The sequence below is a fragment of the Podarcis melisellensis genome, assembly GCF_964234715.1.
Source record: "Podarcis melisellensis genome assembly, chromosome: 2".
Taxonomy (NCBI): domain Eukaryota; kingdom Metazoa; phylum Chordata; class Lepidosauria; order Squamata; family Lacertidae; genus Podarcis; species Podarcis melisellensis.
Window position 1 is genome coordinate 47,975,890 of NC_138529.1, and position 1,148,255 is coordinate 49,124,144.

At 41.8% G+C, this 1,148,255-nt stretch overlaps 13 protein-coding genes and 5 long non-coding RNA genes across 47 annotated transcripts; 6 read left to right on the forward strand and 12 right to left on the reverse strand.

The window, feature by feature from the left end:
• Positions 1-3,552: 3,552 nt before the first annotated feature.
• LOC309363134 lies at positions 3,553-12,904 on the reverse strand. Of its 2 annotated transcripts, none has more exons than XR_014165258.1 (3): positions 12,800-12,904; positions 4,204-4,361; positions 3,553-3,656 (listed from the first exon to the last, which is right to left on the reverse strand). It is a non-coding gene; the product is annotated as an uncharacterized lncRNA (long non-coding RNA). The 2 variants fall into 2 exon arrangements; XR_014165259.1 differs by having other exon boundaries at positions 12,559-12,871.
• Positions 9,547-562,010, forward strand: LOC309363121 (A-type potassium channel modulatory protein KCNIP1). Of its 14 annotated transcripts, XM_081899205.1 has the most exons (10): positions 253,013-253,418; positions 533,469-533,501; positions 535,977-536,006; positions 545,307-545,431; positions 553,985-554,054; positions 554,798-554,868; positions 555,699-555,806; positions 557,577-557,681; positions 557,895-557,957; positions 561,700-562,010. In XM_081899205.1, the coding sequence occupies exons 1-10, from the start codon at positions 253,358-253,360 to the stop codon at positions 561,745-561,747; spliced, it is 714 nt and encodes a 237-aa protein (XP_081755331.1). In that variant the 5' UTR covers positions 253,013-253,357; the 3' UTR covers positions 561,748-562,010. The 14 variants fall into 14 exon arrangements, with proteins under 14 accessions (XP_081755333.1, XP_081755334.1, XP_081755343.1 ...); XM_081899217.1 differs by lacking the exons at positions 253,013-253,418; positions 533,469-533,501; positions 535,977-536,006 and adding exons at positions 14,886-14,982; positions 16,401-16,466; XM_081899216.1 differs by lacking the exons at positions 253,013-253,418; positions 533,469-533,501; positions 535,977-536,006 and adding exons at positions 14,892-14,982; positions 16,358-16,466.
• Positions 17,790-51,854, reverse strand: LCP2 (lymphocyte cytosolic protein 2). Its single transcript, XM_081892723.1, is given in 22 exon segments — positions 17,790-18,429; positions 18,726-18,881; positions 19,049-19,135; positions 21,690-21,811; positions 22,457-22,500; positions 23,226-23,346; positions 24,225-24,347; positions 24,502-24,514; positions 24,977-25,007; positions 27,020-27,105; positions 27,107-27,115; positions 27,220-27,239; positions 28,567-28,641; positions 29,143-29,212; positions 29,729-29,832; positions 30,200-30,392; positions 32,252-32,289; positions 35,918-35,952; positions 37,714-37,779; positions 46,964-47,010; positions 47,336-47,398; positions 51,557-51,854. Coding segments are annotated over 22 exon segments (1,704 nt in total). The 5' UTR covers positions 51,635-51,854; the 3' UTR covers positions 17,790-18,306.
• On the reverse strand, positions 126,326-146,012 carry KCNMB1 (potassium calcium-activated channel subfamily M regulatory beta subunit 1). 4 transcript variants are annotated; one of them, XM_081899229.1, is made up of 6 exons: positions 145,742-145,985; positions 144,061-144,158; positions 139,789-139,958; positions 136,769-136,964; positions 132,975-133,034; positions 126,326-126,557 (listed from the first exon to the last, which is right to left on the reverse strand). In XM_081899229.1, the coding sequence occupies exons 3-6, from the start codon at positions 139,923-139,925 to the stop codon at positions 126,405-126,407; spliced, it is 546 nt and encodes a 181-aa protein (XP_081755355.1). In that variant the 5' UTR covers positions 139,926-139,958; positions 144,061-144,158; positions 145,742-145,985; the 3' UTR covers positions 126,326-126,404. The 4 variants fall into 4 exon arrangements, with proteins under 4 accessions (XP_081755355.1, XP_081755356.1, XP_081755353.1 ...); XM_081899230.1 differs by lacking the exon at positions 126,326-126,557 and adding an exon at positions 129,405-131,508 and having other exon boundaries at positions 145,742-145,949; XM_081899227.1 differs by lacking the exon at positions 126,326-126,557 and having other exon boundaries at positions 132,554-133,034; positions 145,742-145,931.
• Positions 223,547-241,203, reverse strand: LOC309363146. The gene is made up of 3 exons (XR_014165274.1): positions 240,559-241,203; positions 225,011-225,126; positions 223,547-223,691 (listed from the first exon to the last, which is right to left on the reverse strand). It is a non-coding gene; the product is annotated as an uncharacterized lncRNA (long non-coding RNA).
• Positions 562,011-588,264: 26,254 nt separating the features above from the next.
• Positions 588,265-617,196, forward strand: LOC309363116 (interleukin-12 subunit beta-like). The gene is made up of 8 exons (XM_081899197.1): positions 588,265-588,352; positions 605,530-605,611; positions 608,034-608,306; positions 609,159-609,267; positions 611,384-611,571; positions 614,215-614,351; positions 615,570-615,718; positions 617,092-617,196. The coding sequence occupies exons 2-8, from the start codon at positions 605,530-605,532 to the stop codon at positions 617,162-617,164; spliced, it is 1,011 nt and encodes a 336-aa protein (XP_081755323.1). The 5' UTR covers positions 588,265-588,352; the 3' UTR covers positions 617,165-617,196.
• Positions 617,197-619,535: 2,339 nt separating this feature from the next.
• On the reverse strand, positions 619,536-626,900 carry LOC309363128 (serine protease inhibitor Kazal-type 6-like). Its single transcript, XM_081899235.1, has 4 exons — positions 626,781-626,900; positions 625,113-625,135; positions 620,655-620,773; positions 619,536-619,677 (listed from the first exon to the last, which is right to left on the reverse strand). Exons 1-4 carry the CDS (start codon positions 626,857-626,859, stop codon positions 619,611-619,613), a joined length of 288 nt encoding a protein of 95 aa, XP_081755361.1. The 5' UTR covers positions 626,860-626,900; the 3' UTR covers positions 619,536-619,610.
• Positions 626,901-633,400: 6,500 nt separating this feature from the next.
• LOC309361712 (ovomucoid-like) lies at positions 633,401-641,991 on the forward strand (the record flags this gene model as incomplete). Its single annotated transcript, XM_081896815.1, has 9 exons — positions 633,401-633,599; positions 635,003-635,028; positions 636,154-636,278; positions 636,384-636,435; positions 640,159-640,289; positions 640,650-640,695; positions 640,880-641,007; positions 641,271-641,322; positions 641,860-641,991. The coding sequence occupies 9 exons, from the start codon at positions 633,401-633,403 to the stop codon at positions 641,989-641,991; spliced, it is 891 nt and encodes a 296-aa protein (XP_081752941.1).
• An 11,767-nt stretch (positions 641,992-653,758) lies between these two features.
• On the forward strand, positions 653,759-659,698 carry LOC309362614. The gene is made up of 3 exons (XR_014165040.1): positions 653,759-653,860; positions 655,088-655,139; positions 659,636-659,698. It is a non-coding gene; the product is annotated as an uncharacterized lncRNA (long non-coding RNA).
• Positions 659,699-660,813: 1,115 nt separating this feature from the next.
• Positions 660,814-666,194, forward strand: LOC309362691. The gene is made up of 4 exons (XR_014165087.1): positions 660,814-660,910; positions 661,311-661,426; positions 662,648-662,696; positions 665,621-666,194. It is a non-coding gene; the product is annotated as an uncharacterized lncRNA (long non-coding RNA).
• Positions 666,195-673,626: 7,432 nt separating this feature from the next.
• On the reverse strand, positions 673,627-675,282 carry ECHS1 (enoyl-CoA hydratase, short chain 1; the record flags this gene model as incomplete). Its single annotated transcript, XM_081899200.1, has 1 exon — positions 673,627-675,282. The coding sequence occupies one exon, from the start codon at positions 675,280-675,282 to the stop codon at positions 674,395-674,397; it is 888 nt and encodes a 295-aa protein (XP_081755326.1). The 3' UTR covers positions 673,627-674,394.
• A 499-nt stretch (positions 675,283-675,781) lies between these two features.
• On the forward strand, positions 675,782-711,508 carry FBXO38 (F-box protein 38). 3 transcript variants are annotated; one of them, XM_081899116.1, is made up of 22 exons: positions 675,782-675,914; positions 677,308-677,490; positions 679,695-679,828; positions 681,984-682,147; positions 683,273-683,438; positions 683,685-683,822; positions 684,295-684,432; positions 685,473-685,566; positions 686,343-686,473; positions 687,789-687,959; positions 689,575-689,717; positions 691,631-691,850; positions 692,757-692,876; positions 695,343-695,522; positions 696,953-697,651; positions 702,804-702,904; positions 703,410-703,512; positions 705,026-705,192; positions 705,714-705,859; positions 708,135-708,238; positions 709,650-709,763; positions 710,852-711,508. In XM_081899116.1, the coding sequence occupies exons 2-22, from the start codon at positions 677,363-677,365 to the stop codon at positions 711,028-711,030; spliced, it is 3,540 nt and encodes a 1,179-aa protein (XP_081755242.1). In that variant the 5' UTR covers positions 675,782-675,914; positions 677,308-677,362; the 3' UTR covers positions 711,031-711,508. The 3 variants fall into 3 exon arrangements, with proteins under 3 accessions (XP_081755242.1, XP_081755243.1, XP_081755244.1); XM_081899117.1 differs by lacking the exon at positions 675,782-675,914 and adding an exon at positions 675,937-676,304; XM_081899118.1 differs by lacking the exons at positions 675,782-675,914; positions 677,308-677,490 and adding an exon at positions 680,160-680,276 and having other exon boundaries at positions 679,693-679,828.
• Positions 707,328-708,204, reverse strand: LOC309363145. The gene is made up of 2 exons (XR_014165273.1): positions 708,106-708,204; positions 707,328-707,669 (listed from the first exon to the last, which is right to left on the reverse strand). It is a non-coding gene; the product is annotated as an uncharacterized lncRNA (long non-coding RNA).
• A 9,281-nt stretch (positions 711,509-720,789) lies between the features above and the next one.
• On the reverse strand, positions 720,790-887,367 carry HTR4 (5-hydroxytryptamine receptor 4). Of its 7 annotated transcripts, none has more exons than XM_081899189.1 (8): positions 887,028-887,367; positions 816,350-816,409; positions 790,353-790,478; positions 788,442-788,642; positions 775,230-775,383; positions 771,824-772,392; positions 749,448-749,523; positions 720,790-724,211 (listed from the first exon to the last, which is right to left on the reverse strand). In XM_081899189.1, exons 2-7 carry the CDS (start codon positions 816,358-816,360, stop codon positions 749,463-749,465), a joined length of 1,122 nt encoding a protein of 373 aa, XP_081755315.1. In that variant the 5' UTR covers positions 816,361-816,409; positions 887,028-887,367; the 3' UTR covers positions 720,790-724,211; positions 749,448-749,462. The 7 variants fall into 7 exon arrangements, with proteins under 7 accessions (XP_081755315.1, XP_081755312.1, XP_081755313.1 ...); XM_081899190.1 differs by lacking the exon at positions 720,790-724,211 and adding an exon at positions 746,932-747,329; XM_081899186.1 differs by lacking the exon at positions 749,448-749,523.
• Positions 887,368-921,872: 34,505 nt separating this feature from the next.
• LOC309363095 (sulfate transporter-like) lies at positions 921,873-946,628 on the reverse strand (the record flags this gene model as incomplete). Of its 3 annotated transcripts, none has more annotated exons than XM_081899139.1 (3): positions 921,873-925,905; positions 926,559-927,171; positions 946,595-946,628. In XM_081899139.1, the coding sequence occupies 2 exons, from the start codon at positions 927,156-927,158 to the stop codon at positions 924,289-924,291; spliced, it is 2,217 nt and encodes a 738-aa protein (XP_081755265.1). In that variant the 3' UTR covers positions 921,873-924,288. The 3 variants fall into 3 exon arrangements, with proteins under 3 accessions (XP_081755265.1, XP_081755263.1, XP_081755264.1); XM_081899138.1 differs by lacking the exon at positions 946,595-946,628 and adding an exon at positions 944,061-944,189 and having other exon boundaries at positions 922,221-925,905; XM_081899137.1 differs by lacking the exon at positions 946,595-946,628 and having other exon boundaries at positions 926,559-927,188.
• SLC26A2 (solute carrier family 26 member 2) lies at positions 943,991-948,996 on the reverse strand. 2 transcript variants are annotated; one of them, XM_081899144.1, is made up of 3 exons: positions 948,820-948,996; positions 947,694-948,350; positions 943,991-946,670 (listed from the first exon to the last, which is right to left on the reverse strand). In XM_081899144.1, the coding sequence occupies exons 2-3, from the start codon at positions 948,336-948,338 to the stop codon at positions 945,165-945,167; spliced, it is 2,151 nt and encodes a 716-aa protein (XP_081755270.1). In that variant the 5' UTR covers positions 948,339-948,350; positions 948,820-948,996; the 3' UTR covers positions 943,991-945,164. The 2 variants fall into 2 exon arrangements, with proteins under 2 accessions (XP_081755270.1, XP_081755271.1); XM_081899145.1 differs by lacking the exon at positions 948,820-948,996 and adding an exon at positions 948,468-948,777.
• A 16,600-nt stretch (positions 948,997-965,596) lies between these two features.
• On the reverse strand, positions 965,597-982,121 carry LOC309363109 (tripartite motif-containing protein 29-like). Of its 2 annotated transcripts, XM_081899176.1 has the most exons (9): positions 981,458-982,043; positions 974,187-974,282; positions 971,780-972,013; positions 971,647-971,669; positions 970,583-970,719; positions 969,086-969,116; positions 968,013-968,044; positions 967,392-967,460; positions 965,597-966,804 (listed from the first exon to the last, which is right to left on the reverse strand). In XM_081899176.1, exons 1-9 carry the CDS (start codon positions 982,016-982,018, stop codon positions 966,785-966,787), a joined length of 1,203 nt encoding a protein of 400 aa, XP_081755302.1. In that variant the 5' UTR covers positions 982,019-982,043; the 3' UTR covers positions 965,597-966,784. The 2 variants fall into 2 exon arrangements, 1 of the variants encoding a protein (XP_081755302.1); XR_014165234.1 differs by lacking the exon at positions 969,086-969,116 and having other exon boundaries at positions 981,458-982,121.
• Positions 982,122-988,856: 6,735 nt separating this feature from the next.
• On the reverse strand, positions 988,857-1,090,574 carry PPARGC1B (PPARG coactivator 1 beta). The gene is made up of 12 exons (XM_081899126.1): positions 1,090,384-1,090,574; positions 1,016,860-1,017,033; positions 1,008,407-1,008,619; positions 1,004,573-1,004,689; positions 1,000,245-1,001,403; positions 999,110-999,146; positions 998,354-998,418; positions 997,036-997,801; positions 996,062-996,131; positions 995,334-995,455; positions 994,417-994,571; positions 988,857-992,905 (listed from the first exon to the last, which is right to left on the reverse strand). Exons 1-12 carry the CDS (start codon positions 1,090,465-1,090,467, stop codon positions 992,802-992,804), a joined length of 3,066 nt encoding a protein of 1,021 aa, XP_081755252.1. The 5' UTR covers positions 1,090,468-1,090,574; the 3' UTR covers positions 988,857-992,801.
• Between the last annotated feature and the right edge of the window lie 57,681 nt (positions 1,090,575-1,148,255).

Consider the following 1,148,255-nt stretch of genomic DNA (forward strand, 5'->3'; position numbering starts at 1 on the left):
ATTGCACTATAAGCAGGTATCTCAATGTAAGCCTATATCTCTCCCCCCATCTATATACAGTAAAACAGAAAATTAAAACAATCAATGGGGCATGATCCAGCCAAAATGTACCCTTTTTACTCTTTCTGAAGTCTAGTTGCAGTTGAGCATGTCTAAATTCATTGAGTTCATTGTCCCAGGGAGGCTTGCCTGGCATAATCACGAGTTACTTTTAAGTGTCAGGAAAAAATCTTCTTTTCAGCTAGGCTTTTGGTCTTCAACTTGAAGAGTTTTACATATTGTGGCATCTTTCTGTGTTGGGCAGCTTTTTATGCATCTGATTGTTTTCAATTCTTATGTTGTTTTAGATTTTTAATGGTTTTAATTTTTGTTTAATATTATAAGGCACTTTGAGTTTACTGTGATAAAAATGCACCAAATAAGTACTACTATTACCACTACCCATATCAATCAACCAATCAATCAATCAATCAGTTTATTATGATCATAGACCACTACCAACAGCCACTGGGTACAATATTGTGTAAAAGAGGCAGACAAACAGATGGATGATAATGAAATAATTGGGACTTAAACACCATCTATTTGGCTGGATTGTGCCTTTGACTTTTTTCCTTTCATTTAGGTTCCACAGAAGTGTTCATATTTTAACCATTTTATTTTAATTGTGCAGTTTTCATAGCCGACTACATGGTTTTTACGATGAGAAGCACATTTATTTTATTTATTTTTGGTTCATAAAATTTATATACTGCTTCACTGTAAGGAGACCTCTAAGGGGGTTTCCAAAATATAAAATGTATTTCTACTGCACAATCCAGCAAAAACATTTGGTTGCTAAAAATATGTCAAAGAAAACATTTGATTACACATTTCCAAGATAGCATAGGATGAGGTGATTCCAATGTGTTTTCATGGTGTTTAAACCATTTCGCTGTTCCATTTCTGGCCAATGCCCCTGAAAGCTCTAATATAATGTATCTTCTTTTTCATTCAAGACAAAATAGGACATAAGATACAATCTAATGGTCAAAAGTGTGTGAACTTTTCCTTTATTAATACCAAGTGATGATTCACACCACTGAATCCTGAAGATAATATTTTAAAAGGTCCTGTAAATATAGACATGGGAAAGGAAGACTCACCTGTAAGCAGATAGCCTCATGAACAGCTAAGCTTTCACTGTACTGATCAGGACAAAAACAACAGTGGATGCATGCCCAAATTACGAGTCAGTGCTTGAATTAGATGAGGCCCAGAAGGGACTTTTGATTTCCAGAGCTGACTGTTCTCACACTTTTATTATTTTTATTATTAACCTATACAGCTTCATCAGTGCAAACCAGTGGCGTAGCGTTGGGGGGTGCAGGGGGGGGCCGGCCGCACCAGGCGCAACATCTGGGGGTTAGGGGGCGCAAATCCACGGGTTAGGGGGCGCAAACTACTTGCCTTGCCCCGGGTGCTGACAACCCACGCCACTGGTGCAAACAACATTTTAACAAGAATCTCACAAGACAGCTTAGAGCCTTTTTCTTTATTTTTGATTGAGCAGTCTATAAACCTTGTTAAATAATCAAGCAAATAAATTAATAAAAGTAGTCAGGACCTTGCTCAATGATCTTGCAGTACTAAATTGTGAACAGTTTGAATTCCAAGGTCTGGAGTTACTATAACTACAAAATCAAGGTGTGGAATAACCAACACCCCATAAGTCAGACTTCAATTGATAATTGAAAACAAAATCCAGTTGGCAAACAATGTCCTTTTCTTCTCCAAAAAGAATTCTGTACCAGTTAAACAATTCAAGCATTTATTGTCGTTAAAAAATTACCTTCATATTTTAATTTATAATTTTAATTTAATTTAGAATACATGACTACTTTAAAAACCTTTTTAAAAAGTGATTATAAATGGAGCAATACATAGGGAAACATAAGACTAACTGCTGAAAAATTAGCCTGGCTAACCACAACTTCTTCCCTACCTGAAAACTATATATTTACTCTATAATGTCTACATATATATATATATATAGCCACAACACATAGGTTACTCTGGTCCATTGTAATAATCAGTTCTTTTATGCAGTTTGCTTGCTTCAAAAAAATCAAAGTACTAATAAGGCAATAAACATCTTAAGATTTATGTAGTGCTTTAGATTCAAGTAAGAGCTTCTTCTCAAAGGTCGGGAAATCAAAAGAGCAGATGGCCACAAATCCTTTGAGAAATACTCATCCCAAAATATATAGGAGGATTAACTAAAGCAAATTTGTCTTCCTGCTCTTTCAACAGTCCCTTCCATCCAAAGCTCCTTACAAATATCAATAGTAAGTGACACAACAATTCCATCAAGCCTTTACTCTGATATGATAACATGGACAAAACAGTGGCGAAGTAAAAAGAAAAAGAAAAAAACAGAATTTGGCAAAGGGGTAGCAAAAATGGAATAGGAATAGAAGGCTAACTGGAAACAGAGAGTGCGCAGAACAGGGGATAAAATCTACTGAGATTTGGAAAATAATGGTAAAAAAATGAGCTTTGAAAGGGGATTTAAAGGAGATAACAGGGCTTGGTTGATTGATAGAAATGGTAACACTGCTCTAGTCATGGTAAGAATATGGTGGAAGTCATGAAAATAGGTGTGGGAGAAAGGAACACGGAAGGCTGATAGTATATTATTTTTATATAGTGATGTGCAAAAGGGAATAAGAAGTGAAGAGGAAAGAGGTTGACTGTCAGATGACTGTCAAAGAATTCTACTACTAATACCTCATACAAATATTTATAGGAGCAATGTGAGTACAGCCATAGCAGGTTAATCACTTTCTACAAGACCTTGTGCATGTCCCAATAGGCTCCTAAACAGTCTTCCCAGCACATGCAGCTCTGGAACACCACGTAGTTATTTCTAAATATATCTAAAATTGAGACAACAGACAATAGAGAAGCATGTTTTCCTTATTACAACCCATAATTAGGAGCACATACATTAATCTATCTTAATAGAAGAAACACTGGGATGTGGTAATTTAGCCATAGCTGTTAATATATTAAGGTTTGGTTTTTTTAAATGCAAGACAATATGAAGATGTTTGGATATAAAGCTGCCACATTATCTTCAAAAACACATATTAGACAATTTGATCCTACCCTAATATAAGTGCTGGATTGATGCCATATGAAAACTAGACTTACTTAAACTACACACACACACACACACACACACACGAACCCTGTTGTCATTTTGCTGTAGTAGATTCAGCTGCAGTCACACACAGTGAGTTTTGTCTTTGGATGGGTGTTCTGATTTGAATGAAAAGGTGCATCCAACCAGTTTGACAGGGCTCTGATAGTTTCAGAATCTGGATCTGAAATTTATTTCTAAAATTAAGAACACGTATCTGTGCTTCAGATAATATCTGATTGCTATGCTGACCAATGCAAACTATGAAGACATTTCCTTTCCCAACACAAAAAATTCTTTGATAGCAAAATAAACATTCACAAGCATTCACAAGTTGGCTCTCAAAATGAAGCTTTTGCATTATATCATAATATTAAATTGAATGTTTTTATTTGCAGTTTATTGTTTTTAAAGGATACCTCCTGGAGAAAATTCTTTTCAAGCAAGGTAGAAGACTGCATGGTTATATTAGCTGAAAGAAATAAAATTAACACTGCTGTTTGAACCATTAAGTGGAAAGAGATATTTACAAGAACAATATCAACCTCATGAAACATTTACTAGAAAGGCTTTACTTATCTGAATTCTCTTAAATGCAGTAATTAATAATGTTCATTCATGTTCAGGCAGGCTAATTCTAGACACCCATCCTCCAGAGACCAATTGTGTAAATATGTAGTCTCAGTAACACTCAAGAAGAAATGATTCCTTACAACCTGCTCTGTAATTTCTCTCAGAAATATTACTTTTTTCACATACCCTTTGCTCCTTATTTTATTCAGAATTGTGGTTTTTCTTTAATAAAAAAAGAAGTGGTCACAAAAGTATAGTTTCTAGCTATAAAACAGTGTGTTCCCCACACTGACAATTTCTTTATTGTCATGCCATAGTATCTTGTGAAAGCTAAAACAGTTTTTTTTTTAAGTACAAGCAGTAAAAGCATTGTATAATATTCATTTAGGAAGACACCTTCTACAAAGCAATTCAAGAAGTAACTTTTAAAAATTGTTGGGACCTACTTCACTTATGTATGCATGAGGCTCGCAGAAGATCATTTTCTTTTCCTATTCCTTCCTTAAGCAATCTAATATCCTGACCCTGTCCAGTGCAGTCCTGAGAAATTGTCTTCTTTCTCAAAATGAGTCCCTGCTGGGCAATTTATATAAAGCAATAAAATCTGCAAAATATAAAGACAAAATATATTTTTGCATATAATATTAGCATTGTCAACATGAAAGACTTTATCTACTGGTCAGAAAGGAAATATTCTAAATAGTGTCATTTGTTTGTGGGAATGCACAAAATAGTTTCAACAACTAACACTTGGTGTTTCTTTGCAAAATAAGCCTTTGCTGGGTGCTGAAGCTCAATGTGTTTGTGCCCACTTGTGTCTGTGTACTCTTGCAAACAAGTCTGTACAGAGGAGAAAGGTCATTGACTAGAAGAGTGCCTGCTGGCTTTACATTGGGCGATGTTAATTTTGCACCCCAACCAAAGAGGAATAACAGGTGAATCATTATGAGATGTGAAGGTGAAACTTTCATTGGTCCATTATTTTACTGCATTTTCCAAGATGCAGCCATGTTAGTCTGTTGCAGTAAGGACTACAAAGAGTGCCATAAATATTAACAGATGTATTAGCTTTTGTGAACTATGGTCCATTTCATCAGATGCACAAAGTGTTATCCTGAGTTGCAAGTTAATTTACCCAACCTATAACTCTGGATAACATTTCATCCCTCCAATGAAGTATACTGTGGGATACAAAAGCTTTTGCTATAATAGAGTTGTTAGTCTCTAAGGTGCCACAGGACTTCGTGTTGTTTTTAATGTGGTTTGTCCTAATTTTTGTCACATTTGCTCCATAATTAACAATGGTCAGTGTTTTTATTAAAATACAACACCCTGAATCCACAACACTACCGTTCTAGCACAAGAGGGCTTCCTCATTCACTTCTATGAAGATGTCAGATTCAGCTTATGCCAAGTGATCTTTGCATTTAAATGTTTACTGAGAAGCTCCAGGGTATTAAAACTCTCCATGTGCATGCCAGAGCTGATTTATCTGAAATATTTATTACATGTTCTTCATTGCGATAGGAATCACACAGCTGATTACATAAAAAGTTAAAATACAGCATATATAATTAAACAGCAAGAATAAATACATGGCATAACTTTCTACAACCAGAAAAAAAGAAAATAATTACGTGCTGTTGTAATGATCAAAGGTTGCTGAGATACATCATATTCTATAAGCCCAATCTCAACTTTTTAGCATATTATATATTGATACTGAACTCATTTCTCTGAGTGCCAACCTTTATGAAACCAAGGTAGTCAGGAAAATGCCTTATACTGAGTCATACCATCGGTCTGTGTAGCTCAGTATCCATACTTAACATGGAGAAGTTAGCAGGCCTGGGGGAACTCCAAGCTTTGCAGAACTACAAAAAACACAGTGTGGGGGAATAGAGGCTACGTTCAAATGCAGCTATGGAAGCTAGCATTCTGCAGCACTTACATCTCTCTGGTTTGGGGTCATAGCTGATAAATCATTACACTTATTCATGGCAAATTCAAAACCACAGAAAATACGGCACTCTCTGATCTACTTATTGAAGTTGCAGTAATGCCCAAGAAAGTTTCTTTATATTTCCTATACTTTCCCCTAACTAACCCACCACCCCCATATCACGTAGCACATAAAGGTTAATGTTCAAACACTCCTGCAATGTGTGATAAAAGCAATGCAGGAATAGTATTTGAAGCATTTCAGATGGCCCCCAGAAACTCTCTTTTTACAAGGACAATACAGCAAAAACAACTTAATACCGCAACATTACAAAGCAATAGCTTGTGTACTATGGTTGGAGACTTTATCACAGTCACTGGGGAGTTGCACAATTGCCTTTGGTGTGCTGAATAACAAGCATATGATGTGTTGGAAAACAAGTTTTGTTGTATTGCTCTCCTTAAGAACCCGATTGTTGTCAATGGCACTTCGAAGGAGGAAGTGTGGTGATTTGTCTTATCTTATGATAAATGCATTTATCTGATTCCTGATCCCAAGCTTCCTCCTTCAAATGCATTAAATAGAAAGTATCTCTTGTTTAAAACAACAGCTGGGGTTAGCAAACCTATCAGAAGCACCACTGATAGATCCATGTTCTTGCGAGTAACTTGATAATCTCTCTGTTGTCAGGGACAACTCTTTTGAAACATATTTTTATTGAATTGAGAAGTTTTCAATTGTATTATTCAGTGTCACTTCAGAAAAAAAAACTTGGAAGAATATTATCTCTCAATCATTTAAAAATGATTTTACTCTGAATCAATGTGCAGCAAAATTGTGATGAGTCCCAAGAATAAGGCCTGTGCTTACAAAAAAAACTTTCATCCATCATTTTACTTCTAAATGTCAGCGTATTTACTTGAGAAGGAGCCAAGGCTCATGATGAATATAAAGCAGAAAAAGGAAAATTTCACTGGAAGCCTTGACAATTCTATAGCTACTTAATTCACTGCAAGTTGAGTTCGGCAGTCAAATGCTATGGTCATAAACAATGTCCATAAGCCTGCTTCTAGCATAGTAAAAAAATGTGTGGAAATGTGGACTGAAATTATATTAATCTTTATTTATTTATTTATTTATTTTATCCCGCTTTTCAACAGTAAAATTATTCCCAGGTTGGTTCATGTAATGTATCAAAGTACAACAATAAATATAATTCAAAACACTAGTTTGTATCCAACTAGGTCTTACTCAGAGTTAGGGATGAATATTATGTTGGACAGTTCCAATAAAACAGGAGTGGAAATCACGGTTCACTTATTTGTCCCATGTCCAGAATGGAAATCAAGGCAGCGAGTCTGAATGGTATTCACCATGGTTGATGTTTTCAGTCAGCAAATGTTATATAATCCATAAAATTGCCATCCTTTTGCCTTGAAATGGAGTGGAATAATATAATAACATAATTTATGTAATTAATTACATAATTTCACTATTGCAGACAGTGAGTTGAATAATGTTGGTTTTGGCAGAAGATGAACTGCAGCAGAATGGAGATAGTTCTGAATGCAAAAAATACAAAGTAGAATAAAAAATGATGCCTTTTAACATCCCTGCTCAGGGTTGTTTATACACTAATTCTAGAAGCCTCTGAGCCAAGATGGGTGAACTGGAGTGCTTGTCATAGAGGGCAGCATGGATACAGTGGACATAATGACAACCTGGTAGAGTGGTGAGAACTAATGGGACACAGTTATCTTTGGATATAAACTCTACAGAAAGGACAGAGAATGGCATACTGGAGGCGGCCCACGTCAAAAGGGCACTGAGTCCAGCAACCTAGGCTGTTACCAATAATAAAAGAGTAATAAAAATTGTATTGTTAGGATCAAGGGCAGATACCGAAAAAACAAAACTGAGAATGTCATTAGATATGTTAAAAATATGTTTAATCTTCTTCATAAGCTAATGCAAAAAGGAAAAAAGAAGGCATTGACTAAACACAAGTAATATTGATCCCTTAAGCAGTTTATCTTTATATACATTCTTACAGTACAAAGGAATAAATCCAGAGAGAAAGAAACTCAATATCTTCATGCAAAACTAACTGAAACGAAGAGCAGTAATCCACCTCTGAAGCAGAGCCACAAGCAGAGAAATCTGAATAAAATACTTAAGATAAACATTGCACATGTAAAGTGCATTTGAATTTCAGAGGTCACTTTGTTTATATAGATTTAGCTCTTACAGTTATCAGCATGAAAAAGCTGCTATATTACCACAAATTGGCAATTAACTTTAAAATGTTCTTACTACTGCTGTTTGCTTTAGTTTAAAAATGCATCTCATTTAAGTTTAGGAGGAAGAAAAGATTGATTTGCATGTTCCAGCAGTGTCAAGAGATAATAAACAATATGAGACATAAAAAATAATCCTGCTTTGTATTTGTTTCTGTCATGCTCTGACTAAGTAATAAGTGAATATGAAGAGGGCTTAATGCTTCTGAAGTCATGCCATGTTTAAATATTTTGCTCACATATACTATCAAGTTGAATTAGGTGCTACCAGAAGGTAAACTCATTCATCTTAAAATGAGAAACATTTATTAACCCAAGATGAATACGTGTTTGTGTTTTTTTGTAAAATATGCTAGGATCAGGAATCTCCTTGTTTATGAAACAAAAAACAAAAGAGTGTGCCTCTATGTAAAAGAGTTATACCCCAGAATAAATCATGAAAATTTAGCAACTTTGATTTCATTTGGTTTAACTTGCCCTATTGTTCTTCTATCTGAATTGGAGATTTATTATCAAGGACATAGTAATGTTGGCTCAGGTCAGTGTTAATTGATAGAAAGATGCACGGGGTTCACAATCATAACCGTCTTTACACTATCATACCTTTCAATTAGATTACTGTAATATGATTTACATGGGGTGCCTTTGAAAACTGTTAAGAAACTTCTGCTGAATTAGACCATAGCTGCCTGGTTGTTACTTGGCACCTTGAAGGGTCCTGCTTATGTAAATAAATGTTTGCTTCCTTATGTATGAGGTTTTTTTGCACGCTGAGCTCTTCAGAGTGTTCCCTGCTCGGAATATTTTATGTCTCTGTGGTTAGACCAATAGTTACAACAATGGAGTGGAGCCTTTTGACAGTGGTATTCTTTCGGAACATCCTTCCTAGCCTGGTTTGACAGCTGAACTCCCTTTGGCCTTTCAATGGCAGGTCAAGATATTCTGGATAAATAAAAGCTTTTGCCCATGCTGTTTAGCTAGACTTTATTTTAGTATATACTATCTGATTGGTTTTACAGTTACTTCTTTTTTAAATGACAAAGTTTTAATTTAATATTATAATGTAAATATGAGTCACCTTGATGGCCCGATGGCATTTGTTGGGTAGAAAGGCAATACATAGCAGAAGTTTTATCAGATGAATGAAATACACTTTTTTTCAGATGTCCACTACATTATGAGGGGTGAGACGAATACTTCTGAGAATTGCCTATAGGCAGATGATCAGGAAGAACTTGGTGATTATCAGCTCTAAGGTAAAGGTAAAGGACCCCTGACTAGGGTGTGGCACTCATCTCGCTTCAGGCTGAGGGAGCATTTGTCTGCAGACAGCTTTCTAAGTCATATGAGCAGCATGACTAAACTGCTTCTGGCACAATGGGACACCATGACGAGTGCCAGAGTACATGGAAACACCGTTTACCTTTCTGCCACAGTGCTATCTATTTATCTATGCTGGTATGCTTTCAAGCTGCTGGGTTGGCAGGAGCTGGGACAGAGCAACAGGAGCTCACCCCATTGCGAGGACTCAAACTGCCGACCTTATGATCTGCAAGCCCAAGAGGCTCAGTGGTTTAGACCACAGTGCCACCTGCATCCCTCTGTCAGCTCTAATGACTGATTGGGAGGATGGCTGCAGTCAGAGCAGCTGCTGAAACCTTTGATAGGCTGAGCGTTGCTCATCTCCGTTCCTTTACTCCATTGAAATCACAGTGGCATTTTAAACCTGTTTCAGTTTGAAAGCTGAATTCAGTAAATTTTAAAGCAACTCTAACACAATAAATACCATCCATACATCCGCCTCTTATGCCATTGTGTAGATAAAAGCTTTTAATTTTGAATGCATTTCTAGGAGTTCACAACACACATTTATTTCACCATGGCAGTGAGTAATCACATCAAGTTTTAAAATTCTGTTCATACCTCATTTAATACATCCAGCATATGAAATATCCAAGCCTAAAACGTAATTACAGGAAAGTGCCATAAGGTCATTGCAAAGGTAGAATTCCTCCAACAATATCTCACTATGCCTCCTACAGGATAATTTATCACTTGGTATAAGTGATGTTTTTTGCCATATTGTCAGAACAAACAAAATTAGTTTTAATTTTAAAATAGTGCCAGTGTATTTGTGCTTGAAATATTAAGTATATGGAGTCATTTCCTTAGAGATTTGTGGCTGTGATAAATATTCTGGTCTGTGTATGTATCAGCATTTGAATATGAGTTAACAGCTGGAAGTGTTGATTTTTTTGGGGGGGGGTACTGAGATATAATAAATTGATTCTATCCATTCAACTACATGACATAAATTGAATTTAAGCAAAATGGCATTTATGCTGTACAAACTGAACAACTCAACACACTTAAGAATGGAGGTTGTTAATCGTGTTTAATGATGTATCTCCTGACTATTTTTAATATATTTTTTGTTCATTTAAAAGTGGAGTACAAATAAAATGTAGATAAAACACAGTTAAGATCCACAAAACTATTAAATGAATATACATAAAATAATTCTCAGTAAAACACAGATAAAGCCAGTTATGCTTTAAAAACAAATATAGGTAATTAAATTATACGTCTGGTTAGGTCTGATAAAATATTTTCAGCAGGTGTCTAAAACAATACATTAAGGGCACCTGCCTAATGTCAATAATCAGAGTTCTAAAGCAAATGTATATATATCACTTAAAACTGGGTAGGTACATCAGTCACAGAAAGCCAGCAGCAATAACAAAGTACACATGTATGTGTACGCGCACACACACAACCCACACCCATACTCATTGTACATTTAAAGCAGTATCATGACACTTTAAACAGTCATGGCCCCCTCTTCCCAAAGAATCCTGGGAACTATAGTTTGTTAAAGGGTAGTCAGAGTTGCTAGGAGACCCATATTCCCTTCAGTGAGCTACAGTCCTCCTACGAAGGGGAATTGACTTTCACAACACTCTGAAAACAACCGCTCTTTTAAGGGGAATAGAGATCTCAGTTATGTACTGAAGTTCTCACCCTGGGCCAGCAGGGGGATACTGTAGATAGTTATGCAAATGAAGGATCGAAAGTGACGTTCAGTGATTGGATAGTTTGTATGCAAATGAAGGATCGAAAGTGACATTCAGTGATTGGCTAGTTACAGAAAATGGTTACTGTTGCATCCTAGTGGAGCTCTATATAAGCAGGCTGACTGAGCTCCTCAGTTCTGTTCCAGCTTACAAATAAAGAGCTGCTTTGGAAGAATCGCTGTGTCGTCTGATATGTTTGCCCACAACATAACAATCTCCTAACACAGTTTGGACATAACACTAAGCCTGGGTTGTGGTTTGTTTCTCCCACTTGTTTGTGTATTTAATTGGGACAGGATAAAGTGGTTTTCTCTCTGACTCCATATCCAGGAGTCTTTAAGCTGTGAAGGAGGCAGAGTTCTTAAATTTTTTTTTTTAACCCTGAACTGGAAGGAGTGTAAAATCTGTGCATGGTAGGACATCAGACTCTTGGGCTAAGGTGGTGTTTTGGGGGGTGGGGGTTGTTGCTGTTGGTTTTTTGCATCTTTATTTTAGATCTTGAGATTTATGTGGAAATTGTTCTGTTGGGCTGTGTATTATGTTTTATTTATTGTTTATGAATACTGTTGTTATGTTGTAGCTATGTTCCCCCGCCCCATGTTGTGCTGCAGAAAGGTGGTATAGAAATAAAATTATGTATGTATGTATGTATGTATCTCCCTTTACCTCAGCTCCAGCTAAGCAGCCACCTGAAGCTAAGCCTGAAGGTTTGCACCTCAGTGATCTGCTTTCAGGTTGCCAGGATTTCAGGACAACATGGATGTCCTGCCCTTGATCTTGTCGGTTCCCCTCCAGCAGGTGTGCAGAAATCACCCCATTCTCTCTGGTTGGCACCATTTCACTATTACAATGAAGCATGTGGAAATTAGTATTTCAAAATTCTTCAGCAAGACGTCAGATCGCAAGGTAATGGCTTTGTCTTCCTCTGACCGAATGGTGTATAATAATTATTTTCTTTTCCCTGCCTTTCAGAGAGTGTTCAAACCCGCAGATTGTACTGAAAAGCAATACACTTCTAGTTTTAAGAATTAGATGACTACCTTCCCGCTGGAGCGGTACCTATTTATCTACTTGCACTTTGACGTGCTTTTGAACTGCTAGGTGGGCAGGAGCAGGGACCAAGCAACGGGAGCTCACCCTGTTGCGGGGATTCGAACCCCCGACCTTCCAACTGGCAAGCCCAGAGGCTCAGTGGTTTACACCACAGCCCCACCCGCATCCCCGCTCACCCATATACTTGCAATTAACTCAGAGCAACATATGCAGAAATAATATTCATACAGCTGCAGATAGTGAAGTTAGCAAGTCCTCTTTATTTAAAAGCTGCTAAACAACTCCGCTTTCCTTCGCAAATTCTACCCTGCCCTCCCTTATGGGTCCACATGCCAAGCTTTGGCTTTCTTTTTCCTTAGAATTAACATTTAAAGCACAAGCTACTATGCCACGGTTAGCCATGGAGAGTCCTGGGAACTATGCTAGCAACTATACCTGTCACGCAGGCATGGTCAAACCTGACCCTCCAGCTGTTTTGGGACTACAATTCCCATCATCCCTGACCACTGGTCCTGTTAGCTAGGGATAATGAGAGTTGTAGTTCCAAAACAGTTGGAGGGCCAAGTTAGCAGCACTCTTTAATAAACTACAGTTCCCAGGATTCTCCATGTATGTAAAAAAAGGAAAAAAAGAAAAGGCATAATCACGCTTTTCAAATGTATGGTGTGAATGCGACCCTCAGGTTTTTACGTTGCTATTTAAACTTCTCCTTTCTCCCCGCTGTTAATCACTTCCTGCTCCAGCTCCTTGCGTGGACCTCTCGCTCGAGCTTCCTCAGAGCCCAAAATCCAGGCAGCCTGTTCAGTTCACCTTCCCGCTGGCCTCTCCCATTGCCATAAGAATGGCGGGAACTCACGGGAACTCAGTCCCGGCACCTCAGGTGGGTGCCATTGCCCTTCTAACGAGGGAGGTGTTTGTGGTGAGTCCCGGCAACTCTTTATGGGGGGGGGGGGAGCACTGAAAAGCTATACAATTATTTCTTTTAACTGATAACGGCTGAGGAATGTGTGCTCTTCTGGGGCTTGAAATTTGGATGTGATGGTTCTTTCACTCCACTTTACTCAGCACTCAAAAAAAGCCTAGTCAGGTTTTGAGTTGAAAAGATGTGGGCGCGCCTGTAGTTCTCCTCAGAAGCACTGGGAGAGAGAGAGAAACTATTTTTACCCCATTCCCCGCCCGCAGGAGGGATATTTTATGGATGTCTAATATCTTGACCCAGGTCACGTCCCCGCAATTCAGAGGCTCCCTTGTCCTGCCTCGTGCTGCCGTGAGTAGCACTGGCGTTGAGCGCGCGGGCGCGCGGATTTCCAGTTTAAAATGGTTCCTTTTGTGAGGCTTGTCGGTCAGCGGCCTCTTGCGGCGTCGCGTCAGATCTGTGGTGAAGAGAAACGCTCTCTCTGAGGAGGCGCCGACACAGGAGTCGAAACTTCTCTCTGCCCAGCCTTCGTTTGGTGGTGGGGATTCGAAGTGCGCCAGTTAGACCCCGCCATTTAGAGTATTTCCCAATAATAAATTATCTGATAATTATAAACCGTGTTCGCTTATCCCTCCAGCACTCTCATTTCTGGTTTCCCTCAGCCACTCAGGAATTTTAATCCGCTCAACTCTTTGTTTCCATTACGTTCATTTACCTCAACATTCATCCCCTTTATTGAATTTCTGTCTTATATCTATATCTATATGCACACACTAAAAAAAACCCCGACCCAGCCATTTCTTTAAAATAACAAAAAACAAAAAACAACCCCTGGGGCTCAACTAGCAATTTTACCTTTGGACAAAATGTTCTAAATTCTGTGAGCTTTCCTGGAAGTAATATTTTATACAAGTCTGGAAAGAAAAGTCACTATATTTATAATCCACAAAAAATGTTTTACATTTCCCCGATGATTTAAGGGGGAAATGACTTTACATTTGATTCCATAGAGCATACCTGATTAGTCCTAAAGTGTTCAGTGAGAAATGTAATAAAATGTCAACAATGAACCTATGATTAACTTCCAAAGATGACAATATTATTACTGCAATATGATGGCACCCTCTTGTGGTTAAGGATTTTTATAAAAATGGCTGTAGCTAGTTTGAACACAAACTTCTCAGTGTTTGTTTCCCTTTACAAACAGTAAGGAAGAATTTTTGTCTTCGGCAGGTGAACTTCTTTTTATTTTCATAGCATATGCTTTCTAGGGAAACCATACAATGCCTTTTAGATAAGTAGCTACAGTCACAGACTTGGAGATGTCATAAAACCTCTAATTTCTCCTTGGGATTATTCACATTCCCTAGTTCAGAAGGATTTCATCCACACACAATGAAAATCTGATTCTTCTTTAGTCAGAGGAGCTTTTTAAAATGATGCCTCCACCAGTAAGTACCTAACATACTTGTGGCTTGCCAGATGCAAAATTCCTTATTCCAGTGAGGTCTAAATCTCTAGCTGGTGCCAACTATACTTGTTCATTACAAAATAGTTACAGCTGTATGCTTGTATTGTGTGAACATATACTTAGACTAAAATTATCTTGCCACTGGCTTTTTTTTTTTAGTCGTGTCAGAAGAGTCTGCTCTCTGTTTGGGGAAGGAGCTGGTTTTCTCATCACAGCTATTTTCCAATTTAGATTATACAGTTTTTAAGCCCTTTGAACAAGTGATCCTTGTAAGGATGTTTTAACACATGAAAATAAAATGTAAGCATATAAAGCCATTTCTTATATAATTAACCCTAAGAAAGTTACTGATTCTCATCCTGATTTCTTGGTCTTTTTTAGATGTCAAAGAATGATGATGATCAGCAGTTTACTATTGACAATGCAATTAAAAATATGGATAAAATGTCATCTGAACTGAATAAACTTATGGGTAATTATTAATGCTACTATTGTCAGAATGAAGATAATGATTTATTTTCCTATTATGTGATGATTACTGCCTGAAGAGTTCTAGGAAATGATGTATTGTATATGAATCAATATATACAAACCTAACTGCATAATAAAATAAAGTATTATTCCACTTCCTCTTAATGCATGATGGTTATAACCTGTGCATCTCCTGTTGAAGTCACAATTATTCAGGAACACATTATTTCTGTTAATGTTAAATGTTATTGCTATGTGTCTGCAAATTTTATTTACTACTTTCAAAAGGGGGGAAAGCTACAGGTTTCCCCTGCTCCTATTTAGTGAATGCAGGAGGGGATGAGTATGGGCTGTGGACCAAATTTGGCATTCTAGGCCTCCCCATTTGGCCCACCAGGCTGTTTTCACCAAGCCATGAACAACTGCCCTATACATGACACCAGATATCAGGTAATGGCAAGACTTGGTTGAAAGGGGGTTTGTGGGCCCTACCAATTGGCAATGCCTGCAAAGTCTGCACAGTGCTTCCCAAGGGATCAAAAACCAGCTAATTGTTGGACACTGGAAGTACTGAGCAAAGATTGCAAGCCCTGTGCTCAGCAGTTCCCAAGCATGGGGCTTGCAAAGCCCTCTTGGAATATTTTCCAAGTGCCTGAAAACCAGCTAACTGTTGGGAAGCTCTGTGCAAAGCCCAAACCTTGACAGTTGTCAATCACCAGGCATCATTATGACAACAGATGATTGACTAGTAGATGGTCCCAAACTCCAGTGAAACCCTGCTGAGATGGAGAGAGAAAAAGATGTGGCCAATGGGCCAAAAATGTTCCCTACTTTTGCTGTAATGGCTGTCCTTGTGGGACAACTGTTGCAGCTATCCTTCTGACAATTGATAGGTTTCATGCCCTCGGAAGCGTTACATTTGCCTGCAAATGTCTTCCAATTCTCCCCCAAATGAAAACGTCGTAGCCATTTTTTAATTTCCCAATAGTGAATACAATGGTACCTCGGATTAAGTACTTAATTTGTTCCGGAGGTCTGTTCTTAACCTGAAACTGTTCTTAACCTGAAGCACCACTTTAGCTAATGGGGCCTCCTGCTGCCACCGTGCCACCAGAGCACAATTTTTGTTCTCATCTTGAAGCAAAGTTCTTAACCCGAGGTACTATTTCTGGGTTAGCGGAGTCTGTAACCTGAAGTGTATGTAACCTGAAGCGTGTGTAACCCGAGGTACCACTGTAGAGGGTTTGGAGGGGAGGAAGGAAGTAGATTTACCAATAGTGAAAGGGGCGTGTGTGTTGAAATTAGGTGCTCCCTTTCACATGGTTATAAATTTAACAGACTAAATGAATAAATACAGAAATATTGTTGTTCTACAGTAAAAACCCAACTGCTGCTTTGTGATCTTATTCTGAACTTCAGCCATCCAGCTCTAACAGATGTTTCAACAGAAGCTGATGAAAAGAAACGTGAGGAGTCCACAAATCTGTGAGTTCCATTTATTGTCCCTCTTCATTAACACTTTGTCAGTAGTTGGTGCTACATTTAAAAGGGCAAGCTGAAAGATAAATTTTATCTTTCCTAACTTTTTATGCCCCTGGACAATATTGTTCCTTTGAGACACTTTACAAAGTATGTCAAGTGTTGAGTTTTTGAATTGCATGCTATATTTGATTACTAATTAAATTACTGTTTTTGTGTAGTTGGCGTTGGTGTGTTAAGTTAGCTGGTGCTATTCTTTTATTTACTGCACATAGTAGGTGTGTAGAGCAAGCTAAGGAATAAATGGATACAAAAATATATCACCCAAATCCTCAATTTTCAAAAAAAAAAAAAAGGAGCAGCGAGCTTTTACTAGAATAGCTTCTTCTCATCCCTTGCATCTCCACTGTGCTCTACTTTTACTGGACACAAAACTGTGCACATTTAATGTTCTTAAATAACAGAAAGAAAATATGTGTATAGTATCTTACCTTATCAGAACATAAGGATGGATTTCTTAATAAAGTGCTGCAGAATTAAGGCCAATAATCCAATCCAATTTAACGATTCAGTAAGATTTACAAAGTACTGTGATTGGTTTTGATTTTGATTTTTGAACTCAAACTGACTTTTAGACTGGGCTTCACCCTGCCATGTGATGGTAACATAATTGCAAATTTGTCCTTGATAAGTCAGATGGACAGTGGCTTAAAGTTAGTGCTAAGCCATTTTTTATGTTTGTGAAGTCTAGGCAGGAATTTGAAATAATAGGAATTATTGGTACTGGATAGAATCTATGAGTATATGATTTCCTATATACGGTACATAAAAATGTACAGCTGTCATGCTGCAGTTTATGTAGCTGCCAACAGGTGGCCATGCCCGTTCCAGATGAGCAAGCGGGAACTGCAAACCACTGTGTGCAATGTCTGCCCCCTCCATTAAATGTGGCTGCAACGAGATTTACAGAGGGGGAGGCACTTCAGAAGCCACTCTTTGAAGCACCTTCTCTTCCTTTAAAAAGTGGTGGGACTTGGGGTGAGCTGTGCTGTTAGGCAAGGTAAGGTATAAAGGGAGGAGGGGTTGGCCAGGTGCGGCTGAATAGTTGGCAAAGAGGTTGGTGTGTAGGTGGAGTTGATGAGTGGAAAGAACGGGGGCAGCAGCTCCTAGTAATTATATGAGGACTAAAGCAATACTTAAAGGGTTGTCATTTGTATTATGGGAGTCCATCTTGTACAGTGGCTAACTTGAAAAGATACATAAAGAGAATGGAAGTTTATTTGTGTGAGAGAAATGGGTAGTAATAAAGGTTAGCAGTGGAAAAAGGAATATAAAAACAGATAGATACTTTATTGATTCTAGCTGCATCTGAAAATGCAGCATCTTAAACTAATTGCTGTTATCATATGTGAAATATAGTACACAGATATAGTTCCCACAAACATTAAACATTAGCATGGATACTGTGTTTGAGAGCATCAAACAACTTGAATACACCAAGCTATTCTCAGGTGAATATGTCTATTGTATTTTATACAACACTACTCCACAAAAAGCATTCACAAGTAAAGAAATATGTACACAAATTGTAAGACCACACAGTTATTTTCAGTCTGTGTATTGTTGCATTTCAGACAGTGGCTATCACACACATGATACTCTCATGAAGCGTATGCTTAGTGAGAAGTAATACACTGATGTTTTCAGTTTGAGAACTTAAGGCAAGAAATGAACTTGCATTTTAACATGAAAATAAGAGAAGTTCACCAAATATAAATCAGTTACTCTTCTGGCTTTCTCTTTCAAAGATAAATAGGTGATCCTCCAGGAAATTTTCTGTTATCTTTTAAAGAGATCCAGCCGTGTATGTCAGCAAGCACTGCTTTCTTGAACACCGATCCTTTCCGTCTATCAGTCGAAGAGGCATTCTTCTGAAGTAATCAATTATATCAGCCACTGAAGCAAAATCCTGTGTGGTTTACAGAATGTCAATCAGTCAATGATTCTGACTATAGAGAAAGTTAAAGCAACGTAATTTTGGCTCTTTGTTTTATACAAATTGTTCTTTAGGGACAGTAAATAAACTATCTTTGGTTCTAGTTTTTGCTATTAGCCTAGATTTGATTCTGCTCAGTTACTGCACTCTCATTTGAGAAACCTTGAAGGAGAAGTAGTAAGAAGAGTTGTCATTATGTAGAAAGTATTATATTTAATAAGTAATAAATATTTAAATAAATAAATAAATAAACAAACAAACAAACATACCTCATTCCCTTTTGAGCTAGTTCCTAATATATACACTTTATCTTCCAGTTGGAAACGTATTGGAATATTGTATACTTTAGCACTGTAAAGCACCATCAAGACATAGGGTTGATCAGCGGCCTTCGTTGAGCTGTCTCTTACTAAGAAAGTGCCATCCTAGAAAAGTAACACATTAAAATATTTTTAAGACAAATGTAATCACAACTGTGAACAGAATTGATTGCATTTCGAAGCAAATGTGTTCAGGATTAGTCTTGGAGTGTGTGTTCAATTTCAATATTTTTCTCAAATTACTATATTGATGTTATAATTTAACTCTTCACCTGGTTTATGGTCCTAAGAGCAGCTTCTGCATCTGTCCGGGTTATATCAGCCGCATACCATTCCTGATTTAGCGGGAGCTGGTTATACTTGAGCCACATGAAAAGAGAGACAAAGAGCTGTTTATTAGTGAGAATATGGTATTAACAGTGTAGGGCAAAGGAGTACAGAGCTTTGAAAGGCAGGTATGGTATTTATTAACTGAATATGTTACTTGTAAGGTACCCAATCATTCTTTTCTCCTCTTTATGTTTATAACTGAAGCCATTGTTTCTTTTGGGGGGGGGGTTGCTTATGGAAGTTTGATGTGAAATTGCTGCAGCTCTTGCCCACCAGTCCAGCCCCTGTGTTAATATGACATCAATAGCAATAGCAAAATGCCAGCCCATTTTTAATTATTATTTTCTGACATTTAGTTTAGCTTTCTCCTTATCATGAAAAACAGATAAGTAAAAATAACCTGTTGTATATCTGTAGTATATATGAGTGGAAACTCCTACGTGTGTTGTTGTTAATGGGCATTTTGTCATGAATGTAGTGATGGATTTGGTGGGAAGTCTCTATAACCACACTTATTATCCACACTTCCTCTTATTCTGCTGTTTTCTCCTGGGAAAAACTGCTTTTTAGCACTTAATTGTAGTAAATGGCAATTTTCTCTGGATTGATACTTGCTCTGGATTGATACTTGCTCTAAAATGATAGTTTTTCATGGGAAAGGAGCAGGCCAAGTGGGAAACTACTCAGACCCATGATTTTTAGGCACAGGACAAGCAGAAGTGTGGATGAGTCCTTATGCTTGCATTTGTTCCTCACCGGAGCACAACCTAGCCATTTTATTTCTAATGGCTCCAAATACCAAAAGAAACACATCTATGTGCACTGATTGCTGCATGTTGATTGCAACAGCGCACTCAGTTTAGAGAATCTATTTTCACAAGATGTTTATACAGTATAAGACTTTAATTTCAGTACCTACAAGGGATAAATAAATAAATCCTTGCAGAATTGTTCTACAAGCTGTCGCTCCTTGCTACATATGGACTGTTTTTCTTCAGCTTGTCTTACCCAGCTTTCCTATGCTTTGCTCATATGTATTCTGTTATTGGTCCTTATTGGCATAAGTTTAAAAAATAAAATCATAAAATCATACAAAGCCATCCAAATACATTAGTAATCCAAACACATACAATATATAAAATACTAGATAGTCACCGTTGAGCAAATCAGGCAACTTTTGATTTAGCTTTAAAAATCTCAGCTAAATACCCTGAAACAATCTTGGTAGTTTTGGGAGTATCATCCCTCAACAAATATTGGATTATAGACTCTTTGTAAATCTATATTTTAAGCTATAAGGGAGTTACCACACCTATCAGCCAATCACCCATTCCTACCACCCTTCTGAGTAATACCCCTCCCCACCCTCTCACTATATATATAAGGGTTTGGTGACTTCTGTTTCAGTGATCTGAAGAATTGTGCATGCACATGAAACTCATACCAATAACAAACTTAGTTGGTCTCTAAGGTGCTACTGGAAGGAATTTTTTTATTTTGTTTCAATTACGGAAGACCAACACAGCTACCTACCTGTCTCAATAAAGAAGTTAGGAAACTTTCTGGGTATGTATTAATGTAAATTTTTAACCAGAATTTGAAAGTCATAATCCAGCCCCTAGATTCTAAGAGATGCCGGCCTAACTGCACACATAGCTAAATACAGTGGTACCTCTGGTTATGAACGCTCCTGGTTATGCACACTGCGGGCTACGAGCTCCACTAACCCAGAAGTAGGCGCTTGTGGTTGCGAACTTTGCCCCAGGATGCGGGCGGAAATTGCACGCAGGAGGCGCCATTAGCGAAAGCGCGCTTCAGGTTAAGAACGGTTTCCGGTTATGAATGGACCTCTGGTACGGATTCAGTTCATAACCAGAGGTACCACTGTAGGAGACGCATTTTGGAGCTCCTAGAATTTATTGGAAGGATGCTTGTACATCCTCGACTTTGTTGTTAAAGTCAGTTATCCATAAGGGAATCCCATAAAAGAGTTGAAAAACACTTTTGCACTATAGACCCTAACTGCTGTAGGCACATTCTGGTTACCATCAAAAAAATTAGAATCCTTTAATTCATGCTGCAGTGCATTTAGCTAAGTTGGTTGTCCTGTTACAATGGGTCACCCATTTTAGATTGTAATAAAAGGTGATCCCTAAGTATTTAAAGCTTTTTACCTGTTCGATTTAACTTGTTCCATTTCTTGATCACCAATACGCTATTTATATGGGAGCCATTTGAAAATACTAAGATCTTGGATTTTGAATAATTAGTCGCTAGGTGATTTCCTTGGCAGTAATAAAAGAATGCTTTTAGATACCTTTGGAGCGCAATTCTGGTGCAGGAAAGGAGAGTGTCATCCGCATATAAAAGTATGGGAACTGCCTTAGGTCCTAATCTAGGAGGGTGGCCATTCACAATGAGTAGATGTTGTTTCATATCATTCAAAAATAGATTAAATAGATGTGGGGCAAGAATACAGCCTCATATGTATGCCTTGGAAGGAACTGGGTCTGGCATTCTATCACATAAATTGTTCGCTTGGAATTCACAATATATTAAACATTTTTGATGCTATTATTGTACCTTGTGGTACTGATCCATCGCTTCATTTTCAGCATTGAGAGAATGTGTGAATGGTCTGTTAGGAATTGGTAATGGTGGTCTTCCATCAGCAGGGCCTTTTGAAGCAGTTCTGCCAATATTACCTTCAGAAAAAATGAACATATTTAAAAATTAAATCCAGATGACTTAATGGACATTGGAACATGATTCTAACGAACCACACAAGCTTGACAGGGTCTTGACAAAGTAAAAATAAAATTGACTTCTGATGAGAAGATGTTTCATTACAACTTAAATGCTTTAAGCAGTAAGTGGCAAACTGAAGGGAAAGAGTACACAAGTCTGATAGAAAAACAGGCCGCATAACTCACAAAATCTCACAGAAATGCAAAGGGTCAAACATGAGAAGCATTATGACAGACATTCCTAAATGCATTTATTTGATTTATATCAAGGTTAAAGAACCTGGTTCCATCTATTTGCTGCTGGACTATAATGTCCATTATCCCTGGCCATTGTTCATGCTGGATGGGGATTATGGGAATTTGAATCTAAAAATAACTGGTGCGCGAGATCCCCCATTTCTGATTTAGGTTATTTCATTACTATACTGCTCTAAAACCTTGTAATTCAAGAAACAAAACAACTTGTGTTCAGACAACCCATTCCTCATAAATTTGCATTGTCGCAAAATATTTAATGGAAAAGCTGTTAGTTTGTACTGGCAGCAATCATATGTTTTGAAAATCTAAGCCTGAATATTTATGAGGTATTTATACAGTACATACTTGGCTGAAAATGTGGTGGTAGTGATCCACTTGATGAAAGAGTGCTGTAAAAATAAACAATGATTAGCATGTACAAATGAGATCTGATACTTTGTAAGTGACTAGTTTTATATCTTAGAAATGAGGCCAGAAAATACTTGCTGGTATAGCAGAATTGGTTGCAGGTTGCAACTCTTCTCTTGTTTCAAATTGTTTGTGGGAATCCACAGGATGAATAAAGGAACTATCCGGGACAATGTGTGTGTATGTATATGTGTGTGTGTACGTACTCTTATCTATATTATGGGAACATAGTCATTCCAGAACTATGCCCACAGAAGCCAGTTTTAAACTGGTATAGCTGGGTGGGGAGGGAGTGGAAAATAGTTACAGTGGTACCTCGGGTTAAGTACTTAATTCGTTCCGGAGGTCCATACTTAACCTGAAACTGTTCTTAACCTGAAGCACCATTTTAGCTAATGAGACCTCCTGCTGCCGCCGCGCCGCCAGAGCACAATTTCTGTTCTCATCCTGAAGCAAAGTTCTTAACCTGAAGCAATATTTCTGGGTTAGCGGAGTCTGTAACATGAAGCGTATGTAACCTGAAGCGTACGTAACCCAAGGTACCAGTGTACTGGAGTTAGTCTCAATCATGTGAGCAGGATGAATTGCCCTTACTGCATTTGATTCTCATAGAATTTAATTCTGTTATAGAATTAAGAATAGCAATGAACAAGTTCCACATAATGTATAATAGCACACAACTAATGGTCAGTTCAATTCAACAAACCTTTCTGCACCAGGTATCGTCTTGGGTGGTAAAAGGCTCTGTTTAGAATGCGGCTTAGGAGATCTGATTGGAAATGTGTTACATTGCAAAAATGGCTGGGGAACTGACCTGTGGTGAATATCTGCAAAACACACACACCAAAAACAAAAACACAGTTAACTGACTCAGATTAGGACAGTGAATAAGAGATTTGTGGAACTACTCAGTTTGTTTTGGAAAAGCGTAGGCATTTCTGACTCATATTCTGGAATTCATTGCAGATTCAAAATGCTGTAGTTCCAGCATAAAAACTATGAGTGTTGAGGTTCCAGCAGATCTTCAAGTTTCACTGACACAGTAGGCTTCACCTTGCATGAACAAAATAACACATTGCATTTACTATTACTACTACTATTATTGTTACTTTTAGTTTTTAATAGCCCACCTTTTTCCCTGACAGGGACTCAAGGCAGCTTACAGATAAAAATAAGAACTGCTAAAAAATTAATCATTCAAAACTATTAAATCCTGATAGAATTAATGCCACATTAAAGCGCTTGCACAAATTTAGTATAGTAAGTTTCTGCACAAGAAACCTCTGTCAGTGGCAGAGGAACCCTCTCCGGCACCCAAGGTGGCGCAGCCTGTATGGACTGTGCATGTGTGGCATCCTGCATGTGCATCTGTATGGAATGCCGCATATGTGCAGTCTATATGGGCTGCTGCTCGCAAGCGGCATCCCGTATGGACGGGATGTGCCGCCCATGTGCGGCGACCGTACGGGATGCTGCACATGCGCAGTCTGTATGGGATGCCACTTGCGCACGGCGGCCATATGGTCTGCCACTTGTCCGTATAGGCTGCCGTGCGAGGGGATTCGAACCGCTGACCATACGATTGGCAAGTCCTAGGCATTGAGGTTTTACCCACAGTGCCACACGCGTCCCAAATTAAGGATTAGTTTGACATAATTTTTCTGGAGTACAGTTGCTGAAAGAAAATAATCTTGGCTACCATTACATTTTAGGATTCCACGCATGGAGATGGGTCCAGTAGTATTCCAATGTGGCAATCCTGAAAGCAGTTTGAGTTCCAGTGAAATAAAGTGGAATTTAGTATCACCTTTTTCTTCCGTCAGATTTCCTTAGAAATTTGCCAACTTTTGGGGAAGCCTTTTACTTAGCTCCTTAGTGGTCATCCATAACTGGAAGAAGGCCTAAGCAAGCTGAACTGCATGTTGAAATAAATATCAACAATAATGATAGGAATAGGAATAATTAAGAAATACATTACATACTGCCATCTTCCATCTGAAAGAAGAAGAAGAAAAGTTAGCATTAGGGTTGTCACTTAATTAAAGATATTTGCTGATTATCATGGGCTGTATTCAAAGCAGTACTAAGCAATGCTTGCCTGATGGAAAAATCTTCCCTCTCGTGCAAGCGCTTTAATGAACTAAATAGCTTTAAAGGCAAATAAGCATTATTTCTTCTTTTAGATAATGCACATGTGGCACAGCAGGTATCATCTTAGAATAGTTATTTTCTCTAGTTTCATTTTCTCTAGCCTTAATTCAGGAAAACAGCTTGTTTTATTAGAAGGTATGTGATATAGTTCTTAAAGTTAGGCAGATGTCAGCCTACTCTTTCCTGAAGCAGGAAATGTTTTCAGATCAAGTACAGTGAGATTTAAACACTTGGCTCTCCCCAAAATAAGATTCAATTGTAGCAAATTAAATATAGTTTCTACACTTTCTCAAAATGCATACTTACTTCTGTCTTCCTTTCAGCTATCTGATTGTTCCTATAGGAAAGAAAGATAAAAATAATTGTATGTATCATGAGACTAGCTGGTACACTCAATATTTAAGAAAAAATATTGCTTGCAATTTACTGCCTAGTTATTTTGCTAGTCAACCTCCATCAAAGAGGCTAGAATTTAAAATTTTAGTTTCTAGGTGAAAATGTGTTTGTTATAAGCAAGGATCACCCATCTTGGGCACTGAGCATAAAAGAGCCTTGAGGGATCAGAAGTCCCATCTAGGCTATCATCCTGTTCTCACAGTGGCCAGGTGCCTATGGGAAACTTGCAAACAGGACTCAAGTGCAACTCTCCGCTTGTACTTCCAGCAGCTGGTATTCAGAGGCATACTGCCCCCAGCAGTAATAGCTTAAAGGTAAAGGTACCCTTGCCCGTACGGGCCAGTCGTGTCCGACTCTAGGGCTGTGCGCTCATCTCACTTAAGAGGCCGGGGGCCAGCGCTGGCCGGAGACACTTCCGGGTCACGTGGCCAGTGTGACGAAGCTGCTCTGATGAGCCAGCACCAGCGCAGCACACGGAAACGCCGTTTACCTTCCCGCTATAAAGTGGTACCTATTTATCTACTTGCACTTAGGGGTGCTTTCGAACTGCTAGGTGGGCAGGAGCTGGGACCAAAAGACGGGAGCTCACCCTGCCGCAGGGATTTGAACCGCCGACCATACGATCGGCAAGGCCTAGGCACTGAGGTTTTACCCACAGCGCCACCCGCATCCCCAATAATAGCTTAAAGGTAAAGGTAAAGGTACCCCTGCCCATTCGGGCCAGTCTTGCCAGACTCTAGGGTTGTGCGCTCATCTCACTCTATAGGCCGGGAGCCAGCGCTGTCCGTAGACACTTCCGGGTCACGTGGCCAGCGTGACAAGCTGCATCTGGCGAGACAGTGCAGCACACGGAACACCGTTTACCTTCCCGCTGGTAAGCGGTCCCTATTTATCTACTTGCACCCGGAGGTGCTTTCGAACTGCTAGGTTGGCAGGTGCTGGGACCGAACGACGGGAGAGCACCCCGCCGCGGGGATTTGAACCGCCGACCATGTGATCGACAAGTCCTAGGCGCTGAGGTTTTACCCACAGCGCCACCCGCGTCCCTTAATAATAGCTTAGCCCTCCATTAATTTATCTGATCCTTTTAAAGTCATCCAATTTGGTGGCCATCACTATATCTTGTGGGAGAGAATTTCAGAGTGTAGCTGTGTGCTGAGTGAGGAAGTATCAGCCCTGAATTTTCCAACATTTAGCCTCATTGGATGGCCTTAAATTCTAGTATTACGAGAAAGGGGAAAAAACCCTCTATCCACTTTGTCTGTACCATGTATAATGTACACCTTTATCATGTCTCCTGTTACTTGCCTTCTCCCCCTAAACTGAAAACTCCCACATATTGCAACCTTCTCATTTTAATGCCCATACACTTGGTCTGGAAAGTTCCTTTTGGAGCTCCTCATAATCCCTTTTTATTTTAACCATTCTGACCAATTTGATCAGCTAATCTGACTACCTTACTGCTTACCCTCTAACTCTAAACTACTAATGAACAAGTTAAAAAGCACAGAACCCAATACTGAACTTTGGAGGACACCCACTTCCTACATCTTTCCATTGGGAGAACTACCTATTAATTCCTACTCTTTTCTTGTTTCTTAACCAATTCCTGGTCCATAAGAGGGCTGTCATCTTATCCTATATAACACTTTAATCTTGCACATTTTCCTCCAGTTTAACTTTCTTAAAGATGTCTCTCTGCTAAATCATTACTCTTTGCCTGAACATTCAGTTACAAAATGAACCCACCCACCTACCACTGCAAAATATGTTATTATATGGCAGAAAAAAGCCTGAGTATTCATCTTCTGACAAGTGGACCAAAGGCATGCTGGATATTAGAGCTATGCAACCAATATATTAGTAGGAAGGTCAGGAAATAACAAATCACTATATTACATATTTTGTATGCTTCCACTAAGTTTTATTTTAAAATTGTAAATGTAGGTTTACTTTATAGGTGGTGGCATCCTTCTAGAGGCAGCATTGTTTCTGTCATAGCTATCAGCTGATGGTACTGGAGGCTTCTGTATCTTTTCTAACTCTTTTCTAAAATAAAAGAAAAACAGCAAAGAATAGGGTTGATTACTTTTGGTCTGTCATGCTAAGCAGTTAATTGTGATAATCTGTGTCACAGAAAATAAAATATTTACCTCAGCTGAGGGGTCAAAGGCTATAAGGAAGGAATAAAGGAAGGTCAAATTAAATGAAAGGGTAAAATATATATTTAAAACGGATTAAAATGTAAATACAGTAGAAGTGAAGACTTTTCTTACCATTTTGCCTGAAAAGATGAAATAAAAAGAAAAAAAATTAGTTAAAGGAGCTAATTGTGATCGGTGACTACTGTCATGATCAAGTTTAATTGTGTGACTTTAGGACTGTCACAATTTGACTCTGAGAGTATGTTTGTTAACCTACTGCATAGAATACAAAATAGGTGGTATTTTCTCTTCTCTCTCTCATAAATCTAAGACATCCTATATGGTATCTCTGAAAATGAATGTGTTCAGGTGATTATTTCCTTTTCACAAAGCAAGTATGTCACTGACAACTGAGTTGTAAATCTCTCTTTACTTTGGCATCTCTGAGGATAGGAATATACAGTGCGTCAACCCTATCTATTTCCTTTTACCAGCTTTTAAATGTTGTGATAACCTCTAGAGAGGCAATAAGGTAAAACATTTCATACTTGTATTACTGAAGCTAAACTGAATTAATTTATAAGCATGCAACTTACTAAGGAAAGTTTGCAGTATTTGAAATGCTAAAAGACTGAGTCTTGAGAGCCTGTCTTATTGTTCAAGTCTATTCACCACTACACCTTATTAATAGTTGCTACTTCTGTTACTTTAACTGATATTTTAGATTGCCTTTTTCTGATTATCTCTCAGAATCAGGTAGTAATGTATAATGATGAAGTTTAGCTTAAAATGCTACTACAGTGAGTTACTTTTCCTTTCTAATCACCACATACAGCACATATTTGTTCATACCCTCCCCATTTATGTTACAGGTAGGTAGCTGTGTTGGTCTGCTGTAGTCGAAACAAAATAAAAAAATTCCTTCCAGTAGCACCTTAGAGACCAACTAAGTTTGTTATTGGTATGAGCTTTCGTGTGCATGCACACTTCTTCAGATACACTGAAACAGAAGCCACCAGACCCTTATATATAGTGAGAGGGTGGGGAGGGGTTTTACTCAGGTGGTGGGAATGGGTGATTGGCTGATAGGTGTGGTAACAACCACACCCAATCGCACCACCCTTCTGAGTAAAACCCCTCCCCACCCTCTCACTATATATAAGGGTTTGGTGGCTTCTGTTTCAGTGTATCTGAAGAAGTGTGCATGCACACTAAAGCTCATACCAATCACAAACCTAGTTGGTGTCAAAGGTGCTACTGGAAGGAATTTTTTTATTTTGTTTCCCCATTTATGGTCAGCTTATTTTAGTGCTTTGTACAATGTCTGGCAGTTTATAGCTATGAACCAATGCCTACCTGATCGTAGGATGTCTCTGTCAAATGGAGGCCCAGATTTTTCCAGTGAGGGCTTTTTGCTTCGATCTATGGGAGCTGGTGACAGTGAGAAACAAAAAATATTTTGTTAAACTTGGTGCTAATACTTTATTTTAGACTTTTAAAACTCCTCTACATTCAGAGAATACTCAAGCAGTTTATAGTTATCTGGTACAAAACATAATACAGATCATAAAATAGTATTAAAAACTTAAAAAAGAAGAATTAAGAATGGCAGAAATAAAGTTGACTAATTTGGGACAATTTGGAAAAAAATTAAAGCTTTCAACACTGAAAACATAAAAATCTTGGGGCTTGCTTCACTTCTAAGTGAAGTGAATTCCTGACAGCTGTCTGGATATGAATTTCAGCACAGTATTTCAGTAATTCTTATAAAGTAATATTCCTTTTTAGAGTTAAAATAAAAAATTGTTCAACAATTAGTTGCAGGTTGTGGGAAATGCTGGAAGGACAGATGTAAAAATAATGCTTTATGTTTAAAGCAATGTAAATATACTAAAGGATGTAGTTTTTAAAAGGTTAAATAAAAGCACTTACGTGTAAAGGGTTTGATGCTTTTTTCTCTGATACTCTCATTATTGCTTGAAGGAGAAAGGAAATGTGGCTGCTAAAGTAATAGATTTAGTAAATACTGTGTCTAGCAGAATGGTAATTACAGATTTGATTTTAATCTATTGAGATTTCATAGCTGCCAACCAGTGTTCAAAATAACCAAGTATCACAGATCTGTATCACAGAACTGTTGCTTTCCTGTTTTACTTCCTCCACCCACCCCCCATGTCTGGATCTATTTCCAGTTAAACGAGGGTTGTGAATCTACACAATTTTGAAACATGAATTTTTTGTTTTTGTTTTGCTAGTCCAGCCCTGATTGACGTGTGCAGTGTAATCTGCACTAGATACTGGCCAACTACAATAAAATAATGCAAACAACTAGTGACATTTTCAGAAATAGGGCTGGTGAATTATTCTGGTAAGGTATTAAAAAGGCTTTTCCAAAGCTGATACACAGTTGTGTAGCAGTTCCTCACTGATTGACTGTGGTTTGCTATGCACTTAATCCCCAGGAAAAAAATAAATACAAAATGAAACAGTACATTCTTTTTGCACCAATGGAACCTACCCCAGGGCTTCTGCCTCCACTTGGTGGTACAGGGGAAGATTCAGGCCTTTTTGGTGGAATGGGAGGCTGAGTAGATATTTTAGACCTTTCTGCTGGCTGTCGATCTGAAGAAAGGAATAACATTAACAAAATAACAGAATATATAGGGTGGGTGGGAATCCTTCTTGCTTGATCTCATTAAAAAGACACATCTTTATATACTTTGAGACGTCATTTGAGAGAATTAAATTAATCCATTCAGGAAATAAAGCACATTTTCAAGCTTGTAGTTGGTTTACCCAGAAGGGGGCACAAAAATGTTATGAAAGCTCAAGTAAGATGAAGTTTCAAAATGAATTATTTTAAAATTGCCAATAAGAGTTGGTATTTAGAAAACAAAAAATGTTTTCTGTGTCTCCTTCCCAGAACTAGACAATACTCTCTAATGCATTTCATAAATGAAAAGTGTGAAAGAACATTTAACATGGTTACCTATGTATTCTGAGGCAGCTGGTATTAAAGTGGGAGGAAATAAGGTGTTTCGGTGTGTGTCATCATCATTTGATGGAGGAGGTTCATAATCTGCTTCATCTTCAGCACCATCTTGATCATTGGGTGTTTCATAGTCCACACCATCTTCATGCTCCGGGTCATCTGGGCTTTCATAATCATCATCACTTTCATCCTGTCAAAACAGAAGTATCAGACTGTCAAAAATATCTTAATGTAGCAAGGTTGTATTGTTACATCCCTGTGCTTTCCACTGCTGAATGAAAGTGAATTCTAGAGTTCATGAGAAATTGTAACAAAGCCTTATTCATTTAAATTGGGGAAGAATGATACATAAAAAACTCACAGGTTTGAATAAATGGGAATTGTTTACAAGTGATTGTGTTTTGATGGTGTTACAGCAGAGAAGACTAGTGTCTTCTTGGAGGCATCCTACTTTTGTGTACAGCAGGGATAGCCAACCTAGGGCCCTTCAGATGTGGACTACAACTCCCATCATCCCTGAGCACTGGCCACACTGGCTGGTGCTGATGGGAATTTCACTCCAATACATCTAGATGGCACCATGTTGGCTACACCTGCTGTATAACATTACATTAGAACAGTGTTAGTGTTGCAGAGGAGGGAAAAATACATTTTGTTCAATTTAGTATACTAGCAATCTACTGAATCAAGAAACGTGATATGAGGCTGGCAAGAAGGCTTAAGCTGGAGGGTGGGCACATCACTTGGATACACAGCAGACAGGCTGAAGGCCAGCTGTTTTTGCAGAAGGAAAACGTAATCACTTCCATCAGCAACAATACTGCATCTGATACTGCAGGACTGTAGCTATCTGGGAGCTCTATACACCAGCCACCAGCAGATTGTTTATTGGGTACCACTTTAGCCTGTATATTAGAAGAAGTTTGAGTTGTAGTACAAGTGTCTGCAGAGAGTTAGGGAACGGGTCTCAACCCAGAGCTCCCAGCAGCCACATTGATGCTCTTGTTCCTATGTGAATCTGGTATACTCAGCTTGGGGATTTATAGTGCTATTTAGGCTACAATGCTAGCCTGCCTGAGCATCCAGTCAGCCTGCACATCCAGTCAGTCTGAGTATCCAGTCTCAGAAGATCAGGCCATATAAAGTTAAGGCCCAAAAGTTTGATCAACCTGAGCAACTTGTTTCTGGTATGAAAACTTTGGGCTGTATTCAACTACATCTTACTGTGAAGAGACCTATTATAATTAATATATTATGTTCATTAATCTCAATGGGTCTACTCTGTGCAACACCTTGTTGAATAATACCCTTTGCCTAGCCCCTACTTTTTTAATGGATGCTGCCTTGAAACACGTACTCTTCTTGACTTTGACCCCTCTGATTACATTTTTAGACCCTCCATTCACATTCAAGGAAATATGAGTAAATGCCCCTGCAGACCTTCCCTGTCATGGACTGAGCACACAGAGCAATACACACAGGGACACTGGGGTAGTGGGTGGGGCTTGCGTATGAACACAGAGTGTTCACATGAACATGCCCTCTTGTGCCTTCATATACTCAGATGCAACATCAGGGTATCAGAGAAGAAGAAAAGAGAACAAAACCCTCATAGGTGAACTCCTATGGCACTTGTCTTTTGAGCTCTAGGATTCAGTTATATCTGCCTCAAGCATTTAATTGTGCAAATCAGATAAGATTTCTCAGACTGGACCTCCAGTGAAACATTGGTAACCAGTTAATTGGAAATATATTATTTTCATATGTGCCTCCTTCAAGCATGCCTCTATTTCCTTGAAACTGTAGAACAGGCAAGCAGCTGGCCTTTCTGAACAGTCCCAGAGAATGAGATAATCAAGGATGTTTACTCCATCTATCTTAAAAAGTTGAAGAAATCTTATTTTTTATTTTGTCAAGTTTCAATAGCAGCTTCAGCCCCCAAACAACCTACATTGGATGCCTCTAAAGAGGAACATATGAGTGCAGTGATATTTGCCATGTCATTCTTTTAAGCTGAATACATTTGTAGTGTTGATAAAAAATACTTACAAAGGAAGACCAACCATCACCTTCATCCTGTCTATATTCTATGGAAAGGCAACAAAAATCACACAGCAGCTATAAATCTCCAAGTTCATGATGGTTTTACAATTAACAATTAAATAACTACAAGAATAGTTGTGGCAGACATTAATGAAACAGCCAAGGCTGATTCACACATGCATGCATATTACCTGGTCAGTCACCTCAGTTGAGAAACATTGTATAAAGTGATACAAAAGCTCTCTGGGTATTGTTTGATGATGTTCATTTCACACATATTGCCATATGAATAGGAAAATAAGGACAGTTCCAGATGCATAGCTCAGCAAATTTTAGATAACCAACACATGTGTGATTAATATATAATGATCTCTATCAAATAAAACATGAAATATTAGGTCAAGAATTACTTTCATGTGCACATGATCCAATTTACACTAGGGAATTTAATAGAGTATTCAATTCTACCACCAGAGGACCCAGGAAACTATCGTAATATTAGTTTATTATCAATCATCGGAAAAATCTATACTCGCTTCCTGCTAACCAGACTAACCCAATGGGCTGAAGATTCCAATCTGATAGGCCATGAACAGGCCGGGTTTAGACCAAATCGTGCTTCTATTGACCATGCAATAATTCTATATCATTTGGCGCGGAAGTATTCTTCCCCCACTCATGGTCTTCTATGTGCCGCTTTTATAGACCTGAAGGCGGCTTTTGACAGTATCTCTAGAGAGCTGTTATGGGAAAAACTGGCAAAGTGGGGCATAGATAAAAGGCTCTTGTGGCTTATGATCAAATTACATGAAGGGACGGCCGCTAGGGTGAGGTTAACACCTGAGGGCGATCTCACAAACTCTGTACCAATAAATAAGGGGGTACGACAAGGGTGCATCCTTGCCCCCTATCTCTTTAACCTCTATATTAGTGACATGAGATCTCCCCTAGCTGAGGCCCAAACCACCATTCGTGCACCCAGGCTTGTAGACTATTGCTGCCCCTTATTATTGTACGCTGACGATGCGGTGATCCTCTCATATTCAAGAATCGGTTTGAGGAGGGCCTTTAAGATTTTCGCGTTATATTGCCAAACAAATTTACTTACTATTAACCATTCCAAATCTAAAGTCCTAATTTTTTCCACGAGTCGTAAATTGTATAGGTGGGAACTCGAGGGGAAGCCAATCGAACAAGTCTACAAATTTCAATATCTAGAAATTTACTTCCAGCATAATATAGGATGGAAAGCGTATATCACATACTTACAAAATAAGGGTAAAGCCCTTATCTACGCTCTATTACGCTTCTTCTTTACAGAGGGAGGGGGCTATGCATGTTCCATCCGCCTTAAAAGTTTATAGTACAAAAGTGGTAGCAACTATAGCCTATGCGGTCCCTTTATAGGGCGCTTTTGTAAACCTCATGCCTCTGGTGACATTGCAAAATCTTTTTCTCAGACGCCTTTTGAAACTACCCTCCTGTGTAAGCAACTCTGCTATTCGCTTAGAACTTAAGACCCCCTCCTTAGAGATCCTGATGTGGAGACATGCCTTTAATTATTGGCTGTCCCTTTGGCATAAATTGCCTAATTACCATCTTATTCAGTGCCTTTGGAGAGATGAATTTACCAGCCCATGGGCAACAAAAATCCATTCCAAACTGTTGTCTTATGGAATCTCTCCTTCCGATATACTAAATTTAGATCTAATTACAGCTAAAAAGGTCATCAAACAAAGATTGGAGGAGGTTGATTTGCAACAAAATCTTACTACAGGTGGAGGTACATGTTCCCCGATAAATTAGGGCATTACATCTATGTCCCAGATACCTTGATATCTGTCTACCTTATCGGTTGCGTCGCATAGATTCACATTTGTTAGAGCCAGATTTAATGTGTTCCCCTCAAATGTGCTGAGCAATAGATTTTCTAACGGTAAAACCTCTGTTTTATGCGCATGTGACAACAAATCAATAGAATCCCTTTATCATATCTTGTTTAATTGTCCTTTATATATTGTTCCCCGATCAAGGATTCTGAGTTCAATTATTTTGGAAACCGTTGCTAAACCACCTGAATTACATCTAGCCTATTTACTCCAGGACATTGACTCTTATAGAACATTACAGGTTGCCAGATTCCTGAATTCAGTTCTTTCATATAAAAGACTTCATGGAATGCTACATGACTATTAAAAATCTAGTAAACTCTATGCATCATCTTTATATTCAAGGCCACAATACGGTACATCTAGAGATTGTATGTAATGTGAAGGAGATTATGCGTTGAAATAATTTAGTTGATATTTTAGAATGTAAAATGCTATTTTATTTATTGATTGGTTTTACCTTGTGGGCTTATAGCCAAATAAAGTATTATCTATCTATCTATCAAAGTATTCAATTCTGCAGCTCTGGCACCAATCATCAATTGGCATATATGTTAAGATAAAACCTTAACAGTAAATTCTAGCGTCGTAAAAATCACGTTAAAATCTGACCATATGCTCTGGAAAAGGATTGTTTTGGCTATATGAGATTTCAAAAGAAGCACTTTCACTGTATGGCCCAGGCCCAGAGCTGAGGTACATACCTTGGCTTAATAAGCTGTGGTATGCATAATCCTTGTTCCTTTGTGCTCTATCCCCATGCTGCCCTTTCCTTTCTCTATAGTCACCAGGGTAAAAACAAGTTAGGATCTTAAACTAGTGTCAAGTTTCTGGCTTCTTGGTCCTGGTAACCATACCACATAACAGGAAACAACAAAGACTTCCTATTTTGAGAGAAGGGGGGAAAGCCAGCATGAGGATGGAGTACAGAGGCAAAGCGGGCCCATGCAGATATTGCCTTATTAAGTGAAAAATGTAACTCCACACTAGGCTTCTTGAGCAGCTTTACAACTGCATGAGTGTACAATTGCTTCTTTGAAAATATATAAGAATTAGCATAAGGAGAATTAGAAATTCTGTGTACATTATTAGGGATCAGTTTTTCTTGTGCTACATTTTGTTTATAAACACTAGCATGTTATATATTTCCCCACTGAATAAGAAAAGGTTTGATCCATTTAAAACTTGCATTTAGGCTCCCCTGAAATAAATGTGAAAAATTAGACATGACTTAAGTCCCATTGATTTTAATGGGAACTAAATGCAATTAACAGGGAGCAATCAAAACCAATGATTTGTTGGGATGAGAGGGGTTTGGAAAAGGTGGATTTCTGGCTGAGCCTGGGCTCAGCTGGCGCTATGTTGGTTAAAGTCTGCTGTCCTGGCTCAACTGTACATAACAGTGTGTGAGTCTTCTATTCTGGCTCAGCTGCTTCTGCTGAATGGAAAACCAACACAGTGTATATCCAAACTCTTATTCCAAACTCCATTCAGGTCATGTAACCTAGCAACCCAGTGGAAATTAAGTGGCAAAAAGGGTGGTGCAAGTCAAACTCAATTTTAAACATTTAGTTTCTCCTCCGCTAGTCTTGGACTGCTTCTAAAAAGCACCAGCACAGTCTACCATGGTGTAAATTACAATGTCTTCCTGTAGTTTGGATTGCTCTGCTAGTCTGGATCCAATCCATAGACAGAGAACACTACAGAACAAAACTGAATTTAAAGAGGGTGGCTTCTAAATATCTGGAAAGTGGACACAGATATAAATTGGCAGTGTATTTACCTGGATTTTCAGGTACCTTCTGTGTTTGTGACCTGCTGCAATTTTGGGAGGAAAATGAGAAAGTTAATAGTTCATATTTCAATTATAAATTGAATATATTTGAGATGAGCATTATAATACCTAGCCATCATGTATCCAAATAAATGTGCCTTTTAACCGACATCATTTAGGCAAAACGTGCCGAAATACAGTGCCTAAAATGATAACATGTAAAATCCTGGCAAAGTGCAAAAGATCCGTAACATAACACCTGAAAGAATAAGGTTGTGTGGTTAAACAGATGCCATTTGCCACTGTCCTGTGAGATTCCCCAACTCTGCCCCTCTTTGCTGCCTGTAGTTTTGTGAGGCAAAAAACTTTGCAGCACACTGACATGATGTGTTTGGTATTACTTTGTTGCCAGGGAGGAAAGCAAGGAATAAATAGAGGACTGATGTTTTTAGCAACAATCAGAGGTATCCTACAGCTTCATGTTGCTGCCTCAGATACTTCCTTTGAGCAAATACAGTAAAATCACAAATGAGTATCTTGTTTTGCAGTTTTGAACAACAAGCTGTTTGAGGCCAGTGCTCCTCCCATGAACATTGAGGGGGAAATAAGTTTCTCTTTTTTAAAAGCTAAAACCTCAGAAGTAGCATTTTAAAGGAGGAGCAACTGACTGCCCCAGCAAACCGTTCTCAGTTTAAGTAGCCCAATGTGCTCCTCTGGGATATATACAAACCACAATAACCTCTGAAGTGGTTTACAAGGATACAATACAGAAAATATATATATACCGTATTTAAAACAACAAAATCAGCTAAAAAGCCTGCTTCAGTTTAAAAGCTTGCAAGAGGAGGAGGAGGAGGAGGAGGAGGAGGAGGAGGAGGAGGAGGAGGAGGAGGAGGAGGAGAAGAAGAAGAAGAAGAAGAAGAAGAAGAAGAAGAAGAAGAAGAAGAAGAAGAAGAAGAAGTCTTCCATAGACAATGGAAATTCAGTACGAAGGGTCTGACCTCAACTAGAAGGAAGTTCCAGAAAATTCAGTCTACAATGCTAAACACACTGCTCCTGGTGCGTAGGAACAGTGACTCCCCTAAAGTTGTCAGTGATTAAGCAGGGATATAAAGGATTAGGCAGTTTTTGACCCAAATTGTTAAGGCCCTTGTAATTTAATACAAGGACCTTGAACCTGGCTTGGTGGTGTATGGGCAGCTAATGCAAATTTCTGAGCATCTGATTTATATGCTGGCAACAGTCTGGCAGCAGTCTAGATGCAGCTTTTTGCATCAGCTGGAGCCTCTGGATCAGGCCCAAGGGTAGCCCCATGCAGAGTTCATTCCAGTAATCAAGTCCTGCGGTTTCCGGTGCATGGCCCATCATGGCCAGACTATCCCTGTCCAAGAATGGCAGATGATGTACTAGCCACAGCAGGTAAAAGGCATTCCATGCACTAATGATCTACAAACCATTTAAACAGAAAGCATCTCAATCACACTCATTTGGGATTCTAGAATAAATATCTGGGTTCATGTTCAGGTTAGATCGGGTCTTCTGAAATTTTGGACTTGTTTTTTCTATTCATTCATGGAGTATGGAAACCATATTTAATGTATTCAAATTAAGTTATACAATCGAAGGTGTACATGGTCACCTGTTTGCTGCTCCTCCACATCTCATTTAAATATAGTGGCCTTTTTTCCTCCACCCCATGGTTAAATTTGATTATGTTCTCATTCACCAATTTCTACTCCAAGAAATTCAAAAAATAACTCATTTACTGTTGTAACAAGAAAAAAAATACTGAACAATTTCCCTACCTTTTTGGAAAAAAACTTTTTCTTTCTTCATGTCGGTTTATTTCCTGACTTAACTTGCTTAGAATTCTAAGGTAAAAAAACATGTTATTAGAGCAAGTCAATATGTTGGAAGGAGAATCTCAGTTGTATTGTACAATTCAGCCAAAGTTAAGCATTTTTATTAATGTCAATGGGAAAAAGTTAAGCACACGCTCAGGTCTATGGTTAAAAATAATGAGAATAAAAGGTGCATTTTGTCCTAGTTTTTCTTATTTGTTTTAATGTGGTAAATTCAAACTGTTGAATATAAGAATGATTTCTTTTTTAGCAGAGGAATGAAAGACAGAGACAACCAAATATATGTTTTTCTCAATTTCATGCGAACAGATAAACCTGCTGTTAAGTGGAGCTATGACATTAGAATAATTTTAACACCCAAACGAAGCAATTAGTAAACTTAGTGCAGAGCATGGCAGCTTTGGCACATTGCTACTAAAAGAGAAAAGAAAACAAATAATAAGGTAGAAACCCCATGCATTAAATACATGTTGTTTTCATAGACCAGGCATGGCCAAACTTGGCCCTCCAGCTATTTTGGGACTACAATTCCCATCATCCCTGATCACTGGTCCTGTTAGCTAGGGATGATGGGAGTTGTAGTCCCAAAACAGCTGGAGGGCCAAGTTTGGCCATGCCTGTCATGGACGAACAACACATTGTCTTCTTTCTCAAGTTATGCTAAACCATGGATTGGTGTAACATGCATGAGCAGGAATGAGCCACAGAGAGTCTCAGTCATGCTTTCCTCCCATCTCTTCCTCTTGCACAGCTGGGATCATTTGCTTTCCTTTAACCATGGTTTGTTGTGTAATTTGGCATAAAAAACTAAGATTAGATCTCTAGTTTATTTCAAACACCCAGCTTCAAACTGGTTTCTTAAGGTATTAAGAAGCTAGGTATTAATCACAATTGTGTATAAGGGTGAACTGTGGTTAACTAAATGTAGTAGTTTCTGAAGTTCTCTCTTCAGCCATGTGGAAGGACAGGGGAGGGTGTAATGTGCAAGTTGCAGGCTTGTTGGAGCTCATTCCTGCCTTTGCAAAACACACTAAACCATGCATTTGTGTGATTTGCAAATGGGTTAGGGTTAGGGTCTAAACCACTGAGCCTCTTGGGATTGCTGATCTTAAGGTTGGCAGTTCGAATCCATGTGACAGGGTGAGCTCCCGTTGCTTTGTCCCAGCTCCTGCCAACCTAGCAGTTTGAAAGCATACCAGCGCTAGTAGATAAATAGGTACTCCTGTGGCAGGAAGGTAAATGGTGTTTCCATGTGCTCTGGCACTCGTCACAGTGTTCCATTCACCACAAGTGGGTTTAGTCATGCTGGACAAACACACACACAGTTGTACTCAGTACTGTGCGAGGGGTTTTTCACATCCTTCCTCCCCACTGCAGATCAATGTGGCTTCCTTCAAAGTCTCCTGTGAGGGTTTGAGGACCCCCATAAAGGCCTGGGGTGTGGGATCTGCAGTGGGAATTGCCAGTAATCCTGTGCAGGCAGCTTGTGCAAATGGAAAGTTGTTGCCTTCATTTAATATTTGGTTATTTCTCCCCCACCCCGTTAATTCCTCATCATAGGCTCTGCTATGCTGTCCACAGTTTATCCTGCACTTCCCCCCTTCTTAGAACTAAGTATCTCATACATCAGATGCTACTAGCCTTATAGTGATGTCCCTCATGTTCACTTGTAGGAACATTTCATAGCATTCCTCATCCTAACCTTTTTAATTTGCCTCCTTGTCCTGTCAACCCCCACAGTAGGATTTGTGCACATGTTCTCATTCACCAATTCCTACTCCAAGAAACAGCTAGAAATCATAGAAAGACAACTGAGAGCTGTTTGCGTAAAACCCCATTAATTCCTGATCTTTGTGTTCCTTCATAACTGGGAATGAGGCTTTTAACAGAGCTTCTATGAAGTGAGTCATGAGAGGTGATGTAGACATACACTTGCTGCTGTAAACAGCCGGTCTGAGGAAAATCCCTTGAATGCTTGAAGCGTTTAATGATGCTGATATTGAAGTAGTGTCAAAACATGCTACCTCCTTTTACTGAAACCGTTGATGGCTTTGTTTCCATGTAAGAATAACTTCTGCAAGCTCATGAATGCAATAACATCATTTTAATAGTGTTGTGCAATTATGATATTACCTGAAACCCAACATTACCCTGAAATCCTCTTATCCAGGCAAAATGTACCCAACTCCCTCAACCATTCATCATAAGGCTTGGTTTCCAGACGCTTGATCATCTTGGTCACCCTCCTCTACAAGAATATCATGGGGGACTATGTCAAAAGCCTTACTGAAATCAAGATACACTGTCCACAGCATTCTCCTGATCTACCAAGCTTGTAACTATCAGAAAAAGAAATGAGATTTGTCTGGCATGATTTGTTTTTGAGAAACCTATGCTGGGTCTTAGTAAACACAGCATACTTTTCTAGTTGCTCATAGACCAACTGTTTAATTATCTGTTGGAGGACCTTTCCTGGTATTGACATCAAGCTGACAAGTCAGTAGTTATCTAGGTCTTCTTCCCTCCCCCCCCCTTTGAAGATGACGACAACGTTTTCCTGCCTCAAGTCTGCAGGTACCCCACCTGTTCTCTAAGAATTCTCAAAGATTATAGATAAGAGGCTCTGAGACTACATCTGCAAGCTCCTTTAGTACCCTTGGGTGCAGCTTATCAGGTCTTGCAGATTTGAAATCATTTGAAGCAGCCAGGTGTTCCCTTAACACCTCTTTTCCTATCTTGGGCTATAGCTCCCTCCTTACGTCATTTATTCTGTTATCACCAGGATGCGCACCAGAAAGTGAAGCCCACCAAAGATTGATATTGGAATCTGCGCCTTTAGCTCGTACATTAATAATCTAGAGTTAGAGGTGAGCAGTAATGAAGCTGAGTTTGCTGATACCAAATTGTTCAAAGTAGTTAAAACACAACCAGATTTAATAATAATTTATTATTTGTACCCTGGCCATCTGGCTTGGTTTCTCCAGCCACTCTGGGCGGCTTCCAACAAAGATTAAAAATACACTAAAATGTCACACATTAAAAACTTCCCTGAATGGCTACTAATCATTATATATTTGTTCTACTTCCAGTGTTGGAGGCAGTATGTCTTAGATTCCCAGCTGCTGTGAATCACAAGTGGAGAAAGCATTATTTTGCTTGGGTCCTGTTTGTGGGTGTCCCGCAAGGCACCTGGTTGGCCACTACGAGAACAGGTTGCTGGACCAGATGGCCCTTGTGCCTGATCCAGCAGGACCCTTCTTATGTTATTAAAACAATACTTTTAACCATCTGCAGCCTGTACTACAGATAGCTTCTATTTATCATTATTTTTCATGGCTGAACAAAAGTTGTTTTCTGAATGTAATTTTAACATAGGCAGCTGCCTTCTACAGAGTCTGTGTAGCTCAATATTGTCTACAGTGCCTGGTTACATAGCTCTGGGTTTTCAGACAGCACCCCCACTCAGTTCTATCTAGAAAGGCCTGTGACTGAAACTAGGGCCTTTTGCATGCAAAGAACATGTCCTTGCTACATGTAAAGGGCTGCTGTGAACACACCACACACCAAGCTTTTACAGGTCCTGTGTTGAATTGTGTCCCTCTGCCCCTTCCTCCCCTATCCCTAAACAGCTGGTAATGCTGCAGCAATTATTTGATCAGTGCTACATGTGCACAATCTATCCAATGTGCATCTGTAGCTCAAAGTAAAGAGTTTTAATGCATTCTTTTATGAAATTTTACAAGGAATGGCAGTGCCTCTACACCATTTCTTTCTTGACTATTTCAAGCACGAGGCCTGTGAATCTGCAGCTAAGGAAGGAAGTATAAAAACCACACTGCTTAGTTATAAGGGAGTGGGGGTTGCATTTGATTAAGGATAAGAGCAGGCAGCAGACTTGCAGAAAATATTATTCATACTCCTGTCTCTTGTCTCCTGTCTCCCTCCCACATGGACAGGTCAAAGTTTTTGGAACATTTTAATTTTCCTCTCACTCATAATTCCAAATAGTAGGAGGTGGCTAGCTTAATTTCGCTAAAGGTTGAAGACAAAACAAAGCTTGTATCTCGAGCAGCAGTGGGAAACCTCTGTTCTGCCAACTTAATTAGACCTGCCAGGCCTCCCCACTAGGCCTATCAGGGTGTTTTGCCTAAGCCAAGGCCTTGTGCCAGTGCTTTTGTAAGAACCAACATAGCTTTGAAACAAGCTTTCCAAGCACCAACACTCACCCAATTAGCAGTGCTTACAGAGACACAGTTGCAGTTTTGTAAGTGTTGCCAATCAATGGTGCTTGCAAAGCTCTGTACCTTTACCCGTGTGGCTTTATTTTTAACCATGTAGGCAAAGGGAAATGGGTTGCTTTATATCATTGTGACACCATCGTAACTTTGGGTGACTGACACCTGTCAAAGTTGGCTCATGAAATGTGGGGGAGGTAGTGATCTGGCTGGCCAGCAAGATCCAATTCCCTTTTCCTGCATTTGTTGCCCAATTTGAAATTTCATGTAATGACCCTCTAAGTCATTCTCTGTTACTTGATTTCCAAAGAGGAAACTTCTCAAGAATGAGTAGATAAAAGGAAGTTGAAAGGGGAAATCAATAGGGTCAAATCTGTCTGGCACAGGGATGAAAAAAAAATTTGTTGGCTTCCATTCCAAGCTACTTTTGTTTCAGGCAGTGCTGTTCACATTAAACTGTAGTTTGGCTTCTAACAAATTGTGTTATTCATCACACTGCCCACTGTGGTGGAATGTTATTTAATTAATTATGTAACTAACTGCATTATGACTGTGTTGTTCCACACCATTCACCTCAGCAAAAAGACCGTTCATTTTAATGCAAAGGAAACACAATGCAAATGGAACAAAACATCAGCTGTGTATTGTTTAAGGACTGAAAACAGCAGCAGCAGCAAATACCAATCATGTTCACTGGATTGATTTCTATTCCAGACATGGGATGCATTAGTGAACATATCAGCCAGCATGGGTAATGATTAGGCATTAGTATTAGTGTATGATGTGGGATACTGAAGCCTTGCTGGTACTGGATTACAGTGGTACCTTGGGTTACAGACGCTTCAGGTTACATACGCTTCAGGTTACAGACTCCGCAAACCCAGATGTAGTACCTCAGGTTAAGAACTTTGCTTCAGGATGAGAACAGAAATCATGCTCCGGCGGCGCAGCAGCAGTGGGAGGCCCCATTAGCTAAAGTGGTGCTTCAGGTTAAGAACAGTTTCAGGTTAAGAAGGGACCTTCAGAACGAATTAAGTTCTTAACCTGAGGTACCACTGTATTATTATTATTATATATATAAAAACCTTTATTTGGGATGTGGAAAGTGAAATCAGGGCAGGGCATCATAAGGCTTTGCTGGCGGTTCTGTCTTGAAGTTATGGATATTAAGAACAATAAGAACACTTTTATGTGGAACATGCCAAATTATTCACTATGTGAGATATTATTGAATAGATTTCTGTAGAGACTTCTGGTCTTGGGGCATCAGAGTCCCTCCCAGTCTCTTCTTGTGGTGCACAGTTCTGGCTCGCTGCTTGTCTGCCTGTCTACCAATTATTTAGGACAGTTGGCAAATAATACAGATTTAATTGCTTTCTAAAACTAACAACTAAAATGAAAAAAGAGAACAACCTCAAATATAAATGGCAACATCAACAGCAACGGTGCCCGAGATAAGTGGGCTTTGCAATGCTTTCTGAGAGCTAGTGGAGATGGATGTTTGTTACATTGAAGGTGACAATGGAAAAAGTCCTAGACATCACGTGCTATTTTTTCCCCTCTATGGCACAATAGATCCATTGCAAACAAAACAGACATCTACTAGCATGAGAAAGAAGAAGCACAGGATGGATGAACTTTAAAGGCTAAGTTGCTAACACCACTACCAACAAAACCCCAGAAACCACAAGTAGGATAGGGGGAAAATCAAAGCACCCACTCCATCCTGCTTCCACAAGGGTGGAAATCTGGCCAGTCTCAGGTCCTGCTTGACAGAAAGCCAGCTATCAACCATATACCAAACAAGCACTGGCCAGTATGAATAAAAAAATTGACCAATGTAATTTGGCATTTACACCAAAAATGCTACCAACATCCCTTGACAAATGAAAACTCAAGCTCCTTTGCCCATTAGCTCCCAGCCAGAAGTCACTCTCTGGGCTTCAGTGATATTAAAAGGGCAGAGCTCACTGGGAAGCAAGAGTCTTAGAGAGTCTGGGTAACAGAATTACAGATTTGGAAGGGATCTTGAAAATCAATTCCTGCTCAGTGCAGAATCTACAGGATGCAACCACAGCAACCCTGACAAAAGGGCCACCCAGCCTCTGCTCAGATACCTCCAAGTGAACCAAGAAGCCTACTGTCTCTTGAGCTGCTTCTGTGATGGCTGTCTTAAAGCTGTGGGGAATGCTGGTTGGACTGGATTGTGTTTGGCAATGCCAACAAGCCAGTCCCCTTATCAAATTTATACAATCATATAAAATTAAGCAGCTGCTATTAACTTTATTTAAAAACCTGATATGCTTTATAATGACAAATGTTGTGTGATTTCCATTTGGCAGTAGCCAGAGTCAAGCATAGGTCAGCAATAAAAAAACATGGTGTTGATGCAGTTAAGTCTTTATTCAAAGAAACCAAAGCAGCACGGGCCTAGTGGTCCCAGCAACTGCTGCCCAATAGGTCTTGCTCAAATGAAACAGTCTCAAGGACTGAAGGTCCTTCCCACCACTTTCTAATTCTCCTCCTCTCTGGTTGGTCACTGTGAAAACGGGATGCTGGGCTAGATGGGTCATTAGCCTGATCCAGCAGGCTCTCCTTATGTTCTTAAGTATTTGTTTCCCAGTTCCTACTGGCAACATTTGCCAGACATCAGGCCACATTTGTAGAACAAACTGAGTATTCTCAGTTTCACTGAAAACTGAAGTACAGCTTCCACTGAAGAAGGTACTAGCTACAACACAACTTTCAGGCTGGAAACACTTTAGGATTTGGGATGCCTTTCTTACAATTGGATCTTCTCATGAAAAATCTTCCAAGCTAATGCAACTGAAGCAGATCAGCTAGCTTTCCTGAGAATAAGGGCTTGTCCCCATTTTAGCATCATTTAACTGTTAATCTACTCTCCGCTCTCCACATTTGAAAAAGACCAGGGTAGTCCATAAGCAAAAGCATAAAGTAAGTAAGGCAACCAGAAAATAAATGAAAATATCAAGGAAGTAGTGAGCACATAAAGCAGCAAGTGACAATTCACCCACCCACTCAAAAACAATTGGTCTGTGACCATGAGTGGAGGGGTTTATAGCCTGATTTCCCCCAATTTATCAGATTATCCCTGCACCAGGAAAATCTAAATTTACAGGGGGGGGGGGCTTGGGGATAATGTTATGTAGACTATGCAAACTAATGAAACACAAATAGATGCAAACCCTAAATCTACGCATGAGGAAGCAACACAGAATCACATTGGATGAAAGGCTGGGTTGGGTGGGGAGGATATGTCTTCACTTTACATAGTAGTTCTAATACATTTATTTCATTTATTATGTATTTAAAACTTCTATATTTTGCTTTTACCTTCCACAAAGGAGTTGCTCATGGCTTACAAATATAAAAAACACTCATCAAATGATTACAATACAAATGATCAACCTAAAAACAGCAGCAAAATACAAGAACACAACGAGCATCTCTTACAACCAATACGTTAACCAACTGAATCAAATGCATGTTTAAAAATTAACATTTTCAGTTTCTGTCGAAACTGAAATAAAGGAAGATAACCTAGCTTCTTGGGTGAGGGAATTCCACCAGGAAAGTTATCTTGGTGTTACCACCAGTCATGCCTCAGAATAGCTTACTCAAGGGGTCCATAACAGCTGATCTTAAAGGATGGATAGATTCAGCACATATGTAATAAAGGACTCATAAGGCCAGTGTGTGGGAGAGATAGACGTAAGATTTAGGACTTCTGTGTTTGAGGAAGTCTGATGTACTGAAGTTTCAAGATACTTCTAAATGATTAAAGGGATTTGATGACACATTCTTTGTCCTGAAAGCAAATTCCTTGAAATACAGCAAATATGTATTCTGTAGACTACTTACATAAAGTATGTAAGGGTGCTTCCAGATGGTTGTTTATTGTAGGATGTGTGCTCCTTATGCATACAATTCTTTAAATTTTACAATTACCAAACCATATAAAAGATACGAAAAATGGGATCTCACCCCTAGAGACTCAAATCTCACAGCCTTATGCTTCCAGTTGTGTGGCAACATTGGTTACAGTATACAGTCATATCAGCCCAAAAATTCTATAGTGTGAGCGTGTGTGTGTGTGTGTGTGTCCTGCCCTCTTTCCTGCAGCTGTGTATGTATGAAATGGGTACCTGAAAAGGTATCTCTTGTTTTTATTCCCTTTGGTATTTTTATTTTATTGGTTAGCTTCTCTGTTAACACTAGTTGCTAGATTTTCTTGTACTGTACCATGAAGTCAGCATGGCACCCTCCAAAAGTTTTCAATAATTGGCTATCGTTAGTCTTGCTGTTAGCAATAACTGTCCAATGTGTTTATAATGCAGGTCCATATTATCTCCTGAATAAAGGTTGAATAATGCCAACTTGGGTTGTTTAATAGCATTCTGCCCTTTTATTGCTTTGATTTCTCTGAACACCCAAACATGTTCACCTTTGTACAGGTCTACCACACGTACGGATGTAATTCCCCTACCCCAAAATGTACATCCCCTCTGACAGGCTTGAATGCAATTTGTTTGTGGCATCCACGTGGCACTTCTGGCATCGTTTGCACAGACCTCACAAACATTGGTCTCAGTGGGAGCTAACTGCAACTAAGTCTGGATCCAGACCAATGTCTTTAATATTTCTTTTAGAAAAGGCAGCACTAGTTCAATACATTTTGCTGCCTGAAGCAGTCAAAATGATGCATTCACACTAAGGAGGACACTTTTAAAAATCTTACTGCCCCGCTTCAGTTCATCTATCCCCACTACCCTTTAGTTGTTTCACCCTGTTGCATGAACAGGATTGGCCCCAAGAAAATGCATTTGATGAAAGCTGAGGTGAACAGATTTTATCTGTCTTCTCCATACCATACAGTAACTTTGTACCCATTTTCCACATCCACCTTAGAATCTGATTATATCATCTGATTTACTTACGGCATTCTTAGCTTTGGAAACTTCTGAATATCATTTTCAGACATATTCTGAAACAGAAACACATGCAGTATGTTATAATGGTGCCAGTACAACATGTTTTGGTCACTGTAGTTTTGATTATTATAAAATAAAACTAAAAGTGCTGTAGTTACATAGAAGTGGTATTTAAAACTTGACAATCTGCTTAAATGTGACAGATACAATGCACCACAGAGTAATCAAACCTTCCACACCTTTTCACCACTTTTCTTAATAATTCATCCATATCTCTCTTCCTATGCAACCACACCATTTCCACTTAGCTAGTAATCCTCTCCTTTTAATCCAAAGGAATGACCATTTTTGAAAATGTAATTTTATAGAAAAACTTACCAGAAATCTTTGTCCAGTTATGTTGTATTTCCTTGCAACTTTCTCACAGTCCTTGAAGTTTAGCTGCTGATGAAAAGACACATATTCAGGAAAACTTGATCATTTTAATAAAGAATACATTTATATCAAATAGGTCTCTGAATAACCATAGCTGACTATTATGCATGCTTACTCAGAATTAAGTCTCATTAACATAGGCACTTCTGGAATTCCTCTGTGTACATAGGATTACATCCTTAGACAAATTCATCACTAAACTCATTTATTTCATCTGGACTTACTTTAGCAGAGCTAGTATATGGTTTTTAAGGGCACAATTTGCCAGAGCTTTTCAGCCTGCTGAAATTAGAATGGAAAAAAAACTTCAACTTAAATTTCAACAGGAATAATGTTACTAAAGGCATTGAGATGATAAAAGGCACAAAGATAAAAGTATATTAACAAAAATATTTTCCCAAGTTCTGTCCCTTGTGTAACAATAAAATGCAGATTGACATGTACACTGATGTAAAAATCCTCACAAATTACAAAGCAACAAAAATCCCTCCCATCTAATCCTATCTTCCTGAAAATTTAGATGGCAGTGTTTAGTTATCTTCTATTAACATATTGAGCAGCTATGAGTAATTTAAATTAAAGAGAGCTTTTCCTATCATTTTAAGGGTTTAAGTACAGTGGTACCTCGGGTTAAGTACTTAATTCGTTCCGGAGGTCCGTATTTAACCTGAAACTGTTCTTAACCTGAGGTACCACTTTAGCTAATGGGGCTGCCTTCTGCTGCCGCACCACCGGAGCCCGATTTCTGTTCTTATCCTGAAGCAAAGTTATTAACCTGAAGCACTATTTCTGGGTTAGCGGAGTCTGTAACTTGAAGCATATATAACCTGAAGTGTATGTAACCCGAGGTACCACTGTAAAACAATTCAAAATAACTGTGGTATATGAAATGGCTGACTCCAAACTGGAGTACTCTTGTAGTTTTAAGAGGAAACCTTTTCTCTACTTTGAGGATAAAATGCACTGTTGCCATGCGGTAGTAATTCACAAACGAAATCTAGTGAATTGCATTTCCTTCCTAAGACAATAGGTTTGTCCGAAAGATACAGCAGAGCAAAGAATCTACTCAGTTCCTTCTCAAAATGAATGTAGTTTTAGAATTTGTCACAGGTCACTTACGGTTATAGCTAAGGCAGCAGCCACAATTTTCTAGACTTTTTTCATTTTCTATAATTCCAACAGTTAGAGAGGCAGGCAGCCATTTTGTGTAGAAAGTCTGCAGTGTTGCATTTGAGAGACTGGTGTAAGCCGATCAGTTTACAGGATCACTTGTGAGAATGGTTTGGGAAGGTTATCTGGTCTTTCCCTTTTATTATTAGCTGAAGAACTAGTGACTTTCGAAGCTTAAACTTTGATTTCAGAATCTGTTTTAACTCAGAAAAATAAATTAGTCTACGCTGTTCATAGTCTGTCCATAATTTACTGGACACTTCATGTAGACTGTAATCCTGTGTAAATTAGCAATTTGGGCCTAAGAACATACTAGAGAATCTTAAGCACAACTTAAATTTTGCACCCAAAGTAATGATAGCCTGACATCATATTTGAGAAAATGGCTCCCAGCAGTGGCAATTAAGAGCAGAAAGGTTGGAGAAAGGGGAGAAAGTATAACAATATCTCCACTGGTGCCAATTGAAATGTTATTCCTCCCCATAAAATTCAGAGATTGCCGCTGGTAAGGAGAAGGCTTAATACTGCCCCTCCCTGTGTGCTTTGATACTGATACCCCGCCACCTGCCCCATGCCTGGTATTTGTTCTTTTAAACATTATTTGGTTGCTAATCATATCATTACTTTCACATAGAATTTGGTCTTAAATCATTCCCCACTTCAGTAACTGCAAAGTAAAAATCCCTGGCAGTTATAAGCAACTGTCTTCTCATTTGTGCTTGTGAGATTTAGTCTCAAAAAGGAAATTCTGGCTTCATCCAATAGAAACTCCCCAACCCAAAGCATATGCATGGAATACAGATGGATGGCACAGGACAGCAATGATTAACAGTGGATTACTTTCTTCACTAATCAACCCAATTCCCTTTCGAATAGCAAAAACACTGCTATAGCCTGTCTCTACACACTGTGGTTAAGATAATTTACAAGAGTACCCCAAGGCTGTATTTCTGTATTTCTGACCCTTTGTTAATTCCAGAAAGGGATTTTCAAGACTTTGTTCACCATTCTGGGTAGTCAAATTGCAAAGGGGTCAGCAAACACTATGCATTTCTTTCATGGCAGATGTTCTGCCCTTCGCCAGCAGAATCTGCGGCAGCCCAAAGAGACAGAATTCATACACCCACACAGGCATGATACTAAGAGATTCCTGATGGCTCTTTTTAGGGAAACAGTATTGGGAGAGGAATCCTTGCTCTAACTCTGCATCAATGTTAATGGAGTGTGAGCCAAATATCTGATACATGGAGTGGATTCTGCAAGATTCCTTATGGAAAACTCCCGGGTCATGTAAGCCTCAGTCTTGGGAATGGGTATTGCTGGGTCCTAATGTGATTATAGCACAGTGTTAAGTGCCATATAGAATCATTGTTTTAATTTCATTCTCAGTTGATTGCAGAATAGCAGTGCTCGTTGTAGAAAGGACCTAGGTTTAAGGGAAATTAAAAAGGCTGTGCTGGAAACTTATTCCAGGCAGTATACATAGACTTCAAGGCAGATGGGGGCCTGGAAGGTAGCAGTAGGGTGGATTGACTGGAGGGAGTGTCTGATCAAAACAAATGTATTGGGGGTGGGGGGACTGTGCCAAGCAGGTAGGTAGATAGACCCTGCTGGATATTTGGCAGCCTGAGTAAGCAAAGCAAGGAAGAACTCTGGATCAGAAAACCTCTCTACCGCTTTCTAAAGCAATAACTAAGCCATAGACCTCTTCCCTTGCAATTTGAACACTGCCAAAATGTGAACTACTGTGAAAGTATTCAAAGGAAAACAAACCTTATACTTTGCAAAGAAAGTTACAAGTTCCTAGATTGCTTATGTAAATTTAATATTTTATCCCATTCCCCCATGGCATGCATTTGAGTTTATTGATTGTTGCAGCAGCAGCCTGTGATGTAAGCTAGGCTAAGAGATATGCAATTTGCCTATGGAAACACACAGAACTTCATAGCCAACTGGAGTGAAAGTAACAGAGATTGTAGCCATTTACAAATACATTCAGAGTTTTGAAATTCTCTGAACCTTGGAGCTAAGTTGTATGAAAATAAATATGAGGATTTATGAGATAAATAAATATGTGGAAATAAAAATGTATTTTCTAGGTTCTTTGGAAATACACCTTCACAGCAAAGGTTCCCCAGCATTTTAGCCTCATCCCCAGGCTGCAAACATCATGGAGGCAGCTCACTCGTCCTCTGGGCTCCTCATGCCCTGATGTGAAGCTTCTCTCTCACTTAAAGTAAAATCAAGGTGAAACCTTCTTTGACAAATGATGGAGGACAGGCCTTTGTATTGTTTCGTTGCTAGTATCTTGCCACTGGAATGGGTGGACAACCTGCGACTGATGTGCTCATATATTGGACCAGAGTGCCCAATGAATCACTAGTGTTCCTAATTGTTTAAACAACATTCATTTCTCTCCAACTACATGCTAGGTTCTATATAGAGTTCTGAAGGGCCACAGTCCTTTGTCAGGGAGCTTACAAATCCATATTTGATACACAACGCAGAGAAGACGTGACAAGTTAGGGACTGACAATAGCCTGGCTCAAAAGGTATGGTTACATGTGCAGATGACACTTCTGCTCACACAAGGGGGGATCTCCTGGCTTTCTGTGATTCCTCCCCTCCTGTTCTTGTGCCACATATCATGCTGTTTTGAAGGGTCCTCCAACCATCAGAAGTGGACTTTTGGGTTGCAAGGGGTGTGAGGAGGAAGACCCATTCTATAAATGGAACTCAGTTTTTATTCACAGAACAGAAGTTAGAATACCAGTTCAGTGAAGAGAAAGGATAGGGATGGGTTGAGACAGGATCCTTTCCTTTCAGAAAAGTGAATTAGGAAGTTTCTAACAAGTTCCATCACATTCAGAAGGAGGCATAAAGTCTATCAAAAAGGATTTCTCAAGGATTCATATAAAGTGATCATCTCATACATGTAACAAAAATAATTTTTGTAGCATAAAGTTAGAGCAGCAAAACTGAAATGAAACTTACCCTCTTGAAGTAGTTTGCTAACTCATCTGGGGACCAGCGGGCCACTTCTGAGCGATAGGGAGTGTTTCGTGAATCCATTTCTCCTCTTCTTGCCTAGCCAGTTACAAGCCTGTTAATGCCTATCTTGGGAGTGATCCAAGAACAGGACTCATCCCACACAGTGACCCTGGTAAATTCCCAAGTTTTTTTCTTTCTTCAAAACTGTGCTGCAAATAAACTGCTCAGAGCAACAGCTTCCGGTGTGAACCAAACGGTTTCTTTTCTTTCTCAGAAAACCCGTCAGCTAGTTAGTCAACTCCACCACTTCCTTTTTCTGAATCTAAATACGTAAACAAGGAACCACGGGGCTCAATCCTACCATTGCAAAAGAAGGGTTTACAGTGACAAGGAAGAAATGATATGACCCAGGAAACTTTCCCCCCTGTCCAATGTGAAGCAAAGCTAGGGGTCACTGATGTCTGGGTCTACACACATTAAAAAGAATGCGATGGCAAAGTTCTGAGCTGGTAGAGGTGTTAATACCCCCCACATTACAAGCAGGGATTATATTTTCGAATGCTCTACTTAGAAACATAGTTGCAGCAAAGAGAAATTAGCACAGTAGAGAGAACACTAAGCCAAATCTCCCTCCCACCCCCCGTCATATTTTTTGTTTTCATTTTCTGTAGAGAGCTTTAATGTGGGGGAACATTAATATAGGGGAACATTAGAAATGTGAGGTGCATCCATACAGACTGAAATGGTACAGCCCACTCTACCAAATCAAGATTCTATCATCTTGTTCTGCTTTGTCTTTAGACCAGGCCTCAGCCTATGTCATTATCCCCAAAATGGTGAAGGTAAGGCTTATTCAGTTCTATAAAGAAAGGATTGACAGCAAATTCTCCGTATTACCACAAGAAGGCAGCAAAGTTCAATTAAATGCATTCACATACTGAATTTGTTCCTAACTTGAACTAGGAGTAGGATAGATATGTTTGATGTTAAAAGGCCTTATTCCAGGTGTTAGAACCAAAGTGCAGAGTGAGCGGAACTTAGAGTATGAGGATAGTATCCCTAACCTATGCATCCCTTTGGCTTTTCAAACATTGCAGTCTGAAAAACGCGTGCTAGGGAGACACACTGGGGCTTAGTTCTATGTAAGAATGCATACAAGTACAGTCACCTTACTCCTTGTGATCACTGGTGGAGGAAGGCAGGTGCGGGGAGTGCGGTGTGCACCGGGTGTCAGCAGTGAGGGCGGGTAACATCGTTGCACCACCCCCCATTCTTGCTGCATGGGCGGCGGGCCACTAGGGCTGCTCAGGTGGCTAGCAGACCCCCCCATGCTCGCCATGCGGGCAGAAGGGGACTGGGGATGCTTGCCATGTGGGTGGCTAGCCCCGTCCCCGCGGGCAGCTAGCCCCACCCCCCGTGCTGCTCTGGGTGCCGGGGCAGGTAGCTCCGTCCCTGCTTGTGATTGAACCCACATTTGAAGACATCTACTGTTACATATCTCCTGCCAACCTAGCAGTTCGAAAGCACATCAAAGTGCAAGTAGATAAATAGGTACCGCTCCGGCGGGAAGGTAAACGGCATTTTCGTGCACTGCTCTGGTTTGCCAGAAGTGGCTTAGACATGCTGGCCACATGACCTGGAAGCTGTACACCGGCTCCCTTGGCCAATAAAGCGAGATGAGCGCTGCAACCCCAGAGTCGGCCACGACTGGACCTAATGGTCAGGGGTCCCTTTACCTTTACCTTTATTGTTACATATAGCTTGTGCCTCAGACCATAATTTCAGTAGGAAATCCTTTGCTGGTCAAGTCAGTGAACAATGCTATTAGCCATAGCATTTAGCACACTAGGCTGGCAATCCCAACCACACTTTCTGGAAAGTTGGGATGGTGGAGAAACTCAATTCAGTTTACATTTAAAGGCAAACTTGCTAAATTTATGCTTTCTGAAACAATACATGAACCAAAACACAGCATGCCTTTGAAATTTGCACTTCTCCCAAGTTCTAGCCAAGTTGTTGCCATCCACTTCTCTTGAGAGAAAATGGAATATGCCTCCAGGGATGAAGTCAAAATGAAGTGACCTCCTTGGGTCTCAAGCCTGGGCAGTGTGTATGGAGGTTCTGGGCTGTTCCTACGACAAGACCCCCCACTTGCCCTTACTGATGTGGTCCAAAGTAAAGCAGAGCAATGCATTTGGCAGGAGCAGCGACAATGTAAGCTAACACTGTCTTAGGGACTACAGTCTGGATGTGTGTAGGATTTACTCCTTAGTTGTTTCTTTTCCCAAAGATGTCCCAAAGATGACCAAAGCATAATGGCATTCAGCACTCAGTTCTCACATGTAGCTCCTAGAAGTTATCAGCATCTGACAGCAGCCACATCCTGGGAGACAGCTTTGACTGTCTGGCTAAGCCAGATGAGGGTAGTCAGTAGGTCTTAACACCTCAGTGAGTTAGGGACTTGTTTACCCCCTGCATGTGAAGACAGGCTCTGGCAGATTGAGCAGTGAGTTGAACAGTCAATAAAGTGGTTTCTGTATGTGCTGTACTGGGAAATGAGGGGCAGCTGGGGCTTGTTAAGCTAGGGAGGTAGCCCACCTAGGAGAAGGAAAACTTACCTTAGACCTCTGCTGCCTTGCAGCTATACTAATTTGTGAGAAAGACTCTGGAAGTAAACTCTGAATTCAGATAGACCCAGCACAGTGGTGGGTTGAGCCAAGGTCAAAATTAAGAAGTCACAGGTCTGTTGGGCAATCTATAGTGGATTGGTGGGGTAAGCTTCGGCTTCACCACCCTTGAGCTATACAAATAAACTTAAGATCAGTCCACTCCAGACAAAGTGGATGTAATAGTAATGAGGGACTTAGTGGACTGCTTGGAAGGGGAAATGCCTTTCTAGAGTACTTCTGTATACAGACCTTTTCCTGAATAATTAAATAACCTCAGGGTGCTTTTAACCATTATTTGACAGTACTATAACAGCACCCTCTGCTGGAATACAGAGGCATGACCATTGTCATCCATGCTTTAATAATCTTGAGATTCGACTACTGCAATGTGCTCTATCAGGGGCTGCCCATGAAGAAAGGTTGGAAAATGCAATAGGTACAGAACTCCAGTCATATTGCTTTGGCCCTTAAATGGACCTCAGAATATTCTAGTAACCCGTGTAGCTGTTTAAGGACTAAAGCAATATGACTACAGTTCTGTACCCATTGCATTTTCCAACCTTTCTTCAGATACTGACTTTGATCTATTGTTCCCTAAAACTATACAGGAATTGTAATGAGCGCCCCAAATGAACCTCCCTAGAGTGTGTGATTAGATTTGACTTCATAAGAAGCAAACCCTTCTCAGTTGCTGCCACAGAACTTGTGTTTCCATAGGCTGTGAATTTAGCACCTGCTGTTCTAGTGTGCTGTGGGCATGTTCCGCTCAGCATGCAATATGAAGCAGCAGTTGTGGCTCCACACCCCCCCCCCCCATTGCCAGCAGCTATCTCAACAGCTGGCAGGGAACGTCATGTCTTCTCCCACCGGCAACTGGGATTTGAATTTCTCACCCACTGATCAATCACAAGCAGGCCCAGAGGCGGCGCTGACTGGGACTCTGTTGCTCCCTGGGGATATATTCAGGCCCACCTCCACGTTCGGTTGCCAGTTAGTCTCTCTCCCACCTCGTTAGCATGGTTTACTGTATGTCCTTGCTATGAAAGTTTAGGTCACAGGATTTGGGATCAGGAAGGATCAGGAAATAATTTCTCCTCCAGGCAAATAGGGCCAGTCTGAGGTTTGTTTGTTTTTTGTTTTGTTTTTTTGCCTATCTCAGCAATTGTCACAACTTTGGGCAGATAAGGCATTGGGTTGGATCCTTCATCAGTGGTGGAGGGAGTGTGATTTAATTGTCTGCCTTCCCCCTCCAAGGAAATGGGGGTATCTTGTTAAAAGTATCCTCGAGGAGGCTTCTGTCCCTACACCCAGATGGGGGTTGAGGGCCATAGCACTCCCCAAGGTGGCGGTCCTGATGGGTTGCTTCTATTTGATGTATGTCATAGGGCAACCTTATCTCACAATCAACCTCCAATGGTCATCATCCATCATCCTGGATCATTCAGGATACACAATGCCTAAGCCAAAGCCTACTTACATTTGTAATAAATAAAAGTTGTGGCCTGTATGATCCAAGAACATTGTACTATGATCAGTGGCGTAGCATGGGTTGTCAGCACCTGGGGCAAGGCAAGTAATTTGCACCCCCTAACCCGTGGATTTGTGCCCCCTAACCGGTGGATTTGCGCCCCCTAACCCTAACCCCCAGATGTTGCGCCCGGCCCCCCCTGCACCCCCCACGCTACGCCACTGACTATGATTATTCTACTTCTGCATCCCTCTGCCACCAGCTTCTTGGCAAGGGACTTACTGTGCCTGTGCGTGCAAGTAGCACTTTTCTTTCAACCCATTTTCAGCTGCTAGCTTACATTGTCGCTGTTGGTTTGTGGTGTTAATTTTTCTGCTTTTTGTTCTTGACTTAATTTGAATCATTTTTTTGTTTTGTTTTATGATTGCTTTATTTTTCTGTATTGGTGAAATGTGGGCTACAAAACTATTTAGTAGTGTATTATTACCAGCTGCCTGACAGAGAGAGGTAAGCTGTTACATTAGCAATGAACTTGACTCACAGCATAGCTGGAGGTCTTGCCATGCTTGCCTCACTCAGCATATGCTGCTGCTGCATCTGTGCCAATGCAAGCCATTTTCTGGCAAGGCAGTAACCTAAAGACTTACGAAACATGTAGTATGTGCACAGTGTGCACTGGATTAGATTCTGTGCTGTATAGCTGCATCAATGGCATTCTCTGGTGTTAAATTCTATAAAAGAGTGAGTTCTGCTCAGCATTTCTACAGTACTGCCCATGAAAGATGAAAAGTCACTTTGGAATCTCTTATTTCAGCTTGACTCTGAGAATGCAACTTCGAACACAAGGTTAATATCCTTACTGAAGCTTATCTCTCTCAATATTTAAAAGTTTTGCAGAGTGATACAAAGGCATAATGAGATTGAAAAAAATATCTATAACTTTGGAAAAGTGTCATGCATGGCAGACACCTTTTCTCCATAAATATTATGGGGCGATGATGTTGCATGCTGAGAGGTTCTACAACTGAACTAACATCGGCAAGTATTTTATTTGCTCAGTGAAGCAGAAAACACATACATGCAAGAGCACTTTGGGAAGATGGATGCTCTTTCAGCAAGATAGTCAAAATGAAGGAAGAAACTGGCCTTTAGCACATCAAGGCACAGCTTCATAGTTACACATGAATTTCTTTTGGGTTGCAAACTTTTCATTTTAATAGGTACGGTATGTTAATCAAATTGACATTTTAATTGATTAATTGGTGTGGGTAAAGTTTAATTAGGGGGCTGGAACTATGGACCCACTTGCTTATTTTTAAAACTATTTTAGTTATGTTGTTCTACTTCAATTAACATTGAATAAAAGGTATAAAATATGGTCATTTCTTCTGATCAAAAGTGATTAAAAAACCTGTGCAAGCCATTTCACATGTCTTTCAACATCTCAGAAAAGTATTTATACTGGAGTTTTGATAGCATTCAATTGTATTTGCATTTAATTGGTTAACATGACAAATTATGAATCAACTGCAAATTGACCATCTTAGGACTTTTACCTGCCAGACTCAGAAGAGTGAAATGGGAACTGCAGATATCTTCTATCTGGATCTACAGAGGAGAGGCTGACCTAGGTTACACATTATTGTGCTGAATTTAGGACCCAGTATATTGTCTTTTGCCAAAGACTAAGTAAATGACTGCTTTTCTGCTGAGGCAGATCCTCTAGAATATGAAAATAGCAGTTCAAGATATTAGAAGCAAACAGCAAGAGGGTCCAATAATCTTCCAGTAAAGTTTAAATGGGTGTAATTCAGTTCGGAAGTTAATAGAAGTGTCAGAGCTGCCCAAGGTCCCAGCTCACAGAGGACCAACGCCAGTTCTTGTTATATACAAAAGTCTTTATTAAGGTTCAGTTTCGATTCCAAAGCCGCGGCGCGCAGCTCTACGTCTCTACCCTAGACCGCTGAATCTCCTCCCCCCAGACACCAGTTCAAGACCCTACCCTTGTTCCACCTCTTCCTTTGCTCCTTTCTCCTCTGGGTCCTTCTGCCCGCCGGGGTGTTGCCCTTTCTGGACTCTTCTGATGCTGAAGAGTCTCCGGATTCTTCCCCCTCCCTCCGGCGTGCTTTAGGACCTGGCTCCCAATCCTCGCTCCCAGCTGTCCCGCGCGCCTGTGTATTTGAACTTGGCGTGCGCGCCCAGCCTGCAACTTTCCTCCTGACCGTTACGCTGCTTCTGTCACTGCTTCCCCCTTCGGGGGGGCTCGCTGGATCTGACTTCCCCTCTATTTCCTCACTCAGCGACAGGGGCGTGGTCAGCCCTGCCTCATCTTCTCTTTCCCCTGGAGTGGAAACCAGTCCTGACATCTGGGACTCTTCCCCCCCGCTACGCTCTGGTGGGGAAACTGGTCCCGATCTCCAGCTGCTGCTTTGGGAGTCACCGCTGGCTCCTTGCTCCTGGTGCCTCCCTCCCGGGAACCCCCTTGCCCTGGCTATGGGTGCCCCCTTCTGTGAATCTTCCGACTCACTGGACAGACTCATGGAATCTCTTGCCCCACTGTCTTCCTCACCTACACTGCCCTCGGATTGTTCCCTTTCGCTCTCCGCTTCCTCCTTCTCCTGTGCCTCCACTCCTGAACCCCTGACAAGAAGCAACAAGAACCAAGTGACCAGAAGGATTTCCTTCCTTCATACTGCACTTTCAAAGCATCTGCTGTGAGGGATTTCCCCCCCTTTTTTGGTACCACTGTCTTTAAAAATTGTGTGTGTGTGTGTGTAAAACATGTTATATTTTTTTTAAAGGCTTAGTGTCATTCTGTGAATATTTTTTGCGACATTACAATATATGATGCCAGACTTTACTGTCGTGAACAATGATTTGGTTCAGCTTTATAATTCGGTTTACAATGGGGTAACTTGAACTGAGAACCAGCAACCCTCTTTAAACATTCTCTAACCAAGCTTTGTGAACACATGAGGCAGGGGGCCCATGGGGACAAGTGTGTTTTCAATCCCTGTCATATTGGAAGTCATGTAAGACTGTCTGAAGTTGGGGCTCCTGTTCATGTGGAAGCTCCCACGCATTTTAAAACCTAGACTTTCCATGGTTCTAAAACACATGAAGAACCTCTGCAAGCCTGTTTGCTGAACTCGTTTGGAGTATTCCTGAAGAGGGCCAGTGACTTCCCCAATTTAATACAATAAGTCAATGTCTGAGAGAGAATTTTAACTCAGCTCTGCATCCCACATCTTTCCCACCAAGCCACATAAACCACATCTCCTTATGTGTTCGCATGAAGATTAGAAATGGCAGAAGCAGCTCCCATTAAAGCTCAGCTGAAGTTGAGTAGAGAAAAGAAGCTATGGTTGATGGAGAAGTTGGATAGAGGTCTTATAAAAGTATAACAATCTGGGTACACTTGGCAAGAAAGTATGATTTCCCAATTGATAAAAGTGTGTGTGTGTGTGTGTGTGTGTGTGTGTGTGTGTGTGTGTGTGTAGAGCTAACAAGCCTCAAACTTAAAGAACATGTCTGGTATGTACAGTATATAATTGATTTGTTTTGACTGTCCTTTAATTTAACAAATGTAGGTATGATTGGAATATTAAAACAGCTGTACAGAAAATGGGTTGGGTTCATTTAAAAAAAGAATGTGTTAGTGCAGAACTACATGCTCAGAAAAAGCATGTTGTACAATCCAATGAGACTGTGGTACTTCAGAATCGAGCAGGGGGAGGGGGTGCTGCATGTTTCAGTATTCTCAGTTGTAAACACATTTCCTGCCCTTAGAAATCTAGCATGTGTCTGGTTCTTCCTGACATGAAAGTTATTTTTAAAGCCAAATAAAAATCATTTGGAAGCATTCTAACATACCACCCCCATATTGAATTCTTCAGTGATAAAATGCCAGGAGGGTTGTGTTTCTCACATTTTTCATACCTGGTTACCAAAGGATTTCCCCTTTAAGAACAAGAATTTCTATTACCTATTAGCATTATCTGTTAGCTGGTGCCGATAACAAACGAACATCTAAACTCCAAGAGAAGGTGTCTGGGCACTCTCCATTCATTACCAACTATACATTTTTAATAGCATTAACATAAATGCACCTTTTAGTTGTCTGCAGATAGTTTAATGAATAATTAATTACCTTGAATTTTTTTTAAGTTTGATTTTGTTTGCCACTCTCTTAGTTATATAGAGCAGAAAAGTCAAACTTAAACAGCCCCTACTCTCCACTATAACGTCCAATTGTATGGAATTATTCATGGAAGACCATGTCGCTTGAAAAGATGCTTGTGTTAACATGGCTCAGATGGTCGGTACACGAAATGCAATGCCTGAAAGCATCTGGATGGTGCTTTAAAGAAGGTGGCCCACATCCCTCTTACATTGGCAAAGTGCTTAACATGAGAGGGGGAAGGATGTGATTGCGCTGTAGATTTAGAGCTGCCACTTTATTAAAGACATCTGCAGTACAATCATTTGGGGAGTGGTTGTTGTTTGATTGCATTGTATTATAGTTTTACGTAATATTGCATTGCATTACACTGTAGTTTCTCAGTTTCATTGTTTGTTTTATTTACACACACACACACACACACACACAAGTTATTTTGTAAGCCACTAAGAGGCTCATAGCTGTCAACGTATCCCTTTTTTTTAAGGGAAATTCCCTTATTCCTAATAGGATTCCTTGCAAGAAAAGAGAAAAGTTGACAACTATGAAGAGGCTATCTTAAATACTGAGCAATGTATAAATGTATTAAATAAAACATCATCAACATTCAGCCTTCCCTATATTTTTAAGATGCGGAAAGGATCACTTCATTTCAATGTTAAAAAATATTAAAGGGGCAGCCTGCATTTTGGTGGGAGTGTCACCTACCTGCAGTTGCAAGCAGCTTTCATGCCAACAACTAAACCATTAAAATTCTAGCTTTTTATTTTCATATGTGACACACACCCACCGGTGGAATCTATACACATGATAAAAACATTGTGAAAATGCTTTTTTAAAAAAATGGTTTTGAAAAAGGCACAGAATTTGCTGCTGCTCATAGTTACCATCTAGTGCCACAATTGTATATTGCACTTTACAACACATTCAAAAAAAATTATTTGCAGCTGTATAGCTGAGTCACACACACACACACACACACACACACACACACACACACAGAGGGGGGAGGGAGGGAGGGAGGGAGGGAGAGAGACCAACAGACCAGTGACTGCTTGTTTTTATTTGCATCCAGTTTGTATCATAATTGCAGTGGCCTCACTCAAGGCTTAAACGCATCATTAGGCAGTAATGGCTTTGCTTTCTGACTGAAACTGCTGTGTCTTCTGCCAGTGGCCTTTATATTTTAGTAACTGAAGCAGTAGTATATCAGGTCTTCTTTTAAACATGAGAATGTCTGTTATTCAGGGGAGGATCTGTCATGAGCCACTTGCCTCTGTTCTAGTTTTCTACCTGTATAGAATTTTGTGGTGCAGTCTACTCTACCTGTAGAAGCTGGGGTCTGAGATTTTTGCAGAAGTATGTAAAAACAACAACTTGTATTTTGAATTAGGAGCTCAGAGGGTTTTTGGGTTGGATTTAGCTGAAACTGGAGAGGGGCTGGGAGGGGGCTTCTTTGGGAATGTGGTGCAGAGTTAGCAGAACTACCTGTTAAGTAAAATGTATATTATAAAGACTCCCTAAGCCTCAGTCATCAAAGCAAATAAAAGGCAGTAGTGTTGCCCTTGGATTTCTCATTGTGTCAGGGAAAGGAGGAATGTTTAACAATATATTGGAAGCATGCCTAGGCTGCAGTTCTGTGCATGCTTACCTGGGAATAAGCTCCATTGAAAACAGTGAGACGTACTTTGGAGTAGACATGACTAGGCCTATGCTGTTAGCCAAGTTACTGCTACAAGACTTTGAATTGTGGAATCTTCAGGGCATTGAGGGGTTTGTTTTCCAAAGAAAAATGCATTAACTGTGTTGTGTAGTTTCCATTTCCAGTTGACATCCCTCGTTGGATAAAAAAAAAACAAAAATCTGATTGCATTTACAAGCTGCTTTTGAAGTACTATGTTCAAGGGTGTTTAAATGACATCATTTGTCTACATGACTTTCACCTTCATGGAAAAGCATTTCCACAAAGCAAACTGTTAGCAAATTGACTTCTGTTTCCTATTGCCAAGTGTTTATGAGCAGCAGTCTAATGTACTTTAAGTCCTGATAATGAGGAGGGTAGTGTGATGTTAGCAAGACCTTGACATTAAAGAGGAAAAAAGCCCAAATGATTTTGTGCGGCGATGTTATGTGATGTGAGCAGATGATAGGTACTTCAAAGAAAGCATAGTGCAAATATTAAACCTTAATGGCAAACTCTCAAGGGAAGAAGTTTCTTCTCTGCAGTTGGCATACTATTCTTATTAGTATAAAACATGGCCACATTGGAAACATCAATAATAATGTGCTTTCTTTTACGAAAAGGTTAAGCCTATTTAGATTTGCTAACTAGGTAAGAGAGGGACATTAGTCTGGTTCACACATCATTGTCTTAATGAATAAGATTTATAACCAAGCCTCCCATTGTCTCTATTGATTTCCAAAAGAAGGCAGCAATGTTGCTTCTTCCAGAAACTGGTACAGGCAGCAACAGAGGCTTCAGTCACATACCCAGCCTTGCTTTGCCCTGTAGTTTGGTATGGATAGGTTCATGCATGCACTGGTTGTTTTGCATATATGTTGCCATTGGTTATATGCTATATTAAGGCTGCAGTCCCACTTGAGCTTACTAGGGAGAAAGTTACATTGGCCACAATGGGACTTACTTCCAAGTAAACATGCATGGGACTGTGATATAAGTTTCTGTTTATATAAACTTATAAAGATATGCTGCTGGTAGCAGTAAAGCATATTAAAGAAAGCTATAAAGAACTGTAGATCAATAATTGAGGTGTCTTGATGCCCCTTGAATATAGTAAGCAGCAAAACAGTATTTTCTCAGACAGGGTGATTCATTTCAGTTCTCTCCTTGAAGATAAAGTTATGCCCCAAAGCAATACTATTTCAGAAAAACCCAATATTTCAAAGATTTGTTGTTGACATTTGCTTACCATTTGATCAAGTGTCAGTGGCTTGATTGTTTAATGCAAACAAAGATCATCTACTGTTCAAAAAATAAAACCACCAAACTAGAGATCCATGTGCAGTGTAGGAAGCACACTGGTTTTTTTCTTCACCCACAGGCTGCCTGCACTTTTTTAGTTTAAGAAAACAGATTTCTTGTTTATATATATCTGAGTAGACATGCAAAGACTGTTCTGTTAGCCAGGTTATTGCTGCAGGGCAATTCTCACAAGCCATTGCATTCTGAAGTATCTGGAAGTTACTGCTGCTCAGGACTTCTAAAATCAGTACATTTTGGAAAATTCCTGGATGTAATTGGCAACATTTAGGAGACTGTTTTTCAGCTGGTGGTCCAGTCATAGAAAGAAAGGAAAAACTATTTGAAGCAAAAGCTGTGACTGGGTTCTTAAGCACAGCACATACTTAGGGCTATTGTATGCATTGCATTTTTCTGGTATAATGAGAATTCTATTTGAAGTACTGTGCAGATATTCTTTCTGATGTATAGATATGGACTAGGCATTGTTGGCCTGGGTGTAGTCTGAAATTCAAGAGAGCTGCTAGCAGTCAATGTATTGATGACAATACTGAGCCACATTGACTAATTACCTGCCTCCATATAAGGCAGCGTCCTATGTTCCTAATGAACTTACTTTCCTTGCATGACATAAAAGTCAAGCTACCAAATCAGAATGACAACTGAGGTTTACTGATGCCCCCTTGAATATTTTTTTCTTAGCCAGTTTCTTAGCCAGTTAATTACAATCCCAGCAAGAGAGTAACAAGTTAGGCACAGCAGGTAGTATCCACTCATCACAGTTCTTCACTTATAGTAGAAGTTTTGGCCAGAGGAAAAAGTATTTTAAAAAACCCAAAATTTTAAAAAAGTAATTGTTTAAATACTTTCTTGTTCCTTCCTGAAGCATCTCTCTGTTCAGTTTTTTATTATTAGAAAACCATTATATGACGTCAGACAGGGCAGCCCTTAATTCATATTACCATCACTGCTACTCATGGCACTTATCAGCAATCTTCTCTTGTTCACTCTGATCACTGAAAGCAATGAGAACCCAATTGTACAGTTTTCATGCTGAATCAGTGCGTTCTTCTTTCTGTCTCAGAATCACAGCTGCCTTCCTATAAATCAACTATTGTGACCTGAACATGCAGTTCTGATACCACTCATGCTTTTCCTCTGCCCTTGTCTTTCTCCCCGGGACACATTATTAAACAAATTACTTGAAAGTGCTGCTTCAGTTTTCATTGCTGATTCTCTACTGCTCTTCATTTGCCTCATTCCTGCTTGCAACACAGTTTGACTCTGTGACGTAACCTCAGAAGGCATAAATAATACATTCTCAGCTCAGCTCCTAAGGTGCTTTCCAGTGAGAAGCATAACTCTATTCTGAGTTCTTGGAAGATGGCTCTGCTAAGTAGGAGAATTTTGGTAAATGACAGCAGGCAATATTCACATTGGGAGGGACAAAAGCCACTCTTAATTAACTAAAGTGATTACAGAATTTAAAAATGTGGTGTTTTAATTAGGCTGCCATTAATTAATTATTAATGGGTGTTTGTAAACAATATTTATGCTGAGCAATCAATGTAGAACTCCTTAATCATTTGCCCCACTCCAGTGATCTGTTTCAGATGCCAATTATTCCAGTGTGTACATAGGAGGCTCCCTCAGCAGCAATAGTTTTCCAGCTAAATTAAACAAACAGAGCAGATTAGTGTGAACAACAAATCTGCTGGAATGCACATGGATCTCTGGTTCAGAGCATTGTTATTGTTGTGAACAGTAGAGATCCATACACAATCTGCATCTAAAAGCAATCCGTTAATATGTTGCAAGAGTTGTCATATTTCTACATACTAATAATTTTGTCCAAAAATTCATAAGCGTTGGACATTGCATAAGCATATGTTTCAAATAAGCATTTTCTTTATATCCCCAGCAACATGTTGTCTGTACAAATTGATCAGAGTCCAATAAATTCTAAATATTATTTTTTGTTGTATAAAATGTAGTTTATAATCTAATGACACACTTGCTTCAGAAACATTACTTACATAAACTTTCAAGCTTTGCCATACTAGCTGTAGGATACGACATGTCTTTGCAGCTGAATACTTGCCACATGCCAAACATGAACTATTGTTATCAAAGAATAACATGGATTGCTAAATCTCACAAGTTGTTCTGGCGAGATGTTCTACCCTTATATTATTTTAAAGCTGCTCTTGTATAATCCTATTTTTTCTTTTCTTCTGGTCAATTCTTAGGTCTATTGCTGTACTTGTGCCCTAGTTGTCATTTTTGTTACCTTATTATCCCTCCTGTGTGCTTCTCATCTCATCATTCAAATTTACACTCTCTGAGAACATGGATGATATTTTGTCATTTTGCATAATCTTCAGGTTGTCATTTGTAATTAAAAAATTAATCTAACAAACTAAAAGCAAGTGATAGGCGGACCAGACCTATTAATGTTTACTTGGATTATATCCCACCACATTCAATGTATAGGTTTTGGGTTTTCCTTAAATGAAATGGGACTAAGTATCTATATTTAAAAACTAACAGCACAGTTCTTTGCATGTCTACTCAGAAGTACACCCCATTGAGCACAAGCTGCAATCCTGTACTCACATACCTGGGAGTAAGTCCCATTCAGCTTGATGGATCCTACTTCTGAGTAGGCTTGCCTAGGCACTGTAAGGGCATTATCACATCTCTTAAAGTAACATCTTCCTCTTTGGCATACACTACATACTGTTGTATTACCTTACTCTATAATATGATACCTCTCTTTTCCCCATTGGACCCTTCTCCCATACACATACATGCACAAAAAGGCGGCATTGCTTCATGCAGGGGATGGACTGAATTACCTTATAATTATTTCTTTAAATTCTAAGATTATTTAAGTCTAGAAAATTGAGCAGGGAGAGCTGCTTGCACTTCAACAAAGTAAGTTATAGTGCCACTCTATTCTGCTTTTGCCAGATCCCATCTAGAGTGCTGTGTCCTGTGCACCATAATTTAAGAAGCATATTGAAAAGCTGGAATGTGTGCAAATGAGGGTGACCAAGATGATAAAGGGTCTGGAAACCAAGCCTTATAATTAATGGTTGAGGGTGCTATGTATGTTTAATCTGGAGAAGAGAAGACAGAGAGGTGATTTGATAGCCACCTTCAGATACTGTATCCAAAGGGTTGTCACATGGAAGATGGAGCAAGGTTGCTCTTGCTACTCCATAGGGTAGGACCATAACCAATGGATTAAAATTACAAGAAAGAAGATTCAGACCAAACATTGGGAAGAAATTTCTTACAGACTACCTTATTTGAAGGTTTTAGCCTCTCCTTCAGTGAATGTTTTTCAATAGAGGTTGGACGGTCATCTGTCAATGATTCTTTAGCTGTTATTCCTGCATTGCAGGGGATTGAACTAGATGATCCTTGGGGTCTCCTTCCAACTCTACAATTCTATGATCCCATGAATTGTTCCAACCAGTGGTGCATGGTCAGTAGACATGGGCAACTAGGCTAATTCCCTAAATGTTCCCAGTAAGCTTTAAAACCTGGTGCCTCCTTCCCAAAGCCCAGGAAGCTTCTGACCGGCTTAGGGAGAGAGGCATTATGCTAATGCGTGCGACGTCAAGGACATCAAGCACACTACGTCTCGTCCCCCCATCACCCTCGCAAGCACTAACCTCTGGCGCTAATTGTTCCCCTACGAAAAATTCCATTGAATACCACTGGTTCCAACTGACAGTTTCTACTTTTGATGTGATGTGTTAGTACTGGGAGGAAGTTCCTAGTCCTCATGTGCATGTACAAGGATATGCATATGCAAAATCACAGCTTAGCATTAATCACATGATACCCAGGCCTATACTTGAGTCTTGTGGGAGGAGATTGGAAACTCACAGAATCTCTCAACCGCAGCAATTGTAAAAGCTAACCTGTCCCTTGTCATTCAAATAGGCTTCCATCCATGCCACAAAGGCATCCCTTCAATTATCCCTCTGCTGCGCCCATCTCCATAATGTAAAATGTAAAATTTTCCACTCCAGAGAACCTAGCTTCAAACAGGTTCTATTCAGATATTGTAACTAACTGCTAACTCACCTGAGGCTCCAAGTTAATGATTCCTCATAAATCTAGACTTGCAAAAAGGCCATACAGTATCCAGACAGCCGTGTTTGGTGCCCAAAAGCCCACTTAGTGGTACAGGGATCTTGCTCTAAACATGGTTGCCAAACATTGAGCAATCCCCTCTATAACACCAGGACAAGAAACACTCATCATTTCAGCACTGGATATCCTTCACCTGAAATTCAAAGCAGAAATGAGTTAGGACACTAAAATTACTTTTTAAAAATGTTCTTCCTGAGCAATTTTATTTTTAAGACTACAGTCACAATTCTTCTGGGTAAGAACTGATGGAACACAATTAAATCTCAAACCACCACCAAAAAATCTCTTGCAGCTTCCACTATAATGCTTTTCCTCCTTGACATTATAGTGGCATATGTGTCTCAAGGGGATGGCATTTATGGGTGGGAAACACCCATCAGTCTTAATTATTTGACAGGTGGCCATACCTCTGATTCTTCCACACAGCAAGCATTGAGAATGGTGGTTTGTGCTCCAGAGAAATAGGAACATAGGAAAATGATTTGCACCACCAGACCATCAGTCAATAGCTCACAATTTTCTACACTAACAGGGGTTCTCCAGGGTTTCAGAAAGGACATTCCCAGCCCCACCTGTAGATGCCAGGGATTTAACCTGGGACCTTCTGCATTAATAACCCAAAAAAGATACTACCATAGAAAGTGCAACAACCATGTCACATTACATTCCTCTTTGAGGGATTGCTTCTCAGACGTCACTGTATATTAGCTTTTAAAGCCATTATATTGTTCATGCTCCCCGATCATATTTTGCATTGCCTTTATTTAGTTACTATTTTATCTATTATTATTGCAATTATATTGGATTGAACACTGTGTTTATTTATGTGTGCATGGTCACTGATTGCTTCTAGCTATTTAAAGCTTCTGCTTTTATAGATTGGATGTGTAGCAGAGGATTCAGTCCAATATTTTGTACAAATTGATAGGGTTTGGGCACTGATGCCAAGGATTCTTCACAACAGGAGGTTGAAGGAAAAAGTGATCATCTGTGCGGCAGTAGCATCTGCTCCAGCCCCTCTGGCATCCTTTTTGGGAAGGAAAATAGAGAAGAATAAGCAATTGCAGGCCGCAAAATGAAGTTAGCTAAACACGCACACAATTCAAGTGTGCTAATACTAAAGAGTTTTATGGTCAAATTTCCTAAACTCTAATTACAATCCCAGCAAGAGAGTAACAAGTTAGGCACAGCAGGTAGTATCCACAAAGCTGCTGATGACTTTGCTAATCCCACATTCCTCTCAAAATAAAATAATAAAATTATAATATGATAAACGTTAAATGTAGCTGGCTTATCTTTCAGAAGTCATTATAATGAAATTGTCCAGTGGTGAGAAACACCTGTATTAAATGCTTGGAAAATTCAAATTTCCATATTTCAACATTCAGATTTTGACACACACACACACACAATGTTGAACTGCTAAAATGCTTACACGGTTTATACAATCAACCATCTCTTGCAAAATAATTGTTTGTTGGGGGTGTGTGCAAGGACTTGGGCAGAAAATTATTTTTGGTGGGCACAGAATGGGCACAGTTCATTTTTGAGTTGGTGAAATATTCATGCACAAGAATGATTGCAAAACCCACAATGCAAAGTGAAATCCATCCATTAGGATTTGTGCACCTTTTGTTCCTTAACATCACTGAACATGCATTTAGCACCCAGAACATACACATAGGCTTCCTGGTGCCACAAGTTTCATGAACCCAAGACATATTATTGGGGCCATGTTTTCCATTCATTATGTACCACCATTATTTACGTAATATTTCTACTCCACATTTCCAAAAAAAATCACAAGATGCAACGGTTGGACAAACATGATTCTGCTTTCATGTCCACGTGAGCAATATGATATACCCCTGTAGGTTTTTTTTTATTACATATGTAATGGCTGCTTTTGAGCCCATACATTTTTCAGACGAAAGCTTGACATGTACATAATGCACTGTGATTTTAAGTGAATCTTCATCCTTCCTGCAGCCCCCACATCTAGAACTCTGCTTCAGACAGTTGGAATAGCTGAAAATTGCTTCCCTCCCCATTATACCGAAGGAAGCCTTACCACCAGCTGAGTGACACCATTGGATTGAACCCCATTTTTACACAATGTAGCTTAAGCTCAGAAGATGAGTGAAACTCCCTACTGATAATGCCATGGTGCTGATCAAAAGGAACTGCATGGGAGCTTTGGCCTCTTCGGTGTGCGTACTAAAGAGGGGGAGCGTGCTGCCTGCCAAAGCACTTGTGTATCTCTAGAAAGTTCCAAAATGAGGCCCAGTGCAGGGGCAGAAGCCATATATGTCTGCAAAGATGACTACTTGAAGAACCAGTGGTAAACAACCATGATTTAAGAGCCTCTTTTACTTTACTCTTACAATGCATGTATGTCAGCTAGTGCTCATTCTCTTCTGAGGCCTCAGCACTGCCAAAATCTCCCCCTAGGAGTATGTGTTGGGAATCGTTCACTAGGCTGAGTGTTTGTATTGGGGTGTTTTATGGATAGTAGGTTTGTTGGCAAAATTTAATATTTTGAAATTTATGTGAGCACCTCTAAAGCTCTGGCCTCAAACTGATCCCAGTATTGTTCAGTTAAGCAACATGATTAGTAATGGCTATAAAATTTGCTTTAAGTCCTTAGGTCATATAATCAGGAAAGGTATTAAAAATTTAATACACTGCCTTTCTAACAAGTATACATGTTGACTTAGGTGGCTGCCGTTTATACTAAAATATTCTCTCTGTTGCTTCCTGGCATTTCTCAGAAGCATATAAACAGTTCTGAAGCATCATAGTAATATTTATTGATATATATTTTATATAGTAAGCTTGCTGTATATTATTAAAGAATCATTAGCTGAGACTCAGCTGGTCAGAACTGGGCCTAAATCCAATTCAAATCAAGCATATTTTTCTCATGGATGTTTTCAATATTTGCAATGAAATTACTTTTAAAACTCCAGTGTGCTTTATCAGTTTCATACTCTGTGCAGAATAAATCAAGTAGCTGCCTGATATTCTGTAACATTTTATTAGCCGGCAGTATGGTATTGTCCCTTCTTGGTATGCAATCCAGCTACAAACAGTGGTTTATGGAATATTGGGACAAACAATTTCAACTCCCCATTGAATGTAGCAATCATGGTTGTAAAAGAAAGCCCAAATGTTGCCATACATTGGGGGCCACTAGGGGGCGCATTGGAAGATGGCCAACAATACCATCTCTCCGACCCACACGAGGTAATTAAGAGGCTGTTATGGGAGTAGGCAGCCTCCCTTGTTGCCCCAAGGAAATGGGGAACACTGCCCTTGCCTGCTGTGCCTATAAATCACCCCCTGATTTGAAAGAAGGGGGTGAGGGCCCTAGGCAGAATGCACCTGTGTGGACCTCGGCTCTCCTGGACGCTGTCTCTGATCGCGCACTAGCTGCAGCAATTTGGAATAATTAATTACTAAAGAAGCAATTGCACATATTTCAAGTGAAGAAGGGGAGTGAAGTCTGCTAATTTAAGTGACTTCTGCAAAAGAAGACGACGGGTTGGAGAAACAGGAATATTTTACGATGAAGATACACCAAAGGCTGGGTATGTTGACAATGGGGGGGGGGAACCTTTTTTACTTTCAATGGGGGGGGGGAACCTTTTTTACTTTCCTTCTATGTGATTTACAAGAACCCCTCCTCATTAGAATCGTCGGTTGAACTGACCCAAGGAGGATGATTAAGGTCTGTGTGGAGATAAACTTTAACCAAAAGTATGCTTTATGGAGATCGGGAAGCAATAAGAGCTTTTGGAATGGCGCAGCAATTAATTTGGAGTCGCCATCTTGCCAAAGGATTTATAGCCGGGAGGAAGAACGGACTTGTTTTCAGACTGCATTCCTGGTGAATCTCCTCAGAGGTTTTGAGAAAGGAGGCAGATTGGTGAAGATTAATGACGCTAAGACTGTTTTGATGTATGGAAGTGATGTTATATGGAAAACGTCTGGATATGGCTACTGGATAAAAAATAATAATATCCACGCAGGATTACAAAATGTTCTAACCAGCTTGTGGAGACTATCAGAGGTCACAAAGAGAAAGGAAAAATATATGAAAATAACAACAAGAGATGTGGAAAAATAATAAGAAAGGACTGGATAGTACTGTGAACATCATAAGGTTAGATTTGTGGACATTAAAACATCAGTAAGAAGCAAGAAGTTGATTGGATCCCCTTCGGAACTTGAAATATGAGTACCCCCAACAAAAATGTAAAATTCGGCTGTGTAATTTGGAATTTATGTAATTTGGTTTGATTTGATGTGATTGGTCGGTTAATAAAAAATTATTCTTAAAAACCCCCACAAATGTTGCCATACATTTGCCCCGCAGAAAACATGTGTAAGTGTTTCCTTAAATAAACCAAAGGCTAGGTGTTACAGTTACCAATTGGACCACCTTGTAAAAATAATAGGCCCAATCCTTGTTACTCATAAAACAGATGACACGAAAAGAGTATTGGGCAGCAGGACTAAATTTCAGATGGGTTGATCTGAATTGGGTGTGCCACTCCAGTAAAGTTAGAATGTTAAAACTCAGGGAATGAAGAGCAAGTATTTTTTGCAACTTTGATAGTTCATATTGGTTCATATTATGGAAGGACATCCTTTTGAGATTCTCCCTATGATACCAAAACCACCCAAATACCTTATTATCCTTTCAACACTGGGGAATTAATCTGGTGTCATTTTTTTTTTTTTTTTGCATTCAGAATTCTATAAGAGAAAAAAATATTTCTGACACTTAGGCAGAAAAATAATTATTTCCCTGATAGAGAGAGAGTTTTGATTTACAGAGTAATAATTTTTACTGATACAATTTTAAAGTCTTTATTGATCACAGCACACGTTAAGCAGATTAGCCAGAGCAGGATGAAAAAGATCTCATGAAACATGTCTTTGGTGGAACCAACCTTTTATCTACCAGATGCCTTCTATAAATGAATCAAAATCTGACAAAATGTTCAGAAAGCAAATATAATAGTAAATTAAGGGAGCAGAAAGGTCAAATTATATTACAGAAGAAAACTTAATTATTTTAAAGCTCTCCCAAAGACTGTGCAGGCCACTATATTGCATATCTCCTTAAATAATAGAATCTGGGCATCACAATTAGACACAAGAACAGAGTAAGGCCACAGAATGTCATCACCCACTTACATTCAGAAGGAAGGATATTGGGAGACAGTGGCCAGTATACCTTGCAATGTGAAGTGTGTGAAGCTGCTTTAAATTACACACACACACACACACACACACACACACAAAACTTGAACATTCAAATCCTGCTGCACTTCCACCAGCCACACCATAACACAGCTAATCCCCAGCCATCTGTTGCAAAGCAAATGCCTAGTCCCAGGCAGCAATTGTATACTCAAGGGGTTGGAGATGGTTGATGAAGGACCCTGAGTATGATGCAGGGAAATGTTGGTCTCCCACCAAGGGTGAAAGGGTTGGAGGGGAAAGGAAAGATCCCAAGGGAGAACTAATAGGGGCTACTACCTTCTGTGGGTGGTAAGGGTTAAGAACTACCTTTAAGAGAGGACTCTGTATTTTTCTTATTTTTTGGTACTTTTTGTAGCTGTTTTGGTTTTATTAAACTTTAATAAAAATGCAGGGACCTCAACTAAAGCATACTTGACAGATGGCCATCCTGTTAAAGGATGGACCCTAGCCAGGAATAAAAGCAGAAACCCTGTTTAAAAACAGACTTTCTAAGGTACCAAAGATGTTCAAATCCCTTCTCATGAATGATTATTCTCTACACATCAAGAGTAATTTGCTATATTCTTTGCTCAGAAATAATTGGGGGTTCTTGTTTCACCTCCTGCTGTGAGTATGAGTATGACTCCCATTAGGGAGTCTGGTAATCAGATTAGGCAATGAGATTTTTTTAATAAATCCAAAATATTCTAAATTTGATTTTACCACCAAACAACTGATACTCAGTTATGCTCTCCAGACTGTTTGATTGGATAACAAGTAAAGACATTTGGAGATACTGATAAACATATCCTCTATGGGCACATTTAAATATGTGTTTCTTCATCGGCCAGCAGGAACTATAAATCTTTCAAGGCAAATCATTGCTCTTTTTCTAGAGACTCCTTTCTGTGTTTTTTGCTTGGCACTGATGCACTTTTATTTCTGAGGAAAGAGGAAATTTGCATGAACCTACAGGAAGGAGACCTTGTAGAATCACCTTTCCAGAAAGAATGAAAAGGTAGTTTTTATTCTTGCTGCTAAAGCAGCACAACACTGGGAACAGATTATCCTGTTTCTGTTGAATGCATGAAGGAAGAAGGGAGATATTCTTTCATTTCTCCCATTTTTTATTATTTTTATTATTAAATAGATGTATGTCCTACTGCTACTAACATGAGTTTGACCAAACTGCAGGAGGCAGTGGAAGACAGAAGTGCCTGGCATGCTCTGGTCGGACACAACTAAACGACTAAACAACAACAACAATAACATGTTCTACCACAAAGATGCAGAGACAAAGAGACACATGGTTAAAAATGACAGAGAATCAAAAGGGTAGTTTGGACTAAGGTAAAAGGTAAAGGACCCCTGGACGGTTAAGTCCAGTCAAAGGCGACTATGGGGTGTGACAGTAGGCTCACTTTTCAGGCCAAGGGAGCTGGCATTTGTGCACAGACAGGTTTCTGGGTCATGTGGCCAGCATGACTAAACTGCTACTGGGACACGGAGGACCATGATGAGTGCCACAGCACATGGAAACTCTGTTTACCTTCCCACCACAGTGGTACCTATTTATCTATTTGCACTGGTATGCTTTCAAACTGCTAAGTTGGAAGCTGAGACAGAACAATAGCAGCTTACTCGGTTGCACGGATTCGAACTGCTGACTTTCTGATCAGCAAGCCCAAGAGGCTCAGTGGTTTAGACCAGACATTAGCTAGCTTTGTTCATGTTCGTTAAATATGCTAATCTCATGTTGCTTTTATTCTTATTCCACCTGTCTGACAAGTACTCCAAGCAGCTTTTGAAAAATTATTTTAAGAGTTAGTAGAAGTCCTCTCATCAGACTGGTATGTTGGGGAGTACACAGCCCTTAAAACAGGCAGGTAGGGAAATAATTTACAATGATTTTTCATTATAGTAAAATGGCAAGCTAGTTAGAGAAAAGACATTTGGATCTCTTGCAATAGAGTAACAACAACTTCAATTCCATTGCACAATTAAATTATTGTATTGAAAGGCTGTCTGAATACACACAAAGGCGTTTTTGTTTTTACGTTTGTAAATGTATGTTTTCAAGTGACCATTATAATCCTTGGCCTCTGATATGTGAAGCTTTGCCTTAAACCAGATGAACCAGAAGGCTCTGGCACACAGACAACAAGAGCAAAGGATGTCCAACTGGCTACCACTGTTCTTTTCTGATTCTATGAAAAAGGAAGCAGCTGGAAGAGAGATTTTTGGTTAATTTTAGTTCTCGGTGCTGAGACTGCAAACTAGATAATATCCCAAGAGTAACTTGCAGTAGCAGGGAGGAAAAAGGTCCTTGGGGCCAGCTGTGGATACATCTTTAGAAACGATTTTAAATACAATGCAAAAGCTGGAACCGAAAATAGACTCATTTGGTACTTGTTTGGTATCATTAGAATGCCAAATGGAGGAAATAAATTATGCTTTCACAGCTGTTATAAAATGAAGGGTTTCAACAGGAGTTTCTAATCTAAGAAAAAACCAAAACAAAAATGGACATCTATCCAAGCAGTATTTGGTGTTTTTTGTCCTTCTGGGGCATCAGTGATGATCACAATGAGATGCTGAAAAACCCATTTCACCTCTTCATAGAAGATTCAGTGGGTTGGCTATATTATCTGATTGACTGTCATATGGGGAAAACATTTCCTGAAAAGTAAAATCATTATACTGGGTTAAAGTGGGAATATCTTCCACTGTAGTGCATAATCTTGCTTGCTTGAGTTCTATACAGCTTCATTCTGTGCATGCTTACTCAGAAGTGCATTCCAGTGTGAGTTCAGTAGAGCTTAGTCGAAGTACATGTGCAGGGGCTTCTTAGAGCTATTTCTCTGCAAGGCATTTTCCAGTTTTATATCTTTTCTGTTATCACTATTTTTTATTTTCAGAGACATGTGAGGAAAATAAAGATTTTAGGTGAGAACAGAAGGGGCATTGCACTAAGCAGCCATGGAATTCTCGGATTATGATCCTGCAAACATTAAGCACCGTTAAATTCCATTGATTAAATAGGAATGTGCTTAATCTTTTTTGTTGAAAACAATGGGATTAAAAAGAATGCAACTTTGGCTGGATTCTGCCCCTAGTCTTTACATTGGTGAAATCTCCAAATGGTGTCCAGGGTCCATTTTTCTTCTCAGGACCCAGTAAAGCAGTAATAGTGTTTCTCTCAATCTTTGGATGAGTGTGTGTATGCATTCATGAGTTGCCTCAATATACTTTCCCTTGATCATTACTTTTGGCTTGTACAAGTACAGAAAGACTAGCACATTTTGCACTTGATAGAGACCTGTGGGCTAAGGAATAGAAGTGTTGGGTAGTCAACAACTGTGGCTGCCAAGTATGTTTAGCCGAAAGGATCAATCAAAAGAAAAAGGCATTGATTATCTCTCTCTATATAATTGAATGGATAGACCAAAGAGCCCATTAACAGAATTTTGAGATACAAGAAGGTGCATTTTATCTCCTAACTAACGGCTGCTTTGGGTGCAGGGGGGGGGGTGTAACTTTGGTCTATAGTTTTCTTCCCATTGCTGTTAAGTAGAATTATCATTATTATCTGCATCTATTTAATCACTGTATCTGTAAAGCCATTAAAGTAATCCACTATGTAGATTTGAGAGTAACTGTTTAATAGTGGCACTATGCAGTATTTTTGCAGTGCTGAGACAAGCACAATTGTTTATAATTCTTTAAGTCTCTCTCACTCTCATTGTGTTTGGCTTTCTCTGATAGATAACACATTGCCAATCTTCTTTTAAAAAAGCAAAGAGTATAACCTTGAATGTGATTAGTTTGATCAGCTGGATCAAGTAGAAATAAAACATCAACCAGGATATAAAGTTAGCATGGATTCACTCATATCAGACAAATCTGATATCCTTTTTTTTTGGGGGGGGGGGGATAATTGAATTTCTGAACAAGGAAGACTGAAGTAGACCTAGCTTATCTGAACTTCAGTGAAGTGCTTGTTGCTGGACTCAATAAGATAGGAGACGTGAAACAGGGTTATCTGTGTCCTTAACAGGATCTGCAATGTGCAATATTTGAAGTCTATAACTTTCCAACTCAATGTAGAAATTCTGCTTAGGTAAAAAATGTTTCAAAAAGACAGGTGATAAACCCTCATGTAACATAGGAAGCCAAATCTCTGAATGTCCACAAGGTTAATTTTTCACTGGACGTGGTACAATAAGAAGGAACAAAAATAGTAGAAGCTCCATATTATATGTATTATTAAAATATTTGAAATGGCTCTTATTAATTTAAGAAGATAACAATGCTGAAAGGTCACGTGCACCAATCCTGGCCTGAAGCCCAGAGAGGGTTCCCTCTCACCAGTAATGCCCCATGGAGGTGGTAGATTGGAATATAGAAACTTTTAGCACCTCCAGCTTTTATTATGCAGATTAAGGAGAGTAAGTAACTTCACTGTCTCAGTATTGTGATTTGCAATAATTTCTGCTTATTGCTTCCTTAAGATTTCAGATCCCATTTCAGGAACTTTTCAACCCTGTAGGCATTCATTCCTATTATTTTCTTCCCCTCTTCCTGACCATAATCTTCTGCACAAATATGCACACAAATCCAATGGAAATCATTGGGTTTTAAGAGAACCTAAGTCTGTGATGGACTCTGATGCCTCTCTCTAGCTTCAGAATAGTTATAGTGAAATAGAATCATAGGATATACGTACTTGACAGAAGTGGCTATCTTGATTTGGTGGGAGGTGGGATTGGACACTATTACTTTATGAGGATACATAGAAACCAGGATTCAGGACCAAGAACAGCTCACTCTCCGTTTCACATCTTCTGCTTGCTTGTTGCTAAGATGCTAACCCAAAGGACACTTTATCTTGCTTGGGTATTGTTGAGACTTCTGATATATTTGCTAATCCAAAAAAGTTCCCTTCTCTGTGTGAGGTGCAGAGGTTCAGCAATGGCCTTTACACGCTCTGTTTATCTAATTGCCTCTTTTCAGCCTAATGAAGTCAGGACAGCAAGGAAGGCGAGGAATTCCACTCCCACCCAGAGGCACCAAAGTCCTCTTCAGGCATTCAGAATAATGCCTGTAGGAGAGCACCACCCCCAGTGTCCCCATGTGCAGTGTTCCTGCCCTCTCCTGACACTTTGAGCATTGAGCACAAAGGTCTGCAGGGAGATTCTGTGTCCAGCTGAATGCAATTAGAATCCTTTGCTTGATCAGGAACCCTGATTACTGAAGTGAGCTTTGAAGAGGCTGTTAATAACCCATGATATAGCTAAGAGATGAGAGTCAATGACATACACAAAAATCACTCTAGAGAGATTTCTGAAGGAGATGAATTCCACTTTTTGGTACTCATATCAGCTATTTGCCTTCATCAAAATTTAGTTTCACAGAGCTAGAATTGCTTGTTATAGGGCTCCATTAAAATGACTATGCAGTTAATCTTACATGCTGTTTTTCTCTGTAGCAGAGTGACACCCTACAAACCGGTAAAAAAAAAGCAATATTAAAATTAGTGAGTAGGAATTGGTGATGGGAGCATTGAAGATCATAGCAAAATGTGAAGTCATCCCATTAGCACAAGGACATCCACCTGCACAACATGATTTCTTCTCCCTTTCTTTTCTCTGCACTCTGTGTCCCACCCCCACCAGCTTTGGAGAGTTGGAGGAAATCCCAGGACTTGGTTGGGTGTGCGAAGTGCAAGAAGGGAAGAGGGAGAGGAAAAGGTGGATGTCCCTGTGCTAACAGGACAACTTTGTTGGATGCAGTCCTGTGTATTTTATGAAAACATACACACAATAAGTAACATTTTAATGTAGACATTTGCATATTCTTTGAACCAATCAGCACAGATTGGATGAAACAGACCTATGATTGAGCACAAGTGAGACTGAAACATGACAGAATTAGTTGTGCTGTTTGCAATCCAATTTTGTCTCTCTTCAGCCCTGCACTTGTGGATGAGGTATTAATACAATATATCTTTGGCTGAAGTGTATGAGTAGAGGGTGTGTGGAAATTAAAAGGGATAGTCTCCATTCTATCAGAAGCATGCACAGCCTGAGGATACAGAGTTTATCAGGGAGCTAAGGAGAAAAGCTACTCTGAGATGTTGTTAAAATATTGGCAGTGATTCATCACCGCAAGCATTTTAGTTAGGGCTGAATTTAACGGGCAGATTGCAGAGTTCTGCTACCTTCTGAATATATTTTGTTTCCCTCCTGACTCTTTCTTGAGAGCTTACATGCTGCTCAGCTTCTCCTGCTGCTTTTAATCTCCCACTGACAAATGTGTGTGTGATTAGGATCGACATAATGGGAGTCAAGGCACACCACTCGGGCATTACTCAGGCTCCTACAGACAAGAGCTGTAAAACTCAGGCTGGTGTCTGTTTGTGGGTAGGTTTTCATTCTCTGAGACATGAATTTTCCCATTTTGGGGCTAGATGAAGGGCAGCAGACTAGTCTATCTCCTTCAGAACTACATTATATATAATTATGTTCTGAGGTCAGAGATATGCATGAATGTGACAATATCCTCCTGAACTGAATTACAAAATAGTTGCCTACAGTTTGGGTTAGCTGGGAGTGGGGCTTCCCCCCTTCTGGGTGTTTTATGGATAAACAGCAGCCAGGGCATGCAAGTGAGAAGCCTGCAAAGAAAACAGGCTGTATTTAGTTAGCTGAATTTGGCGCAAATATCCAGTAATTGCTCTGTGCCTGGATTATGATTGGGGGCCTTTTCTACTTGATTACTTCAGTGAAGGAAGATATGGATCAACATGGGATACCTCTGAAAATTGAAGTGACATGCACTTATAGTAGAAAGCATGGTATCTTAGGAATGGGCCATGGTCTGTTGGCATTAAGACAGGTTCTGATTCCTCATCTGCTTAAGAAATATTAATGTGCTATGAATGTCCTTATTGATTTCCCTGACTCATCTTGACCTAAAATATAGAATTAATACATATTTATGCAGTTTCTTATTGGTAGCTAGCCACTTTGAGAGTTTTCTTTTTAGCGAATTAAAAACAAAGGTTTTTTTATAACACAAATACGGAGCAAAATTCAACACAGAGCTAAGTATATTGCTCCCCTCTCCTTCCCCTGTGAGCTGTTTTGCAAGTTCTCCCAAACCCCCACCCAGCCAATTTGTCAGGGTCCAGGGCATGTGTAGAGAGAGAAGAGTGGGGAAGCCACATTGCATTAGCTGAAGTCCTGGTGCTGGCTTTTGCTAGCAAGAGCAGTTAATTGAATCTGGCCCCAATCCCCACCACCACCAGAGCTGGGGTAGCTAGCCTGGTGCCTTCAGAGGTCTTTGAGTACAACTCCCATTAGCGCCAGACAGGATGGCTAATTAGTATTGAAATATGGTGGAATTTGTAGTTCACAACTTCTGGAGGACACCAGTTTGGCTACTCCTACCCTAGAAGAATACTCAGATTTGATTACATTCATCGGCCAAGTGGCATGTGTACTTTATTTTCCCATTGTACCATCAGTTACAAACTATGTTGGTCTCTCAGAATAAAAATTCATGCTGTTAATGTTGAACAGAATAACATCACAGTGCTGCTTGCAGACAATGTCAAAAATCAGCCATTTACACATTCCACTGAGCCAACAACAACTCTCAGAGAGTAAAGCAAATGTAATTTCATTGTCATCGCCGGATATTCTTTCAGCAATAGGTTTCTTCCCAGTATGTAGACAGTTCTGACTGATAATCTTGAGTGTTGGGAACTGGAGAATAATATAAAGTACAACACCATGTACCATCTATAAGAGATACTGGTAAAAGTAATCTATTTGACACACAAGAGATACACATTGATACATATCAATGAAGAATTGCAGGATTAAAAAAGGGTGGTGGTGAATGCATCTCTTATCAGCTGTTACTAGAGTCCTTTCTGATATTTTTACAGGGAGAAGGCAGGATCCACAGGGTTCTGTTAATTATGGAATATTGAGGAATAATGAAAAGAAGATTCTTAAATAGCTTTTGGGGGGTGGGTGTTTCATGCCTTGTTTATTGACAGAACATACAGGGGACCTGGCTCCTGGATTTTATTTCCAGAAAAGTACACTGTAGCAATGATGGTGTGCTAAACCCAGACAAACTGTGAAGCATGTCTATTCTCCTGCATTAGTACTAACCTCATTTTTTAAAAAAAAAAATCAATGCAAAAGTGGTTAAGGATTTATTTTCTCTGTTGCAATGCAGGCTATTGCATCAATGCTATTGAAAAAAATAAAACGCTTGCTGTATTATTTATTTGCTATTTTTACAGAAGAGAATCTTATAGCAACTTACAGGGATAAAAATTCAAAGAAATACAGACGAAGTTATGGTTCTAAATAAATAAATAAATGCAGCATAATCAAATAACTCTTTGTCTGTGAAAGTTTCTCTATTTCAAATTTGAATTATTTAGCTATTGATACCAGTAAGGATATATTCCATGACTATTGAGTTAAGCATATAAAATATTGTGTAAAGTCCAACTTCATTAAGAGATCCTTATGGATATTCTCGCGTAAATGGAGAGTTGTTGGCTGTCTGTCTGTCTGTCTGTTTGTTTGTCTGTCTGTCTGTCTGTCTGTCTCTCTTTTGCTGGCCATGCCCCCTACAGGTCACACAATTGGCCACAACAAGAATAAATCCTCTGCATAAAGAGCAGCTCTAACAACTATGTGAAGCAGGATCCTGGGCCACTCAAGATTCCTCCTTTGCATGGAAGCACTCTATGCATGGGGGGGGGGGGATCCTGCCCTGAAAACGTCTGCTTCTTATATCTGAGTTATTACAGAAGAGTATACAGTACTGTCTTCCTAACCAAAAGGTAGAAATTGTACCCCAGATCCGAACCCCCTTAAATAATTGACCTGAGTTATTTAACAAATGTTTACAATCCCAGGATATGCAGTTAATGGAGAAGCACTTCCATAAAGAGATTCAAAGGGCTATCTTAATGCTGGCTCATAGATGTATTTATATCACTTGATTATCACCAGTGGTTTGCTCACCTCTTGATGCTTTTTACCATAATGTGTGAACTGGCTTCATGGTGAAAAGCATTGCATTTCATTTGGTTTGAATCGATTCTTTCCTATTTGATTTGTTATGATTCATTCATACACACAAGCAACCCCTTGATGAAGATGCAGGGAACATGCATATGTGAAGTAGCTCTTTGACAATGAGCTGTAGTTTGTTAAGGGTTGCATGGAATTGTTATTCTGTAAGGGGTAAACTATAATTCCTCGAATTCCTCGAGAAATGTGCTTTAAATGTATAGTGTATGTGCAGCCTCAACATCTGTCTGTTTTGAGAAACAATGGTGTGCGCCTTTGGGGGTGCACTGTGTTAGCAGCACTGAAGTGACCTCCCTGGTGCGCAAGCCTGGGCAGTGTGTATGGAGGTCCTGGACTATCCAGTCAACAAGACCCTCCTCTCAGACTCACTGATGTGGTCCAAAGGAAAGCTTATATTCATTTAGCACCAGCTTGGCTGCAGGAATTGCTGGCAGGAGGCATGCAAGACACCACCCAACCTCTTTAGGGACTTCACTCTGGATTTCTGTAGGATTTACTCCTTGGCCTTTTCTTCTCCTAAAGATACCCCACAAGGCGGTGGAGGTTTAGGATCAGAGTTTTCCTTCTCCTAGATGGTAGCCCAAGATTAATAAACCCCATCTGCTTCTCATTACCCTCTACAGCATGTGCAGAAACCACCTTCATGACCATTGGACCCATCATTGGTCATGTCTGCTCAGTCCACTGGAGCCTGTCTTCACATGCATCCATAACTCACTGAGGCTTTGAGATCCATTGGCTACTTTCACCAGGTTTAACTGGCCAGTCTAAGCCATTCTTGGGGTGTAGCCACTGTCACATGCTGACAGCTTCTAGAAACCACAAGTGAGAGATGAGTGCAGGGTGGGAACCAGGGGGACAAACCACCCCTGAAGGAGCATGACATATCCCCCCACGAGAGGTACTACCCATCCCCTAACACCTAATACACCCCAGCCTCAGACTAGAGATGATGACATCATGCATCTGTTTATAATCACTTTTACGCAGTTTTATTCATAGTTCCACTCCATTTCTGCATTAAACTGCTTAAAAAAAACTCTCTCTCTTTCAATACACACACACATACACTTAAACATGCATTTATTTATTTTTAAAATACAAATATAGCTGCAACATTCAGAGAAGTATGAAGTCTAGTTGACAGCTGAATCCCAACCCCCACTTTGGTCTGAGAAGTACAAATTGAGGCATTTTGTAGAGCAATCCTCAATGATGAACTTATTCAAGCATGCTTGTTTTAACAGTATGATGTAGCTGTAGAATACTTTCAAGCTATTAAAGCCAGCTGAATTATTTGTATGCCCAGACTGTAGGCTATATGCTCAGAGGATCCTAATAGCCATTGATCATTTGGGTATTTTTATTAATTTAAAACTAATAAATAATTCTAATAATTAATATCATGCTGATTCCTTCATTTTCCTTTTGCTGTTTAATTTCATGTACTTTGGATGGCAGTGGTTGTGCAATTATTATTTTTAAGTATTTTTCTTTCTCTGTTGTTGTGCACAAAATACAGTTGCCTTCTGAAACTGTTTTGAAATTTGAGGAAGACAATATCTGGGAAAGACAGGTGGATCATTTTCAAATTATACCTCTTGAATAATTCAAGTCCCCAATTGCTAAGTGTGTGTTGGTGTGGGGGCTTGTGTTTTGAAAGTAAAACACCAGGAGTTAATTTATTTGTTTGCTTGATGTGTTTGCCACTGGATTTCATTGAAATTGAAATTCAGAGTGAGCCTGGGGCTCTCCGAGTGAAATGTCTGACGAATTTTGAAAGAACCCGGAACAAATTTTCACAGAAGCAGCACACTTTCCATGCACTCTACTTCTTGAGAAGGGATAGAAAGGAGGAAACTTATTTCTCACTTCAGGGAGTAGATAGGAGTATTACATAGAAGATCACCAGTACTGTGACTTTAATCATAATTAGTAATGGGTCAGATATTATCTGTGGTTTCTGAAGGTCTGGGCTGCATTGTCCTTTACTTATTGCTATAGGCCAAAATCCACTACAAAACTTTGAGCAAAAAAGGTTTCTGGCAGTAATAATGAAAAAGTTAAAATACTCCTGTGTTCTGTCAACCCTATCCCACTTTAGAACTAATGATTTACTAAAGAATTGCAGTTAAATGAGAAGATGACTAAGGAAAACAACACAAATGAAAGTGATTTGTGCAATGATTCTGGACATTGATAAGACTTATGGGGTGAAATTCAAAGTAGTGCTAAAGAGACTGCTCTGTCAGTACGAGCATTTCTGCTCCCCTGATGGAAGAACCTTCTCTATCCCAACCCTGTAAAGCTGATTTTGGGTGTGAAGTTGTGGCAAGGAAAGGAGAGGGGTAAAGCCCCATTGTGCTAGTAGGACTTGTTGCACTGGCTCTCACTAGCGCAATTAGTTAGCTGAGTTTGGCCCTCAGCATATTGAAGGAGAGCATGGCTGGCTAAAGCCTTGAACAGGAATGCTCTTGTTAGGGAGTAAGAATTCAAATAAATGCAGTGTTTTGTTGCAGATCCCTAATGATCATTGAAAGCGTAGAAACAATTGAGAACTATTGATCTATTGATTTATTGATGAATGTGCCATAGATCTGAAGGAAGCAAGACAGAGTCTAGCTAGATACCCAGAACTTTTGAATAATAGAATCATAGAGTTGGAAGGGACCCTGTGGATCATCTAGTCCAACCCCCAGAAATGCAGTCCCCTTACGGGGACTGAACCTGCAACCCTGGTTTTATGAGCACAATGCTCTAACCAACTGAACTATCCATGTACAATATATATTTCCAGATCCGCAATATGACTCAGATTTTGCTTCTGATAAATTTCTGTAGCACTTTTATTCATTTTTCCTCCAAGAATAGAATTTTTGCCTGTCTATGATTACCTTTTGCTAATGGTAAAGATACTGTGCGCATATCCTCTTTCTCATGCACACAGACAGAACAGAACAACCGCAGCCATCCCGGGAGGGAAATTGGAGGGGGGCGGGAGAGAAAAATCTCTAACTGAACCTTCAGTAAAACTTGAAAATGATGAAACTAATGATTGAGACTGGAATACAGCCAATATACCCCCAAGCAAACAAGCCTACACATGCCAAAGGATAAAATAATCCTAACCAGCATGCTTCAGGGTAAGAGCTTTCAAAGTATGCAAAGCCCTTTGGGATTACTCATCTCTGTTTAAGTGTCAACATTGTTATTACCTTCAGGGAGTTAATAGTCTATCTCTCAACCACAATTAGTTTATGTTAAGCCTTCCTTTTCAAGGTACTTATTCTGGAAAGAAATGTTATATAAGAAAGAAATGATTTTGCAGGTGTCAATTCTGTTGATTAAGTGTAATGGCAGGAATGTTAGGCTACTTGGCAGTGCAGTACATGGAGTCCTCAATTGCCAACAAGACATTTATTCACCTGCATGCTACTTAATACCCAAACAGCTCAATACTTAAGCACTCCCCTGGCAGAAATCCCAAGCATGAAGTAAATCAGGGTTGCTTTAGCAGAGAATTCTGAAGCAAGCTAGACGACGAGTTTCACAAAGGCTATCCAGGTGCCTAAAAAATAACGAAGACTCTAAAATGTCAGAAGGTTCATCAATACCTATGGTTAAGCCCAACTTGAAATTGCAACTGTTACAAGATTTATTTCACAAATACTTTCTGTTGTATACATTGTGCCACTCAATCCTTCTCATGATTACTTGGAAGCAAGTTCCACTGAGCTAAGTAGGGCTTTCTTGCAGGCAGGTGTCTACTGGACTGCAATGTTGGGCCAGGCGTTATTATTACTCACTTCATTTCTATACTGTACTGATTTTTATTTTTAAGAAAAAAATCTCAAATGATTTACAGCTTACCTTGAAACATCAAATAAAACAATCCAGAATAAAACATTACTGAAGAAAGTCATATATAAAGTATATATTCAAAGCAACATAATTAACAGGAAACTAAAATAGTGCCTTAAAGATTTCAGAATAAAACATTACAAAGGAGGTCAACTACAGAATGCACATTTAATGAAGCAAAGTTAACAAAACAAACATTATCTTAAACATTTCAGAAGAAAATGCTACTAAAGGAAGTCAACTAAAAATGCACATTTAAAGCAGCATAATTAGTTAAAGGGTTCTATGTGCATGGGCCAGAGTATTTGAGTCCTCCACTTTTAAAAGCAGATCAAGTCCCACCTCTTTCCACTGACTAGTATACTGGTCCCAAACTTTTGGAAATTTGGAAGCATATTCTGATTATGGATGCTTCCAGGTGGCCTGTCCATTGAGCATTCATCTGAATTTGTTTTGCAGGCAGGTTAGATGATGTTGTGTCATAGAATTATAGAATTGTAGAGTTGGACGGGACCATGAGGTTAATTAATCCAACCTCCTGCTATGCAGGCATATTTTGCCTAACATGGGGCTCAAACCCATGACCCTGAGATTAAGAGGCTCATGCCAACCAGCTGAACTATTTAACAGTTGGTTAAATAGTCAAGCAAGTAGTGGTTATGGTGTTGGGCTATGACTACAAACTGGGAGATCTGGGTTCAAAGTCCATTCAGCCATGAAGCTCACTGGGTGATCTTGGTTTAGTCACTGCCTCTCAGCCCAACCTACCACACAGGGTTGTTTCTGAGGATAAAATGGGGTAGAGGAGAACCTTGAGCTCCTTGAATGAAAAGTGGGATAGAAATTCAGTATATAAACAAGTAAATAATAAATGTTATCCAGTTCGTTTTCCCTGTCACTTTCCTTATAGCAAAAAAATTGAACTTTGGTGTGCAGGACCTCCTGACCAATTGTAATTGCACAGCCAACATCTGCTGGTATGTCATCAAATGCCGCTTGAAAACAGCAACAGTCTGGAAACTCTAAAAGAAGAGAAAATATGTCAAGCCTTTAAATATGTGCAGAAGCATTTAAATCCTTTATAAATAAAAAACTTTATTTTTTAAAAAATAAAATCCTATTTTGGGGTATGCTCATTTATTTATTCAATGAGCACTGAAGGTTCCTTTGGGTGGCTAACAAATCAAAATATTAAAAATCACCAAGGAAGGCCACATTGCAATACATAATTATAAAACCAGACAATAAAAACAAATATGCAAGTCATTGATAACAGGGCTCAGCAAGAATATAACCATGATTATTACAGCAACTTAAAAGCCTCATCTGAATTCTTACAGAAGGTGAGTGACACATAGACTGTTCTCTTAAATTGTTTCTTTCACTGCAGAAATTCAAACAAACAGTTTTTTGTTAGTGTCACTTTTGTATAATCATAATGAGCTCATGAGCTCACACCATCAACTTATACTATCAAAAATTTTAAAAAGTGTTGAGCTATGCATTTTCTTAAATTGAAAGAAGTATAGCCCATGGCCACCCTATACTCCTTTCTATTGAAACTACCTTCAAGAGAAAGAATGGCCTCAATTGCCCTGAAACCTTTTGACTTTCAGCTGTAAAACTCTTGAAGAATCCAGTAATCTACAAATCCATACGGGGGGAATGTGTAGGAATCCTGTGGCCATGTGGAATCCATTAACCTTTCTGTAGGGAAGTTTTGGAATGTTGTAGCTTAAATGAGCAATCAAAGTCTGCCAAGCAATGAGCACATATACAGCTTCATGGGTATCCCATGGTCAAGACTACTGTATTTGCTTTTTGCAAGTTCTTCTAGCAGAGATTTGCGGTTTCCTTCAAACAACCTGTCTATTCAGCATTCTTCTTGATTTGCTTACACAAAGCTTAAACAGTTCAATCCACTTCAGTTGCACAAATGTACATTTCCAGCTTGCACTTTAATTACCCTTTGCAAAATAGTGACAATCTGGAGGCACCCTCAAAGGAAAAGACAAAAGTAACTACCATTTTACAGATACAGCTCAAAGTTTCCTCCTAGTGCAACTCTATATAAAGTTATCCAGAAGTAAGCCCCACTGAGTTGCATATGATTGCAACCTTATTCACTCTATAATTCTCAAAGTGTACTTCCTTCCCCATCAAATATGACAGGTGGGTGTAGCAATCCACCTGTCAATTAACCTGACATAATGACATCTGGTGATGATCATTGGGACTTCAAGGCACCATGCAGGGATTGCAAAATAATAATAATAATTTATTATTTATACCCCGCCCATCTGCCTGAGTTTCCCCAACCACTCTGGGCGGCTCCCAATCAAGTGTTAAAAACAGTACAGCATTACATATTAAAAACTTCTCTGAAAAGGGCTGCCTTAAGATGTCTTCTGAATGTCAGGTAATTGTTTATCTCTTTGACATCTGATGTGAGGGCGTTCCACAGGGCGGGCGCCACTACCGAGAAGGCCCTCTGTCTGGTTCCCTGTAGCCTCACTTCACGCAATGAGGGAACCGCCAGAAGGCCCTCGGCGCTGGATCTCAGTGTCTGGGCTGAACGATGGGGGTGAAGATGCTCCTTCAGGTATACAGGACCGAGGCTGTTTAGGGCTTTAAAGGTCAGCACCAACACTTTGAATCATGCTTGGAAATGTACTGGGAGCCAATGCAGATCTCTCAGAACCGGTGTTATGTGGTCCTGGCGGCCACTCCCAGTCACCAGTCTAGCTGCCGCATTCTGGATTAATTCCAGTTTCTGGGTCACCTTCAAAGGTAGCCCCACGTAGAGCGCGTTGCAGTAGTCCAAGCGTGAGATAACTAGACCATGCACCACTCTGGCAAGACAGTTCAAGGGCAGGTAGGGTCTTAGCCTGCGTACCAGGTGGAGCTGGTAGACAGCTGCCCTGGACACAGAGTGAACCTTCGCCTCCATGGACAGCTGTGAGTCCAAAATGACTCCCAGGCTGCACACCTGGTCCTTCAGGGGCACACTTACCCCATTCAACACCAGGGAATCTCCCACATCCACCCGCTCCCTGTCCCCCAAAAACAGTACTTCTGTCTTGTCAGGATTCAACCTCAATCTGTTAGCCGCCATCCATCCTCCAACCACCTCCAGGCACTCACACAGGACCTTCACCATCTTCACTGGTTCTGATTTAAAGGAGAGGTAGAGCTGGGTGTCATCTGCATACTGATGAACACCCAGTTCAAACCCCCTGATGATCCCAGCGGCTTCATATAGATATTAAAAAGCATGGGGGAGAGGACGGAACCCTGAGGCACCCCACAAGTAAGAGCCCAGGGGTCTGAACACTCATCCCCCTCACCACTTTCTGGACATGACCCAGGAGGAAGGAGCGGAACCACTGTATGACAGTGCCCCCAGCTCCCAGCCCCTCTAGATGGTCCAGAAGGATGTTATGGTCGATGGTGTCAAAGGCCGCTGAGAGATCCAGCTGAACTAGGAAACAGCTCTCACCTTTGTCCCTAGCCCGCCGGAGATCATCAACCAGCGCGACCAAGGCAGTTTCAGTCCCATGGTGAGGCCTGAAGCCCAATTGGAAGGGATCCAAATGGTCCGCTTCCTCCAGGCGTGCTTGGAGTTGTTCAGCAACCACCCACTCAATCACCTTGCCCAAGAATGGTAGATTTGAGACTGGGGGATAGTTGGCCAAATTGGCCGGGTCTAAAGATGTTTTTTTAAGAAGCGGTTTAATGACCGCCTCTCTCAGCGGGTCTGGGAAGGCTCCCTCACAGAGGGAAGCATTCACCACCCCGCAGAGCCCATCGCCCAGCCCTTCCCGGCTCGCTTTTATCAGCCAGGATGGGCAAGAAGCAAGGAGACAGGTGGTCGGTTTCACTTGTCCAAGCAGCCTGTCCACATCCTCGGAGGTAACAGATTGGAATTGATCCCATATAATAGGACCAGACAGCACTCTCCCACCCTGGCCCTGCTCCCACGGTGGAGTCTACCTCCTTCTGAATCTGAGCGACTTTATCTGCAAAAAACTTTGCAAAAGCATTGCAGGAGATCTTGGGTCCCTACCAGGCCCCGGTGGTACAGGTGGTTCCGATAGATTGCGAACCACCTGAAAAAGTCTCCTGCTGCTGTTTTCTGCAGATGCAATGGAGGCGGCGAAGAAAGCCCTCTTCGCTGTCGCCATTGCCACTTGGTAGGCTTGACGTTGAGCTCTAGCCCGTGTCCGGTCTGATTCAGAATGAGTTTTCCGCCACCGGCGCTCTAGCCATCTCAACGATTGTTTCATCGCCCTCAGCTACGGGGAAAACCACGGGGCTGTCCGGGCTCCATGCAATCAGAGAGGGCGCTTCGGAGCCAGACAGTCAATAGCCCTGGTTAACTCCGCATTCCAGCGTGCCACCAGGGAATCAGCTGAAAGGCCTTCAACTTTGGGATAAAAATCCCCTACCACTCTCTGGAAGCCAATTGGATCCATTAAGGGGCGGGGGCGGACCATCCGAATCGGTCCCACCTCCCTGCAGACGGGAAGGGTTGCGGAGAAGTCCAGTTGCACCAGGAAGTGATCTGACCATGGCACTTCTTTTGTTTCGCTTTTAGTTAATGTCAGATCACCAACATCCTTAGAGGTAAACACCAAGTCTAAGGCATGTCCGCGGCTATGAGTTGGGCCAAACTTATTCAGGGACAGCCCCATGGAAGCCATGCTTTCCACGAAGTCCCAAGAGATCCCTTGTAAGGTCGTGCCAGCATGGATGTTAAAATCCCCCAGGACAACCAAGCTAGGTGTCTCCAGGAGCATATCCGCCACAACCTGAAGCAGCTCGGGCAGGAAATCCTTGGTGCAGCGGGGAGGTCGGTACACCAGTAGGAATCCTGTACTGCCCCTATTGCCCAACTTCCAGAACATGCACTCAGAAAACTGGGTCTTCCCAATAGGACGCCTGGTGCAGACTAATGACTTCCTAAAAATCACTGCAACCCCCCTCCCCGCCCACATGACCTGGCTTGCTGTGCATAAGAGAAACCTGGTGGGCAAGCAGCGGCAAGGACAGGCCCACCCGCTTCATCCAACCAGGTCTTTGTCACACATGCCAGGTCAAATCTTCCATCCACAATCAGGTTGTGGATGGCAGTGGTTTTATTCATCATTGACCTGGCATTGCACAGCAACACTTTCAGGTCATGTGGGTTTCCCTTGCTGATTCCTGTATCCTTCTGGTCAGGACCAGATCAGGAGGCAGGGATAGTCCTCAAACAACGACTAAACCTGTCTCCTCTGTAATGTCATGGTCTGGTCTTAGCATAACTCCTCCTCCTGCCCGTGATCACTGAGATCGGGTGTCCCAATACATCCTCCCCAGTGTAACCTGCCCCAACCATTCTATTGGCTGAGGCCCACTCCCAGGCAGCCCTGACCCTTCCCCTTAAAAAGCAAAATACAAACTATATAATAACGTAACAGAATAATAATAATAATAATAATAATAATAATAATAATAATAATACAAAACAAAGCAAGAAACAATAGCGCTCAAATTAAAGTACTCCCCTCCCTTACTAAATGCTTATCCCACCCCAAGCAAAAATAAAATAATGAAATAATATAATATTATAAAAAACAACAACCACCATTTAAGGTGCTGCAAATTAAAAGCGCTTAAAACATTTAAAATCATTTTGTCCCTTGCTGCAGGTAGCTGCTCAGGCCTCTTATGCTGTGGCGGTGAGTGCAGGCCCCGCCGCCTAGGCCGGATGGAGTTGGCAGGAAAGGGAGCGGTCTTCCCAGCACTCACTAGAGCAGCAACAGCAGCAGTGTCCTGTGAAACTCTGTGAAGTGCTCTGAAAGGGCACTGATCAGTCGAAGCTTGAAAACACCTATCAGCTGATATGCAGTGACCTCAAGCCTGTTTTCAAGTCAGCTGAGCAACCAAGTACCCCTCTGGTGAACTTAGTTGTGCAGCTGGTCTAGCGGGATTGTAGTCACCATCTATTAGCTAATAGGTAGTGCCTTCAAGCCTGCTGGAGTTCCCCAGGCCTTGTTTTGGGTAGGGATCAGCTGTGTGGCACCTCTTATTGTCAGTCAACTGATTATCAGTGACAGCAAGCCACTGACAGCAAGCCACTCATGCCACAATTGACAGCACACTTTAAGAGTCCCGGTTGTGTGTTGTGCCTATCTCTACTTGTCCTACATCTCATGTCAGGTGTGAGGCAGCTATAGATAGGGGTAAATGGCCTCACAAGATAACTTGTATTTAATTAGGCATGCAAGACAGAGGTTCACCCACTCACTGTCTCACACATACACCCCATCCCCCAGATATAGCACCACCAAATCACAGCTCTTATGCTTTCAACTGGGAATATCCTCTGCTTCCAACTACTAACAACCTCTAGCCAACTGAGCCACTCCCCTTTCCCTAGCCCCAAAGGGGTGATTGGCATTGCAACCACTGTGTGGGGGGAAAGGGTTAATGTGCCCATCTGTGTTATGAAAGCCATCCCTACTGTCCACATTCATGTCCTGTTTCTATGACTTTTTCTCTCTGCTCACCAGCAATTTTATCAAACTAGTAAACATTGTATGAAGCATCAGTAAAGTTTGTCAGCTTTTGAACTAGCCCCCGTAGCTGCCTCTTTAAAAATAGTTTGCCTTCAATTAGAAGGTGGCAATATTCAGTTTCATACCAATGAACGTTTCACCTGCTTATTTCTGTATATCAGACCTATGTTCCAGGCACAGGGGGCAGGCCAGACCATTTTACCAGGTCAGTTGATAATCCAAGTGGTAAGTACCGGTAAATCTGTAAATTCACATTAGAGTATCTTCGTGTCATATGAAACTTTCATTTAAATAACTGGATTATTAACTATTATTAAGTCAAAGCAGATAGGCTCCTTAGGACAAATGCTGGATATAGAAGAGAAGCTACCTAGCAAAAGTGAGAGATGGTGAGGCTGCATCTTTATTTGGAGCCCAGTCCTGTGACTTCTGAGTAAACATCCTTAGTATCAGGCTACACAACACACACACATTACCCACACAAGTGATCTTTTAAGAACACACTGGTGACCAAATTAAACACAATAACATTTTATATTTCCTTTCAAAAGCTGGAAAGCATTTGCAACCTTACAAGGCAATTAAAACAAAAATCTCTCTAGCACTATCCAGAGTCACTTTATGCCCTCAGATTCTATGACAGCAAACTAAAAACCAAAAGCAAGCAGCTTTTGTGCATGTACATAATAAAGCAGATAGTCTTTGCTTTCTGTAGGGGGTAATCTAATGCAACAGCTTAGAGTGTGCTGCAGGGAGCTGCTAGATGAGAGCAGCTAAGTTTTAAAGATTTGTTCTACACAAGAGGACTTAAGATTTGAAATAGGGGGAAGTGTTAGCCTCTCTTGCCCCTCATCCCAATTTTTGGCAAGGGGTGGCACAACGCTGTACAATGAATGCAACACAAGGGAGTCTTTGCCCTAATTTGTTTCAAATTTCTACTTTAGTTCAGGGAGCCAAGTTTAGTTTAGACCATCCATGTTTGCCCACCTGGGGCATAAAATAAAATAAAATAAAATACCACAAGCAGATATTTGTGCAACTCCTCTCTGACAGTGATAAACATAGCAAAATAACAACACATGAAACCATCCGCTGCAGTTTTGTGACATCCCAGATTACTTGCCTAAGGGCAGGCTTCCTCAACCTTGGCCCTCCAGATGTTTTTGGCCTACAACTCCCATGATCCCTAGCTAGCAGGACCAGTGGTCAGGGATGATGGGAATTGTAGTCTCAAAACATATGGAGGGCCGAGGTTGAGGAAGCCTGCCTAAGGGTATGACCAGCCCTCTACATACAGTCATCATTCTAGCCCTACGTTTTGGATGTTCTTGGACCTTCTGTTGGAACCTGAAAGTAAAGCTGTTACTGGACTAATAACCTTATATATGTACCTGCCAAATGGTTTGTGTTATGCAGACTTTAAAGCAGAGAGAGGGTGGCCTACATTCTATTTCCATGCCCTCTCAGCCCAAATTAATGTGGGTTGCAAGGAGAGAGGGGGTGAGGAGGAAGGTGCCCTGCTCACTTTGCTCTGACCTCCTTTCACTGGCTTCAGTCCTGCCCATTGGTGGTATGCACTCCCTGACAGACTCTTCCTGCAGGAATGTGGCCTCAACAGGAGAAAGTTCCCCACCCCCAATTTAGAAGCAACAATTTATTTATAAAAAATATTCAGAGTAAGAAAGAGAAGAAAAGCTTTGTAAGAAAGTCATCTGCTCCATTCTACTTTACTGAATATAAACTTTATGCCTACCTACCCATGTTCGCCATGTTCCATATTTTTTACACAATGTAAAAAGGTCATAATGTGAGGGAGCACACAGCACTGAACATCTAGAACATATTTGCTTTCTTTTTTTTTAAAGGAAAAAAAAGTTTGAGTAAGATTTTTCATGGCCAAGGGACAGAGCCCAAATTATGCAGAATATATAAATATGCAATGTTCCAACATTCATGTTTATATTGCTTCCAGAATTCATATTTTCTTAGCACAGCATTTGAGTTACTCTCATGCCAGAGATTTTTTTTTTAAACAAAGAAACTATCATGGGCACCACAAAATGCTAATTTCACAGAAGGGAAACCTTGGCAATGCTCAGAACCTCACCCCTACTCTGCCAAAGAGGCAAAATACTCCCCCCCCCCCGCAAACACAGACAAGAAAAGGCAGCATCTTCCTAAAAGCAGCCAATTTCTCCTCACCAAACATCCATCTCAAAGTAAAAAAAAAAAAGACAAAACAAAACTTGGTAGGAGTAGGGACCTTTGGTAGATTATGGTCTTATTGTATTCAGTATCTCATAAAGCTACTTTTTCTAATACATAAAGAGAGTTATTACCTTGTTTAATAACTAAATGGCAAGTAGAAATCCAACAGTTGTGGATTCTACAGCAGATGCATGAGAATCTTCACTTCTGAAATATATGGCATGCATTTGTTAAAAGCACCAAACTTCTAAATAGCCATTCAAGTTGCAACCTTTCATTGAATCCAAAAAGTTAGACCTATTATTGAGCTGGAGATGTTATGCTGCCCCATACAGTTTTTCCATAAAACTTGTATGATTTTCGGGGTGTGGGGGAATTTATGTATCTAACAAAACAACTGGGGAAATATTATAGTTGTTGGGATGTGAGAAGCCTTCTTCTGTACACGCCAAGCCAAAACTATTTTGTAATTTCATGTTGCCAAAACCCGACAAGATTATAAAGTTTCTTTTTCCTGCCCCTGTGTCTTTGACAGTAATCAGAAAAAGCAGGTGAAGCTTTTCTTGAAATGATAAGAGCAACTTAACCTGCTTAATTTATGAGGTTCTTCCAGAGGAAGCGTGGGATAGAAATGGCCCCTTACCTCTCTCCATGGTGGCGGTGGCGGCCTCAGTGCCTCGTCTCCCCGTGGAACCTCACCGTTTTTCAGTGGCCATTGCTTCTGCTCCCCGGCTGCCGCAGACCCACATGGCAATCCACCAAGCCCACTATTCAAATTGGCCTATCCATGGCGGCTTGAGGGGTTTGGGGAGTGGACTGGAGGGACACAGTCTTCCCTCAGGTACGTTTCCCAGGCGTAAAAGCAAGCCAAGGCTGCAGTGCAGTCATCCAGGAACGTCACCTGTGCAACCCTCCCTTTAGACATTTATGTTGTTTCTTTTAAGCCCCTTTTCTTTCCAGCATAGCGGGCTTTGCTATGGTCTTTGGACGGTTGCCGTATTTGGAGCTGGGAAGGAATTTCCCCTGCACTTCAGGTTTTGCCTTCCCCACAGCACTACGCACAACTTTGGTGGTTTGGGCCTTGGGCAGAATCCTTAGGCTATCTCCTAACCTTGGGGGGGGGTGAAGTGGTGACTCAGCCCCCCTTCCAGCGGCAGCGTTTACAGGGCACCCCATTAGAGGGGTCTTGAAGAAAGACCATAGAGCCTGAAGCGGGTGGGGACTGGGCCATGGAGCTTCCTCAGCACTTAGGGTCAGGCCATCCATGTAAACCTGCATTTTGTGATGGCCCCTTCTCTTCCCCAAGCAGATCCTGTTGTGCCTCAGACCCTGCACTATGGGGCTGAGAGGGATACATGCCCAATGTCTATGCCAAAGATTTGCCTACCTCTGAAATCTATAAAGTTGCGGCCTTTTTAATCCCAGACAGTTGTGATGTCCATTTATTCATATACCCTAGTTAGTCAGACTCCCCAGTGGACAGAGACTCTATCGCTGGGCACACAATGGAATACATGTGCCACAATTTAGTTGGGCTACTGAGAAGGACAGTAAGTGGCAACTTGTATGTTTGGTGTGGAAATGGAACTCAAAAGCATAGCTGTCAACTTTCCCCCTTTTTTAAGGGAAATTCCCTTATTCCGAATAGGATTCCTCGCAAGAAAAGGGAAAAGTTGACAGCTATGCTCAAAAGTAGGCAAGATTTTTCTGAGAAGCAGTCTCTGTCTTCTTAGTCTTTGGGTAGTTAGTTAACTCCTGCTGGCAGAGGCAGCCAACCCTGCAGTGGGCTTTCGAAGTCAAGCTATTGTTTGTATACACGGTAATCTCAGTGAGAGAAATGTCACTTGCTTTTACTGCATGCCACTCTGTGCTGGGCACAAAGTCTTCTGCATGTTGTTTTTTAAAAAATAAAATATACCCCTTTTCATTCATGATAAATCACTTCCCCTGTCTCTGAGAACTAAGTCAGAAATCATGAACGAGAGTTACAGGGAAGAAATGTGATGTAAAGCAGAAAGATGCACTTTATACAGCAGCATTTCAGTGCAGTAGCCATCCCCCTTCTGACTTTGGCATTAATTGCTGCATTACCACTGTCCTGTAAGTCAGCAAAGCTTGGTATATGAGCAAACTCCTCCTCCCTGCTGCTTTCTACAGAGGCTCTCTGTGCACCAAGTACCATCCGGATTGGTAAAGCCACAGGGCATCTTACGGCATAAATGTAGGCTGCATGGTTAAAATCTTGCTGGGGTGAGCTGTACCTTTAACACAGACTATACAAACAAGCCTCTACTGCAACCTTTCGCTGAAAGCTTTAGAGAAATCCATTTCAGCACAGAGGTGCTGCTGCTACTGCTGCTGCTGCTACTGGAACCTCAGATCAGACTTCTGTACCATCTAAGTTGGAAGGGGACTTTCCTGTCTCTGGACTGAAGGAGAGAGAGAGAGGGAGAGAGAGAGAGAGAAGAGCTTCCCTCCTCTTCGGTCAACCATGAGTGACTGTTCGAAGAGATGTAAACATGGAATTGTTAAATTTGCCCAAACCATCTTTAAACTCATCACAGGGACACTCAACAAAGGTAATGAAAGGAATTCTGTCTTCTGTAAACTGTGGGGAATGGGGAACCGCTGTTGCCAGTTGGGGTTTTTATTACGGCTGAAATTAGCCAGGTCCCTTTGGGGACGTTGTTTCCTAGAGTGAAGTCATGTGCAGTGAAGGATGGAAGTGATGCTGGTTAGCCTTACATAACTGTTTGTAACTTTGGAGAGGCAGTTGTGGGCTCTGAGACATTCAGGCTGCAGTGTTTTCATTCATGTTTTTTTGGGGGGAGGTGTTGGTTCTACAAGCAGGTTTTTGTGCAGTTGTAGGAAGTCACTGCTTGCTAGTGTACACAAAATAAAAAGGTTTGGCAAACTGTTCTGCTCTAGTGTCAGATTAGTACAGTATCTTAATAGTGTACTTGATTGAGAATTCGTCTTGTTGCAAGTGGTAGTGTGTGTCTCTAAAAACCTTTAGTTCTAAATCTGGGACATTAGTTATTGCAGGCATTGCTTCAAAAGCTATTATTCTTGCACGCTTGCAGTATCTAGAGTGAAGTGTGAATCAGTTCACTGAATCTGTTTATTTTTAGATGGGTCAAAGCCTTCTCTTTCCTGTTTACCTCCACTTTCTTCTTTCGCTCCCCAGCTACAGAAATGTTCCCTGAATGTATTGAAATCAATGCCTTTTTTCAAAAATCATTTTAAAGAGTGAAATTTTCATTGGCCTTTGTTTGTCTGAACTTTAGGAACAGGGAAAGTGCTTTAATTTTCTTAAGTGTCCTGTGCATTCAGACCTTAACTGCTTCAAATATCTAGTTGAGACTTCTCTAAAGTTTATTGGCTTGAGCCCATTTTAAAAACAGGATCACATGTGTGTTTAATGCAGCTGTTGAGTCTCATTATGGTTACCTGATGAGTTTATTTCAATAAAAGAACATAAAGCTTTAAAAACACATTAGGTGCATTATCAGAAAAATGAAGGAATGTTTCTTGAGAAGTTTGAAACCTCATATGTACTATTTTGGTGTTAGTGGTTGTGGGGGAAATGTGTGTTTGTTTTGGATATTATTTTCCCACAGAAATAACTTATTGTGTACCTGGGGGTGTATGTTAACAGCTGGTGACAAATACCAAGCTATAATGTATTAGCACATCCTCTTCTAGTACAGATTGGGGAATTAATTCATTTGATTCCTTTGTAGTTGTAATGAACAGATTCAAAAATCCAATAATGGCTGGTTCCTCTCGTGATTTCCAAGTCAGTTTATACAAAACATTACGATTTCCATGTTTCTCTACTTATTCTCTTGCTGTTTCATTCCTTCCTTTGTATGAAGACTGTTGAGCATAAGGCCAGCTGAGAGAAATGAAAATCAAACAATTTAAAACTTGTTATAACTATCAGGCGGTGGCAGTTCTTTATCATCACCAAGGTGCCTTTTTATACAGAAACACTGAAAAAAAGTTTGCAGGACAAATACCATGCTGGACAATTGCATGTCAGTGCTGAGAAAAGAAGTGGTGGCATTCTTCCCCCATGGATTCAGGCTTCCAGCACACCAGTGTACTAATTCCTACTTCTATGGTGGAAAGAAGTTGTGTGTATTCTTAAAACTTTAAACTTGGTGATTTCTCCCCGCCCCCTTTTTTGTCCTTCAGTGAAGCTGGTCTCTTTCTGAATGTCAGGTGTGCCAGCCACCTAGGGGAAAGGTTTCGGGAGACACTTGGACAAGACACTCTCATTGGGCCCCCTTTTCCTTACCACTGCAAACTGCATGATAGCCCTCCCCTCTAAGCACAACTGCCCTGAGAGAGAACAGAAGGCACAGGCAGGATGCTGCTTCATCTTCTCACAGATATCACTGTTGGGGTGCTTAGAGAGGGTAGGTATAACCACAAGGTTCAGGAATTCTCAGCGGACTCCTTGAAGAGATATGGGTCTTTCAAAGTGCCAGATGATGCCTTGGGCAAGAAGACCCAAGAATCATCGCTGCATTATGGTTCCAAACAATTGATTTAATGCAATTTTTGCAGATTGATCATTAGACCAGCAACCTCCGTGCTCACCTTTGATCTCTTCAAAAAAATGAGGAAATGTGTCATTCAACACTAACAAAATTAGGATAAATTTAGTATCCCTGAGGAAAAAAGGTGAAGGAGAAGCATAGTTGGCAATAGAGTGCAAAGGTCAATTTATTATACAGTATGTGATTATGTATATGGATTATGCAATAAATTCAAGCAGACAGTGTGTGTGTGTGTGTGTGTGTGTGTGTGTGTGGCCTGAGCCTAAGATATTTACTGTGAAGTTCCCATGAGTTAAATGATGTGTGCTGCCTAGTAAATGTACTGATAACTACAATTCTAATATCTTAGAAGTATATAAAGGGATGTGGAGGATGCAGAACTACTTCAGATTGATTTTGGGATATTGGTGTATTGAGACTACAATGGAGTTTGTGCTACAATGGAGTTTGTGCTAATGATTATGGTTCCCCTGAAAACAATATTGGTAATAGTTGTGTGTGTGTGTGCATCAATCGCCTCAGGTGTCAGTTGTGTGTGAGAGAGAGATGATTAAGTGTGTATACAGAGAGAGGGAGAGACAGAGGGAGAGAGATGGATGCCTGTACACACACTGAGACAGAGAACCACAGTTCCCACAGATATCTGATCTGGTAAGAGGAAATGACTATTACACCAAGACAAATAAAGGGTATAACAATGGTCTTGCTTCTGAATTAAACACCCCTGTTGAAGCTCCAACCTGCTGGGCTTCTGCACATGAGTTCTTGTAATGAATTTATAGATTATGCTTCACATTGGTCATGCATGAGTGTGAGACCCTCTAACCAGTACAAATGACTAGAAAATGTATGTTGCTTTATAACACTGGAATCATGGTCCCTTTGCTCATCTCTGAAATGATGATGTGTGCTCTGACTTAGTCATTTCTGTTTTCTGGCAACATCCAACTTCAAAGCTGCAAACATTAGATGTTTGTGGTCTCCAAGGAATCAAACTTTTGAAACTTTAATCATGTCTTTTCTTTTGCAGCATGACTTTCAGACTGGAAGATGCAGACTTAGGAAGGCATAAACAGTAGGAACAAGTTGATTTTAAAATGTCTCTCAAGTATCTGATGTAATTAAAATCGAACATTCTCATATAATAAGTTAGGAAACTAAAAAGTCAAATAAACACTTATTTAATGGATTAAACATCTTGAAGAGAAAAGCAGCCCTGGGTATAAGATGGCATTACAATTAACTAACTGTGATTACCTGGTGTGATGAGAACTGTATGTTCCAGAAAATGTTTCTTCTTCAGATACTTAGGATATTCTGTTTATTTACACTAAACTGATTGCTCCTGGATATAATGAAGATCCAAAGAGATCTGTACCATCCCCACCCACCTACCCTCTTCACCCCAGTGGTACAGACATGTTTTTCCACATTGTCTCTTTCAAGCACAAATTGTACAAAAATAGTAAAAATCGCTCAAACCACAGTATGATATGCCATACTTTCAGTCAACATTCTATGAGATCCATTGCTGGTTTTAATGCTATGGCTTGTAAAAGTTGAGGTTAAGAGCTGCAAATCCTAGAGCCCAAGTAAATGGACTGCTGTTCTTATACAGATTACTTGCAGTCCATGACTGCATGTGTTGGTGTGCATGCTGTACACCAATGCTCGTTGGAGCCCCAATTCCTACTGCAGACCCTCTGGGAAGTGGCATTTGATGTGGTGTAAAGCGCTGCAGCTGGAAGGGAAATGTCATCTGCTGTCAGGGATCAGTATTTTCAGGTATGTGCTGAAGGGAACTCCAAAAGCTACTTGGCTGCTCTGCCTCTCCTCCCAGCTGTCTGTTCACTGCCATAATCAAGTGAGGAGAACGAGGGCAAACTTGCTTCAGGAAAAGTGAACAAGCAGCAGCATTAACAGCAGTGATAAGGAGGGGGTGCTCAGGGCTTTGGTTGCAAGTGGAGGACACCCATCAGTCTAGAAGTGAATAATCCTTCCAAGGATCTCTTCCTTGAACCAATACTACTATGGAAAATAGGTAGTCCTGTTTCTGACTCCTGCATTGTGGCTCATAAAAGTGGGGGAGAAATATGCATTCTTTGCATTAGGAAGGGTTTTTGGAATTTGTAACTCATCAGTGCCCTATATGCAGATGCAACAGGCCTGTGCATGAGCCACCACCTCTTGGAAGTCCGCAGCAGATGTGTGTAGAGCCCACTCCCCATAAATGCATAACCAGTAATTGAAATATGTACCAGTACCTGGGCCAAGGTCTAGGATATTCTGGCCATTATTTATTTAGTATTGTTTAAAAAGAAAAAGGTCCATAAAAGTACCCAAGGTTGATAATTCAAAAGAGATTGTTTGTATAATGTAATAAGAGCAGAGAGCTATTTAGTTGATGACTCATCTGGGATCTTCTTTCTCAAAGTTGGAGAAGTTGCTGTAGCTTAAGTAACCTGCACTCTTTCTTTGCTCCTGAAAGTCCTTGTTAAAGCTACCACTTCAAGATCAATGCATGGGATTTTTTGTGTGTATGTTTAGTTTCTATTATGCATTCTAAGTTTCTGGCAGCTGGTAATTTTTGCCTACTTTTCATTTTAATTGCCTAATTATCTGCTCCGGTGAAATAAAGCCCTCCCAGTCTTTTCATCTACTCTTCCCCTCCCCCTCCCACCCGGCGAACAGATGAGCTGTGTAATATTTACAAACGTAATAATATAATTAACAGCATATAATGTCTGAATTAATTTTATAATGTTTGCTGCCTTCATGCTTGTGGTGATAAGGGATGTTCTTTGTACTTGTGTAACAAATACGATTGATCTCTACTAAGTATAACAGAGGAACTGTGATATGTAATCTGTATGGCCAATGTACAGTATTCCTATAAAATATCCTATAAAATATCCAGTCTATACAAGTATGTAACTGCTGCTGTGTTTTCCTAGTAAGCCAAAGGAAGTAACTGCAGATGTGATGAGAACATCAGCAGGAATCAGTGATAGTGGAAGCATATTTTTGCTTTATCTCAGTCAGGACAGTGATCCAATGTAGAATTTGGCACTTTATTGGCATAATCTGAAACTCCTCCTTCTATGAAAGGCAATACTGTTTGACAAACAGGTAGGACAAACAACTGCGGAAGTGAGAGCTGGACCATAAAGAAGGCTGATCGCCGAAGAATTGATGCTTTTGAATTATGGTGCTTTAGGACAGTGTTTCCCAACCTTGTGCCTCCAGCTGTTTTTGGACTACAATTCCCATCATCCCTTGCCACTGGTCTTGCTAGTCAGGGATGATGGGAGTTGTAGTTCAAAAACAGCTGGAGGCACAAGGTTGGGAAACACTGCTTTAGGAGACTCTTGAGAGTCCCATGGACTGCAAGAAGATCAAACCGAGTCTCCATTCTGAAGGAAATCAGCCCTGAATGCTCACTGGAAGGACAAATCGTGAAGCTGAGGCTCCAGTACTTTGGCCACCTCATGAGAAGAGAAGACTCCCTGGAAAAGACCCTGATGTTGGGAAAGATGGAGGGCACAAGGAGAAGGGGGCGACAGAGGACGAGATGGTTGGATAGTGTTTTCGAGGTTACCAGCATGAGTTTGACCAAACTGCAGGAGGCAGTGGAGGACAGAGGTGCCTGGCGTTCTCTGGTCCATGGGGTCACGAAGAGTCGGACACGACTAAACGACTAAACAACAACAACAACATGATCAACTGCATTCAGGGAGCTTTTAGCATTTCTATATTGCAATTGTAATAAAGTGTATTTATATATTTATTGGATTAATATTCCCCCCCATAGCCAAAAAGACTCTCAGAGCAGCTTCCAAAAATCAGCAAGAAGATGGTCAAAATTTAATCATGACACATGAGGAGAAAGCAAGTTCAAGCATATGGTATTCAAGTTACAGTTGATATAAACAGCAGTTCATCTCTGGAAGCACTCTTTTCTCTCTCTCACTTCAATCCCCTAGTCAACATCCAACATCCAAGTGCAATGCCCATGTCATGAGGACAAAAAAGATCCTGCCACGCAGTTCTTCCCTCAGACTAAATGGCTTTCAGCATGTTTTATGAGCTGCCTTATGCAGTGTTAATTCTGATGATAGTCGGTCTCTTGGGCAAAATTCTTTTAGAAGCTTGCCACCTGATTTCCTTGAAGTGGAGGTGCTGTGAATATAACCTTTTAAATAAAGAAGATATTTGTCCACGGAAAGAGAATAACCCTCTGGGTGCACTCACAACTACCAGCAGCCCCAGCTGGCAGGACCAATGTACAGGAATGGTGGAAATTGTAGGCCTAGAACAGCGATGTCCAACAGGTCGACTGGTTGATCCCCGAGTGATCGTGGTCAGTCGTGGTCGATTGCGGCTCACTTCCAATCTCCGGTAGCAGAAAGCATTGTTTTGAAAGTCTCCTCCCCCTGCCGTCCTCGCTCTGCCCGTTTGTTACATGCATTGGGCGGTCGTTAGCGCTACTAAGCTTTCGTATATTTTGCTGAGTACGTTTGTTAATAGTGCTATTAATAGTTAATAGTGCTGTTGCTATTGAGCGTTTATTGTCCCCCCTCCCCCCCAAAAGAAGCTCTGGAACTTTTGCCTCCTGTAAAAAAAAGCTCCACAACTGAAGCCTCCCCTCCAAAAAAAGCTAAACAACTTGCCCCACCCCCAAGCTCAACAGCTTTGAATCCTCCCCTAAAAAAAGCTCAGCAACTTTAACCTCCCCTACAAAGAGCTCAACAACCTTGGCCTTCGGCCCTCATTACAATGGGTAGATCACTGTCTCTAGGGAGTTGGACGTGCCTGGCCTAGAGCATCTGAAGGCCTGTTGGTTTCTTATCCCTGTTGTAAAGAATGTGATACTGCTCCATCCTTGGCTGCAGGCTTCTTCTCTTACCCTATCAATATTCATCTTGTGTTGGGGGGCCACCAGGTGGCGCGTTGGAAGATGGCCGACAATAACATCTCTCTGACCCATACGAGGTAATTAAGGGGCTGCTATGGTAGGTATGCAGTCTTCCTACCCGCCAGGAGACGGGGGGCGCTGCCTTGCCAGTGGTGTTCACAATGCACCCCCTGATCCGAGAGATGGGGGTGCCGAACACTTGGCACGAGCCCTCGGTGAAGTCAGATCTTCCTGACGCCAATTCCAATTAGCGCGTGCTGGTTAGCTTCAGCTCGGAATTATAACTGGAAACATATGATTGGAATGAAGCTGAAGCACATACATCAAGTAATGTTCGAGAGATAAGACTGCTGATTAATGGATCTCTGTGACCGGGAGTGACGGATGGATAAGTAAATCTTCTGATGAATCACCACTAGGAGACTGTATGTTTGGAATGAAGGGGGGGTGGAGGAAAAAACTTTTTTTTTCTTTGCACGATGTGATATTAATAACCCTTCACCCCAGATAGAAATAAGATCGTTGCATTTTTATTAATCACAAGCAGGAATTCAAGAACTGTGTGGGATGGATTATAACAGGAGAGAGGATTGGTGAACGGTGAGAAAGAGGAAAATTTTTATGACGCAGTTAAAAAATGGCGTCTCACCAAGACAGGCTTGCCGGAGAAAGAAGGACAGGGGGAGGAGAATCAGGATCGTTCGAAAGAGAAGGAATGTTGGAACGCAAGCTTGACCTGACCGAGCCTCCTGATTCATTTGATTTATTTGGCAAGCCTGAGAAAAGTAAAGGACAGACCGAAGATTTTTATTTTTTTTTATGGAAGCGTTGAACAGAGGCTGTCCCTAAGCGATATGATCTTTGAAGTGTACAAAACCCACACAGAGGATGCCTGTTTTCAGTCTGCTTGTGAAAATTATCAGAGATTGCAAAATAAGGAATATACGATAACAACAAGAAGAGAAAGAAAGTAATAAAGGACTATCTGGATTGAACTGGATAGAACTGTCTAATTAAAGCAGTAATATAAGTGATGTTTGGACTCGTTCGGAGTTTTGGACTCGTGCGGAGCTTCATGTATGGGTACCCCCCAACAAAATTTAAAATTTGGCTGTATAATTTGGAAGTAATGTGATTTGGATAATGTGATGTGATTGGCCTGTTAATAATTTTTTTTTTTAAAAAAAATCATCTTGTGTTTATCTCTTTTCACCTGTCTCTTATGTCATGGAGAATGGCAGTGGTAGTATGGTATGGGCTGTTTCCTGAATGGACTGGTTTATATTAGATATTTTACTGTGTAAGAGCCAGGTGTGGTTGATACAGCCACATTAAATGTCGGTCTACAGCTGTTAGCACAGTTCCAGATTTTTTAAATGGATACAGGCAGAAAACACATCAGGATTATAAGTCCGTGTTCTCCTTGAAATGAATATTCATGGAGTGTTTCCACTTGGGAAGTTTAAATTCACATAGAATTACAAATCTACCCTTACTCTCATTTTTCAGTAAGCTTCTAATTTTGTTGTGTTGCCAGTTTTCTAATATTTTCCTTTCCAAGGAAAGAGGATGGACTACATCAACTGCTGATAACTTAAGTAGTTACGAGATTTAAAGTAAGAATGATTAATGGTAACTCTCTAAATGGGAGGCACGGTACAGTAGCTTTTCAGAAGAGTGGTGAAAAGACCAATGCAGCTAAGCATTGCCGAGGTGCTAATACATATTGCCCAAAATAGCTGAAATCCTGCAAAGAGTGATGTGTTATAAAATTGCATTTCAAAAGTTGATACTTTATAGTCAGCGTTTATCATTAACGTAGCTTTGCACTTGGATTATTCTGAATAAGATGTTGCCTCTGAATAATTATTATTCTGTGTAAGATGTTTCCTCTGGGCTAAGTTGCACAACATTACATTCACACTGTGAGAAGCTCAGGGTTATATCTCCTCTTTATAATCACAACAACTCTGACAGTCTCTGACAGAAACTCAAGTCTCCTGAAACCTGAGCCACTACATTGTGCTGGTTTTTGATGTGATCACCTCCCATCATTCTCAGATGTTTGCTGCATGCTGGAAAATAAAACTAGGTAATTGTGGTTGCAGTTTAGGAGGGCAGTTCTTTATCTTGTCCTGGTTAAGGAGTTATATTCTGCTGTTCTTGATTGCTCAGATCACAAATTATAGTTTCTGCTTGAACTGGGGGTAGCTAAATTGCAAGGCGCTGAAATTTATGGTGTGCACTCTTATACTGTCTGGTGTCCTTATTATGAAAAGGGATAAACTCATATGACTGTTGGAATTCTAGCCCGTCTCAGAGGTATGTGCCTATCTGTTCAGGCACCGGCTGAATTCCTTAGACCTCCCTCCGGCGACTCCCGGCAGGAAACAACATACTCAAGGTCCGTTCCGGCGATTTTCCTCAGGCTGTGAGGAAAACACACCAACTGCTCCTCTCTCCCCTTTGGTGTCCCCAGGGAGGGGAAAGAAGCAGACAGAAATCTATTTACATCTTTTATTCCTGTCTTTTACTTCAGTACAGAGAAAACATGTCTGCACTCATCAGCAGTTAGAATAAACTCCACCTCCACCCATGTACATCCTGTACAGGTCATATGACAAACCCACTGAGCTAACATCCGGTGCTCAGTACAGATTGGACTGCCCCTTTGTTCCCATGGCAACAGTCACAAACTTCCTGTTTGGCTTTCCAGCCACAAGCAGCAGACTTGGCTGCTATAGCCTTTGCTTGCTGTCGCATTGGTGCTTTAGAATAACATACTCCCCCTAAAGTATCAATGCGTGCTGCGAGCAAAGCGTCATCCAGAGAAGAAAACAAACAGTTGTTATACTTATAACATTTCCCTGTTGTTTCAGTTCCACCCTTGGAACTACCCGCCACTGGTTTTACCAATGTACCTCTCTGGTTGTGTGACTTCCAAGGAATGAGTGCTTCTGCATTACCTTGGTTATTTACAACAGCAACACATAAGTTAGCAAACTCTTGTGAATACCTCTTGGGTGGTACACTCTTTGTTGCTCTCTCAGACCTACGTAAGAGGTGCTGCTCTCCCTTGCTTTCTGGTTCAGCCTGTGAACTCTCTGGAGAACCAGTACTAAGCTTAATCAGTGGTTCATCCTCCTCTTCTGAGGATCTAGTCATTATCTGAGATTTCCTCTCAATGACTGTGACAACTGAGCTGTCTGAGCTATCGCTGTCATCATCAGTACTACTGAACTCAATAAGATCAAACTCATCATCATCATCTGTGGGAAATGTGTGAACAATCACTCTCTCCTGTTCAGGAGCACTTTCTAGAAATTTTGTGAGAATCACCTTTCCAGATTCAGACAAAATTACTCTGTAGAGACCCTTTTCATAACCCACAAAAATGCCTCTGGCATTCTTTACTCCACCTGGAGCTTCTGTTCTCACATGAGACCCAAAAACCTTGAAATGGGCAACAGAAGGTTTTCTGTGGAACAGTTTCTCAAAAGGAGAACTTCCCAACTCTTTTGAAAACTTTCTCAACCACGTGTAACAATATGACATTAGTGACTCAGCCCAGTACTCATGTGGCAGATGTGAACTAAGCAATTGCACATGCATTCCCTTTTGCAATTCTTTGTTCACCCTACTACAGACACATTTGTTCCAAGCTTCTTCGGAACTAGCCATTTTGTGTCTTATCCCTTTCTTCTTCAGGAACCTCTGGAAAACCTGTAAAAGAAAAATTGGCTTCTCATCTGTGCAAAGACAATCTATGTCAGCATCATGCATATTTTTAACCTTGTCACAAAACTCTTTAAACCTTTCTAAGGCTTCTTTCGGTCTCTCCAAAAGATAAATCCAGACAAAACCTGTAAAAGAATCAACACATATTAGGTAATACTTTGCATTGCCTCTAGATGGTGCAAAAGGACCAATCACATCAGCATACACCCGCTGAAATGCCTTGTTGACCCTCGAGGTCACCTTCTTGGTGTTCTCCTTGGCTACACCTGCAAAAGAAATCATGTTAGAATCACAAGAATTACATTTCATTTCATCCTCCTTTGATCAAAAGTCAACAAATACAGTCCATCTTTCTCTTTGGCAGAAAGATACAGCTCTCCATCTTTGTAGATCTCGCAGTTCTCAGCATCATAGGACAGTTTTAGTCCCTTCTTGGCAATCTGCGAAACACTGAGCAGATTAAACTTCAAATCTGGAACCAAGTAAACATTGCTTATAGTCAAGTTCAGACTTTTAAGATACACAGTTCCAATTCCGGTCGCTTCCAGCTTTTGACCGTTGGCTAGTTGCACAGCGAAGCTTTGTTTCTCAAACGTAGAAAATAGTCCTCTGTGTCGACACATATGCTGCGTGCATCCGGTGTCTAGGATAAAGAAGTTTCCCACCTCTGGTGTGGCTTTTAGCGACATCAAAGCCTTTGCAGTCTTTGCCTTTGGCTTGGTGTGACCTTTGTCTGACGCCTCAGACTTTGTGGAGCTCGCCTTAGCTCCTCTGTTCTTACGTGGCTTCTTGCAGTTCCGCTGAAGATGCCCAGTTTGGTCACAATTGTAGCATTGGACAACGTTCAAAGCTACAGCGTTTTCTCCAGTAGCAACAGCAGTAGGGGCGTTAGAACTCCGTTCTTGGCTCCCCCTGTCCTTGACTTCCAGGGCGGCAAGTCTGTCCTGTTCATTCAGAACCACGGCAAAGACCCTCTCCGAAGTCAAATCCGCTGCTGGGAGAGACCCCAGCTGACTGGCAACTGTTTTGTAAGTCCGATTCAGGCTGTTGATCACCATGAAGCAAAACACTTCCTCCTGCAGACGGAAATTACGTTCCACCATCTGCTGACGCAGAAATTTCATTTCCGTCAGGTGCGCTTGAACATCTCCATCAGGCGCAAGCCTCAGGTTGGTCAGCTTCTCAAAATACAGCAACGCTGAAGAACCTGCATCTCTCTGATGTGTCCTTCTCAGCGTGTCCCAAACATGTTTCGCGTGGTCTAAATCTTGTATGTGGATCAACTGCGAATCTGACACGCACAGAAGTATAGCAGTTCTGGCCTTTACATCCTGTGACTCCCAAGCACGCGTTGGTGCTGCTGGAATGGGATTTTCAATCACCCCAAACAGTCTCTGATTCTGCAGCAGGGCCTTCATCTTAATAGACCAAGATGCATAATTGTCACTGGTCAAAAGGGGCGGAGAAGGCAAAGCTCCCTTCTTTGTATCCATCTTGAGTCCTTGCATTGACTCTCAAACACAAGCCTCTAAAATCCAATAGCTGGCTTGTTTACACTCTGTGCACCTGGCAGCTCTCAACGCTGGCTGCGTTGGAAATTTCCAAGAGCTCTTCAGACTGTGAAGACAAAACATTCCATTTTAACTTTCACTTCTCCTCTCTGAGGCATGGCCTTCGCTGAAGGGCGTCGCTTAGCAACAGCATTCCTTCCCTTGAACAGGATTAACCACAGGAATGTTTGGAATGCGGTTTCTCTTTTGACTGGAGCTGTTTTACCCAAACGCTGCTCCCCGTGAAGCAGAGAATAACACAATCTGCATTCACTCTTCTAAGCCCGAAAATCTCATACCTGGGCTCCGTTGCTTGGCTTTCAGATTCCTCTGGTCAGCTTCTGGCTGCAGAGAATCAGCCTTCTCACCTCAGGCTTCCATGGAGGCCACTTCTTGATGCAGAGGTCGATGAAAACAGCAACCGGCCTCTGCTACCACTGTTGGAATTCTAGCCCGTCTCAGAGGTATGTGCCTATCTGTTCAGGCACCGGCTGAATTCCTTAGACCTCCCTCCGGCGACTCCCGGCAGGAAACAACATACTCAAGGTCCGTTCCGGCGATTTTCCTCAGGCTGTGAGGAAAACACACCAACTGCTCCTCTCTCCCCTTTGGTGTCCCCAGGGAGGGGAAAGAAGCAGACAGAAATCTATTTACATCTTTTATTCCTGTCTTTTACTTCAGTACAGAGAAAACATGTCTGCACTCATCAGCAGTTAGAATAAACTCCACCTCCACCCATGTACATCCTGTACAGGTCATATGACAAACCCACTGAGCTAACATCCGGTGCTCAGTACAGATTGGACTGCCCCTTTGTTCCCATGGCAACAGTCACAAACTTCCTGTTTGGCTTTCCAGCCACAAGCAGCAGACTTGGCTGCTATAGCCTTTGCTTGCTGCCGCATTGGTGCTTTAGAATAACAATGACAAACACTAGGATCCTTAGAGGAAGGCTGCCATGTTGTTAGCAGAAAAATTGGAAGAAGATTGGGCTTTTCCCACTGTTGGTCTTTGCTGTTGTTGTTACATTTGTATTACAGTGATGAACAGTGTCTATGTATCACTGTTAAAACATAGCTTTTTAGGCTGCTTTTCCCCTTGTTTTTGACTGGATGACTGAAGAAATGGCAACTGCAGAAGACAATTTGATACAGGCAATTTGAACTATATTGGCATATACTCAGCTTTAATTTCTCCTGTCCCCCCACAGGCCTTATTTCAGATGACTGACCACTTTGAAACGGAGCTACAAATAGGCTTCATGGAGCTGTGAGGTCCAACACTTCTTTTCATGCTGTTCTTGATTTTTTTTCTCCTCTTGAAAAGAGCCTTGCTTCCTTTCAATGATGCAAACACTTTTCTGGCTTCCTTAATTGGCCTCGCATTTGTGCCAGCCTGAATTTGTTTGAACTATTGGCAGCACTGAGTTCCATTGATCATCATGCACTCTACTCCATCCTTGTGTGCTTGCCTGCTTCCAGTCCTGGATTTAGTTCTGCTGCTTCATCTTAGCATTTTTGCTGCTGAGAGGTGTTCTGTTTATTTTGCATCTAAGCCCCAACTAAGACAATGGGAATCCGAAATGATTCAGTTTTGTTTTTAAAACACACATTAAATGAACTGCTTATGCAGTATTATGCTGATATGTTGTGACTGTATTCTGCTGGAGTTTGCACAAATGAGATTTGTCTTTCCATTAAAAAAGATAAAAATAATACCTTTCTTTACTTGGGAACAAATGTTGTGAGCAGCATAAAGAGCAAGTTACATAAAGGTACTAAATTATTATTATTTATTTAAAGAATTAATATACCACCCTTAATTAAGGACAGATAGTACTGTGGAACCTCTATTACAACCATAATCCATTCCGGAGGTCCGGTCATAACTAGAAACATACATAAGTAGAGGCGCACTTTTCCATAGAAAGTAATGGAAAAGTGAATTGATCCGTTCTAGACGATGAAAAACACCCCCTAAAACAGCAATTTAACACAGATTTTACGGTCTAATGAGACCATAGATCCATAAAATGAAGGCAACAATCAATGTACTGTACTCTAAAATAAATAAGACAGTATTGTGGATGAAAAGAATTAACATTTACAGTACAGTGGTACCTCGGGTTACATACGCTTCAGGTTACATACGCTTCAGGTTACAGACTCCTCTAACCCAGAAATAGTACCTCAGGTTAAGAACTTTGCTTCAGGATGAGAACAGAAATTGTGCTGTGGCGGCAGCAGGAGGCCCCAAGAGCTAAAGTGGTGTTTCAGGTTAAGAACAGACCTCCGGAACGAATTAAGTACTTAACCCGAGGTACCACTGTATTTTCTCTCTCTTACGTGCACTGATGATACAGTAGTCATTGTTTGGATGGGGGGGGTGCTTTTATCCATTTATGCAGTCACACAATCAACCAGTAGTTGAATTGGGTGCCACACAGTCACAAAAACAAGTGCTCTGCAGCCGGCGGGGTGAGCTCTGGGCTGCTGCCAAGGCCTCTGTTTGTATTGAGAGGAAAGTTCATAAGTCAAAGCACGTACTGAAGATCATAACTGGAATCATACGTAAGTAGAGCCGTACGTAAGTCAAGGTTCCGCTGTAGTACAGTGGTACCTCGATTTATGAACTCAATCCTTTCCGAAAGTCTGTTCTTAAACCCAAACCGTTCTTAAACCGAGGCGCATTTTCCCTAATTAGGCCTCCCACCGCTGGTGTCCTTCCACTGTTCGGATTCTGTTCTTAGAAGGAGGTAAAGTTCTCAAACCGGGACACTACTTCTGGTTTTGTGGAGTTTGTAAATCAAATTGTTCGTAAACAGGACTGTTCTTAAACCGAGGTACCCCTGTACAAGCACCAAACAACGCAAGTTTGTTTTAGATCCTGGTGTGATGCAGCTAATGTAATATTTATTACACGGACTAACAAAACATAAATGTTAGATTCCTGTAGCAAAACATTTCAACTTCTTCATTCATCAGTTGTTCTGATCAAAATGATGCTTTGAGGATGGAACTCTTAGAAGACCTTCATTTGCTGAAGCTAAGTGATTCTGGCACTGTCCTCTAGGTTGCAGCCATGTAGTGTTAATGTGACCAGCATGTACATCCCTAAGTTTTCTCTTTTTGCTAACAGTGCTGACTCTCTTGGCATTTCTTTAGCAATTATTGGTAAGTCAGACAGGCTGTGGTTTAGTGTTTAGTGGCAGGTTGCTTCACACATTTTTTGGTCAAAATTTGCGGTTTCTAAAATGTACACATAGGTTGGTTGTTGTTTTACGTATGTGCTGGATATTGCATCCCCCCTTTTGCATTTGATTATATAAATCATATAGCAGGACCTACAGGTGATGATGACCAGTTTGATGTAGCATGTTCTTCCCATCCTGCTGCTTTTGAAGGTAGCTGTCCACATGAGATACACACAAGTAATAGAACAGGGCTGATGTAATTTATAAGTATGTGTGTGTTGCTTCTAAAATTAAAATCAGAGCAATGTAAGGCAAGAGTATCCAAACAAAAATACATTTAAAAAATCTGAAGTTCAATATATTAAACACCCACTTACAACTGTACAACATCAGCAGGAGCAAGAAGCAAGTCAATAAAAATAAACACTAAAAGCTTGGTAGCAAGTGCTCAGGAGATCAGGAGATAATGCTAGAGTTAATGTACCGAAACAACTAGCCAAGTAGTCTTTTGTTTTTAAGCTCATGATTTTGTTTGCATGTTGCAGGAAGATGTCATGATAAAAAATAGGCTGTCTCATCATGGAACTGAAGTACCCTAGTGTCTAGTATAGCATCATGTATAGCCTTGAAAGTGTTCACCCTTAACTACAAAATAAAAGAAGCCCAGGTGCTCTAGGCTTAGGGATCAAAAGAACTTTGTGAGCTTATGGTGGTTTGATGTCAACTTGTGTAGGTCTGAGATCTTTTAATATTTCTCATTCAGATGTGTTAAGCCAGAGGACTATCTCTCTGGCAGGGACTGTGGGGTAGAAATGAAATCTGTTGCCAAAAGGGCATGTGCTGTGATTTTGTCTGACTTCAGAACATGACATTTCAACCAGTAAAACTAAATAATTCATGTGGATTATTTTAGATGCTTGTAAAGCCTGCCTTCCATGGTCAGATTAACTCTTAGTGTGAAAGTTACCAGTTCCTGGTCTTGAATGGTGCTACATTGACTCTAAAAATTGCTCCTCCTCCTGTTGCCATGGAAGGCTGCTGAGCACCTTTGTTCATGTTTAACTTTCCCAATTCTTTTTAAGCATGAAGCAATTTTCCAGCACTGTAGATGTTGAAGCATGCATTTATTTCAGCCTGGATGCCCAGAAACCCTGAATTTATTTCCATTTCAACTTGGATGCCCAGAAACCATGAATTTATTTCCATTTCAGTTTTTGAAAAACAAACAAAAAACTGGAATTTAAATTGGCATTTTTTAATAGAAGTAACTAAAAGACATTCTGAAACATGAAACCCCAAAGGGAATGCCTCCCCACTGCCACCACTTTTTGTATTAGCTCTGGGAGGTACATATAAAGGTAAAGGTACCCCTGCCCGTACGGGCCAGTCGTGTCCGACTCAAGGGTTGTGCGCCCATCTCACTTAAGAGGCAGGGGGCCAGTGCTGTCCAGAGACACTTCCGGGTCACGTGGTCAGCGTGACGAAGCTGCTCTGGTGAGCCAGCACTAGCGCAGCACACGGAAACGCCGTTTACCTTCCACTATAAAGCGATACCTATTTATCTACTTGCACTTAGGGGTGCTTTCGAACTGCTAGGTGGGCAGGAGCTGGGACTGAAAGATGGGAGCTCACCCCGCTGCGGGGATTTGAACCGCCGACCATGCAATCGGCAAGCCCTAGGCGCTGAGGTTTTACCCACAGCGCCACAGACATTAGCCCAAGAAAGCTAATGCTATAGATTTGTTCAAGTTGCTACCAAAGTCTTTGTTGATTTCCCTCTCATCATGATTTTTCCAAAAGCTCGTGGTCTGCACAATAGATGAATATAAAGGTCTGGGTATACTCTGCCCACAGTTCATGCACTCATCAGACCTTCGGAACAGAATATACCGGTACATAAAAACTATGCACTATCTCCAACACTGTTAAATGGGAGAACTCACTGCATAAATTGGGAATGGTACATTGGAACTTCCCAATGAACACCAGTGGGGGAATTCATCACCTGATGGGCCTGGATCACACTATGTAATGATTTGGGCTAGAGCTAAGACATTTGCCACATTGTCAGCAGTGAAAATAACAGCAAAATTATCTCTTAATTTAACCTTAATATATATATTCACAGATCTATGCACAGGCACGTTACTGATCAGTAAAGTGGAATTAAGGCTTAAAAAAATTTCTAACCAATCTGTATCCTGCCAGAAAATGTCAAAGAAATTACTGGTTCTTGCCTTTTGACAAACATGCTTGCCAACTTGTCTGCCTTTGTGGAGGGGGAAGATCTTTAGAAAATTCTCAGCAATTCCACTCTCCAACCCCATCATCCTGCCCTACATTTTCCTTGATTTTCTAGTCTATTGTATTGCATAGTACAGCTGTATAAATAAAAATAAATGGTTTCGAAAATTGCCTAAGGAACCAAGTCTGTACAACATAATCAGAAGTGTGTCAGAGCCAATTTCAGACTGAAAATCGAGCAGTTGCATGCCCCAGTACTCTTAAGCTCTGGTCATGGATATAATGACTTTGACTCCATCTGGGAGGGCATGTGAAGGGTAAATAAGGCTGCTTCTTATTTTAAGACTAAGGTATTTTTTTATGACCTCTTAGTGGTATATGTTAAAAACACAATGATTATATTTAGCTTTTTTCTAGTTCTGTGTGAAAAGTGACACCACATTTTTGGTCTAAAACCAGGATAGGGAACCTGTGGCAATCAATATGTTTCTGGATTACAGTACTCATCATCCCTGACTATTGGGAATGCTGGCTGGGGCTGATGGAATTTGGACTCCAACAACCTCTGAAAGGCAACAGGTTCCTGATCAATGATCTAGAAAGTGATTGTCTTTTAAGATGCCTGATGATGGCTTAAATTCTCTTATGCCTGTTTCTGGGCAATATTGCTTCAGATACAGGTACAACTTGCATCACTGACTGTTCCTCCACATAAAAATAAACCCTGCATGTAGAAAAGTAGTTATCACACACTTGGTTGGCCAACTTCCCATTTCTCCCATTAAAGAAATATCTTGATACACTTCTATTTTCCATGATCTTCTCCAGTTATCTTAGAGGTTTTAGTTTTGTATTTCTCTTCCTCCCTACTCTTTTCCATACCCCATTATTTACTTTTTCTCTCCTCATTCACCTGTTGATTGAGCTTGTCAGTCTGCAGAGAACATTTTGTTTATTTTGCACCCAGTTTGGATTCTTTTTAGGAGCTCAGGATACAATGATTATGTAATATGGAGGGACATTCACTTATTTGATCCCTACTCTGGAGTGATAAGGTCTTGGGACAGCAGCAGAATGTTTGCTTTGCATGTAGAAGGTCCGTGGTTCATCCCTGTCATCTGCAGATAAGGCTAGGAAAGATGCCTGTCTGATATCCAGGAAAGTCACTGTTGGTTGGTGAGGACAATACTGAGCTAGTTGGAGTTAGAGCCTGGCTTGGTTCCTATATATGTGTGTGTGGGTTCCTATGGTATAGATGCAGGATATCACCTCAGTGGGGACTTCATTGCAATGTGTGTGTGGGTGTGATATTTATTTCAATTGCTTCTTTGTTTGTATGTATTAATGTCAATTTAGACCTGGTCATGTGAAGATTCAAGATAGGTACAGTGGTACCTTGGGTTACAGACGCTTCAGGTTACAGACTCTGCTAACCCAGAAATAGTACCTCGGGTTAAGAACTTTGCTTCAGGATGAGAACAGAAATTGTGCTCCGACAGCGCAGCAGCAGTGGGAGGCCCCATTAGCTAAAGTGGTACCTCAGGATAAGAACAGTTTCAGGTTAGGAATAGACCTCCAGAACAAATTAAGTTCTTAACCCGAGGTACCACTGTATTTGACAGAAAAGAAGCAATGTTTCAAGTTTTGTAGTCAATCTTCTTTTTTAAATAGCTATGTCAGAGCATTTAAGTTGAGCACTTCTTACCTTCTTCTTATCTTTACCTTTTCTGACTGATGAAATAAAAATAAAGGATTTGTTGCCCCCCCATATAATGAAATATGTTGCAAGTTCTTATCTCACAATAATAGAATTGCTTTGTTTGTCACCTTCTATTGAATCCATAACTCAATTTAGGGCTTACAAAGACCATTGGGATGTCATAAACACATATGCTATGAGTGCTAGACTTTTTGTTATTGATTTCAAAGATGATCCAAAATGATACAGCTTAACTACTCAAGGATGTCAGAGCTTTGTGTATCTGTTCATTTTGGGAAGGGTGCAGAATCAAGTAGCTTTCCCCAGTATGGATTGTTGGAAGACAGCTTAAAATAGTATGTTAGACAACTCTCTGCAATAGATTGTTCTGGGCACCAACAAAGTGTAAAGCTTTCCTCTCCACCCTATATAAGTTTATGCAGAAAGGGTCTCATGCATTAATCTGACCGCATGGGTGACTTCCGTGTTCTAACCATGCACATATTGTATTCATGTCAAAAACAAAGAGAATGAAATGTGGTTGTTTTAGATTGATTAACTAAGTGGGTGTTTTGCTTCATCCAGTTGGACCAGGGTTGTGGCCTGATGAGGGACAGAGAATTCTACTTGGATTTAAAAGGATTGGTTGGAGAGAGATCACAGTAGGAGAATTCATGTGTGCCTGAAGGTTGGGGGAGGGAGAGGGAAAATTTGCTGGAAGGAAGAGCTAGAAGCTAGAGCCAGGCAATGTGGCTTAAAGCGGCTTGGAGAGTGAAGAAAAATCAAAGAGCTAGAATCACTGGCTAGAGCAGAAAAAGAGCTGTGGGGAAGAGTAGAATTCCCAGAAGACAGTCGTCAAGGGAACTTGGAAGCTAAAAGGCAGCAGAGGCTTGTTGGAGTGTGGAGGAAGAGCTTCAGTAGGAGTCCTGACAAAGCAAGAACCTCTACAGAGGCAAGTGGTCAACTAGAAGACTATAAGTATATAATAGCCCTCAACCTTTGCCAACCTGGTGCCGTGTGTGTGTGTGTGTGTGCGTGTGTGTGTGTGTGAGAGAGAGAGAGAGGGAGAGAGAGAGGGAGAGAGAGAGAGAACAACTCCCATCAGCCCCAACCAGATTGACAAAAGCTGCACCAAAGGCATTGATAATCTTTTAAATGGAATCCTGTTTTCTCACCATTGGTACTTTTTTTTGTTTAACACTACTTCTGCAGATGATGAACACACATAAAAAAAATCATTAAAATATGGCAGATTATTTTTATCTTCCCCTTTGGGAAATTGTTGATAATTGTTTTGATTCCATGCACTCCACATCTAGCTTTGAACTTGTGCATGTGTTCTCTAATGCTGGAAGAGTTCTATGGGAACACCGTCACTTTCAGGGGGTCTGCTTTCTCAGGAGTGATGACTTGCTGATGTTAGCGCAGAAGTATTTACCTGCTCCCATCCTTGGCTGCCTAAGCAACACTGCTAATACTAGCCTATAACATTCTGATTAAAAATCATGCTCACAGGGCACTGTAGGAGAAGCAGGGTGGGTATTTCACATAGCAGACAAGCCAGCAACACCTCAGCACATTCCCAAGATTTGACCAGCTTTATTTCAGGGAATCACTAGTGTCTCCCACAGCAAAGATAAAATATGGGTGTAATATATAAATGTATGACCACATTCATGTGTTTGCTGCTGAAGCATCAGTGAACACAGATATTCCCTACAGAAATCAAAATATGTAGAACAGCCATTGCTGAAAATGGTGTGAGTGTGTGCGTTTCTTTTTTTTATATTGAGGGTATGAGTGCTTCTAAAAAAATACCCAGTGGAGGAAAGCCAGAAGAAAGGGTGTTATACATTAATACCAGTTGCAGGATGTATCTGCAGCATTGCTGTGAATTCAGTTTTTAAACACTGAATACTTCTTCTCACCAGTTGCTATTTTAATGAGCAGCTTAGTTTGACCTAGATGAGGCATCTAATAAAATGTAGTAGGTGCTTCTGATGTGGAGAACCTTATGGGATACAACTGGGGATAGCTGGCTGTGATTTTATCTCTTCTCCCATATCCTCCCCAAGAAATGACCTTAAAGACTGTGACAAATACTAGCATGGGAGAAATGGAGCCTGACTTGCAACTGTTTTGCATAATCTGGTTATGCAAACCAGAGATGGTTCTTGTTTGAAAGCTTCTCCTATTTCATCCTTATCTTGCATGGCGGGGTGGGGGGGAGGAATTGTGGAATTGTTTTATATTGTTGGGGGGGGGTTGTTGTTAGAGATCCCATTTTTCAGCTTTGAACCAGCTACCAAGATGATCTAAGTTAAATCTCTGAGTGATATGTAATTTTCTGCATGTGCATGCATGCCTATGCATGTGCATGAACAACGTTTTGTACACACCATACATTTAAGGCAAAGAATCCCAGGAATCCTTACAGAGCTATAATTCTCAGCACCCTTAACAAACTACAGTTCCCAGGTTTCTTTGGGAAAATAATATGCTTTAAATGTATGGTGTGTATGCAGCCTCCAGTGCCCAACCAGCAATTTTGCACCTTACACTTAATGGGTTTCATTTTGAACATTGGTATCACATTATAGGACAATTTTTCAAGAATGCTTTCAATTGGAAGAAAAAAATGCTACCTTTGCTTTTAAAATCCATGTACTATAGTAGGGTAGGCTGCTGCAAAATAAATACCTGCCACATAAAGCAGTCAGCTAAAAGTTTTGAGCAATCTGGAATGTTCACTTAGAGCAGGTCATCTCAGGAAGTGATCCTTTGTGTGAGAATAGAGATACTACAATTATAAATGTTTGGCTTTCAAGCAGATTAGATCAGGGGTAGGCAACCTAAGGCCCATGGGCCACAAGCCGCCCACGGTGGTTGTTTAACCAGCCCACGAGCCGCCCCTGAACCGAGCCACCTGTTCAGAGAGTCCCTGCACACTGCGCTAAACTGGTGCAGCATGGCCCAGGGACTTGCTTCTGCAGTGCCAGACACATGCACAGGCGCATGCACAGACACCGAAAAACGTGTTTGTGCAGGCACAGATGCCAGAAATCACGTCTGCGCAGACATAGACGCTGGAAATCATGGGCGCATGCACTCATGTGCATGCACAATGCGGGCCACTGAGGGATCTCCGCTGGAGTGAACCGGCCCAGGCGAGGTAAACCTTGCCGACCCCTGGATTAAGATGTTTGATGGATAGCATTCTGTTTGGGAGCATGCTTCAGTGAAGAAGACTGAATAGTGCCTAACTGTTTAAGAACTGCCAGGTATCCTTATGCTGGCATTTGCTGGATAAATACTTTTATTTCCTGCCAATTTAAACTAATGATATTTTTGGCAGTGCTCTTGTGTGGGCAAGGAAGATCTGGAGGACTTGAGCATCCCTCATTACCTTGGTACAAAGCTAAGAATTGACATTCTGTGCTGGAGAAAGAAACTTGGCTAGAGGCTATTTATACCCCTTTCGTATTTTCCTCAAAGCAAAGTTCAGTCCATCCTGCTTATCAGTTAGTGTACAGATCCCACCCCTAGGTTTGATAGCATGGAATTCCAGAGGAAAAAACTGTTTGTATGAGAGTAAGCAAGTGTAATGTTTCTTATATTTTGCTAAAAATGTGTTGCATTTGAAATGTACATAAAATGTCATTGAAATGTATGTAATAATAGGCTGCATGTGTGTAAGAGAACTGGTTTGACTGCTGGTTGTGATCACATTTTGTTGGCTGGCAGTGGAAGAAAGGTTAACTATTTAAATGAGATCCTTATTTCATAAGTAAACTCTTTACACAGTAAATATTAAATTGGAGGACAGGTGGCCAAAATAAAAAATTGGAGCTGCGCACCCTAAAAGCCCTTAACATATAGTGCAAGGTATCTTCTCAATGTGTTTGTAAAAGTTTGCATAGTGCATGGGCTAAAAGTCTAAACATCTACAAATCCAGAAGTTTCCAATGTATGTTGTCTGGGGAATCTACTTTACTTTCATAAGTATAGTGGTGCAAAATGAACTTGTAATTAAATGAAGTTGAGGTTAGTATCCATTTTAAGAGTTTGAGTTCAATCTGCTTTCTTAACTTTCCCCCATCTTGATCTTGCTGCGACGGGATGGAGATGCAGAATGGAGAGCTGAAATGTCACCTGGAAGGATTATTTGCTGCATTCTGATCTTTGTATTTAATCAGGTTGGTGGCGCTGTGGGTTAAACCACAGAGCCTAGGACTTGCCGATCAGAAAGTTGGTGGTTCAAATCCCCGCAATGGGGTGAGCTCCTGTTGCTCGGTCCCTGCTAGCAGTTTGAAAGCACGTCAAAGTGCAAGTAGATAAATAGGTACCGCTCTGGCGGGAAGGTAAACGGTGTTTCAGTGTGCGGCTCTGGTTCACCAGAAGTGGCTTAGTCTTGCTGGCCACATGACCCGGAAGCTGTACGCCAGCTCCCACGGCCAATAAAGTGAGATGAGCGCCACAACCCCAGAGTCGGCCAGGACTGGACCTAATGGTCAGGGGTCCCTTTACCTTATGTTGGTGAATGACATAGTAACAGAAAAATTGTAGTGATAATCTGTTTATGGACCTGCTATTCTCATTTGGGGTGAAAAGCACAGGAGAGAGAATGGCTTATGCCACCTGAGAAGACAGGAAGCAGTAAATACAATTTTATGTCTTTAACTCCTCCTCTACCTCTTCTAGGTAGATCCCAGTTTCATTTCCTCTTTTAGCCTGAGAACACAGCCTTTTTCTTAGGTTCTACTAAATGCTCAACTTTTCTTCTAAGATCTTCTACTCTTCCATCTTCTTATCTATTATTGCTCCCATGTTTTTCTTCCCTCTCCCCTCTGCACCCTCAGCCCCATCTTCCCCCTACAGGCCTTAGGTGTTTTCAGAATATTACCTCAGGGTGGAGCCAAAGCCCAGTGTAATTCTGTAATTTGAAACCCAGACTTTACAAAGGAGCTCAGAAGCTCCTGAAAAATGTTACATGGAGATGTTTCTCAACAAATGGAATGGAAAAGAGCCCTTGAATGTAGGGTTCTCTTCATTCAACTAAGAAGCCTGAAAAAGGGTGTTTCTGGTTTCAGGCAAAGAGCCCTACACATCTACAATTCTATGTATGTAGATGTTTCTTAGACCTTCAATTGGGAGTCAATGGAATGTGCTTTCGGGGGTGAAGTCAAACCACTGCATTAGCAGCACTGAAGTGACTTCCCCAGGGTTTAAACCTGGGCAGTGTGTATGGAGGTCCTGGGCCATCCAGATGACAAGACTCCCCTCTCAGCCTCGCTGATATAGGCCAAAGGATAGCAGAGCAATACTTTTGGCACTGGCTTGGCTGCAGGAATAGCCAGAAAGAGGCATGCAAGCACTCCGGATTTGTGTAGGGTTTACTCCTTAGCCTTTTCCTCTCCCAAATATATCCCACAAGCAAAGGCTTAGGATCAGAGTTTTCATTTTCCTAGATGTGCTACTTCCCAGGTTGATGAGCTCCATCTATCCCTTGATTTCCTCTACAGTGCACGCAGAAACTGCCTTCTTGACCATTGGACCCACTCGTCTGCTCAGTCCACCAGAACCTGTCTTCATATATAATTGAAGTCCCTAACTCACTGAGGGTTCGAGACACATTGGCTACCCCCACCTGGTTTAGCCAGCCAGTCGAAACCTTTCCTGGGGTGTGGTTGCTGTCACATGCTGACAGCTTCTAGAAGCCACAGGTGAGAGCTGAGTGCAGTGGGGACCAAAAGAGGACAATCTACCCCAGAAGGAGCCTGAAATGTCCTCCACCAGAGGTACTTCCCCTCCTCTAACACCCCATACACTCATAACCATGAAATTGCTATGCATAGGTAGTACCAATCACAATGGTAGCAGGTTTTATTTTCCAATAATTGTGTGCAGTGAACTACACTTTTTGGACATATTCCAAAGCTTGAGTATACAATTGTCAGTTGCCCACCATTTTTCTTTTTGATCAAGCTTTGACCTGAATAGACAAGTCAATTTATTTTGAAGTATTCTACATCTTTTATTCTTATCCAACTTACCGTACTTTTTTTAGTTTAACTTTGTAGGTTGGATTTATCGTACATTTTCTTGTGTTGTGTCCTAGTGACTGATTTAAACATCAAAATTCAGTGTTTGATGAGGAAATGACAGACTTCTCATTATCGTGACACCATTTGTCTAATGCAGGCAGGGAGAACCTGTGGCCTTTCCATGGTCAGGAGAATGGAAGCTGTAGTCCAACAACATGTGTAGGGCCACAGGTTACTAATTCTTGCTCTGAAAAGCCTAGTTATTCTATATTTACTTTTCTTCTCACATAAGAGAAGCAGAAAGCTCTTCATTCTGTTATATATAATGTGGAGCCAATTAGCTCCATAGCTTCCTTTCATTATTGGCAAACGGGATATGCATTAGTTTTATTAACTGATTTTCTCTGCTTATTTTCTTCCCATATTTTGCGAGAAAACTAATTTGATTCCCTTTTGGGGTTCTAGGTGTGGTATGAGATGATAAAGTGCATCTTTTTTGCTATGGTTTCCAGCTGTTCTTTGATCAACCAGAATTTGTTTTCATGCATGAAGCGGCCTAGAAATTTATCCTAATCAATTTTAAGCAGAGAGAAGGCTGAGTTGGAAGTTCCAGATGAAGCAGTTTAAACAGATGGCAATTCACTATAAAAGGAAAGTTAAGGTAGAATCACCAGGAAGGAATTGCAAGACACGGGAAACAATTTTGCAGAGGAGGTTGCTAGCAGTCTGTTATATTGCTGTAGCACTGCAGTCATGTCTGGATCAGGATGAATTCAGCATCAGGCAGCTTTTCTTTTTTTTATGTGCGCCAGTCATGTGTGATTTCGAAATGTCTCAGACTTTTTTGATCTTCACTATTATCCTGCAGTTTGCTAACAAAGAACACCATCTGCCACCCCCCCTTTTAAAAAGGAAGCTTTTAACAGACCTAAATGATCACATGATTTTTCATATGTTGGCTGTCAAAATATAATGGAAACCTATAAGTGAAACTAAATTAATTGCAACCCTAGTATAAAGTATTGAAAATACAAACTGATATTGTACTGAATGAGACCATTAGGACACTGAGCTCAGTCTCACCTACTCTGATGGGCAGCGGCTTTTTCTTATAAAATTTAATGTAAATCCCACCCTTCCTCCCAATGGAGCCTAGGGTGGCAAACTTTAAGTAATAAAATAAAATAAAAATGTTTAAGACATCTTAAAAAACAATTTCCATACTGACGCAGACTGGGAAAGATCACAAAGATTTGTTGACAGAGGATGGTGGTCTTCAGTAGGTGCCTGCAATACTAAATGTGTCCCAACAATACCCAGCCCCCCCAATGAGGACACACAATTGGAAGTTTGGTTACTTATTGGCAAAACCTTCAATTACAGCAGCTCCTAAGGTGCAAGAATCAAATATACCACTGCTGTTAAATACCCAGCTAGGCATCTTCTTCTTCAGACCTGTGCTTCGACATGGATAGTTGGAGCAACAGCATGAACATGTCTCCAACAGTAGGTTTAAACTCCCTCTTCTGATGTGGTGTGTGCAAGCAACAGTGACTTCTCCTGCATAGGAGCTCCAGCTTCTCCAGTAACTTTAACTCCCTCCTCATCCTTGGAAATAGGGGACAGAGGAGATTCTAACAACCCAACTCTCTCTTCCACTTCTGTGTCTTCCTGCAACACTTCCTTTACCTCTGCCACTTCTGTCTATGACTGCCCAGCTTCTTCGTCTTCCCTCTGGCTCACAGGTGGCACAGAACCCCACAAATCACTGGCCCCTTTCCCTGGATCAAGCTTCTGCCCCCCTGCCCACTCTGCCCACCCTTCAGACTCTTGACTGTCCCTGACAGAATGGGAGGAAATTCCATAAGGTAGTTGCTACAGCAATACTTGGTGGTGATAAAAAAAATCACCAGGTGGTTTCTGTTGAACGGGAAGCATAGCACATCAGATTAATGGAATGCTTGCCTGTTTGCATAAATAGACCATTGGAACAAGTCCTCATCTGTCACCTCATCACAAATGTGAGTGAAACAGAGAAGTGTACGTTTTGACTTTGCTTAAAACAGAAGGTCCATTTTGAACATTTGTTCTATTGGTAGGAATGTGGATGGTTGTTGTTTTTTAACTTAAGCACTCATTATTGCAACGGTATCTGAAAACATCACTCAGATGCCTTGTGCAGACTTCTGAGCTCTGCATATATATCATGACTATTTAAAGACTGCTTGTGCTTAAATATTGTGGTGTGTCCCCCTCCCCCCTTCATTGTGCACCCTTCATAAAAGCAGACATGATTTTAATGTAGGATTCATATAGATAAGCCTGGGAATTTTATTAAGAAAAATTATTTAAGATGAGTTTAACTCGGCTTAGAATGTATGTACATGTGCTCACACACAATTTTGCTCCTATGTATGTTTGTACTGTTGTAGTGAGTTCATTTAAGGACAAAAACATGACATTCATAGAACTGGTATTGCATAAATGTTTTAAAATTATTATTTTTTTTAAAAAATAAACTATTGCAGGACCTCTCAGTCAGGATTGTATGGGTGATGGGCTCTTAATTATTTGTCGCCTGCATTCCAGATCTGGAGTGGAACCTTCTGCCGTGCTTCTGCAGGTCCTTCTACAGAAGGGAAGCCCACAGTGACTACAATGGCCCCTTGTTGAATTGCAATTGTGCCACATAGTTGTTGGATGAAAAAACACTAGTAATTTGTCCTTGAGATAAAGTATGTTTAAGCTGTGTATTAATAGGGAAACAACATTCAAAAATCTATATTTCCTACTTGAATTAAAAAATAAACTGTGTGTATTCTGGAAATGTGATGGAGAAGACTTGCAAAAGCGGCATGCAAGCATGGCACAAACCTCATATATTGGCTTCTCCATCCATCTCTACATGTAACCAAATTAAAGCATAACCCAGTACAGCTCCCCTGCCCCCAGCAATGCAGTGTAGAATAGCTGAAAAGAAACACTCATTCTCCTGGCCACTTTGAGGGGTTTTTGTGTGTGTGTGGAGGACGCTATTCTGGTTTTGGTAAGTCACCAGCAACTCCACAACTGGGTAGGTTGGGCAGATGCCAACAAGCTGAAAACAGCCAAAGAAAGTGCACCAGCAACCTTTAACTACTGTAGTTATCCAATTCTTGTTTCCTACAGGGTACCCTGCAAAAGCTACACAACATTGCAAAGCCACAATTTTTCTCCTCAGCTTTCCCATACTTGCCAATGGTGTACAAGCCATCTTGGGGATGGGTCTGTGGTGAGGAGAAAAAAGATCGTAGAATTGTCTCTGAACAATGTGATATGCTCCTCTGTATGTTCCACTTCTAAGCTGTGTCCATGGACTTACATCAGCTGTTAAATGGCATATAAAGCACAAAATTGTTGTTTCGTGATTGATCCTTTTCTATGCAAACAAACTTTGTAAGGTTTCTGTCATTTTCACCTCTCTAGCCAGTAAGTTTCTTAAATGTTCCTGTTCAGAGATTATAGCTGCAAATTGGGATGTTAGTAAGATGATGTTTAGCATTTCAAAAGCTCATTGAGAGGGGAAGGTAGCCCATTTCAGCTAATCTAAAACTAATTGCCTACTAGAATGTAAAGGAAGGCATCTCTCCCATATGTGTCTGGAAAGCATATTTCAAAGCCTTTCAGTTCTATTCATTAAGGAGCAGCAGATTCAATCTTTTCTCCTTTTTGCTGCATTGTGCTTTTGAGACTGAAATGGCAAGTTCCAAATGTGAGTAGAAATCTGTATTTTAGAAATGATATGATAAAATAGGTACTAGGCATGGAAACTTGCTAATATATTTTGGAATGTGCAGTAATACAGACAACACTGGCTAATTTAAAATGGCTGCTGAAAAGAAAAAATAAATAAATTCCTTATAGTTTAGGGTACAAAGATATTGCTGAAGTCTTTTGAAGACAGCTGACTTCAGCAATATCTTTGTACCCTAAACTATAAGGAATTTATTTATTTTTTCTTTTCAGCAGCCATTCTAAATAAATAATGAGCCATTCTCATTATATTGAGTCTCCTTTGCACCACTTAATCATGACTGTAATCAAGTAGTATATGAATTATTGAAAATAATAACAACAACAACAACAACAACAACAACAACAACAACAACAACAACAAATTTGAAGCCTCCGCCTCTTTCTTCTTATAGTTCTTTAAACTAGATTTGGGCTAAACAGCCCTTCACCTGAGGATTTGCACAAGACCATTTGACACCTGAGGTGAACCACAAAATGGTGCCCCCCCACTAGGAACAAGGTGGGGAGAATAAAGATCTACATTGGGATCAAAGCTGGGAGGAGACCAGCAGCACCTCCTATTCACCAAGAGGCCACTGCAGAGGTGGCATTGGGGGAGGGGCTGCCAAGGAGGAGGCAAATCCGGCTTTCAAAGAACAGGCTGCAACTGTGGCAGTGGCAGCAGCGTTGGGAGATGCATTCCTTTCAGGCTGGATCTGCTGCCTTTGTGAATTCTGCCACCCAAGGCAGTCACTTCACCTTGCCTCATGGGTGGGTTGTTCCTCAAGGACTGTCCTCTCTCCTGTAGGAGACATAGTCACACTAACTTTGTTCTAGGTTTGACTGATGGCACAGTACTAACATATCAAAGGTAAAGTTACACAGGAAACATGTAGAGGCCTTGTTTAAAGCTTCTATAACTTCATTGGGTTAGCTTCTCTTGACAAATTATGTAGAAATAGCTGTATGTTTGACTGGCCTTAAAGGTCTGTAGTCACCTCTGGAATATCCTTAGAAGCACTTTTATTAACTAAATAGTCTGTGTTGCAAACAGCTCTTCTGTTTAACTTACTGGAGTTGCTTTGAACAATGACTGCAAAATATGGCCGCCTTCCATAGTCTGTTGCTTCTGAGGATTTAGAAGTAATGCATTTAAAGTGATAATCAGTAGCACATAAATTCAAAGTGGGCATGCATCCACTTGAATCATTTCGTTTATGGCCTTAATTACTTAATGAAGACCTTCATTTCCCTCTGAAATTCCCTTCAGCTTTTATCCATTGATTTAAGACAAGCAGTAAAAAAGATGGAAGAGGCATTTCCAATTGCATACTTTCATGCAATGTGGCTGTGAAGAGCCACAAAAGAACACCTGAGACAGCAGCACTGTCCTGCTTCTTGCCAGCTGTCAATTTATCATGGGATCTTCAGGGGCCTCAAGAGGATCTGACAGTGTTTGGCAGTAAAACATTCTGACTTACGCAGTTGTGTCATGCTGAACTGGTAGGATGGGGGCACTTTGGGGCAAGCAGCAGAATTGAAAGCCAAGCTAAACATGTGCATCTTCTCAATTCCCACTTAATTTGGAGTAGGTAGTTTATCTCCACAGGTTTTGTTGCAAATCAGAAATAGAGGTCCAGCAACTGGACGACTTTGCACTGGGATACAGTAAGTGTTAAGGCTGGCCTCAAATGACAAAGAACTACATTTCAGCCTAATTCTGTTTCAAGAAGGAGAATTCATTGACCTCCAGATGTTGTCAGACTCCAGTTCCCATCATATTGATGACTGTCAATATTGGCTGGAGCTGATGGCAGCTGAAGTCCACAGATTCCCTATCCCCACCCTAATTGAAAGAATAAAATAATTAAATGGGTGTAAAAATAAAACAGGCAGCCAAGGAAGAGAGATGAACCATGTACATTATTCTGAGCTCCTTGAAGAGAGGGTAGCATAGAAAGCAGTAAATAAATGACACCTTGCACACTGAACAACACAACTCAGAAGTGTGTGTGTGTGTGTGTGTGTGTGTGTGTGTGTGTGTAAATAGTCCTCCCACCTTTTGTAGGATTGAGGGAGTGGGAAGGAGAGGAAAGCGGCATTATAGAAAGTCATTTTCTTCTCATCTGCTTCCTGGAGGTTCTATCTAATATTTTTAATTGACTATTTCTTTCATGCCTTTGAACATTTTTGGTTTGGGGCCTCTATTACTTTATTACTTTTTGTACTTTGAATACAGCCAAAGACATGCATTTTGTTTGCAATTTAATTAATTTGAAAATAATCTGCTTCGTAGCAATAGGAGTAAGGATATTTTTTTCATTTGTTTATGGTTTCTTCTCTTTTCAGACTATGGGTAAACATTTCCAAGCTCTAGGCCTACCTGATGGATGTTAAACTTTAGATACTGTCTGTGGTACTAAAGACCTTGCTTCTTATGGCTATTTTATACATGATTATTGGGCTGAAAGTGAGTGACTTGCCTAAGATCATCATGGTGAAGGGTGCATTTTGAAGCTAGTTTTATTATATTAGCTGCATTTTATATGCTGCCTTTTCTTTATGAGGAGGCTAGAGCAACATACAGTACATGCTTACCTGCATCTCCACAGGAAGGGCGCCACTATTGAGAAAGCCCTCTGTCTTGTTCCTTGTAAAATCCCTGTATTTCTTCAACGCTGAATCTCCAAGTGTCACCTGAAACCTGCATAGGATCTAGGAGATCTGAGTCTATTACCTTGCCTACCTCTTGCCAGTGCCATCTTCTTCACTCCAGCCTCTGGCAAGGATGAAGGGAGGGGCAGAAAAAACTTGGTACATGGTCTCAGGTCCCATCAATCATTCCCACTCCCTTTCTTTATGGCTTTCATGCCAAGCTTGTTTACTGTTTTGTGACATTTTGGTTGCCCTAGTAAAGGTGTGCCTTTGTGGAGTTTGTAATGATTAACATTTTGTATTAATATGAGTTGCTTGTCTCCAGTAATGAGGATGCATCTTTTATTCAGTGTTGTTGTAGGGAGATTAACACAACAACAATTAATAATTTTATTATTTATACCCTACCCATCTGGCTGGGTTTCACCAGCCACTCTGGGGGGCTCACAGCATATATCAGAACATACTAAAGCATCAAACATTAAAAACTTCCCAAAACAGGGCTGCCTTCAGATGTCTTCTAAAAGTCAGATAGTTGTTTATTTCTTTGACATCTGAGGAGAAGGTGTTCCACAGGGAGGGTGCCACTACCAAGAAGGCCCTCTACCTGAATCCCTGTAACCTTGCTTCTTTCAATGAGAGAACCAGCAGAAGTCCCTCTGAGGAGGACCTCAGTGTCTGGACTGAATGATGGGAGTGAATACGCTTTGGCCAGGTCCAAATACATTTTTTTAAGAAGCAGTTTAATAACCACTTCTTTAAGCCAGTCTAAGAAGACTCCCTCACAGAGGGAGTCATTCACCACCCTGCGGAGCTCATCGCCCAACCCTTCCCAGCTCGGTTTTAGGAGCCAGGATGGGCAAGGAATAAGGAGACAGATGGTCGGTTTCACTGGTCCAAACAGCCTGCCCATATACCTGGTTCACTTCTTGCCACTTCGCATGCTGATGAAGCTCATTTCCAACTGTTTAAAGCAGATTATAGGACAGCTATATTTTTAAAATGGTTATCTTTAATAAAAAGAGAAAAACACACTGGTTTTAAAAGGAGTACAGAGCAAGTTCTTGCGGGGTTGATGGATACAGCAGACAGAGCTTAGTCTTAACCAATATGTAATTGTAGAATGGCAGCTTGGGCTGTGAACCTTGGTATGACACTGTGAGCATGTCCCAATTTCCATCTAATAAATGGTGGGAGGTATGCTAGTTCTATATTAGGCAGATATGTTTAGTGATTTGCAATGAATCTATTGATATTAATCTGTTTTCATGGTTCATCTGTTTTTAAGGTATCAATTTCATTCATAATTTAAAAAAAATCATATGCCACCTTGGCACTTCATCCCTTGGTTACATTGACTGCCCAGAGGAGAGTGGAGTGAAGAGCAATTTTAGACTTCTGTCTTAATACCTGACTGAATTTCCATCCAGATCTATTTAGATGAGTTGTGACATTAAACAAAAATAAATACATACAAATGTAGGAATTAGTGTGGAACCTGTGTGTATTGCTGTATGTAATGATCACATGGTTTTATTTGGTTGATTGCATACATTACTAAAATAATATATGGTGGTCGCATACAATAAATCTATGCATGTATTTTCTCTACATGAGAAATGGTGTGAAATTTGTCACTTTTTGAAGCAGACCCCTTATTTGGCTTTAACCATTAAATGTACAGATTTTTCCCCAAACACATGGGAGCTGTGAAATAATGTTCTTCAATTTCTTGACACCTTTTGCACTCAACTGTGAAACACCAAAATAAAACTACAGAAGTGTAAGTTGCTTAGAGGAACAGGGAGGTGGTGGTGTTGCTCTGATCATATTTGGGGAAAGCAGCAACTCCTTTGAGGCTATAGCTTTCTTTCCAAATGCTAATTGCATAAGCATTATGAGTACTAACCTGTGCAACTAAACATGAATGGTGTGCTGTTTTGATTTGCATTGCTCAATAGGCAGTAATAAACACAGAGAGAATTCCATCTGCAGAGGCCGGTACTATGACAGGCAATTTTCTTGGCACTGCGTGGGGCCAAGCAAAAAGAAGATCAAATACCTGAGCTATAGTTGAGCCCAGGGTTATTAAGAGCCCCCACAACTGCTTAAAAAACAGCCAGTTAATTCAGCAACTGTGAATCTAGAAGTATTTGACACCTTGTGGATTGTAATTTTGTTCTTTAATTTTATTCACTTAATCATAATAGGTTGAAGCTAGAAAACCTGAAAGTCTTTTGTAATAGGGGGAATCCGTGTGTGGATTTTGTGTTGTGCTGTATTTGCTGCTTTAAAAAAAACCCCTTCTTATAGAATTAAAAATGAGATCTGAATTACTCTAACCACCAACCACCTCATGTGCTCTATCACTGAGGTATGGTGAAGGATGGGTAAATATGTCAATTTTTGTTTCTCTTGATTTTTCATTCTTCCTATATTAAGTCCAGCTCTCCACATTTTCACATTATTTCGCCATTTAAAAAAATTCTTCACTCCACTCCTGCACAGTATGGTTGCAGGTCCTGTCCCCAGTCTATGTACATTGAATTAAATGGCTCTCTGGCTGTGTTGAATGTTTGTGTATATGAATCAGCCTCTCCAAAAGCTTACGGAAGAATGCAATGCTAACAACCAATACCAAGATAAAGGGCTACAAGACCTGTGTGTTGAGCACAATGCTTTATGGAACTGAGACGTAGATAACTTACACCCACCAGGAGTAACACCTCAATGTCTCCCATAATCACTGTGTGAGGAAGATTTGGGGCTTTACATGGCAGGAAAGAATCTCAAACAAAGATGTGCTCTCCCAAGCCAACATTCCCAGCATGTTTGCACTCCTGTATCCGCAAAATCTGTGCTAGCTTGGTAATGTCCACAGAATGGAAGATCTTCAAGGGCATGCATTATGGGGAGCTGGTTTCAGGCACCTGGACCTTTGGTAGACCAGCTCTGTGTTACAAAGTTGTCTGCAAATGTGACAGGAAGGCTGGCAACATTAACCCTCCTGTGTGGGAATCCCTTGCATACGGCTGCAGTGCCAGGAGACAGTCAGTCAGGTCATGTATCCACAGCAGTGACAAGAGGAGGAATGACTGCTGGGAGGAACACAGAAAGAAGAAACACCATGGTGCATCTGCAGCAGCAAACCAGAGGCCTTCATCTTCCCCAACTGCACAAAATGGGTATCTTCCATTTCAGTCAGTACAGTCATAGCAGGTGCTGTAAGTCTCCAAAAGTTTGACTTCACCTCCAAAGGTGTACTCTTCCACTGTCTTCTGAGACAGATGGATGCCTATCAACCAACCATGACTGTATGATCTGAAACCCTGGAAAAATAAGGATTTCCCAGTAATGCTGGAAGAGTCCCCCACTAATAGCCTTGCTCTCCATTATGTCTTTGCCAAGGTTGCCTTTGGCCTGGTACTCAGACTCTGCTATTAAGAGGGCTCCATGTATATGCTTGTTATGGATTTAGGTAGCACATGAACACTTCAGTGAGCAATGAAGCTTTAAACATTAGCTTAATGTACAGGTAATGACAACAGCTGCAACAGTGCATTGTGGTAATTTACCAGTACATTGAGTTGCTTGTAGCGCTTGCTTTCAAAGCTGGTGAAGTTGCAATTTCAGCTGAATTTGGGGAAATCACTCGAAGCATCCATTGTGCTGCGCTATTTCAATGACTTGTTTGATTTGATCATTGCAAAAATCTTCATTGCTGAATTTTTTGGGGGGTGAAAATCTGTAAATTTTGATAATAAACCTGATTTGCAATGGGTGTTGAATAATTTCGGTTGCAAATGTCGCATCCTGACAATATAACATTCATTTGGGTTTCTTTGGGGAGGAGGAGCAGATGGCAGGACATGAATGTTCTTCCATTTTCCACATTATGTTAAATAGCTTCTTTCTTTCTTTTTGTCATATTAATTAATTTTAAAATCTAGCCCTCATAGTGTACAATGAAGGACTCGTGCCTATGCTTACATGGAAGTCTGTGCTAAATTGGCCCAGAATAACTGGTGTTTTCAATCTGTAAAATGTTCTGTTTCAACAGTAGTGTATGTGAGAATATAGCCAATTTCCTTGCCCAGCTTTCTGATCATGGAACAATTCAGAACTTGAAATATGAACAAAAGCTGACTCTGCAAGTTTTATCTGATCAAAAGCAGTACAGTAATGTGTCTCATTTGGATGGCCTCCAGCTCTGAATCTTATCCGTGTCTCCTTTAAGCTTCCTGCCTTGTTACTTCACAGTGAATAAACTTCAGAAATTGTTCACAGCTTGTCTTGGATATAGATGTGAAAGTATGATACAGGCAAACATTGGGACATTCTATATACCTGTTCTGTACTGTGGAGCTAAGAGTATAGAAAAATACTGACTTATTTTCACCAGGACAATAATCAGGACTCCACCAATCAACATTAGACTTGGCCAGACAAAAGTGAACAAAAGGAACTCTGGAAGATATTGTCTTTCTAAAAGGACCGTGGCTTCTTGTCCTGATGGATCATAATAACAATAAAACACCTTGGCTTCTGTGAAATTTTGTCTTACTTTTTCTACATTCTCTTGCACTGCAGTATAATTCTTCAGAGTCGGGGGGATGTAGGAGCACTGCAGAAACAAAACAAACCCCAGGAAACCAGTTAATCATAATTACTCAGTAACAGGAAATCAGTATGCTTACCAATATTGCTTTCTGGCAATAAGTGCCAGCTGTGAACTAGATCATTAATATATGTATTATCGTTACTTTTGTATAGAGAGAGGCGAACTTCCAAAAGCTTCCCTCAGAATTTTACCTAAGCTCTTTTGAAACGAAGTGGAAGAACTCAAGCAATCTGAGGACTAATTTCAGGAGTCACTCCCAAATGGATTATTGGTTCCTATGGCAATTGGGTGGGCAGGAATAGCTGTGGGGATGGAATTTGCCAATAAGTATCTTTATGTTTCCCCAGGGACGCGGGTGGCGCTGTGGGTAAAACCTCAGTGCCTAGGATTTGCCGATCACATGGTCGGCAGTTCGATTCCCCGCGGCGGGGTGCGCTCTCGTCGTTCGGTCCCAGCGCCTGCCAACCTAGCAGTTCGAAAGCACCCCGGGTGCAAATAGATAAATAGGGACCGCTTACCAGCGGGAAGGTAAATGGCATTCCGTGTGCTGCGCTGGCTCGCCAGATGCAGCTTGTCACGCTGGCCACGTGACCCGGAAGTGTCTGCGGACAGCGCTGGCTCCCGGCCTATAGAGTGAGATGAGCGCACAACCCTAGAGTCTGTCAAGACTGGCCCGTACGGGCAGGGGTACCTTTACCTTTACTATGTTTTACCCAGCCAGCACAGCACCTACTATAGGAAGGTGCTAGTGTGGAGAAGACCTTCCCCTAAGTCACCACCAGACAAATCACTACCAGGCACACTACAGTAGGGTTGGTGTCCCCTGATCTCAGGCAATGGGCTGGATTCTATGGAAGGAGCTGCTCTCTTGGACAACCTGGTCCTAAACTGTTCAGTGCTTTATATGGTAGCAACAAAAACTTAACTCTGCTTGACATCAAAGGCAGCCAGTGATGCCTTTAGGATAGGTGTGTGAAAGAAGGTGTCACTGAGAATCATAACCACCACATTTTGTAGTGCAAAAGTGTATCAAGGACTCTCTGGGTTGCACTTTCAGTATTTCACCATAGTTAAATACACAGAATTTACCCCTTTATTGATGTCTAATACAGAGTATCTGAGAACAGAATGATCTGCTGGGAGTTATAACAATGGCCTATATTTCAGTGTTATTGTAAGGATTATTAAATCCTTGTGAAATGTTTTGAGGACTTGGGGGGAAATACAAAATAAATGACTATTAGACAAGAGTAACCAGTATGGGTGGGTGTTGGCATAGGCCACCCTACTGAGAGTGGCATCACTGCTGCTTACCTGCATAGTTCTCCCATAGACCTAACCTCACCATTGCCCTGCTGTTGGGACAGTAGCTCTGTGGCACTGCCCTTCCAAGTTACCCACCCCTACTAACAGAGCTCAGTCACATAGAAGGGGAGGAAGGATGTCCAGAATTATGAAACTTTTGACAGTTGGAGCAAACCTGTTTCCTTGTGTAAGACAATCAGAAATTTTATTATAATAAGAAATTTACAATTTATCTAATTTTTCTTGATTATATATTAGAAATGGAGAAATATATAGCACTTCTAGTTTAGCCGCACAATTTAAGATCAATTAACTGCTCACTGTAGCATTTTATTTTATGTATATATTAAAAAAAGCTCTCTCCTGTATGTTAAACTGAAAAGTAGAACCAACAGCAGCAACAATGTAATAGAGAACTATAAATCACTTACTTCAAATATGTAATTCTAATATGAGCAAGTATTTCTGTGCAATCATATTTCTTTCTAAATGTCCTTGTGTGCCTGAGACAAAATACGTGAGCAACTATTGATGGCCTTGAAGCACAAATTGAGCTTTCCATTAGGGAAATTTCCCATATTGTTAATTTGTCTAGGGAATTTTAGATATGCAATGCAAATAGGATTATTTCCTGCTAGACTATGAATTACTGTAAGACACTGAAACTAATAACAAATGCAGCTAAAAACAAACAAGTGAATGTACAAAATAATTCTGTTTAAAATAGTAATTCCCTATTTGGAAAAGGTTTTATGGCTTCTCTTATATGACTCAAACTGAAGTTGTTTGGATATATTGTAGGAATGAGCAATTTTCTTCAGTTTTGCTTTGCTATTCTGACACTGTGAGAACCTTTCAGATGGGCTCCATTTGATTCCAACAGGAATTGTGAGTTTTAGAATGTCAGTAATGCTTTGTTTTTAAGAGCAAAAAATACCCCCCCACACTCTGCTTCTTAGGTCCAATGATTTAGGAGTTATATCAGGTTTTTTTCTGATATGGGTCAGATATGTGTTTTTAATTATCCATAATTCATGTGTGAATGAATTATTTAAACATTCACTGCACAATTACAAAAAGCCGAAATGTTCTTAAATGGTGGTTGTTGTTGTTTATATTCAACTACTTCATTTATTTTACCTCTGCAAGAACTGCAGATTGATTTTGATATTTGATTTCTATTCCAAGTGAAAGTATTCAGGAATATGAAACTTCCAAAGCTGGACACAAATCTGAATCAGGGGTCCGAATGGGCAAATCTATCAATTTCCATTTATCTGTTTCTCATCTTAAGATCATATCTCTGTTTTTCAGCATCAGTTTGCAATTTAAGTCCTCATGACAATTTAGCAGTCCTCTAATGAGGATTTTTGTTAAGATATACATGTTTGCACTGCTATTTTATGAATTGTGTGCTATGAGATATCTCAAAGTAATTTACAGTACAATTTAAAAAAATGTATGCAATTTGCCCTAAAATAATGCATTTTTGTAAGTTGCTTTCAGTAATATATGCATTTAATGGTCACTATACCCTAGTATTTTGTGTACATTACTTGGCTGGAGAAATGCACTGCGAATTTTGGAAAAGTACACATTTTTAAAGATGGCTGTTTTTTGGATTATCTTTTATTTCTGAAAGTGCAAATTAGGTAGGTTCACCTTTAAAGGTGAACTGCAGAGAATTTCTCTCTCATCCCTATAATAGTGGCTATGGCCAGAAGCATGCAGGCAATCCATACAGCCAATGTAATATTTAAAAGCCTCTGGGCCCATGTATTGGCCACATACAGTGCTTTTTTTCTGGGGGAGACGCAGAGGTATGCATACCCCTAAACATTTTGTGAATCTTTGTACTTTTGTCCATTTACTGTATTTATTTTTCCTGATTTGAACTATAAAATGGTGATTTTCTTGAGTCAAAATGAGAGTACCTCTAAACATTTTTATTTTTTTTAAGAAAAAACGTACTGGCCACATATCTTCAGAATCAGCACAGTTGTCATTTAGGCTACACACACACACACACACACACACAGAGTGAGCAAGTAATGCATGTGGATTGTCCAGCGTAGCCTTTGGATATGGCAGATTTTGCCATCCCTGACCATAGTTTATAAATTCTGCATAATTAAAGGATTGTATAATGTGGTAGAAGAGAGGCTCTTGGCCAAAATGCTACTTTTTGCCTGCGGAAGCAGGGATAGATAATTTTTTGTTTGAATCTGTTTACATCTCACATCTAGCGTCACCTGGCTCAGGGTTAGGAAACTGTATCAGAGTCAGATTTCCTTGGTGAAATCTTTTACTTCTGTGTGACCAGGAGCAATGGTATTATGCTTATGTTATCTATATGTGCATTGGAGAATATTTGGATTTTGACATTGGTATGTAGATTTAGTATCAAGATTTCTTATGAATATAACTCAAACCTTGGGGTTTCTGAACACGGTCTCCTCCTGGTGATAAAGCTTTACCACCTGCCCGACAGGTGTCAAATTGACCATGATGTCCAGACAAGGATATTGAAATTTATTTTCATCACTGGAGCCATCATTGAATGAACAGTGCTGCTGTTCCTTGATGCTGGCATTTTTCAGTTCGCATATACCTTTATTGGTCCAGACACTGTAAAAACAAATAAGACCCCCCTCCTATTTTTAAATGCAGTACCACATATCACAGCTTTCCAGAGTTATAGCCATGTACTTCAGCCCAGTACTACTTAAATATTCAACTACTTCATTTATTTCCATAGCATTTCAGGCATTTCAGGCTGAATATTTCAGGCAAATATTTTAAAATGTCACTTTTTCAAATTATGCAGCAAGCGGTATTGTTAAGAAACTGAAGTTTAATGAATTATGTTGATGAATTCTATGGCAAAGTATGTAATTTAGACATTTTTCTCAGTGATTCTCAAGCTTTTCTTCTCTGGGCCACAGTTTCAGAATAAAAATTTGCTCATGCCACACTGAATTTTTAATTGATAAAAAATACATTGGGGGAAAAATAAACAACTTCTAGCAGTGCTTGATTTATAACATAGAACACAGCAACTTTATAATATGATCATCCAGAAAATATAAAACAATGCAGCTGCATGAGAACATGGATCATTACCAAAATATAATTATAAACAGCTATTTTAAATATGTATCTTAAGTATGTATACAAACTCAATGAGACATGTGAGCTTGCTTTTGCCGGGCAGTCTGGCATGGCATGGCAGTCTAGCATTGTCTGGCAGCCGGGCATGGCTGTATATAAAAAAATATTATTTTGCTACTATAATATTTCATTTTTTTTATATTGTCCTTGAATCTTCCCGCCTCACTTGCCATCCTCTCCTGCCACACCAGCATAGCGCACCACACTCTTTGTGAACCACTGATTTATCTAATAAATTATATTTTGAAATATAGAAATTATCTTGATTCAATACAACTACTTTTAAGACGAGGTTCAATTTACAACTGTGTTACAGCAGTGTGTAAATTGTGGTGTATGATATTCAGGTGCCTGTTAATGAACCTTTGCATCCTCAATTCTATATATGACTGTTGTCAACTGATAACAAACTGGGAGTAGTCTATATCTTACATTTATTTATTTATTTAAATAAGGTTTCTTGTCTGGCCTTCACTATATGGCTCCAGGGCAGGTTGCAGCAATAGAATATACGATTAGAAAACAAATAAAACCATTACAATGAGAATATACATAAAACTGTTCCAGGTGGAACAGAATATAAATTCAGTCAAAAAGATGGGTCCCAGAAAATGAAACACCTTAACTGTCAAGAGCCCAAGGTAAAGAGGTGTGTCTCTAGCATATGGGAGAAGCTGAACAATGAAAATGCTACTAGCTACACCTCACATACATACGCCTCACATACAAAGGTTTGTCAAGGTGCAAATGCAAGGGGTTATCTTGGGGCTTGTGGGTAGGCATTGAGAAAAGAGTATGGGGAGGAAATATCCCTTAACAAATGTGGTTGCTGCACATTTCTTTGCTGCCTTTTGCTAAAACAAAGGTAAAGGTAAAGGACCCCCAGACAGTTAAGTCCAATGAACGGCAACTATGGGGTGCAGCGCTCATCTCACTTTGCAAGCTGAGGGAGCCTGAGTTTGTCCACAGACAGCTTTCCAGGTCATGTGGCCAGCATAACTAAACTGCTTCTGGACACCGTGATGATTGCCAGAGCGCACAGAAACACCATATACCTTCCTGTTGCAGCGGTACCTATTTATCTACTTGCACTGGTGTGCTTTTGGATTGCTAGGTTGGCAGAAGCTAGGGCAGAACAACGGGAGCTCACTCCATCCTGTGGATTCGAACTGCCAACCTTCTGATCGGCAAGCCCAAGAGGCTCGGTGGTGTATACCACAACATCACTTGCATCCAAACTTGCCTTTTTATAACCATATGTTACTGGCAGAGTTGGAAAAATCTAATATACATCCCTGATTGTTTGGTTTCTGGTATTAGTCTCCTCTGCCCTCCCCTCCTAAAATCTGGCTGTTGTTAAATAAAGTTTTTATTATAGCAGTATTCCCTTACCTCCCCGAAACAGATGCTACTCTAAGTTCTGGTGGAATTTGCACAAATAGCTTTACTGTTTGAAAAAGAGGGTGGTTGTGCATGGTATATGAAATGACAGTGCCAGGGTAAATTTAAGATAAGCTAATTCCTTTCTCAAAATATGCACAGTTCACCTCACTGGCTGTGCCCACTATTTGTTAGTTAACTGTGGCCAGCTTGAAACGTTATCACTGTCACAATGGGGAACACCATGACGGTTCTGATCTGAGCCATGACAGCAAGGATAAGCATATTTCCTTGCTCCAGAAGCTAAAGCGCCTTAAATTGCCATTTAAGCAATTCCAAGTTAACTTCTCTGTAGACAGAAATTTGATTAGGCATATTTAGCAATGAAGGTCTGTTATGAATGGATAGTTAATGAACATCCTGCCTTAAGTGCTTCCTAAGTGAAATAGAATTTCAGTTCTTAGAACACATTAATGTCCAGAATTATCTATGGTTAGCCTGATGTACTTAATTCAGCCAGCCATGCAGTTGTGGGGAACACATTGTTCGCTTCCGCAATAAGAAGTGTGTGATATGGACATTTGGAAACATGTTTGTGTGGTTTCTCTTCCTCAATTTCAGAGGAAAGAATAATGGAAATTGCAGAGTGCTCGTCTTTGTGTGGCATGTTCCACACACAACATACATTGTTTCACGTGGAGAGAAGCACTGGCTCAATCTTCAAGATTGCAAATTTTATTACTGTCAATGTTTAAATCAGGCCTAGATCACAAAATTTAATATTCCAAATGGACTGGACCAGGCTGTGACACTGAGACCCAGAATGCATTCCACATGTTGGGATAGTCCCGAATGCTGAAGGAGGAAACCACATACATGCCTGCTCAAGAAGTCCAGTTACCTTTTATTGTATAAGGGTACAATGGTGATTCCGATAAAGAAATACATTATCACTGAGCATGCTACCATTCCCAAGCCCAGGCAGAGTGCTCTGGTCTCCCCTCGTTTCTGTGCTGTCACCGGCTTTTTCCCCAACATGATTTATGGTGATGGATTCTGTGGCCTTTATCTCTGTGTAAAAATAAAATAAATAACAGAAGCAATCAGTTTTACCATTGTGGTGGTTCAACATACTCAAGAACTCATCCTCATCTTGCAAAGCTTGGATAATTTGTGGTTTTTTGAAAAAAATCTACGCATACTTATTTTCTGAGAAGCAAAACTCCAAAATAAACCCAGTAGCATGTGGAAAGCAATTCACTGAATGAATTTTGCATATTCAGGGATAATATTAAAATCCAAATTTCAGATACTCAGACTAATATATATCTATGTTTGTGTCACATACTGTTTGGTTAATTTTGGAGTTTTACTGCACATACAAAGCTGGTCTGGTATGCTTCGTTTGTGTATGCAGCAGGCATATCAGGGACAGATGCATGTTGTCTTTTTATTTGTTGTAGTCAGTGGTTCACATCTCATTCATTGGCTGCTTCATGGGGCTTGTATACTGTTACTTTAGCGTGCTTGATTCAACACTGCTAGAATTAGAAAGTGCAGGTGAATATGACTCATTTTCAGTGTTCACCTGCACCTGTGGGCCAAAATGGATGTGATATTAATTGCTTGTCATGTTTTTAAAGCATTTCAAGTTCCCATCAGTTCCAATAAATATATCTAAGCAACTCTCCCTTGAAAGGCAAGTTGCAGCTTCTGTGATTTTTGTTGGGACTTTGGCATGGAGTGAAAGAGTCAACTTCTTTGCTTTCCACTCCCATTGTCCTGCAGCTCCTCAAGCTTCTCCTAACATGACACCCCCCAAAAAAAACCCTCCAGGTATGTTAATTGCATTCACACATTTGTTTTCTAGGCTGTCCCTATGAACAAAGGCATATCTATTCTTAATGGGCATTTACTTGATGCATGTGGTGTTGATTGGGGTAACATGGTTCATTGTGATTCACCTAAGGCTTGATTTTTTTCACTTGAACTAAGCCTTTTCAGTGTCTCAGTGTCATCTAAGCACTAAAGCTATTTATAGCTATGATGGGTATACTTGTGCAGAGAATCTGCCAGCAGCCTCTAATGCATTAACTACCATGTCATTTAAACCTGCTGTGAACAGAGTTAGACAAAATACAGCCAGCCAACAGAAGCAGTTGTATAATTTCCATTACAGCCATAGGAATAATACATACTGGCACCTCTCTTGGGTTATATCTTGCTTGTGCCAGCTCCAGGCACAGTAACTGAGTTCTCTACTTTTGGATTTGGATGTGGAGTACGTAAGTTCTGTATTAATACTTCTGCCATAATGATTCCCGGTGTCTCTGTCATTGCCTCCTCCACTTTGGCAAAGGAAGGTGGTGGCATAAAAGGAAAGTTATGGTATTTCCTCTAAAGCAGTAAAGGGATAAGGAGAGAGAGATGTGACCTCTCTCCCCTATTGTTTTATGAGGGAGGACAACCACTTGTGTCTTGGTGCAGCTGCTCTCTCTGTCAAATGAGTTGCTTTGATGAAATGGGGAAAGCTTTCAACTCCAGCCTGCTGCTGCATGGAGCAGCCTTTAGTGCTTTTCTGCAAATTGGGCTGCCTTTGAACATTCTTTTGAAAACTTCAGCTAGTTCAAAATGCAGCTTCAATGGTTTTTTTGACAGGGATTAAGGCAGGCATAGGCAAACTCCGGCCCTCCAGCTGTTTGGGACTACAGTTCCCATCATCCCTAACTAACAGGACCAGTGGTCAGGGATGATGGGAATTGTAGTCCCAAACATCTGGAGGGCTGGAGTTTGCCTATGCCTGGATTAAGGGATTAAGCAGGTGGCACTGTGAGTTAAACCACAGAGCCTAGAGCTTGCTGATCAGAAGGTCAGCAGTTCGAATCCCCACAACGGGGTGAGCTCCCGTTGCTCGGTCCCTGCTCCTGCCAACCTAGCAGTTTGAAAGCACATCAAAGTGCAAGTAGATAAATAGGTACCGCTCCGGCGGGAAGGTAAACGGCGTTTCCGTGTGCTGCTCTGGTTCGCCAGAAGCGGCTTAGTCATGGTGGCCACATGACCTGGAAGCTGTATGCCGGCTCCCTCAGCCAATAAAGTGAGATGAGCGCCACAACCCCAGAGTCGGCCCCGACTGGACCTAATGGCCAGGGGCCCCTTTACCTAATTATACATTATCAACCACCACCACCACATTGGTGACCAGACTATTTCTGAACTTATCTCAAAGTGCTGGTGGTGCTACCTTCTTAAAGCTCTAGTTTACAGTGGTACCTCGGATTACAGACGCTTCAGGTTACAGACGCTGCAGGTTACAGACTCCGCTAACCCAGAAATAGTACCTCGGGTTAAGAACTTTGCTTCAGGATGAGAACAGAAATCGCACAGCTGCAACAGGAGGCCCCATTAGCTAAAGTGGTACCTCAGGTTAAGAACAATTTCAGGTTAAGAACGGACATCCAGAACGAATTAAGTTCTTAACCCAAGGTACCACTGTACATAAAGGTAAAGGTAAAGGTACCCCTGCCCATACGGGCCAGTCTTGACAGACTCTGGGGTTGTGCGCCCATCTCACTCAAGAGGCCAGGGGCCAGCGCTGTCCGGAGACACTTCCGGGTCACGTGGCCAGCGTGACATCGCTGCTCTGGCGAGCCAGAGCTGCACACGGAAACGCCGTTTACCTTCCCGCTGGTAAGCGGTCCCTATTTATCTACTTGCACCCGGAGGTGCTTTCGAACTGCTAGGTTGGCAGGCGCTGGGACCGAGCAGCGGGAGCGCACCCCGCAGCAGGGATTCGAACCGCTGACCTTTCGATCGGCAAGTCCTAGGCGCTGAGGCTTTAACCCACAGCGCCACCTGTGTCCCACCACTGTACATAGTTAGGAACAAAAGTTCTGCAAGGGAAACCTGCTCATGTACAGAGATTGTCGTCATCAGAAGGCTTACTCAGTGCTGGTGACTTATTTATGGATTTCTTTTCCCTGTGAGGCTCACCTAATATGAACACTGATATCTTTTTGGTGCCAGGCAGGGGTGTAGCATAGGTGTGTGTGGGACTGTGGCCCTGGGTGCATTGTTTTTAGGGGGCATGAACCAGGTGCCCCCACACAGGGATCCCCATTTCACCCTGCCTGCTGCCAAGGATCTCTGGGCTCCAGAGCCCAGCCTGGTCTCGTTGCCAAATCCCCAACCCACTCACAGATTTGCCTGCCAAGAGCTGCATGAGCAGGCCAGGCTCCTCCCTGCATGAGCAGGCAGGAGGTACAATATGGTCCCGCATGGCTCGAGTAGTGAGGGCTGGGCTGGTGCACAGGCTCCGTGAATTCCCTGTACCCTGTGGGCGCCCACCTGGCGGCATTAGCCGTGAGGACTGCGCAGGCTCAGTGGATTCTGTTCACACCTCCAACCCCCACCCCCGTTCGGCACGCATGTGCGGGCAAATGACGCAACACTGCTGGTGCCAGGCCAAGGCCTTTAAAATGCTTTACTAGGCTTTTAGTTGTTATAATTGGGTATTTCTTTATTGCTACCAATGCTGTATCTGCCACAATATGCTTTTTTATTGTTCTCAAGTTTTAGGTGTGTGTGTGTGTGTGGGGAGAGAGAGAGAGAGAGAGAGAGAGAGAGAGAGAGAGAGAGAGAGAGAGAGAGAGAGAGAGAGAGAATTATGAAAGCAGTCCTAGGAAGATCCCATGCATTTTGGTTTAAATATCATAGATCTTTGAAATGGTTCAGTGATATATTGTTGTCTCATGTGGTATTATTCCATCATTTCAAGATTACTTAGAAATTAGTATACAATGCCTTAACAAGATCGTGTCTCTCTAAAGCTCACATGAGTTTTGTTACTTGAAAAGATAAGTACTAACACTTTCTTTTTCTGGTGCATTTTACTTCTAGGTTAGCAGAAAGAGCTAGAAATGTTGAGATAATGTTGACTGTTCTCAGGGTAACAAAACTTTCCATCTTTCTAGGGACTGGGTTAGTTTTATCTAGAAGCAAAATATTTTTAATCGCAGCATTTAGCAGCTTCATTAACAGTGAAGTGTTAAGTTTTGCAAAGTTGACCTAGCAGAAGAGAAAGTTTGAAGGGAAGGAATTCGTTGCGATTCAGACACAGTCCCTCGGTATTTTCAAGAACCAGTCATCATCTTGTAAAAAACATGAGCCACCATACCTGATTATTAAGGTTTTGAGCAGTGATGGACATTCCTATAACCATGTAGATGCAAGTCCTTTAGAATGACATTGTAAGGCAGATGTTCTCTGTTGGGCCTGTGAGGAGGGGAATAAAGAGGATATGAAATAAGAAGAGAAAAATAATAGATTTTGTATTCATTTCTTCTTCCTGTGCCCCCTGGTGCCCCCTCAATCTACTCAGGTGCGCACCGACCCCTCTCGCTCTCCACGCTTCAGGAAGCTATCAGCAAGCCTGGGGAGCCTGTGGCAGTTCCCGCAGGGCTCCCTAGGCTGCGGATAGCAGCCTGCTGCACGGAGCGCGGGGCACACTGAATCAGAGCGCCCCACGCTTCGGGCCGATATCCGTGGCTGGGGGAGGAAATAATTTTTTCTCCTTTATTTCCCCCCCCCCCAAAAAAAAACTAGGTGCGCCCTATGGGCTGGTGTGTCCTATAGGGCAAAAAATATGGTACTTGAATTTCTGCAAGTCAGCCTCATAGGGCTGCAGATTGTTGGGGATGTGGGGACTTCACAAGCCTTGTCAATCTTCAAGTCAGCAAAGTTATGCATGACCTACAGTCATAACATGAGGGATAAAGGAGAATTTATTTCTGTAACCTATTTGAATCAAAGCTCAGTACACACTCCCTTGAGTTCTCCTCCATAAATTTGTGATGTGAATTGTTACCTTGTAGGTGCTGTCTGGTGATGCTGTCCTAGAAATAAATCTTAAGTGACATGAGATGGGAAGAATAACACAGGGCCCCTGTAAACAGACACAACAATTACTTTTGTAGACAAAATAACATGGAGCCATGAAGGTGTGTTTGTAACTTTCAGACACTTTGAAGAAGGACAGCAAACTTCATTTCTGCTTTTTTAAACTTCGTTTCTTTTATTCTTTGCCTCTTGGTTTGGCTTTTCTTTGTGTTTGTCTTGTTTTGGGTTGGTATTGCATAGTTTTCCCACTGAGTGCTTTATTTTGTTTTGTTTTATAATTTGATATGATTTCCTGCAATAAATGCTATCAGGATTATTCACATGTGACTTTTGGGGTTTCTTTATTTAATCTCTTAAACCATTCTATCACAAAAGCTCTAAGATACATGTAATAAAAATGTGTCTTTTAATGAAAAGCAAAACAACGCAAACAAACTTCTAAAGTGGCTCTTGGTTCATTCCCAGCCATGAAAGGGCTTTTTCCATTTAGTATTCTTAACCAAAAACTAATGACTACAAATCCACAGAAAAAATAAACTAGGAATGGGCATATCAAATTCACTGAATTCCTTGAGAAAAATTCATTGCTGAAGCAAATGATATTCATTTAGATGAAGCTAGAGCACTGACCCTCACAATGATGCCTTCACACTGTGCAGTTCACAAGATCTTAGCATATATTATTCGCTTTATTTTTTTTCCGATCCCTATATAATTTTTATAAGCAAAGGATTCAGTGAAACATTTCCTCCTGTGACTTTTTTTGTCCATTATTCAAAAATTGATTTATTTATTTTTTTGTCCTTTGCTGTCTGCAATATTTCTGAAATGTGTTTGCTATCTAGATGGGGTGGGGATGCTTCAGGAAATTTAGAATTGTTCTGTTAAAACACTCACACACCAAAACTACAGCAAAGGATTGCAAACAGGTAAACAAACTTCTCTGAAATATTACTTACAATTGCAGGGAATTGGTAAAGTCTTTGCCCAGAAGGTCTTGTGTTCATAATGTTTTTGACATATCCCGAGTCTGTTCCATATTAGCAATCAAGCAGCAGCAAATCCACAGCTGAAAAAACGACATTACACGAAACTTCCTTGCCCTGATTGCTGGGACTGGACTTTTAGCTTAGCTCACTTATTATGAGATTTCTGTTACCATAAATGGTAAGGTATGGAAGTGTGCAGTCTTTTAAAGATTAATTGCTGCAGACTCTAAGCTGACCCACAGTGTTATGAACAACTCCAACCTAGGCCCTATTTTCATTTGTACTAAATACAATAGATCTCTAAAAGATGCCTATTTGGGGGTACCTGTGTCAAATTATTGTATATTGGTTTCCTCCATTAAATGAAAATATATTTTCAAACATGAATTTTAAGTTAGATCTTATGTGGTGTGTGTATAAAATAAATATTCCTGCAGAATCATAACCAGGTTATAATTTTGCATCATTGTAATGAGAATTGGGTTTAATTATGCATTGCTATAAATCCGAGTAATAAAGATTGAATAAAGATCAGAATATGAAATTGTTAGATCCAGAGAAAGTTTTTCTTTCATTGCTGTCTCCGGAATTACTTTCTGCTCCTGAGAGCACACCCTGAACAGTGGGAGACTCTAAAAATTAAGCAAATGGCAAAAAGAGGGACTTAGATTTAGATTCAGATGTTCCTTCAAGGCTGGGTCAAAGGTTTGCCCAAATTCAGTATTAGCTCTTATATCCTTGTTGCTATACTCTTTTCCAGTTAGGGGAAATGTCTAGTTATTGCAAAATCTTTCTAATGAGAAAACAGATCCAGCTGTCCGGCAAGAGGTGCATAAAAACCTCTTCAACTATGGGGAGACACTCACACCTTAAAAGTAATTGGCTTCATACCTTTAAAACGTTAGCTTTCCAAAGATTTCCTTCTCTATCTAAGGAAGAAAGGAACAGGGCTAAAACTATTGTGGGGATTTAGGTTACTAAGTCCCTATGCTTTGCTAGTTCAAGGTTGGGTATTTAAAGGGAGTCTCAAAGAGCCGTTTGTGTGTGTCAATGGGTGCAAATGTTGATGCAAAGGGACTTGATTGGTCATAGTTAATGCTATACCTTGGAGTTTAAGTTAGTGGTGGAAATAAGATTTTGGATACTAAAAAAAATCAGTGGGAATCTTTCAAACAAGAATCCCATTTTTTAAAAAAGAAACATCCCTCCTAGAGCCATGTGTGCTACTGTAAAGTGTGTGCTGCTTTCATGGTGGGGCCACTGGAGGGGCCACTGGTGAATATCATTGTTGGTTTTTAAAACCACTGTTGTTTATTGTTTAAAGCTATGCTGAGTACTCCATATGTTCCTAGCTGTTTGCTATAACACATGTGTTGCTTGTTGAAATCCCAATAGTAGTGCAAATGTGGTTGCATAGATGAGCATTGGTGCCATCCTGCCGCAATTTTGTTGGCCACAGAGACTTCTAAGAGGTGCTGCTTTGCTCCGCAGAGGGGTTCAGGTCACAGAATGTTCACAATTCTGTTGTGAAGTGTCAAGTGAGGACATGGCTACCTCCTTGCCTGGCTTCCGAATCGGTATTAGCTGCAAAAATAATTTCAGCAGCCTCTGCTGGGGGAAATATGTTTGTCTTGAATTGTTAGTATTTATGTTGCACTAGCTGTATGCATGAGGGCACAAGGAGAACGGGACGGCAGAGGACGAGATGGTTGGATAGTGTTCTCGAAGCTACCAGCATGAGTTTGACCAAACTGCGGGAGGCATGGAAGACAGGAGTGCCTGGCATGCTCTGGTCCATGGGGTCACGAAGAGTCGGACATGACTAAACGACTAAACAACAACAACAAGCTGTATGCATGACACTTAAATATTGAAATATAAAATATTGCATGGGGGGAAAGAGCAGAGAAGCAGTGGCAGGGGTAAGTGGAGCAAAAGAGGGAAACAGAAGCCTTGAACTTGCCCATCAACAGTTAGCAGCAGTTGGTCACAAGTCACCTGGTATCTTCCCCACTATGGTGAGATGTATTCTACTTCCATCTAAATTGTAGCAGTCATTTCTAAATTTGCACCTATACATCCAAATTACCATATGCAAATTTCATGCAAATTATTTTGACTTCTTTTTGACAATGCATAACTGGTCACCCTATGAATAGCAACAGTAGGTGGAAGTCACTGGCTTCTCTATATTAAAGGAGAATTGGGGAAACTGCAACTTAATTCATCCTGCACAGCCAGTACTAAGCTGAACTTACCTTTCTAGATAAACTGCTACATTTTGGAACCAGGGTGCTAAGGAATAATAATAATAATAATAAAGAAATTAACTGGTGGAATGTTGCTCCCTGACAACAGCCCTCCCTCAAAAAAATCTAAATCTCCAATGGCTGACCTGGGGAAGGAAAGGTTGGCATAACTGAGCTGTTTTTAGTTCTATGTGGGAAAATGAATAGCTGTTCATCCATGTTTTCTTGCAAGTTGCTAAAAACAGCTGCAAGGAGGGGCAGGACTGGAAAGGGAAAAGAGGAAGGAGGAAATACTCTCCTGCTCTCTTCCATGACAGTCTCCAGTTACAGATAACAGCCTAGGTAGCTGTTTCACTATTTATTTATAATATTTCTTACCCTGTCTTCACCATAAGGTCCCAGGATGTCAAAAAGCTATTCCAAACAGAATAAAATGATATAAATTAAGTAAGAGGTGGGTCCCACAAAACAAAATACCTTAATTGTCAATGGCCCAAGGTATATTAATACATATTTTTTTAGAAAGCTGTCAGGAGGAAAACACCACTTGATTAATGTCATGTGCAGTTTGAGCCTCTGTGTATTGGCTGATCCATAAATTAGGTGTAAGCAGCATAGCTGTTGTATTCAAGTGCAGGAGAATGTGTGTCTAGTATGCAAAGCTAGCTCAATAAGTGTTTTAGCTTCACTTGTGGGGAATCCTCAGTTGCCTCTAAAGAACCAGTGGGCTGTGAAATGAGAATATTTCTGATCTTGGTAAAACCCAACGAGGTTATTAGCCTCTCTGCTTCTAATTGAAGTATATTAATAGCAAACTAAATTGTCATTTTAATGCTGGTAAAGGGAAATATCTATGGAAGCTGACCAAAGAGAATTCAGACTTTCTGCACATAATTGCCTGGCAAGGATAAAAATGCCTTTAGCATACTCCCTAGCGGATAGAATGCAGGGCAGAACATTAAAACGTGTATGACACTCTTTTCACAGAGGAGCAGATATAGATTCAAGGTGTTGGATCATGATTGTTTCAGTTATTAAATTTTACTGTGCATTAGTGAGCAATCACCCCGTAATGAATGTTAGTTCTTTGGGAATTCAGCATAACATTGACTGCAGTCTAATATAATATGTACTTCTCTATAATAACAGCAGTGGTGAGTTCCTGAAAGGGTCAGTTAACAAAATTGTGTTTGTATTAACAATGCCTACTTTAGTAGCCTCTTGAAGAGTATAACCTTTTGTATAGGGAGCAGGACTTTCCCCAACATGCTATAAAATGCTCACTATCCCTTCCTTGGATGTAACAAACTAAGCCTCTAAATTTTTGAGACTTGAATCCACACTAGAGGAAAGAGTGAGCCAGTGGAGGAGGAAAGCTGTTCCTTCATGTCATTTGTATTCAAACTTTAGCTGTATGCAGAAGGTATTCTCCATGTGTTCCAAGAATGTGTGGCATGGCATGGAGAACAGGGTCATACATGCTATCCTCAACCTTTCTCTTGAGACCCACCACCCAACACATGGAGATCTGTAAGCGTTAGGATTTTGAAGGTGGGGCCAGCAGACATTGCCGTCTCTCTCCTCCACTCATTCTTGGACCACCTGGAGAATAACTACCTTTTGGGGCTCATTTATGGGGTGATAGCTACCTAGGTTGCTTTGACATTTTTGCCAATATAAGGGATAGGCTGGATGATCTTTCTTTACGATGGTCAATGCAGTCATCGGATGAGATTTCATAAGGTGAGGGCATTCTGCTGGTTCCAAAACTGCTTCTCTTTGCACAACCAACCTGATTTTACAAGGTTCTAAAATGTGTGGGGAGCCTCCATGAATATAGTTAGCTGTCTGCTTCAGACAGTTGCCCTCCAGCTTGTGAAGGGCAAGTGGAATGGTGGCAGATGGCAGGGCTTGTGCACTCATTGCAGCTGGGTCCTCCCTTGCATTTTTACTTTATTTGGGATATGAACAGTTGAAGAAGACTATTCTTCATGCTGTTCCCTACAAAAAGTGGTTAGTGCAGACAAGCACCAGAAAGAATGTCAACAAGAGAAAAAAGTGATGTCTGAGAAAAGGGATTGTTTTAACTTGGTCCCAAGGGGACTCCGATTAAAACCTTCTGTGTTTCTCCAACTGAAATCTTGATTATGTACCAACATGTTTCATTTGTTTTCAGAGTTAATAGTTGTGTCCTTATCTCTTTCACAAAAGAGAAAACAACCAGTTCCCCACAAGTAATGTGTGATCAATGGCTTTCTCGTTTATTTCAATGCCAGCATTTTATGAAATCTGGTCCAATAACCTTGCAGAAACAAATGAAGGATGCCTTCTTCTCCCACTTGAAAATCAGAACATTTTGATCCTTTATCTATTAGTGTGTCTCTCCCTGGAGTAAGAAATTAAAAGGAAATCCTTCCCCCACCACTAACATTTCTTTTGTCACCCAAGCTAATGAACATTTATGATTGCCATCCTTATATAATAAGATTGATATTGCTTTCACTGGAGCTATAAATTTGCCTTCGATACAAGACCCCATTATATAGACTTTTTATTTGCTTCATTGCACACGCCTCACATAGTTAACAGAATTATTGCAAGCCCTGCCTTTACCGCAGGGAATTTTAATCCACTACAATGATAACATTGCCAGGAATGTTAACCATGCTCTTGTTATGTTGCTAGGGATGGGTGAATCTGTCTTAATTTCTGTTTCCCTCAGTTTCTCATTTTTTTCACTTTTAAGTGCAGTTCTCCACATTTACATATCAGTGTGAGTGTGTGTAATCCTCTTGAAAATTCATCACCTTTTTAGTATGGATTTATCCTAATTTACAAATTTAAATGCTATTTTGCCTATTTTTGCAAAGCATTTTCCTGATTAAGATGCATTTCTGTATGTTGTTTTCAGTTGTTGTTGTTGACAGATCCCCCAACCGTGTTTTAGGCTGCAACCTAAAGTAAAGAGCCCCTTGATGGAACATAGGTTGTTGTTGGCATCAATCTGTCTTGAGACTCAATGGAGTGAACTTCTGGGGGTGAAGTAAAACAACTGTGTTAGCAGCACCACAGTGACCTCCCTGCGGTGCAAGCCTGTGTAGTGTTAATGCAGGTCCTGGGCTGCCTAGATGACAAGCCCGCACTCTTGGCCTTGCTGATGTGGTCCAAAGAAAAGCAGAGCAATACACTGGGCACCAGCTTCGCTGCAGGAGTTGCCAGAAGAAGGTGTAAAAGTTGTTATCCAACTGTCTTAGGGACTGCACTCCAGATTTGTTTAGGGCTACCTCCTTTGCCTTTTCTTCTCTCGGAGATATCCCACAAGGCAGCAGAGGTTTAGCACCAGAGTTTTCCTTCCCCTAGATGAGCTACCTGCCATCTGCCCCTCACTTCCCTCTATAGCATGTGCAGAAACTGCTTTCTTGACCGTTGGACCCACTATTGGTCTCATTTGCTCAATCTACTAGAACCTGTCTTTGCATGCAGGGTTTAAGTTCCATCGGCTACCCCATTGAGGGTTTGAGTCCCATTGGCTACCTTCACCTAGTTTAGCTAGCCAGTCACATGTTGACATCTTCTAGGAGCCACAGGTGAGAGCTGAGTTTTGTGGAGGGACCAAAGATGGACAAACCACCCCAGTAATGCATGTATACTTTCCAAAGTCTTAACCACTTGTCCAGCCCTTCTGATGGCCAATCATGTATGAGCAAAATAACATTCTGGCCCTGTCAACTAGTGATCAGCAATGCTCCCAGTGAGAGACTGAAGGAAGTGTGGTGAGTGGAAAAGCCTTGAACAAGCCTCGTCTCATGTTTGGGGCTCCCTTTTATATCCAAGAAGCCCTGCCTCCCCTGGAAGTCTTGTGTTACCACAGAGGCTCCCAGGAATCCTGCCACACCAGGCCAGAACAGGGAGATGGCCACCATCTCCTTTGGGCTTGCTGTCCCACAGAGAATCAGGAATTAGATGACACATCACAAAGGTGTCTTCCTGCATGCCTACCTCATTAAATCAGATGTGAGAAAAATGTATACAAATTGTGGCTGGGCAATTCCCCAAGCATCATTTTGCTCCAGGTTTCTAAAGTAAGCACTTGAAATTAACTATGTGAATATTGGTCATAAAATAGAGATTAGCTTATCAAAATCCTTTCAATATTTTATGTCACTCTCTTCACTACAGAAATTGATGATGAAAATGGTTTTGTCTTGCAGTTGTTTTCCAAATGCCAGAATGATAGTCCTTATGGACATTGATGTACGGTGATAGATGTTTATTAAGCGTGTAGTGGTTCAGGGCATCCTTCCAACTGGACAGATGATAATATTACTGGAATTATTATTGGAAAGAGAGAGTTAGTTTGGATGTGAATAAATAATCAAAAGTGTGTGTGTATAATTGTTATTTTCTGTCATGTTATAAGGTTTGCAGTGTCATCTCTGCACTTTAGTCAGCAATGTGCAGAGCTGGGATAATGTGGAATGGCATCAGGATTTGGTTATGCCACAGTATTGAAAACAAGGGCTCCAGCTGCTTGAACAGATTGTCAGATATAGCTGGCATTATGCTGATGCATCCCCTTATGTGTCGCTTGTAGCAGTATTGCTGGAAACACTGTGTTTGTGTGTCAGAAATAAATGTGATGACTGTTCATTTGCAAATGCAATGATAGCCAAATGAACAGTATTTGGGGTCTGATAAATATAGCCAAATCACAGGAATCCTGTAAAGCGAGGTAGTATATTCATTGTTAACTTTCTACCAATTCAGACTGCTTTTCATGGCAATCACCCAAGTCAGGATAGAATAATGAATTTTCCATTTATAAACTTCTTGACAATAACTGCATCAATCATTATGTACATTGGGGGCATTTGCATAGTGCATGTACCCATGACCCTCATTCCGTATCATTCATGGCAATCAGAATGGACTGGGGAATTCACTGTGTTTTGGTGCCAACAACACCTGGGGCTGGGAGTGAAAATTATCCATGGGAATTGATGGCTGTAATGTATAGCCTCTACTCTTAAGTGTGTTAATGATTCATAGTGTGGACTATAGAATCATATAACTGTAGAGTTGGAAGGGACCCTGAGGATCATCTACTCCAACTCCCTTGCAATGCAGGAATATGCAGCTGCCTCATACAGAAATCAAACCTGCAACCTTGGCATTATCAGCACCATGCTCCAACCAACTGAGCTATCTTCTGAAATTAGAAATTATAGAAATTATACCCATTTGGATGAATTAATCTGTATGGTCACAAACCAATACAATTATGATACAAACATAATTGTGTTTATTGTGTTTATTTATTATCTGCTCTTCATCAGTTGATTCCAGGGTGGGTTACAACAATCCACACAAAAGAATACCAGGTCATAATGCAAACTAAATAAAGAATAAAAAATCCAGCATATCAATTGCAGCAGCAGACTTGCATCCCATGATTGCCTGGGCAAACAGGCAGGTGTTAGTGCCAGTTGCTCTTCCAGAACACTCCATAATTGGGGGCACCACCACAGAGAAAATCCTATCCCTTATTACCACCTAGTTAACTAGGTGGTGGTGAAATGGCAAGAGGCTGGATGTTCGTTCTTATCTAAGGACCTGGGCAGGCTGATACAGGTAGTAAATACAAATAACTTTACAGAATTGGGGTGGGGTCTTGTGTGTGGTACGGCAAAGAGGACAAGGTGCATTTTATCGTGCATTTCAGAAATAAGACTAAGGGGTATGTGTAATAGTCTGAATAATGTTTTATATTGTTCTCTTGGGAATGTAGCTGAAATATGTAATGTAAGCTATTGTCTGTGTTTGAAAGCAGGGAACTGGCTGCCTGCACTCCATGCACTTTCTAAGCAGGATGTCTCAGCAGTCCTGCAAAAGACATCATTATGATCCTTATAAAATTTGTTTTGGACACAGGATAATGCTGCACCTGAACTAACTGAAAACCAGACTGTGGTTTTCAAAGGTCAGGACTGTGATCTATGTTCGTTGGATCTGGCACCATTGCTACCCACATTGGTTTTGTCTCATTAATAAAGATGTCATGTGTTTCCTTTCAAAAGTGCTCTTCAGAATACTTGATTTCAACACAAAGTTTATTCTGCAAAGTTACATCTGCCAGGAATTGTGTCAAATATCATCTTCTTCTTTGGTGATCACTCATAGCCGAGTAAGATTGTCTTCCATGAATGTGGTCCTAACAGTGTGTCTATAAGTGACTATGGAGGCCAATTCTGGATCCGCACATCCTTCCACAGTGGAGACATAAGTTTTCGGGTGGGAGTTGATCATGGTGAACATTTGCTAAATGTGCCTTCCTCTTAGCTTGTTTCTCCCTTTGATCCTGAGTTTGTGCATCTTCAAAGTCCATGACGCCTTTGGTGAAGGCTGTTCTCCAATTGCAGCACTCGTAGCTCAGTGTTTCCCAGTTGTCAGTGTTTATACTACATTTTTAAAGATTTGCCTTGAGAGAGACTTTAAACCTCTTTTGTTGTCCACTGGCATTATACTTACCATTCTTAAGTTGAGAATAGAGTAGTTGCTTTGGAAGATGATAATCAGGCATCTGGACAACATGACTAGTCCAACGAAGTTGATGATGAGGAATCATTGCTTTGACACTAGTGATCTTTGCTTTTTTCCAGTACACTGACATTAGTTTGCATATTTTTCCAAATGATATGTAAAAATTTTCAGAGACACCATTGATGGAATCTGTAGAGGAGTTGGAGATGGTGTTTATAAGTTTATAAGTGGTCCATGTTTCACAGTAAAGTTGGTAGTACAATAGCTTTGCAAATAAGCATTTTGGTTTCTCTGTGAATGTTCTGATTCTCAAACACTCTATGCTTCAATTGGGAGAAAGCTGCACTAGCACAGCTCAGGTGATGCTGGATTTCAGCATCAGTGTCGGCCCTTGTGAAAAGATACTGTAACTGCCTAAGTAGGAAAAATGATCAACATTTTCCAATATTAAGTTGGATTTGTGGCATTACGGAGGGGCTGTTTTGTGCTCGTTGGTGCAGCACTTTGTGTGTTTTTTTTGATATTTAGCAATAGGCCAAGCTTTCCGTAAGCTACTACAAAGATATTTAGGATAGTTGGAGGTCATCCTCTGAGTGTGCACACACTACGTTATCAGCATATTGAAGCTCTATGACGGAAGTTATGGTAACCTTATTCTTTGCTTTCAGCCTACTCAAATTGAAGAGCTTTCCATCTGTTCAATATATGAGTTCTACCCTGGTGGGAAGTTTCCCTCTGACAGTGTGTAGGATCATGGTGATGAAAATAATAAATAGAGTTGGGACGATAAAACATCCCTGTTTAATGCCTGATCCCACTGTGGATGGTTCACTTTGAGAGCCATTGTTATCTGCAGTTGTTGCTGTCATATTATTGTGGAGGACCTGGATGTTCATAAATTTTTCCGGGTAGCCAATTTTCAGAAGGACAGTTCACAGGACAGTATGGTTTACAATGTTGAAGGCCTTAGGTCAATAAATGCCATATACAGGGGTTGATCTAACTATATCCGGATACCCTTCCTGAATCCCAAAATGATTTTTTACCTTCTAGGGGGACAGTGGATATTATTTTCTCACAGCTTCAAAAAAAATGCAGAGAGCAAAAACAACCCTTGTGGCAAATGTACATGCAGGGTGTCTTCCTGCTTCTGGTAGTCACTGTTTCTAAATTCCTGAGTTCTATCTTGAGCCTGTGTAGACTCTTTATTTGATCAGTTATACATATTTGGGGGGACTGAATTTAGAGGCTGTGAGTTGCAGCCAATTGTGAGTCGTAGGCCAACTCAGAGTAAATCCATTGAAGTTAATGCGCAAAACTAATTTAGGATGATTAATTGCAATCGTCTATTCTGATTAGAATTTAGATCTAATGTTTCATGTAGGTCCTATTTGAGAGGGTCGTGTAAAATGATCCAAACCATTAAAAAGAACATGCAGACAAAGTTACATGAACACTGTGTACAGCAAGAATAGTACCGTAAATGCAATGTGGGGCAAAGATTGTATATATAAAAAGAGTGCTATAAAATGGATAATATTACAGTCCTTACTAAGGAAAATAATCAGGATTCTGCCCAGTCAAGGATTTTCTACAATTGGAAATCCAATTGTACATTTGTATCCAACTGACCACTTTCTTGAGTATTGATTTATTTCCTCATCTTCAAAAGGACATTCTGTTGGTCTCAGATTTTGAATGCATTGCAAAACTTACATAAGTTATCATAATAAAATATTAAAATATATGATGATGATGATTTATGTAATGGTAAAAAAGAGAAATGAAGCAAAAGAGGTGCTGCCCTTCCATTCTTTAAGGGCAGCACCAATTTTGCCTCATCATCAGGTATTTTAATTATATACTTAGCATATTTTGGGGTATATGTGCATGCACAGTAACTGTACCTAAAAAGAAAAAGCTGGAATTATGGTTCAGAAAATGGCATTGACCTTGAGTGGGATAGGAGCTTGATTAGATGAGATTAGAACTTTGGGACCAGTTCCATGTCTAGGAATCATACGTATTGCAAATGATCAAGTGGAAGCACTTGGACTAACATGTGCAATCTCTTGCAGACATTTAGGGATGGTACATTTCCTATTCATCCTTAGACTCATTCATCCATGTTGATCACTTATTACGTCATTACGTTTTGTTTTCATCTGCAGTCTTGTGGATTGTATCCATAGCTTCCCGAAAATGTACTGATTTGTAACTTAGAAATAAAAATTGGACAAGTCATCATAATTATTCTAGATGAGTGTTTTTACTGTCCTTAGCATATTAGCAATAATTTAAAGTAGGTCTGGCCAAAGGGTAGAGAAATCTTCAGACAATAGTAAGCCTTTTCTGAAGAGAATAGTTGTGTGTTTTTTTTAAAATAATTTTTATTCATTTTATAAACACATAATAAAAAACAAACAAGACACAAGACAAAAACATACAAAACATTTGAATCATAATCTTATTTTCATAACCCTTCTTTCCTCCGACTTCCCCATACCTCCCTTTCGCTGCATCCTTATTTTACAATTCTTTAGCAACCCTTTAGTCCATTTATCTATTAATTCCCTTTCATTAAATTTCCTTAGACTTATTAGTTACAGCTGTAATTCTCTAATTCTTACCCCTTGACATCTTAACATTCCTCAATTTTGCAACAATTTTTAAGATATATTTTAAATATCTTCCAGTCCTCTTCCTCTGTCTCTTTCCCCTGGTCGCGTGAAGAGAATAGTTGTTAACTGCTACACAAGCCCTGATGTGACAAAAACCCAAAGCTCCAACCTTCTGTCTTTTAAACAAGGACATAGGCACTTTCCTTTGCTTCAATACAGCCAAGGATGTTTTTACTCTGTGTTTAACCAGTCTGACAAGAATCAAAGGAATAGACTTCCCAATTTACACCTTCTAAAGCATAAACTAAGGAAGATGCTATATATTGTCATCCAGCTACATGTTGGAACTTGTAAGACCCAGGTCCTGTTTGATTTGGTACTGGTTTTCTCTTCACCAAATCATAGTTCTTCTGCACTAAGCACTCTGAAGCACAGAGTAGATAGCTTGAGCAAGTGCTTGTGGCCACGGCTCAATGGACTTCTGCTTGCTCATGCCGTCTCTATGGATCCTAGGAATCTCCTTGCATGAGGATGGTGGTGCTTCATGCTAGTCACTGAATGGAGGGAAAATAAAACATTTATTTTCTTTTTATGAAGTTTCTGGTATCTCTAGCTCCTTTATCTTGATTCCTTTAATGCATTCTCTTGAAGTAGAAACCTGGAGGTGATTGAAAAAATCTGGAGTTGGTTATTTGATCACTGTCTTATCCGCCTGTCCTGCCCAAACAGAACTTACTGTAGGAGAGTAGACCTAGCATCGTTTTTTCCCTTTAAGATACTGTAAATCTGGACACCCACATGTTCAGGTTTAGGAGAGCAAATCTGATGGTGGTAGTTCAAATGAAATGTGTTAACCAAAAGTTGTCTTAGGCAACCCCATAAGGAAAGTTGCGGCAAGTGGATTTTTGTTAACTAAAAGTATTTATATAATTTAAGATGCCCTGGTCAGCCCCCCAAAGGGTCCCTGAATTCAGTTAATAAAAAACAGGCCATTATAAGTATTGTCATGGCAAACTATATAATACAGGCTGAGGGGGTGAATGCATTTGTCCATGCATATGTTTCCTTAAAAAAACATACTGAATATCAAAGCTTTGCAAATATATAAAGTGGGAGATCAATAAAAGTTAAAAGAAATGTGAATTTCAGAATGAACTTGAGAAAGTGTCCACACACCTCCTTTTTTAGAAGTTGTCCCATTTTTTATAAGCACATATATCATGTCTGTGCTTTCCTTTTTGATACTGAACTGAACTGATCTTGAGCTGGGTTGCTAAAGTATTCCAAATGAAACAGACACAATTACAAATACGGTTTGAGTAGCCTTTCTCCCCCACCCCCTCCAAAAAAAGAAAGAAAAGAAAAACAACAACAGCAGTAAGATGATTAATGTAGTTGGTCTGGTTCAGAAACTTGAAAGATATGGCATTAAACATTATATCAGAGAGAAAGGGAATTGACTCTGGAGTGTTAAATTACATTTCCAGGAAACTTTGCTGCAGTTCATTTTGTACAGCATAAACTCTATGTGCACACCTGCATTGCAGCAAAGAGGGGCTTTCTTTTCCTTTTTTTATTGCACTGCTTACACTTCTGTAATAAATAAAGTACAAGGGACAGGAAACTAGAATCTGCTATAAATTTAGTATCTTTAAACTATTTGTAAATCTCATACATCAGAGCTATAATTAAGCTAGATCCTGCTTGGCTAGACCAAGAGGACATTCAAGTGGATATTTGGTACATAACACAAAATTAAGCAAAACAAAGTATTTTCAGTATGCTGTTAAAGCAAAGAGCTTATTTTGTTGTAACATTTGCTCATCAGATGAAGAGCTGCTGTTTCATTTTCTTTAAAAAATGATCCTGAAATGTGTGTACCCCTAGGACAGTTCATATCTGAATTATTTATTGAGATATCTCAAGCTAACACAAGCATTAGGCTTCTTTCAAAGCCAACCTTTCTGTCTATTTTTCTCAACATGGTCTCAGTTATGCTAGTTTGATACAGCATTGAAATGAACATGCACAAAAACCCAACATCCCTTCACAATTTTGTTTTGTGAAACTTAAAACCTAGAAATATTTGATATTCAGTACCAGCATGTAACATCCCAACTTTTTCCCCAGTTATCAATATTTAGCAGGATCTGATACGACTTTTTTCAGTAGAACTCAGTCAACTTTATTGAAAAGGAAGAAAATTCATACAATCAAAATGCCTGGATTTTAAACGTTGATGTCAAGTTTCAGCCCCTTAAATTAAGGTGTTAGGATCTTAGATAAAAATTCTAATATCAGAATCCAAACTGAGACAATTGAAAATTCATTAAAAAAAATTTTTTTGTAGGACATATGTGCCAGAAGGGGAAGCAGGTGATGATAATTAGAACATGTGTGTTGGTGGGTAGCCCTGAAACCAATGGATCAGGAAGAACAATTGCTGTTTGGGTAGCATCAGCTAATGAGGATTCAAAGAGTTACTAGTATGGTCTTCAAGCCATTTATGTTTAGCTGCGGAAGAGTAGTTGCTAAAACCCACAACCTATTCCCTCCTCCCTAAACACACTTCTAAATTAATGTTCCCCTTTCAGGAAACTACTGTGTTAGGACTATTTTTAAGAACTCATCAACTATTTACCAAACAGTTACAAAGAAATTAGTGATATTGGTGGGAAACCAATAGTACTGCTATGCTGTGTCTTTGCCATAGGGTTAAATGACTGCACTAAGCAGTCTGAGTGGCATCTGCAATAACCATGTAAGAATTGCATTAGAACAATTTAAGCAGATGGCAGAGGGATGTGCCAGGTGTTTGATGCCTTTGTTGTCCTTTGCTATTGCTGTGTGTGAAGCTAGAGTTAGATCAGATGTGGATGTATGTTGCTTTTTCACAATAGAGATCAAGGTTTAATAGATAGCACGTTAGGCATATATTTCTGGATGAATCTCTTTTCCATTGCTGAATTTCCAGGCACTTGAGGTTTTGTACTGATGCCTGATTGCATCTAGAACTCCAGACAAAGTCTCAAGTGTCATTAACAGCTCATACCTCCTTGTAATAATCATTTTCTCTCTTTGCTCAGCTTATAGATGACTGATTACCTTTATATTTTTGGTAATAGAAACAGCTAAGGGGCCAGAGCCCTATTAACGAAGACTTAACAAGATGGTGGAGCCCATGAACAAGATGTTGATTACATGCATAATATTTTTGCTACCCTTAAGAAATTGGACAGTTTAAATAACTGCCGTGGGTATGGTCAGCTGCATTTTTATTTTATTTTTGCCACAGAAAGAGTCATGAGATCACACTGTGCTCTGCTATTACTGAAACCCAGTGCTTTTTTTCTAGGGGGACGCAGGGGGACAAATACCCCTAAACAGTTTGTGAATCTAAGTTTGGCCTCATTGAGGGACAGTATTTCAATTTGAGTAGGAAAATGAGAGTACCCCTAAACATTTTTTAACAAAAAGAAGCATTGCTGAAATCTCATTCTGAAATGTTGGCAGTGGCTCGGCTTGACTGCAATGTAGTGAAGGCATTTCTGTTTTGGAAAGGGCACAGTAAATGGAGTGTCATGGAGGAGGAAAAATACCTCAGTTAAATCTGGGATAGCCAATATGGTGCCCTCTAGATGTTGTGTAGGTTACAACTCTCTTCAGCCCTGACCAGCATGGCCAATGGTCAGGCATGATGGATGTTATAGTCCACTCCAAAACATCTGGAAAGCATCACACTGGCTTCCAACAAGTTAAGCTCTAGCTGCTTGAGAACCAACCTGCACAGCTGTTTCTTGTTTCTCTTTGGTTCAGCTACTTTTACCTATATCCATGGCAAATTATACTCCCCTTCCCTCCTCCTGTTCACCAAACTCTCAAGTAATTTCAAACTTAGTATTTCTACCACTGGCACACTGTAACAACATAGTTTAGAGAAGCGTTGCCAGTGGTGAATGGGGAACAGTCTAGCTTGTTTTATTAAAAATCTTCAAGCTAATTGACAGGGTGGCTTTTGTTTTTGTTTTTTTTAAAAGCTAGCATTCTTTCTAAAAATCAACAGCTTAATTTTCATCTAGCTTTCATTAGGTTTAGCTTAATGTACATATTTAAACAATGTAGCTAATGCATGCCTATTAAGGTCTAAGATTGCTTAGTTGAGATCCAGTACTATAGCTTGTGATATGCATTTGTGCACTCGTGTGGTTCCTCCATAGCCACTCTGTGCATAAAAGAGTATGCTGTGGGTGGAGGCAGAACAATGTGCCAGTTGTGGGAATTACTCTTGCACCTTCTTTATGTGGTGCTGTGCTATAGTTGCTCCTGGCCTCACCCAGGTATTAGAATTTTTGAAATCTGAAATTTATTTAGTGTTGTACTGTATTGACAAAAGGATGACCAAGATAAAATGTCTGGATGGTCCCTCTTGGGTTCTGTAAGGCCTGGTATTCACCTCAGTCAGAAGCCTCAGGCTGATTTTTTCTTTGGATCTAGGGGTCTTGGATTCCTGAGATTTCTAGCTTGTGTGTATCTCAAGTGTATTCCAAAGTGGACCTAAATTTCCTGCTCTGGAGGATTGGAGAAACCAAAGGTGTCACCTTGGGCCAAAGATTTGGGAGGGGCAGCAACGCATTACATAGCTAATGAGCAACTGTAACATCACATGCTGACATGTAATGCGTGACACGTGATGCACATGCATCATTGGGAGAAGGTGCATCATTGGAAGGAGGCCTTGCCCAGCACCATGCAGTTTCAATGACACACTCAGGAGGAGCCTGCCTTTGATGCTGCTGTTAGGATATTTCCGTTCCACCTTAAAAGGGAGCAGGCTGTATGAGTCAGAGTCTGCGTGTTTCCTGTTTCTCAGGATGTTTAAGTTTGCTATTGCTTTCGTTTTCTCTCTCTGCGCCAGAACACGATAGCAGTCGGTCATGTTTTTCTTTGTTCTGACCAACGCTGAATAAACATTCTAAATGATACTCTCCTGAGTGCAACTTTTGCTGTGTGAATTCTGCTGAAAGAGTGTGCACCAGCCCAGGAATGTGGCATTCTATTTCTGAGGCTTGGTGCCGCTAATTTGCTGATACTGCGTGACTACGGGACATCAACAGATCGTCCGGAGACGACGTGGAGGCAGTGATGGCCTTTGTCTCCCTGGCAGTATCCCAACAGCTGCACCACGCTCAGCTCAGAAGTTTGGCCTCTTCTGACCCCTCAGTATTCAGGGTGGTTGAGCCATTTGCCAAGAAATATTGAGGTGGCTGACGACACCTCTGCCCCCTAGAGTTGGCGTGTCTGGGGGAAACACTTAGAAAAGATTTGTTCGGCAGGGCATGGGTGCGAGAAGAGGCAAAGGAAATTCCATTGCACAAGCAGATATCCTTGCAATGATGAAACTATGCCCTCATTATGAGATCTGGTCTTGGTATGCCCATAGTGAATCATTGTGCAAAACATATTGTGCTGACTAGATATAATAAAGGAAATCTGTGTTCCTTTTTGTTTTTCTGTTAAGCAATTTGGATAATATTTTAGGGCAAGATTATACACTGATTTTGTTTATTTTGTTCAGCACTCGTATCAGTCCTGACATGCTGGATGCAATACAAATGAATCTAGATAATTGTATTTGTGCAGGCTATCTGAGCCCCAAATTTCAGATAGGACTTATAGTGGAATGGTTTCCTTGATTTGCATCAGGTATGATCTAGGACAAAATTCCTCAGACTTTCCAAGGCTTATCCCCATAGTTTGAAGCCCCTTCCTTTATGAATGTGGGAACTGGAGCTTGGGAAGATTCCATAGTGTGGGTTTCTCCTATATTCTTCAAACAAGGAGCTATGTGGTAGTGTCCTCCGTGTCACTAAGCTTTGTATTCCAGAACCCACATGGAGCATAGGTAAATTGACTGCTATGGCAGGCCTTAAGTAACTTAATATGACTCTTTCCATTGGGCTAATCTCCTTTTCATCTGTTGGTTGTTCAAGCAAAGCTGAGGTGCTTCTTCCACATCTACCTGCTTATTACTCCCCCTTTTTTATAGAAGCCTGATGATGATGATGCATGAGGATGGCACAGAATGAAACTGAAGCGCTTAAAGCTGGCAGTTCATTAAAGGTTTATATGTGCAGCTAGAGATACAGCTGTGTTCTCTGTTCCCCACAGGCACTACTGCATCCACTGCTCTTTTTCATTGCTTGGTGACCTTTGTCTCTATTAACTGCTGCTGCCCTCCAGATTCCCTGGGGAGTGAAAAATTGCATGCCCTGTGCCGCTACCCTGGAGAGCCTGTAAGAATTTCTCTTTTCCTCAGTTCAGCTGTACAAATTGTGCTGGTCCACACACTTCAGTGGAATAGACTGGGAGGGCAGCCATGCTGTGTGCCTCATATGGAGACATGCCAACTGTTGAGAATAGCATCTAGCGATGCTTCTAGAATTCAGTTTCTGCAAATTTTAGGGAACACTTACCTGATTGGCACCTTCCAACATGCAGATTGGAACTCGGTTATCTACTAGTTTTCTCATTTTCTGAATGTTCTAGTGCAGTCCTCAGCTCAAACCTATCAAAATACATTTTTAAGCATGGATGTTTTTTAAAAAGAGAAAATGTTTAGAAATACATATTTGCTAATTCCTTGCAGTGAGAAAATGAAGCTTAAAGTTTTCAATGGGACAGAACATACCTATGAGGGGAAATACATCTGAAAGTGGCATGGATATGAAATACACTGATTTTGTCCATCCCTAGCTGCACCTAACATGACTGCTTCAGTCTGTAATTTTTATGCACTCTTTTGACCTGAGGAGTAAGCAGTGAAACAATTAATCTAATTGAAAAGCATTTCCTAATTAATTCTTTAGCCACAGGGGTGCTTGAGAGGGAGACAGATTTCCCTTGTAGCTGAATTAGAACCATCTCTTTATTACTGGAACTGTTTGTACTTAACCAGGCAGTTTCAAAGGAAATGATGAATAAACTCCTGTACTTCGAAACTCTCTTTTTTAAAATAGAAAGCTCAAACCTTCCTCTTCAGTGTTTGTTTTTGTTAGCTGACTAAGGGGAGAGAAAGAGATTTAAATAAACCTGGGAAGTATGAAGGAAACAGCTCCAAGATGTATAAGCTTTACCATGGCTTTTATATGCAGTTTCTCAGCAGTGCAGGCTTGCAGTAAGCAAACAAGAAGCAAAGCTCAAGATCCTGCCAGGAACTTAAGTGCAATCCCACTTCTCCTCTGCACATCCCAATTTCTGCCAAAGGGTGAATGGAGGCTGAACTGTCATTCTTCTCAGAATCCTCTGGATCTCTTTTTTTCCTAGCTCCTGTTTCCACCTTACCCCAAAGTTCATAGCCCTCGTTGTACTGTAGGTGAGGTTTGTTATCTTCACCACAGCCCTGTAAGGTATGTTAGGCTGTGAGATTGCTATTGCCCCAGTGCTGCATAGTGAACTTCATGGCAGAGTGTGAATTTGAACTGAGGCTCATTAGCCCTTTGACTGCCACAGCATGCTGGATTTTGCTAACTAACAAAATCTACTGTATAATGGGGAAATTAGAATTCACACTACATATATCTTGTCTAGTTCTGCAAGAGTATATGCCCCCCCTTTAAAAAAAGAAATCATCTTCCTAGCTCAACATTTTGCCAGTTGTGCAAAAACTGCAGGCACACAATTCTTGAACAGCATGACAGTATCAAGTGCACAGTGAACAAATGAGAGACTGCCTCCTTCCTACTGTTAACCATATGGAAAGACATGATAGTCCCTTTTGCACTCCATTTGAAATGAGAAGTTCATGGCATTAATGTAAAATTTCTGCCAGTTTCAATGCACTAGAAATTGTAGCTCCAAACTGTTACTTTTTATCCATTATCTTTCTTGGTTTTGAATACAAATGTCAATATGCAACTATCAGTTTGAAACAGGCATAGGCAAACTCGGCCCTCCAGATGTTTTGATGGGAGTTGTAGTCCCAAAACATTTGGAGGGCGAGTTTGCCTATGCCTGGTTTGAAACATATGGTCCAATGTTATATATGTGTATTAGGCATAAGTCCCACTGAGCTACTGGAAAGTAATATTGCAATCTGAAGTCTGCTTACTAGGGAGTAAACTGAACCCAGTGGAATTTACTTCTTACTAAATGTAATAGCATTTGATGTCTCAGTGAAGTATGCTTAGGATTTCAGTCTTTCTGTCCCTTTCCTCTGAGAATATGAAATTAAATGGGTCATGTTCTTTGTGCAACCCTTCTATGCCATGGTGCTAAGGTCAGAATCCCTGTGCGTGAGGGATTGGACAGTGGACTCTTAAGGAAATGATGAAATAGAGGAGGTAAGCAAGAAGGTAGCAGCAACCCCATGTGGCCCTGTTTCCTTAAAAGCCCTAGGTGACATCCTAGCTGGTGTTGTGCTATCATATTGTATTCTAAGGATTCCAGCTTGGAAACCTTGGTGGAGCCATAGTCCCCACAGCCCCAAACACTTGTTAAGAGCTGATGGTTGCTCAAAGGCAAGGCTCATTAGTTACAAGAGACTTCTGCCATCAGACGTTGAACAAACCACATAGAGTGAGCTATAGCCCTATGTAAGAGCCAATCTATGGTTGTCTACTGCCAAAGCTATATTTGATTCTGTTCATGTGACTCTCCAGGGTACAAAGCACAACCTGAACTAGATTCCATGCTAGAACCCCTGTTGGGCTGGACTTCCAGCTGGCTATGAACTTCACCAGGAACAAAACAGACTGCACAATATTAATTCTGTGGAGTAGTGAAATTCATAGGCTGACTAAGACTCAGCCTTTGTTTACAATGGCACACCTGAAAGTTGAGACTGCTTTCCTCTTTGCATTTATAATTCACATGCATATCTTCCTACACACACCCTTTTCACATTTGAAAGTACATTAGATTGCCTCTATTGAAAAACTATGGAATACCGTCAGATGTGGGTCATTATTTACATCTACATAGCTGTGACATAAGCCCATTTCAGTTTGGGGTTAATGAGCATGTGTGTCTCAGAGAGAGATGGCATTGCTGCAACAGTATCAACCCACAGCTTGCATGCGCCCTGGATTTATGATGGTCACTTGATCCATTTTTTATAGCAGTTTACATTTTGTCTTGTCCTATGTTGTCTTTGATCTTTATTGGTGTACAGAGATGCCAAATGCCGAGTTAATAAACTGCTTTCACAGATGTGAATGCTGACATGTTAATTTATGAAACCACAGTAGGAGACAGTTCAGTCATCTTTAAACACACACCTTACGGTGAAATGTTGATTTGCAAAATTCAAGAAAAAAGAGTGCACTTTTTCCTCTTGTTGTAAGGCGCCTTTACTGTTTTCAATGGAAAAGATGGTTTCATTCTTCTGGTGTAACCAATTGATGACCAATGCCCCCTGTATATTTACTCAGTTATGCCTTAATTTAATTATATTGAGCAGGCTGCTCAATTTTTCCATTTCTTCTATGGATGTCCAGGCCAGGGAAACTTCAACAGGAGTTGGGAGGAAGCCAGTCACACAGTGCCCTGGACCAGCTAACCAGAGCAGGGTGATGATAAGTTAATATCATCTTGAAAATTATGTAGTAGAAGGTGAAATCAAGAATGGTCAGAGACAGGCTGCCTCAGAAGCCTAAAAAGGCCCGAAGGAAGGAATGACATATTTCAATGAGTGCTGCATGCTAACTGAATATTTATATATCCTGGACCCTGGCTACCCCTTCCAGGCCCCCACCCTCTTGCTTGATTATGAAGATCCTTAAATGGGCAGCCCTGTGCCTTGGTGTCTGGTATCCTGCTGCTTCTCTGCTATCTTTTGCTACTTGTGCTAGCTCCTCTGGTACACCAGCTTGATGGTGTGTAAGGCTGGTCGAGGTAAGGATGCTATACTTTTGGTCCGGTCTAACTCAGGAGCTGGAGTCCTAGCTTCTCATACTGGAGGGCAATCAACATGTATTTGTGAGAAACCAGATACTTTTCAAATCTGGGCTGCTTGATTGGCCTCCCAGTAAAACTGTTTTCTTTAGGATCACTTCCATTTACAGCTGGTCCCCTCTTTTCAAGACCTTTTATACCAGCAATGTTCCTTCTTCCTTCTGAATAGGTTGATAATAATTGTGTCCCAGCACTATAATGATTTGCATCTGGTTTTGCGAGTTCATAAACATGTTGGAAAATGTACAACATCACAGGTACTATATATACACATGCTTTTTATTGCTGAATTACAGCTCTTCTATATCAATAATACTTAAATGTATTCTGAGACCAAACAGCAAGATTTTGCTGGAGAAACAGAGGTTGAAGTGCCTTACAAATGAACTTTATTTGTGATGCAATGAAGGGGAAATTCAGTGGAGAGTAATTGCAAAAACCAAACAGCAATAAATAATTAATATCTCTTTAATTCTTTCCTGCAAGGCTTTAATTGCAAAATGCATCATTGACTGATGTGCTTGAGCTGAGGACATGCTGTGTTAGCCATTACACATTTTATCTCCATTTATTTTATTGTGTGTTAATTTTTCTAACCATGTTGGCTGGTACCTAATGATCTGGAGGGTAGGCTCAGTGCCAGTCTTCAAGTCAGGCAAGTGAATGCTGAAGTGGCCAATGGATAAAGGAGCCGTTTTCAAGTGTTCAGCCTGAATATACAAGGGCATAAGGGCTGTAGGGGGCTGGGAGCATACATGCCCTTCCCACAGTCAGTCTCTCTGGCATCCCTCTCTGAAGGGAGCTAGGAACTAACATAGTGCAGTATTAAGAATATATGATTTTTTTGTTACTTTAATGAGGGTTAGTTTAATGAGCAGCACCTGGACACTTGTGACCAATTTGCTATCTCTGTCCCATAGAGCTACAAAACAATGCTGCCCTGAAGAATCACTTATTTGTTTGGGTCATGATGTGTTAAATGCTATGTGATAAATTAAAAGCCAACTGTAATAATAAAACACTCTTTCATGATTTAATCATGAATCAGGGAGCTGACTTGTCACACATTACTCAGAGACTTGGATGGGCAAACTGGGTGTTCTGGACCTGATTCACCTCTCTCCCCCCCCCCCCGTGTACTAGAATTGGCACTGAGCCAGAAGGTCAAGAGAAGATTGCCATTGGGTGTCGGGGGATCAACAAGACAATTGCTCAGGGTGATCTCAGTTCAGCTGAAACTGCAGTCAGTTCAGCTCAGGATTTCCTAGCCTCCATGGCTATGATATGGCTGTTACCAGAGGTAGCTGGCCTAACACAAAGAGCAAAGCACACCCATTAGTTTTGCTCCAAGTGATGAGAGGGGATGTCTGAAAGCAGGAGCAGTCCACAGTAATCCTTTCTCATGGTCAGACCACCTCTTTTTAAATACAAGGGATTCCTCAATGTTCTGGGGAATTTCCTAGCAGAACGTTTCCAAGTGGCCCAGAGATAACCACACCTGCTGTGGTAGATGGACCTCTAGTGCCCATTGAGCTCCTCTATGTCCATTTTGCCTTGTTCTATGACCAAACTTTACTTTGAGAGCAAAGTTACTCACATATGGGAGAACCTTGCTGCCAGTCATTGGCCTCTGTTTAGGGGTCCAATGCCACATTTAACCTTGTGTTATGAGCTCAGTTTTAGCTGATGCAGCCTAATGAATTGGACAGGGTCCTTTTAGAGATGCATCAAGCCATGTGCTCTCTTGATCCCCATTAGGCATGACAGCTATGTGGAATGCTCCTGATACCACTGAGAAGCAACAGTGGAAAGGACATTGTCTTCAAGCCCTACTTATAGATTTCCTGGAAGCTTCTGGTTGGCCACTGTAGGAAACAGGGTACAGTGGTACCTCTGGTTATGAACTTAATTCATTCCAGAGGTCCGTTCTTAACCTGAAACTGTTCTTAACCTGAGGTACCATTTTAGCTAATGGCGCCTCCTGCTGCCACTGCGCTGCCGCCGCTCGATTTCTGTTCTCATCCTGAGGTAAAGTTCTTAAGCCGAGGTACTACTTCTGGGTTAGCAGAGTCTGTAACCTGAAGCGTTTGTAACCCGAAGCATTTGTAACCCGAGGTACCACTGTATTGGACTTCATGGGGATGAATTAAATGTAGTGCTAAGTTGAAGTCCCTTAGCTACTTGTGCTAGCAGAATGACTTGTACAGGAAGCTAGCATGGTTCTCTTGGTTGGTTGTGCAACAGATTGCTGTAACCCTGATACTTCCTGTTGCAAAGCCAGCTTCTGAGGCGCGACAGTTGTGCTAGATTTCATATTACTCAACCATTATTATTGCCCTAGTGCAACAGTCTTTGTGCTGCTGGCTAGAGGATGGTGAATCAAGGCAATGGACTCCAAACTGCTGCCCTCTGATGTTTTGGACTACAGCTCCTATCATCCTTTTCCATTGGCCAAGCTGGCTGGGGCTGATGGGAGTTGTAGTCCAAAGATCTGGAGAGCCCCATGTTGGGGAAAGCTGGCAAACAGTATCAAAATCAGGTGCCATTTTGAGAGCACAACGCAGAGCAGACAGAGTCTTTATAATTGTAGCACATATTTACTTGAGACATCATGATTTTAGTGTCCTGTCTCTAGATCAATATTCTTGCAAAGATTTTACTAAGGCATAAGTTCTCTGCGAATACATTGAACTAGGTTTTGGAGACAAAAATCTTAAGAACAATCAATAGACAATTAAAGAGTATTTTATATCCAACATTGGATTTGTATTTCTGTAGGGCCAAGAGCAACATTGTGTTCTTTTAACCAAAGAGAGCAAACCACAGCCCAATGCAAAAAGGATTTCTCTATTGATTTTGGAATGTGATGTGCTGAATCAAATGCTGTCATTCTAAGGAGATATACTGTATTAGCTCATCTGTTGGAATATCCTAATATGCTATTGGTCTCTGTGTTGACTACAGAAACCAGTTAGTAGTCTAATAGTGTAAAGTCGCTCCATTAATTTGCCTAGTGGTTTATATTTGAGGTATGCACTGAATTCAAGATTTGGCTTGGATCTCAGTTTGGGACTTTAAAAAAAGGGTTTGCTTTGATCTAAAGTGCTTCAGAATCTTCCAATTTGGCTAAGGGTCTGAGGCCAAATCAACTTCAGAGAAACAAAGTGCCTTGCTTCCCTGCTTCACTATTACGTTGTTGTTTTTTAAAACTCCTATAACTTTCTCTTTCTCTTTTTAAACTGAATTGGATGAAATTTACAGGTGGACTTGACCCTCCATAGTGGATACAACCTGCTAAATTACACACAGATAGGTCTAGGACAGGGGTAGGCAACCTAAGGCCCGTGAGCTGGATGCTGCCCAATCACCTTCTCAATCCAGCCCGCGGATGGTTCGGGAATCAGCATGTTTTTACATGAATAGAATGTGTCCTTTTATTTAAAATGCATCTCTGGATTATTTGTGGGGCATAGGAATTCATTCATTTTTTTCCCTTTCAAAATACAGTCCGGCCCACCACATGGTCTGAAGGATGGTGGACTGGCCCATGGCTGAAAAAGATTGCTGACCCCTGGTCTAGGAGTTTTAAGAATAGAAACCTTTAATATTTATTTATTTATTTTAAAAGGAAACAGTTATTTATTTATTTTACAGAATTAGATGGAATTATCAGACATGCCAAAGATGCCAAAGAATTCTGATAGAAACAAGAGTGTAAATTGCCAATGTTTATTTGTCCCATATCTGGAAAGGAAATCAATCTAGCAAATGTGTTCAATATTGACTATTGTATTCAGTCCACAGGTGATGCATAATTGATGAGCCCTCTCCTCAATTTGCACTGCATTTTCTTTGCATTGAAATTAATGGTGTAGAATGATGTAATGATGTAATTAATTACATAAGTAATTGCATAAAATTCCACCACAGCAGAAAGCGAGACAATGTAGTTTTTGTTACAATCTGAACTGCAACTCAGTGAAAACTGCAGTACGTGCAATGAATGTGGGTCAAAATGGAAGTCAATGCCTACTTACATCCCTAGTTGCAAGTCCAAATAATTTGTTCTTAATGGTAAACATAAAATGTCCAAGGGACAATATCTCTCTTATGCACATTTCTCCAATATTACGGTATTTCCCAATTCTTCCATAGTGCATGTTAGTCTTCCTCCAGCCCGCTCCTAAACCTATTTACTTAGAAGTAAACCCCATTCATTTATGTGCCAAAGTCTGTTTACCTATTATTATTATTAAACTACTATTGGAAAATCCCTGTTCTGTGTCAAGACTATTGTGGTATATATACATTTAAAATGCTTTTTTGGTGGCTTTCCCAGCCTGTTTTCTGGGATTCAACCTGCTGTGTAATGCTTTTCATCTCTCTTCTCTTCATCAATTTTACATGCATGCTTTGGCTTCAGGGCTATGATCCAAGTTAGTAAAGGGTTTAAAGGAATGTAAATCTGTCAGAATTTACAGTTTGGTATAATTCTTGTTCAGCAGCTCTTAGAAATGTAGAGCAGTATACAAGCAAGCTAATGTTCTTTTTGTTTATATGACAGTGTTTGCTTCTCTTTAATTAGATATGCTTGTACTGTCGAAGTACTTGAGAAGAACAAACTATCATTTTTCAGGTTGTGGCTGGTAATTCTTCATCCAGCTTCTCTTTTTCTTTTAAAATTTGTAGACATTAATTTAGTGCAGGTCCCAACAGACTTCATCTTATTTTCATTTGCATGCTCCTATTTCTCCACCCATTACTGGTTATAATATCTCTTCACTTTCTATAGGTAAAATAAGAGGACTATCTTTTGGCCCGTCTATAGTTCTCCCTTTAGCAATGAGTAAATGGGGGTGGGGGTACATCTGTGGAGAAACTGTACTTCCTTGTCCATGTAAACTAGAAATAGGAACCTATGGCCCTCCAGATGTTGTTGGACTATAGCTTCCATCACCCCTTGACCATGCTCAGCCTGAATAGCTCAGTTGGTTAGAGTGTGGTGCTAATAATGGCAAGGTTTCAGGTTTGATCCCTGTATGGGACAACTGCATAATCCGGTTGGACTGGATTAGTATTTACCAAACTTGAGCCATCATTCCTGACCACTGGTCCTGCTATCTAGCTTGTAGTCTAAAAACAGCTGGAGACCCAAGTTTGGGAAACACTGTACTAGATTATCCTCAGGATACCTTCCTACTCTGTGATTCTACGAATTTATGTTGGCTGGGGCTGATGGGAGTTGGGAGTCCAACAGCATCTGGAGCATCACACATTCCCAACCCCCTGGTGTATATAACTACTGCAACAATTACTTCAACTTGTTTCCTGGGATGTCTGTTGAGAGCAGCTGGTTCCATTTAACATCAGATCTTTGGTTGCATTGGTTGTTATCAGATCAGTTCATCAGTTGTGGCTGTTTTTTGTTTTCTGTGAAAGAAAGAAAGAAAGAAAGAAAGACACCAGATTCCCTATCCTCCCCCCCACAAAAAACCCCAACAACCTTTCCCTGTAATGTTCTGTGTAATGTTTGAATATTTGGCTCTCACAAAGAATCTGAAAATCTTCTGGCAGAGAGCTCCGTTTCAATAAAGTCGCCTCCCCTCTGCCACTTAAAATAGAATATGCCCTGAGAAAGACCTTGGCGCTCATTCAGGTAGCAGGTCTATGCATCACTTTGAGGATTCTGCTACTGCTTTTTGCAGATACAAACCCTGAATCCGCAAAGATTGGCAACAGAAACTCCCTTCATGTGTTACTCATGTGAAAAAGCATGTTGATGTCTAAGTGCCTCAAGCCTTCTCCACTTCAGACATCCATGCTAACATGTGAAAAGCAGGGGTAGAGAGCTGAGTGTTGTCATGAGTGGGGTCAAAGGTGCAGCCCCTTTGCTCCTTAATGTGAGTAATGTGTGAAAGTGACCGGTATTTTATGGGAAAGAAGGGTAACAAGGAAGGCTAGCTTGCATATCTTCATCCTGGAAAAAGCAGCCCAGAGTGGCTGGGGCAATCTAGCCAGATGGATGGCTGTATAAATAACAAAATGTTATTATTATAGTGTTATTAATTGGGGGGGTAGGCTTTATGCCAGAGCCCCCTTCTAATTCCTGGATCTAGCATGAATTCAATTCCTGGAATAGCCAGGAGGGGTCATTCAGGTAACAAAGGAAGTGGCTCTGTGCCAGAAAACAAATGTGTGGGTCCTGTCAACTGTCTGCTAGTTAGAAAGACAAAGAATTGGAAGTTGTGTGTGCAAACTAGAAGCTGGCAGACAGAACCATGCTTGATTTCTGATGGAATCTGATGGATTTCTGGCTACGGGAGAAGCAAGACCCTCTTGGTGTGCTAGTGCTGTGAACCCCTCCATCATAGGCTCATGTTGTATGTATGTGTAAATAAGACATATGTCATAAAGACATACAGTTTATTTGTTTACAGTGTCTGCTGTGCCTCATTCCAAAGGAAACATGAACCTTGGGTAAGTGCCTGGAACCCCTGGAGTCTCACACCACTCAGAGATTGGGGTGGCATGCAACAATATAGTACAGAATGCAAATAATTTTCATAGTGCTTGGAGCCTTGTGTCCCCACCACACATACACAGAAAAGATATTTGTCCTGTAGAAATTGAATTTGTCTCCCCAAACAGAGAGATGACATGTTCCATTCTGAGGAGTTGACATCTTCACTTTCCACTTCAGATTACTTGAAGAGCCATTTGCTATGTTTTTATCTTCCCAGCGAGCCAAGGCAAGGTGATTTTGCACTCAAATAAGCTTGAGCCACAGGAGGCAGATTAGGAGGAAATAAATGTGCACTTCAATTTTTGTGAATTATGAGAGTTAGTCTGCCCCTCCTATTGTGAAATATGTTGAAGCAGAAGTAGTAATTAAAAGAGGCAAGCTGTATGCATCATTTGATTTTGTGGGCTGAAAAGTGCTAAATCCAGGAAATAAATATCCAGTTATAGCTGAAATATCCATGTTGCAACAATTTTAATACTATTAAATAGAATGAATAAATGGTCCATGTGGAAGATTATATATAGGGGGGAGCAACAGTATTTTTCTTTTTCTACAGTGTGCTTTCTGGGGAACATACACTCATTATTTTTAGATTATGAACAAGAGCTCACTTCACAAAAATATATGCTATTACCAAGTCTACATGTATGCCTGATCACATGGTACACATGTTGCCATGGAAGCATATTATTTCAAGTCCATAGGTTGTGTATGTGTTTTTGTGCACTTTTATCTACACATGAGCACTTTCAATCTAAATCTCTTTTAATGTAACCCATACACAGTAGTAAGGGACACAGGTGGCGCTGTGGGTTAAAGCCTCAGTGCCTAGGACTTGCCGATCGAATCCCTTCTGCGGGGTGCGCTCCCGCTGCTCGGTCCCAGCGCCTGCCAACCTAGCAGTTCGAAAGCACCTCCGGGTGCAAGTAGATAAATAGGGACCGCTTACCAGCGGGAAGGTAAACGGCATTTCCGTGTGCGGCTCTGGCTCGCCAGAGCAGCGATGTCACGCTGGCCACGTGACCCGGAAGTGTCTCCGGACAGCGCTGGCCCCTGGCCTCTTGAGTGAGATGGGCGCACAACCCCAGAGTCTGTCAAGACTGGCCCGTACGGGCAGGGGTACCTTTACCTTTACCTTTTATACACAGTAGTACCCAGTGCTTGATGGGATGTATTTACACTGTGTAGTGTTGTCTAGTGGAGACTGGGCCACCAACCTCACCCAGCCCTCATATGCCTGATTTCCTGTGTCCAGGGGGTGACACTGCCTGTCAGCTTCCTCCTCCTCAGTTTTAGTGATCCCTTGTGGAACCCAGCAGGGAAGAGGAGGACAAAACTAGAATTAGTTGGCTCTGCCTGCCATTAGCTTTGGTGCCACCTACTGTTGACCTCCCTGCCTTGCACCCTTCCAGTCCCAGTGAGCACCAATCACCACTGTCGTTGTTCATGTCCATCAGTTAGTACTTGCCCATATTCTGGAAGTTCTGGAGACCTGAGGTCCATTGTGTGAGCAGGTATTCATTTACCTGTACAATTTTTAGAAAACATTTGTCTGTGGCATAACACAGTAACAAACTTTCCCCAAAACCAACATTTCAAGCATGCTACAGAGTGGACAAAAGGCTGATAACATTAATTGACTGGAGGTAGTTTACTGATAACGTTTCCACCACAGAGCAACCAGGGGTGGTTTCCTTATGGAGCAAACACAAGTGTTGTGTGCAAAATTCAATAAGATTCTTACATCTAGAGGGTTCATGGGCCTTGGGAGCTGAGTGAAATAGCCGAGGATGTAAAGAGAGTTCTGTAGGGGAGATCCTTACCTTAAGAAATGTAAACAGCTTTCAATATACTGTAGTTTACCTGCAGGGATGGTGCTTACTGGAAAAGGTGCTTTTCTTCTTGCGAAGGCTAATTAACGACCAAACAAAAGCACACATTTGTACTTCCAGTGTGGAAATAATGTTCAGAGATAGGCATTAGCCTACATCTGAAGCTCTTGATTCTCTCAATACCAGAAGAGTGGCATTGCAAAAGACAAAGAAAGAAAAACACATGAAACAGGGGAAGTTGTAATTTTAGCTTTATTTCACTGGTAATGGCTGCACAGCTGATTTTGTGGATTTTTTTGTTCTTAAACTGGGGGATCTGTTACTCTTGGAGAAGGTACAACACTGCAATTTGCAGACATTTTCAGTGCAGGCAACATACATCAGGTGCTAAGTGATCTGCATACTGACATTGTAAACAATGATGTAAACCTTTTCTGTCTGTGAATGTTTTATTTAAAGGCATTGCTTTTTTTGTTAAAGCATTCTACACCTTAATGCAAAGAAGTTACATCTCCCCCTTGTGGTATAAACTACTTTCACTTGATTAGCTGAAGAAGTGTGCATGCACACAATAGCTCATACCAATAACAAATTAAGTTGGTCTCTAAGGTGCTACTGGAAGGAATTTTTTTATTTTGTTTTGATTAGCAAAGATAGATTCCGGCTGACTTGTACAATCTGATCCCATAATTTCCATCACAGTACATAGGTAGGCTTTTAACTTATATTGCTATTGCCATATCTCAGCACATCAGAATTAAGAGCTATTCATGGATACAAGAATTTGATGAGGTTTTGTGTAAATTGACACAAGAAACTGATAAAATATTTTGAGGCTGTTTGTCCATGACCAATATCTTTGTAACCTTAGGGCATTCAAATTTGTTACACTGATAGGAAAAGAAATAGTTCATATGCAAAATACTTCAAGTGGAACCAACTCTAAATGTAGTTTTCTCACTTAATTTCATGCACTAATGCTCTTCCTTAGAAGTTGTCATGGGTTTTCCATACCTTTCTCCATAGCATCTCCTACTTATGCTACCCACTGCTTACTTTGTCAGGCTATGCAAGAAAAAGGGGCATTGTTATGTCCTTTAGGAATTATATAAAACAGATTTCTCTTTAGTATGGATTCATTAGTATGTATGCGCTAAACCCAAATTCAATTAAGTGTTGCACACTTCTTAAGCATGCAAAGCATGACTTCCTTACAAATAAGTTCCTCAGTAATTATTTTTAAAATTGGAATCATGCCATATGATTGCTAACTTCCCCTTTAACCAATGTTTGTTGATCTGTGTATGCATATATCAGACTTTCCCAAATCATTAACAACAGTGGATTTTACTACCAAAGATTTATTGAGCTTAGTAAATTGATTGAAATAAGCAGGATTAGATCTATGATCAAAGTTATATATCTACCAAGTCAAATGCTTGGAGCAGGTCAGGGGCCGGGCAGGTAGGTAATGTGAATTGACACCACAGGTTATTAAACAAGTGTAGACTCTGTCAAACCAGGATCAATATGTGGAAGGACTGAGTATCATTTAACAAAGTTGCATGTTTGTTGCAACCCTCCTCGGTAATAGTCATGTTCTTGCTTCCCCTCAGCTTTTATCGAGTTACAGTAAGCTTCAGGACACCAGAGAAATTGATTTCCCATGGGTCCCACCTCCTAATAGTGCCTCCATCCAGAAAAACCTTACTTAACTTCTTGAAATTAAGGCATTGAGAAATGCAACTCTCAAGTCTTTGAAATTGTGCCATGCTTATTCTTGTGATGCTCTTTTATAGGAGTATGAACTCTGCTCTTTTCCATAGTTCACTGTTATAATCCTTAGTAAACTGCATGTGTGTATATAAACAAAATTATTTTGGATATTGTTTGCTTATTTTGAAACACTATAAGGATATACTGAAGGGGGAAACAGTTCATGGGAAACAATTCCACAGCTGCAGAGCAACCCATTGTCTGCCTGCTTGGCACCCCTCTCCAAGTAGCTGGCTAAGTAGACTTGGACTGAAAGACCAGAAATGAACAATTTTCCCTTTTAAATGTTCCCAATATTACATTCTGTGTTGGTTGGTATTTGGATTTCAAGTAGCATTTAAACCTGATCATGTGTCAGGCAACATGCCCTTTGGAGGATGTGACTTACTTTGCCGTAGATGACACTAGCTGCTAGAATTCCCTTCTGTGTACTGAATAGCTAATTCATTTATTCAAACATAATGTAATTGATTCCACTTGTTCACAATAAGAGGTTTTTTTGTTTTCATCCCAGAAGGCTTCATATTAGGCATGGAGGAAGAAAACTGTGTTTCTATCTGCTAGTTCCCAGTGAATGATTGCCTATGTGGGACTTGGGGCTTTGGGAATTATTATTATATTACACAGGTATATGCTGTGATTGAGCCACTCAAGGCAACAAGAGGGAGAGCAGCAGCAACAACCACCACCCTCACCAGCTTATCACACCTTTGTGGAGTGTGGATGTACAAATATTTCCTAAATTGGAGGGTGGAAATTGTGAAGAAAAAGGGGGCAGAGGAGAAAACTGATGCTGAGAAGCATATGGGCTCAAAACAATATGAATATTTGGTGTGATGGGCACTGGGGGGTGTTTTTTGTCTAGCTGCACAGGTTGAATGTACTAATTTAGAAGTAAATTGTAGAAGCCCGAATCACAGAATCACTAGTGTTAATAGCATAGCCATTCCATAACAGTAGATATGGGCCTTTGGGCTTTGGCGTTGATTGCCTATGAAGCTGAGAGAGGACTTCCCTGTGCACTTTTGCTGAATAATGGAGGAAAGTCCTTCAGCCATTTAAAGAATACATGTGGAGCAAGCTTGTGGAAATCATTCCTTTCAGTGCTTACAGTAGCTGCTCTACAAACCCCAGGAGTCTTCCCCATCAGCTAGTAACTAAGTGGTATGTTTTCATTAAGAGCTAACTTGGTAAAGGATGAAAATGGCCTCCATAGGGATTTGAGAAGGCTTGAAAGAATGTCTCAGGATGGACTTTAACGAAACTCAAAGCAGTCATGGAAAAGGAGAAGGGGGAGCATTTTGTGTTCTAAAGAATACCATATCATCATGCTCCCTTAAGCCAATAATAGCCAACTGTTAGGATAAATGGATTTTAAACTCTGGAGCAGCTTTGATGCTTCTTTTTTTCTTGTTGGCATTTCCAAATACTACAGTAATGTGAACAATACATCAGGGGGGGAAGGAAATAATTTTTATGAACTGCACTTGCTCTTATACTCACTGGAGATTTCATAAGGGAGTTTAAATATTGGCTCTGGAAAACAAGTGCTGAGGCAGCACAAATTTTGTCTGCATTGCATCCTCTACACACACAATGCAGTTGTGGATTTGTTGTCTGGGACTGCTGCTATTTGTCTCAAATAGTTGAAAAATTCAGTCTCTAGATAGCCTAGAGTTTGAAGTTCTTTAGGGTGGCTTTCTCAGCAAAGAAAATTGGGTTGAGTGTAGGGATAGACATTTTGAGTTTCTCTCAGTTTATCATTTTTCCATTCTTATGTTTGATTCTCCATACTTCCACATCAGTTTGCAATTTTTAATATAAAATATATTCATGAAAGTTCATCAGCATTTTAATGTGAATTTTTTGTAATATGCAGATTTTTGAATGCAATTCTGCCATTGTAAACATTGTTTGCAAAGCAAATCTCCTAATATAATGCATTCAGTAATATAACACATTTACTCTAACCTGTGTGTTTTTGTACACACTGCCTGGAGAACTACATTGCAAAATTCAGAGAAGTGCAGATTTCAAAGGACGCCTATGTTTTGGTTCATGCGGGTGGCAGTGGAAGACAGAAGTGCCTGGCTTGCTCTGGTCCATAGGGTCACGAAGAGTCGGACACGACTAAACAACAACAACAAATTGTTTTGGAAAGTGCAGATTAGCTAACTTTGCCATTAAACGTGAACTGAATTGAATCTCATTCCCTCATCCTTAGCTGAGAGTGGCTGAAAGGGTGAGAACAAAAATCCCATAATTTTCAAGAGGAAGATGTGTATTCATTTGAGGATGGGACATAGCTGGAAAAGTGATGGCTGCTTTCCCCCTTTCTTACACATAGTTTTCCCAAAAGGTACAAGTGTGCAATTGGCAGCTCAGTACTGGCCCCTTTCCCTCCTATAATTCCCACCCCTTGGAATAATATCACATAGTAACTTGTAAGTGGTACTTTTCACACACACACACACACACACACACACACACACACACACACAGCCCTTGAATGATGCTAGATCTTAAGGAACACATTTGGAAAAAAAACACTCTTTCTTGTTCTGTTTCCCCATTTTTGTTTATAATATTATAAGAGTCATACTGTTCACTGATTTGGCTTTGGTATAATTATATGCAGTTTTACTATGATCCTTTTTCATTCTTGTGTAAAACACCCTCTAGGTATAAATAATCAAGCAGGTGAATTAAATTGGCTGCTCTGCCTGGAGCAGGGCCCTCACTCTCACTTTGTGGGAAGCTCACACCACTTGAAGGCTTCTTGAAGGATCTCTGTATTCATGAGGATGTCTTCAGTCTGTGACTGCTAGCATTGTCAGGCCTCATTTCTATTTTCCCAGGTCAGGTTATACTATGGTCCAAGAAGCTCTTCCAGTAGCGAAGGTGAAGGTACCCCTGACCATTAGGTCCAGTCGCAGATGACTCTGGGGTTGTGTGCTCATCTCACTCTATAGGCCGAGGGAGCCAGCGTTTGTCCGCAGACAGCTTCTGGGTCATGTGGCCAGCATGACTAAGCTGCTTCTGGCGAACCAGAGCAGCGCACGGAAACACCGTTTACCTTCCTGCCGGAGCGGTACCTATTTATCTACTTGCACTTTGATGTTCTTTCAAACTGCTAGGTGGGCAGGATGTAAGTAGTAAGATGATTAAAAACAGCATTTGGATGCATGGAAGTATGTTTCATCCAGAATACTATGAAGATAATGGAAGAGTTTTTATCACAAAACAAATATTTCCATTCCCTCCCTTTCCTGAAATGTACTGCAAGATAGCATTTGAGCTGCAGTGTTTTATTGCACAGCATCTAGACTGCTGTTGCAAACGAGGACATAAAGATAAGACGGCACTCTCATTAAGTCAGCGACAGCATCATTGACAGCTAATAGCTTGCTAACTTTTATCTTGGAAACAAATTGCATGCTCCCAGGGGCCAAGGCTGGAGTTCTTTCAGCTGTGCTTGCATTTTGTACAGCCTATATTCACAAAGCACAAAAAAAGCGGATGGGAGGGGGAATAAAATGACGATGGCTTAATTTTGTGCACACTTTAAGGCTCTGGGGAAAACAAATAACAGTGACAGCAGAGGAGCCATCAAAGGTTGGCTTGCTTATGAAAATGTATGGTCACCTCTGGGCTTCTTACTCCTGGATGTTACCCATTTCATCATTATCAAATCCCATAATCTCATATCCCGACACACTCAGGGATTCACTGACTGGTGATTCTGTTATCACAGCTTCAGTGTTCTCAGCCTTAAAATGTAGCAATAATGAACTGTGAAGCAGTTCACAAAAGGCTGCTTTGAGGATGAATTGTGATTGTAATCTATCCCGCTTGTTATGACTGTAATACGCTTTTTCATTCTTTACACTTGTTTCTCTTCTCTTGTATTCTCTTTAAATGTTTACTGACTTCATAATGCACACATCTTTCTGTTTTCTCTCCCCATTTCCTCTTCAATCTCGTGCTTTGGTGTTCTGCTTAAACCCAACATTGCAGCTTAACACTTCAGCTTTCATTTACTGAGTGGGAACCCATTTGCCCTTAGGTTTCTCTTCGCTGTACATTGAAGTATTGGTTAATTCTCTGGTTCACTCTGCCATAATTCAAACTGTGCTCCATCCCCTTCCTTGTGTCCATTCTTTTATGATTGAAGCTTATGGAGGAAACTGTGTCTCTGATCCCCGGCCTTTGTAGAGAACTTAGGAATTGGTAAGTGCATAAAACGGCAACCTTATGCACACTTACCTGGGAGTAGGGATGTCAGAGAACTCCACTGGAAATGGAAATTGCCACTGTTTGCATTTCCATCCCAGGCCTGGAAAAGAAATCAATCCAGCCAATATGATTGGTTGAATACGATCACTAGTTTTTAAAGCCCACATCTAACAAACTTTTTGCACTGTTCTGACATTTCCTTTACTTTGAAATGTATGGTGTGTAAATAATTGTGTCATTAATTATGTTAAATTCATAATAATGTAAATTACATAAGTAATTACGTTAAATAGCAGAGAGCAAGATAGCATAGCATTTGGTAGAAAATGACCTGCAGCAGATTGGAAACAGCACTGATTGTGACAGAGACAGGTTGGAATTGAGATTATGGCCTTCTTACATCCCTACTTTAGAGTAAACTTCATTGGATAGAATTGGACTCACTGCTTAGTAATCACACTTGCAGTCCTTTCTTCTGAGTAAACTCACAGAGTATAAGCTCTGTTGAACATCATAAGGCTTACTTCTGATAATGTGGAGGATGGAGCTGCTAAAATCCTAAGCATTATAATGATCTAATTTAAAATTAATCATATGTTAATGTTAGGATTCTTTATTTTGACCAGGCTGTTGGTTAGTAACTCAGGCAAGTGTGAGGTGTTTAAAGTATAGTTTTTAAGAACAAGTCAAGATCAAATCTTGGTTCAAATTCTGACTGGTTCTCAAACCAAAGTTTAACCAAACCATAGTTCTCCAAGTTCAGGTGCCTTAAAGATAGCCTCTTCTGGTATGCAAGAGGAGAAGGGAGAAGGCACAAGCCCGAGGCTTACTGCATCTTATTCTCATAGTGGGAACCATGGTTTCCTTTTATTTTTATTTTTTGTTAACTGCATATGGACAAAACTAAACAGTCAGTACTAAAATGTATTGTAAAATTAAGAAATAAAAAGAACCAGAATACAATTAAAATACAATTTTATTCTCTTTTATATGTAAATCTGACTGCTCGCTGAGTCACTTTATCAGTGAACGTTTTATCCATGGTTTTAAATACCTGATCTTACGCAAAATCATTCAATACTTTTGGCAAAACCATACCAATAGACCAAGTGATCAAGACACTCAAGTTAATAATTGTGTTTAGACACCTTATTATCCAGAGGGTATTGGTTATTCAGCATTTCCTATAAAATCAAATTCCCAATGTATGCTTAGTTACCTGCCAGATGAGGTCTTGAGACTGTGTCCACATATTTTCCTAAATTAAAACTAAAGGTTATAAGAGCTGAGAGGGGATAAATTTAGGCAATTAGAGTTTTCAAAACTTGTCCTGTATAGCTGCCTTTTGCTGACCTCCAAATAATGTTCTGCATTGTCAGCCTCCTAAAAGTTTGACTGTCTCAATATGATCATCATCTGATCTAGATTAGCATAACCCTAGTGATTTCAACTGAGCTGAGTCAATTTTTAGCAGTATCGAGCCTTGCCCGTGACTGTGAGTTTTGGAATGGTAGTTTAAAAAAGTGCTTAAGTCAGCATGAGCTTACTCCATCTATTCTCTTGGATTAAAAAATGGGGAAAACACCAGAGACTTGTAAAGAGGAGGACTACAATAAAAGTAAATAGGCTCTTCCTGCACTGTCTCTGCTTTCTGTTTTAATTAACTAAGATATTGCCAAATGAGCAAGAAGAAGCCAAATTTATCTTCTTTTGTTCCTGGATTAGCTGCAATGTTGTCACAACTATTGCTTCCATGGCTGAAAGGTGTTGTATTGAGCATGTCCTGCTGGGAGCAATGGGTCTTGATAACTCTAATAAAGTTTTGCACATTTTTATTAGTTTAGGAATTTTAGCTATATTTTACACGTTATGTTCGATTCCCCCTGAACATACAATGTGCACAAAATACATAGAATGTTCCCTGAGAGTGGCAGCATGTCCATAAGATCCATCACTACAACCAGAACCTGCTACTTTGATTTCATCATGAGCGGTGGCAGGAGTCTCATGCTTAGTGAAAGTACTTTTGAAAGACGTTAGGCAGCCCTTAGACTGTTTCACATGCAAACTTGTAAGAAAGTGGCAATTCATGACTGGATGGCATACGACCTCCATTAATAGCAATATGAAAGGGAGGGGACTTTTTATACACCCACCTAAATGGAGGGGGGCAATCAAATTCCTGAAGGAGGGAGTTCAACAGTTGTGCGGTTAACACTGAAAAGTTCCCATATATTGTGCCCACCAGTCTAACCTCCCTTCATGGTGGCAACAATGCTCTGGCTGTTTCATATGAGCACAGATGATGCTTTAAGTAACTTGGCTGATTCTGAAGTAAATTCCAGTGAATTCAATGGGACTTACTCCCTAGTAAATGTGGATAGGATTGCCTACTAATTTGCCTTGTGTTCAAGAGTTAGGGGTGCCATGGTAACATAGTTTGCTCACTCCATTTTAGCCATGTGAAATATGGCCTATTTTCTTTATATCTAGCAGTTTATCTGCAAAACAACTTAACTAAACAATTTAATTATTTCAGTCTCTTCACATACTGGACCTCTTCCGAAGGCGGGCGGGGGGCAAAAGTCTTTGCCCCCCCTGCCTGCCTAACCGGGGGCTTTTAAATCGCCCCGGGACAGCTGAGAATTCCTCCGCTGTTCCGGGGCGATTTTAAAATGCTGGCGGGCGGCAGCGCTGCCGCCCGCCAGCATTTTAAGATCGCCCAGGGACAGCGAAGGACTTTTCTGCTGTCCCTGGGCGATCTTAAAATGCTGGCAGGCGGCAGCGAAGGCTTCGCTGCCGCCCGCCAGCATTTTAAGATCGCCCCGGACAGCGGAAAAGTCTTTTAAAAGCATTTTAAAAGCCCCTGGGACTGTCCCGGGAAGGCAGGCGGGGGGGAAGCAAAGACTTTCGCCCCCACCAGCCTTCAGAAGAGGTTGGGGGACAGACTGTCCCCAGACCTGGTCTGAAGGCGGTTCGGTTTCCATAGGAACGCATTAATTGATTTTTAATGCATTCCTATGGGAAACCGTGCTTCGCAAGACGAAAAACTCGCAAGACGAAAAGACTTGCGGAACGAATTAATTTCGTCTTGCGAGGCACCACTGTAATGGATTTTCAAGAGGTGCATGCAGGGCAACATTTTATAAGGGTACACTGTTGGTGTTACAATCTGCCTGCTCAACAAGAAAGAAAGCTGTCCAAAAGTGATGGTTAATTATTTACAAAATATTAACAACAGCTAAACAGAAGTGCTTTATTGCACCATTTGCCTCTGTAATTGCTGCTTTTCCCATCTGTCTAATACCATCTAGTGCACATGCAAACATGCACATTAATCCTACATTGATTGGCAGCTGGAGAGTAATAGTTGCATTCTTGCAAAGAGTACATCACTCTTCCTTTAGCCATTTCATTGACTGGATGGAATTGTAATCTGTTGTGAGGCTACCTGCTTTTACTCTGTTTGAAACCTTTCTTTGCCTGTGCACAAGCCAATAAATACCACATGTTGGCCCATGCTGTACACATTCAGCACAGGGAAAATACTTTTGGCTTTTATAATCCTCCCAATGTGCTTTAATGGTTAGAAAGGATCTGCCTTCTCATCTGCTAGTCTTGATTCAAATGAGGCTGATTAACACAGAGTCTGTGTGGTATGCAGCCATTTAGCTAAATGTTTTATGTTGCCCGCTTGATGCTTTGAAAATGGAACAGCTGCTTATGTAAACGTGGCACAGATAATAAAGAATTTATGGCATTTGAGGCCACCAAGACAAAACATTTCTTCCTGCATTTCCCTGCTGTATTTTAAAGAGAGACGACTGCTGTTCCACCAAAACCAATGTATTTAAAAAGCTCCAGATGTGTGGGATGCGGAAACTCATAGGCATTCCAGGGTTCAGCTGATTTGGTTGATTCTGGGTTGTTGTTTTTCTAAATGAAGAAATTTGAACAGACTGTTGCACATTGTGTTTAGTATAGTTGTTGTTTTTAATTTAAAGATGTGGGAGTTGCCTGGGGAGAGCAGGGGGGAGGAGCAATTACAGTGGTTCAGGGTAGAGGGAGATATGGTATGGGAGCTGGGGCAGGTAGAGTAGGGGCACACAGCACAGACAGCTGCCCTTTCTCCAATCTTCAGGATTGCAGTGGTCCTATCAGCCAGCCCTCAGGTCTGTGGCTGCTGTTGCTGAATGCCAGGTTGATTCTGAGTAAAATTTGATTATGGATGAGGAGGCCAATCTGGTCTGCAACACTGAGACATGGTGGGTTTGGTCTAACCCAGCTGTGCCCACCTGGGTACTCAGTGCAGCATCAGGACAGACTTGAGGGTTGGGGAGGGGGGCGTTGCTGTAGTCTATAGGGATTCTACCTCTTCTCTAGGCTCTCTGTCCAGTTGAGCAGGGGATCTCAAGTGTGTCTTCCTGGCACTGTACAATTGAGACAGCTTAAGGATGTTGTTGGTTTATCACCAGCCTCGCTACCCAGCAGTCTCCCTGCCTGAGCTGATGGAATGGGTCTCAGAGATGGTTGTTTTCTGTGGTGGTTGCCTGTTTGTGGAATGTTCGCTCCAGACACGCTCACCTGGGCCTTCATTATATATCTTTAGGCAGCAGGTGAAAACGTTTCTCTTCAAAAAGTCATTTGGTTGATTAACATTCTATGCCTTTTTAAATGTGTTTGTTGGGGGGCATTATTGGTTTGTTTTTGTTTTGTTTTATTATGTATTTTGTATTATCATTTTGTATTTTACTGTTGTATTTTTCTGGGATCTTCAGATAAAGGACAGTATATAAATTTTAACAACAACAACCAGAAACCCCACTCTAAAATACTCCAATCAATGAGGGTACACCACTTTCTGAGAGAATGTTTCCTGTGTAAATTATTGCATGCCTAAATGTACATGTACATGTGCACACACACTCACACTCCATGCCAAGAGAGGGTTCTGGCCCAGCTTTTCCTCTGATAACATCATTTTTTATGTAGGGATTATTTTTAGGCAATGGGTACCTTAATCCCCCACCCGAAAAGAGCTTGGTAGTGAACACATCACAAAGTACTTTACTGGTAGGCTGATGTGCACTGCAGTGTAGGATATGTGAAGGATATTGTCATTTAGAAGGCTCCATTTTCTTTTGAGACCATTCTAAGCACTCCTTAATTTTGAACATAGTGGGAAATGCTGTCTAAATACTATAAATAATTGCTATTGTTATTCTCATTTGGAAAAAAGACTACTGTTGTCGGTTTATTCCATCCCAGGAGACATGGTGTCAATAACTATCCACGAACTAGATACACCTCACCTTTCAAACTGCAATCAGTTCAGCATTGTCATAAAGTAGAGTAATAATTTGGTATGCTGATTGTAGCACCAGCCTGTTAATTGTTAGCAGGCTGTCTAATAGTATTTTTGAAACTTGCCTTTTATTCAAGAAATGTTGCACCATCCTATGATTCTGTCCCCCAAGTATTTATATAAAGCTGCTTACAGAAGATAACAGAACTATCATAATTGGACAGGAGCATTTTTCTTTGTGTTGGGATTGTTAGTCACTAAGCAGTTTCCAAGAGTGAGTTGCATTAAATTTTTTCCTTTCCCATTCTTATTTTACCTTGCTTGTCAGTCAATAAGCACTTGTTTCTACGGAAAATGAGAGGAAGTGCAGTTAAGACTGGGCAAATGGGCACTTGGTTAGTTTCCCAACAAAATGTTGATGTCTAATTCCATCCAGAGAGAGATGGCATTAGGAGAGAGCTGGTAAATGTAATGCCATATTGGGGAAGTTAAGGGTGCTATGGGACTGGGTAAATTTCTATTGCACAATTTTGCATTATCAGTAACTCTGCTGGATCAGACCAAGGGCACATGTAGTTCCACATCCTGCTCTGACAGTGGCCAACCAGATGCTTGTGGGAAACTGGCAAGCAGGAAAATGACAGCAGCCGCCCCTCCTGCGGTTTCAGAATTACTCCTCTGACCATGGAGGAAGAACATTGCCATTGTGTTTAGTTGTATTGCTGTTGCTTCTTGGCCCTGTAGCAAAGAAGACAGGATATGAGCATGAAGATTAATAATAACTAATGGTGGCATGTTTGTGCTTGAAGACACTTGCAATGTAAAAAATGAAGCAACCTCTCTCCCAATTATGATTGCAATAAAGGGCTAATTACACCTAAGAGGCAAATGAACTTATTAATGTCCTGGTGCTTATTTTCCAATATAGAGAAGATTCAAGAGAGGGTGATTGAAAAGGGAGAGAAAAGCTGCTGGGGGAGAATTAAAGTGGGGAAATGATGGGTGGGAAAGAGCTTAAGCACCTTCTTCCTACTGCTTCTCTGCTCAGTTGTTCCCCCCTAACGCAGTATTTTCCTTGTTAAAGAGTTTTAGGCTTCTAATAAGCCTGTAGATAGCCTCTAAATGGCAATAATACCCCCCCTAGTGTACTTCTACTTAGTGTACCCCTACTTAGAATTTCTAAGCTTTTGATCTTTCATCTCTGTGCACTTATGCACTTAATCATGCACTCAAGAGTAGGCTTTGCTTGCTTCGTTGCCATCTAATCCCTGTATTTAATCTCTGTGTATATTTTTCAGTATTCACTAAAGCCAAGCTTTGGTAGCTGATTCCCGTTGCTATCCTTACCAATATATCTTCCCTCCAATGCATTTTCCAGCAATCACTGTTTTATTTCTTCTGGGACACCCAGAAAATTGTGATCTTTTTTGTTTCTTTTATTTTACCTTAGGAAGCTGAGCAGTTAGTATAGCTGCATATTCATCTTCATTGGTCTTGCTTTATCATTTTCCCTAAAAAGCTCCCAAATAACAGATTAATGAATATTAAGAGGAAATAAGGAATAACAATATTTGAAGGATGTTATTAGCCTTCATAAAAACCAGAGCACCAAGCACTGTCATCCATGCTGCTGCTTCTGGGAAGCCCATCATAGAGCTCATTTGCAGACTCCTTCATATCAAATCTGGATTTTCTTTTCAGTAAAATGTGGTGGGAGAAAGTATTGTGCTGATTTTCTAAAAGCTGCAGAAAACTTTGCCAACCCCTTTTTTTGTGGGGGGAGATAGGTCATGCTGTACATGTGGAACTGAATTGTTGGTGCTATACTATTTTGTGCAAGTTCAGATGCCTATGCTTTTTTCTTTTTTTTTACCTTAAATGGGCAAGTACTGCATGGTTCTGAGAGCTTCCTTCTCTTTGTCAACTAACCTAATTTACAGTGTGCCTGGTTTAAGAATTGAGAGAAAATCACAGGTGATTTAAGACAGCCACAAGCCAAAAGGTCTAGACAGAACTAGACAGCTCCTGCCCACAGAATTGCAATTTAATAAAGGCATCGCCAACCTGGTGCCCTCTAGATGTTGCTGGACTATAAATTCCATCAGCCCTGATTATTGGACACACCGACACCACTTTGGCTTCTCTTAAACTAACAGATGCAAGAAAAAAAGGGGGGTTCATAATTGTCACTTGCCAATAAGCTAACCTATGGGATGCAGTGAACTTGATGCCTGGTTATTAATAGCTCAGTCCTAAACAAATTCATGCAGCATTCTTCTGAATTACGACCCCACTATAAACATTCTTCTGCAAACATAGCTGCTTCCTAGAGATAATCAACAGAAACCCATCAACTTCCTGATGTTGCCAATATAGCATGTACCTTTCCTTCTAACAAAGGCTGGTATATAATAATAATAATAATAATAATAATAATAATAATAATAATAATAATAATAATAAACAGTACGTATGCTGATGTGTGTCATATGTTTTGCATACAGAAGGAGCCTGATTCAATTCCTGGCATTTCCAATTAAAAGAGTCACATAGCAGGAAAGAGATCTTGAAGAGCTGCAGCTTGTCATAACAAATTAACTTTCTCCAACCTGGATTACAAACAAATTAACTTTCTCCAACCTTTCTCCAACCTTCCAGATGTTGCTATTAGTTTTAGCCAGCTGAAGGGCTGAAGTAATAATAATCATTGAATTATTATTATTACAGTATTATTATTATTATTATTACCCCACCCATCAGCTACTCTGGGTGGCTTCCAACACATATAAAAACATAATAAAACATCAAACATTAAAAACTCAATGATACAGGCCTGCCTTCACATGTGTATTCTAAAAAAAAATAATAATGGAGTAGAGTAGATAAGAATGGAGTGGACTAATCTTACCTGATATAAGGCTGTTTCCCCCCAATTATTCTACTAAAATGTGAAAAGGTAGCTTCTCAACTTTTTTAACCACCAGAAGACCTCATATGCAACCAATATTTTACTGTCTCCTCCTCTCTAAACTAAGCAACACCAAACTTTATTATCAGAATCAGATAATAAATAAATTTGCATGCACTCCACTCAGAGAAAATATTTATTTTCTATTAAATTCACAGATTAATTCCATTATCTCTCCTCTACTACACTAAGCACCAAAACATGCATTTTATTAACAGATGATAAAGATCTGAGTGGAGTGCAACAGCACTAACTTTGCAATTTGTGTATTTAATAGCCATTCTAAATTGGACAGGATTTGAAACACAGGTAGGAACTAGTTAGGACTTAAGAGCAGAGAATGGAAGTACTTTGTTTGAAATCCCATTCTGTGATAAATGGGAATCTGAGACACCGTTTCTTCCTTCTTTTGGACAGCTCAAACAGCAGTTTTGAAAGTCCATGTTGAAATAAGCCAGATAACACTGCTCTCTGCTGTCCACATATTGCACTGAAGTAAGCAACCAATATTCCAAGGGCAGAATTAAAAGGAAATCATTGAACATGAATAGCAATAAACTTTAATTTGCTCAGTTATGAAAATAGTGTTCATTTGGGGGGGGACTTAGATGCATGTGCTCTTAAAATGTATGTACAGGGTATCGTAGGGACTGAGGACTAAATTTCACTGCAGCAAAAGTTATTAAATTGGGAAACAATTTTTTCTGCATTCCTAGAAACGCTTTATGACTGTTTATTCCTATAAATGTCTGGTTTGAATTAGAAGCTGAGTGCAGTGCAAAAAATAAGTTCCACAGTAAACTACAAAAACACAAATATAAATCCTATCAGAAATATATGCTTAATACCCATAATATATCAGGGTGAGGACCCTTTTAGGGCTATAGGTCCAAACCCTTTATAAGCCCTTCCTTATAGTCTGCCATTATAGCCACAGGAATGTGGCTTTTCTCTGCCCAGCCTTCCAAAGGCACAGACTATATACAGACCTGCACTGGCTCCCATGTCTTGGATGACAAAGGCAGTGTTTTGCATGGATTTCCCCATGTTTAAATAAGAAACAAATAAACCCAATCATGTGACTATCTAGCTTTACCATTTTTGGGATTGCTTGCTTACTTGTTGTGGCACCTACATGCGTGTGATTTTTTTACAAACCAATTTCTGTCAAGTAATGAGAAAAAAGCTGCATTTCCTCCCAAAAGAGAATAGAAAACAACAACTGTTCAATCTTCACAGTTCATGGTTTTGAAAGTGCATATCTTGCTTTTAAGGTGACCAAGGGAGTGACTTTTCTAACAGTATGCAGATCATCTCACCTCTAATCTACACACTGCAGCCTTCCCAGGTGCCTATGTTTCAATTGAAGCCCAGGTGGACACATGTGGAGGTGACTCTTTCATTTGAGCTTTCTTGGATCAGGAAGTGTAGGCAGCCTAGAAAGCTGTGGCATATCAGAGGAAATGATTACTCAGATGAAAACCGTATACAGCACCCTTAGCCACCTCACAATAATAAGGTAAGCTCCAAACACTGTACCAACCAATTCTGAATAAATTCTCAAGTGCCCAAGAATGAGGCAGTAAAATAAAAGCCTCTTTTGCTGAGGAGAAAACTAATAAGAGGATAGATTTCGAGTTATAGTGTACTACACTTTCAGTCTCTCTTGCCGAGACACCAATATTACAATAATATTGATTATTTGAAGAAGGTGTAGTGTTCAAATGACAAGAAGCAGAAAGGTCTGGCCTCGTTACCTTTTTTGACCACTTGTTTTGAAAAGATGTGGGGAGTTGGCTGAAACAGGGAAAAGTCTGGATAGGGTTTGAGGCTTTCATTAGGCGCTCATCCATTTGTGCAGGGCCCCTGCACACAAACACTTTTTTCACTAACCCCTAGCAATTCACTGGCTGCTATCCCTTTCCTCACTTTGAGCTGTGCATTGCAGTATCCCCACCCCCACCCTTAGGGGATTTTCAGTGTTGAATGCCTGATTGCTTTTGGAAGGTCCAAGAGTCACACACAACAGATCAAGAAACATACCAGAAGGAGGAGCAGCTCTGCTTGGTTAGTGAAGTGTACTTACTTATTTTACTTATTTCAGTGTATCTGAAGAAGTGTGCGTGCACACGAAAGCTCATACCAAGAACTAACTTAGTTGGTCTTTAAGGTGCTACTGGAAGGAATTTTTTTTTTTGTTTTTACTTATTTTTGTGTGTTTATTTTGGGCCTTGGTGCAAAAAAAGCATATTGTTTCCCTTTAACATTTGTCTAGAGATAATTTTTGTTCATACAAAGGAAATTCTTATGCTGTCTGCAGAGAGGCTTGGTGAAGAAGGGGCAGGAAGCCCAATTGTTGTTGTTTTGCCGGGGGGGGGGCAGTTCTGAACACAGTCAAATTGTTCTAGCTTTGGAACTGCAGTTCAACCATGTTCCTTAGCTCTGTTTTGGGACTACATGGCTCCTTTAGCCAAGTTGAGAGCCTCTGCGTGACATTCCTTTTGGATTTATGCACAGCTGCTGGACCGGTGGAGCTTGTTTGCATTAGGACTCATTTGGCCACCTTAATTTCTGTATTTTGTTTTCGAAAGAAATAACTGTTGTTCAAAATCCAGCATAAAATAGAATTTATGACCATCATTTGCAAAGCCAAAGCTGATACAGTAGTACCTTGGTTCTCGAATGCCTTGGTACTCAAACAACTTGGAACCCAAACACTGCAAACCCGGAAGTAAGTGTTCCAGTTTGCAAACTTTTTTCGGAAGCCAAACATGCTCTGTTTTGAGTGCCACGCTTCCGTTTTGAGTGTTACGCTGAGGTCTGTCTGGTTTTGTTATTCATTTTGTGTTTTTGTTTTTGTGGCTCTTTTGTTTTTGTGACTTCGTGGAACCCAGTTAACCTACTGATTGATTGTGTGACTGCAGGACATTGTTTATTGCTTTCATTTTATGGATCAATGGTCTCGTTAGATAGTAAAATTCATGTTAAATTGCTGTTTTAGGGGTTGTTCTTAAACGTCTGGAATGGATTAATCCATTTTATATTACTTTCTATAGGAAAGTGCGCCTTGTTTTTGGAACGTCTTGGTTTTGGAACGGACTTCTGGAATGGATTAAGTTTGAAAACCAAGGTACCACTGTATAGTGGGAGATGGTTTCAGGTCCACTCCATTGACTGATGTTTCATTTTCTAGCTGCACTGCGGAAAGTTCTGCATAGATCAGTCAATTGCAGGGAAGCATCTTCTAATGTCAAGGCTCCCTAGAATATTTGGCCTTTGTGTATCTTTTTCTTCAAAGGCCTTTTACTCATAGTTTTTTTTAGAACCCTAAAAAAAAGACGAGTCTATAAAAGGAGCATGCTTACTCAAAATGCCACTGGGAGTATGTAGTACTGTTCACAATTTCTGGTAAATTGCTTTGTATATCTGAGCTGACCGATACCACCAGCATACAGCAGAGTGCAGTACAGTCCATATGTAGAACATGATGCTTTCATGGTCCTTTCCTAGAATTTGCAGCACAGTAGTTAAATCACCTGCAGAATTTCTGGAAAGAATGTACTAAAAGCGAAATGCTGCAATTGCTTTTAGATAAATGATACTTGGGTCAGAAATATTAATGTTCTCGGTCTGCATTTTTCTTGCATGCAGCATTACAGCCCAAACTATTAAAAATTCAAAACTAGCATTTGTTTGTTTGTCTGTTTCACAGTGTTGAAAGACCACTGCAGTAAAATGCCAAATTAACTGCTTCAGGGGAGGAAAGATGCTGCTTCACCAGTCATCTGTACTTAATTTCTTAAATGGAAAGGCTGAAAATTACTAGAATTTATAACCTGTGGCTTAGAAATCTGTCACCCTATTTGCAAATTTGCAGGGGGGTGACTAGTGGGAGGCGGGCTGTAGCTCAGTTGTTTTATGCATGCTTTGCTAAAGGAACCAGGGAATTTTTATTTATTTAAAACATTTATCTCCACTTTTGAAACCTAGGAGAAGGTCCACCAGTTGGTACAGACAATGCTGAACTGGCTGGAGCTACCATACAGAGTTATTCTCCATTACATTTGAGGCTGCTGTGGATCCAGGAGAAGTCTTTTCTAAGTACTGGAGGTTGTTATTTGTCCCAGATATAGGAAAGCATTCACATTAATTTGCTTTCTTTTTACTGTTTTGGAAATAAAATGTAATGGCATTCCTATAAAAACTGTGTATGCCCATGTGATAGCGAAGTGTTAGAAATTGTTTTACCCATGAAATTACTAGAGTTATTTGTTCCTTGACTTTTTCCTTCCCAGGAAGGTCTTTAAATTAGTATACAGCTCTCCTGGTCATGGATACACAATCTCACATATACACAATCCCATGGAACTAAATCAGTTGCAAAATTAGTATTCAAAGCTGTAAAGATCTGTAAGCAACTTCTACTGAACATTTAAGAAGTTCAGGTAGATTTCAATATGTGATTGTGCAAAAGAGGTGTGAGAAGCAGGAATAAACTCTAGAATGGCTGTCTGAGATCTTGCAGGTGCCCTTGTGTGTGACCTTAGGATGCGGAAAGCAAGGTGGGGGCTTAAAAAGCTCTTTCTGCAGTGGGAAAGTATCATCAGAAAGAGATTTTAAGTCCCTGCCTTGCTTTCCATGCTCTGGGAAGGTCACGAGAGTCTTGCAAAGGCCTTGCATGACCTTCCCAAAGCCCGGTAAATAAGGCAGGTGGCTTAAAAAGCTCTCTGCCTTGATGGGGAGAGCATGGCCTACTCAGTGTCAGCTTCAGACAGGTAGGGATGGTTGTGTGGTGCCATTCCAGGGCCTGTTCTGCCTTTGCACAATTTTGCTTATACACACAACAGCCAGGAACGTAACCTCACATAAGGTGAAATTTACCTGTAAGGTTTTTATTTGGAAACATGCATAAGACTAAAGGTTCAATCCCTGGTTTCTCCAGGTAGGAGTGAAAAATAATTCTGAATGTTACCAATCAGTTTAGCCATTACTGAGCTAGATAGACCAATGTTTCCAGTGGATATTCTTTTCCCTTCATTGGACCGTTTTCTTTGGGGGGTGTGTGAGAATTTGAAGGTTTATGGAATACAGTGGTACCTTGGGTTACATATGCTTCAGGTTACATACGCTTAAGGTTACAGACTCCGCTAACCCAGAAATATTACCTTGGGTTAAGAACTTTGCTTCAGGATGAGAACAGAAACCGTGCAGCGGCAGTGCAGTGGCAGCAGGAGGCCCCATTAGCTAACGTGGTGCTTCAGGTTAAGAACAGTTTCAAGTTAAGAACAGACTCTCCAGAACAAATTAAGTTCTTAATTCGAGGTACCACTGTATTAATTATTTTGAACTAAATGAAATGGCATGCTAGCAATTTGAATTTTCATATCCTTGGAGTTTTAAGTTTTGTCTCAAAATGGTACAGAATGAAAATTTGAAGGAAAGGCAACCCATCACAATGGGAGGTGGTGCAAAATATATTTCTTTTACTTGAGTTTGCTAGTGAGTTTAACTGTCTAGCCCTTTGGCTGGGATAGCTGTAAAATAAAATGATACAATTAACATAAAATGTGACTGTGCCTACTCCTTAACTGCTTAGTGCTTTCCATGAATATACTTAGTGGAATACTAGGCCTTTGAATTTTTCCTGATATTAATGACTTCATTTCTCAGAGATATCTCTAGTCAGATGGTTTTTAATTTTCTTTTGAAGTGAAGACATTGGGAAGTATGTGGAAACACGTGAAAGTGCCTGCATTATGTTAATCTAAGGTGTTCCTAAGATTTTTCATTTTAAAAAGGCCCTTTGGTTTCCTTTCAGTACCAGACCTTGCAACTAGCTGGTTTGTGAAAAATGATTTGTCCAAAGCAATTATTGAGTTGTTCTCAGTGCTTCTCAAGTTGAGTTATAGGTTCTTCTACTGACCTTAATGCAGTACGATGGGAACATTGTCACAGACTGTGTCCTACTTTGCAGAAGACAGCTATAAAAAGCTGCCTTCTGTTTGAAGTTATCCTCTATTTACTTGGCTATCTGATCCAAGTCCAGTTTAAATGTAGGGATCCTTAAGAAGAGAGTGTGGAGTCATTAGTTTTGTCCATCCACACTGAGCACCTGAAGCAGATGGAGAAAGCTAAAGGTTGTTTCGCACAGTCTTCCCTACTATGGTGAAATGTATTGGCTATGGTGAAATGTATGGATATACTAATATAATATAATATAATATAATATAATATAATATAATATAATAATGCTATGGTGAAATGTAATGGAAGTCATATAGTAATTATTTCAGAACTGAAATATATGTGCACATATTTGTGTGCTCTGTTGAAATAGAGATAGTCAGAAGGGGACATGATGTAAATTGTTTATGTTGGGTGCAACTATAAATATTTTAGGATTTCACCGGGTGCATGAAAGTGTGAACATGAAGGGAGGGAAACAGGATACTTCCAACAACAGCAGCAACATCGATAAAATCATTTGCCAATATGGAATTTCCAGTTAATGAAAAGCAGGTCTTAATGTGAGTGTTGAAAGAGAGTATTAATTTATACTTAGGGTGAGCTAGTGGGAAGAAATCAGTCTTGTGTATCTGTTAAACAGATAGTAAAAAACATCAGCCTAACACCACTTAAGATAAAGTTGTGTGCAGGGATCTGGAGTTACTCTTCAGTAAATATTAATAAATGGATAATGACATTTTGAATACAAAAGCCTGGCAGATACACCTGAACAGGCTAAGCAATACAACATTTATATTAGATATGCACCAAAGCAACCTCCTGTTCAGATTGTAAAACAAACAGGAAAGTGAAATGATTTATAGCTTTATCTGTCAAGTCTTAAGAAAGATGAATCAGCACTTTTTCTGTTTTAGTCACAGCAGAGATTGTTGGGTAGTTCCTTTCCTTTGATTGATTGAAATATTTTGTTGGCATTTAGTATTTTAATGTAGCCTCTTGGTCAGGCATAGGCAAACTCAGCCCTCCAGATGTTTTGGGACTACAACTCCCATCATCCCTGACCACTGGTCCGGTTAGCTAGGGATGATGCAAGTTGTAATCCCAAAGCATCTGGAGGGCTGAGTTTGCCTATGCCTGCTCTTGATTTTAATGGTTGCTCTTTAATTTTTATATATTGTTGTCTTGCCAAAGTCAAGGGTTGTTTTGGATTCATAGACAGATAACCACACTGGTAGAGAGAAGTTCAGTGATTTTATTAAGTAGCAAGCCACATATAACAGGAAAATCACTGAAGGGTCTTCATGCAAGATAACATAAGAGAGCCTACTTCCCCAATCAGTCATCAGATGCTCCAGAAAATGACAGTAGATATACCCCAGCAGGCCAACATGTAGCACCAGATTGCTCCTGGCCTGTGCAAGGGCTCAAAGCTTAACTCTGAATCTGGGAGATTTATATTATATTTATATACTCTAACCTCTTTGTGGCTATGTAGGGTGCCACCCATCCCTCAAAATACACGACAGTCCCATTTTGGGGGCACAGAGTCGCCTGTCCCATTTGGCGCCCCCAATTTGTCCAATTTTTTTAGTCATAAAAATAAAAATTTGCGCTCACCCAAACTTTCTTGTCTCGCAATTGTATTAATGTTATTAATGTTATATGTTATTGTATTTGATAGTGTTTTGTATGTATATATATATATATATATATATATATATATATATATATAGGACGCGGGTGGCGCTGTGGGTTAAAGCCTCAGTGCCTAGGACTTGCCGATCGAACGGTCGGCAGTTTGAATCCCCGCGGCGGGGTGCGCTCCCGTCGCTCGGTCCCAGCGCCTGCCAACCTAGCAGTTCGAAAGCACCTCCGGGTGCAAGTAGATAAATAGGGACCGCTTACTAGCGGGAAGGTAAACGGCGTTCCGTGTGCTGCGCTGGCTCGCCAGATGCAGCTTGTCATGCTGGCCACGTGACCCGGAAGTGTCTGCGGACAGCGCTGGCTCCCGGCCTCTAGAGTGAGATGAGCGCACAACCCTAGAGTCTGTCAAGACTGGCCCGTACGGGCAGGGGTACCTTTACCTTTACCTATATATATATATATATATACCCCTGATCATACCTTTATGCATCTCCCATATATGGCTTTCTCAGAGAAAAATCTTAATGATTAGTGTTGGTTTCATGAAATGTAGATTTCCTGAAGGATAAAGCCAAGATTCCTTCAAAGGCTCATCAGTATTTTGTGCAACCACTTGCTGGCTGTTTCTGATCCCATGCCTGAGGGAACAGAGTATTGCTCAGGGGGAGAGAAGATTTCTTGAAACGGAAAGTCTGTGCTAGAGATAACAACTCAGAGGAAGAAGACAGAATATCAGCTTGATTTCCCAGAAGACAAAAACACTGGAAATCTGAAAGGCCTTTGATATGATTGGTGAAATGGCACTGAATCTATCAAGTGAAGGCTGGAACAAATATTCCACCCTACCCCCATATTGTAAACAGATCAGATAGTGAACAGGGAGAGTGAAATCCTATAGATTTACTTCAAAGTAAAATAGCACTATTAGAGCCATTGAAAAGAATTGCCAAAAGTGTAGTTGAAATTGCACAAGTTATAGAGCTTGTTATGTCTTGGACTTCCAAGGGATGCAATCCAGCTCCTTGAAAGACATTGTGTGCACAGTGGAAATATATCCCAAAGCCTACTTTGTGTCATCACGCTAGGGTTTCCCTTGTGTGGGGCAGTTGGCTGAGTTGGAAACAGTTTGCAGGTGTCTGGTGTGCTTCTCCCCACAGAAAGTTAATGTGTACACTCCGATCTACTATAATGACACAGATGACTCTGAGGAAGCACTTTATTTTCACATAGTGCTTCTTACATTGCCACGCATAGCAGCTCTTCACCACTTCTCTTTTCCAACACTGTCTCCTCCCACTACAGACCAACATAAGGAGAGGGATCCTTGGACCAGAGAAAGTGGAGAAGTGACCAAGTGGTTAGGAGAAAGTAATGAACCTCCAAGAATGGTTGCTTACCATATAAAAAAGAAAAGCCATTAAAAATAATAATAAGGCAAAGTTCTATTCACACTTCTCTTTCTTGTAGAATTAAGTTGCATAAATTATAGCAATAGATTAACATTTTGACCTTCATGTTATATCTTTGTAATTAGCAAGGCACACAGGTTTTTAGCAGTGCTATTCTTTCCTTTAATGTGTGTGCTTTGATTTTCACGGTCAGGATAAAAATGGTGCTGGGGAATGTTAATGATTTTGGGACCAGGTAGGGCGTGCTGTTAATATTGGATGCCTATAATTTTTTAACATTTATTTTAATGTTCCCTTAAGATAGGGCAGGTTAATCATTCCAAATATATAATAAATTAATTTATAGCATATATGTGTGTAAAAAAAAGAGTAAAGCTTCATTACAGTTTACAAGGGTCTAACACAGAAAAAGACAGCTTCCAGCATCAGCCAAACTTACCTTGCCCTCTGCTTGATCTATTTTTCCCTATCCTAAGATGATGTGGCATCCATTTGTCCCTATGGCAACAGAGCTCACTCTTTAAGATGCAGATGATGGGAACTTAGTTTATGCAATTGTCTCGACAAAGGGGCTGATTTGACATGTTTAGCAAGTTTCTTCATAGATTCTAACCTCACGTATGCAGGACCACAGGTTTAGAAAGGATCCACAGGTATCAACCAGAATGATCTCCCCTGCCAACCCTATAACAATATTCAATGAATAATTGAAATAGCCTAGCTCTTAAACCATGTATGCAGTGTCAGCTGAAATAGTATGTATTGGAACAGTCTAGTTGAAGCCAGGAACATGGTGATTATTTGAAAACATATTTTCAAGGACATTCTTTCACTTACTTTTTCCACCTGAATTCCTCCTACGTATGATTTGGTTCCCCACTAATTTAATTTCTATTTAAACCAAAAGGAATATGAGTTTATATGGCCTGAAGCAAATATCAATAGCTTTTATGAGAGGAGATCTGGAAACCCAGTATCTTTTATAGGAAATAAGACTTGTTGGACAGGCAAGATCTGGGGAAATAGCTAATAGAAGTTTTGCGCTTGAATGATTCCTTGTGGTTTTACTGTTTAATGCCTATTTTAAAGTCTATTGTGTGACTAAGGTTCCATTTGGCTTTGAAACTGTGGATGTTCCTCAGTCTCTGGCAGTTGTAATGTTTGCCTTTTATTTATTTCTGTGAGGAAGCCTCACATGCCTCTGAATACACAATCTGGATTTAGATTTCCTTTCCCTGCAGTACAAATGAAACTCTTCAAAGAACATGCCCAAATATTGCTGTAAGCAAAAGATGTTTTTTAACTTGCCTTAACATTGACAGAGTTAAACCAGAGCCAGGAATCATTTTAAACCCCGGTTTTATATTGGTTTTTTTTATATATTGATTGCTGTTAAAGCATAATAATGACCAGTAAACATGCTGAATTGCTTTCTTGAACTGGACTGATTTTTGCATAATTAAATATATTTCCCTTTTTCTTTTTGAAGAAGTACAGTGAATGAGGCTAGTTGATCTGCAAACACATACCAAAGAAATGCATCCTTTCCACTAGATAAAAATTGTTGGCAGCTCTTATGAATCCAAGAATAAGCACACCAAGATGACCAAAGGAATGAGGAAAAGGAGAATTGGCTACTCAAAAAAGTATAAGCAATGCAGGATCAGAATCTGTCTATTATTAGGTGATCACATTTGAATGGGTGAGATTGCTATTTCAGAGGTTGGTCAGGGCAACCTAGGGCTACAAGACCCTAATAAAGGGTAGGAGCCCTGGATACATGTCCAAAATATTGGGAGGGGGGAGAGCTGATCCTCAAAATACCCAACTTCTGGCATTTGTGTGTGTGTGTGTGTGCTAGATATGGGACACATCTGGGAGGCAGGAGTTGGAAACATTGGACAGGGTGAAAGTGAGTGGGGGGCCATTAGAAAGAGAGAAAGAAGCTCAAAATAATCTTTAAAGGGGAATAGTGTTTCCCCGTGCCAAACTGCTAATCAGTGAAGCTGTCATCTGCATGTGCAACAGCTGTATCAAATGTCCACATCTCAGCTCAACTACAACTTATGTTTTCAAATAATATGGAAGCTTGTTTGAGGGAAAACATAGTATTTTTCAGGCAACTGTATACATGTGATATGTGGCTAGTGGTGGAGCTACATTTTGGGGGGCCTCAAGCTTTAACTGTCATGGGGATCCCTTTGCAATCAGCAACAAGCTTTGGGTAACCACTGTTATCTTCTTCAGTTAGGTTGTTCTGCAACAGATCATAACACCTTTACAACATCTGTGCTACTGACTCTCAAACTTTGGGATTGTTAAAATATATACAACAAAAACGTAATTCATTTGAGTGTGTACTAAAGTAGCTTCAGGGATCCCTCCGGGATTAGGGGTCCTGACGCTTTAGCTCCATTAGTTTCATATAAGATCTGACCCTGATTGTGACATACGTCATGTACACTCTGCTTCAAACAGCAGTGATGGGATGCACTGGAGCAGGAGCAAATGGTCATGTGTATACAATCTGAATGTATTATTTTGAAAGTTTTGTGCCACCCCCAATCTCTGCTGAGTGATACCAAGATTCCAGGTGGATTCCAGGTGTTCACCCAGGGTTGTGTTTTTGTTGGGAAAACCAAGGCACAGTGGAGGCTATTGTCTTTTAAGAAATATGGTTTATTGTACGCATGTCTACACCTGGAGTCTTCAGTGGAGGGACTACAGAACAATATACAGTGGTACCTCGGGTTAAGAACTTAATTCGTTCTGGAGGTCCGTTCTTAACCTGAAACTGTTCTTAACCTGAGGTACCATTTTAGCTAATGGGGCCTCCCGCTGCCACCACGCCACCACTGCATGATTTCTGTTCTCACTGTGAAGAACTGTGAAGGAGAGTTGGTTGATGTGCACACCCACCTCCACACATTTAGCACACCCAGTTGCTCGTGTAAACAGGGACAATAGTTTCCATAGGTTTACTATGGATGGTGTCTTTGGGTAGGAAGAGATGGTCTGATTTTGAATGCTGTGTGTGGCCACCTCATATGTTGGCATTTTTCATCACACATATTTCTTCTTCTGTTGATGTTAATGAAGGGGTTGCAAGGAAGATACTATGCATGTACATGAATCATATCTTCAATTCCACTTCTAAATTAATATTTTTCTTTTTCAGCTTCTCAGTTTGCTTACTTATTTAATAGCCACAGTAAGAAGAAAAAAGTCTTTTCAGACACACTTCAATTAATGCCTTTAACTTGAGGCTTCACAGAGGAAAGCTTTACTGAAAACCAGCAGATATGGTTGACTTGTGAGCATTCTCAGAAGCCTAATTAACAGCTGCACAGCAAAATGCATAGGTATCCAATCAAGTAGAATAAACATCTCATAATATGAGGCTTGTTTTGTAATCAGCACATGTGCTATTTTGCCCCTGTCGTCCTTCCTCACAAGTCTTCATTATTTTTCTTTACCCTTTCCACCTACATAATACATTTTATCCAGTAATTGTTGCCCATTTTAAGGATAAAATGTATTAAATTGTCAGTTATATGATTCTTATTCCCCCAAAGGAGTGATTTGTTGACCTTAAGTAGGATGTGGCTCCAGTCTTAATTCTTAGATGGTGTACGTATGAATACTTCATATTCCCCCCCCTTTTTGATATGCTAACTTACACAAAGCTCATTTAACAGCTTCACTTCAGGTTTCTTAGAACATGTAACAATCTCTATAACTATGTCCTTGGGGACTTCAAATCACTGGATGGATATGAGCTTTAAAGATAAAAAGAAAAGCAAGAAGAGCCTGCAGGTAGAGGTAGTGTGGAAACCCACAGAAATGAATGACCTTGCTGCACCAGCTTTGAGCACATTTTAATAGGCAGTCTGCTCTCAATAGATGTTTGCATAAAACTGCCTTGCTTTTCTTTGAGAGAGATTTTTAATTTGCTGTGTTGGGAAATACAGCCAGTTAACAACGCCTGGTACTTTAGAATACAGCAGTACCATATTTATATTCTGTTTACATGATGCCTGGAGGCAGTTGGAGGATGGATGGTGGCTAACAGATTGAGGTTGAATCCCAACAAGACAGAAGTACTGTTTCGGGGGGACAGGGGGCAGGTGCGTGTGCGGGACTCCCTGGTCCAGAATGGGGCAACTGTGCCCCTGAAGGAGCAGGTGCGCAGCCTGGGAGTCATTTTGGACTCACAGATGTCCATGGAGGCGCAGGTCGATTCTGTGTCCAGGGCAGATGTCTAACAGCTCTATCTGGTATGCAGGCTGAGACCCTACCTGCCCATGGACTGTCTCGCCAGAGTGGTGCATGCTCTGGTTATCTCCCACTTGGACTACTGCAACGCGCTCTATCTGGGGCTACCTTTGAAGGTGACCTGGAAACTACAACTAATTCAGAATGCGGCAACTGGACTGCTGACTGAAAGTGGCCACCGAAACCATATAACACTGGTCCTGAAAGACCTACATTTGCTCCCAGTACGTTTCCAAGCATATTTCAAAGTGTTGGTGCTGACCTTTAAAGCCCTAAATGGCCTCGGCCCAGTATACCTGAAGGAACGTCTCCACCCCCATCGTTCAGCCCGGACACTGAGGTCCAGCACTGAGGGCCTTCTGGCAGTTCCCTCACTGCAAGAAGTGAGGTTACAGGGAACCAGGCAGAGGCCTTTTCGGTAGTGGCGCCCGCCCTGTGGAACGCCATCCCATCTGATGTCAAGGAAATAAACAACTATCCAACTTTTAGAAGACATCTGAATGCAGCCCTGTTTAGGGAAGTTTTTAATGTTTGAAGTTTTATTCTGTTTTTAATGTTCTGTTGAAAGCCGCCCAGATGGGTGGGGTAGAAATTCTTCTTCTTCTTCTTATTATTATTAATTGATTTTTTGCTAAGTTGGTTTGTTCTTTATAATTTATACTTCAGGGCTTTTCCTTCACATATTTGCCTGTGTTAGAAGAATTTGTTGTCTATTTGGCATGTGAAGTCTGCATGGTCATGCTATCAAATGTTAAATACATGCACAGTTAGAGGAAATTGTGCTTGCTGGCTGAATGATCGTGAAATGGATATACTTCATTATTTGTGGAAATACAGTTTTACTTATAGCTGGATTAACATATGAAATATGTATTCTTTTAAAACAAGTGTTTGAACTTGTATTAGTCAGGGCTCCAGAGAAAATGGTTTGTGATTGCAGACTAGAAATAATTTAAGCAGCTATAACACAATGCTTTCACAGAAGAGGAATGATCAGGTTGTTGGAGTGACTCCACTATAAGAAAGCATTGAAACTTTTAGGAATGTTTAGTTTGGGGGGGGAGTCAAGGGGGAATGATAGAGATGTATAACATTATGCATTGTGTACCCATTCTACAGATAGGAAACAGCCACGCCTTTGAGATGACGAGAAATCTCTCTCTCATGCACACAAGTGAGACTTGTTCAACCACACAGAGCACACACAACCCTTTTCTTTTTGCATAAACAGAGATATGGATTGTACTAACCTGATGCTCCCAGAGGTGAATTTGTTCCTGTCCAGTTCCCTTTCAACTTTCAGTTCCTGTCCAGTTCCCTTTCAACTGCTCCCTGTGCTGCCTAACAGATTTCACTCTGCCCACACTTCTAGCTGTCAGCCCAGGCTCTACCTGGCTGTTGCTTCTGAAGCCCAGGCATGAGAGAGTGGGATAGGGCTGCAGTCCAAGGAGGAGAATATGCTGATTGCACCTGGGGTGGGTGGAAATGCTGTTTTGTGCATGCTGCTTCCTCCTCTTCTTTGTGAGGCACTGCCAGGCATGTCTGCTTCTTCAAGCCATTTCATCCAATGTTGCAACTCCTAAGCAAAAAGTTGGGATGATGGTTGTGATTACTGTACTGCTATTATTTAAAAATATTTAGTTATGACTCACATATTTGTGGCTACTGTAGATAGCATTCTGAAAACATGGAGAAAGGAGTCAATTTATTCAGGTAAATGAGCCTGGAAGAATTTTAAAGAAAGTTGCAGATTCCAAGTGAAAATGTAGCTACCATTACTGATTTCAAAATAAACATTGTTAAAAATAAAAAATTCCTTCCAGTAGCACCTTAAAGACCAACTAAGTTAGTTCTTGGTATGAGCTTTCGTGTGCATGCACACTTCTTCAGATATCTGAAGAAGTGTGCATGCACACGAAAACTCATACCAAGAACTAACTTAGTTGGTCTTTAAGGTGCTACTGGAAGGAATTTTGTTTTGTTTTGACTATGGCAGACCAACACGGCTACCTTTCTGTAATTGTTAAAAATGGTATCGTTATTATTGAAGATGATTTCCATAGTAAGCGCTACTTTTTAAAACTGTGTTATTCCTATTCTTTCCTTCTTACAGTTATCTATATTGTCTGAGAGCAATTGTTAAAAGGGAGTTCCAGATAAATTCACAGAATTTTGAAAAATGGAAAGCATTTCTATTTTGGGCAAAATAAAACCAGACAGGCATGCTGTAACTTTGAAATGCTAAGTAGTTTGAAAAAGTGTTTGAATAGCACATTTCTGTCCAGTGCCTGTTCAGCACATCAATTGGCTTATAATAAAGCTAGTGCCTATAATCATATCTCCTGAGCCCCCATCCTGTTTCAGGGCTATAATAATAGCTACATTACAATTTAAAGCCATGGACTCTTGTTTCCAAATGATCCCAATTCACCACTCTGCCTTACAGTTCATAATACTATTAAGTATTCTGGTTACTGTTCCTGCATCTTCAAATTGTATCAGATATAAAATGTATTGGGTACTTTCAAGACGGGGCAGGTGGGACAGTGTTGATTTCCTGCCTTGCATACCTTAATCTTCGAAAACCAAGTTGCAATCTTCCCTCTGATGCGTAAGCATTGTGGACATAAAATGGTTAAATGGTAAGAGCTCTAGTCCTTGCAGCCTAAACACTGTCGCTGATGTGAAGGTTTGGAAATAAATCAGGAAAAATAGGTCCCCACTCTGTGCCCCCATTTTTTCCCAGGCCTTCACATTTCTACCAACACTTTACTCCTGAAACGTCAACTTTCTGACTGAGAACAGCATCTCATGAAGAATTAATATAAAAACAACTGTGATAGATCAGATAAGGGCCTGTCTAATCCATGGGTAGGCAAACTAAGGCTCGGGGGCCGGATCTGGCCTAATCGCCTTCTAAATCCAGCACGCAGATGGTTCAGGAATCAGCATATTTTTGCATGAGTAGAATGTGTCCTTTTATTTAAAATGCATCTCTGGGTTAATTGTGGGGCATAGGAATTCATTCATTTTTTTCTTCAAAATATAGACCGGCCCTCCACAAGGTCTGAGGAACAGTGGACCAGCCCGTTGCTAAAAAAGTTTGCTGACCCCTGGTCTAATCAGTATCATGTTTCTTTCTTTTTTGTTTTAAATAATAATATTTTATTATTTTTCCATATTGAAAGTTACATTTGTTACTCAACAATTATATTCCAGTTCAACAAAACTAGTAAGTTCCCACTTAGCCCTCAACATTGATATTTATAACCCAAATTATATATAATTGCATTTTAAGGTTTCTTCTTATCTAATTTCATCCTCTTTAACATGTTTCTTAAGGTATTCTGCTATTTTCTCACTTCAAACCATAATCAGTATCATGTGTCCCGTAGCAGTAGGCCAGATGCTTTTGACCAACCCACAGCAGGGCCACAGGCCTCTACTTTTTGCTTTCCTAAATGGAGGTTCCATTTAGCTCTCATGCTGATATTATAACTATTATTATTATTATTATTATTATTATTATTATTATTATTATTATTATTATTATTTTAAACAAATTCATGGAGAATTAAGTCTATCTATCCATCATCTATCTGTCTGTCTGTCTGTCTGTCTGTCTGTCATCTATCTATCTATCTATCTATCTATCATCTACCTACCTACCTACCTACCTACCTACCTATCATCTATCTATCATCTTTTATTATTATCCACATTTTGCAATGTATGGCAGATTTCATTTACCGTACACAGTCGTAAAGACCAGCCTTTGTCATCCTGGTGCCCTTCAGATGTTTTGGACTTCAGCTCCATCATCCCTGACCATTGACCATGCTGCCTGGGACTGATGGAAGTTGTAGTCCAAAATGTCAGGAAGGTAGCGGCAGAAGACTGAGATAGAAAGAAAACACCAAATATCAGCAGACACCTGAATATCAGCTACACACCTGAGAATGTTGGGGGCCCTTCCCCCTGCCCATAGTTTTAAGATCTTACTTGTTCAGACATCTCAGATATATGACATATTGCGCCCAAATGCCAAGTTCAGTTAAATCATTCCATCATAGTTGATACATTTGGCAGGGGGGGAGAACGCAATTTAGTTGCAATTATTATTATTTGCCAGTTTCGTTTTTGTTTTTTTTAAAAAAAATCCATATCTTTTCCAAATTTTCCACCCCAATTCTATTTATAAAATATTCTGGTTATATATGATTTAATTGTTGAAGATTTTGAAAAAGCCAACTAGTGGATGTCACCAGACCCTGCAGTAATAATTTACTGCACTTTTATATTTTATTTTATATTTTCTCCAGAAACCTTGACACAATAATTACTTTGAGTTATGGTATAGCCCAAAAAATTCTGCTGTCCTCAGCCAGGGTGCTGGTTGGCCTAGGCCCTAGGGCATCCAGATGAATGTACAGTTTTTTCAAGATATGTGTATGTCATCTTCATTTTATGTGCTTGGTGTAAATATTGCTGTGTACACATAGCAGTCATCTATGCCACATAAAGTGTGAAGCTACTCTGAATTGCAATGTAAATGATGTCTGCCAAATAAGTGTGTTTAAATTGTTTTTCAGACCCAGAGACATAAATGACAACACTAGAAGGAGAAACGTATTGTTGCCACATGGCAGGTGCTCTCTCTGTCTCTCTCTGTGTGAAATATACATATATTTTCGCTCTGTGCTAGGGTGCTTTATTCCTGGGAAGAGCTTCATCTGATGTGATCTATCACTGGCATATTCCTGTTGTTCTCTTTGATTCCCCATCACTCTCTGATAAACTGTAATGTGAGCTTTCCTGCTGGCAAACAAATTAGTTTGTCTCTTTCAGATGAGTGACTGCAAATATATTAAGTACCTCAAAATGCAAACTTCCAGAAGCATTCAGATCTAGCCACCCTTTGCTAAGAGAATGGTGTGTTGGTCTAAGCTGGCAGCATAGCTGGTTTTTATTATTTGAAAATCTCCCTTACAATATTAACCAATGCAGTTTGAACTACAGAACCCTCTTGCAATCATTTCAGCTGTTGAAGGGCTTTTTTGCACAACTTTTTAATGAGCCCAACCAAATATCACACATTTCTGGGTCACAGGGATTCTTCTGTGATTAGTTTTTTTTCATAATTTTACCTTGACCCTTTAGTTAAATGTCATGTGCCACACAATAAATGATTTATTGAAGTAATAACAGGAGAACACTGATGTATACACTGATATATTCAGAAAACTATGCTTGCCAAATAAGTACTGAATGAAGAATGTAGTGTCAGATAACTATGCTTTCCTTATTGTGAGAACTGGCAGTAAACATTAATATTAGGGCAAGAGCTGAGAACTGTGGTCCTCCAGATGTTGCTGCCGCCATTGCTGGCCATTGGCCCTGGTGACTTGGGCTGATGAGGACTGGAGTCCCATCTGGAGGGCCATAGGCTCCCTATCTCTATATTAGGTGATAGCCAAAGTTAGTCTAACTCAGATTAGTTCTATTCAAATAATTTAAGTAGCTTGATTTCATTGAATCAATTCTAAGCATGTCTTAGTTGAATATCACCCAATCATCCTAAGTGGAGACATTGACCATTGGCTACCTGCCATGAAATCATGTTGTCTTTCTGTGAGTATACTGACACTGAGGGCACGATATCCACAGAGATAGGGAATAGTACTGTTGACTCTGACAGATATTAAGATGAACAGTAACTGGAATGGATCCATTCAGCACTTTCCATACTCATGTGAATTGGAGAACATGTTGCAGAATCTACTCCTGACATGCATAGAGAGGCCACTGGCAAGGATTACCAGGAGCAGCCAAGGGAGCTTTACTATTTTTATGTTATTTTCCCCACCATAAAATATCACTGTGGTTTGCAAAGGAAATCTGACAGCAAAGTTAAATAATGCACAACATAAAACACAAACACATAAAACATCAAAATCCATAAAGTAGGGATTCCACTCACTCAATACATTTCCATTCACTCAAAAATAGCTCAAATATATTTATTCTGGGGTATTTCCAGATTCATTTTTTGAAGAGATCCCCATAGTTGTGATTTCTGCATTGCAGGGGGTTGGACTAGATGATCCTTGGTGTTCCTTCCAACTGTACAGTTTATTCTTATCTAGCCTTACCCTTTCTATTATTTCTTTTGCCTATGTCATCTGTGCCAGTTCGGTTTTCCAAGAGCTGCTTGTTGCTTAGGCCAGGAGTTACTGATCATGTCACTATACTATAAGCTATGGTTTTTTTGAGCATGGCTGCAGAAGATTCTGAAAGGCTGAAGTCCATAAGCCAGTGGATGATCCAGGCATCTATTTAAAGCATTCACATGGTATCTCCAAATACCTTTAGCCTTCATCTGAGAGCAAAGGCTGCCCTTTCTAGCTACCAGAAAAGTTTAAAGCTTCTCTGATGGGAGGTGTTGTCATAGAGACACTTCAGTTTTGAGCGATAGGGGTTTGATGTGGAGCGGTGACTATATGATAGAATTGTGCTATAATGTTTGTGTAAAGATTACTGCAATAATGTGTGTGACGTTCCTTGAGCACTTGAAGTTACTATATGGAGTGGAATGATTTTTAAGAAGTAAATAAATTTGATAGAAGACACTGGAAATGGAAGTACCCCCAACTTCAGGAATCTCCCCCAAAAAAATCTGATGCAAAGAAAGGTATCTCCAGGCAGCCATTAGCTTGCCAGGTGTGAGTGCCTCTTGCCTCCTGAAGAGAAACTGTAGAGACCTATGACTGTCTACTCCTCGCACAACAGGAGATTAGAAAGAGACAGCAGGATTCGTCTGCTTTTATCCAGGCCTCGGTGCAAGTGAGGCAAGATCTTGTCTTTTCAAGCTCTCCACACTTGTTAGATGGCTGGCAAGAGACTTTGGGTCTTTTCTAACTGTCAGGAAGGCTTGCCAAAGGAACAAAACCACTGAAGCATCTCAGTTTATGCCATTTATAAAAATGCAAGATCAATTTTTATCCAGGATGGAATCTTTGCCTACTCCATTTTTAAATTAAGTAATAGGAATATGAGTATAATGGATTTCATCTACAAAAGCTGAATGGTTGCAGAATGCCATTTTTTCTGTTTATATTAATTACTGTTTCCACTACCATCTGTTTCTCCACTCCGCCCCCGAAAGCAAACTTACTTTCACAAGATCAGCTTTCTTATCTAGATTTTTACATTTTCTACATTATCATTCTACCTCTATTTTTGGCCCCCTCTCTACTAAAAATATTAAAATTGCATTGCAAAGGCAAATCAATGCACTTGGCCATACCAAAAATTGTTTTCACCATAGTTTGTTAAACATGCCAGGAACTGGCCCACAGATGTTCAAACAAACCACAGTTATTTTTATCTAGTGGTGGTTGTTTGTTCTCTCAAACTCCTGGATGAATAACTTACTGCAATACCAAAGTCCTTTGCAGTGCCCAAGCACTGGCAAAACACCACCACACCACCAATTCTCTTACTATTGTCCAAGTGCAAAAATGGGATGGGGAACAAGAACATTCCTTCTCAAATCTTCAACCACTCTCAGTGTGCAGCAACAACAACAAGTCTGAAGGAGGGGGTGGGGAACCTGTGGTCCTCCATACATTGCTGGTCTACAACATCATCTGTCATCCTTGACCACTGGCCATGCTAGCTGGGGCTGAAGAGACCTTGAGTACCACAACATTGAGATGGCTACTGGGTAGCCTACCCCTCCCTAAATCTTCCCTTCTTACCCCTGTTCCCAAACATATGAAGGGTTAACCCTTTCCTCTCAAAGCTCTTCAACATAAATCCTTTCACATTCTGGCCACTCTTTGAGTAAAGATACACTTTTTCTCCAGTACTACAGCTTCGCAGTTGAGCATGAGCGATTGGGAAAACAAAACAAAAACATGCTACTAATAGCTTTCTAACTTAGGGTAGAAAGAGGGTAGGTGCCAAAAGGCAAAAAGGAAGAGGTGGCTAAATCAACCCATATATCAGTTTACAGTGGTACCTTGGTTTAAGAACAGCTTAGTTTATGAACAACTTGGATTAAGAACGCTGCAAACCCGGAAGTAGGTGTTTTGGTTTGTGAACTTTGCCTTGGAAGCAGAACATGTTCCGCTTCCTGTTGAGTGTGTTCCATTTGTAAATTGAGTCTCCCGCTGCTATGAGAAAGCACACCTTGGTTTAAGAATGCTTTGGTTTAAGAACGGACTTCCGGAACAGATTAAGTTTGTAAACCAAGGTACTACTGTATATAAAAACTTGTATGAGTGGGTCTGAGTGTCAGCAAGGACTAAGGAACGCGGCAAAGAAACAAGTTTGTCTTTTGATTGTATTCTTGTTACACTGTTGCAGTTCACATTTAGCTATGTATGTATGATCTCTGCCTGGTATGGCGATTTGCTAAAATAGCGCTATAGTGTTTTTGATTCTCTCGGCAGTGGGCGATATAGCTTCTTAGATAATGGATCTTGCTATCTTCCTGTGAAGAGGGGGCAGGGGACAGATGGAAGTGTGTTTCTGATTGCTGCAGCTGGAGTCTTCATCCTGAGGGAGAGAAACTTGGGGGAGGGGTGCTGCTTGCTCCATCTGAGTCCTAATTGCAGAAGCACAGCTGAGGGGCAGGTCTAGGAGGCCCCACAGGAGATGATGGAGGGTGCTGCTCGTGGTGTCCGAAGGACATATTATAATATTGGTGGTGAGTGCTATTAGCACAAACTGAAAGCCAGAGTGAGAGGAGAAGTGAGTGTGCATAGGAAGGCCCCGAAGGATGAAGGTGAGGTAAGGGGGAATAAAACACTGCCTAGAGGGGTTGAGTTTCAGTTAGGTGAGCCTAAAGATGGAAGGCCAAGTGTTAATTTCCAAGTCATTGTAGTGTAAACTGATTCTGAGCAAGCATCTCAGTGGACTCAGGAAGGTGTTTTTGGCTTTTGACTGCCACACCTCCTCCTGAGATGATGGAAACCTGTACTATTTCTGAGGCCTCTAAGGCCAGGTCATTTGAGGCAAGTCACGTCTGTGCCAGAGCTTAAAGAGTTTCCCCAAAAGACATCTTTTAACAGAAACAATGTTTTTAAAAGGTTTCTGAAACTCAGCGGTATTGCCTGCCACACCTAGTGCTAGTACTAGTACATAACAATGGTTGTTAATGGCTGCCAACATCACTTCAATAAAGCAAAGTTCAATGGAATACACATTTCAGCACATCTGACTGGACAGCAACTCAAGAACATTTTTTCTATAAACTTGCCCTAGCAAGAATGTCAAATGTTGAAAGGTGGATAGCATGCCGAGTAAAATAGAATTAATTAGGAAATTATGGTAACAGCTGAAGGTTATCAAGCTAACTATAATGTTAAGAAAGCAAGGAGTATATAAATGAGCTCTACATAAACAAGGACCAGTGGTACAATTCAGTAAAAAGAGTTAGGAATAACTGGTGGGGGGATTGATTATATGGTACTATAGCATAAGATATTTAAGACATGAATGTTAATAAGACGTGTGTGTGTGTGTGTGTGTGTGTGTGTATCTCACATTATATCACTATTCTTGTAAATAGGTAGGTTTACCCCCTTTTTCTTTTTGTATAGATTGTTTGAAGAGCTAATACATAATTTTATATTTTTGTGCAAGTTTCTCTTGTATGAAATTATGATTAACTTTACTAAACTGTAATAAAGGAAAAAATGGGAGAGTGGATGATTGCAGAAATATTTTAGTAGAAGGTGAGTGGTTTTTCAGAGGGAGACAATTAGGTTAAATTGTACAAATGTTTGTGTTGAACATACATCCCTTATTAGATATGGGTAGAAGCACCAAGGTTCCTTTAAAAATATTTTCCCCAGACAGCTGATCTGGAAAGGGATAACTTCTCAGTGGACTATGAAAGGAGCCTGTTGCCAGGCAGAGTAAGTGGGGCAAGAGATGACCAGGAGAGCCCTAGCATTGTGAGTCGTTTTCTTTTGGGGGGGGGGGGATAGGCTTTCCATACATTTTTGTAGCCAGGTGGGGGAGCAGGGATAGAGTGATGCAACAATTTAGAATTAAGCCAAGACATAATAACAAACTACAGTTTGTAGAAGCTGAGATCCACAACTTGCAGCCATGTGTGAAAAATTCCTTTTCCTACTCAGCATCTTTTCAATCCCTTTCAGTATGTCCATTTATCAGCTCAAGAAGAAGAGTTTGCATTTGATATCCCGCTTTATCACTACCCTACGGTGTCTCAAAGCGGCTAACATTCTCCTTTCCCTTTCTCCCCCACAACAAACACTCTGTGAGGTGAGTGGGGCTGAGAGACTTCAGAGAAGTGTGACCAGCCCAAGGTCACCCAGCAGCTGCATGTGGAGGAGTGTGGAAAAGAACCCGGTTCACCAGATTACAAGTCCACCGCTCTTAACCACTACACCACACTGGATGATTCAATCCAATTCCTAGTTCTGTAATGTTCCCCCTGCCCAGTCCTCAGAAAGCAAAGCTTGCCTTGCTCCTTTGTCAATTCCCACAGCACAGACTTCTACCTTCTGCTCACCATGTCCCATCTCCCTGCCAGTCTCTCCCATGTCACTGAGACTTGGATGCACTGCTTGGATGCAGCCCATTTTTGGAATGGCTATTTTATGTTCAGGAACATAATACCCATGGTTTCAGATGTTGGTTTGTTGGCCCCAGAGATAGTTTGTAAGCCTGGTTTGGCTAGGATGTAAAAACAAGGTAGAGTTAAACTAAAGTGAAAAATCCATAGTTTGGTCCATGCATACTTTTCCTGTGGAGACAACATTGGGAAGCCTTAGGGCAAAATACACTGTGGAGAAAATTTCCTTTCTTAATTTTAGTATGCTTTGTCTATTGGGATAGAAGGGCCATTATACTGTCAGTTATTTAACTGCATGACTTTGTGATGAACTCACAAATATAATTATTTAAATAAATAAAAAATAACCATGAATTCAAATGAGGTTTCAAATAAAGGGAAGAAGTGACTAAAGAATGATGATTCATTCTTTGTACATCATTATGGGACTAGCTTCCTCGCTGGATACCTTCTAGACTGAGTCAGTGAGCTATATATTTCAGAAAATGGAGGGGGAAATAGGAAAGGCAAGAAAACAAATTAGACTACATAAATAAAAGGAATATTGCTACGGTAGTTAAATTCTGTTTGCACCATTAAATTAACATCTGGAGTTTTTAAACATGTGCTGGAAGTCAGTTTCTTGATGACTACGTAGCTATTATGTAGATTTTTAAAAATATATAAGCTAATTCTGCCTAAGCTATCAGTAAAAGCTTACTAACAAGGTTTGTGAAGGAATTGCTTAAGGTAATCTGAATGTTAGTTATCATGCAATATGCACTGAGGTATTTGTTTTGATTCATTTGGAATGCCAAATTTCCTCAATTTCTAAAGGATTTATTGTTGTTGTTTAGTCATTTAGTCGTGTCTGACTCTTCATGACCCCATGGACCAGAGCACGCCAGGCACTCCTGTCTTCCACTGCCTCCCGCAGTTTGGTCAAACTTATATTGGTAGCTTCAAGAACCCTGTCCAACCATCTCGTCCTCTGTCGTCCCCTTCTCCTTGTGCCCTCCATCTTTCCCAACATCAGGGTCTTTTCCAGGGAGTCTTCTCTTCTCATGAGGTGGCCAAAGTATTGGCGCCTCAGCTTCAGTATCTGTCCTTCCAGTGAGCACTCAGGGCTAATTTCCTTCAGAATGGATAGGTTTGATCTTCTTGCAGTCCATGGGTCTCTCAAGAGTCTCCTCCAGCACCATAATTCAAAAGCATCAATTCTTCGGCGATCAGCCTTCTTTATGGTCCAGCTCTCACTTCCATACATTACTGCTGGGAAAACCATGGCTTTAACTATACGGACCTTTGTTGGCAAGGTGATGTCTCTGCTTTTTAAGATGCTGCCTAGGTTTGTCATTGCTTTCCTCCCAAGAAGCAGGCGTCTTTTAATTTCGTGACTGCTGTCACCATCTGCAGTGATCATGGAGCCCCAAATCTCTTACTGCCTCCATTTCTTCCCCTTCTATTTGCCAGGAGGTGATGGGACCAGTGGCCATGGTCTTCCTTTTTTGATGTTGAGCTGCAGACCATATTTTGCGCTCTCCTTTTTCACCCTCATTAAAAGGTTCTTTAATTCCTCCTCACTTTCTGCCATCAAGGTTGTGTCATCTGCATATCTGAGGATATGCTTCTTTTAAAGAGGTTTGTTATCCAATGTGGACTGCTATTTGAGAAGAGGGCATTTCACAGCTTGCAATAGACATCTTTGATGAGGTAAAGTGTGAATAGGCAAAATACAAATGTAACAGCTTTTCTTCAGGATTCACAATTCTCCAGCTCCTATGAAATGCTGAGTCTGGAAATAATGATATAAAATCCTGTCACTGTGTTGGCACTAAAAATCTTAACTATAAATCTGTGGGCAATTAAAGCATTTTAGATGATTTTGACTATCTGGTAGTCAAATGACTGTGGAGCCACTGTAGTAAAGAAACTTTATGGGGACTTCTTGGTACATTAGGGATGTAAGAAAGTAGTCTTCCGGTTCTGCTCTGCCTTAATGGAGGCAGCCCCCATTATATAATTGAATTATATAATTCAGCATTTGAATGATTGGCATTCATAATTGTATTATAAATTGATATTGTTATAATGAGGCTATTGGACTGTAATTGAAAATGAATAAAAAAATCAAATTTAAAAAAGGAAGGTAGGAAAGTAAGAAGACAAGGGAAACCAATGTAGCCCCCTTCAGATGTTGTTGGACTGAAACTCCCATCATCTCTGACAGTTGGCCATGCTGGCTGGGGCTGATGGGAGTGGCAGTCCAATAGAGTCTGGAGGGTACCATATGGGCTACCCCTACACTAGATCTTTCCTCTACCATTGATCTAATTGCTAAATAGTTGATATAATGAGTTTGATATAATGAGTTTGATTCAGATCACCACATGCATACACATTCATGCAGATAGTGCATAAGATCACTAAAGGGACTGAGGGATCTGTCCACCTCTTCCAGTTGGTAAAGGAATATGAGTCCTTGATTAAGCTGTGGAGTGGCACTAGAGGAGGATGTGAGAGGTTTTTACAGACACCCCCCCCCATTCCTTTTAATGACCATGTGCACTACCTGCAAATATGCTCATATGTGTGTGGTTGAGGAAGGAAATGTGATTCTATTATACACTATAGTATAATATAACGTGGTGATGCATCTGCAGTGAATTTGCTCTAGGGTTGCCTTATTCCCAAAATTGAAAAGTTTTTGAGGTTTTTTTTTTTGGGAACATCTTGCAGAAAAACCATTCGTTTTGGGGCTTTTCTTATATGTCCATTCCTATCAAACCCTATCAAACCTGATGTTTTTATATGGTTCTTGCTTCAGCTTATGCCAGCAGTAGAGGCTATTGGTTTTCTGAATTGGCCTCTATAGAATGAAATCGCCTTCTTGACCTTTAAATGTGTGTAGATTATAAACCCTGTGGGAGGCACCATGGAATATTCTTGTTTGGTACATCACCTGCCACATCCTTGATGTAATGAATGTGTAGTAATAGGTTAAATATAGGGGACTAAAATGCACAGATCTCTGCTCAACTGCTGACTTAGATAGAAATAGAGAAACCCTGGGGGCATTTTAATCCCCAAATGTGATTGCCTGATGTTCGAAAGGCTGAATCCTTCACATAAAGATTTGTCTCAGCTAGGGCCTTACTTAGCTCCACTGAATAATGTCAAACTTGAAAGGGAATAGAGGTTTGCTGATATCTTTTAACAAAGCTGATATCCTTTTGCCTTGTAGCTTGGGTTTGCTGATATCCTCTTGCCTTGCAGTATCCAGGAAAGGGGTTTTTTTCTTTTTCAAATTGGAAGTTATCCACAGAAGGTTGTTAGGAAGTGTATCTGTGAAAATGACTTTTAACTCCCTCCATGACATGTTACGAAGTGAGCCTAGGAGTGGAGCTCAAACATTAGGAGAACCTGAAAAGCAGTCCTTGCAGTAGACGGCATTAAGTAGTATGTGTTCTTTAACAGCCCTGAATACAGACAATGTAATTGCTATTTTGATTAAGACCCTTGAGGTTGCTATCACTATTTTACTGCAGTGACAGGCTGTTTCTTTCCATGTTTGCTCCAGAGAACTGAAGAAACTCCCACTAATTTCACAGAGACTTTCTGCCATATCAGTATGCTTATGACTGCAGACTAGCGAACGAGGGTGGTATTCAGCTGTGTGAGCAGAACATCTGCTTACACAACAGAACTCCCCCTGTGTGTGCTCCATGCCATGAACAAAATGGACAGTGTCTGTATGGTAGGAAGCTGCTGCATGTTCAGCCTCATGTTGTATAAAACTGGACGACATATATTGTGCTGCCTCTTTAATGAGACTAAATGGAAAAGTTCACTGAAAACATAAGCTAGAAAAAGGTATTAATTTTCTCATTTCAGAGCACTGACACATTTTTTGTTATATTGGCTGGCCAGCAACAGCCAATTCCCAAGTGCCTGAAAGATTTCTTGAAATTGTCATGTAATTTATCCTCACCAGCGAACTTCTATGAACTTCTATACATGCACTGTCATTCTGAACTTACAGGATTCCCCAGCTCTTAAATAAAATCTACATTTTAAATAACAGGCTAGAGCATGAAGAAAGGAGGATTTGCTAATAGATAACTCGCATGTCAAAGCAAAAACACAATTTAGGTAAACTAGCGACTGTGCTGCTCATTGGTAACAGCCCCCACGAACATGGTTTATTTACCAAGCTTAGCTTATGATTGTTCCATGTTTCAGCATTCCTGGAGCTTTTACATGCCTACATCTCTTTTTAAATTCATTTATAAATTATACTTGCATAAAAAATATTTCTAAGGAGAAAAGGTGAAAGCATGACTCTTTTCTATCTCTAAGACGAGCTTTTTTTGAGTAGTCACACACCTGACTCATTTTAAAAGCCGTAGCATATTCTGCAGTATGATGCAAATCAAACAAATTAAAATCATACAAATTAAGCACTGAACCTCTAGCTGTTTGGGGGCTGGATTTATGTCAGCTGATGTTGGGATATCGCCCAATAGAAAGACCCACAGTTTCAATATCCATTTCTTATCATCATGACTCCCCCAATTTTTGCTCAAATCACCCCTGAACACCTTTAAAAAATAAAAGTGTGAGGGTGGGGAGGGAAACATCACAAAAGGGAAGAGGGTTGAGCATGATCCTGTGTGAGAGGGAGGGAAAGTTCATTTTCAGTGCCCCTAATAACTAACTGAACATAAAAACACTCCCATTTAACTGTTGAGGGGAAATGTCAATCTATCAGGATGGTCATGCATTGTATTTGTACATGATTTAGTAAGTCTTGTTTGAGTACTTGGTACATTGTAAGGTTCTGTACAGTACTTTTTAGGATGCAGAGTGAAAATAATAATACAATAAAGTTTCCCCCTCTTTTGTGTATTCTGCTGCCTAGTCAATTTTCTTGGTGTGTAGCGATTGTCTTTTTTTATAAGAAAAAATCTTTAAGAACATTACTTGGGCTACTTGCTTGCCTAGACGCTGAACTTACTACCTATCATTATCCCTCATTACCTGACCTACTCAGCTTTTTCTTGTGCAGCTGCCTATAATGGGTGATTTCTCTGAGCTGTGCTGTCGAGACATTGTTATATTTCATAGAGGGGAGAAAAATCGCACTTCTTCAATCGATAGCATTGCCATGGGGACTCCTGCAAAAAAAGTCTCTTCTCAGTTTCTCTGCGTTGGTGTCCTTTGGATAACTAGTTTAAAGTGGGGCCAGGGTGTGGAGGAGGCCTGAAAGATCTTGCCGAAGACTCTTGTAAATTGCCATGCTGGTAAGCATAAAGGTAATAGGGTGTCAGCTAACAGCATGAGGAAGAATCTGAGAGCAAACCACAAAATTAAGATGTGATGGTACTGGCCGCTGACAGTGCACTTTATTGGATAAAGGATAGACTGTGTCTCAACGGAAATAGTGCAGGCAGATGTTCCAATGAGCTAGGCTGTCCTTTTGGATGGATGAAAATACCAGCCGCCTTTTCTTTTTTTCTCTTCTTTTTTAATGGCACAAAATGCTTTCTTCCAGCTCTTCATTACATTTGGGCAGCTAGCAATTTATTTATGAGAGCAGGAAGTGTACTTGAAATAAAGCCCTTGTTGCAAAAGAAACCAAGTAAATCAAGGAATACTGGATGCCAGAAAAGAGCATAATGCTTAGCAACAAGAACACCATGCCTGCTGCTTACTCCAGTTGCTGCAGAATGAGTTCGGTTGCTGTCTGGCCTTAATTTTATATATTGGTGTGCATTCCTCTTTCAAATTCAGCACGAGGGAGTATTCTATCAGGACAAGTGTATCTACACCATGGCATTTGTGAGGGATAATCTCTTGCCCTTGTGAATGCTCTGGAGGGGAAGAGAAGGTTCAGCCTTCCTTCACCCTGCAGACAGCCATTGCAGGGGATGTAAATCAAGGACTGGACTGTCACTAGGACTCATTTTTTGCCTTCCCTCCTGCAATTGCTTCAGAGGGAAAGGGGTAGCTTATTATCCTTGCCCCACAAATGGTTGTTGGAAAATGTTTTGAACTCAGTAGCAGCCCTGCCAAAGGAAATCATGTGTCTGAGTAAATTTCTCCTCCCACTGAGGTTGCTTCAGAGAAGGAGAAAGCACCACAATTCCTCTTTTCCAAAGCTGCAATTCAACTCATTTCCTCCTAACAACACAATTCTCCCCTTGTATTGTAGCTCAAGGATTGCAACCAAGATGTTCCCTGCCAACAGAAAGAAGCATGCATGTGACAACTCTTGCCTGCCATGTTTTTTAGAGAGGTGTTGAGTTGAATGGAGATGGGTTCATTTCTATATCTCTGTGCTTTCCTGCAAGGGTAGGACATTTTGCTAATGTATAACTAGTGAAGAGGATGGTTGATTTGATTAGTCCACAAGTAGCCAACATGGTGTCATCCAGATGTTGTATTATCATTGACAATTGCTAGGGATAACGAGATTTGCAGTTTATAACATTTGGGTGACACCATGATGGCTATCCCTGGATTAGTCACATTGATTCTGGATGGCCAGTTGCTAGGGCCCATGGTGACTAGAGGAACTACTTGAGTTGACATCATTTTCTCTAACCAAGAAAGAAATCCTGGGGTTGTAGTGAATATGTCACTGAAGATTTAGAACCATCATACAACATTTTGGGATACTTGAGGATTCCAGTCTTTTCAAATTCCAATATGAAATGACATGATCTCATGTGCAGACCAGAATTTTACAATCCACTGGGTAACTCCATCTTTAAACATGCAATACAGTTTTCAGCATGATCAAAACACTCATTTAAGTACATGTTTTAAGAGAAAATACAAATTTAAGTATATAGTGAAATATATATCTTTAGCTTTCTTTTCTTTAAAAAAAAATATATATCACAGTTTACTGTGAAAAAAGAAAGAAATTATGGATAAAAACATAAGAATGTGACACAGAGCAGAAATTGACAGATTCACATATCCCTAACAGCAGCTATGGAAAAGGTGAATTCTATGCTAGGGGGTTATTAAAAAGAAATTAAAAAATACAACTCCAAATGTTATAATGTCTCTATAAAAATCTGTGTTGCGCTCATACTTGGGATATATTTTTACGAGATTTAGACTTTAATTTTTAGGCTATTTTCATTGAAGTTTGTTTTTCTTGTTGCTTTACTATACTTTGTGTATTTTTACTCTTGTTATAGATTTTTATAAGGTTTTATAGAAAGACTGGATATAACTATATCATAGTTATATAACAATACATAACAGTAGGAAAGGGCTACTGCCTTCATGCCCTGTGTGTGGGTTTCCCAGAGGCACCTGACTTGATACTGTGCGATGCTCAGCTAGATGGACCTGTGAACTGATCCAGTCAGAGGGAGGGTTCTTAGGTACTGGCAGTCTTTTTTTCAGAGGGTACTTAAGGGCATGCAGGACTGGCTGCTCTTTTTGTTGTTGTTAAAAAGTGTGACACTTACTGTAACAACTTCATGGTGAGTACTGGCACCTATTCTAGATAAAAAGCACTGGATACTGGTAAGACACTTCCTACAATCTTCTTGGTTCCTCTTTTTGATGTTGAAGTGCACATTCAAATTGAAATAATGTTATATAGGTCATGCTGCTGAGAATGATGTATGTAATCAATATAAAGGATTCAATTGTGGGTTTCTCCAGAAACTGACATCCCGATGAGTTTGAACATTTAGTTGATCAGAATAGGGCTTTATATTCAGAGTCAGGATCAGACTGATTTGGCAGTGAAAGGACGTTTCACTGCCAGCTCCAGGGCTGAGTTTCCCATTTTTTCCCTGGGTAATTCAAGTCTTCTGCCATACTGAAGCTATCTGAAAGCTTTTAAGTATGGTGACTATCCACTTCCTGTTTCATGAACTGGATTGATAATTGAAACAAAGAATAAAAAAAATTCCTTCGAGTAGCACCTTAGAGACCAACTAAGTTTGTTATTGGTATGAGTTTTCGTATGCATGCCCACTTCTTCAGATACACAATTGATAATTGGATTGATAATTGTCATGGTCTAAGCCTTAAGCTCAAAGTAGGAGGAGGATGACTTTTCCAAGTCCAGGGCTTCTGTGTACCACTAGTTGAGGAATTGGACCAAGATCCTGACATTGAACCTGAGGTTAATGTTCAAGAGTTTGCACAATCTAAGCCAGCACCCTCATGAATGTCTCCCCCCCAGTCCAGTCCACCTGCACAACCAAGTACCTCCACTGCACTTAATCAACAGTGCAAGAGAGCACATTGAGCGGACTGCCACAGAAAGAAGTATTTACTTCCAGGCTAGTTGGTTGGCCCTTTCAGGAGAAGCTTAGGATGAGAGACTAAATAGAGGGACTCCAAACTTTGTCAGAACAAGATGGTTGTTTAGGGCTTTCAGTGGTGTTGATCTTTCTCATAATCAAGATTATAAAGTTACATGCAATTCAAAGACAGCAATAACTACGTTGTTATATGAAGATCAGTTCAAAATCTTGGATAGTATGTAAAAACTGCATATGCTGGGAAGGACATTGTTCATAATGTGAAAATGACTGAGAATATGTCAGAGGACTCTGCATATTTGATACACACAAGTAATTTGTATGCGGCATTTCCAGGTAAATCTTGGAAACAGGTAAATCTTGTAACTGGTATTTATGCCAAATAAATTAGTGGATTCAAATCTTCAGAGTATCTTCATTTGTACATTCAGAGTTGGGAAAAGATTTTCCCGACTTTGAAAAGTCACTTTAGATACTTTCTGGATTATATAAATCCTAGCCATTATTATTAGCCTTTTGTGCATGGCTTCATCTGAAGTGTAGAATAGTCTGTTTCAAAAATAACTTGTGAAGGGAACATAGTAATTGAGGTCAGATGCAGCCACAGTCTTGATGAATTGTACACTGAGAACTGCATTAAATGGGCAGCATCCATCTGGAGATGAGTTCAGCACTTAGGGGTTTCTTTTATCCTCTCTGCGCTTTGTAGCTTGGTGATTAACTGCATATTTGTGTCTTAGAGCCCCTGTTTCTGGATACTCATCTTTATGAAGTAGAGATGTGTGTATTTCTTTATCCTCCAGAGAAGATGATTTTGTGTTTCTTTATGACTTTTCCCATTCTCTTAGGCTACTGTGTAGCTTTGGGAAGAGATGCAGTCTTAGAGAAAATCTCTTGCCATTCATGCCTCAGGAGCTTTCCATTGGTTATTGCCTGCAGTCACTGAATTATCCAACTTGAGGATACATTCATCGTCTTTTATGGGAGAAACAAGTTCATAGCCTATAGGTGAGCCTTCTTTACTGTTTCAAATAAGGTGTAGTCAAGAGCCAAACAGGAAGTTGTCACCAATATAGGTTTGTCTTTGAAGGATCTGGCAAGGGGTGTGTGTGTGTGTCTTTAAATAATGAGATAGATTTTTATCTTCTAAATATATTCATTCAGAAGTTTGTCACATCTTAAAATATGTATGTATCATAATGTATCATGTTTGCAGCTTTTTGTTTTCTTTTTAAGAAAGTGTGTTTTTGTGTGTGTATCCCCCTCTTTTGTATAAGCATTTCTGTGGAACTGGAGAAACAAATATTTGGTAGCTGGGAATGGAAATAAAAATTCTATCTGATGTTGCAGAAAATAGGACTGGTGTACAGAGTGTATAAGCAGGTGAATATTTGGAGCCAGTATCTAAATGTATGTTAGTAAACATTTGAAGAAATTTGAAACTTTTTTTAGCTACAGGGTTTAAGATGGCATGACTGCAACAGGAAAAAGAGATTTCAGGATTGGTTTGAAGTTACATGTAGGGGTGGGTGGTGGCGATTATGAAATAGGCAAAAGGAAAAAAATGAAGAGAGTTGGAAAACATAAGGAACAAACATACCAAGGTTTGATTCTTATTGGATGTAACATTTCCTTGAATTCAGGGTGAAGCTTACTTTCAAATAGACAACTTTCCTCTACCACTCTGCTTTTCATGTCTAGACCTGCCTTCAGCATGGTTGGAATAGGCTCTTCTTTAAAAGAAATAACAAAAAGAAGAAATTGTCTACTGTACTTGATGTAACCGTATTTAATGTTTTCAGTACTCTCAGACTTAACAAGTTTTGTTTTTCCTTTCCTTTCTTTTCGATCTCACTTATATACTGTGCACTGATATTTTTGGAGACCTGCCAACTATTATTTCAAAGTCTAGCTACACTCCTTGTAAGAATGGGGGATCTATTAAGATGATCCATCTCCAAATGGTTTCCTAAAGACTTGCGGTGGGGATTGATTCTGCCTGATATTGTTCTGGCTCCTGGAAAAAAATAGAGAAAGTGCCTGGTTCAAGCTTTCAAGAAATGAAAATGAACATGGGGACTTCTACTATTAACAAGTCTAATTCTTCTCTTCCCCTGACCATTAGGTCCAGTCGTGACTGACTCTGGGGTTGTGGCACTCATCTCGCTTTATTGGCTGAGGGAGCCAGCGTACAGCTTCCGGGTCATGTGGTCAGCATGACTAAGCCGCTTCTGGTGAACCAGAGCAGCACATGGAAACGCCATTTACCTTCCCGCCGGAGCTGTATCTATTTATCTACTTGCACTTTGCTGTGCTTTCAAACTGCTAGGTTGGCAGGAGCAGGGACCTAGCAATGGGAGCTCACCCTGTCGCAGGGATTCGAACCGCCGACCTTCTGATCAGCAAGTCCTAGGCTCTGTGGTTTAACCCACAGTGCCACCCATGTCCCTATCCCATGCCTGTACTTTAGTCCAATTAAGCTCTAATTAACAGGAGAACCTCTTCTTCCTAATGGTGTAGGAAGGTTTTCAGCTCAGTGCCTCCTCTCCTTCCCCCTCACATTTTATGCTGGAGCGAGAGCCAGGTACTGGGATGAACTGCAAGTGAACTTGTAAGAATAATTATCCTCAATCATTCTTGTTTTTCCTTCTCCAATGATCTCTCACTTAACCACTATGAGGGAGTAGTAGTCAAGGATTTCTTTTAAATGTTTGAAGACTGAACTGTATGTTCCCTGAACATGGAATGACCTTTAAGTTTTTCATTTCTGTTGCTCTGCTCTCAGATTTATCTGCAGTAATGAGGACAGCCTGTCAGTTAATAATACACTGCTCAGATTGACTTGTGGCTCTTGATACAAAATTGTCACGGGAACAATAGTACTAGTTGGCTAGATGAGTTGAACAGGACTCTCCCCATGCTCTACATCCCAATTTACCAATTTGCTATCCAATTAACTCTTACATTGGACAGGGGGAGAAATGGAGGCCTCAGTTCAGGCAACAGTAGATGCTTTCAGAGGGGACCAGAGTGCAATAGCGTTGATAAATACCTTCTTGCCTTCTACAGGTGCTGTACTCTCTCTTTGCTTAAGCCTTAAGTGGCCCAGTTATCCTGGGAGGTGGTTGCTGCAGCATATCACCATCTGTGTCAAATTAGTCAGCAAAGCTGCAAACCAAGGAATAAAAAGGTCACTAGGTCAGTCCTTAGACACTCTGACAGAGAGATAAAAATTGCTCACCTTTGCAGCAGTTTGAGCACTTAATCCCCAAAGGGAGACGCTTTCAAGCGATACCATTGCTTGCCCTTCACAGTGGATACTACCCGAGGTTAACTTTAAATTCCACCTAAGGCTGCACAAAACTCTGTCAGTTTGAATTATAATGAATCATTAGTTCATCAATGATTTTCGGATTCCCTCAAGTGCTAACTCTATTTCTAGGTTAGTATATCCAACAATTTCTTCAGCTAATGCAAACCTGCAAGAGACTTTCTAAATGCTTTTAAAAATATTTGTTATATGTAACTGAAATGTAATTTCATTTCGAAGCTTTAGAAAGTAACAACTTACCTGTTTCAATCTATCAAATTTTTGAAATTATTATTAAAACAATAAGTTTTGCATAAATATTTAAAAAACCCTGCAATGAATCAAGATATTGTTGCTTACAGAGTGGTGTGTGCACTTTCATTCCCTGTCTTAACTCACTGATGAAAGCTAGCAAAGAGTAACTGAGGTCACGACTAATTGAAATTATAATGCATCATTCTAGGAAGGTGATGTGTTCTCTTAACAATAAGTGGAGCCTATCCAGCTCTCTCTCTCCCCCTCTCTCTGTGTATTTCTATTTCCTCTCTCTCTCTTTCCCTCTCTGTTACTTATTTAGAGAACATGATCCTTCCATTCATGCAGGTCAGCATTCCATCTGCCATTCTGGGCAAGATGAAAGAGAAGGTGACACATCCCAATATTAGACGTTCCTGGGTGATACTTTTTTGACCCTATCCAGTCTGGTTTATGTTCTAGGGCTAAGAAACACTTGGTAGCTTGGTCAGATGATTGAAATCCAACAGTATTTTCTTAGATTATTCTCCCCAGTATGCCCCTTGTCTATGGCAGCAGTGATAGAAATGGGAAGTGGGGGAAAATCTTACATATTTTCAGGCAGATCTTTGCCCCTGGCCTGAATTGTTGCATGCCCTTTTGCAGTGGAATGGTCATATCCCTGAGCTTTTCTTTTCATGCTTATATGCTTCTGTATTTCATACACTAGGTAATGTCAGCAGCAAACTTAAGATAATAGAAATTACAAACAATTAGTGTATCCATCCTGAACTCTAGGAAGACTTTCTGGCCACTATGCTTTTTAGTATTCATGTCCACTAATTGAAATTTTGTTACCCTTAGAGAAAAATCTATTTTGCCTTTTCTTTTTACCTCCACTTTTCCAATAAACTACATTTCTTCTTTCTCATTTTTCTTCATCGGTAATTGGAGAAGAAAAGTTGAATATGTCAGAAGCCTATGCTTCAATTTTCTGTTTCACTGTCTAGAATAGATAGAAGCAATTATTATTAGAATGACTGCTGTGTTTACTGACAGGCAGTTGCCCTCCTTAGATACTTGGGAATGCTACCCACAAAATAAAAAACATTACTCATTTGAGACATCTCATGGTTCTGGAAAAGATTTTGGAGGCTTGTTCTCCCAACTGTCTTTTAAGTTAAATACAATCTCTCTGTGTAAAGTCCATAAGGGCTAACTCAGTGACAAGAATGAATGTGAGCCAACAATATGTAATTCCTGATCTATACCTGTAAGCACTAGACCACATAGTTGCTAGCTCAAAAGCATTTACTTATCAAGACAACTTTCAATCTCTTATTTGACTGTGCTCCAAGAGAGCTTGTAATGACAATGCATCAAACTCTTCACTTAGAGGCTGATAGTACTCCTAATAAAACAAGCAGCAGAATTCCTAGTGGGTGTAATAGAGCAGAAGCATTAGGTTCTTAGCTTTGTGGTCAACAATACAATTGAGCTATTGGTGGTTAGTCTTTCAGGTATCAAGCATGAGAAGTGTGGACAACCAGAAGTCCTTTTCTGTATCTCTTGGTGGGTCAGCTGTTAGAAAATACTGGAATGTTGCTTCTTTGATACCCCCCAGACAGGAAGTCATCACATATTTTTCAGTAGATTTTGACAAATTCAAAAGTCATCTTATTCTGTAATAAAGCTTCTACAACAGAATATAAAATGCCAGTGCATCACTAACAAATACAGGCATGATGTTAAAGAGGAACAAGCCTTCAGAACATGTGCTGTGCTGCAATGCAGAATAAGAATTGTGTCTGTTCAGAAGTTGTAGTTTCTTTTGAAAGTCTTTGTTGCTCCTGTAAACAGGATACACAGAGAATTGACCAATCTAAACAGAGTACAGCAGGATCCCAACTTCCATTCTTGACCACCTGTTGAGTTGTTCACAAGGAGAGCTTTTAAAAATCATCAGTTAGTTCCTCTTCTGTTGATGTAAAAAAAAAATGAAAGCCAAGAATAAAGACAACAAGTTGATAGGAGCTTCACCAACAGATTAGCATTGTTTAGCTAAGGTAGATAGAAGCAAGAACCAAGAACGGGAAGGGGGGAGGTAGAATTCTACGTAAAGTTAGAAATGACTAAAGGTGAACTTCAGCATCACATTATGTTGAATACTCTGTCTGCATAAGCATATTATCTTCCACACCACTCTCCACTGTTCTGCAGACTCTCCCACCCCACCTGAGCCAATTTTGGGGGGCACATGTGGGAGGAGAGTGGGATAGCCCAGTTGCACAAGCAGAAGCTGTTGCATATGTCTTCTGCAAACAGGGTTCTTTACCTAATCCCTAAGAGTGTATGAGCTTTGTGAGAGATTTGAAAGATTGGTGATGAATCTATATTAGCACTTACTGGTTGGGTAGAAATAATCTGCAGTTCTTCTTGTTGTTGTTTAGTCATTTAGTCGTGTTTGACTCTTTGTGACCCCATGGCACTCCTGTCTTCCACTGCCTCCCGCAGTTTGGTCAGACTCATGTTTGTAGCTTCGAGAACACTGTCCAACCATCTCGTCCTCTATCGTCCCCTTCACCTTGTGCCCTCAATCTTTCCCAACATCAGGGTCTTTTCCAGGGAGACTTGTCTTCTCATGAGGTGGCCAAAGTATTGGAGCCTCAGCTTCACGATCTGTCCTTCCAGTGAGCACTCAGGGCTGATTTCCTGAAGAATGGATACGTTTGATCTTCTTGCAGTCCATGGGACTCTCAAGAGTCTCCTCCAGCACCATAATTCAAAAGCATCAATTCTTTGGTGATCAGCCTTCTTTATGGTCCAGCTCTCACTTCCATACATCACTACTGGGAAAACCATGGCTTTAACTATATGGACCTTTGTTGGCAAGGTGATGTCTCTGCTTTTTAAGATACTGTCTAAGTTTGCCATCGCCTTTCTCCCAAGGAGTAGGCGTCTTTTAATTTCATGACTGCTGTCACCATCTGCAGTAATCATGGAGCCCAAGAAAGTAAAATCTCTCACTACCTCAATTTCTTCCCCTTCTATTTGCCAGGAGGTGATGGGACCAGTGGCCATGAGCTTCGTTTTTTTTATGCTGAGCTTCAGACCATATTTTGCGCTCTCCTCTTTCACCCTCATTAAAAGGTTCTTTAATTCCTCATCACTTTCTGCCATCAAGGTTGTGTCATCTGCATATCTGATATTTCTTCCGGCGATCGTAATTCCAGCTTGGAATTAAGCCCAGCCTTTCGCATGATGAATTCTGCATATAAGTTAAATAAGCAGGGAGACAATATACAGCATTGTCATACTCCTTTCCCAGTTTTGAACCAATCAGTTGTTCCATATCCAGTTCTAATTGTAGCTTCTTGTCCCACATAGAGATTTCTCAGGAGACAGATGAGGTGATCAGGAACTTGCCATAGTTTGCTGTGGTCGACACAGTCAAAGGCTTTTGCATAGTCAATGAAGCAGAAGTAGATGTCTTTCTGGAACTCCTGCAGTTCTTACTTTCTCTATTTACCCCACCTACATACACAACTTGATGCCAACAATAATATTTTTCCTAAAGCTGAGTACAATTTTTATTGCTTGTTTCCGCCTTAAGGATTTACTTGCATGCATTAATAGAATGGCTGTAGCAACCACAGACTGCTCCAGCATGTTGGGGACACCATACCGTAGTATCACTGTTTTGCTTATTAGCAGTTGAAATAGTTTTGGGTCCAAACTAGATGTGACAGAGTAGTGGCATGTATCTTATTCATAACCAGAGGTGAATGAAACAATTTTGGTTTCTCTACTTATCATTTCCCCCCTTTCTTATTCCCCTCCCAATTATAAGTTCAGTCCTCCATCTTTCTGTGATTTTATTTTTTTTAAAGTCATCATATTCATCAGCATTTTAGTGCAGTTTTCATAATATATATTTTTGTGAACACCATTTTGCCTAATATACACATTTTACCACATATAATCATTTTTGTAAGCCATTTTTCATAATATAATGTATTTTTGTATGTTATTTTTATTAACGTGTATTTTGGCACTTTCCCCTAATATATGTATTTTTAATATGTTATTTAGCTGGAGAACTGTGCTACAAAATTTGGAGAGGTGCAAGTTTTGAAGTATAGAGGCATTTTGGTTCACACATTGTTCCAGAAAGTGTGAATTAGATAGGGCAGAATCAAATGTCTCCCTAATCCCTATTCACACCTGTCCCATTCACATAAAAGCTGGGATGAGTGGAGTGTACCTAATATTTAAATAAAATGGAAGAAGTGTTTGGCAGAGAGCTCCTTCTCCCATTCCTTCAAGCAACTTTCTCTCCTGACCAGTTCATTTCCTGCAATTTTGGACACTCCTGCATCTTCCTAGTAGTGATTTCTACAAACATGATGCACTACATGGAGACTGTTAGGAGTGCATGCAATGGTGGACTGCTAATTGTGCCAAGATACACTTCTGTAGTCACCTTCATTGGTCATTCTAGTGAACCTTTGAACTTTCATAGCCCAAGCTGATGGTTGACATTCATCTGACTTACACAGCATGACAACTCAGCTAATAGCATCATTTTTACACCAGAGCAGCAACACTTTAAAGCCAAGATTTCTTTTTACATACTAATTTTCCATTTTCTATTAAGAACCCCAAGGCAGGATGTGTCAGGGAAACTTCCGAGTGTTAATTGAAATGGAGTTTGTAATTATTAGGTCAGCTTGGTCCAGTCAAAAGTGATTTAATATTTCATTTTAAATAGTCTTGTTTTCTTGAGCCACGAGAAAGCATTAGTCAGATGTTAAGTAAACATATGGCAGTAATATATTAAAAAGTAGGCTACACTGCTTGACAGTTCACATCTTAAATTGTCTGGTGCAAGAAGGAATGTGCAAATCTTTCTTTGATGATAGCTTTATCTTTCATCCACAGATATTGCTCTCCAATGAAATAAATGCATTTGCAAAAATCCAAATCAGCACTTAAAAGTAACAATATTTTTAAAAATGAAAAGGTTGACCTAGACATAATAGGTAGGTGTAACATTGTGATTCCTGGAGCTTTGTAATTCACAGAGGCTGCTTTTCTACACCTGCATGCAATGAGAGTTACGTCAGTTTTCCCATTATGTGAAAGATTTGTTCTAAGCAGCATGTAGAATAACAGGTGTTGAGCCACAGGTTAACACTAATGTGTTTATGATTGTACAGTTCAGTTATATTAACATATTTAATCTTTGTGAGAGAGTTAAGAGAGAGGGGAGTGTATGTTGCTAATAATACTGGGAATTAACAAGCTCCCTTTCTACCTTGGGCCCAGAAAGATTCATGCTGCAATCTAGAGGCTAGGGCTTGCCGATCAGAAGGTCGGCAGTTCGAATCCCAGTGATGGGGTGAGCTCACATTGCTCAGTCCCTGCTCCTGCCAACCTAGCAATTCGAAAGCACATCAAAGTGCAAGTAGATAAATAGGTACCACTCCAGCGGGAGAGTAAATGGCGTTTCAGTGTACGGCTCTGGTTTCCCAGAAGCGGCTTAGTAATGCTGGCCACCTGACCTGGAGACTGTATGCCGGCTCCCTCAGCCAGTAAAGTGAGATGAGCGCCACAACCCCAGAGTTGTCCGTGACTGGACCTAATGGTCAGGGGTCCCTTTACCTTAAGCCCCATTGAATTCAAAGAAACTTGCTTCTGAGTAGACATGGTTTCAGTTGTACTGGAAGAGTTGTACCCAGGAAACTCATTCAATTAACAAAAGGATTTGCATTTTGGCAATGGAACTTCCCCCTATCCTTTCTCTGAATACCCCCTAAATTAGACAGCTATACATTTGGCAAATCCCAGACATGTCCTCTTTTGGGGGCTCAACATGCGCATCCAGGGGAGATTTTTACATTTTAAAGGAAATGTTGGGGTTTGGGAGGTACTTACTTACTTACTTACTTACTTACTTACTTACTTACGTACACACGCTTTTTGGCGTGCCCGCTCACCTATTTCCCCAGCTCAGGCTGGCAGTGGCTCAGGCTGACCTCTTATTTGCTCTTCAATATATGGCAACACTACCTAAATCTGTTCTGGGGTTTTCCCCAACCCTCAAGAGCAGATCTGGGGAGGGCATGGAGCATGAGTGAGGGAAGGATATGATAAAAAGTTATGCTATATAAACATAAATCCTTATGCTCATGGAATGAGGATACTGCATTAATCATGTCTGCTAAGTGAATGGTGAGAAAAGAGATACGTCCATGAGGGACTAGGTTAAAAGTCCTTAGTCTGCTTAATGGTGTTGGAAGCGTGAGATCAGATGCAGAAGTCGCTATAAAAACAACTCTTTTTATAGTATAGCTGTCGTCCCCCCCCCCCCCCCGCTGTGGAAATATGTATAGACTAAACTGCTAGCTTGCTTTTCCTTAGCTTGACTGAGTGCATTCCTGTTCAACTATCACATGTGATAAGTGGTAGCATTTCTTCAATCACTGGAATGGACAGAATGCTGGGGCTGTAATTAACTGTGTTATGGATGAAAAGCTATGATGGGTATTAGATTGTTTCTCTAAATATATAAAGTGGTTGATGAAGGGGAAAATGCTTAATGGCTCCCTAGTCTTCCAGTTCCAGATTTTGTTTGTGAAACTGATTTGGCCAGTGTGTAATTTTTGTTTGTTTCCTTTGCTTCCATTTTTTATCAAACAATGTAAAATGCATTAAATGTTAATGTGTAGTTAGTAGTGTCTCTGAAACCAGATCCACCTCTATTTTAGCTGAAATATTAATCCTTGTTGAATTGTTAGGAAAGCTGTCGTAAGTGCTGAAAGGAAGACATACTGTATGCCTATAAAGCATACAGGTTTGTCTAATGCATCTTGGAGAACACCAATGAAATTCTTCAGAAATGTGAGATACTGCCTCATTTCTTTTTTCTTTTTTCTTTTTTTGTAGACAAGAGCTCTCCAATAAAATATATTAATTGGGTTTCAAAAATATTTCAATCTGCAAGCATTACTTAAGACAGAATACATATTTTAAGAGGTCTGCAATTATATAAGAAGCTTCAATATGTCTTGGCCTTGACAGGTGTTAGGTCTGGGATGTGCACAAATATGACATTTCATAAGCCTTTCTCCTTCATTGATTTCCTGTGGTTGCAATAGAAATGATATATTTTGGCACTACAGCTGCAGATAGCCTATAAAATGAACTGTATTTATTTGTATTTATGTAGCTCTACTTTCCAAGCTGGTGAACATTTGCTTTAATGGTTATTTCTAATATATTATAATATAAAGAGTCCCTGTAAGGTATGCTTTCTCCATACCTCCATTCCTCCAGGCATGTTACATTTTGCAGCATAAGCTTTTTATGCCATGATGGCTATGTAATACCTTCCAGAATGCCAGAATGCCCATTACTGTGAATCACAAATGGAGTGAGGGTTGTTGCTCTCAGGCCTGCGTGAAGCATCCTGAAGGTATCTGGTTGGCCACTGTGAGAACAGGATGCTGAACTAGATGGTCTTTTGGCCTGTTCCAGCAGGCCTTTTCAAATGTTTATCTATGTCTATTCAGAAGTCATAGGATCATAGAGGGACCATGAGGATCATCTGGTCCAACCTCCTGCAATGGAAGAATCTTTCTCCCAACGTGGGGCACAAACCCACAACCCTGAGATTACGAGTCTCGCTCTGAGCTATGAAGTTTGTCCTATTAGACTTTTCTCAGACAGAAATGAGAATTTTGTTCAGTCCAAATTTTAAAGTGAACTGGTCTAATTTAGACCCCTAGCCTGTATCAGAACAAAATGACCCTTCTCATTTCACACTTCTCTGAATTTTATTGTACACTTCTTGCCTCAAAATTGTAATAAACTGCATTAAAATACCTCATTTTAAAATATTTTAACCCAAAACTTCTCTGTAGAGAGTCCTTTACATCCCTCTCCTATCCCACTGTAATATCTAGTAGCTCTTGCCTCATGAAGGACAGCAATCATATTGCAAGCAGCTTCATTCTACCACACTCATCCCAGCAATGTAGGGATATGGGTGTATTGTGTGATGTCATGCTGGGAAGTGGATAGCATCCATCTTATCATCGTATTTATTCTTTGCTTCATATATGAACTCATCTATTATGGACTCTCTTTTTTGTATTTTGAAGTATGAAATCATTACCCCACATATAAATGTAAATTGAGTTGTGTCATTTTGTTTTGCTAATGTATGTGATGAACATTTGCTTTGATTATGAGGGTCCTAATTACAATGCATAGTGTGATTTCTGTTCTGATATTTGGGTGATTTATTGCAAGTTGGGTGGCCATTTTTCATTGGTGCCTTAATTAAATTGTGTATTTTTGTTTTCAGGTTCTTTGATTTTCTAATAAGTCCTCTAGGAATAAATATAGAGTTTAAAGTCAAGGATGGCTCCTTAACAAGGTACCTAATACCTCCTCACAGCAGTTGCATTCTGCATATGTGTCAGCAGTTGCTGCAGCAGGGCATCATGATAAACCACATGCTCATGGTCGCAGCCTAATTCTTCCACTTAATGGGGCAAACTATAATGAATGATGATGGATACAAGTGGTGTGCACAACAGAAAGGCTGGCAGGATGAAATGTTTTTAGTGTGTAATGTAATAGTGCTTATGGGGATCTGTGTTGTTCCTCCTTGTAAGGTACCCAGTGAGTGAGAGTAAAGTTAAATTCTCCCACCAGGAACTTGAATAACCGATAAGTGAGTTATCATCACCGGATAACTGTCAAAAAGCTGGAACAGAGCAAGCAGCCCAATGTAGACAATAGCCTAAAAATACTGTAGTCGAGTGTCCTCTCTCAGTGACAAAGTGCCCAGACTCAGGTAGTGCAGTACAACTTTATTGCTAGCACTGGCACAGTATTAGGTACCAGTGACCCCCACCCCCGATTCCTGACACCAGGGGGATTCTGGTTTGTGGTGTTGGACTCCCAACTTTTTCTGTCCTTACGTCAGAAATCCCAGTGGCATAGGAAATAGGGAATCAATGCTTGACCCACAGGATGACATCAATTACTGCTTCTTCTACTCTCCTGGACTGAATCCTATTGGAAGGAATTTAGTTGGTCCTGGTTGTTGCATGCCATAGCAGGTGGGAGGAGGCGACACTGGGATGGGAAGTATTTAATTGCACCCCTCTATGGGCTGTAGTCTGGATCAGGGCCTAATGCAGCAGGCTACATATTAAATGTAAGACAGTTTATAGTGAGAAGTAATTGTATCTGATGAGCTATTTCAAAAAAAGTCTTTCTTATTGGTGTGAATGTAATGGCCAAATCAATTTGAGACCTTACTTAAAATCTGGGCAAGCTGCTGAGAGAAATTTGACATCCCTTTGTCTGGAACATTTTCAAATGAGGCTTGGTAAACATCCATCAGCGAAATTTTGCCCATGGAACCCTGCCAGTTTTCAGTTCTTTGTTTTTGGCCCAGTCTTCAGAAGGATATTTATCAGTGTTTCTAGATATTTAATAGCATCTTCTTGTATCCTTCATGAACCCAGGTCCTTGCAAATTTTAGTCCATTACCACTAGATATTTCATTGTTTCTTCTCTATTAACAGTAAGTTTTCTTCACCATTCTAAACCATGGATTTTTATGGATCTTTCCCCCAACCCTTGATAGCCAAGGATTTTATGCTGAATTAATTTCATTATTTGAATTTATTTCTAATTCCTCCAGCAAACATGCATTTGTTCACTCCTTGTTCAACACCTTGTCCTCTGTAGTACTGTTATGCTTGAGCTTCCTTTACTTTCTTGATGTAATTTCAGTTAGATTTTCCCTTCCTGTTCCCACTGCATCTTCGCATACCTACTCTTGTCATCCTTCTCCCTGACTCTCAGCATTTTGTCCACAAGTTTTAAGCAGTTTCATTTACACATTGCTATTTGCCTTCTCTTCTTCTGTTGCCTTAATCAGGAAATGTCTGACATCTACTTGCTAACATGCATCTCATGTCTTGTTGCTTTGACAGCTGCTTTAGCTCAGGAATATGATAACACCAACAAACCTCATTGCATTCTCAATGAGAAGAGGGGTGGCAATTAACCTATCACTAGTACATTGTCCAATGACAAACCTAGACAGCATCTTAAAAAGCAGAGACATCACCTTGCCAACAAAGGTCCGTATAGTTAAAGCTATGGTTTTCCCCCAGTAGTGATGTGTGGAAGTGAGAGCTGGACCATAAAGAAGGCTGATCGCCGAAGAAGGGATGCTTTTGAATTATGGTGCTGGAGGAGACTCTTGAGAGTACCATGGACTGCAAGAAGACCAAACCTATCTATTCTTAAGGAAATCAGCCCTGAGTGCTCACTGGAAGGACAGATCCTAAAGCTGAGGCTCCAATACTTTGGCCACCTCATGAGAAGAGAAGACTCCCCGGAAAAAACCCTGATGTTGGGAAAGATGGAGGGCACAAGGAGAAGGGGACGACAGAGGACGAGATGGTTGGACAGTGTTCTCGAAGCTACCAGCATGACTTTGACCAAACTGTGGGAGGCTGTGGAAGACAGGAGTGCCTGGGGTGCTCTGGTCCATGGAGTCACGAAGAGTCGAACACGACTAAACGACTAAACAACAGCAGCAGCAGCAGCAGCAGCAGCAACAACAACAACAGTACATTGTCTCTTCCAGTACCTGCCCTGTTTTTGTTTTGTAGGAATTCCACATATGCCGTCTGTAGTAAGAATTTGTTACCTCCAAACAGATGAAGAGTGTTGTGAGAACACAAAAATTCTTTACCATTGCAATTCCCTAAGCAAAGTGTTGCTCCACAAGAGCAAGATCATAACAGCCATCCTAGATCAGAGCAAAGGCCTATCCAGACCAGAAGTCTGTTTTCATCATCACAGATTCATGGGAAGCCAACAATCAGGAAATGATGAGGGCAATAGTCTTCTACTGTTGTTTCACAGTTACTGGTATTCAGAGGCATGTTGGTGGTAGCATTTAGCCATGCTAATTGGCCATTATGAGTTTGTTTTCAGTTTTTCATTAGGAGAGACTTTGGATTATCACCATTTGGCGTACAGTTGAATTTGGTTACTGCATGCATTGACTCTTGGAGACTTTGGGGAATTAACTAAAGTTAATTATTCTTAAGAAAGGCTTAATTTGGATAGGACAGGGTGTTGGAGGGTATTATAGTACCTATCAATATACCACCTGCTGTGCAGTCAAAATAATAACTACTTCCCAGAGATCCATAGTGTTCTTTTATATCATACCTCAATAAGGAACCACAGATCTGCAAACGATGGGATGAAGCCAGGCACATATGACCAGTTCACTTTTCAATGGTTTCCATTCAGTTATTTTGCAAGCTTGCAAACACTAACCCCCCTTTGCAAAAATTCAGTCACTAAAACAGGTGCAAATTTAGCCCCATGCCTACAGTGTGCCTGTTAATCTTATCTTCCATTCCCATTTCCTGTTGTATTTGCCATAGTTTTCCATTGTGATTTTTAAAAATTATCATTTCCATTTACGTTTCTTCCATACTTTTTCCAAAAATGGGGGAAAAAATAAGGATGAAATGTTTCTGGATAATATGTTTGGTTTTAATTTTGAATTTTTGAAGTTTTTTAAAAAAGAAAGTACATGGATTTCGCACGCCTTAACCGTCTGTACTCATTCCTCATCATATATTTCACATTTTATTGTCTAGTGCTAACATAATATGGAAGTTTTTAAGCAGTGCTTAGATGGCCTTCTGTCATGTATGGTCTAGTTGATATTCCTGCATTGCAAGGGTTTGGACTAGATGATCCACAGGGCTTCTTCCAATTCTACAATGTTATGATTCAATAACACAGAACAGCCTTCTTATTCTAACCAAGCTATATTCATGAATAATGCTTTAGTCAGAAACTTGGATAATCCCAAACATATGCTGCATGTTGCTGTCGCTGCAGCCAAGGTCTGCATATAAAGCATGACTCAGTGATTTGTGTCACACTGATTCTTATTAATCGTTTCAAGGGATGTTTATCTGAAAAAGCAGAATTCCCAGTCACCCGAAAAACCCTGTAATTCATCCTGTCTTGCATAGCAGTAGGAGTGTTCAAATAAACCTTCTTGTCACAGATTTCTAACATTAATTGCTTAGAGGGAGCAGCAACCCCAGGCTTAGCTGCCCTCACTGCCCGTGCAGCTCCTAGACCCCTCCTATGACATCTGCATGTTCAGTGACATCTGAATGGGTAGACTATTGTGTGTGCAACTGTACATCCAGCTTCATGCTACCCAATTGATGTCCTGCATGGAGAGTCTGTGCACATGTATCTGTATCTGTGCAGGTGCCCCTATTTGGATACCACACTAAATGCCCAGTTACTCTTGGTTGGGGCTGCACCATATTTGGCTAAACTTGTGGAAGAAGTTTGTTTGAAACACATCGTGGCTTCTGTGGACTTCTTCTTTGCCACCATAGGAAAGCAAATTTGGAAATATGGGAGTAGTTAAATATGGAGCTAATGTTATACAAGCTGCGCAGTTTAAAACTATTTCTAGCTCTCCAATAATCTAACAAAGCTCTCTCTATAAAGTGGATCTACAAATGTGTTTATTATTGTGTAATGCCAGAGATGCTTCCAAGAGTGAAAAGAAGCTATTCACATTTATCTTTGTATGCCAGCTTTGTTGTTGCTAAAGGAATCTGTATCTTCTTGCCACACATTTAAGATGCAATATGAATTATTGCATAAACATCTAGTAACAAGATGAAATGGTTGTTTTCCCACACAGCGCTACAGTCTTCTGTCAGCTGTGTTGAATTTGTGGGCTTCACCACTTCCTGCTTCTCAAATCAATTTCCTAATCATCATCACTTATGTTGGACAGACTGAACTGTGAGGATGATTACAGATGCATGTGTTGGATGATGCTGATCTGTTTATGCATGTATGACTACTTATGCAAACAGAAGCCTTATTAATTCTCATGAAAGTAAACATGGATCATATGCCAGATTCTTGAATTGCTGTAATGCTTATTGAGAGAGCTCCTCATCCTCCCTCCCTCTTCCTCTCCCCCCCCCCCGCCCAGGAAATGAATCTGACAAATGTTCGTGATCAATGCTCAAGATGGAAAAAAATTGCTTTTGAATAGCATCATAACAAACAGAACATGAGCACTAACTGAATTTTACTCTTGCAATATGTCACTTCTCAAGACAGCGTGTATTTCACATTTCCAGCAGGGAGGCTTTTCAGATTTACTAGCAATTTTTTTGAAAAAGGAAGCATTGGGAATGTTGCTCAGTATGCTATCTCCACCCAACCTATGCTGCTAAATCACCGTAGAATAGTGAAAAATGATCACTTTAAGGCCAAAGCCACAATATATATGCCATTTCAAAGGGAGAAGGCAACAGTGTCCGGCAATATTCATGTTAAAATGGCTTGATATTCCAGGATTGTTTAAAAGTATCCTGAATAAAATAATTCCAGAAACATAATCGTGTTAATCTGTTCTGACAGAGACATTACTTCTTTGTGATCTTGGAGATGATATCTGATGAAATGGACTTTGGCCCAATGAAAATTTATGTCATAGAACGTTTTGTAGTCTTTCCGATATTCCTGGCTCCTTTGTCATTTGTTTTTTAAATCTGTGCAGCCAAATCTGATTTAAACTCGCTGATTTATTTTTTTAACCTTATGGTGACAAAATGAAGCCAGGACATATCCGGCTTACATTAATGAGTTTTGCTTCAAAAAATGTGTGTGTGTGTGTGTGTGTGTGTACTTGCTTGATGTCCCCCAAAACAGAAGGCACTGTTTTACAGCAACACTAAGATTTAAAAAAGAAAGAAAGAAGCAGTTGTACCACCAATGTTTCATATCAGTACTGTACAGTGTGCTTAAGAATGAAGGGCAGGAGATCTCACTCATGTATGTTGATATGGTATTAGGGTGTTGTGGCTAACTGAATAGGACCCCCCAAAAGGATGTCCTAGTAAGGCAGGCAAAATACATTATGGATTAATATTTCACTGAAAAACTCTCTTAAAATAATATATGAATAATCAGAAACACTTAACAGGGCATCATCAGGACCAAAGCATAGGAAAAGCAATTTAAAATAGCCTGGCCTAGCTGAATATTAATTTAAGAAGAATGCTGGACTGAAGTTGGTTTGATCTGTGCAGAACTTCACACTGCATTGAAAATTGTATGTGGCACACTAGAGTCTATCCTAGTTATGAAGTTCCTATTTGGGCTGGTATTGCAGGATAGCAGATAAATGGCTCTAGGAGAGCTGCATAACTAATTCAGCAAAATGCTGCCGTATGTATTGCTTTGTCTGTATGCATGGGTTGTCAACCTTTTCTAGACCTATGTGGGCATTTGTATTTTTAGTCAAGTGCTATGGGCACTACCCCTCTGATCACTGCTCAATCCTGGATTGGCCCCTTGCTGAGAGACAGGAAAATGAGAGAGCATGTGCCCACATGGGTTCTGAGTAAAGTCGTATCAAGCAAACTTAATCTGGTGCAGAAAGAAGTGATCAATAGTGAGAGTATCACTTTTCCAACTTCCTTCTTCAGCTGTATGTATTATGCAGCCACCCTCACTACCTCATGACTAAGGGGGCAGTGTGTGTAGCCTTTGACTTGTTCTCTCAGTGTTCATCTTATTTTCCCTAATGCATACCACAGTTTATGATAATTAAACTGGGTGTGTCAGAAATGTACTGGATGGAGAGAACTCCACCATACTAGGGCAGCCTACAGGCAAGGAGGAAAATGGTTTGTTTCATTTATTGAAGCAGACTTATACCTTACTCCCACACACCCCACAACCATATTCACAGAGTGGCAAAAAACCCCACATGGTTTTGTAAAACAGCAAATTACTGCACACCCCTGCAGAGATCCCAAATCACTTGAAGGCTGAAGTGTGCGTGTGCACACTGCTTTAAAGGTTTTGTTTTTTAATCAGAATATTTGATTACAGCTTTCTCACATTACATGGATTTAGGCCTGACTTGCTTATTTGTTACTTGCTTGCTTGCTGCAAAATCAAAGTCTCATTGCAGTATTTCTGGTCCTTTGGTTAGCTTTTGGTGCAAGTGATGACACACTTCTCTTTTTGTCTTTTGCTTCTCTTGGCTTCTGTTTTAATGTTAGCCCCCTGAAATATTTGCTACCCAATAATGCTTAGAGGAGAATCAAGGCTGCATGTACCAGCTCTGCCTCCATCATTGCTGACCCTCTTGTGTCTGCCCTACTGACCTCAGCACATTAGAGATAAGGCCTGAATGGGTAACCGACACTCTCAGCTCCACAGTGTAGGCTCCTCCATATGATCAGGAGCCTTGAGCACACGAGCTTGGAGGAGCCTTTGTTTGTTAGCTGAATATGCACAGAACTTCAGAACTCCTCTCCAGTATGTAGAGGTTCGGAAGGCAGAGGCAGTGAGGACTGACAGCAATGCTGGGGGTGAGATCAGCATGTGCGGCTGTACTCCATGCATTTCTTGACTATGAAGAACAAATGCCTGAAGGGGGTTATGGTTTCAGTTATATCTTTCTCTGTGTCCAAAAGAAACCATCTGGATAACCTCTTAGAATTACCAGAATCCCACATAGAGAAAGTTATGTTTATAGTACTAGGGCTCAGAAATGAGGGATGCATTAAAGAGTTCCTCCTTCTCACTGGGAGAAGCAGCAGCAGTGTGTTTGCATAAATATGAATAAGCAGTTAGCACTCATAACAATGGTGTAGAATTTTCCTTTTATTCTCTCTTTTGAGTTCTTAGGTCTCCACGGAAATGGGTGGCAGCAAGGGATGTACCCCAGCAGTTGTGTATCTTCACCAATAAGGGAGATCTGCAATGCAGGGCTTTCAGCATCTCTCTAATTTGGATTCATCTATTTATGCAAATTGGGCTCATTGCTTTTGTTACTCAGCTGGCGCTGGCAACTATGTCTCTTTCCTGTTCTCAGAGAGCTGTTAAGATTACTTAAGAGTATAAAACAAACCAGTGTTCACTCCAATTAAATTAAAAATAATCCATTTGAATTATTGCTAAAAATAATTCCTATAGCCAGCAGACAAATCCGAGTAGCTGATCAGAAGCAGGGTATGGGGAGTGTGGGTGGAGAGCATGCTTGCTTGATGCAATCTTCAGAATAAATGCAAATTACAAGTGAAGGCTTGGCAAATTTAAGATGATCAAGGACAGGGTGCGGGTGGAGGGGAAGAAAGCAAAACAATGGGTGCAAAAATATAATATTGAATAACATAATTGAAGATCAATTAGGGTCAGGTGGAATGTGCCCTTGAGAGCAAGCAGCGCTGATGCACTAGCAATTAGCCTTGATAATTGGTGGATAATCATGTATTCAGAGGCCCACAACTTCAGAGGAGCATTTCCTATCCCTGTGAGGACTGATTCACGTGATGAGTTCATTGTGTAGGATGCCAAGATTTAAATGAAGGCAAAGCTCCTGTTCCTTGAATAGTCATGTAGAAGCAGTTATGGCTTGTTATGTTGGGGTAAGAAAAACACACCTGAAACTGCCCTCTTCCACACAGCTCTTGAAAGGTAAAGGAACCCTGTCTTTCTTTGCAGTCCACTCATCCTCTTGAAAGGAAGGATTGCAGCCTCATCAGACCAGCCCAGCTGCTTAATGACCCTTTCTAACCCACTGGCATTTTCCACATCTTTGGAAATGAAGCCTGATTAAAGCATGACACATCTCTATTCAGAGTGTGAGGCACGTGCTCAGCTAGACAGACAGGCATGGACAGAAGAAACTTCCTGGTTCTTTTGCTTTATGTAATCAGTGAAGTGCATCCCCAATATATACTCTGCACCCAGGGGAGGGATAGACAGTGACACATACTGAGCCGATATTGCCATCAGAGCTTAAAGCTGTTCGGGTGGATGCCCTTGTTAGAGATTTAGACTGCAATCTTGCACAGAGTAAAATTGTATTGAAATCTATGAGATTTTTAAGCAGCCTGCCTGTGTGTGGGATTTCTGCCAGAGTTTAGAACGCTGGTAGTACAAAATCTTGAATGTTTGCTTCAAGCTGCTGTTTTTGTAGTGCCATCAACATGTGCTGCTTTTCTTTCTTTGTTTTTTTAAAATCTAAGAATCTAACACAAGTGCCTAATATGTTGGCCAGATTTGTAACAGTGGCAAAACATTAAGCTGCAATTCAGCCCTGAAGAAAGCATCCTCTTGAACCATCTCTCCTTTGTGCGTTCTGTACCAGACTGAGCTTTCAAAGGAGACAGATCCTTGTCACTCTTGTTTGTGTGTGTATCTGTATCTGTGCACACCCCTCCTAGTTTCAGCTCTCTTATAGTATGGTACTGCTACTTAATGCATTTGCTATAATTTAAAGCCAAGTTAAATAAGCATTACACACAATGGGGCATATCTGCTTTATAAACCACTACTGGTAACCAGTGCAGGTATTATTTTTTCAGATCCATCTTGATATAAAAAAAGAAAACAAGTTAAGCTTTGCATAAACAAAATCATTTTTTTGTTCTGCTTTCTCTCTTCGCCTGATGTAATCTAACCTGACAGGAGGAGAAGGTACATACTTTAGGCTTTGTAACAGCCATTATGTTCCTGACCACAATTCTGTGGCAAAAGGTAGAATACTGCTGGGAAACAAAAATAGTCTGCCGGATGACCACTGTGTCAACAAATCGGTGCAGATCTGCTCAGTGACCTGAATTACCAGTTGGTGATTTGGCACTTCTCATCTGAGTGCTTTTAAAGCACAAATAGATGCTAGGAGATGCAGCCAAACCATCTTTTTAAAAGATTGTTCTTTTTTTATTTCTTCTTTTATCCCTGTCTTGTCATCCCTGATAGCAGAATTTTTTTCCTTACCATTGCAGTTTGGCCTTTTGGCCTTGAACTGAAGCAGGAAGTAATATTTGACTGACATTTGTGGGTAGTTTCCCCCCCCCTCAAATATTCTATATGCAGTTTTGATGTAGCACTTTCCTCTTAAGAACTTCTCAGTACTTAGTCTCTTTGGCTGACTGGTGAGAACAAAAACCCGAAGGATTTTCACCTGTCAGTCATTTACAGATTTATATGAAAGTTCAAACAGTGTTGAGCTGAAGACTATTTTGCGGGAGTCAGGGTGCATGTGTGCAAACAGAGGATTCTGAATTAATTTAACATATCCCATACTTTATTGTGTTACAAATGTCATTCCACCTTGAACAAGTAATGTAATATCTGCTCTTTCGGTATTTCGTTTGCAAAATGGAAATACTCCACTACGGACCAAGAAATGAGAATATATTCAGAAATGAACAAGTGACTATGCTGCTGCTCTTGTGGCTTGTTGCATGCTTATGAATGAGCAAACACTGGGCCTTTAGACTCAGTCTGATGTCTTATTTTAGTGCCTGCTAGCCATTATAACTCAAAAGAAAGTTTTAAAATGCATGACTATCTTCTTCACCTGTTGATTTTTGTTTGTTTGCTTGCTTTCATTTACAATGTGAAGAGGGTTATATGAAACTGGATCATGGGAAAGATCTGTCTGTTCAACTCTATATAGATCCCATTAGGTAGAATAAAGCACCATTTCAGATGGCAGATGCTGAAGTGTGGGGCAAAGTGTGAGGACCAGATATTGGATGATAGAGCTGTGGGGTGCAGTGTGGCCTGCCTTGAGACCTTATCCATGCACTCACTCGTGCTAACTTACTGCCCTTGAGTGTGGGGGAATTGTTGGGCCATCACCGGTGCCAGAATACAAGTCTGGGTCAGCTTCTGTGTATGGAATGAGAGTGGTGCCATCTTGTATTTCACTTCAGGCTGCAGAATGTATTTGGACATCCCTGCATTGTTTCATCACTGAAGAGGACTCTCCTGCTTGTAAGCTTATTGCAGTTATCATATGTGAACTGATGATGTAAACCTATCCCACAGCACTGCATCACTACACTCATTACTGGGTACACATGCCAGACTTGAGAGCTGGCTAGTGATACTGAAATGCCTGGACTTAAGAGTTGTTTGTCATTTTTTATGCCAAGGGAAAAAAACCTCATCAATTCTTATTTGCATATGATGCATTATTCTTCCTTTTGCTGAACACTCAAAATGCTCAGTCCTGTTCAGCTATTAAATGTAAATGGTGTGGTTTTATGTTAGTTCCCAGAATATTTATTATGTATAGACAAAGCAAAGGAGCTTCCACATTCCTGGTCATATTACCCATCTTTTATTTTTAGCTTCAGATGATCCCATTGCTACTGGACTCATTTTTTCATGCACACTTCAGCATTTTTATTTCCACTTTCAAAATCATGAACGAAATGTGACATTTTTATTTTAGTTGAAGATTATTTGGGGCAGCTTTCAAGATCCAGAGAGAGTTGTTGCTTTGGGCCTGTACAGCTATACTAATAAATTGTTTTGTTACCTTTTCAATAGATTTCCAAAACTGTCTTGCCTATTATTTTCTATGATACTGCTGCTCCACGTGAGAAAGTGTGGCAGGATCTGACCTCTAAATAATCAATTTTTATTTTTTTACTTTTTAAAAAATTGTTTCAATTTTATTGTCATAATTGTTTTTGTGGAGAAAAAAACCATTCTGGATGATATCATCTCTGCAGTTTGTTTGAAGTTTATATGAACAGATTGGGTGAAATTCAGTGTCACACTCTTCCACTCATTCTGTCTGTGCAAACCAGAGGGAACAATCCCCCTCTATTCTCTCCTTCCTGTGCTGTTCTGAAGGTTCTTTCAACCTCTTTCAACCTCTTCAGAGCCAATTTCAGGGAGTGGAGAGGGGGAAAGCCCCTTTGCACAAGTGCAAGTCTTTTCGTAGGGCTTTTGTTGACATGACTGGATAAATTAATCCCGCCCTTAGATTATCCCTTTAAAGCACTGGTTATTCGTTGCACCTTTTTGCCTAACATCCATCTACCAGCTCATATGTGCAATATAAGGAGCTACTTTCACACCAGTGCAAGTAGATAAATAGGTACTGCTGCAGCAGGAAGGTAAACTGGCTTTCATCATGGTGTCCCGTTATGCCAGAAGCAGTTTAGTCATGCTGGCCACATGACCTGGAAAGCTGTCTGTGGACAAATGCTGGGTCCCTCGGCCTGAAAGCGGAGATGAGTACTGCACCCCAAAGTCACCTTTGACTGGACTTAACCGGCGTCTACGGGTCCTTTACATTTACCTACCTTACCATATTAGTGCAAATCAAACACATGTACAAAAGAGGTAAAGGGGTTGTGCTGGAAAGGTGAGGAGAGAGGTTAGTTTAAGCATACATGATGATCTTATGTCAGTATATTGACTAATCAGGAAAGAGACCTTCATAGCTCAGTGAAACTGTTGACTGAGTGTATGGCACTGAAGCAAGATGAGCACTGCACACCATAGTCGCCTTTGACTGGACTTAACCATCCAAGGGTCCTTTACCCCCCCCTTTTAACTTATAAGGAGCTAAGCAGAAAAAAATAAGCCTGTTGAGTTCAGTAAACTTAGGTACATAATTACTTGAAGCTATTAGTAGTACCCTAAGAATGGCTGCCAACCCTCCTTTGACTCATAGTTTTGGCACTTGTGACAGGACAACTATATGAATGAGTAACTCCATGCCTGAATCTGAATGACAACTATTCGGTAACATAACATCAGGACAAAGAAATTAGATAACATTGCTATAAATTGTTGTGATTTGAAGGTTTAATCTGAAATCAATCTAGAATTAAGCTTGTTGGTGTCTCTGGTATTTTCTTTCCCTTACATCACAGATGTTGGCTTATATTATGGATGCACGTTCTGCGCTATTTTATTGGTACTATTGCTGCAGGTTTGTCATGGCCTTTGGCTGCAGCAATAAAATGGTGAACTAGAATTGTGGAAAAAATTACAGCTTCAGAACCCTTTTTAAAATGTTTCTTCAGACTTGCCTGAGAGATACAGCAAGAACCCCAGAAGAGGAGAGCCCCTCCAGGATCATCAGGAAAATTACTGTTGTAGTTAGGGTTAGTTGATAAAGAAGAGCAAGAGGTGCATGCCATTTTTAAGGACTCCACTGATAATTGCATGGTGGTTCTATGTCTTGGTAGTGGAGGAAGCAGCTGAGACCTAATGAATGGAGAGATGAGAGAGAGAGAGAGAGAGAGAGAGAGAGAGAGAGAGAGAGAGAGAGAGAGAGAGAGAGAAATTGTGCACAGAAGCCATGCCCTGGATAGATAACTTATAATGCTTTTAGTCCATTGTATAATATCTATGAAGTATATATTTTTGGTCCCTTTTTAATATAGTATTTAATTTAACACTCCAGGCCCACCCCTCACACACACACATATATGTTGTGCAATAGCTAATTGAGATTGAGAGGGGAAGACAAAGCAAAGCACCCATTCTTTGATGCTTAGAATAAGTTTGTAACTGGGGCACAAATAAAACAACAACAGCTACAACTTTATTTAAAGGGTAAGTTTTATATATATATATATATATATATATATATATATATATATATATATATATACACACATACATATACATATACAAAATCAGAGGTCAGGGCAAAGAAGTGCATTGAACAGTCTACAACTACATGATGAAGCTTCATATTCTTCACTCCACTTGTTTTGTTTAAACATAGTTTCATAGGTGATTACCTGGGGGAGGACAGCTACACCATGAGATGCATACATGGCTTTCATGTTTGTGGGGATCATTATGGGCCAACCATGCAATGTAATACCTCTGTAAAATACTGCTTAATAATCCATATAATGTGATCCATGGGATTAAGAATCTTTATGTGATGATATAAAAAAAAACCACAGATCTGTTGCTACAGCAGGCATTGTTTTGCTGCTTCCCTAAGTGAGAGAAGGTTGCCTGAAGATTCTGAAATGACAGATTGAAGAATTATGTGGGTATATCACCAAGTGTTTTTAGTGGATAGCACAATGCACATTGCTTAGTGGACATTATTTGTCAGCCAGGAGTTGGGGCAAATGAAAGCTGTCATTTGTAAAAATAAATAAATAGTGAGAACAGGAAACCACCTAGTTATACCTAGTAAACTAATCTAATTATCTAACTGTTGACGTGTGTCCAGCAATAACTTGCATCCTTGCAGTGCACAGATTTGCCAGCTGGATCCTGTCAGTACATTTTGTGCTGCCAGATAAACTTGTTCTATGCCCTGATGTTCCAGTGATGGACGGGCTCTGCTCCAGGCAGAAGTTTACTGTTACTGTTATTTGTCTCTGGCTTAAGATGATCATTTTTGCTATGCAGCTAGCTAGGAGATGTAAGTAAGGTGGGGAGGTTTCAACAGCCATTTAAAATACTTGTAGAAAGGAAGTAGGAAATTTTGCTCTGAGAAATTCCGAAAAAAGAATTTATTATACCACTCAATGAAGGGTACTTAGAGGAAAAGAATGACAAAATGGTTGCCTATGCTGTTTCCAATGAAAAATTTGTATCAGTTTCCAAAACTGCTGTTTATATATTACTTTCCCCAAGACTCTGTTTAAATCCTGTATTTATTCAAATGCTTAGAACTGTCTACATTTTTTTGAAGTCTAAACTTCAAAAGTCTTCCAAATACCCATATCCTAGGAATCTCATTATATATGATTAGCTACTAAATCCTATGTGCTTTCTTCACATGCTCAGTACTCCTATCCTACACCTGTATTATTTCCTCATCCCCTGGTAGCTCCTATACATCTCAGAACCATTTTTGCACCCATATGAACATAAGAAGAGCCCTATCTGTCCATCATTCTATTCTCACAGTGGCAAACTGCATGCCTGTGGGAAACCCACGGACAGGACCTGAGCACAGCACACATCCCTTGTGCAATTCAAGAATTATTTTTTCTGTTACTGATCCCAGTAGGGTTGGGACTTGAAATTAAATGTAGTTGTAGAGAGACAAGAGGGACCAGCAAAAAACACATAGCAGCATATCCCCACTGCAGGGGTGGGCTGGTGTTACCCCATTCTTTGGGTGCAGAATGAGGTTGGTGACAATGATCACTGAGGGTGTGTTTTTTCTGCTCATTATTGTGCTCATCTTATTATGGTGGTGGAGGGCAGAGTGAGTGTTGTGTTGGGAGGTAAATCTGGACATATTAAAGGAGTCATTCAAGTTAAACACTACATGAAATTGTTAAGCGAAAGTTCAGAGAGGAAATTCACAGAATTTCACTTCAGAACACATTTATATGGGAGGAAGAAACATTCTTAACACTTTAGTGTTGAGATCTACATTTAGCCCCAACCTGAAGAAACCACCAGGTCATTCCCTTGCTGATAAAGTATCTGCTCACATGCTTACCAGGAGGCTAGACTGCCAACACACTCTTTTGAAAAAACTCTCTGGTGGACACCTGTCAATTGCGCTCACTGTGCCTGCCACTGCTGACACCCTCCCCCTTTGCTTTGAGCCATAAATTCACTGTCCCACTACTGTTTTGTGTGTGTATTTTTGCCCTGCATCTCCACTTTGTGTGTGTATGTTGCATGATATCTTCTCACTCATCAGCTTCCATTCTACCTCCCTCATTCCTATGTCATGCTCTGGCTCTGTAAGGCTTTGGGCAGGGCCAGCCCAAGTCCTTTTGGAGCCTCAGGTGAACCACAATATGTTCCCCCTGAGAGGGAAGAAGGGGTGAGTGAAGAGCTATATCAGGGACATGGATTGGAGCCTCATATTCACCAAGAGTCCACTGTACAGGTGGGGGGGCTGTTGAGGAGGCGATAGATCTGGCCTCCAAGAAACACACTGCAGCTGTTGCAGCAGCAGCAGCAATGGGTGATGCATTCCTTGGACACTGGATCTACTGCCCCTGTGGATCATTCCACCTGAGGCGATTGCCTCACCTAGCCACATGGGTGGGTTGGCTTTGGGGCTTCATTCCTTTGCTTTTTAAAAGCTGTTGCCGCCACAACCATATATATGGCTATGCAGTGACAAGCCTGCCATGCTGTGGGTATATGTGAGGTCACTCCTTCGTCCTTCATTTTTTACTCTACATGATCTCAAGCATGTGTACCATCAGAATGGGTGATGATGATCTTAGTTTTCATCCCTAATGGGTCATTCCCTATCCCCCCCCCCCCGCATTTCACATTGAGAAACTTTTTTTAAAAAATTAACTCTCTTCTTTGACCCAAGCAGAGAACTGAGTTTGAGCAACTAATTTCATCATGTTTCTGTTGTTCCAACACTCCATCACCGGTCCGTTCCATCCCATTTTCTGTGGATTTCTTGAAATGACACACAATAAGTCTACATTTGAATTGTAGGCTTTTTGTTTATACTTTCAATGTAGGATAACCATTTTTTAAACAAAGCAACCACATTTTCGAATGTTTTTCAGTGCGTTCATCCATAAAATACACATTTTGTACACATCTATTAATATAAAATGGACTGCAGCCCATAATCCAATGTGCAATCCAACCAAATGTTGTGTTCTCATCCACAAGCAAGCTCAAGAGCAATAGATTGGGTCAGAGCAGATTGCACCAAGCCTGAGAGCAGGCCCTGTTCAGAGGGGGAGGTAGCTGGGTATACCTGGCCTGGGCAGTGGTGGACCTTGAAGTCCCCAGATTCAACACCCCCTTGCCTCTCACCTTCCTGTCTACAACATAGTTGCTGCTTCCCCGAGGCTCTGCACCCAGTGCAACTGAACCAATTGCACTCTCCTAAATCTGCCTCGGTCCCTGGCCTTGGAGGGATAAGCCTGCTGTGTGGCCCCACTAGGGACCGGCTGCTTTTTTGTTTGAGTTCAGTAACTTTGTTCTAACAAGACTCCTGCCCTGGGCTCAGACAAGCTTTGCATGGGTCTGCTTGAGAGGCAGAGGAGGGGGAGGTTTAGATGGAACATGGAGATAAGAGTTGGTAGGTTGTGAATGAGGTTGCCATGTACATTGGTGAGCAGGCACTGGGGATGCAAGTGGGGTCAGGCTGTCAGTGGCAGATGTACTCCCAGTTTATGTTTCTTTTTTGTTTGGACAATACAAAACTACCTTTCTATGGTAAAATTATGCTAACGCCAGATTGTAATGAAGAATATAAATTACAAGAAAAATTAAAAACAACTGTTAAGGCTCTCATCCACCCAGAAAAACATGGTGCTCTGTGAGAACAGCAGCTGCCATAGTCAGACAATAGCACTGAAGCTACAAGAATTACAGACATCTTGGTAACAGGTTCAACTCTGCTGTGCTAGTATCCTTCATGATTTCCTCACAAAAGCTGGCAGTGTATTTCCCACCATTCTCCATGTAGATGGTCGGCTGAATTGGCCTATGCCAATCAAATGCTTTTATTTTTGGGTGCAGTCCAGTAAATGCCAAAAAGCATTATGAAAGGAGTTAATTTCCACTTGTTTTTCCCTGTGGCATCTCTTCTGTGTAATTAACTACGTAGGGCAATTCATTTTACATGTTCATGTTTTAGCGTTGTGGTGCTGTCACCCAAAATGCATGAGTCATGATGTGGAAAGTTGTGTGGGATCGTGTGTGGGATTTCTCTGTACTTCTGAATGTTTCTGTGTGTATGCAAAAAGTGCGCACAAAAATACAAGTTTCGCTTGAAAGATGCATGCAAAATGTAACAGGATGCAATGTCACACAAAGGATCTGTCATTGAATGGCAGTGAGACTGAAAGGAGGCCGAATTAGGTGCTCTGTGCAACACAGAGGTTGTGAATTTCATCCTTTGTGTCATGATTAGCATTGTCAGTACCCACTGAGTTTTGAATAAATAGATAGTTGAAGGGAATTTGGAAGGTTTTGCTTAGGCAAACCACTTTAGGATTTTTGAGAGATGGTAAAGCAATGTTGTTTCAATACTGGGTTCAGATGTTTAAGAATGTTGGCCACATCTTTAATTGTCATAGCAGTTCAGGTGAAACACCAGGAGAAACATGTGCAGGAATTTCAAGGGAAGACGATAGATATTATTTCTTAGGGAGATTTCAACCATCTCTAGCTATAATCAAGCTGGTAGGGTAGCTTCTGTCATTCATGCCCTGCTCAGACTAAACATTGCATTGTTTGTGATTTTTGTGTTGGGTCTATTAAAGGTATTACTGTGACTTTGCTATTTTGATATGTAAGAGGGTATATTCAGTAAGGCTATGTGAGGTGTACATTGCATGGATTGGCATTATTTTAAGTTCCGGGCCGTAATTTCTATATGAAAAGCAAGGGTGGGTGTGATAGTCCATAAGAAGAAGAAAAAACCTCTACAGTACAAAGCATCAGGTTCAACCATACAAAACCCAAATATATTTGGGGGCACAACTTAGCCTTACATCCTTTGGCAGGGAGGTGTTGAGGCAGTAAAATGATATATATATTTCTAACAATATGCACAAAGTGTTCCTTATTCCAGAAAAAAAACACCACTCTAAACTTTATTTGGGAATCATTTTCACCCTATTAATGATCTGAAATCTATAGTTTTTAATGTACATCAAAGTTGTTTGGTGTATCAAATTTGGTTAATGTTTGTTTTAATAATAATAATAATATAGAAATGACTTATAGACCCACTAAGATAGAATACATTTTTCTGCTGTAGAACAGGGTATTTCCACAATACCATGAAATATTATCACAAATGCTGCTCTCTTGAAGGGATGTGTGATCAGCAAGCTGACTCCTGTGCTCTGACTTGGTTGCTTAATTAGGCTTGACTTCCCTCTACCCTTTGTCCATTTTTCATTCTTTGTGTGAAATAGACAATCTACATCATATTCTGACCAAAATGGTCAATACCAACACATAGTGTAACCTGGATTTTCCTGAAACCTTAGAAGTACAAAGGCCTCAGTTGAAGAGTGATATTTAGATAGTATTATATGGTTGGAGAAGGAATGTGAATGTGAATAGTAAAGGGAATTGATTGGGATTCAGGTAATGATGATGCCTATCACATATATTTTCTAGGGGAAAGAGAGTGGTGCTCTGCTATCAGCCAGTGTTCCTTCTATATTTTGCACAAGTTAAAATAACTGTGATTCCCATTTTAAAAATACACATGCCATGTCTCTACACTGCATGTAAGAGAAGCATAGGGACAATGGACATGGTGTAGTTTACTAGCTGTTGGTTATTATTTTTTTGTGAGGAAAGCAATTGCTTTCCCCAGTCCTCTGGCTGGGAAGAGTTTTAAGTGACTGCTCTTTCCTGCCTTTTTAGCAAGACCATTAATCAGCAGGAATTAGCTTTCTGCAGAACCACAACTTTGACAGCTGGTTCACTATTATTTTCCATTCAGCAAGTTCTCATTCATTCATTCATGATTGGTACTCAGCCCGAGTCCCTTGGCATCCCTTGAGACCTTCGCCATGCCTACAGAATGGTAGTTTAGTATACAATGGAAGAGATGCATTGATGTTTTCCCTGTAGACCTACAGGCTTCTGGTTGGAGCCATAAGGAAATGAGAGAAAAAATTAGCCTGTGTGTTTGTGTGGCTGTGCTCCAGTAAATATTTTGATGCATCTGCTGCCAGCTCTGGTCTGAGGGAATCTACCTAGCATTTAAATTTTGATGGGGAGCTGTTTTGAATAATAAGAGTGCAGCCGGCTGTGAGTCAGTGCATGTGTGTGTTGACTGAAAGGGGGAGAAAAAAAATCTGAAAGCTTAACGCTTGCTGAACGCTCAGCTGCAGTGCTTTGCTTTTCCCTCCTCCTTTTTCTCCGAGTAGATATTCCAAACAGATTTTTTGGGGGGTGGTGGTGTTTCACTGGGAGGAGGGAGGGGAAGCATATTTTGTGTAGCCCCTCACCCAAGTAGCAGTTACAATGGGTGCTGTAATGGGCACGTTCTCTTCTCTGCAAACCAAACAAAGAAGACCCTCGAGAGGTAAGGATAATCTTTCCCCTTTTTTCCCTTTCTCATCTGTGTTTGCAAAGACTGGATTTTTGCACTGGGCATTTTAAAAAGAGCAAAGCGAAGCATGTGCCACTTGCAACTAACAGAGCTACACACTGATGGTTAGAGGCAAATTCGCGCTAAGGGGGGGAAATGACAGCGAAGGGTGTGCATGTGTGTGAGCTCGTCGTTTTGTGTTAGCGGTTGTAGAAGAGGGGAAAGTGGGTGGCTTCAGGGGTTGTGTTGGAAGCTGCTTTTTGAAATGTTGTAAACCTTTCACGCAGACGTGTGTGAGGAGGAGAACTCGGCAACCTGCTGTGTGCAGCACACTCGCGGAGGAAAACCTGTTTACTCCCGGTCCCATGCTGTGTTATTAATTCATTCATTTGCGGGCGGGGGGGGGGGCTAGCAAGGTGGCAAAACATTTTCCAGCAGCCTTTTGGGGTTGCTGAAAGAGAGACGTACGTACGTTAATTCCTTTAATCGTGTGTAAGCCATGCTGCCAGTGCATGTCTAATGCTCATCATTTGGAAAGGAAGAAGAAGGGGGATATATTTCCCTAAAGAGCGGAAGTGAGAGAAGAGAGGGGAGATAGCAAGCAGCATTTCAAAGATCTTTCATCTTCGTCTTCAATCCTTAAGTCGGCAAGACTTGCCATCTAGCATGCTAATATTCCAGGAAGTCTCCAGCGTCGAAAGTGGGTGGTTTGTTTGCTCTGTTTTCTCCGTAGGGTTAACTCAGCATCACAGGAAGGAAAGCCGAAAGTTGGAGGCACACCAGGGGGGTGGGGCTGAAGTACAGCGGCTTGTACGTGGAGTTGGAGAGGATCAGTCGGTGTGTGTGTGTGTGTGTGTGTGTGCCTCTGTGTGTTAAAACTTGAGGGTTCTCTTCCTTTCTGGAACCAGAACCAGCATTTACAATGTAAAAACTACATGTACTGGATCACAGCCTTTGAACAGCATCTCCTTCCAATAGTTTTGGGCAGATTTTTTTTTAAAATAACTTTTCCCCTTGTCTTCTCTGCAATCCAACTCATTCTGCCTTTCAAATAGCAATAAAGGAGAAGTGGGGAAATCAGATCCTAAATGCAAACAATTGGATGATTTATAAGGCAATTTATGTATATATATATATACTTATATGATACTTGGATATACATTTGATCAGTCAAATGCAATGGCTGTATCTAGCCCAAACATCTTCCCACAAAAGTCTTTTTGTAGATTATGACTGCAATATTGTTCTCAGGTTACCAAAATCCTGTAGATGTCAATGGGGTTTCAGTGGCTTATCTGTGTGCAGAATGACTATCTCGCCTCCATGAAAGTTATTTATTTGAGGGCTATAGCTATGGGTTAGACACACCAAACCACATATTCTGTCTTCGGAGTAAGTAGAAGCAGTCCATTGCATAGGGGAGCACTCTGAAGGCTTATTGAAGTAATTGTGCTTGTTGTATGATTATGAGGCTTTCCAAAAAGCCTAGTTAAAAACCTGCTAGCCATTTATATTCTATGCACAGAATACAGTTCTGATTTGCTCTAAAATCATCCTCTGTAATATTCAGATTGATTTGAAGTTCCAGGCTCTAGTTATTATTTACAATTTATTCCCCCTTAGTTTGTAACTCAGCTTGCTCCATCATTTTGCTGTACTTCGAAAAGCAATTTGACATTGCTTGTGGTCACTAATTATTTTTTTAAGTGACTTGTGGTAGTTAAGTGTCCTGTGGATATCTGTGGGTGGTGATCTTTCAACTCAAATAGTTTTTCAAGAGCAGTGCTTGAACAGTGCTAATGGAGGTGGTCACTTTTTTCTACTGATCATGACACAATTGATTCTAAAGCAGGTTGGAAGCATATTTGAGCTTCTCTGATTATTATTTTTACAGCTAGGACTGGAAAGAATTGGTTAGACCCTCCTGTGAATAGAGGAACACATTATCTTTTGATAATGTCAATTAGTAGAATTTATAACCCAATAAATGAAACCAGTTTCCTTAAGCTGTCCAAGTAAGTAGTCTCATCCTATTGCCTACAAACTGTAGCCACACACACTCTGGTTAAGTGTGAATGATGGATGCTTCTAACATAAACTACTTGGCAAACCACTAATATCATTCTATCTTAAAAATTACATAACCAATATAGTAATCACTTGTTTAATTAGTAATAACCATTTTGGCTATGAGTTCTAGAAGATCTGCTCCCTGCCTTGCTAGCCTCTTTCTACCTGGCCTGAGAGGGCAATGCCCTAACTGACTCCAGATACAAAAGAGGAAGCTGCTGAAAAGGCCACACACCTTCTTGACTGTGAGTCCTGGAAGACATGTTCCTTGCCTTGCTGGCCCTTTTTCCATTTGGCCTGGGAGGGCGAGGCACGGACTGACTGATTGACTGGTGCTGTGAGTTAAACCACAGAGCCTAGGACTTGCGGATCAGAAGGTCAGCGGTTCGAATCCACGTGACGGGGTGAGCTCCAGTTGCTCGTCCCTGCTCCTGCCAACCTAGCAGTTTGAAAGCACATCAAAGTGCAAGTAGATAAATAGGTACCGCTCTGGCGGGAAGGTAAACAGTCTTTCCGTGCGCTACTCTGGTTCACCAGAAGCAGCTTAGTCATGACCCGGAAGCTGTACACCGGCTCCCTCGGCCAGTAAAGCGAGATGGGCGCCGCAACCCCAGAATCGGTCATGACTGGACCTATGGTCAGGGGTCCCTTTACCTTTACCTTATGAAAGGTGAACCTGCTGAACGGTCTTGGGTTGGGGTATTGTATGGGGTTTTTCCTTGCTGTTGTTGATGTTAATTTTTTGTATTTTATTTTTAGAATTTTTTATTTATATGGAAATTGTTTAGTTTGGTTGTGTACTTTTTGATGTGTTGTATATCTTGTTTATGACTACTTTTGTTACATTTGTAATTGTAAATTGTAATTTTCATGTTGTAAGCTGCCTTGAGCATGGTTTTAGTGGAAAGGCGGGATACAAATAAGATGATGATGATGATGATGATGATGATGAACCGTATCAGTCACACTTGTCCGTGTGGCTGCTGCTGATTCAGATCATACCCACTGGTCTATGCAGAAGTATCAGTTTAGATTTGTGGCCAAATAACACAATACATTTATTTGATGCACAACTATTGCAAGTATATTTGTGGAGAAAGTCGTAGACCAAGGCTTGGGTCCAAAGAACAGAATGCTCAAGGGAGATTTGGCCTTTGATTTTTCTCCATAGCAGCTCCACCATGCTACATAATAGACAGTACTACTCTTGAACTTATCATCACCTCAAGGCAAGAGTCTGGTTGAAATGACTAAGCATTGCTCTTTCCCACTATTCTGTAATCCTGTGGGTGGTATTCAATGGCACTTTTGTGCTGGTGCAAGACTTAGGGGGTTGGGGGAACTTCCAGAACAGATTCAGCTGGCACATGGGGGAAGGAGAGGGGGAGATTGTTCCACTGCACAAGGAAAAATACAACTCTAAACTTCCTATTCTTTGAATAGCACATTGTGATCAAATAATGGTCTAGAACAGATCAGGGATGGGAAACCCATGGCATTATAGATGTTGTGGGACTTGAATGGCCATCAACCCCAGCCAGCGTAGCTAATGATCAGGGATGATGGGAACTGTAGTCTTGCACCATCTGGAGGACCACAGGTTCCCCATGCCAGCCTCAAAGACTGAAAAGTCACACTCTTTTAGGAGCTGATTCTGAGGCTAATGAATTAAATTCATTTGAGGGAGAAGCACAGCAGATTCCACTCCTGAACCATGCATATTGATTAGAACATCTGGAGAGAGTCTGTCATGTGTACAGCTGCTTGAATGGGGAGTCTTTAGAAATTCTAATAAACATGTATAGACTGGGGGCAGAGCCTGCAGCCAACATGCCTTTTTGCAGACATGTGTGTTCATTCCTGGAACGTATACATGAAAGGAGTTTATGAGTGCTGAAGAGTAAAGCGCTGGAACAGAAAGCTCTAATGGACTTTGCAGCAGTGGGGTGGAATCAGTTGGTTCAGCCCATACTAATTCTAGAGTGGATTTAGGTATCTCCATCCAACATTAACTGAAGATTACATAGGTACTTCTTGAATCTGTTGATTCTCTCTTTCACTTCCAGTCTTTGCTTTCATTTTAAAGACCAAAATTATTATTATTGCTCACCAAAGTTTAAATGCTTATCGTCTTTCAATGCTTTCCCCTCTATTTTTTTGTTTTCTTGGCAATCCTTATAACTATAAAAATAGCTAAGTTCTGGGCAGCACACACTGTGTTGAACCATTTATGAATACAGATTACTATGCTTCTGGCCAACTGAAAAACATATTCTTTGATTACTACCGTAGTTTTTTTTTGTAATTCAGTTTATTTGGATTTGTCACTATTTACAAAAAGCTACATGGATACAAATTTCAACAAACACCCCTACTCCCAAAGCATGGCATTTAAGTCCTTTCACATTCATACAAACCCTGTAACTTGCAACTAATGTTATGAATTGATTGTATTTATGTGTCAATCTGATCCACTCTAATTGATGGCTATCCGTGTCTGTACACACCAGGGAATTAATGGGTTACACAGATCCATTTTTTCTGTCTGCATTTTTGTCTACACATGAGCACTGTTTCAAGTCCACAATAGTTGGTAGTGTTTGATGGGATGCATTTGAACATGGGAAGCTGCCTTATACCAGGTCAGACCATTGATCCATCTAGTTCCGTATTATCTACACTGACTGGCAACAGCTCTCCAAAGTGTGTCTCCTACCTGGAAATGCAAGGGATTAAACCTGGGACCTCTTATATGCAAAGCAGATGCTCTTCCACTGAGTTGTCACCCTTCCCACTCTGTGTTGTTGTCCCCTCCCTTCAGTTAGTACTTCCTCGCACACACATCCTTGAGTTTCAGAAAACTGAGGTCCATGGTGGGCATGCATGCAGATATTTGTCATTGCCACATTTCTTTTGAGATACAAGTTTTCTGATATGCCAGATTTTCACAAAATGATGCGTTAAAAATAATGTAAAAGATGTGTGTCCTACCCAGTTCCTCCAGTAGTTCACCAAGGAGTACCTTCCCAGTGGAAGCAGTGGGTATGGTGATGGATGACACAGCTAAACCTCACCACACAGATAAAAAAAATACACCCATAATACACTTCAGTGTGTCCACAGGTAACATGCAATTTTCTGTTGGATTCCACCCCCTCCCTATGATTTTATCCATGGACTGGGAAGATTGAATTAAATGCAGACTGTCACTTGGATGGGAACAATGTCATGTGGATGATGCAAAAAAAACAACAAAAACCCATGCACACATGGGATGCATTGAATCTGTGTGCACACAGTGTGTACACAGCCCATAAACAGAGAAAGGATTCTAGTTTTCCAATAATTTTGTCACCCTTCTGATAAAATCCACATGCAATGTGTACTAAATCAGTTTTCTGTATCACAGTATTGCCCCTTCATTTTTACCTCCACTGAGAAATAGAAGGTGTCTAACTATCTCTCCAGGATTCAACAACACACAGTTTTGCCATTCACAGATTAATTATCTCTTTGCAGCTAATAAACCACATTATCCCATTCTCCATTTAACAAGATCCATCAGGGATTACGTAGAATATTATGTTCTGTCAAGGTTCCAAAACATAAGAAGAGCCTTGCTGGCATTCTATTTCCCACACTGGTTAATGGATGCCTATGGGAAGGCCACAAGTAGGAAATGAGCACAGCACACTCATCCTCTATCCACTTTCTTCATGCCATCCATAATTTTATATACCATATCCCCCACCCCTTAAACTAAATAACTGCAAGCGCTGTAAACTTTTACCACAGAGAAGTTGCACCACTCTTCCGGATAAGTCTGGAGTTTTGTTGTACCATTTTGAGGTCCTCAATAGCTTTTTTGATAAACAATGTTTGAAGTGTGGTTGAACTATAGATTTTTATATAGACATTACCATATAGACATTTTTTATATTCAATTCCTTTCCTAATGTTCAAATTCACCTATTTCACAGGTGCCATACACTCTGTCAACAGTTTCATTGAGCTATGAACATCTCTTTCCAGATAAAATCATCATGTATACTTAAACTAACCTCTCTCCTCACAATCTTTCCAGCACAACCCCTTTACCTCTTTTGCACATGTGTTTTGATTTGAACTAATATGGTAAGGTAGGTAAAGGTAAAGGACCCTTGGACGGTTAAGTCCAGTCAAAGGCAACTGGGGTGCAGCGCTCATCTCACTTCAGGCCAAGGGAGCTGGCGTTTGTCCACAGACAGCATTCCAGGTCATGTGGCCAGCATGACTAAACCGCTTCTGGTGCAACGGGACACCATGATGGAAGCCAGAGCACATGGAAACACCGTTTCCCTTCCTGCCACAGTAGTACCTATTTTTCTACTCACTCTGGTATGTTTTTGAACTGCTAGGCTTGCAGAAGCTGGGACAGGGCAATGGGAGCTCACCCCATTGCATGGATCCGAATTTCCAACCTTCCAATCAGCAAGTGCAAGAGGCTCAGTGGTTTAGAACACAGACACCCGCGTCCCTTTGCACTAATATGACACACTGTTTATTCATAATCCTACAGGAGATCTTCTTCAAGGAAGCACCTTCAAAATGCTTCCCAAACCTGTCCAACATTTCACCTAGTGTTGTTACCACATGATGGGTGGTGGTGCAGGGATGAGTGCACTAGTTATGCCTATCCCCATCACAGTTCTCATCACCTTCCAACTCATGAAGCACAAAGTCTTCTGTACTTTTGGAAGCTCCCCCTGCATTTTAGAACCCTGACTTTCTAGGGTTCCAAAACAGGTGGTGAGCCTCTGCAAGTCCAGTAGGCTTTGTTCCTGAGAAGTTTACCCTTCATGAGTTGGTGGAGGATGGTGTGGGGAGGGAGTACTAGTGCACTTATCTCCATTGACCACTTTTGGTTGGTAACTTAACACTTATAATGCCTGAAAAGTGCAAGAAATGTTGTACGTTCTAAAGCCTCTCTGACCATCAGCATTTATGAACCTTTGAACATTAACATAATCTAATACAATTTGGGTGTCTGTTGGCAGATATGTTTGCTGTTAAAATGTAGTCTTCAGAACTGATACTTTATTATGAGCTATTATTGTCAACCATGTTTGAATAGTTTACACACAAGTTCTAAATCAGTTCCACTTGTGGATCTCATGAATTATTGGGCAAGTAATATTAATGTCATATGTTCTCATGCTTATATGTCCTGATAGGTTGATGATACACTCCTTGAGCTCTGGGCAGGATTGCTCCAGTTTGTAGTGTAGCCACTGTAGTCCCTTCCACACCTCCCTTTTGCATGTAGTCTGAATGCATGAAGTGGAACGGGGATCAAGGAGTCTCTACAGCCAGCTGTGGGAGGGGGGCAATTTGAGAACTCTATGCAAACTGGTGCTGGACTGAAATGGCCTCCGTTTGTCACTCATATTCATGGTGGAGTAGTAATATTCTGAGAATAGTAGTAGTAAAGAAGAGGTGCTTGTTATATGCAGTTCCCTCTTGCCCCCCCCCTTTACTGTATTAAAAAGGCAGCTTTATTATTCTTGCTTTTAACGGTATAAAACTGCCACCAGTATTGCTATTTTCCCCTCCCCCAAAGCTTCTGGAATGACAGTTCACCGCTCTGCTTTCTAGAGAGGAAGTCATTCTACCTTCTGTGGTAGATAATGACAACCTCATAATGGTGAGGCAGGTCCTACTGTGTTAATATCCACATGAACAAATACTGGTGAAAAATGGATAAACCTCTTCCCCCAACCTCAACAGATGGCACAGGTTTAGATTTACATAATATTTTTGTTAAATGTTTCATTTTTCTACAATGGACTGATAAAGAAAATACTGATTTTATAGTTTTGCACATGTTGATTAGAACCATTGTGTTAAGTGGGGTGCTAAAAAGAATTGAAAAATTAAATTATTATTTTTTTTAAAAGCATCAATACAATTATGTCTTCATAAGTGTCATCACATGCTGCCTAATGTAATGAACTGTCAGAGTAACCAGGTTTCTTGTGTATATGCCAATTCCCTTTATGTTGCCGTAGTTGATGTTAGTGTATAAATGAATGTTGTGGTGTGTCAACTGTACATCCTAGATGTCTGATGTTATCACTCATCTGGGTAAATGTGCAGGCAGACGTGTGGAATGAGTAGGAAAAGACTGAAAAGACTGAAAGTTAATAATGCTCCTTTTCATTTCTATGACCACATTCCTTTTTTAAACTTCACCAAAGTGTCCATGTATGCTTGGCAGGACTTCTCTTTTTTGTTTGAAACGGTAGTCCTTTGTCTTCTATATGCACCTTCATGGATGGGTCCTGTGGAGATTGTCTAAGCTACCTTGAAGCCAAGACCACCCTGCTGCCACCACCTCTCAGTTCAACCTAACTGTTGAGCAAGAGGAATTCCCAAGAGTTATGGCTCAATTTTCAATCTGTGAGGGGTCAACAGCCTGCTATCTCTCCAGTTAGCTGGGTGAGTTCCATCTGTTTTCCCTTTAACCCTCCTCTAGGTCTAAGCATGATGGCTTAACAGTACATACCAGCATTCAGGAGAAAGATATTTCAATTCATACTGTCAGATCCTAGATTCCAATTTTTAAAAAATCAAACAAAAACAAACAAAACAAAAAAAACCCTATTGGGATTAGGGGTGGAGATATTAGGGGAAAACAAGTAGCATTGAAAAATAGAAAAGAAGCAGAACTATTTACTCTCTAAGTGACCTACGCTAAAGAAGAATATCAAATATACTTGTGAGGAGTGTTTTCCAACAGATGACAAATTTTCACAGGAAATAACTGCTATTTTTAACTTTGTGAAATCAGGAGAGGGGTTGACGGGGCAGCAGATCCTCCATCAGTATGACCATGAAAGCTTGAGCATACATGGAGGGGAGAATTTTTAACACTTGGGATGTACACGAAGAGACATAGGTCATTGGCACCTTTCAACAACCTAGGAAGGTGGAAGTAAAAGATAGGCAATGTTTCCTAGTTCTTATCTTCTCTTGAAAGACTAAGGGTGTGGTGAGTTTCCAGCCTATGTGCATGGAGGATGCTTGAAATCTGACAGGTAAGTTTGTAATTGTGGTAGGTAAATTTTGTGGCATTTTTCATTTTTAAACCATGATACATTTTAGTTTCAGGCCTTTCCCCACAGTTGCTATCTCCAAATGTCTGTGCGCTCATATATTCAGCTTCAAAATAATGTAAGTTGCCAATTTAAAAATAAATGTATGACTGTAGAAGTCTTCAGACTGGTAGCATAAACTAAGATGTAAAAATACCCAAATTCTGGGATGGAACCAAGCATGTCTATATTTACATGAAGCTAAGAGGAAATTCCAGTGAATACCGTTTCATTTTATGTCACAAAATCGTATCAGGCTTTTGAGTTTTTCAGAAGTCTTTATTCGGCAAGATCATAGAATCATAGAGAGGGAAGGGACCCCAAGGTTCACCTAGTCCAACCCCCTGCAGTGCTGGATTTCTCTCTACAGCTGTCCCTGGGTGGGCTCAAACCACCAACCTTCTGGTTAACAGCCAGACACACTTACCCACTGTGCCACAGTCTAGATGTTACACAGTGCAGGGGGAGGTGGAAAAATAAACAAAAACATACAAAAATTAGGTTGAATGTTGCAGCTATTAGGTCAGCTTATAAACTCAGTTCAATGATGGAGATTGTAGTTGATAAGTCTCCCCTAGGGGTTACAGATACAAAGTTGTACACCTAGAATTCTGGAATAGAGAAGCAACTGTTGTTTCCCATTTTTGAAAGCACAAAAGACTGGTGGTTATACAGGTCTGTCCCACTCCTTAAATAAAACATAAAGATTCCTGGCTAGGCAGAAAGCAGATGCAAAGAAAAACATGATAGTCTGCATATTAGCAAAACATTAATTTCGGTAGAAGAATCATTTGAATACAAATAGTGAGTATTACCTAGTGGCTTGGAGAGGATTTAACTCTCAAAATGCAAAGCCCATCTTTAGATGTTAGAAAATTATGTTGCTATAGTGCTTGTGCTTCTTCAAGGCTTCAAGGCACAAGCAAGTTATGCGCAAACCACACATTACCCAACTGTGGATTTTGAGCTTTTGCATATGGCGGAACACCTCTACCTTTGCTTTTTATGTACTCTTTTACTTATCAGCCATCTGACCATTGGATAATACAGACAGGTGATATAGGTAGCCTTAGGGCAGCAGGTTATCCAGTGCTGGCCCTGACTTGAGGGCCATTTCATATATTCAATTGAGCTTTAAAATAATGATAAAAAATAGTGTTGAAATTATGATTTAAGAATTGTGTCTCTATTGGTGGAAACTCACTTCCACAACAGTAGATCTACAACTGCCACTTCGCAAATTCAAGTATGCATCCTAAATATGTTCGCTAAGAGTGGCTGGGGAAACCTAGCCAGATGGGCAGGGTAATAACAATAACAATAATAATTGTTATTTGGTGCCATTGGAAGTTGGAGCTTTTCAGTCAACACTCTTCTATGTTCATGAATGCCATAAGTGTAAATCTATGTGGGAGCCACTGTGGCTACACAGAAAACTGTAAAAGTGACTTGAGACCACCAAAATGAGGTCCTATACTTTTGTTTGTGTGTTTGGTTGCTTGGTTGATTTTAAAAGAGTTTCAAATTTTATTGATGCATGGTGTATATTGCAGAGCAACCTTTCTAGTTTGCAGCTATGGCCACTGTTATTGAAGTGTCTGACATGTAAAATCATGTCTAGTCAGAGTGTGCAGGCAGTTATATGTGCATGCAAATGGAATTTGCTGACCAGATACACATCAACTAATATATTGTTGGTGAATGACTCTATGTGTGCCATGTTTGAAAAAACAAGTGTACCTTGGGGGGAAATCAGCCACTCTGCTTAGCAATGTCATTAGTTCAACATGAGCTTAAACAGAAACACTATTTCTTTCAACGGATGTTCATTTCTTCAAAGGATACTACTACAGCATTTGAGAAGCTGTTTCTCAAGAAGGGTTAAATAGTTTTGAGCTTTCTCTGTGAGATGACTGCAGGAATTATATCTGAGCGGCTGTGCTATCGTTTCTAATCACCTTCAACATGGATCAATGCATGCATATGGCTTACCCTAGCCCTCCAAGCGAAAATGCTGGCAAGCATAGGGCATTTTTCTGAAAGGAACAGTATCCAGGCGATTCCTGAGGCAACAATACTTGGTGTTGCTTCATTTGCATCTTTTCTTTAGCCAGTCCTGCCTCTTCAAGTCTTGTTATCTTCTGTTGATGATGAAAGCAACAAACCAGCAGTACCTACATGGTTAAAACTCATATGAATGGTTGACTGCTTTGTTTTCTAGTCTTGTTCTGTTATTAGTATTGCAATTCTTTTTTCAGTCATAATCAGCAGCAGTGAAGGTCAGCGTGTCTAGGTTCTATAATCTCTCAGTCATAATTGTCTTAATCCCAAACCAGAAAATCTGGGATGGAAAGTTGTGTTTGAGAACCCAACAGATCTAACACTCATACACCTGAACATGAATAATTGCAGAAAAGGGGGGCAGTGGAGTACAGGACCTTGCTGGGCCATTTGTTTTTTCCCTCCAACATTTATTTTACTTTTAATTTATGATATTCATATTGTTGCATGCCACCCCATTCTCCTAGTGGTGCAAGATTCCAGGGGTTCCTGGTGCTTACCTATGGTTCGTATTTCCTTTGGAATGAGATGCAGTAGAGACTGTGGTGTCTTTAAGATATATGGTTTATTTACACATTCATATGACCTGAGCCTACGAAGGAAGGGCTCACGGCATCAACACCCCAAAATGTTCTTGTTTCTCCCATAGCCACAGCCTTGGAGTACAGCAGAAATCAAGCATTGTTCTGTCTCTCACCTGAGAGTGTTTCCATGTGCTCACTGGCAGTTTGAGGTTCATGAGCTTGAAGCCAGTGAGTTGAGGCAGGGAGGCCCACCCATTTGTCGTCTGGCACAGAGCCACTCTTTGTTACCTTAATAAAAGTAAAGGTAAAGGATCCCTGGACAGTTAGGTCCAGTTGAATTTGATTATGGGGTGCAGCGCTCATCTCGCTTCAGGCTGAGAGAGCTGGCATTTGTAGCTTTTCAAGTCTTGTGGCCAGCATGACTAAACCACTTCTGGTGCAACAGAACACTGTGATAGAAGCCGGAGCACATGGAAACACTGTTTATCTCTCTACCACAGCGGTACCTATTTCTCTACTCGCTCTGGTATGCTTTTGAACTGCAAAGTTGGCGGCAGCTGGGACAAAGCAACAGGAGCTCACCCCATCACACAGATTCGAACTTCTGTCCGACCAGCAGCTCAAGCATCTCTTACTGTCAGAAAGTTCTTCCTGGTGTTTAGACAGAATTTCCTTTCTTTTACTTGAAGCCATTGGTTTAAGTTCTACCCTTCGGAACAGGGGAAAACAAGCTTGCTCTGTCTTCCATGCAGCAGCCCTTTAGATATTTGAAAGTGGCTGTCCTTTCAGTCTCCTATTTTCCAGGCTAAGCATATCCAGCTCTCTCAACTGTTCCTCATTAGGCTTGGTTTCCAGATCCTCGATCATCTTGGTTGCTCTCCTCTGCACACATTCCAGATTGTCAATAGCCTTCTTAAATTGTGATGCCTAGAACAGAATGTGTTTGTTTGGTATCAAAAATTTATTTAAACTCTATAAAGCTCATGTCACCTTTCTAGAAGGCTTTAAAATGATTGTGCAGCCATAGCTACCTTACCTTTCATTTCTTAAGTCTCATGTTCATGGCAGAAAATAACCCTCTATACTGTGGAGGGCCACTATTTGTCATCTCAGATAGCAGTGTCTTTTCTTGAGACATCAACCAAACTCTTCACGAGGGGATTGGGGTTTATAAAGCTGGCACATTTTTAATTAAAGGGCAAATATGCAGTAACAAACTTGGGTATGAGATATGCTATCTAATTAGAAAGAACACTGAAGTATAGAATAACTCTCTCTTGGTTTTTCTTTTTCTTGTGAGTGCATACTTTTTTAATCACCATTACCTGCAAGGGGCCAGATAACATTGCTCTAGAGATTGGATCCAGCCTAGAAGCTGGCAGTTGGTATATTCTTCAATGGCACTTTACCTCATTACTTATAAGGGCAGATGCTAAATTCATATAGGAAGCCTTGTGCTACTTTTGAGTTGCTACACAGGTGAAGAACACAAGTTTACCTGCATGGTCGTAGAGCACTTAGGTCAGTTAAAACTTTTAGAGCTCATATGCTGTTAAATCCTGAGTGATAGAATGATGTTGCTCAGGAAGTGACCTTTGAATGCGGTCCTACATTTGAGTGTGCTTGTGGGTGGGGTAATCTTCTACCCACAGATTAAAAATGAATTAAAAGCAATTCCTGGAGGAGTGCTATAGAGCTGAAGGATGGATTTGATAAAAGTACTGAAGGGTAAGATTGATGAAAGGAGAATTGGGAGCTATATTGGAAGCCCCCTGAATTGATCTGAAATTCAAACTCAAAGCCTTCTGCATTCATGTAATGTATTCAAGACAAGGGTAGTGCTGTCCAGTCATGATGCTCTTCCTCTGTTCCCCTCTAGTTGGGGTCCCCACTGTGGGAGGGGGACAAGTAAGAGTCCAGGGCACCCAGAATGTCAGCAGAGTTATTATGTATTGAAGACCTGGGACCAGATAAGATGAGAACAGGGTAGTGTGAATGACCACCGAACCGCTGGCCAGCCAGTTTGATAATGCCCTAGAGAGAGTGGGGCCAACAGGAAGGTTTTGTTGTTTAAAAGGCCATTGCCTTATTCTGCAGCCATTGGTTCCCATTGCATAGGGATGGTGAGAGCTGCCTCGAGTGGATGTGCCCTGAGCGAGATGAGGCAGGCAAGGCCGTATCCATTGGCCTGGATGTTTCAGGCGTGTGTGTGTCAAGGCGGGTTTATGGATCCAAAGATGCTGGGAAGTCTTTCCTAGATTATAGATTTATGAAATGCATCTTTGGGTGGAAGCATTGCATTTTAGGTAACATAAAATGGTGGGTGGCCTCTGTGGATAGGAGCTAAGCTTGACTCCTATTTGAGAGTGGCACTGCCACTGAAAAGCATTTGGGAAGCTGGAGGGTAGAGCTTGAAATGGTGATGCAGCTGGGTTAGGCCAGTGAGGAACCCTTTTAAGCCTCTGGGCCCTCATCTAGTGTACAGCCTCACTGACTCCTGGTGCTGTGCCTGATTGCACCCAAGGCCAGCTATGTTTTTTGGCACTTGAGGCAGAAATGCCCACAGGCATTTCTCCTTGGGACTAAAATGCAGTAATAATAAATTAAATAACTAACACATTAGCTGCCCTTTCACAGCACCCAAAACCAGTTTCCTGAGGGGGTTGCCTCACTCTGCCTAATGGTGGGCCTGGTTGTTTATATTGTAAAATTCCATGCCTTGGGGGGGCGGGAGGCAAGATATCATGTGGTGCTAATTTGTTTTAATGACAATGTATAAACAAGACTAATGGGACTTTATTATCTTGGAGGGATAAAGCAAGAAACTCTTTGGTAGGGTCTACATATAGCAGCATATTACATATTGTGCTAAAACGTGAGTGAAGTTCAAGATTACTGGACCAGGGTAAGCAAAGAGAATTCATCAACCAAGAGTCTCGAAGGCCTTGGGAATTACTCAAGTGCGGAGATTCTATTAAACACCCACACAAAGCAGTAGATTTGATTTCAGAATTGTACAAGTGTTTATTCCTGGATACATTACAATATGTATGTTAAACTGGTGAAGGCTTGGAAATGGAATTAAATACTGGGCATATGTATAGCAGAAACATGTGATCATTTGATATTGTTTTGAGCAGATGGTCTGTAACATCTGTGCAGATTTGACACGAATATGGAAAAAAAGGGCAATGAGGTTTTTTGGAAAGGATGTGGGGTATTTGGCACTGATATTAGGCAGAGTAAGGATAAACTGAAGCTTAAAGTAAACAGGACAATGGTGCTACTCCTGAGTAAAATGGCAGGTAAGGAATAAGGTTTCTTGGGTGAGCTTTCATTTCCCTTGAAAATTCAGTGTTTTCCTGGATGTGGGTATGAATCTGAAGCTCAGGTTTTAGCAAGTGACCAGGAACACCTTTGCACAGCTGAAAACTGGTGCCCTAAATCTGCTCATTCCTGAAGATGTCAGGTCTCGTTCTGGTGACACAAGCCTTAGTTACATCAGTTGAGTTATTTAACATGCAAAACATAGGGGTGCCTCTGAATAGGGTTCAGAAACTGCTATTGGTTCAGAACGCTGCAGCCAGACTTCTGACTGGGACCAATTGTAGGAAACCTGTGAGCTCTATGTTGCAACAGCTTAACTAGCTAACTGGTTCATTTCCAAGGTACAGTTCAAGGTGCTGCTTTTATATAAAACTCTGAACCCAGGTGGAGAACCTGTTGAGGGACTGCATGGCAATGGTGGGTGGGTCAGAAGCAAATGGTAGGCAGGGCCATAATCAAAGGTGGGTGGTGCCAGAGTAAAAAGTGAGCAGGCCACCTTGTTCTCCCTACCTCTCTCTCTGCTTTGTTTCACTCCTTACAATTCTGCTATAATTAGGGTGAGGGTCATATAAAATTAGGCATGGGCCCAGGCTGAAGGTTTTCCATACCTTCCATAAATGATATGGAACCTGTGTGACAGATCCCAGATATCCCCCCACCTTGTGTTTAACCCTTTAACAAAGGACCAAAGTCTCCAAGAAGAACCAAAGGAACACTGTTTTGATGTCTCCTTATGACCAGAGTGAATCTCAAGGGAATGTTTGGAGAATTCCTAGCCTGAGTGTTACCTTGATACTTGATGTGGGTTACAGGTGGAACCTGTTACAAGATAGAAATAGAGTCTTTTCTCTTTCTCATCTGTTTCTCAACTGCACTGCATGGTATCATTTCAACCAGCCTCTTTTACCCTCCCTGTGTAAAATCTGTGTTCATAGTACAATGTGCTCCTTCATGGCCCAGCACAGAGGTGGAGGTAGAAAGTGTGTGTGTGTGTGTGTGTGTGTGTGTGTGTGTGTGTGTGTGTGTGTCAACCAATCAGCCTGCCTGGGTGCTGGGGAAGTGATGAGGAACCCAGATACCAGCAGCAGTTTTTCTTCACAGCTTTTTGATAGGGCTGAGAAGTTTGGAGATTGCTTTTGGTTCAGCTTGACACAATACTCAAAAGACCAAAACCACAGAATGCTAGAGTTGGAAGGAATGCAAGGGTCGTCTAGTCCAGCCCCCTGCCATGCAGGAATCTTAGCTAGAGCATCCATGACAGATGGCTACCCAACCTCTGCTTAAAAACCTCCAAGGAAGGAGAGCCCACCACCTCTGTTCCACTGCTGAACAGCTCTTACTGTCAGAATTTTTTCCTGAATGTTTAGTTAGAATTTCCTTTCTTGTAGCTTGAAGCCATTGGTTCCAGTCCTGCCCTCTAGAGTAAGTGAAAACAAGCAGGCTCCCTCTTCCATGTGACAGCCCTTAAAATATTTGAAGATGGCTATCATATTTCCTCTCAGTCTCTCCTTTTCAGGGCTAAACATCTGCAGCTCCTTCAAGCACTCCTTGTAAGGCTTAGTTTCCAAACCCTTAATCATCTTGGTTGCCCTCCTCTGCACACATTCCAGCTTGTCAATATGCTTCTTAAATTGTAGTGTCCAGAATTGGATACAGTATTCCAGGTGTTAATTATTTGATAAGATTCTTTAATTGTAATTATGTTTCCTTTTGCAGAGATCACTCTGTGAGGAATGCAGGTGGACTCTGTTGTAAGACAAAGTATTTTCTTCTCCCTTGCATTTCAACTACCCCATCCCCATGTAAAAGTAACATTTCATCTATGTTCATAGCAGGGTCAATCACATCCTTTCAGCAGCCTCCTGCAGGACCCAGCACAGAGTTATAGCTGGAAAGAGCAGTATGTGTATGTTTTTGCCAATCCCTATTGCTCTGATTATCCATTGATCAGCTTGACTTCACAACCTTCTTGTGGCTTATGCTCCTGTCTTATCATCTTTTGTGAAAACTGGCCAGTAGCCTTGTGTCGTATCTGCGTGGCTGGCAGCAAAGGCTACCTTGCTGCATCTCTGCTCCCTTTCTCCTACACCAGCCCAGCAAAGCCTCCCCATTATTTCTCAAACTTGGCAAATGCTTGAATAATTAAAAGCCAACATGCTTCTTTTATGACTCTAAAATATCCTGGGGTGATAGTTTTTTTCTCCCCATGTAGATTGTGTGGGGGTGGGGGAAGAGTCATGTCACTGCCTGGAGGAGCTCCACCAAGATAGGAATGGGGGGGTGCTGCTGCTGTGGGACTGAAGTGACTGCTTTAAACAAGTTGACCTTTTCCTGTTAACAAATGCCCAGGGCTCCAATTCACAAAGGGTAGGTGAGACAGTTTAGTATAACAGGCTAATCCACTTGAGGCATGTCAAAGCATTAATGATTAGTCAGGGGCAGGTCCCTTGGGAGTCAGCTCCAGCTACTTTTTTAATGTATCTCTAACCGGATGCTTCGAAAGGATTTTCTGCACCAGAATGCTGTCCTGTGACAAAATCCCAAATCCCCTTCAGATGGCTCAGTATATTAATTGGTTTTACACTTTAGCCATCTTCCTGATTTTTTTCTACCATCCTATGTCTTTTGCTTTGTACTTTCACTGCAGCCAAAATGAATTTGCCTCTTGATATTCATGAAATGAAATTGGGTATTTTCTCTGCTTCAGTGAATAACCTGTATTTCAGTTCATGTAAACGTTGAGCTGAATTCATTACTTCTCATATTTGCTCCCAGGAAAATTTGTTCCTCCGCAGTTTGGCTTCTTCATTATTTCAGAGTACTTTTGTTTGTTTTTGTTAGCTTTTGTGGTTTTATTTTTCCATAGAATTATGCATAACCTGCTCCCTTATTTAGCCAAGAGAAAAGCTGAATGGGAGACATGATAGTGGCCACCAAATATCTGAATGACTGTCATGTAGGACTTTGAAGAAGATTTGCTTTTTGTTGTTCCACTAATGGGTGGAAATGGCAAGGAAGCAGATTTTGGATAGCCATTAAGAGAAGCTTCCTAATAGGAAGAGCTGTTTGGCTATGTAACAGGCTGTGTGTGTGTGTGGGGGGGATTAGAAAGCTTTTTCTCTTTAAGCAGAGAATAGATGGGCCATCTCTCTGGGCTGTGGTAGCTGCAGATTCCTGCACTGGAGCAGGAGGTATGGTTTAGATAATTTCCATCATCTCTTCCAGCTCTGAAGTATAGTGATTCCCTGAATACTTTTGCCTTCAGAAGTTTAGAATACTTACCTTCAAGAGCAAAGACGGTATTCAAAACACACAGCCATGTAATTGTTTTGCATTCCATGACTATTATTATCCATAATTTTCCTAATTGCACACCATATTCAGTTGATAGAGCATGAGACTATTATTCTCAGGGCTGTGGGTCTGAGCCCTACACTGGGCTAAAGATGACCTAAGTGGTCCCTTCCAATTCTACAGTTCTATGATTCTATGCTGTCCATTCAAAATCACAGTTTTCCCTCCCCCACCCACCTCTTTCCAGTGTATTGCAGATATGAATAATTGTTGCACATCCAATGTGTTTATTATTATTGATAATTGTCATACTTGCAGGCCAACTTTTTACAACGGAAAGGATGATGATCCAGTCAAACTTCCTTCCTAATTTGAGGCATTCACAACAGGTCTCTGTGTTGTGTCTGTATTCTTCAGAAGCAGAAAACCATAAACAATGCTGGAGTAGTGGCCAGTGTGGAGCCATGGACAATGGTGCCCCTACAGCTTACCAGGGCAGTGACAAGGTTGGGACTGTGCAGATGCATCAGTCCAACCAATCTGCTACTCCCGTCAGTGCTTCTGCACAGCCCTGACCTTGTCACCACCCTGCCTGACCTTTCTCCCATCTAAGTAAGCTAGACTACTAGGAGGGTGCTTCTGCCCCACCACATCAGCCGCATTTTCAGTTAACTTTTCTAGTGCCCTTTCCTTCAACAGAAGAATTGTCTCCTTTACACTGATCACATGGCGTGTGCTGCCAACTTCCAGAATTTCAAAGAGAGCTATAAGAAATGAGCTGCATGAATATTGAAAAGAACAAATAAACTGCTGAGTATAGAATTAGCAGATGTGCACTTTCAAATATTATTTAAATCCAAACATTTGAAGACAGCATATTTGATGACTTGGTGTTTGCTTTGAATATTTGATTTAGAACAATTGCTTTCAGCAGTTCTTATTACAATTTTTGCACAGGAATGTCCTTTCAGCTGATCCCTCTACTCTGCTGATTCCTCTGTGTCACGCCCACCAGCCATCATCAATTGCTTATTGTTGCTGACCTTTACAGTATCATGTATTATTATTATATTTATTTATACCCCCGTCTTTTCCCATTCTGCTTAAATCTGATAGGAAAGTGATCATTAGAGTTCACCTGCTCAACTTTGGTTTGATAAAACAATACAGTACTAGGACTACTTCCTCAGCTGCCCATAGGGGGTCAAGCCAGGCTGATTGGTTGGTTTCTTAGTTATTTGTACCCTGCTGTCTTCCCTGCAGCCTTCCAGTGTGGTAAACAAAAATGAAGGTGTTATGGTAGGAAGCATTCTGGGGTGGAAGATTTAGGTATCTGCAGGCCCAGGAAAGCTAATGGCAGTCAGACAGGAAAGACGTAGCTAGGTGAGGCAAGGATTCAGGGCAGAGTTAGGAGGTTTAGAGTCAAAATGAAGCAAATAGAAGCAGAAAGAAGCAGGTGCAGTGTACTTTCTTAAGGTGCTTGCCAAGGCACTCTAAATGGAACTCTTGACCAGTTTGTCACAAACCACTTCATGCTTCTTTTTACAAATGTTGATGAGTGGCTGTGGTAAAAATTCACCCCTACACCACCTTGTTCGTTACCCAGGTGAGGAACAATCACTTTTTGAATAAACCACAGAACCAATGAAACTATTCTCAAGTCCAGCATCTGGATTTAGGGACCCAGTGTTTATTACAGCTATTGCAGTAGGACAGAGCTCACTCAACTCAACATGCCGGTTTAGAAGGTCTGCCCCGAGGCACTTCAGAACAAAAGCTTATATAGTAGCTCAAACACAGCAAACAAAGAATCCTAAAACATCTTCACATACGTCAGGAAAGGTTACAGGTCTTGAGAAGTAAAACATGCATGGCTCCATACTGGTATCTTCACCCCCGCAATCACCTTGGAGTGGCCCCGATGTGCCCAGACCATTTGGCCACTTTAGGTCTCAGGTGTCTGGTGTTACCCTGGCAACCGAGCCTTCATTGAGGGAAGAGCATCATAAAATCCTTTTCCTGGGTCTCAGATAGCTTCAAGGATAGCTGATTTACACTCTGGTGCTAAAACATCCTGCCATTTGTACCACTTTCAGAGGTAGATAAGGAGAGATGGAATGCAGCGTAAGAGGGGGAGACTCAGAAATGCAGAACACACAAAAATCAAGCCTAATACATTCTGAAAGGTTAAATGCAATTAAAGTGAAATGTTGAAGCATTATTAAAATAATAAAAATATACACCTGATACCTGAAGCCCTCTTCTATCACCATATTTTCTTTTCTTGGTTCTCACCTGCAGGAGCCTTTTCTCTTTGGAAGCAAGAAATGTAACACCTATGCTCTGTGTTCTTGTTAAAACTTTTTTCTTTTACAAAGTTATGCCTGCTCTTCATCAAAGGACACAGTTGGTTTCCTAAAAGAAAAGAAGATGAGATGGCAGTTTCAGACTTTGAATTTGGGGCATCACATTGTAATTCAAGTGCACAAAATCATCCTGTCTAGTTTTCTCCTTGAGAAACATGTGAGACACATTTTGCACATGTGGAGGACAGGCTTCTGTATTTTGATGATTTACAAAGGAATTATCAGATCCCTCTGTCCAATATATTTTGTGCAGCTGATTCCTCCCAATGCCTATATAAGGGTGGGGAATATTTACTAAGCAATAAGGGTCAAAGGGAAAGCAGACAGAGACTTTTAAGAAAACAAAATATTAAAATTCTTGCTATCCTACACTAAGACACTTGGAAGATTATCCACATCATGCACATCTAGAGGCTACCCTTGTAGAGTCAGTGTACATCATCCTTGGATCAAGGGAAGTGACAACTAACAGGGGGAAATATTCCCCATGTTATATATGCTCTCAGATCTGGTGGGTCAAGAGTGACAGATAAGCCTACCTCTCCTAGGAGAGGTAAAAATTTTGAATTCCCATGGAAGGTTTCTGGCATGGACAACTTGAATGTAGGAGCTAATGAGAAGAACTCTAAAGTAGCAGGCACAACGGGTTGAGTGTGTTCTCTGCACCCACCTAGCCTTAAAATTTAGAATGGATTATGTCTGAATGGGACTACTGAGGTACTGAGGTTCAAAAGGATTTCCCCCAAACAAAAGGAATGGTTATCAATATAGGTCTCTCCCTGCTAGCATAGGAGATTGATGCAAAGCCTTGTTACAATTCAAGTACTGGGTTCTTCCAATAATAACCTCAAACATCAGTCACCACACAGTGCACACTTATTCTGTGCTACTGCTGAGCATGCATTTCAAGGTTTATTATCTATCTATCTATCATCTATCTATCTATCTATCTATCTATCTATCTATCTATCTGCTCTATACCTGCAGATCTCAGGGCGGTTCCCAGGTGTCCTTTCTCAACATATTATTATGTAATTTTTGTTTCCTTGAAAAATCTCAATAAAAAACAAACAAATAATATAGAAAAAGTGAAAATATAAATATTTAAATTATTTATTATTACATTTATAGTTCACCTTTCCTCCAAGGAACTCAAAGTGGCATAGGTGGTTGTCCATTTACTCATTTTATCCTTACAATAACCCTGTGAGGTGGGCTAGGCTGAGAGATAGTGACTAGTTCAAAGTTACCCAGTGACCTTCCCCGCTGCAGAGGGATTTGAACCATAGTCTCACAGATGTAAAAAGTAAATGGAAATAAGAGTTAGTTGGGCATTGGCTATAAGACATAGCTCTGAACAACAGGTTGCAAATAGGGAACTGGAGCGTTCATTGTCTGAATAATGATAGTTATATTGATTCCACACACAAAAATGTTCTCATCATGTTTCTTTGGCACATTGATAGAGTGCATCTGATAGAGCAGCAGTGATAATAGCAGGTCAAAGTCAATCCTTCATTATTTATTCGTAATTCAATTTATATTCCCATTTTGACTGCCATAGGCTATTACTGAGGTTCTTTATCTTCACTGAGAAATTACTAGATGCTCAAATCTAGGCCTGTTAAGCGCTTTACACCTGCATCAAAATAATCTAAATAATCTGTGTATGTTTTTTAAAAAAATCTATCTATTGAAAATCAAGGTAGTATATACAAAAGACTCAAAATTTGCAAAGAGTGGTAAAAAAAATCAGCCCGATGTCTTGGAATGCTAGTAAAAAGGTTGATTCGGTTTGGTGGAAACTAGTATCATTACTGAATAATAGCCAATTAGAAAATTAGAAATGAGGCCCGGAGAAAGGAAGAACCCCCAAAAGAGTTACCTGGATAGGCAAAATCACATGCACAGAGAAGAGTGCTCTTTTTCCTGCCCCACTTAAGTCAGATTATATTTCAATTGGAGGATTCCAAGTTTGGAGGATTTGCAATGCTGGTACGTACAAGAATCAACAAGCTGATTTTGTAGACCTTAATAATAAGAGGATGAAGCTTATGCTTCTCTGTTTGACAGGACCCGTGCCAAGGCATATACCCCCACCCAAATGTTATGATTTCAAAAAAGAAAAATGCCAATATGTATGCCAAACTGTTAATTGATATTATTGTTGTTGTTGTTGTTGTTGTTGTTGTTGTAAAATAAAGTTCTGTAAAAGATAGTTGGGAGAAAGTTTATGAAGTACCATTCTCTACCTGCAAATGACGGGGGAAGTGAAAGCTGAATGCTTTCATTAGTAGTTTTGACTTTGGTTACTTGTTATAAAACATAGATAGGATGACTCTTGGCTCTCACAGGTGTCCCCTACCCCAACCACCTAAGTCTGATCTTCAGTCACACTAGAATGAGTTTGTAAAACAGACTGTACTTGTTCTGACGGCATAGGAAAGGCTATTTTAATGCTACCTAGAAAACTAGATTAGCAATAAATGGAGTGTACAAAGTGCTTCTCCTAATTGTTTCTTTTCTGCTTGCATGGAGCATTAAAACATGTCTTCCCCACCTACAATATGAAGTGATTCTGTTCATTCTGCTGCTGCATTCTCTTGCATGTGTAGATCAGGCTTTACTTGGCACCCAGCAGGCTGCTCAGCAGGCTTGGTTGACATTGCGCATAAAGCCCAAGTTGCTAAACCAGACTTGCTCTCTGTTCCCAGCAGCAGGGATCTCAGGTGTCCTTTTCAGTATATTTTTCTATTCCCTCAGATTGCACATATAAGAGTGTAGGGCAGAGCTTTCCAAATGTGAATGCTCCCCACACTCCTCCTGGGGCTGGAAAGGGGTTAGTTTAACCTCCAGTTTGCTAGTAAAACTGAATTACTGTGTCATGAAATGGTGCATGTCTAAAAAGTGTGTCACCAACAAGAAAAGTTTGGAAAGCTCTGGTGCAGGGATTCAAAGATATGAGCAAGCAACCAATGAATAAAACAGCACCGGGAACTCTCTAGCTAATTCTAATGTATGTATTCACAGTCAAATAGGAGTGATAGACATTTGTTATATAATAGAGTTGAAAATTATACTTCATAATGCCTATTGTTAGAGCATTAGATGCAGTTATTTGATTTGGATAAAAATGCTATGTTCTTTCCCAAGCATCATATTAATAAGTTACTCAGCAAAAATCAATGTAGCCAAAGCTTGTTAAGTAGTGGAGAACATAGGCCGACCCTTATGATTCATTCAGCTCTTCCAAATCTTTTATAATTACATTCATGATTTAATCTTTGGAATTTCAATGTTGTATGCTAGAGGGCATGATATGACAAAGTTGTCAGAAAATAGATGAAACAACCAGTTACTTTTTAAGAACACCTAAGCAGATGATCTCTTTCAGAATTTAAATCCTGGCCAAGAGTGATGAAAGGAAGGAAATCTAAGGGCCAAAGTACATGCTATGTTAAAAGCTGCAAGTGTATTTGGGGAACATGTAATATCTCAGAATTTCTTTTTTAATACTACAGTAATTTGCAGCTGCAGTCCTGTGCACACATACTCAAGAGAGCAAGAGCCATTGAACACAGCTGAGTTTACTTCTGAGTAAGCATACATAGTGTTGCTCTTTAAATGATTTTGTGCCCTTTTGGAGCTGCCTAGGGCATTAACAGTAGGGATGCGGGTGGCGCTGTGGGTTAAACCACAGAGCCTAGGATTTGCCGATCAGAAGGTTGGTGGTTCGAATCCCTGCGACAGGGTGAGCTCCTGTTGTTCAGTCTCTGCTCCTGCCAACCTAGCTGTTTGAAAGCACAAAGTGCAAGTAGATAAATAGGTACCGCTCCAGCGGCGGGAAGGTAAACGGCGTTTCCGTGCTGTCAGGGGCTCAGGAGCAGAAGCACAGGAAAGGGAGGAAATGGAGAGCGAGGGGGAGGAATCCGAAGGAAACGTAAGCGATGACAGTGGTCCGAGGTCTCTGAGTCTTTCCAGCGAATCGGAAGACTCACAGAAAAAGGCTCCCATGGTCAGAGCAAGGGGGGTGCCTAGGGGGACACCCCAGGAAGAAGGGGCCAGAGGGGACTCAGAGAGCAGCAGTTGGAAATCAGGACCAGCTTCCCCACCAGAGCGCAGTAGGGGGGAGGAGTCCCAGGTATCGGAATCAGGCTGCTCACCGCCAGCGGGAGGAGATGAGTCAGGATTGGCCACGCCTCCATCGGAGAGCGAGGAAACGGTCGAGAGGAAGGTTGGAAGCTGGGCGCGCGCGCCAAGTTCAAATGTACAGGCGAGCGGCACAGTGGGTAGCCCGGATAGGGAGCCAGGTCCTAAAGCCCGCCGAAAGGAGGGACAGGAGTCAGGGGGGTCAGCGTCAGAGGAGTCCAGGAAGGAGGAGACCCCGGGGGGCAGAAGGACCCAGAGGAGAAAGGAGCGACGGAAGAGGTGGAGTAAGGCTAGAGTCTTAAACTGGTGTACGGGGGCGGAGACTCAGACGGAGCTTCGCTGATCTAGCTTCTAGACGTAGAGCTGCACGCTGCAGCTTGTAAATGGAAACTGAACTTCAATAAAGACTTTTGTACATTACTACCGGCTAGCGTTGGTCTTCTGTGAGCTGGGACCTGGAGGCAGCTCTGACACGTGCGCTCCTCTAGTTCACCAGAAGTGGCTTAGTCATGCTGGCCACATGACCTGGAAGCTGTACAGCGGTTCCCTTGGCCAATAAAGTGAGATGAGCGTCGCAACCCCAGAGTCGACCACAACTGGACCTAATGGTCAGGGTTCCCTTTACCTTTAGGGCATTAACATGGGATCTTGATTCTCCAGGACAGAAGTGCCAACAGGATATTCTGGGCCCAGTACACTTTTTGTACATTGAGCCCTTCACCTCATTCACAAAATAGGTCATATATGTTGTGTCATTTGCAAATATGTGTCCTATTTTGTGGGCTGGAAACAAACCTGGGGCTACACACAAATGATAAGACATCTGAAGCTTTCTCCAAAAGCATGTTTCCTTAATAGAAAAGGCTTAACCTATTGGATCTCTGCATGCCACACAGCTGTTAAAAGGCCAAGAACCTTGTTCTCCTCCAGTGCCAACCCTAAACCATGCAAAGAACTCAAATTTTCTGTTATAAGGCCAGTGATGTAGAATATTCAATATTATCTTAGGGTGGCAATACTGCACTGTACAAGACCAGGTATATTATTTCAGAAAGTGCACGTGTTTTAAAAAAGTTTTAAAGTTTATAGCAACTAAAATTCAGATACCCAAGCATTTCAGGGTCAAAACTCCTCCATTAGGAGCTGAAAATGCTGGCAAATTTCTTGGACTTCAGAAAACATTATTCTGTAAACCTGAACTCAAAACAGCTTAAAAGAAATGATACAGCTGTAAAATAACATTTCTTTCTTTCTTTCTGAATCTTTGCAATGAATAATTTTATCCAGGTCATACTGCCACAACATGATTGTTTATTACTAGCAACATTCTGCATTAGATTTGGCCACAAATGAGCCGATATGCCATCTATGGGGGAGGCCGAGGGGCTGAGACCCCCCCCCCATATTATGCAGATGGACAGGGCCTGTTAAGCCTTCCCACAGCTGTGACGGGCTCTGTAGGGCCCTCCCGCAGCAGCAGTGGGGCCCCTCAGGACTTTTAAAGGGCGCACTGGGCCCTATCAGGCCTTATCACATGCAAGCATTGCCACCCCACCCCACCCCACTGTTGGGTGGAACCCAGCGCGCCTGCAAGTGAGAGAGGCTCATGGTCAGTCAATGAGTCTCATGGATAATTAAGGATCTAAACAAGGGTCAAAGCAGTCCCTAGACTGTAGCCACTGTAGAATGGCCTTGCTCAATGTGTTGCCCTCCAAATGTTTGGACTACAACTTCCATTATCCCCAAATATTGACCATGCTAACTAGGGTTGATGGTGACTGTAACCTGAAGTGTTCGGAGGACATCAGAGAAGGGAAGACTACACTATACCAATCTAGCACCATAAAACTGTGCACAGGAAACTCTGCACATGCATTAAGCTTTAGGGTCATTACTCCCACCCAGCAATCTCACAGACATGCTGCTTTTAAAACCTGGCTGCCATTACAAATACTGTACATGTTCAGGCAAATGCCTCTGTGCACACTTGAGGCTTTTCTGCTTCCAACTATAGTTGCCTGTGAATGGATCAGAATCCTCTGGCCTCCTAGAGAATAGCAGATTGTCTGCTAAAGAGCTCTGCCATGTCATCTTGACATGACACTGCTGCAATTGCTTCTTGAAAGAATGCTGCTGAAAGCATCCTCGGGTTAACCCAGCAACTGCCAATGTAACCAGTTTTCAACAGTGTTCCTGTAGTACCATTGTGGTAATGGAAAATGAAAATTTCTGTATGTATATAGATGAGTCTGCAATAGTAAAAACCGATATCATATCTGAATATTTCACATTCTCACCCCTTAACTATAAGTGGACATTTCTTTAACTTTTCATTCTGCTTAGGAGATAATAAACTCCATGTGCCTACAGTTAAACATATGAAAATAGAACTACATTGAAAACTGAGTTTTTCCTCACCGAATCCTCTTTTCATCTTTCTTTTCTTTTTATAAATAAAATTTTTAATTAATAAAAATGGGAATTATTTTGTTGTGATGTTTTCAGTGTTTGTCAGATCTTGGAAGACGGTTAATTAATGTGGTATTCAGATTAAATCAACTTGGAGCAATAGTTTGTTACTTGTTCTGTAAAGACCTAAAACAAATAACCGCCTGTTGTGATGGCTTTCAGAATCAGAGGCAGTATGCCTCTGAAGATCAAGTGCTGAGGAACAATAGTCAAGAGAGGGCAATTGCATTCATGTCTTGCTTCTGGGCTTCCAAGAGGCATTTGGCTGGCCACCATGGGGAAAAGAATACTGGATTGGATAGGCCTTTTGTCTTAAAATAACATGGTCTCTTCCTCTTCCTTTTCCTCCTCAGAAACCTTTGGTTGATAAAATACTGATTTACCTTTTAAGGACTTAAGCCTCAAGCTGGGACTTTAGCCAGATTCAAACAGGGGTTGTGTATCCAATAGCTATGTAGAATTTGGGATTGCAGTAGCTGAAGGTTTTCTTCTAAAACATTTCCTTTGAAGTGACTGTTAAAGGGAGAAGAATCTTGTCCCTCTTTGGACTTGTGGATTCAGCCTATAGTCAAAACACCAAACTCTGCCCAGAGGAGAAAACTTCAGAAAAGTAGCCTATTAATAAGCCATAGTTAGCTGTTGTCTCAAGAATCCTTGCCCTTTATTCATGCAACATCGAGACTCTCTCACTCCAGCAACTGCACCATGTGATCGACCAATGGTTCCCAGTTAGCTAAGTATTACAGACCCCCTGTTTTTCAAAAGCCAAGCCATGGACTCCCTACTTTTGAAAGTTTTTATATCTCTATGGTAGTTTTTGTTATGTGATTGGGGCCACAGACTCCCTGGACCACCAATTGGGAACCATTGCGATACACCAACTTGTCCACAGCCTTGGTTTCACTCACCTCAAATAGGTTCTGATGCTGTCTGTTTGCAAGCTGGAAGTGTATTAATACACAATCATGGTTTTGAGACTGGGAGTCCTAAACTGTGCACAATGATACACTGGAAGGGAAGGGCTTGGCAGTGCAACCCTGCTTCTAATTATTATTATTATTATTATTATTATTATTATTATTATTATTATTATTAATTATTTGTACCCCACCCATCTGGCCCCCACTCTGGGCGGCTTCCACAGAAACCAAAAATACACTAAAATATCACACATTAAAAACTTCCTTCTCACTTGTTTGTGTGCACAAGAGAGCTTCTTTGCACATAATAGAACAGTGGCAGAGCATCAGCTTGGCATGCAGAAGACTGCCATTTCAGTCCCTAGTATCTCCAGGAGAGCTGGGAGACCCCTCATCTGAAACCGTGGAGATCTGCTGCCAGCTATTGTAGACAATAACAAGCTCGATGGACCTTCATATATGGCAGCTTACTATATTCCTAAGATTTGGGGGGTTGGGGTTTCACAGTAGAAAACTGAACACTGGAATAGGGTTTAAATAGACTTGTATGCTTCGCAAGTGGAAGCTTTGTTCATGCGAAATCATAAAATGGAAGGGCAGATAAACTGGAATAAATCATGATCCAAATATGTGATATGTCCTTGTGAATTAATGACCAATTGATCTTTGTATCATAAAATCTTACAAACTGAAATGGGAAAATTCTTGCCATCGCCACCAGCAAGCCACTTTTGATGTTTTAAGAACTGAGATGGATACAGACTAATTGTTCTATTTTACTCGGTAATAGTCTCAGGGCAAAGTCCTTTCCAACTGGCTCTTAGCTCAGGAAACACAAAGCTGGATCTCTCGCCTCTCCTCTCTTAATTAGGAAAACCTAGCACTTAACATCGCCATTAGTACTTCCCACCCCCACACAAACATACACTCAAGAAATATATGGCTCACAGGGAAATGCTACGTTTTCCAGATGGCTGATCATCCAGAGAGGACGAGCTGTTCCAGCTTCAGCTTGTTCCCCTCTAATCAGGTTTAAGAATGACCTGGCTCTACCACACCTAACCTGACAAAGAGAGTTAATATGTTTTTCTACTTTAGATAGCAAAACCCTACTTTTACAGGAGGAGAAAACGTGCTCACCTCAACTGTATAAGATGAGGAGGAAGATCAATATAAATGCCTTTAATTAAAAGCCTATTTGGCTGAGGATCTCAGTGTCTTTCAGAGTGCCTTTCCTTATATGAAACTACTTGGAACCTTAGATCTTCGTCTGAGGTTTTCTTGCAGGTGCCCCCATTGAGGGAGGGTGGTACCAAGGGAGAAGGCCTTTTCAGTTGTGCCACCCCATTCTGCCCAGTGATGTCTGCCTGGTGCCATAATTAGCATTCTTTCAGTGCCAAGTAAAAACTTACTTCTGCTATTGGGCATTAAAGTGATCAGGCATTTATGATGTTGGTACAGTGGTACCTCGTGTTACAGACGCTTCAGGTTACAGACGCTTCAGGTTACAGACTCCACTAACCCAGAAATAGTACCTCGGGTTAAGAACTTTGCTTCAGGATGAGAACAGAAATCGTGCAGCAGCAGTGGGAGGCCCCATTAGCTAAAGTGGTGCTTCAGGTTAAGAACAGTTTCAGGTTAAGAACAGACCTCCAGAACAAATTGAGTTCTTAAGTCGAGGTACCACTGTATATCTATTGTTGGTGTGACTTTTATTGTAATGCATTGCTTTTTCTTATTTTGTGCTACACTTTACCATCTTTACCATCTTAAAATTTTGTTGAGTCACTTGGTAACTCCGATATGGTGACTAATAAATTGAATACTACTACTACTACTCCTCCCTTCCCCAAGTTTTCAGGTGCATTTTAAACCTGACCAATTCTTTTTATCAGAGAATTCTATCAGCAGATGGGCTTCCTTTCCTCTTACAGCTTTCTTGACATTTTTACTTTTGAAAGTTTCTTTGAGGACAGGATGCTCACAATAGTACTATTTTACTAATAGTACTATTTTGCTGAAAAAGATAGGCTTATTTATATGTTTTATTTTGGCAGCACTGATTTTGTTTACAGTTTTCAAGCTCTTTTGTTTCCTCTGATTTTTGAGAGATAGGTACTGTTTGTCAGTGCATTGCCTCAATTAATATTGCTCACCCCTGCTATAATTCAGATTCGTTATTGTAATTTAAACTTATTTAAATTTTCTCCACCTGCCAGAGTGCAAATGGGAGATCTGGTTGTTCCATGAACAGCATTTGAATTGTCAACATTGGGAGCAGTACAATGAGGGTGATAACAATCTTCCACCTTCCATTCAGCCTTGGGATATTTTAGCATCTCATTACAATGCAAAAAGCATTTCAAATGAAGTGGAAGGGTAACATTAATAGGAACTCAGCTATAATTGAACAACAGGCAAAACAAATCACATAAGTATCAGATTTGCATTCAGTCTTTACTGCTTTTATATATATAAAAAACCCTGTTAGCAACATTTCCAGACTACAGGTATGACTGTAATTCATTTTCAGAGTTACACTGTTCTAGTAGTAATCTGAATCTTGGGATGGGGTGGTCTTGCCATGGATCTTTCTTTCTTGTCAGAAGACAGAAAATTCTAAAATTTTGTTCAATCTGTTTCTTTTGGACTTAGTAAAATCATCATTATGTAATTTTATCAAATGAGCTTGACTTGTGAAATGTATGTTGTACAAATGGACCTCACATTACAAAATGCTGTATTTTCCACTCTGGAGTGTCCTACTGAAGGGAACATGGGAGTTTGTATCACTGTAACTGCTACCAAACAGTACTCATGCTAATTTGGTTATTTTATAGCCTTGGGTATTCCATTGTAATTATAATTTCTTCTAGAGCGATGAAAAGTGGAAAACTAATGAGCATTGGAATTAAAAAGAAAGAAAGATTCATTATAATATAACTCTGAGAAATAAGTACAATTAAAAGTGAAGATCATAATAAACATCTTTTCTTTGCCTTCCCTGGAAACTAGTAGGCATTTTGAATCAGGAAATATTCTCGCACTACTGAAATGGCCACTGACTGGAGACAAAGAATGCAATATATATATTTGTTTTCTCTCCCCCCCCCCATATCTCATAATTCAACAATTGTAGGGCAAGATGGAAATTCAGTGGTTAAGATTTTTTGTTGTTATTTGTTTACCAAGTTGAGTTCAACCACCATGCATTGCTTCATTTTAGAGTACCAAATTCAGATATTAAATTGGGTATAAGCAACACCATTTTGGATATATCTACAGCCGTTCTAAAGAGCATCACCATGTTTATATCTACATGTAATTCTGCTGAAACAGTGCTTGCATATATTTTACAACTGGAAAATCCAAGGCACAGCACACTATGTGATTTGCCAACTAGAATAGCAACCCAGCAGGTGACATAGCCCTTGTTCCCCTTTTCTGCAGAATAAAGCACTGGAAATCAGTTGCAATCTGAAAGAATACCATAGTAGTGCTGAAGATATTCAATTGCATACTTGGAGATCATTTTCTTAATGGCAAAGTGAGGCACAGGGAGACTAACAGATAATGCAAAATAGCATTGTGATGTAGTCCCAAAAAGTCTTAAATATTCTCTGAAGGTCACTACTTACATTTCCTCTAAGTCAGGCATCCTGACCACTGGGGATGATGGGAGTTGTAGCCCCAAAACATCTGGAGGGCCGAATCTGGGGGTGATAGCCTTTACTTCCATCAATTTATCTAATCCATAGATTCCATAGTTTATCTATGCAATATGTGTGGCCTTTTTATGTAAACTCCAGGGTGTATGCAAGCAAAAATAATCACATCATCAACCCCCCAGGAAAACAAATCTGGTAATGGACTGCACACTTTTGGACATGTGCATTAGCTTTTATGTTCACAGAATATACTTGATGTTCCATCCCAGTAAAGGCAGTGGGGACAGTACAGGTAGGCAAAAAGGCAACTAATGGCTCTCCATGCAATGGAGGATAGGTTGAACATACTTACAGAGTAATATCTGATTTGCTGGTGGATACTAGAAGTGATAGGAAAAACAGAGTGAAGATAAAGCTGCATGGAAAGGAAAATCCTATCATACTTCCAGTTGGCCTATGACTGATCTTGTTCAGGTCCTTTAGACAGAGAGAACTTGAAAAATAATCTTGAACAGTGTGCCCTTGTACTCAGTTTAGATGTTTTAAATCAATAAAATAACCCATGCTAATTGTTATAGTATGGAACTCTTCTTAGGAAGTGCAAAAAATGATAAATTTGATCCTTTGTAGGAACATAGTAGGAACGTTAGCATGCTTTACCGTGGTTTGATCTTGCCTTATAGACTGGACAGCACGAGGCAACAGTATCTTCAATTGTTCAATGAGTTATTTGGAATGATTGGTTGCTTTCTTTTATTTGAAATATTAACTTGATAATTTTCGTTTGTCTGAATCTATTTTGTTACTATTTTTTTTAAAAATCAGTCTGAAAACTGTTTTTGTTGCTCCCCAGATCCTTTCAGTTGTGAATTTTTTGCCCTTATTTGTAAAGTTCAGTTGCTTAAATAAATAACATTTTTTTGATTTAGAACATGGCCATGAAATTGTCTTGTGGCAGAGAGTGATATATCACTGTCTGTTTTAATCAATGAAAATCTACTCTGGTTAACATCTCTTCTACCATATACCCCAGCTTCACTGTAAATTTTCAAAGAGCATTTTATTCTTATTGAACTTTATAATTTTCACACACAAAATACTGCAAACACATTGGATTCCATTGGTGAGATGGGTACTTTCAATGAAATTTAGTATAGAGGCTCATTATTAGGAGGAGAGAAAAGGAAGCTGCTTTATTCCTTGTCAGACTCTTTTTCCATCTAGACTAATTTTTCCATCTGACTAGTGATGGTTTTCCAGGGTTTCGGGCAGTAGCATAACTAGGGTTTTTGCCACCTGGGTGGTCACTGAGTTTGCCGCCCCTCTCGCTGTTCCTCATCCAGGAGCCCCACTGGCTTGCCATGGTCCTCTTCTCCCCTTTGACTATCCTTCCCTTCTTTCCCCCTCTCTCACTTGCAGTGAGGCCTGGCCCCTCTTGGGGGGGGGGAGGCTCAGCCTCATCTCATTTTGGTAGGGGGACCTGATGTTCCCTCAGCCATAGGGAGTTGGTGCCTATGGATGGTGTGGTCAGATAAGGGCTGCCATCTTAAACTTTCCTAAGTCTAGGAAAGTAATGAACTGAGTAGCAGACCCTGAAGCACACACTGGCTGCTCATGCATGAGTTCCTTCGGGAGAGCCTTTCCACCTCCTCACTATCCCTCCCCGCCTCCTTTCCTGCCAGCCAACATGACACCCCCCTTCCCCGCCTCTGGCCCTTTAACCAAACAATATGTTCACCGCTTAAGGGGCATTTGCGCCAAAAAGCAGTATATTAACAGCAGTAATGATAATCATAGTGTGATAAGTTTCCAAGGAACCACAGCGTGGCAAACTAATGTGTTGAAGAGCATCTCAGTGGGCAGTATACTCCTGCACAGAGTAATACTTATTTTTATTAAATTATTTTAAAAATAATTTGCATTCTGCTTTTCATTTCATTAAGAAATACCACTAGCAAGCATCATTTGGACTACTTGGCTAATGTGGCCTTGTGCAATTGCTGTCTTGAATTTGCAAAATAAAGAGGTGATATTCAGTACAAACGAATATTGACCAATCTCTTTCTTCCTTTTGCACACATTGGTGTGAAAGATGTTAGTCTGTGCCAAGTTAGTCCACAACAACATGTTGAGCTAAGGTTGCAGTCCTATGTATACTGACCCTGCCGATTCTTAAAACCTGTATAGGATTGTGATATTAAGTGTATAGCAGCATTGCGAGAAAATGAATGCAGTTGGTATGTTCCCAGTTCCTTGATTTATAATGAGTCTGTAAGGGGATGACAGCTATGACTGATGATGATGCCAGCAGAGTGGAATGGGATGTCAGAAGAAGACAGACTCTGTTTTTAGAATTTGCTAGTTAAGACTGCTAGGTGTGTGTCTCAGGGATGGGGAGGAAGGGAGAAGGAGGAAGCCAGGTGTATAAGGTTTGGTCTTTGTGTCTCTCTCTGTGTGTGAGAGAAATGCTTGCTTGAGTGCTTGTTTTCTGTAGGTTTTCCCTTTGTTTAGTCCTCTCCTTCATCCTGTTTGCTAGATTATCTTTCTGAGTGAGTTTTTTCACTGGGTTCTCCTGTTGACTGCTCCCCCCTTCTTCATTTCTCCTTCATTCTCTTCATCTTCTCTCCCCTGTTGTCTGGGGAAGTGAAGAGTGTAGGAAGGGAAGAGTGTAGGGGGCAGCTGAAATCTGACCTGATGGCCAGGCAGGCACAGGAGGAGCCCACAGGCAACAGGGCCAGGAGCTTGCGTTTCCCGCCCTTTTCTGAAAAAGGTGGGAACGCCATTTGGTTTCCACAACTCAGCATATCTTCAGGAAGCCCCAACAGCTCCTAGAGACGTGATTGCTGCACCTGTTATTCTAGTGGCTTTCATGTTCTCTGTGCTCTCTCCCGGCTCTGAGTGGCTGAATTATAACTGCGCCATTGGGTCCCTGCGCTAATTGGGAGATTTGAGCAGCGGCTGCAGTGTCCTCAGGGTTTTCAAGGGTATATATGCCACAAGGAAAGCAGCTCTGAGTAGGTGCTACCTTAAAAAAGGAAAGAAAAAAAGAAATCCTGGATTCACAGTGCAACAACTGGAAACCAATCTCAATTTTGGGAGGTCAGACTCCCGGTGTTTGAATGCTGTCAGCTAGCAGCACTGAGGCTTTTGAATTAGTTGGAGGATTTAGCTGGCAGGAGGAGAACTTCACACTTTCCAATTTCCACCTTTCCCAAAAATTATTGTATGAAAATGACATGTCACTCCAGGAAGAAGCAAATACAGATGTCTCATGTTCAGAAATGGCAATTAAGAGTTTCAAGGAAGGTTGTGAGTTTGAAGGTGGCAGACAACATTTTTTTCATTAGTTTCTGCTCTTTGTTTGAAAGTGGTTGAGGTTTTTTTGTCATGCTTTAGTGTAAACCTACCACACTGTCATGCTTTAGTGTAAACCTACCACACTGGATCACTTTTGTATAATATTTATTTAATAATAGTGAAATTGTACAGTTTAAGAGATTCCTTTCCTTCTGCTTCGAGGTCTACATTTGGAATCTCCCCTCTATGCTTTTGCTGCTACTATTAATCTGTTCATTTGCACTTTAGTAGTTGGATAAACTAGATTTATATCTGCTTTTTGTAAGCCACTTTGAGCAACTCTCTATGGAGGGGGAAAGTGATGTGTAGTTTTTTAAAAAAAACTAATTTATTTTTGTTTTACCACTCTACAGAGGGCCTCTTTTAAGGACGAACATCTGAAAAACAAAGTGGGGAGGGACTACAACTATAAGGATACAATAGAAATGTCTTCCAGCAGACTTTGGATATCTGAAGGTGTCTTCAGAGTTTTCGGTCAGTGGAAGCGGGGTATGGTCGCAGCTTAGTAGTAGAACACATATTTTACATGCAGGAAGGACTCAAGTTCAAACCCCGGCATTTCCAGGTAGTGTTGTCTGAGCTGTTGCCAGGCAGCAGCATAGGCACTCCAGGGCACGATCACCAATAGTCTAACTCAATATAAGGGACCTTCATATCAGGGTAGATATAAGAGACCAAGATGTGCATGACTAGGAGCATACATATTGGTCTTCATGCAATCAGTTCTATGTATGCATAGAGGTGAAGTAGATGCAACTGTATATTTGTAGAGCTATTTGCCAGAGTTCCCAGTCACATGGATAGAGTCCTAGCAACAGACATGAAACTGAATGTGTGCAGGTCAGGAGTGTGAATAGTCGGCGCAATCCTACTTTCTTCACCTCTTCATGCATTCATGATTTTGCCTGCCCAGTCCATCCGCCATGAATGCACAAGAACAGAGAGGTTCAAAATTCACATCTTGCTGCCTCCAAGCCTCACACTCCATCGTAGATTGCATAAACAGCTTCTACTAACTCAAGCAGAAGCTTAAATAAATAAATCCTTAAGCTTGGGAAGAAAATTAGTACAGGATCAAGGAACTATGAATGCCAAGGAACAAGTTATGCATATATATATATATATATATATATATTTAAAAAAAACATTTTACTATGTCCTGTGGCAAAATAAATAATACAGCCTAATTTCATGTACTGCTGCTGGTGAACATAAGTTATGGATGTGTGAGACCTAACAAGGGGCATACAGAGGACATCACCTCCCACACAACGCTCAGGGAATTAAGAGTATTGACTGTATATAGCTCTACCTTCAAGTAACTATTCAACTCGGTCCAAGACTTGAGTTTGATTTAAAAATCTGCTGTGATGTGTGAACGGCAATTAGGCAGAAGACAAGTGTAACTCACCATAATCACAAAGTAACTTGAAAATGAATTATTTGGGTAGATTGCCAAGGGAAGTTTGACTTTGTTCAAGGCCCACTTGCCAATTTATTTATTTTTGCCCTTTGTGCCACTCTACTGCTGGAAACCTGACTGTGCACATAAAACCTTCCTTCACTCTGATAATTGAAAACCATATGAAGTATTGCAAAGTTCTCCAATCACTTGTTGCAACCCTTAAGTGTCTTATTCAAAACAAAACAAAACCCTTGCTCTGCAGTGCTAGAATAGGCAATCACAGAATTGTATTATACTGGCATTTAGACTGGAGAATCACTGTGGTACCACTCTGTTTTCCTTCCTGATGAGTTCACCCCACCCCTGCTACCCCATTCTTTCTTATTCTGCTTCTGCATGAAGGTGTAATCTTCTAAGAAAAAAATCCCTACTAAATTTCTTTTTCCCACATAAATTTTTACAAGAGGATCGGAGCATGCTGCCTTTTACATTTATTCGCTTAGAACCATTGCTGGGACTTTCATGAAGAGCGGGCTTTAAAATGGGTATCTGGTGAATGTCAGAAACTGGAAACAGAGCCAGACACACTGGAGCTTAGGTACACTTTGTTGCCTGAGTAACTTTCAACTAGAAAATGAAGTCCTTTTTACCCCTTTGTGCCCAGGAGGAACTAATGGCCAGGAAGTTTCTTCCCCGAGAGACTACAGTTATGATGTTCACCACATAGGGCAGTGGTCAGTTTAATCCTGTATACATTGGCATTTACATAATTTCTTTGAAATGTGGACAGTATGTACTCCTTGCCAAAGGAAGCATACATACCCAATTTCATTATGAAAAGGCATATGCAAAAAGAGGCAATCTTTCAAATAGCTTCAAAAAAATTTTTTTTACATTTTCTCTGTGTTCCCTCCCTCAGTATCAAGTCAATCCTTAGTCAACCATTCCTTTTCAGTGCACCACTTTGAGACAGTTAGGTTTTGGGTTGCTGTTCAAAGATTGTCTACCATATTAAGGTGGACAGAGTATACATCATATCTGAAATAAGCTAACAAGATATTCCAATAGAACAGCCAATCATATTATTTAAATAAGATTAATTTTCCTGATCTTAATAATACAGTATGTGATCTACTTTAAGATCAGGGCTTTTCCTGGCTCTAAGGAAAATTTCATATCACTTCTAAAAGCAATCAGTGCATTCCAGCTAGATTGGGTAAAATCAGCTTAACAGCCATTACAGCTTTACAGCAATCTCAAGTAATTAGACACCCTCAGTACCTCTAATACATGCAGATAACTCAGCCTGTGTCTAAAGTAGAGGTAGAATGGGACGTGTATTACACGTGTATTACAAAGTTTCCAATACATAGAGTAGATTCATGATTTCTGCTCAAGTCCCGTAGAGACTGAATAATTGCTTTCATCCATTCTTCATGTTTGGAACCACATGGACACTTAACTATGATGGCCACTTTAAAAATGACTGCATGGTGGGTGATGATTATTGTGTATGGCTGGTTGATTTATTTTGTTCTAAACTAATGTTTTTGTTTTGCAACCTGCTTTGGGACCTTATGGTGGTGAGTGAACATGCAAGTGAGGAGTGGGTTTGCATCTACAGAGTGAGTCCTTTAAAAGAGGCCCCATGGATACATAGTACCCATGTTCCATGGGGCCTCTTTTAAAAGATTCACCCTGTATTATCCATGTTATGGGAGAGAGCCCTATTTGAAATCCAGGAGAGCAACTTCCAGTCTGTGTAGACAATACTGAGCTAGATGGATCAATGGTCTCGGTCAGCATATGGCAGGTCCCTCTCTTCCTATCTTTCTCCTAGTCATTTTCCTCATAAATCTCCACTGCATTTTTATAGCTAATGTTCTGTCAAATGTTCGTCAAACATTTTATACAAATATTTTTATCCAGTGATGTTTTGTTTTAGCGTTTGACATGCAACTGTTGATATTTCAGAATATTTGATGACATGTAGCAATATTTACCATTTTGCAGGATTTGATAGCTGATGTGGAATATCATTTTGCATCTGTCATACGACAGACTAACAGATTCCATAAAGTAGAAATTGTTTAAAGTACCAATATTTTGAATTCTTAGGTAGATTTGACATTCAAAATGTAGTAATAGGGAAATTTGGTGAATATCTGTTGTCCTGTTAGATATGATGTTTTGGTCATTTCCTTGCTTGATCTCATTTTATCTCTTATCTACAATAGTTGGTAATAATAATGTTCAACTCTACCTTGGTTTGCAATTAAGCAGCATCTTCCTTGATGGTATCTTTCTTTTTCTTTTTAGCAAGCTGCAGTGAGAATGAGGTCATGGTCTATTAAAGAGTTTATGCAATTCGATTGTTATGTCAACAAGGGAAAATGGGTTACTTTATATTTTTATTCTTTCAGTAAATTACCATAAAATGATAGAGGGGTGCTAAGCACACATAGGTGTTTGACATCCAAACAAATCTGATTATAGATTAGTCTTCCTCTTTTTAACACAGAGCCAAAACAGCTAAATATTTTTCACTGATTTTTGACAGGGTTGCAATGGGCAAACATGGTAGGAAAAAATAAATGTAACAAATGTGGTGGGGGGGGTTATCAATTTCTGTTTAAAAAATCATCTCTTTGTTCAAAATGTCAGTAGGGCTACAAAGGAGCTCAGGGTGGCAAACAATGAAGTAGCAAAACAATACATTTAAAAAGTAGTATTATAATGGCTGGGTTATGAAGGCTACAAGTCCCTGTTCTTAATGCCTTAATGTCCTCTAATAGGCATTGCACACTGAACATCATGTGGCCGGGGGCAGTCAGATAGATGACTGTATAATGAAATTATGCAAACAGTGGATAAACATAATATTCACGAGTGATTTTGCAAGCTGTGTACATATTTAGGGTCGTATCATAAAGAAGATGGCAAAACTCAGCACACAAAATGACCTAAAAACTGAGCTATCAATAATTGTGCCAATGTGCAAGTGCTGATGAGGCTCATATGACACAGGAATAGAGTGGGCACAAATGCCAGCAATCCACACACATCCACTGCAATTAAAAAACCAAATCTGATTTCCATTGTTATGGCTCACAATTAGAAATTTAAGGAGGGGGGAGGAAAAGTTATTTCTTAAATGTCCTTTGTATAATTTTAGACATAATTCTTTCTGCAGCCTAGATTCCCTTCTCTTATGTGCAGTTGTTCCACCATATTCAAAATGATACAACCCCCTTTATTCATGCCGTAATGATATGTTATTCTAATTCATTGCAAATCTTCCATAATCACATGCTGTTAAAAATCTTTGAAAATAACATCACTCTCTGCGGAGAGCATAAATTTAACTGAACTTCTGAATATGTGTTTTTTAGATAAATGCAAATGTGCATAGCTGATTCATTTAAATACTAATTCAAGGACATTTGACAAAATAAAGTTGCATTAAAAATTGAAACACATAAATCACAAGTCTCTTGAATTTTATTTGGAAAAGCCATGAACAGTTGGAGCAGACACTCATATTGGACAGTGTGTATATAAAAAAAATCTGTTTGTAGATATTTGTAGGATCTGTTTGTGAAATCTGTTTGTAGGATGTTATGTGGGAATTCAGCACTATGAAGCTCTGGCCAATGCAGGAACTGTTGGAAAAACGCCCTGGGGGTGCCTGCAAGCCCCCAGACTCCGAGCGTCCTCTGGTATGCGCAGCTCTGGAAAAGGCATCTCCCTTCTCTTCCAGTGCGCTTCCTAGTGACATATATCATAATGATATATGCACACTAATCTTCTGGCTTAACACAGCAAGAAGAGTGAGACATCGTAGATCTAATCTACTATTTATTTACACACTATGTACAGACAAAAGCATAATGGTGTCCGTTCTCTCCAGCTCTGAGAGAACAAACAGGCACAAGCAAAAGTGAAAGTATATTACAGCAAAAGAAATAAGACTGTCTTCCGTTTCCCACACTCTTCTCAGACAGGCATGTGATTTACAACAATCTCATCTGCAGCATCGGAGGAGTGAAATTGCTAACAGGAACTTGTAGCAAATGACACTATAAGGCTTGAGCTCCACCACTATAAAAATATCAGTGTCATGTTATCTCTGTGATCTAATGTCTGAGCAACAATTTGTCAACAACCTGCCTCACTAATATTTCATTCCAATGAAGCCCCAAGGCTGTCTGATGTCAGAGATGGAAAACTCAAAGTGGTAAAATTAATAAATGAATAAATTGACAATTGTTTTCCATTTCCCAGTACTTCACAGTCTGTCACCTAAGGTGAACTTCGTCCTGCCAAATGCATGGGTGGCCTTGTCACAACCTCTGTCATACTGTTTCCCTTGTGATATTTCCATGCTGTCCCATAAACAAAGATCTCTGGTTTGTGTACATTAGGAATATTAAAAATAAAGCACAAGACCATACAAATAGATCTCAGGGCAGTTCGCACCATAAAAAGACAAGCAAAAACACAAAATACATAACAAAAACAAAATAATAACCCCATCGCCCATCCCCTCCCAGAAAACGGATCCAGTTTCTGTTGCAGCTCTTGTTGCTTGAGGTGGTTGGTTTTTTTCCACCCTCTTCCTATCCCTTGTTTCTTTGGGGCCTTCAGCCTTGTTCAAATAGGCTTTGCCTCTTACTTCTACAAAGCAGAATTCAAAGCCTTGCCATAATTTCAAACTGTTCTGTATCTTCTGATTACTCTACAAACAATGGACTGTGTTTCAAGATTGCTTAGATTCTGATTTTGGTAAATTCAGGCCAGGTCATCTTTAAATGCCATTTGATTCAAGAGCGGGCTCAAGTGGCTGCAAGACACCAACATGTTCATGCAAAATGGTTCATGTTCACAGCAATGGACTGGAAGTAGCTGCATCCGTTATCCTTGATCTGCCTTGCTTTCCCCCTGCCTTGCTCTTGCCTCACTCCAGCCAGCCTTATTTGTTCTCAAGAACCTGTTTCCCAACCTGGCAGTAACTTGGTGAGTCAAAGGGTTATTCTTATAACTTGAAGCAGACTTTTACCCTAGGAAAATTGATTGTCTTATGAGGTTTCAGTTAGCTCATCATGAAGACAGCTCTCTGCCAGTTAATAATGTGAATAAATGTATTGAGCTACTACTCCATAATAGATGCAAGTGAAACCATCAGGTTTTATTACTTACTTCCTTGGCAAGAAAACTGGATTCCCAAACGCGATTAATATCTTCATAGCAACAAGTAGGATGCATGAAAAATGTTCAGAATTAGACTTCACAGAAGGAATGAATTTAACACGGGCACATTTATTGCACCAGATCATTAGATATGCCACAATAGAAAACTTCACATTGTGTCTGAAAGTCGTTTCGGGGTATTGAAGCCAGAAATCATTCTATTGTGTAAAATTCACTAATAGTCTAATTACCAGCACCTGGTGAATCGTTCGTATCAGATATTTTGGAATAACCTCCCATTTTGATTGAAGAAACCATGCAATCCATTTCTATTGAGGCAATGACGATACCTCCATATTCATTCCAAGGCACTGTGTGAAGGAAGGTTCATTACAAAGCAGAATGCAATCATCCCATTTGAAAAGGCATGTCAGCCTTCCAGAGAGACTGCAGTGCAAAGTGGCAGGCAACTGAATTTGATATTTGACAGCCGTGAAAGAATATTAACAAAGTGATTATTGGGCACTGAAATAGAGATATTCATCTACCTCAATGAAATCTTGAAAATCTGGCTGCTCTTAATCTTAAATGAATTAGGCATCCATTTCTCCTGTTGGCTTTAGAAATCTCAAACAATTGTTCTTTATTTGTTAAACCATGAATGGACCTCAGTGAGAGAGCTGTTTCTCAGCTTTCTCTAGGGTATCGTTAAAGGGTTGTGAACAGTATCTAAGTCGTTCAGCACAGCTATGGATGGAATATTCTGAAAATCTCAACACTGAGTTTTATCGACATGGATTTATTTTCTAATATTTTAGTTACATATATCTGGTTATTTTCTGTTGTTTTATTGTTGTGCTCCTGCTCTGGGACTAACTGGTGAAGGGTGGGTTTGAAATATTGAAAAGAAGCAAGCACACCAATGTATCATGCCTTAACACATCCATGGTAAACACAGGTTACTGTGTGTCAGGTGGAAGCTAACCATGTTATGTATGTGGCCAATGGAAATTCCATACTGTCTTCCCCAGTGGAAAGGGGAATCTTCCCACACATTTGCATCTGAGCATATATGTCAGGAAGCAGAAGATTAGTAAAGTAGCTTACTGTCCTGATCCATAGTTACCTCAATTACCAAGAAAAAGCAGCAGTCTGAATGAGATGCTGGGAGGCAGGTCCAGGTGTGCCTCAGTTGCTTTTGTGCTTCAGTGCAGTAAGGACCCTGAACAGGAACAAGGGTGCTGGGCAGCAATTCAGCAGCAATAGATTCAGGACCACAGACAGTGTTCCTGCAGCTGAGAGCAGCCCAAAGGAAAGACGATTGATTGTGCAATTTGGCACTGGAGCACTGGATCCCAACGTAAGTAGGTCATATTTCAACATTCTGTTTCGACTTGAACATGCAAGACCAGTGGTGCTGGAATTACTGCATTTGGTGGCAGATATGGCAGGGCACTTGCACCTCTACTCCATACAATAAAAGCCAGCGTTTTTGAGAAATGGAGTCACCTGGCCAGCACACTGTTTTAACTTGCCAAGCTAAAAATGCCAGTCTCCAATGGCCTGCCCAAGCTCTGGGGCTATGATTATTTTCCCAAAAGTAACCAGTGCAGACACAAGTATTAATTAATCCTCAGATAGAACATTCTGACTTAGATTAGTTGAGAATGTTATTTCAACAAGAAATAACACTTCAGAACTTCAGTTCTGAATTGAATACAAAAGTAAATGTCAAGACAATCCTTGCAGGCCGAGATAATGCATTCTCAAATCATATCAAGCAGGAGGGGGGGAAACAGCATGCTACTTACTGTTTTGTTTCATTTCTAAATATCAGACACAGTAATATTTTTTAAGATAAAGGTTATAGAATAAAATTATTACTTTGTTGTTACATGTCTCCTGTTGATTACTTCAGCCAAAACCAGGCATATTGCATGCCCACATGGAAATGGAATGAAGAGATTCCCACCTCTTAATTTCTTAACCAGTAATTGCCATTCTTACTATTCAAATGATCCTTAACACATGTGCACATTAAAAAATTGTTAAAGAAAAATATATATTTAAAATCCGGTATAATTATTATATATGCAAACACCACAGTAATAAATTCTTAGTAAGCCAAATCCTGTACAGTACAACCTCTACTTGCGATCATAATCCATTCTGGAGGTCCGTCCACTGGGCGAAACCAGATGCTAGTGGAGGTGCCGTTGTGCGTGTGTGCACTCGGTGGCAGCATGCTTCTGCACATGCTTAGACTCGACCACCGCTTGTGCGCATGGGCAGATGGCAGAAGCCGCTTCCATGCATGCGCAAATCGTGGCAAACCCGGTGTTTACTTCCAGGTTTGCCGTGGTCGCAACTTAGAACGTCCGCGAGAAGAGGTGGATGTAAGTCAAGGTTCCACTGTATTGTATATTTCAGCGTTAGCTGAACAAGTTTTGACACAAAGGTCTTCATCAGCAGCTCAATATAACATAAGCATAGTGTATCTAGAATAAAAAATAAATCAAATATTGAAAAGGCAACATACTAATACTGATCAATATGCTTTGACTCATAGATATAAAACTTTAGAAGAGGAAGGCAAAATGATTACTCCAAATCTCCATTATAAATAACTGTGCTATATATGCTGACAGTTTTCGATAACCATTAATTAAAATTACTATAACATCTACCAGAAGTCACTTGTGCTTTTTTGCCTCCAGGTGTGGACAAACTTATCCGACACTTAATTAATTAATTAGCAGCAACAACAATTTTATTATTTATACCCACTCATCTGACTGGGTTTCCCCAGCCACTCTGGGCGGCTTACATAAATTGATATCCTAACTTTCTTCCTAAGGAAGCCAAGGGTGGCAAATACTTCAGTAATAAAAATACATTCAAAAATTAAAATATTTTAAAATATTTTAAAAATGTTAAGAAACCCTAAAAGCAGTAAAACACCTGAAGCAAATTTAGGAACAAATTATAATAAAAAAACAAGTCTGGATAGTCTTGCTGATAACGGACATTTTCAGCACTTTTGCTCTAGTGTAGTTTGCAGACTGAAGCAGTTGTAGTGAATGTAGATCAAAGAAAGCAAACTCATCCTATGTTGTCAGACAAAGCAAGGTGCTAACTCTCATATGGCTCCTTTGCTTATTAGCTAATCCCCTCAGGGAAGCACACTTCAGGCAGTCTCTCTCCCCCGCCCCCCAGTAGAACTAGCAAAACAGGAAGCAATTCTCTAAATCAAATGGAATGAGATGTGATGAATTCACAGAAATATTTCAGCTGAAATAGACACGTTGCTTCCCACAGCTGTACTTGCAGTCTTACTGTACCTGCCTTTATGTTCACAGGTTCTCATTTTTACTTCTAGGGTGCTTCTAGATGAGAGGTTTAGTGCTCAGATTTTGCTGCTTTTATTGCTATCGGGTTTTTAATTATCCTTCTACACTGCCTGACTGATTTCCACTTATTTTTGTTCAAACTGTCTGTGAGAGCCAGAACATGTGCAAGATTTGAGCTGTAGCCTTTCTCATCCGCTCAGAAAACTCTCTCTGGGGCCACTTTTATATACAAAAAAGTGCATGTTTTAAGAGATGGGAGAACGGAGGGATGTTTGACACCTTGGCTTACTTCATCAGAAAACTCACACAAAAGTTGCACTTCCTGAAGCTGAAAATAAAAGGTAAAGGTACCCCTGCCTGTACGGGCCAGTCTTGACAGACTCTAGGGTTGTGCGCTCATCTCACTCTATAGGCCGGGAGCCAGCGCTGTCCGCAGACACTTCTGGGTCACATGGCCAGTGTGACAAGCTGCATCTGGCAAGCAGGCGCAGCACACGGAACGCCGTTTACCTTCCCGCTGGTAAGCAGTCCCTACTTATCTAGTTGCACCTGGGGGTGCTTTCGAACTGCTAGGTTGGCAGGTGCTGGGACCGAACGACAGGAGCGCACCCCGCCGCGGGGATTTGAACCGCCGACCATGCGATCGGCAAGTCCTAGGTGCTGAGGTTTTACCCACAGCGCCACCCGCGTCCTTGAAGCTGAAAATACATCCCCAGAAATGGTAGTAAATGGTAGTAAAATTTGCACTCAAATTCTGGGACTGTCTATTACATTGTCTGAAAGCTTAAAAGAGAGAGAGAGGATAAAAATTAAGAAACAATAAACTGTTGCCTGGAAGCACCTCTAGGGATCCCAATATTAATGAGATTGTAGAAACAGTGCAGCACAAATTACACCTTTGTATTCCAGTTGAAACACCCCTTCGCATATTTAAGAATATAAAAAGAGCTCTGGCTAATGCCCCATCTAGACTAGCATCCTGTTCTCTCAGTGGCCAACCAGATCCCAGTGGGAAACTCACAAGCAGCACCTGAGCACTCTCCCTTCCTTGCAGTTTCCATTACTGCCTCCAACTGTAGAGGTAGAGGACAACCATTATGCTAGCAGCCATTGAAAGCCTTCTCCATGAATTTATCTAGTCCTTTTTAAAAAGCCATTTCAATGGATGGCTTTTAAAGCCATGTAATACTTCTTTTATCTACTACAGAATTAACAAATTCCTTTAACTCAACAGTTAATACATACGGTGCAATGGGTGGAAGGAAAACCGTCTGTGGTTTTATTAAATAAGCCCTTATCAGGTACTGAACCAAATGTGAGTAGTACTGAATAGGAACCTGAAATCATCTCATCAATAATTTTTGCAAAAATCAGACACATTATTGTAATCTCTCCAAAGTTCTATCTTTTGAGAATATGGCAATTTTCCCCCCATATGTGTCTTGTATTAAATCTGTCATAAGCAAAATAAATAAACAAACAAATAATTGAGAACATTTTGGTTTCCTAAAGTCATCAGTATTAATATTAGGACCTTTCATTCTTCATTACTACAACTGCTGCTCCAAAAATGTATTATGCAATTACCATAACAGGTCTCAAATGTATTGGAGTCATTAAATGACATCAGTTATTTAATATGCAAATATTTGAGAGAAATTTGGAAGAGTTGCACAGTAACCTTGTACTAGGCACAGTTGTTTTCTCTTTTTACTCCTTGATAAACCTAGTGTTTTCAGAAGTTAATCACATTTGAAAAAAGTAACTAGACACAAGCTGCTATTTCCTAACCTGCAATCAGTGTGGAAAAGAAGACATAATTATCATGTTAAAAGTTTTTAAACAGCTTCCTTACACAATGGAGTCAGATTTGGCAATATTCATTTTCAGATAGCTTTTAAATAAATAACAAATAGGAGGTTGTCAAATTAGTGCATTATATGGATTTTGTGTTTGGAAGATAACAGAATTTGCAGAAAGTATATATGCAACCCCATAAACAATATACACAAAAGATTGTATCCAACTGCATCCTCCTGCTCATGGAAGGCTCTTCATTCCAGGATACTGAATGGAAGTGGGGATGTATTTTAATTCCCTGTCTCTTCAGGTGCTCTCTGAACCCTTCCACCCAAAAAAACCTATGGAAACGGCATGAGGCTGCAAGAAAAAGGGGGAATATGCTAAAATCACCTTTCTCCCCCTCCCTTTCCATTCATGGGAACCTCTGCTGGGGTAAAGAGCATTCCATGGGTGGACAGACAGGAAACTGTTAAGTTAAGCAGATAGTGGCATCAGCGTTATGCTATTCAGTTATGAGAAAACTGTGAGAACCTCCAAGCATCATAATAAGTTCTCTCTCTCCCACGCCCCACCAAAAAAACATGAATCTGGCTAAAATTGGGTGACTGGTATATGATTAAAAATCCATACAAGTCTTTAAGTGATTCTGTGTGCTGAGGGCTACTTTAGGGACAGCCTACTTCTTAGATTGCTATCCTATTCTATTCACCAATACAGGAAGGAGATCCCCATAGCAGTTTAGCTATTTTAGGTATAGCCAGACATTTTTAATTAATTAAGGTACGGTAGTTGCCCAATGTACTACATTCTCATATTTTAGATAACATTTTACTTACTTATTTCTAGCTTTTATTTCTAACTTTCCCTTAAAAAGTATGATACCCAGCATTAATCATAGTCAGCATAGACACACTGAAATAAATGGCATTTAAAACTTTCCATTAATTTCAATGTGTCTACTTTCAGTGTGACTTAGCTTACTGCCATCCATAATCAGAAACTGGATAATTAATAAATATTTCATAAAATAACAGTTGAAAACAACACCACTTAAATAAACAAAATGTAACAATCATGAAGTTGGAAGCATGTAACATAATGGTAAGCTTCTGGTCAGAAGTTTATCATTAGCAAGAGCCTAATCACAAATTTTGACTTGGCCTCTTTTTCTGAAAATTCCATAATGCTTTCCTATAAGTGTGGAAGAAGAGATCATGCCTCGTGACCATGGATGGGTTCTTATGCTCCCCTGGAAACTTGACCTCAATGCTCTTGAATAGAAAATTGTGAGACTGAGTTTTCTGATGGAATAAGAAATAAGATATAAATGTGCTACATAAAACAGAAAAGGACTTTCATACCATAGCTACAAAAAAACTGTTAGAAAAAGAACTGGAGGAGTTCTGTTAGAAAAAGAACTGGAGGGCAACTCTTGTCAGGGAGTGTCTCAGAAAAAACTTAAGCATTTGTGGGTACTGTGTGTGCATCCTCTTGAATAAATCCCCATGGGTTCTATCATTAACTTTTAAAAAATTAAGTGGTGGTGGTGAGGGGTTTATTTAATCATTTGTCCTTTAACTTAGAATAACAGATGGAAAATGGTGTTGGGAGAAAACTGACACTTTTCACAGATACATCAGAGTATAGAATTCACACATGGTAGGTGCAGAAGTGAGCCTTATTCTCACATGTCCTCCCACACCATGTGTTGAACTTTCAGCATGAAGTAGATGTTACTGTCCTGATCACACCCAGCCCAAGGAGGACAAAGGGCTGGTAGTTTAATTCCTTATTGACAAAGCACAAAATTACAGCAGCTTTGGAGATGCACTAAACACACACACATGAGATTCTGGTGCCCCTCTCCAGGCTTATGCTGCAAGCTTCCTAGCCCTGTGGAGTAGTGGGGAAGGGGATGGAGGGAATTCTGCCACCCCCTCCCTTCAGGCACTGTCTCTCCCTCCGCTCCTAGCGCATCCTGTCCTCCCTTTCCCATCTCCAACTGCTCAGACCCTACCCCATTCTCCAGCTCTGGGTCCTGCCTTGCAGGAGGCACAACACCCCATAAAATGCTACCTCCTTCCCCTAGACCAGGCTCTGCCTTCACTACCTCTTCCATATCACAGAGCCCTGCCAGTCTACAGGCGCCTGAGCCACTGTGTCACTCCCAGAAGAGAAGTGTGGCTCAGGCACGCAGCAGTGCCCCCTGCCATCCCCCTTGCTATGCCTCTGAGTCCTGCTGACCACATGAGCCAGAAAGCTGTCTGTGGACAAACATCAGCTCCCTTGGCCTGAAGCGAAATGAGCGCTGCACCCCGTAGTCAAGTTTGACTGGCCTTAACCGTCCAGGGTCGTTTCCCTTTCCCTTTGCTATGCTGTGGTCATATGTGAGCCAGCACTCTAGATTCACATAAGTAAAGGTTTAGCAAATTTAAAAGCTGTTTGGCAATCATTTAATATGAAGGAGGCTTTAACCAGATAACTCAGCATTGACTGACTGAGTGCAGCTGTCCTTTTTTTAGACAAGTTGTTTTAGCAACCAGAGTTGCATTATCTGCATAGGCTTTGTTCTGGATGAATGAAGATCATTTCAAGAATTCTAATTGTTTGCCTAGATATTGAGCAGAGGAGATTTGAAATATTAGTTGCTTTTCTTCACAGTAAGTTAATTGTTAGAAGAAGAAGAAAACCAACAAAAAACAAAACAAAGCCATTGATCAGTGTATGTGTGAGAGAAACTCTGGGCCTTTAGGGAAGGCATAATTTATTACAATAAATGAATTCAATTGTAGAAATTAATCAGTGTCATAGCTGGTGGGAAATACCGTACATTGTACACTGTCCCATATAATCTAGCGCATGCCAGGGTAGGATTTTGGTGTGAGTTTGAAAAATGGGATTGCCTTATTGGATGAAGAACTGATGGTTGGATGCCATAGTAGCAAACATACAGTGTTGTTTAAATGGCTGTCAATGTTTGGGATTTAGGGATTTATATTGTAACGGTTAGGGACGCGGGTGGCACTGTGGGTAAAACCTCAGCGCCTAGGACTTGCTGATCGTCAGGTCGGCGGTTCGAATCCCCGCGGCGGGGTGCGCTCCCATTGCTCGGTCCCAGCGCCTGCCAACCTAGCAGTTCGAAAGCACCCCCGGGTGCAAGTAGATAAATAGGGACCGCTTACTAGCGGGAAGGTAAACGGCGTTTCCGTGTGCTGTGCTAGCTCGCCAGATGCAGCTTGTCACGCTGGCCACGTGACCCGGGAGTGTCTGCGGACAGCGCTGGCCCCCGGCCTCTTAAGTGAGATGGGCGCACAACCCTAGAGTTGGACACGACTGGCCTGTACGGGCAGGGGTACCTTTACCTTAACTTTTTATTGTAACAGTTATTGGTTACAAACAATACAAAGCTGACTGACTCTATGGCTGTATACAGTATTGATGTGCAATTATAAAACTAGAACAATGTGCATGACAGAGCATAATATGTCATGATTCTGGAAACTAAAGCAATGCCTTTCAGCCCTTCCCATTAAGTTTGCCTCATTTCTACAAGAAAAACCACTCCTTCCTTTTATAGAGTAACTAAATCCCAGCAAACATCATTCCACTACAGCTCTTCCCCTTTGTCTCCTCAGTTTTAAATAATCTTTGTGGGCCCATGTGCAGTGTGCCCTGGGAGCCAAGAAGAAGTAGTAATTTAGGAGCAACAAAACAACATGGCAAACTCCTGGAATTAAACTGACCACAACTTTATTGATTACAGATGACAGTAGGCTTTGGCATAGGCATTGAGTATGTATCCTGAATAATCCAACCCAACTGCTGGATGATTATTCAGAAGAGTTGGTCCTGGGTTAAGGGTCAAGATGCAGTTCAACTAAAGTGACCCTCTCCAGCCCTCTATGGCCTGTCAGCCCCCACCTGGATCTTCAGACAGAATATTCAACCCAGACCCCTTTACTAGGGTACCCTGAGATTTTTACATGCCCAAGGGGAGAGGCTCTCTCACTGGTTGGGTTAGGCCAAGGATCCAACCTAGTGCCTTTTTTTCTGCCATAGTTGTGACAGTTGCTATGAGGGAGGCAACCCCACCCCATGGGCCTAATATGTCTACAGGCAGTTTCCTGTTTGGTCCCGAATATGGCAACTGACTAAACTCCACAGCTGGGTCATACACATGCAGAGCCGAATTTACAGGGAGGGAGGGTAGGTAGGTGGGACAATTTATTGCCTACTGTGGCCTGGCTCAAATTGCAGCTGGCTTGAATGCAGCAGCAGGGACTGGAGTGAAGACTGGGTTCACCCTGTCTGCCACTGAAGCTCATAAATGAATGAACAATGCCATCTTAATGTTTCTCTCTCACACTATTGCCACCCCTTTACTAACAATTAATACCACATTGGGACAATATATGGGATAAGGAACATACCCTAAATTGGTAGACATTTATACTTAAGAGTATATCCAGACTGTCGCTATCTTCAGGTGGGATTCAACCACATTGCAGCAAGTTCAGGTTAGATGAATGGGAGGGCTTGGGCAGTAAACCCACTTCCCCAAAAGTCTGGACATATTTTAGATGAGCAAAGCAAAAGGACAGTGCAGTGGAAAGTATGGGATAACGCTTGCTTTGAAACTGCATTCTCTAGGCTCCTTGCAAACAAATCAGAGTGAATGCACATCAAATTGTCTCATATCATCTGATCTTCCTGCAAACAAATCAGGGTGAATTCTCAGTAAGCAGGTCATGTGGAAGCACCTTTGGAAAAGGTATCTGTTGAAACATTTCTGTTTGCGCTTTGGGGTGTCTGAGAGATACTCTCTTCAATTAGCTTTTTATCTGCATTCGCACTTGAGAGATAGTTCAGAAACAGTCATATTCTGTCCCTTTGAAATGCTTTTCCCCACCCAAGTTTCATTTAACTCATGGCAATATCCTGTCATGCCATTGTGCATGGCATGACATTTGATCTGTTGTGGAATAAAAGATCACCATCAGGATTACCCAGGAGGCTCCTATTGTACAATTATTAGATAAAGTGCAGGGTGGGGGGGGAATGAATTTGAAATGAAGACACTTGGCTCTCTATGCTTTAGGTGCAAATAGTATGAAGCTCCAATATTTATACAGTTTCTTTCACAGACAGTTCAGTAAACATGACCTTATTTTTTTCTGAGAGATTTGTCAGAAGCAATAAATAATTTGAATAGTGTCTTCATCAGCTTTTCACAACCCAGAATTCATGACATCTACATATTCATAGCATTTTGAAATGAATTCAGTTCCTCATGCATGTAAAGTTAATTGTGTCAAATGAGCCTTGCAAAGCATCATAAATTCTGGTGGATAGCATAATTCAAAAATATCAGAACTATATTTTTTAGTGCCGCATTTGCCCTAAAACCTGGTCACCTTAAGGTTTAGTCTATTTGAGAAGTCTGTCTTAATAGAATATTATAACACCCCTTTCTGTTTGTCATACAACAAAACAAAGTTTCCCTAAATGGTATAATTTGGACATCTTTCATAGAATTCTGATTATGAATGGCTGCATTATATTCGTTTAAAGGTTTTGTTCTCTGGCTTACAATAATTTGGTTTGCATGTAATGTTAGGCCAGACCATGGCTTAACATGAGCAAGCAAATGGGGAAGCTCCTAGAGAAGAGGTTGCAGACACTTGCTCTTTCTCTGGTCATTCTGCTGCTGCACTACGCTGAACCAAGCCATGGTTTGGTTTAATGTGTTATCCTAACCTAGGCCAATAGTTTAGTTGTCTCCAGTGAAACCATGAGCTGTAACCAAAGTTTGTCCTAACCATAGCTTAGCTCAGTGCCATGCATCAGCAGACTGACAGGAGCTAGAAGCAAAGCAGCCACAATATCTTCTCCAGGAGCCTGCATGTTTGCTTTTAATGCTAGGTCATAGTTACATGTAAGCAGGACCATTGTATCAAACATGAAATTATATGAAGTGGTTTGTTGAAAATCACATGTAGAGTTATGAAGCTTCCTCCCACCCTGAATTATAAACAAAGTCATTGGCTGGCAAGTATTGCCCAGCTTTCATCGAGTTCTGCATATAACAATAAACAAACAGCTGATGATAAAGTCAGTGACTCTAACACAATAATTCAACACCCACCATAGACCTGGGCAAAGGGGTAGGCCTTTTAGTGATATTGAAAGGTATACCATGTTGGCAGCAGACATACCACACCGAGTGTATGTGTGTCATTCCACTTTGGGAGGGTTTGCTACCCAATCCTGTCTACTGTGCTTCAGTCAAGGCTTCTGTTTTCAGTAGAGACACTTGAAAATAAGGGATACTTCCCTCAAGTATGCCTTTTTTGAATGTCCACTGTGAAGCTATGAATTTACATTTTTTTGGCATGTTCTGCTCAGTAATATTAATAGCAGAGATTACTTCTGCGACAGCAAATTAGATAAGGAAGGAGCCTCCTATGCTCACTGCCTGCCACAGAATTAGCTTTATCTTTAATATTAATTTGATTGAAGAGAGGCTGTTATAATCCCTGCTGTGCTCAGTTATTTAACGGTATTTGAGGGAAAAAGTGGAGAAATGAGGATTTGGCAACCAATAGTACTATGGTTTTTATTTTTATTTTTAAAAGTCCCAAGCCATCTAAAGATTCAAGCAAACAGAACTGAGGATTTGTTATTGTTTTCTGGACTATTAAGTGCCTGTTTCATGAGTATGTTGGGAACAAAAGTGTCAGCCCAGGATGCTCTCAGGGCCCCTGTTATAGCAGTTTACTGAGGATAGGAATGCTGCCACTTACTCATTGCTTTGGAGGTCTTGGAGCAGATTTGCATGGTTTGGGGAAGGACTCCAGAGTTGTGGTAGGCCTCTATTGTGCCTCGGCCTTATTTCAAGTAAAAAAAAAAAGGTAAAGGACACCTGATAGTTAAGTCCAGTCGTGAACGACTCTGGGGTTGCGGTGCTCATCTCGCTTTACAGGCCGAGGGAACCGGCGTTTGCCCACTCCGCAGACAGTTTTTCCGGGTCATGTGGCCAGCATGGCTAAACCGCTTCTGGCGAAACCAGAGCAGCGCACAGAAACGCTGTTTACCTTCCCGCTGGAGCAGTACCTATTTATCTACTTGCACTTTTGGGGGTGCTTTCGAACTGCTAGATTGGCAGGAGCTGGGACTGAGCAAGGGGAGCTCACCCCGTCGTGGGGATTCAAACTGCTGACCTTCTGATCAGCAAGCCCAAGAGGCTCAGTGGTTTAGACCACAGTGCCACCCGTGTCCCTTATTTCAAGTAGGAAAGGCTTAACATAGTCCTCTGTTCTAGCACCATCATTTGATTGTAACTTACTAAATTCCAACATATGGAATCCCATCTATCCAAAGTAACTTAGAGGCCTGAGTCATTGCAAAACAGCAACAACAACAACTTACAGTAATTAGGAATCCACTCAGTACTTTAATCTCCCGTGTTTCATTGTCTTGGTAAGAGAAGTTTAGCTGCAGCCGATCAGACACACAGCACACTTCATTTTTGCAATAGGATTGAAATGGGCAGCAGCTAGTTTAGAGCAAAGGAAATCCACACAGAGGTCACAGAAGAATCTTCCTGCTCTGCGGTGCTCTACTCTTTGGTGCAGAGATTTTTTTTTACTGAGGGCAAACTTTTAAAAAAGCTTATTGCTGCTGTTTCAATGAGACTTCTTTTGCAGAAGATGTGTGCTGTAAATAATTGATTGAGATAACGAAAACCCAAAGACCAGTGTAACCTAATTGTAAAGAGTGTTTCTTAGGATGCATCGTTTATACTGGAACTCTGATGTTGTCATGGATAATTGATGTTCTTCCCAATTATATTTCGTAAGAAAATATGACATTAGGTAAACACATACACACAGCTTTTCCCCATAAAGTGGAGGAATAAGGTTTCTATCAACTCATCTGGCTTATACAAATGTTTTCCTCTATGAACTGTTTGTGGAATGGTTTGGTTGAGAAATTCATTGGGAAGTACTGGGTATTTCATCAGAACTGAAAAACAGGACTGCAATTACATTCTATCAAAAACTCATAGTAAACCAGAAGTATAAGCCAAAACTGGTAGAGCGACATCAACATACTTGGATACTCTTCCTTTTTGCATTACCATCTTGCCCCAGCTTATTATTGGGAGTCGGGACCTTGATGCTCTCATACATGTACTATCATTCTGCATTGTGAGATCTACTGCTGAAAGTGCACCACAAAATCCATGGTGCAGAACAACTATGATGAGTGCAATAGGTGAGTATGAGCATATCCAGGGTCTTGTATGATAAAGACAGGAAGAGACAGCAGCACAAAGGGGAGAAGAGAGAAACTAGAGGTTCTGTGAGAACTGGTAATTCTGAAAAAGGTAAATGCATTTTATTGGTGGGGGGCATTCTTGGCTATTTTGGACATTTCTTTGTGGAAAAATATCATGTTATAGGTTGGGAGGAACCCCTCAAACCCAAGGAATTTATGAATGTCAGAATCTAGCTAATATTTGGAATATGAATGAAAAATGCAAGCTTCAAAACTGTGCCAGAAAAGAAATCCCTGGGCTGGCTTATGCAAACCAGCCTGGCTGGCTAGTTAAGAGCAAAACCGTTAACAGATAAAGGTGCTGATTGCAGGTCATTAGCACATCAAAGAAAGGGTCTCAGGTCTGTGAAAGACAGAGGTTGCCAAGGTGATAGGGAGCAGGCTGTATTCACAAGAGGGAAATCTGCCTCTAAAAAGCTAGACTTGGGATAGAAGATGGTTGGGGAGGAGTTACCTGGGCAAGAGGTATGCTGGGAAGAAGGAGGAGAGCTCAGAATCATTTTTAGCAGGCTGGTTGAAGGCAGGCTGGGAGAGATGCCTTGGACTCCAGTGCTGCACTGCTGTGGGGAACAAGCCTCTCTGGAGATGACCACACTGTAAGATCTCTCCATTTAACTTTAGGTGTAAATTTATGAATAGATCGTATTTCTTAAAGCTACAACAGCCTCTGCTGTTCTCAACAGAAACATGAACCCAGAGTGAGTGCCTAGAACCCCCTAGAATCTTGCTACCACTTGGCAGAGGGTTGGGGGTGGCTTCCAACCTTAGTAACAATACAAATGTATTAGAAAAGTTACTTGGGGAGCAGCTAGTGAGATTCAAATATATTTCAAGAAAGAGGAAATAACATAGATTGTCACTTCTGACACAATATTTCCCACCTCTTCCCCCACCTTTCTGTGGGAATTATGCTGAAAGTATACTGTGGATGAAAGCATTATATCAGTCTGAGTCCCTGAGAGCTGCCTTGGGATGAAGAAAAGTAAATGCCACTTGGGGGGGGGGGGAAAGATAATTGATTTCAGAATTAAGTTCTCAAAGAGGTTGCAGAAGGGAAGAGCAGGTTTAGACACTGCAGAGATTTATTACTTCAGTTGTCAGCCATGTCAGTCAGTCGTTGTTTTGCTGGTGATGAATGGCAGGGCTTTGCCTAGAAGATGTAATAGGCAAAGGCTGAGAAGGGACATTTAGGCACAGAGTGACATATCCAGTGTCAGATGGCAGGTTTAGGAAAGAGCTGGGGGAGGGGGAATAATTTGGAAAAAAAAGTTTAATTTGATCATTTTTGCTTTTATGGGAGGTAGCTGTGCATGGGCTGCATGGCTCCTCTCATGCTGTAGCACTGCGGAGGACCCTTGGTTCAAAACCATTTGCTCTGCAATAAATAGAGCACTTGGCTTGATTACGGCCACTTCAAAAATCAAGTTGGAGTCCTCATCCAGAAAGCACATACTTCCCAGTGTTGATCGGAGCTATTCAGTTTGAAAAATGTTGCTGGGAGAGGTAAGAGTCATTCCTCAGGCAGAATAAAATGCGTAGCAGATTTTGGCAGACAGTTGTGCCATACATGTGGGTGGCTTGGGCTGAAGAGCTTATGAAAAAAATTGTTACAGCTTATTAGAGTGCCATCATTGTACTTTGTGTACATAGGAGCTTGTTGCTTAATAATTACTGTATAAAACTAAGAAATCAATCAAGTTTTCTGTCACCACCCGCCTTCTGCCTTCACACTAGCCTAGTAAATATGTCAAGGAATGTATGCATCCTCCTCACTCTTCTCAATAGGAATGCTTAGGAAGGAGTGTATTTCCTGAAGTTGTTCTGTATTTTTATCTGTTTTGGAAATACTTGCTTTCTGTGTGCGCAACAGAGACAGCAATGTTTCATTTGTGTTGTCTCACATCCGATCAGGATAGGAGCAAGAGTTAACTCTGCATAACGAATGTTTAACATAAAATAGAATGACTTCCCTCTTTGCCTTTCAGGCTTGGGTTAGCCAAAACCAGATTCCATGAAGGAAGTGCATAGTTATAGTTTTGAACTTGCCCTCAGGGGAGAAAGAAAGCTTCTGGGGTGTTAAATAGGAGGTGTGTTGGCATAAGAATTCCTGGCTTGGGTTACCATGGAAGCAGACTGGAATAGTCTCCTCTATGTGAGAACAAGACATTTGCCCACAGCTCTGGCCCAGCAATAGGGGACCTCTCAGAAGAAGGAATGGGGGAGGAATTCAGTTCAGCTTGTATTAAAGGCAAAGCTACCTAATTCAAAATTGAAATATGCACTTTTCCAAATTGTTCAGTGCAACTATTCAGGCGCAAAATGTCTCAGTGTCCATAAAATGCAACAATTAGTGAGACCAACATACAAAGATGCATTATTTTAGCGTTTGTTTGTTTTTTGCAAACATGTATACAGTTGGTAAAGTTGCATACAAACATGTTAGGAGAAATTCTCATTAAAATGCTGCTGAATTTTCATGAGGACTTTTTTTTAATGACAAAATTATGTTGAAAAGTTAAGTTTGGAAAAATAAGAAACTGAGAGAAACCAAAATTGACAAATTTGCCCGTCCCAACTCTGCTGTTGCCTTATGCTGCAGAAGCCATGATTAACAGGAATGCAACAGGAATATTGTTGCTTGCCGCCCCAATCTGGGAGCCTGCCATAGACCTAGCATTGTTCCAGGGTATGTGTGTGCAGTGGTGGGAGCTGTTACCAAAACAAAAAATAATGATGAATAACATTCAGAGAAAAAGTTTACAGGCGGCAACTGCATCGTTCCTTCTTTGACCAGCAAGCCAGTTAACGCAGGAAAAGGTCAAGCTCTCAAGACTCAGTAAAATCTTTCTGCTCATTTCACACAGTGCTTTCAATGACTTTAATGCAGGAGGCCAGTGAAGTGTACAGAGGGATGTTGTTGTTTTTCCCTGAGGTTCAGCACTCTTAGGAGCAGAAATAATGGCATAAACGTTTTGAAGTATGAATCTAGTATATTTTGTTTTGGAATTGTGTTGCTTAGTGCCAGAGGATGAGGAAAGCATGTGGCTTAGTTAGCTGCACTAGTTGGAGGTGCTTTAAAGGGATCTCACCCCCTCTTTGATTTTGTATTTTATCTATACCTTAACAATGCTAAATTATATTTAAATGATTTTGAAATTCAGTAGAGGAAGAAATATTGAATGCCCACTCTGACAGTTAACTCAGTAAGCTGCCACAGGTGTAGGAAGATCGGAAACTGCTTTAAATTAAGCCAGTCCCTTGATCCATCAAGCGCTGTGTTGTTTACACCCTACATGGAGAGGTCAGGGATTGAACCTGGGACCTTCTGCATGTAAAGCAGATGCTGCACCACTGAGCTATGCCTTGTTCCCCGTGCTGCTATGATGCTACAACATCATATTGATTATATGCTATTGATGTTGTAGCAGCATCATTATGCTGCTGCTGTAATTTTCTGATAATTCTATTTCCTTCATGAATTATTCGTGCCTGTAGTTAGTGCCTTCAGTCTGCGTAGGACATTACTTGTAAGAAGAGAGGTCCCTGCTCAGAAAGGCTTACCATCTAAGATTTGGCACAGGCCAAACAACAGCAGAAATGGAGGTACATAGAGGTGGGGTAAACCGGAAGAAATGGCTGTCGGAAGAAGTAGCAGGAAGAAGTAGCAGGAAGTTATAGTAGGCTGGCATTAGCATTTTGATTAATTAATACTGCCTATGTGACTTTTTAAAAGGGACGCAGGTGGCGCTGTGGGTTAAAGCCTCAGCGCCTAGGACTTGCCGATTGAAAGGTCAGCGGTTCGAATCCCTGCGGCGGGGTGCGCTCCCGCTGCTCGGTCCCAGCGCCTGCCAACCTAGCAGTTCGAAAGCACCTCTGGGTGCAAGTAGATAAATAGGGACCGCTTACCAGCGGGAAGGTAAACGGCGTTTCCGTGTGCGGCTCTGGCTCGCCAGAGCAGCGATGTCACGCTGGCCACGTGACCCGGAAGTGTCTCCGGACAGTGCTGGCCCCTGGCCTCTTAAGTGAGATGGGCGCACAACCCCAGAGTCTGTCAAGACTGGCCCGTATGGGCAGGGGTACCTTTACCTTTACCTATGTGACTTTTGCCATCAGCTTTCGCTAAATGAAAGTCAATAACAAAAACAAGTGCATATGTTCCCTGACCGATAACCTATGAATACAAAGTAGTTTAGGAGTCCTTTGACTATAAGGCAAATCTGTTCCATACAACAAAACATTCAGCTTTAAAATAGATGTTTTAGCCACGATAGCCAATGGATATGTCTCCCTATACAATATCTGCTGCCTTGATTTTTTATCATCGGTACCCCCCCCCCCCCGGACCATTTGAAAATTGCTGAGGGTCTTGGCAGACCTCTTCATGGTTTTTTTCTGCCTGTTGTAGCAATTGTAATACCCTGTGCTAGATGCTGTATGATTTTTAATTATACAGTAAGCCCACAACTTAAGCACATTTAACTTGTGCACATTCAGCTTTATGCGCTTGGCACTTGAAAAATAAAAAGGAGGTGGAAACGGTGTGGGCATCAAGATGTCTGTCCCCCACCCCCCACCCTGCCCGTGGCAGTCCCACCTGCCATTGCATCCAATGTGTTTTGAGTATAGGAGATTTTGGCTTAAGGCAGAATCTCCAGAATGTAACCACCGTGTAAGTTTACTGTACCCGCTTACTGTAATTTAATCCAGTGTTTCCCAACCTTTTTTGGGCAAAGGCACACTTGTTTCATGAAAAAAATCTCGAGGCACACCACCATTAGAAAATGTTTAAAAAATTAACTCTGTGCCTATATTGACTATATATAAAGTAACTCTCTTTAATAGGAATCAAATAAACACAAAGAAAGTATTTTATAATTACTTTATTATGAAATAGTAAGTAAACAGAAATATGAAAAATTATAAAATACTTTATTCATTTACCTTTGAGGTTTGTCTCATGAAAGTTGCCTGTTTCTCCGTGTTTTCACGCAGGCGAACAAAATAGTCCGCATTCTTGTTTTGAAGCGAAGGGTGTTTCGTTTGGAGATGGCGTTTAAGTTTGCTTGGGACCATAGCACTGTTAGCTAGCTTTTCACCACACACCACGCACAGTGGAGTTGGTTGGTTTGCATCTCCGGTGAAAGTAAATCCAAATGAAATATAGCTTTCGCTATATTGCCTTGTGCCGGAGAATTTGCTTGAGCTAACCATCTTTGCTTTCTTTTCATGCCCACTCATACTTGGGCTCTCATCTGGCTCCAAATTTTGTTCAGAGTCCAGTTCTTTTCTTTTCAAAAACTTTTCCATCACTGCAGTATCCGGCCATCCAATTGCCACTGACAAACGGATACAGACCCCTTTTTTTTACAGCACAGCTCGCACAAATGTACACGGAACACCCTTTTCGAATGAAAACACACAGTCTCACGAGAGCAAGGAGCAGCGATTTTATATTTTACAAAAAGAAGTCGCTAGTCCTCATGGTGACAGGGTGGAAAATATTTAAAAGCAGAACCACCTTGAGGAAGGTGGAGCCATATCACATCCGGGCAGGAGGTCTAAATTGGTGGAACGCTCAGGCCCCGCTTATTCAAAGCGGACACCAGGCAACGTCTCAGGGTATTAAGAACCCTGAGCTAGATTAATGTCCCCAAACGTCATGGTTTGTGCCAACCTACTGACACTCCACAAAGCTTCTTAACCATGTTTGTATGAAAAAAAAATGGGGTGGGGTGCTGCGGCTCTCCCAACCCACTAACTACCAGCACGCTTCAACACAATGCCGCGCGCGGCAAGAGCCCAGGCTTTCTGATCCAAGCCGCTTTCCTTAGCGCTTCCGGGCAAAGCCGAGCACATGCTACGAAGCGCCCACACATGTACGAAAAGTCCTGGCTCAGCCGCGAGTTGGCGCAGGCAGATGCCGTCCTGGAGGCAAAAGCCGTCACATGGGGATTTTCTTCCTCCCTCCTTTAAATTTGGAACTTACGGCGCGCGCTCCCTTCACGCCTAGGGGGATTCCCCCCTCCCCTTCCCGCTCTCTCTCTCTCCCTCCCTCCTTTGGCGCGCGCTCCCTTCACGCCTAGGGGGATTCCCCCCTCCCCTTCCCGCTCTCTCTCCCTCCCTCCTTTGGCGCGCGCTCCCTTCACGCCTAGGGGGATTCCCCCCTCCCCTTCCCGCTCTCTCTCTCTCCCTCCCTCCTTTTCTCCACCCACACGCCTCCCTTTACGGCTGCTCTGCGCGTGCGCGTTGCTGCGACGCTCTTCCAGTCTTTCCCTGCATCGTGGGAGGTAAGTGCTGGCTCCTGACGCGGGTGCGTGCGGCGCCCCCTCCCCCCCGACCGCCTTCCTCCCACGGCACACCAGGCAACGTCTCGCGGCACACTAGTGTGCCGCGGAACACTGGTTGGGAAACACTGATTTAATCACTTCTTTCATTTCTTACATCGTATTTTATTGTACAGTGGTACCTCGGGTTAAGAACTTAATTCATTCTGGAGGTCTGTTCTTAACCTGAGACTGTTCTTTATCTGAAGCACCACTTGAGCTACTGGGGCCTCCTGCTGCCGCTGCGCCGCCAGAGCACGATTTCTGTTCTCATCCTGAAGCAAAGTTCTTAACCCGAGGTAATATTTCTGGGTTAGCGGCGTCTGTAACCTGAAGCGTATATAACCTGAAGTGTATGTAACCCAAGGTACCACTGTATTACATTTTGAATTCTAAAGATTCTATAGAATTCAAATGATGTGTTCCTCACAGACATATTGTGAACCACCTGAATGAAGCTCACAGATCACTGGTGGTCTGTGGATCACCATTTGGGTACTCCTGTCCTATGTAATAGTATTTATTGTCTGAATGAAGAATCCGGAGTGAGAGAGGGGTCAGTGCTGCCTGCTTGAACATTGCAGCACATGCTATTGTAACTGTAGCACATCTTAAATAATATTATTATGCCTTCTGGGTTCATGCTAAAGCTGGTGTTCAAAATTTTCACTGTGTCAGGGAACAGGACTTTTTAGTCTACACATTTCACTCTTGACTATGCAAAATATCTGCCTATTGTTCATGTTAATCTTAAATTATTAATACATATGTATCCAGTTTGTCCACGAATATATGAAGACATGTTTGTTGGCTATTGTGGCTATGGCATTTATTTTATAATGCTATCATTTTAAAGTTGTATAGTTTTCAGATGGGATTGATTTGCATTATATTCACAGGCTACCTTTGTATAAATATAAAGGAAAACTGGCATATGAATGCTGTAAATAAATAAATGCAATATTCTAAGTACTTGTTGTAGAGATTCATTTTTTTTTTACGTTCATGTAGCTTCCTCACGCTCTGCTAGCTATTATATGATGATCTGGCTGGAATAACTCAAGTATCATCCATCAATAATTCATAATATAATTGGTTATTAAATATCTTTTTGATGTGTTTATGTGTCTCTTGGGCTAATAAGTGAAATGGCTATAACTGAACACCGTATTGACATTCAAGTGCAGTATCATCTAAAACCATTTGTTGGAGGTGACAACACTTAACTGTAAGAACATACTGCTTTTATGGCTATCAAGTGCATGTGTATTTCAATTTGTTATGTGATAATCTAGTCACAATCATGTCACAGAGCTGATGCTTAGCGCTAATGATGTTAAGGGTTTGCTTACTCCTGTTTGAATGGCACATGATTACTCTAGCTCTGATTATAGTGCATAGCAGCCCTCATTAAAGATGGATATGGTAATATCTGGTAGCATAATTCTTACTAGGGCAACCAGGAAACACATGGTGGGGATGATGATGATCCCCTGGAGTCTTGTTGATTATGATAACATTTGACATATTTTTCTTCCCAAAGAAACTCAGTAGCAAACTGCAGGTTTTTGTACAATTTCTTTGCAGAACTCCTGAATGGCAGAGAACACGAATAAGACGGCTGTTCTTTACAATAGGCATCTTGCTTCAATGACACATGCACTGGTTACATCTAGGCTGTATTACTGTAATGTTCACAAGCACCAGTTGGTACAGAATGCAAAAGCCAAGGGCATTTGGAACATACTGCATTGCTTTTATGCTGTTTCCACTAGACAACAGTGGGTTTCTGGACCCAATTTAAAGTGCAGATTTTGGCCTTTAAAGCTCTAAACCATGGCTAGTCAATGTGGTGCCCTTCAGAAGCTGTTGGACTTAAACTCCTCTCAACCCTAGTAAGCAGGGCCAATGGTCATGGATAACCCCATAGGACCAGACATCAGGACCTCTTACAATTGTATGCCCAAGTTTTATGATGAACCGCTGAAGCTGGCTCTTTATCCTGTTGCTAAGAGGTGTTAGGTTGATGGGTACAGTACTAGGAACAGGGCCTCTTTGGGCCTATGGCTGTGGAATTTACTCCTTCAAGGAGTATATATTCTTATTTGCTAAGCTTTAGGAAAAGCCTTAAAGCATTTTAATTTCAAATCGCTTTTCATTAGTTACCATAATAAAATCGATAGTGTTCAATCTTAAGAGGGTGGTAAAGTGTTTTTAAATATGATGGTTTTGGATACTATTGCATTTTTATGAATTGTGTACACCACTTGGGGGGGTAGTTGTGCCCTAAACCCCATAATATAATACATTTGCCAGTGTCAATAATCATTTCCTCTCCAAATATGGAGGTTATTGTGCAAAGCAACATGGACAACCTATTGCTATAAATGAGGTTGTATCTTCTGAGAATCACCGATTTTCACACTGAGAGACCTATTCTCTTTACAGTTCATAATGATTATTGCTAATGGATGGATGGACTGACTTTGGTATATTTGCTGGCCTTTACATTTAAAAACAAATAACAAGAGATTATTTACTGTTCTATTGTAATCGGGCTTGAGAAATTCTTAAATGGAAAGCCACCTTTTAAAACTACAAGTCATATGGTAGATGTCTCAAAAGGTTATAATACAAAATCCACTGAGTTTTAGAATTTAAGCTACATTATCTGTTTTTACAGCAGTGTACATATGCAATCAAGCTTACATGTTTGTTTATTTTTAGCTTTTGCGGAGTTGGTGACACATTGTTAATTGCATTTTATTTTTTGATATGCAAGGTTAGATAGCAAATTAGTCACAATCTGGGATTATGCACCAGGCATTCCCACTAGACCACTGGAAGGTTTTTGGTAGGAGTGAATTTTTCTTTAATCTCTTGATTATTGTGGGAAGTATTCATTTTCTCAGAGGGTCATCTGTAGAAATATATAGGGATATAGTTTTTCTAATAAATATGCTCTTACATGTCTACTATTTTTAGAAGCTAAAATGAACCCAACTTAAAAAATAATAATAGTAAAATAAAATGAACCCAACCCAACTTTTTTAAAGAAGAGGGGAGGAACTTCAGGTTTAAACTAGATTTCTGAAGATGTGTGTTTTCCATGTGGCATATGGCTTGTGCTTCTGGCTTCGATCATATTTATGCTGTTCATGCTGCAGATACTGGGAGCAGTTTAGGGATGCAGAAGAACAGTGATTCAGTTTGCATTTAACAGCAAAGGTGATGGCATGATGTACCTTCAGACAAAACCTTCTTGACCTTCCTAAACTTTAGAACATTTGCTGGTTGCAGTCTTTATTTCATGTCTACATTTTAAAACCAAATTATCATGAAAATGGCAGTCCTCTTATTATCCAGCTCAGACAGGATCTGGTCTTGGGACTTCCAAAATGCCTGTAGAAGAGATTACTGTAAAGTTCATAATGTAAGTCATATTCTTGAGTTAAACTTCATGTCAGCCATTTAGTTTTTGAGTTTTATACTGAAGGAAAGCAAGGGGTGCTGAGTGGCTCTAAGTAAGTGCATGGTTAAGTTGTTGACTCTTTCTCAGTGTGTTGACCTAACAATAAAGCGGAATGTGTTTGTTCTTAGACTGAACTTTAGCAGAAAGTTATATGAAATGGTCTCAGCATGTTAGTTGTGTGAGGAGTGCATTCTTGGAATAGCTTTTCTTAAGCCTCAATGACAGCTTATCTGCTGAACTGTAGATCCCTAAAGAGGCAGAATAAGGAAGCCATCTCAGGTGGTCCTGGGGAGTGGGCAGTATTGTGTGTGCCACATGGTCTGCCCTCAACCCCCTGACCTAGTCTGTTGTTCTAAGGTGCGGTGGAGACATTTTTCAATTGCCAGTGCTGAAGTAAGATTCAACTGCTAGGCTGGTCAGCTTTGTGCATTTTCTCCTTTGCCTCAGACAGTAAAGTACGTCAGACTGGCTGTGGATCCCTAACAGGCATTTGAAAAGGCTTTATCTCCATTGACATTTTCTTACTGTTGCAGGTTTTTGCACTCTTTGATTCAAAGCATTAGATTTGTGAACAGAATGTAGAAAACGAGATTGTAACCAGTACCATATTACAATACTAGCTATAACCATTATATATAAAGCACATATAAATGTATTTTTATAATGGTGCATTGCATATTAGTGATGATTGCCTTGTTTGTACCTTGGATTTTGGATTCTCATTAGATGGATCCCTGTGTGAACTAAAGTAACCAAATGTACACAGAGAAGTTTTTGAATTGGATGAGAGGGTTATGAAGGAAAGGGCATTTTGTTTTTTGTTTTAATTTTTTTAATAAACTTACATACTGGTTAAAGTAGAGGAAATATGAAAATATATCCCTATACAAAGCATTGATAATAATTCTGTCCAATAACAATCTTCTCCGTGTGTCTGTTTTATGAAGGAAAAGATTCATAATAATTTCCATGCCATAAGGGCATAATGTTATCTATTGTAGCATTAAAAAAGCTTTATGCACATTAAAACCTATCTTCTTTTTATTATTTGTTTAAATAAGAAATGGGGTCTATTAACTCAAATATTTTTCTGTTCTGAATTCCTTCACTTAGTGTACCACTTCAGTAATTTTGCCAGGCATAAATTCTAGGAAAGTACCCAAGTTAGTCTGGCATAGCTCTTTGGCTGCTATATGTAGACTATAACACCTGCAGAAAAACTTTAAAAGAAACTTATCACCCAGACTATGTGAAGTGAGGCCAAGGGATTTTCTTCCTGAAAGAATAAACAACATGACATACAACTCCAAGTGAGATTTCTTTAGGCAAAAAGGCAATGATGTTCCGGATGAATAAACTGCGATTTCAAAGTATTACTCATTAAGCAAATTGCATCTGATGCGGTATCAGGAATTTCTCTTTACAGAATTGGCTTTTCAGTTTGCTATAATTTCCCCAGGAGGAGGTGCATCTACACTTTCAGTGTCAGAAGCCCTTGAATAATTTTGGAGTAGAATAATGCATGTATAGAATTTCATTCTTTCTGTTAAGAGGCTATATAAACTAATCCTCAAATTCCAGTCTGCATTTCATCCATTACCAAGTCCTTTCTCTAGATCCCCTTGTGGCTGGAGGGATATTGCATGGGTACCAGATAGAGACTGCCTTTCCAGATGTGGTGCACAAATCTAGCTAAACTTCTGTATACTTTTCAAAAATGATGAGAGATAATTTTATTTCTTCCAGTTGCTTTTTCACAGATACTTTCATAAGGCCTAGCTGCTGCTTGTATAACATTTATAACTCATTTGAAATCGGTCTCTGGATTATTAAATGTTTATTTTGTTATTTGTTTAGTGGCTGTAAGCTGGCTTGATTATTTTTGTAAGTATAAAGGCATGATATAATTGCTGGAAGGAAATGACTTTCCAGAGCTGGGCAAATTCTGTGGCTAACAAAAGCCCGATGGCTTTCTTGTTAGTAGTGGAAATTAGAGGAAAATTCAAGTCCATGCCCAAGGGACTGAATTCAGCAGCAGATGGTGGCACTGAAGTTCACAAATACACATCAGTGAAGGGTTTCTGGAAAAAGAAGCTTAAATAAACACCAGTTCTCCCTAATCAAAACCCACAGCCTTTGCAAATTGCATGACACATGGCTTACAGAGATCTGGAAAACTCATAATCAAATCAAGATTATTAAAATGAGTTAGTGCTCAGGGTCATAAATTGCTGTTTGTAAAATGGTTTGCATCTCAAGGAAATCATTTACTAACAGTGATGCTGCCTGCTTTTTTTTTTTTTTAAGTGGAATGAAAAGAAGGCTTTGAATGGTATGGAAGCAGATTTGCTTAACCAAGAGGATTACAGGTACACTGATTGAGTGTCTGAAACTTGTTTGAGAAAGGCACACTTTAAAAGAGTTTTTTGCTATCCTTTTCCATCTTCCAAAGAGAAAGAATGCCATCCATCTCTACATCTGCCAGGTGAAGATGCTAGTACATCATGTCACTTTTGGTGTTCCTGTGCTCTGTGAAGTGGCTATAAGTTGCTGTCAATTGTTTGCAGAATGTAAAATAGGATAGCACAAGTAGTTCTTGTTCAAACCTGTCCATTATTTATGACTGGCTCCCAAAGCTCTTTGCTATTCTTAACTTACAAGCTGGACTCTGAAAACAAATCATTTGTGCGGTACAAATTATGAAGATTCTTACCCTAGTGTAGCATTACCTGTAGAGACCGTGTGCCTTCTACCTAGAGATGCTGTGACACATTGCATCTTCTTGCCAAGATACATGCCAGTTTGTGTTTAATAAGGATTTAGCCTTCCTCAAGTGGTGGCGAGAGAGGTCTTAGACTTGTGACCCCACTCTTGTTTTCACAGATACACTCAGTGGGTCACAATGCATACAAATGTAGGACAGAGGTCCATAATGCTGCACCATTTCTCTCTCTTTCTCTGGGATCTGAACCGAGTTCTTCATCCTCCTTTTTCCCATTGGCACCTGCATAAGTAGATTGGATGCTTATAATTATACTTATACTAAAATTGATAAGTTATAGCACTAATTTACTAAAATGTAGGCTGCAAGCAGGCTCCCTGTTGAGATGATTGTGGCTGAGCATTTTTCAGAGCTTCAGTGCAGCCAATCAGCATAGTTGCTAGAAGTAGACAGAAAAGAAGGTTACTTTTACTGAAAGCTGAGTTATGGCAGGAGCTAGAAAAAAGGAGCAGAGGAAAATGGAAGGCTTTTCAAAGTGGAATAGTTCTCTTAATGTTTCAGTTTGGAAATTATTGTTTCCTCCCCCACCCCTTTATTAAAATGCTGTCCCTAAGACAGCAGAGACTAACCTGTCACTTTCTAGATGTTGCTGGTCTCCTATTCCCACCAGCCCCAGCCAGTATGACCAATGATGAGGGGTGCTGAGACCAGTAGTTAACAACATCTTGAAGGCCATCTAGGGTAAGAAGTATTTTTTTTCAGTGACCTCTGTAAAGCCATAAATGTATGGATTATTCATATAAAAGCTGGATGAAGACTAGAATACCTTCCTTAAAAACCTTCACAACAGCTGTGTGAAGTAGGCTAGGCAGAGAGTTGTTGACTGGCCCAAAGGGAGTGAATAAAGTGAATAAAAACAAGGATTAGTTAAGTGAAAGTTGGTTTAAATGTGAAACTGTGCATACTTGGAGTATTTTCATTTTTGTTTGTTAAGGTTGGCAAATTGTTTTTTGTTTGTGCTTTGTTGCAAGTTGTGAAACTCTACAAGCACTGGACAATTTTTGTAGTCAATAAAAGATTATGTTGTAATAAAATGTTTAGTCTTTAAGATACCTCAAGACTTATTTTGTGTTATCTTACTTCATTATTCTGGTGTATGTATTACTTTTATAATTGCACCAGGGCCCTAACCACCATTATCTAGCCTTGGTGATGGTGAAGAAAAGAGCTTCAATTATGAATTATACCTGGAAGAGGGCAATAAATCATCACCAGGGAAAAATAGTTAAAATAAGTTTGCTATAGTAAATAAAAACACAAAAAATGACGAAAGTCAACATTCATATGTGAATGCTGAGAATCCCAGATAAAGTTCAGGACTGTCTAAAAGTCAGGGTGGGGTAAGCATTTTCCCACTTTGCCTCTATTCACTGATATATATCCACAGTCACAGTTAGGTGGTTGGCAGTATTTACCAATGTGTTGCTGAAGTTTCGGATATTCATCTGGATTCATTTGGATTGTCTTGAGCCTAGGACTTGCCGATCAGAAGGTCAGTGGTTTGAATCCCCGCGACGGGTGAGCTCCCGTTGCTCAGTCCCTGCTCCTGCCCACCTAGCAGTTCGAAAGCACGTCAAAGTGCAAGCAGATAAATAGGTACCACTCTGGCGGGAAGGTAAACGCCGTTTCTGTGCGGCTTAGTCATGCTGGCCACATGACCCGGAAGCTGTACGCCGGCTCCCTCGGCCAGTAAAGCGAGATGAGCGCCGCAACCACAAAGTCGGTCACGACTGGTCAGGGGTCCCGTTACCTTTACCTTTAAGCAACAACATTTTGGACTTCCAGTGTAAGATCATACTTCTGTATATATATATGTGCTCAGAAGCCATGACACTTATTGCTGCTTATACCTACAGTGACACATAGGCAACACACTGCTTGTGGGCTGCATTTTCTTCCTACATGGATTTCCTTTCCTAGTGAGAAATTTATAGCATTTGAAGCAGCCAAAGCATCACCATCAGTAGTTTTTATGAGCATTGCCTTTAGAATTTGCCCTAAGTAACACATTATCAAGGAAGTTTCAGGAAGTGAAATTGGTACTAAAACTAGTTGCTGCTGCTATTGTTTTGTTGTTGTTGGAGTCATATTGCCTGTAGGTTACTAATTATATCATTTCATCAGACTGGAGGCTTTCTTGTGTGCCGATCCTGGGAAAAAAGAAAATTGAAAGAAGATGTATATGGGAAAACTGAAATAATTCACATTGGCTTGTAAAAAATATTGCTTTCTAGCTCCAAAACTGCTTTTTAAATTTTATCTCAGGCTCTGCTTATGTTGCTTCTTCCCTGTATTCTAAAATTTCAATTCTGCCTCTGTAATCAATTCATCAAAGTACATGTATTGATTTGCACCAGTGATGTTTCAATTTCTTCCTCAATGACAAGGTAAGAGGAGACATGCTTTGATAATATAAAACAACAGTAGCTTCACTCTTGAAGAACAGGCTTGGCACGGCATATACTGCTCATTCATTTTATTTCATTTTTTGAAAACAAGCAATGTGTCTGTAGCATTAATAACAAAACCATACAACGTCTAATCTATCTCAGCGAACACACCTAAAAAATTGGTACCCTGTTTTCTGGCAGAAAATACTTTTCTCTAAGTGATGCTTATTACTGTTTTAAAACTACACTGTGGCTATGCACATAGTTATGAATTAACAAGACAGAAGTAGCTTCTATGTGTACCATTGGACATTATAAACTAGCTTGAAGAAGGAATGCATCCATGGCAGCCAAGCAACCTAGGGTGTGACATATATTATTTTCACCAGAAATGTCAGTTCCTCAAATATATTGCATGCAATCTAGGACAGGTTCTTTTATATAAGGTAGGGCAATGTGCTTTTGCTTTACAGCTGGCTAGGATGAACCAATATTTGTTTGGAGTCCTCTGAAGTTACAAAATTTCACCAAGGGCTGCAGGCAGTTGCAATCAATAGCTGTTATGTGTAGCTTGAACTTGCACAATCTGCCTCCCAGGAAGCTAACGGGACAGGCATAATCATCATTCTCTGTTATTTTGACAAGTGCCTCAGTCTATTATTGCAATATAAGATCATATGCTGTGCAGAAAGTTGTAAACATGGAACAGATTTTTCATGCTAAATGAACTTAAATATACCGAGCTCAGCAGAATGCCAAATGAATCAATGATCATTTTAGTAATAGTACGAAAGAACAACACCCCGCCCCAATAATAATATAAAGCCAACAATGCTTGCTGTGGCTGACGGAATGTTGTGTTAGCGTCTGTGGATAGGGTAAGGTCTGAACATCTGTTATTGAATTAAAAGGCTTCTGTTGCCTAGATACATTGAGTCAAAAGTTGGATTGGATGGGAGAAATCCATTTATTTGTATGCTGACGGCAAATGTCAGAGCTCTTCTTAGCTTGTTTGTCTTCATTCCAGCTTTGTCCTTTAAGGACAAAATCTCAACTGATGTTTAAGATGACAGGCTTTTTCAGATATCTCATTTTGAGGGCATGAAGTTAAATCAAAGGGCTCCTAGCTGTGAAGGTTGATCAATAATATGCTTAGTATACAGGATTCTGTGCCCTCTTAGATTCTTCTGTAGAATTGGAACACCCATTGAGTAACCTCACTTTTCCTCACTTTTAAATTCTCTGGCAAATTTGGAATGAAAGCATCTGATGAATATTTCCAGTGGTTGCCTCTATGATCTAACAAAGTATTGCATTCTGGTTCACTAAGGAACTGTTTTGCCTGCACCCCAAAGTTTCAACCAAGGTCATATTAGATGGTTGCTCTTTTATTTATGAATAATTTGATAGCTGGATCTTTGGAAGTCAGATGTGGCTGCATGCATGATAGCTAGTGGGCATCACTATATGCACTTATAAAAGTGTACAGTTCCCTGCAGAAATATGTACAGTGGTACCTCGGGTTACAGATGCTTCAGGTTACAGACTCCGCTAACCCAGAAATAGTACCTTGGGTTAAGAATTTTGTTTCAGGATGAGAACAGAAATCGTGCAGCGGTGGCACAGTGGCAGCGGGAGACCCCATTAGCTAAAGTGGTACCTCAGGTTAAGAACAGATTCAGGTTAAGAGCGGACCTCCAGAACGAATTAAGTTCTTAACCCGAGGTACCACTGTATTCCTTAATCAAGTCCCCCATGATTTTGGTTAGCAGGAAACAATTTGAATCTGGCCTGATACAGCTATATAATGTCACTAAACATTTGGAGGGAATGTTTCTTCTCTTTAGTACAATCATGTTTGTTACATAAAAAGACAATGTAATGAATTTGGATAACATCTCGTGATTAAAATGAATTGAGCTGTGGCTTTGCTTGACAAGGAGTAAGGCAGCTACCCAGTGCAGATTATTTTGGGTGTAATTGGAGGAAAGGGCATCATTAGTTACTTAATGTATTGTATTTATACTACTAGGGAGAGGTGCATGTGATATTTTCTTTCTCTGGGTCCAATATACTGCCTAATGCACCTTGACTGGGGAAAGCCATTTCCTGGTCTGCTCTTGGCAACAAAATGCCAAGGGCCAGCCCTGTCAGGAATAAAACTAAAGAACATCCATATTCCTTGATGGCTGGAATTCTCTCTCTCCACCATGCCTTGCTAAAGTGATGCACAGTGGCACGTGGGAAAGGTAGAGAAACAGTTTAGAAACACATGGGAGCATAGGAATGTACCTTATACTGGCCCAGACCATTGATCAATCTATCTTAGTGTTGTTCATGCTGATTGGCAGTGGTTCTGCAGGGTTTCAGGCAGGTGTCTCTCCCAGCCCTATCTGAAGATGCTGGGAAATGAACCTATAACTTTCTTCATGCAAAGCAGATGCTCTAGCGCAAAGCTATGACCCTTCTCCCGAGATCCGTGAACCTTTGGGTAGGGGGTGGCTCTCCATATATTGTTGGACTACAACTGCCAAATTTTCTGACAATTGGCTATGTTGACTGGAGCTGATGGGAACTGGAGTCCAATAATATCTGAAGGACCACAAGTTCACCAACCCAGGCTTTGCGAAATCTGTCAGGGAGCTGCAGGCACTGTTCTGCTTAGAATCAGTAAGAGAATTAATGATGGATACCACCCCCACCCCCGTTCAGATCTATTTGATTCCACTTAGCTCTGCTTTTATATTTTACAAATAAACTGATATTATAAGCACGTCACAAATCTAATCCAAAATAAAATAATTTCCCCCAGATCTTTGTGTAGTTTGGATAAATGGGGAATATGCATAGCCATAAGTGATTACCGGTATTTATTCCTTTATTTTATAAATGTTATATACTGCTTCATTGTAAACAAACAAACAAATTATCAGTAAACACAACTAATTAAAACATACAAAAATTAATTAATAGCAAATATTACAACTTACCTGCTGTTCTGACACCATTCTGGCAAACACCTCTCTATTTCCATCAGCATCAGCCAACGTTATGCAGTGGGAAGAGGGACATACAGATGATAATGTCATGACATGAAATAAATTGTACTCCATGTTGCCGACTTGTAGGAAAAAGAGACTTGACATTGGTGATAGCCCAATGCCTTTTATACTTCCCCTTTGAAACACACCCTTACAGATTATTATTTTTTTATAATGCTCTGCTGCATCAGTATATTGTCAAGTTGCTGGGCACTTTATTGACCAGACAAAATACAGGGAGAGAGATTTACAGCCAGATATCTTAGTTCATATTAGTTCCCTGAATATTTTTTTGTTTCCCATGATATGTTAGATAAAATACAGTATTGAGCTGACCATGTTGGGGACCCATTCATGTTGAGAGAGCATCAGAAAGAAGTTTCTCCATCCTGAATTATTAGCTCAAAATAAAGTCTAAAAAGAAGTGCAAGACATCATGTAGCCATACCCGAATCAGTAAATAAAAACATTGTAAATGGGTGGGATAAAAATGGCTACATCAATAGAAGAGAGTCTTTTCTTAATTTATAATTTACAGAATTGCCCTGAACTAACTGGGATCCCAATATCACCTCACCAGCAAATACCCTTACTGCTACAATGACTAACTGACTTTATTGTTATCCTGTGCTCACACACATTTATAAATATTTTCCAGCAGTTTCTAGCTCTTGCAATCTATATTTAGAGTAGGTAAATATGGCATGGGGGGGCGGGGGGAATTGAAACGCTGTAGTATGGGGTAGCCAACATGGTGTCCTTCAAATGGTCTGGACTATAGTTGCCATCATCCCCAACTATTGGCAATGCTGGCTGAGGCTGATAAGAGTTGAAGTCTACAACATCCGGAGGGCATAACGTTAGCTTGCCCTGGTATAGACAAAGTTTAGAGTGGGTTTGGAAGAGGCAGTTGTATGGATGGTTTCCCCACTAATACAGCTCCCTGTACCTACTTGGCAGACTCCACCTTAGGTGGCCTGTTGCTTGCTAATTTCCCAATGGAACTGATTTTTGCCTTTCAGAGAGTAAACTAAGAATGACTGTGGAGATCACAAGAAAAACAGACTGCCATTGAGTAGTAGTTCATTTTCTCATCCTACTCTATCTCTCAGACTACGTTTGAAGCATGAGTTTGCATGCAGAGTGTGGTTTCTTGGAACAGCCAAGCAGGTAACAAAGCTGTTGCTGTGTGGCATCATCAGAGGCTGATATTCTTTTTATCTGAGTTTGAGATGTCATACTGTGAGGTTATCTGGACAGAATAAATAGCTCAGATATGAGGTAGTTTATGAAGACACAACAGCAGGGCTTCTACATTAGTTTATTAGTGCTTGCAGAATGTAGAATCATAGAATCATAGAGTTGGAAGAGACCACAAGGGCCATCGAGTCCAACCCCCTGCCAAGCAGAAAACACCATCAGAGCACTCCTGACATATGGTTGTCAAGCCTCTGCTTAAAGACCTCCAAAGAAGGAGACTCCACCACACTCCTTGGCAGCAAATTCCACTGTCGAACAGCTCTTACTGTCAGGAAGTTCTTCCTAATGTTTAGGTGGAATCTTCTTTCTTGTAGTTTGGATCCATTGCTCCGTGTCCGCTTCTCTGCAGCAGCAGAAAACAACCTTTCTCCCTCCTCTATGTGACATCCTTTTATATATTTGAACATGGCTATCGTATCACCCCTTAACCTCCTCTTCTCCAGGCTAAACATGCCCAGCTCCCTTAGCCGTTCCTCATAAGGCATCGTTTCCAGGTCTTTGACCATTTTGGTTGCCCTCCTCTGGACACGTTCCAGTTTGTCAGTGTCCTTCTTGAACTGTGGTGCCCAGAACTGGACACAGTACTCCAGGTGAGGTCTGACCAGAGCAGAATGCAGTGGCACTATTACTTCCCGTGATCTAGATGCTATGCTCCTATTGATGCAGCCCAGAATTGCATTGGCTTTTTTAGCTGCCGCTTCACACTGTTGGCTCATGTCAAGTTTCTGGTCAACCAAGACTCCTAGATCCTTTTCACATGTACTGCTCTCAAGCCAGGTGTCACCCATCTTGTATTTGTGCCTCTCATTTTTTTTGCCCAAGTGCAGTACTTTACATTTCTCCCTGTTAAAATTCATCTTGTTTGTTTTGGCCCAGTTCTCTAATCTGTCAAGGTCGTTTTGAAGTGTGATCCTGTCCTCTGGGGTGTTAGCCACCCCTCCCAGTTTGGTGTCATCTGCAAATTTGATCAGGATGCCCTTGAGTCCCTCATCCAAGTCGTTGATAAAGATGTTGAATAAGACCGGGCCCAAGACAGAACCCTGTGGCACCCCACTAGTCACTCTTCTCCAGGATGAAGAGGAACCATTGATGAGCACCCTTTGGGTTCGGTCAGTCAGCCAGTTACAAATCCACTGAGTGGTAGCATAGTCAAGACCGCATTTTACCAGCTTCTTTACAAGAATATAATGGGGCACCTTGTCAAATGCCTTGCTGAAATTAAGGTAGGCTACATCCACTGCGTTCCCTTCATCTACCAGGGTTGTAATTCTGTCAAAAAACGAGATCAGGTTAGTCTGACATGACTTATTTTTCAGAAATCCATGCTGACTATTGGTGATCACAGCATTCCTTTCTAGGTGCTCACAGATTGTTTGCTTAATGATCTGCTCCAGAATCTTCCCTGGTATTGATGTCAGACTGACTGGGCGGTAATTATTTGGGTCCTCTCTTTTCCCCTTTTTGAAAATAGGGACAACATTAGCCCTCCTCCAGTCTGCCGGGACTTCGCCTGTTCTCTAGGAATTCTCAAAGATGACTGCCAGTGGTTCTGAGATCACATCTTCCAGTTCTTTTAATACTCTTGGATGCAGTTCATCTGGCCCTGGATACTTGAATACATCTAAACTAGCCAAGTATTCTTGTACTATCTCCTTAGTTATTCTGGGCTGTGTTTCCTCTGCTGAATCATTTGCTCCAAATTCTTCAGGTCGGGCATTGTTTTCTTTATCGGAGAAGACTGAGGCAAAGAAGGCATTGAGGAGTTCAGCCCTTTCTGTGTCCCCTGTTTGCATTTCACCATCTTCTCCTCTGAGTGACCCCACTGTTTCTTTGTTCTTCCTTTTGCTACAAACATACCCATAAAAGCCTTTTTTTTGTTGCTTTTAACCTCTCTAGCAAGCCTGAGTTCATTCTGTGCTTTAGCTTTTCTGACTTTGTGTCTACACGTGCTGGTTATTTGTTTGAATTCCTCTTTGGTGGTTTCCCCCCTTTTCCATTTTTTGTACACATCCTTTTTTAATCTTAACTCAGTTAAAAGTTCTTTAGATAGCCACCCTGGCTTCTTTAAGCACCTTCCATGTTTTCGTCTCATTGGTATTGCCTGAAGTTGTGCTTTTACTCTCCCTCTTAACAAACTCCCAGCCATCATGAACTCCCTTTCCTTTTAGTATTACTGTCCATGGGATGTCACCCAGCACTTCCCTAAGTTTTATGAAGTCGGCTTTCTTAAAGTCAAGAAATTGAGTCCTAGTATGCTTGGCTGCTCCTTTCCGCTGTATAGTAAACTTCAGAAGAGCATGATCACTCGCGCCTAATGATCCTTCCACTTCTACCCCACTAACCAGGTCATCAACATTGGTTAGGACCAGATCTAAAATGGCTGTTCCTCTTGTTGCTTCTCCCACTTTCTGGACAATGAAGTTGTCTGCAAGGCCAGTGAGGAATCTGACCTTATGCTCTTGGCTGAGTTTGACATCCAACAAATATCCGGGTAATTGAAGTCCCTCATTACTACTATCTCCCTTCCTTTTGCATGCTTGGCCATCTGTTCCAGGAAGGCATCATCTATGTCCTCTGTTTGGCTTGGGGATCTATAGTAAACTCCCACAATGAGGTCACTGTTATTCTTCTCTCCCTTAATTTTGACCCAAATGCTCTCACTTTGGCTTTGAGGTTCTAAATCTTGGATCTCTTCACAGGTATACACATCCCTGACATATAACGCCACTCCTCCTCCTTTCTTGTCTGGTCTGTTTCTCTGAAATAGATTGTATCCCTCCATTATTACATTCCAATCGTGGGACTTATCCCACCATGTTTCAGTGATGCCTATTATGTCATATTTAGTTTGCTGTACCAAGAGCTCAAGCTCATCTTGTTTATTTCCCATGCTTTGCGCATTAGTGTACAGATACTGAAGTCCATTAATCATTCCCCCGTGACTCTTATTTAAGGATTTTTTCCTCCCACCACTAGGTCTGCGTGCTGTTTGCTCCATTTGGTCTATGACATTTGGATGATCATCTTCATCAATTGATAGACTCCTACCTTCAGGAGCACTGTCTCCCTCCCCCACATTAGTCAGTTTAAAGCCCTCCTGATGAGGTTTCTGAGATTTTTGGCAAAAACATTCCTCCCAACCGTTGTGAGGTGCAGCCCATCGCTTGCCAGAAGTCCATCTTCAAGAAACTGCAGTCCGTGATCTAAGAATCCAAACCGTTCCTGTTTACACCATTTGTGAAGCCAGCTGTTCACTTCCACTATTTTTCCCTCTCTCCCTGGTCCACGTCGTTCAACTGGGAGGACAGATGAGATGACAATTTGTGCATTTAATTGCTTCAATTTCCTGCCCAGAGCCTCGTAGTCTCTTTTGATCTTCTGGAGGCTATTGCTTGCAGTGTCATTGGTTCCCACATGAACCAAGAGGAAGGGGTATTTGTCAGTGGGTTTTATGATTCCTTGCAGTTGTTCAGTTACGGTACATCTTGGATCTTAGCCCCGGGGAGACAGCACACTTCCCAAGACATCTTGTCAGGCCCACAGATCACTGCTTCTGTTCCCCTCAGTAGGGAATCCACTATCACCACTACACGCCTCCTCTTAGGTCTGGTCGGGGTTCTTCCATGAGCTGTCCGTTCCAAGGTCGCCTGCACATTCCCTGAGGACTGACTTTGCTGCTCGTCTTCATATACCTGATCGACTGTAATGAGGGAGAGATCCTCAAATGGAGTCTGCTCTTCGTCTTCCATGCTAGGGGAGAGGACCTCAAAGCGATTGAGAGGATAACGGATAACGGAAACGTTAAAGGATGACTTTATAAAACCTTCATAATGTATTACATGACAGTGAAGGGGCAGGAATGATCACAGCCTGTTTCTATTTAGTTATTTATAAGAAAGAGATGGGATTTATCTTTTTTTAATGCTGTGATGCAGTTACATCAATATTTGGTCTGGTTGCTAGGAAATGGCTTAATAATAGGGAAATTAGAGAAATATGTTTACTGCCAGACATCCTAGTCCATATTTCTTTGTTTTTAGCACTTTTTGTTTTTATCTGTAAGCGGTCTTGAGTCCTGTCAGGGGAAAACAACAAAGCGTAGTTGACAAAATGCTTCTGGTTACAAGATGTAGTGAGGTTCTACTGTTGTACTCAGGTCCTGCTTTCAAGCTTTGCACTGGCATCTGATTAGCCTCTGTGAGAACAGGATGCTGGACTACATGGGCCTTTTGGCCTGGTCCCACAAGCCTTTCTTATGTTCTTAGTTCACCATAGCCATTAAGTGGAGAGTGTTTTGGTATTAGGATGCATATTATTTCACATGTATTCTCACTCTTCGTTTAGTGCTTATCTGTACAGTGAGAAACACTGTTTCAGTTGAAGCCCCTGTGCATTTCAGTACTCGAACAGACTTCATAGTTACTTATGAAGTTTTAATTAAGACTCCACAAAATATACTAAGGCTACAATTCTAAGACTGTGTATTGGGAAATAAAACACAATTAGTCAACAGGATATATGGTGTTTAGGATCACTCTGTAGTAGATGCTTTTAACCTTCCTTCCTTCCCCAAACTCACAGGGATACTGTATTGATAGTCACATTTTTAATGATCCAATTATAAAGCTAGCTTGAGCTATTCCGCCAGCAAGTGAAGACCTTCTAGTTCCAACAGTCTCTTGGGAGCTGACAGCTTTTATTTAGGGGGCTGGTGCTGTGCTGTTTTTTTTTGGGGGGGGAGGGTGTTGTCTGTATGTTTTTAATAGATCATAGATAGGCAGACAGACAAATAGTTTTAATTCTATTAAGGTGGGGGTAGAAATAAGTAAATATATAACAACAACAACAACAACAACAACAACAACAACAACAACATATTCTACCAAGGGTAGCTCCTCATGCAGTGTGACAGAGATATAATCTGCCTTATAATTCCACAGTAAATAGAATAAAGTAGAATTTTAAAAAGGCAAAATGTTCATAAACTTATAAAGTACCATTTGATGCCTTTGATAGACTGCAGTATTGCTGAGTTTTGCTGCACAGGAGCTTGACAACCACTATCCAGTGACTCTAAAAATAAAATTCCCAAAGGTATTTTTTCAATATACATGAGAATATGAGCAGATCAAAGTTGAGCCATGTTGCGAAATGGAAACAGAACACAGAGGGAAGCTTGCTGCCACATTTAAAATTAGCAGAAGTTTGTTCTTCAGTCCCAGTGCTTCAGTGTATCAGTAATTGTATATTGAACTGAATTAGCCTTAGTTTCGAGGAAAAGTGTATGAAGTATGCTTTGGTGTGAAGTTATGTTGCTGGTAAGACCTGTGCAAGTTGCAGCACAGTGTCTCTACTATATATTTTGGAAAGTTCATAGAATCATTGAATTGTAGAGTTGGAAGGGATCATGAGGGTCATCTAGTCCAACCCCATGCAATGCAGGAATCTTTTGCCCAACATGGGACTCAAACCTGCGACCCTGTTATTAAGAGTCTCTACCAACTGAGCTTTGGATACTTCTTATGCTATCGTAGTGAAGTTTTATATATGGGTTCCTGAGAACAATGAGCTGGTTTTCATATCTGTTTGGATACAGTTGGATGCAATTTTGAATCAGAATGGCAGACTGAACCGGTCAAAACTGCACTGAATTTTTTGTTTCTTAGAATTCCTGAGCAATGTCTGGTGTGAGGCTGCTAGTTAAGGATGATATTAAATGCTAGTCCTACCCAGAGTAGATCCATTGAAAATAACTTAGTTGTGTCCATTAACTTCAGTTGACCTACTCTGGAGAGGACCAGCATTGAATCAGAGGCAGATTTAGGGAAGCATGACCAAGTTGCCTGCACTGGGTGCTGAATTGATAGAGTGCTGCAGTGGGCGTCTGAACAATGACGAACAATGGAAGGTGAGAGGTAAGGGAGCACAAATTTTGGCATCACACAGGGTGCTGCTTAAATTTTAAAGCTCAAATTCTATCACTGATTGAATACCACCCTTAGAGCGTATGTCTGGCTTATCATTCTTTTATACTTTTGTACCCTTCTTAGTAGCATATCAGCATGTAAGTATATTCTTCTTACATAAAATTTACATTCCCTGGGTCAGATTTGGCACAGGGCCTGCCAGTTGCTGGCCACTGCATAGGATATACAATAAATTGCAATTTCCCCCTGCCTTCCTCTCATTACAGACTATAAGAATATGTTAAGACTTGATGTAGCTCATAAAAACTATTTGCACAATGGAATATGAATCAGAAAACAAACTCATTTGGAGTGCTTACACCTGGAGCTATGATTATCATAATTAGTTATTGTTTGGCAATGCTATAGCAGGAATGTCACACAGGGTGCTTAACAAGCAGAAGGCAGAGACTTCAGCACTGCAGGAGTTTTCTGTTTATATATGCTGCAGAGAGCGGTAGCAGACACTGCCTCATTTACTCAGGCATTTATTTGCATGTGTGAAGCAAACACCAGCTTGCTATTGAAATGAATTTATTGATTCCTTTCTGGTGTTTCTGAAATGAGGTGGAGAGCTAGAACTGATAGTTTGGCATTGTGGTGGAAAACCCTCAGCCACCTGACAAGCCTTCTAGTTGAATGATGGCTAACACAGGTTGATGGAGAGTTCAGTTTTATTTTTGTGCTCACGTGCACAATAACTAGTGCAGACCTAATCCTAAATTGTTTTAACTGGTTTGATTATTTTATACTGTTGTAACCTGCCCTGAGACCTGAAAATGAAGTGCAGGTAAGAAATCCAATAAAATAAATTAATTCTGTTGCCAAAAAGTCTACAGAGTGCACCTTCCCCCCTTTACAGCAGACAAGCTAAAGTTCCATTTAATAAATGTCTCACTGTAGTCTTCCTCATCTTCTGTTGGGAATCTGTTGAAAATGAAAAGCATATCAAAGCATAAAGAAAGCCCAGATGAATTAAAGCTCTTGATGCCTTCACTGTTATTGTCTTTCATGCATTTTTTCCTTTTTCTAAAAAAAAGGAAAGATATCACTTCAAAGCTACTCATCTGGGAAATTATCTGGGAAGAGAAAATGTAATTTCAACCCTCAGAACAGCAATATGACATATAAGGAAGAACCTTGAGGTAGAAGTAATAGGAAGCTTTTTGATTTTACTTTTTAATATGGGATATGTGTAAATCCTTTACAGCCAGCAAAATGTGACAAGGTTGTAATTGCAGCAAGGTAACTAAAGTATACAGTTCTGGGGTTTGGGTCATTCCCAGTCAAAATGTTTTTCTGTAAACACTGAGATGTCTTATATAGCCTGGGAAGCTGTTACTTAACAACCAGACTTTGGGAGGATATATTTAAATAATATGGATGTATACTGTTATTTTTCCACTCAGGTTGAAGTATATCTGAGTTCATGAATTATGAGTGTATATTCAAACACCCAGGTGTAAGGAAATCTGAAAACTTACATGTACACAACCAAAATAACTTGGAGTGGTTGGCAGCTATACTGGACAATGGGCAACTGTTTTTGAGAAAAGGGGCTGGTGATGTGATGATTTTATTGTTATTTTCTGTGTTTTTAATAGATCATTTATATTATTTTATTTCTATTAGTGTTTAATGACATTTTAATTATTGTCTTTTCTATATTTTAGCTTGATCTATTTTATCTGTTTAAGCCACCTTGAGACCTGAACTGGGGATAAGGAAGGATATAAATAAGAATAAGAATGATAATAATGTTAAAAATAATGCAACATGGGCTCTATAGTGTTAAAAACAGTCTTCAGTTTTATTCCCCGAGCACTCCCCACCCTGGTCTTTGGGATTCTTTTTCAGGGCATTGCAGGAGTAAAGTCTGTAATGCCTGTCAAATTCAGTAACAGACCATGTAATTTTCAGCTACTTCAAATCCCCCACCCTCTCTCTACAGATTTTGTCCCAATTCTAATCAAGGGAAGTAATAGTACCATTTTGTTCTACCTTGATCAGACTATGCCTGGAATACTGTGTCTAGTTCTGGGTGCCACAATCTAAGAAGGATATTGACAAGCTGGAATGTGTGCCGAGGGCAACCAAAATGATCAAAGGTCTGGAAACGAAGCCTTATGAGGAATAGTTAAGGGAGTTGGGTATGTTTAGCCTAGAAGAGAGGAGACTGAGAGGAGATGTGATAGCCACCTACAAATATCATAAGGGCTGGCACATGGAAGATGGAGTACGCTTGTCGAACCAATGGCTTCAAGCTTCAAGAAAGGAGATTCTGACTAAACTACAGAACTTTCTGATGGTATGATTTGACAGTGGAATGTTCCTTCCCTGGAGGTTTTTAAGCAAAGGTTGGATGGCCATGGGTACTTTACTTGAGATTCCTGCATTGCAGGAAGTTGGACTAGATGTCCCGCAGGGTCCCTTCCAACACTACAGTTCTATTATTCTTCCAGGGTAACCTCAAGACAGTCAAATATTCCAGGGCAGGAGGACAACCCTTAGAGTAGCTTTGTAACAGCTTGATATTTTGCTGAGGAAAATTTGAATCCTTGGGAAACTTGGTAAAGTTAAATTTAAGAGTGTGGACTAATCTTCAACTGTAAAAGACCAAGGGCCTTAATCTTGGTTTGGGGCTAGCAAAGCCCTGCCCTGTAAGGTGCTGGAGGTGGATCAAGCCTCCTGACTCCTAGCATGGGCTTTAGGTTATCCTTTTGAATACCTGTCCGAGAAGCAGCTTCTTGAGAGGCTGGGTGAGACAAACTTTCCCCAGTCTTCCATTCTAACCTTCTTCTCCCACTCCTTTCTTCTCCTCTGTTTCATTTTCGTTAAAGTTTATTTAGGCCTCTGGGCTCCATGAGCACTTCATTGCGGCTCAGTGACTGCAGCTGGTTCCTGCTTCACCAACAATGCTGCTAAGCTCTGCCTTTCCTGTGGCTCTTTTGGTGGGGTGGGCAAACTTCTGTCTGCCTCCCAACCTGGTTCCCAGCTGAGTAGCAGCAGCTCATGGCTCCCTTAAAGGGGCAGGTATGGTGGATTTTACAGCAGGAGACTGATGACCCCAAGCGTCTTCTTATACACACACTCATAACCTATATTTCATCAACTTCCATAAAGAAAATGCTCACTTTCATTGGACTGTGTTTTGTAAGTCCATCTATGGTCAGAAACCTAGCTGTTGCTCCCACATCAAGGCAGGAGTGAGCAGACACTGTGTTCTGAGCTGCAGGGTGAATTGAGGCATTTGGTGAATGCAGAAGACTGGACACACTCTTTACAGTCAGATAAAATTATTCAAGTGGACCAGGGGAGACATGGTTTAGGTGTTCCAGCTGAATGACATGCAAAAAGTTTAATCAAGCTCAGACTCGTGCTTTAAACATAAAAGCATGAAGCTGAGCAGAGAAAGAAAAGATTCAAAGCGGAAATTTAAAAAGACGTCTATAAAATTTGATTATTTTGATCAGAACTACAGGTGGCGCTGTGGGTTAAAGCCTCAGCGCCTAGGACTTGCCGATCGAAAGGTCGGCAGTTCGAATCCCTGCTGCGGGGTGCGCTCCCGCTGCTCGGTCCCAGTGCCTGCCAACCTAGCAGTTCGAAAGCACCTCCGGGTGCAAGTAGATAAATAGGGACCGCTTACCAGCGGGAAGGTAAACGGCGTTTCCGTGTGCAGCTCTGGCTCGCCAGAGCAGCGATGTCACGCTGTCCATGTGACCCGGAAGTGTCTCCGGACAGCGCTGGCCCCTGGCCTCTTAAGTGAGATGGGCGCACAACCCCAGAGTCTGTCAAGACTGGCCTGTACGGGCAGGGGTACCTTTACCTTTACCTTAAAGTCTTAGATCCAAGGTAGATGAAGTGAGATGAAGATCTAGGGTGGATGAAGTGAGATGATTGGCATGTTTCCCTCCCCCTTTCCCCTCCTCTTCCTAACATTGCCCATGCTCTGGTCAGTTCCAACATCTCCTGATTTGTAAAGCAATATTAATCAGTTAGGGCATTGTGCTGAACTGTGTTATGCAGTCTAGCTAAATTAGGTATGGAGCTGTGCCAGCTAGATCAAAGAAAAGTGTGTAGCAGGGTAGGAGAGCTGAAAAATGCCAATGCATTTCACATCTGGCAAGCAATACGCCCCTTTGGTCTCAGATAGTACATGCTTAAAAAGTCCAGGGCACAAATTTCCTCGGCCCTCTAGTGGCTATGGTGGCTCATTTACCAGAAGTATTTATGGTTAATTCTGGAAGTGTATACAATGGTACCTCTGGTTATGAAAGCTTCTGGTTACGAGCTCTGCTAACCCGGAAGTAGCTGCTCCTGGTTGTGAACTTTGCCCCAGGATGTGAATGGAAATCACGCGCCAGAGGCACGTGCGCAGCAGGAGGTTCAATTAGCGAAAGTGCACCTCAGGAAAAAAATGGTTTCAGCTTAAGAACAGACCTCCAGAACGAATTGAGTTCGTAACCAGAGGTATCCCTGTACTTCATTTTGACCAAACTCCTGGTGTATATTTTGCTCATTTACTTCTGGTAGAGGGTTATAAAAATTTGTGTCCCAGGCTTTTTAGACTTGCCTACCCATGTACACGGGTGGCACTGTGGATTAAACCATAGAGCATAGTGCTTGCCAATCGGAAGGTCTGCGGTTCGAATCCCCACGACGGGGTGAGCTCGCATTGCTCGGTCCCTGCTCCTGCCAACCTAGCAATTTGAAAGCACACAGTGCAAGTAGATAAATAGGTACCGCTCTGGCGGGAAGGTAAACGGCCTTTCTGTGCACTGCTCTGGTTCTTCAGAAGCAGTTTAGCCATGCTGGCCACATGACCTGGAAGCTGTACGCTGGCTCCCTCGGCCAGTAAAGCAAGATGAACGCCGCAACCCCAGAGTCATCCACAACTGGACCTAAAGGTCAGGAGTCCCTTTACCTTTACCTTTTACCCATGTACTATCTGAAATCAAAGGGGTGCATTACTTGCCAGATGTGAAACTTTTTTCAGCTCTCCTACTCCACTAGTGTAGTTTAGCCCTCTGGTAAACACTGCAGCCCCTTTAAATCATTATAAAAATAGTATGTTTATTACATGGGAGCTTCAAAGTACTGCACATCTTAATACCTAAAAGCAGACTATGCAAGACTATTCAAATGTATGTAATCTAACCCTGTTCCACAGATTTCTAAATTAATTCAAAGATAGGTCATTAATGAGCTATTAAACTCACAATCAAACGAAGAATGTGTTGTGAGAAGCTTCTGCCTGGCCATTGTGAGAAACAGGATGCTAGACTAGATGGGCCTTTTGTCTGATCCATTAGTGTCATTATATTATTTTTCTTTCCATTTTTATCTTTGGTTTCTAGTACAGTAGTTGGGGGGAAAGATCCCTGGTGGCATAAACAAAAGAGGTCTATGAAATGCTAACTTAGGGAAGTACATCTTCTGAACTGAATATACCGTATTTTTCGCACCATAGGGCGCACCGGACCATAGGGCGCACCCATTTTTTGGGGGGGAAATAAAGGGGAAAAAATTATTTTCCCCCCCCCAGGCGCGGGGCTGGGGCGGGGGAAGCTCGAGCTTCCCCCGACCCCAGCCCGCAAACAGGCAGCTCTCTGCAAGCCGTGGGAGCACTCCCGCTGCTTGTGGAGAGGTCCGCGAAGCCTGGGCGCGCTGAGCTCAGCGCGCGCAGGCTTCGGCATGCTGGCAACTCTCCGCAAGGAGCCGGAGCGCTCCGGCTCCTTGCGGAGAGGTCCGCGAAGCCTGGGCGCGCTGAGCTCAGCGCGCGCAGGCTTCGGCATGCTGGCAACTCTCCGCAAGGAGCCGGAGCGCTCCCGCTCCTTGCGAAGAGGTCCGCGAAGCCTGGAGAGCGTGAGGGGTCGGTGCGCACCGACCCCTCTCACTCTCCAGGCTTCAGCGAAAGCCTGCATTCGCACCATAGGACGCACACACATTTCCCCTTCATTTTTGGAGGGGAAAAAGTGCGTCCTATGGTGCGAAAAATACGGTATGTTTTTAACCAAGATTAGTTCAAGCTTAATGTGCCCCACTGAACAACTGTGTCATGATAGTACAAAGTCCATGGCTTGTGGGCTGAGAATGCTCTTTCAAAATCTGTGTTCTTGATGTCAGAAGGAAGCGCTAAATTATTGCCATTATCTTCATGCAGGCTGGCCCACAGAATCCCTACTGTGCAAACCAGGCTCATATAATAGAGAGGTAATTGTAAGGTCCAGATAAATGCAGTTGGTTTACTGTAAGCAGCAAGCAAGGAAAATTAACATCATACTTTCACACCTGCAGATCTTTTGTCTTAAGGATTTTTAGGTATGAATTAGACTATAACAGAAAAGAGTGCAATTTTAAGCAATTCTGCATTTTGACATAGTCATGCTGTGTTCAATGTCTTAGAAGCATTTAAGTGCCTGTATTTTCTCCTTAACTTCACTGCCCTCTTTGACATCTTGATCCTTGCACTAATGAAAACCTGTACAATATCTTCAAAAGATTAATCCTGCAAATCAAAATTATTAACAATATGCAAGTGCATGAATATGCAGTCAAGTCCTGTTGATTTTGATAAGCTGTAACAATGTTTAATTGCACCACATGGGTTAAGTAAAAATTAGGGTTGGGTAAAAATAGTTAATTTCACTGTGAAGTTTTGCTACAGTATAGAATATCTTTTTGCTCTGATATAGCTTTGGAGTGGGCCTTGGAAGGCAGAATGGCTTCTGCAGTTCACTGCAGGTACTGAAAGTCTCTGATGTTGGGAGGCAGGAGATGACATACTCTCCTCTCAAATGATCTGAGATTGCTGAGAGAATGAGACCTTACTGTCAAGTGGCTCTTGACTGTAGCAAATGCCTTCGCCTCACAGGATCAGATACCTTCAGCCAAAGTAGATCCATGACTGAAGGTCTCCAATCCAGCAAGGAATTTATCCATCCTTCTCTAGACTCTGCATAGCATATAAAATGTCCAGGTAAATAATGCTCGTAGTCCGTTTCCCCATAATTGAAATTTGTTTATACAGTGGTACCTCTGGTTACGAATGCTTCTGGTTACAAACGCTTCAAGTTATGAGCTCCGCTAATCCAGAAGTAGCTGCTCCTGGTTGCGAACTTTGCCCCAGGATGTGAATGGAAATCGCACACCAGAGGCACACGCGCAGCGGGAGGCCCCATCAGGGAAAGCGTGCCTCAGGATAAGAATGGTTTCAGCTTAAGAACGACCTTCAAAATGAATTAACTTTGTAACGAGAGGTACCACTGTATATGTATTTATATACCACAACTCCTGTAAAAATCAGGATGATGATACTTAAAACAATATGACTATTATTTAATAAGAATTTATTATTTATTTAATTAGTTAGCTGCTGTATCTTGCCCAAGGCATTTGCTTTTTTTGCTGCTGCCATCACACTATTGACTTATGTTAAGCTTGTGGTTTACTTAGATCCCTAGATCCTTTTCACATGTACTACTGACAAGCCAGGTGTCTCCCATCTTATAGTTCTTCCTGCCTAAGTGTAAAACCTGACATTTGTCCCTATTGAAATCCATTTTGTTAGTTTGGGCTCAGTTCTCCAATCTGTTTTTAAGGTCATCTTGAATCTTGATTCTGTCTTTGCAGCATTAGCTATCTCTCCCAGTTTGGTATCATTTTCAGAGTTGATTAGGGTCCCCTCAGTACCTGCATCCAATGTTTTTTTAAACATGTTGAACAACAACAGTCCCAGGACAGAACCCTGTGACATCCCACTTGTCACTTTTTTTCCAGGATCAACAAGTAACTGTTAGTGAGCACTCTTTGGGTTCAGTCAGTCAACCAGCTACAAATCCACCTAACAGTTACCTGGTCCAGCCCACATTATACCAGCTTCATCATCATCATCATCATTATTATTATTCTGAACCATCTGGTGGGATTGCCCCAGCCCCTCTGGGCAGCTTTCAACACATATAAAAACTCTTCTGAAGGCTGGCGGGGGGCAAAAGTCTTTGTCCCCCCTGCCTGCCTTCCCGGGGGCTTTTAAATCGCCCCGGGACTGTCCCGGGGCAATTTAAAAGCCTCCGGACGGCTTTTGAAGGCAGGCGGGGGGGAGCAAAGACTTTTGCCCCCCACCCGCCTTCAGAAGAGGTCCAGGAAAAGTCTTTGCTCCCCCCCCCCCCGCCTGCCTTCAAAAGCCATCCGGGATAGCGGGAAGCACTTCCCTGCTATCCCGGACTGCTTTTAAAATGCTGGCGGTGGGGAGGAAAGCCTTTCGGCCCCCACCGGCCTTCCTGGACCTCTTCTGAAGGCCGGGGGGGGGGAAGGCTTTGCTCCCCACCGCTAGCATTTAAAAGAGGTCCCCGGAGATTTCCCTATGGGCTTTCTTCTTGCGAAGCAAGCCCATAGGGAAATTCGTTTTGCGAAGCGCCTCCAAAACGGAAAACCCTTTCGTCTAGCGGGTTTTTCGTCTTGCGAGGCGTTCGTCTTGCGGGGCACCACTGTACTTCTATTTCATTGTAATGCAACATGGCCATGGCACATAATCTCAATATAACTTTGCATTCCTATACTTTACACCTACCCACACTCCTTTATTAATTTAAGATCAAATAATATATGAGATGAGATGTGAAAGAAACTAGCAGAAAAATCAGGGAGGCAAAATCCTGCTCAATTTTCTCTATACATTTATCAATGAGATATAGTTTATCTTTACTTTTATCAATGGGATATAGTTTTGAAGATTTTCTAGTAAGTTTATATTTAAGACTTCTGTCTACTCAGAAGTTAGCCTCAATGGGACTTTCTCCTATGTGTGTCTAGAATTGCAGCCTCAGCTTGTTCTGTTTCTTAATGTAAGACATCCATAAAACTAGTCTCCCAGCTTCCGATCTTTCTAGTAGATTTAGTAATCACGATTTGGTGATGGTTATCAAACCTGCTTCCTTGGGCACATTTCACCTTTTTTACCTAGCTTGCTTGTTAAGTCATGAAGTTGTTGATGTTTTTTCTCATTTCATTAATGTTGACGAGGCAATCAATATTGGCAAGGTTTGAAAGAGAAGACACTACTTTCAAATGAGGAGACAGGGAATGTATTTCTAGAAATCCCATCATGATACTTCTCCAGCATTTTTATCCTCTTCATTTTCAGGTTACATATGCAACTCAGTGCATTTCTAAAGATGCTTGCACATAAAATTCAAATTGCAGCCAGACTCTTAATGGAATTTTATAAGCGTATGAATAATAACGATGGGACTGAGGAAGCTGAGCAGCCACCTTGCAAAGCCTGCCCAATAAAGGTGACTTTTAAGGCATTCAGCAAAGTGGTGGACAGATAGAACACAAATGGGGGAAAATACTTTTACTCACATCTGCAGGACAGAGTCTTCAATCTGTTTTTTCCCCCTAAATTGACTCAGTTATTTGCTAGGAGGCATAATTGAAAAAATCACTGTCTGGGAGGAATTGCAATTTCCAACAGTGTAGTTGGAAACACAAAGATAGCAAGGATACATTGTATCTCCAGTATCTTTATTTCTTGCAGTTACTGGCCCTGGGAAATTTACTAAAATATAGAAGGGTAAAGTCTTTCACTAAGGAGCTGCTGTAGTGCATACTTAACTGATGGGAGTCTTACTGCCTAACAAATCACACTTTTTAGGTGATCTGCATTCCATTCAGTGGTGATTTATACCACTTTCCAGTGATTCCAGTAGTATTCTCAAATTTCTGAGGGTCAAAGCATTTTGGGCCTTGCATGGGGTTTAATAAAGTCACACCCAACTCTTCTTTAGTAAGCTGTCACTCTGCGTGCAAAAGACATGCTCAAAAGCTTCTGATTCTACGTATAGAATCCAACTGCTGCTTCATTCACAAGGTCCTTGACTGGGCATGCATTATAATATTCTATACTACACAGCTATATATCAGGCTTGGAATTAATAGCACATTTATGCAACAGCTCAAGCATTCCAGTTTTTCAGTGGAATCATCAATATCAGTGGCATGGGGTGAATTTTTTGTAGGGTAACAGGGCCAGGGGCGCCAGCTTGTGAGGGCAATTTTGTGTGTGTAAACATTGCACCTTTCCCCAAGCTGGGCAGAGGCTTCCCAGGCTTTGAGAAGGAGGCACCAGGGCCTTGACAGGATGCTGGAGCCCTCCTGCCTCCTTCCCAAAGCCAGGTAGGCTTTGGAAAGGTGATGGGAAGGCGTTTGGACTCACTGGCGCAGCACGCCTCCCTCCCTAAGCCAGGCAGAAGCTTCCCAGGCTTTGGGAAGAAAGCACAAGGGGACATTTAGGGGACTAGCCTAGTCCCCCTAGTCCACTGACCACACACCACTGATCAGTGTGCGTAGTTAACAATCTCAACTGAAATCTATTTATGGACAAGTGTATATGGAATGTTTCCTATAGACCATCTTGCCCATGAGCTACATCAGCTAGATCACTGAAATAATGCTTGGCTTTGGATGTTCACTGATGTTGTATTCAGCCACTTGGAAAAACTGCTTACCGGAAAGCACATAGCAGTTTAGAAGTTGCATGCTGCAAAAGCATGAAATCTATTAATCCAAAAGGCAAGGTTAAACAGTTATGCAAAGGAAATGGGGATGAAAGTGCTTTGCTGCAGAGTGAATAATTGCAGGATAGATGTGCCTCTCAAAGAAGGTTTGATGGAATTAACTAAACAGATAGCATTTTCATGGGTTATGTTTTCGGTTCACTATATGGTGGTGATATTTGCACAGTGGAAAAGGAGGATGGGGAAAGCCCAAAGGAACTGTGGCAAACAAAGTCATCCAATAGAATAGGGAGGATTTGGAAATGCAAAGTGCCACTGCTCAAAATATCTGGCTCCATTTTATGTTAAGCCCACCCCACGTTGAGCTGAATATGACTGGAAATAAGATCCACAACCAACCTCTGCAAGTATCCATCTCATCATGCAAATTATCCATGATTCTAAAGCAGAAAAATGGGGGGCAGAGCCTTACATGCTAAAAGGGAAGAGGGATCCAAGGAACAGGCTGGGAGGGGGGGTTCACTTCCACACAGGAGAGGCCTTGGTGGTCCATGCTCTAGGTGCAATTTCAGCTTAGGAGAGTTTGTGCAATACCATTTCTCATAGGTAAGGAAACCTGTTAAACTCTTCTCAGCGTAAAGCTTTTTCAATCTATATATGGAAGGGGAATGTTTTGCCCAGTGCTTTTGAGCATTCCTAGCAAATGCTGCAAAAATCTCTTGAGGTTTTCATGACTTGACAGGAGTGATTAAAACACCCTTGCATTATGTTGTAGTCTTTGACTTCTGTGAGGCTGGGGGAGAAATTCAGATGAGAAACTAGGAACCAGTGCTATTAATTGAAAAGGTACTTAAAATGGCAATATATTCATATGGTGACAAAGTGGTAGCTAGTCACTGATCAGTCTCCACTCCTTTAAGAATATGTATTGATGATCATATTTAGGACATGCAAATGGGAAGGGAATTGTGCCACTTATTACTGGCAAATTGTAAGGAAACTATGTTTAGCAGATGTTCATGACACATGCAGACTCGTATTCCAGAGGCCTATCAGTCCAAGTCATACTATATCCAGTTCCATGGGAACTTGAGGGCCACAGGGGAGGCCAACAGTGTCTAGTCAAAGGAGAGAGGGAATAGGACCTTGGATAGCTAGGACAGCTAGTGCCATCTGAAGCTTTATATAGGTCTACAAAAGTGTGGTACGCTCTATCTCCTTGGAGGAGCTAGCTGGCTGGCTGTTTGAGGACTCTTGCATTATGTTGTAATCATTGACTTCTGTGAGACTGGGGAGACAAAGTACTTTGGGGACTTGTCCTCTAAGTCAGAGAGGATGGTGACAGAGCTGTGTCTTCTGTCTGCAAGGCCCCAAACAAGATATTGTTGGTTCTCCTCACTCCTCAACTCTGAGTAAGCAGCCTCAACTATATCCTCATCCTTTGTGTATGACCTACCAACGGTGTTTTTTTTTTTTTTTTGTGTGTGTGTGTGTGTCATACATGACACACCCTAGATAATCACATTATAGTTGAAGTGCTGGGAAAATTCAATATCAAGTCTGCATTTTATTGCTCAACATATTGTCCATGTTGAAGGTCCCTTGGGAAACATTCTACTGAAATAGGCAAGTAAGGCGCAGCTGAAAGGATTTATTGGAGTAATTCAGAGGACAGTTTGTTCCAATCTTCCTGTCATTTAAATATTAAAATTCCTGACATTTGGAGCATAGAAAATAGCTCTTGAGTTAAGGGCATATCAATAAGCCTATGGGTTCCTGAACACAACATTGGGATCTAATTACTGGACCAGCGAATTAGAACTACTCACGGCTGCCAACTATCCCCAGACATTTAGTTGTTCATGATGAAATGAGATACACTGATTTAGTTATCAGTAGGGAAATGTGACCATAATAACAAAACATGACTAGAATATTCATAAACATAAATTTGATCTAACTTTGCATTGATGCAGAATATACAATTCATTTACACTTGCAAATGTCCATTCACAAAATCACAAAACATTTGCAATCATTGCACACTGCTTACTTTTTAGAAAAGCAACTTGTTTTCTAATGTTTCTAATGTTTAAATACAAGATGAAGAAGTATGTATGAATGTATTTCCTTCAAAAGAGTGTACCTGTTATTTCATGGAGACAAAGTCAATGGATTCGGAGAGACTGGCTGAATAAGAACACTCTAAAGGGCATTAGAAGACCATAGAATGTCTAAAGCAATTAGTATTTGCATATCACAAGGTTATTACATCCAGCCTTCTTGAATATTTTCATTCAGGGAAGCTGAAGAAGAAAAACAAATTGTGGTCTCTGGGAAGGAAACAGACATGCAGAGTGGGGATGTTGTGGAGAGGAATGCTTTGGGGGTGGAAATTGATGCAGGGAAGATGGAGTTGGTGAGTGGAGCGAGCAGGGGGCACCACTAGTTAATCATTTTTGTACAGTGCTTAGTCATGTTAATATATTAGTAGTAGTAGTATTGCTACCCTCCTCATGGTAACAAATGTTAGAAAAGTGCAGGATTAAGTTGCAATATGACTGGCCTTTCTTTATTTGCACAAGTACATCTCATCCTCTTTCAATTGGCACTCAGGACTTATCCTATTATGTCACTACAGCAAACTTGATTCCTTAACCTTCATCCTTGAGCAGGAATTTAAACCCATTTCTTACCAGCCAAAATCTAACACTTTGTAATATACCGCAGTAACTTGACCAGTTCAAAGCCTCTTTGAATACACAGCCTAGAGAATGTTTTCTCTCCAATCAATTCATTAATCAATTGGGAAGAAAGAAGCAACCCAGAAACATCTCACACCATGGGTTAGATTCAGCTACCCCTTTCCACTCGTGGAAGCCAGCACAAAGACTCCCACTCCCCAGGCCTGTGTCTAGCCTAAATCTGGTCAGGAGAGCCCAGAGAAGTGCCAGAACAGTACACTGGGGTGGAGGAGGAGAGGGAACATTACTCTGTCGGACAATGGAACAATGTTCTTAGTGCCACATTAAATTCCACCCATTGTGCTTGAGCTATGGAAAGCATGTTAGACATTGCAAGTTGGAAGAAATTATCCACAGTTTGTATGTTTCGTTGGTTGGTTGGTTTTTAAGTGACAAAACATTGTGTTAATTAGAAATAAATAAAACACTCTGTTCCCTGAGAGACTTGACATAGAAAAATTTGTAAATGGAATTTAGATATCCAGGTCAGTTGGGAAGTCAGGTAAGCTGCATAAAACTTTTCACATTTGTGCTGGCACTGTAGTGATTCACTGAGCAAAAACCACAGAAGTCAGCTGCCATTTCTATCTTTGGCTACATAGAAACATACCATTTGCTTAAAACGATAGCTGAGGGGAATTCCTTTCAGTTCTTCCTTCTAAACCAGTACTAAAGTAAGAGCAAATGTTCAGGTGACCCCCATGATAGAACCATGGTGTTGTCACTGGTGATCAGATTGATAAATAATCTATACATGCCTATTTTAATGTGCTTTTTTTTAAAAAAAAAGCTTGGATGATGCACAGAACCTAGCTAGATCTTCAACAATTCCCTCCTGCAGCATTCTCTGTGTAGGTGTTAGCTGAATTGGCATAGAGCCCATTTAATTACCACACTAGCTGAACTTCTGCATCTGGGCTGAAATGCTGGAGTATTTTCTCAGTGTAATTAAAAAGAATTCAGCTCCTCTTGAGAGGCAGCACTTGCTTGTATGTATTAAGAGCTGGGGGGAGGATCAATCAATAAAGTACTGTATGTTTATGCTCCTTGAGTTTCACATTTTCTCTTGGCCAAGGACTCTGCTTATGTGTACAGCACAATATTTCTTTCTATAAGGGAGGAAATGTGAGCTAATTCCAACATTAGCTCCAAAACAGTATTCCTTAGCTGGAACCATAATACAACGTGACACAGAAGATTGACTTAGAACTCTTGGGATGGTTCCACTGCTTGTTTGGCTCATGAGCTTGTTTTGTTGCAAACTGAATACATATCACCCCTTTGCACAATATATGGTTCTACATGGATTTCATCTCAAGTTGACTGTGAGGGGGGAACCCTGCTTTCTGTACAAGAACACCCATCCTGCAGACTGATGTAATTTAAGTCTCTTGGGAAGAGACTTAAGTAGGTGGTTGTCAGGAGCCTAGGCTGCCATCTTGATAACACAGCATGCAAGTCGTAATTAGCTTGAAGATTTATTGAAATACAATTAGCCTTGGATGTCTAACCGAGCGCCCCTGCCTTATGAGTCAGTTGAGTGCTTCCTGGTTCTGCAGAATATCCTGAACATATGACCCTTGCGTTTCTTGTTTTGTTTCCTGTCTAATACCTTTCCCATACGTCTATTCCTTGGGCTTAGGGGATTTATTGTTTCTTCTTCTGGTGAGGAAAAACTGTGCCTCCTGCTTTCTGAAGCTGCCTGTGTTCCTTGAGCAGGCTGACTTCTCTCCCTCCTTCTCTCTCCTGACACCTTATCTACATTCCATTCTGTGTCAGGTGGAGGGGCAGGGGAACTGCTTACAGCTATGTGACTGCTTCCAACTCATGTTCTGTTTCTATATTGGGGGCAGATGTGTTCATGACAGTGGTGGCCCAACAGCTCTTAATGCTCTTGGACAGGAGTAACCACTGTGGTGCCTTCCAAAGATTGTTAGACTACAACTCCCATAATCTTCAGACAGCTAATGGTGTGGGGTGATGGGAGTTGAAGTCGAACAAGATCTGGAGGGCACCATGTTGGCTGTCCCATGCTCTTGGATAACGTCAGTTATCTGGATTAATTTCAACCTGCTTTCAGGCTGAGGTTTGGCACTAAGATAGCTTTGGTCATTCTGCTGGATGAAAGACAAAGGGAATATTACATGGTTAATTCTCTTGGACATCTCAGCAGCTTTCAGGACTACTGTTCATTATATTCTTACAGCCTGGAGATGGGCACATTGTGCTCCTGTTGTTCTGCTACAGTGTTTCTATTGGAATGGCCATTTCCAGACGGTCCTAGGAGACTATAGCTTTGTTCCAGCTACAGTATGTCAAACTTAGCCTGAAGGAGATATTGATCTGGCTCAATGGCCAGATTCTGTTCTCCACCCCTAATCAACATGAAACTACTGAGTGAAATCTTCTGTGGAATTATAGTGAAGCATCATCAATATGCTTATGAGACCACACTCCTCACCTCTCTTCTGTTTTTAATCACATTTTTTATCACATTCAGGTGATGTTGTGCAGTGTTGAACTGCTGCCCGAGATCAGCAAATGAGTGGGTGAAGAGTGGGTGAAGACTGATAAATTGATGTTCAATGCAGATAAGTCACAGGTGCTGTTGAGTGGGTGGCCAATCTGTTCTAGGTGGGATTGGGTGCTATTGGATCTGGTCCTATATGCGGTGCCCCAAGTATATTACAAAAAGTCTTTCACTACCCAAGTCCCTTTCTGCCTCAAAATAGCCCGGCCAGTTATCCATCCAAGCTTTGGTAAGATTTCGTTTGGGCTACTGCAGTGCATTATATGTGGGGCTGCATTTGAAGACCAGAAATGGCATTTGGTTAAAACAAGCAAACACTTGTGGCAAGCTTGTTCACTTGGGTTGGGTGAAGAGGACATATCTCACAAATTTCAAATGAGCTACACTGGTTTCTAACCCATGCTTGTGTAATCTCTAATGCCTCAAATGGTTGGATATCTAGAAGGACCAGCTTCTCCCACATGGATGTTTCCCCAAATTAAGATCCTCCTCTGATGCCATTCTCTGGGGTCTCTCACTTGTACTCTATAGATGAGGCAAGTATTGCCTACAGACAGGTCCCTTTGGTTGTGGAGCCCTGACTATGGAATTCCCCCTCCAGGAAGACACTCCTTCTGTCTGATCTCTTTTTATTACCCCTTTGATTCACCTTAGCCTTTCAGATTTATTCATTTATCTGTTTCAGTGCTGACATTTTATCTACCCTTTTGTTGGATTGTGCTTTTGGTGAATTTTTAGTTTTCATTATGTAATAATACTTCTTATCATATTTGGGGAGCCTCTCACCTGTCAAACACACTGAATGAATAAATGAATATGTCCAAGACCGTATTTGGGTTATCTTTTTTAACTTGCCCTTGTTTTCAATACATATATCAACATTTGGGCTCTGTATTTTTGTTGGTATGTATTTGTGTCACAGTTAATAGACCTTTTTGTTTACACAAACCACAGCTTACACAGTGTTTTCTAATAAACAGTATTTTTTATCTGCATTCTACAGTATCTAAATTCAACTAGATAAGCCATTCAAACATCGGCTTTAGATCCATTTCAGTCCGGTTTCCATCCTGGTTTTGGGACCGAGACAGCTCTGGTTAGCTTAACAGATGATCTCCATAGACAACTGGATCGAGGTGGGTCAGGACTGCTGATCCTTTTAGATTTGTCAGCAGCCTTTGACATGGTCGATCATGATCTTCTGGACCACCGCCTTGCAGACGTGGAGATACAGGGCATAGCACGTAACTGCCTGTGCTCTTTTACCTCTGGTCGGGGACAGAGGGTGGCACTAGGGAGGGAAATGTTGTTGCGCCATTCCTTGGTGTGTGGAGTGCCGCAGGGCGCAATTCTCTCCCCAATGCTTTTTAACATCTTTATGCGCCCCCTTGCCCAGATTATCCGGAGCTTTGGGCTGGGCTGTCACCAATATGCTGATGACACTCAGCTCTATCTGCTGATGGATGGCCACACCGACTCGGCCCTGAACACACTGACCAGATGCTTTGAAGCTGTGGCTGGATGGTTTCGTGGGAACCGATTGAAACTAAATCCTTCGAAGACAGAGGTCCTATGGCTGGGTCGGAATGGCATGGGGAAGAGGGACCAACTCCTTTCTCTTGCGGTGGCCCAATTAGTGCCACAGCCTTCCGTTAAGAGTTTGGGTGTAATCCTTGACGCCTCCCTTTCCATGGAGGTACAAGTTACAGCAACAGCCAAGGCGACATTTTTCCACCTTCGCCGCATCAAGCAGTTGGCCCCTTACCTTTCCCACCCCAACCTGGCCACAGTGATCCATGTGACGGTCATCTCCAGGCTTGACTACTGTAATTCGCTCTATGCAGGGCTGCCTTTGAAGCTGACCCAGAAACTCCAGAGGGTGCAAAATGCTGCAGCGAGGCTCCTCACGGGGTCTCTGCCATGGGAGCATATTCACCCAGTGTTTTTCAAACTGCACTGGCTCCCGGTAGAGTACAGGGTCAGATTTAAGGGGCTGCTTTTGACCTTTAAAGCCCTTCATGGCCTAGGACCCTCGTACCTACGGGACCGCCTCTCCCGGTATGCCCCACGGAGAGCCTCAAGGTCCATAAATAGCAACACCCTAGTGGTCCCGGGCCCTAAGGAAGTTAGATTGGCTTCAACCAGAGCCAGGGCCTTTTCAACTCTGGCTCCGGCCTGGTGGAATGCTCTGCCTCATGAGACCAGGGCCCTGCAGGATCTGATTTCTTTCCGCAGGGCCTGTAAGACAGAGTTGTTCTGCCTGGCCTTTGGCTTGGAGCCAATTTGATTCCCTCCCTCTCTCTCTCTCTTTTTTCTATTCCTTCTCCTCCTGCGATGAGGCTACATTTTAATATTTTAATGTTTCAATATTTTAATGTTGTATTTTAATTTTGTTTTTAAGTTGTAATCATTCAACTTGTTTTTATTATTGCTTGTAAGCCACTCTGAGCCCGGCCTTGGCTGGGGAGGGCGGGGTATAAATAAAAATTATTATTATTATTATTATTAATTATTGTACCCTGTTTTCCAATAGCAATTACAAAAATAAAGGCTCACAAATAAGCATATTGAATGCAAATGTTAATAAACAAAAGCATGGGAGAATTTGGATTATGACAGTAGCATGCAGGAAACGAGTTTTCCCGGTAGACGCTCCCTGCCCCAGTGAACCCTACTGTCTGTCCCAAGGGGGAAAACCTCCAGATTGCCATGTGGTCTTACAATTATGGTAAAGGTAAAGGGACTCCTGACCATTAAGTCCTGTCGCAGACGACTCGGAAGTTGCGGCGCTCATCTCGCTTTACCGGCCGAGGGAGCCGGCATTTGTCCACAGACAGCTTCCGGCTCATGTGGCCAGCATGACTAAGCTGCTTCTGGCGAACCAGAGCAGCACACAGAAACACCATTTACCTTTCTGCTGGAGCGGTACCTATTTATCTACTTGCACTTTGACGTGCTTTCAAACTGCTAAGTTGGCAGGAGGTGGGACCGAGCAACGGGAGCTCAAACCGTCGCGGGGATTCAAACCACTGACCTTCTGATTGGCAGGCCCTAGGCTACGTGGTTTAGACCACAGCACCACCCACGTCCCCAGTGCCACCTGCGTCCCAATTAGGTTAAATACTTGCAAATGGATCAATGTTGTTTTTCAGTACTTTATTATGCAGAGTTGCAGTACTAGTGAGATAATTCTGTACGAAACATTGGTTGGTGGCTATTCTTGATTATGTCTGATTTTCAGGGTGCTCTGATTTTTGGAATGTGTTGAGAAGGGGAGAAGGATTTTGCCATGATCTCACCACATTCCTTCCTAGCAGCCAGATATTTAGCCTCAGTGAGCCCTATGTACAGTGTAGATGGACTAATGTTCTTAAGTGTCTGTAAAGCACTGCATGGCTAATCAAATGTTTCTTCATCAGGATCAAGTGAACTTGCAGATTTCTATAATACAGTTATAACTTGAAAAAAGAGATTTTTGTTCAGCACAAAAGGGGTGGGATTCTTAAAAATCTGTTAGAGATACTGTAACTCCATGCTGCAGTGAGCATTAAACTGCTGTTGTGACATGAACGAAACTTTCTTTGTCACTACAGATACTCTTCTCTATGCATCCATGACAGCATATAAGTAGAAAATAATTATCCATTAATTCTAGGAAATATAATTTTACCCCTCTTCCAAAACAAAGCTTTTCATTCTTTTACCTTAATATTTATGTAATCTCCACTTTATTAAATATGTCAGTGTTGCTGGCTTGTAAGCTATTGTACATTAATTTTTAAAGAGTTTTAATACACAAATCTATCTAGCAAGCATGCTGATTTATTCCAGACTAGTATTTGAATTCAAATGTATAATGTGAGTAGATGTTGCTGCCTTTTAAATTTTGGAATAGTTGTGCAGTGCAGTCCTATCTACTTAGACATAAGCCCCCCCCCCACTTCAATGGGACATCCCCTATACACACACACATGGGGATTTTACTGTGAGTTTTCTTGGAGAATTTAAAAAAGTGCTATTAAAAACAAATGCAAAGCATGTATTTATATCGTTTTCGCAGCCACCTGTTCCAACTGGGTCATTTGCATTTGGCTTTTCTACCAACAAAGATGATTTTCTGGGAAGTAGCAGTAACTCATATTTATAGATCCTCTGGTTTTTTTATTACTGTTAATCTGGTCAACATGCTGGCTTCCAGTAATTATTGCACAGTGAACATGAAGTTGGAATTATCATTCAGTGAGTTTACATGTTCAACTGATGCACGTACTTTTTGCTGTCAAAGCTTTTCCCTTCAGCATTTTGATGTCACATATGCTTAGTTACATTTCTTTTACATACATTTCTTATGTGGAAATGCCCCCTTTATGGGTTAGTTTGACAAAGTATGGGGATTGCTTGTAAGGAACAACCTATATCTGGGCAAATTAGAGCTGCTATGCAGGATGATTTATTGGTGAAATATTTTCTGTTGCTTGTATATGTAAACTCTGAAATGGGACGCATAAATGTCCTACTAATTTTTCTCTAGATAGATGATATTTTTAATACATTGTTATGCTATACTTTGTGAATTTGATCTCAGCTGACTCTGAAAAGAGAATATGTGATTGAAAATGGGTGATTATGTTTTTAAAATTGGTGAATGAATATATCAGTTTGTGACAGATGCCATTTTATTTACAGTAACTTAGATAAACTGCAGTTGTATGATGATGCTATGTCCATCAGCAGCAGTTTTAATTAGTTTCAGAAGTACTAGCAAGAGATAAGTAGGGTATCAGCAAGCAAGCCAACAAATATGTAAACATATCCAAGCCTGATACTAAGAATAACTAGGTAAGAGAGTGTTCTACACCAGGGGTTCCCAAACTGGTGTGCAGAGCACTGGTGGTTAATGAGCTTCATTCAGATGACCCACAACATGCATGTAAAAATAGATTTAACAACCATACAGCATCTAGCACAGCAAATTACTATTGGTACAATAGGCAGAAAAATCATGAAGTGGTCCACAAAGACCCTCAAAAAATTTCAAGTATCCTGTGGTGAGAATATGTTTGGGAATAATTGCTCTAGATCTAAGGAGAGCAAAATGTATGTCCATCTGCTGTTATTTATTTACACAAACCAATTTCTTATTCTAGTCCTTGAGAATGTTGGTGGTTTCTGCATATCATTTGACTGATGTGGTGATAAACCAAAGCCATCCAAGTAGAAGGGAGGGAAACTTAGGCAAGTAGCTCATGAACAAAACTGGCAAAGATGCAAAAATTGAGATTCTAAGAAGGAACTCTAAATTTAATGTTCTGTGGCACTTACTGAAAAAAGTAAGTAAAAAAAGAAAGAAAAAAGATTTTGACATTTTGGACATTCCAGTGCTGTTACTAAATAACACTGGTAATGCATAATGAAACACTGAAAGCTCTGTAGAAAATTCATGACTGCAGGGAGAATTTCTGCAAACTTGTTTTTGGAAAACATCATTTCCATTTTGAAATTAAATGTAGTTCTCCCTCTTCCCCATCTCTGACATATTTTTTTTTTGACAAGCATCAGTCTCAATAAATTTTCTGAGGAGACCTGCTAAAAGAACATTGTACAGTATACTGTAGGAAATAGAAGCCCTGCTCAGGATCAAACTTTTGACTGGTCTACAGTAGTCAAAAGAAAAAAGCAATTTCAAGGACACATAGTTTAAATATACACTATTCCCCTCATGTTTTTAGGGTGGGAGTCATGGTTGTGTGGTGGCGATTCCAGCGTGATAGATAATGTGCAATAGTGAGCCTGGTCTACTTTGACCAGGACTCAGCAACTGAACCTCACTGGTTACTACTCCCTGTTCCTATCTTCTTTAGGAATATTTGAAACGCTATGCAGGAATGCCATTGAGGTTGGTGGTTTGTCAAGTTTGCCAAATTTAGACCCTAGCTGTAGTAGAAACAGTACACTTAGTTTTGGTGGCGGAACTATCTGCATGTTATTTTATCTGGGCTCCGTAGATAGTCAAACATTGATCAGGAAGCGGCTCACTCCTTCTGGCTACATATTCATCTGGCCATGTTGTCCTAGAAGGGGCTCTAGCACCTACCAAGATATGCCTATAGAATTCCTCCACCTGAAGTGGCAGGAGTACACAGGTCATGAATAGCAGTCTGAAGTGAGTCAAGAGCTATGACACAGGCTATCAGAATTGATGAGCACAGCAGGACTGAATAACTCACCAAGAGTCAGAGCCAAAGAGCAAGTCGGAACTGAAGAACAACCAAGAATGCAGGGACACATCAGAAAATGGAAAGACACAAGCAGCTCCTGTGCCAATCAAGATTCTTCCTTGTATCTATCTTGATACATGTATAGTAGGGTCCCTTCTCACATTCACCAAATTTGTAGCTGATGGGATGGGCCTGGCCATGGGATAGGGACAGGAATCGACTGTGTGACCTTGCAATTCCAACCCCAGTTTTGTTTAATAGATAAAGTTTTGTCTTTATCTCTCTAGTATCTTGGATGAAAAGGAATGTGCATGATGCCACTGCCCATATTCAGAAATTTTTATGGGGCAACTAGGGTGTTTCTAGCCTTTTCCCACTTTTTCCTGGCTGCAAATATTATTAAAGACAAATCTAAGAGCAAAAAGAGCTGCCTGTTGGGTCTATAGAGTGGAAGGATTCAGGTGTGGAGCATCCAAGTTGCTCTCCAAATAGTTCTCTGAATTCGCAACACCTTTTTGAAGGTGCCATCTTTGATGCTTTGGGGTATTTGCTGAGGTTGAGTTGGGGGAGTAGGAGGTATTCTGCTCTGAATGCATATTTACATGTGGAGTTGATGGTCAGGTCAGATGTTACTTTCTGTAATAGGATATTCATGGCACAATAATTTCTAAGGCTGAAATTCTATACCCACTCACTTGGTAATAAACTCTGTTGAACTCAGTGGACCTCACTTCAGAGTAATTATGTATAGAATTTCCCCCCTGGAGATTCTGTTGATAGCATTGGTCCCGGACCTTGGAGCCTGGGGTTGAAATCCTTACTTGATCTTGATATCTTTGTGTGTGTGGATGTGTGGAAACTCACTGTTAATTCCCCACCTGCAAAATTTCTCACCTAACTTGCAAAATGTGAAACCGAATGTGGTAAACAAGATATCTAAATGCATATGTAAAAACTCACATAAAGGAACCAAACATTGTGGTTGCGAGCCCAGGCGCTAAACCCTGTCCCCGGTGCCCACCACACCCCCAAGAGATGAGACATGACAACAATGTATGGGTTTAAATTAGAACACAACTTGCATGTTCTCTTCTTCCTGCACTCTGTGCGAGTCGGGGCTGGAAGAACTCATAACCAGTGATCTATGCACACGCCTACCTATGCGAGAGCGATGTCGCGGGTACTTACCGTATTTTCCCCTCTATAACACGCAGATTTTTTCTTCTAAAAGGGAAGGGGAAATGTCTGTGCGTGTTATAGAGCGAATGTGTGGTCCCTGGAGCCGAAAAATCAGGCAAAAATCAAACCGCGCGTCGGAGAAGGGAAACCTGAAAAGAGGAAGCGGCTGCTTTCCTGCATTCTGCCTCAGGGTCTTACTGCCCACCCTCCTCTGTTTCCTTGCTGTGTTTGCTCAAACGGAACAAAGAGCAGGGAAAGCCCCTCCCCTCCAGGCAAGCAGAGGGGAAAGCAGAGTGCTGCTGAAAACATGCAGGAGGGAGAGAGAGAGAGAGAGTGTGCGAGCTGGCTGGCTTGGGTGGGTAGGTGAGGGAAAACTTTTGCCTTCCTTTCCTCCCTGCCGTTATACCCCTCTCCTGCATTCTTAGCCAGCTGCTTCTCTGCACACCCCTCTCGTGCTCCTTGTCCGTTCTGTGTTTTTCCTTCCCTCCCCACTTAAAATGTGGTTAAAATGCATGGATCCACGTGGATCCTCAGGATCTTTGCATTGGGTCACCCCAAATTCACCAGCAGATCACATAGCATGTCCATGGCTACAGCCTGCCCCCCCCAAATCACGCACCCACTGTTGCCTGGGGCTGCAGTGGTGCAAAAATGTGGTTAAAAAGCATGGATCCACATGGATCCTCAGGATCTTTGCATTGGGTCACCCCAAATTCACCATCAGATCACATAGCATGTCCATGGCCACAGCCTGCCCCCCAAAATCACGCACCCACTGTTGCCTGGGGCTGCAATGGTGCAAAAATGTGGTTAAAAAGCATGGATCCTCAGGATCTTTGCATTGGGTCACCCCAAATTCACCATCAGAGCACATAGCATGTCCATGGCTACAGCCTGCCCCCCCAAAATCACACACCCACTGTTGCCTGGGGCTGCAATGGTGCAAAAACGTGGTTACAAAACATGGATCCACAGGGATCCTCAGGATCTTTGCATTGGGTCACCCCAAATTCACCATCAGAGCACATGTCTGTGGCCACAGCATGAAGCACAAAAATGATACATCCACTGTTTCATTCAGAATGTTTTTTCCCTTGTTTTCCTCCTCTAAAAACGATGTGGGTGTTATGGTCAGGTGCGTGTTATAGAGCGAAAAATACGGTATCTAAGTGGGCCTCTGCCCTTGCCAAATGCTGCTGTAAGTGGCGATTTATATGCTTTAAGTTGAGAACTTCTTCCCCGCTTGACTGAGAGGCACCACCCTCCAGGCTGCAGCAGTCAGGGGAGACATCAGGTGACAAACTATTCTGATGGCCAGTGGCTGGCTTCTTAATTGGATGTTTTTTCTTGCTAGGCCCCAGGCCTGAAGAGGAGGGGCCGTCTAGCTGGGCGTACATCCCCTTGCCCCTAGCTGGGACACATGAGATAAGAGAGTAGGAAGGTGATGAAGTATCACAACAGCGGTGGCGAGTGGCTACCTTCTTGTCTAGATGGCTACGTTTGCTAGGTCCAGCCCCCGCCGAGGGTGGGCCATCTAAGGAGGTGTCTTTGCCCTTGGCTGAGGCACGTGGGATAGGGGCGACCTTCCTACCAGTAGACAGGACCCTTTTCTTGATCTTATTAGCTGCCTGCACAGCACTACTAGGGAGATATCACTGCGTTCAGTTGCCATAGTGGGAGACCTGATGGTAAAACCAGCATGTGAAAACAAGGAATAACCAGCTGCTTGATGATGTAACACTGTGGGAGCAAGCTGAAATCTAACAGTTGGATTGCTAAACTAAGGTCTAAGAGATAGCACATGCACCGCTAAAGGCAATACTGAAGGGCAAGCAAAATAATACGTTAGATTCCCACAATCATATGCTTGAGATCAGAACTGCATCACCCAAGCCGTGTGCTGGTAGCCAAAACTGGAAGCCACCATGAGGCAACCCATGCAATACATTAGCCGCAAGAACTGCACCCCCAAAGCCAAAAAGCAAACTTGCAAGCTAAATACAGTAATATGTTAGATTACATCCAGGCGCATCACGCTTGAACCAGGATGCACCTGCACAACGCACCCTGAGGAGGTCTGCAAATAGGCGGCCGCTAGTAATTGACTGCTTTCAAGCTACTGGTAATAACTTTAATTTAATTGGAAAGTGAGGAACAACAACCATATTTGAAACACACAATTATGGAGTTCGAAGGGACCTTGAGCATCATCTAGTCCAACCCCCTGTAATGCAGGAACATGCCACTGACCCAAGTGAGAACTGGACCTATGACTTGGTATTATCAGCACTACACTCTAACCAACTGAGCTATCTAGTGGTCCTGTATAAAATTAAGCCAATTGAACAACTGAATGAAATGCAAGAAAAAACCCAGATGCTTAAACCCCCAAGCGCACAAAGCAGCCAGGGAAGAACAAGGGGTATAAACTTAATTAAAATGAATCCACAAGGCCACTACCACTGTTTATCATTTAATGATTGCCAAGAGTACCTCTATAATAAATTCCTGCAGACGCAACTTTAATGAAATAAACCAAAATGAAAAGCTAAAGCAAATGAATTAATTTAAACCAACAGCAATACTTATGAGTATCTGCAGGTCTTAAACAATGAACCAAAAGACTAACCACCTCAGACTGCGAAAAGCCCTCCAGACAGCCCATGATTACAAATAACACACACAATGGAGGCAAATTAACAGTAAATGAACCAGGCAGGAACCATCAACAGCAATCAAACATGAAGTGGGGTGAGGGATTGCAAACCAAGGGGTGGGGGGTTGCAATTTTTTTTTTACAAAATGCACCGATAATATCTACGCCTTCACAGTGTCACAGGTAATATTCAGTATCTGGATATATAAAAACAGTTATAAATGTTATATCAATATGCTCTAAATCAGGGGTCCCCAAACTAAGGCCCGCGGGCTGGATAAGGCCCGGGGAACTCGTTTATCTGGCCCGCAGTGACCCCCGCTGCCTCTGCCCGCTCTCACCGGCACTGCGCTGTGCGGCTGTCCACTTCTGGGTCAGAGGAGCACCGGAAATAGCTTGTGCACATGCGCAAGGGTTATTTGCGCATGCACAAGCATTCTTTCTGGTGCACATCTGGGTTGGAGGAGGCCCATGCACAAGTTATTTCTGGTGCTTCTCCAACCCAGAAGTGTGCTGGAAATAGCATGTGCGCACGTGTATGGGCACGTGCTCCCCCACCCTCCAAACCGCCACACAATCAGTGCTGGAGACACCATCCCAAGGCGCGGTAAGTTTGCTGACCCTTGCTCTAAATTATTCCCTCGCAACATGTGCAGTGACTGCTCAGACTGAAAGCAGCAACAGCAATTGCCCTAGCCAAGTACAGGATGCAGTTGTCTCGGACGCCAATGTCCCTGGCGACGGAGCCACGTGGTTAAACTTAAGATGGACGCCACCACCAAACATGTGCTCCTTTCCCAAAAGGAGGATACAGGCAGGGATTCCCTCTCAAACCCAGCAACAGCACAACAACAAACAAACAAGCACAGCACAACAAACACACCCACAATCAAAACCCACCACACAACGTGCACAAGCACAATCAGGCAAATGGTCGGCCAGTGGAGAAGAATTTTAAGAAGGTTTCGAGGGAGGAAACCAGCCTCTCTAACTTCGCCAATTGCTGCCACAACACAAGCAGACACCCAGAGCTACCCGGTTAAAACTAGCCAGTAAAAGGATAAGGTAGCAGAGAGAAAAACGGCCACAGAGAACAATACAAGGGGGGTTGGAAAGGAACCCACAGACGGGCAGTGTCTCTTTCCCCCCACAGGAACCAGCACACACGCAACAACAAAGTGCTTCCTGCGGTCCTGGGAGTTCCAATCCAGCTGAGAGGCGCGCACTGCTCTGTAAAAGGAAACAGTTGCTAGGCACACACACACATACAAGGCTAGCAGGGCAGTATTGTGGAGCCAGCACAACAGCCCAAAACCCACATGGCCGGGGGGGGGCACACTTACCTCACCAGCAAAGGTCCTGGAAGCTGGAAAGGAACCTGGAAGGAAAACAAGTGAGCCTGGGCTGAGGGGATCAGCCCCTTATGCTGACCCCCGCCCCACCCCCAGCCAGCTGCCCATAGGCCTGCCGAGATGGGGGCAAGGCGATGGTCTCCCTGGAACAAAGGCTCACCTGTTCCAGGTACCCACACGGTGTCGCAAACCCCGCCCACCCAAGGGAGGGGGCGAGTGGATATTATGGAGTGCTGATACTTTATGACTAAACAGTACAGTGGTACCTCTGGTTGCGAACGGGATCCGTTCCGGAGCTCCGTTCGCAACATGAGCAGAACGCAACCCACGTCTGCACGGGTCGCGATCCACCGTTTCTGCGCATGCTGTCATTTTGAACGTATGCGCATGTGCAAGCAGCGAAACCCAGAAGTAACCCTTTCCGGTACTTCCGGGTCGCTGCAGCATGCAACCTGAAAAGATGTAACCTGAACTGAATGTAACAAGAGGTATGACTATAGATGCAATAACCCTCCTATGACCTTCCTTGAAAGTTGAGCCAAACAGGTGACTGCAGAGACTTACCAGAATTGTTTTTGGGAACCTCCTATAGTACAGCTTCTCAAACACTAATACATGCTTTGTAAAAGGTATCTGTGCCTAACACATCCTGTTGCCTGCTGAGTTAAGTTCTTTAAAACTGCTTCTTAAAACAGCTCCTTGCTGTGTGGAATTGCTAGTCTGGATGCTGCCTGCCTTCTCTTAATTCTTTCTTTGGGCAAGATTTTCATTCTGCTGCCAAAAGCTGTTTTTTCTATGTCCTTTGTAACAACTGATGTCCCTACACCATCTGGAGGGATCCTTGGAAGTTTAGCTTTAGGTTCCAAGGCAGTGGAATAAGTGCTCTGCTGCAAGGCAACTGGTGACTGCCAAGTCTCACAGCCTGGTGGAGTACCACAGATGGATTTGAAGGTTTGACCTGGACATTCCAGAGGCTCTCCTTCTCTTCAGGAAAGAAATGAGAAACTGAAAATGACAAATCTGCCTATCCTTACCCACAAACACAACAAAACTCTGCCTTCTTAACACCAGTCTTCTACCCCTATCTCGGGCATTTAGATGTATTTGGCAGATAATTCATACCATAAAACTTATTCAAATGAGGATAGCCTCCCTCCCACAAAAAAGAACAGCTAACAATTCTATCCCCCACTTTTTCCTTACCTTTTACCCCGCTTTACCAAACAGCTTAAGGTAAAGCAAGGAGCATTCTCATTCTGTGGCACGGAAGGAGAAACCCTCCTGTTGTCTGCAAACTGCTTTGACTCACCTCTTAAGCCAAAGGAGTATAATACTATTATGTCCTTTTCCACCCAAGCAATAGAGGAGTGCCATCTGTGCATCTGCCAGCCAGGGCAAACATCAGGAGTTGCACCCTGGAGTACCTGCCAAGGTTCACAATAAGGGGCCCATTGCTGGAGCCCAACCCTGCCTTCTCCCCTCCTTGCTATCACTGCCTGTTCGCTGGTTCGCTCTAACCAACCAGCTATGCAGGAGCAAGGAGCCTCTGCTCATATTGCTCTCTCCATCTGGAAGGAGGGCAGGGTTTTGACCGGCTCCAGCTGAGGCTGCTGAACAGACTCCAGTGTTGTTGTTGTTGTTGGGGGGGGTTGTTGCTGTTGTTGGTTTGTTATATCTTTATTTTAATATTGTAATTTATGTCATGAAACTAAAGGCAGTCATCCATCCAGGCACTGAGACCCAGACCAGCTTAACTTAAGCAAGGGGATGGCTTCATGTGCCTTCATGCATTGTTTTGATTATTTTGTCATTGTGACGATTGATGGGTTGGAAATATAATTAATTCAAAATTCAGACATCTACCAAACATTATGGTAAGGTAAAGGTAAAGGTACCCCTGCCCGTACGGGCCAGTCTTGACAGACTCTGGGGTTGTGCGCCCATCTCACTTAAGAGGCCAGGGGCCAGCGCTGTCCGGAGACACTTCCGGGTCACGTGGCCAGCGTGACATCGCTGCTCTGGCGAGCCAGAGCCGCACACGGAAACACCGTTTACCTTCCCGCTGGTAAGCGGCCCCTATTTATCTACTTGCACCTGGAGGTGCTTTCGAACTGCTAGGTTGGCAGGCGCTGGGACCGAGCAGCAGGAGCGCACCCTGCCGCAGGGATTCGAACTGCCGACCTTTCGATCGGCAAGTCCTAGGCGCTGAGGCTTTAACCCACAGCGCCACCTGTGTCCCTTTATGGTAGCTTGGTCTAAAAAAACTGAATGCAAGTCCAGAGACATTTGAGGCACGTACTCACAGCAAAGTGTTTCTGTTCTCTTTTTTCATGGCTTCTGACCTGTGGAGATAGTGACAGCCATCCTTATGGGAACCGGCAAGGATCAGGGATATAGCTGAAGTGAGCTTGAAAAGCTGCATTACAGAAGGAGCCACAATTGCTTTCCTGGAAAGTGATGCTTTTAGTATTTGTTGTGGTTCACAGACTAATGGACTGGATGAATACCAGCCAACTGAACCCCCACCTGCTGCTCAGACTATATACACAGTGTGTGCATTGCAAAGAAATGTAGCTTAGCTGTAGAGCCCATGCTTAGCATGCAGAGCCCCAGATTCAATCCCTGACATCTCGAGGGATGCTGGAGAAAGACTCCTGTCAGAAGTCTTGCAAAGCCACTGCTATTAATGCAGACATACTAAGCTACATGGACCAATTGTCTGTGACTTGGTACAAGGCGGCTTCCTGTGGATCCCAGGTAATAAACATAGACTGTCATTTCAAGGCCTGAGGTGAATTTGGAATTGTCGTACGCTTCACCTGATTTTCTCCTCAATTTTTGGCTGTTTTTAACTCTACTTTATAGCTCCAGGCCCTGATTTCCAGTGCTTAAAAACATCCAAACTTTATGATTTCCACTCATACATATCAAGGGATCCGGGGCGTCTTACCCATATATGTTAGTGGTGCGGGGCACCAGGGCACCAGATTTTGGAGGGCAGCACAGGCTGAGTGTCCTGAAAGGAGAGTCAGAGCGTGCTCACTTCCCCACTCTGGGGCAGCCCGCTCTTCTCAGCCCCCACCCTGCGACTCCCACACGAACTACTTGCAAGCTGAGTGGCAAAGCATTGGCAAGCACCGTCCCCCTGCAATCAGCACCCCTGATGGGTGGCCGGCTACGCCAATCAGCACCCCCGGTGGGTGGGTGGGTGGCTGCACCAATTGGCAGCCCCCTCCCCCTCTCCTCTCTGGCTGAATCTCAGACAAGCCGTGGCAAAGTGGCAAAGCAGCTGCTGCGGCTCTCCCTCCCCCCCCCCCCGTTCACTGTAGGCTTGGGAGCGGGGGGGCGCCCTGAGGGTGACATTCAGTGCCCCCCCCCCAAGACAGAATCCATATAGAGGCGCAAACCCCAGAGCTTATCATCCCATTTCTTAGTATTTAAACAACTTTATTTCTTTTTAAAAATGCCCCTTAAGTTGGTGCATTTCAAAAAGAAGCTTCTCTCTCTCACGCCACCCCCCCATCTTTCTCCCTCATTTTCTTCCAGCAAAAGCCTCTCCAGGCATTTTTCTCAGTTGTTTCTTTGCAACCCTCCCCTTTTGCCTGCCTGGCAGCAAGGAGCCCCACCCCCAGAAAAGAGAGAAGGGGCCCCAATCCTGGCACAGTGTAGTGTGAAAAGGGGCTTTTAAAAAGAAGTTACACATCATGCAAGCATCAAAGAAGGCGCTCTGTCCTTTTTCTTGGGGTTCATGGTGGGAGGAGCCCCCATCACCCTTTGAGAGACAGAAGATTACTCCCAGCAGCGCTGCAGGGTAGGCCTCCTTAGGGTCTTTGAAGTTTGGCTTTGGGGGGGAGGGGGGAGGCGTACCAGCGAGGCAGATTAGACAGGTGGACAGAAGGCAGCAAAGGCAACTTTTGCACTCTCTTCACTCCCCCCAAAACCCCCTATGGGGTGTTGGGGCCTGGGGTGGTGGTCTGTATATGCTCAGAGGCACGCCTTCCCTTCATATTTCCCTGGGAAACGGGGGGGGGGGGGCACGCCGGAGAGGCATTTGCACCACAGCATCGGATATGCTTAAGACGGCCCTGCAAGGGATTTCTCAAAAAAAGTTATTGCAAATAAGAGACACTGGGTTTAATAGGGCAAATCTACAGGAGGCTGCAGTCCTATAGTCACCTACTAGGAATAAGTCTCACTGAACTTAAATGAGTCCAGTTCTGAGTAGATATGCAAAGGATTGTATTGAAGGAGCTTTAGTTCTCTCACAGCAACTGGTTGTAGCATATAACATTCCTGGCGAACTCTTGCAGGTCAACATGCAGAGCTTGCCACTTTGCCATTTTTTAAGTGGGAGGTGTGGGATAGCAGCAAAGATCACTGTGCATCTGCAGAACTTAAATATATTGGTTTTCTGACTCTGGTGCAACAGCAGTAGCTACCTAACACTTACCAGCAACTCCCAACAGCTGAGTTGCTGGTGCTTCCACTTGAAAACAGTGCTTATTTCTGAGAAGACAAATAGAGGATTGCCCTGTTAGTATGATAACAACGTATAAAATTTGGATCATAAACAAAACAATCATGGTTTTTGAATTTTATATATTTGTATTTGAACACCAGTGATTTGCAGTGTGGATAATGAGTAATACTGGGGAAGCAGCAGCTGAAAGAATAGATGTGAAGTAAATACATTCCAAATGGTCAGGGTGGCTGGGTCTTGCTGCATCCAATAATCTAGCTTGCTTCCTGCACAAATTAGGTGCTCGCTCCCTGAGTCATGAAGAATTAGTTGCACCGACTCCAAAATGCTTTTCTTCGCAGCAGATTGAGCCAGGCAGTCTCTGAAGAGAGCAAATAGTTCCAGCAGGCAGTCTTTTCAATTTCTCCAGGCAATTTTACATCAAACTACTTGGAATGTGACCTTGTGCAAAAGGGCCTGTTAATGGCAACACAACTGTCCTACGCAGCGTGCTTTTACTTTAACACCTAAACTTTCAGAGTGGCTTCTGCAAAACTCGACATACTATCCTTATTAAATGTGTTATTCTGTATGAACTTCCAGAATACCTAAATTATCATGGATTTCTTAAATTATCTATGGTAATCCAACTCTTGAGGATCAGTAGTGTTAACTTTCTACTCAATGGATGTCACAGTACCATATGATGTGGGGAGAACTGGGTAAAGACTCTAAAATCAGCTTTCCCAGTGAGGCAGTGAAAAGAAGGGGAAAGAGCCTCCCCTCCGCCACTCTCAATCAAGTCCAGCTGAGCAATTAGCCTCTCCCAGGCCATGACTTCTAGTAGGGCTTTTTTCAGCTGGAACTCACCGCAACTCAGTTCCAGCACCCATCAGGTGGGTGCCATTATAACAAAACAAGGGAGGTGTTAATGGTAAATTCCAGGCGCTCTTTTTCTAGAAAAGTAGCGCTGAATTTAAGAACAGCAGAAGCAGCTGAGAAGGGAGAAAAGGAGTTCTGGGATTTAAATAATCATTTTGTGAGTTGTGTGTTTGTTTTTCAATTTGATCCTCTTACATAGTTTTGTATGTGATATTTTATAAATTGTATTGTATTGTGATATTTTATAAATTGTGACTTGCAGTTATTTTTATTTATCATAGTTTAGTAATTATATATTGTAATGGCTAAGTGTAAATTTCTGTTTAATTATTATTTGCTGAGGTTCTGAGTTAGTTTTATTGTGTACTATTCTAATAGATTATTGAATATTAGTTTATTTGATACAAGTTGTTCCATTTTAAAGTTAGGTTTTATTATGACTTTTTTGTATTGGATCAGATTATTGTAAGGTGTTCTTTGTAAACCGCCTTATGTATAGTAATATTGGAAGGTGGTATACAAGTTAAAAGTGAAGTGAAATGAAAATCCTCAGTCAGTAGAGCATGAAACTTTTAGTCTCAGGGTTGTGGATTCAAGCCCCACATTGGACAAAAGATTCCTGCATTGCAGGGGTTTGGACTACATGACCCTTGTGGTCCCTTCCAGCTCTACAATTCTGTGATTCTACCCCGTAGGGTATTAACGTACCCAATTAATATTCAAAAGCTGGATTTTTATTTCCAGTGCTAGCAGCAATTTGGCATTCCACATTTGATCATAATATCCTTTCAGACATATGCTGTTTCCCCTTGCCATGTTGTGTGAATAAAGTCCCTCCCTCCCGTAGGAAGGAAAGATTATCCTGCAAACCAGCAAAACGCTTAAAACTATGCTAGAGGACATGGAACATTCGTTTTAGTTAGGATTTTGAACATGAGTTTTGACCTTCCAAATATGCTGCAGTACAGGTACCATTCACTGGAGAAATCTGCATAGACAACGTGCTTTGAAATTTTAAATGTTTAAAGGCTTTGAACAGGTGACTTTGAATGAGTATTGCATCCTCAGAGTGATAAAGAGTACAGCGTAAATGAGAGTGATGAAATGGTATAGATTAATTTAATGAATAATCTGCTTTTGCATTGGGATTTTTGATTGCACAACAGTCAAAGTAGTTCGTGGATACACATTTAATGGTGGAGCAGAATCTGAAAATAAGGGTGGAGCTGGAATCTGATTTCTGAAGTCTGTGACTGCTTTCATCTCAGATCAGATCCAGATTCCCATTGGAGAGCCATTAAATAAAAAATGATGTTTCAACTAACCAGGTTACTCCAGAGCTGCCCTACCTTCCCAAACTTACAGAATTGAGGGAGTGTTTCCAGAGAAACCTTCCCACAACAACTTCTTTTCCAGACTTACTGATATAATACCTGAAGCAGTATTGGGCTTTATGCTATATGCCTGAAGACTGAAGCAGTGGGCTGCATGCCTGAGGTGGTGGGCAGATATGTGTGTCTAAACACTGAGACCATTTTTATTTTTTTTTTGCACTTTTCAGGATATTTCCCCAATAGCATGTTCCATTCTGGTAAAGTTGGGGGAGACAAAGCATTGGGGGGACTCTCAGGAAATGCTGCAGTGTAAGGAGTTCTGGCTTGTGGCTTTGGATGCTGCCATGATTCTGCCCACTTATGTTATATGTTATAAAGGGGCAACTTGGCCAAATAGCACATATTGCTGTATATTTTTATATCAAGTAGCAGACAAATAATGTGAACTGATATGGGTGCATTTTGTTTTTATTAAGCTATTATGGCCTTTGAAGCTTAAACAATTAGAAAATCACATTGGATGTAATTGAGAGAGGCAGTAATACGGTGGATAAGAACGCTGAAGTGCCAGGTTTAGTTCTACTTCAACATTTTTCAAAGAAAAAAAAGTTTGTTTCATCACACTTTTCACTGACAGCTAAGGTTACAATTTCTAAGACAAGGCATGCTGTGATGTGTCCCAAGTCATTTTGTAATGAAATAGCACTACCTGAAGGCTTGTTAAAAGGATGAACAGCAGGTGGGGAATCTGAAGCTTTTTTAAAGCATGCAGGAAAGTTATTGAAAAATAAAATTCAAGCTGAAAATTCATGAACTTGAGTAAGACTTTAAGAGAAGCAAGCCGTCAGTCCTAGTGTTTCTGAAGCAACACTAATCCAACATACATATTCCTATTCTCCCAAATCCATGGGATGGATCCATAGGCAGGTGAGCAAAACTCTGTGCGTGCAACAGGGCTTTCCTGGCTCCTCCCTCATTACAGACTTTTGCACCTTGAAAAGCCTCTCCTTTTAGGGCACGAATGGCTGGAATGGGATAGGGAAATTGCACAAGGAGAAGACCCTTCTGTATGCACAAGATGTCTCTCAATCTGAGCCTGTGCGTTTTCCAGTGGTGTTAATGGCAGCTGTATGTAGGAATGGGGGTGAGTGGGATTCAATTTAATTCACATTTGAAGGTAAAACTACCTAAATCAACTTTCCAAAGCAATACATGAACCAAAATGCAGTAACCCTTCGAAATTCACACTTCTCTGAGTTTGCAGTGCACTTCTCCAGCCAAGTAATGTACCCAAGAAATCATGTGAAGTGTGCATTAAAATGCATGTATTAGTGAAAACAACATAAGTATAATATGAAACATTGGAAAAATGTGTATGTTAGGCAAAAGTGTGTACAAAAATATGTATATTAGGATAAATTCACCCTAAAATGTATTATTTTATTAACAGTATTGCTACGTATTTGTCATGGCCTTAGGCTACAACAATAAACTTATGAACTAAGAACTAAGATTTAAACAATAAAATGCCAATGGATTTTCATCAGAGTTTTAAAAACAACAGCAACATTGCTTTGGAAGTACAGAGAACTAAACTAAGATTGTGAGAATAAGAAAGTGAAACCAAAGTGGATAGATTGGCCCATCCCTATATTTCACTGAGGAGTCTTGACTTGCTATCACAACAGAGTGCCTCCAACTCCAGAAGCAGGAGGCAGACACCCTGGAAAGAGATAAGAAACAGCCCCACAATGCCCCCATTCTGGAGAAAAACAAAACATAACATAACATAAAAGGGGATTTGAAGAGTGGCCCAGAGTCCCTTCCCCAGCAAGTATATGTGCCTCGTGACCTATTCCTCCAGCATAAAAAAGAAAAAGTCTTAGCAGCATACGTTTACTAAGCCGCCACCACTCTGCCTTTGCAGAATGTTCTGCTCAGTTTACGTGTGGTGCAGAAAAGAACTTTGCCATTATAATTTTCTTCATAAACTGCATTCTCCACTAATGAATCAGTGCTCAAAGTTTCACAGAGTAAATACAATAATAAATAAATACAATAATACAGTAGCAATATGTAGTAAGCCATGTAATATCACAGCAACATAACACTAAAAAAAAAAATCAACACGTAACAATTCATTTGACATAAATAAACATTTAGCTAAACATCTATCTATTTATTAAGCAACAATTGTCCTTCTGGCAGCATCTCCCTTCTGAAGGCTCCTAGGGCTGGAGGATGGGGCAAGGCAGGTGGAAAAAAGCCACCCCCTGGTGTCCAGCACAAAGTCTCTCACTCCTCCCTGCTTTCTACTCAGGTTTTCAAATGTGGTTTTTTGTTACTTTTAATGCCAGTTATTGGCTACTTTTGCATGTCACACTGACAACTTACAGTGTGTGAAACAGCTGCATACAGTAACTCTGTACTTGTGTGTGCAGCTTGATTAACATTAACCCAGCTTGTTGGTCTAAACACTCATATGGTGGTTGTTGTTTAGTCATTTAGTCCTGTCCGACTCTTCATGACCCCATGGACCAGAGCATGCCAGGCACTCCTGTTTCATATGGTAGAATTCACCAACTCAGAGTGGTTCAAACATGGAATTAAAAGCACACTCAATCCAGCTTTCCTTTCCCCCTTTTTTAAAGAGCCAATTTCTATTTCTTAACCTCACTGTTCTGCAAAGAGAAGCATATTTACTGGGAAGGAAATATCCTTTGTGCCCTCTAAATATTTCATGTATCTCTAGCAACTGGGATTCATTTTAATATGGTTTGAGTAAAACATCAATATGAATTTGATTTAGATCAAAGTGATGTATTGCTCAGGCTGCCATGGAGTAAATAGATCAACTTTTTTTCTTCCTTCTGATACTGAAAGGAATTGCTTGTCCTTTATTTATCTCTGCCAATGATACAGTACATAGCCAAGTGAACAGAAACCACCTCTGAATCTGATTAGGGGAGAAATTGCCTCACAAGTTGTAACTTTGATGAACTGTTAAAGAAGAGCATGATATCCTCCATACATTAAATTCCTGTTGGAAGGTATTAATTTGATATCTTTATTCCCAATTATGGCATGGTTCCTGGCATTGTCTTGGAAGTCACATGGTGATGCAAACCTTTGCAAAGCTAAGCATGACTGACTCTGTCTGGAGCTGGGATGGGAGATCACCTGGAAATAAGTCTCATGATGGGACTTATTTCTGAATAAACATGCACAGCTGGGGTTCCCACCTTGCTGCCCAATGGCACAGTATCACCTTCAGGACACCCCCCCCTTGTCACCTACTAAGGCCCCCTGTCACTCCCATTTTTTAAATGCCGGCAGTTAAGTGAAATGGGGGTTGTTGTAAAAATTTTGGGTTGTTTGGGGGCCTTTTTATTTAGGAAGGACTTTTTGTTTGCTTGTTTATGCTTTATTTTGGGTGTGTGAGTAGGTTTTTGCCTTTTGTTTTGTGAAATGGGTACTTTGTGGTGTCCATGACAGTTCCTTAGATTTCCAGATGTACTTTTGGGCCTAAAGAGATTGAAGATCCCTCATGTACAGGATTTCACTGTACACAAATACAGTACAAAAAGGGGAAAGTGAGAATAACAAATGTGAATCTTTAAGAGAAGACATATTCTGTATGTCTAATTCATTTATATGCGATGGAAACAGTTATATAAGGAGTTGGATGCATATCCAGGGAACTTGGCTTCAAGTACCCATTCAGTCAGTGACAGTATAAAAGGTCTAAAGATAAATTACAGAAATTAGTCATTGTGGCTCCATTCAATTGCAGTCTAACAAAAATGAAATTTGAGGTAACTTGCATTCAGTGGCCAACATATTTGTACTGACTTCTAAAACATCTGATCATTTGGGATTTTGTTAATATACTCTGGTGCCCTTTGTGTAGCTAGTACAGCAAAAGTGGACAAGGAAAGAGAGGAAGTCTTGTAGACAGCATGGCGGCTCACAGAATGCAGTGGCACCTACCCCCCTACCGAACTCATAATTAAGACCATTTAATTTTCAACATATAACAAATGCTTGCTGAATAAAATCATTTCCCCACAACCCATTCTTAAAGAGGGCTGTTTAAACATACTGCTGTACAGACAAAAATACAAGGAACTGCATAGATTATAGGCCAGAAAAAGCCAGTTTAATTTCTTTTACAGGAGCAAAAAAAAAAAAATCCTTCTCATTTATCTCCTGAAGATAATAATTCTTTGAGATAGAACGTTTTGTGTTAAGCATCTTTTAAATAAATGTCCTTGCCAGGCAGTAACAGGCCAATTTGACTTATTGGAGAAACAATAGAAACATCAATCACCACCATGAGCACAATGGAAGGAATGATATGCTTCCTGCTTTCAAACATTTACCAGTGATGTCTTCTCATATGAGCTCTGTTCCCATCATTTACAGGTTGCATGAAAGGCCATAACCACTTGGGGGGTGTTGCTTAACAATTACCCAGGTGCTCCTATGGGAGGACAGTATTTCAGCAACAATGAATGGTAACTGCATATTCATTCCAATCAATGCACAATCACACTGCCACATTTACTCATGTAATGCGTTAATGCCTTAGCAAGAAGCATTTTAGAATCCAGTTATCAAATGTACCTTCATGGTGTTTACTGTCTCCTTCACCTCAAATTCTGAAATATGCTCCGTAGGTAGTATGTTTTGATGTCACTCTCAGTGGCAGAATTTAGTCCCGTATGTGAGACATCTGTGACTGGGCCTCTTAACATTAAAAAAAACACCTTAGATACAGGAGGCTCCAATTTTTATCAGAGTAGCAGTGATGGGGATAGTTTATCTGTCAGATCTGTTTGCCTAATCTGTTTTTCCCTCCACATCTGTTGCTAGCCCAGGTGGGTGGGTGGACTTGCTTCATGCTTGTATTTTCCCCCAGGGACTAACAGCAGGTTTGGAGCAGATTAATATCAGTAAAATGGCAAGGGAGAAAGGGTTAAACTCCTAGCCGATGCTCTGATCAAATTTGGAGCCCCCAAATATTGGATCATATATCTTTTGCATCACATCTGTTTCAGTCATAACATAAAAAGTAACCTCTTATATACATAGATTGACTGGAGCTATCTGCTGTTTCAAAAATAATGGATTGCTTGTGCAAAGCTAGGAATGAGTAAGCACCATGGTTTTGAAAACTTACACATCAGTGATTACAGGCCAGTTAATGTCTGTCCTTATTTACTGGATGACAACTTTTTAAAGATAAAATGTATTTCTGGAAAAGAATCAGTAGGGCTGCTGCAAATGGAAGTCTTACCTCACTAATCTTTTGCAGTTCTTCAGAGGTGTCAGTATCCAAGCAAATAGGGAGATCTGGTAGATGTTATATACCATAACTGAACTTCCAAAAAGTTTTTGACAAAGTCCCTCACATGGTTGTCCCCTACCAATTTTATCCTCATAACAACCTTGTAATGTGGTTTAGGCTGAGAGACAGTGACTGGTCTAGGGATGTATGAACATTCCTGAATTCCAGCATTCACTCTCACCTTCCTCTAGTATTTTCCATTCCACAGCTATTAGCTTATTTTGCACAAGCTTGTCTTCCCTTATGTTGACCACTGATGTAGAAATATATGTGTTTTAATGTTGTTGTTGTTCTTTATGGAACACAAAATAGAGAAGGATATCTTAGCCATCTAACAAGGAATCATGGGGAATTGTATTGACTGGACAGAAAGAAATCCATTTGATAGTCCATTTTCAGCAGATTCCTCTAGCATTCCTAGATCTCCTAAGGTCTCCCAGAAAGCTTCATGGTTGAGTGGGGATTTAGATCCTGGTCTTCCAAATCCTATTCCAGCACTCAAACGTCTACACAACACTGGCACGTGAAGTGCTTTTCTCACTCTCGTAATATTATAAATTTATTTCAATCAATAAAAGGGGTTGCAGTAGATTCATCACATTCAAAATGAATTACCGTATTTTTCGCACCATAGGACGCACTGGACAATAGGACGCACCTTGTTTTAGAGGGGGGAGAACAAGGGAAAAAAATTCTTCCGCTCTCTGACCAGTGCCCCTTCAGCAAAGCGGCAGGAAGCACTGTGCAGAGAGTGGGAGAATTTTCCCCCTCTTGTTTTCCCGCTCTAAAACAAGGTGCCATTTAAGGTGCGTTCAGGTGGCTACCTTGGAAGCCTGGAGAGCTAGAGGGGTCAGTGCGCACCGACCCGTCTCGCTCTCCTGGCTTCAGGTTCCTTTCGACCTGCTCTTTGGGGCTGGCGGGGGGAAGCCCACTACCAGCCCCAAAGAGCAGGTCTGGGAGCAGCGGAAAGGCGCAGCGGAGAGGCTGCTGCCATAGTCACGCGTCACTTCTCCAGCTGGGAGAGGGTCGCGGGGCTATGGCTGCTTTATCCCCGTCCGCGCTCTCCCGGCTGGAGAGGTGACGCACGGCTATTGAGGCTCCTGCCATAGCCGCGCGTCACCTCTCCAGCCGGGAGAGGGTCGCGAGGGGCTGCTTTAGTCCCGCGCGCGCTCTCCCGGCTGGAGAGGTGATGCGCGGCTATGGAGGCTCCTGCCATAGCCGCGCGTCACCTCTCCAGCCGGGAGAGGGTCGCGGGGGGCTGCTTTAGCTCCGCGCGCGCTCTCCCGGCTGGAGAGGTGACGCGCGGCTATGGAGGCTTCTGCCAGAGCCGCGCGTCGCCTCTCCAGCCGGGAGAGCGCGTGCGGCGCTAAAACAGCCCCTCGCGACCCTCTTCGGGCTGGAGAGGTGACGCGCGGCTATGGAGGCTCCTGCCAGAGCCGCGCGTCACCTCTCCAGCCGGGAGAGGGTCGCGGGGGGCTGCTTTAGCTCCGCGCGCGCTCTCCCGGCTGGAGAGGTGACGCGCGGCTATGGAGGCTCCTGCCAGAGCCACGCGTCGCCTCTCCAGCCGGGAGAGGGTCGCGAGGGGCTGCTTTAGCTCCGCGCGCGCTCTCCGGGCTGGAGAGGTGACGCACGGCTATGGAGGCTCCTACCATAGCCGCGCGTCACCTCTCCAGCCGGGAGAGGGTCGCGAGGGGCTGCTTTAGCTCCGCGCGCGCTCTCCGGGCTGGAGAGGTGACGCGCGGTTATGGAGGCTCCTGCCATAGCCGCGCGTCACCTCTCCAGCCGGGAGAGGGTCGCGAGGGGCTGCTTTAGCTCCGCGCGAGCTCTCCCGGCTGGAGAGGTGACGCGCGGCTATGGAGGCACCTGCCTGAGCCGCGCGTCACCTCTCCAACCGGGAGAGGGTCGCGGGGCTATGGTGTCTTCGCTCCATAGGACGCACACACATTTCCCCTTCATTTTTGAAGGGGAAAAAGTGCGTCCTATAGAGCGAAAAATACGGTACTTTTCCACACAATGCATAATTAATTTCTATAATTCATTGCTACAGGATGTAGTCGTGGCCAGTAGTTTAGATGGCTTAAAGAGAAATTAGACAAATTCATAGGGATCAAGTCTGTCAGTGGCTTTTGGCCATGATATCTATATGATATCCATGTTCAGAGACAGTAAAGAACTGAATATCCATTGATGAGGAGGAAATGAAGTGGAAAGGAGATTTCTAGAGGAATCCAATTGGCCATGTGGAAAATGAGATACGGTATTAGACTAGATGGACATTTGATCTCATCCATCAGGGCTTATGTTCTTATGATAATTCCTAGGTATACAACTGATATTTCTGCCAATATAAGCTTATGGGAAATCAGAATTTTCAGTTTCACCTCATCTCCGCTCACCTGACTTTACATACTTTAAAAAAAGAGGAATCTATTTTCCAGGGGTAATTAAGTTCAGCAGCCACTGTCCCATTAAACTTTAATTAGTTTAATGTAAATGCCCAGTGCACTTCCTTCTTTAAAAGTCTCACCACGGCAGAGGATTTCGCGCAGCAGCTAAGAAGGGCAGGAGAGGCAGCATCTTCCCAAAAAGGAGTCCTGGAGCATGCGGTTTGTAAATCAAAAATAAGGTTTATTTACAAAACACCAAAAAACAATCCTGGCGACGAATCACACATCTCAGCAAAACACACACCCAAAAGGGAGAAGGGGGGAAGAACAAACAAACAGGGGGACTATTTATACAGACTCATGTTCCTGGAAGCCTAATGACCTCCAGCTGCTCAGTGATTAGAGCGTTTCTGCTACTCTTTTAACCCTTTGATAGCAACACCCCCTCTCGCTCGTAACACTGAGCTGTACCAACCTTAATACAAATTTAAACCTGAACAGAAACATTTATGAGATTGCGGACTCAAAGCTTTTGTAAAACCGTCTGCGAGATTTTCTTGGCTTGGACAATACTTTAGTTCAATTAAACCTTGTTTTACATTTTGGCATACATTTTGATAACGGATATCCAAGTGTTTTGTGTGCGCCTTGAATTGACCTGATTTAGCTAGTTTAATACAAGGTTGATTGTCTTCCCACACTCTGATAGGTAGGGAACATTCTCCAAACAATTCTTGTACCAGTTGCTTATAAAATTCCAGTTCTCTACATATATCTGATAACGCATTGAACTCAGATTCAGTTGAACTTAAAGCTATAAGTGATTGTTTTCTTGATCTCCAACCAATTAGTGCATTTCCAAATTTTATCGCCATTCCTGACACTGATTTTCTATCTGGTCCAGCATCTGCCCAACTGCTGTCGGCCCAACATTCAAGTTGTGTGCTGCCCTCTGCTGATAGTTTTAAGCGAAAGCTTTTGGTAGTTTGGAGATACCTTAAAACTCTTTTTACTCCTTGCCAAGCATGCATTGATGGTTTTTCAGTTTGTCTACACAGCATGTTGACAGCATATGTTATATCGGGCCGAGTCCACTGTGCAATGTGGAGTAGACTGCCTATCGCTGACTGGTAAACCCCGGGATTACAGAACTCTGCCTTTTGCTCAGTTTGAGCATCCTTTGTGTAACTTAACTCCATTGGGGTTTTAACACCAGCACAGTTGTTCATTTTAAACCTTTCCAGCAACTGCTGGATTTTAGCTTCTTGGCTAAGCCAATAGTTACCATTTTCATCTTGCTGAATTTTAACTCCTAGATAAACAGATACATTGCCTAGTGATTTTATCTGAAACCTTTCTCCAAGCTTTGTGGCAAATTGTTGTGCAAGTTTATCATCCTTTCCACTGTATAATAAATCGTCAACAAATATCAAAACTGCTTCTTGTTCACATCCCGAGCCTTTTAGATAAAGACACGCATCTGCTGCGCTCTTTCTGAACCCCATGCTCTCTAGAGCATCGTTTAAGCAGGAATTCCAATTACGGGCGGACTGTTTCAACCCATAAATGGATTTGTGTAGGCGCCAGACCTGGTTTGGCTTGTCTCCTTCAAAACCTGGTGGTGGTGTCATATAGACTTCCTCCTGTAAGTCTGCATTTAAATAAGCCACATTGACATCAAAATGAAACAGCTTATTTCCCTTCTTAGCTGAAGAGGCTAGAAGCATTCTTAATGACTCCGATCTTGAAGTAGGGGCATAGATTTGAGAATAGTGAACACCTTTGCGCTGCGAAAACCCTTTTGCAACTAGCCGGGCTTTATATTGCAACTCTTCAGTAGTTGTGGGCTTTAAACGATATACCCATCGACAACCTACAGCTTGTTGCCCTTTCGGAAGCTCTGTACTTGTAAACACACCGAGAGACTTCATTGAAGCCATCTCTTTTTCCATTGCTTCCTGCCACTTTACGGCTTCTGAGCTTGGAAGCTGTTGTACTTCCATATAGCTTTCTGGCTCACACTGTGCCATATTTACGTATACACTTGTCACCTTAAACCGCTCTGGCGGCTTGCCCTTCGTGGCGCGTTTTGACCTGCGCAATTGCTCCTCTTGTGCCCCCTCTGACCGTTGGCTGTCAGAATCTGTCTCAGACTTTATGTCTGGACGTGCCTCTAGGGATAAAGACCTCCGTTTAGATACCTCCCTTGGGCTTGGTGTTGCAGGTGACCTGCTTTGCTTTTGCTGTCTGCTAGGCCTACTGACTGGCGAAGTTGGAGCACTCCTAGATTCTGGCTTTTCTACCTTAGAAGAAGAACCTCGTGCCTGATCAGAATCTGCATCTGAACCATGTGCACCATCCCCTTCTGGCTCATCACTCTCTGGATTTTCTTTCTCAGCATGAATGCCTAAATCATCTCTCAAAATGTCAGGGTTAGCGTGTAAGTGAGTCCATCCGGACTGCTCACAAAAATCAGCGCTCCTACTGAGGACCACTCTTGTAGTATCCCCACCTGGGTCCACAAACCTCCAAGATTTGGCATGTGGTTCGTACCCGCAAAAGATGAGTTTCCTAGCCCTTGGACTTCCCTTTTTCCTTAACGCTTTTGGGATAAGTACATAGGCTTGAGATCCAAACACCCGAAAGTAATTAACTTTGGGCTTCTTCCCATATAAAGCAAAATAAGGCGTAGTATCAATTACCGAATTATATACTCGGTTCAGAATATGAGTAGCCGCCTGCCAGGCTTCCGCCCAGTAACTTTGAGGAAGTTTAGCATCAAACAACATAGAGTTTGCCAACTCTTGCAGAACCCTATTTTTACGTTCGGCCACGCCTCCTTCTTGGGGGGAATAAGGTGTAGACAGACGATGCTTAATTCCCTTTTTCTTAAAGAAATTCTGCAACACAGACCCGGTAAATTCTGACCCTCTGTCTGTCTGAAAAGCAAGTACTCTAGTACCGAATTCAAGTTCTACCGCATGAACCCAATTTTTAACTGTTTCTGCAGTATCTGCTTTTGTTTTGAGAGGAAAAAACCATGTAACCTTTGTTTTGTCATCCGAGAGACACAGTGCATACTTCGAACCTCCCATGCTAGCAACAGGCATTGGGCCACATAGGTCCATATGCACAAGTTGGAATACTTTGTCAGATTTCCTATCTGAACTGGGATAGCTGCATCTATGAACCTTCGCACTTTTGCATGCAGTACAATCCAAATACTTAGTACATTTGTTCAATTTGCACCCTTCTGATAATTCAGGTTGCCTTTTAACATACTGAAAATTAATATGCCCTAAACGGCGGTGCCATAAATGAACACAAGAATTATGGGTAGGCGTGTTCACACAACCAGCATGAACCTGTTCAACTTCATCTGGACTTGTCTCAAAATAATATAACCCATTTCTGCATTCCACCTGCAAAAGAGATACGTTATTCTTTGAAATAGTGCAAACCCCATTTTCAAACACAGTTTTAAACCCATTTCTATCAAGTTCTGACACAGACAAAATACACCCCTTCAGTCCCTTTAGCACGTAGGCATCAATTTCTGTTTGCAAACAATTCAAGAACACTGTGCCTACAGTCTCTAAGGAACGTTTAGTTGAATCTGCCATTGTCACAACTTTAGGGGTTAGCAAATGTCTGCAATTCTGCAAACGTACACTAGATGGCGCCACCAGGTGGTGAGATGCACCACTGTCGATCAACCAGCGTAGATTGCTGCCTTGGCCACGCCCTTGCATCAACGCCATTGCTGAAGCCATGTGCTGTGTGCTGTGGGAGTAGCCACGACCTCCTCCTCTTCTTCGACGTCCCCTGGAACTCCTTGTCTGGTAACTAGGGGTAACGGCCTTGTTGCTGTCTTGACCAGGTTCACGTGTGCAATTCCTGATTAGATGGGAAGGGGAACCACAGCGAAAACAGTGTCTAGCTGCAAAAGCATTTACTGTGTGCTCAAACTCAGCATCAACACTCTTAGGCACAGCATAACTCCCCTTTAAAGACAAACCTCTTTCTCTTTGCCTTTTATCCTGTTCATCCGCAAGCCGAGAAGAAATGTATTCAAGGGTTAATTCAGTTGAAGGCATAGCTTCCAAAGTTAGAGCTAGAGTCTCATAGCTTTTATCAAGAGAAGACAACAATATGTATGACTGCTGCTCCATAGAGAAAGGAATGCCCAGCTGTCTTAGTTGATTAAAGGCAGACACCATTTTGGCAATATGTTCTTTCACACATGCTCCCGGTTGGAGACGTAAATCAAACAAACATCTTGTAGCATGGATCTTGGCCCCCGCAGTGTTTCTGGAATTTAACCGCTGCAGAACCGTCCAGACCTCATGCGTGTTCTTTAACTCAGAAACATAAGGCATTTGCTCTGGTCCCACTGCCAAAACTAGTAGACCTTGGGCTTTCCTGTCGCGTTTCTGTGAAGCTGCTGCTGCTGCTTTGGCTTCTGCAGACGCGTCTGCAGCTGCCTGTAAAGGCGGTGCTTCAGTACAGCTCCACAACTCTTTTGCTTGCAACCAAACCCTTACTCTAGCCTTCCAATCTTGCCAATTTTTCCTATTGAGTCGCGTAAACGGGACAGTAAAACTTTCCTGGGACTCTGCCATCCTCCCTGGGGCTTAGGAACGATACTCACACACCTGTAGACCGTCTCCCAGCTGCTGAGGTGGCTCCTTGAGGAATCAGACGTCTTCCAGCGAGTACAAACTGCGCAGTGCCTCTTTAAAACTTTTCTAGGCACGTTGCAGGACTCAAGCTGCTTTGGAGGCTTTCGTTGTCGGCAACCGCTTCTGTCTTCACTCCAGTCCTTGCATAAATCACTCTGAACTGCTCTCCTTATCTCCTTCTTGACGTACAAACATCCATAACCTGTCCCATTAAACTTTAATTAGTTTAATGTAAATGCCCAGTGCACTTCCTTCTTTAAAAGTCTCACCACGGCAGAGGATTTCGCGCAGCAGCTAAGAAGGGCAGGAGAGGCAGCATCTTCCCAAAAAGGAGTCCTGGAGCATGCGGTTTGTAAATCAAAAATAAGGTTTATTTACAAAACACCAAAAAACAATCCTGGCGACGAATCACACATCTCAGCAAAACACACACCCAAAAGGGAGAAGGGGGGAAGAACAAACAAACAGGGGGACTATTTATACAGACTCATGTTCCTGGAAGCCTAATGACCTCCAGCTGCTCAGTGATTAGAGCGTTTCTGCTACTCTTTTAACCCTTTGATAGCAACAGCCACAGAGGTGTACGTTTTTGGGATGACATTTTTGTTTTGCTCCATTGCCTGAACTCATTGATCTCTGCAATTGCACTGTTTTTTTGTCCTGAAGTTGCATACTCAGTGAGCACCAGGCAAGGTCACCAAAGAGCATGTTTAGTATCTTGTCTTAAAAGCTCTTTACTTCTCTTAAAAGCTCTTTACTAGTGTGTAGATAATTATGTCTGAAGAGCACATAAGCCAGGATGCTGGTTTGCTTGGTGGCTTTCAAGAGAAGTGGCTGCAATTGGAAGAAAATGAATGAACAAAAAATGGAGGCGCCTCAATTACATAAAGCTGAGCTATGCTGCAGAAATTTTGTTCTCACATAAATGTAACCTTGATTAGCCTATAAATCCTTAGTGTGGTGCCTAGAAAACCTATCAGAAGCAGTAAGATCTGAAATGGCAGCAGAATTTCTCTAGCCCTTAAATGTTACACATCTTCCAAGCACAGCCTAGCAGAACTTGAATGAAGGATCAGGCAGCATATGTTGGGAGCCACCTTTTGAGAGGCACTTAGAGCCATCCTTGTTTGCATAGGGAGATCCTGTTGACAAGGAGCTTACCAGTCCCTCATCACCAACTTTTCTAACTTACCTATTTTTTCAGAGTAGAGCAATTTAGAAAATGTATTTTTAAATGTATCTTTCAGACAATAATTTACACTTGGCACACAGCCACATTCTGTATCCCTTTCTCTACTTCAGACATTGGGGGCAAGCTAGATGTGGCATTAAACAAGTTGATAATATAATTTTATTATTTATACCCCACCCATCTTGTCTTTTTTGTGTTTTCACCTTTTTAAACAGCAATCACCAGGGTTTCAGAGGGATGATCCAGAAAAAAAGACAGTGGGTGTATGTGTGTTTGTATAACTCTATCCTCCCTTGCACTTTCCCTACCAAAAACCACATCCCTTGTTTCTGCAGTGATTCATTTGTGGGCAAGCAACAGCTTTGGAAGGGGTTAAAAACCTACCTCCCAGTAGTAGCTGAGGCCCATTTGAACTGATAGGGTGGAATGTAGGGAGGCCAACTGGAGGTGGAGCCAGAACCAATGACAGGAAGAGCCCACTAATCTTAGTTTTATCCCTCCCCTCCTCCCCACTGAGTTGCAGCTAGGCAGCACTGAGACTGAGGAGGAGGATGCTGACAAGCAGTGTCACATTCCAGACTTGTTGTAAGTAAGGAGGCAGGCTGGCTGGCTGGAGAAAATGAGGTTGGTGGGGTAGTGCCTCACTTCCTCTAAGGGATCAGCCACCATTGTTTTCTCCACACTGTAGTATTGATCTCTGTTATTTAAAAAGAAAAACCCACAAGAGACACCAACATTATAAATGGTGCATCTAGCTTAGCCCTAAGGATAGAGCTATACATTATGTGGAACACAAGGGTGGTGTTGAGTTTCTCCCCATAGGTAAAGGTAAAGGGACCCCTGACCATTAGGTCCAGTCGTGACTGACTCTGGGGTTGCGGCGCTCATCTTGCTCTATAGGCCGAGGGAGCCGGCGCTTGTCCGCAGACAGCTTCCAGGTCATGTGGTCAGCATGACTAAGCCGCTTCTGGCGAACCAGAGCAGCACACGGAAACGCCGTTTACCTTCCCACTGGAGCGGTACCTATTTATCTACTTGCACTTTGACGTGCTTTCGAACTGCTAGGTTGGCAGGAGCAGGGACCGAACAACGGGAGCTCACCCCATCGTGAGGATTCGAACCGCCGACCTACTGATCGGCAAGTCCTAGGCTCTGTGGCTTAACCCACGGCACCACCCGCATCTCTTTCCCCCCGTAGCATGCCGCTTTATTAATTGATTGACTGACCACTTTTAGACCAATTTTCATTACAAAAGAACTATAGAGTGATTTCCATAGAGAGAACAACTACCAGACTTTTAGAAGACATCTGAAGGCAGCCCTGTTTAGGGAAGCTTTTAATGTTTGATGTATTACAGTATTTTAATATTTTTCTGGAAGCCGCCCAGAGTGGCTGGGGAAGCCCAGCCAGATGGACGGGGTATAAATAAATTATTATTATTATTATTATTATTATTATTATTATTATTATTATTATTATTATTACAGTGGTGCCTCGCAAGACGAAATTAATTCGTTCCGCAAGTCTCTTCGTCTTGCGAGTTTTTCGTCTTGCGATGCACGGTTTTCCATAGGAATGCATTGAAAATCAATTAATGCGTTCCTATGGAAAAAGCCTTCCCCCGACCTCTTCTGGCGGGCGGCATTTTAAAATCGCCCGGGACAGCGGAGGACTTCTCCGCTGTCCGGGGCGATTTAAAAGCCCCTGGGAAGGCAGGCAGGGGGGACAAAGGCTTTCCCGCCCGGCCGCCCGGCTTCGGGACATCGTTCCAATGCCGGGCGGCTGGGGGAGGCTTTCCTGCCCCACCGCCCGGCATCGGGACGATGCCCCGATGCCAGGCGGCTGGGGGAGGCTTTCCTGCCCCACCGCCCGGCATCGGGACGATGCCCCGAAGCCGGGCGGGGGGGGGAGGCTTTCCCGCCCGGCCGCCCGGCTTCGGGACATCGTTCCGATGCCGGGAGGCTGGGGGAGGCTTTCCTGCCCCACCGCCCGGCATCGGGACGATGCCCCGAAGCCGGGCGGCTGGGGGAGGCTTTCCTGCCCCACCGCCCGGCATCGGGACGATGCCCCGAAGCCGGGCGGCTGGGGGAGGCGTTCCTGCCCCACCGCCCGGCATCGGGACGATGCCCCGAAGCCGGGCGGGGGGGAGGCTTTCCCGCCCGGCCGCCCGGCTTCGGGACATCGTTCCGATGCCGGGCGGCTGGGGGAGGCTTTCCTGCCCCACCGCCCGGCATCGGGACGATGCCCCGAAGCCGGGCGGCTGGGAGAGGCATTCCTGCCCCACCGCCCGGCATCGGGATGATGCCCCGATGCCGGGCGGCTGGGGGAGGCTTTCCCGCCCGGCCGCCCGGCTTCGGGACATCGTTCCGATGCCGGGCGGCTGGGGGAGGCTTTCCTGCCCCACCGCCCGGCATCGGGACGATGCCCCGAAGCCGGGCGGCTGGGGGAGGCGTTCCTGCCCCACCGCCCGGCATCGGGACGATGCCCCGATGCCGGGCGGCTGGGGGAGGCTTTCCTGCCCCACCGCCCGGCATCGGGACGATGCCCCGAAGCCGGGCGACTGGGGGAGGCTTTCCTGCCCCACCGCCCGGCATCGGGACGATGCCCCGAAGCCGGGCGGCTGGGGGAGGCGTTCCTGCCCCACCGCCCGGCATCGGGACGATGCCCCGAAGCCGGGCGGGGGGGGGAGGCTTTCCCGCCCGGCCGCCCGGCTTCGGGACATCGTTCCGATGCCGGGCGGCTGGGGGAGGCTTTCCTGCCCCACCGCCCGGCATCGGGACGATGCCCCGAAGCCGGGCGGCTGGGGGAGGCGTTCCTGCCCCACCGCCCGGCATCGGGACGATGCCCCGAAGCCGGGCGGCTGGGGGAGGCGTTCCTGCCCCACCGCCCGGCATCGGGATGATGCCCCGAAGCCGGGCGGGGGGGGGAGGCTTCAAAAGCCGTCCGGGGGCTTTTAAATCGCCCCGGACAGTCCCGGGGCGATTTAAAAGCCCCCGGTTAGGCAGGCAGGGGGGGCAAAAGTCTTTGCCCCCCCTGCCTGCCTTCAAAAGCCGTCCGGGATAGCGGGAAGCGCTTCCCTGCTATCCCGGACCGCTTTTAAAATGCTGGCGGTGGGGAGCAAAGCCTTTCGCCCCCGCCGGCCTTCCTGGACCTCTTCTGAAGTCCGGAGGGGGGGGAAGGCTTTGCTCCCCCCCGCCAGCATTTAAAAAAAGGTCCCCGAGATTTCCCTATGGGCTTTCGTCTTGCGATGCAAGCCCATAGGGAAAATCGTCTAGCGAAGCGTCGCAAAAACCGAAAAACCCTTTCGTCTTGCGGGTTTTTCGTCTTGCGAGGCATTCGTCTAGCGGGGCACCACTGTATTATTATTATTATTCCTACATAATATCTAACAGTCTATTATACAAAGAAGCAACCATAAAACAACAAGGAATTCTAGTGAATACAGATGACAGCAGTGGTCCAACTGATCCCAGATCTTGAATAGCCTAGACTATTTATCAAATTCATAGGAGAACAGATGTTGGAGTTTCCCATGCCCTTGAGGTGAAGATAATTGCACAGCTAAGGGGGCATTACTGTCATTATAATTTACCTTGTGATGTGTCCACCTGCCATTGCATGCTGCTTGATATACCTGCCATGTTCAGGGAAATGCACATTACGAACATAGGAAGCTTCCTATTAGTCCATCTAACTTGGATGTGTCTATACTGATGGGCAGTGGCTCTAAAGGGTTTGAGACAGAAGTCTTCTCCAGCCCTGCCTGGAGATGCCAGGGGTTGAATCAGATACCTTTTGCCTGCAAAGCAGTAGCTCTACTACTGAGCAGCAGCCCTTGCCACAGTAATATATGGACACAGGCTTTGTGATGTTAGAGGCAGAGGTGCAAAACTCAACCCAGGGGTCCACTTGGAGCAGTAGCCCTATTTTCTGCACAGTGTGTAGTTCTGCTCTATGAATAGCATCTTGAAAAGACAGGCATTTTTATTTCACTTGGAATACTAACGGTAAAGGTGATGAAAGAAGGCTGTGCTATGTATGTATTGTGGTACTTGTCAACGGTGGTGCTACAAAGCAAACTCTGCTTTCAGAATATGGTCAGTGCATGGTTCATTTGAACACCTGCATATTTCTTTTCAAACAACATGAAATCTGGTTTAATGACAGCACACATCTTCTGCTATAGCTGATCAAGAAGGGCTTGTGTTTCATTGAGGTATAATATATCGCTCTATCTGGCCATAATTGCCCTTAAAGCAACAATTCCTCCTGCTTGCCCATTTGTCAGATTCTCAGCATTAAGCTTGTATGTTATAATTAAAGTGAAATAAAGAAATCATTTTGCCTGCAAGAGTCTTGTTATTTCAGGCTGATTAATGCTGCTTCAAACTGCACAGTGAAGATTGAGGCTGCTGAGTGAGAGTCGGAGAGCTTAGATATTCAAATCTTAACCTTTAAAATCCTATAGAATTTAAGAGGCAGCAATAACCTTTCTATGAGATTTCTAAGGCAAACTTCTCTGTTCAACAGCATGACATAGTTTTGTATTCAGCTGGATGGGGAAAATTAGGGATTTGAATTAGGGAGCGAAACAGTTTTCCATTTAATTCTGACAATTTTGAGGGCAGTTGTATAAAATCTATTTATGAAGAGCCTCATTATCGCCATTCCTTGTGAGACTGTAGAGTTGTTTTCTGTATGGGATCTCTTACTCATCCGGCTTCCATTTGAAAGATACCAGAGGATTCATGGGTAGATGCTAAATTAATCAAAATACATTCAGACCACAGGCTAGCTGGTGCAAATACAATATTATTATGTGAGGTGGCCTTGGCAACACAGTGTAGCTAGGAACAAATGCAAAAACACCCATGTGCGCATCTTGGACATATTTGTGTCCTGCCAGTGCTCTGGCAAGTAAAACCCTGCCAAAGCCTTTGAGAAAACCTTGAAAATGATTTGCAGATTTCTGGAATTCTGACACTTGCTGTGACAGTTGATAACAATGTGAATTATTATAGCCACTGAAGAAGTGTTGAAGGCTAAGCTGTCGCACAATTTATAATTATACTTATGAAATGCCAATCATTATGACAAGTGGGCTTGGGGTGAATAAGGATAACTTGTACTCTGCTGGAAGCCTGTGTATGTCGCTGTGTGTTTGTGTGTCTGTGAATTCTGTGCAGCAGGCAGGGGCATAGCTAGGGCTTTTGCTGCCTGGGGCGGTCACTTAGTTTGCCGCCCCTCTCACTGTCTCTCATACGAGAGTCTCGCCAACTTGCCATGGTCCTCCCCTCTGCTCCGACTGTCCTTCCCTTCTTTTCCTCCCACTTCCCAAGCGGTGGGAAGGAACTCAGTTCCTGTCATCTTAGACTCCACCTCTTCTTTGCTTTACTTAATGCCTCATCATGTTCTTTTGTTTCTCTAGCTTCAACTACAGACAGAGCTCAAGCACCTATTCCTGCCAGGCAAAAGCACCCAAAAATAGTGCAAAGCAGGAGCAATAAGGGAGAATGTAATCTCTCATACCTGCATGCTGCTTCTGTGGACAGCTATAATACTGCTCAAGTACGGTGGATTTAGGTGGTGTCATAGGCGTCCCCCCCCGTGCCAGCAACAAGCCTCTTGGGCCTTCTCATGGCCTGCTACAGGCATGTGAAAGCCCAGTGGGGCTCGTTGCAGTCACTGGATGGCCCAGTGAGGCCTGGCGCAGCGATTCTTGCCCTTAATGGAGGGGGGCTTAGCCCCATTCCATTTGGGGGGGGGTCTGAGGTCCCCTCAGCCATAGGGAGTTGGTGGTATGGTCAGATGAGGGCTGCCATCTTAAACCTTCCCAAATCTAAGTAAGTGCTTCACAAAATTCCACGTTTAAGCAGGAGTGGGATTGGGGCTGCTCCGATGGGAAGGGAGGCATTGCCCTGCCCAAGCCTCAACGTGGCGGTTGAGGTCAAGGCGACAGCGGCCCCTCTGCCACCACCATCGCTGCAGCATCAACGCCCCAAATGTGTAGTAATTAATTAATTAAAGTGTCCCCGGATTCATTGAAAAAAAATCTGGTAACCTTAAGTTACAGGCACAATATCTCCCATAAAGGCACTGTCTTTAGAGACCAGCCACCCAACGTTGGGGTTGATGTACTAATCACTCCTCCGCTAGAACACCCAACTGCAGTCTTTTATGTTTTCCTCTTCCTTGCATAGAATGCTGATCAGTTGGATTCCATAAACTGATTCCCTTCCTGGCAGCAGCCCTTTCTTCTTAAACTTTTCTTTGCTATCAACAGCCTCAAATATGCCTATGGAGCTATTAGCGATTAATTCATCTCCAAATGGTGATTATGGGGTCTGTAATGAATACTAATATGACTTATTTTCCTCCCTAGCAGGCCTTTTGCATTTTGCAACATTGCCTTGTTTTATAGATTATTCATATGTAACAATGGTTAAATATGCAAATTTACAGCAGATAACTCTCTCCAGAGGGGAAGAGCAGAGCTGCCCCTGGGCCCCGTTTAGAAAATTAAAAACAGAGGGTGACTAATACATTGGTATAATAACTATCCCTATTTCCCAGCCTAAGGATTTTCTTTTTGGGGGCCAGTTCTTCCTCTGTTTTTGCTTACAGCTGCTTGAGCACCTTCAGAGAATTTCAAGGGCAGACACAAGACTTTTCTGTCATTTCTGTAGCACCACTCTGCACATTGCTTCTATTTTTCTTTCACATCTTCAGGGAAAAAAAGCCACACCTGCTTTCAGATATAATCTTTACCCACTTATTATGGGAATAAAAAATTAGATAGGTAAATATGAACCCTTTCCCCCAGAAACCTGCCCTGGAGCTCATGGGCATGGTAGCTTTGGATTAAATAGACTACATACTCAGAAAGCTGTGGTGACTTTATCCACAGAAACTTAAAATGGCTGTGGTGTGGTCTTCCTACGTTTCTGTGTTGTGAGCTTTTCATTAACTCCTTAGTTTATTTTAAATTTGGTGTTTTGCTTGTGATTTGCAGTAGTGGGTGGCATGGTTGAAATGACACTCAAATGACCTCCTGACAGCTGAGTTATTGCTGTATGCTGGGAAGGAGAGGAATGGCGAGGCAGCAGGGAGGTGGGTTGGTGCAAAAGTAGTGATCAAACTAATCTGGCACTCTTGCTGATGCCATTGTACTATGCTAACTTCCCCACCACCTGGCCACTCCCCCTCTCCTTCCTAGGAAGAAGTGACTCAGTGGTCAGAAGCTGGGTTGAAGAGGCAATCTTCAGGGGGAAAACTGGAATGCAGGGTGCGCGAGCAACTTATTGAGTTGCACATCTTTGGTCTCTGAAATCTTGCTTAGCTCAAAGAAGCTAGCGCAATTTAAAACTTCTTCTCCCTGCAGCAATGTACCCGAATCTAAAGGCAATTTATATTTATTGTAGTGTTGGATGCAGTAGCACTTGATGTTGTGACAAACTGAAAATTATCTAGTCCAGCATTGTTAATTCTGACTGGCAGTGGCTCTCCGGTGTCTTAAAGAGAGGTCTTCCCTTTATTACCTGCAACCTTTAAATTGAAGCTACTGGTGGTTGAACTTGGGACCTGAGTTATGGTCCACCTTCCGGGAAGCAGAATCAATTCTACACAGCAGGAGTACTTAATTTACACATTTCAGATCTCCAAATGTGCGCTTTCTTGGCAGCCAGCACAGCATAAACTGATGCAGATTAGGATTTTAAAAGTGTATTTATTTATTTATTGGTGCTACTACACATATTGTGTTTCACACATTGTATAATTCGACAGGAGAAAAGCGTGAATTCCTTGTGTTACCTTGAATAGCATGTACAATCGATATTCCCTAGTATACCACCCACCATGAACACGAGTTGCAGCATTGACTTGTTAATATCACAACAGAGGAGCCACACAAAATGGGCTTTCAAACATTCACATGCTGTGGCCTTTCAAATCATTGCAGTGTTCTGTTCCAAACTCCTACTGTTTTGATTTGAGCTAGAAGAGAGGTTTTTGAGCAGACTGCTGCTCTGCAGTAACCAAACAGTACCAATCTGTTTGCTGTTTGGAAAGATGATTTCTAGGAGTTTGGTACACTGTGAGTTAAATCTGGCAAAACAAAGTAGAGACTGATGGAATGTGATTACATGACAGCTGTTCAATGGCTTTTGTAGCAGGATCCCTCACACCAGCTCCTGGCTGGTATCCATATCTTTAATAAAACTAATAGTAAAGGTTTGCCTTATACAAAGAATTATACATTCAGTGGTTATAAAGAACTAATCTCTTAATCTCTTATTTTAAAGTATTCATGTTTGTAGCTCCAAGTCAGCAACTGTAAACCCTAAAATTTGATGATTTGGGCTTTGGGGAATGTCTAGTATAGAAGAAAAACATCAGAGTGATGAACCCTAGAGAGTTGCTCTCCAGTGGTCTGCTAAACACTCCTTCTCCACACATTGGAGAACCGATTGATAACAGAAAGGTATAAGGTACTTAGCTAAATAGACTCCAGTCATACCTGTGGTTAAGGGAACAAGCCTACACTCAAAGGATACTGCAGATCTCCCTCTTTGAAGAGAGTAGCTTCCCCAGTGTGGCAGCAGAAAGGAGCCGTAACTCTCGCTGACATGCTAGTGCTTCCTCATGTGTTGCAGAGCCAGAAACGGCAATCCAGGGGCATGCTGGGAGTATGTGGGGGAAGGTTGTGGATCTGTAAGCTCCAAAGCGCCCTCATTTCCTGCCCCCTAGAGGCCCTGGAGATGGTGGGGTTAATTCCTTCCCATTGCGATCAATGAGATAGACTCTTGAAAAGAAAAAGAAAGAAAAGGATGGAAAAACCCCAGGAAAAGTCTTCACTCACCTTCCACATTGCCTAGCAGCAGCAGCAGATGCAGCAATTGGCTCTGCCCACCCAGGAAGGTAGGATTACTCTGTAAATTATTCAAGGCCTGAAATGGCCAGATTTTATGTATGCTTCTTTTTGCAACATAGGCAAGTGAGTGTTCCCAGGGTATCAAGTTTTGCTTGGCAGTTTATTCATTTGGAGTTCAGCGGAGAAGATTAGAATACAGCAAATGTGACATCAGTGGAGCTTTGGGGAATATTTCTATGGAATTGGGGCTGATCTACTTCTTCAGTGCTTTTTTTTATTTAAATATATGTGCTTTGTACCTCAGTTTGAATGAGATTGACCTAGAAAAAACCCACATAGAAGATACTGCCTGTAGTTAAAGTGATTTAAAAGATAATAACTACTGGATGCAATCTAGATGGGTGTGCACTGGAAGTGCAGAACTCCTCTGAATGATTTTGCTAGCCTTATAGAAATGCATTTTGCTTCCGTCAGATTTCCTCTGACTCCCCACCCCCCACCCCCTGCCGCAAACCCTCCAAATTCACTCTTGTGTACATATACAGATTTGATTTAAAAGTATTTCCTCTCCGTTTCTGATTCACAGACGTCTAAAACTGCTTTTCAAAAAGCAGTTTGGGAGTTTTACACAAGAACCACTGGAAGGCAGAGAAAAATGCATCTCCTCAGCCTCTCCAGATGCTGTTGGTCTATAACACCCATCATGCATGACCATTAGTTGTGTTGGCTGGAGCTGGTGGGACTTTTAGAAAACAGACTCTGTCTCTACTACCTTTCCAATAACAGAACAGAAGTGTGTGTTTTTTGGCTGTGCCCTAAAATGCAACTGACGAACCAGGATCGTGTGGCACATAGCAGGCTGACATCCTGGTTGTTGAGCGTGCTGTAGCTTCTGTGCCATGCTGTCGTCATTCCTGAGTCTGACAATATGTTCAGAGTCTATACAGTGGCAGTTGTGACTAATCTCGCCTAACCTTGGTTGCCAGAGTTTAACTGGGAGCTTAGCATGCTTTAGTGGGAGTCGATGGAACTTGCCCCTTATCACATTTTAAAATATGCCTTTGTTCCTATTGGTATTCATCCTTTTTTATTCGTTCATATGCTAACTTCTTCTTTTTTAAAAAGTTGGATCACTAACTAGTTCAGGCACTTAATTAATTAAATGAATTGGATCCATCTCATGTAGATTAATGGCAAACTTTTAGGAGTTGAATATGATTACATCAGATGACTAAAATGATAACTATTAAATTTGAGACAATAACTTTTTAAATGTTCTAATAATTTTTATATACTAATATACCACATCCACAGAATTCAGTTAAGTATATTTGCCCACCAAGAGAGAGCAAGGTACTATATCCCACCACCGAATATTTGTTCCATGTTGGTTTGCACAGCAAGGAACAGAAAATGCAATTGCAGCTCATTACAGACATTCTTGCTTTTTCTCTTTCCTAATAGCAAATAACATAGAACGTCATTAGATTAATCTATGGTAAAGACACATTTTGAATGCAGGGCACAGTTCTAGGCATTCAATCTCAAAAAGCAACAGGATCAGGGGCGTAGCTAGTTGCTCTGGCACCTGGAGCGGCGGGGGGCAGTGCGATCTGCCCATGGGGACATCACGGTGATCTGCCCATGGGGGTGGCGTGCCAATCCACACACAGAGTCTGCCTGGCAGACGCAAGCCCCATGCTGCCGTTTCGGACGGCGTGGGGCCCAAACCACCATGTCACTCCCGGAGAGACACGTGGCTTTGTCGCGCTACAGGCCAGGCCCCGCGATAATTGCCACCCCCTGTGGTGTGCCATTTTGTCATCCCCCCTCAAGGATGACACCCAGGGCAGACTGCCCTCCCCGCACCGCCCTTCCTACGCCCCTGAACAGAATACCAAAGAACTTTAAAGAGTACAGAAATGAAACTAAAATGATCAGGGCATTTTATGAGGAAAGGATCTGATCCGACTAAGCAATTTTTATATTTTTAATTTCAACTTTATTGAGGCCCAAATGAGATAGGTTTACTGCCAATAATAGCAGTTACTGATCTAGCTCACCATTCCTACTCTGTTCTTACTTGTGTTCTGATGACAACAGCAGCCTCCATAGTCAACAGCCAATATTGTGGGGTATTGCTTGGGAAATACTCTGTGCATTTATGATGTGGATAAGCACTGCTAGACATGGCAGAGTAGGAGGAGAGAGTTAAGTACAAGGCTGTGGTTTTCACAGTAGATACCTAAGACTGAAACACATTTGTTAACAGTTCTTTGCATTGTACCCTTTGCTTTGGACAATTTTGTATTGCCTTTTGCATTTTGGAAAGCCTTGCGTTCTGAGGAGTAGCTCAGGGTCATCATGTGAACTACTCAGTCATTTCTGATTGAAAAATCAGTCACACTCCAACATCATTTGGCATATAAATCTGTAGAAATGCCATTTTAGCTCCCCGTTTTGTTAGTTTGGGTCTTTCTTTGTCCTTGTGTAAGGCAATCTGTTTCTAAATGGAGTCAAGGTAAATGCAGGATAATTACCAGTCTCATACTACTCACACATTTCATGAATTCTTGGGAAACAAATTAACTTGGTTGGGGGCATAGGCCAGATCCTGGAGGCTTCTGGTTTATGTAGAAGAAAAGGTCACAAATCTGAACTCATTTGTTTTTCTTTTGAATAATCTGTTATTGGCAAGTCTGATAGTGCCAATCTATCTGCCACTTGAGGACCTTGAACCAGCTCGCAAATACCTTTGTCAGGGCACAGCATCAGTAGTCAGAACCATAACATCCCCAGACACTCATCACTTATCAGACATAGCCAATATTGGTCAGAGTTTTAGCATACCGCTCAGGTCTTACATCGACCAGAAGATCAGACCTCTTGCCATTATAATCTTGTATTGATGTAGCTGCTGTTTGGAAGGACAATCATCTCTCCAATGTGACATTTGTTTAAAATTGTTCTGTAAATTTTATGTGTTAAGGGTTGTGTGGGGTGGTTTATGAAAACCTGGTAGTTGAGCAGTGTGTTTTCCCAAAATGATTTGTGATCTGAGAAATTACTTGAAGAGTGCCCTGACTACAGCATAAAGAATTAACAAGTAGGTCAGGATGGGGGGGGGCTGGATTTACGTGTAGGAGCTGCTTTCTTTTTATTAAGAGCAAAGCTTCTTTTATTTTTATATAAAAAGTGTGTATATGCAAAGGTAGCGTAGCCTACAGTTTTTAAGAACCTCTCTTTTAATAAAGATTAATGTCCTGTTATCAACCAAGTCAGGGGAAAGGTGGTTGAGGTGTGTTCTTCTGGTGCAGACATCTCCAGATAATCTTACTGCCAGTTGATATATTGTAATCTAAAGTACTAAAATGACAGTAATCCTAATCATGTCGGACTACTTGAAATGCATCATTGGAAGGTGGTGGCTCTAATGTTGCATGCATAAAACACTGAGGTGTAGGGAAAGGTGATTAACAGTGCAATTTAAAGAAAGTTTGCCAAGAATTAAATGCAGTTTGAATTCAAAGGCATTTACTTCCCATTAGTACCGTATTTTCCCATGTATAAGACTAGGCTTTTTTCCTAAGAAATTATGTCAAAAATTAGGGGGCGTCTTATACACAGATAGTGCCGAGGCCATTTTCTGAAATCCGAGTTCCCCAAAATAGGGGGTGTCTTATACACGGGGGTGTCTTATAGGTGGAAAAATACGGTAAATCCCTGCACTGGTCTCTATTTAGGGTTTAGGATTGTAGGACTATAGATGTGTTAGAAGGAATATAGAGTAGGAACATAGAGTAAGTTTGGTATAGACTACATGGATTCTTTTTTAAGAGACAATTTTGTTGACTATTTGGCGTGTAGCCTGCCCTGGGGTTCAGGGATGAAAGATTATATATATATATATATATATATATATATATATATATATATATATATATATGGTTTTCATATTTTAAGAAGTAAAAATCCAGACACAAAAAGTTGTTGAGCTTTTTAAAGGAAAGTTGTTGAGCTTTGTGTTGAGCAATATGTCCTTTTAAAAAATAACTCTTTTACAACTGTGTGTGTATGTGTCTACACACACACATATATAATTAAGAAACATACTTTGACCACATTTAGTAATTTTGTAGAATGTAGCATGAATACAAACACTCTGTGTTCCATATATGTGTAATTGATATGCTATATAGCAAGCAAAGAGACTTGGGCTGTGTTTATTGGCATGCTTTTCCACGCAAAGAGTGAGAATCAATAGTTCTCTTATTAAAGAGAGAGCAGGGACTATAATTCAGGAACTGCAGGCCACTTAGCTATTAACAGAATTATGATTTCCTGTCCAGTAGAAAAATGTCAATAATTTCACCGTACTGAGAGAATCCACTGGGGCACAAAACTCATGGTCTGAATAACACATTGGCTCACATAATGGATTGTGTATTCTGGAGCATTAGGAGCTGAAGAGTTACTGGGGGCAGTGCAAATATACCAAACACATAATATATTGTGAAATCTTGTAAATGGTTACTTCACACAGTCATTTTTGTGGTTGTTCTTGGGAGTGAAAATGCCTGGAGTCATGCTGGGGAATTTCAGTTGAATTGGTGGTGTACATTTACTCTGTGAAGCCATTTCCAAGATTGTAGGAAGCCATTGTAATGTTGAAATGGCTTCAAAGTGTGTTGACATCCTGCTGGTTCATGGTACATTTCTTCATGTTATCCCATATTAGACTGGATCCAAGTTGCTGAGATCTAGTATTTATTTGCAAAGGTGTGCATAGAGAAGACTTTTAGGAAATGAAAGTGATGCTTGATGATGTTCGACATCCTGACAATCTGGAACAGGGATTCTCAAAGTGTGGTCCTCAGATCACCAGTGGTTCATGAGCATCACCCAGGTGGTTCACACTTGCATCTAATGTGTGTGTCAAGAACTGTGTGAGCAATTGCTGCTTCATTGTTCTTAGAACCTAGACTTCCCATGTGAAAGCTCTGGGAACCCTGTCCTCTTTTTCACTTGGCTACTCTAGAAACAAGAGTGGAGGAACAAGGGGCAGCTTGGTTGCCCGCCATTGTTTCCATCTTTTGGGTTTCTAAATTCAAACTTGGATGGAACCTTCATTTTTGTCTAATTTGGTAGAGATCTTCTAAGACTCTAAAAATACAATAACTGTGCAAGGAAGCAGCATGCCTCCCTTTCCCCTTTCCCGCTGCAGGAAATATATGCTCCTGAATAAGAAAAAGGAGATGTACCAACTAACTGAACAAAAGCAATAGCAATACTTGAGTGTTGCAATTATATTTGGATGGAGTTTGGAAGCCAGCAGAAAATACATTCTATACTAGTTTCTATAAAATATCAGTCACTGTTGAGAAAAAGCTTACAAGTTCCAGACGGGAAAGTTTATATACCAAACTCCAGATCTCTGACAGCATGAAGTCAGACATAAGGGAGAAATGCATTCAGATTAAAATAATATAACCCAAAGAATCCTCGAATTACAGCATAATAAATAAAATTCCACGGGGCTGTAGCAAAGTTTAGAAGTAGTCTGTATGCTTGCTCTCCGCAGGTAGACTGGCAGATGCAGTTGTGAAAATGTTCTTTTTTATGGAAAGCAGCTGGTAGTTCACTAGCATATACACTTGGGAAATTATGCACTAAGAAGTCAGTTGCAGGATGTATAAGGCCAGACTATTGATGCTGAAGTTTAAAATCAAAAGGCTCTCCAGATATATAAAACCAAATCTATGCTCATCATGGGATCCTGTTCAAGTAAAGAAAATACGTAAATTTGAGTGACTCTTCTTTCCACTGCAATAAATGGGTTGTATGGGTTGTGCCTAGTGCTTCCTCAGGTATGTAATGAGTAGGAGTTTCCAGCAGTAACCTTTTCAAGATGCGTCTGATAAGGAGGGCATGAAGGCAAAAGACTTTCCTCGTTGATTGCCCGCAGCACTTGTATTTATAGGTACTCTATATATAAACTCTTAATATGGAGATTCCATTTAAACCATTATGGCTCATCCCTGTTGATAAGACATACCACCCCATGATCAGCCATTGATATCAGATGTCATTTTCATTTTCCCACTAGAATTGTCCAGATCTCCCCACCCCCACCCCCGAGTCTGTTTACAGTAACTCTGAGATTCTCCAACGAGAACTACCAATATGCTGTGTGCCAAGCACTCTGCTTCATTGTTTTAGCTATGCCAGAAGTACATTGAGCTTTCCTACTAGACTTGCCTTAGCAATGTGCAAGAGTTGATTTCTCCCGTCTGTAGCTGGAGAACTTTGAGGTTGCATCTGAATCTGAAGAAGCTGATGGAAATCTGGTGCATATGTAATAAGTGATTACCATGGTCCATGCGCATTTATTCTCATAGTTTGCTGTTGAACATGTCTGTTCCCTCCTCATGATGAAAACCATGTGGTTATTTTATGTTTGCAATTAAGGATTGTAATTAAGCCACACTGTTGGCTAGAAGCTGAAGGCATGGCAAGTTGTCATCTGTTAGCCCGGTTGTCTGGTTTGTTTTTAAATTACATATAGAAGGGGAAAGTATTATCCACATTGAGCCCTGCAGCATAGTTTAGGCCCTGCTTGTAATTCACATCATTCAATTTAAATTACTGCTATATAGAGGGAAGACTCAGCCCATGGTGATGTAAAGAGGGAGGTTTAGAAGTACCATGATTCTTCCTCCCCTTCATTACTAAGTGTCACAGGAGACATTTATCTTTCTGTCACTGCTGTTCTGTACTCTCTGGAATTTAATAGATGTTACTTTTTTTTTACTGTAGTTATAGACATGTATTACATACACATTAAGAGCCTGGGGAGTGTCGTTTGAACAGAGCATGAATTGTAGAGCAAGCAAAGAAAGCAATATATATTTATGGGGGGTTGCTAGTCTCCAAAGTGGGAACAATGGGACTCATGAGCTGTTCTTCATTTTTATTCATTTATGGGCACAGTCTTGAAGGCACAAAGTAGAGCTTTTTCAGAAATGCAGAGCCCACCCACTCTGCACAGGCACAGCATTTCAGACTACTCTGGTGAAGGTGAGGAGGGAAGGTTCAGGAGCTGCTCACAAGAGGGCAGCTGTTAAGGAAAAGAAGAAAAAACAAAGTCCCTCTGCATGAATAGTCCAGTATCTAGCTGGATTGCAATCTGTGACTATATTCTAGTCCTTCGTTACATATGCATAAATTATAGTGGTCTGAACAGCACATATTAGGCACACTCTGTATCCCACTTTTGGGGGCCTAGAATATGGCCTGGACACTGCTGAGTTACACAATTTTCAGTATTACCTACTGTTTATTACTATTGCAGTAGTAAAATTTAATAAGCAGTTTAGTAACTAAGGAGTTAAATGTGCAATTTTGAAGCAAAAATCCACCTTTAGAATTTTCTTTCCTGTTCACTTCAGCTTATGTCCTTTTATCTTCTCATATATTGCACTTGCACAAGCTTTTCTGTACACAGTTCAGCAGTAGAACTTCGCCACTGTGGCCAGTTGCAATCGATAGCCTTATTCTCCATGAATTTGTCTAGTCCTCTTTTAAAGCTGTCTAAGCTCCTATATCCTGTGGGAACAAATTCCAGAGTTTAACTATGTGATGTATGGAGAAGTATATTCCAACTGTCCTGAATATTCCAAACATTCAGTTTCATGGGATGGTCCAAAGTCCTAGAATTTTGAGAGAGGGAGAAAAGAGATCTCAAATGAACTGATTTGAAACTGGCTTGTTACTGGCCTACCTGGAAGTAGATATGGACAAATCTGTCAATTTTGGTTTTTCTCCATTTCTTGTTTCCCCCCTATGTTCACTTCTCCACATTTACATATAAGCTCCTCATGAAAATTCACCAACATTTTAAAGTGAATTTATTCTATGGACACATTTTTGTATACAATTTTGCCAAACATTTTGCAAACCAATTTTCCTCAATTTAATGCATTTTTGTACCTTAGTTTCATTAATATATGCATTTTTGTACTCGTTATGTGATTAGAGAACTGTACTGGAAAATTCAGAAAAGTGCAAATTTTGAAGGATGGCTGTGTTCATTTTGCATACTGTTTTGGAAAGTACAGATTAGGTAGGTGGTGACTATGATGAGGACCTTCTAGGTGTTGTCACTCTGGTTATGCAATAGTCTGGCAGTGCAACTTTTTCTGATGTCATCTTTATGGCCATTTCAGGGCCAAGTGAAGACTTTTGCTAACATTCACCTTGGCCTTTTGAACATACTGTGTTCTTTAAATAATGTTTTCATGTTCCAAGTTATGTTTTGGTTTATAATCTTAGATGCTGATTAGCGCCCCACCCCCACCCCCCGCTGCTAGAAAATTCTAAGGCTGTTGTTACTCCAGCTGTCTAATCATTGCATTGCACCTTTACACTGCATTATTTGTTCTATAAGCTTCCCAGAGAACATATGGTGAGAGCCATCCATACAAATATGGGAAATAAATAGTAAAATAAATAAAACTGAAGAATCTAGCTGTACATTCAGGTGCTTTTACTCTTTGGGCCACCATGACAGCATAGCGGAATAAGGAAATGCTCTTAGGCTGCTCTTTACTGCACTGCAGAGCTACCACTGCAGAATACTGCAGTTACCAATTCTGCATGGATCATGTGACCCAAGAGTCCAATAGAGTTCTACCTGGTTTAATAAAGCTGTTAACTCTGCCTCTGACTCCTTAGCTGAGCAACTTGTCATTTCAGCAGAATTAGAGGTGCTATTAAATTGCCCACTCCCAGTTGCCTAGTTGGCCACCTGCAACTCCCCGCAACTGTATATAACTTGGGCAGTGCTTACAATGTGTCCCTAGATTTGAGCCAACAGTTTCACTCACCCTGCTTTATTTCAAACCCAGCAGATTCCAGGGGGTTCTGTCATTAATAGCTACTCTGACCATATTTCCTTATTTCTGTTGACCAATGTATTCTAGCTGTTGTGAGATCATTTCTCGTGTGTTTATCCAGGAGGTATTTTATTTCTAGATTTAACCCATAAAAGCAATATCAAAGTAGCTTCACCATCTATTTTGCCAGGAGATGTTTAAAGGAAGTTTGTAAGTTTTGGTTGCCACCTAGTGTTCTAACATGATTCAGACACGTTTGTCAGGTTAGAAGCCGTAGATAGAGAAAATTTGTGTGTGCATCTTCAGTGACAGTTTGCCATATCACAAATGAAAAGAAAACTGCAATGACAAAATCTAAACACGAATCGTGGTTAAAATTAAAATACAGGGAATGTGGAGGTTTGGTTGATGAGACAACAGATGCCAGTAAGTGCATCTGTTTACATTAGGCCTTAAGAAAGTGGGATGTAATTGGCATAACTGTCAGGGTAAATATGAGGGCTCTGGGCACAGCAAGGAAACGACTGATTATTTCCCTAATTAGGAAACACTTGTGAAAATTCCAGACAATGACAGTCATTAAGCATCTAGAAAGTGCATCCTTTTTTGCAAGACTGACAACCTAGCAGCCTGTAAAATGAAGGCAACTAGGTGGATTTTATGTGACCCCCAGTAGAAGAGCTTTATGTGGCACCCTAGTGGTCCTATCCAGTTTTAATGACATTGTAACATGTTTGTCTGCAGTTTCACTTGGGTGCCTCCAGACAGTCACTTTTTGGGTGACTCAAGGGATTCAAGTGCACATCAGAAATTCAGGTTGGTGCAATTAAAGTGTTATGTTGACCTATCACAACCAATCCTCTTTCAAGAATGGACTTTTGCAGTTAGGGAAGTGATGGGGAAATGTGCTGAAAAGTGTGAGGCGAACAAAAGGTTGACCGGATGATGTATGAACAATTGCAAAAAATAAAATAAAAATGAATTCTCTGCAAAGACTGGACATAGTCTAACCTCCGCATGAGTTTTGTGCAAACAAATCAGGACATATGCTCAGTGAGCAGGTCTTCTGGAGATACACTTATAAAGAAAAAGAAAATGCTTTTAAATGGTAAGAAAACATTTTCATAGGTTGCACCTCCTCCCCCTCTGCAGCCACAACCCCCCAGAAAAAGCCTAAGGGTTTGGAGGGACCCTTTGGAACAAGATTGGTGTATACGAGCTTTCACAGTGCTGCTAGTTCCAGCTTAGAGAAGCAGCATTTACTTACAGCACCTAAAACACCAGAGTATTTAAAAGTCTACAGAGCAAAGCTCTACTTGATGCTCTTTCTCAGATGCCATTAGGCAGCCTTTGGAAGTTCATATGAATCGTTATATATTGTTATATAATATAGTGTTGAGTCCAGGATAAGTTTTAAACATACCGTACAAAAAGTTGTTGGGGTATAAGGACACTGCATATTCTGTGGGGAAGGCTGGAGGAAACTATGCTAGACATTAATCACAACTGTGAGGCAGGAGAGAGGCCTGAAGGTAAAATTATTTGAGTTAGGCAGGGTAGGGGACTGGAATTAGCAGCAGGCTGGATCCTTCTCACCCACCCACCCACCTCCCATGGGTCAAGTTTGACAGGCGGGCAGAGTCCTGCACTTCAAATGCACCGCTGATCAACTAATTGTTGGCACTTTCAACAGGCTGCCAATCAGCTGATCAGCAGTGCCTCAAACACCCTCCCTTTGGGTCCATCTACATCTTAACCTGCCCCACATCTGACACCAGGTGGACATTTCTTGGCTGAAATAGCCTCACAGGCCAAATGGGGATGTCCAATGTGCCTTATTATTTTTTGTTTGTTTATATGTATACCAACCATCTGACTGGGTTGCCCCAGCCATCCTGAGTGGTTTCCAACAAATTAAAAACATTAAGGACCACGAGAAAGCTGTTCCTCACTGCTAGGTGAAGGCCTCATAGCAAATTCATGGTGGGGCTCAGATTTTATTCACAGACTTTCTTCTGTAGGTTTGTGGAAGTGTGTGTGTGTTCAGTGCAGAACTAGAGGGAACTCTCTTGAATTTGCTCATGTGGGAATGCTGTTTTGGGGTCATGCTGCATATTTTCACTTCTGCCACAAGTACCAGGCACACACTTAGCTGAACACTGTCCTCAACCTGTTTTTCGTTTCTTTTGTTTTACTTCTTCAGATATTGAAGGCTCCCATATTGTACCACTGAAACATGAGAGCACTCACACAATGCTTTTTTGCAAGCAAAAAGCAGTGAACTTGAGCCAGTCATCTCTCTCCTCTACTCCACACCACACATTTAATGTGAAGGTTCTCAACCTGTGGGCTGCACGCCAATAGTGGTCTACAGGCTGTATTCACGTGGTCAGTGGAAAGGTTGTAGAAGCATCAAACAATTACAGTGGTACCTCTGGTTACGTACTTAATTTGTTTCGGAGGACCGTTCTTAACATGAAACTGTACTTAACCTGAAGCACCACTTTAGCTAATGGGGCCTCCTGCTGCCGCCGTGCCACTGCTGCATGATTTCTGTTCTCATCCTGAAGCAAAGTTCTTAACCCGAGGTACTATTTCTGGGTTAGCGGAGTCTGTAACCTGAAGCGTCTGTAACCCGAGGTACCACTGTATCTACATGGCCCTGTGCTTGATTTATTTTTGTCTGACAATGGAGATTGAGACCATTTTGGATAGGGCTGGATTTTCAAACAGGGTAACAAAGCCCTGGCTCAGAACCTGAGATTCCTTAAAATATAGCACTGGTGCAGTCTACTAATTATTCCTTAAAATTTTACTAGTTAAAGGGCTCTTTCTCAGCCCAAGGCTGTGTTTCTCATACCCCAGTACTGGTTTGGAGAAGGAGGTTGTTATTTATATTTATATTTATCCATTGCATTAGAAAGGTAAGATTGTGATAATTAATGTACAAGTTATGCACTTTGGGTGGAATTCAACATCATGTTATTACAGATGCACAAGCATTTCAGTTTGCTGAATGTAACAATCATCCTCTCTTACCCACCCACCCCACTGTTCTGGGGGCTCTCCAAATCCCAGGTGCAGGGAGAGGAGGAGGGAAAGCCCTGTTGCACACGCAGAAACAAGGTTTGTGTGTTGAATCCCCACCCTGTGATTTGTAGAACAGAAAAAAGCATTAGTGGCCCACCTGGATCCTCAGCAATTTTCAAGTGGTCCATGAAGAAGAAGGAGAAAATGAGAACCCCCAATTTAGTGCATATTTTTCTTTTATGTATTTAGTTCTTTCAAGGCTGTCTACTCTTCCTGTCTAAGGCTGGAACATGATTTTTTTAAAAAATAACAGCAGCAACAACCAGGAGTCTGGCTGCCTCCTTTTTCCTTCATTTCACACAAGCTAAGAACAAGATGGTTCTACCCAGAGGAAGGCTGTGAACTTTCAATTAGAAGGGGGCAGAGTTTTGCATTACTTGTGCTGAATCAATGCTAGCCCACGTAAAGCATTAAAGGAATAGTGCAGGGTCATATCGCAAGCCAGGAATATTTTTTGTATTTATTAAAGCATTTATATGCACCACTCGGGGCAGCCTATACCATTAAAAATTATAATGTCATAAAAACAATAGTATAAAATAAACTACCAATGAGACAGGATTAGCAATTCTATCCAAGTTTATATATGTGATATATGCAGCAGGAAAGTTTATAGAGGAGTGTTAAATTATTAGATCATTTATTGAACCAGAATAGACAGCAGAGGGCAGCATTACGCTTACCATCTCATGTCAAATGAACTGGAGTGAATGTGGTTTATATCTCCTGCACCTGTTTGAGCTATTAAGTTAGTGAAGCTTATAAATAAGTTTGACTGTTAATAAAATATTCATGCTGTAATAAGTTTCTGCTGCAGAATTTTATTATTCTGGAGTGGTAAAATCTTATTACTCTGGGAATGCATGTTGAATATTTCAAAGAGGGGGAACAGCGCCATTCACACACGCGTGTGCTGGGACATGGTAGCCACTTGGAAATGTATGGCAAGTGATTTGCTTGGAGTGTCTCACCCACAACATCTCTTACGGTTTTCAAAACAAGAATGCAGCATTAGTTTCACCCTGGTTTGTGTTCGCATGCCGAATCTCGACAAAACCATTTGGAGACCTGCTTACCCAGACAGGATGCCGTTTAGACCTGTCTTTGTCAGGCAGTTGTATTTTCAAGTGGCTGTCACGTTGAAAATACATTAAAGTGACTGTCACACTGAGCCTAAGATGGCTTTTACATCATGAGCCTCTAGCATTGCTTTTGGATAGTCAGCTGAAAGAGGAATAAAACTATATTTCCATGTGGTACATTGTATAGCACTACCTAGCCTGGCAGTGTATGACCCAATAACTAATATCCTTCTTTAAGGTGATTCAGAAGCAAGTCACATTCAGCAAAGAGCCTTTTACAACTTTAATTAGAAGCTCCCTCCTTGTAGGTCCTGCTTTTAATTGCTTCCATTTCACCAGGGGTCATTGGTGATGAATTGTCCTTTAAATGAGCCTTAATTAGTTAGTTCCTGTTCCCCATGGAATGGGCTTTAATTACTGGCTTCTCATTAATTCATTTTCTTTTATTATAGTGAAACACGACTATAATCAGTATAACAGGGCATTGGCACTAATGTGAGTACAAGGAAATTCTGGACAGTTCTGAGATGAAAGAGAAAAGATGGGAGAAGAGAATAAGAGTCAGTTATCCATGGAAACTTAGGTGGTGGTGAGGCGAGGGCATCCATCTAGGCATAGGAGCTGTAATGATGTGTTTTATAAGTATAAGGGTTTAATTGAATAAAGGTGAGTGGGACTGTGCCACTTGTCTCACTCTGGAAGTCATGTGTGGCAGTTGGCTCTAACACATGGTCACCTATGTAAACAGAGGTGAATGTCAGTGTTCTATGCATGGATGTTAAGCAGAGGGGCTGCTGCTGAGAGGCAGCCAGGCTAAGTGAGATGAGGGAGGAATTAGCAGCCAGCAGCAGTCATACTTAGCTGATTGCAGCTTCTGTGAGGTCATGATCAGGATTTGTAAACAGGAGTGTCTGTGATGGCATTTAGTGGGGGAGTTTGAAGGGGAGGCCCGACATTCTGTCTCACAATGTACATAAGACAAAGAGACTTGGGTGACAAGGGTCCTGCTGCAGTGACCTGCAACACTTGTGCCATGTTTATCTTCCTGCCTGAGAATGTGCAAAACTATATCTGCAGCAATTGCAAGCTGGTTGCCTTGCTAGAGGAGAAGGTATAGCAACTTGAGACCCATCTAGCCACACTATGAGCTGTTGGACAAGATGAGGAATTTCTCGCTAGGGCAGAGTAGACTGTCCTGGAACAGCAACATAGGGCGAGCATGCACCCCTAAGGAAGGAGGAAGATCATCCATTGCAGGAGATGAACCTCTGGAGGAATGTGATGCACATTCTTAAATGGAAAGCTAGAACCATCCAGATCTAAGATTTTCCTGTTTTAGTTAGCAGTTTCATTTACTATTTTAAAAATTGATCCAATACTTAACAACTGTATCTTGCTTTTTCTGTATATGTGGAAAATGTGCTCTGACACCTTTCAGTCACACCTACTTATACTAGGAATTGCCAAAGGTTTCATAGAAAAGGTGTGTTCAGATGGTGTATATTTGGGGCAGCTCGATGGTTGTGTGAGTGCTTAACACTCCTAGCTGTGACTGAGCTTTTCAAAGTGACCAAACGAAATTTGGCACTTAGTGCCAACAGATAGCAATCAAAACAAATAATAATGTCTAGCTTCTTCTCCTCTTTTCTCCAGCTGTGATTGTCAGTTGTTCTAAAGCAGAATAAACAAACCACAAGCCTCCAACCAGTGGTGGATCATTATTCTGTCCCACACTTACCATTGCCAGAGGCGTTGCTTTCTCAGTGATATCCTTGGAGCACTAGGATTGCCAGTTGGTGGATAGTCCTCGTAAAATCTGTCTGTTTGTCACCAGGCCTTTTTAAAAAGGGTAATCTGAGTTTTCGCCAATGATCAGTGTTGAGTCTGAATTGTTGCTTAATTTGGTTGCAATATTTGCAAATAAGGGTTGATCATCTTTCATTTACCCATATCTGAAATGATTGCTGCTTTCTTTAAAAAGCTGCACTTTTCTAAATTAAGTTGTCCCCCTTTTCCCTTTTCTGCTGTACATACTGGTAGTTGATTCCCCAGTAGGATGCTGCCATATATGGAGTCAGGCTATTGGTCCATCTAGCTCAGTTCTGGCAACAGGGACTGACAGTGTCTCTCCAGGATTTTGGTCAGCACAGGCAACTCACTTCCCCATTTACACACATTCAAATGTGTGTGACTGCACCCTCACAGAAACGTCACAGAAAGGGGTGGGGCGGGGCGCAGCTTTTCTAGTGGTGTTTCAAATATACGTGATTTCACTGATACGTGCAGTGCCTTGGAACATAACGTCCACGTAAATGGGGAGTTGCCTGTAGTCTCTCCCAGCTCTACCTGGAGATATCATTTGGGATTCAAGCTGGCACCTTCTGCAGGCAAAACAGACACTCTGCATTGTCTCATCCAGTGTGTTTAGTTACAAGTGGCAACATGGAAACATGGAGAACCATGATTTTTGGGTTCATACATGCTGTGATAACACCCAGTGCTTGTTTTATTAAATTGCTTGTAATGAATATACTTCAGTTTGGTTAGAGCACAAGAGATGCATCTCTTTAATATTCTCTCCCCCTCTCTCTGTCCCTCCACTCCACTTTTATAGTCAAATGTCAACACTTTTGAGATTGATTTTATAGAGATGTAATATTGAAGCCAAACCTACTCCTCTTGTTATGTTTGTGGAGCATGATCAAGAATTCATTTCCTGTTTAAGGATATCAGCTTCATGGTGGAAGACAGATTGTCTTGTCTGCCCCTCAAAAAAAAGAAATTAAAATTGAACAAAGGGGACAGCCACATGCTGTTAGAGATGTTTATCCCTACAGAGTCATTTTTCAATGAATATTTTGCAAACCACATTGACTCAGTAGAGAAAGAAATTAAATGGACTGTTTCAAAACAGACCACCAGAGCATATTGGCAGAGAGAAAATCTGGAGTGGAAAAGTAGACACGCATTATAGATTACCATTTAATAGCACATCCTTTTAAAATGAAATTACCAGGATGAAAAGGCTATTGCAGTTATTCAAATGGAGAGAGAGGGAGAGGGGGGGAACCCTCTAAATAAATAAATCATCAGACACATTGAAATTGTCTTAGCTCACGCTGCTGTGATTTTGTTTTTCTCAAGAATCATTATTTATTTTTTAGTCCTTGCAAACACACATTTCTGCTGAAGCATGTGAGCAATAATCCAATCAAACAACTTGGTGTTTTCTTTTTCTCTTTTTTCTTTTTGCAGGTAAGTCAGGATTGGTCTATTTGGTGAAATGTGCAGTTTGGGGATATAAGGAACCAAAGTAAGCCTTCTTCAAGCTGTCGCAGCCTGTTAACAAGGTTAGACTGTCATCTTCAAAGTTTGCACAGCCCCAGGCTCCGTAAGCCACTGAAATGCCGATGATGCTATCATCAAATTCACAGTAAAGACTGTATCAACACAATCTAAGCCCCGCTGAGTTCAGTGGCGGCTTTTCTATTATTCATTTGAATAGTGTTTGTTTTCCATATTCTTTAGGTGTTTATCTGGAAAGTCGGGATCAAATGCCATATGGCGCAGAGACCCTAATTCCAAGTTACTTTTTTAGTGTGCAGCTGTACTGCACATCTATACATTATATGTCTATATAATGCTGGTGGCTCTGCTTCCAGCTTTCCCATAAGACCCATCCCTCTCTAAGATCAGTTCTTTCTAAGAGTTCCTTATGGCCCTTTGCTTTAGTGAGTGGCAAGTTAACAGGTCATACGCTGAAAAGCTTACTTTGTGAACCGGTTAAAGAAGTGGTTGCCTTCCACTAACCATCAGGCCAAGAACATTGTTGCTCCTGTCAACCATTATATATGACTGCTGTGGAATAGGCATGCCTTGCTTCCTACATGACCCTCGCTGCTCTGACCCTGCTAGCAACGAGCAGCTTGTCATTCATCTTGACATCGATATCAGTTCATTGAGCCAGCTGTCATACCTTTCTACCACCATGGATTTTAAACTTCTTTTGTTTCAGGGTTCGTCTCCTTTTTGCTCCTTTCTCTCTAGCGTGGTCAGGGATGGTGGAAAGAATTCACATTTAACACTGTATAGAAAACTGGATCTCTTCTACAGGGGGCAGCAGGAACTGCCCAGGGTTCCTACAGAAGCATCTCCTCTGGTTCCCCCGCTCTCAAAATGTGACTGTTCCTTGTTTCTACTTAACCACAAAACATTTCTGTACAGTTCTCTTTTGTATCCAGAAATCAGTTAGCACTTTTGTCCAGTTTAAGGGAACATTTCTCCCTAAAGGGGAGATGGTCTTGACATGGTTTGGTCTGGCTTGTTCTCCCCTGCATCTGGGTGTGGATTGCTTTTATACATCAAGGTCATATTGAATGGGTTGCTTGCAAATTGCACAAGGGAGATTTTCTTTATTCCAGGTTTGATGTGCTTTTTAAAACAATGGCAGCGCAATCCTATGCATGCGTATTTGGGATCAATCCCCACTGATTTCAGTGGTCTTAACGCCCATTATGCACACAAAGTATTGCATCCTGAGATTTCCAGTTGTAGAAATTTATCTTGTGTATTGCAAACTGAATATGACTACTTTGCACCACCTTTTTCAGTGTATACTGTGTGAAATCTCTGGTTTGGTGTGGTCACATGCAGATTAATGAAAAAATGTACCCCACAAATATAATAATAATGCAGGCAAGCCAGGCCCATTCCCCTGTTTAAAGATATGAGGACAATTTCTAATATCTGTATCTCTGAGAAACATCCTAAGTCTAACTATCCCAGGGTGCTTAGCATTCAACACCATGGGATGAAAAAAGCCACACGCCATAGGAATCCCACCATTTCAGCTATCCAACATAGCCTCACTGTAGATTTCTAAATTGCAACCCTCTGTAAATGTCATTACACTTAAGTCCCTGGGAGTCCATTTAGACTTGATGGTTACCAAAAAAGCAGCAAAAGTCTAAAGTAAAGAAGTTTCAGATTTTAAAAACACTTGTTATTCCTTGACTTCCACAATAGATACTTTGAGACTCTTTACAAGTTCATTGCCACCAATGCTCAATGGCAGACAAGTGAATCCAGACTAAAGGTCTTTGGGAACTTTATATGGGACAATGGGGTGTGATGAGCCCTGTGGTGTCATCCGATTTCCTGAGCCATAAGGATTCTGTGCTGTTGTGTGCGTGTAGCTTGAACTGTATGCAGTTCTCTCTTCCAGCCAGCAGTCCTGATAGAGACAGAGGTCCTTGCCTAATAGGTGCTGCTGGTTTGAACTCCACAGTGCTCAAAATAAACACACTTGACTTGACTTAAATGTGCCCAGTCTCCTGTATAGGCATAGTTCATCTGCCACCATCTCCCTGTTTCATTCAGTATGCTCTTGGATCAGCACAGTCATGTGATAAGCCTCACAGGTAAAACAGAGCAATCCTTACCACTGAATAATAATAATAATAGATAGTTTTGAAGAAAAGCATTCTCTAGTGTGTGAACACTGGTTAGACCCAGACAGAAGGAAGCCACTTCTGCTCCTACTATTGCTCATCTGCCTCCAGGAAGACAGCCCTACTCTGCTCAAGACTGGTAAGTGCATGATTATTATCATTATTAATTACTGTATCATTATTATTTTTTAAATTGCATATCCTTGCAAATATGATAAGGAAGGAGGAAAGTCTGTCATTGACTTGCATTATAATATTTTTAATTAGACTTGTTGCCCTTACTATGGTAGTCCTCAAACTGTGCCAGATTTTGCAAGTGAACTTTTTCAGGGCGAAAAAAGGGTTTCTTTCATGTTTATTCATGGTTTTTCAGAGGCGCTGTGTTTTCCCTCCCTCCTTGGATGCATTTATAAAAGGTTCTCTTCCCAATGTGACCCCATCATGAGCCAAGTGACTTGCTTCAGGTAGCACAATTGGAAGTGATTGATGAAGACAAGGATTTGGTTTCTGAATCATGCAGAAAGGCTTCTTAAAGCATTAGCCATAGGGTGGCACCACGTGGGCAGGGAGAAGTCTGTTTGAGCTCTCCTTCAGCCAGCAAAATGTCTTGGCCCAGCACTGGGGATGGAACATTTCTCCATTGCAAAGACAACTGGACTGACACCCCCTGTCTATTTGTCTTCTGTTGGCAGGTGGTCTGATAGACAGCAGTGCAAAACAGAGTGTTTGCCTGGTTCACTAAACAACAGTCTCATATCTCCCCTCTTCAAAGTCAGGGTAACGATAGGGTTGACCTTGGTGACAGTGTGATGTTTCAAAACTTGATTGGCTCTGTGGTGATGCCAGTGAGCACAAACAACTGTCACCTCCCTTCCTCTGGCTGGAGTGAGGAGGAATACACCCCACTTATCATGACAGTATAGACTTGCTCTCTCTTCTCTCGGATACCTGCCTTGCACCAATGGATGGACACATTTGTTCCATTTCTATTCCCCCTGAAAAATCACACACACACACACACAAATGATTGGTGGGTGTGTATGAGAGAGATATTGAAACTTTCCATTTTGGCTGAATGCTCAGTCACACCATCAATATCTTTCATCTGATGCCTTGTCCTCAAGAATCCCCACATCCTTCTGCTTCCGCCTTTATAGGAAAATGTGGTTTTGCATTTTGCTGCTGCTTCCAGTATTTGTCCCTAGACTTGTTCCTCAGGGGAAGCCCACACAGGGCAAAAAGAATATTGTGATGTGATCCATTTTTGGGGAATAGTCCTCACCTGGGGACTGTGCTAGCTCAAAAATGGGGAACCATTTGTGGTTAAATGCCACTTACCTAGGAAAAATGAAAACTTACCACGTCAGTGGAAGTCATTTTAAAGGGCTTTCTCGGGTATGGCACTTGGTATGTGTAGAACAGAAAGCTGGTCCATACTGGGCTTGACTGTGAGTCTGAAGCTGAATCCAAGATTTCTGGGCATCGTTCATATGACATTACCCTCAGCTAGAACTCATCCCAACCTCCTCCCCTTTTTGAGCAATCTCAATCACTCATTTTCCAAATCCTGGGAAAATCCCAAAAGAAAATCAAACCCCAAAGCAAGACCACATTGACACAATATATTTTAAAGCGCCATGATGCCACTTTAAGCAGGCATGGCTTCTGGGAACTAATTTTTTATGGGTGCTGAGAATTGTTATGAACCCCCTCACACAGCTACAATTCCCTGAGAAGAGGGAATTCTTGAGAATTGTCACTCTGTGAGAGAAGAGTTATTAGAAGAGTTATAAGACACTTATTAGCTCTCACCACACTTAAACTACTGCTCCCAGGATCAAAGAGTTCTGGGAGCTGTAGTTTGTTAAGTATGCTGGGATGGGAAGCCGTGACTGCTTAAAGTGGCATAATAGTGCTTTAAATGTATGCTGTGGATGTGGCCCAGATCGGCTGCTGCCTGACTGCTGGGTGGGCTGCTGCTGTTTGCATTCTCTGTAGTTAAGGAGGTGCCAGAAATGATATATATTATGTAGTATGAAGGAAAAGGGGTGTAGGGAAAATCTAGAGCCTGTCTGCAGAGTGGAAGGAAAGGAGGATCTTTTTCTGCCTCCCCACTTCCAGTCATTCTCTGAAAACTGAAGAAGAAGGGGCCCACAGAAGAATATTAAAGGGACAGGCAGGCGAAGCATGGCTTGTTTTTGTTTTTGCAGTCTTCAGATAAACACTAGCCCATATGAAAAATGAATATGAGGTTTTAGCTGGAATTATTTTGTACTCGGGACGTGATGGTAGTACCAGTGGGGGGCGCGGAAGGAATCAACAGTACATCCAGCTTATCCAAGAAACTAATTAAAATGTTATAGAAAACAGCATTGCTGTATTGTGCAGTCTACAGTGTAGCTTTTTATACTGTAAGCCATCCTGTGATCTTTGGATGAAGGGCGGTATATTTATTGAATGACTGGGTGGATGAAAATAAATAACTAAAAGCTTTGCATTCAAAATCTTTGTGGCAAACAGTGGAAATGCATTGTGTCTAGTCTCTCTTGTTTAGTTCTCTGCCTGTTTGCATTTTTATGATCTATCAGTGCAGATATTAGTCCCATCCCCACCTCTGATCCTCGAGTTGCATTTTGTTTGATGCTCAGCTGCCATTATCATTGACATCTGGTTGTTTCTGATTAATTCCTTTTACTTTCTGGCCTTAATTACCTATGTTTCAGCATGAAACCTACGAAGCTGCCTTATGCTGAGTCAGACCATTGGTTCCATCTAGCTCAGTGTACTTAACACTGACTGGCAGCAGCTGTCCAGGAATTTCAGGCAGGGATTCCCCCGCCCCCCTTGGCCCTGCCTTGGATACCAGGGATTGAATGTGGGAGCTTTTGCATGCAGAGCAGGTGCTCTACCACTGAGCTGTGGCCCTCTCTCCCTCCTCCCATATTATTAACGCTGCTGAATACCAACTGCTGGAAACCAAAGGAGGAGAGAGTGCTCCCGTGCTCGGGTTCTGCTTGCTTGTTTTCCACTGGCATCTGGTTGGCCCCAGAGAGAAGACTAGATAAACCATTCGTCTGATCCAACAGACTCTTCTTAGATAGTTCATTGTGGGCACAACCATGGGAAACCTATCTATCCTAAACCTATATGAGACCATATATCCCATCAGAACTAGAATTCTATATCAATATTTGGCTCACCAGCTTCTAGTAACTTCCTGGAAACCCATATCCAAAACATCTATTAGTTTAGCAAAAAGATCAGGCTGCCCTCAGGTTTATAGAACCAATAGTAACATTTCATCTGGAAAGCGTCTCCTTTACTTCAATTTTTAACTGAGCCATTTTTATTCAAGCACCCAATAAGAGGAGGAAAAAACCAAACTTGCAAGTTTTAAACTACAGCCATATTTTATTTTTCTGCTTCTCCCAACAAGGCTTCTCTGGTGTCAGATAAAAAGCCTCAGCTACAACAAATAAAATAAAATAAGAATTCATATAACTTTATATTGGCAATAAAAGATGACACCTTGGTGTCTTTACAGGTAGTTCCCTTTCTTTAGCACTGCAATCATTAGTCTCAGGCATCGATTTATGAGCCCTGCATGTTATTCCTGGGGCAAGGAAGATCTTATGAAAGCACAATGTAGATCTCAGGTTTTCCTAAGGCTGAAGAATTCTAAAGAGCTCCAAGTTGAACTATGCTACTTACTGGCATTTATTTCCCCTCAGGTCTGCTGAACCACCAGCAAAGCAGGCCAGTGGCTGCAGGACAGTGGAAAGCTCCAGGTGCAAAATTCACTCTGACAAAGGCTATAGGTAGACAGAGACTTTAAATATTTCCATCTAGTCTGTCCCTCCTAAGCTCTGCTGCCCCCTCCACCCACACCCACACCCACACCCCTGAGCAGTGTGGCTGTAAATAGCCAACCTCCTGGCCTGCTTTTCTTCTGTTCTGTGGTCTCTCTCCTTTGGGCAGATGCAGCAGAGTAGGAGAAAGTTGATTTTTCGGGTGAACTGGGCTTGGGGGAAAGCATCAATGAAGAACCTGGCTTGGTTTCTTTGGGCTTATGGCCAGTAGCCTTAGAGTCTTTATTAGGAATTCAGTATGATTTCTAAGCCTTTGGCATAACAGCTCCTAGTCTCAGCCCCATCCTCCTTCTCTCAGTATGATCTCTTTAACACTCTTCTTTTTCTAAGATCTTCTAAAACAGCCACGGGCCTCCAGATCCTGAATGTCTCTTAACTTTTATTCCACTCAGCGCATCCCTTCTTTCTCCTCAATGCTGCTAGGAGCAAATGATGTGCACATCTTCTGAGATCCTTCTGCTACATAGGATTTGGCTCTTGATTCTGCTATTGTCCCTGTTAAATCAGCTGGGTGCTCCACTTATATCTTGACTTACTAATAACCTGCAGATTTATCGGTTAAATCCTTACATGCATGGTTGGTTGGGCACTAAAATAGTCCATCTAATGATAACAAGGTGGGATTTGGGGTGGAGGTGAGGTTTTGGATCAGTAACACACAGCCCATAAACAATGTAGGTAAAGGTAAAAAGTAAAGGACCCCTGGACCAGTCAAATTTGTTTTCACACTTGAAGCTTAAAGTGATCCTTTCTTCAGACAACATACAAATCTAAAACCTGCATTAGCTTGAATACTCATTCATGTCACAAATGCTTCCCTTCATATTTTTCTTCCGCAAACTTTTTGATAAATAACAAGAGAGGTTCAGTGGTTATTCAGACTTTTTATATGAACAACATCTTCATCTTGAAGTATAGAACATCATGATCACTGGCTCCTGATTGTGAAGTCATCTCCATACAAAGGCAGAAAATCTGCCTTTCCCTGGAGAGTGTTTGATGGAGTTTATTGTCACCCAAGATGAAGAATAATGTGTCTGACGTATACTGGAGGAAATAGGCAGCACTGAAGCAAAACTTGCCATGTAGCAGTGTCTAACTCGGAGAGATAGCTGGGTGAATATGTTGTACCTCTGAGTAATTAAAGAGGAGAAGGGAAAGGGCATACAGCTGAGCATCAGAAGAAACAATAGACATTTCATGCTGGAATTGTGCAGTTTGTCACCAGTTGTGTTAAATGTAATCATCTCCAATTAGCTGTGCTAACTATTTGGGTGATTTCTTTATAATCTTTTAAACCTCTTTGTTAAAATAACATCTCTGGTTTATGCACATTTATTGAAATGTTTGTAAGCTTTCCAGATACCCAGATAAGAAGGAAAAGTAAGAATTGTCTATACCAAGTTGCAAGGCATTACCCTGGCAAAAGGCTTTCTGGGATCTTCTTTATGCTATGAAAATGATTTATTGTATTTATGCTTCCTTTACATGGCCCTCTCCGCAGTTTCACATTCAAGAGACTGATGCATCATATCTTCCCAGACCATTCACAGGATCTGTGGAATTTTTTTAGAGCATGGTAACTCTAGAGGGTAACCGAGATCTTTTTGGAAATAAGGCAGGTTTCAGCTATAGGCTGGATGGAGAACATAAGAAGAGCCTGCTAGATCGAGCTAAAGGCCCATCTCATCCAGCACTCTGTTCTTACAGTGGCCAATCAAATGGGAAACCTGAGTGCAACAGCACCCTGCCCAGCTGGAATTCCTAGCTACTAGTATCCAAAGGCATACTGCCTCTAATGGTGGAGAGAGAAGAACCAGTTATCATGGTTAGCAGCTTTTAATAGCCTTATCTTCCATGACTTTGTCTAACCCTCTTTTAAAGCCATCCAAGTTGGTGACCATACTGGCTTCTTGTTGGAGAATAACTTTATTCTGTCTGTCCTGAACCTTCCAACATTCAGTTTCATTGAATGTCCCTGAGTCGTAGTGTTATGGTAGAAGAAGAAAAACTTTTATCTGTTTGCTTTCTCCACACCATATATACTTTTATAGAACTCTATCATGCCCCCACTCAAAAAACCCCTCACCTTTTCTTCCAAATATTCTGTATAGGGGGGGTTTCCTCCATCCACTTTCTCATTTTGGCTGTATTTTTCTAAACCTTTTCTGTGTCTACATCATTTGTGAGGTGAGGTGTCCAGAACTACACCCAGTCTTCAAAGTGTGGCTGCACCATAGATTTGTATAATGTAATTGTGATATTGGAGTTTTATTTTTGGACTAATTCCTAATTATCTATAGCATGGTATTCACCCCCCCCTTTTTTACAGCTGTTGCCAAACCGAGTCAGCATCTTCATCAATCTGCCTCTACCATACCAAGGCCTTTTTCCTTGTCAGTCACTGCCAGTTCAGGCCCCATGAACTCTGATCATACCTCTTACTCACATGGATGGGGGTTAGAAAAGGATGTGTGTGTTGAGAAAGGGGTGCTATGGTCCAAAATATTCATCAAGTTAGGAGTCAAGACCATGGTGTGTTTGTGAACAAGAGTTTAATTTGCAGGAAATGAAGTTAGGGGACTAAGAAATGGGTGCAGTTTGAAGAGCCACCTATAAGAGATGAGAGATGCTTTGAAGGAAGGATTCTGGGAAGGTAGTCTCAGAGCCAGTGGAAGCCTGGAATTAGGGGAAGGAAGATTGGTGACAAGCAACCCTCTCCCCTCCTACTGAATGATGGTAGAGCTGGCTTCCAGTCAGAAGGAGAGTCTTAAGGTGTGTGTGAAATATTCCATCTCACTTCACAACAATCTGCATTTGTTGTTCAATAAAATGCCATTTTTTAAAAAAATCCTGTACTAAGCCTGCAAATAGCAATTTTTATTCCATTTTGGTAGAAAGCAACAGTACGAAGGGTCATTCTAGCACTAGATAAAATTCTCTGATCTCTAATACAGCTGTCAAGGAAGCATTTTGAGCTTTAAATAATGCCAGTTCTGTTTATCTTAATACAGGGTTATGAATTCATTTCAGAACTGTGGCTGATGCATTCATCTTTTCATCCTGAAAATTGGATGGAATTATCAGTGACATGGGAAGGGGAAAAATATTTAGTGTGGAGTGACAAGTTGTTTTTGTGTACATATCGCTTCTGTGCCAACATAATGGCTAAAAACCTCACATAACAGCAGATATTTATCAGTGGCATTGGGAAATTGGGTTGCGATCTCACTCATCTCATCTATATTTCAGTTACAGTGCTGCTTGTGTGAGACAGACGATGTTGAGAAGAAATGTACATTTATGCATGCCAGTCAAGCTGCTAGGATCACCAACTGGTTGCTTCTTGAGAGAGGGGACTTTATGCTGCTGAATTGTTCATCTGGCATGTGGCTATTTTTTCTATTAAAAAAAGAGAGAGAGAAGTCTTTTGATAGGGCAAGGGGAACCTGTAACAAGGGAGCTGGTTCTGCAGGCAGTTCCAAGGACCCTCTACCTTGCCACCATTTCTGAGAGCGATCCTGGTTCCTTTCCATTCCAGCCATGCTGGAATGGTGGGGGGCATGGAGGGAGCTAATACGCATGTAGCTCAAAATGCCAGGTTAAAACGTTGAGAGGGATGTGGTGTCCCAGCAGTCTCAAACAAAGATGTCTTCCTTTGCCTCTATGGAACAAAATGTCCCAGCAAGTCCCCTGCGCCTATTTGGAGAAGGGGGAAACCAGTGTCTGGATCTTGCGTTCATCTGATCTCAGCATAAGAGGTATATTTCTAGGTTCTTTGCTTTGTTCCTCATAGTATTTGCATCCATTATCCTTACTGAAGGATTGGTTACCATTTCCTTGTCTTTCACATGGCAGTGTTCCCCAACCATCAGTTAGTAACTACTGTGCTAAGATTAATACTAAGTATTAATACAGAATAATACTATGAAAGTTCTGTCAAAATATGTACTACCTACTTTTATCATTGAGGAAAAAGCAAGGTTTCTAACAGGTTGATCTCAGTCAAGAACAGGTTGCTTTTTTTAAAAAAAAAGTTCAGTTTCTTTTGAAAACATTTAAAATGGATTTCATTTGGCAAGGATGCACCACATTTAGCTTTTAAATTTCAAGAATTATAGAAGCATCAATATAATGTATATTGAAAACCTGCAAAAAATTTTGCAGTTGTGAACTAACTTTGGTTCATCAGTTAACAGCTTATACAAACCATGTATTGTTTTTGAGCAACTTCAAAGCTTTTGGATACTTGTTCCTAAATTGCTGGATAGAGATTGGCTCAGCATGCACGGCCTTATGCAAATATTGAAGAAGCTTGCCTCAAGTGACAGGCAATGACTTTGAAGGAGCTTGCTTTTGGCAAGCCAAAGGAGTGGCCCGGGTGGCTCTTTTGGCTGTGGTTTAATCCCATAACTCTTTAAGCTACATTCCATGTTTCCTTTACTATCTCAATCATCCCCACTTTAGAAGTGGGTAGATGGCTATCACATGTTCCTATTCACTGATCTTATAAGTATGCACGACTTTTTAATTTCTTTTTTGTCAATCATTTCTCTCAACCTTCCAGGCATGATTATGTGGTGACTGCAGGTACCAAGTCAGACAGCAGCTCAGCTGACTTCTGTCCTTTAATAGTTTGAGTTGTCTTTGCAGTGTTGGTGGTTTAGTTCAGCAGGTTATGAGCTTGGATTGTCACCTGGTTTGACAGAGAGGGGCATACATATGACATCTGGGGCTTGGATTTGCTGCTTGCTTTAGTTTTCTAAAGCAACACCCCTCCACACACACCCCAAAAGAAAATTCCCACTTAATAACCTTGAAAAGGTATGCCTTTGGTTATTTTTGGTGTGGACTGCTACTAGAAAAATGAGCTTTTAGGCCCACCAGACAGACTATTAACCTCCTGTCATCTTTGGCTTGTCAGGAGCCCTGCTGCATCTTCATTTATTTGTTCAGCGCTATGTCTTTTTATGAACTTGGTTAAAAGGAGCATGACTCTCAATATACTTGGTTACATTTTCTTTTGAGAGGTGCCTCTTTCAAGCTAGAGAGCTCCACACTGCACCATTAGATAAGAACAGAAATGAAGTTAATACCTGCTTTCTACCATGGCTGAGCTTTCTGTTATAAACAAACCTCCCAAATTTCTGATAACTCTGAAGGATCATAAGACTTGCTGCTAGCTACTAGAGAATTGTTGACACGCTTTAAAAATAAAAAGTTCCAACCTTTGAAATAGAAGTAAATGCAATCCTATACACACTTATCTGAGAGTAAAGTCATGCTGAAGTCAATGTAACTACCTTCTAAGTAGACATATATAGGATTGCAGTGATATATACTTAATGCAGAGATGAGGCATCTGTGACCCCCAAAATTTATTGGGCTGCAACTGAAAGACCACTTGCCATTGTGTAGACCTGTAAGATCGCTTAAATCGGGTAAATTTTACCTTTTCAGACCCAGGTCCCACTTTTAACCCAATCATGCATTTAGGAACCCATGGTGGTAGCGCTCCTGTTGTAACCTTGGGTCAGGCAGCAATCCACTAGTGGGTCTTAGGTTCAGTGACTTAGATCATCTGGGGAAATTTTTCTCATGGCACTGCACCCTACAGGATATAAATTTGTTTCTCAAATCCCCCCTTCCCATTTTTCTATTTAAAAAATGTTTAAAATTATTTTGCTGTCCTTCAACAATTTAAAGTCCATTTTGGATTTTTTAACTAACTACTGCCATAGGCATCCCACTGTGTTGTTAATTGTTTTTGTGCCCCCCAGCCCCCCCATTGTCTACTTTTAGTGTTTTTAAAAAAACGGTATAGATTTATTGACCAGGTTACCTATTGCGATTATGTGATATCAAACGTTTTAGAGACTCAACCAGAAGCCCTTCTTTAAAAAGTAAAGGTGGAAAGGTAAGGGTGGAAACAAAAACTTAAAACTTAAAACAAAAATCAGAATATTTTAGTTTGCTTCAGAAAGTATTTAAGACTGCAGTCCACAGCTTTCCAAAGGCAACTACAAAAAACCCACTGATTTGAATGGAATTCAGTGGTCCGTCATGAACAATAAATAAAACCCCAGAGGCATTTTAGATTCCTAGATACAGAATATGAGCAAATGCTTTCAAAATGTAATTTGAGGATTCAACCCAGTGTTTCTCAAGTTCCATAATATGAAAGTACTGGTATTTTTCCTCGTAATAATAAACTGCTTGAGTTACATAAACAGAAATGAAGATAAAAATAAGCTCCCTTTAATGTGACAGGTGCTGCTGCACAGTTACATCCCATATTTGTACACAGCCTGTTTATTTACTCCTTTGTTCTTGAGTTAGAAAACTTTGAAAAAGAACATCAGTCGCTGCTGATCTGATCTCCATTGATGTGTAATAATAAATAAATGGGGATTTGAAATCTACAGTGAAATGTAATGCTGCTTCCTCCTATTTATTATAAAGCATAGAAAACTAATAATGGTCCTGGACTCTTAGCCATTATTCTTCTGAACCTTCGTTTGGCACTGCATAACAATTGGAAAAGGCAGCAATTTATGTTTTCTAAGACTTAATTTGCATTTGCATTACATTCTCAGTGCATCAGAATGTGCCACTGTAAGGCATAAGCAGGAGATAATCATTGGGTGTCGATTTTGCGCACCAGAGAAATTGCCCTTGAATGTAATACTTATTAGCATCTCAGTAAATATGAATGGCATTAGAGGAAATATTGAAACTCTGAAATTGGCACATTTTTTCCTAAGTAACTTCAACAATGTTATCTTTTATTTATTTGCTTGCTTTATAATATGCACACACGAGGAGAAGACAAAATGCAGTTAATGTGGAATGAAATGCGGATATTGTAATAAGATAGGGAGCACATCGTTTGGGAGGAGTCATGTAGGCAGGGGGTGAATGGAACCCTCAAGGAAGAAATAGGATATAATTTGGAAGGACAGAACTCCTCAAGTCCTCCGGTGAACATGCAAAGAAGCAGGCTGGAACACTTCCTTTAAGAGTATGCATCACCAAAAGAATGCACATTGCTGTTTATTCTTTTGCTTATTTTTATTCTGTTTCTGCTTGTGTGTCCCCACCCCCCGCACGCAGAAAAATAAATGGTACAGAAAAAAATTGGAACAAATATGGTACACTAAGGTCACATCCACACTGTACATTTAAAACACTTTGTATCACTTTAATAGCTGTGGCGTCTCACAAATAGTATTGGGAACTGCAGTTTGTTAAGGGTGCTGGGATTGTAGCTCTGTTGCAAGCAATTCCTGGGATTCTGCAGGAAGCAATGAGTATTAAATGCATGGTGTGAATGTGATATAAGAGACAAAGCAATGCAAGAGTATAATGTGGGTACACCCCAGGACCTATTCTTGACCAAGCAGACTGAGAAGCTTTGAAGAAGCTTTTCTGTTTCTGTGCATGCTATGTTTAGGGTTCTCCCGCAAAAGTCTAAGGTGGCTTCCAAGTGTTGTGGAACACTCTGGCTTGAGGAGAATTGGATAGGCTTCTGGAAATTCTACTGAAATTTCCAAATTCATAAAATTAGGAACATAGGAGGCTGCCTCATACTAAGCTGGGTCATTAATCCATCTAGCATAATACTGTCAGCGCTGACCGATAGGGATGGGGAAGAAATTCAGTTCAGTTTGTATTAAAAAGGGAACCTACCAGATTTACACTTCCCGAAACAATACACAAACCAAAACACAGCTAGCCTTCAGAATTCATACATAGCTAAGTTTTGCAATTCAGTTCTCCCCTAATGCATAAATTAGGGGAAATTCCTTGCAAAAATATGTATGTTAGCCAAAACAGCACACAAAAATGTCTTGATAAGGAGAAATTCACACTAAAATGTTGAATTTTCATGAGTATTTAAAAACACACATGCCACATATTGCTACAGAAATGGGGATAATGGGATTTAAGATTGGAAAAATGAGAAACTAAGATAACTGAGAAAGGCAGATCCCTCCATCTATACTGAACGGCAGCAGCCCTTTGGCAATAGCCCTACCTGGAGATACCATAGATTCAGCCTAGATCCATTTGCTCTCCCACAAAGCTCTGGCCCCCTTCTGGTTTTTGGCTACCCTTACCTGTAAAGCAACATGGCAAACTGGCTATGCAGTTCTGCTAGTCACTTTTCAAAGTATGGTATAGAATCCCATGCAGACACAATATATGTAGTTGCCATACACTGAATCTCAGACTGATTCCATCTAGCCCTCTTCTGTCTAAACAGACAGAATACCTTTCCAGGGAACCTCAGTCCCCGCCTACTCCAGCCTTCCTGCATAAGGTCTTTTAACTGGAGATGCAAGGGGTTTTAGTCTATTTATGTCTTTAAGTAGAAATAATTCTATTCCACTGAACTGATTCACGGCATAAAGAAACACATTAAAAATCATATCATATATAAAGGAAAAATACCACCAGAGTGAGTGGTCGGAGAATGCCCTGGGAAAGAGATGTGTCTTATACAAAGACCTGAAGCATTTTCCCATTGGTGCCTCCCTGACTAATGTTCTCTGCATGCAAATCTTGTGCTCTGCCACTGATATATGGTCCTTCCCTATTGAAAGGTATAATTACATATCACTCTTAGAGAGGCTCTTGGGGGCTCAGCTGGAACTTAGTGCTTAAATGATGAGTGTGAACATTAATAGGGAAGGTTACCTTTTCCCCCCCACTGTGGCCTGATGCAGAAAGATGATAGGAGCTTCTTTGATGAGCACAGCAGTGCTTTCAAAATATAACTCATGATTTACTATATCAGGGTAACTGTATGAACAGTCCATTAAAAACTGAATGGCCAAAGAGCTGATGTCTCCCTCCCGGCATGCATACCACGCAAGCTAAATCAGATGAAGAGCAGCCACTGAGGGCCTTGGCCTTGGTTATGGCACTCCCTTCTGTCAATGGCAAAATATGGATTGCCTTCAGTGGCGGGAACCTTGAGCATCCCTTATCATAATTCATCCCTTATTTACATCCACAAGAAGATCTTCCCTAAACTCTCAGGCTCCCTTGAAAGCCCTTGGCCTGTGATAATGGTAATGGTGGCATCCTGGGAGTTGTTATTGACATTAAACATCCGTGACAGCTGCAAACAGAAAGTCTGTTGGTTTTCAATTAAAGCCTCAACATAACGATTCCAATTCCAATCATCACAGGAGGACAATACAATACTTAGCCAAATGCAGATGAAAGGATTTTTTTGCTTTGTTTTTCCATCTATCGATTTTTCCATAGTCCATCTCTTTTCAGTGGCTTGCCATGAATAGGGACGTGATGGTACAGTGAATGTTGACGCACATGGAGCAGCCACTAAGAGCTGGTTCAGGCATTCATTCCTTCATTCATTCATTTATAAAACGCTTTTTAGAGCAAATGTATGACAAGCCAACATTTGCAGTTTATATTACAGGTAGGGGACCTCATGCCTGGGGGCCAAATGTGGCCCTCCAAACTTGTCTGTCTGGCCCTTGGGAGTTTCCCCAGGCCACACCCCTGCCACACCACCTGCTGGCCCTGCTAATAACCCTCCTTGTGTGTGCTTGCCTCACTGGAATACATCCTTTAGCACAGATAATGCCTCTTGCTTTTCTGGATGAAGGATGGAGAGTGGTGTGAGTGTGTGCTTGTAGAAAGGTAACATATATTTATTATTGTTAGATTTATTTATTTATATCCTGGCTTCTTCACGGAACTGGAACACAAGGCGGTTCATAAAAAATAAAGTACACATACAAATTTGCATTAATTGCTCCACCCTCTTTTGAGTCCGCCCCCATTCACCCCTGGAGCCTTCAGAAGGGTGCCTCAGGCTGAAAAAGGTTTCTCACCCCATGTAAGAAACAAAAACCTAGATTCATGTAATCCCATCACAGGAGAAACCAAAACAGGTGACGGGCAGTTTAGTGGCGGTATCCAGGTGTCCTGAAAGGATCTGTGCCATGCCTGTTGCTGCCCAGTATGTTCAGTATAACTGGGTTGGCAGAATGCAGTAACCTTAAGACATTCACAGATGAAACTAAATGGAGAGGAATTAAAATCTGGGATAAAAAAATAAATTATTTTAATAAAGAGCTACACAGATATGAGAAAAAATGAAGTCTCACAAAATCAAATGTTAGAAGCAAATTTTTAAGCAGAGGTTGGATGGCCATCTGTCATGTGTGATCTAGTTGAGATTCCTGAATTGCAGGGGGTTGGACTAGATGACCCTTAGGGATGCCTTCCAACTCTACAATTTTAAGATTCTAACTAGCTTTTTGTTTGTTTTGCTCCATTTCCTCTACTTTCTTCAGTTTACTTTATTCACCCCCTTTTCCACATCAAAACTTTTCATGGTGTGGGATGCTTGTCGTAGACTGTATCATATGTGAACAATTTGTCAAATGCCATAGTGAAGGTGAACATTTCTTTCATTTGTAATTGAAAGCTGCCCTTGAAAATGTTTTATGTCTCAACTGTAGCATTTTGTTCCAAATAAAACAAACAGATCCTCCCAAGTCAGCAATCAGCCAGACCAAGCCCCTGAAATGGGGTGAGCCGCCAAAGCTACTCCTCCCTTGCCCATTATGAAATGGGTACAACATAAGAGGTAGTTCCAAAAGCTTTTATCTTACTATGTGCCCACCCAGTCTCCATCATGCAGCACTTGTGTCACTTGCACAACTCAAATATTATACTAGTCATCGATTTCCACTGTTAATGTTTTCCAGGTATCTTCAGAACAGCAAAGGGGAAATTAAGCATCCTCTTCCACAATCTCTTACTTAATCCTGCAGCCACTTACATTGTAAAGTAGCAGAAATGCAGTGTGTGTGTGTGTGTGTGTGTGTGTGTGTACATCTGCATGCATGCATGTGTGTGTTTGCATATCACACACACACAAATGAATAACTTTATACAGTTGCTTTAAAGGCACTTAGTTTAGACTGAAATCAAAGAATGCAGAAGTGAAGCTTTGTTTTCAATTTAATGTTGGAAATGCCATCAGATTCAGCTAAGCCAATATTTTGTAAACTTTGGCTGAAACAGCTACTGTAGGGAACGCTAAACAAAGTAGCTCCTGTATATTCTGTTGCCTTAGAGACTGAGAAACATCTGTATCCGTGCAGGCAAGTGATGCAGACATGGTAAGATATGACTTCCTTGCGTTCCTCTCTTCATCTTGCTGTCAATAGTAATGTTTTATGGTGGCAATATGCTGAACTTCTTTTGCATTGTATTGTATCTGGTTGAGTAGCATATCATGGTCTGGGAGAGCTTAATTAAAAAGGTCTAACTCCTTAGTCAGGATGCTCTCCTACGAAAAGATGCTGTCACACAAATAATTTTTTTTTCAAGATGAACTTGGAGGGACTTGAAATGATTGTTGTTCTGGTGATAATTGTGGCATTTGTGAAAGCTCTTGAGCATATGGGACTGCTGGAAGACACTGACGAAGGTAGGATCTTTAAGCACTTTGGTTTTGGGGAAAGGTTTTGTTGCTAAGAATGTTCACTTTCAGTATTTGTACATGCAGTGAAGGGGGGGTGACACAGAACTGAATTGCAGAAGTCACGATGAAAAAAATCCTCCTTAGGACATAAATCTTGAAATATGTATAGTTTCTTTCTTTCTGCAAAATGTGGGTTGGCTTTTTAAGAAAGAATTTACAGAGAGCCTTTAGTATAATTAGATGTTTTTCAATAACTTCATTGCAGAACTGCATTTTGTGCATGAACTGTGAACACTATATCTTGATCCAGTCTCACAACTTTATTACAACAACCAATTTCAAATATAATTGCTGGAAGCATTCGTTACAAAATTCATGCATTTTCCTGCTCCAATGATATTTAGGTTATATAAATGGATTTTGTCCCTCAAATTGTTTGCTTTTCTACATCTTCGCTTTTTTATTTGGTACATCTATAATCAACAGCCTTTCCTAACCTTTCATTTGTTAGCACATTATTGTACTGGCTAAAACATAAATATCTGGTGTTGGAATTTACGTAAGCTTTTGCTGATAAAAAAACTCAGGCTGTTGTTGCCTTTGCTGTATTTGCAAGAGGTTTGTATGATTTGCACAGACAGGGAAAGAGAAATATATGACATAAAAGAGAATGTATAATAGAAAGCTGCTGAGGCCAAGTCTATGTAGAATATGACCAAACATAGAAGGGAAATGACGTGTGATCATTTTAACAGTTGTTAAGGGGAATGTAGGTTCCCAGCTAGACTGTACACACACCAAAACAACTTTCTTTTTGCTTCATGGTACATTCCATAAATTACAAGAGATGTAGTTGTTAGCAGCTGAATTAATTTAACAGTGTACATCCAGTTTCAAATACTTTAGAAAAAAACATAACTTTTACAAAGTTTGACAGGGTTTTGGCATACTTTAATTACTATATTAATGAGTAAAGATATATATCTTACTTTTGACTTATTCTTACCCTATTAGGTGATTTGAAAGCTTTAAAAAGGGGAAAAAGAAGGGGTTTTGAAGCCATATTGAAACATACATTATAATGCTGCTTTATTTGCTCTTGTTAGAATTTATAAACACTGTTAATCTGTGTTCAGATTACAATTCAGATCAAATGAAAACAAGTCTGAAAACAAGCTTTAACTGTAATAAGAGAAATACTTTAATTTGACTTCCATCAGTTTCCAAAAGAATGTTAGCACACACATACTTATCACAGGAGGCTGTGAATGTACTGTGAGAACAAATTCCAGTTGCAGCTCCCGTCAGGGATAAATTGTTTTGCTAAAAAACCCCAAAAACTTTTTTGCTTTTGTTTTGACAAAAATGGATGCTTTGTGAATAAAATTACAAAGGTATTTTAGCATCCCTTCAAGTAACTGAAGGAATGAGAGCAAGATGAAGATTTCAGGGGGGATATGTTCTATCACCATATATTGTTATGTATTCTTTGTGAGTATATGTAGATATGTGAAACACTTTTCTCCCTCCCTCTTACTTTCTTTAATATAAGAGACTGAGCACACATTTTACTTTGGGCTATTTTAAAATTATTTTTGAGACCGCAGGTTTGTTTTTTTAAAAAATGCATATTGTATCTGTCTGGGTAAATAAATTAATAGTTAAAAAGTACAGTGGTACCTCGGGTTAAGTACTTAATTCGTTCCAGAGATCCGTTCTTAACCTGAAACTGTACTTAACCTGAAGCACCACTTTAGATAATGGGGCCTCCTGCTGCTGCCACGCCGCCAGAGCACAATTTCTTTTCTCATCCTGAAGCAAAGTTCTTAACCTGAAGCACTATTTCTGGGTTAGTGGAGTCTGTAACCTGAAGCGTATGTAACTCAAGGTACCACTGTACTAGTGTTAGGTTCTAAGCTCAGATCCTGAGGTTTTAAGGACCTTGGCATAACAAATGGTCAGCACACTAGAGCCCATTTAATGTGTTAATAATGCAAAGTTACCTCTTGTGTCCAAAGAGGCAATGGTAGGTCTCTGTGGCCAGCCCTACCTGCAAGATCACCCAGATCCTCAACCTACCCACTGAAGTTCACACATTAAGCATGAATATCTGCATAGGTGAAGCCGACAGACACAAGAGAGTATCCAATGACCTCATTCCACTAGTGCAACAATTTACAGGTCTAGTCAAGAGAGCAGAACCATTAATGAGTGTTCCCTCAACTTGCCATCCCTGTTGCTTTGGCCTTCAAGTCAAAGTTATCCTGCAGAGATGGGATACCTCTCATCCTGTGGACATATTTCTGAATAATCAGAACATACAAAATACAGCATCCTGCTCTATTTCAAATAAGAAATTAAAATATTTTAAGGAAGAAGCATTTCAAAAAAAGAAGCGCAGAATTCCTTAATGTCCATCTTTCTCTCTCTCTATATATAGATTCCTTCCCCTCCTGAGCTTTCAAACAGATTATAAAATATAATTGTTCTTACTGGAAAAACTTAAATACATGAAATTTAATTTGTACTTGGTTTTATTTGTGATTTTAGGAATGAGACTTCCTTATTATATAACTTTATTTTATGTTAATATAATTCAATATATATTTGATTTAAGCACTTCTTACAGCTTGCTAATTCTCATTGCTGCACTTTCAGAAATGATGTACAGCAAACAATAAAAATGATTATTCAGCACTGCATGGTCTTCAGGGAAGTCATGGGACCTAATTCAATTACCCTGTTCTGCCAGTAGAAGCCAGTACGAAGACTCCCACTAGCTCAGTGGGGTTCCCCTCTCTCCTTGAGAGCCAGTGTGGTCTCGTAATCTGGGGAACCGGGTTCACGTCTCCGCTCCTCCACATGCAGCTGCTGGGTGACCTTGGGCTAGTCACACTTCTCTGAAGTCTCTCAGCCTCACTCACCTCACAGAGAGTTTGTTGTGGGGAAGGAAGGGAAAGGAGATTGTTAGCCGCTTTGAGACTCCTTAGGGTAGTGATAAAGCGGGATATCAAATCCAAACAACTCCTCCTCCTCCTCCTCTTCTTCTTCTTCTTCTTCTTCTTCTTCTTCTTCTTCTTCTTCTTCTTCTTCTTCTTCTTCTTCTTCTTCTTCTTCTTCTCCTCCTCCTCCTCCTCCTCCTCCTCTCTCTGTGTGCCTCCTAACACCTCCAAGGCATTTTTTCCTTGGCTTTCAGTATTCCCCTAACTGGTTTTCCTTTTGGATGTGGGGAGGGCCACATTTTACCTGTCATGTAGCATTGACCTCCCTGGGAGTCCGTTTAAGAGGAACTGGAATGTATTGTCCCATAGTAACAGAAGTTCTGAAACTATAAACACCATGCTGCCAGCACTTCTCAAAACATGCAGCAGAAGCATATTTGGCAAGAGTGGGTAAAGGGTGGGCCCTCCAAAAGTTACTCTGAACCTTATCAAGCCATGACAGGTGAAGCATACTGTGGCTTATGCAGAGGAGGAAAGGAAGGTCTATAATGTCTAATGAAATCATTGTATATAGGTTTGTTTGTTTGTTTGTTTGTTTGTTTGTCACATTTATAAGCAGACCTTTCTCCAAAGAGCTCTGTGGTTTTCCTCCATTTTGTGTTCACTTCTAACAATGAAATCAAGTAGGTTAGTCCGAGATATAATTCATCCAGTGAACTGCACAGTTGATGAGGGATTTGAACCTGGGTCTCCTTTGTCTACCTTTGGATATAATGGTCATTGTAGATCTTTAGAGCAGCCACTGTCAGAATTGGGTAGAGAGAAGGTGACTTTCTGAACCTTTCCTCTCACCAGACCACCTAAGATTATCTCGAGGATCCAAAATAAGGAGGCCAGTTGTGCACTGAATAACTAAAACGTTTTCACTTAACACTGCTTTGGTTTAAGAAGTCATTCAGCGACTTCTGTCTTTTCTATTTTAAGAATCGTCTCACTTTGCAGATTCATTCATTCATTCATTCATTGAGCTCTGGATAGCTGATAACCTATTAAAAACCAGACTAAATAGCATATGCAGTAATATTTTTCTTCATGTGACCTGGAATTTGTCTTGCACCATTTTCCAGGACTTCAAGTGCTATACACTTGAGAACCAGGGATTGTTTATTTGGGCCTCCTATAGTAGTCTGACCTTGTGTAGTGAAATGATGCCTATTGATGTACTTTGTTAGTATTTCTGGGGTGACAGCTTTTGCAGATGCTGGTGCAGACAAGGAAGTTGTTTTTGTTCTTATTTTAGACCATCACTGTAGTCACTCAGTGTGACATAAATCCAAGTACATGAAAGAAACGATAAAGGCATCTGTATTCAGATCCCTCCTCTTCTCTGATGCTGTTTTCAATATTCCCATTTTTCAAGGTCTGAATAGAATTGATTTGGCTTCCAGGCTGTGCAGGATCATTTTATTCTTTCTTCAGATGAAGCAGAAGGGCACTTGTCCTTCTGGCAGGCGGCCTATTAAAAAAAATAACAGCCAGTATAAGCATAAACTCTGTAGGTCTAGGACATTAGAAAGGAGAGCAGGAGAATCAGATAAACTGATAGGAACATGATTGATTCCTTGCCTTTCATGCTGGAGATAAAGGCCTGGCTTCACATGCAGAGGCTGGACACTTTCCATGCAGAGAGTGACAGTTCCTGGCACACAAAAGCAGTACAATATAAATAGGGCTGAAGTGCTTTGGGATCTCGCTGGGCAGATCTGTAGGTAAGAACCATGTTTGGCTGGCAGGAGAAAATGTACTATGTAAAATAGTCAGAGAAATCCCAGTGCTATTTTGAAAAGACACCCAGACAGTTAAACCAAAACAATTTCAGCTGTGGTATCTGACAGCCAAATGCTGTGGCACACCAACAATATCGTTTGTAATATAACTGTTGACTAAAACATTGCAAAAAAAAAACCCCACAACGGATATGGGATTGTGATGAACATAGTGTTTGTTTTTATCTCTCTTGAATGCTGAACTCAGAGAGCTTTGACAAAATATTCACCCACTAAGCTAGTCTCTTGGTTTTCACATGGGCAGCAATGATGACATTGGGAATGTTCAACACGCTGCCTTTCTCACATAAAAAATGAGTAGGTATTATGCCAGGCCTTGTAACCTCAGTTGATGAGAACCTAGAGCTCCTGATGATTGACAGCTTAGGTGAGCAGACCTAGCCCCCTGACCCCAGCACTGAATTCCCTGGTATACCAGGTAGGACCTCCCAAGGCCTACCTCCAGGGATGCCTTTAAAGGATGCTTGGGTGTGGTTCCTAACTCACCTCTTGCAGAGGAATCCTTGGCCCTGTCACAGTCATCCCCTAGCTCTTGACAGTGTCAGCACCAGAAGGTCCAAGCCCAGCAGCTGGTCATGGATGGACTACATGACAGAGAAGCCAGTGTCACTTGTCTCCTGAGCAAAGGGTTCCTTGTGAGTGAGGCCATTCCTCAAGGTCTTTGAGTAGACTCACACACTGACAGCTGATGTTGGGGTCAGGCTATATCATGCTTCACTTGGGACTCTGCTAGTTGCTGAAAACAATGCATGTCATTCAGTTCCTTATGCTGAACCTGATGCTGTACCATATGTGCCAACTCCCTGGGGCCCTGGGTACCTAAGCTCCTACAAAATTTCCCATGAAGGGACCGGGCACCCACAAATTTTGGTGCCAGGGCCATGCATGTACCCACAGTCGTGGGGCCAAGTTGGCACTCCTCTGCCATGCTTTTTTCTTGACCCCTTCAGCTGCAAACCCCAGACCTTCCTTTACTGAGTTTGCCCTTTCATTATGTTTGGGCTCAGATTCCATCTCTAATACCTGGTCTTGGTTTGACCTTGCTTTCTGATTCCCTTCAAAGTTTGGCAGTCTTGTATGTGGGAATAAGTCTGCACTGGCGTCCATTGAGGGACCTGACCCCATCTAGTTCACCGACTCAACCAGAGCATGTCCACAAGGTTGCCTTTGTCTCATCAAGAAACATGTTCCTGCCTCCTGCCCCTCTCTGTGAGAGAGCAATCAGGAAAATGGTGCCCTCTCCTGTTTTATTTCAGGCATTCTATTCAGTGTATTGCTGCTTTAGGGTTCAGCCATACTAACAAAATAACATAAAACAAAAGTAAAGATATAATAAAAGTCATACTTCTGGTATGAAAACCTCTAAGGTTTTACTAGAGGGTTTTACCAAATTAGCAATTATTCAGCTGTTTCGTTTGCCTTGAAACTGGCTGTTTTATTTTACCAGTATTAAAATCAACCCCCCCCCAGTTCCAAAACATATTGAAATGAGGACAGAATTAGGAACATGTAATGTTTTCTAAATAGTAAAGTGAGAGGTATGGGTCTTGTCTGCATGTGATGTCTGAGAGGCAGTGAGAGCGCACTTTCACACATTACAGAGGAACTGTGACTCACTTTCTAGCTTTGCAATGTGAGTAAGAACTCACACATCTCCCAATATGGAGAAAGAATATTTTTGCACCTGAAGTGTATTTTTGTATAACATTTACTCTGGTTTTATGTTGTTTCATTGGTATGATTGAGTGCTAAAGCCACAAATCATTGCAGAGAGAGAGAGAGATGGAAAAGGGAAAGAAGAAAAGTAAGGCTGAAGGCATGGGTGGAGATGGAAAAAAGCCTGTTGATTCTGTTTCTTTACATTTTCCAATCTTAAGTTCTTAGCATTTCTGCATCAGTTTCTCGGCATTTATAAAAGTCCTCATGAAAATTGATCAGCATTTTAATGTGCATTTCTTCTAATACACATATTTTTGCAGCAAATTTGCCTTATATATACATTTTTGCCCTAATAGGTTGCATTTTGCATGCTATTTTCACTGGTAAATGCATTGCTATGCACAATCTCCTAATACATTTTTGTACACCTTTTTTTGGTTAAATTGTATAATGAAATACCAATAAATTTGTATTTTGAAGAATGGAACTGTGTTTCAGTCTGCATATTGTTTCTGAAATTGCAAGTTAAGTAGGTTCACATTAAAATGCGAAATGAGCCAGTTCCCCATGCCTAGCAAGGATGGTGTTGAATTTGGACCCCTCTTTTCAAACAGTATAGAATATTTTGGAAACTGGTTCACTTAGGATTTCTAAATACAATACTTTTTGGAAATGTGACTTTTTGAAGAAATGAAAGTTGGTAGTAGTAAGTAGCAGGTTCATAACCTGTTATGAAACAATCATTGGATAGTGAATGGAAATTTTATAAAATCATATGCATTTCCTAACACTCAGAACAAGACTATAAAGAATATACTAAATTCTTAGACTGAAACGCAGGATGTATCTGAGAGATACATCAGTGCATTTGTTACAGTTCAGTCTATTTTACTTGTGTGGTTGAGGATGCTTTGCAGTTTTTTTCCCTCCCATCCTGAAATCAATCAACACTTTTTTTTTCAGAGTCCTAAAATACACCACCACCCTTTTGGAGCCAAAGTTGAGAAAACTGAGAATGTTCAGTTCAACCTCCTATGTCTACCTGACTTTTCCTGAGTCTTTGTTAAACGTTTGTCATTCCCTTTTTCCCCCAGTCAAAAACTCATTGGCAGCCCTCAGGGCAGGACTGAATCACTTTGACATTCACTGCAGTGTTTAGCATATAACTGGCACTAACAAAGAAGTAGTTGTTGTTGATGTAGCACCACCACAATTGCTATTGCATGGTGAGGCTCTGGGCCCCGCAGTTCGCCTCAGAAATAAACACACAGACACAAACATGTTGGGTTAATGGGATAGATTAGGCCACAACTTTATTGGCTACAGATGTGAGCGGTTTGGCTTAGGCATTTGGGTGAAGCCAACTATATCCTGACTCCTGCCCACTGCAGGAAGTCTCTGTAGGCATGTCCAAAGTCCGTTTTGGGTACTAATCTGGCCCCCTGGTCAGTTTAATCCGGCTCCAGTGGCAGTTTATTTCCTAGGGTAAAATCCTAAAAAAGCCTCAATGACTTCAATCCTAAAAACAGGTTAACAACTTTGGTTGGCCCTCATGGCCCTTCACTTCATCAAATCTGGCCCTCTTTGAAAAAAGTTTGGACACCACTGCAAGGGTCAACCACCGATAGGGGGAGCCCTATGATATACATCAATTAAGAGCACCCCCAGGGTCACCGATGGGGTCGTGGCATGGCCCTAGGCCAGGCTTTGGACAGGATCCACACCCCTGGATCCCTTTAATGGGATACCCTTAATGAGGAGGGGCAGGTGGAGGCAACCACAATTGCTGCTAGTAATTTACTGCAGGCTGCTGCACAGGCATCTTCACCAGTAAACTCATGGATTTGTGCCTATCTGAAATGATGGTGAATGCCTTATACTGCTCATTTACATACTATTACCAGATCTGTATACTCCTGGGAAATAGGTTTAAAGTTAAGCTTGAATTATTGTAGATAGCTGCAAGTCTGAAGCAAGACTTTGCAGTACCTGCTTGCCCAAGATACTTATGTCTGATTTGTATGTGACTTCCCCCAAATTACAAGGACGTGTCATTTTTCTAAATTTTCCTCTCTCAGTGCATATTAAAACACATGTGGATCAAGGGCTAGAGTCAGAATACTGTACAGTGGTGCCCCGCAAGACGAACGCCTCGCAAGACGAAAAACCCGCTAGACGAAAGGGTTTTCCGTTTTGGAGGCGCTTCGTAAAACGAATTCCCCTATGGGGTTGCTTCGCAAGACAAAAAAAATCTTGCATCCCCCCGCGGGTTTTTTTCGCTTTTTTCGCCCTTTTCTTAAGCTGCTAAGCCGCTTATCAGCTGTTCCGCTGATAAGCCGCTTAACAGCTGATCGCTGGAAGCCGCTTGACAGCTGTAGCGCTAATCCGCTAAGCTGTCAATGGGCTTGCTTCGCAAGACGAAAAAACCGCTATACGAAGAGCCTCACGGAACGGATTAATTTCGTCTTGCGAGGCACCACTGTAGTAGTTGTGAGGTTGACTGTTAATATGTTTAGCCTTGACAATACTACTTGAATTTTCAGGGCCCTGATGTCATTATGCTTTGTTCTAATGCATGGGTAGGTAAACTAAGGCCCGGAGGCCGGATCTGACCCATTTGCCTTCTAAATCCAGCCCGTGGATGGTCTGGGAATCAGCATGTTTTTATATGAGTAGAATGTGTCCTTTTATTTAAAATGCATCTCTGGGTTATTTGTTCTTTTTTTCTTCTCCTCCAAAATATAGTCCGGCCCCCCACAAGGTCTGAGGGACAGTGGACCAGCCCCCTGCTGAAAAAGTTTGCTGACCCTTGTTCTAATGCCTGTGTACCACAACAATTAAAACCAACTTACAGGAATAAAAAGCAGCTTTTAGGAAGAGGACCATGATTTGAGTAACGTTGGAGAGAGTTGAGGGGGTGGGGTTTTTAGATTTCATACAAGGCCTCCAGATCTTTCCCTCTGTAATCAAGCTGTGATTGGACACTTCACTGCCTTTTCATCAAGGTAGCTTTTAAAATAAGAACTGCAGAAAGAATTTAGAATGTATCAAATCTATGACTATCCTTAAATAGGATCTTCATAAGTGGGTTATTATACATATGGAACAGTATATCTTTTTCAGCTATTTAATTCTAATTCTATGTGAAGTTATTCAAAAAAAGGGGGGCACAATTGGAAAGCCTGATGTCTTTAAAAGATGAATCCGATGTAGCTTTTTATTTATTCATCCATTCTGCAAAGGCATGTGCTTCATCACAGAGGTAACCTCTGTGGGGATGGCCACTGGGCAAAGTGACCTTGTGGAACAAAAGTGATTGACTATATAATGAAGAGATATAGATGGAAGCCAAAAGGCATCAGTTCAATACTTGGCTGTACACTGTTTGATGCTGCTTATCTGTGTGGCATATGTAGAAGAAACGTAGATGGTATTATGGAAATCAATAAATTCAGATCCAGAGCAGAAGTTGGCCATGGTGCACTCACACGCATACAGAGGCTGTGTATACACTTTCACCTAGAGGTCTCCCATTGCTGGTTTGGGAAGTGCTATACACATGGCATTAGCCACAATCCATATCTATCCTGTACCTTCTCTGTAATTTCTTGTGAAATACTGTGTGTTGGTGCATTTTCCTCCAAACTAGCTTCAATATGAATTGAGATAAAGAATCACCTAGCTGTGTTTTAAGCTGGTGATGTTTACACCCCAAAGTCTCAATTTGAACTGGGCTTGGAAAATAAAGGAATTCTCTTTTAAAAATGAAATTAGCTATTACTTTCTGAGCCCAGTTCTGATCTCTATTAATTTCTGATGTCAGCCTCGGAAGCAGGTTGGGTCTGCCTTTCTCTCCCCAGTAAGCCTCCATCACTCTTGCTTGGCTGCTGTGGTGGCATCAGTGGCTCAGAAGGAAGGAGGGAGGATTCTTTCCATTTCATTTCTCTCCCCCCTTCCTCCACTTCTCATCCATCCTTTCTCACTTCTTCTGGGAATGGTCCAGCTCAGAACACTGGCTCACTTTACAAGTACAAAAAAATCAGATTCCAAACCAGACCATTGCTGAATTTAGTGACATCTAGTGTATTTTATCCTTTCTACTGAGTTCTCTCCCCCCCCCCCCAATTTTCTCTATTGAATTTGCAGGCCGCCCTTTGCACCTCGGTTTTCAAACATTTCGGTAGTTGAACAGTCTTCCAGAACAGATTACGTTCAAAAACTGAGATACCACTGTACTCCTTTTCATGATAATACATTGTTTTCCCCACTATGGATAGCAAAGTCAGCCCTGTGGAGAGGTGTTGATTCACACATGACCTACTGGGGCTACTTTCTCACCAACATAAACATGTCAACCTGCAACAGCATTTTAAGGGCCTGGTTAGAATTTTACCCTTCTGGCTAGCTGCCAGGATTTGAGGATCCAACTGGCAAGAAAGAATTTTTTAAAAAATTTTTTTAATTTAGTGCAAATGCATGAGATCTTCTATAATACACAAGCATCACACAGGAGCATAGTGTACTCTTTCTGTATGCTATGCAAATGCCTGCACATGTATATGACTTTATACACCTTAATACACCTCCAATACACCTCTAAAGGTTCATGAAATAAGCTGGCATGTGTTGGTTTATTTCTTACATTTATATCACACCTTGCCTCCCAGGAGCTCCAGGCATAGTAAATAGGTTCTTACTCTCCATTTTATTTTCGAAAGAACCATATGAGGTAAATAAGACAGAGAGGCAGTGACAGGCCCAAAGGGAATACTTCATGTATATATATTGTCCCTGGCAGCCACTACTGTAAACGTAGACTGCTCAGAGTACTGGACAGCCTAATACTCTCACTCTCAGACAAATTTGCTCTTTTGCTTATTTGCTCTTTTCATCCCAGTGTATCTCTCAGTCAGCAATAGCCAACCTAGGCAGCCTTGGAAGGCCAGATTCCGCTGCATGACCAGAGAGTCTTTACAGATGAGCCATTGTTCTCTTTGCTAAGGAAAGGTAATCTGTGCATAATCAAGGGTGATGTTTTTCCTTTGTTCCATTTAAAGTTGGTTCTCTTTGGAATAAAGAGACTCTGCACAAGCTCAGCCTGAGGTGTCAGACATTTCAAAACAAAAATTGGTAACTTTGCACCTAACCTTAGGATTAACAGTCATATTATTCCTATACACTATCCCCATAAACTTATAAACTTATAAAACTGATATGAGATGGTGTTTGTTTATGAGAATAGTTACCTAGAAGACATTGTGGTTCAGAACCTCCTAATCTTGCCTTCCTTTTCAACCTTCTTTATGACATGCAACTTCAGAGGCACCAGGAGATGGAAGCCCTATCTAGAAATTACAGCACACAATTGGGGCTCTTTCTTCTGCTGTCACAGATTGAAGGTTGTGATGTAATCCAAGGGGCTATATCTACACTTACAGCCTTACCAAATGTGGCCCTCCAAGCATGACTGTCTGGCCCTTGTGTTCTTCCCCAGCCCACGCACCTGAGTCCTGCCCAACACCTCACCAACTTTCATTCGTAGCATCCTTGAGTGTTTTGTGCCTGGTTGGAATGTGTACTTTGACCTTTGATAATGCCTTGAGAGTTTGTGCAGAAACTAGCAGACTGTGCAAAGGTAAAGAATCACTCTCATTGCTTGGCCCACTTTTGCCTCTAGCCCCACCCACCACTGGCATGTGCACTCCCCACCCCAGGTTGCCCCAAACCCAATGCATCCCTTGGGATGAAGGAGGTCCCCCTCCCCCGCCCCCGAGCTAGAGGATCTGGAAGAATGTGGCTACTTTTTGTGAAAGCTGGCACAGAGTTTGCTTGCCACATAGTGTGCCCGTCACCTTTGTGTATAGGAGCTTTTAAAAGGGGGTGGGGGCATGATGCTCTAATTTTCTGACAGGGCTACAGGGGCTGTTTAATGATGGCCATGCTCTTTTCCAGCTCTCAGTACAAAGGAGGTGATTGTGGCTTCACGGCCCTTGCCTTGACATGATTAGAAGAATACGCAGCAGGAAAAGGGGCAACAGTGGGGAAAGAAAAGACAGCTTCTAAAGTAGTTGAACTGAAGTAGTTTCTTTGGTGGCCTGAACTTTGGATTAGAAAGGGCACTGCTGATGGCAGGCTTGCAATCTTCCCTGAGAAAATAGTGTGGGAAGAGAGCAGCTTCAGCTGAAACGATTTATTTTCTATATTTCCTCCTGCCGTTTCAGAAGGGGCTGCATGCAGCTGCTTGCTCTTGTACTTTTTATTTTAATGTTTTAAAAAAGCTGTTTAGAACTCCCAACTGGGCCTTTAAAACACACAATTAAAAGGCTGAAAGCGCCTGCTGAACAAGAGCTACCAACTGTCCAATGCTTATGTACAAAAGTAAGCAAAGCAAAAATCCTATCATTGTAAAGAAATGAACTCAGGAGGGAGTTAAGATCTGCTGCTGCTGCTGCTGCTGCTGCTTCTACTACTACTATCTTTATTTATACCCCACCCTTCTCCTAGACTGGGACTCAAGGAGGCTTACACAAGCTAAAACAATACAGATAAAATACAAAAAGCTAGAAAGCTAATAGATAATAGTTTAAAAGTAATCAAATCAGTGCTTTTTTCTAGAAAAATAGGTGAAGGTACTCACAATGAAGTTGTTGCAGGGAGTGCCACACTTTTTAACAGCAACAAAAGAGGTGCTAGTACTGCTTACCCCTGGGAAAAAAAAGCACAGAATCAAACTATAATACAAATATAACAAATATAACAGAGGGACACATATTCTTAGAATGAAACAGGAATCCATCATACTTTTGGTCCCTCCACATCTGCCTCCACATAATCCTATTTTATTTAATTCGCACCTAGAGTCCCCTTTTCAGTTTTAGGGTTTTTGTTGTTGTTGCTGTTGTTTTTAAACCTGCAGTTCCACAGGATTCTTTGGAATATTTCAGCAATTGGAGGCCCCAGGCCTAAATCTGGCCCTTTGATGGATGCAAACTCCCCACACCCTTTCATTTCCAGTCCCAAGAGGCAAAAGTGGTAGAGTTGACCTTGATGGCTCTGGCAGTCTTGTGGGAAGGCAGAGTTGATCTACTTCCTTCATTTGTCCTGATATGCCTGCTCTCTTTTCCTCAGTCATCTTCATGTAGGCCCACATTCAATAGAGATTTACATAATACTTGCTTTTCTTAGTCACGATCCTTATAAACCAGGCTGTGTTTCAAAGAATATGTTGTTACCTTTGGCCATGGGTTAAATGACATTCACTGGAGCGTTTGAAAACTGTCCATGTATTCAAGACCATCAAACTGCAGTTGCTGTTTTCATTTCAGTGCATAAATGTAGCCCAGTTCTTTAAAGTTCATGATGACAAAACCAGGCCTTGTTCGCAGAGGAGCTGACCATACAGTATTGCCTGGCAGTCCAAACTGCAAAATGTTGTGTTTAGTGCATATCACAAAAGTAAACACAGATGCAACAAAGCCGATTACTGAGGAAAATAAAATGTTTCAGTGAAAGATAAAGAAGGTGGTACAAGAATGCCTGACATGAGATCCATCAATGTATTAAATTATACACCACTCCAAAAATAGTTGAAGCTTTAAAAGGAATAGGGTTCAGTCAACAACACAGTCCCTTTGCATATCAGAGGTAGGACAATTTATATGCCAAACCTACCCTCTTTGAAAGCACAACATTTTCTTTGAACTTCACAGTGTGGTACTACCCAGATACACACTCTCTCCGTGTGCACACACTGCAAGGCAGTCTTGGCAGAAAGTGAACAAATCCGACAACTGACTAACTCAATAAATGGGGACGATGAAAATGCATGGAAGAGAGAAATGTGTCATAATTCAATTATATTTGCCATTTTGCTGTAATACTAACATAAAATACACTGTATATGTTAAATATTGACTGTATATGGACTTAAAATAAAGTCCATTGGTGATACTATGCTAATAAGAATATATCTATCAAAACTAATGATGGATGGGTCCTTTTCTGGATAGAGCAAGACTGCTGGTCACTGCTGAGTGACCAGCTTGCTCCAATGAAGGCTAGAGGTAGACTTGAGGCCTTTTGAGCATTTGCTTTAAGTCCACCCCTCCTAGGCTCTAACCCCTTGGGGGGGACCCCTTCTGTACTCAAAGAGTTAGCCTTCTGGCCTCTGCAGTCCCTGGGCTCCTACCTGGTGTTGTCACTCTACCACTTCACTGGTGAGGTACATTGGAAAGCACTAAGTTCCTCAGGCTCTAAGGTAGGTGCGTGAAGTGTCCCCCTTTGACTCTGTGGCCCCTGTTGATGTGAGATATGATCTAGGGGGTTCTCGCCTGTCAGACTCAGATTTAGTGGATCCCTGATCACCAGAGTCGGACTTAGAGTTTGACTCCTTAGCTATTGAATCTGTAGTCTGTGACTCACTATGTTAATTACTTCTGGACTCTAAGGTCACGACAGACACAGTGTTCTATTAACATTGCATATTGAATTATCCTTGCTGAGACATATTGCTAGCTCCCAATTTATCAGGCTTTCCCAATTTACTTTTAATTCATTAATTTGTTGGTATTATATCGGGATCTAATAATAATAGCAATAATCAGAATAATGCCCTCCCCTGTTAAGTCCAGCTAGCAACTGTTTACTTTTTGGAAGTTTGGGCTAGTTTGGGCTCAAGTCTTTTTGGCAGATAGATGTAAGCAAGACCAGCCACAAATAGATTCACTGGGCAGGTTCAACTAAGGTTGCATACACACAATACATTTAAAGCAATTTGAAAGCACATTATTGCCCCCACAGAATCCTGGGGAAGGTACCTTGTTAGGATGCTGGGGGTTGTAGCTATGTGAGAGAGAAACTACAGTTTCCAGGGCTGTTTGGAGGAAAACAGGTGCTTCAATGCATGGTGTACATGCAACCCAAGTATTTCTCAGTAGACCTATTGAAAATAATGAACATGACTAAGGGCCATTATTTCCAATAGGTCTACTCTGAGTAAAATGTAGCTGAATACCACCCATTGTCTACCTGCTTTGTCACTAAACTGTTTTTTTTTTACTGCGAATTCAATTTTTTTGTTAATGTGCTGTATGACCTTATTGCTGCTATGCTTATAGTGTAATACAACCTTCTTATATTCATCAGCATTAATTTGATAAAGAGCAGACTAGAAATTATTATTATTATTATTATTATTATTATTATTATTATTATTATTATTTATTACTTCCAGGGTCTGCTGGGGAAAGAGTATGAGAGATATGTATCAGTGGACAGGGCTTGGTTTTTTAATCTTGTGCCTGAGAAAGCTCATATAAGCAAGAGCAGCACCTCCTATGATTTAGATCTTTGTGCTTTTCTGCCATCATTCTTATGCTGTTGTCGTTTTGTTTACATTGCATCCTGAAAATAGGCCTTCTGCCCTAGGGATAATTTGTTTTCCCAACTATATCAAACTGTAATTACCTTGTTCTTTTCTAATCACAGAAGAACACACTATTTTCAAGCTCGAGGTCTTGTTACAGCCAATCAGTCATTTCACTCACCAGATACTAGGTTGCCCAAAGGCACCAATAAAACTTATGAATGATTACTGAATATTTATGGAAGAGAAATTCTTTTGCATGGCGTAAAACCCATGCTCAAAACCTGCTACAGGCTTTTGTCTTTTGAGAGCTTTTCTTATGAGTATCAGTAGAGGGCTCATACTCACCTTTTGCCCCATGCTTTCTAAGCACAGGTCCGCTTAGAAGCACGATATCAGAGCACATTCCCCCCCCCCATGCTTTCCACATGAAAATCTCCTTTTTAACACTGAATCGGGGGGAAAGGCAATTCTGAGAATTATCCTTTGCTCCAATTCAGCGCTAAAGAGCAGGTTTTCGTGGTGAAAGTGCCAGGGCAAAAAGAAGACGACATGTTGCTTTAAAGTACAAATCTATAGAAATGCAGCACTAAAGGAAATCTGGATGAGCCCTAACTTGGTTTAATTGATCAATTAAAGGGTAAAGGGACCCCTGCCCATTAGGTTCAGTCGCGGACAACTCTGGGGTTGCAGCGCTCATCTCGCTTTACTGGCCGAGGGAGCCAATGTTTGTCCGCAGTTTTTCCGGGTCATGTGGCCAGCATGACTAAGCCGCTTCTGGCAAACCAGAGCAGCGCATGGAAATGCCGTTTACCTTCCTGCCAGAGCGGTACCTATTTATCTACTTGCACTTTTGGGGGTGCTTTCGAACTGCTAGGTTGGCAGGAGCTGGGACCAAGCAACGGGAGCTCACCCCGTCGCAGGGATTCAAACCAATGACCTTCTGATCGGCAAGTCCTAGGCTCTGTGGTTTAGACCACAGCGCCACCTGCGTCCAACTCATTAGATTTTAAAGAGGCTATAAAAGAGGGTTGGGCATATTCATAGAGGATAAGGCTATCAATGGCTACTAGCTATAATGGCTGTGGGCTGCCTGCACAGTTGGAGGCACTAATTCTTCCTAATGTCAGCCGATGGAAAATGCAGGAGAGGAGAGTGCTCTTGTGCTCTGGGTGGGTAGGATACTGGGCTATATGGGTCACAGGCGCTTCTTATAGTCTTAACATTAATCTTTTCAAAATTCAGATTCACCTTTCATCACAGTCCACAACATGGAACTCATTCAATAATTTATATTTGGCCTCCTTACTCATTTTATCATTTGGAGAAACTGTGTGCAGGAATGAGGGAGTAGCATCACAGAAGCAGGCCTGATCACTTTTTTTTACCAAATCTGAGTCGAGCCTATATGTGTATGCTTCTCTGTGTGACTGAGCATGTGTGTGTGTGTGTGTGCATGTGCGTGTGTGTGTGTGTGTGTGTGTGAGAGAGAGAGAGAGAGAGAGAGAGAGAGAGAGATTTCTCTCATGCCTTTTCCCTTCTGTTTTTTAAATAAGTAAGTAGAAAAACGAAAAGAGAAGTTTAGTGGTGTTTCTTAGAACGGAGCATCTTGCTAGTCTAAAAACAATTATTCAATTTCAAACTATCCAGTTATCAATCTGAATTGTTTGACATTGAATTGTAGACAACATAATGATTAGTGAGACAAATAATTTCAGTGTTTACAACCCTTCCGTCATTATAATTGATTCCATTAATTAATTAATGTAACTTTCTGGTAAGCCTTATGAAGATGAAACTCTTTGAGAATTTATCAGAGTAAAAGGAAATTCACTTCAAGGTCTGATACTGAAGGACAAAAGGTAGTGTGTTGAACTCAAAGTATTTTTATTTTATTTTATTTAGCAGGGCTGGGGAACCTCTGGCCTGCAGATGTTGTGAGACTTCAACTCCCATCAGCTAGCATGACCAATGGTCAGGGAAGATGGGAACTGTAGTGCAACAATACCTGGAAAGCCATCAGCTCCCTATACATCCCTATTTCAGGGTATAGTTTTAAAAAGTCAGTCACAGTTAAGGTTACAGTTAAGGTTTTCTATTTTCTTTTGAATTAATTGTACATCTTATTGACTTTTTACAGCTATAGTCTCAAAAATCAATAAACACACACACACAGACACACACACAGACACTCCTCTCTTTTTTGCAACTTAGTTGAGGCACCCACTGTCAAATTAGAAACATTTCTATAAGCATAGTATCACTACACTTCATACAAAGGAAGGTTATGCTCATAGAAATCTTTCTAACTTCCAGCTTCAGAAATGTGGTCCTTGCCATTCCCCTGGGATAAGGTTAGTGATTTCTATGGGTTTTGTTCTGTTTGTTGTACTGTTCAGTGTTATAACATTATATCAATGGCACCCTTGTTTTGGCTTTAAAAAATGAAATGAAAGGAGATATAAGCAGCATCTTGAGCAATAGTCAGTGGTGAGCTTACAAATATGTCTCTGATTTGATTCTCACATCACACTGAACTCCATACCTGAGCTCTGGGAGTGACTGACCAGGAACAATACCTTGGGATCATAGTAGATAGCTCAATGAAGATGTCCAACACAGTGTGTGTAGCAGCTGTGAAACAGGTGAACGCCATGTTAGGGTTCATTGAAAATAAAACTGGCAGTATGATATTGCCAATTGTACAAGTGTATGGTGTGACCATATTTGGGATACTGCGTACAGTTCATCTGTGTGCTCTCATCTTGGCTTTCTTTTATGCAACTATGGGTTTTGCATCCCATGTCTTACTGGGGTCTTATATTACTTTTTAGTCTCTGGTAGAGATGTGGACCACCACATGTGGTCTTTGGCTCCTGCATGTCAGTTCCTTCTTATCCCCTAAAAGCACGGGTGGCGCCTAGGACTTGCCGATCAGAAGGTCGGCGGTTTGAATCCCTACGACGGGGGGAGCTCCCATTGCTCGGTCCCAGCTCCTGCCAACCTAGCAGTACGAAAGCATGTCAAAGTGCAAGTAGATAAATAGGTACCGCTCCGGCGGGAAGGTAAATGGCATTTCCGTGCGCTGCTCTGGTTCACCAGAAGCAGCTTAGTCATGCTGGCCACATGACCCGGAAGCTGTACGCCGGCTCCCTCGGCCAGTAAAGCGAGATGAGCGCTGCAACCCCAGAGTCGGCCACAACTGGACCTACTGGTTAGGGGTCCCTTTACCTTTACCTTTATTGCGGTAGAGAGAAATGGCATACCTCCCAGCTAGTTGCTTATTATTATTCTGTTATTATTATGGCATCTAATGTGCTTGATGCTTGAATATAATAAAATACATGGTAATTAATATTTGGTTGTTCACATGAACTTCCAAGTTGATACAATGTTACATGATATTTCTCATCTTGAGGCTTATGTTCATTCAATCACTTTGTTATTTTTCTGTTCATTTAATGTTTGTTTTATATTTGTTACTGATCCACTAGAAAAAATCTGAAAAAGGTACAGTATAGTAAGAATTTTATTTGAACCAAGCAAAATGTCAGACAGTAGTGAGTTTCCAGAGCTCTTTTTCAAGATGGATGTTAAGCATCACCAGGGAAATGGCCTGATGTTGGAACCCCAAAGTTTGCTGCTTGTAGAAGCCATATATGCAGGAGATGTAAGGGACACTGAATTAGATTAGCTTGCTAGGTGCAAAATATATTTTTTATTATATATATTTAATAGAGTATTTATAAACTGCCAACTCAAAAGAAAATATTATGGTGGTCTACGTCATTTTCAGGTTGTGCCAAGCACTGATGAGACAGGGAAAAATAACAGCTGTACCTCGGCATCCTGAAAAATATTAACTCTAACAGCTATATCAAAATGCAGCACCATTGTGCCCACACAATCAGGAGAGCAGCCTTTATTAGAGTTGATGATTTCTGTAATGAATGGGAGAATGTTTTCCTTACCAAAGGTTCTCATATACCACTAGTGGTAAGGGAATTGTTCCATATGCACAACCAGTAGCCACAGGTGTAACACAACCTCTGGACTTTGCAACTGGAAAGGCAATGGGGAAAAAATAGTGCTTCTGTAGTTTACCATTGCTACTAATTTTATTATCTTGCAACTAAATCCCATATCCGTTTTCTCATGCAAGTATCAATAAAACTGAATTCTTGGGAAATTATACAAAGGGCTTGCTGCTTACTCATATGTATACTAAGCCACTAAATATATTGGAAGTGAAGTACAGACAAAAAAGTTGAAAAATCCTGGACATTATAGATCCTTCAGTAGTGTTTCGTAGCAAGCTATTTCTTTACATTAAGACTGATTTCACTTGGCAGCTATCGAGATGTGATATGGTACACATTCATGTTATTTTTCTAATTACTATCAGCTTGTGAGTCTGCCCCTCTAATTGTACCTCCCTTCCTCTCATGTGTAGTGATCTGCTATTAGGGTTTGTGCTCCTTTCTATACCTAAAAAACTACTAACATGCTTGCTAAGCATGCTAAATTCCCTGGATTCAATTAAATACTAACGGTGGTGTGCCCTAAAGGAGTATATTGTGCAATCATTAGCAGGTTTAAAGAAGTTTGTAGATCAATCACCAGAGGGAGATAAAGATCCACATATTATGCTTTTATCCATAACACATCATAATATGTTTCAGGCTGCTTCTGTGTTCTGCTGAAATGCATGTGATAGAACCAAAGGCACTGCTTGGTCAGCACTGGGAGTGCTTAGTTATGTCTGTTTGTGGCCTCCAGTGAGTAGAAACAGTGTGTGTGTTTGATTTAAAGATGGGGGAGAAATTTGATTAAGTTTGTACTTAAAGTTTTGAAAAGCCGCACTTTCCAAAGCAAGCCACAAACCCAAATGCAGCCATTGTTTGAAATTTTCACTTCTCTGAATTTTGCAGTGCAGTTCACCAGCCAAGTTATATGTACAGAAATGCATATGCTAGAGTTAAGTGTGCACATGCATGCATAAGTTTTCTAAAACTTATGGGTAACCCAATTCCTTTCCATGTTACCATTTCAGCTTTAGAACTTTTAGCTCCCCTACTGCACTTTTCTTTTAAGGTCCTTCTGATCGTGACGACAAGCAGCTCAAGATGTCTAAATCTAGAAGTTAGGATGCAATTCCTTGTATCCAAAAGGTTTTTTTTTTTAAGGAAAGTACTGATTCTAAAGAGTGAATGGATAATGTGATAGCATGTGATCAAAAATGCTATAATGACATATCTGAGTTTAGATTCACTCACAAGGCGTTTTAGGACACCTTGGGACATACTTTACATTATGAAACAGGACAAATATTAAAATTCCATTTAGAGAGCAGACAAGCAACGCAGACAAAGCAGTCACAGCCAGAAATGTGAGTTCTATGAGAAGGGAAGGGACTCAAGATCATGCAGAGCATGATGTTTGTATAAAAAAATACACCTCAATGTCGAAAGTTTGTGTACCAGAAAGCATGGTCATATGTTTGCTGGTATGCACTCCATGAAGTATCTGCAGAAGTCAAAGCATGCTGACTAAAACTCACTCTACCTGCCCCTTACTCTGGTAGTTCAGAGGGTGCTAGAGAATGTAGATAAGTTGATTTCCCTCCCAATGTTAATTAGTTGAGTTTGTTGTGAAACTAATGATGGCCTATTTGAAATTAATCCATTAAAATGGATTAACTTGGAGGCCAACCACTGGGTGTATATTATTAAAACTGATTCAGCATTGGTGAGGCTTTATGCCCTATCACAGTCCCAATAATGTCCTGCTGGGAAGAGCACTGGAGACAGGCAGGCCTTCGATCTTGGCTGGTTGGGCATCATGGGAAGAAGTTAATAGATTCCCTGACCCCCCCCCCCCAAACTCCCTGACTGCCCATTTGTATTGCAATGCTCCAGGTCTTTCTGTACCAAACAGTATTCCAAGAATACCTGAGATTCTTTCTGTGGTTGTTCTTCCGATAAGGAATGCAAAATCAGGGACAGTGGGGAGAGCCTTGTGTACACTGAGGAGGGCTCTGCATCTCTTTGACCACATTTCTATAGTCTTCTGAAATGGGGACAAACAAGTGAGTGGATCTGAGCCTTATCACTACCTGAAATTATTCCCAATTTTACTGTTTGCATGTGGATATACGCAGGCATATACTCATATGAGGGGTAATGTGCTCTGAGCCCCATATGCTGTGAGGGTCCAGATGGAATGTCCAATGTTGAAATAATATATTGGTTGATTTTGGTCTGTGCACCTCAAAATAGCCTGGTGGCCATACCCCAAACCCCTTTTCTCAGTAGCAGGGTGAAGCAAGGGAAAAGGAACCTGGGGATCCCTATTTATAGTTCAGAGTTTATGTTCTAATCATCTGATCATTTTGCTCCATTTTGTATCAGCAAAATAGTCCTAGCCGGTGCCATTCCCCATTGTCTCTCTAGCTTTTTTTACAAGCTGTAGCAGCTTTGACCTTTTTAATGTTATTTCATTTGATTGGCTGGCATTTCCCCCTCTCCCCCCATCTTACAAGTGAGTGCATATAGCCAGCTCATTAAAAGCCAACATTTTAAAAGGTTAACGTGATGTAGCCTGCTATTGCTAATTTTGGTCTCTTTTGGTCTGAGATTTTCACTGCTTATGTTTCTGTTGTGTGGCAAAGACTTAGAAAAGTGCACGAATGTTAGTTGTGTGCAGTTTGTATGAAAGCAAGCAGACCAGACTACAGACAACCCTCTAATTTGGTGGCTGGAAAATAAAAGAAGAAATAGCTTGAGCAGTGTTACAGAGATGCTTTTTTGTTGTGTCAAATGAAGATATCACAATCTCTCTTGGCTTCTGTATAGCTTGATACCTTACTTCCTTGCTCATGTTCTTACATGGCTAGTGGGTGTTTTGAAGGCTGGAAGATTCTGGATGGGGAAAAGAAAATACTTCATTCAGTACAAAGTTGAACTATGGAATTCAATCCTACCAGATAAAGTGATTGCCACCAACCTGTATGGCTTTGACAGAAGATTAGACAAATTCATGGAGGACAAGGCTAGAATAAAGCTACAGCTCTTTTTTTCCATGTCAGGCAGATAAATCCAGTGTGAACCAGAGATGGTTCTCTTTAGGAGGGTGTTAGCTGGTATAAGGAAGGAGGATCCATCTATCTTAGGATGCAATCCTTTTGCCAACTTGTGCCTACTGAACTCCTTGTGGTACTCCAAAACTCTAAAGATTTATCCACCAGCCGCAGAGAACTACTTGCAAAGATTTAGAAGACTGCTTTTGCACCTTACAAAATTGCTTGAAAATTGGGTATTCACAGTATCACAGTACAGAGTGCTGGGACCCCTTTTCTTTTCTGCCAGTGGCAGTCATTATGTGCTGGCACACACTTTGCCCAATTCATGAGTACTGACACCTCATTTATTTTTACCAAAAAAGCACTGATAATAGCAGTTATGATTGGTTTAGCACTGAAAATAACTCAGTGTTGTGCTGACTCTGATCCATTTTTTTGACATGTGAAACTATGTTGAGGACACCGTATAGATGAATTACATTTCACAGGAAATTTCCACTGACTTCAAAGAGATGCAGACTCTCTAAAAGAGAGTTGATGACTATAATGATTCCCAGCCTTTCTCCCCCAGCTCTTATCAGTGGTGTGGTTTTCTGAGATCTGGTCTCTTGACTAATTCCTTGGAATTGATGCTTTTGCTTCACTTTAATTTACACATGCAAAGTGTAATATGGTGGTGACTATCATATGGCTGGACGGAGGTTGCTCTCTGCAGCAAACTATTCAGGTGAGTTTAATAGTGCTGCAAGAAGAAAGCAGTTGGCACAGCAAATGACAGATTCAGCCATCCTACGATTTGCATGTGTGAATCAGGTCTTCTATTTTGTATATCAGTGGGTGGGACTGGGTGTTAGTAATGTGTACTGTACTACTTTAACATGATCTTGCTTCTGAAACAAATCCATATATTTATGGATGTCAAACCTTATAGCTTTGCATACCAAAATAATGTTACTTGTGAACATGGCATAAGTAGGTTTTGCTCATGGGCAAGGTCTGGCTGGAGGTCTTTTTTTTGGGGGGGGGGAGATACTTCCTCAGATTTCATTGACTAATGACCCTTGGTTGTGTGTTTGCTGCCACCCCACCTCCAAATGCCATGCAGGTTGACTCATATCCTGAGCCACTTGGAGCCACAGGTTCTGTGAGATACGTTTTTGTTTATTTCACACTGTGAAGTAGATTGTATAGGCTGAAACTATGGAAGTACTACACATGGGCATACTTTCCAGAACTTGGATTCCTTGGCTTCGTCTTCTTATCTATGTCCATGATTCTGTCTGCATTACAGCTTAGAAATAGAAAGAGCAGTAGCTCATTTCACGCTGTTGGAAACTGACTACAGTGGCACCTCGGGTTAAGTACTTAATTCGTTCCGGAGATCCGTACTTAACCTGAAACTGTTCTTAACCTGAAGCACCACTTTAGCTAATGGGGCCTCCTGCTGCTGCCACGCCGCCGGAGCCCGATTTCTGTTCTCATCCTGAAGCAAAGTTCTTAACCTGAAGCACTATTTCTGGGTTAGCGGAGTCTGTAACCGGAAGCGTATGTAACCTGAGGTACCACTGTATATTGTAATGCTTGCTGGTTAGGGACCAGGACAATAGGCACAATCCAGCTTCCCCTCCATTCTTTCAAACTAGAGACACACAAATATGTCAATTTTGGGTTCTTTGAGTTTCTTATTTTTCCAGGCTTAAGTCGGCTTGCTCTGCTTCTGCAACAGTTTGCAATTTCTGTTTTAAGGTCAACATGAAATTTTCATGCACATTTTTATAATATCCCAAGTTTTGCAAGACATTTCTTGTAATATAATGTGTTTTCATTGCTATTTTCACTGACAAATGCATTTTTCTGTACACTTCTCTAATATATGCATCTTTTAAACTTATTTTGGGGGGGAGGGTGGATTGGAAAAGTGCAAAGTTCACACTGGGTTTTGGGTCACATGCTGTTTCAGGTATTGTGAATTTCAGCTCTTTTCCTTGCTCTGGCTGTGTGAAAAGATTACAGTGTATATGAGGCTAGTATTTATCAGGTCATGGACATTTTCAAAGACACTGAGGCTGCACTCTTAAATATACTGGGTAGTAAACCTCACTGAACACAGTGGGACTTGCATCCAACTTTGCCATGAGAAAGGCTAAGTGCTATTTGTAACACTTTCGAAAATATTGACAAAGCAGGCAAAGCCAGGGCATCTTTGAAAAACAACAAGATCTGATTGATTTCCAGTATGTGTTCTTCACTTCTGAGAAAGAGCCAAATCAAGGAAGAGGGCAAGCTTCGTGTTTTCGACTACTAACATAGGTATTAGAGTGAGAAGCCACAGAAACACAAGCTACTCTGTGTAAATGACCTTTATTTCTTTTGTTACTTCTGAAAAACTAAAACTCTCATTACACATTAATATGAGTACAGCATCCAAAGAGGAAAATAGTTTAAGCAATACAGTGTGAGTGTTTGTAATTCGGAAAGCACATGTGCTGTTTATTGGAACCAGACTGAATAATAATTTGTAAATGCCTTTTCTGAGAATTCACAGTACAGCAAATTATTTGGCCAGGACACCTTAGAAAATGCAATTGCTGTCACTCCTAGCACAGTTTCTAGCACTTTAATGCTTCATATTTCACCAGAAAGCAAGTGAAGGTGTGCAAGTGAGAACAGGGGAGGAATTAAGAGTTATGAGTAATTTTATCTGTGGCAAATGCTGCTGCTTAAGACATTTCCACCATCTTATTCCTCCAGCTTAATTTAGATACGAGTGCACTATGAGCCAGTGTGGTGTAGTTGTGACGTGTCAGACTAGGACTGCCGTGATCCAGCCCCCACTCAGCCACAGGGTGACCTTGGGCCAGTCACTGTGTTTCAGCCTAATCTACCTTGTGGAGTTGTTCTGAGGATAAAATGGGGTGGGGATATACGCTGAACTATTGGAAGGAAAGACCGACTACACATGAAATAAGTAGAATAAATGAAAAGTGTGAGTCACCCAAATCTTGGCTATGTCTTTGAAGTTGCAGCTGCCAGCTTCACATTTTCAGCCCTCCTTTATATTCTTGTCAGCTGCCTCTGGGATGATAGCAGGTCTCCCTTTAAACACACCTTGCTCTGCTTCATGTGCCCTTTCAAACTCCTTTTTGATGATTGGTGCGATCTAAATCTCCATTTTATGAAATCAAATGAAAGTTGAAAGCATCTAAAAGGAACCAGTTGCTCTAGCATTTTGGTATATAAAAAGTACACAAGGCACTTGCATTGCATTGTATATAAATTACAATCCGTAAGAAATGATGAATGGCCAATATTTTAAAATGTGTTTTCCTTGGGTTGTTTTGCCACTCCAGCTGCTTTTTTCTGAAAAGGTTTGATGATTTTTTATTTTTTTAAAAATGCATGTTTACACTAAGTGACAGAGAGAAAAGAACAGAAAACCCACTCCTACACTTCCTTCATTATGTTTTAGATCTTTAGTATAAAATAGCACTTCTCAATTGTTCCAAAGTGCAACCCACCTGTAAGCTTCCTCAGTCAAGCAGGACCTACTTGTAAATCTTCCAAGCTGTACTTTCTGCCTCTGCAACTGAGAATTCTTAAATACCACTTCAGTACTTAATGCAGAACCAGTTTATATTTTATATTTCATTTTTATTTTTTTTAAAATATTTTTATTCATTTTCAAAACAATTTTATACAATCAATTCACATTTTATCACACATTCATCGATTTTTTGACTTCCCTCAGTTTCTCTGCCAATCTTTCGTTTAAATTTATATTGTTAACGCATTTCTAAACTTAATATTGCCTTTAAATATCACCTCTCCCTTCTTACTCTCTTTTTTACAATATTTCTTAATATATGTTATATTTCATTTTTAATGCTAATGTAAGTGTTTCTAGGCAGTATATATCTAAGTAAAATTTTAGAATGATATACAGTAGCAATGGGGAATCTGTTGTTGGACTCCAACTCCCATCAGCCTCAGCCAACAGTACTAATAGTTAGGGAATGAAGGGAGTTATAGTCCATCAACATCTGGATGGTCACGATTCTTTATCCCTGGCACAGAGGGAAGAAAAGAGGGAAACCACAAACATTAATTGTATGCTGTCAGCTCAGTGACAGAAAAGTGGAGAACCCTGGAGCGAGGGAGAGAAAATCTCATCGTGAAACCCACCAGGAACATGTTGGGACTCATAATTTAAGAAGTCCTATCACAGACCATAATTCAGAGATGAGGAACCTGTGGCCCTCCAGATGTTCCTGTGCTACAGCTCCCATGATCCCTGTCCGTTGGCCATGCTGAGACTGAAACACTACTTCAGCGAAAGTGTTGGTGTTGTCTGCAGTTAAAATAAAAGGGGATATATATGTGCTGCTATGCTTTATTAGTACAACAGTAAAGTACTCTGCTTCCAAAGTATAAATAGGGGTGGGGGAGAAATAAAATTACAAAATTAACTAGTGGGGAAGTTATTTTCACTTTTGATACCTTAGGTTTTGTCCAGGAGGTAATAATGGGATAGTATTCAACTAATTTGTATCAAAGTCGACCCATTGAAATTAATGGACCTAACTTCACGTTTATTAACTTCAGTGGGTCTACTCTGAGTAAATCTTAGATAAATGCCATGCATGGTACTTTTATAACTATATTTAATGCAGCCGCCACATTGTCAACAGATGGAGGGAGGAAAATTAACTTGCAAAATATTCTGATCTGACCCTGAGGAGAATGTGTGATGCCCACATGAGAAACATTGCCTTGAAGCAGTAAGTGTCAAGTGTCTGTTAGAAATGAATTGTGACTGCATTTTTATTCCTCTAAAAATGTTTGTCTGAGACGACCCCATTGTCATTACCTGTTGAGTATGAGAATATTTTAATTTGATCAAGTGAGAAATATTGTGGACCTATTCAATTATTCCATGCCTGTTTCCCACCCTAGAGCTTTTACAAATGGGATCAATGGAACAGATTTCCACATAATATGTTTAAGAATGAGCTGCCAATCAGAAAACCAGATTCTTCGTGACTTTTTATTTATTTGCAGTCACTTCATTACAACTCAAAAACTATTGAATTGATTTTTTTTAAAGAATCCATTTCAACCCAATGTCTCTAATTACATTTTATAATTAATTGCCAAGAGAACTGGGGAAAGGCTTGCATACATCTGGATGGGCTGTCGGAATAGCTGATTTACGTGCTGTGTTCACAGCCCTCATTTTCACTTGTTTTTCTTTTGTGCTTCTCACATAACTGATTCTAATACTTTGCTTTGAGTTTTATTTTATTTATTTATTTATTTAACAAAACTTTTATACTTATGGATTGTAATAAACTTACTATTAAAAACATTTAAAAACAAGAAATAAGAACATTCGGAAGATATTTAAAAGTAGCAATAAAAGATTAAAACTTGTCAACATATATATGTGTCTGGATAGGCCAGCCTAAGCAAACATCTTTTAAGCAGGCACTGAAAAGAGTACAGCAAAGGCGCTTGCCTGGTGTTAGAATTTTAAGAGTAACACCTGTTGAGCCAAAAGTACTTTGAATTTTTCAGGATGTGACATATCCATAACCAGGAAAGCATGACTGGAATCCAAGTAAGTCATTGCATGAGCAGACTGTGTCTAAAGATTGCTGTCCTGTATTTTATCATATTTACTACCGTGATTTGGTTGGTAACAAATGGTGTCTCTCAAGAAATGAAGAACATAATAAAACTGTTAGATATTACACATTAGTATAGGACCAAATGAAAATTGAACCAAATTGACTTGATTGTGTTCAATTTTTCAGTCACATTGTAATGAATGTGCACCCTTACTAATGGGTATGAACTTAATGATCTCACAGTGTATTTCTGTGTTCAGGAATGAATCACTCTGGTTATAGTTGCTGTAGTTCTATCCATCCCATTTCCTGATGTCTGAAGCTTAGTTCAAGCGCAAACGATAAAAGCAACTGCAGGTGGTGAACCAGAGCGATTTACTCCTCTGACAATAGGTAAGACATATTAAAGTCAGCCTCACTGAAGATGTTTTAAGATATCAATGGGTTATGCATTGATTGCAAAGTAAGAAGCTTTATATTTTGCAACCTGTATAAGATGACAGCTGCCAGATCATTATCATGCTTTATATTACAAAAAAGAAAAGCTTAATAATGCTTAACATGGGCTGCCAAGGGTCTGCTGTGACAGCACAAAAACCTGCCAGTGGCCATATCTAAGAAATGCTATTTCAGCATTAATGTAAGTGCTCACCCTGAAATGTGTGGTGCTCCTCAGGGAAGAGAATCTGATTCCCAAATAAATCAAGGCTCGACACCAAGATAGTGTAATGCTGCATTTAGTGATAAATTAATAGGATTGGGGAAGAGACAAGTTCCTCCAGAGTCAAGGTGTTCACAAAGTTTGCATTTCGTGTGTTTTAATTTTTAAAAATGAAACAAACCTGGAACAGACACCTGTCTTTTCCACTTGTCTCTCTGCCAGTCTGTCACCACCCTCTCCGTCTGCTGAGTGTGTATGCGTCTGTGTGCTTGTGCCACGTGTAGGGAGTGTGTGTGTGTACATGCTTGTGCATTGGTCACACTCACGACAGCTGTGTGGCCCTTGGTAGGGTAGCCAACCCTCACTGTGGCTCTTGAATTGAAAACACTGATACCCCAGACACAAGAGGGAAAATCCAGATCCTGGGCTACTTGGCTGTGATCAAATCATGTGGGATCTTCATTTGAAAGGGTAGAGGGGCGGAATCAAGAATGAATGTAGGAAGGAGAATCAAAGGCGGTCTGAGTGGAATTCTAATCTGTTGTTGTTGTTTAGTTGTGTCTGACTCTTCGTGACCCCATGGACCAGAGCATGCCAGGCACTCCTGTCTTCCACTGCCTCCTGCAGTTTGGTCAAACACTGTCCAGCTATCTCGTCCTCTGTTGTCCCCTTCTCCTTGTGCCCTCAATCTTTCCCAACATCAGGTTCTTTTCCAGGGAGTCTTCTCTTCTTATGAGGTGGCCAAAGTATTGGAGCCTCAGCTTCAGGATCTGTCCCTCCAGTGAGTACTCAGGGCTGATTTCCTTCAGAATGGATAGGTTTGATCTTCTTGCAGTCCATGGGACTCTCAAGAGTCTCCTCCAGCACCATAATTCAAAGGCATCAATTCTTCGGCAATCAGCCGCCTTTATGGTCCAGCTCTCACTTCCATACATCAGTACTTGGAAAACCATAGCTTTAACTATATGCACCTTTGTCGGCAAGGTGATTGGGATGCATTTATTTGAGGGCTAATTGATTTTGAGAGGGATCTAGGTGGCAATGGGGGGTGGAGTCTGGGAAGTTTGAGGATAATTTAACTGAAAGGGAAATTATTGGGTGTTTTGTATTTGGAGCCTGCACTCTACCTTTTACTTGAACTTAGTTTATGTACTAAGCTTTTTTGGCTTTCATTTTTGTCTTTCATTACTTTGTCTTCTGCAAATTGGCTGTCATTGTTCAGCAGCAAAATGTGGGATCAAAGGAGTGGTTTTGTTCTTGTGTGGCCAAGTTACTTGTCAACATAATCAAAGTTTGGATCAAAAGAGTGGTTTGGTGTTGGGGTTCACGCAATGCTTGCTTTGCACTCAGTTTTGTGCTTTGGGGCAAGTTCAGCATTATTTTTTTAATGCTTAAAAAGAGGGCATGAGGACAACAGATCTTCTTCTCTTGTTTGTCTTCAACATGCAATTTTCAGAAGTATGCTGCCTCGTAAGTTATATGCAGGTTATGAACCCCTGACCTGGACTCTTCGGCTACAATTGACTGTAAGAAATGTAGCCAGTTGAATTTTGAAAGCATCTTCCAGATAGTGAAGTACAGTACTTGAGCACTTGGAAGCTTTTGATAAATAATCCCTTTCCAAGACAAAATGCTTCTCCCCTGGAACTGTTTCTCTGCCAGCTATTATCTAAGGTCAACAACATAATTTACAACTTTACTGGGGGGAGAATGTGGCATAGAGAAAGAGAGAAGCTTAAGATTTATCTGGGACTTGAGAGCTTGATTAAGTGAAGTGATTGTACTTTTTCTGCACAGGGTAATTTTCATTAGTGTTAACAGTGCGGTAATAATAAAACAAATTTCCCTCATTTTCTGTTGCCTTTGACAAGTTATATTCAGCAAACAGCCACTAAGCAATGTCAAGCAATCAGGTCCTAACTTTTGAGTTGACTTGGAAGTTTCATTTTGCACTTTCAAAGGAGAAATCAGCTTTCACCTTTTGATGTGTATGCTGCCGCCCAGTCACAACTGTGCTAATGTCCAGTTCCGAGTAACTCGTCCCATTAGCAGAAGCCTACACAAAGGACTTTTGCTAGTACAATGGGGCTTCCCCCCCTGTTTCCCCACAAAATTGGTGGCAGGGAGGGGGTGTCAGGAGAATCCCTAGAACAGTACATTGGGGAGGGAGGAGAGGGGAGATTGTTCCACCAAGCAAACAGAAATGTGTGTACTTCCTTTGTAACCACATGATGCTGAACTCCTTCCTGGGCTTCTCCACTGCTTCCTGCGGGCAGCCCTCTAATTACCCACATGAGGTGTGGTGTGAGTAAGAGGATGGCATAATAAACGGATAGAGAATTTCCCCCCTTCCTTCACCCATTAGAATTTGGGGACTGAATGCTGGAAGATTCAAGACAGACAAAAGGAAGTACCTGTTTACATAGTGCATTGTTAAAGGAGGCGGCGATGGCCACCAACATGGGTGACTTTATAAGAGGATTAGACAGATTCATGGAGGATGAAGCTATCAGTAGCTCCTAGTCTCAATGCTACCTCCACTGTCAAAGGCAGTATGCCTCTGGATAACAGTTGCAGGGAATTGCAGGAGGAGAGAGTAGTGTTGTATTCAGACCCTGCTTTCAGGCTTCCCATGGGTATCTGGTTGGCCAGTGTGAGAACAGGATGCTGGGCTAGGTGGGCCATTGGCTTGATCCAGCAGGCTCATCTTACATTCTTAGCCTCCTTTCCAAGTAATTACTTGTACTTAGAAACACTTAAATTCTGGGCCTAAATGATCTTGGAGCTCCCTCTTTAGGTGGTAATATGTATTATTTCACTATCTCAAATTGTCTTGTGCCCCCCCCCCCTTAGATGATAATGTTAATTGTTTCACCTACTTTAAAATGTGTTGAGCCAGCTATATTGTGTTGTGTGTGGTAGTGGGGGCACTGCTCATTCTGCTAAGCAGGGGCTTGGATTTCTGGCCCAAAGTGCTGCCCTAAGTGCATCACTAGTTCCAAAGTGAGGCAGTCTGTAGGGCATAAGTTTTATTTATTTCATAAAATGTATATACTGCTTGATTGTAGAAAAAAAAACCCTGAATCTTTTTACAAAAAGTCTGGCATCAGACATACAACTGACTCCAGTGCACAAGAATCGATGTTATTAGTATAAAATGCTGTCTGTATACTTGTTAGGCATACCTCAGACAACAGCTACTCTACTCTGTGAATAGGATAGCTGTTGTTTTCAAAGTGCAACTTTGCTTACAAACGTTTTATTGGGTTTAATCATTGTTAGACAGGCCTTAATTGCTCCAATTAGCTCAAATACTAGCGAGGTCACTACAAATGGCAGCTCTAGTTGCATTGCAATTAACTTAACTGGTTTAGGCAAACAGTATTTTCAAAATATTTGGGCATACTTGACGGTCTCATTATGCCTTTCCTTGTAAAATAAATGTTCAGTTTTAACAATTCAGTTAAAACCAAGGTGGTGGTAGGGATTGCTTGCCTATGGCTTGAAACGGAGAGAGCAAGCAGTGTTCTTTGCACTGGTTTAAAGACATTAGCAGGATGTAAGTGAGGAGAGGAAATTAGTCCAAGCCTGGTTTTAATGGGTTTTTCTTTTTATAATTCTACACACATGTTAAACTTAAGCAGCCCAAAAGGGATAATCTAGAAAAAGTGACTTGAAAATGTGTTTGCCATGTTTTGCAGTATTCCATAGATTACAATTCATTTGCAAACAAAATGGTTCTCTTTCTCATGTTTAGTTCCTCTATATCCTGCATTTTGTCTGTTGATGTGGCCCATTGGGCAATGTCTGGCCATCACTCAGATCTACTTTCCTGTGCTTAGGGCTTGTTACCCTTGCATTAGCCACAGTGTTTATATCTACTACTGCTAGTATTATCCAGAATTTGTTTTTAATGCTGTACAATCATTTTGAGAAACTGCCAGTGCCATCTGCTTAGTTATTTCTAATAATGTTGTAGAGTATTCCAGGCTAGATGTTATCTTAGAGTAAAAATTAGCCACGAATCCCCAGTTCAATTTAAGAAGAGAAATTGGCATTTTATTATTATTCACTCATCACACAGGTCAGTGATATTCACTGTTTAGCCTTGGGGATGCATGGAAAATGTTGCTGACTTGGGCACTTCAGTAATTTTGAGCTCTGGATTGTTGTGAAGGGAATTTACCAAGCTCCCCTGCTGTTCCCATGTATCATAATGGTGTATGCATTGTACAGGCTTGTTACTAACAGCACAATTTTTGGATCCACCATATTCTGTGACTGTAAGGACTCAGCTACATTGGCAAAGAAAAAACACTTTATATGTGTTGTTTATGCATTCTAACACTATGACACCAGATGGTGCTGTGGAGGTCCATTTTTGCTAATCCAATTTCTCATATGAAGTTTAAAATGTGTTTAACTGAAATGCTTCTTTGATGTGTCTAGGTCCAGCCTAAGTTGTTTTAAACTGTTTTTAATACTGTGTTTTAATCTTGCAAGGCAGATAATTAATAATAACAACAGCATCTGGCAACATACCCTTGCTGAGCAAAAATCAGAATCAAATTCACACTATGTGGGCAAATTTGCTGGAGAGGTTTAGTGAATATTTCCAAAACCAAAAAATGCAGGGACAGCAATTATGCCTCTTTGAGAATTCTTACAGTATTAACAGGGCAATTCAAACCCTGTCAAGGCAGTGGCAGGGTATAACAGAATGGCAGAGATCTGCCACATGCAAAGTCCCAGAGTGGAAGGCGAGAGAAGGATTAGGGAATTGGCATGGCAATCAGATCCCTGATTGGGCCGAGTACCATTAAGGGAGTTTATGTATAAAATACCAGTTGACATGATACATTTCAGACCAAGAGAGAGCACAGAAATATCACCTGGATGAATTATGCATTGGCTCATGCAAAACTCACCACTTAAATTCAAAATAGTTTCTCTGAATTTCAGGTTCCAGTTTGGAGATGTAAATTTGCAGAGGCAAACTCCTTTGGAATATAATGGTCCAAACTCCTCCCTGTCCAGTTCCCTGCTTCTGATGTATTTGACTAGTCTCCAAGTGAATTACATTTAAAAACATAAACATGAATGCATTCTACCATAAAAAGAAGAAAAGTTAGATGTGACATTATTGATATATATCAATATTTTTTGATAAATGATTTGGGTTGGGACTGCCATGGAGGGGCAGAAAGGATGAAACCTTCCATCCTTTTACACACACACACACACACACACACACACAATAGTTTGGATCTGGCTCCCCCCTACAAACCTCAGCAATTTAAAAATAAATTAATAAGGGAATATAGACATGAAAAATATCACATCTAATTTGGCCCTTACTTCCCATCTGCTTGAACCACAGACAATGAGTCATGGCTGTAACATGTTGCCAGCTCACTCCTTGTATTAGCTCCATTGATTTCCAGAATGTATGTTTAGAGTTGCAGCCTCAGGTGAACCCCTGTCTATGTAAGGAAATTAACCAGAAGTGTGAATAAAGCTTGTCTTCCAACTGCTGGTATCACCTGTTGAAAATGGAGGACAATGTGAATGATTTAACTGAGACAAAGTTTAATAGTCTTGTAAATAGAATTCCACTGGGGTGTTTTTGTGTGTGTGTGTGTGTGTGTGTGTGTGTGTGTGTGTGTGTTTCTGTTTGTTTGTCTGTCTGTCTGTCTTCACCCTTAGACAGCTAAATGAGAACAACTGGTTTTCACATCACCTTTGCTGAGTCAACAATAATAAGTTAACTACTAGATAAAGTATCTAGACAGTTAAAGAGACAATCTGCCAAAGAAGTAGAAAAGTCCTTGTGATTATTTCTGTGCAAATCCCTTTGGAAATTAAGTTGCCCACCCCCTTTTTACACTTGTTTAAACATGTGTGCTTCAGTTGTCATTTACTATCAGTAACAAGCACGCCAAGACAGTGCTTTCAGTACCTTTCAGCAACAAACCTTTTTCAGGCATTAGAAATCCTGGAAAGGCACCACACTGGGTGTGTGGGTGTATGTGAACTGGGTGGTCTTCCATTGCTGTTTCTGCCACTATTTGACTTGTGGAAGGTGAGTGGGGGAGCATTTTGTATCAGTGGAAGCTCCCACATTTTTCAGAACCTTGACTTTCCAGGGTTCTAAAATGGGAAACCTCCACAAATATGAAACATCTCTTAGAGTTTTAATGACTGGTCTTTAGAGCAGAATTAATCAGGGCTGATTCAAATTTCAGCATGTTGACAGGCTATTTATTTAGTGGTTTTCCTGAATGTTGTCCTTCAAACTGTTACCACTTTGATCAAACCCACTCTTGGGGTGAGGCAGGCTGATAGTGCATCTAAAATAAATTTAGAAAACAAATTTATATCATGTTTTCCTTTCCTTTTGCCTGTTCTTATCAGCATGGCATAGAGAAACAGCCTTTTAAAGGAAACCACTTTCTTCACGGACTGAAAGAACTGCAGTATAAATAATAAAAAGGAAAGAGCTGGAAAGGCTAAGGAGGAGTGATGAAGGGTTGAATCATCCTTGAAGTTTCTTTAAGTGAAATGGTGATTTAATTGGAAAAAGTATCCTCCTCCTTCTGAAAAACAAGATGAAAAGCACATCAGAGCAAAGGAGAGGATGAAGAGCACTGGGCCGGAAAAGGGAATACAAACCTTACAAAACTAATAAATAAATACACATGTAGCAGGCACCATATAATTCAATGGAAAGAAAAGGAAGGTAGTTTTCCATCCAAATGAGGTCAAAAAACCGTACCTGTTATTTCCATCTACGTTTCTGCTTTGCCTATAAGTGACTGAATGTCCACAGCATTTATTCAGTCTTCTTGTGAGATGGGTGGAGCGATAGGCTATATAAAATAATAGAGTTGTAGAGGTGGAAGGGAACCTGAGGATCATCTAGTCCAACCCTTTGCAATACAGGCATATTCCTGAGTCCTTTTGGTTTCCTGGATCCCACAAGGATTCAAATTGCTGGAATGGCCAGCCACATTTCTTGGTAATGGCCCTCTAAGTATGAGCTGTTAAGATATCGAATGAAGTGGCTCTGTGCCAGACATCAAATGGGTAGGTCCCCTGTTGGTGTAATGTGAACAGAGGGTTAAATTACACAGTGCTTGGTCTCATGTCTTGAGTAGTGCACACACACACACCCCACGTCTGGATGTTCTGATATAATGGTGTCAGGTGCATTGAGTTACCATAGCAACACCAGCAAGGTTGAGTGTGTGACTTATTGAGTCATTCACCCTCCCATCGTCTCTAGGGCATTGTCTTCATTACGTGATGGCCGTTTCCTGTCCTGTTTACTGTCAGGATGTGACTCTGAATCTGTGAGAGTCAGGCGAAGAGGCTGTGGGCTTTACACAGCAGCGTTAGATAGCATGGTGATAGGTCCCACTGTCGCTCTTTCCTCTCTTGGCTTGTGAACTTTCTGTGACCAACTAAGTGAACCCCATATATTTGTGATCTTCTCCACTGTGGCTTCTTTGTACTGGGTGGGTCATACTCCCCACTGACATGTACAGTCAAGCTAATTTTTAGATTTCTCATCAGTTCTAATAAAAATTAGTCCTATTAAAGAGTACAAATCCCAGAGCATTGTTGTCATGTTGACTTTTAATTATATTTTGACAAGGGTACTTAAAAAAACAAAAAAAAACCCTTTGTCTGGTCATGAAGTAATTAAATGGAACATGCTGAGAAACATCATTAAAAGAAAATGGTTTATGGTCCGGGTACATTTATTGTAAATGTTTACATGGAGAAAAATGCATCAAAGTAGCAATCAGTGCTGTTAAAGGCAAGCAGACTCTTATCTTCTTTGGGGTTTTTTCCATTTGAACAGAATGATTTAATAAACTGCAGTAACTGAGTTTGCTGAAAGATTCTGTATGTTTCAGTTAGTTCCTAACTCCATCTTGTAAGCGTTAAGTCTGCTGTCGTAATCAGAAGAGATTGGTTATGAAGTGTTAATTGATGTGTCAACATGCTCTTAAGTGGCTATGTTGCTCAGCCTACATTGAGGGAAAGAAATAACAAGCTACTATCACGCTCAGTAAAAATATATATATATAATGCTGCTCATCCCTGCCACCAACAGGAAATAGTGTCTAATCCTCTTTATTACTTGCTTAATCCTTTTGTTGTCCCCAAAAGAAAAATGTCACATTGAGACAATGCTTTCATGAACCAGAAAATTGTAAACCCTAATGTCCAACCAGCACCACAAAGATAAAATATTTGCTTACTAATGGGTGTTAGCCAATGTAATAGCAGCATGTGGCCAAGATTCTGCAAGCTATAATTGTGCTTGAATAATGAAGGACATGGGTGGGACGCGGGTGGCCCTGTGGTCTAAGCCACTGAGCCTAGGGCTTGCCGATCAGAAGGTTGGCGGTTCAAATCCCCACGACAGGGTGAGATCCTGTTGCTTGGTCCCCACTCCTGCCCACCTAGCAGTTCGAAAGCATGTCAAGTGCAAGTAGATAAATAGGTACTGCTCCAGTGGGAAGTAAACAGTGTTTTTGCACGCTGCTCTGGTTTGCCAGAAGCAGCATAGTCATGCTGGCCACATGACCTGGAAAAATGTCCGTGGACAAACGCTGGCTCCCTTGACCTATAGAGCGAGATGAGCCCTGCAACGCCAGAGTAATCTGCGACTGGACCTTACCGTCAGGGGTAAAGGGATGCCTTTACCTTTAATGAAGGAATATCATTCCAAGGAGAGTTTGTGGAACAGGGAATTAAGGCAGACACAAGCCATATTCAGACATTCCAAATCCCTCATTCAACCAGAGGGAGCAAATATGTATTAGTATGCCAGCTCTGCCCCTTCTCACTGTACGCCTTCTCCATCATGATTTGGAGGGACAACATCTGATGCAAGAAGCCTGTTCTACTCATGTAGAACAGCATCTCGAGAATCTGGAAAATTAGCATGGAAGTCTACATGAGTAGAAAAGATTTATTGAGACAAATGTTATTCCTCCAACTGCAGGGCCTCCCAGAGGTGGGTATATCAGGCACACAAGTAGCAGGGCCCCCAAACTCTGGACTTCCATTTTTTTAAAAAAAGAAGTCTGTAGCCCTATTAGAATTAAAGCTATGAAGCAATATGTACAGGTTCCCTTCTAAACAATTTTTGTGAGGTGAGCCAGACTGGCTGCGCCTGCTTTTAATGTTTTTAGCCAATGGAAGTCAGAGCTGTGACTGATGAGACAGTTGTTTGGACACTAGGCAATGGGAAACCTGGAGTCCTGAACAGTTGCTTTTCCCCCTTTTAGTACACGTTTCCTACTTTTCTGCCTTATAATTTAGTCCTTGGAAACATATTGTGCCCTTCTTTTCCCCCCTAGCAACAAGGATTTATCTTTTTCTGTGGTGGATTAATCTGAGATCAGATACTCCCTGGAAGTTATTTTCTGCAAATAGTCCTGCACAGTAAGTGAAGGTAGATTTTAAAGAACCACACCCCCACGACAAATGCAAAATGTGAAAACCTTGCTTAAGAGACTTAGGCACGCCTCGTGCTGTGCAGAAGCTAAATAATTCACCGTATAGTTAACTTATTGGGCTGGTGTTCTGCAATAGGATCACTTGTCTCTCCACACTGGGAAATGGGTTTGTGTAAGGTGGTTTGCTCATAATAATCAGAGTAAGTGTTCCCTTGCAGAAAATTTTCCTGTTCAGATATTTCGTCAAATTACCAACTGTTTTCCAAATTCACTGTTCCTGATGATGCTAGGATGCAGTAGTCTAGGGTTGGTAGATTCATCTTTGTTACCCGGCATTGTATTTGATCATATTTTGATATGTGAACAAGAGAAGAAAGCAAACCAGGTAGAACACTATGGTTCTCAAGCTTGTGTCCCCCACCCTGCAAATATCACATGTTGGGCAGACATACTGAGTTGCCTAAATGAAAAATGAAAATCATGTTTATTTAGCAGATGCAAAAACATTCCTTGGGGCAAATCATTAAATAGATCTTGAATCGGCATCACAGTAAAGTCAGTTGCTCCTATGCGTAACTATAGTTTGTCAACAAAACCCTTTATTTCCCTGCAACAAGTTCCAATAACAAAACTTTTTATCGGAAGTCTATTGTATCTTATTTTCAAGGCTGTTCTTATGTTTGACAGCTTAATCATTGTTTGTAACTTTTGCTGTTCTTTAGCAGGATAGAAGCAGGGCGTGCTTGCATTAAAGATGCACTTGAATCCCTGTAGCAAGTTAACTTATAAGTAAATATTTTATTATTGAACTGTTGGAACAATACTTTATTTAAACCTTTAATATTTCAGCTTATGAAAAATGGAAAATGCAATGCATGAAAATGAATATTGCTGTATTAATATGCATTTTGAGTTCCCCCCACAATTGCAGTTCATTAGGTGAAATATATGAAATGGATGTTCTGAAGTCACATAAAATCATGGGTCATGAAGCTGGATTGTATGCAGGTTGTTAGGTATGCCTGGAATTAACATTAGCCTTTAACTGTTGAAGAATGGTGGGGTCTTGGAAGGTCAAAAGCCAAAGTACTGGCAGATAGAAATAACACACAGAGAATGATAAACCTTGGTTTAATTTTACAAGCTGGCAGTGAGTCTCAGGTGTGCCCTCTCCCCCTACCCTTCCTCCAGTGAGAAGGAGACTGAAAACTTCCATTTTAAATTAACCAAAGTTTAGCAGTACACCTGAAACTTAAACTGGGGGCTAAACCAGATGCAACATTCAATGCATCTTTTCATTTAACATGCACAGTGTTAAAAATGCAAATAGCAGTCACTGGGGTGTGGACTGATAATTATTGGGATGGCAGCAGGTGCTAATGGGGGATTTCCTCCTAATCCAATTAGCAGTTTCAGAGGAATGCTTTTTGGTTAGGATGGCAGTAAGGGAGGAAAGGTTTGCCCTCCTCCCATCTGCTCTGATAATGGTAGTTAGCAGCTGCCACACTCAGCAGCTGCCAAATGACTTTTTTAAAAATTTGCACATTAAATGCAAAAAAGCACTTAACATAGGGCAGCCCATGTTGGCAGTGTATTTATTGCCTATTTTCCTCAGTAATAGCTCAAAAATGTTTAATTTCTATGTGATTTTTCAAAAATAGCTCAGCAACTTTTTCATCCTAACATCATGCTTAGTCTGACTCTCATTTCCTGATTCATAGAACAGGGGCAAAAGTTCCATAATATTGTTTTATAATTGATGTCCAGCATTGTGATAAATTCACAATTAATTAGCAAAGTATTTGTCAAGCAATTATTTCCCAGTCAAACAATTTGGAATTGTGTTTTTATTTTTTCCCCTGAAATAGCAATGAGTTGGAAAGACCAATATAGCAAATTTAATAACTTCCACTCAAGCACATTATAAAACTATTAAATGTCTTCTATTCAGGTAATCATTGGCATCTTGCCACTTTTTTCTTGTCTTTTTTTTACTGTCTATGGGCTAAGACATGAGGAAATATTTTTTTGAAGACTCTTAATGGATAGAACCCTTTTTTCCCTCAGTAATTACAGCTGATTAGAAAATTGCCTCTTCAAAGAACAGAAACCTCAAGCGTTATTAGTTATAAGAGATCTCTAGTTTCTAATTAACAAAAAACAGACATGTTGCACATTTCTCATTGTATGCTTTTGTCACTTATTATTCCCCTTTCTGGCAGTATTCTCAGAAGAACTAATTTGCCTGCCCTGTGAACAGGGAGAGAGGGAAAACAGTGCCATTATTTTAAAAGATGGAAAACTGGTATTTTGGTGTTCAGCATGTTTGCTTGTCTACCTATTAATTCCTAATAGTTATCTAATTACCACTTTAAAGTATGATCTAAGTCAAAAGGAATGTATTTTTAGGCAACAGTCTAAGAGAGGTCCTTTGTCTGAAAGAGAGAAGTCTTTTGTCAGAAATGGGTTGATTACTTTTTATGAGGAAAAGCAACACAGTATTGGTACACCCATGCTTGAGAGTGATGGCCGAACATGTGGCTCCTCTGGTCTGCTTAAAATAGGGTCGCCATACGTCCGGAATTTCCAGGACATAGCTGGAATGCTGTAGCTGCAAGCAGTGTCTGGGCTGAAAATTGGCGAAATGTCTGGGAAAAGCTGGACATATGACAGCCCATGACAGCAGTGTCGTTTTTGCCGATTTCCCTCAGAAATAGAAGGAAAAAAAGAAGCCCAACAACTCAGAGCTCAACAGCTTTTCTCTCTGGATTTTCACTTTTTGCGACATGGCAAGCCTAGCATATAACTTTTTTGTAAATCACTTTGAGGTGTTTTGCAACCAAGTAGTATACAAATTTTATGAAATAAAGAAACACTTACATACATAAACATGCAAGAGGCTTCAATAATGGATAGGGCATGATATTATTTTTCATACCAGTACAGTACAGAGATGTTTCCACGTGTAAGCAAAATTAGGGTGCTATTAATCTCATTTGTCTGTGTTATCACAGAAATTCCACTTGTGAAAAGCAGGACTGTTGGATTTGTTATACTCAGTGTTCAGAACCATGTTTATCCTTGCCATCAATTGCTTTAAAAGGGGGCGGAGAGAGAGAGAAAGGATAAAATAAAGGAAATTAGGGAGAAGAACAGCACAAACCCCATTCTAATATCCTCTTCAAATCTCTCCTCAACTGTGAATTGACCAGGAGAGCAATCCAAGACCGCTTTGCACCATGCTGCATGTGGTTGGTTGGTTTCACTTAGATGAAAACAGCAACGCCCAGAAAACAAAGAACAAGGTTTCTATGTCTAAAAGGAAATATATTTATCAATAACTATTTGCTTTATTTTGCAAGCCAATTCTACAGGACATTTTGACTGAAAAACGTTCTCATATGTCATAGTTTGTGCTTTGAGATAGTCGCACTTACTGAGAGACAGAAGCCACAGATGCTTGTCTGTGAGTCAGTCCTTTATCTACTCAGTTGTGCTTCCTTCTGTTCATTTGCTACAAGGCATCTTAGAAACAAAACCTGGAAATGTGTGTTTATTTTCCCGAGGCTCACATGCAGTTTGCATATTATTATTGTTAAAGGATAAGGATTATCTGTGGATGTTTCCCTGCTATTTCCCAAGGTGAACTTTACTTCTGAATGCACTGCTTAAAACCAAACCTGTTGTACAGACAGTTCAGTGTCAAAAAATAATCCATGAAATACTATTCAATTACTTTTATTGGTTGTATCCAATGGTTGCCCCTGAACCGCAGCTTGTGAAACTCATTTTAATAATAATCCCCAGCATCTTCAGGTAGGGCTATGGGCTATGAGAGAACACTGTCTGAAACCCCAGAGTCACTGCTAGTTAGGCAGACCAATGATCTGACTCAGTCATATTATTGCCCACCCTGAGAAATTTTCAGTAACATACAGGGGTGTTTCAGTTGCACTAGCCTCTGCAGGGACATTATGGGCAGAAACACAAATGCAGGCATTTATGATCAGAGCTCTAATAATGACTGTGACTAATAGATTTCAGCCAACTATAAATTACTCTTAAGCTTAATTTTCAGATTAATACATGGCAAATAGGTCCCTTAGGCGATTTCAAAATCCCTGAATGAATGATTTAATGAAGGCTTTGGGTTTGTTTTTAATAACAGCCTTTTCTCCCCTGTAGTGGCTCATTGCCCCTGCTCCTCCCTCTCTCAGTTAAGCTTAGCTACTAATAATCAGAGATAAACAATAGAGGGAGGAAGAGACAGGTAATGATGCCTGTTTGCTGTGGGCTTCTGAAGGAGTTTCTGAATAGCCAGAGCATCAGTCTCACACATGACTATTTTCAACATGGTGAGTGTAATGTGCAGCAAGGCCCTGAATGTGAGTCTGCCTGGGAGTCCTACATTTATCATTTTGAGTTCCACGATGGAGAAAAAGAAGGTGTACTAAATGTACAAAACTGATGACAGTAAATAAATTGCAGGTTTGATTATAGAAATGGCTTCATCCATAATATGTCATGATTTGAGCCTGAGAAGATTCGCCTTTCCTTCCAGTGGCATGGAAGCACTACAAAAAGACTGGGGGTCAGTTCTGTGTTTCATAGATGCATATACCTTTTAAATGCTATGAACAACAAACAGTTACACAACAATTGGAATGTACCACAATATGACATTGGAATCTAAAATGGAATGAAAGAAGCATCCTAGTGCACTCTTCTGAACAGAGGTTTCCTGGAAAGTAGTTAATGGTGGAATAATGCAGACTGAATTCAACACAGAAGTTATATAAAGAGGATTGTCGTATTAGAAGACAGATTGTGTTGGCAGTATTTCTGGCATAATGGTTAGGGATTCCTGGGGCAGAGAGTATTAGGAAAAAGGATATTTCGTGTTCAAATTTTGTGAGTGGGGAATAAAGGAGTTTTGGCTGAGTGTCTATGTACTGAATACCATTTCTTACTATTTTTTGAATACGTTGTTGTGATTTTGCTGTTAAAGCATACAGTTTCAGAGTGAAGGCAATGATTCAGTTCCAGATTGCATCAATCAGCCTGGGGACAAGAAAATCTGGAACAATGTAAATGAAAAGTACAGCTTTTGGGCTGACTCAATGCTGCCAAGATATCCACTTCTGGATAGATTTGTTTATCTATATTATCTATAGATTTTGTTAATCTGTTTTTATAGAGGAGAGTTTTTAGATTCTATAAACTTCACTACCACATTTTTTTCAGAGATGCATATATTTCACTTTAGGATTATCTATTTACTACCTAAATCCAAAGTGGAAAGAATATTATAAAAACTCAATGGCAAGCACACTATATTTTACACTTATTTTTAAAAAGGAAGATAAAGGGCAATTTGTAAAAGGCTGATATTTTGAAGAGTAAGGAAAAGTGTTGCATTTGTAAAATGTGTATTTTTAAAAGAACTATGCACAGATTATGTCAGTGTATAGTCAATATAAAGGGACAGCAGGGCTGCATAATTTCCTGAGACAAATTGCCAAGCTGCAGAAGTGAAAATAAAGAGGTTCTTGTATTGCAGCTTTTTGTTTCCCCCTCCATGGATAACATCAGCTTCAGGACAGGGTAGGAGGTGGATTGTCACCGTGGGAAAGAATTAAAAAGCAAGCAAACAAAAAACAAATCCCTTCATCCGCACCACAGCCCTAATACAGGTAAAGAAAAAGAAATCAGGACACCGGACATTTTAGTTATAATGTTGTAATGTGTAGTTGGCCTTCACACAGATCATTTTTAAAGTACTTTACACATATGATTTGATTAGCTCTGCAATAGCCTGATAATTTGGATTTCCATTTTGTAGATGGGAAGAAGAGTGGCTTGTCTGACGTGGCCACTTGGTTTGTGGCTGTGGTGAGATTTGAAGCATGGACCTGCTGGCTTGCAAGGTTGCAGAGCTGTAACCAGTGTTTATGCCAGCTTCCGGCAGTATAGGCAATGACCGATTAACACACATCTGAAAAATACGCAATTGCACACAGTTGCCAAACCCAGAAGTGGCTGAAAACGTCACAGAACACATCACTAAAAGGGCATAACGGGGCACTGATGCGTACGGGTGCCGGAAATTGAACCCCCTTGCGAAATGGTCATTGACTGTACCAAAAACGCCCCCAAAGTAGCAATGGGTTGCGCTGCTACAGCCTCAAGCAGAGCTGCTCCTGCAGGCAGTTTAATAGGGCAGCAGCATTCACCTGACCTCAAGTCAATCACATTGCTACTGCTTACCAGGTTATAGACAGGGAAGACTGATGTGGCAGTGATGTCTGCAAAGTGCAAAAGTATCAGTGGATCCAGTCCCACTGGCACATTTGCACTGTGCCCACATTCTCCCCTCTACTTCCAAGTAAGCACCAGTAACACAACTGACAGGAGGTTAGCTGAGTGTTGCTGCCTCACATTGTCCAATACTGTGCTGATGGCCTGTTTTCCCACATGAGGACACACTGGGGGTAAGGAGGGAGATACTCTATGTGGCAGGACATGCCTATAGCAAAATATTTTTCTTCTTTTTTGAATAAAGTATTTTTATTCATTTTTCAGAAAACAAGCAGCACAAACACCAGCAAACAATTTGGCTGTCATTGCAGAATCCATATCAAAAATTCAGGGGAAGAAACATTGCAGTTTAAATGCACTGAAGGCACAATCTTACATATTAATGTACCAGGTCTCCCCACATACTTCAGCAGCAAAATATTATCCGACTCAAAATGACTCCCCACGAGCAAGCCCTTTACTTTCTGTTTTGTTCTTCCAATGATTTTATCTTGTGGGAACATCTGAGGGAAGAAGCTACAGCTTTTGACCAAGAAAGGAGACGGCCAGGCCAAGGAAGGGGCAGCAGTTTTAATTTGAAATCAGAAAAAGGGGATCTTGCTTTGTTCAAGAAGAATGAAGAACATGCAGTTAAGAAGTTTCTTAAACACATTGACCTGGTCCTTTCAGGGCAAAAAATTAGTGGAGCAGAGGTAGGCTAATTCACACCACGGCTTGGGCCAAACAACTCAAGTTATAAATATACATATTGGCTATTATGTGAGTGGGGTATTCTCTAAAAAAAAAAAAAAGACTTTAAAATGTAGTATCCTTTAGTACCTCATTTCCCTACAACTGTGTAGTAGAATTTGATCCAAAAATACAGTACTTCTCTAGAGAGTTTGCTGATGACCCACATTTTCTGGATGGGGAGAAATTTTGAAACAGATGCGAGTCCTAATGTGAAATTCATTGGCTTTCCAGATGGCACATTCTTTCCAATATTCACTTGGCACTGAATTGCCTTTACACCTGCATGCAAATTTTGTTGGTTATGTCATATTTTCCCTCTATTAAAAAGAAAGCATTGGAGAACCTTTCAGAAAAACTGGGGTGTTTGCTGGCTGCTTGCTTGCAAACACAGTTAAACTGCCTTTCATTGTTTTCAGGGATATTTGTACAATGTTTATTAGCTAAACAAAGTGAGCATTTGAATCTTAAAACTGAAGGAAGAACCTCTCTTTTTACCATTACTTTATGCTATTATTTCCGAGTAATCTTCAGTGTCATTTTTTTTTTTTTACGTTGTTTGCACTATTTGTCTGTATCAGACCGTACGTTTCAACCAACTACTAGTTTGTGATTAAAGTAGAGTCCAAACCCAACAGAGGATCTTTACTCTTAAGAACTGGAAATGGGATTGACATGGATACATGGAGGGTTAGTTTTATGCCACTAGAGTGAGAATCTGATTTCAATATCAATATAAATGGTCATTATGTAAGCAGAATTAGCACTACCAGCTTAATGCAGTTACTCTGGATTTAAACCAGGGCAAATGAGATCAGAATGTGGTTCTATGTAGATAAGAGCTTTGTAAAACTACTTTAGATAATGCTTTAATATTTGAGCAGCTGCCTGAAGCGGGGTTAAGCAGCCAATTTTAGAGAGTATTGGGCCTTTTTCAGTGACATTTAAATACAACTATGTTTTTTCCTGGCTGAAGGAAAATATGCGTTCATCAAAATAAACTGTGGGAATGGGGCTATCCTTAGGGTTTGCAAGGTCCTGTTCAAATAAGAAGAAAGGTACTAGTAAAGCCACAGTTAATTTCATTTATTTGAGGATGAGTGAACCAAAAATCACACAAACTGAGATTGAGAAATCAGATTAGAGTGTTACCATCAACTCCTTAGTGCTGGCTGAAGGTTTTGTGGACAGACAACCTGTTGAGCGTACAACTGCTAAAAATTTTGGGCAATGGTTCCCCATCTGGTTTTCGTCATAGCCCTGGACACTTGATGAGGAAATGCAAAGGAGTGGGATCTAAAGAAGGTTCTGTAGGTTTGAGGGATGTCTCTAAGGCTGCCTTAGGATGAGTTGGCTAAAGACAGACCTAGTACAGTCACAAAGAGCCATCATGTCAGCCCAACATCACAATTTGCGTGACAGATGGCATACCAGTAAAATGAATGCTAGACTAGCTTCTGAGTTGCTCCTCTTATTGTGCATCAGATGAGCTACCTGTCTCTTAAGTGACATACTGTATCTTTATTTGTATGGTGGTACCTTGGTTTTCGAGCATCTCGGAAGACGAACATTTTGTTTTTTGAATGCCAAAAACCCAAAAGTAATTGCCTATGTTTTCAAACGTCCCTCAGAAGTTGAACGGCTTCTGCTGTGTGTTTTTCAATTTTTCCAATTGAACTTGCAGCCAGCCCTTTGCGCCTCAGTTTTCGAATGTTTCAGAAGTCGAACCGTCTTCCAGAACGGATTACATTCAAGAACCGAGATACCATCTTTTAAAAACTAAAATTGACAAATTTATAAAAGACAGTTGCAAAACTGATATGTAGATTAGAGGTAGGAGTTCTGTGAAATCACAGGTAGTAGCTAATAGGTGTACTCCATAGTCAGCATTAGTATCTGCCTTTCATCTTAAAAGTCCAAGGCCGGTTTTGCACACTCTGGTGATCCACTCTCAAACTTGCATAAATGTTCTTAAAAAAGAAGAAGAGCTCATCCCGGTGAGGGTGAAATATGATGATTTATTTACAGAAAAGTGAAGGCACTATCAGTCTACCTTTGTCATGTTAAAATGTTTTATTTGTCTTTACTCTTACACAGTAATTCTTCCTACATTGTTTGCATGGTGAAACTATTGGTCTTGCAAATATACCTTCATTTTTCAGACACAGACAATGGCAACAGGGACAATTGTGCCTGAGGTCTTGGTCTTGGCTGTAGGTAACCTGCATTAAAGTTGAATTCTAAAATGTGCTTCAAATGTTGTGGAAATTTGAAAATATACATCTGTGTACTGTATATATTCCACAATGCATGAAACCTATATGCATCTTTTAAAAATGTGCACTCTGTAGATATGCATGTGTCAGTCACCCTTAAATAGCCAGGAACAGGGCCCTGCTGGAGTTGATGGATGTTGCAATCCACAACACCGGGGTGAGAAAAGTTGCTGTAGAATGCACAGGCAGCCTAAAATAACACTCCCCATCAATATGGTGTACAGATGTGCCCCTCACATTAGAGTAACAGTCCTAAAGTCCAACATGCAGTGGTTCCTAATTTCAGATGTAGTGTAGTTCAGGTTTAACCTGGCAAATACACAAAACTTTGAAATACAGTGGTACCTCAGGTTAAGTACTTAATTCATTCCGGAGGTCCGTTCTTAACCTGAAACTGTTCTTAAGCTGAAGCACCACTTTAGCTAATGGGGCCTCCCACTGCTGCTACGCCACCGGAGCACGATTTCTGTTCTCATCCTGAAGCAAAGTTTTTAACCTGAAGGACTATTTCTGGGTTAGCAGAGTCTGTAACCTGAAGCGTATGTGACCTGAAGCGTATGTAACCCGAGGTACCACTGTACCTCAAATGCTCATCTCCCCACCCCCTCCTCAGATCCTCTTGCTGTTTTCTAGATATGCTTCCTTTATGTGATTTGAATGCTATGGAATAGCTTCAAAGCCATTTAGACCATTGTTTTGCTAAATAAAATGCTTGATACAAGCTTAACTAGCATCTTGATAACAGTTACATGAGGGAGTCCAGCTTATTAGCAGCCTTGAACAAATGTGGAGCTGAGTCTGATAACCATTTTTGAAAACCACCTCATTAACTACTGCTTGATAAGAGGATAGTGACATAGTAAACAACTTCACACTTGCAAAACTCCATGTGTGGAGGAGGCAAAGGCCTTATTATTTTGTATTGCTCTGTGATGTGATCATAGGCTGAAATATGCTTTTATAGTCAACAACTATTTTGGTGTTTTATATTAGCTAAATAACATTAGCTATGGAAATTCAAACGTATCTATTCTTCAGGAAATCAGCCCTGAGTGCTCACTGGAAGGACAGATCATGAAGGTGAGGCTCCAATACTTTGGCCACCTCATGAGAAGAGAAGACTCCCTGGAAAAGACCCTGATGTTGGGAAAGATGGAGGGCACGAGGAGAAGGGGACGACAGAGGACGAGATGGTTGGATAGTGTTCTCGAAGCTACAAACATGAGTCTGACCAAACTGCGGGAGGCAGTGGAAGACAGGAGTGCCTGGCGTGCTCTGGTCCATGGGGTCATGAAGAGTCGGACACGACTAAACAACAACATGGAAATTTTTGATCTATTTGTAAATCAGAAGAAGTGGAATACTTTTGCTCCATTGTTTACTGTTTGTGAATTATATGAAATTCACGGTGAAGCTTTGTTAACAGAAATTCAGCTGACTATTGATAAACCTATTGGCATTTTGATTAGCATTTTTCTAAAAGAAAACAAAAATATATTACAAGATCTGTTTCTAAGCTGCAAAGAGGAAGCAATGTAAACCCAAATTTTATTGATTGTGCATAGGATCACCTTGTTTGATTCCTTTTTTATTCTGCAGTTTTAATTAACAAAGGGTATAAGTGTGGTGTGCAAAGCCCATGCATGCTGCTGTTTATCACAATGGCCATGTTAGCTACTCAATAAAGCCATTCATACAGTTTTATAAAAGTCTATTTATCTTTAACAGCCTGTTGCAGTCCACTGAAGACTGTACAATACACTGAAGGTGAAAGATAACGCTACGTGGGGACATTATGTTCAGTTCTTTTCATTTGTGTGTGGAAGTGTGTACTTGTAATATATCAGATCATCTGCAATTTATTGTAGGGGTTCCACTTGTCTTTTCTATTACCGTAGTTCATTATTTGACTTCTCCTTTTCTTGACTTTTTGCTATTTTCCATCATACTGTTTTGCTGAAAACATAAGCTTGAATCCTAACTAGGTATCTATGAACTGAAAGGCTTCTTCCATTCAAAGATCCAAGATCCAGTGGAGGATCCCAAACAATAGAGGGGAACAATGTTCACAGATATCCCCTTTCCCACTGCAGTGCTGAGTGCTGCCTTTCATGTTCCTCTAGAGGGCCCTATCAGTGCATTTTTTTCAGGGAGGCACAAGGCTGCCTTGTGGGAAGAGACAGAAAGTGTCATCTCACTTCCACTGGCAGGAACTCTGCTTAAAGTACAACCCCACCCTCAGAAACCTAGTTAGGATATAAACTATATCCTATTGTATTGCAGAAAGGAGATGTGCCCCTGCTTTAGCATAAGAAAAAGCCAGCATTCTTTGTATTTTATTTTTCAGTTCAATAGAGCTTTGTGTCAGCATAACTTCTTAAGAAATAATCTTTTGGCTTGGGCAAAATCTTAATTGTAGTGTCTTTTTTGAATGCCTCTATTGAATGTTTGCATTGCTTAATAAGCAGAGGCTTATCTGGATGTCTAAGTGATTAATTTACAAGCAGGCATAAAGCAAAAAGTGATAAAATAAAGAACTAGGAAAGGAGGAAAACTATGCATTCAAAAGCATGAGCATGCGGTTAGATGGGATGTGTTGGATAGGTATCACTTTGGACCCTCATAAAATGCTATAATTTCAGGATCTCAGATCAGAGCAGGTGAGTTTATGCAGTGTAGCAAACATGCTTCCGATATGTTAGTTTAACCGCCTGGGCTTTCTCAAAGGCATTTAATGAAAGACAGCCCATAGGATTGCCATGTCATTTATCAGTCACTGCTCCTATGGCTTTAACAGAAACAGGAAGGTTGGGGGACAAAATGCAGGTCCTCCAGACTTGCACACATGTTGGTTCTGTTCAGAGCTTCTGATGACACATGAACTTTGGGGTGGGGTGGGAGACAGGTGTGATCCCATTCTCCTTGCAATCCGGTATCACATGAATAGAGCTAATGTTTACCTCCCAAGTTGTATAGAGTTCCACCTGCTGATTCAGTAGTTGTTGTTTAAGACAAAGAAGTCTAGGCTGATGTTGTTGTTGTCACTTGGAAAACCAAGCAGCTGTTGGTGATAATAGTAAGGATTTTCTGCTAGGGCAGCTGATTGATGCTACTGAAGAGAACCTCGTATAAATGCTGGTGTTATAGTCATAGATTATTCCATCACTTCCTATGTATTTTCAAGGTTCTCCTTGATTGCTTCTGTAGCCATTATCATGCCTGCATGCCACCCGCTTCAAGCCATAAACATACAGCCCAGAGGCTGGCAAAGTGCTGCCTGGATGTCAGACTAGTGTTGCATTGCAGCAGTTGTAGATTGATTTCCATAATTTACAGTATGTAGAAGGCCATGTTTCTTAGTCAGTGTAGAAACTGGAAAAGAGAGAAGTTACTGAATTAGCATATTTCACACATACTTAGCAATTTATATCAGGCAAAGGTTTAGTTTGCAAATATGCACAGGGGAAAATGGCAAGGACTGCAAATGATTTATCTGCTGTTTACCATATCCTGAAGCTTAGGACCAATAATACATTGAGAATTAAATGATTATTCTTAATGCGTTCAGACAGCAGACACAAAACCTGGGCTCATCTAAATTTCAGATCAAGAATTAGACTTAAAATGGGCGGGGGGGCTTCTTTCTTTCCAGCTGAAGCATAGGGGATAGGAGGACTGATTGTGAAAGGTTTCCACTAACACAATAACTGCAAGCAAATTATAGATTTAATTTTAGATTGTTCAAGAAACTCTGCAGTGGGAAAGTCTATCATGTTGTATCAGGATTGAAAGAAGCAGTTTTGTGTTCGACAAGAATATGGCAAATACTTGGCTGCTGCGGAATGGTCTTAAGTTTATTTTTCAGCCTCTTTCGTTTATTCTGCTTGTTTATATTTATATTTTAATTGCTTTGTTGTATCTTTTCATGTAAACTATCCTGGGAACATGGCTGATGTGTACTCTTCAAATGCCTATAATTAATAACACTTCCTTGCCTCCCCCCCTTCAGACCCCGTTGCATTGGCAAAATCTGCTCTGGGGGTGTACCTCAAGCCTCTGGAGCATACTTAGAGGGTGGGTGGAGGCCTGCAAGAAGGGAGGAGAGGTAAGAAAAGTCCTGTTGTGCAAATGGAAGTCTGTTCTGCTTGCATAACAGCAGCATTGGATACTGTCATGTGTGAATATACTAGTGAAATGCCAATCAAATTTGGATGACAGGTGGAATGGAGCCGCTGGATGTTTTGTTCCTTCCTACTCCAAACTCATTCTCTACGGCTAGACCTCCAGACAGGCTTAGTTTGTAGTACAGTAGTACCTCAGGTTAAGTACTTAACTCGTTCCGGAGGTCCGTTCTTAACCTGAAACTGTTCTTAACCTGAAGCACCACTTTAGCTCATGGGGCCTGCCGCGCCGCCGGAGCACAATTTCTGTTCTCATCCTGAAGCAAAGTTCTTAACCCGAGGTACTATTTCTGGGTTAGCGGAGTCTGTAACCTGAAGCGTATGTAACCTGAAGCGTATGTAACCCGAGGTACCACTGTATTAGCCAAAGTGAAAGTATTACTTGAAATTAAGATAGGCTTTGAGATAAGCAATGTCTTACTATTGTGACCAGCTCACCATGTAGCACCTGTTGGCACAAAGCCACTCAGTCCCCCCCCCCCCGACACCACTTTGTGTTGAAAGTAGGAAACCGTGTACTGCCAACTGAATGGCGAGATGGCAGGCCATTCATCTTTTCTTTGGTGCTTAGCCCAGAAAGAAGTGTGTGGGAGTTTGCCTCTTCAGGTGTCAGTGGTCCATTCAGTAGCAGACTACCTCAGAGCTGCAGCGGAGCTTTGCCTGAAAAGCTGGGGTGGCAGTAGTAGGGAGAAGCCACCTTCCAATTTCTCCAGCCTTCAGATCTTCAAGCTAGCAATAGTAACAGAGCTGAGATTGACTTTTAGCACACTGCTGTAATTGCTCAATTAGGACCAGTTGTAGCAGCATCCTAAAAGCAAATCCATGCGGAGTTCAGTTGTGCACACCAGCTGCAGTTGCATTTTGGGATGCTGTCACCGACAGTCAGTCAGTTTTATTGCACATAGGCAAAGGCTGCCGCAATGTACACAGAATCATTCAACAGTTAAAAGGAAATATGCTGCATTAATTAAAAAAAAAACTTAAAATATTTATATTATCAAAACAGAGCTATAGAAGTAGCTCTAGCATCCTGCTCTAGCATCAGCCCTCCATCTGGAGGCTGAGAATGGGTATATACCTAGTGCCTGAGCCGAAGCCTACCTACATCTGTAATTGATAATGTTTTGGCCAATTTTTAATCCCAGAATGTTGTATTGTCCAGTTGTATTGTCCTTGTCTAGGCTTTCACTCCCTGATGTGGTAGTCACTTTGCGTGGGTCCACAAAGTGAGTTAGACCTTTGTGATTTTACACATGTAATCTCCCAGAAAGCCGTTTGGAGAGCCATGGATGTAAGTTAAAAAACAAAAACAAAAGTGGTTGTCACCTTATTTTTTTGTAGTGAATTTCATACAAAGTATTATGTAATTCTCTTTTACTTTAGATCAGCTCTTTGTAGACTCTTTCTCAGTTTGTCCATGTGCAAAAAAGGATAGATTTTCCTATCTGTTCCTTGTTACTTGAAATAAGTATTTGCAGCTAAATAGGACTGTAATCCACATACTTTTCCAACATTCTTTTCCAAAATGCTCTTTAGTAAACTATTTTTGGGGGGTCAAAAGACTGGTTGGGATTCACTGGTGCTTTCTCACAATAATTGAAACCTGGGGTTTTACTGCAGATAGGTTCAGTGAATATAAGGTACTTATTAAAAGACTCAACTTGCTACTAGAGCACAATATCCAGTAAGATATTGATAAACCATAAAAAACTAGACTGAAACATTCTGATAGTTGTATGTTGCTGCTGCTCCTGGTTTTTTTTTCCTTTTCAGAATATGAAGCTTTAAATTGGGAACACATTTTTGCTAGTTCAAGGTCAAAAAAGGCACCAGGCGTGTGGCACAAAGTCTACAATTGTGAAATGACTTTTTCTAGCAAAACCCTGTTGACTCCAGTGAGAGAGCAATCCTGACTGGTGCAGGGAGATGCAGAGCAGTGGATTGTGTCAAACGCAGCATTTATTAATGACTAATAAATAAGTTTCTCAATGTGAATGTGAGATTCTAAAGGATAAGGGTTGTCCTCAGGAAGAACTTTTCAGTAGGTCTGTGGAGTATTTTATATGAAATAAATAAACATTTCTGATACCTCTGGGTTTGTGTGGGCAGCACCAGAACTGGGATTTCTATATTTTATTTTTCTTTGTCTTTGCCTTGTAGCACTCGCAATTATACCAACATCACCCACTCAACTATCCTTCTTGTGCATCAAAACATACTCCCTAAGGCCAGCTCTGTGATGTCTTCCTAGCAGTGAAACTTGTATTTGGGTGATAATAACATTGCCTTCCTTTCTAGAAAGAATGTACCATTTCAATTTATGGCTGCTCTTTGATCAACCAAGTAAAAGCAAAATATTTCTTAACATGGCTCTTTCTTTAAATAGATGACATTTCCCTAGACCTCCTGGCAGCTTTAAATATAATTTTAGTCATTGCTTAAATCACCTGGTGTTACAAGAAATCGACTGAATCATTGACAACAGAGAGGAAAAATAAATGTTATATGCTCACCAGTGTTTGACTTAAGAAATGTTAAATTGTCATAGTGGGCTATATCAAATGTTAGTCCTACTCAGAGTAGACCCATTAAATAAATGGGCATGAGTAACTTGAGAAGGGACGCAGGTGGTGCTGTTGGTTAAACCACAGAGCCTAGGACTTCCGTTCAGAAGGTTGGCGGTTCGAATCCCCATGACGGGGTGACCTCCCGTTGCTTGGTCTCTGCTCCTGCCAACCTGGCAGTTCGAAAGCATGTCAAAGTGCAAGTAGATAAATAGGGACCAGCAGAAAGGTAAACGGCGTTTCCGTGCGCTGCTCTGGTTCGCCAGAAGCGGCTTAGTCATGCTGGCCACATGACTCGGAAGCTGTATGCCGGGTCCCTCGGCCAGTAAAGCGGCATGAAAAAATAACTCCCATAGATTTAAAGATGGATCAATCCATATTGTGTTGAATATGATGAGTCACATAGGGCATATGTAAACTTTTTGGGCCTTTATCTAAAGTAGTTTTCAGAGATTATTTTACTAGTGTTTGAAAATTGCTAGAAGAGGAAAATAAAGAATTCCAAACCCAACACCTCTTTGGGTACAGTCCTAAACATATTTAATTCTGAGAGAACATGCTTAGGAGTGTTTTCTTTGTAATGTCTTGCCAGACAGAAGCGTGACATGTGGGACTTCAAAAATTGCATAGGAACAAGGGGCAGCCTGCAGGTGTGCCTCATTTTGCTTTTTGTTGGTAGCTAATTTTGGTGGTCATTATAATTTTGGTGGTCAGATAATGTGTCTTCTAGAGTCCTGTTCACTCATTATTGATGCATAGGGCTCTGACCTGGCTAGTCTCAATTTGCAAACACCTGCAAAGGAGCTCCTACCTGTGAGCTGCTTCTCAAGCATAAGCACTGCAAGTCTGGGCAACTCTGTCCTGAGTGCAAGGAGCCCCTACCTGGAGTTCACCCATAGGTGTTTCTTTGCAGATGTTTGTGCTCAGTGTGTGAATGTTGGGGGCAGGGCTAGCCCAAGATGGGGCCTCAGGAGTGGGACCACCAGCACAGTCCTGCTCCTGCTTCACCACATGAGTATGAGTATATGAATGGTGTAGGACAACATGATGATTGGGTGGGATGTTACCCTTATCTGAGTTCTAGAAGTAAAGTAACCAGAATAGAAATGAAAAGGACTGTCACGTTTGGAGGTTGTTTTCAACTTTTGAATGTGTGTATATGTGTGAGGACTGTTAAGAAATCCTTTCCCCTCATTTTAGCTCTGAGAGGGAAATATTTCAAACTGCTTGGGAGGCTGTGTGTACTCTTGGTGGCTAGAAAGCATTGGTGATTTTCTTTTTCCTCTCCTTTTTCCTATTGCAGAATAAAGATAAGTTAATGACTTTGAAATATGATTTCCCAGGTACTCTGGCATTCAAACTGCAGTGATAATCGGATATTGAAAATACTGTACACATTGTGTATGAGTTTGTGTGTGTGTGTGTGTATCAGAGAGAGAGAGAGGTGAATATCTCAGCAATTGATAGCTTTGAAATTATTCAAATGCTTAATGCTTTCATTCTAATGCTAAATTAGAATCCTTTTTCTGAACCAGCAAATTCTACTGCTTTTCCACACATTTTTCTTTACTCATTGCTTCTGCAAATTGCAGTCTATAGGCCTACTGTCAAATTCCACAGTTACCAGGCAAACCGTTACTACTGTCTCAACAGAATAGTTCTCATGCCCCTTATGCAATCTATCATCACACTGCATCATGTGTTTTGTACTATTAAAGTAGCATACACATGTTATTTAGTAACAGTAAGGAACTCATGATGCCATTCAATGATGCAATGAGAATGTGCAAAAGCGTCTGAGGCATTGTAAATATGAGAAGTATAGCATTTCAAGCTAGAAAATCTAAAACACAGTGCAAAGATGGATTAGAGGTAGTAATCAGCAGTACTGACGTTTGGATGCCAATAAGGAATTGCGCCAGGGGATTTCACAAATCTCTTCTTTGTTATTGGTTTTGCAGATCGTAATATTGAAACTCCCTTTACATATGGAGCTATGCAGCACATTCTGATCAAGGATGAGGAATGTCTGCCAGTTTAAATCATTATCTTAACTACATATGCAGCGTTTATCATTTCATGGCCAATGGGGAAGAGTTGCCTACTGAAATATTTACTACTACAGTAAACAGGATTATGTAGACAAATTATTTTTCCCTTTTCACTGAACAGTCAATGAAATTACTTATTTTTGCTGGCAAATTCAGCTTGCCACCTTCATACTTTATTGCGCTCCCTACTTTCTTGACTGCAGAGTTCTTATGCAAAGATTTCTGTTTCTGAAATACACTTGTGTGCATGTGTACCCCTGTGGTGGATTGACAGGCATGTGCATCATATGTAAATGCCACACATTGTAGTTGGAGTGGAGAACCTCAGGCTCTGGGGCTCTGTCTGGCCCTTGATATTCTCCCTTTCTGAGGCAACACCCCTTGGCAACCCTGCTCCATGCTTTCCTTGAGTGTTTTTGCCAGACTGGAATGTGTTCTTGCTTGCCTGGAGGGAACACGGAGATATTTGTGTGAAATGAAAACTCTAGGTTGTTGTTTTTCATGGCTGAAATGTAACCTACTGTACAGGGTGGCCGTTTGTGGAGTGCCCTCCTTGGTGAGGTGTGTTTGTCAGGGCCTGTGATCCCACTTTCTACTTACAGTAAACCCATTGAAAATAATGTGCCTAAGTTGGCCATGTGTGTTAGCTTCAGTGGGTTGTATTCAGTGCTAATCCTACTGAGAGGAGACCCATTGACGTTAATGGTCATAACTTACTTAGGTTCATTAATTTCAGTATGTCTGCTCTGAGTAGTATTTAGTTGAATCATACCCAACGGGACTACTCTCAGTAGGACTAGCATTGGATACAAGCCTGGTCTTTCAGAATCACTCAGGGAGACGATTTCAGCTGGGATCCAAAGTTTTGTGCACACGTTTTGTCTGCTATTCATTTGCACCAGAATTTCTTTTTTAGAAGTTATTTCTTCCCAAATTGCATGTTCTCCTTTCTTCCTTTCATGAAGCTCAGTTTAGGTTATTCTGCATTGCATTCATGAGGCCTACATCCATGCACCCTCAAGACTTATATTGTGTTGTCTAAGGTACAGATAATTTTGGAATTAACATAGCATTAGAGAGGTTTTTGTTGGGCTAGAGCCCTGTTCTGTAGAACTGCCTTCCCCAGCCTGATACCCTCCAGGTATTTTGGCCCACTCTTAAGAGTTGTGGTCCAAAATACCTGGAGAGCAAAGGCTGCTGCAAACTTTGAAGCACACATAGTGATTTGTGCCACCTGTTAATGCTTCAGACTAACATTTAAGTTGTTGATTTCTATAATGTATATCTTTGCTGCATTAGCAGAGCTGACATTTTGTCACAAATATTGGATATTTTCCAGCTATCATCCTTCCCCAGCCTGGTGCCTCCAGATATTTCTCATAACTCCCACCAGTCCTGGTCAGCATGGTCAATGGCCAGTGATCATGGAAATTGTTGTTCTAAAACATTTGGGGGCACCATGTTGGGAGAGGTTGCCTGAAATAAATATTCTAGCAAAATGAGCTCTTGTACAATTTCTACAAGCATATTTATATTATATTTTACAGTCATACACTTGCTGCCCATGAGATGCGTTTTATCCACAAACTGTGCATATGGCATAATTTTCTTTCAGAATGCCAAGGCTACATTGAATGAAGAAGATCCAAAGGGAGCTAGCAACATTTGATAAATTGGCAGCTTGATGGCTAATGAAATTCAAGTGCTGACAAATAGAAGATGAAGTGTTTTGTATGGGATCATTTAAATGATTCCTGCACGTTGCTATGTTGCAAATCAACAAAATGCTGTTGGTATTGCCATGGAAAACTCAGTGGAAAATCTGTGCTTACAGAATATTCCAAATCCACAAACTTTTGGAAACAGTAATGTAAAAGGGAAAGATAATTCTACAAAAATGATCTATTTAGTAGTATTGAATAATGAATCAGTACGTGAATTCAGTGATGGACATGATGTGGTTGAACAAAGTGGAGCTTAATCAAGACAAGACAAGACTATTGGCTGGCATTTCTTTTGTTAAGTACACAGCCTATTTTGCATGGGGGCTGCATTTCTCCTTGCAAGTGCAATTCACAGTAGTGCTCCTGGATCTGTCACTACTTGAGTGCCCAGATGGTATCAGTAGCCAGGAGCAATTTTCATCAAGTTCAGCTGGTGTACCAGCTGACTCCTTTCCTGGAGAAAACTGGCCTGTGGTCAGACATGTTTCTGTAGCATCCAGATTAGATTATTGTAATGTACTCTACATGGGGCTGCTTTCAAAAAGGGTCTGGAAACGATTCAAAATGTAGTGATAACTGGTATGCTGCCTGGGGAAGATATAATCCCCATTCTGTTCCATTGTCACTAGTTGCTTGGAGATTTTTTTATTATACTAAGTGGTATAAAAAAATTAACTAATTCATTTCTTGACTGGTTTCGAAGTACTGATGGTAAGCATTGAAAGCCCTAATCCACAGCTGCAGAACCTGCAATCTTATTTTATGTCGTCCCCCCCCTTAAGCCACCTGATTCTTACCTCCTATCATAATTCCTTCCTTCTTGTTCATTCCCTCCTTATTTTTATTGGCTTTGTTTGGCTGTGTATCACACTAAAGTAAAAAAGGAATTGTTTCCTCTTGCTTTCCTGAGTAGTAGCTATATTGATTTGTTGTGATAAATATATGTAAGTATCTGTACAGTGGTACCTCGGGTTACAGACACTTCAGATTACAGATGCTTCAGGTTACAGACTCCTCTAGGATTAAGAACTTTGCTTTAGGATGAGAACAGAAATCGCACGGTGGCGGTGCAGCAGCAGCGGGAGGCCCCATTAGCTAAAGTGGTACCTCAGGTTAAGAACAGTTTCAGGTTAAGAACGGACCTCCAGAATGAATTAAATTTAACACAAGGTACCACTGTACTAGGAGTTCCAGTCTGAGGTAGCCATAGTGAAAGTGAGGCAGGGCAGTCTTTATTCCAAGTTAGTTGACCTAGAAGACATTTGTCTCTGGTTCCCTTCATTTTCAGGCCTGGCTGTGCCCACTGCTGGCATGCAGTTCCTGGAAGTTTACCCCTGTGGGATATTAGCCCTCGACATGGGGGAGAAATGTCTACCATTGTCCTAAATGGCCTGGGTATATGAACGGCCATACACTCAGATCTAAACCCGAGGCTTGCAGCATGTCACTTCTAGCACGAGATGAATCCCTTTTCAATTGTAGCACATGAATTGTGGCATATGCTTTTAAGTGATGCTTGTCTGTCCTCACTGCTGCTTGCCTTTCATTGAGCTTGAAAGTCAGGTTTTGTACATGTCTCCAAAAACAGCACTAGAATTCAAAACTGCTTTCGTTGTGGTTGATGAAGAAGATGATAGTGAACGTGGTTATATTAGTCCAGCAAGAAAGAGTTCTCACTATTAGTACCAGTTTTGAGTACTTCCCCCTTGAATATCACTTATTGCTTATAATTGCTATTGTGCATTATACTAGTTACACTTTACAACTCTGTCAGCATATACATAAAGCAACAGAGAAAGAAGCCAAAGCTGTTCCTTTTGTACTGGTGGCATTTGGAATGCATGATAAACAGCAGTCTACTGCTGGAGCCACTGATGAAAAGGCAAGTAGTAATAGTCAGGTCTTAAATCATTTCTGGAAAATCCAGTCACGGTTTAATGCTGTTTGAAAGAAGCAGTACGGATGGCTGTGGAGTAAACTAACAAACAACAACTTTTTCAAAGACAGCATCCTCCATATTCAGTGCAAGGGAGCATGAGACCACAAGGAAGCAGAATAGCTGTAAACAGAATTCTCACTTGAGGCTTTGTGCAAATGTTAGATGAATAAAGAACTCTGCTTCTGAGTTAGCTTTCAGCTATTGCTAATAATTTAACCGTTGCTGCTCATAAATAGTAGTTGTAGTTTGTATATAGGTATATTTCACATAAGACCCATCTACCAGTGAAACAAGTCAATAGGGCAATGCTTTGTTATACTTAGGAATGGGGGGGGGGAGGGAATTCAGTTCAGTTCACAATTTAATGCAAAGCTCTCTAGTTGTGCAATTTCTGAAACAGATGCAAACTGAAACACAGCTATAATTCAAAATGCTTACCTTTCCAGATTTTACAATGCTGTTCTCCAAATAACCAGTGACTCAAAAACGGCGTAAATTAGAGGAACGTATACTTAAAAGTGTATATATTAATGAAAAGAACATACAAAAATGCATTCTATTAGGGGACTGTGTGAATTCAAACAAAATTGCATCTAAGTGCTGATGAATTTTCCTGAGAATATTTTATTTTAAATCACAAATAGATGCAGAATTGTGGAGAATTTAAGACTTAAAAAATGAGAAACTAAGAAGAAACTAAAATTGACAGATTTGTCCAACCCTGGTTACAATGGATGTCCAAAATTTGATGAATCTTGGCATTCATGGGGAAGGGAACCGTAGCTCAGTGGAAGAGTGCATTATTTGCATGCAGAAGGCTCCAGGTGCAATCTCTGGCATGTCCAGAACAGATAATGAATTTCAACAGCATCTGCCCAAGACGTTAGCATCTGCAAGACAGAGTGAATAATACTGGGCTAGTTCACAATTAGTCTGATGTGGTATAAGGCGACTTTCTCTGTGTCTAATGTTAGCAGTCCCAGAAAAAAGTCTACATTGAAATGTTGGGCTGAGTGCAAATGCTCCACCTTAGAAAAGCAGCAGCAACAGCCCTGTTTATAGAGTGCCAGTCACAGGAGACAAGGGTGCTTTGCCCCCCAAAAAAATATGCGAGGGGGCTGGGCCACCTAAAAGTTGATGAACATTGTCATTCAAATAGTGTGCATGCATTGCATCATGTGAATAATTAAGTGGGGTGGGGCTTATCTGAGCCGTCCCCCTCCCCCAGCGATATTTTATTCAGGCTGGCACCCCTGGTGCCAGTCATTTTCAGGGATGAGCAAGTCACCATTTTAAATTCCCTAGAGTGCCTTAGAAAGATGCTATATCATGATACAATGGCATTCTAAAGAGCATTCTTGAGGGAATGGTAGCCCTCACTGAGTGCAAGCAAAACTATTCATCTGTTGAGCCTATATGTAAATGGAGTTTACACCCTTTATCCACAGAATTTTTCTGGGATTCCTAACATTGGAAACACGCAAAACTGTGTGATACCAGGTCAGACTATTTCTCTATCTTGCCAGTATTGTCTGTAAGATGCTTTCATAGGTATACATGCTAGTCTAAATTACTGCCTTCTTTGAGTGTGTACCAACTACCATAATGAACTGAAGAGCTGGCATTTTAAAAAACATGTTAAAACTTCTCGTATGCTTCCCCCCACTACGGGCAGAAATACATTCTGTCAATTCATCTGGGAGCTTAAAACTTTAGTATATAATTAGAAGTACCTGCACTGGAGTATTGCTTAGAAGCTCCCCCTCCCCCTCTTTTGCTGGTGTTAAAACCAATTAAAGAGGAGTTACTCATTTTTTAGTCTCCTCAAACTTTGCAAGAAATGTTTGGATTTACTTTATTTCTTGCACTTGAGTGTTCTTCAAACAGCAGGGTTTAACCATTAAAACTTAAAGTTTTGTATAGCTACAATTTAGATCAGCAGGGAGAAGAGATATGGAGGGGAAGGAATATCAGTAAGAGCCTCAAAGCCTTTTTGAGAATAATGTCTTGCCTGAAGATGGTGCACAAAGTGATTTTGGTTGGAAAATGTTACTGTTGTGAAATGCCCATCATTATGACAAATGTCTGTGGATGGGAGACCTGCATGTTGCCAGTACCCCTGGATAGCTGTTGTGGATCTGTGTATTGCTTAGAAGCTCCCCCTTCTATAGCAGCCCCCTCGTAGTGAGGACTGGGCCCCCCAATGAACTACTGTCTCCTGGTCCAGGAATAGACAAAGCTGTTTTACCAGGAACAGCTGCTAAAAGGCACTTCTAGCCACTGGTGCTTTCACAGTATGTAGTGACAAAACTGGATCCAGAAGCGCGCGTGCACACACACACACACACACACACACACACTGGAAACCTGATCCTTCAAGGGAACAGGGTAGGCAATAGACAAATTTATCAGGCTTTAAAACCACTCACCCATAATGAACTGTTTTGCCAGGCTTCAGGCTCAGCTTATTTTCCTTCATTCACCCCACCACTGTCTAAGCACCAGTCCAGGGCCCTCACAGATCCTCCTGATTCAGTTCTTATGTAGAAACTGTGCTAACTGTTATCAGTGTACTAATGGCACCTGCCCCCCTCCCAACCCGTAATAACCACTCCAGTGGCTTCATGTAGGTATTAAATATATTGGGAATAAAACAGTGCCCTGTAGTACCCCATAGTGTAACTGGCCAAAAAGCACTCTCACAAAGCTACTCTCTACATTTGGTTCTATAGCTGGGACTGGAACCACTGTAGCACAATTCCATAGAGCTGGTACAGGAGGATTCCATCCTCAATGGTATTGAAAACTGCAGACAGATCAAGAAGCAGGAGCTAGGTCTCACTCCCTGTAAAGGGCATATATCAGGGTGGCCAAGGCCAACTCAATCCCATGGCCAGGCCTGAACCCAGATTGTGCTAGATATAAATAATATGTGCTACCCAATAATGTTTGAGCTGTCACATCACTACTCTTTCCACCACCTTCAGCCCAAAGTATGTATATGTGACTGGTCAGTAGTTATTTCCAGCCATGGGGCCAAGAGCCAGTTTCTTTAGGAGTGGCCACAGCACTGCCACACACATTGGAATATTAACCACGTTCTGGACCCACCAGTCAAGCATCCTTTGTTAGATTAATGTCCCTATTAATAAGCTAATAGGGACAGGAGACAATAAAACACATGGTTAGATGTATACTTGTCCACATTAGAAACCACTTACTTATATGGCAGAAGGTTATGTTTGTGCACATCAGGACATTCTTGAGTTAGAGCTATATTTACTCCAGTATTGTGTTCAAATTATCAGATAATGACAACTACATATCTCTCAGGCAACAAATGGCATCTGTTCTGACACAGGTTAATATTTTGCTGGGATTGGAAAACTGAGTAAGCAAGAGAGTATATGTAAAATCTAAGGATTAAGGCAGAAATGAGAAACTTGTAGCCTTCAAATGTTGTTGGAGTCCTCACTCCCATCAGTCCAAGGCAGCATAACCAATGGTCAGGGATGGTGGATGCTGTAATCCAACAACACTTGGACATCCTAGGATGAAGGGGGAAAAGGATGACACAACAACAGGGGATGCCTTTTACCTTTTATTATCAGACCAATCTATTGGAGATGCCTGTGAAGTAAAGAACTCTTCAGAGAAAACCATTGTGGGATCCCATCAAATTTCCTCCAATCCCATTTTTGGTAACTTTTCTGAACAGATACATACATAAAATTCATGTCTAGGAGAACAAGAAGGAAAGAGATGATGGCCCCAAGACCGGGATGCTGAATAGAAAACAGTGTTATTCAGAATGAATAATTTATGCAGTGAAACTCTGCTTTTCCCTATGAAGAGGTTGGTAGTTATTCAAAAATAGTCACTGCATAGTATTTATGAATAATTCTTGGCTGGCAGCTCATACGGCTGCATTTCATTCTGAATCACTGAGGATGTGAAAATATTGGGCCTGATCCAGACAAAGGTACAGTCATACCTCGGATTACAGACGCTTCAGGTTGCATTATTTTGGGTTACGGACTGCTGAAACCCAGAAGTACAGGAATGAGTTACTTCCGGGTTTTGGCGGTCGTGCATGCGCAGAAGCGCCGAATTGCAACCCACTGTGGGTTGCGAACGCTGCGGGTTGCGAACGTGCATCCCGCATGGATCACGTTCGCAACCCAAGCGTCCACTGTATTCTATTTCAATAAGCACTGAATCCAACAAGAGGAAGTTAAGGGAGTATGATGAGACTTCAGGGAGCTTAAGGTGCAGCACATGCCATACTGGCTGAACCCAACATTCTAGAATGGGGTTCAATCCCATACACACCCGAGAGTAAGTCCTGTTGAAGGCAGTAGAGCTTACTTCTGAGTGGACATGCACATGACTGCTTTGTTTGTCTTAATCATAGTTAAGCACAGTGCTTTTTTTAAAGGTGGCACTCAAAGGTACGCAGTACCGGCACCTCTTTTTTTGTAGTTAAAAAGTGTGGCACTTGCTGTAACAACTTCATTCTAGGGAAAAAAGCACTGGCTAAGCATCATGTCTGAACATATAGCCAAGAAGTAAACTAAAGTCTGATGAAACAATTAGTGCTTGCCTGAAGTATTTGTAAAATTATAAGGAATTTTGTTAATTTCTTGGTGTGGGGTGCAAATGCCCCTGATGACTGGATTAATGGGGGGGGCAACATTTTTTGCATTGCCTCTTTTTCTTTTTTGAACAGCAACAATAAACGCTTCATTGGACTCAGCTGCTCTTTCCATGTTCCTGGGATAGAATGTCACTGGGAACACCACTTCCCTTTAGTTAATGGAAGGTCTCAACTTTTTCATTCAAATAGTCATAACGATCCTAGTGTACATTGTTTTCCATTCATCTGAAGACTTCAAAACTTTATCTATGAGGTGGATATGTGTAGAACTGCCAAACATATTTTTCTCCTTCTGAACATTAAACAGTTCTCTTGTCTCATTTTTGAAGATAACTGCTGGGACTCAGGCTGAAACTCCTTCTCCACACTTATTCCTAAAGATGAGAATTTAACTCTTTATTATTTCAACCCAGGCTCCCAGTGCTAGATCTCTGCAAATAGACTGGGGCAGATATGAAAAGTTAAGCATGTCCTTTTAAAAATATATATTGTAGATTAACATCACTACTGGGCATATTGTTTAATGTTTAACAGCACAATATGTCTTTCTGAGCAGTGTAGTGAATATATGACTCAAGTTGTTTGACTCAGCTTTGACTGAGGAAGCCGGTGGAAACTAGAAAGCCAGCCCGACAATCCTAGTTAAGATGCTTTTTCCCTTCCCATTCAAAAACGTTCAGATATTAATATAGTATGTGTGTTTAAGTAGATTTGCAAATATTTATTTTCATTTATATATGGGAACAGATGTGCTATATAAAATTAGCATATCTCTGTGTTTTCAAGTGAATGTGAAACAATGCACACTAGAATCTGCATTAACATGCAAATTACCACCATTTGTTTCTTGGTTTGTTTGTTTAGACAGCTTATTAACTGATGTCAAAACAGAAATAAAATTTAATAATATGTAACTTTGAGTATAGATGAGTATACATCAAGAAATATATTTTTTGGTAGTTAAAAGCTTAAGAACATCAACCAGTGCAGGAAGTCCATCCATATTGATTGCTCCTACCAAGAGCGATAAAATCAGAGCACTGGGTAACTAGAGTGACTCTTGCAAACATGAACCAACACTGCTGGAGGAAACATGGGCAGCAGCCACAGAGGATTTGATTACTGAAGTTGGAGTATCAAATAAATTACTCATTTCTGTAACTCCTCAGAGGGAACCTAAATAATCCTATTAGAAAACCAGCAGAGCCATTTTATTCCTTTTTCAAAAAATAGAGCTTGATCCCCCATAGAAACTGTGGGCAGACACATTTTAAGAAATTGGAAGATGGTCTGCGTTGCTTCCATGGTGAGCCTGCTAATTTCTTTTGTCCCATGACAGTCACTGGTCAGGTTTTTGAAACGTTGCAGAATCCTTTTTAACCAGAGACAGTAGTGCAGAGGAAATAAATGTGTGCCCCTGTGGGTTATTGGACTCCAACTCCCGTCAGCCCCCACCAGCAGGGATACTGGGAGTCAGAGTCCAACAACATCTAGAAGGCCCAACACCTTCCCTTCAGTAGTGGTTAAGAAAAACTGAGTGGCTGTTAGGGATGGGAAGGAAATTCAAGTCAGTTCACATTTAAAGCCTAATCTACCAAATTCACACTTTCTGAAACAATACAACCGGAACATAGCCATCCTTTGAAATCCACACTTTATCTGAATATTACAGTGCAGTTCCCCAGCCAAACCGTGTTTACAAAAATGTATATGTTAAGGGAAACTCTGTATAAAAGTGAACATATTGGGGAAAATAACATACAGAAATAGAATAATTTCTTACAAAAATGTGTACATTCAAAACTGCAGATAAGAATGTGTTCATTAGAATAAATTCTCACTAAAATGCTGATGAATTTTTGTAAGAACCTTTTTAAAATAAATACACAAATTGCTGCAGAAATGTGAAGAACTGAATTTAAGATTGGAAAACCCAAAACCTGAAAGAAACGAAATTGACAGATCCTTCTAATTCTAGTGGGCTATTACAAGCAATACCATGCCACCTTCCAGGTTCTAAAAAACCCATGTCTGTCTCCAGACATATGCTGGGGAAAGAGCCTGTCTTTACAACTGTATACAAGTTACTAGATGGGAGTAATAATGGTAGAAAACAGAATGCAAAATCTACCACACAGCTGACAAATCTGATTCATTTCTTACTCCCTTCCTCTATCTGGAAGGAACTACGCTTTTAAAAATCTGTATGCTACACAGTGCCAGATATATTTTTATGCCAATGCAATGAAAATGACTGTGCCTATTATTTCTTATGTGAGGCATCTGAGTGGCTGAAGTTGGAAGCCAACATACTCAAGAATCTTATTGAAATCAATGGATCTGCTTTAGGACTGCTCTTGAGCAAGCAGGTTCATTGTGGCTTGAGTATGTTACTGCATTAGGTGGCACTTGGTGTTCTAGCAATCTTGTTGCCTCCATCTGGGATAAGTGCCACCACTTTTTTTAAGGAAGCCCAAAAGGTTGTTTCAGAATGATACTCAGTGGCAGTGTAACCCCCACCCTGCTATGCAATATGAATTTTGTTACACAGCTATCTTCTATATTTGTATTCATAGAATATGAATCCTCCCAGTGCTTTTTTTTATAGAAAAAAAGTGCCAGTACTCACCATGAAGTTGTTACAGTAAGTGCCACATGGGGGGGGGGGAGAGTGCCAGTATTGCATACACTCGAATCCCCCCCAAAAAGAAGAAGCACTGAACCCTCCCATGTGAAATTTGGGGATTCAACAGACAACAGCAATACTGTGAAAGCAGGAGAAAGGTTACTCAGAAATAAAAAATCCCATTACCACCCTCATGTTCAAGGATAGAAACCTGTGTCCTCCAGGTGTTGTTGGACTGTGCCTCCTGTCATTGCCTGTGCTGGCTGATGTTTTGGGAGTTGGAATCCAAAAAGTGTGCCAAGTGCTGTGAACTGCCAGATTTAATAAATAATAAAAATAATAATACAATAGGAAAAAGTTGTGTATATATTCAATAAAGAGCTTATGCAATATATATATATATATATATATATATATATATATATATATATATATATGCAGGTTTTGGTGTCCTCGGGTGTCTTCCCGTGTAAAAGTTGGGGTGTCTAGGCGACGTTTCGACGAGGTCTCACTCGTCATCTTCAGGCTGGTGCTTTCGGCTTCTTGTTACTGGAACAGAGCAGGATCTCAGTGTTTGAGTTCCTATAAATACTGTTGAGGGGGTGTGGTGTATAGCCTCCAATGTTCTGGGCAGAGAGGAAGTTCCCAGGCTAGTGTGCCTTTTCTTCTTTTGTTCCTTAATTACTTGAGGGATATCTTGAGTGATTTCTTGAGTGATATCCTGAGTACCACTTAGGTGGGTCATTAGGTGTGGATTAGTCATTAGTGTGGGCGAGCTGTGGTTTTGTGGCCTGTGTCAGCCAGATCTGTGTAGGGATTGCAGGGGGGTGCAGCATCCGGAGGTGCCACAGCTCGCCCCTATACACGAAGCCAAGCCAGAGCACAACTAAGTGCAGTACAGCCATCTTCTCAGAAAAACTCTTCACAAAGTTCAAGAGGTCAAGACACAAAGACTTTAGCAACTAATCCACACCTAATGACCCACCTAAGTGGTACTCAGGATATCACTCAAGAAATCACTCAAGATATCCTTCAAGTAATTAAGGAACAAAAGAAGAAAAGGCACACTAGCCTGGGAACTTCCTCTCTGCCCAGAACATTGGAGGCTATACACCACACCCCCTCAACAGTATTTATAGGAACTCAAACACTGAGATCCTGCTCTGTTCCAGTAACAAGAAGCCGAAAGCACCAGCCTGAAGATGACGAGTGAGACCTCGTCGAAACGTCGCCTAGACACCCCAACTTTTACACGGGAAGACACCCGAGGACACCCAAACCTGCATATATATATATATATATATATATATATATATATATATATATAACTGACGCATGTGATTTCAGAATTCCACATGGCCATCTCTTACATGTGTAATGAGACCTGATGCCCTCCAGCTATTTTTCATTCTAATACCCATCAGCCCTAGTCAACATTGCCAGAGTTCGGGAATGATGGGAAATAGGGAAAGCCACATTACATGAGAGCTTAGTTGTGTGAAATAGTGTCTCTATATTGTCTTAGAAATATTTTTCTCTTCACAGTACTCTTTATTATTCACCACCAAAAGTTTCTTTCAGTGTACAAGGTCCTTTGTAATTCATACCTCATTTATCACTGAAGTAACACTGTGAAGTAGTTACTAGTTTTCTGCACGTGGACATAGTTTGAGTAAAGCAGCCTTCTCCAACCTCATACCTTCCAGAAGTTTTGGACAGCTCCCATAATCCCTGACTATTGGTCATGCTAGCCAGGGCTGATGGTAGTTCTAGTCCAAGACATCTGGAGGGAACCAGGTTGGTGAAGGCTGGTTAAAGTGAGCATGCCCCTAAAAGCGGGGTGGGGGCAGAATGTCAACACCAGTTGTGGCTCTATAGTGTGTCCTATATGTTTACAGAAGTACAGTGGTACCTCTAGTTACGAACTTAATTTGTTCCGGAGGTCCATTCTTAACCTGAAACTGTTCTTAATTAGAGGCGTGCTTTTGCTAATGGGGCCTCTTCCTGCCGCTGCGCCGCTGGCATATGATTTCCGTTCTCATCCTGCGGCAAAGTTCTCAACTTGAGGTAACTCTTCCAGGTTAGTGGAGTTTGTAACCCGAATCGTTTGTAATCTGAGGCATTTGTAACTCGAGGTACCACTGTACATATTCCCTTCAGAAATTATTAGTCTCTTCCATATGATATTCAGGGAGCATCTTTTAAAAATTAAAGTTAAGAAAAGACTGTCTGCCTGGTAAAATATGAAACGGACCTAATGACCAAAGTACATCCGACAAATGGTTGCATTAAAAAAACAAAAACCTGAAGCATCCTTAGAGGACACTACAAGTTTAAGTAAAGCAGTGAGATGGAAGATCACCTGCTTAACCCATTTCCCTCCACCTGCTTATGCACCTCTAGCTACTTTTATATCTAAGCATGCTGGGGTGGGGGGCAGGGCGAGAAAGCAATAACCAGATTTCCCCTATATCAGGAGAAATGCAGTCTGGCTGCAGTTTTGAGCAGAAAAACAGCTAGTGAAAACCAAACTTTCTTCCTCTCAAACTGCTAGCCCCTTCTAAGAAGTCAGGAGAAAGAGAAACAGGAGTGTGTGTTGCATCTAGTTTGAACCTAGGTTTAGTGACTGAACATTTGAATCTGGGTCTCACATCTTAAGTACAAGATGCTATTACTGTATGCAGTGGTGGCTACAGTGGTACCTCAGGTTATGAACTTAATTCGTTCTGGAGGTCCGTTCTTAACCTGAAACTGTTCTTAACCTGAGGTGCACGTTTGCTAATGGGGCCTTCCGCTGCCGCTGTGCGATTTCCATTCTCATCCTGGGGCAAAGCTCACAACTCGGAGCAACTACTTCCGGGTTAGCGGAGTTTGTAACCCAAAGCATTTGTAACCTGAAGAGTTTGTAACCTGAGTTACCACTGTATATGAAACTTTGGCTCTTCCTGGCCTTGAAATTTCATGGATACGCATAATCTAAATCAGTCTTTTACTGTAGAGCTGCTAGCCCATTCTCAGGTCTCTTATACAGAAGACAATGGCTAACCACAAAAAGTAAATTTTTGAATAGATTAGGATAGAGGACCTGTAGTCCCACTTACAGATTGGACATGCTGAGCAATTCTTGGAGGAAGCCTTGATGATTAGAAAACAAAGATCATAATGTGGGGAAAGAGCGAAATTAAGATCCTTTATCATTTCCTTCAGTATCTACCCCCCCCCCTTATTGTACAAACCAACAAAAGCAATCAGAAGAAGCATCATTTGGCTGGAGTTGATCAAACGATCCCAAGTGCAAGATAAGTGACCCACAGATGCTGCTGCTGAGGTTAGCAACATGGTGTTAAGTTGTAAATGAGGGGGATAAACTGTAGAGACAATTGCCCTCAAGAGAGAGAAGGATGGGGGGGGGAGTGGAGAAACTAAATCATACATTACTGTTAAAATGTAGAAAAGAGCAGGACTGCGAGAGTGTGGGGTGGGGAAAGGCGGAGGAACAGGAAACACAGGAAAAGGGAAAGAGTGAGAATCACACTCACGCACAAGGAGAGACGGAGAGAACGAAAGAGAGAAAATGAGCCATGCACTTACCCAGCAGCAGGAAGAAAAGCTTCAAACAGCTGAATTTCCCCCTGCTTTCAATCCCTGCCTGCTGTTTTGCTAGCACGCCGGAGGCTAGTATCTGTGTGTTATCTTAAAGGATGTGGAGCAAAGGCGAGTCTGAAGGGCTCCAGACTTTAGGAATTGTGGTGGTGATTTGCTCCTCTCTGAAACTTTTGCACTACCTTGGACTAATTGACTTGTCAGATGGTAAGAGACCCTGCAAAGTTCTACCAGCTTGTATACTTTTATGTATATTTTTTAAAAAAAGAACTATAGTAGCAATCTGAAAGAAATCATAATTTAAAGCACCTTTCTCCTTTATAACTACGTACTGCTTTTTCTCTCCTGCTTGATTCAGGAGCGTGGAAATTTTGCTTTGTTTTGCTGCTAGCTTCCGGAATTCCAGTTGAGGGGTATTTTTACATTTTGTTCTTGAATTACAAAGCTAGTCTCCTCCTGTAAATACTGTTTTGCCATAAATGTAGTTCCTGTTTGGTGGAATATGCCTCTCTTGGGATAACTGGAAATAGTCTCATTCTTAAAACTGTTGGGTTTACTCAATGCTTGCTGGACGGAAGTAGTTGCTGCATAACTGCTTGAGCCTAACCACATTTACTCATAAGTAAGCCCCAGTCAGTGCAGTAGTGTCCTATTAAAGTGCACAAGTGAAATACTTATTAGTGTATTTAGAAACAAACTTAATTTTGAAGCTTTAAAAAGCAAGTGATAAATGGAAAAATAGAAACTATACTCCATAAACTAAGATTTCTTTCCTTTTGTTTGAAAAAGATTAGAGTTTGGTTTGATATTATCTGGCAGTAGGAAAACAGTTCTATTCTACATATTTAAAGGAAGTTTAGCAGCCAAGACATTGTATTTCAGGACGTTGTCATAAAATTCATTAAAAAGCTGATAATTTCTTGAATCAATTGCTTGACATGTAAAATGTAAAAATAAGGTGAGTAAGCTATCCCTCCCAGAGTTTACAAAGTCCTTTTGACATACTGATGAATAAATATGGTCATTTTACCTTAGCCAGAACCTGTTTGAAATGAAGTCTGCACTAAAGGCAGTGCTTTCATCACTATGAGGTTTACTAATAATGTATAAAGCAAGAATCAAATAGGAAATTAATGTTTGAGATATATACAAACATATTGGCTGAGGCTGCAATCCTACACATGCTTACTTGGGAGTAACCCCAGTAAACTGATTGGGACTCTGCACTGTTTCAAGTTTTGTCCCTTTTGTTGCTCTAGAACACTGACAGCAGCACTTAAATTAAATCTGTTCTGATATTGGGCTCCTTGCAGGTAAAAAGTTGCCATTGGTGATGAGAAATTAAAATGTCAGCCAATGTTCTATAGATTTTTTTACAATTATTACATAGCTATATTGCTGATTACATATCATCTGAGTCTTCCCATTTTAAGCATGATTATAGGTCAATTTACCCTGATATGAAATGAAATCCAATGAGATGTCTTCCCAAAAAAAGCACCCCAGCACCATCAAGTAACCATCAAGGTAGATGGTATCAAGAAAGGGACTCACCTCAGTGTACTATGGAGGAAAGGGAAGCAGTATGAAATTCTGCAGCAGCTTGCATTTGCAGTGCCATCCATGTGAGTGCAAGAATTCTTTTCTGCTTGCTCTTCGCTGTAATTCCGACTGTGAACTTCTGCTGTTTTCAAGAAGATAAATCACTTGTTTTGTATGAGCAACATGGTCCTAGAAAAATCGAATTGCTATAATCAATTTGTAGTGGAAGCTCTAGCATCGTACAATATCAGACCTTTATAAAGTGTACTCAAGACTATAATAGTGTTTGAAAACCATTTACTGGGCTGCTGTCATTATAAAATCCTGGATGAGATGAACATTTGGCACAAGTTTTTGTTTTGTTTTAGCTAACCTATCACGCAGTGGCAGCATTCAACTTCATTCAAGTACTGCAATGTTATCTGTATTAAATCTTTGCAGTAAGCAGTGCGTGCTAATCCAGCTTCTCTCTGTGCTAATGGACTGCATCTCTTCTGCAGCTTTGGTTGTTAATTGCTAGTGCCTTTTGGGCTGTAAAACTATCCTCCTAGGACATGGCAGCTTGTTGTGTAAAATGCTGCTAAAATAGCTTTAAAGTTCTGAATTTATTTTCCCTTGGGCCCATCAAAACCCCCAACTGAAGGAACTCAGATCCATGTCAATTACTCAAAACAGCACTTACCATCTCCTGAAATAACCTTGCTTGCTATGATGTCACATGAGAAAGGAAATTAATCCTCTAGGCTTTGAGAGTCTTCTAGGTATGACCACCAGCTCTTTCCTTGACCTCCTTGGGGGGGTGTGTGATTCTGATGGGGAACAGGTGGCAAACTGTACAAAAAATAAAGTTGGTTGTGTGTGGTTACTGTGGGCTTAATCATAAAGAGGAATGCCACTCTCATATGTTTCCCTTGTGGATATGACTAATTCTGAAGGGCCAAGTTAAATGCAACACCATACATAAAATCAGCAGTGGCATAAAATATTTTGCAACTGTAAACAGCAGTAAATCTAGTGTCAGTGAGCAACCCAGTGAACGACCCAACTGGCACCTTGGTGGAGGGTGGAGGGGCTTTACTGATTTACTGCTCCAGGATAGGACCCACACCTCTGTTATTTTCACTGATAAAGTTGTAAGTTAAACTTGATGGAAGCTTTCCTTCCAGTACAAATAGCAGATGCAGGCTCCCCAGTTTGGATTGGAACCACAAAGCATTCAAGCCCCTCTCTCTCCCACCCACAACCTCAGTCTGCATTGGGGAGGTGGGCTGTAGTTGCTATTTACACTTTAAAAACCACTCATGCAATTCCTGTTTGTGTGACTATTGCACAACTTAGTGCTGTTGGATAGTTGTTGGCATCTGTCTGTCTCAGGAGACAATGAAGGAGGGCACCTTTGGGGTTAAAGTCAAACTTTTGGAAGGTTACAGCGCCTGCTGTGGCTGTAGAGACCAACACGGGAGATATGTCAGATGAAGGAGTCCAGTTGTGCTACTGCTGATGCTCTTTGATGTTTCTACTCTCTGCGCTTCTCCCAGCAGTCCTCTTCTGGTCACTGCTATGGAAGCACGACCTGACTGTCTCCAGGCACAGTAGTCATCTGCAAGAGATTCCCATATGGCAGGGTTGATGTTGCCAGCCTTCATGTCACATTTGAAGAAATCATTGTAACGCAAAGTTGTTCTGTCAATGGGTCTGGTGCCTGAAGCCAGCTCCCTGTAGAGTAAGTGTGGCCCTACAAAATCCAACCAATCCAATAACATGCATAATGTTCCTTGTAATGTAGCAGTAAGATGAGACTAACAGAAAAATAGAAAGTACACATCAAGTGTGCTAGATTCACCAGATGGTTTGTACAACATTTAAAAACTAAGACTTATAATGATAAAAGCAACCTTGTATTAGAAAGGTTATCATTGTAAAGCAATTTTAGATATATGTTATGTGGATAAAGGGGGTTGTATTTCAACAACATCTGGAAGACAGTAGGTTCTCAGCCCCTGCTATAGAAAAACCAACCTGAGAAAGGATAAGCATGGCTTCTACACTGTCTTGCCAACCTTTTAAGAAATTCCTTAGGCAAATTGGCTTAGTTTTTTTAATTGTTTTTATTAAAGATTTTCTTGGGTTACAAAAGTATATACAGAATTTCTGCTTTCAATTATTGGATCCTTTCTACAGATCAGTTACGTTTGATGTGAGACACTAATGTTATAGACAGTATAAGTTTGGGGGAGAAAAGAGGTGTTGAGAGAGAGCAAGGAAAATAGAAGGGGGATAGTAAACTTTGACTTTGTGTTTTAAATTTTTTGTTTTGTTTTAAATGAATCTGCTGGTTTTTGTGTTTTTTGCTGCTTATAATGTACATCACCTTGAGGCAATCATGGAGAAGGTGATTAATAATAATAATAATATCATGCAAATTGCAATGGTTGTTAATAATGACAAGCAGGATCTGCAATGAAGTGCTGCTGTGTCGCTTCAACCGCTAGGGTAAGTGTTTCTATCTTCAGAAAACCTGAAACAGGAGCTTTATAGTGCTGCTCAAGCTTCTTGCAAGGTGATTTTCTGGAATGGAAAGGACACCCCAACCCTAATTTTCCCCACCCCCACCAGCCGTAGCTCAGCCGTAGCTCAGTGGTAGAGTATCTGCCTTGCTTGCAGAAGGCTCCAGCTTCAATGCCTGGCATCTCAAGGTAGGGATACGAGAGACCCATTGTCTAAAACCCTGGACAACCACAGCCAATCAGTGTAGGCAATACCAAGCTAGATGGACCAATGGTTTGACTTGGTATAAAGCAGGCTCCTATGCTCCCACGTGACTTTTAATTTTCCAACTTACATATTTTGCATATCTGAGTATACAGAAACAACTAGCTTATTTTTGGTGTGGTACCATTTCACTCCAGAATGCTAGACACTAAACAACCAGAGTTTGCTCTTACAGAGAATGATAACTAAATGAACTTTCATCTTTCAAAGGCAGAATACAAGAGATTTGCAAGATGCTGAAGATAAACAAGGAATGATCTTCACCTTTATACTCTGCCTGTGTGGTCACAGACCCTGTGCAATAAGATCCATAACGCTCACATTCACAATCACACAGTACTCACAATCACAACATACATATTACTGAGGAGAAGAATACTGCACTTTGCTTAGAAGCTGAAATATCTCAGCAATACAAGTTCTAGCTTGAGTTGAGTAAAGATGGCTGGATCCCTGAACGAAACGAGTGTGCTTATTCTGCTATAAGGCATCACGGAGAGCTTCCCTTCCCCAATCTTAATTAATGATTGATCTAATGAACTTTTTTCTGAACGTGTTCCCTTTTGATGTGATATTTCAAAGGACTTTCTGGGTGTGGTAAGTGCATGTGGGAGTGTGTTCAGAAGAAATGTTGATTATGCAAAATGAAAAGGTAAGGAGAAGTCACCTTGTGGAGGCTTCAAAATCAATATGAGAATTGTGCCTCTGTCCTGCTGACACAAGAAATTCAGTTTTACTGAATTGTAGATTGGGCTGCTAGTGATTTAAAATAGCAAACTGACAGTCAGAGACATTCAGACCAAAAAATGCATAATTAGACAATCCATTTTATTTTATTGTTCATCTGAACAGCTCTGCCTGATGAAGGCCCTCCCTGTTGAGATTGAAAAGCCTGCAATTCTAAAGAAATATAAATGATCTCTAATCAAATATAACACTTTATAGCATTCTATATACCATCCTATTGAGCTAAAATGGAATAGCTGTGACCATTAATGTAATGGTGAAGGCTTATAGAATCAAGAATAATTTACTTTTTCATTCTATCCCAGTCTATCATTCTACCCAGTCCTCATTGAAGAAGTCTATGAACTTCCCGGATTTGAAGATCTAAGATACATGAACAGAGACTCCCTCTTCTGAATATCTGCCCTTTGAAACCATTTGTAGTAGAAGATAACCCAGGAACTCAAACACTTTTAAAGTCTGTTTGACCAAAGGTGATAATAGCATGGTAGAAGTATTCGGTGAACACCAAAGGAAGCCAAATTTGATTGGCTAAATAGCATAAAGACATAATTGTCTTCACTGTAGGATCTCTTATTGGATGGGGTTGTTTATGTGACTATTCCCAGGAAAAGAAGACCTAATAATTGTAAGGAAAAATTAGTACCAAACCAAGATCAGATCAAGGAACATGAAAAGAAAGGATTGAAAAACGGTGAGCATTCAAGTCTCTTATAATCTATTGCATCTCTTCTTCCATAATCTTACCCTTTTTCATAAGCAGGATATAATTTTTCTCTTGTTGGTTCATATGAAGCCATAAAATATTTTTGTCAGCAGAGAAGATAAAATAGACTGCACTTTAAAGCCATGAGATTTCTGCAGAAAATGAGGATTAAATTCCAAAATGGTGTTTTATCCACCTGAGTATGTATTTGCACTTCTGTAGCAATTCCAAAATGGTGTTTTATCCACCTGAGTATGTATTTGCACTTACTGGTTTTTCCATCAAAGACACCATCTTCTTACATTTCTGTACACATCTACAACTCCCTCCCCATTTCAGTCAAAATGAATTAAGGAGGTTAATGATCCTCTTAGTGTGCAATTTTTTAGCTCCCGAGAGGGCATTCCAGGAGTCACAGGACAGATTGGATATCTCTTTCGAATATCAGACAAAGCTCAGATGTTGGAGAGGGAGATTCAGTGTCAGATTTTCCTACCCTGCCACCATCAAGGGCTCCGACGCCCTCGTCCAACATCAGTAAGGCCAAAAAAGATGTGTGTCAGGTGCAGTTCATGAACCAGAAAGCAGCTTGGAACTGAAGGATCCAGAGCCATCCTGGTACCTTGACAAATCCCCAAGCTGGGGAGGAGGAATTTACACTTCTCAACATGCTTCTCAGCATGTCCAAATTGCTTCCTTTCATTGAAAACTTTTTTTTTTTACAAAAAAACCCCCAAACTACAAAAGCAGACGGAGCAACACAGTACCCATTACTCAAGCTCAGCAGGACTTTGGCTCTGGCAGTTGATGAATTGCCTTTGGTTCTTCTCCCCACTTTAGGATTTCAGCCTTAGTGAGAGCAAAAGATCCTCTTACTGGGTCTCTCTCTTATTTAACTGGCATCTAGGAAATGAGTGAATCATTCAGAGCTCTGTACCTGGAGAAAGGAGCATGAGCCCCTTCATCTATCGAGGATATGTCTGGGCTCTGCTAGATCTGCTTTATGAGCTTGGCTCTTGTTCTGTTTTCTTACTGGAGCCCCCATCAATCACTGGGATAGCTTTACGGTGCTGATGCATTTCATTTCTCCTAAATATAGAGTGATCAGGTTCGAATATGATGTGCATTCTTGGATAGTTGTCAGCATTGATTAAATAATGCCACAACAACGAAGGTCTCCTATTCTTATATGGGTGTCTTCAAGTTTTACTTTTTGAAAAGCAAGAGATTCAAACATTCATTTTTATCTCCAAGTCTGTTGCTTTGGTAAAGGACATGTTCTCCAGAAAAAGAAATAATAATACAGAGATCACCAGATAATTTTTAGGTCTGGATTTTCCATGTTCAGAAAGAAAGAAACAGCTTCTGAGGCTTAGGTACATAGGAATGGGTGTAGAGGAGAATTTCATTCAGTTGGCTTTTTAAAGCGAATCAGCCTAATCCACAGTTCATGGAACACCATTGGATTGCATTTTTCTCTGATTTTGGGTTGTTTTGTTTGTGTAATATAGTCTTGGTTAATGTGTACAAAAGTGTACAGAAATGTGTATTCCATGATGAAAGGCATATTTTAGGAGAAATGCATAGAAAAGTCTCCTAAAGGTGTATTTTTGAAGGGGAAATGGCTGTTTTAGGGGACAGTGTACATATTAGAGATTTTTAAATAATAATAATAAAAAACAGGAAATGCAACTGACATGATTAAATGCATGCAGAAATGACATGGAATGGAATTAGGCTGACCCATCCATGTCTACATGGGAGTCTGCATTTCACTGACTCAAACCATTGGTGCATCTAGTTCAGTGTTGTCTCCATATACTGGAAGAAGCTCTCTGTCCTTTCAGGGTTCTTTTCCAGCTCTGTCTGAAGATGCCAAGGATTGGACCTGGAATCTCTTGCATACAAGTGATATGCTCTACCACTGAGTTGTAGTCCTCCCCTGGTTAATTTGAGTTCAAGCTCATTTGACTGGCTAGTCCCACTGTACAAGTGGAAATCCTTGCACTGGTGGGACACATTAGTTTGAAACTACACACTGTCTATGATCCAAATATCCCTGTGTGCAAACAGAGAGTCCATTGGTGGGTGCACCAAAGCTTTTCAGGTTCCAGTTCCTTCTGCAACTCTGTTGAACCCTCCCTGCCAACGTGCTCCTGGATGTTTGGAGTGACTCTCCAGAGAAGAGTGTGATAGGTGTGTTTCCAGGGGGAAATCACTGACACAGGCACACACACCACTAAGCTTTTGCACCGGAACCTTTAGATTCAAGTTACTATGTCCAAAGGAATATATACTACATATAGTATAGAACTATATGTAGAGAAAATTTAATATGTATTGGTGTCAAGTCACCACAAGTTGTCCACACACAGCTGGGTTTATGAATGGATTATGGATGGGGCTTTAATTGTAAATCTCAACACAGCTCATTTAGACATTAAGGATAGAAGCAAACAATGATTTTATTGTGTTTACATAAGGAATGAATCTCACAAATGTACTGACAGTTTACAAAAAATGTTATAGTTTGTCCAGGTTAAATTTTCAGATATATATTTTTTTAGGATTTCATTTTCAATGAAAACATTTTTAATTAAACTAGATATTTCTCCAATATTAATGAAACTTAAACTTTAGTTATAATGTAGTGCAAGTAAGTTGTAACCTAGTTTAAACTCTGGGCTATTGAACAGTAGATCACTGAACTTTCCTCCCTTCCAGGAGTCAAGTTTGCTGATTCATTTGTGGAGATGGTTATTGATCAGCAGCCAGAATACCCTGCTTTTCTTCATTGCCAAGACACTTCTTTGCCCAGAAACAGGGCTGGCTCAAGACATTTTGCTGCCTGAGGCACAACAGCAAATGCCATCTCCACTTCCCTCCCCACCCTGCAAAAAAGGCAAGGTGCATGTTTCCAAGGTTGGCTGATTAATTTTGACCTCTGAGGCAGAAAATTCTATAAGCATCTATATACAACAACAACAAATTAAATAACTAACATTTTGCTGCCATTTCTGCCTGAGGCAGCTGCCTCACTCTGCCTCATGGTAGGGCCAGCCTTTCAATATGTTTGTTTTCAATCATCCTCTCATTTTCTAATTATCCAGAGGTTTTTCTTAGTGATGATATCTTACTGATTAACAGAGAATAGTCTAAAGGCCCATGGCACATTTCTACTGATTTAACCAAGCACATTTGGCCATGTAAACTGATTATATGAGCAACTGCCTGTAAAAGCTGCTCTGAGCTCCTTGTGGGAAAAGCAGGGAATAAGTCTAGTAAATAAATGTGAACAGACAGTGTTCAGTAAGTGCCTGTGAAAAATTGGCAGGCCTCTGCACACACTTGGGCATTTGCTACTTCCCATTCAGTAGTTTTGCATTTTGCATGCTCTTCTTGATTTTCCTAGCCTATTCACTTCCCCTGGTGCTCAAACCATCAATTCAGATTAGCTGCTGGCAGCTCCTGATGGCATAGGCAGGCTTTCCTTTCTGCATTAGCTATAATAAGGTGAGCTACAGGATGATGGTGTGGATTAGTTGCAGAATCCCAAGCCTGGGGTGTGATTTGGTCGTTTCTAGTATTTATTTTTCAGTTAATTTAAAGCAGCCTTTTGGAGGGCACTTATTGCACACTGGTATTATTCACATATTGCATATTGGTATTTTCTCGGTCTGTTTATGTCCACTTCTGAAATGCTGTCCTCTGGTGTTCAGTTTATTGAAAGTCTTAACAGCTGGCCTTGGAGTCATTAACGTCTAGTTATGAACATGCTGCACAGAAAATGGTAGCTTTGTGTTATGCTTTTATGTGGTTCCAAAGCACACTGCTGTTAAAGTGGCTATTAAGAAATGCTATGTTAACGGCAGACAAAATGCAAAAGCTATACCCCTGCAGTTTCTACCAGTTGCTTACCTTGCTGTGTTGTCTGTTTCAATATATAGTTGAGACAGTCGTGGTCAATTAAGTAACTAGCATTTTCTTAAGGGAGAGGAAAAATATTATTGCATCACTTCTATCATCCACTTCTATTTTATATAGTCCTGGCATATTAGAGAATATAGAGGTGATATGGTCCCTGTCTACTTTCAGTCTTGGTTTTGGTGTGGTAGCATGATAATGATGATGATTTATTAAATTTCTTACCCATGAGATCCCAGAGTGATCTGCACCAGGGAAGGAGAACCTCCAGTTATATGCCTATAATTCAGCCCAGTACGGATCCCAAATAGTTGTATAAGGCCATTTCCCCTAAACCACAGCCACCTGCACACACCTGACACATGTGACATCACGTGTGGGTCAACTAAAGACCCAGCTACAAAGGAACATCTGGGAGCTTAAAGTGAGGTCCCAATTGTTCCTTTATAAGTGGGTCTTGCTGACAGTGCCAATCCGCTAATTGATGCAGACAGCGAGTCCCACCAAGCTAGGGTCCCCCTAATGTAGCAATGGGCTTCTCTGTCACCATGGCATTAGACATGTGCTGCTCAACAGGGTAATGTAAGCCAGTTTGCATGTTCCAAGTCTGCTATGCGAGGGCTTGGACGACACAATAGAGCAGCTTTGCTGACAGCCAGGTCCAACACCAAGGCTACTTCCTTGTGCCCAGTTCACTGAAGCATGACTGGGGATGGGGGACCTGTGGTGTACCCTAACTCTCAACCATCTGGGACAGAAGGCAGTGGTTAGGGATGTGACCCAGCAAGCTAAATAAAGCCCCCACAAGTGTTGCAATGTCCCTAGGGGTTTTAATAAACCTCTTCCCTGGAATTGCTTTCAAACTCCTGACTGCTCCCAACATGCACCTGAGCTGGAGGGAGAGCTAAGTGAATAAAAAATCATGTAGGCCAACTCATTCTGGGAAATCATTTCTCCCCTTATGCTTCTAAAAACTTTTCATCTCGTTCCAGTGTTTCTGGCCTAAGATTCTTTTCCCCACCCATCTTTTTCTTTTCTCCTTTTTTTGTGATATGTCAAACAATTTTTGACACAATATTTCATTACAAGTTCTTTAATCCACTTCCCGCAAGCCAATTAGTTGAAGTAGTCTAATTGGTTTCTCATTAAATAAAAAAGAGCTTCTTCTGCTAATAATTTATTCAGACTTGTAAATCCAAAGCTGCTTTTATGCTCTTTCCTGTCCTCCAAGGATATCATGATCCCATAGCTCTCTTAACAATGAATGCCTGTCATCATAAGGGGCTATCCAGCTATGTGGGCTAGAGCTCTCATTGATTAGCTTTGGGCCTCCTGGAATGGAATATGAGTCTCTATAGATTGCACGTACACACACACACACACACACCACTCTGTCTCTTTACCTATTTCTTCTGTCAAGGATATATAAATCTGAACTTCTACTAGGAAAAACTTCACTTCCTGTAATAATCTCCTGGCTTCATTTTGAATAGGAATGGGACTGAGCAGTTGGAATTCACTTGGCCTATGATGGAAACGATCTCCCCTCAAGAATCTCAGTCAGATCTGATGCCTGACAGCTACCAACATGTGAAGACTGCTTTCATTAAGGGATGAGAACCTGCCCCCCCCCCCGAATTCTTGGACTGCAACTCCTATTATCTCTGTCTGTTGGCCTGTTAACTGAGGCTGATAGAAGTTGGAGTCCTACAATGTCTGAAGGGCCGCAGGTTCCTCTTACCTAAGTGCTCAGTGTCACTCTCTTGCTTTAGAGCAGGGATGGAGATCCTGCTGACCTATGGTCAGCTTCAGGCCAAGCTGATGGGAGCTCATCAACATTTGGTGGGCCTTGGGCTCCCATCCCTGGCAGATTATTTCCCCTGGGAGCTGCTCCTGGGTCAGCAGACGATAAGGGTGAGGGAATGCTGTATGGATAATCCTGGTTCAATATGAATGCAGTTGATTCCTATACTAGTTTTGAGTGTGGCTTTGTTTGGAGACACTCTTATAAGCTGCTTTGAGGGTTTACTGGGGCTGCAAAATGGAATCTTCGAAGTAAATAATCACGTTCTCCTTTGTATTATATCTTTCATTGCTGTTCTGATTTTCCCACTGTTGCTACAGTCCTCAAGTCATTTGCTTCAAAGACCTCCCACTGAGGTCAGTGAGAGGTTAGTTTGGAATGAACAGTTGGAGGATTGTGACTCCACTACACCAGATTCTTCCCCTTGGCCAGAACTGTGCAAACTAGTATACGGAGACAGTAATCTGATATCTCATGCTGTTTTAACTTCTCGGGCTGGCTTTATTTCACATTTCAATAGCCGCAGGCTTTAATAGCCTATTGATTTCCACGGCACATATATGAAGGCCGTATTCTTGATCTCTTACGGTAATCTCTGAGGGATAAGCACTTTCTTACCATTACACTCAAAGTATTAGTAGTTAGAATTACTTCATTGCTGCATGGTATAACTATAATAATTTCCTGTCTGTATTAAACTTTAAAAATATACACATTGCTTTGCAGATCAAGTGCCCCTGCCTGGTGGCTGGTTTTGCATTCACTTTATAATCCCCAGCTGTGGATATATTCTCCTGCCAAGGATTTTGTGTGCTTGTGTGTGTGTCTGTGTGCGTTGCAGATATGGCTATAGAGATTGATAATTGGCAACACTAGAAACCTACTTTGAACTGATGTACCTACGTGAGGGACAAACCACACAACCAGAGCTTGTCACCTCTCACACCTGGCCGATGCACAACTGTGAGTGCATTTACACAGGTGTGTGTCCCCCCCCCCCGGAAGCAAATAACACAGAAATGAGCATTAAACTTGCACTATATTCTGCTGTATTTCTGGAAATGGCCTTCACATTGTATGAAAGTTCAGATATAATGCAAAAATCAGAAGTTAGAGAAATGTCAGGAAAGCAGAATAAACTGCCATGTGAATGCAGTCCATATTACCCTCCAGGGCAGGAACTGGCAAAGCTAGAGGATTTCCTGCAACTCCCCACAGTAGACAACAGATACTGCTTCTAGGCTCTACCCTCAAATCAAAGTGAGCCTGGGCAGGCTGGGTCGTCCTCTTATATACCTGCTGAGATTGACAAGGCATCTGACCCTCACCTGAATCTCATAGCTCTGCTGTAGCTGCCCCTGATTAGTTATCATTTAACTCTTAGGGAAAATAATTAGCATCACATGTCATGTGCATGGAAGTTGCCAAACCAATTAACCAGCTAGAAGGATTACTGTTAATAACACCAGTTTTCCTATAACTTGATATTGCTGGATAGTTTTGATGAACTGCAAAAGCATTTTTAGTTTGCTTTCTGTTGCCACCCTAGAACTTTTCATCTTTAGTGCCACTTTGTCCTCAGTGCATGTGGGCTAAAAGATAAATGAAAAAGATAAATGAAACGTGGATAATTATGGAATTTTTCTACCACAAGGTGATGTGATAGCCACCCATTTGCATGGCTTTAAAAGAGAATTGGATAAATTTGTGGAGGATAAGACTTATCAATGGCAACAAGTAACAATGGCTACCTCTACCTCCGCTGTTGGATGTGATATGCCTTTGAATACCAGTTGCTGGAATTCACAAGTGAGGAGCTTGCTGTTGTCCTCCTGGGATTCCCATAGGCATCTGTTTGGCCACTGTGTGAACAGAATGCTGGACTGGATGGTCCTGTGATCCAGCAGGGCTTTTCTTCAGTTCTTATGAAAGCCTTCATATGGAAAGACAGCAGCCAAGGAGGAACTCTGATACCACTTCATAGCGATCACCAACCCTACTGCCGAAGTAAAAAGTCAGTGTTGCTCATGCTCGCTCATTGATGAGGTCAAGCACTGCTGCTGCTTTAAAATCCCATGTCCTCTAAATTTTCATGTACATCACAGTAACACAAGAGCTGATATGTACCAAGTCAGACCATCTAGCTCAGCAGCTCTCCAAGGTTTCAGATCCAAGTTCCTAGACAGGACCTTCTGCATGCAAAGCAGGTGCTCCACCACTGAACTACAATCCTCCACAGGAGAAGTGTATCAGGGGGCTGATTGTGCCACAGGCAAAACTGTAAGTGACATGCAAGGCCAGGTTTCATCAAGTGGCATCTAGTGAAGGTGTTGTAGTTAGGAATCCTTTCCTCAGCTGCTAATATTTTGGTGGTGCTTATACATAGCTGTCAACGTTTCCTTTTTTTAAAAGGGAAATTCCCTTATTCCGAATAGGATTCCTCGCAAGAAAAGGGAAAAGTTGACAGCTATGTGCTTATACTTTTGAGCACTGGTTTCAGGCTGATGTTTTTTGTGTGTGTGTGTAATTGCCCCAGGGACTGAGAAAGAGGGAGAATAGGGAGGTCAGCCAGTCATTCTGTTGCCCTGTTGGATGATGTGAGAGCACACAAGTGTATCCTTTATTCTTCAACTGATATCAAAATTTAGCTTGTGGAACCTAAAAGCCAGTCTCTTGTTTATATGTATTGGAACTATTACTGTTACCACCTGCAGGCAAAGAAATTTCACAAACCCCTGGCCACAGCGTGCCAATTACTGCTCCCTGCGCATCACTCTATTCAGGACCTCTTGAACAATGGGGAATGAATCCCAATCTTGCTATCAATATTGCAGTGGGGTTTTCTAAATGCTGCAGCCCAGCTAGTCTCAAGAGCAGGAAAATATTAGCTGAACAAGACCCACTGGGTTGAGAGTCTGGAGAAGAGGTCAGGTCACTTGCTTTTCTGCCTTTGCCTCGACATTCCCATAAACCTTAAAGCTGTCTTCTCTGTCTGGCAGTGTGAATGTGACAGATAGTGAGATGAAAGTCTCGTATCATAGACAAGCAATTCCTCTCTAAGCTAAATCACACTGACAGTTGTTCCCCTATGTTGACAGTGTGATCTTGCACATATCTACTCAGAAATAAGCCCTGCTGTGTTTAATGGAACTTAACCCAATAGTATTGCAGTATCCAATCATTTCCACATACAGCAACCTCATGCGTCTAATAGGACATCAATGAACTTCCACAGTACTTTGATGTGATCTTCCCAGTTCTCTTGATCAACCATTTAACAGGTACCCATGAAGCTATAGCATCCTAGCCAGACAGGTATGGTCTGCAATGATCATATTTGGAGTAGTGATTCATCATGCCTTGCATACTCAGGGCTGCTTTGTACATAGGCAATCCTCAACTGAATGGCAACATCAAACAAAAATAAAATATGCAGAAGTATGTATTGTGGACTATTTTTGTACTCATTGATGGACTATTACTTTAGTGTAGAACAGCGTGAAGGCAATTTAGAGTTGCTTTTGTTAATGTATTAATGATTACCAAATCCTGATCTAACGAGCTCTTATGTATAGCCATACCTCATGTTACGTTTGCTTCATGTTATGTTTTTTCAGGTTGTGTCCCACGGTGACCCGGAAGTACCGGAAAGGGTTATTTCCGGCTTTTGCCGCTCACGCATGCGCAGTAGCGCTAAATCACGCTTTGCGCATGCACACAAGTGCCAAATCACGTCGTGCACCTGTGTAGATACGGTGCTTCAGGTTGTGGGCTTTTCACGTTGCGAACGGGCCTCCAGAACAGATCCTGTTCACAACCAGAGGTACCACTGTATTTCTTAAGAGCAGTTTGAGTGGAAGATGTAGAATGGGTGGAGCTTTCTCTACCCCTGTGGCAACGTCGTAAGAGAATCAGTAACTGAGGGTCTAGCTACATTTTATGCTTAATGCTTTATATGCAGATACACCTCATGTTTTTCTTAAATTAATTACAGCTGTGCAACATGTGGGAAGGGAAAGGCTATCTCCCCATGCTATGACCCCCACACAAAAAAGAACTCCTCCATCAATAGTAACCTTGTAGCTGCATAGGGGCAGTGGTTGTGGAGGGTAGGATAAACTCCCCCCCCCCCGGCAATCCTGAAAGCAATCTCTTCACAGGTGTAATTAATATAAGATGCATGCTATGCATTGTGTGTGACATGTAATTTGACCCTCACAAATCCCTTCCTTTGTCATGCATATGTTGACCTTACAGGAACCCTTTTTAGGCCTTGAGTGGTGGGTTCATTTGCACCCTAGTTGGTCCCTTAGCACCAGAGGAAATGTAGTGTGAAAAATAGGCACAGCACATCATGCAGTCACTTTGTAGTTTGTGAATATCAAAGCCTTGATAACCTTTCTAAGTCAATTCCAGCTGTATGTAGTTTTTAAGGAATAAACATCCTTTAACTGAATAAAACTCTGTGCAGATGTTATTTAAATGCATCATGAATGCCTGAATGTTTGTGAAGAAGTTCCTGTGCGGTGGGGGGAACCCAGCAATTTGGCACCAATGTCTCTACAGGGATATTTATTGGGCTGAAACATTGAGTTCTCTTCAGCAATAAATTCCTTGGGGTGAGGAAGACACTGCAATCATTCTTGTGATTGAAGGATTTTCCTTCCAAACTCAAGGCCACGACCAATAGTTCTGCATTTCCTCAGGCCCTTCCTCCCACCACCCTCAGCAAAAAATACCATGGGACATGAAACTCCACAATTATTTCTTGACTGAAGCCAAAGTTGGTCTTATGTGAATAGTTTGCACAGATTCTAAGTACCCATAAAAAAATCTTCAATTGGATTTTTTTTTAAAAAAATAAATATTAGTATCATGAGACTTCTAATCATGCTTGTACAAAACTCTATGAATTCCACTTTAAACAGTATTGTTATGAGTTTGGGGGGGGGGGAGTATTTGAGATCTTTCTCACTTCTGGATCAAGCAAGGGTTAAGATATAAGCCAAGCTAGCTTCCTCTGTTAAGGATTAGTGATGAGCCTGGGTGATGAGCCATTAAGAGAACAAAGGAAAGGAAAATGTGTTCTGTGCAAGATGACAGATGGGTGAGGACCCTCCCTCAACTCAAGGGTAGTGAGAACGACAAAGCCTGAGTTGAGAGTTTGTAATGCTGTGACCTAGAACTAAGAAAGCAGCAAGCTGGACAGAGGGGCAGAGAGCAACGTTAGATGTCTTTTTGAATCCAAGGCTGCTGCTATGAGAGAAACAATGCCTTTTTGGGGTGTTAATGCTGTAAAACCCCTCCATCATAGGCTCAGGTTGTATATATGTATAAATAAGCCATATGTCCTAAAGACACCACAGACTCCGCTGTGCCTTATTCCAAAAGGAAACATGAACCTTGAGTAAGTGCCTGGAGCCCCTGGAATCAGAGATTGAGGTGGCATGCTACAGTATATAGGTTTTCATAGGTGTTGGGCAGGAATATGAAGGCATTTACTTTGAGTGTATTTAACGAAGAGCTGAAGTACTGACTGAGGTGGTGAGACCATCAACCACTTTTCGAATGCTTTGGCAAGTTAGTGTCAAAGAGTGAGAGTGCAGTTTACTGCTTTCTCAGGGATTACTTTGATATGTACGGTTAGGCCAGGAGGTTGTAAGACAATTAAGTAGTCTGTATTTTTTACTAGCTTAATCAATAAACCTCAAGTTTTATGAAATGCTAGCTTATTCTGTACAACTGTAGTCCTCCCCCAAGCCTTTATCCATTTAGAGTTATATTACTCCAGCGAAGGAGTATATATAACTTAATTCAGAAGAAAAGTGTGGACTTTTATGCAGTTACAATTAACAATCCAACTGGCAGTGTCTTTTTGTCTTAGGAACAGTCATGTCAGGAATAGCCACTCTGAGCACTGATCAGCTTTGCTAACTGATTTAATGAGTACCCATGGCACCATCCTTTTCAGTCTTTGCCAACGGGAGGAACAGCACATTTTAAACTTATGGTTTGTAAATAGAACAAGGGAACGTGTCTGGAACTTGATGAACCTGGATGATAAGTGCCCAAAAGCACAGCTGGTTTGGAGCAAACACTTAACAAGTCATTGATCAAACCATAATACTAGAGGAGACTTTATAATGCACTTTATTGTACAGTACTGCATAGATTTTGCCAAAAACTATAAACAGAGGCTACTGTGTTTCAAATTCAAGAGTGCTACAAAGTCAGTTATAAGGTACGATTGAATGATTTGTTTAAACTTTCTGATCATGCCCTCTTTGCATTAAAACCACTATTTCAAGCAAGTATACTATAGAACTGTAAGTAAACTAAGCTGCTTGGGCTATTGATTACAGGGGAATCCCCACTTTCATGGGGATTCTGTACCAGGACACGTGCAAGTGGGGATTCCCCTGTTCCAACCCTACCCAGTTCTGCCCCCGCCCCATTTTAGCACCAAAAATGGAGCACGTGTTGATTGCACACAAGTGGGGAGACACCTGTACATCTGTTTCAGCCCCGGTTTGCATCAGAAGTCTTGAGGGTTGGAGTAGAATGAGAGAGAAGCAAGAATTATGCACCCCAAGGGTAAAACCAAATGCACACATGATTAAAATGATTAAAAAATAAATACCCTGAAATAAACCAGGGCATTTTTCAAATAGTTTTGTAGCTCATGTAATTTTCTGGCATTAAGGCAAAACAGCGCATTTCCCCTCTCTGGCTTTTACCTTTTTGTTCCCTTGGGATACTGAATATTCTGTGCAGCTCTACTTGACTGAGACATTTAATCAAAATTTATACAGATGAAAAATGAAAGGCATGAACAAAATAAATTCTAAATGCAAACGAAGACTAACAGGCTCTTCTCAGATACATTGGAAGACTTAGTTATGTGCAGTCTGCAGTCTGTAAGATATTTGAAACCAAACAGATTAAATTCTCGCCTGATGAATTTTGCGTTACGCGGTAATTGCAAAATGCAAAACTGGTTTTTCTCTTCTTCTTTATGAATTTCAGTGCAATAAACATTTTTGCTAAGACTAACTTATATGAAACATGGAGATATAATACTATGGGGGTTGTGGGATGTACTCTAGATGCACCATAATGACACAACAAACATCTTGCTAACAGCTAGGGATGCATGAAATGTGTTCCTTTATTTCTCTGGAGCTTTCTACTTTTCTGCCATACAGTCTTGGATATCTGTAGGAATTCCGTGGAATGTATTGGATAAACTTGCTTTTAGGAACTGTGCACATTAATTGGATAAGCATTGAAATTAGATGTTGCCTTTTGCATTCAATAAGATAGATGTGAATTCCCATTTTTTTAACAGCCAGATACCTTGCACAAAGGTTTGTGTATTCAGTCCCCTTCCTCCTTCCCCCTACAAAGGAAACTAAACTAAATTGGATTGAACAGAACGTGGTTTGGGGGGAGAATAGGCCATATCAGTGGAACTATGATTTCTGGCTTGGGAATCAAAGCTGCCAAATTACTATAGTATCTTTAACACACTACTTAAACAAAGCATGGTCACTCTTTTTCTCAATTCACGTTGAATATGGGGGGAAATCCATTAAAATACAGTATTTCATCAGAAACAACAGGATAGATACAGGATACATATGGATTGTGACTAACGTCTACACACTGCTTCCCAAACCAGCAACGAGTGTGCAGGTTTAATTTAAATGGAAGTAATGTTCAGGAGGCCTCTCGGAAGTGGTTGTAAAAGGCAAATTTATACAAGCTGCTTTTATTTTTCCAGTGTAATGCATAATTGGAACAATCAGTGGATACTTTTGCATTCATGAATGCGCATGCGCGCGTGCACACACCCCCACACAACGATTCAGCATGCAGTAGCCAGAGTTGCAATTGTTATACCCCCCCCCCATCAGATAGTCTGCAATAGTGTCAAAGAGCTGCTTGGGTCAGGGGAGCAGTGAGCACAGCCCAAATTAGCATCATTATCAGGGTGGGAGTGGGGTATATGTGTGGAGCAGGAGAGGATACTGAGGCACAGCACCTATTTGTGCATGCAGTTCCTCATCAAGCTAGGGATGTATTCTGAGAGGCCTCCAAAGGATTGAAACAACCACTGCAAAAATGTATGATTACAATCTTCTGTCTTTGTGTTGATATAGCATTGAATGTTGGAACAGAGGGTTGGCACTGCCAAGATTACAGGGTGCTTAAGGGATTGGAGGACTGGAGGGAACGGAAAGCACCAAGTGTCAGTGTGCCATATTGTGAAACTACGACCCTAGACAAATTATTAGGAATTCAGCTTTCTGAACTCAGCTGACCTTTGAGCCTTCTAAAAGTTGTTGGTTTGGGTGGTATGATTATGATTTGTGTGATTTATCCCCAAATTAAACTTACCTGCGCAACCTTCTTCTGATTCAGGAATTTGCTGTTACTGCCTTGTTATGACTAGGTAGTCATGGAGGCTGGAGAAATGGACCTCTGTAATTCATAAAGTTTATTTTAAAAGCTGACAAAATTATCTCAATTTAATGGCCTATATTCACAATAATTCCATCTTGTTGAGGCATTGTTTACTTTTTTCGGCTTTTGCAAGCACTATTCCTGCTATTGTAAGTGGGCTGTATCCAGTGTTAGTCATCCTCAAAACAGCCCCATTGAAATTGCTAGAGATGACTAAGTTAGGTTCCATTGATTGCAGTGGTTTTAGTTGGTTACAACCCAGTATGTTTAAGGCTTCCATTTCCTTTTATAATGATGCACAGTCTTGAACTACATAAATTTAAGAGGCATGCCAGTGGTTCTATTTTAAGTTGAAATATTCCATTAATTATTTCCAACACCATCCTCCAGTATCTAACTGTACTTTTAAATTTTCATTTCCCTTTGACCTCACTGCTTACATTCCCAGGGAGTATACATGCCACCTTCCAACTGAGTATACAACTTCATGCATCTGATGAAATATACTCCAGTCCGTAAAATCCTGTACCATAATAAATGTGTCAGTTTTCAAATTGCCACAAGAGACATAGTGCAGCATTTGGTCAACTTGGACTAAACATAGCTTTCAGCACCTTTTTTCCTCCTTCCTCTCCTACCAGTGAGTAATTTCCATGACTTTCAGTGCTGTTAATAGGTAAATTGTGTAATCCCATAGTTGTGTTTTATACTCTCATTATAAATGCTCAGGCCAAGCTGTTTGTGTTCTAGGTACTGCAGAGATGTGTGTGACCAAAGGTCTACTTTTGGCTTAGCCCTACTCCTGTGCAGTTTAGTACCAAATAAATGTATCCATTAATTGCTTCAATTCCATCAACAGTCTTGCCCTCTGGCTGCAGAAACTGCATGGCAAACAGATAAATCCAGTTTTGTTGAGGATATTTGACTAGGGGGGCTCAGAACAATTATATGGTCAATTTAAATCAAACATGATTGTCTCAAACATCATTACCTTGCAAGGGCTTTAAAACTAAACATTTGAGCCCTGAACTGACAGCAAGGGTCCCTGTTAGCTTAAAGGCTTGTTTAATCTGACTAAACTTTCTTCCTTTGAGACCAATGTAGAAGAAACAAAGAGAAATGCTACAAATGTCAATGGGCACAATCCAGCCAAAGTCAAGCACTTTTACATTGATTTTTGCTGGAGAGATTCAAGCACAAGCTTAACCCCCCCACTGAACTCAATCAGACTTAAAAGTGGTTAACTTTGGCTGAATTTCCACCCAAACATTATTTTTCAGAGCCTGCGTGGTCACTTTGGTTCTACCATCCCACTTTCCCTCTGTGCCTGCTTACCTGTGAGGAAATTCCAAAGTTGTGCTATTAACGAAATTCCACCTCCGTTTTACATTAACATCCTGGACCAATACTCTCTATTAGTTCAATTAACCACAAGCCCATATATTGTTGTTAGGGATCCTTTGTTTGCTATGCCTCTTTCCCCCAGGGAAACCTGATATTTAGTGCTGTATTGGAACGAACGGTAAATGGGTTTTCTTCAGGGAAAAGCAGTGGGGCAAGGGCAAAACCTCTTGGACCCATGTGTTTTAGGCAGGGGGCAAGTGCAAGTGTGGATGAGTCCTTAGTCTCTCACTAGAGCCATTGGGTCTCTCTCTTTTGACTTTCTGCTGCTGACATCTCTGGCACCTGCTTTGCTACCTAGTACCATGCCTTTCATCAGTTATTTTGCCTGACCAATAGAAATATGAATATATTGAAATTGACCAATTCTATGAAGACTTACAAGACATTATAGAAGTGACACCAAAGAAGGATGTTCTTCTCATTATAGGGGATTGGAATGCTAAAGTAGGGAGTCAAGAGATAAAAGGAACAACTGGCAAGTTTGGCCTTGGAGATCAAAACGAAGCAGGGCAAAGGCTAATAGAGTTCTGTCAAGAGAACAAGCTGGTCATCACAAACACGCTTTTCCAACAACACAAGAGACGACTACACATGGACATCACCAGATGGGCAGCATCGAAATCAGATTGATTATATTCTCTGCAGCCAAAGATGGAGAAGCTCTATACAGTCAGCAAAAACAAGACCTGGAGCTGACTGTGCTTCAGATCATCAGCTTCTTATAGCAAAATTCAAACTTAAACTGAAGAAAGTAGGAAAAACCACTGGGCCGGTAAGATACAATCTAAGTCAAATCCCTTATGAATACACAGTGGAAGTGAGGAACAGGTTTAAGGATTTAGATTTGGTGGACAGAATGCCTGAAGAACTATGGATGGAGGCTCGTAACATTATACAGGAGGCAGCAACGAAAACCATCCCAATGAAAAGGAAATGCAAGAAAGCAAAGTGGCTGTCCAATGAGGCCTTACAAATAGCGGAGGAGAGAAGGCAAGCAAAATGCGAGGGAGATGGTGAAAGATACAGGAAATTGAATGCAGATTTCCAAAGAATAGCAAGGAGAGACAAGAAGACCTTCTTAAACGAGCAATGCAAAGAAATAGAGGAAAGCAATAGAATGGGAAGAACCAGAGATCTGTTCAAGAAAATTGGAGATATGAAAGGAACATTTCGTACAAAGATTTCCATAATAAAGGACAAAAGTGGAAAGGACCTAACAGAAGCAGAAGACATCAAGAAGAGGTGGCAAGAATACACAGAGGAATTATACCAGAAAGAAATGGATGTCTCGTATACCCCAGGTAGTGTGGTTGCTGACCTTGAGCCAGACATCCTGGAAAGTGAAGTCAAATGGGCCTTAGAAAGCACTGCAAATAACAAGGCCAGTGGAAGTGATGGTATTCCAGCTGAACTATTTAAAATTTTAAAAGATGATGCTGTTAAGGTGCTACACTCAATATGCCAGCAAGTTTGGAAAACTCAGCAGTGGCCAGAAGATTGGAGAAGATCAGTCTACATCCCAATCCCAAAGAAGGGCAGTGCCAAAGAATGCTCCAACTACCGCACAATTGCACTCATTTCACACGCTAGCAAGGTTATGCTTAAAATTCTACAAGGAAGGCTCAAGCAGTATGTGGACCGAGAACTCCCAGAAGTGCAAGCTGGATTTAGAAGAGGCAGAGGAACCAGAGACCAAATTGCAAACATGCGCTGGATTATGGAAAAAGCTAGAGAGTTCCAGAAAGACATCTACTTCTGCTTCATTGACTATGCAAAAGCCTTTGACTGTGTCGACCACGGCAAACTATGGCAAGTTCTTAAAGACATGGGAGTGCCAGATCACCTCATCTGTCTCCTGAGAAATCTCTATGTGGGACAAGAAGCTACAGTTAGAACTGGATATGGAACAACTGATTGGTTCAAAATTGGGAAAGGAGTACGACAAGGCTGTATTTTGTCTCCCTGCTTATTTAACTTATATGCAGAATTCATCATGCGAAAGGCTGGGCTGGATGAATCCCTAGCCAGAATTAAGATTGCCGGAAGAAATATCAACAACCTCAGATATGCAGATGACACAACCTTGATGGCAGAAAGTGAGGAGGAATTAAAGAACCTTTTAATGAGGGTGAAAGAGGAGAGCGCAAAATATGGTCTGAAGCTCAACATCAAAAAAAGAAGATCATGGCCACTGGTCCCATCACCTCCTGGCAAATAGAAGGGGAAGAAATGGAGGTAGTGAGAGATTTTACTTTCTTAGGCTCAATGATCACTGCAGATGGTGACAGCAGCCACGAAATTAAAAGACGCCTGCTTCTTGGGAGAAGGGCAATGACAGGCCTAGACAGCATCTTGAGAAGTAGAGACATCACCTTGCCAACAAAGGTTTGTATAGTTAAAGCTATGGTTTTCCCAGTAGTGATGTATGGAAGTGAGAGCTGGACCATAAAGAAGGCTGATCGCCGAAGAATTGATGCTTTTGAATTATGGTGCTGGAGGAGACTCTTGAGAGTCCCATGGACTACAAGAAGATCAAACCTCTCCATACTGAAGGAAATCAACCCTGAATGCTCACTGGAAGGACAGATTGTGAAGCTGAGGCTCCAGTACTTTGGCCACCTCATGAGAAGAGAAGACTCCCTGGAGAAGACCCTGATGTTGGGAAAGATGGAGGGCACAAGGAGAAGGGGACGGCAGAGGACGAGATGGTTGGATAGTGTTTTCGAGGTTACCAGCATGAGTTTGACCAAACTGCGGGAGGCAGTGGAGGACAGAGGTGCCTGGCGTTCTCTGGTCCATGGGGTCACGAAGAGTCGGACACGACTAAACAACTAAACAACAACAAACCATGCCTTTCATCAGTTATTTTGCCTGACCAATAGAAATATGGGTTCCTGAACAAAATCCCTTTCACGGATGACAAAGAAGTATCCTTTCCTGGATCTGATCACTAGCTACTACTGCCCCTATCCTGTTCATCCCTCACACCTTGGAGTAGGTGTGTCCCCCCCTTCCCCAGGACTAGGAGTTATTTTAGTTACAGAGATGAAGTAACAGCCAGCTCACGCCCTTTCCTCTCCAGGAAGCAAGCCAACTTGCTTTCCTCACTTTCTTTGTGCTGTGTATGCATATGTAGAAACCTTTGATACAGGTCTGGAATGTAGCTAACTGTAGAAAGGTAAGATTCGCATTGGTTGCCCTGCCCACTTTTACTTCTGGCCCCACTCACTTTTGCCTTTGGCTCTGTCTGCCACCGGCATACAGCCCTTAGAAGTTGCCCTCAGGAAATGTGGCCTTTGAATGGGAAAAGTTTATGCACCTCTGGGATACAGGGACCATATTGATATTTATGGAGTTCTGTTTCCAGGTCCTTGGGCACAGCCAATCACAAGAGTTGCACCTACCTAAGGAAATTAGCTTAACAGCTCTTGTTAAGCTGTCACAGTGCTAACTACTACTTGAGTTCTTCAGTTTCTCTGAGAGACAGCTTTGGTTTGCTCAGTTTGTGTGTCAGACTTGGTTGAGGGGAAACATAGTCTCCCCACTCTGACAAGATGGAGGGCTAGAGAAGTTGGATATTTTAGAGAGGCATTGCTGTGACAGGATTGGTGAGCAGAAATCAGTGAGCAGTGAGATAACATTCCCTCTGAGAAGTTCCTGGGTAATGCCTGCAATCACTTGTTCTTGATGCAAATGTTGGGTCCGTTCCCATCTGCTTTTTATGCTACAGATAAACCCTTTTTGTCATCCAGTCTCTCTCCCACATGCTTTAGTTCCTGAGTCCTTCTGTTAATTCTTCCTGTATTTTATTGGAATGAACTTATTTCCTTCCTTGCAGCTGCAGCTCCTCACCCCACCTGCCACATATTTTCCTGAGTGCTACCAAACTGCTCTTTAAGCTTACTTTGTCTTTCATCAGCAAAGGCTATCTTTTCTTTATGATCATATTCCAAGGATAATAATGATTATGATGCTACTCATGTAGGCTAAAAGTGTTCAAAGGATTTCATATACATTATCTTGCTACTCTTTCCTACTGAGCTGGCTACTGATACCATATCTGAATTGGGAGGAGGGTGCTTAAGGCTGAAAACCCCCAGTGGGTTGTTTAGGCTGCTGTAATACATTTGTGGCTGAAATGAGTCAGGGTCTTCCCAGCTCACAGCTCCCACTTTTAGCCATTATTCTGTGCTACACCATCTTTCGGTAACAAGTAACCAGGAAACTGGCATATCAAGTCATCAAACTCAGTAACTTTTCTATATCACATTTAGTTTCTGTATTCTCCAATCTTTTTTATACTGCTGACAAAATAATCTTCATTTCTTAAATGCACTTCCAAAGCACAGATCTCATCTCCCCTAAATCGAGCTAGCTGACATTTTTGCACAGACACAAATAAGAGTAAATAGAGATTTACAAAAGGTATATATGCTTGAGACCAGTTTCCATGTTGCACCTTCTTTTTTCATTCTGTTCTTCCAAAGATGACTTATTATTAGGCAGCATTCACCCAACAAACCTCATCAGCGCACAAGTTTCCACTTGTGCAACAGGGCTTTCCCCTCTCTCCTCCCCGTTTGCCGCCCCCACTGGAGAATTGTTCCATCTGTCAAGCTGAAATGCTTGCATAGGCTGAACATTTATAATAGTGTGACACTTACTTCCACCCATGCTTTATGTTCATATGTTAAATTAAGTAAACTTAGCTAGTTCAATTTTTGATTATTAATTCTTTAATGATAAGGAAACACACAGTGCCAGTTGGGTTGGAAAGACCAGAGTAGATGTAGTAGTATTTTATTTTATTTATTAAATTTATATCCTGCCCTGCATCCCAAAGGAATCCAGGGCAACAAATAACAAGTGCTAAAACAATGGAAACATCATAACCAGTTCCAGTATAGATGTAGATACCCCCTAGGGCCTAGGATCAGACCATATCTAAGTAGGTCCCATGCTGCTGCATTCACTCTCATGTTTCTCCTTTTTTCTCTATGTATGGAGGAGACCCTCCTGACTGAAAAGCCCAACTTCCAATTCTTAGTTTTCTTCTTTTTTATCATTGTTGCATTGTCTTGAATGTTCTGCAGTTAATTTACATCAGTGTGGAGAAAATGCAGAGCTGGTGCTGGAGAACAAAATCCCCTCATTTGAGTGAGTTAGAGCTTAATCCGCATGTGCTGAATTGAAATGCACCACTGGGAGCTTCATCCATAGCAGGCAAGTTGTCATTACATCCATCTTTGTTCTGTCTGTCGCACAGTGAGATAAAATACAGACGCCTGATCCTGGGTCAGAAATTGACTTCATCTTTGAAATGCAAGCAGAAAGGTGTTCATCATTCCATCCCTGTCCCCAGAATTGCTTCATTCACAAGAACTCTGATATCACAAAGATTGCCTGCCCTTCGGTTAGGCAATCACTTCTGATGCCTCAGTTCAATCCATTATATTTACCATTTGCCATTTGCTTCCTTCATTTTTCTGCCCAGATGCTTAAAACATGCTGACACAACGAAATCCAAGGCATTAATAAATCAAGAAACTCTACATGTCTAAGGTGCTTTTCAATGAGGTCAAACCCTTATTAACTACAAGAGTTCTGCAGGGAATAAGGCATTCGTTTGCAATGCATTATCTGGGCTCTTCATAGGTAGTTCATTCTAACCTTTCCAAGAAAGTGAAAAACAATTAAAGCTGAATTACTTCATTCATAATTCAGAGTGCTTGGGTGAGGGCTTCATTTATTAAGGACATTGTGGAGAGTCTCTCAGATCTACTTATAAAAATGGATCACAGTTTGAGACCTGTGACCAGCCCTTGGTTGCATACTCTTTTCAGGCTTCCAAGTGCTTTTCAGTTTCTGCTCCTACAGTTCTAGCACAGCCTGAAGTAAGAAGAGGCGCCCTGAGGTCTCTACTAAAACAGAAACTGTGTTGCGCCTGATGGCTAGTTCCCAACTCCATTCATACTGGACTACAACACTGTAATCTGGATCCCCCAAAATTATTCCAGGACGAGATGGGACCTAATCCTAATCTAAACCACAGATGGGAAAATTGTGGCCCTTAAGATGATGTTGGACAGTTCCCATCTGTCAGGACCATTGGCCATGATGGCTGGGACAGACGGGAGTACTAACTATGGAGTGTAACATCCCCTGGCAGGTTATATGTTCCCCACCATCAAATCAAGCAAACAAACAGAGGTGTTGGTGGGTTACTATTTCCAGCAACCAGATTCCACATAGTTCGATTACGTGGGAGGAAACTGAATATCCACATGGACAGTAGCCTTAGAATTTATTGAATTACTTTTGCAATCAATAGCTGTTAAACATAAATACTAAGAATAAAATCTCCATGTTTAGGGACAGTATCCCAGAGACAACATTACATCTTGGCTGTGGGCTTCCAAAGGATATCTGTCTGGCTATAGCTGGAGTCATGCTAGACGAGCATTCCCTAAGCTGTTGTTTTAAACTACAGCTCCCATCATCCCTAACCAGCAAGAAACATGGTCAGAGATTATGGGAATTGGAGCCAGACAGCTTTGGGAGGGCACCAGGTTACCAAAGGCTGAGCTAGATGGATCTCTGGTCTGATCTAGGCAATATCTATATTCCTAAATATACAGAATGTATATATCTCAGTACAGAATGAGTATAACCCTCAACCCAAGTCTATACATTTATATACATTTAGGTGGTAGCAAATTTTTGATAGTATAACCTTTAGTTAGTAATTGTTTTGAATCAATTACTTGGTATTACTTGTACATGGCCTAGCTTCAGTGTTAAAGTGCAATACCTAACAAAAATAATCTCTTCAAAAACCTGTCAGAACTACATAATGGATCTTAAGGGCCCAGCAGCTTTATTTTCTTCAGTAGTCAGTACATTTTCATTAGCTGGTTCTCTGTCTCTGAAGATCTTTCTGCTCAGGGGCAGAGTTTAGTATCTCTATTAGCTGTTCCTCATCTCTTCCTTCCAGTGCTTCTTCAAATGGTGAAATGAGCAAGCCGCTAAGCAGAAATTACTTCAATAAATGTATGTTATCGTTCATGTATGTATCAATACAAACGTGAAGATTAATTAGGGTTTTGGATTAGGTGACCCTCAGGGTCCTTTCCATCTCTACAATTTTATGATTCTATACTCAGATCATATCAGCAAATCTGGTAGGATAATACTAGGAATATATCCAAAACATTAATAATAATAATAATAATAATAATAATAATAATAATAATAATAATAATTTATTTCAATTTCTTCAGCACCAGTAGTTGGTGCATAAACTTGGATTACTGTGATGTTAAAAGGTCTGCCTTGGATTTCTGAGAATTTTCTCCCAAGCTGCTTTAATATGTGAATCTAAGCAAGGAAGCATGAACACAAGGAAAATGCACAGGTGTGCAGTAATGGTGCACACTTTGCACACAAATTCTGATTGCATACTGTGTGGCAGCTCTAAATTGTCCCTTTAAAAAGCCTTTGGCCTTTATTACATTATATTAGTTATTAGGTGTGCAGTGCCTTTTGTTAGTGGCTCATGAATTCCTGAAGTGTGCTTCAGCGACTGTGTGATCCCACAGCAGATTTGAAAAATGAGCTCAGCAATTTCCAAACATCTCAGAGGAACTCTGTATAACCCTTGTACCCCTATAATCATTACCTTGGGATAGCACTCCTGTGGAAAGCAATTCCAGTGTTAGCAAATGAGTCATCTGTAGGGCGCTCAGTGGCTGTTAAAGAACAGCCCACTTCTGAATTCAGGCTCTCTTATGGTAGATTCAGAAGACAGACTTCTCACATTGCTAGACCTGGTTTCCATAAGCAGTGATTATCCTTCAGAGATTATGTACCATCAGCAATACACCCATGGACAATGAACAATACAAGTCCCCCTCCAAGCATTTTAATATTTCACTCTGTACTTCGAGTTAATTTTGAGTTATGATAGTGTCTTCTTGTTTCACCAATGCCGCTGAACTCACATCTTTCACAAGGGTTACGCTCCACAGATGGCACATAAAGCTGAACTAATGTTCCAAGGGGTATCCCTTGGAAGCGCCATATGAGTTATCTGCGTGTAGAGAATATCTAGGATAGTTTAATAGGCCTAATATCAGCTTTTACACAAACAGTGTGACAAATGGGTAGGTGTAAATAGCACATTGTTTCAATAAGAAATGCAAGTGTCTGTGCTTTGGTACGATGAATTAACAGCATCATTAATACTTAAGGAATCTCTAGCCAGCAGTGCCCAAAGGGGCCAGTAGGTTGTCCTTGACCATAGGTGCCCACTCCCTGGGGCCTTGGGTGCCCGAGCACCCACAAAATTCCCCATGAAGGGGCTGGGCACCCACACATTTGGCACCAGGGCCATGCATGCTGTATTGCACCCATGGCCCCGGGCACCCACAGTTGTGGGGCCAAGCGGGCATTCCAGTCCTTGACAATAATAGCCAACCTCTGAGTCCCCCTGAATCTGAAGGTTGGAGGGTGGCTACAACTGAGAGATCCTTTTCCATAGTACTTCTTCCCCCACAATTCTGTTTAAACCTAATTGTGTAAGATAAGGTAAAGGTAAAGGTAAAGGATTCCTGGACAGTTAAGTTCAGTCAAGGGCAACTATGGGGTGTGGTGCTCATCTCCCTTTTCAGGCTGAGGGAGCTGGCATTTGTCCACAGACAGCTTTCCGGGTCAGGTGGCTAGCATGACTAAATCATTTCTGGTGCACCAGAACACCATGATGGAAGCCAGAGCACACAAAAATGCCATTTACCTTCCCACCACAGCAGTACCTATTTAGGTACTTGCACTGGTGTGCTTTCAAGCAGCTAGGTTGGTAGAAGGTGGGGCAGAGCAATCAGAGCTCACCCCATTGTACAGATTCAAACTGCTGACCTTCCAATCAGCAAGCCCAAGAGGCTCAGTGGTTTTGACCGCGGCACCATGCACTCCCTCTAATTATGTATGCTGCCTAGAAACTCATGTTATAAGGTGATTGGAAAATGCAAATAATAAATAAGATATTTTTTGTTAGAAAAGTTTCTGAGATTGTGCATGTGAAATGTTTTGAAGACTTAAAATATCTAGGATATCTATGAATGCTGGACTATGTAAGAAATTGTGGGCACAAAATGTTGGGTGGTGGGACTCCTATAATTGAGGTGTGAGTGGCTCACCAAGTAAAATAGAGTGGAAAGTGGCAGTAATTGCCTCTCAGCCAATTTGGTGTTCCTCTTGGTGTGTCTGTAAAGTCCTGACTGGCTACCACTGCACCCCTCCCTCTTCTGGTATGCAGCAGCAATGCTACTGCTGAGAGACTACTGAGAGCCTGTCTTAGATTCAGAGGAATGTCAAGAGCGATCACCCACTGGGCATGTTGGAATAATTTGAAGCCCAACAAACTATGAATAAATAAATCTCCATTATGTGCCCCCCCCTACACCTTCGTCATCCTCCTCCGCAGCCTGGGCCAAAGGTGTGCCAAAGAGTGGTGACCTTTGGGGTCAAGGTACTGTAAGTTTACCTTCTGTTTTGTGATCCCACATGACTCACGCCATAAGGCGGGACACAAAAACTGCCACCCTTTTGGTTCTGTGCTCTGGCATGGCCAGAGCATGAAGCCAAAATGGGACGTCGGGGATTGGGATCAGAAGTCAGGGCAGCTTCTGTCAATCTGAGATGTCCCACTTAAAATGGGACAGTTGTGCAGGATGACTTTTCTTGGCCTACCAAGGCTGCTATTGTGAGAGGAAGAAACCATGACGCTATCAATTTTTATTGCACTCTGCATTTGTTTGTCCTATCGTGATGAAATTTCACATTTTTTGTGATCAAACATACTTTATTCTTTACTAATGAAGTGCAGAGATCAATGAGTCCTGCTGAGTAAATATGAGAAAGAGCAGCAGGGTCACTTGCTATTGTCTTATTTTGATGATAATTTATTATTCACTTAATTAGCTAAATGGTTTTCTTGAGCCAATAGGGAGTAATTTGAAAAATATTCATACTCGTATATTTCAATAGGTCATTTGTAGCAATCAAATAATGAAACTGAAATTCCCTTTATTGGAAATGAAGTGTATTAAAAGTAAATCCACAGATCAAAGGCCAAACCAAAATGTATTGGCAAAGTGAAGAGAATGGATGTAGCACTCAGAAGATGAATATGATAATTCCTCGATGGTTTGTCTGTGTTTGCATGTTTGTTTGTTTGTTTGCTTGTGGGTTTTTCCTGTGGAAAAATTAATAAATTTATTTTGGAAAGAGAAGAGTATTCTAACCATATTGTGCAGCTACTGTTCAGGGAGTAGCACAGGGAGTAAATGCTTGCTAATGCATTTTGTATTCTTGGCAGTTCCCACAGGATTGCACTATGGGGTTAACGCCAGATAAGCTGTGCAAACAAATTGCTCTGCTTTACCAAACTGGTCAGAGGTGGTAGGGGGCTATTCTTCAGGCAGTGCAAAATTAGAGAAGTTATATTCAATGAGAGAGGCATGCATGAGACATTATAACAATCCCTTGCTTTTATACAGGTGGATAATTCTCATATTTCTGGGGTTAAGTGGAAAAAGCAATTTCAATAGAACAGGAAATCCCTCATGCACGACTTATATCTCTTCATTTATATTTGCTTTAGTCACTGTGTGTACTGCATTGCAATCCTGACTTTTATAAAGGATCATATCACCCACCCAGGCCATAAAAGAAATGTATTAGCTAACAGGGCCGCTGAATTACTGGATTTATTCAGCCTCTTTGTTGGGCTGTCTGAGTAATAAGAGAGTGTTGTTAACCTCTGAGAGTTCAATCTATAGGTACACTTTTAAGAGCCAAAGTTAGTTTAGCATTGTATACTGAATGATGGTTTCTGATCTCATTCACAGCAACATAAACAGTGTACATCTGTTCAATAGAATATAAAAGATACAGAATTGATAGGGTAGTTTCCCCTAGATTCCAAGCTTTTGACTTGCAATATGGGAACCAAACTAGATATGAGGCACATGTCCAATCCCCTGATGTTTTGATATTTTGTTTTAAGCTACTTTGACAATATGTTTGAAAGGTAGTATAAAATATTATTAAATTGAAAAGCAGTCACAGGAGGCTGCCAATTACAGCACAGGACTGCTTAATCGTTTCCCCTCCTATGTGCATAGTTCCTTTTTTTAATAAATATTTTTTATTAATTTTCCAACATACATCTATAATATCCAATCCAAATTTATCACATATTTTCTCTTTTGGACTTCCTTCAGCCTCTCTAACAATCATCCATTATTCAATTTTTTAATTACACATTTCCTAATTTTTATATTGCATTTTATATACCTTCACCCTCTTATTTTTCTTCAACACAATATTCCTCAACATTCACAGAGCTTCTTGAAATCCCACTAGCGTTGTTTGCTCATCACATATACATTTCAAATAATCTGAAAATTTTCCCCAATCTTCGATGAACTTTTGGTCACATAGATATCTGATCTTTCCCGTTAGTTTATCTAATTCTGCATAGTCCATCAGTTTCATTCTCCATTCTTCTAACGTCGGTAGTTGTTCCTGTTTCCATTTTTGGGCCAGTAGTATTCTCGCTGCAGTTACTGCGTATTGGAAAAGTTTACAGTCCTTTCTATTTATCTCATTTCCTACTATTCCTAAAAGAAAGGCCTCTGGTTTATTAACAAATGTATATTTCAACATCTTTTTCAACTCATTATATATCAATTCCCAGAAACCCTTCACCTTCTTACAATCCCACCACATATGGTAAAATTTTCCCTCTTTTTCTTTACATTTCCAACACTTATTACATGTTTTATACATTTTTGCCAATTTTACGGGTGCAATATACCATCTATAAACCATTTTCATAACATTTTCCTTTAACGCAGTGCATGCCGTAAATTTTATATTTTCATTCCATAATTTTATCCAGTCATTGAACTGTATATTATGACCCAAATCTCTGGCCCGGTGTATCATAACCGATTTAACTTCCTCATCTTTTGTGTACCATTCCAGCAACATTTTATACATTTTAGATAAAATTTTGTACTCATTATTTATTATTTCCTTTTGAAATTTTGATTCTTTTTCATCAAAACCTCTTTCATCAAAACCTCTATGTGCATAGTTCCTGGGTGAAGGGGAAGTACTTGAAGAGGGGACTTCCTGTAGAGCTGAAGGGGAAGAGGGAGGAGAGTGGTTCTGGAGGCCAATAATACATGCAAAACATGTTCAACTGCGGAAACATTTGTTAACTAAATAGGCTTTTTGTTTCATTTTTGCTTTAGTGATTGGTACACCCCCAATTTACCACTTTGTCATTTTCTTTCAGTATGTGAAATGTAAAGAGTTACATCCTTAGATTCAGAGGCATAGCCAAGTGAACATATTGTTCATATTATCACTGGCAGCTCCTAAAAATGAGGATTTATTAGTGCCACAAATTATACTGTTGTGACTCCACTAGGAAAATTCAAGCATATTTAAATGGAGGGGGAAATCAGAGTAATTGAGATTTTAATTCATTCAAGATAGACCAAAAAGATATAGAACAGAAGGATCTGAAACAGCTCTTTTATGCACAGCCACCTTTCTCCTGCAAGGGAGCAGAGGCCACAGATGCTCATTTTGTGGGATTGGATGGCAGAAACTCTCTGGCAGAATGAAAATGTGCATCTTACAAAAAGTGGCCCTGAAGAATAGAAGAGAAAAATATCTCTTGTAAAATACAAGGGAGGGTGTCAGAATACTAAATTACCAGCAAACCAATTTCTCTATTTGCTTCCTTCAAAGGAAGGTTCATGTAAAATAACCAGAGCAACTACGGTAGATACCTGACAATTAGGGCAAATGCAAATGAGGTCAAGACACTTCTAGTCCACATATAGACACACACAAACATACATGTGAGCTGAATGTTAAAGAAACCTTGTCTAATGCAATTTGGAATGCCTATGTACTAACAGTGCATGGGTGATTAATGGGCTCATCCACATATCCGTTTGCCTCCCTGCTTTCCTCCAGGAAAACCCATAGTTTATTGCTGAATCAGACCATTGTTATTTGTTCTGTTTCAGTGGTAAAGAGTGAGTTTCCCAGGGGAAAGCTATGGGGCAAACACAAAAGCACTCAGACCTGTGCTTTCTAGGCAGAGGATGAGCAGAAGTGTGGGCAAGCCCAAGGTCAAGGCTGGGAAGTAGGAGAAGCAGTGAGCTGAATTTCTGCTTGTTGCCACTGTTTGAGCTCAATGAACCAATAGGTCTTCCATTGTAGGAACTGTGGACTTCCACTAGTTGCTAACTTTGCCAAGTATTTATAGATATATAGATATAGATAGTGCGTGTGAAATTGAATTGAAGAATCCTGAGTACTTACTGTTAACTTATTTATTAATATTTTGGTTTTTTATTATGTAAATCTTCACAAGGTGAAAATATTACCATTTCTGATTTAGGGAATCATATTTGAACAGGCCTGTCACATGAAGCCATCAAGGACCAATTGGACCAGTACTCCAAAAGCAAAAGCCTCTTCTTCCAGCACCCCTTTCTGAGAAAGGAAGAGGCCTGTCATCCCATCCAGATTAACCTTTGTCCCTCATTTTCATACCGCCATATATATTGTTTTGCTTCTTGGATTTGGAACTTCTTGAGGGCTGAAGAAGAGATTTATTATTGCACTTCTTCCATTGGGGATTCTTTCCCCTTCACTGAATGAATCGTCAATGAGGGATCACAATTTAGGTTTTATGCATTAGTATATGTGGGTTTCATAATTTGTAAGGCATTTTTAACCTTCTGAAACCTCTTGGTGTCAGTTTTGATGAAGAGTGGTGTAAAATTGCAAATTTTCAGTCTTGCTGAAACCTGAAGTAGGGCTTCATTGTCTGATCTTAAGCTTTGGGGAAATCCATATGCATGAAGTCTTTCCCTGAAATAATCCATGTTGAGTTTTATAGGTTCAAGCCACCTTGGGTTAAGGAAAACTGGTAACCTATGCAACTTTATACCACAGGTGTAAAATGACTAGGCTAATTCTCACACATTGGGCAGATGCATTCTTCACCAGTCTAAGTTTCTGAATTATATTCAAGCAGAACACATTACAGTAGGCCAATCCACACATTGTAGCTTCCACAGAGATAACTGAGACCATGATAAAGTATCTAGTTTCCAGCAGGGATTCCTTAGCAGATCTTAGTTCTAATGTTTTACATGAACTCTAGCAATAAGACCTAACTCAAATTAATCTCTGAGCTGAACATTGAACCATGCTAGGGGGTTCTGAATTCCCTCTAACAATCAGTACCTATTCTTACGAATGACCTGAAAACAAAGAAACAAACATTTTTAAAAGCATATCCCTAACCATTTCCAATATATTGTACCTCTCACTGTGAATTGTTTTTCAAAATATTTCCTGACTGTTTCTAGCCTACAGGGAGCTAGAGAAAAATCCCTACTTGGTATTGGTACCGAAATGAGATGAGGGAGGCAGAGATTTGTGAAGAAGTTTATAATAGTCACAAACCTATTTCTGTAAAAACCCACACTAATAGGATTTCTGTATTTCCCCTTTGGAACCTTCATTGTGGTGTTTTTTATTCATACTCCTAGCTAACTTTTCCTATTAAAGGCAAAGTAACCTGACTGACAACATCAGAATTCTGTGTATCTGTTTTGTTTCCAAAAACTCCAAATGCCAAATGTCATGTGGGCTTTTTACCTTAAACTTACTGTAGTATTTCTCTCTCTCTTTGTTTTAGTCTTTGTCCTTATAATCTGCAAAAACAGCAGCTGCAAAAACAACAACAAACCAGGAAATGCACATGTTAAGTAGAATGTCACTCACTGTGTGCGTTATCAGCAGGAATTCAGAATGTAATCTGTTTTATACAGTGTGTTAATACAGCAGATCACATTTTTATTTACCTATTTGTCAAAAAGCATAAGAAATGAGCTGCAGCATGAATGTAGTTATAGCTCAATTAAGCTAGAATTAATCTGATTTTCTCTTTGTTACATGTGTGTGTTTGTGAGTGTGTGCTGGAGGAAACAGAAATAATACTGCAGTACTATCACCCAATTCATGCTTCTCACATTCTTAAAATGGAATTCACACGAGCAATATATGTAGGATTTTGCAAACTGCAGTTAACGGTGCTGGTGCAAAGTGACCTTGCAAATAGCACGGCAGACAGTTAAGAATACAAGTTTTCTTCACACATGCCCTAACTTTTGACTACACTTGGAGTTTCTTCCACCCTGGGTTAAGACAGAATTTGTTCTTTGTGGTTGATTAAATTGTGTATGCCCCTACTGAGAGTGTTAATAGAATTTTTGTCCAATTCCAAGGGGGCTGTAAATTGCAACACATTCATGCAACACCACAGGTTGCACTCGGACAAATGATGTATATAAGCAATCCACGGGAGACTTATTTAGTGGCTTTCAAGGGATGGGGAAAAACTGGTTGTTGTGGTCTGGAGAATGTGATGAAAGTGGAAACTGAGAAGGTGCTTCATATGTTAAGGGTCTCACCTAACATACAGTGAAAGGGAGCAAAGCAATGGCAATGAAGTTGAATCTCCACAGAAGTGGACCTCTGTTCCATGAATGGAAGAATGAAAAGGGGTTGGCTCTTAGTATATTGTGAAAGTTGCTGCTAATTCATTGTATTTTTCCCATGGGAGTTGACTGCAATCTAATTTACAGGATTTTGAACTGAGACATGGAATGTTGGGTGTGAATTAACTCCAAAGGGGGGGAAATGGTCTTATCTTTTCTACTTAATTACTAATATTTCTATTCCCCCCCCAAAAAAAATCTGCATTGCATTGAGCTATTGCTATAAAAATGTAATTATTCTGATGACTTTGGTTAGTAAAGCTGAAATGTACCTGGGGTTGCTTCCTTTGCATAAATCACTCTTCCTTCCTATAGCTGCTTAAAAGTGCTGACCAGAAAACAGAAGATTAAAGCTTTCTATTCTTGAAAAGGGGAACCTTTCCAGTTTCTTTAACAGATGTTTCAAATTGCACAACACGTATCTTAAGTCTCCGAAAGATTTTTATTAGCACAGTGTCTGGGATCACCGTTCCTCAAAACTCTTCTGCTCTGTCCTCTTTCTTTGTGAGCTTTCCTGCTGATTGCATGGTTGCATGACTAAAAGCATGCTGCCTTCCTGTTTATGTACTGTCATTCATCGTCATATGGTTTCATATGAGGGAGAGGGACGCCTTGCATTTGATACTACCATCTGGGGAAGACGGCAGGGCCATGCAATGAGAAATGTCACACATCCAATGAACAAGAATCAAACATATCATATAGAAAATAGGGTCCTCTTCACATCAAGAATAGATCCCATCCAGCTTTACATTGAAACGAAAAGAAAAAAGTGTATGTAGTCTTTTTTTGTTAAATTGTTTTCTTACTTTTTCCTAGACTTCGCCCGGTGGTATTACCTGTCTCAGAGAGGTAAAATTTAAATCAATTTGACTAACTTTCAAAAGAAGAAGTTTCCCCCATTATGAATTTAACAATATATAAATCGTTATTGCTGCTTTCCTACCTCAAGGTTTTGTTTAAACCTGGGAAAAGTAGGCCAGTACTTTGAGGTGACAGCTGCTGACCTCTGGCATTCTACCATGCTCAGCATTTAATACAGAGTGAACTCTTTTGATGTGTTAGTTGCCACAGAATATATTGTGTGATTCTACCTGTGGTAAACTGTTTCAAAATGCTGGAACAAAGACAAGCAGCTAGAGAGACGGGGTAAATCAATTCAGGTCTCCCACCATTTTCCTCTACCCCATTATTAAAGCTTAGTCACAGTTTGTGAGATTTCTTAGCATATCATTAGGAAGCACAACTTAAGAGAACATTTGCAACCACTAAACAAGCCATATAGTAAATATTCAAAATGTGACCTTATTTCTCAAATGTGCCCTTGGTATCTGTCCACGACCATGCAAAAGAGATTATTGCCCTCTTCAGATGTTCCAGCAGCTGTCTACAATACTAATGTATTGAAGCTCAGCCCTTCATCCCATAACCCTCTGTGAATTGAAAGGTGACCTTATGAAGAGGGGACCCTGCTTCAACTTGTGTAGGTTTCCTCTGTGATGAGGAACTCTGGAAAATCAAGATTTTACAATCCAAGACAAACAGATCCTGTTGAGATCATTATGTCTGGGGCTGGTTCTCACTACCAATTCATTCATACTGTCATGGATGAGGTACGTGACTTTGTAAAAAAAAATAAAAAAAAATCTGAAGCAAGCCAGGGAGAGCCATTTCTGTAGTTGCAGTTGATTAAATACTAAAATAAATTAGAGACTTTGTCAAAAAGAGAGCACAATTCAGCAAAGCTATAGCATGCTTTGGAGAAAAACAGATAGGTGGTTTAATTGAGACTCCTACCACAGCCACTCACTGTTGAAAGGCAAGATGTATTTTAAACTAGAGAACTTTAAGGAAACCACTGGTTATGTTGGACTTAGGTTCTTTGGCTTTAAAAAAACTCTGAATATAAGTTGCAGGCAAGTGGGAAGGAACCTTTAGCTAATAAGAAAGCCGCTTTCTAATGAATTTTACCTGTTATATTAGACCTTTCTCCTCTAGTGATAAATCTGCCGTCCATGCAGTTCATGGCAGTTTTACAACTAATGGTGGTCATTTCAAGAACATTCTTTTACATAATTGCTTTTACATGATGAAAAGAAATTTATCATACAGGCAATGTAAAATTCATTTATCCTCACAATTGGTAAGCACCCTGCATTCCTGTACAATCTAGGGATGAGCTGAAAAATTTATAGGTAATGCAACTGAGCAAGGAATCTAAATGCGCCCCATGAAAAAAAAATATTTGTTTTTGATAGACCAGAATTTCCCCTAAATAGTTTGAGGAAAATGGTTTCTAATGAATGTGGTAAATCTAGAGAGGGCTTAGTTCACCAAGTCTTAATTAAGTGGGCACAAATGAGGTTCCCAATAATGGCATGTAAGTAATGCTTGTGTTGAAGGAGAAACAGAGTATACTGATCCTACTGGCAGGAGCCAGCATTATCTGAGATGGTGTTGCATAATCATGAAGACTATTTATCATTGCTGTGAGTCCTGGAAGACCTGCTCCCCTGCCCTCTTGGCATGGGAGGGAGGGGCCCACCAGAGACCATCTTGGCTGTCAGTCCTGGAAGACCTACATCCTGCCTTGAAGGCCTTTTCCACCTGGGCTGGGAGGGTAGGGCCCTGACTGACCCAGCTACAAAAAGCTGAGGGTGCTGATCAGACTCTTGGGCTAGGGTGGGAGTTGTTTATTTTATTTTATTTATTTTATTTTATATTTTTAAAATTTATGTCAAAATTGTTCAGTTTGTTTGTGTCCTTTTAAATGTTTTATTTATTTTTATGACTACTTATGTTATGTTGTAGCTATGTAATTTTCCCATGTTGTAAACTGCCTTGAACCTGGTTTGAACTGTGGCAAGGCAGCATACAAATAATATAATGAATGTATGCATTATTAAAAGTTGAGGGGCAGTCCATTAAGAATTTGTAGCTGATCTACCATAATCTACCCAATTGCCTTTTCTGTAAGTGAAATATTCAAAACCAGCCTAGAATTCCTAGAAAACATGGGCCAATGAGGGCTTATTTTTAAAACAGATCTCACCATGCCCTCCTTTAGGAAACATTAGCTACAGACGTTATTAAATCAACCATTCATGTCTCCTACTAATATAATTTTGTTTTCAGCAAAGTCAGTTAAGATTTGAAAAAATATATTTTAAAAAACCCACATTAGGTACATATACTTACCCAGTGGTCCACTTAAATTCAGTAAATTGAGCCTATCATCTGGGTCGGAATACTGATCTTTTTAACTGCCAATCCTGATTCTTTATATATATTACTGCTCCTTCTGTTTTTCTCTCTCTCCACATGCAGCATATACTATCCCAAGGAATCTGTTTTTAAGTAAGCTTTCATAACCTTTCTATATATGTGTTTCTTGGAAACAAACAACATCAGTTTTGTCTTTTTTTATTTCGAAAAGACTTTTTTCCATTTTATAACATCATCAATCCCCCAAACATTAATAGGAAAAATATTTATTTTATCTGCAATGAGAAAAAAGTCCAGTAAATAGTAACAAAAACAAAGTTGACTGGCAACCCAACTTGGAAGCCTTATTGCATTCAACTGAGTTTCCTATATTTTATAAATTATCATGAGATTCTTTTCTTGGGATTTGTTTCTTCTATCATTTCTATTACCGCAGTCGCCTCTTCCACAATCCAGACAACCACCCATTATTTGTCCATTTGAACATTAAGACTAAAAGGGTACCATATTGGATGTCTCTTTCTCTCAAATATATGGTCAATCATTTTAAATCTCTTCTCTTTTACAATATGTACAAACTCACATTTGTCAAAACCTCAATATTAAGTTTTTCAATTTTTAATTCTTTTCTTGGCCTCGGTTTCTTAAAAATAGCATATTTAACTCAGAAGCTTATTTAATTCATATTTTACAAAAGTGTCGCAATCAAGTTTATTCCATTATGCATAACCTGAAATAATTTTGTATGCCTACTCAATGATCGTTTCACACATTTAGTCTAATTCTAAGATATCTTTAAATAATAGCCAACCAGATTGTCACCTTCAATTTATTCTGGAAGACCTCTCAGCTTTAATTGTCTCAATTCTGAAACTAATTGTTCAACCTTTATTGGAACTTATTGACCTCTTGTTTGTATAAACTGTGTTCAGTAGTATTTTCTCCTTTCTATAACACAATTACTTCCTTTATTTTCATACCCATTTGCTCTTGCATCCACACTTGGCTATGCATATCTTGAATTTTTTTATCATAAAAACCATTCCTGACAATTCATTAATCTGTCCCATAAATTTTTGATCTCTCTCTTGAAGCAATTGCTTTAAGTTATCCTTTTCTTGCTCTAGTTTTCCTATATTATTCTAGTTTTTGATCTCGTAAGTAAGTCCTTTCCTGCTCTTTCTTCATATTTGTATAATTCATTGGAAAATTCTCTTTTCTTCTGCTGTTACCTACATGATTTTGTCTTTTCCTCTATCTGACTTTTTTGTTTTCCTTCCCCATCATAAAAAAATCACAGATTTCACCTTTGATTTCCTTCTCTCCATCCCATTCTTTCCACTTCTTTAGCTCATTCTATATCATCCTATCTTAAGGAAATTCTTAATCTAATCAACAAGTATTTTAATTCATTTTAAAAGTCCATTCAAATATTTTCATTACTATAATCAGCAATAATTTCTTTAAAGAAAAGATAAAACAATATTTCTTAGTTCTTTTATCTCTTAAATAATCAATATTGTTTTGATCCGATATCCCAAGAACAGCAAATTTATATAGAAGGATTCCAACCAATATTATTATTTCTATCATTAGTTTACAATTATACCAGTTCATTAGTTTATACAAAAAGAAGGAATAGACGAAAATTGGGTGGGGGTGGTGAAGAGAAAGAAAAGGAAAATGTTTTATAGAAGCCACGGCTGTGCAACTAAATAGTGTTAGGTAACAAGATTCTGTTACCTAAGATTCTATTACTGAGGATGATCCACAGGCACCAAACTGTTCCATTCAAGTTCCTAAGATTGATAGATTACACACAGAGAGACACAAAAAAGGCAACTATTTCAAGGAATATGAAAAAGGCTAGTAAATTACCAGCTAATGTATAAGAAAACATGAGGGCTTTTATGCTAACTGATACAGGGAGATACTATATCAATACTTAAGTATCCAAGAGATTATACTTTTTATTCTACTTCCCACACAACTTATTCAAGTGGAGATATGATTCCAATCACTTGTAATTACAAAGATATGTAATACAACAGTCAGACAAGTACCCATGCAGATTATAAATGTTGGTGATAAATATAGGTAAGGAAAATATTATTTACCTATCTGCTGTAATAATTAGATGTGCCAGGAAGAACTCATCAGTCAGAAGATATTTCTACAGGTACTGATTGGGATAATAATAAAACATTAATTAGAGGCCGGTGTGTGTGTGTGTGTGTGTGTGTGTAAAGTACAGGAACAGAATAGGAACGATTTACTGAAGCAGATTGATAAGCTGGAAACAGAACTGCGAAGAAAATGAACTGTAGACTGTTTGTATGGACTCTGCTTTTATATTATATAGAAATACAAATATTATCTGTTGGTTTGGGGATTAATGGGGTTAATTTGTTAATCTCTGCACCAGAAAACAAAATGGGTGATGGTAGATTTCATTGAGGATAGAAAGCTTCTATCTTCTTGGGGGGGGGGGGGTTGGTATATTTTGCAGGTCATGTATCCAGTAGCTATTTCTGAGTGTAGCTGGTGTTCAGAGATCAGATCATGGCATGATCTCAGGGCAAACAAGAGTTTGTACAGTAGGGAGAGAGGTGGCAAGAAAGCCATACTGGGATTGTGCAGAGAATTGTCATAGGTAAGCAGGGAAGGTTTTACCCCAGAAGTTATAAAGGATTTTCATTATACATTTGCTTTAATCAGAATCTACTTACATGCTAGCAACCTCTCCTTGTTATTCTTATATGCTAAGAATCTTTATTTTGTCTTTCAGTAAATGTTTTTTTTCTTGATTCCTTTAAACTGTGTTGACTTCATTTATAATTCACCCATGTCTTCAGCCAAAGCCCATGCTACTTTGAGGTGCTTTTGGGAAGCTACAATGAACATTTTAGGGTGATTTGGTATCTTTTAAAATCCTGTCAGTTTGGACAAGGCCATGATGCAGATAGGTTCAAGAACCTTGCCCACATCTTCAGGCTACAATAAGTGAAAAGCAACCAAGCAACTGCAATACAAGGTCTCACAGCACAGCCCTGAAGACAACCTGGGATCTAAGTCAATGGAAATGAGAGTGATTTTATTCACAAAGTGTTCTGCAAACATGTTACAATGGGCCATTGAGTATTCTGCTCTAAATGACCACTGCAGTAAGAAGGAATGCTTTGCCACTATAGCTGCCATGCATCAGTCTCTAAAATAAACACAGACTGATGCTTATTTGGATTTGTCCAAAACTTTCCACTACTTATGTTATAACTATTGTACTTTTGCTGGTTTATTGCCTGGAGCTACCTTTTATACCATGGAGCAGTGTCATCTATTTTCAGTTGGAGAGGACATCTCAGAGTTATATCACCCAGTCAAGCTACCATCCTGTTCCAAATATAAACTTAGACTTCAACAACATGAACAAAAATCCCAACAGCAGTCTGAAAACCAAGTGGATTCATCAGCCACTGGGGACAAACATTTCAAATACTCCTACTGTGGACTGGAAGCTGCTGAAATAACATTTATATCCTCATTTACAATATTTTTACAGGAATTATTACCAATGATGCCATTGTTGGTGAACCAAGTCATCATCAATTCATGACAAGGCAGTTGCATTAATCTCCTCTGCTCCCAGGAAAATTATATCAAAATTCAAATAAATTTGCAGTTGAGAGTGTGCAGCACATGACAGTTCAGCAATGTGCTGGGAGTTGGGCAGTCCCGAAAACCTGAGCATCATTGGCAAGAGTGGCCTCAGTATGGATTTTGAAGTTATCTGAGACCAGTGTTTTGGATAGCCTCAATACTGGATCAGAGACCACCTACAGGCCAGTGAGATTCTACCAGGAAACAAGGAGGGCACTATGAAAGCAAAATCCGCTAACCTAGAGTCCAGCAAACAATATGATTTGGTGGATGGGAAACCTGTGTAGCCAAGGGACTTCATTCACTCTGTTGCCCATCAGTTTTTCTAATAATGCTGTGCCAGGAAACTGGTCAGACATAACTGGGACAAGGTCACATCCAATCAACCTCATCCGGCTAATTCTTCCTAATTGAAAGAGAGTATCATGCAACATTACAACATTGAACCAGGTTACCACAAACCATTATAGAGTGATTGTGTGTGTTTTAATCCAAGATTAAATATTGAATCAATAAAAACAAAAAATAAGCATTAAGCAGTAACACTTTTTAGAGATGATAGTTGATGAAACACACCCCACGTTACTTTGACTAGAGAGGACCTGGATCAGGAGATCATCCTTAATTGCTTTCACCCTGTTCTCCTTCCTGGACCAGTAGCTAACTAATCCGCTTAATCAACATAGGTCTCTCTCTGTCTTCCCACCACCTCAGATGCAACTACTGCCAAATCTACTAAGGTTATAAAGAGGACCTCCTTCAAAGACAAGCCAACTTTCCACAATTCCTATTATGAAATAACACATAACTTTCAACCATTACTAGCCCCTTCTCTCCAAAGCCAAGATCACCTTGCATTGCATCCCTAAGCAAAACTGCAGTGCTCACTAGAGGAACAGCTGAGGATGAGCGTAGGGTAGGAATGAGAAAAATGAGAAAAAACTGCCTTTTCAGCCATCATCACAGCAGATGAAGCTGGCAATATCCAAACTACAGGTTGGCTGAACACAGGAGATGACTTTTGCTCTCCTCTCTTGTCTGTATTCCAATATGCCTGTGCCGGACCACATCAGTGAAATGAATTTCTTTTATTAGGAACTAGTTTTGAAGACTGATCTCGAAGTGGTAAGTACTTCTTTACAGCAACAAAGATTTGTAGTTCGAGTAGTTAGAAAAAGGCAGATACTTTCCCCTTTCATTGGTATTTCTAACTAAGGCACATTATTGTTATGTCAAAATCACCATATTCCATTTAAAGAATTATAATGATGCAGATACAGTGGTAACTCTGGTTATGAACACTTCTGGTTATGCATGCTTTGGGTTACGAGCGCCACTAACCTAGAAGTAGCTGCTCCTGATTACGGACTTTGCCCCGGGATGCGAGGGGAAATTGTGCACCAGTGGCCCCATTAGCGAAAGCACCTTGGGATAAGAACGGTTGCAGCTTAAGAACGGACCACTGGAATGAATTAAGTTCGTAACTAGAGGTACCACTGTACTGATACCTGAATGGAGAAATGCATTTGGTTTGTTGCAGTCCTGAATAACAATTTTCAACATTCTGTTTACCTGTTTCCCTCCCCCCCCCCTACCCTGTAATATGAAGGCTATTGATTGTGGCTTGGATCTGGAGAACTGCTGGAAGAAGGGAGTTGCCAGTAGGTGGCTTTCCCACACACCCTTCTCCACCAACTTTTCACCTCCCCCACAAGACTCTTCCAAGGTTTGCAGAATCCATCAAAATGAGGTGGGCACAGGGGGCTGAGGGAATTTTTTGGCAATTACACACCTCATTCATCAGGATCCCCTAACACTCAGGAGAGGTTTTTTCCCCAGAGGGTTTGGAGGGTTACCCAGGGGAGGAGAGAGTATGGGAAAGTCACCTTCCCCGCCCCTCCCCTTATGCTGGTGCTTCTTTGGATCCAAGCCAGAATGTTGTCTTACTCTATTGTGTAATTTAAAAGGAAAGAGGCACCGACTGAATGGCTATGGTGTCTATGATAACTGCTTCAAGAGAAGGCCTTGATTCCCACAGAATATGCTTTACTGCAAATTAGAATAGCTGGAAGTAACCAGATAAAATTATGTAGAGTCAATTAAGACTTGATTGGGTGCAGGAGGGATTAAAGGGCAGGGAAGTTAGTGTTAATGAAAGCCACTAAAGGGAACAAGAAAGACTTTAATGGCTGTCTCAGGAGTGGACAAGCAAGTATTAAATGAGAGACACTTGAGAGTGTGAAATATCTGAACTACATACTTGTAAAAGATCTAAGTGCAATTAGAAGGAGACAAAAGCTTTGATGGTTTTGCTGATGAGATACAGAAGGTGTGAACATGTTATAAGTGTGAATAAATCAGCAAATACAGCCGATGTTCAGGGTGGATATCTCCTAATGTATTTTCAGTAATAGCCCCTGCCATAATGAAATCCCTGGCTAAACATAAAAGTAGGGGTGCATTATTGTCACCAAAAATAAGATAACCATATAATGTCTCACATGTCTCTGTGCAAGCAGGGGGGCAACTAGGGAGTGGTGGGGTTGGCCCCCACCAAGGGTGCAGGGCCAAGGGTGCAGGTCCTGGCTCGGCAAACCCTATCTAGAGAAAGCAGCACTGACTCTACAGGCTAGAGAATGCAGTCTATAATGAATGACAATGACTCAAATGCCCAATGCATTGTGCTCAGGCCTAAAGCTGCAATGCCTGTGCTGATGAAGGACTATGAACTTATGGTCCATGCCACATCTATACAGCCACACCTAGAATGAGCTGGAAGAACATAACGGTTAGGTAGCAACAACTGCTGCTGTGTATTATGCCACCTACATGGCGCTATATATCCTGTAGCCTAGGTCACCAGCATTACCTCTTGTGCACTACTTGTGTGACTCCTGTGAATTATAGGGCTGTGTATAATGTGTTCTGAATATGGTAGCAGACTGAACATTGCACCCTCTTTTTCACTCCTCTTGGACTTCTGGCTCCATGCTTCATCTAGGAAATCAGAACTGACCTATGCTCAGTTCCCTTCTGCAGAATTTCAGCCAAAATCTAATTCCAATGAAATCAACAGGGGGAACAAAGCCGTCAAACCTTTCATTGTTTTTGCTACTTTCTCTACTGGAAAAGTAAGCTTGTTAACATTTGGTAGCCGGCAAACAGTCAGGTAACTTGTGGGTGGACTCCAACTAAGGGCTTATCCTTATGGGTGGAACAACTTCCGCACCAGCAACAGAACTTCCCCGTCATCTCATCTGCCAATGCACTATTTACAATACCCCCAAATCTGCTCCGAAGGGTTTGGGTAACACCCCAGAACATAGAACGGATGGCGGGGATGACAAGGGGAGGAGAGGGAGGGAAAGTTTTGCTGTGACTTAGTTGGATACAACTCATTGTGTCTTGTCGTAATTACGTTACCCACCCCAACTGCAGGAGCAGTGTCTCCCAAACACATTTATGCATTCTGACCATTGCTAGTGCTGGTAAAACAATCATGAGCACAGCTCCAATATATGGAGCAGAACAAACAGCCACTGCACTCACTGTGTTTTGTTACAGACTCAAAGGGGAACATTCTGCTACATTCTACTTGGGCGATGGAGGGCAGGAACCAAGGCATAAGCACCAGCACAGCACTCTAGTAGCCCTACTCTATCTTCCTTTCCTCCCTCTCACAACCAGCTATTGTGTATATAGGTTCAGGGAAAATGTGTTCCCACTGGTGACTATTGTTCATTATTCTTTATGAGGTCCATTTGCCTCAACCTCTGCAGGTTAATTATCCACATGGGGTAAATCCAACCTCATGCCTGGTAGCAGTAACCAGGATGTTTGTTGCTGTTCCTCTTTGGGGTCATAACCTACTTTTCCAGGCAGGTTCCTGCGCCCTTGACAACTGAACAGACATACTGCTAGACAAGAGGTGACGATGTTCCTAACTGAGTTGGAGCCACGAGGGACATTTCACCTGTCGAACATTTTTGCTAATTGTTGAGCCACTCCCTAAGGCTGGATTGACTAAATCTGTAAACCCCACATCTGTGTCTCTCCCTTTCTGGAATTTCCTGCATCCAGACACAGTTAAATAAAGACAATGGGTTTTTGATATGTGTTGTTTCTTTGTCACTAAAGAATCATAGGGAGGAAATCTCTTCTGCCCCCAGCCAACATGATATGATTTTGTTTCAGGACAGGACAAAGGGAAATGGGCAGGGAATTTGATATGGGCTTTTGGGGACTTGGGACAAATGGTCATTTTTCAGTATTGATTTGTCAGTTTTAAAGAATGGCTTGTTTTTGCCTGTTGCATTTGTTTCCCTCCATTTTCACCAAGAATAGAAAGGAATCCTCTAAATTTGTTTGGCTCACTTTCTTCTAATGGCACAGCAGGCTATGTCAAAACCCCCAGGGGGCACACATGCAATTCTTCCCTGTCTTATTCCTTTCCTCTCTCTTCTTCATACCCAATATTTCTAGTGGGACACTATTAAATATGAAAATGTTAGAAGGAGAGCAAATGGGATGATTAAAACAACTGTTCTAGCTCTGAGGAATACCTACAAACCAATTTACCTTGGCAGCAAGAAGAACTGCTGTAGTTGGCAAGACAAGCAGGGTGAAGTAATTCTGTGTGTGCGTGCCTGGGAGAGAGGGAGATCTGGGGTTTTACAATAAAAATAGGCTTGGAGAATTAAACGTGCATGGTCAAAGCAAGGGTCAAGAACCTGTGCCCCCCTCAGATGTTGCTGGATTACATCATCCATGATTATTGATTATCAACCCAAGCCAGGTTATTAACTGGCTGGAGTTGATGGAAACAAACTCACTGAGCCGGCAGAGGGTGCAAGGTCAGAATCACCATTCAAAACTACACACATACACATTTAGTAATATACACAAGTACAATGACCACTGGTCATTATAATAAATAAAAAGTTGGCAAATAGTGCTTGGAAGGCAGACTTTTCGGTATAGCAGTGTTCTTGTGTTTCATGTACCCTTCACATCAGTGAAAATATATTTTGCACAGCGTACACTACCTCACTCCATTACTTCCTTGCTGCTTCTGTAAGCTGAAAAATATGTACGTACTTTAGACAGGAACTCGGGTGAATCTCCACTGATCTTCCGATGACATCATGTTGGCTGTGTCTTCAACCCTTTAAATTCTTTTGTTGCACAACAAAAGAAAAAGAGTAATTTCCATTCCTGCTCGGTGTAGGCATTGTTCACCCTGATCCTAAACATATTACTTAGAAGCAAGTTGCATCAGTTTCAGTGGTATATACTGCCATGAAGGTATGCTTGGGATCACAGCTTTTGTCTACTATGTTTAAGCATGTCTGGTTTCATGTTACACCTATTGCACTCTGTGATATCACGATTGATCTAAAATATTACTGCATGCTGTGGAATATTTTCAACTCTGTGTATTGAGGGAAACTATTTTGTCAACAAATTGGAAGCATCTTAAGGTATTATAAAATATCTTTAATGTGTTGGATTGTAACTACCGGATACTTAAGGTTTTTAACTTTTGAGTATAGTAATAAGTTGTAAAAATACAGGTGAACTTAAAGAGAAATATGAGGTATGGCTTCTGTCAGTTTTGATTTCATTTCTGATGAAACTGGATGAATACAACACTATATTTTATCATTAGTGTTTAATATTATTTTCAAGATTAATTAGTATTACATTTAACTCCTTCCATCACTTATTGAAATCCAAGAGTAGTGCCTGAAATAAAGCTTTCTGTCTTTGTTTTAGATAAAGTTGAAGATGAATTGGAAATGACCACAGTATGTTACCGGCCAGAAGGACTAGAACAACTTGAGGCACAAACCAATTTCACAAAGAAGGAACTTCAAGTGCTTTACAGAGGATTCAAAAACGTAAGAATGCGAAAGCACTGATACTGAAATGATCAGCACTTGAGAATATATACCGGTATATTTTTTGTCTTGGTTACATGAATACTGCATACACATAAATGTGCTTTAGAGCAGGAGGAATAATTTTCTAATGTTTTTCATGACATTATTATTACAGTGGTACCTTGGGTTAAGAACTTAATTCGTTCTGGAGGTCTGTTCTTAACCTGAAACTGTTCTTAACCTGAAATACCACTTTGGCTAATGGGGCCTCCCGCTGCTACTGCGCCACCGCTGCACGATTTCTGTTCTCATTCTGAAACAAAGTTCTTAACCTGAGGTACTATTTCTGGGCTAGCAGAGTCTGTAACCTGAAGCGTATGTAACCTGAAGCGTATGTAACCCGAGGTACCACTGTATTATTATTATTATTATTATTATTATTATTATTATTATTATTATTATTATTAATATTATTATGTTTAGGGAAGCTTTTAATGTTTAATAGACTATTGTATTTTAATATTCTGTTGGAAGCCACCCAGAGTGGCTGGGGAAACCCAGCCAGATGGGCGGGGTATAAATAATAAATTATTATTAATATTATTATAATACCACCCTTTATCCAAGAATCACAGCACATATTCTATGCAGATTGCTTAGGTCTATGCCCAACCTTTAAAAGTGCTAAGAGTTTTGCTATACGGGTTGTGGGTTTGCAGCAGAAAACCACCTCTTCCAAGCTGCTATTTGTATTGGGCGCAGGAGTAATAGCAGTTTGGGGGCAGAGGCAATTTTCACTGGGACCAGAGAGGAAAGGATTAAACCTCTATCCCGCAATACTGCAGCCTCTTGGAACCGTGCTTTCTAGGCAGGGGACAAACAAGTGAAGTGTGAATGAGCCCTAAGACATTCTCAGAGGAAATAAATTAAAACAATGGACTTAAGGTAATTAAGCCCATTATTTTCACTGGATCTATTCTGAGTATGACTTGTCCTGGCTCGCCCTTCCAAGGAAGGCACACGCCTAATAGTTAACTCTTTAACAACAAAATAAGCACTTACAGCAGCTCTCACAGTGCTCCGGATACACACATGCTTCTAGCTTCTAGGCAGTTGTCCACAGGTCTGGGCCCTACAAAGCAATTGCAACAACAGTGGGACCATGAACTTATACAGCAAATGACTGATTTACATAAAATCTTGCATGCATGGCACCAAATTTGGAAGTTTTTTTTTAAAAAAAATGTCACTAAAAGGGCAGAACAGGTACAGGACAGAACACTTTCTTCGGGCCCACACAAACATGCACAGAAGTCTGGACTGCAACCCCTGTGCAAACAGAGGATTGCTTGTATACCCTCCTCTGACGGATTGCATGCATGCAATCTAGGACTTCTCCTGCATGGAAGTCATTGCTGCTCTTCCCTCATCAAGTTCCTCCTGGTTCTAGGAGACAGTGGGGCAGGGGATGGCAGGGATTCACCAGTCCCCCTCACCTGATCAGCCTCTTCCTCCACCTGCAGCCCCCCTATTCATCCCTGAAAGCTCTACCCCTGTTTCTTCTCCCTACCCTGACTCCTGCTTCATGGGTGGCACTGGACCCCATAAATCCCTCTCCCCCTCTCCAGTCCCCTTGCCTCCAACACACACTCATCGGAGCCCTGCCAGTCTCGGACATTGCTATCTAATCACATATCTGCCTTAGCACAGAACTCTTGAGAACTGAACTATCGGAAATGAATTAATATAACCAGAGACTGAAAACAAAAGACCAGCTCTTTCATATACCACTTTTATTTGATGAGAAGTAGATTGAGTTGTGGTCATCATGTGACTGATTTACACATCCAGATCCTGATTTTTCTTACAGTAAGGATTTGTTTTGCCATGCTTCATTTTCCAAAGCTTTCCAGTGGCAAGGTAGATCCAGATCTTAATACATGGTAAACCAATAACATACCCACTCCCACCAAAGTAGCAATTCAAATGATATAAACCTCAAAATTGTTACCAAAATGATTTGATTGCTGGGGCAAAAATGGGCACTGATAAAATTGATATTTTTTGAGAATACATTTCTCTCTAGTTTTTATGTCGCATACAGTGCCTCTTCTCTTTGCGTCTTGCTGCAAAATTAACAATCTGATTGAAAGGGTCATGTACTGCAGGAATTATTACTGGGCCTGTTATCTTTAATAGGTCAACAGCATTCATATATGAGAGATGGAAGTACCTTTAAAATGCTCTATTGTGTGCCTTTCCACTATTGAATTGCTGAATTGAATTCAAGGCCATGGGACTTAAATGATACATGCCCTGTGCAATGCCTCTAACTTTGGATAAACTAAATCAGTCATCTGACATGGGGCTGGAGGGACACAAAGCATACAAGCAAAGGAAAACCTAAAACCCTATACTTCCTTTAATTATAAAGAAAGATCAGAAAAACTTCACAGTATCTGCCATTTATTCAACACTCAATACCCTCCTAGCCATAAAGCTTAGTGACTGCCCTCTTGTCTCACAAACTACTGCTGTGAATAAAAAACGAGAAGGTGATGAGGCATCATGTATGCCCCTTGAGCGCCTGGGAAATAAGGTGGGATATATATATGGCAAAGTAAAATAAGCAAATCAAGACATGTGTAGGTGGTGCTTCAAGCAGCTCACAGTCATAGTTTTGGCTGGAAAGGAAAGGGAGAGAAAATTGTAAGAAGATGTGAAGGGGTAGATATATACCTAGTTTGACTTTTTATCATGTAGCAGAACGCTGCTAAAAAAAATTGGTGTGCACTTTAATGGAGATCTGCAGATAAGCCAAGAAAGCCATGCAGTGTAATTGTGCTTTGTTTTGTTTTAAAACTCATGGTCTGTGTGGGACCAGCCAAGGGCCACATCGTCAAAAACAGTTCATTAAAGGAAAACACTGATTTCTGAGGCCAGAGAACAGGCTCCACTCCAAAAATCAAAATTGGTGAAAGAGAGAATAAGCACATTAAGAGGAGAGTATGCAAGTCTTTCATTTTTTTATTCTCTCGCAATACAGTTTCTTGATACAGTGGTGCCCCGCAAGACGAATGCCTCGCAAGACGAAAAACCCGCAAGACGAAAGGGTTTTTCGGTTTTTGCGTCGCTTCGCTGGACGATTTTCCCTATGGGCTTGCTTCGCAAGAAGAAAGCCCATAGGGAAATCTCCGGGGAACCTCTTTTAAATGCTGGCGGTGCGGAGCAAAGCCTTTCCCCCCCCCCCGGCCTTCAGAAGAGGTCCAGGAAGGCCGGCGGGGGCCGAAAGGCTTTGCTCCCCACCGCCAGCATTTTAAAAGCGGTCCGGGATAGCAGGGAAGCGCTTCCCGGCTTTTGAAGGCAGGCGGGGGGGGAGCAAAGACTTTTGCCCCCCGCCAGCCTTCAGAAGAGGTCCAGGACCTCTTCTGAAGGCGGGCGGGGGGCGGAAGTCTTTGCTCCCCCCCCCGCCTGCTTTCAAAAGCCGTCGGGGAGAGCGGAGAATCGCAGCGCGTTTTTCCGCTCTCCCGGGAAGGCAGGCAGGGGGAAGCAAAGACTTTTGCCCCCCGCCGGCCTTCAGAAGAGGTCCAGGACCTCTTCTGAAGGCTGGCGGGGGGCAAAAGTCTTTGTCCCCCCTGCCTGCCTTCCCGGGGGCTTTTAAATCGCCCCGGGACAGCGGAGAATGTCCTGGGGTTTTTTTAAATGCTGGCGGGCGGCAGTAAAGGCTTCGCTGCCGCCCGCCAGCATTTTAAAAAACCCCGGGACAGCGGAGGCTGTCCGGGGCGATCTTAAAATGCTGGCGGGCGGCAGCGCTGCCGCCCGCCAGCATTTTAAAAAATCTCGGGACAGCGGAGAAGTCCTCTGCTGTCCCAGGGTTTTTTAAAATACTGGGGGTGGGAAGAAAAGCCCTTGTCCGCCCCCCCCCCCAGCCTTCAGAAGAGGTCGGGGGACAGACTGTCCCCGGACCTGGTCTGAAGGCGGTTTCCATAGCAACGCATTGATTGATTTTCAGTGCATTCCTATGGGAAACCGTGCTTCGCAAGACGAAAGAACTTGCGGAACGAATTAATTTCGTCTTGCGAGGCACCACTGTAAAGGGTTACACACAGGGTTATCAGCATCTGAGACAGGGTGTCAAACAAATAATGACTAAGACAAAACAAACCCTTGGTCTGGGTTTTCAAAAAATGCCAATACATAGTTTTAAAAAAACTAAGACTTGTGAGCAAATAACAAACCATAGCTTTTGGTCATGGTTGGTAGCAAATAAAGCATAATTATGTTCTAGGCAGGGCTCACACATAGTGCTAAACTAAAGTTAATAAACCTTAGTTGTTTGTTGTTGTTGTTGTTTAGTCGTGTCCGACTCTTTGTGACTCCATGGACCAGAGCATGCCAGGCACTTCTGTCTTCCACTGCCTCCCGCAGTTTAGTCAAACTCATGCTGGTAGCCTCGAGAACACCATCCAACCATCTCGTCCTCTGTCGTCCCCTTCTCCTTGTGCCCTCCATCTTTCCCAACATCAGGGTCTTTTCCAGGGAGTCTTCTCTTCTCATGAGGTGGCCAAAGTATTGGAGCCTCAGCTTCATGATCTGTCCTTCCAGTGAGCACTCAGGGCTGATTTCCTTCAGAATGGAGAGGTTTGATCTTCTTGCAGTCTATGGGACTCTCAAGAGTCTCCTCCAGCACCATAATTCAAAAGCATCAATTCTTTGGCGATCAGCCTTCTTTATGGTCCAGCTCTCACTTCCATACATAACTACTGGGAAAACCATAGCTTTTACTATACAGACCTTTGTTGGCAAGTGACCCTTCATGGATCACTGCCTTGCCGTGGCGAAGGGGCTTGAATAACTCAGAGAAGCTATGAACTATGCCGAGCAGGGCACCCAAGATGAACAGGTCATAGTGGAGAGTTTGGACCAAACATGATCCACCTGGAGGAGGAACCGGCAAGCCACTCCAGTATCCCTGCCAAGAAAACTCCATGGACAAAGACAACCTTAGTTTAATAAACCATAATTTTTACATTGTGTGCGAACCAGGCCACTTCTTCCTCCACACTTCTCATGCGATCCCTTGTACAAAGTGCATGAACAACAAAGAATGGCAATTTCCAAGTAAATACTACTGCGTTTGAAGCAGGCATAGGTAAGAGTGAAATGGTAAGAGGAACTGGCTTCAAGTTGTTGAGTCCATTGAAATAAATGGGAGGTATCCAGTGGCCATTAGTTATTTCACAATAAAAGGCAAAATAAAGAGGGGCATGTTTTCATTATAAGCTTTGATATCCCAATTCTGTGAATGTTTAAACTATGGAATGATGGAAGAGTACTGGAACGCCCTAATTATTTTTTGTGTTTACATTTTTTAAAAAAGTTATATTAATGCATTGTGTGTTAACCAGACAGAAGATTCATCAAAGTCTTCATAAGCAAGTCTTAAATAGCTATGCAGCCTCCAGTAGAAATCAAACTAAGGGGCATACCTGCTTCGTTTCACAAGAAATAAGCCTGGCAAGTCAGCCATATTAAGTTATTCTCCCCTACAAATGAGGTATCTTGAGCATTATTGGGTCTTATGAGACAAAATTGTGATCATTTTAGGTACAAATAAATTGGAATTAGCAGATGCATCTGAAAGCAGTCCAGTCACAGAAAGCTGAAACTAGATGATCAATGGCCAGATTGCCTTTTTATACTGTTCCAGAAGGTTTTGTTCAAAATATTGCCAGAGATCATAGTGAACTATAAAAAATGATTTTAAAAATGATGTAGGGAGAACATCAAACATTTTAGTTGTGCATGCATGACAGTGATACTATCATATCAGGAATGTTCTGGACTATCGGATAAATTCAATGTAGTGCTATGGCAATTTTTAGCTTGTCATATGGAACAATACCACCTCTCCTCTTTCTGGGGAATCTCCTGACACCACCACCCCCAGTCAATTTCGGGTGCTGCTGCTGCTGCTGCTGCTGGGAGCAGATAGAAGAAAGCCCTGTTGCACTAGCAGAAGTTCTTTCATGGGCTTCTGCTAGTGGGGCTAGTTAGCTGAAACCTGTCCTACATTTCCAACATCCCTGGTCTTCGTCCAGGTGGCCTGGGGCTGATGGAAGTACAAGTCCAAAACGTGTGGAGGGTGCCACATTGGCTACCCCTGCAGTAGGGCCTCTAGTGGCAAATATTCCTATAAAGTCTGCTGAACCAGCAAAATCTGGGAGGAGCCAGATCTCATTAATTTAATTAATCAATTAACCAGATCTAATTAATATTATCGTAACAAGTAAGAATATTAATTAGAACTTGGTAGAACAACTTCAAGCTGCAGACTGTGACAAGATAACAGATCAGCATCTATCTTTGTTCCATAATGGCACATGCACACACATGGTTTCTGGGCTATCAATACAAAGGAAAGATGACTGGGTCACTTAGGCTGCAGCCCTATACTCACTTATCTAGGGCTGAGTCTGATTGAATTACTTCTGATTTTGCTATCAATACTGACATTCTTTTTTCCTGTATCTGAGGGACAAACACATGGGACAGAGTTCCATAATTAACTGAAAGCTTTTTCGGGGGGCGTAGCCAGTGTGGAAGCCTCTATCCTTGTGGATGGGGGAGGTGTAAGTGACCCGATTCTGACCAGGGCTGCAATTGAGGCAAATGATTGTCTCCCTATCCATCATGCTATCCCTATCCTCTCCCTCCAACTCTGCATATATGGGTAGATCTATATGACTAATATTGGGGTTTAATTTCACCCCAGATTCTGAATGGCTAAGTTCCTTTATTTTTATATGTTGGTTCATATATGATGAACCAATGATGTCACAAAATAAATATTAATAATAAATAATAATAAATTTTATTTATATCCCGCCCTCCCCAGCCGAAGCCGGGCTCAGGGCAGCTAACAACGATCAAATAATCCAACATATTCTCTCCCGTTTCTGTTCTGAAAAGTATTTGTTCATTTATTCTGGTTAAGTGTGTCCTTAAGTCTCCCAGGAAAACCAATGGGACTTAATGGTGCTTAGCTTTAGTGGGATTGGGCTCATTGTCTGCTTGTTCAAAAGCCTCTCTTTCACTCCTCAGTGCTTCAATTTTTACTTTTGTTATTGTCAGCACTTGTGGTGCCTCCAAGTGAGGGATTAACTTTAATTCTCATTCATTCTTTTCATTCCCTTCTATTTAAGCATCTTTTGCCCTAAAGATATTTAAATATCTGAAATATAAAATGCTGCTTTTGAATGCTGCTCCATAGATATTCAGGCTTCCAAATGTTCCCTATATATTCAGGCTTATAATAATAATAAAAGTTTTCTTTGACCGCATCAGAGCTCATCCACCTGGATGTAGTAGCAATGGAATAAGGATAGTATAAAAGAAATGCAAAGAGAAATGATAAACGAAAATACTCAGGTTTCCTTGGTGGTACTGTTGGTTAGGGCAGGACTTTGGAGCAGAAGCCCAGGCCCACTCAGCGGAATAAGCAGAAGGGTAAGCAAGGCTGGCTTACTTCAGTTTAAAGTGCAGTACTATGCATTACCATCTAATGAGGTGGATCCTTGTAAGACCATTAAATCCACATCTAACAATAACATTGAATCAGTGGTTAATTCTGGCACGTATATGTGGTACTTTATCCTGAGTCAGTGAGACTGATCGCATTGTGGCACTGAAAGCCCAGCCATACAGCATTCTCCCTAGCATTCCATCTAGAGAACTGAATAAACTGGGCAGTAGTTAATATTGGCACGCCAATAAGAGAAGAAAAAGCAAGTCACTTTGCTAAATCAGACCAAGTCCCACCTAGTTCAGCATTTTGGTTCTAGCAGCAAGTACAAGAGCATAAAGGTAACAGTAACCACCTGTTGACTGCACCCAGAATCCTGTTAACAGAGGCATGGAGGTAATTTGGGATACATCAAAATGTACAGTCTAGATGTTGTTGAACTGCAATTCCTATCATCCTTGACAATTTGCCATGCTGAAAGGAGTTGACGGGAGCTAACATAAGAATGTAAAAAAACTAATCTAGTCCAGAGTTCTGTTCTCAGAGTTGTCTGACAATATCTGGAGAGAACTGCATTGGCTACCCCTGGTATGGTCAGACAGCCCAACTTGCCTTGATTCTTGTAGTTTTCATCTGATGGAAATCAAATTGAAGTTTGTTGCCTGAGGTGGGGGGGGGGTCAAACTCACAGCAGTCTCTACAATCTTGTGTTTCATGGACAAATTAATTTTTTCCATCTTCTCCAGATGAAAATCTCCAGATATTTTCATCTGCTCCAGATATGTGCAGTAGAGTGAATTATGTAATGAACCCCCTTCCACTTAATTTTTTAGTGTCTGGTAACCACAAAAGTAATTGCTTATTGATAGAAGGCAGGGGACAGGACTGATTGAAAGTACCACAAGAGATTGCTTGGGTGCTAGCATATATCCTGTACAGAACGTGCGCAGGGGTACAGTATAAGGATATGAATGCTGTGTCTGGGAACAGGCAGAATTGCAAATGAAATCTTAACTGTTTTTTACTCATTTTTTTTTCTCCAACAGGAATGTCCTAGTGGAGCTGTTAATGAAGAGACGTTCAAACAGATCTATGCACAGTTTTTCCCACATGGGGGTGAGTGGAGAGCATTCCATCTATGAAGTGTAGCTCAAATTTCAGAAATGATGAGTCACAGAAAAATGATGCACAGCAGCTTAAGAAAACTGATCTCCCTATAGAGGGTTTGGAATGCAGGGCTGACAGGCACCTCCAGTACATTAAAGTATTGAACCAAAACTGACTCCGCATGTGATTTTAAAATGCTCAATATATGGTTGTTGTATAATTTTGAATATAATTTTGGATAATGTCAGAATACTTGCATGTATGACTGCAGTTTGCATATGCTTATAAAAATAATTTAATTAGAATTAGAAGTGTCTATCTCAGTGATTTTTGGAGAGGATAGTTGTAAAGGGTTTGTGAATAGTTTTGTGAGCCTTGATTGGCTATGGTCAGCTATATGCATTGGAAACATTGTTCGAGTCTCTCTCAGATTGGTTTCATATTCTATTTAGTGACTGAAACATAAACAAAGAGCCAATTCTGGCTAGATATCTGATCACTAACTGGCTGGCATTGGGAAATAATGAAATAGTGTGGGGGGGAAAGATAGCAGAAGCAGCAGCAAAGGGAGAAGAGGCTGTGAACAGTAGTGAGCAGGTATGAGAAAGGTAGGATTTAAGAGGTTGGGTGTGTCCCCTCTCAAATCACTACTTTCAAGTTGAAAAATTAACCAGGAGAACATTCAGCTCAGCTGTACATATGCTTATTTAAATTTCTTTAACAATATATCCTCTTACTGTGTTTTATTTCAGATGCTAGTACGTATGCCCATTATCTTTTTAATGCATTTGATACAGCACAGAATGGATCTGTGAAATTTGAGGTAACGGAATAATAGTTTGTTCTGATTATTACTGTCTATCATCTTACTGGACATCATAGTTTCCAAACCTTTTATTTTCCATGTCTCTGAAGAAAAGTGTTGTAGGCCTGGCAGCTTGTACTTAATGTAACCAACAGAAATTGATCCAGTACATGTTGTCTTCTTATTCTTGATACAGCTTATCCCCATGCAAGCCCCATGGAAGTGAAAAGGTTGGCACCAAAGAAATGGGGTAATATGGTTGAAAGATCCTGGAAGCAAAATTTAGGTTGCTAGGTAGCATGTTGAAAGCCAGAACCTAGAAGGTAGCTTTCTCTATCACAAATGTGTAGTTTCAATGTGTTGATGAGACAGTGTCAGGGAGCAGGTTTTGGATTTGTTAGGCACTGGGGGAAATCTGGGATAAGCTGGGCCTATGCAAAAAGGACAGACTCCACTTGAACCAGAATGAAACCAGACTGTTGGTGCTTAAAATATAAAGGTAGCAGGACAATTTTAAACATATTGTTGGGGGAAAGCGGACAGGAGCTGAGAAGAGTCCACTTTGGAACAAAACTCTTCCCTGGAATGAAGATGAAGAAAAATGATTAAAATCATTTGGGGGAGGTATGGAACTAGGCACTGAGACTTGGCTGGTAGGCAGAATCATCAAGTCACATCGCTGTATCCTTAAGATTAATGAAGGGATGGTTAACGGTGTAAATAAATGTTATTGTAGAGAAGGGAAAGTTATAATAAGGCAACATATTATAAGACACACACTTCCATACAGAGACTTGGAGAAAACTTTCTGCCCCAATTAAAATATATTTGTATTCTTCTGTCAAAAGGATTTTGTGATGGCACTATCCATTCTGTTGAGAGGAACAGTTCATGAAAAGCTACGATGGACATTTAATCTGTATGACATAAATAAAGATGGCTATATAAACAAGGAGGTGAGTCAGTGGCACCTATTCAGCTTTTTAAAGGAAATGAAAATGGAGGGTTGGAAAATGCTGTTCAGCTGCTCATCTTAAAATATACGTATTTTTCGCTCTATAAGACGCACCAGACCACAAGATTTTTTAAAAAATCTACCTGGACCCTCACCCTAGACCCCAGGAGTTACAACAAATTCAATTATAATATATAACTCTCTAGGTAAAACTGAAGCACTTTAATTTTGGTTGAATCTCAAAGAGAACACATCTATATGACATTAGCAAACTAACAGGAGGAATAAGAAAACAGGAAGTAATGCAATTGTTGGACATACCGTGCCAGAGACAAGACTTTGAGAGAACAAAATGTCTGACTTAGATCTCGCCAACCAGTTTCCTTGGAAGAAGATGAAAACATGGAACAAGTTCACAACACATTTGTGGCCACAGTAATAATGAGTCTCACAGATAAATTAACAGCACATGGAACACCATATGCCAACTTGGCCATTTTAGTCCTTAACGACTTCGCCGATTTCATGGCAACAACCTCCCTCAATATGTTCAACAAATTACATGAACTAATTATCTCTTTTGAGCCACAAGCTGTGCCAGGAAGTGTTTGTGTTTCTTTGAGTCTAAGGTTCATAAGGCTTGCTACATACATCGAAGAAGCCAGATACCTCAGTTGAATTTGATCATGGTGGTGAATGAGACATCAGCAATCTGCAAGAGCAGCCTAGAAAATTGTGTTTCCTTTACAAAATCAGTCAAAGCCAGACCCCTCTACTCAAATGCTAGTGTAGATTCTTGCTTAATGTATGTAATATACTGCATTCAAATCGAACTATTCAAGAGATTATCTACCCATCTCTAGTTAAACAAAAGAAACAAACAATTACAATCAGATTCAGGTAGGTAGTCATGTTGGTCTGACACAGTAAAAAAAATAATAAAAATGGTCCAGTAGCACCTTATAGACCAACTAAGTTTATAAGGTCTACTGGACCATTTTTATTTTTATTTCAATTACAATCGGATTCAAGGAGGTGCACAATCATGGCCACCACAGTAGCCAATGGTAAAATGCGTGAAGATAATTTGGTAAATTAAGCCAGCTTGTCTTTAGTATTACATTAGAAAAGACTGGTGGAAAAGCACACTTTACGGTCATTAAAAAGTAATGTGTGTATACAAGAAACTGCATAGATAGATAGATAGATGATAGATAGATGATAGATAGATAGATAGATAGATAGATAGATAGATAGATAGATAGATGATAGATAGATAGATAGATAGATAAGCAGTCAGGGAGAGGGGTGTTCATTAGCCTAATTTCACTTTATACAGAGGTCCACAATTGGAAACTACTTTTTTAAAGCTATTGAAACTCTCAGATATATTCACCAGGTCTACCTTGATGTAGAAGCAGATGGCATTTGCAGAGCAAATTTGCTCCCAGGTTAATAATAATAAAAATCCATAGAATGCATAGCTACCAAGCATAATTTTTTCCTTGAGGGTGATTAAGGAGTAAATGTGGAAAACTCTGTGTATTTTAGATTTCAGAATATGTTATATTCATAGGTATTTAGATCTAAACCACAGCAACACTATTCCTTTGTGTGTGGGCTTTCAAAAAAACCACACAGAATAAGGGTGATGCCCACAAACTAGCTGCAATCTCTTTGTTGAAGGTTAATACTAGAAATGTTAGTGAGTCAACTCATTGCCAGAGCCCTGTTTGATGTCTCCCTTGTGCTTTGATTGTCACAATTCCAGGAAATGATGGATATAGTAAAGGCAATTTATGATATGATGGGCAAATACACCTACCCAGTGCTGAAAGATGATGCTCCAAGGCAGCACGTAGAAGTTTTTTTCCAGGTAAATTTCCATTTGTTAGTGCACATATATCTCCCTTATGTTTGAACTCATACCTACTATATTTTCAGTCATTTTGTGTCTGGGCAGTGGAATCTGTTTAAATCTGCAAAACCACATAGATGTATATGAATCCTATCAGTGCTATATTATACTGCACTTTGTAAATGCAGTAGTGCTATGAACTCAAAGAGTTTGTATTTTTCTGTATTGCAGAAAATGGATAAAAATAAGGATGGTGTCGTTACTCTGGATGAGTTTATTGAGTCATGTCAGGAGGTAAGACTTCCTTTCATAGTAAATCTAACCAAGAGATTGTCTCATGCCAGAAAGCTCAGATTTCACTTCACCCAAAAGCTGAGAGCATCAGGACATCGGGTTTCGATTGGGCCATTATGGCTGAACTTCCTTATGAAGTTCAGGATTCTTTGCTGCACTTCACCACTGGTAGAAAGAACAGGGAAGACACAGTGCACATATTGCATACAATGGGGCTGCACATACAGTTGCAGTTTGGAGGTAAAGGGATTGTGTACATGTGCACAGAGAACGCCATATATCTATATTATCTGGATATGTCCAAGTCATGTTCTGAACTGCCTGTGCAACTGAGCAATCTTGGGCATACTTAGAAAAAGGTCTAGTGGGATTTATCCCCTTGTGGGTGTATTTATTATTTCACACTAAGAGTAGCAAGACTCTCTTACTCATTCTGTAGACCTTGCACACGTTCTCCATGTGTTATGATGATATACAGGTAGAGATTGAGATAGCTATAGCTATATATTTACTAACCTAGAAGTGAGAAACAATTCCCCAAATTTCCATCTCTCTGCTCATCTGAAATCACAATTTCCAGATGATTCCTGAAAGCAGTAGCTGCTGCATTTTAGTTTCTATATGAAGAAAAGACTGCAACCATGGCAAAACTAAAAGTTGGTGGAAAGTTCCAATGCAAGACAAGGCATGATACCTTATACTCTCAAAAATGGAAATGGTGTGAGTGGAATTGCCTCAGCATTCCTGAGGCCTCCTCCACAATTAGCCTGTCCCATGCCTAGAAAGCCCTAAGTGTAACCTGAAACCTGCACCACACTCATGAGATCCTAATCTAACTGAGTCTGTAACTGTTTTCTTTCAACATTCTATCTCAACCATTTATGGCTTTTGACACCAGGCTTTACCCACCCTGCACTTCACTGAATTCTTTGCTCAGTGAATAATTATGCAGAACCTGAAGGCTTGTTCACACACACTGTGGCATTTTGATTAGTGCTAGTAAAGAGGTTGCTATGGATTTTGAACAGTTCTGTACGGAAGCTACTCATGCAAAGTACAGCAAATCAATCGGAACCCCAGTGTTTGACCCCAAAATGGTTTTAAAATAGGTATACGTTGGAACTAGTGGCAGCTGCCTAGATATCTTCTGTATTGAAGATTGTATTTGTGCAAACTGGGGAGTGAACTAGAATCATAGAATCATAGAGTTGGAAGAGACCACAAGGGTCATCGAGTCCAGCCCCCTGCCAAGCAGGAAACACCATCAGAACACTCCTGACATATGGTTGTCAAGCCTCTGCTTAAAGACCTCCAAAGAAGGAGACTCCACCACACTCCTTGGCAGCAAATTCCACTGTCGAACAGCTCTTACTGTCAGGAAGTTCTTCCTAATGTTTAGGTGGAATCTTCTTTCTTGTAGTTTGGATCCATTGCTCCGTGTCCGCTTCTCTGGAGCAGCAGAAAACAACCTTTCTCCCTCCTCTATGTGACATCCTTTTATATATTTGAACATGGCTATCATATCACCCCTTAACCTCCTCTTCTCCAGGCTAAACATGCCCAGCTCCCTTAGCCGTTCCTCATAAGGCATGATTTCCAGGCCTTTGACCATTTTGGTAGCCCTCCTCTGGACACGTTCCAGTTTGTCAGTGTCCTTCTTGAACTGTGGTGCCCAGAACTGGACACAGTACTCCAGGTGAGGTCTGACCAGAGCAGAATACAGTGGCACTATTACTTCCCTTGATCTAGATGATATACTCCTATTGATGCAGCCCAGAATTGCATTGGCTTTTTTAGCTGCCGCGTCACACTGTTGGCTCATGTCAAGTTTGTGGTCAACCAAGACTCCTAGATCCTTTTCACATGTACTGCTCTCAAGCCAGGTGTCACCCATCTTGTATTTGTGCCTCTCATTTTTTTTGCCCAAGTGCAATACTTTACATTTCTCCCTGTTAAAATTCATCTTGTTTGTTTTGGCCCAGTTCTCTAATCTGTCAAGGTCGTTTTGAAGTGTGATCCTGTCCTCTGAGGTGTTAGCCACCCCTCCCAGTAGAAAAAGTAGCTTATGTGGTTCTTATGTCTCTGAAATTTTGAAAATATAAGTATTTTTGTAAGCTCAAGATAAACGTGAAATAAATGAACACATGGCTTTAAGAAAGAGGATTAAAATTAGACATCTGGAATACCATCCAGCTCCACTGAAACTAATTGACTTTAGTGGAATATTGATTGCTCCCCTGCTCCCCTGTTCTTTAATTCAACATTACACATAGATGTAATGGGAAGCGCCACAGGGAAGGTAAACTATAGGAGGGCCATATCTAAGTGGTACAGCATCTGCTTTGCATGCAAAAGGTCCCTAGTTCAATCCCCGGGATTTCCAGGTAGACCAGGGAATGTCCACTGCCTAAAACGCTAGAGAGCCACTGAGACCCACTCCATACTCTGCAGTTAGTTTGCTTGTGGATTCTATTTTATATTACTATATTGATTGGATATGCATATTTGGATCACCATGGTCACAGTAGGTTAATGTCATTTGGAATAATACAGCATAATAATATGCTTATTAATTAAGAAGTCTTCAGTAGGAGAGAAGGTACCTCATCTTGGAAAGGGAATGAGAGCAGTCAATCCTAATTGACTCCTTATGTACTAATGAAGTCTCTCACAGGTCAAAGCAAAGTTCTCATGCTGGCATTTGCATCTGCATTGCAGCCCAAGTTGTTTATAGTGTATCACAGTCCAGAAGCAGGGCCTTGAATGAAAAAAAAAACACCAGATGGCTGGCAGTACATAGCACTGGGTGATATGCAAGTTTGCATAGAAACATGTATAAAATAGGAGAAAATGCATAGCATTCAGAGCAATTTCATATGGAAATGGTTTTGGCCATAGACACTGGTACATTTGCACTCATTTAAACATGTTTTTATTATTTTCCAGGGACTTAACTATGCATTTACAGTACAAGGCCATTTCCATTTTTGTTACCTCTCTCTCTCTCGCTCTCTGGCCTAAACTTCAGTTGAATCCTTGGGGTGGGGAGGCATTCCCAAGTCACCAGAATGGTATTCCACAGTCCCATCTCTCTCCACCCAGGCAAGCAAGGGGCTTTATTACAGTTCAAAAGAACATTCCATCCAAGCCAAAGAACTGCAGTGGTGTGTAGTCAGATGTGTGGCCTAAGGGGAGGTGTTGGCTGGAGAGAGTCCTGAGGATCATACAGGGAGGGCTGGAGAGCCATATTTGCTCTCTCTCTCTCCCCCAACTTGAAGTTCCTCACCCTGGTATATAATATATATTTAAATGTAAAGTCAGCAACTTCAAGTCAAGCAATGGCGCAGGTCTATACATAGATTTTAGTTCAACAAACTGATTCATATATATTTACAGTAAGTATATGAAATGGGAAATGGCATTTAGCTTATAGTGTGATGAAATGAACTTGCTTAATTGCAAATGATGATTTACATGATTTGCACAACTATCCCAAATTTGCATAGAATCTCCAGTTGACACTTTAGATTCTATGCAAATTTGGGATAGTTGTGCAACCTCAAGGCTTACTGCCTTGTTCCATTGATGCTTGCAGGCCACAACATGGACTCGTCCATAGTCAACTTAAGGTTTATTTATGGATCTTTGGGGGGAAATCCATCTCTACTGGTCCTTCAGGCCTGGCAGAGGTGTTTGTGTATGCAATATAAATATGCATGGTTTATTTTCTCATTGCTTCCAGGATGACAATATCATGAGATCCTTACAGCTTTTTGAAAATGTCATGTAACAGCAGCTGAAGAACAGCATAGGAATCTGAGACTTTATATGTAATGAGACCCTGAAGAAAATGAGTCAAGATTTTTCTCCCTGCCACCTTTTTTGATGAAAGCTTTTTACTACTTGGACATGCTCAGCGTGCAAGGATTTTATATGCCATCGCAAACTGAGCTGTGTCTCTGAATGCAACAAACTCCATCTCGCCTCCCTCAAGAGACACTGATTAGAATTTATTTCATTTGGAAGCATGCTAATAAAACCTGACCAGAGAGACCTGCTGCTTAAAGTTTAATGAATTATTGAAGTTTAAATGATTAAAACAATATTCAAGTTTCTGTTAGCTAATCACAAAAGTTCTGCTGCTTTTGCTCTAGCAAGCTGGATTGCATATGGTACCACAGCATCAATAGCTTGCTATACATCTGTTGTAAGCAGAAACTCTTTTTGTATCATCACAGGACAAACGGTTGTGCTTATATTTTGCTTTGACAGTGAGATACGCGCTAGAAAAACTCATGCTAGTTTTGCAAATGGACACAAATCTAACATGGTAAATGGCCAGCAAGATTAATTTAGGTCCTGTCTAGATGATCACTTTGTAGTCAACAAAAGCAAAGGAAATGCTTCCTGTTCAGAGACAGATACTGCATTTCCCCAGAACTTAAAAAGGCAACAGACTGCTGCTAGGGAAATGATTTATTTTCCCCACTGGCAAAGCTGTTGTAAGCTGGAGGGCTTTCAGCAGTTGGCTGTTTCCTAGTGTCCATGGTATCAATAATAAAAAGTGGTGCAACTCCATCCTCACCACATAGCCATTTGATATTGCAACTTTAACACCAATGCTCTGTCTGCAAAGAGGGCACTCGCTGAGAGCTGGAACTGACTCTTCCTAAGACTAAGCTTGGGGAGGCCTCTTGTCAAGTTTTACCACCAACACCTCCATAGGAAGTCTTCCCACTTTGCCACAAGGTAGGACTCCAAATCAGCTATGCTGGTGGAAGCTGATGAGTGTTGAAGTCCCAAAATATCTGGTGGGCACTGGGTTAGGGAAAGCTGCTTCGGATGAACTTGCTGATGTGGGAGGAAGGTAAAATTCAAGGGCATGTGCATGGACACGTATTTGCCTTGGAACTGCCAGTTGTTATGTGAGCCCTCCTCCTCCTTCAGGCTGTGTTCTCTTTCCCACACAATAGGACACAAATTATCCAGCATGGGAATAGTACCAGCAATGCCACTTCTATAACTGCCCACTCCCATTGTACTACAATCACATATATGGATTGTTTTGTGCTCTACTGCCTCTGGACTGAGATCTGAAGGATTATTTCACAATGCCAAGAACGCAGTTGAGGCGTGCTTGCAGCTGATTGTCTTGACATGCCCAACTCATAACTTAACTTCCCTTCTGTTCTTAAAAACTCATACTTGTGTCCCCTGCCATCGCTCTGACTGACTCCAGTGAAGTTTCTCATTGTGCATACAAGTGAATGAAATTCCTTATAGTTCATCTGAGTCGAGAGAATCAGATAAAAGCAGAGTTTACTTTTGCAGGCAAAATCTGAAGCATATTCTACAAAATATACTGAGCTGTGATAAGTTTTCCCCATTGCTTTCATTGGTTTGAAAGGTGCACAGTCCAAGGCCAAAGCTTCCATAGCGTTTAAAGGGCTGGAATATTAAAAGTCATAAGTTTCCCCCCATTCATTCTCCCTAGTGCACACTGCAGTGAAATGTGGGATCAGCAGACAGTGCTGGACATTGTTTTGCACCGTACCGATTTAACATGGAATTCTAACAGCCCACCAAGTAGTCCCTACCCACCACTCAGGCCCCACTCAGCCCCACTGAAATGAACTGAGATCATGCACAGTTTCCCTGTGTATTGTGCCTCGAGTTTTCAAGCACAAAAGCAAGCACGATGCTCTGTGTGCACTAAAACGTGCACCATTTGACCATTTAAAGTAGCTGGAGTCCTGAGCCAATATGAAGCACACACTGATTTCACTGAGGCTGGGAGCACTAGCTTGCAAAACAATGAGGTTGTTTAAGAGCAAGATAAAAAGCAGGGGGATTTTGAAGTATTTTAAACCAATTTAATGGTTTTGTTCAAAGCATCTACTTTTAGTGGGGGTGGGGAGTTTTTTTGGGGGGTGTAATCTGAAACTTCTATTGGAAGAAAATGACAATAGTTGTAAAGTAAAATTTTATGGTGACTATTTCAAGATTTTACAGTATTTCCAATTATACACACCATTCATATTACATGTCCCAAATCCAGCTAAAGGTGTAAGGCACAATCATATGTATATTTTCTTGGGAGTAAGCCCATTGAGTTCCAGTGGAGTTTAGTCTGATATAACGTGTTTAGGATTGCAGCCTAAGGTGACAATCCTGAACAACTTGCTTGGAAGTAAATTCTATTGAGACCATTGGACCTTACTTCCAAGTAAAGCTGGTTAAGATTTATGCCCCGTTGACTTCACTTAGTATCACTTAGTCATGGCTAACTTTACCTGGACTGGGGTGAGAACAGTTTCTCCACACAACTGTAACCATTTGGTTTGGTAGGAAGTTGCAGTCACTGCCCGTGCCTTCTACAAGCCCAAAGAGTTCCTGCCAGTACATTTAGTACAAGAGGAATACACTCTAGAACATGAGGATATTTTGCTTGGGATAGGATCCAACTGTTTGCTATCATGTATAACCATAGCTGGGTAGTCAGTACTGAAAGAAATAACAGAAAATTAATCTCCGTAGTTATACAAGAGCTAGTTCTTAATTTAAGTCCCCATGCTAGAAACATAAGATGCATGTTTTAAATAATTACTAAATTAGTAAATTTAGATTTTAGTGCCAGGACCTTATTTGGCTGCCTGCAAGTGCCATGTGTCCTGATTTGCCACAAGGCCTAGGAAGGTTCGTAGCCTAGAAAAATTACTGGCTGTGGACAGAAGAAATAAGGAAGGGCAGGAATGTATTGGGTTACACTGCACACACGCTGACCATCAGATTTCCAGGAAAGTGTTACAGATATTTTTTGCAAACAGATTACATGTTGTTGGCAATCAAATATATTTTAAATATGACACCCATAGTTTTATATTTTATAAATCACATTAACTGTAACCCCTAAACTTATATAGAAATCAATATAGCTAGTGTAACTGGATTTGTGATGTGACAGGTTTGTTCAAAATAAGATACTGTCCTTTAAACCTTGAAAAACTGGTTTGGAAAACCCAGCCTCCACTGTTCCTTCTTAAGCCTCTGTTGCTTTTCAGTCCTTGCTCCCCATTCCTTAAAAGATCCAGTGGTTTGTATTCCAAACCCTGATCCCTGTAAATGTGCAGTATGTACAGAGGCCTGTAGCATCCCTAGTTCAATGGGGAGCTTTGTGTGCAATGTGGTGCTGGTTCCTCTCAAAAAGGCCAGGGCCTTTTTTACAAGCTAAAATCCTGGCAACCAGTCCCCTTGCTTTATCTTCCTTGTCAATTAACCTTTTTTATTTTTAAAAAAGAACTATGCATGAAACACTGACTGATTTGCCCACTCTCCACTAGTTGGGAGTGATTCATCGTGTTTTCCATTTTATGATGTGGAAGAGACTGTATGTTTGGAATATGGAAGTTACATCTTCTGAACTTCTGCTTTAATTATTATTTATTATTGTTGCAGGATAAAGTAAATCTCCTGATCCTCTTCTCCCAGGATGGAGACCATGTGGTCACCCCAGATATTGTTGGACTGTAGCTCCCATAATTCCTGACCATTAGCCATCCTGGCCAGGACTGATAGAAGTTGGAATCCAACAGTATCTGGAGAACCACATGTTTCCATCCCTTCTCTAGTCCATTTCCCTAGTTCCCTATTCTGAAATGGGGTGTACGAATTACCAAAATATCATATAACATCTTTTTATAGCAGGTTTTCCTCAAATGTTTTGAATGGGGGATTTTCTCGCAAAGCCAATTTCAGCTTCAGAAAAAGGGCTTTCCTTAGGACCATGGTAGAGGAGGAAAGAGTTTAATTCCCCCCCCCCATTACCTGCTACAATCTCAATAGTTCTCTACTTCTCCCAGCTGGTGCTATTTGCATTTCAATAAACTTGTGTGTTACATGCAAAAATGCAAAAGATGTCAAATCTACTTTTGCCTCAAGACCTACTTCTAAACTTACTGTACCTATAAAGCACCACCTAGCTGGCAGCCATTTCACAAGCCGATAAATGCACAGCACCAGCTCGCACAGCTCTCTCTCTTTTTCTGTGTAAAAGTCTGAGGATTGAGAACTAAGAATTGAGGATTTAAAAGAATTAAGAGGGCATCATAGTATTCCTCTTAAAACTGCTTCTGGGAGACTGACTCTACCTACTTCAGCACCTCCCTCCATGGATCCTCACCTACCACCCAAATTAGGAGTACTGCAATCCCCCAAAATTGAAAATTATACTGATTGAATGATAAAATAAATCTAAATCTGTAAACAATAGTAGTTCAGCTAAGTCTACACCCACCACACACACACAATGTAAATTAAAACTTGTGTTATTTGTGCTTACCACCTTCTGAGTCCACTTTAAAGTAGACTAAGGTTTGTGGGAGCTCATGACATTATTAGGCTACTTGGAGCACAATGCTATGCATGTTTCCTCAGAATCAGGGCTGTCTTTAGCATATGTGGCGCCGGGATGCAATAAACTGGGGGGGGGGGGGGAGGCCAAAGTTGTTGAGTTTTTTGTAGGGGGGCAGCTCAGAGTTGTTGAGCTTTCTTGGGGGGCATGCAACTCTCCCATGCTACTGCGGGAGGAAAGCAATCCCCACAGACGCTTGGGAGGGAAGCTGCACGCCTTGTGTGAGCAGTGTATGTACGCTGGGTGGGCCTCTCGACGGCCCACCAATCCCAGGCACCCAGTAGGGCAGAGCCAGCCAGCTGCCTCAGTGCCCACAGCAGGAAAGCCTGTGGCACTCTGACGGGCTCTGTGCGGCTGGCCTGGCTCTTCAATCCCAGACTCCAAATCTCGGCCACAGACTCTAGGCCTGGCACCCCTGAGAGCCCGGTGTCCGAGTGCCCCGCACCCCTAGCACCTATGGGTAAGCAGGCCCTGCTCAGAATTAAGTCCCATTGTGTTCAGTGGGACATTCTCCTGGGTGAATATGCACAGGATTGCAGTCATTAGTGCATATGCTTTTTCATGCACTGGAACTAATGCTATAAAATGGAAGTTAATGTGTGTATCCTTCCCTGCAGTGATCAGTCTATTAGCACTACCACAGTGTTTCTCCTGGCTAAAAACTAACCCAACCCAACTCCAAATACAGTATTTTGACAGTTAAGTTAATTTGCTCAATTTTGTTAGCTTGTTCAACGTGTTATGCCACAAGGAAGCTCTTGCAAGTCAAAGGGAACTGCCATGGATAGAGGTTACATGTGGCATGGCCACCCAATAGCACAGTGGTTCTGCTCCTGCTCCTCTTGACATCAGTGATAAAAACTCAGTGACTCCAGTAGACTTTCGTGGGACAAAATTGATGGTTCAAATGGAGTAAAAGTCTCCCATCTGCAATTAAGGTTACTAGTGGCCATGGTAGCAGGAACTTACCATGTTGCATTTTTTACTTTTTATTTTAAGGTATACTGTAAAAAGAGACTGAAGCCATTCTCTCCCTTGTTACTATCGCTTAACTGTGATGATGCCAGGGTCCTTAATAATCCAGCCTTGTTTGTTGGCTTGTTTTTCATCTGAACCCTTTTATTGTGTTGAAGAAGGTCTCACCCATGGACTGAACCTGTGAATAGAGCATGCAGCCTGACTATTAAGTAAAGAAAACAGAAAAAAGTATCATTCATGGTAATGCCATTTATTATCAGGAAATGGGCTCATGGGAATGAGTGCAAATCAGCCAAAAGTATGCAGTACACCAGAGGAGAAAAAGCCAGGCATCGGCTTAAAACTATTACTGAACTCCATGTTCAAAAGTGCTTTAAAAAAGCTTAACTTGGTCTGAATCATCCCAATATTTGCAAACGTTCTGGAGCTCAATAGCCTGATCATTTTTCATAATTGCAATATTCATGGCAATGACTTGATAATAAGAGAAAATACTGTGATAAATTGGTTTTGCATCATCCTGAATTTTACCAGCATTATGTAGAATGTAGTTCTTGGGCTAGGTTTCTAAGTTTTAAAATGTCAATGTTCTCCACTGTACAAATCTGCTCATAACTGTAGTTGTTTCAGCAATGTCCAAAATGTTTGACCAATAGTTAAGAGTTATTACAATTGTGTCAGAAGTACCTTTTTCCAAATGTTGTTTATATGCGTTTAAGGCAGCAGTTCATTAAAAAACCAGAAAGGACAATGATGATGATGCAAAAAAATAAAAATAAATCAGTGTATCTGCTACGTTGATGTTAAGTTTTCCTGTTACTCATTGCAATCCCATGAGTAACCCTGAATAATGCTGATTGTAAGATTCCACAGGTGATTTACTAAATGTTCAGTTGGAATGACAGATTAATGGCATCCCTGAAAGTTTGTCATGCTACAAACATACAAACAAAAACCATCTCTAACTTGTTGACATAAGAAATGTGATTCATAAGAGTGCAGTGGTGTTATAGCTTTTTCCTTCCATAGCTTTTAAGCACATCAGAAAATTAACAAAATTTCATGGTAAGTAAAGCCATTCTGTTGAAGCAGCAATGCATAGCTTCACTTTCACAAATATTATGATCAAACAGCAATTTGTATAATATTTTGTTGAACATTTTCAAAGATTTTGGTTTTAATAATAAAAAATATAATATGTTCATAAGGTGATGCACATGTCTATTTTTGTGGCTAATCAGGCCTGATTTTGCTTGAAAAATGGGGGCAAGACCACAGCAATCTCTTCTGGGAAACTGGGACTACTCAGATGCTCACTGGGCAAGGATGACACTGCAGGGTTAAGAAAGAATGAACCACAGAATTTAATGCAGTGGAAAGCCTATAAAGCCAAGTAGGCTGGTGTCTTGAATACATGATTCCATAAGAGAGGAGTAGTACTGCTAGAAATCTAGACATGGTTAGTCCTCTTCTGGCTCAACCCTATGTATGTTTGCTCCAAAGCAAGTGTTCAGCAGGAATTATTTCATGGTTAAATGTGCTCATGATTGCTTCCAGACAGAGGAATCTTAACTGCTGGTCATGGGGAGAAGGGAGAATCCAGCTCCATGGAGCCTTCCACTACACCTACTGAAAGTGCAACAGGGTACACACTATCATGGCAGCATTTCCCGCCAGTAGCAGCCAGCAAGCACAAGGCTGGAGCAGGATCAGCAATGGATCTGCCAGATTTAATGCCAGTTCATTTCCTGGTGAGGGGCCCATTCCAGACCCCTCTGCTATGCTAGTTGAGAGCTGGTGCAGCAAATAATAAGAATTGACGGCCTACAAACCTGCTGCCCTGGCCAAGAGCAGCTGATGGGGCTACAGATTTGGTGGGGTACCTGCTGCTCGGTCCCTTCCTCACTTTTGAATTGTGCCTTATTACTCTCTTCAGGCACCTAAGTGCTCACTACATCCCTTAGAAATTTCATTCCACCTTTTGTGGCATTGCTGTTACTGAAGCACGCAGCCTCTTTTGTTATCCTGAGTAATACCCTTCAGTATCTTGACTCCCAAAGCATCACTTTTCAGGCAGCTGTATAAAAGCAAGGGTCTTCCACATACAACAGAGAAAATGATCAGTAGTATACTGATCTTCTATTGGAAGTGGGCTCATCTTCATTGCCTATGAGATGGAAGGACACCAGATATTTCTAATTTATCTCTAGACAATGTGAGAACGCCTTTGCATATGGTAAAGACATCCCCACCCCATCCGTGCCCCCTTGGTGTGTACACAAACCGAAACAAATCTAACACTAATGAGCCCCTACTGATGTGAACAGCTATGGGGAGCAAGGGAGGTGTGAATTAGAAATGACTTAAGGACTCTGGTTGATGTGAAGCTATTTTAAGAAACAATGCATCGAACAGTACTATTTTATAGGAAAATATGGGATTCCTATGCATTTTTTATTACCTCATATAAACATGGATTATAAACCCATCACTGGAAATTCAATGAGTGCACAATAAATGGGAGTGTGGACACAGCTTTAGCCATAGCTGCTACCTAAGTGACTGTAGGTAATGACAGATAAAGCACCCAAAATTGCACACCCTGTATCTAAAGAGGGAGTGCAGCCCTACCCAATCCAGGCTGTATGCTTAATCCTTTGTTATCCCTCCAAAAAACTCATTACTTCAATCTTGGCTGAATTAGTTTTTGTCTTCCCTGCCTGCATTCTGTCCCTCGCCATTTATGATAACAGTTCAGGGTGTCTTCTGCCTTACTAGCTCTATGCCAGCACTCCAATAATAAAACCTACATGCAAATAGGGGAAGGAGGGATTAGCATACACAGCTCCATCACACGAAAACCAACAAATCATGGGGAATGAAGATGCGAAACAAGGATTTTCCTCTACTCACACCCTGCATAATCAAGTTTACAAATCACACAGTGAGCCTCCATGCATACAGGAAGCTCTGCACTTCATGCCTTCACCATTCATGAGTTGAAGGGCACCAGGAATTATGGCGGAAGTGAAGCTTAGCACACTCATCCCCACTCTCCCTCCCTTTCACACAGAACCTTTACAGAGCTCCTGGTATCTGATGAAAGTGAGAGACAAAATTTCATTCCAAATCCAATCCAATTCACCTAGAGATTTCAGATAGATGTTAAAAAGTATGGGTTGAGACCCTGTGGCACCACACATCATAAACTAGATAGTACAGTGGAGGCTTGGGTTGCGAACATTATCCGTGCAGGAAGCACGTGTGCAACCCGCAGCGCCACGTCTACACACGCACGGGTTGCGATTTGGTACTTCTGCGCATGTGCAAGCGACGAAACCCGGAAGTAACCCGTTCCGGTACTTCCGGGTTTGGCGCGGTGCGCAGCCCGAAGTATCTGTAACCTGAGGTATGATTGTATAGAGAAGCACAACAATCCTCCTGCAGTATCTTCTGGGACCTGCCCATGAAGCACAACCGAGTCCACTTATGTATAGTACCCACCATCCTGATCCCTGCAAGGCAGCTTAGAAGGATACCATGCTTTGTCTTAACAAATCATAGAATTTTAGAGCTGGAAGGGATCCTAAGGGTCATCTAGTCCAGGGGTGCGGTGGGGGACACACATCAGGCATTTGTAATGTGCGCATGTACATTCAACACAGCCCACTTCTTAGCACTGGAACTGAGCACCTACCCAAAAGGCCACCACAGCTCTATTCTGTACCCAAGTCTTAGAGAGTTCCAGGTTTTCACTTCTGGATTTACGAAGATCCAAGGATTTCCTTTGCTTTGGGCACCACAGTGTGGCTACTTTAGGCATTGCTGCTAAAAAAAATCCCTGAAGCTCTGTTCTGGTAGATTTTCCCACAGAATATATTCCTTACTACCAGCCTCCTGATGACAATATTCATTTGGAAGGGCAGCCTCCTTGATCCAGTGTTACCCAAAACTAGAGAGAACAACTTCCAAGCATCACTTCTGTGTGCCTTCCATTTATGTCAGCATAGCTTGCTATTATGAATGGGGATAGGTAAGTATTCTGATTCAGTTTGCATTTATAACCTACCTAATCAGCACCTTCCAAAACAATACGTGAACTGAAACAAAGCCCATGCTTTGAAAGTTGTACTTCTCCAAATTTTGCATTGCCAATTATGAGCCAAAAGGCCTTGGGGGTACTATCTGCAATATGGGAATAGTGTCCTAATTGAGAGTATTTTGGACTGTCTTTCTTGCATCCAAGAGTAAATCTAATCAGTACATAGACAGGTGGAAACTACATTTGCATTAGCCACTAGTCATAGCAGTAAGATAAAATATACTGGGGATAGAACTAAATAGTTAGCTATACAAAATACATTCCGGAGGTTTACATCAATACAAATGACAAAACTTATACATGATCAGTACATAATTGCTCAGCTGATTCTTTACCAGTACACCCATAAAGAAAATTCTCGACACATCATATGATTTTTTTTAAAAAACCATTAATGGCTGGAGCAACATTCCCTGAATGCCAGCCAAAAGCAGACCCAACCCCTTCCTCCGGATATGGGCAGGAATGAGTGAATGAATCACCACCTATGGAAGAAAAGGCATTTCAGAAACAAAAGAGGGAGAAATTGCTCAGCCACAGTACACGTTCCACATTTTTCACCTGCGCCATTGCTTCAGTCCCCTTTTCTCGTCCTCTGCCAACGCCACTGGAATTGTTGCGCTCTCAGGTATGTGGTTTGTGGTGCAGTTGTGGGTAACTGGGAGCTAGGAGATTAAAGCTGAAGCTTTCCTTCTTACGTATCCACAGTTAATTCTATATTTTAAGCGGTAGTGTCAATTATAAGTTGTGACGAGTCCTCTGTTGCAAGGGATCTTTAAAGTAAGTGCATTTTGCGTATGAGAGGAGGGCCAATGTTAATCTTGTGGACTTGGTTCAGGTTCTTTCTAAAGACTGAAGAAACGGTTTTTCACTGGTTTTTCAGGAGTCCTTTTCTCATGTGGCATGCTTGCTCCAGCGGTGTTCTCCATTGGCAGATATAATTTTGTTTGTGGCTCAACAAAGGTATTAAAGGAAGGAAGACATATTTGTCTTGCTTCTACTCCTTCTACTTAATTCATTAGATTAAGACCTTGATTTAAATGCCACCTGAAGCTCCAACTCAAAAACAGATCAAAAGCTTTACACATACGATGAGCTGTGGAAAATCCAAGTGTTTTCCTTCCTGCACCAACAAAAAATGCTAACACACACACACACACCCTCTCGCCAACAGCTGCTGTGCTACTGCATGAAAGCAATCAAGCAGCTAGAATTAGGATCACCAGGGGCAGGGGCACTATGAGCAAGGGTTTTGTGGTCCACCAAGTTTAAATCATCCTCCCAGATAAGGGCTGGGAGACAAATGACAATAAACAATGTTTCACAACTTCAGCCAGGAGGGGAAAGAAAAATGGTGCTGCAGAGCATGCCAAAAGGAAGTAGTCCAAACTTGCTTCCTTTGACTCTGCGCTACGAAGCCATCCCACAATGATGGAAAATGCTTTCTGAAGTTTGACTCTGCACAGAACAGCTGACTTCCAGAATTGCTACACAGAAGTACTTTAAAGAGCCCAGAGTTGAGAGAACGGTGGGAGGAAAAGATGAATAAAAGCTACTGAACTTCAGCATTCCTTGTTTTCCCATTGTCATCTCTGGGTTTATTAAAGTAACTTGCTTTTTCCATTAAGCCGTCTGTGCCTACAATAATGGATAGCAGAAATCTCGCTCTGCCAAATAACTCCAGGTGCCTGCCCCTCCTCCCCACAACTATGGGTGGACTAATCTGTCAACTTCAGTTTCCCCCACTTTCTCATTTTTCCAGTCTTAAGTTCATTTCACTGTTGGATCAATCCATCAACCTCTGATGGGTGATTTAGAAGGATTGGGTCCGGCATCACTTTCGCTTCATGTGTGTGCTAGTATCCATACTCAGCAGAGTTACATCTCAATGCAGCTCCTTCCTTGGGGTTGAGGTACACACAGTAGGAATAAACACTCATGGATGCCATAAAGATTCAGTCACGTGTAGAGGCTTACTTGACAGGCATAGAAGCATGTTGGTAGCAGGTTTCCGGCTGACGTCATGATTTATGGTGGTTGAGCTCTACTGCCCTCCGGGGCAGTAGAGTTATTCAGGCAGGGGAAAACCAGGATTTATTAGGTAAATTTCCGGGCAATACTCCTCAGTGGATTTAGGGGAGTTCACTGCATCCTGCGGTGTCGCTTAAGCCTGTATCTACTAACTTGTGTCCCATTAAACTTTAATTAGTTTAATGTAAATGCCCAGTGCACTTCCTTCTTTAAAAGTCTCACCACGGCAGAGGATTTCGCGCAGCAGCTAAGAAGGGCAGGAGAGGCAGCATCTTCCCAAAAGGAGTCCTGGAGCATGCGGTTTGTAAATCAAAAATAAGGTTTATTTACAAAACACCAAAAAACAACCCTGGCGACGAACCACACATCTCAGCAAAACACACACCCAAAAGGGAGAAGGGGAAGAACAAAAAAACAGGGGGACTATTTATACAGACTCATGTTCCTGGAAGCCTAATGACCTCCAGCTGCTCAGTGATTAGAGCGTTTCTGCTACTCTTTTAACCCTTTGATAGCAACACCCCCTCTCGCTCGTAACACTGAGCTGTACCAACCTTAATACAAATTTAAACCTGAACAGAAACATTTATGAGATTGCGGACTCAAAGCTTTTGTAAAACCGTCTGCGAGATTTTCTTGGCTTGGACAATACTTTAGTTCAATTAAACCTTGTTTTACACTTTGGCATACATTTTGATAACGGATATCCAAGTGTTTTGTGTGCGCCTTGAATTGACCTGATTTAGCTAGTTTAATACAAGGTTGATTGTCTTCCCACACTCTGATAGGTAGGGAACATTCTCCAAACAATTCTTGTACCAGTTGCTTATAAAATTCCAGTTCTCTACATATATCTGATAACGCATTGAACTCAGATTCAGTTGAACTTAAAGCTATAAGTGATTGTTTTCTTGATCTCCAACCAATTAGTGCATTTCCAAATTTTATCGCCATTCCTGACACTGATTTTCTATCTGGTCCAGCATCTGCCCAATTGCTGTCGGCCCAACATTCAAGTTGTGTGCTGCCCTCTGCTGATAGTTTTAAGCGAAAGCTTTTGGTAGTTTGGAGATACCTTAAAACTCTTTTTACTCCTTGCCAAGCATGCATTGATGGTTTTTCAGCTTGTCTACACAGCATGTTGACAGCATATGTTATATCGGGCCGTGTCCACTGTGCAATGTGGAGTAGACTGCCTATCGCTGACTGGTAAACCCCGGGATTACAGAACTCTGCCTTTTGCTCAGTTTGAGCATCCTTTGTGTAACTTAACTCCATTGGGGTTTTAACACCAGCACAGTTGTTCATTTTAAACCTTTCCAGCAACTGCTGGATTTTAGCTTCTTGGCTAAGCCAATAGTTACCATTTTCATCTTGCTGAATTTTAACTCCTAGATAAACAGATACATTGCCTAGTGATTTTATCTGAAACCTTTCTCCAAGCTTTGTGGCAAATTGTTGTGCAAGTTTATCATCCTTTCCACTGTATAATAAATCGTCAACAAATATCAAAACTGCTTCTTGTTCACATCCCGAGCCTTTTAGATAAAGACACGCATCTGCTGCGCTCTTTCTGAACCCCATGCTCTCTAGAGCATCGTTTAAGCAGGAATTCCAATTACGGGCGGACTGTTTCAACCCATAAATGGATTTGTGTAGGCGCCAGACCTGGTTTGGCTTGTCTCCTTCAAAACCTGGTGGTGGTGTCATATAGACTTCCTCCTGTAAGTCTGCATATAAATAAGCCACATTGACATCAAAATGAAACAGCTTATTACCCTTCTTAGCTGAAGAGGCTAGAAGCATTCTTAATGACTCCGATCTTGAAGTAGGGGCATAGATTTGAGAATAGTGAACACCTTTGCGCTGCGAAAACCCTTTTGCAACTAGTCGGGCTTTATATTGCAACTCTTCAGTAGTTGTGGGCTTTAAACGATATACCCATCGACAACCTACAGCTTGTTGCCCTTTCGGAAGCTCTGTACTTGTAAACACACCGAGAGACTTCATTGAAGCCATCTCTTTTTCCATTGCTTCCTGCCACTTTACGGCTTCTGAGCTTGGAAGCTGTTGTACTTCCATATAGCTTTCTGGCTCACACTGTGCCATATTTACGTATACACTTGTCACCTTAAACCGCTCTGGCGGCTTGCCCTTCGTGGCGCGTTTTGACCTGCGCAATTGCTCCTCTTGTGCCCCCTCTGACCGTTGGCTGTCAGAATCTGTCTCAGACTTTATGTCTGGACGTGCCTCTAGGGATAAAGACCTCCGTTTAGATACCTCCCTTGGGCTTGGTGTTGCAGGTGACCTGCTTTGCTTTTGCTGTCTGCTAGGCCTACTGACTGGCGAAGTTGGAGCACTCCTAGATTCTGGCTTTTCTACCTTAGGAGAAGAACCTCGTGCCTGATCAGAATCTGCATCTGAACCATGTGCACCATCCCCTTCTGGCTCATCACTCTCTGGACTTTCTTTCTCAGCATGAATGCCTAAATCATCTCTCAAAATGTCAGGGTTAGCGTGTAAGTGAGTCCATCCGGACTGCTCACCAAAATCAGCGCTCCTACTGAGGACCACTCTTGTAGTATCCCCACCTGGGTCCACAAACCTCCAAGATTTGGCATGTGGTTCGTACCCGCAAAAGATGAGTTTCCTAGCCCTTGGACTTCCCTTTTTCCTTAACGCTTTTGGGATAAGTACATAGGCTTGAGATCCAAACACCCGAAAGTAATTAACTTTGGGCTTCTTCCCATATAAAGCAAAATAAGGCGTAGTATCAATTACCGAATTATATACTCGGTTCAGAATATGAGTAGCCGCCTGCCAGGCTTCCGCCCAGTAACTCTGAGGAAGTTTAGCATCAAACAACATAGAGTTTGCCAACTCTTGCAGAACCCTATTTTTACGTTCGGCCACGCCTCCTTCTTGGGGGGAATAAGGTGTAGACAGACGATGCTTAATTCCCTTTTTCTTAAAGAAATTCTGCAACACAGACCCGGTAAATTCTGACCCTCTGTCTGTCTGAAAAGCAAGTACTCTAGCACCGAATTCAAGTTCTACCGCATGAACCCAATTTTTAACTGTTTCTGCAGTATCTGCTTTTGTTTTGAGAGGAAAAAACCATGTAACCTTTGTTTTGTCATCCGAGAGACACAGTGCATACTTCGAACCTCCCATGCTAGCAACAGGCATTGGGCCACATAGGTCCATATGCACAAGTTGGAATACTTTGTCAGATTTCCTATCTGAACTGGGATAGCTGCATCTATGAACCTTCGCACTTTTGCATGCAGTACAATCCAAATACTTAGTACATTTGTTCAATTTGCACCCTTCTGATAATTCAGGTTGCCTTTTAACATACTGAAAATTAATATGCCCTAAACGGCGGTGCCATAAATGAACACAAGAATTATGGGTAGGCGTGTTCACACAACCAGCATGAACCTGTTCAACTTCATCTGGACTTGTCTCAAAATAATATAACCCATTTCTGCATTCCACCTGCAAAAGAGATACGTTATTCTTTGAAATAGTGCAAACCCCATTTTCAAACACAGTTTTAAACCCATTTCTATCAAGTTCTGACACAGACAAAATACACCCCTTCAGTCCCTTTAGCACGTAGGCATCAATTTCTGTTTGCAAACAATTTAAGAACACTGTGCCTACAGTCTCTAAGGAACGTTTAGTTGAATCTGCCATAGTCACAACTTTAGGGGTTTGCAAATGTCTGCAATTCTGCAAACGGACACTAGATGGCGCCACCAGGTGGTGAGATGCACCACTGTCGATCAACCAGCGTAGATTGCTGCCTTGGCCACGCCCTTGCATCAACGCCATTGCTGAAGCCATGTGCTGTGTGCTGTGGGAGTAGCCACGACCTCCTCCTCTTCTTCGACGTCCCCTGGAACTCCTTGTCTGGTAACTAGGGGTAACGGCCTTGTTGCTGTCTTGACCAGGTTCACGTGTGCAATTCCTGATTAGATGGGAAGGGGAACCACAGCGAAAACAGTGTCTAGCTGCAAAAGCATTTACTGTGTGCTCAAACTCAGCATCAACACTCTTAGGCACAGCATAACTCCCCTTTAAAGACAAACCTCTTTCTCTTTGCCTTTTATCCTGTTCATCCGCAAGCCGAGAAGAAATGTATTCAAGGGTTAATTCAGTTGAAGGCATAGCTTCCAAAGTTAGAGCTAGAGTCTCATAGCTTTTATCAAGAGAAGACAACAATATGTATGACTGCTGCTCCATAGAGAAAGGAATGCCCAGCTGTCTTAGTTGATTAAAGGCAGACACCATTTTGGCAATATGTTCTTTCACACACGCTCCCGGTTGGAGACGTAAATCAAACAAACATCTTGTAGCATGGATCTTGGCCCCCGCAGTGTTTCTGGAATTTAACCGCTGCAGAACCGTCCAGACCTCATGCGTGTTCTTTAACTCAGAAACATAAGGCATTTGCTCTGGTCCCACTGCCAAAACTAGTAGACCTTGGGCTTTCCTGTCGCGTTTCTGTGAAGCTGCTGCTGCTGCTTTGGCTTCTGCAGACGCGTCTGCAGCTGCCTGTAAAGGCGGTGCTTCAGTACAGCTCCACAACTCTTTTGCTTGCAACCAAACCCTTACTCTAGCCTTCCAATCTTGCCAATTTTTCCCATTGAGTCGCGTAAACGGGACAGTAAAACTTTCCTGGGACTCTGCCATCCTCCCTGGGGCTTAGGAACGATACTCACACACCTGTAGACCGTCTCCCAGCTGCTGAGGTGGCTCCTTGAGGAATCAGACGTCTTCCAGCGAGTACAAACTGCGCAGTGCCTCTTTAAAACTTTTCTAGGCACGTTGCAGGACTCAAGCTGCTTTGGAGGCTTTCGTTGTCGGCAACCGCTTCTGTCTTCACTCCAGTCCTTGCATAAATCACTCTGAACTGCTCTCCTTATCTCCTTCTTGACGTACAAACATCCATAACCTGTCCCATTAAACTTTAATTAGTTTAATGTAAATGCCCAGTGCACTTCCTTCTTTAAAAGTCTCACCACGGCAGAGGATTTCGCGCAGCAGCTAAGAAGGGCAGGAGAGGCAGCATCTTCCCAAAAGGAGTCCTGGAGCATGCGGTTTGTAAATCAAAAATAAGGTTTATTTACAAAACACCAAAAAACAACCCTGGCGACGAACCACACATCTCAGCAAAACACACACCCAAAAGGGAGAAGGGGAAGAACAAAAAAACAGGGGGACTATTTATACAGACTCATGTTCCTGGAAGCCTAATGACCTCCAGCTGCTCAGTGATTAGAGCGTTTCTGCTACTCTTTTAACCCTTTGATAGCAACAACTTGAAAGGCAGAATGGTTGCAGAAAATTTGTCCCTGCCATGGACAAACCTCTGTCTCTGGCATGATTTGTGGTCGGTTCCTCACTCATTCAGAATATTGGCGTTAATTATGAGGTGCTCCTGAAACAGCGCATGATAACGGGGTGCAATCAATCAGCTGCCGAAAGGACTGGCTTTGGTCTTTGAAGGTATTTGAATGATTTTTAAGAAGCTTGAAACCCCTTACAACAGCCAGGAAGGGGGAGGACAAGACACTGTCTGCTTATGGTTTCCAAATGGTCTTTCTCTTTCTTGGACCCACCCACCCCCCGGCAAAATGAATGAGTCATGTGTAGTTGTAGCTATGTTATTCTGTTTGGCACTGAGGAAAAGAGAGGGGGAGGCATTTGATTTATCCTCAATAAAGGATTTAACAATATTTTATTATGCCCTCCCCCTTTGACCGAGGTTGAATGGACTTTATTAAAATTATATTTGGACTGGACCAGGAATGGGTGAGAAGGATGAAGGATGAAGAGGAATGAAGTGGCTACATCAGGAAGTAATGGACATACCGGTATGTTAGCAACAGGAGCAGGAAATTTGATTTTGAAAAAAGAAATGATATTAAATTTAAATAATTTGGACTGATTCGTAATAATTTGGAAAAACAATTGTGTGTGTGTATATGTGTGTGTGTGTGTGTGTAGAGAAGAAGCCTATTGATAGCAAATATATACAGACATTCACCATTGTCGTGGACAAGGCATGCTTAGAGTCCAACAAGAGTCTAAGACTCACTCTCTGCTTCTCTCACCTCAAGACAAAAGCAAGAGACTCACAACAAGTTACACAGAACCATTGTTTGCCACTTCCTGTCACACTGCACATGTCCAAAGAACATTTCCCACAGAAAACGTCCTTGCATAGACAAAACAATCTCAGACTTCTGCTGCTTCTTGAAACTTCTTCTGTTTCTGGAACAAAGGATTCTCTCTCACACAAGAGAGAATATCCAACATTCACCTCATTTCTACTTCAGTTTGCAAAGTTTTTTTTAAAAAAACTCACGTTTTGAAGTGTGTAACCATTTTTGCCACCAATGTTCCCCAATACGATGCAATTTTGTACACAGACCTGGAAGGGGCCAAACTAAATGTGAAACTTTTGTTTAATTACCTAATATGCCCAGGGGGCTGCTCTGAAAAAACCAGGAAAGTTGTGCTGGGGAGGAGGGATGTTTAAGTACATCCACCATCAGGGGTTGGCTATATTTAGCACTTGCCCCAGCAAGGGGGGGGGCACTTCCATCCCCTGGAGGCTCCTGATCCCATCTAAGCAAGTGAGCAGTGACAGGGCTAAGAGGGAAGGAGCAGAAACCTCTGTGCATCTTGCCCTCTTCCTTTGGGTAGACTGGGATCAAAGCAGAGCTTGTTCTAAGCTTCCTCCTCCCAAGCTCCTGGATGTACCTTTGTCATTAGAAACCTAAGCGACCTCTGTTGCTAGGAGTGTCTTTTGCCAGTTTCTTTTGCTATGCCAGCTACTGCAATAACTGAGTCAGGGTAACCTGGTTACAGTAGTCTATGCATTGGTATCCGCAATGTTGTCTTACCTGCAATGTGGGTCTGCCCTTGCAGCTGGCCCAGAAGCTCCAGCTGGTGCAGAGTACAGCAGCTAGACAGCTGGTGAGGGCAGAGTGCCAACAGCATGCAACACCTCTGCTAAAATATATGCACTGGCTACCCATATGCTACTAGACCAAATTCAGGGTTCTGCTGTTGAGTCCTTATAGCCCAGCTCAATCTCTGAGATCATGTAGAGGAGTGCTGCTAGTTGTCCCCCATGTCAACCAGAAGTTAGGCACTTGGTGTCATTGGTCTCATGCTGTGGAACACTCTTCCACCAGAGTCAGAAGGTACCCTCACATTTTTTTTTCTTACAGTAGCCTTAAGAAGTATTCTTTTCTCACTGTTCAAGCCTTGATTTATTGGTAGGTACCGGTACTTTGTGTGGGACACAGGTGGCGCTGTGGGTTAAAGCCTCAGCGCCTAGGACTTGCCGATCGAAAGGTCGGCGGTTCGAATCCCTGCGGCGGGGTGCGCTCCCGCTGCTCGGTCCCAGCGCCTGCCAACCTAGCAGTTCGAAAGCACCTCCAGGTGCAAGTAGATAAATAGGGACCGCTTACCAGCGGGAAGGTAAACGGCGTTTCCGTGTGCAGCTCTGGCTCGCCAGAGCAGCGATGTCACACTGGCCATGTGACCCGGAAGTGTCTCCGGACAGCGCTGGCCCCTGGCCTCTTAAGTGAGATGGGCGCACAACCCCAGAGTCTGTCAAGACTGGCCCATACGGGCAGGGGTACCTTTACCTTTACCTTTACCGGTACTTTGTAGCAAGGAGAGGAGGTTTTATAACCACAGTAGGGTTCTCTCAACCCCAATTCCCGCATCAAGCTGTTAGAGCCAGAGCAAGCAACTTCTACAGGATTTATAGAGGTAGTAAGTCACAACTCCAATTCCTTCAACTTCCTTTAGTCCTCCCTGAGCACAACTTGTGTCCGGTCTGGGAAAGTGAGTGTCCTGCATGCAGCAGCAACCCCAAGAGAAGGGGAAGAGGACTAAGTAATGACTGGAGCTGCACCAGCTATGACCGCAATAATGCCTCATCCATAGGTAGGTTTCAGGGTGCCCCCTCAGCTCTGTGCCCAGTGTGGCGAACCTGCCAGCACCATGCATAAATCCATCATTGCCATACTGGAATTGAGAGCTGTCTATAGAAAACAATGGAGAAATATGGGACTTCAGCATAGCTGTGCCCTCCCCCAAACAAATGGTAGTAGAGAAGCCAGGTGTTTGCCTTTGGAGTTCAATGGGAAGTTGGGAATTCAGTCACCAGACACTGAGCTCATCCTCATTCTCCTGTCTCATGCAAATACACAGTTTCCTTGTTCGGACTTGGACCTGTACTCCACACATCTGAATATTAGATGTTGCAGAACAGCTTGAATCAGTTCCTGCGTGTCCTCATTGGCTGTGTGTCCTCATTGACCTAATTTTGTCATTGAGAGTCATCTTCTTGTTCCCACCTCCTTATTTTTCAACACCCCTACCACCTCCCTGATACTGTCTAGGCATGCACATAAGTGCTGGGTTGGAAGACGATGGTGGTTTCTACTTGCTATGTTGCACTAGAAGGAAGTTTATCTAAGGGAAGGTTCATGATGCACATCCTATCATCATCACATTTCTGTACTATATACCATGCAGAAACAAAAATAAAATCCAAAACTATCACCTTGGTTATGGAGGTGGGGGAATACAACACCAGATCACTCTGTATCAGTCATTGTTGCCTGCTATCAGTGCAGTTTTGCCATATGAAGATGTTACACTTTTTATATTTTCAAAATAATGATTGCACACAAATCACTTACTGGTTCAGAGTTTTGTTTCTGCTGTTAATAGTGCTCTCAGCCGCTATACAGTCTTAAAAGAAATGGGGAACACTGCACATATTGTTTTTGATATATTTCAAGGCATTACCATGCAGAGAGTAAAGAGTGTACCAAACAAAGTGTGCTCCTATTGCATTTTGAACTTTCCAGTAAATTATAGTTCAAAGCAAATGACATGTTTTCAGTTCATCACTGGGTGCTAGGAAACTTGAATTCTTCCTGCTAAAGGAATAGAATTGCTGCACAAGGAAGGTAGTTGTGGTGCTGCTGCTGCTGCCTCACCCTTGTTTTTATTTTTAAAAAAGGCTAACCCACAAACCAGAAGTAAGCAGTCATTCTAAAGTCCAGGTAAAGCCCAGAAACTTGTCATTGCATAGATCTGACCAGGGACTTCTTTTTATGCTTTGCCTTTGCCTTTGTTGTTGTTGTTGTTTAGTTATGTCCAACTCTTTGTGACCCAATGGACCAGAGCACGCCAGGCACCCCTGTCCTCCACCGCCTCCCGCAGTTTGGTCAAGCTCATGCTGGTAGCCTCGAGAACACTGTCCAACCACCTCGTCCTCTGTCGTCCCCTTCTCCTTGTGCCCTCAATCTTTCCCAACATCAGGGTCTTTTCCAGGGAGTCTTCTCTTCTCATAAGGTGGCCAAAGTATTGGAGCCTCAGCTTCACGATGTGTCCTTCCAGTGAGCACTCAGGGCTGATTTCCTTAAGAATGGATAGGTTTGATCTTCTTGCAGTCCATGGGACTCTCAAGAGGCTCCTCCAGCACTATAATTCAAAAGCATCAATTCTTCGGCAATCAGCCTTCTTTATGGTCCAGCTCTCACTTCCTTACATCACTACTGGGAAAACCATAGCTTTAACTATACGGACCTTTGTTGGCAAGGTGATGTCTCTGCTTTTTAAGATGCTGTCTAGGTTTGTCATTGCTTTTCTCCCAAGAAGCAGGCGTCTTTTAATTTCGTGGCTGCTGTCACCATCTGCAGTGGTCATGGAACCCAAGAAAGTAAAATCTCTCACTGCCTCCATTTCTTCCCCTTCTATTTGCCAGGAGGTGATGGGACCACTGGCCATGATCTTCGTTTTTTTATGTTGAGCTTCAAACCATATTTTGTGCTCTCCTCTTTCACCCTCATTAAAAGGTTCTTTAATTCCTCCTCACTTTCTGCCATCAAGGTTGTATCATCTGCATATCTGAGGTTGTTGATATTTCTTCCGGCAATCTTAATTCCGGCTTGGGATTCATCCAGCCCAGCCTTTCGCATGATGAATTCTGCATATAAGTTAAATAAACAGGGAGACAATATACAGCCTTGTCATACTCTTTATGCTTTGCCTTAACAGAAGGCATTTCCAGCTTCTGAGTGTTTCCCCATTTTGCAGGCTGAGTGTTAGCCACATAATGGAACAGTTGCTTGGGACATGCTAATTGCATTGTGTCTCATCAGTTTTGCAACACTCACACAACTACATTCCAGATACATCAGAGTCATTGATAATGAGCTCTGATGGGAAACTAGGCTTCTCCTTGTCAGAATACCTGGAATGTACATCAGGCCATCCTCCAAGGGTAGATGAGAGAGGAACTAGTATACCTAGTCTGCAAGAAAGGAGCAGGCATGAAGGCACCTTAACAACATCACTTACGTCATCAGGTTTAAATGGATACTTTTCAGTTTGTTCAGCCTGACGATAAGGACAAAATACAGTGATACCTCAGGTTACATACCCTTCAGGTTACATACGCTTCAGGTTACAGACTCCGCTAACCCAAAAATAGTGCTTCAGGTTAAGAACTTTGCTTCAGGTTGAGAACAGAATTTGTGCTCCGGCGGCGTGGCAGCAGAGGGAGGCCCCATTTAGCTAAAGTGGTGCTTCAGGTTAAGTACGGACCTCCGGAACGAATTAAGTACTTAACCCGAGGTACCACTGTATTTGGAGGGGGCTCTCAGACTTGCTCCTTGGATCCATGCACATCTTGACCTCATTAGGTAAGGTTAGGTAAGGTCATGGGGAACTGGACAATGTTTGACAAGAGTTGTCTCCCTTAGCTCACTGCATCACAACCTGCTTGCAGAAGGTCTCAGGTTCAAATGCTGGCACCTCCTCAGAAATAATGGAAAACTACTGCCCGGAAGCTGTACGCCGGCTCCCTCAGCCAATAAAGCGAGATGAGTGCCGCAACCCCAGAGTCGGCCACGACTGGACCTAATGGTCAGGGGTCCCTTTACCTCTGAGTGAACAAAACTAGTCCAGATTTTATTTGGTACTGCATTCCTAGCCCACCTTTCCTCCAAGGAGCTCAAAGTGATTTACATGGTTCTCCTCCTCCCCACTGTTTCTTCACAACGTTCTGGTGAGGTAGGATTAGGCTGAAAGACAATGACTCACCCAAGTTTTTCCACTGAGTGGGGCTTTGAACCCAGGTCTCCCATGTCCTAGTTCAAGACCCTAACCACTACACCAATGGTATAACTGAATATAATACAGCCATTTATTTATTTTTCTTTCTAAAATGGCTATCCCAACCTTTATTGGCAAGCAATCCATGGGCAGGTCAACCTTAAAAACAGTATGACAATATACAATTCACTTCATCTGTCCCTTCCCAAGACAAGCAAGGTAGCCTCAGATACTACATATTTCATCCTCTATTCCCAAAGGCCTGGAAGGTGAAGGTTTTCAGCTGTGTCAGAAATGAGTCAATATTAGTGCTTGCCTGTTGCCAAGAGAAAGCATTTTCTATAGCTGGGTGCCACATCTATTCATGTAAAACACAAACACACACCCCAGGCAAGTACTGCTGGCTGGTGATGGAATTGATCCAGGCTTAGGGGTTTAACTTTCCTTTAAAGAGGTTGCATTTCCCCCAAAAGCGCAGGCTCACAGTTTTGGACTACTTCTGGAGGCTCAGGTCACAGAGGTGGTCAAGAGTGCCCTTTATCAGTTTAGGTGGTTAACCACTTGTATCCTTTTTTAAAATTATTATTTTTTACAAGAGCTGATCTGATCACTGTCATCTATGCTTTTAGAACATCCAGGTTAGACTGCTGTATGGGGCTGCTTTAAGAAGTATTCAGGAGCTTCAGATTGTACAAAAACGCCATGTTGAGAGTTTTAAGTGGAGCTGCAAGGAACATATAGCACCTGTATTTTGCAAATTTCACCTTCCAGTTTGCTTGACCTAACTGACCAGGGACCACGACGCTATCTGAAGGAATGCCTCCTATTTTTATTTTTATTTTTAGCTCAAAGGAGAAATTGGGGATAGGTGGTTTCATAAACTCGCTAACCTTCACATCTTTCACTTCCCCATCCTCTTCATTTACCTGACACAGGAGAGATTACACTCCCTACTGCTGCTAGGTACATTTTTCTTTCACCCACAAGATGCCAGAGTGATGACAGGAAGTATTGCCCTCACTCTGATTTAGCTTAATGATTGACACCACAAAGCCAATTAAATTTGAAGAAAGGAATAAGAAATACTTCCTGCCTCCATGCCGGTATCTTGCACTTAAAGAAAAGGAAAATAATTGCCCCAGGAATATTGCCACCACTGATGAGCTTCAGTCCACCACATTCATTTCACATCCTGCGAAGAATGTCATCAGGTTTTAGAGGGACATTTCTGCACAACCATATATATTGTGAATTCGGAACAGTGGATTAAATTTCCCTGAAATAAAAGTGCTTCCTTACAGGAAGACAACTGACTCCAATCCAATCAAACAAATGAGTAATTATTGTAATGGGTCATGTGAGAAAGCCTTGGGCGCTCTTCTCTCTGCGTGACATAATAGATTTATATGGAGAATGTGATTTCACTTATTGCAATATGCGGGATGTTGTAATGAACCAATGGGGAGTTTTCTTGGCCAACCCCAAGTTATGTGTTCAAAGGTTTCCACTTTCCTGCCACAGGAAATGGAAACTGTCATCTCCACTGCAGGAACATTTTTGCACTACTGGAAGTACATGCAATCTCCTTGAATGATGTTTAATTCCATTGATCTTTATTAAACTTCCTTCAATGACACGCCTTTTTGCTTATGGTGTGTTGACAACAATGCCCAGGTCTGTCTAAGCCCATTTTATGTAATAGAATAGATTAGGAATAGATATTTTTTCTCACATTCTAGATAAAGAAAAGAGGGGAAGGATTCACTTCAATTTCCCAGTGAGAACCCCTGGTATATTTGCGAATGTGCAAGATAGAACTAGAATAAAACCTACAGAGGGCAGCTTTGAGACATTATTGGTGGGGAGCAAGAGGAAAATCTGGATTCTGCCCTCAACAAATATAATTCCTTATTTTCAGGAGGACGCGTGATCTGAGTTGCTAGAACAAAGGCCCATCTAGGGGCAAGAAACTAAATCTGAAATCTTATGCCTACATACCCAAGTATAAGCCTCACTGAGCTTAGTGGGACTTACTTCTGAGTAGACATGTACAGGATTGCATTATAAAGCTACTACAGGGGGAATGGAGAACCTGTGGTCCTCCAGATGTTGCTCCATCATTCCTGGCCTATGACCATTCTGTCTGGGGCTAATGCGAGTTGGAGTTCAATAACATCTAGAGAGCTACAAAGGCTCTTCATTCCTTGTTAGAGACATCTGAATTCCATAGCTAAGTCAGAAGCTCAACTGAAATGAGCTCAGCTAAGAACCAATATATTTATTTACATGTTTGCACTTGAGGAGCCCTTATGGCTATTTACAGATTCATTTAACCTAAAACATCACTTAATAAAATAAAGCCACAGGCAACAGCACAGCTAAGGTAGAACAGTAAAACACAGTATTGCTAAAAATAAAATAAAAATCAAACATCAAATCCAGTAAAACCAAAGCAAAAGAGTAGGATGTGCCATTAAAAAGTGCAAGTGAACAGGGCAGGATTGAGTTCACAAAAGCAACACCAAGTGAACATTTCTGAGGTCAGAACTCTACTACTGCAGACAATCCAGATGTGCCTTCAGCTGCTCCACTACCTGTATGTTCAATTATTTTAATTTATTTATTAAATTTGTATACCACCCTTCATCCAAGGAGCTCAGGGTGATTCTCAGAATAAAAATTCAAAATAAAAACACAAAATACATATTAAAAACAAGAGCAAAAACGAACCAATAATCCCCCCATAACACATTTAAAACGCTATCAAATTATAATCAGCCACAGGCCCGGTTGAAGAGGAACATTTTTGCCTGGTGGCTAAAGGCGTATAATAATGGCACCAGCATTTCACAAATGGGAAACTCACTCAGAAAAGGCCTGTTCTCACGTTGCCACCCTCCAGACCTCTTATGGACCATCTGTAGGTTTCACGCACAAACAGAGCATCCAAATGTGGCTACTGCTTCAGAGAATTCTGTTATGAATTATGTTACAGCAGACAGAGATGAAGCAGTGCGACTACCACTGCTGGAAGGCACGCACAACCTGAGCTTAGCCAAGAGGGTCTATTATTTGCAAGCAAGGCTGATTGCACTTCATAGGAGCAGCTGTAATCAGTTCCAAAAAACCAATCCGGCCTGAGTTCAGCACACACCTACCAGCCACCATTTCACACAGTCCTTTGACAAAGCTGGCAAAAATCAGCCCCTGCATGTTGACAAGGGTTCAAAAGATTGACCTTTAGCCTTTTGATGAAATGACTTACTTTGCCTGCTGCTATACACAGATCTCATTCTGACCAAAGCACAGGCCTGCCCTACCTCGGTTAGCAGTGGCAGCCCCCCAGATATTGCTCAAGAGCCCCCCACCATCGCCCTCTGTTAGAGGGCAGAGGGGTATTATCAATCAACTAATTAATCATTCACTCACATTTTACGTACTTCTCAAGGCAATTTACAAACATACCATGAAACAGTTTTAAAAACACAACATGTTAGATTGAGGTTGAAGTAAGATTCAACTGCTAGTCCAGTAAGCTTTACTACACAGAATGTGAGGAGGCCCCATCTTGTCCTTTACCTCAGTAAGATGTCATGAGCAGCCCTGCCTCTAGGAACACTAGGGAGGAGAGGAGAGAAAGTATCATTGTCTGCCTGTTTAGACCATACGTGTTTATTCCTTGGCAGGACCTGCATCCCTAGTTATCATGAGGTACTAAAAGCTAACTACACTAAATGTTTCCAAAATATTCTGAGGTTTTTTATTTATTTTGAACCTGCCATGTCTGTCAGCTCCTCACTCCATGTTTCTGGAATCTCTTGGTACCCCTTTCTCCCTATGCCAAAAATGGTACCCTAAACTGCTGGTGATAACAATCAAATCTCTCTTACCTGTTGTAACCTTGTCACCGCAGGCCAATTCTTTCAAGCTTCCTTTGAAGCGTAAAATTCCAGCTCAGCCACACCTCTGGTGTATTTTTGCATGCAGTGGCGTTCTTTGAGGTATGAAGAAACTAGCAACTTATAGGAAGGACTCATCTGTGAAATGGGCCTCACCACTGCCAGCATGGCACTCCTATTTTTAAACATTTTCAGGGATGATATTTAGGATGACTGATAATGTATTAGATTTAACTGCCCAGCTGGAAGCAACATGCCTTCTTCACATTCAGAGTTCTTCCAGTCCTTACTGCACCACCACATATTGTCAGGAACAAAGCTGGATCCTACACTCTTCAGGAATGAGTCCCATAACCGATTATGAATGTGGTGGAGACAGGCCAGAGGTCAAATTCCCTAAACCTAGCCAGTCCAAATTGTCTATTCAGGGGCATAAAGTTCAGAGAAGCAGTCCCAAGGAAACAAGCAGGAGAAGATGTGAGTTAGGTGCAGTAGCAGCCTAGCATTAACCTTGTGTGGGACTGCGAAGAGGCCTCAAGCCACATAGAGTGCAGCTGTTCTAGTTGCCATGCCAACCCTCCTAGCACAGGTGTAGTGAGGCAAGCCAGTGAGCAAGCCTTACCTCACAGTTTTCTTCTGACAAAAGTTGCACAATCTTGGAAGAAGCCACCCTATGCTATGTTTAGAAAAAGGGCTGTGCCTTGAAATAGGCACAATGTTTCTCTTGTATCTGCAAGTCTTAACACCACTTTAGATAATAGTATGTGTTAGATCAACACATACAGGCTGCTCTTTAACCATATTTGAATCTCCTTGAAATCACCAGAACTCAATTCTAAATATGGTCAGAGTTTAGATGGCTTGCCACATTCAAATCAATGGCATGAATTCATATAATGTGTTTAGTACTGGGGTGAACATTTTTCATTCGTTTGATAAATTAGTATGAATTTTGCATACCTCATGGCAGAGCTAAAGGGTATATTCCCAGGCTGCAATCATCATGATTACTTACTTCATTGTTTATTTCACTGGATTTACAGCATTTCAAAACTTTCAACTTAATTACAAATTAAAAGATCACTTTCTGTTACTAAATTTCATTTCATTTTTCACACTCTTAATCACCTGGCATTTAAAAGTTGCTGCCTCTGAAGCCTAATTCTAATTTTTGGATGACTACTAAAGCAATAGGATTCTGTGTAACTAAATTAACTGCTGTCATGGAAAACAGTTTGATAAGCAGAAATAATCAAGTGAGGCTTTTCATAGCACAGACATCCATGAACATCTGTAAATCACACTGTTGCACAGTCTGGTAAAAAAAGAAAATTTGGTAACCCTGTGCTGACATTTTACTGGCAGAAAATGGAATCTGAAAGTGTTTAGTTTGCTAGTTCAGGGAACTGTAAAAGACAGACTTCTTATTTAGCTTCTTTAAACTCTCATATATTTCCATGTCATACTAAATCCAAATTCTTATAGTGTATTGGCCTGATGAGGTCAGAATGGAGTTTTTCAGCTTCATGGTTTCCTTCACATTAGAAAAACAAGATCCTTATAACAGCAATGACAACACATGATATGTCCTCAAACATGAGTATAGCTAGTAAAAAGCCCTGCAGAGTGGGTCAGAAATATGTATTTTATGCAAGAATATATGTTTCAGGTTTGTACATCCAGTTTTAAAGTGACTGTCATGATATGGATGAATTAATCTGAGGTAATATTCTTAAAGCTGGTTGACAAGCAACTATTGTCAACTATTGTCACATAGAAATGAGGAGTCCTAATTGGGTTTTTGGTTTCTTTCTGTCCATAACTGCCTTAAAATGTTCGTTGGAAAAGTAATATTGTGGAACTTCCAGTCAAGGCCAAGTTTCACTGCCTGAGACGAGACATCTGGTTATCTAGACTGGTTCCTTCCATCAAAAACATCTCCACTGTTAAATTTGCATAATTAGCGGGGGGGGGGGATGCAAGTAGCAAAAAAGGAAGCTCTCCTTATACAGAACAAAACAGGAACACCATAGAACAAGACACAAAGTTTCATACACATTGTAATACTTCCTCTGGAGGCATTTACAAGTTTCAATACTCCAACCACAGAATCACAAAGCACAAACTTGCCTGCTCAGTGTTGCACAAAACCAAGTTGTGCTAAGGATTCTATGCCTATCATCTACAACACTGGGTTGTATCTAACTCGGACACCCCCAAACTCAGCCCTCCATATGTTTTGGGACTACAATTCCCATCATCCCTGACCACTGGTCCTGTTACCTAGGGATGATGGGAGTTGTAGTCCCAAAACATCTGGATGGCTGAGTTTGGGGGTGCCTGAACTAAGTTATGCTCAGAGGAGACCTATTGAAATTAATGGTTCTAAGTTAGTCATGTCCATTCATTTTAGTGGGTCTACCTTAAATTGCATACCCTCCAACATTTCTCCAATGAAAATATGGACATCCCATTCTATAATGACAATTTTAGTATTTATACCCTACACATCTTACTGGGTTGCCCCAGCCACTTTGGGCAGCTTTCAACATATAAAAAATAATAATTAAACATTAAATAAAATCTTCCCTTTACAGGTTTGCCTTCAGATGGCTCCAGGGTCAGATAACTCCAGACCCCCCCCCCAACATTTCTCCAGTGAAAATAGGGATATCCTACCATACCTCCAACATTCCTCTGATGAAAATGGGGATGTCTTAAGGAAAAGCGGGACATTCCGGGATAGAATCAGAATCAGGGATGCCCCTGGAAAATAGGGATATATCTAAATTTGTCTGGCAGGGGGGAAAGCTGACACAAATTAAATATAAAATTTTGACTGATACAAAAGAAAGAGGTGGTTTTGCCCTGCCAGACCTACAATTGTACTATGAAGTGGTTTGTTTGTGTTGGTTAAGGGAACGGATTTTATTGGAGGATGCACACATTTTAGATCTGGAAGACTACAATATGAAGTTTGTCCGGCATGCATGTCTTTGGTATGGGAAAGCTAAAATATATAAAAATTTCGTGAACCCATGTCATTAGGAGAAAATTGTATAGAGTCTGGGAGAAACATTAAAAATTGTTAAAAAGAAAAACACCCCTATGGTTATCGCCAATCAAAGCAATTAAAATTAAGATAATAATAATAATAATTTATATACTGCCCTATACCTGGGGGTCCCAGGGCGGATAGAGGTTTGGTGACCTATAGGGATTTGCTGGACTTTACAAGGAGCTAACCAGATTGAAACCAATGGCAGAAGTAAGGAATCAAGTTACTGATTGGCTATAGCACCATCAACTATATGATATGTTCAAACTAGAAAAGAAAAATGGTTTTTTTGGACCAAGGCTCACAGTTTGAAAAGAGCTATTACTGAATAAGGAAAAACGATTGTCCAAAATGTACAAATTATTATTGGAATGGGAAACAAACAATGAGATGGTTAAAGCATCAATGACTCGCTGAGCAATGGATATGTGATACACTATAGAATTAAACCTCTGGGAGAAACTTTGGAAAAATGATTTGAAATTCACTGCATGCTACACACTGAAGCAGAACGATATGAAAATGATTCATAGACGGTATTGAACTCCGAGTAGATTGGCTAAGATGTATAATATGGAATTGGACTTGTGCTGGAAATGTAAAGAAATAGAAGGAACCTTTTTTCACATGTGGTGGACATGCAAAGCAGTTAAAGAATATTGGGAAATGATATATAATGAGATGAAAAAAATGTTTGAAATAACTTTTTCCCCCAAACCAGAGGCATTTCTGCTAGGAATTGTTCAGACAGATGTTCCCAGGAATCAGAAAAAAAATTATTTATGTATGTAACAACAGCAGTTCAGATTTTGTTAGCCCAAAAATGGAAAGTGAGAGAGGTCCCTAGTAAGGAGGATTGGCAATTTAAGATGACAGAATATGCAGAGTTAGCAGGTCTAACAAGTAGAATAAGAGAACAAGAAGAACAGGCATTTAAAGAGGCGTGGAAATCTTTCATTGAATATATTGAAAATAATTGTGCACACTTAAAAACGCTGGCAGTATTAAAGTAATTTAACAGTATAACATATTTTGAAGTAATGTAAGAAAGGTAAATTGAATTAGATGGATATATTAAAATATGCAGCAAGTCAAACAAACCTTGGAAGGGGAAGGAGGGAAGTCAATGAATGTTTCATATAATAAAAGATGTTTAATCTGAAGTAAAATTTAATAAAAATTATATATATATAAAGGAAAATAGGGATACTTGGGGGGTCTGGAATCGCTATATAGAACTCGCTGATCTTGATAAGTGATGGCTATCATCTTTTTGAAATTTCATTGAAATATGCAGACAGTGTTTATCTGAGGAATCTTTGATGAAGCCCTTCAGATTATAACATATGTAGCTTTTGGTTTTCATTATTTATTGTCTGCGCTAATTGAAAATAATAATAATATAATAATTTATTATTTATACCCCGCCCATCTGGCTGAATTTCCCCAGCCACTTTGGATGGCTCCCAATCAAATGTTAAAAACAGTACAGCATTAAATATTAAAAACTTCCCTGAACAGGGCTGCCTTCAAGATGTCTTTTAAATATAGCTGCTTATTTCCTTCACATCTGAAGGGAGGGTGTTCCACAGGGTGGGCGCCACTACCAAGAAGGCCCTCTGTCTGGTTCCCTGTAACCTCACTTCTTGCAATGAGGGAACCACCAGAAGGCCCTCGGCGCTGGATCTCAGTTTGTGGGGGGCTGGAGACGCTCCTTCAGGTATACAGGACCGAGGCCATTTAGGGCTTTAAAGGTCAGCACCAACACTTTGAATTGTGCTCGGAAACGTACTGACTAGTTTTGCTGACTAGTAATAGCTCTTTTAAGTCAGAATGAAGGATGAGAGAAGAAACTAAAATGATAGGTAAGGCAAAAGAGCATACGAAAATATGACTCTATTATGAAGGGTGGCTCCAGATGGGGACCTTATGTGGCAAACAGGTCATAAAGATCTGATTTTATTTCCCTGTGAATTTTTGGCACTATATCTCTCACCCCTTCCTGTTTTTTCAGTCATGGATATTTGTTGCTACTCTTCTTCATGCCACCCACATCAGTAGGTGTGCTTTGTTCGTCTGGGCAACTTTCCCAATATTAATTATCATGCATGGGAGTCCACTAACTAGTCCCACTAGCATAAGCCCATGCAAAGACTTCTGCCAGCGCAATGGGGCTTTCTCCCTGAAATTGGCACTTGGGGTTGGGAGAACTCCCCAGAACAGCGCACAGGTAGAAAAGAGGGGGGAATCATAACATCTGACAAGCTGAAAAACGTGCACTGACAGAACACTTACTATAGAACTACATTGAATTCCCTTCCCATGTTTCACAAGAGGCAACCCCCCCCCAACTAGAGCAGGAATTGGGAACCGACTGCCCTCCAGATGTTCTTGAACTATCACTTCTGCCGACTGGTAATGCTGATGAGGGCAATAGTTGAAATCCAAGAACATCTGAAGGGCCAGAGGTTTCCCAACACCATGGGTAAGCAAACTAAGGCCCAGGGGCTGGATCTGACCCAGTCGCCTTCTAAATCTGGCCCGCGGATGGTCTGGGAATCAGCGTGTTTTTATATGAGTAGAATGTGTCCTTTTATTTAAAATGCACCTCTGGGTTATCTGTGGGGCATAGGAATTTGTTCATTCCCCCCATTCAAAATATAGTCCAGCCCCCCACAAGGTCTGAGGAACAGTGGACTGGCCCCCTGTTGAAAAAGTTTGCTGACCCTTGCCCAACACTGTTCTCAAGGTAGTAAACCTTGATGGTCCTTGGCATTTCAGAAGATGCAAATAAAACCAGTGGTACACTGGTGCTCTCTGGGCCAAAGCAACACACCTAGAACTGGAACCATGCCGGGGTGGGGAACCTACAGCCCTTCAAATGTGGTTGAACTCCCATCATCCTCAATACTCAAATGCTGGTAGCTGTAGTCCAGCAACATCTGGAGGGCCACAAATTCCCCAGCCCTGGTATCGGGAAAGTGACAAACCTCAGAAGAATACCAGGTCCTTCAAAAAGTTTTTAAAAACCAGGTTGTAAACTTCATGGAAAAAGCCGAGCGAGAAATGTACCAGCCACCTAACACTTCTAAGCTGAGCATCCAATGGGACGCAAGTGACCACAGCCTACACTCTTGTTACTGGGTAGTCTCAGTATAAGTCAAGGCCCAAAAGGGTAATGAGACTTAATGTCTCTGTCATCCATTTGTGCTCTCTCGACTTCAGGGCAGGCTGAGTCATAAGGAAGAATGGGGAACTTGCAGTCGGGACTCTCAGCCTATGGTCTTTACATGCTCCGCAAATAACAACAGGGCTCCCCAAACATCAAATCTGTGTTATGTTTCAGATGAGAGGTAAAGTTCACTTTCAAGGAGGGACAAATGTCTGCATGAAAGGAAAAGGAGAAGTGAACTGCACCACAAACACACAGACTTGCAGTGTTGCTCTGACTGTTGTTCTTGCCTTTGGTCTGACTCAGTGCAAGGCAGTTTCCTTTGTTTCTTTGCTCAGAGGTAAGTCCTACTGAATCGAACAGGGCTTATTCTCTGGTCAGTGGGGTTAGGATTGTAGCCTAACAATGTGAAACAACCATTTTGCCCTCAACCGTGTCTCCCATTGACCGTATCAAGGATCTTAAAGCTAATCTTGAGACAACAGCACCCTAGCCTCAGCATGCCAGAGGTGGAAATCAAATAATAATAACAATATTTATTTGTTTGTTTGTTTGTTTGTTTGTCTGGGCAGCTTCCAACAAAAGATTAAAAATACAAACAAACATTAAAAACTTCCCTAAACAGGGTTGCCTTCAGGTGTCTTCTAAAAGTCAGAAAGTTGTTTCTTTCCTTGATGTCTGATGGGGGGGTGCGTTCCACAGGGCAGGCACCACCACCAAGAAGGCCCTCTGTCTGGTTTCCTGCAACCTCACTTCTTGCAGTGAGGGAACAGCCAGAAGGCCCTCAGTGCTGGACCTCAGTGTCTGGGCTGAACGATGGGGGTGGAGATGCTCCTTCACGTATACTAGGCAGAGGCCATTTAGGGCTTTAAAGGTCAGCACCAACACTTTGAATTGTGCTCAGAAATGTACTGGGAGCCAATGTAGGTCTTTCAGGACTGGTATTATATGGTCTTGGTGACCACACCCAGTCACCAGTCTAGCTGCTGCATTCTGGATTAATTGTAGTTTCTGGGTCAACTTTTGAAAGCTCCCATATGTAAAGCAAAAAACAAAACAAAACACCTCCCTGCAAGTAGAAACCTGGCCTTTAGGGACCATACTGGATTAGAACTCCCCACCTCATTCCTCTTTAAGCAACCTCAGCGCACAAGCTCCTGCTCAAGTGTAAGGGCACAATAAGGGCAGCTATGTAACTGAGCTATGCACACATAGTAGAGCCAACCATGTGAAACACAATGCCAGGGACTGGGCTTAAAAGTACAGACCTCCTCCCACATAAATACAGCTATGGCCTGCATGCAGGGATGTCAGGTGGCAAGTATGGTGGCAAGGAGCCTGTCCTGCTCAGATTTATCACTGCATTTGCACCCAAACTCCCACTTGGCCAGCCCACAACAGTGGTGGCAAATGGTGGCATAAACAGCAGCATGGTGGTGGTGGTAGATAAGAGGACTGATATGTCATGGGCTGGTTCCTTGCACACACCTATAATGATACTACATCCATAGTCACTAACCATATTGGTTCTGAATCCCCTGTATGATTTCATTAAGGTTTGAAATTCCGGTTGCATCTTTTATAGCAAAAAACCGTACTTGTCTATTGAGAAATGAGTCTGGATGAATTGTGACTGTTTCCACATAAGCTAGTATATGTAGCTGTCAATAGGATTTGTTGTAGAGCAGCAGAGCTGCCCTTCCCACATTAGTATTACTGCAGCTTACATAGTCAAGGCCGGGGCACAGTGGCAGCAAGGTCAAGGGTGTGTGGACACACAGCAGTAGAGCCAATCCAACATTACTACTAGTGCATCTGCCTAGCCCTGACCTCACTACCATTTGGCTTGGTCCCATCCAGGTGAGATGTAAAGACACTGGTGTCAGGAGGATGACTCCAGCCCAACGCACAAGCTTCAAACAGGATTCTGTCTGTGGAACAAAGGTGGTTTTTTAAAAAGAAAACACTCAATTAATTAAGGCTGATTTGTAAGTTCTAACTTCCTTTTTGAAATTAAGCAATATCAAGGAGCAAGGCCATCTTACCCATAGGTGCTAGGGGTGCGGGGCACCTGAGCGCCAGGCTCTCAGGGGCGCCAAGCTGAGAGTCCGGGGCCCGAGAGCTGAGTCCGGGGAAAAGCCCACCTGTCAGTCAGAGCACCACGGTGGGTTCTTCTGCTGCAGGCAGCTCTGCGCCACGAGTTCGGGGGTGACCGAGCCAGCAAGACGCTGAGGTGGCCAGCTGGCTCCGCCCTTCTGTGCACCTGGGACTGGGCAACCTGGGAGGAGGACCGCTGGGCGGATCTTTGCACCCCAGTTCCGCATATGCTTAAGACAGCCCTGTTTTCTGAACTTGCACCAACACCACTGCTGCCGTCTATTGAGATCAAGCAGGCTCATTCACTGTACACTTTTTGGTGCCTGATAAAAACATCCTGGTTTAGACAACCCTACCCAAGTGCTTAGAAAATTGAGGAGATTTTAATCTGTTTTAGCATTTTAACTTTTGTATGGTTTAAAGTATGGTTGTGAATTTTTCATGATTTTCTTGTTTTATCTTTTTGCAAAACACTTTGAAGTGTCACACAATCAAGTGGTATATAAATTTAATGAAATAAATACATAAGTTCAGTGTTTTTTTCTGGGGGGTGGGAATCTAACAGGAGAGGAAACCAAAAAATATTTTTTAAAATGGTTTCTTCTCTAGCACAGTGAATTGTCAGTTCTGTTGCTAGCTCCAATGGCGGCCTCATTTCCTGTGTTGGTGTTTCCTGAGTTTCAGACAGAAGCGAGTGTTTAATGTGTGAAGTAGGAGTTGGAATCTAGCATGGTGATTGGTCAGTTTCGTTGTTACCACCTCCGATGTCAGCTTCATTTCCCCCCCCAGTGATTTTCTTGAGTCAAAACATTTTTTTAAGAAAAAAAAAGCACTGCATAAGTTGATGATGCTCTTGGTGCTTTTTAAGTTTTTATTTGCAAATACAGTAGTACCTCAGGTTACATACACTTCAGGTTACAAACTCCGCTAACCCAGAAATAGTACCTCGGGTTAATATCTTTGCTTCAGGATGAGAACAGAAATCGCATGGCGGCAGCGCAGCAGCATTGGGAGGCCCCATTAGCTAAAGCAGTGCTTCAGGTTAAGAACAGTTTCAAGTTAAGAATGGACCTCTGGAACGAATTAAGTACGTAACCAGAAGTACCACTGTAAGCTAAATTGCATAAGGGCCTGTAGTTTGAGGGCAACAAAATGGGCCCCATTTGTGTGACTTTGTAAGTCTGAACTTTGGCACCAATGAAATCAACATATGTTATTTATTTGTTTTAATCTTTAACCCAAACATGCATTCAGAAATACAGATGTGAATGTATCAAAGATTTCAACATTATTAGGAGTGGTAATACATTTTTGGAGAAATGAAAAATCAGAAGAGAGAAAAACAGTAGGCAAAGGAAGATTTCATAAGCATCTCTACCCTTTTTTGAAATGAATCAGCATTTCAAGAAAACTAATTTAACAATCATGAAGCTACTTTTGAACTATTTAGTTAGCATGGTGAACTAAATAAAGAGTAGTTAAGAGAAAATGTGAGGATAACCTTCATTAGGACACTAAATAATCCAGATCGCAACTTGGATTACAGAAAAAAATTTCCAAACAGGAAAGGATCAGAGTAAGTTATCTATAGAGCTCTAATCTTAAAAGTTACTAGGTGGCAAAAGAGGGGCCAAACCAACAGGCAAATATCTGAGAGGGAACTCACTGTCTTCTGCCAGAGCTGTTCCATGAAGCCATCTTTTTCACTCTCCCGAAAGCTCCAAATTGTTCATCTAGGAAGAACACTAAGCCATTACTAAGAAATCTTATGTAATGGAGAGAGGCAACTATGAATATTCTTGCAGAATGTACCATTTTCAGTTCCTATGAAAATTCTGGGACAATAAGAAACCCTGAGTATCTTTAGTAATATATCAAATTCCCGCTAAAACAAAACAGCTGGCAAGATACTCTTTATGACAATACCTTGGCCTTCTTTAGATCAGAGGTGAGAGACAAAGTAAGAGCATGAGATACCAAACCCAATGATTTAGGAAGTGCAGGAATGCTTCCGGTGGGATGTCTGCAAGTGGTAGCCAGCAGAAGGCCCTGAAATGGGGCAATATGTAGGTATAGAAGGAGTGAGCCAGTCCAGGATCTGTTGGATCCCAAAGCGATCTCACTGCCATCGTGTGACAGCAAAGTGGACTTACTAGCACAATGACCTGGAGGCACTGCTGCTCCATTAAGCCCCATTTGTGGAGGGGAAGGTAATGGAATGGAAGGTTTGGAATGCCTAAGGCAGGGGTCAGCAAACTTTTTCAGCAAGGGGCTGCTCCACTGTCCCTCAGACCTTGTGGGGGGGCCAGACTGTATTTGGTAAAAAAATATGAATGAGTTCCTATGCCCCACAAATAACCCAGAGATGCATTTTAAATTAAAGCACACATTCTACTCATGTAAAAACACGCTGATTCCCGGAGCATCTGCGGACCGGATTTAGAAGGCGATTGGGCTGGATCCAGCCCCCAGGTCTTAGTTTGCCTACCCATGGCCTAAGGTCTTTAACGTGAATACTTCTGCATGTTGAATCTGTGGCTGAACAACAGCAGATGGTTGAGACATCCCTAGGACAGAAGAACATGGAAAACCACCACAACCACTTTCCTCACTCTTGCTGTACAGATTTAGGGTCAAGAATGGGCATGATAAGCTGGAGGTTTGCTTTTGATGAGGGAGTGGAAGCCTGCCACACACCAATCCCCTCTCCAGGGCAAGAAACTAGAGGTGTCACCAGAATCTGAGCCAAGCAAATACCCCTTCTCAGCAAGGTAGAAAGCAAGCCTATTACGTGAAGCAGTGCTTGATTTACCTAATTCTGATCACACTTCCATCCTCCGCCATTTGCGGAGAGGATGTTCCCTGAGAGGAAAATAACCTGGTGAGGGGCAAGAACACCCCCCGCCGCAAAGATGAGAGGGTCCTTTTACCATCACTCCTCCAGCTGTTTTCAAAGATGCCACCAGTGTAGTAGAATTCAGGTTGCATAGATAGAGAATCCCAAGTTACAGTCAGATCTTTTTCTGGAGAAACTTGATTGTATGGTGGATTACTGAAAAATACTTCCTGTTAGCAGCAGAATTTATTGCATACACACACACACATACATACATACATACAAGCCACACTTCTTTCCTCCAACTTGCTTAAAATCAGATATTAGTTAAAATCAGACATCGGTTAAAATCAGACATCCAGTTGTTGTCATGGACACTCAACAACTTGCATCATCATAATTTATTCCTTATATGCCACCCTTCTGAATAGGTTGCTCCAGCCACTCGGGGCGACTGCCAACAATTTATAAAACCACAGTAAAACATCAAACATTAAAAACCTCACTATACAGGGCTGCCTTCAGAGGTTTTCTAAAAGTCAGACACTGTCCTGTTCTGTTTGGACCAGTTTTGCTTATTTTATAGTGGTTTTAACTTATTTTATATGATATTGTGGTAACCCATTCAGGGACCTTGTGGTAAAGAGTGGGCAAGATATCATATACAGCAGTACCTTGAGTTACAAACGCCTCAGGTTACAAATGCTTCAGGTTACAAACTCCGCTAACCTGGAAGAGTTACCTCAAGTTGAGAACTTTGCCCCAGGATGAGAATGGAAATCGTGTGCCAGCGGCAGCAAGAGGCCCCATTAGCAAAATCATGCCTCTAGTTAAGAACAGTTTCAGGTTAAGAACGGACCTCCGGACTGAATTAAGTTCATAACTTGAGGTACCACTGTAAACAGTTTCCTCAGTTTCATGTACTCCTGTGAATCTAGGAAGCTTCTGAATCACCCCCCCAAAATATACTTCCTGCCTCACACTTAGGTCTTGATCCATGTTGTGAAGGTGCTTTCACCATGTATATAACAGCATCCTTGTAAAACTGCCAAACAGAGACTCTTATTCTTATTATTAGAATTTATATAGTGCCCTATACCCGCAGGTCTCAGGGCGGTTCACAAGATAAAATTACAATATAAAAACATAAGTATGCTTCTTTTGTTCCTTATTACAGTAGTTGTCACAGCTAATAATGTTGGATTTTTTTTTTTAAATTTTGCTTAACTATGAAATAGTTCCATTTCCTCCTTCAGCCAGAAACTTCTCTTTCTATCTCTTTATCCAGTCTTAGTATTATTAACACAGTTCAGAACTCCAGGAGAGCTAATATAATTTCCCAATGAGCGTCATTATTTTTAGTCGAAAAGGGGACAGCTGACAAATTTTCCTAATTGTGGGAGGCTGGTGTAACAAAGCTTGCATGGTTTGTAAAACAGTTCTTAATGCTATTGAAATGTGAAGCCAGTTATGCTTTGACTAGGTTAGACAATGTCATAAGGAAGCAGGATAAAATTGAGGTTTTGTCTGCTGTCCTCCAAATTTCCCTCTAAAAATTTGTGATGTCACAGTGGAAAACTAGCCTCTCACATGGAGATCTTAATAAGACCTATGCTTTCATATATGGGTGGAAAATCCACCCTATGGATCACAACAAACTTTCTAAGAATCCAGGAAGTTCCGCTCTCAGAAAGAAGCCGAAGGATATATGAGGCTGACTCTGAATTCATCTACAAGTAGGAAATGCATTGTTATGTGCTGTAATAACAACCAGAACAAAGCCTATATATGTATATATGAGGTCATAATCCACAAATTGCGTAAGCTTCCCCTCAGTCTTTTTTTTTTATTGGAGCTTTTTCATAATACATTACAATAAAAAGCAAACCAATCTAAATGAAAACAGAAAGAGAAAAAGGAAAAGGCAAATGCCAAGTCCACTCTCAAAAGTAGCTCTTAACTCTTGTCTCACACAGGAAGTGGGGACCCTCCCAGCTCTCACCTGAGAGTTCTCCTTTATTCTCTCATCCTACCACCCTGGGAGATCTGTTCTTCCTTGCCTCTCACTCAGGGTCCTTCACCAACCAACCATTACCTTCATGTGTGTATAGTACCAATAGTGATTTAGAGTAGAGGATACTAAAAATGACAAAAAGAAAAGAAAAGAAGAAGAAGAAGAAGAAGAAGAAGAAGAAGAAGAAGAAGAAGAAAGAGGAGGATAAAAATAATGAATGAATGAGAGAAGAAAAGAGAAAAAGAAGAAAGAGAACTAAAAGGCCTTCCAATTCTCTGTCAGTCAGCTGCATACAAAAAATATATTCAAAGTATTCATTCCAGGATGACATCCAACTGTTCCTCCTTCCACTAAGCAATATTTTCTCTATCTTCAGACCCAAACATCTCAAATTCATTCATTTTCCCTTCCACACAAAGACAGGGGCTGCCAGGCCATGGAACATCCCTGAATGGTGTCTGTCCATTAAACTTTTATTAGTTTAATGTTAAGTAAATGTCCAGTGCACTTCCAACGCCATAAATCTTATTTCAGCAGAGAATTTCGTGCAGCGGTTGAAGAAGGCAGGAGAGTCAGTACCTTTCAATGAAGAATCCTGGAGCAAGCACTTTGGAACTCAGGAAAAAACTTTATTTACAAAAGAAAAAACCCTGGCGATAAAGCACACATGCTTTTATCTCCGGTATAAAGAAACTTTACTCTAAACTTAACTCATATCAGCAAACACGCCCATGGCCACAAACCGAGTCTGCGGGTGAACTGACTATTTATACAAACTAACTCAAATTCCTGGATGCGACTTGTTACCTCTTAACCCTTTAGTACCAACAGTGTCCTGGTGGGATTTCCCCATCAGATCTGAATCAATGGGGGCACACTCTCACCAGGATTGACCCTGATGGAGATATCAGCCAGCAACCAGGTTGACTGGACACATGCCCAATGCCTATGCAAAATGCAATCTACACCTGTAGTTATGGCCAGTGCTTTTTTCTAAAAAAAATGTTTAGGGGCACTCTCATTTTCCTACTCATATTGAAATACTGCCCTTCAATGAGGCCAAACTTAGATTAAAAAAAGTCTAGGGATATGCGTACCCCTGCATCCCCCAGAAAAAAGCACTGGTTGTGGCCATTTCAATTCCAAGTAGGCTTCATGTCTTTCTTACCAAATTTACACCCCCTTGGGGATCACTGGCTTGCTGTGCTATGACCCATGATGTAACTCTTTAAAAATAATAATCTTATTTCATGATTAAATCTTTACTTCCCTGTTCCTCTCAGGTCATATTGTTGCACATTATCAGCTATTTATGGCTGAAGTAAACCATTATTTTCCTCATTATGTGTAGCCACAAGACAGTGATTCACCAGTAGTCCAGCCAGGACTGAGACAAAATATGTTGCTGCTGAAAGTGAAAGCACTCCCCTGTTCCCCCAATTCCATGTACAGAAGTCAACTGGACTGCTAGCGGAACTATAGTTCACTTGTAATGGGACAGGAGGTAGCAGGAGAACTTGAAGGATGTAGGGCAGCCTACATGGCACACACAGAGAGCTCTCTCCAGCTGCTTGCTTCTGCTCCCACACCCAGGACCTGCTACCTGAGGCACATACGTCACTCTACCTAATGGAAGGGTTGGTCTGATGAATCATGTGCCCACTTACCTCAAGGGCAATGCCAATATGTAGGGAGGTGGGTGGCGTTATCAATCCCTGGCATTTGCAGGTAAGGCGGGGAAAGACTCCTATTCCTATAAGTCAGCACAGAGAACCAGATATGGCCAGGAAAGTTCAAGCTATGCTTTTCCCATGCAAAGGTTTTGCCATCTGTGCTTATACAAGTTGTATTCAAATTATCAGTGCTAAATATAGTGCCACATCAACATTTAGTCATTCACATTGTTCTTCAGAAATTAACATGTTACATACTTTTAATGTTTTCACATTATCCTAGATACAATAGATAATTTCTGATTGCAAAAGGGGAAAAAAGATTTGCAAATGACATAATGTATTCTATATTTGAGTTTTATTTCCTCTTGCTTTTATCCTGAGCCAGAAAATTCCTTATCTATTGCATAGTAGTATATTCACTGTTTTCCATTTCTCTTATTCATAATATATTCTGGATTTCCAATGAGGTCACGTCACGCTAATGTTTCTTCTGATTGTGTTTTTGAAGTCTGCAAGAGAATGAAGTAGGAAAGGAATTTCCTGTGCACAGCATAAATGTCCATCAAATAATCCAATTTCCTCTTCAGTGATTACTTGTGAGTCCCAACTTTTACTCTGTGGTTTCTTCAGCAATTAAATTGTATTGCTTCTAAAACAGGAAGTGAGTCCACGTGTTTGTTTTTATGTGGCACTGTGGTTAAGCAAGGTATCTGGTTTCGGGATTTAAACATATAAAAGGCAAGCAACCCTTGGCTTCATTCATAGATTTGGATTCACAGTAGCCACACACCATTTCATGACAGCTGGTTACAGTTGAAAAGGTAAGGGTGCATTTTGTTTTTCTTGCACTTTATGACTCTGTATTAACAGGTACATCCAAGGTGATGCTGGTAGTGTAAAATATTGCAAAAGTAATAGGACAACCCTAAGGATATTGGTCCAGGAGGTATCCAAAATGTTTAAAACTAATACATTTTTCTCTGTGTATCTATTAAAACTGTCAGTGATAGCCTTATGATTTAAATACATCAGGGAAGTATAGAAGTGATCCAGAATCACTTCAGGTCTGCTGCACTGTTACAGTGAAGCACATTTGCGAAGCAGTTTGTGGCTCACGTTCCTTAACATTTTGTAACTTCAAGAAGGCACACTCAGGTAATCTGACAGGCTATTTATCTATGTAAATAAGTGGCTAACAAAACAGATAAAAGCTTAATATTATTTTGTTGGAGATGCTTTCACTTATGCCACATACGCTCTTCCATAATGGTTAGTTATATATATTATTAAACTTTGTTATATAAAAAGAGCACTGTGTGGAGGGAGAGGAGAGGGGAGATTGTTCCATCTGGTAGTAAGTAAAAATGCTTACACTGATGAAATGATTATGTTAGTGTGATTGTGAATTCCATGCTATGTGTTTGGCTAATATAGAAGTCTCTATGTGCAGTCTATAAACACTTGAATGTAAGCTGATGGGCACCCTAATCCAGCAGCATCCTAAACGGAATTGGTTTGTCCATTGTCTTGGAAATTTCCTAAATAGTCTTTTAAAACACGTCTTCATTAATCAATATTTTTTTTCTATTTATATTTTCAGATGCTGCTTAAAATGCAACTTTTTAAAAGCTTTATTTTAAAGCACTTATTCAAAGTACTGTTTGCAGAACTGAACAAGAAGTAATTTTTATGATAAATTGGATAAAATACTATTTAGCACATCAGTGTATTTTATGCAGATCATCCCGTTTTAGACCGAATTTTATCCTAAGCCTACATCTAGTGCATTTTTGTGCATAAATTCATTTACACTATGCTGATCACCCAGACATCTTGTTTTAGACTGAATTTTAGCCTGTGTCTAGTGCATTTTTGTGTATTCATTTACACTTGTGTTCCAATATAAGTAGGCACTTCAGTCCTTCAGCATTACATTAAAAAAGGGTATTCTGCTCAGTTGAGTCAGCCAATGAAGTTGAGGGAATGCCTCAAATACCGGTAAATAAAGCCATGAATTTTCACAAGCCATAGTTTACAAATATCTAGGCCACTTGTGTCGCATCCTTTACAAATGCGATAACCAGTCATTCATTACTCCTTTCCTTATATAACTTTTTATGTTCCTTTCATTCACAGATGGCATGCCTTTTGCTCATTCTAATTTCTGTCCTGGGCCTGATTATTCATTCAGAAGGAAAAACAGAAGAAATAAACAATAGTGAGTAATCTGTATCGGCAAGCTGAACTAGCATTTTTGAACTGTATAACCAGAATCCAAGGCACCGTGGCGTGTTCTGGATTTGCATCGTGGCTTATCAGCTGCAGCAGACAGTGATTAAAGATTGGAAGACCTCTGGAAAGAGGCTTCAGAGATTGCCCTTGGGAAGTGTAAAACAAGCTGATTCATCAGCCCCAGACCACAACACAGCTATCCATCTGATTACTCACTTCTCCAGGTTTTATCGTGCAGTTTCCGTTCAAAAATATGTGTAAAAAATTATGGGGGAAATGTGTTCAGAAAGCGTATTTCATGGAGAACTACACTGAAAAGCAAAGGGGGAAATGTTTTAGGGGGAGAATGTATGTAAAATTTGTACAGAATGCATACAATTTATATGCATTTTTTAGTCCACACAAAAATGGGGCAAAACTGGTCCATAATGTGGAAATGAAATAGACTGACCCTTCTCTCCATACATATACTAACCCTAACCAAAAGTAAAGGTAAAGGTAAAGGGACCCCTGAACATTAGGTCCAGTCGTGACCGACTCTGGGGTTGCGGCGCTCATCTCGCTTTATTGGTCGAGGGAGCCGGCGTACAGCTTCCGGGTCATGTGGCCAGCATGACTAAGCCGCTTCTGGCGAACCAGAGCAGCACACGGAAATGTCGTTTACCTTAACTAAATACTAGGAGTACAGTTGCTGATCTTCTACAAAACTATATGAGACAGCCCTGGAAGTTTCTGCAAGTATCATGTAAGAGCTGACATCAAAACTACTCAATTCTCTATTCACAGTTCTCTGTGAAACCAAAAGTGCCAGTCCATTTCAATCAGAGAACAGAAAGGCTCATAGTGGACTCTATACAAGCAGCAAACCACAGAGAGTCTGAGTAGCCAGTTCACACACAAAATGAAAGGAGGGGGAAACCTGAACAAGATATCAAGGGTATAATAAACATTTGTTCATGTTTATTCATCCTGCAAAATAGACAACTTGGTTTCTAGAAGTATTATTTTATTATTTATTAAATTTGTATACTGCCCTATACCTGTAGATCTCAGGGCAGTATACAAATGAAAGGCCAGTTTTGAAAAGCTTTTGAAAAGTTTGCCAGTGAAGTAAAGAGCAGAATAATTTTAAGTGTTTATCATAATCGTAAAAAGTCTAGTGCATTGTAATGAAGCATGTTTGAATCCATATCGTTTCCCAGAGAAATGAAACCTAAAATGTCATTCACTGTAATCTATACTTCCAGATACTTATCTTCTAAGGTAATATGAATTCCCATAATTAGGAAAAATCAGTGTTGGGAACCCATGTTTGCTCAAGTAACATGTAGTTCTGATCTGCACCAAGTAGTAAGATGATTTTTACCACACATCAGCTTGCAATCCGTAGCAATATGGTGTAGCAGAATGGATGAAAAATAAACTTGGTCTGTCTGTGAAGTGCACCTTGACTCCTTGCTTGCTACAGCAGGTAGATGAGGAGGATTGATGAAATAAATGAAGAAAAGTAGTGGCTGTCTCCTCTCCTGACTGGGAGACAAATTTAAATATGTAAGAGGGGATTTCTGGGTTGCAACTTGGGAATGTACACAGCATCAAGGTACCATGGCTGCCTTTTCCCAGGAGCCAAGGTGTATAGTGGCAAAGAAGAGTGGAAACTCATCCTGTTTTATTCTCCAGACATACAGCAGTAGTTTCCTCTCACAGAATGAACGCCATTGCAGTGGAGGATTCTACAGCTAAGTGTCTGTGAAAGTAATTTACAGTACTTGTGTTTTGTAAAGACAATATGTGCAAACAAACCATGGAATTTGAATTGTATGCCACAAAGGGGGTGAGTATTCAGATGGACATTTTCCAAGCTTCAGTACTTAGTAAGCTGGTTGTCTGTAACACCTTGCCAAATGTTTTTTTTTAAAAAAAAATCCGAAAAGCAATGTGGGCTAAAAATGGTGGTTGACATCCATGCAAGGTATTCTCATTGGTCAGAAATATGCTAATCCAACTAAACACCCACCAGCACAACCTCATGAAATTCCTCTGAAGTAGCTTCCTTCCATCCACTGATTCAGATGGACCGCTTAAAGCAGTGATGGCCAAACTTGGCCCTCCAGCTGTTTTTGGACTACAACTCCCATCATCCCTAGCTAACAGGACCAGTGGTCAGGGATGATGGGAACTGTAGTCCCAAAACATCTGGCGGGTCAAGTTTGGCCATCACTGTCTTAAAAGAAAACCACCTCTTCATATGTATGTGCTTCTTTTGGTCTAAGTTTCCATTTAAGTCTTTCAATTATATCAGTAAATCTAAAAATGAAGTTGATTTATTAGTATTTTCCAGGAGGACGGTACCTTTCTGTTGGGCTCACCATTCTTTCCTTTCCACTTTTCCTTTTTACAATATTCAGTGCACTTTGTTGAAGCCACAGCACTACCTGAGAAAATAATGCTCACCTGCAATACATCTAAGGAGCCAAGTGCATTGGTTTATTGGGTGAAAAATATGAAATTGGAAGGAAATGGCAAGAGTTTGGAAAAAACCATCCGGGGATACCCAGATGCTGGCAAATATGTTTGTAGGAGCAACACCACAGATGCTATTTTAAGTTACAGTACCGTGTATATTAAGAAGAAAAATGACAACGGTGAAGTAGCTGAGTCAATTCTCAGTCCTTTCAAAGGTAAGCCTGTGCACAATCTATTTTAATTATACACAGAACACCCATCAGTACTGCTATGTAAGAAGCAAGGTGCAAAAAGAATAAGAAAAATGATTCTGCCATTGTTGACTATTGTATATCATTAAACAGGCAGCTCAGCAGCATGATACTAGGTATGCCCTCCAACCACAAGATCCAGTCTGGATCCTGATTTGGTGCTTCAAAAGGCAACATGCTTTGATTCAGAGCACTTGGGATGCCCTTGTTGGAAGTATAGTTTTTTACTTTCTGAAATATGGCAACCCTAGATTACATGCAAATAGACTGAGGGTGTGTGTGTGCTGGGCACCTTTGGATTTTGATATATACATTTAATTTTAAGGAAATTTATATAACTTTTTAAAAAATTGGGGGCAGAATTGAATTAAATTGACAGCTGCGGTAATCCCTTTTTAGGGGATGAAGCCTGCCAAAATTCAGGTGGATAATCAGCAGTTTTCTACAGTTTTGAAGCAGTTTTTTTAAAAAATCATTTAATCTTCCTCTTTGTCTCATGGCCAATTTGTATGAAAATAGCACATATGAAAGAAATACCTTTAGATAAGAAACTTGCTAAATTACAGATAGATAGGCTCAGTTTTTGTGTGTAAAGTACCTTTTAATATTTATTTTGGTCCTGTCAGTTTATCAGTAAAAACTGGTTATGAATATAGTAGCCATGAGTAGCTACCAGGACCTGTTTTTCCATCATCTCCCATCCCCATCTCACTTAAATGAATGCTGCTTTTGAAACTTTGTGTACGTATGGCATGCTCTAAAATGTGTTGTCTGTTTTGCTGCTCTTAGATGTGTTAATTCTTTGTTTCATTCTAGAAGAAAGCAACAGACCCTACTTCAAATGTACAGCAAACAATTTCTCTGGGGACTTCAAGTGTTTTTGGAAACCACTCGAGCAGAATTCAAATTTGAACTTTACAATTAAGTAAGATACTGTCCCACCCCACCCCCCATATTGTTTCAAGCAACATTTCGTAGAGAATAGGCCCAAGAAATTATTGTACTATTGAGGGTTAGGATGAAGCTTTTGTGGCAGAGAGTGCCAACTCGCCCTTTAATTAAATAGATCTATAGGATAGAGAAAATACCATTTTCAGTGTCTTGGTGCTTCTTGGGATATTATTTTACAATAACTTCTGAGTTAGGAAGTTGTGCTTAGAACCTCACAGGGCTTCCTTTTATTTCCAAATCTCTTCTCCCAGATATTTCAATGAGAGTGAGAAATCTGGTAAATGATCGCAAATGGCAAATGGCTAATTGCTTTAGAGGAAAAACAAAAAAATTCCTTCCAGTAGCACCTTAAAGACCAACTCAGTTAGTTCTTGGTATGAGCTTTCGTGTGCATGCACACTTCTTCAGATACCTGAAGTATCTGAAGAAGTGTGCATGCACACGAAAGCTCATACCAAGAACTAACTGAGTTGGTCTTTAAGGTGCTACTGGAAGGAATTTTTTTGTTTTGACTATGGCAGACCAACACGGCTACCTATCCGTAACTGCTTTAGAGGAAGTATTTTTTTGGGGGGGGGGCGGACTTAATTCGAATGGAAGATAATAAGCTAAAACATTTTGCAATAGCAATGATTTTCTGAAGCAGTGAGCCTTGTGGTACCTTAAAGACTAACCTTAAAGTTTATTGTATAATAAGCATTTACATTTGTGAGTTAGAGGCTGCTATCATATACACAAAGTCTTAGCCTCAGTATACTATAGAGAATTGTGACTAGTAAGACCAAAAGACTACAAAACACAAGGTATACCATCTCTATGGGATATCAATTCAAAGCTCAACTATGTACAGTGGCTACTCAGAACCTACTTTCTTCCTAGCTTTGTTGTGTTAACAGCTGTAATCAGAGATAAATCCCTGGTTCCAATTAAGTCCCAACTTAATAGAATCAAACCTGCTGAAAATGTGAGCAAGCAATTCAAAGACACTAAATATCCACCAAATACTAAGCATGATTTACTTTTAAGCAGGTGCCATTTATATAGTGTACCCATTACTGTTCTGATGTAGGTGAGGGTGTTCTCCCAATTCATTCATGTTATAGCCACCAACACAGCAGCTGCCTTTATGAGCACGTAGTCTAAGGAATGCAGAGGACACAGGTGCAAAATGAGCTCATAATAACTTTGATTTAAACTGCAAGCGGAAGACCATTTTCAGCAGCAAGAGAGCTCACCCTAAAATAGATTATTAGTACACTATGAGTCAAAGAAATTGACATGGCAAACCAGATATTATGAATTTCTATGCCATTGCTCTTCTGTTGCTGAATAGCAGTGAAACTCTCAAAATGTTCTGGGCAATTGAAAGGTTTCCTTGCCAGCTTCTGAATGTCAGGATATGCAGTTATGTATTCTTTACAGCAGGAATGGGACACTTCTAGCTCTCCAAATGTTGCTTTAGGGCATAGGGCAGGGATGGGGTGCCTTTGGTCCTCCAGATGTCACTGAGCTACAACTCACATCATCCCCAGACTGTTCATGTTTGTCAGAGCTGTGCTTGTCAGAACCAATGGGAGTTTAGCAATGTTTAGAGGGCCAAAGGCTTCCCATTTGTGGTGTAGAGACACTGAATTGAAGATGGAAATTGTTGGCAGATGGTATATGATGCGACCACCCACAAAGAACTTCCTCTGGCCAGTATATCTCCTCTTAGAGGATGAGAAGGTGAATGAGCTAATGGTGGTATGGCTGATGTTGTCAGTTGTGTTCCTTGAAAGGATATGAGGACAGTCAGCATCTTGGTTTCTGGCACAGCGTAGTTCCTTCTAAATGATGACATACTTTATACAAATAGGCCCTAGTCCATGAAAACTGATGACGCAATAAATCTGACCTATTAGTTTTTGAAGTGCCAGAATACTCTTTCTTGCCGTATATTAAATTGGCTATCCCTCTGAGGAAATATTTTCTGAATACCTGCCCTGCATTAATGTGTTATTGCTGCTAAGGTTGGGAAATAAAGTTACAAAGTCATTTTTCTAAATTTGGGGGGAACTACCCATTCAATTCCATCTCTGTTTTGAATTCAGAGTCACATCAGGAAATGCAGTCTGTGATGAGCCTGTCGGACCAGAGGCAGGAATGTACACTGCTTCCTGCAGAAAAGGAATTCCCTGCCCATCCACTGAGGAGTACGAAGAAATTGGGATTGCTCTAGAGGTTTTCCATGGATTTGAATATGAAGAACATACTCACAACTTCTTCATCAAAGATATTTGTAAGTTATGCAAAAAGGTTTGGAATGGGGGTAGTGGTGGTGGTGAATAAATCACCGTCAAAGAAATTGGGCTGGATCCAGAGCAACATATTTGAACTTAGTTCCCATCGAAATTATTAGAACTTCACTGTCATGATTAACTTGCTGTATTGAGTTCAATGGGACCTAGGTTCAATTAATTTACTCTGCATCTAGCCCACAGCAATATATAATCCTTCATCTGCAGCACATAGTGTTTTGGTGCTAGAAGGCAGCATTGATTTTTTCCATGAACCATCATTGAATTGCATCCTGATAAAAGAACTCTCACTTCCAAATCAATTTAAAAAGCAGGGTGGGGGGTTTAGTAGTATTTTGAAATTAGAACAATCCACCATAAATAATGACGTGGGAATAAATAATTAGATATCCAAATTTAGTGATTCCACATAAAGAGTGCTAAACAATTTGAGCAATCGTTTCTATATCTGAAAGGGCTTACTAACATACCTTTATTCACATACTGAATCCATTAGTTGATTCCTTATAAAACTTTCACTTTTGCTCATATAGTAATAGTGGTTAAAAGGGTATAAAATGTCAGGCACATCACTTGCTCTACAACGTACTTGAGTCATTTGGTGTGGTAATTCTGATCTTTTCTAATGATTATTGAGAAGCCAAACCCTACCTCTGTTAGATGCCAGGGAGTAAGGCACACCCAAATCCAATAAAGAAACAAGGAAAAGCAAAAACAAATAATTCTTGACCTCAGTAACCTATTAGTAGTTTTTAATCTGCACTGCCGCTTGAGCTTGAAAGGAATAGATGAATCACTAAAGAAAGATTTGCCAATCGTAATTATGTAGGCTATTCATAGCTTCCGTATTATTACTGCTAATTAGTATACTGTTCTAATGGTTACATTGTTGTAAGTTAATTGTAAGACGGCTAGTGGTGCACAGTGTGGTTAGAGAATTCCTCAAGCATATGCATATAGTTTGCATCCAACATTCATTCATTAAGCCTTTATTGACATAATTTAGACAATAAAAATCATTTTTTAACTGGAAAAGAAAACATCCATGAAACATTGGTAATCCAGACATATTAAACACATAAAACATAGAAAAGACTCAGAAGCCACCATTAAGTAAAATTAAGTACTTTTAAATTTGACTTTAAAAATCTTGACTAAAGTATCCTGAAACAATTTCAGTAGAGATTATTGAGTAGTGATAGAGTATTGGACTAAATTTAGGTCCATTCTCTAGACTAGTTTATCAGTGAGAATGTGATCTCATAATGGCCCCCTATTTCCAATTCTATACTTCTGTTCCTATGATAGTGCCTAGCATGAGAAAGGAGAAGAAAAAAACAGTAAATTAATCTTCCTCATTAAAGCAGTTAGGGGCCATTTCTCCAGCTACAGTCTTTTATCACTGCAGTTAGAAAAACAAAATAGTGGTGTGTTTTTCTGATTCCTATGATTCCCTTTTGAAACATTTGTATTTATGCACTAAATCTAGACCTCAGCTCATGAGGGAGCACTCAGGCAATGCTCAAAAGCCTTGTCTTCCACCTATGACCACTAAAAACAGTCACTACTGCATAGTCCTATTCCAGAGCTGGGAAAAGTCTGGAACTTGAATGAACATTGACAGATGCAGATGAGCACATTCCCCATGTGTTTTCACTTGACTTCACAGTACTGTCAAAATCAAATTTAATATCTATATGAAGAAGGCTAGACTGCCATTAGCCACTGCCATTAGTCACCAGTGGTCACCTGAGACAAAAAAAGTTGGGTGTCACCCCCACTCTCCGAGTAGTAGCAAGATTCCAGGGGTTTCCAGGCACTCACCCAGGGTTTGCGCTCCTTTGGAGAACTGAAGACGTGGAAGAGACTTTCATAGCTTTAAGAAATATGATTTATTCACATACTGTATTTGCACGTTCAGTCTGCATGGAGGGAGTCCAGATCTCACAGCAAGGTCATTTAGCACCATAGATCTATTACAATATCAATGTAACAAACAAACAAACAAACAAACAAATTTCCTCACTTGTCCTGCAGCCCTTAAAAGCAATGGAAGCTTTTGGGCAATGGCATGGTGGTCAACCAATGATAAAGGTAAAGGGACCCCTGACCATTAGGTCCAGTTGTGGCCCACTCTGGGGTTGCGGTGCTCATCTCGCTTTATTGGCCGAGGGAGCCGGCGTACAGCTTCCGGGTCATGGGGCCAGCATGACTAAGCCACTTCTGGCGAACCAATGATACTGCTACCTTAAATGAAGGGGCAAGATGTAGTCAGATAGCTTTCCCTGGATAGCAGGTCCTTCAGCTAAGCAATACATTCCTAGGCTTTAACAGGCAAGACCTCATTTCATTTGCCCATTTCACAGCATTGTTAGAGGTTATACTTGCACTTACAGATTTTCGGAGTTTCTCAGTTGCTTCTTCTTTGGTGGCCAAGGTAGCAAACAGATAGCACATATACAATACACGTATGTGCACATGCACACACACTCCAGCCTTAACATATCTGGAGCCTCAGAACTCATCCAAATAATAAATGATAAGGATACTGGTGGAGGCATAAAGCCATCATTTTAGCAGTAGTATACAGTTAAAAATTATGCTGATCTCATTACCTCTTTCAGTAAAGCCTGATGCTGTTGAGTGCCAAATGGAGAACAGCCTATTGACTTGGACACCACCCAAAACCTGGAGCACTCCGGCTAGTTACTACAAGCTGACATACCAAATCAAGATGGTTCAGCATCCACGGAGAGACTGGGTAATTGGTGTTTTTCCTTTTATTATTATTATTTTTGAAATTTATATACCGCCCTATACCTGGAGGTCTTAGGGCGGTTCACAGAACAAAATCAAAATATAAAACCACAAAATACATCATCGAAATAAAAACAACAACCCAATAACCCCCCTCCCCATCAAACTTTAATGTTCAACCCACATTCTATCATGGAATGAAACAACTGAAGCTATAAACTGAGGAACTGAGAGAATGAGGTTATAAATGAACTTGGTGGTCTTATAGGCTATCACAGACATATTTACATTCTTGCTGTATTAGGCACCCAGATCCATTCAGTCTTACTTTTTATTTGCCTTCCAGCACTGTTCACCCAGATGCAATTAGGATGCTCACAAACACGGAAGTTGCTGTTCCTTCTTTTTTGTTTATCCACATCTGTATATTCAGAGGAACATTGCATCACAGCACAGCACACAGTCTAAAGATATTTCACCCTCCCTTATTGCTGATTTCTCCAACAATGGGATCTGGCAACAGTGGTCCAACACTGTGAGCCCGCTGCAATGTGGAAGCGGCAGGCTCCAGTGGGTGAGTGCCTCCCCAGTGTGTGCTTCCCTGGCACACACCCCACATTCCCCCCACATGGGCGTGCACCCCCAGTGCTTGTCAGCCCTCCCCTGGCAGCGATTGGGGATGCTGTGCTGCTGAACCTCACCACCTATTCTCATTCTCAGTTTATAGCAAGGATGGAGAGTCTGTGGTCCTTCCATCAGTCATATCAGCATGGTCAATGTTCACAGATGATGGAAGTTGTAGTCCGTCAACATCTGGAAGGCCACAGGTAGACTAAATACAGTGGTACCTCGGGTTAAGTACTTAATTTGTTCCGGAGGTCCTTTCTTAACCTGAAACTGTTCTTAACCTAAAGCACCACTTTAGCTAATAGGGCCTCCTGCTGCTGCTGCACCGCCACTGCACGATTTCTGTTCTCATCCTGAAGCAAAGTTCTTAACCTGAAGCACTATTTCTGGGTTAGCGAAGTATGTAACCTGAAGCGTATGTAACCTGAGGTACCACTGTATATGTTTGCGTGGAGAAAGATAGGAATCTGGTGGCACATTGTATCACTGACTATCCATGTTCAGTTCCTGCCTGCAAACTATAGGCACACATGTTTGCCTGCTCCGTTGGGGATCCTTTCTAGTTCACTAAAGTGGGCTGTGCTTTTGTTCTCAGATTTGTGAGGTTGACAATGCTATGCAGCTTCAAGATGGAAACTCCTTAAGCTGCCACAACAGATTGTTCCATCGTGGAACAATTTATATCCGTTCCAGGGAGCACTATAAGAGAAATTCAGCTTGGAGCGACTGGTCTGAGCCTTGCAGGTATCTGGTTGAATATACAATTGATTTCAGTGACTGAAGTTGTTTTGGTAGTTATAAGGATTTATTTTTGGCACTCTTATTTGCATTTAATTCAAAGCTTGTGGTATATACTTTATATTGATAAGGAAATCTGAACTTAAATGAGGCCTGGAGAAGCTCAAATGTGTACAAAAGTTTAGTCCAGTTAACCTTGTAACAAAACCTTGTCTGCTCCATAGAAGCCTACTTCCCTACACTTATTCTCTTAATGTTGCCTCTTTCAACAAGGCAGATAATTCCTCCTGATTTATGATGGGAACACATACAGAGCCACACTGAGGCCATGTTTGGGCTTGCTATTTTGATATGTATGGGTGTTTGTGTAAGAAGGAAGTTGGTTTAGGCATCCACACCTGCATGTCCTGTTTCAAAGCCTTCCAAATGGCTAAAGTTTCCAGTGCCCTATTATCCTAGACCAGAAGTAAAGAACTTTTACAGACCCTTCCTGGGGCCACATGCAAGTGGTGGGCTTGGCCATAAGGAAAAGTGGGACAAGCAATGGATGTGATTCCTACCTTTGGAGGGTAGGCTGCCTCACACAAAAGCCAGAGGTTTCTATACACACATATGCCTCCATCCTTCAGGCAGGAAGCAAGAGACATTTTCACAATTCAAGGCAATTAGGCAAAAGCACTTCTGTTAAGTTGCAGAGAACAGCAAGATAGAGAGAACTGGAAGACTTCATTCAGCCCCTGAACGTGAGGTTTTCACTTTTTTGGAGCATTGGCAGACAATACCCCTCCTTTGTTGTGGTTTTCTCCCTTCAAATTAGGGAAAGGCAGAGTAGGAGGTGGCAGCCATCTCTCTGTTTCTGGAAAGGAAGTACTGAGAGAGCCTTATCCCAACGCAGCTTCTCTGAGTTTTGGATATGGTTCAACTTTCCGTTTCTCTCCACCTCCACTTCTGCTCTGAACTTTGAAGGTGGTATAATTCAGCCATCATTGCACAATGACTGTGTGTACTCATCCCACTAATGTATCTGTTGGTCAAACTGGTTCTGCAAGTTATTGGGGTGCCTCTGAAACAAATGAACGTGTCATACTATCTTGAAAAACCCTCTATCCAAGCTGGATGTGCTTTCTCTTTTTATAGTAGGGAGGGTATTCATGCTCCCCATGACTTAGCCTGCTTATAAGCAAATGTATATATGATTGCACAGTTAAGAAAGTTCCGCCATAACATTCTCACGATCTCTGCAAGGTATCAGATTAAAAGCCAGGGAAGAGAAAGAACATAATATGAGCAGAGAAAACACAGAATGATAAAATTTGCATGTAGCAGGAATGCTGCTTTAACAATAGTATTTGTCTTCAATGTTTCATTTTACTTTTCAGAAAGCAATCTGGCAAGCAGGACATACATGAAGATGGAATTAAAATTAGGCAATGCGAGTGTAAGAAGAACTGAAGCAGAAATTGACAGAAGAAATGTGTTTAATGAAGTACTATTTATTATTGGCTGTGGAAACCAATTAATATTATTAATATAATTTATTGTTATTAATTTATTATTAATAAAATTATTATTGTTGTTTATCATTTATTTTTTAAAATTGTTTTTATTTAAAAAATTATTGGGTTACAAAAGTCCATACAGCATCTCTGCTTCCTACAGATCAGTTCTATTCAATGTGAAATGCTGATGTTATAGACAGCTTGGCAGAGAGAAAGCGGGGCAGGGAGAGAAGGGGGGTGGTAAACTTTCATTATTTTACATAGTGTATGTGTGAGGTTTTTGTGTCAGCGTCATGTGGGTAGGTTCTCTTTCTATTCATTTATCAGTTTCCATTGGTGGTGAGTGATATGGGGTGGGGACAGGGCATGGCTGGTTGCCTTCAGTTGACTGCAGAGAGTTTTGCTTACGTGTGTGAGGGGGAGGGGTTGTTAGGTCAAGTTTTATATTCATATTCAAAACAACTTTTGAAATTGAATGGTCCATTTATCAGTTCTTCTGGCTTTCAGGAAGAGCAGAGTTTAGACTGCAGCACATTCCTCCTGGATTGAGCACCTTTCCTAAAGACAGTTGAACATCATAATGGATGCAAAGGATACTTTCTCAGCTACGGAAATGTTGAGAGTGAGTTCCATTGGAATCCACTATGCTTTTGAAAATGTGCTAAGCATTTGTGCCTTCAATTATTCTGTACCAGCCATTTTGATTTTTTGATTTTTTTAACATGTAACCAGGAACAATAATAAGAAACTGAATGAATGACAAGCTATTTTTTAATGAAATGATGATGATGGTCACTGGATGGTCTCTGCATGTACAAATCAACACATGGAAGGGGGAATGGAACTCCTTATGAGATTATGCCCTGCAAAATGGAGGGCTAGAGGCCATAATTCTACCACCACCGCCTCCATACTGCTTGTGTCTATCATCTATCTATCTATCTATCTATCTATCTATCATCTATCTATCTATCTATCTATCTATCTATCTATCTATCTATCTATCATCTATCTATCTATCATCTATCTATCTATCATCTATCTATCTATCTATCTACCTACCTATCTATCTATCTATCTATCTATCATCTATCATCTATCTATCATCTATCTATCATCTATCTATCATCTATCTATCATCTATCTATCTATCTATCTATCTATCATCTATCTCTCATCTATCTATCTATCTCTATCATCTATCTATCTATCTATCATCTATCTATCTATCATCTATCTATCTATCTATCTATCTATCTATCTATCTATCTATCTATCTATCTATCTATCTATCTCTATCATCTATCTATCTTTCTATCTATCTATCTATCTATCTATCTATCTATCTATCTATCTATCATCTATCTAATCTATCATCTATCATCTCAAGGATTGGGAACATTTGGCTCTCCAAATGTTGCTGAATTACAATTCTTATCCACCTTAGGGCCAATAACCAGGGATAATGGGAGTCACTGTTCATCAACATCTGGAGGGCCAAATATTCTCCATGCCTGTTTCAGAGTATAACCCAGAAAACAGGGCCTGTATTTTAACAACTATTTTCTTATTTAAATTAGTTTGAGTCAGAGATAGGATAATGAATTATCATTGATTGCAAATGCAAGATAATTAATAAACTCTGATTTATTCACTCATTTTTATTTGTATGCCTCCTTCTGGCAACTCCTGCAGCCAAGCTGGTGCCCAGGACTTCCATACACACTGCCGAGTGTCTTTGGTGCTGCTAGCGCAACAGTTTGTTGTCACCCCTGGAGGCACACTCCATTGTCTCTCGAGACAGGTGGATGCCAACAACCACCATTGGTATGGACATAAACTCAAAAAAATAGATTTCCATCTCAATATTTTCAGAATATTTTTCCTATATCTGCTCATATTTATTATGTAATTATGAATTAAGATGTGTATTTATGCATGCTTTTAGAACTTTTCAAAAAAAAATTAAAAAACCCCCCCGATATTTAAGGGGCATCTGAATAGAAATGATGAGTCCTTTGTAATGACATATCAAATTGGAAAATAATTGAATTCAATTATTATTATTCTTAGAGTTGATATTCATGATTTCCCTTCAGAAGCAATCCAAAACAAAAAGTTTGCTCTGAAGGAGCAGACCAGAATACCCTGCATTGTGGTTCCTATTGCACTGAAGCCATTTCAGCTGAGTATATGTCTAATTCCATTCCTGCAATAAATGGGCTGCCTGCCAGTTACCATGAGGCTCTGCCACTGGGATGGGAAAAGCAAAAGCAGGAAGCAACTACAGATGTGTTGACTTTTGTTTAATGAACAAGCAGGTTGTGGAACTGCAGCATTCTCACTATCCATCATGCAAGATCAAGTAGAATTAGTCAGCACAACCAAAAGTGATATTTTCATGGAGTACTTTTCCTGTCAATACATGGGCCAGGGTGTCTGTATCTCACTTTTCCACAAGAAGCTCTAGAAAAGAAATCAGAAAAGTATCACTGAGAAGCTCTGGAAGAACAAACCATTATTGACCACAATCGAACACTGGGCTCAAACAGTGCCTAATTCTGTGTTCAGTTGCAGCTGTTCTAAGTTTTGCTAGATAATGATTAACATGAAAGAGACTGGATCCTTTGTGGTTACAGTACATGAGCTCTATGCACATTTGCAGACTCACAAATCCTGAACTGTAAAGAACACAATGCATTCTTTCATCCACATCCCATTCCCACGTAATAAAAATAAACTTGCATAAAACTGGCTCTGGCATAAGTATTAGTAACTTCTTTACAAAACATGCTGCATCATATACACTGCAAGCACCAAATGTAACCATCAGCACCACAGATTTTAATCAGCGGCCATTTTGTTATCAACTTGAAAAACGAAAACATCCTCTCATCAGAAAAAAAGGCAGCTGTGAACTTCAGTTATCCTGGTATTTTAACAGTGTCAACATACTATGACAATTTGGTTTCTATGAAAAGAAACAACTGAACAGCCCTTCTTTTGAGAGTAGAATAAAATTCCTTCAGTTGCTCTTTAGACCCATCTATTTTCTTTCTTTTTATGGAATGAAATCTCAGCTAGTCTGGAATCTGACCCACTGGAATAGGGACATCCCATTCCATAATGATAATTTTACTATTTATACCCCACACATCTTACTGGGTTGCCCCAGTCACTTTGGGCAGCTTCCAACATATATAAAAACATAACAAAACATTAAACATAAAAAAAACTTTACAGGATCGCCTTCACACGGCTCAGTATTTCTCCAATGAAAATAGGGACATTCTAAGGAAAAATGGGACTGGGGAGGCTTCTCTAAATCAGGGATGTCCTTGGAAAATAGGGACACTTGGAAGGGCTGAAATTATCAGGTGTTAACTTTCATGGCCAGGTAGTGTTTAAAAACATTACTGCTTGCTGATTAACTGCAACCTCACCTCATAGCTTTGCCAAGAAAACATGTATTCTTGTATGTTTTGCCATCTGAGCCACAAACAAATGACTCAACTGGTGGGCACGCAAAATATTCTTCCTTTTGATTTATGATGCAGCTCCTCTGAAAATTAAAAAAGACAGTATTAATTAGGTGTAGCATCTTATGGCTGATGCTAATGTCTCAATCACTAATGCCCCCTTGCCCCACCTCTATGAGCATACTAGGCAATGGCACTGTCAAGGAGGGAAACTGTGAAGATGGGTCCTGACAGACAGCCCAGGGCATAAACCTATAAAGCACCTGCAGAAATAGACATCATCTGAATTCCTCCAGAAAGCTTCTGGCCTCTGTGTCCAGGCCCAGGGGTACCCTGGGGAAATTATGGTGATAGTGACTGCGACCTTCTCAACCTGCACTCTTCTTCAGAGCACCAGGCCATTACAAAAGTTCTTTTTTTAAAGGACGCTAGTGTCAGCAGCTTTTGAATTATGGTGCTGGAGGAGACTCTTGAGAGTCCCATGGACTGCAAGAAGATCAAACCTCTCCATTCTTAAGGAAATCAGCCCTGAGTGCTCACTGGAAGGACAGATCGTGAAGCTGAGGCTCCAATACTTTGGCCACCTCATGAGAAGAGAAGACTCCCTGGAAAAGAACCTGATGTTGGGAAAGATGGAGGGCACAAGGAGAAGGGGACGACAGAGGGCGAGATGGTTGGATAGTGTTTTCGAGGTTACCAGCATGAGTTTGACCAAACTGCGGGAGGCAGTGGAGGACAGAGGTGCCTGGCGTTCTCTGGTCCATGGGGTCACAAAGAGTCGGACACGACTAAACGACTAAACAACAACAGTGTCAGCAGCAAAAGGTTCCCTAAGGCCCTTAGCACTAATATAGCGACAAATTCAGAAGTTCAAGGTCTATTCATGATAGTCACGCACCAAAGCCCAAAGAAGATCTGAGGCTTGTTGAGGCTGCTAAGGTGAGGGGAGGGGAGGGGAGCCTTCCATGCCTCAGATGAGCAGTTTAATGAGCCCCCACTGTGCCTCTCCAGCTCGCATGAGCCAGATCAGTGGAGTGGGGGGGCTTGCTCAGGCGAGGCACAGAGAGGGTTCCACATCTCAGGTGAGCAGCTTACCGAGCTCCCTCCCCTGTTCTGCTTCGGCTCATGGTTGCTCAGCTGAGGTGTGATAGCTGGGAGGTTGAAGAGATTCAGCAAAGTCCCTCTGTGCCTTCGGATCATGAGGAGATCCTCTCTGGACTCTGGAGCACCTAGAGGATGTCCCCTTTGGGCTCTGGGGAGGGTCTCCTCATGAGCCAGAGGCACAGCGGGGCTGGTCAGGTCTCTGCCTCCATTTCCAGGGCCCAGATGAGAGGTGCTAGAACCCTGAGTTCCAGCTGGAAAAAACCTTGTCACAGCAATGCCCCCTCAGAGCCACACAACTTCTAAGATTATGCAACCTACTAAGATTATACAAGAACATTACAATCGAAGAAGAAGAAGAAGAAGAAGAAGAAGAAGAAGAAGAAGAAGAAGAAGAAGAAGAAGAAGAAGAAGAAGAAGAAGGGATTCATGGCAATGCTTGATGCAGATCTCTGTGTGTTTCCTTTCAGCTAGATCAACCATTTTCTGTGCAGGTCCATGGGGAAATGATTTGGAGTGCTCCAATATCTTCTTTCAGAGTGTAGTCAGCTGTGTTTTCTGCCATGTTCTCTTGTACATAACAGAACTTGCACACCATTCTCTTGAAACAGAAGCGCCCTGTGTTTTCAGTGTTGATAAAAATATTTAGCTTTGGAACATAACAGCACCTAAAAACACTTATGTCCCTGTGGAGATGGCAGAATTGAATCAGTGGTGCATGCCCTCCTGGCATGCACTCTTTACAAAGACCTGAGGAACAAAATTATCACCCCTCTTTTATTGTCCATTCCGGGTCGCCCAACCACTGCCACAGTGTCTTTTCTCCTGGCAGATCAAGAGGAGCAGATGACAGCAAAGGTCACAAGGTTTTTAGCTGGGGCAATCGGAAAAAGGTCCACTATTTGACTGCTGATTCAGGACTCTAAATTGGTGTTTTATATAATCAACATTTTATGTTGTTCTGTGTATACTGCAATGTTCTTTTGTTGCTATGGCTGTTGGCTGATGCAAATGAAGTTGTATTCATTCATTCACAGCACCTAAAAAGCACACCTTGATTGTGCAGCTTTAGGACACTGGAGACAGGGCTGCAGAAATAGCAAAAGGTCTTTGATCCCTTGCAACCCTGGACAACTGCACCACTCACCCTTAGGCCACAGCATTTGCCACCACACTATGCCTGGTGCTCTCTAATGCCAGGTCTGATGCAGCTAAATAGGCAGCCTTGAGCAACTTGTTACTGGCATCCTGACTTTGCCTCTTTGAAGCAGGGACATCACCCATGCAAGCCAGCCCTGTCACATAGGACGCCCAACCTTCTTACATGGAGTGAACAGGTTCCCTACTACTGGGAACACTGAAGAACCAACATGGGTAGGTTCAGAGGAGAAGCTGGCTGAGTTAATCTCATGCTTCCACAGATACAAATTCAGAATGCCTAAAGAGGGCTTATTGCTTAAACTAGGGATGGGGAACCTCAAGCCCATGGGCCAAAAGAGGTTCTTCAGGCCTATGCTTTTCAAGCTGCACTGGCTCCCGGTGGAGTACAGGGTCAGATTTAAGGTGCTGCTTTTGACCTTTAAAGTCCTTCATGGCCTAGGACCCTCGTATCTACGGGACCGCCTCTCCCGCTATGCCCCACGGAGAGCCTCAAGGTCCATAAATAGCAACACCCTAGTGGTCCCGGGCCCTAGGTGTTATGTACTGAAGTTCTCACCCTGGGCCAGCAGGGTGAGATAGTTTTCACTCAGGTCCACGTCAGTTATTTTAGGCGGGAAACCCTGGGTTGTTGTTGCTACAATGTTGACAGCCGGCTGCCTATAAAAGCAGACCGGCTGAGCTGTTTGCGGTTCAGTTCTGTCCAGCGTACAAATAAAGAGCTGCTCTGGAGAAATCGCTGTGTCGTCTGCTATGTTCGCCCACAACTTAACACTAAGGAAGTTAGATTGACTTCAACCAGAGCCAGGGCCTTTTCAACTCTGGCTCCAGCCTGGTGGAATGCTCTGCCTCATGAGACCAGGGCCCTGCAGGATCTGATTTCTTTCCGCAGGGCCTGTAAGACAGAGTTGTTCTGCCTGGCCTTTGGCTTGGAGCCAATTTGATTCCCTCCCTCCCTCCCTCTTTTTTCTTTTCCTTCTCCTCCTGCGATGAGGCTACATTTTAATATTTTAATGTTTCAATATTTTAATGTTGTATTTTAATTTTGTTTTTAAGTTGTAATCATTCAACTTGTTTTTATTATTGCTTGCAAGCCACTCTGAGCCCGGCCTTGGCTGGGGAGCGCGGGGTATAAATAAAAATTATTATTATTATTATTATTATTATTATTATTATTATTATTATTATTATTATTTGGTCAATGGCACTGTCTGTAGGCCACTCCCTATCTGCATCCACACCACTGAGTGGCCTGGCCTTGCTTTGCACCTTCCTCAAGTGTTTTCCCCCTGGCCAGAATGTGTCACTGAATGCTTATAATGCCACTTCCTTGCCTGGATGGAGGATAGAGAGCTATGTCTCAGTGTGTGTAGAAACTAGCCTACTGTAAAATCTGCATTATTGCTCCAAGCACCACAGACATGTAGTCCTTGGAAGGTTTCCAAGGCCTGTGGGCTGAAAGGGTTATCTGCTCCTTTCTTAGCCTAACTTACTTCACCTCATTGTACCAACACAGCTATAGTGGCACTCCGAACTCCTGAAAAGAGGATGACACAAATATTACAAATAAATGAAAAATCCCTCAGCAGGTGGGAATATAGATTTTTTTTAAAATTAAATATAGATTTAAAAATAAAATAAAAATAAATATGCCCTCAGCTGGTGATTTCTGGTATTTACCACACCAGGAAGAGAGGAAAAAACCACAAAGTACTTTAACATCTGGTATCATAAGTACCATCTCTTGCCACATGATGGGGTGCTGTCATAAGAAATATTCACCTTAACAGCCAAACCAAATGTCTGAAATACATTTTGGATTGCAATATTTTACTCATAAAAATGTGGATCATATTCAAGAACTGACCAAAAAAAAATAATATGAAATTTTAATGTGTGTATTTTGGGGAGAGGGAGCACATTTTAATGCTTCAATCCTGGGCAGAATTACTAGGAGGTAAATTCCGCTGAACTCAGTGGTATTTGCTGCTGCGTAAACACGCTTAGGATTGTTCTTTAAAAGTCCGTGTGAAAATTAGCAAGTGAAGAATTCAATGTTGGTCCAGTAAAGTTTGGAGCAGGAGAGATTAGGCAATTTGCTCCTAACTAAATGGGATTTCATCAGTTTCTCCTCAAATAAGACAAAGAGTAAAATGAACTCACCTTTGTCTCTTTAGCAGTGGAACCTAGAATTAGAAAATAACAATAATCCTCAAATGAAAAGAAGATAAAATATAAGAGATACATTAAATTAATGTTTCATTTTGCTTTAGAAAAACGAGACTTGTGAAATCAAACCCCCAATCTATAATTTACTGATGTGGCATTTTTGGACACAATATCCCATTCTTTGAAGCTGTTAATATTGTGGGCTTTCATATTTATTCACACAATGAAATTGTGGGCAGTACGTCAAGGTTCTAATCCTCGCCGTATGTGCCGTTGTGAAGCTTCCTTTGATCTTGTTCCAGAAGCTGTGGTTAGTGCAGAATTCTGCAGCACGATTGCTGACAGGAGTGAGACAACCACTGGTTGCCAACTTGCTATTGGGCTAAGTTCAAAGTGCTACGATTAGTATACAGTGGTACCTCTGGTTACGAACTTAATTTGTTCCGGAGGTCCGTTCTTAACCTGAAACCGTTCTTAACCTGAGGTACCACTTTAGCTAATGGGGCCTCTTGCTGCCGCCGCACCGCCAGCACGTGATTTCTGTTCTAATCCTGAGGTAAAGTTCTTAACCTGAGGTGCTACTTCCAGGTTAGCAGAGTTTGTAACCCAAAGTGTTTGTAACCCGAGGTACCACTGTATAAAGTCTTTAACAGCTTGGAACTAGTTTACCTACAAAGTCGCCCTACCCCATACATGACCCCTAGATTGCTTTGATCAGTGGTACTGGCACTTTTACAGGTGCCACATAATACTTGTTCCACATTTGTAAGAAATTAATCTTTCAGTGTGGTGGCACCCACAGTTTGGAATTCCCTGCCAACTGATATCAGGCAGTACTGACTTCACTTCACTCTTTTTGGCACCTGTTAAAAACATTTTTGTTTAGGCAAGCCAGTACAGACATGTCAAATGCTGCCGTGTGCTTTAAGCGGGGTTTTAACTTATTGTCGATTTTAATTATTTTTTAAATGTTTTAATTAATTATTTTTACCTGTTTTTACTGATAATTTCACTACTTTATTCTTTTTGTAAACCACTCTGAGGCTTTCCCCCTCACAACTGAGCTGTATATAAGTTTAAAAAATAAATAAATTCACAGTGTGCCTCCAGTTGACATGTTTAATTGACAATCATAACCGTGTCTGGATTGTACTACCCAAGAGCTATTGATTCTCATTGCATATCAGAAAAACAGGAAAAGAATGTGGTGTCTGCAGATCACGTCTGTGCAGATTTTAGGGAAATAACTAAACATATGTACAAATAAATATGTAAGCCAGTTGTACATTAATATTTCAGTTATACATTTTCCTGCAAAAGGATTTAGGAAGTTCCTCTCTGGTGAGCCATTACTTGCTGCAGCGTTCAGATTTTACTTCAGTCCTGTTCAGGTGTTCACATGGACATATGCCAAGGGACTGATCAGGCTCTCACTTGCAGACCTCATTTCTGTCCTCCATAACATTTGCACAGTGCCTGCATACAGAGACCCAAACATGCACAGGTTCCAGTTCACACAACCCAGGATCCCTCTATTTCCATGGTTTTGATACTTGCATGCAGGAGCATCTGCAAGTTTGAGTAAACGTAAGAGAAAATGGTACTCTTGGACATATGAACATACAGAATGAACAGGGATCCACTAGGTAGTAGGTTACGCACCTGAGAAGCAGCACAGGATCAGAGGAAGAAGCACAAAGGCAGCTGCGAGTTTCATAGTCTTGAAGAGTCTATCGCACATTAGTGTGTTTCTCTTAATAAATCCCTAAGACTGGCTAACCAGTGTGTGTATACAGCTATATAAGGAAAGACGAAAGAGTGGGTGGGCATGTTTTGCACATATATACATTATTTGCAGTAGAGTCCCTACATGCTGAAACGGCACATAGTATTGTGAAATCTTTGTGATAGGGTGGTACGGTAGTTTCAGGGAACACCCAGAAAGTTCTTCAAAAGCAGACTCAAGAATGCTTCTGTGAAAGCAGGACAAACATGAATTTCATTCTTGATCTTTGCACTGTGTATCTGATTAACAAGACTTGGATAAATGGGTGTGATAAGCAACTGCCATTTATAATGAAGCTCAGTATTTATATGGTGACTGAATCTCTGGCAAAAAGTCACCCTTAGCATGAAGTAATATGCCTCCTTTTTGTGGTGATGAATCCCTGACTAATATTAACAGAATCATATTAGGCATGGTCCAAGTAGTCAAACTTTGTGGTTGTAGCAGCAACAAAAGATGTGACTGGATAGGAGGAGCTAGAAACTGGTGACTGACAGAGCCCTCTTATCTTTCAACTGTAGCTTAGAAATTCTAAATATTAAGTGGTATAGAAACACTTGAAGAAAAAGAAGTAATGGGGCCTGTTTAATCTGTTGAAATTTTTAAATCTTTTTAAAAATCCACTTAAAAAAATTCTACCTTCTTTTTAAGATGCAAATAGAAACAACAACAAATTAGTTATCTGAGTTATAAACATCTCATTTTCCAATTTAATTCAAACCAATGTATTACTTACCGCTGGCCATTGGGGATAAAGTATAAATAAATGTGAAAGGAGAAGTGTGGAAGAAATTGAAGGAGATGAGTAAAAGTGGATTGAGAGGTGTAAGGGTAGGGAAAGTATAAACTGAATTGCCTTCTGGATCAGCAATTGTTTCCCTAAAACATGAAGTTGTCACATTACCCCCAAAGCCAAGGTCTCTACTTAGCTTGAAGGAAGCTGAATTTTGGGATTCCTTGCTGCAGAGAAATAACTGTGGCAAAGAATTCAGCAATTTCCAAAGAGAGAAAACTGAAAATTGTCAGTAATTGCCCGCCAATTATGTTGAATTCTGCCTTCATCTACCTGCACTGCCATTTTGTGACTGCCATTTTTTAGCCTCCCCAAGTGGGCGCTGGGTGGGAGGCAGAAGGTTTAAGACCCCTTGAGTTAGAACAAGCACAGAACATTTGTAGGTCCTACAAAATCCTGGAAAACAGAAGTTTTGTTTAGCAAAGTGACATTTCAGAAAAGGACAGGAGAAGGAGGCTGAATAAGAACCTAAAATTAGATTTGGACAAAGAAGGTTTGTAGGGCATTGTCAGGAAGGAGGTAGCAAATTAAGATGTGGAAGGGAAACCCGCCCTCCTCACTCTAAGCCCAAGGTAAGGAATATGACAGCTAACTATGAGCTCCTTACTATTAGCTCATACCACCTGTGGGTAACAATGGGAGAGGGGCATTAACAGATGGAAAGGGAACACAACTAGATAGAAGGAACAAAACCTAAGAGGTCTACCTCACAGGACATCTGGCTACTAATGGAAAGAAAAATGGCCTGGGTAGCAAATATTGTTCTACTGAAACAATAGAACCTGTGTCCCACACCAGATGTTGTTAGACTACAAAGTCCATCAGCTCAAACCAGCATGGCCAATGGTCAGTGATAGATGGGGGCAGCAGATTCACCAACTCTGTCTTAAATAGTTTGGCCATGATTGAAGATTCTTTGTTGCCCTCTGTGTTCTCCAAAAGTGCTCCACGAGGGTCAAGTCACTGAGCCATTGCTACCACAGTAACATGGGCAAGAGTTTCTGAAGACCAACTCCTGGACGAAGGATGTAGGCCTGAAGAGAGGGATTCTCTCAGCTAGCTGTCCCTGCACAATTCTGGATCATTCATATGTATGGAGCTACCTTTGTTTTTAGGGGAAAGAATGAACCTCACTCAAATTGTTATGAACAGGTCAGAAGCAAAACATATGACAAACGGAATAGGGATAGAGAAGTTGTGTCCCTCCAGATGTTGGACTCTAACTCCCATCAACCTTAGCCAATGGTCAGAGATGGCCAATGGTCAGAGATAATACAGTTCAGCAACATTTGGAGATGTTAGAAGAAATGAAGTTAGAACAAATGCAGGTGATTGCTGACTTGGATTTGTACAGGCAATGGATGGACAAATGTTTGGTTAAATATACAGTGTAATGTCTCTCACAAAACCAAACTGACACAGAGAGCAGCAAGGGTTTAAAAGAAGTAAGACATTCAGTTTTGGCCCAATGTACTACATAGGATTCCAAACTGAGAACATACAGAGAAAAACCCTGGGAGAAAAAATGTTGAAAATTTCCTTTTATCCTGCATGAAGAAGGTTAATACAATCCATGGTATTGGTACCATCCTATCATGACTATTCAGCATGGCTCGAAAGCAGCATTACCAAAGGTGCCAGGGACTCTGAAGAAGCACAAACTCAAGGCAAAAAGGAGAAACGAGCTAAGAGGAAGACAAGTTTAGTAAACCCTCACCGTGATCAATTTCCACCCAGAAAACCTATGATCCCACTGTGGAAGGATGTGTGGATCCAGAATTGGCCTCCACAGTCACATAGAGACACACCATTAAGTCTGTGTTTGTGGAAGACAATCTTACTTGGCTACGGGTGATTGCCAAAGAAGAAGATCATGACCGCAGGGCTCAAATGAAGAATCTCTCATAAAGCTGGTTATTGCTTCATAGCCTAATAAAGAAAATAACCTGACCCTCTCTATGAATGTAAACTGAGGAGAAATGTTGAAGGAACTGGATGATCCAGAAAATCCAGTTTGTAGAGCAGAGCAATACATAAAAGGAAATAGGGTCCTCTGATTTCCAGTATAAGCAACATTTGAAGATTTGATCAAAGCTGTATTGCCTCTTCTATTCAGCTGCCATCATTCAAGTCACTGTCACTGTCTCTGTCTCTAGCTAGGATTCAGTCCTGGGCTCTAGCTCAGAAAACATGCTGCACACATTTATACTAACACTGCAGCTCCTGGATTTCTCTAAGGCCTGATACATAATGCTTAGTACTTTCCCTGGGTAGGTGCCAGATGTATTCTCTGCAAGATGTGACAGTGTAATTTGTGGAGGAGATACATAGGCTGTTGTAATGCTGGTTTGGGTACATTTGAAATTCAGCTCAGCCTTAGCAATTGTGAAGAAAGGCACTGATTATTTTCACTAGTTGGGACTCATGAGTTGAGTGAATGGGTGAATGGGAAGGTGAATGAATAGGTGTGTGCCCCAGCTAGCCCTGCAGTGGGGTTTGTGCCCCATTTGCCCAGCCCCTCACAGACATCTGCAAAGAGGAAATTGTTGCTTCTATATATGCACAAAGTCTTCCATGCCATCAGGAACTGCTAGCTGTCAGATTTCCCAATCAAACAGAAGCCTCTGAACACATTATTTTCTTAATGGTATGTTTACTTATAAAAGTTACTGTCTAACCTTTCCACCGGAAAAGCTCCCCAATTTGTGCAGCTATACACAGTGGCGGAGCTTCATGCTCCAGCACCGGGGGTTGGAGAGCCGGCGGGGGCGGGGCTGGTGCACATCCTGGGGGCGGGGCGCACTGCCTGCAGGGGCGTGGCATGTGTCCTGGGGGCAGGCGCGCCGCCTGCAGGGGCGTGGCGCCCAGCGAGGGTGGGGGAACAGCCGCGATGGCACCTCGCCGGGATTGCACTGCCGGGGGTGGTGGGCTCCCCCCGCACTCCTCTTCCTCCGTCAGTGGCTATACACACCAACACTTCACTTTTGCAGATGTTCACAGCAATGCAGAGATGTCTGGGCTAGTCAGCATAGCCCCCCCCCCCACAGCCCCAATGTATTAACAATGCTATCTAGTTAATTAATTAATTTATATACTGCTGCATATTTCAATGGAAATCTCTTCTGACATGAGCTGATATGCTGCTAATATTTACTAATATTTAGATCAGGTTAATTTCTGTATTTTCTGGGACTTTATTCTTAGAATAAGCCTGAAGGCCATCAGTTGATCATCACTGATCTTGATAACAATTGTTCGATCATTCCATCTCTTCTGGGCCAGCACAATAAAAAGAACACTACATTGCCAAGACTAAGTGGCAACTGTTGTAAATCCCTATAACGTACAAAGTATGGCCTATGACGCCAACTTCCCCTGTTTTTTAGTGGAGCTGGTTGGGAAAGGAGTAACCTTGTAACCTGGTTGGGAAAGAAGTAAACCCTAGCATACCATTTCTGATTTATAATGTCAGTGAAGCATGGGAAGGTGATTTCAAAATGCTGAGAATCTGACCTTTGTATTGTTACGTGCACTGGATCCATGGCGCTTGCTGAAAGCGCAGCTTTTTGGTGGGGATGGGGTGGTGGAAAGAAAGATACCAGTCACATTCTAATTCAACATTCCAGTACAAAACAAGCAGCATCAGAGATATACCAAATATACTATGAATAATATGTCTTGAGGTTTGGGGGACAGGGGGAGAAGCTGCATCAGGGGACTATCAGAGGAGGTGAACCATCAGTCACTTTGTGGAGGATGAAAGGAAGCCAACAGAAGAACACCAGAAGATTCTACTGGATCAGGCCATGTGCCCATCTAGCCTGTTCCCAAAGTGGCCAGCCAGAAGCCTATGCAAGCAGGACCTACATGCAACAGAATTCTCCCCACTTGTGGTTTTTAGTAACCCGTTTTCAGGGGCACACTGCCTCTTTATAGTGGAAGTAGAACTTAACCATCATAGCTAATAACCATTGATAACCTTATCCTCCATAAATCTGTTTCATCCTCTTAAAGTCACCCATATTGTTGGCCACCACTACCTTTTGGGGGAGTGAATTTAGCTGAACTATGCATGGTGTGAAGTCATAGTGCCTTTTGTCTCTACTGTATCTTCCAATATTCAGTTTTATAAGAAAGGATAACTTTATCTGTCAGCTTTCTCAAAACTAAAAAACCCCAAATGTTGTAATCTTTCCTCATGGGGAACTTGCTCCAGCTTCTTGATCATGGGTATGCAAACTAAGGCCCGGGGCCCAGATCTGACCCAATCACCTTCTAAATCCGGCCCACGGACGGTCCGAGAATCAGTGCTTTTTTATATGAATAGAATGTATGCTTTTATTAAAAATGCATCTCTGGGTTATTTGTGGGGCATAGGAATTCGTTCATCCCCCCCCCCCAAAAAAAAATAGTTCAGCCCTCTGCTGAAAAAGTTTGCTGACCCCTGTTCTTGATCATTCAAAGAGAGAGCTGCCCTCTGACAGCTCTTTGGCATAAATTGAGAAGATAGTAAAAAAAAAATGAGTTTAGAGCCAGATTTAGGCACAACAGTACTAAATTGGATGCAGTATCAATCAAATGGGGCAATTTCAAACCTGTAGTTAAATTGTTAATTTACTGTTACCAAAAGACAACTCATGTTGATGATAACTACATATTCCTGCTGTTGAATCCAAAGGGCTGCGAGGTGAAGGGAACCAGCCACTACTCCTGTTCTGCAAGCTCATTTGCACAAAAGTTTGCACAGAGCTATAAAAGATATTGCAGTTCATGAGTCACAACCTCTTCTGCAAGCAGGAAGACATGCCTGGTTTTATTTTTTTTTTATTGCATAACTCTCTAGCGCTGGCAGTGATGGACCTTCAGGTCTCAAATTTTAGTGGCACCCTGTGTGATGCCAAGATTTGGTCCCCCCCCCCCACACACCTCTTGCCTTCCATTCTCCATCATAGTTGTCACATACGCACACAAGAACCCCTGAGACTTGTGCAAATCGGTTGCACTCCCCTAAAACTGCCTCTGGCACAGGCTTCCTTAACCTTCCACTCAGCTTGCTTAATTTTTCAACTGTACATGCTCACTCTGTCCTCTGAAATCAACAGGGATTAAAAGTTTATTGGTTGGATCATGCCCAATAACTTTAAGAGCGCTAAGATGCTAACTTGCAAGCAAAAAAAAAATCCTTCCAAGTTTTTCGGAAGTTACAGTACAACCCTATTCATGGCTATTCAGAAGTTGAGACTGGTTGAATTCAGTGTGTCTCATAGGATTTAAGCCTTAGTAACATTTGCAGGGTGGGGGGAGGGGGGGATGCATGTATCATAAAGGAGATTCCTCACAAAAAAGTCAGTTTGGAATAGATTAGGTGAAAACAAGTGCCCCAATCTGAAAAATATAGTGGATTTCTATAAACCTTTGCAGCCAGATCTCAGCCCTGATGTGAGAAAATCTGTGAGTGCTCAGCTCCTGAGAATTGAGGCATTACAGATTGCTATTATTAAACCATGATAAAAAAATGATCATTGTCAGAAACCTATCAAAGTGATGAGAGTCAGAAGTGCTTATCCAGCTGCCAGTGTGATTGATGTGAAAAAGCTTGTTGTGTTTTTTTTAAAAAAAAGACTAAATGTTATTCAAAAAATGTAATTAGCATTTCCGTTCTCATTGGCAGGGATTTTCCCTTATCCACTCTTAATACGTCATATGAAATGTGGTCTTTGGAAATCATACTCTTATCATGATGAAAGATGTGCCTGGAAGAATATATATATGCCAGAACTTTGCAGAGTTTCATGTGTCCATTGTCTGGGTTTAGTACTAACCGACAGTGTACATACCACCATGAAGACGGCACACGCCTTCACTCTCTTCAGCTTCCTTGCATTTTGCTTCTTCTTCCCAGGTGAGTAGCCTTTAATTCTATTCCCTGATGGTTGCAATACCTTCTGGCCTCTTTTTATTAGCTCAGGGCCATGGATTCCTTTAGATACATTTCTGTGTAGCTTTAGAGCAAGAGGTGACCCACCAGACCCTCAAGGCTTTTAGAATTCTGAGCACAAGTAGCAGGTTGGGGGACATAGCTCTGGAGAAGCCGGGAGCACCTGCAGCTACAATTGTGATTTGCAGAAAGGTCTCCTCCTGCTGTCAATGGATGGGCACGCCTGACACTTTGAACAATCTGTGGGAGGAGAGGGGCAATTAAAGGAGTTCCTCTGAGTTCAGGTACTGTGACATGTGGGCTGGCGTTCAAGAAAAGTTATTTAGACATTTTGCAGGTTCCGTCTGAAAAAGCTCACTTCCCTTCCACCTTCTCTGAGCCCATCAATTTCTAACATTCACCTGCTCCCCCAATCCCCAAGAAGGAATGAAATGCACCATCCTTCAGAAAACGGGCAGGAATAGGATGTTGATTTGCATTTGCTGGTTTATATGTATAGATGCACATTTAGCAATAAGAACTTAATGTGCCTACTTCAGTGGGAAGACAATGCATCGTATCATTTCAGGGAAGGCTGTGACCAGGTGATAGGTGTGCCTGCTCAGTTTCCTCCCCAGCTGCTAAACATTGATGGGCAACACAGAGGCCCTTACTCTCCCTTCTTTATCATCAGTTCAGTCCTGAACCAGACAGCACTTTGACGAAAAGACTGTTTCTAACACAAGGCTATGGCAGCCCTTCACATACAGGGCAGTCTTTCTTGCTAGATTCCCCAAGAAGGAGGAAAAGCCTCTCATTGAGAAAGGTGATAACAAGTGGTTTATTCCAGTTCTCCTTTGAGGGACTACAAATCCCATGATTTCTAGTGGGAAATGAGTCACAATTTGATATTTCCAAACTATAGGGAAGCTGTAGGGGTAACCCCAGATGAATGGTAGGAAAATGGGACAAGGATGGGTCCTACACAGCCTCTCTGCAGTTTGAACTTACAATCTGTGTATCATTTCCCACCATACACGATGGGACTAGCAGCAAGCAGCAATGAGCACAAGCTCAGCTTGCACTTCTCCATTGTCAATCACTGAATGAAGTGCACGAGATTCCCTTACATAACATGTTTGATCTACCAAAGTTAATCAATTATTGAAATATTGACAGCAGGGGCTATAAAATAAGCAGAGAGAGAGAGAGAGAGAGAGAGAGAGAGAGAGAGAGAGAGAGAGAGAGAGAGAGAGAGAGAACAAAAATGAATTCCCTATGTACTGTGGCAAATGTACCTTTGAATCTATGGATTCACTTTCTTGAGTTAATGCCTATAACTCCATTTTATATAGAAATATGTTACATGAACTGTATTTCCATTCTAGGGATTTCCGGTCATCATGGACAGAAGGTTAGTGCCAACCATTTTTTAAATTAAGGTTCATATTTGCTAAAAACTCATTTAGGAAGCCCTTGGAGACCCTTTCTCTTCTGTTCTTTCATATGCACACAGATCCTGATCCCATCTAACAATGGGCTGCTTTGCATATTCTAGTCCTAATCAGACTGTTGGTGATGACACCAATAATTAAAGATTATTTTGGGAAAGCAAAAGAAAGGAACAGGGAAGCTAGATTCATTCCCGCACCTCCCCTCCCCCCCCCAACCCCCTGTTAAAGCTTAGGCCAATGATTTGGTCTGAGTTACTAGCAGTAATACTTCTGTTGCCCACAATGTCCTGGAACACAGCTCACCTGAGCATTTTGTGCTCCACTGCTTTCTTTTCCTCAGGGAGCAGAAGAGGTTACTGATAGGCTAGACACCTGCTTACCATTCTGTGACTGTTTCTTGAACCTCTTTGTAAAGGTAAAGGTAAAGGGACCCCTGACAGTTAGGTCCAGTCACGGACGACTCTGGGGATGCGGCGCTCATCTTGCTTTATTGGCCGAGGGAGTCGGCATACAGCTTCTGGGTCATGTGGCCAGCATGACCAAGCCACTTCTGGCAAACCAGAGCAGCACACAGAAACGCCGTTTACCTTCCCGCTGGAGTGGTACCTATTTATCTACTTGCACTTTGACGTGCTTTCGAACTGCTAGGTTTGCAGGAGCAGGGACCGAGCAACGGGAGCTCACCCCATTGCGGGGATTTGAACTGCCGACCTTCTGATTGGCAAGTCCTAGGCTCTGTGGTTTAACCCACAGCGCCACCCGCGTCCCTGTCCTGGCTCAGTAGATTTACCCTAATTAAATTGGGGTCTGCAACTTTAGACCACTTCTGAAACATTCCAGGGGCGTTGCTCATTTGCACTCTCGCCATTGGCTTGCTCTTTTATGCTCACTCTTTTGACAGCAATGAACCATCTTTCCATGCTCGAAAAGGAGAGGTTGCACAATATTTTAAGGGGAAGATGAAGATGTGTACAACAACAGGCTGTGCTGGTTTGCAGGAAGGTTTCACAGCAGAGGAATAGACATACTGAAATATAATAAACATATTTATCAATGTGAAATAATACTTATAATGCCTTCGGCAGGATGAATGCATCGAGTTTCCCAAACCAGAGAAAGGTGGCCAGATTTTCTGCACAGATGATTATAAACCTGTCTGTGGCACTAATGGTGTGACTTACCCTAACAGATGTGCCCTCTGCGCAGACCAGTGAGTAAATCTTCACACAACTGTTTCTACCATTTCCTTGATGAAACATGTCATTTGATTCATTTTTAATTTTATTTTTATATAACAGTGCCAATTTATTTTTAGGGCAGCGGGAGTTCACGTTCATATAAAACATGATGGAGAATGTAAAGGAAAGGTAATCACTACTAATAGGTTACTTTTTAATAGCAGTGATACTGTTGCAATAAAGAACACAGGACTGTACTGTATATTCTCCAACCTGTGTGGAAAACTGCAACCTGTGTAGAACTGGAATCCCATATTATCTCTGTCATGTGCTTAAAAAAAAAAAAATCCCACCCTGCCATCACATTTTACCTGTTCCCACATGGCCAGCAATTTTAGGCAAATGCTCCCCTCTGCTCTGTATTACAGCCATTGGGTGCCTTTTCTTTCTGAGCCCCTTTCTCTCCTGTTCCTGGTGTTTCTCCCTTTTGCAGCTTCCATATAATGGCTGCATCTGCATTGTGTTCCATGTTTGTGCATCGTTTCAGCCATATGTTTGAGAAAGAGATATTCCATACGTCACACCTTTGATTCCAAAGACAGAACCCTGCTGAACTGTGCAGAATTTAATGGGCTTGGGAAACTCGCTGCTTTCATTCTGCAGCAACAAATTAAATGTTCCAAGTTAAGCAACTGAATAACTGAAAGAGGACTATGTATTGTGTTTAATTCCTTTGATGGTTACGTAAATCACTTTGGCAAGGACCGAGCTTCATCATAGTCTGTACTGTTAGTTCCAGATATTTGTTTGCGATAAGGAAAAGTAGCAGATTGTTGTTCCAGTTTCCATCACATCTTGCAAATTCAGAAGTAGGGAGGATGCACACAGCTTAGAAAATGGCCATTTCTGCACCAATAAGTGTTTGTTAAAGGGCCCTGAAACACAGCCCACTTTCAAATGACAGAACCTTGGGAAATGTTCTTGGAAACTTGGGGTTGGGGTGGGCTGCTTCCTTGCCATCTTGGGACTGTAACCAGATGCAGATTGCATAGCTCTCCAGAAGCCAATCCCCTCCCCCCCACGCCCTTCCCTGGCTCTGTTTACCATCCAGCCTGGTGAAAAGTTCTGGACAACTTGAAAGCTTGCACATTTTTGTGGCATTTTGGTGCTGCCTTAACATGGGCTTTGGCGGTGTTCTTATGAGCCAAGATAGCTACCCTTATTTTTGATGCCAAGACAGTCTAAGACAGACCTTCTAGCCTACATGCCGACACACAACAACACTATCTCATTTCCTCCACTGAGTCCCAGCGAGTCTGCTGAAATCCTGAGCAGGTGTCAGCAGGCTGTTTTGGGATGGAGAAAGGAAAATACGTTGAGGCTTACTCCAGTTCAGTTGGAGGTAACTGTGGGTGGATAAATCCGATTTGGATGAAGGGGACAACTGGAGTTGCATGTGGGTGCACCCCACCCCTGTAAAAGATCGGGCGTTCTTCAGCTCTTCTATACTCCTGTACTAGAAGTACAGTATAGGTTTTCTGTTGCTACCTACCAGGGACGCTTTCACAGTAGATTTCTTGCATCAACAGCAGCTTGAACTACCTTAGAGCTCCCTTTCAGATCTATGATTCCAGGATTTGATGACTTAATTCCATGTGCTGCTTTGTTTCAAAAAACAGATGAAATAGGCATGTCCTCTTGTATTGATATAACTTGTATAAAGCACCACAGTACAGACTTCTGGCAATGAATGGATATTTTAAGAATATTTTCTGTTTCCTCTTTCTTATGGAATGCTATCATGAGCTTCATTTAAATAGTAGTACTTTCTTAAAAAAGAATCCAAGGGTTTTTTTGAGTTCCAACCAACTAAATATGAGATCAAGAAAAGGATGAGGAAAGTATCTGGCACTTTCCATAATAGCAGTCAGTGGATACGTTGTTCTTCCTTCGAAGCAATATACTAATATCAGTAGTGCATGTACAATTTTCTTTCTTTACATGTATTGTTGATATTAGTAAACTGAATTAATATTTGGGTTTGTTAATAGTATTTTGAATGGCATGCTGCTTTGTTAATGTACTACTGGGTGATTGACAATGGCCTTTGGCTGAGTAATAAAGATGTGTTATTTGTAAAGATTGCATTCAATCACTAAGTGCTTTGCTACTATTTCCTTAGCCGGATGTCTGCAGTAAGTTCTCCCAACAAGAGAAGGGCATACCAACTGTGTGCACCAAGGAATACCGTCCCGTCTGTGGTACCAATGGCGTCACTTATGCAAACTTATGTCTCTTCTGTGCGGCAAAGAGGTCAGTGACTTTCCCAACTTTTTGACAGGTGCTGAAATGACAGATCCTCCGATGTGGAGCATGTATTATAGTCATAATGCCACAGGCTCATTCCATGCACAAATATTCTGAGCACATGAGATAATTACCATCGTATCTGTGGAGTTACCTATCCAAACAAGTGGGTTTTCTGGGCAGCAATGAGGCCAGTAAATTTTTCAATCAATGGAGCTCTAATGGCAGATCTCTCATTGTGTGCTGAGCATACAGTGCTGCAAGCCACTTCCATGCATGAACATTATGAGGGTTTTTGTTATGGGCTGGTGGCTCTAAGCATTTATTTATTTATTTATTTTTAGGGACAGTGAAGTTCCTCTTGACATAAAGCATGAAGGAGAATGTAAGGTAAGGGTGAATTCTGGATTTACAGATCATTGCGCAGGATTCACTTAATGAACCTTGTCAGCTTGTGCAACAGTATTCCCTCCCCCCTCCCCTTGCGCCCCCTTAAATTGGCTGCACAAAGGGTTGGGAGAACCCCAAGAATAGCATGTGGGGGGGAAAGGGGGGATGATTCCATTTGGCAGACTTGCACAGACAGAACATTCATAATAGTGCAGGATTGAATTCCGCCCAAAGGTTTTAAATACTCTTAATAGTGCTATTATTACCTACTCAAGTGCCATACGGTAAACTTCTGTTATTGGGGGGGGGATATTTCATTCTCCAGTTTCTTTTATTTCTTATCCAGTATTGTTTTAATCTATGCTGACCCTTCCAACCTCCTTTAAATAAAATTCTTTTCCTGACCTTGGTTTTCTTCTGGCACTGTTTTCTATATACCTCTGGATTGACCCCCCTCTTTCACTTGGGTCAGCTACCTGACTGTTTGACTAAACAAAGTTCTTCCAGTTAGTTTTTACACAGCTGCAGAGCTTGCGTTAATTTAATTAATATAAAAAGTCATTAATAAAGTTTTTCAAAGTTTAGTCACACTAACCAGATATCTAAACACGTCGATGTTCTGTGGAAGTCCTGCTGCCAGGTCAACCCAAATATCAGGCTTTCTCACTGGGGGGAGGGAACGCTGTTACCCACTCCCGTGGTCTCCTTCCCAAACCTCTTGGTCTGCTTTTGGGATACCTTTTCCACGCCACAGCAAATTCTTCTAGGTTCTGGAAGCCCTCCTGAACCTTCTGAGGGGTTATGAAGCCTTACAACCCCCATTCGCACCCCTTCGGTAAGTGTGCATCTCGTGGAGCCCAAGAGACGCGCATCCGGAGTCAAACTGTGGCAAACCCGGAAGCCTTAGAGTTGGCCTTAGAGCTCAAAACCCTCAGTATCTGGCACTTTCCATAATAGCAGTCAGTGGGTATGTTGTTCTTCCTTCAAAGCAATATACTAATATCAGTAGTGCATGTACAATTTTCTTTCTTTACATGTATTGTTGATTTTAGTATACTGAATTAATATTTGGGTTTGTTAATATTATTTTGAATGGCATGCTGCTTTGTTATTGTACTACTGGGTGATTGACAATGCCCATTGGCTGAGGAATAAAGATGTGTTATTTGTAAAGATTGCATTCAATCACTAAGTGCTTTGCTACTATTTCCTTAGCCGGATGTCTGCAGTAAGTTCCCCCAACAAGAGAAGGGCATACCAACTGTGTGCACCAAGGAATACCGTCCCGTCTGTGGTACCAATGGCGTCACTTATGCAAACTTATGTCTCTTCTGTGCAGCAAAGAGGTCAGTGACTTTCCCAACTTTTTGACAGGTGCTGAAATGACAGATCCTCCGATGTGGAGCATGTATTATAGTCATAATGCCACAGGCTCATTCCATGCACAAATATTCTGAGCACATGAGATACTTACCATCCTATCTGTGGAGTTACCTATCCAAACAAGTGGGTTTTCTGGGCAGCAATGAGGCCAGTAAATTTTTCAATCAATGGAGCTCTAATGGCAGATCTCTCATTGTGTGCTGGGCATACAGTGCTGCAAGCCACTTCCATGCATGAACATTACGAGGTTTTTGTTATGGGCTGGTGGCTCTAAGCATTTGTTTATTTATTTATTAATTTGTTTGTTTGTTTGTTTGTTTTAGGGACAGTGAAGTTCCTCTTGACATAAAGCATGAAGGAGAATGTAAGGTAAAGGTGAATTCTGGATTTACAGATCATTGGGCAGGATTCACTTAATGAACTTTGTCAGTTGTGCAACAGTACTCTTAATTGTGCTATTATTAATTACTCAAGTGCTATACAGGTATTTAGACAGATTTTATACTGGGAACATGAGCAAAGGCCACCTCCAACAGTATGCATTCTTTCACAGGATGTATGCAGTAAATTCCCAGAGCCACCTAAGGGCCAGGCTCCTAAATGTACATTGGAATGGAAACCTGTTTGTGGCAGTGACGGTCAGACATATGGCAACTTGTGTGCATTTTGCCATGCGAGAAGGTGAGTGGATCAAATAAAGGTCCTTATGTAATAAAAAGTGGCCTGCGGGTTAGTGGAATCACTTTTCTGGTTCAAACTATGTACAAAATATGTATGAAATACGTACAAAATATGTACAAAACATGTAAGAAATTCAGAAGGAGGAGGGAGTTAACCCCTGGATGCATCTGAGAAGGATGCAATAAAAACATCCACTGTCAACACAACTGACCAGATCATGTATTGCATGTTGAAGTTCCACAAATTTATCTCATCTTTTTCAGACAAAGTGGAAACACTATCAAAATAAGCCACAAGGGTCCATGTAAGGAAAAGGTAAATCAACTGGCTTTATAATTCTCTGTGGCAGCTTATGCTTTTCTTACTAAACACTTTATGCAAGAGGCTGAATTAGTACAGGAGAATTCAATGGAAATACAACCTTTTCCAAAAGGAAAATAGTAGTGAGAGTCTGGAGAGATCACACAGATGTGCATGATTTTGCAAGTGTGGCTCTGGAGATAAAGTAAGTAAGTATCTCCTTAATCCATTCCCATTTTAGCAAAATAATTTCCTATCCATTTCCACATATAATGCTGGCCATCTAGATGAGTAAATCACCTTCTTTGTAAATCATCACCTTTGGCCAATGCAATTCAGTGTATCAGGTTTATGATATAGAAACATTTTGTTGTGAAGGGATGGATGTCTTCTTCATGCTTCTTTGCTTCTTCATGGAATCTACTTGCTTCCTCACGGAAAATCAGGGGTTTATATTAAAATGTAGAATTCACAAATCTTGTGTTGCACATCATGAACCTTTTCATGTTAATAAGGGATGTTTGAGGAAACATTCTGTATTTGGTTTCATAGGACGAGTGCAGTGACTTCCCAGTCCCACCTAAGGGCAAGCCTGCTATATGCACATTTGAATTAGCAGAAGTCTGTGGCAGTGATGGTGTGACATATCCAAACAAGTGTGTGTTTTGTGATGCCAAAAGGTGAGTATATTTCTGTTAACCAGTGTATGAAAATATTTTAATGTAAGTCACTTTGAGCTACTTGGTAAAAAAATAATAATCTAACAAACAACAACAATAAAAACAACAACAAGAGAGTAATAAAGCTGTTGTTGGAAAGAAAGCATACAATTTATACATTTCAAAATGCCTAGCTATGAATTCAGTACATGAATATGCTGTTTTTCCTGGAGAAAAAAGGAAGACTTAGATTAATGCAAGCTAAATCACTGGGATTTACTTAAGGGGGAAGTCCTTGGTTCATCTAAGGATGCACTAGTGAAAATAAGCATGTAGTGTAAAGGCCCTTGGGAAAGGGGGGGAAACGGTTGGAAGATAAGTCCTTGGTACATCTGGGAACAATACACTGCAAACATCTCTTGTCAGTATTACTGTGTAGTCTCCATGCCAAAAAATTATCACTTTCTTTTTCAGGAAAAGTGGCGGCAAACTAAAGATAAAGCATGAAGGGCCCTGTGAGGAACAGGGGCAAAAGGTGAATCCACTTGCTAACATAATTTCCTGATGTGGGATAATGCTCCTCAGTACCCCTTCCAAATGTACCGTAATCTCCTAGGCATTCAAGAAATAAAAACTTCCCCTCCAAAGTGAGTCTCAAAACACGAAAAAATACATATTCACTTATTATGAATAATAAGCCTCAAGGAATATGGCACATTCTAATCCTTAAAAAAAAAAGGTATTCAACCATTATTCAGCCTTATATGCCTTCAAGTCATTTGGCTTTGAGTTGTTCTCTGAATCCTTAGGACTGAAGTGAAAACACCGTTCTTTGCACTAGATCAAAAGGTCACACAGGTGTTGCTACTTACAAAACACTTACACATTGGCAGATTTTTCCCTTGGAGAAATCCTCCAGTTTCTCCAGTTTTTGTGCCAACATAACACATGCACCTTGGTAGGCAATTGCATATAGAATCTTGCCTCATGGTGGTTAAACACCCCGGTGATGTCGGCTGTGGTCATGAAGCATGTTTATTCACCTTTTTCTTTTTTGAGGAGAGGAGCAAGTCTAGTCATTGCATGGTCCCCAAAACCATTCAGACTAATATTATTGTTCATTATAAAACAGCTAACTACAGCTGAAAAACCAGGACACATCTACACTTATTTTGGTCTTTGATTTCCTCTGTTTGTCCCATGACGTCTAGGCACAGGTCTAAGCAGGGGTTGTTATTTTGGTCCTGCTGTTTTCTCTGGGGAAACCTGTGGTTTAACACTGAATTTGAACAAATATCACCCTGCTCAGTCCCATGTCTAGAAGTCACAGGACAAACTGAGGAAATCTCAGACCAAAAAAGAAGTGTGAAGGAGCCCTCAGAGTGTGAGAGAAGAAAGGGAGGGTGAAAGGAAGAGGAAATAAATTAACTGAAGGCTCAATCCCCGTTTTGCAAACTACCATGTATCTGAAATCTCTTAACTTGGAACTGAAGGATTGGATGGATTTATGTCTGGCCTGACCTCTCTGATATAACAAGGCTAACATTTTATTTTATTTTCCCAGGGCGAATGAAAGAAGACTTAGTGGAAAGCAGCAAGAATTACTTTTAAACTGAAGAAAGATACTCTCTGCAAATATCTTTATTTTCTAGTTTAAAGAAAAGTTTTTCCTGATCTGCTAATAGAATAAACTCAAAGCAACTGAATTCTCTGCCTTTGTTTTGTTATCAACACTACCCTGAGAATGAAACATTCCACGAAGTTGTCATTTTTACGCATTCACCATTTACAGGTTTTGTTCAAAAATTCTTGGTTCTAACTTTAAAATATATATATACATAAAATACAGCAAAACAGCAGCAGCTGTTTTCCATTAGCATTATCCGATGACTTGAAATCAGAATCAAATACATACTTACAAGATAACCCCTTCAAAATGTCTGTTAGAATGGGAACAGCATGATATGTCTATTAGAATGAGAGTCAACCAAGAGACACATTGGGCACTGTTCAAAGACTCCTTCAAAATGATTTTAAAGTCTCATTTAACTTAACAATATATATCTAACAATATCAATATTATCCTGTTCAGAGCAGCACTAGAGTACCATCAATTCCCAAAATACAAGTTACAGCTGAACAGACAATTAATGGCAACAGTAGCTAGAGCAAGTTGAGACTCCTTCAGCCAAGAGCAAAAAAGAATTGCTACTCCCTCACGTAAAATAATACAGCTACTTAACTCTTGGAAGGGGGGAGGGCAAAAGAACTCATAGAATTGTACCTACCATGTCACCATGCTCTCACCATGAGGTCACAACTAAAAAAAGGGAGGAATTTCAAATTGGATGCATCTTCTGTGAATCCCACTCTGATTGGCAGGAAGGGTCAAACAACAATAAAGGGTTGGCCTTCATCCAATTTCCAAACACACTATCTGCCAGCAGTAATCTCCCATCCCTGATACATGTGGGTGAAATAACCCTTCACTGGAAAAAAAAATCAAAGTCCAAAGGGAAGGACATGGGGCTGCTGGTCCTTACAGCTCTTTGATAACTCACATGCCCTCTACTAACAGATCCATTAGGATGATGCCAATTAAAAAGGCCTCTCTAGGGGCCTCGTGTTCCTGTTGTTATGCTCCTCCTTCTGCCACTTCTGCCTGATGGTGAAATGTTTTCCCTTTCCCACTTTTTCTTTTTTGTTATTTTAATTGACCCAGAGAATTTTCATGATATGAAACAGTTCTGTTAAGAGGTTAACAATGCAGCCCTACAAATTTCCTTGTAGCTGTTTATTTAAACAAAAAAGGAGGGAGGAGACATCCTTCTTTGAAATTTGAACTTTTTATCACAAATTCTGTACTGCAAAAGTGCAAGAGGGAGAAAAAACAAATAGTAAATCACTTCCAGCTTTACTGAGTGGGCAATGAGACAAGAGGGGTACCACTTTCCAAGAGAGAATGTTGGCAACTCTGAAGGTCAATATTCCAAGGCAGCTCTCCTAGCATAATTTCTTGCCTTCCAGTACCATCCATAAGCCACTAATCATTCAAGTGCACTATCTTACCATTCAGTGAATTGGGATCAGTTTACTGGACTAGGTATCCTTAGGTCCATACTTACATAGGTGTGATTCATGCAACCTTCTGCCTTTTCTACACCAGTGACCGACCTTGGGGTCTCAAATTTCAGAGGCGCCCTGTGCGAAGCCAAAATTTGGTTACCCCCACCTCTCACCTTCCATCCTACATCATAGTTGTGACACCCCCTGTGACACTCCTGCGGTTAGTTAGTGTGACGAAACCAGTCACACTCCCCTGTCTACGCCTTTTTGGGGGTGAGGGTTTGGGGAGAAGAATCACAAAAAGGTCCAATTTGTGTACAACCTACACATGGGATGAATACCTTATTGTGTGCTGGAAAGAGGAATATGTACCCTCACCACACAAAGTGGTCCTTTCGTTTCTCATTGTTGCAATTACTGCAAATTCTTTATTATAACTTCCAGTTGTTATTTATCAACATAGTAATCTTTTGTGGCATTAACATGGGTTATCTCAAAACTGATATACCATGACTGTTGACAAGACACCAGAGCTTTGATGTGTCTGTGTGGGGAGGGGGGAATGTTCAAAATCCCATTATATAAAGCTATTGTCTTTGAAAAGCAGTAGTCTTCTTGCTGCCTTACGTCTGCCACAGGTGAAATAACGTAAGAATGTTCATTGTTAGAGAGCATTGAGATAAACCATGTTTTGATTTAGGTAAAGGAATGTGATTGCTTCTATAGATATCAAGCACTATAAGTGTGCCCATGATTGCTGCCAATAAGTTCTTGGGCTGAGCAAACCGCTAGCTGAATCTTGAGAGGAAAGGACTGTCTTCATTAACCATGAAGATAAAAATATATGTGATTCTTTCCCTAGCAAACTGTTGCTTCCTTTTAGGTAAGTATACTCTCCAGCTCTCTGTAATCAAGGGCCACTTTAAACATTTCTTTTTATCTAGATGAGGCAAAGAAAACAGGAAAATGGGTGTTTTACAATGGATTTTAAAATATATGTTTTTGCCACTTTGGGCAAAGCCTTCAACAACCTGGAGTTCTCCAGATGTTTTGGACTTCAACTTTGCTCAACCAAACCCATCACAGCTGTGCTGGCTGGGGCTGATGGGAATTGTAGTCCAAAGAGTCTGGGCAGCACCAGGTTGGGGATGGATTTGGTAGCTGATACATTCTCTCTTCCTGGTGCCTGGATCCACGATTAGGAAAATGGGGGTGGAGAAATATGTGCACTAATCTTCAGATTTGGGGGAGGTGGGTAAAGGAAAAAGTAATATATAAACTGGCCCCAAGGAACAATTGATGTATTTATTTCAAAATGCTATATTAGATAATGGGAGAAACCCATTGCATGCATGTGTCACCATACAAAATTGTATTGTAGTCTTGTATTGCAGTTCCCACTATGTTTTGTACTGTGATTAATCCCCATTGTGGGAATTCGCTGGAGCAAATACAAGTTCAGATTGCAGTTAATTGCTCCAAGATCCTTATCAATGAAGTCTGAATCCAATATCGTACAAATATTATCGGGCCTTTTTATATTATTTTATTTTACAAATGTGTAGTTGTAGCTGTAGTAGTAGTAACAGCAGCAGCAATATCGCATCAAATCGCACACTGCTTTACAAAGTGACATAGCAAAAAAAATCCCTGTCACAAGGAGCTTAAAGTCTAAATTCTCGCTTCAAATTTATCAGCAGAACATTTTCTTTGCCAGAGATAACATTTTAAAATTCTGTGAAATTTGAGTTAATCATGTATTTACCACATTTGCATATTGTGTTTCTGGAAAAAGCAAAGCATGGGAGAGCAGGGGGAAGAAATTCAAGTGCCGTCTCTTTTATAGCATTATGTAAGAAAGTTCCATACTGTAGTGGCCAAAAGAGGGAACATTCTGGGATGAGAGGAAGGTCGCACCAGCTCACCTCTGAGATGGCTGCTGATGGAGGCCATTGGGTTGACCGGAGCCTAAGAGCAGCTGGCTCCGGGGGGGGGGCGCTTTGGTGTTTCACTTTATCCTCAGGCCATGTACATACCATACATTTAAAGCGCCCCACCAAAGTATCCTGGGAACTGTAGTTTGGTAAGGGTGCTGGGAACTGTAGCTCTGTGAGGGGGTAAATTACAGTTCCCAGGATTTGGAGTTGTTGCTTTAAATGTATAGTGTGTATGCAGCCTCTGATGCAGCCAGATAAAGGGATTGTGTTTTTTTAAAAAATACAACTCAATCTTTTAGAGCAACAGGCCATGTAAGACCACAGAGTATTCAGCATTTTTTAAAAGGGTCAAAGCTAATTTTCAACTTCTGGAAATTAGCCTTTCTTGTTGAAAACTCAAGAATGTAATAAAATACAGGAGATGATTGCCGGTACATAGGTGATGATTGGTTGTTCTTAATACATTCTCAAATCATTTCACAGGATTGGTTGTTCTTAATACATTCTCAAATCATTTTACAGGTACCGGAACTGCAGATAAGGTCAGTTAACATGTTTGTGAATACCATATTTGTTTTTGTTTTGGAATCACGTGGTCTCTCATTCTGCATATCATGCTGTCGTGAAAGAAATGTGTTTCAGAAACAAATAATGGAAACAGATTGCACCCAGAGAATATAGCTGCTCTTTAGAATACAGTAAAGTTCTGCCGTCTTTTAATTACGTGTGCGGCTGAAATAAATAGTTGGCATTACACCCATTCATTTCCTGCTTCTGCATTCAACATTATAGATTTTGACACATTAGGTGACTTAGCAGCTGATTAAAATTGCATATATACATAGTTTGTGCAACAAACGGAACTGGGACAAGAATGGATCTGAACAGAATACCCATTCAGCCATGTGGAGAGGGCAGAGTTGAAGGCTATGCAGACTTTTTCTGAATAAATAGACTCTCTCTGAGTCTAAAAGTGAGTAATAACCCAAATCCTCTACCACCTCATACAATTGTGTACCCAGTTAGAGAGGACACAGCTGGAGAAAAGCTTCCTGTCGGTTTCCCTTTGCAAACTCATTTTACCTTTGTTTTTCAGCTGGACTGCAGAAAATACCTAAAAGGTAAACGAGCCCAGATAAGCTGTGATACGAGGTTTGCACCAGTTTGTGGAACTGATGGTCTTACTTATGGCAGCGAATGTATGCTGTGTGCCATTATCAGGTGAATATCTACATAATCTGTCCCCCACATAAGCTGGGAGAGTGGTTTGTAATAGTAACAGGTGAATTTCTTTTCGGGGGCGGGTGAATAGACTCTGCCTGCCACTGCCCCATTACTCCATGATGTCATCAATGCTTCTGGTTAGTTTTCAGGATGCTGCTCTTCCACTTCAGTCTAAAATAGTCATTGCAATCCATTATTATGTCACAATAATGTTAGCATGTGTTGCAGTGGCAGACTTCCAAAATGTGAAATTACATACCTCCATTCATCATCTTTATGTTACCCCACCAATGAAAGAGAACCAATTGGGGGGGGAGGGGGGAGGTATGATCTTAAGTATCTGCCTTTGAATGTTTCATCTCCATGTTAAAAATATTTACTAATTCCAGGCTCTCTCTTTCTAGGTGTGGAAAGCTTGTAGATCTGGCACATGAAGGAAAATGTGTAAATATCATTGTTCTTTCACTTGAAACCAAATCATTTCTTTGAAAATGAACCTAATATTTGTAGTCGTACTCTGGCATGTGACAATTCATTCGAATAACAGTTGAATGCAGGGTGCAAATACATTTTTATTTTAAATAAATTGCACCTCAGATGTATACATGTGTGTAGCTCTGATAATGCAGATTTGATCCGCAGTTTAATTAATGGGTTGATCAATTGTTTAATTTCTGCTATCTCTTTGCAAGTGTCTTGACTTTCAGAAGACATCTGAAGGCAGCCCTGTTTAGGAAGGTTTTTAATGTTTGATGCTATATTGTTTTGTTATTATTATTATTTATATTCTTCTGGGAGCTGACCAGAGTGGGTGGGTAAACCCAGCCAGATGGGCGGCGGTAGAAATAATAAATTTATTATTATTATTATTATTATTATTATTATTATTATTATTAACGATCTGCTCTTTCTCATGGGGCAATATGATATATTTTGCTTAATGCTTTATATACATACAACTTATATGAATAATTGCAGTAAAATGTCCTGCTAATGAACAGATGTATTGGGAAACATTCTCTGCTTGGTTTCACAGGATGACTGCAGCGATTTTCTAGAACCAATGAAGGGCTACCCTCCCAAGTGCACAGCAGATCATGGATCTGTCTGTGGCAGTGATGGTGTGACGTACCCAAACAAATGCGCTTTTTGTATTGCCAAAAAGTGAGTTGATAACATAAAGTCCTTGTGTAAATGAAAGTGATCCCCGGGGTATCTGGGAGTGCAGTTCTGCAGCACAAAGTTGAGTACTGCCTTAGGTGCTGCTTGAGAAATATACAGTACACGAAAACATATATATTCTGTGATGCCAGGAAATCAATGACTTTAGACATTTTTTATTTATTTTTTATCTCAAGATACCAAAATGGTAGATCCTCCTGAATGGGACACCATGGGTTTTTCCTTTTTATGAAGATGTTGTTTTATTCTGAGAAGGCATGGCACAGTATTATTTATTAGCATGTTTTGATTTGTTTATAGGAAATGTCGATGTCATCTGGAGATAAAATATCCTGGAGAATGCCAAATACAGGCAAGGCAATTCTGATTCCATGAAACATTTGTTCTGATTCTATTTGTTTTTTAAAAATTTTATTTTCATATTTGTATGTATACATATATAAAAATCGTGATATTCCAGAATTTTCACAAAGTTTATAAGAAATAAAGAGAAAGAAAAGAAGGCCAAGGTAATCCCCATTTTATAGGCAATTTTTCAGAACCAAGTAAACAATATTTGGGAGTCTATCTAGCTCCGTGGTCCATTGAGTCACCCTCTCCCTATTCAGTGGAGTGAAGACTATACCATTTTTCTGATTTTCTGGAGTGATATACAGATGCTGTGATTAAAACTAGATGGATCCCAAGTTGGTCAACTTCATCTCACCACCTACTTGTGTAGGTATCCCTCATCCCTCCCTTGGGAGAGACAGCCTGCTAACACTGGGCATTGTCCCATACATGAAAACAGGTTGCTAACAACAGAGGAAGGAAACAAGTCAGAGCTTAAGAAAAGATGGAGCTGGTCACTATTCTACAGAAATCCTGCCCAGTATCAGAATGGTGCTTTATATCATTTCAATCAACCTAAAGGATTTAACAAGGGGCAACTCATGAAATAAAAGGAGGAGAAGGAGCAGATACCCTGTTGTAATTTTATTTATCAATGAAAAAAATACACTTGCTTAATATACAGTGGAACCACGGGTTACGTACCATCCTCCTTACGAATGCTTTGGGTAATGAGCTCCGCTAACCCAGAAGCAGGTGTTCCTGGTAGCGAACTTTGCCCTGGGATGCGAGGGGAAGTCGCACGGTGGCAGTGTGGCAGCAGCGGGAGGCCCCATCAGTGAAAGCGTGCCTCAAGATTTCGGGTTAAGAGCAGACCTCTGGAATGAATTAAGTTCGTAATCGGAGGTACCACTGTATAAAAAGGCACTTATAAAGCACATTTACATTCTATTTCAAATAATAGGTTAATATTCTCCCAATGGTTTTCTTTTAGCCACATGTCTGCAGTAAATACCCAGAAACAGTGAAGTGCGATGATGAGGACAGTCCTGTCTGCTCCAGCACAGGAGTGACATATACTAACAAATGCCTCTTCTGTGTAGCATGGAGGTTAGTGGGTTTAGTTTAATGCAACAGCTACAAGAATGGGGATGTACCTGATGTGAAGCTATATCATCCATCTAGTTCAAGCTGACTCTACACCAGTGGTTCCTCACATTTTTTTGGCAGTGCCCCACCTAAGCATCTATAAAATCCTGATGCTCTCTCCCTGTGACATGAAATTCCTATTAGTCAAAAAGTGAACTCCTATTCATTTGTGTCCTATTCATGTGGAGGAAGCCTAAAAGACTTCCTTGGTCTAAAAAACTTGGTCTAAAAAAGCTTCAAAATTGCCCCCCTTAAAAATCAAATTGCCCCCCTGTGAGGCATGTGCCCCATGTTGGGAACCACGGCTCTACACTTAAATGCTGTGGGGTCCTTCTTTTAGCTGTGAAACTCCTTCCCCGCAGAGGTGCCAGATGCACAGTTTTTGCTAGATTTTGAAGGCACGCGTCTTGATTCTAGCTTCTTATTCCTGAGGTATTATTTTAAGGACTCATCCTACTTTTCTGATTCTAAGTTGTTTAACCCATTTTTATACCACTTTTTTATATTGTTCTATTCAGCCCAGGTATCTGATTGTGAAGGGCAGGTAAGAAGTTCAACAAACAAACAAACAAACAAACAAACAAACAAACAAACAGAAGAATATTTGTTCATTTTCTGCCATGTCATAAGTGTGGTAGGGGTAGGACATGGATATAGGCCGCTCATATACACAGTTTAAACCAATGGAATCAAGATGGTTCCTTAATACATCTTCTGTCTGTATTGTCTTATTTGTGTGCCCATGTTCTTTACAATGCTGCCTTTTGCATGCCTACCGAGGAAAACACTTCCTCTTTATTACATTGCAACTTTATTGCATTTCTTTTTACAGGAAAAGCGGAGGGAGCATAACTATTGTTCATGAGGGTAAATGTAAACCAAAGGTAAATCTTGTTATGACGTCAAATCTTCTCCTATTATGCTTATATTAAACTTCTGTGCCAACTACCCCTGTTACCACAGGTTAATTCTCTGGATAGCTGGTATTTTTTTATAGTTTGTCTTTTTATGTTGGTACAGTAAATTAACACTCAGTAAGAAACATCTTTAAAAGGAAAGGGGGAAACCCATTACCAATGGTGAGAGATCCACTGACCCTGGTGGGGGCCAACACGGGGGTGGTAGCTATTCTCTCTCTCCTCCTGTCTGTCCAAGAGTTAGGTCTCCTCATCTCAGGACCCCTGTGGTCTCAGCCACCCCCTTTTCAATCTTTTTGGGGTTTGCTTCTCCAGCAAATTCCTGCAGATAATATGCTGGAGACACAGATCCCTGCACCAACTGGTAAACAGTGGATTCGGGGTCCTGCTAAATTTGATGCTGTGTGTTCCCCTGCTGATAAGAGGCAGAAGCTGCCAAAAGGTGTCTGGATACATAGAACAGAGAAACAGACCACTTTCTAAAATGTATGGAAGAGATATCATGAACCATAAAAGCTTAACTGGAAGGCAAAACAGTAACCAAACTCCCACTCTTGCCCAGTTGCGTCATCCCAAAGCTTGTTAAAGCATCATGCAGAGCCGTCTTTCCCATTGGTCTTAGTGGTTCGTTGTGCCGGGGCGCCGGCCTCTCAGGGTTGCCCCAGCAAGTGGGGGAGCTGCGCAGCTTTGCCGGCAGCCCCCCTTTCCCTGCACGCCCACCAGCTGCGCCCCGCCAACTATATGGTTGGCGTGCGTGCAGCTTCCTTCCCAAGCCTCCGCAGGAGGAGAGCGATCCCCACAGATCCCAAGCCTCTGCATCTGCTAAAGATGGCCCTGCTCCCGGTCGTTGTCCTCCTCCTGCTTCCTGGCAAAAGGCGGCATGCAGCCTTCCTGAGAGCCAGTGTGGTGTAGTGGTTAAGAGCGGTAGTCTTGTAATCTGGGGAACCGGGTTCGCTTCCCTGCTCCTCCACATGCAGCTGCTGGGTGACCTTGGGCCAGTCACACTTCTCTGAAGTCTCTCAGCCCCACTCACCTCACAGAGTGTTTGTTGTGGGGGAGGAAGGGAAAGGAGAATGTGAGCCGCTTTGAGACTCCTTAGGGTAGTGATAAAGCGGGATATCAAATCCAAACTCTTCTTCTTCTTCCTGGGCTGCCTTCTTGTGCCCCCCATGCTGGAGAGCATGTCCACCAGCACATTTTCCTGCTTCATCGCCGCCACCATGCCAGGGATCGAGGCGGTGGGGAAGGCAGAGGACGTTTTCCACCGCCCCCTCCCTTGTTTTGGAGTTGCTGGGGGGGGGCGCTGGAGGGATCTTTGCACCATGGCACTGGATATGCTTAAGATGGCTTGGCCTCATGTATAATATATCATGCTCTTAAATACCATGGGGAAAGTCAAGTGTTGGCACAGTACTAGGGACATATTTCAGAATATAAGGTTGTCTTCAAGCTGCAGTTAGAATCAGAGAATTGTAGAATTGGAATACACCCTAAGTCCAGCCCCCTGCAATCCCTGACAGATGTACTACCCACCCTCTAAAAAAAAAAAAATCCAGTGAAGGAGATTTGGCTGCTACAGGCAGGCAAGCAGCCAGCCCAGGTGGTGGGCAGCACAAGCAAGCTGTTTAGTGAAGGGGCGGGGGCACTTCACAGAGTGGTTTGCAAATTGCTCTGCGAAGTGCCTGCCCTCTTCTGTTAAATACAGCTGCAGTGAAGTTTAATGGAGGGAGAGCAGGTGCTTCAGAAAACTGCTCTTTGGTGCACCTTCCCACCACCACCTTTAAAAGGTTAAGTCTTGGGGTGAGGTGTAGAGGTTGGTGAAGTATAAAAGGGGGAGGGATTGGTCAGGTGTGGGGATGGCAAGAGAAGCAAGCTAGGGCAGCTGCCTCTAGTACTTGCAAACTTACGTATTTCATCACTGATTTCTCCATGGAAATGAAGGGATCGTATTTGGAAATATTCTATATTTTGTTTCATAGGATGTGTGCAGTGACTTTCCATACGATGTTTGCACAATGATAGAAAACCCTGTCTGTGGCAGTAACGGTGTAACATATATCAATTTATGTCTATTCTGTAAGGCCAAAAGGTGAGTACATTTGTACTGCTGTTTACCTTCCCGCCACAGGGGTACCTATTTATCTACTTGCACTGGCATGCTTTTGGACTGCTAGGTTGGCAGAAACTGGGGCAGAGCAACGGGAGCTCACCTGAGCGTGGGGATTAGAACTGCCAACCTTCTGATCAGCAAGCCCAAGAGGCTCAGTTGTTTAGACCACAGAGCCACCCACATCCCTCCATGGCATTTGCCTTTACCTACATTTGTATTAACCAATGTATGGGAAGGTAGAAAATGAGATATCCAGTAGAGCTTTCTGAAATATACAGGCAGGGGTAGCAACAAGATTTCCTGGGCTCAGTACACTGGGTGGGGAATGGGGTCCTTGCACACACACCCCTGTAATCTATTGATGAGCTGCTGCTTTTGTAGATATATTAACTTAGCCTAGCCTGCATCACAGTTACAAAGATAAGATGGGGGTGGGGGAGGAAACAGAGGATAATGTACATAATCTTGAGTGTCTGATGCTGAAGTCAATTCACCCTCATTGGTGGGTAGTGCTGTGGCCAGGCCCCAGACCCATAAGTGATTCAACAAATAGCAGGCTGGATCGCCCAGCTGCCAGCTATTGGCCATTGGGCAGGCATTCCCCTAGCAGGCCCAACCAGCCAATGGGGATGCTTGGTCCCACTCTGTATCGCCTGGTTCCTGCATCCATTTTCCAACCCTCCAAGTGTCCTTTTTTCCAGGGACGTCCTTGATTTAGAGAAACGTCCCGGTTTCTGATTTGATCCTGGAATGTCCCACTTTTCTTTAGGATGTCACTATTTTCATTGGAGAAATGTTGGAGGGCATGGAGTTATCCAACTCCTGAGCCATCGGAAGTCAATCCTGTATAGGGAAGGGTTTTTTAAAAAAATGTTTAATGTTTTATTACCTTTTTATATATGTTGGAGGCTGTCCACAGTGGCTGGGGCAAACCAGTAAGGTGTGTAGGGTATAAATATTAAAATTATCATTATGGAATGGGATGTCCCTATTTTCATCAGAGAAATGTTGGAGGGTATGCATTTTCTCTACAATGCAATTCTATGCATGCCTACTGAAAAGTAAGCCCATGGGTTAAAGTGGATATGTTTCTTGTCTGTATTGCCTGATGTGTCTGTGTTCTTTACAGTGCAATACTTTGGATGTCTATTGAGAAGTAGACCCTTAGTCTCTCGAAACACAGCTTTATTATTTTTCTTTTTCTAGGGCAAGTGGAGGTGTTCTAACTATTGTTCATGAGGGTAAATGCAAGCCAAAGGTAAACCTCACTATTGCATTGTGATAATTTATTATTTATTATATTTCTTACCTATCCTTCACCGTGAAGTCCCAGGGTGGTTTACAATATAAAAAAACACACAATATATTGTGGTTGTCCCCCACAAAAGCCTTTCCACTGCTTTCATTGCAGAGTCATATCTATTTCTGTAGAGGCACATCAGGCTAAAGGCACTGGGTGCATGTGTTTGTACATTCACATACCAATTCACTCCCACAAAAGTTGAAATGCAGGCAAAGGGCTCTTTAAATCTCCTTTTCCCTGGTGTGAGCAGCTAAAAAAACTTTGGATGAACCCGTCCTTTGGGTACCTCAGATGTTCAGTACCATTTCTTTCCACTTGTCTCCTGGCTGAGAAACTTCAAGGAGACACCCAAACACCTCTTGCTATTTGAAATATACTCAGAGTCGCAAAGTGATTTCATGCTCTTTATTCAGGTCATAGTGGTGAGGAGGAATGAAAGTCCCCTCAAAGTATCTGCTTTATATACATTATTCACACAATGGGCTGCACGTGATTGGCTAATTCCGGACTTCTCCTGTAGGCCAATCAGGTTGTGGATTCACTTCTATCTGGAGCTGGATTGGGTGGCTCATGCCGACCAATCATACTGCTGCATTGTTCTAGGACTAATCAGACTGCTGCATTCTGAATCCTATTGTTCTAGGACCAATCAGACTGCTGTATTTTGGATCCTATTGTTCTAGGACCAATCAGACTGATGCAGTTTGGATCCTATTCAATTCAGTACATAACACCCCTCCCCTCTAAGTTCCAGTCCTGCCCGGGAGGTCGCATTCATAGTCCTGAGGTACGCTGGCGGCCTACGTGTGCATTGCGGCCTGGGGTGTTCCCTGGTCTGGGGTTCAGGTTCTGGCTCGTGTTCCAAGGATGCTGGCTGTAATGGGGCTGTTTAATCTGGTGCAACCAGCTCGCTCAGTCGTGGTTCTGGTTGCGGTGTCCTTTCGGCCTCGCGTGTCCTCTCTGTATTTACTGATTCTGCCTCTCCTGCTGGCCCCTCCTGTTCTATGGGCCTCATTGCCCCACTGTTCCCTTGGGACTCCTCTGACCCTCCTCCTCCTGGTTTTCTCCCGGGAATCGTCGCTGTATCTGGTCACAGTGGCGGTGCCAGCAGTGCCCCCCCATCTGTTAGGTCCGGGGGTTCCTGCCTTCCCCCACCACTACCTCATCCTGAGCTCTATCGGGGTGAAGGCGGTCCAATCTGATTGCAAGGCGCCGACCCATTAGTAGTTCAGTGGGGCTCTGGCCAGTTGTTGGGCTGGGGGTGCTGTGTTATGCTAGAAGGAATGTGGCAAGGCGGTACTACCAATCCCCTTGCGTCATGCGGCGGAGGGTGTCCTTGGTGGTCTGGACCATGCGTTCTACTTGGCCATTGGTGGCAGGGTGAAATGGCGCCGAACGGATGTGGCAGATGGCGTTCTGCGCTGTGAAGGTTTGGAATTCTCATGACGTAAATGCGGTCCCGTTGTCTGAGTCGAGAGTGTCAGGGAGCCCGTGGGTTGCAAACAGCCTGCGTAGTACCCGGATGGCTGCGGACATGGAAGTGGACGGTACCAGTGCGACTTCCAGCCATTTGGTGTAGGAGTCCACCACTATGAAGAATGTTTTCCCCTGAAAGTGGCTAGCGAAGTCCACATGCAGGCGTGACCATGGTGCTCGAGCGGACTCCCAGGACTGGACTGGGGCCCTTGGGGGATCTGGGCGGGATTCTTGAAAGGCCTGGCAGTGTTTGACCCAGGCCTCTATCTCTCCGTCGATCCCCGGCCAGCACACACAGCCTTCATTCTCAATACCCCTGGGTGTGTCTTGTGTAGGGCTGTGAGGACCCTTTTGCGGAGGAGCTGGGGAACAACGACCCTGCTTCCCCATAACAGGCACCCCTTGTGGGCCGACAGTTCATGTTTGTGGGTTGTGTAGCTGGCAAATTCTGGCCCGGGGCTGCTGCTGGGCCATCCCCTCCACACCCAGTCCAGGACCCGGGAGATGACCCTATCTTTCTTGGAATTGTGTGCAAACTCTTGTGCCTGAATAGGGCGGACGGGAAGCAGCTCCAGGCTCATAACCTCTTGTGCAGGTGCTGGGTCAGGGCCTGTTTCCGGTAGTGGTAGCCTGCTGAGGGCATCCGCATGGCCCATCGCCTTCCCAGGGCGGTGAATCAGTGCATACTGGTAGCTGGCAAGGAAAATTGACCACCTGAGGATGCGAGGAGACAGTACTTGGGGTTCTGCTTTTCGGGGGCAAACAAGCCAAGCGACGGCTTGTGGTCAGTCACCACGGTAAAGGGCCACCCGTACAAGAAATCATGGAATTTTTTTACTCCCTTCACGATTGCCAGACCCTCCTTGTCGATTTGCGAGTAGTTCCGCTCGGTTGCGTTGAGTGTCAGGGAAAAGTATGACACCGGTACCTCTCTTCCATCTTGGGGTTGGTGTCCCAGGACAGCGCCGATGCCATAGGGAGAGGCGTCGCATGCTAGCACCACCGGCAGCCTCTCGTTGAAATGTGCCAAGACCTAGTTTGAGACAAGCAAGTTCTTGACTGCCTGGAATGTGGCCTCCTGGTGCTGGCCCCACACCCAAGGGGCCCCACACCCAAGGGGCTTGTCCAGGAGTCTGTGTAGGGGCTCCGCTACCGCTGCCTTGTGGGGAAGGAAGGAATGGTAAAAGTTCAATAGTCCCGAGAAGGCCTGAAGTTCAGTCTTGCTCTTGGGCGCTGGAGCATCACAAATGGCCCGTACCTTGTCCCCAGTCAGGTGGACCCCTTCTGCATCCACCATAAATCCCAAAAAGTCTACCTGAGGCACTCCTAGTAGACATTTTTCCCGCTTCACCTTGAGACCCGCCGTCTGGAAATGGTGCAGAACGGTGCGGAGGCAGTCCTCAAACTCCTCTGGTTTGGGCCCAGCAATCAACACATCATCGAAGAAGGGGGTGACGCCAGGAATCCCTTTAAGGAGAGAGTCCATTAGATTCTGGAATATGCCTGGCGCCACGCTGACACCGAATTGCAGCTGCTTTACCCTGAACGCTCCTCTGTGCATCACAATCGTCTGTGCCACTGCTGTGGCCTCATCTATTGGCAGGTGTTGATATGCTTGGACCAAGTCCAGCTTGCCAAAAAATTTTGACCCAGCCAGGGTGGCAAAGACATGGCTGACCACTGGCACTGGGTATGCATGGGCCGTGAGGGCCTTGTTTATGGTACATTTGTAGTCTGCATAGATGCGGACCGAACCATTAGGCTTGACGGGTGTGACGATTGGGGTTTCCCAGGGGGCATTAGGCACTGACTCCAGCACTCCTTGTTCCACGAGCCGGTCCAATTCCTTGTCTATATGAAGTTTCAGGGCAAACGGGACCCAGCAGGCCTGGAGCCTGACCGGTCGTACTGCGCGGTCAAGCTGTAGAGCAATTGGGGGGGCCCGTATACTGTCCCAATTTCCCATTGAAAACCCCCGGAAATTCCTTGCATATAACGCCCACGTCCACTTGTAAGCTAGTGTGGTTCACCCCGGTGACGGCTAGCCCCAGTGGTCCAAACCATGCCAATCCCAGTAAGCTAATGTAGAGACCCTTGACCACAAGCAAGTGTCGCGTCCGCCCTCGGTATTGCACCCTGAAGATCACCACCCCCATTGTGGGGACCTTACGTCCTGGAGGGTGAATTGGGCCGGCCTGAGTTTCTGAATCCTATTGTTCTAGGACCAGTCAGACTGCTGCATTTTGGATCCTATTGTTCTAGGACCAATCAGACTGATGCAGTTTGGATCCTATTCAACTCAGTACATAACACTATTCATACTGCAAAAACTATGTGTTAGCTTGGAAGAAATAAAAATCTGAGATGAATAATATTGTTGGAAGGGGAGGGAGCTGAGGTTGTGCTGGAAGTGGCAGCTGGAAAGCCTTTGGAGGCTAGATTTGGCGCTTGAGTCTTCAGTAGTCTATCCTTCATGTCAGGTATGGCCAAACTTGGCCCTCCAGCTGTTTTGGGACTACAATTCCCACCATCCCTGACCACTGGTCCTGTTAGCTAGGGGTGATGCGAGTTGTAGTCCCAAAACAGCCAAGTTTGGCCATGCCTGCTTTATGTAGAGCAATTGTTCTGATTCTCTTGTTCTGGGTTTTCTTTTTCTCATGTGCATAAATGTAAACAAAATCAGTAGCAATTGTTATATTAAAGACAGTAAGCTTTGTTACTGAGTGTCATTTCAAGCACCATGTAAGAAAGTGACCTGTTCCATGGAGGGATAAGTGAGACAGCCTGTCCAATCAAACATCTGTATTAATTGGGAGATAAAAAATTACGATGTTGATAACCCTTTGCAGGAGATTTGGTTTAGCATACATTACAATACAAGTTCAAGGACTGATATGAGAAAAGCAAATGCAAGTTTTATTATGTATACTCTTAAACCAACTTTTAACACAACTTTTCTTTTCCAATTTATCTAGGAGGTAGAAGAGGAAAAGGAGGAGAAGGAGGATGAAGAAGAAGAAGAGGAAGAGGAAGGGGAGAAGAAGGAGAAGGAAGAGGAGGGGGAGAAGCAGGAGGAGGAGGAAGAGGAGGGGGAGGAGGAAGGGGAGGGGGAGGACGAGGAGGAGGAGGAGGAAGAGGAGGGGGAGGACGAGGAAGAGGAGGGGGAGGATGAGGAGGGGGAGGGGGAGAAGGAGGAAGAGGAGGGGGAGAAGGAGGAAGAGGAGGGGGAGAAGGAGGAAGAGGAGGGGGAGAAGGAGGACAAGGAAGGGGAGAAGGAGGAAGAGGAGGGGGAGAAGGAGGAAGAGGAGGGGGAGAAGGAGGAAGAGGAGGGGGAGAAGGAGGAAGAGGAGGACGAGAAGGAGGAAGAGGAAGGGGAGAAGGAGAAGGAGAAGAAGGAAGAGGAGGGGGAGAAGGAGGAAGAGGAAGGGGAGAAGGAGGAAGAGGAGGGGGAGAAGGAGGACGAGAAGGAGGAAGAGGAGGGGGAGAAGGAGGAAGAGGAGGGGGAGAAGGAGGAAGAGGAGGACGAGAAGGAGGAAGAGGAAGGGGAGAAGGAGGAAGAGGAGGGGGAGAAGGAGGACGAGAAGGAGGAAGAGGAGGGGGAGAAGGAGGAAGAGGAGGGGGAGAAGGAGGAAGAGGAGGGGGAGAAGGAGGAAGAGGAGGGGGAGAAGGAGGAAGAGGAGGGGGAGAAGGAGGAAGAGGAAGGGGAGAAGGAGGAAGAGGAGGGGGAGAAGGAGGAAGAGGAGGGGGAGAAGGAGGAAGAGGAGGAGGAGAAGGAGGAAGAGGAGGAGGAGGGGGAGGGGGAGAAGGAGAAGGAGAAGAAGGAAGAGGAGGGGGAGAAGGAGGAAGAGGAGGGGGAGAAGGAGGAAGAGGAGGAGGAGAAGGAGGAAGAGGAGGAGGAGGGGGAGGGGGAGAAGGAGAAGGAGAAGAAGGAAGAGGAGGGGGAGAAGGAGGAGAAGAAGGAAGAGGAGGAGGAGAAGGAGGAAGAGGAGGAGGAGGGGGAGGGGGAGAAGGAGAAGGAGAAGAAGGAAGAGGAGGGGGAGAAGGAGGAAGAGGAGGGGGAGAAGGAGGAGAAGAAGGAAGAGGAGGGTGAGAAGGAGGAAGAGGAGGGGGAGAAGAAGGAGAAGAAGGAAGAGGAGGGGGAGAAGGAGGAAGAGGAGAGGGAGAAGGAGGAAGAGGAGGGGGAGAAGAAGGAGAAGGAGGAAGAGGAGGTGAAGGAACAGGAAAAGGAAGAAGAGAAGGAGGAGGAAGATGTAGGTGTACAATTTATAATCAAAATGAATTCAAAGATATTATGTTCCTCATTTGCTCTCGCTGCAGAATCATACTATTTTTTATTACTGTATATACCAAAATCAAAAATAAGCTAGTTTTCAAATGGGGCAGCATTCTGTGGCCAACTTGATGCCTGTGGGAAACCCACACGCAGGACTCGGGCACCAGAGCAATCTGCTATTCCTGTTGTTTCCAGAAACTGGTATTCAGGGGCAGAGCGCAGCCATCGTGGCCTGTAGCCTAGTGGTGCACCACTTTTGCCATCTAATTCCCCCCCCCCCAACAAGCAAATTCATTGTTCATTTCATTCATTGCAAAATCATCATTCATTTCAATTGTTCAGGCGTTCAGCATGGAAAATTTATATTATTATTGCAGGATAAATGCAGAATGTATCGGGTACCCGCACTGAAATGCGCAAGGGAAGAGAAACACGTCTGTAGCACGGAGGACATAACGTATAGCAGTTTATGCATGCTGTGTTTTGCAAAACAGTAAGTCAACCGAACTGTAGGATTTCCTGCAGCAAAAAGCACAGTTGGAATAATGCTAATGGAATTCTGCACTTAAAAGGTATTGACAGTGAAGCAGGATTGAAAGATATATGTCTGGGTTCCAGAGAGGAATATTCTGTACACCTAAGGCTGCACGTGGCTCTTTCCTTCAAGCAGTAGCTCCCCACACTCTGCAAGCTGCTGTTTCTCAGGGTAGAGCCACACCACACATTTAAAGCACATCCAATCCACATTTAAAGCACATTACTAACCCCCAATTCCCGTGGGTACTGGGAATTGTAGGTTTGTGAGGGGGGAAATTACAGCTCCTTAGATTCTTTCAGGGGTGACATGTGCTTTAAATGTGTGCGTTGGTTGCATTTTAAAGGTGTGGTATGAGAGAAAACCTCAGTGGTTTCCTCAGTTTCAAGGGGCTTTTCAGTGGCTTGAAAGACCAAGAAACCCTCGCACAAACACAAAACACCACACAGAGCACTTGGGTTCTGGGGCTGTGGCGACATATTGTGTCATATTTCCACTGACTCCATGCCCAGCTATAAAACAACAGCACCAGCACAACAGAGCATGTAGAACATACTGCTACTCTCCAGCTTGCTGGAGCAAAGGGAGAATCCACATCTGCCAGCAACGTGGCTGTCGTTAGTGTTGCTACCCCAGCAACAGGGAGAAAGACTGCACAGGGCTTTTAAGGCAGATAGAAATACAGTGGTACCTCAGGCCCCATTAGCTAAAGTAGTGCTTCAGGTTAATAACAGTTTCAGGTTAAGAATGGACCTCCGGAACGAATTCAGTACTTAACCCGAGGTACCACTGTAGATGGAGAAGATGGTGTACAGCCGCCCCTAGTATCTAGAACCACATCACTCCAACATCAGTGCAATATTGTGCTGCAGAATGGTGCAGTCCAAGGCAGTTTTTGCTGACCTTGTGGTTGCCTTTTCGTTTATGTCATTGTAACTAGACCCGAGAATAGGATTGGACTGTATCTGTAATAAGTATGGGGAACCTGTGGTCTTCCAAAGATTGTTGGACATCAGTTTTCTCTCAGCATGGCCCGTGGTTAGAAATGAGGGGAGTTGTGCTCCAACAACAACCAGAGGACCACAGATTAGCCACCCCTGCCCAGATTATTTTGTGAGTTTGTGGAATGTGTTAATCTGAATAAGTATTGTGACTCTATGTTTTTTTTCTACATTCAAGGTTCAAGAAGGAAATTAATATGGCGCATGAAGGCAAATGCAAGGTAATGGTACCTATTCATTTTATGTTCAGAACTTGCTTCCCTTTTCAAATAATTACTTGACCATTGGTTTGAGTCCTGCCCTCCAGAGGAGGAGAAAACAAGCTTGTTCCCTCTTTCACATGAGATATGTGAAGATGGTTGTCATATAACTTCCCAGTCTCCTCTTTTTATGCTAAACATACCCAGTTTCCTCAACTGTTCCTCATAGGGCTGGGTTTCCAGACCCTTGATCATCTTGGTCGCTCTCCTGTGCACACATTCCAGCTTGTCAAGATCCTTCCTAAATTGTGGTGCCTGAACTGGACACAGTACTTCAGATGTGATCTGACCAAGGCAGAATAGAGCGATACTATTACTTCTCTTGATCAAGACACTATACTTCTGTTGATGCAGCCTAGAATAGCATCACACTGTTGACTCAATGTCAAGCTTGTGATCTACTAAAACTCCTAGATCCAAGTACGACTGGCAAGCCAGGTGTCCCCCATCTTATATTTGTGCAACTGATTCTTCCTGCCTAAGTGCAGAACCTTACATTTGTCCCTATTCAAATGCATTTTGTTGGTTTTGGTCCAGTTCTCAAATTTATTAAGGTCATCTTGAATCTCAATTCTGTCTTACTGGCTACCCCTCCCAGTTTGGTGTCATCTGCAAAATTGATGAGCATCCCCTCAGTTCCTTCATTCAAGTCATTTATAAAGATGTTGGACAACAATGAGCTGTGGACAGGACCCTGTAGCATGGCACATCGCTTGTCACTTTTTTCCAGTATGATGAGGAGCCATTAGTAAACATTTTGGGGGTTCGATCAGTCAACCAACTACAAATCCACTTAACAGTTACCTTGACTCACACACATTTTACCAGTTTCTCCACAAGAATATCATGGGGGATTTCTTTCCGAAATCAAAATACACTACATCCACAGCATTCCGCTGATCCACCAAAATTGTAACTTCGTACTCTTGAGCTGCAGCATCAGGTCTAGGAGATCTGAATTCATTTAAAGTAGCTAGGTGTTCCCTTGCCACCTCTATTCCTATTTTAGGCTGTAGTTCCCTCCTTGCATCATTTATTCTGGGCACTGCTTTCCTTTTGGATGAAGAGTAGGTTTTGAGCAGTTCTACCTTCTCTCTGTCACCCAATAGCATTTCTCTGTCTTCTCCATGCAGGGAACCTACTATTTGCTTGGTCTTCCTCTTGCTTTGAACATAGCCAAATAAACCTTTCATTATTATTTTTAACCTTTATTGCAAACCTGAGCTCAGTCTGAGCTTTGGCCTGCCTGACCTTCTCCCTACAACTGCTGGCTACTCATGTACACTCTTCATGATTTCCCCTTTCCTTCATTTCTTGTACATGCCCCTACATTCTTGGCAAAGTTTGAGTTCCAACAGATATCAGGGTAATTGAAACCTTCCATGGCTATTACATCTCTCCTTTTTGAATGTTTGGTAATCTGCTGTAGGAAGGCATCATCCAAGTCTTCAGTCTGGCTTGGAGGCATACAGCAGACACCTACAGTAAAGTAACTGATGCTTCTCTCTCCTACAATTTGTGCCCATATATTCGCAATTTGCCTTCCATGTTCCAGGTCATAGAGTTCTTCACCAGTCTACACATCCTTAACATAGAATGCTCCTCCTCCTCCCTTCTTGTTAGTCTATACCTTTTGAACAGGTTATACCTTTCAATTTCTACATTCCAGTCCCGATTCTCATCCACCAGATTTCAGTAATGCCTATTAGGTCATATATGCCACCCTGTATTAAGAACGCAAATTCATCTTGCTTGTTTTCCATACTCTATACTAATGCACAGAGACAACTGAAACCACAAGTCAGCCCTCCCCAGCAGCTTCCTTCTTGTAGTTTCCTGCTTTGAAACAGGTACCTGTTTCAAAGCCAGTGTGGTGTAGTGGTTAAGAGCGGTAGTCTCCTAATCTGGGGAACCGGGTTCACGGCTCCGCTCCTCCACATGCAGCTGCTGGGTGACCTTGGGCCAGTCACACTTCTGTGAAGTCTCTCAGCCCCACTCACCTCACAGAGTGTTTGTTGTGGGGGAGGAAGGGAAAGGAGAATGTTAGCCGCTTTGAGACTCCTGAAGGGGAGTGAAAGGCAGGATATCAAATCCAAACTCTTCTTCTTCCTCTTCTACCTGTGGCACCACTTCAGTTTCCTGTGCATCCATGAAGCTATTATCCCCAGTACCAGGTGTTCTTGTGTCGTCTGTAATGTTGTCTCCTTCCCTCTCAAGATCTATTTTCCTCTCTTTGTGGACCACAACCTCAAACAGGAAGGAGTGGTGAAAAAACCACCTGTGCCCCAAGGCCCTTCCTGCCCAGAGTCTCATAGACCCTTGCTATAGGTTGAAGGCTGTGTCTGGCAGCATCATTTGTACCTGCACGAATCAGAAGGAAGGGGTTGTGGTCAGTGGGCTTTATAAGACTTCACAACTTCTCTGTATTTTTAACTAGTTTTGAGGGCTGTGCACACACTGCACATGCACCCTGACCCAACCTGGGCCAATCTAGGGAACACCCAAGTAGGATCCAGATCCAAATCAAACAATTAAATGCCAAACACTATATGGTCACAAGGAGAGAGCAGGAGAATGCAAAGTGCTACTTCACCAGCACATTTCCTGCGAGAGACTCAATGGCAGAACAGAATCCTTCAGGCAGCAGGCTTGCACCCTTGGTGAGCAGCTCCTAGACTTTGGAATTGATCCAGGCACCAGGTATGCCACACTGCAAGTGGGAGAGGGATATGGATGTTAGCAGGAGAGAGAATGGTTTGCTTTTATGAAATTTGGCTACATTGCTTATAAGTTGTTTTCCCCTTCATTCCTATTTTTTAAATGTAGGTTTTCTTGCAGCATTCCTTACTATGACAAACTACACCTTTATTTTTCTGTTTTCATTTTCACAGAAAGATGAATAACGATAGAAGAAACATTATTCTTCAACGGAAGACATTCTTTTGATTACTCTTTGCAAAGATACTGTATCTGTACCATGTACTGAAAAGAACAGTTTTTATTGATTGACTGATAGAAAGAAGCATATACAGTGGACGCTCGGGTTGCGAACGTGATCCGTGTGGGAGGCATTTTCACAACCTGTAGCATTCGCAACCCGCAGCACCGCGTCTGCGCACGCGCAGGTCGCAATTTGGCACTTCTGTGCATGCGCAAAGCATTATCTAGTGCTTCTGCGCATGCACGAGCGCCAAAACCCAGAAGTAAACCGTTCCAGTACTTCCAGGTTCGGCGCGGTGCGCAGCACGAAAACACGCAACCTGAAGCGTCTGAAACCCGAGATATGACTGTATGAGAGACAAACATTTTACAATGAGAAATGTAAAACCCATTCACTCACCATTTAAAGGTTTTTCTCAAAGATTCATGGTTTGAAAAGCTGGTGGCAAAAATATAAAGTTTATTTAATCTCCTGTATTATTCCAGGATCTGTTGTGCCCAGAATAAAATACATATTTAACAAATTATCATCTCAGATTGTGTGTTAAAATGAGTACTGCTTGCCACCCGAAGAGTCGGTCAAAACACCTAAGAGACAGTTGAAATACTTGCCGTTTACTTTGAATAAGGGTTTGATTTAAAGCAAGGATGGAGAGAGGCCAAATGTGGCCCACACAGGAGCGGAGGAAGTGGCTCGGGCACCTGGTGTGGCGCGTTCAAGGGCGGGGCGAACTGCCCATAGGGATGGCATGGGGTGTGTGGCACCCAAAGGGATGGGACAGTGCGTGCAACACCCATAGGGACAGGATGGGGAGTGCCGCGGGGCCTCAGCCACCCTACAGCTGGGGGGAGGCAGCGAGCGAACAGTGCCGCCTGCCATTTTGTCACCCCTTCTCAGGGTGACCCGGTACACGCTGCATGCCCTTCCTACACCCCTAGGCCCACAGTCTCTCCTCCCTGTCCTTTCCCCTGCTTATCAATTCATCTTAAAAACCAGTCCCCCATTAGAATCAGTGCAATACTTCTTTCAAGTCTAATTTTCAGAGAGGCATTTTCAGAGTGGGGCCAGTGGAGGGAGCAGGGAGGGAAAAAATGCCTGCTTATCAAAATTGCTCACACTGAATGCAACTAGGCTTGGAAACTGCCATCAGTTGGAGTCAAATTTATTTTGCTCTTTGTCTCCAATAGTTCTGTCTTCACGAGATTGGTTCAAGGCTTAGACTCTACGCTAGAGATTCTCAAACTGATCTGGCCTACCACCCCCCCTGTTCAGAAGAAGAAGAAAAATACTTATTGCCACCCATGGGGGTGGACCGGCTCAATCTGATCAATATAATGCTGTTTGTCAATGTACACTGCGGAGAGGATCGTAGTCCAGACTGTAGAGCTGCTCCTTTCAAAGGTCTCTGACCTCACCCATAGTTGGGGCTGGCCTATCATGAGCTCTGCCGAGCCGTGTGACTCAGGTGACAGATTTGGGTGGTAGCAAACATGCATTCCTTTGTCTACTAGCAACATGGCTGCCTATTTCCATATCTTCCCAGTTCACTGGCAAAAAGCAGACATGGCAAAGGTGCTCCATGAGGCCATCAGTTGCACTGCTACCACTAACATGGCATCAAAACAATTTTTAAAGCTAAACTGCAAGAGGGGGAAGTGACATCCATTGACCCTCGGTTTGTGCAATATGTTGTTCTGGCCCTGCTCACAGTACAGGTCGTAAGCATCTTCCAAGCTGAGCAACCTGCCCACAACCAAATTGGATGACACATGAAACACATGGTGGGGTGTGTGTGCACTTGCCATTTATTTATTTTGTTTGTTGTAAAGAAAATGGAACCTATGATCAGGGACAGAAGAATGGCAGGCAGAGAAGCTGCTTACCCCATTCCCTTCCTGCTATTTTCCCACTCAGACTTGGTCTTCTGGGTCCTCATCTCTTCTAACCTCTGGAAAGGAAAGTAGCTGGTGAAAAGCAGGTTTGAGTGGCTAAATGGTGGAAGACAAAGGCTTACCCAGGATCCTTCCCAAACTTTCCTCTGCTGAGTGTAGCAATCTCTTATGGCCATCTATCAACAAGCAAAACAAATAAAAACCCTTGGTTTTCCTACACATATCTGGGGGCTCTCAGCGCACATGCTTTTCTCCTATTATTGCACAATCCTTCCCAATAGTTATTACCCAGTTATTTCACCTATTTTGACCCCACCTGTTGCAAGCTTCCTTGTGTGGCTATTTAAATGAAAGAAGGGGAGAAACCCTTCCTTGTAGCTCACATTTAATGTTGCAAATCCTGACCTTACAAAAGGAAAGTCCCACAGGGTCAAAATGCAGCAATGAGAGCAAGTGAAATCTGCCCACACAGAGAGATAAGAAGGGAAGCTGTCCTCAACCTGGTTTGCTCCAGATGCTGTTGGATGGCAGCGCCTCTCAACCTTGTCCATTAGCTATGCATAAGTCCTCAAAAGCAATTCAGTTCCTTCCTTATACCTTTAAGTGATGTGTTATTTTCTTCCTCATACAGCTATAAATGAAAGCATTTTGGACCATGCCTCTGGAGTCAGACTGTGTGTATCCTTCAAATTCAGGGTGATCAACACACAACAACCAACCTGAAGGCACACAGGAGGCTCCCAAGTTGCTGAAGTGAAATAGAGCTGGGTCTGGTCAATGCTTGGACGTGATGAGTTAACACATAGAAACCACATGCGTGCCACTCTGGGTTTTGTGAAGGAAGAAAAGTAGGATATGAATTTAAGAAAACAAAAAACCTGGGTATGGAATGGACCACCCCCTTCTGCATGTACTTCAACAGGTGTTAACATCTTCCTCTAAGTCCTTTTATGAGTCCAGCCATCAAACAGAAAGTGGATGATGACTGGAGATCTCCCCACTGTCTCCCCACACCCTCAAGTTCACCTTGCTCAGCGCTTGTTCTTTTTCCAGCATCAGATGTAGAACTTTTTTTAAAAAAATGTGCCTCTCTTGCTTGTGTGCAGTGCACAACAGCTACAGCTTGGACTCACTACCAGAGCAGCAACAGACACATGACTCCAGAACAGTTCAAATCAAAAGAACTTCCAGCCTATGCCAAAGAATACAAGGGCCAGCAGCCTAGGATTAACACACATTTCTCTACTCACTCCAGTGAGAAGGCAGAAGGTGCAATTTGAGCTACAGTATGTCTGGCATTGCTGTCTCAGGGCCATTTACTACAACAAAACAGGGCTCTGGATATGTCACTCCCATTTAATTCTCTGGGACCCTTGTTACCTGAAGAGTGGAACATAAATTTTCGTGAACGGTTGGGAGAATGAACAGAAAGTATTAATTAGACAACAAGTAGAGTTATTTGGAGGTCATTTGGGATGCCGAAGAGTGAGATCATCCCATGAACTATCAAGCTCTGCTACTGTTCTCCTATACACATACAAGAATGTACTTGTCAACTTTCCCTCCATATCTCATTACCATTTGCCTTTCGTTTCCCGCAGGTAAAATAACAAGAAGATGGAGCCTTGTGATAATTAATGACCTGGTCCAGATAAAGAATGTGATAGCTTCTATAGATATGGTGCATATGTATATATGTCTATGATTGTGTACATTCTTAGGTAAAGCAGAGAGCAGTGGCGGGATCTTGAGAGAATACAGACTTCATTAACCATGAAGATTACCACCTTTCTTCTGATACTTTCTCTAGCAAACTGCTGCTTCTTTTTTGGTAAGACACCTTCACATTGTAGCCCTATGTTAAAGTCTCCATAACCAATGACCACTTTATAAGGGGTAGTGGGATAAATGACATTTTACTGCCGTTTCATTTTTAGGTTTCATTTCCATCCTGTTGTGATTGACATTTCCATTTGTAAGCTACCTTGATCTTGATTTAAGCATAAGAAAAGAAATATCAAAAGGGGGAGGGGGTTGGGAGGAGCCTATGGTCTAGTAACCACTAGCTTGCATGGGTTTGAACTCACCTAAGTTAGTCATCCGTAATGTTTGCCCCAGAGATTTCGGTGGGTCTACTCTAAGCATAGCTAAGTCTGGATCCAACCCAAGATCTCTCATTGGTAGTGTTTTGAAATGCTTTTTTGACTTGTTTTTCAGGTATTGAAGCTTCAGGAGGGAAGGTCAGTGCACATTTTGTTTAAAAATAGCCTTTAGTGTCTTTGTTTAGCAACCAAGTTGTGTTCACATTCTGCACATTAGAAATAAACTGTTTGGGAATGCATTTTTACATTTCCTTATTTATAAAAGCTATAATAAATGCCCCCCCCAGCAGATGTAAAATGGGTTTAGTATGGGGGACAAGGCCTTTTTAATTTTAGGGGCCTGTTTTTAGTTCTGACTCTTAGTGGAATTTTAAATTGAATGCCATCTTTAAATGATTCCTTATGCTTTCCCGCTGTGTATTGAACCCAGACTATTTTTTGATATAGACAGCTGGGGCACAAGTTATAGAATTTGTAGAAAGAGAAAGGAGTTTCTATTCTTGTGTGACTGTAGCTTTGGGTGGGGAAACCTCTGGTCCTCGGCTTAATTTCATGCAAACCCACAAAGATTGAGTGACAGGAGGAGACAGAACACTGCAATGCTGCACACTACCCCCACAATAGGTCTGCCCACATGGGTCTCTGCTGACTGTGTACAGAATACTGCTTAAGAGCTGTACAACAGCATTCTTTTTACATTTCTAAAGGAAACAGCATTTTGGACTTCCCATTATACACCCTATATTGTCATCTGGCCACCTAGGGTGCAGATAACCATGCATGCTGTTGTGGTTGATTTGTCCAAAAATGCCAAGGGTTTTCTAATGAGGGTAGAGATTCTCATTATCTGGTTAGCTTCTCTAGAAGGGCTGTTTCCCATATGGCTTGATACCAGTGGTCCGTGTTCACTCCTGACAGGTCCCTCCAGTGTCTAGTAATGATGCTGCTGAGTAGGTGGCTTATGATTTCTCTCCTTCTACAAGGACATCTTATCTGTCCTCCCGCCTCGTTTCACCTGGCAAACAATGGCTGAACTTGCTGAAAGTTAGTATTGTCAAGCTGCATTTGTTTCCACTCTCTGGATTATATGTTTATTTATAGGTTGACTGCAGCAGGTATCCGCAGCCACCACTTGGTGATTGCCCACAAGAATACAGGCCTGTGTGTGGCACTGATGGCGTGACCTATGCCCATGTATGCAACTTGTGCGCACGAATCTGGTAAGCCCTTTCCCTCCCCCCCATCACAAATATACTTATATCCATAACATACAACTTGCATAATATCCCCTCCCTCCCTCTGGCCTTCCCTCAACTTTCATTTCTGATTTATTATCATCCCCAGTGTACTCTGCTGTTTTTTTTACAAGGTATCATATTTTCTTTTTGTTACAATATTTGTTCCCTGTGCATGAAATTGTGAATGTTTATTTAAATCCTGCCATCAAGTCAATATTCTTTGTGTCTGCAAATATAATATAAAAGGTTCCCACTCCTTTTCAAAATCACTGAAGTCTGCCTGTCAGCTTTGCCAACTCCACATAGTTCATCAGTTTTTCTTGCCATTGCTCTTTTGTTGGAATTTCTCCAGTCTTCCAATTCTGTGCTATCAGTATTCTCACCGCCGTCGTAGCATACATGAATAATGTCATTTTCTCTTTCGGCAGATCTTGCCCTAAGATACCCAACAGGAAGGCTTCTGGCTGCTTAACAAATGTTATTCTGAACATTTTTTTCAATTCATTATATATCATTTCCCAATATATTTTAACGCTTTTACAATCCCACCACATATGGTAAAAAGTCCCTCCAACTTCTTTACACCTCTAATTCTCCCTCTGTTCATTTTTGTATATTTACGAATCTGGTAAGTCCAACATGGTAAGAAACTACTTCTAAGACAACTATGAGATACCATGCGTTCACTCTACAGTGAACTTTTTCAACCTTGGGTTATTGTTTATGTTGATGATGGTCTTGCCAATATAATTTTAAATGGTGAAATGCCTTGGAAATAATAGGATCGAAAGCTGGGGGAGAAATATATATGTGTGTGTTTTTGTTTGTCCAAGAACTACTCTCTTTATGACACTTTAGTGATACACAGCAACTCTTAAGTACATTATCCCCATCAGGATATTAGAGCCCCAGACTTTTGGTAGTCATTTATATAAATCATTCCTCTGCTATTACAGGGCAACTGGAGTTCAAATTGGCATACGTCACAGAGGAGCATGCAGATCACACAGTATGTCCAATTCTTAATGTTGATATTTTTAAGCTGAAGTTAACTCAGTATAGCAGATATTCTCACTGAAAGATTATGACTGCAAAACAACAGCTCCTGTGTTGGCACCACACCTAACCATTTGCCTAGTACATAATGAGCTCCTAAGTTGTTAATATTATTGATTTGGGAAGTCATATTTGTAGAAGTCAGAAAATTTGCTATATTATAACGAACAATACAATCCTAGGCATGCTTATGCAGAAATAAGTCCCAATTAGTCCAATGAGAGTTGCCTCTACACCCCAAAATGCATATTTTGGCAGCTAAGTCTACCGTTATTTGCATGCAGTTAGAAAAGTGGCTGAAAGTGTAAACATGCAAAGTTGTTTGGCTTCTTGACATTTTCTGCTGTCCCATAATCCAAATTAAAAGCTAGTTGATTTACTATTTTCTTTTCTTCTAGGTTAAGCTGTAGAAAAGCAGGTGTTAATAAGAATGGACACTATTCAAAAAACAAGGAGTTCATTATTACAATACCACGTGGCTCAATTCCGCTTGTCCAAAGGCCTTTATTAAACACAATAAAATAAAAGCAGAAGCCTTTCCTCTTTTACCAGCACACCCATACTTACACACCTCTGTGCCAGTTCAAACTCTCAGCAGGTCAAATACCTTCTGTAGCCAGTGGTGCAATGGGCCAATGCAATGCATCACCCTTCACCAAGCATGTTAAGATGTGTGTGCTCCACAATAGGTCCAAACACATGTAAGCTTGATTGACACCCCCCTTTGCTCTCTCCAATGTTTCCAGAGGATACATTCCATGGGTTGTACCCAATGCTAGCCATACTGAGAGTAGACCCAGAGAAAGTAATAGAGACCCTTTAATTTCAATGTTCTACTCTTGAGTAGACATTAGCTAGATGCAACTCCATATGTGAATTGCTTTTACACATCACCTTATGCACACAATGCCCTCCCCCCACCATGCAAAAATGAGCTATAGTTGGATTCTTATCTATCATTTGTCAGTTTGCAGAGGCCCAAAGCAAGGATCAGCCTTTCAGTACAAGGAAGAGAGGACAGTTTTTATCCACTGTCCAATGTAACTGCCTGAAGCAATGAGATACTATCCAGGAAGGATCTAATTAACAGATAAAGACAAGGTCATAGAAAGAAAGGTAAACTAGTTCCAGAAACTTCCTAGTTGTACATCTTTCCCCAAGAGGTGGGGTTGGGGGAGATGCTAATCTTTTTCCTGTTGCTTTGAACTACCTGTTTGAACTAAGACCCATCTGTTCCTCGACAAACAAGCATGACACAGCAGAGGCCAAACAAAACAGAGGTATCGGAGATATAGAAAAGGCAAAGGGACACAAGTCAAAATAACTGTAGAAACCTGAAGTTCACCATTAGCCACTATAATCTATTGACACAGAGTGTTGTCACTCTGCCCCCTTGAACCTCTTACTGCCTTTGCGTAAGAAGTCGGAAAAACAGTTCACTTTTAGACCAGCAGTATTAATAAGGACTGCAATGGTGTAGGATTCCTACCTTCTTCTAACTCTATGAAAAAGACAGCGGAATGAATACTGGAGATCTGTCACACACCAAATGGTGATTTCGGCTACAATACTATGCATATTTTTACCTTGGAGAATGGTCCATTGAAATCAATGCGGCTTACCTCGTGAGTAGATATCACTGCACAGTCAAGGAGAGTAGGAAGAAAGTCTTTTTGAAATGATGTAAGTTTATTAAAGACATGTATTGTCACAATTATTCAGTTAATGCAGACTAGACTACCATTTGTTGCTTTATGCAGAGTTGCAAAGCCCAGCCCCAGCAAACCATTAAGCCTTTACCCACCACCATGTTGCAGTGGCCATCAGCTACAGCTCAGACTCACCACCAGAGTAGTACTCTGAACAGAACAGATCAAACCAAAAGAACCACTACCCTGGGCAAACCTTTCCCAAAGCACACATAGGAGTCAGCAGCCCAGGATGAAGATAACATCTACTCACCCCAATGTGGAGGTAGAACCTACAATCTGAGCTGGGAAAGAAAGAAAGCTTAAAGTTTTGTGCATGCATGTATGTGCATGTGTAACATCTCCTACATCTGGCATTGCTGTCTCAGGGCCATTTACTACGATTAAACAAACTGGGGAACTATGTAATTCAAGGTGTCTTCATACAGGGGCATTCTCCAACAGTTGATTGAAGGAGACCTGTAGAGTGTAGACAATAATGATTTCCTTACAAAAGAAACTGATCACCGGGAATTGCATATCCCCAAACTACCCCCCCCCCCTTGACACATCATCTTCCTGGCAAGTGAAAGGCACATAATTTGCAATTAAAGGTGCAATCAAAGGTCACAGAGAGGTGCCACTTGGAAGAGGCCATCTGGGCAGACTGGATAAACAGGGCTGTGATCTCTTCAGCCAGCCGGCCAGTCCCCAGCACACTGTGCATCAGCGGCTTCTGCGGGGCGACTCAGTGGTCCTTAAAGTTTGCCTGCCTCTTCTCCACGAAGGCACTCATCCCTTCTTTCCTGTCGTCCGTGGCGAAGGTGGCGTGGAACAGCCTCTTCTCTGCCTTATTGCCCTCGGCCAGAGTCATCTCGAAGGCAGCGTTCACCGCCTCCTTGGCCATGGCCGCCACCAGCTTGGAGTTCTTGGCGATCTTCTCGCCGCAGCCGACGGCTTCGTCCAGCAGCTTGTCCACGGGGCAGACCTTGCTGACCAGGCCGGCTGCCTTGGCCTCTTGCGCCGAGATGCGCTCGCCGGTGAGGACCATCTCCATGGCCAGGGACTTGCCCACGGCCCGGGTCAGCCTCTGCGTGCCGCCGGCGCCGGGGATGGTGCCCAGCAGGATCTCGGGCTGCCCGAACTGCGCCTTCTCGCCGGCGTAGATGATGTCGCACATCATGGCCAGCTCGCAGCCTCCGCCGAGCGCGTAGCCGTTGACCGCGGCGATGACGGGCTTCCTGACCGTGGAGACCCGGTTCCAGTGCGCCAGGAAGTTCCCCGCGTAGCACTCCTGGAAGGTGCGGCCCTGCATCTCCTTGATGTCCGCGCCGGCCGCGAAGGCCTTCTCGCTGCCCGTGATGACCACGGCGCCCACGCCAGGGTCCCGCTCCAGGGCGTCCAGCGCCTCGCTCACCTCGGTCATCAGCCCGTCGCACAGCGCGTTCAGGGCCTGCGGGCGGTTCAGGCGGATCACCGCCACGCTCTGCGCCGAGCCGCGCTTCTCCACCACGATGTACTGGAACTGAGGCGCCGCCGCCGCCGCCGCCAGGAAGCGACGGGAAGGGCGCCGCGCGGCAGCTGCCGAGAGCAGGAGAGGCAGGCGGAGGCGGCGGAGGGCGCAGGCGGCGGCCATGCTGGCAGGGCAAAAGGTAAGGGCAAGAGGAGCCGCAGTCAATGTGCTCCTTTAGGAGGATTTCCGGTCCCCACGCGGCGGAAACCCGCCATTTGAGTGGCAAGGGTGGTGGAAACGGGCGTGTGAATGGATTTCGGAGGAGGGTTTAGAGAGAAAAAGAAAGGTGGGGAGAGGGAGGGCAGGGTCAGAGGCTCCCTTTCCTTGCACGGCTTTGAAAGCGTCCCTAGAATCCCCTCCAGGGTCATCTAGTCACCCCCCCCCCCGCAATGCGGGAATCTCAGCTAAAGTATCCTTGACACTACAGATGACCATCTAGCCTCTGCTCCAAGGAAGGGAAGTCCACCACCTCGCGAGACAGTCGGTCTCACCGTCTTACCGCCAGAAAGTTCTTCCTAATGTTCATTCGGAATCTCCTTCCTCCCCTGCTTGCCCCCCTGGAGCGTTTTAATCGAAGCCGGGAGTGACGGTTGCTGAGCTCTCTTGTTTTTCTTCACCTCCCTTTGCGCACGAGCCTCCGGAAATGCCCGGCGGCTGAACAGGAAGCGGAAGCGCCGCTCAGTGCTGGGAGGAAGTGTCTCCAGCTGGAGCGGCTCCTCGGATCAGAACCCCAATAACGGGGGGTGGCCGGGCAGGTGAGAGGCTGCTGCGGTGGGTTGTGTCTGGCGGGTCCCTAAGTCCCTGCGCTGAGGGGAGCGCGGAGAGCCGGGCGGGCAGCGGCCGCCGCTAACACAGCCGCCTCCGAGTCCCGCGGGGACTGTATTGGAGCTGACGGCGACCCCCGACCCCCTTCCCCCCCCTCGCAACTGACTCCGAGGAAGGATGTGCGCGCGTGTCTGTGAGTGCGTGTGTGTTTGGGGCACCTTTAAATTCGCGGCCCAGGCTGGCCTTCCTCTCCTCGGCCTGCGGCTCTGCGGCCCGTCTCTAGCTTCCTTTTACTCGGGAAGAAATGCCATTGTTTTTATGTGGGAGGCTGGCCCTTTTACTCGAGAAGAAATCGGCTGCTTTTGCCGAAAAAACGGAAGGTATTCGCTTTGTCTCTCTCTTTCCCCAACCTTCACCGCCTTGCTCTTAGGGGATCCTGTTTCATCTCTTTCGTTTCTTACCTGGCGAGAGCTAGTGCGTTGCTCTCGCTGACTCTCCCCAAGCTCCACTCCTTTTTAACGTTTCTTGGAGCAGGGACTGATGTTGCTGGACTTGCTGGGGAATTGTCCTATGTTCACCAGGCAGTCATCACATTCATTATCCCCGTCACACAGAATCTCTGCTATTAATAGGAATGGTGGCCTGGATTTTCAGTTTCCTTTTGAATAATAGAAGTGAAAACTAGTCAGTGAATTCATTGGGCCAGGACTGAAAAGGGAATGGAAAAGCCCCAAAACCTGTGTAAAACATTTCATATTTAAAACCTGACTCAAGACTTTCAGTGCTTATGCTTTTCTAGTTTGTTGCAGCTAGAGATACACTGCAACCACATAATTTCTGACAGCCAGGTTCTCTGAATCCCACTATGTAAAGATGTGTTTGGTTTCTTTTTCAGATGTCTAACGCCATGCAATAGTTTTTCTGGCTAACCATATAAAACACTGGTTTAATGAAATGTACATCACAATAAATATGTTAGTTTTATATTACCACGGAATATTGTTCTTTTAAACTTGTTTTTCAGAAGTTGACTGCTGAAGTAATGGCAATTAGCAAAATATTTATTTGGGGGAGGGGTTATATAAGAATTCCCAGCTGAAGTCTGTTTATTTATTTTATGGAAGTTATACCCTGCTTGTTTGTAGAAAGCCTCAATTTACTAATTGGCTTCTGCTAACTCTGGGTTTTCTTTAGTCCTTATTTCTCACTGAGAGATTTTATATATGAAAGAGATCATTATATATATATTTTCCTAAAATAAATTTATATTTACTATTTATTTTTCTTTGTTCTTTACTAAATTTCATGTTTATGACAGGTCTTGCCTTGAATTTCTGCATGTTAAATACTCATATTCTCCTGTGTCACCATTTTCTCCTGCAGTTTCACTGTATCTGCCTACCAGCCCTGATCCCTTTAATCAGCAAACATCACCATAATGGGGCCTAGGCGGAAAAATGTAAAAGTATGTTCCACAAGCAGGGGAGGACCCATATGTATTAAAACTGCTGATCTGAAGGACTATATGAACCAACTTTCACATGAAGTGCTTTGTCATATTTTCAGGTGGGTTGGAAGATAATGTTCTGTTTTTGATGTTTCATGTAATTCACTGTAATACCTGAGAACAAAAATCAGATTATCTGTTCAATCCTGAAAGTGAAATATGCCTTTAATTTAGCATTATCAGATTAACCTTCTCCCTGTATAAAGCGGACCAGTTTCTTCAGACTTATTGCTGGTATTTTTTTTTGAAATGCTTATGCTCATGAGCAATTAGAAATAATAATTTGCAAGATATGTTATGATGTACCTGTGATTTGTTGATGTAGACCATATATCTTTTTACATTGATTTAGCATTAAGGAGCTGCTTTATGTTTTGTTGCCAGATGAAATTGGTCTTTGCCTTTATATTGTACCTGCTGTTCAGCTGAAAGGGCTCCCGGAGTCACCATTAAAAAAGATGACAGTCCCTTCCCTCCTCATCCCTTTTTTCCTTTGGTGTTGTGCCTTTTAGATTATTACACTTCAAGGCAAGGACAGTCTTATTTTTTAATGGAACAGTAAGTGACTGGGAGCCTTTTCAGATGAACATGGGAAGGGAAAAAGCAATCTCTGCCTCTAGTTATTAAAGTTCTTCTAATGAGCATCCTATTGGAATGGCTGGTGACAATTGAGGGAACCTTTTCTCCACCTAGAGGCTATTTTGAGTGGCGAGGAACCTATTAGGATGGTCCATTCTCAGAAACTGATAGATCCAATGGGTTTCTGGATGGCTCTTGGTGATTTTTGATCCTGAGAGCCCTTTCCTGCTTTGTGGAGCTTCTTTGACTCCCTTATATACTCCAGAGCTTAGGGCAAGAAAACAAGCTGGGAGATGGCGGCTTGAACGTGAGTGGAGGAAAACTCTGGTCAAATGCAATTGAACACCGATGAGGGCTCATCATCAAGCTACCTAGTGACAATGAAGGCTGCCTCCATCATGGAGGGCTTTCTTGAGGGTGGTGCCTGCCCTGTAGAACACCCTTCCAACAGATATCAAGGAGATAAGTAACTATACAACCATTAGAAGACATCTGAAGGCAGCCCTGTATAGGGAAGTTTTTTTTAATGTTTAATGTTTTATTCTGTTTTTATATATGTTGGAAACTGCCCAGAGTGCCTGGGGCAACCCAGTCAGATGGGCCGGTACTACTTTTTTTAAAAAAAATGTTAGGTGGGTCTCAGTTAGACTGACCAAGGAGGAATTTCAAGTCCTAATGTTCAGAATCAAAAGACCTAGCCCCCTAAATCATGAAAGTTGGATGTAGCAATCACAGATTTGAAAGTTTTGTGAATGAGAGATGCTTGCTATTTGCCTTGCTGTAAGCACAGAGAAATGCTTATAGCTCAGCTGGTTAGAGCGTGGTGCTGATAATGCTAAGGTTGGAGGTTCGACCCCCGTATGGGACAGCTGCACATTCCTGCATTGCAGGGGGTTGGACTAGGTGATCTTCAATGTCCTTTCCAGCTCTGTAATTCTATGAGATTTATTTTGACAAACTTAAATGTTTTTAGTCTAATAAATAATCCAATTTAATTTTCTGATGAAGTGAATGGTGTTAGCCGCAGTTGTATTATTTCCAGTCAAACTATGTTAAATTGAGTGCCTTGCCTGTTTGATAGCCATACATTATTTCTGCTTTAATGCAATAGTACAGTTTTGATACAATTTTAATACTGTTTTAATACAATAGTACTTGCATCCATGGGACACTGGTGGCGCTGTGGGTAAAAGCCTCAGCGCCTAGGACTTGCCGATCGAAAGGTCGGCGGTTCGAATCCCTGCTGCGGGGTGCGCTCCCGCTGCTCGGTCCCAGCGCCTGCCAACCTAGCAGTTCGAAAGCACCTCTGGGTGCAAGTAGATAAATAGGGACCGCTTACCAGCGGGAAGGTAAATGGCGTTTCCGTGTGCAGCTCTGGCTCGCCAGAGCAGCGATGTCACACTGGCCATGTGACCCGGAAGTGTCTCCGGACAGCGCTGGCCCCTGGCCTCTTAAGTGAGATGGGCACACAACCCCAGAGTCTGTCAAGACTGGCCCGTACGGGCAGGGGTACCTTTACCTTTACCTTTTACTTGCATCCATTGCTGAATTTATTATGTGCTATGATGTGTGTGGATGTGTATAGCAGCATCCAGATTGTAATTTGTTTTAACAGCAGAGGGGAAAAAGAAACAAACCATTAGAGAATTAATCCTATCTTTCCTCTCCCACTCTCCTTCTGAAGGTATCTTCCGCTGCAGGATATCATGTGCATGGAATGCCTCTCTCGGAAGTTAAAGGAAGCAGTCACCCTATATTTGAGAGTGGTGAAGGTTGTGGATCTCTGCGCAGGCCGCTGGTGGGAATATATGCCCACTGGTGAGTGTTGCTCTTAATCAGGGTAGTGATGCACTGCAATATATCTTATGCTTTTAAATTACAGCTGTTACAAGCCATTGTTTTTAAAAAGCATTTCATGGAGTCTAAATTTCTATAGCACTTTTTGCATGCACCATGGCTTTATGGAGTATTTTCTCAGGACCCCTTCCAGTGCTAGCAACTGTTTCTATTCATAGGAGTGCATCCTCAAGCCACTCCTTTGATAAGAATTGGAGCAGCAGAAGGACTTTTACCCATCTTCAGTTCACAAGGAGACATGGCAGAAGTCCCTCTGATGCCTTTTTTTGTCATTCCCTTTTGTGACTTGCAGGTGCACTCTGATGGACAATATGGCAATATCAGATGTGACCCTTCCTTGTTCTCACTACAACCTTATGCAAGATGATGCTATACCTCCCATTTTACAGCTGGGGATCTGGGGCCAAGAGTGAGTGACTTGCCCAAGACTATCCGTTGAATTTGCTAGACCGAATGATTCCTCTGCCAAAAATTGTTAGATAAAGTTATGGAATTAAAAACTTCTGAAAACCCTACATGTGCATGCACCAAAGTTTGCCTTTGTGGCTGTTCTTATTCCCACACCCCATGGTATTACTCAGTGCCTATCTAGAACAGGCATAGGCAAACTCCGGCCCTCCAGATGTTTGGGACTACAACTAGAACAAATGTTTTTTTCAAATGTTTGTGCACCAAGATTTCTAGAACTGAGAGATTAAAAGTGGAGGCCTTCCTCTTTCCTTTGTATAGGTTTCATTTTAAAGGAAATCATAATAGCAGTATAAAATAAGGAGCCACCAATAAAACATGCCAAAAATATAAAAAACACAGTATCAAGGGGAGGGGGGAGGTGTAGATTTAGAGCAATATATCTCACATTGTATTCTCCACTGAGGAGGTCAGTAATGGCAGATAATCGTCTCTTAAATATCTTGTCTATTATTACCAATCTTCTGCCTTATGTACCTGTGTGTTTTGGTGTGTTTTTAGTTGAGCACTTGGTTCAAGAAGGGCCACAGTGAGGCACAGGAGGCTCGGCCATGTCCCTTGTGAACTTTGTGTATAGCCTAAAATATGCACTGAGTCCTCTTTAAGACAGTGCTTTCTGTTGGACAAATCAGTGAAGGGTTTCTTGAAAACAGAAAATTTGAAACCAGTGACTTAGACAATGGAAAATACAAAAGAAGACATGTTTTCTGCATGTCAAAATACTGTGTAGTTGCCATGATATCTCTCAAAAGCCATTCCTTACATGATTTCTATAATTAATAGACCCTTCATTTCCTGTTCTAAACCTGCTGATGGTGAAATAGCTTACACCCCCCCCCCACTGATTGTAAAGTACAACCAGTAATTAAAATGCCTAATAGTTGCTGTTTTCTGGATGTACATAGAAACAAGAGGAAGATCCTCTTGAGCCAGGAAGGTTGGGGACAGTTATAATAGTCCAAAGCAAGAAAATATGGTACCCATCTTTAAAAGGGGAAATGAGAATGGCTGAAAGAATGAAGGGACAGGTGGCCTTGGTTTGTTAGCAAGAAAAATGAGTCAAACAGTGTATTATGAGTACATGAGCAGTAACATAATGTGCTCAATTACAAAATGGGGAGGTGGGGAAGCCAACATTTATTTGTGCCAAAAGGACTGTAAAAAAAAAAAAGTTGACATAACTTAGGCAAAGCATTTTAGTCCCCTCTTATTCTGCAAATTAAGCATCTTCATCTTAAATCCACAGTGGGGGAAATGCATAACTTTAGCTGGATCATGTCCAAATTAGATTCCACCTTTTTGAGTACTCTTATTTCTGTCAAAACTTGACTAATCAACCATACTCTCTTCTTGTATGTACGCAAATTTCTGTTGTTGTCTAAGCAGTGGAGTACTTTTGTAGTTCTCTAGCCCTGCATTTGAGGTGTAGAATTTGAGTTCTAGAATAACAAAATTAAGTATATGGTTCCTCTTTTTTGCGTTCGTCCAAAGCATGGGTGGTGATGCTTGCGGGGTAAAATAAAACAAAGAAAGCAACACAAATCCTTGCTCTGTCATTATATGTGGATTGTAAACTGCACCATCCGTCTTCCTTGCACATCTATACTTCTCTTCTTCCTCAGAGATAAAATATGTGTCATCTTCTCAGGATTCACAGATTCCAGCTTCCTGACATTGCTGAAGAAAATGCCAGATATTGAGCAGCTATATGGGCTTCACCCCAGGCACCTGGATAGGCGCAGAGTTCGTGGCTATGAAGCTTTCAGCATTCCAGGAGTTCTAGAAGCCCTGCAAGCTTGCCCAAATCTACTAGTAGGTGTTGTATATTCAAAATATAAACACACATATTCATATGGCAGTTGCGATCCTTGATCATACTTGTGGGCGTGAGGGGATGGATATGGTTATACAAAACAGCAGATGGTGCTGTATCTTATGGATTTTGTTCAGTTCCATTCACTTATAGCTATTTATCATATTATTAGCTACAGCAACTGAATTTTAGATTCAGCTATTACTCAGCTGTGCTTTTAATTAAATCTTGAATTCTCTCCTTAAAATCCAACTGTTGCAAACAGATGGGCCAGAAATTATGTGACTGGAAAATAGTGTACAAATAGCTATTCATATGTCTGTGAATCTACAGCATTTAAACACTTATTTTTTGTTTGCACGATATGTGGATTATATGCAGAATGAAGGGTGGGCTGGGAAGGTCCAAAAACTGATTACAGGTGACAGAGCAAACTGGTTGCTTCAGAATTGTCATGTTAAAAAGGTTTACCTTTCATCTATGAGACCTATGCATATTCTACTGCATTAAAAAAAAACAACAGATTTTCTTGCCTTCTGCAGCATTTACTGATTTTGACATTGGAAATCAAGGTTATTTTCCATTGTGTAATTCCACCTATATAAAACTTTTGAAGTCTTTTCTTTGAGGGATTTATCTGAACTTCAATACTTAGGCTTAAAAAAAGTTGAAGTATTCCTTCTAACCTTTTGTGAAGTTTCAAAATACTTAATCTAATTGGATTAATTTCTTTCTGTTCTTATAGCACTGAATTTGTAAACTTAATTGATGTTAAGATATTATTTTAGTTGCATGTTTTTATTGTTAGTTGCCTGGGATTTATGGAAAGGTTGGTGTATCAATCACTAGCAAGTAAAAGTAAACTTTAGAATTTTAGATCTACTGCAGTGTAAGCTAGGCATGAGCTATTAAAACATCATAACTAGGAAATGCATGTGTCAATTGAGTTCGGGTTTTTTACTGCTGCTTACATGAATTGAAAGAGCTCAAATGTTGAAGATTATTCTTACTACTAATTGTTTCTTGAGAGAGAGAATGTGTGTGTGAGAGCGCTTATGCTAATGATTGAGATTTCCCATCATTCTATACTGTTTTTTTTTTTTTTTTTTTTGTTTTTGCTTTAGGGAGTTGAAACTTCCCACTTGGAACTGGTAGAAGCCATTTGGACATACATGCCACAAGTTCACATCCTTGGAAAGTTTCGAAATCGCAATGGTGCCTTCCCAATTCCAGCTGAAAATAAACTAAAAATACCAATAGGAGCTAAAATTCAGACTTTGCACTTAGTAGGTAAGCATTGTAGTGAAATACTTCCAGTGGATACATCATGAATGAAAAGCTGTGAAATCAGAAAGCGCACTTATTTCACTTCATTGTGCTGAATTCTCAGCTTGAACACTGTTTCATTTGCAGACTAAAGTACTAGTCTGCAAGTATTGCTTGCACACACCCCTACAAAAATTAAACCTTTAAGTGTTTGTCCTTGAAGTGTCTGTTTTTTGGACCTGACGTACTGCTTTGTTTCCTGTATTTTAGGAGTTAATGTACCTGACATTCCTTGCATCCCAATGCTGAGGCACCTGTACCTGAAGTGGGTGAGGCTCACCAAACCACAGCCTTTTAAAGATTTCCTTTGCATCAGTTTACGCACTTTTGTCATGAGAAATTGTGCAGGTAAAAGAGCATAAGGTCCCTTTCTCGAATTTATATTGGGAGGGGAGGGTATGCTTCTCATTTACTAAGAGTGAATGTGGATCTGTGTTCAAAATAAGTTTGAATAAGGAAATAGCAAATAACTTGCTTAACAACCAAATGATTATTTAGTCAGTTTAACGTTGTGAGAATTGAACTACGTCTTTGCTGGCAATTTTATCCAATATGTTTTCCAGGTGTGTTGTTGCTTTCAACATGGAACTTCCTATAGTACTTCTGTAGCAATACAGAACTATAGCTCTGTAAATCTGTTCATATGGGCATTTTCTGCATTCTCTTTTCAGTACTAGTAAGCAAACCATTTCCTCACTTGAGTACAATGTTTGAAAAGTCATCTATGAGCATTATAATGATGTTGCTGCTGTACATAAAAATGTCTACCTAGCCATTCACCAGTGAATGCTGACTGCTGGAATATTTCTGTCTTTTGTAGGACCCACAAACTCGTTGAAGTATGTCCCCTTGGTCACAGGATTGGCTTCTGCTCGAAATCTGGAACATCTAGAATTAGTTCGAGTTCCCTTCCTCGGGGGTCTTATACAGCATGTTGTAGAAGACAGCTGGAGATCTGGTATGCAGTCTCTTACTTGGAATACAAAATTTATTCTTTGAAACAAACTACTGACAGTATTTACTTTTCTAAGACTTTGTGGTGGTGTTGTGTGAAAGCAAGTGAAGGTAATAGGTAAATTTAGATCTTTCTCTTTAAAGTTTAAACCAACAATTGGATTTCATGACGTTGCATACTTTGCCTTAGATTACATGGGAGACTAAGAACTTGTTCACTCACGGTCCCAGCATGTACATTCACCATGCTGTAGGTGATGCTAGCCTTAGCTTGTGCACAAACACACCATTTTCTGTGAACTAAAGCCTCCATTGATATTCAGCTAGATTCTTCTCAGGCAATCCATCCATTGTGAAAAGAAGCACTGTGGGTGTCAAATGTCTGCTGTGTTTGAAAGTACTGTAACAGGGTTTTATTGTTGAGATATTTAGCATGCTAGAAAAGGCAGCGGGGAAGTCTTTCTTCACACCACTGAATGGCCTATGGAGGTTGCAGACAACACACTTGCTGCCATTTAATTAATTGCTGTTGGGAGAGAAAAAATATACTTGCCAACATTTGAGAATTGGTGTCCTTTTTTTATTCCGTGTATACAGCTCAGAAATAAATATACTAACAGCTGCTTCCCAATCTGTGCATCCATGATGAAAAGAGACACATCATTCAATTCAGATATTGCAGAGCACACAGGGGTTTTTTTTGATACTGACTTGTATCTAGCTAAGTCATACTCAGTGTAACTCCACTGAAATCAATGGGTTTAAGTTATTCAGGTCCAGCTATTTCAGCTGGCCTATTGTGAGTGTGTTGTAATTGGGTACAAGCATTGAGATTGATGTATACTCAATAAATAGTAATGTGCTGAAGCAAATTTAAGTTTGTTTCTTTAGTCAGGCTCCTTTATAGACAAGGATTGGTGGAGCTTATATTGAGATGAGATATAGAGTTTTGCTTTTGTTTCTCCAACACACTTGTGTACATAATTATTCCAGGGAGGCTTAGTATTGATACTCAAATATTGAACCCCTCTTATCTATCAACAGGGGGCTTTAGAAATTTGCACACTATAGTTCTGGGAGCTTGCAAGAATGCTCTGGAAGTGGACCTTGGCTACCTCATCATAACTGCTGCACGAAGGTACTTGAATCATTTCAGCAGAGTTTCTCATTTTAATTTTATTTGCCAGTGAGTCACCATTATGTTTATACATGAAAGTCATATTAATAGACCTTTGCATACTGTTGTTAGTGAATTCTGTGCACTGGTGTTAATTCTGCAATACCTTATTTTTCATCATAGCGTATTTTTAAAAATCCTCACAATATTGCACTGGCTTCCCATTTGTTGATGAGCCAAATTAAAGGTGCTAATAATGACTTATAAAGCCATAAGCAATTTGGGATCTAAATATTTGAAGGTGTGTCTCCTTCCACATCAACTCGCCTTTGTGCTTGGATCAGCTAAGGAGGCTGTTTTGGTTGCTCTGCAGCTAATGGAAATCTGTTGTGCAACAACCAAGGGAAGGGCCTTCTCTGCCATGATGCCTTAAGTATGGAACGCCCTCCTCTTAGACCTGTGACTGACAACTGGCCCTTATGAGTTTTCAGTGCTAGCTATGGACCCATTAATTTGATCAGGATTTTATTAAGATATTAATTTTTGTCAGGGATGTGGTATTGGTGTTGCTTTTGCTGCTATTTTATCTGCTCCTTGGTTTTTTAAAATTTATTGATAATTGTGGTTTTAAGCCTATTTTATGGTATACAGCCTGAGATTGCTCTCACAGTGAAGGGCATATTCTTCTTGCAAGTTACAAACAATAGAAGTATTGTCTCCTGTGTGAATGTGCATATTCTGTGCCAGGAAATATTTGTTAGTCTACGCTTTTCTCATTTTGTTTCATCTCTTTTCAGGTTGCATGAAGTACGAATCCAGCCTTCCCTAACCAAAGATGGAGTATTCTCTGCACTAAAGATGGCAGAATTGGAGTTTCCACAATTTGAAACACTACATCTTGGATACGTTGATGAGTTTTTGCTGCAGTGTATGAAATCCTTCAATTTTCCTTTGGGTTATCTATCAGATGTTAGGGTAGATCTGGATGTTATCTGCCTAGATCGGGGATGAGCTAACCTTTCACCTTCCAGATGTGAGTTGTAGTCCAACAGCATCATATCTGATTATTGGCCATGCTGACTAGGACAGATGGGAGGCCAATAAACCTGGAGGGCCGCAGGTTCCCATCCCTGGTCTATATGCTTCTAATCTTAGAAAGGCCAGCGGCTGTATAATGCATCCTTGTGTAATGCATGAGCATCCTCTAGTTCCCTGCTGATTCTTTTCCATGATGACACCTGCAGATGTCTTACACAGGGAACCTTGACTAAAATAGCTTGTGCAAATATGGACATGTGGGCACTGGTGTCATCTGTTGGTGGTATGGAAACAATCTACATTCTTCAGAATCCCCATGTGGTGTGGAGTCAGTAGTGCATGAAAACGCTACGATAGTGACGTGCACTATTTCGAGTCCAAATTGGAAGGCAGCTCTTTTTCCAGCCAGCAATTGATATCCCTTCCTCCTTTTCTTTCTGCCTATTGCATATGAACTGTCCCTCTTCCCAGAAGAGAAGTGAATAAGTGTGCAAGTGCAGAGGAAATAATCACAGCATGTGTTGGCATTTCCCCAGCCATAGAAATACAGAGGAGGATTGTGGCTCCTGCCTCTGGGCTGCTGCTCTTTCTGATTTTCCAGGAGACAGGGACAAACATTTTGACCAGTGCTAGTCTAGGACTGGCACAAGCAAGACTTCAGAAGCAGGAAGGGACGTGTATTTGCCACTTGTCCGCTCACTTGACATTCATTCCAGGCAAGCAGCAAATGTAAATATCCTAAGTCTCTGGAGATGTTTTATATTGATAGATGTGATGGGAGGTTGGTTGGAATGTCATTATTACTTCATACCTGCTCCCTTGCATACCCAGCCCTGTGATCTGTACCCATTATATCCCTTATGTGGGGGCCACAACTAGACATGCTGATTCCTTGTATAGCAAGGGGCAGGGAGAATGCATTGGCAGTTCTGATGGATAAGGTTTTTAGTTTAAAACACATGAAAGGCAATTTAAAGACTGTATCTTCTATAGACCAATGACGGGTGAATTTGCAACCTTTTGAAGCACTTTGATTTTTAAAGGCTTCACTTTACCTGCTTTACTGTTTCCATAGTTGGGTCCAGCAAATAAACTCAAGTGCTCATTACTATAACTGTAGGCTGTGCCCAGACTAAATTACTGCAGATAATTTTATGGAAAGAACAGGTTGCTATTTTTTTCTGTTCTCTTCCCCCTGACCCCAGGCAAAATGATTAATGCGGACCTCGTGAAATATGGCTTGGCTGACGTAGTTGAAAATCCAGGCATCATCACAGACATTGGAATGAAAGCGGTGAATGAAGTGTTCTCTTCCATTAAATACCTTGTTATATACAACTGTCCTCATCTGCACAATCCAAGCAGTTGGATCACAGGTACTATGCGCACAAGAACACACCTGGTTAAGGGTTTAAAGCACTTTAGCAAACGAAATGCAGCCCCTACTTAATTAAATTGACCACTGTTAGTGATTATTGTACTTCTCTGATAGACACCTTTAAGTTCCAGTATAACTTCAGAGTTTAAGCAGGTGGCAACCAGAGATGGGGCTTTAACTGTGTTACCCTAACTGTGCACACCCTTTCCTGAGATGTTTTGTTTGACACCATCTCTCTTGGCTTTTGATGAAAATTCAGAGTGGTTTTATATTTTTTTTGAGCTTTTCGTAAGCAAATTTGAATATTCTTTCAGAGATTTGCTGCCGCTTTTTTTTAAAAAAAAAACTTTATTGAAGTTCCCTGATATCATACACAATGTTAAATTCACACGTACAAGTACAAAGAAAGAAAAATAATCTTAAATAAATTTAATGTGAAAGATTAATTTAGACTTAAACGTTCTCTTTCCTCATAAATTCTAACTAAACTAAAATAGAATATAATAACATAGAATAACATAAAATAAACTAAAGTAAACTTCCCATCATTTCACAATGTAATTAACATTTATAATAGTGAATGTACTTATGATTATTACCTTACTCTTAATGTATTTTCTAATACTTTCTTACAACATATTGTACCGTTTTTCCTTATTTCTCAATGTTTTATATTCACAAGGGTCATTCAAATGGTGCCATAGATAGTATATCACTGTTATTTTTTTGTAGATATCTCTTGAACATATCCCATTCTTCCGCTTTTAATTGGCTGCATACTAGATGTCTTGATCTTGTTTTGGTGATGATGAAGATGATTTGATAAATTGTATTGGGGTGTGTTGAGGTAAAAAGGTAGAGTGCCACCATTATAAAGAAATCCGTACTTCCTGGGTATTTTAATACGTTCACATGCTATGGGGGTTCTCCATCTACTCCACCTACAAGCCACCAGGAATTGTGTACCCTGAAACTTTTGTGATCCCTAGAAGTAATCAATAGAAGGGGGAATGCCACTTTGCTATTGACTAAAATTTCAAGTTTAGCCAGCAGATTTTAATGGGTGGTATCCATTAAAGTTTATTTTGTTCATAGAATGAAAGTTGGGCTCATAAAGGGGACCTTTCATGAACAGAAGCTCCTACCAGAATGATTCCTTCCATTAAAACCTACTGATTAAATGAAATCTTGGACAGTCAATAAAATTATTTCCTTTCCCTATTTTATTTCCCTTCTAAGAGTTAATTGACTGTGTGCTACACAACTCTAAGAAATTGAGTTCAGTTCTTGTCTGTACCAAAATTAAGAGAATACATTTTCAATTAGGAAGCTAAATTCTTTTGGGCCATAGTGACAGTTTCTGTTCTGTCTTAGCAACTAACTGCAAAAGGCTAGATTTTATTAGTCACTTGTTTTTTGGCATTCTGAGTAGGCAAAGGACCTCAGTTAAGAGTGGATGCATCAGAATAACCAGGAAGTATACCTTTTTTAGAATGGTGACGATTCTAAATTGAAACTTAGAACTTTAAGTGGGGAATAGTTAAGCAGATTTTAGGTAAGAAATCTGTTAATTAAGTTCATTTATTTCGCTCACTCACCCCACCCTGCAATAGATCATTCAAGATGGACTCGGCTGTTTGATCTCACCTTGGTGAGATGCCATGCAATAAAACTAGACTCATTTAGTCAGTTTATTGAGTTACTGCCAAGCCTGGAGTTTATCTCTCTGGACCAGATGTTCCGGGAACCTCCCAAGGTAAGGTGTTTGGGTTTTTTAAAGTGTATTTTGCTGTGTGCTTCAAATGTCTTTAGGGTATGTGAAATATACTAGACTTTTGGTATGTATTTTTTAAACTTCTAATTAAAAAGTACTTCAGGTAACTGTTTTTAAATGTTCAAACCATGGTTCAGTGACCATATTAGGAAAGCAGTAACATGAAAATGAAAATAAGTTCAGTACTGTAAATTATAGTAGTATAATTACTACTATAATTACTATTTACACTGTAATTAGTATAAAAAATGCAAATTATAAGCAAGAAGCTTGTTACAAGAATGTCTGAATTACGTCTACATCGCTGCAATGATCTCATTTTGCTGGAATTCTTGCAGATCTTTATATTTCGCATTCCCCGTTTCTTTTCATTTGGTTTAATTTCATGCTTAAGAAAATTAGATTTGTTATGTCATGGAATCTCTTACTTTGCCCAAGATTGAACAATACAGGAAGACTATCAAAAACCAGAGAGCCATGACTAGTTTGCATATTTCACTACATATATTCTGTAGCAATGTATCACACTTCTGTGAATCTGTCTGCCTTGATGGAGAGGGATTATGTAAAAGCTGAGACAGGCTGAAATAATAGCATATGTTTGGGAAGCCTACAGCCTCTCACCCAGGAAAGAGCACTCCCCCCCCCCACACCTGTCCCTTCCTCCCTAGGGACTGCATATGGTACAGCACTGCTGTCTTCTACTTTAGAAAGACAGCTGTACCTCTGTATCACCAGAAACTGCTATTCCAGTTCCTATCCTTATCTCAGGATTGCTTGCTTGCTTAGCAACCAGTTTGCACCAGACTAGGGAAAGATGCAGATACTACTCTGCAGATACTGACATGGTGAGAAATCAAGGGTTAAAAATAAATGTGAGAACCTGCACAAGCGACGCTGACACAAAACCCCACACATACATGAAGTAAAATAGAAACATTGCCACCCGATCCCACCCCCACTCACCACTCCCCCTTTACCTCTTTCCCCCCTTTCTTCCTAATGTAACACTAAAGTCTCAGCAAATGAAACTGATTTATAGAAAATGTAACTTGAAAAAAGAGATATTGCACATACTTTTGTAAACCAAGAAATCTTTAATAAAAATACATATAAAAAAAGCAAGCATAAAATAAATGTGAGCAGTGACGAGTGCGGCTTTTGTCTTGAAACGTAAATGAAGAAATATAAATGAGCAACAGCAAAGGATTGGGGGAAGTAGAGTGAGAGATGAAGGCCCCAAAGGACGGGGAAGGAGAGGAAGCAGAAGGCAAGGCAAAGCCAACCACAGAGGAAAGTTATAGCCATCACGAAATTTTATTCACTTGCTGTGCAGTCATGTGCATGTTTACTCAGAAGTAAATCCCACTACATTAATGTTGTTTACTGTTCAGTAAGTAGGGTTGCATCCTTAGCTACAAACCAACTTCATATCCCCTCTTACATTTTCCCACAATTATGTATTCGCCTCCATAAATAGAATAAATTTACACAATAGATTTCTGCAAAAGCATGTTGTACTTCCTTGTCTTAATAGTGTGATGACTCACAACACCTTCCTAATGTTACCTGTAGTGTTCTGTCTCTTCATATTGAACCAACTGGTAACCAGAAAAGTAGCGTTGTATAGCTCACAGTATCATGATTGACTTGTACATCACAACCTTATTGGTTTGGCTCATGGGAAGTGTTCACTTGTCTCAGGGCAGGAGGTTTGAAATGGCCATGCAGAGGTTAAGAGCAGTTGGCAATGTGGAATTGCTTGCTTCAAATCTCTTTGTTTAAGAAGCAGTACACTGTGGTCTATGTATCATGGAAGATATCGCCGATTTCAAACTGTGTTTTGTTTTGGAGCCTCTTGCCAGTTGCTGTCAACAATTTTTACTGCATTTCAGGGTTGTGCTCGTGTAGGTCTTAGTGCAGGCACTGGGATTGGTGTTTCCTCTGCTTTGGTCAGCAATCAGAACTCCAACAATGAAAACGACAACAATAATAATCACCAGAACAATAATGCCAATATACACCATAACAACCACCAGCAACCAAATGACCAGAACGAGGAGAACGAGCTGCGACAGGAGGAGCAGGTGGAAGAACAGCAGATTGCAGCAGAAGGTAATTCAGGAAACAGTTTTATTTGTTTTTAGTACTGGACCAGTAAATTGGTCGTCATCCATCTGTCTTGGGAGAGCGCCTTTGGGGGTGAAGTCAAACCACTGGAGAGTTACAGCGCCTGCTGTGGCTGCAGAGACCAATATGGGAGTCATGTTTTCTTTCAGATGAAGGCATCTGCTTGTGCTGATGCAGTTGTACCATGGCGTTTCTTCTTTCTGCACTGCTCCCAGCAGTCATTTCCCCTCTGGTCACTGCTGTGGATACCTGACCTGACTGATTGTCTCCGGGCGCTGCGGACTATTATTGGTTTGTTGACCAATACAGCACACATTAAAATCTCCAATTGATATTAAAGCTATTAATGTTCACAATTATATTTCCTAAGCGTCTGAGCAATGCTTAACACTTACATAAAATGCTATAAAGCTGCTCATTTTGATTTGGCATTAATAACACTTTTCTCATTTCTCATCAATATATAATGTTGCCACAGCAGGAGAACTTAAAACCAGTTAATGGTATTTTCTTCCTATTTAACAGCTCTAAAGTGACTTAATGCTCCTGGCATAACAACCACCATAAATATTATACAGTTAAATTAGTAGTTTCAGTTTTCATTCACTTTCTTATTTTGGCATGAAGGCCCCCATTTTCTGTCTGAGAATGATTAAAGGACAGAATCCTCATCAAAAGCTACCATATAGAAATGGATCTAAATGCCTTTCAGATTAGTGGAGATCTGCCTTGTTAAGTTTCCCGGGCAAAGACAGATGCTCCTCCATAGTCGCAGTGCTTTGGAGCTTTCCTAAGATTGTCATGCAGTTATGTGTGACCAGCTTCTGCCTCCTTAATAAAGAGTGGTGTCTTCATCCTCCTTATCTCAGTCATTCTTATCTCTCTTTGCAGCACTGAATGAAATGGAGGAGGTAGCACAGGAAGATGGAGTGGCTATGGCAGAGAGCCGCAGTGAAGCCTCTGCAACTAATCAGGCACTTCTTCCCATGGAAGTTGATGAAGAACAAGCAGGTAACTTGCCAGGATCTCTCCCATCCATTTGCAGGCTTCATTGACTTACAACAAAAAAAAATGTTTCTTTGTTTGTTGCTTAGAGATATCAATAGCATTTATTTTAGAATTGATAATGCAGACTATTTAAGAACTGTGAAGTCAGTGAACTTGAGTAATTCATAGCCTAAAATGAACCACAGTATTTAGCATTTATAGTCATTTCTGGGATGCAAAAAGAGTTTCGTACACATCATCTCAGAAATCTTGAGCACACTTCCGCTAGGTAAGCCACTATTACTACCTCCATATTGCAGATATAGGGGCCAATAGTGATTTACCTAAGGCCAAATAATCAAGGCAAGACTTGAACTATGGATCTGCAAGCTCCAACTAGCTGTACTCTGACTGCCAAGACATCCTCTGTTGATTGTTAAGTTTGCAATGCAGGTGACTGGGGTTCTTGCATGTATTACCTGACAGTTATACTTTTGTGTAATTAACAACTTGGGAGGTGTTTAAGATGATCATATGCTGTGTCTTGAGTTGCCTTGATTGCACGTGGTCTCATGGCCAGTGTTCCTCTCTTTGCAACCTTTTAATAGCATCATAAGGGAGCCCCCAATAGGAGAAGCTGAATTGCTATTAGCAAATTGTACTAATCACCCAAGCAGCTTGTTCTCAGTCACTTGTTTTACAGCACATTACGCAGGATCAGAGTTGACTTGATGTGGGAGACTTGCGGCATGTCTCCAAACAGTTTCTGTTTTCTACTTATGCATTTAGTTGGGGCGGGGGGAGCGGCTCATTCTCTTCCATCTAGGCTGTTTACTGAATCAGAACTGCACCTCCACCGTGTCAGTAGCTGTTTTTCCTTCAGGGCCAAACTGATGATGACCTAGTATGGTTTCCCCTGCAGGGGGAGAGTAGCCAGGAGGGGGCAGGGTTTTGATCATGGTAATATCCTGTGAATAAAGCATTAAGCAGTGCTTCCTGTGCTCCATTCTGATTTGGAGCTCTTCACAGAGGCTTTAAAGTCAAACCAAGAATAGTTGTGAAACAGTTTGTATGCTTCCATGCTGCCTCTGGTTTGGCCCTGAAAATCTCTAAGATGTTGTGTGGTTAATTTCTTGTTTTTAAAAAAGTTCCATTTGCAGTGTGCGTTCTAATCATAAGCAGCTATATTTGCTAGGTAGGAAAATATCAATTTGATCCCACAGTTGGCCATGGGCTTACTTCCACCCACTGCTTCTCTGTTCGGTAAATGCTAAGGGGATATAAATGAGATTGGGCACCTCATTTGTTTGCCATTCTCTTCCAAATTCATCCTTACTTTAATTCGCTAACCTGCTTTTTCTCAAGAAGTTGGAGATGGTTCCATTTTGCTGCCCAATATCAACAGTACGGAAATTAGTATCACGAGCTTCGGAGCTACCTCTTCATACATCACCACATTGTCAATATTTCCCAGATCTATTTCCAGTTTAGGGAATAAGAAATTCTAAAACGGAGTTCTTGCCATCATCCTGATGTTTGTACAGCTAGATAAAATTCAGCGTTTGAGCACAGTTGTGTGCGTGCTTCAAATTGTTTCAGCTTTGATTCTGGCTGTGTCCAGATCCTTCTCCTTTGCTTCATTTTGTTACATATAATTTCTCCTCAGTTTCTACCTTTGATCTACATAATGCCTCCCCCCCCCCCTTCTTGAGGGTCCTATGCTGTACAGAGATGCCTGTACACATGTGGCGCCTTAACCAAGGAGAGGTGGTTGTTTTTCACCCTTATAGAAGTCTTGAAGCCCACCTCTAATTGTAAACATCTTTGCTGCTGTGAGATACCTTGTGGCTTTAATTTTTCTTTGCTTTTTTCATGTTTGTGCAAGAAACAATAAGCACGTGTGGCAATAGCCAACACTGAGTGGCCCTTCCGTCACCCACACATACAAATATTCAGGTCTCCTAACTTTCTAGAGCAGTTTTGGAAGGGCAGTGTAGAAGGGTTGCAGGGGAAGGGAAAGCTTTTTTGTCAATTGTGTCCATTTGGATGGTGGATGGACTGTTGGATTTCCTCTCTAGTCTCAGTACACTGCCTGCAATGTATAAAGCACATTGTGTTTGCTAATTGCAGTGCAGATTGGTGGATTGTGAAGTGGACTGATCAAATTGGTGGGGAAAGGGCCAATATAGTAAGAGAAGATCACAGCATAACACTAAGAATAACACCAGATCCAAACACAATGGAGTACATGTGTTTTGTTCGTTCTTTTCTACTGTGTTGTGCGTTGTTGGTGTTTGAGGGGAACTGTGAAGAGTGACCTAGCTAGGTGTATGAGTGCAGAAGGTCCTTAGGTATGCCAACTAACCATGTAAAAACCAACTACTTTGTATGCATGTTTCGAAGGAGTAAGTTGCTCAGTCAGGTGAATTAAAGCACCTTGATCTCTGGAAAGCATGCTAGTTTGTTGCTGAACTTTCTTTTCTTTTCCAGGGCCCAGTGGCCTTCAGCCAAATGTAAAGCTAGCACCTATTACTGTCCACGACTCAGACAGTGAAGATGAGGATGAGAATGCAGCCACCTCAAGATCCTGTATTACAAATAGCATTGCACAAAATTACTCAGATGGAGAGGAGAGAGTCAGAGATTCAGTGGAAATCCGGGAGCCCTCAGGTGAGAACTTTTGCTTCTTCATACATGTCATAAAAATATTCCTTGTTGTGTTACAAAGCACAAAATGCACAAAGAAGTTTTCTATGGAATGTTGTTCACAGTGGTTGTGGTTCAGCTTTAGAAAGATAGATTTCCCTCATGTCCATTTCTGTTGTTCTTTCCATATTTCTGCAGATCAGCTGCAAGAGTGATGCCTTCTAACTTGACAGCGGTGGTGTAGTTGCCACCAAAACCACTTGTGTGAGGGAGCTCTGCTGTAATTGAAATAGGCTACTTGGTATTCATAGTCCCTTTGATCACAGTTATTGGGTGGTTTCCATCAATTGGATTGCGGTTCAATTTGTAATTCCAAATTGTACAACAGTTTGATTCTGGTTTGTGTTCTGTGGTTGGACTATACTGCAGTCCCCCAAGTTCATATATAATGAGGAATTGAATTCTAAAGTGAATTGCAATCCTTTTTGCATGTAGGCTCATTCAGAATTGACTGAACAACTTCAAAGGCTTTGGATGAAAACTTCCACATGTTTTACTAAGATTTGACAGGCTAAGCATCTGTAATGTATTTCTCTAGCAGATTCCTGAGGGATTTGATCCCAGTTACCTTTATTTCTTCACGGCTTGTGTCTTTCTTGCACAGCCTCCCTGCAATCTAAAGTGGGGACAAGGCACATCAGCAAAATATGAGGCAGGAGGCCAGGATACTATAGACATTTTACTGTTCCACAAGCTGTACCTTCTGGTCAAAAAGTATGCCAGTGTAAACTTGAGGGGTAAGTGCATCAGGGGTGGGTGGGGGCGCTATCAACATATCTTTTGAACAACTTAGTCCAGAAAGAAAGGAAATTATTTGAAAACTAAGATTCTCATAAATAAATGGCAGGGCTGTAAATGTTTCTTGTTAACTAGGTAGCTACCGTAAGAAGAAATTAGGCGCAACAACTAATTTGAGCCTGTTGAGCAGCTTGACTGTGTGCAGTACAGTGGGTCAGATTCAACTAAGTAGTGCCACCGGTGGAAGTGTGCCCAAGGACTTCTGCTAGCACAAAAGACTTCCCCATTCCTCCCACCCTGCCTCCAGTTAGTCCTGGGCAGGGAAGGAACCCCCAGAACCATAGGCGGGGGGAGAAGAGGGCAGATCACTCCATCAGACAAGTAGAAGTGCTTGTGCTGACAGAGCAGCCTGCTTAGTGCTATGTTGAATTCCTCCCAATATGCTTAAACATACTGATTCAAGGCGTGAACCTCTAGTAAGTGAAGTAACTCAACATATCTGCACAATATCTTACCCTGCTTGGAATAATGTTGCAACAGTCGCAGCAGGTGTCTCACCAGGTTGTCTGGGGTGTGTTGATAACTAGCGGGATGCGTTTCCATGACTTTCTATCACTTCATAGCTCTCTTCCCTTTTGTCCCTGTTGTTGTTGCAGTGAGTGGTAAAGGCAAAGCTCCGCTGCGGAAGAGGTGCAATGCCAGCCGGGTCAAACTGTTTCTTTCTGAGGAGAGCAGCTGCGAGAAAGGCTGTCAGGTCACCAGTGAGCAAATTAAAGCGGATATGAAAGCGGCCAGTGACGTGACAGCGGAAAGGAACAAAAGCAAGGATTGTTACCCTGGTTGTGGGGGCGGCACTGGGCCTCCGGGGGCCTCCGACACTGCAGCGTCTCCAAGCCCAGATGGCATGAAAACGGCTGATAGCTGCAGCGAGGCCCCCTCCGCAGCAACAGAGGACTCTGGGAAGTGTCTCTGCAAGAGTGAAAGCTCCAGTGAGAGGGACAGTGAGGAGAAGCCATTGTGCTCCAGGTGTTCCTGCTATATGCCCCAGAACCAGCAAAGGAGGACTAATGGCGTCTCGGGTGGCGAATGCCCATCTACCAGTGGAGCTTGTGGTATGAATGGGCCAAATGTGAGAGGGGCGGAATTCTCCCTAAGAACATTACCAAACTGTGGCTCTTCAGGTGAGGCCAGCAATGGGAGGACTAATGAGAGAGTCTGTGGGCCTGCTAATGAGGAACGGAGCCCTCCTTCACAGCAAGGGAGATATGAAATGGAATATAATGAAGATTACCCTCGCCGGCCTCTCACGAGAGCCAGAAGCAGACTTTCCCATGTGCCTCTGGTGTCTCAGTCAGGTATGGTTTCATTTATCCAAGTTTTGCATCAAAGCAGTGCATTATTATCAAAGAAGGGTGAGGACCAGCCACATTGTCGTAATGTCAGATCAGAAATGCCATTTTCTCTCTGTTGTTCTTGTGTTGGTTTGTTTGGGGTGTTGATAATTGAGCACTGGCTCTTTGAGAGAGTTTTTTTTGGGGGGGGGAGGATTGCTTGAAATACAAATACTTATAATCTGATTTGAAGCCTGCTTTCAAAATGAAAGCATAAGCTTACTGGTAGCTACTTGGTGAATATTGACTGGATTCTGTGATCACATAAGCCTTTGAAACTTCTCACCACACCTATATCATATTGTTTCTGGTATACGTTTTTTCAAAGCGTAGAGCAGTTCTATGCTGGGTTCAGCCATCTTAGGTGATGGGCCATCCAGGCTCTGGGAAGCAGAACAAGTCCAAGTCTTCCTTCCAGTTCTTGAGCTGGAGACTGGGAGTGTTGCTGAGTGTAAGCAGAGAGCCAAAATAAACTTCTGGCTCGGAACTGCATGAGAACGGTGCAGGTGCCACATTTATAGCCGCTTCCAGGAGGTTTTTACGAATACCTCCCAGTTAGGAGTTATTTCCAGGAATCGGGGCTTAACTGGTATTTCACCCATGAGAGGGAGCAACCTTCTGCTGAGGCTTTGTTTGGCACATAAATGGTAGGTTCTGCAAACTTGTTACCCAGCTCCCATTGCAAAAATATATATTTACATAAAACATGGTTAAAATAATTGCAAGAAATTTAGGAACACATTCAATGAGAGCAGTGTAAAAGTCATATATTCTAGAACAGTTTTATTAAAAAAAAATTACTTCTCTCTCTATTCCATTTATTCTATAATCACAAGGTAATATAACTCCAAGCAAAATTAAATCAAAAGGATCTCTATTCCTTAACCTGATTAAAGGCAGGACTGGTTCAGACCTGCTCCTAAATGTGTGCTCATCAAAAACCTGTTCGATTCCAGGAAATCATTCATTTTCAGTCGTTCTTATCAGAAGAGATATTTTTCTTGCTGCATACTTCTTCTCAGAGCAGTTTCCCTTAAACATAGCAAGACCAGATAATGACTTCCAATTCAAGGTGATTCATTCCAGTTTGGGAGATCATCAGCTAAGGTCAGACTCTTTTGCAAGACACCAGTCAATGATGCTATCAGTCAGATTGGCTCAGAGGATGGCTCCCACTGTGACATAGGCATGGTTGCTTTTTCTCTGCGCCTGCTGAGGAGGTGGAGTTTCAGCCACCTAGCAGGTAGAGACTGAGCTGGAAGGGCATAGAGAAAGCTTGTCCCTTACAGCTGCCCTGAGGTTCCAGCTACCTGGTAGAGGCCGAGACAAGCTTTTGTTGCTCCATACAGCTCTGAGCAGAAGAGGAATGGCGGAAGGTACGTGGTCATGACCCAGCAGGCAAAAAGGCAGGGAAAACTAACACACTTTCACTACCCATCACCAACTTTGGTTTGTGCCAGATCTCATGCTACCTTTCAGAGATGCAGCTTAAGTTTGGGAGCAAGATCCTGCCCCTTAGGTTGTCCAGGTGGCCTCAAATTGTAACTTGTTGACCCTGGTCATATTGATGTTCATGTGTGTGCAAAGCAGTTGGGAAGATCACGTTGCATTTCTGCTTCTGCTCACTGCAGCAATAGGCCTACATTCATCCCAAGTTAACATTCTGTTGACCTTTGGGGCACATTCTACCATGCCAATGTGCAACTACATATGTGTACCTTTAAGGGATAGTGCACGTTTCCTAATGTGGATTAATTATCCTGTAATGCATTTTGTCTACCCACTTTGAATGATTGATGGGTGGAGTTTCCCATTGTTGTTGTTGTTGTTGTTGTTGTTGACAACATGTAATATGGCAATCCTACTGCATATTTTGTTTAAAAGTAACAGCGTAAGCACATGTGTACTCATGTTCATTCTGCCTCCATAGTCTAAGGCTTCCCTTCATTTTACCCTCCAAAATTCAAGTGCTTATTTGGTGAGGCACCTCTTGCTTTCGTAGATCTTTGGTTTGTTTCCCAAGAGTAAAATTACTTTGGGGGAGTGGGAAGAATTTGCACACAAAAGCTTATACTAAGAACAAACACACACACATTTCAGAAATTATCAGTTTCATATTCTTTGCTTTAAGTACTTTGAATTATAGTAGTTAAAATAATTTATTTTGTTCAGCATCAATACCTGAAATACTGAGATTTTCTCCTTTTCTCAGAGTGTTGAAAGGATCGCTGCTGTTTTATATGGTGGGAGGAAAAGGGTGATGTAACCTAAATAAAAATCTTGGTTATTAAAATTGAAAAACAATAGTCACTAAACCTCACTTGGTTTAGTGACTATTTAATGATTGTTTGTCATTTAATGATTAAGGTCTATTAATTTTATTACAACCTAAACTAGAGGTTTCCCTAATCAGAATAATTTATTACATGTTGTCTGTAATTCCGAGAGAGCCAACATTGTGCCCTCCAAATGTTGTTGGGCCCCAACTCCCATTAGCTTTGATGATTGTGGTTGATGGGGGGGTGAGAGTCCCCTAACACCTGGAGGGTGCTGTATAATTATTCCAGCTGTAAATGCAGGATGTTTCACATATTTAGGTGGGTTTTTATTTTTATTTTTTAAAAAAGAAATGCAAAGGAAATTCATGCTTTGATATTATTCTGCACTTCTTTTAACTTAACATTTATTGAAATATTTAGCAAATGGCTATTTCTGGGTATTCCCTGCATATAACAGGGAAAATTAGACAACAGGGCGAGGAAACATTTCAAAAAGAATGGGAAAAAATTGTGCCGTATATAGGAAAGATAAGATGAAATAGTGTAACCAGTAGAATTGGAAATAAACCTCATAACGGGAAAGATTAAGAAAAGTGATGGATAATGAAAATAATAAGAAGCAAAATGTATAAAGAGATTAATATAACTAACAGTAGCTGTAAATGAATACAGGCAGACAACAATTAATTGTATAAACAGGAGGATATACTTTGTTTATGGATATTTATTTGTTTATGGATATACTATGGACAAATATGGAAAATGAATAACAGTATACAAAATGGATGAAAGTAATGTGATAAAATTATATGTGATATAAAAAACCAGAAGAAGGAAGGAGGGAAGTCAGCGCTTAGGAGTAAGTATAAGTGTAAAATGCAACACATTATGTGTATGTGGAGTATGTAACCGGAAAACTAATAAAGATTATTTGGAGAGAGAGAAAAAAGAAATATTTAGCAAATGAAGACTGTAAAAACTGAGGTTGCTGATGGCTGTATTTTAGTGAGTTAAATATTCACTAAAACAATCTAGTTGCCTTTTTGAGATCTCTTTGGACAGAATCCATAAAAATGTTGTTTTTTTCTTCTCCATCACATATTAAAGTAAAACAACCCTAATCATTCAAAGCTATATAAAATCAAGATAAAAGTGGCTGCATTCCTCTGAGCAACTCTTTTTCTTTTTCACTTATTAAATTTGTTTCATGTAATATCCCAATTTTAAGACTTGTTTTTGAATGGAGTGTGTCTGTAACCACACTGCTTTTTTTACTGACATTTTCTGGCCATCTGAGTGTGGTGCCTATTGACCTTGTCCTGCAGGGGCCCTGCAGACTTCAACAAGGCTGAGCCAAAGGTGAACTGAGAAATAGACTTTTTAAAATAAACATTTATTCAAAAGTTACAATACATTTTCAATCAATATATCCCCTCCACAGACACCTCTGTGACGATAGTGGCATTAAAATATTCTGTGGTTACTCAGCAAAATTAGCGCCCAAGTATATTTCCTATGTGCTTCCTTATTACCCAAAGGGAGGATATATTGTAATTCTAAGGAAATTAGGAGTCCTAAATGATTAATTCTTCACTGAACTGTGTTTCTGTGGTTGTTATTTTTAAGTAGTGTAGTCCGTCCCCCTCCCCCCTCCCCCGGGGTGCTAAAAGTACAATGACTTCTCCAAGCACTGCATTTCTCAAACCTTTTTTCTTCTTCCTTGCTGTATGCAGGCAGGGAGATGATATTTATACCGCATGTCCCCTTCTCTTGTCTGTTTCAGTGAGCAGAGCTCTTGTAAATGTCACTTCCCTGCAGGTGTGCAGACCCAGGGTAAATATGCATTGGACGTGAATCTAAACAGAAAGAGCGTATAGGTCCTAATACCGAACTTTCCCTTCTCAGCTGTGCCCCTTTCACACCATCCAACCACGTTTGTTGTTTGCATTTTGTTTTAATGGTTTTATATAACCTTTCAACAATATCTGAACAAAATACCACAAGGAACTATGTCTTTTCATGTCTCCATCTGAACCACTATTTAGACAAATATTTTATTTTTGTAATCTGCTGGACTACTAAGACTTTGTATTTCCCTGCAGTGGTAGAAGTAGTTTCAGACTTATATAGGTAGATGATTCAAAGCTAGAGGCTGGAGCTAGAGTTTAGATAAGTGGAATTCATCTAACAAGATGCTCCCACTGGCAATAGGGTGGGAGGCATCTTTGTTCTGAGGGCTCTTATTCTTCGCCCCCCAGAAACTGTTCTGGATACTTGGGGGACCCTTTAAAATGAGCCTTTGTTCTCAGAGGGGCAGATCTCAACCCAACCTTAAGGGTTTAACACTATTTGTTTGCGCTGTTGTAAGTCCTACCACCACCTGAACCTCAGCATGTTTTGCTTTGCTGTGAGTTCCACTGAGCCCAGTAAGGCTTTTTTCCTGGTAAATATGCTTCAGGTTACAGTCCTAGAGCAATTCCAAAATCCACATGAGGGCAAGACGTTCATTAGTCCAATCCAAATGACATGAAGTACTGTGCAAGTTTTTGTGTTCTCCAGGACCTCTTTATCAAACTTAGATAGTTAAATATATGTTTATTTGGAGTGTACACACACACACACACACACACACACACACACTACAACATAAAAGTGTATTAAAATGTATTCAGTATAAAGTAAACTGAAAATAACAATAATTACTAAACACTGCAGGCCAGCTACTTCCAAGACCCTCATTAATCTAAGAAACCATTCACAATGACTCTGCTATTCCTGTTACAGCTGCTCACAAATAAGAAATGTCCAATCTTTTATTCATTTGTTTTTGTTCCCAGAAGCGACCAAACCAAAGCCCAGGCATTCAGTGAAGCGAAAACGGACGGCCGACAAGTCCACAAGCACCAGCGATCCTGTGATTGAGGATGACCATATACAGGTAAGGCCTTTTTGAGCCCCAAGCTGGAAACCTGTGCCATCTTGCTGACAGCCTAGATGGATGAATGCCCCTAAATGCTGCAGAAAATGTTTTGGTTCAAGGTCTACTCCGCAATTGACTGTATTTTTTTAAAAGGGCACTGTCAAACTGAAAAATAACTTTCTGTCTTAAGGGGATAGCAAGCAAATTTTTAGGTTTCATTTCAACAGAATTTACTGTAAGTTCTTTGTGTGCAGTGCATATCTGGCTTGTAGTATGAGTATCTTTGCTGCTAGCAAGCAGCAGGCAAGGAGGAGGAAGTTCCTCTAGTAGAATGGTATGTCAGACGATCCCTTTAACCATCCTGCTTGAGTGCTGTCAAATATTTCCGCATCGTTATGTTATGATGTTGCTCACACTCTGCAGAAGATGCTAGTTGCCCTGATTTCACCACCATTGGTAAATGTTTTGTTTGTATGTGTGTGGTTCATGTAGTGGTCTTTAATTTGGAAAATAATTTCTCCAGGTTCTTACACTGAAATCAAAAAACCTTGTTGGGATCACTTTGACAAATTGTGGCATAACAGATCTGGTGCTGAAAGACTGCCCTAAAATGATGTTTATTCACGGTATGTATACTTTAATTGTAATTGTTGATGCCTGGGAAACTTATATAGATTTTCATCAGACTTGGGACATCTCCAGATGCACCACAGGGTTTCTTGTTTAATTTTCTGAACATAATGGACTCTAGCCATTGTGTCCCTCTGCTCACAGAAGGCTCTTCAATCTAGCAGAGGCTTCTATGAATGGAAGGAGGTGGGGAGAGATATTTTCATTGTTTGTTTCCTTCCTTCTGCTCTCCCTTGAGGGGAAAAGTCTGGTCCAGTGGGTTGGGGAACTCTCAAATAGCATGGGTTGTAGTGCAATGGGAGAAAGGGAAAATCGCAACAACCACATCCCTCCCCTGGAGCAAAGGGCCTTTCACAAACCAAGAGGAGATAGTTGGATACAACCCTATCCATTTCACCAGCTATACTCCATGCTGTAACCCATGTGTTGGTAACCTTGAAGTCGGGTTATTGTAACACATTCCATGTGGGGTTGCTCTAGGACCAGGTTTGGAAGCTCCAGCTGGTGCTGAATGCAGCAAGGGAGCATCTGGCCAACAATATATGACATCATTGTTAAAACAGTTACACCTCCTGCCCATCTGCTACAGAGCCAGGTTTAAGGTCCTTGTATTAATGTATGAACAACTCTGGTCCAAGCTACCTCATGGATCACCTGAACCATTATATCTTAGCTCAGTCACTGAAATCATCTGCAGGAGCCTTGTTGATCATTCCCTGATTTGGTGAAGCTCATTTGACAACAAGAAGAAACTCTGCCTGTAGTGTCATTGACCTGGTATTGTGGCATACTCTGCCAACAGAGATTCAGCAGGTGCCTTCTGTGCCAATTTATAAATGCCTGCTGAAAACCTTTCTATTCCACCAGGCTTATGCAGGCAATTAAGAATACATCTTTCCACAATAGTGAGCTGATTTCTGATTTTTACTTTTTGATAGGGTTTTTAGTGTATGGTTTTGTGTATGATTGTTGTAATCGTCTCTGATATTTTTAATGAATGTAATTTTTAAAAAAGAAAATAAATGCTTAAGTAATGACTGCTGCTAAGCTTTCACATTCCAGATAGGGTTATAATTTTGGGATAGGAGGAATTGTCAGTGCTTCTAGATTCCTGGCAGTTTCATTTCCCAACTTAATGGGCTAAAGGGTGTTCTTTCTTTTCCCTTTTTCTGGGCCACCAGAATTTTTCTGTATAATGATAGAACAGGGAGGTGAAAAAGATAAGACAGCAGTGAAGACATAAGGCATGCTTAGATTAAAAAGTTAGTCATACTTCTCACTTTTTATGCTTTTAGTTTTCATTTCCTAATTTTACCCTAGGAAAGCAAATAAATGCAAATTAAGATTTTATTGTTGCTAAATGCATACAAATTGGCAATAAGACAACACAGCCTTTCCAACATTTTGTAATGTGGTAGGTTGTCTGTGGCCATAGGCCATACCCTAAACCTAAATACCTACATACGTTATCTTACGGTCTTCACAATTTCCTTTTCCTGGAATATGTAGCCACCAGATGCCGCGTACTTAAGCACTTGAAGGTAGAGAACGCACCAATTGTCAATCGATTTGACTATGCTCAGTGCAAGAAATTAAATATGGATCAGGTACTGGATCAGATACTGCGGATACCACCAGAGAGAAACCGGATCATTTACCTTCGTCCAATGCAGCAGGTATTCAGATGGATTTCATTTATTCAAAACTGTTTGTATTCCTCAACATCTGAGTCTTGTCCCCCCCCACCACCATTTTTTTTTAAATGAGAAATTTGCATGTCTAAGTGGGTTGTATGCAGTGGTGCTGCATTATCAGAAAACAATTCTGCATCAAGTTTTTCTTAATCCTAACTACTCTGATAAGCTTCCAATGGCACCCCAATAAAGCTGCTCCTGAGGGTTAGGAACTACTTCAGAACCGAATGGGATAAGGTGCAGAAGTATTAGGGATAAATGAAAATCAGGTGCCCTGATGAGTCTGCTTTTTGTAAGTGTTGGCAGAGCTTCGTTGGAAAACATGTACAGAATCTCTTCATCATATACATGCTATTTTTTTCCTTGCAGCTTTCTCAAAAGAGAAGTATGGCATATTTTTTCAGGAAACTAGGAGTGATGATAGGACACAACATGTAGATTATGTTACTGTACTTTGTTCTTTTATTTTGGTTATATTCCATGTTGTACCTTTTTCTCCACAGGTTGACACACTGACTCTAGAACAGAAGATATTTAGTGGTCCCTACCCATACCACATCTGTGTAATTCATGAATTTAGTAACCCTCCAAATGTTCGTAACAAAGTGCGCATTCGCAGCTGGATGGACACAATAGCAAACATTAATCAGTAAGTCTCTCTCTCTGAATAGAACTGTAATGGATAAATATATATATATATATATGTGAGTCAGAAAGGTCCTATGCTTCTCTCCCCCCACCACCCCAAGGTTGTTGTTGGATTCCAATTTCCACCAGCCCCAGCCAACATAACCAACAGCCAGAGATTTATGGGAGTTTTATTCAAGCAAGAACTGCAGGTTCCCCCTCCCCAGCTTAGTGTGATGTAGACATCAATTCTTTTCGGAATCGTTTAAAAGCTGATGGTGTTTTGAAACATTGGTGAATTCATTGTATTTTTCTTGTGTGAATGTAGTGATTCTAATCCTCATATCTATAAGGGGTCTTCCTTATGAGCCAGTGGAATGAGAGTAGGTTCAAGTCCAATAACTGTTTTCCTCATTATATTATCACAGCCTTGTAAGTTACTCCACACACCCCCAAGGTACTAGCCTGTTTTTTACTCTTAGGAGGGCCTGCGTTTGGATGTACAGAACACGCCATCGCTCCTTTGTCTGCCTCTCTTATGAGTGAAAAGCAGGCATGGGAAGCATTCTGAAGGCTAGAAATGAGTGATTCCTCCTTCCTCCACAGGCCCATTTGGGTTCTGTCTCCATCACACAGAAAGGAGCTTCACCTACTGCATACCCAACACATAGAAACCAAGCATGCTAATGGCAAAGCACATACTGCTTTTTCCCTTCTCTGCCGTCTCCCTGTGTTTCTATGCTGGACATGTGGTGGGGGTGTCCTGCTCATCTAGCGTAGGAACCAAGCAGAGGAGTTAGAGAATGGCTTTCCATTTGCCACTGGCTTACTATATTTCTTTGCTAGGTGTGCAGGAGGTTTGTCTGCTGAGTGTCTAACAAAGAAATACAGAATACTGGCAGCAGAAGGAAGGCACGCTCTGTCCTCTGCTACCAGTTCTTTTGCTTTCTGTGCTGGGATAGTCAGGAGGGAGCGTCACTTTCTGGGGCCGGTGGGAGATGGAAGTGCTTCCACTAGCATCCTGCTTGGTTTCTCCACAGGGCAGTATTAATCTGTGTTCCCGCTTGCACCCCAGTGAGTAAAGTGTAACTAGCGAGAAGGACCAGAGGCTCAAGATTGTAGCAGAAGCAAATTAAATGGTTTATTGATCCAAAATGCTCAACACGGGAACAGTAGGGAATTAACATTGCAGGTCTGCAGTACAGAAATAACAAAACATGAATTCAGGCAGTATGAGAATCAGAGATAGGAACTTAATATGAACCAGCATAATAATGGCATTGACAAAGCAATCAGTCAAAGCAATTTGAAAGGCATCCTAAGCCTATAACTCCTTGCAGCTCAGATTGATCTCTTTGTTTTTTCAAAACCCTTCTAAGTTTCCTGATCATTGAAAAACTCCGTGTTGCAGAGTAAAGTCCATAACCAACAATGCAGTGCTGAGGGTGCAGGGGAGGAGAGGGTGAATAAAAGATCCTTTTTGTGAACTGGAACAGCAAAAAGGAGGCAAGACAGGAAGCAGGGAATAAAACTAGGAAATAAAAACAAATAAATGAAATGGGGTGAAATGTAAGGCATTCTGGATGTGAGTCTGAATAGAGATTGGGTCAACTTTTTTCACCATTTATGTCATTTTGGGTACGGAGTCAGCAAGTGGATTTGTAGATTACTCAGTCTTTTATGGGTGCCCCACAGTTCTTCTGCTGTAAAGTGTCACCAATGTCTCTTCATCTTCTTATGCCTTTGTAAGCACATTCCACCATCTCCAAGGTTGTAAAGAATTCGTTATTCGCCATGTCACAGATGTTTCTCCGCCTCTTACCAAAGTGTCCCTGTTACCAACAAATAACATTAGGGTAGTCACTCTCTGCATCAAGAAAATAAGTCTCTTTGATGTCAACAGCCAATTAGACTTCCAAAGAAGTTACATTGAGCCTAGACTTTTCCACTGTTGTCATCTGTCTTGGTTGACTATTACTGCTGTGGGGCTCTCAGAATCCAGTGGTTCCTTGGGCCTAACGGATCCCAGATTTATAGGCGGGGAGGATTCAAAGTACCCTCCTCCACACACAGCATAGAAATGCAGTGGGCTGCCAGAGGCGGAGTTAATCTCTTTTTTGGTACCCCCCCCCCCGACTGTGAAATTCCTGGTCACCTATGGTGACCAGCCAAGTGGTTAAAAACAAAACTGGATTATAACGTCTCTTTCTCAGACAGAATTCCATGGTTCAGATATTCCATATTTCTCAGATAGAATTCCATGCTTACTCATATTTGTTCTTGATTTCCCCCCCTAGAGAACTTATTAAATATGAGTTCTTCCCTGAAGCTACGCGAACAGAAGATGACCTGAAAAAATATACAAAGTACCCCTGGGGGAGAGACATGTACACGTTAGAAGGTGAGCATTATGGAGACATTTACCGGTATATTCTGTTTCTCAAGAAAATACTTGTTTGAGTTCCAACAGATATCAGGGTAGATGAAGTCTTCCATGCCATGACTATATTTATTTATTATTTTTAAATTTCTATTCCACCCTTCATGCAAGGATCACAGGGCAGTTTACAATATAAAAACACAAAATACATTACATCATAACGAACAAAAACTATGACATCCCCCGATGCAGCTTAAAAGGCCATAGATTGTTAAATTAGCCAAAGGCCTTGAAGAAGAGGAATGCGTTTGCCTGGCACCTAAAGATATGTAACAATGCACCTGTCACTCAGACTCATACATAAGATGGATTGAGTAACTTTATCCAAACCTGGATTACACTCAAGTAGGATGCAAAATCAGCTCAGTCAGTGCTGTGAATCAAGTACCTAAATTGGCAGAACAGCAAAAATTCTGTGCACTCTTTAGCATGAAAACCCCATAAAGTAGGATAGCATTGTATTTGTTGCATGAACAAGTAAAAAATACACCAGATAAGCAATTGTTTTAAAGCTTATAATTGCTACTGCTTATTTTCCATTTTAGGGATGCGGGTGGCGCTGTGGGGGTAAAACCTCAGCGCCTAGGACTTGCTGATCGCATGGTCGGCGGTTCGAATCCCCGCAGCAGGTTGCGCTCCCGTCGTTCGGTTCCAGCGCCTGCCAACCTAGCAGTTCGAAAGCACCTCCGGGTGCAGGTAGATAAATAGGGACCGCTTACCAGCGGGAAGGTAAACGGCGTTCCAGTTGCAGCTTGTCACGCTGGCCACTTGACCTGGAAGTGTCTGCGGACAGCGCTGGCTCCCGGCCTATAGAGTGAGATGAGCGTACAACCCTAGAGTCTGTCAAGACTGGCCCGTACGGGCAGGGGTACCTTTACCTTTACCTTTATTTTCCATTTTGGCTATTGTATGTCTCCTTTTTGAATGTTTGCTAATCTGCTCTAGGAAGGCACCATCCAAGTCCTTGGGTGTCTGTAGCAGTAAGGTCACTGTTCTCTCTCCTACCATTTTTACCCCATATGCTCTCAATCTGCCTTCCATGCTCCAGTGGATTTCTTCACAAGTGGACACATTCTTTACATATAATGCTCCTCCTCCTCCCTGTTTAATCTATTCCTTTTGAGCAGGTTATACCCCTCAATTTCTACATCATCTCATGTGTGATGGTCTGGTGTGTACAGAGGTGGCAGGCCCAGTGGGTGCACTCAGTCTATCCACCTCAATGCACACATCTTACCACTGAACAAATACATACACACACATTTTTCCATAGACTGGCCTCAAAGGCAGTTGTAGGTTGAACAGAGGGGATCACAGCTGACGAAGCAGCATGAAAATGTCCTTACTCTCTTTCCAATTGCCTTTGCCATAGGTGTTGTGGATGGTGCCCCGTACTCTATGATAACGGATTTCCCCTGGTTGAGGTCACTCAGAACAGCTGAGCCTAATGGCTATGCCAGATATGACTTTGAGGATGATGAAAAAAGTAAGTGAATGCAAATATCTTTACTGATGTAGAACATTTGTGCTGCCCATCTGCTCAAAACATACCCAAAGCAGTGCCCACCTTTGACATTCAGTAAAGCTTCATTGAAATTAGTGGCTTTCTGAGAGAAGACCTTGAGTTCCTCCTTATTCATTCAGATCTGGGAGTGAAGCTTTGCTCTGTCTTCCAGCAAGTCAGCAGTTACATTCTGCTAGGGCTCAGGGCAGACTCTAGAGTGCACTAAGGTATGAAAGGCAAGTTGTCAGCATCAGGTGAAGACAATTTTATTTAGAAGGAAATTTCCTAACTGCTGAGTAAGGTAAGGTTATATACAGCAAGGGTGGGGAACCTTTTTCATATGGAGGGCCATATTTCTAGGCAACCTTCCATGGGCCACATACCAGTGGTGGGTGGGGCCAAAGTGGACGGAATAGTTAATGTAAATCTTATCATTGTACAGTAGACTCGTTTTATACATACCGTTCCCTGTCCTCCATCCATGCAAGCAAGAGTCAATTAGAGCTCAAGGACACATTCCAGCTAGGCAGAAAACATGCAAGGAGGACTGACGAGGTTAGACGACCTCGAGATGCTTTCTAGTTCTATTGTTCTCCAATTCTGTGGCAAACAACACTAAAGCAGTGAAGCTCAGTCATGAGAGAAAGCAGGTTAAAAAGTGTTGCAGGATGTGCTTGGGTGAAAAGAGAGGACAGTCACACATGCCCTGTTGACAGCAGTTTATGTTAAAGTCGATGTTGTGGACCAGGGTCACCAGCATGGTGTTCATGGCAGCAAGGTTCCCTCTCTCCCCTTCCCCACCGAAACTTGGCTTGAAAGAAGCACTTTGTTGTACCCAGCAGAAGAGGCTCTGGTGTCCACAATGCTTTTTCCAGTTTTCTCCAAAAGGATGGTGACCCCTGTGCTAAATGGAATAGCCATATATTTTTTTCCATTTCTTTGTATTGCTTACACTTCAGTTTGAATGTTTGATGCTTATGCCTGAGAAAATACTCTTGCTTTTTAAACGCGAGTATAAATTCCATGGTTAATTTCTTTTGCTTCTATTTTCTTTTTCTCTCTATTTTTAGCTACTATTTATGCTCCTCGAAGGAAAGGACAGCTATCAGCTGACATCTGCATGGAAACCATAGGCGAAGAGATATCTGAGCACCGTCAAATGAAGAAAGGTGTCTTCCAGAGGGTGGTAGCCATTTTCATCCATTACTGTGATGTCAATGGGGAGCCCGTAGAAGATGATTACATCTGACGGGATCAGGCTGCAGCCTTCTAGCCCTTCCTTCCTTTTTGACTGGCGTCGCCGGCAAAGAAAGCAAGTGGATTCCTTCCACTTACCTTAGTGCACTGAGAGGTCTTGGAACTTGTGTGCTTCACAATTGCCCCAATGCCTACTGGGACAGAGTTTGTAGCAAAATGTATAATGAGAAGTTGCATTGTACACTGAGGACTCTACGTAGAAAAAAAAATCCTGAAGTTGACTTTATTTCATATGTTTATATTAAGAAATGTAATTTAAAGTTCCATTTTAATGAAGGCAACTAATTATGGCAAGGGAGAAAAGTTTGATTTTTTTTTTTAGCTCATTTTATTCATAGCAGTATTTTTGGTTTGCCATGGGCAACTTTCCATATGCTACATTTGCAAGTCACAGGATTCTTTTAATCTGTGCCTTTTTTTCCTCTTGAGTATCCTTAAGAATCCATTCTGAGTAAATCTGTTGAACAGTCTTTGAGTCGCATGCATTTTTCACTGGGAACTAAATCAGAGGCGCAAAGCCAGTTAAAGAGTGACAGAAGTGGGCAGGGCATGACCTATAGAAAACAGTCAGATTAAGCGCAGACACACAAACTGAGAACTTTATCTTATTTCGGAAAGTTTGTGGGCCAGAGTGCAAGATAAAGCAATGCATTAAAAAATGGTTTCTGTTGCAGTTTCCTCCTCTAGGATACACTGCCTTTCTAAAAAGATGCAAATACACTTTAAAAAAATATTGGCTAGGTTTTTATTGTATAGAATGGCAAGAAAAGAGAGGGGACTCACCTTCCAATCCCATTGTTGATATGCTATTCTGTGAATAAAAAACTCAGAATATCGTAAACCCTGAAGATGGAAATTATAGAGCAGTGCATCATCTTTTGTCTCAGTAGCCTCGAGAAACCAAATTATGCGAGCATTCTGGATATTTGCATAAATAAGATTGGCAGTTATGTGGAGTTATTTATTGACACAGGAAGGTTATATAATCAAGGTTGAAGTAAAAGATCCAGCCGTTTAGTAGTAATTGGATATGAACACATTTCCTGTTCAGCAAATGGCTGGAATCTAATCTTATTTCTTCTGTTTCGTGCATCTCTAGAGAGCTTATCTCCCTGCATTTTGCTGAAAGCTGTGTTTTGTGCATTAATTAATGTGTCTGAGTGAATGGATATGAAATGCAAGAGGAAAGGCCGTACAATCAAGGTTGTGTGTTCTTTGGAGGCACAGAATTCAGCACCCTGAAAATCTCCCCCTTCCATGGATTTTATTTTCTTGGTGCATGCATTCATATTTAGAAGACCTTCACCCCACTGCAATTTTGAGAATGAGAAGCACCCATTCTCAAATCACAACTTCCTAACAGGGCTTTGCAGAGCCACACCTTCAGCCCTGCTGCTTATGGCAACCACAGCAGAAGGTGTGGGGCAGGACAATTGGGCAGCAGTCATATTGCCCCAACTCCCTCCCTCAGTTTAAGGCTTTGCACTAGCTCCTAGCGGCGGAGATCACACCAGCAAATAGAAAGAGGGGTTGGGAAATAGTAGAGCTGGATGGAGAGACAAAGTGGGATGCAGTCCATAAAATTAAACAATTAAAAGAGTTAATGCAACAATATTAACCTCATTACATTTAAACAATAAAATTGGCCTTGGAGAATGGCTCCCATTGCCTGCAATACCAATTTGAACTTCAGGAACCATTATGAAAGGGTATTTTCAAAGCTTATTTAAAGAAAATCATAGAGAGTGTTTGCCTAACTGCCAGGATAGAATTCCATCAGGAAGGAGCCATCACAAAGATGGCTTGGTCCTTTTCGTGGACCAAGCATCCAAATAGATTTTCCTGCTGGGCATCTCATTGGGTCCTCCAGTATAGAGCTGAACATATAGGTGAAGACAGTTCTGTTTAAGGCTTTGAAAGTAATCATCAAGTTCTAAAGATTTAGAACTTGAATAGCTACTGACTTTTGGTCTCTACTCTCTTGAGGACTCCCCCCACCCCGACACAACTAGTGCGGGAGCTTTGAATCAAGAGTTCCATTAATTCAAATGAGCTGAGAAAGTGGATCAATTAGAGTGAATCAATTGTATTAGTTCCTAACTGTTGAGGATCTTTAATCTGCATATATTCTGCTACACATCTACTGGCAGATTAAATCACCCAGTTCGCAAGATTTGTGGGCCTGCATCCCTCAGCACACATGAAACAGCTTTGCACATTTCTGATGGAATTTGTTGAGTCACTCCTAAAGCCAGCAGATTTCCTGTACTGTACAGTCCTGTTGGGCTGACATTGTGTTGAGGAATAAAGAACTAGATCAACCTATATTTACAAGTTCAGTGGAAATCAACTCTTAAAGCCAAAATATGTTCCAGACACTGTGAGGCTATACAACAGCAATTAGTTTTCCAGACCCACTGGGTGTTGATGAGACAACATGCAAAGGACATGGTGAGGATGTGTCTATTCAGATAATCATTTGGTGTGCAACTGCTTGATGGTTTCTCAATTCTGGGCTGAGGGCTAAAATTAACTTAGAATTCAGAGTCTTAACATTTCTGCCAAAGAGGGTAGATTCTGGCGATGTGGTAGCTCTCACCGCCGGCTTTGATAGACCGAACTCACTACAAGCTGACAAAAATTAAGGGCTAGAAATCTACACTCTTAACCACTGATTGCAGTGGATGGACACACTGTCTGACCATACTGAGAGAGACTAAAAAGATGCTTACCTGAACACTTGGTACACATTTATAGTTATATTTAGACTGATGTCTCTCCAATCTTCACAGGAATTTCATGTTTATCTGCACAGCAATAAACAGATACAGATTTATTAGGTACTGTCCTACCTTTTTATCTCTTCAAATGCAATGCTTCCCAGGTCTACCAGATTATGCCTATTGACATACCTATTGACACACTTAACTCAAAAAGGTTAGTGAGAGAGAACTTACATTTTAAGAAGCCATGTTGATTCTCAGGCTCCTTAGCTCACTGGTAGATAGACAAAGGCCAGAGTTGAGAGTTGAGTGATGTGAGCTAGAAGCAGCTGGCTGGGAAGGCAGAGCGACAAAGTGATGCTTGATTTCTGTTTGAAATCAAGGCTGCATCTATGGGAGAAGCGAGACCCTATTGGGGTGTTGTTGCTGTGATCCCCTCACTTGTAGGCTCAGATGGTATATATGTGTAAATAGAATAATAGAACTGCATAGTTGGAAGGGACCTTGAGAGTCACCTATTTCTAGTCCAACAACCTGCAATGCAGGAATCATGACCCAGACATTAAGAGTTATGTACTTTGCTAACTGAGCTGTCTACAAAGATACCACATTCTCTGCTGTACTGTACCTTGTTCCAAAGGAAACGCAAACCCTGGAAAAGTGCTGGAACCCCAGCAATTTTGCACCACTCGGGAGAGTGGGGGGTGGCATGCAACAGTATTAATGTGTAAGTATTTTTATGTATACCACAATGCATATAACACTATCTTTTTATGCGCTGGTTACTTTTGGAAACCTGGACTCTGCACGTGTATGCTATGTTTATAATAGTATACCTATAATAATACATACAATATGTGAAGATTGTATTTTTAGTGGAACTGGCAAAAACACACACAAAAACCCACATTTCTGACATCAAGGAGTGAGATATAAATTAGAAAACATCTGCAAATAAGTTTGATATCAAGCTTTGATGATGTCCAACCCTATTTTGGGAGTATAGGTTCTAAATATAACCCCCAATAGCTGAAGAAGATCATATATGAGCATTAGAGGTAACTAACTTGAACAGTTCGGAGGGTTATCTGCCTGCATAATCTATTCCCTTTCAAATTGTGAATGGAATTCAAGCCTCAGTAAACTAAGAATGCAGTCTGCTTGATTTACCCTTTAATCTTCTGTTTGTTTAAAACTCTTCATAAATATGTTGCGAGAGAGCAGAATCCTGCATTCCAACTACAACAGGGATATCTGCAAAACATTCCTGACGTGATTGAAAGTTTTATCATTACAGATCTCTCCCTGGTACATAACTTTATTAAAACTAATGGATCTCCAAGAATAAACATAAAGGGTTTCATATTTTTGTCCAGTTGCATAAGAAGTCTCAAAAGTAGCCAGAAACTCATCTTGGTATCCAGACAAAATAAATTATTAAAAAATCCAGCTGTCAGTGCACTGCCCTGTTCCACCCCTAGATGTAGCTGCATTACAAAACTTAAATCACTTACCTGCATTGGTGTTTCGGTTTTAAAATATATAAAACTGAACAAAAATAACAGAATACTAAAGTTAGCTACAGGATCACATTTTTTTCCTGGAGCCGTACTAGAAAAACATTTTATTTTTATTTTGTTAAAGATGCTTGCCTGTAATGCTGTAATCCTGACCAATTTGCTCAGAAGTAAGTCCTATTGAATTCAGTGGACCTTATTGCTAGGTAAATAGGGTTAGGACTAATACCTTTAGTAAGAATGTAGCGTGTACATACATATATATCTAGGTTCTTTCAAATGCTTACTAGTAGGTTTGGGGGCGTTTTTGTGTGTGTGTGTGCCTGAAAGATGATTGTTGGAACCTATACACTGTATTTATTTGCTGGGTCCATTAATGGGAGTAACTCCTGTGAATTCATGTAAAAACCCTAACTGCCAAGCATTCACAGAGTGAAAATAAGTAGGCAAGGAAGCCTGTGCTGAAGTATTAAATTTGATTTTGCTTTGGTTCTCTGTCACACTCATGGCTCTCAGAGCTTAGGTGGAGAGAGATTATATTTTCAGTTTCATGCTTTGCAGCTGAAACCTTGGTTAGTAAACATACTTTGGTGTCTTGTATTATACTTCCTGAAAAGTGTGCTGTAGCTATTGCATCAAACGTGTTATCTACCAAATAATGTTCATGGGTAAGCACAGCAGAACCACGTCACTGGTAGGAGATGTGTCATCAGAGAACTGAGTGGGCAGGTAAGATAAATCCTGCATTTGGGGGAAAGTACTACCTAAAATACTCCATCTCTCCAGAAACCATTATTAGGAAAATCACAGCAAGGCTGGCAGTTGTGGTGTTATCAGCCAGTCTTTTCCACCACTGATTGATTGTGAAACCTCTAACTCTAAACTCTCAAATGCGGAGTGACTGAAAGGCAGACAGCAAGGATGTAAGAACTGGCCTCAGGGGTGCCTCTTTCCAGTCTGTTTGCCTTCCAATGGTCCATTTAGTTGTAGCAGAAACACCCACAGCAGATTATGGCATTACAGAGGGAGAGGGAATTGGCCTGGGAGGAGATTGTGTGCCATTAGGCATCCCTCCCATTCATGTGCTCCCAGCTCAGTTTCCTTCCAACTTCACATGGCAGGCCCATTGTTCAAAGCGGTGGCCCCAGCTCCGTGGAACCAAGGAGGGTGGGTAGAAGGAGTAAACAAACCCTTTCATTTGCAATGTCCTCCTCTCACACAGCAAAAGATTTTCAGTACATTCAGTGATTGACATCTTGTCTTCATTCAATGCCACCCAAAATCTACTACCCATCACAGTACATCTGATGGTAGTGTTGGCTGTGTTATATATAAATGGACTTTCTCAGCAGAGGGGAAACTTTTTCTAGATCCTTATCTCCCCAGCCCTGGAGGACCAAATCTGACAGATCTGCTGTGCTTTGAAACCCCTTGGACTTCAAAGCGCTGGGCTGTTTGAAAGCCCTTTTGCAAACTGCCCTATACTCTTTGAATGTCCCCAAGCTGGTTCTCATGGTTCAAAGAGAAGCATGGGGCTGTTTGATGTTGCAGGGCAGATGACCAGTATTAAGAGTCTGAGGGCCAAAGCTCCTTAAAGTTCCACCTGACTCCTTATGCTTCACTTTTACCACTTAGAGCTCAACCATGCCTAGAAAGCACGGGGCAAATGAAAAACCTCTCGGACCAATGCTTTCTATGCATGGGATAAGCAGAAGTGTGAACAAGCCCTGATATCTGCTGATGGGAAACTTCTAGTGGTCACCTGTCATATGGCTGGCCTTCACTGGGGGCTGAGCCTTTGATATGGCAGGCCCTGTTCTATGGAAATACCTACCAGTAGAGGTTCAGCAGGAATTCTCCCTGACTTCCTTTAGACATCTTCTGAAAACTGCCTTATTTAGACAGGCCCTCACAATACAAATTTAAAAATCAGATAGCAAGTGATGGGAATGACACCTGTCTAAGCCTCCAGAAAACTGCTACCAGTTAAGAGCAGACAGTACAGTAATACCTTGATTTGCGGCTGGGATCCATTCTGGAGCCCTGGCTGCTAGCCGAAAAGGACACAGGGCAAAGCGCCACGTCTACACACGTGTGCAGTGTGGTTTGTGCTTCTGCGCATGCATGAGCAGCAAACCCGAAAGTAACCCGTTCCAGTACTTCCGGGTTTGCTGCGGACGTTCACCGGAATGGACGCTAGACGAGGTGGACGTTTGCGGAGGTATTACTGTACTGGGCTAGAAAAACAAATATCTGGTGCAATGCAGCTTCCTAGGTTCCTGACTCTGTACACATAATATTGTTAGGCTCATGCTGCTGGAAGTGAGCGATAACAAACTAAGAACATGAAGATATGAAATACAGCAGACTTCAAAGGTGATCTGAGAAGACTCTTAACCCAGCACCCACAGAATTGTTCTTACAGTTGCCCTGTGGACATGTTGGGCCTTTCCATTGTTTGCACTGTACCTTTTGAGGTCTTTGTTCTGTGCTGGTGCCTTCCCTTCTTTCATTCTGTAGCAAGACTGGAGCCACAACTTCCTGGGTCACAGAGGCCAGACATGAAACTTGCTTACTATGTGCCTGGAAAGCAAACTGAACAAAAATGAAAGTTGTATTATTTGGTCTCAGAGGCAGTGCCAGGTTTTAGGATGCCCCTGATTAAATACCTGGGGGGGCACTACCACCTTGGCACTTCTGGTAGACCCCCCCAATAACTTTTACTTTTAGTGGATGCTGCTACAGCTGTTCTTTTCCTGGTTCTTACTGCCCATCTTCTAATGGCCACCATCCCATTTCTCTTTCCTTTCTTACCTTTTGAGGAGGGTTGTGGGGTTGATCTTCACCCAAATGCCAGTGCCACCACCTGCCATCTCACCACTCCCATCACTACTGTGGGTAGTGGGTGGCTGGTCTGCTAGCTGGAGCAGGTGAGCAGCAAGGGAAGATGCCTGCCAGCAGCAAGTATGCAGAAGCCCATCACTATTTTAAATATTTTCTGAAAACGAGAGTGGAAGTGAGCGCAGCTACTAAAATGGCAACTTTAGGGATGTGGGACGATTGAAGACACTCAGATAGCAAGAGGTCTACCTGCTATATGCTCCACAGTCCTCCTAGGTACTACCTTTGGGACTGTGGAGCCAAAGTGGATGTACTTACTGCCCGTCTCATCATACAGTACGTTTTTACCATTAAATAAAAAGTGTGGTTGGGTGCATATTTGGCACTTCCTAGCATGCCACAGCTTGCAGCCGTGTGTCCTTCACAGCTGCCACCTGTCTGGCAGTTGTCTGAGCCCTGAGCTACATGTGCGAGACTCAGATCTATGCCCCTAATGGGGCTAACATGACCAGTATTCCACCTTCAGGCTGGTCGGTCTTCCTGTAATTCTTCTGGTTTGCAGCGGAGAAACTAAAAATAGTCCTTTTCAGGATTAAGAAGACAAATGTGTGATCTTCCTAAACTCTGCCTGGAAATTATCAGTTGAGGAAGGGAACAGTCAATGAGCTAAAGACTCATCTAAATATTAAGCGAAGTTGACTGCTCAAAACACTTTCACAGATTCCTACAGAATGACTATTTACAAGCACTAGAAGATTCTGTAGCCATCTTTGGCTTTCTGCTATCTCTATTGTAATTACGTTCAACAAATGCCATGCATCTGCTAAATTTTTCCAACGTCTGACTGCTGTCACAGTTCTGTTTTATGGATTGTGCTTGCAGCATTAAAAAATATGCTTATTGTGTCTAGTACATAAAAAAACATAGTGCTATCCCTTGATCACCCTTACAGTTAAGCAGTTTCATTTGGGTGAGGGAGGACACATGAAAAGCTTTTGCCTGATCAGACTTTTTATCAATAGCCTTGGGCTCATTCATGCATTATAACTAGAGTCTACTCTGCAGTAAGCAAGTGGTAATTCAAAGAAATAAATAATAATAATAAGCACCAGATGTAATGTTTCGTTCTACATTAACTACAAGAACCTCTCTTGGCAATCCTGTTTCTCAGGGTCCACAGTATTCCAAACTTAAGTGACATTTTGTCGTAGCTCTAGAGAAACTTACATATTGGTTTTGTGTCTGTATCTGTCTCTCCTTTACTGGATCATGTATTTGTATGATCTTCTAGCATACAAACTGTAACTGGAAAAATGCAAAAAACCATGACTAGACTTACCACCAGTGAGGACACCATCCTTATGAAGAAGAGCCAAAGAGATTGGTACTTTCAGTTTAGAAAAAGACAACTAAAAGGAAGAAAACAATCATCAATAGTGATGGGAAGTGGATAGACTGAATGGGCTTTCTCTTAAGACTACACATTTTAGCTCTATCAGTGAAATTAATTGGGAATGAGCTCCAGGTTGATAAAAGAAAGCTCTTCGTATGTTGCTTAATTAACTCATGTAATGTATTACGACAGGATGGCTTTAGCTTTGATAGCTTACCAAAAAACAAACAAACAAACAAACAAACAAACAAACCCCCACACAAGTTCATGCTAAATAATCAACCATTAATATTGAGAGAGAAATGGAACCCCTCTATTTCAACAAAGTATAAGGCTAAATACCAGATCCTAAAGACAATCTAACCATCACCACCACAATCTAAGGCACAAACAGAAGGGGTTGGTTAGGCAGCAACACGTCCAATTGTGGAGCGAGTGCAAACATTTGCAGAGAGCCTTTAAAATCAACATTCCCACACATCGGTACTTCATATGGTTAACATTGCTGGAACTGTGTCCTATATGCATGACTTCTGACAATTGTACAGTGTGCCAGGTTTTAAGTATATGATTCCCCTTCAAAAGGAATAGCTTTGAAAGCATGCATTTCAACACTGAATTATATTGCTCATCTTTTCCTTCCTAAATACTAGTTCAAAAAGAGATTCTGCTTTATGGCACACCATTAGACTGACCGCCTGGTGCACAAAAACTGTGGCAGTCACTTAGCTGAACCTCTCACATAAGCCAGGCAATCTCTATCAGCTTGTACCCTTGGCATTTGAGAAGCACATATCCATTTATTGCTCTGCATCTTCTAGACAGGGCTGATCAACTTCTAATTGAAGTGTCTGACCTCTCCTCTGCACTCCTGTTCAGATCTTCTGCTTTATATGCATCAGTCTTCTGTCTGTGAAATGCATTTATTAGATTTCCTTTTACCATGATTTAGAAATGAAGAGAGCTTACTGAGAATGGTGCAGTCAGTGCTTCTGTACAGTAGCTTAACATGTGGCTGTTAGTTCCATGAAATGAAGAGCTAGGGTGTTTGTCACAGATCACACGTAGGAACATAAAATCTAGGAGGCGTTGTTACAAACTCCTGCAAAAATCAGTGCTGGCATTTCAGTTTATCACCACAGCATCCAACATATTTGCTTTTTCATTGGGATTCATTGCTTTTCAGTTTATGCCCTATAGAGAATGGACCATGAGAAGAAACAGATCACCCTGAACAGTTGCTATAGCTGGGAAGAGTTTTGAAGAATGACCAACACTTGTCAATAAAACACTGTTTTATTCAACAGGAAATCATGTCCTCCAAATATGTCAGATAAAGGAGTCTGCACTTGTTCACAATAATATAATTCAGCCAAGCTTACATATGAGCTCTCAGTGGCACAAATCCCAGACCCACCCAATTTTTAATGAAATCTGGTTTTCAGATTATTGGACACAGTATACACTTTAAAAAACCATATAGGTAGTTTTTAGACATTCATCCAGCCAGTGCTTTTTTTCCTTAAAAAAATGTTTAGGGGTACTCTCATTTTCCTACTCATATTGAAATACTGCCCCTCAATGAGGCCAAACTTAGATTCACAAAATGTTTAGGGGTATGTGTACCTCCAGAAAAAAACACTGCATGCAGCCATGTAAGAGCTGCATTATCCGCAAGCAGGGCTGCTTGGGTAGGTCTTTCTCATGGAATCTATACCTGCTCCTGGAATGGTGCTCATTCCATAAGAAAGATGCAAGCAAGTATTGCCTCTTCACATGGTTTGGTCATTTCAATGTTCCCCCAGTCACATAGGAGCTTCTTGTGAATAAGTGGCTCCCATGTGGTTGAGAGGAAGAAGAATATTTCAATGAAAGGTGAGGATGGCTGGATTTCCTGATGAAAGCAATCTGCTGGCTGGCATCTGACATAGACACGGTGCAGGGCAGCAGAATAAAGGCTAACTTCCAGAATTGCCCATAGAGGCGGAGGACAAGGCAAAGGATGATTCGTAATGTGGTGGTAGTGGCAGCTTCTCCTCAAAAGCAAAACAGCATGGGCTGGCCTTGTGGGGGGGGGGAGAGTAAGGTTAAAATGTAAATTTGGCAGCTGATATGTCATTGTTCCAGGTTTTCTAGTTTCTGAGGAGCAGGACAAGTATGAAAGAAGTGAATCACTCAGTCTCAACACAGGGCCACACGGGTGGCCCATTTTAGCTCCTCTGGCTTTACAACACTGGTGAGATCATGCAGTCTAGTTTTCTCCAGGGTTCATAAAGCTCATGCCCCTGCTCACTTCCCTTTGGGTATGGCAGCACACAACAGCGAGCATGCAAAATATCCAAAGGATTTCTCCCCACCCCCAGCTGGGTTACGCTAATCTGTAAAGCTAGTTGCACAGGCTGGTTAGAGCCTACCCAGCAGAAGGAAGTACGCTTTGCACATGTGTACATCAGAGACTGGGCACACTAAAATAGCACTCTAAATCCCCATAGTTTGGGGCCAGCTGCACAAGCAACAAGAGGCTGCAGAGCAACACCAGGTGTAAAAAGCCATAGGCTCATCCTCTCAACAAGAGTAGACCAATGAAATGTCCTTTGAATTGCATTTGTTTTGTTATAAAAGCTGTCTTTTCCTTCTTCTTTTAAAACAGTGAATAGCTGTCACATGGCAACAGAAAAATAAAACTGTTTCTTAAATAAAAAAACCAAAACAAAATGCTAATGAAAATGTTTTAGCTCCTAAACTCAGAAGACATCCATGGGAAAATAAAAATTCCCTTAAAATAATAATAAATAATGTTTTTCTCCTATACACTTAAAAAAAAACCCTGTACATAATTACACAATGTAACAAAATACCTGTTGTCCAGAGCAAGGTTGTCATCTTTAGGTTAGATCTTCAGTGAAGGAAAATACAGATCCATGCTTGGATCTGCACATTTCTCATGATGTGAAAATCAAACTCCCAGAGTCCTTCGGTCTACAGCAAAGCTGATAAACATAACATGCAAAGAAAAGCGGAGCTACCACTAACAAGGAAGGCAGTAACATCTGCATGCAGGAAACCGCTGACATAAGCATGGCTGACATCCTTTTGAGGGACAGTTGCACAGGGAAAATATCTGAAGTTCCAATAAAGCATTAGAAAAGAAGAAAAACCCTGCAAAGGTGCTAGGGGTCTCAAACCAGGACCTCCAGCAGGCTCCAACATCTTGCCACCAAGGCAGCATCTCTACTGAAGGAGTTGTGGGTACCACATAAACAGCATTACAGGTCCCACCAGCTGACACAGCACCCAGGCAGCTGTCCCAGCCTAGGGAGCCAATGAAGCTTTGCCTGGCTCAATACAGCCTTAGTCCTGGGACCTTCTCATCATTCTGAACAACCCGTCTCCTACCAAGATGGCCATTCCAGAATGCATAGTTACTTGTCCCACCCTTCTCACATAAGCGGCAGCTGTTGGCACTGCAACTGCCTCTAGTGCCTTCTTCCCTGTCTTACATTATGTACATGGATTCCCACCTGGGTGCCTGCCTACTCCCTAACTGAGGGCTCTGCTCCTGTTACTGCCTGGGGTCATCAGCAAATACTGATAAACCCTAAGACACACAAGTAGCTACTGGTCCATCACACACAGTCCCTGAGCCACAGAGCCAGCTTTTGGCAAAATGGGGCAAGTAAATGAGTCAATCAGTTTTCCAAACACATTCTACAGCTATAAAGGGTGGTCGAATGTACACGCACGTCAAGATGGCACTTAGTGAACTATTACAGGTGAATTATTCCTTTCTTAAGGGTTCTGCCTCCTGGCCCATTCTTCCTTCATAGCAGCACTGCCCAAAGTTTGTCCAGATGAAGATCTCATTCACAACATGTCAGATGGAGACATCTTAGTGATAGAATCTGTGACTGTTCATCGTTTAATCTTCAAATTGTGCACAGTAGATCAGTTTGGTGGGAGCTGCAGGACTTCATACCGCAATAAGTTCCATATCCCTAGGCCACAACATAGTTCTCTTTGGGCTATTCATGCTCCTCAACTTATTTTGGCCAGGAGACATACTAAGGTGGGGGAACATGCATAGCGTGACTGCCACTTTTCTTCTTGCACAGCTGGGGGAATACATTTCTTGAGTAAAAGCTCACAATTAAAAACAGCTGAGAAAAATAGTATCAGTTCCTTGTTTCTTTTTGGTTAAGCAAAAGTGTGGTTTGATATTAGCACTTCAAGTCAAATTCTGGGAGAAGATTCATATTGTTGCCACACAGCAATACAAAAGAGAGACAGAGACAGAGAGATGTGTACGGACACATCTGTTGAAGCAAATGCAAGAACCATCAAGCATGTTGCTTACTGTTTGCGCATCACATGCAAAGCACTATGACTTTTCCAGGCATCACTCCGCAGCAACAAAAAAAGGACCTCCTTCCTCCTCTCTGCAGACTGCCTAATCCTTCCGGTTGGTAAGCACATCCTTGCTGTTGCTGCTGATGTCAAATCAGTACAGGAGAGCACTATGGCAATGCAGACAACATTGATCTGGCAATAGGTTCCTGGTGCACCATCATCTTGCAACTGTCCTGCATGGCAGATCACATTCTGGGACCTTAGTCAGAAGCAGGACTCTTGGGATTCTGGGTCATTATGGATCGGAAGCTTGTCATGTTCCTGGGGTTGCCCATTGTACAAGACTGTATACCTACAGAAAAGGAGGAAGGGAGGGAAAGACCACATTAGAACAAGTGCAAGGAATGCCAGGGGCGGGGAGAGCCTTTCTGATATGCCTAAGCAGGGTGTCTCTTAACAACTTACATTTTTGGGAGGGGAGGAGAGCCATGACTGGTTAAAGCAACATAAGAGAGTTTTTAATGTATCATGTGGTTGTGACATAAGAACATGTACACTAAACTACTTGGCTGTGGAGAATGACTTTAGTTTGAAATGTAGTGACTAAAAGGAAAACCAAGTATTTCTAGTTATCCTGCATCATTTGGATACATAATTATCAGACGCAGTTAGCTGTACAGATTAGCAAAAATCTTTATCCTATTTAGTACAAACACAAACTTCCCTCTCTCCTGTATAGATAACTTGTGGACACATCACCTCAAAGGCCATTTGTTGTGAGAAGAGGCTCCAAACTGAGCCCAGAGTTCTACAACTGCACCAATACATCATAACATGCTGATTTCCTATTGGGAAGGAGGTAGCAATCAGGCTTAAACTAGACACCTCTTTCTGCTATCAGTACACAAACCAAGATGGACGTAGTGCAGTGTTGAACCTCTATTTTTGGGTGGTTGGAGAGAAAAGCACCCAAACAGGACAGGTAATCACCAGCCACACAGATACATCACTTACGAGTTCAACAAGAGAGGGAGGGAATGGCTTAAAGGCATATGGGTACTTTCTGCTAACCTGTAGGTAAAAACTTAACTAAGGATACTTCAGGTTTTAACTAGATAGTCTCCTACCCCACTTCTGAATTCGAACTGGGGCCCTGGGGAAACTTATGGGACAGAAGGTATAATTTAAAAAAGAAATCTAGAAAAAAGTTGGTGTCAAGTATTATGGCTCAATAATCTTCTTGGCTCACATTTTCTTAAGGTACAAATATACAACTGTAGAAATCAGTTCCACCTGGCTGCTGCAATTTTAAATAACATCCACTGTTTTTCACACTTCCCATCTCGCTAAACCCTCTTTCCCTTGGTTATATGAAAAAGAGAAAGTAAATAATCCCCAATTCTAATGATTCAGGCTTACAGTTAGCAATTGCTTAGGAGCCCAGACTAGGCTATTTTAGTAGATGTGTTGCCTTGAAATAAGCCTTCCACCATCTGTTCAGCTCTATAATTACAAATGCAAACAACATAATTCACAATTGCATCATAAGAACACAAAGCAGAGAGATTAGGATGACTATGTTTGTTATTGCATGCTGTGAAGCATCTGTTTCTCTATCATTTTAGGGCACAGGTGGGAAGCAAGCCCTGTTGAGAATAGCCTCTGTTTTTTATGACCAGTCAGTAGATCACACTGGAAGGTTTATATGTAGAAGTAGTTGCTGGAAGCAGCTGATTTGACACAATCATATGCACATCAGTTAGTGAACATGAGGCACTTTAAGACTTGTACAGTACATCTAGGAACATGGCTCATCTGTTCCTTCAGAGGGAGTCTAACCCCATCCAAGGGAATCACCCACTAACAGCACCTCAGTCTTATCCGGATAAAGATTCAGTTTATTGGCTCTCATCCAGTTCATTACTGATGCCAAACATTGGCCTAGCACAGGCATAGGCAAACTCAGTCCTCCAGATGTTTTGGGACTACAACTCCCATCATCCCTAGCTAACAGAACCAGTGGTCAGGGATGATGGGAATTGTAGTCTCAAAACATCCAGAGGGCTGTGTTTGCCTATGCCTGGCCTAGCATATCCAGTGCCGCACCTGCAGGTGTAAAGGAGAATCAGAGCCACGTATTATCAACATACTGCTGACAATTATTTTTATGCTGATGCTGCTTTTCTTACCAAATAACTTGAAGTGACTCACATTAAAGCAAAATTAAAAACAATAGAAGCCTAAAAACACAGCAATACAATTAGAAGGGTAAAAAAATGCACAACAAAGCCCTGTAGTGGCTTCATGTAGATGTTGAACAGCACTGAGCCCTGTGGCAACCCCACATTGAAAGCAGCATGGAGCCGAACAACCCCAGGTACCCTCTGGAAACAGCCATCCAAGCAGGAAGAATCACAAAAGGGAACTACCCGTATGCTTTGTGTGCAGAAGATCTCAGGTTCAATCATGCTTTAATCTTTTAAAAACTGAATTTCAGGATGTTTTAACCTAATCTCAACCCTCCACTGCCAAGTTATCTGAGAGCTCTCTTTTTACCTGTAGTCCCAAGTTCTATGATCTACAAGGTTTTGGAGAAGAGAAAGACACATTTATTATGAAAAGAAAATGTACGCTTTGACTTCCTCTGCTCTGTTATGAGAACGCAAACCTTTATTAAATATATTTCCTCATCTTCTTCCGCTGCTGAAAGTTTACTGAACCTTTTAGTAAACCTTTGGCAGAAAAAAAGGAAGCAGAAGAACAGACATAATTAATATTAAGTCTTACTTTGTTGTGACAGAGTAGAGGAAATAAAAATGTACTGCTTTTAATAAATCTCTCTCTCTTGAACCAGAGCAGCCTGAGACTAGTGTTTTTTGCAGAGTGTACTGTGGAATGCGTGGACCTGCTGAAGTATGTTACTCATAGGAGTCTAAGAACGCTTTCAAAAATTGTCAGAAATAATTTAGCCACATGGGCTTTAAAAATTGGACAAAAGAGAAGCGTGAAGAATCATTTTGCAACACTTTCCCCTCACAGTTTCTTCTTTAGCTCAGCCTTAGGCATAAGGCCTCTCCACCCCAAAAATTAAAAACCTGTGTGCATGCACGGGGAAGCAAGTCTTTGTATGCATGAAGAAGAAGAAGAGTTTGGATTTGATATCCCGCTTTATCACTACCCGAAGGAGTCTCAAAGCGGCTAACATTCTGCTTTCCCTTCCTCCCCCACAACAAACACTCTGTGAGGTGAGTGGGGCTGAGAGACTTCAGAGAAGTGTGACTAGCCCAAGGTCACCCAGCAGCTGCATGGGGAGGAGTGGAGAAGCAAACCCGGTTCCCCAGATTACGAGACTACCGCTCTTAACCACTACACCACACTGGCTCTCCACACTGGCATGACCACAGTTGACCTTAGTCTTGAGATTGAAACCCAGGATTCAGACATAATGATGCATTATTGATAATAGGATGTTGAGGGAGAAGACTAGAAGGGAGGAGTACTCAGATCCATGGGACATAGAGTCAGGTAATTTTTAAAAAACAAAGTACAATCTATTTTTTAGATTTAAGAATAAAGCCAGGAGCCAATAATTACAGGGAAAGTTAGCTAAATTCAGCTTTTTTTAAAGTCTTGCTCACAATTCTAAGACGTAGTACCAAGATAGAATTTTAGGAAGCAGTAACTTTAGCGTCACATACAGGACACAGTCAAAACCGTGATGGTTCAAAGGGCTATTTTGCGTGGTCTTTTATTCATCTACTCTTTTTCCATTACCCAATGCAGTCGTTAAATCTGCTTTTCAGAGGGTCAGAGATTACTTAGTAGTTTATCTTGCCTTACTTTATCCCAGAAACGGAAATAGCTATGGAATTACGGCTGTTACTCTATAGTCTTGAGACATTTCAGCAATCGACAATAGAAATAGTTCTTTCTGGAGTTGCTTTATTTTAAAAATGAGACAATCTTCCCATAGCTCTAAATTGCTGCAGCATAACAAAACCCCATAAGCATTAGAATACACTTCTGTCAATTCCACATACTTTGTGTCATCACAGATAGTTTGATGCAGTATTAGTTATAGCATGAAGTTGAATTCAAATACAGAAGTTTTTATGAGAATTTCTCAGAGCTCACAACCTCCTGTTGAGCATGAATCATCACAGAAAGCTCTCTTTGGGAAATAGCAACACGATCAAGCTCTGACGACTACCACTTCTAGTTTCTGTTATTTCTTGTGCTCACTTAACTCCCATCAAAGCAATAACATGGAGGACATTCTGTGAGTCTGCAGTCCCTTAATGGTGTACAACCCACCCACCTCTCTACAGAGTTCAGTGGGGGGGAAGTTTCCACTGATCACCAGTAATTACTAGTTTGTGGTTCTGGTGCTGAGTCACCCAACAGCACATTTCCCCTTGTGCTCAAGGCAACTCCCGGCTGTTATATAGCAGCAGGCTGTGAACAGGAACTAGTCCAAAAGTAGTCAACATAGTGCCCTCCAGTTTTTGTTCAGCTATAACTCCCATTCTCCCTAATCATAGGCCAAGCTGGGTGGAGCAGATGGGAAATGGAGCCCAACAACAGCTGGAAGAGCACTATGCTGGCCATCCCTGATCTAATTTTTTAGAACCTCTTGACGATGTGCTTCAATTGATACCAGTGTCTTTCCCTGCCATGGCCCTGCCATGAGGTAATGTGAGGCAACTGCCTCAGGCGGCAGGATCCATGGGGGGCAGCAGATGTGGGCTCCAAGGAATGCATACCTGCTTCTGTTGCTGCCACAACAGCTGTAGCACACTCCTTGGCGGCTGAATCTGCCACTTCCTCGTTGCCCCCCACCCCTGGCGGCTCTACAGTGGCCTCTTGGTGAATAGGAGGTGCTGCTGGTTTCTTCCCACCCTTCTTCCTGATGTAGGTTTTCACCCACCCCTTCTTCCCTGCCATTTTGTGATTTGCCTCAGGTGTCAAAATGTATTGGGCCAGTCCTGTCCCCAGAGATTAGATTCAGAGTCATTCACAAGCACCCATCCGGCACTGTCCTAGTTATGTTCCTGTGAGGAACAGCTGTGTTTTTCAAGAATACATTCAGAACTCTTTTTACTCCAACAGACAAACAGGTTGGATCTCACCTCTCTGGGTGTGGGAGAATGAGGCCATAAGTACAAAGTGACTGACTTGCTCAGAAAAAGAAATGTTCAAAACTCATATGCTTATGTGAACCAAATGATCAAGCCCATCCTAACATTTGCAGTCTTAGGCTGGAACTAGGCATTTCAAATGACACAAGGTGGCTGCTGAAAAGGGCACAGTGAAAGCGTCCAGATGCTTCCGGAGGATATGAAGAGAGGGCGGATAGCCAGCTCTTTCAGAATGTGTTAAAAACCAGCTCTTTGCATATTTGCTGACAAGCGGGAAGAAAAGAAAAACTGCTTTCGTAGTGGCTTACCCACTCAAAAGTGCCTTACCCACTCAAAAAGTGGGTGGGTGGGAAAGAACACACGTTTATATTCCTGGGGAAAATAGCCATTTTGTTTGTTTTGCTTGCTGAGTGAAAGTATACCATCACCTGATGGGATTGAAAAGTGCCACAATCTTTGTTCCTCAGGAAAATATCCTCAAGAGCAAATCTGTCTCAGTAGCTCACATTTCATTTGTAGGTTTTTATCAATGTTATATGTAGGTTTTTATCAATGCATTAGATTTGAACTTGCTCATTGTGGTCAATCTAACTTTTCCATCTTGGCCAACAATACTCAGCCTCCTGATCTTCCATAAATTTACAGAGTCTTTGTTGCTTATTTCCCAATTTTATATATTATTATTTTATTTCCTAATTTATTCTAAGAAATAGAACGTTAAAGATAACACTGATAGTAATTTTTTGAACACGTGTGTCTAGTAGGACTTGACAAACCGTCCTCCACACACCAGTTTCCTTAAAATAAGGACAATGAGAGATATTCTGTTTCTTTCTTGGGGGGTAGGGGAGAAATTTATCTGAAATTTTCTGGGCCTAGTTGCCCCTGAACATATTGTGGTCTTCCAGGAAGTGTGGCCATCAGAAAGAGAGCCCTGTGCACAGAGTAGAACCTTTTTAAATTAAAGCAGACATTTCAGACACTTCCTCCTACCCCGCCACACTCCTCACCACCTGAATAATCTTCTAGGATCCAAAGCATGGACCAAAAACATAGTCTAGTAAGATGAACAGGAGAATTGAGTTAGGTCAGAGAAATCCTTGGAGACAGGGGGAAATAGAGGAGAGAAGAGAAAGAGAAATTTATGGCCAACTCTCCTTTTAGGCTAGTACTGTAATGGGTTTCTCCTCCTTGGGAGGCAACTGCCCTGAATGCAATATGAATCCCACTTGTCTAGTTTGGATGCTGCTCATGTCTAAGCAAAAAAACCCCACACAAACCCCAGCACTTGTGTGTCTGCTGAGGGACATGGCTTTGAAAGCTCATTTAAGTTGCTTAGTAGAGGTCAGGAACTTGCTGCTCTCACTGCATGCATCACAGTAATCATTATTTGAGCCGGGCAGTTTAAGAATGAAGGGAAAAGAGATTTCTCTGCACCCCTACTTGCTCTCTCACCTAGAGATGAAGCAGGGGGCTTCCACTCTGTCTTTTCCACTTCCTTAAAACTACATTTTTGTGGAGTGGTTCTGACACTCCAACACTGCCTTCTGCATCTTCAAGAAGGCTACTGAGCTGCAGCGTATGCTGTTTGTGCATAGCTCCTGTTCTTTCCAGTGCAGTGTGGAAAACTGTTCCCCTGATTCTCCCCCTCTGCATTCCTTTTAATGGCACCTGCCAAGATACAATGTCTATGGCAGCTGTATGACTCCAATGCCCCTTCCCTGTGGAAATCAACTTTCTCAGGTTAGGAGGCAACTGATCACTGAACACATACACCTGCAGAAATAGTGCTACCCTGACTCTTTTTTAAAAGTTGGGTGCTCTGGTCTGTGAAAAGATGGAAGAGCCACAGAGAAAACACAGATGGTCCACAAGTGGGTGCACATTGTGGATGTCCTGCAAAATATGGGTGGACCAAGCATGGCTGTTGTGGAGTGAAAGCCTTGCATGGAAAGCACTTCATCCAAGGCTATGAAATTATGATTTTTTAAATGGCACAATGTTAAGGATTCTGTCTCCAACAGTTTGTCTATAAAGAGAATCCATTGTAGTAAGTTTTGTTATTGTTACTTTTTTAACTGTGCAGAAAGCTCAGGAGTACTGAAGCAACCTCCTTCCCCCGCAAAGAAACTCGGTTCAAAACTTTGTTCCCTGATCATTTTAAATACAGCCCTAGGTCCTAACCCTAGACAGCTTTCCTGCCCTTATCGTTTTGTATCTGCATGAGGTTTTAATGCCAAACCAACACCTACCCCTTCTCTCAGAAGTTGTGTTGTGTTTTGTTGCTGACAACTTTGTGCATCACATACTGATTGTTCACAGTCATTCCGTAATATCACACCGCCAACCATTGTCACAGGCCTTGCTGCCAGAAGTGAAATAAAATACAGATTCATAACAAGCCTAATTAGGAGAGTAATAATAGGTTTTGTGCAGCCTTCTACTGCCTTAGAAATTACACCCTTTCCCAGGAGGAGGAATTTACCACTACCCACATATGTAATGTGGAATAATCTCACAATATGTTTAGTTAAGCTAAAGCAAGCTGGTTTAATTCTGTAAATACTACATGTTATCAAAGAATGCAACCAGGGTAAATAAACAACCTCAACAATAAGAAGTATTATAAAACTGTCATAACTAAGCTTTTCATTTCCTGAAAATTAAAACTCGTAAAGTGTTTCCTGGATCTTTCTGCTACTGGTAAAGACTCTCCTCCTGCAAAGAGGGGAGAGGTTGTGGGCGGGATCCGATCTCCGCCTCAAGCTAACGCCCCCTGCCACATGGCTGGCGCACCACGCCCACAGGCAAGCGCCCAACCAGGCGGCTTGAAGGGGGCGTGGACAGCAGCTTAACTTGTTGCTGTGCCAGCCATACGGCCTCACTTTTCGCCATCCCGTCGCGAGTCACCCACCCTCTACTCCCTCAGAGCTCAGGGTTTCAATTTCTCTTTTGGCCTTGCTATGGACCTTAGGTTGGTCGCCCAGGTTGTCCAGGGGGCCTGGTAGGAATTTTTCCATTTGGCATTAGGCTTTGTGGTTTTTTCGCCTACCTCGTAGCAACCGTCACAACTTTCGTGGTATTGGTGGGTAGGTTAGGCATTGGAATGTGTCTGTGATGGTGGAAGGGCTAGGTGTGGCCATCGCCTACGCCTTCAATTTTGGGTATTCCATTAAAGGAATCCGGCGGTCGTGGATCCTGTCCGATGCCTGTGTGGCGGGGGGCCATGGCACGACCCTCGGTGACATCAGGGGAGAACTTATAGTTGGATTAGCATCAACGGGCTCTACCTACTGGTGAATAAACCCCCCTTTTTAGACTCACCCCTTTTCTCGTGACCCAATAACCTTATATTACGTGTCCTTGTGTCTTCATTTCACTAAGCGGGGATTGGGTCCTCGAACCACAATCATATACTTTGCAAAGAACAAGGGTTTTTGCTATACCAGATCACTGCTACAGCACTCTGCCTTAAAAATTGGGCAATTATATAAGCAAGGAAGGCTCAATGGCAATATCCTGTGTCTGACCATGGAGGTTAGGAGCAGCTAAAAGCCTAACCAGAAGCAGGCCGCATGTCAACATTTTCTTATAGGTCTAACTTGCAACATCTCTGACATGGTTCATGCCAATATTAATGTATGTTGCTTGGGTGAGAGTAGCCAAGTTAGCATAGGGTTGCGAGCAAGTGTGATGGCAAATTATTATTCTTTTCCATGCACCTATTGAAATATTTGGTGGGCTGTTGTTATTTTCAACACACAGTTTCCTGGTAGACATCCAAATCAGTGCATAACCAGAAATTACAGGTGTCTAACCCTTAAGTGCCCTCAGAGTCCAACAAGCAGATGGTAATAACATAGCAAACCTAGATCTAAGCTACAGTGTTCCTCAAGCTCACGGGTGCATCGAGTTGTTCAATACTACGGTTGTCAAAACAAACAGAAGCTGAAGGTGAGCCGAACCCTTTAATTAAGAAATGCTACTTCAACAACCTCCTGTAATTGAAGCAGATGAGACTGTGTTTATTACACCAATACAAATTATGATTATTAGCCCAGTGGTACAAATAAAAACTCAGTGACCAATTCCAAGACAGCCAGTGGTGGTATTATTATTATTATTATTATTATTATTATTATTATTATTATTATTATTTACTAAGCTTTTGGGCAATGGCTTTGAGTAACTTATAACCTAAGGGCTATATTGTTAATACATATAAGCATTTTAAACTAAAATAAGTCTCCCCTCCAATGAACACAATAAGGAGCAGCCAGATACCCAGCTAATCTTTTTAAAAACCCAGTTGCCATGGTTGCATTCACAATCAAGATGCTCACACATTCCAAAAGTGCCTGTCTTTGAGACTGATATAATGCTAGGTGAATTTTTAAAAAAGTACTAGAGGATAGGTTTGTGTAGCATCCTTTCACGCAGAAGATGTATTACACATTTATTCCAAGCTATGCTTGGATAGCTACCAAATGAATCATATACTTTGCAAATCTGGTAGCATCTGAAGGGTTTCCTGAGAATGAGGAATCCCAACACAGACTTGGACCTGATATAAGATGGGACTTCCATTATGGACCATTCTGCAATTTGGAAAACTGCTACAAAATAGCTTAGACAATTTCTTTAAGTCACGCAACTCAGTTTATGGTCAAGTAATGTTGTAACTTTTAGTAACTTTAAGCTTTCTATAAGATAGAAGGGATAGGATCTAGCAAATGAGCAGAGGGAGGAGTTTTTTTTAGGGGATGAGGCACCTTGATCCACGCTGCCACTTGCTTTATTTCACATAGTGACGGCATTTTGAGCATGGCTCTGAAGATAATAACTACTACTAATAATAATTTATTATTTCTACCCAACCCATCTGTTGGGTTTCCTCAGCCACTCTGGGCAGCTTCCAGCAAAATATTAAAACACAATAATTCGTCAAATATTAAAAGCTTCCCTAAACAGGGCTGCCTTCAGATGTTTTCTAAAAGTCAGATAGTTGTTTATTTCTTTGACATCTGGTGGGAGGGCATTCAACAGGGCGGGCACTACTGTGGTTTTAACCATCAGTATATTTCAAATGGGAGACAGCTATTATTCAGGCACTCTAGTCCCAAGCAACATTCTGAATTGTGCCCAAAAACAAACTGGCATCCAGCACGGGTTCTTGAAGATCTGGCAAACTATGGTCTGTGATGCTTCAGCCAGTTGCATTTTGCACCAGTTGTAGTTTCTGGATAATTTTCAAAGTCCGTTCCCCACCAAATACATTGCAGTAGTCTAGTGAGATGTTCCCAGGGCATGGATTCCTGTAGCCTTGATTTTCTCCTTTTTTCTTTTTAGTAATAAGAACTTCACTTGGGAAGATAAGAACAGCCGGGTCTGATGAAATTGTAAGTTACAGCTAATGTAGCCCCCATAATAGCCCCCATACACTCAAATGTGTAATTTTAGGAGTTGATAACACAGACTTCCATTTAAAAAACAGGAAATTTAAAATTAACCATACAACCATTTCAAGTTTTCAACGATCTATGTGTAAAAAAAATCCCCCAAACTACAAGTATAACATTGTGTCAAAATAGCTGCTAGTTTTAATTTTTGAGAGAAGCTCTCAGGTAATAAATAGGAAACTACATTTCCTGAAATCACAGAGGAACAAATCCAGTGTAATGCTAAGGTGATTGTTCTGTGAGTGCAAGGATTTCTGCATGCATGGCTGAATTATCTTTCCTCCCTCCACAAGATGTTATGGAGGTTCTCCTGATCCCCCAAGCCAATTTGAGGGGGGCATGCATGCATGGGGGGGAGGATGGGGGGGAAGCCCCACTGCACTACTGGAATTCCTTACACGCACATCTGCTAGTGGAACTAGTTAGCTGAATTCAGCCTCAACAGTTTCCTTTAATAATAATAATAACACCTTGCACTCATAAGTTTACCATTTCAGAGATTCCTTTCTACTTTCTGCCTCTTCAAGGAGGTTTTCAAATCTTCTCCACTGCCCCAAATGTAAGAACTTTGAAGGTGAAATACAGAATCTTAGATTCAATTGGTTTCAATTTTAAAGCACTGTAAGCTATTGTGGGACAAACACATTCCAACTGCTTTTAGGAGCATTCACAAAGGGAATGGCTTGAAACATTTTAGAAAGTGCCTGTAGAAGACATGTCACTTTAGCCAGGCAACTCGATTTGCTGTGGGGCTCTTTTGTTTGAGAGACTGGAATTCTAAGTAATTTAAAGGAACACTTCCATAGTGCTTTTTGAGAAAACTAGATAGAGCCACCCACCTATAGAAGCAAAGACTTTTCTCTTAATTTGAAGGGCAGCAATGAGTCCTCTTTTACTGGGCCATGTTTATATTAGTCCTGTCTTTTACTTGTATTTGGGTTTCTTTGGGTTTCTTACTTGGTTGTTTTTAATTGCTTTTGTTGTAAGTTGCTTTGGGAGAGACAAGGGACTAATAAATATAATATAATGGAATGGAATACATAAATAAATAAATATGCAGAGAAAGATCATGAAGGCGGTACAATTTGTACCACTTGAAGTGTGATTATAACATAGATTTCTTCTGAACAGCAAAACATATTTTTCAGAGTGGGGATGTGGAGAATGGGATGCTCAGTCTAAATCTTATGTCGTGTTTATAACCTTTTGAAAATAAGAAATAAATGGGAACGTGGCCTATGCTGAAATGAAGCCTTTTTGGACATGCCAGTTTCTTCGTGTGATGATTTTTCCATCCTCTCAGATAATGAATAATTCCATCCCTGACACCCCCTTGTTGCTTCACTGCATTGTACATTCATCTAAATACTTCACTAAAACTAATCTTTGCTGATCTTTTCAAAGTCTCAACATAAGATTTATTGGAATATGTCAGGACTCAGCATGTGCTGGAATAAATGTGACCTTTAAACTAATATTTGGGTTTCTTCCCATCATGGCAGCAATCCTAGTTTTGATATTTTTCACCTTTTCCTTTAGTCATAAAGCATTTTCCACCAGGCATGGGAATCAAACTCAGATTGCAAGACCCTCAACTGGCAGTTGAAAAGCTCAGTTTGGAAATGGAAGGAATAAATAATCTCCTAAATGAGTACTGTGTTAGGGATCCATGTGTGACATAGAGATCTCACCGTTTTGTTGCATAATAGGAAGAAAAAGCCATTAACAAAGCACTGTGAGATACTGCAGCTATTACTTGAATTTGATTTTCATGGGCAAAGAAAAGTCTAAAGGAAAGGACAGGTGATGCACACTTATTTATTTATACGTGCAGCTCTGCTTCCCCACATTTAGGGGTCCTCAGAACAGCAGAGTTCATTTCGTTCTCAGGCACTACTAGCATCACACAGTTGGGTGTTAAACTCTTGTGACATTTGACAAATGCCCCACAGTGGACCCGTTTATTTCTTAATGCTGCCTACCTAATACACCAGGCATAGGCAAACTCCGGCCCTCCAGATGTTTGTGACTACAATTCCCATCATCCCTAGCTAACAGGACCAGTGGTCAGGGATGATGGGAACTGTAGTCCCAAACATCTGGAGGGCTGGAGTTTGCCCATGCCTGTAATAAACTAGTGTTTCAAATGCAAAGTCATCTTTTGTTTATAGCTAAGAAAAAAGAACCAATGAATTATTAGTATGATCAGCCATCTTGAAAAACAGTAAATCATTGGGGTCTTCTGTTCCTATCAGGGGAGCTATTAGCTGATTCATTTGATCTTTGATGTGATTAAATTCCAACATTCAAAGATTTACATGAGCAATTTAAACTTTATTATCTCTGTGGCTGCCTTACTGTTCCATCTTCTAATGGTTTAGAATTGCACATTAATCCCTTGTTCTGTAGATATCTCGGGAGGGTCTTTCCCATGCAATAGCACTTAGCTTTGTGAGATAATAACTGTATGTAATCATAAAATCTTCATAGCCATCAATAGAACAGTCTGCCATAATGTTAAACAAGAGTTTCCAATGGCTTGAGCCAATTTAATCATATACTCCTGATTATTTTTTACTATCAAGGGGCAGTTCAAACACCAAAATCAAAGGCTTTTCTTGTGTTTGATCATTTATTTAAGCCATCAGATGTGCATACTCAAATTATCAACCCAGCCAGACAAAAAAGAAGAAGAGAGAAACTTCTCAAAATTTAGAAGTATTTAAAAACATTATGCAAGACCTTACCATGATTAATTGCTGCAGTTTTAAGCAAATTCTCATTTAATTCCAATAAGAAACCTGAAGTAGTAACCTGTGGATCAGCTGGAAATATGGCAGAAGCTACTGGGACTCTTAAAGTCAGTCTGACCACTATCTGTATTAATGCAATATTTTTCATCCTCCTTTTATATTAGGCTATAAGCTCCTCGATGGCAGGCCCTCCTCTATTTGTTTTTTTACTGTTGTACTTATGAATAATCATAATATTTATATAAAGAAAAAAATGATCAGTGAGTCAGCTGCCTCAGTTTAACTTATTTTCTTTTAAAACAGAGTTGAACGACATGCTAAACCAAACAATGGCTTAGTCTAGCTCAGCAGCAAAACAGCAGGGGAGGAGCAAAGTGCCTGTGATCTTTTCAGGAGACAGAATGTTTGCTCATAAGGACTAAGTCCTTAGCACTACATGCCAGCAAGCAGTACATCTCTTAGCCTAAACTACCAAACAGGGTCATCACTAAGACAGAACAGGATCAATACAGGTAGCCCATTTTAAGTTCTTTGGAGGGAAAGTGGGACAAAAACATGACTGGAAAAGAAAGAAGAGCAGGAATCCCAGTGGTCAGGAGCAGTGTTTCTGATATTCTGATAGGACCAGTGTTGCCTAGATATTCACTCTCAGTACTGTACAATCATTGCACATATATTAATCCACATTAGGTATCTAACTTCACTTAAACTTTATATGGATACTAATTACCAAGAGCAATCACTGCCTAAGTATACAGAGGTGACATACAGTCATACCTTGGATCCCAAATGCCTTGGTACTCAGATGTTTTGGCTTCCAAACGCCACAAACCCAGAAGTGAGGGTTCCTGTTTGTGAATGTTCTTTGGAACCCAAATGTTTGATGGAGCTTCTGCGGCTTCTGATTGCCTGCAGGAGCTTCCTGCAGCCAATCAGAAGCCGTGCTTTGGCTTCTGAACGTTTTGGAAGTCAAATGGATTTCCAGAACGGATTCTGTTCACCTTCCAAGGTACGACTGCATATGTCATAGGCCAGGGAGGTGGGAAGAGCCAAGTGCAAAACAGTGGCTCAGAGAGCACAGTCGCTCTTCTAAAAATCATACAGCAACCTGCCAGCAGGACCCAATTTACCTTCTACTCACCTGTACTCCAGAATACATTGAAATACTGGGAAGAACTGAATGTTGTGATGCTGCAAACATTCCACCGGCAAAAGCATTTCTGCTTGCTTGCTGGTACAATCTCCCCTCTGCTCTTCTCATGTGCAGTTCTGGGGGTTCTCTCTTCAGAGTGGGTTTGGGGGAGGCGGAAAGCCCCAGTGCAAGTCCTTACATGGGCTTCTGTTAGTGGGACAAGTTAGTTGAATCTGGCCCATTTTGTTCTTGTGTATAGGACATCCCTTGGGGATGTAGAATATCAGCACGACCTTGTCTAAATGCCATCTTCTCATAGCAGAAGGGCAAGCTACAGCCAATACTTCCTGCCTTTGAAAGGAAACCGCGCCTGTGCATTAAATGTGAAAAGAGCAGAAAGATAGAATGAACCAAAGTCTTGCTAAATTCCCATGATGTTCTTTAGATGAAAGCTATAGTAAACATCAGTACAATACAATTTCTTCAAAAGCAGGCAGAGTATTTGCCTGGCAAAACAGCATGCTCAGAGGGGCTTGTATGGTGAAGCCTGATATGTTGTGCACCGTGCACACTGCATTTAACAGGTGTGCTCTCTGACAGTGTGACAGCGTCTCTGATGGTGTGACATTGCTGCACACCAGGCTGCCTTCAGTTCACTGCATCTTTTTTTCTATGAGGTAAAAGTTTTCCAAGGTTCAGTAGTCAATGCTTTTAGAATAAATACCCCTTAGGTACTTCACACAACATTTACTGTCACCAAAGCTTTCTCGGTGTAGTTGATGATTAAACACAGCAGCAAAGAGCTGGCATGTACATGAGAACAATTTCCTAGACAAAATTAGCTTCCATGCAGGCAAAAGTGCATCAGACAGCAACTAACGAGTACTTTCACTGAACTGCAGAAGACCCTCTAGAGAGATAAAAAATATATATAACAAAGCTATGTCTCTGAAGCCTCTAGAATTCTAATGCAGAAATGAAGTGAGGTTTTCTCTCTCTTTCTCTCTCTCCTTCGATGTCTGCTCTGGGATACTTGAGTCATGTTGTATTTTTCTCTAGAACTGCATGTAAGATAACAATTAGGGAGACCAACAAACAATTAGGCAGACCTGATGAGTGGCGGACCTTGGGATCTCAAATTTCAGTAGCGCCCTGGATGACTCTGAAAGTTCCTCCAATCAGCGAACTTCCTTTGAGCCCAGATATAATATGTTCTGCCACAACATAACACGCCATTGACTTCACAAGTGATATAAACTATATGCTAGCTCCTTACAATACTACCATAACATACACTGACTATTGTCATCAGATCAAGGCCTGCTCCATACTCCCTCTTTGTGATGAGCAAAATAATTCTCAAACATTTGGGAATGGCTCCCGAGTGAACTCAGAAAAAGTACCACAAAGGAATGTGAAAGAGGTTGCAAAATTCATTTTGCATGGCCTTAGGTAGTTAAAAGGAAAATTATGGCCATGAGATATATTTTTCAGTGGTTGCTGTACTACAGCTCCCATCATCCCTGACCATGTTGGTTGGGTCTGATGGGACTTGTAGTCCAAAACATCTGGAAGGCACCAAGTTCAGGAAACCTGGTTTAAACCATGTTGATTATGCACATGTCTCACATCAGGGCTGGGAAACCTGTGGCTCTGCAGGTGTAGGACTCCTACTGCCATCAGTTCCAACCAGCATGGCCAATGGTAATCACCAAGGTGGCTACACTTTCCCCTGCCTTATATAAATATACCTTATGCTTCCCTCGCTCCATATTTTATTGTGTTTTTAACCAACATGGTATTGAAGTACAACTGTGAATTCCTCTTAATTTCAGACCTCCCCCGCCCAATCCATCATTTCATTGGCAACTTTCATGCTGAGAAAGTTAACAGCCTCTAATTTGGATATTTTCATGAAAATTTATTCAGAGAATTGGAGGGAGAGAATGTGTGTGTTACTGAACAGACTGTTCCAGATATGCATCTTTATGAATCAGTTTGTCACAGCTGTATCTTTGAGCCAATGAGAGCCATCTGCACTGCTCACTTCCATCCTCTGTTGTAAATCACTTCGCCTAATTAGTTCCAATTAAGTGCTTCAGGCAATTTCTTGATCTCAGTCATTTTCTTCATTTAATTGTAGTAACACATTGTACTATCCTTAGGATCAGCACTTTTCACAGTATTTTAATCCAGTAGCTAAAGGGGTTAATTGGCCTGCAGGGTATACAGAAGGACATGATAGGAACCTCTGCCCTCCTGTCAGTTTCAAGTAATTGATAATAATAAATTGTTCTTCATACAAAAAATATTTCTACAGATACAGATGCATTAAGATGTGGGGAATATGGCTTTAGTTTTCTCACTGTAACACTGGCACTTCTGCCTCATTTTCCAGTGTTCCCTTCACATTGCAGCGCTTGTGTTATGGAATTATGGATTTTTGACAGGTATACTGACATGTCACACTAAATTTTATTGACATCAGTGGGAATGCTGTGACACGACAATCAATACTGGACAACATCATCGCTCTCCTACCCTTTCCACACATAGAATCATAGAAGTTTAGAGTTGGAAGAGTCCCTCAGGTTAGATTATCTAGTCCCACCCCTTGCAGTGTAGGAATATGCAGCTGTCCCATATGGAGATTAAACTTGCAACCTTGGCGTTATCAGCACCACACTATAACCAACTGAGCTATCCAGGCTGCTTCTGTTTCCCCTTTGATTCCTGTATAAAAACAACAGAAAACCCCACTTGGTTTTCTGAGTTAAGGTGGCAGCATCCCCCCTCCCCTGGAATCAAATAACAAGGAAATGAACACTTAAAATGCACCACATTCCATCGGTTTTATTAAAGTGGCTTTTGCACTACAGTGGTACCTCAGGTTATAGATGCTTCTGGTTACAGACGCTTCAGGTTACAGATGCTTCAGGTTACAGACTCTGCTAACCCAGAAATAGTACCTCAGGTCAAGAACTTTGCTTCAGGATGAGGAACAGAAATCGTGCGGCAGCAGCAAAATGCCCCATTAGCTAAAGTGGTGCCTCAGGTTAAGAACAGTTTCAGTTTAAGAATTGACCTCCAGAATGAATTAAGTTCTTAACTTGAGATACCACTGTATGTGAAACTGTAAATATAATGTTGAAATCACAGTTAGGGTAACATCAGAGAAATGGAATGAAGTGCTGCGTGAACACAGCCAATGACATGCAGGTCCAGGGACGTATTCTCTAATGATTCTCATCAGCACAAGAAATTCTGTTTGTACAACAAGACTTCCATCCCATGCCCTCCATACCATCCACTCTCAAACCTGCTGCAGATGGTTGAGGGAAAATCTAGAGCAGATCTAGGGGTCCACAAGCAAAGGGGGGGGGAGAATATTCCATTGTGCAAGCAGAAATCCTTGCACTGATGGAACTTTCATCTCAGTGGATTCTACCCACTAACATAAGACATACATACAAATTGCACCCATGTTGTAAGGACTTCATCCTCACACATTCATGAAACCATCACTATTGAATGCTACAAGAACAACCAATTTATTACTCTTCTTATTCTGTAAAAATGACCATGTTCACTGATTTTATTGAAGCTAATGACTTGAGAGTAAAACAGAAACAAAACCCAATGCACATAAGCTAGATTTACCCAAACAGGCTATTCTTAAAGAGCACAAATTTGAGATGTGTATATACAGAACAAGCAGGGCGAGTCAAGCTAATAATCTAATAATAAATACTCCCTCATTGCAGGGGTAAGATAAAACACACATTCTGTGCAAGAGCTTCTATCTGTGTCAGAGGAACCACATTCTAGATCAATTTGTATTGGTGAAAATATGGTGTAACTTCATTGACATTAGACCACCTCACTGCTATCTCTGACAGTTTGGCGAATGTTAAGTGCACACTACCAACAAAAAAAACCTTCGTCTGGAATTCATTTACAGACTACCGCAGCATTAGATGATAATCGCTACATTTTAGGTACAACATCCTCACCAATGTATCTATCTTAATAGTTAAAATTAGTCTAGGTGAAGCCTTTTCTTGTAAAGAACTCACAGTAAAACAGGCTTGATCATAATTAGGCCTGGCAGGAGCAGACTGTCAATTACAGAACAAATGCAAGAAGAGCCAAGTGACATATATCTGCCTGCAGCTGTTACAGATGCTGCAGGATGACATTAAACTGGAAACTGCACCACTTGATTAATGCCTTGAGGCAATGCTCAGGTAATTATTGAAGTAAACAGGGTCAGCACTACAATGGCTGCTTTGGCACAGATTGCTGTACTCTTGTATTTTTGAGAGGGCTAAAGATTTTTGATCACACACTAAAAGAATGGAAAAAGTAAGAAAACAAGTACAGTAGTAGGAAAAGGCCCAAGAGACTGGCCAAACACAAAAACAGAATTGGCTCTCAGTTGAAAAGGGCGAGTCAAAATTGCCATAAAGAACCCACTGCATTTTATCCCCTGGAGATGTGAAACTCTTATACAGTGGTACCTCAGGTTACATACGCTTCAGGTTACATACACTTCAGGTTACAGACTCCGCTAACCCAGAAATAGTACCTCAGTTTAAGAACTTTGCTTCAGGATGAGAACAGGAATCGTGCTCCGGCAGCGCAGCAGCAGCAGGAGGCCCCATTAGCTAAAGTGGTGCTTCAGGTTAAGAACAGTTTCAGGTTAAGAACAGACCTCTGGAACGAATTAAGTACGTAACCAGAGGTACCACTGTATACAAAGAAATAAAGAATATGTCTGTTTTATATGTATGTGACTTAAACACAGTGGTGCCTCGCAAGACGAAATTAATCCGTTCCGTGAGGCTCTTCGTATAGCGGTTTTTTCGTCTTGCGAAGCAAGCCCATTGACAGCTTAGCGGATTAGCGCTACAGCTGTCAAGCGGCTTCCAGCGATCAGCTGTTAAGCGGCTTATCAGCGGAACAGCTGATAAGCGGCTTAGCGGCTTAAAAAAAGGAAGAAAAAAGCGAAAAAACCCGCGGGGGGATGCAAGATTTTTTTCGTCTTGTGAAGCAACCCCATAGGGGAATTCGTTTTACGAAGCGCCTCCAAAACGGAAAACCCTTTCGTCTAGCGGGTTTTTCGTCTTGCGAGGCATTCGTCTTGCGGGGCACCACTGCATCTTCTTTTTTTCATTTGATCAGGAAATGTAATGCGTATACAAGTGAATAAAGAGGGCGACATGATAGATGAACAGAGAACTTAAAAATGAATTATGCCTGATGCTGAATAAGAGAGAGTGACCTGGAGAGGAGCAGAGAAAAGTTTGCTCTGCATACTCTCGGATGTACAATATGATAGGTCAAACAGCCAACCATGCCAGTCACAACCAACAGCACAGAATGCAAGGAGTCACAGGTTGGAGCAAAGGAAGAAAACTTATTCCAACTCAATTTGCCTATTACAAACAATGGATCTTAAGAGTCAAAAGCACAGGTCTTTTGCATCTACCATTAAAACCAGATTGTCATAAAACTGGAGATGCCAGGAATTGAACCTGGAACCATCTTCATGTAAAACAGGCACATTTGCACTAAGCAACAGGCGCTCCACACCAAGTTAGAGGAGTCTTAGGGGAAAGTGGTCTTTGTTACACCATGTTCTCTGTATCATTCCCTTTTTCATTACTACAGTCTTTCATCATGTTATTTTTCTACATTTACAGCACAAATTATGGGTACTATTCTGTCCACCAGTGCATGGAGATATTGAAGGAAATATTTAAAGTCATACCGAAAAGCAGATTTGCTCTGTAGCTTTATTGGAAAGAGATCCATTAAACACCTGCACATGTGCATGCTAAACATACATCACTGTAGAAATACACCATTCATTCAAGCAAACAACCTGCTGGTTATTTGTTTTGATTTTAGTCATTTTGTTATTGAGCTGCTGCTCAATGTCTTGTCTGCATGATCAATTTGTTGACATATACTTGGATTTATTGCAGGTGAGAACATTCTTGGAGCATATCCTCTAAAGCTTAACATAGCATTCAAGCTCACTTTAGAATTCCATATACAGTAATTTACAAAGGCAGTTCAGTTGACCCAAAGCCCTTACACATATAAATGCTGCTTTTCTGGTACATATGGCAGTACCATTCAAAGAGCTATGACAATTATACTGTTTATAGCTCTGAAAATGGCGCTGCCATCTGCACCATGATTCACCAGGAAGGCAGAGTTCAACAGGTGGACAGTCGTTTGGTCTGCCGATCTAGCATGCTAAGTTTGTAGCTATCACCCCGGGAACTGGACTGAAAACAAAACAAGCACAACATGGATTGGACAGAAAACCTTCTAGCTTCCAACTCTGTGAGAAAGTTCATTTTCCAAATTTGTATTATTAGCAGCTGGAGAAAATTCTATTTTGTTGGTCACATGGGATATCCCAGTAGTCAATAATTTCTCATACACCACCTTTTGCCACCATTTAGCCAGTTAGAAGCTTCTCAGAGGTAGAACAAGTTCTTCTTCTCTTTTCAGATGCATCACAACAGAAGAGGAAAGGAATATTTGCTTGTATGATGTCCTGTTTGCAGGTATATCTTCTTTGCTGCAGTGCAGTGTAAAACACTCAATTTTCATGACAATGTTTGGCCAGCATACACATTGGACAATGATTCACAAAAGCATTCCTGTGCTTCTCCACTTCAGTATCTCCTCAAGATGCCCCTCTTTGCTCTGGCTTTTGACACCTGAGATGTATATTTTTAGCACCCATTTTGTCTTTGAGATTGTAAATTTTGTTAACATTGTGTTTTAATTGTTGTACCCTACCCTGGCACTTTAGGGTGAAGGATGGTAGTAAAACAAACAAAGAAAGAATCATTTGCTTTCATTCTTTGTGTTACATTGTATGCTGTGCCATGTGGATGCTTGTTAACAGGCAAGGAGGCATTGTTGGGCCTTGAATCCACAAGCATTGCCATGTATAACCAATGTCACTGCTGGTAACAACATCCTAGTTATTCTTTGTACTGGTGTACCGCCAAATGTCCCAGAACAAGGGCTTCTTTCCTTGGCTATGTGAATTCCAGATGAAATGCATCCGTATATAAGAAGATGCTAGCAACAAGAAAACTTTCTTTCCTAAAATAGTCACAGTGGTTGAGTTGGGCTAGCTATGTGTGCTTCAAGCTGAAAAAATGCCATTTAAATCTTGAAGTAAGCAAAGCTGGATTCTGCATAGCATATATATGCTGCAAAAGTGATACATACTTTGCATGCATTTTATTTAGAACAATTTATTTGTTCCATGAAGAAGAACAGAGAGCAATGCATGGCACACCAAAGCCTGGCTCTTAGGAATGGAAATTCTATTAAGTCTCCCTCCCTGATTCTTCTGAGATTTAAATCAGACACTTTCAGCAGTCCAGCCATATTACGCAGTAAGTTACCTCTTATGCCCCCCCTTTTTAAAAAAGCTGTGGCCTCAGGATGCTGAGTTCTGTGCTCACTTACCTAATTTTGCACTTTTCAATGCTAAAGCAGAATGATTCATGGAATATACACAGCCTTGGCCTTAATGGACACACCAGAAAATGCACGAAAGAGGAGAGAACAGAAAAATGCTCTTTTGACACATTATAGCTGCCCACAACCATTACTGAAATAAATGTGCAGAATTTCAGCTTGTTTCAGGCCATTCATCAGTGACACAATTTCCCCCTTTGGATCTGGGCTTGATTTGAGCCGAGGGAGATAATTAAAAATAAGTAAATGCCTCTAAATACCACTGAGGAGCCAATGTGAGGCTGTCCTAATGGCACAAACTGGGATGAGGGAAAAGGTGGGACATAAATGCAATAAATAAATAAAAACCCACAGTCCAGCTGCTCAGGGTGGAGAATGGAGAGGGTAGCCAGCTACCCTCAGAGTTCAATGGATCCCAGACCAACTCAGAGTTCAATGGATCCCAGACCAACTCAGAGTTCAATGGATCCCAGACCAGCTCAGCACCGCCCCCTCCTCTCCCTCTGCTGGTGAAGAGCCTGGCAGCATGTCTCCTGCCTGCCCCTTTTGGAGGCGGAAGATGGTGATCAGTACCAGAGTGATGCTTGCAGAGGAAGGGACACCACTCAATCCAGCACCGTGACCCCTCCACCACCCAAAGTGTGGCATAAGGGGATCTTGGATTGCTCTGTAAATAGCGGAATAGTGAATTCATTTGCTACAGGAAATTCTGGGGTAGAGCCACATGATCCTCATCTTGGAAGCCCTCCCAATAACCTAGGAAAGTTACTGAGATAACATTAAAAATTGTTTCCTGTGGACACCCTGCCACCTGTTTGCACTAAAGTGCATGCTGCAATATTATTTTCATATGGCCTTATAAAATGAACCTCAAGTACCCTCATATTTTATTTTCCCTTCAGACCAGTTTGATGGAGATTTTGAACATACACAAAATAATAATAATAAATATCCAAGAAGATCAAACTAAATGATGTGTTTTGTTTATAAATAAATAACATTAGTTCCTTGCAGACTTTGATTTATCTTATCTGCAGTGAGTGGGCTTGATGAACTTTAATGAATTGCTCAGCAGAATCATATTCAAACTAGTCCTCAGAGTCATTTTTGCAACCTGTACCTGCAAAATAACCTAACATTTTGCAGACCACAACTTCCCGCTTTCCAGCCTGTCAGAGTTAATCATTTCATCACAATTGGTACCTCAGTACAGTTAATTCCCTTCTAAGATGAATCACTCATTTCTAATATTGCCTTAGCAACATGAACGTATTTTTACGTTGGAGTCTAATCAAAGCTGTGACTGAAGACTTGACAAATATGGTCTGTCCTTGGCACTGGCAAATTGCAGACTATGTTCTTGGTTGAACTCTTAGCATCCCACTAAGATGTTTCAACAGGAAAATAACAAGTAGATGAGCACAACACGTCTGGCAGGGTTATGGCAGCTACAAGGTCACAGAGTTTCAACTGAAAGAAAGAAATGCCTTCTGAAATTGGAGATAGTTTTAGTTGTTATAAACGGAACATCTTTTGACTGCTGTTCACCATCTGTTAATGCTATGTCAATGCAAAGCCCTGGGCTTAAATTCATTGTTGTTGGCATACCTAAAATGGAAATTTCACACACCTTATCTTACAGCTTTGTAGCATAATAACTCATTGGTGGCTACCTGCTAAATAAATATTCACTAATATCATAGGCAGCCAATGCCATGCCCTCCCCCCCCCCCAACAGCCCTAGCCAGGATGGCCAGTGGTTAAATATCACGTTGGGTACCTCTGGGATTTTGCTGCTTTTAACTGGCGTTCAAATCATGAGTTCAAGCCATCATCAGATAGCTTCAACATCATCATCAGATTGTTTTTGGTTTCAGGAAGAAACCATAAAGAAGACACTTGCTCACCGCCCACTTAGCTCTGCATGGATCTTTCACACAAAAAATGCATGAATTTTGCATTTTCCCGTAATTTATTTTAACATGCACTGCTCAATGGGTGTCAGGTAGCATAAATTTTTGTAGCTTATCTTTAAAGCCTCTGAAAACAGTAACATTTAAACTACAAAATGAGACATGCAGATACAGTATAGTGGCAGCTTGGGATGAAAAGAAATAATAGTGCATTTCCCTGCTTGCTTAGAGATATCTTTCCCTCTTGAGTCATTTTGGACAGTTTACTCCAGCCTGAGAAAATGTTGCTTTAAAAACACCCAAGGTATTATGTGGACAAAGCTGACCCCATAATAGGAAATCTTGTATTGAGAATGTCTGTTAAGTGCTTTCCATCTTCCTCCTTAATGAGTTCGTCTTTTTTCAGTAAACTTTTTATTTAAGTGCTCTTTGTCACACAGCATGGGCTGTTAAGATTTTCTTAAACATCAGGATCAAATAAAAATAGCTTTCATCTACAAGGAACTGGGTTGATGTTTGCCAATGAACATTTTTGCCCATGTACATGACCCTTAGTCATTTTACCAGACTTAGATTCTGTACTCACTTGCATTATCTTGAGCTCAGAATTCCTGGACCTTCTTGTAGCCTTTTGTTATGCTTCAGTCCTTGTTTGTAAAGTCAAGACTAAGAAAGTGGGTGGGAGCTAATCAGGAGGTAAGTGCAAATGGGTTCAGGGAACTCATTGAAGCCTTGTCTAGGAGAAATATGCAAAACTGAGGACAATATCAGAGTGGTCCCATGATTTACTTCCTTCCAAAATATTTTTTTCAGTACCCTTCTTGAAATACTGAGGTTTAGGATTCTTAACAAAAAAGGGGGTGTTCATAATATAAGCAGACAAGCATTGGGGGGGCATGTATTCCATACTCTGCATTTTAGATTTCAGAATGAAGAATACAGTACTGTATTTTTTCTAAATATAAGGCAGGTACTACTTCTGGCAGCAACATTTAAATAATATTTTGTGAGTCTTAACTACCAGATCCATTCCCTAGGACATGGGTTGACAAGCAAGATACTGTATTAAGAGAAGGATGACATTCTGTGGTGTCCTAACCATTTGTTCTGCTTTGTGATAAAATTCTTTTTAAATCTTCTTTTGCACATCTATAGATCACCATGCACAACAATATTTGATCCCTATCACTGTACTTGGCAACAATAATAGCCACCTCAGAACACTCAGTATAAAATGTGCCACCTGTCCTTTGGGCTACAAGAGAATGGCACACTTCATAATCAACTGCAAATTCCTTGCACTGAGCCTCCCTTTCTATTAACTTTCTTAACACCCCCACTGTTTAGGGACCAGCATTCTTAAGAAAAGTGCCAGGTGAGGCAGCCACCACCACCTTTATTTCCCCATTCTAGCATTTCTCCAGAATGCCTCAGGACCCAGGCCCATGCCTGCCACTGAAGCCCCATCTCCCAATCCCTTGCCCCCTAATAAAATTGCTGGGGACCAACAGGGGGGCTTGGAGTGGTCACTGTAGTGCTCCTTGTTTAGGGCTTCTTAGTCCTGTAACTATTGAACAAGGGGAAGTTCTAGGACATCCATTAAAATGAATAAACACACACATACACACACAGACACACATGAACACAGAAACATGTAATAAAATAAAAGACTTACAGAATATGTTCAGGGTTAGACAGGAACTGGTCTATTGCAGAACAGCAGGAGGAACTTGGAGATAGTGGAACAGCCACTTTTAGTGCAGGAGGGAGGGAAGGACAGACACAGTGGGACAAGGGAAGAAAGGGAAGAAAAACACAAATTATCACCGTTACCCATCAATTAAATTCCTAATTAAACATGCCTAAGCAATGTGAAAGATTTAAGTACTGCAGGCACCATGCCAATGCATCTACCTTAGAACAGAAACATTAATAATGTTATTTAATACAATGTGCCATCTGGTTCATTACTGTTAACACCTTACGTCATTCAAATAATGCTTGTATATTTTGTCTTCTGTAGGAGCTCATGTCTGACTATCATCACCAAACTCCATATCTGATCCCTAATTTGGATTTGCTTTTGGGTGGTATGGTAAGGTTATTTAAGAGATATAATAATGCTCCAGTGTAATTGTTCACATTACCTAAGTTCAACAGTGAATGAAATCCACACCACGCAGTTGCTTCTGGATACCTGGAACCCACCTTTAAGATAATTGAAGGATATTTTTCAAATAGGATTCACATGTTTAGTCGATCTAGCTCAGTATGGTCTACACCAGTAGTGTAGTTCTCCAGATGCTGGCCTCTAACTGCCTGCATCCCTGACCGTGCTGCCTGGGGCTGATGGAAACTGGAATCCAAGAAGATTTTGAAGGCCACACATTCATCCCCCAAAATCTATACAAATTGCTGTACCCCCTTCAGGGTTTCAGAAGAAAGTCTTTTCCATCCTTACTTCGAGATTCCAGCGATTGAACCTGGGACCTTTTGCATACAAACATGTGCTCCACCACTGAGCTACAGCCTCAATTCTCTTTTGTGTACAGGGAAAGTGTTCACATGTACAGAGACTTTCATTGGGGTGAACCAAAGCTGTTTGCTTCCTCCCCCCCTTATTTTAGTGATTGCACATGCATTCCATGCTAGCTCATTACAAAGAATAGGAGAGGGACACGGTGTGTGCCCTTCATATCCCCACCCAGTCCTTTCCTTTCACTTGATCAAGTTACGCTAGCTCTAAGTAAATAAATACGAAATCAAAAATCACTTCCAATTTAAGACATGATAAGGACTCAGTCAAAAATACACTGGTAAAGCCAAAAGGAAATTCTTTTGAATTCTCATCATGTCTGGCATTTCTGCTGTTAATGGTGTTTCATTTTTTAAGCTGGTTTAATATTATTTTTGGTTTTAAATTTTATGAGGTCAGCATGCGGAGGTGAGGAAAACTGACCGACTGAGCTGCTTCAGCAAACCCCTGTGTCAAACAAATAAGCTCTAAATATAAATACTAATCTGTGATATTTTTGATAATGTTTTCAGATTAAGGAAAGCCAGCGGGCGATTTCTGAAGCAACAGAGCAGAGATACACATTATTCTGTGGTGTGCAAACTGCAGCAGACAAGAAAAGCGTTGAACTCATTTTGACAACAGACACCACATGATGACAAGTTACAATAAACTGCCTAATATGCAGCACAGAGAAGCGAAATGCCCCCATAAATGGCATTCTATCTCCCACAATTATGGAGTCTGATGGCATAGAGATTAGACTCCGTCCCTCATTTGAAGTTAGAGGCAACTGTATTAATGTAGGAGGATAAAAGAGAAACAGAGGATGAGGTCAGAAACTTACTCATCTTGTACAGAGTCCTGTCTGCAACAGAAGACCATAAAAGATATTTAAGGCAAGGGAGATATTTGAGGAGCTACAAAGCAGATATGGGTATATTGCTCACACAATGTGTGGGCTGCTTTCTTGTTTAAAAAATACAAGATAAATCCCATAATTGCTTCTGTAGAAGTTGAGCCTTTTAAATGAGGGAAAGATGTAGCAAGAACTACCAGGATGTCCCCTTTTCACTTCTGTTTTCTCTCTTAATTCTTTCTCTGGGTGACACTCCCCTATATAAGAAGTCACTTAAATGTAGTGGTATTTAGTTGTAATAAAGTGTTGCATAGGACAGAGGTTTCACAACACTGCAAAAAATGCACCTCTGTTTTCATGTACTTGGAGGAGTGTTTTAGGCAACTCACATTTTGTCTAAAGGGAGATCCAAACTTACCTATTGGAATAAAGATGGACAGATTTTACACCTGCACGGTTCACTCTACAGAAACTAACTGCTTTAACTATGCCAACCCAAGACGATGAAGCTGCCTAAAATTATCAACAGAGGTATGCAATTCAATAAGTTTCCTGCTTCACCCAAGAGACATACATAGAAGAAGAAAGAAATATAATTCCCCCCAGAAATGTTCTGCAGTCAAATATCTGGGCATATGGATAATGCAAAATCTGAGTAACTTATCAAAATATAACCACAGGAAATGATTACATAAAGTTAGAAATGAACTTAAATCATTGGGCACAACTAAATATATCGTGGTTGGAGAAGATGGTCATTTAAAAATGATATTAGCAAAAGAGGGTAGAAAGTTTTACAATCACTTTGCTGGAAAATTGAGGCTTTTCATCACGTAGTGGTGCAATAAAGTGCAAGGCAAACCCCATAGATTGGGAAAATTATAAAATCAATGTTCACAATTTAATGAAGTAACTAGTATTAGTGGGGGTTGCTATTTGGGAGTGGGTTGGTATTTTTTCTTGTTGTTATTTTATATTGCTGTTATATTTATTTAAAAACAGACCACAAATACATATATTAAAAATAGCACTTCATCAAGAATCTGCCCAAATTTCTTTTCAGAAAACTCTGCGGAAGGAATCAAAAGACACTTGGTAACACTGTGTTTGTAAGCAGCTTTCATAACAGCTTGAGAGATGAGAATGAAAATGGATGAGCCCTTTATGTGAAATTACGCAACCGTCTCATTGTAAAAGCAGCTGCTGAAAGCAATTGCTGAAAGCATTTGCCAGCTTTTTGATTGGGGGGGGGGTATGTACATTGTCAAGAGCTCTGTTACGTCAGAAAAGGCTCAGAAGTAGAAAAGGTCGTAGACTGAATAAAGGCATAGTCCACCAGATATTTAAAAATAGACTTTGAATGAAGCAAAACAGTTTGTGTTCTGTAGGACGGGAAAAGCAAGTTCCTGAAAATAGTTTCTTCAGGTAACCTAGTCCTATGAGATGCTGCATTGTGATAGTGCTCCATAGTATTGAATAGTAAGTTTCTTTCTGGGGTGGGGGTGGGGAGAACCTTTAAATATTCAGAGACATTAAGGAAGAAAACAGAGAATCAGTGTGAATCTTCTTGAACTGACTTTCCAGACAACACCAATCCCTTCAGCTCCCAATTTGTTTAACAGGATGAACTACCACATTAAATCAGGAAGACGAACCACCAAGATGCTCCCCCCAAAAACATGCACTGGGCAGTGACAGAATTTGTTCTACAGGCCAGCCACAGCTCTGCAACTAGGATGCCATTTCTGACCTTTGGGATCCTGAAAAGGAAACATTTAACACCACTTCGCTCCAATTTTTTTCTGCAGCTGTGGAATAACTAATGAGTCATTTTGTGTTCCCTCATCAGAAAATTATCTTGTAGCAAAGCCTAACTGAACACAGAGTCTTTGTTGCTTTCTGATTACTGTTCCTTATTGATGTTAACAATTCCAGCAAGAAAACAAAAGTTCTCAAAGTGTTGTTCTCTCTGACACCCCGCCAGCACTAAATCATACAGCAACACTAAAACTATCTCTCTCATTCTAGTCTTTCTCCCTCCCTCCCTGCCCACAGTTTCTATTCTCTGTTGGAGACTTAGAGGCTTGCACCAAGAATGTCAAGAGCTACCATGGACTGCTCCTGTCAGGGATTGGTAGGCAAAATGAATACACTGTACTAATCAGACCGGATATAAATAGCAAATAAGGAAACTCTTCACTTGATCAACCTTTGGCTTGCTGCACTTCTCAAGGCAAACTGCTGACCTGAAAGAATCTGGGCTGGAGAATATACCTTCCCATTCTGGATTGAGTAATTGCTTCCCATTGCCCAAGCTTGGATTTATCCTGAGGTTGCTGGATACAGATTTCTATTGTGTGTTCCTCAATAAATAACTAAAAACTACATTTACAATATAGCTGGTTGCCTGGGGCACTAGGACTAATAAAAACTGTATGCCTCTTTTGTCTTCTGCTGCCATCTATTTTTTTGTTGTTGTCACCTGTCTCGAGAGACAATGGTGTGCACCTCCAGGGCTGAAGTCAAGCTGCTGGAGAATCACAGTGCTTGCTGTGGCTGTGGAGACCGGAAACTCATAACTGATGCCTCCCACCAAAGTGACCTCCCTGGGGCTCACACCTGGGCAGTGCATATGGAGGTCCTTGGCTGCCTAGATAACAAGACCTGCCCCCCGCCGTCTCGGCCTCACTTGCTACTGTGGTCCAAGGGAAAGCAGACACAGAGAATCAGTTTCAGGAGCAAATGACATTTGGCACCAGCTTAGCTGCAGGACTTGCTGGAAGATGCAGCACAAGATGCAGTCCAACCGTCTTCTGGACTCCACTCTGGATTTGTGTAGGGTTTATGCCTTAACCATCTACTACAAGCTGAGATACTCATTCAATTGAATGATGACATTTTAAAAAATAGCATCACCAGTGACTGCTACTATGAAATGGCCAGGTTAGTACTATGCAAATCTTCCTCTGCATAGAAATCCACGCCATTATTCCATGGCCTTTTGGCTATCACTTTTTGTGGGGAGGAGGGTCTTATCAGGGGGGTTCAGGCCAGAGAGGAGACAGTTTCTTGATCAGCTGACAGGTAGAAATCAGACAGTCTTCTGGTGCAGAGGAAACTTGGTGGCCTCCATTCGTGACAGAATGGCCAGATTTAAGAAAGGCAGCAGATTTGGGAGCTGTGAATCAGTCAGCGATCCTGGGTTGGCCCTCTAATGTTGTATGACTTCCTAGACCAGGAGTATTAAGGGCTGTGGCATGCATATGTCAGTTGGAATTACCTTTAGTTCCTCCTCTGACCATCAGGCCCTGGGTTGCGCCCAGAACTCCAGTCCAACTCACAAGGTTCTCAAGTTTAATCATGGTGGCACCTGATAATGCTGGGAAGAGCAGCTATTATACGCTTGACCTGCCTTCCTTATTCAAGAGCGACTGCCATGGAAAATCCAAGGGTATTTGAAAAGTCAAACATTACCTATCATGCTATGATAATGGTTCAATATTTGCAACCCCAACGGATTTTCCAGGTGGCATGACATCTGATGTAACTGCTACACAAATAATACTTTCCTTTATCTAATTAAGCGGCTTGAACATAAGGTGAGGTTGGTTGGTGCATCTCTTCATTACACAGGAGAACAGTAGGAACAGAGGGAAAGTCTGAACAGGTTTCTAACATTCAACATGAACAAATATTGATCTTGCATGTTAGATAGACAGAAAGGCTATCCCTTTGATGTCCGAAGCCAACCAAATTGGACAAGCAGTAGAAAGAAGCTCTGAGCACCTAAGATCAAGGTCCCCACTTTGTCTGAAACAGTGTATGAAGCTCTTCACCTAACAGTGATCAATCTGTCTTTCATTCTCATTCTCCAGATTCTCATGGTACTAAACTAACATTGTGCAAATTTTGTGCTAAGACCTCTGAGATACGAAGACGTGAATGCCATGAATAATGGAAAACAAATATAACTGTTACTCAAATGAAAGGCCATGTGGGGGGAAGCAAGGATGGATTTTATACCAAGCAGTGGCTATGCTGGTGGCTAAAAAGCATTCAGATGCAATCAGATTAGAAATCCTGAAAACACAGATAAAGTTTTAATTTATCAGCAAAGACTTCTTGCTAATTAAAAAATTCGATTCAAGGTAGCAGACATTGAATAAGGGGTTATTACCATTATTGCCAGTCCAGGAGAATGCAAATGTGATACCTGATAAGGAGGCAATGTTTCTGCTGACAGAAGTGCTTCATGCTTCATCTCATACCATCATAGCTATTCTTACACTTCAGTGATTGGAAGAACATTCTGTTACGCTCTTAAAGAAAATTCATGAAGACTAAGACTATAAAAAGCTTATCAGTCATGATAGCTACATAATACATCCAGAATCAGAGCCAGGTACACCAGTGAGAGAGGGCTTTTGCTCCTATGACTTGCTTGTGGGATTTCTAGAGTTATCCAGATGGCCACAGTGAGATGATGATGGACTAGATAGGCCTTTGGCCTGAGGCAGCAGGGCTTCCTTAGGAAAGGAAAAAGAAAATGACAGAAGAATCACAACCCACCCTGAAGGATTTTTGTGAACTGGGAAAGCAAAATAGAGATGACTAGTAACTGTCAAATATGGATGCAGGCAAGCCACTGGGAGCAAGCATAGCTGCCTGCATCTCATCTGTGAGAGAAGCATTAATGGAACACCTGGGAAATTGTTGCCAATGGGCTTCAGCGACCCATAAGGACATTATATTCCTATTATATGCCAATGCTCCCAAACTGCACAATGCAAAAATTAATTCATTATGCAAGCTGGTTGGGCAAAGCATATTGAAATAGGAAACAGTCATGCATATGAAACAGCACAGATATTTAATTTGCTGAAACAATATTTAATTTAAGTTACTTAGCATGCATACTCAAGTCAGAAATACAATGTCACAGGACTGACAATTACACTGAAACCAAATTGTGGACATCCGGTGCAACCTTAAGCAGCAAGGTCATTGTTTTTCATTATCCTTCAAAACAATGACTCTGTTTTGGAAGACCTAAAGAGATATGCTATGGCTGTGATACATTGCGAGAGAAGGAAGACATAGATCCACCTTTATTCCTCACACTAGCCCTTGGTGTGGCATATCCAGAGTCCTGTTACGGTAGGTAGGGTGGCAACTGGGAAACAGTGGCCTGCAAGCGCTCCAGTTGGAGAACAGCCTTTACCAAAGGTGTCATGGGCTTTGAAGACACTCGAACTCAGGACGCAAGGGGGAAATGTGCTAAGAGGAAGGCACGCTTGGCAAATCCACGCCATGATCAACTCCCGCCCGGAAACCAATGTCCCCACTGTGGAAGGATGTGTGGGTCCAGAATTGGCCTCCACAGTCACTTATGGACTCATTATTAAAACCGTGTCTATGGAAGACAATCTTACTCGGCTACGAGTGATCGCCAAAGAAGAAGAAGGTAGGGTGGCACAGGGGAAATATGACCAGGATCTCTCTATACATGGTGGTAGTGGATTTCAAAGGTACAGGGCAGAGTTTGCAGCTGTACCTTGGCAATCCAATTTATACTTGCTATTTTCCCAACTAAAACAACAGTGGCATCTGTCAAAATTGTAGAGGCAGGTTATTAATTGAGTTGCACACTTTTTTCTTCTTCTCTCAGTTTTTAAAAACAATATATTACTAATAAGCAACCCATGACAAATATGAAAACAAAATATTAAGCACCAAACATTAAATTGTCAAGCTATGGTGGGGTGAGGGTCTTGAATTGTTGGCATCTGAATTTCAGCACTTCAGCATCCAGCTGGAGAACCACAAGAACAGCCTTACTCTAAAGATATGTATCTTTTCTGTTTCCAAGCAAACTCTGCCTCCAGTTTGGTCAGCTCTATATAAAAGAGCCCAAAATACACCTGGGAGAAATTGTCATGCCAAAGGCAGTTCCTAAAATGCAGATTGGTTCACAGTCTCTGATACTGACTTGACTCTTAAGTTCAGCTCATACCTGCACTACTGCTTGCTAAATCTACCAAGGGAAGATCCACAGCACACATTTAAAGTTACATGACTTCTCCCAAAGAATCATGGCAGCTGTAGTTTCCTCATAACAGAGCTATAATACCCAGCACTCTTAGCAAACTAAGTTCCAGGATTCTTTGCTTGTGTGAATAATTATGTTACGGATCTGTGCTAAGCCTTGGCTTCTGGTTTGTTGTGGTTTGCCCCAAAGACCATTCCAGCATTCTCTTTCTTAGGCTTCCAGGCTATACCTGGCTCAGACACCGACAGCTCTTTCATGCTGCTTATATCCCAGCATGGCAATAACAATTTAAAATAAAGTTGAATGCATCAGCATGCCAGTGGCTTCCAGGCTCAAGGTGTCCTGGATGTAAATATATTCATCTCCAGAGTCAACACCACACACAAGGATGGCTTTATCTCAAATCTTATAACAATAGGTTTCAGCATTCAATGTTATCTCTCTCTTCCAGTGTAGACTCCTATTAGAATACATTTTACTTACTGTTGGTATTTTGAAGCTCTAACTCCCATTTGCTACCCATCCTTCTACATTCTCCCATTGTAGAAGACAAACATCTTGATTTTATTCAGTACAACTATAAGAGGTTCTCTCCTTTGCAGGATTTATAACTCTTGCTACTGAAACTTTCAAAGCTGGGTAACTGCAGCCCTATTCAGAACACTGTGCAACACTGAACGTTAGTGCCCTGCAGCCATAGGTTGGGATGCTCACAGGAGCCTGATTATCCACACTGTCAGAGCATCCAAATTCATAGGAACTGTCAGATACAGATGGGTCTATTTTGTAAGTGGTACACATTGAGGATATTACTCCAGGCACTAAAAGGAATGTAGACTGCTAAATGCGACAGAAAGAAGCTTTGTTAAGAAGTGTGGATTCATTCATCATGCCAGAGCATATTATGATTGCAGCTACAACACGTACTAATACAGTGGTACTTCGGGTTACATACACTTCAGGTTACATACGCCTCAGGTTACAGACTCCTCTAACCCAGAAATAGTCCCTCGGGTTAAGAACTTTGCTTCAGGATGAGAACAGAAATCATGCAGCGGTGGCGTGGCAGCAGTGGGAGGCCCCAGTAGCTAAAGTGTTGCTTCAGGTTAAGAACAGTTTCAGGTTAAGAATGGACCTCCAGAACGAATTAAGTACTTAACCCAAGGTACCACTGTACACAGCTAGAATACATCTGGTTGGCCACTGTGAGAACAGGATGCTGGACCACTGGCCTATGTGGAAATCTTAAGATATTGTCAGGTCCTACTTCCTGCTGGTCACTTGTTCTTCCTGCAATATTCACATGAAGCAGGGTTGGCATCAGCACCTGCCACAAGGCTCCCCAGCACTTATTCCTGTCCTGTCAGTTAAGAGCTACCATGTCAAAATCCCTGCAATATCTCAGAGCGCCCAACACAGTGCTGCTCCAGTGCATTTCAAAACATTTGATTTTCCCCCAAATTCATTTGCAATTGGGCATCGTCAAACCTGGAATCAGCCCTGTACACAAGAGCAATTTCATGATTGCGCCTCTAAGGAAATCATTCCAAAACATTTCCCACATACTCAAAAGTTACATGGAAAAAGCTAACAGAGAGATTGGTGAGTATATCACACCTACTCAGCAAATGCAATTATCACAGTAGCTTCATATAAGAAGATTTAGTAAGGATCATTAATATGTTAATAGACATTCCAAATACTGGAAGGATCAAAGGTGCTAAGATTAAAACATATCTCAAGGTGATAAACCCTACACATAATACTTCATTGTTAAACCATTTCTAAAAACAACTTTAACACAATTATCACAAGGACAGCAAGATGCCACAGCCATGGATAATAGGGCAAGGGATACCACAATTAAATTCGCTAAACTTCCAGACAGAGCCAAAGTACTTGTACTCTTGTGATTATTTTTTGCCTCAGTAATTGCAACAGTCTTTTATACTCAACAAATAATTAAAGAGAAACTGGATGTATTTTAGACATTGAAGGTATTCAGCTTTAGTGCAATTAAACAACTCAGTCAATTTTTCCTGCTTTGATTCTGCACCTAGACACTGATTCCTGCAGACGCTACTGGTCTTTGCCCTGTAATGGCAGGACTTAAAACAGCAGCACATACCATTTGGGTTAATGATCTGTCATCAATGCGATGCGGCTTGATGGTGCTTATATAATGAGAATTCAGGCTTCATGTCTCCTATCGATCCAGCAGCCACAATAGCATGCTTGACTGTTGTATCTGTAACATTCATGCTGGATTAGATATCCAAGATGCCTGATCTTTAAATGTAAAGCAGAAGGGTTTGGAAGACTAACACAATGCTTGACAGTGAGGGCATTTCTGAAAATACTAAGAAAGAGGGCCAGATATTGAAAACAACAGCAAACATGAACGGGAAAGAGACAGAGATCATTGCTAAGGCAGTCAGACAGGTTCTCCACTAGCCTTTTATGTCCTGCTGTGTGCTTTCTCATCTGCCTCTATTTACATTTTTCCCCTCCTAGTGGTTGGGGGGGGGAACCACTCAGGGTTCACTTCCCTGACAAGGACACCTGCTGCTTGAGAAACCTCAGGATGGTGGGTAGGAGCAATGATGATAAAATTACCTCTACAGCAGGCAGTTCACATATATTTCAGCAAGAGAGGAGTGACATATTAGATGTTTATACCTTTAGAGCTGCCTGGACTTTAAGCTTTACAGCTTTTGAAAATGCACAAACACTCTTTGTAGGAGTGTTGACAATGCTCTTAAGGCGTCTCTGTATTCTAACTGTTAATCTGTCAAAGGCAAAGCAATAGTGAACTATTGTAAATGGATTGCCGCACCGAAACAAATAAATGGTCAGTTCAAGCTCATTGAGTAATGTTTTTCTGTCAATGTTCCATTCCAAAGATATTCTGGACTAGGTCTTAAATACCAGAAATGGTATAGCTGTTTCTCAACTTCAGATAGCAGTTGGTTGCTCACACCACTGAACATTCTTCCAGACCAGCGCATAGCTGACTACCTTGCAAGGACAGGAGTTCTAGCCTGATATTTCCAGCACACTTTATACAAGCATGGGTGTTTATTTTTAATGGAAGAAAATCCAATCATGTGAGCCTTAACCAGGAGTCTGGAGTGGCCACAAACCCAAACCATGTTTCCTTCACCATAAACTACAGGTTGCCATCTCTCCCCCTCATGTACCAATGTACATATCTTACAAATAAGGACACTTTATGCATCCAGGCATGGTTCCACAAAAGCTTAGTGTATCACAGTATTTTGAGTTTCTATTTTTTTTAAAAAAATCATCAATCAACTTTGCAATTTTTTAAAAAAAAGTCCTTTAAAATTTCACCAGGATTTAGTACATATTTCCTCCAATATATATTTTTGCAGTTTTCACAATACTATGCATTTCTGTATGTTATTTTCACTAACATATGTATTTACATACATACTTTGCCCTAATATACACATGTTTTGGTTGGGGAATTGCATCATAAAATTTGGAATGTGAATTTGAAAAAGATAACTTCATTTTGGCTCAGAAATGGAGGATTTCTCCTGGCCCTAGGTACCGTCTATGACTGGTTGGAGTTGCAGACAGCTGTGAAGCCAAGGCACAAAATACAGCAAGATGCCCAGCATCCTGGAGATGCCAACCAATACTGGCAAAACACCTTGTCAAAACAAAAGCAAAAGTGCAAGACAGCTCATTAAAGAAATTCCAGCTTTCTTTTCATTTCTTATGATGTCTTGTTTAATTATCTCTGAAGTTCAGTTCTGGGATTTTAAAATGCATTTTCAAAGTAGAAGTTAATGAAGGTTAAATTCTAAGTAAGTGGGCCTTTATACCGATTCATTTTGAAATTAAGATGGATAATTAAGAAAGCAGGTAGCTTGTGGTGCTGCGAAAAGTGAATTCTTCCTTCCCTTTATCATAACAGCATTTGCTGAGAGATATCTGTACAATATGTTTCCATTAATCTGTAGATACTACCCATACCGCTTTTAGCCTCTTTCATCACCTGCCTCCACCTCAGCCTCTCTTTTGAAGTTCTTGCTTTTTCAGCAAAAGGGCCATGAAATTACTTTCAGTTCCCACAGTGGAAAGTCAACATGGAAGCTGAATTTTGGTTGAAGCAAAGGCATTTCTTCTGCCTTGAATGGGACAATCAGCACTCAGCATGCAAGTTTGTCTGCCCATGGCAGCATTTGCCCTGATGAAAATAGTTTGTTGCATGCTACTAACCAAATGTTGGGTTCAGATTGCCATGCATCTCTCCCCAGGGGAAAGATTATTCCTTCATGTGTTATTTCCTGTGTTTAGTGTGCTGCCATTGCCCAATATTTTATGTCGGTATTGACTACAAGAAAAATTAAAACACATATTTGTGAACATGAGCGTCACATAAGAACAAATAAATCACAGCTGTATTAGTAAAATTCCTTTCTTGCATGTAAGCATGACAAGGAATCCCCACAATTTTGCTGTGTAGAATGAGTACAAACCTCAGGGGAAGAATTGTATAAACAGCTAAAAATTAGAGAAGTATTTTGGAAACATAAGTTAGGTACTTTGTTACCAAATAGTTGCAATGAAAATATGGACTGGAAAAAGACAACACATACTGTTTCATGTATTGATTTACTTAATACATATTCTAGCTATTGCTTGTGAGCTTTTGGCTGTGTAAAAAATATTAGGATGGCATGCATTGTATGTATATGTTTGCTGTGTACCGGAGTTTTAGCTTAAATCCACACACAACATATCTGTGGCACAAAGATTAATGTCTTTATGTCTAGCTCCTTTTCCTGTTAAGGTACAAATCAGGGTCAAACTGTGAGCATTCCCCCCTGCCAGCAATTAATTCCAGTTATCTGTAGCTGAACAAAAGAGGGTTTCTTTCAATGCCAGTTTTACCTTTTTCTTCTTCTTATTCTGCAGTAAATTTAAGACACTGACTTCACTAAAGACCAGGACCCACTTCTGTCAACAGTGAAAGAACATGTTTTCCACAGTTCTGGGCGGAGAACTCAGAAATAGGAAAATACCAAAGGCTTTCCTCCAACCTCTAGTACTATCTATAAACCAAATGACTATTATATGTAAGGCAGAGTCATTGCGGACCCACTTGCAGTGACCCCTCCCCCAAGAAGCAAGGCCTAACCCATGAAGGTGAACAAACTGGACATGACTTGCCGCTCCAGGGGGACAGGCTCGCCTTGGACTTTATTAAGTGGGAATGGACCTCCTGATTATCAAGAGTGATGTGTGTAAGTTCCTCATCAATTGCCCCTGGGCAGGTTATTTGGAGTCAACATCCACCATACCCCTGGCAGTACACCTGAGACCCCCACCATCTCCACCATAGCCTACTACCCAAGGACCCTAGCCGGTTCCACATCTGGCTGAGTTGGCTTAACAACCAACATCATATGTATTTTACACATTTTAGTGTCCAGAGGAGGGCAACCAAAATGGTCAAAGGCCTGGAAACGATGCCTTATGAGGAACGGCTAAGGGAGCTGGGCATGTTTAGCCTGGAGAAGAGGAGGCCAAGGCGTGATATGATAGCCATGTTCAAATGTATAAAAGGATGTCACATAGAGGAGGGAGAAAGGTTGTTTTCTGCTGCTCCAGAGAAGTGGACATGGAGCAATGGATCCAAACTACAAGAAAGAAGATTCCACCTAAACATTAGGAAGAACTTCCTGACAGTAAGAGCTGTTCAACAGTGGAATTTGCTGCCAAGGAGTGTGGTGGAGTCTCCTTCTTTGGAGGTCTTTAAGCAGAGGCTTGACAACCATATGTCAGGAGTGCTCTGATGGTGTTTCCTGCTTGGCAGGGGGTTGGACTCGATGGCCCTTGTGGTCTCTTCCAACTCTATGATTCTATGATTCTATGAATATAACATGGGGGCGTGCAGAGTGTGTATATGTGCTTAGCTTTTTTATTAGTTGCTATATGGGGAGAGGGGAGTGGCCTAATGCCAGGGCTGGATGGGGAGGGCCAGTTGGCTGCTCAATGCTCCCTCACTCACCCACCTACTATGGCTTTGCCGGCCAGGTGAAGAGGCCTCCTGTGCCCAGCTTTGGGAAGAAGGCAGCAGGGCTCCAAGCTCCTGTCAGCAGTGCTCCTCCTTCCCTAAGCTGGGCAAATACTTCCCGAGCTTGGGGGGAAAGGTGTGATGCTCTAACAGGGTCCAAGAGCTCCCCCTTCCTTGCAAAAAGGTGGTGGTACCGTTGGGTACTTCCAGGAAAAAATGCACTGACTTTACCACTTAAAGGATGTGATTTAAAGCCCACAATTTTCATAATGTGGTACTGTTTGGGTGATGATACTAATTAAGAATTAAAAATATGAGTTATGTATGTGCTTTGATATGTAAACAAACAAACCTTTATTAACTGGTCTACCAAATGGTCTACAAAAAAAGAAGTTTGAGAGCTACCAGCCTAGAGTTTGTTTTTTTACTTAGGTGGAGAGCAAAATTCAACAGGACTAATATAGCTACAGGCTACTCAGGATTCTTTTAAGAACGACATTCTGTTAAATGTAATGAAGTCTTCCCCATCAAAGTATCAATTTAAAAGCTCTTCAGAGAGAGGGAGAGTAATAAAAAGCATACACAAAAAAGCAACGCATAATGATATTTGCAGGCAAGGTTATGAAGAAGAGTTGAGAAAAAAGGTTCTACAATAAATGTAGCAAATGAATGCAAATGCCACTGCTTTGACAAATATATGAATGTTACATCTAAGCAAAATATATAAATTTAATTAAGAACTTGAAACTTCTAATGTTTTCAATCCTCTAAAGAAACTCTTCTATGTCCAAGCTGAGGAAATTAGGCAAGCTGTTTTCTATTATACAGAGATGTTCACCATTAGGATATACGAAAAGAAACATACCCATGACCTTTGATTCCTCGCAAAGATGGAAGCCAGTTGCATCATTTTCCTGTCACTCCTAAACTGTATGCATTATAGTTTGATGAAAACTGAAGCTTGTAACTTAAGGCATTGGAAGCTAGAGATAACTCCTTTCTCTATGCTGGGATGCATGTATGTAGACCACCATACCCACTCTGGCAACACTAAGAAGTCACTACAGCCCTGTGGAAAGCAGGATTCAAATGTTATGCTTTTTGTTGTTTTTTTACATATTTAAAATATTTATATCCAGCTTTTCTATTATGAACTATCAAAAGTGCATTAATAAATCCATAGACATCTGCAACTGGAACAATCCCAAAGTAGTTAAGAACAAATAGATCACAAAAAGTAGCAGCTAAATTACAGATCGCTCCAGTCATAAGTGAAAACAAAATGAAAATTTATTAATATCAAGCCTGAATGTTGGTTCCTTGCAAAGCCAACTGGGAAGGAAATTCCAGAAATGTGGAATCATCACTGAAAAAGTATTATCTGTGGTCTTCAACCACCACGAAGAATAGCATCTAAAGGAGAGCTTCCAAACGCACATTTTAGAGGCCAAGGCAAGTTCATATGGGAGGTGGTGGTGGTGATTTGCTTAGTATATCACTGCACAGAATCTGTGTACCTGTGTACATGGTGTGATGTTTCAACTAGCCTTCACTTTTATTTCTGAGATACCACAACATTGTGCACTAAATAGCTCTGCATGAGAGGAAGAACTTCCCTCATTAAAAATGCTTCATTAAAAATGTTGGCATTGGCTTTTTGGCATAAACAGTGTAGCATTGTTACAGAAACTGTTTTCGGCTATTTTATCTGCTATATAATTAATTGCTTACTCCCAGATTTGTTTGTGAAGGAGAACAACAGAAAGGCTTACACAACAAGTGCAGGTCCCAAGTCCATTGTACCCAGTCTCTTTACTCAGAAAGGAAGTAGCTGTATGTCCCATGGTTATCCACTGGGCTCTGTCCAGGTTTAATAATAATAATAATAATAATAATAATAATAATAATAATAATAATAATTTTGTACCCTGCCCATCCGGCTGGGTTTCCCCAGCCACTCTGGGCGGCTTCCACAAAGACCAAAAATACACTAAGATGTCACACATTAAAAACTTCCCTGAACAAGCAGGTTTAGTTTGTTCACCTTGACAATCCACCCATCAGCTGCCCTTTCTAGCTATGTAAACCAAGAACACACTTCCACTATCACTGGCATTCTGGGAGACACATAAGTTAAGCAAGATGCAGGCTGCGAACAACAGAGTAACATCATTTGAGAAATATATCTACCTTCCTTAATAGCTACAAACACATTGAAAGTTTGTGATAAATGACTAGTGTGGCAGCTTTGAGGGTCAGCAAATTGGAAATCCAAGGAAATGGAAAATGAAAGAGCCGCCTTTGAAATACTGTCCAGTGCTAGAAAAGACAATTTAGGGTGAGTGCAAGGTATCCTTAGCTGAACTGATAAGCTCCCTTCCTCCTGTACAGTGCTCAATTATTTTTTGATGGTTAGGAAAAATTTTCCTGAAAATATAATGAATGATTTTATTCTGTCTCTGGAGACTTTCTTCTCCAGGGCTCAGCTTAATGTGGGGGGTGGGGGGAGAAATGTAAAAACTGGAGAGAAGATTAAAGGAAAGCCATATGAAGAGAACAAGGTATTTCTGCTGAACTGTAGTCCTTGAAAGAAGCTAGTCAATTACATCAGAGAGCAACAATAGGACATATTTTAGAGCTGATTGCCCCATGTCATCAAATGGCATCAGTAATAGATGTATAAAATCACAACAAAAAATTATAAGGATATCAATATACATCTCAGCCTCATGTTTTTACTTTGTCTGATTTGATGGTGAAAACTGTATTGGTGAGAATTTACAAAGTGAAAACAAGAAATGCTTGTCTGTTGCACACGGTAAAGGTAAAGGTACCCCTGCCCGTACGGGCCAGTCGTGTCCGACTCTAGGGTTGCGCGCACATCTCGCTTAAGAGGCCGGGAGCCAGCGCTGTCCGAAGACACTTCCGGGTCACGTGGCCAGCGTGACGAAGCTGCAGCTGGCGAGCCAACACCAGCGCAGCACATGGAAACACCGTTTACCTTCCCGCTATAAAGCGGTACCTATTTATCTACTTGCACTTAGGGATGCTTTCAAACTGCTAGGTGGGCAGGAGCTGGGACCGAACGACGGGACCTCACCCCACCGCAGGGATTTGAACTGCCGACCTTACGATCGGCAAGTCCTAGGCACTGAGGTTTTACCCACAGCGCCACCCGCATCCCACGTTTTTTCTCTTAATTACCTCAATATTTTTCTGCAGGTAAACCCTGCTTTGTCATGAATGTTTAAACCTTGGCATTGACTTCAAAGAAGGAAATATGGAGGAAAACAGGATTTTAGCAGAATTACCCAAAGTGAGAGACAGGCAGCAGGAAATAATATTGGTCTGAAATCTGTTTCATTATAGGATGCTATCATAAAATGTATTTTGAAGGCCAAGCTACTTTCTGCCATTTACGTAGGAGGCAAAGCTAATACAAAGGAACCTAAAATCATAGCAGTCAAGAAAATTATGGCTCTGACTCACATAGAGCTTTTTAAAGGTCACTTTAAAAACAGTGGGGCACCAGATTGACACCAAGTGGTCTTGTTTTGTCACACACCCCTCACAGCAACGCTTGTCTATTCCCCTAGTTTGTTTTGTGATGCTGCTTTACGTTGCTACATTTAATGCTTTGCTTCAGGCTGAGTTTTGCACTGAGTGGGTTAAGGTACCCTGCAATAAAACTTAGCAAGGGCTTTCTTAGCTCTGATCACATTAAATCAGCCAGCAGGAGAGAGAAAAGAAAGCACATCTTCATATAAACACAAGATTTTAAGAATTCCGTGTCATAGTAAATGGCTATGGTTACTAGGTACTTTCTATTGCTTCTCTGGGTTGGCATGTTTGCTATCAGTCAATCCCTGATTCCAATCCCTGTAGCATCTTTTTCCTCTGTGGAGACCCTGGACTTAGCATCACCTGCCAGGGGCCATAAGAGACTGACATTCTTGCCCTCAACACACACAAACCCAGCATATTCCTGATAATATTCTAACATAGTGCAGATTTGAAAGTTGTTTTTTGTGCCAATTGCATGTGGAATAAAGTAACTAGCATTGAAACATTGAAAAGGTGGCTTTTAAGAGAGATACAATGGGTAGGTCTTAACAAATGTAAGACATGTTGGCTTGATTAAACCTCCAGGTTCAGAGGCAATAAGCCTCTCAGCACTGGAGAAATTTGCCAACATTTGCAAATAATCAGGCACTATTGGACTGTGAGGAACCTATGGCCCTCCATGTATTGTTGGACTACAACTCCCATCAGTCCCACTCATCAAGGACTAATGGTCAAGTACAATGAGAGCTGTAATCCAGTAACACCTGAAGTGTTCTAGGTTCCCCATACCTGGCGTAATTGAACCTTCAGACAAGGTGTTCCATGCATTATTAATCCATTTTCACACTACAGAATAGGTCCAGCTACATATGGAATTCCATTGTCCTTCCAGTTTGTAGGAAAAATTCACTGGCATTATGTGCTCTACTCACAAGGAAGGAGCAGCAAAGATCTCCCTGTCTCATCAGATTGTAGGAATCTTGCTTTTGATAATTTTGCACAGCTAGAAGAAGTTACTCTTGACAACTGGCAGTTTCTCTTTTGTGGGTTTAGGGGTGAGTGGATGCTTGCAATTCTCCAGACTGGAATTGAATCTAAGCAAAAGAATTCAGGAGCTTGCATTCCTCCCTTTGAATCAAGATTTTATGACTTCTGAGACTGAAGCTAAAGACGTTTGCCAGCACCTGTAGAGTCATTTGTCGTGCAAGTATACATATACTAGATAGCATTATAATTCTTATATTTAACTATTTCAGCTTGGTTTCTTGTTGTTGTTCCTAGAGAAAGAAATCCTGCAAAATTTAGTAAAAGTCTGTATCAAAAGCTTTCTTGTTGTTCAGATAAAAGAAATGGTGTGTTTAAATTGATGCATCTTGACTTGAGTGCGACGAAAACTCATGTTTCATTACACTCATTGCTTCACAAACCTGCTGCTTAGAGCTGGAAGGAACTGAAACCTAAACCTATCATTAGTAATTGTAAAATACAGGAATCAATCTAAACTAAGATGGGTACTTAAATTCTGTACAGTATGGAATGCATTCAATCATGCCCTTCAGCATGGTGCTGCTTATGATTTAAGTGTCCAAATATTTATATATAATAAATTCATAATGGCTGCACAGATTTCCCAGTTTGCACAGATGTATCATTCTTCTCACTGCAAATCCTCTTCTGTAGCTGTGGATGAAATTTGTTTTGAAAACAGCAGATATCAAAGAATAAATTCCTGCTTACTGAAATAAATCTATATTTCACGGTCGGAGGCATTAATGCTTTCGAATACCAGTTGCTGGAAACTGCAGCAGGGGAGAGTGCTCCTGTGCTTGGATCCCGCTTGCAGGTCCCCCCCAAGGTATCTGATTGGCCACCGTGAGAACAATACACTGGCCTGGACAGGTCATTGGCCTGATCCAACAAACTCATCTTATATAGCTGATTGGTGGCCGAGTTTTTTTCGTCAGACACAAAAAGGCATAGGCAGTCACTGACTACATTTGACCCCCGGATAAAAAGACTTGGTTTTGCTTCTTTGGAAAGTCTTTCATGAGCCCTGAGAGCATGAAAGTGTCTCCAAACAATACCCTGCGTTTTTTTTGACACAGAGATCAGCATAGCTGGAGACACCTTTACATTTTTGCCAATTCCTTAATGGTGTCTCTCCCCCACTTGTGACTCATCAGCTTGACTTCCAGGTGGCCACAAGCACTGGAAGTCATAACACATGCAATTTTAAACTTCAACACACAGTTTGGACACATTATGATGAGCCCTCGAGGAAAGGGGGATCCATGCTTTTGCTCCAAGACTTGCTTCTTGTCTTATTCCAATGACACTTTTTTAAAAAATAAAAATAAAAAATGTATTCTGCAATTTAACTCCCCGCCCCCACTTGCCCCAGCTCTAACCCCGCCCCCACAGTTTTAGGTAAGCAGAGTGGACCACAGATCACCATTAGACCAGTCTCTATTATCAAATCCCAAGAAAAATTTACAACCACATAGGGACCTAACAAACACCTTCTTCATCAGTTCAGGAAGCTGAGAAAACCAAAACATAATTGCTCTCTGATGAAGCAGTGTGCACAGCAGGCATTCCTGAGCAGCTATGTTCGATCGTTAAAGAATCTCCAGCTGGGAGGAGGAGGATGGATGGAAGCCTGCATGATGAAGCAAGCTTTTCCGCTGTTCAGTGGAGTTTAATCTTAGTGCCTCAGCATTTCCCAATTTTATATAAACAGGCCGAAGAAACACAATCTCCTCTGTTCCTTTGAAAGTTTTATGCCTCAGTCATCATAGCAACTAATGCTAAGTAAAAAATTTAAGGTCACGAGCTCAAATACAGTGATACCTCGGGTTACATATGCTTCAGGTTACATACGCTTCAGGTTACAGACTCCGCTAACCCAGAAATAGTACCTCAGGTTAAAAACTTTGCTTCAGGATGAGAACAGAAATCGTGCTCCAGTGGCACAGCAGCAGCAGGAGGCCCCATTAGCTAAAGTGGTGCTTCAGGTTAAGAACAGTTTCAGGTTAAGAACAGACCTCCAGAATGAATTAAGTTCTTAACCCGAGGTACCACTGTATTTGCCGGAAGGTTGACAATCTGTAGGTAACCCTACAAACCAGGAAAAATCCTTTTGCTATCTCAGCAACAATAAGAAATCCCCATGCCCGTGATCACTGAGATCAGGTGTCCCAATGCATCCCCCCCCATGGAAGCTGCCCCAGCCATTCCGTTGGCTAGGACCCACTCCCAGGGCAGCCCTGTCCCTCTCCCCTTAAAAACAAATTAACTTATACAAATTAACTAATTTAGAAAAGACTAGACTTAGAGCACTGAGTCATGGAACTGAGTTAATTTTCTTTGATTTTTACTTGAACTGATTTTCTGTTTGGATGTTTCTGGATCCCATATCCTGGACATAAGACTGATGCCTACTAACATATATTTTATACATGGTAAAAACTCTTTGGTTCTTCTCAGCATCTGATTGATCTGTTTTTTACTGTTTCTTCTGGGAAACTGTACTGGATTTTTAGGTGATGTGTTGCTTCTTATGGTCACTGAGCCATGTTTAACAATGGATGTAGAAAAGGTGGGCTATACATGTGACGGTAGCCAATGGGTCTCAAACTCTCAATGAGTTAGGGACTTTCCTTGCATGCAAAGACAGGCTCTGGTGGATTAAGTGGATAAGAGCAATAATGGGTCCAACAGCTGAAGGTGGTTTCTGCATGGCTGTAGAGGGAAGTGAGGGGCAGGTGGGGCTCATCAACCTGGGAAGTTAGCCCATATAGAAAAAGGAAAACTCTGACCCTAAACCTCCACTGCCTTGCAGAATATATTTGGGAGAATCAAAGGCTAAGGAGTAAACCCTACAGAAATCCAGAGTGGAATTTGTAAGATGGTTGGATGGCATCTTGTATGCCTCCTTCTAGCAACTCCTGCTGCCAAACGTATTGTTCTGCTTTCCTTTGGACCACATCAGCAAGACCAAGAGGGGGGATCTTGTCATCTGGGCAGTACAGGACCTGAATTTACACTGCCCAGGCTTGTGCCCTCGAGAGGCTCCTTCGCTGTTGCTAACACAGCAAAATCAATGTGGGAGGCAGCAGTTATTACCAGTCCCTGCAGCCACAGCAGGTGCTGTGATTCTCCAGCAGTTTGACTTCACCCCTGATGGTGCACTCTATTGTCTCTCGAGATAGACAGAGACCAGTAACAAATAAATAATAACTAGTAAAACTTTCAGTATTGTTCAATACCTGTTCAACTTGATGTGAGCTTTAAATAAAAAGCCTGTTAATAATAGACCACGTCTTACTCATTGTCTCCACAAAAACATTGTTATGCATCCTATAGTAACACTTCAGCCAGAAAAATTACTGACTTGGTGCTTACAAAGTAAATGATTTAAATTGATATCTGTAAAATAATTCCTTAGGATCAAAACATTTTGATTGATTCCTTTGGAATCCCAGTGTGACATACATATTAGCCCGTGCTGAGACTAGACAGTGGCACTGCACCATGTCTCTGATAGGTGCCAAAGGAATTTGCAAGGAATTTAATCTTGGCAGGACAATCAACTTTAGTATTAACAAAATGCACATTTGTCAAGTACATCCAGGTGAACCATGCTACTAGATGAGATATCTCTGGTATCTGTGGAGACATTCCTTTCCCTTGACACCTTCTCTTTTCATAATACTCCTCTGCGCTCATATGTTCTCCCTTTCCTCTTGTGCTCCACCATGAAGCTCCATTTATAGATCCCTTTTGCAGGATACCTCTTTCATACCTGTTGCCATACTGAGAGCAGCAAGGAAGATTTGAGTGAGGGGAGGCCCATGGCTAACCCACTGAAATGTGCACATGCTAGCTCTTCTAAATCAGGCCATAGCCCTGGCTACTTCAGTACAAAAAATTCCATCCCCGTTCCCCGTATAGTGGATGAAAACAGAATTACCCTTGCTTTTTTCTCAACCCAGTTTTGAACAACCACTCACCTTAGCACATGTGTAGATCCATTTATAGTAGTAGTGGAACAAGGGACTGTTTGCCCTAAGATGGAAGGCCTTCGGTATCGTTCATCACCACAACACAGGATGATGAGGAAGGCACGTCTGAAAGACTTGTTCAAGAATGCATAAAGGAAGGGATTCAATCCTGAATTGATGTATCCCAGCCACAAAAAAGCAGTCCATATCTTTGCAGGAACTGCGTAATCTATGAAAGGGTCTATTACATTTGTGATGAAGAATGGTGCCCAGCATAAGCAGAAACACCCCATGATTATACAGAGGGTCTTGGCTGCTTTAGTTTCAGTCTTCATACGGTGAGTGCTGTGCTGGTCAGGGTGGTGTGGCCTCCCATCTGTTGGGGCCCCTGCACGCTGAAGACTCTGTATCTGATGAGCATGCTCCCTGGCTGTAATGTATATCCGGTAGTAGGCTAGCACCATTAGCAGAAACGGAATGTAGAAGGCAACCACAGAGCAGGTGATAGCATAGGGCTTGTTGACCATAAATATGCAGTAAGTTGAGTTGGACATACTGTTGAATTGCTTTTTCTCTACCTGAGGGAGATGAACAAAAAAAGCAAAGAAAGACAAGGACATATTATAGCTTCTCTGATCATTAATTGTCTTCTCTTTGCTTCATTTGCCCATGTGTGGAATGAAAAACAACACTGCTGAGAATCTGGAACTTTCCCCACCAACCCTTGTACCATTTATCATTTCCCAGTTATTCCGCGTCTTTTGTATAACCGGCAGAACCCACATTTCGGAACTCCCTGCCTATTGACACCAGGCAGGCACCCTAACTGTACCCATTTCAGTACCTGCTAAAAACATTTTTGTTTAGGCAAGCCTAGCCAGACATGTAAAATGTAGGCGTGTGTTTTAATAATTGATTTTAAATATTTTTGAATGTTTAAAGTACTTGTTTTAAACTTTTTTTTACTGATCATTTTATTTCTTTAATCTGTTTGTAAACCACTTCTATCAATCAAATGGTAAATAAATATTGGGAAATAAAATTAATAAATATAGTTATGAATTGACCTATTGAATATTTTTTCTCCATTTCTATTATCTTCCTTGAATGTTTTATGTTTATCATACAGTGAAGAAAATGTTTATTCTCTGACATTTAAATATCAGGATGAGTCGCAATTCAAAATGTAATGGAACCTTTTTTGGGACGGACGATTACACAATGCCCAAATCTTCTTGTTATTGCTGAACCAATGCCCATACTGCAGATACTATATTGCACATGTGTGTATAGAAGCATAGTAGAGGAACGAAGGAATGTTAATTACTGATAGGCTGCTAAAGAAAATAATTCCATCAGTGGAATCTTACAGAAATGTGGCACCAAGCCTTTTGCAATGATTGTGACTGCTTGACTGCATAGAACATTCCTCTGCCTGCCCATCATTCCCTGCTAGTACTGATTGTGAAAGGCAGGGTGATGAAAAACCCCATCTCTTTCTTGACAGTTGTAGTAGTTCATGGTTGTAAATTAAATGGAGCATGAACTGAAAGCAGTTTTCAGAAAGTATCAGGTCTGAGTCTCATGGAAAGAGTTGCCAACTGTCCCTCATGCTAGGCTGACAGCAAGCTTACTAGATGGTAAGAAGGATCAATTTAAAGAACTGTTATTATGAAAGGTGGCATGTTGTCAATGCACAGAAGTAAAAACAACATTCACTGGAAGGAAGTCAATGGAAGGGAGGGGAAAATAGATAGTAGAAAAGGTTCTTTCACAACATGTTAGCCAATGAGTTCTGAAGGTATCATGGATGTCACTGTGATCTGTCAGTCACTCAGCATCCCTGTCAGACCACAGCAGATATTCAGAGTGAGCGTGTAATCATTAATGTCTCCTTCAAGGACTTTCATGGAATTGTAGTGTTGGGAGGGACCCCAGGGATCATCTAGTCAGGGTCCCTTCCACTGTTTGGCCTAAATCATAGCATGCAAAATGCTGCTCTCACTACACATTTAAATATTTGCTTTACCTTCTTCCTAATGGTTCAGAATGTCCAACTTTATGTCCCACAGCCCAATAAAAAGCTTCTAAATCCAGACATTATGTACTTTGGCAACATGACCAATTCTCCCAGTTGCCTTTGTGGACCTGACCCACTGGGCTGAGATAATCCAAGGTTATGAGAGGATTCCAGATTATGCTTCCAGATAAGGGAGATATATCTGTTAGGGTAGACTTAAATCTATCTTTTGAAAATCAGGGTAATACTAAACAAAATGTGGGTGTAAATAAAGATCTGGGTGGCTGCTTTTCTTACTAAAATGCCACTTTGAAAAGCAGAAATTTGGAAGATAAAAGGGAGGGGAAAGCGCTGACTAGCCTTTCTACTGCTTTTCTGAAGTAACTGTCCTGCAGATATGCTTCTTCCTCATGAATTCGAGACAGGTGTTTACCTTTGCAAGCACACACCTGGAATTCCACATAGCACCATATGTATGTAGAAGTGATTCAGAGGGAGCCACTATAGCAGCCTTTCTCAACCTGTGGGTCCCCAGATATTGTTGAACTACAACTCCCATCACCCCTAGCTAGCAAGACCAGAGCTCAGGGATGATGGGAGTTGTAGTCCAACAGCATCTGGGGACTCACAGGTTGAGAACCGCTGCACTATAGAAAAGTGATGATCAGAAGAAGGGTTACGCATTCCCTCCCTACAGCACTTAGCTGCTTCCAATTGCTTGCTCTCAAAACTACTTCTAACTAACAAACAAAAGTGGTCCATCAGGGTTTTGCTATGCTAGATTCATGCAATATTTATTTCAGCCCTAAAAAGTTGTGAATGAACTACAGATCATCAATCACTTTGTAATGACTCGGTGCAAGGGACTCTGAATGAACTGCAACTTTACAGGAACTTCCATTTCTAGGATTCCATGAGCAAGACTTCATTCTCTTTAAATTCACAGTAATGATATTTCATAGAATCACAGGATATTTTTGGAGGCTATCTAGAACCAACTCTGTCAACTTTAGCAACGAGTGGAACAAGTGAATCGCGTGAATGATAAAATATTCAGATCACAAATGGAAATCACAAATGGAAAAGAATAGTGATGAGTTCTAGAGTGTGCACAAAGGTCAGAGTCATTTCAGTAAAATAAAGTGGCAGGTGGGGTTCAGATTTCCAAGGGAAGGTGATAAATTCCTAGGCACAGCAGCCAACACTATGACAGAAGTGAAATTGCCTTTCTGACCCTAGGTTTGGTAATATAAATGGTCTGGAAGCAATTTTGAACTTCTCTTTCAATCTTCTTGGGTGAAACTGCATGCTATTTAAAGAGATGAGGGATTTGGTCAATCCAAGACCTGCTCATACAAAATTTAACTTCGCACCAGACAACTAGGGTCTACTCACCAAGTCCATGATGCCAATGCTATTCCATCCTTGCATTATAGGGAGAAAAGAAATAAACATTGGGATTACCCAGCAGCCACCCAGCATTACAGCAATGCGCACTGGTGTCATCTTATTCCTATAAACCAGCGGCTGGCAGCAGATAGCATAGTACCTGAAAGACGAAAGAAAAAAGAATTAATGGAAACAAGGAACCAAACATTCTTCAACCAGTCCCATCTTTTCAAATCTGTGAAATTTAAGCATTGGCTTCCAGCAATAGGGGACAAGTCTAATGCTTCTCTCATCTGTGCAGAAATATGTGAAATTGTACAATCCTGGCTATTCGTATTATTATTAATACAGTATCATCAGTGTACACTGCACTGTGCAATAAAACTGATGTAAAAGCTAAAGCTGACATATAGCCAACCTGTGTATAGAAGATTGCTTAGCATTAAAACTGTTAATATTTGGTAAACTGAAAAACAGCTGTCGTTATCTGAAGAACAGGAAAGCAAGATTCTGAGGAAGATTCTAATGACCCTTGCATCTGACACAGATTTCCCCTCCTGCTGATATTTATGCTAGAGCTGAAAGGTCTGCACAGGTGGTCACGTACTAGTAGACTATATCCAACAATAAGCACAGCTTCTTAGCATTTATGGATCGATAGGAAAAGCAGATAAAGCTGAGTAGCCTTTTTAGTAGGGAGCCAGCAAAAACCTTAATGTATCAAACTAACTTTTAAGTGGGAAGAAAGTAACGCTTTTCTTTTTTACCTTTTTACCAATTTTTACAATAATTTCTATGCTATTTCATTTAAAACACAAGGAATACTATGCCATCTTGAAATATCTTAAAATAGCTTTTTCTAATATCTATAAATGATAGATTATTTTAACTTGTTCAAACGCACATACATATTCTAACAGAATGTTGAACATTTTTATGGAACATTTAATTTTGCTTATTGCCAAAACCGTTTCTCAATCATTCTTCCAATGCTCATTGGTGAATTTCCCCTTTATAAGAATAGTTAACTTTGTCCAATAGTTAATTTTTCCCCACGTCTGAAGAGACCCCTACTGGAGAGTGCTGGATAAAGCTGGCTGCTGTGCTAGCGGGAAATGGGCATTTTGCAGATAATATTTATGCAGAATATAGTGTGTTTTCTCTCTGCATCAAGAGAGGAAAGGAACATGATTAGATATAGAAAGAGAAATGAAAGGACTGCAAATCCCCCTGGCAATTAACACATTGAATCAGAAGTAGCAAAATGATATGGGAATATTTCCAGATGATATTCAATTAACCACAATGAAGGAGACACAGTTCAGCCAGGCAGTTCTGCTGCACAGGTTTATCAATTTCTATCATTTGCAGCTGACAGTATCACTTTTGGTTAAACAAACTATTAAGCAATAGTTAATTCTATGAAAGGGACATCTTGAGATTTGAACCTTCTTGCTGCTTAAATTTCAATATTTGTATGTCTCCATTCATTCACAATTCTATCCTTATTCACAAACCTACAACATGCACACTCGCACACATCAAGAACAGACTTCCAGCCACAGAATCTGGTCTCCTCCTCACCCCTGCCTTGCAATACCCTCTGCCATGCACACTAGGAATGTCAGAAGATTTCATTGCAGACTACCATAAATGCCACCCCCCCACACACAGAGAGAAGAGAGGAGGGAGGGAGGGAGGGAGGGAGGGAGGGAGGGAGGCCCCAATCTGTTCCACTGAACCAGTCCATAGTGGACCACAGATCTGTGAACTAAACCTTTCTGACAGCTGGTTAGACCATGGTACTTATGAGATGATCTGAAGGCTTACTCTATTTTTCTTCTTCTAATTTTAACACTGCAAATCTGCTTGGGGCAGCATCTATGTGTGTCATTTGCTGCATAACTGTGCATACTTTAAGACATCCACATTCAGAACCAGGATGGAAAGGACTGCAATAGGATTTCTCCATCCCTATCATACACTCTTTAAATCTGCTCCAGAGGGTTAGGGGATAAGAGGAAAGTGTGATGCACAAGCAGAAGTCAACTCTTGCAGCACTGAATATAGCCCCAGGCTGAATTAGGTTTACACAAGCTAATTGGAGCACCAAGGAGCTCCCTATATTTCTATCTGGAATGGTTTAATAAATTCCCTGCAAATACCTGGGGAAAGTTAAAAATTAATGTCCACATTAAAAAATCATGTTCAGACAAGTTATTGAACCATACTGCTGCTATTACTAATTGCTCTCTATTGATTTTTTTTAAAGAAAGTTGATAAGCTGTTGTTTTAAGAATTACACCATTTTATGAATTTTATATATCCTTATTTGATTTTGTAAAACTGCCTTATGCCATATGGAAAGGGAGATATATAAATAATATAAATAAAGTGAAAGATTCCAAGAAATATATTTTACCCCAAAGGATCAAACATGCTTCTATATTCTCACATGCTGCCCATTTACAAGAAGCAAGAAATTCCAATGGCAGAACATTCCAGATTTTAGCTTCCTCTGTAGGGGAGTGCACTGAATATTTATGGCACTTTAAAACACTTGCTTTATTTACAGATATACAAGTAGAGGCAAGTAGGATGCACTCCTACCAGGCAGCAGGTTTACTACATCCCCATCAGATCACCAGAGATAGATGGTACCTTCATGTCTGTCTCAGCCTTCAACATGCATGCATGAACACACATGTTGGTTTCTGCTTCCTCACTGAGCAGCGAATGCATGTCACAAGACATTGTTTTGCATTCCACAATCCAAGTTACTATTGGGTTCCCACGGGAATGGGAGACTGGATGTGGCGTACACTGGTTTCCTGTTTTTCAGTGTTCTCTCAGTTTCTTTGTTAGAGAGACAGTTGCTTCTCTGCTCTTCCAGAGGCAGGATGCATGTTTGTATGCTCTCAGCATAGCTTGTAAATAAAGTCAGCATGTGGCACATTACCTGCTTATCCTTCTGCTGTGTGACGAAGCTCTGCTTGGGCTAAAGATAAGACGAGCCTGTATCAGCTTCAGATGGGCCGAAGCTGGTCAAAATCTCACAGCATCCACACCCTCACCTGCCCTGCCTTTAGCCTGGGAGCTTCCACAAACCCAACAGCTATCCTATTAAACACACAGCATGGCCAATGGTCAGGGATAATGGGAGCTGTAGTCTGAAAATATCTGGAGGACACCACAATGGCTATCCCTGCCATAAAGGTTATAAAGGCCAGGACTAGCCGCCTGAAAAAGCGTGTTCTCACTAGCAGAGAGCACGTGTTGCGGTTGGGGAACAGACCACCATCATGACTAGGCAAATTTGGTGGGAACCCAAGCCTGTAAAGGGTTGAATGGGTTGCTGGGGATTTTTGAGTGTTGCCAATTCGGAGGAGGGGTCAGAGTCTATAAGTAGAGGAGATAGACGAAAGGACATCCTCTTGGCCGTTTTGCATCGGATCACCCGCCCCCCTCCCTTTTATAGGGTGGTTCTTGGGTTCAATTGACCTTGCTATGCCTGTCATGGGGTCGTTCGCCTTTGAGTGGGGGCCTGGTAGGAATTTTGCCATTTGGCTGATTGGCTGTTGCCATTTGGTTTTTGCCTACTGCGTAGCAAATCGTCACAACTTGTAAGGTTGGCGGTTAGGCATTGGTTAAATTGGTGCTTGGAGGGGTAAGGTGCCTATCCCTCCAAATGATGCGAAAGGGAATTCCGTTAAAGGAATCCAGGGGCTTGCCATTCTTTCGTCCTTGTCCGTGGTGCCGGGCTTGGGCCGTGCAAGCCCCACCGGAACATGAGGGTGAGCGGTGTTGGACTGATTCCCAGCCTCATTTCTCCCCAATACTTGTTTCCCACGCTGGCTTCCGGTGGTGTCCGGAAGGGACCAGCTCTGTCCTTGGGGGCAAGGACAGATAGTCATAACCAATGCCTAAGCAACCACTCACATTTGCTGTATTTGAATAAAGTTGTAGCCAAAATTATGCCAAAAACCTTAAACAAAAATTAACGTGTGATGTGTGAATTTTTGGGGGGTGGTACTGTAGAACTCAACACGCAAACAGTTTCTACGCTAATGCAATTCTGGTTCTAAACGCAGCATAAGGGATCTCTGTAGTATAGTATATTTTAAAATGGGGTTTTAGAGTTTTTAGGGGTTTTTGAATGTTTTATGTAGTTTTTATGTAGTTTTTTATGTAGTTTTATGTAGTTTCGTGGAAGTTTTATGTAGTTTTTATGTAGTTTTATGTAGTTTTTCAATTTCATTGTTCCGCAAGGGACAATGACAATAAAGATATCGTATCGTATCGTATCAAACCCACGTTTCCTGTCTCCCCATATACTAGCAAAAAAGGAGATTGGACAAATTCTTGGAGGAAAAGGCTATAGACAGTTACAAGTCATGCTGGATAGCTACATGCCATCTTCAGGATCAGAGAAAGCATCTCTCTGAATACCAGTTACTGGGGCACAACAATGGAAAAGAGTTCTCCTGCCCTCAAACTCTGCTTGTTGGCTCCCTGGAGGCATCTGGGAATCAGGTTGCTCAATTATGTTCTTAACAATGTCCCAAATAAAAGCAACTACTAATACTCCTAATTAACTAAAGACAGTGCCCCACACCCATTCTTCTAACAAGATCTATTTCAGATGAAACTGCTCAACAGAGCTAAATTAGTCTAACGAGGAATACAAATAAATATACTGCCAAGTGAAAACAAACAAAGTAAGAGTTCCACGAAGACTTTGGAGAAGGTGGCGGCAATAGTAGCAAATAGAAAAGGGAAGGAACACACATTTCAAATACTTAAAAAAAGAAAGAAAGATGCATAACGTGCCTTGCATGCCTCAGATTATGCCTCAGCCATCTGTTCTGTTGTTTATTCTTGTGTGGTTTTATTTTCCAGTTCACAAGCTCAGCAATCAACGCATTAGGTCTACTTTCTATAAATCCAAGATATTTTGCATTGTAGTCTTGAGCACTACAGAGGAAGGCTTCTAAAGCATCATATTGCATTTATTATCTGCATGAACAGGTTACATTTAGCCACTTTGGTCTCAATCCCACTTCTTTCCTCAAAAGCTCTCGCTTCCTTTTCTTCAACAGTTCTCCTTCATTACCTCTGAACAGGCATGTTTTAAGGGGAATTGAGTTTATTTGTGGCTGCGTAGAGAACTGAGCATTAACAGGAAGCTTCGTCACATTTTATCTGTTTTAATTCCAGCCTCTGAAAAGCCTTCTTGGTTCTTTTTCATTTGCACAGAGCTTTAGCAGGATTGCCCAGAATCGAAGGAGGAGCAGCAAGCAGGGTCTGATTAACACAGCTGCAAAGCCAATCCTTAAAAAAGAATGATTCTTGTGGTGTTGCAAAGGCTATACTGTACAGTGTTAAGAAATCTCAGTTTTGCAATTACATTCATTGGTAGTTTGAAAGTTGCCTACTACTAAGAAATACATGCACTGTCTTTCTAAGTTCACTATCTCAAACATTAGAGTCACTTCTGAATATTTTGGGCCTGATCATTCCCTATTCAAGACATAAGACTCATGTGCAAATAGCTCTTCAGATGACTCATCAGACCCTCCTCTTTGTGTGGACACATTGCATCGGGCCAATCCAGGCAACAGGGAGTCTCTGTGTGCTTCCCATATTTCCATTTATGCACTCATAGAAATCGGTGGGGGATTCTCTCAAAGACAGAGCAGTTTTCTCTCTGCTGTTTTCACAGCATCAGTAAGCACATGAGCAGTGGCATCAAGGCAGTCTGTAGACTTGGAGGCATTCAAGTACCTCCCATTTTCCAAACTCTGCATCTTGAGTAATCCCCACTGTGTGTTGAAGGGAAGTCTGCTCTAAATGGGAATATGTAAAACACACAGAGACTCCCTATTGCCTGGAATGCCCTGATGCAATGTTTCCATATATCTAACAACAATACCAATAACACACCAAAAGATAGAACCTAAGAATGTCAGAGTTTATTGTTGCAAAAATAGGGATAAATATGAAAGTAGAAAATGAAAAGTTTATGTACAAATTTGACAGGCAATCTTAGGGTTAATTCAAGAGACAGTAGAGATAAAAGGATCCCAGTACCTAATGTGACAAGGGGAAGGCAAAAGATGCAAGTGGACATCTGTGAAACTGAGTTAAATGAATACGTAATAACATCTCCCTTCAGAACTAGGTGAAACCTAGCTCGGATTGCAGTTCTAAGTACTCTAGATCATTATACCCCAGCTCTGCATCTGAGATATAAAAGGCAATAGCACGCTACAAAACTAATGAAGGTATTTCCTCACCTGATAAATTAGGGTCATGCCCACACCATATACCTAAAGCACACATATGCCACCTTAACAGTCATGGAGAACTCTGGGAACAGCAATAGCTTAAGAGTGCTGGAAATTGTAGTACTGTGAGGTCAGCACCCTCAACAAACTACAGTTTCCAGGATTCTTGGGAGGAAGTCATCACTATTAAAGTGGTATAAAAGTGCTTTAACTGCATGGTGTGTGTATGACCTAGAAAAGACAGTACTGAGTTTATGCAGAATGCTTTTGAACCTCACAACCAAAGTAGTTGGTTCACAATCCTCACAATCCTCACAATCAGCCGTATGAACATAAGAACATCTCTGCCGGATCAGACCAAAGGCCTATCTAGTCCAGTATCTTGTTACCCCCCAGGGACTTTACCATCTCCCTCAATCTACCCAACCTGGCAATCATAACCCCTTTTCAGACATGACTGCTGTTATGTACTGAAGTTCTCACCCTGGGCCAGCAGGGGGCTACTGTAGATAGTTCAGGTCCACATATGCAAATAAGGGATCGAAAGTGACGTTCAGTGATTGGATAGTTACAGAAAATGGTTACTGTTGCGTTCTAGTGGAGCTCTATATAAGCAGGCTGGCTGAACCCTTCAGTTCGGTTCTGTTCTGGCCTGTGAATAAACAAGAGCTGTTTGAAGAATTGCTGTGTCGACTGATATGTTCACCCACAACTTAACAACTGTGGCTTCATCGGGCATGCAGGGATGGTGAGAGTAGCACAACACAAGGGAAGTTTTTTCCCCTGCACAACCAAGTATGATTCACCCAGGCATCTAAGACACAGATATCACTAGCACTGCACTGGACCTGACAGCAAAGTTCTGCATGAGCAGAAGCTGCGACCAGGTGTCACATGGAACCTGTTGTCTCCTGGGGATCCTCTCGACAGAAGCGCTTCTACACTTTGCCCTTTCTGCCATGCTAACACTTGTTCCCTTGCAGGCTTCTGCCATCAAGAGTTCTCATCTGAGATCCTGTCTTTTCGAATTATTTTACAGGAACGCATATCTTTCTGCAGAACTCACAATGTCTAAATGTTAGCATTCTCTTTGGGAAAAGGAGGGGGGGTTCTGTTTGTGTCTTTAGATATAGGCAGGTGTTGATTTATGATAATATATTTTATCTGTGCTCATTGCTGCCTTTGCAAAAACCCTCCAGGCTGCAGCTAGTGGAGGAATGAGGCAGGCTGCTCAGGTGAGGCAGCAGCTGAAATACGAATTAGTCTTATAAGAAGGACAGGCAGCAAAAAAGAGTGTCTTGTTTAGAATAGACCAGGAAACCTACAAAGCCAACACCACATTTTTTCACACTGCTGACCTTCTATGCATCATCTACTCCACCCCGGAATGTGCCATAGCCAAAAAACCTTTTCCATCTCTACTATATCCTTTTTGAGGTGTGGCAACACACGTGGTATTTCAGGATGCAGGGATGCATACAAAAAGTAAACTGTTGTATTTTAATTTTAACGCAAGCAAAAGGTCTTGGTTTTTATTAGTTTCCTTTTTGCAGAATGGTGGCTTATTTCAACAGTTGAACCAATCTACACAGAGAGCAGCAAGCATTACGTCCAGTGGCGTAGCATGGGGGGTGCCAGGGGTGCCGGCCGCACCGGGCGCAACATCCGGGGGGGCGCGAGTCCAGAGGGAAGGGACAAGTTCCTTCCTCCGCTGGGCTCCCCGCCGCCGCTGCCGCCGCCGCCGCTGCGGCCACTCACTGTTCGCAGGAGGAGCAGCCGCTGCAGCAGCGCCGACGCCGCCACCGACGCCTGGCCGGGCACGGGCAGCCTCCGCACCCCGCCGCCGCCGCCATCCCCTCGGCCCAGCCACAGGCGGCGGCTGCTTCTGCCGACGGGGAGGGAGGAGAGCTCTGAGGGGCCTCGCCGCGCCCTGCGCTCCCCAAAACCCTCCGAGAGGATGCCGGCGGGCGGGCGAGGGTCTCCCGGCGGAAGGGGGCGCCGCTGGCTCCGGCTCTCAGCGCAAGTCTCAGCCGCGGGGGGGGGGCAAGGACGGAGCGCGGCTGGAAGCCCCCGGACCCGGCCGGGAGGAGGCGAGGCGCTCGCCAAGCCCGGATCTGGAGCGCCTCGGAGCGCGGACTCCACCTACAGCCCAAGGAGAGGAGGGGGCGGGGAGGCGCCCGAGGGGAGGGGGCTTCGGCTGCCTTGGCTCGCGGGGGCTCCGCAAATAATAAATTTAATAAATTCCTGCTGAGCCTTAAGGGGGGGTCCTTGGCTCCTTCGCTTGCCCCCAGCCCCAGTGGCGTAGCGTGGGGGGGCAGGAGGGCCAGCCGCAACATCTGGGGGGGGGACGCTCGCACTGGAGTGCTAAAATCCACTGGTTAGGGGGCGCAAATTACCGTATTTTTTGCTCTATAAGACGCACCAGACCACAAGACGCACCTAGTTTTTGGAGGAGGAAAACAAGAAAAAAAATATTTTGAATCTCAGAAGCCAGAACAACAAGAGAGATCGCTGCACAGCGAAAGCAGCGATCCGTCTTGCTGTTCTGGCTTCTGGGATAGCTGCGCAGCCTGCATTCGCTCCATAAGACGCACACACATTTCCCCTTACTTTTTAGGAGGGAAAAAGTGAGTCTTATAGAGCAAAAAATACGGTACTTGCCTTGCCCCGGGTGCTGACAACCCACGCTACGCCACTGATTACGTCTCATCTTGATAAGGTCCTCACTGCTGCAAAACTTATGCAGGACTGGACATTAAATTGAACAGGCGCTTTCAGTTCACACTGCACCATATGATGAGTTTTTAATTTATTTTTTAAATGAGATGCTTGATTATGACTCTTCCTAATCAAAGCTAGGGAGATTGGCAGAAATTCTAGGACCTAGTAGTTCAGAATCTGCCACAAATATCTGCATGTGACTAAGTAGTGTGAACAGAACACAGATGTTAGGGCAATATTGTCTAAAGCTTTCAGAATTGACTGTTTTTTAAAAAATTGTGCAAAATACCAATGATCCAGTCACAAGCACAAATAATCCAGCCATAGTCAGAGTTAGCATTAAATAAATATAACAGAATTATTGCAAGCAACACTAATTAGTGCTCTAAGATCTTTGATGGCAAAAGAAAATCCCAAGGTGTCCCAACAATTATTTCTTCCATCATCTTTCACAAAGTCTGGGAAACTCTGCTCTTCTGACATTTCAATGCTAAGAACTTTCAAACATGTAGGGAGATGCCACCTTACTCTGAGGTCCAGGGTTCTTCTGCTTGGGACCTCCCTAACCCAGCATGTAAATTAAAAGGGCTAGGACAAGTAAACAGGAGCAGAAAGTAAAAGGACAAACTTTTGGCAGAGACACTTTCCTTTAATTCCTACCCCATTTACTGGCCTAGTATGTATCTTAGATCCTCACCATCCATTAAGTCTCTTCCATCAGCAGAAAATGATGGGAGATTCTGCCAGTAATAGAAGCCATCAGGTCAGCTCCTGTCAGTGGATGTGTGAGGGCCCAGATGGCCAGCACTAATGAAATGAAGCTCTCTATAATTTAAGAGGTAAGCCATTAATCAGTTAATCACACAGTCTAATGGAGTAATGGCTTCTGCCCTGATTATCATGAATCCAATATTCCCTATATGGGGGACAAATAGACTCAGAATGTTTAATATGCCTATGTTTACAGTGCTAAACAGAAGTTACCATCTAGATTGTCCAGAGTATGGGGCATTTATTGAATTACCAAAGGATCCTATCAGATTATAACGGTTACAAAACATTCAAAGGGGGAAAAAATATTTCACAGGTACCTAGGAAGAACAGTCATGTAACATGACTTGTACTGACAGCTGCTTTTGTATTACTGCCTGCAATGCTCCATTGGCAATGTTACCTTTGATCTGTTGTAGTTATTTTCAGGTTTTATCCATGTAACTATTCTGTCTTTGCTGCGTGACGTTCCACAGAGCATATACTTTGTGGATTATAGCACCATCCATAGAGTTTTGAGTGATTCTATCAAGGACCTCAGGCATCATGTCTCATTTGTTCCACCTTGTACAGAAATGAAGGGTGTGTGTGTGTGTGTGTATCTTTACTGAAAAAAATTACAGAGGGATTCCTCTGCCCCTTGCTGCTAGATCTAAGGACAACAGAATAAATGTATATGTGACTATAGGAAACAACATACTAATTCCAGTATTGCTTTAGCAACAGAGCCACAAAAGAAACTTGGTGCAGCCTCTTATTATCTTATGCTGTGAATTTTAGATCTATTTTACGATTTATTTATTTTAGAACTTTTTTATTATACTGCACTTTTTTATTTGTACTTCTTTTTATTCTATTGATTTGACTTACTTCAATAAAAATATTTTAAAAAGAACAGTTTCATTACTAAAAAGTTAATGTTAGGAACAAAGATAACTTCACTGGGAGATAGGAAGCACTTTGGAAGGTGGTGAGCTGAGCAAATAGATTTACTCGAAGCCATTAAATATGATTGAAGTCTATATTAAAAAAACAAAACCAGACTGGTACAAGAAACATGAAGACCAAAACAGAAAGACATCCCCCATAATGCACACTTTTATTTGAAGAATGAATAAGCAGAAATGATCACACATTCCAGGGTACAAGTAGCAAGGACATCACCAGAGTTGTCTTGGTACCCTTAACAAATAAGAACCATGAATTTCAATTACATAGCTCAGTGGCTAAGATGAGCTCGATTACCAGTTTAAATTGCTTATCATCTGTAACTAACGTTACAAATAATTATAAAAGAAAACTTTTACAATCCAGCCACGTTAGATCACAAGCAACATTTCTTAGAGTGGGTGGGGGTAGGGGTGGGAGGAAGTAAATTTAAGAACATAGGAAGACCCTGCTGGATCAGGCCAATGGCCCATCTAGTCCAGCATCCTGTTCTCAAAGTGACCAACCAGTTGCTTGTGGCAAACCTGCAAGCAAGAGTCCTCATCCCTCCTGCAGTTTCCTGCAACTGGTTTTCAGAAGCTGTGGAGGCAGAGCATAGCCATCATGGCTAAAGGCCACTGACAGCCCTCTCCGCTGTGAATTGATCCAGTTCTCTTTTTAAAGCCATCTAAGTTGGTGAACATCATTGCTTCCTGTGGGAGTGAGTTCCGTATTTTAACTACGTGCTATGTGATGAATAATAATTTAGTTTTACTATTAAAGAATCCCGGCTTGTCATGATGTTCAAAGTATCAATTCTGGTTTAAAGTAAATGATGGTTATTCTAATAAGCCAGCTTTGTATCACCATATGTTTCAAGTTAACTTGTTAAGAAATTAAAGAATCGCTGCTTCAAATGCAATGACAATTCAGGATTCTTCAAATGTGAAAGTAAACTCCGGTCAAATCCTTTCAGCTGCATAAGAAGAAAGGGGAAGAGGGGAGCATTAAAGGCTGATGCTTTGCTCAGATTGGTCCTCTTAGTCGTCATCTTCTTTGGCGATCCCTTGTAGCCAAGTAAGATTGTCTTCCATAAACATGGTTTTAACAATGAGTCTGAAAGTGACTGTGGAGGTCAATTCTGGACCCACACGTCCTTCCACAGTGGGGACATTGGTTTCTGGGTGGGAGTTGATCATAGTGTGGATTTGCCAAGTGTGCCTTCCTCCTAGCACGTTTCTCCCTTGCGTCCTGAGTTCAAGTGTCTTCAAAGCCCATGACACCTTTGGTAAAGGCTGTTCTCCAACTGGAGCGCTCACAGGCCAGTGTTTCCCAGTTGTCAGTGTTTATACTACATTTTTTTAGATTTGCCTTGAGACAGTCTTTAAACCTCTTTTGTTGACCACCAGCATTACGCTTTCCATTTTTAAGTTTGGAATAGAGTAGTTGCTTTGGAAGACGATTATCAGGCATCCGCACAACATGACCAATCCAATGAAGTTGATGTTGAAGAATCATTGCTTCGACACTTGTGATCTTTGCTTCTGCCAGTACACTGATATTAGTGTGATGGAATCTTTTGAGGAGTTGGAGATGGCGTTTATAAGTGGACCATGTTTCACAAGCATATAGTAAGGTTGATAGTATAATAGCTTTGTAAACAAGCATTTTGGTTTCCTTGCAAATGTCCTGGTCCTCAAACACTCTGCACTTCAATCGGAAGAAAGCCACACTCGCAAGCTCAGGCAACACTGGATTTTGGCATCAATGTTGGCCCTTGTGGAAAGATAACTGCCTAGGTAGTCCTCTTAGTATGTATTGATAAACCACAATTTAGTGCTAACATTGTCACTCTTTGGTGAAGGAAATATACACATCCATTCTTACATAATATATTCAAGAGGGGAATCCCCAGTCTGCAGGCCAGATATGGCCCACAGCCAGATTCCATCTGCTTTTCTGGGTTTCCTCCCATCCACCAGCTGTTCAGCAGAGAGCAGCCAAAGAGGAAATGATGCCTTCCTCTGCAAGAAAATCAAAGTGGGGTGGGGTGGGGTATGTTTCAGCAGAGTCATAAACCTGTAATTTAGTGGCTGATCTGTGATCGTAATAATAAAGATGGATTGACTGACATAAACATGTGTTCCTTGCAAATAATGCAAAGAGTATCTATACATTTTGAAACTTTGTGCATACAATTTTTGGGATCCAAGTGCATTTTTGAAGTTAAAGGCATTGAATAGGTGTGTCCTGCTCATAAACTGATCTAAAATCCAACCTTTAACATCTTTCCACTAGAGATGTCCATAATTAGCCGAAGAAAGATTCCCCAGCTTTGTTCTAGATACTTGAAAATAGATATTTGAGATAAGCCCTGGCACACATGAATCCTTGTATATAGGCTATATTTACATGCCTTTAATTCAATGGTTTTCCTGAAGGAACACATGGAATTTAACCGGATAAACTTGAAAACAGCAGCATTTTATTTTATGTACCTTTTTTATCCTACCTGTCTAATGAGATACAGCAGAGGTGGAAAATTGATGCTGTTGTGAGGAGGACATCAAGAGAAGTGCGGACTAAACAGAACGTTCTTCCATAAATCCAGTTATCTTGAACCAGCTCAATGGCTCCAAATGGCATCACCAGAACTGACACCAGCAAGTCAGCAAAGGCAAGTGAGACTATGAAATAATTGGTCTTGATTTTCCTGCAAGGAACACAAATGTATTGATTCAGAAAGACATCACCAAGATGACAATTTGTAGGACAGTGTTGCCTTCTGCATTTTAAAACACCCATCCCTTGTTATTTTATCACTCTGTAAATCAAGTGCCCATGTTGAGTATGTAAATTCCTCATGGGGCACAACCTTCTGTTCAGACAGGAGATAGTCCAGGAGACAGTTGAATGTGTGCACCAGCCTCTTTATCCACATATAGATCTCAAATTCACAAAGTACCAGTAGTAGCCTTTCATTAGCAATTAAAATTCCCACCTGCATTTGTTGGTTCGCTATCACTCATGGTGAGCAACTCTCTTTCAAAGCCATTAACATGCATACATATTGGACATGTGATGCTTCAGTGGTGAGGGACCTTAGCAGGGATGCTGCCAGAAGTTGATTTGATGTTTTCTTTCGAGCTGTTTCCACTGAAGAGACAAGCAGCTGCTCAGTTAGAAAAGTGCCTTGTCTTTTTGACGCAGTAGGAACTACTGCATAGAAAAACAACAAACAAAGCTCTTGCTGGGACTGTAGTTCCCTCCATGCATGCACAACACATCTTTCATTTAGGTTTAAGGATGTGGACTTAAAAATTCTGCAGCTCCTTCCAATCCAATCCAAATCTTTATTACAGTCATAGGCCAGCATAAGATAAAAGCCGCTCCTTTAAAGAAGCCCTTACTTCATTATAGCTTCTGCAGTAATATATGTATATATTTAAAAAACTTACAGTATACTGACCATAATACATGTTAACATCAAGATATAAATCAACACTGTAGGCAAACTGATGCTCACATGCAGAGGCAGAAAACAAAGGTCACATAAGCTTGTATGACCAATTATGCTCATATCATACTGATTCATTAATGTCATAAAAGGCCTTTAAATAACAGGTTGTGCCTCCTCAACAATTTACACAGTCAGATTGCCATGAATATCTACAATTTCCTTATATATGGCCAAATAAGCCTAAAATAAAAAATGTGACATATCTGGCAAACTATACATTTAGAGATGTGGAAATTGATTGTGAAATGTGAGTGGATAGACTGCTTAAATGTAGCATTTAATTTTTTTCCAATTAAACATACTTTTCTTTGTCAAATAAACCCAAAGCACTGTCCTTTCAGGGCAGAAGTCCTGAATCCATTCCATGTCTAATATTCATTCCTGGCATAATTGCACAGTCTGTTACCCATGTCTGTTCTCCATCATCTGCTCTGCTCACTGGAGCTGGGAAATCCACAATGTCATTACAATCAGGACATGATGTAGTTTTTTAGTGCACATCAAGGAGAAAGAAAACCTGGCAAGAAATTGCTATTTTTGGCAGTGTTTCCTTGTCTCTTGTTACATGTAGCTTCTGCCCTCAAAGTGCAGTGTTAGTCACTTTGGAATTACTTGGTGATTTATGTATTTTGATGATGCAAATTCTAGAAATGCAGGCACTAGATAATAAAATGATTAATCAGCTGCAATATAAATTCTAACTTTGACACTACAGGCAATCAAAGTTTGACATTACACTAATAAGCTTGTCTGGGGGAAAAGCAGTGAGAATGTTCTTTTACCCCATTGTTTATGTTCACAGCTATTTTCACATTTGTCTCTTTGCCCTGGAGATTCAGATATTCCACCCTTGAAAAGCTCATTCTGCCAAAGAGATTGATAGTAACATATGGATGGACTCACCTGAGTTGCCTGTCTCTGCATACAGCCACCATAACCAGAAGATTTCCCAGGATAGCCATAAGAATAACAGCAGAAATAAAGGTGAGCAGTGCAATCTTCTCTGCCACGCCAAATCCCTCAGTTGAGCTATAAAGAAAAAAATATGGGGTACTTCTTGAAAATAGAAGACTGGCTGCTTGAGACTAACTTGGTTATTTTGAATCCATATGTCAAATTCCATTTTCCAGCCCACAGCAGCCTTAACTCATTTACTGACCCTTCCCTTCAACAATGGGAATACTGTAGATTACAATTCAACAGCTCAGGACCAATCTATGTATGTGACAGGGTGTACACTGGCCACCATATTAGACTTGCAGCTGTAACTTTGGGAAGCAGCCTGATCTGTTCCAGAGCCACCCTGTGTCTTTCCAATTTGACCCGCTATTTAGTGTTAAATTATATCTGTTGAAAAACAAAGCTCTGTTTTCTTCCCATTCACTATAATGGGGAATCTAAAAACTGATCAATCTCATCTAATACCCCCTTTTTGCAGAAGTGGGTGAAATTTGCAGGCATAGCAGCTCCTCCACAGTGGATTAAGTCTGCCAAATTGTAGGCAAATACATCCAGGAATTTCCATGGAAGGTTAAATTTGATTTTTTTTTTAAGGCTCCAGTTTTCTGCCAGACTCAGTAGCAACTTGCAGGCACAGCCAAATTTCCGAATGGCAACTGCCATGTCCTGAAAGGACAGATTTTACCATTTTAGGGTGGGTGCAATAGAAGTGCTATGGACTGTGGGTGGAAAACATTGGGGAGCATTGATATACAGTGGTACCTCAGTTTAAGAACAGCCCTGTTTACGAACTATTCAGTTTATGAACTCTGCAATACCGGAAGTAGTGTTTGCAAACTTTACCTCAGTCTAAGAACAGAATCCGAATGGTAAAAGGGCACCGGCGGCAGGAGACCTCATTAGGGAAAGCGCGCCTTGATTTAAGAACGGTTTCGGTTTAAAAACGGACTTCCGGAATGGATTAAGTTCGTAAACAGCGGTACCACTGTATTTAGATATTAAACCATATAGCATATAAAATGGATCTATCAAATTCTGAATCTTTCTCAATCCAGCTTGCTTTTTATTGATGATACAATTTTTGTTGTCCCAAAGCTACAACTTTTGGGAAAGGAACTAGACATATAAGTTGGAAGCTACATTCAGAAGACTCATATGCCACCACAATTTATTTCTGTAGTGTACACACACAGCAACCACTTTGGCTTGGCAAAGGAAAAAAGTTGAAGCCTGGGGATTAGACAGACAGTTACAATATGGATTGTGGGGGTCATGTTCAAGGCCCAATAAATGAAAATAGTCATTTCCCCTTTATTTATGCTCCTGGCTTTTTCTCCTCTCTTCAGCAGCATCAGAAACCAATATACATACTGAGCCAATGTACTGCTGCAGGCAGAATGCTGGACCTGGAGCCGTGGTTCAAGTCTCTGACACACAAAGTTCACTTAAATGGCCATGGGCAGCCTCACACTTTTGTTACAGGGATAAAATGAGCTAAACGCAGAGGAGTCAACCTGAGCTCTCTAGAGAAAGGCAGAAAGTCAGGGATTCAAACATGATAAATAATTTGAGACTAAGTTGGAGACAACATAGCTAAGATGGCAGCAGTTGCAGTGCAAAAATGGTTTCAAAAAATAAGATTTAATGGGTAGAATTTGCTCAGAGTTTGCTTGTCATACCTGAAAGCCAGGAAGGAACTTCATCTCATAGAGTTTGACTTTCTCTGTGATGTTGTATACTTAAGAGCCCTACCATTCCTGACTAACTACAGTCTTCAAGCTCCCCCCACCCTCTGCTAATATGCATCTGTTGCTAACATGAATGCAGAAAAGAAAGCAGAAGAGAGGAATTTAGAATTCACGTGGGCAGCCTGGTCAATATACATTTCACATTTATATCACAATCCATCTGAAGCAAGCACCACTTTACGTCTTACGTGGGAAAGTACTCTTAAATTGGATTGTCTGGACAACTTGCCCTGCAGGCACATTCTTTGCAGTTCAGCTGCTTTCTGCTTTGTGGCACATTGGAGCCTGAGATACTACAAAACATTCTGTCCAGAGAGTTAGTGAGCAGAAATTCTTGAGGCAAGGGGCTGGAGTTGATAGCCTTCTGGTCTCTCACAGTCAAGGAGAAACTTAATTCAAACTGTGCTCGCTACTTCTAGGCGATCTAATATTGCTTGCTTGGGTAAGCAGGAGAGAAAGAGAGCGAGAGACGGCGCATGCTGCAGGAATAAAGTCACCTTGACAAGGAAGAAGAGGGAGAAACGCAACACAGAATGCCACCTGATCCTGTGAAAGGAGATGGAAACCCTATTCAAGGTCTGCTACCTTGCACCAGAATTATATCAAATACCAGATCTCCTTCACTAGGAGGAAACTGGGAGATATTAATCCATAAAGGCAGGGTAGGTGTTGCTAAATTATTAATCAACACTGAATATAATAGGAAAGGTTTGGAACAGTTAGAAAATGATGACTTTTGCTTTATACGTTGAAAAAAATGCATATGTGCATCTGCACTCTAGAATTTATTGTGGATGAAGGGCCAGCTATAAATATGACTAATAAATGATATATCTGAATTAGATTTCATAAGGCTAATAAAAAATAATCCTTGAGATGTCTTTAACGACTCTTGCTTCTCCGCTTCCTCCTCCTTCTCAAAATGTTCATAGATGCCAAATTGCTCAGTGAGCCGTTCATAAGCAGATTATGAGCAGGCTTTTACAAACAACAGCAGCGCTAGCTAACATTCTGAGAATCAATGGGTTGTATCCAACGAAATCATCCCATCAGTGCAAGGAGTTCTCCCACTCTTTGCATGCCCACCCCAATCTGTACTAGGAGTTGTCCCAACCCTCAGGAGCAGATTTGGAGGGCATGGGGAGAGGAGACGGAGAGAAACTCCTGAAGTCCTTGAACTTACAGGATAACTTCATTGGATACAACCTATTATATTTGCTCACAATGCTCCATTAATGTAAAGTCCATTTCATTTAAAGTGGACTGAAGAAAAAATAACTTTACAACATACTCCAATATTTCTATCACTTCATCTATAGGACATAATTACGTAACAGATTATTTATTTTTTGGGGTCTCTTCAACGGGCAGCCTGACTCATACTGGCAAGCAACCTATGCAACACTGCAGTGTAACAGGATAATTTTCCAGACAGAAAGGCAGTTAAGGTCCATACGATAGCTTAGATTAATATCCTGGGAGTTTAAATGCAGAACAAAAGCCTACCACACTGCAAAAGGCTAGGGTAGTGTACCTGACAATACAGACTTTGGACCCCAGAGAGCCAAATTCAATAACCATCCCTGTTAGGACCTCATGGGAACTGAAAATGTGTATGTTTTCAATCTATATTGGAGTATTCAAATTATTCTGATCTGCACACAAGGATTTATTTTATACAAGAATGATGGAAAATGCACAACTTTTCCAGTTCACAGAATATAACGGTGAATTTACAGTGAACAACCAAGTAATTGTAGCTACTAACCCCTCAAAGTAGTAATTCAGAAGTGTAATTTTATTAATTCTCTAATAATTGGATAACAGTTTAGTTAATTTGGTAACTATTTTCACTAATACACAATACGTCTTGTACCTATGCTGCCTAACATACATTTGCATTTAATGGCTAATATCTATCAGCAGAGGGATTGGCCAAAACAAGGATGGACCCTGCAGTCAGTCAGTCAGTCAGTCAGTCAGTCACAAAGACACACACACACACACGCACACACATACACACACACACACACAGAGAGAGAGAGAGAGAGAGAGAGAGATGAATGCACCCCCACACTTTTCTTCTGCCGATCAGAGGGAGCACAGACATCTATTTCACACCCACCGCAGCTCAGCACTGAGTGGGATTCCTCTCCACCCAGTGCTATGATGGAGAGGAGTGTACCCCCAAGATGCCTACTAATCTCTCCCTCCTCTTGCACACTGCCACTGCAAGCAGGCCAGGGTGCTCCTAAAACAGGAAGGATTCACTGAGTGTTCTGACCTGCTTGCAATGGTAACATGCAAAAGGCAGAAGATGTGCCATCACAGATTTTTGCCACCACTGCTATCAAATTGTATAAGAAGGCTGGCAGACCAGGCTTACTTCTGCTCAAAGGTAGCAGGATCATGTTCCCTGGCATAAGTGTTCATTAGGGCCTAAGTGAAACAGTCCACAAAGAATGGGCAAATCAGGGAATTTTTCTATCAGGATCTCATTGAGTCTTTAACACAATGGCTGGTTTTAGGGTAACATGACCGGTTTGGCTGCATTAGGCACTGCGCTGCAGGGGGCGCCACAACAATTCTGTAGAACTGAGCAAGAGAGGCAGGGGGTGGGTGCCGAATTTTAACGTTGCACAGGGCACTGCAGAAATTTGAGAGCCCCAAAAGCCACTGCTTTAACAGGTAACAGAAGACGAACAGTTGCCACTTTATACATCCCTATATCTACATGATGGGTCAGCAGATGAATTTTCTGCCCATTAAATAATTCTTATAGTACAAGGCTCATGCTAAAGAAAAGTTAACAAGGTTAAGTCATTGTCAAATAAAATACATTATGATTTAAAAATAAATAAATCCTTGGTACAGATTTTATAATGTGGAACTCCCAATAAAAGTTGCCAACCCATTTCCCCCCTTGATTATATTAACCAAGATTCCACTATTGTTGGGCCAAGCCCCCATGTTACACTTTCATTATATTTGTTCAGGCACTAAAGAAAAAATTGTACTGAAATATTTTTTCTCATACCCACTCCTTCTCCCTTTACTAGGCCAGCCACCCACACCAAGGCTTGTTTGTCTACGCCCCCTCTCATGTTCTAGCCAACTCATCTAGAGCCAAGCCAAAAAATTCAGAATTTAAGAACGTTTCCCCATCACCACAAGAGCAATTTAGCCAAATATTGTCTGAATATTCTTCACCACGGCTATAATGCCGCTCCTGTGCTCCCAAGAACCTGTTGGATAATTTCACATACATGCCAAATGGTACCTTTGGAAAATGCTTCCCCATATAACCACCTACAAATAGGATGGAAAGTGTCCAAAGGCTGTTTTCATTCCGCTCCAGCCTCAGAGCTGAGGTTCTCCCTCTTTGTAACTCCACCAGCCTTCGCCACCACCACAAAATCTCTTTGTGCATTTCAACATCCATTATTATTGCAAAGAAAACAGCACAAACATTTTCTCTATTAGAGGCTCCAGCTTCAAACATCCTACAGGTAAGCCAGTGTCAAAACTTCAGCAATGAAAATAATGAGGAAGGGTTCTCTTCTGGAAAAAAAAAGTGTACTTAATTAGGCAGATCTGTCTACTGACCATGGTACAACTTCAGCGAGAGATAATTACAGCTTCAGCAAGTAATACACTAGTGGCTGATCAGGCTGCAACCTTGTGGCAAGTTGTCTGTTTTAGTCAGAGTTGCTGACAAGCATTAGTGATTCCAAGTCCAACTTTTTGACACTCGCCGAAAAGCTTAGCTTCGGGTCACTGCCTCTTGGTCAGCTAATGAAACGAGTGGGTCTGTTTTTGGCAAATACATTAACTTGACTTGGGCATAATTCAGTGGCTACAATTACCTCAACCATTTTTTCCTCCAGTGTTATCTTAGAAACATGACCAGAACAGCTAGTCATTCCAGTCCTGTTTATAACTAAACTGGACACATTTTACAATACAGTCAAACCTCGGTTGTCGAACGTAATCCGTTCCGGAAGCCCGTTCGGCTTCTGAAATGTTCGACAACCAAGGCACGGTTTCCAATTGGTTGAAGGAGCTTCCTGCATTCAAGCGGTAGCTGCATCGGACATTCAAATTCTGAAAAACGTTAGAAAACCGGAACATAACTTCCGGGTTTTTGGCGTTCGGGAGCCGAAACATTCCAAAACGGAGCCGTTCAGGAACCAAGGTTTGACTGTAACTACAAACTCAGAATCACTCCTTCAAAGCTTCAACCTGTTACTAGATTTCTTATGTCTCTGCACAAACCACACCAAATGAAAAAAGCTGTGATCCACACCTTTACTTTACCTTTTTTTTACTTAGGCAAAGAAGGCATTCATTTTTTCATATTAATTCAGAAAATAACTGCAAAGTATACGGGAAGTATATCCATTCAATTTCTTAGAAACTGGAAGGAAGCTTGGGGAGAGGTTTTCAGCACTTGGGGAGAGGAACATAATGGGCAGGTTCATAAATCATTCCTGGCTTCATAATGCATGGTTTATGAAGCTGGCAATGAGAATCAGGCAGGGCCAGGTACTCCTCACTCTTCACTCCTCTCCCATTACACACCAACTTCAGTGTGAAGATCCTGTTTTGTATTATATGTCAGCTAACAAGTTAGGAAAATAAACCAGAATTATGTTCTATCACCATCCTTATGCCTCTCAACTATGGTGCAGGATTAACTACAATAATATGGTGGCAGCAGGACCAGAGGAGCAGCACCTCTCTGAGACCTCTGGGTATAGGGCAGTATATAAATTCTAAAAAATAATAAATAAATGAAATTAAAATAAAATAAAAATGTGGTCATGATCCTCTTGGCACATACATGGATGCTCCCCAAAAGTCATGGTTTAGCTTAGCATTACATCTGAACGGGGTCCCCCCCACAGTCTCAAATATCTAAACACTGGCAAAAAAAATACTGGTTTTAACTAGCAGGGCAATCCTTGCGATCTTATTGTAAAACAAATTCCCAATAATAGTGAAATATTACTCAATGTCTAGCCTGGAGAAAAAGGAAGGTATTGAAACCAATTACATCCTCAGCCCAATTTTTTGGAGTTTCTAGTTTTGATTTTGTAGTGTATATTTCTAGTTATCATAACACTGATGTCATCTGTACTCAGTAGCAGAGGAACTGGTATCATGATAACTTAATCTGCATTACAACAGCTCACTGAAAAGGAAGAAGAAAACAATGTTGATTTAGATCGCATCTGATGTGAATTACTCAGAGCTAAAGGGCACAAGGTATGATAATTTTCCTTTTTGGAAATTCAAAGAATTCTTCCACTTATTGTTCGTGATAGCTCTGTAGATGGCTGCTGCACAGCTGGGGAAGGTTAGGTACTTGCCAAACACACAAGTTGAGGGGGGCGGGAAGTGTGATGGCGCTAGTTTTGCTAAAATAATAAAAAAGGAGGGGGCGGTCCTTTTAAAAACTGGTCTTGTGACTACAGGTTTGTTCTCCGTAAGAGATTTAAAAGCAGCCAGAATCAAAGACTGCAGTGATCTGATGTTCCAATTTGAGAAAATGGAGCACACTAGCAATATTCATTTGTGAAACAAAATTTCATGCTTCATGTTGATCATCACTGTGAAGCAGCACACCATGGAATACCAGTCACTGGGGAACAACAGCAGGAGGGGCTATTCCCCTCATACTCTGCTTGTAGGCTTCTTGGAGGCATCTGCTTGGATGCTGGGGAAAACAGAATGCTGGACGGATAAGCCATTGGTCTGACCCAGCAGGACTCTTGTGTTCTTAGAAGGAGCATCAGAGGATAAACTATAGCAGTGAGTTTGCCAGATCGTTAAAACAGGAGAAAGGGGATTGGATTCAATTATGTTTCAACGCGGGTGGCGCTGTGGTCTAAACCACAGAGCCTCTTGGGTTTGCTGATCAGAAGGTCAGTGGTTCGGATCCCTGCGACGGGGTGAGCTCCCGTTGCTTGGTCCCTGCTCCTGCCAACCTAGCAGTTCGAAAGCATGTAGATAAATAGGTACCACTCTGGTGGGAAGGTAAACAGCGTTTCGTGTGCTGCTCTGGTTCGCCAGAAGTGGCTTAGTCATGCTGGCCACATGACCTGGAAGCTGTACACTGGCTCCCTCGGCCAGTAAAGTGAGATGAGTGCCGCAACCCCAGAGTTTTCCACGACTGGACTTAACGGTCTGGGGTACCTTTACCTTTACGTTTCAAAGGTAACTTGCTGAAATAAGGTTGATTCAAAATATTTTCCAAAACCCTTAAAGGGAGGCCTGATTTGAACTAGTCAGTAGAGAGCATCAATGCTTTATGAATAACTGATATTTTGATAATTGCCAGAACGGCCTCAAACCACCACAGGCTCTCAGACTGCATGGAGTCACAGGCATAGCATCACATAATTTAGTTTCCCTGGCTGAGTTTGATCAGTATACTACCCAATGGTGGACATTTCAGTTATCTAGCACATTGTAAAGCATACGATATCTTTTCCCTGCTGATATCTATTTTTCTAGACAGGATCAACCGCACTGACAAGTACAGAAAACTCAGTCTAAGTGGAAATCAAGTTAACATAGTTATATCCTCTTGTGCCATCCATTTTAAGGTTTGGAGAAAACAAAAAGTGTGTTCTGCATGAAATCCTTGACCATCCCCACCCCCGTAGCGACAGAGGAAAAGAGATCAATAAAAGATTTACACTGTTGACAATGGAGAACAAAATTTTAAAGATCTACAAGGCATCAATGAACTATTTAGAAGGATGGCAAGGCATCAAGGAACTATTTCAAAAGAGAAGGGAAACATCCGCAGTAAGAGGAAGAATCACAGGTATAATAGCAACAGCCAAAGAGAGAAGGAAATACTAAAATAAAACAATAATATAAATTGTAGGGTTTGGGGTTGTTGTTTTATTAAACACAGCATTGTTTATACTCACTTGTGCAAAACGAATTCCACTTACTAAACATTCATTCATTTAAAATCCACTTCCTGCAATGTCTGAATTACAGGGTAACATTAAGTTATTTTCTTAACCCAAAAACAGTGTTTTATCAGTTAATTGCTTGCTTAGAGCACTGTGAGAAATTCAAGTACTGTTAAGAGATATGACATAGTCATTAATCTTATTTCAATGCCAAGAAGTTGGGTGAAGGTATCTAAACAGGAGTCAGTTTGACCGGTTTTGTGTTTGATTGAAAGCAAGGAGAAATGGTTTCATTATGTGATCTGGATGTCAGTCTGCTGATTCTTGCCTACATAAATATTATCATTTTCAGACTCATTTATAAACACTTATGCAAGGTATTCAACGTTGAGTTATGGCAACTGTTCTGTCAGAGCAAACTTTTCAGCTTGCCAGGTAGAATGATCTCGCTTTCCTTCTCATCTAAGTCCATTATTTCAGCGGGTCTGCCCTCTTAGTTGGAGATCACATCTAGTTTAGATTCTGAGGCCTGAGATGGTAAACCTTGGTCTCAGCTGTGCCATGTCAGGCTAGGGGGCTCACATAGGTGAATGCTCCTCCACACACAAACATATAAAACCTTCCATACAGAAAATGAGGTGTCAGGAAGGTGGACCACAGCTAGGTTTCCTATCCAATAGAATGTGAAAATATTTTCTTTTGTATGGAAAACCATACATTCATATGAGCCCTAGCCTGCAGCAGTGCAACTTATACACAGGTTTACCATATCAAACAGAAATAAGACAGAGGGTGTTACTATCTGTCTTTAGCTGCATTCCTTCTGGAGAATAAATCACTGAGGCACCACAAGAACTGTTAGTGCAAAGGATGATTAAAATAAAATTAGAAGGATTGAACTGGCAGATGGTGGTAGAAGAAACTGTCAAGAAAATATTGTGCTTCTGGTTGACCCCAAGGCATTTCATCAAAGGAGAACAGACTATGGTGCTGCTATTAATCTAAACTTGTGAAAAAGGACAAATCATGCCACCAGATAGAAAGAAGATTCAAAAGCTTAAAATTATGTGGATATATTGTCATCTAGAAATTAATGCACAGAGAGGGAGCGAAATCACGCATGCACCTTCCATGCATTGCTCAAGCCTTTCACAAGGTTTAAATTTTGGGAACAAGGCTAGTGGGCTCAATCTTGCTCCTCCATGCTTTGTTTCTACACTGCATAAACAACTAACATAGCTAAATTTATACAAATACTGCACAAATTGGGACTCTGGGAGATAAGGGCAGAATCATACCCATTTGCACAGGGCACATGAATATATATACATATATCATCTTTCACTAAGCGATCTGAAGATAGGTTTATTTAGAATAATTGCATTTTTATTTTGAAATACCAGGCAAATAGTGCTAACATTTATGCTTAAACAGGATACATTTGAACAAAGATTCTTATTCAGTTCCACCACTCATAACAAAGGAGGGCAAAAAGTGTCATAGTGTAAGTCCCCTATTTCCTGTTTTCTCCCACCTAAAATAAAGTATAGTTCGATGCCTCCAATGCAAATTAGGGGTGTGGGGGGTGTGGGGGTGTTCTGTGGTTGATATGACCATGATGGTCACAACAGCAACAATAGCAACAATAAATAAAGTACAATGTGAATTAGGTGAATTAAGTGAACTAATAGAAGTTATATGCATTAATGTCAAGCAAACAGCTGCCTCACTCCTGGAAATCTGCAATCCTAGTTGAGTGATAGCTGTTATGCTTGAAGCAATTAGTATATGTGCATCATTCTACTGACATAAGCATGATGTTCTCATATTGTTCACACATGGCTATTTACATACTGTTATGAGAAAATAGCTGTGTAAAGGTGGAACTGAACACACCAGCTGGGTAAGGGAATTGAGAAGGAAGGAGAGAGTGATTGTTAGCAGCACAAACTTTCAAAATATCCTTAGGCAAACCAATTCCAACCAGAAAGGGCTCATCCCTTGAGTAATGCCTAGAATTCAGGGCCTGCCCTCTTTTACTAGCACAGACAGGAAAGGATGTCTGCATTTTGCAAGCAGTTCATAAGTTCATCTGCACTATTTGCTTCCAGTTGCAGTTGGTGAGGCAGACATTGTCACTACTGCAGTAACTGTGAAGACAAGTTTCCGAAGATGAAGATGGAAGAAGGGAGCAGCTGAGTCATGAATTCATGGGACTGTAAGGGAGCAAAATACAGACCAGACAGTCATGCATGCATGAACAGTCATGGGAATTACATGGTAATCCCTAATAAACAATTTCTTGGGAAGGTGCAAGAAACACCAGACATCAAAATCCTTACAAAGGACCTAAGCAGAATACATTAAACAAACAAAATGTCATAATGCAGTAGAGCTGCCTTCCCCAACCCGGTGTCCTCCAGATGTTTTGGTCTCTAAATCCCATCTGTCCCAGCTAGCATGGCCAATAGTCAGGGATGATGGGGTTTGTAGTTCAAGACATCTGGAGGGCTCCAGGTAGTCTTTTATTTTGCAATTTGTGGTTCTATCTCCCTTTGATACTGAGATGATATACAGCTTCTCTTCATTAATGCATACGGTACACTCTCTCATTCCACCCACCAAGAGAGAGAGAGAGAGAGAAAGAAAATCTTACTTTGACCAAGAAAACTTGGTCAACTTTGTCACACTTTGACAACATGGGGAAAATCCTCCCCAAACTGCTTCAGATCTCGGAACTCTTAGTTTAGCATCTCCTTCCCACTCATTGTCTTACCGAATTGCCTTCTTTACTCCCACAAATATGCATTTGCCATAGCCAACTGTTTTGCACTATTGTCCCATTCCTTATTTTCTATGCATCTCAATAAGATTTAACCATCATGTCCTATAATCACTCTGCTGCTGTTCACAGAGATGTGTCCCATCTTAACCTCTGAGCTGTGTTCACATTTGGGCATTCATGTGGACGAGGGTCACTGTTTCCATGTATACATATAAAGACTTTCAATTTTGTGCTTCTGAAATCTCCCAGTGACTTTACTCCGCAGTACTGTACTATGCAGTGCGTTATGGGACATATTTGTTGTTGTCTCCTCCCCTCAATTAGTACCTCCCCACCCAATGTAGGTTCCAGAAACCTTAATGTCTATGGTGGGGACATGCACAGATCTTTATTTAGCTGTGCACACACCTTTATTTTATTTTTTACAAATAAATATCTGGGATATTTTTACAATATCCCAGATATGCACCAAAGAGCAATCAAAAAGTGTGTGTGTGTGTCACTCCAAGCTAGACAATTTGCAGTTTCATTAAAATGCTGCCGCTTCCTTTCCCACCTCTTGTTCTGCCTCCTACCCCTGCAAGGGCAGATTCTATTTTTAATACAGCTCTTTGAGCTCTTTGGGCAAGAGCAGTTCTGCACTGAAGAGCTGTTTTAAAGATACTGTAAATGTGCCTTTAGCAACAACCTGTGGAAAAATGCGGGCTGCATCCTTTCCTTTGGGCTGATGGAAACAAAGTGGGAGTAGGGTATGTGGCAAAAGGTGGGATCCGGCAAAATGCCATTCACCTCACATGTTGAAACTCACACAACACCCTTCAGTGTATCCTCATTGGGTAACATGCAGTTTTATACAGTGGTACCTCGGGTTACAGATGCTTCAGGTTACATACGCTTCAGATTACAGACTCTGCTAACTCAGAAATAGTGCTTCAGGTTAAGAACTTTGCTTCAGGATGAGATCAGAAATCATGCTGCTGCGGCGCGGCAGCTGCAGGAGGCCCCATTAGCTAAAGTGGTGCTTCAGGTTAAGAACAGTTTCAGGTTAAGTACGGACCTCTGGGACGAATTAAGTACTTAACCTGAGGTACCACTGTAATGGATTTGCTTCCTTTATCAGATTATCTGCAGATTGGGAAAAACTAAATTTAGCTGAGAGAAAGACTAGACTGCCACCTGGGATGAGGAGGTCATCATGTGGAAACAGCAAAAGGAGACACACACAAGCAACTTCAAATCCACATTAAACTCCAGTTTGGATGAGCCCCTTGGTCCATGCCAAGTGGAGCGCTTGTCAAAGCTTTCTTGTGAACTGAAGCTGCCTGGCATTTCCTTGCCCATCTTATAAAACTAGGCTGCCTGCTTTTCATTCTTTCTTGTTCTTTCTGAGAAAAAGGACACTGCACAAAGAAGCCTCAATAACAAACCTAGCCATTAAGTAAGGTAACTTAATCAAACACCGGACCATGCCTTTGAGGAGAACCAACACTGAGGATCCAGAGTCAGGATGGTGATGGAGTCTGCCAGTGTGCCTGCAAGTACCACCTATGGTGCCCATAAGATGTCTCAATAAACATTCTCTCAAAAATCTACAATCCCCAAGAAACTGTTTTCTGTTCCTGCTTGGGCTGCCTTTCCTACACTGAGCATGCCGTATTAAACATGCCTGCATTTAATTGGATGCCCACTCTCCCATCAGTTCTGAATAGAGAGGTGCAAAATGCTTCTCTCTGTGGGTAACCATAGCAATGACTGATTTAGGTGCCACACACCCCATGGGGTGGCTGATGGGGGACAGACTCACAGCATTTCATGGTCTTGTCTGTTTTTCTGCCCCTTTAGATGTGGAAGCAATTATGCCACATCACTGTGGCAGCCGTTTTGTAGCATACCACACCCCAGAGCAAGCATTTTATGACTGTTGTCTATGACACACTCTCAAATTTCCAGATGTGTCCACTGGCCCAAAAAGATTGGCAACCCCCCGTGCAGTGGTGAGAGAGTTCGATTGGATTGGGCAGAACCAGGTCCAAATCCACACTTTGCCTTGAAGTTCCCCAGGGAACCTTGGGCCAGTCATTGTTTGTCAGCTTACCCTATGTTACATGATGGCTATGAGGAAGGGTGGTGCAGAACCAAGTATATCACCCTGAGATCCTCAGAGGAAGGGAAAGGCATAAATACTACCTGTGAATAAATACAAATGGCACTAGAATTTGGAACTGCTGTATTGAACCTATGTACAAAGGCGTACATTTAGGCACTTGCCTAAAATGTATGTATGTATGTATACAGTTGTGTCAGCAAAGAATGTATTTCAGAAACTCAGTGGTACTAAGTGACAATGACAATGTTATCAGCCTAGTTACTCTGTGTATTGTTGAACTTTCTGCTCAGTTTCTAAGGAAGCACTTTATAGCAATATATTCATCACAGACAGCATCTTTCCAAACAACTCCAACACTTAATTAAAAGAATTGTAAAAGCCAACTTCTCCAACTACTGCAAGTTAATAACAAGCTTGTGCAGTGTGATTTGATCAGATGGATGCAGACACCAATACAAGGCAAAATTTCAGTGATCCATTTCTACCAATTCTACCTCTTCGTGTCACAAAAACTCTCATTTTTAATTACGGTATATGGGTGATAAACCACTGAGCATTCCAATTATAAAAATACACATCTATTGAACAATTTTTTTTCCCAGAAGGGAGCCTAAATTATTGCAGAAAAATTGTCAAAAGACTTTGAATGGGGCAGATACAGCATGCTAATTTTAATGTGTGTGTCTACGTACATTTCATGATATGGAGCAGCAAGGAGCCTAAATCATAATATGGATCAATTTATCTTTATCTTTATCTTGAAAAGAGATTACTACTTTGGAACAATCCATGTTATTTTTCCATTAAACCCTCAGCTTGCTCATCATAATCAACCTCCATGGCTATATAAACACAATACATTTAAAGCACATTTCTCATCTAGAGAATCCTGGGAACTGTGGTGGACCCCTCACAGAGCTACAATTCTCAGCACCTTTAGCAAACTACAATTCCCAGAATTTTGTGTGTGTGTGCTTTAAATGTATGATGTGTATGCAGTCCATGTTAACTAAAGTGAAAGCCATATTTGGGTAACAACCTATTTCAGAGAGATTAGTAGAGAAACAAGAGGCTTTAGGATGATGATCCTTCAAAGAATAATGGACTAAAATGAGCTGTATTGAAGAGGAGGCCAACTGTAAATATTATGATCCCAAAAGAGGCCAGTCAAAATCATCACCCCCCAACACTCTGCTTCATGAGGCAAATGCAACAATCTTTCTCTTACTATGTGCTTTTCCCTGGTACTTAGCAGAGGTGCAGTAAGCCTGCAAATGTCAGGGCTGGAGGGAAACATGGAAGGAAGTAATAAAGGCCAATTTAAACAAGCCAGTTTGGAGTTCAATAGGCCACAACTTCATTTATTACAGATATATTACGGTCTTGGCTTAGGCATTGGGAGTGTATCCTAAATCAATCAACCCAATCTGCTGGTTGATTGTTCCTACAGGATTGATTCCAGGTTAAGGAGCATCCCATGACACACTTCAAATAGAGGCAGTCCCTCCAGGACACTGCTGGTAAAGAGCCCGGGGACTGTCCACTGTACACCCCCATGTAGGTATTTGAACAGAGGCACCTCCACTAGATCCCTTTAACATGATACCCTAGTTCTTTGAAGGAGGAAATGAAGTAGGGGCTTCGGCCTACCTCTTATGTCTAGACTAAGGATGCAATACAATGTCTTATCCACCAACCAGCTGTGACAATTTCTATAAGGTAGGCAAAACCCACAGACAGGACCAGTTAGTTTGAAGGCAAATTCCCCCCCTAGCCCTGAATACAGTGACCAAATATATCCACAGCAAGGTCAAAGAATAGGCCCTACCCACTCACCTTTGAGTGGGGTGCACAACCACATCATCAAGGGAGCGAAGGTGGGGAAGCCTGAAGCTGCTATAGTTATAGCCCATCGAGAGGGTACCAGGTTGGAAGGAAAATGCCCTACACCAACCCCCAAAGCTCTTCTACAGTGACTTCTGAACAGGTACAGATGTCATGTTTCCTAAATAAGATGCAAATTAAGTAAGCCTTAGAGATGAAGCAATTGTAGCCTTTTCGAAATTGTCACAATTATCCTGGATATCAGGTAGTGACACACGGCTCTGTGTTAGTATATCACCATGGAGAAGCAGACAGAACTGTGTTCAACCTGTACTATATTCTGATGAACAATACAGTTGGACAATACAAAATAGTTGGTTTCTAAACCAACTTCCAAATGAACAAGTACCCAGTTGTATGCCTCACAAAGATACTCCCTAAATCAGCATGTTGCCATGCTCTTGCCAAGTCTTCCATTAGCAACAGTGGAAGTGAGAACCAGTTTTGTTCCCCATAACTCAAGTCTGGGAATTCATCCAGGAAACATTAAAAGTTGGATACAGCTATCTGTGTTTGTCCCACACCAAAACTGTTAATGAGAAAAGTACACAGAACAGATCTCTCGCTAGCCAAATCAACAAACATATAAGACTGCTTGCTTATTTGTTCAACATCCCCTGTGAAGAATTTGTCTGATTTGGGCATAGCTGATACACTTTCGAAAGCAACAGTGGGGAGTTCTGCTGTGATCTGATACAATCTGGAATGTGTGGGTTGGCAGAATTTTCACTTTTGTTATGAAGGAGGGAAGAACTAATAACGACACCTCCACACCAGAACTTGTTTAACTGTAGTGTGCCCATTAGCCATTGTTATCACACTAGGAAATAATGATTAATAGATGTTAACTTCTCCCCCCCACCCAAACTGTATGTGGGGGATGCTTGTGAGGAGAATAAAGATATGAAGAAATAATACCACTGATTGTGTTTTGCTCTGCAGTTAAGAGACATGGTGTGGCTTCATTAGTTCAGAGTTGTTCCGGAATACCTTGCTGCAATATTTTAGAATTTGGCAGTGTGCAGCCAGCTGTGCTACAATTCTAAGAACAGGTTTTCAAAGACTGATCTGTAATCTGGAAACTCAGTTCCTTGTGATTTGAATTTCCCAATGTACACCTAAGAACACCATCCTTAAATGCTCTCAATCTTTATAGAAATCACATGCCCAAGGTGTGATTATATTTCACTACAACATACATTGACATTTAAGACAAAAACAGCACAGTTAGGATGTAAATTTCAGTGATTTGCACATAACTGTCTCCTGCAACAGACCCAGAGGTTTGCCCAGGCCAGCGTGTCACTTCCAACACACAATGCCCAATGGTCAGGGATGTCCCAGCAACATCTGGAGGACTACTGATTCCCTGCCCGTGTTAAAAATGTCTGTTATATCTAAAAACATTGCCAATTCCATACACACTGGCCCAGACATACACTCTCCAAAGTGCTATGAGGCATGTATTACTGCTCTTTAATTTTTCTCAAGCTTGGATTTTAATCTGAGAAGAAAAATCTCAGCTCCCATCATCCAATACCCTAAATGCCTTCCCTCCTTTTCCTGCCATTCTGTCATCCCACTTACCAATGGCAGTGCTCTAGCAACAGTTGTAGCAAGCCATGAAGAGAAGATTTTGCCCACTCTTCTCTTGAGCACCAGACTACAAGGCTTTGTACAGTCCCCTGCACTATAAAGTTTTCACAACATTGCAGGAGCACTTGATACAAATTCAGAACCCTGGCATACTGCAAGGCCTTGGATGTCAGCACACAGTAGAACACTGTGTACCATAAACTAGAGTAGGCATGGCCAAACTTGGCCCTCCAGATGTTTTGGGACTACAACTCCCATCACCCCTAGGTAACAGGACCAGTGGTCAGGGATGATGGGAATTGTAGTCCCAAAACATCTGGAGGGTCAAGTTTGGCCATGCCTGAAGTAGAGAGTGTTGGAAGCCACCAACCAGATGGGCAGGGTATAAATAATAAAATTATTATTACTGTTTTCAAGTCACTCAGATCCCTCCTCAAACTGATCCAAAACTTTATTATTGGACATGTCCTTTTCCGTCATACTGATGTGTATAAACAATCTAATCATTAGGATAAAATTCAATTAGAAGTGGGTTAATCATTTGAATTATGCTTGCTACATAAATATACTAAAATGCACTGTGGGGCATTCCAAATTTGTTTCCAGGCTCAGATCTGAATGTCACCTTGGTTAGCACCAATCAACAAGAACATATTTCATTTTTTGCAAGTGGAAATACTGCCTAGCTTAGGAGACCCAAGCTTGCTGCAACTTAACTGTCTGAGTTGCAAATTAACAATAATGTAAAATAAAATTCTGTTTCCACAGCCCACATCAAACATTAAAATTTCCCCCCCTTGCAGATAATAAACTGGGGAAAATTGCCAGGTGAGCATAAGGCGGATGCTAAGTTGAAGCTCCTGTACCAAGCAAGCAAAGATATTGTTATTAGCACATCCCACACATTATTTTTAAAAGCATATAATCACTCCTCTTAATCACTCCTATTTAAAGACTTACATTCTGAAAAGCATGTTGGCTTTTGCTCCAATTCCTGCAACACATGGTATAGGAATATGCAGGCAACAGAGGGCAAAAGCTTAACCTAAATTAACCAGTTGCAACTCACAAGTGGTTTGGCAAACACTGGTCTATGCAACAATGTATATCTACCAAAACATACTCATGGAAACAAATATCAACCAAAAAAACCCTCAACCACAGGCCCAGATTTTCATAAATTATTAAACTGAGTGAGATGAAGAGCTTGTAAAATCAAATACAGTACAAATAAGCGTAATTACAACTGGTGCTTTTTATTAAAGCATCATTGGAATTTTGAGATAATCTAATTTTTAAAGTTCATCCTTAGGTATTTGTCCCTGGCATTTTGATACTACCTTTATATAGTTCCAGTGGAAACTGCATTTTATTCTGACTGGAAATGATATAGCAATAGGTTTTTCTAAACCTTATCTGGGAGAAAAAGCCATTTAATAACATCTACCCAGTTTTGAATTAATATCTTGGGCTGAAAATCTAAAATGGACCTACTTATGAATAAACCTCATTGAACATGCATGAGATCTTGCCTGCAAGTCTTAGCATTGTCCCACAGAAGAACCCAGGTACCCAGGTACTCAGGAGTTGGTTGTAGTAAACATTAGAGCACCTCATTGATGAAGTGGAATGCTATAAAGAGTATTTATTGTAATGAAAAAACTGTATTACTGGGCTTTCTTTTTTTTTTTACTTGTGTCACAATAGACAAAAGGGCATTTTTTTCTGATATACTACTTCAAGTAGCAAATGTTCTTTTGTTCTGTAGCGATCCTCCAATTCCACATCAGACATAATATTTCCTCTCCCTTTCATACCTCACATTATTATAAAGTACATCAATACAAGTAAAAAAGAACAAAGCCTTGTAGCGTGCACTGCTATTATGCTGAGTTGCTAAGCAACAAGTAGTCCATTTTGAGGCTAAATGAAGGACTGGTGAAGCTATGAGAATTGTAAATCTAGATGGGATCTGAAGATCAGTGAACCCAACGAACACACCCTTCCTACACAATGCCCCAAAACACCTCTAGTGGGCTAATTGTTTTTTATATTGTGTTATCAGTGGGCATGGTCTTTCAAGAGTATAAGACAAGTTATCTGCAACTCAACAAAGGGGAAAGAGAGAAAAGAGTGAGCTTGTTTCAGTTCTAAATTTGCATTTGGTTACAGTAGGTAATGGTGGGTATTAAGGAATTATTACAAAGGCTTAATGGATACAGTAGGTTTGGAGGAGATATTTGAAGGAAGCAAGAGAAGCGGTACCACGTGGATTTTCAGGGTTAAGACATCTTATTTAACCTATGCAGGTGCTCTTCACATGAAGCCTCTCTATTCTTAGTGTTTAAAAATGATATCTACAGTATCTGTACTGCACTACACTGTAAACTGAATGTGTACTAGACAAATGAAACAACTGAAAAACAATTTAGGCTGGGGGCTCTTACCACAATTAGCCCTAAATTGAACCCAGCTTGTACACCAAACAGCACCGCTAAATTAGGGATGCAGATGTTCAAACAACTTCAATATTCACAGATGCCTCAAGTGATCTGCAAGTTTTACATCTTCCTTCACCATTGACACAGTCTTCTATTTAATTCACCACCCCCCTCCAAAACTGAAATATTAATTTTAGTGATGTCAGTGTCACTGGTCTATTTCTTGTGCTAATATGGCACTCTCATTTATCACTGTAGGTGGTACTTACGTTTTATGTAATTACAAAACCTCTTGCCATTTAATGATTTATACTAAACTCTACATTACTTGACACATAGCAGTCTATAGTTCAGTACTATTTTCTGACCTCCCTGAAAGAGTCTCTGATCAAAGCGCCTGCTTCATTCCTTCTAAATTATCTGTTTTTCCTAGGATCCCATTAAAGACATATTAATGCACTTCAATTTAGCACCTTTTTCTGCTGGTGTTTTCACTAGTTGCTTGCTCTTATCGGTTAATGATAATAGCAATAAATTTCACCACATCTGTGTTCCTAAGGAGCTGTTCCTTATGAGACAAAGAATATGTGGGATGAGTAATGGGACATTTTTCTTACTGACATTACTGAATGAAGTGGTGAAAAGTGCACTGAAGGGCAATGAAGACAAGACTTAAAAAAAAAATGCTCCAAGAAACCTCTCACCACCCCCAAAAGATGTCACAGCATAACTTGAAACATATTGCAGTGACTGAAAGATGTATAAAAAGGGGGGATATTTGGTCTACTGCATCAGAGATAAATGTGCAGAAAGAGACAAATTTCCCTTGTGCTTTTCTCACCAAAGGTCTTAATTTTGCCTGTCCGTCAATCATGTTTTCTGTCTCCTGTGGATTTTGAGGAGAGAATAAGTCACGGGTTCCCAAAGTGAACAGGTGCCATCTCATGAACAGGTGCCATCTCAAAAAAGACAGAGGTGGCAGGTACTGTGCTGAAGGAAGATATACCTGGTATTTGAAGTAGCATCACAATCCTGGACTGGTGCATCCAGGTGAAATGGGACTTTCAGGGAGAAGGAATACAACTCAGGAGCATCAAGAGAGGATCTAGTATGTCCAGGCCATTATGGATTTGAGAACTGAAGATCTTGTGGGATGGTCCTTTGGGGGTGTTTCCCAGATACAAATGACAGACAGTTGCCTGAACATGAAGAGTGGAGGTTCTTCACTATCCCATTAGAGGACGGTCTCTCATATCCAGTGCTTTTTTTCTAAAAAAAAATGTTTAGGGGTACTCTCATTTTCCTACTCATATTGAAAAACTGCCCCTCAATGAGGTTCACAAAATGTTTAGGGGTATGTGTACCCCTGTGTACCCCCAGAAAAAAGCACTGCTCATATCAATGGACAGCTTGTACACTTGCCCTTTGTGATCAGTCCTGTGCTAGATCACCTTCAGGCAAAATGGGAGCTCTGAGTCAGGTTACTAGGAAAACACTCAAAATGGTTGGGGAACAGTCTCCATTGGCAATATAGGACCTTCCGGCATCTTAATCTTTTCAGGAGCTCTTTGTTTGGATGTCACCTGACTATATAAACTTTCCACTGTTCATAATGCTTTTCCACAGCTCTGTTAAGATTACTAGAAGAATGTCTGGGATTCAGCAAAGTGAAACACCTGAAAGCCTATGGAAACAGGGCATGTGAACAAAAATGCTTTCTCACCATATCTGGCAATGCTGCGCATTTCATTTTATAATGATTAGTTAAAACCCAGTCTGATGTTGGGATGCTTTTGCCTAAGTGCACTGGATCCTATCATCAGAGCTGTCACTCATTTCTGCACGTGCACAATATGGGCGCTTCAGTCTAATTGCTCATTCTGTAAACCAGCTGCCCAATTTACATGCAGACAGATCCACACTGGATTCTAAAATGTCACAAATGCACACAGATGTGGTAAACACAAAGGCATATTAAATTGTCTAAAAATCATCAAGTTGGTTCATAAATTTTCTTCTTTTGTCCCTCTTAATGTCATATTAATCTCCATTATTTGTACTTGTAAGCTATTAATGCTATTTTGGGCTCCTTTATGTTTAGCTCTCTCGTTTAAAGTTCTGTTTTGTGAAGATGTTTAAGATATGGAAAAGCTGTTTTCACAAATGTTTTAATCTGCCCTATAGATTTTACAAGTATCTTGTTTTAAGTTAGAGAAAGGCAAATGTATACAGACTACATCTATGCAAGTTTAACACCACTCAAACACTGGGAACATTATATTTCTGTCTTACCATCATTCTTGACAACTGAGCAACTCTGGTGAATGTTTTTAATAAGGTAAGAGGCACATAGTACACAGCCAGAATATAAACCCAAAGCTGGGCCATGTAATACTAAATTATAATTTAGCATCATGTCCAAGACAGGCCTTTGGAGTATCTGCATTCTGTTTTAAACCAATCACAGTTTGTTGTTTCATCTGAACTGAGAACTCTGGGTGGTTTAAAATATGGTTTATTGAAATAAGTCAGGATAAGCCACAGTTTAATCGTGGCTTGTTTCAATTAACCAAGTATACCATACTTTTGTAATCACTAATACAGCAATGCTACAAAAAAGTAACAAAAAATTAATCTTGTTAGCAGACTAAATAGATCTAGCCTGACACAAAAGAGTATTTACATATATTAACTGCAATTATTATTTTTTAATTTCCAGAAACCCAGTAAGATAGATAAGGAGAGGGAAATCATGTTAACAGAAATATTCTCCATGACCCCCATAGTCATGAAAACTGGAGACTGCTTTTCCCTCCTGTTCCATAGAATAGAAAAGGAACAAGATGTGAAAAGGGAGCTGTCTACCTTTGCCAGTCCAATAAACAAACTACTCCCGCAGAGATCTCACAGTAATCTAACAGGATTGTCAATTATTCCTGGCATAGCAAACTCTAAATTAATTATGTACAGCTGGACATATTACTTTTTCAGTTACAAATTACTTATATGTTCAAAACAGATTTTTGAACACATTTGCAAAGGACAGAGAAGAAATAAACCCTATTGCCAAGATGATGTTGAAGCTAACAAAACAGTGGGAGTAGAATTTTAGTGGCCTATATTTTACTTCATACAGACATCAAATCACTATGGGTAGTGCCCAATTGTGGTATCCTGTTTCTACAATGATCTTCCACTTGTGCAAATGGGGCTTCCCCTTACTCTCCTCTTCTTGCAGCACGCACAAAATCTGCTATTGAGGGCAGGATATCCTCCAGATCAGATTTTGGGAACACATGGGGAGGGAGAAAAGGTGGAAACTTCTGTTATCTGTTAGAGCAATGCTGGCTTTTGCCCTATGTGTAGCAAACTCCTTGGACTAAGAACTGCACTACAGAGAGGTAACAGGTTATTTTCTCCCTTTTTTATAAGATCTGAATTTCTTTTAAGATTTGAGAGCACTTATCTGTTGGTAAAATTTGTACTCATTATTTAGAAAGATTCAGCAGTCATGTCTTTTCTTAATGAATAATTGTCTCTCAGAGTAATTGCAGAAAAACAGCACCATATCAGGAAGATCTTCAAAAGGTTGTTTCCTTAAAGCAAATCTAATCTGATGCACTTCAGTCTAAATAAACAGAATACCAATGCTATTCATTTGTTCATTGGAACTACTACATTTACTGGAAAGAACTGAGGAATTTTAAGAGGAAGCAGGACTGGGTTCACCCAGTTCATTAAAATCTGTTGTATGACACAGCTGGAGAAAAAGCTTTCCTGTGATTAAACTATGAAATCTCTGTTTGTGTTATCTCCAGATTGCAAACTTGCATATTTAAGTTTCCCTTGTGTGAGTCATTAAATGAAACCTTTGTGAAGCTGAAACTTATTTTTCTAGATTAAAAAAATATATGATGACTTCCACATAGGTATCAGAAAAGAAATTCAGTTCAGTTTGGATTTACAGTTTCCACACTTTCTGAAACAATATGTAAACCAGAACACATTCATTCTTCAGAATTTGCCTTTCTTTGAATTTGGCACTGCAGTTTTCCAGGCAAATCATGTGTACAAAAATGAATTATATCCAGGAAAATATGCATTAAAATGCATATATTATTGAAAATAACATCCAAAATGCACAGTATTAGGAAAAATGCTTTGGAAAAATGTGTACATTAGGCAAAATTGCAAAGAAAAATGTGCATATAGGGGGAAATCTGCACTAAAAGCTCATGAATTTTCTTGAAAGTGTTTTTTTTAAAAAATAAATAAATCATAAACTTGTAAAATTGTGGAGAACTGAATTTAAGACTGAAAAAATGAGCGAGAGAAATCCAAATGGACAGATTTGCTCATCCCTGCTTACACACCCATCTGTACTAACAGGGCCTCAACTTGTCTCCTAGACACAGAGAAAATTGCCAATATTACCCAGACTTGTAGTGTTTCCAGTACAGTGTCTAGACTGGAAACATTGCAGTTTATAATTAATTGTAGTCCTGGCATAGCTCTGATTAGTAACCCATGTTTTACATATTCGGTATCCAAAATCATTTGTGATATCATTATGATATCCATTTTTTAAAAGTTAGATCTAAAACTGGCTTGCTTCTCACTTTTCAAGTAGATATTTGTTTTTACATATAAATAATAGTGTGATTCAGAGCTCATGACGAAACACATGTTCTTACTTGAACCATTTTATTTCATTTAAAGGAGTTTCAGTCTCATATTTATAATTTGTATATCTAGAGAGTTTGGTGCTAAACTGGCCCGTGGGCTGTCCACAGGCTTAAGGTTCTATGACACCCATACCTGCCCCGAACCTTTGGAAGCACTAACTGAACCCTCAGCCAGGCCAAATAGATGAGGCATTTTTGCTGGTCTGGGTTGCTTTTGCAACTATTGAGGGCAGTTCTCAAGAGAAATGCTAAAAACTGAATGGCTGGATGTTTTCAGCCAGTTAGCATCAATATATTTTGCTCCAGTTCCTAGCTATCTTTATATAGCTTTTACAAAAGTTCATAATGGTATATAAATCAAAACTAAATCAAAACTAGCCTGCTCTCTCTGCTTTTCAGCTCAACTTTTCTGTATATTTTATTTTAGCATCAAACCTGCGTAGATGCCATTAATACAAAACCTAAGTATCAGTCCTGATTTGTTTTTCACAAACACCTGTTCTGCTGCCACAGTGTAACCAATGCATTTCAAGAGTGTGTCCTTAAGGCTGTTAAGTAAGCAGTTAAAGCAATTAAGGCTCATTCAGTTTTAGAGCATTATAATTGAAAAATAATTCAAGAGAACCCATTACCAATACAGGGGTGGGGGGTGTACATGTACACACACAGACACACACACACACACACACACACACACACACACACACGTTGCTGTGTGGAGTACCTCTATTCAGGGTTCCAGAGAAGCAGCTATGGCCTTGTCTAGGGAACTCCATTCCATTACTACTTCCCCTCCCCACCAAGAGCCAATCAGCATTCAGTGCCTATTGAGCATGCTCATGCTTAATTGAACTTCCCCAGGAGGAGAAGCTAAATATCTTGTTTCCCAAGTTTACCAATACATTTTCTCTGTGCACGAGGAGTGCTGATCCACAATACAATAATGAGTTTACTATCAGCGTATGGAACATCATATTATACAACATATCAAATGAGGTGACTTGAGCATGCTGCCATCTCAAATTTCTATCGGGACTCAGATGCCGTTCCCACCACCCACCCACTACCTTAGCAGAAGCAACCGGTAGAATAGCATGGGTGAAGCTCTGTTGCTCTCCTGGCTTCCCAATTCCATAGATGGCTACTGCTGCTTACTGAGAGGGAGAGGAACAGGGAGATGACTGCAAGGTGGGGTGGTGAAGCCAATCCAGTGCTAATGCTGTCATAAGCAGCAGCAACCTGCATTGCTGGGAAGCCAGGAGAGCAAGGCAAGGAATCACTGTGGGCTTATTTACAAGGCTGCCCACTGCCTTTGCCTTTTGCAGGGCATCAACCTTCCACATCTGCAGGGAGGGACTCAATTGCTTGGCTCCTCTGCAATGGTCATACTTAGGGCTTCTCATAACACTGTGGGGATGTCTGGAAAGCAGCTCCCTCTTTGTGCTTTGCTATGAATGTCCCCTTAGTTCATATTACAGACAAACAGAGGTATTGGGAAGAAACCACACAGACTTCGCAAACATAAATTAGTATTGGACTCCTAGGGCTCAAAAAGCATAAAAGTTACTGCATAAACATTGGATTGATCTTTATTACGGCCATTGGCCCGTTACACGACAGTTTCCCATACCAACATATTATACTTAAACCTCCAAATTTAAAATCGCCAAAACTTACAAAAGACAAACAGTAACCGAAGCAAAACAAAAACAAAAACCACCATCATACATTACAATAAATTTACTGAATAAACATTTCCTACCTCACATCCATCACAGGCAACAGGCATGGAAAACTGGGAGTTCAGCATCCATAAGTGGTCCTGAATTGAAAACAGTTAAAAGGGACAATGATTATTAAGGCGCTTGGCATTTCATAAAATTCATTCAATGTGTTTTTGTCTAAAATTCTTGTAGCGACAATCTGCTTGAAAAGGGGGGAGCAGTTTTTAGCAAATGCTTGAAAATTATACAATTCCTTCTATCACACAGAGCACAGATGGCCCACTTCTCATCTCTCAGCTGCTTTAGGCTTAATCACCCAGTATTCGCAGGTACTGGTTCATTTAAAAGCCACTCATACAAATTGAAAATTCAGAATTTAAGCTATTCCTTGCAGTTTTCTCTCCAGGCCATATAAAGGAGTACCTTTCACCATATCAGGCAACCCAGGCCCTTTGATTGGCAGAGAGGGCTCTTATTCGTGTGCCACCAGCGTGTCCTGCTCACGGTATCAGGATGAGGGACAGGGCCTTTTCACTAATTGCACCCCAGCTGTGAGATGTAGCCACACACAGAGATGGCTTCATCTTTGATGAGCTTCATTCTTCTTGGTAAAGCTCATTTGTTCTCCCAGACTTTTGGAAGATCTGGCTAAGTTGAATTTGGAAGTGAGGATCATTTGTGTTACGCTGCCTGTGGATTTTGATTGCATTCTGACTTGATTGTTGTGCTGGTTTTATCGTGCTGAAAACTGCTTTGGGGTCACAATGCGATGAGCACCAATCCAGACATTTTATAAAATAAATGGCAAATAAATATGTGTGTGCAGTGAGCTTCATCTTCTTTGGCGAAATGTACTGCAGGAAGCTTGTGCATGTAGTCTAGAGTGCTGGAAATAGCAGCTATAATTCTAACATTAGAACTAAGGGATACATCTATCATCTTCCTCATGCAAAGCTACCATATTTTTCCGTGTATAGGACGAGGTTTTTTATTATTAAATGTTGAAAATTTGGGGGTCGTCTACACGGATAGTGCAGAGGGGGGACTCTGGGCAATCCCCCCCATAGGGGGATCGTCTTATACATGGGGGGGTGTTATACACACAAAAATACGGCATGTGGCACACAGACAATCTGATGAGAGGATAAGTATACATAGTATGAGACACTGCTTCATTAATACTTATTCCTTAAGATAAAATTAGTCAACATTTTTGCCACCATATAGTTCAATGTTCATTGTTAACTTTCAAACAATTTAACATTCTGCCACTTAAAGTTGACAATTTTCGTTGACCCAACCCAGCAACTGGTAAATACAGGATTACAAATTTCGCATAGTTCTATCCTCAGTGAATTTACAGGTTAGGACCCAGAGTCTACAAAACAGATAGAAATAACAGCAGGAGTCTCATATGAAAGCAATATGGAAAGACCTAATCAGTGGCAGTATTATTCTACTTCCTTTTCAACTAATCATGCCCAGAAGCTGCATAAAATCATGAGCTTTTAGTTTATGCATCAGTCTGATTTCCCTCTGTGTAAAGGCAAATGAGGCTAATTGATTTCTGTTTCCCATGCTCATTTCCCCACAAACACCTGCTTTTATTAGATTTACTCATATGTTGGATCACACCAACAATCATATTTATTTAATTCAGCAACAGTTTATTAAAAACAAACAGAAATATTTGCTCTTTGGATAGTCATAGTAACAGGGCAACAATCCTTCAGTATTGCAGGAGTACTAATGATTTAAAATGAAGTAATTAAACGAGTGCAATAGTCTCTCAGTGCACACTGACCCCAGCATAGCTCCCTCTTGTCCATTTTTGAGAGACCAGGTCCAATGAGTGGCATGTGGTCTTTAACTAAAAATGCCATGCCATTATCTATAAAAGATTGGTTCCAACCGTCTGTGAAAAGACTTTCCCAGGGAGTGGGCCTTTTTGTCATATATTTCTCTCAAAGAGAAAAACTCCAGCGTTAGTTGTTACCATAAAAATGTGGGCTATAATACAGCATTCATCCTTGTAGTGATATTTGGCATATTGCCCAATTTCCTTCCAGTATCTTTGTGGTGGTGTAGGCTTTGAATATCATTCTTTTCAACCAACTGGGGAACTGGGAATAAGGGGTGAACAAAACCCAGCAGAGCATTGTGCCCAACCGCCACAATGCAGAGCTATGGAGAAAAATATATTATTCCCTGTATTATGGAGCAAAGCTAGGAATTGTTGTAAGCCAACAACAAATGTTTTACTGTGTTGATACAAAAGGCCTCCATCAAAGTTACCCTTCTAGTTTGTGCTGTTCCACTGCCCCCCTGTAGCTGGCTACACCGCTTCACTCCTTGTTCCTTCAAGCTCAGCTCTTGAAGCAGCCCAACTCTCACAATGGACAGTTGCTATGTATGTGCCTGTGCAAAGGCAGAACGAGAGGTTCCACGTGTCTTGTATGCTGCGGAGATCATGCACTGTGGCACAGAAGTATACTTAAGAGCATAGGCACCTTAAAACATGTTCCAAAAACACCAAAGTATTTCTGGAGGCTGCTCTGTGAATACCTTCAGGAGAGTATAACTGCTGTGTTATCAAGGACATTTATTCAACTATGCAGGAAAATAACATGATTCGCATCGCTTGGTAAGAGCAAAACTAGGTTCTGAGAACAATCACTACCACCTGGCTGAAATGGAAAATAGTAGTTCAGAATCTAAGATTTTCAATTTGTCTCTTAGGTGGAATTCAGCCCATTAACTTTTATTCATGTTTGTGGTGCCAGAAAACAACAACACTTAGTTACACAAATCCCATTACTGCTTAATGGTGTTGTCTGAGCACATTGGTCTCGGCAATCTCATTTGCACAAGATAAAATTAAATAGAAAAAATAATAATGAAGAGGGCCTGTGGTGTCTTGTTAGGAGGAAGAATGACTCTGCGTCGGTTTCCTGTTCTACCGTGCTCAGATTTGCTTTGGGAATTAATCTTCAGTATTTGAACACATTCATGTCATGAGCCTGCGCACCCCCCACCAGACTTTTCCCCAAATTTGTGAATAATGCTCCTTTTTGTGCATGCACTTCAGGTGGGTAGTGCATGGTTTCCTGCAGCTGACAGCTGATGAATCAGCTTGATACAAAACCATCTGTCTGAATGAGACACTCCCACCACCTAGGAATCTGACCTTTACCAAGTCACAGCACTGGGCCTCTAGCTCAGTGTTGTCTAGGGCTAAGCTGACTCACAGTGGCCCCAGTGGCGGAGCTTCATGCTCCGGCACCAGGGGGGGCGGAGAGCAGGCGGGGGTGGGGCTGGCATACATCCTGGGGGGATGGTACCCAGCCGTGATGGCACCCCACTGGGATTGCGCTGCCAGGGGCGGGGCACTCCCCCCCCCCACTCCTCTTCCTCCACCAGTGAGTGGTTCTTCACACCTTCGGCATGCAAAGCATACTTAAACACTGAGCTACTTTCCTAAGTAATTACTAAGTAATTTCGGCTTTGAGATACTTTTGCAGCTTTCCTTGATGAAACAGGGTCACTCCTAGGCATAAGTGGGTGGAGCTAGAAACAGTGCTTTTTTCTGGGGGTACGCAGGGGTATGCATACCCCTTAACATTTTGTGAAACTTTGTACTTTTGTCCATTTACTGCATTTATTTTTCCCGATTTGAACTATAAAATGGTGTTTTTCTTGAGTCAAAATGAGAGTACCCCAAACATTTTTTTAAGGGAAAAAAGAATGGCTAGAAGTAAGTCTGACCTGACAGAAATAGTAGGACTAACACAATCTGGACTTTAAAATGTGTCACAAGCATAAAATAAAAACTACAAGTACATGCAAGCAGATGATTGGAGGTGATAAAAGCAGGTGATGCAAGCCTCAGACTACAAAGCAAATCAATAACTTATAACATAGACACACACACACACACAGAGAGAGAGAGAGAGAGAGAGAGAGAGAGAGAGAGAGAGAGAGCTTTTTTTCTTAAAAAAATAAATGAAATAAATGTTATGGGGTACTCTCATTTTTCTACTCATTGAAATACTGCCCCTCAACGAGGCCAAACTTAAATTCACAAAATATTTAGGGGTATGCGTACCCCTGCATCCCCCCCCAGAAAAAGCATTGTGTGTATTTGTGTGCGTGTTACTGATATTGCACACCACCTCAAGCTCTGAAAGGTGAGAGATTCCAGGGGTTCAATGTGTCTGTATTTCCCTTTGGAACTAGAAGTCCTTGTACAGAGCTTTCACTAGTGCAACTCATTCATGGAATCCTGGCCATTATTCTCACCCACCCCCCAACCCCTAGCATAAAAGAGAAGTTTTCAGAATTCTCTGCATTGTCGTGATAGACAAGTTCTCTTCCAAAGTATTTCTATGCATGTATAGAGTGCCTTTTCCCCATGACTAAACTACTGTACTTTCCTGCACATTTAGAATTCAAGAACAGCCATGGGTTAACAATTGATTTTTCCATATAATAATCATTGCTCTCCACTGTGTGTGTTACACACACACACACACACACAGAGAGAGAGAGAGAGAGAGAGAGAGAGAGAGAGAGAGAGAGAGAGACTATTCCATGTATCCTCTCTCTTCCACAATTTACCTCATCACCAGTAGCCCAACTGAAAATAACAAATCTATTAGTTCCCTCCCCACCCCCTCTCCAATTCACTAGCACAGTGAGAGGTGGCACTTTAAACATTAATCTTTTACTGTTGCAGTTTATCAGTATATTAAGGGAGTCTGCAGAAGACTGAGCCAACTATTTCCCTTACCCAACCTCCTGTCCCCCCACAAACATCATTTGCAGTTTCAAAAGACTTTCGCATCACCTTAATTCTTGGATCTTCTACCTCCAAGTTTGTGATTCATTTCCCTAATAATCTGCAAGAAACAGAGATAGCTAGCTAGGAGTAAAACACCTAATTTGCATTTAACACAGAGGTTTTAGGAAGAAAGCCCAGAAGGGAAAATATCAGCTCTTGGCTTTTAAAGTGATATGGTTTTGTGCCAGTTTATTTCCTTCCTTCAGTGAGAACTTAAATATTTGTTTAGACTGCTTACAACCAATCCTTCATCCCAAAGATCCCAGGCTTAGGTGCAACTACCTTAAATACCACCATAGCATCACAATAAAATATAAACTCAGTAAAAACAACAGGAGCATCTGAAGCCACCTCTGTAATTGTGAAACAGGACATCACTATTCAACTATACACCCTTAAAACATGTTTGGGTGAATAAATGGTCATTGGTACCAGAATGCCAGAAGTGTTGCTGCCATGCATATTTCTAAGGGGAGGGCAGTCCATAGATGGGGAATCACTGTAGAGAAGACTCTCTATACTTCCAGTAAGGTGTTTAGTACTGAAAACTGGTCATTCAGATACTGCAAGCACGTCACTGGAAGCAGGTACATGTTACATGTTGGATTTCTCCTGGAAATGGTAAACCCATATTAAATGGTGATGGGGGGAATATCAGCTTGCATTTTGATGCTAATAATGTTGCATGGACAATGCAAAAAACTTGGGTGCATGAGGAGCACCAGTTCCACTTGGAAGCAACATCTCTCATCACAACACAATAGCTCTTCCAGTAGAGGACATCATCCTCTGGTGATCTTAGGATGCAGACAGGATGGTAATGTGGGAGACACTCCAACTTTTTGGGTCCTAAATTTAGTTTTACACAATGGCTCCCTTTCACACCAGCTGCTAGTGAAGGAACTAAACAGTTGTTGGCATCCTTCCCCAAATTCTGGATAGTGGGTTTTCTCATGGCAGGGCTCTGAAAACTCTGGCTGTGCCAACAGTTTAAACTGACATGAATACCCTAGTAAAGTTCGGAAGAACTATGTAAGCGACAGTGGTATTGCTATAGGAATAAAAACATTACACTGCTTATTTATGGTAACAATTATGTCTGCTGTTTTATGATGCACTCGAGATAATACTAGTTGCCTAGTAATAATTCTGCCTATATAGACTCAAGAAATGGGCTAGCATTTCCAAGTGCACAATGAAATTCATTAGAACCTGTTTCTCTTATTATTTGCATAATACACATGCATATCTGCTTGGCACCCCCTGGCAATTTGAATTCTTCTTCATGCCTAATAAGTAAACATAACAGGTATTTCTCCTGAATTTTAGAGTTCACTGTGTTGTCAAGAATTATTCAATAAACAGCTATAGAAAGAATCATCACTCTTGCTGTCATATTTTAAAGTACCAGTATATTTTCAAGAAAACTGTAACTAATAGTTACAGAAGTTCTTCTTCCATCTATTTATGTATATGAATACAATCATTATTGGGTATTTTGAGATTGCACCCCAGCATAGTAGTTGGAGATTAGGTAACAGATTTGTTTTTTAAGTAAGTGTTCCAGTATGCATGAAAACAAACATTGACATTCCAACAAGAAGCACCAGTAAAGTATTGCTAGTGTTGCCAGCATTGGAATTAGACATATTCTACACCAATGTCCCTATTTCATTACTTGAGAACTTGAGTAGCTGCACTATTTTATTTATAATTATTTTTATTAAATCTATATACTACCTTTCATTCATGTATCTCAGGGTGGTTCACAGCATAAAAATACAAGATAAAGACACAAAACAGTAAATTCAGCAAAGAGCTAGGCATGTTCATGTCCCATTGAAGTAAAATATGAGGATACACTAATGCTGTTAAGTGTAGTAAAATACAGTATAGCTAGTGCCCCTTGTGTCACAAGGTGAACATCCTTCCAGAGAGATTTCCATTCAAATGCAGTCATAGAATCATAGAGTTGGAAGGGACCACGAGGGTCATCTAGTCCAACCTCCTGCACAGATTTCAATGGCTGCTAAGGCTGTTATGCAAACACAATTAATTGGTTGGAAGAGCAACAGGGAACTAAATGATCTGATTGCCAATACAGTGCTACTGCGCCACTCTTTGGTACATTGGTACCTCAGGTTAAGAACTTAATTCATTCTGGAGGTCCATTCTTAACCTGAAACTGTTATTAACTGTTCTTAACTTTAGCTAATGGGGCCTCCCGCTGCCGCCGCACGATTTCTGTTCTCATCCTGAAGCAAAGTTCTTAACCCGAGGTACTATTTCTGGGTTAGAGGAGTCTGTAACCTGAAGCGTCTGTAACCTGAGGTACCACTGTATAACTATAAGATCTTCTTTGAGCTGTTTCCTCTTTGCAGTTAATGAAGCACTGGCAGGTGTACAGTGCCAAGAGGGATAATTGAGACCTTTTTCCAAAATACATACTGGTGGAAACTACCAAAGCCAGGTGCAAAAATCTCAGGTGCATACACTAATGAAAGGAGTAGGAACAGCATGGTTACTCAAAATCCATATCAGCCATAAAGATTATTAGTTTAACCCTAACCCTCCTTCAGTAGCTAGCTACTGAGAACTATATAAAAAATCAAGTACTGTAATAAGTATTAGCGCCTTACAGCTATACATCATACTAGCCAATAATGTTTCATTTCATCCAATAGTTAGGGCTTGCATCTTGAAAAACAGATCTCAACTAAGACTAGCATGGCAATCAGCATACCACATTTATATTACCCTAAAGGACAGAGAGTGGGACGCAGGTGGCGCTGTGGGTTAAAGCCTCAGCACCTAGGACTTGCCGATCGAAAGGTCGGCGGTTCGAATCCCTGCGGCGGGGTGCGCTCCCGCTGCTCGGTCCCAGCGCCTGCCAACCTAGCAGTTCGAAAGCACCTCCGGGTGCAAGTAGATAAATAGGGACTGCTTACCAGCGGGAAGGTAAATGGCGTTTCCGTGTGCGGCTTTGTCACGCTGGCCACGTGATCCGGAAGTGTCTCCGGAGAGCGCTGGCCCCTGGCCTCTTAAGTGAGATGGGCGCACAACCCCAGAGTCTGTCAAGACTGGCCCGTACGGGCAGGGGTACCTTTACCTTTACCTTTTAAAGGACAGAGAATAAAGCATCAGCTAGTTTAAGATGGAACATCATAGAATTTAAGCTGAATACACACACCTAAAAGTTGCATGATTTTATTTTATTTTTTACTGAACAGGTTGTGTGTGGGGATCAAACTATTCAAGCCAAAAATGTGTTTGTGCTGGCTTTCTTATGATAAACCTTGGCATTAAGAACACATGAGCCTAATGCAAACATTAACATTTAGCACTGTTGCCAGTGAATGTATACTTCAGAGAGGAAGCAATGCACAGAAGATGATGGCTAATTGCACCTGTTTGTTCCAAATTCAATTAAAGCATTTTCGATTTTACATTTCCATCTGCTCCAACACCCTCTATGAGTGGAAGGCCTCAACTTCAGAATGTTCCTCGGGGCCATGTTCAGGGCTGGATTTAGGTTTGATGAGGCCTTAAGCTACTGAAGGTAATGGGGCCCTTTATATGTCCAGCTGTTCTTTGTCAACAACAAATTGTTGCTTTTTTGTGTTGAATATATGCTATATGGTAATTTATTGACCTAATAGGTATCTAAAGCCGTTTGCACATGTTGCCATGCGACCAGTCCATGCAGAATGTAGGCACCCTATATATAGAAATGAGTAAACCAGTGATATTTTAGGGAGCAGGCTAGCAGGTGGGGCCCATTACTTACATCACAAGAGCCTACACAACACAAAACACTGTTGCTGTATGTAGGTTTTATTTTATTTTTTATCTTATATTGTGGAAATGTATATCCAGTTGTTTTTTCCCTTTAATTTTTTTTGGGGCCCCCCAAGAGAATATGGCCCTAAGCTATAGCTTGTATAGCTTATACGTAAATCCGGCACCGGCCATGTCCCAGTCTACTTAGAAAGTTAAGTGTGCTGTTGGGAGAAGCCGCCGTAGCCATACAAGAAAATGCAATACCTGATCTTTGGTATGACCATATGTTCTAAAGAAAAGGAACTTGAAAGACAAATTTACAGAAGCAGCTCCAAATGTCACCCACCTCCTCTTTAAGAAAAACACATTTGTTATGGTTTCGTAACCATAGGGGCATCTCCCAAAACTATCAATATTTCCAACTTAACATGAAAGCTTTCTCAGTGTCAAGGGTACAGGCTGCATTGTGTTGGGAAAAGAAAGAAAAAATGCAGCAAAACTAATAATAACTTCCCTAAACTTAGGTGCTCCCAAAATCTATTACATCCTGGAAAACAGAAGGTCCGAAATGTAAGACTTCAGGTTTGGGAATGTGGGAGGGTGTAAGTATTTTTCTAAGCACGAAATGAGGCTATTAGTATTGATATAAAATTCATTACATTTGTTTTATATAGCAGTAGTTTACCACAAAGGCATTTCCCCTCTGCTGCTTACTATTCTAGAACATTGGTCTTCACTTGGTGGGTAAGGACCCAAAACTAGGTCACAAAGTGGGTTTTTTTCAGGGTGTACTCAAGGATATGCAGCACTGGTACTCGCCCCCCCCCCAAAGTTAAACATGTGACACTATACCAACTTCATGGTGAGTACCAGCAACTTTTAATAAATATAGATGAAAGCCTTGGTCACAATCGAACCTACGGTGGGTTGTACTTGACTGCAAGCACCATTTCATATTCAGAGGCTGTGTGCCACTGTACACAAATTGTTGAGGAGCAACAGAGAAAGGGCACACTATTGCTGGGTGCTGAACTAGATGGGCTTTTGGTTTACTCCAGCCAAGGGCATAGTGTGTGGGGTGCCAGGGTGGCTGTGGCCCCAGGTACACAATTTTTGAGGGGGCGTGAACAAGGAGCCCCCAGCACTGCCCAGCCCAGTGCTCCTCTCTACCCACCAAGGACTGTGCCAGCCAGCCAGGGTCCCCACTGTGTGCCCAGATGGCTCAGAATGGCCCTGCTTTACTCTGGTGGGGTCATCACTCCAGTGGCGTTGGTGGCAAGGGCCGGGTTCATGCTCGCCCTGAGCACCAGCAAACGATGCTACACCACTGGCTTCAGCAAGATTTTTCTTATTGCTCAAGGTGATGGAGGAAGGGGAAGAGAGAAAGTGGAACAAAGGGGGGCATTGTATAGCAGGTGGGTGGGGGGAAGAGTGGTTCCTGGACTGAAAGATTAAAGATTACTGTTGTAGAAGCATCACAAATACTGACTGTCATATGATTATTGATGTTGAAAAGGTAAAGAGGATTTGTTGACTTTTCCTTTTTACAGATCTGCATAGATAAGCATGTGGCAGTGGGGAAATACTTTCTTTTCGGAATAAATCCCACTTGATTTGAATTCATTTATTGAATCATTCAATCTGGCTACAGTTACTGAGTCAATATTTTACAGTTCTGATTTAAGATATGGGTCTGTAATGAGTCCACTTTGCCTAATCATGACGATTCATTACTAATGTTGGTTAATGCTTTACTAAATTGTCAATAAATGTTTTATAGATTGCACTGGTGTTAAGCCAACAGTTTCAGAGAAAGATTGCTATGCATACTTTCTAATTACAAATTCCACTTCCTCGGTTGTAATTAGTGCTTCCAAGTAATTCTTATCTAACAAGGAAAACTTACTTTAAAAAATAAATAAAATTGAAATATATTCTTCTCTATATTTATACAGATATAATTCACATGCCAGTAAGAGATAAATATAGACTACTTTTCCACCATCAACACTGTGTAAGGTATTTGGTGATATCCAATATTAGCCATACTCTGAACAGCTCCAATGAAATCAACAGATTGAAACTGTGTTCACTGCTTTCAACTGGTCTACCTTCAAATATGGCAAGATTGCCAAAATAGGCAAAAAGATGTGATACTTTTAAAACCATCTTTCTTTGACTTTAAATACAGTTGTCAATTCCCAGTGCTGGAGAGGCATAATAGCTAAAGAAAAGGTTTTGGAATGAGCAATCTAATAGTTGGCAATTATCCTCAATATGATTAAACAAGACAAACAGATACAACCTATTAACTACCATAATTTGAAGCACAATATTCAATACCAGAGACTGGTGATAATTAGAGTTCCATCAGAAATTAATAAAATCATCATGGTCTGCTGAACATTTGCAACATCAAAATGTGTCAGCAGGAAACATTTTGTTTAGTCAGGGGGATAAGAGACATTATACTATGCTTCCAAATATTCAAATGATAATCAAATTCATTTACTAAATGTGCCAGGTGTATAATCTGCATATGGATTTTTATGAAAGAGCATGAACTAATGGGCATTTCCCACCTGATTATTTCACTGACTACTACTTTTGAAAAAGGACGCGGGTGGTGCTGTGGGTTAAACCACAGAGCCTAGGGCTTGCCGATCAGAGGGTCGGCGGTTCGAATCCCTGCAATGGGGTGAGCTCCCGTTGCTTGGTCCCTGCTCCTGCCAACCTAGCAGTTCGAAAGCACATTAAAGTGCAAGTAGATAAATAGGTACCGCTCCAGCAGGAAGGTAAATGGTGTTTCCGTGTGCTGCTCTGGTTCGCCAGAAGCGGCTTAGTCCTGCTGGCCACATGACCCGGAAGCTGTATGCCGGCTCCCTTGGCCAGTAAAGCGAGATGAGCGCCACAACCCCGAGTCATCTGCGACAGGACCTAATGGTCAGGGGTACCTTTACCTTTACTCAGTGGCGTAGCGTGGGGGTGCAGGGGGGCTGGCCGCACCGGGCGCAACATCTGGGGGGGCACTCGCACTCGCAGCTCTCTGCCCCCTGCTAAAATCCACGGGTTAGGGGGCGCAAATTACTTGCCTTGCCCCGGGTGCTGACAACCCACGCTACGCCACTGCCTTTACTTTTGAAAAAGGGATCCATTTCCTTTCCTTTTCTAACTTAAAAGACTGAAAAATGGGCTAACTTAAAATGTTTCTGCCTCAATAAATTTCAAGATTTAGATGAACAGTGTTTCTATCAGTCTCACATAACTGTATTATCATAGAAGCATCAAAACATAGAGTTAAAAGGGATCCCAAGAGTTCATCTAGTCCAGCTCCCTGCAATGCAGGAATCTCAATTAAAGCATACTGTTCCTTGAGGGATTTATTTGACCCATAAACTGATGTTCTTGAGGCACACATTCTTCTTCTAATTCATTTGTTTTGCCTTAATAAAAATAAACCAAAAATTCATTGATAGGTCCAGAAAACCAGGCCAATCTTTCCTGAGATGACATTGAATCTACAAATTCACCAAAATTCGCCAGATTTTAAAAACAAATATTATTTCAACACTATTATTTGCAAGAGTGAAAATGGGTCAATATCTTAATGGGTATGGGCTGCATTGATTAAGATCCCAGTTTGAATCTCTTGAATGTGGTCAGCAAAGAGGTTTTTAAGTACAGTACTTTCTTATGGATCCCATCACTGCTGCAACTGGAAGTACTTGCAATTCACAAAAAAAAGAAAGAGAAATGCACGTTTAAAAATAGTTACCGTAATTTAAATAGAAAAGTAATAGAGTGGGTAAGGCCAATTAGGTGAGCTGTATGCCAGCTCAGGGACCTTCCATTCTTAAGGTTCTTTGTCTTTAAACTAAACTTAGGTAAAGGACTACTCTAACCTAATAGTCTTTCTAAAATTGGGTCATATATTGTAGTTCATTTTAAATGGTGGTGTTTGAGCCCCACATTGGATAAAAAGTTCCTGCATTGCAGGGGGTTAGACTAGATGACTCTTATGGTCCCATCCAACTCTACACTTCTATTATTCTATGTTTCTCTCATACATATATAGAGTTGAATTAATCTTAAATAATGATTAAAAAAAAAGTTCTGCTTAATATTACTCTTTTAAACATGAGTGGTATTGGGGAGGGAATATGATGCATAGCATTGAATTCTGCGACCCCGGGAATCCCACAGAGAGTTATTTCTGTGGCTTTGCCTTCTGTCCCTGCATGCTATGAATAGAACAGCTGATGGTTCCTCAGAGAGCCCTCTTTGGAACAAAATACAAAGTTGCTGTTTTGTGTGGTTCTGCCAAAGTTTCTTGCAGCCTCAACATATTTAAGTGATAAAGTAGGACTTCAGTGTCATAACACCAGCTCCAGATTCTGACTGAGATGCCTACTGTTTTATACATACTTCATGAGGGGCTCTTTTTTATCAGTCCCCCCTAAAAATAAATAAATCTGTATGTTGAATATAAAAAAGGTTTACAAGTAAATGGAAAGAAATTTATTCTCATGTCTATTGGCAGATCGTTGTTCTTTGCTGTGATTCAATCTTAAAAAAATAGCTCCTTATGAAGGAAAACAAATATTTTATCATTAGGAATATATTGGGGCTGAAATGGGAGGCAAAACAGAGCCACAAGTGTCAAGTAAATCAGATAATACACAGCAACCTCCATAGTTAACAAGTTCCACCTATTCAATATTTCACAGCACCCTCAAATTGTACTTTGCTTGTACTGTTTAAGCTTTCCTTTATAGCCTTTCCACCAAGGAAATAATAGTGACAAAATATTCCTCCTCAAATCCTTGCTTCCTTAATGGCTGAACCATCTGGAGAAAAAGGAATATGTCAATCCGGTTAACTAAATACAGAAACACCTCTGTTTTCAGAGCATGCAAAAGATAAAGCACCTTAATGCGATCCTATGGGTTTTTCTTCGGACTGTTAAACGTTACGACACCCAGAGGGTGAAAGATGTTGATGACTGAGAATCTCTTACCTGACCTGTCTGACTAAGTAGCTTGATTTGGTGGACTTTAGCTCCTGTGTACAACTGCAACTTTGAAATACAGATCTGTATGTGAGAGAAATCTCTCTCACTCAAGAAGCGAGTCATAGTTCAGCAAATGGTTCTGCACATTTCTCAAAGGAGCCACTGATTGAATGACACATTGCTATACGGAGCATCCTATTTTCTCCCCGCCCACACAAAGCTTATCAAGGTCTGTTTTTTGTTCCTGCTAAGATAGATGCTGACAGCAGAAGCCCTGAATCAAATTACTTAAAACCTATACTGTACCTTGGTTTCCGGCTTCCAGGATTCTTTACCTTGATCATTTGACATGTGTTGACCAAACAAGTATCTTACTTAAAAAAAAGAAGTCATTTTAGTTACCTTTCTCATAATCAAACTCAGATATTACTGGGTTAGGGGAGGCAGAGATATTATTGGCCTGCTCAGGTCAAGTTGTGCTTATTTCACCCATACCTTAGAGATGGAATGCTGCATGCCCCAAATAGGAAGAGGAGGAGGAGAAGAAAAAGAAGAGGAGGAGGAGGAGTTTGGATTTGATATCCCGCTTTATCACTACCCTAAGGAGTCTTAGGGTAGGGACCGCTTACTAGCGGGAAGGTAAACAGCGTTTCCGTGTGCTGCGCTGGCTCGCCAGATGTAGCTTGTCACGCTGGCCACGTGACCCAGAAGTGTCTGCGGACAGCGCTGGCTCCCGGCCTATAGAGTGAGATGAGCGCACAACCCTAGAGTCTGGCAAGACTGGCAGGTACGGGCAGGGGTACCTTTACCTTTTACCTTTAAGGAGTCTTAAAGCAACTAACAATCTCCTTTTCCTTCCTCCCCCACAACAAACACTCTGTGAGGTGAGTGGGGCTGAGAGACTTCAGAGAAGTGTGACTGGCCCAGCAGCTGCATGTGGAGGAGCGGAGACGCAAACCTGGCTCACCAGATTACGAGTCCACCTTTCTTAACCACTACACCACACTGGTTCCACACATAGAATGGTGTACATTAGCAAAAGGATTTATGCTTGCACAATGGCACTTCCCTGCTCCCCCCTCTCCAATCTCTTCTGGGGTTTCCTTCAAAGCTCCAGAGTAGAGCTGGGGAGAGGAGAAGAGTGGGGGAAAGTTCTGTTGTGTAGGCAAATCCTTGTACTGGTAAAAACAATGTGAGTTGGGCACCACCCATAGAAATTAACAACTGTACCAGGAGACCTTGTATATTTAACAGGAACTCTTTGAGCCTGCAATATAGACCCAACTGCTGATTTCATCATGCAGAGAGGTGCAGGTAGGAATTAGCTTCTTTAAAACCCCAAAACTGTAAAGGTTGGTTCTTGCAGGAAAATCTCTGCAACCACTTCTCAAATTTGATAGTATTGACCATTGTATGCCTAATATGCTAGTTTCGTGTGTGCTAGGATATTTAATTTTAATTTGGGGAGCATTCAACGTCAATAGAGGTACAGCTTTTCTTTTTCATCAAAGGCAAAGTGCTCCTGTACTCTTCCATTCAAGCCCTTGAAACTGGTAAAACCCAGCAAAGTTACTTCTTCACACAGCAATTTCACATGCTATTTTATGAACTTATTGTAGAAGGTTTTTTCCCCCCCTCTTCATTTGAAGGCTGAGCATTATTTACACTTTGACACTTCTACTATAATTTTTTGAAAGGAAAAATAATAGTACAGCTACCCACAGAAAAAAATATCATACTCTGTCCATTATGTGGAGGCAATGTATTGTTGCAGCGCTACTGGGACCATGATTAATGTGAGAGGAGCATTACAAACAAATGATGGCCAGGGTTTAGCTAATGGAAAGGCCCTAATCTTTCAGACCCAGCTTTATCACTTGTAAAGTAGGTACATTTTACTTGGTCACAACTCTCTCTTGCTCTTTAAATAAAGCTGCTCAAAATACAGAATCCTATCCCACAGCCAAAGATGGAGAAGCTCTATACAGTCAGAAAAAATAAAACCTGGAGCTGACTGTGGCTCAGATCATTAGCTTCTTATAGCAAAATTCCAGCTTAAACTGAAGAAAGTAGGAAAAAACACTGGGCCAGTAAAAGACACAATCTAAATCAAATCCCTTATGAATACACAGTGGAAGTGAGGAATTGGTTTAAGGATTTAGATTTGGTGGACAGGGTGCCTGAAGAACTATGGATGGAGGCTCATAACATTATACAGGAGGCAGCAACGAAAACCATCCCAATGAAAAGGAAATGCAAGAAAGCAAAGTGGCTGTCCAATGAGACCTTACAAATAGCGGGGGAGAGAAGGCAAGCAAAATGCAAGGGAGATAGTGAACGACACAGGAAATGGAATGCAAATTTCCAAAAAATAGCAAGGAGAGACAAGAGGACCTTCCTAAATGAGAAATGCAAAGAAATAGAGGAAAACAACAGAATGGGAAGAACCAGAGATCTGTTCAAGAAAATTGGAGATATGAAAGGAACATTTTGTACAAAGATTACCATAATAAGGGACAAATGTGGTAAGGACCTAGTAGAAGCAGAAGAGGTGGCAAGAATACACAGAGGAATTATACCAGAAAGATATGGGTGTCTCGTACACCCCAGGTAGTGTGGTTGAAGACCTTGAGCAGACATCCTGGAGAGTGAAGTCAAATGGGCCTTAGAAAGCACTGCTAATAACAAGGCCAGTGGAAGTGATTATATTCCAGCTGAACCATTTAAAATTTAAAAGATGATGCTGTTAAGGTGCTACACTCAATATGCGAGCAAGTTTGGAAAACTCAGCAGTGGCCAGAGGATTGGAGAAGATCAGTCTACATCCCAATCTCAAAGAAGGGCAGTGCAAAGAATGCTTCAACTACCACATAATTGCACTCATTTCACACGCTAGCAAGGTCATACTTAAAATTCTACAAGGCAGGCTTAAGCAGTATGTGGACCAAGAACTCCCAGAAGTGCAAGCTGGATTTTGAAGGGGCAGAGGAACCAGAGACCAAATTGCAAACATGCGCTGGATTATGGAAAAAGCTAGAGAGTTCCAGAAAAACATCTGCTTCTGCTTCATTGACTATGCAAAAGCCTTTGACTGAGTCAACCACAGCAAACTATGGCAAATTCTTAAAGAAATGGGAGTGCCTGATCACCTCATCTGTCTCCTGAGAAATCTCTATGTGGGAAAAGAAGCTACAGTTAGAACTGGATTTGGAACAACTGATAGGTTCAAAATTGGGAAAGGGGTACGACAAGGCTGGAATTAAGATTGCTAGAAGAAATACCAACAACCTCAGATATGCAGATGACACAACCTTGATGGAAGAAAGTGAGGAGGATTTAAAGAGCCTTTTAATTTTAATTTTTATTTTTAAATAATATTTATTAAGGTTTTCCAAATTAAGACAGATTAAATCCAATTTATAAACTTTTTCCAATAACCAGGACTTCCCCTCCCCACCCCCTCTTGCATTCCAAATCTTCCAAATAAACAATTAAATTCAACAAATTCTTATCCCCAAATTACACTCACCGTCAATAACCCAAATTTTTTTTTTCCAAATTCCCATCCCCTAAGATCGATCTACTCCCTTCCACGAGGTCCCCCTTTTCAAATATAATGCAGATAAGTATAAAATAAAGACAGAAAAAAAATAATTTTACAGCTTTTGGGTTCCAAATTCCCCCCCCCTTCCCTGTTGCGTTCCCCATATCCCTCCATTTCTAATATCTTTCTGGGGTTCCCACATTTCACTCCCATACCCCTCTGATTCTTTGCCAGTCATTTTTAATTTCGAGTGTCCGATCATAGAAGGAACCTGTCTCCAAAAGGGGCCCATTTCTTCTATCCAGATTTTTGTATCCAGGAGTAAAGACTCCAATTTTATTTCCATAAGCTTGTCAAATCTGGATATCCCAAATGTTCCCACTTCCAGTTCTTTCTTGTTTCTTTGTTTATTTCCCTGTTCTCCCGCAGAAATGTTCTTTTTCCAAAAACTTCTAGTTTCTCTGCAGAGGCTTGTTATTCAGGAACCAAACGTTGCGTCATGTCCCTTTCATTTTTCCAACAGATAAATCCATTGTTTCTTATGATGTGTAGACCTCCGTAGACAAAATAATGTTCCATTTCTGCAGTTTCCCAGGAGATTAAAAACTCTGTTCAGCTATTCAAGTTTCCTGTCGAAAACACATGCAATAACCCTCGGCTCCTCTAGATGGACCACAGCAGCTAAGCTCCCTTCCAGATCACATCCACCAGTCCAAATAGCTTGTTGATTCTTGTTTGAAACAATTTATGTCCAATTTATCACAAATGTAACCGGCAAAGTCCTCGTAACAAAGTTTCCAATTTATTCTTCCGTTTTGACAGCTCTTTGACAGCTGTCAAAACCTCCGTTGCTCTTCTCCAGGCATTTTCACGAATCGCTCCAGGGATTCCGGGGGGGGGGGTGTTACTTTTTAATACAAATTCCACCTCTCTCCTCCAGCTCACTCTTATATTTTCCCCTCACGAAGTTGCAAATTCATCAAGGTAAAGTTACTCTCGATCTTAGTTGTCAAGTCCTTTGTTTTGGCTCTTCTACAATTAAGGGGGGGCTGACTTCCTTTTTCCACCTCCCCCGTTCGCTCCAAATTTTAAAAATTTATCCCTCTTTTTAGTCCATAGTCCAATTACTCACGGGTTCTTCTTTTAGGTCCGAATTCTTAATAGAAGAAGCTAGCGCTCTCCACCGAATGGCATGCGGCTTCGCTCGGCAGGGGAAGCGGAGGACTCAAAGCACCACCCCTCCTCCTGGCGCCCGTTCTTTAGCCTTTAAAAAGGCTCTTTCGCGGGCCGGGGAGGGGCGCAAAGGTGCCAGCCGAGTCACCATGTCCATGGGCCCCGTGCCCATGGTTTTTGAGGGTCCCCGCGTCGCCGGCGCGGTAGGACCCAACCCCTGCCGAGCCGGCTCCCTCCGGAGCACGGAGGGAGCCCGCCATTCGGCGATGGCGCCAACCCGGAAGTCCTTAAAGAGCCTTTTAATGAGGGTGAAAGAGGAGATCACAAAATATGGTCTGAAGCTCAACATAAAAAAAAAACCCTAAGATCATGGCCACTGGGCCCATCACCACCTGGCAAATAGAAGGGGAAGAAATTGAGGCAGTGAGAGATTTTACTTTCTTGGGTTCCATAATCACTGCAGATGGTGACAGCAGTCACGAAATTAAAAGACGCCTGCTTCTTGGGAGAAAAGCAATGACAAACCTTGACAGCATCTTAAAAAGCAGAGACATCACCTTGCTAACAAAGGTCCGTATAATTAAAGCTATGGTTTTCCCAGTAGTGATGTATGGAAGTGAGAGCTGGGCCATAAAGAAGGCTGATTGCCGAAGAATTGATGCTTTTGAATTATGGTGCTGGAGGAGACTCTTCAGGGTTCCATGGACTGCAAGAACATCAACCCTATCCATTCTTAAGAAAATCAGCCCTGAGTACTCACTGGAAGGACAGATCGTGAAGCTGAGGCTCCAATACTTTGGCCACCTCATGAGAAGAGAAGACTCCCTGGAAAAGACCCTGATGTTGGGAAAGATGGAGGGCACAAGGAGAAGGGGACAACAGAGGACGAGATGGTTGGACAGTGTTCTCGAAGCTACCAGCATGAGTTTGAGCAAACTGTGGGAGGCAGTGGAAGACAGGAGTGCCTGGCGTGCTCTGGTCCATGGGGTCACGAAGAGTCAGACACGACTAAATGACTAAACAACAACAATCCCACAGCCTGTTTTCAGAGTTGTTACTTCAATTCCAGATCAAGCCAATTCCCACATCATTCCAACTTTTTTTCTTTATATCACTGGGAACCAAATGTGGCATCTTGAGCAGTTAGTTGTGCTAGGATTTATGTACGTCAAAGAATGTGAATCACCACCATTTGGGGGGGGGAATTAAGACACATCGATTTTCATTTAATCATAATACAGCATGAACACAGTACACAGAAACAAGGATTACTTTTTGAAAGAGCAAAGAAATATGATCAGGAAGGCTAGCATATTAAAGCAGACTAAAAGAAAACATAATATATAGCAAACTGGATAGCATGTGTTTAATCCTTAGTAAAATTAGAAAGGGTACCATTTGGCCTGGAAAACTTCAGGTTTTATCAGACCTTAAGAGAGAAGAGATCTGTGGGTAAGTTTTTAATGACTTTAAAATCATAGTTTATGATTGTATGAACTGGATTTCAGGAACTGAAAACTTCAACACAAAAACCTGTTCATATGCTGAAAGTTAAGCTAATGGCAACATCTCATGTCAGTACTACTGCTTCATATCCTCGCCTCTTTTCCGAGTTGTGTGGGCTTGCATTGTGTTACATCTTTCATTTCTCAGTTGTTGCCAATTCCTTCAGTTCCTTATAAAAAATGGGCAATGCTGCAAATATGTAGTGCAATAATTGGAAGGAGTGGGGATTCACAAGCAAGCCGAGTTTGAAACATTTCAGCAGAAAGGAACATAGAGTCAGCACTTCACTTATGGTAAGTGGAAAGATCTAAAAAGCCAATGTACTTAATTTAGTTCAGGGGAGGGAAATCACACATTAAAGTACCTTAGATAAAGGCTTAAATTCCAATGCTAATAATTACAGTTTAATGAATGGAGTTCCATCGATACAGTAGGATTATACACCCTCCCCATTCCTGCTGGAGTCCCCTGCCCTCCCCAGAAAGCTGCACAACATCTGGAAGGCTCTACAGTCACATTAGACAACAGTTATACAACAACAAAATGCTAAATGCTGCATAACTTTGATTAGAACTTTACTCTTTTGCACCAAAATCCAAACTTCCTGTCTGAGCTATTCAACCATGCTGCTGCTTATGAGATTTATGGAGCCTGAGCTGGCTAGTTGATTCGCAGTAGCAATGCTTAAGGCTGGCCAATTGCAACTCAGCCCTTCCCCGAGAAGCTAGATTATGCAACACTATCTGAAGATCAGAAACTAGGAAACAGTCAGAAAATGAACATATTGTTACTTTTTTTTATATACAAAGTGAATGGAAAGCATTTCGTTTTCACTTTTTAAAAAAGCATGCACAAAAAAGTCTGGCTTATGTTTGTCAGTAAATGTTAGTTCCCTGTGTTTTTGCCACTAAATTGTCATGCCCTTTAAAAAATAAATTGCCTAACATTATTTGTGTAACTATTTAATGTCTCAGTAGTTTCAGCACTAATGTCAGTTTTCTGATACAGGTCAGCAAAGGAAGGGGATATAAAATCCTAGACATCTTCAAAAAAATTTAAAGTCTTCAAGGCTGATACAAGTCCAGAATTAACAATGGATGCACTGCCCAAGGCAGACACAAAACGAAAGCTGCTCGTGCATAGATTAACATTTTCAATCTGAATTCTAGAAATTACTCTAAAGTCTTCCAACTACACTGTTGATATATCTCAAACGGGAAAGCAATTGAGCTCATGGTTTTATTGTTTTATATTTAATTCAAATAAAATATTGACTTGAAATGTTTTAACAGAGTACTGAAAAGAACCCTTATTTCCCATGAAATACAGATTTTAATCACATCTGCAAAAGAACATGGTTAATTAGTTTCTTCTACACAGCAGCACAGACTTGTTTTATATACACTAATGGCTCTTGAAAGATGCTTAAGGAGTCATAAATCATAGAAAATATGTGCACTGTTCTTATAGCTGGCCCTGTATAGGTGGATATCCTGGAGGCAGTCGAGCCCTTTAACCACTCAGGCACCATCAAACCCACACACATCTATTTCCTAGCCCATCCCCTTTTCACATGGCCACTCACACAGTTCATTTACTTTCCCTATGCATGTCATGCCTTCCATACAACGGCCTTCGGCCAAGTGGGCTTTGGAATTGTAACCACTAGTTGTCCAGCAGAACTCTCAAATTCCTCTTGCAGACCTAGCCCCATGTCCAGGCTAGACTTGAAGAGGCAATGGTACTCGGGTCAAGTTGGAAAGATTATGGCAGACATAAATTAAAAGAGTGAAAATGCGGAAAGGGTGGTTGGCCTTTGTGCACCTGTGGACTTTGTGACACAGAACAAGGAAAGAGTCCAAAGAGCAAAGGGAAAAGGTTCACTAAAAATGGTGCCTAAAAATGAAGAGCTGAAATTGCAAGGGGGGGAAAACAGTACAGTGGTACCTCGGGTTAAGTACTTAATTCGTTCTGGAGGTCCATACTTAACCTGAAACTGTTCTTAACCTGAAGCACCACTTTAGTTAATGGGGCCTCCTGCTGCCGCCGTACCACCTGATCATGATTTCTGTTCTCATCCTGAAGCAAAGTTCTTAACCTGAAGCACTATTTCTGGATTAGCGGAGTCTGTAACCTGAAGCGTATGTAACCCGAGGTACCACTGTAGAGTGAAAAATCACTAATCTCATCAGCAGTGGGGTTTATATATAGCAACAAATTCTGTTATTACACATCAGCTCTGTCCTGTATATTTTTTGCTCTGCTATATAAAGCGGGGGTGGGGGGAGTACTTCAGGGATGGAGAATCTGCAGTCCTCCAACTCCCATCAGTTTCAGCCAGCAGTCTTATTGTGCAACACTGATAATTACAATGGAGCAATTTACCATTTCTATAATGAAAAGAAGCCAATGCAAGTTATTCGGGAAAAGACCCCGGTACACCTTTCTCAGAGTGTACTACTACATAATACAAGTGGGATCACATGATTGGAGGCTTTCTCTCTATTTATGGATAGCTAATATGTCAAGGAAAAGCTTTCTAAGCTAGTTCGTCCCCTGACACTTCAGTTAAAGAAGGCATTGAATTTTTTCCTTATTCCTATCTTACTACTTGATCAACAAGAAAAGGTGTGTGTGTGTGTGTGTGTGTGTGGTTCTTCTAAAGAAAAAATTATTGCATATTATACATATATTTACACTTCAGATTTCCTAATATAGCTAGCATATAAGCAGATACATACAACAATGTATATAACTGTAAAAAAATAATACTTGGATTAATATTTATTTAAAATTTATGCTACAGAAATTAGATTAATATTTATTTAAAATTTATGCTACAGAAATATAGTACTGCATGCAGCTCAACTCTTAATGATATATGTGTGTGTGTTTTATTTGATCCCCTCTTACTGAACAAATGGAGCCACAGGTCACCATGCCCTTGGTAAAGAAAAGTAGATGATATTTATTAATCCTGTTGCCAACAACATTCGCTGGATATCTACTGACCACTTGAAGACAGAATTTGGAATGATACTACTGTGGCAAGATGGTATAACGAAATTTGGAGAATTGCCCTTTATAAAAACTTTGTCAGAATTGTGTAATGCCAAAGGTAAAGGAAAAGAAACATTTGCACAAATGGTGGAACTTTGTTTTTACAGTGACAAGAGACCAATACCAAAACTATTTACAATCCTGTGGGTACATTTCTCATTTGGATAATATGTAACCATACCTTACTCTCATTATGGCTCTGTACTGAAAATACTGAATGCTATCACTTGTACACATATTTGGATATGTTATTGGAAATAAAAAAATTATGAAGGAAAAAATATTTGCCCTGAATATCATCTTAGTGTGGTAGCCATTCATGAACTTTCTATAGGGCCGCTTAAAAACTTAACAAGCTCACATAGACAAAGTGGTTTTAAATGCAGTTGAATTAGCCACACCATATGCTGAATCTACTCACAGAATACTACTGCACCTTTTGCAGTAAAAAATATTCACAAAAGATTTTATTGTGCAGGCTCTAAATGAGTCATCCTTTCCCAATGTTTATAAGGATACATCATAAAGGGACATCTTAGTATTACTACTTCCTTGGTTCCTCATCAACTTTGTGGCCCACACACTCAAAAATAAAATAAAATGCTGACCTAAAAAATAACTCTGGCCATGCCAACCTCTTTCCTCTGAACAACAAGAGAGCCAGACAGATAAAATTGTGGAGACATTTCATAATTAAGCCAAGATAGCTATTTGTAAATCTCTTACTTAGTGCCAACATGAGATACTTATGGCTAGAGGAGAAAATACCCACAACCAAATAAGAGTTTGGGAAAAGAAGAAAGAAAGAAAGAAAGAAAGAAAGAAAGAAAGAAAGAAAGAAAGAAAGAAAGAAAGAAAGAAAGAAAGAAAGAAATGGAGAGTGCATAGAAACAAAGCCTTTTATGAAAATGAAATCATTTTTATTCTTTTGATTTTGAGCACCTATGTACAGAAACAGCAGTTCTGGCAGGCTTTCAACTTAATAAGACTTTTACTATGTGCTTCTCATTTTGGAAGGTATTCTTACTTGATTTGCAATGTTAATTGTGTTGCGACCTCCAACCTTTCTGTACCCAAGAGTAAACACTGGCTTATATTGTAAATCTTTTGAATACTCCAGCCATCAAGAGTTCAGTATTTTGTTTCGATTTCTTAGTTTGCTTCTTAACATTTGTTCTTTTATGCTTCAGTTATTAACCACCTTATATGAAAGACATAATAAAATCAGTTAAGTTTCATACAAAAAAAGGCAGATGGTGATCAAAGAGGATGTAGAGTTGGCCTCTCTAGGAATGGAAAACCAAAAGCTAAGCATGAGCAATCTCTCTGCTAGCAACCTGGGCATTGTATGTTAAAATGGAAAGGCAAACTATCTTCATTAGTGCAAGCAGAAAAGTGAGGTGGGAGATTGCTATCCTTTCTTCAGTTATACACAAACAGAACATTTCTAAACACAAGACTGAAATGGCGAGGGCTTTAAAATTTAGAGCAAACTAGTAAAATGACTAACCATGCTCAGGACAGGGTGGAAAAAGACAGATGGCGATTTTATGGGATAGTGATAGTTTGATCTACTGCTTTGCAAATACAAGCATCTCTTCTACTTTGGAAATGCATGAAGGGTCACACAAATCCCACTGTTGTTTTCAACAGCTTTCTTTGCCTCAATGTATTGGTTTACAACAGGGGGGTGGGGAGAATAATTATAAACAATCCAGCAGTAGATGAAACTTATACTATGAAAGCCTTTTTGCCTCCTTTTCTCTTTTGCTGAAGTTGGCTACCAGCATCTTCTTTATAAAACTGTCACATGTGCACTCCATTGAAATTAATGGATGTACTGTAGCAAGGGTAGATTGTTCTCAGGAAGAATAATGAGTCACAATTGTTTGCTTACCCTGAAGGAATCCCCAGCCTGTTCATTATTGATATAGGGACAGAGGCTCTGCGGTGCCTTGTGGGAAGCTTACAGTTAGTTTGCACCTTGAGCACTCAAGAAAGATTTGAACAGGACAATGAGGCCTCCTTCAAAATATGCAACTTTGCTTCATTATAACCCTCAGTGCACTTATGCAGTGCACTCCAAGGCCCTTGCAATACTTTACTAGTATTGCAAGGGCCTTGGAAATCTTAAAGACAACACTGGAAAGACAGACAGAAATGCCTCATTCAAAAATACAGAAACTCAGGCAGCTTGTCCTTAAGTAACCTGGTACTAATCTGTTTGGGGCTGCAAAGGTTATCACCAACACTTTGAATTGTGCCTTCAAATAAACTGATAGGGAGCAAAGCTGTTTTATCATGGGAGTTAACCGGTACATGCTTCCTTTAACTGGCCCTGGCAAGTAGTCTGGCTGAAGCATTCTGGACCAGCTGTAGTTTCCAAACACTCTTCAAAAGCTGTACAACATACAGTGTGTTGCCGTAGTCCAAACTAGACCTGTCTAAAAAAGCCCATTTCAAGATGCAAGAGCCAGAAGCTACTAGAACTGCAAAATTTGTTAGCAGATGAAGCAGAACAACTGCAATATTACTGTATGAGGGGAGATTTGTAAATAGTCTTAATTTATTATCTTTCTGATCCTTCAAGGGCAAGCATACATGGACCTCCCTCCCTGCCACAAAAACAACCATGCTTTGAAGTTGGGAGAATGTGCCTAGTCCAAGACACCCTGTAAATTTCATGGCTAAGTGCCACATTGAACCCAATTTTAATGCAATGCTACTGCACCACTCTTTGGTACAGTGGTACCTTGGGTTAAGAACTTAATTTGTTCCGGAGGTCTGTTCTTAACCTGAAACTGTTCTTAACCTGAGGTACCACTTTAGCTAATGGGGCCTCCCACTGCCACCGCACAATTTCTATTCTCATCCTGAAGCAAAGTTCTTAACCCGGGGTACTATTTCTGGGTTAGCGGAGTCTGTAACCTGAAGCATCTGTAACCTGAAGCGTCTGTAACCCGAGGTACCACTGTATAATTAACCTAGTTCCAGGGAAACTGAAGAGGACAAAGTAAAAAGATTTAACTTAAAGCAGGAATGGATAATTTGTGGCCCTCCAGATGGTATAAGAGCTCTGCTGAATCAGGCCAATGGCCCATCTAGTCCAACATCCTGTTACCAGATGCTTATGAGAAGCCCAGAAGTAGAACCCGAGTGCAACAGCACCCTCTCCAATTGTGATTCCCAACAAGTGGCATTCAGATGCATTGATGCATCCAGTAATGGAGGACAAACATAGCCTTGTCCTCCTGGTGGCTGGACTGCAGCTCCTGCCATTCTTTACCACTGATCATGCTCGCTGGAACTGATGAGAGTTGGAGTGTGATGACATCTGGAGAGCCACAGGTACCCACCCGATCACTGATTCAAATATGTTTTTAATAGACAAATCCTATGCATGTTTACTGTGAACTATGCCACAGTTATTTTATCAGAACTTACTTCCAACTGTGCAAGCATAGGCTTGAAGCCTAAAATCATCACAAAATGCATTATTATAGGAGCTGGGCAAAGTTTCTTAACTGAAAATGACTTTTAGATAAACTCAGTACTTGAAGGCTATAGGAGAAGGGAGCACCTGTATTTTCTGTCAGCTGTAAGTAAATTTGAATGATGAATGAAACATGGCCTCACATTTCCTTTTGTTTCAACATCATAAATTGGCAGCAACCACACATTTAATAACAATATTTTAAGTTATAATTATGAGGGCTGTAGTTCAATGGAAAAAAAACATGTCAAACAAAGTGCCTGAGGCTTCAGTCATTGCAGGGGGGGAAATCATCAGTAAGGAATTTGCAAAGCTTGATTTGCTTGAAAGACCCGTTACATTTCTTATGGCGAGAACATTCTTTGTATTGTGCGCTCTCCCACATGACAGGCAAAATTGTCCTACAGCAAAGGGCAGACAAACTACATTCTGTCTGTGGCACCTCTGTGGGGCTCAGGAGTCCAGTTGTGTCACCCTTTGCCTGCAGAGCTGGCAGCCCCTCACTCCTTTTTGAACACCCCCTCCCTTGTGGAGTATTCCCTCAGCCTCCTCTCCCCTCTCCTTGGGAGTCCTCTGGGCAGCCGTAGCTGCTGCCCCTGGTCTCTGAGCTGCTCCCTACCCCCAAAAGAGGTGCCTCCTCACACTGCCCCACAGGGGCCCAGGAAGCACCCCCCCAAGCCAGCTCCAGAGGCACCATTCACCTGAGAAGCTTGTAGCAAGGGCTGCTGAAACAAACAGCTGTGCAAGCCTTAGGAGGCAGAAATGCAAGAGGGCATCAGAGGAGGGAGGCAGGGAAGGAAGGAAGGAAGAGGTCAGTATTGCCCAAGGCAATCTGGAACATCATTCAAGGCACCCCAGGGTGCCACGTCACACCAGTTGAAAACCACTGCCCTACAGGTTTGCTTCACTGTCAGATATACTCCTAAAAGCTTCATTAACATGATTCTGCCAAGCAAAAACTTGTATATTATGTTTTAAAAGATATGCATACTCCCTCTGTCTTACATTAATCATGATGAAATAAACCAACTTAGTTGCTTTGCATGGATTTATGTGCTAAAGAATGTGGCATTCCCATATCAAGAGGAAATCAGGTAAGCCTGTTTTAACAAACCCATTCTGCTTGTTCATTTTGTTAAGAACAGGAGCTGAACAGTCAATAAAACTCATTGATAGTTTTATTTTTTTGAGATTCTTGGGGGGGGGTGTGGAATGTACAGGGTGCCTGTAAGTTAATAGAACTTCTGAACATGCAAAAGCCTGAAATGGAGTTGAAATTGTTATGTGAAATGAAGCTATGATATTGTGGGCTAACCAGCCTCATATAGCCAACATGCTTAAGTCTAATTAATGCATGAAGGGGTTAATGTCATGGGGTAAGCTGTCTTGCCAGGCATAGCTAGGCCACACCCCCTCACCTTGGAAGGAAGGTAACCAAGCCTACTGCTGTACCTCAGTTAATCAGAGAAGCTCAACATGTGTAGAGGTTTTGAGATGGCTGCTACAGATTAGACTGCATGACTGTTACAAGCCATTCTTGTGTTCCTATACCAATAATTAAGGAACTTTCATGACTCTAAGTTTCATTGCCCATGAAACTTTTTTCTGAATGCTTCATGGAAAAGTGAATGAATTTGATCTTTGGAGAGTTTGCAAGTAAACCATTTCTGATTTACGAAACGTGGTCATTTTCTATGCTAAGAGAAGAGAGAAGTTTTGGCACTCACAAGGACACATTTTAAAGGTCCAGCAGCCTACACATTTCCATGCTAGACTTTGCTGCAAATTTCATTATTTTAAAATAAATATAAATAAATTTATACTTTGATAAATATGAATATAGAGTCCAACAATACTAATACTGTGGCATACACAATGCTAAATATACTCTTGGCAGAACAGTCACACTTATCCAAGGCATGTCTTAAAAGGCAGCATTAAATATACAGCTAATGGTGCTTATATCCCATCAACCCATCATTGTTTACAAGTCATTCTTAAATGCCATTTCCCTGATTCAGCAAGTTGACTATGCCAAGTCTTTGACATGATTGCTGAGAACACATATACAGTAAGTGAAAACAGCAAGGGATGTAAACATAGATTAGAAACAAGTAGTGATGACCTGAGTGGAAGTTCTTAATGAAAATCTCTCCAAGGCACTAAATGCTGAATGGGCCAAGAAACAGCGCACAGCACCAGAGATACTGGCCTACATAAGAAGATCAACTGCAATAAGATGTGATATGGGTTGCATCCAACTAAATCATTGCATGCACATAATAACTTCCACAAGGTCAACAAGGTCAACATCCCATCCTTCTCCCCCTACAAAGCTGCTCTGGGTGTTCCTCAACTCTCCGGAGCAGATTTAAGGCGTGAGAGGGAGGGGAGGTTCCATTGCACTCATGGAAATATCTCAGTTGGATACCTCTGTTGCCCTTACTCCCACAGATTTCAGTGATATACTAGTAAATTGAACTAAGCTCAACAGCTGTTTCAGTGGGATTGAGTTAACTATCTTACATGTATTCAAATGATTATTGTCTAGCAAGTGCAGTTGATATATTCTGAAAGTAGTATTATTCAGAATACATATTTCTTTGCAAGATCCTGCATTTACAGCAACTGAAGTGGTTTTGTTGATTCCTTTACAAATCTACTTCAGCGTTCTAGCCAGTCATTCTACATAACATTCCCAGTCAGTAAATGAAAGTCAATTTATTTCCCTTCACAAAACTGTTGTTAAATGAAGTTGTCTTCTGTGCATGCGCAGTGGCTGTCTTAAATGTATACACCTCAGCTGAACTGCAGCTTACATTTTAAAATCAGATAGAAGCTGGTCCGAGGGGAAATGCATCAAACAGCAGTATTTCTCAAGAAACTACAGGCTATATGGATTATTGCTAACATCATGTGCCTCAAGCAACAGAAGTGGAAACACAATGGATTTGGAATCACAAGGTACACTGGGCTTTGTTATATTTGGGTGGAGTTAGGGATTTCCTATTACTTTTCTGCCTTGCTTAAGACAGTAAAAGTTCTTGTCTAGACTGATATGTCCTTCAAGCCTTAAATGTCACATTTTTCTTTTGCTACCAAAGTGGCAGCATTCAGAAGGTACGAGAGGGGCATCTTTTTGCTGTTACTAGTGAATCAGGTGCCTGTCAATGAAGCTGCCTATTTTAGCTCTGCAGGGAATTGCTACACAGCAGTGAAAATAATGAACTACAGAAGTCAACAGGAACAAACAAAAAAAGGTCTAGCAACAAAACAGAAAACATTTGAATTACAATGGACACATCGAAAACATTTGAAAAATACAAGGTGCTTGTGAGTGACGTGCAATTATATTGCAAAATAGAAAGGCAGAAATAACACTCCTGCTGGATTCTCACACAGCAGCATAGTGGGGAGGCAAAGCGACGAGGTGCCACAACTCCACCCACTGCAAGATAAGTGTCTGAACCAAGGAACAATATATAGGAGCAATGGCAGAGCATACAAGGCCAAGGGCTATTCAGTCTGTTTCATCCTACTAAGTTTTCAACAAACTGCCTTCATAACTGCTCTTCTTTTTCCAAGCACCAAAACTACACTTTTTGGACTAGTAATTGATTATTCCTACGCGGGTGGCGCTATGGTCTAAACCACATAACCTAGGGCTTCCGATCAGAAGGTCGGCGGTTCGAATCCCCCGATTGGGTGAGCTCCCGTTGCTCGGTCCCTGCTCCTGCCAACCTAGCCATTCGAAAGAACACCAAGTACAAGTAGATAAATAGGTACCGCTCCGGTGGGAAGGTAAACCGTATTTCCGTATGCTGCTCTAGTTCGCCAGAAGTGACTTAGTCATGCTGGCCACATGACCCGAAAGCTGTACGCTGGCTCCCTCTGCCAATAAAGTGAGATGAGTGCCGCAACCCCAGAGTTGTCCGCGACTGAACCTAACGGTCAGGGGTCCCTTTACCTTGACCGTCAGTTTAAAGGTGTTATTTTATTTAATTTTATTTCACAATGGAAATGGGGAAGCAAGCAATGGAATCTATCTTGAATAAGCACTATTTAAAAGGTTTTCATAGGTCAGCTGGAGTTAGGAATAAGCAGTACACGTTTGTGAATGACACCCCACCCCCCAAAAAACATTATCTGCCGCCTCCTAGTTGCTGCTGCAATAGCTTGCCCTTACCCTTTTAAGAAACAATAATCCTTGGCTTTTAGAACAAAATTGTGAAAAAGCAGTTTATCAAATAATAAATCTAAAGATGTATGCAAATTACACACCAGTATGGATGAATAATAGTGATGGCTTTCCCCCTTCCTCCTGTAACTGATTTAAGAAAGAAAGAAAGGGAAGACTATCTCTTTGTTGAAACTAAAAAAAAATCCTGAAACACTTTTGAAAATGTGCTTTATTCTTTTGAGAAAGCACTTTGGAGCTTTTGTTCAATGTTTCATACATACAAGAAAGAATCAATCAAGTACCACTTCAAAATCTTGTTATAATGTTGTTGCCTGAATAAAGACAAGGGGAGAAGCATCTTTCAGTTTTCCTTAGCCTGATCTTAGGTTTTGTTTCTTATGCAAACATCCTCACCATATTTGAGGATTTTACACTGGCAGTACATTGGCAAAAATAGCCAGCTGCAAATCAAGTCTAATTACAGTGTGACCTCTTGCTAATTACTGTTTGTCTAACCCTACTGTTGTTCTTTCAATAAGAGTAAAATAGCACCCGCTTCTCTCCCTGCAATATTTACAGTTTGTAATTGGCCATGCACCAAAGCTTTGGAGCTGTAGGGATCTTTCATTAAAACTAGGGGTTGGATTCGAAATTTTACATTCACAGTAACTTGCTTCCCACTGATAAACAGCATCAAACAAACCCAGCTACCAAATACAATACACAAAATCATTGCTTGGTTATGTTTCATAAAAAAAATGGAAAACAAACCCTTTGTGTCTTGTATAAATGGGATGCCATAACTGGAGTTATGCTCACATAACTTATTACATACTCACTGAAAATGAGATATTGATTCGTATTTTTCCTTGCAAATAGTTCTATGATGGTAAGCAGTAGAGGGTCTTCAGCATTTTAAAAAGAGGCAGTACATGTACATAGTATGAGGACATTCATATGCCTAGTTTAATCTTTGTAGTTTTTAATGCTTAAACTATTCTGAAATAGTTTTCTGCTGTGCTATGTTACTGTGTTTATTATGCTATTTTCAGTCTTTCCTGTAAGCTACTCAAAGATTTCCAATAACACTGATGCGTAGGATATAAAGTTCTAGAAATCAATAAATACTGTATAGAGCACACCACAAAGAAAATGAGGGGTGCTTCCAGCCAACTTGCTTATTGGCTATTCGTCCTGATTTGTTTGCAGGGAGATAGATAACTGCTATTTAATGAGCATTTATTCCAATTTGTTTGCAAGGATGTTAGATGACAAAGCAAGTGTTATCCCACATTCTCCATTGCATTTTCCCAACACCTTCCATATCATAAAAAGTCCAGTCTTTTGGGGAAGTGGGTTTGTTGTGCCACCAAGCTACTATAATTGCTGAGCCCGGATTTGCCAATATGTGACTGGGGATTCAGTTACATTGGTAAAAATATAATTTAGAAATAAAAATGCATTATAACATTGTGACACCAGATGGTGCTGTAGAGCCGAAATTGGAACGCTATTAAATTTTTCATTGTGAGCTTTGAAACGTTTTTTTCAGAGTATTTTCAGAGTGCTTTTTTATAGCTATGTAGATGCAGCCTGAATCCCATTGCAAAATAGGTAATGTCTAGAAGTGTCCTAGATCTTCATAGCTATTACACAAAAGACTCTCCCATTTATCCCAAGAGGGGGCAAGAATATAAGTTTTTATTCAATAAACTGGATGTATGGAAAAAATCAAGTCTGTGTTGTTTCAAATGGAAACTTGGTTTTATGCCCAGTCCCCCAAATGTGCCTTAAATGTTTAAATGAAAATTATTTAGCCACAAACAATTCATGTCCCAAGTAAGTATGGGTTGACAAATCAGTGTCCTTCCATTCCATGCTTTGCATGCACACACTCACAAATCCATTCCCATTTCTTTGGGTGTTTTTTTAAAAAAAACCCTCAAAGTATTTACAGTTAAATTGCATGCATTTTATATGGAATCTTCCATACAATACACATAATAGTACCTGCTTATCAGTACAACCTGAAGACAAGTCTAGGATCATTTTAAAATGTGGACCAAAACAAATTTCATTCATCTCTACACACAAATCAGTTAGAAAGTTCCCACAGAAGTTAACAGAACAATATTGCTGCCTCTCACACTCCATTTCCAAGCAGGCATTATAAGCCTAGTGATGTATTATCTTAATGAATTATTTCCTACTCATAAAATTCCTTTCTTCCCTGGGTGATTTCATGTTGTAAAGGCCATATTCACTAGGCAACAATTACCGCAGCTTGCCTTTGTTGCCATGGCACAATGTATGCTCACTGCAGAGCATGAAAACAAAACAGGTTTAACAAAATAGTTCTGAATATATATATAGGTGAACCAGGACCAGTGATAAGATATGAAGACAAGGGACCAAAAGGTGTTTGGAAAACATCTTGGCACCAAGCATGAGTGCCACACACATTCCATATGAATATTCCCAGGCCTAGCCCACCATTATGCAAGGTAAGATGGCTGAGCCGGGGACAGCCAAGGGATGGGGACAAGGGATTGGGGGAAGTCAGAGCTGTGAAAGCCATGTGACCTACTCTGTGCATCACCCTAAGCTAACCTACTGCCCTAAGATAACAAATTATTAATAAATAATATTTATTTATTTATTTATTTATTTATTTATTTATTTATTTCTACATACCCCGCCCATCTGGCTGGGTTTCCCCAGCCACTCCCCAAGATATGGTGAGCGATGTTTTCCCATTGCCACTGTTGAAGTAAAATTCAATTGCAAATCTAGCTGGGGTTCTGTACATTGTGGGGACAGGGGTTGCCACCTTGTCCTTTGTCTCAGACATCAAAATGTTTTAGACAGGCCCTGAAGATCATCCAATTCCCATTTAGAAATAACCAACTACAAAGCACTTTGATTGTTTAGACAGGCTTTTATAAGCTCTTCATAGGACAATGGTATTCTGACATGCCATCTAGTAGAGCAGTTGCAAATTTCTAAAACCCAAGGAAAGGTTGGATTCCACCAAACCTGATGGTACCCTGGATCAGAACTGGTTTGGTTTACAATGTAGGAGTAAGGAGGAAGAGGGAAGAACCTACTTTTGTCACAACATAATCATCAAAAGAGAGAGAAAACTTGAGATAAGACAACAGAAAACTAGTTAATGGAGGGCAAGTAATTTGTTGACTCACTCTTCACTTATTTTCGAGTCTTCCTGTACAAAACTGTTCTCAAATTCAGATGCCTTAAAACACTTTAGAATTTATTTCACTTCATATAACAAAGAGGCCAGAGTGAAGATCTATTAAAATGCTTTTAGATTTTAAGCACTAAGCTAGCTTGATTTAATAAAGTTTTTAGTATGTGATCTCGGATGCAATATGATTTTATAGGGAATTTCTAATAAGCCCCATGATAATTTTATTCTTGATGTTCTGGAAGAAAAATAGCTGCAGCAAATTTCATTTTGGCAACTACACTTAGTTCAACTGAGTTGCTTACATTGCTGAAAGCTGTATTCTGTTTTTCTTCATAAGTCTGTGTTGTCAACTCGGTACAGAGTTAAGTGCACATGTGGTAGCACATGTCTTTCAGTCCGTAAAGTCTGGTCTCATGAGGCAGCGCATCAGGAGTCACTCAGCTGTTCCACAAACTTCTCCAGTGTCCTTTCCCTGAGAAGCAAAGGGAGCATGCCATTGCAGATATTCTATAACGGTTCCAAAAAGCGGGGCTTAAAACAAGGTGAAGAAGGAATGGACATGAAAATCCTGTGCCTGTATTCCCCTACAAGCATTCAGCAGAGACCAAAAGCTGCTTCACACAGTATGTTTCCCTTCACAGAGATAGTGTACCTATAAGGAAAACGGTATACATGGATTGTAAAGTAAAACACGAATTTCAAGGCATTCGCGAAGGGCAGCTTACACAGGTTTTTCTTTAAGGACAATGTATCCACAAATAAAAATACTGTTTGTGAAAGGGTACCCAGAAACAAAATAAATCCATGAACAAACACAACTGCTTGTGTTTGCCCCCCCTCCCCATGCAAATGACAGTTTGGTCTTACTTGTGATGTTGGGTGCAGTGGACAAGTATGAAGACCACTCATCTCAAAGGAAAGAATGAACATAACATGCTAGATTTTCTTGTTTTCTGCTGAAATAAAGACTGGGGTTCCTTTCTAAGATATGATGCAGCAGCACTACAGAATTATATAAAAGGTAAAGGTAAAGGACCGCTGGACGGTTAAGTCCAGCCAAAGGTGACTATGACCCCATAGTCATAGTCATATGACCCCCAAAGCTCATCTTGCTTTCAGGCCGAAGGAGCCGGCGTTTGTCCACAGACAGTTTGCCGGGTCATGTGGCCAACACGACTAAATTGCTACTGGTGCACAGAGGACCGTGGTGAGTGCCAGAGAGCACGGAAACGCTGTTTACCTTCCCACCACAGCAGTACCTATTTATTTACTTGCACTGGCATACTTTCAAACTGCTAGGTTGGCAAGAGCTGGGACAGAGCAACAGGAGCTCACCCAGTCGTGGGGATTCGAACCGCTGATCTTCCGATCAGCAAACCCAAGAGGCTCGGTGGTTTAGACCACAGCGCCACCCGCACCCCTAATATAATTAATATGTAATGTAATAATATATAATTAATAATATAATATAATATAATATAATATAATATAATATAATATAATATAATCTATTCACCTTATCCTGCTCTGGTTGATGGTGGATTGTAAAAACCTATTCAACTCCATTAACTCAATTTATTTCCTCATTTTAACACAATGTAGATAGAACACTAAAGAGTAAGAATATCTATAGGTCAAGTACTTAAAGTCCAATACATGACTAAGAAGTCTTGGGTGGTATCCAGGGTAGGTTTACAGATTCCCACAGGGGGAGTAAGTGCTAAATGCACAATCAAACCTAAACTATCAACTTCAAGAGACATAGATAATGGTGAGCAGTGTGTAAAAGACACTGAGACACTTCACATGTGCAGAGGAATAAACAAAAGTACAGGACAAGTCTTGGCTAAAACTGAATATGAGGAAAGTAGTGGTTTAAGGAGAATAGTGCTCCAGTCTGACAACCATTAAAAACTTGAGCAGGGGTGAGGAACATGTGTCCTACCTGATGTTTCTGAATTACTTCCCATTAATCCTGATCATTGGTCATGTTGGCTGTTGCTGATGGAAGTGGGAGTCCAATGAAAGTCTAGAAGATTACAAGTCCCCTACTCCTGATCTGGGGGGCGCATATGGGGCTGTGGTATAAACTACTGAGCCTTGGGATTGCCGATTGGAAGGTTGGCGGTTCGAATCCCCACAATGGGGTGAGCTCCCATTGTTCGGTCCCAGCTCCTGCCAACCTAGCAGTTCGAAAGCACGTCAAAGTGCAAGTAGATAAATAGGTACCGCTCCAGTGGGAAGGCAAACGGTGTTTCTATGCACTGCTCTTGTTTTCCCAGAAACGGCTTAGTCATGCTGGCCACTGTCTGCGGATAAACGTTGGCTCCCTTGGCCAGTAAAGCAAGATGAGGGTCGCAACCCCAGAGTCATTCACAACTGGACTTATCTGTCAGGGGTCCTTTACCTTTACCTTTACTCCTGATCTAGCACCTTCACCTGGAAAGTTGCTGCTAAAAACTGAAGTAATGGCACTTGGATGTTTCAGAAAACACATAGCTAATTCTGCAACAGATATCCAGTCTGCTCTAGTGATGACTGGGTAATGCTGCCAAGGTTTGTAATTATATGATTCAGAACAAGCGTTGCCTTACATGCATGGAACTCATCTGAATTGTATTTTAAGGCAGGAGGCAACTGCCAGAAGACACCCCCCCCCCGCCAACAGAAACCGTTTTTCTAGAAGGGTTCAGCAAATTCCCTTCCATTATGTACAGATGTATAGAATTTTAGGCCATCTGCATTTAATTGCTCTCTTGCATTAGTCTTTTACATTTTGCTTTTTCATATTCTCATTTTGTTTTTCAATTCCTATAAACCTCTCTCACACACCTCTCTAAACTAGCAAAAATTGCATCTTCACTCAGTTTTTAGATTCAGCACATACCATGTAAATAGCTATGATGAACAAAAGAAAAGAGCTGGAGACAAAGGCAATGTGTGTAAATCTTGCTAACACCCCCTACAAGTATATTCTGCAAACAGATGAACTACATTTATACTGCACTTACCTCTCCACAGGCAGCATAACAACTAAACTTCAAAGCTATGTGCACTTGTTAGGGAACAAGTTCACTGCTTGCAGTGGAATTTACTCCAAAGTAAAAACATGTTTTGAATCACACTCTCTTATTGTGCATGTGGTTCACACAGCAGGACCACATGTAGGCCAGTTTGAGTTATGCATTCAAATTGCCAGACTTATACTCCGCTGCCTCCACATTTCCTTTTCCTTCGCATTTGCCACTGCAATTTTCAGACATGGCTGCTACCATATTTATTTCCTTTAAAACAGCTACATTAATGCACTGTGTGTACACATTATACGTACAGCATAAGCAATTCAAAAATGGTGACAACAATAAGGACCAGGGAGCAGTTGAGATAGGTCAGAGCAGTTGATCTAAACCTAGAGATCAAAGTGTGCTGGAAGGGTTGAGAAACCAAATCTCCCCCCCCCCACAAAAAAAAGCCCCACAAAAAAGCCACAGGCATTGCAAAGGACAATGTAATTATTGGTCTTTTGATCAACAAAAAGGATTAGATGGTGTATTGCCTCGTAACAAAACTGCAATATTATGAGTGCATTATGGGCTTTCAGTCTAGCATCCCGATTCATTATTTGTTTACTCCACCATAATTCAAATGAATCCAAATGACAAATCTAGTAAAATAAAAATCCAGTCCTTCTGCTTAAAAATCCATTAGAAAGAACAAAACAATGCTCGCTGCATCTTCTCTTTCCTCGCGAGAACTCAAAAGGTAAAGTACCAAGTGTTTTAGCTAAAAAGTCAAAGGTGGCTAGGTTTTGAGCTGCACAGATCTCAGGACAGAGGAACGGGCAAAGCTCAATTCAGATCTGAAAACTTGACATTCTTATAGTCAATGTAAAATGGTTGGATGTCTCCATCAAGATGGAGTTATCTTTTAGCTTAATGAGAAAATTTTAATGCTCCCTCCTCAGTGAAAGTGAGGTAGTTCACACAGACAATACTGACTCCATACAATGAATTCCAGGCATGCCCCAGGAATATGACCTGTTACAAGATTTAGGGTTCTCTCATAGCAGGTTTCTTTATGCTGGTGACTGCCATGGAAGGAGATGGCATGCCAGGTCCTTGCAGCAAATGTCATGTCCACACCAGATCCTAAATCCTCAAACAGAGAACACTGTTTGCTTGCCTCTCAGTGGATAAATGTGCGGGAACATTTTATTTAACAGGAAAATCTGCTAAGTTTTCCAGTAATTAATTTGTGAAGCTAAATTTAACTTGGGAATGATCCAAATCACATTTGATTCCTAAAATATTTAACTTGGTGTTCTTAAATATGTGTTGGATTAACATAATCCAGTTACAATGGGCCTAACTCCAACTCCAAAACCCCAAACAGCCAGCCATAATAAAGAGACAAATTACCATATTTTTTGCACCATGACACTCACTCTTTTCCTCCTAGAAAGCAAGGGGAAATGTCTGTGCATGTTATGGAGGGAATGCCTATGCGTGGCGAGGGGGATCTGCTGCAGTCGTGAGCAGAGGATCCATGGTTCCCCTTCCTTCCCTCCTCCGTGGCTCGCTTTGAAACAGCAAAGCGGGAGAAGAGCCGCTGAGTGGGGAGGAGAGAGGGACAGAGAGCCTGCTTCTTTAAAGGAGCAAAGCGGGAGAGGAGAGGAGCCACTTACACGAGTGTAAGCGGCTCCTGTCTGGTTGGTTCCTTTAAAGCAAGCAGGCTCTCTGTGTCTCTCTCCTCCCCACTCAGCTCGCTACATAGCAGCAAAGTTTTTCAGCTCGCTAAGCCGGGGATGAGCGGGGAGGAGGAAGAAAAGCAGAGCCTGCTTGCTTTAAAGGAGCAAAGTGGGAGAGGAGATGAGAGGAGCCTTCTCCCATTATACCCCTCTTCTTCATTATTAGCAGCATCCTTCTCCACCCACCTCACGCGTGCTTCATCTCCCCTTAAACCCCTTTTCTGCATTATTAGCAGCATCCTTCTCCACCCACCCCACACATGTTCCTTCTCCCCTTAAACCCCTCTCCTGCATTATTAGCAGCATCCTTCTCCACACACCCCACGTGTGCTCCTTGTCCCTTGAGTGCTTTTCCTTCCCTCCCCACTTAAAACGTGATTACAAAGCACGGATCCACATGGATCCCTCAGGACTTTTGCACTGGGTCACCCAAATTCACCATCAGATCACATAGCATGTCCATGGCTACATCTTGCACCAAAAAAATCATGCACCCACTGTTGCCTGGGGCAGCAGTGCTGCAAAAACGGGGTTACAAAGCATGGATCTCTTGGACATCGATCTGCTTGGAAATCGATCTGCCGTGACACCTGATTACTTTACGATCGTCAATCAGCAGTTTATAACGGGTCCGGCACACTTCTTCAAAGCTGCGCCACTGTTGCTCCCTTCAGGTCACGGCTTAGCAGAGTAGAACACACAGCGGTGTAAAGCAGACTTTCCTCCTTCTTCTGGCAAGCACACACAGACAGCTCCGTCTATTTACAGCTCTTTATTAAGACATTTCAGCTACAAAGACCGGGGCTTCTTTCAGCCATATCCAAAGGCACGTCTTTCTCTCTCACAGATACACAGAGAGAAGAAGTGAAAGTACAGGGAAAAAGTCCCTCCTCCTTAGCTTCTAAAAGCTTCTGTCTCCTCCCAGCTTCTAACAGCTGACGTCGGAATGTGACGCACACTCAGAACAACTTAACCGTTTAAGTTCTGAACACTCACACCCCCCCTTGCGTTGGATTCCGACTGCACCTGTGGAACATCCTCAGCAAAACTCTGTGAGATCAATGCCTTCCCCAATGCCTTGCGCCCTCTCTTGGCGTCCCTGTTAGGCAACTGTGGAACCACCTCACAACTCTCAGAATCGCACTGTGCGAAACTTACCCACGCACCTGTGGTCTGGTACCTCTCTGGTGGAATACCCTTTGTTGTGCGACTGGACCTCCTAGGCACAAACTCAGGTGTTCCCTCTGACTCACTTTGATCAGCAGGTGTGTCCTCTGCATCATGGGATTCTCCTTCTGACTTAAAGCGTCTTCGAATCCTTTCCATCACGCTCACAGGAGAACTAGGCTCACTTTTGGGCATTGGCATTCTCTTAACAACTTGTGGAGATGCCACATTCTGCTCTTGACCCTGGTCAGTGACCTGGTCGTCATCAGCAGCCTCAGCCTCTTCTTCCGCCTCATCAGAACTGTCTTCTGGATCAGAGAGACAATCTGAGAGAACATCACGCCTGACAGGAGACTTTGACTTTACATCCTCCTCACAGAACTCAGCGTGTTTACTGATCAGCACCTTACTCTGATCACCTGAAGGGTAAGCAAACCGCCATGCACGGGCTTCTGGCTCATACCCACAGATGATCATTTTCTGGAATTTGGCTCCATCTGGCCCTCACAAAGCCTCAGGCACAGAGATAATCGCAGGAGACCCAAACTTGCGCAGAAAGTGAACCTGGGGTTTGCGGCCATTCAACAGAGAAAACGGAGTGTCACCTACCAGCGAATTGTAGGTCCTATTCCAGGTGAAGCATGCAGCTCTAGCCGCCTCCAGCCAAAACTGTGGAGGTAACTCAGACTCTGTAAGCATCACCTGTGCTGCCTGAACCAGAGCTCCACTCCTCAGCTCTGCCACCCCCCTCTGATTGGGTGAAGTAACTGTGTGACGTATCCCTTTCTCGTGAAAGAACTTCTGCAAAGCAGAACCAGTGTACCTAGCATTTCTGTCACTGATGATCGCTTGCACTCTGGTGGAGAACCTTAGTTCTACTCCCTCAATCCAGCTCTTGATCAGCTGTGCTGCATCCTCCTTGGATCTGAGACCATGACTCCAGGAATTCTGCGAAAAATCATCCAGAAAAGTCAGCAGATACCTGGCTCCCCCTAGACTCTGTTCCCTGACAGAATTGGACAGATCTATGTGAACCAGCTCAAAAGGTTTGGTGGCAACCCGTTCCACCTTTGGGTAACTGCACCCTCTCACCTTTGCCTGCTTGCAAGTGTCACAATTAATGGCACTTCCACAATTTTTAATCTTACAACCTGCAGTGACCTCAGGTAACACCTGCAAATCCTCTACCGACCCATGAATTGTTCTCTGATGCCATACGCATGCACATGAGGCATCATGAGCGGGAACTGTAGTACGCTGGTTGGGAACTGTAGCACGCGACGCTTGTGCTTTCTCAACCTTCCCCTCACCCCCAAGAGACGTTTTAAGAACGAAAAGATCATTCTGTCCCCGTTTCACTTCAACAAGTCGTCTTCCTTCTCTGGAGATTGTGCAGGAATCCCCCTGGAAACAAACCTGAAAACCCTTTTTTAACAAATAAGGCACAGATAACAAACAGTGATGAACCCCTGGAACAATACAAAAATCCACCGCCTCCTGCAAAACAGAAAGATAGGCATTAGCGAACTTAGAAATTTTAGTTCTCTGTCCATTCGCGAACTTAATAGTCTGTCCCTTTGAAACTGCCGTGCAATTCCACATCTCGACTGCAGGGGTCTCTGGAACCATGTTGCGGTTAGCTGCAGAGTCAATAACAAAGCTGAGCTCGAAATTTTCCACTCGGCCGTCTTGGAACAATGCCATGCTTGCAGAAACTTGATAAGACTCTTCCTGTTGCTTCTCCTGGCCACCTGCACGCTGGCCTGCCTTCCCAGGCCTGTTGCCATGGAAACCCGTCTGGTTCCCATGAGAAGTGTCCTTGCCAACATCCTGCCTCGGCTCTCTGCTCCGGTGGGGGCTACTGCCACGCAGACGTTGAACTCCAGTGGAAAAACACTGCCCGGGGCTCCTGCCAGCTGGCCTGGCGTTCCTCCTTCTGGAACGGCGCCTCCCACCAGCCTGGCCCCCCCTGAAGCTGCTCTTCACTTCAGCACAAGTGAAAAGTCTTTTAAACTTGCCTTTGGAACTCTTCGCCCCCCCGATCTGCTCACTAGCGCTCCTAGAGGCCAATCCATCGGGAACAGGGCCTGCCAGTCCAGCCTCTCCAGGACCCAGTCCATCACACAGATGTGTAGAAGCATTACAACAGCTCCCCAACACTGTCCCAGCCCCCATTGGGCTTTCTGGGCATCCTTCAGCCCCCCTGGGCTTCTTCCAGCCCCCTCTGGCCTGACTCCCGCTGAGCTTTCACACACACTCCTCAGCGCCTGCCAGGCGGCATGGGCCGATTCAACGCCCTCCAGATGAGGCTTCAGCGATTCATCAACGCATGCTCTGAGCATATCCAGCTCAAGTTGCATTCTCTGCTGACTATCTTCAGCCCACGCAGCCCCACAGCTTGCAACGCCTGTTCCAGCTGCTGGCCAGCTAAGGGGTGATTTTGGCTCCCATTGGCTTGCTTCCCAAAGCCCCTCGACTAAGAACCATCCCCTTATTCTTCTGCTCCATATTGCCCAACTCTTTAGAGTGAGCTTTTCCAAAGGTATATTCTGGCTTTTGGCCATCTTCTCCCGTTCTCCCAAGGTGCCCCAAGCTGTACTTACTCCGTACTCAGTGCTCAGTACCAGCTCCTACGGCTCTTCCTTGCTTGGAGTAACGATTCCAGCTGCTTTTAGCTCCAGCTGCTTCTCAGCTTCCAGCCAGCTCTCTGTATCAGCAGCTCTCATTGCCTCTTAGAAGCAGGCAATTAATCATTCTTGCTCTCCGGCATCCAGTCAGCTCCCGTTGGCCTCCGACGGCCCCTCAGCCTCAGAACGCTAACTTCAAAGACATTCCTGGAGCTCACAGCGTCTGCTTTACGAGCGTTGGCTGACCTCCATAACCTCTTGGATCATCGATCTGCTTGGAAATCGATCTGCCGTGACACCTGATTACTTTACGATCGTCAATCAGCAGTTTATAACGGGTCCGGCACACTTCTTCAAAGCTGCGCCACTGTTGCTCCCTTCAGGTCACGGCTTAGCAGAGTAGAACACACAGCGGTGTAAAGCAGACTTTCCTCCTTCTTCTGGCAAGCACACACAGACAGCTCCGTCTATTTACAGCTCTTTATTAAGACATTTCAGCTACAAAGACCGGGGCTTCTTTCAGCCATATCCAAAGGCACGTCTTTCTCTCTCACAGATACACAGAGAGAAGAAGTGAAAGTACAGGGAAAAAGTCCCTCCTCCTTAGCTTCTAAAAGCTTCTGTCTCCTCCCAGCTTCTAACAGCTGACGTCGGAATGTGACGCACACTCAGAACAACTTAACCGTTTAAGTTCTGAACACTCACAGGATCTACATGGATCCTCAGGATTTTTGCATTGGGCTACTCCAAACTCACTGTCAGATCACATGTCTGTGGCCACAGCATGAACCACAAAACTCATACATCCACTGTTTCGTTTAGAATTTTTTTTTCTTGTTTTCCTCCTCTAAAAACTATGTGTGTGTTATGGTCGGGTGCCTGTTATAGAGCGAAAAATACGGTAAGTATTCACACCTCTTCCTCCAACCCCCAAATCCCATTCTCAGCCTTCTTTGGGACACCTTGTTAGGAACATAGGCCAAACTGAGCATTTTCAAACCATCACTGTCAATGTAACAATGTAACAAACCATCACTGTCAATGTAACAAACTCACTTACAAATATGGTTATCAGGGAAGCAGGAGAAACAGTTGTGTTTTATTTATTCCCTGCAGATGACAACCTATTACCTCACTTTTCCAGATTCACCATTAAGCCTGCTCCCATCTCAGATGTCATCATGACATTCTATATGTGAGCAGCATCTTAGCTAGCAAAAGATCTGGGTTATTCAAATGTTTGGTAAGTTAACAAACCTTTATCAATGCCGCCCTCCCACAATGTTTTGTCTTTTCAAACATTTAGGTATTATTTGTGCAGATGAGTATATGGAACAGGGATACAATATTTCGTGGCAGGCATTGCTCATCACTTAAGCAATTACAGTGGTACCTCGGGCTACATACGCTTCAGGTTACATACGCTTCAGGTTACAGACTCCGCTAACCCAGAAATAGTGCTTCAGGTTAAGAACATTGCTTCAGGATGAGAACAGAAATTGTGCTCCGGCAGCACGGCAGCAGCAGGAGGCCCCATTAGCTAAAGTGGTGCTTCAGGTTAAGAACAGCTTCAGGTTAAGAACAGACCTCTGGAACAAATTAAGTACTTAACCTGAGGTACCACTGTACAACTTGCACTCACTTTACATATCTACTCACAACCTTATGCTGGTGGTGGAGAAAGAAAGAAAGAAAGAAAGAAAGAAAGAAAGAAAGAAAGAAAGAAAGAAAGAAAGAAAGAAAGAAAGAGGTAAAACCCCAATCCCACCTTCCCATTTATTTATTTTCCCCCACCCATTTTTTCCTTGCTTACCAGGGCTCTTGGAAAGAGGGAAGGAGGCATGAGAGGGCATTCCAGGACCCTCCCACAATGTTCCCAGAGCTTGATAAGCAGCCTTCTGCGTTGCATGTAGTTCTGAGGGCTCCTGACTTTGCACAATTTTGCCTTTGCACACAGACCCCCGGAACCGAACCCTCATGTGAGTGGCAGGGCCCACTGCATTGTCCTCATGTTTCACATATTCAGCAGCTTGAATATGTTATCAAGCGGGTCAGATAAACAACACACCTTTCTAATTCTTTTTACAACTTAGTTGCCTTAAAAATAACAAAGGTCCATTCTTCATTTCTAGGAGTTAAAGTAATTCAAGGGCACTATAAATCTTCTGTCACCATAAAATAAATTGTTGAGGAGCATATGGCCTATACAGAAGGTACGACAATGGCCCATTAAAATAATAATAATAATAAACACCACTGCAGCTGTTTGGCAATGTTCACTTTTTTATTTTTTAACTTCTCGTGACTGAACTCCCTGCTGATCTGCTCACTCAAGAGAACACCTAAGAAATCATGCAACCTTCCTTATTAAAACATTCCTTACTGGTTGGCAAAGGTGTATCACTGATAGTGAAAGCTGTTATGTGATCACCATATGCCCATTTTATAGGAACTAAAAAAAGAAAACACTGTCTCAAAAACCATTCTTAGTGCTATAAAAGATTATCTAAACAAGTATTTCCTAGTACTGCAGCTTGAAAGGTTGTTCAAAGGTAGACTGGAGGTGTGAAAGAACAATGACAAAGAATGCTGGGTTCTCTGTTAGTATTTCATTAATTGGGCTCAAAGTTTCCCAAACTTGGGTCTCCAGGTGTTTTTGTACTACAGTTCCCAATGTCCCTGACCACTGGTCCTGCTAGCTAGGGATGATGGGAGTTGTAGTCCAAAAACAGCTGGAGAGTTTGGGAAACCACAATTTGGCTGTAATTGCATTATGTTGTTGCTGTTGTTTAGTCGTGTCCAACTCTTCGTGACACTATGGACCAGATCTAGTGGTAAACGAAACAGTCCAACTAATGTGCAGCCATTTTTCTTTCGAATTAAAACAGTCCTTCTAGAACAGGTGTGGGGAAGCTTTGATCCTCCATATGTTGATGATCTACAGCTCCCATCATTCTTGGCCATGCTTGCCGGGTCTGATAGGAACTGTATTTCAGCAACGCCTGAGGAACCAAAGGTTCCTCACACCTGTTCTAGAGAATGTGCAATCAAATTGCTCAGTGGCAAGGGATCTAAAAAGGATCTAAAAAGGAACTAAGACATCTCACGTTCACAAGTGTAGAAAATATGCCACTATCAAGTGTCAGTAAATATGTCATCAGTTACCTTTGCTATAAGGAATTTATGCTGTAGAAACAACCAGACTCCTTACAACTCACATGGAAGCAATTTTCTTATAATTCAGTAAGCTTACTAGGTTGTGGAGCCGGGGGAGAGAAAACAGCTTGGCAAAGGCTTTAAATTGTTGAGGAAAGAGACACATTTGTTTGTAAAATGTATCAATGGAACCTGCAAGGTTTTGCATTAGAATCATAGAATTGGAGAGTTGGGAGGGACCACCATCTGTCATTTAGTTCAACACCCTGCAATGTAGGAATCTCAACATAGCTTCTTCCCTGCAAGAGTTTATTGGTGTATTCTTAGCATTCCCCTATGACTGAAGCATTTCCCACACTCCATATATTTAAATGGTTTCTCCCCTGTGTAAGTATGGTGTGAGAAAGAGTCCCTTTACCCAAAAACTAACAATTCAGTTATGGCTAAACTTAATTGACAAAAAATATATATACTTTGCTTGGATTAACTGTTGACCAGTTGTATACATGGTAAGGGTTTTTTTTTTTTTACATTTTCAAAGGGGGGGGGGAAGGCAATGTTTCTCAGCTTCATGGCTGAATGGGGATTTGAACCCTGTTCTCCCAGGTCCTAGTCCAACACTCTAACCATTACGCCACACTGGATTTGATTTGGGAACCTTGGTTGGATAAATGCAGCTGAACGACGAGTTGTAAAAGGTCTATTTCCTACACAGGAACAGTCCTCCTCTATCCAACAGCGAAGGACAGAGGGGAGAGACTGATCTTGCTATGTGTCATATCATCCCTCTTTCACTGTCACTGGAACCAGATGCTTCTGGCACAATGCCTCTGACTCACTAGCTACTGCCCGGAATACGTCTCAGAAATGTTCTTCCATTTGATTCAGTACCAACAATATTGCAGAGCATCCTGTACATGATACTATTTTTTGCTTCATGTTTCAACTTCCATGAAGAATGATAATCAATGTGCCCGGTGTTTGTCATTTTTCTTCTGGGAGGACCCTTAGTTGCTTGGTGTGTTTTTGTAAAAACCTGCTTTTTCCTTCTGACTTTACCTAAACATGTTCTTCTGAGTCAAACCCTTGGCGTCTCCCTTGGGTTTTCTTATTTTAGGCTCCTCTGCCTGATTTCTAATAATAATAATAATAATAATAATAATAATAATAATAATAATAATAATAATAAACAAGAGATATAATGTCCTGGGGATTATGAAATGCTTTGCAGCTTGCTAAAGAGATGACTAGTTAGATGACTTTAAAAGATAGCTAAAACTTAAGTGAACAGGGATGGGGTAACAAAACCAAGTACCCTTAAACAAATTACAAGTGCTTCTTCCAGACAACTACTGAGAGACGCTGGCTTTAAAATGTAACACTTAAGGAGTCTATTATTAGATATTTGCCAAGTTATTTTAAGAACTCTACAGAAGACTGTCTCAAACACTTGTCCCTAGTCAGAGCGTAGTAGTCAAGGAACTGTTATATCAGACAGGAGTGTTGTAAGGTGAACTGTACCTTTTAAAAAAGCTCAATGCAGTAGTTGAAATAAGATTACCAGAAGTATATCTATGCTGGATTTGTATTGGTATGTACTTGTAGTTCAGCTCAGGCCCCATCACCTACCTTGCAGGCCACCACTGCTTTTTCTGTCCCTTCCTGTCGCTGCTACGAGGACTCACAAGGCACCGCTGATTGTGCCGCCACCACCACCAGGCCTTGCAGGTTGTCACTGCTACTGCCGACACATACCACGGTTTATGGCAAACTTTTTCTGCCACTGCTGCTTCTGCCTCCTAGCAGGCCTGCTTGCAGTCTGGCAGTCCCACATTATTTGTATTCACTATGACTTATCACCGTACTTTGGATTGTCCTGAATACCACCATTTGGTACCCAAGCCGAAAACCAAAAGTCCTGTTGGGATGCATTCTGGCTTGCCTGCTGATGAAACTGAGTGTGTGTTGATTGATAATATTGTTATTTATCTGTTTTATACCCGTAAGTAGTAGCAGTTGCCAGGACATTGTCCTGCTCACGTCTGTATAGTTAAATCTATATTTCAGACATTGTGGCAGATTGCAGTGTTTAGCTGGTGATTTTGCTAGCTTTAACTGGTGATAACATTGCAATGTTTAGCTGGTGAGTTATCGCAGTGTTGAAAACCAGATATTGCCTTACCCTTACACACATTGTGATTCTCAATATATTGCTAGCTCAAATTTTATGAAACAATTATCACAATGTGAACTTCAAACTGGTTTTGGATATGTCACCCAGTGCCTATATATACAGAAATACACAAAACATTGCCATCTTTCAATAGCTATATTATCTATATCACTGGTCTTCAACTAGTGGATCTGGACCCAGAAGTGGTCATGGCCTGATCCAAGGAAGGTCGTAACAGAAGCACTACCACTGTGTAGTTAGAATATTGTTGCTGTACAAAACTTTAAGACAAACCTCAGCTTCTCAAAGCACTTTTACACAACTTCCAGTTCAAAGGAAATGTTTAAGGTTAATTCTATTACTTCTGAGCAGAAAAATGTTGATGCAGTGTTAATGATTTTATCCAATGTAAAGCAATGATATCATCACAGCTTAATAAAAAAAAACTGGACATATTCCATAGCAATGACATTGAACATGTGTTTCTGTTGGCTAGTTGTTTTGATAATTCTGGAACAAAAATATTTGAGTCAGTTAGATTACTAAATAAAGATCAGAAGAACTCAAATCACTGAGGTAATACACAAGGACATTTACAGAACACTCAAGCTAAGTCTACATGTTTGCTGAAACGGATATCAGCAATTGCAGAAGTACATCACTGAACAAATTATATAAACAATCTAATAAGTTACCCTGGACTTAAGTATAATTAACTATGTATACTTGCTGCTTTAATACTACTCTTTGAGAGCTGGAATTGTTGTGGTTTGTTTTTAATCACTTTCTTTAAAAAGCCCACGATTTTCAGACAAAATACTCTAAAAGGCAATTTATGTTGTTCTTAGTTGCTAAACTAGAGAGAAACTAACTTTGAATTTCATATTCTGCAGAAGAGATGAAGGCAGCTTTTTGCAACTGCTGAAATTAGTAGCACTGAAATCTACATGGGGGGGAGATCATTAAGAGTCATAATGTTACTCCTATACAGAAGCCTCTTAGTGCTCTTTAGCAGGAAAAACAAGGGCAGTAAGAAATCACCAAACTCAACTCAGTCCTGAGCTGCAGCCTCTGTTTAGAGAGCCACATATTACCCATCCTTGAGTTGGATGATAAATTCAGCAGAGGGCTATGTGTTTGTGTAGCTGTAATCTCTGTGTGTGTACATTTCTGGCCTCTTGCCAAAAAGAAAGAAAAGCTATTTATGCATGTGAATGAAAACCCAAGTGCAGAATTTGTACAACTTCCAATGCTTGTAGGATGCCTCAGGTTTAAATCCATACATATTAAAACACAATGCATTATTAATTTACTGGTGCATTTTACAGCAGTTATCCCTTGACCCACAGATTTTTTTTGTCCAGCCATTTTATAGGTCTTTAGGATAATACCTTGCAATTGTAACTTGGCTTCACAACAGAGATATAAGACTTCTTATTTAAGCATTAATTGTTTGAAGTCACTCATTGCTTAAAATACCACTCAGAAGTGTCTATACAACTTCTGCACATAATGGTGAAAAGGGGATGCAAAGGAATATGATTACACCCAGCTTATATCCATATGGAGAGGGATGCATGTAGCCACCCAGAGCCACTTGCATCGTCTTGGGAAATACAGTATTTTTCCGTGTATAAGATGATATATTTTCTTAAGAAAGAATTGGCCAAAATTGCAGGTCATCCTATACATGGATAGCAGGGGGGGCAGGCGATTTGCCTTTACAGTCTGTAGAGCGATTGGCAGTGGTGACCCCCAACTCTGGGCAACCTCCCGTCCCCAAAAGTTGTACAACTTTGGTCAATTTCCCTTGGATTTTTTTTTGTTGCAGTCCCAAAAAATAGCGCTTGTCTTATAGATGGGGGCGTGTTACACGCGGAAAAGATAAAGTAAGTGTTGAAGTGAATTATGCATTGCCATGCTGGCTTTAAAAGTTTCAAACTGATGTTATTGTATACTTTTATTGTTGTGATCTGCCCTGGAACCACTTTGGCAATGCTGAATAGGATTCAAATAAAATAAAAGCAAATGTGTAGAACCAAACAGAAGCGCAAGTGTGCTAATGTCACACAACTAATGTTATGCCCTGAAGATGGAAAAGTTTAATACAATGGTCTATGGGATAATGTTGCTTATTTTGACAGTTTCGATGGTTTAACTTTAATTCTTTAGATATTATGACAAATAAATAGAAGGTCAACCAAACAGCCATCTGTACTGCTTCCTTGTTCAAACTCTGCATTCCAGTTTACCACCTGCTTGTAACACAAGGCCATTGTGGTTATCTTTATTTATCTAGTTTCAGCTATAAAGTTGTGCAGGAACTTTCAGGAACTCTCCCTCCAGTCATTAGCATTGGGGGGGGGAGGTGTCAATTCTTCCTTCAATTTTAAATTAATTAGGCTGGTTGGTTTACTAACATCATATGAGGAGACTAGTCTAACTGGATATTCAGGACACATTCAAACCTAGGAAGTGGGAAACGTAGGAAGTGGGAGGTTCATAACACCCACTCAATATTGTCATGCAATAAACTTCTGGGACAAAATTAAACTAGTGTATTCAAGTTTAAAAATACACTTATTTTATTTGTTATTTTCTGCTCTTTTTTAGTTCAACTGAATGCAGGTGAACAGTCAGACTCAGAAATTGAGCCAAGTGAGAGAGAGGCTGGCTCTGCATATGAAAGCTGGCTGATAGAGATGGGAAGGGGGGGGGTCAAGCTCCCCTTCACAAAGAAGTCACAGACACAGATAGCTGTCAAGCAGGGGGAGAGTTAGGAGGCAATCAGAGGGTTACTAGGCAACCAGCAGACAGGCAGAGGATGAAGTCTGTGTCTAGTGGAAGTGGGGAGGGGGAAGTCCAACCTCTCAGTCCCTGTTCTCGGAGACTGGACAAGGTCAGAGTGCAATGGACCAACTCCTTCATTGGGAGCAGGCTAGAAGCCACACACTCAATGTGTTTTTGTAAATAGAAGTACCATAAAACTGCAGGAGAGTCATTAATTCTTATCGAGGTTTGCTTGCCTGCCTGAGATCATTACATTTTTATTATTTCATTCATCTTTTTTAATGTATGGTTTTGCAAACAATGAACACTGAAATGTCATACACAAGCAATTATTTTAACTGTGAACAACCTGATTTTAAATCCATAAATACAAATACCGTGACTTGATATGTAATTCTAATCATTGTTTTGCACATGCCTTTCAGCACTGCTTAAATCTAATGACCAGTGATCATTCTCACATCAGCAATCTGATGAAAAGCTTGTTAACCTGTTTTAAAAAAGTTTTTTAAAGCCTCTTTCACAAATGAGTATAACTGCAAGGCAGCAGAGGCTTAGGATCAGAGTTTTCTTTCTCCCAAATGGGCTACCTTCCAGTTTGATGAGCCTCATCTGCCTCTCAATTCCCTCCACAGCATATGCAGAAACTGCCTTCTTGGCCTTTGGACTCACTATTGGTCTCGTCTGCTCAATCCACCAGAGTCTGTTTTCACATGCAGGGGGAAGTCCCTAACTCACTGAGAGTTTGAAAGCCATCAGCTACCCATACCTGGTTTAGCCAGCCAGTTGAAGCCGTTCCTGGGGTGTGGCCGCTGTCGCATGCTGACAGCTTCTAGGAGCCACAGCTGAGAGCTGAGTGCAGGGTGGGGACCCCAGAAGGAGCACGATGTGTCCCCACCAGAGGTACTACTCATCCCTGAACCCCCATACATTAATAATAAAAAATAAAAATATAATAAAATAATAAAAATAAAATAATATCATGAATCTAGAACTCATACCATAAAAAAATGCATTCACATATCCTCTATACCCCACCCCAAGCCAATTTCCCTTCAGAGACTGCCCAATATGAACCATCAACCTTACCACCTAAATCTCAGGGGAGGAACAGGGTTAACCTCTTTTTGGCACAACTGCTATTACATTTACATTACAATATATAACTGTGCAAGTGCCATGTGGGGATACTAGGAATTGCTTGAAGTGTCCATTAGCATTCCTTCCTTGATCCTCTTTCTAAACGGCTTAAGAGTTAAAATAGTGATATAAATAGTAAGCTTGGTAACATTTATTTTGCACTCATCTTTACCGACTTCATCAATATCCATATACTCATTTACTGGCTAACTCCCCCCGGCCTTAATAATATGACATCATTATACTTGCATATGTTTGCATGCTGTGTAGGTAAAAACCCAAAGTTAAGCAAACGGGCTTGCTCAAGGAAAGAGACAGACTCCAGATTCCTGTCTGTTTCCTTGTCTCTTGTTTTAATTATGGCCCTAGTAATTGCTGATGTTTTATTTCATTACATGTAAACAGGACTGTTGACACTGAAAGGTAATTTTTAACATAAGCCATAACAGAGATGAAGGAAGAGGAGAAATGATGCCATGAGAAAATGCAGCAGATCTGTGCTGTAGGGGGTCATAGCCTTTCTACACACAACGGTTCATATTTTTTGGTCACAAACACAACAAGAATGCTTTATGCCTCAGGGCTTATTGGGTACATGTACAGTATATTCAGGGCATCAAAAGTGTAACAAAAATCTTATGAAACCTCTATGAACATTTGCGTACTGAGAAAGCCAGTATTAAAAGATGGTTATTGGTCATTTTCCCCTCTTGCTTTTTCAGAACAATTGATCTCTCTTGCTGTTACACATACTTTGTTCCCAGGGAAACTGAAGCCCTTCTGCACTACACATTTAAAGCAGTACCATACCACTTTAAATAGCCATTGCTTTCTCCCAAAGAATCCTGGGAAGTAAGGTTTGTTAAGAGTGCCGAGAGTTGTCCCACCACAGAACTACAATTCCCAGAGTTTCATGGTTAGGCCTGTAATTTCAACATGGGCTATGCAAAATTATTCTGGTGAAGGAAAAACCTCAAAGAAAATTGAAATGTGCAATAACTGTCTTAAACCAGTATTGTATCTTATCCTTGTGTCCCTTAATTGTGATGCATCATAGACAATATTTCTTCATCCTTCATGCCCACCCAATTCTCACCTATCCTACAATTTAAATGCAGCAGCATGGGGTGTTCCATGCTGTTGGTGCCTACACTGCCGATACTATACCTGCCCAAATGCTAGGAATTAATAATCCTCAGAAACTGGTGAACTAAAACATCATTTCCTGGAACATCTAGGAAAACAGCCACCAAAACAAACCCCTTAAGAGAGTTCTGCATATAAAAATGATGAAGGGAACATGCTTCCTCCATCCCATTCCCCAAATCCTCAGATACAAAGGATTCCACCACAGAGTCAACTTTAGCTCATTCACTGCCAGAATAGACCCAGAAGCTACAGAAGACTTACCAATCTCAACAGAGTGGATCCCTCAGATTCAAGAGCACTGCCACCAAAAGGTGCTCTCTTCCATGGTAGGCAATACTTCAGAACAATGTTGTTGGATTCTGATTAATGCTGTACCAACATTTCATTACTATGCTTTGACCTGGACCCTGCTAGGTAGCTTTAGCAGCCATGCACTGTCCCAGGTTCTGATGTTCATCTTATACAACAGCAACAGTTGCATCTGAGAGCATGAAGATGTCTGCGCCTGCCAGCCAAACTGAGCAACCTACACTTCCAGGTACTCCATTCATCTACCATTCAGCACACTTCAGTCACAACCCAAATACCATTCCTGATTTAAAATTGCATTAATCTTCTCCACAACCTATGCTGAACCTGTGGGAGCTGACAACAGGCAATGCTCCTCTGCTCAACCAGTAATTTCATTACACTGCATTCTCTGGACAGGACACCAACCCCTTAATTCCCCCTTAATGCAACCACCAGCCTACTTTTCTCCCTCACATTTTAGCTATCCTGTGTGCTATGACGACTTTATCCAAGATACAGGTTTTTTCAAAGCACGTACTCCTTCCAGACCTTCAGTTCTAATATAGTACTTTCCCCAACAAAACAGTTTTGATGATTTGTCCATCATAACAGCAAGGGTAACTTCTCCACTTTCCCATTTCCATTTTTTTCTTCCTCTAGCACATATTATCTCAATGAAAGTGAGTGAATCATCAACAATCAGGACAGAAGTACAAATGGATACTGTGTTTTCCTGAAGGCACCTGATACCTTATGAATCTATGAAGCAACTGCATTCTTAAGAAGATGGCATTGTCCTTTTAAGACTGCTTATATATTACATGCTAGTAAATCCAATTTGACAACAACCCTGGGGTATTTTGAGCTACATACGGGATTGGAAAGCAAGTTTTGTTTTGCTATTAATGTCAACAGCATGCAGTATATCTTCTTTAAGAAAGCCACACATCTTGTACTGAGAACAGGTATCTGCTGGAGGTAACTACACATTACATTGAACTCCCATGTCCTTCTCAGTTTCACGGTACCAGGGAAATAGTTCAGCAACTTTGCACTTATAGTTTAACAACTAACAAAAGTGATCTGAAGGAAAATGGGCACACCTTAAAAAAATGATTAATTTAATTTATTGACTGCTTTTCAGCAGAAGCTTTCAAAGCATTTTTTCAAGTAATAAAATCATAACACACATAACAAGCAACTAAGTCTAAAACCAGATAAACATTCCAACATGGTGTATTGATGGAGATATTTTTTAGCTATCTCACCCAGAATTCCTTGCCGAGTTTGAATTTGAACTGAAATTATTTCATATTTGTTCAAAATACCAATTTGTTCAAAATATGTCAGTTTCCCAGGTGAGGAGACTAAGAAACATGTCAGGAAGGCCCTGGTTTGAAACTCACCTCAACCATGAATTCACTAGGGGGACTTGGGCAAACCACCTTCCCTCTTCTCAGCCCTCCCCAGCTATAATATGGGAGATAATATTTTCTCACCTTACAGGGTTGTGAGGATTACAACAAGATAATGATTTGTATAGCACTTTCAATTGTTCACAGCGCTTCACATGCATTAACTATATCTACCACCATGCTTTGTTGCTGCTGCTGTAATGAAAGATTGTGGTTTCTACTCCACCTCCCAAAACACACAAACACACAGTGAAGCAAGCTTGCCCCATACTGTGAGACCTGACAATAGACTAGAAGATTACCTTGGTAACCAATGATTTTTGCCCTGGCATAGCAGTTTTCATCTCAAACTTAAGTCAGAGGCGCTATAAATGTTTACTTCCTTCAGGACTAGCATTGTCCTAAATCTGGATGTCTCAGTCTGCCCTGGTTATTATTCAACAGCTGTGTCCCACTGGACCTAGCGCGACAAGCCTTTCTCAGGTGCAGACACACATTTCTGAGTTGACAGCCAGTTTTAGTTTTGCTCAGGAAACAAAAGGGAGTGGAGCAACAACTGCACAGGAATCAATAGGTTTCATCACATACCACTATATTTAAAATATCTCCATACCACTTTTCATCTATAAAAGAAACACCAAAGCAGTGCACATCTCATACAGCAATGCTCAATAATAATAATTTTAAGTATCTATAGTCATCAGCAAAAACATTACGGTAATTAATGACACTAGGGACTAGTACCAACAGTCATGGAAACTCTAAGGTAACAGGTATGCCTTCAATTTATGACAGAAACCCATGATCAGTGCCCACCTGGTATCAACAAGGAAAACACTCCACAATGGAGAAGGCCCTCTTCTGGACCCTCATTCAATGAGCTGTAGGTTGTGGTACAGACAAGAGGGCCTCATCTACAGACCATACCTAAGCAGTCAATACAGGAGAAGGCAGGCCCTCTGATATCCTGGTCCCAATCTGCTTATGGCTTCATAGACCAGAACTAGCACATTAAACTTGGTCCAGTAGCTAGCCAACAGCCTGTGCAGTTCCTTCAGCACAGATGACATGTGCACACAGTAGGAAATCCCACTCAAGGAACCAAGTCTCTGTATTATGCATATTTCTCCATCCAGGCAAGCAAAAGCTATTATCACAGTTCAGTGGTGTGTTACAGTCAGGCATAAACACTCCAGTGAGGGTTATGGCCTGGGGAGAGTCCCAAGGTACCCCAACCCTGCACCAGAATATGCCAAAATACACTATGTCACTAGCACTCCATGCATCAACATTGGTGACCACATGGGAATGCCAACAACTAACCAAATTTCAATGCAAGTGCTACCCCAGGACTAGATCCAAGGGCAAGATGAACATTAGTTCACCCATTTAGCACCTGTGTTTTTGATATATCCCAAAATACTGTTTCAAAACTGGAATTCATGTGAAAATTCTCAAAATAATGTATCTTAACATTTAAGTGATTGAAAATTGTCTTAATGGAAAAACACAGTCATGTCATGAAAATTTAACTGACTGGAGAGACTAAACGGAAAGCATCAAGATGTCAAATTAGATTTTTGATCCTATTAAGATGAAATTCTCAGTGACACTAAAAACACACAAAACCCCCTCTTTTTAGAATATGCAAGTATATTTCCTACAGCACTAGTAAAAATAAACTGAGTTTGCTTAGTGTGTCCCAGAGGAAAGCAAGATAGAGTTGAACGTCCTAAGCCTGTATGAACACGATGCAAATTACCTACCTTGCTTAGGGGTATCATCTAGCAAAGTGCTGCTTATGCATGAACTTCAGCAGGATGGTGTAATGAATTTAGTACAGTCACTGAAGGCTGATGAATAAAGGACCAAAGCTGGTATTTGCTGCAGCAATGTGCTTCCTGTCAGCTGGCTTTCTTCTCTCCCACTATAGTGCACAAGCAGTTAAATACTGGCACCAACTTGAAATTAGTTTATTGCTCTTCTCAATGTTCCCTTTGTCTAACTGTGTGCACAGCATGTAGCCAGAGGGCACCAGAACAGCATCAAGCAGCTGTGCTGCGAAGCTATTCTTACCTAGGATTTAATTGGTTATTTGCCTCCAATCAGCTGCAAAACCTGAGCAATCTGTGATTCTCTATCTATTGAGACCTTATAAAATGTCAAGCAAAGAAATGGGAGGGGGGATTGAGCAAGCAGTGCCCAGCCATTAGGGGCATCCACACAGAAAACAAAGCCTCTGAGAGTCAAAGTAAACAAAGGATGCTTAAGCTGTACTGGAATGTTCAGGCATCCTTGCATGTATTCATTAATTTCAAGGCTGAGCATATAGTTCTAAGATAGGTACAATAGAAATGTTATGGTGCAGCATCACCTAGGCCACATGGAAACTGTGCTCTAGTGCAGCTTCTGTCCAATCATGCTTAAAACCATATTCTTCCAGGTTCCACTTGGTCCAAAGATCTTTAACAAAAAGAATTGCCAAGTTATTGCTTTTGCAAAAGCTGAAGAAGACACACATAATTTTCCTTCAATGCTGATTTCAAACATTTCTTAAAACATGAGCAAATGAATATGGTTCTAAATGTAGCGCAAATGTTGCCATAAACAGTCAAGAGACTCTAGGACTTAGCACATGGTGTTGGCCATTGATCTGTTTTGCCACCAGGTGTGTTACCCACCAAGTAAGAGGAACTACCTCATTCAAGTATGAGGTCATATAATTTATGTGACTCGTTCAGTATCAGAAAGTCATCTCCCTACTTTGCTTTCCCTTCTATATATAATGCAGGTCTAGACAGCAAACACAAAGGTCATGGAAAAGATGGGAAATAAACGTTTTCTGACTATTCCACCTCCCTTAATAAGCCTGATTAATGTCACATTGCAAATATCCAGCCACCACTCATAAAGTTCTCTCTTCTGGGCAGACAACAGTCTTCTAGATTTGGCTTCCAGGAGCAGAATCTAGGAGCATATCCTGGCTCATTATCACATCTCAATCTTCATGGCACTACACTTACATCAATTACAGGTCATTTGCTGTTCATTTTTAATCCCTTGAGATAATAAAATGTCAAAGAATTTCACATGAGTGGGATGGTGCCTGACAAATGCTTCACATTAGTGAAACAAAGGTTTTAGGAATGAAGAACTTTCCACAGATTCAGATGACTTCTGTACATTTCTCCACAGAAAATACAGCTGCTGCTCAGACAGAAGCTGTGACTTCTGCAGGATTAAAGGAGTATGGTTTGGGGTGATTTCATTGATACACTTCTCATCCTTTGATATCACTGATATACCCTAGCAGCAGCAATGTTCAGTGAAATTTTTCATAGGGGAACAGATAGGGCCCGAGCCGCTAGCTTGTGAGAGCAATGGGGGGGGCACATTGTGACATATTGGTGTCACATGTGTGAGAATCACATATCTCTCACTAAGCCAGGCAGAAGCTTCCCAGGCTTTGAGATGGAGGTGCCAGGGGAACATTTAGGGGACTAACCTAGTCTCCCTAGTCCAATGATCACATGCCACTGGCTAGCAGCAATAATGAAAATGCATCAGTGTTAAGAACCTAATACTTTATGGTTAACAGTAGCATTTATAGGTATAGTGTTGGCCCCAGAGTATGGACTGCATGCGTATGCAGAATGTGAAAGATTATCCTCATGGGATATGAGTGGTTTTCCTCTACTATATTGTAAATGCTTAGAATGATATTTTGCATAAATCCCATTAAAAAACAACAAAACAAACCTGTTTCAGGAGAAAAATACTGCTGAGACTGCAGCTTTAAAATCAATACTAACCCCGACTGTAGTTTTTATTTAAAAAAAACTACAAGCATGTTACAGAACTCATGTAATGGCACATACTGGATTACTCCCCATAAGCCAACAAAAACAAATCATTTCTCTCTGAAACACCCCAAAGTCATTGAATAAAAGCACACAACATCTGTCAGCTTCCTGAAGTTGCTCACCACACCTTTAACTCTTCCAAAGCAAGTCTTTTTTCTTTTCTTTTTTACATCCCAAATACAGCATGGAGCATGCTTAAGTTCACCTCTCCTACACTGAAACCTCAGTTTCTCATTATAATGGAATAATGCAATCCAGGTGACTTACTCTTAACACAGAGTCACGACAGGGGCCCTATAATTTTCAGTTCCCCTCTGAACTGTTTAGCCAATTAGAATGGGTGGGTACATGTTAAATTGTTATCTCCCCTTAGCTGCAAGGTACCTAGAATGAACCTCTGTCCATGTTGTATGCAAGCCAAACATTCCTGGAAAGGCTTTTCACCCTTCCATGCAGAACTTTGCACCTTTAAGCTTTTATGATCTCTCCCAGTCCCTCTTCTTCAGGAGAGCTTCTAAAACAGGTATGGGGGGGATTTGTGGCGGTCCAGATGATGCTAGACTAAACCATCATCAACCCCCCACCCCAGCCAGCAGGGTCAATTAGCAGAGAGGATGGGAACTGTAATATAACATCTGTGGACCCAAAGGTTCCCAAAAGCAACCATTTTATAACAACTGAACAAAACACAAAGTGCAGGAATTACCATTCTTTCACACATGTACATGAACTTTCAGTGCTCAAAGAGATTCTGTCTTTGAGGGAAAAGTTAAATATTTAATTATGTGATTAGTCTTGGTTATACTTGAAATGCTCACTGAGCATTTGATTCAAAATCCACCTAGCCTCACATGCTCACCCTGCTCCCATAACCAAAGAATTTAGGACAATTTAAACTAGTTTTAGCAAGCTCTACAGAATATCTTTTTGTTACAAATGTTGTATCATAGATTCCAATTTGTGCAAAGCCAAAAGCAAGGAACAGAAAATAATGGCACTATCAAGACACAAGCAAGTACCAGAAAACCCCATTCTTGCGGTATCATGAAACCACATGCGTCAGAACCCCCTTAAGGTTTTTATGACAAGAACCACCGCGGCAATAAAAACAGCTTTTGATTCAGGACACTTCAATAAGCATTTACTCTAACATTTAACATTTATCGAATCCATATGAAATCTAACTGGGCTGTTTCATGCTACTGCATGAAGCAAGCCAAGGACTGATCATTATAATGCCTGCTCAATAAACCTTCTCCCCAAATGTCAATGCAATTTGCTGTCCAAGAAAAAGGCTGAACATGCAAACATTTCCAGGCACATAGCCCTTGCAGCTTCAGTCTCCTTTTCGCACAACATTAGTGGTTTTATTTTGTTTTTTTACTTAGAGACATTGGAACAATCCTGGGCTTTGACTTGAAAACATGAGCTTAACGTTGTTGCTTACTTATAGATCAGGCTTCCTCAACCTCGGCCCTCCAGATGTTTAAAGACTACAATTCCCATCATCCCTGACCACTGGTCCTTCTAGCTAGGGATCATGGGAGTTGTAGGCCAAAAACATCTGGAAGGCTGAGGTTGAGGAAGCCTGTTATAGATCTAACTGCAATACTGTGCAAGTCGCATATCCAGCTTCAGCTGCATATCTGCAAAAGAACATATGTGACTTATATCCTGTATAAATAATTAAGGATATAATCCTAATCACGTCTACTCAAAAGTAAATTCCACTGCATTCAACAGGCTTACTCCAAGGTAACTGGGGTTAGGACTGCAACCTATATCAGGCCCATCACCAGCCTAAAAGTAGGGGAAGGGACCTAAAAAGTAGGGAGGGAGTTTATCCCACAGTGAATATTAAAGCTTTATTTATATTCACTGAGGCTATATTGATGGTGGTAATGGTAATACTGATCATTATGGTTTACCTGCAACAGACCCTGTAGCAGCAGTAGGCCAGGCCACATGAGAAGGATTTCTGGGGTTGCCAGAGCACAACACACTCCTCCTCAATTTCCCTCTGTTCTTCATCTCTTTATTTTCATCCATCCATGCCTTGTCAGGTTTACTTCCCATGTCTCTTCCTTAGCCCCTTAGCTCCATTCACTTCCTTGTTGCCTCCATCTCACCCTTCCTTTTTATCTTTTCAATCCTCATTCTTCCCTCTCCATCCTTCACTTTTTCTCCTTTCCGCCCTTCTCCTCCATCTCTCTCTTTCCTGACTTCTTTCCAGTCACTGTCCCTCTCCTGAATCAAATCTGTCCCTCATTCCTAGAAACAACTCAGGATTGTATGTACATGGCCAGCAAGAACCTGCCAATGGTGGAGCAGGGACTTAGGAGTTAGGATTCTTCACCTCCAGTAATAATGCAGTACATCAGGTTCATCTCCATCCTGCACTCCAAGAACCAAATTACATCAAGGCAGAAAGGCAGCTCTGAATAAAAACAGAAGGCCTTCTCTTACACACACAAATTTAAGTACAGTACATCAAACCTATTTCCATTCAGAATTTAACTGGGCCAGCCATCATAAAACATGAAAGCTAATAGGAGTGAACTCTGTAATGCAAATGAATGGACACTGCTGCAGCAGCTAGCATGATAAAATATACGTTCTTGCTCCTTGCTCAGGGTGGACTTGCATAAAACGAAAGAAGAGCCCTGCTGGATCAGCCCAGTAGCCCATCTAGACCAACACTGTTCTCATAGTGGTCAAGCCAGGTGCCCACGGAGAGCCTGTGGGAAGGACCCAAGCACAGCTGCAACCTCCTCACTTGTGGTTCCCAGCAGCTGGCATTCAGAGGCGTTCCACCTCCAACAGTGGAGAGGCAGAACAGCCATCATAGCTAGTGGCCATCAATCGCCTTATCCCCTACGCATTTGTCAAATTCTGAAACCCATCCAAAACAACCCAAGCATGAATTATTCATCCTGTTGATTTGCAGAAGCGCATATAAATTCCAGCTCTTTCTGTAGCTGTTGCTACAGCAGGGTGATGGAAAACCTTTTTTTTAATAATATTTATTAAAGATTTTCAAATATAACAAAAAAAGCCAAAATTAAAACCTTATTTTCATTGGCATCTTTCCAGGACTTCCCCTCCCCTCCCCCTCTTGTATTCCAATTCTTTCAAATAAATTCAACAAATTCTTACCCCAAATTTTAAACTTATTATCATTGACCCAATTAAAAAAAATATTTTCCCATCCCCTAAAATCGACCTGATCCCTTCCACGAGTTCCACGAGTTCCCCTCTTTAATATGCAATACAGATTAGAATAGAAAAAATAGAAAAAAGAATAAAATGTAATTTAACACGGGATTCCAAGTTTCCCTCCCCCCTTTCCCGGTTGCGTTCCCAATGTCCATCAATGTCTACTGTCGTCCTGGAGCTCCCACATCTAAGCCATAGATCTTCACCAGTCCGCTTTGCCGTCTTTTTAATAGTCTTTGCCGTCTTTTAGTCATCTTTAATATCGAATGTCCAATCTTGGAAGGAGTCTGACTCAAAAAGGTCCATTTTTTCCATCCAGATCTTTGTATTTAAGAGTAAAAACTCCATTTTTATTTCTTTAGACCTTTCAAATCTGGATGTCCTAAATGTTCCCACTTCCAACTTTGTCCAGTTCTTGTTATTCTTGTTGTTCTTGTTGATCTCTCTCCTCCTTTTTTTCCTGCTCTCCTGCACAAATGTTCTAATTCCAAAAGCTTCTAATTCCTCTGCAGAGGCTTTGTTATTCAGGAACAAAACATTACGTCAAGTCCCTTCCATTCTTCAATAGATAAATCTATTGTCTCCTTTAGTGTATAGACCTCTGTAGACAAAATAGTGTTCCACTTCTGCAGTTTCCCAGGAGATAAAAAGTCCTATTCCAATTCCATGCCAGCAATACTTGTAGTGTCCCACAGCTCCTCTAGAGGGATTATAGTAACTCTGTTTCCTTCCAGATCACACCCAACAGTCAAAGTAACTTGTTATTCCTTGTTTTAAACAATTTATATCCAATTTGTAGCAAATGTAACCGGCAAAGTCCTGTAACAAAGTTCTTTTTTTGTTCTTCCGCTTTGACAGCTGTCAAAACCTCTCTTTCTCCTCTCCCGGCGCTCTCACGGGTCACTCCCGGGGTTCCCGGGGGGGGGGTTGCATTTTAATTCACATTCCACTTTTCTCCTCCAGCCCAGTCTTATAATTTTCCATCGCGAAATTTAATAACTTTATCAAAATAAGGTTGCACTCGATCTTAGTTGTCAAATCCTTTACTTTAACTCCTCTACAACAGGGGGGAGGCTGACTTCCTTTTTGCACCTCCCCCGCTCGCTCCGAATTTAAAAAAATTTTTTTTTCCTTTTTAATCCGAGTTCCAATTACTCACGGGTTATTCTTTTAAGTCCAAATTTTCAATGGAAGAAGTCAGCGCTCTCCGTCGAATGGCATGCGGCTTCGCTCGGCAGGGGAAGCAGAGGACTCATAGCACCACCACCCCCCTGTCACCCGCTCCGCAGCCTTTAAAAAGGCTCCTTCGCGGGTCGGGGGCGCAAACGGTGCCTGCCGAGTCACCATGTCCATGGGTTTCAGCGCCCATGGTTTTTGAGGGTCCCCGCGTCGCCGGCACGGTAGAACCCAGCCCCTGCCGAGCAGGCTCCCTCCGGAGCTCGGAGGGAGTCCGCCATTCGGCAATGGCGCCAACCCGGAAGTCCCAGGGTGATGGAAAACCTGAGGCCCTCCAGATAAGTGGTACCTCTGGTTACAAACTTGATTCGTTCCAGAGGTCCATTCTTAACCTGAAACCATTCTTAACATAAGGTACCACTTTAACTAATGGGGCTTCCCGCCGCCGCCATGCAATTTCTGTTCTCATCCTGGGGCAAAGTTCTTAACCTGAGGTACTACTTCTGGGTTGGCGGAGTCTGTAACCTGAAGTGTTTGTAACCCGAGGTGTTTGTAACCTGAGGTACCACTGTACTCCCCAAAAGCACCCACCAACAAGGCCAACATTCAGGAATGGTGGTGGTTGTAATATAAGGCCAGAGGTTCCCCATCACTGCTATAGCATGACTGATAGTTATACAAGAGTCACAGCTTTGTTCCTACCAGCTGAAACATTATATTTATGCTGCTTCGAGGGGGCATATCAAAGTGCATCCCACATATAGGCACCATGCAGTCTCTGCTAGGTTACTGGGGCCCTTGACCGAGGGGGAGGGGGTGTTGAGAGAAAGAGTTAACACCACACACCTGAGAGCAGGTTAAAGCTCTTTGGGGGCCAAGTATCAACACTCTCCTGGTGCCATGGCATTGTCATGGCAAATTCTGCTATTGTCCACTCCCAACTACGGCAAAAGTCCAATGATAAAAACTTAGCCAAAAGTATACTGGCAGACAGTCCAATAGTAAAATAATCATAATAACGGTCCATGCTTTTACAATCCATCGACTGTAATAGCCATAGGCCTGGGTAAAGAGGAATTTTTTACCTGGCATCTAAAGACAGGTGTCAGATGATCCTTTCTGGGGACAGTATTCAACAATCGAGGAGCCACCACAAAGGAGGCCCATTCTTTTGTTGCCACCCTCTGAACCTTGCTGGGAGCGGAGGAAACATACAAAAGCGCCTCCGATAAAAAGTGCAGGGTCCAGGCCAGTTTGTACCGCAAGGTTTTAACTAGCAAAGAAGAGATATAAGCTAACTGTTTGATCGATCTCTTGACCCATGTGTGGCTTAGTTTAGAGTTTCAGCATGGGTGAAATAAGCCCCACACCTGGAATCTGAAATCTATCTATTGAGGACCAGCACTTTTTTAAAAAAAACAACCCTGGGGCTAGTACCTAGGAGTTTAATTTCCCTTCCCCCACCCCTCCATGTTTTAAGACTATAAATCTTAAACTCGCTGTCCCAGGAGTAAGCCCAACTTGTCTCCTAGTAATGCGATGAATTTTGTTGCATGCTTCAAATATGCACCAGAAACATTGTGGCACACATTAAGATTCTGCGGTGCTGAACTGTTTAATAGGCATCCCCTCCTTACCTCAACACCTAATCACAGTGCAAGCTGAGTGCTGATTACATTTTCCATTATTTTCAATAATTGTTCACCTAATTATATAAAACTGGCTTAGCCTAATTTGTCTTCTTTCAAATTAATTTGCTTTTCGGTGTACATTAGTGGATGCATCTCCCACTGTTACTCGTGTGTCTGCAACCACTTTTATTCATTTAGGGCTATTTTCTCTTTTAAAATGAAATTATTTGGTTTAACAATAAGGCTAATAGAATTGCATAACGTGAACAAATCAGAACCAGCTGCTTTGGGGGGAAAGCAATCTAATCCAGTTTCCCCCTCTTCCTTCCCCAAGGGGTCTTTCCATGGGTGTAGCCAAGGGGGGCAGGGAGGGCAGCTGCCCCCCTAATAATAAAAAAGACTTAACAAACTGAGGCTTTATCCTTGCTCCCCTACACACACACACATAAATCCTGGGTCTATCCCAGGTTACAAAGTGTCTTCTAGAATGGACAAAAAATGTAGTTCTGGCAGATTCCATTATTTTCTCCCCCCACAAATGTAAAATTGTTATACTGTATCTTGTTGCTGATCCACAAACATGTTATTGAATATAATTATTTCCATTAGTGGCTTCCAAAATAAAACTAGGTATAATTCCATATGATGAGTTTCCCTTCACCAAGTTACTGTGAAACTAAAATAAAATCTGCTTTAATCAGGCTTTCTACCAGAATCAGTTTTTTTTTTAAACCAACAGGCACCCAGCAACCTAGAGACTTTTAAGAATGCCTCCCTAACACTGGAGTCTAAAACCAGCGACAAATCACCATAAAATGCAATATAAAGAGGGAAAGCAAGAGTGTGGTTTTGTTTTCTTAAATTTTTATCCCCTCCTGCTTTTCCTAAAAGGGGGGGGGGCATTTTAGTAAGGTAAGTTTGGCTACCAGTAGTGACTTGGCCAAGGCCATTCAATAAAATCATGGTCAAGGTAAGGGATTTCAGCCACAGCTTGCAAATCCATAAATGAGCAAGCAAGCAACCATTATTCATGTAGGTTGGAACTATATTTCCGACCAGTTACCAAAACAGATTCTGAGAAAAGAAAGGATCAGAATATTTGATGAATATTGAAAACAATGAGATTAGAGTGATTGGAGTGGGAAGTAAGAATGTTGTCACAAACCATAGCTACAGCTCATGGCCCCATTAGAAGTGGCATAATGTCGCTGAGTTGCAGAACTGCAGGGGAGGGTTTCCTGCAGCAGCAGCAGCAACAACAACAACAACAAGAGGGCTGGACTAGATGACCTGGAAGTCTCTTCAAACTCAGATTCTAAAACGGAAACATCCAAAGTTGGAGATTCAAGTTCCTTAGTATCCGAGCCAAAACCTCATTGAATTTCAGCTCAGCTCCTAAATAACTTTGGCCCATTCCAAGGTGGCCCACTGCTTTCCCCTTCCTCCAATACTTATGAAGTGGTGCACAAATTCTCAATCCTTACTAAGGACCTGGAAGCCCTGGTAAACCACAATTCCAACAAACAAACACACCCACCCACCCTATGATTCTTTGCACTGGGTACTTTCTGTGGGTAAAACTTTGGGGTCTACTGAAGGGCAGTGCAACAGCCTCATACACATGCATATGTATAGCTTCTGCAACTGCTATTGGAAGGTAAATTGTGGGGATGGATGCTTGCAAGTAGGGGAGGAGGGGGAACACTGTAGGGAAGTTCAGGTGGCATAGTGTAAGTCTTGCAAGGAAGCATTTCCATCCCCCCCTCCCAAAAAAAAATCCCACAGAAAAAGCCCTATTTACACCAACAACAACAACCTGGAAAAAAATTGTATGAAAAGCTCAGAAATAATAAGTCCATTTGAAATTGAAAGGAAAGGGGAAACTCCTATTCCCAGTAGTACAGTTATTTCACAAAGTTATGGAAACCAGGATTTATATTGTGTATGCACACAAACATTCACACACTGAAAACTCCATAAAGAAATTACAATGTAAACAAGTATTTATTCCAACACCCAGTAAAACATTAAAAAATTGCTTCCCTTTTTCGACCAAACGTCATGGCAACAATCTCGCTATAAGACTATCTTGCAAGAGAGAGAGAGAAAGCACAAACAGCATGATTTTCCTTTCAGGAGAAAACACCAAGGGTGTGTGAAAGATGATATCTCTACCTGGTATTTTCACCTTGAAAAATGGTGTGTATAATATTAGCCAACAGCTGCCTAGTTCCAGCACTAAGATGTTTTACAATCTGTACTCCCGTCTTGTCCCTTGGTATTTCACAGCTTCCTGCAGAATGCAAAGCTTTTTATATTAGAGACTAACTGCAACAAGCTTTCCCATCAGAGATGCAACTATAGCCAATTCCATGAAGGAACTTTGGAGCCTTTCCATCTGCCCCAGGAACCTTACCAAGAAAACGGCCTCCATGTTTCCCAAGGAGCAAGAGTCACTGTTATCCCAGCCATTGCCAAATGGTGAGCCGCACCTTTGCCTTATGGATAACCTGCAGAAATTTCCAGCAGTGAACACAGGAGGTGAAAGAAAGCAATAAGTATTCAGGTAAACAGAAGGTGAAGCTGCTACTTCTGAACAAACACACAAACACACGCAATTTTATTGGCGATTCCACATATGAAGCACTGAGTACCTATGCTGCTGTTAGCTATTTTAAATTCTTTTAAATTTTGTATTTTAAATTTGTAACCTTAGGGTGAAAGGGGGTAATAAATAACAGTAACAGTAACACAAAAGATGGGATACTGCCCTCTCCGGCTCACTCACAAACCAGAGGACGTAGAGTGCTTTAAATAACTTTGTTTCTAAAGCAAGTGGCATCATATGCTCTAAGCCGGTTTCTTCTACCTTTACAGTGGACCTAGTTTGGGTACCAAGGTATAAAGAAATGAGGAGGGGTTTATTTAATGATGGCTACAGAACAGCAGCTGCAATACCCAGGCATTCGATTTTTTTCAGTGACTCCGAGTTCTATCTCGTTGCATTGCAGGAGGATTATTTAAGATGCCTCCAAAGAAAGATACAATTAAGACTTTCCAGATTCCCCCCCCCCCAGTGCTCCAATAATTCAAACTCTAATGAAAGATCCATTAGCAGAATACACTTTCACTGCTCAGTCTACAGACAGGCAGCATTCACAGAGTGTTCTCTGTTAACTACTCATGTGCCTAGGAAGTGCCACAGGAAGCTGCCTTATTTTAAGTCAAGCCACTGGTTTTTCTAGCTTAGTATGTCCACACTGAATATGAGCTAATAGCATAGTAAACTAGTGTCACTTTTAAGTTGACTTTCTCTGCGGTTAGTTTTCACCGAAAAAAACATCAAACAAGTAGAGGCATTACTGCGATAACTGCCCCAACCTGAAGAAGTGTAAGTGTCCTCACAAAATTGTGACAACAGATACTCCTTGTTGATCCATTGCAAGCCACCATGGTGCTTATCTTTGTACTAGGTTCATCTCTTTGTGTCTCCCTTGTCTTTTCTCCCATCGATTGGACATCCCATGCGATCACAAAAAGTCAGCCTATTTTTTTTATCTGACTCTTTGCATGAGTGTACATTGGTCATTGGTGCACTGACTTGGAAACCATGGGTTCTGAGTTCAAACCTCTCCATTCATCCACAAGTTCAGAAGATAGCCTCAGTTAAATTACTCTGGGCTTCAGTGAACCCAGTCTATAAAATGGAATCAATAATGACGTTACTACAGAGGTTTGTTTATTTATCACATTTGCATCTGATTGCTTAATTATGGCATGTGGGGGGAACTGTACAACTTTTGAAATTTTCAAGAAATTCTTCAGATACGCAAACCTTGAGGGAAGCAAGTGTTCTTGCCAGCAAGTTAAAAGAACAACTGAGTATACCCCTTGAGTCATAGGAAAATCCTATGCAGTGAAGGAACAGTGTTTTATATTAATTCAGCAGCTACTTAAAGGAGCCGACAAGTCAGATAAAACAGCAGCTAAAGTCCTATGATCTAACTATGTGCTGATTTGAGTATTAAGCTGCAAGTAGTTGGAGGAAAGGCTGTGACACCTTACTCTTAGATATGCAAGTCTGGAAATTCGGGAGAGATCTACTCATCATTAGCAGCAGCCAAAGAAAATGAAATTGTTATACATAAGAAATGCTTAAGCCTTCAAGCATCTACCAATCCATAGAAATATACCAATTCAAACAGAGCTCAGCAGAAAATTCCTTCCTGGCACATATCCAGAAATGTTCTTCCAATTCCACTTTTCTCTACTGCTGATTGGCAGTTCAGTAGAGAAAAAAGCTGTTTCACTTGTCCAAGCATCATCAAAATGTCACTTAGGTGACAAACCTATACTTACTAATGAGAAAGGACCATTGAATTCAGTGGATCTTATTGCAGAGTAGACATGCACAGGATCATGCTGTAATGTCAGCAGAGTCATTACTATAGGAAAGCATCAATAAAAAAATTTAAAAAGTGAGTGCAAATAAACACAAAAATTGTTCTTGAAAAATTTAGTAACTGAATGTGTATGTGTGTAGCTGGACACCTACAATAATGGCATGGTGGAAAAACAAGTCATTTGAATGTGATGTGTGCACCTGGCCTTAAAATAAATAATCCCTTCACTTATGCGACCATATCAATATTCACAGATAACAGGGTACAAAACTACATGTTTTAAAAAATGCAAATAATTTTTTTACTGGAAATGATTTGAAATTGCAAAGCAATTTCAATTACATAAATTCATATTTGCATTTGTGATATGATCCTATACTTGTAACATGAAAAGTATGACAGCTATGGCTCTCAAATCCTGTGGTGGTAAAGTTGCTCCCTTAATAAATGGAAACCTAAGACTACTTCTTGCATCGCTGTGTGGTACAGCATATTATTGAATCCAATGTGTTCTATGTTGAATTTTTAAGTTCAGTTCATTTGTGTGTCTTTCCTCGCATTCATGAACTGGCTCCCCCTCCCTATATATTATGTTCACACACACACACACACACACATTTTCTGTGCTTAACAGCAAGGCAAAACTGACTGCAATGAGTTATTTACTTTGCTGCAGTTTAATTCTAGGTAGCTCCAAGAAACTGCAGCCCTTCTCCATTAACATACACTGCTCTTTCTTCCATCCACTGTTCCGCTAAGTAAAAGAAACATCTTCCACAATGCTGTGAACCTCAATACCATAAAAACATACAGGACACTCACCATCCCAACCCCAAGCCCAGCTTTGTTCCTGCACACCTCCTCCCCTCACTTTCTACCTCTTAAAGGATACTTGTGCTTTGTTGCCTACGCTCCATTTGTTTGCACCATGCCCAGTATTCAGTAGTAGTGAAGTAAAGGTTTCTAACTTACATCAGAGGCTATCTATTATCACCTGGGGCAGCCCCTTGCCAATACACAACTTCCTTATAAGTAATTACCGTACAGAGCAAAGCAAAGCACTAATCAAACACAGTTCAACGTTTCCTCGGGTTCCTCTTTTCCACGTTCCTCTTTACATAACTAACACACACCGTAGATACTACATCACCACCTAGTTACTTGGTCAGTATGCATTTCCACTGGCAGGAAACTTTTGCTTTTGATACTCATGCATTTTATTATTCCTTTCGAAGGAAAAAAAAACCTTTCTAATGTACCGTTACTTCAGAAGATATCTATTACAGAACTTCCCTCTCTGACCAGGTAAGAAATTATGGAGCAAAACAAAGCAATAATAAAGCAAAGTTCAAAGTTCTGCCACCTTCCTTTACCTACCTCTAGCACAATGTATAAACTCTCTAGCATCACCTAGCTATTAATTCGATGGACGCATTTGGACAGGCAGGAAACTTTTGTTTTTGACACCCTCTTTCAGACCAAGGTTATATTTCTTCTGATCCGGATTATTTACGTTGGGCTGCTTCCCAGGTATTGTCATATTTTCCAGCAGGAAGGCTGCCTTCTTTTTAAGAGTCCTCTACTCTAGCAAATTACTTCCAGGCACTATCTGGAGGCAGGCGACCCAGAACCACCCGATAGTGCGCGTACGAACATGCCTTCGAAAGATAGATTCTCCGTAACAACTTCCGGGAAACCTATCAGCAGCGTGCAAGCCAATAGGGGATTGTTTTCAGCCCTGCAAACCGGTATTAGTAGACGCAAGAGTACCTCTGAACATATGCAGAATACCTCAACATCCCTAGGCAGCCTGGCAGAACCTGTCCTCATGAGGGGGGTGGAGAGGCAACTCTGGCTTACTTTCCTTTTTGGAAAAGAGGTCCAGAGATAAAATAAACCAGCGATCGGAAATAAAGCAACTGGGGAGACTGGGACGCGCGCGCGCGCACGGGCATCGCAGCAGGAGCGAGGTCTCACCATTGCAGAGAGAGCAGCCCGGACGCCCCCACCATGGTCCAGCTGCCCCGCTGCTCACGTGGCCGGCTGCATCTGCTCTTCGCGCCGTCGTCTCCTCCGGGTCGAGGCCAGGCGGGCGTCTCGCACAGCGGGGAAGGAGCGCGCCGCCTCGACCATTCGCTCCGTCCCGCGTCTTTCACTCACTATCCGGCGCCGCGGAGGGAAGTCAAAGCCGCTCAGCCGCCTGCTAACACTTTGCGCGCCCCTCCGCCGCTTCAGTGAAGTTGCTGTCCCGGGATGAAGCGACAGGAAAGCCCGCGCCGAGCAGACCTTCAAGCTCCTTCACGGGCTGCCTCCTCTCTCCTCCCGCTTTCCCTCCAGCTGCCTTTCTTAGGTAGGCAGCGCGCTGCCTGCTTTGCGCCGGGCCAGTCAGTGGCAGCCAATCAGAGCGGGCTCCCCGCCGGGCGCCTTCCTCCGCTCCAGAGGGGGAAACGGAGGAGGAAGAATAATCGGTGGGGAGCCGCAAAGCAATTCGGCCACGAGGGAAACCAGGCGCTTCCCCGGCTTGGGCTACGGTACCTTGCAGTGCTGCGCGAGCGAGCGAGCGCTCTCTCTGGAGGGAAGGAAAAGGCGCCTGTTGGGAAGCCTCTCTTCTCTTTATATCACGAGGCGGGGGCGGGGGGAGCGAGGCAGCTGCCCACCTCCGCGGAGTTTTCTGCGTTTCCCTTCGCGCTCGTGGAAGCGCGCGGGCGACCGCGCAGCCAAGTCTCGTGGAAGCGCCTCTGCCTCCTCCGCACGCCGCGGGTCCAACCGTCCGTGGCAACAGGTGCTGCTGATCTCGGCTCGGGCTTGCCGAGCGGCCGCCGGCGTGGGAATGCGCGCGCTTTCCGGTCAACCGCAGACACCTGGCCGCCGAGTCCCTCCAGCCGGGAGTTGCTTCTCGGTCCCAGGCCTGCGCTTTAATTGGCTGCAGAGGCGGAGGACAGGCAGCAGGAGGGGCTGCTTCTCTCAGCAGCGAGCCCAGAGAAAGCGGAACTTTCCCCTGCCCTGCAAGTGTACCCCCAAAGTAATGGGGAATCTTCAGGACAAGGAAGGACTAAAGAGTAAACCCAACACAAATCCGGAGTGGAGTCCCTAAAGTGGTTGGATGGCAGCTTGTACGTCTCCTTCCAGCAACCCCTGGTGCCAAGCCTATTGCTCTGCTTTCCTTTGGACAAGTGAGACCAAGAGGGAAGTCTTGTCGCCTGGGCAGCCCGGGACCTCCATAATACTGTCCAGGCTTGTGCCCCAGGAAGCTCACTTTGCTGCTGCTAACGCAGCGGTTTGATTTCACCCCCAGAGGTGCACTCCATTGTCTTTTGAGAAGGGCAAAACTAGGCTTTATTTCACCCAGGACGCTTCATTGGGGGGGGTGAGCTAGCCACCCCCATAGCTATAGCACTGCTTTTGAGACAGACAGATGCCAGCAACAAGGGGCTCTTTACTTTAGGCTACAGCCTAAAATAGGTTGGGGGATCTGCGGTCTTTCAGACTTTCCTGGCCTGTAGCTCAGTGGAAGAGCACCTGCTGCACATGCAAAAAAGGTCCCAGGTTCAACCTCAAGTGTCTCTTGGCAACAGACCGCTTCCTGAAAGGTCAGAGAGCATCTGTCCATCACTGTAGACCAGTGTTTCCCAACCTTTTTTGGGCAAAGGCACACTTGTTTCATGAAAAAAATCTCGAGGCACACCACCATTAGAAAATGTTTAAAAAATTAACTCTGTGCCTATATTGACTATATATAAAGTAACTCTCTTTAATAGGAATCAAATAAACACAAAGAAAGTATTTTATAATTACTTTATTATGAAATAGTAAGTAAACAGAAATATGAAAAATTATAAAATACTTTATTCAGTGCGCCTTTTGTCCCTCTCCTCGAAATGCTCCAACTCAATGTTCCTCCGCGGGCTGGCCATTGGAGAGCCGTGTCGCCCACACCGCAGCCCAATACAATATGAACCCTCCCCTCGCAAGCGGCAACCCCTCCACACTCCCCACCTTAAGCCTCCACACGCGCCCTGCCCAAAGAGATGCCCGCCCGCGCGCGAGGGGATCCTTTACCTCAGCATCCCGCCAAAAAAAAAAAAAGGGCGGGAGACTGCGGTCCCTCAGAGGCTGGGCATTAGGAAGAAGCAGCCGCCTTCATCCAAGCAGGAGCAGTAGCAGCTGTAGCTGTAGTAGCGCCAAGCTGTGCCAGGGACTCCGTGCCCATGAGGGGAGGGAGGGGAGAGGGGAGGCAGCAGGTCGCCCTCTTAAGTCGCGCGCGCGCAGGCACCACCACGCATCCCTCGCGCCCTCTCGCAGAGCCCCTGCTCAGCACCTCCCGCCTCGGGGACGCCCGTCATGAGCCGCTGAGAGGCCGCCAAGCCTCCAGGCTGCTCCCATTCAGCCTTAGGCGCGCGCCCGCCTCGGGAAAAGCGGTGCTGGGAGGCGGAGAGAGAGAGAGAGAGAGAGGACGCCGCTGGCCGCGTCCCACCCTCAGTCAGTCGGCTCGGAGCTACTGAGGAGAGGGAGGTGGGGACGACGGCGCGTCTGTTCCGCTCGGGGCCAGCGCGCCCCCGCCCCCCTCTCCAGAATCCCCAACTAAATACGATGCGCTAAGGGAGGGGGGAGAACCCACCCACAAAGAGGACACCTTTCTGCAGGGCGCCTAAGGCCTCTCGCCGCCCGCCTCGCCCGCCTCCCTCCCACGGCACACCAGGCAACGTCTCGCGGCACACTAGTGTGCCGCGGAACACCGGTTGGGAAACACTGCTGTAGACAATGCCCAGCTAAATCGAGCAATGGTCTCATGCAGCTTCCTATGTTCCTTTGGCCATGCTGGCTGGTGCTGATGGAAGTTGGAGCCCAACAATATCTGGAGGGGTTCAGAATCGCCATTGGGCCTAAAGGGGACAAAAGAATAGCATGGGAGGTCAGGTTTTGGCAGCTCACAGACTTACCTGCTGGGATTCATATTATTTGGCCATAGGAATTATATATGGTAATGGTGTTGTCATGGAAAGTTTTTTCCATAACTGAAAGCCAAGGGCTATAGCAAACTGTGTCCCAATCAACAATTAAACAAAAGGAGAGTTCAGATTGTAACAGCTTTTTCGCGTCTGTTTTCTGAGACAACACTCTTTAGTTAACAACAGTAATGCATCATGCAAACATGGCGGTGAATTCAGTTAATAATGATTTGCATGGTTTGGTGTAACATGGGCATCTTGGCAGGGCACACTCTGCTCCTAAGAAGATGCACAGTTATCTCCTTAAGCAACAAGAAGCACCTCTAAGACACATGTTCTAAGAGAGACACGTGCTTTGACACCTGCTGTATAGAGCAGTGGCTCCCTTCCAAGGTATAAATATGTACAGCTTGGAACTCTGCCTTTATATCTCAATTCACTGAGCACATCACTATAATTTTGCATTACTCAGTTCCTTCTTCTAAGGGTGTTGACTCTCTTGTCCTTTTGGACCATATGCACCCACGCTTGCAGGCTCCTTGTTTCTGCTTGTTGATGCACCTACCCAATTTATAATGGTAGCACCCTGGGAGACTCTTTGGTCACAAGCTTCTGCCTCTACATCAGGAACAGAAACTTGTAGCGAGAGAGAAAGAGAGAGAGAGCATGCAAGACAATACCATAGCATCTCTACTCCATCTGATATTGCCCCCGTGCCACACACCCTGTCATCTCGCTTCCTGATATACTGGTGGTGCTGTGCTGTGATGGTGTGTTGAGTTCTGTCCTATCTTAAGCACTGCCAAGGGGGATGGGGTAGGATGTGATCTGAGAGTACTTAATTTCCCCCCTCTTCCATTGAATTCAGTGGGAGAGAAATTCCTTGCACCAGGTTGAGGATGGGTGTAAAGTTCTGCCATCAATGGTGGGTGGCAAAGGATAGAAGGTGCATAGGATTTGGCATAAGTGTACTCCTCCATGCCACCTACCCCACCCAACTCTGCATCCCATTTTGGCTGCTCTGCTGGTCTATTGGGGGAGTTCTGCTGATGTATCTCTATGTTGACAGCATATAAGAAGTTTTGCCCATATAGCAGAGCTTCTCCCAAATTGTACAGCCACTCAGCCTGCAAATACCAAATTGCACCCCAAGTTGCTTGTTGGCTGTAGTTGCAGTGGTTGATCAAAGAGAATGCCATTTCTGGGCACTCAATGTATACAAGATGCTTGTGGCTTCCTTTCACTGTTTATTTGAGTAAATACATTTGTATCAGTGTGTGCTTGCCACTTTTGTGATACAGACTTCCTATTTCACCTGATCCAACTATTGTGGGCTTCCCAGAGACATCTTGTTGGCCCCCATGGGAAGCAGGGTGCTGGATCTTTGGTCTGACCCAGCTAGACACTTCAATTGTTCTTACTGATACATCTTTTACAAAGATGTACTATGCAGTCTGTTTCTTAAGGTTATGGGCACAGAAACTCAAAATGAATGTAGAAGTATTTTGTCCAAGGATTTTGTTTAAAATCAAGTTGTTTAATTAGGCTACTATTTCAGGCAACTAAAAAGTAATTGATGCCTGTTAAAACTGACCCAATTGAGCATATGTGGTTTGGGAAAGTTTAGGAATGAGGAAGGGAAAACATCTCCACTGGCATTTTGGCTGCAAAATGTTGTCTAGAGGGAATATTCTGAATGGGATATTAATCTGAGCTGCCTGATTTGTGTCAGGCAAGAGCTAATGTTGCACTTAAGAGGATGGGAACGGGAACCAGGATGTCCTTGAATCAAATCCCACTTCAGTCATACAGAGTGTTTGCCTACAGATACTTTGCCTACAGATTATAGAGTTGGTGCATGCTTTGAGTACAAAGCATTATGTCTATATAAAACTACTGTAATAGTCTCTATTGTCCTTTTGGTTCCTGCTAAAGATATTTCTCTTGCAACAGGCCTTGTAAATGGAGATCTTTATACCATACCCATATTAGACCGCAATACCTCAAGGACCGCCTCTCCCCATATAAACCAATCTTGACCCTGCGATCATCATCTGAGGCCCTTCTTCATATGCCTCCTCTGAGAGAGGTCTGGAGGGCGGCAACACAAGAGCAGGCCTTTTCTGTGGTGACTCCTTGCTTGTGGACTCCTCTCCCCAGGGAGGCTCACCTGGTGCCTTCATTACATATCTTTAGGTGCCAAGCAAAAGCATTCCTCTTCTCCCAAGCCTTTGGCTAATTAAACAATCTATAGCCTTTTAAAATGGCTGGGGGTATTGCTTTTGTTTGTTATTGTGGTATGTATTTTGGTGTTTTTATATTGTATACTGACCTGTGATCTTCAGTTGAAGGGAGGTATGGAAATTCAATTCATCATCATCCTATATTGATATGTAGTGTAGTGATGTGTGTGTGTGTGTGTGCGCGTGTGTGTGCGTGCGCGTGCGCGTGCAATATTTGCTTTGGAAGCATCAGACCTTAGTGTTTACATATATTCATTTCCAAAGTGATTAACATATACTTTTTATAGTTACAGGTAGGTAGCCGTGTTGGTCTGCCATAGTCAAAACAAAATAAAAAAATTCCTTCCAGTAGCACCTTAAAGACCAACTAAGTTAGTTCTTGGTATGAGCTTTCGTGTGCATGCACACTTCTTCAGATACACATATACTTTTTATATCAGCAATGTATGTATATACTATTTAATTACAATCATTTCTAAACAGTGTACAAGTGAAAAAACAATGCAATAAACAACAAAGCAGTTGAAACCATAATATCAGTATTCAGTTTAAATGCCTGCTGGTGTTTTTTAAGTTCAATAGGTGTTGGAAGTTCAACAGGGTCTTTCTGACCTCAGCTGGAAGGGAGTTCTATAAAATTGGGCCCACGATACTGAATGCATGACTCCTGGTTGATATGAGTTGTGCATTCAAGCAATGGGGGACCACTAGCAGTGACTCCCTTGAATCTCTCAATGATTGGGCAGAAACATAAGGAATCAGGCAGTCCAGAACTTTCAGGTTTTAAATTCAGTAGGATCACGGATATGCCCTAAAAAGTGTGGAACTGAATATTCTGACCCGATGAGCAAGCTGAGCAACTGGTTTGGCACTGATACTTTTTGACCGCTGCCAATGAAAATTGTTTTTGCAATCATGGGAACATAAGTAAAAATAAAAGATAAGATAGTCTGCCAGAAATAAACCTCATTGGGGGCACATGCTGCCCACGACCGACAAGCGGGCAGCCCTTGTACTGGAGCCACAACATTGGCTCTTGACTCAAAACGGCCAGTCTTCAATCAACATGTCAGCCATCTGGCAGCACTGTGCTGTATCTAGGCCATTTAGAGGTAGGGAATCTCAAAGCCGAGTTTTTGTACATGTCTCAAGCCACCAGCTGTCAGCCAGAAAATCCCAAAGTGATCAGGGCAAGAGTCTCTGATTGTGCTAGCAAAACAGTCAGTTCAACTGTCCAAATTCATTTCTTTTTTTTTTTTTCTTTTTTTTTTTTGGATGTCTACCAAATTATTTTTTTTATTTTTTTTTTTTATAAAAAATTTTTATTAAGATTTTTTACAGATACATATTTAACAAACAAAATAGGTTTCATAACATCTTTTCATTCTATTGCGGACTCCCTCACGTCTCCCGCTTCCACTCTCATCATTAAAAACGAATTTTTCCAAGCAAATTATCATCTTGTTTATACTCTTAAGTGCAATGTTTAGGTTAAACTCAAATAAAAAATTATAATTTTAATGGTAGACAGTTATTTCTGCTCTGGCTTCCTTGTTAGGATTCAACCAAATTACAATACTTTTGTAAATAAATCTTAAATTTCTTCCAGTCTTCTTCAACCCTCTCCTCTCCCAGGTCGCGGATTCTGCCAGTCATCTCGGCCAGTTGCATATAGTCCATCAGCTGCATCTGCCATTCTTCCAGTGTTGGTAGATCTTGGGTTTTCCAGCTCTTAGCAATAAGTATCCTTGCCGCCGTTGTAGCGTACATAAAAAATGTTCTATCCTTCTTTAACACGTTCTGGCCGACCATGCCCAGAAGGAAGGCCTCTGATTTCTTGGTGAAGGTATACTTAAATACCTTTTTTAACTCATTATATATCATTTCCCAAAAGGCCTTCACTTTAGGGCAGGTCCACCAGAGGTGAAAGAATGTTCCTTGATTTTCCTTACATTTCCAACATTTGTTATCAGACGAATGGTGTATTTTAGCCAATTTCACTGGGGTCATGTACCATCTATATATCATTTTCATTACATTTTCCTTCAGAGCATTACATGCTGTGAAGTTCAGCCCGGTAGTCCATAACCTTTCCCAGTCCTCAAACATAATGTTGTGCCCAATATCCTGGGCCCACTTTATCATAGCCGATTTAACCAATTCGTCTTGTGTGTTCCATTTCAGCAGCAAGTTATACATTTTTGAAAGTACCTTGGTCTTAGGTTCTAGCAGTTCTGTCTCCAGTTTCGATTTCTCCACCTGGAATCCTAACTTTTTATCAATCTTAAACACTTCCTTAATCTGAGCATAGTGTAACCAGTCTCGCACTTTATCTTTCATTTTCTCTAAACTCTGCAGTTTCCAATTGTCTCCATCCCTTTCTAGTATTTCCCAATATTTTGGCCAATTGGCCTCCATATTGGGTCTTTTTCGGGCCTTGGCCTCCAAAGGTGACAGCCACCTCGGTGTTTTGTTTTCTAATAAGTCTTTGTATCTTGTCCAGACATTAAATATTGCTTTTCTGACAATATGGTTCTTAAAGACCTTGTTGATCTTAACCTTGTCATACCATAAATATGCATGCCATCCAAATGCATTGTTAAAACCTTCCAAATCCAGCACATCCGTGTCCTCCAGAAGTAGCCAGTCTTTTAGCCAGCAGAAAGCTGCGGCTTCATAGTACAACTTTAAGTCTGGCAGGGCAAAGCCCCCTCTTTCTTTTGCGTCCGTTAATATCTTAAACTTAATTCTGGGCTTTTTGCCCTGCCAGACAAATTTGGAGATATCTTTCTGCCACTTCCGGAAGCACTCCGTTTTATCTACAATCTGCAATGTCTGAAACAAAAATAACATTTTTGGCAATACATTCATCTTAATAGCAGCTATTCGACCTAACAATGAAAGTTTCAGTTTTGACCAGCTATCCAAGTCTCTCTTAATTTCAGACCAACATTTTTCATAATTATCTTTAAACAGACTCAAATTCTTTGCTGTTATGTTTACCCCTAGGTATTTAACTTTCTTAACCACAGTTAACTCTGTCTCTCTCTGAAACCGTTCCGACTCAATATCTGTCAAGTTTTTTCCCAACACCTTGGTTTTTTGCTTATTTAGTTTAAATCCCGCCACCCGACCAAAATCCTGGATTAGTTGTAGTACTCTTTTCGTACTAGATTCTGGCTCCTGTAATGTCAGAACTAAGTCATCTGCAAACGCTTTAAGTTTGTATTGTTTCGCTCCGACCTGTATCCCTTCCACCAACCTGTCCCCTCTAATCGTGTTCAAGAGCACCTCCAGGACCGAGATAAATAGTAACGGGGAAATCGGACAGCCTTGTCGTGTTCCTTTTTCAATTTTAAACTCTTCTGTAACCACATTGTTAACTATCAGTTTAGCCTTTTGTTCTGAATATATTGCATCAATCCCATTCTCAAACCCCCGGCCCACTCCCATTTCTTTTAGATTCCCTTTCATAAACTTCCAGGATATGTTATCAAAGGCCTTCTCCGCGTCTATAAAAATTAAGACAGCTTTAGTATTTATGTCTGTTTGTAAAAGCTCCAATATATCTATAATGTTCCTTGTATTGGCAGACATGTGTCTACCTGGGAGAAAGCCTGCCTGGTCTTTATGGATTACTTTGTTTAAAACCCTCTTGAATCTACTTGCCAAAACGTCTGCGAATATTTTGTAATCCACATTTAAAAGGGAGATGGGACGGTAATTCTTAAGCTGTGTCTTTTCAGTTTCCGATTTTGGTATCAATGTGATGAAAGCTTCTTTCCACGATTCTGGCGCCTTCTTCCCCTCTAAAATTTCATTGCTGACCTCCATCAGTGGTTGTATCAAATAGTCTTTCAATGTCTTATAATACTTGGAGGTCAGCCCATCTGGTCCTGGTGATTTGCCCTGTTTCATATTTTGGATGGCCTGCTCAATCTCTTGTCGTGTTATTTTGCCATTCAGAATTGATCTATTTTCTTCTGACAACTTTGCCAGTCCATTTGTCTTTAGAAATTGTTTAATCGCTGCTTCATCTTGTGGCCCTTGAGTGTATAATTTTTTGAAATATCTCTGGAAACACTTTCTAATCTCTCCGGGGTTCTGGATACATCTTCCTTCAATCTCTAAGTTTGTCACTGTGTTTAACTTTTGTCTCCTCTTCAACTGCCAAGCTAGCAGTTTTCCACATTTATTAGCCGACTCAAAAGTTTTTTGTTTCATTAGTTTGATTTTCCATTCTATTTCCTGATTTATCAGTTTACAATACTGTGCTTGGTAAAGTTTGATTTCTCTCAGAATCGGCTGGGACTTCGGATTAAGTCTTAACTTCTTCTCCAACTCCTTGATTTTTTCCAAAATTTTATCTTTCCTTTCGTTTTGTTTCCTTTTCTTTACTGTGTTCTGTTGTATCAGGAACCCCCTCATCACGGCCTTACTTGCGTCCCAGATAGTTCTTTTTTCCACTGTGGTGTTCATATTGATCTCAAAATAATCCTTTAGGGCTTTTTGGGCCTTCTTAGTGATCTCCTGATCTCTAAACAGGCCATCATTCATCTTCCATCTGAAGGAACCGGTTGGAATCAATGTCATGTCCATTCTCAGTGCGTTATGGTCGGAGCATGTCTTTGGGCAGATTTCCACCTTTCTGATCTTAGGTGCCAGACCTCTAGTTATCCATATCTGGTCGATTCTTGTCCAAGTCAGTTGGGCTTCAGAGAAAAATGTTCCTTCCCTTCCCAAGGGGTTTCTCACTCTCCAAATGTCAATCCAGTCCATATTGTCTGTCATTTCAAAGAAGGTCTTTGGTAGTCTCCCATCTTTAGAAATTTTTTGGCTCTGTGACTTATCCATATTGGTTGATACAACTCCATTCATATCTCCCATCATAATGATGTTGTTGTAGTCCAGATAGTCCAGCATGGTCTCATGCAACTTCTTATAGAATTCCGATTTTCCTTCATTTGGAGCATAAATTCCTAATATCAGTATTTTTTCCCCTTGATGTTGTATTTCTATCGCCAAAATTCTTCCATGCTCATCTTTAAACAGAAATTTAGGTGAAAGGCTCTCTTTTGCATAAATTACCACACCTCTCTTTTTAACTGTATCCGAAGATATAAATTCCTGACCAAGTCTTTTATTTATTAACACTTTTCTGTGGAGCCTGGTCACATGTGTTTCCTGTAAGCAAATAATGTCCAAATGTTCCTTTTTTAAAATGTGAAAGATTTTTCTCCTTTTTCCTGGAATGTTACAGCCATTTATGTTCCAGCTCAAAAGTTGCAGAGACATCCTGAATATATCTGGTTATTCTTGCTGTGGGGGTACCTTATTGTCAGATTTTTGGGGGTCCGAGGGTGCAGGAACCCCCGGAGGTTCAGGCCCTGGGGGTAATCCAAGTCCCTTATGAAGATCTTCTCCGTGTGCCACCAAAAACTTGTCTCTATCCTCCGGCGTTCTAATTTTAATCTTCCTCCCTCTGAAAGTAAACGACAACCCTTGGGGAAACTCCCACCTGAAGATGATTGAGTTGCTCCTTAGCAGTTTTACTAATTCCGAGTAGTCTGCTCGAAGATCCAACAGCTGTTTAGGAATATCCTTATAAATTTCAATTCTTTTGTCCAAAATATCCAGTGACTTTCCGTAGTGCAGGCCTAGAATCTTGTCCCTTTCCTCCTTTGATCTCAATATTATCAAACAGTCTCTGGGCTTCTCCTTCTTTATAAGTCTTCCAAGCCTAAAAGCAGATAGTATTTTAAAGTCTTTTTCTTCTAAGTTCCAAAACTTGGAAAATTCCTTGGTAAGGAACTCAGTTAAGTTACCTTCTTCCACTTCTGGAATTGAGCGTATCCTTAAATTGGCCTCCCTGTTCCGAAGTTCTGTCATGGAAAAATAGATCTGGTGTTCTCCTACTTGTTTGCTGAGTGGTCTTACTTCTTTTTCAAGCTGTCCCAATCTTTGGCTAGTGTCCAAATTCATTTCAAATGGAAGTTGAAAGGCCAACAGTGAAGGCTGCTCCAGTTGACTTCTGAGACTTTGACAGGTTTTAATTAGCTGAATTTCACTATCCGCCAGATGGGTAACAAACATGTATAACCCTCCAGTGTCCTTTGCATGGGATGAGCATAAAAGGCCAGAACAAAAAGACATCAATGTTCTACGAGATGCCTTAATATTAGGTACAGTATTGATAACAGGAGAATCACAGAATCATAGAGCTGGAAGGGACCCTGAGGATCATCTAGTCCAACCCCCTGCAATGCTGCCCCATATAGGAACTGAACCTGGCACCTTGGCATTGTCAACACCACACTCTAACCAACTGAAGAAGGTGCTCTTAATTTATTATTGACTTTATTATTCGCTCTACTGCCTAAGACACTGAAAGGGTGAGAAAGGGGAAACTTTTTAACCCTTCCTTGTTTTGGCTCATAGCTGGAGCTGGGACAAGGCTCTAAGAGAAAAGGAGTGTGAATTAGAATCAGAACCTTGGAAGAAATAGCAAAGGCCACTCCCTTCCTTTCATCTTAGGTCACTTTAAATATCATCAGAACCACGTGACAAAGTTTTCCTGGAGTGCCACACTTTATGCTATAGGGCCTAGACTCTAGTGCTTCAACATATTTGCATACAAGCTGCACGCTAAAATAATAGTCTAGTCAATGCATAACATTTGATTCTCCTGATTATATAAACTGGTACTCAGGGAAAACAGCAAAATAAAATACGATCCACTTCCACGTTCATAATTTCTCTAAAGCACTTTATAGATCCTTGAATGAAGTCAGGCAAATGTACTGATACAGAGAAATAAAACAAGATTATTTTTATTTATAGAGCCTTCCAAGTTATACACAGCTATTAATCACAGTATGTTGTAGTAAAATACATTACAGATGGTTTTGTCAAAGGTGATACATACACCAGTGAATTATCGTTAAAGGACTTCCCAGGAAGCTGCAGTGGCAGACTTATAAAAATATGAAATCTCTATTAAGTCACTCATTAATCTTTTAAAGCTACCTCTTAAAAGCAGCAGCACCGTTAATTGGTTGTTAATTATTAATTACTGTAGTACGTATAATTTGGAAGGTGTTTTCTGACTAGGAAATGAGATGAGCCAAAATGCGGAACCAGGAAGAATGATTAGCAGAAGGTCCAACACTCACATGATATATAGCCAATTGCAAACAGAGCTAGTTCTCATTGTGCTCTTTCCCACACATACCACTAAAGTGCAAGGAGAGGGAAATAGCACCAGAGCATTCTCCATTTCTCTATCTTACCCCTGCCCTATTCAGGAAAAATATATATTGTTTCATGCCACCCCAATCTCTGAGCAGTGGAAGATTCCAGGGGTCCCAGGCGCTTACCCAGAGTTTGGTTTTCTCAAAATGAGGGACAGCGGAGACTGTGGTGTCTTTATGATGGTTTATTTGCACATATATACAATCTGAGCCTATGATGGAGGGGCTCACATCATTAACACCCCAAGAAGGTCCTGCTTCTCCCATAGCCACAGCCTTGGATCCCAGCAGAAATCAGGCTTGGTTCTGTCTCTCAGCTGCCTAGCCTGCTTCTAGCCACTAGCTCTCTCTCATACACACACGTACATCTTGACTCTTGGCTTTGTCCTTCTCACTAACAGACACCCATTTGTGTTCTGGCACAGAGCCACTTCCTTTGTTACCTTTAAGGACTCATACTTAGGAGGCTATTACCATGAAGCTGGACTGGCTATTCCAGCAATGGAACCCTTTGTTACATTTTAATCCTTGCGGGATCCAGGAATTAGAAGGCACCCCACTCCAACAATATCTTGACTGGCTCGCTACAATGACTCTGAAAGCTGGTGTGCCCCTTACAGCAGTGCACAGAAAATACAGTAATATATTCTTGGCATTATCACAATCAAGAGCAAAATCCATATGTACCACTGTTTCATCTCCATTATGTTTACACTGATTTTACATTTTTCTGATTTAAGAGATCTTGACTTAACCTTACCTGAGGCTGCAGTCCCACAAGCACTTATTCAGAATAAGCCCCTTTAAATTCAATGGTACCTATTTCCAAATAAGCAAGCAAGCATGCCTAAAATGATGAAGTATCTGGAAACCAAGCCTTATGAGGAACGGTTCAGGGAGTTGGGTGTATTTAGCCTTGATAAGAGGAGACTAAGAGGATATATGATAAAGGTAAAGGTAAAGGGACCCCTGACCATTAGGTCCAGTCGTGACCAACTCTGGGGTTGCGACACTCATCTCGCTTTATTGGCTGAGGGAGCCAGCATACAGCTTCCAGGTCATGTGGCCAGCATGACTAATCCATTTCTGGCAAACCAGAGCAGCACACGGAAACACCATTTACCTTACCTATTTATCTAATTGCACTTTGAGTGCTTTCGAACTGCTAGGTTGGCAGGAGCAGGGACCGAGCAACAGGAGCTCACCCTGTCACGGGGATTTGAACCGCCAACCTTCTGATCAGCAAGTCCTAGGCTCTGTGGTTTAACCCACAGCGCCACCCACGTCCCTATGTATATATGATAGCCACCATCAAATATCTAAAGGGCTGTCACATGCTAGATGGAGCAAAGTTGCAGGGGGCTGAACTCAATGGTCCCCAGAGGTCCCTTCCAACTCTATAATTCTATGATTCTATGATAAGATTGAGCAATGTAAAGAATCTTAGGGATAGGAAATCTGTGCCCCTTCCCCAATGTTGGTGGACTCCAACTCCCATCAGCCCCAGCCAACATGGCCAATGATGAGGGATAATGTAGTCCGACACACCTGGAAAGGCATAGGTTCCCTATTCCTGGTCTAAGGATTTTAGACAAATATGTAGAAGGGTAAGGCTATCTGTGTGGGACGCGGGTGGCGCTGAGGTCAGCGCCTAGGACTTGCCGATCGTCAGGTCAGCAGTTCGAATCCCTGCGGCGGGGTGCGCTCCCGTTGCTCGGTCCCAGTGCCTGCCAACCTAGCAGTTCGAATGCACCCCCGGGTGCAAGTAGATAAATAGGGACCGCTTACTAGCGGGAAGGTAAACGGCGTTTCCGTGTGCTGCGCTGGCTCGCCAGATGCAGCTTGTCATGCTGGCCACGTGACCCGAAAGTGTCTCTGGACAGCGCTGGCCCCCGGCCTCTTAAGCGAGATGGGCGCGCAACCCCAGAGTCGGACACGACTGGCCCATATGGGCAGGGGTACCTTTACCTTTACCTTTAAGGCTATCTGTGGCTACTAGCCATGATGGTTATTTGCTACCTGCAGAAGCATCCTCTGAATGCCAGCTACTGGGGGACAATAGTGGAAAAGGCCTGTTGTCTTAAAGCCCTGCTTGTGGGCTTCTCAGAGGCATCTAGTCTGTCACTATGGGAGATTATCAGCACCTCTGATCATTTTTAATCTGCAGGTAAGGATGCTGATTCCCATGTCAAGCTCTGCCAGTACAAAAGGATGATTATTTTAGCTGCAAAGTTATCACTGTGCCAAGACAAGGATAGTAGAAACATATTCCGTGAGGTGCTTCCTGCTGAAATTCATTTGGCGCTGCGACTGTTGGGAATTCCCCAAGATTTTATTTTGATGTGGCAAGCCATTTGCACAAGCTTTTCATCTCCCTTCTCTTCTTTTCCACCCCCCTTTTTTAAAAGGAAGCAGATGATCACCACTAGGATGAGAAAGCGCTAGATATCCATTTGTTGAAAAATGAGGGAGTTTTGTGGTATCTGAGAAATACAAGTGAAAGAAAGATTATTAAAAATAACAATGTATGTTACATCAATACAGGTTTGGCAGCATGGAAGAGACACTTTGCTGCACAAACATTACTTTGTATAAAACAGAACACAGAGCAGTTCTATCTATGTGCCTATGTGCAAATGTATTTGCTCTAATCTGTTGGTCTATTACTACAAAAAAGTTGTACTTATTGAACTATCAATACATGCAGTTAACTAAGAATATCATGAAACACATTTCAGTAAGTTCAGACATGCATAATAATTCTGAAAGAACTCAGAATTCATATGCTTTTATCCATTATTTGGCTGGCAAATATTTTTCCTTATACGGTAGCCATCATTAATCCTAAGAAGGCACCTTAAACTTGAGTAAGACTAAAAATAGCTTTGTTGGTGATGTTCATTTATTCTAGGCCCAAGGGAGCAGAGAAATCAAGCAAATGAGAGCGAGAGCGCAAACATGCAGTGCTATATGGCTGTGCAAGTCAAAATGTCCCAAGAGTTTTATTAAAAACTTGGAGTTGCTTAAGTAACACCAATCACTGTCAATGTGCACAATTCCCTTCTTGCATTGCACTGCCTGGGAAAATATGACAGAATGTGGCCTCCCTGCACTTTTCAAGACAAATGCAAAACCAGATTATGGAGTAGCCAGAAGGAGGGAACTCTCCTCACCCCTACTTTAGGGTAACTGGAACTGGGTGTTATGGTCATTTTATGCCGGGCTATTCCAATGGCACTGGATCTCAATCTATTTCCAGACGCAATTCATCTACTTTCTCTACTCAAGCACGTTACAGCTTAGGGCACTTGAAGGACAGCCTGTGTCCTTACATATCTACCTACAAACACCAGGTAAAGGAATAGTAACAATAAGGAGGCTGGAATAATGCACTTGGCACTAGCATTGGTAGGCCTTGCTGGGCCCTCAGAGTCCAGGCATTTGCCCAGTGATGCCTGACACCAGGTGTGTGTGTGCATGCATAGTTTTGAAGAGTCAGCTCATGAGTTTTTGCTTTTGCCAGTCATAGCTGACAGAAGGGGCAAAGGAAGGACGTTGAAGTGCACAGACACAAGATACCCGATGCTTTGCCAAACCATCACCAGCCCTTCTTGAGCACCACCACATGGAGCAACAGTAACAAAAAGAAAATATGCTATATGCACTAAAGAAAGAAGGGAGAAATTGACAGCCCACACTCATTATATCCTTTCAGCTGCTAGATTGTTAACCAGCCTGTTTGCTGGATTTTCTGAGTCATGCAGTAAAATGAAAGGGGTCTCTTTGGATGTCTGCTTGGTCCTCCACTTTGGCCAGGAAGGTTTGATAATAGCTTTGATTAGTCATGAAAGACTACAGCAGAATTTGTTTTGTCTTTGTCCTCCTGCAGCACCAAGGGCTTCATTTCAGAAATTGCTTGTTTGCGTAAAGCGTGGGATTTGGGACCAGATGAGTGGGACCTGGCATGCAAAGTCTTGCCTAGTCATCTTCCCTTCCTGCTGCTACTGCCATCATGTCCATCAGCCCCCTCTCATCGTGAATAAAGATTATGATTATGAGAAACTTGCATCTCCTATGTGTGTCAAAGGAATTTTCCTTCTCTTTCAGGAATGTTCTCAACAATTTGACTCTTTTGTGCTGCTGCTGCTATTATTATTATTATTATTATTATTATTATTATTATTATTATTATTATTATTATTATTAAATTCTTTAGCAGAATTTGTATTCTGTTAAATATAAAGCTCATTCAGTTGCTGGAAATGGCAGGAGGTGAGGGGGCTCTTCTGCTCAAATCCTGCTTGCTGGTTGGCTACTGTGAGAACAGGATATTGGACTAAGATGAGCCATTGGCCTGATCCAACAGGCTCTTCTTCTGTTCTTATATAAACCATAACCCTAAAATATGCAAAATATAAATAAATGAAACCTGCTGTTAAAAATATACATTATAAAAGAAAACCATGTTAAAATATAGGTCAGCTATACCTGTATCTTCCTGCCAACCTAGCAGTTCAAAAGCAGTGCAAGTAGATAAATAGGTACCGCTCCGGCGGGAAGGTAAACGGCATTTCCGTGCGCTGCTCTGGTTCTCCAGAAGCGGCTTAGTCATGCTGGCCACATGACCTGGAAGCTGTACGCCGGTTCCCTTGGCCAATAAAGCGAGATGGGCGCCGCAACCCCAGAGTCGGTCACGACTGGACCTAATGGTCAGGGGTCCCTTTACCTTTACCTTTATACCTGTATCTGGGTAGCCTTGTCTAAACAGAGATTTTTTTTTAGCAGGTCTGAAAAACAGAAAACAGAAAAAGAGAAAATGCCTGCCTAATGTAAGTCTGCTTTGGCCCTCCAGATGTTGGTGGACTACAACTCCCATCAGTCCGAGTGAGAATAGTTAATGGTCAGGCATGGTGGGAGTTGTAGTTGAGCAACTTCTGGATGATTAAAAGTCCTCCATCCCTGTGCTAGAGAAAACTTAGTTGATCTGGATTGTGGGGGATCATAAGGAAGCAGCATCTAAAGGAGAGAATATTGTGTAGTGACTAAGATAGATAGAACTAGGAATGACCATTTAGTAGAAATGAAAAAGAAGAAGAATCACAGAATTGTAGAGTTCGAAGGGACCCCAATGATCATCTAGTCCAACCCCCTGCAGTGCAGGAATCTTTTACCCAACATGGGGCTCAAATCTATGAAATCGAGAGCCTCATGCTCTACCAACAGAGCTGTCAAGGAGAAGGAGGAGGCAATTCTTAGAGTCAAAGAAGAATGAAAATAAAAAAAAATTAAAAAACAGAAAATGGAAGCAGCCCTCTCATTTAACCGAATCAGCTTGGATAAATGAATAGTGTTTCATTTGGGAGTGGGAGAAAGTGTGTGGGAAACCCTGGGGTGTCCTGCCAGTGTATATTTCATATTGATGGCAATGTATCTCACTTTCTCCTCGCATAGTGGGGTCTCCACCAACTTCAATTGGCTCTCATCTGGTATAACTCAAGTGTCGGATTAGTTTGTCAACTGTATTTAACTTGTGGTTCCAGCAGTCAATTGCTGGTAAAGTCTAAAGATAAAACACTAGCCTACTGCAGCTGATGCTCTGGTCCATGGGGTCATGAAGAGTCGGACACAACTAAACAACTAAACAACAACAAATGCAGCTGATGAGAGGCAAACATGCAGGAATACTAGAACAACAAAAGTGTTCTCATCACTGACCAGCTAAACAAAGTAAGAATTTAAAATAAGCTAGAGGGTGTTTGCTAGGCAGGTAGATGATGGATCGGGAAGGAATCTTGCACATTTCTTAACACATGTATAATGCAGTTGGGAAAACAAGATCTGCTGAGGACAAACTGTTCTGCCTTCCTCTTCCCACTCATAAGATGGCACAAGAAATGTGTTTAAACTGAAGCGATGCTACATGTAAAAGAAAAATCTCTTCTAAGAAGCACTTCGTGGGACAGGATCAGTGAGGGGGTGGTGGGGTGGAGGGTTGGTCTTTTCATTTTTGAGCTGACAGTGCTCCCTGCAAGGCTGGCTATGAATCAGGGCTGGGCAGCCACAATTGGATCCATCTGCTCAGGATGCTTTTTGATTTTAGCCTGAAGAGCTCTGCGATCAAAATTGAGGGATGTTTTGTGTGCCATGTCATTTCTAAAGGAAACTCTAGCAAAGTCTGCCCTCTGTACACACATCTATTTCAGCTCTTATACAAGGAAGCAGGAATGGAACAATTTGGTGCTATTCAAAAGCTTGCTTGCCTTCAAGAAGAAAAATACTGTACTGGGCTATTTCTTGGAATTGAGAGAGAGAGAGATATTAAAAGAAAATATGCACAGCTGACTGCCAGAAAAGTTGAACTTGCATCCTCTTCCTTATCTACCTCAGCTGTTTTCTTGTTTTTTAAAAAGCCACAGTCTGAATATAAACATATTAAACAGAGAAACTGTGTCTGTGGTTTCCTGGTCTGAGGTAAAGATGGTAATAGAATACTGGAAGAAGATTGATGGGGTTTGCTTAAGTGTTGAACATTTTTGCATGGAAACTAGACTTGCCTGCTAGGAAAATAATGAGAAAACATCTCTGTTAAAGAAGGTTACTTAGGTGCAATTCTGCTGTATTAAAGTGCTAAGCTTTCTGCCTTCAGGATACACATTAACCTGTCCATCAAGGAACCCCAGAAAATGTCAGGGATTGGCAGGGCTCTGGCAAGTGTGTGGCAGAAGCAGGGGGCCCAGAGGCTCTGACCCAGGAGAGGGAGTCAGTGACTTATGGGGTTTGGTGCCACCCGAAAAAAAATGGTGTGGGAGGGGTGTGCCAAATGTTGGGACAACATCTTAGATCATGCCTAGCCCTGTATCCTTAGACTTCTGCTTGTAGACACACATTTGTGTATCTTATACTTTGAACTGATGATGAGACAGTGTACTAATTTATTTTAAAAACCCTTTGTGTTTCCTCAAGCCAAGCATCCAAGTAGTGTGTCAGAGGGTGGGCAATTCAACAGCTTAAGCCTTTTCTAGTATGGAAATACAATTATGGGGAAAGCTTTACTATGTCTGCACTGTCTAATTTTATGCTATGTTGTGACTGTTGCACACAGCACTCTCCCCAAATTAACACTGTAGAGTGGTTCCAAAAGATTGCTATAATCAATTCATCTCATTATTTATATCTTGTAGCCATATATAGCTTGCTTTTTGATATTGAAATATTCAATAAATCTTCTTTGAAAAGAAAAAAAGTAATAGGCCAAAATATTAGAATTTATGGATTGAGGCTGCGTCTTACTAAAATAAATAGGACGAGCTTCTAAATAAGCATAGTTTAGAAACGGCGACTTTGAAGAATGCAAGACTGTGGTGGCTTAAATTGTTTCCACTTAATTGGGAATTGGGGATTTAAGCTCACATCTCCATACCTTTATCAGCCGATCAGTTTGTACGCCACTATTCAAATAACATTCACACATAAACTGCCAGCCCAGACCCTTCCCCTACCAGTAGCCTAGAAACATTATGAAAATATTGGCATGGAAGCTTAGGCAGTGATCAGAACTCATAATATATCATTATGGGTGCATGTATAGCACCATGCAAATCTGAAAAGCCACCAGATGGGCAAGTAATGTTCTGATATGTTAAATATTATCTCAGCTCCTGGAAGGTCCACACACAAAGTGTGATATGCATCTTTATTGGTGTCACTCTTGGTGGCATTGAGTAAGATAAGCTTTTGCTTCTGTTCTTTGTCTGGTGAACTTAACAGTATGATTTTTAAATACATTTTTACAACTGCCACCCAAAAAGGGAAATGAAATCCATTACAGGAATGCCAGAGTTGTGGACATTTTTTTTAAAAAAGGCCCTGGGGAGCCAGCCAATATTATAATATTCACAGAAAATACCTTGAAACCAAAGATATTTGACCAAACCCTACTGAGTAACATCAAGTGAGCACTCTCTTTAAACACTTTCTTTAAAGACATTTCCCTTTCTATAGTGTGTTTTGGTAAGAAAAATGGTCACACTGCAGTTTGCATGGCTGAAGGCAAATGCCACAACAATTACAGTGAAACAACAGAACAGCAGCTGGGCAGGTTGTGGGCAGCCCAGGCAAGATGCTGAGGAAAGAACAACGCCCAAGGGAGGGGAGTCAGCACTGCAGAAAGCAGTTTGCCAAACCACTTTCTGAGGCCCCATCTCCCTGCTAAACATAGCTGGAGTAGCAGTTTAAGAAGGCTGGGAGGTGCTTCAGAGAGTGGTTTGACACACAGTTCTTGAAACATCTGCCCCTCTATCAATTGTCACTGGAGTAGCATTTAAAGGAGGGCAGGAAGCAATTCAGAGAGCAGTTTGGTAAACTACTCTCTAAAGTAGGGGTCAGCAACCTAAGGCCCCTGGGCTGGAAGTGGCCCGCGGAGGTCGTTTGACGGGCCCACAAGTCGCCCCCAACCGAGCTGGCGCTCACACGCTGTGCTAAAGTGGCACAGTGTGGCGTGGGCACTTGCTTCTGCAGCACTGAAAATTGCATCTGCACAGACGCCGAAAATCGTGGGCAGGTGTGCTCATGCATGCGCACGATCCGGCCCACGGAGGGAGCTCCGCGAGATTGATCTGGCCCAGGCAAGATAAACCTAGCTGACCCCTGCTCTAAAGCTCCAGATGTTGCTGGACTACAACTGCCATCAGCCCTGATCGTTGACCTGCCTGGTGGAAGTCAACACCTGGAAAGCCATCCCTGCTCAGTAAAAACCCCCACCACCACTCCCAACAAAGTTCTTATAGTAGCTCTGAAAAATTATGCATTTCAAGCTTCAGTAGGCCTAGGTATGGAGCAACCACAGATAATGGCTCACTGTGACTTCTTGAGCCACCTAAGGCAAGATCATACATTGCAAAGAGTTTATCTCATTTGCCAGAGCCCCATCCAGAAAATCTGGGAACCAGGTTTAACTGGGTGACTTTTGCCCTATTGCTCACACTCCAGGATGGTACACATTACAACCATGTACTTGCTTCAACTAAATAAGTAACAGAGAACAAACTTAAAAGTCTTCTATTCTCCCCGCCTCCAGTGCATTCATATACCATATGGACTAAGGCTTTTAAAGATCCAGCCTCATCAATGCTTAGAAATACATTTCAATCTAAGCACAGGTGTAGGACTGCTTATGTAAGCAGAAATATTTGCATGTGTACATTTAAGTATATTCAATAAGTATATTTGCAAGCGCCTGTCTTTGTTTGCATTTCATAACTGATATGATGGGAGCTTCGTGATTACGGCAGTTTACAAATTAAAGTATTCTCTGTTTTTTCTTCCTTTCCTGACTGCTCTGAGCAGCAACTGATTAAAGGCACAATTTGTTCTCCCTAAGTGTAAGTAAAAGTTAACCAGCTCATTCCTGTTTCTCTAGTTTAACTGCTGTGATGCTGTTACTGTAAGTGGTACATTGAGTAAATGTGGCAGAACCCCTTTATTACAGTGACTGGCCAATCAACTCCAAAGGGGCAATCCCAGTGCTAATGGGATTAAGGCATACCAGTGCCTCCTTTCACCGTTAAGTAAGGACTGCTGCCCCCACCCCAAAAAAGCATAAGAACAATTTGCAACACTAAAATAAGGAGACAAGTGCTGTCAAACTTACTGCAAGTGCTGTGAGCTTTGCCTGAAATCTTGTGTTCCACCACCCAGGGCACCATAACTTGGGAGTGAGATGTAACTTAAAACATCTTTTCTGAGTTGACTTCTTGCTCTAATGAAGCAGAATGTCATTAATCCTGAGATTCCCCCCCCCCCGCCAAATGTGCAGAATTCAATGTCGTGCTATGACGAACATTCCATCAGGGAGTGTTCCAACGGAATTCCATCAGGGAATGTTCCAATAGAACAATCCCTCCTTTCCTCACCTGCCCCTGCTCTGTTCTGTGGGTTCTCCAAACCCCAACCCCCATGCCAATTTCAGGGGGTTGAGGGTGTACAGAGGGAGGGGATGGGAAGCCCCATTGTATCAGCAGAAGTCCCTGTGCAGGGCTTCTGCCGATGGGGCTTGTTAGGTGAATCCTGCCCAAAATATCTCAGCTACTAGTATCTTATTTTAGGAAGAAATATGGTAAATGTTTCTTGTCCTTTGTGGTAGGGGTAAAAATATCCAAACCCTGCAGAAACAACACACTTAACTTTTGCTCTAACGGAGCTCCTTATAGTTCCAGGTGGAGTATTTCAAACCACTGGGATGGAGCATGGGAAACAGATGTACCAGATCCAGAGATCTCAATCTACCTTCCAATAGGGCACTTGGGAGCATGTTATGACAAGCCAGAGCTGTAGTAATTCCCTAAAACCTCCCTATTTGGTTTTCCTTTGTGCAGGGTTTTGGCACACACAGACACACTAGTTGTTTGCAGAAGTTGCAGCCGCCCTTTATCACAATTCAATTTTAAAATGCACACTGGCAAATGCAATATGTGTATTTCCGTAGCGCATTACCTGCCCTGCAGATTAACAAATTTAAACTAAATTTGGTTACCTGGTCAAATTGCCTTCAGTTTGACAAGGTGTCCCTTCGCTGCCCACCCCCATTAATCTAGTTGACTATTGAGTTTTAACAATTCCAGCGGTTTTCCTGTTTCCATTGGCTGTTCACAGTGTGCGCAATATCAAACACAGCCTGTTGTTTCAAGAGCAGCACCGAGAAGATTCCTCTCTGAGCAACCCTACTATTAGCATGCAAGTACAAATAAATAAGACTGGTGACTAAGCTGTTCCTGCATACTGAATTTGCAGAAATTTGAACTTAAAGGCCCATGCCAAGAATTCCAGGCTTCCAGTGTGGTTTCCTCTCTGTATTGGTGACTAATGTAATATCCATTGACACCACCAAGTAACAAAGTAAGGATGCAACTAGACATCCTTAAAGCAGAATGATACAGGATTAAGAAAACAAACAGACACCCCTTAAATCAAGCTTTTAACTAATAAAATAAAATCCAGACATCTCCTGTCCTCCGCAGGCCACATTTTGGACAGTCCCACTTATTGCAAACATAGAGAGATGCAGGAAAAAGAAGCAGAATCTAGTGAAGAAAGAGAGAGAGAGAGAGAGAGAGAGAGAGAGAGAGAGAGAGAGAGAGAGAGAGGGAGGGAGAGAACAGTGGCACAAGGCTTTGTGCAGGGAGTCAATCTGGCTTAGATGTTTATTTATATCATATTTTGACTCAAGGGAGGGAAGCCTCAAATCTTCCTGATTTCTTCTTTTTTTCCTTTGGCGATCCCTTGTAGCTGACTAAGATTGTCTTCCATGAACACGGTCTTAACAGTGAGTCCATAAGCGACGGTGGAGGTCAATTCTGGATCCACATGTCTTTCCACAGTGGGGACATAGGTTTCTGGGTAGGAGGTGATCATGATGAGGGTTTGCCAAGCGTGCCTTCCTCTTAACACGTTTCTCCCTTCCATCTTGAGTTCGAACATCTTCAAAGTCCATGACACCTTTGGTAAAGGCTGCTTTCCAATTGGAGTGCTCGCAGGCCAAGGTTTCCCAATTGTTGATGTTCATACTACATTTTTTAAGATTTGCCTTAAGAGTCTTTAAACCTCTCTTGTTGACCACCAGCATTATGCTTTCAATTTTTAAGTTCAGAATAGAGTAGTTGCTTTGGAAGATGATAAGCAGGCATCTGAACAACATGACCAGTCCAACAAAGCTGATGTTGAAGAATCATTGCTTCAACACTGGTGATCTTTGCTTCTTTCAGTACACTGACATTAGTTCGCCTGTCTTCCCAAGTGATATTTACCCCATTATTTGGCCCCTATAAAGACCTAATGCACACCCAAGCACAAAGTGCTCTTGGTGAAATCAGTTGACACAAAAGCATCAGAGAAGACACAGAAAACTAATTGGGGCACTGAGGAAAGAAGAGTGTGCTTGGAGATAAACAGGAAACTTTGAGTGCCCAAGCTGGAGATTGCCTCACCTAGTACTAACTGCTTATAGCAAAAGATTTGTTGTTTTCCTTTGTCATGGGGCTCTACTATCTGAATTCCACACTGCAGATTTCTCAGCATTCCCAGCAGCTGCTTGTGAACAATGGTCCATTTCCAGCAGCCTTTTCATCCTGGGCAGATATCTATAACACAATGCCCACATTTGCCCAAGGATTGAAATGGTGATGCCTGCACCAAATAAAACCAACATGGCTTGCTTCCTGTTCTCCTATTGCACAGTCAAGCAATATATATGAAAATGTTTCTTTAAATCACCCTTTCAGTTTTCATGGGCCTGCAAGCCATCATAGAGACTGGAACTCAGCTTTGCCTCCCTAATTTTCATCACCAATATTTCAAAAGTCTTGGGTTCTTCAAGGGTTCGCCTTAGTGGCAGGGCCTACTGTATATTTTGCATGTTGTGGTCTTGGCTTCCATCTGGCTTCCATTTTGAAGCTTCTTGGACTGAGAAAGACCTCCCACTTCTTCGTGTATTAATTTAATAGCCTGAATATTCTGTGAAGAACTGAGACTAGCAGACACTATTGGATAATTGCTGGACGATTGGTCTAATTTAGTATAAAGTTGCTTCTTGCATTGGAAGGGGTAGCCAATATGCTACCATTCAGTTGTTGTGAGCTACAACTCCCATCAGTCCATGCCAGTAAGCTCAATGGTCAGGAATGATGGGAGTTGGGATCTGGAGGGCATGACATTGACTATCTCTGGTTTAAAGCAGACCTTGGAAACTGCAGCATGTGAAATGACAGGCACACTGCTTGCTACTTTAGTGCTCATGCATATAAATTTGCAGGACAAGGTATATCCATTCATTCAGAGATTCAACTGCTACAGACCCTGGAAAGGGAGTTATGGCTGAAAAGTCTCCCAGAGCAACTTATATAAGATCAATAAGACAGTTCCTGCCTACAGGCTTATAATCGAAGAGACAGGACATAAAAGGAGAAATAGACGAGGAGAGAAGAAGTAAGCATACAATCTCAGGCACTTGCTCTTAAATGTTACATCTAAAAACTGTATCAAGCTGTAACAAACCATTCAGGAAGAGACGAAGTTAGCTAGACCCTCAGCAGAGTGGACAGAGTAGCCCTGCTTCCTATCATTCCCTCTGTGGCAATCCTATGGCATGCCTGCTGACCACTGAAGACAAGGGGAGCTCAATGGAACTAATATTTCAGTAGAGATGGTGGAATAGCCCTGCTTCCTATCTCTAGTGCAGGCATAGGCAACCTTCGGCCCTCCAGATGTTTTGGCCTACAACCCCCACCATCCCTAGCTAACAGGACCAGTGGTCAGGGATGAGGGGAATTGTAGGCCAAAACATCTGGAGGGCCAAAAGTTGCCTATGCCTGCTCTAGTGTATTTCCATAATATCGTCTACTTGACATCCAAAAATCATTTCCTTTGGACCGGAAAGTGAATGTGTTCATCATGTATTACATGACACATCACTCACTACCTGAAGCTCAGGGTTAGCCAGGGGAACTTGTAGCTCAGCTCTCAAATACCTTTTTCAGTTTGATGTTCAGAGAAAGACAGTAAAGAAAGAAGGAACTCACTTGCAAAAAGACTAACACCATCAGCTTCCTGCTTACATGCTTCAGGGAGCAAGGGGTTAAGGTTTACAACTTCAATCAACTCCATTGCTGACTAAGAAAATTATTCCTAGCCTATTGGGACCTTTCCCACCAATCATGTAATTCAGTTGGGTGAAAAGTCACTGAAAGAGATTCTGAATCTATCTATCTAAGTTTAGAACATTCCAGTTACTTAGGCATTATTGAAAAAACCTGGCATGCAGATCACTTATTCAGACTAGGAGAACTGAGCATTGTTTGAATAGGAGACAAACTGGAAGCTTTATCTTCTGGCAGTATGCATGACCTCCTGCAAGCTTCTTCCTGGAAAATAACCAGCATTGTTCAGACTCTCTCTCGACTGCTCAATCTGTCTCTCAAAAAGTATTACATCTTCCCTAGGAAGCAAAATAGTGGAATGGTACCCAGAGAGACTAATTGGGCTGTGAAGACAAGACCTTTTGTGTTGCCGGCCCTCCACCATCGAATGCAAGAAATGGACTTCTGCATCTGTGAGTCTAATGATAAACCAGGTGGTAGAGCTCACAAAAACTCTGCCTTCTCTGTGCCTATACAACATTAATTCTTAAAAAACTAAACTAAACAAAAAAAGCTCTCCAATGCCATGTGTCACAAGATTATTATGTTGTTCATCTTTTTGGTATTACTGGCTGCAAGGAACTTGGTTCACACAACTCTCAGATATGTCACATGGTGGCCACTTCAAATCACAGCTTGCCCTGGCTCCCCTTTGTGCAGACGCCACATGCTTCTAAGGTTTTCCGTTGATTTCTACGTACTGGGCCAAATTCAAGGTGCTACTATTAACATATAAAGCCCTTAATGACTTGGGATTAGTCTACTGGCAGGATCACCTTAGCCAATGCTGTTTTTCTAGAAAAAGAGGTGCCCGAACTCACCATGAATGCCTCCCTTGTTCTCTTATAATGGCAATGGTGCCCACCTGAGAGGTGCCAGAACTGAGTTCCAGTGAGTTCTGGCTGAAAAAACTGCCTCCGTTTGTGGAACTGGCAATGTTACAGGTGCCATGTAATGCCCATTTCACACTTGTAAGGAAACATAGGAGCTCTGCCAGAAAAAAAAGTGTGGCAACCCTCGGTATCAACCAATTCCCTCCTTGATTTCAGTTCACAAGAGACTAGAAATTCTTCTCAGGTATAAGGAAAAAGTATAGGAAAATACTCCAGGAAGGAAATTATTTAACCTAGTAAAGTATGTTTTTGTGGAGGTTTTTTTGTTTGTTTGTTTGTTTTGTAGCTTTCTTCCCATGAAAAAAGAAAGAGTAACAATGCACATATTACTCAGGCATCTGGGTGAATGTGTGATATTTACATAATATCACATCAAGCTTATAAAGTAAAGTAGTGAGTTTATGGAATTCTTAAATTAAGGATTGTGATCATCACGGTTCAAAGTATGCAGTTTCTCTTGTGAATAAATAACCACTGAGATCAGTCCCTGACACTTTCTGTAGAGTCACTTTGATAGCCAGGCAGGCATGACAGAACAATAAACTGCCAACCATGAACTAACAAGTTGAGAAGTTTTTTTCCTCCCACGATGCAAAAACTCCATAGCTAACTACACAGAGCCATAGAAGTCTTGGCTTTTCGGAAAATGCTCCTTGTCTATGACAGCTGGGCCTTTCCAGTTAATATCATTGTGAAGTCATGATGCCATCTTGTGGTAGTCCACTCAAGTGACAGGTAGCTCACACATTTCTTCCACATGCTGCACCCTGGCAATCTGTGGTGTTTGTGCGTGCAATTAAATTAGACACAGAATCTAGCCTGTCGTCTGTTCTATTCACAGACAGAAGCAAAACCACATGGCAGCAATTCCCACGAGCATGGCAGCTTGAGAAAGTGCTGAAACACAGAGTAGACATGTGCAGAATTGTGCTATTAGTCAGGGGAAAACAACTGCAACTCCTTCCTTGACAAATGCCCTATAAGAATCTGTCTTGACAGTCTCTCTGCTTCACTTACCTTGCCTGAATTTTTACCAATGCTCTCCAGCTGTATCTACAGCAAAAAAGAAAAGAAAGAAACATATTTCTAGGATGCGAAGGAGAAACTATTCCTTCTTGTCTTGTCCCACCTTGTTTTGAAAATGTGGCCTTGCTCTATATTCCACTATTTCTGGAAGTGTATTTTCCTATTGTGTGGAAGCTCAAAAATAATGCAGAAATTAACAGTTTGGGAAAGGTCCAGAAAACAGAATAAACTGTTTTCTGGTAGGTGATTGCTTTTAATTAAAGGAACTGGTGCTATGGTATTTTTTATTGGAACTATCTCTATGTTTTTAATAGTTTTAATTCTATCAGTGTTTAATTGTTTTTAATTATTTTTTCTGTGCTTTTAGCTGTTCCTATATTTATCCATAAGCCACCCTGAGTCCCAGTTAGGAAAAATAATAATAATGAAATTGTAATGCAACAACTGCCTTCAGCCTTGTAAGAAAAAATGCTCAGGAATCAGAAGCTCATTAATATGACCTCCCCATAACAAAATTCCAAGAAGTGGAGCCTTGGATAAGGATGCCATCTGGCATGAGCTTCCCTAGCTGTTTACACTTACATAGGAGTAAGCTCTGTGGAACTTTGCAGGGCTTAACTTTGACTAAATGCACACCGCACTGAGCTGAAAATGAAATGAAGATCTCTGGGAACCTTGGGTGTAAATCCCATTGGCAATCCTGCTACATCTTACAAACTTGTAAAGGGATTTACAAGGGGCTTGTAAAAAGAGCCTTGCCTTTTACCCTCCTCATCAAAAGCTGTGCATCACATGTATGCTTTCAGTAAAGCAACATTTGCAATGTGATGCTTGGTTTAAAAGGGAAAAAATCCTGACATTTCCCCAACGTCTAGAACAGGACATTTTTTCCTTCGTAGTTCCCATTACTTGGTTTGCTGCTGATAGCATCAAACTAAGGCTAAACCTTTTTAAAGCTGAAAAATAGGTGAAGGGGAATGCCAAATTATTCGGGGGGGGGTGTCAATGATGTTTGGGGAGCAGCATTTCATTCTTCCCCATACCATTATGGAAATGAAATGGCCTTTCCTCCAAAGCTGCCAACCGTCTCCCTATGAACTAAACTGTACTCCTTGCTGCTTTTAGGCTTTGAAATGCAGCCCATCACAGATCTCTGACATGCTCACACACAATTCACTTCAGAAAAAAATAATAATTATGATTTTGCTCCTGTGATAGCAACCCACCTTTTGCCCAGTGTTGAGTGAGGCTGCAGTCTAGCCAATATCTCCCTTGAATAAACAGCTAACTTAACCATGAAGCATTCAGCTATTAGACTGTGTGGCAGTTGCCTCAAGAAAAACAGTAAAGAACATCAATTATATTCAATCAATGTGATGAAGGATTTTTTTTTAAGTGCATCCTTCACTTAATACAACTTAACACATAAGAACTTCTAAGATTGTGTGATTGCTTTTGTTCCATTATACCCACCAAGGTATAAACGTGTTTCCTTTCTACTATAATGTTGCACTCTGAACCAAATGATATTTCCAGAGACTTATCAAAGGCAGCCTTGCATGCATCGCATTACAGATAACATTGTATTACCATATCCAAACACCCTTGAGCTCATCTGTCCACACAACTCGATATAGCTAACACTGAGGCAGGAAGCACATTGTGATGCTGCCAGTTGAACAAAACTGAAGATCGAATGCTGAGCAAGGCTCCTTTGTGGAACACTTTGTCTTGTGTTTAAGGTTAATCACAGACACTAGTGTGACTAACATGAACACGACTTTGCAATCATTGCCTGGGCAATATGATGCAGCAGCTGTAACTCACCCTTTCAAGATACAGAAGCTCTTCCTGAGGAAGGAAAGGCTGGTAGCGGAGATTAAAAATCAAGTGGATACGTCATAGGATGGAAAAGTACCATGACCATATCCTTTTTCAGCTTACCTTTCAGTGGGGATGGATGGATGGATCTGTCCATTTTGCTTTCTCTCCATTTCTCATTTTTACAACCTTAAGTACAGTTTGTCACATTTCCACATCATTTTGTTATTATTTAAAAAGTCATCATGAAAAATCATCAGCATTTTATAATGGACACACTTCTATACACGATTTTGCATGTTCATTTTTTTTCAAATATATGCATTTTTTGCATACTTTCTCCAAATATATGCATTTTTGTACACATTGGTTGGTTGGAGAAATGCATCACCAAATCCAGGGAAGTGCAATTTGAAAAGATACCTGTATTTTGTTTCTTGGAGTAACAATTGGATAGGCTTGCTTTAAAATGTAAATCAAACTGAATTCCCACCCCCCACCCCCCACCCCCGGCCTCAAGTGTCACATGCAAAATGGTGGTCAGGAAACACAGTGGCAAAATAATATATTTACAAGTTGGTGGATATAATGCAAGAAGAGAAATGGCAGCACAACTTTAACATTTCTTCTAATGGGTAATTTTATGTAGGAACACACACACACACACAAATCCTTGAGCACATTTAAGAACAAGGTGATATTCCTTACCAAGAAACAAGTATTATTTGCTCTGCTGCAACCAACATAGTCAAAACAACCACACAGGATAACACAACAAATTTCCCTTTTTTTTACTCAACGATTATAGGAGCCTCAGATTGCCCTGCCTGGGTAGGGTTAACACCTTGTTATCTGAACCTTTCCTAAGATGAAGATGAAGGCAAAGAAGAAGCTGCACCTGCTTATTTAAAGGGCTGGTGCTGTTAAAGACACAGGGTTGAGGTAGCAATCATATATCTGTCAAGATATTAGCAGGTTGACCCATCACACAGAGCCCCTCCAGACGTCCTTTATATGATGATTTCATGATGATTTGTGCTAATGGTGGTATCACAACAGTTAGATGCAATCCTGCTTTGAATGCTGTTTGCGCCTGCAAATGTTTTGGGGCAGACCTATTTATTGGTTTCCATTCACTAAGGAATATAAAGACCAAAGACAATTGTGTGGTATGTGGTACACTGGAAAGGATAATGTTGTACCCGTGTCACCAGCTCTCTAGGGCTGTGTGCATCACAATCCCAGCAAAGAATGAAATTTCATTTTCTCTACTTCCTTACATAATTCATAGAACAAACACTCAGCATGTTTTTAGTAATATTTTATCAAGTTGTTTTTTTTTTAAAAAAAGAATCCCATTTTAAAGTTGTTTAAAACATTCACACTCAGTATTGCCCCTGAAACCCCCTATCTGACAGCTGGGAAAGGGGTGGGGTGGGGAGAAAAGAGACAAAACTTTTTAAAGTTTCCAAGGATTTAAATCTACCCAACTGCTTCCTAAACACAAGTAACAGCTGCTGTACAATCTGCTGCCACTTGTAGAGCTCATGATCTTGTCTAAGGTACTGCACTCTTGCAATAAGCCAGCCTATAAATCTCAGTGAATGATGGAGGATTTAGGGTTTTACAGTAAGGAGAGAAGGAAGCTTCTATGGCAGCCAAGGGAGGGGGAAGAATAGGGGAAAACTGAGCAGCAGTAGAGCATGAGTCTTGGGAAAACTCAAAGTAGACAAGGCAACAAACACTGTTGATCCAATTTCTGTTGCAGAGCTATTACCAACTCCAGTTTCCTAAGAATGACAATTCTTCAGGTCCTTCCCTCCAGGCAGGCAATTTGTGCCTTTAATAAGAACATGAGAAAGCCCCATCTGCCCCTCATCCTGTTCTCACAGGGGTCAGCCAGATGCCGGCAGGAAACCTGCAAGCAGGACCCATGGAAAGAGCCCTCTCCCCTCCTGTGACGTCCAGCAACCAGTATTCAGAAGCAGTCATGCCTCTGTGGAGGTAGAGCTACTTGCGTGTCAAGACCCCGCAGCCACCCCTTCGTTGGGAAATAACACACACAAGGACACGGATATTAGATTTATGTTATTGGGAAAATTTGGCCACAACTTTATTGAATTACAGAATGTGAGCAGTATTGGCTTAGGCATTGATTGGACCTGACTATATCTGACTCTTGACCGCTGTGCAGGAAGTCCGGTACGGGTAAACCACTGGAAGGGGGAGCCCTGTTGATGCAGACCAACTCAAGCTCCCCCTGGTGTTCCCGTCGGGGTCGTGTCATGGCCCTAGCCCCCAACCCAGGCTTCAGACAAGAGCAACACCCCCGGATTCCTTTAACGGAATACCCTTAAGTTTGGAGGGCAAGGTGATGGCCAAACCTCCCTTCCCCCCACACAAGCTCAAAGAATGCCTAACCGCAACCCTAACAAAGTTGTGACGATTGCTACGAGGTAAGCGAAAACCAAATGGCCAATGGCCATTTGCCAAGTGGAAAAATTCCTACCAGGCCCCTCAACAGTGACCAACCGTGGTCCATAGCAAGGCCAGTGCCTAAAATCTGCAAAATAGGGAGGGAGGGCGGGTGATTGAGGAAGCGAGCCAAAGAGGAAGCCCTCTGGCTCACTCCTCTGATTTAAACGGACCCGGCCACACACACCCCGGCCAGTGGATTGGCTGGCCGGGCTCTTACGTGGCCAGGATCCCCCAGGTAATGGGGGACAAAGTCCCCCTCCCCCGGTGGGGAGTGGGTGGCCACACGGTCCACCACAACTCCTCCCCACTGGAGCGGCTTAGTCGTTGATAGTCGTTGAGAGCCTGCAAAGGAATAGGCCTATAGCACATCCCTCAAGCTGAAGAATACTGTGAACTGTAGTAGGAATTGCAGCTCTGTGTGGGAAAAACAACAGTTCCTAGGATTTGTTGGTGATGGTACTTTAAACAAATGGCGAATATGCAGCCTACATTGTATGCTTCTAACAACATCAGGAGGGTGACTATTTTCTGGTATGGAAGCATGGAAGGATAAGATACAGTACTGTGCTGATCTTAAGGCCAAAATTAGATTTAACTGGTAAACTGTTTTGCGCATTGATCTGTGTAACAGCATAGGCGTGCATTGTGAAAGTAACAATGGAAGCAGAACCTAGGCCCAACTGGACATGACATTTGTGTGGGTGCAATTAATTCTCTCATATATATATATAGAGAGAGAGAGAGAGAGAGAGAGAGAGAGAGAGAGAGAGAGAGAGAGAGCAGCCACTGGGAAGATGGCTGAGCAACTTCAGGACTCTAGAGAGGGATGAGTTCATTGAACTCTTCCTCTCAGTATCATAGGTACAAAAGGCCACCTCTCTGAAGCTGCTATATGCATTTCAAAGGAAGCCTATATTCCTGTGAGTCAGTTAATGCAGTGTTTCCCAACCACTGTTCCGCGGCACACTAGTGTGCCGCGAGATGTTGCCTGGTGTGCCGCGGGAAAAATTTAAAAATTGAAAGTTTTTTTTTTAAGTCAAATTTTCGATTGGGGCGCCGTCACTAGATGACCCCTGGGGTTCCCTCCCTCCCGCTCTGCGCCTCCCTCCTCCTCCTCCTCCTCCTCCTCCTCCTCCTCCTCCTCCGGGGAGGCCCTTCCTGGCTCTCGGCCAAGGCTTGGCGGCTGCCACTCACTCACTCGCTCGCCCACCCGTCCCTCCATCCCTGCACCCGGCCTCTCCTCCTCTGTCCCCGGCGCGGGGGATCCGTAGTCCCCTCGCCCTTGGGCTCTGCGCCCGCGCGGGGTGTGCGAACTACGTTTCCCAGCGTGGCCTGGCGGGCCGGGCGTTTTATTTGAAGCGCTCTTCTCCCGGCCATGGAATGAGCGCAGCGGCGGCAGCCGGGCGGGCAGGGACTCTTCCGCGCAGACCCCGCACAGCCTGCCTGCGCCCTCCGGAGATCGGGCAGCAGGATGGAGCCCGGGGATCCCCGCGGAGGCGGAGCGGCGGAGGCGGAGGCTGCCCCCCAGGTAGGGCTGCGTCGGGGGTTTTTTATTTTTGCAATGCTGCATCCGCGCCGGAGGGGACGCATCGGACCGCGGGGAGACCCCTTGGCGGGCGTGCAAGGCAATGCATGCGTGCAGGCGTTGCATGGAGTGCAGCGCAATGCAATGGCAACGCGGTGCCCTGCATGCATGCATGCAACTTCCACCGGCGCTCCGGACTTGGCAGGTGAGGGGGGTGCCCAGTGGGCGGCAGAGAGAGCCGGGAGGGCGAAGGGGAGCCGCGGGGGGAGCACCGGTGCTCCCCGAGCCGAGCCCGGGGGGAAACTTCGGCGTCATTGCGCCGGGTGTTGGAAGCGGAGGCTGGCGGGGGCCCCTCACCTGCAAAACCTGGTCACCTCTCATATATTTCGTGCAATGCATTCATCGCCCGCTTTCTCCTCCAAGGAGCTCCCGGGGGCGCGCGTGGTTCTCCCCGTGTTATCCTTGCAACAACAGCCCTGCGAGGTGGGTCAGGCGAGTGGCCCAAGGGAGCACCCAGGGATTGTCCTGGCCAGGTGGGGTGATTTGAACCCTGCTCTCTGCCCGGTCTTCGTCCTCATTTAGCCCCCACATGTGCATGACTGTGCATGACTGAGGTTTTCCCCCCTCGTCTTGGCTATGGTGTGAGTCTGTGCTGTTAATTAATGGGGTTCTGCCTTCGGAGAAGATGAGCCAGCCCTCAAGGAGGTGATTATGTAATTTGCTAGCAATTCATGTCCCTCCCGGCGTGACGCTGCGCGCTGACGTCACGGGGCTGTAATGGTGGTGTGCCTCGAGATTTTTTTCATGAAATAAGTGTGCCTTTGCCCAAAAAAGGTTGGGAAACACTGAGTTAATGGATAGACAGGTGTGGTAAAATACCCCCTTCTCATCCCACCAGTCCAGCAGTTATTGTTTTAGTAACATACAATTGCCACCATTAGCTTGGCTTTAGTGCAAACCTACACATCTTGGGAACAACAAAATGGGGGTCTATTGGGGGTGGGAAAATGTCATGTTCTACATTCCTGGTGTGACACAAGTGCCACTGTGAAGATGTCACCTGAGCAGGCATCATCCCAGTGAATCAAAAATAGTGAACAGCTTGCAATCATGTTCTTCTGTGACAATGCTAAGGTGTTGTCGTCTATATTAATATTCATATATTCAGTCTCAGTATAATTCCCTTTTTAACTGATGGAAATTAGCACCTTGAGGTGAACATACTTTATCACTTGTGCTATTCTCCCTTGGGAAATAAATCATGTTCAGATTGTGGCAGAAATATACAGCAATGGTCCTATCTCTGTGTGTTTGCAAAGAAATAAATCTCAATGAAGGCTAAACAATAACTGTTTTTATGAAGTTTAATATGCCCTAAGATTGCTGCTTGGAACAAAGTCCTCACCGTCACTTGCTCTAGATTTTATCCCAAAAAAGATCACTTCCTTCAACAGTCACTCTGTTAGTGCTATAGATTGCACTTTTGTGACATACTCTTGCCCTCTGGTGGTCAGTGTAAGGTAATATTATTGATGCATCAGATAGTTATGTATTACTTTGATACTATCCATATTCTGCCTGTCCTCCAGGGTATTTGGGTGGCATATATCTCTTCTCCCCCTCACATCCACCAAATCCTCCCTCAGCAAAGAAGCTCTCTGGGTAACAGCCAGTCACTCTTAGCCAACACAAGGTTGTTGAAAGAATAAAATGGGGAAGTGCCTGCACTACTTGGAGGAAAGGTGGCATATATATTATTATTAATTCCTATTATTTGTTAAATTTCCATCCCACCATTCCTTCCAAAAGGAGCCCAGGGGGTGTAAAGAACAAGTGATATAACAATTTTAAAAAGCTGTTTAAAAGATCTTTAAAACAATTCCAATAGAGGTGCAGACTGGGAAAGATCTCAGCTTCAAAAGCCTGTTGGAAGAGGAAAGTATTCTGTAGGCACCAAAAAGACAACAGAGATGGCACCTGTCCAATATTTAAGGGGAGGGAATTCTGATGCATAGGTGCCACAACACTAAACACTGGTTTCAATATTGTGTGGAATGGATCTCCTGATAACATGGTATCTGTAGGAGGCCCTCACATGCAGAGCACAGTGATCAACTAGCTATATGAAGCCTGAAGCGATCTTTCCGTTATGCTGATCCCAAACTGTAGAGGGTTTTACACATGAAAACCTGCACCTTGAACTTAGCCTGGTAGGTAATTGGTGGCCAACGCAATTCTTTGGACAGAAGGGTAACATATAAATGCAATAAATAAATAACATGAAATATACAGACAAGGGGGTTTTTTTGGTCTTGTTTTTGATTGATTTCATTAGTGCATGAGAAAAGGAAATGAAGTACTGCTAGGAAAATAGATGTCAAAAGATAAATTGGAATGTCTTTTTTAGAAAGTAAAGGAATTCCTCCAGTATTCAGATAGACACATCAGATTGCTAAAGCTTTCTGGTGTGGCTTTTTAATGCCAAGATTCGCCATATACTCTTAATTTAAGACTGATCACTCTCCCTGGAAAATCATCACCCTTTGCCCTCCCCCACACACCAATGTCACTCCATTAGTGCTCTCTAGCATGTCTCCATACCTTGTTCATTTTTCTTTTAGTATCTACCCCTGACCAAGCTCTGATGCTCTTTTCCTGCACTGATGCTTTTGTTAGGCAACAAGCCACTGAGGCATCCATGCACAACTGCTACCAGTTCCCAGGATAACATGCATGATCTGCATTGCAGACTTGGGAATCTGTAGGGTAGCCGATCCCACTAAAGAAAGGCATACAAACTGGCCCTGCTCCCTGCAATGCATCCACTGTAGGGCAGTAGGCCTTGCATCTTGAACTCCGTTTATTTGCAAAGCCAAACTCTGAGGAACTCCTGTGTGAGACAAGCCCAGACATTAAGACCTAACAAAAATGGGACGGATGAAAAGGGAAATAACCTAAAACAAAACCCTACATCTGAAACAGAAAATCATTTCAAACATGTTTCCTTCTTTCACTCTTTAGATCCACCAGATCCACATAGTATCCAAAGGGAGTAAAATACGATTGTTGTCCCTGATTATGCTAGTGGAAACCCTTATGCCATGGCCATGTGGAGTTAAGCCCTATATAAATTGTTGAAATGAGAAATAGTAAATAAAGAGGGACTGAAACCTTTGAGAAAACTACAGCATTATAATGTTGTTACCATCCTGAGTTTAACAGTCCTCTTGAAAGCCTCTTGGCCTGCTGCAAGAAACTGAATGTCAATGTCCTTTTTAGGCCATTCACAGCTATTGGGCATGTGCACCAATAAAAATAAGTATGAAACCATTTCCCAGTCTTTGCACATTCTGCTCTATCCAGGCCTACAGTTGCCTCTCCAGACTGGGTGTTATTGAGGTCTCATTGTCTTCTTCAGGACTAAGGAAAGCATCCCCTGTCACTTTGCTGCCCATCTGCTGAGTTTGGTGCTGTTTCTCTGCAAACTGCACAGCAGCATGTATACTGTGGAAGGACAGCAGCTCCGTATCCTCCATCCCAGTAAGCCAACCACCTGCCTGGAGTAGACGCCGCACAGATGGGTTGCAGTTGGCCAGCAGGACCTGGATGCCAATCTTCTGGTAGTCCTGGCGAGTCTCCTTCAGCACACTGAGGCCCACGCTGTCTACAAACTGCATGGCACCACAGTCAAGGATTAAAGTGTGCATGTCTATGGCTGGGCCAGGAGCATCTGAAACCGAAACCTTGGCAGCGTCTCTCTTGGTGCCCTTCAGGCAGTTAAACTTAGAAGAAAAGCAGCTTTCGTTCTTGCCCAGGTTTGCTTTCGCTTCAGCCCGTCGCCGCAGGGCAGCAACCAGCGAAGGATTCACTCCTGTTTTCTGGAAAAGTGAACTTTTGAAGTAGTCCTTGTTTGCGTAGTAAAGAGAGGTGTCGAAACGGAAGATCTTGATATTTGCAATGCTGCTGATCTCTTTGTAAGTGAACTGGTCCTCGTAGATTTCAGAGTCATTCACCTTGCCGAGGAGTGTGGCTCGGGGCCTCTGGGTGCGGAAGATGATGCAGAGGAGGGAGAAGCAGACGCCTATGAGGAGGCCCAGCTCTGTAGTGACGAGTAATGAGGACAGCATGGTGACCCACCAGATCACGGTGTCTATCTTGCTGATCCGCCACATCTTCGGGGTGTCGGCAAATTTCCGCAAGGCCCCCCTGAGGTTGACGATGGTGATCACCCCCAGGATGCAGGTTTGCAGTGAGTAGAAGAGAGGGGCAATCCACAACAACACCAGGAGCAGCACAAACGCAGATACCAGGCTTGAGATCTGGGTACAGCACCCGGTGGATTCCTTCAGCAGGGTCTTTGTCAAGGCTGCGCTAGAGACAAAGCAGCAGAAGAAAGATGGTACAAGATTCGCCATGCCAATGGCAATCATTTCTTGGTTGGCCCGAACTGGGTAGCCATGCTTCTTGCCAAATATTTCTGCCAGCGAGATAGTCATGGCAAAGCCGATGATGGCAATGGGCAGAGCATCAACTGCCAGGTTTGAAAGAAGGCTCAGATCCGGTACAGCAGGTTGCTTGAAACCAGTGGGAATGGAGCCACATATTTTAGATTTGTATCTTTTGTTGAAGTTGAAGAAATACGAAAGCAGGGTCGCCGCAATGACCACCAGAAGCTCCATGGGAAAAGGAGCCTTCATTTTGTCTCTAAAGTAGTTGTTGATCTCCTTCACTGGCACAATGAGGACCAGAGCAATCAGGCTGGTGACTAGGTCACAGATGTTGGTGTTGCCAATGTATCTGAATATGTCAACCCACGTGAAGATAAGAGAGCCCACTCCATCGTGGCGAGGGATTTTCAGTCCCAGCAGAAGACTCATTTGGGAAGTGAGGATGGTAAGGGAGGACCCAGTCACAAAGCCACTCAGGAGAGGTTCCGAAAGATATACGGATATGAAGCCCAGTTGGAAGACCCCTAGAAGGATCTGAAAGGGAAAGCAAGTTGCATTGATTAATCTGAGTGGGTGAAGGTGCAAGAAGCAAATATCAGCGCTTGCATTTGTTCTCTGCTACTCTGCTGGTTGTGAGAAAATCTCCTGTTCTTGTATTCTGGTTCAAGGGTATACATGTAAAACACTTGCATGCTTAACACCTTCCCAAGCTTAATGTGTGAAGCGGCCCCACTGTAAAGCACTTGAGCTTAGAGTAATGCGAGCTGATGTGCCCACTCGGCCTGTGGTGTTTGATCTATCTTACAGGAAAGTTATCACCTGAAGCTCTTGTCATGTGTGAACTAGATCCACTCAGAAACTGTAATAAAGGAAGCCATTCTCTTTGTAACTTCGTAACTAATTCTAACCAGAACTGTATGCAAGTGGCCTCTCTCAGCCACAGAAATCGGAGGAAGGGGGTGTGTGATAGGATCATTTCACCAAACTTCTTCAAGAGATGAAGGAATTCTCCAACAGTTTCTCAGGGGTCAGGCTCACCATTAGCCATGGCAGTAGCACAGCCTCTCTTTTTTGCTTGCTCCTTTTGCAGCTGCAGCAATAACTGTGTTGGCAGGTTTGAATATAGAGTTTAAGCACCCTAAACATTAAGAGAGCACTTGTGTTGTAAGGATCAGGAAGGATCTTACCTGGTACAGCCCAACCAAAAAAGTTAAAGCAGTTGCCACAGTGATAGCATAGCAACTTTTGTCACAGACAACTGTCCCATTCAATGTGGCATTCACCAGTATGTCAGTGTCTAACTGGTATCCTGCTAACGTCAGTTGCCGGTTTACTGATTCCCCGATCATCAGGCAAAGGACTCCGAAAGTCCCAATGCAATTGTGGCGTGAGGTAGCCATGGCAAAGTAGATAATGACAGAGAAGAAGTTTGTGTAGAGTCCGTAAATGGGATCCTGACTTGCAAGGAGGGAGTAGGAGATGGACTGAGGGATGCCAACTATTCCAACCAGGAGGCCGGAGATGATGTCCCCAAGCAGTTGTTCCTTGATACTATAGCGGGGAAGCCACTCTACAACAGGGAACAGCTTAATGAAGACACCAAGGACACTTTGTCGGTTGCACCCGGAATTCTCCCTGGCTTTCTTGATGAGCTTCTTGACACTGAGACCCGGAGGTTCATGCTCTTCAAGCTTGACAGGCACATAATGAGAAGATGACTCTGGTGGTGGCCTGCTTGGCATATCAATGCTCTGCTTAGGCATCTGGGTGGCAGTGCCATTCTCCATGGCTCCAAGAGAGCTGAAAGAGGGCAGCATGTGCACTGTTAACTGAAGGTACTCCACTCATGCATGATTGCAAATGAATTCTTATCTAGCTAATGATGCACTGTTTCATACTGAGCAAGATTACAATCACAGCTCAGGCACCACCATATAAGGAACCAGCACTGATAAACCTTTGGTGCATAGTATTCCAATCATAAAAGCCATTAATTGGTTGAGCCATTAATTATAAGCGAAGGGCCTCTGCAACTGCAAACATTACGCCATTATACAAAAATACTGGTCAGATATATTCACAATGACTTTGTACGACACCAGCTCATCTTATGCTACACAAGCGGTTGGAGGATAATATGAAACAGGCTTTTAAATAATCTAAAACTCTCCTTTTGCTTTATCAGTCAGAAACACCTGGAATGTGAACTGACATGCCAGACTGAAGGAAGACTATTCTTGACATTTAGTGATAATAACAACTGGAAAGCCCCTTTTGGAATTTTTGTGTGGAAAGGGGAATGAATTAACTTTGGATGTCTGGGGTTGAAGACTGGGGAAATGTTGCCTAGCAGAATGAGGAACAGCTGGATATTACCTTGGAATACTGCTGGATACCATCCTGGAGTGAACACACCGAATATTTTGAATAATCTTTATACGCATTGTTGATAGAGAATCAGAAATCCTATTTATTTATTTCTTGCCTCTCGCTTCTCTCTTTTTCTTTTTTATGACCTTTCTCTTCTTGCCTTTTCTCTTTTTCCTTTGCTATGCTTTTGCTTACGTTTTGTTTTTTGATGTCCTCTATTCTGGGTTAATGAAGGTACCCACAGGAAGGTGATGGTTGGCAGGTGAAAGACCCTGTGGGAGAGGCAGGGAAGGGAAGATCTCCCAGGGTAGGAGGCTGGGATAAGTAAGGGAATCTTCCAGTGAGAGCTGAGAGGGTCCACCCTTTTCTACGTGAGACGGCTTTGTATTTTATTTTATTTTATTCCCTTTTTCTCCTTTTCCTTTCTTTCTTCTTCTTCTGTTTTGTTTTTTATTTTTATTTAGATTAGTTTTTATTACATTGTATGTTGAAAAGTTTCAGCAAAAATTATATGTAAAAAGAAACACCATTTGGCTCATTTTTATCAGGTTGTGGGGTTTTTTGGTCTCTTGGAATGACTGACATTTGCAAACAATGATAAGTAAATAGTTACTAATAATCTGCCTTATGTAAATATTCATAGTCTTAGTGGACCTTTTCGTAATTATTAGATTTTGGATTACTTGTAAATAATAAATAATAAATAATAAATATGCAAAAATCATAATTTATGGTTAAAGAAGTTGGCACTTGTACACAGTTTTTCTTGTATGACTATATAGAAAACCTGCAAACTTTTTTTTTTTAAAGTGCAACAAATATCACTTTGGATGCTTACTTCATCAAAACATATAAAGTGGTACCTTGGGTTACAGACGCTTCAGGTTACAGACTCCGCTAACCCAGAAATAGTACCTCGGGTTAAGAACTTTGCTTCAGGATGAGAAAAGAAATTGCACGGCGGCAGCAGGAGGCCCCATTAGCTAAAGTGGTACCTCAGGTTAAGAACAGTTTCAGGTTAAGAACAGACCTCCAGAATGAATTAAGTACATAACCAGAGTTACCAATGTAATACAACTCATCCATGATCTTAAGGTCTTTCTAATAAAACAGAATCACTAAGACACACTTTCTAAAAATAAAATGTTTAAACTTCTACTGTCTGCTGCAATAAAAAAATGTCTCTTTTGTCACTCACCTGGAGCCACCATTATAGTGGACAGCAATGTATACAGTATATACTGGGGGAGGAGAGACTTTTAAAGAGTGGGTGGATTGGAAAGTACTATACACATGGTAAGTATTATTGGTATAATTCACAGATTCCCAACCCTGCTGAGTCGGGGGACACATCTGGAAATGTAAGAATCTCTTTGGCTCAGCAAAATACGCATTTCACAGAAGAAAAGCTGGCAGTGCTCAGAACCCCTCTCTCAAAACAGCAGGTAAAACCTCTACACACACCCAAAGCACCTTCCCCAAAGACAAAAACAGGGACAAAATTGAGGACAGTGTTTTACCAGGACACTGGCAGTGCCTCTGGTAAGTAGTCGGTTATACCTTTCTTCTCAAATCACCTCTAACCTTCAAGCCCACAAGCTATCTTGTCCTGGTGGGGGAAATGAAGCACTCAAACCTATACAATCTCCAAACCTGCAGTGTTTGCTTCTTCCTCCTCTCGAACTGATCCCCAATTCCAGCACAAGAAGACAAGTAGAATTGGATCCCCTTCATTCGCCCTTTTATTGCAACTTCTGCCCAGCCACTCCAGAGGTATATTTTGAAAACAAACACCACTTAAATAGATTATTTTTTTATGGGAACCTGAACTACACCTATTATTTATGATTTCAAAAGTTTAAACAGTGGTGGATGATAGGACTGCCATGCTCTCCTGAGCTTGTTGGCTAAACAAAAGGGAATTGCTGGTGCTCAGGCGTCGCTTCCCATGCACCTTATTGTATCTCTTCACCAAAGGACTAGGTAAGGGATATTGATAAGCTGGTCCACTAGCCAGCACACACGGACTCAGTCTGCAACCAGTGCTAAGCCAAACCATGGTTTAGTGCAAAAGTGCAAGGGTGTGGGTTCACGGCCCTTTAGATCTCATACCCAGCTGCAGGAATAGGGAACTTGTGGTCCTTTAGATACTGCTGGGACTTCAATTCCCATCAGCCTCAGCCAACATGGCCAATAGTCCATGGTGAAGGGAACTGTAGCCCAACAATAGGAGGGGGGCCCTCAGGCTCCCCACCCATGTCATACTGTAACTTGACCTGTAGCCAAGCTTAAAGCATGAAATAGCAACATACTACCTCCCTTTTCCAGTAGTGATGTATGGAAGTGAGAGCTGGACCATAAAGAAGGCTGATCACCGAAGAATGGGTGCTTTTGAATTATGGTGCTGGAGGAGACTCTTGAGAGTCCCACGGACTGCAAGAAGATCCAACCTATCCATTCTTAAGGAAATCAGCCCTGAGTGCTCACTGGAAGGACAGATCCTGAAGCTGAGGCTCCAATACTTTGGCCACCTCATGAGAAGAGAAGACTCCCTGGAAAAGTCCCTGATGTTGGGAAAGATGGAGGGCACAAGGAGAAGGGGACAACAGAGGACGAGATGGTTGGACAGGTTTCTTGAAGCTAGCAGCATGAGTTTGACCAAATTGCGGGAGGCAGTGGAAGACAGGAGTGCCTGCCATGCTCTGGTCCATGGGGACACGAAGAGTCGGACACGACTAAACGACTAAACGACAACCCCTCCCTTTTCCTCCCTTGTTTCTCCCATGTCAAAGTATTAGTTGTAAGTTTCATGGGGTAGCTCCACGCACACTGATGGCAAATAAATAAATCACATAGGGCAAACTAAGGTTTTAGAAGTGGTTCTTTGTAGAACCAGGATTGTACATGGGGCTCTGAATTTTCCATGACTTCATCCATAGAGGACAGAGAGGGATGTGCAAGTGTGTGTAGGAACTAGCCAGTGGCACAAAGGTAAATTTTACATGAATTGTTCTGTCCATTATTCCTCTGGCCCCACCCACAATTGGTATGTCCCCACCCCCAGGCTACTCAGAAGGGAGTGCAGCCCTCGGCTGCTGAAAGGTTTTCCCCTGCTCTGTGGTCAGCATATTGTTTAGACAAACATGTTGCTCTGTGGTCAGCAATTTGACCAGAGGGTTCCTTTGAGAAGGTGTTAGTGGACCGAAGTCCTGGTGCCATGAATGTCACACTCTAAAACCCTCTTTTGCTCCTGAAGAGTGCAATTGTAGACTTTTGGGTCTCAAATTTCAGCAGTGCCCTGGGTTACACCAAAATTTGGTGTCCCCCTCCCACCTTCCATTCTGCATCATAGCTGTGGCACCCCCTGTGATGCCAAGGTTCCACACCCAGCGCAATTGAACCGGTTGTGTTCCCCTAAATCCACCTCTGAGGAGGGGCAAGCTGGCAAACACTCAGAGACAGCCTTCAACCAGCCCCGCCCCCAGTTGCTGACCTCTGGCATGCCTACTTACATCATTTGCACAAAGCAAGATGATCTCAGTTTCCTAAGTTCAGGTAGGTAGCTGTGTTGGTCTGATGCAGTCAAAACAAATAAACAAATTAGCACCTTAGAGACCAACTAAGTTTATTCTGGGTATAAGCTTTTGTGTGCATGCACACTTCTTTTGATATTTTTTAATTTGTTTATTTATTTCAGTTTCCTAAGGTTAGGCTCAAGAATGTCTGGCACATCAGAACTATTGGCCAACAGAAGCCACATGACACAGATCACTCCATAAATGTAGAATAATAAATGTGTTTTTTTAATATAACAGGGTTCTCACACAAGGTTTTCACACATACCTGATCCAATAGATCAGGTATCTTCAGCCTTTTTTCAGACCCAGGACCCTCTTTTAACTCAACCATGCTTTTGAGGAACCATTTCTTAATCTTTTACAATAGATTTGCATGATGGTAGTGCTCCTGTTGCGGCCCACGTTGGATCAGGCCAGGACCTACTTGCGGTTCCTGATCTACCAGTTGAGGACCAGTGCAATAGATTTAACTTTACAAAAGCTAGTCAAAGGTCAACAGTGTTATCTGTCATCAAGGAAATGTTTGTTTTCAGGGCAGTCTTTTAAAATACTGCTTCTGTGTAACCAGTATAAACTTGCTAAACGATGTAGGTTTCCGTTCTGAAACAAGTTTGTGCAGCAAAGAAACTGGTACCAACTTGAGCATGACAAGGTGAAAGATAGGACTCACTTGACAAAGTGTCTTCTTCAGTGGTATGTTTGGAAATATATTTAGAACAAGCAGGTGACTCAGCCCATTAATGCTTTTGCTCCCTGGGTTGGGTAGTGATGAGGACAATTTTATTATTATTATTATTTATTGAATTTATATAATGTCCTATACCCGGAGCAGTTCACAGAACAAAACCAAAATATACAACCACGAAAGATATAATCAAAATAAAAACAACCACCCAATAATTCCCGCCACCGCCAAAAAACCCCACATTTTAAAAGTGCATAGGATGTCAATCAAATCAACCAAAGACCTGATTAAAAAGGAACGTTTTGCCTGGTGCCTAAAGGTGTATAATGAAGGTACTATGTGAACTTCCTTGGGGACAGCATTCCACAGATGGGGAGCCATTGCAGAGAAGGTCTGTTCTCGTGTTGCTACCCTCCAGACCTCTCAAGGAGGAGGCACATGAAGAAGGGCCTAAGAAGGTAATCTTAAGGTCTGGGTAGGTTCATATGGAAAGAGGTGGTCCTTGAGGTATTGCAGCCCTGAGCTGTTTAAGGCTTTATAGGTCAAAACCAGCACTTTTAATTGGGCCCAGAAACTAATTGGTAGCCAGTACAGTTGGACCAGGATTGGTGTAATATGCTCAAACCGTCTTCCTCCGGTGAGCAACCTGACCACTGAATTCTGCACTAGCTGAAGTCTCTGAACCATCTTCAGAGGCAGCCCTATGTATAATGCATTGCAGCAATCTAACCTTGAGGTTACCAGCGCATAGATGACAGTAGTTAAGCTATCCCTGTCCACAAAGGAACACCTGCATACTTAGATAACAGGAGACAGGGCAGGTGCACATCTAACATACTTCCCCTGTTGAAGACTGACAAGTTATTTGTAGAACTTTATTTAAAACCACCACTTTTACCATCTTGAAACATGCATATCATGGTGAACCTTTTTGGCCTGGCAAGCCAGCTAGTTATCTGTCTCCGACCCTATAGGCCAACATCATTGTCAATCCAGCCATTTCTCCACCTGTCCCACACCTGATGTCACATATTATGTCAAGTATGGGGTAGGTGGCCATGATTGGGGGGGGAAATGGCCTCAGGGGCAAAAGATCTCTGTATCTTTGGTATCTCTCCCTAATTAAAAGCAATGAAGTTCTCCCCTTGGTCCTTATGTCCATTTTATCTAGACATATAATTTGAACTTGGGATTGGCCCTTTTTTCTCCAATACAGAAAATGGGACACAAAGCTGATGTTCCCCATTTAGCACAAGGCTGGAACTGTTAAGGCTCCCATATAGCCACAAAAAGGGATGCAGGTGGCGATGTGGGTTAAACCATAGAGCCTAGGACTTGCCAATCAGAAGGTTGGCGGTTCAAATCCCTGTGACGGGGTGAGCTCCCTTTGCTCGGTCCCTGCTCCTGCCAACCTAGCAGTTTGAAAGCACGTCAAAGTGCAAGTAGATAAATAGGTACTGCTCCAGCAGGAAGGTAAACGGAGTTTCTGTGCGCTGCTCTAGTTCGCCAGAAGTGGCTTAGTCATGCTGGCCACATGACCCGGAAGCTGTATGCCGGCTCCCTCAGCCAGTAAAGCAAGATGAGCGCCACAACCCCAGAGTCGGCCATGACTGGACCTAATGGTCAGGGGTCCCTTTACCTTTATAGCCACAAAAACCCATTGGAGATGCCAGATGTCAAACTTAGTGTAAAGGTAATCGAGAGTAAGGGTAACTCAAGTTAAAAGGCTTCTCAAGGTAAGGGTGGCATCGACAAAGCTGTCTCGGTATAGTCTGTTTTGTAATTAAGGGGTAAAGCTCATATAGGCTGCTTATAGTAAAAATAGTACTATGTTGATCCATACGACTACAAACAGGGCTGGCCCCAGGATAAATATAAGCCTAGGAGGGGCCCTGGGGTCAGCTTTGCAAAGCCAACTAGAGAGTTTATGGGGCCTGGCACTGGTGTGATGTTGGAGACCCTGCTGCTGCCCTGTACAAGGAGCCATGCATGTGTGTGTATATCAAGCTGGGGGCCTTGAAGCCAATATATGATGTGCTTCATTTTTTTTCTTACATGAAGATAAGGGAATAGGGACCGGGTTATATCTCTCCTGAGCACCTCCTCCAGATTCCAACCCCCTTCTGGCAGAACTTCTTTGTCTTTCCTCTTCTTCTGGTTGTGGCCTGCTGCTGGCCTTCTCCACTACTCACTCAGTAATGATTCTTTCCTTAAGGCCTGGCTTCACATTACTCCTACACCTTTGCCTGTGGCAACTGCCATGGGAAATAATTCTCCAGAAATCTTAGGTGGCTTTCATTCACCTTGGGTGGCTATTGGTACACACAAGATTCTTGCTTTGTGAAGGCCTGGTGCAGCTCAGCGCAGTACAGACACTTCCTGTTTGCCACCCTGGCTCAATGTGGGCAATAGATTAAAAAAAATCACGGCCATTGAGCTCTGCTTGGCGCCTCCCACACTCCCTGGGCAACCACCCATCTTGCCCACCGGACTACAAGGACTTACACCAGTGGTTCCCAATTAGCTAATTACTGAGGACCCCCTGTTTTTCAAAAGCCAAGCCATGGATCCCCTACTTTTGAAACTTTTGATAATTCTATGGGAGTTATCAATGCAAAGCAATTTTTTGAATAAAATGTGGGGTAGACCCTAATTAGCAAAGGATTTTAGGTATACTAAAAAACAGACCATAAAATTTATATTACCGTGAAAAAATGACAAAGACACTCAGAGTTTCAGGGGCTTGCAAGCACCCCAGGGCGTTTTTCCAACAGAAGGGAGGTATAGAAATTTAATAATAAAGAAAAATAATACTTTGTATTTGCTCAAAGTGGGTTTTTTATATGGAAAAAAGATCCAGGTATGCAAAGGAAAGGGAAAGGGCCTTTCCCAAAGGATTTTACATATATTTAAGGGACACGGATGGTGCTGTGGTCTGAACGACCGAGCCTCTTGGGATTGCTGATCGTATGGTTGGCAGTTCAAATCTGTGCAACATGGTGAGCTCCTGTTGCTCTATCAGCTTCTGCAGTTTGCAAGCATACCAGTGCAAGTAGATAAGTAGGTACTGCTGCAATGGGAAGGTAAATGGTGTTACTGTGCGGATCTGGCACTCATCACAGTCCAGAAGCAGTTTAGTCATGCTGGTCACATGACCTGGAAAGCTGTCTGTGGACAAATGCCAGCTCTTTTGGGCTGAAAGCGAGATGAACACTGCACCCCACATCTGCCTTTGACTGGACGTAACCATCCAGGGGTCCTTTACCCTTAGCTTTCCCCACCTACATATATTTAAGTGCACAAAGCATCTAGAAAGCCTGTGTGTGTGCAAAAGCAATATTGTCCATATTATTAAACACCTAATATGGGATTTGTGATGTCACAGAGATTAATTTGAAGAAATTTGGGGAGTCAGTATATATGAATTAGTCTTAATGCCCACTGGGGAATAATGTTACTAATTAACTGTGCATAAATTCCGTGTCTAAGAATATTATAGACTAAGGGTGCTTCCAGATTGCCACTATTTGAGGGTGGGATTCCATCACATCCTAGCAAATTCAGGCTGCGCCATTATTTTTGTGGTTGAGGATTGGTTTTCAATTGTTTTTGATGTTGTAATCTGACCTGGGAACCTGATAGTGAAGGGCAGGTAAATAATAATAGTAGTAGTAACAACAACAACAACAACAACGATGATTTGGAGCTCTTGTGAAACAAACTTGCTCCCTCCTCCAAAGACTGGGTGTTTGCCATCTAACCTCTCTGCAAACAATTCAGGCTTGTCTGAAGCAGCCTAAATGTGCACACCCTTATTCTGCTCTGTATTTGAGCTGCATATCAAAATTGGTCATGTCACTATGGAGGTTATGCAGTTACTGAGTTCTTGATATACTCAATAGAACAGACAGCCAATTGAGAAGTACAAAAACACATTAACAGAGTTATAAAATATATTTTAATAGCAAAAATATTTACAAAGCGATCTTATGAAAATAGATACAAAATTCATTGTTCTGCTCGAGACTTTTAACAAAAGACGCTAGTATTGTATCTTAGCAGCTGGAGCTTAACATTATAGGAAACATGCTTGCGCACACTTTGTGATTATTGCTTTGTTTTGTATTTTTGTACTTTGATAAGTCTTTCTCATATAAAAAAAAACATATAGAGCTACCAATAAAAAGCAGCCATTTCACAAAGCCATATTTGGTCACAATGCTACATCAATAGCAAATTTGGTTTTTTAAATTCCACAAGACGTTCCAACTTAGTGTTTTCTGGATAACATAGCCAAGAGATGTAACCAAGAATAACAACACTTTGATATTGCATTTAATTCACATGGAGGGTACGTGTGTGTGTGTGTGTGTGTGTGTACTCTGACAGCCCTCCCACCGTAATCCTTGCAGCTCTGTGATAGTGTGGTGAATGTGACTTAGGGTTTGTGCAGATGGACAAGAATGCAGGAGACCAAGTTAATATCTCTCCCATTGTCTTCCTATTTGCTATTTGTGCTCAACAAATGCCTGTTACTTTCTGGTGGCTCATTTGTGTAGCAGAAGTAAAGAAAGAGGGGCATTTTCAGATGCTGGCAAGCCCAGCTCCTTCTCATGGTATAAGCAACCACATGCATAGTCAGACCTAACTAATTAAATACATCAGTGAAGAGGGAAAAATACTTCCGCCTGTATTTATAGCCAGGAGCTACTGGTAGTCAAAAGGGAAGGATGTAATAGAGGTTCACTTAAGTGATTTTTGTATGTATAGAAACAAACGCTCAAGGCCTCAAAACAATGACGATTTCTCGAACGATGCTCAAGGAAAATATAACATTCAAGTAAAGGAGATCTCTTTGAAACTCTTAGGGGATCATTCATCTATACTTGATATGTAGGTATATACATATAGTGTTTCTGTGTGTCCCAGTTATTTGTTAGAGTAGCAAAGTGATAAGACTATAACTATGTAATAAAAGTAGTAAACATTTGGTTCATAGCAGATTGCATTTCATAACAATTTTGTAAAGTACAAAGATCCAGTTCCCATGATGCTTTTTGAGATTGGCCTTATTATGTTTTTTCTTTGGTTTGGAATCAGTGCTTGAAATTTGAGGCAGGTACCTCCTTTTGTAATTGAGTGACTTGACGAACAATGGAAGGTGTTGGGGCAGGGCTTGTGGATTTCACTAAGAGCTCCCTCTAATTTGAGGATCTCTTAATGAGACAACTTGTCCATTTACTTCCGGGGCGGGGGGGGGGGGGACAACACAGGATGGCTCCATTTGATCTACTGGAGCAATGCCAGAAGAACCACCAGCCATTTCTTGGAGTATCATAATAAATAATGGCTGATGAAGAGCAAACAGGAAGAGTGTTTGCTAAGCTAAGTTGCACACATGTCAGGAACAAATATCACTCAAGAAAAAGAAACTCTCTCACAAGTCTCTTTCCGTTTTCAAAAACACCTTCACAATAAAATCAGATATTGAGAAAGAAATCTATATTGTGCAATAATGCCTCTCCATAAAAACATCCTTAATATTTTTGTTTCATAAATATTTCACATACAACTCTTCAGTTTAGAGGGGGAAATATCAAAATCCCATTATCTTTGATAGCATGAAAATAATGTCACACACACAATACTAAGCAGATGGAAATTTCAGAGCAAATATTAGCATAGCTCACAACCGTTCTTCTAAAATGACACATGCACACACAAATCTCTGCCATGTACCCTGAGAAAACAAAAGATTTATTTCTGCCAGACCTTTCAACTCAAGGTATCCTATGGCATGTAAGTGAATAGCCCCATAAGTGTTGGAAGGCTGATCAATTCTTTATTCATTTTCACTATGGTATTTCTTTTAAAGGAAGGCCTTGGGACATTACTTTAATTTCAGAAAGCTGTGACCGCTTAATACAGATCATTATAACATTTCACATTATGGATACTAAGCCAGTAATTTGTCTTGAATATTCCAGATGCCAAAACAAAGTCGGTTTTCACCTTAGAGTAACATTTGAATTATGATTGGATAATTATCTTCTAATGGTTATTGGGAGGAATACTTCCCTGTTTCAGTGAGCAGAGATATTCCATAAGAACATTTCTGAAGGGGTCCAATCAACACATCTACTATATTTCAGAAAGGACACTAGTTTTTTGAACACATGGTTGTTAAACAGTCTGTTGCATACTGATAACTTAGATCTCTGAGGCCTACCAGGAAGTAGCCAGTAAATGTCACAAGGCCATGGGGAAGGGTTATGTTGGTCTTAAGTCAACATAGCAAATAGACTTTGGATTGGTTCACATGTAACACTAAACCAGAGTTTTGTATTACACAACCAAAACTCAAGCTCACGGGCAGTATACTGTAGTTTGCCTGATAACATGTAACAACAAACTATGATTTGCCACAAACTAGGAAATAACAAATTGAGCCAAGTGTTAAAGGAGAGAGACTAGCAGTAGCAAAACATTGTCCTTGCTATGTTTGAACTGAGGACTGAGAACTTGAGTGCTGCATAGTATCTCTTTTGATTTCATTGTGATTATCAATGCAAACAACTGAGCAACTGCTAGAATCTTATAGAAAACTTTGTACAATTGTTATGGAAGACAACTGAGGATTTTCAGTAACTATTGCCCAGGAGGATCATTATATTTGGGAAGAAGAACTTGGCAGTGCTGTGGATATTCTGTAGAACTGGCACCCCATAAAATCAAATTTTCATTTTTGTTCAAAAGAGAGATCTATGGCTGCAGTTCAGGCAAAGTCTGATAAAATCTCAGAACCCAGAGAAAGCCCTGATCAAGTTTCTTCACTGTTTAGGGGCCTACTTAGCCTTTCCCCCTTTGTGTGACTCGCACACAAAAAATGAAAAATAAAGCAATTTTTAATATATTTACATAGCTGCAAGATTTATACAAGTTACAAAATTTAGTATGTAATGGTGCAGTTTGGGTTACTTTGGTGCATAAGCTCGATTACTATTCTCAAAAGCACAGAAATATCCAGGTCCTAAGGCTTAAAATGATCATCTATTATTTTGAAGTGAGATTTAATTTCACACTCCTTAAGAGGCTTAGAGCTTCATAGTAATAGGGCATTCCGGGCCCTTAACAACAATGTGTTGTAAAGCAAAAGCAAAGCACGCCATTGGCAATCTTCCACACTGTAAAACACTAAGCGCTCAAAATGAGAAAATTCTAAAACATCCCTAAGGGCCAATCCTGGAACTCACAAGGGAAAGAGAGCTGCTGCTTCCTAATGTTTCCTCTTCCTGGGAATGTGTAGTTTAACACAATGTGACATCACATCATCTCTCTGCGTAAGGAAACTCACAGAATGACATCACATCACACATTGGCCACATTTGCATGTTACAATGAGTGGGAACCCCCCCCCCTTTATTTTTTTTACTTATAATGATTTCTTGCAGGGTTTGGCAAGCTTTTAAGGCCTGTGGGCACATTTACAAACTGGAGAAACTGTCACTGACACCAACCAAGCATGTGCTGAAACTTATTCCACTGGATGCAACAGAATGCTGCTTCCAAGCCAAATATCAGCGGCGGGAGGAGGCCCTGTGGGTGCCACGGAAAGCTTCTGTGGGCACATTTGGACTCACAGGTGCTGCGTTAATAACATCTGGTTTATTGTGAATGAGTAGTGTGTTGGCACATGCTACCCAATTGCTGCCACTTGGCAGAAGTAAGAGAAAAAGCAGGAAAACCTGGTATGTCCAAACCAAAGATCGTTGTCTGTTAATCTCCCACTTAAGCCATGATTACTAGTCAGTGTTAAACCCTGGCTCACTGTGGCAGGTGTGTTATGGGACAGAAGGGATAAAGAAGCAGAAAGGTAGCCGCTCCTAATCTTTTAGTTCCAGAAAAATATATACTATGATCGCAACTTATGCACGTTTTAAAATGTGCGACTTCAACTTTACGCGGTTGAAATCACGCAAATGATATGCACAGAAGACAGAGAGCTCCTTCTTGCGCAGGGTTTTCTCGGAACAGAAAGAGGTTTTAAACTCTCAGTCTTGCTTATGGGGCTCTGGGAGGCTCTCGCAAAATCCCACGGGAATTCAGATGACCCTGCAATAGCATCTCGGAGAGAGCATCCCCAGAGCCCAGCGAGCAAGGTGAAGAAGAACGACCAGGGGAGGGGAATGCTGTCAACTGGAACCACTTGAAATGAGCAGCTTGCTAGGCTGTTCTGCCTTCTCTCCCTTCCTCTCAGGTCAAGGTGCTTCTTAAGCAGCCATCACTTGGGGCAGGAAGCATACACCACTTTGTGCAATACGTTGTACGTAGCAGAATACAAAATAATATAATATAACATCATCAATTTGTATAGCATGAATTAAGTCACAGAGCATGCCCCTTTGAAAGTGCTTTGAACTGTCCCCAAACAAAAAGATATATTAAACATAGAAAGACATAACAGCTCCATTTACTGTCACATATCATGCCTTTTTGCAAATATGCTACCCACTGTTGTTTGGGCCAAAAAAGCAAACATAAAATGGCATCAGACACACAATGTAACTAAAAATTCTGTTTATGTGATTAAAAAGAGGAAGTGTTTTGATCAGGAACAGTTGCATGCACACTTCTAAGTATTTATGCTTAGAGTCTTGTAAATGCCCGATTAAAATTACCATCACAGTAACTTACTAAAATTGCACACATAGTTCAAGAAGTAAAATCTGTTAAGTTATTAAATGCCAGCACTTATGGTGCATTAGATACATTAAGAGCAACAGAAACTGCTATAAACAGCAGCTGTAATATGAGAAAAGATAAATTAAGAGATATTTTAAGTTTATAAGTGAAGCTCTGTGGATATTAATTTCCATAATGCCCTGCTGTTAAAATACAGAAAAGTGCTAAAAATGTAATACTTCTTGTCACTCCAGCTGGCAAAGACCATAATAGGACCTTTTGGCATTAAAAAGGCTGAAGTCTCAGCGGGAGAAATCTATATTGTTCAATTAAAAGTTCTTCTGCTTGATGATAACTTGCATATTGTTGAGCAGATTGTACAATCTCATACACAAAATCTGGCTCTGTAAAGGGAATTGCCACATCAAGTAGAACTCACATGCAAAACAAGGCCATGAAGTCAGGATCAACAGCTCCAATTTACGTCAACAAAGCCACATTCGTTTGGCCTAGAAGGAGCTAAACTTTGAAATAGGAAAAGCAGCCCTCTCTATCTTGGGATGGGAAAGGTTACCTGTACGCTAACTCTTTGAGACTAAACCATGATGCTACATACAGATTGATAGCAAAACAAATTGAGTTCAGCAACACTGCAGATTTGAGGGGAAATGAAGAGCCTGTCAAGCTGCTCATTTTTTTAGCTGTGTTAATTCTAATATATGGTGGTCTCCTAGAATTTTTTTTAACCCAAATCAAATCAGGACATGCAGCACACTTAACTGGGACATGTGGATCATCATAATAAAAGTAATACAGTCAAGAAGGAATGGAAGCGCTTGAATGATTATTTAGAAAGACAAGGTTCTAATGTAAAAATTTGGCTGTGTCTAGAATGACCTCATGAATGGAAAAGGGGAAATATACATATATACATATGTATACATTAAGATGAAAATAACACTGAAATACAGATAAAATGTGAAATGTGAAAGGAAGTGCTGTGAGAGTGATGGAAGTCTATTATTATTTTGTAAAATAGTGTTTATTGTATTGAAATATTATACTTTTCTTTATTCTTTTACTGACTAATTTTCTTTGATTTCTTTTTCTTTTTCTTCTCTATTTTTTCTTTCTTTATATTATTCTTTATGTATGGTTTGGTATTGATGTATTGATGTATTGACTTTGCAATAAAAAAAAATACATTGAAAGAAAGAAAGAAATTCCACAAATTTTAATGGAATTAATGTTGAGAGTTAAATGAAATCCATCAACTGTTCTGCTGGACTTCTTTGCTCCTGAATGCAGTATGTAAACCTGCAGAGCACCTTTATGCAGTGCTGGATTTAGGGTGGTGCAGGCAGTTCCCCTGCATAGGGCACCAAGCCAAGGGGAGAGCAACAACACCTCAGTTTCACAGGTATCTACACAAAGTTAGGCCCTGGTCAGATGGGGAACTGAGTTGTGAGGGGGGGCAATTTAGGGGGGTGCCACATTTTGCCCTTGCTCAGGGTGCCATATTACCAAAGTCCAGTCCTGATTTATGGAAGACAGGTGCACTACTGCCTTGAAACTACTTCTCATCTTAAGTTTCAGAAGTTACTGGTGCACTCCTGCATAGGATTCTCATGCTTCTATACAAAGCATGGGAAAGAGTCATACATATTATACCTGTTTCCACAAAGCGACTGGCAAAATACGCTAACATCCCTTGGAGGAAAATATCTGAACTTTGGAATTCCTGTCTGCAGTGCAGCCATAAAAGAACAACTCCACTGTTGGGAAAAGGTCACAATCCTACCTCAAACACAAAACGTCTGTATGAATTTGGTAAACGTGGTGGGAAACTACAGCAAGGGTTATATGTTGTGTATGTGTTACTTCTGATTTTTTATTACAAATCCCCCTGAAGGGGGAGCCCCTATGACACAGAGATCGAATAACTGATGTTTCCCTCACCAAGTTAACGGAAATTATATTCCTATGAAGAAAAGGAAATGGTGTCACAAGAAGGAACTGTCAGCATCCACAGATGGCTTTCCTAAACCACTTTAGCCCTTTTTATCTCAGGGGAATTAAGCCAGTTGGCTACCCAGCTTCTGCTTAAAGAGCTCTCATGAGAATCCATCAATAGAGTCTATTCCCCTGCTGAAAAGCTCATACCATCAAGAAGTTCTTCCTAATGTTTCGTCTACATTCTTTTTCTTGAAATTTGAACTTCTTGCTTCAGGTCCTACCCTCTGGAGGAATATGTCCGCTCCATTATCTACACAACAGCCCTTCATGTATCTGAAAGTGGCTATCATAGAACCGCTTAAACATCTCTTTTCCAGACAAAGACACCAAACTCTTTCAATCTCTCTGCAGAGGACTTGGTCTCCAGGCCCTTCACCATCTTTGCCACCCTTCTCTGGACATGTTCATTTGTCAAGATCCCTAAATTGCGGTGGCCAGAACGAGACACCGTATTCCAGGTAATGTCTGGACAAAGCAGAATAGTGCAACCTACAACTATTTCCACCCCTTTTGAAGAAGGGGAACATGTCTCCCTACCTATTTTCTTGCTCACTCAAATGATTCCTAATTGTGCCTTCAATATCTCTCTTTTAAAAATTTCTTCTCCTCCAATATGTTCTAGCCATGGGATTGTACCTGGTATTTCTCTATACTAGTAGAAATCAGAACAGCTGACTATGTTCAGCTTTTCCTTTCCTCAGTCTCATAAATCCCTAATTTATTTTTGTTTTTAATTGTGCAAGATTATCCTCCCTCCAGAACAAAACAAAACCCCTCATTGCAACTGAACTTGCACCTTCCCAATCCAGTATTTAAACAGCTCCACCACCACTAACACGTGATGGAAATAAATATTTAACTTTAAAGTGGCAGGAAAGTTTTTTTATTTCATTCTTATTTGCTTATACAGTGGTGTCCCGTAAGACGAATGCCTCGCAAGACGAAAAACTCGCTAGACGAAAGAGTTTTCCGTTTTTGAGGTGCTTTGCAAGACGAATTTCCCTATGGGCTTGCTTCGCAAGACGAAAACGTCTTGCGAGTTCTTATGAGTTTTTCCCCTTCCCTCCCCTTTTTCTAAGCCGCTAAGCCGCTAATAGCCGCTAATGGCCGTGCTTCGCAAGACAAAAAAACCGCTAGACGAAGAGACTCGCGGAACGAATTATTTTCGTCTTGCGAGGCACCACTGTATTTTACATACCTAACCTGCAAGAACTTGGAAACAATCAACTGATTTTATTTCTGCAAAGACATTTGGGTCATGAACAATAAAAAGTGCAAAGAAACTCTATCCTTGTAGAATTGTTTACTTTATGCATTATGTAATAGCAGTTAACTGACAAAGAAAAAAGACTACTTACAAAATGTCCTGTAACCTGCTCTGATTACCCTGCAGCCATCATCCATTGGTTTTTTTAATAGAAGGGCCACTGCTTTATTTACCAAAGGAATGTCTGAGAAGTTGATTAAGTATCCAGGTTGTTTCATACACTATGAATGACACAACCAGAACCCTCAGTTATGAAACAGCTAACAACATGTTCTTTCCATTGTTTACAGTCCTAGTAAAGGCACTTATGATTGGCTTTAAACAGCAGAAAGTTTTGACCATTTTCTTATCAAGAGGTTAGAACAGGACACATATTTTCCCCCCAGTAACTTATCGGACAGATCAAGGGGTAAGTCAGCAAGCAACTGCTCTCCCCACAATGATTAGTTGAAAATACAAATTTGATCAAATGGCACATGCTTAGATCTTAAGGTAAGTGAATGGAACGAAAGTTCCCTATTCCATCTTCCGCCTTGCTACTGCCTGGGCCCCCTAAAAAGCCTCCTCACAGTATCTGGGGATCCTCCTGAATAATGTGAGAGCCTGCTGAGGGAGGGGAGAATCACCTCATATTGGGCAGATTTCCACTCAATCTTAAAATATTCTATCCTTCCCCAGCAGCCCTCAGTACCTCATCTACTTTGTTCAGAAGGGGCTTCTGAGCCTCTGTAGATAAGCAAAAAGGACCGAAAACCTTCCTTCCATTAACTTCCTGTTGTTTAGGATCGAAACCTTATTTATTATTTCAAGGCGGGGGAAACCACCCAGAATGGCAGCACTATTTTCATACACCAAAGTGGGCTTCAAGGCGAGGTGAAAAATTGGGGACATGAAAACACTAAAAGGAGAAGGGGGTGTGACTATGAGGCACATCTGGTGTTAAAGAGTATTTGTTCTGCTTGTCTGTCACGAGAGCTTGTAGACATAATAATCCACCTTGCCTCTCACCTTCTTAATGTTGTGTCCAACAGAGCAAAATTAAAGCATCAAAACTTCTTGTATGATCCCACACCGTATGAATAAAATAATTAGCCCTTTACTTCTGTGTGAGTGTATGCCCAGCATCATCTCTCTCACACACAAGTCTGCCATTACCTGAATTTGGCTAATATTCACCATTCACTCTTTAGTGAAATTAGCTTTCGGAGGCGCAGAGCCCATGCTTCCCATGAGCACAAAATGCGTATTCCACAGCTTGGTGCACACTATGGAAGAGGAATTGTTCCTTCCCCTTTTTAAGGTACTCCCCTCGGTCTAGGGATTCCCTCACAGAGGGACTGCACTGAGCCAGCAGCACTTGGATGCCAATTTCCCCATAATCCTTGTGAACCTCCTTGAGCGTGTGGATCCCTGCTGTATCTAAGAACTGCACCGCACAGCAGTCAATCACTATAGTGTGAAACTCCAGTGGGTGAGTGACAAGCTGTACTGAGACCTCTGCCTGGTTTCCATTGGCATTGACCATTTTCTCACTAAGCTTTCGCTTTTCCGCTTTTCTCTTTGCTGCCAACTCCCACAGAGGGTTGACTCCAGTCTGCTTGTACAGCATGGACTTGAAGCTCTCTTTGTTAGCGTAGTAGATGGGTGCTTCAAAACGGAAAACCCTGATCCCTGGTTTCATCTGAAGGTTCCTATATTCAGGAAGGGGTTCATAGACTTCAGATTCTGGCACCCAGCCCAGTAAGTGCCCTTCTGGTCTCTGCGTCCTCACAATGACACACAGCATTGAAAAGCAGACCCCAATCAGAAGGCCAAGTTCAGTACTTATCAGTGCTGAAGATAACATGGTGACGAACCAGATCAATGTGTCCACTTTGCTTAACCGCCACATTTTGGGCAGGTCACTGAATTTCCGCAAGGCTCCTCTGAGATTGACAATGGTAATGACCCCTAGCACACATTTCTGGAGGGAATAGAATAGGGGAGCAATCACAAGGAGAACTAACAAGATGACCAAGGCAGTCACCACACCGGAGATCTGAGTCCTACAGCCTGTCGACTCTTTGACAAGTGTCTTGGCAAGGGCTGCACTAGTAGTGAAACAATGGAAGAAAGAAGGGATGATGTTGCAGAAACCAATGGCATACATTTCCTGGTTGGGTTTAACTGTGTAGCCATGCTTCTTGGCAAACATCTCAGAGAGAGAAACTGTGATGGCAAAGCCAATAATGGCTATGGCCACTGCATCCAGAGCCACACTGGGAATCAGACTCCAGTCTGGCGATTGCGGTGGTAAAAACCCAGTAGGAATATGCCCAGAAACGCTGGAGCCATACTTCTCTTTTAGCTTCCCAAAATGAGATGCCAGTGTGGCTACCACTAACACCACCAACTCAGTGGGCATGGGCGCCTTAAGTTTGGATTTGTATCGCTCGTTCAGCTCTTTAGTTGGGATAAGAACAAGAAGGCACAAGCAACTGGTGATGAGATCGCAGAAGTTGGTCTTGTGGATGTTTCTGAATATGTTCATCCAAGTGGTTATCAAGGAACCAATGCCGTTGCTACGGGGAATGTCTAAGCCCAAGAGGTATTTGGCTTGTGAGGTAAGGATGGTGAAGGAAGCACCTGTAACAAATCCGCTGAGCAAAGAATCAGAGAGGTACACAGAGACAAAGCCCACTTGGAAGAAGCCCATGGCAACCTGAAAAGAAATGCACCAAAGATCAGAAGACAATTTTGCAACACAGGATGGAAGAGTATGACTAGACAATGCATACATTATTTCAGATGAAAGTATCAGTTCATAACTATCCGTTATGATGGGGGACCAGTTAAAATTGGCTTGTGTTTGTTTCAAGTTCTTTACAGAATTTCTTTCTCTTTTTGGCTTTTGTTTATTAACCTTTTTGGATTTGCAGCTTTTCCTCTTTCCAATATTTTATTTAAAAATTTCAAAAAAGCACCATGTATATGGGGCAAGTGTGCACATATAGGTATGCACATGTGCATATTAAATTGGGGTTGATGATTTTCTTGTAAGGAATGCATTTTATATTATTTAGTTATGTGTGTCTTTACACTGTTATTAAATATTAATCTGAGTTGTCTGATGCCACAACAAAGTTTTGACTCTTGTGATGAGTTGGCTGGCTCAAGCCTGTGTTAGACCTGGGGATTTGTGGTGGTTAACCCGTGTAATGAAATAGTCTGGGTATGTGGGTTGATTGGGGGTGTATGCTTCCATTTTAGGATAACCACTGCTAAACATTACAGCCAAATCCCAAACTGTGGTTAATCTTAAATTAACTATAGTTTGAAGTTGCCGTGTTTCAACAAACCACAATTAAAATTTGTCAGTTTGTTTAGTTCATACAACACAGTAGCCTCCAGTTAAACTAAAAACGGAAGAAAATCTTTCAAGCTCCTCTTCTCAGTCACAGGTGGGGGCAGTATTTAAGCCCCAAAGTACCAACTTTACACTTCCCATCAACTACAGTTCAGCATTACATCTGAACCAACCCATCAAGGTAAAGGGCTAAATGGGGATTGGAATCTAACCATTTTCTTGCAAAAGCAAAATTCCAAATCACCATGTATATGCTTAATTACAAGGCTGCATTGAAACTTTGGTACCAGTCTGTCACCAACCTCGTCTTGGAAGGCAATGAGAGGAAAACTACAAGAAGCCTATAAAACTGATGCCCTTTGGATTGTCACCTCTTACCTGGTAAATGCCAGCAACAAAAGTCACCGTGGCTCCAACGCTAATTGCATAGCAACTTCTGTCACATAACAAATGTGATGTCTCATTCACAGTCAAAGGCCCCAGTGTGCTGTTATTTACGGAAAGATGCATGTCTGAGTTATAACTACTAGGAACGTTTGGTGCCAAATCATACCCAGCTCTCTGTACTTCACGGTCCACGACTTCTCCTATCATCAGGCACAGTACACCGAAAATGCCAACAGAGATGTGACGAGAAGTTCCAAACAGGAAATAAATGAGGCTTGCAAAGAACGACGTATAAAGGCCATAGATAGGTTCTTGGCCAGCCAGCAGAGAATAGGCAATAGACTGCGGAACCAGCAAGATCCCCACGATCAAGCCAGACATTAAATCTCCCAAGATGTTCTCTTTCAGGTTGTACTTGGGGAGCCATTTCAGCACTGGGAGGAAGCTGAAGAGCAGGTCTTTGGCAGTAGCTGGGGTGCAGGTGCATTTTTTCTTCACTTTCTTCAGCACGTGTGCCTTGATATCTGTGCTCTTTTCTATACGTTCTAGGCAGATTGTGCGATGGCTGTTTGGTGGGCCATCATTTACTTCTGCCATCTCAAACCCTGAGTGGACATGATTGGTTTCTGCTGCCATCTTCAGGGCTCACTAGAACGGTGGTGAAACAGAAGGAAAAGAAGACAGAATTATTTTTTGAACCGACATACAGATTTCAAGCTTATTAAAGCAAACACAACAAGCTATCTGAAAAAACTAACAACTTACCAAAGAAAAGCAACAACACCCTAGCCTGCATCAGAAGCAGCAGCAGCTCTATGCCTAAACAGTTCCACTGATACACAGGAGACATGAGAGTCTCCTATGGAAGCAGACTTTGCCACTGACTTCAGTGTTGGGGCCAGGTACATGTGTACAGTGGGCGAAGGCAGCAATAGAGACATCTAGTGTAAGAAATTTCCCAGGTGCCAGGCACATTTTGCAACTGGCGCAGGTCCAATTGCAACCACATGGAGATCTCTGCATGCCAGATTGGCGACTGACATCTCTATCTGGCTGGCCCCTCCAGCTTTCTTAAGCAGCTAAGCAGAATAGCTTATTTATTGCATTTATATCCCACCTTGTCAGTTTTGACTCTTGCTTCTATGGAGTTCAGGCTAGCATACACAGAATACTTTCATTTGTATCCTCAAATGAGGTAGGTTAGGCGAAGAGCCACTGATTGTTCCAAAGCCATTCAGCAACAGAGCCAAGTAGGGATCTGGGCTTGGGTTTCCAAAATGAACACTATGTAACACTGGTAGGAAGAAGAAAAAACCCCAATCAATTTATGCAGCTGAAATTAAACTACATTAAAACAAGGTTTGTATTGGCTTTAAAGGTTATGACTGACACCTTAAATCCAGCTTTGTAAAAGGATTCACAATTCCAAAATCAAGGCTTCAGTGTCGAACATACCTGTCCTGTCTCCATGGTCATTTTTTCCTACCCAGCTTGCTCCCTGTCCTTCTCTTTCTTTACCCATACACCTCTTTGTTTGAAAAGCAAAGCTATAGTATAGGCTACAGCTCAGCTCAAAGGACATTTGAGCCATTTCACACACCAAAGGGAATAGGGTAGCTTCAGTATAAAGCTCTATATTTCAGGGGCTGTGGAGGGGGAGTAAGTAAGAACAAGTCACTGAGTCAAATATCAGGGGGCTGAAAGGTATGAGCCTTGACTCAGTTCTCACTGGGTCAAGAAGATGAAGTTAGTGGCCAGCTTCTCAAGCATCCTTCATAACCACTTCTGCTCACTGCCCTACTCAGCAAGACGAAATGACATGACAAGAGACCTCAAGAAAACAACACCATTTTAAGAAAGAATATTAAAGGAATAGTAGCAGAGTGAGAGTAAAAGGAAGACTGAACTTTGGAACTATTTGCAGACGTTCTTTGCAATATTTGCACTAAGTCATGCCTTATAGTGCTCTTATATTGTGATATGTGAGTCACTCAAAGGCTTTAAAAAGCCCTCATGTCCAGGATGGAAGAGAGTCAAAGTAAACTAAAAATGTATAGTGCTGGCCAAATCAGATACAGGTAAATGAGTGTCTTCCCACTTTCCTTTCCCTGCAGCTGATCCTTAAAGGTAAAGGTAAAGGGACCCCTGACCATTAGGTCCAGTCATGACCGACTCTGGGGTTGCGGCGCTCATCTCGCTTTATTGGCCGAGGGAGCCTGCGTACAGCTTCTGGGTCATGTGGCCAGCATGACTAAGCCGCTTCTGGCAAACCAGAGCAGCGCACGGAAACACCGTTTACCTTCCCGCCAGAGCAGTACCTATTTATCTACTTGCACTTTGACGTGCTTTTGAACTGCTAAGTTGGCAGGATCTGGGCATGAGCAACGGGAGCTCACCCCGTCGTGGGGATTCAAACTGCCAACCTTCTGATCAGCAAGATCCTTGCATTGTGTCAAAGGCTGCGTCTAGTTTCCTTAAGAATCAGGAGCATGTAGTCCACTGTATCACCGTTATCAATTACATTTATATTCCACCTTTACTGAAAGGCATTCAAGATGGTGTACAAGTTCTCCCTCCTCCCATTTTTCCTCTTACAACAACCCTGTGAGGTAGGTTAGGCTGAGCATTTGGTTACTGGCCCAATGAACTTCACAGAAGAGTGGGGATTTGAACCCAGGTCTCCCTTGGTTATAGTTCAGCACTCTAAACACTTCAGCTGTCCCAATCCAGAGGTAATGTTGTACACTCTGAATGCACAGTGGTGCTTCCAAAAGTGATCTCTAGCAGAGTGTGCTGGAGGATTTGAGTCCTCTGGATTCAAACCTCTGGATCTGACTCCACATCTCCACAGTATGTTTAGCAGAAAATCATACATGTTACATTTAGGAGGCTTACTAACATGGGCATTCACATTTGAAGTTCTCTTCAAATATGAAGTAATAGTCAGTGTAGCTTCTCAGACAGCCTGGAAGCTATGATTAATTCCAACCAGAGTGCCTGTATTAAAGAGCCTTTATTCTAGCTTAGTGTCCTTGAATGCACACACAGCAAAACAGCTGCATATTCATCCAACAAATGTTGAAGTGTGTCTAGACTGCAGTAACAGACTTCTGTCCTAAGGGGGGGGGGATGGCTTGTGAGAGAGCTGCCTGGCAATGAAGTTGGCTTGCTCACATTACACTTCAGTATGTACTAGTATACTTTCCTTTTGTAAAGGAGAAAGTATCTTTTTTTCGACAAGCATTTAATAGTTTATAACAGTATGGCCAGTTATAAACACACTGGCAGATATGGTTTTATACTTTCTCTACAGTATACAAACTGTCTTACAGCTTTTGTCAGTAACTTTTAATTCCTAAAGATATGTTAAGTTTAGCTAAAATTTTCACCCTTAAAATTTGCCCTGAGTAGCTTGAGAAATGTTAGCAGGAAAACACCAGGACTAAGATGTCCATGTGATGAGTCAAGAACCTCACCTGGAAGTGCTTTTTCCCAAGAAAGGGCATCATTTTGCCTAAATGCAAGATAGCCTTTTTTAAAAAAAGTACTACTCATTCTTAAAATGGCTATTGTTTATTTTTCATTTTCATCAATTTAGGTATCTGGAATACAGAATACTTTTTTAAAAAGCATAAGGCAACAAGAAAAAAAAAGATGTAATGTTATTTCATTTCTGTAGATTTGTTTAAGGGCATTAGTGACCCTAGACCAAAAAGTTCCAGTTTTTTTCACATTCCCACCCACCACAAATGTATAAATTTTCCTTTCTCTCTCTTACAATGCGAGGATCTACCCTCACCATCACCTCTTTTCCCAGTTTTGTGAGATTTCCATTTGCCCAATGCCACCAGAAATCCATTCTAATACAATTTGCTCTTTAGTTAGTAGCTAAATATGCTGCATATCTATGTTCCATTTCTTTTTAAAGGCTATTACTGTTTCTTTATGTTTATACAATGTCTTTCTCTATTGGAGCACAATCACAAACCTCCTATTTCAATGTGTACTATTGTCACAGTTCACCTGCACTTATAAGAGGACTGAATGTACACAGTCAGTTCAAGATTACTCATCTGAAGCATAATCTGATTATTTAATATCTACACCGCCTGATATATTTAAAAGTATCTCTAAGCAGTGTACTGAAAACTGAAGCAGCAAAAGACAACTTAAACAAAAATATTACAAAAAGAACACAATTACATATAAAAACGCTAATTGATAGAAGGTTACAAATGTATATAAATAAATAGCAATTCATTTTCCTTCTAGCATATCTTCCTTCTTAGTCTCCGGGTTCTCACCCAGGGTCCAAAAACTCTCAGCTCACCCACAAAAGTCTCACAATGAGAAGAGTTCCTGGAAACAGGAACAGGAACCCTAGTCTCTCACTCTTTCTCTACACTTGTTTTTATGGGCAAGCCCAAGGTGGATGGTAATTCCTCAGGCTGCCTACAGCTGTGTCTCATTTAACTGCATTCTCCATACCCGGCCAGTTTCAGGTGCAGCAGGTTTGTTGTGCTTCCCAGAGAGTCCAAAGAATGGGGAAAGGGCCCCCTTCACTCACAGCTCTTTCTTCACCCTCTGTCCTCTCCTCTTCCTCCTCCTCCAGCTCCTTGAGTCTGGGTCAAAATAACACTAAGAGGTCTAACAGATCCACTAACCTGGTAACTATTCAAAGCAGAGGGCCAAGTTCACATTAGGAGCTACCTGCAACGATTTTCATGCTCATATCAAGGCCTAATTGAAGGAAAGCATATGACCTTCACAAACAGCTTAGCTAAGGCTTCTCTCATCTGTGACAGTTATATTGCAGAGACAGCCTAAGTGTTGCGTATTACCTGACAAAGAGATGTGGGACAGCCCACAACTGAATCACAAGCATAGTGGAAATGTGCAACTTCCTGCTTCACACATGAGCACTGCTCCAAGGATATTTGTGCAAGTTGACGTAATTCTAGGGGTTACCTACTTTTGGCTGATGAAAAAATGCTGCTGCACGAGATGAATAGACAGTACAGGGGAGCTATCAAAAAGCATGAGAGCAACCCTGTTGTATCAGATCAAATACCCATTTAGTTCAGCATCCTGTTCTCACAGTGGCCAACTAGATGCCCACGGGAAACCTGCAAGCAGGACATGAAAGCAACAGCCCGCTCCCCATTTATGATTCCCCAAGAATTGGTATTCAGAAGCATATTGAATCCAATACCGGAGGCAGTACACAGGCATCTTTACTCACAGACCTCACTGACAGCCTTATCTTCCATGACTTTGTCCAATCTTTAAAAGTCATCCAAGTTGATGGCCATCATCACTACATCTCTTGGGAGTTATTCCCATAGTTTAAACTATGCACATAGTGAATAAGCACTTTCTTTTGCCTGCCCTGAATCTTTCGATGTTCAGCTTTATTCTAACATTACGAGACAGGGATAAAAACTTATCTCTAACTAATTTCTCAATGCTATATGTAATTTTAAACACCTGTATCATATCCCCCAACAACTGGCCTTGTTTCCATATGAAAAGCCCTAAATGTTGTAACCTTTCTTTATAGGGGAATTGCTCCAGTCCCTTAATCATTTTGGTTACCTTTTCTGAACCATTTCCAGCTCATTTTGAGGGATAGCTCTGTATCAGGGTGGGGAATCTCTTCCAGCTACTGAACTGGACCCTGGCTCTGCTGCCCCAAATTGGACTACTATGACAGGTGGACAGGGCAATGATGTCAGAAATCCCATTTTTCTATTGCTTGAATTCAAGCCACACTGCAAAGAAAGATTAATGTGACGCTTGAAGTCAATGCCAATGAGCCGGTCAGTATAGTTCAAGCCCTGCTTTCTGCAAGGGGATGCTTCTGCTAGTTACATGGGGTGGATAAAAGCTAACACAATGTCATGTCACACATTTATTCTTTTACCGTAACTACCATGGAGAAATGCAATAGCCTTTAGTGTCCTCATAACATGAAGTTTGGACCCCAGAGTTCATGGCTTGCCTATGACCATTCAACAAGTTCATGAGTGAATGAATCTACATTTGTACCTGACTGCCAGATTAATGTTTACGATTATGACCATATCCAGGTGTAAATCAAACAGCAACACAAGCCCATAGAAATAAGACAAAGACTCCTATAGATTTAACACTAGGGTTCCATACCTCCTATTAACTAAACCTCTGTGCTTGGCTGCATCCCTTTACTTTTGATCTTCTGCTAACACTGGAAATCCTCTTTTTCTGACATTAGTTTGATCTCTTTTATTTTATTATTCCTACACTTCCTCACTAAAAGACCCACATGTACCTTGGCTTTTCCAGGGAAAATGTTATTGTTCTTCCCTTCCTCTTTTAGACTGCAACCCTGCAGGCAGGATCTACCTTTTATTCTTACCTACCTATACAGAGACCTTGCTCAGTTCTTAGGACCTTCAGAAATAAATAACAAAGCTTCCAAAATCTGTATTTCAGATTTGATAACAAAGGCTTGGCTTACTAAGTCAATTTCTCTTAATACAAGCATTCATAGTCTGCCTTGGGCATCATGTGCCTGAAATTATGCATGGAAAAAGTTAACATGAATAGGGCTATACACAGAATGCAGTGAGCTGCAGTTCTTTTTCTGTGACCACAGTATTTGTTGCAACCACGATGCTCATGGAAATTGCTGCAGTCCGATCCATGTACAAATATTTATTCACACAAGCTGCATTCCAAGGCTGGACAGTGACTGCTTTTGTATGGAGAAAACTGACTTTATGAATCAACCCTAAAAGGTTGGATGTAAAAACACCTGGATATAATAATGGGGGATCACACATATCCAAATACCCATGTTTATAACTGAAGCTTAACATCTTCTTCCAAAGACTCTGTGAACCACTCTCTCCACAAGAAGAGAAAGAACACCAACACTGTGATCAGAAGCAAATGTTCACAGGTAAATCACACATTCCAGAAGGTAGCAGTAAGTTACAACAGGTCCATTCTTTTTCCGCCAGACCAGGCCCTTGGCTTCCACTACACGTCATATGATAACTAAAACCACACTTTTTTATTTTAAAAAAGTATGCATCCCCTGGGGTGATGTTATCCAAACTTTCTTCCAGAGTCCCATGTATTATAGGATTAGATTTCAAACTTGTCACTCCTGTTTAAAAGATGCTCAACTATTTTATATTCAAACAGATCTTGAAAAATATCAGTACTGTACCTTCCACAGCCGTTCTTTCCCCCTGCACAAAGGTCACATCAATCTCAATCCAATTTCTGAAATGTTCCTTCTTGTCTGCCTTGAGAATCTACTTGAAACCTTTATCTTTCTCTCCCATTACTGAATTGTGCAGTTTCATGACTTGTTTCAAACATTTACAAGGAAATGGGAAAAGCAGCAACTTCTGTGACTGATGCTTTTTGCCCCACTTCCTACCTTGACATCCAAATTGGGAAATCTGTGATCATTCTTGCCCCGCTACAGGTGAGATGTGTGACTCTGAATCCCACTTTGAACATTATACAGTATATTAGAGAGGGTGGGGAAAGAAGCACTATTGATTTACCAGAGCTTACTTTTGGAGGGTGTGAGAGATTATACAGGGCAAACATTCCAGTGAAGTGGGTGTGTTATTCCAGTTCTGAATGGATGATAGACCCAAACAGATATTTCAAAACCCTTTCCTTCACAATCAGGTTCCCTTTAAGCCTTTTAAATATACAATAAGCAGTATATAAATTTTCTTAAATAAAATAAATAAATACTATTAAACGTTAGCCACTCAAACTCTCTCTACTGAGGGAGGAGAACCGCCAAAAACACAACGACAATAATGAAGGCCAAGGGTGCTAAGTGTTTAACTGCATAAATTCGGTTTAAACAGTAGCAGCTGAACAGAAAGATGCTTTGTTACGACTGGAGCATTTAGACGAATATGAAGCGAAGCAAAGAAGACGAGGCAACAGGCTATCTTACTCCAAAGCCTCCCAAAAGTGCTCAGAAGACCCTCACCAAACTCAGCCCGCGGAGAGGGTGGGCTGTGGATGCACAAGAAGATCCTTTCAAGCAAGAAGACACGACCCCCGAGTTGCCTCCTGCTGCCCCACTCCTGACCGCCCCTTCCCAACCGAGATACCCTCCGAGGAGAAACGCACACGCTTCAAGAGCGCTCTTCTTCCGCCCCCTCCAGCCGCCTTTCCTCTCTCTGCGCTCCTCTCCACGCGGGAGCCTTAGCTCAGCTCGCGGCAGCGGCGGCGCGCGACTCTCGCGGCGGCCTCCTCGCTTCCAAGAAGCGGCGGCGGGACTTGCTCGGAGTTCCTGCCAGCAAGCGGCCCGGGGAAGGAGGAGGAGGAGAGAGGGAGGGAGGTCCCGCCCGCGCCCTGCGAGGCCGCCGCCCCCCTCGGCCGCCAGCTCAGCGACCTTGCAAGAGAGCGGCCCAAGGCTCCGGTCAGGCCTCTTGTGACGCCCGTCTCGGCCCGCCTGCTGAGAAACCTGAGCAGGGAGGCTCTCTCCCTATCCGGGCGGGAAGCAAGAAGACGCGGCGGCCTCGGTGGTCTTTTGAGGCGGCGGTGGGGACGGGAGGCGCGGAAGTGCTGTCAACTTTGGATGAAAAGTAAAAGCGAATCTCTTTGGGTGCCTTCAGCCCCCCCTCCCCCTGGCCCCGGCGAGGCCTTATTAAGAGAGCCATGTGCTTTTAGCTCAGCCTTAAGCGGGCTTACTCGGGAGTAAGTGGCCTGACACGCCATGCGACTTGACAGACGTTGCATGTGACTTATACAGTATTAAGACTTCAGAGCGCAGCATGCATCATCAAATAATTTCAGAGTTGTATATCCAAATTCAATTTACTTCTTTTAGCCAGGTGACTGTTGTACCTGTTTCATATATGGGCTTCTGAGGTTGGCAGAACCAGGGGGTGGAAATGGGACTTGAGCCCATATAGGCCGACTCTGTTATCACTATGTACACATACACGTGCTTATAATTTGGGATCATTTGCAGCAGGCTTGCACAATTTGTGGAGCATATTTGAGCATTGCCAGAGGCTCACTAAAGGTTTGGTGAAGCTGTTTCTGCCTGCCTGGGACGGGAAGGAGGGGGAAGTGGGGTGAGGTCGGGGCGGAGTCAGCCATCCTGCAGCCCATAATATTTCATTGTTGCTTGTCTGGCTTGTTGTATCATGAGTTGTATGGGGCCGATTGAAATGCTTTGCAGATTTATATGGTCAAGCTTTGAACAAACGTTAAGACCTACTTGACTAGGCAGCACAGTGCAGTCTCAGTGCTGTAGCCTTAAGTGCTTAGTGCAGTGTTTCTCAAACATGGGAGGAGTCCGTCTTAAATTACAGCTATAAACAGCCAAAGGTGAGGATGCACCCCAAAGTGTGGATCATGACTGCAGGGATTATTGAGAGGAAAGACAGGAGATGCAAAGTGGCAACTGCAGACTTGGTTGTTTCAGGATGGCGAATAAGGACTGGTTCACTCACGTGAGCTGATTATTTTCCTCACCTATATGCAAATCACGTGCAGAATAACCTTGGAGTGAACCAGCTACACACTGGGGCTGTAAATGAATATGGTGTACAGCAGCCATCTATCTCTTGAGGGAATGCCACTGAAATTGTGTCAAAACACAGTGGAGCACGTGAGTTGCCTGGGTAGCATGTGGCACTCCCATGCCTTAGTTCCTCTTCTCTTACAGCACAGCATCAGAATACTGGGAAGTGTTCCCACATTTCTGGGCAAACAGGCAAATTATCCCTGTCTTCCTGGCAGAGTGGATTTGATTTAAATCAAATCGAATCACTAATCAGTAAGACTTGATTTACATCATTTTTACAGAAAGGTTTAACCTTGCTGGCATCCTCTTAATATTTACAACCAGAGGAAGGTTTCATTTTTGGAATAATAAACTTTCAGAGTAGTTTTTACAGTTACATCAAAAATTACTGATTCCGTTATACTATCAGAAATACATAGACAGATAATTATGAAATTATTGTTTGTATTTGGACAACTTTTCTGCTGTACTTTATTGGAAGGAGAAAAATAATCATTTCCTTAATAACAATTTTAACAATTTATTTATGGTAACTAAAACAATAACATTATAGCATATGTATCCATGTTTGTTAACCAATGTGGTTAAATGATTTTTTTAAATTAAAAAAAACAACAACCTTAGAATGAGTTTTAGCACGCATGAAAAACTGTAACTAATCCTTATTTCCTGATGAATAGCCTTTGAACTATAATGTAACGTAAACAGAAAACTATCTTTAGAAAGATTTTTCTCCCAAAAGCATTTTATATTAAAAATCTGATTTAAATAAAAACATTTGATTTAAATAAAAAAAAATCTAATTTAAATAAAAAAATCCATTAAATTTTTTTTTAAAAAAAGAATCATTTATTTTTATTCACCCTGCTTCCTGGCAGCACAGCAGTAGTATATAGTGCCAGTTGCCTGGGTGACTCTTACTATCTTCTCAGCAGCTCACGGGACAAGTTTTAATAATTGTTTGATTAGGCTGGAAGACATGTTCCGTTTGATCACACCCCACCGAGATAATCAGGCAACTTTCTTTACCTTCCAGTGCCACTTTAGCAACTGTGAAATTTGCAAGCAGTCATAAAAATGCAAATAAAATGCAGGGTGTGGGAAGGTTCAGCCATGAACTATGCACTTCATCATCCACTCCCGCTTGGAAGCATTGGCTCAAGCACTTCACTGGAGCAAACCAGCCTGGCTGACACTGGAATTTCTCCATGCATCTCTCTACACAGAACAGGGTCATAGGAAGAAAATAAATGGCCGTCAGTGTTTGAACTATCTGCTGTTGGCCACAGATCTTTCATAACTCAAATGAAGCTCATCTCACATTGCTTTATCATCCAGGACTCACACTTCCATTTTAAAACGGAACTGAAATATTTACTGAGGAAAGAGGAAGGTTGGAATAGGGAAAAGTAAGATAAGAAGGCAAGGACCACTGTTTGTCAGGCCTCTAGGTCAGGCTTCCTCAAACTCTGCCCTCCAGATGTTTTGAGACTACAGTTCCCATCATCCCTGACCACTGGTCCTGCTAGCTAGGGATCATGGGAGTTGTAGGCCAAAAACATCTGGAGGGCCGAGTTTGAGGGTTGCTCATCCAGCCTGAGAGTGACTGACCTCTGTCTGATGCCAATGGCAATTAAACACTTGTTTGAGCAGCTAACCTTATAGCATTTCCCCTGAGGGCAAGATCACTGGAATTTTTAGAGTTGAAGACACAAGTGGTAATTTTATAATCATGATGGGAAGAAAGCAAACGGCCCGCAACCCTGAAAGATGAGGACAAACCTTAACAATGCTAAACTTCTCCGAGCAAGGCCTGGAGCTTCTGGAATATGTAGTTGCGCAAGCACAATTCTGGCTTTGGCAAATGAGTATTCAGATAGCACCCTGTGGCTTCCATTCAGGTGGCTTCCTTCCACCATAAAATGGTTCATGTGTAGCATTTGTCCCTTAACTGCATTAATAGTTGCATTCAGCTTGAAAGAATAAAGCACTACTGTGCATCACTTACTTAGATCAATTTAAAAAAATGTGTTTGTCTTAATTACATTCATTTTAGGCTAATACTATAAATATCTTCACCACTATCCAGCTAACAGATTCAGTAGCCTTCTCTGAATTCATGCGCTTAATGGTTGCCTCCCACTCAGCAGAAGCAGATGACACAACTGAGTCACTGACACTAATCTGGGGGCAGGCACAGGAGAGGGGGAAATGACAACAATACTACTGATGAATTCAGACTTCCGAATTAGTTGAAATGAACTAATCCTCTTAATTTAAAAGATTAAATGTATACTGACAAAAAAGATTAAAACTTACGCCTAGTGCAGATTTAAGGATATTTTCCTAACTTTTCAAATAAGAAATTATTAAATTTTCACTGAGATTACATAGCACAGCTTGGCATTTAAAATGCTTTGCTTTTGGGTGTGTGTGTGTGTCATTTGGTGACCTGTCTTTCTGTTATTTCGGTTGTTCACATATCCCTGCCGCACTCCTGTCTGCTGCTAACAACAAAAGATTCCCCCTCCCCAATTTGCATATGTGCTCAAATATAAGTACAAGTTACAGCTGCAGCCCAAATACATAACTATGCAGTACCTGGCTTAGCATACTGTGGTGCAGGCTTCCTCAAACTCGGCCCTCCAGATGTTTTTGGCCTACAACTCCCACAATCCCAACTAGCAGGACCAGTGGTCAGGGATGATGGGAATTGTAGTCTCAAAACATCTGGAGGGCTAAGTTTGGGGAAGCCTGCTGTGATGATCCCCACTGTCTTGTTATGCAAGGTCTTTGTGCCCTGGTGTGTGTGTGTGTGTGTGTGTGTGCTTGCTTGCTTGCTAAGAATGCTGTGGGACTTGAACAGCTAGCCAACCTGTATGCTTGCTGCTGCAGTCCTTTGGTGCCTTCTCAGCCTGTATGCTTGTAAAAAAGACTATTACATAGGCACCACAATTTCCCCATTTACTCTCCTCCCCAAAGAGCCCAATCCAAAGTATACCTGCTGAAACATCCCACTGAACTTCATGGGACTTACTTCCAACTAGGACTGTAGCCCTTAACCACATGAAGTCTATCTCCAAACTGCCTAGCCCTTGAAGAAAGAGGAACACGGAAGCATACTGTTGGTTTATTATCTCCAGTTAACATATATATTGCTAACTGTTAACTGAAGAGGAAAGAGAATATCTGAATATCTGCTAACAGAATCTGAAACCAAGTAAAGGTCATGTCTTAGGAGTATTTGTGAGCCACTTAAGGTACTTTGTAATGCTTTGTTTCAGTAATGAGCAGGTAAGAAGAGCTGAACAAGAAATAGTTCAATAATGTAAGAAGAGCCTGCTGGATCAGGCCGAAGGCCCATATTGTCCAGCATCCTGTTCTCACAGTGGCCGGCCAGATGCCTATTTTAACAGAACCATGTGCATTTGTTCTTAATCTTCATGTGTTTTCTTGAGTCACAAGTGGTTGAAGGCCCTTCTTTGCTGCCCAGGCAGGAGGCTAGTAACTTGCTGTCCATTAAGGTGCTCTTCTTCCCTGCAGCCACCATGACAGACACTTTATCTTACCCATTTCATTAGGTATCCAAAAGACTCTGAGCTGATTAAATTTTATTTGTACAAAACATGGATGTCTCAAACTGAGTACTATCTTCAGTTTGCGAACTTTAAAATGATGCAATTAAAATAGGTAAAGGTAAAGGGATCCCTGACCATTAGGTCCAGAAGAGACCGACTCTGGGGTTGCGGCACTCATCTCGCTTTACTGGCCGAGGGAGCCGGTATACATCATATATTGGCTTCAAGGTCCCCAGCTTGATATACACACACATGCATGGCTCCTTGTACAGGGCAGCAGCAGGGTCCCCAACATCACACCAGTGCCGGGCCCCATAAGCCCTCTAGTTGGCTTTGCAAAGCTGACCCCAGGGCCCCTCCTAGGCTTATATTTATCCTGGGGCCAGCCCTGTTTGTTAGTAGTATGGATCAACATGGTACTATTTTTACTATAAGCAGCCTATATGAGCTTTACCCCTTAATTACAAAACAGACTATATTGAGACAGCTTTGTTGATGCCACCCTTACCTTAAGAAGCCTTTTAACTTGAGTTACCCTTACTCTCGATTACCTTTACTCTAAGTTTGACATCTGGCATCCCCAATGGGTTTTTGTGGCTATAAAGGTAAAGGGACCCCTGACCATTAGGTCCAGTCGTAGCCGACTCTGGGGTTGCGGTGCTCATCTCGCTTTATTGGCCGAGGGAGCCGGCGTACAGCTTCCGGGTCATGTGGTCGGCATGACTAAGCCGCTTCTGGTGAACCAGAGCAGCTCATGGAAACGCCGTTTACCTTCCCACTAGAGCGGTACCTACCGTATTTTTCGCTCTATAACACGCACCCGACCATAACACACACGTAGTTTTTAGAGGAGAAAAATCCGTAGGCATGCCACCCGTAGGCATTTCCTCCATAACACGCACAGACATTTCCCCTTACTTTCTAGGAGGAAAAAAGTGAGTGCTATGGTGCAAAAAATACGGTATTTATCTACTTGCACTTTGACATGCTTTCAAACTGCTAGGTTGGCAGGAGCAGGCACCGAGCAACCCCGTCGCAGGGATTCGAACCGCCGACCTCCTGATCGGCAAGTCCTAGGCTCTGTGGTTTAACCCACAGCGCCACCCGCGTCCCAAAAGGACCAGTAGTATAAACCAATTGGCATGTTTAGCCAGCCAACGCAGTTACACAAGTGATAAAAAACCAACCTTACCTAACTATTATAATGAGCTTGAGTGATGATACCCCTGGGAAGTGTTTCTGAGAAATGATGTGGGAGTTTAAAAACAATGCCAAAATACCTTAGGCAAGCTTGCCTACTAATGCCATGCCAGATACTTGACTCCAGCTTTCTTGCTACCACATGCCGATCTTAATGCAATGTTATACCTGAATCTGCTTGGTTTGAGAAATATCCACAACTGCAGCATGAAGTTCATTGTGTGTTAAATCAAAATAGGAATGACCTCACCAATGCTGGCCAGATAATTACACCAGATCTACAGTACAAGAAGAACATAAGAAGAGCCTGTTGGATCAGGCCAATGGCCCATCTAGTCCAGCCTCCTGTTCTCACAGTGGCCAACCAGATGCCTGTGAGAAACCCACAACCAGGACCTGAGCACGAGAGAATCTTCTTCTCCTGCAGTTTCTAGCACCTGCAGAAGCATCACTCCCTCCAGTCGTGAAGACAGAGCATTGCCATGATTGCCAGTAGCCTTTGATCAGTGGCGTAGCGTGGGTTGTCGGCACCCGGGGCAAGGCATGTAATTTGCACCCCCTAACCCGTGGATTTGCGCCCCCTAACCCTAACCCCCAGATGTTGCGCCTGGTGCGGCCGGCCCCCCCTGCACCCCCCACGCTACGCCACTGCCTTTGATGGGCTTATTCTCCATGAATTTCTCCAATCCTCTTTTAAAGCCATCCATATTGGTGGCCATCTCTGCCCCCCTTGAGAGTGAGTTTCATAGTTTAACTAAGCACTGCGTGAAGAAGCAATTGTCTTTTATCTGTGTCGAATCTTCAAAATAGCTGCCACATGCTGCTCCTATATTGAGTCTCTGCTGGTAGGACTATCCATCAGGTATGTCACACAAATCAAGGATTTAGAATTAGTTAAAAGGAGACAAAATATGAGAAGGAAAGTGGGGAGTTAAATCTCTTAGGATACAACTTCAATGGGAAAAGGCATCCTGAAATATAGGCAAGGGTGCATAATTTAGCAGGATGAGGGTTTTAGTGAAGACAGTTGACACTCTGTGGAGGAACTGAGAAAGGCAAGACACATAGGTTTCAACAATTCTACTTGCCACACTCAAGTGCGATGAGCAACTAACTGGGAGAGATTGCCCAGGCAGTTGTGCAGCCACCCGTTTTCTCCCCTGCTCCATAGTTGGGAGGAGGGCTGAAGGTTGTTTGGCATCTGTGTGACCTAGGTGCCTGGAGAGCCTTGGCCAAACTGGCAGTATTCTTCACTTGCCTTTCCTACTCCTGAGTAGGAAAGGTAGGGATGAGAGGGTAGGACACCATTGTTTTAAGGCACTCATTACCAGTAGGTGGGGGTGGTAGCTGGTGACTGTAGCCTTTGGCTTGGCCAACAAGGCCAGCCAAAAATTGTAGACTCCTGAAAACACATCTCTTCATTCATTAATATCCTGGCAGATTTACTCAGTTTTGTTCTATGCAGCATCCATCAGAATAAGCTTTCTTCTTTCTTTTAAAAGCTTTGACGGATGAATGATCCTCCACACAAGAACTGTATTTGTTATATGGAATCACAGAGTCACCTGTCCAAATGATGATTGACTGAAACTGTGTGTTCAACATGATGCAACGTGAACTGAATTTTTTTCATCTCTGAAAAAGAACTCAGAGTTCCCTTTCTGTAAACAGCTAATTTTGCAGTATCGCTTGAGGCTACAGAGCCTTCGGTTATGACAGGTTTTGGTGCTGTAATTAATATGACAAAATGATATGAAAACAAAATCCCTGCACTACATAAATGTAATTTGAGAATTGCATTAAAAATCATGTTGTATATAAAAACAACCAAGTATTTCTAAATGCTCTGGGAGGAAGACTGTTATTGCCAATTATAGAATTGGAAAAGCCATTAATTTAAAATCTCTGTCTCAATAGTATGGATGCAGAAATTTGGTTTAATTAAGAAAGATTCTTGTATCTTCAGCTCATCCACATTGGTGGTGCCCAATTTGTAACTACAAATGCCAAAAGCATTTTAATTCATGGTACCACTGAATACTCATAAAGCAAGTTTGGCTCCCTAAAGTATGTGTGAAATATTACTGAAATATCTCTTTATAGTTGTCCAAATATATTTTAAGAGGCTGCTCCGGGAAACATTATTTAATGAACTTTTGTGTGCCAACTTAATCCCTAAATTCAATTTTAATTAAAACAGTCTAGGATTAAAGATAGCAGGCATTATCCCTTGACACTGAATTAATCAGAATCAGAAGAACCATTCCTCAAAAGCTTGTTTTCACTCCACATTCATAGCAGTGTTTTGCAGCTATCCAGCTGTGTCTGCAGATTGGTGCAGTAGACTTGTCTCTGGGCTGTACCATTCCATCCAGTCAGTGCACAGGATTCAATCCTCCATACAATTTTTTTAAAAAAAATCTGTACACCTGCAAAACTAGATGTTAGGGGAAAGGGTTCTAGTCTACTCTTCTCCCTCACATGTACAGTTTTTTTTGAGAGTATATATAAAGGAACATTCAGTCATGTGAGTCCTTGACTGCAGCTTGAAATGGTAGGTCCAAGGAACAGGTTCACCTGTGTCAAGTGATGCGTCTAGAGGCAAAATAATCTTAATTTCACATATAGGTACATGGGATATGAGCGGACAGTAGCTGGCCAGGAATGAGATCTTGTGGTTGTGGTAGATAGCCTGATGAATATGCTGATTCATTGTGCAGCAGCTGTGAACGAGGTAAATTCCATGCTAGAGAACATTAGGAAAGGAACTGAAAGCAAAGCTGCTGATATAATGCCATTATAACAAATCTATTGTGCAACAACCACAGTTGGAATACTGTGTACAGTTCTGGTTGTCTCGCTACGATAAGGATATTGTAGTGTAGGAGAAGTTTCAATAAAGGGCAGCCAAAGTGATCAAAATAATTTGTTGCTCCCTCTGACCTTTTTGTTGTTGTTGGCTAAAGATCTCCAGCATAGGAGAAATAAAGCTCCAAAAACAAAGAAGGTATTCAGGAGTTGCTTGTGGTTCCTGTTTCTACTGTAGGTAGAGGCCAGAGGTGAATAGAAATATTGACTGACCTGCTTTTTTGTTTTCCTTTACTGTGCTGATCTCCCCAACTGTTTTTCATCTTGGTGTGGAGTTCAGTATCACAACTGCAGCAGCAGAAGCCCTGGGCAAGAATCCAGCATATGTCCTCAAAAGATGATAAGGAAAGTGCAAGCCAAGCAAGGAACTGATACTGAGGTTCATGGCTCAGGGTACAGTTCAGCTAGATCTCTGGACCCTGTAAACCTCTTGGCATACATGTAGTTTGTGGAAATAGGAAACAGGAGCTTTCCAGCTGGCTACATGCATAAGGGAACTCATGCATATGAAGGGATGAGATGAAATGCTTAAAATATTAGTTCTTCTTGAAGGATGTTTATTCACCGCAGAAACATAGGCTCCTTGCTCCACTTATTCACTGACCACGAGGTTCTGCTGATTTTAAGTATTACATTTCTCCAGCAACATTCCCCCCTTCCTCCCTTTAAGGATTTAAGACTTGTTAGGATTTGTTCACTGGGGCTTTTATTCACAGACTGTTCACCGTGTACATACTTTCAGCACTTGTTTTCATTAGGGCACTTTTGCAATCACATTCTAACCAGCCCTCTAAATTGAAATGGCCATATCAGTCAATTTTAATGGAACATTTTTTAAAAACTCTGACAGACAAGGACCATCAACCATATGCTTAGAAAGTGTTTCATATTGGGAGGTCTTCAGAGGACACCAAACCGTTCTGTCCCCAAGAACCCTGTTCTGAAACCCCCAGTACAGTGACTTGCTGTGGACACAGAAGTGCCTAAGATCTTCCAGAGTTTCCACTCCCAGAAGGTGCCCCTTTTTACTTCTGAATGGAGGAGAGTGGCAGATCTGCATATCCAGTGATCTGGGAGGGGTTCTGTTTTGATGGGAATGGGAAGCCAATGCAGAAAAAGCACATCAGAAGTCAACAGAGCATATTTTAAACTGCAGGGAGCTAAATGCGAATCCAGCAGATCAGCAATACACATCTTCTCCTTCAAAGGACTTAATGCTATGCTAATCACCACCCAAGCTTTATTTCCATCACCAGAGATTGGCTTAATTATGCAGGAGTTATGTTTGCAAGGCAATGGATTCCATTTGATTTGCTTCAAGCAAACAATAAAAGCAAAAAGAATCACCCAGCACTTTTAGCTTTTCATGCTGTCAAACAAATTAACACAACTATGCTCAATACAAACAATTGCTTACCAAGAGGGCTGCAAAACAGAATCTAAGGGGAGTTGTACAGCACATGATAACAGAGTTTGGAGCCCTTCAAAGAAAATGTTTTGACAGGACGGCACAAAGGATTTTGATTGGCTGCTTATATGTTTTGTTCAACATTTTGTAGTGCCATTATTATTACACATATCAAAATACAGGGAATGGGAAACAAAAGTAGTCCAGACATTTCCCAAGTCACTCACAAAAAACTATCAAACAGATCCCGCCCCACTTCAAACACTAAAGCCAGCAGGTAGAGTGTGCCTACTCTACCTAAATGAGCACCCATAGAGTGCTTTTTCTGAACTGAGACATCATTAAATCCCACTAGGTTTCTTTTACAACTCAGTTCCACCAGACAGCGCCAAAGCATTCCTCCTGTTTTGTATCTTCCTGTTTCTATAGCCAGTGAACCTGGGTGGGATCTTGTTTCTTATTAGTTTCATCATTTCTGAACGTCTGCACCTTTAGAAGAGGAAGAAAGGCTGCTATCATCATCATCATCATCATCTTTTCTAGCTGCTCATTATCAACACTTTTAAAAAATCCAAGCCCAGAACTTTCCACATTTTTCTTCTTTCTTCTAAGCCAAGTCTTCAGCTCATAATGACAGGCATCAGTAACCTGCTACTGCCAGGGTGGGCAGAAGGCAGTTGGTGGACCACTGGCTAATTTCTGATCAGAAGCAGATTGACTTTTATGGGAATGAGAGAAAGTTTGGAGTCCTAACTTGTACAAAGCTTTGAAAGGGCCCTGCATGGTGCTCTAAACAAGATAAACAACTGCACCAGATCTAGCTACACTCCAGCTGGAAGTAATTCATAAAGATCACTTTAGGAGACACAAAAGGAGACAAAGCTGTGATTCCAAGGTATCTGCAGGGCAGACAGTACCAGCATAAGCCATAAAGTTGCAGCCTACAATTTTGAAAATATTGTTCCTTAAGATTTTTATCACTAAAAAGTTGCCAAAACATTGAAATAGTGGGGACCTTGGACAGACAATTCAGTGGTCAGTTGTTCATAGTTCATGGTTTATTCTGTTTTGCTTACCTGCGTTTTCTCCAGATATATCCCTAGTCAGTGGTGGTGGTGGTGATGGGAAGACTTTGCAAATCACATCTGATTGAAACAAAAGGAACAGCTAGTTGAACGTGCTTATCATTAGCAGAGGACAATGAACATCATAAACCCTTCCATGTACAGCTATTTACACCTAGCCTGATAAAATACACTTCTCATTTAATTCAAGTAAGTGTTACATTTATTCTATCATTGTAAATGTTCCATAATATTAGAATACTAGGAGTGTATCTGCCTTGTTTGGTGTAACTCTAAAAGTAACTTTGCATGAAGTTTGGTATAAGAGCCACGAGCACATTTCAAAGCTGCAGTACGTCATGGAATTTTTGGAAGAGACAGAAAAAGCAGGCATATTTGCTTCAATATGAATAGCGGCAAATGCTTTTATAAAATTGTAGGTAGGTCTACAGTTTGCTACTGGTTTTGAAACAATTGCATCCCCCATTTAATCAGTTTCCTACCTGCTCTATCATCACACAGGATTCATGGTCTGAACTACATTTTATAAGGTGTTGGCAGCATAATTTTGGAGAAGGTGAGGTGACATAGACTGGCATCTTGAAAATTAGTAGTGATGTTTCAAACACCTACCATCAAGCGAGAACTCAGCAGCTGGGATTGTCCTTGTGAGAAAAGAGAATAATGGGTATCAATTGAAACGTAAGAGGAAGCAGCAAATGAAAAGTCACACAAAGATGGGAAACACCCTAGAAATTGTAACACTACACCCGCAATGCTTTCTGCACTTACCTGAGAGTAAGTCCCATTGAGTTAAATGAGATTGACTTCTGAGTAGAATGCATAGGATTTCATTGCACTTTGATTATAGCTTTTTACCATCTCATTGCATATATCTTGTGAAAAGGGCATTCTGCTGACTTAATTCAGATTTTAAAAAGGCTTTAAAAATTGCTTTAAAGGGGCAACGTAACCTGCCCACATGCAAAATGCAAATTTCATACCCCTACAACACACATTATTCACCTCTTTGCTAAGCAAAGTGTTGCTCTAGACTTATGCCCCATTGAATTTAACAGCATTGCAGCATCGACTTAAAACACAATGCATTTCAACAGAGGTGGTTCACACAAAGCTGTTGTCCTTCTTGGTCAATGGGCTGGGGGGTTGCACCCTCTGCATGAGCCCAGTGTCCATGTGGACAGAATAACATACATAAAGAAGCCTGCACATGTATGTAGGCATGATACACACTGTGTACACAGATCATGCAAATCCCACCTAAGCAGCATTTCTTCACTCCTTCTTCCTGGTGTAGATCTTCACTCAGCCCTTCTTCCCTGACAGGGAAGGAGGCACCATTTTGCAGCTTGTCTCAGGTGCAAAAATGTCTTGGACTGGCTCGGCTAGTGTCTAAGCTTATTTCAACACTAAATAGAGTTACATGAATTGCAGGAATCCTGTCCCACTCTTGGTCTCTCTTTTTTTAATATGTGGATTGCACTATGTTGTGTGATCCTTCTTCATGTGTTTTATCAGGAAATAATCAACTAGGTTCTTCTTTTGTGAAGAAAGGTATGGGGAACCCATGACATTCATCTGAAGCATTAGTTCCTGTGCTGTTCATTTCCTAAACTGAAGCACAAATGAATGGAAAACCCAGTGCTGGATGTGAGGAACAGACTGAAAGACAAAAAGGGATTTACCTGCTCCACTGTGTTTGGCTAATGATTTTACCTATGAAGAGTAAGAAAACAGGACAAGACAGCTGATTCATGCAAAACCACTCTTGTAATCAGGAACTGTTTCTGCAAGACCCATTTCCAGGACAGATTTGGCATGATGAGGTTTCGGAAGCAAACCGCCTCAGGAGATCCCGTAGGTGTGATTCAGCATGTCATTTGCGAAATTACATTCAGAACAAGGTAATGAATCATAACACCAGAAGGAGATGCAAGCTCAAGGCAGGTAAGACTTGGATGTTCTCCTTGCTCTAAAGCAGGGGTAGCCAACATGGTGCCCTTGAGTTGTTCTTGGGTAACAATTTCCACCATCCCTGGTCACTGTCAGTGTGGGATGGGCAGATGGGAACTGTACTGGCATCACGTTGCCTACCTCTGCTTTAAGGAATCCAACAGCACACACAGTTAAGGGATGGATCAGTCTGTTTCTGGTCCATGATTTTGCATGTGTTCATTCACAAGTTTGTTCTGAGTCATTTCTAAATTAATATGTGAATATGTTTTTAAAACTCCACTCTAAAGTTTGAATTTAAATGCATATTTAAACCCAGTACATAATTATTAAATACAGAGTTAAATAATTTAAATACATAATTAAATAGTATTTTATCACAAAATGAGTATTTTATCTCAGTGAATGTATTTCTATATGTATCTTATTCTGAAACAGGTGTCCTAAATGCATTTTGGTACATGTTTGAGCCAAGAACAGTACTGCAAAATCCAGAGAAGTGTGAAATCTGAAGCAGACATTTGAGTGAAGCTGTTTGCTTTTGGAGAGTTTGCCATAAGGTCCTGGAGAAAAAGTGAGGCTGACTCCTTTGAGAAGATAATTCTCTAGCACTCACCTATGTCTTAATATTTCCAGTTTGTGTGGTTAATAATAGCTAGGTTTAGTCCCATAAAGGTGGTGGCAGGAGTGTCTAATAGTCTCTGTCCCTTAGGAGTTAAATAGCTCCACACCAGCCCAGGACCTGACCCACATACCAGCAGACAGAACCTTCACATGCAGTCAGCTATGAGAATAAATGAAATGTCTAATAGGGATTCTGCCTCACCAAACATTTGGAAGGGATGAAATATCCAAAAACAAACAAGGTAAAGAAAATCTGTCCTGTGAGTCCCGTAGTTGTTATACTGCTGTGACCGATCATCAAAATCTTTTTAGATAAATTGCAAAGGGTATTTTACCTATATTATATTTTGTATCTTTGAGTAAGCAGATGAAATTAGACTATGCCCTATAATCAAGTCAATGAAAAATGTGCAGCATGGAAATAGGGTAATTCAAGTTGCTATATATAGCAGATGTGTATCTAGCAGGAGAATGTGCATACTGCTTGTGCACATATATCAAAGTGCATAATCTCTAGTTATTACTCACATATCAGCATATTCACTGTAACTTATATAGCTTACTTAACACTGCTGGGAGAGGTGTTCTTTGGTACGTTCACTTACCATGTACTACTTGCATCAGGGCATCTAGGTTGGAGATATACATGGCTGTATGACTTCTGACATCCTGAATGTCTGACTGATCCAGATGCACTGTCAGCACTTCCACACTGTCATTGCTGAAATTCTGTTTCTTAATCCTAGCATGTACAAGAGGTCATTCAACCAACCATGCAACCAAACAACCTACCAAACATCACCCCTGATTGTAATGTCTGTCACTCCTAAGGGCAAATACTAAGTTAACCTATGGATAGTGTATGGATAGAAGAGGTTGTGTATGTTGTTACTTCTGAGTGAAATTCCAATGGTGCCCTTGCACTCACAGGAAGGGGTCTGTTTCGGCAGAGTTGTCCACTAATGGAAGAAGAGGGGAGGATATTTTTGTTGATTTCCCCTGTCAGGGGCCCTCTAATGCCAACCAGGATGGGGCAGAGATGATAGGATGCGGAGATTGGGGGTAGGGAAAGCTCAAGCACTGACTTGGATGAGGCTTTTGCCCCATAGTTTCCAGACACCACAGAAAGGGAATGGGAACCGTCTGAGTCAGTCCCCATTCCGTCTTCTGAGAGTGAGGTGTGGGTTTACAAGACTCATATACCCAATGTGCTTGCCCAATTAATGCACGAAGGGGTTAATACCACAGAGTAAGCTTACTTATGTCATTTCCCTTACCTTGGGAGGAAATAGGTAATTAAGCCTATTGTCCCCCTCCCCTACATGAGAAGCTCAAAGTCTGAAGAGGCTTGAACTGGTTGCTCCAGCTCAACCTCACAGCTCCCACCAGCCACTCTTGAGTTCCTATACCAATAATCTAGGAACTAGATGCCACATATCATTAGCACAATTATCCAAAATGGTCCCATTATTGCTACTGAAGAGGCAAAAGCACATTCCTGAAGGTAGGGAAGCTAATACTTTCAGAAGATGTAGGAGGAAGAGAAAAGACTCTCATTACCTGGCAATGAGTCCATTCAGTGGACCACCATATGAAACCACATACATGTGGAGAGCAGTGTAGTCTATGTGACAGGCAAACAAAGGGGAATGTGTGATGTGCAACTTACCTCTCTTGGGCTAGCTGAAAATCCTACAGAAAGACAAAAAGAAAAAAAGAAATTGTTTTTATTGCACGCAGAGAAAGGGGGGCATCCAGCAAATGAGACTTTGCTAACCTGAAGGGGAGAAAAAGCTGCTCACCTTGAGGAAGAGGCAAGCATCTGTTTTCTCTGTGAGTGCTTGTAGCTCCCGAAGGCCCTGGACAGCCATGTCCCTCTTGTCTGCCACTTGCTTCTTCAGAGCCGCCATGTCAGCCAGCTGCTTTTTCTCATTGGACTGGATGTCACCTAGGATCTGCTTCTCCTTCTGATCTACCTGAGACTTGATCTCTTGGAAGATTCTGGAGAGCTGATCTGTCAACGTTTTCTTATTGTTCTAAGGAAAGTAAGATGGCAACTTTTTATTATAGTTGAATTGTTGGACTTAGGGCATAAACCCGGGGTGTCTTGAGCAATACTTCCCTATCTAGGCTAAAAAGGATCGTTAGCTCCGTGGTCACAGTCCCTCCCCTGTTCATAAAACTCCCTTACGAAACAACCATTATTTTAAAAGGTGTGGAGACTATATATGTCAGATAACATTTTTATAGTGAAAAATGACATATTGCTTCCGCAAAACAGGCCACCAAGCTACCAAGTTTATAGCTCTCGGCAACCTCCCAAGTATGTTGCCAGTCACTCTGAAAAGCACTTTGGGCATCGGCCCCTCAGAAGATCACACTAAAGTATTCTTGCCTCAGTTATCCTGTGGCTACCGCCACTGAGTAATGTGCAGTGCAAACTTATGCATATATACTCAAGAGTAAGTCCCATGTAAGTGTGCATAGGACTGCAGCTTTCATGTCAACAGAGCTTTTTAATTCCCAGATCCTAATACAACCTCCCCCAACCTGGTGTCATCAGCCTCAGCTAGCCTATCTCTGCTGTCTGGTGCTGCTGAGAGTTCTGGTTCAGTTGTAATGGTTCACCCACTGACCCCTTTCACTGAATCCTTGCGCCTTGGCTGGGATCTCTTGCCTGTTCCCTGGCTTGACTTTGACTTCCTTACCATTGGCTGCTCTTTTTCTCATGCCCTGCTGGTTTCCCAGCACTGAAGCACATGCACCAAAGTAGTACCAGAGGCTCACAACTCACCAGTCTTCTGTTGTGGCAGAAAAGGTTGCCTGATATGCAGGGCTGTGCAGAGGCAGGGGATAGCCCTTGTCCTGGGCCTTGGAGAGCTACGCTGGCCCAGCCACTGGCGGAGGAAGAGGAGTGGGGGTGGGGAGCGCACCGCCCCTGGCAGTGCCATCCTGGTGGGGTGCCATTGCGGCTGCCCCCACCCGTGCTGGGCACCACACCACCGCAGGCAGCGTGCCACGTCCCCAGGACACATGCCAGCCCCAGCCCTGCCCCCGCCTGTCCTCCACCCCCCACCCCCACCCCGTGCCGGAGCATGAAGCTCCGCCACTGGGCCCAGCTGCTTTTCTGTTTGAGCTTTTAACTTTATTCTAACACGACTCCCACCCCATGCCTCAGACAACCTCTGTGTGAGTCTGTGATATGAAGTGCTGCCTTGGAAGCCCTCTAGTGTCTGTTAGTGGTCACACACTCTTAACCAGGGAGAGCCCATGTTTTCGGGTACTTGTCCCTGGTAAACTACTGAAAGTGCACATGCACCAGAGTTGCCATTTAAAAAAAACCCAGTCCTTCCTCTGAGGTTAAGTATCTGAAGAGGGTGTAGAAACACACACCTGTCCAGACAATAAATAGAGCGTGCACTACCTAAATCTGTGGCCATGTGTGATAGATAGATAGATGATAGATAGATAGATAGATAGATAGATAGATAGATAGATAGATAGATAGATAGATAGATAGATAGAGATAGATGATAGATAGATAGATGATAGATAGATAGATAGATAGATAGAGATAGATAGATAGATAGATAGATAGATAGATAGATAGATAGATAGATACATAGATACATAGATGATAGATAGATAGATAGATGATAGATAGATAGATACATAGATGATAGATAGATAGATGATAGATAGATAGATAGATAGATGATGATGATGATAGATAGATAGATAGATAGATAGATAGATATAGAGATAGATGATAGATAGATGATAGATAGATGATGATAGATAGATAGATAGATAGATAGATAGATAGATAGATAGATAGATAGATGATAGAGAGAGAGATAGATAGATGATAGATAGATAGATAGATGATAGATAGATGATAGATATAGATAGATAGATAGATAGATAGATAGATAGATAGATGATAGATAGATAGATAGATAGATAGATAGATAGATAGATACATAGATGATAGATAGATAGATGATAGATAGATAGATAGATAGATATAGATACTGTAGATGGTCAGGTAATAAACCTTCGGGTGAAAAGAGTCACTGGCCAAAAGTGCTGCATAGTTAAAATGAAAAGATTGGGGTGCTGGATGGAGAAGCATATTGGAGACACATTCATTATTTTCCACCTGGGACCTGAGAGTGATGCATGGCATCATGAAGTTACAGCACAAACCTTTATCTGATCCTCACTTTTCTGAAGCTGTGAGAGTGTCTTCTTTGTGGCAGTTTTGTATTCCTGCATTGATTTCATAATCCGTGAAAGAATTGCCTGATTAAGAGAAAAACAGAAGGGAAATCACAGAACTGTACATTTCAATAAGTTTATTTGGTAGATTTGGTAGAATTAACTATAGCAGAGGTTCCAATACCGATCCTTGGGGGGACTCTACTTTCTACTTCTTTCCATTTGGAGAACTGTCCATTTATTCCTATTCTTTGCTTCTTGCAACTTAACCAATTCCTGACCCACAAGAGGACTTCTCTTATTTCTTGACTGCTTATTTCTTGACTCAGGAGTCTTTGGTGAGATACTTCATCAAACATTTTTAGAAAGTCCAGGTATGCTATGTCAACCAGATCACCTCTGTCTATATGCTTGCTGACACTCTTGTTGACACCTTCATGGGTTTGTGAGACAGGATTTTCCCTTGCAGAAGCCATGCTATCTCTGCTTCAGCAGGGCTTGTTCTTTTATGTGCTTGGTTAGTGTGATGGGACGATGAGCTGCTTGTGCGTAAAATGCAAGTCCCTCAGAGTTTGATCAGGTTTTCAAACCTCTGCCTGTGACGGAGCCCCTCCAGCATGGCTGCGTCAATCACTAGTAGAATCCGAAAGTGGCTGCTTTCGGAAACGTTTCCAACATAAAAGCTCCTTAACGGAAACACGTCGTCTGGCCTCTCGGCGTGACAGTTTCCGTCGAGGTGTGGGTGTCCCTATAGGAGGTCCTGAGACCTCCCCACTGGTTTCGCTTGAAGCGTCTCTGAGCCATCCCTCCGACTCACTTTCCCTTGGAGTTCTTGCTCGCCCTCTACTGGTTCCCTCTTCCGCTGCTACTGCTCTCTCAACCTCAGGGAGCCTTTGCACCTGCGGCGCTTTAGATGTCAGTTCCCTGACATCCACCTCCCCTCCAGGGCCCCCTTCACCCCCTCCCGTCTCCTCTCCTACTGGCGGTGAGGAGGTAAAACCCCTGAAAGAACCTCCCTCATCTTCCGACGTCGCGAACACTTCCTTCCACTTGTTGCTGTTCCTACTCTCTAGGTACTCTTCGTCATCAGAGTCCACTCCATCTTCCAACTCCGACTCCGCGAACCCTTCCATTTCCTCTTCCTCATCGGTGGTGCCGAAATACTCCCTCCTAAACCTTGCTATAGGCTGAGGTTTCCTCGGGAACCTTTGGTGGAACGTTTCTGTTAAAACCTCGTCATTGACTTCCTCTGCACTTACCCAGGTGTTTTCTGACTCCGGTTCCCCTTCCCACGCCACCAAATACTCCACCTGATTACCCTTCCACCTGGAATCGAGGATTTCCGCTACATGGTTGCGGCGTTCCCTCTCTTCCAAGGCTGGTCCCCTGACGTGCTCCCCTTCACGTCCCCCCCTGTATGGTGACAGTAACGACCTGTGGAACACTGGGTGCAATTTCATGTGGTTGGGTAATCGGAGTTTGAAAGCTACCGGGTTGACCTGCTGAATCACCTCAAAGGGTCCCAATCTTCTGGGCCTCAGTTTCTTACAACCCCCTTTGAACGGCAACCCTTGGGTTGACAACCACACTTGATCCCCCACCCTTATGGTTTCACCTTCCCTTCTGTTCTTGTCTGCCTGCTTCTTATATTGTGCCTTGGCCCTTTCTAAGTTGAGCTGGAGCTGCTGATGGATGGCTTCCATCTCTTCTACAAAATGTTCAGCCGCTGGAACGCTCCATCTCTCCCCTCCTTCCCCTGGAAATGCCCTGGGGTGACACCCGTAATTAGCCAAAAAGGGACTCATCCCTGTGGACACATTCTCCGCATTATTGTAGGCAAATTCTGCCAACGCCAACTTTTCGACCCAATCGTTCTCTCTGTCATTGACATAACACCTAAGATATTGTTGAAGAATGCCATTTGCCCTTTCCGCCTGCCCGTTGGTTTCAGGGTGCCGGGCAGTTGAAAAATTAACTTCCACGTGTAGCAAGCTCATGAGCTTCCTCCAGAACCTGGAAGTAAATTGTTTGCCTCGATCTGAGATCACCCTCGAGGGAGCCCCGTGCAACCTAAAGATATGTTCCACAAACAACTTCGCCGTTTCTTCCGCTGTGACTGCATGTGAGCATGCTACAAAATGGCACATCTTAGTTAACAGGTCTACTACTACCATGATGGCTGTTTTCCCCTTGGACCTTGGCAGATCCGTCATAAAATCTATTGATATCGCTTCCCAAGGCCGTTCTGGTGTGGGTAAAGGTTCTAATAACCCTGCCGGCGCCCTTCTTTCCCCTTTGGCTCGCTGACATTGGTCACACCCTCTTACATACTCCCTTACATCTTCCCTCACCTTAGGCCACCAAAATTCCCTGGTAACCAACCACATGGTTTTGTGTTGCCCAAAATGTCCCGCCGTGGGGCTATCATGCAACTGCTTGAGTACTCTCCCCCTCAATTCACCTTCGGGTATATACAGTGCCCCTTTGTAATACAATGCCCCATTTCTTTCCTCAAAACCTCCGGGGCTCTCGCCCTCCCCCCTGAGACCTCTGAGCTTATCCTGGGCATATTCATCATTTTCCGTTTCCTCCACCAGTTCCCGTTGCCCCACCAGCGCCGCCCCACACACCCAGCGGTCCTCCGGGATGACATGTCTCTCTTCGATCACCTCCTCCCCTTCCCAATATTCTGGTTTGCGTGAGAGCGCATCCGCCCTGACGTTTTCTGGGCCTGGCACATAACAAATCTCAAAGTTAAATTTGGAGAATTCCTGTGCCCATCTCACTTGTCGTTGGTTGAGCACTCGAGCTGTTCTCCAATACTCTAAATTTTTGTGGTCGGTGCACACTTGCACCTTGTGTTGTGCCCCAATTAATAAATGTCTCCACCTCCGGAATGCTTCGTGAATGGCAAGTAGTTCCCTGTCATACACCGTGTAATTCCTCTCGGACTTATTCAGTTTCCGCGAGAAGAATGCACACGGTCTCCACTCCGACGCACTCCTCCCCGGTTGAAGAAGGACCGCCCCTATAGCCCGGTCGGATGCATCTGTTTCCACTCTCATGGGTTTTTGTAAATCCACATGCAGAAGTTGTTCTTCCGAGGCGAAAGCCCTTTTCAGTTCTTCAAAGGCTCGATCCGCCTCCACCGTCCAAACAAATTTCTTCTTGCTGCTGAGGCAGTCGGTGATGGGCGCCGTCAAGTGGGCAAAGTTCTTGATGAACTTCCGATAAAAGTTCCCAAACCCCAAGAATCTTTGCACGTCCTTCTTGGTCTTCGGTGTCTTCCATTCCAGTACCGCTTGAACCTTGCCTGGATCCATGGCCAATCCCTTGTCTGACAAGCGGTACCCCAGGAATTCCACCTCCTTGGTATGAAACTGGCACTTCTCCAGTTTCACCCACAGCTGGTTGGCTTGCAGCCTGCCCAACACTTCTCGAACGTCCCTCACATGCTGTTCCTCATCTTCCGAATACACCAACACGTCGTCTAAAAAGGCCACACAGTTCTTGTAGAGCAAAGGTCCCAGAACGTGGTTTATAAAAGCTTGAAAACAGGCGGAGCCCCCTTGTAGACCGAAGGGCATAACGAGGTATTCAAAGGCTCCCAAAGGGGTAAACATGGTGGTCTTCCATTCATCTCCCTTCCTTATGCGTATCAGATTGTACGCCCCCCGCAGGTCCAGTTTTGTAAAAATCTTTCCCTTCCTTACTCTGGTCAAAATGTCGTCAATTCGGGGCATAGGGAAAGCCAGGGGCTCCGACACTGCATTGAGGGCCCTGAAGTCACACACCAGTCTCGGTTTGTCTGTGTTCTTTTTGTCCACAAAGAACACTGGACTGCCCCCCACCGCTCGGGACTCTCTGATGAAACCTCGCTTCAAGTTTTTGTCAATGAACTCCCTCAGCTCCTGCATCTCCCTGTCTGACATGGCGTACAGCTTGCCTACTGGGAGTTGGGCCCCTGGGAGTAGGTTGATTTGACAGTCAAAGGGTCTATGCGGTGGCAGTTTGTCTGCTTCCCTTTCGCTGAATACGTTGCTCAGATCTGCGTATTGCGGGGGCACCTTCCCTTTGCCCATCACTTCCATCCCCGCTAGGGTGACTCTGTCTCCTCCCGAGACCTTCCCCTCCTTGCAGTGTTCTAGGCAATGCGCTGACCCAAAGGAGACCACCCTCTGATGCCAGCCCACTAGCGGATCGTGTAGCGCCAGCCAGCTCATCCCCAAAATGATGGGCGCTCCTCCCAGGATGGCCACATTAAACGCTATCTGTTCGGTGTGCCTTGCCACTCTCATTATCATCGGGACAGTCTGTTGGCTAACTTCTCCCCCCAACAGCTCTCTGCCGTCAATCGTAGTCACCTGCAAGGGGTTACTTAAAGGGATGGTCTGTATCTGGTGCTCAGCTGCAAACTCCTTACTCATGAAATTACAGGAGCTGCCTGAATCCAAAAGCGCCTTGACCTTTAGTGGGTGTCCGTTTGGCAGTTCTAGTAACACCTCTATCACTAAAGCAGGCCTGGGAGGTTCTGGCATGGGCACTTTCATTGCTCTTTGGCCTGGCTGCTGTGCCCCGACGGTGGCAGCCAGGCGTTGGCTTTTACTTGCTCCTTGCTTTCCTCTTCCTTTCCCCCAACAGCTCCTGCCATCCCTTGCCATTCCTTTCTTTGTGGGCAGACTCTGGCAAAGTGCCCTGGCTGTTGGCAGAGATAACATCTCTTGGCGCTCTTTCCCTCCTTCTTCCGCCCTTCACTGGGATTTGAAACTGCGCGCGCCCGCGCTGTTCCAACTTCCATCGGCTCTGCCGGCGGGAAAGATGGCTCTGGAATGTCTGGAATGCGGAACTCCCTCCAACGGTCTCCTTTCCCTTCCCGCCTTTCCAAAGCCCTCGCCTCCTGGCGCGCTCCTATGGCCAGCGCAGATTTGGTTAATTGGTCCATAGACTCCGCCCTGGGCCCCCGGGAAAGCTCATCTTTGACGGTTGAAGAAAGCCCCTCTTCGAAAAGCATTTGGATGGGCTCCGCCGATAGGTCCCACCCCAATTTATGAATCAGCATAGTAAATTCAGTCCAGTACTCACGGACAGATCTGCTTCCTTGCTGGCAAGCCATTAACTGCCTTCGCACCACCCCCTGCTCAATATCGCTGGAAAACATCAGGTCCATGGCACGAAAAAACTTCCTCGTGTCCTTTAAGATCTCATTATTCGCTGCCATCAGGGGTCTAACCCAATCTTTCGCCCCGGATTCGAGATGGCCAATCACATACGCCACTCGCGATTCCTCATCGGGGAAGTCATCAAACTGCAAGTTTAGAGCGTATTGCATCTCTGTTCTAAAGGCATGATAGTTCCTGGGATCCCCCCCGAATTTCTGCACCAATCCTGGTACCTTTCTGGCGAGCGGGGTGGTTTTCTCCTTTCCCTTTTCTGCATCCTGAGCCCTCCTCTCCTCAAGCCTCGCCGTTTGCAGCGCCAACTGGATCTCCAACGCTCTGTACCTTTCTTCCAGGCTTGGACCCCCTCCAGCTGCTCCTGCACCCCCGGTTCCGGCTGGGTTGCTCATGATGCTTCTCTCTGCACAAGCTGGCTTTCGGTGACTTTCGGATTGCTGTGATGGGACGATGAGCTGCTTGTGCGTAAAATGCAAGTCCCTCAGAGTTTGATCAGGTTTTCAAACCTCTGCCTGTGACGGAGCCCCTCCAGCATGGCTGCGTCAATCACTAGTAGAATCCGAAAGTGGCTGCTTTCGGAAACGTTTCCAACATAAAAGCTCCTTAACGGAAACACGTCGTCTGGCCTCTCGGCGTGACAGTTTCCGTCGAGGTGTGGGTGTCCCTATAGGAGGTCCTGAGACCTCCCCACTGGTTTCGCTTGAAGCGTCTCTGAGCCATCCCTCCGACTCACTTTCCCTTGGAGTTCTTGCTCGCCCTCTACTGGTTCCCTCTTCCGCTGCTACTGCTCTCTCAACCTCAGGGAGCCTTTGCACCTGCGGCGCTTTAGATGTCAGTTCCCTGACAGTTAGTTTATCTTTAACAATACTTTTCACCAGCTTTCCAGAGCCTGACGTTAAGCTAAGTGGCCTGTAATTTCCAGGAACACCCCCCCCCATTCATTTTTAAAAATTGGCATTGCATTGGCTACTTCCCAGTCTTCTGGTATGGAGGGTGCTCCAAGGGACATATTTCTGTTTTGAAGACCAGCAATTTCACATTTGAGTTCCATGAGAACTCTCAGATGGATGCCATGCATCCTGGCAAGGATGCTTGTGGTTGCAGTTTGAGAATGGAATGCACATTGACTTGGAAATAACCCCCATTGAACTCCATTTGTATGTTTGGGCTGCCATGATGGTGAATTTCTGCTTTATTTGTCTTTTCAAATATGTTGGGTCTTCTTCCCAAGTAGCTAGACTCCTAATGATGTAAAGCACAAGCGAGTATGCAATTCAGTACACAGAAGTTTTCCAATGCTCTTCTGTCCCCATATCCTGGTCAAAGTCCCACTAGCCTCAGCAGAACTTTTATTTTTTATGTAATTTTGTAATTTTGTTGTGTAATTTATCTGCTGCCCTTCCTGCTGAAGGAGCCTAGGGCGGCAAACAACAAGCAAGCAGCAAACTTGTTCTTCTAGAAGCAGACTGCAGGTTCTTACAGAAGGCCATAAATTAAAAGCAATGGCATTAGTTACCACTAACTTTTTTGCAAAATTGTCCTCTAATCTAGCAGGGGCTGTTGATAAGGTGTTCCCTGGGAAGGGCTGTTAACACACAGTGGAGTGTTTGTTAATCTTGGCTGGCATACTGCCATGCTCAGAGGGGGAGAAAAAGTCAATGATCAATGCCAGAAACTGTAATGCACAAACACATTGTCAAGCGTGGAAATCAAGATACCTGCAGAAAGCGCTGAGGCTAAGCAAGGTCTGTAGGTAGTCTCCACTGTTGGTTTGGTGTCATTTCTCAGTTCAATGGGACCTTCTGGGCGAAAAGTGCATGCTCTACCACAGTGAGCTACAGCCCTTCCCCTGACTACATATGGGTATAAATACATGCGTCACCATCAGAAAAACACCCCACAAGTATAATTTGCCACTCCTTAGTTACCAGGCTTTGAATGCTACTTGATGCTTGATGTTTTTTGCTTCGTTTTCTCCCCCCACTTCCACATTCTGACACCCGTTTCTATTTAAAACATCTGTCTCTGTTACATTTAATTGGAGGACCTCTTTGGAACGCTCCATGCCTGGTTGAAGCCCCTTACCATCTGCTTGTCGTACTCGTCCTTCAGGGTGACGACGCTGTGGCTGCTGTGGGAGCCAGTGGTGGAGCAGGCCTTGCAAACACACACCAAGTCGTCTTGACAGAAGCATTCCAGCAGCATGGCATGCTCTGGGCATTTCTTCTCCTCCTGGGCCCCAGCGGTCCCAAGAGCCACCAAGGCATGGTTCTTCTGGGTGGCCTTCGAATTGTGTTTCCTCAGGTGGTCCCGGCACAGGGACGCCTCACAGGTCAGACACTTCTTCTCCGCTGAGTGAGGTTTCCCTAGGCAGAAATCGCAGGGAATCATGATTCTCCTTTCTTTGAGCTTCCAAGGAGACTTTTCCTTCTGAGGAGGCAGCGAAGAACTGGCAGCTCTCTGTTGACAACCTGGCATGAACCTTGAACACAGGGTAGGAGGTGCTGGCTTTGGACTCCTGCACTGTGTTCGGTATGCCCTGGGCAGAGTCCTAAGAGAACTCCTGCAGCCCCAGCTCAGGGACACAGGACGGCCATGTATGCTGTGTGTCACAATGTTCCAGCAGGTGGTTGTTTCAAATTCCATTGCTGTCTCTAAGCCATGGATCCAAAATCCATGCAGACTAGCTAAGCTCCAATTCAATGAAAGGAAACCTGTAAGATTTTTATTTTTATTAAAAAAACACATTCCCATGTATTTGGCACAATAGATTCAGCTCTTCCAATGAAGATGTCTACTATTTTATTTATATGGTGGGTTTTTAATTTTTTTTTAAGATTTATACCCTGCTTTTTGTGGAACTTCCTCCACAAGTGACTTACAATCTCCAAGAAAACCAACTTAAATACAATAGAAAATAAAAGAAAGCACAAGACACTCAAGCAATAAGGCAGCATACAAACAATTCACAAAACAAATCCAGGAAACCTTGCATCCAAGACCCTTCATTAAAATCAAAGTGAAGAGGTAGATTTTAAAGAATCCAGTTTTATCTTTGTGTGGTTCTACAGAGTAGAGAATCCTATGTATGTTTTGAAAAATTCTTTGTGCAGGCACCTATGGTGCTTTTATCAAGATAGGAGTATCAGCACCTCATTTTTGACCAAATATTATTAATTATAATTGTATTGTATTGTACTGTGGCCCTCCCTTCACTGTAAGATCCCAAGGTGTGTTACAGCATCTATCATCTATCTATCTATCTATCTATCTATCTATCTATCTATCTATCTATCATCTATCTATCTATCATCTATCTATCTATCTATCTATCATCTATCTATCTATCTATCTATCTATCTATCTATCTATCTATCTATCTATCATCTATCTATCTATCATCTATCTATCATCTATCTGTTTGTTAAATTTGTATCCCACTTTTCCAATAGCATGCTCAAAGGAAGATCACAAAATAAAAGTGACTAAAGTGACTAAATTGCTATACAAAACAGAAAATTGAGGGTTGGCACTTTGTGACATCAAGTGCTTACAGCCAGACATGGCAAAACAGTAGTCCTTGGGCCCTCCCTCTGTGTGAAGAAAAGTGTAGAAGACTGCCTCTACCTTTGGATCCTTGCCCAGGCTGCTTTCCTGGATGCCCTTATTTTAATGGGTCTGCCCACATAGAGTAAGGCGAAATCAGCCACCCTCATGAGAATGCTAATAACCGTGTCCCAGAAATCCTGATTAGGAAGCATCATGCCTAGCAGAGCCTGTGGGAGCTTCACCCAGAGAGACTGCAGAGGTCTGCACACCTGTAAAACATGATAAATGCATATGCAATCCCCACACTGCATTTGTTTTGCTGGTTTTTTTTTTTAAATACACTATATGAGAGAGCTGAGGTTCCCAAACTGTGGTCTGTGGACCACCAATGGTCAGTAAGCTTCATTCAGGTAGTCCATAGTATGTCTGTAAAAATACAATTAAAAATACATTTGAAAATCATACAGTGCTTGCAATAAGCTTCCTGAACTGGGGTGGGTGGGAAATAGAAAGGCAATCCATTTTCCCCCTTTCTGACTCCTTCTCTTTAGTAACTACATGCTGGCAAAGTAAATCCCTTCCTTTCAGGCTTCACTTCCTTCCTGCTTCTCCCAATTCAAGCTTGTTTTGAGTATGAGCTAGCAGGTACTAGTGTTCACTTCCTGGCTCCATCCTGTCCGCATGCAAAACCTATACAGTACTTAGAATGGCTTTGTTTGCCATGGGTAATAACCAGCAGCCTTGATGGGCTATTCCTTCCTGCAGAGGTGTGCAGGAGCACCCTGCTGTGCAAGCAAGAGTCCTTATGCTGGCTTCTGCTAGCACACCAAAGTATTTGATTCTGGTCCTTAATGCCTAGAGAGCAGAGGGGTCTGAAATGAGGATTTTTGCACATGAATGGCATTTCTGAAAATATCTCTCACAATCACAAATAAGGGCAGGGACCAGAACATAAAGAGAGTCCTGGTAAATAGGGACACTTGCAAGATACAATTTCGCACATTTGAATGATTATATCATTTCCTTTCTACCCACTGTTACTTACTCACCTGGGGGTCTCCTTCAGCTTTCTGCTACATTTCCCTTTCCCTTTCCTTTCCTTTCCAACACTTTTATTCTGCAAATAACAATTGGCTCTTTCTTCCCATGCCCACACACCTCCAAAGTACTCTTTCATCCTGTTAGCAGAATAATAAGCACACCAAGTTCCAAGGCTGCGTGGAGCTCCGAGGGTTTTGTGCGTACAGTGACAATCCCATCCCCCTGGGGCTTTGCAGCATGACTGAAGCATAAGTGCAATGCTTGCACTTTTGCAGTGGAATGAAACCTGACTCTGGGCTCATCTACACCTACCTTTGCTCTGCATTTCTGGACACAGGTCCCGGCTTTCCAAGTCCACGTCCAAGCGCTTCCTGCCCCGCAGCACTTCCCGCACAAAAACCTGAAAGCAATTAATCAGAAAACCCAAACTGCTGAATTATGGCTGGGTCAGGGAGAAGCAATGACCCTGAGGTGGTAGGAGGAGGATGAAATGACGAGATGGAGCAATTGTCTTGGTGCTTTTGAATTAGAATGAGCTATGTTTGGTGTCTGTTGCTTTCCCCATTAATTATAGGTTTTTAACACACCAGGCCCTGCCTCTTGTGTTACTTGGGAGATCAGTTAATATTTGGGGGTCAAGGGAAAGATCCCCAAACAGCATTATGGGGATCCAAGGGTTGCATGCTGCATCCATTGCCAACGAAGCATGTGGATAATGTAAAATCATCCTAATAATAATAATAATTTATTATATATACCATGCCCATCTGGCCGGGTTTCCCCAGCCACTCTGGGCAGCTCCCGACAGAATAATAATAATAATAATAATAATAATAATAATAATAATAATAAAGCGAAAAAAATCACACATTAAAAACTTTCCTAAACAGGGCTGCCTTCAGATGTCTTCTAAAAGTCATGTAGTTATTTCTTTGACATCTGATTGGAGGGCATTCCACAGGGCGGGTGTCACTACTGAGAAGGACCACTGCCTGGTTCCCTGTAACCTCACTTCTCGCAGTGAGGGAACCACCAGAAGGCCCTCGGAGCTGGACCTCTTCAAAGAAGTGTCAGAGCTTCTGCATGGGGCACCTAATCTGGATCTCTATTAGAAACCAAAGACTACAGCTGTTCCATAAGCTGGCATCTTTCAGAAGACACCTCTGTCTTCTATAGCTGTAAACAAGGCCTACGATAGGTGTGAGGGTCACCAGACTTCAACTGATTCATAGAGAGGACATGGGTGCAATTTAGGAGCAGAAAGCCACCCAAAAATGTACACACAATTCCACACGAAGTTGCAAACAAGCAGGACATGTTGGACTTCATAGTATATTTGTTATGATTTATTTATTTATAGGCAGATCACTTCACTATTTACAGTACATGAATGTAGAGATTCTACAGTCTTTGTGATGTAAACAAGTAACTCCACGGCAGGGGAGTTTCAAAAAGAAGCCAGTTCTGAAGTATTTACACAATTTAAAATAGAACTTTTATATACCTACCAGATAGATATAGAGAATACATTGAGCAATTTGGTTAAATCATCTACGAAACTATAGAATCTGACAATGTAAAAATACAAGAAAACGTTCTCTCATTTAGAAGGTAGACATTGAAATCACACTAGAAAGAAATATTTCTTTTAAAAAATGACAATAACAAAGGAAAGGCATAAGAATCTATGCCGATTAAGGTTAAAGTATATTACATAAATAAGGACACAACAGAACACAACTGGGGGAAAATTAAGTGAAATATAAAAATCTTCTACTATTTTTTTTAAAACTGTGAACTAAAAACTTGATTTTATTGATTACAAAAGGGGTCAATCCTGCTGCTTTTACTTACCAAGAAATAAGTTATCACTTAGTTAATACATGTAAAAGAGAAGCAGAATTGGCCCCTTCTAATTATTAGCAGTGTCCTCTTCAAAAAACAAAAAAAGTAAAATCTAGTTTTTTATTATAAATAACATAGCAAATGTGCCCCTCATTTAGGTGAAATTCTTACACCTTTCTTAAGAAATGCATCAATTTAGTCTCCTTCACTCTCTCTGGCTCACATACACTCATAAACACACGCTGCAAACAGTGGTATTAATTCACTCTTTTTCACTTTTCCAATAAATAATGCCACCTAAAGCACCAGTGGCTGCATTAAAACCAGACTCTCCAGGGGTTTGCCTTGATATCCACATCAGACATAGTTTCCTCCATGAGGAAATGGGAAACGTTTTGACTTTTTTTGGGGGGGGGGGACGACAAAAACCTTCAGTGTAAATTGACCCTTCAAAAATTCAGTAGGCTAATCTAGTAATACAGGTGCATTTTTATGCATATAAAGCTCTGTGAAAACTGGCCTACCCATTCTCTTCAATGTTGTGTAAAGCTTTGAAAGACAGAATTCTGCCATAATGAAGACTATGGAGCAACCTTATTTCTTTCTCTTTTTTGAGCTCCATTTGCTCATTGGATCACAGCCTAGGTAATGGATTGGGGAAACCTGTGACCTTTTGAATGTTGTTGGGCTCCAACTCCCATCAGCCCCAGCCAGCATGAACCATGGTCATGGATTATGGGAGCTGTACCCCAATAACATCTAACAACACAGGCTCCTCCATCAATGACATGTGCCATGCATTCCAAGGGCAGAGAACCCAAGTAAGGCTGATGCATTTGATTTAGTCTGCCTCACTGGCACAAAGTTTAGGGTGACAGCAGGATACCATGATAAATTCACCCAAACCAGATTGGATAGCTTGCTCCTTAACACTAGGCCATAGCCGAGTTTTCACTGAGATTCTGCACATAACCTTTTCCCACGACATGGTCATTTTTCAGGTGCAGGGAGCGTACGGAGATGCGTTCAATCATGTGAGCCCCCCACCTGCAGTCAGGTGGCAAGCTCAGTTGCAGATTGTTAGTGATAACCTCAGTCACAGAGATCCCGTACCTAAGTTGCATGACATGCAGCAATGCTTGTGTACTTGTTTTTGTAGCATCTATCCTACAACACATTAATTTGTTAGAGCATCATAGGTGCTCACCTCTAGTGCATTTCTGTTGTCCACTATTAACGGTAGACTTCCAGCTATAGAATGCAAAATGCATAAGCCCCCAGGTTACTTTGGGGGAGGGGGCGCACTGCCCCCTTAAGTGCAAGGAGGTACCTGCAATCATACGTACATGAAAATGTTATGGTTGGGCCAAAAGTCACGTTAAAATGATGCATGGGCATCAATGATGTGGGGGAAATGATGCCAGGGGAAATTGTCAAAAAGCACACAAATGAGAACGAGGCCTAAACAAACAATTATTTGCAGAACGTTGATGGGAAAGCAGAAGGCTTTGAATGCTCATATTGCTAAAGTGTGTCACAAATAGACTACCCTGCTGTAAGAACAAATTGAGGAAATGCTCAGCTACAGATTAAGGACTTGCTGTTTTCATCCGGCAAATGAAAATCAAAGTGTCCTTGCTCTCTGATTCCTCTAAGGCTTTTTGACATGGGCTACTGAGAAAATTGGATGCTAATCATGGAAACACATGACCAAGCTGACATGAAAGTTTCATGGAGGTAGCAAAGCTCAAGACAGTCACTCTGAGAGAGAACGTGGGATGAACATTTCCATCGACTGACAATGAATGTGACGTTTGGGAACCCAGTTCTTCTGCACACATTTTCTTTTTCTGATGCCTGCATTCACTCCTTTGTCTGGTTGCTGAATTTAGCAGGAACCATTTGCGTTTCACATAAAAGCATGGTTATTTAAAGGACCAAGGGCAAGGAAATGGCTTATGACTTATTCCTATCGTTAAGGTATTTTTCCTAATTAAGAAGCAGTTAGGAGGGACTTCTTTTTCACTCACACATACCCACACGCACACCCCTACATATAATATAGAGATAGTTCTGTTTATTTAAAAAAATAAATGTCTCCCTCATGATTGCCTTTCTCAACACACCCTCTTATTCCGAAACACCCTGGAAAATTGAATTCTTTTAATTTGTTTATTTGGTTTCTCACCTGATCTTGCAAAGGCTTGGTTTGTTTCTGCTGCTAATCGTTGTTATGGCTAGGCCTACCCCTTGGGTATGGGGTCCTTGGCTTTATGCATATTATTAAGAGAAAGAATATGGGAGAAAGTTAGGCAGACTTCGCAGAAGTATACGGAAAGCACAGGAGCCCAAGCTCTTTCTAAACAGGGCAGAGGAAGTAACCATTAAGGTAATTAAGGTCCTTCTTTAGCTAATGGGGGCAGGGGACCCTCGGCTACTCTTCTTAGCCTCAACGTGTGGCCACCTTGGGAAATCAAAATGAGCTGAACTGCACCAAGGTTTAAATCTGCCCAAACATGTTGGCGGCAGTGATGGCTATAGCAATGTGTAAAGCTCATTTTAATTCCCCCAACCTAAATAAGGAATAAACTTCCTTTCCCCCTTTTCATCTCCAACCTGTGCTTCGAACTCAGCAAGTGAGGGGCTTCAGGCTGAGGAAGTGAGCCTCGTGAGGGACTGCACCATGGAACTAGCTCCTCATACACTAGTGGTGGTGACACTCAACTGCTGATGGCTTTGCTGGTTCCCTTGTGCACCACACTGACCCCCCACTACTGCCTCCTGAAAGCAGCAAGCCACCCAGCTGGCGGGAGGTCAAGGGAGGACTGCCACCCTACCACTGTCCTCACAACAAAATATTCCTTCCAGTAGCACCTTAAAGACCAACTAAGTTAGTTCTTGGTATGAGCTTTCGTGTGCATGCACACTTCTTCAGATACACGAAAGCTCATACCAAGAACTAACTTAGTTGGTCTTTAAGGTGCTACTGGAAGGAATTTTTTTTGTTTTGACTATGGCAGACCAACACGGCTACCTATCTGTAACTGTCCTCACAGTATGAGCAAAATGCCTATTCTGTATTATAGGCCAGGACTGTGGAACCCACCAAGCCCATCACAGTATGCCAGCCATCTACGGAGGCCTGCAAGACACTTTGACCCCTGACCAGGCCTCTCGCAGGCTGGTAGTTAGGCAAGCTACAAGTTCTGTAGATCTGTTAAAAAGGTATCCACCCAGCTGCTCTGATTTGTGGAGATGAACTAGGACCTCCAAGTGGTCCTTCCGATTCCTGTGCCATTCTGAACTGAGTTTTGGGGTTTGTTTTTTTCACCAGCAGCAGCTCAAACTACTTCTTGCAGTGCATGTGGAGCACAGCAGCTTGCTGCTCTACGAAATAGAGGACCCTCCTGGAATATACCCTGTATACAGGCTTGCTGCCTAAAATTCTCCCATCCATATGGAGCAACTTTCCAAGCTTCTGATAGCCAAGGGTTTTTGCACTGTTTGTATCCCTGTGGCTGATACAAACTTAGCTGTGCTTCCAATAGCCATTAAAATAAGCCACAGGTTACTAGTGTGCCACAACCAGCATTAGATGTCCGTGCTTTTCAAACCATACCACTCAGGCTCTACATTCAACAGTGGTGGATTTACAGCTGCTGCTCTGTACCCAGCAGCAGTCAGAGGGGCTCAATGCCCCGCCACTACCTTTTCCCTATACATGTGTGCGTTTGTGCACATGTGTGCATATTGCATAAAGTCCTAGTGAAATTTCTCACAAAAAATTAAAATAAATATTTTTATAGGCTTCAGGCAACACAAAGACCACTTATTGCACCTCTCCCTATATCTAGGATTGAGAGGCCATGTGCGTTACAGGACCTTCTTCCCTCCTCAAAAGAGCATGTGTGTGCATGCTCTAACATCATTGGTAAGTCCAGCCTCTTAAAAGTAACTTGAGATAATAATAAAAAAAACTGATTAAATACAAACCCATGTTTGCAAGCGAACTGCACTGAAGGCAGCTCTTTCTGGAGAGCAGAAGGACTCTTCCTTCTCCTCTGCAGCTGCATTCAACACTTTCAGCATGCTCAGGAATTTGATGCATTTTCCATCTCTCTGACCAAAGCCAGCGGTGAACTTTGATCTACCCTTGTAACCAAGCCAGGAGATGGAAGAATTCCACTTAACAGTTGTAGGGGTGGTTACTTATTTTTCTTCTTCTTCTGTTCGATTGTTCTCTGAAAACATCAGCACAACACAGGACAGGACAGGACAGTCCTACCCACCCTAAATGTGTCGCTATGTACATTCTACAGTAAGCTCTATAGCAATCACATGTAAACATCATTGTGGTGAGGAAATACTAGGACAGAAAAAGGCAGAGCTACAATGAGGCACTTGTCAACAGCAGATGCTTTGTCTGGGCCAGACTTTGCTCTGGGCTGATCATGAGAGGATCTTGCGATCCATCAGTAAGTTCTCGAACGGAGGTGGTGCAAGCAACATTAAAGCAGCCAATATTGTGAGGATGATTTTCTTTTTTCTTTTTTGACCAACAACACGTGAAATTGTGACATCGGTTACTATATAAAATAAGCACTGTTGTTATTAAAGCTCCACATTAAAAGACGGAAACAATCACATAATTAGTATAGGATAACACATGAGTTAATGCCTTGATCTCATTCATGGTGTTTCTGATGCATGTGGTCCTTACTGGCTCAATGGAATTACTCAAGACAGGCAAGCAGGAGTTAGACCTAAGCCAGGCAGTTGCCAAGGTCTTTGGCAATTTCTTCCTTTTGATTCAGATTAAATACCTGCTGGACGAATTAAGGTTGTTGCATTCTGTATACATGGGGTGGCTAAATGCCAGAGATCTTTGTGAAAAATAAACCAAAGACATGGTGGCTGATGAAGGTATTAGCAAGGTTATTTGGTCCCCACTCGGAAATGCTATCACTTGATGCATCTGCTGGTTTCTTGGTCTGCCTCTCATGTCCCTGGACATTGCTTCCAAGTATAGCACGAGAACAGCCATACTGCATGAGGCATTAGCACAGTATATTGTGGCAAGTCTGAGCTATGTTTGAGTGAAACAATTGCGGAAGTTAGATACTCGGTCTTCTGAGCTAGAGGCTTCTACACTGCCTCTGCCCCGGCACCCCAGTTCGTATCAAAGAGCCCCTAAACTAGTTGCTTCAATCACTCTAAGACTTCCTTTGTAATGACTCCTCAAACTTCTGAATCTGAGAGAAGCCAGGGAAGAAATAAAGGAGGGCACAAGATTGCTGCCAAGAGGAAGTCAAAAGGAACATCAAATAGGCAGTGACATCCATGCCTTTCTTGACAGGGAGCAGGAGAAAGAGAGAGAAGGGAAGTCGCTTCACAAGGCTTCATAGCAATGACACTATGTTTTATGGCTTATTCCACTCATAAGGAGAGTAGTGTTCAAAATGGAGCAGGGACAATCAGCTGATGAGCCATGTGCTATGTTCCAGCTGTAAGCACTGTGAACTCACTCAGCCCAAGGTGTGAGAATTCCTATGAACTTTTTTTCTGTTGGGTGTTGCCCACCAGGCAGGGGATTTTGCTTTGGTTAGATGACCAGATGGGTAAAAAACTATTCCTGAGGCTACTGGTGATGTCATGTATGGCCTTAAATGAATTGCTCCACATTCCTCTACCTCAAACTCCCACATGGATCTCGCGAAACTGCAGCTGCTATCATTAGATGGTAGATGTAATGCAAAGAAACCTCTGGGTATAATTGTTCTGGGATTGGCTCTCAGACTTTCTCAGTCTTGCTGTAGACTTGTGCTCCTGCACTACTGGTCACGATGGCTATACGGAGCTTTCAAGTTTAAAGTTAAAACGCCTCTTGAGTAACAGTTGCTGGAGAGCAAACAAAAGGACTACTGCCTTCATACATTGCTGGAGAGCATCAAAAGGAGAGGACTATTACCTTTTAGGAATCTAGTCGCCCATGGCACAAAACAGAATGCTTGACTAGATAGGCATTTGTTCTGATCCAGAGAAGCTTTTCTTTGTTCTGATCCAGAGGAGCTTTTCTTTGTTCTGATCCAGGGGAGCTTTTCTTACCTACCATTTCCCTGGCAGGTGGGGCTTCACTACCTTGTGACCACTGTCAATCCATCACGGACAGAGGAAAACACACTCTACCCTTGCACCTTTTTTCTCCCTCCCCTTCCTCAAAAATGCACCATCTGAGAACGGCATTCCTATCCTCCCAGAGCCAGCTCTGGACTGAGGAATCACAATGTGCCTTGTGCCATCAACAAACAGGGCAGTGGTGATCCCAGAATTCAGCCCAAACGAAACGGAACAAATGGCTTATATAGCAAGAGCACAACATCAGTCGGTCACCCCTTGGTTCGCCATGGACAGGGCTGAAGCCAATTTCAACTGAGTGGCCAATTGGAGGGCACCCTTTGGGGAGGGCCACATCTGCTGACAGGCAAGTGCCTCATTACAGTGCATAGTTAAAAATCAAGGAAGCGGTACAATAAATCTGAATTACAGTACATCTGAGCCATAAATACATTATAAGTATATATTTCTTTCTTCTATTAAAAATTAGTTTACAATCCTGATTCTATTCACAATTAACAATTTCATCATCACACACTACAGACAAAAAAAAAGTTATGGTGAACACAGCTGCAAATCCACGGCGGAAGTGGGGTAACGGTGGGGCAGAGAAAGGGGCCGGACAAGAAGGGGACAGGAGGCTTTTGCAGGCTCATCCTAACACAACCAGTCAGAAGCAAAGATACTAATGTGTGGCAGTGGAACATCAACACCATGGGGACTCACAGACAGAAGCAGCTTGTTCAATGTAAACATCGATTTAAAGGGACAGCAGTCTCTCTCTCTCTCTCGTTGTATACTTAATCATTTCTTTGAAAACGTAAACATATTGGAAGTGCCTTGACTGAGGTATTGAGGTATTCCTCAAAGGTTAAGGCTGTTACCGATGTAGGCTTTCCTGGGCCTCCTGCAGCAGGCTGTCGAAATCCATGGTCTCATATTTGCTTTTTATCAGAGCTGGGGAGGACTCTTCTGTGTTGGAATCTGATGCCAGGAGAGAAGAAGTACACATGTTGGTCAAAGGAAAAAGCAAAACCTGTTAAGCACCCCCCAAAAGAGGCAGAGAAGAGCCATACTATGCATTCTCTCTCTCTTGTTTTTTTTTTTTTTAATATTAGCATTCCTCAGATATTTGGTGTGGAAGAATTACATAATTACTACACAACAGGAACTAAGGAGGAAGGAGAATTCCCTTTGGCCCACATTTTTAAGTGGGTTAGTCAAATACACACCTTCTGGAATAATAACGTGGACTGTAGTTCAATTATCCTACAGGTTACAATTCCCAGCTCAGCAAAACACCAAAATGTGTATTTATTTTAAAAAAAAAAACTTTTCAAAAATACTTTTTTTAAAATACAAGTGAGGAATAGGAGATTCGATTCCTGATTTATTCCTGCTGATTGTGTTTTGCAATTCATTCTTGTGCTGCTGAAACTTTTGTTTTTGTCACTGTTTATTTATTGTGTTCTTTTTAGAAAAATAGTATTTTTTAAAAAAGTAAAATGCCATACAAGGTTCAGCTTCATAGCATATATTAAGATAAATAAGAAATACATACACAATATATATTTCAGTATATAATTGTGCTATTGTATTAAATACAGTCTTTCCTAATCCTAAAATAACACATTGTATAAGGACCTACGATTGCCTGATGAATGCACTCTACCATTCCATTAGTCAATGAATAAGCTCCAGTTCTGTTAGGTTTCAGCCTACATTCTTTCATTGTTAAATAGCTTGTAAGCTTAGTTATTACTGCAAATTCAATACATTTTTGCCTCCCATTCTGTTAGCTCAGTTGGAGCAGGAGCATAATCTCAGGGTCATGGGCAAAAGATTCCTGCATTGCAGGGGGTTAGATTACGTGACCCTCACAGTCCCTTCCCTTCTTTTTCCTAGGATTTGAATGCTTTTTCCAATATTTTGAGTAACATTTTACAGTGTCTATAATAATGCAAGACATCAGTTCTCCTAGCCGGTTTTGGTGTGTTTGTCAATACAAATAAGGTAGGTTCTAAATATTGCGGTACTTTTTATTTTCCCTATTATATTCTTAATCTGAGATGTGTTTGGGGTTGGTTTGTTGGTTTGCCTTTTCATACAACCATAAAATACTTTTATTGTATTATATAGCTGCTGTATACTGCCTTGGAGGCCCTTCCAGTAAAATAAAAAGGCCTATAAACTGGAATATAAACCACTACAACAAAATAGTGACAAGCCAGAGAAAGTGAGCAAGCTGAAGCTCTATCAAATGTTTGTGTGTAGTTGATCCAATCAACTCTGTAATAACTCAAGGTATCCCCCTAATAGCTTAAACAAACCATCAATGATAATAAATAGAAGTGAATTTGTTGGACCGTCAATGAGCATTATGTACAAATGATAACAAACACAATGGAAGACAGCGCAGCAAAGAAATCATCACCACCCAAACAAGGGATGGAGGAGGACGTGGACCGCTTTGGAGTGACATGGGAGTGGCTTACCCAAGTCGGTGTATCTGGTCCAGAAGAAGTGCCCAAAGCCACCGTAGCTCAGCTGGAACAAGGGCTCATTTCTTTTCCTTAGCGAGGCACCATTCTTCAAGGATAAGGCGGCATGTTCTGAACACCGATACGTGATGAAGCCATATTTATCTCCCCTGAGAAACAAAATGGAGAACTTAAGCATAGGCAACAATTTACTGCCATTTATTTGTGTTACGTTTTTTGTAAACCTCCAAAGGACACATCCTTTTCTCCTCAAAGAAGGTAGATGGAGCTGGAAGGTAGTGGTCATCCCAGTGAGCCTTCGTGGTTAGCCAGGGATTAGAAGCCAGGTGCTCTGCCCACTACACCACACCAGTCTCTCTGCCTACACTGGCCTCATTGAAATGAATGGACATGACTAAGTGAGGTCCAATAGTTTCAACAGATTTACTCTGAGTAAGGCTTAGCTGAATACCACCCTCTAGTTCTCCTTGCATGCCACACTTTGTACGTCATTAGAACCTAACAACCCTCGAGTTCAAATATATTACATAGGTCTCCACATCTCTCTTTATTTAGGAGAAAGGGAGACTCGTTATTTTATAATCAAGCAGATCCCTAGAACAAAAAGAATTTCAAAGGGCAACAGTCCCATGAAATAACACTGGAGAAAGCATTATGTCTCTTTAAAATCCTGTGAAGCAGCATCTCTTCAGATCACCATTGTACCACAGCAGCAGACACTTTCCCAAAGAACAGACATCTCCAGAGTCGTCCCCACAAAAACCACTCTCCAGCTTTCAATCCCCAAATAAGACCGAAGTCCTGCCTCTCATGTCATGCAGGATAGACAGGCTAGGTTCCTGGTGCTCAGATCTCCAAAAGGTCCTGCTGGTTCTATCAGCGAGGGAGGGGGAAGCATAGCTTTGACCCACCTTTTATTCCTGGTCAAAACGCAACACTCAACAATCTCTCCGAACACCTCAAAGCGCTTCTTCAGTTCAGTGGAGCTCATACTGCTGGCAAGGTTTCTGATGTACACTACGCGGCCTTCTCCCTGTTCAGGGATGAGAATAATTGCTTAGGCCTGTCCTGATACAACTCTTTCTTCTTCTTCCGACTGAACTCTTCCTATCCCCCAACCTGCTTTAACAACAAGGCAGCATGATGTTGTGTAACAAATGCACAAATTCTATCTGCTGAAACAGCTCTTTGAGGAGTAGCTGCCTGCTAGCGTTTCACGGCTAGCTTGCCTATGGTGCACCCTTTATCATCTTATTTTATGTCTCCCTTTCAAAAGCTGCAGCTTTACCCCATTTCAGCTTCATTATAAAGTTGCCATGGAATCACAATTCCCACTGCTCTCTGTAAGTGCCTGCTGATGAATTCGGCACCAAGTTTCTCCTGGGTCAAGAACTGAATTTGTTGCCAGTTATGTTTACTTTATTTCTTTCTAATTCATCATCTTAAACTAGTGTTGGGCCAAGAGATACTGCAACATGTACTGTGCCACTCCTACTTGGAGTGGGAGTCAAACCAAAATTGCTTTGTCCCTAAATTCAGATGAATTTTCCAAAGAGGGAGTCAACCGATCTGGTTGGAAACCGCACAATTCCCACTTGATTTATTACAGAAGCCCCCACATAGCAAACAGGTCACTTACAATGGCTTTTTCTCTCCTCTTCTCCATCGGTCCAACAGTTCCATCTTGACACTGCTTGCCATTTTCGTATCTGTTTGATAAACAAGAAGGCACATGAATTTAGTCCTGAATGGACTCTGGCTGGTCTGAGCACTAGAAATCACAAGGAAGTAGAGGCACACTTGTTGCATGCAGGGACAGGCTCACAGCACAAAGAATGCTGTGTTTGCAACAGCAGGCTTTCAAAGACAAATGCCAGCATCCAGCATAAAAAGGAGAAACGGCAAGGCATCGGATACAGGGCGGAAAGGGTGGACAGAAATTAATTTGCAGAGCCTAATATGTTTCAAAATTCTTCTTCGTGCTTAGGTACAACCAATTTGAATCTTTGGCTTCCAATTCTGATGCAACAGGTCTTAAAACTTATTTCTGCCCACCTGGATGCTTCTTCCCTCTTTTTCACCGTTTATCAAGAGTATTTCTTCTGCAAAGGGAAAGGCTTGAGACATTCACACAAGGGGCTGGCAATCTAGTGGAGCATACAACTAATGGAAGGGGGAAGGAGATTGCTCCCTCCAGTCTCTTCTGCCACTGCCCAGGCGGTTCCCGAGGGTCCTCCAACTTTCCAAAACAGATATTCAGGGGATGCAGAGGAGAACTGGCAAAAATTGCTTCTGCTACTTCTGTAAGTGAGAGGTCCTGTGAGTGAAACCTCACTCACAGGGATCTCTGGACCCACCCAACCCAGTCTCTTTCAGAGTAATCGTATTATCTATAAAGCAGCATGGATGTGCATGGCACCTCCTGGATAAACATGCCGGTAAGCAAAAAGTCAGCACCTCTGCCAGAGGGCCACCTGTAAAGCAGTAGCTACCTTTGTGAGGGAGCCGGTAAAGACCAGCCAATGCAACCCACTACAATTTTGCTCACTACTGGTCTCTCTGAGCCCTTTCGCCAAAGACCCTGTGAACTCACAAATGTGCAGAGAAGCCCACCTGCTTGCTGGAGACCTGGACCTGCAGCACGAAGACTCAGAATCAGACCTGCTTCGGGAGCAATAGTGCAAACTGGCCCTGGAAAGAGGGTTCTTGTAGGGGCACATCTTGGATTCCAATGGACTTGTGCAGCACTCTTCCTCCTCCTCCTCTTCCTCCTCCTCTTCCTCCAACGGGGAACCAATCTCACTGCAGCTGTCCTCAAAGACGGTGTCATATTCAGGCGTCTTGCAGAAGGCCGTCTCCCCGGCATCGAGGGCACTGTCCAAGAGGCCAAAGTGTTTTGTCAAGCTGGCCCTGATCTCCTGGTCCCTCAGCTGCTGGCTTCCCTCCTTCACTGAGGTCCCATTGACGCCCTCCTGACTCTCATGCTGGTAGTGCACATCAGGGGCTCTCCGCTTGTGTTTGTTTTCCACATGGCTCAGGGGCTCCCAGGATTTCAGCACCTTCCTCTGGAGCGAGGCCTCGGGCTTCAAGACCTGGCAATAGTCGTGGTCGCCAAAAGAGCGTGAGAAAGGGCGCTTCAGCACCCCATGTGGCTCGGGGTGGGGCAGGTGGGGGGTGGACCGACTCAGGTGTGCGTACAGCTCTGTCCGCACCGGGTGCTTCTTCTGCTTCTTCCCGGAGGCTGCCCTGTCCCCCATCATTGGCTGTGGCTCAGAGCTGGTGATGATGGCAGTCTCCTTGGCTGGCCTCTGGTGAATGTCTGGCTTATACAGGTCCTCCTCTGAAGGCTTGTATGGTGGAGTAGTTGGTGGTGTGAGACCTTATCTCCCCCAAGGAAGCAAAAGGATAAAGGTCTTTCAGTACAGAAGCATGAAAGTTAAAACAAACAAGAAAGCTGCCTTGACAAGGGGAGTTAGACTTGTTCCCTCATTGTACACCACCACATCTGTCAAACCAGAGTTTCCCAAACTTGGGTCTCCAGCTGTTGCTGGACTACAACTCCCATCAACCCTAGCTAGCAGTACAAGTGATCCAGGATGATGGGAATTATAATCCAAAACCAGCTGGAGACCCAAGTTTGGGAAACCCTGCTGCATAATTGATTCTGGGCCAGCTGCACTTCTGTTTACAGCTAGCTTCTTCTCTTGGGGAAATGGCAACAGCAGTTCTCAAGGAGTTGGTGAGGACACAGGCACTTATGTTAGATAGCTGCCATTTCAGATGAAGGGGGTCCCTTTCCTTCAAGTCAATGGCTTTATGCAGAATTAACATCCTGAAGTCACTAGCTGACCATGAGGTCCTTGGCACTGGCCCACCTTCTCTTCACATTTTGCAGGATGTGGCAGACTCTTAAAGTAAATTCCACCCTTACCTGCAGTGCCACACAGCTCTACGGTCAGAACTTGCTCGAAATTGCGCTTTCCAAATGTTGGTTCTCTAAAGAGGAGGAGAAAAGGAGAGTGTAGAGGTCATGGAAGAGATAAGGTATATGTTAAAGATGGAGACATCACAATTCGCATACTAAACCAGAAACAAGGAAGCTGTAAAGATAAAGTGACTCTGGCCAAACTTTTAAGGGTCAGTTGCCATGTCAACAGGTTTCTAAATGGCCATGCAACTGGTAAGGACCAGAGAGCAGGGAATAGTTCCAGGTAACTATGAAGTGAAAGTTTTGCAAGCTAGAAGGAAACTGCTCTCCATGACCACCCTTATAGGCTACTACATTGTCACAAATGACCAGCATATGCTAGTAAAAAGTGTATATGGGCAAATACCATTTGTGGACTTATTTGCACACAATTATGTTATATTTTCATGCATGCATTAGGGCACAAGGGAGAAACATGCTAAGAGGAAGGCATGCTTGGCAAACCCACACCGTGATCAACTCCCGCCCGGAAACCAATGTCCCCACTGTGGAAGGGCGTGTGGATCCAGAATTGGCCTCCACAGTCACTTACGGACTCATTGTTAAAACTATGTTTATGGAAGACCATCTTACTCGGCTACGAGTGATCGCCAAAGAAGAAGAAGGGCAGCAAAGTTCTGAGACAGCCATGTGCCAGGTTCCTGACACCTGAGGCTATCCTCCTCCACTAATAATATGTATTTTTGGTATTTCACTTACGTTGTTGCCAAGGGCAGCGACAGACACCTTGGTGCTTCTGAAAGAAAAACAAACAGGAAAAAGCAGAATGACTCAGTGAGCCACATCCGTGCCTTTGAACTGGACTAGGTTGCTCATGAGAAAGCAGATTAAGACCAAACAAAGCAAGATTGGATCTTCTGAATCTGACATCTTTTTTGTTTTAACACTTAAAAGGCAGCAGGGAGATAATTGGATCAGGGTTGCAGGGCTGGGAGAGCAGGAATTAGTCCTACCTGCTTGTGCAGTTTCCCTGATTTAAATCTGCCCTCCCCACAAGCTGCTATTGGGGAAAAGAGAGAGGCCTGTAATGCCTGCCTTTAACCCCTGCCCTCAATAATCAATAGCAGCCGTTGGAGGGGGGAGGAGGAAAGACTTAAATTAGAGAATTGCCACAGGGAAAAGGATTCTCCCCCCCCCCCCGCCCAATACTGAAGCTCTGATCCAGTTCAGGACTCTCTACTGTTGTTTTAAGATGTAAAGGAGAGACACTAAGGGTCTGATCCTGGGTTTCTCACACCACGCCTGGTTTGCTCCTTAGTCACCTGGGTTGTAAGAAGCTGGAAGCTCAGAGTTCTAGTGTCCTCTGCAGCCCTGACAGTCTGAGTCCCTCCACAGAGTGTGTGTAACTTCTAAAGATATTCCCATCAAACTTTGCCAGTACAGTCATACCTCGGGTTACAGACGTTTCAGGTTGTGTTTTTTCAGGTTACGGACCTGCTGAAACCCGGATTCCGGAATGCTGTGGGTTGCAAACGTGCATCCCGCACGGATCACGTTTGCATCCCGAGCGTCTACTGTACTGAATTCCTCCTTTGCCACAATCCATCCTCTCCGTGCTCAATGAGCTTTTACAGGATATGTTCCCTGTGTTTGACTCAAAGCACGGGCCTTCCCTTACAAGAAGGGCCAGAGCTCAACCGAAGAGCATGTCCCTTGCTTGCAGAAGGAGCCAACCCACAGTATCTCCAAGCAGGCCTGGGAAAGACCTGGAGAGCCACTGCCAGACCCTGTGGACAACCCTGAGCTGCATGGCCCATTGGTCTGGCTCAGTATAAGGCAGCTTCCTATGTCCCTTCCCATGTTCCCCATACGTCCAGACTCTTACTTAGGGTACCTGTCTGATGCAAAAGGGCGCAGCACTGGCTCTCGCTGATCTCACATGCTTCGCTCTCCCCGGAGCTCTCTGGTGAGGGGGTTTGCAGCTCCATCGGGAGACTCTGATACCTGTCCTCTGCCTCTCCTGCACCGCTCACTTCGACCTCTGCTGCTGGTGCTTCCCTGTCAAAGTTCTGCAGAGTGGAGGAGCACAGGGACAGTCCTGGGGAGGCCACTTTGTTTTGAGGGGGTGTGGCCGGATCAGGGGGAGAGTCGTCAAGGAATGAAAGCCAGAGACTGAGCTCAGGGTTGAGTCTTTTGGAGCGTCGCACGGCATAAATAAAGCTCTCCTGCTTGCGGCCTGCCTTCCCAAAGGCCAGCTGGGGCCGCTTTGCACAGTCCTCCTCCTCCTCCGCAGGGCTGCCGGTCTCTTCCTTGACCTCGGGCTCCGCTTTGGGGCCCTGCCTGGGCTCCGTTTTCACCTCTGGTGGCATTCTGCCCCCGGACTTGCACGCCTCTGTGGATCCCCCAGCAGCCTCGGGCGGAGGAGCTCCCGGAGCCTTGGGTGGCTGCAACCTGGTCAAGGAGGCGTATGCAGGCTTGGCCAACCGGTATGGCTTGCTCACATCACACGGGAGGTCCCTGGCAAGCAGCTCCTTCAGGATAGAGAAACTGGCTGTGGGGGCTCTGGGCTGCTTGCAGCCCGCTGAGAGGTGCCAAGAGCTGGGCGGGCAACTGTCCTTGCTGCAGAGCGGAGGCCGCTGCAGGGGGCAATCCGGCTTGGCCCTCTTGGAGGGGCTGTGGAAATGCTGGTGTCTCGCATCGGCAAGGTCTGTGGGGGGCAGCTTTCTGGGGGGAAGGCAGTAAGTGTGCATGTAGCGGATGAGCTCCACAGTAGCGTGCAGCTCCTTCTCTCCAGTGCCTTCCTCGGAGGAAGATGGCGGAGTCGCTGCCATGTTGCCGCAGGGCAGCAACTCTTCACCAGAGTCGCTGTCCTCTCCATGGTGGGCACAGTATCTCTGGGGCTCCGTGCCGCCACTGTGGCACTCATCCGGTGGCCAGTTGTCCTTTGTGTGTGGGCAGTGGGCAGTGATGGAGGTGAGGTGCTTATGAAGCTCGGTGCAGCTCCGGCTCTGAGCCTGGAGAAAACTCGGCTTTCGGTCTCGGACACCGTCCACCTTCAAGAGCAGAGGGAAAAGGAAGTTAGGCTAACCAAGAATGAGTTTCTTCCCAGCCACATCATATACAGAGTCCTCATCTCCTCATCACATTCCATGTTTGGTGGTTACAGTAAGAAACTGCAGTAAATTTCTGTAGAAATGTTTACACCCCAGAAGATTTTATGGAATCAATAATCTACTGTATATGAAGAACTATTCAGCCTCTTCTGTGGTTACCCTGGTAATTTATCAGTTACATTTCATTAATGCCTATAGGATCTGTCTGATTTAATTTTATAAAGCAACTACTTGTACTCTTTGTGCAACTTATTTGTTCTCATCTACTTTCAGAGAACTTGCAGAATCTGGCTTTTTCGTGTCAGATTCTAAGGTAGTAAATGAAGGGCCTTGCATCCAAGCCACTAAACTGTATTTGTCATCTTCTTCTTCTTCCTCAGCAGTCAGTTTTTTGGTAGCAAGCACCAATACTACTTTCCAGTAAAGGTTGATGCTTAATACAAGCCTCACTCTGCCCTGTGTTTCAATTCCTGTTAAGCTGACTGAGCAAATACTGTGGGGATTTATCAGATGATACCTTTGACACCACTAATAGTGAGGGGAGCATTTGTTACCACCATGGTCAAGTAGGCCCTTGCCCTGCCTGAATCAGAGAAGAAAATGGATGATGAAAACTTATCTACCTATGCATGGATCTCTGCTATCTCTCAGCACAAAGCCTATGGCATATGTACACAAGCGAAGTAATGGGACGACATGCCCGTTCTTTAAGAATCACATATAAGAGTCATCTGTGCACAACTTGAAGAGAAACAGTAAAAGCTGGGTGGAAGTTTAAATTGATTCCATCCTTCTCCTCCTATGTTTGTGTATGTGTAAGTATAACAGAAGAATAGGAGGGATGTAACCTGTTGAGATGCAGAGCCTTGTTCCTTAGTGAATGCCCTGGGTAGGAGAAATCAAATGAAGATTTGGGGAAGCTGCTGGAAGCTAATGCAGGGTTTAAAGAACTGGGCAGGAGAGATGAGAAAGGAGAGGATGTATGTACACTTTCAACAGCTCCTTTCAAGAACTACACAGAGCAAGAGAGATCAAAGGGATTCTTCACACCCCTTGCATCAAATTTCTTTCTAGCTGCTGTATGTGGCAAATAGTATTGATTTGCCTCCCCTTTCTTCCAGTTGGCATGGAAGGGTCACTGTCTCTCTCTTACTCCACCCCCCCTCCCCACTTAGCCCTGCCTTTCCCATGCAATCTAAATCCACTTGCCTAATGCACTGCACAATTTCCATCACCCAAGTGGAAAATCTTTAATGGCATCTTGTGTGGATTTCAGGGGATTAGTTTAAATGACTGGACTGGTTCTGCAACTTTACGTGTAGCTCTTTGCCCAGCTAAAGTCAATTCAGTCAGCTGCTGGGAAGCTCCATTCTAATTTGGGGTCAAGGATGAGAGTGAGAGAGAAGAGGGGAAAGATCATTGTGACAAAATTTAAAGACGAAGGGAATCTGGGGAAAATAAAGAGGCTCTTTGTATACCGCACTCCAAAGGGCACACAGATGAAAGTCTTCTTGTTTTGAGAAGGCTCACTCTGATATCACTACCAGTGTCCTGTTTTCTCTCTCTCATCTCTCCTTTAATCCAGGTATGGCCAGCTTCTGTATTCATGGCTCTTTATTCCTGCTACACAACCCAAATTCCTCAAGGGTAGACAAACCGTACAATACAGTGGATTCCACCTGTCAGTACTGGTCTCACAGTTTATGGAGCATGTCTGCCTGGACACTGTAGCTAGGACACTACTACAGTGTGGCCTGATGCGAGAGGACAGGGCTCCTGCAACATCCATAACTGTGCACGACAAACTACACTGGCTGAAATTCCCTCTCCAACACCACCATTAAAGGGCACAGGAGCCCAGATTTCTTTTGCATCTAGCTACCCTAGCTGCTTTCTTCAAATCCCCACAGAGAGATATAAATAACGAAAAGTTTTTTTTAAAAAAATCCCTTGCCTCTTGATAAATTTAGAAAGAAAAATAAAATCTCTATGAGTGAGACTAGGGCAAGCTTTTTTAAACCACCCCTTGATTAACATTTGGTATGTTCACAAGGGACTGCATAAAAATGCATGATGGCCTGTCGATGGATGACCTTTGGCTAAATAATAAAGATTTGAAGATCCAGGGTACCACCTCAATTTTAAAGGACAACAGTGACAGTAAAAAACCAGATTTAAGTCAACATGACCAAGATGCATTGTTTTTGCTTAAAGTAGTAAGCAAAGGTCTTGCTTAGCTAGGCCAGGGTCCCATCATGCACCCTAAGAAGGGCTACTCCAATGTCTCACTTGGATGCTCCAGGTAGTGTAAGATGCAACTGAGTCACCTGCTGGCCCTCTGGTGCCACTGCCCCAACAGCTGCCGTTAGTTCAAACTGCTCTGATGACACACATAGGTCACGGCCATCTCAGCCCAAGTTCCACATGCATTCAATGGGAAATCAATGCCACCCTCACTTTGGGCAGCATGTCATGGGCTTTCAAGCCCCAACTTCTGAATGCATCTCAATTAAATGATCGACGGAGGCTCTGATGTGCTTGAAGCACTGCGGCCAAACATGCACAAGAGGGCCTTTTTGACTGTGGCACCTTGGTTGCACAAAAGGCCTGCTTGTCTACCTCACTGCTCACCTCCTGGCACACAACCAACCCCGGGCTTATTCAGGAAAGGTTGTGAGCTGATTAAGGCTGCAGTCCTATATACACTCATCTGGAAGTAAATCCCACTTTCTGAGTAGACATCACCATGATTACACTGATAAGAGTGGCCATGGAAACTATTTTTGCCTGCTACAACTTTTTTTGTTGGTGAAAACATTGTCACCACTTTCTGGTTTTATTGGTGAAGTTAAGCCGTTACTGCAAGCAACCTCAAGTGTTTTGAGGAGAGGCAAGACAGCAGTCATTTAACAAATAAATAAAAATTTACAAAACACTTCTAACAATACTGATGGGAGTGTGCCAGTGCTTACTAGGTCTTCCTAGACCATACTTCTTCTGTTTAAAATGGGAGGTGAGCTGTAATGTACAACTTGGATTTAATCTTGGGTAAATATAGTGTGGTGTGCTATCTTAGGGCAAAGGTTAGGGTTGCTAAGGCAAACAATACCTTTGTACAGGGTCGCTGGGGTCTGGATTTGGGAGTTCCTTGACGCCATGTGCTCCCCTCTCTCTGAACCTCATAGCTTGGAGGCACATTGGACGGAGAAAGGAGCAACTTCTTCAGCTGGAAAGGGAAGCGGTGAAAGAAAGAGTCGGAATTCCTACATAAATGAACAGCCACGTCTGCTTAAATTATCCCAGGTCAACCCTCCTGCTCTCCTCTAAGCAGTTGGAGTGGAGATTCAGCCCCCGCCCCCCACAACATGAGTTATGGCAGCCACAGATGTTTGAAGTCACATGAATCAGGGTCATGGGGAGGCTCCAACACACGCTGAGACTGAAAGCAAACAGGGGCTTGGAAAAGACCATTTCCAAATTTACTGCCTCCTGAGTTGGGTCTGGCTTGCAGTTCCAACTAGCATTGGATACTTACCAAGACCCAGCTCCATGGAGGCTCACTGCCTTGTTGTTAAAGCTCATCAAGGTGATGACAAAAATTCATTCATAGCTGCATGCAGCGAAAAAGCTGCAAGCGTGACCATCACACAAGAGGATCTGCCTGCAGGTTTTGTGCCATTTTCTTACATGGAGGTGCTGTTCATGTAGCAATTATATAGCATATGAAGAATTCCAGAAAGAGCCGCACAAAAAACAAATTTTTTTTGCAAAAAAACCCCAAACATCTTTCTAGAGAGCTCTTTGGCTGCAGGTATTAAAAGTTACTGCATAGGGGAGGGACAATGGCTTATCAACAATACTCATCACATGTTATACAAAACATTTCACAATCCTTCTCTGGGTACTCCTCCTTAACATCTCTGGAGTATCTTCCAGGGAAACCAAGGTGTGTGCCACTTACTACCAGCAGTGGTTGGCAAGGTGGCACAGGCAATGACTAATGTCACTGCTGCTTACCATGGGGGGGGGGGGAGGGAGGAGGGCACAGAGAGCTGAGTCTGGTGTGGGTGCAGTGGTGGGAGCCAATCTGATGCTCCAGCCACCATGCCTACACCATGCTGAACTCTGCCTGCCCTGCCCGCCCCTCTCCATCTTAGCTCAGTGTCAGGGAGTCAGTTGTGTGGTGCTGCTCTGCCAACTGCTGCTACCTCTGTCACCTCCTCTAAGGAGGACCAGACCTGTCTTAGCACTGAATAATCAAATCAAGTCTGATTGTGCAAAATGAACATTCTGTTGCCATAATTAAACGGTAGGACACCATGTGTGGAGTAAGTGTCCCTCGATGGCAGAAACCCCCTAGGTACAGAGGAAGACGTGTGTGTGTGTGTGTGTGTGTGTGTGTGAAAATAGGCAGGTCCAGGATTCTGCAAGCATGCTGCCTTCATGGTGCTTTAAGAATATTGGCAGCAGAGATTCAGGCACCTCCACTCCAGGCTCCTTTAAGTGAAAAATTGGAGGGGGAGAGAGATAGCTCTTTGCAGTTTGAAGAATTATGGGTGTTGTTGAACTGGCTTCTAGATAGTGAGGTTAATTCCCACCCACCCTTTAAACCCTAACTTGTGATATATTTTTTATGGGCATCCAATTTGTGCCAAGGAAGCAAGTGCATCAGCGCCTGAAAATCAATCAGTGGGATGTAACATTCCAACATGGCCTTCAATTGATTGATTGATTGATCAGCTCGCCAAGTCTTTTGAAGATGCACATTCTGTCCAAATGCCAAGTATTTACAAGGTTCTTTAAAAAAATTTTTTTTTTTATAAATATGAACTTTGGGACAAGTGCTATTTTAATCCCATCAAGGAAGTTGTGGGCAAAACAGCAGACTGAAAAATTATCTTGGGGTATCTGGTATCATGACCCGAATGTTCCTGATTACATGGTTAGAATATTTCAGTTTTGTTTTTTTAAAAAAGGGGGGAGGCGAGGTATCATATTCCACACTCTCACACTGAAGGCAACATGGGATCCATTAACATTAATGCCAGATTTGACTCTTGTGGGAACGTGGCAGTCGGGGGAAATCTTCAAAGGCAGTCTGGAAACTCAAAAAAGCTCTTTAACAATTAAACGTACGATGGAGATTCAATCAGTCAGTTCCCATGGTCAAATGCCTGCTTTCTCCATCACAATATTAAGTGAAAATTTCTGATGTCTGTGTGATATAATATATACATCTAATATATATAAATGAAAAGTTTATTTTCTTCTCCCTTGCAACGTATACATCCTATATATACACATATGGATTTGTGTGATATATATATCTATAAATATATAAATATTATACACCCACACACATGCACACTTTTGTGTGAAGTGAAAATGCCATACATTTCACCACTAGATGCCGCCAGAACACTTTTAGAAATCATGACATTCATTAATGACAGATAAGGGAAGGGAGAGGAGGGGGAATATAGAATGATAGGCAGGAGCCTGTGGGAACATAGAGAGGCCTCTAAAACCAACACTCTTGTAGGATGATTTAATGCATGGCCAAGTAATAGAAGGGTGGAGGGTCGAAGGCTCTCTAGCCTCCAGGTCTGGGCATGTGCTAAGTGAAAACAGGTTCTGAAAATGTGACGTTCTCCGTGAAGACGCCATCCACAGTGCCCTCTTCCCCTTCTAGCACTCCTTGCAAGTTTGCTAAGAAGGGATCTCTGAGAGAAACCACAGAGAACTCAGAATAGCTAGAACTTCAAGCTTCATCAAGCCCCCAAAATCCAGGAGTCACAGAAAGGGCGTTGTGCATTCTTCACTTCTGTCTATCCTCAAGGGAGCAGAGAGCAGGGCAGCGGCTGGAATACGGTTCTAGGCACAGAATTTGGCTTTCCAGAGAACCTCTGCAGTGTAAAGGCAAGCTTCGGGTTCTTGAAAGCGTGTGGGCAATACCAGATGAAATCTCAAAAGTGTGGGAAGTAACTAAACTTCTGGTTGTTGGCTGGGTAGGGGTGGTGGTAGTCCTAGTTCCTAGCCAAAGCAGAAGAAAATTACGCCAAAGGAAAAATACGCAGTCTGCTTGATTTGCATAATGCATAGTGGTCATAGACTCCGGGTTTTCAGTTATTTATTTGGAAAACCTGGGCTAAGCTTTCAATTTGCTATACATGCAGAGATTTCTTTTCCATAAGTTTATTCAGGATACCATGATGCACAATACTGTTTCTTGGTTTTTAAAGCAAATAAATACTAATTTATTTGCTCATTTTCTCGTGTTCTTCTATTACGGAACACAGGGCAACCCAGCCACGGAGTGTTGTCTTTGTGTGTCTCCCCCCCCCCCCGCAGGCACTGACAAGACCCAGACCTGCCTAAGCTTCAGCAAGGTGGTGCAGATACATTATTCAGCCCTGACCATAAGGGGATACAGCAGATCAGCGGCACTAGCCAACCTCATAGCGGGGAGGGAGCTTTTCTCACGCCTCTGATCATGCGAGGGATCGGCACTTGGAGACTTGGCGGCACAGAGAGTGGAGGGTGGGAGTGGGCGAGGAGGAACGGGGAGGGGGGGAATGTTGGGAAATGAGATATATCAAAAAAGAGAAAGAAACAGCAGACAATGAGGCACCACTGGAGTGGGGCTTGTTTAAAGATGATTGCGGCTCTGGAATGCATCTGATGCCATTCACACGCCTGACCCGCACTCGATTCCCCTTCCCCGCAACAGTCACACCCTTTCCCCCATCAGGATGGCAATGGAGTGAGAGCAATGGTGCAGCACATGTATACGTATACAATAACAGGTATATGCTTTTTGTATTGTTATAATTGTAAGCCTATAATGAAAAAATTCAGACCTTTGCTTCCTATCATACCCATGCAGCCGGCTTATCAGAGGCGCATCCAAATCCACCTTAAACAGTAGGAAGTGGGTTCTTACTAGAGACAGCTCATCAACCTCTGGGGCCAGAGGAGGCCCCCTCGGGAGAGGGGCGGCAGGTTTGGGAGAGGGGGTGAGTGACGTGCAGCCGCTGTTGGGCATGTCCCCCTCGTCCATAGGTCTGAAGGCGGCCAGGCCCATGTCGTCTCCCTGGATGTCATCCAGTGTCTCGGTGAGAGCCGCCAGCAGCGCTTCATTCTCGCTGTCAATAATCTGGTGGGAGGAGTCAGAAGAATGAGAAAGAGAGAGAAAGAGAGAAAGAGAGAGAGAGAGAGAGGATGTTACCCAATCAAAATGCCTCCTACATGAGAACAACTCAAATCACATCACATTAAAGCACAGGAAACACCATGCAGATGAAACCACTGAGGCTGAATATATCGCTATACAGTGGTACCTCGGTTTAAGAACAGCCCTGTTTATTAACTATTCGGTTTACAAACTCTGCAAAATCGGAAGTAGGGTCCCGGTTTGCGAACTTTACCTCGGTCTAAGAACAGAATCCAAACGGTGGAAGGGCAGCGGCGGCAGGAGGCCTCATTAGGGAAAGCGCGCCTCGGTTTAAGAATGGTTTCCGTTTAAGAACAGACTTCCGGAACGGATTAAGTTCGTAAACTGAGGTACCACTGTATTGCAAAAACAATCTATGAACCCTAAGATACATAGGGTTGTATCCAACGCTAGTCCCACTCAGAGCAGATCATGGACATGACTGACTTTCACCCACCAACTTGAATTTTTCTATTCTGAGCATCCTTTAATTGGATAGAACCCACATGGAGTTTATTAGAATCCAAAATGTAATAACACACTTCCATTTGTACATCATCATATAGCATCCATATGTAATCCCTCTGCTACAGTTTTCTTTCTTTCTTTCTTTCTTTCTTTCTTTCTTTCTTTCTTTCTTTCTTTCTTTCTTTCTTTCTTTCTTTCTTTCTTTCTTTCTTTCTTTCCTCCCTCCCTCCCTCCCTCCCTCCCTCCCTCCCTCCCTCCCTGTGAAAGCAGGCAAGGAAAGTTCTGAGAAGCCTTTAACAGTGTAACCCATCCATGAATATAATTTCCACCATTAAAGGTTTTATTTTTTAACAGCATTCACCTAGGTTTGTTGAGATATGATTTGATTTGGAGGTGAGCTTTATTTCTGCAAGAGCTGAAGATCTTATCTCTAGCTATATTTCTGCTTCCGAAAAGGGTTTATGTTGGAAGGATTTTGCTGTCTGACTTACCGCTGATGCACATTGTTCTTAAAAGAAAAAAAAATAAACTACAAATCCCTATCTTAAAATAACAGATGTCAGTGAGGATTCCCTGATTTTCCTGCAGACATTTCCCATCTTTGTTGTTTCTGGCCTACTTTGCATCCCAATTCTGCGGAGGTTTCCTTGGAAGCAAGTCCCATTGAGTTCAGTAAGACTTACTTTCAAGAAGGTATGCCTAGGATTGCAGCCTTAGAAATGTTTCAACCGATACAAATGGCACACTAAAGGAAGGCTGTAAGTTTAATGAGAGAATTGATCAACTAGCACACTTGCAAAGGCTAAACCCCATTCAACTCAATGGGATTCAGTTCTAAGTACGGTAAATACGCGTAGGACCATACTGTACAGCTTTGATCTCAGATTAAAATTTGCCCCTCCATTAGCTGCTGGGTCTGAGGCTGAAGGGTACAAACTTCACACAGACTGCACATGCATACCTATTCCCCTCTTCTCTGTACTAAATTTGATAGGGAAAAACCCAACAACTTACATCCAGCTTTTCCGCCCAGTTTATATCCATATCTATAAGATATTTTGCACCTGATGACAAAGTTATCTTTTAGCAATAAAAATCACAGGCAACTGAAGCACTCAGTTGGAATCAGTGGACACGATCCAACCACAGGCAGGTATTGTAAAATCTTGATTTCAATGAAAGAATTATATGCACATGCTCAAAACTCTGTCCCTTCAATCAGTGGGGCTTTAAAATTGCTTAACTTCAGCTGGGTTGTCCCCACTGTCTTACTGGGTTTTACTGGTATGTTTACAATCAGCCTGAAGCACACAGGTTTATCACAGAAGCGGCTTCCCACGTGATTTGCCTTCCCGGTCACAATCACGCTGTAAAGGTTGTAGTAACTGGCCTTACTTTGGCTTGGCTCCATACCAATGAATGATGGAATTGGTGAATTTGAGTGTCCAATGAAGAAATAGCTCAATAGAGGGTGGAGCATGAGCTGACAGAGCCTATGGGGAAAACTCTAATCCATCCTGCATCTGTGAGAAGCTTGGGGTCACAGTCAACTAATTTGTTGCGCTAGTGGAAGCCAGGGCAGAGATTACCCCTAGTGCAACGGGACTTCCCCTCTTTCTTCCCCCTGTGTCCTCTACCCAAATTTGCTCCACAGGGTCAGGGAAACAGCCAGAACAGAATGTGGGGAGAAGGAGAGGGGAGGGGAGGCTGCTCTGTCGGACAAGCAGAAATGCTTCTGCTGATGAAAGGATCCCCTTAGCCATATGATGAATACAACCCTTGGTGCAATTACAATCTTAGAACTGGAAGTTAGCAGATGATAATGGAATCTAACCCTCTGTTTTAAAACGTGTTTCTCCATGCACTTTGCCACACCCCACCACATCTTGCAGATCAATCCTTGAGGTCTAGAATTGACTCTATGCTGCAATGAGGTAGAACCAGCAAAGTGCCTGTACAGTTTAAGGCATGGTTTAGCAAATCACCTCTGACGACTCCAGCAGAGGTGATGCAGTGGCCCGAAAGCTATTGGACATCACTGGCAACCGCTAGGAAAACCGGCTGAGGGTGCCAGTTTTCCTAGTGGTTATTTTCAGGATGATTCATTTGGAACATGACAGTATACAGGGCCATGTAATCTTGCACTGCACATTTTATGTACTCAAATCAAGCAGTTCCCTAAACTGCACAGTTGCAGATATCTGAGTATGATGAACACTGGAATCATTCCTGGAAATCCAAAGAGTAGATGAAAAAGAACGCTGTTGAGTTCAGATTATAGCTAAATGGTTCAGGGGAGGGTGAGCCAGTGGATTTTAACAACCAGATGTTTTGAATAACAAACGTTTTGCTGCTATTCCTAATTTCCCAAGCTGAATTTGCCATGAAGTTATTTTACAGTTCTTTGATTCTGACCTGTCACAGCCAATATGTTTAAACTTTGCAAAAATCAGGTCTGAGACTGCAGGACTCCAAATGTTAACTGAAAGACAGTCATGCAGCATTTTGCTCTTGACAATTTCCATGTTATGATTTGCTTTAGCATTCCTTCCAACATAATGGAGCATTGTATCACTTCTCTGTACCTGAGGTTATCAAGAGTTGCTGAAAAGAAAGAAAGAAAGAAGGAACACGTTTCAAAAACAAAGTTCTTTCCTTCCTTCCTTTCTAGAACAACAGCTTGATAAAGACAATGCATACTATGAGTCTCAAAGTGTCAGGACTTGGCAAGGTCCAAGTTCCAGTATACGGGATCCTGGGACCTACAGGAGCTGCCTGTCACTGCAAAGCAAGTGAAGCCCAAATAAAAAAGGTGTCTATTTCCACAGCAGAAAACAGGGGAGGGAGCAGGGCAGGGTTGTAAGGGCCTGAAGGAAGAGACAAATTTTGGAGGCTGGGGTGGAAGAAAGCTCCCTCCTTCCAACCTGCCCCCCAGAAATTTTAACAGCACTTAGAAAGTGTCCTCATGCTAGAGATGGGATACTCAAAACATAGGTGCCAGCTCTAAAGCTAGGGCTTGGTGGACAGGGATTGGCCCCTGGAGTCAGCTGGTGCTGCAGCTTAGAGGGTACATTTGAAGCACAGTGCTCACTCTGCCAGGCTCACAGTGAAAACTGCGGATTGGTGGCGCAAAAGGTAAGGTGCCCAAGCCTGGCTGTTGAATTTCATTAGACTTTGTTGTTGTTGTTTAGTCATGTCCGACTCTTACTGACATCTTATTGAGAACCTTGCCCTGATGCCTTATTGGCTAAGGGTGCAATGCAAACCCCCTTTGTTGAGAGCTGTGTACTAGTGTGCGGATTGGATGGAGGTGCTCCTTTGTCCAGCCCTGCCAGCTTTCGCCTGTGGAGGGACACCGGAGAGCCACCTGTTTTACCTGCCAAAGATGTGGGAGGGCGCAGGTGCTGCCAGCAGGATCCCTACACACTCCAGTGTCAACCAAGGCCCCCAAAGGGGGCATTCCAGAACAGGGAGGTGCTGAGCCAGAGCCAGCTGCAATCACCTAGGAATGCCAGTCTATCTTGAATAGAAGCAGGCATGGGGAATTGGAGACAATTCAGGCTTTACTGGGGTCATGTGGCACAGTCTCCCACACTCCTTTGTTGCCTCTTATGCTGGTACTGCTTGTTTCCTAACTCCCCCCCCCCCCATCTGCATTCTCATGACGGAGTTCTGCACCAGGCATTTGCATGAACATTTAAATTGGATCTCGGAAACAAAGAGATGTGCCTAACTTTGAAGAAATGAAGAATCCCCACTGACTGTGTGTATGTGCTTATTTGGATTTGACTACAGCCACCATTAACCCCAAATATTCATGTCAGCACCACGAGAAACTATGGCGGAAACAGCAGCACTCAGAAGGAAGGGCAGCAAAGGGGGCTGTGTTGTCCCAACAAATTTATTTTCCTTCCAGCATTGGTGAGATACTTCTGCAGGCAGGAGGACATCAGCAGGGTACGTTTCATCAGGCTCCGCTCATTCCTAAAAGACCTGCCTTTTACTTTTCAGCTCTGTTTATCTTTTCCTCAGGAAGTTCAGTGGAAAATATGTATCCCGCAATGACGGCCTGTCAGTCACTCTCGACCTTTTGCAAGAACAGTGTAAAGCTGGCATGTGAAGGTGTCACTGTGGGGAAGGAATTCTTTAAAAGTTCATCATGAGTGGATAATTCCACTACAAAATGCGAGCTGGCAGGCAGTTGTAACCTGGAATCCAAAATCAACCTTATGCTAAAGACAAAAGGAAAAGAAAAGAAAAGAAGAAAGAACACCTTTTCTTCATATACAGCAAACAAACTCCCCCCTGAAGCAGCAGGTATTTAATGGAGGAGAGGAAACAGGAGAATGGTTTTTTCCTGCCAAATAGCTGATACTACATCAGGCCAGGTATAAACTCATACCCCACACTGTTCGCTCCTCACTCCTCCTGCCTCCTTGATTTCCTTTCTCAATTACTCTGGCGAGGCACTTCAAAGAACCTCTTCAGACATCCTCCAACCCTCCACCCCGGCCAAAGATCATCATGGGAATCGAGTGTATAAAATGATGAACTATTCTTTTATTACAGGAACTAAACGGCAATAATATTAGCTTTTTGCATAATGTGCAGGACTCTCCCAACATCCTGGTTCCTGCTGAGTCAGTCAGTGGGGATGGTGCTGGGCCAGCCGACAGAGCCTGGAGCAGCCAGACCAGTCTGCATGGCAGGATGCAGAAATGGAACCAAGCTCCTTTGTTGCTCAGCCTTCGGAGGAAGCAAAGGTTACCTGGAAGGCTATGCTGGGGTTAAGAAGGGAGCAGGGGTGGCGGGTGAGGCACCATTGTATGAACTAGCTCTGGACTCTTGGAAATGCTACTGGCATTCGACATAAAAGGCAAGAGCAGGCATATCGTGTGCATGTGAACACAATGGGAAGGGTTAGTGGTAGAGCATCTGTCTTGTAAGCAGAAAGCTGCAACTTCAATCCCTGACATCTCCAGGTAAGGCTGGGAAAGACTCCCTGTCCGAAATGTTGAAGAGGTGCTACCTACCGGTCAGTGTAGGCCATACTGAACTAGGTAGGGCAATGGTCTGATCCGCCCCAAGGCAGCTTCCTGTCTTCCTAAATTAACAGGGGGAGAACTGAAGCCAAGAACTGTTCACAACATATCCTGATCATGGAAACACCACCATGAATACCTTGTGCCCTGTTGGGAGATGGTGTGTATTTTGTGGGAAGCCAAGAGCAAGGAGGGGGAGGCGGTGTGGGGTGCACCAAGGGAGCTGTGTCACCCGCAGGTAATCTGTGCGCCTTTAATCTTCCTCGCGGGCTCACGGCTCCATCCACCTGCAGCGCGTCTCAGCTCGCCGATTGGTATAATGGGACCACATATATTTAGAGAGCACGAGCAACACACTGAGAGGGAGCCTCAGCTAAAAATATCCATGTGCACAGAGAGATGCAGAGGTGACGCCGAAGCTGGAGAGTCAGATAAAAGGGAAGCTTTCTGTGCGCTGGAAAATTAACATTCCAGGGCCACGTCACTTTGTGTGCTGCTTCCTATGAGCTTTCCCCTCCCATCGCCACCCCCCTCCCTGGCTTGCTGCCTCCCTCCCACCCACTGCTGAACAATCCGTCAGGTTTGGAAATCAGGCTGGATGGCACAAGGCACCATCCTGTAATTTCCTTTTAATAATAGATCACAGGAGGATGGGCTCGGCAGCCTTCGCCTGCTCTTCTGCCTCCTCATTAGCTTTACTACACTTGCTCCATTTAGAAACCAAGCGCAAATTAATGGAGCACTAATCATCTGCAGAAGAGATATTAATAGTGTGGACCCCCCTCCTCACCCACAGACACCTTTCCTCAGCTTTCATCAAGCTGTTCCAGAATAGGGGGGAAATGAGCCTCCTCTGTGTGGAGGAATTAACAGGTGAGTGCTGGCAGGATACGGAACATCCTGGGCCTGTGTTGCATCTGCCGTAAGGGGCAAAGCACCAGGTAGGCAGGGGCAGGCAAAGGAGATTATTGGTGTGCGTGTGATTGTCTGCAAGGATTATTGATGTAGTGTAGCTTCTTCACTTTGAGATAGTTGCTATATTAGTTTTGTACGTTCTGTGGCGGACCACATGTTTCCTGTGCAGAATAACACAGTCCCACGTTCAATTTTCAGTATCTCTAGTTAGAGACTCTAAGCGCTGAGGCTGAAAAAGAGCATCAGCTGAAACTCTGGAGAGTGGCTGTTAGTCAGGGGAGATACTATTCAGCCACTGATAGGATGGAGGGCCAAACTTGAAGCCTTCAGTGTGTGGTTGCCATTTACATATCTTTCATTTTAAGAAGAAAAATGTGAAAAAGAAAGAAACAGCTACAGGAGCCCCCAATTCCAATTAGAACTGAAAGACATGAGGGTGTTAACTCTTGCAATTTTTCTCCATCCCACCACCCCTCGCTATTATCAGCGCTGGATTTAGGGTGGTTCCCCCGTACAGGGCGCCGTGCAAAGGGGGTACAAAATAACAAATAACAACAAAAAAACCTATTTATTATATAGGGAGTGGCCCCCAAATCTCTTCTTGGAGCAAATCACAGTTTGGGATGAATTATTTTATCAGCAAAACTGTGCTGGGGTGGGAAAAGGATTAGTTCCCCTCCACTGTACCAGAGTCCTGATCTAGGCTAAGGCTCCCACAGGTCCTATTTTTTTTATTTTAAAAAAGTTGAAAGATGTGCAATTGTGACCACACATTTACTTTGTGGTCCTACACATTTCTACTCTGCCTGAATTAAATTCTGTGTAATTCAATGGAGCTTACTCTCAGGTAAATGGATATAAGAGTGCAGCCCTAACGTATTATCTAATTTGGCCTTCAGCATAAGGTGGCTTCATATGTTCCTGGCTGCACTTTGCACAGGAAGCCAAAGGAAGAAGCCGCAAATCCCAACTGTAGCCCAAAACAACTGCTCTTGCAGGTAGCAGGCCATATATTGGTACTTTAGATCTGAACTGTTCAGACATGCATCCCTAGATGTTGCTGGGCTACAACTCCCATTATCCCCAGCCAGTTTATCCAATGGTCACAAATGATGGGAGATGTGGTCCAACAATATTTGGGGACCCAAGGATGAAGAAGGCCACCTTAGAATAACAAGAGATCACCCTTCACCTTTCCTTGGACAAATGAAGGCCAGATTTCTATGTGTTCTTCCTTCACAGAATCATGAAGGAAACAAACTGATGTTGTGGTGGGGCTTGGGGCACAGCGGTGGTGAGCTGCAAAAACACCAGTGGAGTTCAATTTGAAACTCCTCCCAGTGCATTTGCATGGTATTGCCCTTCCTTGTCCTTCCCTCTCCAAGTAAGCAGCAGCGACTCACCTGCCAAGAGGTCAGGTAAGGGCCTCCATCCCACCACACTGTCTGCTGCTGACATGTTTTGTCAGAAGGCCTGTAAACAGAAAACTACATTCTTCCCTCCTACCTATGGATCATTCCAGCACAATCCACATGTGCTACATGGATTCCTTCACTGTTCTCCTCCTCATGAAGAATAATGGCCATAGCATGCACTTATTTCCTCTAGAAATGTGTTTCTTCTCTGCAGTGGGCTCCCAGAACCAACATATTGCCAATGACAGTATTATCGTTGGGGGAAGATACATGCACAGTTGGGAAGTTGTGACCCAGAGTAAATTTCCCACAGTGACACAGAGAATCCCACGGCGAAGTGTACCTGAAAAAGCTCGGAGTCATCTGTACTGTACTGGCTGGACTCTGTTTCAGAGTGCTCGCAACACCACTGCAGCTCATTGAAGCAACTGGCTGAGTCAAAGTCACCGGCATCCAACTGGGACAAATCTATCTCTGGGAAATCAGAGTAGAGGTGTTCCTCACCAGACACTTCATACTGTGGATGTAAAAGAGAAAAGGATGGTGAGCTTAGCTGGCTTGCCAATCCTCGGGGAAACCAAATGAGGTCAAATATAATCACACAGGCCTTCACAAGGTGTAGATCAGATCACTGGTGTCTTTAAGGGGTGTCCAAATGTTACACAATAAAAAGCCACACTAACGTTGAGCTAAGAAACCAAAGTCCAAACCTTCCTAAAACAAAGAGGATTTAAAAGCACTTGAAGGCAGGCTGCCACCTGTAGAAAGCCTTCAAGCTCCAAAAAGGCAACAGTTCCACATTTGTTTATTTACCGAGGTATTTTTAGCCTGTTCTTCAAAAGAATTCCTTTTACAACAAAACAAAATTTTATAAAATAACCACATTGAAACCAAAAAAAGCAAATTAAAGATGGCAGATATAGTTCTAAATGACTCCCAGTGGCTCTTATTCTGACCTGACCTGGTATTACTGATGAAAGGGGATACAGAAATGTTTTAAATAAATACATAAAATGACTGGGAAAATACAACAGAGCAGTGTGTAATAAGAGTTGTGCCTCTAAAGCAAGCATGTACTAAAGGACATGAATGCTGTAAAATGAGGCATTTCCTGCCCCTCCTCCAATGTATTAAAACTAAAAATCCCGAGATTATTTTTCTTTTCCACATTATTACCTGCTGGTGAATTATAATTATGTCTTACTGGCTTGTCTGCAAGATCAGAATTTAGGTCTATTCTTCTCATTCCCCTTCTTAAATTAGAAGTGACAACTTGTACCTGATTGTGATTATTATTATTTTTGACGACTTTGAATATGTGCATCAATGCCATTCAAAAGAAACTGAAGGATAAAGCAAAACAGAGCACTTTCTCCACGCTCAACATCTAGTATTTCCATTTGGGAATGATGCTGCAACCTTGGCCAGCTTTCGCAAGAAATGCTTGGGTTTTGTATTTCTAGTATCAACATGATAATATCCTATTATGCAGATTCTAAGATTAACATTTCTGTGCTCTTGGAAATATCACTCCCACTACCTTCTAGTGTGCGAGAGGCCAAGCCCCCTGGAGGACAGCCCAGTTGCTTTGTTTCCCCATGGCAAAAAAGGAGGAGGAGGTTACTGGTGGGTGACTGACAATATGCATCTTTCAAGTCTGTCTCTGTTCAAAGGAACAGGAAAACACCCACCCACCTACCAGCAGATCACTCAGATTAAATGGCTGCATTTCGAGGGACAATCTTTCAAAATGAATAATGCCCGTTTCCTGTATAATTACAAAGATGTGCTTGTGGTGCTTTTTGGGGTTTTGTTTTTCAAGTTCAGAGGAATCAGACGTTTTCAACTTTTCTTGGGACAGTTCCCTTGCTCATGGATCATCACCATGATCCACTGCTAGCCTTCCACATCCATCTCAAGGTGGTGTACAAATTATAATAAAAACAGCTAAGGAGAGGTATAAAAATAGCAGAAGACCAGTTCAACCACTGGTGATCTCCTCAGGCAAGACAGACAGTCAGACACACAGAGACGCCCCCGTACACCACCAGAGCAGCTGCATGGCTTCTTAAGGGACACTTAAGCTACTCCAGCCTTTAGTGACGTAATGCGGACATCCAGGGCTTATACTAGTGCCCTTATAGCCAGCAATTAGGAAGGAAAGGAAGAGGCTTATAGGGTACACCAGACAGTCACGAATCAGGTAAGGCTCTGCAACAGAGGCCTGTGTGCATCTGAAGGTGGCACTTTTGGCCTACTGGGCATTCTGGGTCCTGACCACCCCTGACCTCCCCTTTCTTTCCTAGGCCTTCCAGCCCCAGCTCCATTCATCAGCTAAACTTAGCTCCGCCACGCTCTTGGCAGTGGCAAGCAGGCCTTGGAGCTTCAATATTTCCTCATACCCGTGGCAATCTCTCCTTATAGAAACAAGTTTCTCCAGACACCAATTCAATAACAGCTCTAACAATCCATTGTATTCTTCCCCTGCTCCTCAAGCCCAGCCAAAACGAGAGTATAATAGAGCAGAATCAATGGCTGGCGCATGTAAGGCAATCTAAGCTCTAAGAACTGAGCTAAAAATATCCAGTCAATCACACAGAGCAGCTGAGACCCGGCCCCATTTCCACCACATTCTCAAGGCATACGCAATTGCATTAAACTCCCAACACGGTCGGCGAAAGCGAGTGACCGAGAAGGACACAGTAATGCTGCACTGCACCATTACTGCTAAGCCTACCAAAGGTCACAGATATGCTGGGGGATGCGGCTTTCAAAGGTCCACGATGCACAAAGGCGGGAGAGGGGGAGGACTGTGATACAGAAGACAAGGCCTGCTCAGATTAGGGATGGATGAGGGAGAAGGTAGGCTCTGTCTGGGCTGAAAGGTGAACCTCCCTACTTTGCACTTCCCCAAAGCAGTACACAAGACAGAAGCACAGTTATCCTCGAAAATCTGCACTCACCGAATTTTCCAGTGCAGTTCTGCAGCCAGGTAACATGTACAAAAATGTATATATTAGTAGAACTGACATGGGTGGTGATGGCAGGTGTGTGTGTGTGTGGGGGGGGGGAATCCATTGTATTAGGAAAATTCCTTTGCAAAAAAATTGTCTCTTAGGCAAAACCACTTACAAAAATGTGTCTACTAGGAGAAATTTGCACAGAAATGCTGGTGAATCTTCAGGAAACCTTTTTAAAAATCACCATCATCACAAACTGATGTACAAATGTGGGGAACAAAACATAAGATTGGAAAAATGAGAAACCTGAAATTGACATATGGGCCCATCCCTAGCTCAAGCAAAGGTTTCTGCAAAATTGTGCCATCAGGCACTACTGACATCTATACCATGCTCAGTGTAGGGAAGAAACTCTATCTGATGTGTGAGAATTTTGCCAACGTTATGACTCCAATTTGTTTCAGTGACATGTGATTTTATTGTTCATATTTGAATGCTGCTCTTCCTCCAAGACATTCAGGCCAGCATACATGGCACTATCATCTCTTGCAATCTTCAAGTCAACCTTGTGAGGAATGTTAAAACTGAGTAACACTCTCATGGCTGAGTGGAGATTTGAATCCAGAGTTCCTCAGTTCACCAGCTAGACTCCATTAGCTGAACTGGACAGACTTGAACACCAAGATTTCCTGCTTCTCCACAAATGCTTTTTATCTAGCAAAGTACAGCACCGATTGGGAAATTTTTGATCCCAACTTTGCTGGCATCAGTACGTTTACAGTGTTCACTGAATTCAGTGAGTAGGGTCAGCACTCAATCCTGCCTTTCTGAGCCAACAAACCCATTCCAGGCAAGCCACCATGGAGCTGGTAGATGATAAAAGCCTTTGTCCTCGTAATGACCAAGACTAGCATTCAAAACAACCACCAGATAAATGAAAATTCATGAAGCCCTTTTATGTGAAGACCTGCTGATCTTTGGGAGCTTCCTAACAATGGGGAGAGCAAATATATTTGTTTTGCATTTAGCTCTCAACTCACAAGATCAACTGAGCATTTGAGAAGCCGTAATGAGAGAATAACATCCAAGGCACTGCTTTGAAGTTTTCCAAATAGTCTCTCTAGGACTTAACAATCAATTTTCACAAGAAGTTACAGAAACGAAAGAGACAGCATCTCCCCCTCTCCACCCCCTTCGTTCTGTCTTTATTAACTGGATAATCTCAGATTATAGGGCTTGTTTCCCGCAGGAATGGGACTTTATGTCTTCTCTGCGTTTTCCAATTTAATTTAGGACACAATCTCCACTAACAGTAAATGGTGGGTCTTCCCACACCTTCTGTATGAACACTAGGTGAAAGAAAGGGCAAATGGACCTCAGGTTATGAAGCAAAGGCTGTAGGGAAGGGTCAGTCTTGGGGCAAGGAAGAGGCGTGGAGACTGGCAGAAAGAGAAAATCGCAATGGAAGAAGGTTGCAACCTGACCTCCATCCAACCTGTCCAGGGCAGGGCAAGCTTCTACCAAGCCACATGGAAAAATGAGCGGGTAGGGACTTTTCACGTTATGGAGACACACATTATTGCCAACTAACATCTGCATAAAAAGCTGCTGCTAAAAGCACAACTGCAGTGACCATTTGAAAAGTTGCCTACTGGAGGGGTGCTTGGGGAAGCCGGTGGAGCCGGAGACTTTTTCTAATCTGCTACCTTTTCACACACTTCCCTTACTGCATTGTGCATGCAATGCACATTTTAGAACTGTTATTTTCTGAAGGAAGTGCGGTTTAGAATCTGTGCAGCCCTTAAAAATTATTGCCTTTAACCCATCTTGGATTGAGATGGAATTGTTATCATATTGTTTCAATTTACAGTCTAACACAATGTGCTCATGATGAAACTCTCATATAAACCCCAAGGGATTTGCAGGAGATGCATGCTGATAGATCTGTATCTTGTAGCTTTATTCTGAACACTTTGTTGCTCTCCCTTGCTCCATTTGTCCACAATCCTCTAGTACAAATTGGGTTACCCACCTATTTCCCATTGGGGACCTCTCACCCAGGAACAATACCACCATGGCCCCATTTTGGCTATGAGAACTGTTCAGTAATTTGCCTGGCTTAATGGTTAATCCAGCCCCCAGTTAGATTCCGATTTCCATCAATATATCTGATTGTCCAGGCCCCCAGCAAATGTATGTTTTTATCAAATGCTATGTTTTTCCTCAAATCTTTCTCAGGGAGTAGAGGTAGACATATTTATTTTTAGAAAAACTTTGAATATGCATTTGCAATTCATACACGAACTTCTGCAAAACACTCAGATTCCTCAGTTGTCTTTGATATGTCACTAGGGAAGAGATCCCATCTCTGCAATCACAAGGTGCAGCTGACGCTAGCACTTGGGATGTCTTTTGATAATCTCTACAGACGTGACACCTCCCCACTGCCAACAGAATTGGGTATAAATAAACTCCTGCAATCCAATGCCTCTTTGGGCTGCCTACATGGCATGCTGAGTTCAGCAGCAAAATTCAGATGGTGCCCTGGCAATGCCATGTTGTTCAAGTCCAGCTCAAGGGTCACCTGGGAGACAAGCAATAGGGCAGCATACTCCTCAGTGCACGTATGAATCCATCCCAAATCTTCCAAACAACTGTCTGACTGATTGACTCTGGAGGAAAGATTAATGTTTCGGTTATGAGTGGATAAGTGACATAAATCATCACAGGAAACAGCCACCTAAATCTGTTTATATCACAATAGCTCTCTTGAGAACCAGAACCCACCTTAACCATGTCCTGTGATACACAATCCACTTTTCTATATTGTTGTTGTTCCTACTGCTACTACTGTATACATCTGCTCACCTCCTTCTGTTTTTCTCTTCTATTTGCCATTTTCTCTCAACTTCTCTGTCCTTTCCTCTTTCCTCTTAATATAATTGGAACATGGGAGGGGGGGTAAAATTAAACAGTGTTGGCACCACTGATGGGACCACTTGAGGTAAAAGCAAGGCCTACTTGAGAGTCCTCATCCCCAGTGGGCTGAACTACAACTCCCATTATCCCCGACCATTGACCATGCTAGTTGGGGATGATAAGAGCAGAATGCTAGCAATGCCTTGAGGTCCTCAGTTTCTGCATCCCTAGCCTAGACCTTCAGAGTTAAATAAAGGGATTCTCTCCAAGCTAGTGAGTGCCATTCAGCTGGGGCAGCATAGCCAAGAACTGGACTGGTTAGTTCTGTCAATGAGGTATGTTTCAGTTGCTGGAAGGATATCTAAATACCAGTTTCCTTCCTCCATTGCTTTGGAAACAAGAAGAAATACACATCTTTGGCTGCATGCCTTGGAAGAAGAACTGAAGCACTTAACAGAAGGCAGAACATCTGATGATATTTCCGAGTCTTCTTTCCACCCACAGTGGTGGGCAGGTGGATGGTACAGGGTTCTTCTTTGATAGGCCCAGCACTTACGAGTGGGTAATGGATCTTGGCTGTTGCAGTGTTCTCCTTTTCTGCATTTCCTTTTTGTGCTTGTGAAAGAAGTGAACTTTGTTCTAATTTTACCCAGGAGATTGTAAGGGAAGCAGCCATTGGACCTTGGAAGGCAGCCAGCAAAATGGCTGGGAATTCTGAACCATCTTTCATTCCAGACACCTCATTCAAGTGCGGTGGAGCAGAGCAAAACATAAAAACTAGCCCAGGAGCTCTGTGGAATAAGCCCATTCCCTGCCCGCTTTTAATCTACCAGGGGAGCCTAACTGGTCCAACAGTGAGCCCTCACGTTACTTTGATTTCGAAATAGGATTAATATTATTAATTGTTCACCCTTTACTCTAATGTCCCAATTAAAACTCAATGTTTAAAAACAATTCTAAACAGCTTAGAATCACAAAAATAAGGTAGGCCCTAAGAATATACATTTCAGGAAACCCAGAAAATGGGGAAGCGCCATGGGTGAGTAGCAGAGTCATCGCTTTCCCTGTTTGATTCCCCTTATCTCCATTTAAAAGGAGCTCAAGTAGATGTGCTAGAAAAAACTCTGAATCTTTGGAGAGTTCATGCCAGTAACAGTAAACAATTCTGGTCTAGATGGACCAATGATCTAACTTGTCGGGAGCTTCATGTTTTCATCCTTACAGGGACAGCAAATGGAAAAGTGTGCCCCGGCAGGCTGCCCTGGAGCTCTGCCAAGAAGATGGGCTCTGAGCTTCTAAGAGAGGAGTGGGATTTCACGTACTATTATGGGGCTACAGGGTGCTCCTGAAAGATGTTGTTTTGAAAGCAGAAAGGTTGGATTTGCCCTTGTCAGATGCTTGATGGAAGCATTTTGGGTCTCAAACTGTGATTTGTTAATTAGGTCACACAGACACCTAGATTTGCAGAACAGTCAGGCAATCCATCTTGGAGGCGCCTATTTCCACATCGCCCCCGAGTCTTCTTTTAAAAATGTGAATTTCCTGTAAATGTACAAACCGGCAAAGAGACATTGCAATCCTTGATGAAAACAAAACCAAAAGAGAGCAGCCAATACATAGATTCTTGTGTGGTGCAAATTCACAGTCGACAGGCAGACAATGACTGGCTGGATGCAGCACTGAAACCACCATTTTATTCTATTATTATTTTTAAAGTATTGACACGAGTTCCCTGCCATGGGAAATCCGTAATCTAAACAGAAAGTGCAGAATGAACCGTCAGGCTGTCGGAAGGCCTCCTTCTTGGGAGCTTTTTCCTTTTTGATGTCTTCATTACAAACCGATGGGTGACACCTTATTAACAGATGTAGGATGGCAATTAGGAGCCCTGGGATAAGATCTGAAAAACAGGAGCTTGCCCAACACGATGAGGCTTGCATGTGCGACATAAAGAGCTGTGATGATACTTGCTCTAAATTGGTCACTCACAACTCGCGCAGAGTTACCTTCAAAGGATAACTAACACAGTGTGCTAAGGCACTGGCATCCAGGCCTCCACAATGATAGACGGACAGCTAGATAATTGCAGAAGCGGAATTTTAGCCTGTCCTTCTCTCTCATCAGCTTGGGAGAGAAGACCAAATTCTGAGCCAGCATGCAGCATTCAAGCACATGAGTGAAAGACATACAGTCATCTGGCACCAGCAATAGAACTGTCTCCTTGAACTCTACTCTGGTTTGGTTAAGAGTCTTAAGAACAGTTAGATGATTGCCATACATCCTAGACAACTGGTCTAAGAGACACAAGTCCGGGGGCTCAGATGGTATTGAGTGTCTTGATATTTAGGCAGCTGTTGAAGACATTTTTTTTTTTATTTAAGAAGACTTTCCCTGAAGGGTGACCGAGTCATTTTATGGAAGATGAAGTGTACAAATGTGTAAATTGATTGGTTGCTTTTAATTTATCAAATTTATAAACCTTTGTATTTTGTCTTATTTTACACCGCTTCAGTATCTTTTGGTTGTGAAACAAGTTATACATCTGCAGATAAAATAAAACTATAATGCATCTGTTGCTGGGCTGTATTGTTGATGGGGTTCAAGTATTCAAATGCTTGCCATATAGATATAGATATATAATATCCCATAGCATACAAAAACAGGATAGGAAGAGTCTATTCTACTTTTTGCTCTGCTCTCTTGCAGGCTTGCTTTGTTTCTGTAGGAAAGCAATGGGTTGCTCCAAGGAGATCATTCCATCTCCAATAGAATTTTTGCTTGCCAGATGGAACAGGTGGGCGGGAAGTACCACAGTGCTAGCGAGACTTTTTGCACTGGCTTCTACTAGCGCAACAACTTTGTTGAATCCACTCTATTATCCTCTGGCCCTTTCAGAACATGCATCTCAGGAACGCATGCACTGGGTAAATGGAAACAAGAAACTGAGAAGTTTTATTATCATTATTTATTTAATCTGATGTGCCACACGGAGAGCATCTCTAGGTGGCCTACAGTAAAGTTTTAAAACATATAGAATGGTTAAAAGCAGTCATCAACATGGAATGAATCAATATACAAAACATAAAACAAACTCACTAAAAACTTATCAGCATTTGCTTTCTTTTCTGAATTAAGTTTGCGCTGGCGCATTTGACTGTATGGCCATTCCAGACCTTTTTCTCAAGATCCAGCTCTACTACTCAAGATCCTGGGACAATCTACGTCCTTCCCTCCTGCTTTAAAGCAGACCTCATTCAGCCAGACGGCTGGTGCTGCCAAGAGGTCCAGAGGCTCAATGGAGTCAGACTGAAGAAGCTAAATCATTGCAGCCTTCTCTGAACAACACCCCTGAGCCACGTGCTGAGACGACAGACCCCAAGTGGGATGTTTGCTGTTTCCTTCTCCATAAACTTCAACGTGAGGCACAGCCTGAGTTGGCAAGTCTGCTGAGGGGGGAAACAGAAGGTTCCGCCAACTGGTAGCAAAAGTGCCATTTCACAAAACCTGCAAGCAGTGCCTGCCGAAATCTAAAGGAGCCAGAGGAGTAGTGCTTACTGAATGGGTTTGTTTTTCTACCGTAGTAGTAACTAGCTTTCTCTTTTGATGGGCTTCTATAATGTGTTTTCCCTTCCTGGCTTGCATTGGATGGGGCGGGAAGACTAAAATGACATAAGCCCCACATCTCATTTCTCACAGATCTACTAGGGTAAAGTGTATCAGTAAAATGGTCCTGGTGGATATCCAAGGAGAAACCCAGGCACGCTTCTTTTAACGCCAATGAACTGACATCTATGGTTAAAAGAAAGCTGAAACAGCAGGCTTTGGGAAATAACCCTGAAGAAGAAGCATTGCTAGACAGTGTTGACAGGACTAGACTGGATGGGCCACTGGCCTGACTCCATATGCTGCGGTTTCTTATAGGAACTTCTTTCTTACTCTCACACTGCTGTGTTGGAGATGGAGGAGAGAATTTTTATCAGGATTGCAGCTGGGATGTGCAGCTGGGGTTAAATGTCCCCAGCGAGTGCAGCCCAGTACATGGGATCTGCCCTGCATACAGAAGGCCCAGGTCCAACCTCTGGTGTTTTCAGGGGCAGGTGGTAAAAACTGCCTGACACCCTAGAGAGCCACTCCAGTCAGGGCAGACACGACTGGACAAGATGAGCCAATGGTCAGACTCAGCATAAGGCAGTTTTCTATGTTCCTACCTGTGTGATAGGATCCCAGTGAAAGCCTGCACCCCCTTCATCTGTGCCCAAACACAACCATGGCTATAGTGGTTCAGTCGGTGGTGTATGAGACTCTTAATCTCAGGGTCGTGGGTTCAAGCCCCACGTTTGGTAAAAATAAATAGATCTGCATTGCCTTGTGGTCCCTTCCAGTTCCACAATTCTGTGATTCTGTTATTCTAACTATGCTATTAAAGGAACATTCCTTTTGGTCCTGAGAAGCCAATGGGCTAGGAGCTCTATTGGCTGAGGATGAAGCTTCACTGCCCTTTTTTGACATTGCCACAATTGATGACAAGCAAAACTTGGGTGGGGAGAGGAGCAAATTGTCCAGAAAAGTTACAATTGCAGATTAAATTCGTAAAAATATGAGGCATTATGAAATTATGTTTTTTGCACAATGTATCCAAGTCAGATAGTTTTTCTTGATGCAGTATGAACTTAGGAGTTAGAGCTAACTGGGTTGCTGTTGTTTTTAGCACAGAGCTGAATACATTAAAACGGGTACAAATTACACTTGCAAAAAATTCTTATTTTTCATATAAACACACACACTTAAGTATGAAGAATGATTCCCATCGGTATAAATTGGGTTTGCTTTTCCAACATCGCAGACAAACCGCACTAAATGGTACTGAATGCATACCTGATGGTCCTTATCACAGGATAGGTGGATCGCCAGAAACACAAAGTGCAAGCAAGTGACCTGTGTGGATCTGAAAAAAGAAGGCTGTGCTGATGGGGGTGGGGGGAGGAGTAAGCTCAGTTTGCAGTTGTGCAAAAATGGCCCTTAGTTATTAAAGCATCTTAAAAGGATGACTAACTTTCCCTCCTCCCCCCTCCCTTTTTTTTTAGCAGTGCAGCAGAAAATACAGCATAAGACATCACATGCTGGTTTGCGAAGCGGTAAGCTTCTACCTAACAGCTGCTGCAGCAACAGCTAAAAATGCCGCCGGATGGACAGGCTGCAGCAGCTTCTCAATAACCTAATCCCGTTTTAAGCCTGGAAGGCCAGATTTATGTTGTCATTTGCATAAACGCCGGCGGGACGCTTTGCAAGGGCCTTGTCATTCAAGCGCCTTCTTCCCCTGCTCTCCGTTTGCGAAGGTGGAGTCACGACGGTTCCACTTGGGAGTCCAAGGGGGCAATGGCCCCAGAAGGAGCATCTGCAACAAAACGACCGGCTAGGCTCCTCACAAAAGAAGCTGTGGCTTCTGCCAGTGACTCATTCAGTTTGATTCAGAGCCTCCCACTCATGAGTAAGTCCCTACGCATGGCATTAAGAGATAAATATAACTTCAGCACCAGCATCCAAATTAGCGCGTAGCATTTAGGTAGATGGGTCGCAAAGCAGCACAAGGTGAGATAATTTACAAACAGGCTTCAGCGAGGAAGATAGCAGCGTTTCTAATGCAGGGAAGAACTTCAGACATTGGTGACAGAAGGCAACTGGACAGGCAAATAAAGTGTCCACAAATCTTTCGAAAGATAGGGGGAAATTGTTTGGTTCCCTGATTCTACCTCTCCTCCCACCCACCCTTTAAAAATGAAAGAAAATCCTCATGCAAGGAGATTTTGTGAGAGCCGTCTGGACTTATCACGGAAATCCGTAATTACATACTGCAGGCAATGTGGATTATGGACAAGCTGGGAGGAGAGAGAGATTTTTTATTACCATGAACTGTTGACCTCTCAGACGGGACATTCTCTTTGGAGACGGCATCAGCACAATTAGGGATATTTCAACCACTTGAGGGACACATTATTTACATCCAGTGGAGATAACCAGTGGGATTATAGGGTGCCCAGACGTGTAGCCAAGAGTTCCCTTTTGAACCAGAATGGCTTGTTAGAGCTAACGTTATTACAGAAGAGAATACGAAAACTGGAACTCATTTATTGTCCAGCTATACAAAAGTGGAAGGAAGCTGGTGGAAAGGAAGTTAACAAGCAGACTGCACCTGAAACTGTGAATGGACCCTTTTATCGTGTCTGCCATATTCAAAAGAGCAGAGTCAATAGATGAAGCATAAGTCAACAATCCAAGTTAATATAATATATAACGTGGCAGAGTGGAGCAGCTCCTGTCCAAGGTAATAGCCACCTACCCTTTTAGGATACTCCATCCCAGGGGAAGCCAATGTGGAGCCATTGCAATGCTACTGAACTACAACTCCCATCAGCCTGATCACTGACCATACTGGCTGGGGCAGGTGGAATCCAACATTATCTGGAGGGCACCACACTCAGCTCCATTCTACACCCCTCCCTGGTTTCTATGCCCCACCCAACAAGCACTATATATTCTGTGCCAATGACTACGCTCAGTCCTCATTGGCTTATTCTCTTTCTACTTCTTGGAACCTTGGGGTTTCCCCTAACATGCAGATACCTCTCTCAGTGTTCCCCTTTAATTTACAATTTTCTTGGCACTGAACCAGATTATATGCAACTAGACAAGCCCCGAGGAAAGGTAGAAGCAAGAAAGCCCAGGCCAGAGACCACATAACTACCAGCATCTGAAGGGACCTGGCAAGAAGTAGGGGCAGACCCACTTTTCCAGGGGCTACTTACTACTTCTTCTTTTTGAAAAACAAAACAAAAACCCACAACAACCCCCCCACAGGTGTCAGTGAAGTTAACTCTATCAAAAGAAACCAACAGCTCTTCCCTGTAGGTTTTGCTCCCATGAGGCAGTTATGAGGACTGAAGGTCCCTGCCTTCCCACAAACACCTAAGTCCCCTCCTCTCCAGGGTTTTTCCCCAAGCAGAGACTGTGTCTGCTTGCAATAAGTCTCTCCACTGCTCTTTTCATTCCTCTACGTGTTCTGGGAGACAGGGGGTAGGGGGAGAGAAGAGCTGCTTGCAGCAGGAGGGGGAGACTCCCTGGATTCTTCAGCAGCCTGCCTCGCTGTCTCCTGGACCCCTTCCTCTCCAGCCTCTGACTCAGCTCCTCCCAGTCTGCCCCCTCTTCTCCCTCTGATCAACATCCCACCACTGCCAGAAGCTCCTGAAGCCAGCCTAAGAATATTTTGTACCTTTTTGTGTTAATATTGTAAACTGTAAACCACCTTGGGTCCCTTGGCAAAAAGGCAGCATATATGTATTGAAAGAAAGAAAGAAAGAAAGAAAGAAAGAAAGAAAGAAAGAAAGAAAGAAAGAAAGAAAGAAAGAAAGAAAGTGTTCTGAGATCCAACTTCCATTAAGCAGTTAGAGCTCTGCAGAGGAAGAACATAAAAAGTAGTGCCCCCCCCCCCAGTTTGGAGCAAAGTTCCATCTATTCCTGCATCATTTTCAACAGTAGCCAACCAAATACCTCTGGAACATCACAAACAGGGTATAATGGTTAGAACTATCCCATGTTGATTGGGTCCAAGTACTGGTACTCAAGTATCCTTCCTTACAACATGGAATTTCCATTTAACTATCTGCACTATTAATTTGCCCTAAATATCCAACCAAATGAGTAGCAATTGCCACATTCTGTAAGTTAATATACAGAACCATGTCCTTATTTGGGTATTGATCAAGCTAGCAGCCAGTTATATGGCCTGACCCTGATCTGGTACTGTGTGAGAAAACAAGATTTCCTTCTTCAAACCCTTTCCTCCAAAATTGTGTTCTTTTTAATTTTATATGTGCAGTATGCTGAATGTGTGTGTTTGTGTGTGTGTTACGTTTTTGTGAGGTACTGAGGTGAGAGATCACCCCACCTGCATTCTGAAGTGGCATGGTCCGCGGCAGGCTGTATCACATGCTTTTGGCTGAATAGGTAACATTTGTCGCAGCAGAGTAATTAACATGATCATTCCCAGTCAAACATTAACTCTCACTGCAGCACAGGGCTCAAGAGCCTCTACTTACAACACAGCAAAGAGGACTGAAGGAATCTGGCTTGCTCTGGTTTTGGTGCTTTAAGGCAGTCCAAGCTGAAGAGCTAATAGGCTTTTATATATGTTTGCACCTATGTCCTAAGAGCCTTAACGAGGAAAGGAGCTGGTTGCTGGGAATGCAGCTGCTTGCTGGGAAGTAGCATCGCTGTGCTATCTATATAGGCATCGGCCTTCCTCCTTGATAAGCTTTTCCAACTCTGAGAACAAACCTCTTTGCATAAAAGCTACCTGATATCAAGAGAAAGGCCACACTCTTAAGATGCAGTTCAGGGAGGTGGGGGTTTCAAGGGAGGGCAAATCCTTCCATTATTTTTTGTTTTGTTTCCTGCATTCTTGGTAGCAGCCCTCCAGGATTGGTAATCTCCTGCATTCCAGGCTATAGCTATTTTTCACTACCTTCAGGCCCAAAATCCAATGGAGTCTGCTGGGGTTCCAGAGAAAGATAGGGACTTCCTGCTTTCTGAGCACTGGCTTTATTTTACCTGGGTCATTTGCACGCGCGCGCACACACACACACACACACACACACGGAGGGAGCCTCAATGGCACCCCTCTGTAGTCTTCACCTGAGGCAAAAAACCTGGCTAGTCCCCCTTGTAGCTACGGCTCTGGTGTATGTTTCCCTTTCTTCTGCAGTTCTTCCCAGGTAACCATCCTTACTTGGCCTAGGTTGATGGAAATCAGAAAAATAAAAAGTGGAAGCTTTCCTTTCGCACTGAGGCTGGATCTCACCAGCAAATGGGATGCAAGCCCCATGAAGGGATTGTATAAACACAGTGAAAGAAAGAAAGAAAGAAAGAAAGAAAGAAAGAAAGAAAGAAAGAAAGAAAGAAAGAAAGAAAGAAAGAAAGAAAGAAAGAAAGGCAGGCAGGCATCTGGCAGTCAGCATGAAGGCCGGTGCTGCCAGGAGATATGCCAACCCCTGTGATGGCATTTGACAAAATGTCATTTTAAATGGGTAAGTGTAGTGCTGACTCGTGTCTTTTGTCAGGCTGCTCCTCTTGACAGTGTGATATTTATAGCTGAGGCCTCGGAAGAGATGACTGGTACTCCCAGGGAGTTATGAACGGGGAGGCGGACCAGCTTGCACTGGCAAACATAAATATTTGACATGGTGGAAGGAGAGAAGAGGAACGATGTCCTGCTGAGCTAAGGAAAGGCAAGGGTTCTCGGGGTGCCAAGCTGAGCCCCCTGCATGGGACCTCCCCACTGTTTCTGTTTGTCCTTGCAGAATGTGGACGTTCCACCTAGAGTCTGTGCCAAGAAGCCCTCCATAAAGGGGGGGGGGGTAAGGAATTTTAAAAACAGGTAGGTTGTTGCAGTCAGAGCTCTCATTAAGACCTTCACTGAGCTTAGCTTTTGGCCACAAAAATGATTGATAACGAAGCTAGTACTCAGGAAGTACAGTGGGGGCAAAAGTGATGTGACCTCTCCCCCAACCTTTCTACAGACAAGGCTTCTGTCTCCTTTCCCCATATTGTAACCTATTACTACTGGTAATAATCTTATACATAGTGCGTTTAATTTTCAAAGATCTTACAATCTTTTATTCACTTGACCTCATAACAATCCTATGCAGTAGATCACGATGTGTCCCATTTCACAGATAGGAAACTGATGTGACAGCTGACCCATGGCCATGCAGTGGTATAAAACCATGTCCCATCAGTGCAATTGGACTTTCCCCCCCTCTCCTCCACTTGCACTCACCATACACCTTCCACAAATCTGCTCCGGAACAGATTCAGGAAGTGCATGGAGGGTAGGAGAATGTTCTGTTGCTCAAGCAGATGTTCCTGGGCTTACAGAATGTTCACGGAGTGCTGCGTTGCATGCAACCCTATACCTGCCTATACATCTATCACAAAGCCATTAGAATTGAGAGGCGATTAAAATAATTGCATAACTATTGAGTCACTGCTTATCATGATTCATTCTAGAAGCAGACCATCACTATGTTTGGCCTTTCATAAAATGGAACATAATCATAGTGTTTTGTGCTTTTAAAAATGCCTCTCTCTAAGAAGACCAACCAAGGTAGCCAGCAATTATATCCAGAGTGTGGGAATAAGCCTTGACTTAATGATGGGAAACTTAGACAATGTGTCCCATAGTAGGGCCTTCCTGGGACTACAACGTGCAAGCGGGAATTGTGTGAATGGGAGCCAGACTAGACCACTGGTTCAGCCCTGGCAAATGTATGTGGTGCTCTTGAATTCTTCCAGAATCCTCACTCACCCAAGAAGGTCGCTGGATGACTTTGGGCCAATCAACCATCTCTCAGCCTAACCTATCACACAAGGTTGTGGTGAGGATAAAATGGAGAGAAGGGAGAACAATGTAAGCCACTTTGAGCTCCTTGGAGGAAATGCAATGTATAAATGTAATAATAATACAAATGGGGTACAAGAAATAAGAAAAGCTAAAAGAATTAGCTGGGCACTTTAAGGACTTGCCAAGGCATGTTTAAGGCAGCAGGGGGTGGGGGGAGCTCCTGTATGTCACACATTTTCCATACATTACCTGGAAAGAAAAAGGAATGGCATTAGATATGGCTGCTGCTAGTGATGTGCACAGTAAACAGAACTAAGCAAGAGTGTTATAGACAAGCATGTGGAGGATTAGGAAGGAAGCATATTTTGTCGAAGATTGATTATCTGCAGCCCCCGCACTGGCCAAGGCTTCTTAGCATTTTTCACAGCCATATTGTTGACATATCCAAACTATCTGTGGTTTAATCCAATGCTAACATGAGACCCTTGCATGCAGAAACTACTCCCAATAAAATCCTGAAGTCCCTTCTGACTTCTTTGCTATAAGGCCAGAGACTTATGAAAAATGATGTAGCCGAATAAGTCAGCGTTCTTCATCTTAAACGACTGAACATCCCTAACCCATCGAAGACAATTTTGCATAAAATGCAGCCCAAGAAGGAGTGAAGCACACCATCCATCTAATAATCATCATATTCCATTACAGTTTTGGGGAAACTGCTAAAACTGCTAAAAAAGCAGGAGAAACATGAGTCAGAAGACAACCAAGACCAGGCTAACACAGTTTTGTCACTGTGGAAATATATATTTGGGTCCAGGATTAAACAAATATGCGGTAATAATTACAACACTATTTGAAGTTTTGCGGGAGGTGTTTTTACATGTGATTTTTGCTACTTGCTGCTGAAACTCTGGACAGGGAAGAAGACAAATGGAACAAACTAAACAAAAACTTGATCGACACCAGTCAAGTTCACAAAAAATTACTAGCCTGAAAAATATGTACTAGCTTGCTGGTGGCTGGCAGAGGAGCGAAGGAAAGTGCTGTCTTTCTCACAGCACCTTGTGGCATTTGCATCCCGGGTGCAGAAGATGGGGCTTCCCTTCTCTGGCAGCCCACTTGGGTTCTTCAACAGGCATAGGGGAAAATCCTGTCAATCGTTGACTAGCCTGTTCACTTGCCTGTGCACAATTCTTTGACACCTAGGGTTACCAAGTGAGTGCTTAAATGCAAGGATAACTGAAAACTTACACAGGCCAAACCTGAAAAAGGTTCTGCGGTAGTAGATACAGGGTTTCAAATACCTGTGCTGCTAACTGACCTTCTCCAATGTGCAGGGTTTCACAAATTTTTGTCTCTGGCTGCTTTTGGAATATAATTCCCATCATTCCACTGGTCCTGCTAGCTAGGGATGATGGGAGTTGTAGTCCAAAAACAGCAAGAGACCCAAGTTTGGGAAACCACATAGTAGTGTATGCACAGTACATATTTTTTTATAAACATTTTACTAGGGGGGTTATAATTTTGATTGCAGCATTTGTGCTTTATTGGTGCAAAATTTGGAGTTCAGTGACACAGAAGCTGGATCGTGCTCCTGGCTTAAATGCAATCATGTTTCTGGCCATGAGCATCATCCATCCAACAACATGGACAACTGCAGCGTCTAAGAAGATGCTACAAGCATTATAGTCAATGAAGTTTCACAATGTTGAGTTCGGTCCAAATCAGGGGTGGAGAGCCATGCACTGTTGAAGTAGGACTCCCAGCATCCCTGGCCATGCTGGCTGGGGCTGAGTTGTAACCCAACAACACCTGGAGGTTCACAGACTCCCCACTCTCATCTCAGTCAAGCAATGCTTTTCATGTGTTCCGCACACAGGCACTCACAAAATATGCTTGCCACACAACACCACTAGTAGAACACATGAGCAAGCACACATACACTGAAGTGTATTGAGCGGCTTTTCAGGCATGATGCTACCATAGCGAGGATGAGATCCTTTCCCACACAAATGCATGGAATATTAGTGTGATGACATGTTGTTATGCAATTTTGAACTACCCATATGACCTGCAGCTGGGCTTGTGCTCCTGCAGAAGGCAGCAACTAATAGCAAGCTCCATATCCTACCACTGCAGCTATATTGTGCAGAGAGTCTATGGAGGGAAAACAAGCAAACAAATGCAAAGGAAGAGGATGGTTTAAGATCACACAGCTGAGATCCCAGAGGCGCCTCTAAGCCCTAGCAATATTTTCTAATAAACTTGGTGTTATCTCCTGCCACACAGGAACAAAGACTAGGATAAATGAATAGCAATAAGACGAAGTATGTGTTGGGCATGGCACAAAAATGTGAGCGGGAAATAGGATCCAGGTGTAACGAACTCTCCCAGGCTGCCCCTCTTTGAAAATAGCAGCTGTGTGGGCAGACAGGGAAATCACTGGGTAATATCTAAGGCAGATTAAAAATAATAACGATCCGATTTTTAAAAGTTTCTTGCACTTTATAACTTGCCCTTCCCCAAATGAACCCTCTATGAAACACAATCTGAGTTCACTACACGGTATGCAGAGGCTAACTAAAAGTAACAATGGTTTATTAAAACAATTAGAAAAAAATAAACATAACTAACCCATGGGTCTCTCTAGAAAACATAGTAAGATAAAGGGGCCACGCTTCCACATCAATAAATAACCAAAGAGGAAATTGCTAGATTTAAGTCCTGTGCCAACACCACTAGCATATTGTGACATAGCAAGAAGTGATCAGCCTAAAGATAAGCACACCTGTCACCTGAGAGGTGAAACCTACTGACATGTCAGTGTGCTGGTCACCCACAGAAGAACAAAAGTCGTGGGGAGAAAACGGGTGTCTGAAAATGGCTTAGCTGCTCTAAGGCACAGAGAAGGCAGCTCTCACATTTCACAAGGACATTTCTCCTCTGGTTTCCCAGCCCCTCCCTCCTCTCCCCTCTTTCCCTCCCTCTTTTCCTTGCACCTGCATGAATGATGAATGGCTCTGTCCCCATTTGCAGGTCTAGCCAACACGCTGGGGAAGCTGCAGGGAGGGCTCCAACTGGAGCACTTGCAGCAGACTAGAAAGAAATAAAAGCAAGGAAGCTTGCGGAGAGATTTTAGATTAAGCAGGTGATGAATCAAATAAGCAAAATAACGAAGCAACCTACGCCTGCTCTCCACGCCCCCCTCTCCACAACCACAACTCCCAAGCTGTGAGAAAGGAACTGGCTCTCAGAAGCTGAGAATATGGGTGGGGAGGGATGGAGCAAAGATGCTTCCTCAATTGTCAGGATGACTCCTAGCTCATCCTTGGTCACAAAACTCCTTGGGCTGGCAAATCTGCCGTGTCAAATGGAACAAGCATTTGGGCAAATATTTGTTAAAAATGTCATTCCACTTATTGTTCTAGGGGTGCAAGGCAAAACAACAGATCTGAGCTTTCAGAGATACTATAAGGGATGCTTCAAGGGTATAGCTAACCTGCAGAGGAAGGGAACCTCTTTGCTTTTTTTGCCCACACTCCTCGTTGCATTACTTTCTTGGGGAAACACTTTCCCCTGTGCTATGACCTGGGGTGGCCTCTGGTCTTTCCTCTCTTCAGATCTAGGCATGTTTTAAAAAGATAGCAGACACTTCTGTTTTTCAGAAGCCTGTTGAGAGAATGCACACTTCCCTGCAAAACTGGAATGCCGGCTATTCTTACCCTGAACTGCATGCAAGCTTCTGTGTAATTTGTATGGCTGTGATTTGTGAAATAAATTAACAGTTTTAAAAAATTACATGCAACTTGAGAAATGGCAGGAGCATTCATCAGAAAGCCAGTAAGGAAATGCACTAAAATAAAAAAGCATAGTTAGCACCGGAAAAAAACACCGGTAGTCCAGTTCTGCTGATTTCATGCTATCTCTAACACCACCTATTATATGGTATGTCTGCCCATAGCATAGGTTACTCCAGCCTGGTGTTTTAGACACCAACTCCCATCAGGTAGGATGGCCAAGACAAGGATGATGGGAGTCCAAAACATCTGGAGTCCCCTGGGAATACGGACTATTAACCCCTTCTGGAAACTGCAGCTTTGTGAGGAAAATAGGGGACTCCTAACAACCCTAAGAACCCTTAACAAATGACAGTTCCCAGGATTCTTTCGGGAAAGCTATGACTCTTAAAGTGGTATTCCAGTGTGGGTGCAGTCAGGACAAGAATCCGTGGGAATGCTGCCACAGATCTAGCCAGCTATCTTCAACTTTTCAAGACCTGTAAGCAGACTCACCTTTAGTCCAAACATGTGCTGGGGGACCCACTTCTCCTTTTTATTTTTTTACCATACGCTTGTCTGGTGGTAGTGCTGTTGCTGAAACCCATTTTAGGTCAGGCTACAGGTACCTGGTAGTGAGTCCCAATCCAGTAGCTGAAATCCAGTGATCATTCTAGGCCTTCTCAGGTGTATTTGCTTTTCAGATCTCAGCAAAACCATGTGAAATGTTTGTGATTTGAAGGAACATCTTGAACATATAGGGTGAAAAGTCAGGAAGTAAAGCTAGCAGCAAGGTCAGGCTCCCAAGCATGTACTGAGCTCAAGGGCCTTTGCTCAACGTCTAGATTATTTTTATCCTGCCGTGTGATCTCTTCCCAGTCCCCTGAAATCCCATTCCAAAGAAAGGCTGGGAAAACTGTGTCTGAAAGCCCAACAATTTCATATCCTGTCTAGTTTTCTCACTCCAAGGAGGGGAAACAAATTCTAAAAACAGCATGTATGATACTTGGGCTTTCCATCTTTAGACTAGAGAGTTGGGAGACAGAATTGTATGTGGCTGTGATTTCACATGGAGTGTCTACATAGGCTTGGGAAATATGTGCTCAAGTATCATGGTGCATATCTATTATAGCTTATTCCCAAATTCAAAGAAGATTGTCAATGCTTACAACTCCCCCACCACAACCCCCCCCTCTCTCTCTATATAAATGTATATGGGTTGAATTTAGTGGTGGGGGATTTATTCACAAAGGTCTTTCCATTGCTTTCAAATAAGGAGCGGAACTGTCTTCTGTGCCCTCCAGATCAAATGAAATCTAGCCTACTCACATTTACAAAGGTTGCCAACCACTGGCCAATGCAAATTTTCACTATCCGTAATACTAAAAAACAAATCAGGAATAAAGGACGTAACAGGAGCCAGGATTGGTGAACACGGCAGGACAACCAAAAGATACAGAGGCCCAGAAGATCTCAAGAGGACCTTGTTGTTTGAGCAAGCTTAGCTGCAGGAGGAAGCCCTCTTATAGTCCTTCCTACCCAAGGGGATTTCACAGCTTGTCTGTGTGGGCAGGGTCAGTTCAGAGCCAGAAGGTAGTAAACTGCTTATGCAGAGACTGCAACTTGCAATTCAGCAGCTCACTCCATGGACACCTGCAAACAAACCCAAAGGCTCCAATTTCTAACCCCAGCAGCTTTTGACAGATGCAATTATAGATTCAGACTTTGCACTGTAGTTCAGTTATTTGCCCAGCATTTGATGAGGTAAACACGTAAAGCAAGAACCATGTCTCCTGTAGATGCATGGCACGGAGTCGCAGAAAACAGTAGGTATTGGGTGAGTGTGAATGCAATGCAAGCTCCCAAGTACTTAAGTGTACAGGTATTCACTTAACAAACAGTAAGCATGGTTCAAACCATGGCACCATGGAAGTGTGAAGAACCTCAGTACTAACTCAAAGACTAGCCAGGTGACAGGAAGGTTCAAGCTCAGGTTAAGAAGGCACAAGAAAGCTATTAGTATCCTGTGTCCTCCTTGAGCATTAAGCATGACCTTGGAAAGGAATCAAAGCCCTGTTGTACCTGGTGCAATAAGTGTATCTGGGAGTGCCAGATGATCTTTGCAGTCAAGAGAAAAGCTACTACTGAGACCAAGCCCCAGTGAATGGAGACAAAGGTCTTGACATATTTACAGAAGAACACAATCCTCTTGAAGGCCCTGAGATCAGGCCAGCAAGCATCACAGCCTATCACACCAGGCCCTGAGAGCACTTACAGCAGGTGTGGGGAACACCTTTGGTCCTCCAGATGTCGCTGTGCTACGACTCCCATCAAACCCAGCAAGCATGGGCCTCAGATGATGGGAACTGCAGTTCAGCAACATCTGAAGGGCCAAAGATGTATCACACCTGACTTAAAGGCAGCTCACAAATGGCAAGAAATCCAAACAGACTTAAAACCATCCTACCAGCCTGAGAACAAACGTCATCTCTGCTGCTGCAGTTACCTCTCCCTCGACAAAAAAAGGGAACTATTCTATTACATGGATGGAAGGAGGTAGAAAATTAAAGGTGAAGAGGGTAAGAATAGCTGTTTTTTTCTATCTGAATTCTTCCAATGGGTCAAAAGCTGCTTTTGTATTATAAAAGTGGTCAACACCAGTTTTTTATCAGATCAACAGGCTACAGTTCACTGCTCTGTCGAGCCCAATGCAATCCTTCCATGGAGTCGCTGGTCTGTCCCTAACTTGTCATTAACCAGGATCCCCCAAGGGCCAATTCAAATATTCAGCTATTAAGGATGTACAGCCCACTCACTTGAATGTACTACCTCAGCTTCTACATGGGAAGTCATAAAAATGACTACCCAGTGTCAAACTGGTCCAGAAGCACCCATTAATGGCAGGCAACTTGGAGACGAGCAGCACAGAAATACTTCAACTAGCAGACAAGAAACACCAAAATTCACTCCTAGTGTTCAGATCCGCTCTCACTTCTGAACCTGCTCAAGTCTCACAGTGCCTTCTGCAGTTCTGAGAAAAATACCAGGAAAGAAAGAGCAGTCAGTTTCTCAGGACAAATATGTAAGCCTTAAAAAGCAGGTATTGTTTTAAGACAAGCAACAAGACATGGCCAGGTTCCCAACAATAGAACTGCCCCTGTGCTCAAGAATTGCAGGGGCCTGAAATTTATAGTTCTGAAATGAAAGTTTGCACTTCAGGAGAAAGCCGTAACTAGATAGCCACAGAATACAGAGTCCTTCCAGATTGGTGGTTTGTTTTTTTCCAGGTGCATGCTGCAACATGTCATTGACGCAACAAAAGTGTGTTAGTGTTGGGTTTGTTCCTGGACCTTCCACACATCATTCACCTTTATTTCTTGTTCTGTGAGGCTTCCCCCATGCTACTGCATTACTGCTGTCTGGGAGGCCCCTCTTGCAACAAAATGAGGACAAATAAAAAATGCCCCAGAACGTATGTGGTACAAAAGCAGGTGCAAAACATATTGAAAGTGGGGTCACATATAACCACCATGATGCCATCGAAGCCACAATAGAAAAGATGTCTGGTGGTGTCCCATGCAGTATATTGTATTATCATAATCTAGGCACTGTGTGTGAGGCAAAAGCTCTGTATATATTTTGTTGTCTATTTGGCAACCCTACAGTTTTTTTTCCAGTCTGCCCTACTCAATGGGGTACACCTTCCAGCAACTGTATGATGTCTCCCCCCTTCTCCACAGTTCACAGTTGTGTGAGAATCTCATGGTTCTGGGCCACCAGTGCTGGAAGCAAACAGTGAGGCCAGATATCACATTTGAACCCCCTGTAGCCTCCTGCTTTTCAGTAAGCATTCTCAGCATCATACACTCAGCTCAGATAATTCATCCAGAATAAAAATAATTTCCCAATGATACGATTATAATTGCTAACAAACCCACCCTTAAATGTTAATATAGTCAGCTATTTCTGTCCACACTGATTTTTCTCACCCTTTTAATACATGGAGGGTGGTTCTTTTTCCTCTTCTAACCCCTTGTTACGCTTTTGATCAAGGGTGCGTTTTTTACAATCACAAATGAATTTTAGGTTGGCCCTTTCAGCCTAACAGATGAATGGGAAAAGTCCACTTATAAAGAGCTCCAATAATTAGCTATGATAATTTAACAATGCTCTGAGTGAACTAATATTATCTCTAGAGCTCTCATTAAAAAAAACAACACTAAAAAACCCCCACCACTCTGCAACTGCAACTCTGCAAAACTGTCATATGGGAAGGAACCATTCCAGGTTTTTTTCAGTTTATAAATATTTCATCCACTCCCGGGGCCATTGTGACACTTTCCTAACCCCCATTGTCCTGCAGTTTGTTTGCACCTTATGCGCTTTCTACATTGCCATCAAAGGAGGACTTCCATGTTTCTTCTTTACTTCCGTCTATTAACACATCATTGCAACATATCTTATTAGGGTCCATCCCTTCCCGGTGGAAAATTTCTGAAGATGTTGTGGCATGACCACATTCCCCATTATGGCAACAATTATCCCTGCTCAACTACAATCACTGTTATTATAAGATTTTTTGGGAAACATAGCCAAGGGCATGCATAGGGTAGAGACACTCTTTCCTGAAGGCCAACATTTTTGCAGTTTTTCTCTCAGCACTGCTATAGAATATAAACTGGAGTCAGCACAAAATGAATGGCTGCAGCCTTAAAGCAGCACCCATATTTTCCATTCTGTCCTATATGGGTTCCTCTAATACTCTTCCCTTACTACAGTATCTGAGTTACCAACAAGCCACCAGTGTATTGACATCTGGCAGGCTCAGAGATACAGTCACCCTGAGCTTAAAAGCTAACAGCAGATGAGAAAAACTTCTGTTATTCATGGCATCTGATTAACTCATTGGTATTAATGATCTGCACACAATGCAAAGTTATGACATTTGTTTAGGTCACAGGGATCTGGAGTACAAATTTGTTGTGAAGACACAGAGGAAATGGACTATCTAGAGACTCCAGAAATACTGTCCTCATGTCCTCAGAGTGTTAATGTCCAGAGGAGAATGAATGAATGAAGATGGGTGGGGAGGGAAGAGCAATAGAATCTGTCTATATTTAAGCAAATATTCCACACACACCCTCCAAGATTCAGACATTTGTCTGCACTGCCCAAATATTACCCCTTTTCGTTGGTTTGCCTGTTTGACAATTCCTGTTCTGCCGGAAAACCTTTTATTTGCCCTTTATTTCATGGTACTTCTATGACAAGACACTTCAGACTGAAGGTTAATAATCCACAACACCGGAAAAAGTATGAACAGAGTGTGAATTAGGTGCAGGACTGCACTGCCATATATCATGTTTTCATGGGTTGAAACCATCCGTATATCAGCCAGAGGTCTAGAATCTCCACATCACCTATACGTGCAACTACACTGAAGAAATGAAAAGCTACAATAAGGGGAAGACATACTTTCCAGACTCTGAATTAAAGTTCTGTACTACAGATTCTCCTCTTCCTCAATCATCAATCATAGAAGCCTACTGGACTGAAGTACATATGGCTGTCCAGGATGGCCAATGATAATAAATGACAGGTTGTGTGGTCCAGCAACAATATCTCAATGGCCACAGGTTCCTCTTGTTGGGAGGGAATTTTGGGCAGCAGATAAAGAAAGTGGAAGAATGGGCTGAGAAGGAGGATGGCTCTCTCACCAAGATCCGTTCAAACTCTCCTCTTTCAGTGCCAAGCATTATTCTCCCAACCATCAGCTAAAAATCTACCTATGCGACCAAGGAAGAAATCCATTCAAAGGTGAAGTGTTATCACTTGTGATGTCTCAGTTGCATTCCATGGATGTATCAACACTTAGTACCCGCACTGGTGCTGGCAATGGTAAGGCCATGTGGCTGTGGGTTTTGATGTGAGGTTGTCCATATGTGTGAGAGCACCACAGCCAATCTCATTGCAAGCCTTGCTAAGAAGAGAGTGCCTCCCCCCATCTTTCTCAATGAAGAGCCATTAAATCCAGAATTGCACTTGATTTAAAGAGTTGTGTTATGCAAGTCTCTAGCCACTCTGAGAAAATATTTAACTGGAGCAAAGCTTTTGCAGGAATATGGGCCAAACTATCACGTCTCGATATAATTTACTTTCAAAATATCAGCAAATATGGAAATCACATTCTTTGAGTCGTTTTTAATATCAGAAGATGAATTTTTAGAAGACGGGTGCAGGGCACAACTAGCCTGCTAGATCAGGACGTACCCGACTCAGACCTGGGCTTGGCATACAAGTGTGAGTTGCGTGCTATTGTTTTTTTAAAAAAGCAATAATTTAGAAAGGGCAATTATTCATTCGATTATGAAGGGTAACAATTATCATATTACCATAGATCATGTTATTTCCCCTGGAGTGCACTACAATAGTTCAGTATAACAAATGGCAAGAAGGTGCCAAGAACTGAGTAATAAATAATACTTTTGAATATTTTTCAGAAGGTTGACCCGGTATGCGTATGTACATATCAACACATGTACCCACTTCACCCTGTAGCTCAAATCTGTCCTCAAGAACAACCATCCACTCAGGAGATGACTAAATCATATGTCCCATCACCAGCCTGGTCTAACCAAGCCATACCTATTTTATTGCTAGAGTTGCCTAGGACCCCACATTCACCTCACTGTCTCCTTGCAAGCGACTCGCCTTGAGAAATTTCATTTCCAGAAACCTCATTTTCTGGGTCATGAGGAGGACGTGAGGGAGATATCATCTCCAGGACCCTGTGAGCCTGGAGCGTAGATTCAAAATGACAAGCAGCCAGTGCCTGACTACTGGGCACAATAGATCTATTAATTAGGAAGCATTTTGTATTGTGTTTGCCAAGGTACAAATGAAGGGAAACTGTTTGCAGAAAGCATAACCCCCAACCTACAAACCCTTTCTCCAGGGGAATCTAGAATTCCACAGGAGTCAGACAGTGCTGTTCTCTACCCTGCACTGCTTGTTCTCCAGGTCACCAGAACCAAAATGTTCTTGGTACAAAGATAGATAGATGAGGCTATGACATTCCCCCAATCATCTTGCCTTCTTATCCTTGTTACTAGAAAAAAATACTTACATTAATTTAGGTTTGTTTGAGCAGTCCCTCCACCCCCATTCAAATCTACAGATCTCCTGGCACCAGTGCCTGAAATGCTATTTGCCACAGAGGAAAACTGATGTTGGAAACCCTGTATTTGGGGGAAGACTGGGGCTTGACCCTTTGCCTAGAAAGGGAAAAGCATATGACCACTTCTATCCAAAAGTTCTGAAAGAACTTAAATCTGAATTCACCCTCTCTCTTTCTCTGGGGGCTTCTGGTCAAAAGAACTGCAGCCAGCGGATGAAACCCAAGGTGCAGCTTCATTTCTGGAGGAGGCTATTTGCTAAAATGGGCTTACATGCCTGGCACAGCACACAATAGCGTTTCAAGGTAGCTGCGTAATATGCCCCCTTCATAAACTTTGAATGGCTCCAGCTCTCCGGCAGCAAGGAAAGCAGCTTGCAAATGTCATGTGAGCGGCAGCTCCAGTTACCCGGGGCCCAACTGTGCTGCATCTCTACCTTGCTATTATCTGATCCATCTCCCTGCTTGGGAGCAGACCATCATCCACTCCTTTGATACTGTTGCTTTCGGTGGCTAGGAGCTGCTGGACTCTGAATGCAGCTGGTGCCCTTAAGCGGACTCCAACGCCTCCAATGTCACCTTGGCAAGAAATGCTGCAGCTCAAACTTTGGAAGGGGGGCAGGAGAAGAAAGCAGGAAACAGATAAAGGCGGCACTGTGACTCTGCTTGAGAAGGAGAAAGAGTCATGGAGAATGGGAATAAGGGATCGCCACTGCAAAAGATCTCTGCTCTATCTGCGCCCACTGGCCTGCCAAACAAGGCTATGCAAAATAAAAATAGGTCAGTACAGGAGCCTGGACAGACGGTGCCTGTTGCATCCCCACCTTGCTATCCACCTGCAGACTTCATGCCCTACACCCTTTGCACCTAACACCATTGCAGACACCCCCACCCCACCAACCATAGAGAATGCAAAGCAAACTACATTTCTTTCAGCAAAGAGCAGATAACCTAACCTTGGCACCCTAGGCTGGCATCTGGTTCCATAGTTCTGCAATCCTGCTTTTCCAAATGACCCAGCAGATGCAGAATGTTACCTAAAGATATGCTAAATTGGCTCATGTATATAAGCAAACAGAGACGGTTGCAACTAGGTATATTAGTCTCTGCTACTCATGACAGGTACAGCCACTCCTGGCACACTGCCGCTACTTGGTACTGAACGGATCTCCTAGAGACGCCTTTTGATTGTCATTGTGCTAGTTTTTCCGGTTGCTCCAAATCACCTTCACGCCAGCACAGAAAACTCTGGGGCACAGAGGAGATTATTTGCTGTGGCAATTTCCTGTGGGCAGGAGCTGGATCATCGATACCTTCCTTTCCTTGGTATTACAAAGAGAACAAGGCACACAGTGGAGTGCCTGGTAACTGTCCCCGTCAGCAGCTTTCTCAGACCTTGAAGTGTCCTCAAAAGCTACCGTATTGATGATGCGAAGCAGGTGCCGCCAAGGGTGGTTGGAGGAAAAACCGGCTTCGTACACACAGACAGCTGATATCGACTCACTTTCCTTACACTGCTGCTAGCAACGCAAGCCAGGAGCGGCAAAGTCATGTGCAATGGAAACGGAGAGAACGGAAAGGAGGGAGGGGGAACGCCTTTTAATACCAAAAGAAAAAGAACAGCACCTGTGCCAGTATAAAACTAGCTACTTCCAAGTATCTCTTGCTTTCTGCAGAACCAAGGGAACTAGAGGGGTGGTAAAATTGGGCCAAAACAAATGTGATACAGGAAGATTTGTGATTAGATCTTCTGACATCTTCAAGGCAGCTGAGAGGGGAGGGGTGTGTGCTAATTTGATTTGGGAAGTGGCGCCAGTGGAGGGGATGTTTAACCCTTTCAAATTGGCACCATTTCCCTGTACTGAACCCTCCCCTCTGCCCAGAGTCACCATTAACTGAACAGGGAGCAAAATGCAGTTATCTTTAAGGTGCTTGCATTTCTCTCTCTCCATGGGGTGGGAGGGTGTCTGGTTGACAGTAAGAGTAGGGGCATTGGAAGGGTTAAAACACATCCTCCAGCAGCGCCACTTCCCAGATTAAATTAGCACACACACATCCTCCCTCACTTGTTCTCAAGAAAAGGAGAAAAATCAGGAGATCTGATGACAGATCTCGGACACCACGTCTGTTACTCTGCACTGCCTTCATCTCTAAGGAACCAAATTCTCATCTGGACTGAATCCACAAGAGAGAAAAAATTGCTAGTGAGCAAATCAGAGACTTAGGCAAGGGGCTTCCAATCTGATTTACACATGATGCTATGTATGATCTGTGCTCATGCATGAGGACAAAGAGCAGGCTCACAACTGCTGCCACCCCATCAACTCTATACCAGCTTTTCCCACAGCAGTCATGATTGACATGCCCACTGCAAAATGGGAATATTTATCTCCCCATCACACTTTACACCTTTACTAGACCAGTGTAAGAAGGAACCAGTTCTTCCTATACAATATGTGTGTGTGTTTGCTGAAGGGGGGTGTTTTTATTTTTGTTCAGGAGTGGTTGTGGCGATTGGCCTATCAATATATATCTTAGGATAAAAGAAGGCAGGGATGTGTCACGTTCTGTACCAGATGTGAACCACATTCTTCTCTAGAGATCATAAAAATCCAGCAAATGGCATTGATCTTCTCAACACAACATCCTAAACAGAACAGGGAAGTAGAACATCTGTCCACACTCTTGTTCAGGCTGGATGTAAGACTAGCAAAATGATGTGATGGTGCGGAACAAACCAACAATAAGTCGCCGCAGGAACATTTGTAGCATGTTATATCATGGCTCTGAATCATAAGTCATCAGACCCTCTAATAGAATATATCACATATCACAAGGAATGAACAGGAACTTTGTTGAATGCAGGGTGTGTGCAATGGACTTCCTACCCATGACTCGGTTTGCTCTCCTCTCCTCACCCTCCCAATACATGAACTACTTTATTAAGTGGATTGCACTATGATTGCGTTTCAGTTCTTACAGACACTGCTCTAGCCCAGTCAAGTGCTGCTAGAGAAATCTGGCACTCTTACTAACCCTAGCTGACCATCCCTGCTGCATCAGGAAAAATGCTAATGGGCCACCATTTTTGGCATCCTGAGTTCGGTACGAATGGAGAGTGGCTCTGAGCCATGTTGGCTGTGATGTTGCGTTGTGAAGTTACTGAAAGTCAGAAGCCCAGCTGAACTAGAACTTCTACTTTCAGTAAATCCAAGGGATGGGGATAATCCATGTTCAGCAATTTGTTGTTGTTTTTAACAAAAAAAAGTTACAGAAGTTCACAAGTTCAGAGATCTCAACCCACTTTGGGGTGTTTGCTAAGCAAGTCAGGTGTTTCACACTGTGCCTCTCAAGGATGGTGCAGGGAGGGTCATTGCAGGTCAGTGGGCAGACTCATGCAATAAAGCAGGATGCCCCCAATCCCCAGCAAAAGTAATGTAGAAAATGGAGATGTCCCAGAAATACATGTGCGGTATTTACTACAAATGTTACTACAAATTTCCTTGCAACTACATGAAAGCTTTGCCAAACCAAATGAGCTGACAGCCAAACTCCTTGGATTTCTTGGAGCTGACTCTCCTCTGACCCTCCTTTGCTGAGTGCCAAACTCCCAGTGTGTTTTTGTGGCTTATGCTGGATCTTCTCTAAAAGCTTCCTCCAGCAGTGGCGCCAAGGAAGACAAGAAAAGGAAGCAGTGAAAATCATCAGTATTGTGTAGCAAAATCCACTGGTTGTGCTGCGAAACTCCTTTGGTCTGTGCATCTAAATACAGCATCTGAACTTATTACCAAGCCTACTGCTGGGCTTGGTTCTAGATGAGCCAGGATGCTTCTGATAAGACTCCCCATGTTCCCAGCAATAATGCAGAAATGAATATGCAGAGATAGATGCAAGCGTCTGGCGAGGGCACCTCAGACAGTAGCCACAAAAGGGGAAAGGAGAAGGAGTTTGCAACCCACAAAAAATCTTTCTTCCATCAAGACTTTAAACATGCATGGGCTACGCTGTACACAAGCCAGGAGGAAAAATCTGAATGGGTCCCCCACTAGGTACCGTCATATCCATCTGCAGGCAAAGAATAAGCTACAGGAGGGGATAAAAGGTGATGTCCTCTCTCTTTTTAAAGTGGAATATAAATAGGATTTAAACAACGCCACCCATTTATAGTGAGTCTTTCTAAAAATTGCTCAGTTTGCATTGTCTAAATTTAATACAAACAGGTTGTGGTCCAAAAAGAATAAATAGAAGAGTATTTTGCATGGTGAAAAACCTGTATCTGCTCACATTTTGAATTTGCAATCCTAGTTATTAGAGACTATTCTCCATTGAACTTTTTTCTTCTTCAAATAAACATGTAGAGGATTTCACTGCACACATTAGAAAGGTTAAGTGTGGATGAGGCCATAAATGAGCTGTAGCACTATAATAGAAGTGGTTGCTGCTGTATCCATTACTAGCTCCTATTAATGTAGCCTGGTTCTCTGAATTGCAGCTTCTGGAAAGGACTTTTGCACAGTGGTGGAGCTTCTGGCCCCTGCATCCTGGAACCCAATAGCCTAGGTCATGAGTAGGCAAACTAAGGTCTGGGGGCCAGATCCGGCCCAATCGCCTTCTAAACCCGCCCTGTGGACAGTCCAGGAATCAGCGTGTTTTTACATGAGTAGAATGTGTGCTTTTATTTAAAATGCATCTCTGGGTTATTTGTGGGGCATAGGAATTCGTTCATAATTTTTTCCCCAAAATATAGTCCAGCCCCCCCCACAAGGTCTGAGGGACTGTGGACCGGCTCCCTGCTGAAAAAGTTTGCTGATCCCTGGCCTAGGTCTTGACTCCTTGCTGGGGTCTAACAAGAGAATTACAAAGGCCCAACTGGAATTACAAGAAGCTGCGATGCAGTATCGCCTGAAAATACTATGCTAGGCTCCAAAGAAGGGTTGCACGTTAGTGGGAGAGAGAACCACATACCTTTTGTTTTGCTCATGGCATTTCCCACAGCTAAAGAGGCAAGGCACTCTTCAGTTGAGAAACAGCTTGTCTGTGGTGGGAAATACTACAAGGAATCCAGCAAGGAAAATTCCAGTTTTCTGGCTTTGAGCACATCTTTAGACCTTGATGTGTACTTACAAGATTGTGTTAGCAAAATGTACAGATCCTAGCTTACTGAGTACACAACGTATAAGTGGCTGAGCAAAACAAGCATCTTGCAGCACAAAACCCAACACAGGGGCCATTTCAAAGGCTTGTTAGCTGGTCCTCAAAAAGATTTTCAAGCACAATGAGAAAAAATTAGTTTCCATCTCTCGTTGACAATAGCTTCAATCAACACACCCCAAGACATTCAGAATTTAACTGGAGTGTTTGTGCTTTTAAACACACACACACACAAACACACACAGCCAACAGGCAACCATGCTTGTCATGACAATTGCTAGCGAATCTGAACTGCAGCAGTAGCATGATAAATCTTCTTATTCCCCAATTATATACATTTTCTTTTCTTTTCTTTTTAAAAAGTCAAACATTAGTCACAGCTGAAGAAAAAAAACATCACCAGATTGTTCTGCCTGCAACAACACCCTCAATACGCACTTGGCATCCTTTAAGTAATAGAGACAAGAGACAAACAGGATGCCAAATTTCCATCGACTGCAGGAGCTCCTGGGCAACAAAGGATAGAGGTGCAAGCATGATTTTGAAAAGCCAGTGAGACAAAACCTTAGTAACTAGGTTTCAAGTATGCATGTTAAAAGACTTATCTGGAGGTAGGATCTTTACAACTTGCTTTGGGCATTCCCACCATGATTCCAATCAGCAGGGTGACCTGACACAGAATCTAGCTGCCAGAGTGTATTTAACACAAGGGCTCCCCCCCCCCCCGCCTTGCAGACCACTTGAAAATTGATGAAGGTCTTGGAGGACCACTTGATATTTTTTCTGCCTATTGTAGCAATTGTAGTGTGCTGTGCCAGGTGCTATATGATTTTTTAATTGTATTTTTATTGATTAAAGGTAAAGGTACCCCTGCCCGTACGGGCCAGCTGATTCTTATATACTGTATTTTATTATATTACACTTTGAGCCCCATATGATTTGAATTACAATTGTAATTCAACAAGAATATTTAATATGTGATGGATGTGCCATCTCCAGTCTTCAACCACAAATCCATGGGTGCACCAAGGACCACCTCAATGAAGATCACAGCCCACTGATGGCCCATGAACCACAGTTCGGAAACCCCTGATCCAAAATACAGAGGTGTTTAAGATGAAAAGGAGTGCTTATAAAAGCCACCACTGTTGGACATCCACAATAAATGCAGGTTGAGCAGAGCCTGGTTTGTGGCCTGGGACAAGTAGGCTATGAACTAGGCCAGCTTGACTTGCACCTTGAGCAGCTGTTGCTCACTTCACCACCTCCACCTGCCCTTGCCCCCATTCCAGGGCCACCAAACTTACCTGGGGCAAAGAAGAAGGAGCCAGTGCAGAAGGCAGCAGGTGCTGCAGCTTCTCAGCTCTAGGAACCTTTTTGGACTCAGGAATAGGATAAAAAAAAATTAAATAAAATAAGCACCGGTAAGCAAATGTTTCACTATTCAAAACTACAAGAAAGCAGTAATTACAGCCAGTTCCCAACCCCCAGCAAGAATAGAAACTTACATTAAAGGGTGATTAAGGAAGCTAATAGGGGAAGTTAATGGGCCATCCTTCATTAATCCCACAGAAAGCAATAAAAGGGTAGAACCAGTATGTAGGAAAGTTTTAATTAAAGGTGCAGGAGTTCTGAAAAGCATCAATAGCACTTTGCCTGTTCACACTGGACAGGCCAGCACTGCAACTGTCTATGTAATATTTTTTAATGCCACAGATCAGGTCTGAAAAAAACAGGAGGAGGCGTAGTCCAACACAGACAACACTGGAATACAACTGCTTTCCACAGAAGTTGTCTGGATTCTCCATGAATGTGAATGAACAAATTTCAGACCGAAGGGAAATAGCCTGGCCTCATCTGAAATAAAACCATGCCACTTAATTTTTGCTCACAAGAAATGCAAGTTGAGTCCAATGGGACTTGCTCCCAGGATTGAAGTTTAAATGATCCTGGTGATTTCCTGGCCCCAGTCTCTAATCTAGTTTCTCACTCTGTGTCATTTTTTTCATTGCTGTCTCTGCTTGAAGTCCATTACCAAGGCCTCCATGGTGGATGGCAGTAAGACGACCCATCCTGTGCTAGCGACTGCTAACAAGATGACCCTCCATATACAACCCATTGTAAACATTACCTTAGTGATGAGAAAATAGTCATGAGAATTGGATCTAAAAAAGCAAAGATAGGACTTTTGTACTCCTTTGGAAAAAAATGCACTTTGCCTTTCACACTGAGCTCAACAACTAGATCCTGATAGCATGAAAGTGATACCAGACACTGTACATTCGGGAGCATTTATAAAATAATTACTCCCCTTCCTTAAACAAAAATAATATAAGAGTATAACAGGGAAGGCAATTCTGTGTAACCTGAGCAACTTCCCCACCCACAGCTTTATCTGGATTTTTCACTTTCTTCTGGAGTTCTGCTACTTTGATAGGTTTCAGAAGCCACAAGCTCCAACAGTGAGCCAGGTATGGTATGGTAAACACTCGTCTATAGCAATGGTCTCTTAACTTCCTAGTTTCAGCAGCCTCTTTCCCATGTTAGCTTGTCTGAAGGCTTTCATGATTGCCTCCTGTTAAGAGTGAGAACACACCTAATTGTCTCCTGTAGCTGCGCATTACAAGGGAAGATTTGGAATTGTGGGCAGAGTGCCTGTAGAGAAAGCCTGCCCATCTTTCTAGAACCTTTCCCATGGTAGAACAGTGAAGAAGAGCCCTAGCTCAGTGGTACAGAACACCTGAAACTCTGGAGAGTCAGAATAGACAATACTGTACTGAGTTAGATGTACCAGTGGTTTGAATAGGTATCAGGAAGCTTCCTTTGTTCCTTACCCCTTCTGGGGAAAAAACCCTAGTTTTCCTGAACACAAGTCTGAAAACCCTTGACTTAGGGGTAGTAATTTCTGTGCCAACCACCCACATACACGCCCTCAGAACAGAAAAGGAGTTCTTGTCCATGCTCTTGTTTGCAAAGTTCTTTTGCAGGATATATTATTCTATGAATAGTGGCAATGGCCATTTGTAGACTAATGTAGACCCCAACCTCTTTCACTGCAGTACCCGCACTCCCAACTGGAATCCAAGGCTAACAGAGAAGGAATTCTGAGCCCTTGGTTAGATTATGCAAAGTTATTGAAGCAAATGACACCAGTAAGGCTACTTAACCCACCAAGATCGCATAAATGCTACAAGGCACCATGTCAGATTGATGTGGCATCTACAACACAGGAGATTTCATTCAGTTGAAGTTAGTTAGCGGTTTTAAATTTGAATATCCCAGCCCTACAGCCATATGCTCTCAGGGCAGCTAGCGCTCAGATAAAAGCGATTAACACAGCAGAAGTGTTTTATTTAAAAAAAAATTAAATTAGCAGGAAAAGTTAAAAACAAACAAACCACACATGCAAATCTTGCAGCAGTATAACACCCAAGTTAGATAATGTTTCGAAAGAACCTGGAAAATTAAGAAGGCAGCATTAAAAAGACACATAAAAGTAGGTGCCAGCTAAGTCCATGATGTGGTGCCACAGGCAGGGAGACCCTCTCCCTTAGTTGACACACACCTAACTTCAGAAGGTGAGGGCAATTAGAGAAAAGCCTCTGATGCTTATCTTCACAGGCAGGCATGTACATGTGGGAAAAGGCTGTCTTTTAGGTAACCGGCTCCCATACCCTGTGGAGCTCTAAAGTTAAGTACCAGCACCTTGAATTGTACAGAACTGTTCCAAAACTGGCAAGACACGTTCCCTTGGGCCAGTCCCAGTTAACAGTCTAGAGATGTTTCCTTTGTGTTCTTTCCGAATTTCAGAGCCTTCTTGTTGTTAGGAGGAAAAGATAAGAATAAAAGAGGGTGGGGCCCCCTTAGAGAAGCCTCAGCTGTGGCCTGGGAATGATTTTCAGCATTATTTTGGCCAGGCAATATATTTATATATATAGAGAGAGAGAGATCAAAAAGCACTGAATGCAGATAATTGTGCTAATTGCATGCACAAAGCACTCGGCTCGCTCTGAGCTGCTTGCTCACGGCCAGTGTCACTGAACCCACTTCAGCCAGCAATCTCCATGATGAATGAGAAGCGAGCATGATTTCATTGTCTGGCGAGGTTGAGAGAGGGAGGGAGAAGCGTGCTGTGCTTGCTAGCACCAGAGGCTCTTCCTCAAGTGCATGAGGGACACCCCAGCACAGAGTGCCCTATGCTAGTGTTGTGGAGGGGGGAGCAAGAGGGAGGAAGGGAAGAGATGCTGAACATGGAAGTAGGAAACAGCACCAAGCAACAGCACATGCATGAGCTTGCATCAAGGTGGCCAACCACTACAGTGAATTAATTAGATTAAGCAAAAACAGGCTACAATATATTTATTCCATAGAGCCCAAAGCTCTTCAACATCTTTCCAGAAAGACCCTCAAAGGGCCTCCTCTGGTCAGCAGGGGTTAAGAGTGGATGTTGTTCTTTAGGCTGCTGCCTAGAAATATTCTCAAGTCAGCCCTAATTGTGTCCTCCCACCAACTGAGCATACTTTGGGCTCTCTCCTGCTTTAGCTTAGCAGGAGGCACATTCCACAATACAGGCTGTACCAAACCCCAGAAAGGAGGGAGCCTATTGCAAAAGGTTTTCTGGTTTTTTTAAAGGCTCATATTAGTTGCACAAACAGTCTAAACTGGCAGAGAATCTATCAATTAACCTAGAAGAAGGTTTTGCTGCTACTATCAGAGTTCTCAAAAAATGCAGTTGATAGAATCTAAGCCTGTGATCAAACCAATGTTCTTTCTAGTCCAGAGTTCTTCAGAACCCAGACTGCATCTCTTCCAAGGCATGAATCAAGCAGCCACCCAGTCTTTTCAGACAGACAGACAGAGAGCACAGTTCCAAGAATAAAGCATGCTTAAACTTAAAGGGATGAACATTTGTTTTGAAAAGGAAGGAGAAGCCAGCACAGCAAACAAGAAAAGAATAAAAATTGAGCACTCGGAGCTTATCTACAACTTACCTTTTGCCCTGCACTTTCTAGGCATAGGTCTGCACTATAAAGCTCCATGTCTCAGTGTTTATTTGGGGGGGGGAGGGGTTTGTCCCACTGCTTTATCCAGGAAGACCTTCTATTTAACACTGAATAGGAACAAACTGAAATTTGATTTTTTGGTGGATTGCTGTTTGCTCCGATTCAGCAGGAAAGAGCATGTTTTTGCAGGGAAAGTGTTGTGGCAAAAAAGAAAAAAGCACTTGGACAAAGTGCTTTAAAGCACAGGCCTGTGCCTAAAAACACAGCATGAAAGGAAGTTTGGATGAGCCCTCAGTGCAATTCTAACCACATGCACCTTCTCCTTTAATTCTAACCACATGTCTTTTGCACCTGGTTGTTTGATAGATCTTGAGGTTCTAGTACATGGGTGTCAAACACAAGGCCCGCGGGCTGAATCCGGCCCTCCAGACCTCGTCATGTGGCCCGTGTAGCCGCCGCCAGCCTTCACCTTTTATTCTCACTTTTTTTTTTGACACAAGAAAGCCGCCTCTTCAGCGCATGCGCGGCAGCCTACAAGCCAGAGAACGTCTGCCCTCTAGCGGCGCCGGCCGTTCTACACAGGAAACCTCCACTTTACATGAATTCAGGAAACCTCGACTTGTTTTTATATTGAGCGCATGCCATCCTGTGATGTGACAGATCCAACGGCTGCCTGAACCCTTCTCTCCTGTACTGTAAGTCCTACAGATACAATCGGCCCTTTGAGGGTGACCAAACTGCTGATGCGGCCCCCGATGAATTTGAGTTTGACACCCCTGTTCTAATAAAACAAAAATGAGGCAGATCCCAAAAACCTGCCCCCCACCCCCAGTTAGACTACCAATACCAATGACAGCTCAAATTGCATCCTCTTGCACAAGCCATGCAAGGCCCAAACAAATTATTAGGTGCGACTTTTGAAATGTTAATGAGCTAGCTCAGTCATTGTCAATGCTCCCAGCGAGTCTGGAAGTTGAACAATGGGAGACAGAACCATCCTTCCTGACCCCAGTAGGAAGCCTGCATCTACTGAGGTTTCCCTCAACCCCTTTAAACAACTAAAGAAATGCCTGAGAAAATATTGATTATAATGTGCAAGTTTTTTGCACACATCATCATAAGCAGCAGGGCACAATTTGTATCAACAGTTTTCCCCTGGGAGATTCCTTCCACATACTGGGTGGCTCACCTAGAGATTTGCATTTGGAAAGCACAATACTAGGTTGGAATTGTAAGAAGCATGTGCATACATATGCTATATCATAAGATTCATCACCATCAGATATTTAAAACCTTCTAACAGATTGCAGAACTATAACAAATGTTGCTCAAAGGCATTATTTGGGTTCTAAGAAAATCCTTGGGAAAAAAATTCAGGGGGTTTATCTTTCACGGGAAGGGCCAAATAAAGGGACAACTTCCTGTCTATGCGCTCTTGTGCAATACCATCATTACAGCAATGAATACTGCTAGGAACTGGCTCCCTGAAGCAACAAATGGGAAAACCCCAAGCCAGAAACTGGCTTGCAGTTTGCTCCATGTCCTCACATGCAACAAACACGTTGGGCGAAAGGGTGTGGGAGACTGATGTGTTAAGGCCGCAAAAGGAGATGTTCTTTGAGCTTACCACATGCAAATACTTATAACTGGAAAACTGCTAGTCCTATTCTGACTACCTGCACAGATCTGTTACTGTCCCTTGGTCCCACTACCAGCTTAAGCTCTTGCCAGTAAACTGCTACATTGATATCCATGGCTCCCAATTTATTTGTTCTCTCTAGCCCCTGGTCTGCCAATGCATCAATACTGCTATTGTAACCTAACCCACCACTGCACTGCAAGCTCCCACAGAACCAATTTTATCAGATGCATGAAGTGCTCAACAAAGTGGGTAGGATACCTTAATTATACCTAGACAGCAGGTAAAAGAAGGGGGGGGGGATTGTGTAAGCTGTTCCAGAAGGGCAGCTATGAAAATGTATTGCAACAAGACAACAGAATCGTGAAGCATCTTTAAAGGCCAATGAATTTATTCTGACATCCAGCTTTTGTGCTTCAGAGCCCACTCCAAGTTTGGCAGAAGCTAGAATCCAACAAGCACCTGGCCTGCAAAGAAGAAGATTCGCCATCCCTGGACTAGAGGAAATACTGTTATGTGGCATCATCCATTCAGGTGATGACATCTTGCATCTGATGAAGTGGGTGCTGACACACACACAAAAGTTTATGCCACAGTAAAGTCACTAGTTCTTGAGGTGCCACACATGACTCTTTGCTGTGTTTGCAGAAACAAAACAAACCTCTGAAGTTTCATCTGTTCTACAGTCTCCCCAGATCTACTCGGCATGCAAGAATAGGCTTTTCAGTGCTCTGAGAATTGCTCCAGCAACTGGGTATGTAATAGTGGAGATAAAGAATGCTATTGTCTTCACCCGCTGCATAGACATGAGCATCAACACTTCCTTCTCAACTGAAGCTGGAAATACAGAGTAGTTACCTTAAACCTGCTATGTTCTGACCGTGATTTAATGGGAGCGGCCCTTTCACAGTAGACTTTGCAATGAGCAAATATCTTCCACGCGGAGGCCAGGCCTTTGGATCCTGGGTTGTTAGCTCTGGTCTATGCCCACGAATCTCTCATGAAGCTGTGCCAGCTCTTGAGGCCCTTTGCCTCAAAGGTACGGATTAAGTAGTATAGTGAGTTTCACAACCACCACAGGGCTCTGCTGTTTTTCTAAGCTCAAGGGAAACTACCCAGTTTATAAATCAAGGAAGACTGCAAGAATGGGCCACCAGTGTTGAACAATGCCAGCATTATGGAATACCAAGACAAATCTGCTTAATAACAATAGTCCTAAAATGGAGGTTGTGGGCTGGGTAAGCTCTTAGTTCAGCAGGATGGAGTAGGAGGGGGTACGATAGTTCTCTGAAGGTTTTGTGTAATAGTAAGGCCTGAGTCTTGAACCCTTCAAAACAGAGTTCTTCTCACTTAAGAAGCAGAAGCTGAATTTAGAAGCCCTCAGAGGGTCTTCTGCAGACCCTGTGAAAGTGATGTAGTGTCTAACTAACTTGCTCTGTCACTGCAAAGATTTCTGCACAATCATTAAAACTTCCCCCCTTCTCCTTGCCCTGCACACACCCCATGCCCTCCCCAAATCTGCTCCAGAGAGTTGGGGAAATCCCCAGAACAGATTTAGGGGACATGTACAGGGGGAGCAAATGGGGGGGATTTCCACTGCACAAGTTGAAATCCTTGCAGTGACGGAATGAGTTAGTTGTCTACTGCCCCATGTTCTTAAGTGTTTTGCTTCAAAAACAATAGCTACGTAAATCACACAACAGTTCTGATGAAAAAAAAGCTGGTAGAAGCTTCTAACTGTGGATTTCTTGGGATAGTTGGTCTGGAAACAGTTTTAATACTTGAGGCACACATTCATGGTCAGCTAACATGCATTAGTGATCATTCTAATACCTTTCAATTGGTCTATGACACTTACAATCTTGGTGTGGAATTCAACATCATGCTCTTCCAATCATTCCACTTGCACAAAAATTTCAGTTTCCCAGAAGGAACAACCTCCCCTCTCCTCACTCCATGTGCTGCTCAGGGGGTTCTCCCAACACCCCCCTGAGATGGGGGTGGAAGACATGTTGCACAAGTGGAAATCCTTACACAGGGTTTCTATTTATGGGACTTGGCTAGGTGAATTCCATCCCATCCCTGGTTACTGAGGAGTTGTAAAAAATGGTGGATTTTCCATTGGGGGTTCTAATCTGTATGAGTGATTATGATCTTAAGTCCTAGGGTGGTAGTTTTTCTGATTAAATAGTAGGGGATATAAAAAAAGGTGATTTGGTATATGTTGTACTGGGAAAACTGAACCAAAACTCAAAATACAAAAGTGAGTTCGCTTAGAGAAGGACCTCTCTCTCCCCAGCTACAGTCTTTGGTCACTGGCACATGTTTAATTTGTCCAGCTGGCCATTTGGAACCAGTAAAAGGTCTTTAACAAGCTCCTGTGAACAGTGAGAAGCATAGACAGGAATGTCAACTCAGGACAAAAAACTCCTCCTGCGTAATTCATTCCATCTCTGAAATAGTCTAACTTAGTGGCACCTCCAAGCTAGATGTGTAAAGTTATGGCAGACTGGGGGGGAGGGGGGTGTGGGGAGAGAGAAGGAAAAGGTGTAAGAGATAATTGCTCATCTCTTAGAGATACGCACATCAACCCAGCCAAGGTGTTAAGCACACAGCTTCAGATTTCCTTGCTGGATCAAGAACTTCACAAACAGAATGAATCAAGATACACATCTGTACTGCAATGCTTATAAGATGTAAGAAATCCATTATGGGTTCCCCATTTGTATTACAGTGCAGGTGGAAGCATGTCTTTCATCTGTACTTCAATGTGGATGGGAATGTACATCTCCAGCTACTTTCTCAGTGAATGTGTACATGATTGCACAGGAGTGCATCTTAACTAGGGATATGGTCTATATTGTGGTTTCTAACTCTGAGTTTTCCGTCAGCCAAATTAATGATTTCCCAGGCATGGTACAAGAAAAGGGGATGTTCAGAGTATTGTGAGAAGTTTCCTCTTATTATATATCAGGCAATAAACCAACCCTGGGTGGGTGGCGCTGTGGTCTAAACCACAGAGCCTAGGGCTTGCCAATGAGAAGGTCGGTGGTTCGAATCCCCGTGACGGGGTGAGCTCCCGTTGTTCGGTCCCAGCTCCTGCCCACCTAGCAGTTCGAAAGCACGTCAAAGTGCAAGTAAATAGGTGGCAGGAAGGTAAACGACGTTTCCGTGTATTGCTCTGGTTCGCCAGAAGCAGCTTAGTCATACTGGCCACATGACCCAGAAGCTGTCTGTGGACAAAGCCGGCTCCCTTGGCTTATAGCGCGAGATGAGCGTGCAACTCCAGAGTCGTCCGCAACTGGACCTAACAGTCAGGGGTACCTTTACCTTTAGGCACACAGGGGTCTCCACTAAGTTTCTTGTGCTCCATTTGTCATCCCCCACTGCCAAAGAGAGCAGAGTCTTTTGCACCAAATTCATATGTACAGCAGTTTGCATCTTCCTCCAAAGCAACTTCAGAACCCTGATCAAAACTTGGCTGACCTCTTCCTTCCCCTCTGGAATATTGGGTTAAAACAGGCTAAAACAGGGAACACTGCTGAGAATCAGCAGCTGCCTCTGCGCATTTCAGCTGCAAAACTCTGGGTGGGAAGAGGCTTTGCTGAATGTTTAGAGCAAACACTTCTTTGCTCTTGGCATGGAATCCCATTGAGACAGGGCCAAGGAGGATGGGAACTCCAGGCAAACTGCCTCGTAGTGCCAACACTTCCAGCACATTGGTTCAGTTTAGGACACCTGCTACACCACAGGCCAGAGGGAGGCTGCATTCTAATTGGCTGGTTGTGCATAGCGTTGCTACTATCCCATGGTGACATCTTTGCTCTGAATGCTCTCACCTCGTGACTTCTGACGCCAGTCAACTGGTGTGCCAGAGATACACATAGACAACTCCTCTTCCTCTGACCTCATGGAACAAATGAAAAGGAGAACTGAGAGCGGGGAAGAAGAAGCAGCAAGAATGAAGTAAAGGACAACCTATTGGGGGGGCATGCAAAGAAATACCTGAAAGCACAAAACAACCCAGCAATATTTTTCCTACTGATCTGTTGAGAGAGATTTAAGAGCTGAACTCTCCCACTGAATTCAGTGGGAGTTAAAAGCCACTTTATGATGGCTGGATCACTCCCGTAATTGTGCAACAACCAAGCTTCAACAATTCTGGAAATCATCAAACAGGTCCTGGTTACTGTTTATGTTTTTAAGAACACATTTTTTAAGGTATTAAATGAATGAGCAGTGAAACCATCAGCAAAATCTGCTTTCTTGGGCATATGGGTGGATTTCCCCATTACAATATGTGACAGAAAAGCACAGGTGTGTTTGTTTGTGTGTGTAAGAGAGAGACAGAGAGTGAGTGAGCAAGCATGTGTATTATGCTTCTACTTTCTGCCATGTGTTGTCTTTGCTGGAAATGGAACTCACACAAAGCTTGCTACACTTTACCGGGTAGAGATGCACAAGCTCCAGATTCCCACAAGAGAGAAGCAGCAGCGCCAATCAGTCAGGTATCTGCTTTTATGTCATATAGCATATTGTGTGAAAAAAAGTTTAACATTCCACACGGATTAAAAAAGGAAGGAGAAAAGTTAAAATAATCACAGTGCAAAACAGGAAGCCTACATTTCCTAGTGGAAGGGTGCTTATGGGAAAGAATTGCTTCAGAGATGATGCAAAGACAACACAGGCCCCTGGGGAGCTTAAGCTTCCTAATTATTTGTTTTGATTTTACATCACATATCTGCAAGAGATTAGTTCTTGTATTAATTCATTGTAGTAATAATTACAGGCCTCGGTCTGCATGCATCAAAATAAGTGAGTCGCTCACAGACTACATCCATCCACAGCTGCTAGCTATGTTTTCTGGGGGGGGGGGGGACTCCTTTGCCTTTAACACCTGCACAACAAGTGCAAATTCAGCATGCAAAGCTGCACAGAAATACAGTAAGGCGGGGGGGATCTTCACCTGTCTGGCTTCTGCGAGCACACTTCATTTACCAACTACATAGCCTTAAGAAAGTTGATGATGAAATGTAGTTTTTCATCTACCAGCACCAATAAGTGAGGTGCCCGGGACCTTTAAAACAACGCAGGACTACTATACTGCTGGGCCCATCCCTTCAGTAAATATGGCTCTATCAACAGCCCTCATCTCCAAAGGAATACCTGCTTTTATAACACTCTTGAATTCTTAAGGCATTTTACACCCAGGAAGCAATAACAGAGCATAACCCTGAAAAGAAAGCTCACTCGCCCAGTATGCATGTCACTGCAAGCCACAGTTAATGGTTTACCATAGGGGTGAGGAACCTCAGGCCTGGGGGCTAAATGAAGCCCTTCAGGCATCTCCATCTATCCCTTCCAACTCTCTCCAGTCCCCCCACCCCAAGTGTTTCTTTCTGGCTGGAATGTGTCCTTGAACTCTGGCAATGCCTCTTGCTTTTCTAGGCAGAGAACAGAGGTGTGTGGAGAAATTAGTATACTGTAAAAGGTAAAATGTACACTCATTGCTCTGCCTGCTTTTGCTCTGGCCCCACTGACCCCTGGCACACGGCCCCCAGAAGATTACCCAGAAGGATACGTGGCCCTTTGGCTAAAAGCATGAATGCAGAGATCACTCATTTCATTCCTCTCCTAGTGAGAGTGGCAAATCATGACCCTTGGCTTACTGCTACATCTGAACTGGGGATCATGGTTGGTTTCACTCAAACTACAATGAGGAAGCCAAGAACAAACCTTGGCTTCATATCGTAGCTTATCTGGAGTGACGCAAACTGCAATACCCAGCTTGGATGTAGCGTCAAGTCAGGAATCGTGGCCTTCCCTCTGTCTCGGTAAGTGGCAGTGACTTGGCACATTCAGAAGGTGGGAGAACAGTGCAGCCCCACTGGTTGCTAATGGCTCATGGTAAACCATTAACTCTGATTTGTTGTGATGTGCAGATTCAGTCAGTGTGCCTGAATTCACCACAAGGCACCCCTGAACTCCCCACCGGCTTGCAGTCTGGGGTTTTCATAGAAGCATAGAATCATGCTTCTATGGAAGGAATCCTAAGGATCATGTAGTCCAACTCCCTGCCATGCAGGAATATGCAGCTGCTCCATACAGGGATTGAACCTGCAACCTTGGCGGTATCAGCACCCACACTCTTAACCAGCAGCGTTTGCTTGTTCCCTTTCTTTGTAATGCAATGAAGCGGGTGGTATTATTTAAAAGACTGATCTTCAAAATATTAATCACTTAGCACATTTTAATCAACCACTTGCTTTAGTGAAAGGAGTGGAAAGGCATAGAAACGAAAGAATTATTTCCACACTTCCATTTTTTTTAAAAAAATCTGCAGATGGGTGAATGCTAATCACCTTAGGTTATCATCAGTCATATTAGGTACCTTGGTATGCCTGTGACAAAATGGGTAATTCTGTACAGGAAATAAAGCCAAGGGAGTTAAGGAGAGGAAAACAGAGGAATACTAATCCAGAATAAAAGATACTCATGAAATCAGCACAAGACTGAATATAGAGGGTGGGGAGGGCATCCCTGTAGCTGGACACATGGCCAGCACTTCTTACAAACCCTGAGCACCAGAGGGGGAATACAGGGTTAGACATTGGGATTGGGGAGGGGACCTTTTACCTCTTACAGTTGGTAGCAGACCACTGAGCTTTGAAAGCATCATATATGCCAGCCAACATTGGCAGGGAGACAAGAGGCTAAAATAAGTGCTGGCAAGAGGAGTCCCTGGATCTTCAGCAACTCAGGATTCTGAAAGCACAGGGAAGGAGAGGAGGGCAGAGGAACAACCTTTTGGCTCTCATGAATGACAATGAAAATATGTGGTGCTGCCAGCACCACCTCAGCTGCCCCATCTCCATAGGGAAGGATCTCATTGTGATGTGTGCAGGATCTTGCTCCCGACTGCAACAAATACTCCAGAGGCCCTCCCTTTTCCAAGCAGCAGCAGCAGAAACACACAATATTCACCCGACTCTGAAGGCTGGTTTGGAAGAAGGCTCCCAAGTATAAATAATACTTTGCAGAGCTGGCAAATTCAGACTACAGTGGAAACCAGGCTGTAATCAGCAGAACAGCTGTGGATCCTTCACATCTCGTCTGGCACCTTCCCTCCTTCCTCACAGCAAAGAAACAGCCACGCATGCTCCAAAAACTCTCCCACGGTTGCAAATAAACATCCTGGGACACTCAGGGATCCAGATGTCTTGAGAGGGAAGGCGGCAGTGCAGGGCCTGGGGAGAGCAAACGGAGCAGGTGGGAAGCGTGTGTTTGTTTACTTGTATGCAAAAGCACCACACTCCCACTGCGATTCTGCAGTTATAACCATCCTGTGACCTGATCCACACTAACGACTGACCTCTGCAGAGTCACTCATTTGATGCTAATTATTCTATGGGTAAACAGGCAGCGATTCCAAATATGGCGCAGGGGGTTTGGGCACACGTTCTCCCGCCCTGAAAGCAAACGCCCAAGAACTCAACAAATGTGCATCAAAAACCATTTCTCCCACATATTTGTGTTCACACTAGAGGGTGCAGTATGGGGTGTGATGGAATTTGGGCCTCACCAAGAGGGGTCTCAGTTCTGCCCGAAACAGAGCCTGACCTTCTTTTATTTCAGATGTTGACATTTCAAGGCTGAAATATGAAGACAAGTTATTTTCCTCCTCAGCTGAAATGAAACCCCCTTAGAGACCCCGTTATACAGAACTGCTTGAGCTCAAATTGACCCCTTTGCAGTGACTTAAGCAGCCTTTTACCCTGGAGTTCATGCTGGTTTCACACTACCAGTTTGTTTCAGGCATAGGTCAACTCAGGGGGAGGAGGTGGTGCTTTGGAAAGGTTCTCTCTAGGCTACAGACTTCCTGCTGGGCAACACACTTCTGCACTGCTTGGGGCTCATATCGTGGCTCCATTAGGCAGCAACATGTCTACTTCCATGCCACTTGTAACCTGTTATCCAGGCTGAATAATAATAATATATTTTTAAAATCTCTATCTTTTGAAAAGCAACAAAATATTTTTTGGAGTGGGGCAGGGAATCAACATTACATCATCTATTTTAAAACAAAATGACCTGAGTCTGAATGAGATACAGTCTAACATGTTGAAGCCCACATTTGCAAGTTTCTCAAAACTGAAACATGACTATCAAACAAAATGAGTTAAAGGCCCAGATTACATCACTCGTCTTCTGAGACATTATGAAAGATACAATAATGTTGAAATCCTGAACACCCTGACCTAGAGAGTAAGTTCCGATGCAATTTGCTTCTGAATAGTAATGAAAAGAATTGCACAATAAGATTTGCATTGTGTTTATTGTTTGTGAGCTGGCCTCAGAGGTGCCAGGATCTGAATGCCATCCTATCACCAGGATCATGGGAACCAGTTTGGCACAATGGTTCAGATCCCCACCCAGCCATGGACTTATGCAGTAGGTGATCTTGGGTCAGTCTGCCTAACCTGCCTCACAGAGTTGTTGTGAGGATTATGCTGCCTTGGTCTCCTGAAGGAAAAGGTAGGATATAAATGCAACAGATAAAAAAGAAATCATTAAGCCTAGATCGCTTACCTTATATGCCTAGCTTAAGCCCTCCAACTACCTGAGTTATGCAATGTGCTCAAGTTCTCAAATGATGCATGAATATTTATGACTCTATTAACCAAACAGCACAGACATCTACTTTCCATCTTATGGAGAAACTTCTTTTCTTTTTTCTCGGCCAATCCCTGGCACCTCCAGTTAAAAGGATCAGGCAGCAGATGGGAAGAGCCAATGCCACTCAGAGCAGGCCAGGTTGGGGAACCAGCCCTCCAAATGTGTTCAGCCTCCAGCTGCAATCAGCCCCAGCCAGTGCGTCAAATGGGATGATAGCAGCTGTAGTCCAGCCACATCTGCAAGGCCACACGCTTCCCACCCTTTCCTAGATAAGGAAATTGTCTGACTTGGTATCAGGCAGCTTCCTACATTCCTAAGGCCAGAAGAAATATGTGTGTTGGGGAAATGTAACTGGAGTATATGGAGCAGTCAGTCTCTGAAGCTGGAGCCTTCTGCCTGAACATTTCCTCAAAGTTATGGTTGCATCTGCACTCTCTGCCCAAACACAGCAAGACGAGAAAAGGAAGAAGAAGAGGAGTTTGGATTTGATATCCCACCTTTCACTCCCTTTAAGGAGTCTCAAAGCGGCTAACATCCTCCTTTCCCTTCCTCCCCCACAACAAACACTCTGTGAGGTGAGTGGGGCTGAGCTGAGAGACTTCAAAGAAGTGTGATTGGCCCAAGGTCACCCTTGGGAAGGAAAAGTTTGGAGGCATGGTATCTTATTATTGACATAGAAAACCTAGCACTGATTCTACTGTCCAGGTTGTGCAGATTCTAGGATGCCAGCAACACAACAGATAATTGTGGATTGCAGTGCAGACCTTGAAGCTTGGAGGCACAATGGATGTGCAATGAATGGTAGCACAACATAAGCCACATAGATTGGTCATGTATCTCTGTCCAGATAAAATTATATGGTGTTGTACTTTTGGTCTCTCATAAGCATGGCCATTCCAAACACAAGAAACACCCCTGGCCCTCCTTATTCTCAGGGAAAGGGGCCATAACTCGGTGGTAGAAGCCATAGGTTCATTTCTTGGCATCTCCAGGTACAGCTGGGAAAGACCTATGTCTGGAATGCTGAAAAGTGACTGCCGGTCAGTCTAGAGTAAATAATATTGCGATTATTGTGAGCCGCTTTGCGCTCAACAATTGCTGGAAAAGTGGTACACAAAACATCGTATCAAATCAAGTATCAAATAATACAGACTCAGTATAAGGCAGCTTCCTATATTCTTAGATTTCTTAACCGGCTGCTTGATTTTCCAGTAACTGCTGGATTGTGCATAAAATTCTAAACACAGATTTGCCAAAGAAGAATACCTCAGCCCTTATTCCTAGTCTATGCTGATATCACATGAACCATTGGGTCATTTCCCCAGTTTGTGACCCTATAAAAAGACGATCTCCTGGCCCAATCTCAGTTGTCCCAGTGCAAATTAGTTAATGGCTGTGAGCGGGGATTTGCTACTGTAAAAACACTTCCACTTTGTGAAGCTGAGACGCCAATGAAGCAGCCAGTTGGCATTCATCTTCAAGTGCTGGCAAAGGCAAGCTTATATCAATAAAAAAGGAATCCTCTCTCTTCCTTGCTGGTCTCCATCCATACCCCAAGAGACCTGCACAACTACACTATTGATAAACATTTGTCAGGGGCCATTTCCTCTCCTACTTGATTTTATTTCTGTTTGAACTGGATGGGATAGCCTTAGATTCAGGCTCTGGAAAGAAGGAATGGGTGCCAGGGCACAGAGCAGTCAGGACAACCAAAGAAGGAAAGGAGCAGGACAGAGGAGATTATTGGGCTTCCTAAGGCAAGCAGCCCATACTGTAAAAGGAAAGGGAAACAAGACTGAACGGCTCAGCTCTGGCTGTGTTAAAATGGCTGTGAATCTGCAAGCAGGGAATGAGAGACAGAAAGAGAGAGAGGAGGGCAAAGGGAGACCAAACATTTTGGACAGGTCCTGGGACAACCAGAGGGGCCATTTGTAAGGATGAATAAATAGTTACTAGGACCACCCCTCATCCCAACCACTCTTTGAAGAGAACCTGTGAGTTCTAATTTATCTACAAAACAAGGAAGACTCAAGGAACGGTCCCAGACAACATTCAAAATCTCTGCATCATTCAACACTTGGAGCAGTCTCCAAGGAATCATCACTGCCCACCTGACAGATTCAGACTGGGAGCAGGGCCCAGGGCCATGCATGAAAAAGAGGAAACTGAGTATTTGTGCCATAGGATGCAAATGGGGAAGAAGTGAGGATACTTGATCCACCCAGTGCTCCAAAAGGAGAGAGTTGGCAGGCTGAGGGAAGGGAGGCAAAGGCCAACTACTCTTGCAAAATCAGTGCATACACTCAAATCAGCGCCACACTGACTTAACTTCAGATGTATATGGGATAAGCAAAAGCATAATCTTTCATTCACTGTTTTCAAATTCTCAGCAACTCTTACTGAGTGCCAAGATGTCAGTCATGGGAGGAACAGCAACCAGTACAAGGAAGATAGTCTCCCTATATGCAAATCTTTCACCTTTAGTCTGCATTAACCTGCCTTTCAAATTCTGCAATGGCTTTTGAGTTCCTGCTTGATTCTACAGAGCTAAGAGCAGCAGGTTCGAGGTGAAAGTTCAGGAGTTTTGCATTGTTATGCACAGTGGTAATATTTTACTAGGTTGTAACACGGCAGCAAATGGCCTCACGTGATTAGCTTGTTCAGTGCCTGTCTGACCTTGTCCCTGCCCGCCCTCACTCATTCATATATACACACCCAAACTTCCAAACATTTCCAGTGAGAAGGAAATGGGAAAGGAGAGGAAACTGGTAGAACTACTTTTTACTAAGCCATAGCTCCAGAGAGACTTCATTTTGTTCACTGCCTGCTCTGTCTGCCCTGCTACCATCAAGCAGAAGATAAATCTCCTACAGTTACGCTGGAAAAGATTTATACAATGCAACAAATGAGTGAGTTGCAAAAGCTCAAATTAAAATCTCAGCAATTCCACCTGCTCCTTGTATATTAAAGATCTGCGATATACATGACAAGTACTATTCAAATTGCCAGTTTTTCCATAGAATACTTCCTGTGCCTTTTAGCAGCTGTATGACAGGCAGGAGCTACACAGGTGAAGGTTTTCTCACTGTTGTGCAGAAACTACCAGTTGGATTTCTGCATGACATGCAACTGGTCAGGAAAAAACATAGCAATCGAGCGCCAAACAAGAACAATCCCTCAGACCCATTCAACTTTTTTATTAGCCAGAGAAGGTGGCATCCCATCCAACATATAATTAGGTAGGGCCATGCTTCATTTAACACGAAGCCCATAATCTCTAGCTCAGTCTAATATCCTGTCTTCCACTATGCTACAGCTGGCCAATGGTCAGGCAAATCAACATCAGAGATAACAAGGGTTCTAGATTTGATGTCAAATCCAAGATCAGTTAGAGCTATGGGCTAAAATGGGGCATGTGGAACAAACAATAAACACCATCTTAACCAACAGATGTAAAGGAAACTATACAATAACTGTCTTCCACTGCTACCAATGGAAAGGTTGGGTACAAAGGGTTAAAATGCCACTGTGTAGACCTGGCTGAAAGGTGTGAAAATATTACCATCTTAACTAGTGGAAATGTTGCTAGGAAAATTATGAGATCTCAGGACAAGTTTAAATGACAGAAAGAATGGAGGAGCATATGTCTGGAATGATTGATATCCAACAGGTCCTGTCACAATGCAATAGGGATGAGACATGTTGCCTGTTCCTGTGCAAGGTGACTCAGAATTAAGTCCCACTAAGTTGAATGAGACTGCTTCCTGAGTAAGTACAGACAGGATTGCAGCATGACCATGCAGTCTTTACCCACCAATAACAACATAAGCTTGCCACAGATTTAAATAGGGTTATGATTACTGTGCTGGTGAGCTGATGGGCTATTTAGTTCTGTACATCAATCATTTCCAGCAGAAGCATATTTCATTTGCACCAAACCTGGTATGATGGCCAGATGCCATCAGGCAAAGCCTTGTTCCTGTGCCTCTTAATAGCACCCCCACATCCAGAAATGTTTGGCTGCTGAAATTTCCAGCACCTCCTAGACCATGGATGCATGACCCTCCAGTTTTGTTGAACTTCAGCTGCCATCATGCCTGGAATTTGGCCAGGATGCCTGGGGGTGATGGGAGTTGGGAGTCCAGCAACATCTGGAAGGCACCACTTTGTCACCCCTGTTCTAAGGAGAACATCTTCCTTCAAACACAACTCCAACTCTGAACCATGCTCATCAAAAGGGAATAGCAATGGGTGCTTAAGAAGAGCAAACTTGTCTTCAGACCATTAGCTCTGTTTTCATGAAGCATGTTCATTTCATCACTAAACCTCACACCAGGACTGTACGTAAGGGTTCCACCAACAATCACGCTTTATTCCATAGACCTGCGAGAATCACCCATGCCCTTCCCTCCCTGTTGCACTGCTGAATAATAGAAGGAGAATGAGAAAGAAAGCAGGTGGCACCAATTACAATGTCAGATTGAAGATGGAATTGGAACCGATTCCCAAAACTGTCCATTAAATCATGCTGCTAACTCTTACTGGCAACGTCCAAGAACGTTACTACGCACAGAAACGGAGAAATGTGCATACACGCTGCTGCATGCAAATCTGTGGGCACACGTCTTTCTACAGGAAAAATGTTCATTAGCACACCCTTAAATTCAAACATATACACTTTTGCATAAATACAAATACTTCCACATACATATTTTGCAGGTAGCTTTGCTAAAATGAGACATGGTGTGCCTGATGTTTTAAAGGTGTAAAGGTGGTGTGCTTACATTCTCAGCTTGCAGGTATCATAGTACAATGTTTCCAAGTGGCAGATCTCATGCTCACATATAACATGCACTTCCTTCCCTAAGGAAATTATTCATTTACACCTTTAGTTATACTTTTCCTCTCAACCTTTTTCTATAAAGCATGGTGGCTTTTCTCATATTTACTATAACAAAGGCATTTGTGTGTTTCAAAATTGGGAAATTCTTCCTCTGGAACATCTAGTGGCATCATGACCAGACAGAACTCCTATACTTTCAGCATTGCAATCCTTACATGGGAAGAAATCTCACTGAAATTGGTAGAACTCGCTTCTGGCTAAATGGGTTTAGGACTGTGCTGTGTGTGGAAGGAAAACACAGCTTTGTCAGATGCTGCTTGTCAGGTTGGGGGGGGGGACATTTCTCTCTCTGGTGCTGAATTCCATTGGAAGGTAATCTGTCAAGGCCACGTGTCAGAGATGGGCAGGACACCACCACCCCTCTCCTTCTCTCTGTTGCCTATGTTTCCACCCATCTGCCCCACTTTGCCAGTCCCATGAAATTAGGCCAAGGGCTACAGCCTGCCCAACCCTGTTGGGCATAGTGAGGCTCAAGATTAATCAACACTTGGTGGAGAAAAAGAGAAGCAGAAGAGCTGCACCTCAATAGCAGAGCATCTGCTTTGCCTGCAAGACGTTTCTGGCTCAATCCTTAGCATCTCCAGGTATAGCTGGGAGGGCCCCTTGTCTCAAATCCTGGAGAGCTGCTACCAGCCAGTGTAGGCAGTGGTACGCTAGATGCACCAATGCCCTGACTCGGAATAAGGCAGAGGCCAGTGGAGGTGAGTAGGATGGAAGTAGGAAAGTAAACAGAAGATGATGAAAAAGGGATGCCCTTTGATACTTACTGAAGCCAGGAAAGAGAAGGAAAAGGGGCCCTTCAGACTGTACTTCTACAGGCATCCCAGGAAAACTAGTACTTCTCATAAAGTGAGTTGAAGAAAATACCCCAGTTAGTGGAATTACAAGTAGATGAGAAGCTGTGAGTTGGCAGGTTGTGTGCCTATTCCTCTTCCAAAAGCAGAGAGCAGTCGCCACCAGAAGCTCAGGTTTTGTGTGCTTGAGCTGAGGATTGTAACACCGATGTAACTTTGCTTATGCACATGTTGCAGTGCCATTCCACACTTTTAAAGTTTAGACGCTAAATCAAAAACTGTTATACATACAGACAACCAAACAAACCTGCCAAGTGATTAAAGAGGAATTTACCAGGCTTCATGCAGGGGGTGGATGTGCACTAAAACTATTGTCTAAACTGGCTCCTGGAGCTGCGTTGGTAATCCCCAAATGAGCACAAACCAGAATGTGGAAGAATCGTCTTCATATGTACCACAAAGAGGTAAAAAGACACAGTGACGAACCAAGTATACTCAGTTTACTGCAAATCTTACCATTCCAAAGAATTCTTAGGAATGAGAAGTGTTTGCACTGCATGCTTGCAGAAAAAGAAGAGTTTTATAAACATGAGACTGAACTGCCTCTTTAATTACAGTTGAAAACAATAAAGTACACAATAATGCAGAAGACACCAGAATCTACCATATCTTTCCTTCTTTAAGAAAAAATTGTCACAGCAAGCTAAAAATTAACCAGGATGGAGGGAGGTTAGTTCATGATTTGGGGAAAAAACACTGAGATTCTCCACATTGATCCCAGAATTGGGTTGCTCCTTCGACTGAACCTGCAGATGCCCTCAAGTCAAAAGGTGCACCGTTTTGCTTTCAGGTGTCCTGAAATTAAAGGACTTGAAGGGTCAGGGAAGTTCAAGTCTCGCGAAGACACTAACACAAAGCTCCAAAATTCATATCCTATCTCAGTTATGCAGATCCATCTTCCTACCAGTTCAGAGACTGCTCCTGGCACAGAGTTTTAAAAATGCCAACCTGTTTTCCTCAGAGATGTTCAGAGGAAAATAATAATAAAAGTCTCTGGTGCAGTCTGGTAAAGATGGCACCCCAGGGGGGAAAGAAGGATAAAACAAAGTCATGTGATTAATTGCTTTCAGGAAAGCCACCATGGAAAACACAATTTTGCTTCCACTTTGATAAAGAGGTCTTTAAAAGCATTTGCTTCCCACGCTTAAACGGAGAAGTTGGCAAGCCACTGAAGTGAACATTGTCTGGCAAGTGGGATGGAAGGCAAGAAAGACCTCACTTCTGCAAATTCCAGAGACTTTAGGAGAGTTGCTTGAGATTTACTCTCCACCATAACTACAAAACTGGGCACTCTGAAGATAAAAATGAGGGGCAGTGTTTAAATTGCTACACTACCTGTCTGCATCTTAAGAGAGGGTATTGAAATTCCCAGTACAAGAGCAGCAGACACTGTGGCAAAGAAAACAAGCATTATGCAGGTTGCCCTATGCGACAGAGGGCAACTTGATGCATCATCACATCTGAACTGTGTATTTCCTACATTTACTCCACCATGCAGTAGAGTGTAGCAGCTTTCAATCTGGTTCCTACTGTAATCGTCCCCAGAGGAATGGTATGCTTCCTTGGGCTTCCTTGTATAGGTGGCAATGTCTTCAGCGAAGAAGATGAAATGCTGCTAAACTGTCACTGAACAGTAGTGTATTTTCCCTGCCACTTTGTCACAAGGTAAAGTTGACACCTCAAAGCACTGACAAGGTTGGGAGCAAAAAGCCAACTATGAACCTTAGCATTGGAACTGACAGAACTTTCTTTTCTTTTTTCTTTTGGTGTAAAGGCATTTCCCAACTTATAAACATCTGCTCCTCCTGTCTCAAAACAAAACCCAGATCAGCTTCTCACAGAAATGAGCAGGGGCCTTATTATTTTTAGATTACTAGTGCGTCTTGCATGGGAGCTGCACCACGAGACTGCAGCCATACTGGTTACCATGACAACATCATCACTTCTTCATAAGACGACGACAGAGGATTGTCAAGGAAAGTAAGCAAAAGGAGCAGGGATTGGAAAAGGAAGGTGCCTGGGAGTCACCTGAGCCTACATTGAGTTATCTACATACCAATCTATTTCAGATCAAACTGCCTGCACTGGAAACAGTTGAGAATTTTTTTTTAAGTCCTCATGGAGGAGGAACTTGAAGCTCAGCTGGGCTGTGAAAGTCTCATCCCTGCTAGTTTTCCTGTCAGGACTCAGATTCTACCTGCAGATATGCCATCCTCAGTATTCAACTGGGCTAAATTAAGAGCCAAGGGCCTGAGAGGACTGTTGGGGCAGCCTCTTCTCTACCTTCCCTGAGGCTATGTAGGACCTTTGTGCCCTGAGGGAAAGCACAAGCAGCACAGCACAGGGAACCATCAGTCAGTGTATAACAGGCAAAATGTTTTAATGCAGCTACTGAGCTAAGTCTCAGCAGAGATCAGCCCCAGCTGGTGTATGCACAGTGAAAAGTGTTTCTTATAGCCCATACACTCTAGGAAATTCCCTCTAAAATAAGGCTGAGAAACCTGTGGTCCACCAGATGTTGTTGGACTCAACAGCCCCAGACAGCATGGTCAATAGTCAGAGATGTGGAGAGACGTTGTCCAACAACATCTGGAGGACCATAGGTTCTTGACCCCTGCCCTAAAGATACAGAATTCCCAGGTATTACTTCAGGACAGCAAACGCTTTTCCTTTCCAAAAGAAATTAAACCACCTGCTGTGTTTCATACAGGACCAAGGGTTTTGTTTGTTTTGCTTGTATTTTTCATGCAGTCCTTTCCCCCACAAACCAGAGACCTGCCCTCAGGAAAATGGCCACCACAGCTGCACCTTAATTCACCGCCATGAACATCATGGAACCAGCCGGATGAGTGATGCTGAGCCATTTGCTCTTCTACATGCTCTTTCCATTTGTGATTTCTCTGGCAGATGAACAAGCACCTCGGGACAAGGAAGACCACGTATTTTTTTACAGTCTGTAAATCACCCAGATGGTTTTTTGGCACCACACAGATAATGATGATACGCCAGTCCTAATGTCCACCTGCCTATCTGGAGTCTTAGAGAGGATAACAGAATCCTCAACATGAGGGTTAAATCAGGAATTGCTGTCTGTGTATTTTTACTGGCAGACAAAACAGGAAAATCAAACAACAGAATTAGCCCTGATGAAAGCAACCTGGAAGCAACCAAGGAGAAAGGCCGATGGGAAGGCACCATCAATAGAATCACAAACCCCTATCAAACAGACGTTTACATACATACTTGCTGAAGGACACGCACCAAACTGCATTGCTTTCTCCCCACAAGGCAGAACTTTAGAAAGTGGCACAGTCCCTCACCGACACATAATTTGCTGCACCCAGCTAAGCCATGATTTCACTTGGGCTTTCTCTCGAAGCCCATGCTCTTTATAATCCTCTGAAGAGCACAACTGGCACAACAAAATGATTCAACATAGTTATGCCTCTTTTCTGTATGGTCATGCCAGATCCCTGCACGATGAACTTCAATTGGTTCTTCTGCTGATTGGTTTCCCTCTCTAGTATGTGTGGTAACCTGCAGCCCTGCTTGTCCTGACCAGCTCTCAGTCTTGCAATTAGCCCCACTGACCTCTGAAATCCTCAGCCTCTCTAAGCAGCCATGCATTAAATCCCGGATCCAAGAGTGGAAATAGACTTCGTAAAAGGCTTATGGCCCTATTTATTGCATTGTACGCATGATGGGTTCTGATGGCATGGAATAATGCTGCAGAGGCTTACTTTCTCGGCCTCCATGACCAGACAGAGACCAGGTGGCTATAAGAAAAAAGTGGTACATTCCCAGCATTTATCTGTCACAGTCAACACCAGGTGCTAAAGAGAGAAAGAAAAAGATAGGAAAGCAGGATCTAAGAGTTCATGATTCCCAGAGTTTTTTGTTTTTTTACAACCCTGGGATCTTGATGCCAGGACTGAAGTCTGTCTAGACATACCACCCTCTTGCCTGGTAATCTTTCCCCTTAATTCCTGCTAGGTGAAGATACTCTCTAATTACTCATTGGGGAGGAGAATACACTCTGTACCTGTCCAGGACGGGGGCACTTCCATCTTTTCCCCCTTCATGTTGCAAGCCTGGTTCCTGGCATTAAAAACGGCTAAGTCTGGGACAAAGTAGAACCTGTAACTTCATGTTTTTTTAAAAATATGGAATACTTTAGATTGTTCACATGTGCTCACAAGAAAAAGGGGACAAAACCTCATTTGCGGGTGGACAGAGTGCTTGTACCACAGCAATTTTACTTTCAAGCTCTGGAATCATAAGGGTAATAAAGTTGTGGCAGTCTGTTCCTCAGTGCAGGACCACTGGGGGTAAGAAGAGCCTGGGGGAAAGCTAATACAAATGTCACTCACAAAAAAAGCAAGTATGCAAGCAAGCAAAAGAAAGAAGTACAACCTGCCTTCCCATAGGTTAACTCTCCTGATAGTTCTGAGCATTCATTGGCTTTGAGTGTGTACATATTTGCATGAAATCAGCTGCATACTCTGTAAACACATCGATGTAGTTCAATAGTACTGGTATGCGATGCTGCTGGGTATGAATAAATGGGAGAACTAGCAACTGAGAAATCTTAACATAAAGGCAGAACTTCATACGTCTGATGTAGCAATACTTTATTGGGGGGGTGGGGAAGAAAGAAGGAGGTAGTGTGTGTGTGTGTGTGTGTGTGTGAGAGAGAGAGAGAGAGAGAGAGAGAGAGAGAGAGAGAGAGAGAGAGAATGCTCCACAAGGGGCCAACAGAACATGCAGAATCAAAACTCTGAGCATATTTTCCTTTATTAACAGACTGATGCCTTTAAAAGGCAACAACGGGAAAACCACAGAGCTAAACAGTCAAGTAACCAAGGGATCCTCTGCATCCCTGTGGAAAATATAGAGCAAACCTTATCCTGTGCACGTTCCAGTCAGCCAGAGACCAAATCACAAGACCGATCAGCTCGCACTTCAAGCAGCTTGGCTGAATAACAGAGTCTAAATCAGGAAAGCCTCAGCCAGAGTATCTGAACCACAAAGGAGGGTATCTCTCTCTCTCTCTCTAAAAACACGCAGAGAGAGAGAGAGAGAGAGAGAGAGAGAGAGAGAGAGAGAGAGAGAGAGAGAGAGAGAGAGAATGAGAATGAATTGCTAGTTAGCAGGTTCTGGACAAAAACTGAGAGCACATGGGGCAAGTCAGAGTGAGTTTCACCCTGGTGCAGTGGGTTGTCTTATCATAGAGATCTGGTGCCTGCTTCAACTACTGCAGGAATAAATTGCACAGGAACACTCCATAAGGCCAAATCTGCCACACAATAAAATAAAGTCATACAGCGTGTTGTCGTCATCAACACAACAGATTACGAAAATGAGAAAAATGCCACATGCATCATGAATGTTGAATAACAGGTATTTTGCCAAAAAATAATAATTGCTGCTAGCCCCAAGGGAACAAAGGGAATAAACTGAATCACAGGAGGGGACACTCCTCCCTCCCTCCTCATCTGCTTTACTACCTTATATGTAGATCAGGAGGGGGGCAGAAGAGCAAAACGCTGGGTACTGCACAGGTAGGTTCTTGTTTCCCTCCTGCAAACATATATTCCACTCAATGATCTGTATCACAATCAATGTGCTCACTAAGGAAGGAATGGGGGCGGGGGTGGGAACGACTGCATTTTTCCAGCAACAAATATGGCACTTCTGGATACTGGGTAAATGCCATTTCTTCAAACAGAAATGCTATCTAAGAGAAAGACTACAGCTGAAACCACACAAGCGTTTTCAAATACTTTAATGATTATCACTCAGGAATCTTTCCCCATTTCATGAGTTATGCACTTCCTGCTTCAAGTGTCAACATACGCGCTTCAGTTACTGATGGAGAAGCCCCTCCACACATACCTTCTTAATCTGGATGTGGGCTTATACTGCCCTGTTGCAGACTTTGAGTGTATACATATTTGCGTGAAATCAGCTGCATGCTTTGCAAACACATCAATGTAGTTCAACAGTACTGGTATGTGATGCTGCTGGGTACAAATAACACGAGAATCAGTGTCACAACCAACCAGCAGAGGAACTCTCCATTCACTCACAGGTATGCCTTCCCTGGCACTTTGAGGGCCTTTTTCAGTTGCTGCTACCACTAAACTATTCAGCCAAACAGCTGAAGGACGTAACGGCCACAAGCAGCCTTGGGAAGCCATCCCTAACTAATGGAAATAGCACCCATTGGCTTGCCTTTCTATTGCAGGCTTTTAAAGGGCAAACTGCAGATTTCCCTCCCTCCCCTCCATTAAATGAGCTGGATGTATTCTTAATGTACTCGGTGTACCAAATATCAGGGCAGTGAAGGACACTCGCCTTGCCTTGTTTTCCTCCCATCCCCAAATGTCACACCTGCTGTGTACCCTGGAATTCATCATTCTGAGGTGTCACCACTACTCTTCCCTTTGCAACCCCTGGCTGAATACAGAACCTGCTCACAAGAAAGCAGGATGCTTTTAATCACATGGCAGAGTTGTGCAATGTGTATTATTTAACATGATTATTTTATGTTCACAAAAGCAACTGCTGCTTATGGGACTCCAAATACATGTAGATTTTCTGGGAGGATGGGGGATGCACAGAACTGCATTTCACCTTTCTAACAGTTTGTTTCATTATCATATTCCTTTCAGTCCTATCTCTGAATGCTAAACAGTGTAGGGTAAAAAGAATAAAGATAACAATTCCAGGTAAATCAAGGCCAAGGATTCTAAAGTGAAGGTGGATCGTAGTGCACTCTGGTAAACCAAAGTGCCTGAGACACTTGGACGAAAAAAGGAGATATGCCAACAAAATCCTGCAAAGGTGTTTTTTTTTTTTTTAATATAATATGTGCCTTTAAGGGTGAAAAACCAAAATGAGCATTGTTCAAATTAGGTGTGGTATAATATAAAAGCCAGATGGCAACTTTGCTTTTAAGGGCTGATTGAAGAAGAGTTTTGGATTGAAAGCCAAAACAACTGAAAGATGTTTCCTAGAGAAATCCAGACCATAAAAAGAAAAGAAAAAAGATGGTTCGAAGGGACTAGTGCAAAGACTATGAAGATCTGTGGCATAGGGAGAAGGCTGGCTATACTTGATTCAGGGGTCACCTAATGGACCTCCAAGTGAGAGAATACAAATATCACTGACATCAACCCATATACTGTGAACCTGTGCTGCAAATATAGGGTAACTACATGCTACCTAGATAAATTAATAATATTGCAGTCAGCTTGCCCTTTGGTGGCACACCAAGTTAATAATGGAGGTGGAAATCTAATCCAGTTCTCCTCCAAGTCTAATGGTCTTGAATCCAGTTCCTCGGTTTGGTGAGCAGTCTCTCTCTCTCTCTCTCTCTCTCTCTCTCTCTCTCTCTCTCTCTCTCTCTCTCTGTGTGTGTGTGTGTGTGTGTGTGTGTTTGTGTCCAACAAATAGCCAATATACTGCAACATAACACTGATGGAGCTACAATAGCTGAATCCAGGTACAAATGCCATAATCAGATTGAGAGTTAGTGACTGTGTACCTGACGCTGCAGTTAGCTTACTGGACAGCCTATGCCGTGTGCCCCTGCCTCTTGCTATGTGAGTAAACAGATCCTCTCAGGCACACACACCAATTTGTGGTAATGCAGAGCCCTCTGGCAACACTAAATTCAAACATGATATCACTAGTGAAATAAGTATATCCATAGCAGCTATTGGGAAGAGAGACGCCAACATCTCTAAAACCTTGTCCCGGAAGCAGGAGCAATGAACAGATGAAGATGCTTTCAGTTCAAGTCTCCAAACATACCTGAACGAGGAATGGACTGAAGGGGAAGGGGAACAGTAATGAATAATTTATTGTAATACATGCAGACAGAGGAGAAAGCTAAACCACAAGGAATCGGTCGGAATGTTTGATAAGCTTCCTTTTAGACCTTTCCGGGTGATAATCAAATTGCTTCAGGGCATTCCTATTCTTCTACAAGCATGGAAACAGTTTTCCTTATAAATAAAACAGTCTTATCCTCTGTTCTAATGCACTGATGGTGGTGGTGATAGTGGGGCTGTTGTCTCAACCACCCATAATAATTTAAACCATGGCTGCCACTAGGAAAGACTCCACTGCAAACAAACCGTTCATAACAGATAAACAACAGAATTCACTTCTCCAATATGTGGTGATTGCCACCTACTTAGATGGCTTTTTAAAGGGGGATTAGAAATTCATAGAGGGTGAGGTTTCTAATGGGGACTAGTCATGATGGAACAGATGGAACAGAAGCACCATATCTCTGAATACCCAAATTATTGGGGAGCTACATGGAGAGAAGGCTTTTGTACTCATGCCTTGCTTGTGGGCTTTTCAAAGGTTGACCACTAGGGAAGCAGGATGCTGGACTAGATAGGCCTTTGGTCTTATCCAGCAGGGCTTTTTTTTACATCCTTATAGATGAGCAGTTGGCTAGCTTTCAATGTGCATACCTGTCCCACCATCATTCCATCATATGCCCCAACATTAAATGAAATATAAATACAGCACATAATGAAATCAATATACTGCTAAGGTTTGCAAAAGGGGTGGGGCATAGGTGAATCAACACTAATGTCTCCTGCGTGTTATCACTAACTTAGATAAGTGGTGCCACTTCCTAGCATTTATACCACAAGAACTGCTAGCAGAGAAGAAATCCAATCAACTCACAGTCAACCATCCACTTCTACCTTGGTGGTTGCTGATTTATTCAGATTCTGAAATGGGACAAAGTCCATCCAAGCTAGCTTGGATGTTAGCCAAAAACCCTCATTCACACTCTTGTTTCACCAGCTTCTTCTTTGCTAAACCCACTTCAGAAATGGATTCTCCAGCCAGCGATCATCCCATCTCTAAGCCACACTTTGGGAGGGGAAAGGGGAGTGAAGTTGAAAAATAAGTGGTTTTCTTGCAGTTCCAGACACACCTGTAGGTTAGCTTTCTGAAACCTGATAGTCTTGTATTGACTTGGACGTGGCAATAATGTTCTTGCAGCCCCAAGATAGAACTCTTCAGATGTTGCTTTTTTGAGGACCAATACAGATACCTGCACCAGGCACTACATCATTCACCTGACTGGCCAGATTGTTTACTGCTGACTGAAAGTAAGAGATAGCTTAGAATAAGGGTAGGCTGACTTCATGACTGTTAGATCTATTTTGTTTTTAGTAGATCCAGAGTCACATGCAAAAGACATATAATTAGAAATAAAGAAGAGGGTGCCTCTAAGAACATTCAGAGTCCAGGAATCGGTTTTCAGTGCCAGAACTGACTAGGCACACAGCCCTTCCCCATACATGTCCCCCACCCTCACCCCACAGTTAGTTTTCTTCATTTGAGCAAGGGAATGTCATGTTGTAGTTGCTACTATGTTGGAAACTCTTGTCCTTCTGCTGCAAGTCTCCCAGTGATCTAACTTCTGCCCACCTGCAAACACTCAGAAACTTATCTACTGTATAAGAAAATACAAAGTTCATTTTCTGATTCTGACACCGAATCTCAGCCTGCTTGTATAGATGTCACAGCAGTTGAATGTGTGTTGGCACCAATTCTGCTGAGGAGAAAAGGAATCTCCATCACTGGAATGTTTTAAAACAAATAAGCTAGAGGGGCAGCTGCCAATCAGCTTTGTGTTTCTTAAAATATCTAGCATGTCCCTGTGGTTGGGGCAGTGGCAGCAGGGGGGAAGACAGGAAAGAAGTATGCATTCATTGATGGATTTCAGTCTCCATTAATCATTTACATTTACGGACTTGAGATGCTTCAGAGCTTATCACTGTGCCCAGGATATCATTTAGAGTCAAAAGCTAGGAGTGGTTTCACCAACCACTCCATCAGACAAGAAACCCTGCAGTCCATTCTTTGGGATTTGAATCTGTTGTCTGAAGCCATAGTTGGCAGAGTCTGTGGTGGCTCATTTTCTGTCAAGTGCAGGCAGTTGGGAACACCCTGCAACACCACCCCTGGGGTCTCTGTTACTTCACAGAGCAATTCCCATGTGCTGAGTTTGACAGGGAAGCTGCAAATGATTTCACACAAAATAGCCTACCGATCATCTCCACCTCCTTGCAATAACTGTGGTCAGTGAAGAATGGCAGTGCCGTGCGAAAGCCTTTGAGGACCAGGATAGTTAATCTGGCACTTTGTTATCTGACTATTAATATCTTAAATTAATTTCTTTCTTTCTTTTGTAAATGCTGGTGGTGGTGTACTGAGATTGGCAGCACAGGATTAAGCTGTGCATAAAGAAAAGGCGACACATTCCAACCAGTTCATGGAAAGACCTTCCACAGTTGTTCTCCTAGGGCATAATCCACCAGACAGTTCTCCTGCACAAGCCCCACTGAAATGAATAGGAGCCATGAAGGGGCACTGTAAGTGACTTTTGCCTAGGCAGGTGACTTCAGCCTTCCTATAGAAGTGATCATTTGCCCTTGGCAAGTCAGCTAATCAAGACCACAATGATTAACCAAAAGGAATCTGTCCTCATGCCTAGAGTACATTCACCTAGTAAGTTTCCAGGGTGGCTGAAGGTTCTATTTCCCTTTCCCTTTCACTGTGAATAGCTTGAATTCCAGAGAATCAACAGCTGCCACCCAGAAAAAGATAAAATTTGAAATTTAGCCTACTTGCAGCTGAAATCTCTCTTGATTAACAGAAAGGGACCCAGCTGAAGGCCAATTCATGGAATTTCTGGTGTTAACCACATTTAACTCCACATTTAAAAGCATAATCAAGAATATATGAAACGTCCGTATATTGTTAGTCCCAGTGGTCCATCCAGTCCAGTATCATCTACTGTTTGATGCAACCAGTTGGTCTCTGTCTCTCAGAAGGGAGTTTTATCCTCTGTGGTAGCTTACAGCCGCTCTTTTCCTTATATCCTGCTATGTTACTACATGTCTAACTGTTGCTCCATTGTTTATGGCTTTCACGCCATTCTAGTTGGGCTGGATTAGAAGTTAAGACAACCTCACCTGGATGCTTATATGATGCACATGGAGGCAATCCACTTGCTGAAATGAGGCACTGCTAGATACCATAGGACAAGGGAAGAATGACCCTTCACCTTCTCCACCCACACTGCTCTGATAAGATTTTGGGGCTAATTTTGAGACTTCATGCATACCTATAATTTTTCCCTATATATTTTAAAGTGTATCTAGGCCACTTACTGCACAGTCAAAATGGTATTAGTTCTCAGGTATTAGTTCTAAGTCCTCTTGCTGGAGCAATGGTGGTATGTGGCAGAAGCAAGTTACAAGGGTAGAATTGTGGAGGCGGGAGGGCAGTCTATCTAGTTGTTGTTATTATGATGTTGGGGGTCCAGGTATTTTTAACCATTTACTTGAGTTATGTTACTTGAGTTATGTTACTTGAGTTAACAGGGGAAAATATTTAGAAAATTCACTTCCAGTTTTTATATATATATATATATATATATATATATATATATATATATATAGTTACAAGAACATCTCCAATTTTTTTTTGGTCATGTGTTTGTTTGGCTTTCCTCTTGGCCTGGGCACTGAAAGCTAGATGATGGTCACTGAAAAGAAACAATTTGATGAAATGCATTGGATGCCTCATTTTAATTGTGGGGGCCCACTTGAATTAATTAGAATGTTTGCTTGCTGAGTGAGGGAAGGATAATGGTGTGATACAATTGTATCATCATATTTTATTGAACAAATAACTTCCTCTGCTTATGTATTTATTTATTCTATTAAAAAAAAATCAAGAAAAATATTTCAAAAAAAGAGAAAACAAGAAATGAATTCTCACACACCATCGTTACTCCAGTGCAAAGGGATTCACTAGACAGAAGGGGAGCTGTTATACAAAAAGTTACAATCCTTTCTTAATCACACAGAGACAATAATGGCAACCAGGCATTTCCTGGAGGCTCCGTACATATCAGCAAAATATTTGAAGGTGCCCTTCAGGGCTTTACAGCCCAATCCCCTCTGGCATGTTTACCCAGAAGGAAGCAACATGAGTTCAGTAGTGGTTACTTCTCCCTGGCAAGTATATTTTTGGTCAACAATAGCACACTCTCTCACATACTTGTATATAGTCTCAGAGACTTCAAAAGGGTACCTGATAAGAAACACCTTTGACGGTTGGCAAGTAAAAAGGGTGCCCTTGGTGGCAGAGACACAAGGCCACCTTGAGAGCCTGCCTAGCTTGAACTTGTGCATACAGTGGTACCTTGGTTCTCAAACACCGAAAACCCGGACGTATGTGTTCCGGTTTTCAAATGTTTTTCGGAAGCTGAACATCCAATGAGGCTGTCGGCTATTGTTTCCGGGGCGTCTACACAAATCAGAAGCTGCGCCTTGGTTTTCGAACATTTCGAAAGTCAAACAGACTTCCAGAATGGATTAAGTTTGGTGCTTTTGTTTTTGCTATTTCTTTTGTGCTTTTGAGGCTTTTTCAGTTAATTTGTTTTTATGACTGTGTGGAACCCAGTTAAGGTACTGATTGATTGATTGATTGATTGATTGATTGTGTGACTGCAGAAATGGATAAAAGCCTCCCATCCAAACAATGACTATCATCAGTGCAGGTAAGAAAAAAAATAATTTAAATTGTCATCATCTACAATACTGTCTTATTTATTTTATAGTACAGTACATTGATTATTGCTTTCGTTTTATAGCTCTATGGCCTCGTTAGATAGTAAAATTCATGTTAAATTGCTATTTTAGGGGTTGTTTTTAAAAGTCTGGAACGGATTAATCCGTTTTGCATTACTTTCTATGGGGAAGTACGCCTTGTTTTGGAACGCTTTGGTTTTGGAATGGACTTCCAGAATGGATTGAGTTTGAGAACCAAGGTACCATTGTATTTACCTGAAGTAAATACAATTTTACTCCATGCAACATAGTCCACTCCTAGCATAATTCTTTCATTTTGCTATTAATGGCAGTTTCCCAATGGATCCTCAGTCCTACATAACTACAATTCTGAACTCTTGTACTCTGTTCCTGACTATGTTTACTCAGACATAGGTCCAACTGATTTCAATGGGATTTGCTTTTTAGTGAACAGGCTTAGGAATGAAGCTTTACAACAAAGAAAGGCGAAGTAGCAGTAGCAGTATAACATCTCTCTCTCACACACAATCTGAAAGAGGATCTGAATTGTCTAACCTAGGGGGTTTACTTGCAAGAAAGTCTCCTTTCCCAGGCTGCTCATTGGCTGAACTGCAGGCAGCACATTCATAATTTTCAGAGGCAACATGGTGGGTGGGGGGATAGGGAGGAAATGGAAAAAAAATATCTTAATTAAAAGAAAATGGCCCTCCACTCATCTTACTGCCAAGGCTGGAGGCTCATATTTTACGTTAAGCCATCTTTTATTGCTCCCCTGAGCACCAAAATAAAAACACATAGCACTGTCCAGTCTCAACAGGAATGTAGGAGAGATATCATTTCAACATTGTCAGTGCTTTACCTCTTCCCAATATAATACACAGGGAGCTGACAAATCCCCCTACTACACACCACCTTTTACTTCATGCATCTCTTAACAATGGTTTGGTACCACAGTTTTGAGAGCATGCTCAGCTCCTTCAGCTTCCCAACCCAGTACGTGGAAAGTAGTAGACTTTCACTAAAATAGAGTGAAGATCTGCAACTGGCTTTGAAGCTGGGGTAGCTACTCTGTGACCCTCCAGATGTTGCAGAGCTACAACACCCATCAACACTGGTCATGATGACTGGAGAGAGTTCACAATCTGATAGCATCCAAAGGTCAAATAGATCTGGAGGCCATACTTAAGAGAAATACAAGCATTCCTATCTTAAATTTACAGAAAAAATTCCTTCCAGTAGCACCTTAAAGACCAACTAAGTCAGTTCTTGGTATGAGCTTTCGTGTGCATGCACACTTCTTCAGATACACAGATATACTTCAGTGTATCTGAAGAAGTGTGCATGCACACGAAAGCTCATACCAAGAACTGACTTAGTTGGTCTTTAAGGTGCTACTGGAAGGATTTTTTTTTGTTTTGACTGTGGCAGACCAACACGGCTACCTATCTGTAACTTAAATTTACAGAGCATTCATTAAAATGTAGTCTGGGATTCTGCCAAATATATCATGATTCTGCAACACAGTAACAAGGCCTTTGCACACACAGCCTCCGACTCCTCTTGCTTCTTACCTATTTGCTTCTTACCTATTCCTCCATCATCTGCAGCATGTGGAAAAAACTGGTCTATGTTTAGAAATACACTAAATCATGAAATAAAGGGACCTATGAAAGGGTAGACAGCTGTGCAACACATGAATAAACACATCCGGGCCCTACTCTTGTGGCAATATGAAGGTGAATTGAAAGAAACTTTAGACCTTGAGTAAGGCAATGTTCATGATCAATTTTATTAACTCCTGGGCCAAATATTCAAGGCCCCTTTCATCTCTGATGACCTGTTCTGACATATGTAGTCCACATGTATGAGTTCATGAGATGACTGCCGAAAATCAACTATCTGTACAAAAATATTAAGATGGGATTGGCTCAATACAATCTTGGAAGTGGCATGTTTTGGCAATGGAAAATACTGTACTCAGAATCACCTGCTTATAAAGCTGCAGAAGAACTAATGGATCCTCGTCAGTGTTAGCAGCACTACACCATACCCCCAACAGTCCCTTCAAGCAGGTGTCACATATTTCGTAGAGAACCCAGTTTGCCAAGAATAAGGGGAAAGCCATTCATTGCCATGAATGTCTGCCACAAACAGCAGTGCCATGAGCCAACTCTGGAACTGGCTGGCTGACATTTTGAGTAGCTTAGAATGCTTCTCCGCACACCCACAACTGCCAGAAAAACCACCCTATTTTGCCAGGCAAACACAAGGAATTTAAGTGCTACAGGAGAGTTGCCACTGTGTGGATTAAAGCCACAGAATCAAAAACATGCAGGTGGATTTTCCCCACTCCAGAGCTGTTGTCTGTGGCCAGCTACCTTATGTGAATGTGCCTTGTGCTTCGCTTTCCCCCTATGCAGCCCCATGTATTGGTTTCTAAGTCAATGTGTCTGTGACTCTCTAGAGAATAGTTGCCAGTTGATAGACACTAATGCAGGCAGTCAAGTACAACTGCGTGCATCACTGTCTAGATTTCAAGAAGTTACATACGATGTGCTTCTGGATCTATGAGTCTATGAAACTGTCAGTCACTGTAGTTGCATACTCCAGACTATAAATATGTCATCTGTGTCAATCAGCTCTTAGCCAAAAGCTATCTGGACTATGTGCCATATTTGGTGCTTTTCTCTCAGCAGAAAGGTCTAGGAGCGAAAACTACCCAGTATTATTCCTCTGGGGAATCATGGTTCAGAAAGGTCTGGAATGGCTGTGTCTATGGTGAAAAACTACTCCTGGCTGCTGCCTACACAGTGAATAAGCCGGGAGTCCAGTCTACACAGCTGTCTGGCACTAAATTCACACCTCTTTGAGTGGGATCTACACTGGAAAAGCAATTTAGATCAAGTTTCACTTACAATATAATGCCACAAAAAAACAACATTATTTCCAGAGCTTATGTATCCTAACCTCTTGCGTTCCCATATCAACATGATTTCTGCCATACACTCAAAGCCCACACACATACAATTGGAAACAAATCCCTTTGATTGCACAAGAATACAGTTCTATGTAAATCTGTGTAGAATTGTTTCCTTAGGCCACTCAAAAGGCTCCTGTGGTTCATTATACCATTTCAGAATGCAGGTGAGGATGGAAAGTTCCCCACTTTGTCCAAAGTTAGTTTGTCAGGGAGAAGGCTATGAGAAAACATTGACATGCCAGCTTTTTTTTTTTTTTTGCAGGCAGAGCATTTTTGGAATGAGGGATATTCAAATATGCGGCCCACTGTCTGCAATCTAAAGTGCTACAGTCTAGAAAGGACTCTAAATGCACAATTCTTCTGACTATATAATTCATCTTTCTGTTTCAATCCATTGATGACACTTGCCAAAGCAAATAAAGCAGTGTTAATAAAAAAGAAGCTTATCATTTCCATGTGAAATAAACATGCAAACAAGAAAAACAAACAAGGCTACCATCATCACCCACAAATGACCAGGGTCATGTATGTTGGTCACAAATGTTGGTGTGAACAAGTCTGTGCAGCGTTTGCGCACCCTGAGGAGGTGGTATGATGGCTTCACCAAATGCCCATTCAAGACTGTAAAACCTGAATCAGGTGAGAACTATCCTACCACCCCTCTTCTCTCCATTACGCCACTGAGGTTCACAAGACAGTGGAAGCACAGCAGGGCAAAATATAGAGTTCACCTCTTCAAACAGAGTGTGCTGGCCAGGTACTCAATGGACACTTGCATGTTGTTCTACCAAGAAACATCTCCCTTATACTGTCAAGGAAAACAATACCCATGCTTTTGCCCTATTTAACGGGTAGAGAAACGGGCATTCGAAGCAATAGCTCTTGTCAGCCAAAAGGATCATTATGCAGATCTATGAAATAGATGGAAGTATGCATGTGTCTGAAAGAAGACAAACCATTTTGTTTTGGTCAATAACTGTTTGCATCTCCAACCATTAATTAATTGAGCTGTTAACAAGATGCTGAGAAAATCAAGAGGAAATACTGCCCCGGGAAGCTTGAAGCCAGCGGCCTGTGTTATCATGATGGTTATTTTTCCTTCAACAAATGAAAAACAGAAAAGTCGAACTGCTTTCTTGCTCTTCTACAGAGGCAGAAAAGTATATGCTAGTAACTCCTGATACCTTCCAATGCCTGGTGAATTAACAACAATGGCCACAAACTTGAAATGAGTAGCTCAGAATGCATCATGCTGCCATGCACATAAATCATACATTTCATACTGCTGCACAATAACTCCATTTTGATGAAAAATCAGACTGCAGAAGAAAAGGCCTTTAATCTCTATCTGTTGCAATGCAGTCATTTTGTGAAACATCCTTTCCCTCAATACATAACAGCTATCAATGTGAATATAAAACCAAGGCAAATCAGGTTAACATTTCATTGCACCTTTTTCTCAAGATGCCTTTACTTGTGCTTGGACCGGGCTCTGGTTCACCTGTACTATGAAATTCATAGCATCATGACACGAATTTCTGCAATGCTGCTGCAAAGAGAGGAAGGGGGAAGGGGGTTCTCCATAATATATGATGACAAAAGCTGAAATCCTTCAGGGTCTCTGAAAGAAATGGATAATATTCATTATCCCATAGCCTCCTGACATTTTAGCCTCTTAAGAATAATCTGATCCTGTGCTGGAACATAGGGGGCTTTGCAGAATCAGCTTTCAGATTTCATTGAGAACTCAGCAGCCCAGCTGTAAGAAGAGGCTAGTACTGTAGAGTAGTAATGGGGAGAGACGTCAGAGGCAAGCCTAGGAACCACCTCCCGCTTATAGTTACAAAAGAAGCATGTGACAGAAGCCAAGGCTGGAGCCTTCACTGCTGTTTCATCAGAGGTTAAGGTAGAAGTACAAAGCACACTTACAACTTTTTCCTTTTCAGGGCAATCACATGCCACTCTGATTTACTCCAGACTTTAACCCTCACACACATGCAGAGGAGAAAGTGTAATCCAAAGATTAATGCACTTCCAACCAATACAGTGGGACTAACAGCAGCAAGCAAAGATCAGCCCACCACAAGTATTATGAATGTAATCAATTTCTATATCATATATTAGAAACAATGCTGCCTATGTATGGATAAGCTGCTCACACAACAGAGTTGGTGAAGATATTTCTGGACATTTTCACTCGCGTGTCTATTCATGCCCAATACACAAGGGCATGCCTCCCTCCAATTACATTTGCAAATATTTTTTATGAGGCAAGATGTCTCACTTCTCCTGACCCCCACAAAGTAGGCAATACTTTAGTTTCTGCTTTTTCAATATGGAGAAATATATAGAAAGGCAACCAGAGTATTTGATACACTCCCCATAATACTTTTATCGCAAAGGTTTCTTCCCCACTCCTCTCAAAAGCAAACAAGTGTTTTATTGATCCAGCAGAGTTTCCTAATCCACCCCCCCCCAACATCCCATAAATAATTTTTTGCACGGTTGTGGTGGAGCAGACATACCCTGCTTACAAAATATTCTGCCCTTAGTTCTTTAAACAAGCTGTCAGCATCTCCTACTTGATTCTCTGAAAAATTCCCCTTGCCAACATGTCCCATGACAAACCGGTAAGCTCTAGCACTGGCTCTGGAACGGAGGTGCTCAGACTACACGAGTCTGGGCTGGAGCAGGTCCAGCCTAGTTCTGTCTGGCACATAAACACACAAGACGCTAGGGACAAATCAGGATGATCGAGAGCAGGGCACCGCTGCTTGTTTGGAGCCCAAACACAGCAGACTTCGCTCTGTTCTCCTAGAAGCAAGTAAATGAATAAACTCAAGGAAGCGAAGGGAGTGGGGGAGGAATGTGCCATGTCCCAAATCGAAGCCGTTTAGTAATCTCTGTTTATGAGGAGAGAGCAAAACGAAAAACGGGAGGGCAACGGGAGGTACTGGAATCGTAACCATGGAAAACTCTTTGCGATTGCAACAGGCTCCTGGGTTGAGAGATGCATGATGGTCTCGCAGCATATCGGCTCCACAGTCCCCCACTCACTCCTCCCCATGGAAAAGAATGCAGCCGGCTGCCTTTCCAGCAGGCACCCGCTCGTGATCAGCCGACGGCTGCCAAGAAACTCTTAATCTGATTTTAACATGTAGCCCAGTCCAAAGAGAGAGAGAGATCTGCAAAGTTGCTTATTTGTAGCAACTCAGACCCCCCCTCCATTCCAGCGCGCGCGCGCGCTTCTTCTCTCGCCCCCTCTCCAAAGCTGCAGGTATATAGCGAGCAGCCCGCATGACTCACGCGCACAACCAAGAAATTAGAGCTCCCACCAGCAAATCTCTAGGACACCGCGACGAGTGGGGGTGGGGGGAATCCAGCACCCATTTATTCCAGCTGCCCCACAATCAAGCTGAACTGCTGCCAGTCCTGCCTTCATACATTGTAGAAAGGGGAGGAAAGCAACAGCCGCGCTTCCAGAGAACATGCCTGGAGGAAGAGGGGTGTGTGAATTAAATACACACTGGAAAGAATAACGGCTCTATTTACTGTCCCGTCCATTGTACCCCAACCTCTCTCATCCTAACAACATCCAGGAGAAAAAGATAAAGAATTGTAGGCAGATTCTTTATTTTTATTTTGCGGAGAGGGGAGGGAGGCTCTGCAGCTCCAACCGGGAGACGCTGCAAAAGCAAGGCAGCTCGCTTGTTATCTGGGGCAGCGGCAGAGCAGCGTGACCCACTAGTCCACGTGCGAGTGGTGCTGAAAAGTGTTCGGGCTACTCGAGTTTCTTCTGTTCGTTCCCCAGCAATAAGCGGGGGTTGGGGTGGGCTACCCGCAACCGAAGCTTCGCCGTAGGAACACACTACGTCTTCCTTCCGCCGGATCCTCTGTAAGTGCTGCATGGAGAGGAGCAGCACACGCCGGCCTCCAGGGCAGTCGGCTGCTTTTGCTACTCAGCCGGGGCTGTGCTCCGTCTGCACAAGCATGCAAGCTCCCTCCCCACGCTCCTCCATTCTGTCTGGTGTCTGGAGGAATCCCGGCTCATACAGCCGCACAGATCCAGGCTCCGCGCCCTGGAATCTGTCAGAACAGCCGTGCATCTAGCTCTCTTCCATTTTCCGCTGTCGGGGCATGAAGAGGAACAAGGAAGGGATCCGCTACAGAGAAATCAAAAGTCCTTACACACACGCACTTCCCGCTCTCTGAAATATGCAAGGTGCCTCGTAGATCTAAGTAGACTATAATAATGCTTCTCCCGCCCGCCTCCCCACTCCTGGGCACGGCTGTTCTGTGGGGTCTTATGCCCCAGGCTTCCAAGTTGGGTCTGAGCGCGCGCGCAAACACACACACGCACACACCGGTTCCTTCCCGGAGCCCTAAATTCTATGCAGAGTGGATGCGGCGTCCTTGTGAGCCCCAAACACAAGTGCATGTCAGAACGGAAATCCTTGCGTTCCGAGCTCCGGGTCTGGGTCCCGCACCCCCATATTTCGTGGTGCATGACAGATCCGGGATCCATACCCCCCCCGCGATTCCTCGACATATAACAGATCTGAGTCCCATTTACACGGCATTCCGGGGGGGGGGCAGATGCCGGTGCACGGTGGCTCTGGGGTCCCTGCACGCCGAGACCCCAGTCTCCCTCCGCTCCAGACTCAGCGCCCCCCGGTCCCCGTCGTGCACGGGAGCCGCCGCTGCCCCTGTTCGGAGACTGCGAGAACCAGAGGAGCCGGCCGGCCGGGCGTGCGCCTGGAGGAGGCTGGGCTGCAGCGCCCGGAGCCCGTACCTGGCTGTCGGTGAGATAGTTGAAGACGAAGGAGGAGAGCTCTTCGTCCAGAAGCGCGCTGCAGTCCGGCCCCGGCTCCGCCATCTTCCAGCTCCTCCGGCAACGGCACGAAACAGCATGCGGCAACAGCCACCACGAGCAGCAGTCAGGAGCCAGCCGAGCCGGGCGGCGGGGCGGGGCCTGGAGCCCGCCGGTTGGGACTGGGAGGAGCCCCGGCAGCGGGAGGCTCGCCTGGGTTGGGCTTCGGCGGAGGCGCGGCGCAGGAAGAGGAGGGGAGCGGCCGCCGCCGCTTTGGCGGGCTTCGTTCTGGGAGAGACGCCGAGGGGGAGGAAGGGTTCGCGCGGCCCGCGCTTTCCGGGCCCAGAGACGCGCGCGCAAGTGAGGCGGTGCGTTGAGCTCGCTTAAAAGGCTCTTCGCCCCCCGTGACCTGTATTAAGCATTAAGCAGCGAAGGCCTTTCCGTTTACATTTTGGTCGGTGGCGGGGGTGTCTTCATTTCTATATCCTTCTTCCCTCAGCCCTCACTTCTAAAAGGAGACGTGGCGGGGCTTAAACCACGAATCATGCTACCTGATCCGGAGCTTGTGGTGGTTACCTGTTGCTGGGGGGGGGGGAATTCTGCGCATGCTCCCCACCACCAAAGAAAACTCGCTCCCGTTTCTTACTGCTTCGTGTATTCCAGAGTACAGCTGTAATTGGCGCGGAGAGAAACTCGAGGAGGAAAACACCCCCCCCCCACCCCTTTTACCTCAGTTTCCCCTTCAGGCTCATTCAGTGTGCAGCTTTTAAAGTGCTGCCCCTTCCCAAGGACTTCCTTTGGCACCCCCTCCCCCTTTTGACTTGACAGAAATAAGGGGGCAGAAATAATGCTATGCTGTATAACTACGTTAATGGCGCTTTGGCAGTTTGAGGTTCTTTTTCGTCAACATTTCCTTCACTTTGGCTGAACAGGTCGGCTCAGCATGCACATTCAAATATTAAAGCCTTTGCTTGGTTCTTGCAACCCCTTGCCAGCCCCCCCCCCCAGATGAGGTAGTAATCCCCACCTACGCACCAGAGATGTGGGAGCTAAATCAACCAATCTACTCTTCCAAGTGGGGGTTCGCGTCCCGCCCGGCTCACTTGGACAGGAGCAAGCATCTGTTACTCAGGGTAAGTCAAAAGCAATCAGGTGTGATATTAGCCTGCTTGCTGTGCGGTATGAACAGAAGAGCTCCATGTTCATGGGGAAATGGAACATTTGGGTAGACCTGCTGGGCACATTGTTCTCGGAGTTGATGTGAAAGCTAAATCTGCAGGTAATGCTGCTCTACAGACTCTCCCATTACCTCAGCACAATGCCTTCTGCCCACCCACCCCACTTCCCGGCCTGCTAACTCCTTTTGAAAGCCTTGCCGATCTGACACATTGTGGTTCTTAGGTGTGGAATTTGCACAGCAGCTGTCATTCGCTCCTCTCAATCAATATGTTAGACAAGAACATGAAAAGAGAACACAATGGTCAAAGAGAGAGAGAAATCATACGTGCAGCCAGCCAGCAGCCACTCCACTGAACGGTGCAAAACATGTAATTTGAATGTCCTGGACCAGGGATAGACAGGTTTCAAGCTTGTCTGATATGTTTTGTTTTGTTCTAGAACTCCAGGATCTATCAGCCAGAGCCAGGTACAAAAGACATAGATTTAGAATTAAAAACAAACAACTGAGTGCCTCTAAACCTTACAGATTTGTTTACAGAACCAAAATTGAACCAAGGCAACATGATAGACGTGGCGTGGAGAAAATTGATAAAGAAAAGAAATCTAACATTAGAACTCATGGGCATCCAATGAAATTGAAAGTTGGGAAGAAGAGAAGAAGAGTTTGGATTTGATATCCCACCTTTCACTCCCCTTCAGGAGTCTCAAAGCGGCAAACATTCTCCTTTCCCTTCCTCCCCCACAACAAACACTCTGTGAGGTGAGTGGGGCTGAGAGACTTCAAAGAAGTGTGACTAGCCCAAGGTCACCCAGCAGCTGCATGTGGAGGAATGGAGACTCGAACCCCGTTCTCCAAATTACAAGACTACCGCTCTTAACCACTACACCACACTGGCTCTCAGTCTGTCTGATTCAGGACAGACAAAAGCACATACAGGCAACAACCATTTTACACTTGTTCAGCAGGCATGCATCGCTGCAACCCAGAAGTGGCCGGGAAAGGGGGAAGGACGAGGTGGGCTTCCACCCTCTCCACCAATATGCGGGGGTTGCCTGTAGTTGAACTTTAGAATTCACTCTGACTAAAGGCAGTGGTGACACTGCAGATGGTGACAGCAGCCACGAAATTAAAAGACGCCTGCTTCTTGGGAGAAGGGCAATGACAGGCCTAGACAGCATATTGAGAAGTAGAGACATCACCTTGCCAACAAAGGTTCGTATAGTTAAAGCTATGATTTTCCCAGTAGTGATGTATGGAAGTGAGAGCTGGACCATAAAGAAGGCTGATCGCCGAAGAATTGATGCTTTTGAATTATGGTGCTGGAGGAGACTCTTGAGAGTCCCATGGACTGCAAGAAGATCAAACCTCTCCATACTGAAGGAAATCAACCCTGAGTGCTCACTGGAAGGACAGATTGTGAAGCTGAGGCTCCAGTACTTTGGCCACCTCATGAGAAGAGAAGACTCCCTGGAGAAGACCCTGATGTTGGGAAAGATGGAGGGCACAAGGAGAAGGGGGCGACAGAGGATGAGATGGCTGGATAGTGTTTTCGAGGTTACCAGCATGAGTTTGACCAAACTGCGGGAGGCAGTGGAGGACAGAGGTGCCTGGCGTTCTCTGGTCCATGGGGTCACGAAGAGTCGGACACGACTAAACAACTAAACAACAACAAAGGCAGTGGTGGGTGGCCACCAAGTTGGGCGAATTTAAAAGAGGATTAAACTTCATGGAGGTTAGCAGTGGCTCCCAACCCTAAAGGCTGTGTTCCATCTCTGCTGTTGGAAGCAGTATGCTTCTGAATACAGCTGCTGGAAACTGCAGGAGGCAAGAGTGCTCTTTCGCTTGGTGCTGCTTATGGGTTTTCCATAGGTGTCTGGTTGGCCACTGTGAGAACAGGATGCTGGACTAGGTGGGCCACTTGCCTGATGCATCTGACTCTTTTGCGCTCACAGTCCTTTCATCCAAGTCCATTCATATTTGTAGCCTAATTTAGGAGGAAAGGGTTTTTCCTTGCTCTTGGACAACTAAGACTTGGAAACGTACAGCAAATCACTCAGAGATCTAACAGGAGACCTGCATCTACCTTCTCCCCGGCCTTGTCCTATAAGGCATTTCAGTAGCCTCAGAACTGAGCTATACTACTCAATGCTATATCATTATTTATTTCTTATATTTTTCCCTTCCCTTCTCCCCATAGGAGCTAAGGGCAGCAAACAACAAAGTAGTAAACAACACCATTAAAAACAAAATAATAGCCTGTTTTTTAAAAAATAATAATAATACTAAAAACAATTTAAAATATTTTAAAAATAGTTGTATACCCTCTGAGCTAATACTTTTAAGGTTACTAGGAACAGTATTAGCCACAAAATGCTTGTGTGAAAAGGAATGTTTTAAAATTCTGCAGTAATGCTAACCATGAGGGAGGCAGATGCATCTGACCAGGGAAGGCATTCCACAAACAGGAAACCACCACTGAGAAGGCTCTGTCATGGGTCCTCATCACCGTCCGGGCAGCTATGTGAACTAGCATAGGATAGCAGCTGAGAGACTTCAGCCGATTCAGATCTCTCTTTGACCAAGACCTCTCTAGGACTGCAATGCTACACTCACTTAATCTGGAGATAGTCACATTTAAATTCTTGGGACTTCTTCCTGTTCACACTCCCAGGTGCACCCAGCTTTATTCACTCTTTATTCCAGTGGCCCATAGGTCTTGTTTCCAGGCCAACCTACTAAGTATAGCAGCCAAGGAAGGGAAAGAATGCTGGCTCATATTTACTCCTGCACGAAAAAGTGGTGGTGGTAAAGGAGAATCCACCACAGGTACAGGAAAATAACATAATTAACATAATTAATTGAGCAGGTGTTTGTTTTTATTCCTGCTGCTATAAAATTACAAAGAGGAATTCAGAAGAACTTGGTTGAATGCTTAGTAAGGATATATGCATATATATTCTTCCTGCTTTTACTAATGAAAAGGCTATTAAGTTAAGTACTTAACTTAATACGGGTTAAGTACTTAATTCGTTCTGGAGGCCCGTTCTTAACCTGAAACTGTTCTTAACCTGAAGCACCACTTTAGCTAATGGGGCCTCCGTGCCACTGGAGCACAATTTCTGTTCTCATCCTGAAGCAAAGTTCTTAACCCAAGGTAATATTTCTGGGTTAGTGGAGACTGTAACCTGAAGCGTATGTAACCTGAGGAGTATGTAGCCCGAGGTACCACTAGCACCAAATAGTAACATATCCAACCTTGTCAGGGAACAGCCACAATTTTGAACTTTTGCCTAATGTTGCTCTTCACCACTACCACCGTTAAAGCCCTATGCTGCTTGTGTTTGCTGCTAAGGAGCGTGCTTCTTACTATTGGTTGTTCTGGAAAACTTTCCAAGACATCTCTCTAATTCCACTGACTCTGTTCATTGTACAGAGCAGTAAATAATAGGTAGGGCAATAAATGCTGACAGAGTTGGTCCTTAATTCTGAAGAGGCCAGATTTTACAGCACCTTGGGCTAAGTTGGCAGTGAGCCAGAAGTCCAAAGCTTGCTCCTTGTTGACATATAAATGCACATAGTCATTAGACTTTATTTTACAGTATACTGGGTTGTGTTGACAACCACAGGAGACAGGGTTGCTAGATATTCTGTACACCTGAGCAGAATACGTACTGAGCTAAATTGAAGAATGCAAAATAAATAAATAAAATAAAAATCTTTCTCTTTACATGGAGCTTTGTTTTACTGACTGGTTGCTCTTTGTAGTGCAGGGTATACTTTCATGTTTTATTGCACATAGATTAAATGTTTCTTCTGAAAAAATTAACAATCAGACTGAAATCCTCTTTATGTCGTACCTGTTTGCTTATCCAAAGCAATTAAAAGGGAAAGGGCAGCTTTTGACAATGCAGGCAGCTGAATAATTTAATTAGTCAATATATAATTGCTCTGAGCAGAAGCACATGCAAGCTAGATCCCCCTACAAGCCCATCAAACTGTCTGTATGATACTGACCTGCATAAAAGGATTATGCTGCTGAGAGATACGTAATTACTTGCATTGTGCTTAGGGTTTCTTCATGGGGTGTGTATTGAAGTTGCTTATTGTCTAAGTCTAGTAACAATAGAATTGTGTCATTTATCTGCTCTGTCCTTGACTGTTTTAGGGCAGTCTCCAGTTGTTGTTTTTAGAATCTTTATAGACCACATTTTAAAAACTCAGTCAGGCAATAGTTTTAGGATCAACCAAAATGTCACAAAATAGTAAGCAAGTTTTAAAAATTCTCCAGAACTCACCATCAGGTTGGAGATTAAAACAATCCAACCTAATGGGGAGTTCTGCAGAACCCGAAAGCTTGCTCACTATTTTGTAGTTTACCTTGCTTGGCCCTAAAAAGAAACACTTAACAATGGGTTCTTCTCTTTCTAATAGAGTAACATGGCTTTCTTTACTTTTTGTGTTTTCTAAAATAATACAGGCATAACCTGTACATTATATTTCATTTTAATGTACTACTGTAGATCTACTGTTATGATCATAGGTTTTTAAGGCAACTTCTTCTAGTCCAGTCCTCTGTTCTAAAGTAAACACATATATACCACATGTTAACATTCTGGTCTACAAATTAACCCAGGGTGCAGTGCATCGCAGAGAGACCCACCATTTTTAATGGTTTAGTAAGACAATCCAGAGTGAGGTGTTAAAGATGATATATGAGAAGACAATTAATCCATCTCGATGCCTAGATAATCTGATCCAACGGAAAATTCCTATGGTGATGAGAGGCAGCAGAAAGAAAAACCCATTCACTAAGGCTACAGTCCTATACAGATGTGGATTTAAGCCCTGCTGACATTGAGACGTCTGAGTGGACTAATATATTACTGTAAATTACCAAATAACTGACCATTTAATGAAAGATGGCCATGCCAAATATCTGCATCTCTGATCATGCAAAGTGCAGGGGAGAATCCTTTTAAATAGACCCTAGCTGAAGAACCAAATTATGTGCTTTTCAAGACTCAGGTTAATTTTTCTGGAGGTGATCTTTGTCCAAACTTTTGAAAAGCAAAGTGGGTCTGCATGAACCTTCTGTCTCCATAGGGTATGGGGAGAAGATTGATCTGGGTCACAGAGGAGAGAAGTGACCAGTGGGTGATGCCCACTATATTCACTCAAAAATTCAAATGTCCCCACGTGCACAAGAAGATCAACAACTTCTGCAATAAATGGTATTGCTCAGCATGATACCTTAGGGCAGTGTTTCTCAACCTTGGGCCGCCAGCTGTTTTTGGGACTACATCTCCCATCATCCCTGATCACTGGCCCTGCTAGCTATGGATGATGGGAGTTTTAGTCCAAAAACAGCTGGAGGCCCAAGGTTGAGAAACGCCTTGAGGCATGGGTAGGCAAACTAAGGTCCGTGGGCAGGATCCGGCCCAATAGCCATCTCAATCTAGCCTGCGGACAGTCCAGGAATCAGCGTGTTTTTACATGAGTAGAATTTGTCCTTTTATTTAAAAGGCATCTCTGGGTTATTTGTGGGGCCTTCCTGGTGTTCTTACATGAGTAGAATGTGTGCTTTTATTTAAAATGTAAGATTGTCCGCAGAATCCGTTTCTCACTATGGTGACCTGAGGTGAGGCCATTTTGGCAGTAGCCCTAAGCTTGTAAACTCCTTTTCATGGGAGAGCTCCTCTACTTTCTCCCTGGTTTTTAAATTGTTAGTTAATGTCAAAACCCAAGCAAACAGTTTCACAGAATTAAACAATTAGAGATAGTTTTAGGTTGAGCTGACCCTTCTTCCATAACACAGTTTGTGGTTATTGCCGCAGGTGGTAGGTACACCTAGGGATGTGGGAGGAAATTGATTCACTTTGCAATTCAATGTGAACCTACCTAATTCACACTTTCTGAAATGACACATAAACTGGAAACACAGCCATCCCAACCATCCCAATACATTCACACTTATTTGAATTTTTCAGTGAAGCTATCCAAGTAATGTGTACAGAAATGCATATGCTAGGGTAGAGTGTGCATATAAATCTATATATTAATTAAAATAATGCACAAAAACACATTATATTATGAAAACTGCTTTGCAAAAGTATGTCAATGAGGCAAAATTGCATACTATATATATATATATATATATATATATATATATATATATATAGTATGCAATTTTGCCTCATTGACATTGCATTAGCAGGCTGGTTGATTTTTTATGAGGACTTTAAAAAAATTTCCAAGTGTGTGGAGAACTGAATTTGAGATTGAAAAAAATGATAGTCTGTTTTTCTTAGATACAGAGGACGCTATCCCATCACTAGTGTTCAAGCAAGATTCAACTGCCAATCTTCATTTGTATATGGAACAGGGAAGGCTACTTTGTCCTTTGCCTCAGGCAACAAAATGTCTTGGGCAGCCTTGTCTTCAGCAAACCATACTTGAGCTTTGGATATGTTTTTTGCTGTTCATATTTGTTGTACTAAACATCTTTTCATGATTGCTTTAATTTGTATTCTTAGAATTAAATTGTATAACCTTTAGGGCCAAAAGGAAAAGTTAAAATATTACAATAAATATTTTTTGGTCACCATACTGAACCACGATCCCACTGTCGACAAAGCCCATACGCTGCCAAATTTCCCTGGACTTCACATGCAGAAATATGACAAAACAAGCCCTTTCACTAATAATATGGAATGGTTAGATTTTTCTCTTTCTATTTTTGTTCTAGCCAAAAACAAGGAGGAAGAGAGAAGCCTTTATAAGCCACATTACTATTGTGGTAATACTGTCTGCTCTGTGGGCCAAACACAAAAGGCTCAGGAGTTGTAAATGGCTCATAAAACTGAAGTTCACTGTGGCCACATATATAAGCAGTGGGGGGAAAGCTGAGAAGAATGCTCCCAAAGGACTGTACCCAGCTACTGAGCTTCTCTGCTGTTATTTTTACCCTGAACTAAAAATGTGCAAGGTGCTTTAAAGGAAATGTAATCATTGGCCAAAAAAATAAAATAACATAATGTTCTTCAACAGCAGAAGGACGGGATTGTTTTCCAAAACAGTTGTAATCTAGAAAAGAGCAATAGTATTTGACAGCCAGATAGTGCTCTGGAGGCCATAATCAACCATCACTATACTTCATTCAGGTACCACAAGTGTGAAATATATTGTACATTAAAGGAGGAAAAGCCAGTGCTCAGAGAAAAGGTTGTCAGGTTACCGTATACCCTGAAAATCATCCATATATCTTTTAAATCTCATGATGCAGCAAGAGTCAAGACTAGGCTTTCCCACATGTTTCCTCCCCATGTCTTAGTCAGTGTGTTTAATCCACATGTTTTTCCCCACTTCAGATATCAGAAGAGTGATCAGGGCTGGAAACTTGCGGAAGAGGTTAATCCTTTCCCCATGCAGAATGCTCCTATTGAAAATCTGCCCCAGCCCCACCTAATTTATTTTCCATTTTCTTTCTGAATCATCTTGTTACTTTTGCTAACTGGCCTTTCTAGGGAAATTAATTTGAATGTATCCATCTTAAACTCCCTGAACTGGGTAGGTGAGGACAGAGATTTCAGTTAGGAGACAGGAGAATGATACGTAGTTATTTCATGTATAATTGCACAATTACCTTTTTAATTGCTTCCTTGCCACAACTCATTGAAATGTGAGCAGCAAGAAGCACCTGATTATTATCAACCCTTTGTTTCACAGCTTTATGTAACTTGCAAAAATGGTCAGACTGATTTCAGAAATTTACTGGGAAGATGCTTTGGGTTGTTGTTTTTTAAAAAATATTTTAAATTAAATTGCATTTCAGGCTAAGGATTGTGCAAAACTCAGAGAATTAAGGTGGTGGGCTTGGTGTGTGGCTATGAGAGGAATTCGGTGTTGCACTATTACGATCGTTCCATCAACACAAGCATTTCTGCAGGCCACACAGAACAATTTCACCTCCCTCTCCCACTGTGGTTTTTCCTGAACCTCCCAAGCATATTTGGGAAGGTGCAGGGGGAGGAGAGGGAGGGAGGGCAGTTGCTCTCAGGACTCATTGGATTGGCTCATTGGACTCTCACAGGACTCATTGCACCCACCAGTGCAGCTATGTAGTTGAATGCAACCCTATATGCATAAGGTACAGAAGTGCCAGTAAAATAAGGAAGGTATTCTAAGAGTTTTATCTTCTGTCTTGGTGAAAGGGCCAGCCTGTGTCCTGGCAACCGAATGATATGAAAAGAGATCTCTGATAATGGCCCAGTGATCTTTGAGGTGTGTGGACACTCTGCCACAGTACTGAGAAGTCTGCAGGACATTCTGACTTAGGTGTCAACTGGTATTTGTGCTTTATCAAAAACGTTCAAAGCATCTTGCTTGGCCATAATTTTATATGGTTGTGAGTCATGGATTATAACCAGAGCAATTTCCAAGAGATTAAATGGCTTTACAGCCAGCTGCTGTGATGTGATCTAGGTCCAGGGAGACTGTGTATAAAGTTACCAATTTTAAGTGTAACAGGAAAAGTCTGCCAGTGTCCTTTCAAAATAGCACAGTTCAGAGACCAACTAGTGTCACTAGGCCACTGGTCAGAAGGAGTCGCAAAGTTTATCTCTACCCTTCGCCTACCAACTGCTGAGTGTGTGACACAGAAAAGAGAGCCAATGGAAAGCAGCTGAGCAGGAGACACCCCAAATGCTGTGTAAACTCAGCGGCTCTGGTTTCAGATTTCAGATGCCTCTGGTACTTGTAAAGTAGATGTTGTAACAACAGAGATGACATGTGGTGAAAGGCAGAAATGTTTAGGTGCCTATCCAAAATTACAACATCCTCTTTTGCCCTTATCCATACTTGTCCAAACTTTTATATATTATCATTATTGCTGAAATTACCAGTTACAAAATCCGTTCGCCCCCCCCCCCACACTTTGTTGTCTGAATACCAGTTTCTCTAAAAAATTGCATTCCCTTACCAACATAGTGTTTTCACTTATGCATATTTGCAGCTGAGTTTCTGATGCTGGGGAGTGCCTACTATTGACCAGGGACATTTAAGTAGATGCCACTGTCGCGTTCTATAGTCTGTTCTGTGTATAATTAAGTGTCAGGAGCCAGAATCAGGAGTAGGTTAGCAATAACAACACCAGTGTCAGTGTCACCAGTGTCAGAGAAACCAAAACAGTGCAGGCCTAGTGATCCCAGCAACTCTTCCCAGTAGGTCTTGCCCCAATGAGGCAGTTGCAAGGACAGAAGATCCCTGCCTTTCTACTGCTCTCTAAGGCGCCACCCCCAGTTCTTCCCTCAGCAGGTTAAGGCTCCATCGCCTTGTATCTCGTTGCTTTGTCCTTTTCATTTCTCTCTGTGTTGGAAGACCGGGGGAAGGGGAGCTGTTCACAGCAGGAGAGGGAGACTTTCTGGATTCTGCCCCCCCCCCCCGGCACTCCTCTCCAGCTTCCTTGGCTACCTCTAAGCCTGGACTGCTCTCTGCCTCAGCCTCTTCTTGCTCGCTAACCCCTGTTGCCTCTTCAACTTCCGACTCCTCCAGGCCTGCTCCCTCTTCTCCCTCTGACCATGCATTGTCGTCCCACCACCAATCCCCTGGATCTGAACCTTTTCCCCTTGGAGGTTCCCCAGCTGGTACCTCCAGTTACTCCTTTGCATGCAGCCAGTCCATGACATCAAGTGGCATATCGCTGATTCATTAGTGGCATATCGCTGATTCATTAGATGTTAGAAATCTGTCAATATTTGGGGCACATATTCCACATATTCTGGCAGAACATCAGTTGATTTCACAAGGGATTTCTCTAGCCCCCATTCTTCTCCAGCTACCCATGGGCAGAATGGTGAGTGGCATGGAGATGTGCACATTCAAATTAGTGGATGAGTTTTGCATATACAGTATTCTAGGTCTACCAGATTGGCCTATGAGGGGCAGATTGTGCTCACTGGCAAAAATTGCCCCTTTCTTCATTCTATATAAACTGCATCAGAACTGGAAACTTAAACTTTGCAGAATACTTTTATTTCAGGTAATGCCACAATGCGATTTACAGAGAGAAACTAACACAGGGAAGGAGGCCGTAGCTCAGTGGTGCTGATAGAGCATCTGTTTTGCATGCAAAAAACCCCATGTTCAGATCCCAGCATCTCCAGGCAGGGTTGGGAGACTTCTTGTCTGAAATCATGGAAAGCTGTTGCCAGTCGGTATAGATCTTTCCCTACCTTTTAACACAAACCAGAGAATGTTGATGATCATATTTTGGTTTTTGGATTTTGACTTTTCAGGCAATCATGAATTTTGAACATTCGCTGTCAACACATATAAGCAAGAGTTCATTTTATTGCATTTAGATGTAGTTTTTTTTCCTGATTGCTGATGAGCTGTTTCCAGTAGCTTATAGGCAGCAGGTATAGCTGTGCTAGTAATTTGTATAAAATATACAATGGGCTCTTGAAGTATACATTCCCAGCCAAAGGCCAGATCAATAATGCATATTTAATCTGGAGTTTGAGTATTTGCAGTAGAGCCAACTGAAGGAAATGGTACAAGGGGCAAGTCATGACAATGCAGGGTGGCTAGGCTCACTGCTATCTCCTTTTAACTTGCAAGGCCTCAGTGCTGATATCAGGGGAATCAGACACTGTCTGGTTCTTTTCCATGATTTGTTTCGCTCTGTGCATTGTCCCAGGGCCAAAGAGGCCATAAAAGTATTTAGCTCCTTGCTATGTATTTCTTTAAATCTGAGATGAAATCAGGAGGCTTATGTTACCTCTAATTAGGGGGAGACTCGTGGCTTCATTGCAGGAGTTTGCTGTGTCCTTGTCTGACTCTGAGGCACTGACCCTTCTCTTTCATTCCTATTTCTATCTCTCACCTAATCCCCCTCTAAAGTGATTTGTTCCTTTGAAGGAGATCTAGGTAGATAGAGCTAGAAAGCTATTTACTTTTTAAGTGACCAGACATAGCTGCATCCCATAATACCTTGCCACACATTTCATTCAGTCTCTCACCCTCCAAATGAACTCTGCTTACTCTGCTGCACTGTACCACTGCAGGCTATTACACTCAGCTTACGTTGTCTGTCATATTGTATTGATGTCACTGTGTTGTACTGCTAAATGTGCTGCCTTGCTGTATTTGATCCTGCTGCCTGTCCTCTTTCCTCCCGGCACTGGTCCTTGGCTTCTCATGCAATCAGTTTACTTCACCCACCATCTGAGCTTAGTGGCTAATATAATATAATGCTCTTTTGGCATTGTCTGTGTGCATGCTATCTTTTACAGATTTCTTGCTCTTAGGTACTTTGCATTTGTCTCCATCACAGAGTTGGCAGCTCCCATTCTCTTTTTCCTGAGAGTAGTGCTGGGTACAATAAATGATTCAAGTGGGGACATTTTTTGGCAGAAACAGAAATGTGATTATCAATATAATGCTCCCAGGGCTATCTACATGAATTACTATTACCCAAAAACAGTAGTTTCCCAGGAGCCAAATCCAGCCAACCAGTAACTTGACCAAACAAATCATATGAACTTAGGAAGCTTCATTTATACTGAGTCAAGCTATTGGTTCTTTGGTAGAAGGCCATAGTTCAGCAGCACAGCATCTGCTTTGCATGCAGAAGGTCCCTGGTGTTCAATTCCCAGATAGGACTGGGAATGTCCCCTGCCTGAAACCCTGGAGAGCCACTGCCCGTCCGTGTAGGCAATACAGAACTACCTGGACCAATAGTCTGACTTGGTATTCCTATCTAGCCCTGTTCTTGTCCCCTGCCTAACAACAACTCTCCAAGGTCTTTCTAAGCTTTGCTATCTGAGACTTTATTTTGAGATGCCAGATATTGAGCTTGGAATGCAAAACATTATTTAAAAAAAATAATTGCTGCACTGTGGCCTGCCCTGGGAAACCTTTCTACTATAATTCTCAGTCAGCTAGGACTTGATCTATGAAAATGAAGAATGCAGTCTTTGTCCAAACCACAATCTGTGAATGAGACCAAACTAATCATTCCTGGGGGAAATGCAGAGATTGTTTGAACCAGATTGGAAGTATGTCTTATAATTTCCCCAAGGAAAAAAATCCCCCCAAAAGTAACTCCATGGCCTCTATCACCAACAGACTGGTCAAATCAGAAGGTCACTTAGCAATCTTTAGGCCAGGGATCCAGTATTGGATGGGATCCACATTCTCATTTCATTTTGCTTTGTAGTTTTTCATAGCTCTTTCCCCCATCCATCTGTCTTTCTGATTCCTATCCTCTTCCTGTATGCTCTTCTTGGGCTTTCTATAATTGGATGTGAAATGGTTGTGTGGCATTTAAGGCAGGATACTGAGGCAAACAGATGAGCTTGGGGGAGATTCAAAGGCAGCGTTTTTTTGGATTTATTTTTCTAATGTAACTAAACGTGATTTGAGTTTGAAGAGGGTATTACTGGGATCACTGTGAAGTAAAATCAATGTTGGTAGAGGGCAACTTCAACGGGTTGAGTGAATTCAAGACAGAATGTATTTAAAGGCCTATTGTGACTGATGCAGGGCAAAAAGAAGTTGTACTTGAGACATCCACTGAGTTTTCAGTACCCCATTTTCTGTGTTCATTGCATGCAAGGCTTAAGTTCCTCTTGAAAAAAGTGTGTAGTAAATGAAGATTTTGAGAGGAGTGCCTTGTCTTTAATGATATGCCTTGTCTTTAATGATATGCATTATTGGCATTATTTTACAACCATGTAGTAGTGTGTGGTTGTTTTTCAACAAAATCCATTTGAATTAACTCTGTACTCATGACCTGGACATATGCAGTGCTGCTGTTAAAATAAAATGGTGGAAGCAAAGTAAGGGGGCAGTGGCAGCTGTCCATGAGTGCCACTAGGGCAACAAGCTACTCTGCTGCATGACTATTTGCACTTAAGAACATAAGAAGAGACCGCTGGATCAAGCCCATTATCCATCTAGTCCAGCATCCTTTTCTCACAATGTCCAACCATATGCCTGTGGGAAACCCATAAGCAGATTGAAGGACAAGAACACTATCTCTTCCTTTGGTTTCCAGCTCCAGAGATAAAAACTCAAATTGGAATTTACCATCTCACTTCTCTATACATTGCTACTCATATTAGGGAGTTTTGCTATTATTTTCCTAATGTAAATATTGTCTGCTCTTTTGAAATGATCACACGTAGCACTAAAACCATTCACAGAATGCCAAAGTCAACAGGACTCTTTATCGCTTAGTGCCATTATGTTCAAAACCTCCTTAGATCAGACTTCAAAACTTTATTATTCCATGCTGGGATGTTGGTTTCATGATTCATATATAAATTGTTCAGCACCAAGATCCCTGTTGAGCGCTCTACAAACATTAACTAACAAGAGTAATGCAAATATAATTCCTCTCCTTTTCTGCATGCTTAGCTTTGCATTCTCAGTGCAGGTGTCCACAGCAGGGAATGGGTCATGCATATATCTATTTGGAGACTATACCAAGTATATATAAACAGTGTTCTGTCATGCTCAAATAACAGCTCTCTGGGTCACGCTGAGAAATTCTGAGGTGTTTCTTCTCCCCCACCCCATTTCAACAGAGCAAGTGTGGTATTTGCTGATGTGGACTATCACTTGGGGATACAGACTGAAATTACTAAGGCAGGGGTAGGCAACCTGAGGCCCGGGGGCCAGATGCGGCCCAATCGCCTTCTCAATCCGGCCCGCAGACAATCCAGGAATCAGTGTGTTTTTACATGAGTAGAATGTGTGCTTTTATTTAAAATGCATCTCTGGGTTGTTTGTGGGGCATAGAAATTTTTTCTTTCTCTTTTTCCAAAATATAGTCCGGCCCACCACATGGTCTGAAGGACGGTGGACCAGCTCACGGCTGAAAAATATTGCTGACCCCTGCACTAAAGGATTAGAAATGAGCTTGTTTTTCACATTTTTCTGAATGGGCTTTTGTCAGCCATGTTCCAACCATTTCTGTGTTGCAGTGCATTAAGTGGTGGAGATACTAGTGAAGATCCTGACAATGATTGTCTGAGCTGCCATAGAATGGGAGGACTGTTGTGATCCAGTGGAGGTGTGGGGCAGGCAGAAGGACCAATGAAAAGAAGGGTAAAAAGGAGAAGCCAAGGAAACTGGGACTTAAAGGTATGGGCTGGAGAAGACAAAAGGCTGAGGGTGGTGAGTGATGTGGAGTAGTCCAGAGAAATGACATGAAAAGGGTAGAAGGCCCGAAGGAGGAGAGGAGAGTAGGAAAAAGAGAAAGAGACAGCAGAGAACTAGCATGCCCTGGAGCTGCAAAGCTGAAATAACCAAACAAATATTTGGCTGTTAGCCCCTAGTTATAAGAATAATCAGAGGGCTTCTTTGTAACCATGTTGTATTACAGCTATATCAGATTGCTTCCAATCCCATCTCTGTGTGCACTGACATCCGTGAGGGATGCCTTGATGCTCTCGTCTTTGATGTTATTTCTATCCACATGCATTAAGATTCCAAGGTGCACCCCATATGCAAACAGACTGCCCTGAGGCTATAACGTTACTCTGTAAAGTCTGCTTTCTTCACAAGGGCTTTTTGTTTGTTTGTTTTGTAATCCTGAAGTGCATAGGAGTATTTTCCCTCTGAAGAATGATGGCTTTATTGTATATGTTACAGTGGTGTCCAAACTTTTTTCAGAGAGGGCCAGATTTGATGAAGTGAAGGGCCGTGAGCTTTTTTAGGGTTTTACCCCAGAAAATGAACTGCCACAGGGGCTGGATTAAACTGACCAGCAGGCCAGATTAGGCCCCTGAAACAGACTTTGGACATGCCTAGGTGGAACATGAGGAATAGGATGGCTTAGTATTTAAGGAGCTCACGTAGGTTCAATAGTCCACATCCCTAACTCAAAAGTAACATTTCCTGGATTAGGACTATGAATTGGTTCTATTGTCAGGAATCATGGGAATGTTCAGAGGCTGTGCTGAATGCAAATAGCATAGGGTGGCTGTATCCATCACAGCTCAGTTTTTGGGATCAGCTGGTGGGGCAAGTGTACAAGACTAGGTGGAGCTTTGACCAGATCCAACAATATTTTTTCATGTTTTTATCAAAATCTCATCTTTCACATCCACCTAATTTCAGTACATCCAAAGATTCTGCAGAAGAACCACGTTGACATGGTGTTTCAGCCTATGGTGGTCTTGTACAGAGGTGCCAACTTGAATAAATATTGGGGGGGGGCATTTGAATGACAAGTCCATCAACTTTGGCTCAGCCCCCTCAAATATTTTGTAGGGGGGTGAAGGAGCTTCAGCCCCTAGGAGTTGGCTCCTATGGTATTGTTCTAGAAATGATCTTCCAAAAATCCCAGTTGAGTGCTGCTTCACCAAATCAGGAACATGAAAAGCAGGAATTAACTATCATATGGACACAGTTTGAGCCATGAGTTCATTTTCTGCTGCAGAAAGACAGGAACAATAAATGATTTAACCATAATATAAATGCTTAAGCACTGTATAGTGGTACCTTGGGTTACAGACGCTTTAGGTTACAGACACTTCAAGTTACAGACTCCGCTAACCCAGAAGTAGTACCTCGGGTTAAGAACTTTGCTTCAGGATGAGAACAGAAATCACGTAGCAGCGGCACGGCAGCAGCAGGAGGCCCCATTAGCTAAAGCAGTGCTTCAGGTTAAGAATAATTTCAGGTTAAGAATGGACCTCCAGAACAAATTAAGTTCTTAACCCGAGGTACCACTGTACTTGTGAATTAGATGATAAAGACTTTTTAGTTTGAAGTGGCTGCCCTCTTTTAACCCAGATGATGCAACCATCCTGGAAACTTATCAAGAGTTTGATATCTGCAGGTAAATTTGAATATTATACATGTCTAAATCTAATGTAATGAATAATGAATAAATCTAATGATTAATTCATCATGCTTGTTTTGTGTGCTTTTTAGTACATTTATATCCCACCTTTCCTCCAAGGAACTCCAGGTGGCAGACATTGTTTTTCCCTTTCCTATTTTATCCTCACAACAGCCCTATAACATAGGTTAGGCTGAGAGCTCTTATCTGGCCAAAGGTTACCCAGTGCTAGCTATGTGGCTGAGTGGGGATATGAACCCTGGTCTCCAACAACCTAGTCCCATGTTCTAACCACTTCAACCATATGCATAATGAGAATAAGTTGATCCTAATAAAAAGTATTATATTACTAATTCTCTGACTTATAGATATTCATATGCAATTAACATAATAGGCATAAAAACGGCATAGGTATGTTTAGTCATATGACACATATTTTGAAATGTAATTAGCAAATTTCGCCTTAAGGTGAATTTTCTCTTAAACACAAATTATTTCACTTTACTGGGATGATCAAGAAAGCCTTGTTAGTTACAAAATCAGACACACAATTATGTGACAGTCAAATGCTGTTTTCTGGATGACTTGGGTTTAAACACCTGCTTAGTCATAACCTCTGTGGCTATATCTTATTGGGCAAGCAGCACTCCCTTCATCCATCAGCTTTCCATCTGTAAAGTGTGCATGTAAATAACCTGGATTGTTGCATGTAAATAGCCTGGATTGTTGTGGTTTTTTCAATCCAACTGGGGGACCCATGTGGAAAAGGAGGTTTCTGTAGATGATGCAAATTCACACCTAGATGTGCATCCATGTTGCCCCACTGAACTAACTAGATGCATCTGGGGTTTTCTGCATCCCTTTTGCTAGCGTTACTACTTGTTAGACAGAACTTGAACTAGATTTCTTTTTAAAGTGTTATAGAAATAATAGCAGTACCCATGATGTCAAGAACATAGTGAGGTAAAGACCTGCTGGACCAGGCTCAAGGTGCTACTATTAGTATATTAAAAACCCTAACAGCTTGGGACCAGTTTACTTGCAGAATCCCCTTGCCCCATGTATGCCCCATGAGTGCTTCAATCTGCGAAACTGGCACTATTACAAGTGCCACATAATGCTCATTCCACAAACGTAAGAAATCAATCTTTTAGTGTGGCAGTACCCACACTTTGGAACTGCTTGCCTACTGACACCAGGCAGGTGCCTTCTCTATATTCCTTTTGGCACCTGCTTAAAACATTTTTGTTGAGGCATGCCTATCCAGATCTATAGAAACATGGGTTTTCCCCCTTTTCTTTTAGCTAGTGTTGATTTTGTATAAATATTTTAATACTTGTTTTCAACTTTTTGTAAATAATTTTAAAGTCCTATTCTACAATGTTGTAAACTGCTTTGAGGTTGTTGTTTTTACAATCAAGCAGTATATAAATTTTGTTGAATAAAATAAAAACACACATCTGTCCATGAGAAAGTGATGTTGTTTTGGTGTTAACCTTCCTCCCTCCCAAATGCTGAGATCACTATTTTGCTTTTAACCTCTCTGTTTATCTGTGTTTTTTATGGGATATGAATACATAAGAGCAGGTGCCCTTGATCCCTTCTCAGTATACTCAGCTTGTCAGATGAGCAAGGAAAATAAGCTGAGCAGCAGTGGATTGAGTTAAAATGCCAAACTAGAGTTTAATAAGAAATCTTGAAGTTGCAATAGTTGACATTGCCACAGCTGGACACCCTCTCTTTTCCTCATTCAAATCAAGCCGTGGATTGTAGACATCTTGTATAATGCCATTGTATTAAACTACAGGAGCTTGATGTAAAATGAAGTCTATAGCTCTCCAGGTAGGAGAGAGGTAGTTTGGATTCTTACCATAACAATTCTACTAAGAGGTGTGCGCGCTGACAATCACATAAGCATGTCCTACCACCATCTATTGGGATTTACTGGCAAATAACCAGATTAACGCTTTTACATTAATGCAAATAGCCAGTTCCACTTTGGCATGTGATTTCCTGTCCTCTGGGTGACCAGCAAAAGGTGGCCTATCCAGCAGCTCCATCTACGAGGCCTTCTGCAATCTGTCGTGTGCTCCCAAGAATTCCATCCCATTTATTTAAATGAATACACCATGCTTGGATAATTGCTTTCCAGCTCAAAGTGCTTCTTAGCAACAGCAATCACTGCAGTTTCTAGGCACCAGCTGCAGGAATGTCATTTGAATGCCATGCCTTGCCATAAGGAGCAATGACAGAGGCCAGTTTGGACACACAGGTTTATGACATTGGTCTTCCATCCTCCCCCTTCTGTCACATTAAGCATTGTACTTTATAACACAACTCCAGGTACAAGATTTGCCCCCAAGTGATTCACTCCTGGAGCCCTTTATAAATGATTACATGATCTGAATTTTCAGTCATGGATGCACTTGTACACCCAACAGATCCCATGTGATCATGCTAGCATGCAGAGTTCCCTGTTGCCATTTTGGGGGGAAAGGGGAGTGTGTATTACCATGGGAGAGATTAATACAACCACTTGATTGCTGTCTACACAGCTGTGGACAACAGTGATGTCACAGTACTGACACTCACCACAAAATAGATTCTAGCATCTCATGAAAGCTCCAAATAATAAATAATTCTAATAATTTTTGAATACCGACTTGAATCCAAGGAACTCCTACCACCAGTAGAAGTTACTTCTATACATACAAAGGGGAGTATTTCTAATACTTGCTGCTCCCATCATCCCCATTGCACCCTCCTGTACAACACTGCCATTCCAAAGTACACAACACCCTTTTACCTAGAAGTGGCTTTTCTGGAGGTAGAACAAGTTGGCACAGTGGCAGCAGGAAAATCCACTTATGGAACTCTGTGTTCTCTGGACTCAGAATAAATATCCACAAATTTATACACGTATTTATTAATAAATAATATTACTATAATAAATGAGTTGTGTCCAGTTGTTTAAGTGTTCAAACAATTGGTCATGCATTGCATCCAATCCAACAATGTGGTTATGTGAGCAGATGTGCTGCTTGTGCCATGGAACTTCTCAGTCTCCTCCCACATGCCCACATTCCCCCTAATCTGTCTGGAGGTTTGGGGGGAATTCCCAGCACAGATTAGGAGGGAGTGAGGAGTATATGGAAAGATGGAGGAGAGTTCTCTTGTGAAAGCAGGCGTTCTGCTCATGCAGTGACTTCATTGAATACAAAGTTTTATCATTTCAACAACCCTGCTAGGTAAATAAGTATTACAGTATTATTCCCATATTGCAGAGAGGGACTCTGTCTCCATCTCAGAGATAGTAGCAGAAATGAGATTTGAACTTCCCTACCCACAGCATATACTCTTAGCTACTATGCTGCACCATCATCATAATTGGCATGTCCTGGGTTTTTTTTTCTGAGGGAGGGCACAGTTGTAAATGACAAGGCACTTCAGGGATATTTGTACTGCCAGATTGTATCTTGTGAAATGATTTTCGGAAGACCATGTAACAATGGATGGTTGCAAACTTATGTTCTCACCCGAGTTGGTTTCAGGCGGTTCTGAGCAGAAGTTCAAGCCTCATTCCATGGCATCTGTCCAATGCAAGCAGTATTAAGATTGTACTGCAGGTTTTGAAAAAAAATATGTGGTGTTTCAACACAAGTATGTGTTCCAGTGGTATATTGCCTTGTATGGACAGACCCTGCCCCCCCCCCCGAACTCTCCTACAGCTAACTCATGCAGAGTGGAATTGATGTGACTGGATAGAAGTTGCCTCCCTAAATAAAGCCACTCCTCTCCTGGTAAATGGTTTTTCTGGATTGATTTTTCTTCCTTTTGATATGTGAACTCAGCAGACAACAGAGCCTAGAGTCATCAAGGCCTTCCTCTGCTGTGTGCTGCTCTCCACCTGCTGCACATTCTTCACTTAGCACAACCCAAGTATGGATTTTTGGGCCAAAAAAAAAAAAAGTAATTCTGGACTCCTAACAAGTCTATGATGTATTATGTATCTTGCAATATAGTATTGACTGTTCCAGATCTTTCCCATTTCTTACATAGATTTTGTTTTATAATTCCCTTTTCTCCACCATGCTTCAAACACAAAACGTGTGTGTGTGTGTGTAATGTATATACACAGGCATGTGTACATCCATATCCACATACATTACCAATCATTCACTGGGCTTTCTCCTCGCTCTACAAATAATCAGTGTAAACAATCCTGACCTAAACCTCACCACCATGAGGTACATTTCCACTGAACCTCCCTAGCATTCCAGTACCAGTACAGGAATGGCACATGGGGGCCAGCAGGGGGCACACTGCTGAATCTCATAACTCTCTGCCTCTCTGTGCCTTTTCCTCACAGATGCTGCCTGCTCCTTCGCCCTCTCAAAGTGGGCAAACTGGCAAGAGCAAAGCTAAGGAGCCTCCACTTGCTTTATCCTCAGCCAGGCAGTCTGGTGTGGCTTTGGCCCATTAAATCAGATTGGGCAAGCAAATGGGAGTGGTGACAGTGGCAAGGAGGGGGTTCCATAGAGAACGTGCCCATGGCCTGCCCCTACACGCAAATCAAGCTAACACTGACACACAAAGCTACAGAAACTTTGAGTTGATTCCTTGTTCTCAATCTAATAGAAAACGGCTGAAACCTATCAAGATTTTGAAATTCAAAGGCCATGCCTTTGCTTCATAACTCTCTTCCGCCTCCAAAAACTCAAGTTGTAGTTGCAATTAAAATGCATAAGGCGGGGGCAGATTGAAAAACCTCTTGACTAGATATTTGTTGTTACCAGTGTCTGTGAGTTTTCTGGTTGATTAATTGTATATATGTGAGGCTACAAAACCCATTGATTACATGTGATTGTCTGCAGTTCATTAACTGGCATGCTGCCCTAGCGCTGTACAGAGAGAACAAATGAACCTTTCCATCTAACTTCTCTTTTCCTCTGTTAAGCCTTAGTAAGAGACAGGCTCTGGGCTAAGGAGCCTGTGGCTATCCAGTTGTACTTGGACTCCATGCCCATCAGCCTCAGCCAGCATGACCAATAGTCATGGATGATGGGAGTTGTAGTCCAGCGTTGCCTGGAGAGCCACAGATCCCCTATTCCTCTTGTAGGCAATTGGGCTCCAGGAGCTGACTGGCAGCCAAGTGGGCCAGAATTAAGTATGTAGGAGCCAGCCAGGAGTTAAGTTAAAGAGCAACAAGCAAGGACCACAGCAGCCAGTCAGGTGTGTAGTAGTTTAAACCAGACAGCAGTTAAAAGCATCCTTACACCAGAGACAAGTGGATAGCTCAGTTGGTTAGGGTGTGTTGCTGGTAATGCCAAGGTTGCAGGTTCTATCCCCATTTGGGATAGCTGCATATTCCTGCATTGCAAGGAGTTGGAGTAGATGATCCTCAGGGTCCCTTCCAGCTCTACAATTCTATGATGCAAAGTTGTAGAGACACAGAACAGAAACTCTGGTGCTAGGACTTTTTATAACGCCAAGTCAGTGGACTGAAGAATTGGCCATGGGGTCAGCTGACTGAATTCTTTGTCAGGTTGGCACTGCAGTCTAGATAGTGCCCTTGAACGTCAGAGCTCACTCTACTAGACTTTCAGTGGATACAGTGCTCTGGTGGTGAAGAATGAAAGGCACAGGAGCTTCACTAGTGGGGACCAGGGGTGCCAACTTAAATAAAATATTGGGGGAGGGCAGGTAAGTCCCACCCCACATAATTGATCACATGATGTGGCGCACACATACTATTTGAATGGCAATGCCCATTAACTTGGAGGGAGATTTTTATGGGGGGGCACGAAGGGACCCTGCCCCTAGGAGTTGACTCCCTGGGGAGACCCATGGCTAGCATCTCTAAGGGCCGGTTTCTTCATTGCATTTAGTATATAAGGGCCCCTCACTCTTGTACAAGGATGCATGCATTGTGTGACATGGCAATGGCTGTGCTGGTGTTCTTTTAAAAAATCCTAATATATGTTCAAGGAATCAGAAACAGGAACCAGCTGTTTATTAGTGCTTGGAATTGTTATAGCCTTTAGTCACATTTATACAATTATTAATGTGGAATAAGCCAAATATAGAATATAAATAATCCCCCCGAAGTTCCCATATCAGATAATTGTGGTTAAATGTTTTTTAAAAAGATATCAGATACCAAATCCAAAGTTACTGCTAAAAAATTTATATCATTATGAGTTCTGATGCCTTGTTTACATTTGATTGCATTTGTTAGCTTCAAAGCAATTTAACAACAGAATAAAATACAAGCAGATAAAATCAATTAAAAGTAAATTTTAAAGCAGCATGCAATATAAAATTCTCATCCAGCAATACAATAAAAAGGATTAGTCCAACCACCACCCCACCAAAAGATGAGCACTAGAGTGGAGACTAGCTTAACTACCAAAGGCCTTGGTAAATAAAAATATATTAACCTGGCACTTAAGAACTGACAGAGGTGATGCCAAGTGTGCTTCTATGAGGAGAACCTTCCATGGGCAAAGAAAAAGCCCATTATTGTGTAGATCCCCTTCATACCAGCCTCAGCTGAGGAACGTGGCTATAGGTTTCTGGTGAAGGTGCCATCACCACGTTTTTCTTTATCTAGGCCTTTGGCTGATTAACATTCTATGTCCTTTTAAATGTTTTTGTGAGGGGGTGTTTTTTGTTTGTTTTCGTTTCTGTTTTTATTATGTATTTCCTGTTCTCATTTTGTATGTTTATGTTGTGAACTGCCCTGTCATCTTTGGATAAAGGGCAGTATACAAATTTAATAAAGAAATAAAATAAGGACCACAGAGTCCAGGCTGCAGATCCTTGAGGTACCTGGGTCATCAGTAACATAAGCCTTTATTGGTCAAACCCTGCACTTTGAACCTAGAAGCTAACAGAGAGTTTTAGCTGGAGCTGACTAAAACTGAAGCATTATTGTGGGGGCAAGCAGTTGCCCTGCAAATCTGAAGCAAGATTGGTATTCATGTTGCCTGGCTTTAGGAGTTTACTTAATTGCTTCCAATGGGTCATAAAGACTCCATAAGCCTCCAGTGCTCTCTCATGCATAGGAAAGGAAACTGGATCACGGCCCCTGTTTTCTTACCACTTGGGGAAAGTGGGGGCCAGCTTATGATGAGACCTTGAATATTTTACAGATAACTAGCCTTTACAGCAGTGTATTTATACCAATGATTTGGAGTGTCCTTTTCACACTATAATGTCCAAGATTATTAATATTTCAGAGTTCTACACAAACACAACTCCTGTAGTGTTCACAGCTCAGCTTCCACCCCACTCTCTTCACCTCTCCGGTTCCTCTTTGTTGATATCCCCAGATATCCCCCTTGTCTGATTTATTCCATCAAACTCCACACTTCTTAGACATTTTATAAATATTTTACTGTATAACACAACACTGTGTCAGAAGTTAGCTTCTAAGCAATCTCATTCTGCCATTCAACACAAAACAGCATGAGTGGGTGCTCACTGGCACCGTGGGTTAGGGTGGAATTGTTGTGGATGACTCATCCAAATGCAGTGTTTTGTTCCAGAAACAGCATCACTGCAGTATGTGGCCATGTCTATATAATAGCCCATGTTTTTCCTTGTTGATGCTGCACCAGGTTATCAAAACGTTAGATAATTCCACACCTAATTTGCATGGATAATTGCCAATGAATATGCACACAGACAAAAGTGTTTCTGTAAGCAGAAAGCCTGCATTCTGTAAAAGTGGCTTGATACTGACACAGAAATGCTTAGAGATCACATAGAAATAAGGAGGGGAGGCTTTAATCCACGCATGGAAGGATTCCATGCATTTGCTGTGTGGCTACAAATGTGAATCGTGCAAAAATGTATGCTGTGTATACCTGCAAGAAGCAAAAGCAAATTTTACAAACTGAGCTGTGACATTTAGAATCTACACAGGAATGACAAAACTTTTTAGTTATCTTTATTATGTGTTCAGCTTTGCAGAGGTGACAGTAAGAAATGGATTAGGTACCTGATTAAAGTGATTGGCATGGTATCTGATATCCGTAACAACCACTTCCTTAGGAAAATTCATGAATTCTTTGGTCATCCTTAAACGTAACATGAGCTAAGTTGTCTTTCTAATTTGCATGGGGTGTTTTTTTTTAATGAGGTTTTGTTCTTTTTCAGCTATTGTTTCTCTTCAAAGATTGGAAAATTGTAAGGCCCACTGTTCAAAGGTTTCAGATGGCACATAGCATATATACATATGTCCAGGGCATAGTCCAACCACTTTTAAAGTGGTTTTAACAGAATATTTGAGCACTGACTTAAATCTCTTCCATGAGATCAATGGAACTTAAGCACATTATAACTTTGACTAGTACGTGCACACAATGAATAATTTATTACAGAGCAGGTTTCATCTCACCACGTTGAAGACTGGCATGGCAATAAACTTTAAACTGGATATTTTACTTAACAACAAAATACATTTCTGGTTACAAAAGAAGAAAAGAAGAAAAGGGGGGAAGGAACTAAATAGACAGCTCAGAAAAGCCACCTAGCTTTCTGTTCCTAGGTACACTGACCCTTTAGTGGCTTTTCCCTCTAAATGCAGTGGTTGTTAATTAAAAGCTGTTGCAGTTCACTTTGACAGACCAAATGTTCCCATCCACAAAGATTAAAGCCTCAGACACACAAGATATACTCTATGGGGCAAGTTCAAGAGATGGAATTGCTCTAACGAGAGAGCTTTGTTACTACTGTCACAACACTGGAAGACTTCATACAACAGTTGGGTTATTAGAAAGTTGCTGGGCACTTTGCAGATCCTTAGAGAAGCTGTCTCTTTCTTCTCAGTAGACATGACTGCAAAATGTTCCTACACTGCAATGTTAGGAGTAGCATGAGTGTGAAGCAAACCTAACCCCCCAAGAACCGTGTTTTGCATCACTTCCTGTAGTTCAGTAGAATGGGAAAAGATGGTTCCAGGCTGCCATAGAGTTTGAGATATATTAACCCTCTGTAGAACACACTGCATTTTTTGTCCCATTAGCAAGAGTATTCCATCCCAACTTAACTCCTGTAATACAGGATGAGGTTGTTTTCAAATTCAGCAGTTTCCAAGGGCATTGTAGGTAAAGCATCTTAAAACAGCCTGGAAGCTAACACTGAAATATTCTTCCCTATGAGTTGATGTCTTTCATGATCTGAGCTGCTGTAGTTGGTACCAGCTGTTGCTTCCAAATTATCTACCTGACGTTTAGAAGACATCTAAAAGCAACTCTGTATCAGGAAAATTTTTTATGTTTTGCAATTTTTTTATGCGCTGTAAGCCACCCAAAGTGGCTGGGAAACCCAGACAGGTACACGGGGTATAAATAAAATAATAATCATCATCCTCCTCCTCCTCCTCCTCATTACTACTACTACTACCACTACTATCTGTAAGGGTAGTTCCAAATAGCTTGCATTTCAATATTATAGTTATAAGGAAATGAGCATCTATGCATACTCTGTGTCTGAGACTGAAAGCCATGATCTCTGCAGAAATAGAAATGGGCATGGATTATCTTGAAACAAAAGCTACCTTCTAAAAATCCAGGTGTATCCTAAAGCCTAGAATCACTCCAATGCTTTTGATGAATAGGTTATTACAATACTTAGAGAGATAACAAAGTAGTCTGTTGGCTGAACTGTGTACATTTTCAGAAAATAATGGAATCCTATTGGTGCCCTTCGTCTCCTTGGGCAGATTGTCAAAAATTGACCTCCAGATCAAAGGCATGACCAGAATGGAATTGCTAATTTAGCACTAATGAAATGATGACTGGGTTATAGTGGGAAAGGGTTTAGATTACCTAATTCCTGATGTTGACTAAAAAATCAGGTAAGTGTATGCACAATGTGTACACTATATCTGAAATGATACAAGGTGGAAAGTGTGGACACTTACAGTTGAAATGGTGGTCATGAAGCCCATATGAAAGATGTTTTTTCAGTGAAGCTTTAATCCTCAACTACATCCTGATTATCTCCTATCACTAGACTGGAAAGCAACAACAACTCTAAGATAGCTGGAAAAACTGATGGCCAGTACTCCACTCTGTTTCAAAATGAACTTTTTTTTTGCCAGAACTCAAACACAAGGTGGGCACATTGAAACTAATCCCATTATCAGCTCTTCCAGAAACGAGAGGGTTTTTTCTGGGGTTTTTTAAACTGTGCATCTCTCAATCACATTCAGAGTATGTGCACCAGCTCTGGCATGTCCTTGGCAGTGATGATGTTGGCATTCATACTTCGTGTGTCATTGAGCAACACACAAACTATGGAACATTTAAATGTTATTGCTTCTGTTTTTTAGAAGTTACTGCATAAGCAAGGACTTTCTGGTGGCCTTCCCATTTAAAACACCCATCTGGTGTTCTTATAAATACAAAGCAATGCAAAGTTCCTTGAATGCTGGAGTCCTTAGTGGAGGGTCTTTCTGCACTTACCTTTTATAGGGGCATAATTGCTGGCTTTTGGGGGGATTTGTTGGCATTCTTCCACATGTTGTTGCCATGATCCATCTGCTGTTCCGGAACAATATACTAAAACCAACAACACCTTTTTCCTTTACTGCAAAAAACCCCTCAACATTTGTGAAAGATCTAGAATGCATTGTCAATATTTTCATTTGTGTGGAATGTGCTTTCTATGTGGAAGGGTTGGGGATTGGTAGGTGTGGTTCGGGAGGCATCTGTTGTATTGTTGCACCTTGACCAGGGCAAGCTGCCAATTTGGGCTGGGTGCTGTTTGGAGGAGAAAATGGCAGGCAGTAATGGGAGTTCTGGGATAAGCCATAGCTCAGACAGACATCTGTAATCCTTATTGCCTAACCTTTTCTAATCTCCTAGGCTACCTCAATATAGAATCCTATGCATTATATCCCCCTACAAAGGGCTATCCCCATGTACATGCTAATAACATTTACTGGCTGGAGCAGGCTTCCTCAACCTTGGCCCTCCAAATGTTTTTGGCCTACAACTCCCATGATCCCTAGCTAGCAGGACCATTGTAGTCTCAAAACATCTGGAGGGCCAAGGTTGAGGAAGCCTCAACCTTGGAGGAACGAGAGTATATAAGGGCTATGACTACACCCATGGAGCTTTTCTCAATTTGACTGTGCCCCCTACCATTAGTGTGGAAAGGAGAACCCTCCAGTCACTGTCTCTGGTAACAATGACATGTGACCAAAGGTGTGGACAGTCAGCTCCAAATGCACTCCTAAAAATGTTGGATCCAGCCAGGGGTGTGGCGCTGTTTTCTGGCACCCAGGATGGGTGTGGGTGCTCGTGGGCAGGGGTGGGGTCAGGGCACAGAGGGTGCTCTGTTTTGGACTTGGACCTGAGAGAGTAAAGGTAAAGAGACCCATGACCATTAGGTCCAGTCGTGGCCGACTCTGGGGTTGCACGCTCATCTCGTTTTATTGGCCGAGGGAGCCGGCATACAGCTTCCGGGTCATGTGGCCAGCATGACAAAGCCTCTTCTGGCAAGCCAGAGCAGCGCATGGAAACGCCATTTACCTTCCCATCCGAGCGGTACCTATTTATCTACTTGCATTTTGACGTGCTTTCGAACTGCTAGGTTGGCAGGAGCAGGGACTGAGCAACGGGACCTCACCCCGTCACAGAGATTCGAACTGCCGACCTTCTGATCAGCAAGTCCTAGGCTCTGTGGTTTAACCCACAGCGCCACCCGCGTCCTTAGGACCTGAGAGAGATCAGGGTTCAAATCCCCACTCAGCCATGCAGCTCATTGAGTGACCTTGGGACAATCTCCATCTCTCAGCCTAACCTACCTCACATAATTGTTGCGAGTCCAAAATGGGAGAGGGAAAGGTACTGTATACACCACCTTGAGAAGCTTGGAGGAAAGATGGGATATAAACATAAAAGTATAAATGTAAGTTCAAACCTCTCTTGGGGTGTGTGCAGAATTAGTTGCACAGTTTATATAGGCCCTTGGCTTCATCACACAGGATCCTTGTCATTTCATTCTAGGTGTTATGTCAGGCAAGAGGAAACCTGAGATTTGAGCCATGCTTCAAGTTTGAACCGTGACTAATAACTTCTATTTAGAGCCGGAAGGTAACAAAGAGCAGATCACTTCTGACAGTACATTTCCATGCTCAACGTTTTCAAACCACGTGTAGCAAAAGGGCTATTAAATATTGACAAGCTTACTCTTTGTCATGTAAGAATGAGCATCATACTAGGAAGAATATAAACATCTGCCATAATGTCTATCCAATAGCCACATTTGTACGATTGTCGATTTTTATGGTTAATGAATCTGTGAAAGATGGGTATGGACATGCAGTCTTCCCTGACCCCTTCATCCCTTCTGTTGCATGGTTTGAGAACTCAGGTTTAATGCAAGTCAAGATTATTGTGCCAAAGTAAAACAGGAGATGGGGAGGAAAGAGGTGAGAGGAGAATATGCATCCACAGCACTTGTCCATGATAGGGATCAGACAAATGCAGCAGCTGAGTCCTATTGGCCCCCACCTGTGTCTTACCTAGGGGCTCATGGTCAGAATATTCTAACTATGCATTGATCATGCAATTTTCTATGACTTATTTTTAACCTTCATGGAAGAGTTCCATTGTCTTGGAACACAAGAGGAGCTCTATTGGTTCAGACCAGCATCCTATTCTCAAAGTCACCAGTCAAATGCCTTTGGGAAACCCACAAGCAGGACAACAAGCACAACTGCAGACTGAATTATTTAGCAGCATTTTGAATTAGTAACATAGGATGACCGTCATGGGAAACTCTTGAGGAAGATACCAGTGACTGTTGCAGAATAATCGCAATGCTAAATAAGAACACACCTACTTTTCAAAACACCAGCAGAAGCATCAAGGCCAGTGCATGAATTTTGCTTCACATGGCATTCGTGTGCAATGCAATCCCCTATGCAGACCTTCTGTGTTTTTGGTTTAGCTGCTTGTAAGCATCTTTAGACTCACATGGTGAGCAGCTGTTCTTGAATGGCTCCTACTAGGACATAATGGCAACCTGCTCATGGACCAATTCAAAGAAGCTTCTGTTTCGCAGCTGCTATAAATGCTTCAACTCTAAAACAGCCTTCATAGGCGGGTCAGGCATGACATTTCAGCACTCGCCCCCATTGCTCTGTTCCTAATCACCACCACCTATACAGAACTCCTGTCCTCTGGCGCATCAGTCATATACTGGTATCAAGGTAGTGCAGCCTAGTGGCTAAGTGACTCAGCTGCAAATCAGGTGGCTCCTAGTACAAATCTCAATTCTGCCAACTCGCTAGTTGGCCTTTTCCCTATGGAGCAAAGTCATTCTCTTTAAGTCTCTGATTTACCATACAGGGTGGTTGTAAGAATTATGAGCATATACTGTGTATGAAGTGCTCTGACCATCTAAATGTGCCATACAAGTGTTAAAATGTTATTTCCAAATTAAGATACATTTTAATATATAATTATGCAGATTCTGTAATATAAAATGAGCACTGGTTTGGTTTTGGTTTTTACTTGTAGTGTTTAGAATTCACTGCTGTGAGAGATGGATTTGGGTTTTAAAAAATACTTTTTATCCAGCATTCTAGGGAATATTACTCATTTGCCTGAGTGGTCAGTGTATTTTTTTTTTTTTTTCCACATGCTTTTTATTGATTTTCAAAATAAAAGATACAGAAACATAATACACAAAATTAAATTCTCATTTTCACAGATTTTAAATATGACTTCCTTCAACCTTTCCTCAAATCATCCGTACTGACCTCTTTATAAGATTTCGCATTTGTTAGTTTGTAATGTCATTAAACATTTTGATTCTACCATTTCTCTTTCGACAATACCCTTTACTCTTTACAGAACTCCCTTAAAACCCACCAATGTTATTTGGCCCTCACTTAAATTTTCCAGATAGTTCGTAAAACTTTCCCAGTCCTTGATAAACCTCTGATCTTTTAAGTATCTGATTTTCCCTGTCATTTTGTCCATCTCCACATATTCTAGCAATTTTGCTCTCCATTCCTCAATCGTCGGCAGACCTTCTGATTTCCAACTTTGAGCCAATAGGACTCTTGCCGCCGTTGTTGCATACTGGAACAGCTTGTGATCTTTCTTTTTTATCTCCTTCCCTAGTAGGCCCAGCAAGAAGGCCTCAGGTTTTTTAACAAAGGTGTATCTTAAAATTTTTTTCAGTTCGTTATACACACTCTCCCAGAACTCTTTAACCTTTTGGCAATCCCACCACATATGGTAGAAAGACCCCTCCCATATCTTACACTTCCAACACTTATTGCAGGAACCATACATTTTAGCTAATTTTGCAGGGGTCAGGTACCAGCGGTAAAACATTTTCATTAGGTTCTCCTTCAGTGTCACGCAAGCCGTAAACTTAATATGTTGTTTCCAAAGTTTTTCCCATTCTTCGAAATAAATGTTATAGCCAAGGTCTCTAGCCCAGTGTACCATTGCCGGCTTGACTTCTTCGTCTATTAAGTTCCAGTCTAGTAACAGGCTATATGTTTTAGATAGGGTTTTGTAATTATTATTAAGTGTCTCAATCTGGAATCTAGAGGGTTTATCGATATATCCTTTTTCTTTGTTATCTTTCTTAAACATGTTATTTATCTGCAGGTAGTGCAACCAATCGTAAACTTGTTCTTTAACCTGGTCATACGGCTTCATTTTCCACTTTCCTTCCTCTTTCATTAATAGTTGTTCATAAGTAGCCCAGTTAGCCCTCATATTTGTTTTTTTAACACTCATAACTTCTAGTGGCGACAGCCAATGCGGTGTTTTGGGCTCTAGCATGTCTTTATACCTCTCCCATACCTCAATCAATGGGCCCTTAAAAATATGATTTCCGAATTCTTTGTGTGTTTTCCTGCGGCCGTGCCATAAATAGGCATGCCACCCGGACCGGTTGTCATGTCCCTCTAGATCTAGCACTTCCCTATCTTCCAGTTTTATCCATGTTTTCACCCAGCATAGGCATGACGCCTCGTAGTATAATTTCAGGTCTGGCAGGGCAAAGCCGCCCCTTTCCTTCGCATCTGTTAACAATTTGTATTTTATTCTCGGTTTTTTGCCCTGCCAGACAAATTTTGAAATCACCCTCTGCCAGTCCTTGAATACCTTCATGCCTTTAATCACGGGGATATTCTGGAATAGAAACAGTACTTTTGGGAGGACGGACATCTTAATTGTGGCTATTCTGCCCCAAAATGACAGTTTAAGCCTGCCCCATGTTTCAATATCTTTCTTGACTCCCTTCCATACTGTTTCGTAGTTGTTTTTAAATAGGTCTATATTTTTTGGCGTTACCCAGATTCCTAGATATTTTACCTTCCTGGTCACCTCTATTTCCGTTTCTCTTTGCAACTCCTCTACTTCATCCGTGTACATATTCTTAACTATCATTTTTGTTTTTCTTTTATTTAGTTTAAAGCCTGCCACCTTCCCAAATTGATCAAATTCTGCAAGTACCTCTTTTAGTGAATCATTTGGGTCTTCCATTGTAACAACCAGATCGTCCGCGAATGCCTTGATTTTGTACTCGTTTCGCCCAACTGTAACACCCTTTATACCTTTGTTTTCCCTTATTGAGTTTAGTAGAACTTCTAACACCATTATGAATAGCAGTGGGGACAGTGGACATCCCTGTCTTGTTCCCTTTGTTATTGTTATTTCTGCTGTCTCCTCGTTGTTTATAATTAGTCTTGCCTTTTGGTCCGAATAGATTGCCTTTATCCCGTTGTAAAATTCGGTACCCACTTCCATGTATTCCAGTTGTTTTAATAGGAAGTCCCAAATTATATTGTCGAACGCTTTTTCAGCGTCCACGAATAGCAGCAGACCTTGTTTATCACACCTGTCCGTTAGGTATTCTATAATGTTTACGATATTTCTTATGTTGTCCTTCATCTGCCTACCCGGCAGAAAGCCCGCTTGATCTGTATTTATTCTTTCTACCAGAACCTCTTTTAGTCTCCTTGCCAGAATTCCTGCAAAAATTTTATAATCGATATTCAATAGGGAGATCGGTCTGTAATTCTTAATCAGTTGTAAGTCTGAGTCCTGTTTGGGGATTAGTGTGATTAATGCCTCCCTCCATGTCTCTGGGATTTCTCTCTCTTTAAGGATATTATTCAATACCTCTTGCAGTGGTTTCAACACAGCTGACTCCATCTCTTTATAGAATCTACCAGTAAACCCATCTGGTCCTGGGGCTTTCCCTTTTTTTAAGTCCTTTATTATTACTTTAATTTCTTCTTCCTCTATTGGAGCACTCAATTTTCCTTTCGCCTCTATAGGGATCTTTTTTATATTCTTAGCTCTTAGAAATCTTTCTATTTTCCTCAAGTTGTTCTTTTCGGTGTTACTAAAGAGCCCTCTATAAAAGTCCAAGAAGGCTTTCCTTATTTCTTTAGGCTTGTTTATTTCTTCTCCCTCCACTTCTATTTTGTTTATTGTGTTCTGTTCCTTCCTTTTTTTGAGTTGCCAAGCTAGTAGCTTCCCTGTTTTATTAGCATATTCAAAACTTCTCTGTCTTATTTTTTTAACTTTCCATTCAATTTCCCTATTTATCAGCATCGCATACTGAGCTTGCAGAACTTTAATGTTCTCTTTTATTCTCTTATTTTTAGGATTTTTAATCAGTTTTTGTTCGTTCTCCCATATCTGCTGGAGGACTTCTTTTTTCCCTTTTTCTCTTTTTTTGTTCTTAATTGCACTTTGTTGAATGAAGAAGCCCCGCATCACCGCCTTTCCTGCATCCCACACCACTTTTGGTCTAATTTCATTGCCTAAGTTATCCTCAAAGTATTCCTTTAACCTTTTTTTAGCTTTCTCTACTACCTCTTGGTCATCTAGCAAGTAGTCTTTCATTCTCCATCTATATGATCTTCTTTCCAGACCTTTCAGTTCCATTTTTATTGGGTTGTGGTCGGAAATTGTTTTAGCCTGGATCTCCACTCGTACCGATCTTGGAACTAATTCTGCTGAGATCCAAATCTGGTCTAGTCTCGAAGATGAGTCGTTCGGTTCTGAGTGGAAGGTGTATTGCCTTTCTTGGGGGTGTTTAAACCTCCAAATGTCTACCAGATTACAATTTTGAACCATTGAGAAAAAGGTTTGGGGTAACTTTCCTTCTTTACCTGAACTGTCCCTTAACCTGTCCATCTCTAGGGACACCACCCCGTTCATATCTCCTAATAATATAATTTTCTGGTCAAGGTAATCGGATAGCATTCCTTCTATCACCTTATAAAATTCCGATTTTTTGTCATTGGGTGCATATGTCCCCACTATTATTATGTTTTCTCCTTGCCAATTGATCTGTACTCCCACTACCCTCCCTTCCTCGTCTTTAAAGAGCTGTTGCGCTTCGATTTTTTTGTTGATATAAATAACCACCCCCCTTTTTTTGCTTCGGTCTGACGATGCGAATTCATTCCCTAATCTTTTATTAATCAGGATTCTTTTGTGCTTTCTTGCTATGTGGGTTTCCTGTAGACAAATGATATCTAAACATTCTTTCTTTAGGATGTGCTCAATTTTATTCCTTTTGCTTTTGTCGTTCAATCCGTTAACATTCCAGCTCCAAACTTTTAACGCCATGATTGTTTATTTTTATGTGAGCCTACTGTCTCCCCTTAAACCCTTCCCGCTGTCTCCTCCTCCTCTTCTTCTTCCTCCCCCTCTGTCCTCTCTGTTTCACCCTCTAGGTCTTTCTCATCTTCAGCCTCCTCGCATTTATCTTCTTCTTTTTGAATTTTTAGTTCTTTATATTTCCTTAGGAATTTACTGGTTTCTTCTAAGTTTGTCAATTTCTGTCTCTTACTCCTGTAAGTAAAGGAGACTCCTTCAGGAAACTCCCACTTAAACTCTATATTGTTCCTTTTCAATGTCTGGGCCAGTTCCTTGTATGGTTCCCTGCGTTTTAAAAGCCTAACTGGAATGTCTTTAAAGATTACTATGTAGTTTCCCCCTATATTCAGCCTTTTCCCTCTGTTTTTTTGGAGAATCATATTTCTCATTTCCTTATCCTTAAATGTAACTAAACAGTCTCCTAAAAATTTTTTATTTCTGGTTGGTTTTGCTTTCAATCTGAATGCAGATTGTATTACCTTTCCCATCTCTTCTATTGGGATTCCCAACCAGAGAGCTAACTCAGTTGTTAATTTCTCTTTTATGTTTTCTCCTTGCACTTCGGGAACGGCTCTCATCCTAAGATTGGCTTCTCTTTGTCTGAGTTCATTCATAGCAATTAAATCTCTCATATCTTCTTGACTTTTATTTAATTCCAGTATCTCGGCTTTTATCTTATCCTCCTCACGTCTCACATCTTTCATTTCTGATCTTGTCTTTTTCAAACCTTCTTCCACTGCCTGTGTCCTTCTAAATACCTCTTTTAATTGGCCCTTCAATTCGTTAACAGTTTCATCTATTTTTTTATCCATTTTCTCCATTCTATTTTCTAATTGTTCTAATTTAAGCTCAACGTTTTTCTCACTTTGTTTTATCTCGCCAAACATTCTTAGAATCTCTGCCCTAAACTCCCCTTCTTGTTTAGATCCCTTTCTATCCCCTGGAGTTCCCCCTTCAGGCCTTTTCCCCGTGTTGGACATCTTAATTAGTTAAGGGTTCCGGGTACTTTGTACGGGAGACAATCTTAACTTAGAAACTTGTTGGCCAATTCCCCTTAAACCCTTAGTAAATCAGGAACAACGTGTTTGGCAGTCCTTGTCAGCTCCTCCTAAGAGACCTTATAAATGTTCACATCGGTCAGTATAAGTGTATGTCTTTATATTGCCAAACTTAGTCAACTAGTCCCTTTCACGTTGAGTCTTCATATATTTGTCATGAGCTTACCAAAGTACCAAAGGTAGCTGCGAGGATGGTAGGCAAGATACTCTTGATAAGCTCCTTGAGGGTATACAAAGATAAGATAAAAGGACGCTCTTCAAAACCCCTTCAGTTCAAGCTAAGGAAGAAAAGAAAGTCGAAGAAATCAAGAGCATATGAAAATAGAAGTAACGCGCCCAGGGGGGGAGACCAAAGAAAAAAAAAGGAGAGAAAAAGGAGATCTGGTTGTAGTAGTACACTTTATCCACTAGATGGCGCTCGCTGTTGCTGCTCGACTCCAGGAGAGATCTCTCTTCCCGTTTAGACTGGGGGATGGGAGACTGTTGCCGGACGCTATATAGTCCTTGGAGTCGCCCTCGGAGATTAATAATCCGTTTAGATCAGCACCAAAACCTCATCGGGTAGGCGAGGTACAGCCAAGAGTTGAGAATCGCGCTGAACCGCGTTGTTGAAGTAGGTAGCCTTTGTTGTTTAATCTCTTCCGCGTTCCGTTTCTCCTAATGGCGACGGCTCCTTCTCTTCCGCTCACCCTTGCTACGAACAACGCCACCTCTCCACCTTCCCCTTTGGTCTTTAATCTTTTGGCCGGTTCTGGGCTGATAACTTTGCCCTCTGTCCCCTGTTTTTAACGACCGACAAATTTGTTGGTCGGGTAGTTTTGTAAAGTTAGTCTTTTCAGGGGAACATAAACTCACTGGTGGAAACTCTCTTATTTTCCCGGCTCTGAGGCTTCCCTGCGTATTCGCTGATTCCGGATAAGAGTTGAACCCCCGTAAAAAGTCTGTTTCTCACCGGGTTTCTCTATTCCAAATCGTTGTATCTCCTCAAACACAGCTCACTCCCCGGTTCCTTTTTGTATGGAAGCAGAGCGCTAGTCTTCTGCGAGATCTGGGCTGTCCGCTACCAGGGAGGGAGGAAATGGCTGCCCTGTACCTGCTGCTCAGCGCCGCCGTTCTCTTCACCTTTTTAAAAGGTTACCTGACGGTGGGGCGAGCAGCGTCCAGTCCCTGCTGGGCCCCTGTATCTCCGGACACCCTCCGGACGTGTATCTGGGGTGCTTGCGCCCTTTTGCACCCCCTTTTACCTCCCTTGTAGGACCGGGTTCGCGCTCTCAGCCGAATCCCTTCTCGCTCCGAAGACGCGCTCCACCGGAAGTCCTGAGTGGTCAGTGTATTATTCTTCATTTCTGTGATTCATTACCTTGGCCCTGCTACAACAACAACAACAGAAACCCAAACCTTGTGATTTCATAGCGTATCTTCCTTTTTCTAGCCCTACTCAGTTCTTCCATAGTTCTTAAAGTTGGTTCCTGGCTTGAAGTTTACAGGGCTTTTTGCTATTTTTAGGATATGGAATTAAAAGAGCAACTAAAGCTCTCATGCTGTCAATCTCCTGGGAGTCAAGGCAGGGTTGTTTACTACAGGATATTATTCTAGGGCTTTGTCCAGTCCACTTTTAGATGACACAGTTGATAAGGCTTCTGTTTCTTCTCTTGGGAGAACTAAGAACTCACTCCAGGCATCTTCAGAGGAACTTCTCTTATATCAGTCTAGGAAAATGGGCTTTGAGACTGTTTTGTTACAGCTGCTGAGTATCATTGCCTCTTCTTATATGTTATAAAGCCATCTTTTCTACCAGAATCTTCCAGGGAGGCCGCTTGGCACCGCAAGCTGTTCAGAGGAGATGATTCTGGGACAAAATAAGTGAGGCCCTCATCCTCTTTTGTGTGTGTGCTTTAATTCCGTTTCTATTTTAGGAGTTGCTCTTTACTACAGTAATCAGCCCCAAAGAGCTGTCGCCCCTCCGCTCTTGCATCAGCTCCGCATGCCTGCTAGATCATAGCCTTGCATGTTCTGTGATTCCAGGAATTTTCACAATCTTGGGCAGCCTCTGGAGACATTCAATATTTTCACAGGATTAGGGTATATAGGGTATAGAGACAAGCACCTTTTGACTACACAATGCACTAGCAGTCAGCACTTAAAGCCGGGCAGGCGCCAGACTTTGGGAAGCCTTGGGAGCAGTGCCGATTATGAGCCCCCAACACATATACCCCAACTAGAGGCAGGACCCAGTTCTGATTATGGTGGCTGCAGTGGCAGCTGCCATGTACTTTCTCTGCTGCCACCACTGCTGAACACTGGACCCCTGGATACATTTCAGCCATGGCAGGTGGCAGGAACAGGAACCCATGGTTGGCTCCCATCCATAGTGCCACCCACCATTATGAACTACTCAAAATGCAGTGCCCCACCCCATATAGCTACCCAGAAATCAATGCATTTCATGGATCTATGGTCTGAGACATTACAGATTGGGTAAGTTAAAATGGCAGGCAGCCACCACAGATGGGTGCTCAGTTTGGCACCCATTCAAAAGCAGCACTGCCATTTCCCACTCAAAAGCATCTGTGGGTGGTGATGTGATCAGGCTGGTGAGGGGCCCTTCCAACCTCCTGGGTCCTTAACCAGGGCCCAGCCTGGCCAACTGCTGGCACCAGGCAGAAACAAAAGTACTAGATTAGTGATGTTCTTCACACATCCTCAAAGCAAAAGTATTTATTGCAAATGAAAGAAGCAACCTCCCAATATGGCCTACCCACTAGCTGCCAGAATGATGCACAGAGTATAAACTCAACACTACTTCTACTGTACAGCAAAAAATCATCTGAAAGTAAGCAGATTTGATTGATGTTAAAAACTGATATTTTAAAAACTAATCTTAAAATTAGTCTTGAAATTAAAAATCCACCATAAGGTGGTGGATACTGGAGAGCAGTGGTCACTCCTGCCTAGGTGCAGCTACTCCTGCCTGCTCCCATCTTCCTGAGTTGAGTCCCTGGCAGGGGCAGTGCTTTCTTGCTGCTGAACTAGATGAGCTGGTGGTCTTTCCTAGTTGTCTCCTCCCAGCTCATCACAGGCAGTGCTGCTGGGAAAAGCCCTTGACTGAATGAGCAAGCAGAGAGGCAGCTAGAACAGGCCATGCCCTCCTGCAGGCGTCACAACCGTGTCTCTCTTCCCATGACATGTGCTGTCCCTACTGCACTGCAGCAGTTGTCTGAGCAAGCAGGTGCCAGGCTGAGCAGTGAGTGAGCAGGGAATGTGGTTTTGGAGGACAGAGCTGTGTGTGCCATGTGGCTGGCGTCTGCCCCTGAAACTGACTTGCACCATTAAGTTAGGCTTCTGCCCACAGGCATAATGGAGGCTGCTATCTTGACACTTGCCATGGACAAAGTTTTGGCTTCCCTTTTGAGCCTCATTTTCCTAATATTAAGTTCAATTCTCCCATAGTTCCACTTTGTGGTTTTATTTCAATTAACAAGAATTCATCAGCATTTTAGTGTGAATGTCTTCTAAACTACACATTTTTCTGTGCAGTATTGCTAGTATACTCATTTCTGCAAAGCACTTTCCTCTTATATGATACAATTGGTATCCCCCCCCCCACTAATGCATGCATTTGTATAACACTTTACCTCAGTATATTCATTTTTGTACATATTAATTGACTGGAGAACTGCATTGCAAAATTCTAAGAACTGCAAATTTCAAACGATGGCTGATTTCAGTTTCCATATTTTCCTCGGAAACTGGTGAATTTGGTATGTTTGCCTTTGAATGTGAAAAGAGACTGATTTCTCCCCTATCCCTATCTATCCCCATTGTTGAAGTAAGATTCAGCTGGTTGGCGTCATCTTGTCTTTTGCCTCAGGCCACAAAATGTCTTGGGCCAGCCCTGATTGTTCTAAAGGAAACAAAACAACCTCCATGCTCACTTACTAGTGCCAGCCAAGAACAACAAGTAGCCGTAACTGGAAACCTGATGATATAGGGTAGGCCTTCTCTGTACTCCTGAAAATGTAGAGAAATGGTGCCAGACCAGAGTCCTTAGCTGGGCCTGCTGAAGACCTCCTTCTTTCAACAAGCATTTTAAGTAAAGATCTTTCCCAGACTGCATCTGTGCTGGAATGGTTTTTAAGATGGTTTTATTGTTTGTGTATTTGCTGCCCTTGACTTCTTTGGGAGAAAGGGCAGGGTATACCGTATTTTTCGCCCCGTAGGGTGCACCGCCCCATAGGACGCACATAGGTTCCCCCCCCCCCGGCGCGGGGCTGGCACGGGGGAAGCCCAAGCTTCCCCCAACCCCAGCCCCCAGAACAGCCTGCTATCCGCAAGCCTAGGGAGCCCAGCGTGAAGTCGTGCCGGTCTCCCCAGGCTTGCGGAGAGGTGCACGAAGCCCGGGTGCGCTCTTCAGCGCGTCCCAGGCTTTGGAATGCAGGCAGCTCCGCGCAGCCAACGGGAGCCCAGCTCGAAGTCGCGCCGGGCTCCAGATGGCTGCACGGAGCTGGGCAAAGCCCGGGGCTGCAGGCACCTCCGCGCAGCCGTCAGGAGCCCAGCGCGACTTCGAGCCTGAAGCCTGCATTCGCCCCATAGGACGCACACACATTTCCCTTTCATTTTTGGAGGGGAAAAAGTGCCTCCTATAGGGCGAAAAATATGGTAAATCTAATGATTAGTAATAAAAAATAATCATAGAATTATTTACTACTACTACTACTAATATTTTTCTCTGTGCTCCTGTTAATCTCAGCTCTAAAGTAGAAGAGGCATCAATAAGATAACCTTCTGATGACCTCAGTGGTTGAGAAGGCTCATAGGGAAGAGGCTGTTTCCTCATTTATACCAGGCTGAGTGTCTAAAGAACCACCAGCACCTTGAACCATGCCCAGAAGCAAAACAGAAACCAGTCCAAATGGATGTGAGAAGTAGTGTTATATGCCCTCTGAGCACCTGTCAAATGATGAACTGCTGCTTTCTGTGCCAGATGAAGTTGTTGAACCTACTCTCTTCCAAACTGGTCTGCTCTGCATTATTTCACTTCTGTGCTGTTCACATTTTCTGCAGATATCACCCGTCCTGATTTTCACCTCCTGTTTTGCCTATCTTTCGTGAAGGCTGAGAAACTACCTTATTCCCCTAGAGAAGCAGCAGAAAGCAAAAGCCAAGCCTGTAGCTACAGGTGGGATGGAAGGCCAGCCGGGGGCAGGTGGGGTGTTTGTGGAAGTGAAGATTAGCAATTCCCATCCATATAAGATTCTTTAAGTGAGGCCTGTCTAACTTGTGACACTATAAGTGAAACGTGGCCATGTAATTTCGCCTGCCAGGTGCTTGATATAAAACCCCTGTTTTGAACTCCTAAACTAGCAGTCAAAAATGGAATGTGGAGTCTGCAAGGGCCAATTTCCATAGCTACGCTTGGCTTGGTGGTTGTGCAGACTTGCATTAGATGTTTTGCTGAAGCTCCCAGGACGATGCTGTGCTTCAATGCAGCAGTTCACAGGGTCCAATGCAGCAGTTCCCAGGGTTCACAGGGTCAGCACCAGCAGGTGTCCTTGGCAGGACTGTGCATTCCTCTTGCATGGCACAGATGTGCCACTCTGCCCTTGAATTGCTCTGGCAAGGGGGGGAGGGAGCACAGGCAGCCTCCTTGCCTACATTCCTGAGCAAAATCAAGTGAAGCCTTTTTGTTCCACAGTGCCTCCATAGCATATCCATAACTGAAAGTGTGGGAACAGATAAGGGTTTCCGGGAGCCAGACAGCATGGCCTGTTTTCTTATTTGCATGACTGCACATCACATGCAATGGTGCAAAAAAACTCCATGTATGAAACATGCTGGACCATAAGAACAAAGAGTTGTATCCAGTGCTGCTGTTTTGTTTGCAAAGTGGACTTCAGGCTCATCCACACTTCCCTTTGTCCCATGATTTCTTCCATTTAGTGTGTGACATCTAGGCATGGATCCATTAGGTTTTTCTTTCATCCTGCCATTTCCCCCCAGGAAAGCCTTGAAGTTACCAATCAAATGGAAGTATGGATGAGCCATTCGTCTCCTGCAGCAGGATTTTCATTTCCTCTCCACTGCAGCCACATATGCACCCTCAGCATCTACTTCAGAGGGTTGGGGAACCCTCTGGAATATATTTTTGGGGTGTACAGGAAGAGGAGAGGAGAGGTCCACCTGTGCTGCATTGGATACAGCCCAAAGTCCCAGATGGCAGCAGTATTACCATTTAGTAGCAGGCAGCAGCAAAGTATATGAACTTCTAAACATGGTTACAGTCAGACTTCTTAGCTGATGGTGCCAAGGAACAATAACTGGGAAAGAAATGAGGGTGCTGTGGTTATGAGTTTGTGATTGAATTCATTGGTTCTCCTTTCTGGAGTTTGCTGTGCAAAAGAACTGCTCTGGAAATCAACAGGTGCTGGATTGTTTAGCAGAAGCTCAGAATGCATTCAACATTAATTTGTGGCCGGACATGAGCAAATGATCAAGGACTAGGGGTGTTTCTAAATGGAGGCTTAATGTCACATGCCGGTTGTTCAGATATCAGAAATGGTTCATTGGCAGCAGCTGTTTTTTTTAAAAAAAAAAAATTAAACAGATTTCTTGTTGAGAGGGTAAACTCAGTTTAAACGCGACAGGGTGGGATAGGAGACTGACAGCCATTTTTATGCAACTGACATTGTGTGTAGACTGCAAAAATCTTGCATGCATAAGCATACTTTATTTTTCATTTTAATAACGTATATGCCTCTTAATGTAACAAAATCTCCAGGTGATGCTGGCCACACAATAAACACCCATCCAGAAGCACCCTGGAAGCATTTTGAATTGGGAGCATTTGGTATTAGGAACTCCACATTGAATGCAGCTTCAGGCAGCCTGTAACAAGAAACAGCAGTAACTTGAGAACTATTATCTGTCTTCCAGTCTCTAGCCTTTATTCACTCCCCATCCCCAAATATCACATTATCTCTAAATTAAATTGTAAGGCAAAGCTGTGCATGCATCCACATCTAGATAGCTTGTAAATCTATAGTCTGGTTCAGGTTATTTGCTTGTACTTCTTTGATGCCAAGTTCATGCTGGGCTTTAGAAAGATTTAGCATTGGCTTGGATCCAAACATCCTACTGCACAAGTAAAAGGCACTTCTTGCTCATGCATATGTGACTGTGTATTAGCAATTCCCTCCCTCCCCCAATGTTCACAAGAGCATTGATACCCTGCCCTTCCATTGTAAAAAGCAATGCTGTTTGCTGCTTGCAACTTATTAAAAAACAAAACAAAAAGGCACCTGAATGTTTCAATGTACATTAAGTGTCCATTGGTTTGTAAATTTCATGTATATATACTTGATCAGATAGTCATCCAAAAGGGTTGTAATAGAGACATGACAAACAAGTGAGTTTCAATAATAAATTTGAGTGGGAAAATAGTAATTCAGTTTTGAACAGCATCAAGAGCAGAATTCACTTCCAGCTTTTCCACCCACAGGCTTTTCAATTACTTTTCTCTCTTACAGACATGCACAGAATCTTCTGCTACATCGCCACATGAATTTCTTACGCTTCCCTCACAGCTTGTTGGCATTACTGTTGAAGATTCTTGTTGACAACCAGCTTGACCCTCCCTATAGGACTTGGGTATTCATGTTCAGAGGGTTCCCTGACTTTCTAGAGCCTGTTTGCAGATTCGAGAGGGCAACAGATGGAGGAAAACTAGGAAACAAGCAATTCCTTCTGTGCAAGTGGAAGTGGGTGGAACAGAGGGGAGCTGGGGGGGTTGCTTGCGCAGCAGGAACTTTGGACCCAAGCCAGTGTCTTGATGATGTTCACAACAAAAGAAAACCATGTAAGAGAAGCATCTTTCAAGAATATACAATGTTCTCCTGAAGTGGGAACCCAAATATAACAGCTCTAGATTGGTGTCAGATCACTGGCATATGAAGGTGAAGTGAAAATGTGAAAGTAACCCATCTATTTTCACCTCCCAGAGCCAAATTGCTTAAAACAGTAGGAGAGGCACAGAATTATCGGGGCTTTAACGACAGGCCATTCTGGACTGCTTCAGCCATTGCCAGTTTCCTACATGGAATTTTCCTTCCATACAGGAAAAGGCTAATCCCAGTTCACCCACGATACTCATTGGGTGACCTTGGGCCAACCACAACTTTCTTAGCCTAACCTACTTCACAGGGCTGAAAATAAGATGGGATAACCCAACGTATGGCATCCTAAGCTTCTTGGAGAAAGAACATGATGCAAAGATAATAGGAACGAGAGTAATAAAAAAGGGGGGATATTGCAGAAAACTGATGCCTACCAATTGGATATATCGTGTTTTGCTACATGAAACATCCTGTAAAGCCATGACACTAGTTGCAGCTCTCCTATGCTTCTACATATAGTGGAATTGATGCATTATCTTATGTGGCAGTCTGCTTGTAGACCCAGACTTTTTAATAGGTGGAAATTAAAAAAGCCTTAAAAGAGGATTAGTCAAATTCATAGAGAGTAAGGATATCAGTGGCTACAAGACATGAAGGCCATTCTCTGCTTCCACAGTCAGATGCAGTAATGTTTCTGAATACCAGTTGCTAGAAAACCCAGGAGAGGAGAGTGCTCTTGTGCTCGGATCCTGCTTGTGGGTTTCCCATGGGCATCTTGTTGGCCACTGCGAGAACAGGATGCTGGACTAGATGGGCCATTGGCCTGATCCAGCAGGCTCTTCATATCTTCTTATGAAATGCTTCTCCTTTTGAACAATTCATCATTTCCAAAACAGACCCAAGTAACTGCTGGGGACATAAATCCCTGTACAACCCAGAGAGCAGAACTTTATTTTCTTTCCTGATTAACACCCAGATTGGTTTTATGTACAGCTGTTGCTTTAAAAAGAAATCAAACATTTCATGTTGTTTATAGTCTGAATAAATCCATATCCAACGAGCAGTAAATAAATTATGAAGCAGAATTAGCTTCCCAAAGATCTTTGGTGTAAATAAAGTGAGATGGTTTAATCAAACAATGATCTAAGATTTTAATACTCTAGGTTTCCACCACCAGCAGATGTAACAACAAAATATTTTTTTCTAAAACATCAGTTCACCAGAGAGTCCAGCTATTCAGACAGCTGTTATGAGAGCATAAACAGTACTTTTGTAAAATTCAGCAACTTTATGTGCAAACAATCAAAATGGTATAAATGACTAGTTAATTAGGCAGCAAGGCACAATAAAAGAACATTTATTATGGTGTGTTCCTTTGAATTTTTATGTAACATAAAACTTAAGAACAACCTTGCTGGGTGAGACCAGAGGTCCACCTTGTCCAGCCTCCTGTTCTCTCAGTGGCCAACCAGAAGCCGTTGAGAAGCCTGCAAGCGGGACCTGAGTCCAGCAGCACCCCCCTCCCCAAATGTTGCTACTTTTCCTCCTAGGGGAGTTGCTCCAGTCCCTGGATTGTTTTGGGTGCCTTTTTCAGCAGCTTTTTAAACTCTCCAATATTGTTTTTGAGGTGCACCAACTCCAGAAGGTATTTTCACAACTGACATTAAGAACCTATTTTATTCTTCTACATGCCACTTATGAATACTTTATTATGGATGTGGTATAGAAAATCACTCATTTTTAAAACAAACATATATTCTAGTCAATGTAGGGTTTTATTTCTTGGGACAACTTGGATCCTCTTTGCAGAGAAATAATACAGCACCTATCCTCTACTTCAGAGATGGAGGGTTTCCCCCTGCATTCCCTCCGGAGAAAGTAGTTGGTGGGGTGGAACCAAAGGCCATAATCCCTATCCTCTCACATATACACACCCCATTCTCACATGCATTTAAATGAGACTACCTTAAAAGTGACTGAACTTAACAAAATTCACCTTTGCACATCCTCTTCAGAAGGATCCTCTGGTGTTTGGCTCTGCACTTTAATTCCATGCCATTTCAGACACTCCATTTGAGCCTGTGCACACGTACATGACCACAGGGAGAAAGGTCAGTGGATGAATGGGGTCGTTGTGCATGACATTCCATCTCTGAGTTTATGGCTGCTGTGGGAAGTGTACAGCTAATTTTGCACTGATCTTTCTCCATGTGATTATAGTACATGGCCTATACAGTGGAATCTCAGTTGTTGAACATAATCCATTCCGGAAAACCGTTCGACTTCTGAAACTTTCAACAACCAAGGCAGAATTGCCAGTCAGCAATTGCAGTGGAGAAAATGGAGTAATCCACCTCGGAAGCCATTCAACTTCCGAGGCGCGTTCTAAAACGGAAGCATTCACTTCGGGGTTGTTGGTGTTCGAAAGCCAAAACATTTGACTTCCGAAGCGTTCAACAACCGAGGTTCCACTGTATTTTGGAAGTCAACTTAAAAAGATAGAGGGGGGCAATTGAGTTCCTACAACATTTACTCTTCCTAGTCTCGGTACAATCTGTTGTAAAGGTAAAGGTACCCCTGCCCGTACAGGCCAGTCGTGTCCGACTCTAGGGTTGTGCGCCCATCTCACTTAAGAGGTCGGGAGCCAGCGCTGTCCGGAGACACTTCTGGGTCACGTGGCCAGCATGACGAAGCTGCTCTGGCGAGCCAGCACCAGCGCAGCACACGGAAACGCCGTTTACCTTCCCGCTATAAAGCGGTACCTATTTATCTACTTGCACATAGGGGTGCATTCGAACTGCTAGGTGGGCAGGAGCTGGGACCGAAAGACGGGAGCTCACCCCACCGTGGGGATTTGAACTGCCGACCATACAATCGGCAAGTCCTAGGCACTGAGGTTTTACCCACAGCGCCACCCGCGTCTGTTGTACCAGCAGACAAAAGCTACCTTAAAGGAAAATGTTTTTCCAAATAGCACATCTTACACACTAAGACTCATATTATTTGTATAACATTACCCCACTGTGGGTCTATATCTGTGGAACAGCTAAAGGGGAGAGAGCTAATGAGCTGGCATCAGTCAGAACTTCCAGCTGAATCATCTAACTTGCCCCGAAAATTGTTCACATCTTGCTGGGGCCTGAGAAATAATTTCCCATGAAGAACCAATCTTAGCTTGCGAGAGCCCCAGCTTCTGTTACTTCTGTTAAGTAATGCAGTGCAGCCACTGACTGAAGGCTTATCCAAATGATCAGTTCAAAACATGCTCTCAACAACAGCTGTGTAGGCTTTGCAGGATAGCCCTGCAAGCCATAATTCACAGTCAAGGGGGCAGTATCCAGCCCTATGTGTAGCAGATGTGGAGTCAGCTTGCTACAGTGGTGATAGCCATGCTATTTCACAGATATACACACGCTAGATATTTGGCAGTCGATGAAAGGGAGAAAACTTACCTTCCAAAGTGGGAACTAGAAGGCAGGATCTCATCCCAGCCAGGAAATCCTGCCTTGAGAATAGTGTGCTTCTGCATAAATAAAAATACATAGAGCAATACAAATGACGATGATGAACCTGACAAGGGACTTGTCAGTTTTAGCTCCTGTGCAAGTCTGGTGTCATGGGGAAGTTTGGAATTTGGAAGTTGCCTTATTTGTTATCAATGGCATCATGGTGCTCTCCAAAAGGTGTCCATGACACTGGAGCAACCATTCCACATTGCAGTGATCCTACTTTCTAGGAGAGAATTGCATTGTCCCATTAACAAAATATTTTGCTGTTTGCAGCATGCAGAGGGTGGTGGAACTGGGATGGGGAAGAAATCATTGAAAGGCAAAAACTTCATTGAAAAAAGACATCAGAATACCATACAACAAATGAGCGACAGTTGTGCATTTGTTTCACTTTAATTATGTATTTGTAAAGGTCCTGGGTGGCTAAGCCTCACTGCTTCTTGGTAAATCAGGTACAGAATAAACTGCCCCTACAAGGAGTACTGCAGTTGCTGTGGTTCTCTTGCACTGCCTCAAGAGACTGAAATTGAACTTACATTATTGGGCCAAGTAAATGTCTTAATTCTGGGGCCCTCTAGATTGCTGGACTGTTGTTGTTTTGCAGATGTATTCTGCAACATGCCATTGATGTATGGCATCAATGCAAAATCATAGTGCATGAGTGCTGGATTTATGCTGGAGTATCCACAAATCATTCCACTTTATTTAGTTGCTCTGTGATGCTTCGCTGATGTTATTGCACCATTGCTGTCTGGAAGGGTATAGCACAACAAAAGCAGAACAACACAAAAACAGAAGCCAGAACTTTTGTGGTATGAAAAGTTACACGATTTCAGCAGGAAGCTATGGGACAAAGCAAATCAGTATGTCTGTCCTGAAACTTTTGCAGATGCAACACTGTTGAAAGAAGGATCATGTATAACTACCCCAATGCCATCAGAAGCACAAATCATCATAAGAAGGGTGCAGAGAGAGGCCCTCACCTTCCACTGGTTGAGTCTTTCAGCTCACTGGGTGGTATCTCATGCTGTCAATCCACTTCTGGGAACAATCCATCATCAGAATTGAAAGCAGAATTAAAATAGTTGGCGATACCTCCTGCTTCCTCCAGTCAGTTTTGGATCTGTTCCATTGGGTCTCCCAGTCCTGTGAAACTGATTTAGGAAATGCACTTGTGGCTTCAGTGGATAGGGAAAATTGCCAAAAATTGCTTTCCTCCCTCCGCTCTGCTAAGGGATCCCTTTCTTTCAGCACATGGACACCACTGTCTTCTCTCAGGTGTCCAGCCTGTCCTGGTCTCCAAATACTATTTCTGAGCTTGCTTTAATCTCTCTAGTGCCACTAATGCTTCTCCCTTACACCGCAAAATTTATAATATTAGTGTGAGTTTGGAGGACATATCAGCCCCTGCTGCAGGAGCTGACCTGGCACTAAAGTGTCAGTGGAGAAATGCAGGCTGGCTGCTATGGGCTGTGCTGTTACTCCTCTGAGAAGCTGGTGCAGAATGAGTGCTTGGGGCCGGATCCTGATCTTTAGTTTGCTGGTACAAATTAGCAGACAGCCACCTTCCACTGCCAGGGGGTACTGCATGCAGAATCAAGCCTCTCTGCCTGATGGATTCAGATAAACAAGAAAAGAGAGCACTCAAGTAGTTATCTGTCTGTGCTTTTCCATAAGGACTTTGAAAATACAAAGGCTCTTTCAAATAGGCCAGCAAAAGCATGCAGGAGAGACAGCAGCAGGAGGAGAGAGAGTGGACAGCGTTTTCCAAGTGGAAACAGACAGCTGCTGTGAAGAGCCGATGGGTGAGACGCCCTCTGAAATCTTATTACGGCGGCGACTGAGATCGAAAATGAGCTTGCTGGCCTCAATTTAATTCCCATTTGTTACCATGTTAAAAAAAATGAAACCACTGCACAGATTGTCACCATTCAGTCACAGAAGACCAGGACTGTGGAAACAGGTGATAGGGCATACGGATGAAGAAATATATTGACCAAGGCATCGTAGTAAAGGAAAAGATACAGAAATACAAGTGCGCGTGCTGAGTTAGATTGGGGAAGCTGGGCAGGAGGAGGATGGCAAATCTGGTGCAGTGGAGGATCATTTTTATCTGGTGGAGAAAGAACAACCAATGTGTTGTTGTTTGGCTTTTATTGTAATGCCTCACTGGTTCATTTTTCAAACTGCATATCACAAATAAAACCAAGCAGTATACAAAACAAAATGAAAATGAAAAATTAAGAGTTAAAGACCAGGAAAGCGAGGGCAAACATAGAGGATGGAACTCAGCATTGTGATCTTCCAATCATTCAGACTGTGCAAGCAAAGCACTGTTCTGGGATTCTCCTGACGTCCCCCCACAAGCCAATTTTGGGGGACACAGGAAGCGTGGGGAGAAGAGTTGGGGGAATCTGCATTGTGCAAACAGAAGTCCTTATGGAGGGTTTCCACTGATGGAACTGGTTAGGTGAATCCCTTCCATTGGGTCTTAAGTGGTATTTAAAAGTTACTACTGTCACCATGGACTGCAAGAAGATCAAACCTATTGTGCTGGTCCAGGGGGAGGTTACCGTGGGGCGAGGTCCAGGACCTGAGTTGAGGGTCAGGATCGAAATGGCCAGCTGACAAGCACTGGCAGGGGTGCCAACTTGAATAAAATATTGCGCAGGGTGTGTGTGTCCAGGTAAGCCGTGCCCTGCATAATCAATCACATGACACTGTACATGAACACCATTGGAATGGCAATGCCCATCAACCTGGGGGGGGCAGCCCCCTCAAATATATTTTTGGGTGGGGGCCAAAAGGACCTCAGCTGCTAGGGGTTGGTACCTATGGGCCACTTTCAGCAGGAATCTGCTGCACTCAGTGGCGTAGCATGGGTTGCCGGCTCCTGGGGTGGGCAAGCCACTGACACTGCCAGAGTTCCATGTGCACCAGAAAACTTGATGTTGCAGAGGCAGCTGGAAAAGAAATGTGCAGAAGCTGGACAGCAGGGAGTGGAAGCTGGGGAAAGGGCAAAAGAACTGCTAGCTTCCCACCAGCTCCACCCCCACACTCTGTGCTACAGCAACCTGACAACAAATACAAATATTAGCTTCTCTGCACAGCCCTGACATGACAAGTTCATTGGCTGTGCTCCCAAGATAGCACTTTTTATGAGATGGGCATTCAAAAAATCTTCTGAAAAATGCTGCAATAAATGCCATGGCTACATAGCAAATATTTCAGGAAGAGGCAAACGGCATCTACTTCCGTCTTTAAAGAACACTTTGTGCCATTTGTACTTTTTCTTTCTTTCTTTCTTTTTAAGTACAGTACTCTTTTTGCTTTTCAAACCTCTCACTATATTGCTAGTGACCCAATAGAGGGATACTCCATGCCACCCTGTGATGGGCTTGTGGGCATCCTTGTACCATCCTGTACTGTACTCTCTTATTCCAGTATCACTCAGTCTTTCTCACCAGACTTTGGTTTTTTTGGTTACACTCTTTGGAGCCTGGCTTATTAGGTCTCACTCATTGCTTGGGCTCTGAGGTTCTCCACCTGAGGAGATAGGGTGGGCAGATCTGTTCATCTGGATGGAAAGTTGTGGTTTGTTGGTTTGTTTTAAAAATGAGAATCACATACCTTCCCTTTTCAGATGTATCTATTTATGTGTTTTTCAAGTGCTTATACCACCAATATGCAGCAATGCACTTGAACCAATTCTCATATTTTCTTAATATTTGCAGGTGTAACCTGGTGCAGGAGAATAAGGACTGTCATAGACTGAGGAACCTGTGCCCCCCCCGATGTTGTTGGACTCCAATTCCCACCAGCCCCTACCAACATAATGGGAAGGATGGTGGGAGTTGTAATCCGGCAATATCAGGAGGGCCACAGGTTCTCTTTGACTATCATAGCCCATTAACTGCCTATTTTTATTGGAAAGTGAAGATTCACAATTGCCATCACAACCTCTCGTCTGAGGGAATTCTTCATCATCATCTGTTTCTCTGCTGGGTCCTGGTTTTGTTGTGAGATTATGGGTGATGGTGATCCATTAAAAAAAGCAGCGATTAATCAGGGAATAATGACAGTGAGAGTTAATCAATCATGGAGCTATTTAGACTTTGATGGCTGCATGTTGCCATCACAAGGAACAAATAGACAGTGTCAGTATGAATAGTTTGGATTGCAGCACAAGAGTTGGGGTGGGCTTCCTATATCAGCCAGGCAATAACAAGTATGCATGCTTCCTAGCTGCTGGTGAAGAGTAGCAGCATCTTAACAGAGGACTTCCTTTGTCCCTGATTTCTCTATCATTCGACTCATCCATCAAATATGGAGCTTCTTGTGGTAAGCACTGAGTCAGATGCATGGGGCCCCAAACAGCTGCAGGATGATAGGCTCATACAAGGCATTGCTAAAAACAGATGAATTTTCACAAGAACTGGAAAATGTTAACTTATGGGGCAAAATAAAGCTCTTGCCTAGCTTTTTTTTAGCTTGGAGTTTATATTTACAGTTATATTTTTATTTTCTCAAGAAAACACACTGTCACTTGCAGAAATGCTAGATTTGTGCTGCTGTGCATGTTTCCCTCGCTTCTTGCTAAAAAGATCAAGTGGAGCCAAAAGTAGAGGAAGCCCTGAACCTTCACATCTCCATCTAGCATCTCCACAGCTGGGAAATACTCCTGGCTGGGAAAACCTGAAGATCTGGATTATGGGGGCAGTTCGGTAGTACTGAGTTAGAATAACCATTGGTTAGACTCCATATGAAATGGCTCCTCATGATCTATGATGGAAATCTTCAGCATTTTCAGACCTAACTGGACCCATGAATTTAAAGGACATGGCTTCTCCCAAAAAATCCTGGGAACTGTAGATTGTTAAGGGGCACTGGGAGTTGTAGCTCTGTGGGAGGGGAAACTGCAGTTCCCACGATCCTTTGGGGAGAAGCCATGCATTTAAATCTAGGGTGTGTGACCTCAGTGGTAAGTGCTGTTTTACAGTGGAGCAGACTGTGCAAGTAGGTGGCACACTCCTCTTTTCTGGAGGTGTTTAAAATGAGATTTGGTTGTCCTCTGTCAATGATGCTTTAATTGCATCCTGCATTGTACTAGGCGTTGGGCTACATGACCTCCACAGTTCCTCTCTGTAATTCTGTAGATAATTTCTTTGGAGGCTCTGTGGATCCAGTGACATCACTCACATTAGAAACTCACAGAGGTGTGGAGAGCCAGGCACTTAGTCACGTGTCTGGTCCAGTCACCAAAATCTGATGTCCTGTGTATCATCAACATGATGCAGTAAATGGGGCACAACTCTTCCCTGACTGCTTGGTTTTGCTTTTGTGAAATTCCATGGGGATCTGAGCCAAGCAATTTGCAGTCGAAGGGTTACTGTTTCAGTCATTAAAAATAAATATTAAATGACCTAGTTTTTTTATTCTCTTAAAGTCCCAAGAAAAAGAAACAGTAAGTGGAATCGACAAATAGATTTTGGATGCTTTGATGGAGTGGCAGGATTTTTAAAAAGCAAAGAAACTGAAAGCAGGAAGTAAGGCAGAGGCTTGGTCTGCATTGTTACGATGCACTTCTCCTTTTGCACAATTCAAACAAGAGCTCAGTCTGCTTACAGTGTAAACCAGGCAGGAGAACCATGCCCTTTGTAAGACTCTGTAAGCCTCATTCATAGGGTTTTGGTAATGTTTGCACCCTGACCTATTCAGTGTGTAGAAACCAGACTCTCACTACCACCAGGAGGAAGTTACAAAAATCGCTTCCATGGAAGAATGTCTTTTCATGAGGAGTTCTGGAAAAGCGCATGGAGAGATTTGTTAGCAATTGTTCAAATTGTGCTAACAAGATTTCAGCATCCCTGACACAATATCCCAGTGCATAGGAGTTGAGATAGGAGTTGAATAAAACAAAGGGTTGTGGTGTTGTTGTTTTTTAAAAAGAACATTAACTAAATGGCAGGGTGTTACTCCTGGGAAAGGTAGCTTTCCTGGTATTGATCCATATTAATTAATTTTGGCATAATGCAAGTCCAGGCCCGCCTACCAAGCTGACTAACTTCTTAAGACGTTCATTGACAGCTTGAAGCAATCAGAGACAGGAAATGGGCTGTCCCATTGGTTTGGAAAGAGAAGGGCATTTCCAAATGTTGACACAGTCTTCCTCATTTTTACAAACCTTAGAAGTCCCATAGCTGATTCACAGATTCCCAAGTTCCTGATTTACATGTTTCGCTGCATGATTGCAATTTCATCCCAAGCACAAATTCATGTGACTGCCATTTGCCACCAAACACCAGCCTAGTTGCTTAAAGCTTGATCATGGTGTTCTTCTCCCTCCCTCCGTCCCTCCCTCCCTCTCTCTCTGCATCTGGCTCTTCTCTAAAAGAGGAAAGCAATGAGTAATGTGTCTGCTAGGAACAAAAGTTCCCAGGAAAAGTGAAGCATGCAGATGTTGCATTGCCTGAAGGTGCAAAAAGCAATTTACTTAGCATCCATAGTGCTCAAAACTGGTTCTTCAAGTCCAGATGCAAAGAATGCAAATGAGAGAGAGAGAGAGAGAGAGAGAGAGAGAGAGAGAGAGAGAAGAGAAGAGAAGAGAAGAGAAGAGAAGAGAAGAGAAGAGAAGAGAAGAGAAGAGAAGAGAATTGGGGCAATGTGGAATACGCTGAAGGAGGGTTACAGACCCACATCATTGCTGCTTTTGTTGCTCTCATTGCAAAACTGGTTTGTTTGGTTCATGTCAAATCAGTGGTCTGTGCTTAGTCACATAGTAAAGTCAAGCTGCATCACACACTATAGTTCCTGATAAGGCAAGGACAAGGAACCTGGCATCCTCCAGCTGGGGCTGGACTACAACTCCCACCATCCTTTACCATAGACCACAGTGACTGGGGCCGATGGAAGCTGGGGTTCAACAACATCTGGAGGGCTTCAGGTACCCCACTCCAGTTGTAGGAAGATGACCTTGGATGGTTCAGATTCTTGGTTTTGTAAGACCCCGCTCTTTTGCTGAGTTTACACTTCTCTGTTCCATTTGGAACAATTTTGTGTTTTTTAAATTGTAATGATTTTATCTGTTTTTATAATTGCATTTTCTACTGCTGTAGCTTGCCTTGGGACCTTGTGGTGAAGGATGAGTAAGGTATCTTATCAGTAAATAAATAGTCCCATGTTCTGCCTCCAGTGTCAGAAGGCAATTATGCTTCTGAATGCCAGTTGCTGGGAACTGCAAGTGGGGAGAGCAATACACAGGTCCTGCTTGCAAATTTCCCACAGGCATCTGGTTGGCCCTAGTGAGAATAGGATATGCTAGACTAGATGATCCACTGGCCTGATCCAGGAGGGATCTTCTTGTGTTCTGTCTTATTATGATAAAATAGACCCTTCTCTGATGACTGTGTACATGAGCTTTTATATTGCCCTCCCACTACATGCAGAACAGGGGAAATGTACAGGCTAAATACCATGTTTATTGTGGGAAGCATCTCTAAGATGCATGCTTAAAGTTTTTAAGGGGACAGAACCTCCATGTTTCAAGGCACAATGACCTTGAATGACAGGTGCTAAGGACAAACTAAAGGGTTGTTCCCTTCATGTTCTACATGTGGTCACCCCACCAGTATCTAACTGGCCATTGTTAAAATCAGAAGGCAGGAAAAGATGTAACTTTGTTCTGATCCAGCAAGGCACTCCTTACATTCTCATGTAGCAAAAGAAGAAAAGCAGCTGCAATATTCTTTAGTCTTCCAATGCAGCCCATAGCAGACATGAGGCAAGCTCAAGAGCAGAGCCCATCATGCCTCTTTACTGCAAGGAATATAGCTTGTTCCATTGAGATGGTTTGCAAGCCCATTACTTGTCATCATAAAGCACAACATCAGACTAGAGCTCACCATTTTGTTAGGAAATGGCTTGCACAGATAATGGTTTGTAGTGCAGAGATGCTACTGTGGTTCTTGCGGGGTCATCAGTGAGAGGCAACCACATAGCTATCTATTTTTTTCAAGCACTAAATGGTTTTGAATAAAATGCTGGTGCTTTTTGAAAGCAAGCAAAGAAAGCTGTCCTGTAAAATCCATAGTGTCTGACACGTCCCCCCTGCCACTGCCACTGCCAATTCCTTTTAAGAGCCATGACATAATGGAACAGCTATAGTGAAAGGGTGAGTCTGGTCATCTTTCTCCTCCTCTTGCACAGTCCTCTCAGATATTCTAAGAGTTGGCAAGCCTCCACCGTAACTCCACCCTTTGCATCGGCATATACCTCAAACAGCAGGGCGGTTTGGAAAGGTCACTGTGGACCTATGGGACTGAGCACTCCCCCCCCCCCCCGCCGCCATCACTGACCTCAATTTAGTTGCACAGTGGACCTATGGAGCTGAGGCAACACATACAGCCAGCATAATATATGGGGAAAGGGTGCTGTCCCATTCCCAGCAACACAAAGCTGAACATCAAGACATGGAAACCTTGAAGATCAGATATATTATTTTCTTTTAATGGTTCGTGGATATGCTGATTTAGTCCCCAACTCATAATCATTTTCCCTTGTGGGCGAACTTCCTGACCTTTTCCTATTGTTTTTCTGTAATTCAGCTGGAGCTGGAGCAATCACTCATCTTACTCTTGAACTGAGGGTGTGTGTGCTGGGTTGACTAATGTCTGCCTCCGCTGTGCTGCCCTTCAGCTCCACCCCCAACTCTCCTGTGGGTATATGACAGTCCAAGCCCCAGTCGCCTTTTTAAGCCATGCAAAGATTGCTAAAAGCCAGTACAAATAAGACTTTCACCTTTTCAATAATCTCCCCTTGTTTTGGAACTATTTCCACATGGTTGTCACTGTTGTTCCCACTGCAATTCTACACCTATTTATGGCTGGGGTGACAGATGTCATCAGCCAGCAACATCTGGAGGACCACAGGTTTTCCACCTCTGGTGCAAGCCCTGCCGAACTTCATGGAGTAAACATTCTACAGTATATGCTGTACATAAGGACAGCTTCTCAAACGTACTATGTACGTTACACTGAGGGATAAACTTCCCCATGTGCATCCTCTTGGAGTTATTTTTTTTGGGGGGGGAAGGGGGGAGGTAAATACATCAACTGCCCACTGTCCTACAGCCAGCCATGTGACCATCCAGAGGAGAGCATACACACAAGTGGGAAGTAATGGTAAGGGAGATGGGTATGCCTTGGAGCAGAAACATTCTTAATGCATTTACTCTGACTAGGAAAAACTCTGTCTAGGAGAAAGGTGAGAAACGTGAGCTGAGCAGCACAGGAACTTCGGGTTGGATTACATGATCTGTCAGAAGAATTGGATGTCCAGGGATTGGATTTCGTTTCATTGCCGACTGCAGGCTTTTCAGAGACACAGCCGACAATTCAGTTCCAGGGATGGGGAAGAAATTCGCTTAGGTTCACATTTTAAGGTGGCCCTGCCTAATTTGAATTTCCCCTAAACGATTCAGGAACCAAAACTCAGCTCTCCTGCGAAATTTGCACTTCTCTGAATTTCATGATGCTGTTCTCCAGCCCCCACCCCAAGAAAAGTGTACAAAAAGTGTATATTACAATAAAATGTGCATGTCAGTGCATATATGTGAAAACAATAGACCAAAATGCATTATATTAGAGGAAATTGCATAAAAATGTATATTTAGGACAACATTGTATACACAAATGTGTATTAGGAGAAATTCATAGTAAAATACTGATGAATTTTTGCGAGGGCTTTTGTTTAAAATTGCAAAATGGATGCAGAAATGTCCAGAACTGAACTTAAGACTGGACAAACAAGCCACTGAGAAAATCTGATATTGAAAAATTCACCCATGACTATTCATTTCGTAGGGTTGCCATATATCCTATTTTCCAGGACATACCCTCTTTTTCATGGGTAGAGTCATCATGGCGATCCATAGTTAAAAATAGATGTCGAAAAATATGTCCTCATTTTTGTTCTTCAAAATATGGCAACTCTAGCTGTGCTGAGAAAAAGCACATGGTACAACTATTTGGACTGATACCCTGTCAGAATACAGGTGAGGGATCGCATGATTCAATACTCACTCAAGATATTTTTTTTTAAAAAACCAAAAGTTTCTGTCATAGAAAACAAGCAAATTAGTAAGAACAGTTTCTTAGACTTCTTACTGAGATGCCTTAGGTTTCGTGTGCACTTCACGGGAAGCCCAATTATGGCTTCCCAGGACTGCAGGTATGTGCTGGCTCTCAGAGAGGAGTTCTTCTCTGCCTTGCTCCTCTTCACTTATGCTAGTGCAATGCAGCATGGCAGCTAAGTCCAAGTTTGGCTTAGTGTGCCATCCAAGCCCAGGGTCATACTTAAGGTCTCTCCTCCTTAATGGTGATCTGTAATCATAGGTCAAACACATAGTGGTTAGGGAGGAGTGAGTGCCCACATGAATTTTTGCATCCAGTTGTAACATTTGTTACAGCTGTTCTCCCACAGACAGCAAAGCTTATGTCTGGAACGGTGTGCAGCAAGCTGGTTGGAATAAGTCACATGACTGAAAGCTTCTCCATACCTTCCCCCACCTCCCAATAACCCCTTTGTCCTGCACATGGAAAACTCTCATATCAAGGAGAAGTGCTCTAGGTTAATTTTTTCCTTGGACTGTTCATTACTGTGTGCAGGGATTTTTATATTTAACCAGGATTCTCCCCATCTG

What these genes read in the sequence shown, in the direction of transcription:
- KCNMB1 (XM_081899228.1), bottom strand. Translation starts at nt 139,925, where the DNA reads ATGTTGGGGAAAAAGCCGGTGACAGCACAGAAACGAGGGGAGACCAGA. An exon ending in GTACCCTTATACAATAAAAG is followed by an intron (nt 136,965 to 139,788) that starts GTAACTGGACTT and finishes TTGTTTTTACAG; the next exon opens with TGTCTGGACCAATAAAGGTA. An exon ending in CCGTGTTCAGAAACCCCAAG is followed by an intron (nt 133,035 to 136,768) that starts GTTTGAGTTATA and finishes TTGTTTCTGCAG; the next exon opens with TGCTCCTACATCCCCCCGAC.
- LOC309363121 (XM_081899205.1), top strand. Translation starts at nt 253,358, where the DNA reads ATGGGTGCTGTAATGGGCACGTTCTCTTCTCTGCAAACCAAACAAAGA. An exon ending in ACAAAGAAGACCCTCGAGAG is followed by an intron (nt 253,419 to 533,468) that starts GTAAGGATAATC and finishes ACTTTTTCCTAG; the next exon opens with ACTTCGCCCGGTGGTATTAC. An exon ending in CCCAAGGAATCTGTTTTTAA is followed by an intron (nt 536,007 to 545,306) that starts GTAAGCTTTCAT and finishes TCTTTGTTTTAG; the next exon opens with ATAAAGTTGAAGATGAATTG.
- LOC309363116 (XM_081899197.1), top strand. Translation starts at nt 605,530, where the DNA reads ATGGCATGCCTTTTGCTCATTCTAATTTCTGTCCTGGGCCTGATTATT. An exon ending in AACAGAAGAAATAAACAATA is followed by an intron (nt 605,612 to 608,033) that starts GTGAGTAATCTG and finishes TACAATATTCAG; the next exon opens with TGCACTTTGTTGAAGCCACA. An exon ending in AATTCTCAGTCCTTTCAAAG is followed by an intron (nt 608,307 to 609,158) that starts GTAAGCCTGTGC and finishes GTTTCATTCTAG; the next exon opens with AAGAAAGCAACAGACCCTAC.
- LOC309363128 (XM_081899235.1), bottom strand. Translation starts at nt 626,859, where the DNA reads ATGTGCGATAGACTCTTCAAGACTATGAAACTCGCAGCTGCCTTTGTG. An exon ending in CCACTGCTAAAGAGACAAAG is followed by an intron (nt 620,774 to 625,112) that starts GTGAGTTCATTT and finishes TTTAATTTTCAG; the next exon opens with AGGAGCTGCATCATAAATCA. An exon ending in TTTCTTGGCAAAGCTATGAG is followed by an intron (nt 619,678 to 620,654) that starts GTGAGGTTGCAG and finishes TTTCTTTTCTAG; the next exon opens with AGCTTCTTGTGGAAAAGTGA.
- FBXO38 (XM_081899116.1), top strand. Translation starts at nt 677,363, where the DNA reads ATGGGGCCTAGGCGGAAAAATGTAAAAGTATGTTCCACAAGCAGGGGA. An exon ending in GTGCTTTGTCATATTTTCAG is followed by an intron (nt 677,491 to 679,694) that starts GTGGGTTGGAAG and finishes CTCCTTCTGAAG; the next exon opens with GTATCTTCCGCTGCAGGATA. An exon ending in AGAAGACAGCTGGAGATCTG is followed by an intron (nt 684,433 to 685,472) that starts GTATGCAGTCTC and finishes ATCTATCAACAG; the next exon opens with GGGGCTTTAGAAATTTGCAC.
- HTR4 (XM_081899186.1), bottom strand. An exon ending in TGCTGTATCTCATTAGACAG is followed by an intron (nt 775,384 to 788,441) that starts GTAGGATAAAAA and finishes TTCGTCTTTCAG; the next exon opens with GTACTATGCTATCTGCTGCC. An exon ending in GGATCTACACATGTGCTAAG is followed by an intron (nt 724,212 to 771,823) that starts GTGAGTGGTTGT and finishes CCTTTTCTGTAG; the next exon opens with GTATACAGTCTTGTACAATG.
- SLC26A2 (XM_081899144.1), bottom strand. Translation starts at nt 948,338, where the DNA reads ATGGCAGCAGAAACCAATCATGTCCACTCAGGGTTTGAGATGGCAGAA. An exon ending in TTGTTGCTGGCATTTACCAG is followed by an intron (nt 946,671 to 947,693) that starts GTAAGAGGTGAC and finishes ATTTCTTTTCAG; the next exon opens with GTTGCCATGGGCTTCTTCCA.
- LOC309363109 (XM_081899176.1), bottom strand. Translation starts at nt 982,018, where the DNA reads ATGGAATTTGAAACAACCACCTGCTGGAACATTGTGACACACAGCATA. An exon ending in ACGAGTACGACAAGCAGATG is followed by an intron (nt 974,283 to 981,457) that starts GTAAGGGGCTTC and finishes TCTCTTAATCAG; the next exon opens with GCAATTCTTTCACGGATTAT. An exon ending in ATGCTTGCCTCTTCCTCAAG is followed by an intron (nt 971,670 to 971,779) that starts GTGAGCAGCTTT and finishes GTCTTTCTGTAG; the next exon opens with GATTTTCAGCTAGCCCAAGA.
- PPARGC1B (XM_081899126.1), bottom strand. Translation starts at nt 1,090,467, where the DNA reads ATGGCGGAGCCGGGGCCGGACTGCAGCGCGCTTCTGGACGAAGAGCTC. An exon ending in TCGCTGCCCTTGGCAACAAC is followed by an intron (nt 998,419 to 999,109) that starts GTAAGTGAAATA and finishes CCTCCTCTTTAG; the next exon opens with AGAACCAACATTTGGAAAGC. An exon ending in GTTTTGACCAGGAATAAAAG is followed by an intron (nt 994,572 to 995,333) that starts GTGGGTCAAAGC and finishes TTTGTTTCTCAG; the next exon opens with GGGAGATAAATATGGCTTCA.